This window comes from Tamandua tetradactyla, chromosome X (assembly GCF_023851605.1).
Source record: "Tamandua tetradactyla isolate mTamTet1 chromosome X, mTamTet1.pri, whole genome shotgun sequence".
Classification (NCBI taxonomy): Eukaryota; Metazoa; Chordata; class Mammalia; order Pilosa; family Myrmecophagidae; genus Tamandua; species Tamandua tetradactyla.
The window spans coordinates 104273264-105426696 of NC_135353.1; the positions used below are offsets into that span (position 1 = coordinate 104273264).

Below are 1153433 nucleotides of genomic sequence, written 5' to 3' on the forward strand. Positions count from 1 at the left end.
AGCCACAACCCTCTAACCACAGGTATGGTCTTCCTGGTGTGCTCATCCCCCCATGCTAAGTCTGAAGGTATTACTGGAGCCACTCTGTAGCTATCAGGAATGGTTCTGGGCCCAACATGAGGAACAATAGATACTCCTATAACAGGAAATTTTAAAAATTGCTTCACTAGGAACTATGACAAGGACCAGCCAAGGTGTTCATTATTCCACATCACCTTAAAGAAGGGAAGGTTTGTTCACTATTCCTCTTTGTGAGTCTCTGGGCTTTGGCTGTTGTTCCCAATGCCGTAGAAGATTACCCAACACAAAGCTCAGGTTTGGAGTGCTGAGCTAAACTCCCTGAGTTTTCCTTTTCTCCTAGATTTTGGCCTGATAATTCTTACTATCCTGTAAACTCTTTATGCTTTAGAGAGATAGATTTTTTTAAATATTTTGTTCAGCATTTTAGTTGTCCTAAGAGAGAAGGTTGGCTGGAATTATCTAGTTTATCTTACTGGAAATGGAAGCCCCTCTCTTCATTATTTCAGTTTGCAGCTTTCTGATTATTTTTGAATTTAATCATATCTTCAAATGATTTTCACCTTTTGGATTTCTTCCTTCCATTAAATGCTTGATCATATCCTTTACCCATCATTCTATTGGGATTCTTCTTGCCTTTTTCTCGTTGATATACACTTCTTGGCATATTTCTATAATTAGTCCCTTGCTGATTTCAGATATTGCTGATATCTTCTCCCAATTAGTCATCAGCCTGTTAACTTCATCCACTGTTTCTCATATAAACAGAAATCCTGAATTTTATGTAATCAGATTAATCAATTTTATTGCCATATGATTTGTAATTTAGGGTTTTATTGTTGGTTTTTCCTTTTTGGAAAGAACTTCTTTACCCCATCACAAAGATATTGTCCTATATTTTCTTCAAACACATTATAATTTTACATTTCATATTATGTCTTTAATATACCTGGAGACCATAATTGCATATGATGTTAGATACTAAATGCAGTTTTGCTTGTATTCTTACAATGAGCCAATTTCCCTATACTGTCTACTAAACAATCCATTCTTTCCCACTGATTAATCATGTTACTTTTATTATCTATGAAGTTCCCATATAGACATGGTTCTGTCTCTATTCTATCTATTTTGTTCCATTAGCATGTTGTTCTTATGCCAATACTATATAGCATTTATCTCTGTGTTTGCAGTGTATTCTAGAATTCAGTAAGGTAAGGCCATTCTCTTTATGTTTCTGAATCAAGGTAAACTTAACTGCAACTGGACATTTATTTTTCCATGTAAAGTTCACAACAAGTTTATTAGGTTCCTTTAAAAAGTGTTATTGTTATTTAGATTACATAAATTCATAGATTAATTTGGGAAGGATTGGCATTTTTATAATTTGCAGTCATAAGAGCATTCGATGCATCTTTACTTATACAGATCATCTTCTATGACATTTATTAGTGTTGTATCTATTTATAGAGGCTTGGCTATTTTTGGAAAAGTTATCCCTAGATTCTTATTTGTTTGTTGCTATAGTAAATAGTATCATATATATACAACATATATAAATTCTAGTGTGATACCTTTGTTACAATTGAGGAATGATTTGCAATTGAACTATTAACTATTCTTCATAGTCTACATTAGGGTGTATTTTACTCCAATATACCACACTATTATTAACACCTTGCATTAGTGTGGTACATTTGTTATAATTCATAAAAGAACATATTTATACTTTGAACTATTGACTATAGTCCATTGTCTACAATATGGTTCACTCACTGTGTTGTACAGTCCTGTTTTATCTTTTAATTGTTATTCTAATAACATATATATGACCTAAAATTTCCCCATTTTAACCACAGACACATATATAATTAAATGCTATTAATTACATGCACAATCCTATACTTCCATCATCACCATCAATTTCCAAAATTTTAAATCAACCCAAACAGAAATTCTGTACAAATTAAGCATTAACTCCCCAATTCCTATCTCCAACCCAGACCCTGGTAACCTACATTGTAGATTCTAACTTAATGGGTTTACTTATATCAATTATTTCATATCAGTGAGATCATACAATATTTGTCCTACATAATGTCTACAAGGTTCATCCATGTCGTTGCCTGAATTAGAACTCCATTTCTTCTATAAAATCACATATATATATATGTATATATATATGTATATGTATATATATATACACACCACATTGTATTTACGCCTGCATTGCTACCACGTTTTTGCAATTTTGAATAATGCCACTATGAACATTGGTGTACAAATATTTATTCAAGTCTCTGTTTTCATTATTTTTGGGTATATACATAGTGGTGGGATTGTTAAGCCATATGTTAATTCTATACTTAGCTTTCTGAGGAAGTGCCAGAATGTTCTCCACAATGGCTTCACCATTTTATGTCCCCACCAGCAATGAATGAGTGTTCCTCTTTCTCCACATTCTCTCCAAAACTTGTATTTTTCCAATAGTAGCCATACTAATGGGTATGAAATGGTGATCCATGTGTTTTTGATTTGCATTTCCCTAATAGCTAATGCTGTTGAGTTTCTTTTCATGTGCTTTTTTGCCATTTGTATAACCTCTGGAGAAATGTCTACTCAAATGTTTTGTACATTTTTAAATTGGGTTGTGTGTCTTTTATTGTTGAGTTTCAGGGGTTTTTTTATATATTCTAGCTATTGACCCTATTGATATTAAGTTTCCAAAGTTTTCTCCCACTAATTAAGTTGTCTTTTCACTTTCATGATAAAGTCCTTTGATGCACAAAAGTTTTTCATTCTCATGAGGTCCCTTTAATTACTTTTTTCTTTTGCTGTTTATGCTTTGTGTGTAAAGTCTAAAAAACCATTACCAAATACAAGACCCTTATTATATGCTTCCCTATGCTTTCTTCTTGGAATTTTGTAGTCCTGATTCTTATATTTAGGTCTTTGATACATTCTTAGTTAATTTTTTTTTGTATGCTGTATGGCATTTCATTATTTTTCCATGTGAGTATCCCGTTGTTGCAGCACCATTGGTTGAAGTTTTTGTTTTTTGTGTTGTTTTTGTTGGTTTCTTTTGTTTGTTTGTTTAGGAAGTGCATGGGCTGGGAATCAAATCCAGATCTCTCACATAGTATGTGAGAATTCTACCACTGAACTACCCTCGCACCCCCACATTCTTGGTTAATTTTGTATATTTTGTAACATAAGGCTCCTCCTTCATTCTTTTGCATAAGGATATCTAGTTCTCCCAGCATCATTTGTTAAGGGGATTTTTCTTTGCCAATTGAGCAGACTTAGCAGCCTTTTCAAAAAAGAATCAATTGTCCTTGGTGTGAGGTTCTATTTCTGAACTCTCAGTTCAATTCCCATTGTCTATATATATACTTGTGGCAGGACCATGCTATTTTGACCAAAGTAACTTTGTAATACATTAAAAAATTGTTTTATTTGTTACAGAAGTTATGGGTTTACAGAAAAATCATGCATAAAATACAGGATTCCCATATACTACTCTATTATTAATAGCTTACTTTGGTGTGTAATATTTGTTATAATTGATGATAGTACATTTTAATAAATGTACTAATAACTATGTACATATTTTATGTCACTTCTTTTTCAAAAAGCACTTTTTTTTTAGATAAATTCACTTATCATGCAATCCATTTAAAGTTTACAATCAATGTCTTCTAATATGTTTACAGAAATGTGCATTTATCATCACAATCAATTCTAGAACATTTTTACCCAGAGGAGGGTTCACAAGGTTATGTAGTCCCATTTTTCATCCTCTAGCTTTCCTTTTAGTGATACACGCAACCCTAGACTTTCAACAACAATTGCATCCACATATATCACTATTAATTACTTATTATAATGTGACTTCATCACCTCTACCCATTTCCAAAAGTTCAAAATCAATCTTATTACATATTCTGCACAGATTAAGCATCAGCTCCCCATTTTCTTCCCTCACTATATCTTGTGATGACCTATGTTCTAGATATTAATACCATGAGTTTGCTAGTCATATTTAATTCATATTAGTGAAGTCATGCAACATTTGCCCTTTAGCATCTGCTTATTTCACTGAATATGATGTTCTTAAGATTCATTCATATAGTCACACTTGGGATGTTTCCAATTGTGAATAATGCTGCCAAGAACATTGGTGTGCAAATGTCTGTTCATGTCCCTGCCTTCAGTTCTTCTGAGTATACAGCTAGTAGTGGGATTGATGGATCATATGGTAGTTCTATACTTAGCTTCCAGAAGAACAGTCAAACTGTCTTCCACAGTAGCTGTACCATTCTACATTCACACCAACAGTTAATAAGCACTCTTATGTCTCCAAATCCTCTCCAACACTGGCAGTTTCCTGTTTTTTTTTTCCCAGTGGACATTCTAATAGGTGTAAAATGATATCCCATTGTAATTTTCATTTGCATTTCCCTAATAGCTAGTGATGCTGAATGTGTTTTCCTGTGCTTTTTAACCATTTTATGTTCTCTTTGGAAAAATGTCTATTCCTGTCTTTTGCCCATATTTTAATTGGGTTCTTTGTCTTTTTATTGTTTAGTTATAGGGTCTCTTTGCATATCCTAGATATTGAACCTTTATCAGATATATGGTTTTAAAATACAATTTTACCGTTGAGTAGGCTACTTTTCATTTTTTTGACAAAGTCCTTTAAAGCATAACAGTATTAAATTTTGATGCTGTTCCATTTATCAAATATTTCTTTTGTTATTGTGCTTTATATGTAAAGTCTAAGAAGACATTGCTTACCACAAGATCTTGAACATGCTTTCCTACATTTTCTACTAGGATTTTTATGGTTCTGTCTTTTCTATTTAGGCTTTGATAGATTTTTAGTTAATTTTTGTATAAGGTGTGAAATAGGGATCCTATTTAATTCTTTTGGATATGGATGTCCAGTTCTATTAGCACTGTTTTTGTTTGTTTGTTTTTAATTAATTTATTTATTAATTTAAAAATTAACAAATGAACTAAAACATTAACACATGATCATTCCATTCTATATACACAATCAGTAATTCACAATATCACCACATAGTTGCATATTCATCATTTATGAGAACATTTGCATCAATTCGGAAAAAGAAATAAAAAGACAACAGAAAAAGAAATAAAACAAAAACAGAAAAAAAAGGGCGGGCCGCGGTGGCTCAGCGGGCAAAGTGCTTGCCTGCTATGCCGGAGGACCTCGGTTCGATTCCCGGCCCCAGCCCATGTAACAAAAAACGGAAAAACAAAATACAATAAAACAAGAAAATGTTTAAAGATGTTTCCCTTTCTTCCTTCCTTCCTTCCTTCTATCCTTCCTTCCTTAAAAAAAAAAAAAAAAAAAAAAAAAAAACAGAAAAAAAAGATTATACATACCATACCCTTTACCCCTCACTTTCATTGAACACTAGCATTTCAAACTAAATTTATTTTAACATTGGTTCCACCTATTATTTATTTTTATTCCATATGTTCTACTCCTGTGTTGACAAGGTAGATAAAAGGAGCATCAGACACAAGGTTTTCACAATCACACAATCATATTGTGAAAGATATATCATTATCAATCATCATCAAGAAACATGGCTACTGGAACACAGCTCTACAGTTCCAGGCATTTCCCTCCAGCCTCTCCACTACATCTTGAACAACAAGGTGAGATCTACTTAATGCATAAGAATAACCTCCAGGATAACCTCTCACTCTGTTTGGAATCTCTCAGCCATTGACACTTTGTCTCATTTCACTCTTCCCCCTTTTGGTCGAGAAGGTTTTCTCAATCCCTTGATGCTGAGTCTCAGCTCATTCTAGGGTTTTTCTAAATCCCTTGATGCTGAGTCTCAGCTCATTCTAGGATTTTTGCCCACATTGCCAAGAAGGTCCACACCCCTGGGAGTCATGTCCCACATAGACAAGGGGAGGGTGGTGAGATTGCTTGTTGTGTTGGCTAGAGAGGGTGGCCACATCTGAGCAACAAAAGAGGCTCTCTTATGGGTGGCTCTTAGGCCTAATTTTAAGTAGACCTGACCTACCCTTTGTGGGGTTAAATTTCATATGAACAAACTCCAAGACTGGGGGCTCAGCCTATAGCTTTGGTTGTCCACACTGCTTGTGAGAATATCAAGAATTCAACTTGGGGAAGTTGAATTTCTGCCTGTTCTCACCATTCCCCAAAGGGGACTTTGCAAATACTTTTCCACTCACTGATCGAATCACTCTGGGATTCATTGGGGCATCACTCTGGAAAACCAACAAAATCTCATGTCCTACCCAAGATTCAAAGTACTTATGGTGTTCAATCAAGCTATCCACATGTTATATTAGGAAATACACTAGTCAAAATTTAAATTTTGTACCAAATAAACATTTTTAGCACTGTTTTTTGAAGCAATTTCTCTGTCCCAGATGGTTGGACTTGGCAGCCTTGCCAAAAAGCATTTGATCATAGATGTGACTGTTTATATCTGAGCTCTCATTTCTATCACATTGGTTAAGATAGCTATATGCTGGAGGAGGGGCCAAGATGGTGGCTTAGCAATGTGTGCATTTTAGTTCATCCTCCAGAACAGCCACTAAATAACCAGAAACAGTACAGAACAGCTCCTGGAGCCACATCAGTGACTGGACACACAGCGTACCCCATTCTGGACCAGCTGGAGCAGCTGCAAGCCTCCCCAAAACCATGAGTTCTCCAAGCCGCGGTGGCCAGCGGCCGGCACCCCTCCCCCACAGGCGGCTTCCCAGAGGGAAAGGAAAGAGACTCTAAACCTGATCAAGGCAGAGTTCACTCATTGGGCTCATGGAAAAAGAGGAAAGGGGAGGAAACAGAGGTTTTAGGGGTTTTTTTTCTACAGAGACTTGGCAGCCTCTGTATTCAGCGGTGGGACTTCTTGGGCTGCAAACTGCCCCAGGCATAGGCAGAAACAGGCTGCTTTCAGAGCTATCTCCCACCAGAGCCTTCCCCAGGGGAGGGGTGAAGAACAACTCAGGTGGAATTCCTCTCTCAAGGAATTCATACCCCAGGGCCTGGCAACTTGAAGCCATTAAAACCAGCCTACAACCTTTCTTCCATCAACACCATGCCCCCAGAAGGGAGAGCCTTCCAAAGTTAAAAGTGCCACATCATCTTCTGCTGGTGCAACCTGAAGGCAGGCGCGCCACGTACTGGGCAGGATAAGAAAAACAGAACCCAGAGACTTCACAGGAAAATCTTTTAACCTGCTGGGTCTCACCCTCAGGGAAAACTGACACAGGTGACTCTTTCCCCCTGATAGGAGGCCAGTTTAGTCTGGGGAAACCCAGCTGGAGTACATAATACCTACGAAGACCCTCCTAAGGGTGGGGATGAAAAAGGCACCATAAAAGCAGGGCAAGAAACAAGAAAACAAGAACTGAAAAATTATCCTCTGTTAAACAAAACCTAAGCTAGAGGTCCAGAAAAAGCTGAACTGAAGGTCAAAGAACAGTTAGACAAGAAATTCATCTAGCAAGAAAACCCTAGGTAAGAGAAATAAAAGCAATCTCCAGAATAAACTAATTAAGGTAATTAAATGTCTAGACACCAGCAAAAAATAACAAATCACACCAGGAAAATTGAAGATATGGCCCAGTCAAAGAAAGAAACCAATAGTTCAAATGAGATACAAGAGCTGAAACAACTAATTCGGAATGTATGAACAGACATGGAAAACCTCATCAAAAACCAAATCAATGAATTGAGGGAGGATATGAAGAAGGCAAGGAATGAACAAAAAGAAGAAATAGAAAGTCTGAAAAAACAAATCACGGAACTTATGGGGATGAAAGATACAGTAGAAGAGATGAAAAAAACAATGGAAACCTACTATGGTAGATTTCAAGAGACAGAGGTTAGGATTAGTGAACTGGAGGATGGAACCTCTGAAATCGAACAAGATACAGAAACTATAGGGGAAAAAATGGAAAAATATGAGCAGGGACTCAGGGAATTGAATGATAATATGAAGCACACAAATATATGTGTTGTGGGTGTCCCAGAAGGAGAAGAGAAGGGAAAAGGAGGAGAAAAACTAATGGAAGAAATTATCACTGAAAATTTCCCAACTCTTATGAAAGACCTAAAATTTCAGATCCAAGAAGTGCAACATAGCACAAAGAGAATAGATCCAAACAGACATTCTCCAAGAAACTTACTAGTAAGAATGTCAGAGGTCAAAGAGAAAGAGAGGTTCTTGAAAGCAGCAAGAGAAAAGCAATCCATTACATACAAGGGAAACCCAATAAGACTATGTGTAGATTTCTCAGCAGAAACCATGGAGGCGAGAAGGCAGTGGATGATATATTTAAATTACTAAAAGAGAAAAACTGCCAACCAAGAATTCTATACCCAGCAAAATTGTCCTTCAAAAATGAGGGAGAAATTAAAACATTTTCAGACAAAAAATAACTGAGAGAATTTGTGACCAACAGAACAGCTCTGCAGGAAATTAAAGGGAGCACTAGAGACAGATACGAAAAGACAGAAGATAGAGGTGTGGAGAAGAGTGTAGAAAGAAGGAAAATTAGGTATGACATATAAAATACAAAAGGGAAAATGGTAGAGGAAAGTACTACCCAAACAGTAATAACACTAAATATTAATGGATTGAACTCCCCAATCAATAGACATAGACTGACAGAATGGATTAAAAAACAGGATCCTTCTATATGCTGTCTACAGGAAACACATCTTAGACCCAAAGATAAACATAGGTTGAAAGTGAAAGGTTGGGAAAAGATATTTCATGCAAATAACAACCAGAAAAGAGCAGGAGTAGCTATACTAATATCCAACAAATTAGACTTCAAATGTAAAACAGTTAAAAGAGACAAAGAAGGATACTACCTACCAATAAAAGGAACAATTCAACATGAAGACATAACAATCATAAATATTTATGCACCGAGCAAGAATGTTCCAAAATACATAAGGCAAACACTGAAAAGAGAAATAGACACATCTACCATAATAGTTGGAGACTTCAATTCCCCACTCTCATCAATGGACAGAACATCTAGACAGAGGATCAATAAAGAAACAGAGAATTTGAACATCACAATGAATGAGCTAGACTTAACAGATATTTTTAGGACATTACACCCCACAACAACAGGATACACCTTTTTCTCAAGTGCTCATGGATCATTCTCAAAGATACACATATGCTGGGTCACAAAGCAAGTCTCAACAAATTTAAAAAAATTGAAATCATACACAACACTTTCTCAGATCATAAAGCAATGAAGTTGGAAATCAATAATAGGCAAAGAGCCAGAAAATTCACAAATATGTGGAGGCTCAACAACACACTCTTAAACAACCAGTGGGTCAAGGAAGAAATTATAAGAGAAATCAGTAAAATCTTGAGGTGAATGAAAATGAAAACACAACATATCAAAACTTATGGGATGCAGCAAAGGCAGTGCTTAGAGGAAAATTTATTGCCATAAATGCCTATATCAAAAAAGAAGAACGGGCAAAAATTCGGGAATTGACTGTCCACTTGGAAGAACTGGAGAAAGAACAGCAAACTAACCCCAAAGCAAGCAAAAGGAAAGAAATAACAAATTTAGAGCAGAAACAAATGAAATTGAAAACATGAAAACAATTGAGAAAATCAATAAAACCAGAAGTTGGTTCTATGATAAAATCAATAAGATTGATGGGCCTTAACCAAGACTGACAAAAAGGGAAGAGAGAGGATGCAAATAAATAAGATCAGAAATGGAAGAGGAGACATAACCACTGACCCCACAGAAATAAAGGAAGTAATAACAGGATACTATGAACAACTTTATGCAAATAAATACAACAATGAAGATGAAATGGACATCTTCCTAGAAAGGCATGAACAACGAGCTTTGACTCAAGAAGAAATAGATGACCTCAACAAACCTATCACAAGTAACGAAATTGAATCAGTCATTAAAAATCTTCCCAAAAAGAAAAGTCCAGTACCAGATGGCTTTACATGTGAATTCCACCAAACATTCCAGAAAGAATTAGTACCAATCATGCTCAAACTCTTCAAAAAAAATGAAGTGGAGGGAAAGCTACCTAATTCATTCTATGAAGCCAACATCACCCTCATATCAAAACCAGGCAAAGATATTACAAAATGAGAAAACTACAGACCAATCTCTCTAGTGAATAGAGATGCAAAAATCCTCAACAAAATTCTAGCAAATCAAATCCAGCAACACATTAAAAGAATTATATATCATGACCAAGTAGGATTCATCCCAGGTATGCAAGGATGGTTCAACATAAGAAAATCAATTAATGTAACAGACCATATCAACAAATCAAAGCAGAAAAATCACATGATCATCTCAATTGATGCAGATAAGGCATTTGACAAAATTCAGCATCCTTTCCTGCTGAAAACACTTCAAAGGATAGAAATACAAGGGAATTTCCTTAAAATGATAAAGGGAATATATGAAAAACCCACAGCTAATATCATCCTCAATGGGGAAAAACTGAAACCTTTCCCCCTAAGATCAGGAACAAGACAAGGATGTCCACTATCACCACTGCTATTCAACATTGTGTTGGAAGTTCTAGCCAGACCAATTAGAGAAGAAAAAGAAATACAAGGCATCAAAATTGGAAAGGAAGAAGTAAAACTATCACTGTTTGCAGATGATATGATACTATATGTCAAAAACCCTGAAAAAACCACAGCAAAATTACTAGAGCTAATAAAAGAGTACAGCAAAGTGGCAGGTTACAAGATCAACATTCAAAAATCTGTAGTGTTTCTATACACTAGCAATGAACAAGCTGAGGGGGAAATCAAAAAACGAATTCCATTTACAATTGCAACTAAATAATTAAATACTTAGGAATAAATTTAACTAAAGAGACAAAAGACCTATACAAATAAAACTACAAGAAACTGTTAAAAGAAATCACAGAAGACCTAAATAGATGGAAGGGCATACCGTGTTCATGGATTGGAAGACTAAATATAGTTAAGATGTCAATTCTACCCAAATTGATTTGCAGATTCAATGCAATACCAATAAAAATCCCAACAACTTACTTTTCAGAAATAGAAAAACCAATAAGTAAATTTATCTGGAAGGGCAAAGTGCCCCTAATTGCTAAAAGTATCTTGAGGAAAAAAAACGAAGCTGGAGGTCTCATGCTGCCTTACTTTAAGGCATATTATGAAGCCACAGTGGTCAAAACAGCATGGTACTGGCATAAAGATAGATATATAGACCAATGGAATTGAATAGAGTGTTCCAATATAGACCCTCTCATCTATGGACATTTGATCTTTGATAAGGCAGTCAAGCCAACTCACTTGGGACAGAACAGGCTCTTCGATAAATGGTGCCTAGAGAACTGGATATCCATATGCAAAAGAATGAAAGAGGACCCGTATCTCACACCCTATACAAAAGTTAACTCAAAATGGATCAAAGATCTAAACATCAGGTCTAAGACCATAAAACAGTTAGAGGAAAATGTAAGGAAATATCTTATAGATCTTATAATTGGAGGCGGTTTTATAGACCTTACACCTAAAGCAAGAGCACTGAAGAAAGAAAGAAAGAAATGGGAGCTCCTCAAAATTAAACACTTTTGTGCATCAAAGAACTTCATCAAGAGAGTAAAAAGACAGCCTACACAATGGGAGACAATATTTGGAAATGACATATCAGATATAGGTCTAGTATCCAGAATTTATAAAGAGATAGTTCAACTCAACAACAAAAAGACAGCCAATCCAATTACAAAATGGGAAAAACACTTGAATAGACACTTCTCAGAAGAGGAAATACAAATGGCCAAAAGGCACATGAAGAAATGTTCAACGTCCCTGGCCATTAGAGAAATGCAAATCAAAGCCACAATGAGATATCATCTCACACCCACCAGAATGGCCATTATCAACAAAACAGAAAATGACAAGTGCTGGAGAGGATGTGGAGAAAGAGGCACACTTATCCACTGTTGGTGGGAATGTCAAATGGTGCAACCACTGTGGAAGGCAGTTTGGCGGTTCCTCAAAAAGCTGAATATAGAATTGCCATATGACCCAGCAATACCATTGCTAGGTATCTACTCAGAGGACATAAGGGCAAAGACACAAACGGACATTTGCACACCAATGTTTATAGCAGCACTATTTACAATTGCAAGGAGAAGGAAACAGCCAAAATGTCCATCAACAGATGAGTGGCTAAACAAACTGTGGTATATACATACAATGGAATATTATGCAGCTTTAAGACAGAATAAACTTATGAAGTATGTAACAAAAATGGATGGAACTTGAGAACATTATGCTGAGTGAGACTAGCCAAAAACTAAAGGACAAATACTGTATGGTCTCATTGATATGAACTGACATTTGTGAATAAACTTGGAATATTTTGTTCGTAACAGAGACCATGAGGAGATAGAAATAGGGTAAGATATTGGGTAATTGGAACTGAAGGGATACAGATTGTGCAACAGGACTGGATACAAAAACTCAGAAATGGACAGCACAATACTACCTAACTGTAATATAATTATGTTAAAATACTGAATGAAGCTGCATGTGAGAATGATAGAGGGAGCAGGGTTGGGGACATAAATGAAATCATAAAGAAAGATAGATGTTAAAGATTGAGATGGTATAATCTAGGAATGCCTAGAGTGTATAATAATAGTGAAATGTACAAGGTACAATTTTAAAAATGTTTTTGCATGAGGAAGAACAAAGGAATGTCATTATTTTAGGGTACTGAAAATAGATGGTAATTAATATTTTAAAATGTCACCTTCTGTGTGAGACTAAAGCAAAAAATGTTTATTTGATACAAAATTTATAGTTTGACTAGTGCATTTCCTAATATAACTTATGTTGATAGTTTGATTGAACGCCATAAGTACTTGGAATCTCAGGTAGGACATGAGATTTTGTTGGTTTGTCCAGAGTGATGCCCCAATGAATCCCAGAGTGATTCGATCAGTGAGTGGAAAAGTATCTGCAAAGCCTCTTTCGGGGAGTGGTGAGAACGGGGAGAAATTCAACTTCCCCAAGTTAAATTCTTGATATTCTCACAAGCAGTATGGACAACCAAAGCTATAGGCTGAACCCCTAGTCTTGGGGTTTGTTCACATGAAACTTAACCCCACAAAGGATAGGTCAAGCCTACTTAAAATTTAGGCCTAAGAGTCACCCCCAAGAGAGCCTCTTTTGTTGCTCAGATGTGGCCCCTCTCTCCAGCCAGCACAACGAGCAGTCTCACCACCCTACCCCTCTCTATGTGGGACAGGACTCCCAGGGGTGTGGACCTTCCTGGCAATTTGGGACAGATATCTTGGAATTAATGGAGACTCAGCATCAAGGGATTGAGAAAAACCCAGAATGAGTTGAGACTTAGCATCAAGGGATTGAGAAAACCCTCTCCACCAAGAGGGAAGAGGGAAATGAGACAAAGTGTCAATGGCTGAGAGATTCCAAACAGAGTTGAGAGGTTATCCTGGAGGTTATTCTTATGCATCAAGTAGATATCATCTTGTTATTCAAGATGTAATGGAGAGGCTGGAGGGAACTGCATGAAAATGTAGAGCTGTGTTCCAGTAGCCATGTTTCTTGAGGATGATTGAATAATGATACAGCTGTCACAATGTGACTGTGTGATTGTGAAAACCTTATGTCTGATGCTCCTTTTATCTGCCTTGTCAACAAAGAAGTAGAACATATGGAATAAAAATAAATAATAGGGGGAACAAATGCTAAAATAAATTTAGTTTAAATGCTAGTGATCAATGAAAGCAAGGGGTAAGGGGTATTGTAGGTATAATCTTTTTTTTTTCTTGTGTTCATTTCATTTCTTTTTCTATTGTCTTTTTATTTCTTTTTGAATTAATGCAAATGTTCTAAAAATGATGAATATGCAACTAAGTGCTGATATTGTGAATTACTGATTATGTATGTTGTTTTATTTCATTTCTTTATTTTTTTAATTAATAAATAAATTTTTAAAAAGTATCATGCTGTTTTTATGACTTTAGTTTTGTAATATGCTTTAAAGACAGGAAGTGAGAAATCTTCAATGTCTTTTTTGTTTTCCAAGATGTTTTTTTATCTATTTGGAGCCCTTACATTTACAAATAAATTCAGTAATTGGCTTTTCCAATTCTTCAAATTAGACATTGAGATTTTTCTTGGAACTGCATTTAATCCTTAAATCTATTTGGGTAGAAATGACATCTTAACAATATATATACTTCCAGTCCATGAACATGGAATGTCCACACATTTATTGAGACTTTAAAAATTTATTTTAGCCATACTTTTTAGTTTTCTGAATACATGTCCTTTAAATCCTCGCTTAGGTTTATCCCTAGATATGTGATTATTTTAGTTGGTATTGTATATGGATTTTTTCGTGATTACCTCCTCCGATTGTTCATTCCTAGTGTATAGAAGCTCTGTTGATTTTTGCATGTTACTCTTGTATCCTGCCACTTTCCAGAACTCATTTATTAAGTCTAGTAGTTTTGTTGTAGTTTTTCTGGACCTTTTAGGTATAGGATATCATCTACAAATAGTGAAATTTTACCTGTTCATTTCTGATTTCTATGCTTTCTATTTCTTTTTCTTGCCTAATTTCTCTAGCTTGAACTTCTAACACAATGTTCAATAACAGTGGCAACAGTGGGTATCCTTGCCTTGTTCCTGATCTCAATAGGAAAATGTTCAGTCTTTCAAAATTGAATATGATGTTAGATGTTTTTTTTTCATATATGCCCTTTATCATACTGAGGAAATTTCCTTCTTTTCCTATCTTTCAAAGTATTTTTATTAAGAGTGGATGCTGGATGTTGTCAAATAGCTTTTCTGCATCAACCAAGATTACCATGTTGTTATTCTCCTTTGATTTGTTAACGTGATGTATTATATTAATAGGTTTTCTATTGTTGAACCAACCTTGCATTCCTGGAATAAAACCCACTTGATTATGGCGTGTAATTCTTTCAATGTGCAGTTGGATACTTTATTTGCAAGCATTATGTTGAGGATTTTGCATCTGTATTCTTTAGAGAGATTGGTCTGTAGTTTTCCTATCTTGTACTATCCCTATTTGCTTTCAGTATCAGGGTGATGTTGGCTTCATAGAATGGGTGAGGTAGCATTCCCTCCTCTTGAATATCTTGTAAGAGTTTGAGCATGCTTCATATTAATTCTTCTTGGAATGATCAGTAAAATTTACCAGTGAATCCATCAGGTCTTGGGCTTTCCTTTTTTGGGAGATTTTTGTTGTCTGTTTCAAGCTCTTTACTTGTGATTGGTTTGTTAACATCTTCTATTTCTTCTTGAGTCAGTGTAAGTTGTTTACATGTTTCTAAAAAATTGTCCGTTTTCATCTAAATTGTTTATAGAGTTGTTCCTAGTATCCTCTTATGATCTTTTTATTTCTGTGGGGTCAGTAGTAATGTTCCCCCTTTCATTTCTGATTTTATTTATTTGCATCTTCTCTCTTTCTTTCTTTGTTAGTCTGGCTAGGGGCTTGTCAGCTTTGTTGATCTTTAAAAAACAAAATTTGGTTTTGTTTATTCTATTTTTTTTTGTTCCCAGTTTCATTTATTTCTGCTCTAATCTTGGTTATTTCTTCCACTCTCTTTGGGATTAGTTGGTTGTTCTTTTCCTAGTTCTTCCAGGTATACTATAAAATCTTTGATTTTTAGGTATTTCTACTTTTTTTAACGTAGACATTTTGGACTATGAATTTCCCTCGCAGCATTGACTTCTCTGCATTTCATAAGTTTTGATATGTTGCTTTCTCTTTTTCATTTGTCTCAAGATATTATCTGACTTCTCTTGTAATTTCTTCATTGATCTACTGATTGTTTAATAGTGTGCTGTTTAGCTTCTATAAATTTATGCATTTTCCAGTCCTCTGCTGTTGTTGATTTCCAGCTTCATTCCATTATGATCAGAGAAAATGCATTGTATAATTTCAATCTTTTACATTTATTAAAAACTTTTTTCCCCAACATGTGGTCTGTCCTGGGGAATGATCTATGAACACTTCAGAAGAGTGTATATTCTGCTGTTTGAGGGTGAATGTTCTGTAAATGTCTTTTAGGTCTAGTTCATTTATCAAATTATTCAAGTTCTCTGTTTCATTATTGCTACTCTGTCTAAAAGTTCTGTCTGTTAATGTCAGTGGTGTATTGAAGTCTCCAACTATTAATGTAGATACAGCTGTTTCTCCCTTCAATTTTATGAGTGTTTCCCTCATGTATTTTGGGGCACCATGTTTAGGTGCATAAATATTTATGATTATTGTTTCTTCTTCATGGATTGACCTTTTTACTAATATATAATGTCCTTATTTGTCTCTTATAACCGCTTAGTGTTTAGAGTCTATTTTATCCTATATTAGTAGAGCTACTCTAGCTTATTTTGGGGAACTGTTTGCATGGGTTACCCTTTTCCAGACATTTACTTTCAAACTTATTTGTATCCGTGGGTCTAAGGTGAGTCTCTTTTAGACAGCATAAAGATGCCTCACTTTTTTTTTTTTTATCCATTCTACCATTCTGTGTTTTTTGAATGGGAAATTTAGTCTGTTAACATTCACTGTTATTACAATAATGGCAGCACTTAGTTCAAACATTTTATTCCTTGGCTTCTATATGTCATATCTTATTTTTGTCTCTCTTTTTATACTTCTAGGTACTTTTACTGATACTCTTCATTTCTACTCTCTTCTTCAACCCTCTCTCTCTCATCCCTTCCTTTCAGCCTGTAGGTCTCCCTTTTGTATTTACTGTAGGGCTGGTATACTGTTAACCAAATATCCAGCTTCAGCTTGTCTGTGAATATCTTAAACTCTCCCCTAGTTTTAGAAGAACAGTTTTTCCAGATAGAGAATTATTTTCTGGCAATTATTCTCTTTCAATATCTTGAATATCTCACAACACTCCACTCTCAACCCCATGGTTTCTGATGAGAAATCAGAAATTAGTGTTATCCATTATTCCTTGGATATTCTGAATTGCTTTTCTCTTGCTGCTTACAGAATTCTTTCTTTATCTTTCACATTTGGCATTCTGATTAGTGTTTGTCTTAGAGTAGGTTGTGCATGTCTGAAATTGTTATGAACCCCAGAAAAGCTATGTTTGCTTTCCTAATACAATCTTGTGGGGGGTAGACGTAATGTTTAGACTGAAAACTTTGATTGGATTGTTCCCATGGAGATGTGACTCATGCAGTTGTGGTGTGACCTTTTGTTGGATTGTTTTCATGGAAATGTGGCACTTCCAATTTTTGGTGTGGCCTTTGATTAGATGGGACATGTGACTCTGCCCATTCAAGGTGAGTTTTTGATTAGTTTACAGGAATCCTTTAAAAGGGGAAACATTTTAGAGGAAGCTCAGATTGTTGGAGAATAGTTGCTTCAGAGCTGACAGAGGCATAGACCTTGGAGATGCTTGGAGTGCCATCAGAGAGAGCAGAGACCTAGACAAAGATGTTTGGAGATGCAGACCCCAGCAGACATCACCATGTGCCTTCCTATGAGATGCTAAGCAAGCCAGAATTAAGAGTTGTGTTCAGGAGGAGCTGAGTGTAGGCCCACAGATATTTAGAGAGGAAACCACTAACATCAGAAGTTATAAGCAGTTAAACCAGGAATAAGGACCAGCAGACACCAGCTGTCCTTCCCGTGTAATAGACATTGGTCTTTCTTGTGTTAAGGTATTTTTCTCTACAGGCCTTAGTTTGCACATTTTCATTGCCTTAGAACTGTAAACTTGCAACTTAATATATACCCTTTATAAAAGCTGTTCCATTTCTGGTATATTGCATTCCAGCAGCATTAGCAAATCAAATAATAGACCTATTCAGATTTATTATATTTCAAGCATGTTGCATTTTTGGGACATGGATATCAACACCTTTCATTGACTTGGGAATTCCCAAATGACTTGGGAATTTCTCAGCCATTACTTCCTCCAACATTTCTTCTTCCCCTTTTTCCTTCTCTTTTCCTTCTGTACAAGCATGACACAAATGTTTGTGTGCTGTTTTTGATGATCAGTTCCCTGAGACTGCTTAATTTTTCCTGTTGTTTCTTCTATCTGTTCTTTTGTCTATTTGAATTTGGATACTCTGTCTTCTAACTTGCTGGAACTTTCTTCTGCTTATTTGTATCTTCTGTTGAATGCCTCTAGTGTATTTTTAATTGCATCTATTGTGCCTTTCATTCCTATAAGATCTGCTTTGTTTGCATGCTTGCAAATTCTTCTTTATGATCACTCCTTGTTTTCTTAATGTCCTTTATCTCTTTAACCGTCTCCTTGAGTTGGTTTGTTAGATTTGTTTGAACATTTTTGGTTAGTTCCAGATTCTGTATCTCCTACAACCTTTTATTGCTTCTTTGACTGGGCCATATATTCCTGTTTGTTGACATGGCTTGTTATTTTTCCTGATGTCAGGGCAAAAGATTACCTTGGTGAATTTACTCTGAAGGTTGGCTTCTGTTTCTTGTCAAAGCTGTTGTTGATTATTGGCTTTCTGTTAATGCTCTCCCTTGACACTTGTATTGTGCAATATTACCCAATCAGGGCTGGGCCCAGGACCCATGAAGAGGGCACATTTCAGTTCCACAGGGCCCCAGACAGAGGGCCAGACAAAGAACCAAACAGCTTTAATTTCACTCCCAAGAGTGCACGTTCCTGGTCTACCCAGCGTATGCCCTTTTATACCCAAAAGCCTTTTAGATGCTATTATGCAGGTGCATTTTTCGCACTTGCCAGCAGATGGAAATCTTCAGCAATGTATTCTGTTCAGCATAAAGTTTGGCTAGTCTTAGTTGTTGGCTCCAGACAATGTATAGCACCACCAGTCCAGGCATGTTGAAGCACAGATACTAGCAGTCCAAATTTACTGGCCAAAAGCTGGAAAAGTACTAGACCATGTCCCACACTGTTTTTGGAGAATGGAACCCTGCAAGCCTTTAAGTCTTCACATACCTTCCCACCAGAGATTGGAGCACATAAACTTTATTCCCTAAGAGTGGAAAATGGGCACCAAGAGCCAGAGCTGAGGGGAAGATTGGAACCTGGAGAAAGCCCATGCTATCTACATATTCCTGGCTAACTCTGAGGCTATGCACATGTGGAGAGGAGAAATTAAATATCTTAGTGGAAAGTAAAAGCAATGGAAACCTTAAAATATCTCTAACTTTTAATGTGTTCCCTACTCCAATGCAGATACATTGGTAGAAATAGAGGTTTACTGGCATGAGGTGTTTGCTTGCAACCTCTTTTGCTACCCATCAAGCTACTCAGACACTGGGGCAACTCTTTAGAAGACAGGTTTAAAAATAAAAAACAAAAAAATGGACAGAGACAACAGTAGCCACAAAACACAGGAAAGACAGATTTTACAGATTTACTTATTTAAAAAAGAAACAAGCAAATGAAAAAGGAGCAAAAACAACAACTTTCAGGGGAAAGTCAGAATAGAGTAGATAAAATATATTATCTAAAATATACAGCTTTCAAGGAAAACTTATGAGATATACAAAGAAATATGGACATGTGACACATGTCCAGGAAAAATGGGCAAAAGGAATTGGCTCTGAGTTTCTCTAGATGTTGGATTTGGCAGCATCTGAAGAATTTAAAGTTAAAAAAAACAATGGTATTTTGATAGCTCGATTTATTGTAAATTTTTTGGTTAACCAAACTCTTCCAACATCCTTGGGTTCAATGGTTGTTTTATGTGTTATATCTGGCTATCAAGAAAGCCTGAATTTGCTTTGGAAAATCTCAAAATAAGTAAATCAGGAATATGAAAGCCAGTATATGAATAGGGAAAATAAGAATTTGGTTGTGGGAACTGGTAGCAGTTGGGAAAAAAATGGAAAATTTATGCTAAAAGGAATGAGCAACCTTTGTATTAGGTAATAGATTCTTAAATATGACACCAAAAGCATGAGCAACAAAAGAAAGGGCAGATAAATTGGACTTATTCAAAATTAAAAATCTTTTTGTGTATCAAATGGTATTACCAAGAAAGTGAAAGTATAATCTACAAACTATAAAAAGAACTCCTACCAAATTCTTCATATTCTCACAAGCACTGGGGACAACCAAATCAATAGGCTGAGCACTCATTCTTGGGGTTAGTTCATATAAAACATAAGCCAGGAAAGGATAGGCTAAGCCTACTTAAAATTAGGCCCAAGAATCAACCCTAAGGAAACCTCTTTTGCTCCTTAGATGTGGCCTCTCTTTCCCAGCCAACACGACAAGCAAACTCACTGTCCTCCCCCTCTCTACATGGGACATGACTCCTAGGGGTGTGGACCTTCCTGGCAAAATGGGACAGAAATCCTGGAATGAGCTGGGACTCAGCACCAAGGGATTGAGGACACCTTCTCCACCGAAAGGGGGAAGAGAGAAATGAGACAAAATAAGTGTCCATGGCTGAGAGATTCCAAACAGAGTCAAGAGGTTATCCTGGAGGTTATTCTTATGCATTAAATATATAGCACCTTTTCAGTTAAGGCGTAACAGAGAGTCTGGAGGGAACTGCCTGGAAATGTAGAGGTGTGTTCCAGTAGCCATGTTTCTTGAAGATGACAGTATAATGATGTAGCTTTTGTAATGCGATTGTGTGATTGTGAAAGCCTTGTCTGATGCTTCTTTTATCTACCTTATGGAGAGATGAGTAAAACATATGGCTTAAAAATTAATAAATAATAGAGGGAACAAATGTTAAAATAAATTTAGTAGATTGAAATGCTAGTGATCAATGAAAGAGAGGGATAAGAGGTATGGTATCTGTGAATTTTTTTTCTTTTTTCATTTTATTTCTTTTTCTGAATTGATGCAAATTTTCTAAGAAATGATCATGATGATGAATATACAACTCTGTGATGAAAAAGAAAAAGAATGTTCATGTTGTAGGTTGATTGGTTTTATTAATAAAATTTTTTTTTAATGGTATTTGCTAATTCCTCTAGTGGGAATGGTGAGAAAGGGGGAAAATTCAACTTCCCCAAGTGGAGAATTCTTGATATTCTCACAAGCAGTGGGGACAACAAAAGCAATAGGCTGAGCCCCTAATCCTGGGTTTTGTACATAGGAAACTTAACCCCACAATGGATAGGTCAAGGCTACTTAAAATTAGGCCTAAGAGTCACCTCCAAGGGAACCTAGTTTGTTGCTCAGATGTGGCCTCTCTCTCCAGTCAACACAACAAGCAAACTCACCGCCCTCTCCCTATCTATGTGGGACATGACTCCCAGGGGTGCGGACCATCCTGGCAATGTAGGATAGAAATCCGAGAATGAGCTGGGACTCAGCATCAAGGGACTGAGAAAACCTTCTTGACCAAAAGGGAGAAGACTGAAATAAGACAAAATAAAGTGTCAATGGCTGAGAGATTCTAAACAGAGTTGAGAGGTTATCCTGGAGGTTATTCTTGCACATTAAATAGACATCACCTTGTTAGTCAAGATGTAATGGAGAGGCTGGAGGGAACTGCCTGAAATTGTAGGGCTGTGTTTCAGTAGCCATATTTCTTAGAGATGAATATATACTGATATAGCTTTCACAATGTGACTGTGTGATTGTGAAAACCTTGTGTGTGATGCTCCTTTTATCTACCTTATCTACAGACAAGTAAAACATATGGAATAAAAATAAATAGGGGGAAAAAGTGTTAAAATAAATTTAGTAGATCGAAATGCTAGTGATCAACGAAAGGGAGGGTAAGGGTATGGTGTGTATGAAGCTTTTTCTGTTGTCTTCTTACTTCTTTTTCTGAATTGATGCAAATGTTGTAAGAAATGATCATGATGAATATGCAACTATGTGATGATATTGTGAATTACTGATTATATACGTAGAATGGAATGATCATATGTTAAGAATGTTTGTGTTTGTTTGTTTTTATATTTTTTAAAAATTTAAAAATTAATTTAAAAATCAAAAGAAATATTTTAAAAATGATTAAAAAAAAAACTCCTACCACTCAACAATAAAAAGACTAATCTCCCAATTTAAAATGAGCAAAGGACTTGAATAGACATTTCTCTAAGAAGATATACAAATTGCCAAGGAGTCCGTGAAAAGAAGATACTCAGTATCATCACTAGTCATCAAGGAAATGCAAATCATAACCACTATGAGATAATACTTCACACCCATTACAAGGGCTTTTAAAAAGGGGAAAACAGAAAGTAATGGCAAGAATGCAGAGAAATAAGATCACTCTTGCATGAGTAGTGGGAATACAATAGCATTGTTGCCAAGAAAAACACTTTTGCAATTCTTCAGAAAGTTGAACAAATAATTATCATATGACCCAGAAATTTCATTTTTATTGATAATCCCCCAAAGAATTGAATACAGGGATTGAACAGATGTTTGTACATCAATGTTCGTAGCAGCATTACTATTTTTTATTTATTTATTTATTAAACATAACCACATACAAACACATTCTTACTATATGATCATTCCACTCTTGATATATAATCAATAACTCATAATATCATCACATAGTTGTATATTCATTATGATGATCATTTCTTAGAAAATTTGTAATAATTCAGAAAAAGAAATAAAAAGAAAACAGAAAAAATTCATACATACCATACCCCTTACCCCTCCCTTTCATTGATCGCTAGCATTTCAATCTACTAAACTTATTTTAACATTTTTTCCCTCTATCATTTATGTATTTATTTATAATCTATATGTTTTACTCATATGTCGATAAGGTAGATAAAAGGAGCATCAGATACAAGGTTTTCACAATCACACAGTCACATTGCAAAAGTTATATCATTATACAATCATCTTCAAGAAACATGGTTACTGGACCACAGCTTTATATTTTTAGGCAGTTCCCTCCAGTCTCTCTATTACATCTTAACTAAAAAGGTGCTATCTATTTAATGCATAAGAATAACATCCAGGTGAGAATGATAGAGGGAGGAGGGCTGGGGACATAAATGAAATCATAAAGAAAGATAGATGTTAAAGATCGAGATGGTACAATCTAGGAATGCCTAGAGTGTATAATAATAGTGAAATGTACAATGCACAAATTTTTAAAATGTTTTGGCATGAAGAAGAATAAAGGAATGTCATTACTGCAGGGTGCTGGAAATAGATGATAATTAATACTTTAAAATGTCACCTTATGTGTAAGATTGAAGCAAAAAATGTTTATTTGTTACAAAATTTAGATTTTGACTAGAGCATTTCCTAATATAACTCATGTAGATAGTTTGATTGAATGTCGTAAGTACTTGGAATCTCAGGTAGCACATGAGATTTTGTTGGTTTGTCCAGAGTGATCCCCCGATGAATCCCAGAATGATTTGATCAGTGACTGGAAAAGTATTTGCAAGCCCCCTTCGGAGAATGGTGACAGTGGGGAGAAATTCAACTTCCCCAAGTTGAATTCTTGATATTCTCACAAGCAGTGTGGACAACAAAAACTATATGCTGAGCCCCCAGTCTTGGTGTTTGTTCACATGAAACTTAACCCCACAAAGGATAGGTCAAGTCTACTTAAAATTTAGGCCTAAGAGTCACCTCCAAGAGAGCCTCTTTTGTTGCTCAGATGTGGCCTCTCTCTCCAGCCAATATGATGAGCAGTCTCACCACCCTCCCCCTCTCTGCGTGGGGCATGACTCCCAGGGGTGTGAACCTTCCTGGCAACGTGGGACAGAGATCCTAGAATGAGCTGAGACTCAGCATCAAAGGACTGAGAAAAACCCTAGAATGAGCTGAGAATTAACATCAAGGGATTGAGAGAACCTTCTCGACCAAAAGGGGGAAGAGTAAAATGAGACAAAGTGTCAATAGGTGAGAGATTCCAAGCAGAGTCAGGAGGTTGTCCTGGAGGTTGTTCTTATGCATTAAGTAGATATCACCTTGTTGTTCAAGATGTAGTGGAGAGGCTGGAGGGAATTGCCTGAAAATGTAGTGCTGTGTTCCGGTAGCCATGTTTCTTGATGATGATTGAACAATGATATAACTTTCACAATGAAACTCTGTGAATGTGAAAACCTTATGTCTGATGCTCCTTTTAGCTACTATATCAACAGAAGAGTAGAACATATGGAATAAAAATAAATAAAAGGGGGAACAAATGTTAAAATAAATTCAGTTTGAAATAGTGGTAAATGAAAGTGAGGGGTAAGGGGTATGGTACGTATAGTTTTTTTTCTCTATTATCATTTTATTTTTTTTCTGTTGTCTTTTTATTTCTTTTTCTAAATCAATGCAAATGTACTAAGAAATGATGAATATGCAACTATGTGATGATATTAAGAATTACTGATTGTATATGTAGAATGGAATGATATCTAAATGTTTTGTTTGTTAATTTTTTTTAATTAATGAAAAAAGTTAAAAAAAGAATTACTGATTGTATATGCAGAATGGAATGATATCTAATGTTTTGTTTGTTAATTTTTTTTAATTAATAAAAAAGTTAAAAAAAAAAAAAAAAAAGAATAACATCCAGGATAATCTCTTGACTCTGTTTGGAATCTGTCAGCCATTGATACTTTATTTTGCCTCATTTCACTCTTCCCCCTTTTGGTTGAGAAGGTTTTATCAATCCCTTAATACTGAGTTCCAGCTCATTCTAGGATTTCTGTCCCACGTGGCTAGGAAGGTCCACACCCCTAGGAGTTATGTCCCATGCAGAGAGGTGGAGGGCAGTGAGTTTGCTTGTTATGTTGGCTGAAAGAGAGGGGCCACATCTGAGCAACAAAAGAGATTCTCTTGGGGGTGACTTTAGGCCTAATTTTAAGTAGGCTTAGCCTATCCATTGCAGGGTTAAGTTTCATATGAAAAAAACCCAAGATTGGTGGCTCAGCCTATTGTTTTGGTGTCCCCACTGTTTTTGAGAATATCAAGAATTCTCCACTTGGGGAAGTTGAATTTGTCCCCTTTCTTACCATGACCCAAAGAGTACCTTGCATTTTTATAACCATCTATTTTCAACACCCTGCAGTATTGACATTTCTCTGTCAAGAACAATTTTAAATTTGTACATGTAGTCACTATCATCATACACTCTAGGTATTCCTAGATTATACCATCTCAGTCTTTATCATCTATCTTTCCTTCTGATTTCATTTGTGCCCCTAGGCCCACTCCCTCTATCATTTCTCGCATTCAGCTGCATTCAGTTTTCTAACATTTTTGTATTACAGTTAGGTTATATTGTGCTATCCATTTCTGAATTTTTACAATCAGTCCATTGCGCAATCTGCATCCCTTCAGCTCCAATTACCCAATATCTACCGTATTTATATCTCCTGATGATCTCTGTTACCAACTGAAATTCTCCCATTCACTAATGTCAATTCATATCAGTGAGACCATACTGTATTTGTCCTTTTGTTTCTGGCTAATCTCACTCAGTATAATGTCCTTAAGGTCCATCCATGTTGTTACATAATTCATAACTTTATTCTGTTTTACAGCTGCAAAATATCCCATTATATGTATATACCACAGCTTGTTTACCCACTCATCTGATAATATACATTTTGGCTGTTTCCATCTCTTGGCAATTGTAAATAATGCTGCTATAAACATTGATGTGCAAATGTCCATTTGTGTCCTTGCCCTTATGTCCTCTGAGTAGATACCTAGCAATGGTATTGCCAGGTCATATGGCAACTCTATATTTAGCTTCCTGAGGAACTGTCAAACTGCCTTTCCCAGCAGTTTTACCATTTAGCATTCCCACCAACAGTGGATAAGTGTGCCTCTTTCTCCACATCCTCTCCAGCACTTGTCGTTTTTTGTTTTTTTGATAATGGCCATTCTGGTGGGTGTGCGATGATATCTCATTGTGGTTTTGATTTGCATTTCCCTAATAGCCAGGGAAATCGAGCATCTTTTCATGTGCCTTTTGGCCATTTGTATTTCCTCTTCTGAGTAGTGTCTGTTAAAGTCTTTTGCCCATTTGTAATTGGGTTGTCTGTCTTTTTGTTGTTGTTGAACAATCACTTTATATATTCTGGGTACTAGACCTTTATCTCATATATCATTTCCAAATATTGTCTCCCATTGTGTAGGCTGTCTTTTTACTTTCTTGACGAAGGTCTTTGATTCACAAAATTATTTAATTTTGTAGAATTCCTGTTTCTTTTTTTCTTTCTTCAATGCTCGTGCTTCAGAGGTAAGGTCTAGGAAACCACCTCTGATTATAAGATTTATGAGATATTTCCCTACATTTTCTTCTAAAAGTTTTATGTTATTAAATCTAATGTTTAGGTATTTGACCCATTTTCAGTTAATTTTTGTATAGGGTGTGAGATATGGATTCTCCTTCATTTATTGCCTGTGGATTTCCAGTTCTCTAGACACCATTTATTGAAGAGACTGTTCTGTCCCAGGTGAGTTGGCTTAATGGCCTTATCAAAGATCAACTGTCCATAGATAAGAGGGTCTATATCTGAACACTCTATTCAATTCCATCAGTCAGTATATCTATCTTTATGCAAGTACCATGCTGTTTGACCACTGTAGCTTCATAATATGCCTTAAAGTCAGGTAGTGTGAGTCCTCCAACTTTACTTTTCTTTCTCAGGGTATTTTTAGCTATTTGGGACACCCTGCCCTTCCAGATAAATTTGCTTTTCAGTTTTTCTATTTCTGAAAAGAAAATTTGGGGGGGTTTAATTGGCATTGCATTGACTCTGTAAATTAATTTAGGTAGAATTTACATCTTAACTATATTGAGCCTTTCAATCCATGAAAACAGTATGTCCTTCCATTTATTTATGTCTTCTGATATTTCTTTTACAAATTTCTTGTAGTTTTCTTTGTATAGGTCTTTTGTATCTTAAGTTAAATTTGTTCTTAAATATTTTATTTTTTTGGTTGCAATTGCAAATGGAATTCGTTTCTTGATTTCCCCCTCAGAATGTTCATTACTAGTGTATAGAAACATTACAGATTTTTTAGTGTTGAGCTTGTGACTTGCCACTTTGCTGTACTCATTTATTAGGTCTAGTAGTTTCGCTATGGATTTTTGGGGTTTTTCAACATGTAATATCATAACATCAGCAAATAGTGAGAGTTTTCCTTCTTCCTTTTCCAATTTTGATGCCTTGTCTTTCTTTTTCTTATTTTATCAATGTTGAATTCAATGGTGATAGTAGACATACTTGTCTTCTTCCTGATCTTAGGGGGAAAGTATTCCATTTTTTAGAATTTTGTGGAGGATTTTTGCATCTATATTCATTAGAGAGATTGGTCTGCAATTTTCTTTTCTTATAATATCTTTGTCTTTTGTATGAGGGTGATGTTGGCTTCATAGAATGAGTTAGGTAGCTTTCCCTCCTCTTCAATTTTTTTGAAGAGTATGAGCAATAGTGGTACTAATTCTTTCTTGGATATTTGGTAGGATTCACATGTGAAGCCATCTGGTCCTGGACTTTACTTTTGGGGAAGCTTCTTAATGACTGATTCAATTTCTTTACTTGTGATTGTTTTGCTGAGGTGGTCAATTTCTCCTCGAGTCAATGGTGGTTGTTCATGCCTTTTTAGAAAGTTGTCCATTTCATCTACATTGTCAAGTTTATTAGCATAAAGTTGTTCATAGTATCCTCTCATTACTTCCTTTATTTCTGTGGGGTCAGTAGTTATGTCTTCTCTTCCATTTTTTATTATATATTTTTTGCATTCTCTCTCTTCTTCTTTTTGGCAATCTCACTAAAGGTCCATCAATCTTACTGACTTTCTCATAGAACCAACTTCTGGTGGTTTTGTTGATTTTCTTGATTGTTTTCATGTTCTCAACTTCATTTATTTCTGCTCTAATCTTCATTATTTCTGTCCTTTTGTCTACTTTGGGGGTTAGTTTGTTGTTCTTTCTCTAGTTCTTACAAGTGGACAGTTAATACCTCCATTTTTGCTCTTTCTTCTTTTTTGATACAGGCATTTAGGGCAATAAATTTCCCTCTTAGCACTGCCTTTTCTGCATTGTATGACTTTTGAAATGTTGTGTTTTCACTTTCATTTTCTTCACAATATTTACTGATTTCTCTTGTCATTTCTTCCTTGATCCTCTGTTTAAGAGGGTGTTGTTGAGCCTCCATGTATTTGTGAATTTTCTGGTCCTCTGCATATTATTGATTTCCAAATTCATTCTTTTATGAACTGATGAAGTGTTTTGTATTATTTCAATCTTTTTTTTTTTTTAACATGGGCAGGCACTGGGAATCAAACCCAGGTCCTCTGGCATGGCAGGCAAGCAGTCATGCCTGCTGAGACACCGTGGCCCTTCAATCTTTTTTTAATTTATTGAGCCTTGCTTTGTGACCTGACATATGGTCTATCTGTCAGAATGATCCATAACCACTTGAGAAAAAGGTGTATCCTGCTATTGTGATGTATAATGTTCTATAAATGTCTGTTAAGTCTGCTCATATATTGTATTCTACAAGTTGTCTGTTTGTTCATTGATCCTCTGTCTAGATGTTCTATCTAGTGATGAGAATGGGGAATTGAAGTCTCCAACTTTTATGGTAGATGTGTCTATTTCTTTTTTCACTGTTTGCCTCATGCATTTTGGAGCATTCTGGCTTGGTACACAAATATATATTATTGCTATTTTTCTTTTTGGATTGCTTCTTTTATTAATACATATTGTCCTTCTTCATCTGTTTTAATTGTTTTACATTTGAAGTCTAATTTGTTGGATATTAGTATAGCTATTCCTGCTCTTTTCTCATTGTTCTTTACATGAAACATCTTTTCCCAACCTTTCACTTTGAACCTATGTTTATTCTTGGGTGAATGTTTTTCATGTTGACAGCATATGGATGGGCCCTGTTTTTTAATCCATTCTGCCAATCTATGCCTTTTGATTGAGGAGTTTAATCCATTAACATTTAGTGTTATTGCTGTATGGGCAGCACTTTATTCTACCGTTTTGTCTTTTGGATTTTCTATGTCATATCTAATTTCTCTTCTTTTTACCTTTATTCACAGTTTTCATTTCTACATTCTCCACACTGCTCTCTCCTGTCTTTTCATATCTGTCTCTAGTGCTCCCTTTAGTATTTCTTGCAGAGCTGGTCTCTTGGTCACAAATTCTCTCCAGGATTTTTTGTCTGAAAATGTTTTAATTTCTCCCTCATTTTTGAAGGGCGATTTTGCTGGATATATATTTCTTGGTTGGCAGTTTTTCTCTTTTATTAACTTAAATATATCATCTCACTGTCTTCTCGCATCCATGGTTTTTGCTGAGAAATCTACGTATAGACTTATTGGGCTTCTCTTGATTGTGATGGATTCCTTTTCTCTTGCTGCTTTCAACATTCTTAATCTTTGACATCTGAAATTCTGATTAGCAAGTGCCTTGGAGCATGTCTATTTTGACCTATTGTTTGCAGTACACTGCACTTCTTGGATGTGTAATTTTAAGTCTTTCTTAAGAGTTGGGGAATTTTTAGTGATAATTTCCTCCATTAGTTTTTCTCCTCCTTTTCCCTTCTCTTCACCTTCTGGGACATCCACAACATGTGTATTCATGCACTTCACCTTATCATTCAATTTCCTGTGTCCCTGCTGATATTTTTCCATTCTTCTACTGTGTGTTTCATTCTCATAAGTTCTATGATTCGTTTTTTCAGACTTTTGATTTCTTCTTTTTTTCATTCCTTGCCTTCTTTATATCCTTCCTCAATTCATTGATTTGATTTTTGATGAGGTTTACCATGTCTGTTTGAACATTCTGAATTAATTGTCTCAACTCATATATCTTATTGGAATTGTTGGCTTGTTCCTTTGACTGGGCCATATCTTCAATTTTCTTAGTATGATTCATTATTTTTCACTGGTGTCTAGACATTTAATTTCCTCAATTAGGTTATTCTGGAGATTGTTTCACTGTTTTTATCTACAGTATTCTTGCAGGATGACTTTGTTGTCTATCTGTTCTTTGACATTCAGTTCAGCTTATTCTAGACCTCTAGCTTAAGTTTTGTTTAACAGATCAGAATTTTTCAGTTCTTACTACCTTGTTTCTTTCCCTGCCTGTATGGTGCCTTCTTCCCCACCTTAGGAGGGTCTACTTAGGTATTACAGACCCCACACAGATTTTCCCACACCAAACTGGCCTCCTCGCAGGAGGAAGGAGTCACTTGTGTCAGACTTCCCTGAGGATAAGACCCAGAAGATTTTAAGGCTTTCCTATGAAGCCTCTGGACTTTGAATTTTTCCTATCTTGCCCAGTATGTAGTACTTTTCTGCCTGAGAGTCCCACCAGCATAAGGTGATGTGGTACCTTTAACTTCAGAAGACTCTCCCTGTGAGGGGCATGGTGGATACAGAGGAGAGGTTGTAAGCTGGCTTTAATCACTTCACTTTCTCAGACCCTGGGGTCTGAATTCCTTGAGGAAGGGATTCCACCTGAGCTTGTACTCACCCCTCTCCCAGAGAAGGCACTGGGTCCAGACAAACTCTCAAACAAGCTTAATTCTGCCCATGGCTGGGGCACTTGGAGCCTGAGAAGGCTTGCGGCTGTATATAAAGGGTAATCAAGCCATATAAACACAGGCACAAAAAGCAAAAAGAAAAATCCTTTTCAGAATAGGATCCCATTCCTTGGGTTTGCCAATCAAGAGCTTAAGTTGGTATGTTGTTTTGAGTATCTTCAGGTACTATGTGCCTCCTCCTTTCCTTCAGGGCCCAGATCCTTTCAAGTATTATGTGCTACCCAATCCAAAATAACTCTGTTTCTTTTCCTTTTTTCTTTTTCTGTCAGCCCTGCCCCCTCTGAACTGGGCAAAAAAACAGCAACTTCCTCTTTTACTTGAGGATCAGCTGAGCTGGGGGCCTATTTTTAGTGGCCAGAATTTGTTAATTAATTCCACAATTGGAGCTTGGTTCCACTCAGCACCTGTTGCTCGAAAGTCTCTTTCCTTTTCCTTCTGGGAAGCAGCTTGTGGGGGAGGGGCACCAGCCACCACAGTTTGGGGAACTCATATTTCTGTGTGGGCTTGCAGCCGATCCAGCTTGTCAAGGCTGGGGTCTGCTGTGTGTCTGGTCACTGACATGGCACCAGCATTTGTTCTGTGTTGTTCCTGGCTATTTACTAGCTGCTCTGAAGGACGAACCAAATCCCACACCTTGTTAAGCTGCCATCTTGACCCCCACTCCCCCTATTAATGCATAGCAGCATTATTCAAAATAACCAAAAGGTGGAAGCAACCCAAATGTCTATCAACAGATGAATGGACAAACAAAATGAAATGTACATATAAAATGGAATATCATTCATTCATAAAAGAATGTAGTTCTGAAATGCTGGTAATCTGTGAGGGGGAGGGGGAGGGGTATCGCGTGTATGAATTTTTTTCTGTTTTCTTTTTATTTCTTTTTCTGAATAGATGCAAAAGTCCCAAGAAATGATCATGATGATGAATATACAACTATGTGATGATATTATGAATTAATGATTATATAGGTAGAACGGAATTATCAAAAGTTACGAATGTTCGCATTTGTTTGATGTTTCCTGGTATTTTTAAAAAAATTTTAAAATTAACAAAAAAGAAAATGTAGTTCAAAAGGAATGTCAATACTGCAGGGTGCTGAAAAGAGAAGGTAATTAATATTTAAAGTTTTAACTTATGAGTGAGACTAAAGCAAAATAAATGTTTATTTGGTACAAAATTTATATTTTGACTAGTGCATTTCCTAATAAAACTTATGTAGACAGCTTAATTGAACACCATAAGTACAAGAACTTGAGTAGGACATGAGATTTTGTTGGATTGTCCAGAGTGATGGCCCAATTAATCCAGGAATGATTTCAGCTGTGAATAAAAAAGTATTTGCAAAGTCCCCTTCAGAGAATGATGAAAAAGGGGGAAAATTCAACTTCCCCAAGTTGAATTCTTGATATTCACACAAGCAGTGGGGACAACCAAAGTAATAGGCTGAGTCCCCAATCCTGTGGTTTGTTCATATGAAACTTAACCCTGCAAAGGATAGAGGTTAAGCCTACTTAAAATTAGGCCTAAGAGTCAACCCCAAGAGAACCTCTTTTGTTGCTCAGATGTGGCCTCTCTCTCTCAACCAACAGAACAAGGAAATGCACTGCTCTCCCCTCTCTACATGAGACATGACTCTCAGGGATGTGGACCTTCCTAGCAATGTGGAACATAAATCTAAGAATGAGCTGGGACTCAGCATCAAGCGATTGAGAAAACCTTCTCGACCAAAAGAGGGGAAGAACAAAATGAGACAAAATAAAGTGTCAATGGTTGAGAGATTCCAAACAGAGTTGAGAGGTTATCCTTACTAATTAAATAGATATCAGTTTGTTAGTCATGTTGTAATGGAGAGGCTGGAGAGAATTGCCTGAAAATGTAGAGCTGTGTTTCAGTAGCCATGTTTCCTGAAGATGACTGTATAATGATGTAGCTTTCACAATGTGACTGTGCGATTGGGAAGACCTTGTGTCTGATACTCCTTTTATCTATGGTATAGACAGATGAGTAAAACATATGGATTAAAAGTAAATAAATAATAAGGGGAACAAATGTTAAAATGAATTTGGTAGATTGAAATGCAATCAATGAAAGGAGGGGTAAGGGGTATGGAATGTATGAATTTTTTTTCTATTTTCTTTTTATTTCTTTTCTGAATTGATGTAAAGTTTCTAAGAAATGACATGATGATGAATATACAACTATATGACCATATAATGAATTACTGATTATATATGTAGAACAGAATGATTATATGTTAAGGTAGTTTGTCTTTGTTATATTTTTTTTAATTTTAAAAATTTAAAAAAGAATGATGACCTAACAGGGTGGCTTAGCAATGTGCATATTTTAGTTCATCCTGAAGAACAACTACTAAATAACCAGAAACAGTACAGAACAGCTCCTGCGGACACATCAGTGACCGGACACACAGCATACCTCAGTCTGGAACAGCTGGACTGGCTGAAATCCCCCCCCGAACTGTGAGATCCCCAAGATGTGGTGGCCAGTGCCCCTCCCCCACAGGTTGCTTCCCAGAGGGGAAAGGAAAGAGACTTTACCACCAGCAGAGGCTGAGCCCAACCAAATGCCACTTGTGGAATTAATTAACAAAGTCTGACTACTAAAAATAGACCCCAAGTTCAGGTGAACATGGTCAAAGCAGAGGCCACTAATTTTTGCCCCGGTGAAAAGGGAGCAGGGCTGACGAAAAAAGAAAAAAACAAGGAAACAGAGGTTTTTGTGGCTGTGTTTCTAGAAAGGCTTTTCTGCCTTTGGATACAGTGGGAAGACTTCTCAGGCTGCAACTGCCCCAGGCATAGGCAGAAGTGAGCACTTTGGGAGGCTTGTCTGGAGCCTGTGCCTTCCCCAGGGGAGGGGTGAAGCCCAACTCAGGTGGAATCCCTCCCTCAAGGAATTCAGACACCAGGGCTTGGCAATTTGAAGCCATTAAAACCAGCCTACAACCTCTCCTCTGTCTCCACCATGCCCCCAGCAGGGAGAGTCTGCCAAAGTTAAAGGTCCCACATCATATACTTGTGGGATCTGGAGGCAGGCAAGAACCACATACTGGGCAAGATAAGAAAAACAGAGTCCAGAGATTTCACAGGAAAGTCTTTCAACATGCTGGGTCTCACCCTCAGGGAAAATCGACTCAGGTGACTCTTTCCTCCTGATAGGAGGCCAGTTTGGTGTGGGAAAATCCGGCCAGGGTCTATAATACCTAAGTAGGCCCTCCTAAGGGTGGGGTGGGGGAAGGCACCATAGAAACAGGGTGAGAAACAAGAAAATAAGAACTGAAAATTCTCCTCTGTTAAGCAAAACCTAAGTTAGAGGTCCAGAAAAGGCTGAACTGAATGTCAAAGAACAGATAGACAACAAATTCATCCAGCAAGAAAACCCTAGGTAAAAGAAGTGAAAACAATCTCCAGAAAAAACTAATTAAGATAATTTAATGCCTAGACGCAAGCAAAAAATAAAAAATCACCCTAGGAACATTGAAGCTATGGCCCAGTCAAAGGAGCAAACCAACAATTCAAATGAGATACAGGAGCTGAAACAATTAATTCAGAATATATGAACAGACATTGAAAACCTCATCAAAAACCAAGTCAATGAATTGAGGGAGGATATAAAGAAGACAAGGAATGAAAACAAGAAGAAATTGAAAGTCTGAAAAAACAAATCACAGAACTTATGGGAATGAAAGGCACAGTAGAAAAGATGAAAAAAATCAATGGAAACCTACAATGGTAGATTTCGAGAGGCACAACCTAGAACTATTGAACTGGAGGGCAGAACATCTGAAATCCAAGAATAAAAAGAAAATATAGGGCAAAAATGGAAAAATATGGGCAGGGACAAAGGGAATTGAATGACAATATAAAGTGCACAAATATACATGTTGTGTGTGTCCCAGAAGGAGAAGAGAAGGGAAAAGGAGTAGAAAAACTAATGGAGGTAATTATCACTGAAAATTTCCCAACTCTTATGAAAGATTTAAATTACAGTTCCAAGAAGTGCAGCATACCCCAAAGAGAATAGATCCAAATAGACATACTCCAAGACATTTACTAATCAGAATGTCAGAGGTCAAAGAAAGAGAATCTTGAAAGCAACAAGAGAAAAGCAATCCATCACATACAAGGGAAGCCCAATAAGACTATGCGCAGATCTCTCAGCAGTAAACCATGGTGGCAAGAAGACAGTGGGATGATATATTTAAATTATTAAAAGAGAAAAACCGTCAACCAAGAGTTCTATATTCAGCAAAACTAACCTACAAAAATGAGGGAGAAATTAAAATGTTTTCAGACAGAAATTCACTGAGAGAATTTGTGACCAAGAGACCAGCTGTGCAAGAATACTAAAGGGAGCACTAGAGACAGATATGAAGACAGAAGAGAGAGGTATGGAGAAGAGTGTAGAAAGGAAGACTATGAGTAAAGGTAAAAAGAAGGAAAATTAGATATGACATATAAAATCCAGAAGGCAAAATATTAGAAGAAGTTACTACCCATACAGTAATAACACTGAATGCTAATGGATTAAACTCTCCCATCAAAAGACATAGACTGGCAGAATGGATTAAAAAACAGGACACATCTGTATGCTGTCTCTACTCAAAGGACATGAGGGCAAGGACACAAATGGACATTTACACACCAATGTTTATAGCAGCATTATTTACAATTACCAAGAGAGGGAAGCAGCCAAAATGTCCATCAACAGACGGTTGGCTAAACAAACTGTTGCATTTACATAAGATGGAATATTATGTAGCTGTAAGACAGAATAAAGTTATGAAGTATGTAACAACATGAATGAACCTTAAGGACATTATGCTGAGTGTGAATAGACAGAAACAAAAGAACAAATACTGTATGGTCTCACTGATATGAACTGACATTAATGAACAAACTTAGAATATTTCATTGGTAACAGAGACCATCAGGAGATAGAAATAGGGTAAGATATTGAGTAATTGGAGCTGAAGTGATACAGATTGTGCAACAGGACTGAATATAAAAACTCAGAAATGGACAGCACAATATTACCTAACTGTAATACAATTATACTAAAACACTGAATGAAGCTGCATATGAGAATGATAGAGAGAGGAGGGCTGGGGCATAAATGAAATAACAAAGAAATATAGACGATAAAGATTGAGATGGTATAATCTAGGAATGCCTAGAGTGTATAATGATAGTGACTGAATGTACAAATTTAAAAAATATTTTTTGCATGAGGAAGAACAAAAGAATGTCATCACTGCAGTGTGCTGAAAATAGATGGTAATTAGTATTTTAAAATCTCAACTTATGTGTGAGACTAAAGCAAAAAATATTTATTTGGTACAAATTTATACTTTGACTAGTGCATCTCCTAATATAACTTATGTAGATAGTTGATTGAACATCTTAAGTACATAGAACTTTGTATAGGACATGAGATTTTGTTGGTTTGTCCATGTGATGCCCTGATGAATCCCAGAGTGATTTGATCAGTGAGTGGAAAAGTATTTGCAAAGTTCCCTTTGGGGAATGGTGAGAACAGAGGAAAACTCAACTTCCCCAAGTTAAATTATTGATATTCTCACAAGCAGTGTGGGCAATCAAAGCTATAGGCTGAGCCCCCCGTCTTGGGGTTTGTTCATAGGAAACTTAACCCCACAAAGGGTAGGTCAAGTCTACTTAAACTTAGGCCTAAGAGTCACCCCCAAGAGAGCCTCTTTTGTTGCTCAAATGTGGCCTCCCTCTCCAGCCAACACAACAAGCAATCTCACCACCCTCCCCCCATCTATGTGGGACATGACTCCCAGGGGTGTGGACCTTCTTGGCAATGTGGGACAAAAATCCTAGAATGAGCTGAGACTCAGCATCAAGGGGTTGAGAAAAACTCTAGAATGAGCTGAGACCTAGCATCAAGGTTTGAGAAAACCTTCTTGAACAAAAGGGGGAAGAGTTAAAGGAGACAAAGTGTCAATGGCTGAGAGATTCCAAACAGAGTTGAGAGGTTATCCTGGAGGTTATTCTTACTCATTAAGTAGATATCACCTTGTTAACCAAGATGTAGTGGAGAGGCTGGAGGGAAGTACCTGAAAATGTAGAGCTGTGTTCCAGTAGCCATGTTTCTTGAAGATGATTATATAATGATAAAGCTTTCACAATGTGACTGTGTGATTGTGAAAACCTTGTGTCTGATGTTCCTTTTCTCTACCTTGTCAACAGATGAGTACAACATATGGAATAAATATAAATAATAGGGGGAACAAATGTTAAAATAAATTTAGTTTGAATTGCTAGTGATCAATGAAAGGGAGTGGTAAGGGGTATGGTATGTAAAAATTTTGTATCTGTTCTAGTTTTATTTTTCTGTTGTCTTTTTATTTCTTTTTCTGAATTGATGCAAATGTTCTGGGAAATGATCATGATGATGAATATGTAACTATGTGATGATATTGTGAATTGCTGAGTGTATGTGTTGGGAACGTTTATGCTTCTTTCTTGTAATCTTTTTTAATTAATAAATTTTTTTTTAAAAAAATTAAAAATCCAAGAAGTACAGCGTACCCCAAGGAGAATAGATCCAAATAGATGTACTGCAAGATATTTACTAATCAGAATATCATCGGTCAAAGAGAAAGAGAGGATCTTGAAAGCAGCAAGAGAAAAGCAATCCATCACATACAAGGGAAGCCCGATAAAACTATGTGTAGATTTCTCAGCAGAATCCATGGAGGTGAGAAAACAGTGGGATGTTATTTTTAAATTATTAAAAGAGAAAAACCGCCAACCAAAAATTCTATATCCAGCAAAATTGTCCTTCAAAAATGAGGGAGAATTTAAAACATTTTCATACAAAAAATCACTGAGAGAATTTGTGACCAAGAGACCAGATCTGCAAGAAATACTAAAGGGAACACTAGAGACAGATATGAAAAGACAGAAGAGAGAGATGTGGAGAAGAGTGTAGAAAGGAAGACTATGAATAAAGGTAAAAAGAAGGAAAATTGGATATGACATATAAAATCCAAAAGGCAAATGGTAGAAGAAACTACTACTGTGCAGCAATAACACTAAATGTTAATGGATTAAACTCCCCAATGAAAAGACATAGACTGGCAGAATGGATTAAATAACAGGACCCATCTATATGCTGTCTCTACTCAAAAGACATGAGGGCAAGGACCCAAAAGGACATTTGCACATCGATGTTTATAGCAGCATTATTTACAATTACCAAGAGATGGAAACAGCCAAAATGTCCATCAACAGACGGGTGGCTAAACAAACTGTGGCATATACATATGATGGAATATTATGCAGCTGTAAAGCAGAATAAAGTTATGAAGTATGTAACAACATGGATGGACCTTAAGGACATTATGCTGAGTGAGATTAGCCAAAAACGAAAGGACAAATACTGTATGGTCTCACTGATATGAACTGATATTATTGAATGAACTTGGAATATTTCATTGGTAAAAGAGACCATCAGGAAATAGAAACAGGGTAAGATATCAGGTAATTGGAGCTGAAGGGATACATAATGTGCAACAGGACTGAATATAAAAACTCAGAAATGGATAGCACAATACTACCTACCTGTAATACAATTATGTTAAAACACTGAATGAAGCAGAATGTGAGAATGATAGAGGGAGGAGGGCTGGGGGCATAAATGAAATCACAAAGAAAGATGATAAAGATTGAGATGGCATAATCTAGGAATGCCTAGAGTGTATAATGATAGTGACTTAATATAAAAATTTTAAAAATGTTTTTGCATGAGGAAGAACAAAGGAATGTCATTACTGCAGGGTGCTGAAAATAGATGGTAATTAATATTTTAAAATTTCAAATTATGTGTGAGACTAATGCAAAAAATGTTTATTTGGTACAAAATTTATATTTTGACTAGTGTGTTTTCTAATACAACTTATGAAGATAGTTGGTTGAACAACATAAGTGCACGGATCCTTGAGTAGGACATGCGATTTTGTTGGTTTGTCCAGGGTGATGCCCCGATGAATCCCAGAGTGATTTGACAAATGAGTGGAAAAGTATTTGCAAAGTCTCCTTTGGGGAATGGTGAGAATGGGGGAAAATACAACCTCCCCAAGTTGAATCCTTGGTATGCTCACAAGCACTGTGGAAAACCAAGGCTATGGGCTGAGCACCCAGTCTTGGGGTTTGTTCATATGAAACTTAACCCCACAAAGGATAGGTCAAGCCTACTTAAAATTAGGCCTAAGAGCCACCCCCAAGAGAACCTCCTTTGTTGCTCAGATGTGGCCTCTCTCTCTCTGCCAACACAACAAGCAAACTCACTCCCCTCTCCCTCTCTACATGGGACATGACTCCCAGGGGTGTGGACCTTCCTGGCACCATGGGACTGAAATCCTAAAATGAACTGGGACTCAGCATCAAGGGATTGAGAAAACCTTCTCGACAAAAAGGGGGAAGAGTGAAATGAGACAAAGTGTCAATGGCTGAGAGATTCCAACCAGAGTTGAGAGGTTATCCTGGAAGTTGTTCTTACACATTAAGTTGATATCACCTTGTTATTCAAGATGTAATGGAGAGGCTGGCGGGAACTGCCTGAAAATGTAGAGCTGTGTTCCTGTAGCCATGTTTCTTGAAGATGATTGCATAATGATATAGCTTTCACAATGTGACTGTGTGATAGTGAAAACCTTGTGTCTGATGTTCCTTTTCTCTACCTTGTCAACAGACGAGTAGAACATATGGAATAAAAATAAATAATAGGGGGAAAAAATGTTAAAATAAATTTAGTTTGAAATGCTAGTGATCAATGAAAGGGAGGGGTAAGGGGTATGGTATGTATAAAGGTTTTTTTCTGTTGTCTTTTTATTTCTTTTTCTGAATTGTTTCAAATGTTCTAAGAAATGATCATGATGATGAATATGCAACTACGTGATGATATTATGAATTACTGATTATATATGTAGAATGGAACGATCGTAATAAAAAAATTTTAAAAAGTGATTAGTGGAAAAAAAGTATAGTTAAGTATAGTTCTTCAGAGGAAAGGTAGCTAACTTTCATCTTAGGTTCTCTCTGACACTGGCAGGCACAGGGTGATATCTGCTGGCTTTCTCTCCAGGCTTTTGGGTTTTAATAGCTTTGCCTGGGGTAATTCTTTCTGTATCTCCAAAGACCTGGGCTAAACTGCGATTGCTGAAATGAGGTATGCTGAGCTACTTGGGCTGTGGTGCACTGAGCTGTCTCACTTAAGCATCTAGCAGATTAAATCATACATCATTCATTCCAGCAGTGACTCCCCCTAGCCGACTGCAGATGTAATCAGCGACAGATGAGCCTCACATGCCATTGGCTCATGTCCACAGCAACAGAACCAGGCACCTTCACCTGGTCAAGTTGACACCTGAACCTAACTACCATAGAAGGTATTCAAATATGAAAGGAAGAAGTAAAATTCTCCCTATTTGCAGATGACATCATCCTATACATACAGAATCCTAAAAAAAAATCCACTATATTTACTAGAGCTAATAAAAGAACTCCACAAAATGGCAGCATACTAGATCACAGACAAATATCAGTGGTGCTTCTAGTCACTAATAGTGGACAATCCAAAGAGGATATGAAGAAAAAATTCCACTTGCAATAGGCACTAAAAATTCAAATATCTAAAGATAAATTTTGCCATGGATATAATGAAGTGTACATGGAAAATTATAAAACATGGCAGAAAGAAGTTAAAGAAGACCTAAATAAATGGAAAGAGATTCTGTATTCGTAGATTGTAAGACTAAATAGGTTAAGATGTCACCTCTACCTAAAGTGATAAACAGATTCAATGTAATTCCAATCAAAATTCCAACAGATTTCTTTGCAGACATGGGAAAAAATCATCAAATCCACGTGGAAGAGTATTGCCAAAACCATCTTGAAAAAGAAGAACAAAGTTAGGGGGCTCACACTTTCTGATATTAAAACTTATTGACAAAAAAAACCTTATAACACAACTACAATAATCAAAAGAGCATGGCAGACATATAGACCAATGGAATACAATTGAGAGTTCAGAAATAAACTGTCACATCTTTAGCCAACTGATCTTTGACTAGTGTGCCCTGTCCACTCAGTAGGGAAAGAATAGTTTCTTCAAAAAATAGTGTTGGGCAAACTGGATAGTTTGCAAAAGGTTGAAAGTGGACCCTCACCTAATACCATATCCAAATATTAACTCAAAATTCATGAAAGACCTAAAGAACTAAATCTATAAAGCTCCTAGGAGAAAACATAGGGATGTATCTGCAGGACCTTGTGATAAGCACTAGTCTTTTAGAATTTATATAAAAAGCATGAGCAACAAAAGAAAACAGAAGATAAATGTAACTACATCAAAATTTAAGATATGCTGCACATCAAAGGACTTTATCAAGAAAGTAAAAAGTCAGCATACAAAGTGGGAGAAAATATTTGGAAATCATGTATCTGATAAGGGTTTAATATCCAGAATTTGCAAAGAACTTACACAACTCAACACCAAAAAGACACAACATTGAATGATAAAAATGGCACATGTGCCAATAAGCAAATGAAAAATTCTCAAAGTCATTAGTTATCAGGAAATTGCAAATCAAAAATACAACGAGTTGCCGCCTCACACCCACTAGAATGGCTACTATTAAATACATGGAAAACAACGGGTGCCTGAAAGGATGTGGAGAAATAGGATAATTCATACATTGTTGGTGGAAATCTAAAATGGTGCAGCCACTGTGAAAAACAGTATGGGAATTCCTCAGAAAGTTAAGCATAGAATTACCATATGATCCAGCAGTCCCACTTCTAGGTATATTCCCAAAAGAATTGAAAGCAGGGACTGGAACAGAGATTGTACACAGATTTTCTTATTGGCATTATGCACAATCCAAATCCCTATCAACAAATGAGTAAACAAAATATAGTATATGCATACAATGGAATACTATTTGGCTGTAAAAAGTAATGAAGTTCTGATCCATGCTAAAACACTGATGAACCTTAAAGACATCATGTTCTGTGAAATAAGCCAGACACAAAGGGACAAATACTGTATGATCTCACATATATGAAATTAACAAAATAAGTTTATTCATTAAGGCAGAAACTAGAATACAGGTTACCAGGGGACAAGATGGGGACGCGAATGGGGAGTTGAGGTTAATTGTTATGGAATTTCTGTTTGGAATGATGGAAAAATTTTGGCAATGAACAATGGGGATGGAGTCACAATTCTGCATATGTAATTAACATCACTTAACTGTCATCCAAAGAAGGAAAAAAGGGAAATTTCAGGTTTTATATACATTATCAAAGACACACACAGAAAATTCATAGAACTGTACACCATGTACATAGTGCACTAAAATTAGTAGAAAAGTTATAGTAATATTGTTTCATGAATTGTAACAAAATTACCACACTAACAAAATGTTAATAATAGGGAAAATTGTGTGTGTGTGTATGTGGAGGTTAATAGGGGAACTTTGTCTCTCTTGCATGTTTCTGTAATCCTACAGAAAACATTTTGTTAAAAAGGTAATTGCATATTGTGAGTGTAATTAACACAACTGAATTGTATACTTGAAAATGATTAAAATGGGAAAATTTATGTTGCATATATGTCACCAGAATATAAATTTTTAAAAAAAAAACATGCTTTTTATATTACAAAGAATGAACCATAATGTAAATAATGGACTCTAGTGAAAACTGTGGACTATAGTTAATAATATAATTATAATATTGGTTCATCAATTGTTAACAAATGTACCACACTTATGCAAAATGTTAATAATAAGGAAAACCATGAGTGTCTGTGTGTGTGTGGTGTTATATGGGAACTTTGTACCTTCTACATAATCTTTCTGTAAACCTAGAAGTGTTCTAACAACAACAAGAAAAAAAGTTAACAGAAAAGAAAAAAAGTACATAAGTTACAACGTGATATGAGTGAAAAGAACCACATATAAAATGTTGATCACATGCCACAATTATTTAATCATGTTTAATTCATTATTAATTTAGAATCAGACATAAAATGGAGTAGTATGGAAGCCAGAAAGACTAACTGGTACGAAAATGAAGAACTGAAACTTTCACTCATGTTATTGATCAAAACCATTGATGTACTGAGGACTACCATGCCTTAACCAGTTTTATTATTTAAAATCCCATATCAGTACATAAGATTGGATGCCTGGATTGTTGACGAATCACCTGTGGGAACTTTTAAAATTCAGATTTTTCCCAGGGCATCACTTAATCCTCTCCTTCCCCCATTTTCTGATTCTTTGTTATTCCCAGGCCTTAGTGCATACTATCTGGCCTCAGTCCATATTTTCCGAATCACTGGGAGAGGGATCCAGAGAAATCTACAATTTTAACAAGCATCATACGTGATTCTTATGCAAACCAAAGTTTAAGAATCATTAACAGAACATTGTGATTTAGGCTTTCCCATTCAGCAGGAGTCCCAGAAACTTTTGAAAAGTTTCTGCTCTCTCAGTAAGAGTTGTATTATCTTTCAAAATGGTATATAGTAGAGTAGCCCAGCAGGCTGTGCTGGAATGGAGGGTATTGCTATCTTCCAAGGAGTTACAATCTCTCAGAATTGAAAAGGCTCTCTGTTTTTTGTTGTTATTGTTGTTCGTTTGTTTTTTAGAATTGTGACTAACTGAGAATCAAACTGAATATAGAAAATGACCACAAGACTCCTGATGTCCTTACCAAGAGACAACTTTTACATGGGCAGGCTGATATGAAAGCATGATGAAAGAGGTGAATCCTTTGAATAAAGATTTTGGTGGACATTTAATCAGAATGCTTAAATAGATTAAAAAATTTTAACTCTATTTTGATAGCTTTTTCACCTAGAAACATCATAAGTGAGACTCGAAAGGGGAGGGTAAGTGGAAAATTATGGAGGAGGGTTTTCCTTTTTAGTAGCAAATGTTTTAAAGGATGCATACAATAACCAATTCCTGAGACACCAGGGTTTCAAAGAGAGAAAGAGTTCATTGCTAGACGTGTAATAGGAGAGCAGATGGCCTAGTGGCCCAAAAGCTGTCTCCCTGAATTTCAGTAATTTGGGTAGTTTTATTAGAGAAAAGGTGGACAGGGTTTAGGATAATGAACGCAGGGGTCCCAGATGATGTAATTAGAGGCATGTACAGATTGATTACATGCTTAGTCATAGAATGTATGTAAGAAAATGGTGGAATGAGGTATAGGTGACTTGTAGGTTAAAGTCTAAGTTATTGCACATGTCCGGCAGGCCCACTTTGATTAGATCCAGTGATCAAAATAACTTTGGATTTGAGGTGGGTTAGTTCTGGGTGGACCCAAGCCCCTTCATTAACAAACACTGGGAGCTGTCTTTAGTGATTACAAGACTCTAAAGTTGAAAAACTGGATAAATGGGTATAAATGAAGGTTAGGCACAAGATTTTTACAATCACAGGGGCAAAAGATAAAGGCTATTCACTCATTATCAGAGATCAAGGCAGTTGGATTACAATGCAGAGATTTCAGGAATTTCCCTCTGTCTACTCCAATACATCAGAAAGCAAGAAGGAATATCTATAAAATAATTCAGTAATCAAAATCATCCCTTAAATCCTGATTTCTCAATTACAGTTTTAGTTAAGGAACCAAACTAGGCCAAACCCAGGTAAAGGAGAAAATGAGTTAGAGTCAGGATTGAAACTGGCATATTGACAACAGTAGTAGAGGATTTAGGTCAGGGTTGGATTAGGGGAAAGGCTAGCAGTGTGGTGGGCCTGGGGGGTGGGACTGGGAGGTGGGGGTGGGCCTTTTATGCTGCATGCAGGGCAAGTGTGGAAGTTTTAGAAGGTTGAGCATGTGTAGCATGGGAGCCAGCTTAGTCATTTAGCACTTCAGAGAAGTTCAGCATAAAGACTTTGCTGATACTTGATCTGGAGTAATTTCAAATCATTGACTGCAATTACTAATGAATGACCCTGAACTATTTTCCCATATTGCACTACCAAGTATATCCTGTCACATAAACAGGAGGGAATGGAGATTAGATGTAGATGTGCTAGACTGGAAGGCACTGTAATGCAATGGCAAGAAAGAGCTTCAGATTCAGACCTGGATTTAAATTTCTGCTACATCATTTATTCTCTGGTGACCTTGCCAAGTAGGTTAACTTCTCTGAGATTCAGTTGCCACAAAAGTAAAATGAAAGTGACAATAGATCCTTTTTCACAGTATTGACATGCAAAATAAATGAGACCATTTATGTAAAGTGCCTGGTTTAAGAGAATTCCTCAGTTTATGCTGCCCCTTCTCCATTCCTCCTCCCACTTCTCACTCCTGCTTCCCTTATGGGTTATCTTCTTGTTAGGTAATGATTCGTAAAGGCCAGTTAACTTCTGCATCTTCTCTAGCTATGTGTGAATGAAGGATTGCACCATTTTAAGACTAAGATCTTTCAGATTCTTTGTAAGAGGCACAGGCTTTATAAAATATTACTTTTATCTTTAGGAAGAAGTTCTTTTAAAACCACATCTCACAAACACCTTATTACAGAAACCTAGGAGATATCGTTTGGTAAAAAATACATATTTTTTCCAGCCTCTCAGAACGGTTTTATAAAAGCCCCTTTTAACATGTGGAGAAGAACAAATGATTAACCAGGACCATAAATAATTACTTTAATGAAGCAAGTTATGGCCCCAGATGGAACAGATGAAGCAGAAGCTGGCAAATTAAATTAATACTGGATATTTATTTGGCTGTCTTGGGCAGCTACATTACCTTTCCTAATAAACCTATAACATCTGGTTTCTTTAGTTGTTCTTTCTTTATTTATTGCAGATTATGAAAGCAATTTTTTTATTTTTAACTTTTTATTGTATGGTATAACATATATACAAAGCAAAGAAAGAGAAAAGCAATAGTTTTCAAAGCATTCTTCAACAAGTAGTTACAGACCAAATCCCAGAGTTCGTCATGGGCTATACCATACGATCCTCTCATATTTTTCCTTCTTAGCTGCTCCAGGATATAGGAGGCTAGAGGGCTTATATATATTTTTATCATCACAATTGACATTTTTCCCTTCTTTTTCTGTGAACAATAACATATATACAAAAAAGCTATAAATTTCAAAGCACAGCACCACAATTAGTTGTAGAACATATTTCAGACTTTGATATGGGTTACAACGTCACCATTTTATGTTTTTACTTCTAGCTGCTCTAAGATACTGGAGCCTAAAAGAAATATCAATTTAATGATTCAGCATTCATATTCATTAGTTAAATCCTATCTTCTCTGTGTAACGCCACCATCATCTTTGATCTTTCTGTTCCTCTGTTTAGGGGTGTTGGGCTATGGCAATTTTATATTTTTCATATTGGAAGGGTCTGTCACTAATAAGTTGGGGAGATGGAACTATCTGATGTTCTGGAGAGGCTGGGCTAGGTTTCAGGACTTATCTGGTCCAGGGATCCAGCTGGAGGTTGTAGGTTTCTGCAAAGTTACTCTAGTGCATGGAACCCTTGTAGAATCTTATATATTGCTCTAGGTGTTCTTTAGGATTGGCTGGAATGGTCCTGGCTGGGGGTTGGCAGGTTATGATAGGTAGCAAGGTCTACCTGAAGCCTGCATAAGCGCAACCTCCAGAGTAGCCTCTTGCCTCTATTTCAGCTCTCTGTGCCACTGATATTTTATTAATTACACGCCTTTTCCCCCTTTTGGTCAGAGTTGTGAAAGCAATTTGCAAGGTATAGGAGGCTGATCCCAACCCTAATGACTATTTCACAGGGTCAAAGGTTATAGTTCTGATTCCAACATTATGAATAGCAGCCACATTAAGCTGATAAGCTCCTATCCTGGATGACCGAACTGAATGATGTCAAGACTTGTAGGTATTCTGTAACCCCACCTTAGAGTAATCCAGTGAAATAATTAACTTCAGGCTTTCAGGTTCTGGGTCCTTAAATTAAAAGGGGAGTCTTGGACATGTTACCATGCAACAGACCTTCTGAGTGTCTTAAAGACGAGATAACATATTAACCAGGCCACAACCTGGCTGGAGTTTCTATTTGAGTTAAAATGCGAATTCCTCTGGACGGAAGCATGGCTTTTTTTTTCTATGATGATAATGAACAGGCGTCAACTTGTATTGTTGCAAAATAGTGACTTTTTTTAGGAATATCACTGTGGGAAATCTGCTTTCTTTCTTCCTCTGGGGCTGCCTGTTAGAACAAGAATGATGGAAAAGTATTGGATTTATTTAACATTTATTGAGGAGTTATGTGCCAGACCTTTCCACACACATTATCTATAGTTAATCCTTCCAGGAATTTATGAAAAATGTATTATTTCAAAAGAGGAACGTTTAGATGACTTGCCTGAAGTTACAGTGCTTCTAAAGGGTGGAGCTAGACTCTACTTCATGACTGTTTTACTTATTGCTCCAAGCTCAGTGTTCTTTCCACAGGAGAAAGCTGAGAGTGATGGCTTAGGAAAGAGATAAGACTGTCGGAGCGGTGTTACCTTGACATACAAGAAACACAGACAGGAATGGGATTTTCTCCCCAACATTTTATTTTGAAAGATTTCAAATGTACAGCAAAGTTGAAAGACTTTGCTTCATCACCTATCTCGCCATCACACATCCCTCTATCTACTTGTCAAACTTATTTTTAATGTAGGCATTAGTACTCTTCCCTCTAACTACTAGAGCATACATGTCATTGACTAGAGCTCATTATGTGTTTACAGTTTTTCTTCTTGTCATGTAAAATTTACATCGAGTGAAATGCAAGCGTCTTAAGTATCTATTTGCTATTTCAATAAATGCTTAGGCCTGTGTGATATAGGCACCTGTCAAAATATAGATCATAATCATCACCGTGGAATGTTCAAAATGGGATTTCTTTTGCTTTGTCGTAAAATGTTGGTAAATCCTGCTTCTGTGCATGTTTGTGCACATTCTTATTCCTATCACAGATTTAAAATTGCATCTAACTAGTGGAGCTTGTGAAATCCTTGCTGGCTGTGTGTGACCAGGCAAATATTGAACCGCTCTCAGCATACTATTCTTCATGTATAAAGTGAGGATAATAATACTGTAGCAGCTGTCTTCACCAGGGGCTATGAGACCACCAGGAAAAGTAACCAATCGCCAAATTATCAACTTTCTTTCGGACTATTTCCTAGAAGTGGTTTGCCTGAGAGCTTACCTGCAGTTTTCCTTTTGTAACTGAAAAATTAGGATTTAAGGGATGATTCTGATTACTGAATTATTATATAGATACTCCTTTTTGCTTTCTGGTATATTGGAATAAACAGAGGGAAATTCCTGAAATCTCTAAATTGTAATCTAGCTGCCTTGATCTCTGGTAATGATTGTATAGCCTTTGCCTTCTGCCCCTGTGATTGAAAAAACCTTGTGACTAATCTTCATTTTGTGCCCAGTTATCCAAATTTTCAACTTTAGAGTCTTGTGATCACTAAAGACAGTCCCTAGTATTTATTAATGAAGAGTCTTGGTCTGCCCAGAACTAACCCACCTTAAGTCCAAATTTATCTTGATAACTGAGACTGGATCTAACCAAAATGGGCCCGCCTGACTGCACAGTAGCTTAGACTTTTACCTACAAGTCACCTATACCTCATTCTGTCATTTTCTTACATACATTCTGTGACTATATATGAAATCAATCTGTGCATGTTCAATAATTAGATCAACTCTAATTACATTATCTGGGGCCACTTCGCTCATTATGCTAAACCCTGCCCAACTTTTCTCTAATAAAACCATCAGAATGACTGCAGTTTTGGGAGACAGATTTTGGGCCAAAAGGCCATCTGCTCTCCTACTATGCACCTAGTAATACACTTTTTCTCTCTTTGAAACTCTGGTGTCTCAGGAATTGGTCATTGAGTGCATGGGGCAAAATAATCCACTGCCTTTGTCCAGTTAATACTTTCACTTCCTGTGCCTGTATTTCAAAAGGAAAGCATACCTCCCAATTTTAGAACTTTTACTATTGTACTTCAATTCAGGGCATAAAAACCCTTGGGGACATACAAAGGGGTTTCAATATATTGGTGTCCAGGAATCTTCTTTAACTCAAAGCCCTACAACCTACCCCCTCCCCATCCATCTCACTAAAAGATGTATTTTCAATAACATTTTATGTTTCATGTTTAACAATAACAATCAAAATGTGTAATATCTTCATGCTACTCTCTATTATAATAATTTTCTCTCTCATAATAATTGCAACTATAAGTCAATCTAGAAGATCTTTTACTATTTGGAACCTTATGGACAAAAGGAAATAAAATAGTTTAATTTCTATTTGTGGGCATATTTTGTTGCAGAGAAATTCAATGTTGTAATCAGTAAAAGACTTTCAAGCATAAAAATATACTATGATAGATAAAATTCTGTGGGGAAAGTATATGAAAATCTGATTTCAAGGAGAAAAAGGAACAATGTAAATTTTTCTAAGGATTAAAGAAGAGCTTATGCTGTATTTTTGTTTTGTTCTGTTTTTAATATTTGATGGTGGGTGTAATATGGCCCTGGTATTTAGAATCCAAGGGATACTTCTAAAAGAATAATATAAAACTTTTATTTTAGAAGTCAATATTTATAGCATGCTAGAAGTTATTTCCTTTGCAACTGTTTAAACACGATGAAAAATTTAGATGTCATCCTCAAAAATGTGCAGGGAGTACACGGTTTCTCAAAATTCTTTTAGAGGTTATGTGAATAAAAATTTGAAGACTGCAGACCTATAGGGCTTTTGCGAGGGTTAGATATAAAATAAACAAAGCACCTAGGATGGTACTCAATAAATGCAGCTGTTATCTGAGGCACTGACCTCTGATTTTAACCCTCTTTCTTCTTGAATATTTGATTCAGGGCATTTGTTTTCTTCTGTGCTTTAGTTTCATTGCCTAGATAAAGGCTAACAAAGATGACTATAAAATACTTTGAGTGTGGGTGATTAGATAAGCCTAATTGAACTTATCAATAATGTCAATGATAATTTTCATGGTGACCAAAATATAGGCATAGGATATTTAAGTTAAAGGACCGTGTCTGGAAAGCATTCAATAAATGCTCGTTGAATGAATGAGTGAATACTACAGGGAACTTTGCTAGAATGGAGATGGTATAGCCACTCATTGGGCACCTTCCCTTAGTACCTGCATTTCTTAATCAATGTTATATTTAAAGGCATTTTGGATGTTTTTTTTTCATAAATTAATCTTAAAGATAAAGAGTAGGAAACAAAATCCTTCCCTGTGATGTTGTCATTTTTAATGAAAATCTATCCTCATTGGACTCTTTGTCATACTACAATATAGTGCAGTGGTTAAGAGCAGTATGTCTAGAACCAGCCAGACTAGGCTCAAGTTGAAGCATGCCACTCACTAGCTGTGTGTCCTTAGGAAAGTCACTTAACCTCCCTTTGATGCAGCTTTCCCATCTTCATATGGAAATAATAGTACCAACTTCACTGAGTTGTTTTGAGAATTAGTGAGGTGGGTTATAGGATTATAGGTGGCATAGTAGGCAGAATAATGGCTACCCAGTGATATCCACATCCTAATCCTGAGAATCTGTGAATATGCTATTTTACCTTTACATCTTAAAAGGGAAGATGCGATTAAATTAAGCCTCTGAGACATGGGGAAATTATCTTGTATTATTTGGCTGGGCTCAATGTAATCATAATTGTCTTTATAAGTGAAAGAGGGAGGCGAAAGAGTCAGAGTCAGAGTGATGCAGTGTGAGAAAGACTTGACCAGCCATTACTGACTGTGAAGATGGACGAAGGGAGCTATGAGCCAAGGAATCTGGGTGGCTTCTAGAAGTTGGAAGAAGCAAGGAAATTGCTTCTCCTCCAGAACCTACAGAAAGGATCACAGCCCTGATGACAGTTTGATTTTAGCCCATTGAGGCCCATTAAAAAAATTTCTAACCTCCACCCACCGTAAGTTAATTTGTGTTATTTTAAGGCACCAAGTTTGTGGCAATTGTTACAGCAGCAATAGAATACTAATACAGGCCAGTTAGCCATCATTAGTCTATTTAAACCCCACTTGAGTTCTGGTTTTTCTTGGTTTTCTTCACAGGGCAATCTAATCTAAACACTTCTAGAAAATCAAAATGGATCTTTTTGCCCAAGTACATACTACTGAACCGTAGGGTTCAAGCAAGACAGTTAAAAGAACCTCTAGCTACTCTTACTCTCACAGCAGCCACCTGCAACTGTAGCCCCATTTTCTCCTGCAATGGATAAATGGACAAGAGGCTTTTTAGGTAAACTGCAAGATAATTTACAAAATCCTCTTTTTAGGTTTTCCCAGTTACATGTGGAAAATAATGTCCTTTAAACATCAGCCTATGTAATGAGTTGGGTCATATAGATCTTGCTCTGAGGTCCGATTCAGGCAAACATTAACTCCTAGTTCCCGTCTCCTTGTCTTTGGTAAGAGTTCTGAGTCTAATAAGAAGATCCTAGATTAGGAGTCAATCCCTCCAGCAAAGGCCCATGGGAATTAGGGCTCTTGTACCTGGAGATGTGTGAAAGGGAAGAGGAAATGAAGTTGGTAGGTCAAAGGAAGACTGGAAATAGAGGAAGGCAAAAGAATAGAACAACCCAGCCAAACAGTGGGAAGTGAGAAAGGACCGCCCACAATCGATTCCTCTTGGATTCTTGCCCCAGTTTCAGAAGCCATCCCATGCAGACCCCAGGCGCTGCACACCAGCCCCTCAAGGCTGGGCCGGCCTAGTGAGCCTGGGGCAGGCTGGGAATGCTGTTCTGGGAGACCGCCCTCCCGGGCGGAGTGGTGAGGAGACCGCAAGGAGGAGTCATGAGCGTGAAATTGCAAAGACTACATCTCCCAGGCCGCCACGCTTTCTATCTGGAGTCCTAGGGCTCGGACTGCTCCCCAGTTTCCGTAGGGAAGAGCCCGGCTACCGCAATTGTTGTGCGTCGCGCTATCGCCCTCCTCTTCCCGCTAGGGTGTTGACCAAGGAAGGCTACATTTCATAGACGCCCAGAATTAACTCTTTCGGTGCCTAAGAGGATAACCGTCGGAATCCATTGGACCAGGAAGGACTCTTAGCAGCCAGAGGACCCTGGTGACGAAACCGTAGGGTTCCAGCAAGACAGTTGAAAGAGGATCCCCAGTGTTCGGACTCGGGACTCTGGCGTCGCTGGGGACGGCGGAGGCGCAGTCTTTAAGAAGAGGGAGGGGACAGTGCAATTAATCCTGGTTGCCCGCGGAGTTCTGCAAAGGAAATCCTCAACTAGCTCGGGAGCGCCCGAGCGAGCTGGAGAGGCGGCTCCGGATCCCAGCACTCGCTCCCGCCTACACCCTGGGCGGGCCGAGTTGTCACGTTTGCATTTGCTCGGAAAGGATCCGGCCCGTCTCTGGGACCAGCAGACTGCGGTTTCTGCTGCTTATCCGGGGAGGCGATGCCTAGAGGCGATGCTTGGTAGCAAGTACCCCGGCGTCATCCGAATGTGTTAGCTCTCTTGTCAGCTGAAGCAACCGCCAGGCCGCTTATTCTCCACACGGACTAGACAGCTGTCGCCTGGAGCCTCATCGGAACAGGTACCTGCCCTCCAATGGGAAGGAGTCTGAGAGCTTGTGAAGCGGGTCCCGCCCTTAGTTCACCCAATCTATTTCTCGTTCTATGCCACTGATGCTTTTGGGCTTTGTGTCTTTCCTCTCTCTCCCCCAACTCTCTCCTTCAGAACCATGGGGCATCCCCCGCTGGAGTTCAGCGACTGCTACCTGGACAGCCCTGATTTCCGCGAGAGGCTCAAGTGCTATGAGCAGGAGCTGGAGAGGACCAATAAATTCATCAAAGACGTGATCAAAGATGGCAATGCGCTTATCAGCTCTATGAGAAGTAAGTGGAAGGCTCGGATGGCTGTTTATCTGAACCTGTGGCCTCTGGGCTTTAAGCCCTGCCAGGCTGCCAGGGGAAGGGGGGATTCAGGGTGTCTCCCAAACCCAGGTCTCTGAGTCAAATGGTTTCCCGACACATTGGTATAGATGCCAGTAGAAGTGGATGGTGGGGGCTTCAAGAACTTTGGCACTTTTCTTTTTAGCGTCCTTGATCTTATAAGACAGTATCTGTAGCTGTATTAGGGACCCTCTTGCTCTGCAATCACCCCTATTCCAAATCTGCTCTGCTGTTGGACATATTCAGCACCTGTGTCTGGGGCAAGGAGACATCCAAGCTGACCAAGAGTCTGCCCTAGCACCTCCTAAAGAATTGGGAATTAAGGCTAGCAGCTTGAACAGTGGTTTTGTCCTGGCCTCTGACTGCCACAGATAAGTGTGAGGGCATTAAAAAATTCCCCACGGCACGTTATTTTCTAAGGCAATCACCTTTACCTCACTGATTTTTTTCATTAAGATAGTGACTGGTGGTTTAGGTCAAGGTCAGTCTATGCTCAGAATTATTTGACGGCCTCAGATGCTACTGAATTCCGCTTGAGAGTGGAACAAAGACCTGCCCACTCCCTGGCACATGGAGCATCGCCCCCGAGACAATAAATATAGGGAAAGGGTTAGTGACTGCCAGATACTCTTTGAAGGAACTTCACCTGCCTTGGCTTTCTGGATGGTCACAGCTGACTTAGCTGTGGAACTCCCCCCTCCCACCACTCCATGTGGAAATTTATTTCTGGTGTTTGATGGGAGGCCTGGAGTAAATGAAAGAATAACAAACATTTCCCTAAATATGTGGGCAAGTCTACCCTTTGTGTCAAAGTATATACCCAGAAGAATGGAGGGCAATGATTGGGTAGAGTGATAATGATTTTTTTTTTCCCTTCTTGGCTGATGGTTGACTGTGAAAAATAAAGTTAAAAATCATTAGCAAATATGTACTGGATGGTTATACCTTTCTTTGGGGGGATTTATCCTCCAAATACTGTGTCTAGACGTGGTGTGGGGACCTTCTTAAGGCTGGTGAAGCCAGTTGAGTTCAGGGAGAAAGGCCTTTGGGGCGGTAGTACTAAGGTAAATACTATCAGCTGGTATATATTGGGCATCTCTTCTTATTTACCCTTTGGAGTCTGTGCTTTCTCTACAGTTGTCTGCCTGCTTTGGTCAGAATATATGAATTGTCCAAGTGCCTGCAGGCTGTTGGTTGAGTTTGATCATTGAATGGTTTGTTCTATTGAGGCCCAACCAAGAGTATACTGGCAGCACCTTAAAGATGGAGTATTTGAAATACTGATCTTCAGAGACTTATTGCCCAGGCTTTGGGGTGCATCTCCACTTAATAGAGTTCATTGAGAGATTAAAGATATGCAGGTTGTGCCACAAAAATAGTTGGAAAGGTCAGGGTTCACTGAAAGGAAAAAGAAGGAATGTTTGAACTTTCTATTTGCTTACTTATTACTGTAAATTGCTTGATGCTGTATCCAGTCAAACGAAGCTCATCCCAAACCCGAGGAAGGGAGTGGCTTCGTGCAATGTATGATAGGCCGAAAGGGATTGTGCTTAAAAAATGACCAGTTAAGGGATATCAGAGAGATTAGGGTTAGTAAGAAAAAAAGATGTTCAATAAAACATTTGGGGAAAGGCAAATGTTTGGTAAACCAGGGCAAGAAGTAGTTTTTATTCTTTCTTTCTTTTCAAAGACCAGTGGTAAGAGTCAGCAATTAAGTAATCCCAGATCTTTGGGTATGGGTAAAAGATCCAAGAAAATACTATGGTCCAGGGGACTCGTGGATATTTGTGGCAATTCTCTGTTGTATACACAGAAAGTAGAAAACAGAACAGGTAGGAAATAGAATCCAGCAGCTAACCCACGCTGTGTTTGTAAAAACCTGATTCGTTAGAGGTAAAGGTGGAATGCTTCCCACTGTCTTGAGCACAGTAACGTTTATATTCCAATCACTCTGCTTCCTCACACCGGGCAACTTTCTGAGAGGAAATGGGGTGGGAACCAAACAAAGGTATGCTCTTGCTTTGTGTGTGGGGAAAAAGGAAAAGCACACTGAAATTGGAGCCAGAAGTCTCAGGTTACAACCTTGGCTTCACCATCTCCGGATATGGCACAAATCATTTAGTTCATCTGTAAAATGGGGGTAATTATATCTCCTCTCAGGGTTGTTGGGAGGTCCAAATGAGTTAATGGATATGAAAGTGCTTTGAAAAAAGAAAGGGCTAAACAATGTAAGTTGTTGACTCTGTAATTTATGGTAGGTTTTTTCTTGCTGTGATATTGTTGAAAAAATGTAAAAGTCAGGAAGAATGACTGATACCTTTTTATTGAACTTATTAAATTGGCCATCAAATCAAATGGCTGGGAACCATTGAAACTTCGTGCACTGAGTTGGCAAAAATCGGCTGCAGTTTTTCTTAAAGTTCCTAATCTAGTTGGAACTTGATTCCTACATTTTATCCTCTTGGGTCTTATTTTATACAGTGCTCTAGATAAGGCTTTAGTCACAACTGTGTATGATAATGAATTCATTAAATGTAAGTCCTATGAATATTTAGATTTTACTTAGCTCTGTGCCGGGAGGTAATTGTGATCTTCAACATGTCTGCCCTGGGGAAGCGGTTGGTTTCCTCCCTTTAAATGTGATCTATTTATAATTGTTGGAGAGTACATATATAGCTTAAACTAATGGCAGGAAAACTCCACCTTTACTCTGAAAGGTGATTATATTACTGAATTTCTGTTTGCCCTGTGTTTTTATGTGGCTGTTTCCATCCCTAATGTTGTTTGAATATTTGTTAAGCACTCAGGTTAGACATTATTCAGAACATGTGATGTGGCACCTACTTATATCCCAAGGCAACATGATACATCTAATAGGCATATATAGTTCAGTGACTACATATCATTCATTCAGTAAATACTTGGGCACATAACTATATTCAAGCCATTGTTCTCAGGGTTGTGAGATCCCACCCTCAAGTTCCCAGGCTAGGAAGGGAGAAATCACTGTCATATAAGGTGGTAGATAGGGATTAGAACCATAAAATGACAGGTAGATAACATGCTATGTGACATTAGAAGAGGGGGAGAGCATTTCCTTTTGGAGATCAAGGAATCAAAGGAGGAGATTTGACTAGAGTAATGCAGGATTAAGAAGTATTTGTCACTTGTTTAGCTGCTCCCATGAGATGGGCATTAAGCAAAATAAAGATTGTTATTGCCATTATATACATGTGAAAGCTTAAGTTCAGAGGAGTTAAGTAATTTCCCCAACTAATAAGGACAGGAGTCCAAATTAGAACCAAGTCCTTAATCTAAGGGTCCTGCTTCTTTTTACTGCAACATGCTATGTTCAGGAAGGGCATTTCAAGTAGTAGGAATGATATAAGGAATATAAAAGGACAGCAAATAATTCAAGTTGACTGAAATATGGGGTGCAGGAAGGGAAGTTTTGGAAATGACGTTGGATTGGGAGGGTGAGGTCTGACAATGCAGAGCCTGTTAAGGATTTCTGAATTTCTTCTGTAGGCAGGAAGTGCTAAAAGAAGGTTTTTGGTAGTAGAGTGGCATGGTTTTAACTACGGTTTAAGAAAATTCATGTGAGAGGGATGTGTAAGGTGAGGTGTTAGCAATTCCACACAAATATTTGGGTCTTTTCAGCATTAATTGGTGGCTTTAATATTTTCTTTGCTCAGGGTTCAGCAAACATTTTCTGAAAAGGACCAGATAGTAGTATTTTAGGCTGTGCACACTTTGTTGCAATTCTGCTGTTGTCACGTAAAAGCAGTCATAGACAATATATAAATGAAACGAGTGTGGCTATATTGGATTGGCATTGAAATTTGAATTTCATATAACGTTCACATGTTACGACATGTTACTCTTTCTTTGAAATTTTTTCAACCATTTAAAAATGTAAAAGCCATTCTTAGCTCAGAAGACCATAAAAAAACATACAATAGACTGAATTTGGCTGTCCAGCCATAGTTTGTAGACGTCTGATATAGTTGGTTAACTTAAAAAACCTAAATTAATTTTTATTGGCAAGGCAGTAAATGTTGTTACAGGTAAAACATAATGCCATATCTCATATTTGATTTAACTAGTTTTCCTTTGATGTGCTTTAATTATGCCTGCTCTGGATTTTGGGATAGCAAGCTCAAATATTGTCAGAGGCCAAGGAGAAAACAGAGAACTGTGAAGCTGCTGGCAGTAGGTTAATAAAACTGAAGATTGGGGTAAAATACAGCAGCCTTGCCCCATTCAAATTGGCTCTGTATACACTTTAAAAAAATAAAATTTGTGCTAGTGAAAACATATTTGTAGGCTAGATTCAATCAGTTTGCAACCTCCTGAGCTAAATGGTCTTTAAGATCCATTCTAGCTCTACCAGTCTGTGTGTCTTGGACTCTAGTGGGCTGGGAAGAACGAGGGTCACAAGCTCCTGATAGTGATTTTTCTGGGGAAGAATCACTGAACACCGTGTACAGATAAGCAGAGGGGGAATGCTGGTATAATGGAACAAACCTGGAGTTGCTGTCAGATACCTGGGTTTGGTGCTGCCAATTCTACTACTGGTGGGATCTGTGATCTTGGGAAGTCATTTAACTGTGACCCCAGGTTCTGCAGTTTTATAAAGATAGGGGTGGAGTGGGGGATTTATAAGCTCACTTTTAGCTTTAATACTCCATGACTTCAACTAAAAATTTTTTTTTTGGCATTTCATATTGTAGTTCCATGGTTTGAGAAAGGAATTACTAATTCAATTGTGGGAGCTTATTTTATGCTTACACAATATTTTCACATAGTTTGGTGTGAATGATTGTTTAATTAAACACACGAAAATTTTAAAAAGTTTTCAATAGCCCTTCAAAAACAAGAATAATGTACTTTATATGTATGTATATATAAAATAAGTGGCAAAAAATTATATTGCTAAAGCCTACATATATATACATGCACAAGTACACATACACAGGTTGTTTTGAACTAATGAACTACCGTATGTTTTAAAAGAATCTGAAAGATGCAGTCTATGCTAATTAGTATAGCTTTTAAAACCTAGTCTTAATTTAAAAAAATGATGCATTTTATCTTTAAAAATATCGCCGTTGCATTCTTTACTTTTAAGGGTAAGAGTTTTAGATATTTATTGTAAGGTCACCTCTTCGGGTGCCTTTTTAGCTCTTGCTTTGGCAGCTGGGGCACTGATCTGGTAAGTGATTGCTCTCTTGGAAGAGTGGGTTTGTTCCATCTCTGAGGTACATTTGATGTCAAATTTACTTAGTGGAGTGCTCTCTACCTTGGCACACAGGAGGCCTGGATGCTTGTCTCAACTCTGCCACTAGCTAGCTGTAATGACCTTGAGTAAATCTTCGGTTTTGTGAGCCTCCTTTTACATCTATAAAATGAGATAGTACAGTGATCTTTATGTCTCCTTCTGGCCTTATCTTTCTGTTTGCTGGCAGCAACTGGCTTACTCAAATAGTTAAGCAGCCTGGGTTAATCATATCATAAAATCAAAGCCAGTTCATCTTTACTCTGGGAGAGTAGGCAAAGGGAAGAGCAAACTGATGTTTCTTGAAAGAACAATTATTGTATGGTCTCCTTTAGAAAATGCTTATAAGAAAGCAGAGACCTAGTTTGTAAGCTCTTATAGCAGACACATTTAGTCCAGAGTGGTAATTATTATTTCTGGATTTTGAGAGGCTGCTTTATATATCTATAGACTGGTATTTAGAGATAAGAACAAAGCTGATCAGGTTGGGATTAAGGTAATTCAAAACACTGGGGTAAGGAAAACATTGCCTATATTTTAGAACTGCACCTCCTCTTTGAGACCAAAGGAAGAAAGGTTTATTTTGTTTGGAAGCGAACTTTTCTGTAGCACATAATCTAGCTCAACTTGTCTGGATAGCTGATTTGAACAATTCAAACAGGGAGCCCAGAATAAAAATGAGGGTCTTAATCCTATATATCTTAATGTAATGCCTGAATACATCCTAGAATATGTTAAGCAGATGATCAGAAAGCATTGGCAAAGTCCCCTGAGGGATGAGAGAAAGAACATGGAACTATTAAACCTTATCATCAGGGAATCACCTGATACTGTCAAACTTTAGGGACACCCAAATCAATAGGCCAAGCCCTTGATCATGAGGCATACTCTTGTGAAGCTTATGTTGGTAGTGGAGAAGCTTAGCCTACCTATAGGCATGCCTAAGAGTTACTTCTGGAGGACCTCTGTTGTTGCTCAGATGTGGCCTCTCTCTTACCCCAACTCTGCAAGTGAAATCATTGTCCTCCCCGCCTATGTGGGACATGACATCCAGGGGTGAAAGTCTCCCTGGTGGCGTGGGAGATGACTCCCAGGGATGAATCTGGCCCTGGCACTGTGGGATCAACAATTCCATCCTGACAAAAGAGGGAAAAGAAGTGTAACTAATTAAGTATCAGTGGCTGAGAGAGTTCAAATAGAGTAGAGGGCTATACTGGAAGTCACTGTTAAACTCAAGCTTCAGTTAAACATTGCTACCTATCATAACTTGCCAAAGCCCAACCAAAACCATTCCTGCCAATCCTAAAGAACACCTAGAGCAATATATAAGATTCTACAAAGGCTCTGTGCACTAGGTAACTTTCCAGAAACCTACAACCTCCAGATGGGTCCCTGGACCAGATAAGTCCTGGAGCCTAGAGGATCCAGCCTCTCTAGAACATCAGCTACTTCTATCTCTCTACCCCATATTATTGACAGCCCCTTCTAACATGAAAAAGTTAGAATGGCTGTAGCCTAAATACTTCTAAATAGTGGGATAGAAAGATCAAAGGTGATTGTGGAGTTATACAGAGAAGGTAGGGTTTAACAAATGAATATGATTATTGAATCATTAAATTGATATTTCTTTTAGTCTCCAGTATCTTAGAGCAGCTAGAAAGAAAAACATAAAATTGTAGAATTGTAATCCATACCAAACTCTGAAATCTGTTCTACAACTAATTATTGTTCTATGCTTTGAAATTTATTGCTTTTTTTCTATATATGTTATTTTTCACAAAAAAAGGAAAAAAAATCAACTGTGATGATAAAAGATATTTATTCCTTCTACCCTCCTATATTCTGGAGCAGTTACAAGGAAAAATCTGAGAGGATGATATGGTAGCCCATGACAAATTCTGGGATCTATCCTGTACCTACTTGTTGAAGAGTGCTTTGAAAACTATTGCTTTTTTCTTTCTTTGCTTTGTAGATATTTTATATTATACAATAAAAAAGTTAAAAATAAAAACAAAACCAAAAACCTGATGTTTCTACATGAGTAGATGACTAGAATTATGCTGGCCTATTGGATTGTCCTTTCAATGGATACTTCTTGGGTTCTGTCCTGAATAACTCTAAAGCTGGATACCAAAATTTTTAATCCATATGGGGTAAGTATAGTACCATGGCATGGAGAGAGCAGTTAGTGATATAGTGTACATTCTTACTCTGCAGGGTTCTAGTCATTATTCCGGTGATATTTAACTAGTGTTTTTGGCACATGAATTATTTTAGACATTCTGCAGTTCACACAGAACAATGTAATAGGCATATCTTTTGGTAGTGCTGATATTAGTAAATGTAGAACAGCATGAAAATGAAAATTGTTGGAGGTGATATTGTTATGAGCATGGAAGGTCCTCAAAGGATTAGATTCCAAAGTAGCTGGACTAGGGAGTGCTGTGGGGGTTAGGGTGGAAAACCAAGCCAAGAGAGCCCTTCAGTGTGACTGTAAAAAGCTGTTTTTTTTTTCTTTTTGTGTGTGTGTGTGTTTGTGGGAAGGGAGAGGGAAGATCCTGGCTTGAATTGCTCATTAAAAAAAAGTTTTCCTGTGAAAGGGAGTTGAAATGAAAGGACACGAGATGACAGACTGAAGCTGCACAAAGAAATAAAGAAATGTGAAAGGGAGTTGAAATGAAAGGACATGAGATAACAGACTAAAGCTGCACAAAGAAATAAAGAGCTCCAGTAAAGATAAGATGGGTATATATAAATATAAGTACTATTATAAAAAAAAAAAAAGTTTTCCAATCAGACCTAAGTGTGATGATGGAAAATTATTTTTCAGTATCAGTTTTTCATTTTTTTAAAAGAGAAGATCACTGTTTATTGGGAATACATGAAATGGTTGCAAAAAGGATGTGTGAAATATGAGGGTGGCACACGGAAGGACTAAAAATCCTCTGGGGCAGTGGGAGAGGGGCTGTGGAGTCAAAGAAGGCCTGAAGAAGGAGGAGACCCCTGAGCTCAGTCCTCACTATGTTAATGAGGCAAAGAAGGAGTTAGGGAAATAAAGGTACAAGGATGGAAAATGTCAGGCTAGGATGATTTGCACTACTGTAGATGGTTGCTCAAGATCTTAAGTGCATCTCTTTCTATTGCCCCCACAGCTCCAAAGTTAGACAACAATCCTCAGATTTCAATACCCCCACATCCAATGCTACCTGTGAGGGACGTGATATTTGTTTAACATGGGGTTTTTTTGCATTAATTTTGATTTTTAAATGTTGCATTAGAAGATTATTTATCTTGATCTTGAGTTTTTTGACACCCCATAAACTTTGCCTCTGATGCAGATGTCTCATTCCCATCACCCTAGTTCCGGCTTTGCCTCTGAGAGTTTTACATTTTTTAAAGTATAGCCAAAACTTCTTATTTTGCATGTGTTTCTATAATCAGTTACCTCAAAGACGTCCTAAAAAACCCATGAAGATCTAGGGTCTTCCAGGGGGAGTACCCTGGAAATCTGGAGCTGATTTTTTTTTCTAGTAGGGTGGAGGACACTTATGATGCTTTATCAGGATTACATCAAGGGCTAAGGACTTGGACAATGTAAAGACAATTTAATTTAATTCAAGGATTTACTAAGCAACTACTTTTTGTCAGGCACAATCTGGGAACTGAAGATACAGTGGTGACTAAGGCTGGTATGGGCTCTGTTCTGCTGGAATGTACTTTAAAAAACAAATTACTGGGTGCATGGGTGGTTCAGTGGTAGAATGTTCGCCTTTCATGCGGGAGACCTGGGTTCGATTCCTGGACCATGCATCCCTCCAAAAAAAAAACAAAAAAAACAAAAATCAAACAAATGAAAAACCACAAATTACTCACTTAGATAATTTAATTAATAGTGTGAGAATAGCTATGAAGAGGGTGTGCTATACATTCAATCACGTGTTAAAAAGTGGGGCTTTCTGGAGGAAAAAAGAGCTGAACCATGGATATAACTTTCCATAGGAAAGAAGTATAAACTGAAGAGTTCCTAAGTAAAAAGGAAGAGCTTTACTACCTTGGTAGAGAATGGACTTGGTAGGGGGTAGTGTTCTTCAAATGAATGGAGAGTCTCTCAGAAACATGATGTATAGTCCATTTCATGGGGTTGTCAGAGGAAATGCAAAGCTCCTACTGTTTCCTTCAGCTGTATAAGTATATTAAATTTTTTCAATATGTAACATATGAACATGGCACAAAATTCAAAGATGGCAAGTCTTCCCGCTCTCACTAGAGGCAACAACAGGAAACAGTTTGGCTATCTTTTATTTTTTAAGTTTTTATTGTGGCAACATATATACAACGTAAAATTCCTTTTTTTAACCACTTTCTAGTATATAATTCAGTGGTATTAATTTCATTCCCAAAGTTGTGCTACCAGTATCATCATTCAATATCAAAATTATTTTATCCCTGTAAATAGAAACTCTATACCAATTAAGCAATACCTTCCCATTCTGCCCGCACCCTAGAATTTGGTAACCTGTAATCTACTTTCTGTCTCTATGAATTTGCTTATTCTAGATATTTCATTTAAGTGGAAATGTACAAAATTTGTCATGTTGTGTCAGACTTTTTTCACTTAACATGATGTGTTCATGTTGTCTCCATGTATTAGAATTTGATTCATTTTTTCATGACTAATATGCCATTGTATTTATATACTATATTTTGTTTATCCATTCATCTGTTGATGGACACTTGGGTTGCTTCCACTTTTTGTTTATTATAAACAATGCAGCTGTGAACATTGGTGTACAGATATCTGCTTGAGTCCCTGTTTCAGTTCTTTTGGGTTTATAACTAGAAGTGTTATTATAGTTTTTAATGCAAAGGTAAAGATAGAAATTTATTTCAGTTACATGGTTAAAACCAGCTAACAGTATCTTGTCGACAGACTCCCTCATAAACTTTTTTTTTAAGTTTACATTTAAAAAAAATTTTTATTCATAAAACAATGTACAAGCACATACATTCTTAACATACAAACGTTCCATACATGGTGTATAATCAGTGGCTCACTATATCATCACATAATTGTATTTTTGTCACCATGATCATTTTTTAGAACACTTGCATTACTCCAGAAAAAGAAATAAAAAGAAAAAAGAAAAAACTCATACATAACATAACCCTTATCCCTCTCTCTCATTGACCACTGATATTTCCATCTGCAAAATATATATATTTTTTAATTTTAACATTTGTTCCCCCTATTATTTATTTATTTTTAATCCATATGTTTTACTCATATGTCCATACCATAGATAAAAGGAGCATCACACGAGGTTTTCACAATCACAGATATTATAAAAGCTATATCATTATACAATCATCTTTAAGAAACATGGCTACTGGAACACAGCTCTACAGTTTCAGACAGTTCCCTCTAGCCTAATACACCTTAAACTAAAAAGGGGATATCTATATAATGCATAAGAATAATCTCCAGGATAACCTCTCGACTCTGAAATCTCTCAACCACTGATACTTTGTCTCATTTCTCTCTTCCCCCTTTTGGTTGAGAAGGTTTTCTCAATCCCTTGATGCTGACTTCCATCTCATTCTAGGATTTCTGTCCCACATTGCCAGGAACATCTACACCCTATGTTGCCCTAGGTATTCTTTAGGATTGGCTGGAATGGTCCTGGTTGTGGTTTGTCAGGTTATGATAGATAGAAATGTCTAACTGAAGCTTGTGTAAGAACAACCTCCAGAGTAGCATCTCAACTCCATTTGAACTCTTTCTGCCACTGATATTTTATTAATTACACTTCTTTTCTCCCTTTTGGCCAGGATGGAATTGCTGATCCCACAGTGCCAGGTCTGGATTCATCCTTGGGAGTTATCTTCCATGCCACCAGGGAGACTTTCACTCCTGGATGTCGTGACCCACATAGGGGGGAGGTCAATGATTCCACTTGAAGAGTTGGGCTTAGAGAGAGTGAGGCCACATCTGAGCAACAAAGCAGGTCCTCCAGAAGTAACTCTTAAGCATATGTATAGGTGGGTTAAGCTTCTCTGATACCTACATAAGCTTCACAAGTGTAAGCCTCAAGATCCTAGTGATTTGGGTGTCCCTAATGTTTGGCACAGTATCAGGGGATTCCCTGATGGTAAAGTTTAATAGTTCCATATTTTTTCTCCCATCCCTCAAGGGACTTTGCCAATACTTTTTGATTATCTGCTTAATATACTCTAGAATGTATCCAGGCATTACATTAATCTATACAGAATTAAAGGACCTCTTTCTTATTCTGGGCTCCCTGTGTTTCAGTTGTTCAAATGAGCTATACAGGTAGGTTGAGTTAGATTATGTGTTATAGGAAATTTCAGTTCCAGACCAAATAAATCTTTCTTCCTTTGATGTTAAAGAGTATGTGTGGTTCTAAAATATAAGCAATGTCTTCCTTATCCCTGTGCTCTGAATTACTTTAACTCCAACCTGATTGGCTTTGTTCTTATCTCTAAATATCAGGTTTTATATATATATATATATATATATATATATATATATATATATATATATATATATATATATTAAAATCCAGAAATAATAATTACCACTCTGGAGTTAATATGTCTGTTATAAAAGCTTACAATCTAGTCCCCTGTTTTCTTATAAGCATTTTCTAAAGAATGATAACCTCTGTCCTTAACTTTAATTTTCAGAGTTCACTCATTAATGTTAGGTCATATTAGTGAAACCATACAGCATTTGTCCTTTTGTTTCTAGCTAATTTCACTCAGCAAAATGTCCTCAAGTTTCATCCATGTTGTTGTATGCTTCATGACTTTATTCTGTCTTACAGTTATGTAATATTCCATCTTATATATATACCACTGCTTGTTTAGCCACTCATCCATTGATATGACATTTGGGCTGTTTCAGTCTCTTGGCAATCATGAATTAAGTTGCTATAAACATCGATGTGCAAATGTCTGTTGGTGTTCTTGCCTTCAGTTCCTCAGAATATATAACTAGTAATGAGATTGCTGGATCATATGGTAATTCTATCCTTTGTTCCCTGAGGAATCGCCAAATGACTTTTGTGTTTGCTCTATTCTTCATTCCAACCAACAGTGAGAAAGTATACCTTTTTCTCTACTTCCTTTCCAGCACTTGTCATTTTCTGTTTCTTTGATAATGGCCACTCTAGTGGGTGTGAGGTGATATCTCATTGTGGTTTTGATTTGTGGTTCCTTAATATCCAGTGAAATTGAGCATCATTTCATATGACTTTTAGCCATTTGTCTTTACTCTTTTGAAAGTTATCTGTTCATGTCTTTTGCCCATTTTTTATTGTGTTGTTTGTCTGTTTGTTGTTGTAGAATCTGTTTATATATTCTGGATATTAAACCCTTGTCTAATATATGGTTTCCAAATATCATCTCTGATTGCATAGGCTGCCACTTTACTTTCCTGACAAAGTTCCTTGGTGCAAAAAGTGTTTAATTTTGAGGAGGTCCCATTTACCTTTTTTTTTTTTTTTCATTGTTCCTGCTTTGGGTGTAAGGTCTTGGAAACCACCTCTTGTCACAAGATTTATAAGATATTTTCTTACATTTTTTTCTGAAGTTTGTATGTTCTTAGATCTAATGTTTATGTCTTTGATCCATTTTGAGTTAATTTTTGTATAGGGTGTGACATATGGGTCCTCTCTCCTTTTGCATGTGTATATTCCAATTCTCCAAACACCATTTATTGAAGAGGCTTCTCTGTGCCAGGTGGGTTGTCTTGACCACCTTATCAAGGATCAATTGTCTGTAGATGTGAGGGTCTATTTTTAAAAGTCATTTCAATTCCATTGTTCAGTATATCTATATTTATACCAGTACCATGCTGTTTTGTCATGTAATCTGCTTTAACATCAGATATTGTTAGACTTCCCACTGTTATAGTAGAAGTGTCTATTTTTCCCTTATGTGTTATCTGTGTTTACCTCATTTATTTTGGGGTATCCTGGCTTGGCACATAAATATTTATGATTGTTATATCTTCTTGATAAATTGTTACTCTTATTAATACATAGTGTCCTTCTTTGTCTCTTTTAATTGGTTTACATTTGAAGTTCAATTTGTTGGGTATTAGTATAGCTGCCCCCACTTTTTTCTGGTTGTTATTTGCTTGAAATGTCTTTTTTTATCCTTTTCTTTTCAATTTCTTTTTTTCCATGGGTCTAGAATGAGTCTCCTGTAGATGGCATATAAATGGGTCCTGTTTTTTAATCCATTTTGCTAGTTTATATCTTTTGATTAGAGAGTTTAATCCATTAATATTTAATGTTATTACTGTAAAGGTAGTACTTTCTTCTGTCATTTTGTCTTTTGGATTTTATATGTTGCATTATTTTGCTAATGCTGCAAGAAAGCAATATATCAGAAATGATATGCCTTTTAAAAAGGGGAATTTATTTTTTTAATTTTTAAAAAATTAAAAAAAATTTAATTAATTAAAAAATATAACAAATAAAAACATTCTTAACAAATGATCATTCAGTTCTACACATATAATCAGTAATATCATCACATAGTTGCATATTTATCATGATCATTTCTTAGAACATTTGCATCAATTCAGAAAAAGAAATAAAGAGACAACAGAAAGAAATTCATACATACCATACCCCTTACCCCTCCCTTTCATTGATCACTAGCATTTCAATCTACTAAATTTATTTTAACCTTTGATCCCCTATTATTTATTTTAACTCCGTATGTTTTACTTGTCTGTTGGTAAGGTAGATAAAGGGAGCATCAGACACAAGGTTTTCACAATCACACAGTCACATTGCGAAAGCTATATCATTATACAATCATCTTTAAGAAACATAGCTACAGGAACACAGCTCTACATTTTCAGTCAGTTCCCTCCAGTCTCTGCTTTACATCTTGACTAACAAGGTGATATCTATTTAATGCATTAGAATAACCTCACAGATAACCTCTGAACTCTGTTTGGGATCTCTCAGCCATTGACACTTTATTTTGTCTCATTTCACTCTTCCACCTTTTGGTCAAGAAGGTTTTCTCAACCCCTTGATGCTGAGTCTCAGCTCATTCAAGGATTCCTGTCCCACATTGCCAGGAAGGTCCACACCCCTGAGAGTATGTCCCACGTAGACAGGGGGAGGGCAGTGAGTTTGCTTGTTGTGTTGGCTGGAGAGAGAGGCCACATCTGAGCAAGAAAAGAGGTTTTCTTGGGGGTGACTCTTAGGCCTAATTTTAAATAGTGTTGACCTATCCTATGTGGGGTGAAGTTTCATATGAACAAACCCCAAGATTGGGGGCTCAGCCTATTGTTTTGGTTGTCCCCATTGCTTGTGAGACTATTAAGAATTCTCCACTTGGGCAAGCTGAAATTTTCCCAGTTCTCACCATTCCCCCAAGGGGACTTTGCAAATACTTTTTTACTCACTGTTTGAACACTCTGGGTTTTATTGGGGCATCACTGTGGACAAACATACAAAGTCTTATGCCCTACTCATGGTTCTAAGTAGTTATGGTGTTCAATTAAGCTGTCCACAAAAGTTATATTAGGAAATGCACTAGTCAAAATATAAATTTTATATCAAATAAACATTTTTTGTAAAAAGCGGAATTTAATAAGTTACAAGCTTACAGTTCTAGTGCCAAGAAAAATGTCCAAACTAAGGCACCAACAAGAGGTTATCTTCACTCAAGAAAGGCTGATGCCTCCGGGACACCTCTGTCAGCTGGGAAGACACGTGGCTGGCATCTGTTGGTCTCTCGTTCCTGGGTTGCATTGCTTTCAGCCTCTATTTCCTGTTACAGGTCTTTACTTGGCTTTTGTGGATCTTCACTTAGGTCTTCTGGGATACAGCTCTGGGTTCTTGCTTGCTTAGCATCTCATAGGAAGACACATGGCAACTCTGCTGGGCCCTGCATCTCCAAATGTCCTGGTCTTGTGTTGGCTCTGTCAGCTCTGAAGTAACTGTTTTCCAAGCATCTGCATCTGCTTCCTATGCTTTCTCCAAAATGTTTCCTCTTTTAAAGGACTCCAGTAAACTAATTAAGACTCACCTTTAATGGACAGTGTCACATCTCCATCTAATCAAAAGTCACACCCACAATTGGGCATGTCACATCTCCATGGAGATGATCTAATCAAATGTTTCCACCCTACAGTGTTGAATCAGGATTTTAAAAAATGGCTGCCCCCACAAGATTGGATGAGGATTAAAACACAGCTTTTCTGGGGTACATAATCACTTCAAACTGGCACATATGTCATATCTTATTTTTTTCTCATTTTACCTTTACTGATATTCTTCAGTTCCATACTATTCTCCAGACCTCTCTCTCTAGTCTTTTCCTATCTTCTTGTAGTGCTTCCTTTAGTATTTCTTATAGGCCAGTCTCTTTATCACAAACCTTCTCAATGAGTGTCTGAAAAGGTTTTAAACTCCCTTCATTTTTGCAGGACAGTTTTGCCAGGTACAGAATTCTTGGTTGGCTGTTTTTTTCTTTCAGAATCTTAAATATATCATACCGCTGCCTTCTTGCCTCAGTGTTTTTTACTGAGAAATCCACATATAATCTTATTGAGCTTCCCTTGTATGTGATGGATTGCTTTTCTCTTGCTGCTTTCTGAATGCTGTTTGTCTGACGTTCAATATTCTGATTAGTAAGTGTCTTGGAGTAGGTCTATTTGAATCTTTTCTCTTTAGGGTATGACACACTTCTTGGATCTGTAATTTCATGTCTTTCATAAGACATAGGAAATTTTCAGTGATAATTCCTTTATTAGTCCTTCTGCCCCCTTTCCTTTCTCTTCTTCTGAGAAACCCATAACACATATATTTGTATGCTTCATTTTGTCATTCAGTTCCCTGAGACCCCTGCTCATATTTTTCCATTCTTTTTGCTATCTTTTCTTTTGTATGTAGGATTTCAGATGTTCTGTCCTTTAGTTCACCAGTCCTTCCTTCTGCCTCTTCAGATCTGCTGTTGTAGGTCTCCATTGTTTTTTCATCTCTTTTATTGTGCCTTTTATTCCCATAAGTTCTGTAATTTTTTTCAAACTTTCGTGTTCTTCTTTCTATTTGCCCAGTATCTTCTTCGTATCCTTCATCGCTTTTGCCATGTCTTCCCTCAACTCACTGATTTGATTTTTTTAGGAATAAGTAATAAAGTTTATTGAAGTTTATTAGAGAGAATACACAGATATGTCCAAGGGAGGGATGTGCCCTGTGTAGAGTGGACTAGCTTGTTTTATAGGAAAGTTTTGTGGGTAGCAGATTTCCATAGTAACCTTTAAATACTAGATGTCTTCTTTGTTCTAGGAGGAGATAGCTAGTGGAATTCATGGTTTGTTGTCACATACCTAAAACTTGTCTTTGGGAAAATCTTAACAATCTTTATGACCTTATGCTTCATATCATTAAGAGTTTGCTTTGGGCTTGGAATTTTACAAGGTTTTATGTTTTGGGGAGATTTCAGTAATTTTGGGGGGGGGGGGCTTTAGGGAAATTTTTGTCCTAGGAAGTTTATCGCCCTGAATTGGTTCCTGTGGAGCTAGATAAGAAACAAGGAACTTGCAGTTGCCTATAAACTTAGAGGTGAATAGGAAACCCTGGACATACAGTTGTCCTATTTTATCCTGCTTCAATCCCCTCCCCCGAAAGAGTTTAACTCCCTTTAATCCTAAAGGAAGGTTGAAGGATGAATTTTTGATATTTTCACAGAGTTCAGAGAGTACATGTAAGAATGTGCATAATTGCTGACAATGTTGGAAGGGTTGGGGGATATTAGAAAATGCAAAAACATCATTATGTTACAATTCCCCTCCATTCCACTACTCGTACAATCTTCCTGCCCTCTCTTCCACATAAATCCCAGAGTATGGGGATGGGAGGTTATAATTTATAGTTTGCAATGCTGAGAAATGAGAATACAATAGCATTTGGGGGAAGGCAAGTATTCTCTGGCTTGCTTTGAGGTGCTTTGCCCCCCTGTTCATTTATTTTGTCATATAATGATGACCTGGTGACACTTGAATATGGACAGCCATCCTATGTACTGGTGTGCAATTGAATCAGAACTTCTGATGCACAGGATGCCACCTTTAATAATTATCCACATTCAGCTGCTCCAAATAGATGTCACAGTTGGGCAGGTCTCACTGTCTCTAGAGATATCTGGGACTCTGTGATTTCAGTATTCTTCTGTTTGATCCAGGGAGCCATTCACCCCGGGCCCCTTCTGTCCTGGTCTGAGGTGGCCAACAAGGCTTTTGAAGAAGATTCACTCCCCCTTGGGGGCTTGACGTACACTCAAGCCCAGTGTCCTGCCTTCCTGCATGCCGGAGAGTACCCTGGAGGCTCTCTCCATCATTGGGGCTCCTTTGGTCTTTGGGGCACTTTGGCTTCCAGTGCCCCAACTCTCCACATTGTTGACAGGTTCCCAGGGACTTCTGCCCTCAGTAGGCCTGAGATGACTGCTAACTGTGATAGCTAAAGCTACGAACCTCACCTATTCCAGTCTTCCTTGCTTTCTTTTCCTCTGCAGCCAAAACGCAGGTCTTGCAGGCCGGTTTCTTACTTGGAAGATGCTGCTCTCTTGGGATCTTTTGAAATCACTCCTACTGGGCTTGCCAGAGTTTGTAACTGGTGCCCAGCTGGCAGTAGTGCCATTCCAGGTTCGACAGTCTTGAAACTAAAAGAATTTAGAGATGAGAGGGCCAGTAGGAATAAGTAGGAAAGTTTATTAAAGAGAAGTTTATTAAAAAGAGAGAGTACACATTAGAGAGGTTAACACAGACATGCCAGAGGGAGACACATGCCTAATTTGAGTTTTGATGTGCTTTTGAATGTCTTTTTTTTTTTTGCATACTCTATGGTGGGGTCACATTTCATTCTTTGTCCATGTGAGTATCCTGTTATTGCAGCACCATTTGTTGAATTTTTTTTGTGTGTGCTTGTTTGGTATTTTGTTTGTTTTCTTTTGCTTGTTTGTTTTTTGGGGTAGTGCATGGGCTGGGAATCGAACCCAGGTCTCCTGAATGGTCAGTGAGAATTCTACCCCTGAACTACCCTCACATTCCTGCATGTCTTTTTGACATTGTTGTTTCAATTCTGGTATCTTATTTGAAATGTTCCTTTGACAGGCCATTTCTTTGATTTTCCTAGTATGACTTATTTTTTGCAGGTGTCAGACCCTTTGATTTCCTTAATTAGTTTATTCTGGGGGTTGTTTTCACTCTTTTACCTGGGGTGTTTTTGTTAATTGCCTTTGTTTTCTATCTGTTCTTTGGCATTCAGTTCAACTTATTCTAGACCTGTAGCATAGCTTCTGTTTAACCGATCAGAATTTTTAGCTCTTGTATTTCTTGTTATTGCTGTATCTATATGGAACCTTTTTGAAGAGGGTCTCCTCAGATATTATAGACCCCAGTCAGATTTTCCCTGACTCAGACAGGCTACATCTCAGGAGGAGAGTCAGTTTTCTGTAAGGGTGAGCTCCAGCAGGTTATGCGACTTTCCTATGAAGCCTCCAGACTCTTTGCTTCCCTATCCTGCCCAGCAGATGGTGCTTCTCAACCCGCAGCTTCCCCCGGGCTTAAAGTGATGGTTTGCTTTTAATTCTCAGCAGGTTTTCCCTCCCAGTGGTGTGGGTGAGACAAAGGCTGAGATAGAGGGTGGGCTTATATTGCTTCTGATTTACCTCTGGGTCCTGAATTCTGTGAAGGAAGCAGACACTTGACCTGGGTGCTGCCCCCTTTCCTTGAGGATGATATACCCTTTAGGGAATTATCCCGGTTCACCTAATTACTTTTTCTCTCAGACATGCCTTAATTCTGTCCTTGCCTGGAGCAGTGCTGGAGCCTCACAGTGCTTGTAGTTCTAGCTAATGAAAAAAAAAAAAGAATAAAAACCTTTTCAGAAGGCCCCCAGCTCCCCAGGATTGTTGGATTTGTACATGGCTGTACATATCCTCAGGCTCTATGTGCCCCCCTTTCTTGGGGCCAGCCCTTTTATAGTATTGTTTTTTTTTTTTCCCCCACCAGTTCCATCCCTCTCTGCTTGGGCAAAAACTCCAGGTCCTTTAGTGCTTATTCCAGGTTTATGTGTGCTCTGGGCCTGTTTTCAGCAGTTCAAATTTGTTAATTAATTCTGCAGTTAGAGCTTGGTTGAGCTAACTTCCTTGCTCCTGATTGGGTGTGTTTCTTTTTCCCTCAGGGAACCAGCCTGCCATGCCTGTAGGGGAGGGGTGCTGGCCTTCATGGCTTGGGAGACTTACAGTTCTGTCTGGGATCTCAGCCACTGTGCACAAGTGTATGTTGTGTGTCTGGTCACTGATGGCCCCCAGCAGTTGTTCATATAGTTCCTGGCTATTTGCTAGCTGCCTTGTTGGAAGAACTAAATTCCACACCTTACTATGCTCCCATTTTGCCCTACCCCTTATAATTACTTTTTATGCATTTGTATTTTAGGTCATATAAGATGTGAAAATTGGGGTAAGGATCTGAAAATACAATATTTACATTTAATCATGTGGTTGCCTTTTTCAAAGATCTTTATTTCCCTATATGACTTTAACCAGTATATACTGTCCTTTCCTTTCATCCTGAAGAATTCCCTTTAGCATTTCTTATATGGCTTGTATGGTGGTGTTGGATTTCTTCAGCTTTTATTTTTCTGGGAATATCTTAATTGCTCCTTCAGTTTTTCTTAAAGTTTTATTTTGAAATAATTTCAAACTTCCGGCCAGTTGCAAAAATAACTGCCAGTTTCTGGTGTTTTTTTTTTTTTAAATGTTCTTTTAGGGAGATAGAAGCCTGGAGTTTCTTATTCCATTTTGCTGATGTGACAGTCTTCCCTTTCTATCCTTTTACTGTTTTTTTTTTTGGAGGGGGGGTGCATGTTCTGGGAATTGAACCCCTGTCTCCTACATGAAAGGCAAGCATTGTACCTCTGAACCACCCATCCACCTCCCTTGTCTATCCTTTTAAGAAAACTTTGCCCTAGTGTTTCTTTCACCTGCTGATTCTGCAGGAGTAGCTTCCACTGTAGGTAAATTCTTAGCCACTTTGGGGCAAGGTTTCTCTAAGATTGTGTCTTGAGGGGTTGGTAGTTCCAGGTACTCAGAAAATCCCCTCCTACATAAAAGCAGAACAGTACATGCGAAAATTGTAGTAAATTGCTTTTTCAGAATTCAGAAATTAACGAAGACCTACAGCAATCAGTTGAGTATTTCTTGAAGAAAAACTCCTGAACCTTTCTAGCCATAAGGCTTGTGGCATTTTAACTTACCCTACATCCTATCCCCTTCTCCCAAGAACTGCAGTAGCCTTGTCAACCAGCAGCCCCACAAACACAGTAATTGAAAAAAACCAGCAGTATTACAGCACTGGACCGGGATGAGTTGGTTTGGAGCTCTTCTTAAAGTCCCATACTCAGAGACTTGTCACTATTTCATCTGTTATGTAATACCTAGGAAATCCCCATTACAAGGATTGTTATTACTTTACTTGCTTAATTAGATCATCAGGAAAAGCTCTATCCCCACGGTGTTTAACATTTCAGCTGTCTGAGATTGTGATGCCAGTCAGGGAAAACAAAAGCCTGGCCAAAATGATAAAGGGAGGAACTCGGGAATGAGATGTCCATAAGGGGTATAAAAAGTTTTGCATATTCTTGGGGATGTAGAAGTCTGCATACATGGCCAAGGCTATGCTCATGCCTAGAAATTAACCTGAGAGGGCTTAGTCTCTCTGGCTAAATTTGAGGCAGAGTTGTAAACTTCCTGCTAAATGTTGAAGGAATGCTGAAACACACACATGCATACCCCCAGCAAAAGGTGAAAAACTTAGTGGTCCAAGGCATTTAACAAAATCTCAAACGAATAACTAGTTTATCACTAAACTAAATAAGCAGAGATTTTAGTGGCTGCACACTACATGGAATGTAGGCATTACAGAATTCGTCCAAGAAAGATACCAAATAAACAAACAGCAACAACAACAAAATCAGCAAGAGCAATAAAACCTGGGGATGCAAGATCTGATTTATAGATATACTTTATTATATGATCCCAAATTTTCAATTTCCAATTTTTAACAAAGTTGGAAATCAATAACAACCAAGGAACTGGAAATTTCACAAATACATACATGCTCTTGAACAATCAGTGGGTCAAAGAAGAAATTTCAAGATAAATCATTAACATTTTGAGACCAATGAAAATGAGAATACAACATACCAAAACTTAGGGGATGCAGCAAATGTGTGCTGAGAGGGAAATTTATAGGTCTAAATGCCTATATGAAAAAAGAAGAGCTAAATCCCAAGACCTAACTGAACAACTGGAGAAACTAGAGAAAGAACAGCAAACTGATCCCAAAGAGCAGAAGAAAAATATAACAAAGATTAAAGTGGAAATAAATGAAATGGAGAACAAGCAATAGAGAGAATCAGTAATACTAAAAGTTATTTTTTTGAACTTTGTTGAACAAGATCACCAAACCCTTGGCTATACTGACACAGTAAGAAAGAGAGAAGATTCAAATAAATAAAATCAGAATTGAGAGAGAGGTGTCATTACCATTGACCCCAGAGAAATAAAAAAGATTATAGGAGGATACTATGAGCAACTGTATGCCAACAAACTAGACAACTTAGGTGAAATGAACAATATCTTAGAAACACATTAACAACCTATTGTGACTTGAGAAGAAATAGTAGACCACAGTACACCAATCACTAGTAAAGTGATTAAATCAGTCATCAAACCTCCAAAGAAAAGCCCAGGACCAGGTGACTTCACAGAGGAATTTTACCAGTCATTCCAAGAAAAATTAACACCATTACTGCTCAAACTCTTCTAAACAATTGAAGAAGAGGGAACGCTACCTAAGTCATTCTATGAAACCAACATCATCATAATACCAAAGCCTGATAAAGATACTACAAGAAAAGAAAACTACAGACTATTCTCCATAATGAATATAGATGTAAAAATTCTCAACATAGTATTTGTAAACTGAATCCAATGGTACATTAAAAGAATTGTACTCCATGACCAAGTGGATTTTATTCCTGGTATGCAAGGTGATTCAACACAAGAAAATCAATTAATGTAATACAACACACTAGGAATTAGAAAGGGAAAACCACATGATCATCTTGATTGATACACAAAAGGCATTCGACAAAATTTGGCATCCTTTCTTGATAAAAATACTTAGAAAGGTAAGAATTGAAGGAAATTTCCTTAACATGATAAAAGGCATATAGAAAAAATATATATGCCACAGCTGACATTGTATTCAATGGACTGAAAGCCTTCCCTCTAAGATTGGGAATGAGACACGAGTGTCCACTGTCACCACTGTTTTTCAACATTGTACTTGAAGTTCTAGCTAGAGCAGTTAGGCAAGGAGAAGAAATAAAAGGCATCCAAATGGCAAGGAAGAAGTAAAACTCTCATTATTTGCAGATGACATGATCCCATATTTCGAAAATCACCCCCAAATTATGACAAAGCTACTTGAGCTAATAAACTAAGTTCAGCAGAATAGTGGCATACGAGATCAACATGCAAAAATCAGTTGTTTCCATACACTAGTAGTGAGCTGTCTGAGGAGATAATTAAGAAAATCCATTCACAATAGCAACTAAAAGAATCATGTATAATATAAGAAAAAATTTAACCAAGGATGTAAAGGATCTGTACACAGAAAACTATGAAACATTGCTAAAATAAATTAAAAAAGCCTTAAATAAGTGGAAAGAGTTTCCATGCTCATGGATTGGAAGGCTAAATGTAATTAAGATGTCAATTCTACCCAAATTGCACTACAAATTCAATGCAATACCAGTCAAATTTCCAATTACTTACTTTACAGATTGGAAAAGCTTGTTATCAAATTTATTTGAAAGACAAAAAGGGGCTTCAAATAACCAACAACATCTTGTAAAAGAAGAATGAAGTGGGAAAACTCACACTTCCTGACTTTAAGGTTTATCATAAAGCCACAGTGGTCAAAACAGCATGGTTCTGGCAGAGACATTGACATATTGATCACTGAAGTTGAATTGAGAGTTCAGATATAGATCCTTAGATCTATGGTCAGTTGATTTTTGACAAAGCTCCCAAATCCACTAAACTGGGCCAGAATAATCTCTTCAATAAATGGTGTTAGGAGAAATGGATATCCATATCCATAGGAATGAAAGTGGACCCCCTACCTCACACCCTACACAAAAATTAACTCAAAGTAGATCAGACACCTAAGCATAAGAGTTAGTAGCATAAAATTCCTAGAAGAAAATATGTGGAAATAATCTTCAAGATGAGTGATAGAAGATAGCTTCCTAGACCGTATACCCAAAGCATTAGCAACAAAAGAAAAAACAGATAAATGGGACCTCCTCAAGATTGACTACTTCTCTCCTTCAAACAACTTTTTCAAAGGGTGAAAAGGTAGCTAACACAATGGGAGAAAATATTTGGAAATCACCTATCTGATAAAGGTTTGATATTCAGAATATTTAAAGAAATCCTACTACTCAGCAATTAGGAGACAAACATTCCAGTTATAATATGGGCAAAAGACATGAATAGACATTTATCCAAAGAGGAAATACAGATGGCTAAAAAGCACATGAAAAGATACTCATCTTCACCAGCTATTAGGGCAATGCAGATCAAAACCACAATGAGATATCATCTGATACCCATTAGAATGGCCAATAGTAAACAAACAGGAAACTACAAGTGTTGGAAAGGATGTGCAGAAATAGTAACATTCACTGCTAGTGGAAATGTAAAATGGTACAGCTATTGTAGAAGATGGTTTGGTGGTTCCTCAGAAAGCTAAATATTGAGTTGCCCTATGACCAGACAATTGTGCTACTAGGTGTCTACCTAGAAGATCTAAAAGTAGGGATATGAACAGACATTTGCACATTTATGTTCACAGTGATATTATTCACAGTTGCCAAAAGATGGAAACAGTCCAAGTGCCCATTAACTGATGAATGGATAAACAAAATATGATATATACATATGATAGAATATTACTCAGCAGTAAGAAGGAATGAAGTCCTGAAGCACACAAAAACATGGATGAACCTTGAAGACATAATGCTAAATGAAATGTCGGACACAAAAGGACAAATATTGTATGATTTCACTGATATGAACTAATTATAATATGCAAACTTCTCATAAAATTTAGAATATAGGTTACCAAGAGATAGAATGAGGCTAGAGAATGGGGAGCTTTTGCCTAATATGTACAGAATTTTTCATAAGGTTGAATGTAAATGTTTGGAAAAGGCTAGAGGTGATGGTAGCTTGCAATTGATACTATAAGTAATAGTGCTTAATTGTTTGTGAATATGGTTCAAAGGTTGTTTAGAGTCATGTATGTCACCAGAAGGAAAGCTAGAGATTTAAAATATGGGAAGGTGCAACTTTCAGATATACACTACAGATATAAATAAGTTCTTACATGAACTAGACAAATGTACAACACTTGTACAAGGAGTTAATATTAGAGTGGTATGTGGGAAAAATACCTTTTGTAAAACTATGGACTATAGTTTACAGTAACATCTTAATATTCTTTCATCAACAGTGACAAATGTTCCACATCAATACTAGGGATCAACAGTGGGGGAGGGTAAGGGTTATGGGATATTTGGGGTTTTCTTTTTTGTGTCTATTTATTATTTTTCTATTTTGAGTGATGAAAATGTTTTGAAATTGTGATGATTGCAGAACTAGGTGATGATACTATGAGACACTTTATACCTTGGATGGATTATATGGTGTTGGAATATATCTCAAAAAAATTTCAGAAGAAAAGAGATTTGCAAAGAAACAGGAAGATGTGGCTCAAACACAGGAAATAAGAAATCAATAGAATCTGTCCCTGACGGAACCTAAATGTTGGAATTTAGACAAACACCTTAAATCAGCTAATATAAATATGTTCAAAGATGTAAAGGAAGCTGTGATGGTTAGGTTCTGGTGTCAACTTGGCCAAATGATTATGTCCCGTTGGCTGGTCAGGTGAGCACTGGCCTGACCATTGATGCAAGGATATTTTCGTGGCTGGTTGATAAACCAGAAGGCTGGTGTATTAAGTCATCAGTGAGTAGATTGCATCTGTGGCTTATTATGCCTATGATCAACAGTGGCGTGTCTCCCACATTCAGTTCCTGATATGGCACAATTCTCTGAGGTGATCAGCCTGCTACTTGGTGGCAGGTTGATTACATTGGACCACTTCCAACATGGAAGGGGCATCAATTTGAATAGATATATACTCCGGATATGGGTTTTCATTCCCTGCATGCAATGCTTCTGAAAAAGCTACCTTCTGTGGACTTATGGAATGCTCTATCCATCATTATGGTATTCCACATAGCATTGCTTCTGATCAAGGGACTCACTTCACAGCAAATGAAGTGCCAGAATGGGCACATGCTCTGGTGTTACCATGTCCCTCATCATCCAGAGGCAGCTGGGATGATAGAATGGTGGAATGGCCTTTTGAAGACCCAATTACAGTGCCAACTAGGTAGCAGCACCTTGCAGGGCTGGGGCAGTATTCTCCAAGAGGCTGTTTACGCTCTGAATCAGTGTCCATTTTATGGTACTGCCATAGCCAGGATTCACTGGTCCAGGAATTAAGGGGTAGAAATGGGAGTGGCACCACTCATTCTCACCCCTAGTGATCCACTAGGAAATTTTTGCTTCCTGTCCCTGAAACTTAAGCTCTGAAGGTCTTAGTTCCAAAAGGAGGAATGGTCCTACCAGAAGACACAGTGATTCTATTGAACTGGGAGTTAAAACTGCCATCTGGCCATTTTGGGCTTCTCATGCCACTAAATCAACAGGCATGAAAGAGGATTACTTTTCTGTCTGGGGTGATTGATCCTGACTATCAAGGGGAAATAAGACTGCAACTACACAATAGAAGTACAGAAAAGTTTTCCTGGAATACAATAGATCCCCCAAGATGTCTCTTAGTACCACCATATACTGGAATTAAAGTCAATGGAAAATTCCAACAATTCAACAAAGGCAGGACTACCAATGGCCCAGAAACTTCAAGAATGAAGGTCTTGGTCACCCCACCTGGCAACAGCCATGGCCAGCTAAAGTGCTTGCTGAGGGTAAACAGAACATGGAATAGGTAGTAGAAGAAGGTAGTGATAAAAATGAACTACAACCACGTGGGCATTTGCAGAAATGAGGACTGTGATTATATGATTATTTACTCACTGTTTTGTTGTGAGTACATTTGTATCTGTACATAAGCAAGTATCTTGTTTTCCTCTTATATGACGTAAATTGTATTGTTCATGTTCTAGTATTTAACTCATAGGATATGATGTTCAAGAGTGAATGTTACCTGGACTTGCACCCTATTCTGGAGAGATGTAGTGCCTTTCTGGTTATATGCAGGACATTTGAGTATTGTTAGGTGAAATATATGTCTGTTATTGTGTTCTATTTGGAAATTAAGCATGTTTCAAGTTATATAGCTGCCAGGTTGACAAGGGGTGGACTGTGATGGTTAGGTTCTGATGTCAACTTGGCCAAGTGATGAGGTCCAGTTGTCTGGCCAGGCAAGCACTGGCCTGACCGTTGCTGCAAGGATATCATAGCTGGTTGATAAACTTTTGCTGGTGTATTAAGTCATCAGTCAGTTGATTGCATGTGTGGTGGATCTGCAATCAACTAAGGCATATTTCTCCTGAGATAGTTTAATTGGTTGAAGGCTTTTAAGGAAGAAAAGAGGTCCTCTCTTGTGGAGTTCATCCAGACCCTTCATTGGAGCTGCCAGCTTCATGGCCTGCCCTATGGATTGTGGACTCTTCTCTTCCCACAGTTGCAAGAGGCAACTTTATAAATCTCATATTTATAGATATATCCTGTTGGTTCTGTTTCTCTAGAGAACTCTGACTAACACAGGAGCCATATCTAAAGATTTAAAGAAAAACATGAGGATTATGTGTCAACACATAGAAAATATTAATAGAAAAGTAGAAATTATAAGAACCAAATAGAAGTTCTGGAATTGAAAATTAAAATAAGTGAAATAAAAAGTTCACTGGGAGGATCAATAGCAGATTTAAGCTAATGGAAGAATCATCTAAGTTGAATACAGCTAAATTGAGTTATCCATCTGAAGAATAAAAAGAGAATGAGGAAAAAATGAATAAGACCTCAGAGACTTGTGGTGTACCATCAAGTGTACCAACATATGCCTAATGGAGTCCCAGAAGAAGAGAGAATTGGGCAGAAAGAATATTTAAAGAAATATTGTCCCAAATCTTCCAAAATTTGATGAAAACCATTAATTTACATGTTCAAGAAGTTCAAGGAACTCCAGGTAGGAAAATCTTGAGGTCCACATCCAGAGATATCATAAAAGTCATAGTCAAACTGATGAAAGCAACAGACAAAGCCATAATCTTGAAAGAAACAAAAGAAAAATGAAGTGTCACTTAAAAGGAATTCTCAATAAGATTAGCAGCTGACATTTAATCAGAAAACTTGGAGGCAGCGGAGTCTCATATTCAAAGTGCTGAAGGAAAAAGATTGTTAACCAAGTGTTCTATATCCAGCAACACTATCCTTTAAAAATAAAAGAGAAATTAAGACAATCTTATATAAACAAAAACTGAGAGAATTCATCACCAGCAGACTTGCTGTACTAGAAATACTACTGGGAATCCTTCAGGATAAAATGAAAGAATAATAGATGGTAACTGGAATCTACATGAAAAATAAAAAGGACTAGTAAATGCTTGTGGTCCAGTGTAAAAATAGTCAATGCATCAGGAAGATATAAAATTGTCAACATAAGCATCTCACTGTTATAGTTTGCTAAACACTGCTGGAATGCAATATACCAGAAATGGAATGGCTTTTAAAATGGGAATTTATTAAATCAAAAGTTTACAGTTCTAAGGCCTTAAAAATGTTCAAACTAAGGCATCCAGGGAAAGTTACCTTGACTCAAGAAGGGCCAATGTCTGTCACATAGGAAGGCACATGTCTGATATCTGGTAGTCCTTGCTCCAGGTTTCATTGCTTCCAGCTTCTGATGCCAGTGATTTCCTCTTTAAGCATCTTTGGGACACAACTCTGGGTTCTGGCTTGCTTAGTATCTCATTGGGAAGGCATGTGGTGATGTCTGCTGGGCTCTGCAGCTCCAACCATCCGTGTCTAGGCATTTATTCTCTCTGTCAGCATTCCAAATGCCACATTACTAAATACCCAATGTGTTAATGGGGAAATCATAACAGAATGCAATATACCAGAAATGCATTTACTTTTATAAAGGGGATTTATCTAGTTACAAATTTACCTTTCCTCTGGTTACTCTGTCACATGGGAAGGCAATGGTGACATCTGCTGGCCTTCTCTCCTGGCTTCTGGGTTCAACGGCTTTCCCTGGGGAGATTTTTCTTTTGCATCTCCAAACATCTGGGTCTGTGTGGGCTCTGAGCTTTGAGCTGAGGTGTGCTGGTCTCTGCTGGGCTGTGCTGGTCTCTACTGAGCTGTGCGGAGCTGCTCTCTCTTTTGTGTGGAGCTGCTCTCTCTTTTGACTCTTCCTTTTAAACTTCCAGCTAATTAACTTAAATGTTGTTCATTGCAGGAGGCACTCCCCTTAGCGACATCAGATGTAATAAGCCATAGATGAAATTCACATGCTGGTGATTTAAGTCCAAAGCAACAGAACAACTGAGCACCATCACTTGGCCAAGTTGAAAGCTGAACCTAACATCACAGAGAGAAATAATAATGGAAACACAGATGGCAAAACTAAATGGCAATTGGTGAAAGCTTTGCTTGTAGGTAAATTTATGGTTGTAAACCCTACATTAAAAAGAAAGAGAGATATAGAATCAATATCCTGACATTCTATAGGAACATTCAAACTAGAAGAAGAGAAAATTAACCCCTCAGCAAATAGAAGGAGAGATTGGAAATAAATGAAATTAGAGAGTAGGGAAAATTAGAAAAATGGAATGAAATCTTTTCTTTGAAAAGATCAACAAAATTGAGGAAACCTTTGACTAGACTGAACAAGAAAAAACAGGGAAGACTCAAATTAATAAAATCAAGAACAAAAAATGAACATTATTACCAGTGTTACAGAAATAAAAAGGATTACAAGGGAATACTATGAACACCTGTAAGCTGACAAATTATATATATTAGATGAAATGAACAAAGACAGAAACTACTGACTCTTAAAGATACAGAAAATCTGAATAGACTTGTGACAAGTAAAGAGATTGAATTAATCATTTAAAAAACTTTCTACAAAGGAAATCTCAAGTCCACATGACATCACTGGTGAACTCTACCAAAGATTTTGAGAAGAATTTATACCAGTTCTTCACAAACTCTTCCAAAAAACAAGAAGACAGTGTCTTCCCAAACATTGTATGAGGCCAGTATGCCTTGATACCAAAACCAGACAAGACATCACAGGAAAAATTACCAAATACTCTTATGAATATGGATTTAAAAATCCTCACTAAATGTGGTGTAGTTAGGTTCAGCTGTAAACTTGGCCAGGTGATGGTACACAGTTGTTTTGTTGCTGTGGACTTAAATTATCAGCATGTGAAATTCATCTATGACTGATTACATCTGCAGTCAGCTAAGGGAAGGCAATGAGTGATGTATAATTTAATCAGCCGAGGCTTAAAAGTAGCGCTCAGTAGTGCTCAGCAGGCCAGCACACCTCAGCTCAGTGCTCAGAGCCAACTCAGACCCAGACATTTGGAGACACTGAAAGAAATTGCACTGGGAAAGTCTGTTTGAACCATATGTTGGGAGGGAAGGTCAGCAGTTGTCCCCATGTGCCTTCCCATGTGACAGAGAAAGCCAGAGGAAAGCCAATTATCTTTTCTCTGAGGAACTGTAAGTTTGTAACTACATAAATCTCCTTTAAAAAAGCCAGTCCAGTGTGGTGCAATAGTGGCTCAGTGACAGAATTCTTGCCTGTCATGCCAGAGACCTGGGTTCAATTCGCAGAGCCTGCCAATGTCAAAAAAAAAAAAAGCCAGTCCATATCTAATGTATTGCATTCTGGTAGCATTAGCAAACTAAAACACTAAGTATTGTGTTTTACAATTTTACATCCAGCAACATGTAAAAAGTATAATACATCATAACCAAGTGGAATATATTTTGCAGGAATGCAAAGTTACTTTAATATCCAAAAGCTAATCATGGTAATATACTATATTAGTAGAATAAAGAGTAAAACCCACATGATCATATCAATAGATGCAGGTAAAATATTTTAAAAATCCATCATGCTATGATGAGAAAAGAATTATCAAAAAGCTCCATATAAATCAAAATGAAATTGAGAAAAAAAGTCCATTTACAATACCATAAAAAAGAATAAAATATTTAGGAATAATTTTAACAAAGGAGGTACAAGACTGGTATACTGAGACCTACAAAACATCATTGAAAAAAAACAAAAATCTAACAAAGGGAAAGACATCCGATTTTCTTGGTGGCAATACTCTCCAAATAGACCTATAGTTTCAAAATTCTAGCTAGTTTTGTTGTTGTTGTTGCAGAACTGATAAACATCTTAAAAATCACATCAAAATGAAGGAACTTAGAACAACAAAACAAACTTGAAAAAGAAAAAAGTTAGAGGATTCACACTTCCTTATTTGAAAACTTAATATAAAGCTATACCAATCAAGAAAGTATGATACTGGCATAAAGATAGGTACATAGATCAGTGGAATAGAATAAACCCTCATATTTATGGTCAATAGATTTTCAACAAAGCTGATTTAAAGCTGTTATGTACCCCAGAAAAGCCATGTTCCTTTAATCCAATTGTAAAAATGTTTTTATTATTAAATATAACATATAAACAAAGAAAAGAAAGAAAGACAATGATTTTCAAAGTATACTTCTCAAGTAGTTACAGAACAGATTTCAGTGTTTGTTATGGGTTACTATTCCACTATTTCAGATTTTTACTTCTAGCTGGTCCAAAACATGGAAGGCTAGAAGAACTTTTTTTTCTCTTTTTTTGGTGAAAAATAACATATGTACAAAAAAGCAATAAATTTCAAAGCATATCACAACAATTAGTTGTAGAACAGATTTCAGAGTTTGGTATGGGTTGCAATTCTACAATTTTAGGTTTTAACTTCTAGCTGCTCTAAGATACTTGAGACTAAAAGAAATTTCAATATAATGACTTTTAATCCAGTCTTGTGGGGGTAGATCTGTTGTTTGGTGGGAACTTTAGATTAGGTTGTTTCCATGGAGTTGGGACCCTGCCCATTCATGGTGGGTCTTAATCCATTAAATGGATTTGTCGTATACTGCATTCTGGCAGCTTTAGCAAACTGAAACAATGTCCCATTTATGTAGTTTTTCTTTCCTTAGTTGTGCTTTGGGTGGAAAGTCTAAGCCACATCCTATTACGAGATCTTGAAGATGCTTCCCTACTTTTATTCAAGGAATTATATAGTATTGGCTCATATATTTATGTCTTGATCCATTTTGAATTAAATTTCATATATGGTGTGAGGTAAAGGCTAGCTTTCATTCTTTTGGATGTGAGTATCCAATTCTCCCAGTACCAGTTTTTGAAGACACTATTCTGTTCCAGTTGAGTGGACTTGGCAGTCTTGTCAAAAGTCAGTTGGTCATAGATGTGAGCGTCTATCTCTGAACTCTCAATTTTATTCTGTTGATCAACATGTTATGTCAACATGTTGATTTGATGACTGTAGCTTTGTAATATGCTTTAAAGATAGGGAGTGTGAACCTTCCAACTTTGTACTTCTTTTGCAAGATGTTTTTGGATATTTGATGTCCCTTACTGTTCTAGTTTGCTAGCTGCCAGAATGCAATATACCAGAAATGGAATGGCTTTTAAAAAGGGGGAATTTAATGAGTTGCTAGTTTACAGTTCTAAGGCAGGGAAAATGTCCCAATTATAACAAATCTATAGAAATGTCCAATCAAAGGCATCCAGGGAGAGATACCTTGGTCCAAGAAGGCTGATGAAGTTGAGGGTTTCTCTTCCAGGTGAGAAGGCACATGTTGAACACAGTCAGTGCTTCTCTCTCAGCTGGAAGGGCACATGGTGAGCAAGGCATCATCTGCTAGCTTTCTCTCCTGGCTTCCTGTTTCATGAAGCTCCTAGGAAGGCATTTTCCTTCTTTATCTCCAAAGGTTGCTGGCTTGTAGGCTCTCTGCTTCTTGTGGCTATGTCATTCTTCTCTGCTCTCTTTGACTCTCCTTCTTTGTACAAAATGTCTCCTCTTTTATAGGATTCCAGTAAACTAATCAAGACCCACCTAAATGGGTGGAGACATGCCTCCACCTAACCCAGTTTAACAACCACTCTTGATTAAATCACATCTCCAGGGAGATGATCTGATTACAGTTTCAAACATATAATATTGAATAGGGATTAGAAGAATTGGCTGCCTTTACAAAATGGGATTAGAATTAAAACATGGCTTTTCTAGGGGACATGTGTCATTTCAAACCAGCGCACTAACCCTTCCTAATAAATTTGGTAATTGACTTTTCCACTTCTCCAAATTAGGGTGCTAGAATTTTGATTGGTATTGTGTTGCATTTGTAGATCAATCTTTGTAGAATTGACATTTTGACAATATTTAGTCTTCCAAACCATGAGCGTGGAATATCCTTCCATTTATTTAGCTCTTCTTTGATTTCTTTTAGTCATGTTTTGTAGTTTTTGTGTACAAGTCTTTTACATCTTTGGTTAGAATTATTCCTATATATTTGATTCGTTTAGTTGCTATAATAAATGGATTTTTTTCTTGCTTTCCTCCTCAGATTACTCTTTATTAGCAAATAGAAACAGCACTGATTTTTGCGTGTGGACCTTGTGTCCCACCATTTTCTTGTACTAATTCATTACCTCTAGTAGCTTTGTTGTAGTTTTTGTGACTGTCTAAATATAGGATCATGTCATCTAAAAATGGTAAATGTTTTAGTTCTTCCTTTCTGATTTGGCTACCTTTTATTTCTTTTTCTTGCCTAGTTGCTTTAGCCAGAACTTCTAGCATAATTTTGAATAACAGTGGTGACTTGGGCTTCCTTGTCTTATTCCAGATCTTAGAGGGAAAGAAAGCTTTTAGTCTTTCACCACTGAGTACAACACTAATTGTAGATTTTTCACATTTGCCCTTTTTCATGTTGCTAGAGTTTCCTTCTACTTCTGTCTCTCAGACTGTTTTTATTAAGAAAGAAGGCTGGATTTTATCAAATGCCTTTTCTGCATCAATCAAGATGATGTGTTTTTTTCCCCTTCTAGTTGTTAATGTGCTGCATTACATTAATTGATTTTCTTATGTTGATCTTCCCTTACATACCTGGTTAAAACCTACTGGATCATGGTATATATACATATTTTTAATGTGCTGTTGGATTTGATTTGCAAGCATTTTGTTGAGGATTTTTGCATCTATATTCATTAGAGAAATTGAACTTTGTAATTTTCTTCCTTTTCTAGTATCTTTATCTGACTTTGCTATTAGAATGACGTTGGCTCCATAGAAGACACCAGATAGTTGTATTAGTTAGGGTTCTCTAGAGAAACGGAATCAACAGGAAACACTCGCAAATATAAAATTTATAAAAGTGTCTCATGTAATCATGGGAATGCAGAGTCCAAGATCTGCAGGGCAGGCTGTGAAGCCGATGATTCTGATGGAGGGTCTGGATGAACTCCACAGGAGAGGCTCGCCAGCCAAAGCAGGAAGAGAGCCTGTCTCTTCTGAATCCTCCTTAAAAGGCTTTCAGTGATTAGATTAAGCATCACTCATTGCAGAAGACACACCCCGTGGCTGATTACAAATGGAATCAGCTGTGGATGCAGCTGACATGATCATGATTCAATTCTATGAAATGTCTTCATCGCAACAGACAGGCCAGCACTTGCCCAACCAGACAAACAGGTACCACCACTTGGCCGAGTTGACACATGAACCTGACCATGACAGTAGTGTCCCTCCCTCTTCAGATTTTTCGAAGAGTTTGAGTATTGGTATTACTTCTTCTTGGAATGATTGGTAAAATTAAACTGTGAAGTCATTTAGTCTAGGGCTTTTCTTTGTTGGGAGGTTCTTGATGATCATTTCAAGCTCTTTTACTTGTGGTTGGTTTATTGAGGGCTTCTGTTTCTTCTAGAGTCAGGGAGGTTATTTATGTGCATCTAGGAAATGGCCCATTTCCTCTGATTTTCTAGTTTGTTGTCATACAGTTCATAGTATCTTCTTAGGATTATTTATTTTATTTCTGTGGGGTCAGTAGAAATGTTCCCCCTTTCATTTCTTTTTTTTTTAAAATTCTATTTGTTTGCATCTTCTGTCTTTTTTTCTTTTTCAGTCTAGCTAAGGTTTTGTCAATTTTATTGATTTTCTTAATGAACCACCCTTTGGTTTTGTTAATTCTCTCTATTGTTGCTTTTAATTCTCAATTTTATTTATTTCTATTCTAATCTCTGTTATTTTTTTTCCTTTTGCTTACTTTGGGGCTAGTTTGCTGTTTTTTTTCCTTGTCTCTCCAGGTGTATAGTTAGATGTTTGATTTTAGCCTTTCTTCTTTTTTATAGTACCATTTAGGGCTGTAAATTTCCTCTTCGCACTGCATCTGCTTCATCCCATAAGTTTTTTTTTTTTGCATGGACAGGCATCGGGAATCGAACCTGGGTCTCTGGCATGGCAGGCAAAAACTCTGCCTGCTGAGCCATCATGGCTTGCCCCATCTCATGGTTTTTATGTATTTTATTTTTGTTTTCATTTATCTTGAGATATTTACTGATTTCTCCTGTAATTCTTTCTTTGCTTCCCTGTCTGTTTGAGTATGTTGTTTAACCTCCATATATTGGTGACTTTTCCAGTTCTCTGCCTGTTACTGATTTCTGGCTTCCTTCCACTATGATCAGAGAAAATCCTTTGTACAATTTCAGTCTTTTTAAACTTATTGAGACCTGTTTTGTGACCCAACATTGGTCTATCTTGGACAATGATCCATGAGCACTTGAAAAAAATGTATATACTTCTGTTTTGGTGTACAATATTCTGTATAAGTCTATAAGTCTAGCTTGTTTATCATATCATTCAAGATCTCTGTTTCCTTACTGATGCTCTGTCTAGATATTCTATCTATTGTTGAGGTAATGTAATTAAGACATTATTGTAGAGATGTTTATTATTGTAGAGATGTTTATTTCTCCCTCCAGTATTGCCAGTGTTTCCCTCGTGTATTTTGGGACACCTGTTTAGGTGCATAAATATTTATAATTGTTATATCTTCTTGGTGGATTTCACCTTTCATTAATATATAATGTCTTTCCTTGTCTCTTTTAACAGTTTTGCATTTAAAGTCTATTTTGTCCAGTATTAGTTAGGTAACCGAGCTCTTTTCTGGTTACTCTTTGAGTGAAATATCTTTTTCCAACCTTTCAGTTATTTGTGTCCTTAGGCCTAAGGTGAGTATCTTGTAGACAAATTGTAGACAACATATTGATGGGTCATATTTTTTAAATCCATTTCCCATTCTGCATCTTTTAATTGGGGAGTTTAATTCATTAATATTTAATTTTATTACTATAAAGGAAGTACTTACTTCAACCATTTTTCTCTGCCTTTTATGTGTTATATCTTATCTTTGTCACTTTTTGTTAACCTTACTAGTAATATTCATTTCTACTATTCTTACCAAACCTTTCTCTCCTGTTTTTTCCTTCCCAGCTTGTAACATTCCTTTTTAGCCTTTCTTGTAGGGCAGATCTCTTGTTAGTAAGTTCTCTCAGTTTCTGTTTATCTGTATATTTAAAATTCTCCCTCATGTTTGAAGCAGTTTTGTTGGATAAGGAATTCTTGGCTGGCAGTTTTTTTCTTTCTGTCCCTTAAATATCATACCACTTCATTCTTGCCTCAATGGTTTGTGATGAGAAATAAAGATTTAGTCCTATTGTGCCTTCATTTTTAAATTTAATTTAATTTAAATTAAAAAAATATAACAAGAAGCAAACACATTCTTAACATATGATCATTCTGTTCTACATATATAATCAGTAATTTACAATATCATCACATAGTTGTATATTCATCATCATGATCATTTCTTAGAACATTTACGTGAATTCAGAAAAAGAAATAAAAAGAAAACAGAAAAAAAATTCACACATAACATACCCCTTACCCCATCTTTCATTGAGCACTAGCATTTCAATCTACTAAATTTATTTTAACATTTGATCCCCCTATTATTTATTTATTTGTTTGCTTTTTAAATTATTTTATCTTTTTTTATATGAAAAAATACCAAACAAATGCAAATATTCATAACTTTTGATCATTCCATTCTAATATATAAACAGTAATTCACAGTATCACCATAGTTTCATATTAATCATCATGATCATTCTTTGAACATTTGCATCTATTCAGAAAAAGAAATAATAAGAAAACAGAAAAAAATTCATACATACCAAACCCCCCTTCCTCCCCCACACCGATCACCAGCATTTTACTCTGAATTTCTTTTAACATTTGTTCCCCCTATTATTTATTTTTGTTCCATATGTTTTACTCATTTATTGATAAGGTAGATAAAAGGAGCATCAGACACAAGATTTTCACAATCATACAGTCATACAGTCATGAGTGTATCTTGAAGATACAATCATCTTCAAGAAACATGGCTACTGGAACATCAGGCAGTTCCCTCTAGCATCTCTGTTACATCTTGACTAACAGATTGATATCTGTTTAATGTGTAAGAATAACCTCCAGGATAACCTCTCCACTCTGTTTGGAATCTCTTGGCCATTCATTTTATTTTGTCTCATTTCACTCTTCCCCCTTTTGGTTGAGAAGGTTTTCTCAATCCCTTGATGCTGAGTCCCAGTTCATTCTAGAATTTATGTCCCACGTTGCCAGGAAGGTCCACACCCCTGGGAGTTATGTCCCACGTAGAGAGGGAGAGGGCAGTGAGTTCGCTTGTTGTGTTGGCTGGAGAGAGAGGCTACATCTGAGCAACAAAAGGGGTTCTCTTGGGGGTGACTCTTAGGTGTAATTTTAAGTAGGCTTAACCTACCCTTTGTGGGGTTAAGTTTCATATTAACAAACCCCAACATTGGGGACTCAGCCTATTGCTTTGGTTGTCCCCACTGCTTGTGAGAATATCAAGAATTCTCCACTTGAGGGAGTTGAATTTTCCCCCTTTCTCACCATTCCCCCAAGGGGACTTTGCAAATACTATTTTACTCACTGTTCAAATCACTCTGGGGTTTATTGGGGCATCATTCTGGACAAACCTACAAAATCTTATGCCCTGCTCAGGGTTCCATGTACTTATGGTGTTCAGTTAACCTGTTTACATAAATTATATTAGCACCTGCACTAGTCAAAATATGAATTTTGTACCAAATAAACATTTTTTGCTTTAGTCTCACAGATAGTTAAAATTTTAAAATATTAATCACCATCTATTTTCAACACCCTGCAATAATGACATTCCTTTGTTCTTCCTCATGCAAAAACATTTTTAAATTTGAACATTTAGTCATATCATTATACACTCTAGGCATTCCTAGATTATACCATCTCAATTTTTTAAACTAATTTTTTAATTTTTAAAAAAAATATAAAAACAAACGCAAACATTCTTAACTTTAGGTCATTCCATTCTACATATAATCAATAATTCACAATATCATCACATAGTTGCATTTTCACCATCATGATCATTTCTTAGAACATTTGCATCTATTCAGAAATAGAAATAAAAAGAAAACAGAAAAAAATTCATACATACCATAACCCTTACCCCTCCCTTTCATTGATCACTACCATTTCAATCTAAATTTATTTTAACATTTGTTCCCCCTATTATTTATTTTTATTCCATATGTTTTACTCTTCTGTTGATAAGGTAGATAAAAGGAGCATCAGACACAATGTTCTCACAATCACACAGTCACATTTTGAAAGCTATATCATTATACAATCATATTCAAGCAACATGGCTACTGGATCACAGCTCTACATTTTCAGGCAGTTCCCTCCAGCCTCTCCATTACATCTTGACTAACAAGGTGATATCTATTTAATGCATAAGAATAACCTCCAGGATGACCTCTCGACTCTGTTTGAAATCTCTCAGCCATTCACACTTTATTTTGTCTCATTTTGCTCTTCCCGCTTTTGGTCAAAAAGTTTTTCTCAATCCCTTGATGCTGTGTCTCAGCTCATTCTAGGATTTCTGTCCCATGTTTCCAGGAAGGTCCATACCCCTGGGAGTCATGTCCCACGTAGAGGGAGGGAGGGTGGTGAGTTTGCTTGTTGTATTGGCTAGAGAGAGAGACCACATCTGAGCAACAAAAGAGGTTCTTGGGGGTGACTCTTAGGCCTAATTTTAAGTAGGCTTGACCTATCCTTTGTGGGGTTAAGTTTCATATAAACAGACCCCAAGATTGGGGGCTCAGCCTATAGCTTTGGTTGTCCACACTGCTTGTGAGAATATCAAGAATTCAACTTGGGGAAGTTGAATTTTCTCCTGTTCTCACCATTCCCCAAAGGGGACTTTGCAAGTACTTCTTTATTCACTCTTCAAATCACTCTGGACAAACCAACAAAATCTCATGTCCTACTCAGGGACCCATGTACTTATAGTATTCAATTAAGCTGTCTACATAAGTTATATTAGGAAATGCAGTAGTCAAAATATAAATTTTGTACCAAATAAACATTTTTTGCTTTAGCCTCACACATAAGTTAAAATTTTAAAATATTAATTACCATCTATTTTCAGCACCCTGTAGTAATGACATTCCTTTGTTCTTCCTCAGGCAAAAAATTTTTAAATTTGTACATTTAGTCAGTATCATTATACACTCTAGGCATTCCTAGATTATACCATCTCAGTTTTTATCATCTGTATTTCTTTCTGATTTCATTTGTGCCCCCAGGCCTCCTCCCTCTATCATTCTCACACTCAGCTTCATTCATTGTTCCAACATAAGTGTGTAACTGTTGGGTAATATTGTGCTATTCATTTCTGAGTTTGTATAATCATCCTGTTATACAATATATTTCCCTTTAGCTCCAAATAATTACCCAAAATCTTACCCTATTTCTATCTCCTAATTGTCTCAGTTACCAATGAAATTTTCTAACTTTATTCATTAAGGTCAGTTCATATCAGTGCGACCATACAGTATTTGTCCTTTTGTTTCTGTGTGCCTTCCTTTTATGTGATGAGTTACTTTTCTCTTGCTTCTTTCAGAATTTTCTCTTTGTCTTTGGCATTTGACATTTTCGTTAGTATGTGTCTTAGAGTAGGTCTTAGGATTTATTTATTTTGGAGTACACTCCACTTCTTGGGCATGTACCTTTGTGTCTTTCATGAGAATTGGAAAAGTTTTGACCATTATTTGTTCATATATTCTTTCTCCCCCTGTTCCCCTCTGTTCTCTTTCTGGGATCACCATGAAATATATATTTGGGTGCTTTATACTGTCCTTCGATTCCCTGATACCTTGCTCCATTTTTTACTTTCTCTTCTCTGCCTGTTCTTCAGTCTTTAAGATTTCAGATTTCGTATCCTCTTGCTTGCTCATCCTTTCTTCTGCCTCCTCATATCTGCTGTTATATGCCTCCAGTGTATTCTTTATCTCTTCTATTGTGCCTTTCACTCCCAAAAGTTCTGTTATTGTTCTTGTTTCTGCTCTAATCTTTGTTATTTCTTTCCTTTTGCTTGCTTTGGGGTCAGTTTGCTGTTCTTTCTCCAGTTCTTCCAAGTGGACCGTTAATTCCTGAATTTTTGTCTTTTCTTCTTTTCTGATATAGGCATTTAGGGCAATAAATTTCCCTCTTAGCACTGCCTTTGCTGCATCCCATAAGTTTTGATATGTTGTGTTTTCATTTTCATTTGCCTCGAGATATTTACTGATTTCTCTTGTAATTTCTTCCTTGACCCACTGTTTGTTTAAGAGTGTGTTGTTGAGCCTCCACATATTTGTGAATTTTCTGGCGCTCTGGCTATTATTGATTTCCAACTTCATTCCCTTATGATCGGAGAAAGTGTTTTGTATGAATTCAATCTTTTTTAAATTTGTTGAGACTTACTTTGTGAGCCGGCATATGTGTATCTTTGAGAATGATCCATGAGCACTTGAGAAAAAGGTGTATCCTGCTGTTGTGGGGTATAATGTCCTATAAATGTCTGTTAAGTCTAGCTCATTTATTGTAATATTCAACTTCTCTGTTTCTTTATTGATCCTCTGTCTAGATGTTCTGTCCATTGATGAGAGTGGGGAATTGAGGTCTCCAACTATTATGGTAGATGTTTCTATTTCCCTTTTCAGTGTTTGCAGTGTTTTCCTCATGTATTTTTGGGGCATTCTGGTTCGGTGCATAAATATTTATGATTGTTGTCTTCATGTTGAATTGTTCCTTTTATTAGTACATAGTATCCTTCTTTGTCTCTTTTAACTGTTTTACATTTGAAGTCTAATTTGTTCGATATTAGTATAGCTACTCCTGCTCTTTTATGGTTGTTATTTGCGTGAAATATCTTTTCCCAACCTTTCACTTTCAACCTATGTTTATCTTTGTGTCTAAGATGTGTTTCCTGTAGACAGCATATAGAAGGATCCTGTTTTTTAATCCATTCTGCCAGTCTATGTCTTTTTTTTATTAATTAAAAAAATTAACACAACATTTAGAAATCATTCCATTCTACATATGCAATCAGTAATTCTTAATATCATCACATAGATGTATGATCATCATTTCTTAGTACATTTGCATCGATTTAGAAAAAGAAATAGCAAGACAACAGAAAAAGAAATAAAATGATAATATAGAGAAAAAATAAAAATAAAAAATACAAAAAATATATATAAAAAACAAACAAACAAACAAAAACTATAGCTCAGATGCAGCTTCATTCAGTGTTTTAACATAGTTACATTACAATTAGGTAGTATTGTGCTGTCCATTTTTGAGTTTTTGTATCTAGTCCTGTTGCACAGTCTGTATCCCTTCAGCTCCAATTACCCACTATCTTACCCTGTTTCCAACTCCTGATGGTCTCTGTTACCAATGACATATTCCAAGTTTATTCTCTAATGTCAGTTCATATCAGTGAGACCATACAGTATTTGTCCTTTAGTTTTTGTCCTAGAGTGTATAATAATAGTGACTAAATGTACAAATTTAAAAATGTTTTGCATGAAGAAGAACAAAGGAATATCAATATAATGAAGGGTGTTGAAAATAGATGGCAATTAATATTTTAAAACTTTAACTTATGTGTGAGAGTAAAGCAAAAAATGTTTATTTGGTACAAAATATATTTTTTGACTAGTGCATTTCCCAATATAACTGATGTGGACAGCTGAATTGAACATCATAATACTTTGAACCTTGAGTAGAGTATGAGATCTTATGGGTTTGTCCAGAGTGATGCCCCGATAAATCCCAGCATGATTTATACAGTGAATAAAATGTATTTGCAAAATCCCCTTGGGGGAATGGTGAGAAAGGGGGGAATTTCAACTTCCCCAAGTAGATAACTCCTAATATTCTCAGAAGCAGTGGGGACAACCAAAGCAATAGGCTGAGCTCCCAAATTTGGGGTTTGATCATAAGAAATTGCACCCTGGAAAGGACAGGCTCAGCCTACTTAAAATTAGGCTCAGATGTGGCCTCTCTACGTGGGACATGCCTCCCATGGGTGTGGACCTATTTAGTTAAGGTGTAATGGAGAGGTTGGAGGGAACTGCCTGAAAATGTAGAGCTGTGCTCCAGTAGCCATGTTTCTTGAAGATGATTGTGGTTGTGAAAACCTTGAGTCTGATGCTCCTTTTTTCTAACTTATCGACAGATGAGTAGAACATATGGATTAAAAATAAATAAATAATAGGGGGAATAAATGTTAAATAAATTTAGTAGATTGAAGTGCTAGTGATCAATGAAAGGGAGGGGTAAGGGGTATGGTATGTATGAGTTTTTTTTCTGTTTTCTTTTTATTTCTGTTTCTGAATTGATGCCAATGTCCTGAGAAATGATCATGATGATGAATATACAACTATGTGATGATTTTATCAGTTATTGATTATATAACAAGAATGGAATGCTTATATGGTAAGAACATTTGTGTTTGTATGTGGTTATGTTTCATAAAAAAATGATTATGGTGAAGAATACACAACTATGTAATAATAGTGTGAGCCATGTATTGTATACCATGTATGGACTGTATGTTTCTGAAGATTTGTCAATAAAAATACTTATAAAAAAGCTACAACATGGCTGACCTTTAAAAGTATTATGATAAGTGAATTCAGTCAGTCAGAAAAGATAAGTTATTGTATAATTGATTCCTTTTATTTAAAATGTCCAGATAGGCAAATCTGTTAGAGAGCAAAGCAGGTTAGTGGTTGTTTGAGGTTGGGGTATTCACATGTGAGGTGACAGCTACTGAGTGTGTAGTTTCTTTTCTGGGGAATTAAAAGTTTCAGTTATTAGACTGTGATCATGTGATGATGGTTATAGAACTGTTAATATATTGAAAATCATTTAATTTTACAATTTAATGAGTGATTTTTTTTTACAATTTTTATTGTTTAAAAATTTTTTTATTAATGAAATCAATCAACATAGAACATGAACATTCTTAATGTATGAACATTCCATACTTGGTGTGCAATCAGTAGCTCACAATATCATCACATAGTTGTATATTCATCACCATGATCATTTCTCAGAACATTTGCATCACTCCAGAAAGAGAAATAAAAAGAAAAAACTCATACATACCATACCCTTTACCCCTCCCTCTCATTGACCACTAGTATTTCTCTCTACCCAGTTTATTTTAACATTTGTTCCCCCTATTATTTATTTATTTTTAATCCATATGTTTTGCTTATCTGTCCATACCATAGATAAACGGATCATCAGAACAAGGTTTTTACAATCACTTGCAAAAACTATATTATTATATAATCATCTTAAAGAAACATGGCTACTGGAACACATCTCTACAATTTCAGGCATTTCCTTCTAGCCTCTCTAATACACCTTAAACTAAAAAGGGGTTATTTATATAATGTGTAAGAATAACCTGCAGGATAACGTTTCAACTCTATTTGAAACTCTCAGCCACTGACACTTTATTTTGTCTCATTTCTCTCTTACCCCGTTCAGTCGAGAAGGTTTTTTCAGTCCCTCGATGCTGAGTCCCAGTTCATTGTAGGATTTCTGTCCCATGCTGCCAGGGAGATTTACACCCTGGGAGTCATGCCCCATGTACAGAGGGGGAAGGCAGTGAGTTTGCTTGCCTTCTTGACTGAGATTTTAGCCATATCTGAGCAACAAAAGAGGTTCTCTTGGGGGTGACTCTTAGGCCTAATTTTTTTTTTAATCCAAGTTATGTGTATATTGAGGTCTGCTACAGCAGCCTCCTTACTTTCGTATATGCAATTTTAAAAATTATTTTTAATTTTCCCAACAAAATAATTGTGCGTAAACATAAAAGATAAGTGTATATAAACAGTATACAGAATGAAGGAACTGTAAAGAAATACAAACATCTTGATACAATTAGATCCCTTAAATATACTAAGGTTCATGTATTATTTACTACTTTCTACACTGTAGGCTCTAACTCAATATTAACAGTTTAGCAAAATATTTGAATTCATTCTTTCTAGGCTGTGGCTCTCAACTCCCCACTATGCCACTTCATTACTAGGCAAGAAAATTGAAAAAGATATATATTAGGCCTAATTTTAAGTATGCTTAGCCTATCCTTTGCGGGGATATGTTTCATATGAACAAATCCCAAGATTGAGGGTTCAGCATATTGATTTTGTTGTCCTCTCTGCTTGTGAGAATATCAGGCGTTCTCCATATCAGGATGTTGAATTTTCTCTCTTTCTCCCCATTTCCCCAAGGGGACTTTGCAAATACTTTTTTATTCACTGTTCAAATCAGTCTGGGATTTATCAGGGCATCAGTCCGGACAAACCTACAAAATCTCATGCCCTACTCAAGGTTCCATGTACTTATGGTGTTCAATTAAACTGTCCATATAAGTTATATGTTAGGAGATGCACTCTACAAAATATAAATTTTGTACCAAATAAACATTTTTTGCTTTATTCTCACATATAAGTTAAAGTTTTACAGTATGAATTACCATCTATTTTCAACACCCTGAATATTGACATTCCTTTGTTCTTCCTCATACAAAAACATTTTTTTTTCTTTTTTCGCATGGTCAGGCACTGGGAATCATGGCAGGTGAGAACTCTGCCTGTTGGACCACAGTGGCTTGCCTGAAAAGCATTTTTTTAACTTGTACATTTAGTCAGTGTCCTTGTACACTAATGAGTGAATTTTATAGTATGTAAGTATTGTCTCAGTACAAAAAAAAATGGTTGTGCTTGGAGAAGCAGAGGTGCTTGGGTTATGTACTGTATCTATAGCTACCTTTGTCTTTTGCTTATAGAATATCAGACCTGGAAAGGTCTTCAGAAAGCTTTGTGTCACCCCTCTGGGTTTATAACCAGAGAAATGGATGCCAAGAGAGAAAATTGACTCTTCCAGGGACATAGAACAGAGTCAAAGCTGGGACCAAAACACAAATTTCCTGGTTTCCAGTTCCAAGACCCACTCTGCCCTGTATTTTGAAGCAGGTACCTTGCATTAACAGTGTGAAGATGCTCTTTATTGGGACTGGGGATACTTTTGTTTGAAATGACCCAATTGGTAGAAAAAACTGCATTAGTGGAAGATTTTCTTTCCTTCTTTTCCCTTATCATGGCTGGAATCAGGTAGTTTTCCAGATGAGCAATCTAACCACAATTTAATTAGGGTTTGGTTGTGTTTTAGTTCCCCTGTCATAGAAGGATAATACATTTTGGTAGTGTGACACCTGTCCTTTTCTGTTTCTTGCATTAGCTAGTTGGTCAATTTCAGAGACTTGTCATCCGTGTTCATCTGTTGACGTCTTATGGCAAACACAGCTGTTTTTCTTGTATTGGGGTAGTGTATATTGGGAAACATGTGGCATTACTAAAGGGTAATAAAGTCCACTCCCCATATTATTTTTATCTTAAGGCAGCATAGAATTTCTCACAAGTGGTAAGCAGTAAGCCCGGTTCTACAGTACCGTATTAGGAACTTCAAGGTATTTTATTACAAAAGGTTTTCATTAAGGATTTCCCAGAAGCAGAAGGGCCCCATTTCAACTTCCAGCTCTCTTTCCAGAGCCAGGCTGTCATGGAAAGGCCTTTCTCTGTGTTTGGAAAAATATGTATTATGCATGTGGCAATTGACAGCTGGAGACTAATCCTGAATTCATCCATACTGAGTTCATTGGTGGGGAAGGGAGATTTTTTTTTTAAATGTAAGTAAAGTTTATTCAATAGAAAAATTAAATGATCAATCTAATTATGTTTTTTTATTAATTAAAAAAATTAACAAAACATTTAGGAATCATTCCATTCTACATATACAATCAGTAATTCTTAATATCATCACATAGTTGCATATTCATCATTTCTTAGTACATTTGCATCAATTTATAAAAAGAAATAAAAAGACAACAGAAAAAGAAATAAAACGATAATAGAGAAAAAAAAAACTATACCTCACATGCAGCTTCATTCAATGTTTTAACATAATTGCATTACAATAAGGTAGTATCGTGCTGCCCATTTCTGAGTTTTTCTATCCAGTCCTGTTGCACAGTCTGTATCCCTTCAGCTCCAATTACCCATTATCTTACCCTATTTCTATCTCCTGATGGTCTCTGTTACCAATGACATATTCCAAGTTTATTCACTAATGTCGGTTCATATCAGTGAGACCATACAGTATTTGTCCTTTAGTTTTTGGCCGGTTTCACTCAGCATAATGTTCTCTAGGTCCATCCATGTTATTACATGCTTAATAAGTTTATTCTGTCTTAGAGCTGCATAATATTCCATCGTATGCATATACCACAGTTTGTTTAGCCACTTGTCTGTTGATGGACATTTTGGCTGTTTCCATCTCCTTGCAATTGTAAATAATGCTGCTATAAACATTGGTGTGCAAATGTCTGTTTGTGTCTTTGCCCTTAAGTCCTCTGAGTAAATACCTAGCAATGGTATTGCTGGGTCATATGGCAATTCTATATTCAGCTTTTTGAGGAACCGCCAAACTGCCTTCCACAGTGGTTGCACCATTTGACATTCCCACCAACAGTGGATAAAACTGTGCCTCTTTCTCCACATCCTCTCCAGCACTTGTCATTTTCTGTTTTGTTGATAATGGCTATTCTGGTGGGTGTGAGATGATATCTCATTGTGGTTTTGATTTGCATTTCTCTAATGGCCAGGGACATTGAGCATCTCTTCATGTGCCTTTTGGCCATTTGTATTTCCTCTTCTGATAGGTGTCTGTTCAAGTCTTTTTCCCATTTTGTAATTGGGTTGGCTGTCTTTTTGTTGTTGAGTTGGACAATCTCTTTATAAATTCTGGATACTAGACCTTTATCTGATATGTCATTTCCAAATATTGTCTCCCATTGTGTAGGCTGTCTTTCTACTTTCTTGATGAAGTTCTTTGATGCACAAAAGTGTTTAATTTTGAGGAGCTCCCATTTATTTCCCTCTTCAGTGCTCTTGCTTTAGGTTTAAGGTCCATAAAACCGCCTCCAGTTGTAAGTTTCATAAGATATCTCCCAACATTTTCCTCTAACTGTTTTATGGTCTTAGACCTAATGTTTAGCTCTTTAATCCATTTTGAGTTAACTTTTGTATAGGGTGTGAGATATGGGTCCTCTTTCATTCTTTTGCATATGGATATCCAGTTCTCTTGGCACCATTTATTGAAGAGACTGTTCTGTCCCAGGTGTGTTGGCTTGACTGCCTTATCAAAGATCAAATGTCCATAGTTGAGAGGGTCTATATTTGAGCACTCTATTTGATTCCATTGGTCGATATATCTATCTTTATGCCAGTACCATGCTGTTTTGACCACTGTGGCTTCATAATATGCCTTAAAGTCAGGCAGCGTGAGACCTGAAGGGAGATGTTTTATAGCTACTCCTCATAACTCGTTTCTGAGCAAAAAAAGCCTGGAACTCAAGTTGTAAAGTAAAAAGAATGACCCTGCCACAACCATTACCATGCTGAATTTCTCTTGCTTTTTAAAAAAATATTTTTCTTGTAAAAGCTTAGCATATAAACATATATTCTTGACATTAAAACATTCCATACATGATGTACAATGGCTCACAACATCATCACATAGTTGTAGATTCATCACCATGATCATTTTTGAACATTTGCATCAATCCAGAAAAAGGAATAAAAAGAAAAAAGAAAAAACTCATACATACCACACCCTTCACCACTCCCTCTCATTGACCGCTAGTGTTTCCATCTACTCAATTTATTTTACCCTTTATCCTTCTATTATTTATTTGTTTATTTATTTATATCCATATATTTTACTCATCTGTCCATGCCCTATATATAAGGAGCATCAGAAACAAGATTTTCACAATCACATAGTAACATTGAGAAAGCTGTATCATTATATATTCCTCTTCAAGAAACATGGCTACTGAAACACAGTTTGACAGTTTCAGGTACTTCACTCTAGTCACTTCAATATACCATAAATTAAAAGGGATATCTATATAGTGCATAAGAATAACTCCAGGATAACCTCTTGACTGTGTTTCAAATTTTCAGCCACTGAAACTTTATTTTGTTTCATTTCTGTCTTCCCCCTTTTGGTCAAGAAGGCTTTCTCGATCTTTTGATGCCAGCTTATCCCAGGCTTTCTGTCCCATGTTGCCTGAGAGATTTACACCCCTGCAGTTATGCCTTATGCAGGGGGGAGGGCAGTGAGTTCACATGCTGAGTTGGCTTAAAGAGAGAGGGGCCACATCTGAGCAACAAAGAGGTTCTCTGGGGGTGACTCTTAAGCTTAATTTTTAGTAGGCTTAGCCTTTCCTTTGCAGGAATAAATTTCATAGGGGTAAACCCCAAGATTGAGGCCTCAGCCTATTGATTTGGTTGTCCCCACTGCCTATAAGAATATCAGGAATTCTCCAAATGGGGGAAGTTGAATTTTCCCCATTTCCCCAATGTCTTTTTTTTTTTTTTTTTTTTTTTGCATGGATAGGCACTGGAAATTGAACCTTGGTCTCCAGCATGGCAAATGAGAATTCTGCCACTGAGACAATGTCACACCACCCTCTTTGCTTTTAAACATGGGAAATGCTGATCTCTCTGCCTGGTTGATCGGTCTACAGAGATTTGTTTTCTAGAATCCATGTGCAGCATGGATTCTAGAAGATAATCCAGTTTCAGGGTTTATCTTGATGATTGTTCTGTGATGATACTAAATGAGAAAGCAAGATGTACCAGGCTGCTAACTGGGTAACAGCTCAGCCAGTGATTGTATGGCTACACTAGCAGAATGGCAGAGGGAAAGCTGGTGCTGCTTGACTTTTTATTTGCTTGCCCTTTGTGAAGAGCAGATGCTCTCTAATCATCTCCCCCACCCCACCCTTCTTTTTTTTTTACTAATGGACAATATCTTGCTGTGAATGGACTCATGGAGTCATGAAAGGGCCCTTAAGAGAACATTTCATTTAACCCTTTCATTAGGAAACTGAGTCCTAAGAGGGGATGTTCCTTACCCATGGTTACAGAATCAGTTCATCACAAAGTCAATATTGGAACCCAATAACCGGTTCCACTCTTGGGCTCTGTGTAGTGTCACTGTGCCTCATGAAAACAGTGTATACCCTTCACTAACCTCTCTTTGTTAACACTGTGATTTTTTATTCAGAATAATTTTTAGCTTGTGAAAGAAGACTTATTGTCTCTTCCGTGCCCCTCACCAAGACTGCACCTCTAGTGTTGACTTAAAGGCAGCCAGGCATTTTACAGGCCTGCAGGAATGGAGAAGGGATGTTTCAGGGAGTCTGAAGTTATGCTGTTGTTTTTCTGATTGGCCTTTGCCTAGTAGGAACTTGATGAAGTAGGCGGAAGATCACAAGACAGACTTTACTTATGATTGAACCCTCCAAATATGCAGAATTTACATCATCTGTTTATGAATGAGGAAGAGCAATTATAATACCAGTTGATTGCAGTTTAGGTATGTTTGTTTTGGGTCAGCAAGACTGGTATCTGTGAATATGATCTCACTCAGGCTGACTGATGTCTTGGAGGTGGATATAGATATAGATATCAGTATAAGCTAACATTTGCAAAGGATTTTATAGTATATGAGGTACCTTCACATACATTATTCAAGTTAACTTGGAAAGAAAGTATTATTACTCCAATTTTATAGATGAGGAAACCAAAGCTTACAGAGTTTAAGTACTTCCCTAAGGTTGCACTGCTAGTCAGGGGTAGAGCTAAAATTTACTAAATGATCTTTTCCATTGTTTACATTGTCCTTTATTCCCTTTAATTGTGAAAGAGAATATGAGTGCTATTGTGAGGAACAGGAAGCTCAGAAATCAAAGGTATGAAGAAAAGATATGGGGCTTTCTATAGTAGGAACTAGACATTAGAACTGGTTTGAAAGCTGGAGACTAGAAATAGAGAAAGGGTTAGCTGACAGGGCTGAGAATATTGAGCTTGTAAAATTTCTGGTATAATCAGCTAGCTGTGTGTTAAGCTGTGAAGACTGCTGTGGAGGAGATAGTCCAGACCCTGGTACACCAAGGTCTTTAAAGAAAAAAAAAATCCCTGAAGTCAAGGGAGATGTTTAAAAAAAATTGAGGAAGCTTCATCACAGTGATGGAGTGAGCCTAGATTTTTTACATTCTGTCTTCAGGATGGAAAATAAACATAAAAATTGTAAATTAGTTAACATTTTATAGGCTATTTGGTTTTCTATTCTAGAAATTTCGCAGATGGCATTGTACAAAGTATTTGTGAACACTGAGTTTGGTGGCTAATATATACCTTTTTTGAAATCCGTTTCATACTTAGGTGGAGTGTGTGTTTGCATTGAAAATAATGAAAATATAACATCTTCCTCAGAATTTTTCAGTCCACCAGTCTCACCTATGATCTTGATGTGATCTTTACAACAATGCCATGAGCCAATCAGGCAATGTATTATTAATGTTCCTGTTATACAGATGAAGTAACCAAGGGCAGATAATGGTCTCCCTATTTTATAGGAAATTGAAGCTCTGAGAAATTAAGTGATCTGCTTAAAGTTATCCAGCTGGTGTGTGGCAAATTAGGATCCAAAGCCAAGTCTTCTGACTTCTTAGGGCTGCATATTTTCTACTATATTCTAAGGTCTTCTCTGAGAAATACTTTGCAAGCTGAGTTTAGGAAGTCTGTGTCTCTGGTCTTTCTTGTGTCAGCCCTTTGCCATTGTGGTTACCTTGCTCTCCCTGGTATCTGCCCCAGCTCTGGTCTGGTTTTGCACTCAGCTGACTCCTGTTCCTTGAGCCTGCCCTCCTAACACCATCTTATGTGGTTCACTCACTGTAAAACACTACCATGCACCTTCTTCGGCACTGCCCATTGCCTGCTGCCTCTCCCTCTTCTTCCAGTATCTAGAAAGTCCTCTCAGAGGCCCACTTTACTGTGCCTTTTTTTTAGCCACCTGTTCCTGCTCTGATGATCCCCTTATGCCACATGGCTGGCAGCCTATCATTTTAAAGGGGCTCATAAATTTAGGTATTCCGTGGTGATTTTTAAGGACAAATCCTTTTGCTTCTCTCTTACCCATGTGCCTTTAATCAGTTTGTGCTCCCCTAGCAGTATGGGGATAATTGGTATGCTTCTTGAGCAGAACCCACTATGAAGTTTTCCACTGCAGCAGTCAATTTTACGCTAGCCTATATCTGGCATTATTACCAAAACTATTGTCTGGTTTTTGGTCAGGTCTAACAAGTCCAGCAGGATTAGGCTGATTGCAACCTTTAAGTGGCCACTGGGCAAGGAGACACTTGCTTGTCAGGTTTTTCTACAGGAAAATTCTTTTCTTTTTTTTGCATGGGACTCACCTTTAAGGAATTAACAGTTTCATTTATTACTGGTTTTCCTAAAGATTTGATCTCCAGGAACTTCTGAGTGTTCTGAAGGCTGTTGGCCAAGTGTGGCTTTGATATTTCTGGTGGGATACTGTTTGAGTTTCTGTACCAGGTAGGTGTTAATAACATGAGTTTTAATAACAACTGTTTGTCGTCCTATTAGCACATCACAAAAGGTGGCTGTGGTCTCCCTTGAGCCAGTGAGGATTGTTTGGTGACATATAGAAGTGAATAGAATAAAGAAATCTTTTACTTTGAAGTATTTTGTAGTCTCTAACTTTGAGAATAACTGATGGAGGGAAACTTATAGACTTGTACCTTTGCTTGTTTGCCTCTTCTCAGAAGTCCTGGGCAGAAGTGAGGGAGAGAGGATTAGACATAGTAACTTACTTTAGTGCTCAAATGTATCCACTTGCTTTATTTGCAATAAAGGAGGGGTCATTATACAATGACTTCTGGGCCAAATCTTGCCTGCAGCCTGATTTTTAAAATAACTTTATTTGCACACCGCCTCATCCACTTGTTTACATATTGTCTATGGCTGCTTTTTCGTTACAGGGGCAGAACTGAACAGTTGTAAAGTGATAGTGTTGCCCACAAAGACCAGAATATTTACTATCAAGTCCTTTACAGAAGAAGTTTCTGACCTCCACTTTAGACTTTATAATGTCAATTGGCTATTGCTGGATAGGGTAGTGTATCTAGTTCCGTGGGTATTATTTGTAACTCTTGCTGTTTTCCAGCCTTAGTTGGGTATGCAAGGAAGTGGTTTTGGAAATGGCCTGCTTCCTCATACATAATTAAAGTGTTTAGAATCCATATTGTGCTACTAGACCTTTCCTTGTTTATATGGGCAATCTTCATCATCAGTAGTACACACTGAGGGCTTAGTCCAGGGCCTGACACAATTTCAATTCTCATTGCAAGAAACTGTCATCCAAAGGTTCTACTTTTCCCAGTAACCAATCAGAAGCATGTTGGTTCTCTAGTGCAGAAATAGGTTATCCTATTTAATTGTCTGCCTTCGGATACTTGGTCATGAGCCCCTATTTCCACTCTCCCATTATAGGCAGTCATTGAGAAATTTCACAAAGCCCCTGAATAATTTGTATGCATTTCTTGATTTTGAACTTTGAACTAGTGTATTAAATCTTAGGGTATGTGGCATGATTAGGTAATATATGAGTGGTCAGTGGCTCAGCTGGCAGGGAAACCCATGGTTTCTGATATGTTCTTTGTCCTAAGATAATAGGAGACCATTTTCTCCTTTTAACAGATTTGGGAACTTCAGTTTCATTAAATAAGCCATAAAGAAGTTCCCTTTATAGTTAACAATGATGTAATATACCGAGAAGTGAAGGTGACAGGCCAGTCTAAAGAAAAGAAATGTCATGAACAGGAATATCTTTCAGCTTTCCTGCATTCTTATTTATTTCCTCGTGTTTGGCATGATTTTTGTAATTTGGTCTGATTATTTGGTATGATTTAATAGAGGTTTTAAAAGTGTGGTAATTTCTAGGTGCAATCCTATATTATTTATGGCACTTTTGCTAAAATTGAGCAACCTGGCTTCTGAAACCTAGTTTTCCAGAATAATTACAGAATCAGAATTACAGTGCTAAAAGGGGTTCTGGGAGAATTATAGTGCTAAAAGCGGTGTATTTCTAAAAACTGAAATCAGCCAAGATAGAAAAGAGCTAGAGAAAGAATGGAATCAGGTTGATGTCTTGTAAATGTTTTCCATCACCAACTTTTGTCCTTTTAGGAACACTGGGAACTAGTTTGTTAGGGGAAGTTAAGGCTTTTGGACCCCAAGAAGTGAAGGTGACAGGCCAGTCTAAAGAAAAGAAATGTCATGAACAGGAATATCTCTCAGCTTTCCTGGATTCTTAATTATTTATAAAGTCTTCCTTTATAAAAAACATATCTTTTGTAGCTAAAGCACACTTGGAACTAAAGTAGCTAAAGAGTGGTTCTGTTTGAACTTAGGTTATTGGCCTTAAGTTTTAGCATATTCTCTGTCTAGGCAATTGAGCTCTTCAGCAAGGAATGGTGAGGATGGGTTCACTACAGTGGTACAGTTTTGTGGGAATGAGCATTAGCTTTGGAGACACACAAAATTGAGTCTAAGTTTCACATTTGCCATTTGCCTAGCTGAGTAGCCTTTAGCAAGCTACTACCTTCCAGGTCTCAGTTTCCATAACCATAAATGGGAACAGTAATACAAACTTAGTTGTTGAGTGTATTAATGAAATAACGTTTGAAAGCAATTGCCCTTGAATGTTAGCCTCTCCTGTTTGTGTAATTAAAACAAAACCACATTTATGGCAATGCTTGTGCCAATAGTAAACATAAATTGTAGTAATTGACAATTTAGTTGGAGTTTGGAGATGATGGTCATTCCTTGAGAATTCAAGAAGGCTACATTTTACAAAGAGAAGGGCAAAGGGATATGAGAGAATATTGTTTTCTGTAATACAGTCTTGCAGGTAGACCAGTGAGAGTAAAGTAAGGACTGATTAGAAAGCCTCCTGGTTTTTAGCATCTAAAAGCAACCTCCCTCACAAAGAATGTATTTGTATGCCTGGTCCTGTTCTCCTTTTCTATATTAACCATCTGAGAAAGATTAGCATTGTTAATTGTAGTACCCTTGAGTAGGATGTTACATCTTAGTTCTGGTTGTATTGGTACTGAGAAAGGAAGGTTTGATGTGTCTTTGCATCCCACCCACAGTGGCCTAATATAGTGCCTGTCCCTCAGTAGTCTCTAAGTATTTTATTTGAATCAATAAAGAGACCAGATTTTTTTTTATTATTAAAAAAATTTTTTAAATACCAAAAAATACCAAACAAATGCAAACATTCATAACTTTTGATCATTCTGTTCTACATATATAATCAGTAATTCACAGTACCAGCACATAGTTGCATATTCATCATCATGATCATTTCTTGGAACATTTGCATCTATTCAGAAAAAGAAATAAAAAGGAAACAGAAAAAAATTCATACATACCATACCCCCCCATCCTTCCACCTCACTGATCACCAGCATTTCATTCTAAATTTATTTTAACATTTGTTCCCCCTATTATTTATCTTTATTCCATATATTTTACTCATCTGTTGATAAGGTGGATAAAAGGAGCATCAGACACAAGGTTTTCACAATCACACAGTCACATTATGAAAGCTATATCATTATACAATCGTATTCAAGAAACATGGCTACTGGAACACAGCTCCACATTTTCAGGCAGTTCCCTCCAGCCTCTCCACTACATCTTGACTAACAAGGTGATATCTATTTAATGTGTAAGAATAACCTCCAGGATAACCTCTCGAGATTCCAAACAGAGTCAAGAGGTTATCCTGGAGGTTATTCTTCTTTTTTTTTTTTTAACCAAAACCTTTCTCTTTGCAGGCTGTTTAAAATCTTGCCCCAGGGATTATGTAAAGAGACTTCCTTCCTCATCAGCTGGTGATTTGCTTTTGCTTAAATTAGACTGAGTTAAAATGCAACAAGGCTGTCATATGGCAATTCAAAGTACAATGTTTTATCTAAGATTTCATAGTTGAAATTACAAAAAGTAAGGAAAGATCCCATTTTTTTTGTGCCTATTTCATCAGAGCTGAGGTTGAGCAAAGGGTCTTGTGTAAGGGTATGGGGAAGGATAGGTGATTATGGCATGGATTTTATAAGCAGATGGTGTTGGCTTGGATGAAAAACACAGTAACAGTGGTATGGGAGTATGGAGGATGTGTCTCCTTCTATACCCTTGAATCTGCCTGTATTCTCGGGGACTTGGCATTTATTAATTTAAATTCATTTATTCTGATAGACAAAGCCATAGGGCAGGGCTAATGTACATTAAGGGAGATGTGTATAGAAATCCTCTCTCTGAATATATAGACACCCTCCATTTCTAAAAAAGCTGGGCCCTTTTTTAAACTTCTCACTATGCCCCAGTTGTTGCAGAAGTAATTTAGAAACCCCGGAAGAAATATATAAACAGGGTCTTTTACACATAGGAAAGGAATAATTTCACATTTGTAGGCAGGCTGTTTGGCTTTTTGTATTTCCTCTTCCTTTGCTTCTTGCCTGTCTTTGAGGTACTGCAGCAGCTCTTTGTGATTTGTAGGGAGTCTTGATTGAGGTAGGAGAGGGACCGAGGAATTCTGACTTTTGATCTGACATCTGGACTATCTTTAGAATGCTTCTGCAACTTGTACAAATGAAGAAACACTTTAAAAGATAAATATTGGACAATAAAATAAACAACTTGCACTTGAAAAGCCAGAATTAGTTGTTTAGTTGCTTTCTTCCCCTTTCAGGCCCCAAGAGCACAGCCAAGATGGGCCTAGTATCTTTCTTTTTATGTACAATTTTATACATGTTCTTCTCGGTTTATAAAATAGGCTTCTCATTTTCAACTCTCCTTACCAGGGGCAGGAAAGAGGGTATTTTTATTATAGTTGGATAAATAATTTAAAAAATTCCTTCAGGATCCATAATATTTGTATGAGTATTTATGAACTGACTCATAAGAAAGCATTATATGACACTTTGGTTCAGACCCATGATCCATTTAGCCAAAAGTTTTGTTTTGGACAGTGGCATTAAAAGTTGCTTTATGGGAGGAATATCACTGCCTCATACAGTGATTAGACACTAATTTCTCTATGTCTTGATCCCATATTCATTTTTCTAAATCCATCTTAAATTTATTTGTAATTCCAACACTCACAACTTAGAGTAAAGAAGGTCTATCTTATGATAGTATGACATTCTTTAATTTGTCCTAAAATTGATTCTTTTAAACTTCAAGAAAATAATTCTCCCAGTTCTGGTTTTTCTAGATATTTTGAAGAAAAAAAACTGTGTATTTGTCATTACATAACCTTGGGTGATTTTAAAGATTTCTGTTTTCAGCTCTCAGCTGAAATTATAATTACAAAAGAATTGTAATTCTTCTATTAGAGCCTCATTTAAAATTTTTTTAAATTATTTTTTCTTTGTTTTTATTGTAAAATATAACATATATACAAAAAAGCAATACATTTCCAAGTACATTTTAACAATAGTTATAGAACAGATTTTAAAATTTGGTATGGGTTATAGTTCCAGTTTTTTATTTTTTCTTCTAGCTGCTGCAAGACACTGGCGACCAACAGAAATATCAATATAATGATTCAGCAGTCATACTCATTTGTTAAATCCTATTTTCTCTGTTATACTGTTAGAGTCTCATTTTAAAACACATCAATTCTTTGGTCACTTTATGCCCTCTTTCTGGATCATCTCCAGCTTTGTTATGATATTCTGAACATTGCCTCAGCCTTCTCAGGTATTGCTATAGCTCAGGAAAGAGATTTTTATCTACATAATTTATAATCCTCTCCCTTATTAATGAGCACCATTTTTTTAAAACTTTTTTATTGTATAGTATAACATATATACAAAGCAAAGAAATAAAAAAGCAATAGTTTTCAAAGCACTCTTCAACAAGTAGTTACATGACAGATCCCAGAGTTTATCATGGGCTACCATATGATCCTCTCAGATTTTCCTACTAGCTGCTCCAGAATATAGGACGCTAGAGGGATTAAATATTTTTTTATCATCACAATCTACTTTTTTTCCTTCTTTTTTGTTAACAATAACATATATACAAAAAAGCAATAAATTTCAAAGCACAGAACCGCAATTAGTTGTAGAGCATATTTCAGAGTTTGACTTTGGTTACAATTTCACAATTTTAGGTTTTTACGTTTAGCTTCTCTAAAATACTGGAGACTAAAAGAGATATCAATTTAATGATTCAGCATTCATTTTTTTTGTGAAATCCTATGTTCTCTGTTTAACTGCACCATCATCTTTGATCTTTAGGGATGTTTGGGCTATGGCCGTTGTTGATCCTATGGTGCCAGGTCTGGATTCATCCCTGGGAGTCCTTTCCCACGTCACCAGGGAGACTTTCACCCAGGATGTCATGTCCCACATAGTGGGGAGGGCAATGATTTCACTTGCAGAATTGGGCTTAGAGAGACTGAGGCCACATCTGAGCAACAACAGAGATCGTCCAGAAGTAACCCTTAGGCATGCCTATAGGTAGGCTAAGCTTCTCCGCTACCTACATAAGCGTCACAAGACTAAGCCTCAAGATCAAGGGCATGGCCTATAGATTTGGGTTTCTCTAAAGTTTGACACAGTAGCAGGGGATTCCCTGATGGTAAAGTTTAATAGTTACATATTCTCTCTCCCATCCCTCAGGGAATTTTGCCAATACTTTTTGATTATCTGCTCAATATACTCTAGCATGTACCTAGGCATTACAATAATCTATACTGGATTAAAGGATCTTTTTCTTATTCTGTGTTCCCTGTATTTCAGTTATTCAAATGAGCTATATAGATATGCACTACAGAAAATTTCAGTTCCAGACCAAATAAACCTTTTTTTCCATTAGTCTCAAAGAATATGTGTGGTTCTAAAATACAGACACTGTCTTACTTACCCCTGTGTTCTGAATTGCTTTAACACCAACCTGTTCAGCTTCATTTTTATCTCTAAATATCAGGTTATATATAAAAAATAGCCTCTCAAAATGAGCACCATTTTTGTAGGGCCTGCATTTTTCAGAAGCAGTCTTTGCCTCCTCCTATCCAAGACTGTAGCTGATAAAATGTTCTCCTGAGTGTAGTTATGGATATACTCCAGTGTGTTCATGTGGGTCAGTGTGATCCAGCAGAACTAGCACTAGCCTAGGATTCATAAAACCAGGATTTTAGACGCAAACCTTTGCTAGGCATGTGATCTTTGGTACAGTTCATCTTTCAGAGCCTTGTTTCCTTATATTTTAGGGGTAAGAACATTTGCCCTGTTCTACCCCATGAGAGTATTTTAAGAACCAAGTGATATCATGGAACTGAAAATACATTCTTATCAGGTGCTATATATCTATAAAAATGTTGATTGAGACTTAACTATGGACTGTATTAAACCATTTTGCATCTCTGATTTAATTTCTTTTTATTTATAAGCCCATGGGCCAGTTTCTAACTTGAATGACTAATTAGAATAACAATTAGAATCTTGTCATGGCTATTATTGCCTCATTATAATAATACCATGACACATTAGCAGACCATTCTTCTATTAATCTCAACATCTGGGATGAAACTGTGGGATCTGAGGCTGGTCAAACAAAAGGTGGCTAAATAGCTAAAGTAGTTTTCATTAGATATTACTCCATGGGATAGATGTTGCCCTAAGTATTTTGGCTCTTTATTTAAACTCTGCTTTGGTTTACTGCCCCACAGAAATTTAGAAGCAGACACTAGAGATAAGGAGGTAAAGTGGAGAGGAGTATAGAAGCAGAATATTGATAATAAAGTGGTGACAATTAAATTGAAGTGGGAGAAGAGACTGAAAAATTCTGAAAAACAGATATAAGATCTATACTGCTTTGGGCCTATTTAGCGTAGGGATCAATAGTTTTACATACCTGAATATTTCTTAACTGTGTTATCCAAGATCGTTTAAGAAGGGAGGAAAGTATTAAATATTAGCTCTCTTTGAAATGACTAAACATATAAAAATTCTCAGTGCGTGAAGGTATATGCTTCATTTAAATAGAAAATTAAGTTTCTTTAATGGATCATTCTCTGATAATGCATACTTATTAATATTTTATTGACCATTATATCACAAAAACATTTTGTTTTCATAGGTAAAGGACATTGACAAGGTACTGTTGTGCCAAGTTTGTGGCATTTTTTGAAGAGGAACACGTGGTTCTTATCTCTTTTGGTGTGTCAGCAAATGCTATAAATTGTGTAAGTTTTCACTATTGAGGAGGACTTTTAATAAGCTTTGTTTCATTTTACCTCCTTGATGATTTGTTTATTTTTTTATTATTTTAAAAAATATTTTTATTGACAAATCTTCACAAACATCTACAGTCCTTACATGGTATACAATCAGTGGCTCACAACATCATGACATAGTTGTGTATTCTTCACCATAATCATTTTTTTATGAAACATAACCACATACAAACACAAACGTTTTTACCATATGATCATTCCATTCTTGTTATATAATCAATAACTCACAAAATCATCACATAGTTGTATATTCATCATCATGATGATTTCTCTTCTCATTTGCATCAATTCAGAAAATGAAATAAAAAGAAAACAGAAAACAACTCATACATACCTTACCCCTTACCCCTCCCTTTCATTGATCAGTAGCATTTCAATCTACTAAATTTATTTTAACATTTGTTTCCCCCATTATTTATTTATTTTTAGTCAATATGTTCTACTTGTCTGTCGATAAGGTACATAAAAGGAGCATCCGACACAAGGTTTTCACAACCACACAGTCACATTGTGAAAGCTATACCATTATACAATCATCTTCAATAAACATGGCTACTGGAGCACAGCTCTCCATTTTCAGGCAGTTCCCTGAAGCTCTCCTTTACACCTTAATTAAATAGGTGATATCTATTTAATGTGTAAGAATAACCTCCAGGATAACCTCTTGACTCTGTTTGGAATCTCTCAGCCATTGACAGCTTATTTTGTCTCATTTTTTCTTCCCCCTTTTTGTCAAGAAGGTTTTCTCAATCCCTTGATGTTGAGCCCCAGCTCATTCTAGGATTTCTGTCCCATGTTGCCAGGAAGGTAGACACCCCTGGGAGTCATGTCCCATATAGAGAGGGGGAGGGCAGTGAGTTTGCTTGTTGTGTTGGCTGAGAGAGAGAGGCCACATTTGAGCAACAAAAGAGGTTCTCTTGGGGGAGACTCTTAGGCCTAATTTTAGGTAGGCTTAGCCTATCCTTTCTGGAGTTCAGTTTCTTATGAACAAACCTCAAAATTGGGGGCTCAGCCTATTGCTTTGGTTGTCCCCACTGCTTGTGAGAATATCAAGAATTCTCCACTTGGGCTGAAGGGGAAATCAAGAAACGAATCCCATTTACAATTGCAACTAAAAGAATAAAATACCTAGGAATAAATTTAACTAAAGAGACAAAAAACCTATATAAAGAAAACTACAAAAAACTGCTAAAAGAAATCACAGAAGACCTAAATAGATGGAAGGGCATACCGTGTTCATGGATTGGAAGACTAAATATAGTTAAGATGTCAATCCTACCTAAATTGATCTACAGATTCAATGCAATACCAATCAAAATCCCAACAACTTATTTTTCAGAAATAGAAAAACCAATAAGCAAATTTATCTGGAAGGGCAGGGTGCCCCGAATTGCTAAAAACATCTGAGAAAAAAAAACGAAACTGGAGGTCTTGCGCTGCCTGACTTTAAGGCATATTATGAGGCCACAGTGGTCAAAACAGCATGGTATTGGCATAAAGATAGATATATCGACCAATGGAATCAAATAGAGTGCTCAGATATAGACCCTCTCATCTATGGTCATTTGATCTTTGATAAGGCAGTCAAGCCAACTCACCTGGGACAGAACAGTCTCTTCAATAAATGGTGCCTAGAGAACTGGATATCCATATGCAAAAGAATGAAAGAAGACCCGTATCTCACACCCTATACAAAAGTTAACTCAAAATGGATCAAAGATCTAAACATTAGGTCTAAGACCATAAAACAGTTAGAGGAAAATGTAGGGAGATATCTTATGAAACTTACAATTGGAGGCGGTTTTATGGACCTTAAACCTAAAGCAAGAGCACTGAAGAAGGAAATAAATAAATGGGAGCTCCTCAAAATTAAACACTTCTGTGCATCAAAGAACTTCATCAAGAAAGTAGAAAGACAGCCTACACAATGGGAGACAATATTTGGAAATGACATATCAGATAAAGGTCTAGTATCCAGAATTTATAAAGAGATTGTCCAACTCAACAACAAAAAGACAGCCAACCCAATTACAAAATGGGAAAAAGACTTGAACAGACACCTCTCAGAAGAGGAAATACAAATGGCCAAAAGGCACATGAAGAGATGCTCAATGTCCCTGGCCATTAGAGAAATGCAAATCAAAACCACAATGAGATATCATCTCACACCCACCAGAATGGCCATTATCAACAAAACAGAAAATGACAAGTGCTGGAGAGGATGTGGAGAAAGAGGCACACTTATCCACTGTTGGGGGGAATGTCAAATGGTGCAACCACTGTGGAAGGCAGTTTGGCGGTTCCTCAAAAAGCTGAATATAGAATTGCCATATGACCCAGCAATACCATTGCTGGGTATCTACTCAGAGGACTTAAGGGCAAAGACACAAACAGACATTTGCACACCAATGTTTATAGCAGCGTTATTTACAATTGCAAAGAGATGGAAACAGCCAAAATGTCCATCAACAGACGAGTGGCTAAACAAACTGTGGTATATACATACGATGGAATATTATGCAGCTTTAAGACAGAATAAACTTATGAAGCATGTAATAACATGGATGGACCTAGAGAACATTATGCTGAGTGAGTGTAGCCAAAAACTAAAGGACAAATACTGTATGGTCCCACTGATGTGAACCGACATTCGAGAATAAACTTGGAATATGTCATTGGTAACAGAGTCCAGCAGGAGTTAGAAACAGGGTAAGATAATGGGTGATTGGAGCTGAAGGGATACAGACTGTGCAACAGGACTAGATACAGAAACTCAAAAATGGACAGCACAATAATACCTAATTGTAAAGTAATCATGTTGAAACACTGAATGAAGCTGCATCTGAGCTATAGGATTTTTTTTTTGTCTGTTTGTTTTTTTTTGTACTATTATTATTATTTTTATTTTTTTCTCTATATTAACATTCTATATCTTTTTCTGTTGTTTTGCTAGTTCTTGTAAATCGATGCAAATGTACTAAGAAATGATGATCGTGCATCTATGTGATGATATTAAGAATTACTGATTGCATATGTAGAATGGAATGATTTCTAAATGTTGGGTTAATTTCTTTATTTTTCTTTAATTAGTAAAAAAAAAAAAGAATTCTCCACTTGGGGAAGTTAAATTTTCCCCTTTCTCACCATTCTCCCGAGGGGACTTTGGAAATTCTTTTTCATTCACTGTTTAAATCACTCTAGGATTTATTGGGGCTTCACTCTGGACAAACCTACAAAATCTCATGCCCTACTCAAGGTTCCAAGTATTATGATCTTCAGTTAAGGTGTCCACATAAGTTACATTAGGAAATGCATTAGTCAAAATATAAATTTTGTACCAAAGAAGCATTTTTGCATTAGTTTCACACTTAAGTTAAAGTTTAAAAATATTAATTGCCATCTGTTTTCAACACCCTACATTATTGACATTCCTTTGTTTTTCCTTATGCAAAAACATTTTTAAATTTGTACATTTCATCACTATCATTATACACCCTGGGCATTCCTAGATTATACCATCTCAGTCCTTATCGTTTATCTTTCCTTCTGATTTCATTTGTGCCTCAAGGCCTCCTCCCTCTATCATTCTCACATTCAGCTTCATTCAGTATTTGAAAATTATTGTCTTACAGTTACATAGTATTGTACTATCCATTTCTGAATTTTTACAATCAGTCCTGTTGCACAATTTCTATCCCTTCAGTTCCAATTCCCCAATATCTACTCTATTTCTATCTCCTGATGACCCCTGTTCTTAACTGAAATTATCCAAGCTCATTCCTTAATGTTAGTTCATATCAGTGAGACCATACAATATTTGTCCTTTTGTTTCTGGCTACTCTCACTCAGCATAATGCTCTCTAGGTCCATCCATGTTGTTACATACTTCATAAGTTTATTCTGTCTTAAAGCTGCATAATATTCCATCGTATGTATATACCACAGCTTGTTTAGCCACTCATCTATTGATGGATATCTTGGCTGTTTCCATCTCTTGGCAATTGTAAATAATGCTGCTATAAACATTGGTGTGCAAATGTCTATGTCATTGCCCTCATGCCCTCTGAGTAGACACCTAGCAATGGTATTGTGGGTCATATGGGAATTCTATACTTAGCTTCCTGAGGAACTGCCAAACTTCCTTCCTCAGTGTTTGTACCATTTGACATTGCCATCAACAGTGGATAAGTGTGCCTCCTTCTCCACATGGTCTCCAGCACTTCTCATTTTCTCTTTTATTGATAACGGCCATTCTGGTAGGTGTGAGATGATGTCACATGGTGGTTTTGATTTGCATTTCCCTAATTGCCAGGGAAGTTGAGCATCTCTTCATGTGCCTTTTGGCCATTTGTATTTCCTCTTCTGAGAAGTGTCTGTTCAAGTCTTTTGCCCATTTTGCAATTGGGTTGTCTGTCTTTTTGTTGTTGAGTTGAACAATCTCATTATATATTCTGGATACTAGACCTTTATCTGATATAGTGTTTCCAAATATTGTCTCCCATAGTGTAGGCTGTCTTTCTACTTTCATGATGAAGGTCTTTGATGCACAAAAGTGTTTAATTGTGAGGAGTTCCCATTTCTTTCTTTCTTTCTTCAATGCTCATGTTTTGGGTGTAAGATCTAGGAAACTGTCTCCATTATAAGATTTATAAGATATTTCCCTAAATTTTCTTCTAACAGTTTTATGGTCTTATATCTAATGTTTAGGTCTTTGTCCATTTTGAGTTAATTTTTTGTATAGGGTGTGAGAAATGGATCCTCTTTCATTCTTTTGCATGTGGATATCCAGTTCTCTTGGCACCATTTATTGAAGAGACTGTTCTGTACCAGGTGCATTGGATTGACTGCCTTATCAAAGATCAATTGTCCATAGATGAGAGGGTCTACATCTGAACACTGTATTCAATTCCATTGTTCAGCCTATCTAGCTTTATGCCAGTACCATGCTGTTTTGACTACTGTAGCTTTATAACACACCTTAAAGTCAGGTAGCATGAGACCTCTGACTTTATTTTTCTTTCTTGGTATAATGTTAGCTATTCCTGGCACCCTGCCCTTCCAGGTAAATTTGGTTGCTGGTTTTTCTATTTCTGGAAAGTAAGTTTTGGGGATTTAATTGGTATTGCATTGACTCTGTAAATCAATATAGGTAGAATTGATATCTTAACTATTTTTAGTCTTACAATCCATGAACATGATATGCCCTTCCATTTATTTAGGTCTTCCGTGATTTCCTTTAACAATTTCTTATAATTTTCACTGCATAGGTCTTTTGTAGCTTTAGTTAAATTTATCCCTAAATATTTTACTCTTTTCGTTGCAGTTGTAAATGGAATTTTTTTCATGATTTCCCTGAGATTGTTCATTACTAGTGTATAGAAACACTACAGCTTTTTGAGTATTGATCTTGTAACCTGCCACTTTGCTGTACTCATTTATTAGCTCTAGTAGTTTTGCTGTGAAATTTTGGGGGTTTTCGACATATAGTATCATATCATCTGCAAACAGTGAGAGTTTTCCTTCTTCCTTTCCAGTTTGGATGCCTTGTATTTATTTTTCTTGTCTAATTGCTCTGCTTAGAACTTCCAACACAATGTTGAATAACAGTGGTGATAGGGGACATTCTTGTTTTGTTCCTGAGCTCAGGAGGACAGTTTTCAGTTTTTCCCCATTGAGCATGATGGCAGTTGTGCATTTTTCATATATTACCTTTATCATGTTGAGGAAGTTCCCTTCTAATCCTATCCTTGGAAGTGTTTTCAACAGGAAAGGATGTTGAATTTTGTCAAATGCCTTTTCTGGATCAATCGAGATGATTATGTGGTTTTTCTGTTTTGATTTGTTGATATTGTATATTGCATTAATAGATTTTCTTATGTTGAACCATCCTTGCATACCTGGGATGAATCCTACTTGGTCATGGTGTATAATTCTTTTAATATGCTGCTGGATTGGATTTGCAAGAATTTTTTGAGCATTGTTGCATCTATATTCATAGGAGAGATCAGTCTGTATTTTTCTTTTTTTGTAATATCTTTGTCTGGCTTTGGTATGAGGATGGTGTTGGTTTCAGAGAATGAGATAGGTAGACTTCTTCCTGTTCAATTTTTTGAAGAGTTTGAACAGGATTGGTACTAATTCTTTCTTGAGTGTTTGGTAGAATTCACATGTGAAGCCATCTGATCCTGGACTTCTCTTTTTGGGGAGCTTCTTAATGACGGATTCATTTTCTTTATTGTGATTGGTTGGTTGAGGTCATCTATTTCTTGTTGAGTCAGTGTTGGTTGTTCATGCCTTTCTAGGAAGTAGTCCATTTCATCTACATTGTCGAGTTTATTAGCTTAAAGTTGTTCATAGTATCCTCTCACTACTTCCTTTATTTCACTGAAGCAATGGTTATGTCTCCTCTTTCATTCCTGATTTTATTTATTTGCATCCTCTCTCTTCTTCTTTTTGTCAGCCTTGCTAAGGGTCCATCAATCTTACTGATTTTCTCATAGAACCAGGTTCTGGTTTTGTTGATTTTCTCAATTGTTTTCATGTTCTCAATTTCATTTATTTCTGCTCTAATGTTCATTATTTCTTTCATTTTCTTGCTTTGGGGTTAGTTTGCTGTTCTTTCTCTAGTTCTTCCAAGTGGACAGTTAATTCCTTGATTTTTGCTCTTTCTTCTTTTTTGATATAGGTATTTAGGGCAATAAATTTCCCTCTTAGTGCTGCATCCTATAAAGTTTGATATGTTGTTTTCATTTTCATTTGCCGTGAAATATTTACTGATTTCTCTTGTAATTTCTTCCTTGACCCACTGGTTGTTTAAGAGTGCGTTGTTGCGCCTGCATATATTTGTGAATTTTCTGGCACTCTGCTTATTATTGATTTCCAACTTCATTCCTTTATGATATGTGAAAGTGTTTTGCATGATTTCAATCTTTTTAAATTTATTGAGACTTGCTTTATGATCCAGCATATGGTCTATCCTTGAGAAAGATCCATGAGCCAAGTGCTGTTGTGGTATATGGGGTATAATGTTCTATAAATGTCTGTTAAAGCTAGCTCATTTATTTTATTATTCAAATTCTCTGTTTCTTTATTGCTCCTCTATCTAGATGTTCTGTCCATTGATGAGAGTGGGGAATTGAAGTCTCCAACTATTATGATAGATGTGTCTATTTCTCTTTTCAGTGTTTTTGATGTTTGCCTCATGTATTTTGGAGCATTCTGGCTTGGGGCATAAATATTTATGATTGTTATATCTTCTTGTTGAATTGTTCCTTTTATTAATACATATTGTCCTTCTGTGTCTCTTTTAACTGATTTACATTTGAAGTCTAATTTGTTGAATATTAGTATAGCTACTCGTGCTCTTTTCTTCTACTCCTTTGCCTTTTGGATTTTATATGTCATATCTAATTTTTCTTCTTTTTACCTTTACTGATAGTCTTCATTTCTACAGTCTTCTCCACACCTCTGTCTCCTGTCTTTCCATATCTGTCTGTAATGCTCCCTTTAGTATTTCTTGCAGAACCAGTCTCTTGGTCAGAAATTCTCTCAGTGATTTTTTTGTCTGAAAATGTTTTAATTTCCCCTTAGTTTTGATGCACAATTTTGCTGGATATAGAATTCTTGGTTGGCAGGGATAAATATATCATCCTTCTGTCTTCTTGCCTCCAGAGTTTCTACTGAGAAATCTACACATAGTCTTATTGGGCTTCCCTTGTATACAATGGATTGCTTTTCTTTTGCTGATTTCAAGATTCTCTCTTTCTCTTTGACATCTGATATTCTGATTAGTAAGTGTCTTGGAGTATGTCTATTTTGAATCTATTCTGTTTGGGGTATGCTGCATTTCTTGGATGTGTAATTTTAAGTCTTTCATAAGAGTTGAGAAATTTTCAGTGATAATTTCTTCCATTAGTTTTTCTCCTCCTTTTCCCTTCTCTTCTCCTTCTGGGATACCCACAACATGTGTATTCATGCACTTTATGTTGTCATTCATTTCTCTGAGTCCCTGCTCATATTTTTCCATTCTTTTCCCTATATTTTCTTTTGCTTGTTGGATTTTAGATTTCTCATCCTCCAGTTCACTAATCTTATCTTCTGCCTCTTGAAATTTGAGATTGTAGGTTTCCATTGTTTTTTTAATCTCTTTTACTGTGACTTTCATTCCCATAAGTTCTGTTTTCTCAGACTTTCAATTTCTTTTTGTTCATTTCTTGCCTACTTTATATCCTCTCTCAATTCAGTGCTTTGATTTTTGATGAGGTTTTCCATGTCTGTTTGTATATTCTGAATTAATTGTTTCAACTCCTGTATCTCATTTGAATTGTTGGTTTGCTCCTTTGACTGGGCCATATCTTCAATATTCCTAGTATGATTTGTTATTTTTTGTTGGCATCTAGGAATTTCACTTCCTTAATTAGTTTATTCTGGAGATTGTTTTCACATTTTTCTCCTAGGATTTTCTTGCTGTATGACTTTGTTGTCTATCTGTTCTTTGACATTCTGTTCATCTTATTCTGGACCTCTGGCTTAACTTTTGTTTAACAGATAATAATTTTTCAGTTTTTGTTTTCTTGTTTCTTGCCCTGGCTGTAGGGTGCCTTCCCAACTCCTCTTTGGAAGGCCTACTTAGGTATTATAGACCCCAGCCAGATTTTCCCAAAACAAACTGGCTTCCTCTCAGGAGCAAAGCGTTACCTGTGTCCACTTTCCCTGAGCATGAAACACTTCAGATTTTAAGGCTTTCCTATGAAGCCTCTGGGCTGTCCGTTTTTCATATCCTGCCCAGTACATGGCACTTGTCTGCCTGCAGGACCCACTGGCGTAAGGTGATGTGGTACCTTTAACAGCCAACTCTTCCTGCTGGTTCATGGTGGAGACAGGGGAGAGGTTGTAGAATGGCTTTAATCACTTCAGTTTTCCTGAACCTGGTGTATGAACTCCTTGAGGGAGGGAATCCACCTGAGCTTGGCCCCACCCCTCTCCTGGGGAAGGCACAGGCTCCAGACAAGGTCACAAAGAAGCTTAATTCTGCCTATGCCTGGAGCAGTGGAGCCCAAGAAGCCTTGCAGCTGTATCCAAAGAGCAGTCAACCTAGACTGCCAAAATGAAAGAGAAAAATCCTTTTCAGAGCATCAGCCCCATTCCTCAGGTTTGCCAATCAAGAGCTTAAGTTGGTACACTGCTCTGTGTATCTCCAGATCCTATGTGCCCCCTGTTCATTCAGGGCCCAGACCTTTTCAAATCCAAAAAACCCTGTGTTTTTTTTGTTTGTTTTTCTGTCAGCCCTGCCCCCTCTGCAACTGGGGAAAAATCAGTGCCCTGTACTTTTACTTGAGGTTCAGCTGACCTGGGGGCCTATTTTTAGTAGTCAGAATTTGTTAATTAATTCCGCAATTGGAGTTTGGTTGTGTTCAGCCCCTGCTGCTGGTAAACTCTCTTTCCTTTCCCCTCTGGGATGCAGCCTATTGGTGGGGGTCAATGGCTGCTGCAGCTTTGGGAACTCACAGTTCTAGGTGGGCTTGCAGCCAGTCCAGGTGGTCCAGACTGGTGTACGCTGTGTGTCCAGTCACTGATGTGGACCCTGCAATTGTTCTGTACTGTTCCTGGCTATTTATTTGCTGCTCTAATAAATAGAGGATTAACTAAATCCCACACCTTGCTAAACTGCCATCTTGGCCATGCCCTTGATGATTTATTGAAGTGCATACCATTTGTTCTAGTTTGCTAGCTGCTGGAATGTGATATAGGAGAAATGGAATGTCTTTTAAAAAGGGGTATTTAATAAGTTGCTAGTTTACAGTTCTAAGGCCGATAAAATAGCCCAATTAAAACATGTCTATAGAAATGTCCAATCTGTGTTATCCAGGGAAGGACACCTTGGTTTAAGAAGGTTGATGGTGTTCAAAGTTTTCCTCAGCTGGAAGGGCACATGCTGAACATGGTGGCATCTGCTGGCTTTCTCATGGCTCTACAAAGGGCTCTCTCCAAAATGTTTCCTCTTTTAAAGGATTAATTGGTGGAGTCACAACTCCATGGAAGCTATCTAATCAAACGTTACCACCCACAATTGTATGGGATACATCTCCATGGGAACAATCAAAATGCTCCCAGCTAGGCATACTGAATGAGGATTACAGGACATGGCTTTTCTGGGGTCCACCACAGATTCAAGCCAGTACACTGTTGTTTCTGTTATATCGATGTAAAAACTGAGGCTTAAAGAGTTATCAGTGACCAGTCCAAGGTTAATCATATAGTAAGTAGTAGAGCACTAAATTTAAATCTAGGTCTTTTGATTCTCCAACCCTTTCTCCAGCTCTTCCTCATGGGTATGTGTGATTGTGCTTTGTATTTTTAGAAAAGTTCTGGAAAGGATGTAGGAATACAGGTTTCATTACCCCCATTTTGCCATTTGAGGAAATTGAACTGAAAGAGGTCAAGTGACTTGTCCAAGGGTCACAGGATGGCTAAAAACCAGGTCTACTGACACCTGGACCACTAACTATTTTTTTAAATGCTTTATTTTGAAATGATTGAAAAAATAGTACAAGGGACCTCATATATATCCTTCCCTCAGATGCACTAATTGTTAACACTTTGCCATATGTGCCATATTATGTCTCTGAGTATTTATATGGTATTACTGTTTTTGAACCATCTAAGAGTAAGTCACATACATCATGATACTTTTCCTTACATACTTTCACATGTATTTCCTAAGAACAAGGATATTTTCTTACATATCTACAATACAAGTATTAATATCAGTAAATTTCACAGATACAATACTATTATCTAATCTTTAATTTATATTCAAATTTTGCTACTTGTCTCAATAATATCCTTGGTAACTTTTTCATTTTCTTGTCCAAGAATAAGTCTAGTATCATAAATTGCATGTAGTGTCATTGGATCATTGCTCTTTATATAATAGCTTGTCGCTTCCCTTAGCCCACTATGTCTCAAAGATTTAGGAAAAAATCTCTTCAAAGAAGAGGCACTAACTACTTTAAATTTAGGCCTAAGAGTCACCCCCAAGAGAGCCTCTTTTGTTGCTCAGATGTGGCCTCTCTCTCCAGCCAACACAGTGAGCAGTCTCACCACCTTACCCCTCTCTACGTGGAACATGACTCCCAGGGGTGTGGACCTTCCTGGCAACGTGGGACAGAGATCTTGGAATGAGTGGAGACTCAGCATCAAGGGACTGATAAAAAACCTAGAATGAGCTGAGAATTAACATCAAGGGATTGAGAAAACCTGCTTGACCCAAAGGGGGAAGAGGGAAATGAGACAAAGTGTCAATGGCTGAGAGATTCCAAACAGAGTTGAGAGGTTATCCTGGAGGTTATTCTTATGCATCAAGTAGATATCATCTTGTTATTCAAGATGTAATGGAGAGGCTGGAGGGAACTGCCTGAAAATATAGAGCTGTGTTCCAGTAGCCATGTTTCTTGAGTATGATTGAATAATGATACAGCTGTCACAATGTTACTGTGTGATTATGAAAACCTTGTGTCTGATACTCCTTTTATCTACCTTGTCAACAAATGAGTAGAACATATGGAATAAAAATAAATAATAGGGGGAACAAATGCTAAAATAAATTTAGTTCAAAATGCTAGTGATCATTGAAATGAGGGGTAAGGGGTATGGTAGGTACAATCTTTTTTTTTTTTTCTTTCCTGTGTTCATTTAATTTCTTTTTCTATTGTCTTTTTATTTCTTTTTCTGAATTAATGGCAATGTTCTAAGAAATTATGAATATGCAACTAAGTGATGATATTGTGAATTACTGATTATGTATGTTGATGTTTTATTTTGCTTCTTAATTTTTAAATTAATAAATAAATTAAAAAAAAGAGGATACTTCAAAAAAAAAAAAAACAAGAGGCACTAAGGCACAAAATGGGTACAGAGATATTGTCTTTCCTTTTTATTCTCGTTAGGTTGCTTACACCCTCTGTGAAACCTCACCTACCACCCAGTACTGGTGAAGATAGGGATAACTTATTCTGCAGCAGCTACTGCTTCCAAGAGGGTGGGGATTCAGGTACCTCCTAACTATTCTATTGGAATCTAGGAAATTCCAAGCATGCATATGTCTAATTTCAACTGTAATACATTAGTGTGACTATGTAACAATAGAGAAGAAAGAATATCATTTCAAAGACTGTAATGAGTGGAATAGGGAGATATGACAGATCAACATATTTTGTACATTGTTGTAGAACTTTAATATTTCAAAGGAAATCATATGCATCACTTATATGGTCACATTTGTAGCTCATACAAATTCTTTGAAATAGGTATTATTGATATAATACATAATATACAGATAAAGATGCTAAATAATTTACATATATAAGTTTACTCAGTGGTAAAGTTGAAACTTGAATCCAGGTTTTCTGACTCTGCATTCAGTTTCTTGTTTCTTCCCATATTACACCCCTGCTTGTGCCACCTCTTTGGAGCTCCTGAGACATGATTTGTGCCTCTTCTCTTTTAGCATTTTTCTGAAGCCTAAGTGGTACAGCTATCCCTTTTACTTAGAAATGCTCCACCCATCAAGCAATATATCTGGTGCAGTACAGATATACTTCTTAAATTCAGAATGTTGCCTCAGTTGAAATTCCTCATGCTTGTTCTCTTGAGCCTAGGATCATACATCTATGAGAAAGCAACCAACTCACACAGCTCTGGAAGTCTCTGTGGCAGTAGGTTAGTGATAATGAAGTTTATTTTTGTAAGTTGAAAGGCATAGTGGCTCTTTGATTTAGTTGCTGAGCACTGATCTCCGTTAGAGTTCTGCAGATTTAAAGTAGATTTCTTTTTTGCATCAATTCCATCAAAAGAACACACAGTTGCACAGTACAAAGTGAGTGCTCATCTCTAGGGAAGAATGGCACTTTAAAACTTTAAGAAGTTTTAAAAAGTCATACTTTAAAAATATTTCATTTGTGAGTTGAGAATTAACATCAAGGGATTGAGAGAACGTTCTCAACCAAAAGGGGGAAGAGTAAAATGAGACAAAGTGTCAATAGCTAAGAGATTCCAAACAGAGTCAAGAGGTTATCCTGGAGGTTATTCTTATGCATTAAGTAGATATCACCTTGTTGTTCTGAGGTAGAAGAGAGGCTGGAGGAAATTGCCTGAAAATGTAGTGCTGTGTTCCAGTAGCCATGTTTCTTGATGACGATTGAACAATGATATAGCTTTCACAATGAGACTCTGTGAATGTGAAAACCTTATGTCTGATGCTCCTTTTAGCTACTATATCAACAGAAGAGTAGAACATATGGAATAAAAATAAATAATAGCGGGAACAAATGTTAAAATAAATTCAGTTTGAAATAGTGGTTAATGAAAGCGAAGGGTAAGGGGTATGGTACGTATAGTTTTTTTTTCTCTATTATTTTATTTCTTTTTCTATTGTCTTTTTATTTCTTTTTCTAAATCGAAGCAAATGTACTAAGAAATGATGAATATGCAATTATGTGATGATATTAAGAATTACTGATTGTGTATGTAGAATGGAATGATATCTAAATGTTTTGTTAGTTTTTTTTAATTAATAAAAAAAGTTAAAAAAATATTTCATTTGTAATAAACATTACCCTTCTCTTTAGAGATGCTTCCTACCAGGAGTTGTGTCTCCTAATTTGAGGACTTGGATTTGGCTTTTCAATTTATTTGGTGCCCACCCCCGTTTTTTAATTTTTAAATTTTTTTTTTAAATACCAAAAGACACGAACAAACACAAACATTCTTTTTTAAAAAAATTATTTATTAACTAAAAAAAATTTAACAACAAATGAACTAGAACATTAACATGTTTTAATCCATTCTACATATATAATCAGTAATTCACAATTAATTAAAAAAATTTAACAACAAATGAACTAAAACATTAACATGTTTTAATCCATTCTACATATACAATCAGTAATTCACAATATCATCACTTAGTTGCATATTCATCATCATGATCATTTCTTGAACATTTGCATCTATTCAGAAAAAGAAATAAAAAGAAAACAGAAAAGAATTCATACATGCCATACCCCTTACCCCTCCCTTTCATTGATCACTAGCATTTCAATCTAAATTTATTCTAACATTTGTTCCCCCTATTATTCATCTTTATTCCATATATTTTACTCATCTGTTGATAAGGTAGATAAAAGGAGCATCAGACACAAGGTTTTCACAATCACTCAGTCACACTGTGGAAGCTATATCATTTTATAATCATCTGCAAGAAACATGGCTACTGGAACACAGCTCTACATTTTCAGGCAGTTCCCTCCAGCCTCTCCGTTACATCTTGACTAACAAGGTGATATCTACTTAATGCGTAAGAATAACCTCCAGGATAATCTCTTGGCTCTGTGTGGAATCCCACAGCCATTGACACTTTGTCTCATTTCACTCTTCCCCCTTTTGGTCAAGAAGATTTTCTCAGTCCCTTGATGCTGAGTCTCAGTTCCCTCTAGGATTTCTGTCCCACGTTGCCAGGAAGGTCCACACCCCTGGGAGTCATGTCCCACATAGACAGGGGGAGCGTGGTGAATTTGCTTGTTGTGTTGGCTAGTGAGAGGGGCCACATCTGAGCAACAAAAGAGGTTCTCTTGGGGGTGACTCTTAGGTCTAATTTTAAGTAGGCTTGACCTATCCTTTGTCTCCCCCTCTTTTTTTAAACTTCTCTAAGGATTGTTTCAATATTTGAGTATGCTAAAATGAAAGATATTTGCACTGGTTCTATAACTGGGCTCTGAGGCTAGTGGTATGAAACCATATACATGAAGCTCCTGAAGATGCAGATTTTGTGAAAATAATATAGCAAAAATCTAACCCAGGATGCTGGGGATGGATAAGGGACAGGGGTAAGGTGTGTTTGGCTCAGTCAGAACTTGAAATTATTAAGTTCTTAAGAGGTACTTATTGAGTATCTCTTATATATTAGGTACTGGTATAGTGTGGTGAATAAGACTAACATGTTGTCTACCCTCAGGGAACTTATATTATGGAGTCAGGCAGAAGATGAGTAAACAGACAAATAAAATAATGGCAATTATAGTAAAAATTGTGAGGGAAATAACAGAGAGGGACCATCTTTGGGTAGAGTGGTCAGGAGAGGCCTTGTAGAATAGCTGACATTTAATTTGAGACCTGAATAAAAAGACGTGGTGGTTTGGAACTGTGTACTCCAGAAAAACATTTTCTTAAGCTTAATCCATTCCTGTGGATGTGAACTCATTTAGGACCTTTTGATGAGGCTACTTCTGTTAAAGTGTGACCCAACCCAATGATGATTGGCCTTAATCCTATTACTTGATTATTTTATAAGCAGAATGAAATTCAGACAAAGAGAAAGCCACAGGAAACAGGGGGTTGAAATTCAACAGGACCTGTAAAAGAAAGGAGAAGACACCAGCATGTGCATTGCCATGCAACAGAAAAGCGAAGGACCAGTCACTGGCAGCCAGCCCCCAAATGCCAGTCTTCAGGAAGAAAGCATTACCTTGCCTAGTCTTGTTTTGGAATTCTCCTAGTCTCAAAACTGTGAACCAATAAGTTCCCATTACTTAAGTCAATCCATTGCATGGTATTTGTTAACCATGAGGAAATTTAAGCAGAAGGCATCAAACATTCAAAGACCCGTGCGGAGGGGATTGGGAAAAACATTTCTAGGCAGAGGGAACAATATGTGCAAAGACCGAGGTCAGAAAGCTTGCTTTTTTTTTCTCCTTCAAGGAACTAAATAAAGACCAATGTGTTTGGGGAATACTGAGTAGTTGCCTGATTACTCAAGGCTTGTAGGCCATGGTAGGGAGATGCAGTGTGAAGCCATCAGAGGGTTTAAAGTGGGAAGATTCAAGTTATATGATTTTTATTTTGAGCTTTCTCTGGTGGTACTGTGGGTTTGATGATGGATTGGATAGGATAGGTGGGGGAGAAGGAGATAATGAGGATAACTCCCTGCTTTTTGGATGAACAGTGGGGCCATTCTCTGAGATGGCATTCATGGAGGGGACCAGTTTTGTAGGGAAGATTGGGCATTTGATCATACATATATTATCAAAATACACACATGCAAACACACGCACACACTGGAGAGCCCTCCTGAATCTGCATCTGAAGAAGGCTTAGCTCTTGGATACTGTGTAAATGTAATCTTCATTCAACGCAGGCAGACCACAAGTAACTTCTTTATAAGCCTGTGTGGTAGTTAGATTCAGTTGTCAACTTGGCCAGGTGAAGATACCTAGTTCTGTTGCTGTGACCATGAGCCAATGGTGCGTGAACCTCATCTGTTGCTCATTCCATCTGCAGTCAGCTAACAGGTGTGCCTGCTGTAATTAATGATGTTTGATTTAATTGGGTAGTGCTTAAATTAGAGAGTTCAGCATACCTCATCTCAGCACTCACAGCTCAGCCCAGGCCTTTGGAGATGCAGAAAGAAATCACCCCAGGGAAGGTTGTTGGAACCCAGAGGCCTGGAGAGAAGGCTGGCAGAGATTACCTTGTGCCTTCCCATGTAAGCAAGAACCTCAGTTGAAAGTTAGCTGCCTTTCCTCTCAAGAACTAACAAAATAAATCCCCTTTTATTAAAAGCCAATATGTCTGTGGTGTGTTGCATTCTGGCAACTAGCAAACTAGAACAGAAAGAATCAGTAATCTTGCTTTGGGGTTTAGTTTGCTATTCTTTTTCTAGTTCTTCCAAGTGGACAGTTAATTCCTAGATTTTTGCACTTTCTTCTTTTTTGATATAGACATTGTTCTAGTTTTCTACCTGCTGGAATGCAATATACCAGAAATGGAATGGCTTTTAAAAAGGGGAATTTAGTAAGCTTCTGGTTTACAGTTCTAAGACTGAGAAAATGTCCCAATTAAAACAAGTCTAAGGGTGAGCCACAGTGGCTCAGCAGGCGGAGTTCTCACCTGCCATGCCAGAGACCCGGATACTATTCCTGGTGCCTGCCCATGCAAAAAAAAAAAAGGCAAAACAAGTCTATAGAAATACCCAATCTAAGCCATCCAGGGAGAGATACCTTGATTCAAGAAGGTTAATGAACTTCAGGGTTTCTCTCTCAAGGGGAAAGACACATGGCAAACACGGTCAGCATTTCTTTCTTGGCTGGAAGGGCACATGATAAGCATGGAGCCATCTGCCAATTTTCTATCCAGCTCCCAGGAGGTGTTTTCCTTCTTTATCACCACAGTTGCTGGCTGTTGGACCCTCTGCTTTGTGATTCTGCAGCATTCTCTGTTGTGGCTTTCTCGTGGCTCTGTTATTCTTCTCTGCTCTCTTCAAATCTCCTGCTTTTTCCAAAATGTTTCCTCTTTTATAGGATTCCAGTAAACTAATCAAGACCCACCTGACTGGGTGGAGACACGTCTTCATCTAATCCAGTTTAACAGCTGCTCTTGATTGAGTCACATCTCCAGGGAGATAATCTAATTAAGGTTTCCAACATACAGTACTGAATAGGGATTAGAAGAAATGGCTTCCTTTACAAAATGGGATTAGGATTAAAACATGGGGTTTCTAGGGTACATATATGCTTTTAGACTGGCACAGAATGGGGAAGGCTTTTTAAAATATGATGCAAAATTAAGATGCAATGAAAGTATTCAGGCAAGATGGTGACTTAGTGAGATGTGGAAGTTAGTTTGTCCTCTAGAGCAGTTAGTAAATAGCCAGGAATTGTACAGAACAACTACTGGGGCCGCATCGGTGAATGGACACACAGTGTACACCAGACTGGATGGGTGGAACAGCTGAGATCCCACACAGAACTGTATAGTCCATGAAGTTGCAGAGGCCATTGCCCCTCCACCATGGACACGGCAGGATGGTTCCCTGAGGGTAAAGTGCTTAGTTCAACAAAGTTCCTATTGCAGAATTAATTAACAATTTTTGGCTACTGAAAACAGGCTGCCAGCAGAGATAAACCTGGAATAAGCACAAAAGGTACTAGGTGTTTTTGCCCTGGCAGTGAGGGAGCAGGGCTGATGGAAAAGAAAACAAGCAAAGCAAAAAACAGAGGCTTTTTGAGTTCGCACAAAATACTGGAAAAGGGCTGGATCCCAAGAAAAGGGGGCACAGTGGAGCCTGGTGATACATAAAGCCATGTACCAACTTAAACTCTTGATAGACAAACACAAGGAGCAAAGATCTGGTTCTGAAAAGGATTTTTAAAAAATTCCATAACATCTTATTAGATAGAACTGGGAGCACTCTCAGGCTGCAGCACTTCATCCCCAGCAAGGGGGTAATTAAGCTTGTCTGAGAGACAAATGAACTAGTCAGGTCAAAGGAGTTAATTCCATAGAGTATATCTTCCCCAAGAAAAGGAGGTGGGGCCCAGCTCAAGTGGAATTCTTCCTCGGAGGAATTCAGGCCCCAGGACTGGAAAACTGAAACAATTATAGCCATCATACTACCTCACCTCTGTCTCAACCAGGCCCCTGGCAGGGACTGTCTGCGGAAATTAAAGGTACCACATCATTTTAAGCTGGTGGGAAGCTACAGGCAGACAACTACCACATGCTGGGCAGGATAATAAAAGCACAGAGTCTAGAGGCTTCATAGGAAAACAAAGTTTTCCTCAGGGGAAATCTAGTGTTGGCTACTCTTTCCTCCTGAGACATGTGCTTGTCTGGTCTGGGAAAATCTGACTGGGATCTATAATATCTGAGGAAACACTCCTCAAAAAAAAAAATCTCCATATAGGCAGGGCAAGAAATAGAAAAACAAGAGCTGACAAATTCTGATCAGTTAGACAGGTCCTATGCTAGAGGTCTAGAAAAAGTTGAACTGAATGTAAAAAAATAGATAGAGGACAAAGCCATCCAGCAAGAAAACCCTAGGTAAAAGAGTGAAAACAACCTCCAGAATAAACTAATTAAGGAAATCAAATGCGTAGACGCCAGCAAAAAATAATGAGTCATACTAGGAAAATTGAAGATATGGACCAGGCAAAGGAACAAACCAACTCTTCAAATGAAATACAAGAGTTGAAACAACTAATTCAGGATGTTCAAACAGAAATGGAATATATTGTGAAAAATCAATTCAAGAAGATGAGGGAGGATATAGAGAAGACACTGGGTGAACATAAAGAAGAACTTGAAAGTTTTAAAAAGCAAATTGCAGAACTTATGGCAATGAACAGTACAAAGAAGAGATGAAAACATTATAGAAACCTACAACAATAGATTTGAAGAGGTAGAAGAAGGTATTAGTGTACTAGATCACTAGACATCTGAAATCTGACACAAAAATGAAAACATAGGGAAAAGAATGAAAAGTTATGAACAGGGTCTCAGGGAATTGAATGACAACATGAAGCACACAAATATATGTGTTGTGGGTGTCCCACAAGGAGAAGAGGAAGGAAAAGGAGGAGAAATACTATTGGAGGAAATCATCACTGAAAATTTCCCATGTCTTAGGAAAGACAGAAAATTAAGATTGGAGAAATACAGTGTACTCCACACAGAAGAGATCCAAATAGACATATTTTAAGACACTTACTAATCAGACTGTCAAATGTCAAAGACAGACAGACTTTTGAAAGCAGCAAGAGAAAAGCAATCCATCATGTATAAGAGAAACTCAATAAGACTATGTTCAGAATTCTCAGAAGAAGGCATGGAGGTGAGAAGGCTGTTGTATGATATAGTTAAGATTCCGAGAGAGAAAAACTGCCAACTAAGAATTCTATATCCATCAAAATTGTCCTTCAAAACGGAGGGGGAGATTAAAATATTTACAGACAAACAATCACTGAGAGAATATGTGACCAAAAAGAATATATCTGCTGGAAATACTAAAGGGAGCACTAAAGGCAGGTAGGAAAAGGCAGGAGAGAGAGATCTGGAGAAGAATGTAGAAATGAAGACTATCAGTAAAGTTAAAAGGAGAAAAAAAATTAGATAGGATATATAAAATCCAAAAGATAAAATGGTAGAAGAAAGTACTGCCTTTACAGTAATAACATGCTATGTTAATGGATAAAACTTCCCAAACAAAAGACATAGACTGGCAGAATGGATTGAAAAATGGACCTCTCTATATGCTGTCTACAGGAGACTCATTTTAGACCCAAGGACAAAAATAGGTTAAAAGTAAAAGTTTGGGAAGAGAAGTTTCATACAAACAACCATCAGAAAAGAGCAGGAGTGGTATACTAATATCCAATGAATTAGATTCCAAATGTAAAACAGTTAAATGTCAAAGAAGGACACTATGTACTAATATAAGGAACAATTCAATGAGAAGACATAACAATCATAAATATTTATGCACTGAGCCAGAGTGTTCCAAAATATATGAGGTGAACACTGACAACACTGAAGGGAGAAATAGACACCTCTACCATAATAGTTAGAGACTTCTATTTTCTGTTTTCATCAATGGATAGAACATCTAGACAGAGGATCAATAAAGAAACAGACAATTTGAATAACATGATAAATGAATTAAACTTAACAGACATTTATAGAACATTATACCCCACAATAGTAGGATACACATTTTTCTCAAGTGCTAATGGGTCATTCTCAAGGGTAGACCATATGCTGGGTCATTTTGCAAGTCTCAATATTTTAAAAAAGATTTATCAATCATACAAAAAACTTTCTCAGATCATAATTGAATGAAGTTGGAAATCAGTAACAGGCAGAGGGCCAGAAAATTCACATATATGTGGAGGCTCAACAACATGCCTTAAACAACCAGTGGGTCAGGGAAGAAATGACAAGAGAAATCAGTAAATATTTCAAGGCAAATTAAAATGAAAACAAAAAGATATCAAAATTTATGGGATGTAGCAAAGGCAGTGCTAAGAAGGAAAATTTTTTTTATTTATTAATTTAAAAGATCAGAACAAACAAATATTAACATATCATTCCATTCTACATATATAATCAGTAATTCACAATATCATCACATAGTTGCATATTCATCATCATGATCATTTCTTGAAACATTTGCATCTATTCAGACAAATAAAACAAAAACAGAAAAAAAATTCTTACATAATATACCCCTATCCCCCCTCACCGATCACCAGCATTTCACTCTAAATTTATTTTAACATTTGTTCCCCCTATTTTTCATCTTTATTCCATATGTTTTACTCATCTGTTGATAAGGTAGATAAAAGGAGCATCAGACAGAAGGTTTTCACAATCACACAGTCACATTGTGAAAGCTACTTCTTTATACAATAATCGTCTTCAAGAAACATGGCTACTGGAACACAGCTCTACATTTTCAGGCAGTACCCTCCAGCCTCTCCACTACATCTAGAATAACAAGGTGATATCTACTTAATGCGTAAGAATAACCTCCAGGATAACCTCTTGACTCTGTTTGGAATCTCTCAGCCATTGACACTTAGTCTCATTTCACTCTTCCCCTTTTTGGTTGAGAAAGTTTTCTCAATCTCTTGATGTTAATTCTCAGCTCATTCTAGGGTTTTTAAGAAGGAAATTTGTTTCCTTAAATGTCTACATTGAAAAAGAAGAAGAGTCAAAATTGAGGAAGTAGTTGTTCACATGGAAGAACCAGAGGAAGAAGAGCAAACTCACCCCAATGTGAGTAAAAGGAAGGAAATAACAAAAATTAGAGCAGAAAAAATGAAATTGAGAGAATGAAAACAACGAGAGAATCAACAAAACCAGGACTTGGTTCTTTGAGAAAATCAATAAGATTGATGGACCTTTATCTTCGTTAACAACAACAACAACAACAACAACAACAACAACAACAACAAAGAGGATGCAAATAAGTAAAATCAGAAATGGAAGAGGAGATATAACCACTGACCATGCAGAGATAAAGGAGGTAATGAGAGGATATATGAGCAACTATCTGCTAATAAACTAGACAATGTAGATGAAATGGACAATGTCCTAGAAAGGCATAAACAACCAATATTGTATCTAGAAGAAATATATGACCTCAAGAAACCAATCACAAGTAAAGAGATTGAATCAGTGTTCTAGTTTGATAGCTGCTGGAATGTGATATACCAGAAATGGAATGACTTTTAAAAAGGGGAATTTATTAAGTTGCTTGTTTACAGTTTTAAGGCCATGAAAATGTCCTAATTAAACCAAGTCTACAAAAATGTCCAGATGAAAGCACCAACAAAGGTTACCTTCACTCAAGAAAAGGCCAATGAAGTTCAGGGTTTCTCTCCCAGCTGGAAAGGCACATGGCATACATGATGATGTCTGCTAGCTTTCTGTCCAGGCTTCTTGTTTCATGAAGCTACCCTGGGGTGCTCTCCTTCATCTCCTAAGTTTGCTGGCTGGTGGACTCTGCAGTTTTCATGGCAATGTCATGGCTATAAAAAGGGATACTCTCCAAAATGTTTCCCTTTTTAAATTATTCCAGTCAAGGCCCACCTGGAATGTGTGGAGTCACATCTCGCTCTAATCAAAAGTTAATACCCACAATCAGGTGAGTCACATCTGCATGGAAACAATAAAAATGTTCCCAGTGAGCAATATTGAATGAGGATTAAAGGACATGGCTTTTCTGGGGTCCACCACAGATTGAAACCAGCACAATCAGGTTCACCACAGATTGAAACCAGCATAATCAGTCATCAAGAAGATCCCCAAAGAGAAATTCTACCAAGCATTCAAGAAAAATTAGTACCAGTCCTGCTCAGAGTCTTCCAAAAAATTGAGGAGAAGGGAAAGCTACTTAACTCATTCCATGAAGCCAACATCACCCTAATTTACCAAAGCCAGATGAAGATACTACAAGAAAATAAAATTACAGACCAATCTCTTTAATTAATGTAGATTCAAAAATCCTGAACAGAATACTTGCAAATTGAATCCAGCAGCACATTAAAAAATTATACACTATGACTAAGTGGGATGTATTTCAGGTATGCAAAGATGTTTCAACATAAGAAAATCAATTAATGTAATACACCATAACAATAAATCAAAGTGGAAAAACCACATGATCATCTTAATTGATGCAGAAAAGCCATTTAACAAAATGCAATATCTTTTCTTGATAAAAACACTTCAAAAAATAAGAATAGAAGGGAACTTCCTCAAAGTGATAAAGGGAATATATGAAAAACCCACAGCTAACATCTTCCTCAATGTGGAAAGACTGAAAGCTTTCCTTCTAAGATCCAAAACAAGACAAGGATGTCGACTGTCACCATTGTTATTCAACATTGTGCTGGAAGGTCTAGCCCAAGAAATTAGATAAGAAAAAGAAATCAAAGGCATCCAAATTGGAAAGGAGGAAGTAAAAGTGTCACTGTTTGCAGATGATATGATGTTTTGAAAATCCCCCAAAAGTATTCCAAAGCCACTAAGCTAATAAATGAGTACAGAAAAGTGGCAGGCTCCAAGATCAATATTCTAAAATCAGTAGGGTTTCTATATACTAGTGATGAGCAATCTGAGGAAGAAATCAAGAAAAAACTTCCATCTACAATAGCAACTGAAAGAATCAAACATTTAGAAATAAATTTAAGTATACAAAAGACCTATACACAGAAAACTATAAGAAATTGCTAAAAGATATTATGGAAGACCTAAATAAATGGAAGTACATACCATGTTTATGGCTTGGAAGACTAAATATAGTTAAGATGTTAATTCTGCCCAAATTGTTTTTTTGATTCAATCCAATTAAAATCCTAAAAAGTTACATTGTAGAAATAAGAAAACCAATAACCAAATTTATTTGGGGAGGCAGCGTGCCCAGAATAGCTAAAGATATCTTGAGAAAGAAAAATTAAGTGAGAGTTCTCACATTACCTGGCTTTAAAACATATTATGAAGCAACAGTGGTCAAAACAGCATGGCACTGGCATAAAGGTAGATATACAGACCAATGGAATTGAATTGAGTTTTCATAAATAGACCCTTGCATCTGCAGACAATTGATCTTTGATAAGGTGGTCAGGTCAACCCACCTGGGACAGAGCAGCATCTTCAATAAATGGTGCTTGGAGATCTGGATATCCATATGCAATAGAATGAAAGAGGATCCATTTATCATACCTTATACAAAAATTAACTCAAAATGGATCAAATACCTAAACAATAGAGCTAAGATCATAAAACTTTTAGAGGAAAATGTAAGGAAATAGCTTATAAATCTTGTAATAGGAGGCAGTTTCCCAGACCTTACACCGAAAGCACAAATACTGATAAAAAGAAATAGATAAATGGGAACTCCTCAGAATTAAACACTTTTCTGCATCAAAGAACTTTTTCACTAAAGTAAAAAGGCAGCCTATGTAATGGGAGACAATATTTGGAAACCACATATCAGATAAGGATTTAATATTCAGAATATATAAAGAGATTCTTCAACTCAACAACAAAAAAGACAAACAATGCACTTAAAAATGGACAAAAGACATTAACTGACACTTCGCAGAAGAAATACAAACGGCTAAAAGGCACATGTAAAGACGCTCAACTTCTCTGGCTATTAGGGAAATGCAAATCAAAGCCACAATGGATGTCATCTGACTCCCACTAGAATGGGCATTACCAAAAAAATCAGAACATGGTAAGTGCTGGAGAGGATGTGGAGAAAGAGGCACACTTTTCTACTGGTGGTGGGAATGTAAAATGGTACAACCATCTTGGAAGGTAGTTTTGCAGTTCCCCAGGAAGCTAAGTAAAGAATTGTCATATGATTCAGCAATTCCATTACAAGGTATATATTCAGAGGAACTGAAAACAAGGACACAAATGGACACTGATGTTTATAACAGCATTATTCATGATTGCCAAGAGATGAAAATAGCCCAAAAGTCCATCAGTGGATGAGTAGCTAAACATGCTGTGGTATATTCGGATATATGATGGAATATTACATAGTTGTGAGACTGAACTATGTCATCGTGCATGTAACAATGTGAATGAAGGCATTCTTAGAGCATGCTTAGTGAAAGTACCAAGAAACAAAAAGATAAATACTGTATGGTCTCACTAATATGAACTAACATTAGTGAGGAATTTTGAGAGTTAAAGTTGAGAACACAGGCTAGAAATAGGGTAGAGATTGGGCATTTGGTACTGAAGGAGTACAGATTGTACAACTGGACTGACTGTAAAAATTCAGAAATGGACAGCACAATACTTTCTTGATTGTAGCACAATAATATAAGTACACTGAATGAAGTTGAATGTATGATTGAGGGAGTAGGGCTGGGGACACGTTTGAAAACAGAAGGAAAGGTAGAGGATAAAGTCTGAGACAGTATAACTTAGGAATGCCTAGAGTGGACAGTGAGGATGATTAAATGCAAAATAAAAAACGTTTTTCCCTGAGGGAGAACAAATGAATGTCAACATTGCAAGGTGTTGAAAATGGATAGTATAGAGGTCAAATTACAATTAATGCAAGCTAGGGTGTATAGTCAACAGTAGCATTTTGATATGCTTCCAGAGAATGTAACAAAGACAGTATGTCAAAACAAAATGTCAGCAGTGTGGGGCATGGGGGAAGGGTACGGACTCTTTGTGGAAGTAAAGGAAATGTCTTAATATAGATTATGGTGGCTAAGGGATGTTGGATTGTATGATGTGTAAATAAAACTTTAAAAAATGAACAGAGAAACAAGAGCTAGAGAAAATGCGGAGCAAGAGATGTACATATTCACTCTTGGTAGGTAAGCTGAGAGGTACAGTTCCTTCAAGGGCAGTGTGGTTGTTCGACAGGAGGCTAGTAATGAGTTGCCATATGATCCTGAAACCCCATTGCTCAGTATATACTTGGATAAACTGAGTGTGGTGAGAGAAATGTATATTTGAATACTGGTGTTTATGCGGCAGTGTTGGCAATTCACAATTGATAGCGGTGGGCTAAGGGTACAATGACTGAGGAATGGAAGGGGGAACTATGGGGTATACGTACAATGGGATACTGAGGGACTAAAAGAAGGAATGAAGTTGTGAGGCATACAACTAGATGAATGAACCTTAAGGACTGTATGTTCAATGAAATGCCAGAAACAAAAAAGACAAATATTATCATGACTTAATCATATGACTAACTGTAAAATAAAAACTTGGTGAACTGAAGTCAAGAGCATGGGTTATCAGCTTGGGGCCTCTTGTAAAGGATCCTAGATTGTAAGCTCTTATAGCAGTCACACATATTCAGGAGTTGTAACTGTAATTCCTAATTCTGAGATACTGAGCTCTTTGTATATAACCTGGTTGTTCCTAGAAACTACAGGTGTTTGTGTGACACCTGAGGCTCAGAGTTAGAGCTATGAAGCTATGAAGGTCAGAAGTACCCCATACAGGAACTGTTTACAAAGTTGAAAAAGGGATCAGACTTCGACTAGAGATAGGAAGGAATCTGATGTGGAGAGGACTAAGCTAGATCAGAATACCAGGTAAAGGATGATATCATCCATATTTTAAAACTTCAACTTCTGTGTGAGATCAAAGGGAGAGATGTTTATTTGGTACAAAATTTATATTTTGGGTACTGCATTTCCTAATTTAACTTGTATTATCAGTTTAGTTGGACACCATAAGTACATGGAATCTTGACGAGGAAGTGAGATTTTCTTGGTTTGTCCAGGTTAATGTGATGCCCCAAAATATCCCAGAGTAATTTGGGCAGTGAATAAAGAAATATTTGTAAAGTCCCCTTGGGGGACTGGGGAAAAAGGAGGAAATATTCAACTTCCCCATTTGGAGAATTTCTGATATTCTCAGAAGCATTGTGAACAACCAGATCAATAGGCTGAACCCTCAGTTTTGGTGTTTGCCCCTATGAAACTTATTTCTGCATAGGATAGGCTAAGCCTACTTAAATTATGCCTTAGAGTCACCCCCAGAGAACCTCTTTTGTTGCTCAGATGTGGCCTCTCTCTCTAGGCTAACTCAGCAGGTGAAATCCCTGCCCCCCCCCCCCCCCACGTAGGACATGACTCCCAGGGGTTTAAATCTCCCTGGCAACATGGGACAGAACTGCTGGAATGAGATAGGACCTGGCATCACGGCATTAAGAAAGCCTTCTTGACCAAATGGGGGAAGAGAGTAATGAGACAAAATAAAGTTTCAGTGGCTGAGGGATTTCTTTTTTTTTTCCAATATGTAGATAAAATTTATTGTCATTTTGATATTTGTAGTATAGGGATCACTTTTTATAATTTAAAATGTAACTCTTATTTCACAATAAGAAAGGAAAGTTCTAGCCAAAAAAAGTTATTTGACCTATACTTAACTTTAAAATTACCTCAAATAATTTTTAAACCTAAACATTTCAAATTTGCTTTAATGTAAATATAGTTTCATTCCAGTAAATGAAAAACAAAAGATATATCTAGACATTATATAGGTTCATTGCCTGAGTAGAGCTGCACAAACATATATATAAGTTCATATCAATATATAAGTAAGAATGTATAGATATTTATTTCAATTTTTGTAATGTTGCAGAAACCATTTTAAGTGTTTAACATAATAAATATGTACTACATTATTATTTCATTGACAATAATGTATTTCCACAATGTTAAGAAAACTTACCAATTCTACCATGCTATATGTGATTGAAATCATGACCATAAGAAAATGTACATCTGGAAATCTTCTAATCAGTTATAGTGAAGGGTATTATCATATTCTCTAATACTTTTAAAGAGTATAAAATCAATTCAGTATATTCCTAGCACTAGAAACTTTTCCAGTATCGGGTACAAGTATTAGAATGGGCTGAGGGATTTCAGACAGAGTGGAGAGAGTATCCTGAGGTTATTTTTATGCATCATATAGATATCCCTTTTTAGTTTATGGTATATTGTAGTGGCTGGAGGGAGGTACCTGAAATTGTTGAGCTGTGTTCCAGTAGCCTTGATTCTTGAAGAAGATTGTATAAAGATACAACTTTACAATGTGATTATAAAAACCTTTTGTCTGATGCTCTTTTTATCCTGAGTATGGACAGATGAGTAAAATAATATGGATAAAAAGTAAACAAATGATAGGGGGCAAAAAGGGTAAAATAAATTGGGTAGATGGAGATACTAGTGGTCAATGAGAGGGAAGAGTAAGGGGTATGGGATGTATGAAGTTTTTTTTTCTTTTTATTTCTTTTTCTGGAGAGATGCAAATGTTCTAAAAAATGAACATGATGATGAATACACAACTATGTGATGATATTGCGAACCATTCGTTGTACAGCATGTATGGATTTTATGAATGTGAAGATCTGGCAATAAAAATTAAAAAAAATACAAACCAGAATGAAAAGATGCAATAAAATAAAATTATGCCATCATTGACAACTTGAAACTCAAACTTCTTTATGGAAAAAGAGTATCATGATTAGAGTCAAAAGTTAACTGATTGGGGGTTCAAGGGTAGTTCAGTGGCAGAATTCTTGCCTGCCATGTGGGAGACCTGGGTTCAATTCCTGGCCCATGCACTTCCCCAAAACTAAAACAAACAAAGGAAAAAACAAACAAACATCAAAAATTCAACCAGTGATGCTGCAATAACGGGATATTCACATGGACGTAGAATGAAATACTCCCTAGGAAGCAGCCACAGCACAGACCCCAGAGTCTACCATGGACCACTATACCATCCTCCTAGATCCCTCCCTCCTGCTGCTCCAGAACACAGGAGGCCAGAAGTAACAAACACTTTTTTATTGTTACAATCAACCTTTCTCCTTCCCCTTTATGAAAAACAACACACACATACACGAAAACAGCACATCTCAAAGTACAGCACAACAACCAACCATAAAACAGACCTCAGAGCCTGGCATGGACTGACAACACAAGGTTTCCACCTTTAGCATCAGAGAACAAAAGAAATATCAACGTAATGATTCAGCAATCATATTTATTTGTTAAACCCTACCTTCCCTGCACAACTCCACCATCACCCTTGATCCTTCTGTCCCACTCTTTAGGGGCTTTTGGGCCATGGCCATTCCAAGTTTTTCATGTTGGAAGGGGCTGTCAATAATATGGAATAGGGACATGGAACCAGCCAATGCTCCAGAGAGGCTGGGCCCTCTATGCCTCAGGACCTATCTGGTTCAGAGACCCATCTGGTGGCCATAGGATTCTGGAAAGTTACTCTAGTGCATGAAACCCCTGTAGAACCCTATATATTGCCCTAGGTTTTCTTCAGTATTGCCTGGGCTGGCCCTGGTTAGGGTCTGGCAAACCATGATAGGCAGCAGTGTCTAACGGAAGCCTGCGTAAGAGTGACCTCCAGAGTAGCCTCTTGACTCTATTTGAACTGTCTCTGCCACTGGTACTTTGTTACACTTCTTTTCACCCTTTTGGCCAGGATGGCATTGTTGATCCCATGGTGACAGGGCTGGACTCATCCCTGGAAGTCATCTTCGATGCTGCCAGGGAGGCTTTCAACCCTGGATGTCATGTCCCATGCAGTAGTGAGGGCAAATGACCCTACCCACAGAGCCGGGCCTAAAGTGAGTGAGTCCACATTCAAGCAACAAAAGAGGTCCTCCAAAAGCAACTCCCAGGCACACCCATCGGTAGGCCAAGCCTCTCCACCACCCACATAAGCCTCACAAGAGTAAGCCTCAAGATTAAGAGCCCAGCCCACTGACCTGGGTGTCCCCAATGTGCAACACAGCATCAGGGGATTCCCTGATGGCAAAGTCCAGTAGTTCCATATTTTTTCTCCCATCCTTCAGGGGACTTTGCCAATACCTTCTGATTATCTAGAACTGCACATATTTTTTATCCAGGAATTCTTCTATGAGTTTATTCTATAGCTATACCCAATATATCCATACATGTGCAATAAGACATATGTACAAGAATGCTCTACATATACTTGTTTATAAGAACAAATGATTAGAAAAAAATCTCAATGCCCATCATTATGGAACTGTTAAATAATTTCTGTTTTCATCCTTAAAATAAAATACTATGAAGCTATTAAAAAGAATGAGACAGATCAATATATACTGCTATGGAAAAATCTCCAAGATAAATGAAGAAGAGGGAAGTGTAGGTGAGTGTGTATTGCATGATATCATTTGTATGTGTGTGTTTAGATAATAGGTAGATATTGAATTTGTTTCCTGTTGCTGCTATAACAAATTCAGTGACTTAAAAAAATGCAAATAGATTCTCTTAGGTTTCTATAAGTCAGAAGTCTGAAATCAGTTTCATTGGAGAAAAGTCAAGTTGTAAGCATGGGTACTTTCTTCTGGAGAATCTGTTTCCTTGTCTTTTTCAGTTTCTAGTGGCAACCTGTATTAGTTGGCATCTGTTCCCTTCCCCCTTCTTCAAAGTGCATGATTCCGATTTCTGCTGTGATTACATGGGGTTCATCTGCATAATCAAGGATACCCTCCCATCTCAAGATCCTTAACTTAATGTGGATGCCTTTAGGGGGCCTTATTCATTTCACAGACATTTTCTTACCTATCTTTGGAAGAACAAGAAACCTCTAATGGTGGTTTCCTCACAGGAGAGGAACCTTGGGACTGAGTGACAAGTGTGAGGTGAAGACATGCGTCACTCCATGTCCCTTTTATCTTTGAAAATTTGCCTCTGTATTATTTATTTTTTAAAAAGTGATATAAACTCATTGTATAGACCTTGGAAATTGCAAAAAATACATGTAAAATGTTAAAATATCAATCTCAATTCAACTACCAGATTTAACCACTGTTAACATTTTTGGTGTATTTCCTTTTACTCTTTTTTTAAATTCAGAATTTTGTTTTTGGTAGGTGGAATAACATCCCCCCTCCCAAGATGCATGTCCTGATTCCCAGAACCTCTGAATGTTATCATTACATGGCAAAAGAAACTTTGCAGATAAGATTAAATTAAGGAAATTGAGATGGGGAGATTTTCTTGGATTATTTCGGTGGGCCCAATATAACCAAAAGGGTCCTTATAAGAGGAATGTAGAAGGGTGAGAGAGAGAAGAGATGTGACAATGCAAATAGAGATTGTAATGATGCAGCCATGAGCCCAGAAAAGTGGGCAACCTCTAGTAGCTGGAAAAGTTACGGCTTCTCCCCTTGAGCTTGTATAAAAAAAGGCAGCCCTGCTGACCCACTTTGGATTTGTGACCTCCAGATCTGTATGATTATAAAATGGGGTCATTTTAAGATACTGAGTTTGTAGTAATTTGTTACAGTAGCTTTAGGAAATGAATGCAAGGCCTTTACATAATAAACATTTCTCCATATACTTAAATTTTTCTGTGAACACTGTAATGACTCCTTATTTTACTGTTATTCTTGTTTTTTTATTTGGCTTCTTTTTTAGGCTGTAAACTGCACAAGGGCAGGGACCATATATATCTTTATTTTTTAAATAATTTTTTATTAATTAAAAAAATACAAGAAAGAAATGCAAACATCCTTAATATATGCTCATTCCATTCTACATATATAAATCAGTAATTCACATTATCATCACATAGTTAAATGTTCATCATCATGATCATTTCTTAGAACATTTGCATCAATTCAGAAAAAGAAATAAAAAGACAACAGAAAAATAAACCAAAGACAGAAAAAGAAAGAAAAAATTTTACTAAACCATACCCCATACCCCTCCCTTTCATTGATCACTAGCATTTCAATCTAATTTTATTTTAACATTTGTTCCCCCTTTTATTTATTTTTATTCCATATGGTCTACTCATCTGTTGGCAAGGTAGATAAAAGGAGCATCAGACACAAGGTCTTCCCAATCACGCAGTCACATTGTGAAAGCTGTATCATTATGCAATCATCATCAAGAAACATGGCTACTGTAACACAACTCTACATTTTCAAGCAGTTCCCTCCAGCCTCTCCATTACATCTTGGATAACAAGGTGATATCTATTTAATGCATAAGAATATCTCCAGGATAACCTCTCCACTCTGTTTGGAATCTCTCAGCCATTGACACTTTGTCTCATTTCACTCTTCCCTCGTTTGGTTGAGAAGGTTTTCTCAATCCCTTGATGCTGTCTCTCAGCTCATTCTAGGATTTCTGTCCCACGTTGCCAAGAAGGTCCACACTCCTGGGAGTCATGTCCCACGTAGACCTGGGGAGAGTGGTGAGTTTGCTTGTTGTATTGGCTGGAGAGAGAGGCCACACCTGAGCAAGGTTCTCTTGGGGGTGACTCTTAGGCCTAATTTTAAGTAGGCTTGACCTATCCTTTGTGGGGTTAAGTTTCAAATGAACAAACCCCAAGACTGGGCACTCAGCCTATAGCTTCGGTTTTCCACACTGCTTGCGAGAATATCAATAATTCAACTTGGGAAGGTGGAATTTTCCCCCGTTCTCACCATTCCCCAAAGAGGATTTGCAAATACTTTTCCATTCACTGATCAAATCATTCTGGGATTTGTTGGAGCATCACTCTGAACAAACCAATAAAATCTAATGTCCTACCCTAGGTTCCATGTACTTATGTTGTTCAACCAACTATCTACCTATGTTGTATTAGGAAATGCACTAGTCAAAATATAAATTTTGTACCAAATAAACATTTTTTTGCTTTAGTCTCACACATAAGTTGAAATTTTAAAATATTAATTAACATCTATTTTCAGCACCCTGCAGTAATGACATTCCTTTGTTCTTCCTCATGCAAAAACATTTTTAAATTTGTACATTTAGTCATTATCATTATACACTCTAGGCATTCCTAGATTATACCATTTCAATCTTTATCATCTATCTTTCTTTCTGATTTCATTTATGCCTCCAGCCCTCCTACCTCTATCATTCTCACATTCCGCTTCATTCAGTGTTTTAACATAATTGTATTACAGGTAGGTAGTATTGTGCTATCCATTTCTGAGTTTTTATATTCAGTCCTGTTGCACAATCTGCATCCCTTCAGCCCCAATTACCCAATATCTTACCCTATTTCTATGTCCTAATGGTCTCTGTTACCAACGAAATATTCCAAGTTTATTCACTAATGTCTGTTCATATCAGTGAGACCATACAGTATTTGTCCTTTTGTTTTTGGCTAATCACACTCAGCATGATGTCCTTAAAGTCCATCCATATTGTTACATACTTCATAACTTTATTCTGTCTTATAGCTGCATAATATTCCATAATATGTATATGCCACAGTTTGTTTAGCCACACGTCTGTTGATAGACATTTTGGCTGTTTCCATCTCTTAGTAATTGTAAATAATGCTGCTATAAACATTGGTGTGCAAATGTCTGTTTGTGTCCTTTCTCTCAAGCCCTTTGAGTAGAGATATCATATAGATGGGACTTGGTTTTTAATCCATTCTGCCACTCTATGTCTTTTGATTGGGGAGTTTAATCCATTAACATTTAGTGTTATTACTGCACGGGTTGTACTTTATTCTAATATTTTGCCTTCTGGATTTTACAGGTCATATCTAATTTTCCTTCTTTTTACCTTTACTCATAGTCTTCCTTTCTACACTCTTCTCCACACCTCTCTCTTCTGTCTTTTCATATCTGTCTGTAGTGCACCCTTTAGTATTTCATGCAGAGCTGGTCTCTTGGTCACAAATTCTCTCCATGATTTTTTGTCTGAAAATGTTGAAATTTCTCCCTTATTTTGAAGGACTATTTTGCTGGATATAGAATTCTTGGTTGGCAGTTTTTCTCTTTTAATAATTTAAATATATCATCCCACTGTCTTCTCACCTCCACGGTTTCTGCTGAGAAATCTATGCACAGTCTTATTGGGCTTCCCTTGTATGTGATGGGTTGCTTTTCTCTTGCTGCTTTCAAGATTTTCTTTTTCTCTTTGACCTCTGACATTCTGATTAGTAAATATCTTGGAGTACATCTATTTGGATCTATTCTCTTTGGGGTATGCTGAACTTCTTGGATCTGTAATTTTAAGTCTTTGATAAGACTTGGGAAATGTTCAGTGATAATTTCCTCCATTAGTTTTTCTCCTCCTTTTCCCTTGTCTTCCCCTTCTGGAACACCCACAACATGTATATCCATGCATTTCATGTTGTCATTCAATTCACTGTGTCCCTGCTCCTATTTTTCCATTCTTTTCCCTACATTTGCTTTTGCTTGTCAGATTTAAGATTTTCCATCCTCCAGTTCATTGATCCCATCATCTTCTACCTCTTGAAATCTGACATTGTAGGTTTCCATTGTTTTTTTCATCTCTTCTACCGTGACTTTCATTCCCATAAGTTCAGAGATTTGTTTTTTCAGTCTTTCAATTTCGTGTTTTTGTTCATTCCTTGCCTTCTTTATATCCTCCCTCAATTCATTGATTTGGTTTTTGATGAAGTTTTCCATGTCTGTTCATATATTCTGAATTAAATGTTTCAGCTCCTGTATCTCATTTGAGTTGTTGGTTTGTTCCTTTGACTGGGACATATCTTCAATTTTCCTAGTGTGATTTGTTATTGTTTGCTGGTGTCTAGGCATTTAATTGCCTTAATTAGTTTGTTCTGGAGATTGCTTTCACTTCTTTTACCTAGGGTTTTCTTGTTGGATGAGTTTGTTGTCTATCTGTTCTTTGACATTCAATTCAGCTTTATCTGGATCTCTAGCTTAAGTTTTGTTTAACAGAGCAGAATTTTTCAGTTCTTATTTTCTTGTTTCTTGCCCTGCTTGTATGGTGCAGTTTTTCCCCCCACACTTAGGAGAGTCTACTTAGGTATTATAGACCGCAGCTGGATTTTCCCAGACCAAACTGGCTTCCTATCAGGAGGAAAGAGTCATCTGTGTCGGTTTTCCCCAAGGGTGAGATCCAGCAGGTTGAAAGACTTTCCTGTGACATCTCTGGGCTCTGTTTTTCTTATCCTGTCCAGTATGTGGTGCTTGTCTGCCTGCAGGTCCCACCAGCATAAGATGATGTGGTACCTTTAACTTTGGCTGGGGGCATGGTGGAGACAGAGGAGAGGTTGTAGACTGGTTTTAATGGGTTCAAATTACCAAGCCCTGGTGTCTGAGTTCCTTAAGGAAGGGATTCCACCTGAGTTCGGCTCTACCCCTCCCCTGAGGAAGGCACAGTTTCCAGACATTCCTCAAATAAGCTTGTTTCTGCCTATGCCTGGGTCAGTTGCAGCCTGAGGAGCCCTGTCACTGCATCTAAAAGCAGTCAAGACTTTGTTGAAACACAGCCACGAAAACCTGTTTCCTTCTATTTTTTTTCCTTTTTCCGTCAGACCTGCCCCCTTGGTGCTGGGGCAAAAATCAGCTACCTCTGGTTTGACCAGGTTCACCTGAGCTGGGGGCCTATTTTTAGTTGTCAAAATTTGTTCATTAATTCTACAATTGGCCTTTGCTTGTGCTCAGCCCCTGCTGCTGATAAAGTCTCTTTCCTTTCCCCTCTGGGAAGCAGCCTGTAGGGGAGGGTGCCAGCCGCCATGGCTTGGGGAACTCACGGTTCTGGGGGGGCTCGAAGCCAGTCCAGATTGTGGTATGCTGTGTGTCCAGTCACTGACCTCGCCCCAGGAGCTGTTCTGTACTGTGTTTGGTTATTTAGTAGTTGTTCTGGAGGATGAACTAAAATGTGCACATTGTTAAGCCGCCATCTTGGCCCAGAAGTCTGGAACACATCTATATCTTGATCAATATTATATTTCCAATGTATTGACCTCAGAGGACCCTTAATAACTAGTCGTTTAAGAAATCAGCAATATACCATAATTTATCTAACTATTCTTTTATTTTGAACATCAAGATTGTTTCCAGTGTTTTGCTTTTTGTAAATAGTTATTGCTATGTGTAGCTGAAAAGAACAATAGTTTTTATGTGGTTTACGTGCATTAGATCAGTCTAATCCTCATAAAGTCCTCATGAGAGTTAGATGCTATTGTTACTGTTTCCACACACAAACACTAGGCCACACAATTAGTGTACCAGTTTGAAACTGTTTTGTATCCCAGAGAAGCCATATTCTTTGATCTTTTCTTTTTAAAGTTATTTATTTATTAATTAAAAAAATAAGAACAAACAAAAACATTAACATATCATTCTGTTCTACATATATAATCAGTAATTCTCAATATTATCACATAATTGCATATTCATCATTTCTTAGAACATTTGCATCAATTCAGGAAAATAAAAAGACAACAGAAAAAATAAAACGGAAACAGAGAAAAAAAAGATTATACATATTATACCTCTTACTCCTTGCTTTCATTTATCACTAGCATTTCAAACTAAATTTATTTGAACATTTGTTCCCCCATTATTTATTTTTATTCCACATGTTCTACTCTTCTGTTGACATGATAGATAAAAGGAGCATCAGACACAAGGTTTTCCCAATCACACAGTCACACTGTGAAAGGTATATCATTATATAATCATCATCAAAAAACATGGCTACTGGAACACAGCTCTACATTTTCAGGCAGTTCCCTCTGGACTCTCCACTACATCTTGAATAACAAGGTGATATCTACTTAATGCGTAAGAGTCACCTCCAGGATAACCTCTCAACTCTGTTTGGAATCTCTCAGCTATTGACACTTTGTCTCATTTCACTCTTCCCCCTTTTGGTCGAGAAGGTTTTCTCAATCCCTTGATGCTGAGTCTCAGCTCATTCTAGGATTTCTGTCAGTCCCTTCATGCTGGTTCTCTGCTCATTCCAAGATCTCTGTCCCACGTTGCCAGGAAGGTCCACATCCCTGGGAATCATGTCCCATGTAGACAGGGGGAGGGTGGTGAGATTGCTTGTTGTGTTGGTTAGAGAGAGAGGCCACATCTGAGCAACAAAAGAGGTTCTCTTGGGGGTGACTCTTAGGCCTAATTTTAAGTTGGCTTGACCTATCCTTTATGGGGTTAAGTTTCATAGGAACAGACCCCAAGACTGGGGGCTCAGCCTATAGCTTTGGTTGTCCATACTGCTTGTGAGAATATCAGTAATTCAACTTGGGGTGGTTGTATTTTCCCCCATTCTCACCATTCCCCAAAGGGCACTTTGCAAATACTTTTCCACTCACTGATTGAATCACTCTGGGATTCATCGGGGCATCACTCTGGACAAACCAACAAAATCTCATGTCCTACCCAAGATTCCAAGTACTTATGGTGTTCAATCAAGCTATCTATATAAGTTATATTAGGAAATGCACTAGTCAAAATATAAATTTGTACCAAATAAATATTTTTTGCTTTAGTCTCACACATAAGGTGGAATGTTAAAATATTAATTACCATCTATTTTCACCACCCTGCAGTAATGACATTCCTTTGTTCTTCCTCATGGAAAAACATTTTTAAAATTTGTACATTTAGCCACTATTGTTATACACTATAGGCATTCCTAGCTTATACCATCTCAATCTTTATCATCTGTCTTTCTTTCTCATTTCATATATTCTTTGATCTTGATTCAATATTGTTGGATGGCTTTTTGATCGTTTCCATGGAGATGTCTCCAATTGAATTGTGGATGGTAAATTTTGATTACATGGTTTCCATGGAGATATGTCTCTACCTATTCAAGGTTAGTTACTGGAGCCCTTTAAAAGGGAACCATTTTGGAAAAAGCTTCAGAGCCAACATGAGACCCAGAGGTTTAGAATTGCATAAAGTGAATGCCCCTGGGGAAACTGTTTAAAGCCAGAAGCCAAAGACCCCAGCCTTCCCAGCTGACAGAGGTGTTCTGCACCCATCTGCCTTTCTTGAATTAAGGTATTTTTCCCTAGATGCCTTAGTTTGGAATTTTACAGCCTTAGAGCTGTCAACATGCAACTTCATAAATTCCCTTTTTAAAAGCCATTCCTTTTCTGGAATATTGCATTCTGGCAGCTTTAACGAACCCAAATAGTAAGTGGCAGAAATCCAGATCTGTCAGACTCCAGGCCTAATATCCTCAACAGCTACACTCTACAGCCTGTTCAAAAATTGGATCATATTGTATATACTAATATTGATAACTTTTATTTTACTAAATCATAGCTCATGTACATCTCCCCATGTCATTACATATTTTTGTACTATAATTTTAAAATGTGCTTAATATTCCACTGTATTTTATATAGACATAATTATTATATTTATAATAAATTATAGGACCAGGGCCCTATATAACTAAATATTTTACATAATTTTCATTAATTAAATTTATTCCATTTTTAATATGGAAAATTTCTAATATACACAAAACTTGAGAGAATAGTATAAAGCATTCCTATATATTCATCACTCAGCTTCAACAATTATTAACACATGGTCAATCTGTTTTATCTATTCGTCCCTACCAGTATGTTCTCCCTTGGGCCTGGATTATTTTGAAGTAAATTCCCAAATATCATTCCCAGAACATACCTTAGCATTATATATAATTTTTATACCATAAATTGTAGCAATAGGATTCTAGAAGCTTACTAATTTAAGTTATTGTAGAAATGAATATTCAGAGACAACCTGGAAAATGAGCCGAGCCGATGACCTCACTTGGGCTGAAAAACGTGTGATTGGGCAGTGATCTGCAAATGGTAATTGAATGTACTCCAGAGCTATGGTTCTCAATCTTGGTTGAACATTAGACTTATTGGGGTGCTCTTAAAGTACTGCTGCCTGGATCCACTCCCAGCGATTCTGATGCACTTAGTCTAAGATGAGACCTGAGCATTGAGTATTTTAAAAGCCCACCAGGTGGGAAGATGGCGGCTTAGTAAGGAAGATGGCGGCTTAGTAAGACGCGCGGATCTTAGTTTCTTCTCCAGGACACCTACTAGGGGAGTAGAAACGATACAGAAAGCGCCCAAAGCCACAACAGAGATAAAAAAGACAGCGTACCCCATCCTGGAACGGCTGGCTGGCTGAGAGAAGCAGCTCGGGTGAGATCGCCGAGGCGCGCGGGCCTTACCGGGCGGGGTGGCAAGCGGCCGGAGTTACTCCCTTCCCCCTTCCCGGGCCGGCTGGGAGAATTGGAGAGGCGGTCCCCTGAAACAAAGACGGCTGGCGCCCACACCACGCGCAGCCCCCGGACCAACTGAGAGAATTGGATCGGAAACCCCCAGGCCGCGGAGAACGGTGACGGGTGGGGGAGGCCCCTTCCAAACCCGTGACTCCTGGGGAACGTGCACTCTCTCGGGCGGGCCGCTGCCGCTGGCGCCCTCCCGCCACGCTTGTTGCCCAGGGCCGACTAGGAAATTCGGACGGGCTCTTTCCCTGGCTGCGGCGACCAGCAACCCTCCCTGCGTTCGGACCCCGGGCCGGCTCAAGCCGTTTCGGCTAGCGAACCCCCCGGACGGCGAGAGTTTTCCAAAGTTTAAGGTCCCACAGCACCTTTTACTGGTGGGACCCGCAGACAAACGTGTGCCACGAGCGCCACCTACTGGGCAGGATAAGAAAAACAGAACCCAGAGATTTCACAGAAAAATATTACAACCTTGCTGGGTCCAACACCAAGAGAAATCTGAATAAATGCCCAGACGCCAGCAGCAGAAGATAACTGTCCACGCTCAAAAGATTGAGAATATGGCCCAGTCAAAGGAACAAACCAATAGCTCAAATGAGACACAAGAGCTGAGACAACTAATCCTGAATATACGAACAGAAATGGAAAACCTCTTCAAAAATGAAATCGATAAATTGAGGGAGGACATGAAGAGGACATGGGCTGAACATAAAGAAGAAATAGAAAAACTGAAAAAACAAATCGCAGAACTTATGGAAGTGAAGGATAAAGTAGCAAACATAGAAAAAATAATGGATAGCTACAATGATAGATTTAAAGAGACAGAAGATAGAATTAGTGATTTGGAGGATGGAACATCTGAATCCCAAAAAGAAACAGAAACTATCGGGAAAAGAATGGAAAAATTTGAACAGGGTATCAGGGAACTCAAGGACAATATGAACCGCACAAATATACGTGTTGGGGGTGTCCTAGAAGGAGAAGAGAAGGGAAAAGGAGGAGAAAAACTAATGGAAGAAATTTTCACTGAAAATTTCCCAACTCTTATGAAAGACCTAAAATTACAGATCCAAGAAGTGCAGCGCACCCCAAAGAGATTAGACCCAAATAGGCGTTCTCCAAGACACTTACTAGTTAGAATGTCAGAGGTCAAAGAGAAAGAGAAGATCTTGAAAGCAGCAAGAGAAAAACAATCCATTACATACAAGGGAAACCCAATAAGACTTTGTGTAGATTTCTCAGCAGAAACCATGGAAGCTAGAAGACAGTGGGATGATATATTTAAAATACTAAAAGAGAAAAACTGCCAACCAAGACTCCTATATCCAGCAAAATTATCCTTCAAAAATGAGGGAGAAATTAAAACATTCTCAGACAAAAAGTCACTGAAAGAATTTGTGACCAAGAGACCAGCTCTGCAAGAAATACTAAAGGGAGCACTAGAGTCAGATACAAAAAGACAGAAGAGAGAGATATGGAAAAGAGTGTAGAAAGAAGGAAAATCAGATATGATATATATAATACAAAAGGCAAAATGTTAGAGGAAAATATTATCCAAACAGTAATAACACTAAATGTCAATGGACTGAATTCCCCAATCAAAAGACATAGATTGGCAGAATGGATTAAAAAACAGGATCCTTCGATATGCTGTCTACAGGAAACACATCTTAGACCCAAAGATAAACATAGGTTGAAAGTGAAAGGTTGGGAAAAGATATTTCATGCAAATAACAACCAGAAAAGAGCAGGAGTAGCTATACTAATATCCAACAAATTAGACTTCAAATGTAAAACAGTTAAAAGAGACAAAGAAGGACACTATATACTAATAAAAGGAACAATTAAACAAGAAGACATAACAATCATAAATATTTACGCACCGAATCAGAATGCCCCAAAATACGTGAGGAATATACTGCAAACACTGAAAAGGGAAATAGACTCATATACCATAATAGTTGGAGACTTCAACTCACCACTCTCATCAAGGGACAGAACATCTAGACAGAGGATCAACAAAGAAATAGAGAATCTGAATATTACTATAAATGAACTAGACTTAATAGACATTTATAGGACATTACATCCCACAACAGCAGGATACACCTTTTTCTCAAGTGCTCATGGATCATTCTCAAAGATAGACCATATGCTGGGTCACAAAGCAAGTCTTAACAAATTTAAAAAGATTGAAATCTTACACAACACTTTCTCGGACCATAAAGGAATGATGTTGGAAATCAATAATAGGCAGAGTGCCAGAAAATTCACAAATACGTGGAGGCTCAACAGCACACTCCTAAACAACGACTGGGTCAAAGAAGAAATTGCAAGAGAAATTAGCAAATACCTCGAGGCGAATGAAAATGAAAACACAACATATCAAAACTTATGGGACGCAGCAAAGGCAGTGCTAAGAGGGAAATTTATTGCTCTAAATGCCTATATCAGAAAAGAAGAAAAGGCAAAAATTCAGGAATTAACTATCCATTTGGAAGAACTGGAGAAAGAACAGCAAGCTAACCCCAAAGCAAGCAAAAGGAAAGAAGTAACAAAGATTAGAGCACAAATAAATGAAATTGAAAACATGAAAACAATAGAGAAAATCAATAAGGCCAGAAGTTGGTTCTATGAGAAAATCAATAAGATTGATGGGCCCTTAGCAAGATTGACAAAAAGAAGAAGAGAGAGGATGCAAATAAATAAGATCAGAAATGGAAGAGGAGACATAACTACTGACCTCACAGAAATAAAGGAGGTAATAACAGGATACTATGAACAACTTTACGCTAATAAATACAACAATTTAGAGGAAATGGACGGGTTCCTGGAAAGACATGAACAACCAACTTTGACTCAAGAAGACATAGATGACCTCAACAAACCAATCACAAGTAAAGAAATTGAATTAGTCATTCAAAAGCTTCCTAAAAAGAAAAGTCCAGGACCAGATGGCTTCACATGTGAATTCTACCAAACGTTCCAGAAAGAATTAGTACCAATTCTCTTCAAACTCTTCAAAAAAATCGAAGTGGAGGGAAAACTACCTAATTCATTCTATGAAGCCAACATCACCCTCATACCAAAACCAGGCAAAGATATTACAAAAAAAGAAAACTACAGACCAATCTCTCTAATGAATACAGATGCAAAAATCCTCAATAAAATTCTAGCAAATCGTATCCAACAACACATTAAAAGAATTATACATCATGACCAAGTAGGATTCATCCCAGGTATGCAAGGATGGTTCAACATAAGAAAATCAATTAATGTAATACACCATATCAACAAATCAAAGCAGAAAAATCACATGATCATCTCAATTGATGCAGAGAAGGCATTCGACAAGATTCAACATCCTTTCCTGTTGAAAACACTTCAAAAGATAGGAATACAAGGGAACTTCCTTAAAATGATAGAGGGAATATATGAAAAACCCACAGCTAATATCATCCTCAATGGGGAAAAATTGAAAACTTTCCCCCTAAGATCAGGAACAAGACAAGGATGTCCACTATCACCACTATTATTCAACATTGTGTTGGAGGTTCTAGCCAGAGCAATTAGACAAGAAAAAGAAATACAAGGCATCAAAATTGGAAAGGAAGAAGTAAAACTATCACTGTTTGCAGACGATATGATACTATACGTCGAAAACCCGGAAAAATCCACAACAAAACTACTAGAGCTAATAAATGAGTACAGCAAAGTAGCAGGTTACAAGATCAACATTCAAAAATCTGTAGCATTTCTATACACTAGTAAGGAACAAGCTGAGGGGGAAATCAAGAAACGAATCCCATTCACAATTGCAACTAAAAGAATAAAATACCTAGGAATAAATTTAACTAAAGAGACAAAAAACCTATATAAAGAAAACTACAAAAAACTGCTAAAAGAAATCACAGAAGACCTAAATAGATGGAAGGGCATACCGTGTTCATGGATTGGAAGACTAAATATAGTTAAGATGTCAATCCTACCTAAATTGATTTACAGATTCAATGCAATACCAATCAAAATCCCAACAACTTATTTTTCAGAAATAGAAAAACCAATAAGCAAATTTATCTGGAAGGGCAGGGTGCCCCGAATTGCTAAAAACATCTTGAGGAAAAAAAACGAAGCTGGAGGTCTCGCGCTGCCTGACTTTAAGGCATATTATGAAGCCACAGTGGTCAAAACAGCATGGTATTAGCATAAAGATAGATATATCGACCAATGGAATCGAATAGAGTGCTCAGATATAGACCCTCTCATCTATGGACATTTGATCTTTGATAAGGCAGTCAAGCCAACTCACCTGGGACAGAACAGTCTCTTCAATAAATGGTGCCTAGAGAACTGGATATCCATATGCAAAAGAATGAAAGAAGACCCATCTCTCACACCCTATACAAAAGTTAACTCAAAATGGATCAAAGATCTAAACATTAGGTCTAAGACCATAAAACAGTTAGAGGAAAATGTAGGGAGATATCTTATGGATCTTACAACTGGAGGCGGTTTTATGGACCTTAAACCTAAAGCAAGAGCACTGAAGAAGGAAATAAATAAATGGGAACTCCTCAAAATTAAACACTTTTGCGCATCAAAGAACTTCATCAAGAAAGTAGAAAGACAGCCTTCACAATGGGAGACAATATTTGGAAATGATATATCAGATAAAGATCTAGTATCCAGAATTTATAAAGAGATTGTTCATCTCAACAACAAAAAGACAGCCAACCCAATTACAAAATGGGAAAAAGACTTGAACAGACACCTCTCAGAAGAGGAAATACGGATGGCCAAGAGGCACATGAAGAGATGCTCAATGTCCCTGGCCATTAGAGAAATGCAAATCAAAACCACAATGAGATATCATCTCACACCCACCAGAATGGCCATTATCAACAAAACAGAAAATGACAAGTGCTGGAGAGGATGCGGAGAAAGAGGCACACTTATCCACTGTTGGTGGGAATGTCAAAGGGTGCAACCACTGTGGAAGGCAGTTTGGCGGTTCCTCAAAAAGCTGAATATAGAATTGCCATACGACCCAGCAATACCATTGCTAGGTATCTACTCAAAGGACTTAAGGGCAAAGACACAAACGGACATTTGCACACCAATGTTTATAGCAGCATTATTTACAATTGCAAAGAGATGGAAACAGCCAAAATCACCATCAACAGAAGAGTGGCTAAACAAACTGTGGTATATACATACGATGGAATATTATGCAGCTTTAAGACAAGATAAACTTATGAACCATGTGATAACATGGATGGACCTAGAGAATATTATGCTGAGTGAATCCAGCCAAAAACTAAAGGACAAATACTGTATGGTCCCACTGATGTGAACGGACATTCGAGAATAAACTTGAAATATGTCATTGGTAACAGAGTTCAGCAAGAGTTAGAAACAGGGTAAGACAATGGGTAATTGAAGCTGAAGGGATACAGACTGTGCAACAGGACTAGATACAAAAACTCAAAAATGGACAGCACAATAATACCTAATTGTAAAGTAATCATGTTAAAACACTGAATGAAGCTGCATCTGAGCTATAGGTTTTTGTTTTGTTTTGTGTTGTTTTGTTTTGATTTTACTATTATTACTTTTATTTTTTTCTCTATATTAACATTCTATATCTTTTTCGGTTATGTTGCTAGTTCTTCTAAACCAATGCAAATGTACTAAGAAATGATGATCATGCAGCTATGTGATGATGTTAAGAATTAATGATTGCATGTGTAGAATGGTATGATCTCTAAATGTTGGGTTAATTTCTTTTTTTCTGTTAATTAAAAAAAAAAAAAGAGAAGGGATAATTGGAGATGAAGGGATACAGACTGTACAACGGGACTGGATATAAAAACTCAGAAATGGACAGCACAATACTACCCAATTGTAATGCAATTATGTTAAAACACTGAATGAAGCTGCATGTGAGGTATAGGTTTTTTGTTTTTGTTTTTTTTGTTTTTTTTTTCTTTCTATTATAGTTTTAATTCTTAGTCTGTTGTCTTTTTATTTCTTTTTCTAAATCGATGCAAATGTACTAAGAAATGATGAATATGCAACTATGTGATGTTATTAAGAATTACTGATTGTACATGTACATTGAAATGATTTCTAATTGTTTTGTTAATTCTTTTTTTAATTAATAAAAATATATATATATAAAAAAAAAAAAAAAAAAAAAAAAAAAAAAGCCCACCAGGTGTTTCTAAATATGTAGCCACAGTGGAGAACATCTGTGCTCTGTGGCAAAGTGTGATCCTAGTAGCAGCCTCATTAGCTTAACTTGGGAACTAGTTAGAAATGCAGAATCTTAGATCCCACTCCAAACCTACTGAATCAGAATTTGCATTTTGACAAGGTCCCCAGGTAATTCATATGCATATTAAAGTTTGAGATGCTCTGGTCTCTACTAGATTTCTGACAAGTGTCACAAATTCCCTGGTAAGATTCACTTGGAGTAATTGCTTCCCAGGTCCAGCCAAAACCCACTGTGAGTAGGTTTTTCAAATCAGTATGAATTTGGGTCTAGGTGGAGGTGACACAGTGGGAAACTGAGAAAATAGTGCAAGAGAAAAGATAGTTTGTTACTTACAGGTCCTGGAGAGAGAAGGGTATTATGAGGAGTCAACAGGAAGGGGTCAATGGGAAGCACTGGTTGGCTCAACCAGCAGATGGAGAGTGCCCAAGCAGAGCAAGAGGGACTTGTGGGCTTGTGTGCCTTTATTGTAGCTCAGGTGGGCAGGTTAGATTTCCTGGGGGAATCAAGGTTAGTTTAAAGCAATTTAATTTGAAAGGGGAAAGGACTGGGGGTCTGAGGTGGGGGTGGGAGATGGTCATCTGGGACCAGCTGTGGGTTTTGGCTGAGGTGTGTGGGTGTTGTGGTTGGTGGCTGCAGATTGTAGGTTGGGCTGTGGGGTAGTTCATGCCTGAGGCCTGGAAAGCTGTTTGTTAACTAGGCCAAAGGTCACTGCTAAGGCAAGTGACTTAGCTGAAGTGAAATGGATGCCTAGCAGCACACAAAAGTTTTGATAGTTATTGCAGGAGAAGCCAGGGAACTTCTTTGTTTTTTCTAACAAAGCAACACAAGCAATTGCTATTATCAGTGAAATTTTGGAAAACTGACTAGGTGATATAGCTGTTAGGGCAGTGATTCTCAACTTTGAACACTTTGAATATGTTACCTGTATATGGCAAGATATCCAGAGAAAGATACCTCGACTCAAGAAAGGGCGATGTCTGTTATGGGGAAAGCATGTGGCTCAGGTCTATGGTCTTTGTTCCTGGTTCCATTGCTTCCAGCTTCTAATTGCCAGTGGTTTTCTCTTTAAGCATCTGTGAGACTTCTCTTAACTCTTCTGGGACACAGCTCTGGGTTCTGGCCTGCTTAGCATCTCATGGGAAGGCACATGTCGACATCTGCTGGGCTCTGCATCTCTGAACATCTGTATGTAGGTGTGTACTCTCTTTTTCAGCATTCCAAGCATCTCCAAATGTTTGCGTCTCTGTCGACTCTGAAGCAACTGTGTTTTCTCCAAAATGTGTCCCCTTTTAAGGACTCCAATAAACTAATCAAGACCCACTTTGAATGGGCTGAGTCATATCTCCATCTAATCAAAAGACCACATGCACAATTAGGTGTGTTGCATCTCCATGGAAACAATCCAATCAAAGGTTTCCATCCTATAATATTGAATCAGATTAAAGGATATGGCTTTTCTGGGGTACACAACACTTTCAAACCACCACAGCTAATAAATATTTTGTCTATGGATGAATCCTGTTTACTATCTCACTTGAAAATGAGCAGTTGGCTCCTCACTGTCTATAAAAATTAATACCAGACTTCTTAAAAAGGCATATAAGACTAATACTCTGACTGCAGCCCATCTCTTCAAGCTTCCTTTCCTTTCATTTCCTCCCAAATATATCCTCCACTGTAGCCACCAAATTGCTTGTATATATATATATATATATTCATTCCACATTCTTGTTCCCCATGTCTTTGCTTAGTACACTACACTTTGCCTTTTCTGATCTCTTTGCCTGGCATGTGTGACTATTTCACATTTTCTCACCTGAAAAGATTTTCATCCTTCAAACTCCGGTTCGAATTTCTTCTCTTACATGAAGCTTTCTACATTTCACTCAAACAGAATCAGATGACCCCTGTTCTCTACTTTCAGTGCCCTTAATTTATCCATTTAATTGTTGTAGTCACCCTTTTTCATTGTAATTATTTAAAATCTGTGTCCCTCCTGTGAGCTCCTCCCGGGCAGAGATCATATCTTATTTATCTCTGTCACTCACAAGATGTATCATAGTTCTTAATGAATAAGTGTTCACTAAATGTTTGTTGAATAATCATACATTCATTTCACAAATAGTTATTGAAGATTACCTGTATGCAGACACTGATCTAGGTATAAAGGATACGGTAGTGAAAGAAGCGAAGTCCCTTCTCTTAAGTAGGTTGAATTTTAGTTAGGAGATCTAAAGCAGACTAATAAATAAGGCATATTCAGAGATTGATAAGTACCATAAAGAAACTACAACGAGGCTATGGGATGGAGAATGTCATATGGTTTATATATATTTTAAAAATACTTCTGGCTTCTGAGTTGAATAGATTATACGAACAAGTGTGGAGGCAGGAAATCAGTTAAGAGGCTATTGCAATAATCTGGGCAAGAAATGATGGGGGGATGGAGTTAGGTGGCATCGTAATTTGGGCTATATTTAGAAAGCAGAGCAAGTTTTATTTGCCAGTGTATTGAAAGAATTAATATGAGAGTAGGTGGAGGAAGGAGGGGGAGAGGATGAGAGGGAGTGAAGGAGAGGAGAAAAAGAGAGAAGTTTGTTTGAACACAATAAATTAGTCATGATATTTGAAATGAATAAAACAAGGGTAGCTTTTGGTGGTCTCAAGTTTTTATCGGCTGCCCATCATGAGTGAAACTTCATTCCCCTTTGCTTATTGTTCTTTGATCTTCCATAGATATAAAAATGAAGCTTTCTAACAGTTAAATATCTTCTTGCTGTGTCATTAAAGTTGGTAGAGTTTACCTACCTTATATTCCAGACATCAACTGGTGGGTGGCAGGGCAAAAAACTCATTTGTCAGACCAAATATGAATTTTAGTTTCCCCACTATGAATGAGAACTCACAAGTAGTATAAAATTCTTAGAAGTAACATGCTTGCTACTAAATAGTAGGGATGTTTGTTCAGTGTTGGGTTTGGTCTTATTTTGAAATGTTAGACCCTAGGGTTTGGATACCAGCTCTGTAAGGCCACTGGCGAAAACTAACAATGCAGATTCAGGATTTTTAAATTTCTGGAACCCTTGGCTGTATTCTAGCAGATTGTTGCCAAGTTTGGGCTGGTCATAGAGGTCTGCCGTTCCTGCCATAGAAAATAACTACTTTTCGAAATATATCCTTAAAAGGAAATGATTTATTCAGTGTAGTCTCTTACCTGGTTTCAGAAAGGGGTTAAATTTGGCTTTAATTAGCAATATGTTCTTGGTATTTTGATTAGAGTTACAACAATTTGTATATAGAAAAATCAGAAAAGCTATTATAAAGCCATCTTCTCAAAAGACTCTGTTTAAATATGGACCCTTCTTACGTTAGGGTGCTGGAGGCTTTGATGTTATTCTGTCTGCTGGAATTATATCAGTAAGTTAATTGCCCACACAATTGTTTTTGGTTAAGACCTTGAAATTAGAAGTCTTATTCCAACTGGCTCATCTTCAGTTGAAACATAACAGACACAGAGAATTCATTGTTTTTGATCCATAAGGCAGAGTATATAATGCAGATTTATGGGGAGAATTTTTTAGAGCAGGCATTTAAGATAATAAATTATATTAATAAGCAAAACCTCTCCAACTCCACCCTCTTGACTCTTGGGATGAAGCTGATAAATAACCATCCATGTTCTTTTATTGTCTTAAAACATATGGAACCAGCAGAGTGAAGATGTCTTTATGCTATGAACACTTTTCTAAAATTTTCTTACTTGCTCCTTACTTGGACTTACTTAGATTTCAAATCTGAAGAACAGAGACTAATGAAATTTACTTTTTGGGTGTTTTTTTTTTTAAACAAATAGTTGTCAAGGAACATCTGGTTACAGTTAATAGAGTTCCTCCTTTTTGTGTGTGTGTGTGTATATGTGTGTGTGTGTTTTGTGTCTTGAGTTGCCAAATTTAGATCTTATTTTTGAACTGGCTTCTACAAGAGATTGTATTAATCATGTATTTTAGAGCATGAAATACAGAGTAATTTTTTCTATTTTGTTTCTTCTCGTATATTAACCTAAAGATGGATGACCACACCCCACTGTTCAGAATTTGTAGGAAATCCCGATTTTAGCAGTATTCTTTGTTGCATTGGCCTATAGCAAAGAATTTTATGGGTTGACAAAATCTGACTTATTTTCTCCAGTTGTTCCTGGGAGTGGTTGTAGCAGTATGTTCTTGGCATTTTGGGAAGGATAGTTCTTCATTTTGTTTGTCCTACACATTTTTAGATGTCTTGTATCTTTAGATGTTTTGTATCTCTAGCTTTGCTTTCCCCATTCCTTCAGTAAATGCCAGTAGTGGCCTCCAATTATTATGCCAAACAAAATTACCTCCATACCTTTCCAAATGCCCCTATGGGAGTGGGACTGCCTTGAAGCTGTGAACTTCAAATCTAGTTTAATGCCCTCATACTTCAAAGGGAGAGACTGAGGACAAGAGGGACCTGCTCAGGGTTACATAACTATTGAGAAAACTGCGCTAAAACTCAGCTCTCCTGAATCCTAGTCTAGTATCTTTTCTTGCAATATATTTTGAGGGTCCCATTTGAATAATTTTACGCTGATGTATTTTGTGCTTTAAAGGCTTCCTGACTGGTGTGAGGGGCTTCTTAGGCATATGGTCAAAAAGTGTAAAATCTAGAATTCAATTAAAGAATAGTCAATCCAATTTTTATTCATTCAAGAAATTTATTGCATTCTTGCTTTGTGACAGTTTGGAGAAACAGAACCTCTCACAGTCTTCTAATTTTAAATAATATAAATGTGAGGAGTTGGTGATATGAGGACAATTACTTAAGGATGTAGTGGGTAATCATTTTTTTTAAGCTTGCAATCCAGTTTACTGTCTGCAAACTATTCTCTTCTTTCCTTTCTATGGATTATTTTTGATTTACTAGGAATCAAGTATAATCACCAGTCTTTTTCTTTATTTTTGCTTTAGTTCGCACTTCTGTATAGGCTATAGATTATGTGTAAATTTTTCCTTTCATTCTAGTCGTTTAGCCTTGGTCATTGTGTGGACTGATCAGATGTCCAGCAATGGTTCCTGCTGGGGGAAATGATCATGAACTCACTTGCATTTCAAGTGGCTTCTAGGTCTTGGTTTTGTCACCAGTAATGCTAAGGTGCATAAATAAACATGGAACAATCTTCTCTACCATGGGGTTTCTGCCTGAGATTACCAAATGTTATTACATCTCTCATGGATGAGAGAAAAAATTCAAAGTAGAAGTTAGAGCTCTCTGAGGATCCCTGGGGGCTTGTCTTGTTCTGGACAGCCTGTTGTTTTTCATTTGTTTTTTCCTTTTTTCCCATGTAGAGCTTAACTTTGGAGGCGTTTACTCTGGCACTGCTTATTTAATTCCCTTCTGATCATGCCAAAAAGTGATCTGAGTGGACTTAGGCAGTCTGTGTTTGATCTGAATGAGGGGTGATCTGTTTTTCTCCTCCTTCACCTCTGATCCCATTCAGTAGCATTTTCAATGTAAGCTCCATGCTTAGCATGATGACCCTCACCCCTACTCCAAGTGGGCCAAAGATGATGTGATCTTGCCTGTCACCAGAAAAAAAAGTGAACCCCCAGGCTCAGGGCAAATAGGGTTGATAACTTGCCTTTGGGAAGAGAACCTCTTCTGTTCTACCATCTGTTCTAACTCACCTATAGACTCAAGGCCTATTTTGAGGGGGCAGGGTAGGCGTTCTGGCTTTTTATTTTTTAAAATGGCTTTATTGAGATATAGTTCACACCATAAAATTCACCCATTTAAAGTATACCATTCAATGATTTTTGGTAGGCTCATGGAGTTGTGCAGCTGTCACCAAAGTAAATTTAGAGCATTTTCATCATCCCAGAAAGAAGCACTGTACCATTACCCAGGCCTACTCTTTTTTTTTTTTTTAATTTTTTTTATTAATCAAAAAAAAGAAAAGAAATTAACACAACATTTAGAAATCATTTCATTCTACACATGCACTCAGTAATTCTTAGTATCATCACATAGATGTATGATCATCATTTCTTAGTACATTTGCATCGATTTAGGCAAAGAACTAGCAAAACAGCAGAAAAAGATATAGAATGTTAATATAGAGAAGAGAATTAAAATAATAATACTAATAAAATATATATATATATATAAAGGAAAAAGAAAAAAACAAAAACAAAAGATACAAACACACAAACAAACAAAAAACCATATTTCAGGTGCAGCTTCATTCAGTGTTCCAACCTAGTTACATTACACTTAGGTATTATTGTGCTGTCCATTTTTGAGTTTTTGTATCTAGTCCTGTTGCACAGTCTGTATCCCTTCAGCTCCAATTACCCATTATCTTACCCTGTTTCTAACTCCTGCTGGTCTCTGTTACCAATGATATATTCCAAGCTGATTCTCGAATGTCGGTTCACATCAGTGGGACCATACAGTATTTGTCCTTTAGTTTTGGGCTAGACTCACTCAGCATAATGTTCTCTAGGTCCATCCATGTTATTACATGCTTCATAAGTTTAGTCTGTCTTAAAGCTGCATAATATTCCATTGTAGGTATACGCCACAGTTTGTCTAGCCACTCGTCTGTTGATGGACATTTTGGCTGTTTCCATCTCTTTGCAATTGTAGATAATGCTGCTATAAACACTGGTGTGCAAATGTCCGTCTGTGTCTTTGCCTTTAAGTCCTTTGAGTAGATACCTAGCAGTGGTATTGCTGGGTCGTAATCCATTCTGCCATTCTATGTCTTTTGATTGGGAAATTCAGTCCATTAACTTTTAGTGTTATTACTGTTTGGATAATATTTTCCTCTACCATTTTGGCTTTTGTATTATATATATCATATTTGATTTTCCTTCTTTCTACACTTTACTCCATACCTCTCTCTTCTGTCTTTTCGTATCTGACTCTAGTGCTCCCTTTAGTATTTCTTGCAGAGCTGGTCTCTTGGTCACAAATTCTCTCAGTGACTTTTTGTCTATAAATGTTTTAATTTCTCCCTCATTTTTGAAGGACAATTTTGCTGGATATAGGAGTCTTGGTTGGCAGTTTTTCTCTTTTAGTGATTTAAATATATCATCCCACTGTCTTCTAGCTTCCATGGTTTCTGCTGAGAAATCTACACATAGTCTTATTGGGTTTCCCTTGTATGTGACAGATTGTTTTTCTCTTGCTGCTTTCAAGATCCTCTCTTTCTCTTTGACCTCTGACATTCTAACTAGTAAATGTCTTGGAGAACGCCTATTTGGGTCTATTCTCTTTGGGGTGCGCTGCACTTCTTGGATCTGTATATTTAGGTCTTTCATAAGAGTTGGGAAATTTTCAGTGATAATTTCTTCCATTAGTTTTTCTCCTCCTTTTCCCTTCTCTTCTCCTTCTGGGACACCCACAACACGTATATTTGTGCGCTTCATATTGTCATTCAGTTCCCTGATTCCCTGCTCAAGTTTTTCCATTCTTTTCCCTATAGTTTCTGTTTCTTTTTGGAATTCAGTTGTTCCATCCTACAGTTCACTAATTGTAGCTTCTGTCTCTTTAGATCTACCATTGTAGGTATCCATTGTTTTTTCCATTTTTTCTTCTTTGTCTTTCACTCTCACAAGTTCTGTGATTTGTCTTTTCAGATTTTCTATTTCTTCTTTTTGTTCAGCCCATGTCTTCTTCATGTCCTCCCTCAATTTATTGATTTGGTTTTTGAAGAGTTTTTCCATTTCTGTTCGTATATTCAGCATTAGTTGTCTCAGCTCCTGTATCTCATTTGAACTACTGGTTTGTTCCTTTGATTGGGCCATATCTTCAATTTTCCGAGCGTCATCCATTATTTTCTGCTGGTGTCTGGGCATTTGATCAGATTTCCCTGGGTGTGGGACCCAGCTGGTTGAAAGGTTTTTCTGTGGAATCTCTGGGCTCTGTTTTTCTGTTCCTGCCCAGTAGGTCGTGCTTGTGGCGGTCGTTTGTTTGCGGGGCAGTCGGCCCGGGAAACCGCGCGTGGAGGCGGGGGTCGCTGGCCGCAGCTTGGGGGAGTGCCAGTCCAAATTGCCCAGCTGGCCCAAGTCGCCAAGCGTGACGGGAGGGCCCCGCTATCCAATGTTCCCAGTCAGACCGGGGAGCCACGTGCGTGGAGGGGACCCCAGTCACCAGCTGCCCCAGCCGGGAAAACGTGCGCCCCTCGGGTATCTCACCGCAGTGGATTCTCCCTACCCGTTCATCCGTTCCAGAATGGGGTACGCTGTCTTTTTGGTCTCTGTCGTGACTCCGGGAGCTGTTTCATATTGTTTCTGTTTCTTTAGTTGCTTTTCTGGAGGAGGAACTAAGACCTGCGCGTCTTACTAAGCCGCCATCTTCTCCCCCCAGGCCTACTCTTAAACCTAAGTTGACATCAATAATATTAACTAACAAAGACCTTACGTGTACCAGGATGAACATTTACATGTTATCTCATTTAATACTTGCAATGACTTTGTAGGGTAGGGACTAATAATATTTCCATTTTACAGATGAGAAAACTGAGGTATAGGAAAATTAAACTTGTTCAGAGTTAAATGGGCTGTAAGTGGTAAAGTCTGGATCAAAACCCAGGCCATGAGTAATGACAGAGCCTACAGAAATGACAGAAGTCTCAGAGCTGACAGAAACTTCACAGCAGAGCTGATACAGATGCAGACAACTGGAGAACAGAAGCAAGGATGTTTGGAGATGTGTGGAGTCCAGTAGATGTTGCCATGAGATGTAAAGCAAGCCAGAACCTGGAGAGAGCCAAGGGAAGCCAAGAGATGAAGCCATCCCTGGAGAAGTAAAGTGAGGAACCTTCACAGAAACAGAGGCTGAAAGCAATGGAGCCCAGGAGCAATGGACCAGCAGATGCCAGCCACGTGACTACCCAGCTGACAGATGTGACCTGACCCAGTGGCCTGTCTAGAGTGAAGTTCCCTGGAACTTTAAATATCTGTGTAACACCTGAGACTCAGATTTAGTTGTCCAGCTCCGAAAGTCAGCATAAGTCCACCTAGCAACTGTTAAAAACAAACAAAAAAACCCACAAAAATGGAAAATGATCAAACTCCAATTAAAGATGTGATGAAATTGATCTTTTTAAAACTAAGGTAAATCAGTATACAGGAGACTTGAAACCTCCAGATTGTTCCAATGCTAGAGAACCTCTGAAACAGAGATTCTGGACTCTCCAAGAACAACCAGTTCATCATATCATCCCTTTGCCTGTTAATAACATTGCCCCTTTTCAGCTTTGAAGCAGTTACAGAGTGGTCGCCCAAATATCCCTCAAGATTGAGAGATAATTATCAAGTGAGAGGGAGGAATTGTAACTGAGAAATTAAAATTAAGGGATGATTTTGATTACTGAATCATTATATAGCTATTCGTTTTTGCTTTCTGGTATACTGGAGTAGGCAAAGGGATGATGTATAATTCTTGTAATACACTGCTGAATTCAATTTGCTAGAATTTTGTTGAGGATTTTTGCATCTATATTCATTAGAGAGATTGGTCTGTAGTTTTCTTTTTTTGTAATATCTTTGTCTGGCCTTGGTATTAGGGTGATGTTGGCTTTGTGGAATGAGTTAGGTAGCTTTCCCTCCTCTTCAATTTTTTGAAGAGGTTGAGCAGAATTGGTACTAATTCTTTCTTGAATGTTTGGTAGAATTCACATGTAAAGCCATCTGATCCTGGACTTTTCTTTTTGGGAGTTTCATAATGACTGATTCAGTTTCTTTACTTGTGATTGGTTTGTTGAGGTCAAAAACCCACAGGGCAAAGTCCATTAGATTTCAAGTCTGAGAAATCATTTATCTTCAGGGCTTCTGAAAGCGGCAGTCCCACCCTTTCCAAGGGCCTATGCAGTGGCTTGCCTCTCTTCAAATGCAACCTTGGGGGACACTGAGGTGACCACCTTTTTCTTGGCTCCACCGTCTCCAAGCATCAGGGCTGCACCCAGGCTGTCTGCCATCTTCGGGGCATACACTCAACCCCTCCATGTGGTGGCAGCCAGGCTCTCCCCAAACCCCAAGGAATGTGCTTCACTCTCTCCAAGGCCTGAAGCAACATGACTCACTGCAAGGAGGTAAAAGGCCCATCCTCTGCCTTCAGGGTAAACTCACCCTCTCCATGTACTTGGGTGGGTCTGCTCTCCTGGCCCGAGACTTCTTGACTCCAGACTCCAGCCTCAATGGTTTTGCCTCAGAAGTTATTTTTCCTCCAGTGTGTCCCTCTGAATCCCCCAGACCAGGCTGGCAGCGGCTCTGTTTATACAGGTCCCACAACACTCTCATTGGCTTTCTATACAGTAGCCTTAGATCATGCTCATGAGACATAAGGAGTTTCCTGGATAACTGCATGTCTAATTCTGGCTTTCTCTGAAATGGCTGACTGGCTTCACATTTGGCCAAATCTTCACATGGGGTACCATTCTTTTGGGTCTCCCCTCCTGGAAGCCCAGAATTTTCCAGAACATCAACCTCTGGTTTCTTTGTACCCAAGAGTTCAGTTCTCAGCTTATCTCTTTCCTGTCACATTTCACTATAAGCTGCGAGGAGAAACCAGGCTGCACTTTTGACATTTAATTTGGAGGTCTCTTCTGCTAAATATACAAGTTCATGGCTTTTAAAATCTGCCTTCTAGCCAAAAGCCACTAGTCAATTTTGCCAGATCAACTGCCATTTTTTTTTTTTCACATGGGCAGGCACCAGGAATCAAACCCAGGTCCTCGGGCATAGCAGGCAAGCATTCTTACCTGCCAAGCCACTGTGGCCTGCCCTTAACTGCCATTTTAAAACAAGGCTCGTCTTCCTTCCAATCTGTAATAACACACGCCTCATTTCTGACTAAGCCTTTATCAGAGGTGTCTTTAGAGTCCACATTTCTACCAATAGTCTCTTCAAAGCATTCTAGGCCTTTTCTCTCAAGCTTCTGACAATTCTTCCAAAAGCTTCCCCTTATCCATTTAAAAAGCTGTTCCAACATGTTTGGTGTTTGCAAACTGCAGCAGCACCCCACTCTTGGTACCAAAATCTGTTCTAGTTTGCTAGCTGCCGGGGTGCAATATACCAGAAAAGAATGGCTTTTAAAAACAGGAATTTAATGAGTTGCTAGTTTACAGTTCTAAGGCTGAGAAAATGTCCCAATTAAAGCAAGTGTATAGAAAGGTCCAATCTAAGGCATCCAGGGAAAGATACCTTCGTTCAAGAAGGCTGATGAAGTTCAGGGTTTCTTTCTCAAGTAAAAGGGCACATGGCAAACACAGTCAGAGTTTCTCTCTCATTTGGAAGGGCACATGGCGAACACGACATCACCTGCTAACTTCTTCTCCTGGCTTCCTGTTTCATGAAGCTCCTCGGGAGGCATTTTCCTTCTTCATCTCCAAAGGCCGCTAGCTGGTAGACTCTGCTTCTCATGGCTATGTCGTTCTGGTCTCTCTGAATCTCTTTCCTCCAAAATGTTTCCTTTTTTATAGGACTTTAATCAAGACGCACCCAAATGGATGGAGACATGTCATCACTTAATCCAGCTTAACAACTACTGTTGATTAAATCACATCTCCAGGGAGATGATCTGATTACAGTTTCAAACATACAGTACTGAATAGGGATTACTCTGCCTTTATGAAATGGGATTAGGTTAAAACATGGCTTTTCTAGGAGACATATATCCTTTCAAAGCAACACAGGCTTTTAGGGCAATAAATTTCCCTCTTAGTGCTGCATCCCATAAATTTTGATATGTCATGTTTTCATTTTCATTTGCCTTGAGATACTTACTGATGTCTCTTGTAATTTCTTCCTTGACCCACTCGTTGTTTAAGAGTGTGTTGTTGAGCCTCCATATTTTTGTGAATTTTCTGGCACTCTGCCTATTATTGATTTCCAACTTCATTCCTTTATGATCTGAGAAAGTGTTTTGTATGATTTCAATCTTTTTTAATTTATTGAAACTTGCTTTGTGACCCAGCGTATGGTCTACCCTTGAGAAAGATCCATGAGCACTTGAGAAAAAGGTGTATCCTGCTGTTATGGGGTATAATGTCCTATCAATGTCTGTTAAGTCTAGCTCATTTATTGTGATATTCAAATTCTCTGTTTCTTTATTGATCCTCTGTCTAGATGTTCTGTCCATTGATGAGAGTGGGAATTGAAGTCTCCAACTATTATGGTAGATGTGTCTATTTCCCTTTTCAGTGTTTGCAGTGTTTGCCTCATGTATTTTGGGGCATTCTGGTTCGGTGCATAAATATTTATGATTATTATGTCTTCATGTTGAATTGTTCCTTTTATTAGTACATAGTATCCTTCTTTGTCTCTTTTAACTGTTTTACATTTGAAGTCTAATTTGTTGGATATTAGTATAGCTACTCCTGCTCTTTTCTCATTGTTATTTGCATGAAATATCTTTACCCAGTCTTCCACTTTCAACATGTGTTTATCCTTGGGTCTAAGATGCGTTTCCTGTAGACAGCATATATATGGGTCCTGTTTTTTAATCCATTCTGCCAGTCTGTGTCTTTTGATTGGGAAATCAGAATTTGTTAATAAAAATTCCACAATTGCAGTTTTATTGCGCTCTGTCCCTGCTGCTGGTAAACTCTCTTTCCTTTCCCCTCTGGGAAGTAGCTTGTGGGGGTGGGGTGTTGTCTGCCCCAGCTTGGGGTACTCATGGTTCTCGGTGGGCTCACAGCTGGTCCAGCTGCTCCAGACTGGGGTATGCTCTGTATCCGGTCACTGATGTGGCCCCAGCAGTTGTTCTATACTGTTCCTGACTATTTATTAGCTGCTCTAGAGGAAGAACTGAATCTCACACCTCGCTAAGTCACCATCTTGGCTTCCTTCACTGGGAGCCATCAATCCTGTACATTTTAAAGCATAACTTCCCCTTCCCTGTCCCTACTTCTGTCCTATCCTCTGATAACATTTTATATTCTGACTCTATGAGTGCATTTATTCTAATTATTTCAAATCAGTGAAATCATACAATATTTGTCCTTTTGTGTCTGGCTTATTTCACTCCAACATGATGTTGTCAAGGTTCATCCATGTTATTTCATGTATCAAGCCTCCATTTCTTTTCACAGCTGAAAATATTCCATTGTATGCATATAACACATTTTATTTATCTGTTCACTGGTTGATGGGCACTTGGGTTGCTTCTATCTTTGGGCAATTGTGAGTATTGCCGCTATTAACATATATATGCACTAGAGAAAAATATGTATTCTGCTGTCACGTAAATTGTCCTATATATGTCTGTTATTTATGAGTTGATTTAGAGTGTATTTCAAGTCTACCTTTTCCTTATGGTCTTTTATCTAGTTGTTCTATCTATTATTGAAAGTGTTGAATTGAAGTCTCCTACTTTTAATGTACAGCTGTCTATTTCTCCCTTCATTTCTGTCAATATTTGATTCATATACTTTGGTGCTCTACCATTAGGTATATATATATATATATACAAAACAGGAATATATATATATATATATTCAACAGGAATATATAACAATTATATATATGTAATTTAACAGGAATACATAACATATATATATAATAACATATATATATAATAACATATATATATAATATATAATTATATATATACCTTTGTTATGTATTCCTGTTGAATTAAACCCTTTATCATTATATAGTGACCTTCTTTGTCCCTTGTAACACTTTTTAAGTAAAGTCTGTTTTATCTGATATTTGTATAGGTACTCCAGTTGTCTTGTGTTTGTTATTTGCATGGGATATGTATTTTTCCATTTGTTCACTTTTAAATTACTGTGTCTTTGAAATTAAAGTGAGTCTGTGGTAAACAGCATTTAGTTAGGTCATGCTTTTTCAAATCCATCTGCCAATCTCTGTCTTTTGACTGGAGATTTTAATCCATTACATTAAAGGTGTGATAATGTAGAACTTTCTTTTGCCATTTTCTTATTTTGTCTTTGTAAGTCTTTTATATCTTTTTTGATATAAAATAATGCCCTCTTTTATATTTATTTGAGTGTTTGTATTGTGCCATTTTAAGTCCTTATTCATTTCTTTCTAAATGAATTTTTCAGAAATTTTCTTTGTGACTACCATGTGAACAAACTTTATCAACCCAAATTCAAAACAATCATGTTTGATTTGACACCTATTTACTTTCAGTAGCTTATACATATACTATTCCTATACCCCTTTGTCTCTCCACCTTTTTGTTGTGCTTGTTACAAATTATATGTTTATACATTGTATGTCCAAAACTATAGATTCATCATTACTTTTATGCCTTTGCATTTTAGAACATATAAGAAATAAAGAGCAAGAGTTGCATGCCCCCCAAATACAATAGTACTAGCTTTTATAATTACCCATATGATTGCCTTTTTCAGAGGTCTTTATTTCTTTATGCCTTTTTGATCCATTCTCCATTCCTTTTAGTATGAGGAACTCCCTTTTGCATTGCTTATAGATCTGGTCTATTGGTGATGAAGTCTCTTACTTTTGTTTATCTGAGAATGTGTTAATGTCCCCCTCACTTTTATTTCTTTTATTTATTTTTGCATGGGCAGGATCCAGGAATCAAACCCAGGTCTCTCGCATGGCAGGTGAGAACTCTGCCTGCTGAGCCACCGTGGCCCGCCCTCCCCCTCATTTTTGAAAGAAAGTCTTGCCATATATAAAATTTTTGTCTGATAATTTTTTTATTACTTAAATATTTTCTTCCCCTGCACTCTTGCCTCCATGTTTCTGATGAGAATTTGGAACTTAGTCTCATAGGGATTCCCTCATACATAACACTTTGCTTTTCTTCTTGCAGCTTTCGGAACTCTTTTCTTGTCCTGGGCATTGAACAGTTATATGCTTTGGTTCTGGGCATGGTTATCTTCAAGTTTATGCTATTTGGAGCTCATTTAGCTTCTTGAATGTACATATTTATGCCTTTCATTGAATGTGGGAAGTATTCAGTCCTTATTTCTTTGAATATTCCTTCTGCCCTTTTCTCCCTTTGCACTCTGTGACCTCCATATGCATGGGCTTTATGGTGTCCCTTAGTTCTCTTAGGCTCTGCTATCTTTTTTTCTGCTATGTTTTAATTATCTTTTTCCTTCTATTCCTTAATCTGAATAATTTAGTTGTCTTTTCTTCAAGATCACTGATTCTTTCTGTTCTTTGCTAGCTGCCGGAATGCAATACACCAGAGATGGATTGGTTTTTAATAAAAGGAGATTTATTTTGTTAGTTCTTCAGAGGAAAGGCAGCTAACTTTCAACTGAGGTTATTGCTTACGTAGGAAGGCACAAGCTGGTGTCTGCTGGCCTTCTCTCCAGGTCTCTGTGTTCCAACAGCTTTCCCCGGGGTGATTTCTTTCTGTACCTTGCAGAGGCCTGGGCTGAGCTGTGAGTGCTGAGATGAGGTATACTGAGCTGCTTGGGCTATGCTACATCACACTCTCTCATTTAAGCACCAGCCAATTAAGTCAAACATCATTCATTGCAGCAGGCATGCCTCCTAGCTGACTGCTGATGTAATCAGCAACAGATGAGGTTCATGTACCATTGTCTCATGTCCACAGCAACAGAACTAGGTACCTTCACCTGGCCAAGCTGACAATTGAATCTAACTACCATACTTTCTTTTGCCATCCCCAATCTGTTATTGAAAACATGAAGGAAATTTTTTATTTCAGTAATTATGTTCACCAACTCCCATATTTCTGTTTGGACCTATTGAGAATTTTCTCAAAGAAATTCCCCCATTGTTCCTTCATTATTTTTCACATATCCTTTAGTTGTTTTACAATGGTTTTATCTCCTTTATCATAATACTTTTTTCATTATTAGAGATGTTTAGGGTTTATAGAACAATCATTCTTAAAATACAGGATTCCCGTATACTGCCTCACCAGTCCTACCTTGTGTTGGTTTGTAACATTTGTAATAATTGATGATAACACATTTTAATAATAGTGCTATTAATTAAAGTCCATGGTTTAACTTGGATTCACTGTGTAGTATAGTTCAATGGATTTTTAATTTTAGTTTTTATTCTGTTACCATATCTACAATCTAACATTTTTCTTTTAATCATATTCAAATGTATATTTCAGTGCTTTTAATTATGTTCACAATGTTGTGCTACCATCACCACCATTGATTACTGAAACATTTCCATCATTCCAAATAGTAACTCTGTACATTTTAAGCCTTAACTTCCTGTTTCCTATCCCCATCCTCTGGGATACTTTATTCTAGATTGTGACTCTATGAGTTTGCTTATTTTTTTCAAATCAGAGAGATCATACATTATTTGTCCTTCAGTGTTTGGCTTATTTCATTCAACATAATGTCTTCAAGGATCATCCAGGCTGTCACATGTATCAGGATTTAATTCCTTTTTATGGCTGAATAATATTTCATTGTATGTATATCCACATTTTATTTATCCATTAATCTGTTAATTGGTTGAAGGACACCTGGGTTGCTACCATCTTTTGGCAATTGTGAATAATGCTGCTATGAACATTGTAAGTGGAATTTTTCACAGTTTCATTTTCTATTTGTATATTGCTTCTATTGAATTCATTTATTAGTTCTAGGAGCTTTGTTATGGCTTTTTCAGGATATTCTGTTTACAGGATCATATCATCTTCAAATGGTGAAGATTTTAGTTCTTTATTTCCAATTTGATTTGCTTTATTCATTTTTCTTACCTAATTACTCTGGCAAGAACTTCTAGCACAAGGTTGAGTAACAGTGGTGACAGTGGACATCCTGTTCTTGATCTTAAAGGGACAGCTTTAAGTCTTTCACAGTTAAGTAGGGTTCTAGGTATGGGCTTTGCATATATGTTCTTTATCAGGACGAGCAAGCATTTTTCTATTCGTAGTGTTGTGTTTTTTTTTTTTAATTAATTAATTTTTTTATTAATTAAAAAAAGAATTAACAAAACAATTAGAAATCATTCCAATCTACATGTACAATCAGTAATTCTTAATAACATCACATAGTTGCATATTCATCATTTCTTAGTACATTTGCATCGATTTAGAAAAAGAAATAAAAAGACAACAGAATAAGAATTAAAACAATAATAGAAAGAAAAAAAAACAAAAACAAAAAACCTATACCTCACATGCAGCTTCATTCAGTGTTTTAACATAATTGCATTACAATTGGGTAGTATTGTGCTGTCCATTTCTGAGTTTTTATATCCAGTCCCGTTGTACAGTCTGTATCCCTTCATCTCCAATTATCCCTTCTCTTTTTTCTTTTTTTTTCTTAATTAACGGAAAAAAAGAAATTAACCCAACATTTAGAGATCATACCATTCTACACATGCAATCATTAATTCTTAACATCATCACATAGATGCATGATCATCATTTCTTAGTACATTTGCATTGGTTTAGAAGAACTAGCAACATAACCGAAAAAGATATAGAATGTTAATATAGAGAAAAAAATAAAAGTAATAATAGTAAAATCAAAACAAAACAACACAAAACAAAACAAAAACCTATAGCTCAGATGCAGCTTCATTCAGTGTTTTAACATGATTACTTTACAATTAGGTATTATTGTGCTGTCCATTTTTGAGTTTTTGTATCTAGTCCTGTTGCACAGTCTGTATCCCTTCAGCTTCAATTACCCATTGTCTTACCCTGTTTCTAACTCCTGCTGAACTCTGTTACCAATGACATATTTCAAGTTTATTCTCGAATGTCCGTTCACATCAGTGGGACCATACAGTATTTGTCCTTTAGTTTTTGGCTGGATTCACTCAGCATAATATTCTCTAGGTCCATCCATGTTATTACATGGTTCATAAGTTTATCTTGTCTTAAAGCTGCATAATATTCCATCGTATGTATATACCACAGTTTGTTTAGCCACTCTTCTGTTGATGGAGATTTTGGCTGTTTCCATCTCTTTGCAATTGTAAATAATGCTGCTATAAACATTGGTGTGCAAATGTCCGTTTGTGTCTTTGCTCTTTTTTTTTTTTTTTTAAAGGAAAGACAGAGAGAAGGAAGGAAGGATAGAAGGAAGGAAGGAAGGAAGAAAGGGAAACATTTCCAAACATTTTCTTGCTTTATTGTATTTTGTTTTTCCGTTTTTGTTACATGGGCTGGGGCCGGGAATCGAACCGAGGTCCTCCGGCATAGCAGGCAAGCACTTTGCCCGCTGAGCCACCGCGGCCCACCCTGTGTCTTTGCTCTTAAGTCCTTTGAGTAGATACCTAGCAATGGTATTGCTGGGTCGTATGGCAGTTCTATATTCAGCTTTTTGAGGAACCGCCAAACTGCCTTCCACAGTGGTTGCACCCTTTGACATTCCCACCAACAGTGGATAAGTGTGCCTCTTTCTCCGCATCCCCTCCAGCACTTGTCATTTTCTGTTTTGTTGATAATGGCCATTCTGGTGGGTGTGAGATGATATCTCATTGTGGTTTTGATTTGCATTTCTCTAATGGCCAGGGACATTGAGCATCTCTTCATGTGCCTCTTGGCCATCCGTATTTCCTCTTCTGAGAGGTGTCTGTTCAAGTCTTTTTCCCATTTTGTAATTGGGTTGGCTGTCTTTTTGTTGTTGAGATGAACAATCTCTTTATAAATTCTGGATACTAGACCTTTATCTGATATATCATTTCCAAATATTGTCTCCCATTGTGAAGGCTGTCTTTCTACTTTCTTGATGAAGTTCTTTGATGCACAAAAGTGTTTAATTTTGAGGAGTTCCCATTTATTTATTTCCTTCTTCAGTGCTCTTGCTTTAGGTTTAAGGTCCATAAAACCGCCTCCAGTTGTAAGATCCATAAGATATCTCCCAACATTTTCCTCTAACTGTTTTATGGTCTTAGACCTAATGTTTAGATCTTTGATCCATTTTGAGTTAACTTTTGTATAGGGTGTGAGAGATGGGTCTTCTTTCATTCTTTTGCATATGGATATCCAGTTCTCTAGGCACCATTTATTGAAGAGACTGCTCTGTCCCAGGTGAGTTGGCTTGACTGCCTTATCAAAGATCAAATGTCCATAGATGAGAGGGTCTATATCTGAGCACTCTATTCGATTCCATTGGTCGATATATCTATCTTTATGCCAATACCATGCTGTTTTGACCACTGTGGCTTCATAATATGCCTTAAAGTCAGGCAGCGCGAGACCTCCAGCTTCGTTTTTTTCCTCAAGATGTTTTTAGCAATTCGGGGCACCCCCAGATAAATTTGCTTATTGGTTTTTCTATTTCTGAAAAATAAGTTGTTGGGATTTTGATTGGTATTGCATTGAATCTGTAAATCAATTTAGGTAGGATTGACATCTTAACTATATTTAGTCTTCCAATCCATGAACACGGTATGCCCTTCCATCTATTTAGGTCTTCTGTGATTTCTTTTAGCAGTTTTTTGTAGTTTTCTTTATATAGGTTTTTTGTCTCTTTAGTTAAATTTATTCCTAGGTATTTTATTCTTTTAGTTGCAATTGTAAATGGGATTCGTTTCTTGATTTCCCCCTCAGCTTGTTCATTACTAGTGTATAGAAATGCTACAGATTTTTGAATGTTGATCTTGTAACCTGCTACTTTGCTGTACTCATTTATTAGCTCTAGTAGTTTTGTTGTGGATTTTTCCGGGTTTTCGATGTATAGTATCATATCGTCTGCAAACAGTGATAGTTTTACTTCTTCCTTTCCAATTTTGATGCCTTGTATTTCTTTTTCTTGTCTAATTGCTCTGGCTAGAACCTCCAACACAATGTTGAATAATAGTGGTGATAGTGGACATCCTTGTCTTGTTCCTGATCTTAGGGGGAAAGTTTTCAATTTTTCCCCATTGAGGATGATATTAGCTGTGGGTTTTTCATATATTCCCTCTATCATTTTAAGGAAGTTCCCTTGTATTCCTATCCTTTGAAGTGTTTTCAACAGGAAAGGATGTTGAATCTTGTCGAATGCCTTCTCTGCATCAATTGAGATGATCATGTGATTTTTCTGCTTTGATTTGTTGATATGGTGTATTACATTAATTGATTTTCTTATGTTGAACCATCCTTGCATACCTGGGATGAATCCTACTTGGTCATGATGTATAATTCTTTTAATGTGTTGTTGGATACGATTTGCTAGAATTTTATTGAGGATTTTTGCATCTGTATTCATTAGAGAGATTGGTCTGTAGTTTTCTTTTTTTGTAATATCTTTGCCTGGTTTTGGTATGAGGGTGATGTTGGCTTCATAGAATGAATTAGGTAGTTTTCCCTCCACTTCGATTTTTTTGAAGAGTTTGAAGAGAATTGGTACTAATTCTTTCTGGAACGTTTGGTAGAATTCACATGTGAAGCCATCTGGTCCTGGACTTTTCTTTTTAGGAAGCTTTTGAATGACTAATTCAATTTCTTTACTTGTGATTGGTTTGTTGAGGTCATCTATGTCTTCTTGAGTCAAAGTTGGTTGTTCATGTCTTTCCAGGAACCCGTCCATTTCCTCTAAATTGTTGTATTTATTAGCGTAAAGTTGTTCATAGTATCCTGTTATTACCTCCTTTATTTCTGTGAGGTCAGTAGTTATGTCTCCTCTTCCATTTCTGATCTTATTTATTTGCATCCTCTCTCTTCTTCTTTTTGTCAATCTTGCTAAGGGCCCATCAATCTTATTGATTTTCTCATAGAACCAACTTCTGGCCTTATTGATTTTCTCTATTGTTTTCATGTTTTCAATTTCATTTATTTGTGCTCTAATCTTTGTTATTTCTTTCCTTTTGCTTGCTTTGGGGTTAGCTTGCTGTTCTTTCTCCAGTTCTTCCAAATGGATAGTTAATTCCTGAATTTTTGCCTTTTCTTCTTTTCTGATATAGGCATTTAGAGCAATAAATTTCCCTCTTAGCACTGCCTTTGCTGCGTCCCATAAGTTTTGATATGTTGTGTTTTCATTTTCATTCGCCTCGAGGTATTTGCTAATTTCTCTTGCAATTTCTTCTTTGACCCAGTCGTTGTTTAGGAGTGTGTTGTTGAGCCTCCACGTATTTGTGAATTTTCTGGCACTCTGCCTATTATTGATTTCCAACATCATTCCTTTATGGTCCGAGAAAGTGTTGTGTAAGATTTCAATCTTTTTAAATTTGTTAAGACTTGCTTTGTGACCCAGCATATGGTCTATCTTTGAGAATGATCCATGAGCACTTGAGAAAAAGGTGTATCCTGCTGTTGTGGGATGTAATGTCCTATAAATGTCTATTAAGTCTAGTTCATTTATAGTAATATTCAGATTCTCTATTTCTTTGTTGATCCTCTGTCTAGATGTTCTGTCCCTTGATGAGAGTGCTGAGTTGAAGTCTCCAACTATTATGGTATATGAGTCTATTTCCCTTTTCAGTGTTTGCAGTATATTCCTCACGTATTTTGGGGCATTCTGATTCGGTGCGTAAATATTTATGATTGTTATGTCTTCTTGTTTAATTGTTCCTTTTATTAGTATATAGTGTCCTTCTTTGTCTCTTTTAACTGTTTTACATTTGAAGTCTAATTTGTTGGATATTAGTATAGCCACTCCTGCTCTTTTCTGGTTGTTATTTGCATGAAATATCTTTTCCCAACCTTTCACTTTCAACCTATGTTTATCTTTGGGTCTAAGATGTGTTTCCTGTAGACAGCATATCGAAGGATCCTGTTTTTTAATCCATTCTGCCAATCTATGTCTTTTGATTGGGGAATTCAGTCCATTGACATTTAGTGTTATTACTGTTTGGATAATATTTTCCTCTAACATTTTGCCTTTTGTATTATATATATCATATCTGATTTTCCTTCTTTCTACACTCTTTTCCATATCTCTCTCTTCTGTCTTTTTGTATCTGACTCTAGTGCTCCCTTTAGTATTTCTTGCAGAGCTGGTCTCTTGGTCACAAATTCTTTCAGTGACTTTTTGTCTGAGAATGTTTTAATTTCTCCCTCATTTTTGAAGGATAATTTTGCTGGATATAGGAGTCTTGGTTGGCAGTTTTTCTCTTTTAGTATTTTAAATATATCATCCCACTGTCTTCTAGCTTCCATGGTTTCTGCTGAGAAATCTACACAAAGTCTTATTGGGTTTCCCTTGTATGTAATGGATTGTTTTTCTCTTGCTGCTTTCAAGATCTTCTCTTTCTCTTTGACCTCTGACATTCTAACTAGTAAGTGTCTTGGAGAACGCCTATTTGGGTCTAATCTCTTTGGGGTGCGCTGCACTTCTTGGATCTGTAATTTTAGGTCTTTCATAAGAGTTGGGAAATTTTCAGTGATAATTTCTTCCATTAGTTTTTCTCCTCCTTTTCCCTTCTCTTCTCCTTCTGGGACACCCACAACACGTATATTTGTGCGGTTCATATTGTCCTTGAGTTCCCTGATACCCTGTTCAAATTTTTCCATTGTTTTCCCTATAGTTTCTGTTTCTTTTTGGAATTCAGATGTTCCATCCTCCAAATCACTAATTCTATCTTCTGTCTCTTTAAATCTATCATTGTAGCTATCCATTATTTTTTCTATGTTTGCTACTTTATCCTTCACTTCCATAAGTTCTGCGATTTGTTTTTTCAGTTTTTCTATTTCTTCATGTTCAGCCCATGTCCTCTTCATGTCTTCCCTCAATTTATCGATTTCATTTTTGAAGAGGTTTTCCATTTCTGTTCGTATATTCAGCATTAGTTGTCTCAGCTCTTGTGTCTCATTTGAGCTATTGGTTTGTTCCTTTGACTGAGCCATATTCTCAATCTTTTGAGCGTGGACAGTTATCTTCTGCTGCTGGCGTCTGGGCATTTATTCAGATTTCTCTTGGTGTTGGACCCAGCAAGGTTGTAATATTTTTCTGTGAAATCTCTGGGTTCTGTTTTTCTTATCCTGCCCAGTAGGTGGCGCTCGTGGCACACGTTTGTCTGCGGGTCCCACCAGTAAAAGGTGCTGTGGGACCTTAAACTTTGGAAAACTCTCGCCGTCCTGGGGGTTCGCTAGCCGAAGCGGCTTGAGCCGGCCGGGGTCCGAACGCAGGGAGGGTTTCTGGTCTCCGCAGCCAGGGAAAGAGCCCGTCCGAATTTCCTAGTCGGCCCTGGGCAACAAGCGTGGCGGGAGGGCGCCAGCGGCAGCAGCCCGCCCGGGAGAGTGCACGTTCCCCGGGAGTCACGGGTTTGGAAGGGGCCTCCCCCACCCGTCACCGTTCTCCGCGGCCTGGGGGTTTCCAATCCAAATCTCTCAGTTGGTCCGGGGGCTGCGCGTGGTGTGGGCGCCAGCCGCGGCGGTTTCAGGGGACCGCCTCTCCAATTCTCCCAGCCGGCCCGGGAAGGGGGAAGGGAGTAACTCTGGCCGCTTGCCACCCCGCCCGGTAAGGCCCGCGCGCCTCGGCGATCTCACCCGAGCTGCTTCTCTCAGCCAGCCAGCCGTTCCAGGATGGGGTACGCTGTCTTTTTTATCTCTGTTGTGGCTTTGGGCGCTTTCTGTATCGTTTCTACTCCCCTAGTAGGTGTCCTGGAGAAGAAACTAAGATCCGCGCGTCTTACTAAGCCGCCATCTTCCAGGAAGTCCCTAGTGTTGTGTTTTTATCAAGAAAGGGTGACATATTTTGTTAAATGCCTTTTTGCATCATTTGAGATGATCATGTGGTATTTTTCCTTATTCTATTATTGTGATATATTCGGTCAGTTGAATTTATGTTGAACCAAACTTGTATACCGGGATATAGTCCACTTGGTCATGGTGAATAATTCTTTTAATGTACTGTAGGATTCAGTTTGCTAGTATTTTGTTGAGGATTTTTGCATCTATATTCCTAAGAGATATTCTGACATTTTTGTCTGGTTTTGGTATGATGCTGTTGTTGGCCTGCAGAATGAGTTAGGAAGTTTTCCCTCTCTTCAATTTTTTTTGGAAGAGTTTGAGAAGAATTAGAGTTAAGTCTTCTTGCAGTATCTGGTAGAATTCCACTGTGAATCTCATCTGGCCCTGGGCTTTACTTTTTGTGAGGTTTTTGATTAGTTAATTAAGGTCTTTACTAGGAATTGGTGTGTTGAGATATTCTATTTCTTCTTGAGGCAGTGTAGGTAGTTTGTTTATGAGAATTTGTCCATTTCATCTAATTTATCTAACATTTTGGCATACAGTTGTTCATACTGTCCTCATATTGTTCTTGTTATTTCAGTGGGGTTGGTAGTAATGCCCCCCTTTTTCATTTCTGATTGTCATTATTTGTATCCTCTTTTGTTTTTTCTTTGTCAATTTAGCTAAACATTTGGCAATTTTATTGGTCTTTTTATAGAACCAACTTTTGCATTTGTTTTCTATTCTATTTTTTGTTTTCTATTATTTTTTCCCTAATCTTTATTATTTCCTTCCTATGACTTACTTTTCATTTAGTTCACTCTTCTTTTTCTATTTCTTCCTATTTTGAGATTAGATCTCTAATTGGAAGTCTTTCTTCTTTTTAATATAGGCATTTAGATTTATAAATTTCCATCTCTGTACTGCCTTTACTGCATCCTATAACTTTTGGTATGTTCTATTTTCCTAATTTTGCTCCCGATTTCCTTTTTACCTCATTGGTTGTCTATGAGTATATTGCTTAATTTCCACATATTTGTGAATTTTCTGTTTTTTCTTTCTTGTTTATTTCTAGCTTCATTCCCCTGTGGTCACAGAATATGCATTGTATGATTTCAATATTTTTGAATTTATTTAGACTTATTTTGTGACCCATTGTATGATCTATCCTGGAGAATAATCTATGTGCACTCAAGAAGAATGTGTATTTTGGGGGGGTGCAGTGTTCTATATATTTATGTTAGGAATAGTTTGTTTAGAGTATCATTAAAATCCTATACCTCCTTATTGATCTTCTGACTGGATGTTCTATCCCTTTTTTTGAGAGTGATCTGTTAAAGTCTGCTACTAATGATGTATAACCATCTATTTCTTCCTTCGAATCTGTCAGTATTTGCTTCATATATTTTGTGGCTGTGCTTTTTAATTGTTATGTCTTCCTGTTGAATTGTCCCCTTTATCAGAATTTAATGACCATCTTTTTCTTTCATAATTGTTTATGACTTAATGTCTTTTTTTACCCAACATTAGTGTAGCCACCACGTCTATCTTTTGGTTACTACTTATATGGTATAGCTTTTTTCCAAACTTGCACCCTCAGCCTACTTGTATCCTTGAACTTAAAGTGAATCCTTTGCAGACAACATATACTTGTAGCATGCTTTTCTATCCATTCTGCCCATCTCTGCCTTTTTACTGGAGAATTGAAGCCATTTACATGTAATGTAATGTCACTACTGATTATAAAGGACAGTTGTCTACCATTTTGCTATTTACTCTTTGTAAATTTTATACCATTTTGCCCCTCATTTCCATTAATGCCTACTTTTATATCTATTTGATATTTTGTGTTGTACCATATGAGTGCCTTCTCATTTCTATTTTGATATATTTGTCATTGCTATCCTTTGTGGTTACCATGGGGTTAAAATTTGTCATGCTAAATATATAATCTATTTGGTTTGATTGACTTCAACAGCTTGCAGATATACTTTTACAAAACCTTCTGTGCCTTCACCTTTTTTGTACGTTACTCCTTATATCTTTGTTCTTTGTATGTTCAGAAACTTATATTTATCATTACTTTTATTCATTTGCGTTTTAGCACCTGTAGGAAGTAAGAAGTGGAGGAGATATATAGCAAACAATACAATACAATAGTACTGTCATTTGTAATTATCCAAATGGTTACATTTATTGCAGTTCTTTATTACTGTGTGCTGCTTTGAACCATTGTCAAATATCCTTTCCTTTCCATTTGGAGAACTCCCTTTAGCATTGCCTGTAGGAGAGGTATAGTTGTGATGAACTCCCTAGCTTTCTTATCTGTGTATGTCTTTCCTGTTTCTGAAAGAGAGTCTTGCTAGATATAAAATTCTTGGATGGTGGTGGTTTTCTTTTCCAGCATTTGAAGCACTTCAATCCACTGCCTTATTGGCTCTGTGGTTTCTGATGAGAAATCAGGACTCAATCTAATTGGGACTCTCTTGCACGTAACACATTGCTTTTCTCTTATGGCTTTTCAGAACTCTTTCCTTGTCTTTGCATTTGATAGTGTGATCAGTGTATGACAGTGTGTGCTTTTCTTCATGTTTATCCTGTTTGATGTTCTCTGCGCTTCTTGGATGTTCATATTCATATATTTTATAAAGTCTGGGAATTTCTCTATCATCATTTATTTGAATATTCCTTCTGTCTCTTTCTCTGCTTTTTCTTCTCTGGGTATCCTATAATGCATTTAATGTTGTGCATGATGGTGTCCCAAAGGTGCCTTAGGCTATTTTCGCTTTTAATATCTCTCTTTTCTTTCTGCTCCTCAGCCTGATTCATTTAATGTGTCTTGTCTTCAAGTTCATTGATTCTTTCTTCTGCTGGTTTCAATTTGTCCTTGAAACCCTTCTGGACATTTTTAATTTCCATTATTTTGTTCTTCAATTCTAGCAGTTCTTTTTGGTTCTTTTTTTGGTTTGTTTGTTTAAAAGTAGTTTATTGAGATATTCACAAACCATACTATCCACCCAAAGTTTATAATCAATGGCTTTTAGCATATTCAATGTTGTATGCTCATCACCATAAAGAATTATAGATCATTTTCATTACTACTAAAAGGAAAATAACATACCCCTTAGCAGACCCTCTCTATCCCTCTGTCTTTCTCCATCCATATAAAACTACTAGTCTATTTCTGTTTCTGTATATTTATTTATATTTACATTGTATATAAATGGAATAATATAATATGTACTACTTTGTATCTGGTTTCTGTCACTTAGCATAATGCTTTTCAAAAAATATTATTTTTTAATTGGAAAAATTGTAGATTTACAGAAAAGTCATGTAAAAATGCAATATTCCCATATACCCCCTATTATTGATACTTTGCTTTAGTGCATCAGCTATGCCATAATTGTTGAAAGAATATTAAAATAGTACTATCAACCATAGTCCACCTATATTAAGTATAGGTGTTATTTTCTTCCCATATACCACCCTATTAGCACCTTGCATTAGTTTTGTATATTTGTTATAATTCATAAAAGAACTTCTTATACCTGTTCTATTAACCCCAGTACCATCATCTGTAGGGTTTACTATATTGTATAGTACCATGTTTTATCTTCTTTCATTTTAGTAACCTACATGAAACAAAACTTCCCCTTTCAACCACATTCACATACATAATTAAGCACCACTAATTGCACTCACAATAATATGCTTCCATCCCCACCATCCATTTCCAAATCTTTAAAATAAACCTAAATAGATATTCTATACAAGTTAAGCATCAGCTCCCCATTCTGTACTCCAATCTTCCCCCTGGTAATAATATATTCTAGATTCTAACTCTATGAAGTTTGCTTATTATCATTAGTTCATATCAGTGAGATCATACAATAATTGTCCCTTTTCTGCCTGGCTTATTTCACTTGGCACAATATCCTCAATATTTATCCACATTTTGGCATACACCAGGTCTTCATTCCTTTTTTATAAAATGCAATTTTACTGAGATATAGTCATATACCATATAATCATCTGAACTGTACAATCCGTGGTTCTCAGTTTCATCATATAGTTGTGCATTTATCACCACAATCAATTTTTGAGCATTTTCATTACTCCAAAAAATATATATAAGAATAAAAATGAAATTGAAAAGAATACCCCAAAGAACTCAGATCCCTTATCCCCCCTATTATTTATTTATTTTTTGTCCTTTTTTTTTACTCATCTGTCCATACACTGGATAAAGGGAGTGTCAGCTACAAGATTTTCACAGTTACTGATCATACTCTAAAAGCTATATAGTTATACAGTCATCTTCAAGAATCAAGGGTACTGGAATTCAGTTCAACAGTTTCAGGCATTTCCTTCTAGCTATTCTAACACACTAAAAACTAAAAAGGGGATATCTAGATAATGCATAACAATAACCTACAGGATAACCTCTCGACTCTATTTGAAATCTCTCAGCCACTGAAATGTTATTTTGTTTCATTTTTTCTCTTCCCCCTTTTGGTCAAAAAGACTTTCTCATTCCCATGATGCCAGATCCTGGCTCATCCTGGGAGTTCTGTCCCATGTTGCCAGGCAGATTTACACCCCTGGGAGTCATGTACCATGTATCAGGGAGGACATTGGGTTCACCTGCCAAGTTGAGAGAGAGGCCACATCTGAGTGACAAAAGAGGTTCTCTGGGGGTGACTCTTTGGCTTAATTATAAGTAGGCTTAGCCTGTCCTTTGCAGGAAAATTTTTCATGGGGGCGATCCCAAAATTCAAGGTTCAGCCTTTTATATTGGTAGTCCTCATGCTTGTGAGGATGTCAGGAATTCTCCAGGTAGGGAAGTTTTATAAATCTGCATTTTACCCCAGCCCCTCAAGGTTGCTTTTCAAATACTTTTTTATTCTCTGCTCAAATTACTCTGTGATGTATCGGGATAGCACACTAACCTGTACAAACCAACAAGATCTCACTCCCTATTCAAGGTTCCATAAAATTATGATGTTCTAATAAACTGACTGCATAAGTTAAATTAGTTAGTGTACTACAGAAAATTCAAATTTTGCACCAAATATGCACCTCTTCCTTTAAGCTCACAAAGAAGTTGAAGTTTTAAATTACGGCAATATCATCCTCTACCCTTTAGTGTGATTTACCTTATTCCTATCCAGATCTTCTTTATTTATATCTCTAATTTAAATCTGAGCACTTTTTAAGCTTTTTAAACAGCTGCTTTATGGAATAATGCTGACTTTCATAGCTGCAGAACTCTAGACGTGAATCTCAGGTATCAGTTATCTAAAGTTCCAGGGACCAACCAGGTTATACACAAAGAGCTCAGCATCTCAGAATTTAGAAATAACAATTGCAATTCAGGAAGAGATGTGACTGCTGTAAGAGTTTACAATTAAGGAACTTTTATAATACGCCTTAATTTATGCTCTCAGATTCAAATCTTAGTTTTTATACCTAATCTGAGTATTGAGTATATGCAGTGAGTCTATATTAGGCATTACAATGGTTATCTTTGTTTCTGGGAATATTGAAACAATGGCTCCTAGCACCTTTTGTCTGTGTATGGACCCAAGGGCTATGCCACCTTTATCTAGGGCTGGTTGAAACAATAGCTGTTCTCAGAACTGGGTCCCCAGTGATCTGAATTCGCTAATCAAAAGCCATCATTAGTGATCAGCTGTGCCCATCCCTGTTCTTGGAGAAGAGGAGTTTTATGTCCCCTTCTGTCACCAGAAATCTAGCTGGAAACTGAACCCCATGGCGGACTAATGTGATAGTGGGGGATGGGTGCTGGTAGCCATGAACAGAGAGAGCATTTTAATGTTCTTTACCATAATTTATTATCTTCTTCCTCCTGTTCTTCCCTGGATGCTGTACAATATTCTTTTGCCCTCTGGAGTTTCTAAATAGTTGCTTCAGACATTTCTTGCCTGTTTAATACTTGTTTTTGTGGAAGGACAGAGTCCTGAAACTCCTTATCCTGCCATCTTCCTCTTTGGAAAGCTTTTCTTTTTTTCTTTTCTTTTCTTTTTTTAATTAATTAACGGAAAAAAAGAAATTAACCCAACATTTAGAAATCATACCATTCTACATATGCATTCAGTAATTCTTAACATCATCACATACATGCATGATCATCGTTTCTTAGTACATTTGCATCGTTTTAGAAGAACTAGCAACACAAGAGAAAAAGATATAGAATGTTAATATAGAGAAAAAAATAAAAGTAATAATAATAGTAAAAACAAAACAAAACAAAACAAAACAAAAACCTATAGCTCAGATGCAGCTTCATTCAGTGTTTTAACATGATTACTTTACAATTAGGTATTATTGTGCTGTCCATTTTTGAGTTTTTGTATCTAGTCCTATTGCACAGTCTGTATCCCATCAGCCCCATTACCCATTATCTTACCCTGTTTCTAACTCCTGCTGAACTCTGTTACCAATGACATATTCCAAGTTTATTTTCGAGTGTCGATTCACATCATTGGGACCATACAGTATTTGTCTTTTAGTTTTTGGATAGACTCACTCAGCATAATGTTCTCTAGGTCCATCCATGTTATTACATGCTTCATAAGTTTATCCTGCCTTAAAGCTGCATAATATTCCATCGTATGTATATACCACAGTTTGTTTAGCCACTCATCTGTTGATGGACATTTTGGCTGTTTCCATCTCTTTGCAATTGTAAATAATGCTGCTATAAACATTGGTGTGCAAATATCCATTTGAGTTTTTGCCCTTAATTCCTTTGAGTAGATTCCCAGCAATGGTATTGCTGGGTCGTATGGCAATTCTGTATTCAGCTTTTTGAGGAACTGCCAAACTGCCTTCCACAGTGGTTGCACCATTTGACATTCCCACCAGCAGTGGATAAGTGTGCCTCTTTCACCGCATCCTCTCCAGCACTTGTCATTTTCTGTTTTGTTGATAATGGCCATTCTGGTGGGTGTGAGATGATATCTCATTGTGGTTTTGATTTGCATTTCTCTAATGGCCAGGGACATTGAGCATCTCTTCATGTGCCTTTTGGCCATTTGTGTTTCCTCCTCTGAGAGGTGTCTATTCAAGTCTTTTTCCCATTTTGTAATTGGGTTGGCTGTCTTTTTGTTGTTGAGTTGAACAATCTCTTTATAAATTCTGGATACTAGACCTTTATCTGATATGTCGTTTCCAAATCTTGATTCCCATTGTGTAGGCTGTCTTTCTACTTTCTTGATGAAGTTCTTTGATGCACAAAAGTGTTTAATTTTGAGGAGTTCCCATTTATTTATTTCCTTCTTCAGTGCTCTTGCTTTAGGTTTAAGGTCCATAAAACCGCCTCCAATTGTAAGATTCATAAGATATCTCCCTACATTTTCCTCTAACTGTTTTATGGGCTTAGAACTAATGTTTAGATCTTTGATCCATTTTGAGTTAACTTTTGTGTAGGGTGTGAGATATGGGTCCTCTTTCATTCTTTTGCATATGGATATCCAGTTCTCTAGGCACCAGTTGTTGAAGAGACTGTTCTGTCCCAGGTGAGTTGGCTTGACTGCCTTATCAAAGATCAAATGTCCATAGATGAGAGGGTCTATATCTGAGCACTCTATTCGATTCCATTGGTCGATATATCTATCTTTATGCCAATACCATGCTGTTTTAACCACTGTGGCTTCATAATATGCCTTAAAGTCAGGCAGTGCAAGACCTCCAGCTTCGTTTTTTTTCCTCAAGATGTTTTTAGCAATTCGGGTCACCCTGCCCTTCCAGATAAATTTGCTTATTGGTTTTTCTATTTCTGAAAAATAAGTTGTTGGGATTTTGATTGGTATTGCATTGAATCTGTAAATCAATTTAGGTAGGATTGACATCTTAACTATATTTAGTCTTCCAATCCATGAACACGGTATGCCCTTCCATCTATTTAGGTCTTCTGTGATTTCTTTTAGCAGTTTTTTGTAGTTTTCTTTATATAGGTTTTTTGTCTCTTTAGTTAAATTTATTCCTAGGTATTTCATTCTTTTAGTTGCAATTGTAAATGGGATTCGTTTCTTGATTTCCCCCTCAGCTTTTTCATTACTAGTGTATAGAAATGCTACAGATTTTTGAATGTTGATCTTGTAACCTGCTACTTTGCTGTACTCATTTATTAGCTCTAGTAGTTTTGTTGTGGATTTTTCCGGGTTTTCGACGTATAGTATCATATTGTCTGCAAACAGTGATAGTTTTACTTCTTCCTTTCCAATTTTGATGCCTTGTATTTCTTTTTCTTGTCTCATTGCTCTGGCTAGAACCTCCAACACAATGTTGAATAACAGTGGTGATAGTGGACATCCTTGTCTTGTTCCTGATCTTAGGGGGAAAGATTTCAATTTTTCCCCATTGAGGATGATATTAGCTGTGGGTTTTTCATATATTCCCTCTATCATTTTAAGGAAGTTCCCTTGTATTCCTATCCTTTGAAGTGTTTTCAACAGGAAAGGATGTTGAATCTTGTCGAATGCCTTCTCTGCATCAATTGAGATGATCATGTGATTTTTCTGCTTTGATTTGTTGATAGGGTGTATTACATTAATTGATTTTCTTATGTTGAACCATCCTTGCATACATGGGATGAATCCTACTTGGTCATGATGTATAATTCTTTTAATGTGTTGTTGGATACGATTTGCTAGAATTTTATTGAGGATTTTTGCATCTATATTCATTAGAGAGATTGGCCTGTAGTTTTCTTTTTTTGTAATATCTTTGCCTGGTTTTGGTATGAGGGTGATGTTGGCTTCATAGAATGAATTAGGTAGTTTTCCCTCCACTTCGATTTTTTGAAGAGTTTGAGGAGAGTTGGTACTAATTCTTTCTGGAATGTTTGATAGAATTCAGATGTGAAGCCCTCTGGTCCTGGACTTTTCTTTTTAGGAAGGTTTTGAATGACTGATTCAATTTGTTTACTTGTGATTGGTTTGTTGAGGTCATCTATGTCTTCTTGAGTCAAAGTTGGTTGTTCTTATTTTTCTAGGAATCCGTCCATTTCATCTAAATTGTTGTATTTATTAGTGTAAAGTTGTTCATAGTATCCTGTTATTACCTCCTTTATTTCTGTGAGGTCAGTAGTTCTGTCTCCTCTTCCACTTCTGATCTTATTTATTTGCATCCTCTCTCTTCTTCTTTTTGTCAGTCTTGCTAAGGGCCCATCAATCTTATTGATTTTCTTATAGAACCAACTTCTGGTCTTATTGATTTTCTCTATTGTTTTCATGTTTTCAATTTCATTTATTTCTGCTCTAATCTTTGGTATTTCTTGGAAAGCTTTTCCTTTGAAGTCTTTTTCCAGTAAGGATAAAATCTGGTCATCTTTGTTGATGATATTTGGATATTTGTTTATTTTTCCTGTAGATGGTTCATTTCCTATTTCTTTGTCTGTTAATATTTTGTTGTACACTGCACAATTTTAATATTTTAAAGTGTGAACTTTAGGATTTACGCCCTGAGCTTTCTGTACCTAGCTGGGATTATGGCAGAGATTTTCTTGAATGTTTCAAGAGCTATTCAAAACAAAAGTACTCAAGCAAAAATCACCTTTCATAGTATTTTTAAATGGGGTCTCCTTCAGAGCTTAGCTGTTCTATCGCAAGCAAGGTGAATAATTTCAAAGTGCTAGGTCTTCTTTTTCTTTTATGAGCCGTATTGTGCCATGTCGTGGGCTTCTTTTCCGGGGCTTGAGCTTGCTTGTGGCATTAGGAAGTCCCCTTTTTATAGCTTATAAGAGTTTCAGTGAATGCCTTCTGTATTCCTTTTTTTTCCATGATTATGAAAATTATTTTATTACTATTGCAGAAAATTTGGAAAGCATTGAAAAAGTACAAACAAGGAAATAAAAATCGTTTGTTATCCAACTGCTCAAAACAATTTACCTTCAATAAATACATGTATTCACATTGTATAGTCGAGTTCACAGTCATAATGCTTTATAGTATTGTCTTCTTTATCATAAGAATTTTCTATTTTGCTGAGTATGTCTTTATGAGCATAATTTTAATGGCACAATAGATCATATAGGTGTAGCATAATTTATTCAACCTATTGTTAACAGTCATCTTTCCATATAATGCTTATATATTGTACATTTTCCTGATATTGTTTTCAGTAATGCCTAGAGGAAGAATTATTGCCCCAATTAGCATGACTATTATCAGTGAACTTGCCACAGATTACCAGATTGATTTCTAGGAATGTGGTACTATATTCCACTGTAATGAAAAGTGTCACTTCATCTTTGCCAGCATGGCAAAATATTTTGTGTGTGTGTTTTAAGTTTTTAATGTGTTTTTTTAAAACAGAGTTTATTCTTATCACATGGCTCTCTATATAGCCACACCAGAATTTGTACAGTTGCACATGAGTCTAAATACACGACCCTGACCTCTGAGAATGTGAGAATGTCACAGTATTTTAGTTCACTAAATTTAAAGAGGAAAAAGAGCTTATTGTTTTCATTTTCACTGATTTGAAAACCATTGATAGGAAGGTCATTTTACCTTGCCATACAGGCATGGTTAAAGAAGCACCTGGAAAGGGCAGTCCTGAATTCCATGTTTCCCTCCAAGGGTAGAAGATCAGAGAGTGAAGTAATGGACAATGAAAAGTTCTTTTTTTTTTTTTTTATAATTTTTTATTAATTAAAAAAAATTACAAGAAAAAAACGCAAACATCCTTAATATATGCTCATTCCAATCTACATATATAATCAGTACTTCACAAAATCATCACATAGTTGCATATTCATCATCATGATCATTTCTTAGAACATTTGAATCAATTCAGAAAAAGAAATAAAAAGACAACAGAAAAATACAACAAAAAGAGAAAAAGAAAAAAAATTTACATACCATTCCCCTTACCCCTCCCTTTCATTGATCACCAGCGTTTCAAACTAAATTTATTTTAACATTTGTTCCCCCTATTATTTATTTTTATTCCATATGTTCTACTCTTCTGTTGATATAGTAGCTAAAAGGAGCATCAGACACAACGTTTTCACGTTCACAGAGTCTCATTGTGAAAGCTATATCATTGTTCAATCGTCATCAAGAAACATGGCTACTGGAACACAGCTCTACATTTTCAGGCAGTTCCCTCCTGCCTCTCCATTACATCTTGAATAACAAGGTGATATGTACTTAATGCGTAATAATAACCTCCAGGATAATCTCTCGACTCTGTTTGGAATCTTACAGCCATTGACACTTTGTCTCACTTTAATCTTCCCCATTTGGTCGAGAAGGTTTTCTCAATCCCTTGGTGCTGGATCTCAGCTCATTCTAGGATTTCTGTCCCATGGTGCCAGGAAGGTGCATACCCCTGCTAGTCATGTCCCATTTAGACAGGGGGAGAGTGATGAGTTTGCTTGTTGTATTGGTTGGAGAGAGAGGCCACATCTGAGCAACAAAAAAGGTTCTCTTGGGGGTGACTGTTAGGCCTAATTTTAAGTAGGCTTGACCTATCTTTTGTGGGGTTAAGTTTCAGGTGAACAAACCCCACGACTGGGGGTTCAGCCTATAGCTTTGGCTGTCCACACTGCTTGTGAGAATATCAGTAATTCAACTTGGGGAGGTTGAATTTTCTCCCATTCTCGCCATTCCTCAAAGAGAACTTTGCACATACTTTTCCACTCACTGATCAAATCACTCTGGGATTCATTGGGGCATCACTCTGGACAAACCAATAAAATCTAAAGTCCTACCCAAGGTTCTATGTACTCATGTTGTTCAGCCAAATATCTACATAAGTTATATTAGGAGCTCACTAGTCAAAATATAAATTTTGTACCAAATAAACATTTTTTGCTTTAGTCTCACACAGAAGGTGACATTTTAAAATATTAATTAACATCTGTTTTCAGCACCCTGCATAAATGACATTCCTTTGTTCTTCCTCATGCAAAAGCATTTTTAAATTTGTACATTTAGTCATTATCATTATACACTCTAGGCATTCCTTGATTATACCATCTCAATCTTTATCATCTATCTTTCTTTCTGATTTCATTTATGCCTCCAACCCTCCTACCTCTATCATGCTCACATGCAGCTTCATTCAGTGTTTTAATATAATTGTATTACAAGTAGGTAGTATTGTGCTGTCCATTTCTGAGTTTTTATATTCAGTCCTGTTGCACAATCTGTATCCCTTCAGCTCCAGTTACCCAATATCTTACCCTATTTCTATGTCCTGATGATCTCTGTTACCAACAAAATATTCCAAGTTTATTCACTAATGTCTGTTCATATCAGTGAGACCATACAGTATTTGTCCTTTTGTTTTTGGCTAATCACACTCAGCATAATGTCCTTAAGATACATCCATGTTGCTATATACTTCATTAATTTATTCTGTCTTACAGCTGTATAATATTCCATCATAAGTATATGCCACAGTTTGTTTGCCATCTATCCATTGATGGACATTTTGGCTGTTTCCATCTCTTGGTAATTGCAAATAATGCTGCTCTAAACATTGGTGTGCAAATGTCCATTTGTGTCCTTGCTCTCATGTCCTTTGAGTAGAAACAGCATATAGATGGGTCTTGTTTTTTAATCCATTCTGCCACTCTATCTTTTGATTGGGGAGTTTAATCCATTAACATTTAGTGTTATTACTGCATGAGTAGTACTTTCTTCTACTATTTTGCCTTCTGGATTTTACATGTCATATCTAATTTTCCTTCTTTTTACCTTTACTCATAGTCTTCCTTTCTACACTCTTCTCCACACCTCTCTTTTCTGTCTTTTCATATCTGTCTGTAATGCACCCTTTAGTATTTCTTGCAGAGTTGGTCTCTTGGTCACAAATTCTCTCAGTGATTTTTTGTCTGAAAATGTTGAAATTTCTCCCTCATTTTTGAAGGACAATTTTGCTGGATATAAAATTCTTGGTTGGCAGTTTTTCTCTTTTAATAATTTAAATATATCATCCCACTGTCTTCTCGCCTTCATGGTTTCTGTTGAGAGATCTACACATAGTCTTATTGGGCTTCCCTTGTATATGATGGTTTGCTTTCCTCTTGCTGCTTTCAAGATTCTCCTTTTCTCTTTGACCTCTGACATTGTGATTAGTAATTGTCTTGGAGTACGTCTATTTGGATCTCTTCTCTTTGGTTATGCTTCACTTCTTGGATCTGTAATTTTAAGTCTTTCATAAGAGTTGGGAAATGTTCAGTGATAATTTCCTCCATTAGTTTTTCTCCTCCTTTTCCCTTCTCTTCTCCTTCTGAGACACCCACAACACATATATTTGTGTGCTTCATATTGTCTTTCAGTTCCTTGAGTCATTGCTCATATTTTTCCATTTTTTCCCTATATTTTCTTTTTCTTGCCGGATTTCAGATGTTCCATCCTCCAGTTCAGAAATCCTATGTTCTACCTCTCGAAATCTACCATTGTAGGTTTCCATTGTTTTTTCATCTGTTCTACCATGCCTTTCATTCCCATAAGTTCAGTGATTTGTTTTTTCAGCCTTTCGATTTCTTGTTTTTGTTCATTCCTTTCCTTCTTTATATCCTGCCTCAATTCGTTGATCTGATTTTTGATGAGGTTTTCCATGTCTGCTCATATATTCTGAATTAATTGTTTCAACTACTGTATCTCATTTAAATTGTTGGTTTGGTCCTTTGACTGGGCCATATCTTCAGTTTTCCTAGTGTGATTTGTTATTTTTTGCTCTCCTCAGGCATTTAATTACCTTAATTAGTATATTCTGGAGACTGCTTTCACATCTTTTACCTAGTGTTTTCTTGCTGGATGAATTTGTTGTCTATCTGTTCTTTGACATTCAGTTCAGCTTTTTCTGGACCTCTAGCTTAGGTTTTGTTTAACAGAGGAGAATTTTTCAGTTCTTGTTTTCTTGTTTCTTGCCCTGCTTGTATGGTGCCTTTTCCCCCCCACACTTAGGAGGGTCAGGGTCTACTTGGGTATTATTGAATGCAGCCAGATTTTCCCAGACCAAACTGGCCCCCTACAGGAGGAGTCACCGGCGTCGATTTTCCCCAAGGGTGAGACCCAGCAGTTTGAAAGACTTTCTTGTGAAGTCTCTGAACTCTTGATTTTCTTATCCTGCCCAGGATGATGCGCTTGCCAGCCTGCAGGTCCCACCAGCCTAAGATGATGCGGTACCTTTAACTTTGGCTGGGGGCGTAGTGGAGACAGATGAGAGGTTGTAGGCTGGTTTTCATGGCTTCAAATTACCAAGCCCAGGTGTCTGAATTCCTTGAGGGAGGAATTCCACCTGAGTTGGGCTTCACCCCTCCCCTGGGGAAGGCACAGGCTCCAGACAAGCCCTGAAAATGAGTTCGTTTCTGCCTATGCCTGGAGCAGTTGCAGCCTGAGAAGTCCTGCCACTGTATCCAAAGGCAGTGAAGCCTTTGTAGAAACACAGCCACAAAAACCTCTGTTTCCTTCTTTTTTTTCCCCTTTTTCCGTCAGCCCTGCCCCCTTGGCACCAGGGTAAAAATGAGCGACCTCTGCTTTGACCAGGTTCACCTGAGCTGGGGGCCTATTTTTAGTAGTCAGAATTTGTTAATTAATTCCACAATTGGCGTTTGGTTGGGCTCAGTCCCTGCTGCTGGTAAAGTCTCTTTCCTTTTCGCTCTGGGAAGCTGCCTGTGGGGGAGGGGCGCCAGGCTCCGGCTGCTGTGGCTTGGGGAACTCACGGTTCTCGGGAGCCTCACAGCCAGTCCACCTGGTCCAGATTCGGGTGTGCTCTGTGTCCAGTCACTGAGGTGGCCCCAGGAGCTGTTCTGTACTTTGTCTGGTTATTTAGTAGTTGTTCTGGAGGATGAACTAAAATGTGCACATTGTTAAGCCGCCATCTTGGCCTGGAAGTCTTTTCTTTTTTTCCTGTACTCCTTTTGAAATAGCCTTTCACTCCTGGTTACTCTCCTTTATGCAGATGGTTCCTTGCTCCAGTTCATCTCAACTTAATTGTTTCTCCTACTCTCCAGCTATCTGCACGCCAATTCTGTTCTCAAGACAGACTCTGGTAGGGCGAGCCTGAGACAAGTTCCCCATCTCAGTCCTTCAAATTTCCACCTGATAGATTTGCACTTACACACATACATGCCAGTATGTATATAGGAGCTACACTTTTCCTTCTGGAACAGGGCCTGGGACCCTCAGTGGGAGTATAAACTGGCTTCACCCCTGTGCATATGTTTAATTTTATAAGAAACTGCCAAAGTATTTTTCAGAGTGGCTATATCAGTGTACATTTCACTAGCGGTATATGAGAGTTCCAATTTCTCTGCATCCTTGCCAGCAGTTGGTATTTATACTATTTTTAAAATGTTAGCCAAGCTAATAGATGTGTTGTGGTATCTCATCATGCCTTTAGTTTGCATTCCCTTAATTTTAATGTGCTTATTTGCCATCTGTGTGTCTTTGGTGAAGTGTCTAAGTCCATTACCATTTTCAAATTGGGTTGTTTATTTTCTGACTTTTGGTTTTAGAGAGTTATTTGTATATTCAGGATATGAGTCCTTTGTCAAATATGTGATTAACAAGTACTTCTATGTTGTGGCTTATATTTTTGAAAATCCCCTTAACATTGTTTGTGCAGAGCAAAAGTAAAAATTTTGATTTTGATAGAGTCCATTTATTGAACTTTTTCTTTTACGGATCATGCTTGTGGAGTCATATCTAAGGACACTTGTCTTAACCCAGAGGTTATGAAGATTTTATGTTTTCCTCTAGAATTTTTATAGTTTTAGGTTTTACATTTAGTTCTATGATGTATTTTAAGTTAATATTTGAGAAAGATGTGAGGTTTAGGTTGAGGTTTGTTTTTTTTTGTGTGTGTGAATGTTCAGTTGTTCCAGCATCATATGTTGAAAAACCTCTTGTACTTATTAATTGTGATACCTTGGAGAACCACTTTACCTCTCATGGCCTCACTTTTCGTATATCAAAAGTGGGGATGTTAATAGGACCTACCATATAGGGTTGAAGTGAAGAGTTCAGATTATAGTAGAAGCCACTTATGGGGCTTCAAATTTTGAGATTTTGCTTTGTTTCACAAAATTGATCACATGTATTACATTGTCCCTTTTCATCCTTCCAAGGATGTTGGTGTACAGGGCCAGTGTGAGGGATGGATACTGGCAAATAGTATCTTCTGGGCTGATTGTTGGGATTGCTTGTAGTCAGGAATTGACGTTAACTTCCAAGTTGGAGTGGACCTCAGACAAGGGCCATTTCAGTACAAAGCAAGATTTTATGTGAAATGTAAAATCGCATCATATGTTATAAAATTCAAGGATGAGAAATCAATTGGGTCAAGATATAAAGGTTTTGGACCCTCCCTGTGATTAAAGGAGTGTGTTGAGGTTCCTTTTTATATGAGCACTGGCCCCATAGCCTTCTTTAAAGTTGTTAGCCTTGTTTTTTCATGTCAGGATGCCCTTCCGTAGCTTCTTGGAGGAGCCTCTCTCTCTCTCTGTTCTCCAAATGAATCCAATCTGAGACTGTGTTTTGCTGTGAGCACTACTGCCATGGTGCCAATTCCCTGATGATGAGCCAGATCCCCTCTGGGGAGCCTTTCTGACTAATACATAGTTCTCAGCAAAGCTGAAAAGACTGAAGAACCTTCTCAGGAAGCTGGTTGTGCCTGTGGTAGGTCTTGGTTTTCAGAGCCATGTCAAAAGCTGGATACCATGACTACTTTGTCAATCTCTTCTATGCTCCTTGGAACTGCTTATGCCATGTTGGCTTCCCAGGAGTTCTCTGTAGTCCCCCTGGAAAAGAATTGGCAGCCTCTATTTTTTTTTTATAACTTCCTCTTTGATTACTGTTCTGAGATCCTAGGTGAATAAATCTTTTGTGAGAGGAAGTATGCCATTTAATGGAAAAGTTGTTGTCACAACCAGTCAGACGAGATCCCTCTCAGTGTGGTTAAATGCAATGTTTTACTTATTTGGAGTAGTGTCGTTGGAAACTGACACTGCAATTAACATTACCCCTGAGCTGCAGGATATGGCAAAACAAATATGATTTATTGCACAGCATTGAATACCAGCTTAAGGTGGTATTTTGTGTGTAAGTCTCCATGTTAATAATGACACCTGACTTCAGTCATTTGCAGTTTAGAAAGTCCTGTCATACTGTCTCTTTAGTTTGAGTCTTATAAAAAGGATGAGAGAGGTAGGGTAGGGATTATTATTCACATTTTATAGATGCAGAAACTGTCAGGGAGTTAGAGCTGAGGCTGCCTAGGATGTCATACATAGGTAGTAAGTACATAGGCTCTGAGTCAGACTGCCTAATTTGAATTCTGGCTCTACTACTTACTAACTCTGTAATGTTGGCCTGCTTACTTAACCTCTTTGTACTTCAGTTTTCTCTAGTATAAAATTAGTGATAATAACTGTACATAACTCAAAAGGTGATTGTGAGACTCAAATAAAATAATCCATGTAAAACCCTTGGGATGATGTGTGACTCATGGTAAATGCTCAAAAGTGTTACCTACCTTTCAACAAATCTTAAATACTATAGGTTCTAAACCACTTCATTATTTTATGTACCATTACAAAGGAAAAAAAACGTAGTAATATGTGTCCTGATTTCACAGGTGTTAAAATGTAAATATAAATATACACATTTTAGGACTGAAGAAATAGGGTATCATCATCATAGTCATTATCTTTATTATCACCAGTCATCATCTGGTTCTGGCTTCATATTTTTCAGATGAGGCAGCTGAGACCCAAAGAGGTTAAGTGACTTGCTCATGCACATTCACGAAGTTATTTCATAACCAAATCTGGAATCTAGGTCCTTTGATTCTTATTCTGTGAGAGTCCCAGTTGTCTTTTGAAGCTCATCGTTTGTCTTATGAATAATGTCCTGCTAAACACTCAGTATTGTAAGTATCTTAATGTTTGCTAGAAGTGTGCTCAAAGTTGAAAGAAAAGAAGTAGGATGTTTGGGGCATTTTGTTTTGGTTTGGTTTTTGAGAAAAATTTGCTAAAAGATTAGCGGGATAAGTTGTGCCTTTTCTAAGGCATAAGTTGTGGAATATAAAATCAACTGCCACTTTCATATTTAAGGGCAGACTCTAAAGGAAACATCAACAGGAAGCAAAACTCTTAGAACCTACCGGCTGGCAAGAAGGAACAAAATGATTATAAACCCTTGGGCAAGTATTTATTCTTTTGAGCCAAATAGTTTTAGAAATCTCAAAAATGGGAATAATAGGTACTTCATATATTAAGGGTAAAATGCATCTGTTGTAAGTATAGTGATTGGAACTATGTAGTTATACACTAAATACTATGTTTCTTTTCCACTTGGAGAGAAGCCAGTTCTCTGACTTTCTTCCTTACCCTAAACATTGCTTATGGTTATGAGGAAGTAGAATTAGATCTTCATTATTGTGTTTGGTGAATTTCTTTGTAATTGAGGGAAAAGGTAGCAGGCAGAAGCTAGAATTCTCTAGAGAGACATTCTTAATGTGAGTGAGGAGGAGAGCACAGCTGTTTATGGAAAAGGAACAAAATGATCATTGCTTCTTGTCAGCTGGTAGGTTCTAAGAGTTTCGCTTCCTGTTGATGTTTCCTTTAGAGTCTGTCATATTAAATATGCTCCTGCTCATTTGCCACACTGGTCTTCTCTCAGCTTCCCCAACACACTAGGTCTATTCATGCTTCTACACCTTTGCTCATACTTTTTCTATCTAAAATATTTTCTCCTTTTCTGTATTGGAAAACTCCTACATACCCTTTAGACTTCTGCTCAAATATCATCCCTTTTGTAAAGCCTTGTTGGACCACGCTTTTTGAGAAATAGCCTTATTCCTATATCTGGAATAACATATTATAATTTATTTGTTTGGACACATTTCTTCCCTATTCGGCTGTATATTCACTGAACGCAGTGACCATGTTTCTTTCTTCTTTGTATTATTAAAGCCTAGCACATGGGGCAATAATAATATCTAAGGTTGATTGTCTTTTGTATTATTTTAGTAATCTTCACCTTGCCCTGTGAAATAGATACTGTTGTCATTCCCAATTCACAGATTAGTTGAGTGAGGTTTAGGGAATTTAGGTAACTCATCCATGATCTCAGGACTGGGAGGTGGAAGACAATGTAGTAGAATTTTGGTTGGGTTCTAGAGCCAACGCCCTTAACAACTATGCTCTAGCATAGTATAGTCCATTAGAACTTTCTGTGGTGATGGAACTGGTCTCTATCTGTGATGTTCAACACACAGTTGTATAATTTTCTAGGGTTGTTATAACAGATTACCACAAACTAGTTGGCTTAAACAAGAGAAATTTTATTATCTCATAGTTCTGGAGTCTAGAAGTCTAAAATCAAGATGTTGTATAGGACCATACTTACTCTTAACAGTGGGAATTCAGTCCATCCCTCTCCCTCCTTCTGGTGTGTGGTCAGCAATACAAGATATTCCTTGGTTTGTGGCAGTATAACTCAATCTCTGTCCCTGCCATTTGATTGCTTTCTCTGTGTCCAAATTTCCTGTCTTTATAAGAACTCCAGTCATACTGGATTAAGGCTCACCCTACTCCATTTTGGCCTCATCTTAACTAATTACATCTTCAAACATCCTATTTACAATAAAGTCTACATATGTTTTTATGGGGGACACAACTCAATCCATAACAATACCGATTAGCTACATGTGGCAGTTGAACACTTGAAATGTGGCTAGGGTAACTGAGGAACTGAATTTGTATTTTATTTTATCTTAATGAATTTACATTTAAATAGCCACATGTGGCTAGGGAGTACTATATGGGACAGCACAGCTCTAGTGCCTTTCAGTAAATTAATGCTTAGATGAATGAATGAATTAATTAATTAACTTGAAGTTACTATGTTAGAAATGCCCTTTAACTGTTTGATTTCTAAACAACTCCTATCCTTTGGAACATATAAGGCAGAAGATTTATCTGTGGCACATAGAAGTTGTCTGACTTGCCCAGGGCCACAGTGAGTCAGTGACAAAGCAGAAAACTGAACTCTGATCCTTGATGCCTGCCTAGTGTTTTCTCTTAACTCTAACTCAGTGGTTCTCTCACTGTTTACATTCTGCCAATTAGTCTGTCAAAGAATCTGAATTATATCCTGATATATGCAGAAAACTTATTTTTTTCTAAAGACAGTTAGATATTTCCTAGCATTACTATTCAGACTTGGATCTAAGGCTGTAGAGCTTGGAATAGTTTTGGGGAATAAATGTTCTTTGCCATCACTTTGTTTCATTATATTAACTATAAAGCACAAAGATGAAATTGGTTATATTGGTTTTGTTGGGGGAAGCTGTTATGGTTGTGGATAAGACACATACACATAAAAATGATTATTCCAAAGGAAATTTAAAATAGCAAGGTTACCACAATTTGGAAGCATCCCATCAAAGATTGTGTCATTGGACAGAAGGACCAGGAGATTGTAGAAAAGTATCCACTGTCTAGAGTGATGCTGATCTGTCAAGAGGTCACAGGGGAGAATCCACAACAGATCTTTGTTGGGTGTGGATATTAAGGGTTGAGGAAGAAGCCTTTTTATTAAATTTCTTTTAGAAAACTCAGTTTCCTGCCCAGCATATGCTTTGAGTAAGAGGTGGGCATGTTCCAGCCTACTGAATCAAAGAACCTGAGTGCTATAAAGATCATTTGAACTCTTCAAATTTTAATCTGCACATATTTTTATAAACTTTTATTGTGGATATTCACAAACATTCATAAAAGAAGAATGTCTACTATAGTGAACCCTACATACCTATCACCCAACACTTTTTTCCAAATTTATTTCATGTATTCAACCCTTCCATCCCAAATACACTCTTTTTCTGGAGTATTTTTTTAATTTACATACCATATGATGCTATTTATATAAAACTCTAGAAAATGCAAACCAATTGATAGTGACAGAATGCACATCAGTAGTTGCTCAGAGGTGGGTATGGCGAGGGTCAAGAGAGAGAGAGAGAGAGAGGGAATTCAAAGTGCCATGAAAAGACTTCTGGGAATGTGGATGTGTTCATTGTCTTATTGTAATGGATTTCCCAGGAGTATCTGTGATAGTTTGAAACTATTATGTACCCCAGAAAAGCCATATACTTTTAATCCAGTCTTGTGGGTGGGATCTTTTGATTGCATTGTTTCCATGGAGATGTGACCCACCCAGTTGTGGGTGGGACCTTTAGATTATTTCCATGGAATTGGGACTCCACCCATTTAAGGTGGGTTTTAATCTGCTTACTGGAGTCCATTAAGAGAGGGACATTTTGGAGAGAACACAAATGTTTGAAGATGCAGAAGAAAAATACCCTCAGAGATGCCAGAAGCTGACAGAGTCATTGAAACCAGAAGCCGGGAGAGAAGGACAGCAGACATCACCATGCGCCTTCCCTGGAACAGAGAAACCTGAGACATGATCAGCCTTTTTTCGGCTCAAACAATTGGAATTTATTAGCTTACGGTTTTGAGACTTAAAAGAAAATCCACATCAAGCTGTCATCAAGGCAATGCTTTCTTCCCAAAGACTGACGTTTTGGGTCTGGCTGCCAGGAATCTTTGATCCATAGACTGGTACATGGTAGAATCTCCTGGTCTCTCCCTTCTCTTCCAGGTTCCATTAATGTTCAGCTTCTGGCTGCTCCCATCGTACCTTTCTGTCTGCATTTCATAAGGTATCCTCTTATTGATGCCTTAATTTGGCCATTTTCATGGCCTTAGAACTGTAAATTTGTAACCTAATAAATCCGCTTTATAAAAGCCAATCCATTTGTGGTATATTGCATTCTGGTAGCTTTAGCAAACCAAAACAGTATCCATATATCAAAACTTATCAAATTGTGACATTTTAAATATGTGCAGTTTATTACTTTTTAAGTATACTTTTTGAAAGTTCTTTAAAAAATAGCACTAGTATTTTTTTTGAATCTGCAGATTTCATTGAGATATAGTAACATACCATATATTCCACTCAAAGTATATGATCAGTGTCTCACAGTATCATTACTTAATTGTGCAATCATCATCACAGTAAATATTAGACAGTTTTCATTGCTCCAAAGAGAAAAATCGTGGAAAGACACGAATAAAGGAAAACCCATAACACCCCAAATCCCTTATTGTCCCCTATTATTGACCTCTGGTATTGGTGATGTATACCTGTTACTGTTGATGAAAGAATATTAAGGTATCATAGTCCACAGCTTGCAATAGATAAGCAACAGAACACTCTATTACTAAGTTTTTCTACAAGTGTCGTACATTTGTAGTAGTTAATGCAAGAGCTTATTTGTATTTGTTTTCTGGAGTATTTTGAATCTAATCCCAGATATCATGTCATTATACCCCTAAATATTTCAGCAGTCATCTCAGGTAAGGACTTTTTAAAGATAATATACCAACTTCACCGTTATCATATGCAATACAAATTGTTAGTTATTTGTTAATATCATCTAATACTTAGCCTATACTCAGATTTCCCTGATTGCCTCAAATGTCCTTTTATAGCTCTATCCAAATGTTTTAAAAGTGTTGAGCCAATTTACCTAGATCTACCCAACTAGTTTATGAATTAACAGCACATACTATGTGCCAGGTACTATTCTGAGAACCTTACAGACATTAAACACAAACACAATCTATGAAGTTAGTGTTAATATGATCAGCCAATTTTTAAAAGAAGAGGAAATGGAGACACAGAAAGATTAAGTTACTTGCTTAAGGCCACACAGCTATTACAGTTCAGAGTAGAGATTTGGATTTAGGTAGCCTCTTATGCTCTTCTAGAAGATTTCTAGCTAGTATTGAGGCATTTCTATTGCATGGCAGGAGAGGGATGGACATATCTTTTCTTGGATTAGCCTGGAAACTGTTTCAAGTGGCTCATGCTCCAGGGGAATTCCCTTCTTAGTCATCTCTTATATTTCCCTTCTATGACCTCTTATGCTTCTTCACAAAAATACAAAGCCAATCACTCTTCCAGGCCCTGTCCCCCTGTTCCATAAAAGCATTAGGACCTATAGCTCTGAGACTACTGAAGTCTTGCTAAGGAGTCTACAAATTCATATGCACCCCAATCTTTGTCTGCAGAATAATAAATAGTATGAACACTATTTTAAGAATGTTTATAAATAAAATGATAATGTACTTGCATTTTCTACTTGGCCAATATTACATATTACAACTACAATCACATGGGGGCGATAAAAATTTTTAATTTATTAAAGTAGTTTCTCATATAAGGGGGAGGGGTAATCATTGGTGAAGAGAGAGAGGCCGACTATGGATAAAATAAGAAAGCAGAGAAAGGTAGAAAACAAAAACTAAGGTTAAAATTGGAAACCCTGGCCATATTGGCTTGTTCAGATGAAGAAAATTCTTCCAAACTGTAGATGAAGGTTACCATTCTGGGGGGAATAGAAAAAGAACTCAGCTGAGAATTGGTAAAGTGAGAAGTAACAACAGGGAATTTAGGCATTGGAATTCTTGGACTTAAATCCCATTTCTGCTACTTAATAGTTCTGTAATTTGGGACAAGTTACTCAATTTCTCTGAACCTTAGCTTTCTTATGTGAAAAATTGATCCTATAATTATCAACCTCCAAAGTTAGCCATGAGATAAGTAAGGCAAGAAATAAGGTGGCTTACAACTCAAGTTTTGTTGGCATAAAGTCAGTCTAACTGGGATTCTGCCACTTAACCATTTGTTTGGCCTTGAGGAAGTTATTCAACTCTCTGAGCTTCAGTTTCCTCAAATATGATTCCTATCTCAGGGTGGTTGCCTTGTAAGTGAGGCACTTAACTTTGTGACTGAAACATTGTAAGGGCTCAGGAAATAATGGCCGTAGTCATGGTGATAATTATTATATTATTAGACATGGATGAAAGCTGTTGTTATGGATTGACTCATGTCCCCTACAAAGACATATTCAAGTCCTAATTCCCAGTCCTGTGAGTGTGAACTCGTTCGTAAATATAATCATTTAAGATCCTATTAGTTAAAGTGAAGCGAAACTGAATGAGGATGGGCCTTAGTTCAATCTGGAGTCCTTATAAGCTGAAGGAATTTGGATATAGTCAGGAGGAGGAGACCAAAAGAAACAAATGACCACGTGACAAAGGTAGAGATAGAGTTATGGCTTGCTGGCTTTGGAAAATGTGTGATCATGCTGGCACCTTGATTTTGGACTTTTGGCCTCCAAAACAGTGAGACAGTAAATATTGTTTAAGCCAGTGACTCTGTAGTACTTTGTTATAGAAGCCCTGGCAAACTAAAACAGGATTTTGGAATTCAAAACTTATTTTAAAATGAAAAGAAGTGGTTGTAGTTTCTTTGTATGAAGATTAGTTACCTCTTACCGTATCTACCTCAATCATCATGTCATTTGAATCTGGGCTACTGCTAGCATGGACTTTGGGCTCTTTTTTGCTTTTACCTCTGACCTGGGATTTGATGATGGAGAGCAGTACCTGTTTTTGCTAAACTGTCTTTTCCTATAGCAGCCCCTTTGTTTAGGGCTTATCCTTTGAGATATATTTGGCCTCCTAAAAGCAGTTGTTCTCAACTTTGGATGTACATTGGAATTAGCTGAATAGTTAAAAAAAAATACTGATCCTTTGGCTTCACACCCAAAAATGTCATTTTTCATAGAAGCAACCTGGGCACTGGAAATTTTAAAAGCTCCCCAAGTAGTTATAATATCCAGATGATACATGGGCAGTTTGCAGGTGGGTGTGTGGAGTGCAGGGGTTGTGGGTATCAGGGTGCCAGGTTTGGCGCACAGAGGTTGGGGAACAGGGCAGGCAGGGTGCAGGTGTGTATTTGTGTGGAGAAAGGGGGTCCAGGGGAACCAAGATGCAAATGTGTGTGTGCGTAGGGATGGAGCACAGGTCACAGAGGTTGTGGGATATGGTTTGGGGCACAGGTCAGGGGTTGGGGCATGTGTGTGCATGTCATGGGGTTGGTGGGGCCCTGGCATGCAGGGTGGGGGCTATGTGGCACAGATGTACCTGTGAGCCACTGCTTGGTAGGGAGACTGGGCACTTGTGTGGGGAGCAGGGCAAGGGTGTACGCAGGGTAGGGGTGCAGTGTCCAGGGGTCAGGGTGTGGATGCTTGGGTGTGAGTGTGTGCAGATCTGGGTGGTGGGGCCCTGGTGTGTGTGCATGCACAGAGCTCAGGAGTGAGGCGGGATTGTACATCTGCATGGGCTTTGGGTGGATTTGACCTGGATGTGTGGGTGAGCACTTATGCTGAGCTGGGGGGATGGGGCGGATTTGAAACAAGTGTGCAGGGTGATGGGGGACAGGGTACAGTGGTCATGGGGGCAGGGTGAAGATGCGTGGCCGCCAGGGTGGGCAGGATGTGGGGATGCACATGCATTGGTCTGGGGGGCAGGGAGCACATGCAGGTGTACACATGCACAGAGCACTGTGAGCAGGGCAGGGTTGCATGAGTGTGTTGGGTGGGGTGGGTGTGGCACGGACACCCAGGTTAGTGCCTGTAGGGGGTAGGGAGCGGGAGGTGGAGTCAAGTGGATGGGCATGGGTGTGCAGGTTCCAGGGGGTGTGGGGCAAGTATGTGCATTTGCATGGAAGAGGTGGGCAGGACCGAGGCAGATGTGTGTGTGTGCTTGGGCAGGGGTTGAGGCAGGGATGTGTGGGTGGGGCAGGGGTGGGGTGCTTGGAGAGTGGGTGCGGGGCTTGGGTACAGAGGGTCTGGTGGGGGAATGAGGGGTGGGTTCAGGTGCATGGGGCTTGGGGGTGTCACAGGTCACAGTGGGTGGTGACATATGTGGATATGGTATGCTCAAGGACCATGTCTTGGCTTACGTCCCTGGCTCCCTGGCTCCCTGGCTCCCTGTCTGCACTCTGAAGGCTCTAGGCCTCCATTTGGAAAGGGGCATCTCAGGCTGTTTGCACTAGCTGAACGTTTTTCAGTTCTCTGCATCTCAATTCCTTATCTTTTGCCACCAGGACCACCCTATGTGGTGAGTTGTTTTTCTGTCACTTCTTTAGCTGTTCCTTGGAGCAGGGTTGAACTCATCCTATCCTATTCTTTCATCTTCCAGGAGTTGATACTGGTTCTTATATTTAGGGCTTTGATGGACTTTGAGTTAATTTTTTTATAGGGTATAAGGTAGGGGCCCTCTTCCATTTTTTTGAATTATTGATACCCAGTTCTCCCAGGCCCATTTATTGCAAAGACTATTCTGTCCCAGTTCAGTGGATTTGGGGGCCTTGTCAATGATCAATTGACCATAGATTTGGTGGTATGTCTTTGCACTTTTGACTCAATTCCGTTGTCAATACTTCTATCTTTGTGCCAGTACCATGCTATTTTGACCACCATAGCTTTATAATATCCTTAAAAATCAGGAAGTGTTAGTCTTACCACTTCCTTCTTCTTTTTTAGGATATTTTTAGGTACTTGAGGTCTCTTTCCCTTGCAAATATATTTGATAACAAGTTCTACCATGTCTACAAAGTAGGTTGTTAAAGTTTTGGTAGGTAATGCATTGAATGTGCACATCAGTTTGCATAGAATTAACATCCTAACAATATGTAGCCTTCTTATCCATGAACATGGAATGTCTTTCCACTTATTTAGATCTTTGATTTCTTTTAGCAATGATTTGTAGTTTTCTGTGTACAAGTCCTTTACATCTTTTGTTAAGTTTATTCCTAGATACACTATTCTTTTAGTTGCTATTGTGGATGGAATATTTTTCTTAATTGCCTCCTCAGTTAGGTTTCTTAATTGCCTCCTCAGTTAGTTAGTTTCTATACTAGTGTATAGAAACACTACTGATTTTTGTGCATAAATCTTGTACTCTGTCATTTTGCTGGATTTTTTATTAACTCAAGTAGCATTGTCATAGATTTCTTGGGATTTTTCCAAATATAGCATCATGTCATCTTCAAATAATGAGAGTTTCACTTCTTCCTTTCTCATCTGGATGACTTTTATTTCTTTTTCTTACCTAATTGTTCTAGCTAGAACTTTTAGCAGAATGTTGAATAACAGTGGTGACACTGGGCATCCTTGTCTCATTCCTGATCTTAGGGAGAAGGCTTTCAGTCTCCCCCTGTTGAGTATGATACCGGCTATGGGGTTTTCATAAATGTCCTTTATGATACTGAGGCAGATTCCTTCAATTCTTACCATTTGAAGTGTTTTTATGAGTAAAGGATACTGGCTTTTGTAGAATAACTTTTCAGCATCAATCAAGATGATCATGATTTTTCCCCTTTTGATTTATTAATGTGTTGTATTATATTCATTGATTTTCTTGTGTTTAACCACACTTACATGCCTAGAATAAATAAATCCTACTTCATTGCAGTATATAATTCTTTTGATGTATACTCTGATTCAATTTGCAAATATTTTATTAAGAATTTTTACATCTGTTTTCATTAGGAAGATTGGCCTGTAAATCCCCTTTCTTGTAATTTCTTCACCAGGTTTTGTTATTAGAGTGATATTAGTTTCATAAAATGAATTAAGTAGTATTCCTTCTTTAAGTTTTTGGAAGAATTTGAGTAGGAATTGTGTTAGTTCTTTTTGGAATGTTTGGTAAAATTCCCCTTTCAAGGTATCTGGCCTTGGGTTTTTCTTTCTAGGAAGGTTTTTGATGACTGATTGAATCTCTTTACTTGTGATTGGTTTGTTGAGATCTTCTGTATCTTCTCAAGTCAGTATAGGTTGTTCATGTGTGTTTCAGTTTGCTAAACCTGTCAGAGTGCAACATACCAGAAATGGGTTGGCTTTTTCAAAGAGATTTCTTTAGTTTACAAATGTTCAATTCTAATTCCATGAAAATATTCAAATTAAGGCATGAAGAGGAGGATACATTTTCTGAGGAAAAGCTGCTGGCATCCTGGGATCCTCTGTCACATAGGAAGGTACATGGCAACATCTGCTGATCCCTCTCTCTAGGTTTTGTTGCTTTCAGCTCCTGGTTTCAGTGGCTTTCTCTTATCTTCTGTGGGTCCTTGCTTGTTTCTCCTGGGACATTTTTTTTTTCTCTCTTAACTTCTCCCAGGGTGTTTTCTTTTTCTGAGCTCTCTCTTTGAGCTCCCTTAAAGACTCCAGTAAAGAATTAAGACCCACCTTGAATTGGGTGGATCTCATCTCCATGGCAATAACTTAATCAAAAGGTCTCATCTACAACAGGTGTGCCTCCCCAAGAATGGATTAAAAGGCCTTTTCTGGGGTACATAACAGAATGACACCAGCATAGTGTGTTTTTTGGAAATGGTCCATTTTCATCTAAGTTGTCTAGTTTGTTGATATACTGTTGTTTTTAATATAATCCTCCGATTTTTTATTTTTTAGGGTCCATGGTAAAGATCCCCCTCTCATTTCTGATTTGTTTATTTACATCTTTCTTTCTTACTTTGACAATCTAGCTAAGGTTGGTCGACCTTTTTGATCTTCTCTAAGAACCAACTTTTGGTGTTAGTCTCTCTATTGTTTTTTCTCCATTGATTTATTTCTGCTTCATTCTTTGCTATTTCTTTTCTTCTATTTGCTTTAGGGTTAGTTTGGTGCTCTTTCTCTAGTTTCTTCAGTTGTTCAGTTAGGTCTTTGGTTTTAGCTCTTTTTTCCTTTATAATTTGGGCATTTAGAGCTATAAATTTCCCTCTCAGCACTGCCTTTGCTGCATCCCATAGGTTTTGATATGTTGTAGTTCTATTTTTATTCATATCCACATATTTCTTGATTTCCCTTGCAATTTCTTCTTTGATTCACTGATTGTTTAAGAGTGTTCTATTTAAGCTCCATATATTTGTGAAAGTTCCAGTTCTTTGGTGGATATTTATTTCTACCTCATTCCAGTATGGATAGAGAAAATGTTTTGAATAATTTCCATCTTTTAAAAATTACAGAGACCTTTTTTGTGCCTAACATATGATCTATCCTGCAGAATGTTCCCTGACCTCTTGAGAAGAACGTATTTACTGCTGTTTTGGGGTGCACAATCTATATATATGTCTGTTATGTCTAATTCATTTATCACATTGTTTAGTTCTCTATTTTCTTATTGATATTTTTCTCTCTGGTTGTTCTATCTATAGAAGAGAATTGGGTATTGAAGTCTCTAACTATTAATGTAGATTGCTTCCTTCAATTTTGCTAATATTTCCCTCATTTACTTTGGAGCTCCTTGATTGGGAAGTAACATTCCATTGTTACTTCTTTGTGAATTGTCCCTTTTATTAATATATAATGTTCTTCCTAGGCTCTTTGCATTTAAAGCCTATTTTTGTCTGATATTAGCATAGCTACTCCTGCTTTCTTTTGGTTACAATTTGTATGGAATATCTTTTCCCATCCTTTCACTTTCAACCTATTTGTATCCTTGAGGCTGTGATGAGTCTCTTGTAAACCATGTACAGATGGATCATATTTTAAATCCATTCTGCCATTCTGTATCTTTTAACTGGTGAGTTTTAACTAATAACATCCTAAGTTATTACTGTAAAGGCAGTTCTTTTTTTTTTTAAAATGGGTCTATTGATATATTTTTAAAATTAATTTATTATTTAGAAAACAATAACAACAAACAAAAACATTAACATATGATCATTCTGTTCTACATATATAATCAGTAATTCTCAATATCATCACCTAGTTGCATATTCATCATTTCCTAGAACATTTGCATCAATTCAGAAAAAGAAATAAAAAGACAACAGAAAAAGAAAGAAAATGAAATCAGAAAAAAAAGAATACGCATACCATACCCCTTACCCCTCGCTTTCATTGATCACTAGCATTACAAACTAAATTTATTTTAACATTTGTTCCCCCTATTATTTATTTTTATTCCATATATTCTACTCGTCTATTGACAAGGTAGATAAAAGGAGCATCAGACACAAGGTTTTCACAATCACACAGTCACATTGTGAAAGCTGTATCATTATTCAATCATCCTCAAGAAACATGGCTACTGGAACAAAGCTCTAAATCTGCAGGCAATTCCCTCTAGCTTCTCCATTACATCTTGGATAACAAGGTGATATCTACTTAATGCGTAAGAATAACCTCCAGGACAACCTCTCGACTCTGTTTGGAATCTCTCAGCCATTGACACTTTGTCTCATTTCACTCTTCCTCCTTTTGGTCAAGAAAGTATTCTCAATCCCTTAATGCTGAGTCTCAGCTCATTCTAGGGCTTTTCTCAATCCCTTGATACTGAATCACCGTTCATTCTAGGATTCCCATGTTGCCAGGAAGGTCCGCACCGCTGGGAGTCATGTCCCATGTAGGCAGGGGAAGGGTGGTGAGTTTGCTTGTTGTGTTGGCTGGAGAGAGAGGCCACATCTGAGCAACAAAAGAAGCTCTCTTGGGGGTGACTCGTTAGGCCTAAATTTTAAGTAGGCTTGACCTATCCTTTGTGGGGTTAAGTTTCATATGAACAAACCCCAAGACTTGGGGCTCAGCCTATAGCTTTGGTTGTCTACACTGCTTGTGAGAAGATCAAGAATTCAACTTGGGGAAGTTGAATTTCTCACCATTCTCACCATTCCCTGAAGGGAGCTTTGCAAATACTTTTCCACTCACTGATCGAATCACTCTGGGATTCATCGGGGCATCACTCTGGACAAACCAACAAAATCTCATGTCCTACCTGAGATTCCAAGTACTTATGGTGTTCAATCAAACTATCTACATAAGTTATATTAGGAAATGCACTATTCAAAGTATAAATTTTGTAACAAATAAACATTTTTTGCTTTAGTCTCACACATAAGGTGACATTTAAAAATATTAATTACCATCTATTTTCAGCACCCTGCAATAATGACATTCCTTTCTTCTTCCTCATGCAAAAGTATTTTTAAAATTTGTGCATTTAGTCACTAGTATTATACACTCTAGGCATTCCTAGATTATACCATCTCAATTTTTAACATCTGTCTTTCTTTCTGATTTCATTTATGATAAAGGCAGTTCTTGATTCAACCATCTTTTCCTTTGGTTTTTGTTTGCCCCATCTATATTTTTCCTCTCCCTCTTCTTATCCTTTAAGTTACCCTTACTAATACTCCTTAGTTCTGTCTCATTCTCCAGAACTCTCTCTCCTGACTTTTCTTTTCATCCTTTGTATGTGGTGAATTGCTTTTCTCTCTGCTTTCAGAACTTTCTGCTTCTCTTTGGCATTTGCCTGTCTAATTAAAATGTGTCTTGGAGTGGGTCTATTTGAATTTATCCTATTTGAACTTTGTTGGGCTTCTTTGATTTGCATATTTATGTCTTCTATAAGGATTGGGAAGTTTTCCCCAATTATCTCCTCAAATAATCTTCCAAGCCCTTTACACCACTGATTCTTATATTTGTGTGCTTTGTGCTCTCCATTATTTCCCTCAGATCCAATTCAAATTCTTCCATCTTTTTCAACATTTGTTCTTTTGCATATTCAAATTAAATTTTCCTGTCCTCTAGTTCACTTATTCTTTCTTCTGCCTCTTCAAATCTGCTGTGTGTGTCTCTAGTATATTTTCTCAATATTCTAGTATATTTTAAAGTTCATCTGCAGTATCTTTTCTTTCTGTAAGATAAGCTATTTTTCTATTTATTCTTTCAAGGTTTTCTTTATGCTCTTTTAGTGTCTTCTTGATATCGTTTGTCTTTAGCCAACTCATTGACCTTATTTAAGATATTTATTTGGGCCTCTTTAATTATTCGTTCCAAATTCTGTGTCTACTCTGGTATTTTAATTTGGTCATTTGGCTTGGCCATATTTTCTTGCATCTTCAAGTGCTTTGTGATTTTTTTGCTGCCTACGAGAAATTTTATTAACTTGATAATCAACTTTAAAGTTGATTTCACTTGTTCATCTAAGATTTAGTAGGTGCTTAGGTTTACATTGAAGATTTCCTTTTCACTTGGCTTGTTGTAATTCTCTGCCAAACCAGGGCCAGGACCTCATGCAGGTAGTGCAACTCTAATTGAAATTCTTCTAAAAGCTAGGCAGAAAGGTGATTTGCCCAACTGCATGTTCTGCATCTTCCAAGCAGATGGTGCTCTTGAGTCACCTCTTCTTCTCAGGCCCAACTTTCCCCCACTAATTCAGCTGGCTAGGCCAAGACCCAACCAGGTGTAAGACCACTCAAGGCCACAGGTCTTCATATGTGCTGAAAGCCAGCAACCCCAGGGCTGGGGGATGGGCAGTGCACACCTCTGGTTAATCCAGTTGTTGACATGGTGGGTCTGGTAGTTCTCAGTCTTCCGCGTGGAATAACTTTGGGCTATGAGACTGAGTATTTCAACTCCACTTCCCACAGCCAGCTCAGAGTGCCTGACAGTGTGGCATGGCTTACTCCTGCATCCCTTCCTCTCCACCTGTGCATGCCATGAGTGCTCTGGGCTTCTGTTGGAAAGGATAGAAGGTGCAGGACTGAAGGAGTCTCTTTAACTGGCCAGTTGTCAGATCAGTTCATGTCTGTGTCCCCTGCCTCATCCTGAGGGGAGGGCTCCCCAGTGTTAGCCAAAATCAGTTACCCACAGCAGCCTGTCTCAGGGAAGGGGGCTAGGCACTGTGCTCTGCAAGGTCTCTATGCCTAGGTATTCAAAATCTTCTGGCTTCTGGGTTCCCCATGGGAGCTCCTTGCTGCAAAGCTGAGAGGGAAGATCTCTCAAGCTGGTGTGGTAGTGAGAGTGTGGGAGTGTAGCACTCCTTCCACTTCCACTATGGCCTGCGTGTTGTTCCAGTTCCAGGTATGGATAAATTCACCCCATCCTCTCAATTGTGATTTCTCCTTTTTTTCATCTAGGATCTCCCTATATAGTGTAGAAGTCCCTCTCTAGTCACATGTACCCTAGAACTCCTGTCCCAGTCATTTTTCTACCACTTCCCTAGTTGTTCCACAGAACAGGGGTGAACTCAACCTATCCTATTCCACTATATTCCTGGAAGTTGGCATTACTTTTTGTGTATGCTGTGAGGTACAGAACCAGCTTCATTCTTTTGCAGGTGATATACATTTTTGCCAACTCCATTTGTGAAAAATGACTGTTTTTCTATTGAATTGTCTTGATACCCTGTTGAAAATCAATTGACCATAAATGTATGGGCATGTGGTTCATTTTTGGACTCCACTTCTATTTCACTGATCTATATATTTTATCTTGATGCCAATACCTTGCACTCTTGATTACTGTAGCTTTGTAATGAAATTTTAGATCAGAATGTGTGAATCTTCCAACTTTGCTCTTCATTTTCAAGTTTGACTATTTGCAGTCGTTTGATTCACATATAAATTTTAGGATCACTTTGACTATTTCTGTAGGAAAGGCCACCGGAATTTTTGATACATATTGCAATAAACCTGTGTAGAACAATTTTTTTTAACTTATGATCATTCCATTCTACATATATAATTAGTAATTCACAATATCATCACATAGTTGCATATTCATCATCATGATCATTTCTTAGAACATTTGCATCAATTCAGAAAAAGAAATAAAAAGACAACAGAAAAAAATTTATACATGCCATACACCTTACCCCTCCCTTTCATTGATCACTAGCATTTCAATCTAAATTTATTTTAACATTTGTTCCCCCTATTATTTATTTTTATTCCATATGTTTTACTCATCTGTTGATAAGGTAGATAAAAGGAGCATCAGACACAAGGTTTTCACAATCATAAGTCACAGTGTGAAAGCTATATTATTATACAGTCATCTTCAAGAAACATGACTACTGGAACACGGCTCTTGTGTAGAACAATTTTGTGGTTATTTCCAACTTAATGACACTTCTGTTCCCACCCATGATATGTGATATTTTTCTATTTATTTAGGTATTCTTTGATTTATTTTTATAGTGGTCTCCTGTTTTCAGTGTAAAAATTTGCCCTTATTTTGTTAAATGTATTATTCCTAATTATTCTATTATTTTTATACTTTACATTATGAGATGTTTTTAAATTGCGCATTCAGTGTCTTTACTTTTTGTGGGTGTATTCATATTTATTTTTTATTTCTGAGTCAAAATTGATAGTTTGTCTCTTTGTAGGAATTGTTCCATTTCATCTAATTTATCTAATTTTTTGCATACAGTTGTTATTAGTGTTCTCACCTTATTTTTGTTAGGTGTTAGTGTTGTCCCTTCATTCACTTCTAATTTTGGTCATTTTAGTCTTCTTTCTTTTTTTCTTGGTCAGTCTAGCTAAAGGTTTGTACATTTACTTTATCTTTTCAAAGAACCAGGATTTTTGTTTTTTTATTACCCCATCCTTATTTATTTATTTATTTATTTATTTATTTAGTCTTTATTTTCTTCCTCATCTGCCCAAACACTGGATAAAGAGAGTGTCAGTTACAAAGTTTCAAAATCACTAGGTCTCATCGTAAAGGCCATATAGCTATACAATCATCATCAAGAATCAAGGCTACTGACAATACTATCTGATCATAGTACAATATTATATGTACACTGAATGAATCTGAGTGTGAGTATGGTTGAGGGAGGAGGGCTGGGGCATATAAGACACAAGGAACGATGGAGAGGGTATAACTTAGTGATGCCTAGAGTAAACGATTATGGTGATTAAATGTACAAATATAAGAATGTTTTTGCATGAGGGAAAACAAATGAATGTCAACATTGCGAGGTATTGAAAATGGGATGGTATATGGGGAAAATACAATCAAAGCTTACTAGGGTCTACAATTAACGGTAACATTGTTATATGATTCCATAGAATGTAACAAAGGCAACATGCCAAAGCTAAATGCCAGTAAGGGGGAATATGAGAAGTGTATGGGATTCCTTACAGAAGAAATGGAAATGTCCTTATGTAGATTTTTGTGGTGAAGACATGGCTCTGTGAATATACCAACAATCATTGATTTTTTACTTAGATTGGATTGTATGATGTGTGAATAAAAATGTTTACAAATGAACAGAGAGATATAAATGCTGGAGGAAATGTGGAAAGATTCACAGGTGATAGGGAAGCAGAGTGGTATAGCCCCTCTGGAGGGCAGTGTGACGGTTTCACAGGAGGCTAGGGGTGAGGTTGCTGTATGATACTGTAACCCCATAGTTAGGTGTATACTTGGAGGAACTGAGAGCAGGAACATGAATGGACATTTACACAGTGTTTTTTATGGTGTCAGTGTTCATGAATTGCAATGAATGGAGGTGGCCTAAGGGTACATTGATTGAGGAAAGGAAGGGGGAACTGTGGTGTATACATAAAACAGACTATTGAGCGGCTGCAAGAAGAAATGAAGTTGTGAGGCATACAACTAGGTGAGTGAACCTTAAGGACTGTATGTTTAATGAAATGTCAGGAACAAAAAATCAAATATTACCATGCCTCACTCATATGGATTAATGATAATGCACACACTGAGGATTAAACTCAAGAGCATAGGTTATCAAGTGAAGGCCTATTGTAAAGATTCCTAGATTGTAAGCTCTTACATCTATTCCAAAATTGTAACCCTTATGTCTAAATTCTGAAATGTGAAGTTCTGTGTGTATAACCTGGTCATTCTATGGAGCTTTTGGTATTTGTGTGACACCTGAGACTTCAGAGTTAGAGTTCTATATCTATAAAAGTCAATATTACCACACACAAAGCAAGTGTTAAAAACACTGAAAAAGTGATCAAACTTCATTTGGAGTTATGAATGAAACAAATCTGAGTTGGCCCGAGGTAAATTGAACTAATGGGTTTTAGTTTGTAAGCTGCTGAAATGTAATATACCAGAAATAGAACAGCCCTTAAAAAGGGAATTAATTAAGATGCAAGTTTACAGTTTTAAGGCTCTGAAAATGTCCAAATTAAGGCATCCAGAAAAAGATATCTTAGTTTCAAAGAAAGAGTCAATGAAGTTCGGGGTTTCTCTCTCAGCTCGGAAGGCACATGGCGAAGTCTGCTAGCTTTCTCTCCTCATTTCATAAGGCTTCCCTGGGATGGTGTTTTCCTTCCACATCTCCCAATGTCTTAGGCTGTGTGGGCTCTGTTGGTTCTAAAGCTTTTTACAAAATGGTTCCCTCTAAAAAAGCTCCAGTAAGTGACCCCACTGGGAATGGATGGAGACACATCTCTGTGGAAACTATCTAATGAAAAGTTGCCATCCACAATTGAGTGGGTCACTTCTCCATGGAAACAATCAAAGAAATCCCACCCAGCAATATTGAATGAAGATTAAAGAGCATGGTTTTTCTGGGGCACATTACAGTTTCAAACTGGCACATTACAAGAAAAACCTCCAGAATGACCTCTCAACACTGTTTCAATCTCTCAATCACTGAAACTTTATTCTGTTTTATTTTTCTCCACCCCAGCCCCCCATTTTGGTCAAGAAGGCATTGTCAATCCCATGATACTAGGACTAGGCTCATCCCCAGGAGTCATGTTCCACGTTGCCAGGAAGATTTATATCCCAGAGCTTTGTGAACCTCATAGAGGGCAAGGTAGTGAGTTTATTTGTAGAATTGGCTTAGAAAGAGGGGCCACATCTGAGCAACAACTCTTGGGGTGACCCTGAATCATAATTATAAGTATGCTTAGCTTCTCTTTTGCAGGAATAAGTTTCATAAGGGCAGGCCCCAAGAACAAGGACTTAGCTTATTAAATTGGGAGTCCCTAATGCTTAAGAGAATATCAGGAATTGCCCAAGTGAAGAAGTTTAATATTTCCACATTTTTCCCAGACCCTCAAGGGGACTTTGCAAATACTTTTTGTTTTTTGCCCCAAATACTCATGAACTTATCAAGGTATTACATTAACCTGTGTAGAATAACAAGATCTCATTCTCTAGTCTAGGTTCCATGTAACTATGTTGCTTATATAAACTGACCATGCAGATTAAATTAGATAGTGTGCAACAGAAATGTATATTTTGTATGCAATAAACATCTCTTGCTTTGCTCTTACACAGAAATTGAAGTTTTAAGAATAGCCAATATAAAAAAAAGTCAATATCATCCTTTACTCTGTATTCTGATTTATTTTAATCCTACCCCAAGTCCATTTCATTTGTAGCTCTAATTGTATCTCAGGTGTATCTCTAATTGTACCTCTAATTATATCTCAAGTGTCACACATACCTGAAGTTCCATGGAACTACCAGGTTATACACAAAGAACTCAGCAACTCAGAACTTAGAAATAACAGTTATAACTCAGGAATAGATGTGACTGTTATAAGAGCTTACAATCTAGGAACCCTTTCAATAAGCCTTAATGAACATTCTGTACTTCTTTATCATTGCTTGCCCAATCTCTGCTCATGTTCTATCCTCTGATAACCTATGCTTTCAAATTCAATTCTCAGAGTTTGCGCATTATAATTAATCCATATTAGTGAGGACTTACAATATTTTTCCTTTTGTTTCTAGCTTATTACATTCAACATAATATCCTCAAGTTTCAGTCACCTGGTTGCATGGTTCACTTTATTCCTTTTTGCACCTGCTCAATATTCCATTTGTGTATACACCATAGTTCACCCTTCTGTTCATCGGTTGATGTACTCTTAGGCCATCTCCATCCAATGCAAATCGTGAATACTGCCACCATAAGCACCAGTGTGCTATTTCCCATTCATGTCCTTGCTTTCAGTTCTTCAAAGTATATACCTAACACTGGGGTTGCAGGATCATCTGGCAGTGCTATACTTAGCCTCTTATGACACTACCATATTGACCTCCAGAGGGGCTCCACTGATCCATCAAACAACTGGCTTTTGATGTCATTGATTTTCCTGTATGGTTTTTCTATTCTGTACTTCATTAATTTCTTCTGTAATCATTATTAGTTCCTTCCTTCTGTTTCCTTTAGGTTTAGTTTCCTCTTCTTTTTTCAGAGTGACGGTTAGATTATTTTCAAATATAAGTGTATACTAGCTACACATTTCTTTCTAAACACTGTTATAGCTGCATCCCCATAGTTTTTGTAAGTTGCATCACCATTTGCATTCATCTGAAAGTATTATCTAACTTATTTTTTGATTTTTAGTTTTAACCCATTTTTCACTTAGTAATATATTGTTTAATTTCCACATATTTGTACATTTACCAAGTTTCTTTCTAATACTGATTTCTGGTTTCATTCCATTATGCACATAGAACACCCTTTGTATTGTTTGAATTTTTTAAATTTAATATAGCCTTATTTTATAGCCTAACATATATATATCCTTGGGAATGTTCCATGTGCATTTGAGCAAAAATGTATATTCTCCTGTTATTGCATAGTGTTCTATAGATATGTTTGTTCTATTTGGTTTATAGTATTCATAAGCATTAAATTTCCTTGTTGATTTTCTGCTTAGTTGTTCTACCTATTGTTGAAAGTGGAATATTGAAGTCTCCACTATTATTGTTGAATTTTCTATTTCTCCCTTCATTTTGTCATTATTTGTTGCATGTATTTTGGGGCTACTTTGTTAGGTGCACATATTTTTATAATTGTTCCATGGATTGAACTTCTATTATTATAAAATGTCTATCTCTACCAGTATGTTTTGCTTTAAAGTTTACTTTGATGCTAATGTAGCCACTCTAGCTTTCTTATAGTTTGTTTGTGTTATATATCAATTTTCATCCTTTTGCTTTTGTCCAGTTTGTATCATTGCATATAATGTGTATCTGCCCTCTGAGGCCAGCATAGAGTTAGATTTTTTTTGATCTAGTCTAGCAACTGCCATCTTCTGATTGGATTTTTATTCCATTCACATTTAAATGTACTATGATATAGTTGGTTTTACATGAGATTTTACTTTTTTTCTATGTGTCTCATATCTTTTTGTTCCTTTACTGCTTTCATTTGCATTTAGTGAATTTTTCAGTTTAACATTTTAATTCACTTAATGATATTTTCACTGTTTGAGTTATTTTTTTAGTGGTTACTCTAGGGCTTACAGATACATCTAATATTATCAGAATCCCCAATATATTTATACTAAATTCAAGTGAGATATACAAATATCACATTCTTATAACTCCAATTCCTTTTCCGCTTTTTTGCTATTATTGTGATACGTTATAGCTATGTACTTAAAGACCCATCAATTCATTGTTATAATAATACCTTATATAATTTTATGTCTTTTAAAAATGCGGAAAGAAAAATGAACATGTATTCATTTATAGAATATGTCATATTAACTTTCTGTGTTACATTTCTGGTCCTCTTCATTTGTTTTTGTGGATTTGAGTCACCTTTTTGTGTCATTTCTTGCTCCATAGCTTTACTTCCACTCACCTCCTTTGAGCTTTTATTGTTAAATATATTGCATTTCTTTATGTTACAGGCCCCAAAATACAATGATGTACACATTTTTTTATAAAGTTACTTTTTAAGTCAGTTAAGAGAAGAAAGCATATGTCTTTCTGTAGTTACATAATCACTTTTACTGGTTCTCTCAGTTTTTAACATGGATTATGTTTATTCTCTGGATTTAACAGCTTTCAGCTTGAAGAAATCCTTTAGTATTTCTTATAAGTCCAGTCTTCTTGCATTGGATTTTCTCAGTTGAACCCTGTCTCACCCTATGCTGTTAAAATCAGTGTCTCTGGTGTTGGCCACAGGCAATGATACATTTTAAAAATTGCACCAGTTTATTCTAATAATAAAATAGGAATGATAACCACTGCACTAGATGATTTACAAGGTCACTTGTGGATCTGATATGCTGTGATACTGTGGGTAAAAGAGATTTTATACCAAAAATCTTTAGTCAGTGTTAGACTGTATCTTCCTAACACTTCAGGATGGTATATGCCTGTGATTCTCAAACCGTGGTCCCTAGACCAGAGATATACATCACATGGGAAAATGCTAGAAATGTAAATTCTCAGGCATTATCCTACCTCTACTGAGTCAGAAACTTTGGGGGTGGGGCACAGCAACTTGTGTTTTAGAAAGCTCCTTTCTTGTAGGGGATTTTAATGTGTTTTAAAGTTAGAGAATCCCTTGCATAGGGAAGGAGTGTGGGCTTTGGTGACTGAGGATTTCTTGCAAGTCTTGGAGGTATCACTGGCCAGCGTTGTGGTAAAGTTGGGCAGCTTTTTATGTTTTCTTAGTCCCTTTTCTCTTTTTTATTAAAGGGAAAGAAGAATAAGATCAGTTCTATCTAACTCACATGCTTGTTGTGAGATTAGTCACAGAATTTATGTCAAAGCCCTTTTGTAAACTGTTCAGCCTGTGCGTGCTTGTAAGATATTATTGTAATAAAGGAAACTGCAATTTTGTGCATCTATTCTGGGCCAGAATTGTGTCAGGGGCTTTGAATTGTGTCAGGGGCTTTGTATGTGCTATCTCATTTAATCATCAAACACCTTATAAGTAGTGATAAAATTACTTAACAATTCAATTTAGTATTCCAACTGTATCAAAACTCAATTACATCTAAATGCAACTGCACTGAAACTCATCTATATCAAAATGTAAACTACCTAAAAATACAACTACATCAAAATCCAGGAGGAGATTTAGAAGAGGAATAATGTTTATTACAATAGTAAGAACATTTTGTTGTACACTTCCACCTCCTCACGAACAAAGGACAACATCAGGTTTCCTCTCATCAGAACTAGAGCAGATTAACACTTAGCCCTGGCACTTAACTAGTTACTTGTGTGACCTAAGGGAAGTCATGTTTCCTCTGTGGGGTTTAATCTTTTCATTTTAAAATAAGCAGTCTTACCACAAAAATTTTTAAAAGATCCTTTCCATCTTAGTCTGTTAGTTTAAGATAAGTTGTTTGGTATTATGTTAAGTGATCAGTAGAAGCTGTAGGAAGTATACTTTCCTAGTGGACTTTAAAAATTAGAGCAGTGGTTATCTTTCTATACTAGATTAACAATCATCATTGTCATTGGATTATACTGGACCAGAGTAAAAAATGCCAGTTGAATTATGGAAACCTCCCCTATCAATATTGGTGATGAGGAGTGTGATTAGGGCCTTTCAGAAATCAGGGGGCTTGTTATGAGATTAATGACACATTTGTTTTCAGATAGATAGATGTTCACTGCGAATGTGAACATTTTGATGTGTTTTGTCACAGCTTTTTTCTATGTGGGGTGAATGTATTTCGTGTGTATGTTTGTAAGCACGTGCTTTACAACACCAACTTTATTGACTCCATATTATTACATGTATGACATTATATAACACTAACATACTTTTCTTGGCTCTCATTTTGCATACCGTGATTGTGATTTATCAGGGGCTAGAATGTGAACTTGAAGTTGTAGTGTTGTGGGTCCTTTTTCTGTGAGTTTGAAGGAGCCTCTCTAGAGGCTAGCTAGTGGTGGAGCTGTCATTCTCTGAAGAATGTAGTCTTCTGTGGCTAAAGAAACACAAATTTGCTCCTAGGCAGTAGAATCTGTTCATTTCACCCCTTTTAGGTCTGTGCTCAGGCATTGGCAGCAGACTATGTTCATATAGTTTGAAGGTTTTCTTTTTTTTTTGGCATGGGTAGGCACCGGGAATCAAACCCGGGTGTCCAGCATGTCAGGTGAGAATTCTGCCACTGAGCCACCATTGCCTGCCTAGTTTGAAGGTTTTAATCTCTGCTTTTTTTAAAAAAAAAATTCCACAAATGAACATTTAGAGGTAGGAGAAATCATGATGAGGAGGTTAAAAAGATTTTCTCTTTATCCTTTTTGGCCCAGAAGTCTGCTGCTTTGTTCTCTCAAAAGCTGTCTTTTGCAAAGGCTCTGCCAAGGAGATTTGGAGTTTTTCCTTGGGAATCAGACAAACTTTTCAGATGTTAATAATTCAACGAGGACCCAGGAAGATCTGTAGTCTTGGGGGCAGATTAAATACCCAGGCAGTATAACCTTCCCTGTACTTTAGCTAAGTTCTTACTACTGGTGATAACTGTAGGAAAGGTTAAAAAATGTAAAATTCTCCCCAGAGGACATCATTCTGAACTTGGAATTCAGCACAACCTCAAAAGTCACAGCAAGTAAGAAAGCACTGGAAAAACTACAGACCTCTTTGGATATCAGGTTTTCACAGTTTCTTCGGGTTTCTCTCTGAACTCCTAATCCTAGCTGTCAGTGAATTGGCATAAATGCCAGTTGTGGCCACAAACATCTTGTTGGTAACTTGAAAAAGTATTCTGTCATTGAACAAGAACAAGAGCCACAGGGAAAGGCAAACTACTTATGTATTTTGTATTATTAATGCAAATTTTAAAGAGAGAAAAATAGAGTCATATAGCAAACCTCCTTGCACCTACCCCTCCAAGATGAACATTTTGTCATGTTTACTTCAGATTGTACTCCTCCTTTTCTCTCTCTCAATAAAATGTTACTTTAATTCCATTTCCCCAGTTCTGTTCTCCTATGCCAATGGCAATCACAATCTTGAATTTTGTGTGTTATCTTTCTTGGGCTTTTAGAAAAATATCATATATGGTGTATTATATGTAATTTTCAGATGTATGTGTATATATGCATATAAACAAACATATATAATGATTATATAGAATTGTTTTGTATATTTAAAAATTCTTTCACAAGAGGAATTATATCGTATTCCATATAACAATCTGTTGAACAACTTGCCTTTTTTCACTCAGCTTTATAAATTTTGTTTGCATAGATATTTTCACATTGAGATATAGATATAGATAGAAGTCATTCTATCTAAAGAAGTCATTTTTCTTTTAGTGCTGAATAGTATACTTATGTTATGAATATTGTTGGGGATAATTACATGCAAAATCTCCTGCCAATGCAGAAAATGATCTCTACAAATGTATAAATAAAGAAAACAGTTTTATTATTGGATAAGCATTAAACCAGACTGGGATGTACATCACAGGCAGTGTGCTAATGAAATTGCAAAGACAGAAAGAAGACTCATACTTATTTATATATTCAGGGTGATATAATCCATTAATACATGTTCTCAAGATAAATGATAACTTCCTCATGTAAGAGGACTTGATATCACTAATTGCTATACATGGTTCATCTAAAATTTACCTGGTGATTTGGAAAGCTATCTTCGTTCGTTAATTGCCTTTACCTAAAGGGAAAACAGAAGCTTCTTATATTTCTATAGCAGACAATTGCTTGGAGCAAGAAGCCTAGGCTAAAATCCAAAGGTGGCATAGAGATAGGAATCTATCTTCTTTGATATTTATATTTCAAGGCTATGGCTCCCAAACCCTTAAGAAAAATATTCCTGAGATATTATACTAGATGGAGGTTTATTTAGGTTTTTAAAAGAGTTACATACATATCAAAGAGACAAATGTAGGCTTTACAAAAACAAGTTTTCTCAAGGATATGCTCTTAGGTGGGGGTGGGGAGTGGGGAAGCTCTCTATCCCTTTTGGCCACAAGCAAAATACATATTTATCCATTTCCTTATTGGTTGGCATGTAAGCTGTTTTAAATTTTCATTATTACAAATAATATCCCAAGGAACATGTTCATATATACCTTAAGAGCATTCTTAATGTTATGGATTTCCAAATTGTACTCCAAAGTGGTTACATCCATTTATATTTCTACCAAGAAATATGAGGTTTTCCATTCTCCACATCATCATTAGCGCTTGATATTGTCAGACATTAAAAAAATTTGCAAGTCTAGTGGGTATGAAGTGGATTCTTGTCAAAAGAACTGCTATTACAAATAAGAAGAAGAAAGCTTTATTAACTGTAAAATAATTTGCAATTTGGCCAATACCAAGTAAAAGCCAGTGTTTCAAAGAGTTTATGGGGCATTGGGAATTTATAGTCCCCCCTAAAATGGGAAGTTATGGTTGTCATGAGTTCTGTTCTAGGGCCTTATTGGAACATCCAGGCAGAATAAAACTTGTTCGAAGTTAATTGGTCAAAGTTTAGGTTTCTTTTTTTTATTCTATTTCTTCTAAGCTTTAGGTTTTATTCTCCAAGCTGTACATTCCTAAAGTCTAATTGCATCAGCTAAAAGTGCCCAATCTAGTGGGCCTCCTTTGCCAGGAACCATTTTGTAATCTAGGGCCTGAAGGTCAATTTAGAGTTCTTTTCACATTGTTTAATTTTTATTTTCTTAACTTTTGATTGAGAATTTTACAATATGTTATCGGCCATTTGAGTTTTCTCTTTCGTGAATTGCCTATTTATATGTTATTTCTCTTGGGTTCTTAGTCATTAATATTGATTTGTAAGCGTTGTTTGTATATTCCAGAAATTAATCCCTGGCCTGTTAAGTATGTTACAAATACTTCCCTCCTATTCCCAATTCCTTCCAGTGCCAAAGAAAGCATGGTTTTAACTCTCTCCCTGATAGGTTTCTTAACTGGGAGGCAGGAGAAAAGACCAAAACTCGATCAAAAGAGCTTTATTGGGAGGCTATGCAAAAGTGGACTGCAGCCTAAAATGTCAACAGCACTGAGTGTGGGAAGGGTTACAGCTTATATAGAATAATTGGTGGGAAATAGGGAAAGGGGGGTGGTGGGTTTTCTTTGTCTAGATTAGGAGCAGGATGTTGGCAGGTTTCCATTGGTTGGTTTTGGAAGCAGGGGACTAAGTTGGGAGTTGGCAGCTTTTCATTGGCAAGTTTAAAATTTAAATGCCGCCATAGTCATGCAGGGTTGCACCTGCTGGAGGGCAGTTGTTGGGTATGGGAGCTTTTATCTCAAGTTTACAGCTGCCAGAGGACAAGAAGGTGTTGACTGAGGTGGGCTCAGTGGGTTTCCTGGAAATCATGGGTGGGGAAAACCTTCTTGGAATATTTGCTAAGGTTGGTCATAGAGCTGTCCCTTCATTTTGTCACAGGGCAATGGCTGGTACTGATGTTTTTACTGAAGGAGGTACATGTTGCTGACAGCCTGATTAATATCATTTGAATGGTTCTATGAATAAAGCTGGTTAAGAGTTTTAAGAGACAGGGACCAAAAATGAAGAAGGATATCTGAGTGATGACTTTCTAACTGCATCAAAGCTGAAAAGGGGCATTGTCATTAAGGGCAAAGGGATGTTATGATAAAACTGGTTGTTGTTCTTGGAGAGTCTGATATCTCTGGGCTTCAGAGCTTCTCTGGCTTTAGAATGATCTGGAGCTTTTGAGTCTCTGAAAAACAAACCTAATAAGTAAAATTTTATAGAGCACAAGATATCTTTCAGGATTTTCAGGAATACTGTTGTTTGAGGTTTGCCGTATTGTGGCAGCTTGCAATATCTGACTGAAACTTGCATAAGAGTTCAGCATGACCTCTCGACTCAATTTGAAATCGCTTAGTCATTGAAACTCTTTCTTTTCCCCCTTTTGGTGAGTTAATCCATGATGCTAGGGCCAGACTGATCTTTGGAATTTAATGTCTCATGATGCCAGGGCCAGGTATATCCCATGATGCCAGGGCCAGGCTTACACCCCTGGAAATCATGACCCACACTGGGGAGAAGTTTAGAATTTGTCTTAGAGAGAGACCACATTTGAGCAATAACATACATTTTCTGGAGATTACTCTTAGGCACAAATCAGAAGTAGGTTCAGTTTGCTATTATAGAAATATGTTTCATAAGGGCAAGCCTGAAAATTGAGGTGTTGGCTTATTAAATTGGGAGCACCTCTTCCTTAAGAAAATATCAGGAATTCCCCAGGTAGGAAAGTTTAATAGTTCTATTTTTTCCAGTCCCTCAAGGGACTTTACAAGCACTCTTTCATTTTCTGCCTAAAATACTCTGAAATGCATCATTGCATAACATTAATTTGTATAGCATATTAAGGTTTTATTCCCTATTTTAGATTCTATATTAAAGCTGACTTAGGTTAAATTGACTGACTAGACAGATTAAATTAGATAGTGTGCTACAGAAAACTTAAATTTCGTACAAAATAAACACATACAAAACTTACAGCTTCAAAATATAGACAATATTATTCTTTGTATTTTAATACAAAGAATATATAAGAATATCGTATTCTTTGTATTTTAATACAAAGAATACGATATTCTTATATATTGATTTACCTTGGTTTTAACCAGATCAGTTTCATCACATCTTTAATCAGAGTTTGATCTTTTTTAGTTTTTTTTTTTTAACAACAGTTGCTGTATGGACCCATGCTAACCTTCAGAGCTGGAGAAGTAAATCTGAGTTTCAGTTGTCAAATAGACACTTAAAGTTTCAGGGAGCTACTAGGCCATTAGAATATAAGGATAACAGTTAAAGCTTACAATCTGAGCTTTAATTTTTATAAGCATTTTTAAATAAAGCTATTTCCAGAAATAAAAACATTACACAGTTGTTTTATATTAACAAACCATTGCAGAACTTTTGTTCTATTTCACTTTTACACATTTATCAGAGTTATGCTAATTAACTGTTAAATATAATATATATATATATTTTTTTCCTGCCTTTCTTTTAAAGTTTTTCCTTGTTACAGATGGAGCGCTGACCTATAGCTGACCACACATACTTTTAGAGAAGTATTAGAGCAAAGCAACTGATAATTTGGCTGTTTCTATGATCTGTAGTTTTTAAAAAATAATTAAAACTATGAATAACAGTATCATACCATTGCTGAGCATCATACAGATTACTATCAGGATGTAACATGACTGCCTTATCAAAGATCAAATGTCCATAGATGAGAGGGTCTATATCTGAGCACTCTATTCGATTCCATTGGTCGATATATCTATCTTTATGCCAATACCATGCTGTTTTGACCACTGTGGCTTCATAATATGCCTTAAAGTCAGGCAGCGCGAGACCTCCAGCTTCGTTTTTTTTCCTCAAGATGTTTTTAGCAATTCGGGGCACCCTGCCCTTCCAGATAAATTTGCTTATTGGTTTTTCTATTTCTGAAAAATAAGTTGTTGGGATTTTGATTGGTATTGCATTGAATCTGTAAATCAATTTAGGTAGGATTGACATCTTAACTTATTTAGTCTTCCAATTCATGAACACGGTATGCCCTTCCATCTATTTAGGTCTTCTGTGATTTCTTTGAACAGTTTTTTGTAGTTTTCTTTATATAGGTTTTTTGTCTCTTTAGTTAAATTTATTCCTAGGTATTTCATTCTTTTAGTTGCAATTGTAAATGGGATTCGTTTCTTGATTTCCCCCTCAGCTTTTTCATTACTAGTGTATAGAAATGCTACAGATTTTTGAATGTTGATCTTGTAACCTGCTACTTTGCTGTACTCATTTATTAGCTCTAGTAGTTTTGTTGTGGATTTTTCCGGGTTTTCGACGTATAGTATCATATCGTCTGCAAACAGTGATAGTTTTACTTCTTCCTTTCCAATTTTGATGCCTTGTATTTCTTTTTCTTGTCTAATTGCTCTGGCTAGAACCTCCAACACAATGTTGAATAATAGTGGTGATAGTGGACATCCTTGTCTTGTTCCTGATCTTAGGGGGAAAGATTTCAATTTTTCCCCATTGAGGATGATATTAGCTGTGGGTTTTTCATATATTCCCTCTATCATTTTAAGGAAGTTCCCTTGTATTCCTATCTTTTGAAGTGTTTTCAACAGGAAAGGATGTTGAATCTTGTCAAATGCCTTCTCTGCATCAATTGAGATGATCATGTGATTTTTCTGCTTTGATTTGTTGATATGGTGTATTACATTAATTGATTTTCTTATGTTGAACCATCCTTGCATACCTGGGATGAATCCTACTTGGTCATGATGTATAATTCTTTTAATGTGTTGTTGGATACAATTTGCTAGAATTTTATTGAGGATTTTTGCATCTATATTCATTAGAGAGATCGGCCTGTAGTTTTCTTTTTTTGTAATATCTTTGCCTGGTTTTGGTATGAGGGTGATGTTGGCTTCATAGAATGAATTAGGTAGTTTTCCCTCCACTTCGATTTTTTTGAAGAGTTTGAGGAGAGTTGGTACTAATTCTTTCTGGAATGTTTGGTAGAATTCACATGTGAAGCCATCTGGTCCTGGACTTTTCTTTTGAGGAAGTTTTTGAATGACTAATTCAATTTCTTTACTTGTGATTGGTTTGTTGAGGTCATCTATTTCTTCTTGAGTCAAAGTTGGTTGTTCATGTCTTTCCAGGAACCCATCCATTTCATCTAAATTGTTGTATTTATTAGCGTAAAGTTGTTCATAGTATCCTGTTATTACCTCCTTTATTTCTGTGAGGTCAGTAGTTATGTCTCCTCTTCCATTTCTGATCTTATTTATTTGCATCCTCTCTCTTCTTCTCTTTGTCAATCTTGATAAGGGCCCATCAATCTTATTGATTTTCTCATAGAACCAACTTCTGGTCTTATTGATTTTCTCTATTGTTTTCATGTTTTCAATTTCATTTATTTCTGCTCTGATCTTTGTTATTTCTTTCCTTTTGCTTGCTTTGGGATTAGTTTGCTGTTCTTTCTCCAGTTCTTCCAAGTGGACAGTTAATTCCTGCATTTTTGCCTTTTCTTCTTTTCTGATATAGGTATTTAGGGCAATAAATTTCCCTCTTAGCACTGCCTTTGCTGCATCCCATAAGTTTTGATATGTTGTGTTTTCATTTTCATTCGCCTTGAGGTATTTACTAATTTCTGTTGCAGTTTCTTCTTTGACCCACTCCTTGTTTAAGAGTGTGTTGTTGAGCCTCCACGTATTTGTGAATTTTCTGGCACTCCGCCTATTATTGATTTCCAACTTCATTCCTTTATGATCCGAGAAAGTGTTGTGTATGATTTCAATCTTTTTAAATTTGTTAAGACTTGCTTTGTGACCCAGCGTATGGTCTAACTTTGAGAATGATCCATGAGCACTTGAGAAAAAGGTGTATCCTGCTGTTGTGGGATGTAATGTCCTATAAATGTCTGTTAAGTCTAGCTCATTTATAGTAATATTCAGATTCTCTATTTCTTTATTGATCCTCTGTCTAGATGTTCTGTCCATTGATGAGAGTGGTGAATTGAAGTCTCCAACTATTATGGTATTTGTGTCTATTTCCCTTTTCAGTGTTTGCAGTGTATTCCTCACGTATTTTGGGGCATTCTGGTTTGGTGCGTAAATATTTATGATTGTTATGTCTTCTTGTTTAATTGTTCCTTTTATTAGTATATAGTGTCCTTCTTTGTCTCTTTTAACTGTTTTACATTTGAAGTCTAACTTGTTGGATATTAGTATAGCTACTCCTGCTATTTTCTGGTTGTTATTTGCGTGAAATATCTTTTCCCAACCTTTCACTTTCAACCTATGTGTTTTTTTTTTTTTTTTTTTTAAAGGAAAGACAGAGAGAAGGAAGGAAGGAAGAAAGGGAAACATCTTTAAACATTTTCTTGTTTTATTGTATTCTGTTTCTCCGTTTTTGTTACATGGGCTGGGGCCGGGAATCGAACCGAGGTCCTCCGGCATAGCAGGCAAGCACTTTGCCCGCTGAGCCACCGCGGCCCGCCCTCAACCTATGTTTATCTTTGGGTCTAAGATGTGTTTCCTGTAGACAGCATATAGAAGGATCCTGTTTTTTAATCCATTCTGCCAATCTATGTCTTTTGATTGGGGAATTCAGTCCATTAACATTTAGTGTTATTACTGTTTGGATAATATTTTCCTCTACCATTTTGCCTCTTGTATTATATATATCATATCTGACTTTCCTTCTTTCTACACTCTTCTCCATACCTCTCTCTTCTGTCTTTTCGATTCTGAATCTAGTGCTCCCTTTAGTATTTCTTGCAGAGCTGGTCTCTTGGTCACAAATTCTCTCAGTGACTTTTTGTCTGAGAATGCTTTAATTTCTCCCTCATTTTTGAAGGACAATTTTGCTGGATATAGGAGTCTTGGTTGGCAGTTTTTCTCTTTTAGTAATTTAAATATATCATCCCACTGCCTTCTAGCCTCCATGGTTTCTGCTGAGAAATCTACACATAGTCTTATTGGGTTTCCCTTGTATGTGATGGATTGTTTTTCTCTTGCTGCTTTCAAGATCCTCTCTTTCTCTTTGACCTCTGACATTCTAACTAGTAAGTGTCTTGGAGAATGCCTATTTGGGTCTAATCTCTTTGGGGTGCGCTGCACTTCTTGGATCTGCAATTTTAGATCTTTCATAAGAGTTGGGAAATTTTCAGTGATAATTTCTTCCATTAGTTTTTCTCCTCCTTTTCCCTTCTCTTCTCCTTCTGGGACACCCACAACACGTATATTTGTGCGCTTCATAGTGTCCTTGAGTTCCCTGATACCCTGTTCAAATTTTTCCATTCTTTTCCCGATAGCTTCTGTTTGTTTTTGGAATTCAGATGTTCCATCCTCCAAATCACTGATTCTATCTTCTGTCTCTTTGAATCTATCATTGTAGGTATCCATTGTTTTTTCCATCTTTTCTACTTTGCCCTTCACTTCCATAAGTTCTGTGATTTGTTTTTTCAGTTTTTCTGTTTCTTCTTTATGTTCAGCCCATATCTTCTTCATGTCCTCCCTCAATTTATCGATTTCGTTTTTGAAGAGGTTTTCCATTTCTGTTCGTATATTCAGCATTAGTTTTCTCAGCTCCTGTATCTCATTTGAACCATTGGTTTGTTCCTTTGACTGGGCCATATTTTCAATTTTTTTAGCATGGTCCGTTATCTTCTGCTGGTGTCTGCGCATTTCGACAGATTTCCCTGGGTGTTGGATCCAGAAGTTTGGAAGATTTTTCTGTGAAATCTCTGGGTTCTGTTTTTCTTCTCCTGCCCAGTAATTGGCGCTCGTGGCACACGTTTGTCTGCGGGTCCCACCAGTAAAAGGTGCTGTGGGTCCTTTAACTTTGGAAGACTCTCGCCGTCCGGGAAGTTCGCTAGCTGAAGCGGCTTGGAATAGTGCCAGCCGGCCCGGGCCCGAACGCGTGGAGGGTCGCTGGCCGCTGCAGCCCGGGAAAGCGCCCGTCCGAATTTCCTAGTTGGCCCGGGGCGCCAAGCGTGGTGGGAGGGTACCAGCCGCAGCAGCCCACCCGGGAGAGTGCACCGTTCCCGGGGAGTCACGGGTTTGGAAGGGGCCCTCCCCCGTCACCGTTCTCCGCGGCCTGGGGATTTCCGATCCAATTCTCTCAGTTGGTCTGGGGGGGGCCGCGCGTGGTGTGCACGCCAGCCGCGGCGGTTTGAGGGGACCGCCTGTCCAATTCTCCCAGCCGGCCCTGGAAGTGGGAAGGAAGTGACTCCAGCCGCTTGCCGCCCCACCCGGTGAAGCCCGCGCCCCTCGGCGATCTCACCAGAGCGGGTTCTCTCAGCCAGCCAGCTGTTCCAGGATGGGGTACGCTGTCTTTTTTATCTCTGTCATGGCTTTGGGGGCTGTTCTTTATCGTTTCTACTCCCCTAGTAGCTGTTCTGGAGGAGAAACTAAGATCCGCGCGTCTTACTAAGCCGCCATCTTCTCCGGAAGTCCCAAAATCACATTTTTTAAATTCAAAATTTGCCATAAAATTTCTCTTATCAGAGGTTGAAAAATCATTGTTTTCAAAATATCTTAATATTATAAACAATTTAAAAAGTACATTGATTGCCAAGTTCTGGAAAATATACTACATTTTAAAAATTTGTCCCATGCTTAAATCCAGGAAAATTTTTCTGTATTTCTTGAAAATCTTTCATTTTAACTGAAATTTGATTAGATTTTGTTTAGTTACTCTTATTCCAAGGCTATCTATATTTTAATAATTATCTGATTACTGCAGTTACCATTGCAAAGGCTTTATTGGAAAAAATATTAACAAACATAGCTTATTCTGTGGCATTTTTATCTTGAATAAGGCTCTTTTATATAGAATGTATTAATAATATTACAACTCAATAATAAAAGACAACCCCATAAGAAATGAAGAAGGATCTAAATTGACAGTTCTTAAAAAATAGATACAAAAGACCAATAAGGACATGAGAAGATGCACAATATCACCAACCACTGGGGAAATGCATATCAAAACTATAATGAGACACCACTTGCACCAACCATTTTACATTCCCACAAACCATTAAATGGGTATAGTCAGAACAACAGATAGTATGTGTTAATACAGATGTGAAGAAACTGGAGTCTTCATATAATGCTGGTGGGAATGTAAAATGGTGCAGCCAACTCAGAAACTATTCCTACAGCTCCTCAAATGGTTAAACATAGAGTTATCATATGATCTGGCAACTCCACTCCTGAAAAAAATGAAAACATATTTGCACACCAAAACTTGCACCGAAATTTTCACAGCAGCACCATTCTAACGCAAAAAGGTGGAAACAATGCAAATGTCATTCAACAATAAAAGGAAATGAGGTATGATACATTTCACAACATGGATGAACCCTGGGAACACTAAACCAAGTGAAGGAAGCCAGCCACAAAGGACCGCATTCTCTTGATTCCATTTACATGAAAGGTACATAATAGGCAAATTCATAGAGATGGAAAGTAGGTGCTTGCTTTCCTAGTGGTTGAGGGGCATATCCCATTCCTAGATTGTGAGGTGAGGGCTAAGGGGTGAACCATTTCTTTTTGGCATGAAGAAGATGTTCTAAACTTGTGATGATGGTTGCACAACTCTGAATATACCAAAAATCATTGTTCTGTAGCATTTTTTTATGCTTATCATTTCTAAACTGCTGGCCCAGTTGAAAAAAATAGAAATCTAAAACACTGTTAATGATATTCTTCTGTGCCTGGCCCTCCCGCATAACTGCTTTTGGTGGTTAGGCCTTCGGCAGTGATAGGTTGGCCAGAAAAAGATCAGGCTCACTGAGATTTGATTTGAAACTTTTAGGTAAGGACCATGGAATTTTGGAAGTTCTTATGCCCTTTTTAAACTGTTTCCAGTTATTAGATTTATTTTATTGTGACGAGGACCATTGGAAAAGGTCTTTGCTTTTTTTAAAATTTATTTATCAATTAAAAAAATTTAACAAACAAAATTAAACATTAACATAGATAATCAGTAATTCACAATATCATCACTTAGTTGCATATTCATCATTTCTTAGAACATTTGCATCCATTCAGAAAAAGAAATAAAACGAAAACAGGAAAAAAAGATTATACTTACCATACCCCTTACCCCTCGCTTTCACTTATCACTAGCATTTCAAACTAAATTTATTTTAATATTTGTTCCCCCTATTATTTTTTTTTATTCCATATGTTCTACTTCTTGGTTGACAGGGAGATAACAGGAGCATCACACAAAAGGCTTTCGCAGTCACATAGTCACTTTGTGAAAGCTATATCATTATTCAATCATCCTCAAGAAACATGGCTACTGGAACACAGCTCTACATTTTCGGGCAGTTCCTTCCAGCCTCTCCATTACATCTTGGATAACAAGGTGATATCTACTTAATGCATAAGAATAACCTCCAGGATAACCTCTAGACTCTGTTTGGAATCTCTCAGCCATTGACACTTTATTTTGTCTCATTTCTCTCTTCTCCCTTTTGGGTGAGAAGGATTTCTCAATCCCTTGATGCTAAATCCCAGGTCATTCTAGGATCTCTGTCCCACTTTGCCAGGAAGGTCCACATCCCTGGGAGTCATGTCCCACGTAGACAGGGGGAGGGTGGTGAGACTGCTTGTTGTGTTGGCTGGAAAGAGAGGCCATATCTGAGCAACAAAAGAGGTTCTCTTGGGGGTGACTCTTAGGCCTAATTTTTAGTAGGCTTAACCTATCCTTTGTGGGGTTAAGTTTCATATGAACAAACCCCAAGACTGGGGACTCAGCCTATAGCTTTGGTTGTCCTCACTGCTTGTGAGAATATCAGAAATTCTCTAGATGGGGAAGTTGAATATTTCCTCCTTTCTCCCTATTTCCCAAAGGGAACTTTTCAAATACTTTGCAAATTCACTGTCCACATCACTTTGGGATTTATCGGGGCATTACAGTAACCTGGACAAATCAACAAAATCATGCCCTATTCAAGAGTCCATGTACTTCTGGTGTTCAACTAAACTGACCATAAAAGTTAAATTAGGAAATGCCATACCCAAAATATAAAGTTTGCACCAAATAAACATCTCTCCGTTTAGTGTCACACAGATGTTGAAATTTTAATATATGGACGATATCCTTTACCCAGTTCTATGCAGTTTTGAATGCAGATTTGTAGTAAGATTTAAAGTCAGGAAGTGCGAGTCCTCCAACTTTAGTTTTCTTTTTCAACATGATTTTCCTTTTTGGAGCCCCTTACCCTTCCAAACAAATTTGATAATTGACTTTTCCATTTTTGTAAAGCGGGCTGTTTGATTTTTTTTTTTTTTTTAACATGGGCAGACTCTGGGAAGGGCTGTTTGAATTTTGAGTGAGAAAACATTGATTCCGTAAATAATTTTGGGCAGGATTGACTTTTCAATGAAAGTTAGTCTTCCAATCCATGAATACAGAATGTCCTTCCATTTACTTTTGTCTTCTTTCATCAATGTTTTTTAGTTTTTTCAGTACGAGTCCTTTATGTTCCTGGTTAAATTCAGTCCTAGATATTTTATTCTTTTAGGTACTATTATAATTGGATTTCTTTTTATTTCTTTGATATATTACTCATTACTATCATGTAGAATCACTACTGACTTTTTTGAGTGTTGATCTTGAGCACTGCCACTTTGCCGAATTCATTTATTATCTCTAGTACTTTGTTGTCGATTTTTTTTTTTTGGCTTTCTATATAAAGAATCATGGCAACTGCAGGTAGTTCAATGATATATAATTCTTTTAATGTGCTGTTGGATTCAACTTGTGAGCATTCTGGTGAGCATTTTTGCCTTGTTGTTCATAAGAAATAATAGGCTGTAATTTTCTTTTCTTGTAATATTTTTATCTGGCTTTGATATTAGGGTGATGGCCTCATAGAATGGGTTAGGCAGTGTTTCCTCCTGTTCAGTTTTCTGTAAGAGTTAGCAGGATTGGTAGTAATTCATCCTGGAATCACTGGTAGAATTCTCCTGTCAAGCCATCAGACCCTGGGCCTTCTTTGTTGGTAGGTATTTGATGACTGATTCAATCTCATTAATTTTATTTGATCTGTTGAGATATTAATTTCTTCTAGAGTCAGTATAGCTTTTTTTTTTCTAGGATTCATCCATTTCATTTAGCTTGTCTACTTTGTTGGCATAAGTTGTTCATAATATCCTCTTATCCTTTCTATTTCTGTGGAGTCAGTAGTAATATCCCCCTCTCATTTTTTATTTTGTTTGCATTTTCTCTTTTTCGATCTAGCTAAGGGTTTATCCATTTTATTGAGCTTTTCAAAGAAATTAATTTTGTTTAATTCATGTGCTCTATTGTTTTTATTCTCAATTTCATTCTTTTTTTCTCTAATCTTTATTTCTTTCCTTTTGCTTGCTTTAGGTTTAGTTTGCCATTCTTTTTCTATTTCCTCCATATGTACAGTTAGGTATTTGATTTTAGCTCTTCCTTCTTTTTTAATGTAGGTCTTTATGGCTATAAATTTCCCTCTCAGCCCTGCCTTCACTGCATCCCAAAGTTTGATGTGTTCTGTTCTTGTTTTCCCTCATCTAAAGATATTGACTGATTTCCCTTGTAATTTATTCTTTGATGCACTGATTGTTTAAGACTCTGTTATTGAACTTCCATATGTTTATGGATTTTCTAGTTCTCATCATGTTATTGATTACCAGCTTCATTCCATTACAGTCAGTAAAGATTCTTTGTATAATTTCAGTCTTTTAAAACTTATTGAAATTTGTTTTGTGACCCAATAGGTGCTCTATCCTGGAGAATGATCCTTGAGCATTTGAGAAGAATATATATCCTACTGTTTTGGGATGCAGTATTCTATATAGGTCACCTTTGGTTCATTTATCTTATTATTCAAATTCTCTGTTTACGTATTGATCATCTGCTAGATGTTCTATCTATTGGTGAGTGGTGTGTTGCACTTTCCAACTATTATTGTAGAGATACCTGTTTCTCCCTTTAGTTTAACTTGTGTTTGCCTCATATGTTTTGGCATGCCCTGGTTAAGTGCACAGATTTTTATGATTGTTATTTCTTCTTGCTTGATTGCCCCTTTTATTACCCTGTAATGTCCATTTTCTTTTATAGCAGCTTTTGACAGAAAGTCAATTTTGTATCATATTAATATAGAATCCCTAGATTTTTTTGGTTACTTTTCACGGAATATATTTTTCCACCTTTGGACTTGCAATTGATTTGTGCCTTTAGATCTAAGATGTGTGTCTTGTAAACAACACATGCACACACACACACACACACACACATATTTTTTATCTATTATGCCAATCTTTTTTTTTTGATTGAAGGGTTTAATCCATTGGCATTCATTTTTTTTTACTGTAAAGGCAGTACTACTGAAGTAATTTTATCCTTTGGTTTTTATATATTGTGTTAGTTTGCTAGCTGCCAGAATGCAATATACCAGAACTGGAATGTCTTTTACAAAAGGGAATATTAATAAGTTACAAGTTTACAGTTCTAAACCTATGAAAATATCTAAATTAAGGCAGTCAGGAAAAGATACCTTGGCTCAAGATGGACAGTGAAGTTTTGGGTTTCTGTTTATCAGGTGGGAAGTCTCGTGGCTCGCATGTGCTGGTCTTTTGCTCCTGGGCTCCATTGCTTTCAGCCTCTGTTCCTATGGAGTTCTTCACCTTACTTCTTTAGGGCTGGCTTTCATTTCTTGGCTTTCCTTGGCTCTCTTCAGTTTCTGGCTAGCTTAACATCTCATGGCAACATCTGCTGGGCTCCAAGCATCTACAGACATCTGTATCTGTGTATCTGTTCTCCACATGTCCCCATCTGCTGTCAGCTCTGCTGTGAAGCTTTTGTTGACTCTGAAGCTTCTGTCATTTCTAGTTCTCTCTCCAAAATGTTTCCTCTTTTAAAGGACTCCAGTTAGCTAATCAAGACCCACCTGGAATGAGTGGTATCACGTCTTCATCTAATAAAATACCCACAATTGAGTATGTCACATTTCCATGGAAAAAGTCTAATCAAATGATTCCAACCTACAGTATTGAATCAGGATTAAAAGGAATGGCTATTCCTACAACATTGGATCAGGGTTAAAGCATGGCTTTTCTGAGGGTACATAATAGATTCAACCAGTACATATATCATATCCTTTTATTGTTTCTTTTTGCTTTATTGCAACCTCCTTTCCTGGATAGTTGGTTTTTGATGATGTTCCTGACTGATCCTTTTCTAATTTGTGTTTTTTTCCATTTTAAATACTTTATTTGTGATTACCCTGGAATTTATATTATACAACCTACATCTATAACTTAGTAATTTGAAAACATTCCAACTTGGCTTTAGTAGCATATACTTTTTTTCTGCTCCCATATCCCTGTTTCTTCTCTTTATGTTGTTTTAGTCCAACTTTACCTCTTTATATTTCATGTCCATCCTCAGGGAATATGCCTTTTTTCCTTTTCTGACACTTAAAGAAATTAATGAATAGTGTTATGTATTTAGAATATAGTACTATTGGGTTCTGCAATCACCCTTTTGTTTACTCTTATCTAAGATCCATTTCTTTACACTACTCCAAACCACTCTCTCCTGTATTTTCCTTTCAACCTGCAGAAATCTAAGTAATACTTATAGGGCAGTACTTTTTTTTGATGAACTCCTTCAGTTTCTGTTTATCTCTGAATATTTTATACTGTCCCTTAATTTTGAAGGATGGTTTTGCCAGATAAAGAATCTTGGGCTCACGCTTTTTCTGTTTAAGTACCTTAAATAAATCATAACATTGCCTTCTCACCCCTGTGGTTTCTGATGAGAAATTGGTACTTAATCTTATTGAAGATCCCTTGTATGTGATGAGTTGCTTTTCTCTTACTGTTTTCAGAATTCTCTCTTAATCCTTGGTATTTGACATTCTGGTTAGTATGTGTATCAGAGTAGGCCTTTTAGGATGTATTCTATTTGAGTATGTTGTACTTCTTCAACATATGTATTTATGTATTTCATAAGAATCGGAAAAGTTTCAGCCATTGTAACTTCAAATATTCTTTCTGGCCCCTTTCCCTTTTCTTCCTCTTCTGGGACAATCATTGTGCCAGTTTGAAACTGTTTTGAATCCCAGAAAAAACAAATTCTTTAATCCTCATTCAGTATTGCTGTATGGGATCTTTTTTATTGTTTCCATGCAGAAATGACCCACCCAATTTTGGGTGGTAAATTTTGATTAGATGGTTTCCATGGAGGTGTGTCTACACCCATTCAAGGTTGGTTGCTGACTAGAGCCCTTTAAGAAGGAAACATTTTGGAAAAAACTTTAGAGCCAGTAGAGCACACAGAGCCAGAGACCTTTGGAGATGAAGAAGGAAAATGCCCCCCAGGGGAGTTTCCTGGACAAAGAAGCCTGGAGAGAAAGCTAGCAGACATTTCTGCATGCCTTCTCAGCTGAGAGAGGTGTTCTAGATGGTATCAGCCTTTCTTGAGTGAAGGTATGCTGGAACCTTAGTTTGGACGGTTTCATGGCCTTAGAACTTTAAACTTGCATCTTAATAAAATCCCCTTTTAAAAGCTGTTATGTTTCTGGTACTGTTTCTGGTATGTTGCATTCTTACAGCTTTAGCAAACTAAAACTACCATAATGTGTATGTTTGTGTACTTCATGCTGTCACTGAAATCTCTCAGATTTTTCCATGCTGTTCTGTATCTGTTCTTCTGACTATATGATTTTGATTGTCCTGCCTACTGGGTCACTGGTTCTTTCTTCTGCATGTTCAAATCTGCTGTCGTATGGCTCTATTGTATTTTTAATCTCTATTATTGTGCCTTTCTTCCCTGTAATTTCTGTTATTTTCTTTTTATACTTTCAAATTCTTATTTATACTCTCACTTTATCTTCTTAACCTATGTTTTAGTTTGTTAAAGCTGCCAGAGTGCAAAATGAGTTAGCTTTCACAGTGGCAATTTATTCATTTACAATTCACAGTTCTTAGGCCATGAAAGTGTCCAACTCAAGGCATCAACAGGATGATACCTGGACTGCCTTCAGTGGCTTCCTCTCTGTTTTCTGTGGTCCTCTCTTAGCTTCCCCAGGGCTTTTCTCTGAATTACATCTCAGCTTTCGTATGTGTGTGTAATCCTCTTATAAAGGCTTAAGACACCCTGAATGAGGTGGGTCACATCTCAATTGAAATAACCTAATCAATAGGTTCCAACTACAATAGATCTATATCCACAGGAATGGATTCAAAGAATATGGCCTTTTCTGAATTAAGTTATAACTTTTAACTACCAGAATATTCTCTACCTTTTTATGCATAATTTCTTTAATATGCATGAATTGATTTAGTTTAGTTTGAACTTCTTCGATTAATTGTTCCAAATTCTGTGTCTTCTCTGAAGTTTCCTTGACTGAGCCATATCTTCCTGTTTCTTAATATTGTTTGTAATTTTTTGCTGAAAGCCAGACCTCTGATTATCTTGATGAGTTAACTCTGAGTGTCAGTTTCTCCATCTGCTTTAGGATTTTATTGTATTGTTGATTGTCTTCATTTAAGCGATTTGTTTGATGCTTGTTCCAACTTATTCTGGTCATTTAGAGTAGTCCATGCTTAAATGTACAGATTTTCTCGGCTCCTTTTCATCTGATTCTGCTCCTGGATATATAGTACCATTTTAAAACTACTTTTTGTGTAATTGTTTCACCTCCAGGAGAAAGCCTCCTTTCCTCTGTTCCTTCTCTTGGAATCTTTAGCTGTTCTGTATTTTTTTCTCCCAGTTCTTATGCTTTCTTTAAAGTCTCTCCTTCACACAGGGGTGTATTTACCTTACATTTTTCAGTTCTGGGATTCATTCTGTCTTGTAGCCGTTCCATCTTCCTCCTTTTTTCCCCTGTGAGGCTTTTCTGCCTTCAGTTTATTCCCTAGTAATATATCCTATCCTGAGGAGCAAGATGGTGTCAATCTAGAAACAAGGATAAATCTAGAAAAGTCCATGTCGCATTTAGTTAGTCCAGCCAACAGAAACTGGATTGGATGTGTGCACCTCTTGCCAACAGTTCTGCTGTAGTCTCTCTCTCTCTCTTTTTTCCCTGAGCCCCCTATTATATGCAGCATGAAGCATGAATCAGTAGGTTGTTTTCCACCCTTGGACTCTGTGGACCTGGGTCCTTGTGCTTGGATATGCATGGTTAAGAGTTGTTAAGAGCTCTGTAGTCTACCCCTGCAACTTGAGGGCCTCGGGCCTTGGTGTCTCTGCGCAACTCCCAACCTGTTCAAGATTGAGTGATTGAGGAAGATTATGGCCTGCAGGTCTGGGCAGCAATTTTCTACCTCTTCTTGAAGATAATTTTTTTTTTTTGCTTGATTCTGCATTTGTGGAGTCCTTCTCCTGTCACTATCGTTCTTGAGTTCTAAACCAGTGGAATTTCTCCTTTTATATGCTGATTCTGAGGTGACATTTTTCCAGGGGATGGTTTATTTTGCCATATGATGATGCTACTCCTGTGGGTAGTTTTTTTTATTGTTGTTGTTGTTAATTTTTTTTATTTAAGAAAACAAACAATAAACTTAGAACCACCAAAAATGGATAACTTTCTTAGCTTGACCATAGGCATATTTGAATAAAGTATCCATATAATCATTGTAAAGCCTGTGTTTGCACAGTAAATTTCATAAACCAATTTAAAATTGAGACAATAAGGAAAAAATCTACATATTCAAATAGCGAAGTTCTTAAATTCTAAGTATTAAACACTAACTTAGATACCATTTGATCATCAGCTGTCAAAACTGTGTTCTCAAAGTATCAAGAAGAAAGTTCTTACAAATATCTGCATTGCTATAGTAATGACCTATTGTTACTAAATTTTTCCTTATTTCAGGAAAATATGAAGGCACAAATATTTTAACAAGTAACATATGGAAATCTTAACCATCTAAAATGGATATCTTAGTTAGCTTATCCATAGGCAAATTAAAAAAAAATCTAAGTAATCATCGTAAAGCCTGTTTGTACAAAATGCTTCATAAACCAATTTAAAATTAAAGCAAAGAAGGGAAAATGTATAAATACAAATATCAGCATTACTTGAATTCTAAATTTTAAACAGTATCTTAAATACCATTTAATTATCTTAACTGTGTGAATTCTCAAAATATCAAGTAAAAAGTTATTACAAATATCAACTTTGCTATAGTACTGAGCTATGTTACTAAATATTTTCAAATTTCTGATTTCAGAAAATTTTCTAATATTATTATAATTGCCTATAGTTTTTTTAACCATTCTTTTTGTTGTAAAATATAACATATATTTATATGAAGAAAAGAAAAAAAAATAATAATTTTCAAAGCACACTTCAACAAGCAGCTACAGAACAGTTCCTAGAGTTTGTCTTGGGGCTACCATGCCCTCAATTCAGATTTTTCCTTCTAGCTGCTCCAGAACAGTGGTGGCTTTATCAGTCATAATAATGGAATCATAAAGTATCTATCATTTTTTTGTCTGACTTATTTCACTCAGCATTATGTCTTCAAAGTTCATCCATATTCTCATATGTTTTGGGACATCATTTTGTCTAAATGCTGCATAATATTCCATCATATGTATATCCTGCATTTTGTTTATCCACTCATCTGATAAGGACATGTCAATGTCCTCAACTCTTCAGGGTATATACCAAGATATATTATTACCAATATGGCAGCTCAATATTTAGTTTTCTAGGAATTGTCAAACTGATTTCCACAGTGGCTGAACCATCTTACATTCCCATCAACAATGAGTAAGTGTTCCAATTTCTCCTCATCCTCTCCAACTTTATAGTTTCCTGTTTGTTTAATAGCAGCCATTCTTATAGGTGTGAAGTGATATCTCATTGTCATCTTAATTTGCATTTCTCTTATAGCCCATGAAGATGAGCAGCTCTTCATATGTTTTTTTTTTTTACACAGGCAGACACTGGGAATCGAACCCAGGTCCTCTGGCATGGCAGGCAAGCATTCTTGCCTGCTGAGCCACCGTGGCCCGCCCTTTCATATGCTTTTTAGCCATCTGTATTTGCTGTTCAGAAAAGTGCCTATTCATTTCCTCTGCCCATTTTATGATTGGGTTGTTTGTGTTTCTGTTGGTGAGCTGTATAATTGCTTTATGTACACAGGATATCAAACCTTTATCCAATATATGGTTTCCAAATATTTTCTCCCACTGAGTTGGGTGCCTCTTCACCTTTTTAACAAAGTCCTTTGAGGCACAGAAGCTCTTGGTCTTAAGGAGTTCCCTTTTGTCTATTTTTTCTTTCACCGCTTGCACTTGAGGTATAAAGTTTAAAAAGCTACCTCCTATTACTAGATCTTGAAGATGTTTCCCTACATTTTTTTCAACACGTTTTACGGTACTGGCTCTTACATTTAGGTTTGGAAGTGTCAGTGGCAAGTAGAGATGCTGTCTGGAGCCTTTGGCAGGCCCCTATAGGAGAATTACAATGCAGACCCTTAGGATTTTGGAGTAAAGCCTTACCATCTGCTGCAGATAATTACTCTCCTTTTGAGAAACAGCTTTTGGCCTGCTACTGGGCCTTAGTAGAGACTGAACGCTTAACCATGGCCCACCAAGTTACCATGAGACCTGAGTTTCCTATCATGAGCTGGGTGTTGTATGACCCACCAAGCCATAAAGTTGGGTGTGTGCAGCAGCACTCTATTGTAAAGTGGAAATGGTATATATGAGATAGGGCCAGAGCAGGTCCTGAAGGGACAAGTAAGTTACATGAAGAAGTGGCCCAAATGCCCATGGTCTCCACTCCTGCTACATTACCTTCTCTTTCCCAGAGCTATGGGCTCCTGGGGAGTTCCTTACAGTGAATTGACTGAGGAAGAAAAAACTCGGACCTGGTTTACAGATGGTTTTGCACAATATGCAGGTACTATCCGAAAGTGGACAGCTGCAGCACTACAACCCCGTTCGGGGGTGTCCTTGAAGGACAGAGGTGAGGGGAATCCTCCCAGTGAGCAGAACTTCGAGCAGTGCACCTGGTTGTTCATTTTGTTTGGAAGGAAAACTGGTGAGAGGTGCATGTGTAGACTGACTCATGGGCTGTTGCTAATGGTTTGGCTGGATGGTCAGGGACTTGGAAAGATCATAATTGGAAAACTGGTGACAACGTCTGGGGAAGAAGCATGTGGATAGACCTTTCTGAGTGGGCTAAAAACATGAAGATATTTGTGTCTCATGTGAATGTGCACCAGAGGGTGACTTCAGCAGAGGAAGATTTTAATAATCAAGTGAATAAGATGACCTTTTCTGTGGATACCAATCAGCCTCTTTCACCAGGAACTCCTGTCATTGCCCAATGGGCTCATGAACAAAATGGTCATGGTGGTAGGGATGGGTATTATACATGGGCTCAGCAAGTTGGACATCGACTCACCAAGGGTGACTTGGCTATAGCCACTGCTGAGTGCCCAGTCTGCCAGCAGCAGAGACCTACACTCAGCCCCCGATATGGCACCATTTTCCGAGGTGACCAGCCAGCTACCTGGTGGCAGGTTAATTACATTGGACAACTCCCTTCACGGAAGGGGCAGCGATTTGTTCTAACTGGAATAGACACATACTCTGGATATGGGTTTGCTTTCCCTGCACGCAATGCTTCTGCCAAAACTACTATCCGTGGGCTTACAGAATGCCTTATCCATCCTCATGTTATTCCACATAGCATTGCTTCTGATCAAGGAACACACTTCACAGCAAATGAAGTGCAGGAATGGGTACATGCTCATGGAATTCTCTGGTATTACCATAGTTCCCCATCATTCAGAAGCAGCTGGATTGATAGAACGGTGGAATGGCCTTTTGAAAACTCAATTATGGTGCCAACTAGGTGGCAATACCTTAAAGGGCTGGGGTAATGTTCTCCAGGAAGCTGTATATGCTCTGAATCAGTGTCCACTATATAGTGCTATTTCTCCCATAGCCAGCATCAAGGGGGGGAAATGGGAGTGGTAGTGCTCAGTATTATTCCTAGTGATCCACTAAGAAAATTTTTGCTTCTTATCTCTGCTACCCTTAGCTCTGCTGGTCTGCAGGTTTTAGTTCCAAAAGGGGGAGTGCTTCCACCAGGAGAAACAGCAATGATTCCATTGCTACTGGAATCTAAGACTGCCACCTGCTCACTTTGGGCTACTCATGCTCCTGGATGAACAAGCCAAGAAGGGGATTGCATTATTGTCTGGGCTGACTGACCCTGACTATCAGGGAGAAATAGGACTTCAATAGGGCAATGGAGGTAAAGAAGAGTTTTCTCAGAATATAGGAGATCCCCTAGGGTGTCTTCTAGTATTACCATGCCCTGTGATTAAAATCAATGAAAAACTGCAACAGCCCAGTCCAGGCAGGACTACCAATGGGTCTGAAACTTCAGGAATGAAGGTTTGGGTCACCCCACCAGGCAAAGAACCACAGCCAGCTGAAGTGCTTCTGAGGGTAAAGGGAACATGGAATGGGCAGTGAAAGAAGGTAGTGATAAATATGAACTATGATCACGTGATCAGTTACAGAAATGAGGAATGTGATGCTGTTTTGTTCCTGTTATACTATTTAAGTTGTAAGATATCAAGTTTAAGAATTAATGTTACCAGAGGACTTGCACCCTATTCTGGAGAGAGTTAAGGTGTTTCCAGTTATATGCAGAACTGTTGAGTATTGCTAGGTGAAATAAAAAAAATGTGTGTTTTAATGTTTTTTATTTAGAATTTAGGCATGGTTTAAGGTGATATCTATAGCTGCCAAGTTGACAAGGGGTGGACTGTCATGGTCAGGTTCCTGTGTCAACTTGGCCAGGTGATGGTACCTGTTTGTCTGGTTGGGCAAGTGCTGGCCTGTCTGTTGCAATGAGGACATTCCATAGAATTAGATCATGATCACGTCAGCTGCATCCACAGCTGATTCCATTTGTAATCAGCCAGGGGAGTGTCTTCTGAGATGAGTGATGCTCAGTGTAAGCCTTTTAAAGAGGATTCAGAAGAGACAGGCTTTCTTCCTGCTTCAGCTGGCAAACCTCTCCTGTGGAGTTCATTCAGACCCTCCATTGGAATTGTCAGCGTCACAGTCTGCCCTGCGGATTTTGGACTCTGCATTCCCACGGTCACGTGAGACACTTTTGTAAATTTTATATTTGTGAATATTCCCTGTTGATTCTGTTTCTCTAGAGAACCCTAACTGATACAGGTAGCCTTCTTTTTTCTTCATATTTGTGGTGCAGTTCTGCTTGAAAAGTTTGATAATATTCTCCTATGAAGCCGTCAGGTGTCAGCTCTTTTTGAAAAATTTAATAATATTCTGTGAAACCATCAGGTTCTGGGCTTTTCTTTGTGGGAAAACTATTGGTAACTGATTGGATCTCTTCACTTGGAATTGGTTTGTTGAGATCTTCTATTTCTTCTTGAGTCAGTATAGGTTATTCATGTGTTTCTAGGACTTTTTCCATTTTATCTTAGTTATCTAGTTTGTTGGCATATTATGCCATATTCATATTCTCTTCATGATCTGGCTGGAATCCACGTGTCATTTCTGATTTTAGTTATTTGTGTCCTCTCTCTTTTTTTCTTTGGTAATTTAGCTAGGGGACCATCAATTTAATTAATTTTTTCAAAGAAGCAACTTTTAGTTTTGTTGATTCTTTCCCTTGTTTTATTGTTCTCCAGTTTGTTTATTTTTCCTTTAGTCTTTATTCTTTTTTTTTTATTAATTAAAAAAAGAATTAACAAAACAATTAGAAATCATTCCAATCTACATGTACAATCAGTAATTCTTAATAACATCACATAGTTGCATATTCATCATTTCTTAGTACATTTGCATCGATTTAGAAAAAGAAATAAAAAGACAACAGAATAAGAATTAAAACAATAATAGAAAGAAAAAAAAAACAAAAAAAAACAAAAACAAAAACCTATACCTCACATGCAGCTTCATTCAGTGTTTTAACATAATTGCATTACAATTGGGTAGTATTGTGCTGTCCCTTTCTGAGTTTTTATATCCAGTCCCGTTGTACAGTCTGTATCCCTTCATCTCCAATTATCCCTTCTCTTTTTTTTTTTTTTTAATTAACGGAAAAAAAGAAATTAACCCAACATTTAGAGATCATACCATTCTACACATGCAATCATTAATTCTTAACATCATCACATAGCTGCATGATCATCATTTCTTAGTACATTTGCATTGGTTTAGAAGAACTAGCAACATAACCGAAAAAGATATAGAATGTTAATATAGAGAAAAAAATAAAAGTAATAATAGTAAAATCAAAACAAAACAACACAAAACAAAACAAAAACCTATAGCTCAGATGCAGCTTCATTCAGTGTTTTAACATGATTACTTTACAATTAGGTATTATTGTGCTGTCCATTTTTGAGTTTTTGTATCTAGTCCTGTTGCACAGTCTGCATCCCTTCAGCTTCAATTACCCATTGCCTTACCCTGTTTCTAACTCCTGCTGAACTCTGTTACCAATGACATATTTCAAGTTTATTCTCGAATGTCCGTTCACATCAGTGGGACCATACAGTATTTGTCCTTTAGTTTTTGGCTGGATTCACTCAGCATAATATTCTCTAGGTCCATCCATGTTATTACATGGTTCATAAGTTTATCTTGTCTTAAAGCTGCATAATATTCCATCGTATGTATATACCACAGTTTGTTTAGCCACTCTTCTGTTGATGGAGATTTTGGCTGTTTCCATCTCTTTGCAATTGTAAATAATGCTGCTATAAACATTGGTGTGCAAATGTCCGTTTGTGTCTTTGCCCTTAAGTCCTTTGAGTAGATACCTAGCAATGGTATTGCTGGGTCGTATGGCAATTCTATATTCAGCTTTTTGAGGAACCGCCAAACTGCCTTCCACAGTGGTTGCACCATTTGACATTCCCACCAACAGTGGATAAGTGTGCCTCTTTCTCCGCATCCTCTCCAGCACTTGTCATTTTCTGTTTTGTTGATAATGGCCATTCTGGTGGGTGTGAGATGATATCTCATTGTGGTTTTGATTTGCATTTCTCTAATGGCCAGGGACATTGAGCATCTCTTCATGTGCCTCTTGGCCATCCGTATTTCCTCTTCTGAGAGGTGTCTGTTCAAGTCTTTTTCCCATTTTGTAATTGGGTTGGCTGTCTTTTTGTTGTTGAGATGAACAATCTCTTTATAAATTCTGGATACTAGACCTTTATCTGATATATCATTTCCAAATATTGTCTCCCAGTGTGTAGGCTGTCTTTCTACTTTCTTGATGAAGTTCTTTGATGTACAAAAGTGTTTAATTTTGAGGAGTTCCCATTTATTTATTTCCTTCTTCAGTGCTCTTGCTTTAGGTTTAAGGTCCATAAAACCGCCTCCAGTTGTAAGATCCATAAGATATCTCCCAACATTTTCCTCTAACTGTTTTATGGTCTTAGACCTAATGTTTAGATCTTTGATCCATTTTGAGTTAACTTTTGTATAGGGTGTGAGAGATGGGTCTTCTTTCATTCTTTTGCATATGGATATCCAGTTCTCTAGGCACCATTTATCGAAGAGCCTGTTCTGTCCCAAGTGAGTTGGCTTGACTGCCTTATCAAAGATCAAATGTCCATAGATGAGAGGGTCTATATCTGAGCACTCTATTCGATTCCATTGGTCGATATATCTATCTTTATGCCAATACCATGCTGTTTTGACCACTGTGGCTTCATAATATGCCTTAAAGTCAGGCAGCGCGAGACCTCCAGCTTCGTTTTTTTTCCTCAAGATGTTTTTAGCAATTCGGGGCACCCTGCCCTTCCAGATAAATTTGCTTATTGGTTTTTCTATTTCTGAAAAATAAGTTGTTGGGATTTTGATTGGTATTGCATTGAATCTGTAAATCAATTTAGGTAGGATTGACATCTTAACTATATTTAGTCTTCCAATCCATGAACACGGTATGCCCTTCCATCTATTTAGGTCTTCTGTGATTTCTTTTAGCAGTTTTTTGTAGTTTTCTTTATATAGGTTTTTTGTCTCTTTAGTTAAATTTATTCCTAGGTATTTTATTCTTTTAGTTGCAATTGTAAATGGGATTCGTTTCTTGATTTCCCCCTCAGCTTTTTCATTACTAGTGTATAGAAATGCTACAGATTTTTGAATGTTGATCTTGTAACCTGCTACTTTGCTGTACTCATTTATTAGCTCTAGTAGTTTTGTTGTGGATTTTTCCGGGTTTTCGACGTATAGTATCATATCGTCTGCAAACAGTGATAGTTTTACTTCTTCCTTTCCAATTTTGATGCCTTGTATTTCTTTTTCTTGTCTAATTGCTCTGGCTAGAACCTCCAACACAATGTTGAATAATAGTGGTGATAGTGGACATCCTTGTCTTGTTCCTGATCTTAGGGGGAAAGATTTCAATTTTTCCCCATTGAGGATGATATTAGCTGTGGGTTTTTCATATATTCCCTCTATCATTTTAAGGAAGTTCCCTTGTATTCCTATCTTTTGAAGTGTTTTCAACAGGAAAGGATGTTGAATCTTGTCAAATGCCTTCTCTGCATCAATTGAGATGATCATGTGATTTTTCTGCTTTGATTTGTTGATATGGTGTATTACATTAATTGATTTTCTTATGTTGAACCATCCTTGCATACCTGGGATGAATCCTACTTGGTCATGATGTATAATTCTTTTAATGTGTTGTTGGATACAATTTGCTAGAATTTTATTGAGGATTTTTGCATCTATATTCATTAGAGAGATCGGCCTGTAGTTTTCTTTTTTTGTAATATCTTTGCCTGGTTTTGGTATGAGGGTGATGTTGGCTTCATAGAATGAATTAGGTAGTTTTCCCTCCACTTCGATTTTTTTGAAGAGTTTGAAGAGAATTGGTACTAATTCTTTCTGGAACGTTTGGTAGAATTCACATGTGAAGCCATCTGGTCCTGGACTTTTCTTTTTAGGAAGCTTTTGAATGACTAATTCAATTTCTTTACTTGTGATTGGTTTGTTGAGGTCATCTATGTCTTCTTGAGTCAAAGTTGGTTGTTCATGTCTTTCCAGGAACCCGTCCATTTCCTCTAAATTGTTGTATTTATTAGCGTAAAGTTGTTCATAGTATCCTGTTATTACCTCCTTTATTTCTGTGAGGTCAGTAGTTATGTCTCCTCTTCCATTTCTGATCTTATTTATTTGCATCCTCTCTCTTCTTCTTTTTGTCAGTCTTGCTAAGGGCCCATCAATCTTATTGATTTTCTCATAGAACCAACTTCTGGCCTTATTGATTTTCTCTATTGTTTTCATGTTTTCAATTTCATTTATTTGTGCTCTAATCTTTGTTATTTCTTTCCTTTTGCTTGCTTTGGGGTTAGCTTGCTGTTCTTTCTCCAGTTCTTCCAAATGGATAGTTAATTCCTGCATTTTTGCGTTTTCTTCTTTTCTGATATAGGCTTTTAGAGCAATAAATTTCCCTCTTAGCACTGCCTTTGCTGCGTCCCATAAGTTTTGATATGTTGTTTTTTCATTTTCATTCGCCTCGAGGTATTTGCTAATTTCTCTTGCAATTTCTTCTTTGACCCACTCGTTGTTTAGGAGTGTGTTGTTGAGCCTCCACGTATTTGTGAGTTTTCTGGCACTCTGCCTATTATTGATTTCCAACATCATTCCTTTATGGTCCGAGAAAGTGTTGTGTAAGATTTCAATCTTTTTAAATTTGTTAAGACTTGCTTTGTGACCCAGCATATGGTCTATCTTTGAGAATGATCCATGAGCACTTGAGAAAAAGGTGTATCCTGCTGTTGTGGGATGTAATGTCCTATAAATGTCTATTAAGTCTAGTTCATTTATAGTAATATTCAGATTCTCTATTTCTTTGTTGATCCTCTGTCTAGATGTTCTGTCCCTTGATGAGAGTGCTGAGTTGAAGTCTCCAACTATTATGGTATATGAGTCTATTTCCCTTTTCAGTGTTTGCAGTATATTCCTCACGTATTTTGGGGCATTCTGATTCGGTGCGTAAATATTTATGATTGTTATGTCTTCTTGTTTAATTGTTCCTTTTATTAGTATATAGTGTCCTTCTTTGTCTCTTTTAACTGTTTTACATTTGAAGTCTAATTTGTTGGATATTAGTATAGCCACTCCTGCTCTTTTCTGGTTGTTATTTGCATGAAATATCTTTTCCCAACCTTTCACTTTCAACCTATGTTTATCTTTGGGTCTAAGATGTGTTTCCTGTAGGCAGCATATAGAAGGATCCTGTTTTTTAATCCATTCTGCCAATCTATGTCTTTTGATTGGGGAATTCAGTCCATTGACATTTAGTGTTATTACTGTTTGGATAATATTTTCCTCTAACATTTTGCCTTTTGTATTATATATATCATATCTGATTTTCCTTCTTTCTACACTCTTTTCCATATCTCTCTCTTCTGTCTTTTTGTATCTGACTCTAGTGCTCCCTTTAGTATTTCTTGCAGAGCTGGTCTCTTGGTCACAAATTCTTTCAGTGACTTTTTGTCTGAGAATGTTTTAATTTCTCCCTCATTTTTGAAGGATAATTTTGCTGGATATAGGAGTCTTGGTTGGCAGTTTTTCTCTTTTAGTATTTTAAATATATCATCCCACTGTCTTCTAGCTTCCATGGTTTCTGCTGAGAAATCTACACAAAGTCTTATTGGGTTTCCCTTGTATGTAATGGATTGTTTTTCTCTTGCTGCTTTCAAGATCTTCTCTTTCTCTTTGACCTCTGACATTCTAACTAGTAAGTGTCTTGGAGAACGCCTATTTGGGTCTAATCTCTTTGGGGTGCGCTGCACTTCTTGGATCTGTAATTTTAGGTCTTTTATAAGAGTTGGGAAATTTTCAGTGATAATTTCTTCCATTAGTTTTTGTCCTCCTTTTCCCTTCTCTTCTCCTTCTGGGACACCCACAACACGTATATTTGTGCGGTTCATATTGTCCTTGAGTTCCCTGATACCCTGTTCAAATTTTTCCATTCTTTTCCCTATAGTTTCTGTTTCTTTTTGGAATTCAGATGTTCCATCCTCCAAATCACTAATTCTATCTTCTGTCTCTTTAAATCTATCATTGTAGCTATCCATTATTTTTTCTATGTTTGCTACTTTATCCTTCACTTCCATAAGTTCTGCGATTTGTTTTTTCAGTTTTTCTATTTCTTCTTTATGTTCAGCCCATGTCCTCTTCATGTCCTCCCTCAATTTATCGATTTCATTTTTGAAGAGGTTTTCCATTTCTGTTCGTATATTCAGCATTAGTTGTCTCAGCTCTTGTGTCTCATTTGAGCTATTGGTTTGTTCCTTTGACTGAGCCATATTCTCAATCTTTTGAGCGTGGACAGTTATCTTCTGCTGCTGGCGTCTGGGCATTTATTCAGATTTCTCTTGGTGTTGGACCCAGCAAGGTTGTAATATTTTTCTGTGAAATCTCTGGGTTCTGTTTTTCTTATCCTGCCCAGTAGGTGGTGCTCGTGGCACACGTTTGTCTGCGGGTCCCACCAGTAAAAGGTGCTGTGGGACCTTAAACTTTGGAAAACTCTTGCCGTCCTGGGGGTTCGCTAGCCGAAGCGGCTTGAGCCGGCCCGGGGTCCGAACGCAGGGAGGGTGTCCGAACGCAGGGAGGGTTGCTGGTCGCCGCAGCCAGGGAAAGAGCCCGTCCGAATTTCCTAGTCGGCCCTGGGCAACAAGCGTGGCGGGAGGGCGCCAGCGGCAGCGGCCCGCCCGAGAGAGTGCACGTTCCCCGGGAGTCACGGGGTCACCGTTCTCCGCAGCCTGGGGGTTTCCGATCCAATTCTCTCAGTTGGTCCGGGGGCTGCGCGTGGTGTGGGCGCCAGTCGCCTTGGTTTCAGGGGACCACCTCTCCAATTCTCCCAGCCGGCCCGGGAAGGGGGAAGGGAGTAACTCCGGCCGCTTGCCACCCCGCCCGGTAAGGCCCGCGCGCCTCGGCGATCTCACCCGAGCTGCTTCTCTCAGCCAGCCAGCCGTTCCAGGATGGGGTACGCTGTCTTTTTTATCTCTGTTGTGGCTTTGGGCACTTTCTGTATCATTTCTACTCCCCTACTAGGTGTCCTGGAGAAGAAACTAAGATCCGCGCGTCTTACTAAGCCGCCATCTTCAAAGCTCTGTTTCTTTGATGATTATCAATTTCCAACTTTATTCCATTTTGATCTGAGAAAGTGCTTTGGATAATTTCACTCTTATTAAATTTGTAAAGACTCAGTTTATGTCCCAATATATCTATCCTGGAGAACATTCCATGTGCAATAGAGACGAATGTGTATACTACTGTTTTGGGGGTGTAATGATCTTTATCTATTTATTAGATCAAATTCATTTATCTTATTGTTTATGTTCTCTGTTTTCTTGTTGATGCTCTGTGTGGTTATTCTACCTGTAGTGGAGAGTGGTGTATTGAAGTCTCCCACTGTTACTGTTGATACGTTTATTGTTCCCTTCAGTTTTTCCAATGTGTTCCTCGTGTACTTTGGAGCTCCTTGATCAGGAGCATACACATTTATGATTGTTATTTTCTCCTGGTGAATTGTCCCTTTTGTTAATATTTAGTGTTCTTCTTTGTCTCTTATGATGTGTTTATATTTCAATTCTATTTTGTCTGATATTAGTATAGCTACTCTTGCTTTCTTTTGGTGAAAGCTTGCATAGAAGACTTTTTTCCATCTTTTCACTTTCAGTCTGTGTCCTTGAGTCTACAATGCATCTCTTGTAAATAGCATTTAGATGAATTATATATATATATATAAAACTTTTTTATTGTATAGTATAACATATATACAAAGCAAAGAAGTAAAAATCAATAGTTTTCAAAGTGTGCTTCAACAAGTAGTTATAGGACACATCCCAAAATTTATCATGGGCTACCATATGATCCTCTCTTATTTTTCTTTCTAGCTGCTCCGGAATATAGGAAACTAGAGAGCTTAAATTTTTTTTATCATCGTAATCGACTTGTCTTCATTCTTTTTTGTGTGAAAAATAACACATATACAAAAAAGCTATACATTTCAAAGCATTGCACACAATTAGTTCTAGAGCATATCTCAGAGTTTGATATGGGTTATAATTTCACAATTTAGGTTTTTAATTCTAGCTGCTTTGAAATACTGGAGACTAAAAGATATATCAATTTAATGATTCAGCATTCATATTCCTTTGTTAAATTCTATTTTCACTGTATAACTCCACCATCACCTTTGATCTTTCCATCCCTCTCTTTAGGGGTGTTTGGGCTTTGGCAATTCTAAGTTTTTCATATTGGAAGGGTCTGTCACTAATATGGGGTAGGGAGATCGAACTATCTAATGTTCTGGAGAGGCTGGGCTAGGTGTTAGGACTTATCTGGACCAGGGCCCCATCTGGAAGTTATAGGTTTCTGGAAAGTTACTCTAGTGCATGGGACCCTTGTGAAATCTTATATATTGCCCTAGGTGTTCTTTAGGATTGTCTGGAATGGTCCTGGTTGGGGGTTGGCAGGTTATTATATATACCAAGGTCTAAATGAAGCCTGCATAAGAACAACCTCCAGAGTATCCACTTGACTCTATTTGAGCTCTCTCTGTCACTGATACTTTACTAGTTACACTTCTTTTTTCCCTCTTGGTCAGGATTGAATTGTTGATCCTACAGTGCCAGATCTAGATTCATCCCTGGGAGTCCTCTCCCACATCGCCAGGGAGACTTTCACCCCTGGATGTCTTGTGCCATGTAGTGGGGTGGGCAATGATTTCACTTGCAGAATTGGTCTTAGAGAGACTGAGGTCACACATCTGTGTAGCAAAAGAGGTCCTCTAAAAGTAACTCTCAGGCATGACTATAAGTAGTCTAAGCTTCTCTGCTACCTACGTAAACTTCACAAGAGTAAGTTTCACGATTGAGGGCATAGCCTGTTGATTTGGGTGTCCCTAAAGTTTGACACAGTATCAGTGGATTCCCTGATGGTAAGGTTTAATAGTTCCATATGCTTTCTCCCATCCCTCAGGGGACTTTGCCAATACTTTTTGATTATCTGCTTAATATACTCTAAGATGTATCCAAGCATTGCAGTAATATTTTCAGGATTGAATGACCTCTTTCTTATTCTGTGCTCCTTGTGTTTCAGTTGTTGAAATGAGCTATATAGATGGGTTGAATTAGATTATGTGCTATAGAAAATTTCAGTTTCAGATGAAATTAACCTTTCTTCCAATTGTTTAATTGTTTTTTTGAAAGGAATTTTTTCTGTAACTTACCCCTGAGCTGGGTCTTTGCTTCTGTATAGAAGTGTTGCAGATTTTTGCACATTTAATTTTTATGTACTGCCACCTTGCTGAATTTATTAGCTCAAGTATCTTTGCTGTAGATTTCTCAGGATCTTCCAAGTATAATATCATTTCATCTGTAAATAATGAGAGTTTTACTTCTTCCTTTCCTAATTGGATGCCTTTTATTTCTTTCTCCTGCCTGATTGCTCTAGCTAGAACTTCTAGCACAATGTTGAATAATAGTGCTGACAATGGGCATCTTTATCTTCTTCCTGATCTCAGGGGGAAAGCTTCAGTTTCTCTCCATTGGGTATGATGCTGGCTATCAGTTTTTCATATATCCCCTTTATCATAATGAGGTAGTTACCTTTGATTCCTATCTTTTGGAGTGTTTTTATCAGAGAAGGATGCTAAGTTTTGTTGAGTCCTTTTGCAGCCTTAATTGAGACATTGTGATTTTTCCCTTTTGATTTGTTAATGTTCTATATTACATTAATGGATTTTCTTGCCTTAAACAATCCTTACATTCCTAGTATAATAAGCCCCACTTGGTCATGGTGTATAATTCTTTTAATGTGTTGTTGGATTTGATTTGCTAATATTTTATTGAGAATTTGTCATCTATGTTTATTATGGAGATTGGCCTGCAGTTTTCCTTTCTTAAAGCATCTTTATCCAGTTTTGGTATTAAAATGATATGAGCTTCATAAAATGAGTTAGGTAGAAATCCACCTTTTTGGTTTATTCATTCTTTATATTGTTCCTTTGTTCTCCAGTTAATTTATCTCTGCTTTAGTCTTTGTTATTTCTCTTCTTCTGTTTGCTTTGGGATTAGTTTGCTGTTCTTGCTTGAGTTCCCCAGGTGTGCTGTTAAGTCCTTAATTTTGCTCTTTCATGTTTTTTAATATAGGCATTTAGTGCAATAAATTTCCCACTTAGCACAGCCTTTGCTGCAACCCATAAGTCCTGATAAGTTGTATTGTCATTTTCATTCTTCTCCAGCTAGCTACTGATTTCTCTAGCACTTCTTCTTTGACCCACTGGTTGTTTAAGAGTGTTTTATTTAATCTCTATATATTCGCAAATGTCCTCCTTCTTTGGTGATTATGGAGATCCAACTTCATCCCATTGTGATCAGGGAAAGTTGTTTGAATAATTTCAATGTTTTTAAATTAATAAAGATGTATTTTGTGCCCTAGCATATGATCCATCCTGAAAAATGTTCCATGAGCACTAGAGAAGAATGTACATTCTTGTGCTTTGGGGTGCAGTTACCTATACATGTCTGTTAGGTCTATTCATTTTTCAAGTTGTTTAACTTCTCTATTTCCTTGTTGATCTTCTATCTGCTTGTTCTATCTATAGAGGAGAATGGTTCATGTAAGTCTCCTACTATTAGTGTTGAAACATCTATCTCTCCCTTCAGTTTTCCCAATGTCTGTCTCATGTACTTGGAGCTCTGTGATTGGGAGCATAAACATTTATGATTGTTGTATCTTCTTGGTGAATTGACCCTTTAATTATTATATAGTGTTTTTTGTGTATCTTATGATGCCTTTTTATTTAAAGTCTATTTTGTCCAATATTAGTATAGCTTCTCCTGCTTTCTTTTGGTTTCAATTTGCATGGAAAATCTTTTTCCATTCTTTCACTTTCAATCTATTTGTATCCTTGTGTCTAAGATGAGTCTCTTGTAAGGAGCATGTAGCTGAATTATGTTTTGTAATCCATTCTGCCAATCTGAATAATTTAATTGGTAAATTTAGTCTGTTAGCGTTCAAATTATTAATGAAAAGGCATTTATTGAATCCACCATCTAAACTTTTAAATTTTATTTGTCAGATCTATGTATTCTTTTCTCTCTTTCTCTTTGCATTCTTTACACTTAGTGGTACTCTTCAATTCTGTGCCCTCCTCCAGACCTCCCTCTCCTGTCTTTTTTTTTTTTTTCAGCCAGCAGAACTACTTTTAGTATTTCTTGTAGGGCTGGTCTCTTGTTGACAAATTCTTTCAGGACTTCTTTGTCTGTGAAAACTTGAATCTCTCCTTCGGTTTTGATGGACAATTTGCCTGGGTACAGAACTCTTGGCTGGACGCCTTTCTCTTTCAGGATCTTGAATATATCATACCACTGCCTTCTCGCCTCCAGGGTGCTAGTTGAGTAGTCTGAACTCAGCCTTATTTGGTTTCCCTTGTATGTAGTATATTGTTTTTCTCTTGCTGCTTTTAGAGTTTTCTGTTTCTCTTCAACATTTGATAGACTACTTGTTATGTGTCTTGTGGAAGGCCTATTTGAATTTATGCTGTTTGGAGTTGGTTGGGCTTCTTTGACTTGTATATTTATATCCTTTATGAGGTTTGGGTAGTTTTTCCCCATTATATCCTCAACTACTCTTCCTAGCCCTTTACTCCTCTCTTATCCTTCTGGGACACTAATGATCCTTATATTATGCCCTTTCTTTTGTCTATCATTTTCCTGAGATCCAGTTCAATTTTTTCCATCTTTTGTTGCCATTTGCTGTTTTGAGTCTTTGAAGTCAGTTATCCTGTCCTCTATACCACTTATTCTTTCTTCTGTCTCTTCAAATCTGATATTGTGTGCCTCTAGGATTGTTTTTATTTGGTGAACAGAGTCTTTAATGTCTGTGATATCCAGTATTTTTCTATCTATCCTTTCAAATTCCTCTTTATTCTCTTCTACTGTCTTTTTGATCTCCTTTATATCATTTGCTATCCCACTTATCTTATTAAGTAGAGTTGTGTGAATATCTTTTATTAGTTCCAATCTCTGTATCTCCTTTGGTGTTGTAGTTTGGTCTTTAGAGTCATGGCTGTATCTGTCTGCATTGTGATATGCTTTATGATCTTCTGCTATGTTCATGGCACATAAATATCTTGATTGATTAACTTTGGAAGTTGATTTCTTTTAGTAGTCTAAGGCCTTGTCTTTGTGGTTTGATTGTACAACAGGGAGCAGGGTACAGGGTTTGACACTCAGTATGGTGATTTGTTTCAGGGCAGGTTTCAGCACAGGTTGTGGATGTTATGCTGATGCTTGTGAACGTGGGTGCCAAGTGGCCAGGGAGGATATACCTGTGTGGGTGCACTGGTCTGGGAGGCATAACCTTGGTGTGCATTGGTCTAACATATGGGGCCCTTTGTGCACATGCATTGAGCTGTGGCAGTAGGTTGACCTTATGCCTTTGTGGATTGGGTGTGGATGTGACCTGTGCACAGGTTAGCACTTTCTCAGAGCTGGGAATTGTGACTGAGGGCCTTGCGCATTCACTGTTCTAGGACTGCTGTGAACTTAGGTTTCCAGAGCTGAATGTTGTGATTGAGGGCCTGTGTGCATGTGTGGGTTGAGGAGTACCATAAACTGATGTGCAGAGCTCAGGGGGGCAGGGTGAAGCTGTGTGACACTATGGGGTAGGGGTAGCCTGGGTATAGAGGTTAGTGCCCACAGTTTTTATGTGCTGGCAATAGCCTGCTGGAAACAGGGAGGTGAAGGTAGTGCTCGGGAGGGGTACAGGAGAGGTGGGTTGTGCTGCACTTGGAGTGGATGTTTGGGGCAAGTACATGCACTGGGGGCTGGGTGGGTGGGGGTGCCTGGAGTGCGGTGAATGGGAACGAGTGATGAGGTTTGGGTGTGTGGGCTGTGAGGTGTACTGGTTAGGGTAGCACACCCAAGGAATGTGGCCTAGCTTGTTTCCTAGTCCCTGGCTCCTGTCCGTGCACTTCCATGGACTCTGTGGGTCTGCACCTAGCTCCAGTTTTCTGCCTCTTGGTTCCTTGGACTCTGCAACTAGTGCTACCCTGTGTGATGCAGAAGGATCTCCCAGGTTAACCACACTTTCGAATTGCCACCTCAATCACCTTCCTCTCCCTTCTCTAATTTTTCCGTTGGGCAGAGCTAATCTTAACCTGCTCTATTCAGCCACCTTCCCAGAGGTTTCAGTTATATTTTTTTATCTGTTCTGTTAGTCTGTATCTTTTAATTGGTGAGTTTAGTCTACTATCATTCAAAGTAATTACTGTAAAAGCAGTTCTTGATTTTACTATCTTGTCCTTTAGTTTTTATTTGTCAGAATTGTATATTATTTTCTTTCTCTCTTTCATCTCCTTTTAAGTTACACTTACTCATATTCTTCAGTTCTGTGTGCTCCTCCAGACCCCTCTCTCCTATCTTTTTTTATCAGCTGACTGAGCTCTCTTTCACATTTCTTATAGGGCTGGTCTCTTGTTGGTTAGTTTTCTCAATCTTTCTTTGCCTTTGAAGATTTTAATCTCTCCCTCAATTTTGAAGGATAACTTGGCTTGTTAAAGAATTCTTGGTTGAAAATCTTTCTCATTCAGTATCTTAAAAATATCATACCACTGCCTTCTTGCTTCCATTGTGTCAGTTGAGTAGTCTAAAGTCAGTCTTATGTGTTTTCCCTTGTATGTAGTAGATACCTATTCTTGTGCTGCTTTTAGCACTTTCTGTTTCTCTTCATCATCTAACAGTCTGATTAGTATGTGTGTTGGAGTGGGCTTGTTCAGAGTTATTCTATTTGAATTTCACTGGGCATCTTTGATGTGCATATTCGTGTCTTTTATAAGGGTTGGGACGTTTTCTCCAATTACATCTTCAACTAACTTTCTCATCCCTTTACTCTTCTCTTTTCCTTCTGGGACACTGATAATTCTTATATGTTTGCACCTCTTCTTGTCCATTGTTTCCTTAAGATCCAGTTGCATTTTTTCCATCTTTCTTGTCACTTGTCCTTTTGTGCACTCTAGGTCTACTGTTCTGTCTTCTAGCTGACTCATTCTTTCTTTGGCTTCTTCAAATCTGCTATTGTGTGTCTCCAGTATATTTTTTATTTTGTCTATGTTTCATTTCTGTGAGATCTGCTATTTTTCTATTTAACTTGCTGAATTCTTTGTGTTCTTCTAGTATCTTCCTGATAGTCTTTATTTCTTTGTATATATCCTTGAGTAGTTGTTCCATATTCTGTGTCTCCTCTGGAATTTTGATTTGGTTATTTGTCTGGGCCATTTCTGCTTGAATCTTTGCATGTTTTGCAATTTTCTGTTGTGTTCTGGGCAATTAATTATCTTGATATGGTTATTATGCAAGTTGGTTTCCTTCACTCTTCATAAGTTTTGTATTTCCTTAGTTTTTGCTGAATGTTTCCCTTTACATTTTGTTTGTTAGTTATTCCCTGCCAAACTGAGGTCCAGATCTCATGTAGGGGATAGAGTTGAATTTGAGGGTCTAGTATAAGGTAGGCCGGGGTGCATGGGTACTCCAGTGGCAGAATGGTTGACTACTATATAGGAGACTCAACCTGAACTCCTAGCCTATGCCCAAAAATAAAATAATAGTAATGAGTATAAAGTAAAATAATAATGTAAAAAATATGAAAAACAAAAACAAGAGCCACAACAAAATACACCTCAACAGTAGAGGCACCAGAATCAGAAGGAAACACCCAGGACACATTAGGAGTGAAGTCAGGCTAGTGCCCACCAGAGGGAGAGAAAATTAAATAGGAAAATATTAATAGTATTAATAAAAATAAATGAAATGACATGATAAAAATAATATCTAAAACAAAAGTAGGGAAAGAGTAAAATATAATAATGTAAAATAACTATAAAAATTTAAAAACATAATGAAAAGGACAATTATATTAGTATAAACGTATAGAGAGAATATGCTTTAAAAATGGGAAAATGAAAAAGAATATTAAGAAGAAAACATGAATAAAAATGAAAATAAAGACCTTGGCTGATAGTTAGCTTGCCTCTCCTTATCCCTTTTCCCCAGCAGGTGGCAATTGTGAGGCTCCTCCTCCCTCAAGCTCTCCTCTGTGTGTCTGGTGCATGAGACCTGCACTTACTGGGTCTGGCCAGCAGATTGTGATCTCAAGTCTCCTCCTCCCTCAGCACCCCTCTCCTGGCCAGAGCAACTCAAGGTCCATGTGCTCAGCAGGGGGTTACTCCACCAGGGGTGGTCAGCTGGAGGGTCTTTGTCCGGAGGGCTATGGAGCCAACCAGTGCATGGGAGATCGGTTGATCAGCTAATCTGCAGTGCTGGTGGGCCTGCTGGATACCGTGACTGTGGGCCAGCTTTTCCCACACCCAATGGGGTGATCAGTCCCCCCATCTCGAGGCCTGCTCATGGTAGATGATTGCTGGCCTCTGGACTCCTTCCCAGTGCTGACCACCGTGACCACATCAGGAGGTTTCTTCCCTAGCCAGTACCTGTGCAGACTGGAGCCAAGGAGGGTCAGTTTCCTCTGATGGCACCTCCCTGGTACACCGCAGCCTGCCCAGTGGTGATCTCAGTCACCCATCCCATTCCTTCTCCCCTGATCAGAGGGGAGATCAGGGGAGATCAGATCCCCAAAAAAAACTGCCTGAAGACCCTCCTAGACTACTCATACCCTGGGACCTGTGCCTGACCTTGGGCATTTTCTCCCCAACCTGAGCCTGACCCTGGGCAATTTCTCCCCAAATTCTATCTTGCTTCACAGAGCAGGAATGGACTCACTCCACTCCTGTTCGCCATCTTCCTGGAAACCCTGTTTTATCCACTTTTTTGTTTACTAACTTTTTTTTATCACTAATTTATTACTGTGATGGTCAGGTTCATGTGTCAACTTGGCCAGGTGGTGGTGGGAGGATGTCTGGTTGGGCAAACACTGACCTATCTGTTGCTGTGAGGACATTTCATGGACTTAAATCATGACCACATTGGGGGCATCCACAGGAGTGTCTTCTGCAATGAGTGATGCTTAATCTAATAACTGGAATGCTTTTAAGGAGTATTCAGAAGAGGTAGTCACTTTTCCTACTTCAGCCTGCCAACCTCTCCTGAGAGTTCCTTGAGGAACTTCATTGGAGCTGCCACCTTGTGGCCTGCCCTCTTGGACTCTTACATCCTCACAGTTGACCACCCATCCTCTCCTGAGAGTTCACTGAGGAACTTCATTGGAGCTGCCAGCTCACAGCCTGACTTACAGATCTTGGACTCTTACATCCCCACAGTTGTGTGAGATACTTTTATAATTTTATATTTACAGATATCTCCTGCTGATTCTGTTTATCTAGGAACCTTAGCTAATACATCTACCTTTCTTATAGCCGTGTTTACATTTTCTGTCTCTCCTTGAATCAGTTAATGTAGTTTTTGACCTTCTTGGAATTGCCCATTTCATCTACATTAACTAATTTGTTAGCATAAAGTCTCTTCTTTCATTCATGATTTTAGAAGTTCCAGTGTCCTCTTTTTTGTTCTTGGTCAGTATAGTTAAAGGTCTCTCAATTTTCTTTTTTTTTTTTTGTATGCTGTATAGTGGGGGTCACATTTCATTCTTTTTCCATGTAAGTATCCCCTTGTTGCAGCCCCGTTTGTTGAATTTTTTCTGTTTGGTTTTTCACTTGTTTATTTGATTGTGAAGTGCATAGGCCAGGAATTGAACCCAGGTTTCCCAGATGGCAGGCGAGAATCTACCACTGAACTATCCTTGCACCCCCAAGATCTGCCAATTTTGTTGAGAATTTCAGTCAACCATCTTCAAGGTCAGTCATAGATGAAAGATAAGGACATTCTCAGTAGTTTCATGGGCATGTAACAGAGCCTGGGACATGCACAGATCCTTGTGCAAGCACACAATGTTCTAGTTTTCCAGGAATATGTGGCAATCATTCAAATATCTCATTCTTCTGTTTTTTTCTTTCAAATGTTTTATTCAGGCTCTTGCTAGCTCCAACTTGTCATATATTTCAGGCCACTAAATGCCCTGATGATAAGGCTGTTCACTGAGAATGAGTTTCCTGTCAGGTCAAATAATTACAGACTTTGAGAATGGAGTTTTCAGTGAACCATTAAACAGGTCAAATTGTGATAATTCTCTGGCGATATTGCTTTATGGTATTCCAAACCCATTCTGCCCCCTCCAATGTCTGCTAAAATGTTTAGTAATGAGGCATCTAGTTTCCATGCTACTGCATAAGTTGATAGAGAGATTTGGTTAGTCAATAAACCACAAAACTTGTTGTTCTTATGAAGATTCAGTCATTTTTCTTGAATATACCCTCTTCAGATTGTTAGGCTTCTAAAATTCTGAAAAAGGTCATGTTGACAGTTTTGCCAGTCTTCTTTTGTTGTCGTGGTTTTGGTCAAGATCTTTGGAGCTACTTATTTACAGAGGTAGCTGCTGAGTTTTGGTGGAAGAACATGCATTTGAAAATAAACATTCACAAAAGGTTAAAAGTAGTCTGAGAAAGAGAAGAGATTGGTGTAAAAAAAGAAAAAGGGAATGAATGCCACACCTTCATCCTTATTCCCTACCTTTCCTTAAAAATAATCTGAATGTTGAAAATCACACTTTCTAGTTTCTGAAAAGTTCAGACAATTTTAACAGAGGAGTGATTAATAAAGTGCATGTTATTTGGCTCAAGTAAAGTTTAAGAAATTATGGTATGTGGTAAAGGGCAATGTAATGAATGTTATTATTTAATTTCCCTTAGTGAAACTGAGGACACATGGGAATTCTTGGCCTGTTCTTTTCTGCTGCCAGCCAAGTAGGCCAGAGGAAAGCATTTTTTTCCCATTAGTGGAGACAATATTGTGTTTTCTTTGCTGATGAAATGTGGAAAATTGGAAAGCCTGTGTATGCTTCTGTCACATTTTTTGTGGCTCACATTTGAAGTGGAAAATTTTTCTTTTTAAATTAATAGACTTTAATAGTAGAATAGTTTTACTTTTACAGAAAAATTGAGCAGAAAGTACTGAGTGTTCTCACTGATACCCCCACTCTGTTTATCCACTTATTAACTTTTTCTTTTTGCACTGGGAATCGAACCTGGGTTTCTGGAATGGTGGCTAGAACTCTGCCTGCTAAGCCACCGTGGCCCACCTCCACTTATTAACTCTTGTATTAGTAGGACACATTTGTTACAACAGATGATGCAATATCAATACATTATTGTTAATTAATATCCATGGTCTACATTAGGGTTCATGCTTTGTGTTGTACAGTTTTATGGATTTTGGCAAATACTTTTTTCTTGTTTCCATCATCAAATTGTCATATAGAAGTTTCACTACTTTAGAAATACCTTGTCCTCCAGCTGCTCATCCCTTCCTTATTTCTACAAACCCTTGGCATCCACTGATCCTTTTACTGTCGCTACAGTTCTAAGTTTTCCGGAATATCATATAGTTAGAATCATGCATTACATTGCTTTTGTACACTATCTTCTTTTACTTAGCAGTATCATTTAAGGTTGGTAGCTCATTTCTTTTTTTAAATGAAATTTTATTGAGATACATCCATACACAATACAATTATCCAAATTATATGATCAGTAGCCCATACTATTGTCACATAGTTGTGCATTCATCAGCTCATTTCTTTTTATTGCTTAATAATACTTCATTGTATTGCTGCACCACATTTTTTTTTTTTTTTTTTTTTTGGTATGGGCAGGCACCGGGAATCGAACCCGGGTCTCCAGAATGGAGAACCATGCCTGCTGAGCCACTGTGGCTCGCCCTGTATCACATTTTAAAATTCATTTTCCTATTGAAGAACATCTTAGTTATTTCTAGTTTTTGTCAATTATGAATACAGTTTCTTATAAACATTCCATGTAGATTTTTGTATGGAAGTAAGTTATTAACTCATTTGTGTGAATACCAAGGAGTACAATTGCTGTATCACATGGTAAAACTATTTTTAGCTTTTATAAGAAACTGCCCATGTGTATTACAAAGTGACTGTACCATTTTGCAATCCCATCTGCCATGAATGGATGTTCTTATTGTGCCACATCCTCACCATCATTTGGTGGTGCCAGTGTTTTAGACTTTAACCATTCTAGTAGGCCTGTAGTGATATCTCATTGTTGTTTTAATTTGCAATTCTATAATTGTGTGTGATGTTGAGTATCTTTTCCTACACTTATTTGACTTCTGAACATCTTGGTAATTGTTAATAATACTGCTATAAACATTGGTGTGTAAATGTCCATTTGTGTCCTTGGCCTCGTGTCCTTTGAGTAGAGACAGCATATAGATGGGTCCTGTTTTTTAATCCATTCTGCCAGACTATATCTTTTGATTGGAGAGTTTAATCCATTAACATTCAGTGTTATTACTGCATGGGTAGTACTTTCTTCTACTATTTTGCCTTCTGGATTTTATATGTCATATCTAATTTTCCTTCTTTTTACCTTTACTCATAGTCTTCCTTTCTACACTCTTCTCCACACCTCTCTCTTCTGTCTTCGTATCTGTCTCTAGTGTTCCCTTTAGTATTTCTTGCAGAGCTGGTCTCTTGGTCACAAATTCTCTCAGTGATTTTTTTGTCTGAAAATGTTTCGAGAGACAGAACATAGGATGACTTCTGTCCATCTTCGTTGATGAGTTGTCTATTTCACACTCGTGCCCATTACGTAATTGAATTTTCTTAATTTTTTTTTGTGTAATATGACTTGTATAGAAAACCAAGGAAAGAAAAAAAGTTTTCAAAGCACTCTTCAACATGTAGTTATAGGACAGATCCGAGAGTTTGGCCAAGTTGACACTAGAACCTAACCATCACATTCCATCTCTTGTCAACCTGCCAGCAATGCACAGCACTGTGAAACTTGCTTAATTTCCAAATAGAACAAAATAACAGACATATGTTTCATCTAACAATATTCAGCTGTCCTGCATGCAAGCTGAAATACACTACATCTCTCCAGAATTGGGTGCAAGTCCCTAAGTAACTTTCATTCTTGAAGTTCATATACTATAACTTAAAGACTATAACATGAACAATAAAACTGATGTCACATAGGAGGAAAATAAAATATTTGCTAATGTACAAATATAAACATACTCATAACAAAACAGGGAGGAAATATTCATGCCATCATAGTCCTCGTTTTTGTAACTGGTTATGTGGTCATAATTCATATTTATCACTAACTACTTCTACTACCATTACATGTTGCCTTTAAGCTCAGCAAGGAATTCAGCTGGCCATAGTTTTTTGCCAAGTTGGGTGACCGAAATCCTTATTCCTGAAATTTCTTGGTCATGGTAGTCCTACCTGAATTGGGTTGTTTCAGTTTTCCATTGACTTTAATCACAGGGCATGGTAGTACTAACAGGTGTCCTTAGGTGACCTCTATTCCAGGAAAACTCCTTTTTCTGCATTGTGTACTTGTAGTCCTATTGCCCCTCGATAGGATCAATCACCCCAGACAGAACATTCATCCCCTTTTGTGCTTTTTGATTCATTGGCACAAGAAGCCCAAAATGGCCAGGTGGAAATCTTAAATTCCAGTTTAAGGGAATCATTTTTGTGTCTTCCGGTAGGAGCATTCCTCCTTTTGGAACTAAGACCTGTAGACCAGCAAAGCTTAAGATTTCAGGGACAGGAAGCAGAATTTTTTCTAGTCGATAACTAGGGGTGATAGTGAGTGGTGCCACTCCAATTTCCACCCCTCGACTTCTGGACTTATGAATCCCTTGCTATGAGAGAGACAGCACCATAGAGTGGATGCTGATTCAGAGCATACACAGTCTCCTGGAGAACACTTCCCCAGCCGTGCAAGGTATTACCACAAAGTTGGCACCATAATTGGGTCTTCAGAAGGCCATTCCACCGTACTATCAACCCAGCTGCCTGTGGATGATGGGGAACATGGTAAGACCAGAGAATTCCGTGGGCATGTGCCCATTCCTGCATTTCTGATCAGAAGCAATGCTGTGTGGAATGCCATGATGGTGGATAAGGCATTCTGTAAATCTATGGATGGTAGTTTTGGTGGAAGCATTGCCGTGCAGGAAAGGCAAACTGATATCCAGAGTATGTGTTTATTCTAGTTAGAAGAAATTACTGCCCCTTCCATGATGGAAATGGTCCATTGTTATCAACCTGTCACCAGGTAACAAGCTGATCACCTCTGGGTATGGTGCCATATCAGGAACTGAGTATAGGTCTTTGCTGCTGGCAGATTGGGCACTCAGCAGAGGCCATAGCCAGATCAGCCTTGGTAAGTGGAAGTCCACGTTGCTGTGCCATGAATAACCTCCATCTGTACCACCATGCCCACTTTGTTCCTGAGACCTTGAACAATGGCAGGAGTGGCTGAGGAGAGAGGATGACTTATATCCCTGAGGTGGCTCATCTTATCCACTTAATTAGTAAAACCTTCCCCTGATGAAGTCATAAGGCATGAATATCTTCCTGTTTTTAGCCCACTCAGAAAGGTCTATCCACATACCTCTTCCCCAGACCTCTTTGTCACCAATTTTCCAGTCATGCTCCTTCCAAGTCCCTGACCATACAGCCAAACCATTAGCAACAGCCCATGAGTCAGCATGCAAAAACATCTCTGGCCAGTTTTCCTTCTAAGCAGAATGAACAACCAGATGCACTGCTTGGAGTTCACCCACGGGGAGGATTTCCCCTCACTACTCTCCTTTAAGGATATACCAGAAAGCGGTTGCAGTGCTGAAGGTGTCCACTTCTGGGTGGTTCCTGCATATTGTGTAGAACCATCTGTAAACCAGGCCCGTGTTTTCTCTTACTCTGTCAACTGACTGGAAGAATTTCCCTCAGGAGGTCAGCTCTGGCCTGGGAAAGAGAAGGTAATGTGGCAGGAGTTCAGACCATGGGCATTTGGGCCACTTCCTCATGTAACTTGCTTGTGCCTTCAGGACCTGCCCGAGCCCTATCTGTAATATACTATTTCCATGTTATGATGGAGTGCTGCTGTGCATGCCCAACTTTATGGCTTGGTGGGTCAAACAACACCCAGCCCATGATAGGCAACTCAGGTCTCATGGTAACTTAGTGGCCCATGGTTAAGTGTTTCATCTCTACTAAGCCTCAGTAGCAGGGTAAAAGCTGTTTTTCAAAAAAAGAGTAGTTATCTGCAGCAGATGGTAAGGCTTTACTCCAAAATCCGAAGGGTTTGCATTGTGATTCTCCTACAGGGTCCTGGCAAAGGCACCAGACACCATCCCTATTTACCACTGACACTTGCAGTATACACAGATTGGCAGAATGAATTAAAAGCCATGATCCAGCTATATGTTGTTTGCAAGAGACTTCCCTTATACCCAAGGACACAAATCAGTTTAAAGTGAAAAGATGGAAAAAAAATTCCATGACAATAGTAAACGAAAGAAGGGGTGATTATACTATTATCTAACACAACGCATATTAAGTCAAAAGATGTTGCAAGAGATAATGGATATAATATATTACTAAAAGAGTCACTCCACCAGGAATATATAAAAATTATGAACATTTATGCACTTAATCACAGAACCCCAAAATATATGGAGTAAACTTTTACAAAACTGAAGAAAGAACTAACCAGCTCTACAGCCATATCTATAGACTTCAATATGCCACTTTCAGTCATGGATAGAACATATAGTCAGAAGGTCAGTAAGGAAACTGAACACTTGAACAGTAGTACTATACATGTGCCAGACCTAAAAGATATAAATAAAATGCTCCACCCAACAACAGCAGAATATATATTCTGGTCCAGTGCATCAGGATTATTCCCTAAGGTAGGACATATGTTATGCTAAAAAACAGTTCTCAAATATATTTTAAAATATTACAACTGTAGTAATATCCTCTCTGACCACAATGAATTAAAACAAATCAAAAGCAGAGGGAAAACTGGGAAATTAAAAAGTATGTATCTGGAATTTAAGCAACGGAATCCCAAATAGCTAATGAAACAAAGAAGAAATCACAAGGGGAATCAGAAAATATTTGGAGACAAATGAAAAAGAAAATACAGCATACCAAAACCCATGTTATGCAGCAAAGGCAGTGGTCAGTAGGAAATTTAAAGTTGAATATGCCTACATTAAAAAAGAATAAGGATCACAAATCAATAATCTAACTTCACATCTTGAGGAACTAGGAAAAGAAGAGCATGCTGAAACTGAAATTAGTAAATGGAAGGAAATAACAAAGATCAGAGGAGAGATAACTGAAATGGAGAATAGAAAAACAATCAAGAGAATCAATGAAATAAAAACTTGTTTCTCTGAAAAGACCAACAAAGTTGAATCTTTGCCTAGATTGACAAAGGAAAAAGTGAGAGACACAAATAACTAAAATGCAAAATGAAAGTGTAGGCATTAGTAAGACTGTTGTAGAAATTAAAAGAAACGAGGATAATATTGAAAAAGTTCATGCCAACAAATTAGATAATCTAAGAGAAATGGGGAAATTTCTAAAAACACACTGAAGAAATGGATGATATCTGTTATCTATAATAAGTAAGGAGATTGAATTAGTAATAAAAAATCCCCATGAACAAAAAAATAAAATTATAAAAACAAGGAAAAATTAAAAACAGAAAAAGAAAGAAAAAAAAATGTCCCAACAAATAAAAATTCCAACACCAAATGGCTTCACAAATGACTTCTACCAAATGTTAATAAAGAACAATTAACACCAATCTTTCTCAAACTTTTCCAAAAAACTCAAAACAGGAACCTCCTAACTCATTCTATGAAACTAGTATTGCCTTTATACCTACACCAAAGAAAGATTTCATGACAAAACTACAGACCATTTTCTCTTATGAATATAGAAATAACACTCCTAAGCAAAAGTCTAGGAAATCTAGTTCTCAAATTAAAAAAAAAAAGTTATTCAACATGCTTAAGTGGGATTTATCCCAGGAATGCAAGTGTGTTTCAAAATAAGCAAATCAATCACCCCATTAATAGAATGAAGGAAAAAATCACATGACCATTTCAATTGATGAATAAAATATAGATGATAAAATCCAACACTTTCTATAATAAACCACTTGAAAATAGGAATAAATGGGATCTTCCTTATGATGAAGGCATATATATCAGACCCACAGTTAACTTTCTCAATGTTGAAAGACTGAAAGCCCTCCCTCAGGGCTCATGAACAAGGTAAGGATGCTTACTTTAACTAATGCATTTCAACATTGTACTGGAAATTCTCATCAGAGCAATGGCAAGAATAAGAAATATAAAGTATCCATATTGGAAAGGGAGAATTAAAACTATCTCTATCAGAGATGACATGAGACTTTATATAAAATCCCTAAAGAATCCTCAAGAAAACTTTTAGTTAATAAACAAATGCAGCACATTTGCAGTGTGGAAGATTAACATGCAAAGATTAGTTTTGTTTCTATACACCAGCAGAGAACAATCTGAAATGGAAATTTTAAAAACAATTCTATTCAGAATAGCATCTAAAATGATAAAAGATCTAGGAATAAATTTAACCAAGGGGATGATGGCCTTATTCACTGAAAACTACAAAACTGTTCCTGAAAGAAATTAGTGAAGACCTAAATAAATGTTCAGAAATTACTTGTTCATGTATAAGAGCACTTAATATTGTTAAGATGTCAGTTCTGCCCAAAGTGATCTACAGATTCAACCCAACCCATAAAAAAATCCCAGCAGCCTTTTTTTTTGAAGAAATGAAGAAGCTGTTCCTCAAATTCATAATGGAATTGCAGGGATTCCCAATTACCTATATCAATACTGCAAAAGAACAAAGTTGAAGGACTCATACTTGCTGATTTCAAAACTTACTTCAAAGCTACAGTCATCAAAATAATTTGTTCCTAGCATAAAAATAGATTTATGGACCAATGAAATAGAACAGAATGTTGAGAAAGAACCATATACTTCTATGTACAACTTTTGACAAGGGTTTCAAGTATGTTAATTAGGGAAAGGATGGTCTCTTCAATAGGTGGTGTTGGGATACTGAATATCGTCAAGCAATGTAATGAAATTGGACTTTCCTAGCTTACACCTTATACAAAAATTAGCTCTACATAGAACAAGGGTCTGAACTTATAAGATAAAGACATTAAACAGAAGAATACATAAGGGAACCCTTCATAACGATGGACTTGGCAATGATTTCTTAGATATGATACCAAAAGCAGGAGCAGCAAAAAAAAAGTCTAAGTAATATTAGACTTCATCAGAATTAAAAACCTTTATACATTAAAGGGCATTATCAAAAAGTGAATATCAGCCTATAGAATGGGATAAAATATTTTATATCCATAATCTGTAAGAATTTAATATCCAGAATATATAAAAATTACTACAACTCAACCATAAAAAGACTGCCCATTAAACAACAAACAAAGGTCTTAAGCACATGAAAAGATGTTTAATGTCATTGGTCATCATGGAAATTCACATCCAAAACACTACTTTCTGGGTGGTACGATGGTGCCTCAGTGGCAGAATTTTCGTTGCCATGCTGCAGACCTGAGTTCGATTCCCAGTGCCTGCCCATGTAAAAAAAACACACCAAAAACAAAACCCCACCATTTTCTTCCCCTTATTATGACTATTATTATTTGTTTTAATTTTTTTATTGTATGGTATAACATATAAACAAAGCCCCCCCCCCCAAAAAAAGCAACGTTTTCAAAGCACTCTTCGACAAGTAGTTACAAGACAGATCCCAGAGTTTCTCATGGGCTACCATACGATCCTCTCAGATTTTTCCTTCTAGCTGCTCTAGAATATAGGAGGCTAGAAGGCTTAAATGTTTTCTTTATCATCACAACAGACTTTTTTCCTTCTTTTTTGTGAAAAATAATACATATACAAAAAAGCTATAAATTTCAAAGCGTTGCACACAGTTGTAGGACATATCTCAGAGTTTGATGTGGGTACAATTCCACAATTTTAGGTTTTTACTTCTGGCTGCTCTAAGATATTGAAGACTAAAAAAGGTATCAGTTTAATGATTCAGCATTCATATTCATTTGTTAAATCCTATCTTCTCTGTATAACTCCACCATCACTTTTGATCTTTCCATCCCTCTCTTTAAAGGTGTTTGGACTATGGCCATTTAAAATTTTTCATATTGGAAGGGTCGTCACTAATATGAGCTAGGGAGATGGAACTATCTGATATTCTAGAGAGGCTATACTAGGTTTCAAGACTTATCTGGACCAGGGACCCATCTGGAGGTTGTAGGTTTCTGGAAAGTTACCCTAGTGCATGGAACCCTTGTGAAATCTTATATATTGCCCTAGGTGTTCTTTAGGATTGGCTAGAATGTTTCTGGTTGGGGGTTGGCAAGTTATGATAGGTAGCAATGTCCAACTGAAGCTTCTTCTCAGCCACTGATGCTTTACTAGTTACACTTCTTTTCCTCCTTTTGGTCAGGATGTAATTGTTGATTCCATAGTGCCAGGTCTGTATTCATCCCTGGAAATCAACTCCCACATTCTCTGGGAGACTTTCACCCCTGCATGTCATGTATGACTATTATTTTTAAAATAGAAAATAACAATTGTTGACAATGCTGAGTGGAAATTGGAGCCCATGTACATTTTTGGTGGGAATATAACATGATATATCCAATGTGGAAGTCAGTTGGAACTTTCTGTCATTCATCAGAAAGTTGATACAGTATTACTATAGGACCTGGCAGTCCTACTTTTGGTATACCCGAAAGAAGTGACAGAAGGGACTTGAACAGATATTTTTACACCATCGATCATAAAAGCATTATTCACAGTAGCCAAAAGGTGGAAGGAACCCAGGTCCGTGAACAAATGAATTTATGATAAAGTGTGGTATGTATATATGACAGAATATTATTTAGCCATATAAGGGAATGCAGAAGTTCTGATATATACTACTGCATGGATGAATCTTGAAGACCTCATGAAGAGTGAAATAAGCTAGACAAAAAAAGACCAATATTGTATTATCTAAATGATATGAAATACCTCGAGTAAGCAAATTCATGGAGAAATAAAATATATTACAAGTTAATAGGGGCTGCGGGTTTAGGGGCATTGTAATTTATTGCTTAATGTGTGCAGAGTTTTTGTTTGAGGTTATCAAAATGGGAAATGGATTTTGGTGCTGGTACAGTATTATGAATGTAACTGATACCACCAGATTGTACACTAAAGTGATTAAAGAGGGAAATATTAAGTTGTATATATGTTACTATCATAAAATATTCAAAAGGAAAAAAGTCACCTCTGTATGCTTTCCCGTTTCTCTTTAATGTGTATTTTTAATTGATCAAAACGTCTGCTGGAGGTTTGGTCTTTTGTTTAACTTAGCTAAATTCATTTTCTACCTGCTGAGAGCACTTCCATTTCCTTTTTTTTTTCCATCTGTGCTAACAGAGATGAGGAAATTTGTCAAAGGATGGCAGTGTTGAAAGTTTATCCTGTTACTCTTCCTTTGCAGATTATTCCTCTGCTGTTCAGAAATTTTCCCAGACACTGCAGTCCTTTCAGTTTGATTTCATTGGGGACACTCTGACTGATGATGAGCTTAACATTGGTAAGTCTTCAGTTAAATGTGGTTGTATGCCTCGCTAACCAGGCCTCCAACTTCAAAGCCTCCTGGACATATTTATTCCCTCTAGTCCAGTGCCAAGCTCCCAGGATATAGTTTAAGAAGGGTAACGAACATTCCCTGCCAGTTCTACTTCCCTCTCACACAAAAGCAACAAAGCCAAGCCTTGAACTCCTCTCCAGATTTCACCATGAATTTGGATGAATTCCTCTCTTTTCAAGGTCTCCCAAAATATCTCAAGGTTGTTTGGCCTGCCAGAAAGTAGCATTCCTGATTCACATCTAAGACTGGGAAATTTATAAGCCAGGTACCAGGTAGCCTCCTGGGTAGTTTTCTCAAGAGGACTTTGTAAGGATTGACTCCATAAAGTTAGCCATACCCTCCTTTAAAATGTCTGGTCACATCTGATTCAATTAGCATCATTCTCACATACAGTTCAGGCATGGTATGTTTTCAACCTTATCATGGTAACAAGTAGGACAGGTTCTTATTGAACTTATTCAGATAATTATATTGCCATAGAAGTAATAATACTGCATGAGTTTCTGAATCTAATACCGCATACGAGTTTCTGAATCCTGGAGAGAAGAGAAATATCATTTACAAATGTTTCATTACAGTTTACAAAGTCATAGTCTACTAAATTGTTATGAATTATAGTTGAAGAGATAAGAGAAATGGGTTCCTCATATACTCCAGAAAATAGAACATTAAAACATCAGCAATATTCTAAATAAAATTCATAGTCATCCCTTATCAGTTCATTCTATCCTATCTGCAAATTCATGAATCCATCTGCTTCTCAACCAGAGTTCTCAAAATTCTGATTCAATTCACTGATATAGTGTCAATACTCTTCAAATGATACAATCAGAAGCTTGTACCCCCAAATATATTACATAGGCCTTTTGTATAGGATTCTCAAAAAATCCTTCCTCATTGAACATGAAGCACTCTGGTCTTAGCTGTTAGCAAGTGCTTTCATGAAAATATCAGATTAATACAAAAACTGTGTCTACACACGAGAAAAGATTTTAAATGGCTATGGTTAATTTCTGATAATTTTCAAAAATGAAAGATCTGATGAGAGTTCATTATAAGTATAATGCAACTGACAAGGAAATTTGATTGTTTCTCTGGCATGCAAAAACAAGATAAATTTAATCCAAAAAAAGTTTATAGATGATAGATTTGTAAATATAATAATTATCCTACTTTTAAAGAAGAGTGAGTATTATAACTAATTTGTAAAAATAGGTGAACATAATTGTTTTTGTTTGCAAGCTGCTGAAATGCTATATAACAGAAATGGAATGGCTTTTTTAAAAGGGGAATTTATTAAGTTTCAGGTTTACAGTTCTAAGGCTGTGAAAATGTCCAAGTTAAGGCAGGGCTATAAAAATGTTCAAATTAAAGCACCAACATGTGCTTAACTTCACTCAAGAAAGGTCGATTTAGTTTGGGGTTTTTCTCTCAGCTGGAAGGGCACATGGTGAAGTATGCTAGCTTTCTCTCCCAACTTCTTGTTTTATGAAGCTCCCCTGGGGATGCTTTCCTTCTTCATCTCCAAAGATCTCTGGGTGTATAGGTTCTAAAGCTTTTTCCCCAAAATAGTTCTCTCTTAAAGGGCTCTAGTAAGCAACCTCATCTGAATGGATGGAGACCCATCTCCATCGAAACCATCTAATCAAAAGTTACTACCGACAATTGGGTGGGTCACATCTCCATGAAACAATTCAAAAGCTTCCACCCACCAACATTGAATGAGGATTAAAGAACCTGACTTTTTTGGGAGTGCATGACAGATTCAAACCCCAGAATAATATTTACAAAAAAAAAAGTCTTCAGATATAGCGTCTAATAAAGTTGATATAATATACCATGACTATATGAAGCATATAGTTAGAATATATGAAGAGTGTATCAACAATATCAAGTAAATTGATTCTATAAGTTGGAATAGGTTCTGAATATCTATATATTGATAAACTCTATAGTGTAGTGATGTCAGTCTTCAGTTGAAAACCTCTGGCCTAGAAGATACTAGATGAAAATTAAAGATGTAAAATTTTGACCAAATTATCATTTTTAAAAGTAACTTAAATTGTGATTGATAATACTGTACTATTTTGTCTAATATCTGGCAAAGCAACATCACAATTCTGATAAACAGAAATATTTCATGGTCAACTAGGGCACTGATGATTTTCCAGGAAATTCTTGTATAGCATATAATTTCTGATATACTCACATTAATAACATTTTACCCCCCCAAAAAAAGTCTGGTAAATTATATATAACATAAAAGATACCATTTTTACCATGTTAAAGTGAAAAGTTCACTGACGTTTATTACGCAATGATGTGCAATTATTCATACTATCTAATTCCACGATATTTTCTTCAATCCCAAAGGAAACCCCACTGTCATTAAGCAGCCACACTCCATTCCACATCTCCAATTCTCCACCCTCCAACCCCAAGCAACCACTATGTTTTCTGTTTCTATGGGCATGCCTATTGTGATTATTTTATAAAAATAGAATCATGCAATATGTGGCCTTTTGTGTCTGGCTTCTTTCACTTAACCTAATATTTTCAAAGCTCATCTATGTTGTATCATGTATCAGTACTTTATTCCTTTTTATAGCTGAATATCCCACTGTATGGATATTATCATGCTTTGTGTATCCATTCATCTATTTCTGGATATTTGAATTGTTTCCACCTTTTGGCCATTAAGAATAGTGTTGCTGTTAAGAAGTGGGTCCAAGTATTTGTTTGAATACCTGTTTTCAGTTGTTTGGGTACATACTCAGGAGTGGAATTTCTTGGTCATATGTTATTTTACAATTACTTCGTTGAGAAATCACCAAACTTTTTAGATATCAGCTGCATCGTTTCACATTCCCACCAGCAGTGTGCGAGGGTTTCTATTTATCTGTATCCTCACTTACGCTTGCTATTTTCTGAGTGTTCAATTAAATACAAATATTAATTCTAAATGGAAAAGTCTAAGAATTTTTTCCATTGCTTAATACACGGTCCTGAAAACATTTTTCTATGTTTTCTTCTAAGTGTTTTATAATTTTAGCTGTTATGGTTTTGATCCATTTTGAGTTGATTTTTTCTTATTTTTATTTATTCGTTTAATTTATTTGAGTTTATTTTTATATATGGTATGAGGTAGGGATTTAACTTCATTCCTTTGCATGTGGAGATCCAGTTTTCTCAACAGTTTTTCAAGATCATTCTTTCCCCCTTGAATTGTGTTGGCACATTTGTTGAAAATTGGTCGACCATAGACATGAGGGTTTATTTCTGGGCTCTCAATTCTATCTTGACAGTGAATGATTCTTCTGCCATCTCCATTCTGTTGTTAAACCTTTCTAAAATTGTTTTATTTCTCTCACAGAGTCTTCAACTCTGTGTTTCCTTGTATAATTCAGTTTTATTGAGATATATTCACAGACCAAAGAATCCATCCGAAGTATACAATCAGTGACTCACAGTGTCATCATTCATGTGCATTCATCACCACAATCAATTTTAGAACATTTTCAGTACTCCAAGAAAAAAAATAAAAGAAAAATACAAAAGAACATCCAAAACATCCCATATCCGTTATACTCCCTATCATTTATTTTTTGTCTTTGTGTTATTACTCATCTTCCTATATACTGGATGAAGGGAGTATCAGTCAGAAAGTTTTCTCTGTTTCTTTTAGTGATTTCTCTGTATTGATAGTCTCTTTGTGTTCTTATATTATTGTCTTGATTTCCTTTAGTTTTTTGGTCCATGTTTTTCTTTAGCTCTTTCAGTGTATTTAGGACCATTTTTAGAAGTCTGGTTTTTCCAAGCTTTGGTCTTCCTTGTTCATGTTTTCTCATTCTTTATCTTGCTCCTTTGCACGAGCCATCACTTTCTGTTTCATCGTATGTTTTATAACCTATTGTTGCAACCTAGAAATTTTGATATTTTAATATGTTATTTCTGAAATTTAGATACTGAGGTATCTATTCCTTAGGTTTCTTCCAGAACATGTTATCAGAGAGAGTTCCTTGAATGCCAGGAACTAACCAAAAAAAGGGGGAAAAAAAGAAGATAAATCACCTTTCTCAGCCTTTGCAGAATGGCTCCTGGGAGTGCTGTCCTTCAGAGTATATCAGTTTTAACCATAAATTTAGAGAATAGCCTGAGGCGGAAGTGTAGGGTCCTCTCTGACATTTTCTGCATATGCCTCTTGTATGAGGTATAGTGCATGGCGCTAGGAATTCCCCCATTTACACCAATCTGAGCATTCTCTCCTCCCTAGGAAACTGTGTTTCCATACTGTCTTGGGTACTACACCATATGCCCCACAGCCAGCAAACCTTTGCTCCAGAGAGCTGCAATTTGAGTGTTCTCCTGCAGTGTCCTATAGGTGAACTCTGTGAGTTGCCTTCTGCACAAAGGGCAATCTTTGCAACAGTGAGCCTGCAATGAGTGTCCTGTTTTTTTTTTTTTTTTTTTTAGCAATTCTTATTCTTTTTACTGTAATTTATGACTTAGGTTTTATAGTCATTTTGACACTAAATATGAACAAAAGAAAAAGGTGAAAGGAAGTTTTCCAATGACTGAAGAGAGCTGAACTTGTGTAATAATCAAGGAACGCGTTTACACAATTTACTAGAGCAAATCAGCCTCAGCTACATTACTGAGAATTAAATAATTAGACTCTTAAGAACTGAAAATGTGGAAATAAATTTTATTTTTAATTTTCATACATAAAAATTTATAACACTAGATTGTTGATAAGACACATTTGACAACTACTCAACTTCATACATTAATGTTTTTTTTCTTGAAAATACATAAATACGCTTCCATTTAAAAAAAAATTAAAAGTTGTGTTGCATGTAAAGCATTCTATTAAGAACATTCTTTCACATCCATGTTTTATTCAGATACTTGAAGTATTGAGTTATATGTAAATTTAACCTCAGAGTTATAAAACAAAAATGCACCATTAAAAAATTGATTATCTATGATGACCAATTTACCTATGTTTCCACAAACAAAACCTATGTTTCACAATGAGGAAACAGGAAATAATATACAATCAAAAGGATCTGCCTTAAAATTATTTATCTCCTTGGTCAAAAGATAGGAAATTAAGTATGGGAGATCAACATAAGAAGTGACTTTTTTTCATTTAACTCTGGCTCAGAAGATTAATAAATATGATTAATGTAAAATTTACCAGCCTATATGAATTCCACATCACATTTTTCTATACTTTATAACAAAAGAAAATAGGTTTTATATTTAAGAGGAAGATTAGTGACACTATTACTGAAAGATAGCATTGCCATCATCACAGCTCAGGAAGTATCCACAGGACACTTTTAGAAACAGAATGTTGTCCGTGCTCCACAATGTGAGATTAGGCAGTTGTCAATAAACATGAGGTAAAAAATTAAAACATTTTCTGTCTTCATTCATATCACACCACCACACTCCTAGAAACTCAGGTTAAATGGGTTTTGCAGATCACTTCATATCCACTTTAGCATCATAATATAATTGATAATGCCACCTTAGTTTTTTGTTCTGTTTTGTTTTTTTATATGGGCAGGCACCCGGAATAGAGCTCAAGTCTCTGGCATGGCAGGCGAGAACTTTGCTACTGAGCCACCATTGCCCACTCTGCCACCTTAGTTTTTAAATAAAAATCATATCATCATCTTTGAAACTACAAATGAGAATGTCTTCATGTAAGAGAATGATCTTATAGTAAATTACTGTATCTAGACACTCACACACATTGTCATTCTCTCATTCTCTCTCATTCTCTCTCTCTCTCTCTCTCTCTCTCATTCTCTCTCTCTCTCTCTCTCTCTCTCTCTCTCTCTCTCTCTCTCTCTCTCTCTCTCTCTCTCTCTCTCTCTCTCTCTCTCTCTCTCCCTCCCTCCCTCTCCCCCCTCCCTCCCTCTCCCCCCTCCCTCCCCCCTCCCCCCTTCAGGAGCTTCAAGATCTAAAAAGAGAGCTCCTAGAAAGAGAGAGAATATGTAATTTGAAGCTCTTGAATTATATTAAACTCAAAGACTATTAGGCCACCGTGGTCATTTCCTCATCTGAGCCATGTTCATCTTTTATTTGCAATTCCCCTAAATGTTCGTCTATAGTTGTAGTATTTTTCCTTTTGCAATTTTTGGAAACTGCATCATTATCAAAGATATTTCTCATTTAATTTTTGACAGTTTCTTCAGATCGATATCCCATTCCATAAAAGTTTTCAGATTACTTGCATTTACAATATCTGGAATCTCAAGGCCATATACTTCATAATATAACCCCTCTCTCTTTGCTTAAAGATTGTCTTCTAGGAATGGTGCCTCCTTCCCTGCCTTTCTTTGATACAGTCATGTAACTCAGTCTGCTCTAGTTCATTGCTGACTCGATTTAAATAGCATTCAGTTAATTCAAAAGCATCTTTCTTTGAATATTCTACTTTTTGGGGTTCAACATGATTGGGAAACCACTGCAGTTTTTCACAAATTATATTGAGATGCAAGGTTTTTTCATTCTTTAATTTTTCCTTTTTTTCTTGTTTGTGGGCCTCTCATAATTTGAGCTGCTTTTGCATATGGATGGATGACTTTATTTCTTGTCTTGTGTTTTTTGCTTTGATGCTTTAGGCACCACCTGGATGGGCCTCCACACTCCAGAAGGGAGCAGTTGCACTCATGTCAGTAGGTCCTACTCCTGGAAAAGCTCTGTTCAAATACGTGGTTCAGTTCTTCATCCTGTTCCCTGACAGATTAGCAAAGACGGACATGCTCCCAGCATGTGCACTTTAGTGATCTGCACTAAAGGGTTGCTCTTCTCTGTCTAGAAATGGGACTAGGAACCCACCCTGAGAATGTGGGCCAGTTCCACACTGAACTAAGGAAGGGTTTGCAGAGGGGCCAGCCTGGACACCTTGAGAGCCTAGTTGATTTTACCTTGAAATGGCACTTACTCAGTTATTGCAACCCTTTTTCTGTTTTCTGAAGCTCCATGTAAGATGGCTCTGCAGAATTCTAGTTGTTCAAAGGTTCTGTGGGGTAATTGAACTTTGGAGCATCTCATTTCAACATCCTAATTAACTGAAAGTCTAAACTATGATTTTTTCATATGACCTTTATCATGTTGAGGAATTTCCTTCTTCTCCTTGTTTATTAAGTGTTTTTGTAATGTATGAATATTGATGTGTTCAAATGCTTTTTTATATATCAATTGGGATGATCATATGGCTTTCTTTCTTTATTAACATAACACTCTGTTAATGTGATTTATTACATTTATTGATTTTCATATGTTGAACCACCTTTGAATTCTTGGGATAAATTCCATTTGTTCCTGGTATATAATAATTTTATTTTGCTGCTGGACTTTATTTGCTGGTATTCTGTTCAGGATTTTTGTATGTACATTCAAAAAGGATATTGCTTTTTAATTTTCTTTTCTTGTGATATCTTCATCTGGCTTTGTTATCAGGGTAACGCTAGATTCATAGATTGAGTTAGGAGATATTCTTTCCTCTTTTTGGGAAAGATTGGTATCAATTCACCATTAAAATCATCTGTTCCTAGGGATTTCATTTTTTTTAACATATTTTTATTGAGAAATCTTCACACACATACATTCCATACACGGTGTACAATCAGTAGCTCTTAATATCATCACATAGTCATGTATTCATCACCACGATCATTTTTAGAACATTTAGATCACCCCAGAAAAAGAAATAAAAAAGAAAAAGGAAAAAACTCATATATCCCATACCCCACCCATTTTTTTTACCCTTTACCCCCCACTATTTATTTATTTTTTTTCCTTATTTCTTTACTCATCTGTCCATACCCTGGATAAAAGGAGCATTAGACACAGGGTTTTCACAATCACACAGTCACATTGTAAAAGTTATATCTTTGTACAATCATGTTCAAGAATTAAGACTGCTGGAACACAGCTCAACGGTTTCAGGTACTTCCCTCTAGCCACTCCATCGTACCATAAACTAAAAAGGGATATCTGTATAATGCATAAGAATAACCTCCAGGATAACCTCTCGACTGTGTTTGAAATCTCTCAGCTGCTCACACTTTATTTTGTCTCTTTTCTCCCTTCCCCTTTTTGGTCAAGAACACTTTCTTAATCCCTGATGCTGGATCCTGGCTCATTCTGGGATTTTTGTCCCACATTGCCAAAGAGATTTATACCCCTGATAGTCATGTCCCATGTAGGGGGGAGGGCAGTGGGTTCACCTGCCACATTGGCTTAGAGAGAGAAGCCACATTTGAGCAATAAAAGAGGTTCTGTGAGGGTGACTCTTAGGCATAATTTTAAGTAGCCTTAGCCTATACCTAGGGATTTATTTATGGAAAATTTTTTTTTCCACAATCACACAGTCACATTGTAAAAGCTATATAATTATACGGTCGTCTTCATGAATCAAGGCTACTGGAACCGGGTTCAACAGTTTCAGGTACTTCACTGCACCCTCTATAAATTAAAAGGGGATATCTATATAATGTGTAAGAATAGCCTCCAGGATAACCTCTTGACTCTGATTGAGATCTCACAGCCACTGAGATTTTTTTTAAAGAAAACATTTCTGAAACCTTTATTTACAAAAGTTTTATAAACTAATAATACCCTCTCTTTCGCAAATAATGTTTTGTTTAAAAAGGACCACCCAGTTCCAGCATTGTAATATGAATAAAGAATGTATAAGGGAAACAAACCAAGGTGGCTAACATTTGAAGATCTGTTAATATTACTGATTGAAGTGTAGATGACACACACATAACTTGTACTTCATCATTTCAGGGTAGAGCTAATGATTACCTACAAAGACTTTCCATACATGCTCTCGTCTCATATTCTGCATGGCTAAATATTTCACAGTCTCTTTGTCAATGTATATAAAATAGATTGCAAAGATATACACAAAAAAATAAACAAACAAGCTTTACAATCCTCAGATAATTTTATCAGATATGTTAGTATTTTGATTTTTGCACCAAGTGTACCCGGTAATTATTTTAGTAGCAATGATGAAAGCACAATTTTTGTTTACTAATTTGATACAAAATATATCTAAAATTTGCCATCTTTGGACTTCATTGAAATTGATTTGTGAAATGAATTTTAAAAAATAAGGGTAGGGAGGGCCATGGTGGCTCTGCAAGTAGAGTACTTGCCTGGCATACCAGAGACCCAGGTTTGATTCCTAGTGCCTGCCCATGCAAAAAATAATAAAAGTAAGGGTTAACAGTAATGGAATAAAAAAGAAACAGATCAAGGGATGTTTGCTACCATAAAATAATTGCAACTTCAGTATCTTTGATACCAGTTTACTGGCAGATACTCAAAATCCAATAACAAGGGATTTTTTCCTGAAGGGTGTAAAGCAGGTTTAAAAAATTCTTCAGTCATAGAACAGCCTACAAATGCCAATTAGAAACTGACAAGACACTGGATGTGCTTGGAAGATTAAACACTACGTACAGAAACAGTAGTTATTAAGCTCCTCAGTAGTTTCCTTTTTTTTATGTTAGTCTTGCTGAATCAACCATTTGCACAATGTATGTGCTATATTCCGTGGGTCAAAAAACAAGTAAATACTGTGTAAAGTTGGCAGATGGTCATTTTTCCAGCTAAAAGCAAGTAAAACCAAAATTTCTGATAAAACAGTGGATTTGAGTCAGAGTCATGCTCTGAAGTGCAAAATTGATGGCCACAATCTCAAATAGCGAAAACTCATGCAGTATGGAAGGAAGAGCCATGAAACAGGGAAATAAATTGCAGTCAGTACTTGTTAATTTAGGAAAGGGGAAAAACAAACCAACCCCCAAAGTAGGTAAAGTTTATCAAAATTATTCAAATGATGCTTTCCCTACTCTGTCACACATTCTTGCTAACAAGTGTATTAAGGCCAAATTTAATCTGAATGCTTTTGTATTTACTAAGCTCTGAGATAGGAATGATCATATTTAGTACTGAAAAGCAGAAAATACAATGGGCTGTGAAAGGGAAAAAAAAAGGTATTTTCTGTTGTTCAGGGGATTCAACCAGAGATAAAACCTATATACAAGCATGTGTGAAGCTCAAAATAAAAATAAAAGGGCTATTTCATGTCATGACTGCTTTTTGGCTTCCTCTTCATATGCATTCCCTGTACCATTCTGTACGTAGGATGAACCTGAACCAAAGCCATACAAATGATCATAATATTTGATATCATGGACATGATCTTCAAAGAACATCTAAAAAGGAATTAAAAAAAAAAGATAATTTTAACGAAAGGCACATTTGTTATTTATATTTAGCAATGTAAGTACTGAATGTTCATTAACTATAATGATAGCTCTTTTCTATGGTGTTCATTTCAAACCACAAATTTAAGTTCAGCAAATAAAACTAAAGTCCTTGAGAAGTAGAGAGCTCAAAAGAAATCAAAGAAAGAAATTATAAAAAATGTGTAAATGCTTTGTCTTTCCTATTAACATTAAGACCAGTTTTATAAGAGTATGTAATCATAGAAAAATGGCAAACACTTTTATTCCATTAGTTTAATAATACTCCAGAGTAAGTAACTCAAATAACCAATGATGTTGAAAAAAAATGTTTGTGATTGTAAGTAGTCTTCAATCAATGTGGAAGCCTGAGTTGGCTTAAAATGAACCATTACACGTTCTGGGCAATAAAATCAGAACATTTACGTTAAGTTAGTGTCTTTGAAGAAGCCAAAAATCAACGATGACAAATTAGTTCCTGAGAATCCACCTTTAATTGAACCATAAAGGCATTTTTAAAAAATGTAAAGTTGAGAGCGGTGTGATGATGGCTCAGTGGCGGAATTCTCGCCTGTCATGCCGGAGACCCAGGTTCAATTCCCAGTGCCTGCCCATGCGAAAAAAAAAAAGTAAAGTTGAAAATCCAAAAGGTTGTTTTAATTCTCTAATGTGGTTATGGGAAGTACAAAAAATCATATTTACTTGTCATGAATAGTAGGTACAGTCCAAATCACCTCTGAATCAGTATCACTTGAAAAACAGTCATTATGTTTTCTATAATTAATACATTTCCACATAAAACTTTTAAGTTCTCAGAATAGTTCTGAATCTCTTTGATTCTGAGAGAATATACTTAAAGGAGTTGCACAGCAAATATTTTACAAAAAGAAAATCATTTTGCAAACCAAAAATTTGATTTTGTACAACCAATTTTCTTCACATTATCTATTGCATGGTGTATCTGAACATATCTTTATATGACTTGAGAGTTAAGTGGGTGTATTACATTTCACATTCTTTTATAACTGATTTCCTTTACTTTAGGAACAGATCTCTGCCTCCTCGCACTTAAGAAGGGTCTGACAATATGAATTTTATTCCATTAGTACTTCAGATTTAACTCCTTTAGAATTCAAAACCCCTTTGTAAGTGTGCCTCAATTTATTAAAAAAACTATAAAAACTATAAGACTATAAAGACAAGCGTAAATAAATTTGAAAGGATTGAAATCATACAGAGTATATTTACCTTCCTCAGTGAAGTGAAATTAAAAATCAATAACAGGAAGAAAACTAGGAATTCAAAAGTGTGTAGAAATTATACAATACATTTTTAAGTAACCAATAAGTCAAAGAAGAAATCCAAGAGGATTTAGAAATCTTCTGAGATGAACAAAAATGAGGACACAATGTACCAAAAGTTGTGAGATGCAGTTAAAACAGTGCAGAGGGAAATTTAAAGCTGTAAATACCTACATTAAAAAGAAACAAAGATTGGAGGAAATGTAAAGTGGTGCAGCCACTGTGAAAAGTAATATGGCAGTTCTTCAGAGTGTTAAACAGAGAACTACCTTAGGGACTGGCAATTCCACTCCTAAGTATATACCTAAAGTAATAGGAAACATGGGCTCTGATACTTGTACAAAAAGGTTCATAGCAGCAAATTATTCACAATAACCAAAGGGTGGAAACAACCCAGTGTCCATCAGCAGATGAATGAAATATTATTCAGCCACATGAAGGAATGACATGAGACATGTTGCAACACGTATGAAACTTGAAAACATTATATTGAGAGAAATAAGCAAGATCCATTGCATAAGGACAAATACTGTATGATTTCACTTATATGAAATATCTAGAAATATAAAATTTATGGAGACTGAAAGTAGATTAGAGATTACCGGGGGATGCAGGGGGAAGGGGAATTGTTTGGTTTGTATAGAGTGTTTGTTAATTTTGGAAGATTTTTAATCAAATTTTTTTAAAGAGAAGGGAGATCTCAAATCAACAACCTGTCCTTCCACTTTAAGACACTGGAAAAAGAAGACTACACTAAACCCAAAGCAAACAGGAGGAAGGAAATGATAAAAATTAGAGAGGAAATTAATGAAATAGAGAAACAAATAGCATAGAGAAACAATAGCGGTAATGAACAAAACCAAAAGTTGGTTCTTTGATTCATACTACTAAAATCAGGAATGAAGAGAGGATATTACTACCAACTTTACTGAAATATAAAGATTATAAAGGAATGCTATATACAATTGTTTGCCAACAAATTAGATACTCTAGGTAAAATGGACAGATTCCAAAAAAGACATAAATTACTGAAACTGACTCGAGAAGAAATGGAACATCTGAATAGATCCATAGAAAGTAAAGAGATTGAATTTGTAGTGATAATTTAAAAAAATACCACAAAAATGCCAGGACTTTGATGGCTCTCTGGTGAATTCTACCAAATATGTAAAGAAGGCTTAACGCTAATCTTTCACAAAGAGATTGATGAGGAGGGGACACTTTCCAACTCATTCTGTGATGTGAGTATTACCCTGATAACATAACCAGTCAAAGACACCTTATGTTCATGGTTTGGAAGACTTAATATTGTTGAGATGCCAACACTCCCCAAATTGATCTACAAACTCAGTGCAGTACCAGCCCAGCTGCTGCTTTTTCAGAAATTGACAAGATGTTAGTAAAATTCATAGGAAATTCAAGGGACCCAGACTAGCTTAAACAATTTTGAAAAAGAAAAACAAAGATGGAGGAAACACACTTCCCCATTTCAGAACTCATTAAAAAGTTACTGTGTGGTATTAGCCTAAGGACAGGTATAGAGATCAGTGAAATAGAATGAGTCCAAAAATGAACTCTAAATTTAGGGTGATTTGTCTTGCAAAGGTGAGAAGACGCTATGATGGGGGAAAAATAGATTTTTCACAATAAAAGGTGAAGAACTGGATAGACGCATGAAAGAATGAAGTTGGAACCCTACCTAACGCTATCTATAAAACTTAACTCAAAATGTATGAAGAATCTAGATTAAAGAGATAAAACTATAAAACTCTTAGAGGAAAACCTTTGCAAATCTTCATGATCTTGAATAAGCACTAATTTCTTAGATATGGTACCAAAAGCTCAAGCAAAAAAATATTAAATTGATAGATTGGATTCTATCGAAATTGAAAACTTGCATTTCAAAGGATACTATAATGAAAGTGAAAAGACAACACACAGAATGGGAAAAAATTTTTTTAAATCATATGTTTGATAATAGACCCATGTCCAAAATATGTAAAGTAATCTTGTGACTCAAGAAGAAAAAGACAAATAACTCAATTCAAAAATAGACAAAGTATTTCAATAGACATTTATCCAATGATATATATAAAATACATATATCTAATTAGAACATGAAGAGATGATCAATATCATTAATTATTAGGGAAATGAAAACTCCACCCATTGACAAGAAGGACACGTGTTGAATCTGGTAATCATGTGTTCTGGGAGCTATACAAATATTATCTTTTTTTTAGAGATATTGTGGGTTTATAGGACAATCATGAATAAAGTACAAGATTTTCATATGTGCTGGTTTGAAACTGTTGTATATCCCAGGAAAGCCATGTGCTTTAATCCTGAGTCAGTATTGCTAGGTGGCATCTTTTTTGTTTCCATGGTGATGTGACCCACCCAATTGTAGGTGGTACCTGTTAATTAGGTCATTTCCTTGGAGATGTGTCTCTACCCATTCAAGGTGGGGAAGCTTACTAGAACCTTGTAAGAGGTAACCACTTTGGAAAAAGCTTCAGTGCTGACAGAGCCCACACAACCAAACACCTTTGGAGATGTAGAAGGAAAATGCCCATGGGAGAGCTTCATGAAACAAGAAGCCAGTAGAGAAAGCTAGCAAATGTCACCATGTGCTTTTGCAGCTGAGAGAGGACACTGGAACTTTATTGGCCTTTTCTTTAGAGCTAAGGTATTTTTCTGTGGATGCCTTCGTTTGGACATTTCTATGGCCTTAGAACTTAAACTTGAGACTTAATACATTCTCCCTTTAAAATCCATTCTGTTTCTGGTATATTGCATTCCTGCAACTTTAGCAAACTAAAACACCCCACCACCAACATTACTGTATTGGTGTGAAACATTTGTTACAATTGATAATAACAGATTCTTCTAATTATACTATTAGTTAAAGTTCATGATTTAAAATAGAATTCAGTGTTTGTGGATCATAGTTCTATGGCTTTTTAAAAAATTTGCTCTGATACCATTTATACAATCTAGCATTCCCCCTATTAATCATACTTATATATTTTTCAGTGCTGTCAATTGTACTTGCAATGTTGTGCTACCATCTCTATAATCCATTACCAAAACATTTCCATCATTCCAAAGAGGAATCTTGTACATTTTTTTTTAACATGGACAGGCACCAGGAAATGAACGTGGGTCTCCGGCATGGCGGGTGAGAATTCTGCCACTGAGCCACCATCGCACCGCCCGGAATCTTATACGTTTTAAGTCTTAATTTCCCATTCCATATCCCCACTCTCTCCCCTGGCAATCTAATTTAGGTACTGACTCTATGAATTTGCTTATTCTGCTGGTTTCAGAACAGTGATATCAGACAATATTTGTCATTTTGTGTTTGGCTTGTTTCACCAAAAATGATGTCTTCAGGGTTCATCCGTGTTGTCACCTGTAGCAGGACTTCATTCCTTTTATGGCTGAATAATATTCCATTGTACATATATACCACACTTTGTTTATTCATTCACTGATTGATGGACACTTACATATGTCAGCAGTTGTGAATAATGCTGCTTTGAGCATCACTGTGCAAATGTCTGTTCAAGTCCCTGCTCTCAATTCTTTTGGTTATATACCTAGTAGTGGGATTGCTGGGTCATATGGTTGTTCTATTCTGAGCTTTCTGAGTAAACACCAAAATGTCTCCCATGAGATGCATCATTTTACATTGCCACCAGCAATGAATAAGTGTTCCTATTTCTCCACAGCCTCTACAACGCTTATTTACATATTTTAATAGTAGCTATTCTAATGGTTGTGAAATAGTATGTCATTATTGTTTTGTTATGCATGTCTCTGATGGTTAATGATATTAAGCATCTTTTCACATGCTCTGTGGCCATTTGTATATCTTCTTTGAAGAGATGTCTGTTCAAGTCTATTGCCAATTTTTTTTATTTTTAACTTTTTTAATTGTATAGCATAACATATATACGAAGCAAAGAAATGAACAAGCAATAGTTTTCAAAGCACTATTCAACAAGTAGTTACAGGGAAGGTCCCAGAGTTTGTCATTTAAATGTCTTGATTGATTTACTTTTGGAGTTGATTTCTCTCAGTAGTCTAAGGCCTTGTGTTTGCAGGATGGTTATACAGCAGGTAGCAGGGTATTGGGTGGGTCACTTAGTGTGGTGATTTGTTTCAGGGCAGGTATATGCACAGGTTGGGGATGTTATGCTGATGCTTGTGAATGTGGGCACCCAGTGGCCAGGGAAGATGTAGCTGTGCATGTGCACTGGTATGGGGGGCGTAACCCCAGTGTGTGCTGGTCTAGGGCACTCAGCCCTTTGTACACATGCATAGAGCTGTGGCAGCACGTCAGCATTATGCTTTCATGGATTGGGGGCAGATGTGACCTGGCTATGCAGGTCAGCCCTTTTTTCGAGTTGGGAAGTTTGACTGAGGACCTTGTGCATATGCGGTTCTAGGACTGCTGTGAAGTGCGGTTCTAAGACCTGAATGATATGATTGGGGGTTCGTGCATATGCATGGGCCTAGGAGTGCCATAAACTGATGCACAGAGCTCAGCGGGGGCAGGGTGAGGCTGTGCAACACTATAGGCTGGGGGGCAGGGGTAGCCCAGGTATGGAGGTTAGTGCATGCTGCCTTTATCCACTGGCAAGAGCCTGCAGGGACAGGGAGGGGGAGGTAGTACTCAGGATGGTGCTGGAGAGGTGGCTTGGACTGCACTTGGGATGGGGGTGTGGGGCAGGCACGTGCAATGGGGGCTGTTGAGGTGGGGGTGCCTGGAGCGTGGGGAATGGAAGTGGGTGATGGGATTTGGGTGTGTGGGGTGTGGGGTAGGTCATCAGTCACAGGGCTCCACTTGTGAAGGCAGCTCGCCTAAGGAATGTGATCTGGCTTATTTCCTAGTCCCTGGCTCCTGTCCGTGCACTCTCGCGGGCTCTGAGCCTCCATGCCAGGGTCTGGCTTTCTGCCTCTCAGTTCCTCGGCCTCTGCAACCAGAGCTGCCCCATGTGGTGCAGAAAGTTCTCCCAGGTCAGCTGCACTTATCAATCACTGCCTCAGTCGCCCTACTGTCCCTTCTCTAAGTCTTCCATGGAGCAGGGCTAATCTTGAGCTACTTTATTCAGCCATCTTCCAGAAAGTCTCTTTTTGCCCACTTTTTAATTGGATTGTTTCTCTTTTTGTTAAGTTGAATAATTTCTTTATGTATTCTGGATGTTAATCCTTTTTTGGATAAGTGGTTTCCAAATATTTTCTCCCATTGTGTAGATTGTCATATTGCCTTTATGATAAAGTCCTTTGAGGAACAAACATTTTTAATTTTGATTAAGTGCCATTTATATATTTTTGCCTTTGTTGCCTGTGCTTTGAGTGTAAAGTGTAAGAAACCATTGCCTAAAACAAGGTCTTGAAAATGCTTCCCTAAATTTTCTTTTAGGAGTTTGATAGTTCTAGTTCTTATATTAAGGTCTTTGATCTACTTTGAGTTGATTTTTGTATATGGTGGAAGGTAAGAGACCTTTTTTTTTTTTGCAAATGAAGATCCAGTTCTTACAGCACCATTTGTTCAAATGACAGTTCTTCCCAACTGACTGGCCTTTTGCTACCTTGTCAAAAATCAGTTGACCAAAAATGTGAGGGTTGTTTTCTGAGCTCTCATTCCATTGGTCTGAATTCTTGCCCTTGTGCCAATACTGTGCTCTGTTGATTCCTGAGACTTTGTAATAAATTTTAAGATAAGGAAGTGTGAATCCTCCAATTTCATTCATCTTTTTCAAGGTGACTTTAGCTATTTGGGCCCCCTTATCCTTCCATATAAATTTGAAGATTGGCTTTTCCATTTCTGCAAAGAAGGTTCTTGGAAATTTATTGGGATAGCATTGACTCTTTTCATTGTTTTGGTAGTATTGACAGCTAAATGATATTTTGTCTTTTAATCCATGGACACATAGTGTCCTTCCATTTATTTCAGTCTTCATTGATTTCATTTGTCAATATTTTGTAGTTTTCTGTGTACACATGCTTTATATCCTTGGTTATATTTATTCCTAGATATTTGATTCTTTAGTTGCTCTTTTGAACGGAATTTTTTTCTTGGTTTTTCCTTCCAGTTTTTCATTGTTTGTGTATAAAAACTGCTGATTTTTTTTGTGTATTGATCTTGTATCCTGCCACTATGCTGAATTTATTTATTAGCACTATGAGCTTTATTGTGGATATTCAGGGGATTCAGTATATAGACTCATGTCATCTGCAAATAGGGAAAATTTTAGTTCTTCTTTTCCAATTTGAGGTCTTATATTTCTTTTTCTTGCCTAATTGCTCTGGCAAGAACTTTCAGTCCAATGTTGAATAACAGTGGTGACAGTGGGTATTTTGGTCGTGTTCCTGATATAAAAGGGAAACCTCTCAGTCTTTCACCATTGAGTAGGATGTTAGCTGTGGCTTTTCATATATGCCCTTAATCATGGTGAGGAGGTTTCCTTCTGTTCCTAGTCTTCTAAACGTTTTGTCAAGAAAGAGTCCTATATTTTATCAAATGCCTTTTCTGTATCAATTCAGATGATCATGTGATGTTTTTCCTTCATTCTGTTAACGTGGTGTATTACATTAATTGAATTTCTTTTGTTGAACTAACGTTGCATAACAAGGATGAATTCCATTTGATCATGGTGGACAATTCTTTTAATATGTTATTGAATTTGGTTTGCTATTAGTTTATTGAGGATTTTTGCAATGATACTCATAAGAGATATTGGTCTGTAATTTTGTTTTCTTGTGGTATCTTTATCTGGCTTTGGTATGAGAGTGATGCTGGCCTCACAGAATGAGTTAGGGAGTGTTCCCTCCTCTTCCATTTTTTGGAAGAGTTTGAGCAGATTTAGTGTTAAGTCTTGGAATGTTTGGTAAACTTCTCCTGTGAAGCCATTTGGTTCTGGGCTTTTCTTTGTTGGGCTGGTTTTGATTAGTGACTCAATGTTTTTACTGCTAATTGAATTGTGTTGTCTTTTAGTTATTCTTGATTCATGTAGGTAATTTGTGTGTTTTCAAGAATTTGCCCACTTCATCTACATTATCTAATTTATTGGCATACAGTTGTTCATGATATCCTCTTATAGTCCCTTTTATTTCACCGTGGTTGGTAGTAATGACTCCCTTTTTGTTCGTAATTTTCATTGTTTGTATACTCTCTCTTTTTTTCTTTGTCAATCCAGCTAGAGGTTTATAGATTTTACTGATGTTTTCCAATAACCATCTTTTGGTATTGTTGATTCTATTTTTTTCCTATATCATTTTTCCCTACTTTAGTCTTTTGTTATTTTACTTTGATCTTTTTCTCATTCTTCCAGTTTTAAGATTACCTCTCTGTTTTGAAGTCTTTCTTCTTTTTAAATCTAAGCATTTAGAGCTATAAATTTCCATGTCAGCATTGCTTTTATTGCCACCTATGCATTTTTATGTATTGTATTTTCATTTGCCTCAAGATATTTCCTAATTTTACTTCTGATTTTCTCTTTAACCCATTGTTTATTTAAGAGTATGTCGTTCAATTTACACATATATTTGGATTTTCTATTTCTCCTTCTTTTATTGAATTCTAGCTTCTCTCTTTTTTGGTCTGAGACTATACCTTATATGATTTCACCATTTTTTAATTTATTGAGACTTGTTTTGTGACCCAACATAAAGTCTAATTTGGAGAATTATTCATGTGCACTTGAGGAGAATGTATATTGTTTCCGTTGGATGCAGTGTTTTATATATGCCTTTTGGCCTGGTTGTTTTAGTGTATTATTCTAGTCCTATGCTTCCTTATTGATCTTCTGACTAGTTCTTCTACCATCACTGAGAATGGTGTGTCAAATTCTCCTAGTATTAATGTATAAATGTCAATTTCTCTCTTCACATCTGTCAGTATTTGCTTCATATAGTGTAGGTCTGTGCTGATAGGTACATGTATATTTATAATTGTTTCATCTACCTGTTGAATTGTCCTCTTTATCAGTATATAATGACTCTCTTTCCTCATAACTGTTTTTGACTTATAGCCTATTTGATCTGATATTGGTATAGGTATCCCAGTTCTCTTTTGGTTACTACTTGCATGGTATATTTTTACATTCTTTCACCTACAGTTTACTTATGTCTTTGATTTTAAGCTGAGTCTCTTGCAGGCAGCATATAATTGATTCATGATTTTTTATTCATTCTGCCTATCTTTGCATTTTGACTGGAGAGTTTAATCTATTTTCATTTAAAGTTATTACTGGTAGTACACTACTGATAATACAGGGTATTGGATTTTTTTTGTTTCCTTTTGAGAGAAATGGGAATGTTTTCATATATTGTATTGGTAAATGCACAACTATGTGATTATACCAGGAACCATTGATTGTACACTTAGGATGGACTGTATGGTGTGTGAATAAAACTGATAAAACAAATCCATTATCAGTGATCAGCTGTGCCCATTCCTGTTCTTGGGGAATTGGATTTTTATACCTTTCTGTTACCAGCAGCTTGCCAGGGACTAGAACTCATGGCAGTCTACTCTGAGACTGGGGAATGGGCACTGATAGCCACCACATGGAAAAAGCCATTTACAATTCTTTACCATAATTTATCAGCCTCTTCCTCCCACTCTTCCCTGGATTCTGTACAGTGTTATTCTGCTTCCATGAGTTTCAAAATAGTTATTTCAGCCAGTTCCTGTGTGTTTAATAGCTGTTTTGTTTGGGGCACTGAGTCCTGGAGCTCCCTATTACAGCACCTTCCACTAAGCAATCCTTTGAGATAGTATGTAAAGTGGGGATCAGTAAAGTTGAATACCTTGCCTAAGGTTACACAGCTAGTCTCATGTGATTTTTTACTCTACCACATTGCTTCTAATACCAAGAAGAATGATACTTAACACTGTCTAATACCTGTTGGCAGTCAATTATTTCTTTCTTTCACCATAATCACTCTGGATTAACAACTGTTAATATCTTCATTTTACAGATGAGAATTTTGAGCCATGGAGAGGCTAAATTGATTGCAAAAATGTTGTTTATGTTGGTGACTAGTGGAGGAGTGGCTACTCAAGTGTTAGGATTCTATAGCTGCTTTCCACAACAAACTCATTGCCATTCCCCTAATCTGTTTTCTTGTCTATGAAATAATAGAAGTCCTACATACTCTCAAATGTGACTTTCAGGATTAAATGAAATATTATCTATTAAATAGCTCAGGGACAAACAATATATTTGTTAAACACTGACAACATTTCCCTGTTGGCCTTCGAATTTGGCACCTTCCTCCCATGCCCATGTGGACTTGGGCCACTGGTCCCTATTCCCTGTCTCTGTCTACTTGTCTGTGAAGACATACAATTAATTTGTTTCATCTTTTATTCTCTCCTTCTAGCTGAATCTTTCAAGGAATTTGCCGAATTACTCAACGAAGTAGAAAACGAGAGGATGATGATGGTAGGTCACATTACTGGGTTTGGAGCTGAGATCATGGCTGCTGCTGGTGAATTTTCCCATCTTCACTGGTTGGATTGATCCTCTGCTGTTTTTATCCCTGACTCATGGCTTCCTGCTACTTAAAATTCATTGAATAATAGACTTGCTTATTCTATCTCAAGTTCCCATTCTGAGAGTTTGGCATTAGATAGAGAAATTAGTATGGAAACCTCATCCCTATTAATTTCTGTGAGAAAGGAGTTTTGAAGTGGGTCAACTAGGTTGTTGGGCATGTTAACAAAAATTGTGGTCTTTCAGGTTCTTAACCATTTATTAATTTATAAATTTATTTTCTATTTATTATCTGTTTATGCATTCATTAATCTGTTCTTCTACTTCCAGAAATACGAATATAGAATTTATTTATGTTTGACATATTATTTTTTAAAAATTTAAGTGGATACTTTCTTCCTAACATTTAAAGTCTTATTATTCTGACATTTAAAAAGTAAAGCTTTTGCATTGCCCCCAAACCAGCAGCATTGGCATCACCTGGGAACTTGTGAGTATTATAGCACCCCAGGTTCCACTGCAGACTTGCTTGGAACTTCAACTGGAAAACCATGCAAAAGTGTATTAGTTGGTCATTGTTCTAGTTTGCTAGCTGCCAGAATGCAATATACCAGAAACAGAATGACTTTTAAAAAGGGGAATTTAATGAGTTGCTAGTTTACAGTTCTAGGGCAAATAAAATGTCCCAATTAAAACAAGTCTATAGAAATGTCCAATCAAAGGCATCCAGGGAAAGATACCTTGGTTCAAGAAGGCCGATGAACTTCAGGGTTTCTCCCTCAAGTGAGAAGGTACATGGCAAACACAGTCAGGGCTTCTCTGTCATCTGGAAGGGCACATGGCGAATATGGTGTCATCTGCTAGCTTTCTCTCCTGGCTTCCAGTTTCATGAAGCTCCCTGGGAGGCATTTTCCTTCTTCATCTCCAAAGGTCACTGGCTGGTGGACTCTGCTTCGTGGTGCTGCAGCATTCTCTGCTCTCTCCGAATCTCTCATTCTCCAAAATATTTCCTCTTTTGTAGGACTCCAATAAACCAATCATGACCCACTCAAATGGGTGGAGACATGTTGTCACCTAATCCAGCTTAAAACCACTCTTGACGAAATCACATCACCCAGGGAGATGATCTCATTACAGTTTCAAACATACAGTATTGAATAGAGATTATTCTACCTTTATGAAATGGGAATTTGATTAAAACATGGCTTTTCTTAGGGGGCATCATACTTCCTTTCAAATCAACACAGTCATTATTAGTTTTTGTTAGGTTCCTGAGGTTAACCTGGAAACTCTGAAGGGGACAGCAAAGAGGTCTACCTTCTTTTTATTTCATAGGCTGATTTACTATTGGCATCTCAGCTTTGTTAAGGCCATTTATTTCCATAGTGTTCTAGTTTGCTAGTTGCCAGAATGCAATATACTAGAAATGGAATGGCTTTTAAAAAGGGGAATTTAATGAGTTGCTAGTTTACAGTTCTAAGGCTGAGAAAATGTCCCAATTAAAGCAAGTCTATAGATATGTCCAGTCAAAGGCATCCAGGGAAAGATACCTTGATTCAAGAAGGCCAGTGAAGTTCAGGGTTTCTCTCTCAAGTGAGAAGGCACATGGTGAACACGGTCAGGGTTTCTCTCTCATCTGGAAAGGCATATGGTGAACACAGCGTCATCTGCTAGCTTCTTCTGGCTTCCTATTTCATGACACTCCCTTGGAGGCATTTTCCTTCTTCATCTACAAAGGTTGCTGGCTGACAGACTCTGTTTCTCATGACTATGTCATTCTGCTTTGCTCTTTCCGAATCACCTCATTCTTCAAAATATTTCCTCTTTTATAGGACTCCAGAAACTTATCAAGACCCACCCAAATGGATGGGAGCATGTCGTCACCTAATCCAGTTTAACAACCACTCTTGATTAAATCACATCTCCAGGGAGATGATCTGATTACAGTTTCAAGCACACAGTATTGAATAAGGATGAGAAGAAACAGCTGCCTTTACAAAATGGGATTTAGATTAAAACATGGCTTTTCTAGAGAACATGCATCTTTTCAAATCAGCACAAATAGCAAGAGCTCTTTCAATCTGTAATCCCTCTTCCTCTTCAACAATGTTATGTTGGCTTCTTAGACTACTGCTGTCATTTCATCCAGGCTCCTAGAAAAGTAGAATTGGAGGCAGGCCTTGGAGGTAGAGGAATTAGAAATTTAGGCACTAGTAATGGATAGGCCACTAAGATACTTGTTGACTTCAAACTAATAACTTTACTTCTCTGGGCCTCTCTTTCCTTATTTGTAAAAGTGTGAAAATAATCATCACTCCCCCATGTTTGTTGTAAGTACTACAATCTATAATGAACTTGGAAATGTTTTATAAAGAACAAAACCATGGATCATATAAGTGGTGTTTCTAGTTACTCTTAGTCACCTCTAAAATTTTACTTGCGAAAATGCAATTTGGTAATTATCTCAGTTTAAGAGTTTTGCTTCTTAGTATACTAGGGAGAGACCAATATGTGTGGTTTTTCTGAAGCCTGGTAGATGGCCCACTGGGCAGTTCATGCTCTATTAAATTTTCTCTTCTGCCCCAAGAGTTTGTGGACTGCTGCAAAACTGATCTCGAAGGCTTTCATCACCATTTCATTCAGATACCATTAGAAAGCTCAGCTGTATTTCTCCTCAGCAGTAGTTGCTCCTTGATCTCTTTTATTTACCTAATAACAAAGCTCTAAAATATTAAAGTAGGATTCATCTTTTGAGAAGTTGTTTTTCCCACCCTTCTTAGTGGCCCTTTGCCACAGGGCTGACTCATTCTCTTCTGTCTTTAAATAGGTTTTGCCCTTTGGTCTCCACAATTCTTCAATCATATGTGGAGTGTTAGCTTCTTATTTCCCACATAATTCTAGGGATGCTGTATAGGTTAGGCTCAACGAGGGCCTTTCATACAATGCCAGGAATTCATTGCTTGATTTCACTTCTCCCATTTCCTAAAGCCCTGATAATAGAACCCCCGTACCCTAATCTGAATAATCTGTGAGGTGTTAAGCCAATTTTATTCCTTCAAGAAGAGACTAAAAGAAACTTTGGAATTACAGGAAGGAAATTCATAGCCGTAGAATGTTGCAAGCGTCTAGTCATTCCTAAAAATAAATTTAAATGTTGTAGAAACTATGAAGGGAAGACCTAAGGAGGAGCATTCCAGCTCCAATGATGCTAAACAGTGGAATGTGTATCTTGGGAGAGGTAGTAGTATCTCAGAAGGTGACTATTAAAAGTCTGGACAACAGACTTCCTGTTTGATTAGGGATAGGGGATTGCCTAGGTGCCTTTCTGAATCTGAAGGCAATGTGCAAGGTTTGCCTTTGAGGACTGCCAATATTTGAGGCCCATAATATTTTAAACAGTGCACCTCTAATGCCCTATTTTGTTAACTAGTTAACCATCAAAGTTTCCTGAGCAATTCTGCAGTATTGGACTGAATACTATCTGTTCTGTTAAAATCTTTATCCAGTGTTAATTTGGTCTTCACTCAATAGGAGCCTGATTAGATGAAAACATTAATGTGTTTAGGATGTCATTTCCCATGCTGGGAATTCTACCCTTAAATAACAGGTAGAATTTTTTTTCTCTTAGGGTTCCCAAATTGGATGCAGTGATCAGTAAGAGAATGAAAGGCCAAGTTTGCTTAAAAGAGCTCTATTGAGTAGTTGCTAGACTTCTAAAGGGTCTAAGGATAAAACAAAATGAAAAAGATAAAGGAGTCAAACGTCAGCATGACCTCTTCCTACATCTTTAGTTCTCTGTCCTTACAAAGTACTATAATAACCAGTGAGTGTCAAAGAAAGGAAAAGTTTAAGAGTGTCTTTGTTGTAGGAGACTAGGAGTAGTACTGCCAATACAATTAAGGAAAGCTATGGACTCCAATTTCAGTGAATCATGTACTACTTTGCTAGATTGAGCTGGAGCCGAACACATAAGAAGTAGTGCCTGTGGAGGTTTTGGGGGAATTGTTGACACACCTACATATACAGGAAAATATCCTTTGGAACATGGGAAAACAGGGCCACAAGGGCCCAGTTGGGTATATATTCAGAGGCTTGGCACATGCTGCTTCCTTTGGAAGTAGCATGTTCATTTCTAGTTCAAAGGTAAACTTCCTCAGCATTTAGCAGATGCTTACTTTTTGTGTTAACTTTGTGAAACAGGTAATAACTTTTCTAGTTACCTACTGCAGTCTAACAACCTATTTCAAAACTTAGTGGCATTAAACTAAACCATTTTATTATATCTCACTGTTTCAGGGTCAGAAATTCAGACATGGCTCAGCTGGGCAAATTTTCTGCTCCACATGGTGGTATTTACCTGTCCATGGGTTGATCTGGTGGGTCTAAAATGGCTTCGCTCACATGTCTTGCACCTTGGTGGGGATGGCTGGAAGGCTGGGCTCAGCTGGGACTGTTGAGCAGAGTATAAACAATTGGCTTCTCCAGTTTAATAATCTCATGGTAATCTTACTACTTTCATAGTGACTCAAGGATCTCAGAGGGAGTGTTCCAGGAGAACCAAGTGGAAGCTATTGGCCTTTCATGACCCAGACTCAGAAGTAACTTAGTATTACTACTGCCTTATTCTAATTGTCAAAATGGTAACAAGCTCACTCACATTCAAAATGGAGGGGACACAGACCTCCCATCTCAATGAGGGAGTGTCAAAAACTTTGTGGCTGGGCCACGGTGGCTCAGCAGGTAAGAACACTTGCCTGCCATGCCCGAGGACCTGGGTTTGATTCCCGGTGCCTGCCCATGTAAAAGAAAAAAAAATAACAAAAAAAAACTTTGTGGCCATGTTTAAAACTTCTGCAGTAGTAAGGAACTGTGATAGAAACTGGAGTTTACTGGTTGTATGTCACAAATGACTTAATTTGTTTCCATGTGGGTTCACAAAGTTGGATAGCACAAAATCCAAAGTCCCCAAAAGTATAGGGTGTGTTGGTCAAGAGCAGTAGACTGATATTTTCAGCAGAAGAAATGTTTCCAGTCAAGGAGAGGCACTGGTGTCTATTTTTTACCTCAGGGCTGCTAGTTGGACTTTCATTGGATGAGAGATCAAAATGAATATTTGTAAGAATCAGGAACCTCTGTAGAAAAGCTTCCACTGGAGGATCTTGCAGGTATGAATTAGTAGACTTTTCTGCCTTTGGCTGATGTACACACCCTGCAATACTGTGGCCCCTAAACATCATTCTAGGAGGTAGGTTATACTGTGATTGAGCCCATATGTGGTATGGAAAGATTCATAGAGCCAGTAGATAAGAGAGGAGATGAGAATCATGTAGGATCTGTAAGTATAGGCAAGAAGTCTGTTTTTAGAAGAATCAGCAAGGGTAGGAGAGGTTTACATGATTTTATAAGGCAAGGTTTGTAGCAAATAGGGTTTAGAAAATTAGCTATAGAAACACTAGTGATCAAGAGACATACAAAGGATGACTCTGACCCTAAGGCAAAAATTATTTGTTCTTGTCCAATTTTATATTTCATGCTCAGTGTGGGCAGTCCTGTGTAGTAGATCTCACAGAAGATCAGTAGATTAAGATGATAGTGTTAGGAGCTACAGTAGATCATTAGGTCACAATCGCAGAGGTCACCAGGTTGTTCTCTTCATAAAGGTTGACCAAATTGCCCATTTAGCTACTACCTTGATTCATACCTGGACACAAAAAGGAGGTCTAAAATGCCTGCAGGATAAAATATGTGCTAATGCCCCAATATGCTATGCTTTTTGGTAGCAAGTTAAATTTTTCTTCTTAGTCTGGAGAATGCAGATATGATTAAAACTGATTTCCTGTTGTATTCTATTTTTGTTATGAAGATACATTTTGTCCTACCGATGACCCTTTATGTCTCATCCCGTAGGGAAGCCAGTTCATTGTTTCCCTCTCTTACAATACATTAGAAACTAAATGCAATGGGTTCTAAAATCCAGCCATACAAAGGCCTTCTCTGAGGTATTCCTTGGTATTGATGATAACTCTCACCACTGGGGAAGCAAATTCCACTTGCCGCCTTGGAAGAAGGCAATCTCCCAAGAGGTTTCTTCAGGATAAAGCTTTGAATATCTTTACTTGCCCATTGAACTAGGGGTCAATTTGGATCTGATGTTTTTATATCTCCAGAACCATATAAATGCCAATATTTTTAGTACCTGGACCAACCATTCTGATCAACTTCTGAGCATCTATAGTTATATAATTTGAGGGCCTGGTCCAGTGATGGTATAATAAACTTCAAGTACTGAAGGAAATGTTCTGATTTTATGATATACCAGGGAAGGACTGGAAATAATGTATCCTGTGATTTTTCCTGATATTATTATTCTAATTCATTTACTTCCCATGAAATTGCTTGCACCTGGTACAATTGGCCTTTTCATGTATTATCCATTCCTTTTCTCTTTTCTACATATGCTTCAGGCCTCCTGTGTCTTCTGCTGGACAAGATTGTGGATATTAATAGATAAGATCTTAGGTCAGGCTATCAGCAAAGTTATAGAGAAATGCCCCTGATGGTCCTTTCTTCATAACCTTTTGAAGCACGTGATTTTTTGAGACCTATGTGTAAAAAATGGACAGGAATAAAACTAATAAACTTCAACACCTTGCAGGATGGTATATTGCAAGGAAATGCCTTGAAACAAGGACTATTGTATTTGAACTTTGTTAACCTAAAACATGTGTATGTGTGTTTTTATCTCTAGGTACATAATGCAAGTGATTTGCTGATAAAGCCCTTGGAAAGTTTCCGGAAGGAGCAAATAGGCTTCACCAAGGTACATTTTCTTCCACACACAGAAAATATTTCTTGTAACAATCAAGTACTCATTAAGGCTGCCACTCTTCAAGGGTGAGGAGGGTTAATAAAAAAAATCATCATTGATGATAGAATGGTAGCCCATGACAAACTCTGGGATCTGTCCCGTGACCACTTATTGAAGAGTACTTTGACAAATACTGCTTTTTTCTTTTTTTGCTTTGTTATGTTATATATGTTATAATATGTTATAATATATATTATAATGTAATGATGATTTAAAAATCATCATTGATAAAAGTCAGAAAATCTGGAATTGATTCCTGGCTGTGCTGCCATGTAACTTTGTAACTGTGGACAAGTCACTTCTATTGGAGCTTCAGTTTCCCCATCTGTAAAATGAGAATCTGGGTTACCTACTATGTGCTGAACATTGGGCTAGTTGTTTTACACCTATTCTTCACTCACAACAACCGTGTGACGTAGTAGTGTTTCCATATTACAAATGAGGCAAGTGAGCCTTGGACAAGGTAAAAAATTTGACCAAAGTTATATGGTAAATGACAGTGGTTGGGATTTGGATCTGAAGGTCTTCCTAGCTCTAAATCCTTCATTTTTCCCATTAAGCCATAATTTCTTGATTTTACTATCCAACATGGAATCTCATAAGGATTCAATTCCTATTACTACTTTTTCCACTTTCTTTCTATTGGGGCCAGCCTGCATAGCTACAAGGAAGGTGACCAACTCTTACATAAGAGTCATATCTCCAAGAAACCACCTAGAATTATCTAAGTAGTGAAATTTAGGATAGAAGGAAGAGTACTGAACTAAGGAAGAAAAAATGTGGCTTTCAGACTCTTTCTGTGTGTTGTTTCAATTTATTGCCTCTCAGTTCTAAATTCAACCCTCAATACCTGTTCTGTAATAATGGACAGAATTCCTTTAAGTTTCTCTCCATTATAGGTGAGCACCATGGTAAACTTTCTCAGCAGAGGGTGCTGGAGGGGTATTCAGATGGAGTTTTGTCCTAGCTGTGCACCTAGAACATAGTTAGTCATTTGTCATAGTTTAATAATAATAATAATAATAGTTATTATTATTATCTGTAGTAGTTTGTATCTTCAAATTGGACCTAGACTGAGATACCTAAGATATATAGCATATACAGCTCCAAACCACAACACTTCACTTTCTGGACCCCAAAAGACATGTTCTTTCTACATCTAAAATACATACATTCCTTCACAATAGACTGAAAGCCTTATTTTAGAAACAATGGTAAATACAAAGTGTTGTCAAATTTGATTATGGTTGAAAACCTATGTCCTCTGTCTGTGGGTCTATGAAATCTAGAAAACAAGTTATCAGCTTCTAATATATAAGGGAGGGGCAGGCATCAGATAGATATTCCTATTCTAATAGGGAGAAATTAGAAGGAAAGCGGTCCACAGGTCCCAAACGATTCCAGAAACCCAGCAGTGCAAGGTCTGAGAGCCATCTATGGATCAAAGTTTTATCCGCATGGAAGCCCTACCTCTTGCAAGTACTTGCGCAGCAATCATTCTCCTCAAACCCTGGAGTGAGGGCTCCGCCCTCTGTGAGCATCAGGATGGCAGCAAGCACTCTGCAAAACCTAAGGCACAGGCCTCACCTTCTCCAAGCACTAGAGTTGTGGCCAGGCTCTCTGAATGCCTGGGCACTCATTCCACCATCTCCAAGCACTGGGTTGGCATTACTCTTCCTGAACAATAGCATGGAAGGCCTGACTACTGCAAGCACAAGGGCAGGTGAAATGCCCCCTATAAGCACAGGGGCGCATCTACCCTTTTCACTTACCTTGGTGGTCCCCCTCTCTTGGCCCAAGACCTTGGCTTCCATGGTTCTGTCTTTGAAGTCATTCTTCCTTCAATTTGTTACTTCTCTGTCCCTCGCAGTCTAGGCTAGCAGTGGTTCCACTTAGACAAATTTCACAAACAATTCATTAGCTTTGCATGTAGTTCACGGGGGTCCATACAGAGTTTCTCTTCAGCTCTCACCCATTTTTGAGCCCTCAAGAATCTTCCTGCCTCTACCCATTACCTAATTGCAAAGCTGTTTCCACATCTTTGATATTTACAATAGTAGCACCCAATTGTCCAGGTACCAAAATCTGTTTTACTTTCATTGGCTGCTCATGCAAATGCATGCAGTGGGTCACTGAAACAATGGGAATTTATTAGCTCACTGTTTTGAGGAAAGAGAAAGTCCAAATGATGCCAGAAAGTCCAAACGAAGACATCATCAAGGCAATTCTTTCTGCCCAAAGACTGGAATTCTGGGGCTGGTTGCCAGTGATCCTTTTCCTTGGGCTCCTCTGTCATGGCAGTGCACATGGCAGCCTCTCCTGGCCTCTCCCTTCTCTTGTGAATTCCATTGATATTCACTTTGTGCTCTCTCTGTAGCTTCTTATCTATCCGTCTGCATTTCATTCTACTTATAAGTGACACCTATAATTGGATTAAGACCCATCCTGATTGAGGTGGGCCACACCTTAACTAAATTTATTTCTATATATTTGTGAAGTTTCCATTTCTCCCATTGTTATCAATCTTTAGTTCCATTCCATTGTTGTCAGAGAACATACAGTGTATGATTTCCATATTTTTAATTTTAGTGAAGCTTGTTTTGTGAACGAACATGTGTTCTGTCCTCGAGAATGATCCATATGCACTTGGAAAGAATACATATTCTGTTGTTAGGTGAAGTGTTCTATATGTGTCTGTTAGACCTGATTGGCTTAGAGTATCATTTAAGTCTTATATTTTCTTAGTGCTCTTCTGTCTTTATTTTCTATACATTACTGAATGTGGCATATTAAAGTCTCCTATTCTTAATGTAGAATCATCTCTTTCTCCTTTCAAATCTGTCAATATTTGCTATATATATATTGGGGCTTTGCTGTTACATGCATCTATATTTATAATTATTATGTCTTCTTGTTGTATTTACCGCTTTATGAATTTATAGTGCTCTATGTGTCCCTCATAAAAGACTCTAACTTCTATTTTATGGAATATAAATATAGCTACTCCACCTCTCTTTTTTCACTGTTTGCATCATGTATTTTTTTCTATTCCTTAACTTTGAGTCTACTTGTGTTTTTGAACTTAAAGTGGATCTCCTGTAAGCAGTATATAATTGGGTCATGCTTTTTTAATCCATTCTTCCAATCTCCGTTTTTTTGTGTGTGAAATATAAAATATATACAAAAAAGAAATAAATTTCTGAGTACATTTTAACAAGAAGTTGTGAATCAGATTTTAAAGTTTTGTATGCATTACAGTTTCACCATTTTTCATTTTTTCTTCTAGCTGCTCCAAGACACTGGATACCTAAAGGAATATCAATATAATGATTCAGCAGTTAGACTCATTTGTTAAATCTTATCTTCTCTGTTATACTCCTCCTTCTCTTTTATTTCCTTTTTTGTGAAAAATAACATATTCAGAAAAGCAATCAATTTCAAAGCACATTGCAACAATTACTTTTAGAACACATTTCAGGGTTCAGTATGGGTTACAATTCCACAATTTTAGGTTTTTACTTCTAGCTGCTGTAAGGAATATATTAAGAGAAATATCAGTATAATGATTCAGAAGTTATACTTATTTGTTAAACCCGACCTTCTCTGTATAACTCCACCATCACCTTTGATCTTATTCCTACTCTTTAGGGGTATTTGGGCTATGGGCATTTAACTTTTTCATGTTGAAACGGGCAGTTGATAATATGGGATTGGGGATGGAATGGGTTTGTTTTAGTTTGCTAGCTGCCAAAATGCAATATACCAGCAATAGAATGGCTTTTTAAAAGGGGAATTTAATAAGTTGCTAGTTTACAGTTCTAAGGCCGAGAAAATGTCCCAATTATAACAAGTCTATAGAAATGTCCAATCAAAAGCATCCAGAGAAAGATACCTTGGTTCAAGAAGGCCAATGAAGTTCAGGGTTTCTCTCAAGTGAGAAGGCATATTGTGAATAAAATCAGGGCTTCTCTCTCAGCTGGAAGGGCACATGGTGAACACGGTGTCATCTGCTAGCTTTCTCTCCTGGCTTCCTGTTTCATGAAGCTCCCCGGGAGGTGTTTTCCTTCTTCATCTCCAAAGATTACTGGCTGGTGGACTCTCTGCTTTGTGATGCTGCAGCATTCTCTGCTCTCCTAATCTCTCTTATTCTCCAAAATGTTTCCTCTTTTATAGGATTCCAGTAAACTAATCAAGACCCACCCTAATGGGTGGAGACACGTCTCCACCTAATACAGTTTAACAACCACTCTTGATTGAATTGCATCTCCAGGGAGATGATCTAATTACAGATTCAAACATACAATACTGAATGGGGATTAGAAGAAACGGCTGCCTTTACAAAATAGGATCAAGATTAAAACATGGGTTTTCTAGGGTATATAAGTCCTTTCAAACCAGCACAGAGTTGATGTTCTGAAAAGACTGGACCCTCTCCACTTCAGGACTTACCTGGTCTTGAAAAGTCTGGAAAGTTACCCTAGTGCATGGAACCTTTGTAGAATCTTTCCCGTCAGTATACCTTAGGATTGGTAGGAATTTTGTTCAAGGTTTCACAGGTTATGATAGATAAAATCTCTAAATGAAGCTTGTGTAAGAGTGACCTCCAGAATTACCTCTTGACTCTGAACTCTGTCAGCCACTGATACCTTGTTACATTTTTCCTCCTTTTTGTCAGGTTGGTATGGTTGATCCCACAGTGCCAGGACCAGGCTCATCCCTGGGAGCCATGTCCAATGCCACCAGGGAGACTCTTCCCTGGATGTCATGTCCCACGTAGAGGGGAGGGCAAAGGTTTTACTTGCAGAGTTGGGCTTAGAGAGAGAGAGACCACATCTGGGCAACAAAGGAGGTCCTCCAGAGGTGACTCTTAGGCATATCTATGCCTAAGAGTAGTTTCTCCGCTACATACATAAGTTTCAGAAGAGCAAGCCTGAAGATCAAGGGCTTGGCCTATTGATTTGGGTGTTCCTAATGTTTAACATGGTATCCGGGTTTTCTTGGTGGTAAAGATTCATAGTTCCATATTTTTTCTCCTATCCCTCAAGGAACTTTGCCAGTAATTTTTATCTGCTTAATATATTCTGGGATGTACCCAGGCATTACATTAACCTACACAGAATTAAAGGTTCTCACTCTTATTCTGGGCTCCCTTTGTCTGGATTGTTAAATAATCTATCCAGACAGGTTGAGTTAGATTATGTACTACAGAAAATTTAGGTTCTGGACAAAATAAACCTTTCTTCCTTTGGTCTCAAAGGCTAGATGAAATTCTAAAATACAGGCAATGTCTTCCTTACCCCTGTATTCTGAGTTACCTTAATCCTGACATGGTCGGCTTTGTTCTTATCTCTAAATACCAGTTTATACATATATTATATATATATATATTATACATATATACACATATTATATATATATACATATATATATATACTCTCAAAATCCAGAAGTAACCATTGCTGCTCCAGACTAAATATGACTTCTATAATAGCTTACAATCTAGGTCCCTGTTTTCTTAAAAGTATTTTCTAAATGAGATCATACAATATTTGCTCTTTTCTTTCTGCCTTATTTTACCTCACCAAATGCCCCAGAGCTTCATTTGCATCATTACATGCCTCACAGCTTCATTCTTTTTTGTAGCAGCATCATGTTTGATTATATGAATACACCATCATTCACCAATCTACTTCTCAGTCAGTGCATCTTTCAGCCTCCTCCATCTAGTGGGACTCATGTATAATGTCCAGAGTCAACAATCTATCAACATTCTCAATTTTAGATGATTTCATTGTTCCCAAGAGAAAAATAGCCAATACACACACCCTCATCAAATAGAAAATCGAAACTTCCTCCTAACCCTTGTCCCTCCCTCCATTATGAATCCCTGGTATTGCTGCGGTACTGTTGATATTTTCTTGTTAAATATTGCCCATACCTCAAAATTATACACTCTTTATACAAGATTCATACCTTTGCAGTTGTTCATGCAAGAACTTATTTATATATGGTGTTTATCAGTGGGACATATGAGTCTATACAACCCTTTCAATGTTCACCTTCAATATGGTATTATTACTTATAGAGCCACTAGTGAATCACTTTCACTTATATCTTTTCCCTTAAAATTAAGTTCACACTCAGTCGCTAACCGTTCATCATCTCAAATTTCTATGTATCTCTAAGTCCCCTGTATTTTGCATTATAAGCCTCTGATTTTACCTTTACCATAGTCATAAAAGTGGACTCCTACAGTATCTCTCCTTTAGTGTCTGGCTTATTTCACTCAGCATTATGTTCTCAAGGCTCATCCATCTTGTCATGTGTTTCAGAATATCATTTCATCTTACTGCTGCATTATATTCCATTGTGTGTATATACCACATTTTGTTAATCCAGTCGTCTGTTGATGGGCACATGGATTGTTTCCATCTCTTGACAATTGTGAATAATGCTACTCTGAACATCAGTGTGCAGATGTCTGTGTCACCGCTTTCAATTCTTCTGGATATATTGGTATTGCTGGGTCAAAGGACAACTCACTATTCAGTTTTCTAAGGAACCGCCACACTGTTTTCCATAGCTGCTGGACCATTATATATTCCCACAAACAGTGTATAAGTATCCCAATTTCTCTACATCCTCTCCAGCATTTGTAGTTTCCTGTTTGTTTAATAGCAGCCATTCTTACAGGTGTGAGGTGGTATCGCATTGTAGTTTTGATCTGCAATTTCCTTACAGCTAATGAGAATGAGTATCTCTTCATGCGCTTTTGAGCCATTTGTATTTGCTCTTCAAAAAAATGTTTATTCATATTTTAAGTCCAGTTTATAATTGGGTTGTTTGTTGTTTTGTTTTGAGGTGTATGATTTCTTTATGCTTACAGGATATTAAACCTTTATCTGATATGTGATTTCCAAATATTTTCTCCCATTGTGTTGGCTACCTGTTCACCTTTTTGGCAAATCTTATGAGGTATAAAAGCATTTGATTCTGAGGAGTTCCTATTCATCTATTTTTTCTTTTGTTGCTTGTGCTCCGGGTGTAAAGTTGAGGAAGCTACCTCCTATTACCAGGTCTTGAAGATGTTTCCCTATATTTTCTTCTAGGAGCTTTATGGCAATGTTTCTTATATTTAGGTGTTTGATCTACTTTGAGTTAATTTTTATATAGGGTGTAAGGTAAGGGTACACTTTCATTCTTCTGGCTATCGATATCCAATTCTCTCATGCCAAGTCTCTTGTGCCCATTTATTGAAAAGACTATTTTGACCCAATTCACTGGATTTGGAGGCCTTGTTGAAGATCAGTTTACCATAGATTTGGTGGGCTATTTCTGTGCTCTTGATTTGATTCCATTGGTTAATACTTCTATCTTTGTGCCAGTACCATGCTGTTTTGACCACTGTGGCTTTATAATAAGTTTTTAAATTGGAGAGTGATAATCCTCTCACTTGTTCTTCATTTTAAGGATGTTTTTAGCTATTTGGTGTCTCTTTCCCTTCAAGATGACTTTAGTAACTAGCTTGTCCAAGTCTTCAGTATAAGTTGTTGGTTATTTCTCTCTGTTCATTTTTACTTTTATTCACACATCATACAATCCAGCCTAAGTGTGTAGACATGCCTTCACCACCATAGTCTATCTGAATACATTTCTTTTTCTGCCACAAATAATGCATATCCCTTTCCCAATCCCTCCTCCGTTTAATTTTGGTATAATGCCTCTGTTACATTCAGTGTAAGCATATTACAATGTTACTGTTGACTGTAGACGTTAGCTTGCATTGATTGTACTTTTTCCCATATACTATCTATTTTCAATACCCTGCAATATTGACATTCATTTGTTCTCCCTCAAGAAAAAACATTTTTTTAAATTTGTACATTTAGTCACCATCATTTTACATGCTAAGTATTCCTAAATTATACTGTCTCAGTCTTTATCCTCTATCTTTCACTCTGGTTTCATACCTGCCTTCAGCCCTTCTCCCTCTATCATATTCACATTCACCTTCATTCAGTGTACTTATATTATTGTGCTACAATCAGGTAGTATTGAACTATCTATTTCTGAATTTTTGCAGTCAGTCCTGTTGCACAATTGGTATTCATTCAGGACCAGTTACCCAAACTGTACCCTTTTTCTATCTCCTGATAACCTTTGTTCTTAACTGAAATTCTCCAGTTTCGCTCATTAATGTTAGTTCATATTTGTGAGACCATACAGTATCTGTCCTTTTGTTTCTGGGTCATTTCACTGAGCATAATGTTTTCAAGGTCCATGCACATTGTTACATGCTTCATGACTTTATTCTGTATTACAGTTGCATAATATTCCATCGCATGTATATACCACAGCTTGTTTAGCCACTCATCTGTTGATGGACATTTGGGCTGTTTCCATCTCTTGGCAATTGTAAATAACCCTACTATAAACAAGGTGTACAGATGTCCATTTGTGTCCTTGCCATCATGTCTTCTGTATAGATATGTAGCAATGGGATTGCTGGATCATATAGCAATTCTATACTTAGCTTCCCAAGGAACCACCAAACTGCCTTCCAAAGCAGTTGTACCATTTTACATTCCCATCAACAGTGGATAAGTGTGCCTCTTTCTCCACATCATCTGCAGCACTTGTCATTTTCTGTATTTTGATATTGGCCATTCTAGTGGGTGTGAGATCATATCTCATTGTGGTTTTGATTTGCATTTCTCTAATAGCCAGTTGTATTTCCTCTTCTGAGAAGTGTCTGCTTATGTCTTTTCTCCATTTTTTAAATTGGATTGTCTTTTTTTGTTAAGTTGAAGATTTTCTTTATATATTCTGAATATTAAACCTTTATCTGATATGTGGTTTCCAAATATTGTCTCCCATTGTATAAGCTGCCTTTTTACTTTTTTGACAAAGTTCTTTAATGCATAAAAGTGTTTAGTTTTGAGGAGTTCCCATTTATCCATGCTTTGCATGTAAGATCTAGGAAGCTGCCTCCTATTACAAGTTTTATAAGATATTTCCCTACATTTTCTTCTAAAAGTTTTATGGTCTTAGCTCTAATATTTAGGTCTTTGATCTTGTTTATTTTTTTGCATGGGCAGGCACCGGGAATCGAACCTGGGTCTCTGGCATGGCAGGCGAGCATTCTGCCTGCTGAGCCACCATGGCCCGCCCCTTTGATCCATTTTGAGTTAATTTTTGTATAGGGTGAGATATGGATCCTCTTTCATTCTTTTGCATGTGGATATTCAGTTCTCTGAGCACCATTATTGAAGAGGCTGCTCTGTGCCAGGTGAGTTGGCTTGACCGCCTTATCAAAGATCAGTTTTCCATAGATGAGAGGGTCTATCTCTGAACACTCTAGTTGATTCCATTGGTCAGTATATCTCTCTTTATGCCAGTCCCATACTGTTTTGACCACTGTAGCTCCATAATATGCTTTAAAGTCAGGTAGTATGAGAACTCCCACTTCATTTTACTTTCTCAAGATATATATATGTATATATATTTAATTTATCAGTTATTTAATTAGGCTCCTTCCAAGTCTAGAACACCAATTTGTGAGGATAAACTCCATTTGTGAGAGAAAACACAGAACAAAGGTATCCTTGGAGCTGAGGAACAACTTTGATTTTTGGCATATGTTGCCAGTCCATAGTTTTTTGATCAATCTTGCACTGCTTTGTAATCTCATTTCTCTTTTTTTGTATCAAAGATTTCATCTTCCTGGTGTCTGGGTTTATGTAGCTTCTTCTTGAAGTAAGCATCAGGGAGATGTTTTGGAATTTTCACAGCACTTATATCTATTTTGGTGGAGGTGGCAATGATAAACTTCTGGTGTGTCCTACACAGAGGAACTTGATTGAGAACCAGGGGTCCAACAACAGGTAGCAAGCCACTGCTTAGCTGCTTCAGAAAAACCACTCTCTTGCCTCTGTGGTGACCAGTGAGAATGATCAGAGCATTCCCAGGAGTGATGCTAAATTGCAGCTTTCTCACATGCTTACAGAAGAGTTTTTTGCCATCGCTCAACAGTTTCTAAAGCACATTTTCAATAGGATAATATCTAGGCTTTGCAAAGCTTAATCTCTCCAGTACCTCCATTTTTGTCACCACCAATAGGTTTTTATTGACAGTAGCAAGAACCTTTCCCTTTTTCTTTTCAATCCTGGATTGAGGTGCTGAATACTTCCTCTTGTGCATGGCCTTTTTGGAATGCATTGCAGATTGGGATTATCTGCCAATTCCTCTGATAAGGACCAGGTTTCAGGGGCAGTAAGGCTTCCCTTTCTTGGACCTTTTAGTCTTGAGGCTACCCTTTTAAACCTTGCCACATGTATCAGCCTTCTTGGCTTCTCGCTTCTTCTCATAGTAGCTGACTTCTCAGCCTTTTCACCCACCAACTTGTAAGATGGGAAAGAGCTCTCGAGATATTTTTGGCTATTTGAGGCACCTTCCAAATAAATTTGGTTGTTGGTTTTTCTATTTCTGTCAAGTAAGATTCGGGGATTTTAATTAGTGTTACATTAAATCTACAAATCATTTTGTATACAATTGACATCTTACTATAGTCTTCTAGTCCAAGAACATGATATGCCTTCCATTTATTTAGGTCTTCCATGACTTATTTTAGCAATTGATTGTCATTTTCTGTGAATAGGTCTGTTCTAGTTTGCTAGCTGCCGGAATGTAATATACCAGAAATGGAATGGCTTTTAAAAAGGGGAATTTAGTAAATTGCAAGTTAACAGTTTTTAGGCTATGGCAATGTCCCAATCAAAGCAAGTCTGTAGAAATGCCCAATCTAAGGCATACAGGGAAAGATACCTTGATTCAAGAAGGCTAATGAAGTTCAGTTTCTCTCTTATCAGGAAAGGCACATGACGAACATGGTCAGGGTTTCTCTTTCAGCTGGAAGGGCACATGGCAAACACGGCGTCATCTGCTAGCTTCCTCTCCAGCTTCCTGGGAGGCATTTTCCTTCTTCACCTCCAAAAGTCACTGGCTGGTAGACTCTCTGCTTTGTGGTTCTGTGGTGTTCTCAATTGTGGCTTTCTCGTGGCTCTGGTGTTCTCTGCTCTCTCTGAATCTCCAACTTTCTCCAAAATGTTTCCTCTTTTATAGAATTCCAGTAAACTAATCAAGACCCACATAGAATGGGTGGAGACACATCTCATCTAATCAAGTTTAATACCCACGTTGATTGAGTCACATCTCCGTGGAGATAATCCAATCAAGTTTCTGATCTACTGGAGCTGAATAGGGATTAAGAGAAACAGTTACTCTCACAAGATTTCTTAGGATTAAATCATGGCTTTTCTAGGTAAATAAATTCTTTCAAACCAGCACAAGGTCTCTTGTATCCTTAGTTTAATTTATTTGTAAATATTTTTATTCTTTTGCTTGCTTTTGTAAAGGGAATTTTGTTCTTGATTTCCTCCTCAGATTGCTCAGTACTAATGTATAGAAACACTCTTGATTTTGGGATGTTGATCTTGTACCCTGCAACTTTGCTTTACTCATTTATTAGCTCTAGTAGCTTTGCTGGGGATTTTTGACATTTGGTAGTATCATATGATCTGCAAACAATGAGGCTTTACTTCTTCCTTATCAATTTGGATGTCTTTTATTTCTTTTTCTTGCCTAATTGCTTTGGCTAAAACTTCCAGCACAATGTTGAATAACAGTTGTGACAGTGGGCATCCTTCTCTTTCTCCTGATCTTAGGGGGAAAGCTTTCAGTCTTTCCCCATTGAGGATCATGTTAGCTGTGTGTTTTTCCTATATGGCCTTTATCATTTTGAGGATGTTCCCTTCTATTCTTATCCTTTGACATGTTTTCATCAAGAGAGGATGCTGAGTTTTGTCAAATGTCTTTTCTGCATCAATCGAGATGATCATCTGGTTTTTCTGCTTTGATTTGTCGATATGGTATATTACATTAATTGATTTTCTTATGTTGAACCAGTCTTGCATACCTGGAATAAATGCCATTTATTTATGGTACATTATTCTTTTAATGTGTACCCAGGATTTTCTTGCTAGATGACTTTGTTCTCTATCTGTTCTTTGACATTCAGTTCAAGTTATTTCAGACCTCTACTATAGCATCTGTTTAACTGATCAGAATTTTTCAGTTCTTGTTTTTCTGTTTCTTGTGCTGCCTATATGGAGCCTTATTTTTCTTTTTTGAGGAATGTCTCCTTAGATATTATAGACCCCAGTTAAATTTTCCCAGATCATACTCGCCTCTTCTCAGAAGGAAAGAGTCACTCTGCATCAGTTTTACCTGAGGGTGAGATCCAGCAGATTGAAAAACTTTTCTATGAAGCCTCTAGATTCTCTGCTTTTCTTATCCTGCCCAGCATGTGGTGTTTGCCCGTGGCTTCCCAGCAGTATAAAGTGATGTGATGCCTTTAATTTCAGCAGACAGTTCCTGCAAGGGGTGTGTTTGAACAGAGGTGAGAGGTGTAGGTTGGCATTAATTGTTTCAGTTTTCCACTCCCTGGGGCCTGAATTCCTTGAGGGTGTGATTCCACTTGAGCTGGGCCCCATGTTTCTCTTGAGGAAGATACAGCCTTTTGGGAATTAACTCCTTTCACCTGACTAGTTACTTGGTCTCTCAGACAAGCTTAAATCTGTCCTTGCCTGGAGCAGTGCTGGAGCCTGAGATGGCTTCCTATTCTGTCTAATGAGCTGTTAAGTTGTGCTGAAAAAGCAAAAAAAAAAAAAAACCTTCTCAGAGCATGACATGACCAGCGCTCCTCGGGTTTGTCAATCAAGAGCTTAAGTTGGTACATGATTCTATGTATCTCCAGGCTCTGTGTGTCCCCATTTATTAGGGTCCAACCCTTTTGTAGTATTTTGTGCTGCTCAACTCAAAACGTCTTTTTTTTTTCTTCTGTCAGTACTGCCCATTCCCTGCTGGGGCAAAAACTTATAGTATTTTTAGTGCTTATTCAAGGTTTATCTGTGCTGGGGGCCTATTATCAGTTGTCAGAATTTATTAATTAATTCTGCAGTTGTAGCTTGCTTGAGCTAAGCCCGTGCCATTAGTAAAGTCTGTTTCCTTTTCCCTTTGGAAACCAGCCTGCCATGACCATGGGGGAGGTGTGCAGCCTCCTTGACTTGGGGGACTTACAGTTCTGTGTGGGGTCTCAGCTGGTCCAGCTTGTCTAGACTGGTGTATGCTGTGTGTTCGGTCACTGATGTAGTCCCAGCAGTTGTTATATATTGTTCCTGGCTATTTACTAGCTGCTCTGGAGGACAAACTAAATTCCACACTTCACTAAGCTGCCATTTTGCCTTGCCATCAACGTTTGTTTTTAGCTTTGTTAGATGTAGATATTAGCACACCTGCCTTCCTCTCACCCCTTTGAACCCTGTATTTTTGCAGCTATACCTTCACTACTTACTTTTAAGATTGATAACATTAGTATTATAGGCTACAAACTTAATTAACTCTTCTTAGTGATTATTATTAGGTTCATTGTATAGTGGCAGATCCAGGATTAGAACTCAAGTCTCTTTGCTCCAAGAGCATGATACTTGATATTCTTATTTGGGTCAAGATCAAGAATGATCTTCTTTACCTTTTTCTCCTAATTTCTTACCTAAGTGTTCTTTCCCCCCTACTCAAATTACTCCTTTGCTAATTTCTTCTCTCTTTACCACCTATCAAAATCTCCAGCACAAAGTTTGTGAGTCCTCCCCCATGTGTCCACATTAGCCATCACTGAATTAGCAGAAGCTTTCCTACCACTATCCCCTTCCACACCACCACATGATCCCCTACTCCCCTAAGATCTGCTCTGAGATCAAGGGAGGACAAACAGGCCTCAGTCCAACTTTGTTCAAGATGGGTCTTTCATCCGGCAGTGCAGAATGCTAGGCTATCTATCAGAGATGGCAGAATAAAGTCTCAGTCATTCTTGTGGGACACATGACAGAGAGAGTACTTGTACCCTTTTATTCATATTTTTTTATCTTGTCAGAGTTGTCTACAGTATGATATTTTCAATTCTCTTTCAAGCATGTCCTTGCCAGAGAATATATGCCACTGAATCAAGCTTTTGTGTGGTCTGCTGTGGATCCAAGGCCAAATTATCTGCCTAAGACATCTGATTGTGCATTTAATCCAATTATTGGAGGATTGGAGCTGTTGTGGAAGGTATGATATAGTGTGGTCTTACCCAATAGATGGCAGACAAGAGGGTATTGACAGCAGGTCATGGAGATGTCAGTCTTGCTGTTTCCTTTATATGAGCAGAGATCATTGAAAGAACTTTAGTAAAACAGAGATAGGATTGAAAAAAAAAATACAGAAAGTTGAACAAGGCACAAACCTGACAGTCAGAGTAGATGAAACTGCAAACTTTGTTCTTGTCCTGGTTTCCAGAAGACAATGTACTGTCCTAGGAGAGAAAGAAAGGAAGTAGAAAATCCCCCATGAACAGCTTCAAAGAATTTGAATGTCAGATTTTTCCATGTGTCTGTCTTAATGGTCAACAGGATGCATTAGCTGGAAGAGTCGAGTAGACAAGGTGTGTGAGAGCCAACCTATATGACAGTAATTCATAAGTGGTTTACAAGGCAACAAAAGATAATTTACATGACTTACAGTAATAATTACCATCTGCTAGGTACTTGATATCTGCAATGAGAATGAACAAATTACAACCAATGTATGTTGCATAGATGAATTTCACAAATATAAGATTGAGTGAAAGAAAAAATGCTAGCCATAAAACAGTACCTGGTATATGCTTCCATTTCTATAAAGACTTTTAAATAAAGAAACCAGGCAAAACTAAGTGGTGGTATTAAAGCCAGGCTAGTACTTACTCAGAGTTGGAGTGTTAGTGACAAAAACAGCACAAGTGAGGTTTTGAGGATGTTGGTAATGTTTTGTTTTTTGATCTAGGTGCTAATTACATGGGTGTGTTGTTTTTGAAAAATTTTTGAGGTTTATACATAGGATATACGTACTTTTCAGAGGATATGTCATAATTTCAAAAAGCATTCAAAAGATAACGTTAAAATCATTAACTTCTCCTCGTAGCATGTCTTCCACCAATGTACACACTAGGAAGCAGTAGCTCACTGAAGCTTCATGGATTTATTCTTTTGATCATCTTCATATGTGAACCTTCCTCCACTATTATGAATTTCCATTGCTTTTACCACATAGGTGAAATTCCTAAGCAATATGAGGAATTTTTTCCATAATATGGTGGTTAAACCTATGGACTCTGGAGCCAGATGACCTAGAGTCACATCCAAGCTTTCACTGAAACTTCCTAACTGTGTGTTCTTGGGCAAGTGACTTGATCCTCTGTGCCTTTGTTTCTTTCTCTATTAAATGAGATAAATAATTTCACTTAATTTATAGCATTATTGTGAGGATTAAAAGTGTTAATATGTATAATGTTTAGGACCTTGTCTGACACAGAGTAAGTAGTAGGCATTGTATAAGTATTTGCTCTTATTGCTTTTCATATTTATAAAAATGGAATCATCATTCTGCAAGTGTTCTTCTGTACCGTGCTTTTTTCCCCCACAGTATTAAGATTGGGCAGTTTATCCACATTGATACATTTAACGTGAATTCATTCATTTATATTTTATATAGTATTCTGTGGTAAGAATATGCTTGGATTCCTTTATCATTCTCTTGTTGATTGATAAGTCAATCGTTTCCATTTTATGCTAGTACATAAAATACTACTTAAAAGTATTATATGTCTTCTTGTACGTGCATGATATATTTTGTAAAGTATATATCTAAATATGGAAGTTCTGTGTCATAGGGTATACACATCCTCATAAGATATATTGCCAAATTGATATCCAAAATGGTTGTACCAATTTATGCCATCATCAGCAGTATGAACAAATTTTCTTTACTTCACATCCAAGGAACATATAATTTAATTCAGAAAGATGCAAGGGAATTTGGTTCAGCAAATGCCTCTTGTGTCTCTATTATGTATACAAAAGAAAGCAGTCATTTGTGGAAGAAGACTCGACTCTAGCAAACACAAACTAAAGTCTACTTAATTCCAAATGCAATCATATATGTAAAGTACCTGGCATCCAGGCCCCTTTGCTCAAGCAATATAGGTATGTACCTACACAGACTAATGGGGTAATGTTATTGACGAGATCATTTTACAAGGTAATCTGCCCTGAAAAATAGAAAAGCGGCTGCATGTTGCTAGAAGATAGAGGGTTAAAAGGGAAATATGCTGATTGTCAATAATTTAGAATCAACTGTGATCCAGGAGGAAAACAAACAACTGTTTTCTATCTCCCTTGCCATCTTCACTAGAGTAGAAAGGAACTGCATTGTGCAACAGACAGAGACCAAAGACTTTTCCTTTCCTTCTGCAACCAAAGTGAGAAATTATCTGCCCTTTCTCCCCATTCCAGTACCCCCACCACCCAACTATTTGAGTGTGTATTAGAGTTCTCCAGGGAAACAGAACCAACAGGATGGATATGTTTGTGTGTGTGTGTACATATAAAATACACACCTTGTCAACTTTGCACCATATACATCTGCATAAACCATACTTAATCTCTATGAAAAAAATAAGTCATATTTTTGCTTAACATAATTAAACTATCCTGCGTATAACCAGACATGCACTAACTCTTTCCGCAGAAGACCTTCCTAGCCTTGAAGACAAGTCATTGGGTAACATTTCTTTTTTTTTTTAGGGGGGGTGCATGGTCCAGGAATCAACCCAGGTCTCCCACATGAAAGGCAGGCATTCAAAGTACTGAACTACCCATGTACCTGGTAACATTCCTTCTTAAACTTGATAATCATGTAACTTAAACATTATGACAAAGTGAATACAACTTATGCTATATGATAAGGAGATAAGATAGGGAAGCAAACAAAGATATATTCTGTATATAGGTATACAAATATATTCATAACAAAACAAGGAAGAAATATTCCTAACCTTTGAAGTCATTGTTTCTATAACTGGTCACATGGTTGTAGCTTGTATTTATAAGTACCTTTATTCCACCACCCACTCCATATTCCCTTTACTCTCAGCAAACATCTCAGATGGTCGTAGCTCTTTGCATGTGGGATGTTCCAAATCTTTATTCTTGAAGTTTCTGGGCCTTAAGTAGTCCTACCTGGACTGAATAAATGCAGGTTTACATTGATTTTAATCACATCACATGGTAGTACTGAAAGGCATCCTAAGTGATCTTCTGTACTACAGGAAAGTCCTTCTTTACCTTCTTTATATAATAGCAGTACTATTTTTCCTAGGTAACAAGGATAAATCACCCCAGCCAGTATAGTAATTCCTTTCTTTGCCTTGATTCAGAGGCATGAGGACCCCAAAGTGGCTGGGTGGCAGTCTTAACTTACAGTTCAATGGAATAATTTTTGTGTCTCCTGGTGGAAGCACTCCTCCTTTTGGAACTAAGGCCTATAAATCAGCAGAGCTTAGGTACACAGGGACAGAAAGCAAAACATTTCTAGTGGCTCACTAGGGGAAATAGTGAGTAGTGCCATCTTGATTCCTGGACCTGTAAATCCTGACTACTGGAGATACAACACTATAGAGTGGATACTGTTTTAGAGCATATACTGCCTCCTGGAGAACATTTCTCCAGTTTAGCAAAATATTGTCATCTAGTTGGCCACTGCAATTGTGTCTTCAAAGGCCATTCCACTGTTCTATCAATCCAGCTGCTGTAGGACAATGGGGAACATGGTAAGACCAGTGATTCCATGAGCATTTGCCCAATCCCATACTTCATTTCCTATAAAATGGTTTCCTTGAAAAGAATCAATGTGTAGAGAATATTATGATTGTGGCTAAACCATTCTGTGAGTTCATGGATTGTAATTTGAGAGAACTATTGCATGCAGAGAAGGCAAACCCATATCTGGAGTATGTCTATTCCTGTTAAAATAAATCCCAGCCCCTTCCATGATGGAAGTGGTCCAATGTAATCAATCTGCCACCAGGGAACAGTCTGATCACCTCAGGGAATGGGGCAATTTTGGGACCTGAGTGTTGGTTTCTGTTGCTGGCAGATTGAGCACTCAGCAGTGGTTGTATCCAAATCATCCTTGGTGAGTGGAAGTCTGAGTTGCTAAGACCATGCATAATGTTCATCCCTATTGCTGTGGTCACAATGTTCACGAGCCCGCTGGGCAATGACAGGAGTGGCTGGGAAAATAGGCCAACTGGTATCCACAGAACAGATCATCTTATCCACTTGATTATTAAAAGCTTCCTCTGATAAAATCACCCACTGCAGAGCATTCCCATGGAATACAAATATCCTCATGTTTTTCACTCAGTCAAAAAGTCTATCCACGGGAGGGCCATCGTGGCTCAGCAGGCAAGAATGCTCACCTGCCATGCCAGAGGACCCGGGTTCGATTCCCGGTGCCTGCCCATGTTAAAAAAAAAAAAAAGTCTATCCACGCAGTCACTCCTAGACCACTTTTTCACAAATTTTCCAATCATGTTCTTTTCTAAGTCCCTTAATCTCCAGCCAAGCTATTGGCCACAGCCCATGAATCAGTATACAAATGCACTTTTGGCCCTTTCTCCTTCGAAGCAAAATGAACAGTCAGGGGTACAACTCAGTATTCTATCCACTGGGAGGATTTATCTTCACCATTGTCTTTCAGGGATGGCCCAGAAAGGGGCGTAGTGCCGCAGTTACCCACTTTTGGTTGATACCTCTGTATCGTTCTGAACTGTCTATAAACCAGGCCATGGTTTTCTCTTCTTCAGTCAGCTGATCATGGGACATCCTCACAAGGCCATAGCTGCAGGTTGGGAAAAAGAAGGTAATGTGTCAGGAGTGGAGGCCATGGGCATTTAGGCCACGTCTTTGTGTAACTCACTTGTGCCTTCAGGGTCTTCTCAAGCCTGATCTCATATATACCACTTCCATTTTATCATTAAGTGTTGCTTGATCATAAAAAGCATATGGCCAACTTTCTCGCTTAGTGAATCAGACAATGCCCGGTTCATAATAGGCAACTCAGGTCTCATCATAACTTGGTGGCCCACAATTCAGCCTTTGGTCTCTATCAAGGCCCACTAGCAGACCAAAAACTGTTTCCAAGAAGGCGAGTAGTCATTTGCAGTGGATGGCAAGGGTTTGTTCTAAAATCCTGAAGGTCTGCACTGTCTGGATAATATGACCCAAATGTCAGAGTGGCATGCACAGCGGCTGAGACCTGTGACAGAGCCTCCTGTTGTTATGGTCCCCACACAAAACGACCAGCTTTTCATATCACTTGGTAAATGAGCTGGAGTGACACAACCAAATGAGGAATATTATCCCTTTTTTGTCTGGCTTATTTCACCCAACATTATGTCTTCAAGTTTCATCCATGTTGTTGCATGTATCAGGACTTCATTCCTTTTTATGACTGAATGATGGTTCATTGCATGCATATTCTGCATTTTGTTTATCCATTCATTGGTAATGGTCCCTTAGGATGTTTCCATCTTTTGGCAATTGTGAATAATGCCTCTATGAACATCAGTGCGAAAATATGTTTGAGTCTATGCTTTCAATTCTTTGAAGTATATACCTCATAGTAGGATTACTGGGTCATATGGTAATGTATACTCAGCTTTCTAAGAACTTTCAAACGATCTTCCAATGGAGCCATAACATGTGACATTGCCACCAGCAATGAATGAGTGTTCCTATTTCTCTGCATCCTTTCTAACACTTTCAGGTTTTTTTTGTGTGTGAGAGAGATTTTTTTAGCACTAGCCATTGTAGTGAGTATGAAATGGTATCTCATTGTGGTTTTGATTTGCATTTCCATAATGCCTTATAATGTTGCATATTGTGGCAGTTTGAAACTGTTTTGTACCCCAGAAAAGCCATACTCTTTTATCCTCATTCAATATTGTGGGTGGGATCTTTTTTATTGTTTCCATGGAGATGTGACCCACCCAATTGTGGGTGGTAAATTTTGATTAGATGGTTTCAATGGAGATGTATCTCCACCTATTCAAGGTGGGGTTGCTCACTGAAGCCTTTAAGACGGAACCGTTTTGGAGAAAGCCTTAGAGCCAACAGAGCCCACACAACCAGAGACCTTTGGAGATAAAGAAAGAAATGCCTCCAGGGAAGATGTTTGCAAAGAGAAGCCAGAGACCCCCGAAGATGCCAGCCACATGTCTTCCCAGCTAACGGAGGTATTCCGGACCCATCAGCATTTCTTGAACCAAGGTATCTTTTTATAGATGCCTTAGTTTGGACATTTTTATAGGTTTAGAGCTGTAAACTTGCAACTTAATAAATTCCCTTCTTAAAAGCCATTCCATTTTTGGTATATTGCATTCCAGCAGTTTACAAACTAAAACATATATTTTTTCACGTGCTTTTTGGCCATTTATATATTCCTTTAAGTCTTTTAAATATTTTTATCTTTTAATAGTCTTTTGCACTATTTTATTGTGTTTATTGTCTTTATTGTTGAGTTGTAGGATGTCTTTATATATTCTGGATATTAAAGTCTTATTGGATATATGCCTTCAAATATTTTCTTCAATTGAATATGTTTTCTTTTCACCTTTATGATAAAGTCCTTTGTGCAAAGGTTTTTACTTTTGATGCCATCCCATTTATCTATTTTTTCTTTTATTGTTTGTGCTTTGGGTATAAATCGAAGAAACCATTACCTAATACAAAAATCTGAAGATGCTTCCCTTTGTTTTCTTCTAGGAGTTTTATAATCTTGGTTCTTATGTTTAGGTCTATGATCGTATTGACTTAATTTTTGTATGTGGTGTGAGAGAGGGGTCCCCCTTCATTCTTTTGCGTATGGACAGCCAGTTCTCTCAGCACCATTTATCAACTGACTATTCTTTCCCAATTGAGGGCACTTTGCAGCCTTGTCAAAAATCAATTGGTCATATATGTGAGAATCTGTTCTGAACTCAGTTTAAGTCCATTTTCCCATATATCTTTTTCTTGTGTCAGTATCATGCTATTTTGACCACTGTGGCTTTGAAATAAGTTTTAAAGTCAAGAACTTTGAGTTCTCCAACATTGTTCTTGTTATTCAAGATGGTTTTGACTATTCAGGGCCACTTACCTTTCCAAATAAATTTGATAATTGGCTTGTCCATTTCTGCAGAATATACTATTCTTATTTTGATTGGGATTACATTGAATCTGTAAATTGCTTGATGTATAACTGACAGTTTAACAATATATAGTCTTATAATCCATGAGCATGGAATGTCTATTTATTTAGGTCCTCTTTATTTCTTTTAACAATTTTGTAGTTTTCCATGTAGTAGTCCTTATAGCCTTGATTAAATTTATTCATAGATAAATTTACTCATTCTTTTACTTGCTATTGTAAATGGAATTTTAAAATTTCTTCATCAGATTTCTCATTTCTAGTATAGTATAGAAACACTACTGACTTTTACATGTTTATCTTGTACCCTGCCACTTTGCTAGATTAGTATATTAGCCCCAATAAGCAGTGCTTTGGATTTGTCAGAACTTTCTACATATAGAATCATGCCATATGCAAATACTGAAAGTTTACTTCTTCCATTACAATTTGAATGCTTTTTATTGCCTAATTTTTCTAGCTAGAACTTCTAGTATATTGTTGAATAGCAGTGGTGGGAGTGAGCATCTTTGTCTTCTCCCTGACCTCTGAGGGAAGACAGTCAGGCTTTGTTCATTAAGTATATGTTAGCTGTGGGTTCTTCATATATGCCATTTATCATGTTGAAGAAATTAACATCTGTTCCTATTCTTCTAAGTAATTTATCTAGAAAATATGCTGAATTTTGTCAAATGCCTTTTCTGTGTCAATTGAGGAGATCATACAATTTTCCCCTTCATTCTGTTAGTGTGGTCTCTAACATTAATTGATTTTCTTATGTTTAACCACCCTAACATACTTGGGGATAACTACCAATTTATCATGTTGTATAACTATTTTAATATGCTATTAGATTTGAGTTGTTAATATTTTGTGGAGGATTTTTGCCTCTTTATTAATAAGAGAAATTGGTCTGCAATTTTCTTTTCTTGTAGAATCTTTATATGGCTTTGGTATTAGGATGAAATTGTCTCATAGATGAGATAGATAGTGTTTGGTTTGCTAAAGCTGCCGGATTGCAGCATACCAGGCATGGGTTGGCTTTTACAAAGGGGACTTATTAGGTTACAAATTTACAGTTCTAAGGCCATGAAAATGCCCAAATTAAGGCTTCAACAAGAAGATAACTTCACTCAAGAAAGGCTGATTGCACCCAGGATCTCTGTCACATGGGAAGGCACATGGCAATATCTGATGGTCCTTCTCTCCTGGCTTGGTTTTAAAATGGCTCCCTCAGCCCCTGTGGGCCCTTCTGGCTTCTGCTGGAGCATTTTCTTTCTCTAACCACCTGTCACCTGGTTTCATCTCTTGCTCTCTGTGTCAGCTCTGATTCTCTCTATGTATTCTGCCTTTTATTCTCTTCATTGAGGACTCCAGTAAAAAGGTTACAACCCACCTTGAATGAGGTGGGTTACATCTCCATGGATACAACCTAATCAAAAGGCCCCACCCACAATTGGATAGGCCATATCTGCATGGAAACAACCTAATCAAAAGGTCCCACCTACAATATGTCTGCACCCTTACAATCAGATTAGAAGGACATGGCTTTTCTGGAGTACATAACAGTTTCAACCAGCACAGATTATGTTCCCTCCTCTTATAATTTTTGGAAGTGTTTGAACAGGATGATATTAATTCTTCTTGGAATGTTTGATAGTATTCACCTATGAAGCAATCTGATCCTGGGCTTTTCTTTGTTCAGAGGTTATTTATGAGTGATTCAGTCTCCTGTAATTGTCCTGTTGAAATCTTTTATTTCTTCTAGAATCATTGTCAGTTGCTCATGTGTTTCTCAGAATTTGTCCATTTCATCTAGATTGTCTAGTTGCTCATAGAATCCTCTTATGATCCTTTTTATTTCTGTGAGGTCAGTAGTTTCTGATTTATCTATTTGTGTCTATTTTTTTTTTGCTTTGTCGATTATATTGATTGTTTCAGGAAACAACTATTGCTTTTAATACTCTCTGTTGTTTTCTTAATCTTCCAATCATTCTTTAATCTTTGTTATTTGTTTCTTTCTGCTTGCTTTGGGTTTAGTTTGCTGTTCTTTTTCTAGCTCCTCCAGGTGTTGCTACATCTTTTATTTTAGCTCTTCTTTTTTAAGGTAAGCATTTGGGGCTATAAATTTCCCTCTAACAGTGCCTTCACTGTATCCCATAAGTTCTCATTGTCATTAATCTCAAGATATTTACATACTCCCTTGTATTTTATTTTTTTGACTCATTGATTGTTTAAGGGTGTGCTATTTAACTTCCATATATTTGTGGATTTTCTAGTTCTCTGCCTATTTTTTATTTCTAGCTTCTTTCCATTGTGGTCATAGAAGATGTTTTTCATAATTTCAGTCTTTTTAAATTTGTTGAGACTTTTTTTGTGACCTAACACATTGTCTATTCCTGAGAATGATCCATAATCACTTGAGAAGGATGCATATCCTGTTTTTCTTGGAGGAGGGGTAGTGTTCTGTATGTCTGGTTCATTTATCAAATTATCCAAGTTCTCTCTTTCCTTATTGATCCTCTCTCTAGATGTTCTATTGATGAAATTGGTGCATTGATGTCTCCAACAATTATTATAGAGTTGTTGGTTTCTCTCTTTACCTCACCAGTGTTTGCTTCATGTATTTCGGTGCAACATGGTTAGATGCATAAATATTTATGACTCATTTCTTCTTGGTGGACTAGCCCTTTTATTAAATATTGTGGTCTCCTTGTCTCTTGTAACAGCTTTTGTCTTGAGGTCTATTTTATACTATATAAGTATAGCTTCCCCAGCTATTTTTTGGTTGCAATTTGCATGGATTATCTTTTTCTATGCTTTCATATTCAACACATCTGTGTGATTGGGTGTAAGGTGAGTCACTCGTAAACAATATATATTTAAATAATGCTTTTTTGCCCATTCTATCAATCTGTGTCTTTTGAGTGTGGAGTTGAATCCATTAATATCCAGTGTTATTACTGTGAAAGCAGTGCTTGCTTCAACCATTTTGTCCTTTGTTTTATATATGTCATATCTTTTTTGTCTCTTTTCCCTTATTGTAGCCTCCTTTTCTTTGTAATTCATCTTTTGTGATTTGTCTCAGTGATACCTTTCTCTTTCTGTTTCTGTTTTTGCTACACAACCTAAATCTTTAACCTACTAATTTAAAAAGATACCAAGTTAACTTCTGTACTCCCATGTCCATTTCTGCTCTTTATGTTGTTTTTGTCCCACATTACTACTTCATATTTTCTGCATCCATTATCAGGAAATATGACTATTTGTTATTCAACTGTATGCTAATTCTTATGCAGATTAAAGATTAGAGTTATATATTGAGGATACAGCATTATTTGGCTTTTAATTTGTCCATTTGGTTAAGTTTCCTTAATATTTATTTCCTCAAATATTCTGTCCCTTTTCCCTTCTCTTTTTCTGGTATTCCTGTGATCTGTATGTTGATATGCTTTATGCTGTCACTTGAGTCCCTAAGATACTGTTCAATTCTCTTCTAATCTTTTCTCTATCTGTTCTTCTGAATGTAAGATTTTTTTTATCCTGTGTTCTAGTTTGTTGATTCTTTCTTCTGACTATTCAAAACTGCTATTGTATGACTCTAGTTTATTTTTAATCTCCATATTTGTGTCTTTCATCACCATAATTTCTGTTTTTTTTTCTTTTTAAACTTTCTAATTATTTTTTTTTGCTCACACTTTGTCTTCTTCATACCCTTTATCTTTATATCCACTCTTAGTTTATTTTATCCATATTTTCCTTCATGTCCTTGAACTGATTTCAGAGACTTGTTCCAAGTTCTGCGTCTCATCCGAAGTTTTATTTTTTCCACTGACTGAGCCATATCTTCCTTTTTCTTAATATGGCTTGTAATTTTTTGCTAATGTCTTGGCATCTGATTATTTTGAAGTGCTAACTCAGAAGTCAATTTTTCCCACTTGTCTGTGGGTTTTATTATAAAATGGCTATGTATTAAGGCTGTTCTTCGATGCTTGATCTAACTTATACCGAACATTTAGAATAGCTTGTGTTTAACTGTTCAGATTTTCTCAGCTCCTCTGCAACTTGTTCTTGCCCTGTATATGCAGTACAACTTGTAAAGTCCCCTTTTATGTGTAATTGTTTCAGTTTCAGCAGAAATCTTCCCTTCTGTTCCTTTTACAGGAACCCTGATCTGTTGTGTTTGTTTTTGTGCAGAATTTTCTCACTAGCTTATATGACTCGTTTAGCTTCTCTCCTTCATTCAGTATTCCATATTCATTATAATTTCTATTTCTGAGCCTGCTCTGCTTTATAGCAGTTATCTTCCCCTCTTTTTTTTTTTCCTTGTGATGCTTTTCTGCCTGCAGTTACTTTCCCATTAGGGTATACTGCCCCACATTGGATAATGTCTATTTTTTTGTTTAAGTGTTCTAGCAATCAGAGACTGGGCTGAGTGTGTGCAACTCTTGCCAACAATTATGCTACAGTTTTTTTATTTCCTGAAGTACATTTTTTTATTGTAGGAACTAGTCAGCTGCTTGTGTTCTGCACTGGGTCTCTGAAATCTTGGGTTCCTGTGCCTGGATATGCATGGGATTCTAACTCACTGCTGCGAGTGGCTTTTGGAGTACATCCCTTGTCCTTGCTGGATTATGATGACCTTGAAAGCTGGTTCCGTGGCTGGTTCTGTCATTCCTTCTGTGAATTCCCCTCAGATCTGAGCCTCCTGGCATAAGCTCAGTTACTGATTATTTATAGCATATATAAAATAATTTGTATGACTGTAATGCTGACTTTATGCTTAGGAAAAAGAAGACTTTAGTTTGCCTGCAGGCTTAAGGCCTATGATGATTTGTTCTCCTTATAATTCTCTTTAATAATTCTATTGCATGTAAGTGGCATTATAGCTTCCACATATTAAAATGATGTAGTTAATGACCTTTTTAGTTATTGAATGTGCTGGAGTGGCTATAAATATTAACATAATTCATATAATCCTGTTCTTAACATGTGCTTCTTCCTTTTTTCCTTCTTCCCTTCCCTCCTTTCATCCATCTGGTCATCTGTTTCCTGTGCTTTCTCCAATTGTCTTTCACTCTCACATTCTTGCTCTCTCATTCTCTTGCTCAGCGTCTTTGAAGCACTTGCTCTGTAGTAACCGTCTCCTCCTTATTTATCTCTGGGGATAGAGATGACAGTTCCTGCTGTCAAAGAACTCACAGTCTACACAAGCAAATATACAATTAAGGTAGAATGGGGTCAGTACTATATACCAGGTCTATAGGTACACAGTGGACTATGTAATACGTCAGTATTTGCACAGTATATACACAGTGCTGAAGGATCCCCAAACCCAGACTTGGGAAGGTGGGCATGAAAGAAGATTTACAAAAGGCTTCCTGGAGAAGGTGATACATAAATGGAATCTTAAAAGATAAATTGGAGTTATCCAGTGTGGTAGAATGTGGAGTGGAGAGGGAAGAGCATGTGAGGTGGAGGGGCACAGCTTGTTTAAAGGTAGAAGGCTGTCAAGATTCATATCTACCATCTCACACAGGATCTTGTATATCTTCTTAAGGAATGTACATTTAATACTGTAGCCAATACCGAAGGCTTGGAATACATTTTAGATAGTTTGCTCCACCTTTTACTGGTTACATGGCCTTGGGTAAGCCATTTATTTTCTGAGTTTTAGTTCCTTCATTTGTGAAACAGTAATAAGCACATTTATTAAAAGGTAACTTTGATGATATGGGGTCAAATGCCCAGTGTATGCATTATTGTATTAAAACTCCCAAGAAAATACTAGGTTCTCTTTCCTTTGTATTCCTCTTTGATTTCCTGCATCACATGGTAATTTAATTGAACAAATTTCATGTACCTTCTATGTGCCAGTTCCAATGCTAGTTCCTTGGTATAGAGAGTTGAGTAAGATACGGTCCTTATATTAAAGGAAAGATATGTAACTAACTATAATAATCATAAGATCAAGCTTTCTGGAACAATTAAACCCTTCATTTTTTTTGTCTTCTGCAAACTTCCCCCCCATCCACATCCATCTTTGTCTTTTTCCCTCCTGAGCCTCCTCCTACCCTCACTTTTCTCCTAATACATGGCTAATCCCTCTACTTGGGCCTCATGTTCCATCCCACTTGCTCGTCTTGGCTCATTCTTTCTCCTACATATAGAAACATACTTAAGTCTCTCCTGTATTAAATACAGAGCCCCACCCTTACCCCTAAGGTCTAGAGAGACCTCAACAATGTTGGCCCAACTGATGGTAGTCAAATGTTGTAACAACAGGAAACCAGGAGCCAGCATCATTTAGAAATGGAGGTAGGTAGTCTCAGGATTATCTGTTAGCAAGGAACAAAACCCCCAATTCAGTCGGAAGAATCAAAATTGTCTAGAATCAAGTAGGATCTAGTTCTAGAAGACCTGGTTACCAAATAGAGGGTGTAAGGCACAGAGAGTTAGTCTGGGACTTAGCTTAGATGCATAGTGGAGAATGGGTATCATGAACCAAATAGAAATTCTGATGTCTGAACTGGGACAGAAACTCAAAGTCAAGCCAATAGGCAAATTGACATTATGGTGAGTTCAGTGTATGGATCTAGAGCTGTCTCAATCCATCCTGCCTAAAGGTAGACAACTTCATGGCAACAGGAACCAGTCTAAGCTTCTATGGCCATATTAGCTACATTCTTTTTTTTTCCTTTAAGAATTATTTATTAAATTTTATGCTGAAGTTGTGGGATTATAGAAAAATCATGCATAAAATACAAGATTTCCATATACCACTCTATTATTAATGCCTTGTATTGATGTAGAACATTTGTTACAGTTGATGACAGCACATTTTTACTATTGTATTATCAACTGGAGACCATGTTTTAACTTAGGGTTCATTGCTTGACTCACTGTTCTGAAGCTAGGAAAAAGTAAAAATCAAGACATCTTAAACCAAGGTAATGAGGGACTAGAAAGGAAAACCTAGGACTAAGATCCTAATCTAAACTTACAAGGAAAGGAAGACCATGTTTCCTTCCAAAAGACTTGCATTCTTGGCTGCCAGTGATCCCTGGTTGTGTGCTCCTCTTTCACATGGCAGTGAATATGATGTTCTCTCATGGTCTCTCCTTTCTCTTCTGGTTATATTGACTTTCAACTTTTTGCTTCCTGTAGTTTTCTCTCTCACTGTTTGAATTTCATTCTGCATACAAAGGACTCCAACAATAGGACTAAGACTCATCCTGATTAAGGTGGGCCACACCTTCTTAACTGAAGTATATTCACTGAAAGGTACTACTTTCTATGGGTTCACACCTACAGGAATGCATTAAGTTTACGAATGTGTTTTCTGGTACATACAGCTTCAAAGCACCACCCTTAGGAACAGCATATGTTCATGACCTTTTAATTTTCACTTGTGGAAAGGAGTAGTGGAAAAGCAGAAGTTAGATTTTTAAAGCCTACGTAAAGACTCAAAGACTAGCTAAAAATCAGATATTCTACAATTTGATATTCTTCACTTCCTTTCCTTGTAAATTTAGATTAGGATCTTAGTCCTAGGTTTTCCTTTCTAGTCCCTCATTACCTTGGTTTAAGATGCTACTCTAAAATCTTTTGTATGCCCACGATCACTTGCTGTGTTACTTTAGGCAAATATCCTAACCTGTCTGCACCTCATTTGTCTCATCTGGCAAACTGGAGATAAAAATATCCTATCTCACAATCTGAACAAAAGCCCTACAAAATGTTTATCAGTGATTTCTTCTGAGCACTGGACATGAAAGACTTGAAGACTTCCATTTTTCACTCATAGTACATTTCTGTGATGTTTTATTTAATTTTAAACATTTATTATCATTTTCAAAATGTTTAAAAGACTAAAAATAAGGTAAGAAAAGATCCTAATGGATTTTCAGTAGGGGTGTGTATGTGTGTATTGAACATGGACATCTAATCTCAATCAGGAAATTTGACTGAAAATATGGTAATTAAAAATTTTTAAATAAAGAAGGCAAAGACCTAGAAGAACAGGAGGAATGGAAGAAAACACAATAACAACAAAATTTTGCAAATGAATGGAAATGGTTGAATTATAAGACTCAGTCACAGCCTAAACTAACTATGGGTAAAGCCAAGAGTACTTCTGATTATACCAAGAATCCAAGAGATCCAATAATTGATGGCAGCAGAAACCTCTGAAGATAGGAGTAGTAGTAGGACTAAAAGAAAGAAAGATTATAAATGTTGCAATGACAGTGTTTCCCCCAAAAGTGGCCCAGCCAAATGAAGTCCAAAATTGACAGTCCCTGTATATTTAACTAGAGCTTTAAGTTACCTTTTAAGTACCCACTCTTCAATAGTGAAGGAAACTCCTTCACAGTCATGTAAATCTCTGAATATGAAAGATAGAGATGAAAACAAACAGAAAAAAAGCAAATAGAAAGAAAAAAATAGAGGAGGAAGAATCCTTAAAACATGTATCTTTAATATTTTTAGATAGTTTAGAAGAGACTACATCTGTGAAACGTGAACATGATTCTGTTAAAAGAGACCAAAGAAGAGCTCTTGGAAATTAAAAATATGATAACAGAAATGAAAAATACGGCAGTAAGTTTTGAAGATAAAGAAAAAAAAATTTGAAAGCAGACCAAAATAAAAAAGTAAAGATATATCCTAGAAGTTCTGTATAAAACGAATTCCAAAAAGATGTGGAGAGGAAATTATACATTAAATGATTGAAGAGTATTTCCTAGAACAAAAAAGCATGGATTTAAACAATGAAGGAGCTAACTGATTGTCCATCATAATTTATACAGATACATCTTCACCTAGGGACATCATCAGGAAATTACAGAATACCTGAAATCAAGACAGGACCCTACAAATATAGCCTTCTAATAAAGAAATCTTCAAGTATGCAAGGTCTCAAAAACTTACTCATATATGCCTATTTTCAGGAAGCCACAGGAGAATGGACTTCACCCAAACAAGAGAACAAAGGAATAAAAAGGAAAAATAAAAGCAATACTAGAAAAAGGAGAACTAACACAGAATAGAAGAAAATGGAATCCCCAGGATGATGGTTAAAGAAGATCCCAAACAAAAACTGGGTTCTAGGCATAGAAGGTAACAAGTCTAAATAGAGCTACCAGGAGGTTCTGGATTATACCATTTTAAAATTGAATGATGTGAACTAACATATTGAGAGAAAATTTAGACAAATGTCAGAGAGAAAGTTAGGGATTAAATTAGTGATAACTATATTGAAAACTAAGCAACCAAAAACCAAAACAAAATAAAACAAAACAAAAAGGATAATTGATTACAAACACACAAAAGAGCAAATGGCAAAAAAGAAGATGGGAAAATTTGACTTGGATCTCAGGGAAATGATGAATGAAACAAAGTGCACAAATATAAGAATAAGGAAAACCACACAAAACTGAGTTTGGACTACTCGACTAGTACTATGGAGATAAGAAGGCACTGGTATGATATATTTAAGATCCTGAAAGAGAAACATTTTCAGGCAAGAATTCTGTACCCAGCCAACTTGTCCTACAAAACTGAGGGAGTTATTAAAATTTTCACAGACAAACAAATGCTAAGGGAATCTGTCAACAGGAAACTGGTCCTGCAAGAAATACTAAAGGGTATTCTGCTGGCTGAAAGAAAATAGGAGAGGGAGGACTGGAGCAGAGCACAGAATTGAAGAGTACCAGCAAGGGTAACTTAAAGAATAAAAACAAAGAGGGAAAAGAATATAGAGAACTGACAAATAAAATCCAAAGCATAAGATGGTGGATTCAAGTAACACCTTTACAGTAATGACATTGAATGTTAACAGACTAAACATACCAATTAAAAAGTACAGATTGGCAGAATGGATCAAGTGTCTCATTTTAGACACAAGGACACAAATACATTGTGAAGTGAAAGGATGGAAAAAGATGTTTCACATAAGCTGTAACCAAAGGAAAAAAAAAAAGGCAGAGTAGCTATACTAATATCAGACACAATAGACTTTAAATGTAGAGAAATCTTAAGAGACAAAGAAAAACACTGTATATTAATAAAAGATACAATTCAACAAGTAGAAATAATAATCATAAATGTTTATGATCCTAATGAAGGAGCTACAGAGTACATGGGACAGACATTGGCAAAGCTGAAGGGAGCGATAGAAGCTTTAACAATGGTAATAGAGAACTGTAATGTACCACTCTCCTCTATAGACAGAACAACAAGACAGAGGATCAAGAAGGAAATAGAGAACTTAAACAATTTAATAAATGAATTAGACCTAAGAGACATATATAGATCATTATACCCCAAAACACTAGGATATACATTCTTCTCTAGTGCTTATGGAATGTTGTCCAGGATAGATCATGTGCTGGAGCACAAAACAGGTCTTCATAAATTTAAAAACATTGAAATTATTCAAAGCACTTTCTCTAATCACAACAGAATGAAGCTGGAAATCAATATGATCAAAGAACGAAAACTTTCCAAATAGCTGGAGATTAAATAACCAACTTTTGAACAACTAATGGTTGTGTAAAAAGAAAAAATAGCTAGAGAAATTGGTCGCTATATGGAGAGGGATGAAAATGAAACTACAATGTATCAGAATTTATGGGATGTGGCAAAGGCTGTGCTGAGAGGAAAATGTATTGCCCTAAATGCCTATATTAAAAAAGAGAAAACAGCAAAAATCGAGGACTTGACTGCTCACCTGGAGGAACTTCAGAAAGAACAGCAAACTAACCCCAAAGGAAATAGAAGAGAAATGACAAAGATTAAAGTAGAGGTAAATGAATGGGAGGACAAAAGAACATTAGAGCATCTCTTCATGTGCCTCTTGGCCATCCGTATTTCCTCTTCTGGTAGGTGTCTGTTCAAGTCTTTTTCCCATTTTGTAATTGGGTTGGCTGTCTTTTTGTTGTTGAGTTGAACAATCTCTTTATATATTCTGGATACTAGACCTTTATCTGATATGTCATTTCCAAATATTATCTCCCATTGTGTAGGCTGTCTTTCTACTTTCTTGATGAAGTTCTTTGATGCACAAAAGTGTTTAATTTTGAGGAGCTCCCATTTATTTATTTCTTTCTTCAGTGCTCTTGCTTTAGGTTTAAGGTGTATCCCTTCCACTCCAATTACCCATTATCTTACCCTGTTTCTAACTCCTGCTGGACTCTGTTACCAATGACATATTTCAAGTTTATTCTCGAATGTCCGTTCACATCAGTGGGACCATACAGTATTTGTCCTTTAGTTTTTGGCTGGACTCACTCAGCATAATATTCTCTAGGTCCATCCATGTTATTACATGCTTCATAAGTTTATCTTGTCTTAAAGCTGCATAATATTCCATCGTATGTATATACCACAGTTTGTTTAGCCACTCGTCTGTTGATGGACATTTTGGCTGTTTCCATCTCTTTGCAATTGTAAATAACGCTGCTATAAACATTGGTGTGCAAATGTCCGTTTGTGTCTTTGCCCTTAATTCCTTTGAGTAGATACCTAGCAATGGTATTGCTGGGTCGTATGGCAACTCTATATTCAGCTTTTTGAGGAACCGCCAAACTGCCTTCCACAGTGGTTGCACCATTTGACATTCCCACCAACAGTGGATAAGTGTGCCTCTTTCTCCACATCCTCTCCAGCACTTGTCATTTTCTGTTTTGTTGATAATGGCCATTCTGGTGGGTGTGAGATGATATCTCATTGTGGTTTTGATTTGCATTTCTCTAATGGCCAGGGACAGGGTAATTGGAGCGGAAGGGATACAGACTGTGCAACAGGACTAGATACAAAAACTCAAAAATGGACAGCACAATAATACCTAATTGTAAAGTAATCATGTTAAAACACTGAATGAAGCTGCAAAAAAAAAAGAACATTAGAAAGCATCAATACAACCAAAACTTGGTTCTTTGAGCATATTAATAAAATTGATGGACCACTAACAAGGCTGTCAAAGAAAAAAAAGTGAGAGGATGCAAATAAACAAAACAGAAATAAGAGGGGGACATTCCATGGACCATGAAGAAAAAATCCTAAGAGGAAACTATGAACTATATACCAACAAATTAGACAAATTAGATGAACTGGACAAATTCCTGGAAGCACATGAACAAGCTAACTGACTCAAGAACAAATAGATAGAAGACTTAAACAAACCAATCACAAGTGAAGAGATTCAATCAGTCATGAAAAATCTTCCTGTGAAAGAAAGCCCAGGGCCAGATGGCTTCATGGGAATTTTATCAAACCTTCCAAAGAGAACTAACACCAAGCACAAGCAACAAAAGAAAAACAAAGAAAAAAGATAAATGGAACTCTTCAATATCAAATGCTTTGTTCCTCAAAAGACTTTGTCAAAAAGGTTAAGAGAAAGCCAACTCAGTGGGAGAAAATATTTGGAAATCACACATCAGTTAAAGGTTTGATATTCTGTATACCTCAAGAAATCATATAATACAACAACAATGTAACAAACAGCCAAATTATAAAGTGGGATAAAGATATGAATAGGCATTTTCTGAAGAGCAAATAAGGATGACCTAAAAGCACATTAAGATATGCTCATTCTCCTTACCTCTAAGGGAAATACAGATCAAGGCTATAATGAGATACCACCTCACACCTATAAGAATGCCTACAATTAAACAAACAGGAAACTACAAATGCTGGAGAGGATTTGGAGAAATTGGGACACTTAAGCACTGCTGGTAGAAATGTATATTGGTACAGCCACTATGGAAGACAGCCTAATGGCTCCTCAGGAAACTGAATATCAAGTTGCCGTATTATCCAGCAATACTACTACTCACTATATACCCAGAAAAGCTGAAAGCAGTGACACAAATGCACATTTGCACACTGATGTTCATAGCAGCGTTATTGCCAAAAGATGGAAACAATCCAAGAATGAAAGAGGATCCAGATCTCACACCCTATACAAAAATTAACTCAAAATGGATCAAAGACCTTGTCATAGTCAGGTTCATGTGTCAACTCAGCCAACTGGTGGTACCTGTTTGTCTGGTTGGGTAAGTGCTGGTCTGTCTGTTGTGATGAGGACATTTCATAGAATTAGATCATGATCACGTCAGCTGCATCCACAGCTGATTCCATTTGTAATCAGCCAAAGGGGAGTGTCTTCTGCAATAAGTAATACTTAATCTGATCACTGGAAGCCTTTTAAGGAGGATTCAGAAGAGACAGGCTTTTCTTCCTTTGGCTGGTGAGCCTCTCCTGTGGAGTTCATCCAGACCCTCCATTGGAATCATCAGCTTCACAGCCTGCCCTGCGGATTTTGGACTCTGCATTCCCACGGTCATGTGAGACACTTTTATAGATTTTATATTTGCGAGTGTTCCCTATTGATTGTGTTTCTCTAGAGAAACCTAACTAATACATCTAAGTTAGCTGCCATTCCTTTGAAGAACTAACAAAATAAATCCCCTTTTATTAAAAGCCAATCCATCTCTGGTGTGTTGCATTCTGGCAACTAGCAAACTAGAACAGCGCTAAACATTAGATCTAAGACCATAAAACTTTTAGAAGAAAAATATAGGGAAATATCTTATAAAACTTGTAATAGGAAGCAGTTTCCTAGATCTTACACCCAAAACATGAGCATTGAAGGAAGAAATAGATAAATGGGAACTCCTGAAAATTAAATACTTTTGTGCATCAAAGAACTTGTCAAGAAAATAAAACAACAGCCTACACAATGAAAGACAATATTTGGAAGTGATATATCAGATAAAGGTCTAGTATCCAGAATATATAAAGAGATTGTTCAACTCAACAACAAAAAGACAAGACATTAACAAAATGGGCAAAAGACATGAACAGACACTTCTCAGAAGAGGAAATACAAATGGCTAAAAGACCCTGGCTATTAGGGAGATGCAAATCAATACCACAATGAGATATCATCTCACATCCACCAGAATGGCCATTATCAATAAAACAGAAAATGATAAGTACTGGAGAGGATGTGGAGAAAGAGGCACGCTTATCCACTGTTGGTGGGAATATCAAATGGTACAACTGCTGTGGAAGGCAGTTTGGCAGTTCCTCAGGAAGCTAAGTATAGAGTTGCCATATTATCCAGAAATATCATTTCTAGGTATCTCTTTAGAGGACATGAGGGCAAAGACACAAACGGACATTTGCATACCAATGTTTATAGTAACATTATTTACAATTTCCAAGAGATGGAAACAGCCCAAATGTCCATCAGCAGACAAGTGGGTAAACCAGCTGTGGTATATACATATGATGAAATATTATGCAGCTTTAAGACAGAATAAAGTTATAAAGTATGTATCATGGATGGACCTTGAGGACATTATGCTGAGTGAGATTAGCCAGAAACAAAAGGACAAATGCTGTATGGTCTCTCTGATATGAACTAACATTAATGAATGAACTTGGAGAATTTCAGTTAAGAACAGGAGTCATCAGGAAATAGAAATAGGGTAGATATTGGGTAATTGGAGCTGAAGGGATACAGATTGTGCCACTGGACTGATTGTAAAAATTCAGAAATGGATAGCATAATACCACCTGATTGTAGCACAATAATGTAAGTACACTGAATGGAGCTGAATGAGAATGATAGAAGGAGGAGGGCTGGGGGGCACATATGAAACCAGAAGGAAAGATAGACGATAAAGACTGAGATGGTATAATCTAGGAGTGCCTAGAATGTACAATTATAGTGACTAAATGTAGAAATTACAAAATATTTTTGCATGAGAAAGAACAAAGGAATGTCACTACTGCAAGGTGTTGAAAACAGATGGTCATTCATATTTTAAAACTTCAACTTCTGTGCGAGACCAAAGCAAAAAATATTTATGTGGTACAAAATTTATATTTTGACTAGTGCATTTCCTAATATAACTTATGTAGAACACTTTAACTGAACACCATAAGTATGTGGAACCTTGAATAGGGCATGAGATTTTGTAGGCTTGTCCATGGGATGCTCTGATAAATCCCAGATTGATTTCAACAATGAGTAAAGAAGTATTTGCTAAGTCCCCTTCAGGGAATGGCAAAAAAGGGGCAAAATTCAACTTCTCCATTTGGAGAATTCCTGATATTCTCGCAAGCAATGGGGACAACCAAATCAATAGGCTGAGCCCTCAGTTTTGGGGTTTGTTCATATGAAAGTTATCCCTACAAAGTATAGGCTAATCCTACTTAAAATTAGGCCTAAGAGTCAATCCCTGGAGAGTCTTTTTTGTTGCTTGGAAGTGGCCTATCTCTCTTGGCCAACATGACGGGTGAACTCACTGCCCTCCCACTCCACATGGGACATGACTCCCAGGCGTGTCAACCTCCTTGGCAGTGTGGGACAGAGATCCTGGAATGAGGTGAGACTCGGCATCAGGGGATTGAGAAAACTTTCTTGACCGAAAGAGGGAAGAGAGAGATGGGACAGGGTAGAGTGTCAGTGGCTGGTGAATTTCAGGCAGCATCAGGAGGTTGTCCTGAAGGTTGTTCTTGTGCATTGTTTGGATATCCCCTTTTTGGTTTGAGGTGTATTGGAGGGGCTGGAGGCAGTTGCCTGGGGCTGTGGAGCTGTGTTCCAGTAGCCATGTTTCTTGAGAAAGTTCTTGAGAAAACATTCACAGTGTGACTTATGTCTTATGTCTGATTCTCCTTTTGTCTTCAGTATGAATGGATGACTGAGAAATATGGATTGGAAGTGTATAGATAATGGGGGGAACAAATGTTGGAATAAATTGAGTAGATTGAAAAAAAGAAAAGAAACCATGGACTTAGATTGTTAGCTCTTATAGCAGTCACATTTATTATGGAGAGGTAATTGTTATTTCTGGATTTTGAGAGGGTGTTTTATATTTGTATAACCTGGCATTTAGAGATAAGAACAAAGCTTAACAGGTTGAGATTAAAGTAATTCAGAATGCAGGATTAAGGAAGTTATGGTGTATATTTTAAAACCTCATCTACTCTTTGAGACCAAAGAAGAAGAAAGGTGTATTTGCTCAGAACCTAAATTTTCTGTAGCACGTAGTGTAACTCAACCTGTAGGGACAGATCTTTTAAACAATCCAAACACAAGGACCCCAGAATAAGAATGAGAGCCTTTAATGTAATGCCTAGATACATCCCAAAGTATATTAAGCAGATAATTAAAAAGTATTGGCAAAGTCCCTTGAGGGATGGGAGAAAAAATAGGGAGCTATTAAACTTTACCATCAGGGAATCCCCTGATACTGTGTCAAACATTAGGGACACCCAAATCAATAGGCCAAGCTCTTGATCTTGAGGCTTACTCTTACAAAGCTTAAGTAGATAGCAGAGAAGCTTAGCATACCTATACATATGTCTGAAAGTTACTACTGGAGGACCTCTTTTGTTGCTAAGATGTGGCCTCACTCTCTCTAAGCCCAACTCTGCAAGTGGAATCATTGACCTCCCCCCTATGTGGGTCACGACATCCAGGGGTGAAAGTCTCCCTGGTGGTGTGGGAGATGACTCCCAGGGATGAGTCTGGCCCTGGCACCATGGAATCAACAATTCCATCCTGACCAAAAGCGGGAAAAGAAGTGTAACAAATAAGTTATCGACTGAGAGCATTCTAATAATCTAGAGACTATCTGGAAGTCACTCTTACACAAGCTTCAGTTAGATATTACTAACTATCATAACTTGCCACACCCCAACCAGGACCATTTCTGCCAATCTTAAAGAACACCTAGGGTGTTATATAAGATTCTGCAGAGGTTCCTTGCACTAGGGTAACTTTACAGAAACCTTCATCCTCCAGATGGGTCCCTGGACCAGATAAGTCCTGAAATGCAGAGGTACCACATCTCCAGAACATCAAAGAGTTCCATCCACTGATCCCATAGTATTGATAGCCCCTTTCAACATGAAAAAGTTAGAAGGGGCATAACCAAAACACCCCTAAATTGTGTGAGAAAGATCAGAGGTGAGGGTGGAATTATACAGAGAAGGTAGTGTTTAACCAATGTGTATGATTTCTTAATCATTATATTGACATTTCTTTTAGCCTCCAGTGTCTTAGAGCAGCTAGAAGTAAAAACTTGTGATATTATAACCCATACCAAAATCTCAAGTCTTTTCTGCAACTAAATGTTGTGAAGTGCTTTGAAATTTATTACTTTTTTGTATATATGATATTTTTCACAAAATGAAAAAAAAGTGATGATAAATGCACTCTATATCATGATATTGTAAGCCATTGTACACTTTGGGTCATTACATGATATGTGAATATATAATATATATCAATAAAAATCAAATAATTAAATATATATCTGTATTTTTCAAAGAAAGAATTAAAACCAATCGTTCATAAACTCTTCAAAAAAAATAGAGGAGGAGTGAAGGACTCCCAATTCATTCTATGAGGAATTTCTTACTTAGGTGTAAAAACCAAAGACATCATTAGATAACAAAACTACAGACCAACATCTCTTATGAATTTAAATGCAGAAATTCTTGACCACATATTTGCAAATTAAATCCAACAACATACAAAAATAATATACACTATGATCAGGTGAGATTTACCCTCGGAATGCAATGCTAATTTCATAACTGACAATCAATCAGTGCAATAACCATATCAATAGAATGAAGAACAGAAACACTTGAATATCCCAATGAATGCAGTAAAAGCTTTGAGAAAATCCAACAACTTTTCGCGATAAAAACACTCAACATGCTAGAAATACAAGGGAACATCCTCAAGCTGATAGAGGATATCTCTATAAAATTCATAGCTATTACCATACTTCATGGTAAAAGTCAGAATACTTCCCCTCTAAGAGTGGGAACAAGACAAAGATGTCAATTCTCAACACTAGTGGTCAGCATTGTACTTGAGATTCTTACCCAGACCATTAGCCAAGAAAACAAAATAGGTGTCAGTTTTTGAAAGGAAGTAAAATTATTTCTATTTGCAGAGGTCATTAACATAGATATAGAAAATCCTAAGGAACAAATACACACACACAACTGTTAGAGTTGATATACAAGTTCAACAAGTTTCATGATACACAATCAGTATACTAAATGCAACTGTATTTTTATACACTATTAATAATCTGAAAATTAAATTTATCCCATTTAAAATGGATTAAAAAACAATAACATACTTTGGAATAAATTTAGCAAAAGAAGTATAAGATTTGACCACTAAAAACTAAAAAATATCTTTGAAAGAAATTAAGACTTAGGTAAATGGAAAGATATCTCATGTTCGTGGATAGAACGACTTAATATTGTTAAAATGACAAGACTCCCTAAACTGATCTTTAGAGTAAATGCATTCCCATTCAGAATTCCAGCTGGCATCTTTGCAGAAATTGGCAATCTCATCCTGCCATTCATATGGAAATGTAAAGGGCACAGAATAGCTAAAACAATCTTGAAATAGAGGAATAAAATTAGAGGATTCACACTTCCTGATTTCAAAACTTGCTAAAAAGCTATAGCAATCAAGATATTGTGGTGCTGGCATAAAGGCAGATACATAGGTTAATAGAATGTTAAGTGAGAGTCTAGAAATATACCCTTACATTTGCAATCTATTGATTTTTGACAACAAAGCAATTCAATCGAAAAGAATAATCTTTTGTACAAATGGTATTGAAATAACCTCTTGTTGGTGCTTTAATTTGGCCATTTTTATAGACTTGCTTTAATTGGGACATTTTCATGGCCTTAGAACTGTAAATTTGCAACTTAATAAATTTTAGCTTTTTAAAAAGCCATTCCATTTCTGATATATTGCAGTCCAGCAGCTAGCAAACTACAACAGCAGCTATTGTTTTAATCTGCCCAGATAAAGGTGGTGGCAGCCATTACTTTAACCCACACTAGACAGGGGCAGTGGCAGTCATTGTTTCAATCATCTACACTGAACAAGGGTGGTTGCAGTAAAGACTTAAAGGTGCCACATTTGCTGGCTAGGCTAGAAAAGCTCAGCTTTGGGGAGCCATCATTAATGCTCCCAAAGCCATTTCTGATCCCTTCCCTAGCACACTTTGGAGCCTTCTACACCCCCTTTGTGTGTTCCTCACCTTGTTTTGGCAGAAAAAGATTGACTTGGGAAAGTCCTCCCCATTGTGGCCACCTCCCAGAATTTGCACCCTAGATAAAAGCAGTTTGAGCAGCAAAAGTAGTATAAAAAACTATAGAAACAGAACTTCTGATACAAAGGCCTGCCTGCTTTAAACATTTGAGAGGGAGACCTGTTTCCTGGGAAGCAGATGGGACAACCAAACTCCTGTAAACAGGGGAACTCTAAAACAATTACCAAATAAAAGTCCAGGACAAGACAGAGACCCAGAAAGGCTGGAAAAAACCCACACACTGTGTTTGCCTTGGGAAGACCTTCCTGAAGGAAGGCTGAGGCTTAAGAGAATCTTTGTCTTATCGCTACCTGGTTACAGAACCTAAAAGCAAACATCTCAGGGAATAAACCCCAGAGCTCACATTTTAAAATATTAAAATGTACAATATACAACAAGAGTGTAAGTCAAACAAAGAAAAAGGAAATGAAGCCCATTCAAAAGAAAAGGATAAAATTCCAGAAAACACTAATGAAGAAAATGAGAATGTGGAAATATAAAAGAAAACCTTTAAAAATTATCATAAAAATGCTCAAGGAAGGAAACCAAATCAATAGTTTGAGCCTTTGATCTTGGGGTTCATGATGAAACTTATTCCTGCAAAGGATAGGCTAAGCCTACTTAAAACTAGTCCTAAGACTCACCCTCAGAGAACCTCTTTTTTTTTCTCGATGATGGCCTCTCTCTCTAAGCCAACTTGGCAGGTGAACTCACTGCCCTCCCTGCTATGGGAGACATGCCTCCCAGGGGGTGTAAATCCTGTTGGCAACATGGGACAGAACTCCCAGGATTTGCTAGAACTTGGCATCAAGGAACTGAGAAAGCCTTCTTGACCAAAAAGGGGAAGAGAGAGATGAGACAAAATGAAGCGTCAGTGGCTGAGAGATTCCAAACTGAGTTGAGAGGTTATTGTGGATCTTTTCCTTATGCAATATATATATATATATATATATATATATATATATATATATATATATATATATATATATCCTTTTTTTAGTTTGTGGTGTATTGGAGTGGCTGGAGGAAAGTACCTGAAACTGTTGAGCTGTGTTCCAGTGGCCTTGATTCTTGAAGACTATCGTATAGAGATATAACTTTTACAGTGTGACTGTGTGATTGCGAAAAACTTGTGTCTGATGCCTCTTTTATACAGGGTATGGAGAGTTGAGTAAAAAAATATATGGGTAATAAATAAATAAATAATAAGGGGGTAAGAGGTAAAACAAATTGGGTAGATGAAAATAGTGTAGTTGTCAATAAGAGGGAGATGTCACAGGTATGGGATGTATGAAAATTTTCTTTCCTTTTTATTTCTTTTTCTGAAGTGATACAAGTGTTCTAAAAAATGATTTTGGTGATAAATACACAACTATGTGATGATACGATCCACTGATTGTACACCATGTATGGACTCTATATGTATGAAGATTTGTCAATAAAAATATTTTTAATGCTCAAGGAGATGAAGGAAAATACAGAAAAAGAATTAAGGATATTAGGAAAACAACGAATAAGCAATACGAGAGCTTTAGTAAAGAATCAAAAATTTGTAAAGGAGTCAAACAGAACTACTGCAGTTGAAAACCACAATAACTGAAATGTAAAATTCCCAGGTGTGTTTCTAGAGCAGTTTGGAACTTTCAAAAGAAAGAATCCTTGAACTTGAAGACAAAAGAGTTGAAATGAGTCAGTCTGAGGAGCAGAAAGAAAAAATAAATATTAAAAGTACTAATAGTCTAAGACACCTTTGAGACACCATCAAGCACACCAATATGGGATTGTGGGAGTCCCAAAATGAGAAGAAAGAGGGAAAGGGACAGAAGGAATAGTCAAATAAATAATGATAGAGATCATCCCAAATTTACCAAAAGATGTGAATATGCACAACCAGAGGCCCAGAGAAGACAAGCATGATGAAGAATACTCCCCATTGCATGCTGATTACACTATTGAATGCAAAGCACAAGGAGAGAGTTCTGAAAGTTGCAAGAGAAAAGCAGTGTGTTATATACAAGAGCATCCAATTAGATTGTCAATTTCTCATCAGAAACAATGGAGGCAATAAGGCAGTGGGTTAAAACACTTAAATGCTGAAAGAAAACAACTGCCTGCCAAGAACTTTATAGTCAGTGAGACTTTCTATAAAAAATGAGGGAGTTCCTGGTTCCTGCCCATGTAAAAAAAATATAAAAATTCAAGGGGATTAACTACTTTCAGATAAACAAAGGCCAAGGGAGTTCATCACCACTAGACCTGCCCTACAAGCACCACGAGTGAGAATTCTTCAGACTGAAATGAAAGGAAAGGACACTAGACAGTGGGTCAGAGTGGCATAAAGAAATACACACCTATGGGAAAGGTATCCATTTGGGTGATTATAAATGCCAGTATTATTGTATTGTATTGTTTAGTATGTAACTCAACTTCTTCCTACAGGTGTGAAAATGCAAATGCATAAAATATAATGACAAGTCTAGATTTTTGGACATACATTGTACAAAGATGTAAGTGGTAACAAGTAGAAAAATGTTGGAGACAAAGAACTATAGGAAAACTATGCTATTTAGGTTTAAAGTGATATCGAACAAAAAATGATTGTTATATATTTAGGATGTTCTAACCTCATGAAACCACAAAGAAAATAAGCAGAAAATATATTCACATAGAATAGGGAAGGCACTCAATATGGTACAACATAAAAATAAATAAATATACATTAGGTATTAATGGAAATGGGGGAAAACAGAATGACTTGCAAAGTCTAAATAGGAAAATGGCATGAGAAACTCCCGTATTATCAGTAGTGACTTTAAATGAAAGTGGATTAAACTCTCCAGTCAAAAGACCGAGATTAGCAAAATGGATAGAAAAAAAAAAGTGACCCATATTCTGTCTGCAAAAGACTCACCTTATATTCAAAGATACAAATAGGATGTGGCTGAAAGGACAGAAAAAAATATACCACACAGGTAGCAACCAAAAGGGAGTCGGGTAGCTATATCAATATTAGATAAAATAGACTTTAAGTGAAAAACATTTACAAGGGACAAAGATGGTTGTTATATACCGATAAAGGGGAAAATTTAACAGGAATTTGTAGCAATTATAAATATGTATGCATGTAGCAGCAGAGCCCCAAAATATATTAAGCAAATTCTGATGTGTTTGAAAGGAGAAATGGCCAGGTCTACATTAATAGTAGGAGACTTTAACATACCACGCTCAATAATGGATAGAGCATCTAATCAAAAGATCAATAAGGAAGTACAAGACTTGAATGATACTCTGAAGCAATCATACCTAACAGAATAAAAACAGAACACATATTCTTCTCAAGTCCATAAGAATCATTCTCTAGAATATACAACATGTTGGATTACAAAATGAGTCACAATAAATTAAAATAATATTGAAATCATACAATGCATGTTTTCCAACCATAATAGAATGAAGCTAGAAATCAATAAAAGAGAGAGAAATGGAAAATTCACAAACATATGGGCATTAAATAACATATTCTTAAACAACTAGTGGGTTAAAGAAGAAATCAGAAAAAAAAAAATAGGGAATATCTTGAGGTGGATGAAAATGAAAATACAACGTACCAAAACTTATGGAATGCAGCAAAGGCAGTGGGGCAGGGAAACTTTTAGCTCTAAATTCTTAGAGTTATTAAAAAGGAAAAAAGACCTCAAATCAGAGAGCTAATCTAAAAGCTGAAAGAACTTGAAAAAGAAGAGCAAGCTAAACCCAAAGAGGGAAGGAGGGAAATAACAAAGATTAGAGTGGTGATAAATGAAATAGAAAAGAACAAAAACAATAGAGCAATTCAACAAAACCAAAAGTTGTTTTTTTTTTAAAAGAGCAATAAAATAGACAAGTCTTTATCTTTATTGACAAAAAAAATGAGAGGATGCAAATAAGTAAATTCAGAAATGAAAATGGGAATATTGCTACTGACCCCACTGAAATAAAAAAGAATGTAAGTGGATACTATGAACAACTGTATGCCAAAAATTAGATAACTTAGATGATGTGCTGGCTTGAAAGGATGTATGTCCCCTAGAAAAGCCATGTTTTAATCTAAATCCCATTTCATAAAGGCAGAATAATCCCTATTCAGCATTGTATGTTTGAAACTATAACCAGATCATCTCCCTTGAGATGTGATTTAATCAAGAGTGGTTGTTAAACTGGATTTGCTAGAGGCATGTCTCCACCCATTTGGGTGGGTCTTGAGAAGTTTCTGGACCCCTATAAAAGAGGAAACATTTTGGAGAACGAAGGAGATTCAGAGAAAGCAGAGAATGCTGCAGCACCACAAAGCAGAGAGTCCGCCAGCCAGCAACTTTTGTAGATGAAGAAGGAAAATGCCTCCCGGGGAGCTTCATGAAACAGGAAGCCAGGAGAGAAAACTAGCAGATGACGATGTCTTTGCCATGTGGCTTCCAGCTGAGAGAGAAGCCCTGACTGTGTTTACCATGTGCCTTCTCATTTGAGACAGAGACCCTGAACTTCGTCGGCCTACTTGAATCAAGGTATCTTTCCCTGGATGTGTGTGATTGGACATTTCCATAGACTTGTTTAATTGGGACATTTTCTTGGCCTTAGAACTGTAAACTAGCAATTTATTAAATTCCCTTTTTAAAAGCCATTCTGTTTCTGGTATATTGCATTCTGGCAGCAGTAAACTAGAGCAGATGAAATAGACAAATTCATGGAAATCACAGACTACCAACATTAATGTAAGAAGAAATAGAAGATCTCAAGAAACTGGTAACTAGCAAAGGGATTGAATAAGTTATCAAAAACCTCCCAACAAAGAAAACCCAGGGCCAGATGGCTTCACAGAGAAATTCTACCAAACATTTCTAGAAGACTTAACTCAAATTCTTCCAAAATATTTGAGAGGTGGGAACTCTCCCTAGTTCATTCTGTGAGGCCAACATCACCCTCATTCTACAGCCAGATAAAGATAACAGAAGAAAAGAAAACTACAGACCAGTAACTCTTATGAATATTGATGCAAAAATCCCCACCAAAGTACTAGCAAACTGAATTCAACAACATATTAAAAGAAATATGCACCATAATCACGTGGGATTAATCCCTGGTATGCAAGATTGATTCAGCATAAGAAAATCGATCTAATACACCACATTAAAAAAAGAAAGGAAAAAAGTAACACAATTGTCTTTCCTCAGTTGATGCAGAAAAAAAAATTGACAAAATACATCACCCCTTAATGATAAAAACACTTACAACCCTAGGAATATAAGGAAACTTCCAAGGGCATATATGAAAAGCCCACAGCTAACTTCCCAGTTAATGGTGAAAGACTGAAATCTTTGCCTCTAAGATCTGAAACATCACAAGTATATCCACTATCACCATACTTACTCAGCATTTACTGGCAGTTCTTGCCGTAGCAATGGGTAAGAAAAAGAAATGAAAGGCATCCAAGTTGGAATGGAGGAAGTAAAATTTTCATTATTTGTAATCATATGATGCTATATGCAGAGAATCCTGAAAAATCCAAAACAAACTCCTGGAGCTGATAAATGAATTCAGCAAAATGTCAGAATATGAGATCAGCACCACAATATTAGTAGTCTTCCTATACACAAGCAATGATCAATTAGAAGGTGAAATCAAGAAAGGAATTCTAGTCACAATAGCAAGTAAAAGAATAAAATAAATATAACCAAGGATGAAAAGGACTTATACACAGAAAACTATACAACATTGCCGAAAGATATCAATGAAAATTCAAATAAATTGAAGGACATTATGTGCTCATGGATTGGAAGACTAAATATCAGTAAGCTGTCAATACGACCAAAATAAAAATAAGGATTCTTATGCAATCCCAATAAAAATTCCAAAAACCTTCTTTGCTGAAATAAAAATCCACCCATCAAATTTATGTGGAATAAGGGACTGATAAAGACAATTGTTAAAAAGAACAATGAAGTATGAGGACTCACACTTCCTAATCTTAAAACTTATTGCAAAGCCACAGTAGTCAAAACAATGTGGTACTGGCTCAGGGACAGCTGTATACACCAAAGGAATCAAGCCAAGAGTTCAGAAATCAATCCTCCTATTATGGCCAATTGATTTTTGACAAGGTGGCAAAGACCACTGTATTGGGATAAAGCAGTCTCTTCAAGAAATGGTGCTGGAGACCAAAAGAAGAGATCTTTTTATTTTGTTCAAAATCTAAATTTTCTGTAGTACACAATCTAAAAACCTGTGTGGATAGTTTATTTAAGCAATCCAAACACATGGAGCCTAGAATGGGAATGAAGGCTTGTAATTCTGTATAGCTTAATTTACTGTGGATACATCCCATAGTGTGTTGGGCAGATAATTAGAAAGTATTAGCAAAGACCTTGAGGGACTTAGAGAAAAAATACGGAACTATTAAACTTCCCCTCCTGGGAAACCCCTCTATTCTCTCAAACAATAGGAACTCCCAAGTTAATAGGCCAAGCTCCTGATCTTTTTCTTCTTTCTTTCTTTCTTTTCCCTTTTTTTTTGCAATAACATAGTTGGATTTAATGCAAACATTACAAGTGAAAGAAGCCAGACACAAAAACTTCTGTATAGTTCAATTCCATTTCCTGACATTCTTAAAACAACCAAAATTATAGGGACAAAAAATCATTATCAGTGACCACCAGGAGTAGGAGTAGGGGATTTAATGCAAAACAACATGGAGGGAACTTTTTGGGGTGATGGAAATGTTCTGTAACTTAATTTTGGTGATGCTTGCATCATTATATATATTTGCTCAAACTTGTCCGTATTGTATACTTTAAAAGGCCAATTTTACTATAACTATATTTTACATCAATAGAGATGATTTTTTAAATATTACATCATAAATATTTTCTTAAGTAATTCAAAATTCTTTAGAAACGGGATTTGTGCAGCTCCAAAGCACTCCTTTTCTTAAATTTTATTATACTTTGCTTTAAAAGTCCGTGTCGGTCTTTTGAAATTTTCAATATTCAAAATTCAATTTTCAATACTATAAACAGCATTGTAATGAATATCCTTGCTTATAAACCATAGCTAAAATTAAAAAAAAGAAAAAATGTTGAGAAACTGCTGATAGAAAAATGATCAGTGGACATGAACAAAAAATTCACAAATAAATAAATGCAAATGACCAGTAAGATTTGGGGTAAATGTTAGCTCTCACTGGTAATCAGAGAGATGGAACTTAAAACAATAATAATAATGAGACACCACTTGTCATCTGGCAAATCAATGACATTTTTATTGTTTGTTTATTTTATAATGTCCAAGATAGTTGAGATTACAGGAAATGATGTCTGTAATATTGAGTTGGTGAAGGTATAAGTTGGTGTAGCAGACAGACCCTAAGATGGCACCCCAGTGATCTTTGCCTCCAAGACTTTATACACCATGTAATTCCCCTACCTAGGAGCTTGCGCCATACCTGCAATATGCTTCTAAACAACAGAACACAGCAAAGGCATGGGATGGGATGGGATGCCATTCCTGGGGTTGTAGTACAAAAGATTATAGATCCCATCTCACTAACAAATCTTCTCTATTTGCCTTCTCATTGTTGGCAAAGCCCATGTGGCAAGAAAATGAAGGTGGCCTCTGACCAACACCAGCAAAAAACAGGTCTTTGGCCAACCAGCCCTCGAGGAAGTGAATTCTGCTAACCGTCTGAGTGAATGTGAAGCAGCTGCTTCCCAAGTCAAGTGTTCAAAGGAGACAACCCCATGATCTTGAGGCTCACTCTTTTGAAATTTATTTCTTTAGCAGAAAAGATAAGCCCACCTATAGTTATGCCTAAGGGTTACTTCCTGCGAACCTCTTTTGTTGCTCAGATGTGGCCTTTCTCTCTCTAAGCCCAACTCTACAAGTAAAATTTATTACCCTTCCCTATATGTGGGACATGACGTCCAGGAGTGTGAGTCTCCCTGGCCTGGCCCTTTCACCATGGGATAAATAATCCCTTCTTGACCAATGGGAAGAAAAATGTAGCAAAATAAGGTATCATTGGCTAAGAGAGTTCAAATAGAATCGAGACGCTATTCTGGAGGCTACTCTTATGGAAGCTTCAACCAGATTTTGCTAATTGCCATAGTTTGCCAAACTCCAACCAACATCATTTTCTTAACCCTGAAGAACACCAGGGCTCTAACTAGATGTTGACCATCTAGTTCCTAGATGATCCTACAAAAGTTGCATGCATTGTTTGCTTTTCAGAAAACTAAAATAAGTTTACTTTTCAGAAACCTAAATCCTTCAGCTGGTTCCCAGGCCAGAGAAGTCCTGAAACTCAGAGGTATCAGTCTCTCCAAAAACATCAACCTGTTCCATCCACCTATGCTGTATTATAGGCACCCATTTTCATTATGATAAAGTTAGAATGGGTATAACCCAAACATCCCTAAAGATTAGGAGAAAGGTCAAAGGAGAGAAGGAGTTATAACAGAGAAGTTAGGATTTAACAAATGAGTATGACTACTGAATCATTATACTGATATTTCTTTTTAGTCTCTAATGTCTTGGAGAAGGTAGAAGGAAAAACCTGAAATTGTGGAACTGCAACCCATACCAAACCTTTAAATCTGTTCTATAATTACTTGTTAAAATGTACTTTGAAATTTATTACTTTTTTTAAAATATATATTATATTTAACAATGAAGAATGTTAAAAAAAAAAAGGACATTGTGCTGAAAAATTGGGTCTCTATTTTCCTCAAAAGTGAAGGTGGACCCCTACCTCACACCATATACAAAAATCAGCTCAATATATCAAAGACCTAAATATAAATGCAAGAACTCCCAGACTCCTAGAAGAAAGCACAGGGAATCATCTTCAGGGCTTTGTGGTAGGCAATGGTTTCTTAGACTTTATACCCAGAATATAAGCAACAAAGGAAAAACAGATAAATGGGACCTCATTAAAATTATAAACTTTTTGCCAGAAAGGATTTTATCAGAAATGTAAAATGATAGTCTATACAATGGGAGAAAATATTTCAAACCATATATATAATAAGGGTTTAATATCCAGAATATGTAAAGAAATCCTTCAACTTAAGAACATAAAGATGGATAACCAAATTAAAACATGGGTAAAGACTTGAGCAGACATCACTCCACAGAAGATAATAACGTTGGCTAGAAAGCACATAATAAGATGGTCAACATCATTAGCCATCAGAGAAATGCAAATCAAAACCACAATGAGACACCATTTCTCACCCATTATGATGGCTATTATTAAACAAATGGAAAATAAGAAGTATTGGAGAGGATGCAGAGGAAAAGGAACACACATTCATTGCTGATGGCAATAGAAAATGGTGCAACCACTGTGGAAGACAGTTTGTCGGTTCCTCAGAAAGCTCAGTATGGAATTGCCATATGATCCAGCAATTTCACTACTAGGTATATATCCAAAATAACTGAAAATAGGGACTTGAAGAAATATTTACCCATCAATGTTCCTAGCAGCGCTATTCACATTAGCCCAAGTATGGAAGCAAGCCAAGCATCCATCAACTAATGAATTGATAAATAAAATGTGGTATATATGTACAATGGAATATTATTCAGAGTGAAGTCCTGATACATGTGACAACATGGATGTACCTTGAAGACATCATGTTAAGTGAAATAAGCCTGACACAGAAGGAAAAATATTGTACAATATCTCTGATTTGAAACAAAGAGAAAAGCAAACACAAAGATTTCCATTGTAGAATATAGGTTACCAGGGGATGGTATGGGGATAGGGAATGGGAAATTATTGCTTAAAATGTACAGGGTTCCTATTTGGAATGATGAAAATGTTTAGGTAATGGATGGTGGTTATGGAAGCACAACATTGTAAATGCAATTAACTACTGAAATATATATCTGAATATGATTAAAAGGGGATGTGTTAGGATCTATATATGGTAATAATACAAATTTTTAAAAAATCCATGGAATTTTACTGCACAACCATTAAACCCTAAGTCAAACCATGTACTTTAATTCACAGTACAATTATAAAACTTATCATCAATTGTAGCAAATATTCTATACCAAAGCAAGGTCTTGGTGATCTTTTGGTATATGGGAATCCTGTATTTTATGCACCATTATTCTTTAAACCCATTTCTCTAATTATGAAAATTATATATAAAGAATTCTTGCAACTCAGCAAGAAAAGATAAATAAACCAAATTAAAAATGGACAAAGTAATTAAACAGACATGCCTCCAAAAAAAAGCTATAGAAATCTCCAATTAGCACCTTAAAATATACTGAATGTCATTACTTATTAGGGAAATCCATCAAAATTATAATGATATACATCACACACATTGGGATGGCTATTACGGGCATACCTCAGAGATATGTACAAATAGTGTACCACAATAAAGTGAATGTTACAATACAGTGAGTCATGAATTTTTTTGTTTCTCAGTGCATATAAAAGTTATGTTTACACTATACTATAGTCTATTTAGTGTGCAGTAGCATTATGTGTAAACAATGTGACAGAGAGACACACATTTAGCATATGCTGTTTGACAAATGGTACCAATAGACTTGCTCAACTCAGGGTTGCCCAAACTTTGAATTTGTAAGAAATGCAATATCTGTGAAGTGCAATAAAGTGAAGACACAATAAAATGAGGTATACCTCTATTTAAAAAAAAATAGAAAATTACGAGTATTGGCATGGGAGAAATTGGAACCTTTGTACATTGCTATTGGGAATGTAAAATGGTGCACAGAGTTTGGGAAACAATTTGGCATGCCCTCAAAAATTTAAACATAGAATTACCATATGACCTGGCAATTCAACTCGTAGATATGTGTGTAAAAGTTACTGAAAACTTATGTTCATGCAAATCTTGTACATACATATTCATAGCAGCATTATTCATAATGTCAACCAATGGAAGCAATTCAAATGTCCATCAACTGATGAATGCATAAATAAAATGTAGTAATATACATAAAGTTGAATATTATTCCTGTCGTAAAAGTAATGAAGTACATGGATGAACTTTGGAAACATTATGCTTGGTGAAAGAAGCCAGCTACAAAAATCTACATATTGTATGATACCATTTGTATGAAATGTCTAAAATATGAGCATCCATAGACATAGAAAGTAGATTAATGGTTTCATGGACCTGGAGTAAATGGTATTGGGAAGTGATTGCTAATGTGTAATGGAGTGTCTTTTTTGGGATGATGGAAATATTCTGGAATTAGTTGTGATAGTTGCACAACTTTGTGAATATACTAAATACCACTAAATATTACAGTTCATTATAAAAAGGTGGATTTTATGATATATGAATTATATTTCTAAAAACCTGTTATAGAAAAATGAAAGTAGAGGAGAAAATGAGCCGCAAAACTTTATCTGGTTCTGGAGAAGTCACTAAGGCTTTCTGGATCCCATGTCTTCTTCAAATCAGCAACTGGCAGAACAGTATGTCTCACCCTTTATCATTTGTGTGAAAATCTCCACCCACTGTGTATTGGTATCTGAGCTATGACTCAGGCCATAGGCCAACCTGATTTTTTTCTTTTCTTTGTTAGAGAAGCTGTGGGTTTATAATAGTTCAGTTTTATTCACAAGGCTCCCTGATGATTTATGAACCTCCTGTGTGTTATTCCTCGCATGATCATCTGGGCTATATATGGCTGTGTGGAATGAGTCAGAAAGACCGGTGTATTCTGTGACTTGGATAAGTTAGTTCACCTTATTTCAACCTTAATTTCCTTATCCGTAAATTTGGATTAGCAATATCTACTTCTCAGGGTGGTGAAGACTAAAGAAGATAATGGCTTTTAAGTACCAAGCACAGTAAAATTTGAGCCTGAATTAATTTGAGCTTCCTCCCTGCTGCTTTCCCTCCATTTTTTAAAATTGAGAAGTAAGGATCACTCAGTCTGTGCTGGCTTCCCACCCAGCCCTCGGAGAAATAAACCATCAATGAGGTGTTTTGCTTTTTCTTCTGTCTTGTATGTCCCTTATTGTGCCTCTTCTAGTACCTGGCACTTTGTCGGTGCTCAGTGAGTTTGGAGTTCCTATGAGAGAACACAAGCCTTTTACATGAATGTCCTAGCATAGTGCTGAGAGGACTGCAGAGTGTCAATATTAGTCTGTGACAATGAACAGTATTCTTTCTCCTTTGGAGGTTGTATAACTTCCTATTGTGCTGAGCAGCAGAAAGTTTAATTAAATTTTATACTTGAGGGGAGCTGAGTTCTCCCATAAAGCTTTTCAGATTTCACTTTCCAGGTAAACTTTCCAGGATTTTTTACCCATATTTAAGATCAGCTTTTAATATGCAGTAGTGAAATGCTTAAACAACACCAAAGAACTCATCCTTCACAGAGGCAGTCCCAGGTTCCTGTTGCCTTGGGAATGTATTGTAGATCAAAATTTTCAAGACATATATTTAGTTCATTCCTGTATTCCTTCTTCCTTTTGTTTAAATTTAAGTGGGTATTTAATGCATGTAAAAGATATTGGACAAAAGAAAAGTTATGTAGTATATAGGCCCTTTTTACATGTCACTCACTGAGGTTTCAGTTGTACAAATAGGAATTTCCCTTTGTGTAGGTGGGATGGTTCTGAGTTATTTTTGAGGCAGTTGAAATTGCTGAGACCAATGCAAGAGCAAATACTTTCTTGATTTTTTTTTCTCATAGGAGTTAGAGAGGCCACATGAAACCTGGCATTTTCAGTTTTGAGCAGACAGCAGTTAAAATTACAGACATCTTAATCTGTGCCTTCTCTCCCATGTCTAGGAGCGGAAAAAAAAGTTTGAAAAGGATGGTGAAAGGTTTTATTCTTTGTTGGACCGGCACTTGCATCTGTCTTCCAAAAAGAAAGAATCCCAGCTACAGGAGGTATGTCGAGAAAGCCTATTCCACACCCCCCTACATTGCCAGCTGTGCCTTGGAAAGAGTGGCAGTATTCCACTGCAAAGCTCTCCCCTATAACCCTGTCTCAGCAGTGAACCTTGTGTTATAGCAGCACATGTAGGTAAAATTATGGCCTAGGACTCAGGAGCCCTGGGTTCTTAAGCCAGCTCCTCCACTCTCACGTGATGTGACCTTGGGTAAGATAATTTTCTTTTGGCCTCAATTTATCTGTAAGAGGAGGGGGTGGAACTCAGTGATCTCAGAGATCCTTTCAGTTCTAACTCTGATTGTATATTTTCCATGAGGCTAGAGTTAAGCTATTGTTATATTTGCTAGATGAGGAGCTGATCGTTTATTTTTTTTCCCTGAAATATGCCAATAATACCTTTCATATTGTTTTATGGTCTTGCACTAGGACTACAGTTTGCATGGGACTTACAATGGTTTCAGTTCAAATAGCTCAATATTTGATGAGTGCCTACTATATGCCAGCACTATGGTAGGTGCAACAGGATTACATAAGACATACTTCCTACCCTTCGTGAATTTATCTTTCAATTGGAATGCTAAAATAGGGATACATGTGACTTTTATACAAGAATTTTTAATATATTCCAAGTATATATGGTGGCCTTATGGGTAGTGGGGATGCTTCAGAGAATAGGAAACTTAAATTTGGATGTGGAAAATTGCCATTGTGCAGAATACTGCCCTTCCAATTTGAGATAGTCATTCAAGAATAGATAAAATGTTTGACAAGTATAAGTGTAAAATAGATCTTTGAAGTAGAGGGCAATAGCCCCAAAGAGGGAAAACAAGGATTAGTTTTGGGAAATGGTTTGGTCAGCATTTGCAATATTCTGGAAGGGTAGTAGTGAAGGACAAGATGGAATCAGGCAAGTTAGAGGCCATGTTGTGGATGCCTAGCTCAGGAGTTTGTGTTTAATTCTGTTTGCTATGGGGAATCATTGAAGGCTTTTGAGTGTGGAAGTGATGTATTTAGCATTCTATTTTAAGAATCTCAAATGGCTGAGTTTGTAGGATGACTTAGATTAGGGAGAGACTGGAAGCAGGGAAACCAGTTCAAGAAATTATTACAATGATTTACGAGAGAAATAATGAGGGGCTGAATCAGGGCAGTGGCTCTGGTGATGGAAAGGAATTGACTGGTGAAGAATATTTTTAATGGAAGAGACCTATGTGTTGGATAAAGGATTCAGTGAATATGGAGATACTGATGATTCAAACATGAAAAGAGATACCTGATGGAATAAGATCACAGACATGAGCTGAAAGGTTCCTAGAAACCGTCTTGAAACAAGGCCACACAGATTTTGGCATAGATGGAGCTCATCCTCTGACCCCTGGATTATCAGGTTTCCTTCACATTGTGTGAGGTGCTCGAAGATGATGGGTCAGGAGTCTCAGTGGAGGTGGAGTTAATATTGAGAAGGAGGAAGGCAAGTTCTCTTCCATAAACTGGAATGAAGTATTAGTCTGGAGTCTTCTGCTGTTCTCCTCTTGCACACCTTTGTTTCCTCCTTTTCCACCTCTTCTGTGTCAGGCCTCCTGTGCAGAAATGAGTTAACATAGAAGGTCTGGGATTGCTATCCTTAAAAAGGCCTGCTTACAAATTTTGCCCTTGGCTAGCATCTGGGAACTTGGCTGCTAAACAATTCCCTGTACTGATATAGAAGTTTCTCTAAATGATAAGAATGGCACTCTGCCTAGGCTATAAGTACAAACAACATGTTTTATGATGAACACATTCTTTCCTTCTGGGAGTCAGGAATTTTGGTACAAGCTAGGCAGAGGTACCTGACCAGTCCCTAATAAAAACAAACTTGGGCACTCAGTTTTTAATAAGCTCTCCTGGTCCTGGTAGACAGCCTTTCACATATATTGTCACAACTATTGTTGGAGGAATTAATCATGACCTGTGTGACCCTTGGAAGCTTGCGACTGGTTTCCTCTGGGCTTCACCCCATTTACCTTTTCCCTTTGCTCATTTTGCTTTTTATTCTTTCACTGTAATAAATATTAGCCATGAGTATGAGTATATGTTGGGTCCTGTGAGTCTTCCTAGTGAATTGCCAAAACTTAGGGTGGTTTTCAGGACCCTCAATGCAATTACAAACTTTATTCTTTTGGAGGCTTTTGCCATGAAAGCTTCTGGAGTGTCCTCGCAGTTTGATGCTGTACATAGATGTTCCTGGTGACTATTCTGATGAGCAAGGATATAGCTTTTGTACTTGTTGAATCAAGAGTGAGCTGGGTGACCTTGGGTCAATCATTTTTAATTTTTGGCTTCAGGTTCCCCATCTGTAAAATAAAGGATCACTACTTAGTGGCTACGTTCTCTTCTAGCTCATGAGTGCTGACTTTCACTGTGCCTATTTGTGACATTCCTTGCCCTTCTTCTACAGGCAGATCTCCAGGTAGATAAGGAGAGACACAATTTCTTCGAGTCCTCTCTTGATTATGTGTATCAAATCCAGGAAGTTCAGGAGTCCAAGAAGTTCAATATTGTGGAGCCAGTAAGTTCAATCTGATGATGGATGGTCTAAAAATACTTACCATGTGACAGATAAGTGCGGCAAACTTTGATCATAAGATGGAAATCTTAAAAGATTGTGAAGGGTAGTTAATGCCAAATAATAAATGTTAAGAAGGTAGGCATACCAAATCCTATGGTTTATATTTCTCTTGCTCTCTCACTAATTCATATTCATTAATTTTCTCTCTCTCTCTCTCTGTCTCTTTCTTTCTTCCCTCCCCCTCTATTTTCTCTATGCATTTTTTTCTTTCTTCTGCTTTCCTTTCCTCTCCCTACCATGCCTTTTCTCTTATCTCTCTGTTACCCTTCCTTTCACCTATTCCCCTCCTATTTTGCTTTCAAAAAGCATCTGAAATACCTATCATATACCAGGCACTACGCTAGGCAACTCATGGTTGTACTCAATGAATCAATTGTTCACATTCTACTACTTTTACTTCAATCTCTAATTTTTTCAACTTTAAATATCCTTAATTTATTGTAAAAGGTGACATGCTTTAAGTTCACAAGTATATTGAACTTTAATAACTTTTTATTTTTATTAAAAACATTCTTATTATATTAAAACTTGAAAAAATAATAGGAAAAATTAGACAAAAACCACAAATACCCCATGCAGTCATAATCACTGTTAAAAGTGTGGCATATTTCATTCTAGATTATTTGTCTTTGTGTCTATTAGATCTCTTTCTCTATCCATTTGTACATGTACTTGTATGTGTGTCTGTGTATATGGCACATGAGCATATATCTGTGCACATGTATAGCTGGCTCACATTTGTATATATCTGTATATGCATATGAGCAAACAAGTATTTATTCAGTAAACATTATTGAGTTCTTGTTATATGCCAGGAATTATGCTAGAAACTAGGGATCCTGTAGTAAATAATAGTCAGTCTCTGTATTCCTGGAGCTTACACTCTCATGGGGGTAGATAGACGGGAAAGAAAGATGTAGATAAATAAAATAATTGCAGGTTGTGATAAGGGCCATGAAGTGAAACAAAAAGGACTAAAATAAAGAACACCAGCAGACAGCTGCTTTCGATCAGCTGGTTAAGAGGACCTCTGAGGAGGTGACATTTAAGCTGAGATCTAAAACAAGAGGAGAGGCAGCAATGTAAAGATATATAGTGTCTTTAGATATTAGGGATGGAAGAGAAGAGTGGCAAGAGACCATGCCCAGTAGGAAGGCGTAGGGCCTATAGATATGGTAAGGAGTTTGGATTTTAGTCTAAGTAAAATTGTAAACCACTGAAGGATGTTAAGGAGGGTATGACATAGGCTGATTAGTGTTCTAATGGCTTGGAAGGGATCAACAGTGGAAATGAGGAAACCAGTTAGGAAGCTACTATAGTCAAAAGAAGATGTTGGCTTCGGTTGAATGGTGGTAATGGAAATAGAAAATGGCTGGATTAGGGATATATTTGGAAGCAGAAGTGACAAGAATCCATGGATTGGATTGTGATGTGAGTGAAGTAGAAATACAGGATGATTCTTTAGTTTCTGGCCTGAGTGACTGAGAGTGTCATTTACTAAGTTGGGGAAGCTTGGAAGAGAAACAAGGAGTCCGTCTGTATGTGGTAGTATACACACCCACACAAATTTATATATATGTAGTACATGTACATGCATGTTTACATAGTTTTTGTGTGTATATATATATCTACATTTATATAGTTCATGTTTGTGTGAAGATATACACATACATTTTTATGTATGAATATATATATAGTGTGAATACAGGTTGATATGTGCTCACCTGTTTGCTTTTTAGAAAGAATAGGGCAATTTGTACTCCTATCTATTACTCTTGAACTTTTCTTGCACTGAATATTATTTTTAATTTTTTTGTAATTTGATAGAGGAAATGATACTTAATTTTAATTGGTATCTAATCTCTAGTGAGATTGAACATTTTAAAAAAATATGTCATGTTCTTCTGTACCCTCCAAACATTTCTAATATGAAAATCTGTTCAGACTCATTTGATATTTTAGCATTATGTCATTCATCACAGAGATACAGAATTTTACTTCATTCAGTTATCCATTTACTTACCCATCTATTCAACAAATATTTGATGAGTACCTACTATGTGCCAGTGCTGTGGATATAGAGAGAAAGGGCACAATCCATTCCTATACTGTCCAAATTATGAGTGACTTCATATGGTATCTGAACAGGCTCTGGATGAATAAAAATTTGTTAGTAGTTCTCATTTTCTGAAATGAAGTCCAGTATGATTTTTAACCCAATTTGAGAATAGCTGTGCGTGGACCTGTTTGTATTTGGATGACTGCTTTTAACACTATGCTGAATAAATTCTATGTGGAGTTTCATTTCTATGCTATTTCCTTAATTTGATTAATGAAAAGATGCTATTGATATTTTTACATGTTTTCCCTAGGTCTTGGCCTTTCTTCACAGCCTCTTCATTTCCAATAGCCTGACTGTAGAGCTCACACAGGATTTCCTCCCATACAAACAGCAGCTCCAGCTCAGTTTGCAGAATGTGAGTTTGCATGTGGGTTTCTCCACCTCTCTCTCTCTATTCCAAATGGATTTCAGCCTTAGTGACCTTGACCTTAGAGTTTTAGGTTATTGCATTCCAGCCAGTTTGTTAGGACACACTGGTGCAGATTATATATATTTCAGTGTACTGAACCATTCTTGGTCCTCCAGTTTCAATCCTTCCTTGTTTTTGAGGCTAACGCTGTCCAAGCTCACCCTTCCATCCACTGACACATCCATCTATCTAATAATTATTAAGTGTTTTTAATTTGTATCTCTTTGAGTTCAGAACCTGCTATGGGCTTTCTTAAGCACAGATATTACCTTACTTCTCCCCTGTTAGTCAGGACTCTCTCATTGTGGATTTTGAATGCCCATTTCTCTCTTTCTTGCTTTTCCTTTTTTTCACTAGTTGTTAGAGTTAAATAAATTATTTTTAAAGGTCACCTTCTTTCCAGTGCTAGTTCTTGTTAGTGAGTATAGTCACAGCCTTGTCATTTTTGTCCGTTAGATCCTTTTATTCACTCATTTATTTAACCCACATTTAAGGAAATTTTATGGATACAATGAACCTATACTCTGTCCCAGGCATTATTAATGGCACTGGACATATAGTAATGAAGCATATAAGTTTTTCTGTCCAGAAGGAAGATACAGTCACTTGGAAGACAGAGATATAAAGACAGATAAATCCCAATCCCTTATGATAATTTCTAGAGTAGAGATAAGACAAAAAATTTTTTAAAAAGCACAGAGGATAGAATAATTGGCCTGATGTATACTCAGGGAAGTCATCACTGAAGTGGTGAATTTGGACTGGGTCTTATATGATATTTATAAATGTATTGTTAGAAAAAAGGTTGGAAAGTAGTGGTGGAACTAAACCTTACTTGTTTAGGAGGATCCTGCCTTATAATTGCGTTTTTTTCCTTTCTGGGTACTCTCTTTTGCTAGAATGTGAGAGCCCCTATCTTCTTGATCCTGTAAATCCTCCTACAATCAGGTTAATCACTTGAATCTTCCTCCAAGTGTATAACTCAACAAGCAAAGTTTATCAGCAAGCCTGTGTATATACACATATGGCTTACTTATTTATAGGATCAACAAGAGAGTGGTCCCAACCAGATAGCACAGCCCAGATCACCTTTTTCACTGACATTATGTCCACAGTCTTGAGACTAAACACTATCTCTAGTGATTCTCATACCCACATTTCAAGCTGTGTCTTGCCATTGTGTTTTAGTTATTTAGTTTTTAATAGATTCCTTTTTAACATTGGTTTTGTTTTTCATGAATATAAAAACTTAACTTCTCCACTGGACTATCTTCAAAGAGAACATCTGCTCATAATATTCGAATGCCAGGATTTGGTTCAGGATCAAGTAGTCTAGCTATACTTGGGGCATAACTTTGAAGTTACTATGAGAATATTATCTGTGGGAATTCTATCAGTCAGGGTAGTCCAGAGAAACAGAACCGGTAAGATATTGTTTGGTGTATGTGTGTGTGTATGTGTGTGTGTGTATGTAGGGAGGGAGAGAGAGAGAGACTGACTGACTCAGACAGGAGGTGATGTTGTAGTCTTGATTTCTAAATTCATAGAGCAGGCAAGAGGGTAACAGACTTAGTCAAGATTTTATGCTGCAGTCTTGAGGAAAAATGTCTTCTCTGGGAAACCTCAGTTTTTGTTAGCACTTTCAACTGATTGGATGATGCCCACCCACATTTTTAAGGACAATTGCTTTTATTTAAAGTCTACCCATCATAGATGTTAACCACAACTATAAAATATCATCACAGCAACACCTAGATTAGTATTTAATTAAATAGCTGACTACTGTAGAGTAACCAAGTGGACACATAAAATTAACCATTACAGGAACCTTCTGAACAGTTTCCCTTTTTGTAAAGTAGGGGTCAGACTTGTGCTCAGAATTCTGTGACTTCTTATTTGTTAGAGTCTTAAATAATTCCCATTAAAAAATTTCCCTGTTGTGTTTTATGCATATATTTCTATTTATATTTCTGTTTCCCTTCCAGACTTTAGTACTGTTAAACTCTATACCATTTTCTCCTTGTCACTATGCTATTCAATATTTTTTTTGCGATATTGTAATATATGATATAAGTAGAGAAAACTCTGCACTGGATCTCTGATGAATTAAATACTTATTTATATTAATTATGATGATGATAATAATTATGATGATAATGTCTTGACAGACAAGAAATCATTTCTCCAGCACCCGGGAAGAGATGGAAGAACTTAAGAGAAGGATGAAAGAAGCTCCCCAGACATGCAAACTGCCAGGACAGCCAACCATTGAAGGCTATCTCTATACGCAAGAGAAATGTGTGTGGGAGAACAGGGGTACACACTGGGTTTTAGCAGGCTGGCATCTACAACCACTTGGGTCTCCATACTCTAGCTACCCATATTACTCACAAAACCCTGACAGCTACAGCTATTTGGAAAGCAGGCTGGGAATAGTGAAAATAAAAAGGAAGAAGAAATAGGAAGAGAGACTAAGAATTTATCCTATGAAGTCTCTGGGATGATAAGACCCAGTGTTTTTCTCTGAGATTCAAAATGGAGATTGTTGATAGTTTAACCATTCTGATAACTCTTTGACTGGGACAAAAAGGAAAGTGGGGAAAGGAGGCAGTGAAATATACCTACTATGACCCAGGCATGGTGCTAAGTACTTTAAATAAACTGTCCCATTTAATCCTGGAAACCACCTTATAGTACCCATTTTTTTTGTCATTTTTATCATATTTTATTGAATCCTTTTTGCACTCATCAAACATTTCTTGAGATTATGTTCATTACTCTGGGCCAAGGGTCAAGAAACCACAACCCACAGGGCAAATCCAAACCAGCAATTGTTTTTTTTAATTTATTTTTTTATTAATTAACGGAAAAAAGAAAAAAAGAAATTAAGGCAACATTTAGAAATCATACCATTCTACATATGCAATCAGTAATTCTTAACATCATCACATAGATGCATGATCATCGTTTCTTAGTACATTTGCATCGATTTAGAAGAACTAGCAACACAACAGAAAAAGATATAGAATGTTAATATAGAGAAAAAAATAAAAGTAATAATAATAGTAAAAACAAACAAAAAAAACCAGACAGACAAAAACAAACAAAAAACAAAACAACAACAACAACAACAAAACCCTATAGCTCAGATGCAGCTTCATTCAGTGTTTTAACATGATTACTTTACAATTAGGTATTATTGTGCTGTCCATTTTTGAGTTTTTGTATCTAGTCCTGTTGCACAGTCTGTATCCCTTCAGCTCCAACTACCCATTATCTTACCCTGTTTCTAACTCCTGCTGGACTCTGTTACCAATGACATATTCCAAGTTTATTCTCGAATGTCGGTTCACATCAGTGGGACCATACAGTATTTGTCCTTTAGGTTTTGGCTAGACTCACTCAGCATAATGTTCTCTAGGTCCATCCATGTTATTACATGCTTCATAAGTTTATCCTGTCTTAAAGCTGCATAATATTCCATCATATGTATATACCACAGTTTGTTTAGCCACTCGTCTGTCGATGGACATTTTGGCTGTTTCCATCTCTTTGCAATTGTAAATAACGCTGCTATAAACATTGGTGTGCAAATGTCCGTTTGTGTCTTTGCCCTTAAGTCCTTTGAGTAGATACCCAGCAATGGTATTGCTGGGTCGTATGGCAATTCTATATTCAGCTTTTTGAGGAACTGCCAAACTGCCTTCCACAGTGGTTGCACCATTTGACATTCCCACCAACAGTGGATAAGTGTTATAGTACCCATTTTATGCATGAGACCACTGAGACTCAGAGAGGGTGGGTCACCAGTTGAAAGTCATCTAACTAACAAGTGCCAAGCCTTAGATTAATTTAAGGTCTGTGAGATGCTAAAAACCATGCTCCTACCACTATAACATATACCTCCCACTGCCATAGGATCACATACTTGTTCTTAGTGCCCTAAATGATCACCATGATTTCAGTGGGCAAGACATACAAGTATTGGTTGTTCATTGCTAGCAAAGGAAAATGGGTCAACTCATCCAGTCACTGAATATTGCAGAAGATTGAAGCTTCTTTATCGCCTAAATAATATTATGCAAACCTTTACATGCTGTTTGATTATACTTTTGAACTATGACCCTGACACCCTTTGATTTCAGTCCTTGTCCAGATTTATTCTATTTGGTCAGTAGGCAGAAGAGACAGAAGAGACACACCGAGAGATTATCAGTAACAAAAACTAATGCCATTTGCAAAGCATGGCCCTTCAACAGTAATGTTATTTTGCTTTTCCATCTTAGAGCAGTTAATTTTCGATGGTATTCAAAGATGTGTTCTCCCAGTTGTCAGAGGTTCATCTCTTCTACTCTGCATTGCAGAGTTTCACAACCTCAGCTCTATTGACATTTTGAGTTGTGTAGCTCATTTATCTTTGTGTATATGTGGTGATGGTTGGCAGGGAGTGGTTCCTGTACATTGGAGTGTGTTTATCAGCATCGCTGGTCTCTTCCCAGTTGATGTTAATAGCATATTCTAGTTCATGCCCCATGTGTGACAATCCAAAATGTCTCCAGACATTATCAAATGTCCCCTGAGAGGAAAAATTGTCCCAGGTTCAGAACCACTGTTGTATTATAAAAGCAGTACAGTATAGTGAGTTTATAATCTTGACTCTAATATCAACTAACTGTATGATCTTTCTATGTCCCAGTTTTCTAATTTGCCAAAGGTATATGACCTTATTATTCTGTTTAATGTATGCTCACTGAGCATCCTTTCTACCAGACATTATTCAATGAACTTGGCACAAAAAATTAATCAGCCATGGTTCTTGCCCTCAAGAAACTCACAGTCTGAGGGGGCAAACAAAGAAATTTACCAATAATTTTAATGGAGTGTGTTGAGCACTATATTTGGGGTATATGTCTAAGGATTTCACCAAGGAATTGGAACATCAATGATGAATAAGTCTGACAATTGAAGAAAGGGAAGAGAATCCCAGGTGTCTAACATTGCATGAGTAAAGGCACAGAGGTATGGGAGGGTATTGTTTATTTGTAGGGTCCTAGTTAGCCAAAAATAGTCCTGGCTAACACCTGTTGTCATGGATGTTATTATTTTACCAGTACCCCATTCATTTTTTAAAAGTTTATCTGGTTTGAACTATAAATTATTTATCACCTACTTTTTTGGAAACAGAAAGTAATTCAATGAGGCTGAGGCATAGAGGTTGGGGTGGCAGGAAACAAAACTAGGAAGGTAGGTTTGGATCACATTATAAGGGGCTCTGCATTTGGAGATAGTGTGAAAGCCATGGGTGGTTTATAATCATGGGAATGACATAAATAGAGATATCTTTAAAAATATTTCTCTTGCAAAAGGGTGAAGAATGGACTGAAAAGAGGTGATGAGAGGCGGGGAAACCAGAAAGAAGACCACTGAAATAATTAATTGGAGAAATAATGAATTTTTGTTTAGTTTGAAATATCTCAAAAGATTATTTCAAAAAAACAAAACCAGTGATAGGGCCTTGAACTAATTCAGCGCTAAAAGGCATGGAGAAGTGGAGACAGCTGAGAGTGAGACACATAGAAGATAGAGTAGGCAGATCCCACAACCAATCAAATGGGGAAGTTTATAGAGAAGGAGGAGCCAATGATGACAAAAATAGGATGTATGGTACTACCTACAAGATAGGATGTATGGTACTACCGCTCATGGGAACATTGCAGGAAGAGTAGATTTGGAGTAAGACATTGCAGATACTGAAAGTTATGTGGCCATGATGAAGATTAGGGTCTCCATATGTGCAGCAGGCAGGTTACCATGTAGCTCGGGGGACAGGCAGGGCTGGATCTGGGGGGTGATCTATTTTAAGGATGGACTGACCATGCAGCCAAAATATGTATTCCATCACTTTACTTCTGCCTGTCTATATAGGGGCTCTGGGAATATCCTGGGTGAAGTACTACTGCCAGTATGAGAAGGAGACCAAGACACTCACCATGACACCTATGGAGCAGAAGCCAGGTGCTAAGCAGGTTAGTACTTGTGTGTGTCGTATTTTTATGAGATGCATCTGTGGCTGCATCTCAGCAATGAATATACGTTGATTGAGTCTCAAATAATCAAGTATTAGAAACTGAGTGAGAACTGATAAGAAGAAATAATTTCCAATTCCAATTTCAGGAAATTCAAGTAATCACTTCCACCACCACCCCTTCTAAATGTGGAACATTTACTCATCTGAAGCTTATGACTATGTATTTTCTCCTTGACCTTAGTTTTAATTGGACCAGATACTACTCAGTTGAGTGAAAAAGCTCCCTGTTAATGACCTCAGAACTTCTTAATGAATCTTTACTCTTTCAGACCATTTATTAAATTGCTGTGAATGTCTGTCACATTGTATAGATATAATAAGCAAAAATATGGATGAAATGGGCAAAAAGAGAGTTACTTGCTTTTAAGAGGGATCTACTGTAGGATTCCTTTAAATGACAAGCATTTAAAATAGGATTCAATTTCTAAAACTTCCTTTTTTCCAAAGGAGTTCATTTGTTACCTGAAGTAGGAATTACCTATATCCCTGTGTTCTCTGTGTCCTGTTCTTCGACACTCCAAATCCTCCCCCACCTCCAAAAATGGAAAGATAGGTTTGACACACTGAGAGGATGGTTTATTTAACTGGAAGAACCTGATCCTATACATACGCATACAGGAAATTCTTAAGATAAAGCTAATTGTCAGGCAGAATGTTCATATTTTAAAAGTAGTTCAATTTATTTCTTCTCCCTTCAACTGGATCTCAAATAGGGTCTCAAGGCATGATTTTTAAGGATTTCCACTCTTTACAGAGGCTTGTTGGAAGCCCTTTGAGGTTCACTTGTTAGCGTTAAAAGTAAATGGTGCCTGAAGTCTCAATTTAGGTATACAGGAACTTGGAGAAAAATTAGGGCAATTTCCCTCCATTGTTGGTGCTTTCCAGGGAAGATCTGTCTTGTGTGGCTTATTTATATGAAATTAGAGAGGACTGTGGCTTGGTGGTAGGCTGTTGAAACTGCTTGTGTGTGTGTATGTGTGTGTGTCTTCAACCACAAGTTCTGCCTTGAATGTGGGTTAGATGTGGGATGTATTTTTAGTGAAACAATACCAAATGGGGTTTTCAGAACTGTGGTCCATGCTTCTGTCATGGACTCTGGATTCCAAAATCCTCCTTGGTTTCCTATCTGTCTATTGTCAAGCCACTTTTCACTGTGAATTCATCTTGTGCTACAGCACAAAATTTAATCCCCTTCAGTTAGAACTTAGTTTACTTATCTGACTGGCAAGTGTTTATAAGCCACATTGGCTTACTTACAGTCTATTTCTTCTATTTTCCACATTCATTTTTTCCCTAAATCCTGGAATTTAAAGCTCCTTTCTTAGATAGTAAGCTCATTTAGGCCCTGTCTCTCCTGCTCAGACATGCCCACCTCAAAGCCCAAAAGAGAAGCAACAAACACCACTTTCATATCCTCCTAACAGATGAGAGCAAGCCCTCCTTTTAGTTCGTTCCCACTTCCCTTTGCATCTATTGGCTGCTTGTAAAAAAGCAAGTGTCAGGTTACGCAGTTTTGATGTGGGATTCCTCCTAGAATGGAAAGAGCAACTTGACACCAAACTTAGGGGGGATAAGAGGTGGAAGTATTTACTTGAATTTCCCCAAATTGGACTTGGAAATGATTTCTTCTTGCCAGGTCTAACTCAGTTCTTCAATCTAGTTTACATTTTAGAATTGTAAGTAGTAAAAAGAAATTATAATATCATCATAAAAGCCACTATCTAATGAATGCCACTGGTATGCCAGGCACCAAACTAGGCACTTAACATCGTGTATCCCATTTATTTTCCACAGAAGCACTGCAAAGTAGGTATCATTAGCCCAGTATGGAGATGAAGGAATTGACCCTCTTCCTGACTATGACACTTGGCAGTATTCCCTACATAATTCAGCCTGTTAATTTACATCATATTGTGATGTTCATTGTACAGATAACTTTTCCAAACACTATTTCATTTAATCCTCATCTCTTCTATGTTAAGATGTTATGGTAGAAGATGGCATCTTAACAAGGTGTGGGATTTAGTTCATCCTCCAGAGCAGCTAGTAAATAGCCAGGAACAGTACAAAACAACAGATGAGGCCACGTCAGTGACCAGACACACAGTGTACTGTGCTAGTTTGAAAAGAAGTATGCTCCCTAGAAAATCCATGTTTTAATCAAAATCCCATTTCATAAGGGTAGAATAATCCCTATTCGATACTGTATGTTTGAAACTGTAATCAGATCATCTCCCTGGATAATGTGATTTAGTCAAGAGTGGTTGTTAAGCTGGATTAGGTGATGACATGTCCCCACCCATTTGGGTGGGTCTTGATTGGTTTATTGGAATCCTATAAAAGAGGAAACATTTTGGAGAATGGGAGATTCAGAGAGAGCAAAGAATGCTGCACCACCACGAAGCAGAGTCCAAGAACCAGCGACCTTTAGAGATGAAGAAGGAAAATACCTCTCGGGGAGCTTCATGAAACCGGATGCCAGGTGAGAAAGCTAGCAGATGATGCCATGTTCGCCATGTGCCCTTCCAGCTGAGAGAGAAGCCCTGACTGTGTTTACCATGTGCCTTCTCACTTGAGAGAGAGACCCTGAACTTCATTGGCCTTCTTGAACCAAGGTTTCTTTCCCTGGATGGATACCTTTGATTGGTCATTTCTGTAGACTTGATTTAATTGGGACATTTTCTCAGCCTTAGAACTGTAACTAGCAACTTATTAAATCCGCTTTTTAAGGGCCATTCCGTTTCTGGTATATTGCAGTCTGGCAGCTAGCAAACTAGAATAACCTAGTCTGGATCAGCTGGACCAGCTGCAAGACCACCCAGAACTGTGAGTTCCCCAAGCTGTGAGGGCTGGCACCCCTCCCCAACAGGCTGCTTCCCAGAGGGGAAAGGAAAGGGACTTTACCAACAGCAGGGGCTGAGTGCAACCAAGCTCCAATTGTGGAATTAATTAACACATCCTGACTACTAAAAGTAGGCCCCCAGCTCAGCTGAACCTCGAGTAAAAGCAGAGGTCACTGGTTTTTGCCCAGGCACAGAGGGGACAGGGCTAAAGGGGGAAAAAAAAATAAAGAAGAAAAGAAACAAAGGTTTTTTGGATCAGATAGCACATAATACTTGAAAGGTTCTGGGCCATGAAGGAAAGGAGGGGGCACAAAGGACCTGAAGGTACACAAAGCAACATACCAATTTAAGCTCTTGATTGACAAACCCAAGGAATGGGGTCCTGTGTGAAAAGGATTTTTCTCTTTCTTTTTTGTGGCTGTGTTTCTATGGCTTGACTACTCTTTGGATACAGCTGTAAAGCTTCTCAGGCGCCAACTATCCCAAGTATAGGCAGAATTAAGCTTCTTTGAGTGTTTGTCTGGAGCCTGTGCCTTCCCCCGGAGAGGGGTGGGATCCAGCTCAGGTGGACTCCCTTCCTCAGGGAATTCAGAGCTCAGGGTCTGGAAGAGTGAAGTGATTAAAGCCAGCCTACAGCCTCTCCTCTGAGTCAACCACACCCCCAGCAGGGAGAGTCTGCTGAGGTTAAAGGTACCACATCTTTTTATGTTGGTGGGACCCGCAGGCAGAAAACTACAACATACTGGGCAGGATAGGAAAAACCCAGAGTCCAGAAGCTTCATAGGAAAGCCTTTCAATCTGCTGAGTCTCACCTTCAGGGAAAACTGACGCAGACAACACTTTCCTCCTGAGAGGAGGCCAGTTTGATCTGGAAAAATCTGGCTGGGATCTATAATATGTAAATAGACCCTCCTAAGGGGGAAATAAGGCACCATAAGGCAGGGCAAGAAACAAGAAAACAAGAAATGAAAAATACTGATCTGTTAAACAAAACCTAAGCTAGTGGTCTAGAATAAGCTGAACTAAATGTCAAAGAACATATAGACAGGAAAGTCATCCAGCAAGAAAATCATATGGAAAAAAAGTGAAAATAATCTCCAGAATAAGCTAATTAAGGTAATTAAATGCCTAGATGCCAGTAAAAAATAATGAATCATACTAGGAATATTGAACATATGTCCCAGTCAAAGGAACAAACCAATAATTCAAATGAGATATAGGAGTTGAAACAATTCAGAATGTTCGAACAGACCTGGAAAACCTCATCAAAAATCAATCAATGATTGGAGGGAGGATAAAAATAAGGCAAGGAATGAACAAAAAGAAGAAATTGAAAGTCTGAAAACATGAATCACAGAACTTATGGGAATGAAAGGCACAAGTAGAAGAGATGAAAAAAACAATGGAAACCTACAATGTCAGATTTCAAGAGGCAGAAGATGGGATTAATGAACTGGACGATGGAAAATCTTAAATCCGACAAGCAAAAGCAAATGTAGGGAATGAGCAGGGACTCAGGGAATTGAATGACAACATGAAATGCATGGATATACATGTTGTGGGTGTCCCAGAAGGAGAAGACAAGGGAAAAGGAGGAGAAAAACTAATGAAGGAAATTATCACTAGAAATTTCCCAACTCTCATAAAAGACTTAAAACGACAGATGCAAGAAATGCAGGATACCCCAAAACAGAATACATCCAAATAGACGTATTCCAAGACACTTACTAATGATAATGTCAGATGTCAAAGAGAAAGAGAGAATCTTGAAAGCAGCAAGAGAAAAGCAATTGATTACATTCAAGGGAAGCCCAATAAGACTATGTGTAGATTTCTCAGCAGAAACCATGGAGGCGAGAAGACAGTGGGATGATATATTTAAATTACCAAAAAAGAAAAACTGCTAACCAAGAATTCTATATCCAGCAAAATTGTCCTTCAAAAATGAGGGTGAAATTAAAACATTTTCAGATAAAAAAGTCACTGAGAGGATTTGTGACTAACAGACGAGTTCTGCAGGAAATACCAAAGGGAACACTAGAGACAGGAAAAGACAGGAGAGAGAGGTGTGGAAAAGAGTGTAGAAATGAAGACTATCAGTAAAGGTAAAAAGAAGGAAAATTATATATGACATATAAAATCCAAAAGGCAAAATGGTAGAAGAAAGTACTGCTCATACAGTAATAACACCAAATGTCAATGGATTAAACTCCCCAATCAAAAGACATAGACTGGCAGAATGGATTAAAAAAACAGGATCCATCTCTAGACTTTCTACAGAAAACGCATCTTAGACCCAAGGATAAACATAGGTTGAAAGTGAAAGGTTGGGAAAAGATATTTCTCTCAAATAACAATCACAAAAGAGCAGGAGTAGCTATACTAATATCCAGCAAATTAGACTTTAATTGTGAAACAGTTAAAAGAGACAAAGAAGGACACTATATATTAATAAAAGGAACAATTCAACAAGAAGATATAACAATCATAAATATTTATGCACAAAGCCAGAATGCTCAAAAAGACATGAGGCAAACACTGAAAACACTTAAAAGAGAAATAGACCCATCTACCATAACAGTTGGAGACTTCAATTCTCCACTCCCATCAATGTACAGAACATCTAGACAGAAATTCAGTAAACAGTGAATTTGAATAATACAGCAAACGAGCTAGACTTAACAGACATTTATAGAACATTATACCCCACAACAACAGGATGTGTGCCTTTTTCTGAAGTGCTCATTGATCATTCTCAAGTATAGACCATATACTGGGTCACAAAATAAGTCTCAATAAATTTAAAAAGATTGAAATCATCCAAAATGCTTTCTCAGATCATAAAGGAATGAAGTTGGAAATCATAGTAGGCTGAGGGCCAGAAAATTCACAAATATATGGAGGCTCAACAACATACTCTTTAACAACCAGTGGGTCAAGGAAGAAATTACAAGAGAAATCAGTAAATAGCTCAAGGCAAATGAAAATTAAAACACGATATATCAAAAATTATGGGATGAAACAAAAGCAGTGCTAAGAGGGAAATTTATTGCCCTGATTACCTATATCAAAAAAGAAGAAAGAGCAAAAATCGAGGAATTAATTGTCCACTTAGAAGAACTAGAGAAACAATAGCAAACTGACCCCATAGCAATTAAAAATGGAATGAAATAATGAAGATTAAAGCAGAAATAAATGAAATTGGGAACATGAAAACAATAAAGAAAATCAACAAAACCAGATAGATGATAAAGTCTGAGATGGTATAATCTACGAATGCCTAGAGTGTATAATGATAGTGACTAAATATATCAATTTAAAAATGTTTCTGCATGAAGAAGAACAAATAATGTCAATATGGCATGGTGTTAAATATAGATAGTAATTAATATTTTAAAATTTTAATTTGCATGCAAGACTAAAGTGAAAAATGTTTATTTAGTACAAAATTTATATTTTGACTAGTGCATTTCCTAATATAACTTATGCGGACAGCTTAATTGAACACCATAAGTTCACAGAACCTTAGTAGGGCATGAGATTTTGTAGGTTTGTCCAGGTTGATGCCCTCATAAATCCCAGAGTGATCTGAACAGTGAATAAAAAAGTAGTTACAAAGTCCCCTTTGGAGAATGGTGAAAAAGGGGGAAAATTCACCTTCCCCAAGTGGAGAATTCTTGATATTCTCACAAGCAGTGGGGAAAAGCAATAGGCTGAGCCCCCAGTCTTGGGGTTTATTCATATGAGCTTAACCCTGCAAGGGATAGGCTAGGCCTACTTAAAATTAGGCCTAAGAGTCACCCCCAAGAGAACCTCTTTTGTTGCTCAGATGTGACCTCTCTCTCTCTCAGCCAATACACAAGCAACTCACTACCCTCTCTCTCTCTACGTGGGACATGACTCCCAGGGGTGTGGACCTTCCTGGCAACATGGGATAGAAATCCTAGAATGAGCTGGGACTCAGCATTAAGGGATTGAGAAAACCTTCTCGACCAAAAAGGGGAACAGCAAAATGAGACAAAATAAAATGTCAATGGCTGAGAGATTCTAAACAGAGTCGAGAGGTTATCCTGGTGGTTATTCTTAAGCATTAAATAGATATCACCTTTTTAGTTAAGGTGTAATGGATGGGTTGGAGGGAACTGCCTGAAAATGTAGAGCTGTGTTCCAGTAGCCATGTTTCTTGAAGATGATTGTATAATGATATAGCTTTCACAGTGTTGCTGTGTGATTGTGAAAACCTTGTGTCTGATGCTCCTTTTATCTACCTTATGGACAGACGAGTAAAACATATGGATTAAAAATAAATAAATAATAGGGGGAACAAATGTCAAAATAAATTTAGTAGATTGAAATGTTAGTGATCAATGAAAGGGATGGGTTAGTGGCATGGTATGTATGATTTTTTTTCTGTTTTCTTTTTATTTCTTTTTCTGAATTGATGCAAATGTTTAAGAAATGATCATGATGATGAATATACAACTATGTGATGATATTGTGAATTACTGATTATATATGTAGAATGAAATGATCATTTGGTAAGAATGTTTCTGTTTGTATGTTGGTATATTTAATAAATAAAAGAAATTTAAAAAAATAAGTTATGGTAAAGGGAAAGAGTACTGCACTGTAAGTTTTAATAACTAGTTTTAAATCCTAGCTCTGTGGCCTCCCAGCTTTTTTACCTTAACTTGCCTAGTCTCAATTTCCTCATCTGAAAATTCGCAAGAGTGATAATCTATTTCATAAACATTTATTGAACACTAGATACTTGGTAGGTATACAAAAAATAAGAATGAATTAGGCACCATCCATGTGTTTTGAAGTAGTTCTCAGTCAAGTGAGTTAATCAGATGTGAAAACAAGAAATTTTGATATAATGTGAAAAGTGCATAATGAATAATGTATGGGGCTGGGGAAGGATTTTGGAGTAAATGAAAGCTGAGCTGCATTTTACAGAATAAGGAAGAGTTAGCCAGGCAGAGAACATAGGAAAAGCCATTTTGGTTGGAGGGAACCATATATGCAAAATCAGAGAGTCATAAAAGATCTCGTGATATGAGTACTTCTGCATCATTGGGACATAAAACAGGGTGGGGGCAAGGCAGGGGATGAGGCTTTATTGAGGGCAAGGTCTAGGCCCCTGAGCTCTGATGTCTCCAAGACTGAATTAAGAGTTTAAAGAAGAGATGCATATATAATGCTTTTAATCACTCTCTACCTGAAAGAGTCTAACAATATTTGACGTCCCAAGTGTTAGGGTAGAGAAGGAAGATTGAATGATTAAGGTAGTGTTTCAGTTTTTATTGTGCAGGAGTAGCAAAAGGGCAGGCCTGCCAGGGGTTTGAGTGTTCTAGTGAGAGAGAAATATTGAGTGATTAATCATATGGGCCAGTTTAAATGGCATAATGTCTGAAAATACTTAACATGGTGTCAAGGCACAGACCTGGCACTTTGGAAATGTTTTTGAATTTGAGGCAGCAGGGTGTAGTATTATCCCCATTTAATAGATTTTCAAGTTAAATCTAAAAGAAAATTATTTGCTCAAGCTCACATAGCTACTAAATGGCATAACTAAGACAAGACCACAGGTCTTAAGCTTTCTAGTACATTGCTATTTCCACTCTACAAACTAGGTATCTTTTAGTAAGTCATTTTACCCCCCTGAAGTTCAGTTTCCTCTAAGGGTTTCTAAGAGTAACTGTCCCTTTCTAAGGAAGACTATAGAAAGCTACTTAGCCCATTTGCAACCTCTCTACCTTAAGACCTCATGAAAATTTTATGTGCACTAAATGCCATTTGGGCAGCTCATTTATGCTGTACTCCTCCGATATGACGTACTAAGATTTCTACTTAATCGTATTGGGGAAGACTGCTGGCCTGCCTTGAGTATGTTGTCTTAGTCTCAGCCATTGTTTCTCGGAGCAGAGAGAAACCATCTGCCATCTTGCTGCAAGTACTATTTGAATGGACAAACTGCTCAGTGAGTCTACATATTATTCCTGCCGCCTTGACATATGTCTTCCAGATACAATTGAGAACACTGCAGGAGGCAGAAAAAGCTTTTGTGCTTTTTTTTTTTCAAATTGGCTACTAATATTTCTCTTGTATCAGGGACCCTTGGACTTAACCCTGAAGTACTGTGTGAGAAGGAAGACGGAGTCTATCGACAAGAGGTTCTGTTTTGATATAGAAACTAATGAAAGGTAAGCTAGGCTGGGGGGAATTGGCAGTGTCCCAGATGCCAGATGCTGAGCTTGGGTAGGACTTTTCTTTTCCTTACTCGTCACTTGTTGATGAATAGGAGCAAGTCTGTTCAAGTCATTATTTTTTTTGGCTCCCCTGACTGCTCTTCACTGGGATCCTTGCTAGGCCTTACCTAGACCTGGTTCTTGAAAGGCATACTCAGCAAACCCTCCAGGGATGAGATGGGACAAGGAGTTCAGGTAAAGGCTTTATTTCAGGGAGAAACAGAACCACTTGGGGAGCCTTTTAAGAGAGAGAGAGAAACGGCTGCCCTGAGGTGGCAAGGGATTGGGTTTTTAAGGCTTAGGATAGGAAGTTGGGGTGCAAGGATTAGGTAGGTCTCTATTGCCTAGTTTTCAGAAATAGGGGATCATGTTAGGAGTTGCCAGGTTTCCATCAGTAAAGTTTACATTTTAAATGCTGCCTTAGGCATGCAGGGTGGTAAATGCTGGAGGGTGGATCGTAAGGGGAGTTTATACACGAATGCATCTGCTGGAGAGTTGAGGCTGAGTATTGGGAGATTATTGCAAAATGGAAAGTGAAAGGGACAACTTACTGGCACGGGTTGGGGTGAGAGATGCTTTCTGAAATATTTGTCAGGGGTAGGTTACATCCTGGGGGAAGGGGTCCCCGTCCCCAGGCACAACAATTCTCACTATGCAAGTTTCAGACAATTTTACATCACCGCCTCTGGGCATAAAGTTCAGCATTTGGTGATGCTACAAAAAGAACAGGAGAGCAAAGCTCATTCATTTATATCTCCTAATATAACATAAAAGAACATATGAATTGGCACACATTTTGGGAGGAACGATTGGGTGGAGGGTAGTGGTGGTTTCGGGGATTCTTTTGTCCTCCACTTGGTGAAAAACTGAGGCAGACTTTCCATACTTTACAGATATTTCTGTGAATTGGAAATAGTTTGATTAACTTTCAGATATTAGAGTAATGGTATTCTAGTTTGCTAGCTCCTGGAATGCAACACACCAGAGACGGATTAGCTTTTAATAAAAGGGGACTTTTTTCATTAGTTCTTCAGAGGAAAGGCAGCTAACTTTCACCTGAGGTTCTTTCTTACATGGGAAAGCACAGGGTAATCTCTGCTGGCCTTCTCTCCAGGCCTCTGAGTTCCAAAACTTTCTCCGAGTGATTTCTTTCTGCATCTCCAAAGGCCTAGGCTGAGCTGCGAGTGCCAAGATAAGGTATGCTGAGCTGCTTGGGCTGTGCTACGTTGAGCTCTCTCATTTAAGCACCAGCCAATTAAATCAAACATCATTCATTGCAGCAGGCAGGCCTCAAGCGAACTGCAAATGTAATGAACAACAGATGAGGTTCACGAACCATTGGCTCATGTCTACAGCAAAAGAACTAGGCACCTTCGCCAGGCCAAGTTGACACCTGAACCTAACTACCACAAGTGGCTTGCAAATTTTGGAATTGATTGCATGTTTCTCTCCTGTGCCATCTTTTTGTTTTCTGAACCTGGGAGATTTTATCAGAGAACTATTTAACCTTTAGCTTTAAGAATGAGATCATTTGGAGTCATTTTGGAGAAAGGTATGCTTTGTACCTGGGAAGTTAATCTGAAAGTTAGTGAATAAATGTTTCTAGATTTTATTTCAGCCTATTATTTCTATGTTTTAGACACCAAGAATTAGAATAGATTTTAGCAATATGATCAGATTGCTAGAAAGGAACTTGAAGAGTGCATTAAAATATCATGTAAGCAAAACTATTAATGATTAGGTTAATAAAAATATGATTAAGAGATTAGAGCATTTTTACCGAAATGCTCTAATAAATAATTATTTGTCTGCTTCCCCATTAAAAAAAAATTGGGATATTGTTATTTGAGCCTCAGAATTTCTGTTTGTGAATCTGTTTTTTTTTTTTTATAAATGGATGATCTTGATCAAAGATGACTGCAATAAACATTGTGACCCATGACCGTGAGGTTGTCATTCATTTTCCTGGCTACTTCAGGTCCAGTAGAAAGACGGACCTGCATTCCTGTTTACTAGGGAAAATGTTATTGGCTGTCGTTTCCTTTTCATAAACACTTAGTTTCTCTGGCTCAAGATCAGAAACAACTGCAACATCAAAGTGTTTAAAGGAAAACCTTTAGTCTCTAGTTTCATTCTGGTCTGTTTTCAGATTGACTCAAAGTAACTGCAAACAGTTTGGCCATGATCAGAGGTGCAGGAACTATTTCATCTTCGTATTCCTTGCACCTTGTGCTTTGTATGTTTCCTAGCAGGTGCTGACTTTGATGTTGAGTGTTAATTTTTTTTTCCCTACCCAGGATGCTGAGGAATTCTGAGACTACAACCCAGGAATTAAGTTTTCATATGTTGATGATTTTTGCTTTCACCTATTGGGTACTTTAAAAACATTCCCTCATTTAACCCCTCCTCTCAGCCTCCATTTGGAGAGGAGGAGATTGAAACTCAAATACATTTAACTGACTTGCCAAATCAATAGAACAAGCCCAGATCTGTAGGACTCTAAAGCCAATTCTCTCTCTATTTTGTTCCATTGTCTATTACCAGCAGAATAAACATGCTGTGAAATAGAGCATCAAATATAATGAACGGGTGTTAAGGCACCTCTTTGCATGTGGAGTTTTCTGAGGGATATGACATCTGTTTTCTTGATGTGTCAACCTGATATAAGGAGCAGAGTGCGGCTACCAGGCAGGTACCAGGCACCTATGTCCATGAGATAGGGGGTGTTATATCACAATTTCACAAAGGAAGACAGGGAGGCAGAAAGAAGTTAAGTAACTTGTTCAAGTATAAATGGTAGAGCCAGGATCCAAAACCAGTAATTCTAAGTCTCTAAGCCTATACTCTTAACCACGGCAGTCCACTGCTGGATATGCTTTACATATCTTTATGATCCAGATGGGAGACTGAAGCATTAGTGAGGGGAAAGGATTTGTCCAAGGTCATAAAGATAATTAGTGGAGGAGCCTGGACTGGAAGTCAGTAGTTTTTCTACTTTGTCATTCTGTCCTTATCAATATATTTTTTGAATTTTACTTTCCATATAACCCACCAAATCTCCAAGTGATTACTGAATAGTTGCTTATTCATCATTTCAGCCTCTCTGTAAGATCAAGAGAGGAGGCACACTGGCTTTTCTGTTTCCCATATAGGAAAACTAAGTTCCAGAATGGGTTTGATAGAATATATGATCTGTATCGTTTGCTTGTATATCTGTTGTCCATTTGCCTGGCTTCAGAGTCTATTTAGCTTTTGTCTTTACAATGCTTTCTAGCCTTTGCAGCCAAAAAATATCCAAAAGGGTGGGTATTTCTTACAGAAAGACAAGCCTGAAAGAATCCAGTGTCCACAGCCAAGTCCTGATTTTCAATTGATTCTGGCTTAAAGATCATTTTAGAACTTTCCTTCTTATGAGGTATTTTACTAAAGTAAGAGATGGAAGGACAGGTAGAACAGGAATCCTAAGATATCAGAACTGGAAAAGACCTCCCAGCTCCTCTGTTTCAATACCTTTATCTTAAAGATCAAGAAACTGAGGTCCAGAGAGGCCAAGTGGTATTGCTTTTATTATTCTGTGACTCTGAGAGAGATTTCATCTTAACATATGAGGAGTGAGCGACAAGGTTCATCATGATGCAGCTAGCTAGAGAATGCAAGGAGATTTTATGCCTGCAGTAGTATGGGCAATCCGAAATCAGCTCAGTTCATTTGTGGAAATCTGAAAGACCATTAAGGTTATGCCAGTTTGGGGTTTCTCTGGATGTAGGTAGACTACAAGTAAATAAAGTAAAGTTGGGTTTGAGGCCATTTGCCGGGCAGAAATATAGTGGTGAAGAATATGGTTGCTGGACTAGACCTCCCGGATTCTGTTCCTGGCTCACCTACTTACTATCAGACCTTAGGTAACCTCTTTGTGCCTCTTTTCTCATGTGTAAAATAGGAATTACTATAGTACCTGCTTTATGGGCTTGTTGGTTAAATGAGTTAATACATGTGAAGAATTTAGAACAGAACCAGGCACCGAGTGAGTCTTCAAAAAACAATACTTTGTTATTAGTCATAAGATTGCTTAAGTCAGCCAAAAGGTCTCCTCCCTGTGGCTGAGCCAGTTTGCATATTGTTGAACTCTTTCCAACTGGAAATGCTCATTGGACATCCTAGATGGAAGAAGGAGCAAAGCTGTTTTCCTGATAGTTTAATATGCTGTGGTAAACATGCTCACCCCCAGAGCCCAGAATGAGTGGCTGGTTCCCAAAAGAAGGAGTGAGGGAAAGTCTCTGTTCAGCTCAAGCACAAAGGAGCTAATTTAAGTCCGCATTATGGTAAAGTGTCTTGGCATCTGCCTTCCTATTTCTTTGCCCAACTCTGGCATGAGACCATAAAGATATTGCCTCCTCCAGAGTTTCCAAAGTTACTATTTTCTAAATTGTCCATTATATTTTCCTACGTAAAGGTGATTTCTATATGCGTGTGCCTGCTCAGTGTGACCATTCCTAGGACAGGTTACAAGACTCCATGCTCTCCAGTGAGTTTTCTGCTTTAAACTTTTTCATTTTTCATTAGGCCAGGAACCATCACTCTGCAAGCTCTTTCCGAAGCTAACAGAAGGCTATGGATGGAGGCCATGGATGGGAAAGAACCTGTAAGTTACCTCAAACAGTGAAATTCTCAGCAGTATAGTCTGATGTATGAGTACCACTCTAGTGGTATCAGTTGGTCTAAGATAATTAAGTGATAAGAATTTGTTCATTCTCTCAAAATTTTAGAGCTGGAAGAAATTGTTGAATCCATGTATAAGGCAACTTACATGTGAGGTACTGACAGAGTAAGGGACTTGTCTAGGAACGCCCTCAGAGAAGGCCTCAAAGCTGGGCGTAGAAACCTGGTTCCTTGTCCCGTGTTAGACTATGTAGCTGTGCTGAAGATATTCTTCAAAACGAAACTAAGCCTTTTTTCAGATTATAAAATTAATATGTGTTCACAGAGAAGAATGAAAAATCATTGCCATGGTTGAAGAAGCATTTATTGAAATTTTATTTAACATTGTTTTGTTGCACCCCTCTTTTACCCCCAAATCAGCTTATCCCCTTTAAGGCTATAGCTGATGAAGGGCATGTCATTGGCATCATGTATCACAAGATGTGCCATTCCATTTAGAATACTGTTACAGAAAAGGACAAATGCTCCCTTTAAAGGATCAGTGATTAGCAAATAGAGACCAGAATGAACAGTCAGAAATCATTGTAAAGCATTCTCTGTCTTTCGTACCTTCAAATGGCATATGAAATCATATCATCTTCCTAATGTTGGAATTCCAAAGCCTGATTTGGCTCCTGCTTTGCCATTCAGTGGCATTTGTGGCATCGAGTAAGCCATCTCACCTCTCTGGGCCTCAGTTTTCTTCTCCTTAGGAAAACTGCTTTAATGATTTCTTCTTTACCTGCCTCACTGGGTTGTTTTGAAAAGTAAAATGAAAGGCAATCTTTAAATCATAATGTGCTGTATTAGGTTTAGATGCTCCTAACTGAAGGATGAGTGCAAAACTACTGAGATTCAGCAGGATTTGGCTAGAGTCCTATCTTCTTATTTTATTCAAGGCAAAAACATGCTAGGAGGGGAAATATATTCCAGGTATTTTTTTCACTGTGCCCTCATTACCCTGGCGACTAAGAATAGTACCCAGATTCCAGCATGCATTTTTTTAGGAACCAAGAAGCTAGCAGGAGATAAACGATATTGTAGACTGTCATCTAGAAAGTAAGCCAGAACCTGTCTCCCTGATCCCATCCCACCTCCATCTTCAAGAAGCCAGGTGTTTAACTGTTACTCACCTGTAATATTTCCCTGGGAGGATGTTAGGAGGCTCAGGAAGGCATTTCTTTCTCCATTCCCTCTCCTGAACCTGCTCTCCCTTTAGGTTTTTAATTATCGAAGGACACAGATGACCCATTGTGGAGAATGATGTTAGAACATGGGTCCATTGTATGAGGATTCTCAGCAACTTGACTGTCAGACTTTAAAAAAAAAATCTCTTATTTATAAAAGCAACACCAAAGGCAGTCCAGCACGTCAATCTCTCTCACTGAAGTATCCATGGGCATAATATATGCATGCAGAAAGCTTTCTTTTAAAAGGAGAGATTGTTAAAGTAGCCTTAACAGCTGACATATAGGCAACTTATTTCTTGCAGCGTCACATGGCTAATATTGCTTCTGATTTACTAAGCACCCCAACTTCCTAATCTTATGCTTCACATGACTTTGCTGAAAAAGTCAATGAAGATTAAGGCTTAAAGGAAGATGTAGTCCAATCTGCTCACTTTAAAGATAGAAATGTTGAAGTCTACATAATGGAAAGTATATGCTGAAGGTTTAATAATGAGACAGAGGTGCAATCAGGACTAAACTTCAAGAGTTAAGGATCTCCTCGTCAGTTTTGCACATAGCTATCACAATATATACTTCAAGACCACTCAGAGACATCTTAGCAGTTTCACAGATCTCTTTCAGATGGACATTTGCCTTTCAACAGAGAACCACCCATTTACTAGTCTTTGGGATGGGGGATTGATATTGGGAACATTTTGGTTTTACCATCCATGCCCATTACCCATGTGAAATCCATGAGAAAACCACTTTTTTCTCTCTTTCTCTCTTTCTCCATCATAAAAATTGTCCAAGTTTTACATAAGTAAATGTCTAAGATGGGTAGACTACAACTTTGTCTGCAGTAACCAGTGCTAATTTCAGGGACTGTTACTCAAACTATTTTCTCAGGAACTGGGCAAAGATGATTGTGTTTAGCCACATTTCCTTCTTGTTAAATCCCTAGAGTCTCTAGTGGTTTTGATGGCCTATCTGGGGAGGGAGATTTAATTTCTGTCCTACCTACCTCCAGTGATTCACAATAGCCATGGCTCTTTCTGTTTGTCTTCTTTTATAGATCTACCACAGCCCTATAACGAAACAGGAAGAAAGTGAGTCATTCAAATTTCTAGTCTACTGACATTGCAAACCACCAGCTCTTCCTATTGACAGTAAATACTATCACTAATGATATGTAATATTGATGCAGGTGTGTATGTGGTAGAGCTTATACCTCTGTGAGGGATGAAAATCAGAACTGTTTGTTTTACATGTGTCTGTTCATTAAATCAGTCATTTTATCTTAGCTTATGGTGGGGATAGTAGTAGTAATATAGAGGAACACATCATATCCTTCTTGTTCTGGACACATGATAAAAATTGTGAACATCTACAGGTTAACATTTCACATTCGATGTTGCTCATGCCTACTGCAGACATACGTGTAAACGGCAAACTAAAAAATATCTTTTGTTTTAAGATTTAAAACTATAAGTTTTTCTGAATAAAAGGATTTTGCTATATTTCAGGATGATCAGAGATAAGCAACCAAACCCCTAGTTCTCTCAATGTTGTCCCTTAGTATGATTATTAAATATGTGATAGTGAGACTTGTTCCAACAGGATATAACTGTGCTTTCCTTTGCTTGAAACAGTGGAGCTGAATGAAGTGGGGTTCAAGTTTGTTAGAAAGTGCATCAATGTCATTGAAAGCAAAGGTAAGATCTAAACGATAGCCTTGGCAGCATTTGAATCTGACCACTCTGATTTTATCCTGGGACAATTTCTCTGAAGCAGCAGTTCTGTCATCCATCAAGGACCCATGTTAGTAGTGAAGACAGTTTGTTATTCTTGAGCACTAGATATGACTTGCAAATTTCAACAAATTCCAAACCAGTGGGATCCAAACATATTTGGATAATTTGTGGTTTTCTGCTTTTGAGGAGAAAGAACTTCAAATGGCTTATAAATTATTCTGAAATAGTACCTAATTCTCTTAAGTAGTATTATGATGGTTCCATCCTAAATAAACAAGAGATCAGTTTCTACCACATTACATAATGCTTTAAAATTTGACGTGGGCAAAGCTAAACTCAGGAAAATGTGGAGTTGGCATTCTACCAGGTTGACGATATCCTCTGGTTTCTCTCTGAGGCCATTTGGAATGTGAATTGGTGTGGTATATGAGCCAAGCCTCTTTTCTCTTTGAAACGTTGCCTCAGTCTTTCTTAATGGACAAAATAGCCTTTTCCTTCACATTTGTCGTACTGCAGTCTTCTCCTTCACACCACACTGCTCAAGGGCAACTTTAAGATTGATATGTCTTGTGGAGAACTTTTTCAGTTAAACCCTAGCTCCTTTCCAACACAGCAGTACCATTGCCAGCCATCTGCTGCTACCTACCAAAACATGCTTTTCTATTTAATATAGTGTATTCTCTCCTGTTCAGAATAATGAGGGCCTGGTAAAAATCCAAATGAAAGTATGAATGATTTGAAGAGATGCCTCAGAACTGTTGCCCCGTTGTAGGTAAGGGATGGAGAGCTTTGAGGAGGGAACCACCTTCCTGTTTGAACTGATTCCAGTGTATAAGTATGTTTTCTCTATCCTGAGGCAATGAAAGCTCTAGCTGTTTGAACAAATGTGACATGATTTTCTTTCCCTAGGGATCAAGACAGAGGGGTTGTACCGCACCGTGGGCAGCAATATTCAGGTTCAGAAGCTGCTGAATGCCTTTTTTGGTAACAATTTTCATTTTCATTGTTCTTTTTGGGAATAGGATATGTGTTAGAAAGAAAAGTGACTATAAGGGAAGGGCGACATTGGATACCTTACTAAGGAAAGTTGTAGAATATCTTTTAAAAATATTTTCAAAGGAAAAGCACACCCATATTTGCTCACCCTTGGTCAAGGACAGTGCTGTCTTGAAGAAACAGACCATCTTTTCTCCTTTCTCACATTTTGTTCAGTCCTTAAACCCTTTACAGTCTGTTTTTTTTCCCCTACTCCTCTACTGAAACTACTCTGGCCAGGCTTAGCCGGTACCTTCTTATCAAATACAGTGAGCACTTTTCAGTGTCTGTCTCACTTGAGATCCTTGTTGATCACTCCTTCCTTTCTGAAACGTTCTCCTTACTTGACTTCTTAATACAGCACTCTCTGGATTCTTCTAACATCCTTTGCTTTTTCATTTTCATTGACTAATTGTTTAGTACTTTTCTGCTTCCCATCTTTTAAATTGTGGTATTTCCAAGAGTTCCTTTCCCTCCTTCACTTCTTTCTCTACATAATCTTCTATTGCCTGATTTCTCTCCTGGTTATAGGCCACATTTTGCTGTTTCTTCACATGCCTTGTCACTTTTTATTGGATGCTGGAAATTGTCAGTTATTGCATGTCTGAATTTTTTTGCCTTTTAAAGAGCATTGAATTTTGTTTTGTAGGCAGATATTTTTGGATCACATTGGTTCATTTGAGGATTGTTTTTATGTTTCATTAGGCTAGATCTATAGTAGCTTTTATTGGCTATTTTACCCCTACCAAGGTCTGACCCTTTTTTTTGTCTCTTCATTCTGATTGATTGAAACTCAAACATTTCCCAGCTCTGTGTGAATTCTGGGAATCATTCAAGTTAAAGCTCCCTGGTATTTCTTTGCCCAGCCTTATGGGATTTCACCCTATGCACACATAGCTTAGTATTCAGCACCAAAATCAAGGGGATCCATAGGTAGGTGTTTTGAGTTTTTTCTCTGCATAACTCCCTCTTCTCTGGAACTCTGCCCTGCAAAAGAGCTGCCCCAGCCTCCCTGAACTTTGCTATTTGCCTCCTCAACTCAGCAGGGCTTCCATGTTTGGCTTGAGTTCCCAATCCTACCCATGTAGCAAGTTGAGGTGATGGTAGAGCTCTTCTCGCGTGTTCCCCTCTTCAGAGTCGTAGTCCTGTTCTGCCAGTTGTTCAGTGACTGAAAAAGCTGTTTCATATATCTTGAGCAATTTTATAATTGTTCACAGTAAGAGGGAAAATCTAGTATCAGTTACTCCAACATGGAAGGGATGGAAGAAGTCCATCTATGAAGTTTTTACTATCACCTGTATCCTGATAACCTCCAAATAAATATTTCTAATCCAGATATCAGTCTTAGTGTAGAGTCATGTATCCAGTTGTCCAATGGATCTCTGCTTCTAAACCATATTCAGATCATGGAATACATCATAATGATCATATTTAAAAGCCCACTGGGATAAATAGACAAGGCTGTTCATGACTGAGGCAATGAGCCCCAAAGCCTATGGGAATCAATATTGGAATCTCTGCTCAAACTCTCTCTCCATAGAGATTCCATAGGTACCTCCAATTCAATATGTCCTTCCCTATAAATGAGCTCTTCTTTTTATGTGTGGTGATGAATTATTTGGAAAGTTCAATTTTCAAAAAGTGTCAGAGAACAGAGCAGATTTAGAAAATTGCAGTTTAGATAAGTATGTGTTTATTTATTTATTTATTTAACTCTTTTCTGGAATGCATAACATACCTAGTCAGCCCTACAGCCCTGACCACCCTGTTTCCATTTTAGAATGTTGTAGCAGCCAGTAACAGCAGATATTGAATTTTTGCATTACAAATTATATCCTCATTGCCTTAATATTTTTCTTTCATTAATGCATCTACACTATTAACTTTTTTCAAATAATAAATATTATTTTTAGAGAAGTTTTAGGTTTCCTGAAAAATTACACAGAGAATCCAACATACCCATCTACACATGCATAGTTTCCCCTGTTATTAACATGTTGCATTAATGTGGTAAATTTGTTATAATTAATGTACCAATACATCATTAGCTAAACCCCATAGTTTGCATTATGGTTTGCTTTTTGTGTGTACAGTTCTATGAATTTGACAAATGCATAATGTCATGAATCATCTACCGTGGCAGCATCATACAGAAGAGATTCACTCCCTAAAAATGTCCTGTGCTTCAACTATTCATTCCTTCTCTCCACCCCAACCCTAGGCCATAATAACCACTGATCTTTTTACTGTCTATAGTTTTCCCTTCCCACAATATCATATAGTTGGAATCATGGAGTATGTCGGTTTTTCAGATTGACTTCTTTCACATAGCAATATGTATTCAAGTTTCCTTCATGTCTTCTCCTAGCTTGAGGCTCATTTTTTTTTATTACTGAAAAATATTTTATTGTATGGATATGCCACAATTTCTTTATTCACCTGTGGAAGGGGTATTTGATTAATTTGGCAATTATAATTAAAGCTGCTATAAATATTCAAGTGTAGGTTTTTCTGTGGATGTAAGTTTTCAAATCCTTTGAGTATCTACCTAGGGGCACAATTGCTGGATCATATGGTGAACTAATATTTAGTTTGTAAGAAACTGTGAATGTGTTTTCCAGGTAGCTGTATGCTTTTTCATTCCCACCAGCAATGAATGAGATTTCTTGTTGTTCCTTGTCCTTTTCAGCATTTGTTGTTGTGAGTGAATTAGATTTTAGCCATTCTAATAGGTTTTTGTTGGAATCTCATTGTTTTAATTTGCAATTCCTTCATGATATGTGATGTTGAGCATCTGTTCATGTGGTTATTTGCCAACTGTATGTCTTCTTTGGTGAGGTGTCTGTTTAGTTCCTTTGTCCATTTTCAATTAGGTTGCATATATTTTTATTACTGAGATTTAAGAGTTTTTTTATTTTTTTATCTTAAAACTAATGTATTACAACATTGGCTTTGTATTTTTTTTTCAAGCCCTTTGTCAAGTATATGTTTTGCAAATATGTTCTCCCAGTCTGTGGTTTTTTTATTCATTCTCTTAATAGTATTCTTCACAGAGCAGATTTTTTTTTAATTAGAAAAGTTGTGGGTTTACAGAAAAGTCATGCGCACAGTACAGAATTCCCATATGCTGCCAGCCCCCCATAATAAACACAACGCATTAGTGTGTTGTATTTGTTATAATTGATGAGGAAATATTATTATAATTGTACCATTAGCTATGGTCCATGGTTTCCATTAGGATTCACTCTATATTGTACCATCCTACAGTTTTTCTTTAAAATTTTTATTCTAGTAACATATACAACCTAAGATTACCCCTTTCCACCAAACTCAAATGTATAATTCAGTGCTGTTATGTTCACAGTTTTTTACTATCATCATCATCTACTATCAAAATTTTTTCATCATCCGAAACAGAAGTTCTGTACAATTTAAGCATTAAATCCTCCTTCCCTACCCTAACTCTGACCCCGGCTACCTTTATTCTAATTTTTGACTATATGTGTGCTTATTCTAATTATTTAATTCTGTGAGCTCATACAATATTTGACCTTTTGGTCCTGGCTTATTTCACTCAACGTGTTGTCATCAAGGTTCACCCATATTGTTGCATATATCAGAACTCCATTTCTTTTTATGGCTTAATAATATTTATTATGTGTATATACCACATTTTGTTTATCTATTCATTGGTCGATAGACACCTGGGATACTTCCATCTTTTGGCAATTGTGAATAGTGCCACTATGAACAACAGTGTGCAAACATCTGTTTGAGTCCCTGCTTTCAGTTCTTTGGGATATATACCTAGAAGGGGGATTGCAAGGGCATATGGTAATTCTATACTGAACTTTTTGAGGAACCACCAAACTATCTTCCACAATGACTACACCATTTTATATTCCCACCAATAATTGAGCAAGTGTTCTTATTTCTCTATATCTCCTCCAAAACTTGTTATTTTCAGATTTTTAAATAGTAGCCATTCTAATGTGTATGAAAAGTTATCTCGTTGTGGTTTTGTTATTCATTTCCCTAACGGGTAATGATTTAGAGCATCTTTTTATGTGCTTTTTGGCCGTCTTCTTTAGACAAGTGTCTATTCAAGCCCATAAATTGGGTTGTTCATCTTTTTGTGATTGAATTGTAGGATTTCTTTATATATTCTGGATAGTTTTAGATATGTGGTTTCCAAATATTTTCTCCCATTGTGTAGGTTGTCATTTTACTTTAATGACAAAATCCTTTGTGGCAGAAGAGTTTTTAATTTTGATGAGGTCCCACTTATCTTATTTTTTCTTTTGTTGCTTGGGCTTTGGGTCTAAGAAACCATTGCCTGTCACGAGGTCCTGAAAATACTTTCCCATGTTTTCTTCTAGGAGTTTGATAGTTCTGGATCTTATATTTAGATCTTTTTTTTTTTTTTTTTTGGTATGGGCAGGCACTGGGAATTGAACCCACGTCTCCAGCATGGCAGGTGAGAATTCTGCCACTGAGCCACCTTCACACTGCCCCTTTGATCCATTTGTTAGTTGATTTTGCTTATGGTGTGAGGTGGGGAGGGGTCTTCCTTCTGTTTTGTTTCTTGTTTTTTTAAAATTTTTTTTACAAATGTAGGTCCAGTTCTCCAAGCACCATTTGTTGTAAAAACTGTTATTTTCCAATTGAGTGGTCTTTATACCCTTGTCAAAAATCAGTGTGTCATAAATTTGAAGGTTGATTTCTGAGCCCTCAATTCTGTTCTATTGATCTATGTCCTTGTTTAAGTACCATGCTGCTTTGATTACTGTGGCTTTGTGGTAATTTTGGGGGAAGTGTGAGTCCTCCAACTTTGTTCTTTATTAGAAGATGGATTTGACTTATTTGGGTTCTCTTACCCTTCCATAAAAATTTGGGGATTGGCTATTCCGTTTTTGCAGAGAAGACTGTTGAAACTTAGGGACATTACTGAATCTCTAAATCTCTTTGGGTAGAATTAGCATCTTTACAATATTTAGTCTTCCATTACATGAACCTGGAATGTCCTTGAATTTATTTAAATCTTCCTTGCTTTCTTTAAGCAATGTTTTGTGGTTTTCTTTGTATAAGTTCTTTACAACTTTGGTAAGATTTATTCCTATATATTTACTTCTTTTAATTGCAATTAGAAATGGAATTTTTCTTGATTTTGTCTTCCAATTGTTTATTACTAGTGAACAGAAAAGCTATTGGATTTGGGTTGTTGATTTTGTACCCTTTCATTTTGCTGAATGCATTTATTAACTCTAATAGCTTTGTTGTAGATTTTTGAGGATTTTCTGCTTATAGAATCATATCATCTGCAAATAGGGAAAGTTTTACTTCTTCCTTTCCAATTTGATGCCTTTTATTTATTTTCCTTGCCTTATTGCTCTGGCTAGAACTTCCATTACAGTGTTGAATAAAAATGGTGACAGTGGGCATCCTTGTCTTATTCCTTATCTTACAGGAAAAGCTTTCAGTCTTTCAGTGTTAAGTATTTTATAAGTGGTAGATTATTCATATATGCTGTTTATCATGTTGAGGAAGTTTCCTTCTATCCCTAGTTTCTGAGTGTTTTTATTTACAAGAATCACTGCAGGATTTTGTCCAATGCCTTTTCTGCACTAATTGAGATTATTATTCATTGTTTATTTCCTTAAACTTTTATTTTTAAATGGTTTCAAAGTTATAGGACAGTTTCAAAAAAAGTAAAAACCTATACAGAAAACTCTAACATACCACCTCCTGAAAAACAGATTGACCAATTTTAATATTTTCCTACATTTGCTGGATGTGTCTATCTACCCATCTATCTATCAATTTGTCTACATTTATCTGTCTGTGTACCTTTAATCTCTCAACTTTCTAAACATTTGAGAATATATTGTATAAATCATGTTCCTTGAACACATAATACTTTCACATATACATATATCTATATTTAACTTTTTATTATTTATTATGGTAGTACTAAGAGATGCCCTAGAGGATCTCTTATGTTCCAGGAAAACATTTCTTGACCTCTAGTATGTAGTTGCAGTCCTATTTCCCCTTGCTAGTCATATTCAATCACCCCAGCCAGCAAAGTAATCCCCTTCTTTGCCTGTTGATCCAGGGGCATGAGTAGCCCAAAGTAACCAGCTGGCAGTTTTAGATTCCAGTTCAATGGAATCATTGTTGTGTCTTCCAGTGGGAGCACTCCTCCTTTTGGAACTAAGACTTCTAGACCAACAGAGTTCAAGGTTGCAGGGACAGGAAGCAAAAATCTTTCTCATGGATCACTAGGGGAGATAGTGAGTGGTGCCACTTCCATTTCTACTCCTTGATTCCTGGACCTATGAATCCTGCCTGTGGGAGAAATACCACCATAGTGTGCACTAATTTAGACCATACACAGCCTTCTGGAGAACATTTTTGCAGGCTTAATGTTCAAGGTATTGCCATTTAATTGGCACCATTATTGGGTCTTCAAAAGGCCATTCCACTATTCTCTCAACCTAGCTGCCTCTGGATGATGGAGAATATGGTAAGACCAGAGAATTCCCTTAGCATGTGCCTATTCCTTCATTTCATTTGCTGTGAAGTGGGTTCCTGATCAGAAGCAATGCTGTGTGGAGTGCCATGATGGTGGATAAAGCATTAGATTCTATAAGTCCACGGATAGTGGTTTTAGCAAAAACATTGTGTACAGGGAAGACAAACATATATTCAAAGTGTTCTACTTTGCTAGGTGCTGGAATGCAGTATTCCAGAAATGGAAAGGCTTTTAAAAAGGGGAATTTAATAAGTTACAAGTTAACAGTTTCTAAGCTGTGGAAATGTCCCAATTAAAGCAAGTCTATAGAAATGTCCAATCTAAGGCATCCAAGGAAAGATATCTTGATTCAAGAAGGTTGATGAAGTTCAGGGTTTCTCTCTGAACTGGAAAGGCACATGGAGAAAACAGTCAGAGTTTCTCTCATCTGGAAAGGCACATGGCAAACACAGTTGGGGTTTCTCTCTTTTGGCTGGAAGGGCACATGGTGAACACAGCGTCATCTGCTAGCTTCCTCTCCAGCATCCCAGGAGGCATTTTCCCTCTTCATCTCCAAAAGTCACTGACTGGTGGACTCTCTGCTTCTTGTGGCTCTGTCATTCTCTGCTCTCTCAAAATCTCTTGCTTTCTTCAAAATGTTTCCTCTTTTATAGGATTCCAGTAAAGTAATTAAGACCCATCTGGAATGAGTGGAGACAGGTTGCACCTAATCCAGTTTAACACCCACTCTTGAGTGAGTCACATTTCCATGGAGATAATATAATTAAAGTTTCCAACATACAGTACAGAATAGGGATTAGAAGAAATTGCTACCTTTACAAAATGGGATTAGGATTAAAACATGGCTTTTCTAGGGTACATAAACCTTTTCAAACTGACACACGAAGTATGTGTCTATTCCAGTTAGAACAAATTGTTGCCCCTTCCATGATGTAAGTTGTCCAATGTAGTCAACCTGCCACCAGGTAGCAGGCTGATCACCTCAGGGAATATAGCCATATTGGGGACTGAGTGTGGGTCTCTGCTGCTGGCAGATTTAGCACTCAGCAGTGGCCATTAGCCAGGTCAGCCTTCGTGAGTGGAAGTCCATGTTGCTGAGCCCATGCATAACCTCCATCTCTACCACCATGACCACTTTGTTCATGAGCCCATTGGGCAATAACAGGCATTGCTAGGGAAAGAGGCTGACTGGTATCCACAGAACGGGTCATTTTATCCACCTGATTATTAAAACTTTCCCCTACAAAAGTCACCCTCTGTTGAGCATTCACATGGTACACAAGTATCTTCATGTTTTTAGCCCACTCAGAAAGCTCTGTCTGCATACCTCTTCCCCAGACCTCTGCTACCAATGTTCCAGTCATGCTCTTTCCAAGTCCCTGACCATCCAGCCAAACCATTAGCAACAGCCCATGAGTCAGTATACAAACACACCTCTGACCAGTTCTCCTTCCAAGCAAAATGAACAACCAGGTGTACTGCTCAAATTTCTGCCCGCTGGAAGGATTTCCCCTCATCACTATTCTTCAGAGACATCCCAGAAAAGGGCTGCAGTGCTACAGCTGACCACTTTCTGGTGGTCCCTGCATATCATGCAGAACCATCCGTGAACAAGGCTCGAGTTTTCACTTCCTTAGTCAGTTAATTGTAAGGAAATCCTCAAGAAGCCATAGCTTTGGGATGTGAAAGATAAACTAACATGGCAGGAGTGGGGGCCATGGGCATTTGGACCACTTCCTCATGTAATTTATCTGTGCTTTCAAGACCCACTCAAGCTCTATCTCGAATATACTATTTCCATTTTATGATGGAGTGCTGCTGTGCACGCCCAACTTTATAGTTTGGTGGGACAGACAACACCCAGCTCATGATAGGCAACTCAGGTCTCATGGTAACTTGGTGGACCATGGTTAAGCATTCAGTCTCTACTAAGGCCAGTAGCAGGGCAAAAGCTGTTTCTCAAAAGGAGAGTAGTTATCTGCAGAAGATTGTAAGGCTTTGCTCTAAAATCCTGAGGGTCTGCATTGAGATTGCCCTATATGGGCCTATCAAAGGCTCTAGATAGCATCTCTATTTGCCACTGACACCTCTAGCATGATTGGATCTGCTGAATCATATGATCCAAGTAGCAGAGCAGCTTGTACAGCAGCCTGGACCTGTTGCAAAGCCTACTGTTGTTCAGGTCTCCACTTAAAACTAGCTGCTTTTCTGGTCATTTGCTAAATGGGCCAGAGTAGCACACTCAGATGAGGAATATGTCATCTCCAAAATCCAAAGAGACTAACTAGGCATTGTGCCTCTTTTTTGGTCATAAAAGGGGCTGGATGCAACAGCTTATCCTTCATTTTAGAAGGGATATCTCAACATGCCACACATCAACTGACACCTAGAAATTTCACTGAGGTGGAAGGCCCCTGTATTTGTGTCAGATTTATCACTCATCCTCTGACATGCAAATGCTTTACCAATAAGTCTAGAGTAGTTGTTACTTCTTGCTTGCTAGGTCCAATCAACATGATGTCATCAATATAATGGACCAGTGTGATGTCTTGTGAGAGGGAGAAATGATCAAGATCCTTGGGGACATGATTATGATATAGGGCTGGAGCATTGATATATCCCTTAGGTTGAACAGTGAAAGTGTATCGCTGGCCTTGACAGCTGAAAGCAAACTGTTTCTGGTGGTCCTTACTAACAGCTATTGAGCAAAAACATTTGCCAGATAAATAGCTGTATACCAGGTACCAGGGGATGGGTTGAGTTTCCCAAGCAGTGATACCATATCTGGAACAACAGCTACAGTTTAGAGTCACCACCTGATTGAGTTTACAGTAACCCACCTTCATCCTCCAAGACCCATCTGGTTTCTGCACAGGCCAAATAGGAGAGTTGAATGGGGATGTGGTGAGAATCATCACCCTTGCGTCCTTCAAGTCCTTAAGGTAGACACTGATCTCTGCAGTCCCTCCAAGAATCTGGTACTGCTTCTGATTTATAATTTTGCTAGGTAGGTGCAGTCCTAGTTTCTTCCACTGGGCATTTCCTACCATAATAGCTCTCATTCCATGAGTCAGAAAGCCAATGTGGGGATTCTGCAAGTTACTCAGTATGTCTATTCCAATTGTGCATTCAGGAGCTGGGGAAATAACTACAGAATGAGTCCAGAGACCCACTGGACCCACTGTGAGGCGGATCTGAACTAAAATTCCATCAGTCACCTGACCTCCATAAACCCCCACTCTGACTGGTGGACCAGAGTGACATTTTGGGTCCCCTGGAATTAATGTCACTTCTGAAACAGTGTCTAACAATCCCTGAAATATCTGATCATTTCCTTTTCCCCAGTGTACAGTTACCCTGGTAAATGGCCATAGGTCTCCTTCGGGAAGGCTTGGAGGAAGATTAACAGTATAAATTTGTGGCAGTGTAACAGGGTCCTTCCCCAAAGGATCCTGCCCTTCCCCTCCTTTAAGGGGCTCTGGGTTTGTAAACTGTCTCAAGTCTGGGAATTGATTAAGGGGTATGACTCTATGTTTTTGTAATTCAGGCTAGACTTGTATTCACTTGATCTAGATCCCTTCTGCTTATACAACTCAATAAAAATGTAGTAGACTGCCTATCCATTATACTTCTAGGTACCCCATGATCTACTAGCCAACACCATAGGTCTCTGCAAATCAGAGTATTTTGACTTCTGCTTTGAGTCTGCTATCCATTATGGTAGCCATCCCCACCTTGTCTTTGGCATTTAAATGCTGTCACCTGGCTTCTGCCAAGTCAGAATCTGATCATCCTCATTGTGTTTAAGGATTCCCGCTCAGTGACAGCAGTTCCCATAGTTATATCTGATCTAAAGAGAAGGGTGACTACAGAGCTCTTCAAAGATGATGGGACTAGTCTCACAAATTTATTTCTCACAGTTCTGGTAAAAGGTGTGTCCTCTGAACATTCCGGGGGTGTGTGAGCAGGCCTTCTATGATAAATCCACCCTAACATTCTAATCGCTAAGCCTCTGGATCCCCTCATCTATATTATACCAGGGCAGTTCTGGCATTTCAATCTCGGGTAATGTTGGCCAGCTTTTGATCCATGTTTCAGCCAACCACACAAATAAACTGTTAATGCCCTTTCTAACCCCTCAAACTATAACATTGAATGCAGAATATCTGCTTAGTGGGCCCATATCAATAAATTCAGCCTGATCCAGCCTTATATTCCTCCCACCATTATCCCATACCCTTAAAACTCATTCCCACACATATTCCTCTGATTTCTGTATATATAGATTGGAAAATTCATGTGGTCATTGTGGAGTATAGTGTACCTCCTCCTGGGTGACACTCTGTACCTCACCTTTTGTGGCCTGATGGGACTTTAGTTGTAGGTCTGGAAGAAAAGAGGGGTAGTGGGTTGGGTCATGAAAAGAAATAGCAGTGTCTTTCAAGCCAGTTACCTCAGGTCATCTGTTGTAGTTTCATCCTTTGAAATAGGATTAGTCTCTCCAGACAGAGGAGTGAGGGCTGTTTCACTAGGGGAGGTGGTTACAGGTTTAGCAGACCCTGAATCTTGGAGGTTGGATGGCAGTCTCCTCTGGGCAGACTGTAGGCCAGGAAGCTGTTTCCTCAAGGCAGGCTGGAGATCAGAAAACTCTTTCCTCAGGGCAGTCCATTTCAAGTCTATCTATCAAAGGCTCAGTAGATTCCAGGAACTCCATGTCCCCATTGCCATCATTATCAAGTCATATATCCCCATCCCACATTTCAGGATTCCATGATTTTCCAATCAGAGCCCTTACTTTAACAGCAGACACCCTACAAGGTTGAGATTTTAGTTTACTTTGTAAATCTGCTGCTCACACAATGAGGCTCAGTATCTGGTTTTCAGAGATCTCAAGTCTGTGATCACAGGAAATAACATTTTCTTTCAGGTCACACATGGAAACATTTGCATTGATCATACAGCTCTTAAGATACAATTTGAAGCCTTCAACTCATTGCTTTCCTCTATCACTGTATCCAGGTTATCTACCAACTACCATCCAACATCATTATATCTCTTAAATCCACAAAACTCCATAAAAGTGTCAAAAACACTCACCCAGAGCCTTGCCTCACATAAATGTACAATTAGCAGAATCTAATGGTGATATTTTGCACATCTCTCTTTCCTACTCACCCCATAGACTGTTGGTGTCATCTTGATTATCGGAAACAGAGTAATTAGTGCCTTTGAGTCTAATCAGATTAGAAAACCAATTGTAAAAACCCATTTTTAAGATTCTGTTTCTCAAGAACCACTCCTGGTACCAAGCTGTTAAAGTCAGAGTTCTCTAGAGAAACAGAACCAACAGGATGTATCTGTAAATATGAGATACATAAAAGTGTCTTTTTATAAAAGACATGCAACCAAGGGGGCATAAGAGTCCAAAATCCATAGAGCAAGCTACATGCTGGCAGCTCCAAAGAAGGTCCTCAACGAACTCCCAGGAGAGATTGGCAGGCTGAAGTTGAAAAAGAGATTGTCTCTTATGAATTCTCCTTAAAAGCCTTCAGGTGATTAGATTAAGCATCACTCACTACAGATGACACTCCCCTTAGCCAACTGCAGATGTAATCAGTGGTGGATGCAACCAACATGTTCATGATTTAAGTCCATTAAATGTCCTCACAGCAACAGATAGGCCAGTCCTTGCTTGACTGGACAGTACCCTCAGCACCTTCCCGTGCGAAAACTTTTGTATATCCCCAAATAGAAATCTTGCAACCCCCAGTATCTCTTCCTCCCACCCCTGGCAGTCCATACTCTAATTTATGTCACTATGAGCTGTTATATTCTCCAACAATTTCTTTGTAGCTAAAATGGGGCTTAAATTTAACATCCTATGTCTATAGCAATCTCATTTGCTTTGATACCAACTTAACTTCGATGGTATACACAAACCATGTCCTTTACCCCCCATCCCCAATTAGTTCTTGTTGCAAATTACATATTTATATATTATGAGTCCCCAAATACTTATTTATTATTACATTTTATGCATTTACCTTTTAGACTCTAGTTAATAAAAAATGGGATTGCAAACTGAAAATGCAGTAGTGCCATTTACCCATACCAATACCTTTACAGACATTATTTCCTCATATGGCTTTGAGCTATTGTCTGTTATCTTTTCCTTTCAAGCTGAAAAACTCTGTTTAGCATGTCTTATAAGACCAGTCTAATGGTGACATTCTCCCTCAATTTTTTTTTTATCTAGATATGTCTTAATCTTTTCCTCATGTTTGAACCACAGTTTCGCTGGCTATAGAATTTTTGGTTGGTATTTTTTGCTTTCAACACCTTAAATATGTCATCCCACTGCTCTCTTCCTTTCACGGTTTATGATGAAACATCAACACTTAATCCTACTGATGTTCCCTTTGTATTTGACGCATTGCTTCTCTCTTGCAGCTTTCATAATTATCTTTGGCATTTGGCAATTTCATTATAATGTGTTTTGGTGTGGATCTGTATGTCTTGGTGTGGATTACTTGGGTTTTTGTTGAGCATCTTAGATGAGTATGTCCCTGTCTTTCATTAATTTTGGAAAGATTTCAGCCATTATTTCTTTGAATATTCTTTTGTCATTTTCAAACTTCTCTTTCTGGGACTCCTATGATGTGTACATTGCTACATTTGATGGTATCCCATATGTTTCTCATATCTGTTCACTTTCTTCCATTCTTCCATTCTTTCTTCTTTCTGCTCCTCAGACTGAATGAGTTAAATTGTCTTATATTTAAGTTCACTGATTCTTTCTGATGTTGAACCCCTCTAGGGGATTTTAATTTCAGTAACTGTGGTCATCAATCCTGTTTGCTTCATTTACATAATTTTCAACTCTCCATTGATGGTCTCTGTGTTTATCCTGATTACCTTTAGTTCTTTGTCCATGTTTTACTTTAGCTTTTTGAGCATATTTACTACCATTTTTTTAAAGACTCTGATATACCTCAGTTCTGATCATCCTCATTTGATGGTTTCAGTGCTCCTTTGCCTGGACCATCCTTTTTGGATGTTATATGTAAGTTCTTTGGGTGATGAAATGCAAACAGATAGCCAGTGTTTTAGTATGCTAATGCTGCTGGAATCCAATATACCAGAAATAGGTCAGCTTTTATAAAGGGGATTTATTAAGCTACAAGTTTACAGTTCTGAGGCCTTAAAAATGTCTAAACCAAGGCATCCAGAGAAAGATACCATGACTCTGAAGAAAGGCCAGTGTCTGTAACATGGTGTCCTAGTTTGCTAGCTACTGGAATGCAATATACCAGAAACAGAATGGCTTTTAAGAAGTGGAATTTAATAAGGTGCTAGTTTACAGTTCTAAGACCATGAGAATGTAAAAATTAAAGCAAGTCTATAAAAATGTCCAAATAAAGGCACCAACAAGAGGTTATCTTCACTCAAGAAAGGTCGATGAAGTTCAGAGTTTCTCACTCAACTGGAAAGGCACATGGCAAACACTGCCATGTCTGCTAGATTTCTCTCTAGGCTTCTTGTTTCATGAAGAGCCCCCGGAGACGTATTCCTTCTTCATCTCCAAAGGTCTCTGGTGGCATGGGCTCTGGCTCTCATCATTTTCATGGCTTTAAAAAGGGACTCTCTCCAAAATGTTTCCTCTTTTAAAGGATTCCAGTTAAGGCCCACCTGGAATGGGTAGAGTCGTATCTCCCTCTAATCAAAAGTTAATACCCATAATTGGGTGAGTCACTTCTCCATGGTAATAATCAAAAAGCTCCCAGCCAGCAACATTCTATGAGGACTAATGGATATGGCTCTTATGTGATCCACAACATATTCAAACCAGCACACTTGGGAAGACATGTGCCTGCTGGTCCTTATTCCACATTCCATTGCTTCCAGCTTCTGATTCCATGGGCTTCCTCTTTAAGCATCTGTGGGCCCTCAGTTAGCTGCTCCAGGGCAAAACTCTGGGTTTCATCTCTTAACTTGGGATCTCTAGGGGCCATAGATTTCTTCTCTTCAGGTTCTGGTTATTTCTGTGCATCCTTGTTTAACACCCAGGCTTTTTCTGTTTTGATCTCAAAAGTCTGTGTCTGTGTCAGCTCTTTTAAGGACTCAAGTAAACTAATCAAGACCTACCTTGAGTGGGCAGAGTCACATCTCCATCTAAGCAAAGGGTCTCACCCACAGTTGAATGTGTCACATTCTGTGGAAGCAATCTAATCAAGAGGTCCTACCCTACAGTATTGCATCAGGATTAAAAGAATATGGCTGCCTCCACAAAGATTGGATCAGGATTTAAACATAGCTTTTCTGGGGTGTGTAATAGTTTCAACCCAGCATAGCCAGGTAGCCAAGAGTGCATGAAAGGACAGCTTTATTTGATCAAAGGACCTGGAGGGGGAAAGGGAAGAATGAGGGTGGCAGAGGGGCCTGGTTTACCTAACTTAGGCTCCCTTGAGGGTCATTGGTGGTGGGGGGAGTATGGTTTCCAGGTTCTTGCCTTTATTGTAATCCAGAAGGAAGGAGTATGGCTTCCCCGTAGATACTGGGGACTTGCAGTTTTAAAGTATATAGCATGAAAAGCAGAGGTGGTACAGGCCATTTGGAGAAGCTGAGGGCAGCTCTTATCATCTAAACCATATGGAGATATAGGCCTTAATAGTAAATTATGCAGCATGAAGGACAGAAGCAGCAAGGCCATTTGGGGAAGTGCAGGGTAGTTCTTATCATCCAAACCATAAGGAGGTACAGGCTTTGCTAGTTACAGTTACACCTACACTAGGGCTAATTCGGGTGGTTGCTCAAAAGAAGAATTTATAACTAAGCTGAGCAAGATAATGAGGCATCAAATATAATTTATTTTACACCATTACAATCCACCCTGTGATGCCTCAGCATCATTTTTCAAGATGGCTATGGCTGAGTAGTTGAGATATTTAAGGACATATTCAGGTGTTCATTATAGTTCAGTCTAAATGATCAGTCTAAATAAGGATGTCATAATTAGAATTAGAATTAGTCCTACTGGGCAGGCCATGGTGGCTCAGCAGGCAAGAATACTCGCCTGCCATGCCAGAGGACCCGGGTTTGATTCCCGGTGCCTGCCCATGTAAAAAAAAAAAAGAATTAGTCCTATTGGGTGGGCCACGGTGGTTCAGTAGGCAGGGTTCTCACCTGCCATGCCAGAGACCTGGGTTCAATTCCCGTGCCCATGCAAAAAAAAAAAAAAATTAGTCCTATGACTGGTAATTGGAAGGTGTGGTGAACCAGCATCCCCAGGTTGTGGGGCTTAGCATGAGGAAAGGTCATGGGCAGGCTTGAAGATAGTGAGGGTTTAGAGGAATTATACATTTTAATAAAGGGGTTGGAGATATTATTACTAATGTATCACTTTTGTTACATCATTTGTGAATTTTATTGGTCTTGCCCTGAGTTGTTGATGTATATATAACAGGCTGTACTGGTCATAGCACAGACTCCTTTCTTATCCAGTAGATAATGCAGTGCTAGTCTATTGTCAAAGAACATTTGAGCTAGGGAGCTATGCTGTTATTGCGTGAGGCCCAGGGTCTGTGATACTAGTTGTACCTGCTGGGCTATGATGGCTGACAACTGTTGTTTGGCCTAAAGGATCTGGTTGTTCAATAGATATGTCTCACAGTTTTGCAGGCTTTAAGGTGCTGTATGGGCTCACTGGGCAGGAAGTTGGCCATCTTTGCAGGGTATATTTTCAAGTCTAAGTCCCAGGACTACAAGCAGTTCTGAACTCCTATGGTGATTTGACCGGAGGTGAAGTCCTCTCAAGCACTGGGGTCATGGGCTGTGGCAATGCCTTCAGAGGTGAGTTCATCTCCAATGGCAAACCCATGATCTGGGGCAGCATTTTGTGAGCAAGGTAGTGATCACTGGGAGCCAACCCAGGGGTGTGTATACCTCCCAAGTAGCAATCTATAAAGGAAGAGGAATTTTGTCGTGAACTTTTAAATGCCATTGTGTACCTCTATCATTACATCTCTATGGGTTTTGTAAAATTATTGTCTTCACATAGATCTATGACTTTTAGGGGATCATCTAGGATCTACCTAACAAAGGCCCTTTCTCCACAGGAAATATGCCCATTGGATATTGGATATTGGATATTGATTGTAGACTTTCTTTACAATCTAAGCTCTTGTCTTAGAATAGTGTGCCCATCAGGCTGGGGTAGAAGACAATTAGCCATGTAGATTTGATCTGATTATACTTTAGAGGTCATTGGACCTGTATGAAAATCTTATTTAGGTTATGCCTGGGTTGAGAATCATTTATGCATTGGTGCCAGTGGACCCGTTTGCTATATAGGTTGGGCAGATTTGGGTCTTCAGCCATGCTCCATGGCATGCTGGGCACAGGTGGTTGTGGAGTATCAACCAGGAATCTCTGCCCCATCCCTGAGTATAGTTTTAGGATTAGTATAATATTTCTTGAGACTTCCTGGTCAAGCATGTTGAGGGCTTGTGGGTCAGTAATTAAAACTCTGACCAATGCAACCAGCTAAGACACTAAAACCGGTGTCAGAGCAGATGGTATGGTAGCCCATGACAAATTCTGGCATCTGTCCTGTAACTACTCGTTGAAGAGTGCTTTGAGAACTATTGCATTTTTCTTTCTTTGGTTTGTATATGTATAATATGAAATTTTTTAAAAAGTTAAAAAAAAAAAAAAGATGTCATAATGAATATTGGCATTGTACCAATCAGCAAGGACTTGATTCTGGGGCTGCTACTTGTATCATGACACCTGGACCTAGTGCTTTTCTCCTTTCCTGGGAGATTGCATAATACTTTCTCTCAGGGCTTACTCTTTGTCTAATGTTTGTCAGCCCAGGTGGTTTGCCTTGTATTGGTAATAGGCACTCATAGCTAGGCTTAAAAGGAGGTCATTTTTTGATGTCACTGTCATCCACCAGATGCACCTTTTCTTCACCTCTCAGCCATTGACACTTTATTTCGTCTCATTTCACTCTTCCCCCTTTTGGTTGAGAAAGTTTTCCCAATCCCTTGATGCTGAGTCCCAGTCCATTCTAGGATTTCTGTTCCACATTGCCGGGAAGGTCCACACCCCCGGGAGTCATGTCCCATGTAGAGAGGGGTAGGGCAGGGAGTTTGCATGTCATGGTCGGCTAGGAGAGGCCACGTCTGAGTAACAAAAGAGGTTCTCTTGGGGGTGACTCATAGGCCTAATTTTAAGTAGGCTTAACCTATCCTTTGCGCGGTGAAGTTTCATATGAACAAACCCCAGGATTGGGGGCTCAGCCTATTACTTTGGTGGTCCCCACTGTTTGTGAGAATATCAAGAATTCTCCACTTGGGGAAGTTGAATTTTCCCCCTTTCTCACCATTACCCAAAGGGGACTTTGCAAATACTTTTTTATTCACTGTTCAAATCGCTCTGGGATTTATCTGGCCATCACTCTGGACAAACCTATAAAATCTTATGCCCTACTCAAGGTACTATGGTGTTATGTCCACATAAGTTACATTAGGAACCGCACTAGTCTCAACATAAGTTAAAAATTTTAAATATTAATTGCTATGTTCAACACCCTGCAGTAATGACAGTCCTTTGTTTATCCTCATGCAAAAACATTTTTAAATTTGTACATTTAGTCACTATCATAATACACTCTAAGCATTCGTAGATTATACCATCTCAGTCTTTGCCGTCTATCTTTCTTTCAGATTTCATTTGTGCCCCCAGCGCTCCTCCCTCTATCATTCTCACATTCAGCTTCATTCAGTGTTTTAACATAATTGTATTACAGTTAGATAGTATTGTGCTGTCCATTTCTGAGTTTTTACAATCAGTCCTGTTGCACAATCTGTATCCCTTCAGCTGCAATTACCCAATATCTTACCCTATTTCTATCTCCTGATGGTCTCTGTTACCAATGAAATTCTCCGAGTTTATTCACTAATGTCAGTTCATATCAGTGAGACCACACAGTATTTGTCCTTTTGTTTCTGGCTAATCTCATCAGCATAATGTCCTTAAGGTCCATTATGTTGTTACATACTTCATAACTTTTTTCTGTCTTACAGCTGCATAATATTCCATCACATGTATATACTACAGCTTGTTTAGCCACTCGTCTGTTGATGGACATTTTGGCTGTTTCCATCTCCTTGAAATTATAAATAATGCTGATATAAACATTGGTGTGCAAATGTCTGTTTGTGTCTTTGGCATAATATCTTGCAAAAGGCCATGCTATTGTTGTGCACAATGCAGCTCACCAGAGGGCCGTGGCATGTTGTCTGGCCTTAAACACCTGCTAACCCAAGGTGGCTGTTTGGAGTCTGCACAGTTGGCAGAGCTGAAAGTGGTCTAGTTAGTCTTCCAGGGTGCGCTGAGCTTCCAGTGCCAATCTCTGCATCTTCACTGATTCTTGGGTAGTAGCCAAAGGGCTGGCAGTCGGGTCAGGCCAATGGAAACAAGTCAAGAGGTTATCCTGGAGGTTATTCTTACACATTAAGTAGATATCACCTTGGTAGTCAAGATGTAATGGAGAGGCTGGAGGGAACTGCCTGAAAATGTGGAGCTGTGTTCCAGTAGCCATGTGTCTTGATGATGATTGTATAATGATATAGCTTTCACAATGTGACTGTGTGATTGTGAAAACCTTGTGGCTGATGCTCCTTTTATCTACCTTATTAACAGATGAGTAAAACGTATGGATTAAAAATAAATAAATAATAGGAACAAACATTAAAATAAATTTAGTAGATTGAAATGTTAGTGATCAATGAAAGGAATGGGAAGGGGTGTGGTGTGTATGAATTTTTTTCTGTTTTCTTTTTATTTCTTTTTCTGAATTGATGCAAATATTCTAAGAAATGATATTGATGATGAATATGCAACTATGTGATGATATTGTGAATTACTGATTATATATGTAGAACGGAATGATCATATGTTAAGAATGTTTGTGTTTGTTATATTTCTAAGAAATTTTTAAGAAATAACATAAAATAAAAAGATATTATCAAGCTCTCTTTCCATGTCAGTTGGTGCTAAGGGGCCTTCACTTAACTAGAGGGGGAGGCAATGGGGGAGCCATCACCAGAGTCTCCGGATTTGTGGGCAAGGGACTGGGCATGGGAGAAGCCACTTCCTCCTGTAATTTGGAAAGGCTGTTTGTCAGGCTTAGACCTCTCCTCTAGGTACCATTTCCACTTTACCAGTAAGGCTATTGTGGCTGTGCTCAACTCCTGCAGAGAATTACCTCTAACGTGTGGCATTATGTGAATCTGCATGCACAGTCTGTCTGGTTGTGGGCTTGTAAGCACCTTCACTTTGCAAGAACCTTATAAGAAGCCAGGATTTGCCATACTCCAAGAGGCATATTTGGAGGTGGCCAAGCCCTCTAACTTAAAATCCATTCTTAGCAGGACAAGGGGCATGGCTTGGAAAGTGGTGTATGGTGCCAACTCTAAGGTGCATGGTTGGGACTCTCCCCAGTGGAAAGCAGGAAATGTGCATGTGATGTTGTATATGGGCTGTAATGAGAATGAGAGATGTGGGAAGTGTTACCTCCAAAACCTGAATAAGCCTTGTAGGTGTTGTGTGTGTCTTAGTGTCCAAAGTGGACTTTTGTTTGAGGGTGGTAGGAATCTGACTGCCCTTAGAGGACCAGATGATGTATAGGACTCTGACAGAGTTTTCTGGACCTTTTATTTAATGTGGTGCTATTGCCCAGGCTCTTTTTTGTAACTGATATATGAGTGTGGTTGGGTCCTCTCAGAGGCCCTCTTTAGAGACATTCCTTAATTGGATGTCAGCTGTATAGTGCAAATAGTAAGTGGTTTTTAAAGACCATTTGTTAAGGTCTTGGTAGCTTTGGTTAAGAATTTTGGCATGGTTCAACAAGGGAGCCAAAGACTTTATCTTATTCCTGGCAACATGCAAGAGCATCAGTGCCTAAAGTGGGGAAAGTAAGAGCAACCACTAGAGGTAGCTGTTTAATAAGAATTGTTCCAACAGTCACAACTCCCAGGAGATTGGAAGACTGGGCCTTTGATATGCAGGAGTAGGGGGTAGGGGTGGCCCCCCGTAGGGTTGCAGCTTGGGCCTGAAAGTTAGAATGTGTGACTTTGATGTGAGACTCCTTCACATCCTGCCAATGTCTCCACCCAATCCACAACTTCCAGATAATAATAGCCTTACCTATATGCCCAATTTATCTGTACTTCCTGTTTGTGGTAGCTATAGATGTCAGGGGCTAAAATTTCATGTGTTGTCCTTGTTTTTGCCTCCCCTGTTTTGTCTTATGCTTGCATTTCCTTCCATTATAATCCCTATTATACTGGAATACCCCCCGGAGCCCTATTGATGTGGTGGTAAAGTGTTGGGGAGGGGAAGGAAGTGTTCTATAATCCTTTGACTTTGTCTCAGTGAGCCTGTGCTCCTGAGTTGTCCTTTGTAGCTGCTTCTCAGATTTCTTTCCCCTCCCTTAGGAGAGAGAGGTGGCTGGAGTTGAGTATAGAATTCTCCTCCCCCATGTTATTTAGGTTCTGGTAAAACCTAAGTAGATTATATTATAAAATAGTTTCCACTGAGGGCAGTCTTTTGTTAAGAAGAGCTGACCACCACCACTCTAGGCAAATGCCAAAATGGTTACCTTTCCCCTTTCTCTGATGGAAGCACCTGAGAACCTGGCAAGGCTCTTTTGGGTAAAACTCAGGAAAGTATTTGGAACCCACTAAAACTAGGCCCCCAAGTATTTAAATTTTTGTGGGACTTACAGTCTGTCAGCTAGCTTACTGTGTCCAATTTTATTGTGAAATCTTTTTTCTAAACATTCATATTATGGCTTCTGGAGCTCTCACTGGTATCTTCAAAGCTGTATTGTTTCTTTTCTTGCTTCCCTGATCTATTCTCACATTAGGTGCAGGGTGCCTCAGCTTCATGTGGTCCAACCAGGATTTATCCAGGAGGAAGAACATTCACTTCCTTTTTCTGGTAGCACAAATTTTCTTCTGTTCTTCCCTTCTGTCTCATGCTCTCTGCCAGTCAAAAGGATACTTCCAGCCATGTTTTTTAATCAAAAAACCCTGCAACTTCTTTCCCTATGACATTTCCTGTAATATATAATTGTGGGCTTTCTCTGTTGTCTACTAAAGCTTTTCATTCTTTCTCTATATGAAAATTCGTGGGGGTTTTGACAAATAAAATATCACACAGATGACAAAGTGAGAGGGGTCACATTCACAGTCAAGAATTAATTTCCAATCAGTCTATCAGCTGCTCAACATCCCTTCTCCACCCCAAATTGTAGCATGATGTCCTATGTTAATAAGTCCTAAAAATTGTAAGTGGTTTCATGCTAGCTCCATTGTCACCTACTTTAGTCACAGGAACTTGATCACCTCAGGGACAGCTTGGTACCTCGTCTAAGAGTTCTGCTACTCCAACCTTTATGAAGTCATAGCTACTTTATTAATGATGATGCCTTATATTTACTGAGTGCCCAAAGTATGCCACAGTGCCTGGCACTTTGTAACTATTTCTTAAAAGGAACCCTGAGATCATGGTGTGCTCCAGAGACTGTTTTCACATGGCTTGAGCACAAGGTGAGATGGGGCATGGAAAGCAATGAGACTAGGTAAATAGGCAGGAGCCCTTGATGAAGTTGAGACTGGCAGGAAAACCATACAAAAGAAAGCATGGTTCCCATAATATTGTTAACACATCAGAAGTCTACTGATCCAAACAGAAGATACGGCACAGTGAGTGAAGTAACAAATCACTGCTAACATATTCCTTATGCTATTTTAATTTCCTGTTTAAGGATTTAAATTTCTCATTTTACCATGATATTATTAGAGGAAAATTCATTGACTTTTCAGAAACCATGTAGAACACCTAATCTAATCATATGTTGAAAGCTAAATAGACTAGAAATATACACATATGGATGATAGTAGGCATTTTCTTATTCCCATACCTATGTCAATTATTCAATATCTGAAGATTTCACTTAAGCATTAAATTCACATGTCTAGATAAAGATAATATATTAAACAGAAGCATCTTCAAATTATATGAACTCTTTTACTGAAGGAGAAAAATAGATTACCCTAGCAAACAAAACCATACCATACTCCATTTCAGGAGCTTTCAATAGTTGAATTCCTAGCATCAGTATTTAAAGTGATTCTATATTATTAATCGTGATTATACTGTAGTAGAAAGCTTAAACTTTCAATACATACCACAATAATTTTACTCCTAAGGCCATATCTGTGCATGTATATATATTTTCAAATTTATATGGTTTCAATAAATTAATCACAACTAGATTTATTAATCTAGGTACATTGATTATTTTCAGATTATTTTTGGTTTAAACCAGTATTAGTGGAGTTTGTAGTAATTTAAGTTTTTGAAATTGTCTTATTTACCTCCTCTTTTGAAATTGACTTCAAAAACTTTTAGAGGGCGGGCCATGGTGGCTCAGCCTGCAGAGTTGTCACCTGCCATGCTGGAGACCCAGGTTTGATTCCCGGTGCCTGCCTATGCAAAATAATAATAATAATAAAAAAAATAATAATAATTGGCTCAGTGGCAGAGTTCTTGCCTGCCATGCCAAGAGACCCGGGTTCGATTCCTGGTGCCTGCCCATGTGAAAAAACTTTTAGAGGGTTTGCAAGGGTAGTTCAGGGTTAGAATTCTTGTCTGCCATGCGGGAGACCTGGGTTGGATTCCTAGCCCATGCACTTCCCCCCCAAAAAACAAACAAATAGCAACAACAAAGCAAACAAACAAAAAACTTCAACAAACAGTGCTGGAATAAAGGGATATTCACATGGAAAAAGAATGAAATGTGACTCCAGCCCTACAGCATACAAAGAAAAAAAACTTTTAGAATTAAAGTCTCAGTCTGAATATTTATTCCTTTTCCTTTCTTTTCAGTCCAAGTTGCTGTTACCAAATTCATCTTTAGTTCCCAAACTTCATATTGCCCTTTCCTATCATTCTTGCCAATATGTGAAAGGCAGGGTAGGAATTTTTGTCACAGAAGTGTTTTAGTTTACGAAAAATAAACCCCCCTTACCCCTTCTGCTTCCTGTTGCCAGGTTTCTGATCTGGGAACAGTCTGTCAGCTATCTCACAATGAATAAAGAACCAGGGAATTCTTTGTATGAATTCCCTACTGCTGCTGTAACAAATCACCACAAACTTAGTGGCTTAAAGCAACACAGATTTATTTTCTTATAGTTCCAGAGGTCAGTCTTACAAGGGTAAAGTCAAGGCATTGGCAGAGCTACATTTATTTTGGAGGCTTTAGGGGGAAATTTTGTTTTCTTGCCTTTTCTAGCTTCTAAAGAGGCTGCCTGCTTTCCTTGGCTCACGTCCCTCCTCCAGATAGTCAGGCTAACTTTCTCATGCTGCTGTCTTTCTGGTTCTTTTCTTCTGCCACCCTCTTCCAATTTTAAAGATCATAGTGATTATATTGTGCAAACATGGATAATCCAGGACAATTTTCCTGTATCAAGTTCAGCTGAATAGCAACCTTAATTCCAATGGCTGAAACCTTAATTCAGCTTTTCCATGTAAACTAATATAGTCAGGTTCCAGGGATTTGGGGCATCTTGAGGGGACATGTATTCTGCCTCCTGCATTGTTCCATTCATATCTTTATGGCTTTCTCCTTCTGCTACTCTTACTTGGATCCTGAGGTCATCCTTGGTTCAACCCTTTTGGGATTTATCATTACATCTCTAGGCATATGGTATGTTTATTATTTGTAAACCACCTTTGCTTACTCTGTATGGATTACTATCATCATGTTCTTACTGATTTCCTCAAGAAGAGTAGAAATAATTTCCTTTTATTAAAGCTGCCTTAAAAAAAAAACTTTTCTCTAAATCTTCCCCAGCTCTTTGCTATCCAGAATATTAATTACACTGATACCCTTGCTCTCCACTAAACTTTGGCACCATTCCTATGGTCTGTCTTTATAACCATTAGTCTTTTTATAAATTGTAGTATTATAAAAAATTCTCTAGTACATAAGCACATTCTTTATGTAATCAGGTGGTCTGCATGAAATGGACTTTGAACCCATGGTGATCAGCATACCTTCTAGTTTTCTGTTGGTAGCACTAGCATCCCCAGGACCCCAATCTTGACCCACTTCAGTATAAACGATGCCTGAGCATAGTTATGTCCTGTAGGATCCATTCAATGAAACACTGAGCACTTCTTATACACCAGGCACTGTGTCAGGTGGTGGGGATAGAGCAGTGAGCAAGACAGAGAAAAATTCCTTCTCTCATGGAGCTTAGAGTCTCGCAACAGTTGTGGTTTCTGGATATAATCATACATTTTCCTCCCAGAATAATATCTGGAATATCCCAGGTCCAGGGTCCTGTTGACATAAACAGTATAGACATCTGGAAAAGAGAAACGAAGGTCTTCCCCTTGGAAAAAGGGCTTATTCCTCGAACTAAGACTCTCACCCTAGTAATATGAAGCATATAAGGATAATATATTAATATTAGGATAATGTAAAAAGGCTTCTTTTTACTGATATGTAACATATACCTAATTTCCTCTGTCTGAACCCCATTAGTTCTCATTTTCTTCCAGGTCTTATTGCTTATCTTCTGGCTTCTTTTATCTTGACACATGAACCTCCTTTTCCTTTTCCTTAGACCACTCTTACAGCTCTTTCCAGCTCATTCATTGATTCACCCAACATTTACTGAATGCTTATTATATGCTAGATCCTAGTGTTTACCTCCCTTTACCTTTATTCTTTTCTCTCGTCTTTCTCATATCCAGATTATTCCATGACTGTCAATTCACTTCTCTAAAAATCTCTCCTATTAGCACTCACTGGAAACCCTTACAGATATAAATAGCCAATCAAGATGATTAGAAATGAAAGGCAAGATTAAATACAGCTGTCATCTGAGAGCATTGCATTTATGGAATTCTCAGGCAGGTTGTACAAGCTCTAGAATTTCTCTCTCTCCATGTTTCTTCACTAAATGCCTGGAGATCTAGAAATCCAGTACTCAGTACAATAGCTGACATATAAGAAATTGTTGTGGAATGAATGATGCTTTAATTTATTTAAAGAGAGTCCAGAAGTCACAGAACTGATTACACAGTGCTGACCACAGAAAAATCTGGTTCTAGGTCTATATTAATATATTTCCCAGGTATCCCACGCAATGGCACAAGTAATTAATTGCTAGTTGCTTTTAGCGAAGTGCCACATTTCCATTTAAAAACAAAGCAAAAATGAAAATGCAACTAAATTTACAGAATAAGAATCCTGAGTCCTACTGTAATGATAGTATATATATTCTAAATTGGCATGAGTTTATCAGCCTATGCCTGCACTCACAATTTTACATTCCAATGTTAGGTATATCTACAAAATACTATACAGTACTTAGAACAACTAAATCATACCTGAAAGTATGAAATCCACAAATGATAGCCAAATTTAACAATAAAAGTTTCTATGCCTTAAAATTAAAGTAAAGCAGTAAATGGCTTCCACTCTTCTGTACTGACTCATATCCTGCACACATTTTTGATGTTGTACCTACCACTTATCACATTGTATTGAATTTTTATATGTTGCATGTCTTTCTTAGGAGAATTTTTTTTTTCAAAACTGGGAACCATCCCACACTTGGCTGTACTTCATATTATTGTATGAAGTTCCTACCGTATATAGTTACAGAAAATATGACTGTTGTGAATCTTTATAAATTAGCATTACTACTTCCAAATTCTCTGAACTGACATGCAACTTATATTTGGAAATAACACATTAAGCATCAAGCCAGGAGTATTTCAAATGGGAAGCAGGATCTGTAAAAGATGCCTAAATCTCAATCTGAGGCAATTCATTTAACCTATGCAGATGTATGGGCAAAGGCATCTATTATTTGTTCTGCCTTTTGCCTTTCTCTTTCCCTGAGTGCTATTCTTTTGCTGGCCAGATGATCACATCCAGCTTTCTTGCATAGGCTATTCTTACCTGGTTAATACTCTAAGTATATCAAATTTTGACCCTTCTTCCCACACTATCCATTTTTCTGATTAATTCCTTTCTTAGACTATATTGTGGTCTTCCTTTAGTGGAGAAATTCCTGACTTTCATTTCCTTTTCCATTTGCTCAATGCCTTCATACAGCCATGACAACTTGCTGTAGTTCCTACCCTAACCTTCCGCACACCTTTTAGGTCATCCTGTACCACTTGATCCTGCCATGAAAATCCTAATCTCTCCATGTTCCTACTCCTCAGGCCTCTTCTAAGAGATGAGTGCAAATTGCAGAAACTAATTCCAGCTAAGTTATTAAGAACTCCCTTTTAATTTTACTGTCCATTGGATTGTAACAGATGTTTCTAATGGATCAACCTAAAGGAGCATGCAATGTGAGTGTTTGAGACATTAAGGCCAAGCAGTTTGAAAACAGAGACCACTTTTCAGCACATTACAACGTAGTAGCTGCCTATTCTCTTAAGGTGTAAAATGGGATGGAGCACTGAATACAGACGAGAAATAGAAGTTGTGTACATTTAAAAAAATTTTTATTAATAAACCAACTATCTTTTTTATCACATAGTTGTATATTCATCATCATGATCATTTCTTAGAACATTTACATCAATTCAGAAAAAGAAATAAAAAGAAAACAAAAAAAAATTCATATATACCATACCCCTTCCCCTTCCCTTTCATTGATCATTAGCATTGCAATCTACTAAATTTATTTTAACATTTGCTCCCCTTATTATTTATTTATTTTTAATCCATATGTTTTACTTATCTGTTGACAAGGTAGATAAAAGGAGCATCAGACACAAGGTTTTCACAATCACACAGTCACATTGTGAAAGCTATATCATTATACAATCATCTTCAAGAAACATGGCTACTGGAACACAGCTCTACATTTTCAGGCAGTTCCCTCCAGCCTTTCCATTACGCCTTATCTAAAAAGGTGATATTTATTTAATGCTTAAGAATAACCTCCAGAATAACCTCTTAACTCTGTTTGGAATCTCTCAGCCATTGACACTTTATTTTGTCTCATTTCTCTCTTCCCACTTTTGGTCAAGAAGGTTTTCTCAATCCCTTGATGCTGAGTCCCACCTTATTCTAAGATTTCTGTCCCACGTTGCCAGGAAGGTCCACACACCTGGGAGTCATGTCCTGTGTAGACGGGGGAGGGCAGTGCATTTACTTGTTGTATTGGCTGAGAGAGAGAGGCCACATCTGAATAACAAAAGAAGTTCTCTTGGGGGTGGCTCTTAGGCCTAATTTTAAGTAGGCTTAGCCTGTCCTTTGCGGGGTTAAGTTTCGTATGAACAAACCCCAAGATTAGGGGCTCAGCCTATTGATTTGGTTGTCCTCACTGCTTGTGAGAATATCAAGTTGTGTACATTTAATGGCCAATCTTGCTTGTTCCAGTGTCAGCCAGTCCACTTAGAGTCAATAAAAACTTTGTACCTCACACCATTACCCACCCCTGAAAGAATGTGGCAGGGCACATTCTCTGATATAGTGAAAAGAGAACTGCTTCCTAATTAGTTAGTTGGATACTGCCTCTACCACTAAATAGTTTTGTAGCTTTGGGAAAATCAGTTACTTGCTTAGACCTCAATGTCCTCACTCTGCTGTCAGCAACTGAATTAGAGAAACTTCCAAGTTATTTTTTTTTCTCCTACCTTCTATGTTGTTTCTTTTCCATTGCAAACCAAATGCCTAGGGGGAAATATCAATGCTGAGTTGTAGCTTTAAACGTATTTTATTGGACAGCATTTCAAGAATGCTGGCTTCTAAAGTGGCAGATGACATTAATGCTTAAGACTGTAAGTGCTAGTTCGATTCCCAGTGCCTGCCCATGCGAAAAAAAAAAGAAAGAGTGTAAGCGCTAGAGATCTTTACTCCTGGGTTTCGGTGTTGAATTTGGATAAACTACTTAGCTTCAATTTCCTAATCTGTAAAAGAGGATTATTAACCTATGTCAGAGGAGGAAATTGATTAAATGACAAATACATATAAAAGTACTCAGCACAATGCCTGAAACCTAGTAAGTCCTCAGTACTTGATGATGACATCATTCATCCTAGCTCTGCAACTAAATTAGTTCTTTATTCTGGCCAAATCATCAACCTCTCTGGGTCCCCTTAAATTCTGGGGTCCAATTAAAGAATATTTTCAATGTGTTATCTTCATCTTTTAATCATTCTATATCCTTTCTAACAGAAACTTTTGCTTTTAATCGAGTAGTTCATTTATCTCTCTCATATACCCAGAGAGGGTTCCAGAAAGGTCTCCAAGTCTGACCTGCCGATATTGTGTGTGGGAAGGTCACTGCCAGCTACCAGGATAAGGCTCATGCAATTTTAATCTTAAAACCTTTGGTGCCCAGTTCCACTCCCAGTAATATGAGAACCTGCATCTTTAGTCATCTTACTCCCAGGCCACAGGGTGGTTCTAGCAGTCATCATTAATAATGGTAAAGTATAGCTGCCATTCAGGGTCCCAAGACACATGCCTCAGGAGGCAATTAGTCATATTAAATCTTGGGTGATAATTTGATTAAATGTAAATATACTGCATGTCATTGATTATTAACATCCCAATTGCTATTGGCAAGGAGCTCAGCACTGTACAAGCTCAAAGACTTAATAAAAACAATCTTTAAATCTTATATTTGAGAGACTGATTCCTGGATTACTCCCAGTATTAATTCTGTACCAGTCAGGAGACAAAAACCAGATCAGTTGCTTGAACACAGATAATTTATTATAAAGAACTACATATTAGATATAAGGTGTTAACTAGGTAGCTGGAAACATAAAAGAAAGTTCTAATGAATCATGGAGGTAGCGACTGCAGAATGCTACTGCAACCCTTAGGGCTGAGGAAACAGATTGGGAAGATTAAAACTTGGAAACAGAGAAGGGTCCCTATGAACAATTATTTATATTAAATTTTTTCTGTTCAAATGACTGGTTTGGTTTCTATCTCCTGACTGGATTATGACTGATACAGTGATTGTATCAATTTATACTCCCACTAGTAATATAGGGGATTTGTAATTTTCCGTATCCTTGCCGAAACTTGGTGTTTTTCATATTCTTCTTTTTATCCATTTTGGTGTGCTTGAAGTACCATTGCATTGTGGTTTTTAATTTGCATTTCATTGATGGGTAATGAAGTCAAGCACCTTTCCATTTGTTCACTGACTAGTGGATATCCTCTTTTGTGAGGTATACTCAAGTCTTATGCCTATTTTTCAATTAGGGTGCTGCTGTTTTAATTGATTTCTAAGAGTTCTGTATATATTCTGGGTACAAGTCCTTTGTTCAATATATCACTCCAGTTCTCTGTCAATATACCCAAGCAATCTTACCAGTTCAGAATGTACTTCTTTGATCAAATGGTCTGAGTGATTGAATTACCATGTTGTTCTAATTACAATATCTCAACATACCAAAGACTAGTGTAGTAGAGGCACTGGAACTTTCCCTATTGTGAAAAGATAGGAATAGGTATTTTATTAATGTATTTAGTCATTCATTCCAAAAATATTATTGAAAAAATATTTATTGAGCATCATTTATGTATGTGTAAGGAACTGTTACAGGTATGTCGGTTTGCTTCTTTCGAAAGTACTAGAACTCAGCTTAGGAACTTTACACGTATCGTCATTGTAATAAAATAAGAATCTTGCAGATAAATTTTTAAAAAAAGTTCTTCAGAAACCCAGAACGTTTTTGAAAACCAAACAATTCATATCCATAAACTGTCTGAGGCCAATGAATGTAAGTAACCTGAAAAATTAATATGCAAGGGTTTAAAAAAATAAAATAAAGTCAGGCTATGCTTTTTTATGCCTCCATATTTGTCCACTGTGTAAACTGCTGTTCATCAATTCAATTTCTGTTCAGGTATTATATCCTTTGAAGCCAAACCTCATCTGACCCAAATAAGTTAATAATCTCTTCTTTACCAGTTCTGTCATTTGCATTTATTTCTAATATTGTACATTTTCCACTGTGATATTATTACTTATGGGTTTATCTGTCCTACCTCACTGTGAGCATCTTGAGGAGAGGGACTATTTCTTACTCTTGGTTGAGAATCATGTATATTCTTATATTCAGAATTTCCAGAACCTTAATTTAATAGAATATGACTGAAGACCTTTTTATCTTCTATTCCCCTTTGGAATTCCTGGGAATGTCTGAAATTTGGGGCAGATGTTGTTACCACCAAGTTACCTGAATAACACTTAGAAACAACACATGAGCAGAAAGGTTAGCAAGGCTTCTTGGGCCAGCCCTCTATTTTAAACATTAACTTCAGTCCTTCTTGGACCCCCCAGGTCAGTTCATTATCTGTGCTTGTATCACAGGGACATCAGCAACTCACACTTCTTAGATTTCTGAAAGGTCCAAAGGAAGATCCTGCAATTTCTCTTCTCTCCTCCTTATGTGTACCTCTCTCCCCCCCACCTCCTTCTTTTTATTTTTATCTTTCTCTCCTTCCCTACCTCCCTCTTTGTATTATTTTCCTATTCAGGATCCCTCTATCCTAGGAAGCTTCCATTCCCCAAGTAGTCAGTTCCCTCAGACCATTCTTGTCCCTGGGAGTCTTCAAAATCGGTAGATTCAGTGTATAGTGGTTATGGTACATGTGCTCCTGGCATGCCCTGGTAGAGAAACTCCCATCCTAGGGAAATAAACTACAGAGCTTTTTGTTGAGTCCTATGATATTCTCATCCTTTAATTTTTTGTACACTGGCGGTCTGGTCTTTAGTCTGATTCCCAGGTGCAGCCAGTGCCCTATGTCATTGTGCACCCACCAGTGATCTGGGAGATATTCCCACTCTTGAGCCCAACTGCTCAGCTTGATAGTTGAATTGCCTCCTGCAGAGATTAAATGTCTGTTTTAATGGCTCTAGCCATCCAGCCTCTGTGGCCAAGGATCTTGTGATGGTTTGAAGCAGTTATATATCCCAGAAAATCATGTGTTTATCGCTAATCCATTCCTGTGAGTGTAAGCCTATTGTAAGTAGGATCTTTGGGTAAGCAGGATCTTATCTTAAGATGTGACCCACCTCATTAGGGTAGGTCTTAGTCCTCTTACTGGAGTCCTTTATAAATGGGATAAATACTGAGAGAGAGACAGAGAGAAACCAACAGAAGCTGAGAGAGGAAGCCTTGGAAGCCAGAAGGTGGAAGAAGGAAAACCTAGAAGAGAAAGGAGAAACCAGCAGACACCACCATGTGCCTTACAATCTGACAAAAGAGTCCAGGATCTCCAGCATCTTGTCTTCAGGAAGAAGGTATCATCTTGATGATGCCTTGACTTGGACATTTTCAGTCTCAGAACTATAAACTAATGAAGTCCCATTTTTATAAGCCAGCCCATTTCCGGAATATTGTATTTTGGCAGCCCAGCAAACTGAAACACATCTCTACATGGGATCTATAAACCCCATCAACTTGTACTTGGAATTGAGATCTAAATGTAAAATGATATTTAATGAAATAAAATTCAAATTTAACTGGGCACCCTTTATTTTATCTGTCAACTTTACTCTGGGACCAGGTCCTGCAGGGCTTTAGACCTCATGGTAAAGATTTTATTTTTTAGTTTAAGAACAAGGACAGAAAAGACAACCAGAGAGAACTGTGGGAGATGGCGGGGTAGGAATCTCCAGGATTAAGTCTCTCCACCATAACAACTATTAAACAGGCAGGAACTGTCTGAAACAACTATTTTAAAACTCCAGGTTCCAGTAGAACACTCTACAGCATCCAGGGAAGAAAAGCAGGAAGAGGTTGATAAATTATGGTAAAGACTAGGAGGGAAATTGTTCTCTCCATATATCAGCTACTGTCACTCATCCCCTATTCTTGTAGCTAGCTGCCATGGAGTATAGCCCTGGCTAGCTTGTGGATGACAGAAAGGGTTACAAAAATCTACTTCCCCTAGATGAAGGGTGGGCACTGCTTTTGATTAGCAATTTCAGATGGCTAGAGGTCTGGCTCTGTGGTTCGCCATTTTTCCAACCAGCCCCAGACAAAGATAGCTGAGGAGAATTAAATACATTGTGCTTCTGCAGAGCTGTGGGAGTCAGCTAAAGGGCTGTATTTGCTGGACAAGTCAAGAAAGTGCAGCTTTTGGCAGCACTCTACCTGATACCCTCCTCAGGGCAGTTTGGAGCCTGCCTGTACCCACTTCATGAGTCTCTGGCCTTGTTCGACTTGTAAAACCTGACTGGGAAACTCCTTTCCTGCATTTCTCCAACCTCCAAGAATGTACTCTCCAAGTGAAAGCAACTTGAGACTACCAGGAAAGAAGTGTAAGAAGCTATAAGGGTGGAGGGCTTAGAGAAAAGGATTACCTGCGTTTAACACAATGAAAAGAGAGATCTGCCTCCTGGGAAATAGAGGGGGCATTCAAACTCCTGTAAGCAGAGGAACATCAAGTCAACTAACAAGGAGAAGCCCAGGAAAAAATACAGCCCCCAGAAAAGACAGGGAGAACCTTGCATTTTGTATTTGTTTTGGGTGGACTTTCCTGATAGGGCAACTGACCTTCAAGAAAATCTCTATCATATCACCAACTGGTTACAAAAACAAAAATATACATTTCATGGAATAAATCCCAGAGTTAATATTTTAACTTAAATATTTTAAAAATATTTTAAATTAAAATATAGACTATACAGCAAAAGAGTACAAGGCAAACAAAGAAAAAGGAAATGATGACCCATCAAAAGGAAAAAGATAAAATCCAGAAAACACCAATGAAAAAAAATAGACTGTGGATACAGTGAAGAAAGACTTTTTTATTTTATTTTATTTTTTTATTAATTAAAAAAAATTGACTAACACAACATTTAGAAATCATTCCATTCTACATATGCAATCAGTAATTCTTAATATCATTACATAGGTGTATGGTCATCATTTCTCAGTACATATGCATCGATTTAGAGAAAGAAATAGCAAGACAACAGAAAAAGAAATAAAGTGATAACACAAAGAGAAAACAAAAATAAAAATAAAAAGTACAAAAATATATAAGAGAAAAAAAAACAAAAAAAAAACTATAGCTCAGATGCAGCTTCATTCAGCGGTCCAACATAATTACATTACAATTAGGCAGTATTGTGCTGACCATTTTTTTTTCTTTTTTTTTTTAGAAATCATACCATTCTACATCAGTAATTCTTAACATCATCACATAGATGCATGATCATCGTTTCTTAGTACATTTGCATCGGTTTAGAAGAACTAGCAATATAACCGAATAAGATATAGAATGTTAATATAGAGAAAAAAAATAAAAGTAATAATAATAAGAACAAAACAAAACAAAACAAAACAAAAACCTATAGCTCGGATGCAGCTTCATTCAGTGTTTTAACATGATTACTTTACAATTAGGTATTATTGTGCTGTCCATTTTTGAGTTTTTGTATCTAGTCCTATTGCACAGTCTGTATTCCATCAGCTCCAATTACCCATTATCTTACCCTGTTTCTAACTCCTGCTGAACTCTGTTACCAATGACATATTCCAAGTTTATTCTCGAGTGTCAATTCACATCATTGGGACCATACAGTATTTGTCTTTTAGTTTTTGGCTAGACTCACTCAGCATAATGTTCTCTAGGTCCATCCATGTTATTACATGCTTCATAAGTTTATCCTGCCTTAAAGCTGCATAATATTCCATCGTATGTATATACCAGTTTGTTTAGCCACTCGTCTGTTGATGGACATTTTGGCTGTTTCCATCTCTTTGCAATTGTAAATAACGCTGCTATAAACATTGGTGTGCAAATGTCCGTTTGAGTTTTTGCCCTTAATTCCTTTGAGTAGATTCCCAGCAATGGTATTGCTGGGTCGTATGGCAATTCTATATTCAGCTTTTTGAGGAACCGCCAAACTGCATTCCACAGTGGTTGCACCATTTGACATTCCCACCAACAGTGGATAAGTGTGCCTCTTTCACCGCATCCTCTCCAGCACTTGTCATTTTCTGTTTTGTTGATAATGGCCATTCTGGTGGGTGTGAGATGATATCTCATTGTGGTTTTGATTTGCATTTCTCTAATGGCCAGGGACATTGAGCATCTCTTCATGTGCCTTTTGGCCATTTGTATTTCCTCCTCTGAGAGGTGTCTATTCAAGTCTTTTTCCCATTTTGTAATTGGGTTGGCTATCTTTTTGTTGTTGAGTTGAACAATCTCATTATAAATTCTGGATACTAGACCTTTATCTGATATGTCGTTTCCAAATATTGATTCCCATTGTGTAGGCTGTCTTTCTACTTTCTTGATGAAGTTCTTTGATGCACAAAAGTGTTTAATTTTGAGGAGTTCCCATTTATTTATTTCCTTCTTCAATGCTCTTGCTTTAGGTGTAAGGTCCATAAAACCGCCTCCAATTGTAAGATTCATAAGATATCTCCCTACATTTTCCTCTAACTGTTCTATGGTCTTAGACCTAATGTTTAGATCTTTGATCCATTTTGAGTTAACTTTTGTATAGGGTGTGAGATATGGGTCTTCTTTCATTCTTTTGCATATGGATATCCAGTTCTCTAGGCACCATTTATTGAAGAGACTGTTCTGTCCCAGGTGAGTTGGCTTGACTGCCTTATCAAAGATCAAATGTCCATAGATGAGAGGGTCTATATCTGAGCACTCTATTTGATTCCATTGGTCGATATATCTATCTTTATGCCAATACCATGCTGTTTTGACCACTGTGGCTTCATAATATGCCTTAAAGTCAGGCAGTGCAAGACCTCCAGCTTCGTTTTTTTTCCTCAAGATGTTTTTAGCAATTCAGGGCACCCTGCCCTTCCAGATAAATTTGCTTATTGGTTTTTCTATTTCTGAAAAATAAGTTGTTGGGATTTTGATTGGTATTACATTGAATCTGTAAATCAATTTAGGTAGGATTGACATCTTAACTATATTTAGTCTTCCAATCCATGAACACGGTATGCCCTTCCATCTGTTTAGGTCTTCTGTGATTTCTTTTAGCAGTTTTTTGTAGTTTTCTTTATATAGGTTTTTTGTCTCTTTAGTTAAATTTATTCCTAGGTATTTTATTCTTTTAGTTGCAATTATAAATGGGATTCGTTTCTTGATTTCCCCCTCCGCTTGTTCATTGCTAGTGTATAGAAATGCTACAGATTTTTGAATGTTGATCTTGTAACCTGCTACTTTGCTGTACTCATTTATTAGCTCTAGTAGTTTTGTTGTGGATTTTTCCAGGTTTTCGACGTATAGTATCATATCGTCTGCAAACAGTGATAGTTTTACTTCTTCCTTTCCAATTTTGATGCCTTGTATTTCTTTTTTTTTTTTTTTTTAAATTGTAAAACAATTTTTTTTATTAATTAAAAAAAGAATTAACAAAACAATTAGAAATCATTCCAATCTACATGTACAATCAGTAATTCTTAATAACATCACATAGTTGCATATTCATCATTTCTTAGTACATTTGCATCAATTTAGAAAAAGAAATAAAAAGACAACAGAATAAGAATTAAAACAATAATAGAAAGAAAAAAAAACAAAAAAAACAAAAACAAAAAACCTATACCTCACATGCAGCTTCATTCAGTGTTTTAACATAATTGCATTACAATTGGGTAGTATTGTGCTGTCCATTTCTGAGTTTTTATATCCAGTCCCGTTGTACAGTCTGTATCCCTTCATCTCCAATTATCCCTTCTCTTTTTTTTTTTTTTTAAATTAACGGAAAAAAAGAAATTAACCCAACATTTAGAGATCATACCATTCTACACATGCAATCATTAATTCTTAACATCATCACATAGATGCATGATCATCATTTCTTAGTACATTTGCATTGGTTTAGAAGAACTAGCAACATAACCGAAAAAGATATAGAATGTTAATATAGAGAAAAAAATAAAAGTAATAATAGTAAAATCAAAACAAAACAAAACAAAACAAAACAAAAACCTATAGCTCAGATGCAGCTTCATTCAGTGTTTTAACATGATTACTTTACAATTAGGTATTATTGTGCTGTCCATTTTTGAGTTTTTGTATCTAGTCCTGTTGCACAGTCTGTATCCCTTCAGCTTCAATTACCCATTGTCTTACCCTGTTTCTAACTCCTGCTGAACTCTGTTACCAATGACATATTTCAAGTTTATTCTCGAATGTCCGTTCACATCAGTGGGACCATACAGTATTTGTCCTTTAGTTTTTGGCTGGATTCACTCAGCATAATATTCTCTAGGTCCATCCATGTTATTACATGGTTCATAAGTTTATCTTGTCTTAAAGCTGCATAATATTCCATCGTATGTATATACCACAGTTTGTTTAGCCACTCTTCTGTTGATGGAGATTTTGGCTGTTTCCATCTCTTTGCAATTGTAAATAATGCTGCTATAAACATTGGTGTGCAAATGTCCGTTTGTGTCTTTGCCCTTAAGTCCTTTGAGTAGATACCTAGCAATGGTATTGCTGGGTCGTATGGCAATTCTATATTCAGCTTTTTGAGGAACCGCCAAACTGCCTTCCACAGTGGTTGCACCCTTTGACATTCCCACCAACAGTGGATAAGTGTGCCTCTTTCACCGCATCCTCTCCAGCACTTGTCATTTTCTGTTTTGTTGATAATGGCCATTCTGGTGGGTGTGAGATGATATCTCATTGTGGTTTTGATTTGCATTTCTCTAATGGCCAGGGACATTGAGCATCTCTTCATGTGCCTCTTGGCCATCCGTATTTCCTCTTCTGAGAGGTGTCTGTTCAAGTCTTTTTCCCATTTTGTAATTGGGTTGGCTGTCTTTTTGTTGTTGAGATGAACAATCTCTTTATAAATTCTGGATACTAGACCTTTATCTGATATATCATTTCCAAATATTGTCTCCCATTGTGAAGGCTGTCTTTCTACTTTCTTGATGAAGTTCTTTGATGCACAAAAGTGTTTAATTTTGAGGAGTTCCCATTTATTTATTTCCTTCTTCAGTGCTCTTGCTTTAGGTTTAAGGTCCATAAAACCGCCTCCAGTTGTAAGATCCATAAGATATCTCCCAACATTTTCCTCTAACTGTTTTATGGTCTTAGACCTAATGTTTAGATCTTTGATCCATTTTGAGTTAACTTTTGTATAGGGTGTGAGAGATGGGTCTTCTTTCATTCTTCTGCATATGGATATCCAGTTCTCTAGGCACCATTTATTGAAGAGACTGCTCTGTCCCAGGTGAGTTGGCTTGACTGCCTTATCAAAGATCAAATGTCCATAGATGAGAGGGTCTATATCTGAGCACTCTATTCGATTCCATTGGTCGATATATCTATCTTTATGCCAATACCATGCTGTTTTGACCACTGTGGCTTCATAATATGCCTTAAAGTCAGGCAGCGCAAGACCTCCAGCTTCGTTTTTTTTCCTCAAGATGTTTTTAGCAATTCGGGGCACCCTGCCCTTCCAGATAAATTTACTTATTGGTTTTTCTATTTCTGAAAAATACATTGTTGGGATTTTGATTGGTATTGCATTGAATCTGTAAATCAATTTAGGTAGGATTGACATCTTAACTATATTTAGTCTTCCAATCCATGAACACGGTATGCCCTTCCATCTGTTTAGGTCTTCTGTGATTTCTTTTAGCAGTTTTTTGTAGTTTTCTTTATATAGGTTTTTTGTCTCTTTAGTTAAATTTATTCCTAGGTATTTTATTCTTTTAGTTGCAATTGTAAATGGGATTCGTTTCTTGATTTCCCCCTCAGCTTGTTCATTACTAGTGTATAGAAATGCTACAGATTTTTGAATGTTGATCTTGTAACCTGCTACTTTGCTGTACTCATTTATTAGCTCTAGTAGTTTTGTTGTGGATTTTTCCGGGTTTTCGACGTATAGTATCATATCATCTGCAAACAGTGATAGTTTTACTTCTTCCTTTCCAATTTTGATGCCTTGTATTTCTTTTTCTTGTCTAATTGCTCTGGCTAGAACCTCCAACACAATGTTGAATAATAGTGGTGATAGTAGACATCCTTGTCTTGTTCCTGATCTTAGGGGGACAGTTTTCAATTTTTCCCCATTGAGGATGATATTAGCTGTGGGTTTTTCATATATTCCCTCTATCATTTTAAGGAAGTTCCCTTGTATTCCTATCTTTTGAAGTGTTTTCAACAGGAAAGGATGTTGAATCTTGTCGAATGCCTTCTCTGCATCAATTGAGATGATCATGTGATTTTTCTGATTTGATTTGTTGATGGGGTGTATTACATTGATTGATTTTCTTATGTTGAACCATCCTTGCATACCTGGGATGAATCCTACTTGGTCATGATGAATAATTCTTTTAATGTGTTGTTGGATACGATTTGCTAGAATTTTATTGAGGATTTTTGCATCTATATTCATTAGAGAGATCGGCCTGTAGTTTTCTTTTCTTGTAATATCTTTGCCTGGTTTTGGTATGAAGGTAATGTTGGCTTCATAGAATGAATTAGGTAGTTTTCCCTCCGCTTCAATTTTTTTGAAGAGTTTGAGGAGAGTTGGTACTAATTCTTTCTGGAATGTTTGATAGAATTCAGATGTGAAGCCGTCTGGTCCTGGACTTTTCTTTTTAGGAAGCTTTTGAATGACTGATTCAATTTCTTTACTTGTGATTGGTTTGTTGAGGTCATCTATGTCTTCTTGAGTCAAAGTTGGTTGTTCATGTCTTTCCAGGAACCCATCCATTTCCTCTAAATTGTTGTATTTATTAGCGTAAAGTTGTTCATAGTATCCTGTTATTACCTCCTTTATTTCTGTGAGGTCAGTAGTTATGTCTCCTCTTCCATTTCTGATCTTATTTATTTGCATCCTCTCTCTTCTTCTTTTTGTCAATCTTGCTAAGGGACCATCAATCTTATTGATTTTCTCATAGAACCAACTTCTGGCCTTATTGATTTTCTCTATTGTTTTCATGTTTTCAATTTCATTTATTTGTGCTCTAATCTTTGTTATTTCTTTCCTTTTGCTTGCTTTGGGGTTAGCTTGCTGTTCTTTCTCCAGTTCTTCCAAATGGATAGTTAATTCCTGAATTTTTGCCTTTTCTTCTTTTCTGATATAGGCTTTTAGAGCAATAAGTTTCCCTCTTAGCACTGCCTTTGCTGCGTCCCATAAGTTTTGATATGTTGTGTTTTCATTTTCATTCACCTCGAGGTATTTGCTAATTTCTCTAGCAATTTCTTCTTTGACCCACTCATTGTTTAGGAGTGTGTTGTTGAGCCTCCACGTATTTGTGAGTTTTCTGGCACTCTGCCTATTATTGATTTCCAACATCATTCCTTTATGGTCTGAGAAAGTGTTGTGTATGATTTCAATCTTTTTAAATTTGTTAAGACTTGCTTTGTGACCCAGCATATGGTGTATCTTTGAGAATGATCCATGAGCACTTCAGAAAAAGGTGTATCCTGCTGTTGTGGGATGTAATGTCCTATAAATGTCTATTAAGTCTAGTTCATTTATAGTAATATTCAGATTCTCTATTTCTTTGTTGATCCTCTGTCTCGATGTTCTGTCCATTGATGAGAGTGGTGAGTTGAAGTCTCCAACTATTATGGTATATGAGTCTATTTCCCTTTTCAGTGTTTGCAGTGTATTCCTCACGTATTTCGGGGCATTCTGGTTCGGTGCGTAAATATTTATGATTGTTATGTCTTCTCGTTTAATTGTTCCTTTTATTAGTATATAGTGTCCTTCTTTGTCTCTTTTAACTGTTTTACATTTGAAGTCTAACTTGTTGGATATTAGTATAGCCACTCCTGCTCTTTTCTGGTTGTTATTTGCATGAAATATCTTTTCCCAACCTTTCACTTTCAACCTATGTTTATCTTTGGGTCTAAGGTGTGTTTCCTGTAGACAGCATATAGAAGGATCCTGTTTTTTAATCCATTCTGCCAATCTATGTCTTTTGATTGGGGAATTCAGTCCATTGACATTTAGTGTTATAACTGTTTGGATATTTTCCTCTACCATTTTGCCTTTTGTATTATATATATCATATCTGATTTTCCTTCTTTCTACACTCTTCTCCATACCTCTCTCTTCTGTCTTTTTGTATCTGACTCTAGTGCTCCCTTTAGTATTTCTTGCAGAGCTGGTCTCTTGGTCACAAATTCTCTCAGTGACTTTTTGTCTGAGAATGTTTTAATTTCTCCCTCATTTTTGAAGGATAATTTTGCTGGATATAGGAGTCTTGGTTGGCAGTTTTTCTCTTTTAGTATTTTAAATATATCATCCCACTGTCTTCTAGCTTCCATGGTTTCTGCTGAGAAATCTACACATAGTCTTATTGGGTTTCCTTTGTATGTGATGGATTGTTTTTCTCTTGTTCCTTTCAAGATCCTCTCTTTCTCTTTGACCTCTGACATTCTAACTAGTAAGTGTCTTGGAGAACGCCTATTTGGGTCTAATCTCTTTGGGGTGCACTGCACTTCTTGGATCTGTAATTTTAGGTCTTTCATAAGAGTTGGGAAATTTTCAGTGATAATTTCTTCCATTGGTTTTTCTCCTCCTTTTCCCTTCTCTTCTCCTTCTGGGACACCCACAACACGTATATTTGTGCGCTTCATAGTGTCCTTGAGTTCCCTGATACCCTGTTCAAATTTTTCCATTCTTTTCCCTATAGTTTCTGTTTCTTTTTGGGATTCAGATGTTCCATCCTCCAAATCACTAATTCTATCTTCTGTCTCTTTAAATCTATCATTGTAGGTTTCCATTATTTTTTCCGTCTTTGCTACTTTATCCTTCACTTCCATAAGTTCTGCGATTTGTTTTTTCAGTTTTTCTCTTTCTTCTTTATGTTCAGCCCATGTCCTCTTCATGTCCTCCCTCAATTTATCGATTTCATTTTTGAAAGGTTTTCCATTTCTGTTCGTATATTCAGCATTAGTTGTCTCAGCTCTTGTATCTCATTTGAGCTATTGGTTTGTTCCTTTGACTGGGCCATATTCTCAATCTTTTGAGCGTGGACAGTTATCTTCTGCTGCTGGCGTCTGGGCATTTATTCAGATTTCTCTGGGTGTCGGACCCAGCAAGGTTGTAAGATTTTTCTGTGAAATCTCTGGGATCTGTTTTTCTTATCTTGCCCAGTAGGTGGCGCACGTGGCACACGTTTGTCTCAAGTGTTTGGAATGCGTCTCCCCCAGTCACCGATCTCCGCGGCCTGGGGATTTCGGATCCAATTCTCTCTGTTGGTTCAGGTGCCGCGCGTAGTGGGGGCGTCAGCTGCCGCGGCTTGAGGGGACCCTGTGGCTGGTCGCGGGCCGCAGTGGGCCTGGGGGATTCCCCACCGGACCAGGAAGCCTCCCATGGGTGGGGGCCACCGCGGCTTGGATAGCCGTCCGATCCGAGACTCGTATCCACGGACTCGAAGCTGAGACACGAAGCCGCCCGCAAAAGAGGGGCGCCGTCCGCCTCGGCTTGGGAAACTTGCCTCTCCGAGACTCTCAGCCGGCCCAGGAAGGAGGGAGGGAGTAGCTCAGACCGTCGGAGCTGCCGCTGATCAGGAAATCGCGCGCCGCTCGGGGGTCTCACCACAGCCGAGTCTCGCAGTCAGACTAGCCAGCCCAGACTTTGGATAGCCCTCTGATCCGAGATTCGTAGCCGCGGACTCAAAGCCGAGACTCGAAGCTGCCCGCAAAAGAGGGGCGCCGCCTGCCTCGGCTTGGGAAACTTGCTTCTCCGATACTCTCAGCTGGCCCGGGAAGGAGGGAGGGAGTAGCTCGGACTGCCACAGCTGCAGCTGCTCGGGAAATCGCGCGCCGCTCGGGGGTCTCACCACAGCCGAGTCTCGTAGTCAGACTAGCCAGCCCAGACTTTGGATAGCCCTCTGATCCGAGACGCGTAGCTGCGGACTCGAAGCCGAGACTTGAAGCCGCCCGCAAAAGTGTGGCGCCGGCCGCCTTGGCTGGGAAGCTTGCCTCTGCGAGACTCTCAGCCGGCCCGGGAAGGAGGGAGGGATTAGCTTGGACTGCCGCAGCTGCGGCTGCTCGAGAAATCGCGCGCCGCTCGGGGATCTCACCGCAGCCGAGTTTCGCAGTCAGACTAGCCAGTCCAGACTGGGTTACGCTGTGTGTCCATTCCCTGTTGTAGCCCCGGGAGCTGTTCTGTACTGTTTCTGTTCACCTATTAGTTGATTTGGAGTCGGAGGAACTAAGACGCATGTACCTTACTAAGCCGCCATCTTGGATGTCCGAAGAAAGACTTTTTAAAAAGATTTTTAAAATACTCGAGATGAAGGAAAATAGAGACAAAGAGCTAAAGGATATCAGGAAAACAATGAATGAGCAATATGAGAATCTTGGTAAAGAGATAGACGTTTTAAAAAGAAACCAAACAGAATCCCTGGAGTTGAAGATCACAATAACTGAAATGAAAAATTCCCAGGAGGGTTTCAACAGCAGATTGGAGCTGGATTCTTTCTTCCACCAGCTCCAATCTGCTTGGAGCTTGTTGGACTTAAAGACACGACAATTGAACTGAATCAGGCTGAGGAGCAGAAAGACAAAGAATTATATTAAGTGAAAATAGCTTAAGCAACCTCTGAGACACCATCAAGTGTACCAATAAGCATATTATGGGAGTATCAGAAGGGGAAGAGAGAAAGGGGCAGAAGAGATATTCGAAGAAATAATGACAGAGAACTTATGTAACAGCAAAAGATGTGAGTATACACATCTATGAAGCCCACAGAACACTAATCAGAATAAACATTTATAGGTCAAACTGTCTAATGCATAGGACAAGGAGAGAGTTCTGAAAGCTGCATGAAAAAAGAAACATGTTATGTACAAGAGAGTCCAATTATATTGAGTGCTGACTTCATATCAGAAACCATGACAGCAAGAAGGCAGTGGATTGAAACAATTAAAGAGCTAAAAGAAGATAGCTGCCAACCAAGAATTTTATGTCTGGTGAGGCTTACTTTCAAAAGCAAGGGAGATATTAAGAGTTTCCCAGATAAACCAAACCGTCATTAGTTTATGCTAATAAAGTTAAGTTGGTATCAAACTAAATATGATTTTTATGTATTTAAGATGTTGAATTTTAACCCCATGGTAACCACAAGGAAAATATATGAAAAATATACACAGATAGAAATGAGAAGCCATTCAGTATTCAGTAGGGTGCAAGGCAAAAAATCAAATAAATATAAAATAGTCATTAAAAGAAGAATAGAAGGACAAAGAAGGTAAAAGACTTACAATGACTAAATAGCAAAATGGCAGAATAAAGTCCTGCATTATCAGTAGTGACTTTAAATGTAAATGGATTAAACTCTCTACTCAAAAGGCAGAGATTGGGAGAATAGATTTAAAAAAAAAGCAGGACCCCAATGATATATTTTCTGAAAGAGACTCATCTTAAATTCAGAGGCAAAAGTATGTTAAAAGTGCAGGAATGGAAAAATATATGCCCTGCAAATAATAACCAAAATAGAGCTGAGGTAGATTTACTACTATCAGATAAAATAAATTTCAAGTCAAAAACATTTATGAGGAACAAATATGGTCACTAAATACTGATAAAGGATAAATTTAACAAGAAGATGTAACAATTATAAATATACATGCACCTAACAGCAGAGCCAAAAAATATATGAAGTAAATACGGAAAGATTTGAAGGGGGAAATAATGGATTCTACATTAGCATTAAGAGACTGTAATATACCACTTTCAATAATGGATAGAACATGTGGACAGAAGATCAATAAGGAAATACAAGACTTGAACAGTACTTTAAACAAATTAGACCTGACAGACATATATAGAAAACTTCACTCAATGACACCAGAATACACATTCTTCTCAAGTACACATAGATCATTCTCCAGGGTAGACCGTATTAGGTCACAAAACAAGTCTCAATAAATTTTAAAGTGTTAAGATCGTACAGTGAATCTTCTCAAACCTCAATGGAATGAAACTAGAAATCAATGACAGAGGGAGAAATGGAAACTTCAGAAATACTTGGAAATTCAACCGTGTCTTCTTAACCCATTGAGTTAAAGAGGAAATCTCAAGAGAAATTCAGAAATATCTTGAGGTAAATGAAAATAAAAACACAATGTACAAAAACTTATGGCAAGGGTGCATGTGTACTTCAGTGGTAGAATGCTTGTCTGCCATGCGGGAAACATGGGTTTGATTCTGGCCTATGTATTTCCCTACCCCCTCCCCCGTCCTCACTGAAAAAAATGAAAGAGAAACTTATGGGAGGTAGCAATGTCAGTGCTGAGAGGGAAATTTATAGCTCTAAATGTTTTCATTAAAAAAGAAGAATGATTTCAAATCAGAGACCTAACCTCATAACTGAAAGAACTGGAAAAAGAAGAGCAAACTAAACTCAAAGCAAGCAGAAGAAAGGAAATGAAACAGATTAGATAGGAGATAAACAAAATAGAGAACAGTAGCAACTACTAAAACCAATAGAATCAACAAAACCAAAATTTGGTTCTTTGAAAAGATTAATAAAATTGGCAAATCTTTAGCTAAACCAACAAAGAAAAAGGGAGAGAGGATGCAAATAACTAAAATCAGAAATTGAAAAGGTACTGCCAACTCAACTGAAAAAGAATCATAAGAGGATATAATGAACATCGATGCCAATAAATTAGGTAACCTAGATCAAGTGGGCAAATTCTTAGAAATATACAAACTACCTACACAGATTCAAAAAGAAATAGATTATCTCATCAAACCAATAACTAGCAAAGAGATTGAATCAGTACTCAAAAACCTCCCTAAAAGAAAAGCCTAGGAACAACCCAAACACATGGAACCCAAAATGAAAATGAGGGCTTGTAATTCTGAATAGCTTAATGTAATACCCGGATACATCCCAAAGTATGTTGAGCAGATAATTTAAAAGTATTGGCAAACTCCCTTGAGGCATGGGAGAAAAAAATATAAAACTATTAAACTTTACCAGTTTGGGAAACCTCTGATACTATCTCAGACACTGGGGACTCCCAAGTCAATAGGCCAAGCCCTTGATCTTAAGGCTTGTTCTTGAGAAGCTTATTTCTGTAGTGGAGAAGCTAAGTCTACTATAGTTATACCTAAAAGTTACTTGCAGAAAACCTCTTTTGTTGCTCAGATGTGATCTCTCTCTCTCTCTCTACCAAACTCTGCAAGGAAAATCCTTACATTCTGCCCTACATGAGACATGACTTCCAGGGCTGAGCCTGGCCCTGGCCCTGTGGGATCGACACTGCCTTCCTGACCAAAGAGGAGTAAAGAAATGTAACAAAATAAAGTTTAGTGGCTAAGAGAGTTCAAATAGAGTTGAGAGGCTATTCTGGAGACTACTCTCTTCAGCTGGATACTACTAATTTCCAGGGTTTGCAAAACCCCAACCAAAACCATTCCTGTCACCCCTAAAGGACACCTAGGGCTTTATCTGAGATTCTACAGCAGTTTCATGCACTAAGATTACTTTCCAGAAACCTATAGCTTCCAGATTGTTCCTAGGCCGGATAAGTCCTGAAATGCAGAGGGGCCAGCCTTTCTAAGAACATCAACTAATTCTGTTCCTCTATCTCCTATTATTGATAGCCCTTTCCAACATGAAAAAGTTAGAATGGGCTTGGCCTAAATACCCCTAAAGATTGGAAGAAGGATCATAGGAGAAGAAGGAATTATAACAGCGAAGGTAGGATTTAACAAATGAATGTGACTGCTGAATCATTATATTGATGTTTCTTTCCATCTCCAGTGTCTTGAAAAAGCTAGCAGGAAAAACCTGAAATTGTGGAACTATAATTCATACCAGACTCTGAAATCTGTTCTGTAACTACTTGTTATAATGTTCTTTGAAATTTATTGCTTTTATATATATCATATTTCACAAAAGAAACATTAAAATACATGCATACATACATGCATACTATAATTAAGTGTAGCAAAAAATAAAGAAAAGGGCGGGCCACGGTGGCTCAGCAGGCAAGAATGCTTGCTTGCCATGCCCAAGGACCCGGGTTCGATTCCCGGTGCCTGCCCATGTAAAAAAAAATAAAAATAAAAAAATAAAGAAAAGCCTGGAACCAGATGGCTTCAAAAAGTAATTTTGCCAAACATTCTAAGAAGATTTAGCATCAATCCTACTTAAACTCCTCCAAAAATGAAGAGGATGAAAAGTTCCTTAGTTCATTCTAGAAGACCAACATCACCTTCATACTAAGCCAGATACAGGTACCACAAGAAAAGAAGTTTACAGACCAATATCTCTTATAAGAGATAAGCCATATTAACAGAATGAAGGGAAAAAAAACCACATGATCCTCTCAACTGATACAGAAAAGGCACTTCACAAAATCCAGCACATCTTCTTGATAAACACATTTACAAAAATGAGAATAGAAGGAAACTTCCTCAGCATAAAAGGTATATATGAAAAACCTACAGCTACCGTGCTGTTCCTTGCTGAAAGACTGAAAACTTTCCCTTTAAGATCAGAAACAAGACAAGGATGCCTAGTCTCAACACTGTCATTCAACATCGTACAAGAATTTCCTGACAGAATAATTAGGCAAAAATAAATAAATAAAAAAGAAAGAAATGGCATCGAAATTGAAGAGGAAGAACTAAAACTCTCCCTATTTGCAGAAGACATGATTCTATGTACAGAAAATCCTGGAAAAAATCCATAATAAACTCCTAGAACTAATAAGTTTATTCAGCAATGTAGCTGGATATAAGATCAACACCCCCAAATCACTAGTGTTTCTATGTATAAGCAAAGAACAATCAGAAGAAGAGTTTTTTCTTTTTTCTTTTTATTTCTTTTTCTGGAGTGATGCAAATATTCTAAGAAATGATCATGGCGATGATATTGTGAGCCATTGATTGTACACCATGTATGGAATGTTCATATGTCAAGAATGTTCATATTTGTATGCTGTTTTGTTTTGTCAATAAAAATATAAAACAACAACAACAAAAAAAAACCTAGAGCTGAAACTGAACTTAAATCATCTAAACACTCCCAAGAAAGGACATAACTGCAAGCATTTCTGTTGCCCAGGCTTGGTTTCCATTTAATTTTTTGCTTGTTTGAACATTCCATGATTTCTAAAAACCCTGTGTGATTTTTGTTTTATTAATTTTTTAATTTTTTTAAAAAAATAACAAATGCAAACATTCTTAACTTATGATCATTCTGTTCTACATATATAATCAGTAGTTCACAATATCATCACATAGTTGCATATTCATCATCATGATCATTTCTTAGAACATTTGCATCAATTCAGAAAAAGAAATAAAAAGACAACAGAAAAAAATTCATACATAGCATACCCCTTATTCCTCCCTTTCATTGGAAATGAGTCTGTTTGGAATCTCTCAGCCATTGACATTTTATTTTGTCTCATTTTGCTCTTCCCCCTTTTGGTCAAGGAGATTTTCTCAATCCCTTGATACTGAGTTTCAGCTCATTCTAGGATCTCTGTCCACATTGCCAGGAAGGTCCACACCCCTGGGAGTCATGTCCCACATAGACAGGGGGAGGGTAGTGGGTTTGCTTGTTGTGTTGGCCGGAGAGAGAGGCCACATCTGAGCAACAAAAGAGGCTCTCTTGGGGGTGACTCTTAGGCCTAGTAGACTTGACCTATCCTTTGTGGGGTTAAGTTTCATATGAACAAACCCCAAGACCTGGGGCTCAGCCTATTGCTTTGGTTGTCTGCACTGCTTGTGAGAATATCAAGAATTCAACTTGGGGAAGTTTAATTTTCCCCCTATCTCACCATTCCCTGAAGGTGACTTTGCAAATACTTTTTTATTCACTGTTCAAGTTGCTCTGGGATTTATCGGGGCATCACTCTGGACAAACCAACAAAATCTCATGCCCTACTCAAGGTTCCCTGTACTTATGGTGTTCAATTAAGCTGTCTACATAAGTTACATTAGGAAATACACTAGTCAAAATATAAATTTTGTACCAAATAAACATTTTTGCTTTAGTCTCACACATAAGTTAAAATTTTAAAATATTAATTACTATCTATTTTCAACACCCTGCAGTAATGACATTCCTATGTTCTTCCTCATGCAAAAACATTTTTTTAATTTGTACATTTAGTCACTGTCATTATACACTCTAGGAAATCCTAGATTATACCATCTTAATCTCCATAGTTTGTCTTTCCTTCTGATTTCATTTATGCCCCCAGCCCTCCTCCCTCTATCATTCTCACATTCAGCTTCATTCAGTGATTTAATATAATTGTATTACAGTTAGGTAGTATTATACTGTCCATTTCTGAGTTTTTATATTCAGTCCTGTTGCACAATCTGTATCCCTTCAGCTCCAATTACCTGATATCTTACCCTATTTCTATTTCCTGATGTTCTCTGTTACCAACAAAATTCTTCAAGTTTATTCACTAATATCAGTTCATATTAGTGGGACCATACAATATTTGTCCTTTTGTTTCTGGCTAATCTCACTCAGCATAATGTTCTTAAGGTCCATCCATGTTGTTACATACTTCATAACTTTATTCTGTCTTAGAGCTGCATAATATTCCAATGGATGTATATACCACAGCTTGTTTAGCCACTCGTCTGTTGATGGACATTTTGGCTGTTTCCATCTCTTCGCAATTGTAAATAATGCTGCTATAAACATTGGTGTGCAAATGGCCACTTATGTCCTTGCCCTGTGTGTTTTTTTAAGGGAAAATGCAACAAATAAAATCTTAGCAATGTTCATGAATGGGTACCTTATTGTAGGCTTTTTTTCCTGTGTCTATTATGGTGATCATATGGCTTTTCTCCTTTAATATGATTATGAGATCATTTATAGCCACAGATTTTTCCAAGTGCAATCTGACCTAGGATTCTTGGAGTAAACACAGCCTGCACCTAATGTTGTCACTGTTGCCATCAGCACATGGTTGGTTTCAACTGCTAATATTTTATTTTGATAGATTTATTTCTTCAAAACAATCGCTGCTTCATTCTCCCTTAAAAATGTGTGATGTTAAACAGGCTTTACGATGATTACTTAGAAATTTTTTTTTAATTTGCCTATAAATAAGCTAACTAAGATATCCATTTTAGATGGCTAAGATTTCCATATGTTAATTGTTAAAACATTTGTATCTTTATAATTTCCTGAAATAAGGAAAATATTTAGTAACAGGTTATTACTATACCAATGCAGATATTTGTAAGAACTTTCTACTTGATATTTTGAGAACATTCACAGTTTTGACAGCTGATCAAATGGTATCTAAGTTAGTGTTTAATACTTAGAATTTAAGAACTTGGCTATCTGAATGTGTAGATTTTTTCCTTGTTGCCTCAATTTTAAATTGGTTTATGATACTGCACTTACACAGGCTTTACAGTGATTATATGGACACTTTATTTAAATATGCCTATGATTAAGCTAACTGAGATATCCATTTTTGGTGGTTCTAAGTATATTGTTTGTTTTCTTAAATAGAGAAAAATTAACAAAAAAAGAAGAAAATTTCCATTTACAACAGCATTTAAAGGAATCAAATATCTAGGAATAAATCTAACTGCAGATATAAAGGACTTGTACATAGAAAACTACAAATCATTGTTAAAAGAGATCAAAGAATACCTAAATAAATGGAAGGACATTCCATGCTCATGGATTGAAAGACTAAACATTAAGATGGCAATTCTACCCAAAGCCATTGCCAGACTCGATGCAATCCTAATCAAAATTCCAACAACCTTCTTTGCAGAAATGGAAAAACCAATTATCAAATTTATATGAAAAGGTCCCTGAATAGCCAAAGTCATTTTGTAAGAGAAGAGCAAAGTTGTAGGACTCACACTTCCCAATTTTAAAACCTATTACATTAACCCATAAATTAAACCATGGACTATAGTTAATAGTACAATTTTTAAAATATGCTTTCATCAATTGTAACAAATGTTCCACAGCCTTGCAAATTGTTAATAATAGGGTGGTATATAGGAATCCCATAATTTATGCATGATTGTTCTGTAAACCCACAACTTCTCTAATTAAAAAAAAAAAGGCTCAAAAAAAAAAAAAACTACAACAAAGCCACAGTAATCAAACATGGTATTGGCACAGGGTCAGAGATTTAGACCAATGGGATCAAACTGCTATCTCAGAAATCGACCCTCATATTTATGACCAACTTATTTTTGCCAGGGAGGCAAAGAGTATTAATTGTGAAAGAAATGTCTCTTCAACAAGTAGTGTTGGAAAACTGGATCTCCATTTGTAAAAGAATGAAGGAGTACCCTCTGCTGGTTTGAAAATATTATGTATCCCAGAAAAGCAATGTCTTAAACCTAATCCAATCTTTTGGGGGCAGCAGTTTCTCTTAATTCTTATACAGTCTTGTGGAGGCAGCCATTTCTTTTAATTCTGATTCAATACTGTAAGTTGGAAACTTTCAATTATATTATCTCCATAGAAATGTGACACACCCAATTGTGGGTGTAATCTTTTTAGTAGATGGAGATGTGACTCCACCCATTCTAGGTGGGTCTTGATTAGATTGCTAGAGTTTTTGAAGGGGAAAACATTTTGGAGAAAAGCCAGAAATAACAAAAATGACAAAAGCCTCAGAGCTAATGGAGCGCGCAGATTTAGACACTTGGAGAACAGTTGCTTCAGAGAACAGAGACATGGATATTTGCAGATACTTGGAGCCCAACGGACATCACCATGATATGTGAAGCAATCCAAAACCAGGAGAGAGCCAAGGAAAGCTGAAATTGAAAACTTTTGTATGTCAAAGGACTTTTTCATGAAAGTAAAATGACAGTCTACACAATGGGAGAAAATATTTGGAAACCACATATCCAATAAGGATTTAGTATCCAGAGTATATTACAACTTAACAACAAAAAGACAAACAACTCAATTAAAAATGGGCAAAAGACTTGAACAGATATCTCTCCAAGGAAGATATACAATTGGTCAGAAAGCATATGAAAAGTTGCTTAACATCAATAGCTATCAGGGAAATGCAAGTCAAAGTCACAGTGCACTTCCATTTCACACTCAGTGGAATGGGTACTATTAAAAGAAAAAATTATTAGCATTGCAGAGGATGCTGGTGGCAATGTAAAATGGTGCAGTCACTATGAAAGTCAGTTTGGTGGTTTCTCAGTGTATATGTTTAGAATTTCCATGTGTCCTGGCAATCCCACTAGGTATATAACCAAAAGAACTGAAAGCAGAGACTTGAAGAGATATGTTCACACTGATGTTCATAGCAGCATTATTCACAATTTCCAAAAGATGGAAGAAAGCCAAGTGTCCACCAACTGATAAATGGATAAAGAAAATGTGGTGTATAGACACACACACACACACACACACACACACATACACAGTGGGATATTACTTAGCAATGAAGAGGAATGAAGTTCTCACAGATGTGACACATGGATGAACCTTAAAGACATCATGTTGAGTGAAATAAGCCAAACACAAAAGAACAAATATTGTATCTTATCACTGATTTGAAGCAAATAGAATAAGTAAACTCATAGAGTCAGATTCTAGAGTATAGGTTACCAGGGCATGGGGTAAGAATAGGGAATGGGAAGTTAAGGCTTAAAATGTTCGGGCAGGCCATGGTGGCTCAGCAGGCAGAGTTCTCACCTGCCATGTCAGAGACCTGGGTTTGATTCCCGGTGCCTGCCCATGCAAAAAAAAAATGTACAAGGTTCCTTTTCAGAATGATGGAAATGATTCCGTAATGTATGGTGGTGATTGCACACCATTGTGAATGTGATTAACAGCACTGAAATATATATTTGAATATGATTACAAGAGGAAATGTTAGAATGTGTATATGGTAACACTATAGTAATTTCAAAGATAGATCAAAATATACATGGGGATTTAGTATATGACAAAAGTGGAATTTCAGTTCACTGGGGAAAATGTGATTAATTGAATTAATGGTGTTAGGACCTCTAGCTATATGTTTAGGGAGGGGTACATTTCACCTTATAAAAACTTTTACACTATTTGAATTTTTAACTCTTTCAGCAAAGAGCAAGTTAATACAAAATAAACAAAAAAAAATTGATCATGAAATTGTTAAATATCCTCACCTGTCACATCCAGTTCTTCATACCCACACACTACGCAAAGAAACAAAAATGCTACTATAAGTAAGTAAAACTATCTAATATAGTGTGCAGTGTTTTGACATGGATATGCCACAGTTCAATAAAGTTCTCAGCAATACAAATATTAATAGTCTAATCACCAACAAAGACTCTTGGCATTGTTCCTGTAAAGCCAGATGAATTATCTGCTGAGAGGTGGTGTAAAGCCAAGTTGTTTTAGCATCCTAGTGATCAAGCATCTTGAAGGATGGATGCCTAAAATGAAAAAGATACGTTTTAATATAAGAGGATGTGTTGATGTAAAGGTCCAGGAATTGAACCCTGAAGGTGACCACCCTGAAGGTGGATCCAAGAGATCTGTGGAAGAAAGTTTTTCAGTCACTTGTAGCGTTTCTTAAAGCTCTTGAACTGGGCTGTTGAAGCTCTTGATAATATTGTCTGCAATATTAGTTGCCTCTCTTGCAAGAGCATTCATGACCCTAGCGTTTTGCTGGACTTCTTTAGTGTTCCTGGCCATGGCTTTTCCAGGGAGAATTCTGGACCATGCACAATTAGCTGAAAGGATAATTTACCATGTAGGCCTCTTAAGTTTGCTTTGCTGAAAATTCTGATAAGGATTCCCAGATTGGGCTTTTAAAGGCCTCTTGAGGCTAAAAAGCCAAGTCAAGAACTCTCCACCAGACTTCCCTTGTACTACCTAAGGATTTAGGCAAATTCTTCTGTTTTCAAGTCCCCTAAATATTGGAAGGTTCCCAAGTTGGTCTGTCAGGAAATGACATTCTTTACTCAACTCTAAGAGTGGGAATCTTCTAAGCCAGGTACCAGTTTTCACAAGAAGACTTTTTAAGTATTGGTTTCATAAAGTCAACCTTGGTTCTTTAATGTATCTGGTCATATCTGATTCAATTAGCATCATTCTCAAATACAGCAATCTAGGCAAGGCTTTGGTTCCATTATCAATTTTCCCAGTAATTTTCAGGTAACAAGAAAGATTCTTATTGCTCCAGAGGAAAATTATATTGCCTTGGAAATATTCAATATGAATTTCTAAATCCTGGAGGGAAGAGAGAATTCCATTTATAAAATAAACATTTTGTTTCAGTTTACAAAAGTATAGTCTACTAAATTGTTGAGTTATAGACATCTTGAGAGATAAGAGAAGTAGGTTCCTTGCGTATATACAGAAAATAGCATATTAAAACTTCAGCACAATTCTAAACATAACTCATAATCATCAGTACATTCAATTCTGTGCAAGTCTTGTTCCACTTGACCTTGGGTTAGCAGTCTTTTTATCAGATACATCGTTTCCAAATATTGTCTCCCATTGAGTAGGCTGTCATTCTACTTTCTTGACAAAGTTCTTTGATGCGCAAAAGTGTTTAATTTTGAGGAGTTCCCATTTATTTCTTTCTTTCTTCAGTGCTCTTGCTTTGGGTGTAAGGTTTTGGAAACCACCTCCTAGTATAAGATTTATAAGATATCTCCCTACATTTTCCTCTAACTGTTTTATGGTCTTAGATCTAATGTTTAGGTCTTTGTCCATTTTGAGTTAATTTTTGTATGTGGTGTGAGATACAGATCCCCTTTCATTCATTTGCATGTGTATATCCAGTTCTCTAAGCACCATTTATTGAAGACACTGTTTTGTCCCAGGTGAGTTGGTGGCTTGACTGCCTTATCAAAGATCAATTGTCCATAGATGAGAGGGTCTATATCTGAACACTCTATTTGATTCCATTGGTCGGTATATCTATCTTTATGTCAGTACCATGCTGTTTTGACTACTGTAGCTTTGTAACACACCTTAAAGTCAGGTACATTAGACCTCTGACTTTATTTTTCTTTCTCGGTATAGTGTTAGCTATTCTGGGCACCCTGCCCTTCCAGGTAAGTTTGGTTATTGGTTTTTCTATTTCTGAAAAGTAAGTTTTGGGGATTTAATTGGTATTGCATTGAATCTGTAAATCAATTTAGGTAGAATTGACATCTTAACTATTTTTAGTCTTACAATCCGTGAACATGATATGCCCTTCCATTTATTTAGGTCTTAGGTGATTTCCTTTAACAATTTCTTATGGTTTTCACCGCATAGGTCTTTTGTCTCTTAAGTTAAATTTATCCCTAAATATTTTACTGTTTTTGTTGCAATTGTAAATGGAATTCTTTTCTTGATTTCACCCTCAGATTGTTCATTACTAGTGTATAGAAACACTACAAATTTCAGAGTGTTGATCTTGTAACCTGCCACTTTGCTGTACTCGTTTATTAGCTCTAGTAGTTTTGTTGTGTCTTTTTGGGGGGTTTGGACATATAGTATCATATCATCTGCAAACAGTGAGAGTTTTACTTCTTCCTTTCCAATTTTGATGCCTTGTATTTCTTTTTCTTGTCTAATTGCTCTGGCTAGAACTTCTAACACAATGTTAAAAAACAGTGGTGATAGTGGACATCTTTGTCTTGTTTCTGATCTTAGGGGGAAAGTTTTCAGTTTTTCCCCATTGAGGACGATATTAGCTGTGGGTTTTTCATATATTCCCTTTATCATTTTAAGGCAGTTCCCTTCTATTCCTATCCTTTGAAGTGTTTTCAACAGGAAAGGATGTTGAATTTTGTCAAATGCCTTTTCTGTATCAATTGAGATGATCATGTGGTTTTTCTGCTTTGATTTGTTGATATGCTGTATTACATTAATTGATTTTCTTACATTGAACCATCCTTGCATACCTGGGGTGAGTCCTACTTGGTCATGATGTATAATTCTTTTAATGTGTTGCTGGATTCGATTTGCAAGAATCTTGTTGAGGATTTTTGCATCTATATTCATTAGAGAGATTGGTCTGTAGTTTTTTTGTAATATCTTTGTCTGGCTTTGGTATGAGGAAAGCTGAAGTTGGCTTTGTAGAATGAGTTAGGTAGCTTTCTCTCCTCTTCAGTTTTTTTTTTTTAAGAGTTTGAGGAGAGTTGGTACTAATTCTTTCTGGAATGTTTGGTAGAATTCACATGTGAAGCCATCTGGTCCTGGACTTTTCTTTTTGGGGAGCTTCTTAATGACTGATTCAATTTCTTTACTTGTGATTGGTTTGTTGAGGTCATCTATTTCTTCTTGAGTCAAAGTTGGTTGTTCATGCCTTTCTAGAAAGTTGTCCATTTCATCTATATTGTTGTATTTATTAGCACAAAGTTGTTCATAGTATCCTGTCATTACTTCCTTTATTTCTGTGGGGTCAGTGGTTATGTCTCCTCTTCCATTTCTGATCTTATTTATTTGCATCCTCTCTCTTTTTCTTTTTGTCAAGCTTGCTAAGGGTCCATCTATCTTATTGATTTTCTCATGAAACCAGCTTCTGGTTTTGTTGATTTTCTCAATTGTTTTCATGTTCTCAATTTCATTTATTTCTGCTCTAATCTTTGTTATTTCTTTCCTTTTGCTTGCTTTGGGGTTAGTTTGCTGTTCTTTCTCCAGTTCTTCCAAGTGGACAGTTAATTCCTCGATTTTTGCCCTTTCTTCTTTTTTTTGATATAGGCATTGAGGGCAATAAATTTCCCTCTCAGCACTGCCTTTCCTGCATCCCATAAGTTTTGATATGTTGTGTTTTCATTTTCATTTGCCTTGAGATAATTACTGATTTCTCTTGCAATTTCTTCCTTGACCCACTGGTTGTTTAAGAGTGTGTTGTTGAGCCTCCTCATATTTATGAATTTTCTGGCACTCTGCTGTTATTGATTTCCAACTTCATTCCTTTATGATCTGAGGAAGTGTTTGGTATGATTTCAGTCTTTTTAAATTTATTGAGACTTGCTTTGTGACCCAGCATATGGTCTGTCCTTGAGAATGATCCATGAGCACTTGAGAAAAAATGTGTATGCTGCTGTTTGGGTTGTCTGTTAAGTCTAGCTTATTTATTGTATTATTCAAATTTTCTGTTTCTTTATTGATCCTCTGTCTAGATGTTCTGTCCATTGATGAGAGTGGTGAATTGAAGTCTCCAACCATTATGGTAGATGTGTCTATTTCTCTTTTCAGTGTTTTGCCACATGTAGTTTGGAGCATTCTGGCTCTGTGCATAAATATTTATGATTGTTATGTCTTCTTGCTGAATTTTTCTTTTTATTAATACATAGTATCCTTCTTTGTGTCTTTTAACTATTTTACATTTGAAATCTAATTTGTTGGATATTAGTATAGCTACTCCTGCTCTTTTCTGTTTGTTATTTGAATGAAATATCTTTTTCCAACCGTTTCCTTTCAACCTATGTTTATCCTTGTGTCTAAGATGTATTTCCTATAGACAACACATAGATGGGTTCTGTTTTTTAATCCATTCTGCCAGTCTATGTCTTTTGATTGGGGAGTTTAATCCATTGACATTTAGTGTTATTACTGTACAGGTAGTACTTTCTTCTACCATTTTGCATTTTGGATTTTACATGTCATATCTAACTTTCCTTCTTTTTACCTTCACTCATAGTCTTCATTTCTACACTCTTTTGCACACTCTCTCTTCTGTCTTTTTGTATCTGTCTCTAGTGCTCCCTTTCGTATTTCTTCCAGAGCTGGTCTCTTGGTCACAAATTCTCTCATTGACTTTTTGTCTGAGAATGTTTTAATTTCTCCCTCATTTTTGAAGGACAATTTTGCTGGATATAGAATTCTTGGTTGGCAGTTTTTCTTTTTTAGTAATTTAAGTATATCATCCCACTGTCTCCTCGCCTCCATGGTTTCTGCTGATAAATATAGTCTTATTGGGCTTCCCTTGTGTGTGTTGTGTTGCTTTCTCTTGCTGCTTTCAAGATTCTTTCTTTCTCTTTGACATCTGACATTCTGATTAGTAAAAGTCTTGGAGTATGTCTATTTGGATCTATTGTCCTTGGGGTACACTGCACTCCTTGGATCTGTAATTTTAAGTCTTTCATAAGAGTTGGGAAATTTTTAGTGATAATTTCCTCCATTAGTCTTTCTCCTCCTTTTCCCCTCTCTTCTCCTTCTGAGACACCCACAACACATATATTCATGTACTTCATATTGTCATTGAATTTCCTGAGTTCCTGCTCATATATTTCCATTCTTTTCCCTATATTTTCTTTTGCTTGTCGGATTTCAGATGTTCCTTCCTCCAGTTCACTAATCCTATCTTCTGCCTCTTGAAATCTGACATGGAAGGTTTCCATTGTTTTTTTCATGTCTTCTACTGTGCGTTTCATTCCCATAAGTTCTGTGATTTGTTTTTTCAGACTTTCAATTTCTTCTTTTTGTTCATTCCCTGCCTTTTTTATATCCTCCCTCAATTTGTTGATTTGATTTTTGATGAGGTTTTCCATGTCTGTTTGAACATTCTGAATTAATTGTTTCAGTTCCTGTATCTCATTTGAATTGTTTGTTTATTCCTTTGACTGGGCCACATCTTCAATTTTCCTAGTGTGATTTGTTATTTTTTGCTGCTGTTTAGGTATTTAATTACCTTAATTAGTTTATTCTGGAGATTGTTTTCACTTCTTTTACCTAGGATTTTCTTGCTGGATGAATTTGCTGTCTGTCTGTTCTTTGAAATTCAGTTGAACTTATTCTGGACTACTAGCTTAGGTTTTGTTTAACATAGAAGATTTTTTCAGTTCTTGTTTTCTTGTTTCTTGCCCTGCCTGTATGGTGCCTTTCCCCCCCACCCTTAGGAGGGTCTATTTAGGTATGATAGACCCCAGCCAGATTTTCCTAGAGCAAACTGGCCTCCTGTCAGGAGGAAAGTGTTACCTGCATCAGTTTTCCCTCAGGGTGAGACCCAGAAGGTTGAAAGACTTTCCTGTGTAGTCTCTGGACTCTGTTTTTCTGATCCTGCCCAGTATGTGGTGCTTGTCTGCCTGCAGGTCCCACCAGCATAAGATGATGCGGTACTTTTCACTTTGGCAGACTCTCCCTGCTGGGCGTGTAGGGAGTTTGTAGGCTGGCTTTAATGGCCTCAAATTCCCAAGCCCTGGAGTCTGAATTCGTTGAGGGAGGGATTCTACCTGAGTTGGGCCTCACTTCTCCCCTGGGGAAGGCACAGGCTCCAGACAAGCTCTGAAACAAGCTTGTTTCTGCCAACGCCTGGGGCAGTTGCAGTCTGAGACGTCCTGCCACTGTATCCAAAGGCAGTCAAGCCTTTTTAGAAACACAGCCAGAAAACCCTCTGTTTCTTTTATTTTCTTCTTCTGTCAGCCCTGTCCCCTCGGTGCCCGGGCAAAAATCAACAACCTCCACTTTGAGCAGGTTCACCTGAGCTAGGGGCCTATTTTTTGTAGGCAGAATTTGTGAATTAATTCCACACTTGTAGCTTAGTTGTGCTCAGCCCCTCAGGCTTGTAAAGTCTCTTTCTTTTCCCTTCTGGGAAGCATTGTGCTGGGGAGGGGCGCCGGCCACCACAGCTTGAGGAACTTACAATTCTCCGGGGGCTCGCAGCCAGTCCCGCTGGTCCAGAGTGGGGTACGCTGTGTGTCTGGCCACTGATGTAGCCCCAGGAGCTGTCATGTACTGTTCCTGGTTATTTAGTAGCTGTTCTAGAAAACCAACTAAATCCCACACCTTGCTAAGCTCCCGTCTTGTCCTCGCTCAGAAGTGAAATTATTTTATTTTAATGATCATCCCCTTTTATATATAGATGAAGTGAAGCATTGCAGCTTAACTCTGAGATCAGTCTGCCTGCCTTCAAATCCTGTCCCTGTCATTTGCTAGTTATGCTGCCCATTGAGCTGCCTAGCCTGCCTGAGCCTCTTTCTTCATAGGTTAAATGAGAAAATAATAGTGCTCAGCTTATAGAGTTATAGTGAAGAATAAATGAGATAATTCATTGGAGGCACTTAGCACAATGTCTGGCATATAATAAGCACTCAGTAAATGTTAGCTGCTGTTATTATCATTGTTGTCAATGTTGTTATTATCTTTGTCTATAGCAGAGTTTTTCGTTCCTATTAGATCTAAGAGCCTCTTTTCATAACAAATATTTGGCAACTACTCCTTTAGCATTATATAGTACAGAAAATCAAAGATACTAGAACATATACACATACAATTTGGAAAAAAATTCAGTGTTATTCCTTAATGATAATACAAAGATGAAGTTTGAAGAAAGTAATCCAGGGCTACAGACTATGTGCACTGTATCAGGTATCCCAAGGCTACCCTCACATTCATAGATTCACTGTAAGGACCCACAGGACTCAGCATTTGCTTTGTACTGGTGATTAGGATTTATTACATTGGCATAATAAGAATATGCAGCTGGATTATAAGGGAAAATGACACAGGTGGAGTTTGGAGGAATCGATAGGTAGGCTTCCTTATGCTTTCCTCCTCCTATGAGGAGTCACAGAGAACATATTCTTCAGCAGCAGCAAAGATGCGTAAACAAGTGTAAAATGTTTCAGCTCAGAGAAACTCCTTAAACATTCAGCTCTGAGGACTTTTATTGGCAGCTGGTCTCATGGACATGGTCTGCCTAGCACATACCAAAATTCCAGACTTCGAGAATAAAAGAAAGTGTTCAGCATAAACAGAGTTGTTTGCACAAACACTGTAGGCTCAATGAGCCACCTTTTTAGGTAACTGTTGACTAGAAACACTGAGAACCAAGTTCCCAGCTGCCAGACAAGGGCCAACCTTGCAAACTGGACTCTAAGGATTACAGTCTCAGGCCTACTACATTAACTCTTTTCTGCACAGCCACACTGCACAAGCCCAGGGTGCTATCATTCACATAAACATAATGTGAATGACGCTCCCTAAAATTCTGCAACCATGACAGCTCTGAAGTAATTTGTGATAAAACTGTGAATTTCAATATGTAAATCCTTGCCATAATTATACTAGAAGACATAGTAAGATTTGAAACCCAATTTGCTGTCTTTACCTGTGCCTCCTATAAATTGTTTTCTGCTTCCCCCAAACTTAAGGCATCTCAGTTCTCTTCCATAAAAGTCATTTCATATTATTATCACACCCAGGAAAACTTTTCACAAATAAGTATCCAAAAGTAATAAAAAATCAAGAACTTCCTTCTTCACAGAAAATATCTATATATACTGGGAATTGTTTTTATATAACCCTTTCCTAATTTCTTTGAATTCTACAATGCCATACTCTCTTCTTCCACTGAGGTTATCCTTGTGGTTATAAGCCTTCATTTGGGCCTCCTAATTCCTGCCAAACTGGACAGTTCCTTGAGCAATCTCCTTTCTAATTCTCACTGTTGATTCGAATGGATCCTTGCAAGGAGGACATATAATAAAAAAGACCTCTCCCAAACCTGTGAAACACTTGTAGCGTGTTTATCCTGAGTAGGGTAGCCCTGGTCTTAGAAGATGAAAGGGTCTTACATTTCTAACATACTACTTGTGTTTTTCACTCATCTCATTACATTAAACTTTTACACATGTGGGGATTTATGGACATCTTAGGACAAAGTATTAATGAACATGGAATTCCAATTTTTCAATATACTTAATTCATTATAGTCCTTCAGTTACAAATTGGGTTTGCATACATGTGTGTTTGTGGGTACACACACACACACACAAACGGAGATACATACCACATCTGCACAGATAATTTTTGGTTACCATAAGCATTCTATGCTGAGATCTTTGAGGAGTGTGATTTCTATTTAAGGGCTTGGCAAGTAGAATAATCTCAAGAAGCTCCATATCAAGGGTTTTTAAATATAATATTTCAAGAAATATTCCTAAACTACTCTGTCGATCTAATCTTCTCCTGTCTAATCTATTTTATCCCTGTCAGGAGGTGCTGGGATACTTTAAACCTTAGAATAAAGGTCAGATTTATCGACCCATATGCTGTAGTTCCAGAGTATTTTGATAAAATGGGAGTGAGGAATAATTCTTTGGCCAAATTTATATTACATGAAGTTCAAAATCAGGTTCTTAGACAATGTTAGTATATTGTTTAATCCTTCTTTTCATACTATTTTCTGATAAAGGTTCAGTTTTTAGAATCAAGTTATCTCACTAATCAACCAACATTTGTATTTTACTAATTTTATAAACGCAGAAGAATGGAAGATATAAAATGCTTACACAAAGCAGGCAGATGAATGAGTCAACACAAAGGCTTGGTGAGGACTGTGGTAATCTGTAAAGCACAATATTCTGCTTCAGAGGGGCAGCCACTCCTTAGTCCCCAAGGACGGTAGCCTTGCTAGAATGTGGGCCCAGGGCTACAAAAAGTTCTTCTTTTTCAATAAACTCTAGGAATCCAGATATTTTTGTGAAATCACATTTTTTTTTTTTTTTTTACATGGGCAGGCACCGGGAATCAAACCTGGGTCTCCAGCATGGCAGGTGAGAATTCTGTCATTGGGCCACCATTGGCCACCCTAAAATCTCCTAATTTTTAAATGTTGGAAATGAACTCTTATTGACAAAATTGTGCAATATGAATACTTGAGAATGTTTACAGAAGTGAGGTCTTAGGTGAAAAAATGGAAGAACTATAAATGTCTATCAGTCTTTGTAAATTCATACAATAAAATACTACACAGCAGTTCAAATGAATGAACTATTGCAGGAGTTGGCAAACTCCTCTGCAGGACCAAATAATAAATATTTTAGGCCTTCTGGGACATACAGTCTCTGTTACAACCTCTAAACTGTCATTTTAATGTAAAAACAGCCATAGACAATAAGTAAACTAGTTAGTTTTGTAAATAAAATAAAACTTTATTTACAAAAACAGATAGGCAGTCAAATATGGCGCAAGGATGGTAATTTGTTGACCCTAAAACTAGAGTAAAGTCTATCAACAGGGATAAATCTCAGGAACATAATTTGAGTTAACAAGCAAGTTGTAGAAGGATCCATTCATTATATTATCATTTGAATAAAGTATAAAGACCTGAAAAACAATATAAAATAATTTGCGTGGATATGTGTGTGTGTGTGTATGTTTGTGTTTGTTTGGTAAAAATATAAAACCTCATGGGAATGATAAACTTTGAATTCATGATATGAAAGTGTTTATCTCCGGGGAGGGAGGGAAGGGATAAACACAATGATTTGATTTAATTACAATATTTAATTTCTTTTTTAAAAAGCAAATGTGGCATAATATTAAAATATGACTAGTATTAAAATATGACTAGTATTAAAATATGACTAGTATGTTGGTGTTTGCTATTTTTTTCTCTTTTTGTCTTTATATTTGAAATATTTTGCAATAAAAAAACACACTGTATAGGCCAAGCAAAATATGCCTGCAGAGGCTTAATTTGAATTAGATGCCATCAGTTTAACATTTTTGCTGTTTATGCAGGAAGGCATTCTAAGAATATCAGTCTAGTAGAAAATAATGATGGGTCTTTCTGTCAAGCGGTTGTAATCTACCTGATAATGCAATAGCAGCTTGTGATAGTGATCTGAATATTAAAGAAAATGTAAGCTGATTTTCATTAACATATTATATTACTTTATTTCTTTTTACAAAACTATTGCATAAATTCTTAATAATATATACACATCACAATGACCTTTTCATGACCTTGTCACCTAGCATTCTTTTTTTCTGTTTCCTTTGTAGTTTCACAGAGTCTTGTACAGACTCAGCTTGTTCCAACTGGATCTACTTCATTCATAATCCAGTTTACCACCTATACTTTTCAGGAAAGCCTTTTCTCAGACTTGCCTTTGGCTATTCCAGCACTTAGTTGCTAAGACATTCCAGTGTCTTAGTTTTCAGGGTGCTGTGACAAATACCATACTGTGTGATTGCTTAAATTGTTTCATGATTTCAGAGGCTGGAAGCCTTGCTTCCTCCTGGGATCAGTAGTGTTCCAGCTGGCTGGCGGTTCTTGGGTTCATTGGCTTTCCTATCTCATAGTGATGTCCTTTCCTTTCTCTTCTGGGTTCCCACAGATCTTTAGCTTCCAGCTCTTCCTGGTGGCTTTCTCTTATGTCTGAGTGTCTTCTGCTTATAAAGGATTTCAGTAATCCGCATTAAGGCCCACCCTAATTTGGTTAGGCCACACCTTAACTACAGAAACATATTCAAGGGATCCTATTTACAGTGGGTTCCCACCCACAGGGTGGATTAAGAACATGCAGTGGTAGAATTCTTGCCTACTGTGTAGGATTCCTGGCCCAGGATCCCCCAAACAAACAAGCAAACAAATGAAAATCCAAACAAACAAAAATTCAGCAAATGGTGCTGCAATAAGGGGATACTCACATGAAAAAAGGATGAAATCTGACCCCTGCCATACAGCATACACACAAAAATATGAAGGACATGTTTTATTTTCTGGGGTACATGACTCAATCTACCACACCTAGAAATCACTGTGCCTTTGTGATGTTCTATAAGTATATCTTTTTTGTGCATAATCAAGGCTGACATTCTTTTCTGTTGACCTTGAACTCATTTAGTGAAGGGTCATGAAATAATCCATATGCTAATTCCCAAGGGCAGAAATTTTATTCATTTTATTTGTGCTGTAACTTTAGCACCTTGAAACAGAATAACTACTCAATAAGGGTCTTTTGAGTAAATAAATGAATTACGTTATTCCTTTCAGTGGACATGGTTTTACGTGGTTTCTGAGAAATGTGCGGTTATTCCAAAGGAAGCTTTAGACATCACAGTGGCAGAGAGGGAAACTCAAAGTTCTGAATCTATAATGGATTTACTTAGAGTTTCACCCCAGGTTCCCTGTTTTGTTTTGTTTTTTCTACCTTTTTCCTGCATTAGAGAAATTGATGGTTTATAGAAAGATCATGCATAAAATGCAGGATTCCCATATACTCCACCACCAACACCTTACATTTCTTATCTTTCTATCTTTCTTACCTTTCTATCTCTTAGGGGTTAATTTTGGTAAAATTTCATCTAGGCTTTCACACTTATTAGCACTGATGTCTGCAAGCAAGTATATTATGACTTTAAAGTTCTTCAGTTTAAATGGTTATTTTCTCCTTTTGAATACTGTACTTTCTGGCATATTTATTCTTTTTTTATTGTTAGTTTATGGTCTGTCTACTTTGTTAATTAAAAAAAAAAATAAACCAAACAGGATTTTAAAATATTAATTAGATCTGTTTTTCTATTCTCTACCTCATTAATTTCTACTTATTGTTATTACTTCCTTTCTTGTCCTTTATTTTGTTGTTTTATAGCTTTTGAGTTTGGAATTTATTTCATTTATTTTCATTCTTTAATTTTATTGATGAAAATGTTTAAGTTACTTTTTCCCTGATCACCTCTTTAAATGTATGCCATAGATTTTGACATGTAGTATTTCCATTATCTTAATTTTTTTTGGAATTTCTGTAATTTTTGCTTGTGTTTCCTCCTTTATACAATAGTTATTTAATGGAATGTTTAAAAATTTCTATGTGGAGTGATCTTTTTTAAAAAAATGATTTCTGCTTTTATTCCATTGCGATCAGGAAGAGTTTGAATATTCCTACATTGGGGAAGTTACTGATTCTTTTAATGTGATCAATAAAAGTTCCAAATGCACTTGATAAGACATATAATCCCTATTATCAGGGTGTAAAATTCAATATCTATCCATAAGATCGACCTTACTGTTAATGTTGTTTAGCTCTCTGTTGTGAGTGCAAAGATTTCAGAGTTCATCAAGAAAAAGGTTTGACCACTAGATGGCAGTAATACATCAGCTATTTATTAGGGCGACACTGAAATGTTCTATTGAGATGAGTAAATCACTTCAAAGAGGAGACATTCCAGATATTCCCATGAGGACAACTCCAAAGGGGAAGCTCAGCAGGAGAAACCCCCAGGAGAAGAAGGAGAAAGAAGGGAAGGGGTCAAGTGACTAGGCAGTGTCATTTCTATTGACACAATGAGGAGTCTCAGGGACAGAGAACTGTAAGGGAAGGGGTCAAAGCAGTTTGGGCCCTATAACTACAGGATTTTATCTTAAGTATGGCCAGAAGACATTGGGTACGGTTTTGTGGAGTTAACAAAGTAGGTCAGCTCCAATTAGCTAAAAATTGCCTATTTGGGCTATTTTAAAGGCAATTAGATGTGTAAGAATTTGAGTTTGGTACTGGTGGGCTATTTTGTGCTAACTAATGGACTTGGGTTGCTGCGAGGAAGTAAACAATATGCAGGCCAATACAGAGGCCATCTTTGGTTTGTATAACAGTCTTCTATATGCTTACTTTCTTTTTATCCACTTGATCTGTTTTATAATGAAAGTGGTGTGTTACAATTTTCTATTTTTAGTGTGTTTCTGTCTGCATCCTTATATTGCCTATGTTTTTGCTTGATAAAGGTGGTTGCTATGTTATTGGATGTACAGATATTCATAGATGTTATATCTTCATTTTGAATAGGGCTTTTAACATTAACAGTAGTCCTTTGTCTCATTTAATGCTTTTGGCTTGAATTCTACTTTGATATTTCATTCCATTCGCCTGATAGATCTTTGCCCATCCCTAAATTTCCATCTTTTAAATCAAGTCCCCGTAAACACTACATTTCCGAATGGTCCCTCTCCCTTCCTTTTTGCCTTCTCCCCTAATACCATGCTTTTCAAAGAGTCCCTTTGGAAAACTGCTTAGAAAACCCTTCCCTAAATGTTCTGATCTACTCCGACTCTTTTTCAGTATTTTCACACTTTGTGTGGACTTTCTCATTCTGATGGTGAGATTAGGTTAATGTTAGGCCTCTAGTCTCCTTTTCTCATTTTTGCACTTTTTCTGGCATTGCTCTTGCTTACTGCAAAGATCTATGGAGGAAATATGAGTGATAGCTTGTTGGAATTTGGTGTTTACTTTCGTACTTAACAAGTAATTTGGAATTTGGGCATTGTCTGTATTACAGTCATATGGAATGCATGGTTCTGTGTAGTTTTTTTGTTTTGTTTTGTTTTGTTTTGCTTTGCTTTTTGCATGGGGAGGCTCTGGGACTCGAACCCGGGTCTCTGACATGGCAGGCGAGGTTCTGTGTAGTTTTGTTTTTCTGGTGGTTCTATATTGTTTTATGGAGGATGTGTTAAGAGGCTTGGATTTACATATCCACCATTATCTCGTAATAAGCAATTCCCATGTGATAAATACTTTACCAGTATTTTTAATGTTCATGTAATATTGTGATAGAAAAAAGCATAATCTTTCAAATCATTTCCTTCTTCTTCAGCATTACATTTCTTCCTTTTTTGTGATGATATTTTACATAAATCAATTCTGACCTAGTCTTTAGGTCAATTTCAAAGCACAACAATGATCTAATAATTATTATTATAAATAATCTTGATTATATTGGACCTGGGGAAAATCAGTGGCACACAGATGGATTTGTCTTAAGTTGCCAGATAGGGTAGCCTCCACCCTTTTCCCATGTAGTATACCTGTCTCCTATCATATATACCACAAACCAGGCCTGAAATAGCTGGTAGGCACCATAGTGGCTATTTCTGGTGTTTACAAGCCAGTATCTCAGAATTCTAAGAAAAATAACCCTGTGCCAGGCTACCTATTAAATATCTGAAGATCTTCCACTGCTATAGACTGTAAATTCTGTCATTCTATGCATGGATTGTCTTTACCACTGTACTTGGGACACATGCATATCTTATCTACAGGAATGAACAAATAACAAGTGATCTTTTTTTCCAGCTGTCATTTAGTCTGGTCCCCCTGGATTTTATAACTGAAGAAGGTGGCGGGGGATGGGGTAGGGATGAGGAAGAACCTAAAATTCAGCTACCAAGACCTTAACTTTGGGAAATAGGTTGATCTTCACATTAGTCATCCCTGCTTTCATGACTTCTATACAAGCTTATTTCTGCCCACATTTTCTGTTAGTCACTTCCCTTTCTTCTCATTTAATCAGTTTTATCAACTACAAGTAACGAAAGCTTATCTTACTATCATGTAACCAGAATTTTCACAGTAATATCTTATTATCTAATGTTTTCTTGATTAAACAGGACACTCTGACATGACTCATATGATGTAGATGAGCCACTGTTAACACTATGTGTGTGTGTGTGTTTCCTTCTGACGGTAATGAAGAGAGTACTGTGCCTTCATTTGGGGTGGTAGGTAGAACTTTGACCAAGATATTTTCTATGATTGTTTTTGCTCTCAATCTTATCCATCACACTGCAAGCTGGATGACTTAGCAACCTTGACAGAGTGGTTCCTCAATCCAGTCTCACTCTAGCTCATCTATGACAAGTTGTTGTTTTTTAAATAATAATAAATCTCTTATCTTGGAAAATGGTTTGATCCTTATTTTACAAACTTCCCCAAGTGAATCTGATACAGTTTGAAATACATAGGTTTTGTGCATGTTGTACATCAAATCAAGTGGTCATTCTGTGTCAGTTTCTAGAAGTTATCACCCTTGCAATATATCTATGGCCATGCTCCAGGGTGCATTTAAAGCTTCAATTTCTGGTATGCTTAGAAGGTCATTCTCTCACCAAAGGGCCTATAAATACTCATTTGTGTTTTCTTTGAATTGTATAATAGTTATTTTTACATTTTAACTCTTCCATTCATCTGAAGTTGAATCTATTGTTTGGTTGTGAAACAGTGATCTAACCTATTTTTCCCAAATAGGTAATTTGTAAGCTACATTTATTGAACTACTCTGCATTTATTCATTAATTTAAATGCTGTTTTTATTGTATATTAAGTTCTTATAGTTACATGATAATCTTTTCCTGGCCTTTCCATTTTTTCCCACTGCTCTGACTATACTTGCAGTAGTATGACTCTCTTATTGTAGCATCATTCATCATTTTCCTAGCATGTAGCGCAAATTACTCAATTCTTCATTTAAAAAATTGTTTCAGTCATTTCTGCTAGTTTATTTTTCCATATAAATTTTAGAATTATTTCATCATGTCCCCAAAACGTATTAGCTTGTTGACATTGACTGGAATTGTTAAATCTATAAATTAATTTGGAATCAAGATGACAACTTTTCTATATTTAGTTTTTCCATCTAGGATTAAAGTATTTTTTCCCATTTACGCAATTCTTCCTTTTAAGCTTTATACTCTTCTTTAGATAAGTCCTGAATATTTATGGATATTTTTCCTAGGTTTGATTATATGCACACACCATGCACACTGCCATTGTGAATGGGATCTTTTTCCCGTATTAATTTGAACTGGTTATTGCTAGTATATAGGAATGCTTATGATTTTTTGTGTATTTATTTTCTGACCAAGGATTTTAATAAACTTTCTTGCTAATTTTAACAATTTTTAAATTGTTTCTCTTGGGCTTTTTAGGTAGAGTTATGTTCATGTGAGAAACAGGGACAAGGCTTCAAGCCTCCTGGAATGTTACACAGAAACAGAACAAACCCAGGCCGAGGCTCCGAAGTTTCAGGAAGTAGGTTTTATTGTCTATGGCCATAGAGCTCAGCCGAGTAGCCTCTGAAAATCTGAGCCCGGAACAAAAGGTTAACATCAGTTTTTATAGACAGGATGACATATTAAAGGCAAGGTAAATGATTGGCTGGTTTAAATTGGGAAGGGGCAAAACTGGGCCTCAGAAGTGGATGAGTGGTTGGGGGGTGGGGGCTTCACAGGGACTTCTCTAATCCTGCCTATTGACTGTCCTTGGGGCCTGGGAGATTTTTCAACAGGGAGTGGCAGGAGTAAACAGAGGCCTGCCTGTTGCAACAGGAATTGGCTTTAACAAACAGGAGCTGCCTGTAACAATGTTATAGGTAGATGATGATTACTCTGTCTCCTTTGTAGCAGCTTTAACTTTTTTTTTCTGTTTCCTATTTATTTACATTAGATAGAGGGCTGGGGTTCACTGCCTTTGCTGTTCATGAAAATCATCTGGAGAGTTTAAAAAAAATGACAGGACTCATCTCCAGAGATTGTGATTTAATTGGTTTTGGATGGAACCCTGGGTATTGTCATTTTTCACAGCTTCTCAGATAGTTCTAGCAGCTAGGTTTGAGAACTACTGTTCTAGACACTCTGACACAATGATAAGTTAACATTGGTGATAGCAGTCATCCTTTTTTGGCTTCTGATTTTAAGTTTCTGGTCTTTCACTATTAATTGTGATATCAACTGATCATTTGAGACAGATCAATGGTGTGATAGAGGTGGCTCATACTGGCTCTCAAGAGACATGATTATGCATATCTCTTCCCGACTCCATGTCCATTGCTTGACATTGGCTATGGTGGGAAGTATTTATACTAAAGAAATTGGTAAATGCTACAGATCCCCTCCTCCCCCTGCTGACCTGGTCATTATTCATTTATCAGCATAACACTATAGATCTTTATTGGGTTCAGGAAGTATCCTTCCATTCCTAGCCTAAGAACTTCTTTCCTACCTTACTATTTGTATTTCATTTCATCCACCCTTAATCTTATTGACAACTTATATCAGTAAGATTCTTACACCTTCTCCTATTTATCACAGTAACTGTTTTTTCAGAGGAAGGCCTGTATTATGATTCTTAAGTTGTCCTAGGTCTAATAACTTTTCAGTCTGTTCTTTTAATTAAACTATAGCTACACAGTAGTCAGGTTTGTGTTTAGCAGATATTGATATGGCTTCTTGCCCAGAACTTCCAGATCCAAATGAGTAAAGAAGGAAAAAATTGCCTTCAACGATTATTGCTGTGGTGAACTGTGGATTCAAAGGACAATAAGTTTGGTTGGAAAAAAGTGGTTCAGAGTCCCCAGTCTAGAGGAATAAATGGACTACATGTTTTTCAAGACAATCTTCTACTAGTACTAGCTTTTGATTAGGATGTATATAAAAATTAAGTAATTGAAAGCTGAAATTTTCAACCTCTGAGAAGTAATGGCAGTATGGAAATCATAAGCTTATTAGTTACATTCAGACCCATGTGCTTTATTACCAACTGAGCTGAAATTGAAATTGACAGGCTCTTATGAAAGTTAAGAAGTTTAAACAGGATACATGGCTGAACCAGTGGCCACTCTTTCCACAGAGAATGGAATAGCCCTTGGGGAGGGCCAAGATTTTACTCCAATAAAGCTGCAGTATGTGTCATAATATACCAATTACCAATTTACATAGGAGGATATATCTCTCATTCTGGCAATTGAAATGTTTCCTTTAGCCTGGATTTCTTTGCCTTCTTGCATTGCAAAAGTATGGGGCAAATAGGAACATAGTAGGAACATTTACCTACTATGTTACACGCACTATGCTGGGACAACAGAATTATTTTAGGTGCACTGGAGAAGCTGAAAAACATTCAGTACAGTGGGTGACAAGTACATATGCACAGTGTTGGTAAAAGCATGGTACCTGGGAACCAAAGTTGGTAATCTAGAAGTTAAGTGAGAAACACTGAGATCAACAAGGTGGAATAGGAAGAACTGATGAAATATGCACCATGCAATAGTAATCATATTGCTTCTGTTCCTTAGATTCGATGTCTCTTGGCCTCTCTATATAATAATGAATACACTCTTACACATATGGTCTCTCTGATGTCATTTTGTTTTTGTTTTTGTTTTTGTTTCAGGCTTATCAGTTCTGTTTGGTTAACAAGTCTTCAGAAGTATTTAGAAGTATTAATATCACGAATTGCTGGTCAAATACCTATTGCTATAGTCCCCTTGGGCCTGAAAGGCAATTTCTTCCTGTGTTGACTTATTCAACAAATATTTGAGTATCTGTTTATATGTTTGCACTATTCTAGGTACTTGAGATAAAAGGTGGTCAGAGTAAAGTCTCTGTCCTCATGGAGCTGGCATTCTAGTGCAAAATATGTAATATAGCAGACAGTGATAAGTGCTAAGGTGAAAAACAGAGGAAAGGGGATAGGGAATATGAGGGTTGGAAATTCAGATAACATGACAGGGAAGACCTCACAAAAAAAGTGTCGTATGAATAGAGACTCTAAGGTGTGAGTGAGTGAACCATGCCAATGTCTCCGGGGAAAGAACATTCTGAGCAGAGAGAGCAGTAAGTATGAAGGCCCTGAGGCAAGAACCTTCTTGCTGTGTTTGAGGAACACTGAAGAGGTCAGTGTGCCTGGAGGCAGTCAGAGAAGAGGGGGATAGTGGGAGGTAAGGTCAGGGAGATAAGGATAATGGGGGTACAGATCATGTAGGACTCTGTAGGCGATTCTGAGAACTTTTATTATAAATGAGGCCATTTGAGGGTTTTAAGTAGGAAATAGCATAATCTGACTTGTATTATAGCAGGGTCATTCTGGCTGCTGTGTGAAGAACATAATTTAGGAGAACATGGGCAGAAGTAGGGAGACAAGTTAGGAGGTTATTGCAGTAAGGATGGTAGCAAGTGGAGTTAGTGAGAAGTTAATCAGATTCCTGATATATTTTGAAGCTACAAGACAACAGGATTTGTTGTTGGCCAAGATGTAGGTAGTTGGGGAAAAAAGGAGTCAAGTATGACTGCAGGGATTTTGATCTGACCAAAAGGAAGATTGTGGTTGCCATTAACTCAGAGGGGGAAGACTGCAAACGAAGCAGGATTTGGTGAGAAATATCAGGGGTTCAATTTTGGACTTTTTTAGTTAATTCATGAAATCCTCAAAGTTTTAGTGATGGACACTATCTCAGTCTACACTGGATGGATTCTCCTTTCTCTCATCCCTCCATAGTAGAGGAATACTTATGTGTTGTCAGTTTTACCTCCTAAATATTGCTTAGTTTCAATCCCTCTTCTCCAGTGCCATTTCTCTTGTTCTGGTTGCCATCAACTTTCTACAAACTGTTCTCCCCTACTACCAGTGCTGGCTCTCTTTAAACAGCATGAAACATTGCAAACACAGTGACCTTTTAAAACCATACACAGCACTGTCCATGTTTCCCTCCTGCCCAGTACTTTCCAAAGGTTTCTCATCCACTATAAGCTAAAGCACAAATTTCTTAACATTGGCAACTTATGAGTATGCTTAGGCTTCAGAAGAGGCTTGCCTCCAGCGTTCTCTGCTGTGGCAAGAAGGTTTGATTGAACCCCAATGAGACAATGAAATTGCCAATGTTAGTTTCCATCAGCAGATTTGAAAGCTGATCAAAGATGGGCTGATCAGCTACAAGCCAGTGATTGTCCATTCCCAGGCTCAATGCTGGAAAAACACCTTGGCCCACTGGAAGGGCAGTCATATGGGCGTAGGTAAGCATAGGTAAGCACTGCCAATGCTTGAATGTCCAAGAAGGTAACTTGGATGTGGAGGATGAGAATTCTGCACTGACTGCTCAGAAGATACTGTGACTCTAAAAAGATTGACTGCCACATGTATCACAGCCTGTATCTGAAAGCAAAAGGGAATGTGTTCAAGAACAAGCAGATTCTCATGGAACATATCCACAAGCTGAAGGCAGACAAGACCCCTGAGAAGCTCTTGGCTGACCAGACTGACGCCTGCAGGTCCAAGACCAAGGAGATACGCCAGCACAGTGATGAGCAGCTCCAGGCCAAGAAGGAAGAGATTATCAAGACTGTCAGAGGAGGAACAGACCAACAAATAAAGCTTCTCTTCTCATCTGTACATAGTGGCCTTGGCAATTGTATAGATCAGTTACTCAATAAATCAAACCTTTATCTGCTTTCATAAGAAATAATCCTCAGCATTGCACTTAAGGCCCCTAATTAATCTGACCCTTGCATAACTGGCCAGATTTGTTTCCTGCCACTCTATCACATGAACTTAATGTACTAAACTCAACTCCTGGTGATTTCCCAAGCATGTTGTGCAACTCATGCCTCTGCTCATGTGTGTTCCCTACCCCTGTGCACCTAGCAAAATCTCAGTGCATCTTTTAAAACTCAGGTGAGTCTTTGCTGACTCCTCTGGAGAGTGCGTTATTACCCTTTCTGTATTGCTTCTGTACATCATATATGTTGTTTTGATTGTACTTAAAACTATATTATGCATTATTTCTATAGCTATACATGGTGAGTTCCTCAAAGGTAGAGCAAGTTTCTTATTCAGATTTGTATCTTCAGCATCATCTCTGTATCCCCAGCATCTTGTAGCTTGCCTGTCACATTAAAGTAGAAGCTCAGTGGCCATTTGCTGAAGAGTTGAACTCAGCAAGTATGGTCAAATGGAAATCCATATCACATTTGTTAATTGACATCATTTCCCCTGAAGCCCTTTCATGCTAAAGCTGCTCTTCCACATTTGCCGTACCACTGGGCTCTGAGGTGTATTCCTCAGCTGTTTTCTCTGGATTAGCATGTATGAGAATCAGTATAATGGGGTAAAGAGAGCAGGTCCTGGAGATAAGCTGCTTGAATAAAACAAACAAACAAAAAAAACCCTCCTTATCCAAAGCTCCCATAGTTTTGCTCATCTTCTACCCCTCTTTGAAAACATTGTTAATCTTCAGACCACTCCCCCCAAAAGCGCTGAAATCTTTGTCACCTGGCTTACAAGATTCCTCTCTACCCTGACTCTTATCATCCTGGGAAGCACCGTAGTCCATGGACCAGCACTTTCTAGCCTCTTTGGTTCCTTGCATCCACAACTCGAATGATACCTAGCTCTACTTAATTTCAGAAACTCATTTGTATTCACCTGAAACTGCCCTATCTCTGAAATCTGGATTCACAGGCTCTTATTCCTCTTGGCATTCTTGCTCTTTCACTCATCAAGATTTCTTATCCCTTAACCACATCATTGTCTTTCCTGGGAGAGGTGACATGGCCCATTGATTAAGTGCATGGACTCCAGAGGCCAACTGCCAAGGTTTTACTAGCTGTGTAACCTTGGGCTAGTTGCTTAAACTCTCATCTCAATGTCCTCATCTGGGAAACAGAGATAATATTAGAGATAAGTTTGCTCTCATAGGGTAGTTTGTGGACTAAATGGATTAATACAGGCAAAGTTTTCAGCAATACAAATATGGGCCAGATAATCAGCAAGTACTATATGTTAGTGTATGCTGTCATCATCTTTATTATTTTGCCAGACCCAAATTACCAACTGTCAAGCCAGAATCTGCACTCACCTGTGCCTACATAGAAGCACAGCTGGAATGTATCACTCAACCTGTATTTCAACTCCTTCCTCTCTATTGGATCTCCCTGCAGCCAACCTATGATCCTGCTAAGTCTCTCTGAGAATAAAACAAATTAAACTTTGACTTGTATGCCCCTCTAGTGATTCTTCTCTCTCCTTTGTCCTTTGTCCACCCATTCCAGCTAAGTCACCATAAAATGAGGTCTCTACTTCTAGCTATTCAAAGTGGGGTCTAGGGACCAGTAGCATTAACAGCACCAGTGAGCTTGTTAGAAATGAAGAATCTCCAGCCCTACCCTCGATGTACTGTATCAGAATCTGCAGTTTTAACAAGATTCTGAGGTGAATAACATGCACATTAAAGTGTGACAAGAATTGGTCTCCACTGACTCTTTCCCTCATATCTTCTTCACTTCTCAATCTACTAAAATCTTTCTTCTTTTCTTACCATTCTACCCAGCCTATATTGGTAATGATACTCATTTTACTTCCATGAACATTTTTGAGTCTTTTCCTTACTTGAGCTCTACTATATTTGACTCTGAACATGGCTCTGAAACTCTTCTATGGGTTTCTCCAAGACACCTTCTTCTGTATCTCTGATTATTCCTTCCCAGTCTCTTTTTCACGTTTCTCTTCTTCCATTTATCCCTTTAAATAGGGTGTTCTTATGAATTAGACCTCTAACAACTCTTCTCATTGTACAAATAATTCCTTGGTGAATTCATCCTCTGATTTTAACTGTGCTCATGACTACCAAGTCTTTATCTCCAGGCCAGGCCTCTGACTTAGCTCCAAGCTTGTCACCTCTACCTGAAAACCATGTAGGCTCCTCAAACTCCACAAGTCTAAGACTGAACTCATTCAGCTTCCTGTCCACCCCCTCACAACACCTAAACAAAGTAAAGCAACCAATAGTAGGGATGCTTCTCTTCTTGTAGTCCCTGTCTTGATCCATAATACCACTGTCAGTGTAGACTCATTTGACAGGTATATGGGAGTTATCCTTGGTTTTTATCTCCCATGATCATTGCATTTAATCAGCCACTGAGGCTAATCAATTTTACCTCTTAAATATTTTATAAATCTAATTCTGTGCTCCATTTTCAAGGCTACAGCCTTAGTTCAGGCTCTCATCATCTCAGATCCAGATTATAGCAGCGACCTCCTGTTCTCCCTTCCTTCACATCTATTTTTCTTACACTTCACTCATTCTTGAACCATATTAACAGTTTTTACTATATAGGTGTGTCACCTGTACTGAATATTTTACTGATTCTTTTCTGGAATCAATTCACTGTTTTTGTTTGCCTTTCCTGAGCAATGATGCTCCTGAAACAATTTGATGTACTAATTATAGTTTAGAATAATTAAAATGCATAAGTGCTAAAATGAAAAATGTTCATCCATGTGCCACACTTTGGAAAACATTCCTAGTATTTGGCCTTCAAACTATGTCATTCAGGCATTCATTTGTCATTCAACTAAAATTTTTGTTATGTGCCTTCTGGGTGGCACTAGAAAACACTGAAAATAAAGACCTGAATAGAGGTATGGTTTTTATATGATTATTTTGATTCTGTAGGCATTTTGAAATGGCAGTTTTAATATTAGCCATTTAAATGTGGTTGTTTGATAATTTTACTACCATTGTCAGTTTTGTTGATTGACTGATTATCTCCCCCTCCCCCACCATCACTTGATACAGTTTCTAAATCATTAATGGACATGGACACTAGGAATGTGTTCAATTGAGTTGCAAAGAAGAAACTCAAGTGAGCATATTATACTGATTCTAGTCCTTCCTGTACCATCAACAATTAGCACAAGTCCAAATACAATCAATAACTGCAAGAAGCAATCAATACCCAAAGAATAAAGTACAGGTCAGGCCAAGGTTAATTCTGCAACTGTTCTCTACCATTTTGGTGTTTTGGCTAATCCACTGTCACTCCTGCAGTGGGAAGATAATCAATCTTATTAGTGAGGCAAGGGGATTTGTGAGACATCGAAGCCTTGTGTTTTGGCGCTATTTGATTTGTTTTAATTTTTTTGTTTTTGTTTTTTAACAGTTTTTATTGTGAAGTATAAAATAGATGCAAAAAGGCAATAAATTTCAAATAACAAGTAGTTATAGAATAGATTTCAAAGTATGGTATTGACTACGGTTCTGCAATTTCGGGTTTTTCCTTCTAGCTGCTCTGAGACACTGGAGACTAAAAGAAATAGCAATATAATGATCTAGTAATCATACTCATTTGTTAAATCCTGTCTTCTCTGTTGTAATTCCTCCTTTTCCTTTGATCTTTCTCCAAACTTTAGGGATACTTGGTCTATGCCCATTCTAAATTTTTCATGTTGGAAAGGGGTGTTGACATTATGGAATAGGGGAATGGAAATGGTTGATATTCTTGGAGAGGTTGAGCCTTCTAGGTTTTAGGACTTATCTGGCTTACGAAACCACCTGGAAGTTATAAGTTCCTGGAAAATAAACTTAATGTGAAAAATTTTTGTAGAATCTCAGGTAGAACCCTAGGTATTGTTTAAGGTTAACAGGAATGATGTTGGTTAGTGCTTGGCAAACCATGGCAATTAGCAATATCTAGCTGAAGCTTGCATAAGAGTAGCCTCCAGAATAGCCTCTCAACTCTGTTTAAACTCTCTTAGCCACTGATACCTTATTTTGTTACATTTCTTTTCTCTTTTTTGGTCAGGAAGACATTATTGATCCCATGGTGCAAGGGCCAAGCTCATCCCTGGGAGTCATGTCCCACGTATTCATGGAGATTTTCACCCCTGAATGTCATGTCCCATGTTGGGGGGAGGGTAATGATTTTACTTGCAGAGTTGGGCTGAGAGAGAGAGAGAGAGAGAGAGAGAGAGGCCAGATCTGAGCAACAAAAGAGGTTTTCTAGAAGTAACTCTTAGACATAATTATACTTAGGCTTAGTTTTTCTGCTACAGAAATAAGTTTCAGGAGAGCAAGCCTCGAAGATCAAGGACTTGGCCTATTAGCTTGGAAGTTTAATGTCTGAGACAGTATCCCAGGTGGGAAAGTTTAATAGTTCAATATTTTTTCCCCAGCTCCTCAATGGACTTTGCCAATACCTTTTTTTTAAGAATTTAAAATATTTTTAATAAAGTAAGCACAACTACCTACCACAGAAAATTAACAGACAAAACTTTAATTCCAAAGAAAATGTCTTATAGGGCAGTGTTTAGTCTACACAATACACATGGTAGTCACTAGTCAGTAAATTACCCAGAGCTATTAGTTGTTAGCAGTCCAATCCAGCTGATTATTGTTCTGTGATTGAGTGGGAGCACACTATGAAAGAAAGAAAATAGTAAGATACCAGAAAAGTTTGACTAAACATAAATACCTATGCACAATTAAGAGTATTTAAAATGTTCCCTGCTAATACTTTTTAATTATCTGCCCAACATACCCTATACTGAATTGCAAGACCTCATTCCCATTCTGGGTTCCATGAGTTTAGGTTGTTTAAATAAGCTATCCAAGCAGTTTGACTGATTTTTTTTTTTAATTTTTATTAATAAAGCCAATAAACATGCAATATGAACATTCTTTTTTTCATCACATAGTTGTATATTCATCATCATGATCATTTCTTAGAACGTTTGCATCAATTCAGAAAAAGAAATAAAAAGACAACAGAAAAAATTTCATACATACCTTACCCCTCCTTTTCATTGATCACTAGCATTTCAATCTACTAAATTTATTTTAACATTTGTTCCCTCTATTATTATTTATTTTTAATCCATATTTTTACTCATCTGTCCATAAGGTAGATAAAAGAAGCATCGGATACAAGGTTTTCACAACCACACACTCACATTGCAAAAGCTATATCATCATACAATCATCTTTAAGAAACATGGCTACTGGAACACAGCTCTACATTTTCAGGCAGTTCCCTCCAGCCTCTCTGTTATGCCTTAACTAAAAAGGTGGTATCTATTTAATGTGTAAGAATAACCTCCAGAATAACCTCTTGACTCTGGAATCTCTCAGCCACTGGCACTTTATTTTGTCTCATTTCACTCTTCCTCCTTTTGGTCGAGAAGGTTTTCTCAAACCCTTGATGCTGAGTCCCAGCTCATTCTAAGATTTCTGTCCCATGTTGCCAGGAAGGGCCACATCCCTGGGAGTCATGTCCCATGTAGAGAGGGGGAAGGCAGTGAGTTTTAAGCAGTTTGATTTAGATTGTGTGTTAAAGAAACTTAAGATTTTGGACAAAATAAACCTCTTTTGCCATTTGTCTCATACAGTAGATGAAGCTCTATAATATGCAATATTATCCTTTTCCCTGTATTCTGATTTACTTAGTCCCAACCAGATCAGCTTCGTTCTTACCTCTAATTGAAGCCTGTTCTGTTTTTCAGTTTCTTTAGCAGTTGTTGTATACAGCAATGCTGACTTTTAGAGCTGCAGCACTCCAACTCAAAGTTTTAGGTGTCACACAGGTACCCAAATTTCCAGGGAAATATCCTGTCATACACGCATAGCATGACATCTCAGAATCTAGAAATACACTTACAGCTCCAAGTTAAATATGAACACTATGAGAGTTTACATTCTAGGCCCCAATTTTCTTTCAAGTATTTTCTGAAAGAAACTGTACAGTATTTGTTCTTTTGTTTCTGGCTTATTTTGTACAACATAATGTCACCAAGATTCATCCACTTTTTTGTATGCCTCATGACTTCATTCCTCTCTGTAGCTGCGCAATATTCCATCATATGTATGCACCTCTGTTTGCATTTTTGCTTCTCAGTCAATATACTCTTCGGCCACTCCCATCCATTGGACATCATGGATAATGTCCAAATTAAATAATCCATGTCTTACAGTGTCCTCACTTACTTGTGCAATCATCAACACTCTCAATTTTAGACAATTTTCATTGCTCCCAAGAGAAAATAACTGGTAAACACACCCTCACCACATAGCAAATCTAAACTTCCCCTTAACTCTTGTCCTTCCCCCCCTCCCCCATTATTTATCCCTAGTATTGCTGTGGTACTGTTGTTGTCTTTTTTTTTTTTTTTTTAATTTACATGGGTAGCCACCGGGAATCAAACCTGGGTCCTCTGGCATGGCAGGCAAGCATCCTTGCCTGCTGAGCCACTGTGGCCCGCCCTGTTGTTGTCTTCTTGTTAACTATACACCATGGCATGCAATCATAGTTTTCCCCCTATACCCCTCTATTATTGACCATTTGTACAAGATTCATAACTTTGAAGAAGTTCGTGCAAGAGCTTATTTATATATATAAAGTTAATCAGTGGGATACATGGCTCTATACAATCCCTCTCAATCAAATCCACCTTCAATATGGCAATATTACTTATAACCCCACTAATGAACTATTTTCACTTCTATCCATTCTCTTACATTTAAGTTCAACCTCATTAGGTAACCATTCACCCATCTCTACCTCCTTTCTATCTCTAGTTCCCCTATATTCTACATTATAGGCCTCTGAGTTTACCATTACCAGGGCCATATTAGTGAAATCATTACAGTATCTATCCTTTTGTGCCTGGCTTATTTCACTCAACTTATGTCCTCAAGTTTCATCCATCTTGTCTTGTGCTTCTGGACATCATTTCATCTTACTGCTGCATAATATTCCATCATATATATATGTGTGTGTGTGTGTGTGTGTGTGTGTGTGTGTGTGTATGCATACACACGACATTTTAATTATCCACTAGTTTGTTGATGGGCATTTGGATTGTTTCCATCTCTTGGCAATTGTAAATAATGCTGCTATGAACATCAATGTACACATGTCTGTTTGTGTCATGCTTTCAGCTCTTCTGGTTATATACCAAGTAGTGGTATTGCCAGGTTGTTGGGCTACTCAGTGTTTAGTTTTCTGAGGAACTGCCAAACTGACTCCCTCAGTAGCTGTACCATATATTCCTACCAGCAGTGAATAAATGTTCCAGTTTCTCCACTTCCTCTTCAACATTTGTGGTTTCCTGTTTATTTAATTGCTGTTTGGAAAAATGTCTATTCATATCTTTAGCCCATTTTATAATTGGGTCATTTATTCTTTTGTTGTTGAGTTGCATAATTTCTCTATGTATACAGTATATCAAACCTTTATCTAATATGTGGTTTCCAAATATTTTCTCCCATTGAGTTGGCTGCTTCTTAACCTTTTTTACAAAGTCCTTTGAGGCTCAGAAACATTTGGTCTTGAAGAGTTCTCATATATCTGTTTATTTTTTTTGTTGCTTGTGCTTTGGGTCTAAAGTTTAAAAAGCTACCTCCTACTACTAGGTCTTGAAGAAGTGTCCCAATATTTTCTTCTAGGAGTTTTATGATATTGGTTCTTATATTTTGGTCTTCAGTCAACTTTGAGTTAATTTTGTATAGGGTGTAAGGTAAGAGTCCTCTTTCATTCTTCTGGCTATTGATATCCGGTTCTCCCATGCCTGTTTTAATTTCTGAATAAACTTTTCTATTAAAGAAGTTTTAGGCTTACAGAAAATCACACATAAAGTACAGAGAATTCCCATAACCACCCCCCTCCCAAAAAGGACTTGTTTTTTTAATAAAATTTTGTTCTCTTGGAAATTGATTATGATACCTATCTTTTAAATTAATGAGCTTTATTTTTCTTTTAAAAGGGGTAAAATTTAAAATCCTTTGGAAGACTAACTTTTTTCTTCCTGTTTCTCTCCTCCCCCTAGATCCTAAATGCCCAGGAGATGTTGACTTTCAGAACAGTGATTGGGATATTAAGACAATCACCAGCTCCTTGAAATTCTACCTCAGGTGTGTCTGCTTTATTTTCATAGTTGATAAAATTTGTCTAGGTGGAGATTGGTGTTAATGTGGTTTCACTCTCAGAAAGTTGGATAGATTTTTTTTTTTGTATGCTGTATGGTAGGGTCACATTTCATTATATTTAGAAATTTGGATAGATTTTTAAAGAAGAAAAAGATTGAAGAGGATTTCTGGCAAAGATGAATGTACATTAAAAACTTTTTTTTATTCTGGGAATTTAAGCACAGGAAGCACCAAAATAATTGTCAAAAAAAAAGGCATTTGAAAATTATTCTAAAACCCTTGCTTCTGAAAAAATGGAGGCATACTTTTTTGCCATAGTAAACAGATAATTAGAGTGATGTCACAATGGGATCACTGGTAAAAAAAAAAAATGAATTGTGACAATTCAGTGTTGTTAGCATGTTTTAGTATATAATAACCATTTGGAAACATTAAATTGCACTTGAGCAAGAGTTAACTGACCAGTAAAATTTGAGGATATAAACCCAGGGGGGTTTGTGAGTGAGTTCAACGATGATGAATATAATGTTCAGTTTATTGGCATAAATTTATAATACATAAAATGTATATACTTTATTTTTGCATGAGGAAGAATAAAGGAATATCAGTATTGCAGGATGTTGAAAATAGATGGTCCTTCATATTTTAAAACTTCAACTTCTGTCTGAGACTAAAGCAAAAAATGTTTATTTGGTACAAAATTTATATTTTGACTAGTGCATTTCCTAATGTAACTTATATGGACAGTTTAATTGAGTACCATAAGTACATAAAACTTTGAATAGGGCGTGAGAGTTTGTTTGTTTGTTTGTTCAGTGTGATGCCCCAATAAATCCCAGAGTGATTTGAACAGTGAATAACAAAGTATTTACAAAGATCCCTTGGGGGAATGGCAAGAAAGGGGGACAATTCAACTTCCCCATTTGGAGAATTCTTGATATTCTCACAAGCAGTGGGGACAACCAAATCAATAGGCCGAGCCCTCAATCTTGGGGTTTGTTCATGTGAAATTTATCCCACAAAGTATAGACTAGGCCTACTTAAGATTAGGCCTAAGAGTCACCCCCAGAGAACCTCTTTTGTTGCTCAGATGCCCTATCACTTTCTCAGCCAACAGGGCAAGCAAACTCACTGCCCTCCCCTTCTCTACATGGGACATGACTCCCAGGGGTATAAACCTCCCTGGCCATGTGGGACAGAAGCCTTAAAATGAGCTGGGACTCAGTATCAAGGGATTGAGAAAACCATCTTGACCAAAATGGGGAAGAGAGAAATGAGACAAAATAAAGTGTCAGTGACTGAGAGAGTTCAGAGTCAAGAGGTTATCCTGGAGGTCTTTCTTATGCATTTTTAGATATCCCTTTTTAGTTTAAGTTGTTTTAGAGAGGCTAGAGGGAAGTGCCTGAAACTGTAGAGCTGTGTTCCAGTAGCCATGTTTCTTGAAGATGTTTGTATAATGATATAGCTTTCACAATGTGGCTGTGTGATTGTGAAAACCTTGTGTCTGATTCTCCTTTTATCTATGGTGTGGACAGATGAGTAAAAAATACGGATTAAAAATAAATAAATAATCCTATTGGTAGCCATGCGGGAGACCCAGGTTTGATTACCAGCCCATGCACTTCCCCCCCAAAAAAAAGCAAAATAAACAAACAAAAATTCAATAAATGATGCTGCAATAATGGGATACTCACATGGAAGAATAATGAAATGTGGCCCCGCCAGACAGCATGCAAAAAAAGAAAAAATCCCATTGATATTTTTATTGGAGATCATATTAAATTTATAGATGAACTTATGAGAGGTGACATAAATGCTGATTATCCCTACCCTCCAAAAAATGTATATACTTTATAAAAAGTTACATATTTTAAAATTCATTTCTCGCCATAGTTTATGTTCCATAATATGTGCCATGGTTTATGTGCTAAAATGCCTCTTTTCAGTTTTTATGCCCTTTTTAGATTGACACCTAAACAGTTGAAAGTATCATTAATCCAGAATACATTGGATCCCAGACATTGCTGTTCAATGATCTTCTGCTGTAGCATGATCTTAGAGCTTTAAATAAACATGAATGCTCTTTCCAAAAATATTTGTCCTGCATGTACTGAAGAAGAAAAGAATTGTTAGAGGGCTTACTCTGTCCTAAATAGTGTGCTGGTTGCTTACATTGAAGGTGTCATTGCATTTTCTCACAATAACCATGTTAAAGAGGTGGTATTATAGGTACCATATTCATTTTACAATTGATGAAACCAAAGCATACCCTCTCCCCCATTAAGTAATATTTTAACTTTTCAGAAATAAGATCACACCACTATTATTTATTATTTGAACTTGTTTTTGATTGGTACGTGCTACCCAGGCATTCTCTTCCCCTACCCCCACCCCTAAGAAGTATGGCCTTCTTGGGGTTTCTAGGGTAATATAGTAAAGACAGAGAGCAATCTGCCATGGATATTTTCAAAAGATTCATGATAATGTGAGTAGAGGGAGTATGATTCTGCATCTTTTTCTGGCCTAATTCAGAAGAGTTAGTTTTTTCAAAGTATATATATAGATTAAGTTCCTTCCTACATTACATCTTTCCTGCCTTATCCCATAATAAATGTGGCCGCTTGGAAAGATGGGAAGACTGACGCTGAAAGTGTGAGTGGGTGGGTCCCTGAGACTCTCATACATGAGCCTTTAATATATACAACCTTCAGAATTCTCAAACATAGCAGTGGTTTCAGAATGGGCCTCTATCTGTGTTTAAGGTACCTACCTCACCCCTAATATCCTTCTTTTCCAGATACTTTTTAAAAAATCATCTCTTCTCTCTCCTGTATCTTCAACCTCTCTTATTCAGCTGACTCTTTCCTCTCAGCATAAAATAATTCCCTGTAAGCCCATCTCCTTGACTATGTGCCTCCTTTCATTTATACTGCCCTTCTTTTATTCATTCAATAAGCATTTCCTTAGCACTTATTCTATGCCAGGAAGGTGCTAGGCACTAGGCATACAATTGTAAGCAGATATAGTCTCTGACCTCAAAGAGTTTATAGTCTAGTGGGAGAGATGGAAAAAGACAAATAACCATAGAAATATAATAACAGACTCTAATAAGTAATCTGAAGGAAACATAAACAGTGCTAAGAATGCATATAATGGTAGGACCTGACCTATTCTGCTTGCTTGTTTGAACTGAAGTTTGAAGTATGAGCCGGCATCAACTGGGGTTGTGGATGGAGGTAGAATGTTTCCAGATGACATGAGCTGCCCACGCAAAACCCTTGAAGCAGGAGGGAGGTAGGGCCATTCAAGAAATTAAATGAACCACTATAGGTGGAGTAAAGTATAGAGAGTGTTTGAGAGATATGTAGATGCCAAATTATGCATGACCTTATAGGACATTTTAAATATTGGTGTTTTTATTTATCTTAAATGGAACAAAGATATATTGAAGGATTTTTAGCTGGGGGGTATTACATGATTATATATGCATTTTGAAGAAAATTATAGAGAGAAATATTAGATAGGGGCAGTTTGGGTACAGATGGAATCCAATTAGCAGGCTATTGCTGTGATCCAGGCAGGAAATGATGCTCCTGATTGGGCTAGTAGCAGTGAAGATGGGTAGAAGAATCACATTTAGGAAATAAAATTGATGAGTTGGTTATGACATGGGAGAAAGGAAGAAAAAAAAGATGACTTCAAGGTTTATGGCCCATGTAATGGAATAATGGTCATGCCATTTACTGATTTGGGGATCAAAAGAAGACCAGATTTAAGGGAGATGTTAAATTGGGTTTTGGATTTGTCAAGTTTGGGTGATATTGAAGAAATAAGGGCAAGATATTAATCCAAGCAATTGTATATATGGTCTGAAGCTCTGAGAAGAGTTCTGGGTTTGAGCTAAAAAGTTGGGAATTTTTGACAATGTAGATGATAATTGGAGTTAGGAGCTTAGACAAGATTGCCTCTTGGGAGAGACACTCCACTTCCTCCTAGCTAAGCGTATGGATCAATATACACTCCCTCTCTACTTCTTAACCTGCCAGTTTACTTTTGAACTCATCTCAATCTGACTACTTCCCACCCCCACTCTGTTCCACTGAAGCTGTTCTTGCCAAGGTTGTCTGAGTCCCTCAATGCTAAACACAGGGGACAATTGTCATTCTTTACCTTACTTGACTTTTTGTAGCATTTGAAGCTGTTAAAAATCCATCCTCCTTAAACCTTTCTCTTCTTTTGGATTCTGTGGCATCATTTGCTTTTAGTTTTTTTCTTACCTCTTTGGATTTGTCATTTTTTTAGAAATCCTCTTTATAGGCTTTTTACCTGGTATTTCCCAGGGCTCTCTTCTCTTTATAGTACATTAGAAGAATCAAAAAGTCAGATATCTATGGGGAAAAGGAAATGTAAATGAATGAAATAGTCTGTTTGCATATTAAGCAAGTTACATATTGAACCATCGTTTGCATAGTAATCCCTTTGTTTACATATAAACAGCAACGATTTTTAACTGCTCAAATAACCATATGGACACTGCTTCTTTTTCAACAGAGCTGAAAATATGGATTTTTATATGAAATACCTCAATTATTTATATGCGGATAATTTATTCAATTGTATTTTTAAAAAACACTGTGCTGGACAAGCAAAAAATTGTCAGAAACTTCATGTCGTTGTTTGGCTGTCAGTTTGCTATCTCTCCATGAAGAGTATCTGCTCTTAAGGTTTTAACCACCCTCCTAGGCTCATGTTTCTACATCTACTTCTCAGGCCAAGAAGGGCTATACATCAAGCTTCCCAATAGGCATCTACCCCTGGCTATACATGGGTAATACCCCTCTGGCTATACAGGTGCCAGAACCCTCTGACTTAGCATTTCTCCCTAGCTGTTAATCAATTCCGGTTCTATCCAGGCACCCGTACCAGATTCCTATCTCCCTCACATTCATACCCTATCTGTGAAGGAGTGCTATCTTTGATATCTTTCAAATCACTCTCCTTCCCTTTTTCTTTTTTTTTATCTAATACCACTATTTCTGTTTTGGCTCTTTTTATCTCTCACCTGGATTACTACAGTAATAACAGTGGCACAATAATCTGTCTCCAGGGGCCATACATGTAATGAGTATAGCACTCTCATTACATGTATGGCCTCTGGAGACAGATTATTTAACTTCTCTGGCCCTCAGTTTCTTCATCTATAAAATGGGGATAATAACAGGGTTGTTGTGAGGAGTACATTAGTTAATATATGTAAAGTACTTAGAACAGTGAAGAGTTTGCTATTAATATTTTCTAGTAGTAACAGTAATAGTAATTACTTCTTTCCTCTGAGCCACTGTGTCCCTGTAGTTTATTATCACACCTGTCCCACTATATTGCAAATTTTGTATATGACATTCTCTTCAACTAGACTATTAGCTCCCTGGCGATTTGGACTATGTCTTATTCATCTCTGGAGCCCCACTACCTGGCACAATGCCAAGCACAAGTAGGTGCTAAGCCAATATTTTTTTAATAAATGAAGAAAGCTTTTTGAGCCTCACTGTCTTCCTCCATTAAATAAGCATGTGAGAATAACAATTCCATTTCACAGGATCAAATGGGATGATGGATGTGAAAGCACTTTGGAAACTCTAAGGAACTACCAGATTATAAGGGATTCATGGTGTAGTTCAGAATGGGTCTACTTTAGGATTTTGCAGGCCTGGTTTCTGCCTCCCTTCACTTTGGGGAGTTAACCTTGCTAGGGATCTCAGCTCATGCTTTTGTAGGTCTTCTGCTGAATCCTTAACAATATGGAGTCCCCTGACAAAGCCTTAGGTGAAGAGAAAAATGTCTGTAGTCACACTAAGCTGTGGGACTCAGAAACTTCAGTTTTGCCTGCCACAGAACTGAGAATCCAAGCCCTGGCTACTCCCTCCCCAAAGGAACTTATAGTCTTCATTAATTTCAGGAATCTGTCTGAACCTGTCATGACCTACAGGCTTCACAAAGAGCTGATTTCTGCTGCTAGTAAGTATTTACGTTACAGGGTAATTGTGTTGTCCTGGCTTCTTAACAAGGTTTACAGAAGTAAGCCTAGCAAACTACTTATGGAGGAAAAAAAAAAAAAACTCACACACAGATTTTTCCCACTACCAAATGAGAATGTTTTTGCTTGTTGCCTAGCTCAAGTTATATTATTTCCCATAAATCAATGTTAGTTGAGTGGGTTGGAGAAAATTGGCCAACATTAGGGATGTGACAGGTGGAAGGACTTAATTGATTGATCATATATCCTCCATCTGAACAAGAGCATGGGTTCATATTATTAGGGGACACTAAAGTGGTTTCATTACAGTTGTTGTTTCTGTTTTTCTTTGGCATTTTGCCTTTTCAAAATGCTTTTCAATTGCATTGTGAAACATTACTCCTGATCTGTTAGTGCTGGCATCACATTTTCTAGCTGAGAAAACTATGTGTGGAGACAGAGGGGTAGGTGAAAAATCAGGTACATAGAATTACTCCAGAATTTCACAGCTGAAGAACCATAAAAAGTTTTGCCTGTGGCCACTGTATGAGTATCCCTCCCTATCTCTATGTGATCCGTACCCCATATGGTGTGCAGGAAAGAAGATTCAGGGGACTTGACCTCACAGTGAGTCTTTGTCAGGACAAGCGTTCTTTGATCTTTACCTCTGGGTATTCTCAGTGATTTTCCCAGGAACCCATTGCAGCAACTTACCTCCAAGTACCATAAGAAAGGTGGCAAAGGGTTTCCCACTGGAAATTTAAATGTGAGGCTTCAGGAACAACCTGCTGTACCCAGAATTCTGACTTCCTCTGGGACTGATTTCTCTTCTCTTTTCTTCACATTCTAGGTGCATTTCTTTCTTTCTTTTTGTCTATATCTTTGCCTTTTGGTCTCTCTCTCTCTCTCTGAATCTGTTCCTTTGTTTCTTGGTCTTCATATTTGCCATTGTGTCTACATGCAATTTTTTGTCACTGTCTCATTCCTCTTAGATTGTCAGTCTCTTTCTCTGTGTCTGTGTGTTTATATGATTTTGCTTGATCTAATTGTCCAGAAAACCAAACAAACTCTTTCACTGTTCTCTCTTAGAGTCTGACAACCTGGATTACCGGCTGGGAGCTATTCACTCCCTGGTATATAAGCTACCAGAAAAGAACCGAGAGATGCTGGAACTTCTTATAAGACACTTGGTCAAGTAAGTAAATGCTGGGTTTTCAGAAAGAGCTTCTATTAGAGAACTGTTCCACATGATAGGACTGCAGAGCAACTTCCTGTCAGCTCATTAACTCCCAGCTTCAACTGCTTCATCTTGGGCAGTCTGAATGCTCTGTGAAGAAGATAGTTTTGCCTTGAACTATATATCCTCCCAGAGTAATCATGCTTCTGGGTTATTTCAGTTAGTGGGAGATGCCAAGGTAGAGTGGGCTGAAGATAGGCTTTGTTGTCAGACATATACAGGTTTTGTATCCTAGCTCTACCACTTACTTAGATGTATAATCTTAGGCAAACCTCTCTGAATCTGTTTGGTCATTTATAAAATGAGAATAGTAACGCCTGCTATGAAGGACTGTTATGTGGATTATAATGAGCATAGATAAAATACAGTTGACTGATAAAAGGCCAGCTGCTGTCTCTTAGAATGTAGTGTGGTGCAGCAAGAAAGCACTCTGTCCAGGAGTTAGCAAACCTGGGTTCCAGTTTTAGTTCTATCACTAGCTCACTTAGTAACCATGGTAAGATTATCTCAAGGCCTCTCCTGGTATATTGAAAAGCAAAGAAATGTGAAAACAAACCTAGAAAAATATTAAAAAATAAATCTTCAACAATCAAACATCTAAAATCAGGATTTTTAGTGAAGGTAAGACGCTAGGCTAAATGGACTTCTTGACCTCTCTGTGTGATAAGTACTGATCACTCTGTGTCTCTGGACCTCACTTTCCCCTTTGATATAATGAGATATCTACAAGATCTGATCTAGTGCTGATATATTCTGTTTTATTTTTGTTTTTGTTTTAACTTCTGTAGTAAACAAGTATTATAGACTCTGGTGTAGATAAATCAGCAGAAACTTTTATGGCTTTTTTATTTATTGCTATTGTTTGAGATTTGGGCCATTAGAGAACATCGAGAGATACTTTCTCTCCAAATATAGTTTGTGATCATCTCAATAAAAATAAAAATTGTCAGGAAATAATCCATTTGCATGTTAATTTGAGGTTGCCTTGAGAAAAAGTGACTTTGAGTTCAAGTCCCAGCTCTATCACTAGTTTGCTATATCACCTCAAGGAAGTCCTTTCCCTTCTTTGACCTTCAATTTGCTCATCTATAACATGAGGGGACCAGACCAGGTAATATCAAAGGTATCTTCGAGCTCTGGCTTTCTAAGAGTCTCTATATGTGGCAGAAGCCAAGTCCAGCAAATTGAGGCTTCTCCTGCTATCAGTGAGTAACAGAGTGTGTATATCCATCCACCCAAAGGCTAGCCACCTGATTTAATTCCAAAAGGTTGGTTTCAAACACCACAGAATAAAAGGGGCAAGAGACCCAAACAGGTCTCATAAATAGAAAGGCAAATACTCTTGAATATATAAAAAAATGTTTAAGCTTACTCATAATAAAAATAATACAAATTAAACCATTACTGTGCTATCATTTGTTCGCAAAAATCCTAAAGATTGACCACATTTCCTGTTAAATTAGACTTGGGAGAAACAGGCACTCTCATATATTGCTGGTGAGAATGCACTTTAGTCCCCGAGCAGGGAAATTTGACAATGTATAATAAAACTGTTTGGTTACTTGTGACTCAGCAATCCTGCTTTTAGTCATCTGCTCTGAAGATACTTTTCCACAAATATAGAAAACATATGCACAAGTTTCAGCATTACAGCATAATTTTTAAAAGCAAAAGTTTGGAAACAACCTAAATTTCCAACATTAGGGGACTAGTTGAGTAAATAATGGTGTATCCAAACAAGTAGTACTAAGCAATCATAGAATAAAAGAATTAGGACCTAAATTATAAACTTTGTTTTTGTAGTGATTTCCAGGATGTATTATAAATTTATAGGATGTCCAACAAAATTAAACCCAAAGCATAAACAGGGAATATAATATGCTACCTTTTCTCTATAAGCAAAAAGGGAGACATAATATATGAGAATATTACACACCTATTTTTTTTTATTTTTGTGAAATTAAGCGCAGTAAGTATAAATGAAAAAAAAAAACAAAACAACTAATGACTCAAATAGGTAAACGTAAGAGTTAACCAAATGATCCAGCAACTCTACCCTTAGGTATATATACTAAACGGAAATGAAACTGTTTGTCCACATAAAAACTTGTAATAGCAGCACTATTCATAATAACTCAAAGATGGAAACAACCCCAATGTCCTTTAGCTGATGAATGGATAAACACAATGTAGTTTGTCCATACAATGGAATATTATTCAGTCATAAAACAATAAAAGTTCTGTTACATGTGACAATATAAATGAACCTTGAAAGCATTATGCTAACTGAAAGAAGCCTGTCACAAATGGCTACATAGTTTATGACTCCATTTACAGAAATGTTCAGAATAGGCAAAACTATAGAGACAGAGAGTAGATTAGTGGTTGTCTAGGAGTGGGAAAAGGGAGAAATGGGGGGGATGACTGCTAATGTGAGTACTGGGTTTCTTTTCTGGGGTGAAATGTTCTGGACTTAGATAGTGGTGATGATTACACAACTTTGTGAATATACTAAAAACCATTGAACTGTACATTCTAAAATGGTGAATTTCTCATATGTGAATTATAACTCAATAAAGCTATTATGAAAGAAAATTAATGAAAATGGGTTACCGCAGGAGGTTAGATAGGTGAGGAATTGGGATAAGATCTAGATTCCTGTAAGTCTACCTCCTTGTATGGTTTTGCCTTCTGAGCCAAATTAATATTCTACATATCCAAACATAAAATTAAATAGAAAGGAACGACGTTAGAAACCCTAAAATTAAACGCAAACAAAAGTAAATGAATCTAAATGTTTAATATTGATAACATGATCACATAGAGAAAAGAATTATTTAAACTAACTTCTCAACACTATCCTCTGTCTCATCCTTAAAACAATAGCTTCAAGGAAGTCATAGATGTCACTCAGTAGGCTTATTATTAGCAATATTATAATAGTGATTTTTGGAAATATGTTATGAATATATATCACAAGGAAAGAGTAAATATATTAATGTTACTGGAAGCCAAGATTTATGGCATAAAAAAGAGACAAATACAAAGTAAAAGATTTAAAGGAAAAAAAATCTCTATAGTGTTCAAGTTGAATTGAGAATCTCAATATGAACTCATGTCAAAAGACAAACACAAAACCCAAACAACAAGAACAACAAAACAAAAAACCTTTGTTCACTGAATAGTCCTAGAAGTGATTACGTCCAAAGAGTAATGACTACATCAAGTACACAGATCTTGATCACAGGCAAGGAAACTATGTGGTGGATGTGGGACAAGTTGTACCACAAAGCAAGGAAGTACTCAAATATTAATGGGGTCATGTCAAAAGTACACAGAAACCTGCTTGAAGGGCCTGCTAATGATTAAACCTGGGGCAACCTGAACATCAAAAACAAAAATACTGTATTTTATCATAAAGCATGGAATAAATAAAATTTCATGGGGAATGGGTACAAGAAGGAAAGTTCTTTATTACAGCAGAATGCCTGCTAATAAATGTAGGAGGAATGACAGAATTAGGAAAAGCACCATTTTGCAACCTCATCCATTTCAGGCATGGCTCAAAGCCACTGGTAAAATATTGTTGAGGAAAAGAATATTCCCATAGTCTCAATGTATTACACTCAGATTAGTTGCTAATTACAAATGGAAAAATATATCTTTACAATGGGGTCATCTGGCCAGCACCACTTTAATTAATTGATGAAAATTAGCATCACTAATACTGGGAAAAACTGACCTTAAAAGCCTCCTGATGTAATACAGTAAGAAGTACACAACATAACCTAAGGAATATTCTTGCCAAAAATACTTAACCTGAATGAAATTAAGACTTTCCAGTTTATGAGAAATTTAGGGTATAGAAAAATTCATGTTTGACATTCTGTAATACAACTGGTTTGGACGCTTCAAAAAAAGAGAAGATATGGACGAAAAGGGGTGGGGGTACTGTTTTAGATTAAGAGACTAAAGAAACATAAACAAATGCAGTGCATGAAACTTGATTGGATCCTGATGTGGAAAACATAGCCATAAAATATTTTTTGCTACTTTCAGAAAATTTGAATATGGACAAGGTAGTAGATGATATGGAATTATTGTAAATTTACTTAGGTGTGGAAATGTTATTGTCGTTTGGTAGGAAAATGTGCTTGTTCTTAAGAGAGGAATGCCAACGTATTTAGGGTCGAAATAACATACTTTCAAAGGTTCAGAGAAAAATACAAAGAAAGAAAGCAAATGTAACAAAACATTAATAATTCTTGAATTGAATGTTAATAAGTCTTGAGTATGAGTGTTTCCAATACTATTCTTTCTGCTTTTCTTGTATGTTCAAAAACTTTCATAATCAAAAGTAGCAGGGGGTGGGCCACAGTGGCTCAGCAGGCAGACTTCTCACCTGCCGTGCCAGAGACCTGGGTTCATTTCCTGGTACCTGCCCATGTTAAAAAAAAAAAAAAAAAAAAAAGTAAGAGCGAAAATGTGAATTAAAAACAGGCTTAAGTAAAATAGGGAAATTTATACAGGAGAAGAAAATCCATGTTCTTTTAAAAGAGCACATAATTACCCCGTTTGTCAACCTCTCTGCTTTCATAAGCTGTGTGATGATCTTGCCTATGCCTTTATTGTGTGTTCCCACTACCAGTCCGTTTTCTAAGGCTAATAACAGGCTGGCGCAAACTGACCTAAGCCAATTTATGTTCCCAATTAAGCAGTTATTTTTGTAGATACATGTAGTTTCCATAAGAGTGAGGAGAAGGCTGCCTCCCCTACAGTATCACTACCAGTAGAATATTAACAATGGGAGCAAGCCTTAGTTACACAAACTGTTCTGGAAACACAATGAAATTTCAGCTCTCTTTCCTTTCAGATACTTTACAACATCTTCGTGAAAAGTACTCGAGGAAGATGAGATTATATTATAGTGTCACAATTGTAGTCAGGCAGTAAAATCATATGATCTAGTGCCCAAACACAAGAACTGTTGGCAATCCTAGGCCCAGGCTACCATTCTAAAGGATGTAGGATGTAGGCTCATTGTATTCTTCATATTTCTGTAATAACCCTTCTGTCACTTCAGAAGCAATATCACACATTGTAGAAATTAGAAAATACAAAAAGCAAAAAGAAAAGGAAAGGAAAAAGGTAAAAGCTTCCTTTTCTAAGCATTAAAAAATCACCACTGTTAATATATTATTGCATATTCTTCCAGTTATTTTTGCATGTGTATTTATCTATACATGCACACACATATATGTGTATTTGTTACAAAAATAAGCTTATGGTATTCTGTAACCTACTTCTTTCAGTTGACAATTTCTTCCTTTCCAGACTATATTCATATTTCCCCAGTTGACCCCAACATGCCATTTACAGCCAATTTTTCCAAAACTATTATCCTTTTTATGTCTTTAATCTAGCACAGGCCTTTATTTTTTTTTTTATGGCAATGACTTGTTGAGGAGACCAGACCAGATGTCCTGCAGAATGGCTTACTTCTTAATTTGTCTGGTTGTTTCATTGTCATATTATTCACCTTGTTTGCTATTTCCTGTGTTTCTTGTAAAGTACAGGTTGCATCAAAAGACTGGATGGATTCAAGTTCATTGTTTTTTGATGAGAACACTTCATAGTGATGCTGTGTACTTTATGTTGTATCAAATCTGAAGATGCGTAATATTATTTGATCCACCTTACTGATGCAAAGACTGACTTGTGCTATAGTCTTTCTCCCTGGTTCATGAAAAGCTGGGATATAATATTTGTTGTCACTACATAACATCTAAGCAATGAAAAATCTTTTTTATCATCCATTATGCTAACTAACAGAACCTTTGGTGTTGATTGGACATAAAATTACTGAAGCTCTTAGTAACCCTCTGGCTTCTGACTAGAGTCTTTTAATTCCTAATTAATCACATCTAGAATATGAAAGGGTATACTCACAGTTAGAATGCTGCAATCATAACTAACTTGTACTAGAGTGTACTTGAAAACTAACAAACGTTTATACCAAACTTCATCAATTCTAAGGGACACTTTTCTTTTTCAAATTGTAACCTGAACTCTGAATACACGATCAATGATTTCTTACAATCACTGCTGGTCAGGTGGTAGTTGTCATATAATTGTCATAGCCTCTGCAGGCATACACTTGGTCATAGCTGCTCATATTGTTATCACTTCAGTTAAATCATGTGCATTGTTGAGTTTATTTTCTGTTGAAAATGTCTTCAAAAAGATTATGATTTGGCAATGAGTTGATTTTTCTCTTTTAGTGGTACATAAAATTATGGTGTCCTTACAACTGACGGCATTGTTGAAGTTTAGGACATTGCACTGATCATGTAAAGTATTCAAAGTAAATTACAAATAGTAAACACCAGTAGAGGAAGCCAAAGTTGCTTGCCCATACAAAAGGGGAGTTTCTCCAGGGAAGGGGAATTGTTCACTCTCCCATCCGTTATTTTCTTTGCTGTTTAAAAACTTTTTATTATGTAAAATTTAAAATATATACAAAAGTAGAAGGAATAATATAAAGAATCCTCATGTGCTCATACCTTCAACTATTATCAATACATAGCCAATCTTGTTTCACTATACCTCCATCCATTTCCCCTCCTCCACATTATTTTGAAGCATATGTCAGAGAATATTTCATCCATAAATTTTAAATATACATGTTTAAAATTAAGAGTTCTTCATAAACATAAATACAGTATAATGATCGCATCTAAGATGAAATTAAAATAATTCCTTAATATTAAATATTCTGTGTGTACATTCCCAACGGTCTTATAAATGTCCTATTTTATTTTTCTTTGAATCAGGATCCAAATAAGGTCTGCACATAGCAATCTGTTGAAATGTTTTTTAATTCTCTTTTAATTCCTAGCAAAGATCAGAAAACATTTTTTGGAAAGTACCAAATAATACATATTTTAGGCTTTGTGGGCTATATGGCTTCTGTCTCAACTATGTAATTCTGTCATTGCTAACATGAAAGCAGACACAAATGACATGTAAATGAATGAACACAGCTGTATCCTGGTAAAACTTATTTACAGAAATAGGTAGCATGCTGAATTTGGCCAGAGGGCTGTAGTTTGCCGACCCCTCATATATGTAGTGGTTTTCAAACTTTAGTGTGTTTAAGAATCCCCTGGAGGGTTAATAAAGATTTCAGAGGCCTGGACTTGATTAGGTGTAGGACAGGGTCTCTGTATTTTTACCATGTTCCCAATCTATAGGTTTCCTCTTCATTGTTCTTTTCTTCTGTAATTGACTTGTTAAAGAAAACAAATCCTGTAGTTTCCTACAACCTGGAGCTTGCTAACTGTATTTCTGTGATATAGTTTAACATGTTCTCCTGTACTCTGTAGTTCCTGTAAATGAATAGTTAGATCTAAAGGATGACTCTGATTCCAGTTCTGTTTTTTTTTTTTTTTTCGATATGGAAGGTGGGGAAGGCAAGCATACTTAATAGGCAATTTTGTGTTCTTCCATCATCAGGAGACATAAGGTCTGTTTTTCTTTTTACTTTTTCTCCATTATTTTCAAGAGCAGGACTTTCTTAGATTCATTGAATGGCAGAGCTAGATGATTAGTTAATAACCCTTTCATTTTACAGGTAAGGTAACAGATACCTAGGCACGGGGAAACTTATTGGGTTTAGATTAGAAATGACCTAGGAATTCTCCCTTCTTAAAACTAGAGGTAACTTTCTTGATTGTACATTTCTAGGGGTATGGTGGGAACTAGTAAACTGGAGGACATTTGCTTGCCTAAATGGGACAACCATGTCTTACCAGACCCATCTCCCTCATTTGACTGCTTTGCCCCTCTAGGCATTTTAATTTGAACTCTGATCTAAACCATACAATCAAAATTACTTTTTCCTGGACTCAGGGCTTCTTACAGGTTCACTCTGATGATCATTCCCTTATTTTAAATTTTGATTTTCAAGAAGTTGGGCCCAGTTCAATATTCATGTAGACTAGAAAATTTATCAAATTTAAGATTTCTTTGCAGTTATACCACAAATTCCTATTCACAATGCCTTTCCCTTTTGTTTCATTCATCTTGTACACTCCCAATTTACAGTATAACTTATGTCTCTTGAAGATTTTCAAATGTATAATAAAAGAAGAGTTTCCAAATGCAAAGAAATCTCCCCAAAGGAAAGGAGGTTATGTACTAAATCTTATAAGAAGGAAAAGAGTGTCTTGAATGGGATACCAGGGACCTCCCTCAGAGAAATAGCAGGTGGTATTAGCTTAAAGTATTTGATTTCTCAAGAACAACAACAACAACAAAAAATTGACAAGCAGGCCATGTGATGCAATGGGATGATTATAAGCCTTGAAGCCCAACACATTTGGATTTGAATCTCTGCATTGCCATGAATTCACAAACTATGCGATTTGGCTAAGTGTTTTACTGTCTGTGAACCTAGTCTTCGGAGACAAAATACTCTGCTTTTTAGAGGTGGGAAGATTCAGTTAGTTGATGGGGCATTTCGGCAAACATCAGTTCCCTTCAAAGTTCACAGAGGTGATAAGCAGTCCACACGTAGGCACAAAGCTTTTGTAACACAAGTGCCAGGGCCTTGTAACTAGCTATTTAGCACTTGTGGGGCACTTGGTGGCAGCATTGAGTTGCTTTTCCATTTTAACAAATAAAAATACTGGTTCCCTGAAGAATAAGGGTTAATTGCAGAGGTATTTTAAAGAGGTATTAAAGGTTGAAAGGGGGACCCATCTCTAGCACAGCAAGGCCAAAGTCCCCATGAATGGCTGCTCTTCCTTACCATCTGAATGGCAGGCAAGCTTTGTCAAGGGCCCAACACATCCTCATTAAGACAGATTAACTTCTCAGCATTCATGCCCCCTCAGTTACCCATTTTGAGACAAGAACTTGCCTGTTGGGTCAGTCTCAGGGGTTTGACCTTGGCGAGTTTGGAAAATTCATGTTTGGGGTGACTAGCTAAGCTGTCCCACACCCAATTCCTCACGTTCCCACCCCCACAGCCAAACTGACCAAGCAGATGCATGGCTTTTACTTGGCTGCCTCCAGCCACACAGTGTGAAAGAGCACTAGATGAGCTCAGTTCCATTTAAAATAATTAATTAGTACCTGCTATGTGCCAAGCACACAGACTTGGAAGTTGTTTTCCACTTAATAGGAGAGGCAAACCAGAAAACAAAATATTGCAACATGCTCTGCTTACTAATGGAGTTAATAAAGAGGAGGACAGTGGGCTGTGGTAACCCAAAGGCAAGTCATGAAGTCTTTCTGTAAAAAAACATCAGCTAAAATGAGTCTTTAAGGATAAGTAGAATTCTTTACATGTAGGAGGAGAGGAGCATTTTAGGCAGAGGAAATGATCAAAGGAATGGAAGTCTGAAACAACAACCATGTACCCAAAAAGCCTTAATGAGTGTCAGAGGTCCAAGTGTCTGGTATAGAGGCTCCTGAAGAGGTAATTAATAACTTCTAATGGAAGATACCTCTACTGGAAAGCTTCCACTTTATGATACTGAAGCAATGTAGGTCTATTTATTTAACAACGCTCTGAGGTGGTATTTTAGTTTCCTAGGCTGCTCAAGTAAATACCATGAAATTGGTTGGCTTAAACAATGGGAATTTATTCACTCACAATTTGAGACTAGGAAAAATTCCAGATCAAGGCATCATCAAATCAATGCTTTCTTCCCAAAGGCCTCTATTCTGGGGCGGCTGCTGGTGATCCTTAGTCCTTGGCAGAATCTCCTGGTCTCTCCCTTCTCTTCTGATTCCATTGATTTTAGCTTCTAGCTGCTTCCTCTGTGGCTTTCTCTCTGTCTGAATTTCATTCTGTTTATAAAGGATTCCAGGGCGGGCCACAGTGGCTCAGCATGTAGAATTCTCACCTGCCATGCCAGAGACCCAGTTTCGATTCCCAATGCCTGCCCATGTTAAAAAAAAAAAATCCTGTAATAGAATTAAGACCCATCCTGAATGAGGTAGGTCCCACACTAACTGAAGTGACCTCATCAAAAGGTCCTCCTTACAATGAATTTACACCCACAGGAATGATTAAATGCAAGAACATGTTTTTCTGAGGTATATAAGAGCTTCAAACCACTGTTTTTTATCCTCATTTTGCAACTGAAGAAACAGAAGCCTAGAGAGCTTCGGTCACTAATGCTTGCTATCACCCAGCTACTTAGTGGCAGTGTTGGGATTCAAATGCAGGCAGGCTTCAGAGCCTAGGTTGTGTGTAGATATTAGAAATAAGGGTTAAGTCATTGAGGGTCTTAATTGCTATGTTGAAGAGAATTGGCCATGTCATATAAATTATGGAAGCTGCTAAAAGAAATTTAAAAAGGGAGAGTCACCAAAGATCAGATAATCTGAGATTGCACTCCCTCCTCTAGAGCTAACTGACTGTGTAACATCAGGCAAATTCTTTTCTCTCTATGTCCTCTGTTTTTTTTATCAGTAAAATGAGTGAGATAATGAAGGGACTCAACTTAAGGATCCCTTTCAGCACTTTTATTTATTTGCTTCTGTACTGGGGTGGGAGGTAGAGGGGGGCTAGATTCCTGATGGGTGAGGGTGGTAGGCACTCTCTCCATGTGCTTTGTTCTTTGTATGTGATTTTTACACATCCTCTTACCTGGAAGGCCCTCTTGCTTCCCATTTTCAAATACTTTCTGGCTATAAAACCCATCTCCCTTCTTTGAACCCAAACAGTGGCACTAGCTAGTCTCACTTTGGTCTCAGTTGTATATTATCTTGCATTCTTTGCTAATTGTTCCATTTTTTTTACTTTTTTCTTCCTAGCCATACTTTGGGCCTCTCCTCTCCTTCCAGTTTTTAGTTTCTCTCAGCCCCTTTTGTACTTAACAAAGTCTCTGACTCAAAGGAGTATTAGAAAAACCTTGTTAATCATTTCTTTTTCTTCTGACAGTGTGTGTGAGCACAGCAAAGAGAATCTTATGTCCCCCTCCAACATGGGGGTGATATTTGGACCCACCTTGATGAGAGCTCAGGAGGATACTGTGGCCGCCATGATGAACATCAAATTCCAGAACATCGTGGTAGAAATCCTAATTGAGCATTTCAGTAAGGTATGTATTTTCCGTCCTCACAATCACTCCTCCTATACCATGGCACATTACCTCAGCCACCTTTTAGGGTTATGTCTCCCCACCTGGCTCAAGTTGATAATGGAAGTAAATCCTATTATGATACCATGACATTTAGTGGCCATTCTGATTCTGTGAAATTCATTCATAAATATTTCTTGAGCATGAACTATTTTATTATCAGGCACCATGCTAGATACTATGGGTATAGAAGGAAAACATCTCTGTCCATGCCTTTAAAGAATTAGCAGTGTAATGTGGGTACAAACATGTAAATAGAAAAAAAAATAATAAGCATAGAAACAAGTTGTGAATAAAATGAAATCATAAAGAAAACAATGTTTATTTTTATTTAAACCCGATCTTGTTCCAGAAGAATCTAAGGTAGCTACCTATGGAATACATAAGACACAAAGTAGAATACATTAAAACTAGGTCAATTGAAAAGGGAAAAACAAGGGTGTAGAGACAGAAACTGAACCCAGAAATTACACTGAGAGAAGAAATAGTTATTGGCAAGTACTGTGCACTTTATACAGATGACTTTACAATTGACTCTAAACTTTCTAGTAGCCAATGACATCCTAGTAAAACGTAATTCAATAATAACTTTTCTGTAGGGAATATCTGATGATACAGGGCAGACTGCATACACAGTTCAAATCCCAACTCTGCCATTTACTAGATGTTTAAGGTAGGATGCATTTCATACATTGGTTCTAACATAAGAAAAGCTTATTTCTCAGTCATGGAATACTGCAAGGAATACTGCAAGGTTCAGGGCTGGTACAATTACTTGACAGAGTCAAGAATCCAAGTTCCAACTTTCTTTTTTTTTCCCTCTTTTTCCCTACCCCCACCCTGGCACCTGGTAACCTATATTCTAGATTCTGACCCTGTGAATTTCACTAATTCTAATTATTTCATGTCAATGAGATCATACAACATTTGACTTTTTGTGGCTGACTTATTTCATTCAACATGTTGCTTTCAAGATTCATCCATTTTGTCGCATGTATGAGGACTTAATTCCTTTTTATGACTGAATAAAATTCCATTGTGTATGTATACCACATTTTGTTTATGTATTTATCAGTTGATGGACACTTGTGTTGCTTCCATCTTTTGGCAATTGTGAGTAATGCTGCTATTAACATCAGTGTGCAAATGTCTATTCGAGCCCCTGCTTTCAGTTCTTTTGGGTATATACCTAGAAATGAGATTACCAAGTCATATGGTACTTCTGTACTTAACTTTCTGAAGAACCGCCATACTATCTTCCAGAAGTTGGACATTTTTACATTCTTGCCAACAGAAGAATGAATGTTTCTATTTCTTCACATCCTCTCCAACACTTGTAATATTCCTTTTTAAAAAAACAGTAGCCATTCTAGTGGGTGTGAAATGGTATCTCACTGTGGTTTTGATTTGCATTTCCCTAATGGCTAAAGACAGTGGAGATCTTTTCATGTGCTTTTTAACCATTTGTATATCTTCTCTAGAGTAATGTCTATTCATATCTTTTGCCCATTTTTAAATTGTGTTGTTTGTCTTTTTGTTGTTGAGTTGAAGGATATCTGGACATTAAACCCTTATCAGATATGTGGTTTCCGAATATTTTCTCTGCAATTCATCGTTTCTTGTTGCTCTGCCATACCTAAGGTGCTGCCTTCATCCCTGTGATCAAACCACTTCTACATTCTATCCATTGAGAAGGATAAAAGACAGGAAGTGAGGGGAATACCCATTCCCTTTAAGGGTATGACCTAGAAGTCACATTTATCATTTTCAATCATATATGACTAGCCAGAACTTAAATTCATGGTCACATATAGCTGTATAAGAGGCTGAAAATGTAGTCTTTATTTGGGGCAGCCATGTACCCAGCTAAAGCTTAGCTCTTTTACTAAAACAAGAAAGAAAGAATTAATATTGGATTATAATTTATTTAACTTCACTGATCGTCATTTTCTCAGCTTAGATGTGAAGGGGATAATAAACACCAAGGCCATTTAATTTGTGTCAGAGCTTGGATTTGAACCCAAGCATCCTGGCTCAGAGTCTAAGTACTTAACACTATTCAGTGCTTGCTCACCAGTCATTTTGATAGAACGGTATTATTAGGTGTGTGCAGGGTACTTTAGGATTATCAATGTGAGTCAGTTGAGAAGAAGTAAAACCTATGCCAGGTACAGAAAGAGCCATGTGGAAAAAAAGGGGAGTGAAACAGGGAAAGGGCATTTCAGATAGCTAGTCTAATGTGTACAGAGGCCTAAAATCCCAAGTGATTTGGAATATGAAATGGAAATAAGGGTGGTGGGAGATGAGATTGTTCTCAGACAGGGTCCAGGTCCTAAAGGGATTTGACTGCCTGATCAAGGAGTTTGGAATTGTTCCTGCAGGTAATGGGGAAAATTGTTTAAAATTAGAATAGTACCATGGTCAGAGTTCCATTCAAGAGACATTATCTTGGCTACAGCAGTATGAAATATGGACCACAGAAAGAGAGGTTAATGCCATAGCCTGGACAAGAGATATATGCAGTCTTTGTTTAGGCAGTGGGAATAGGGCCAGGGAGGCAAAAGCATCAGGAATTGTTGATTGGAAGTAGATGAAGTGTGAGAGAGAGATTTTTTACTTGAGTGGTGGATGTCCTTAATACATATAAGAAATACAAAGGGGAAAAGTTTTGAGGGAATAGTGAAAAGCTCAGGTTGGGACAGGTTAGATTTGAGATTCATATCCAGAGAGTTACTTTAGCAAGTAAGTCTAAAGCAGGAGTCAACAAAGTATTTTTTAAAGAACTATTTAGTAAATATTTTAGGCTTTGCAGGCCGTATGGTCTCTGTTACAACTACTCAACTCTGCCATTGTAGTACAAAAGCAGCCATAGACGATACATAAACAGCTGGCTGTAGCTGGGTTCTAATGAAACCCTGCTTACAAAAACAGATAACAGGCCTATGGGCTATAATTTGCCTGTCCCTGATGTAAAGCTGAGATCACTGATAGGTTCATCATTCATTTAACGCATATTTACCCATTATGTGCCAGGTACTATTTTACACATTGGAAATACAACAGAACATACAACCCGGAAATTTATACTCTCATTGAACTTATATTCTAAAAGAGATATAAAAAATAAGTAAAAGATATAGTATGTTAGATGGTAATGAATATTGAGGAAATAAAAAATAAAGCAGGGAAGGGGTAGGAAGTGTTGGGAAATAGTTTCTCACTTTTAAACAGAGTGGTCAGAAAGCCTTCATTGAGAAGATGATCTTTAAGCAGAGACATGTAATAAGTGAAGCAGTGTTTCATTTAGGTATCTAGGCTGGGGAAATGGGAAATGCAAAATCCCTGAGGCAGAACTGTTCCCATTGTGTTCAAGGTATAGGGAGACCAGATAGCTAGAGTAGATCAAGCAAGGGAAGAAATAGAAGATGAGTTTAGAGAGGTAATGTAGAGGGGATGTATATCCTGTGGGGCCATAAAATCCATTGGATGGATTTTGGCTTTATTCTAAGAAATATAGATGGACTGTTTTGAGTGGGGGAGTGACATGATTTGATTTATGTTTAACATGACCATTCTGGGCTACTATGTCACAGTAGCTGCAGGAGGAGAGGGGTAGCAAGGAGACTAATTAAGAGACTATTTCAGTAATGCATTCCAGAAAATGTTTCGTACCTTGAATAGGATAATAGTGAACATGATAAGAAGTAGTCAGATTCTAAATATATTTTAAAGGTAGAGCCAATGGGATTTGCTCACAAGCCTTATGTAGAGTATGAGCAAAAAAAAGGAGTCATGGGTGAATAATAGGTTTTTTTATTAGAACAACTGGAAGGATGGAGTTGTCATTTACTGAGATGGGTAATGCTGTGAAAGTAGCATGGTTTGGAAGAGAAGAGCAGAAGTTCAGTTTGGAACATGTTAATTTTGTTAAACCTATGAGACATAGGAGGTTAGAGAAGGTAACAGGATTGGAGAAATAGAGTTGGTCTCCAATAGCACAGGGGTGGTGGTTAAAGCCATGTAACTTAATACACTTCCTAGGGAGTACTTGTAGCAAGAAAAGAAATATTAGACCAAGGATTGATCTATGGAGTACTGATAATTTGAAGGGCCGATAGAAGAAGAGACCACAAGATAGACTGAGAAAGAATGGTCAACGTGCTGATTTGAAGCTGTTATGTACCCAAGAAAAGATATTGTTCTTTTAATCCAATCCAATAGGTATAGCCCTACTGTGGGTGGAACCTTTTGGTTAGATTATTTCAATTGAGTTGTGACCCAGCCTATTCATGATGGGTCTTAATCCTTTTACTTGAGTCCTTTCTGAGAGGATAAAAGGCAGAAAAAGCTGAGAGACCTCAGAGAGAAATACCCAGAGAGCTTAGAGAGAGAAAAGCCCTGGAGATGGTAGGAGAAGACCCACAGAAGCCCACAGAGAAGGCCAATGGAACCAGAGCTGAAGGCGAAGAAACCCAGGAGCAAAGGACCAGCAGACACCGGCCATGTGCCTTTCCATGTGACAGAGGTGTCCCAGATGCTGGCAACCTTTCTTCAGAGTACAGGTATCATCTTGTTGATGCCTCAGTTTGGACATTTTCATGACCTAAGAACTGTATATTGTAAGTTAATAAATCCCCATTGTAAAAACCAATCCATTTCTGGTATATTGCAGTATGGCAACTTGAGCTGGAACAATGAGTGACAGGAAAACTAAGGGGTATAGGAACCATGGACTCCTGGGAAGGAGAGAGTTTAAGAAGGAATAAGTGAACAGCAGTTTCAGTTTCCTAAAATAAGTCATGTAGGATGAGTACTGACAAGTATCTATGGCTTTAAATTTTTTATATTTAAAAAATAAAAGCAATACATGCACATGATGAAAATTTCAAACTGCAGAGAAAGTATAGAATGAAAATCCAAAGTCTTCCCTTTACCCAACCTATATTCCACTGCATACCTCAATAGTTCCTTATTTATCGCTCCAGCAAAGGGAAAATGATACATATATCCACAGACACATACTTTAACATTTTAAGAGATTTTAATATACAAACATATTTATTATATTTTTAAATGTAGAAAATAAAGAAGAGAAATGTAAATGTTATATTTAACAAAATGTATACTTTTAATTCAAAGGTTCTGAGACAACTGATAAGCCATTTGGACAAGGGTAAGTTTAGATACATATATCACACAATATATAACAATATAATACAAATGGATCAGGGATCTAAATGTAAAACATGAGACTATGCACTTATTAGAAAAAAACATGAGTGACTTTCTCTTTAACCTTGGTGTCAGGAAAGACCTTTCAACTATCATTCAAAACCTGAAGGCAGTAAAAGAAAAGATTGTTAAATTTAGTTACATAAAAATAAAGGTATATGCATAACAAAAACACCATAAACTAATTCAAAAGGAAATCCTCAAAGTAGGAGAAACTGTTTGAAATACATACCACAGACAAAAGGTTAATATCACTAATATACCAAGGTCTCTTAAAATTGAAAGAAAAAGTCCAAAAACCATTTGGAAAGATGGGAAAACATTGTGAACAGACAATTTGCCAAATAAAAGATATAAAATAGCCCTAAAATATAAAAAAAATTCAAACTCACCTATAATTACTCAAAAGCAAATTAAACTATGTTGAGATAACCATATCTCACATAACAGATTGGTGAAAATTAAAAATACAATATATTCTGTTGGTGCAGCTGTAGCACAAGAATTTCAAACACACTAAATTCACTGTATAATGGAAATAAATTTAGTAATACCCAACAAAGCTATAAATGCAGTTAATTCTGACAGAACGACTCCACTTCTAGGAATCTGCCCTGAAGATAAACTCCCAAAAGTATAAAAATACATTGTAGTTGCAGCTACTGTAGAAAACATTTTGGTTCCTCAGTAAGTTAAACATAGAATTATCATATGACCCAGCAAATTCTACTTGTAACTTGTTTTGGTTTGTCAAAGCAGCTGGAATTCAATATATTAGAAATGGAACAGCTTTTAAAAAGGAAATTTATTATGTTTCAAGCTTATAGTTCTTAAGCCATAACAGTGTCCAAACTAAGGCATCCAGAAAAAGATACCTTGACTCAAGAAAGGCTGATGGGTCCAGAACACCTCTGTCAGCTGGGAAGGCATGTGGCTGGCCTCTGCTGGGGTCTTTGGTTTCTGGTTTCTAACAGATTTCCTGAGACGTTTTCTTTCTGTATCTCAAACATCTAAGTATCTTGTTGGCTGTGTTCACTCTGAACTCTCTCCAAAATGTTTTATCTTTTAAAGGACTTGAGTAAACTAATCAAGACCCACCTTAAAGGGCGGAGTCACATCTCCATCTAATCAAAAGGCCACACCCACAATTGAGTGTGTCACATCTCCATGGAAACAATCCAACCAAAAGGTTTCCACCCTAAACAATAGTTCTGGCCCCACAAGATTGGATCAGGATTAAGATATGGCTTTTCTGGGGTACATAATAGTTTCAAACTGGCACATAGGTATATACCTAAAAACAGGTGTCAAAAAATTGTATATAAGGGGTTGCAAGGGTAGTTCAGTGGTAGAATTCTCACTTGCCATGTGGGAGACCCAGGTTTGATTCCCAGCCCATGCACTTCCCTCTACAAAAAAAAAAAAAAAAAAAAATTTATATGAATACTTACAACAGCACTATTCATAATAGCCAAAAGCTGGAAACAACCCAAATATCCATCAACTAATGAATGGATAAACAAAGTTTGGTATATTCCTATGTTTTAGTCTGCTAGGTTGTCGAAATGCAATATATCAGAAATGGATTGGTTTTAGCAATGGGAATTTATTAGTTTACAAGCTTACAGTTCTAAGGTTGTGAAAATATCCATATCAAGGCATTATTAGGTGATGCTTTCTCCCCGAAGATCTGCTGCCAGCAATCCCGGACTCCTCTGTCCCAAAGCAAGGCACATGGCAGCATCTGCTGGTCTCTCTCTTCTCTTCTAGGTTTCATTACTTTCAGCTTCTGGCATCTTGGGCTTACTCTCTTAGCTTCTGTGGCTTTCTTTCTGTGTCTCTCTCCATATTCATCTAATTTATAAAAGACTCAAATAAGAGGATTAAGATCCTCTCTGAATGAGTTGGGTCATATCTTAAGTTAAGATCTTATTCACCAAAAGATCCTACTTACAATAGGTTTACATCCACCGGAATATAGTTTTATGGGGACTATTCTGCTTCAAATTGCAAAACCAAACAGTAGAATATTATTCAGTCATAAAAAGGAATGAAGTACCTATGCATGCTACAATGTGATTGAACCCTGAAACCATTATTGTATGTGAAAGAAGTGAGATACAAAAGGACATATATTGTATGATTCCATTTATACAAAATGTCCAGAATAGGTACATTCATAGAGATAGAAAGCAAATTAGTGGTTGTAAGGGGCTAGGGAGAGGGGGCAATGGGGAGTGATTTCTTAGTGGATATGAGGTTTCTTCTTGGGGTGATGAAAAGATTCTGGAACTGGATAGTTTTTATAATTGTACAACATTGTGAATGTACTTAATACTACTGAATCATTTACTTTAAAATTGTTAAAATGATAAATTTCATATTGTGTTTTTACCACAATAAAAATACACTGCAACATTGTTTGTAATTGCAAATATTAGAAATATTTTAAATCTCCATACATGGGCGAATTGTTGAATTAACTCAAGTACAGTCACACAATGGAATACAATGCAACTGTAGAAAAGAATGAGGAAAAACATACTTCCTCAGGCTAAATTCAGCTAAAAACCCTGGACATTCTAAGAAATTTGGGTCCCAGAGAATGACATATCAGTGAATCACCTGGGGTTTCTTTTTGCTTCATATATCCCAGAACAGGTATTGTAGAAGTCAACAACTCAAACCCCAATGAGTGCAGACAAAAAATGTCCCAACAGAAGCCTGCTTTCTCTACCAGTTGTCTAGTAAAGGGAGAGCCTAACAACACAGAAAACTTTTAGACAATAACTGCTCTATTCCAGAAAAACAGCCTAGAAAAAACTGTGGCTCTACCCCCACCAATGCCACCATGGGCCAGTGGAAAGCTAGACTTCCACCTTTGCCAGTATGTAAAGAGGCAACCAAAACCCCTGATGTAGGTGGTATCAGAGAAGGCCAAGTGGGAAGCCTGGGCCTTCATCTCTACTTCAAGGTAATGGGAAATTGAAATATCCTACCACCACCACCTGTACTAACAGTGGATACCTTGTGAGGTGCCTAGATGCCCATGCCCATTTGGAATGAAGAGGTTTCCTCCATTTCCTCAGTGGATTGGTGTCAGAGCAGACCTTTTAGAGATATAAGAATTTCACCATTGTTCGGTGGTAATGAGACCACCCCACTGGCATCAGAGCAGTAATGAGGCACTCTTCCCCTTTCTAACCATCTTACTATCAGCAGAGAGCTAGTGAGTATTCTAAACACTCCTGCCCAACCATAACAAGGAGGGCGTAAATAAGGAACCTGAATGTCCACCCCTACCTGGCAATAATGAGTCACCTCTCCTCCCCTGCTACAACAGAAGATTTAAATAAGAACCAATCTCATAACATACAAAATGTTTGGATTTTATTTGGAAATCATGCATCAGACCAAAAAACAAGGAAGATCTTGACAGTAATGAGAAAAGGCCACCAATAGATACCAATACCAAGATGACACAAATATTGGCATTGTCAGACAAAATTTTAAAGTAGCCATCATAAAGCTTCAACCAGCAACAAAGAATACATTTAAAATAAATGAAAAAAATAAAAAATGTCAACAAAGTAATAGATTGTCACAACAAAGAAGTAGAAAGTCTCAGCAAAGAAATAGAATGTATAAAGAAGAAGAACCAAATTTTGTGCATCAAAAAACTTCATCAAGAAAGTAGAAAGACAGCCTAAACAGTGGGAGACAATATTTGGAAACGACATATCAGATAAAGGTCTAGTATCCAGAATTTATAAAGAGATTGTTCAACTCAACAACAAAAAGACAGCCAATCCAATTACAAAATGGGAAAAAGACTTGAACAGACACCTCTCAGAAGAGGAAATGCAAATGGCCAAAAGGCACATGAAGAGATGCTCAATGTCCCTGGCCATTAGAGAAATGCAAATCAAAACCACAATGAGATATCATCTCACACCCACCAGAATGGCCATTATCAACAAAACAGAAAATGACAAGTGCTGGAGAGGATGTGGAGAAAGAGGCACACTTATCCACTGTTGGTGGGAATGTCAAAGGGTGCAACCACTGTGGAAGGCAGTTTGGCGGTTCCTCAAAAAGCTGAATATAGAGTTGCCATATGACCCAGCAATACCATTGCTAGGTATCTACTCAGAAGACTTAAGGGCAAAGACACAAACAGACATTTGCACACCAATGTTTATAGCAGCATTATTTACAATTGCAAAGAGATGGAAACAGCCGAAATGTCCATCAACAGACGAGTGGCTAAACAAACTGTGGTATATACATACGATGGAATATTATGCAGCTTTAAGACAGAATAAACTTATGAAGCATGTAATAACATGGATGGACCTAGAGAACATTATGCTGATTGAGACTAGCCAAAAACTAAAGGACAAATACTGTATGGTCCCACTGATGTGAACCGACATTAGAGAATAAACTTGGAATATGTCATTGGTAACAGAGACCATCAGGAGATAGAAATAGGGTAAGATAATGGGTAATTGGAGCTGAAGGGATACAGACTGTGCAACAAGACTGGATACAAAAACTCAGAAATGGACAGCACAATACTACCTAATTGCAATGTAATTATGTTAAAACACTGAATGAAGCTGCATCTGAGGTATAGTTTTTTTTTTCTATTTTTATTTTTTCTGTCTATTATCGTTTTATTTCTTTTTCTGTTGTCTTTCTATTTCTTTTTCTAAATTGATGCAAATGTACTAAGAAATGATGAATACGCATCTATGTGATGATATTAAGAATTACTGATTGTATATGTAGAATGGAATGATTTCTAAACGTTGTGTTAGTTAATTTTTTTAATTAATGAAAAAATAAAAAAATAATAAATGGAAAATAAGCTAGAAATCAAAAAAAAAAAAAAAGAAGAAGAACCAAATGGCAATTTCACAACTGAATAATATAATAAGTGAAATAAAAACTCAGTGGATGGGTTCAATAATAGAATGGACAAGACAGTGAACTTAAAGATAGAACAATAGAAGGTACTTAATCTAAACACCAGAGAGAAAATAGACTGAAAAAAATGAACATGGTCTCATGGATATGTGGAACTAAAACAAAAGATCTAACTTTGTATTTGTATCATTGACATCCCAGAAGGAAGAGAGAATGACAGCTGAGTTAAAAAGTATCCAAAGAAACAATGCCTAAAATTTCCCAAATTTGGCAAAACACCTACAGATTCAAGAAGCTGAGAAAATCCCAAACAGGATAGACCCCAAAATATCCAAAACAAACCTTTTCATAAATTTCTGAAAACTAATAGCATAAAAAAACTATTGAAAGCAATGAGAGAGAAATGCCACCTTACCTATAGGGGGGAAAACAATTCAAATGGCAAGAAATTTTTTCCATAGATGCCAGAATGAAGTGGCACAATATTTATCAAGTGCTGAACAAAACTGTCAACTGTGAATTCCATATCTGGTGAAACTAGGCTGAAGGAATGGAGGGGAAGTCAAGTTATTCTCAAATGAAAGACATCTAAGAGAATTTGTTGCCAGCAGACCTACTCTAAAAAATGGCTAGAGGAAGTTCTGTAAACAGAAAAGAACCAATAAAAGTAGAATTTTGAAATTTCAGGAAGGAAGAAAGAACAACAAAGAGATAAAAATATGGATAAATATAATAGATGTTCTTTCTCTTGAGTTTTTAAACTTAGATATGATGGTTAAAGAAAAACTGCAGTAATCTGATATATTTTCAATGTGCAGTGGAAATACATAAAGCAATTATTAAAGAAGGAAGGTAAAAAATGTAAAGGGATGTAATATTTGTGCGATTCACTCAAACTGCTAAAATGTTGATACCAGTGGCCTTTGATAGATTATATACACACTTTTAGAGAAACCAACAAAAAAAAACTGTACAAAAAGATTTCTCAAAAACAAATGGAATGCTAAAACATGTTCAAGTTACATACAGAAATGCAGGAACAATGAAACAGAAATAAAAAGCAGAGGGAAAAACAGAAAACTGAACATGAAGTGCTAGATTTGAGTCCTAGTATAGCAATAAGTACATTAAAAGACACAGATTGGGAAAACAGGCAAAAAAAAATGGCCCAGTGATATGGTAGGTATATGATATCATTATAGATGAGTTTTATCAACTTACTTCATATATAATATTGCTACACCTAAAAGGATGGAAAATATATACCATGCAAATATTAATCAAAAGAAAACTGGATTGGCTATATTAATAGCAGGTAAAGTAGACTTCAGAGCAAAGAAAATTACTGAGGAGAAAGAGAGACACACACAGATTATATAATAATAAGAGTCAGTCTACCAAGGAAACATAGAAATGTGTGTGCATCAAACAACAGAGCTTCAAAATATGTGAAGCAAGAACTGATAGCAGTGAAAGGAGAAACAAAAATCCATGATTATACTTGCAGTCTTCAGCACCCCTCTCTCAACAAATTGTAGTACAACTAGACATAAAATCAGTGAGCACTTAGGAGAACTCAAGAGCACCATCATGTAGTAGGGTCAAATCAACGATTATAGAACACTCTGCTGCTACAACAGCAGAATACACATTATTTTCAAAATGCCCTTGGAACATATACTATATCCTGGGTCATAAAACAAATCTCAAAAAATCTGAAAGTATTGAAATCATACATAGTGTGTTCTATGACCACAATGGAATCAATCAAACTAGAATTCAATAATAGAAAGACAGCATAATAATCTCTAAATACTTGGATACTCAGTATACTTCTGAATAATGCAAGGATATACGAAGAAGTCTCCAAAGAAATAAAAATTAAACCAAACTGAATGTAAATGAAAATACAAATATTAAACCATTACCCTCACAAATATAGATGCAAAATTCTTAACAAAATATTGGCAGATATAATTCCTCAATATATAAAATGAATGATAAAACATGACAAAGTGATAACATTCCAGCAATGTTAAGGCTGACTCCATCAATGAAATCTACATTTTTTATAGGCTAAAGAAGAAAAATAACGTGATCATATCAATTTATACACAAAAACTATTTGAAAAATTCAGCGTCCATTCATGATAAAACTCTCAGCAAACTAGTAATAGAGAGGAATATATTCAACTTGGTAAAGAAAATCTACTCAAAAACCTATAGCTGACATTATACTTTATGATGAAAGACTGTTTTCTCTTCAGACTGGGATCAAATCAAGGACGCTCACTCCCACCACTGCTATTCAGCATAGTAGTGCAAGTTCTCCCCAGTGCGATTAGGTAAGAAAAGGAAATAAAACACACGTATATTAGAAAGGAAGAAATATGACAGTCCCTATTTGCAGATGACATGGTCATTTGCATATAAAATCTCAAGGAGCCTATTAAAAAAAAACAAAACTAGAACTAATATGTGTAGATCACAGGGTAGAAGATCAGCATGCAAAAATCACTTGCATTTATATAGGTTAGCAGTGAGTATGTGAAAACTAAAATTAAAACTACAATACTATTTACCATCACTCAACAAAATAAAATATGTAAATGTAAATTAACAAATCATTTGTTTAGGACTTTTATGATGAAATCTACAAAATGTTGATGAAGGAAATAAAAGGTGATTTAGATAAATGAAAAGACATACTGTGCTCGTGGAGTAAAAGATTCAACATAGTAAAGATGCCAATTCTTCTTAAATTGAACTATAGGTTTAAGACAATTAGTATCAAAATCCCACTAAGACATTTTGTAGATAGAGACAACATTATTCCAAAATATATATGGACACATAAAGGAACTAGAATAGCTAAACTACTTTTAAAAAGAAGAATAGGAGGTGCGAGGCTAGTTCAGTGGTAGAATTCATGCCTGCCGTGTGGGAGACCTGGGTTCAATTCCCTGCCCATGCATTTCCCAAACAAACAAACAAGCAAAGCAAACAATCGAAAAACCAAACAAACAAACAAAAAATTCAACAAATGGTGCTACAATAAGGGGATACTCACATGGAAAAAGAATGAAATGTTACCTCTGCCATACAGCATACAAAAGAAAAAAAAAAAAAAGAAAGCAAGAGGAATGTCTATGCAATTTCATGCTTACCATATAGCTACAGTAATGAATACTGTATGGTATTGGAGGATGATAGACACATGGATCAATGGAAGAGAATAGAGAATCCACAAATAGCCTCTACACAAATATGGCCAAAAGATCTTTGTCCAAGGTGCAAAAGTAATCCAAGAGAATTGAAAGATAGTCTTGTCAATAAATGGTTCTGGAACAATTCCATATCCATAGACAAGTAAAAGGAACCATAACCTAAGCCTCACATCTTATACAAAAGTTAATTCAAAATTGATTCTACATTTATATGTAAAATGTAAAACTTTTAGAAGATAACCTGGGAGAAAAGATGGGGGGCCAAGAACTTGTTGAAGTGTTCTTAGGCATGATACCAAACGCACAATCCTTTAAAAGCAAAATCAATAAATTGTACTTCATCAAAATTTAAATCTTTCCTTTGTGAAAGCCCCTAATAAGAAGATAAAAAAGACAAGCTACCAACTTGGAGAAATATTTGCAAACCACATATCTGCCAAAGGATTCTATCTAGAATACATGAAGAATTCTCCAAACTTAGAAGCAACAAAAATAAATTAGAAAATGGACAAAATACATGAACAGGATACATGGATGGCAAATAAGCATGTGAAAAAGATGTTTAAGATCACTAGCCATTAGGAAAATGCAAATTAAGAAATCAGTGTGATATCACTAATACACCCATTAGAACAGCTAAAAGGAAATAGTGATAACACCAAATACTGACAAGGATCCAGAAACTGATCTCCCACTTTTGGTGGGAATATAAGAATAGTACAGCCACTTAAGAAATAGATAGTAAAAACTTGTGTTAGAAGGTGTTCCTTAATCCTAACATTGAAAGGTCTTGTATGCTTAGCTAAGGAGTTTGGTCTTTATCTTGAAGGCAGTAGAGGGCTATGAAGCTCTTTAATATATCATGAATCATTGTATTTTTTTATTAATTTAAAAAAAAATAAAATAACAAACAAGCACAAACATCGTTAATATATGATCATTCCTTTCTACATATATAATCAGTAACTCACAATATCATCACATAGTTACATAGTCATCATCATGATCATTTCTTAGAACATTTGCATCAAGTCAGAAAAAGAAATAAAAAGAAAACACAAAAAATTCATACATACCATACCCCTTAACCCTCCCTTTCATTGATCACTCGCATTTCAATTTACTAAATTTATTTTAACATTTGTTATCCCTATTATTTATTTATTTTTAATCCATATGTTTTACTCATCTGTCAATATCGTAGATAAAAGGAGCATCAGACACAAGGTTTTTGCAATCACACAGTCATGTTGCAAAAGCTATATCATTATACAGTCATCTTCAAGAAACATGGTTACTGGACATACAGCTCTGCATTTCCAGGCAGTTCCCTCCAGCCTTTCTGTTACCCCTTAACTAAAAAGGTGATACCTATTTAAAGCATAAGAATAACCTCCAGGGTAACCTCTCAACTCTGAAATCTCTTAGCCACTGACACTTTATTTTGTCTCATTTCTCTCTTCCCCTTTTTGGTCGAGAAGGTTTTCTCAATCCCTCCGTGCTCAGTCCCAGCTCATTCTAGGATTTCTGTCCCATGTTGCCAGAAAGGTCCACAACCCTGGGAGTCATGTCCCACGTAGAGAGAGGGAGGGTAGTGAGTTGCTTGTGTGTTGGCTGAGAGAGAGACAGGCCACATCTGAGCAACAAAAGAGGTTCTCTTGGGGGTGACACTTAGGCCTAAATTTTAAGTAGACTTGACCTATCCTTTGTGGGGTTACGTTTCATATAAACCCCAAGACTGGGAGTTCAGCCTATGGCTTCGGTTGTCCACACTGCTTGTGAGAATATCAAGAATTCTCCACTTGGGAAAGTTGAATTTTCCCCTTTCTCACCATTCCCCCAAGGGAACTTGGCAAATTCTACTTTATTCACTATTCAAATCCTTCTAGGATTTATCGAGGCATCACTCTGGACAAACTGTAGTTTGCTGGTAAAGTCCCTTTCCTTTCCCCTCTGGGAAGCAGCCTGTGTGGGAGGGGCACCACAGCTTCGGGAACAGGTGGACTTGCAGCTGGTCCAGCTGGTCCAGACTGGTGTACACTCTGCGTCCGGTCACTGATGTGGCCCCAGCGGTTGTTCTATACTGTTCCTGGTTATTTATTAGCTGCTCTGGAGGACGAACTAAATCCCGCACCTCGCTAAGCCACCATATTGACCCCCTAGTCATTGTATTTTAAATATTCTAATTCATTTGCAACTGAACACATTTAGACTCCCATAATTTATCTAACAAAGCTGTGTTTTGTTTTTGTTTTTGTTTTTGTTTGTTTTGCTGTTGTTCTATGTGTTTGTTTTTTAAGGGGAAATTACCAACTTCAATTTTACCAAAAAAATCTTTTTTCTTTCTGATAGAATGATCTCAGTTCCAATAACATTTATAGAAGTGTGATTCTGCTTTGCTTTGATTTTTGCCAGGATATTAAAAGTGTTTTAGGGGGTAATTTATAGAGCAGGAAAAGTGCTAGTTATCTGTTTTGCCAAGATCCAATAGGAGGGTATTTCTACAAACTAGTGGCTAACTGTTGAGTGAAGCTTTGACACCCTTGTAACCTGCAAATATGTATTAAGTGATTTAAGTTTTGACCTTTACATGTTACCAGAGATATATTCTGAACATATTTTCAAAATGAAGACATTATAACCAAAGAACTTTTCTGATATGAATTAATTTCATATGAAATAACTTACATGGGGATATGAAATAAAGTACCTTATTATTGTGCATCTATCAAATTGCTTTTTTTTTTCCTTGAAAAACAGCAAAGGGATGTGTGGATGTGATCGTTCTGGAATGTCTGGAACTTATGTAGGTTGTGGAAATTAAAAGAATATATATGAGAGCTGATGCTATTCTACAAGTAGCAGTTCCTGCTAAACTGTTCAGTTAATAGGATATGGTTTTACGGTTGACATATAACTTTAGTAGTATGTTTTTTCCATTTGTTCTTCCTTTTTAATAGAAAAAGGATTAAACACATTCGTTTTAAGTTTCTCTGTCATTCCCTTCCTTTAGCCTCTCTTTTAGGAGCATCCAGGGTTGGTAAATGAAATTTAAATGCATCAGAAGAATTTATACTTAAAGCAGTTCATTTGTAAGTCTTTCTTAAAAGAAATACATATTTTTAACAATTTGAATCATCTTTCATAAATTATTGTTTTTAAGTTGGAAGGTAGGTAGATGATGGGGAAAGAAGATTTACCTTTACATTAATCCCTAGAACAATGCTGCCAGTTAATCTTATGTTGTCTCTCTTCTCAGCCCACTGAGCAGTATGTTTAAGGGTGTCCAAGCCTGATGATGCTAGCTTGAGTACAAAGAGGTAATTTAGACTGACAGAGGAAGGTTGACCTCTGTTTTCTGGACATTTTATTTGGGGAAAGTATTGGGAATTACAGGTGAAGAGAGAAGTCAGTTCTGAAGGCAATTCTTGGCAATTTAGTTTTGAGACTAGAGAACTAGAAAGGGGCCTTAAAGACCTGGTCTAGGCTCTTCATTTTACATAAAGCCCCTTTTCACAAGTCCCGGCAGCCTAGGGGGAATACTAAATCTATGGTAGTGGCAACAAATAAACATTTCTCTAGCTCGATTCCAACTCTTCTATTCTTTGGAAATTCAGCCCACCCCTGTGCATCCACTCACTCCCGTAGTTCTCCCAACTAGTTTCTTAAATAACCCAGTTACCAGTCCCAAACTTTTATAGGGTTATCTCACTTGTGCTTTGCCAACTCATCTCAGCTACTCAATTTGGCATTGCCCATTTTCCTCATTTACTGCTGATAAGACCATTATGCTGGAGCTAGGAACCAGTGTGGCTGCCTCTTTAGATTGGAATTTATGTTCAACAAATATGGAATCAGGTAATATGCCTAGCATGAGGCAATTTACTTTTATCTCATTTAGTTTTGATTCTAACCCTGTGAAAGACATTATTTCCATTTTTCTAGGTTAGGAAATAGAAGCTCTGTACATGTAAGTGGTAAGGCTTAGGCCAATCTAGGTCTGTCAGGTTAAGGTTGTACTTTAGGGAATGGGAACATGATTTATGTGAGACGTTAAAGACAGCACTGTGTTATGCTTTTCTTTGCATCACTGATGTTGACTTATCTGTTCTAGTCTCTCTTGAGTTCCTGCCTAATTGCCAAGCCTTCTTTTTAACTGGGTGGTTAGTTGATTTTTAGTCAAACAGTATCTTGTTTTACTGCTTTGAGCATACTTTTCTAATATAATATTTTTTTTCAGGATAATTAGAAAACCTATTATCAATGTATGTAAAAATGGATTTTATTCTTATCTCTAAAGATGTAAGGTTAGAAGCTGTGGTTGAGGGAGCTGGAAAACTGAAAGGTTCAGAATTTGCAGCAAACATAGATGGTTGTAGGCAATTCTTCTGTAAACTGGCCAGGAAAAGCTTGGTTGTTTTCAGTGCAGAGCCTGTGGGGACTCAAATGCCACCTATGTTCCCAAATGGCCAAATTGGACTTCAGTGGGGAAAACCCGATGCCATAGCAATGTAGTGGGTTTGGGAAGGTGAACAAGAGCCCTTTTTAAGAAATAACTCTGATTTATGTATTTTTCAGACACCCAGTCTAGTAACACAGAGCAAACAGATCTTTCCAGCTTAGTCTGCTCCAACTTTCTCTCAGAATTGTGGCATCTGTGAGTTTTGATTACCACAAGGGGGCAGCAAGAGAATAATGAATGTGTCCCTCCCTTTCCCTAATTTCAGGAATTAGAGACAGAGAGATAGATAGGTGCTTTAAAATCTAAGATATAAATATATAAAGTATAAATATATTTTATTTACTTATATTTAAAAATATATCTCTCTATACATGCATATATGGGTGTATGTGTATCTATGTATATTTATATAAAGAGAGAGAGAGATAGAATATAATTAAGCCAAGTCTCCATTTCATTGTTTTTAATTTCTTGAAATGATAAGGTTAAGCTAAAAGTTATTAAAAATAGCATTTTTATTAGTCTGTACATGTGAGGACATTTTCAAAGTCTAATATGCAGTTAGCTGGGAATTTAGCAAACATTTTCAAATGAATCTTCAGAAAAAAATATGTTTGTAGTGAATATTAAGAGCAAAGTGTAACCTGAGGAAAAACATATTTGAATGGAGAATATTAAAATTGAGAAATTTCAGATGTGTTCATTAGTCATAGTGAATCTTTGAAAACATTGCTTCAAATTTTCAGTCTTGGCTTAGTCAAGAAGATCTTTGCACATTTTCCAAAAGCTCAGTTATCTTAACTTTGAAAAGAGGTCAGGATCCGTTTGAGGCGAATAGCTGTTCAGGGCTGATAAAGTAGGCTGATAAGTATAGGATGCAGCTGTGAGCTGGGATTTACCCACCAAGTTCAGAGAACTGAAACATTCTGCCTGAGTCACCCTTTTGATTTTGGTCATGCTAAAAAAGACCCTCAAGATTCTGCAAAAGGTGGAAGTACCCTCTCTTTATTTTTACTTCTCTCCAGCTGGCACTGTATACTAATTACAATAGTAAATAAATAGTTAGCATTTATTGAGGACTTGTTATGTACAACTTTAATGTAGGCACTGCACTAAACTTTTGACATACAACATCACATTGAATCCTCATAGCAACTTAATGAAATATTCCCCATTTTACCTATAGTAAACTGAGGTATAGAAAAGTTAAGTTTGCTATGAACTATTGAAATCAAATATCTCTGGTATTATTTTTGGAGCTGTGTGAGTGTGTGTGGCGAGAGCGGGGGAGGATGGGAAAGAAGGGAGGGATAAATATATAGATTCAGAGTGTTTTATCAGAGTCTGGGTAATACAGTAATATTGGGGAAAATGTTCTAAACTGTCAGATAGGTGTATTTTGGCAGCTAGAGTTAAAGAAGACTGAGGTTCCTCACTCTAACGATTATGCCAGTGGTAGTTTCAGAGACCAATGCTGCTCCTCAGCATTGAGAAATTGAGTGAACCTTTTCTTTGCTCTGAGATTTTGGGATAGGTAGCTGTACTGCTACTTTCTTGGATTAAGACATTTTACAAAAAACCCTGAACATTTCCTGGCCACTTCTCTAAGCTTTCCAAATGCCCCAAGAGGAAAGAATGTAATGGAAAGAATGGAGAGACAAGTCTGGAGTTGAAGCCCAGCTCTGTCCTTTACTAGCTGTGTGGTCTACAGCAAGCCAGTTTACCTCTCTGAGCTTTGTTTTATCATTTTTTAAATGGTGCTAATTATTAGACCTAACTCACTGATTACTGGGAGGATTCAGTGAGATAAATGTGTGAAGTACTTTAAAGATAATATTGCTTACCAAATTTTAGTACCTTCCTATTTCATATATCCGCAGCCCCTTTACTGTATTGGTAGGAGATGAACTTTATCTTAGTAATGGCATTTTCCCATAATCCTTTTACTTTGGTATCTATTGTCTTTTCCCTGATATCTATTGAGTCTTTGTAGTCAAAGGAGACTTTTCTTAGAGTTCCTTAGACCATTATTTATTTATGTTTGATAAATACTAGGGACTCTCTTCACTTTCTCAGCCTAAAAGCATCCTAAATTGGCCTAAAAGGAAATCTCCACTTGAAATATGCCATCTCACTCTGAGTAGAAGACACATAATCCATGCTGAGTGGATGGAGGTGTCCTTAAGAGCATCTGATGTCATTCTTTCTTTCCTTCAGTACCCTCTTCCCAAAGCAACTGGCCAGGGGAACAGACAGATGAACTGAACATGAATTACAGACTTCTCAGACGTAATCAGTAGGAGTATGTAGCTGTTTTACACAGGATATACTGTATTTTACAAAAAAAGGTGCCAAACTGGGGATTAGAACTCTCATGTTCTAGCCTCAGTTTGGTCCCCTACCAGCTTTGTGACCTTGAGCAAGTCTTTGTATATCAGTTTTCCCATAAATATAATTTTGGGGCAGGACTGGATGGGATTCTAAAGTGTTATGCCTAGAAAGGCCTTAGAGACTATGTGTGCAGAGACCAAAGACAGCCCTGGTGACAACCCTTTTAGAAAAAGTTGGCTCTTGGTAAAAACAGACATGACATTTTCAAAGTTCTGTACATACTGTAAGCAAACTTGACGACATGCTTAATGTTTAACATGGTCTCTGCCAAATGCTGAGGGCTCTTTATTTTTCACCCTATCACTGCTTTTGTTTGTAATGAAGTTCAGAGTACAGTCTTTGCTAATATAGTCAGACCCCAGAAAGCGCAACACAGCCTCAGCCAAAGTGTAAATGGACACTCGGTGGAAAGCTTGAATTTATCAGTGCGAAGTCTTATAGCTTTGATTCAGAGAAGGGTGAGATGCATTTTGTACAATCTGATATTTGTACCCCTGAATCATCATCTGGGGATAGTCTGGATAGTTGCTCAGTTCTGCCAACATTTCCAAGTGTTAAAATGTGTCTGGATCTCTTGGCCCTTGGCAATTTAAAATAATCAATTATTATGTTAAATTTATTTTCTCTTTCACACCTAAAGAGGCCATTTGCATGGTAGAGAAAAATCTAGAGGTGGGGCGGGAGTGGGGTGGGGAGGGGGCAGTTTAAAACATGACTAGACACAGGTAAGCATTTCATGAACCCCTTCCCAGTGGAGGTGATCCTTCTGGCTGTGTCTCAAAGTCCGGCAAATGTTATTATCCCAGCTTTACTTCTCAGGATTCTCAGGAGTTGGACTGCTGTCTATAACCTCTAGCAATGACCAAGGCCCATCAGAGTTAAATAGGACTCCTTGAGTACTGAGTTTTCTTGGATTAGGCCTTTAGAATTCAACTCAGCTAACATTAACTGAGTGCCAGCCGTGTGCCCAGAAAACAAATACTGGTTTGTTCACATCTCTGCTTGGGCCATCCTCTGGAATTTTTCCTGAAGTCATTCTCAAAGAACAAAAGTCCTTAAGTGTCTTTAACCAATCTATAGAAAGCCAAATCAGTCTGTCCTCCTCTTTCTGGAGTTATTGTCGTTGTTGTTTTGTGCGGGGGGTGGGGGGGGGGGGCGGCAGGGGACCGGGAGAAGTTCTGCCTGATACTGTTTCCACCTAAGCAATTATTTTTTCAATGTAAAGTGTTTCCTTCTATGTTATACAGCGGAAAGAGGGTTAACCTTGAAGTCAGACACATCTGAGTTCATATCACTTGCTATCAGGTGACCTTGGAAAATGTACACTCTTTATTCCTAGCCAAGCCTTTGACCTCAAATCCCTTCTCTTGGTCTTTTCTCAAGTGAATCAATCCAGTCTATGAGTTAAGAATTCCTGGTTCATTTTCATTAAAAGAGGCATTCCAGTATCTAGAGGAGGGAAAACGAGGACTTTTTCCCTGTCAAGTTCTAGTGATAGTTTTTTCCTCTTTCTGCCCTTATTTCCAATTAGTCTCTTGTCCTTTTATCCTGTAAAAGGAGTGAATAGAGGGAGCTGTTCTGTTTTAACCCTAACGTGCTGATATCAACCATTGCCTTCAAGCCCAAGTTCCTTTTGGACGTTCAGAGAATAAAATTGTGAGCAATCAATACATGCAAAGCACTTAGAACTGTACCTGACACATGGTAAACACTGTATGTGAGTCGACCATTAAAAACAGCCCTGACACACGGCTTGAACTTGGAAAAAGTGTTCCACCAAACCTATGTTTTAGTCAGTCTTCTAGGTCAGAATACAGAATTACCATCTACACCCTCTCCTACCACTGCTATCTTAGTTGCAGGCTGCTATGACAAATATCACACAATAGATTGACTTCAAACAACAGGAATTTGTTTGAGAACTGAAGAAGTCCAAAATCAAGATACTAGTAAAGTTTGCTTTCTTTCAATGTCTATGTAGTGCTGATGCTGGGTGTCAGCAATTGAAGTTCCTTGGTTTATATTTCTGATTCCATTACATGGCAATGCCCTCTCCTTTTATGGCTTATGTGACTTCTGGGTTATCTTTATAAAGCCTCCAATAATCTGGATTAAGGCCCACCCTGGTTCAATTTACCACATATTAATTAAAAATAACATCTTCCACAGGTCCCGTTTACAATGGGTTCATGCATGCAGGAATGTAGATCAAGAACATGTGTTTCCTGGGGAACATAAGTCAACCTACCATACCTCCCCTTTACACTAAGACATGGAGGAACTAGTTTTATAACCTACACCACCTTGTATTTGGCCCCATCTGCCTCTGTAGGAAAGCCCTATGTATTAGCAGTTTCTCCGTTTCTTTAGGATTTGTCTCTGCTGTTTTAAGGGTTGATTTTTAAATCACATTTCTTAGAATGTGATTAGAATGAGACCTTTCACAGATAACTCTCAAGAAGGCAACAGGAAATTGGGTAGAATAGGCTAGATTTTCTTTTTTGGACCTCTCCTAACTCCATTTTCATTTCTAAAAGTTTTTTCCTCACTAAAATTAGGCTGTAAATAATGTGCCCAGAAGTCATGGGCCCACTGTCTTTTTTTTTTTTTTTTTTGGGCGGGGGTGGAGTGCATGATCTGGGAATTGAACCTGAGTCTCCCACATGGAAGGGGAGCATTCTACCACTGAACCACCCCATTGTCTTTTCCCTTCCTCTTTTCCTTAGAGAAACAATGGAATTTTCCCCAGGTTTTCCTTTCTGAACCCTAAAGTTATATCTGTAGTTTGTCATCCTGTGTTTGAGGCACCAATGATATCCATTCATTCAACAGATATTTATCAAATTCTTGGTATATACTACACAAAGTTGTAAGTAGGCACTGGAGACATAGCTGTAAACAAGACAGTCATAGGCCCTTCCTTCATGGAATTTTTGTTCTATTGGGGAGAGAAAGGTGGTAACTTTAGTATATTTTTGGGTAGTGCTAAGTGCTCTGAAGAAAAATAAAGCAAGGAAAGGGGTTATTATTTTATATAAGGGGGTCAAAGGAGACCTATGTTGATATGATATTTAGGCAGAGAACTGAATAAAGGGAGGGTTTAAGCCATGGTATATATCTTGGGAAAGAACATTTCAGGGAATAGTGAGTAGCAGGTACAAAAGTTCTGAGTCAGGAGGGTGCTTGGTATGTTGAACAACAAGGGCCAAAATGACAGGGGTTAACTGAGCAAGGAGGGCCATTTGGCCCATTTTTCTTCCCAAAGGGAATAGCAGTTACACATATGTAAAATATCGTCATTAGAAAAAGATATGTGAAGTGAGACCATCAGAGGACTCGCTGAACAAAGAATTGAATGAATACTACTACAGTATTTATTAACATTTTCACATTAAAGCTTGGCTCCAAGAGTTACATTTATAGGTCACTGTTGGGGAGGGTGTTGCAATCCACAATTACTGTAGGATTAGCCAGGGCATCTTTTGATTTGAGAGGACACACATAATAGGAAGTGTCCCCTCTACTTTTCTGGTTTCTCTCATTTAAAGAAACTGTAGTTTTAAGCCTACTCAACACCTTCTCTGACCTCGGCCTTTTGGCATATTGACAGAACTGGTCTGAGAAACCTGCCCACCAATCTTTCAGTCTACTTGGAGGTGGAGGGACTGTAGACATTATGCTTTGCCAGTGAATTTGGCAGCCCTCATTACAGCCGTTGAAGTTAATGAGCTTATATCCAGCTTGGGGACTGGGTAGCTCTTTGAAGAAGAACAGGCTTTGGGGAAGAGATTTGCCAATTAGAAGTGAATAATTTGGGCAACTGGAAGAGGGAAATAAGATCATTAAATCCAGTGCCATCAAGTCTATATCCCCGGATTTGCATAGCACTTTACCACCTCTTGCTCTATTCATTCAATATCTCCCTCTTCCTCTTCCTCATCTCTCCCCAAGGTAAAATGAGTTTAAGTTCTTTATAGAGTTGGTAATAATTGTAATAGTTACCATTTATTGAACAATTAGTATGTTTCAGGCTAGGTTCTTTATAGATATTATCTCATTAAGTCATGCAGTGGTCCTATGAGGTAGGACAGCATTATTATCTTCATTTGCGTTGGAGGAAACTTGAAGTTCATGTAGTTTACATACTTACTCAAGGTCACATAGCTAATAAGTGGCAAAGTCTCACCACAACTGACTAACTCCAAACTGACTCTTTAACCTCTATGATATTCTTTCTCTTCCTAAATCTATTTGGGAAAGGAATAAGTGGGACATAGCTCTACTAATTAAGAGACCTTGAAGGGCCTGGCAACCAAGAATCATTCTAAAAACTTTAGTTATCTATTGCCTAGGCCTTAGTTTATAGAGATGGATGGGACAAAAATCTGTTATCAGAGAACTCATGAGAGTGGTAGGGAATTTGGACCAGGTGACTGCATGCAGTGTGATAACTACTATGATGAATATATGCATTGGCTGCCATGGGACCACATTGAAGAGAAACCTGTCTCTGTCTTGCGAGTCAGAGAAGGTTCCATACAGTGGTAATATATGAGGTGAGTCCTGAAAGTTAAAGAGGTGTAGATTAGGTATAGATTAAGATTCTATAACAAAAAGGACCCCAAATACAATGACTTAAATAAGAGATGGAAATTCATTTCTCTTTCATGTGATGGTCCAGAGGTGAGTAGCCCAAAATTGGTAGGGCAGCACTTCTATTCTCACCACTTCACATCAGTCTCTGGGTCTTCCATAGCTATTCTATTTCCCTCCATTTGCCATTCAGAAGGCATACTGCTTCTTTATAAAAACTTGATCCAGAAGTTTGCATATATCACTTCCACTTGTATTCTGTTGTCTAAAACCTAATTATATGGCCTTACTTATCTACAAGGAGAGGCTAGGAAATATAGGCATTGGTGCTAAAACTCAGTGATGTCTATTAGCAAAGAGAAGAAAAGAAGAGTGGATACTGGGAAAAAATTACCAGCCTCTCCCATAAGAGGGAAAGATATTATAGGCACAGAGAACTCTGAATACGCAAAGGCATAAGAGATCATATCATGAAAAGAACTATAGCAGCAACATAGTATGTCTGTAACATAGGGGAATGAATGTAACAGAATAGTAGAAGATGAGACTGGAGATTGCAGACAGTGGTCAGACCATGGAACACCTTGTTACTAACTAAGGAATTTGGACTTTGTCCTGAAGATAGTGAGGAGTCACTGAAATATTCTAAGCAGAGGAGTAACAAAATTATATTTTTTCTCCCTATCATTAACTATTAACTTCCCCTTCTTTGAAGACACCATCGTTCCTGCCCCTCTCCACCCTGCAGCATGAACAGACAATCTTGAGGGAGGAAGCAGGGGTGGCTGGCCTGAGTGGCTGTAGGGGACTAGAGGTGCAGTGAGACACCTCAGGTAGCCACCAGCTTGACTTTCTCTTTTTTTATTCAATTCTATTGGGATATATTCACATACCATAAAGACCATCTGAAGTTATATAATCACTGGCTCACAGTATCATCATATAGTTGTGCATGCATCCCCATGATCAATTTAGAACATTTTCATTGCTCCAGAAAAAAAAAAAGTGAAATCCAAGTCTTCCTATACTGATTATCCTCCCCTATTATTGACCCATAGTATTGAGGTAGTACATTTGTTACTGTTGATAAAAGAATATTAAGATATTACTGTTACTTGTAGTCCATAGTTTGCAATAGGTACATTTTCCCCATAAAACCCTCTATTATTAAATCCTTGTAATAGTGTCCTATATTAGCGCTACTTCATAGAAATACTTTTTTATATTTGTACACAGACATTGTCCACCACAAGATTCACTGTTATACATTTCATGTTGTAATCTCCAACTTGCCTTCTGGTGATATACATGAGTCTAAACTTCACCTTTCTACTACATTCACGCACCATTTGGCATTGTTAATTATTCGCAGAATAATGTGCTACAGTCACCTCTGCTCATTTCCAAATGTTTCAGTTCAACCTAGTTAAACATTCTGTATATATTAAACAGCCACTCCCCATTCTTTAGCCTCATTCTATGTTCTGTTAAGCTATATTCTATATTTTATGTCTGAGTTTATATATTATAATTAGTTCACTATCAGTGATATCATACAATATTTATTTTTTTGATTCTAGACCTATTTCACTTGATGTAATGTCCTCAAGTTTCACTCATGTTGTCACATGCTTTTGGGACTTCATTCCTTCTTACTAGTGAATAATATTCCATTGTGTGTGGTGTGTGTGTGTGTGTGTGTATATATATATATATGTATATATATATATATATATGACATTTTGTTTATCCATTCATCTCTTGATAGACAGTTAGGTTGTTTCCATCCTTTGACAATTGTGAATAATGCTGCTATGAGCATTGGTATGCAAATATTTGCTAACATTCCTGCTTTCAGATCTTCTGAGTATATCCCAAGTATCGGGATTGTCAGGTGATAAGGCAACTCTATACTTTGCTTCCTGAAGACTCACCAAATCATCCTCCACAGCAACTATACCATTTTACATTCCCATCAGCAGTGAATAAGTGTTCTAATTTCTCCACATCCACTCCAATACTCATAGTTGCCTGCTTCTTCAGTAGCAGCCATTCTTATAGGTGTGAGTTGATATCTCATTATTATTTTTTTAAATTGTGAAATATAACATATAGTACAAAAAAGCAATAAATTTCCAAGTACATTTTAACAAGTAGTTATAGAACAGATTTTAAGGTTTGGTATGGATTACAGTTCCACGATTTTCCATTTTTTCTTCAAGCTGCTCCAAGATACTTGTGACCAACAGAAATATCAATGTAATTCAGCAGTCATACTCATTTGTTAAATCCTATCTTCTCTGTTATACTCCTCTGTCTCTTTAAATAACATATATACATAAAAGCAATGAATTCCAAAGTATAACGCAACAGTTAGTTATAGAACAGATTTCATAGTTGGGTATGCGTTACAATTCCACAATTTTAGATTTTTATTTCTAGCTGCTCTAAGGAACTGGAGGCTAGAAGAAATATCAGTGTAATGATTCAGTACTCATATTCATTTCTTAAACCTGACCTTCTCTGTATAACTCCACCATCACCTTTGATCTTTCTCCCACTCTTTAAGAGTATTTGGACTATGCCTATTGTAACATTTTCATGTTGGAAGGGTCTGTCAATAGTATGGGATAGAGGGATGGAACTAGTTGATATTCTGGAAGGACTGGCACCTCTGCATTTCAGGACTTATCTGGTCCAGGGACCCATCTGGAGGTTGTAGGTTTTAGAAAGTTAACCTAGTGCATGGAACCTTTGTAGAATCTTATATAATGTCCTAGAAATTATTCTTTAGGATTGGCAGGAATGGTTTTGGTTGGGGGTTGGCAAGTTGTGATAGGTAGCAATGTCTAACTGAAGCGTGTGTGAGAGTGACCTCCAGAGTAGCCTCTCAACTCTATTTGAACTCTCTCAGCCACTGATACCTTATTTGTTAAACTTTTTAAACCCTTTTTGGTTAGGATGGCATTGTTGATCCCCTGGTGCCAGGGCCAGGCTCATCTCTAGGGGTCATCTCCCAAACCAAGGAGACTTGCATCCCTGGATGTCATGTCCCATGTAGGGGGAAGGGCAATGGTTTCACTTGCAGAGTTGGGCTTAGAGAGCGAGAGAGGCCACATCTGAGGAAAAAAGGAGGTCCTCTAGAGGGGACTCTTAGGTATACCTATCGGTAGGCTAAACTTCTCCACTGTATACATAAACCTCACAAGAGCAAGCCTCAAGATCAAAGGCATGCCTATTGATTTGGGTGTCCCTAATGTTTGGCACAGTGTCCGGGGCTTCCCTAGTGGTAAAGTTTAATAGTTCCATAATTTTCCTCCCATCCCCCAAGGAACTTTGCCAATAGTTTTTAATTATCTAGTTAATATACTCTGGTAAGTATCCAGGCATTACATTAAGCTATACAGGATTAAAGACTTTCAATCTTATCCCGGGCTCCCTGTGTTTGGATTGTTTAAATGGTCTCTTCAGACACGTTGAGTTAGATTATGTGCTACAGAAAATTTAGGCTCTGGACTTAATAAAACTTCCTTCTTTTGGTCTCAAAGAGTAGATGAAGTTCTAAAATACAGGCAATGTCTTCCTTACCCCTGTATTCTGATTTACCTTAATCCTGACCCTATTGGCTTCATTGTTATCTCTGAATACTAGGATATACATATATAAAACAGTCCCCCAAAATCCCGAAATAACAATTACCACTCCAGACTAACTATGACTGCCATAAGAGCTTGCAATCTAGGACCCAGTTTTCTTATAGGTATTTTCTAAATGAGATCATGATCATTTAATTTTCCTTTATAATTTGTTAATGTGGTGTTTTATATAAATAGATTTTCTTGTTTTGAGCCATGCTTGTATACCTAGAATAAAAACCACTTGGTAATGGTGTATAATTCTTTTAATATGTTGTTGGATTCTATTTGGAAGTTTTTTATTGAGCATTTTTGCATCCATATTCATTAATGAGATTGGTCTGAAGTTTTCTTGTAATATCTTTATCTGGCATTGGTATTAGAGTAATGTTGGCTTCATAGAATGAGTTAGGTAGTGTCCCCTCTTCTTGAATTTTTTGAATTAGTTTGAGCAGGAGTGGTATTAATTGTTCATGAAATGCTTGGTAAACTTGCCTGCGAAGTCATCCAGTCCTGGGCTTTTTTTTGTGGTAAGTTTTTGATGATTGACTCAATCAATCTCTTTACTTTGTTGAGGTCTTCTGTTCCCACTTGAATAAGTGTAGGTTGTTCATGTGCTTGTAGGAAGTGGTGCATTCCATCTAAGTTTTCTAGCTTGTTGGCATACAGTTGTTTATAGTAACAAGTTAAGATGGTTTTTTTCCTTTGGGGTCTATGTAATGCCCCACTCTCATTTCTGTTTTTACTCTCTTTTTGTCTGTGTCAGTGTAGCCAAGGGTTTGTCAATTTTATTGATCTTGTCAAAGAACCAACTTTTGGTTTTATTGATTCTTTCTATTGTTTTTTATTATCTATTCATTAATTTCTCCTCTAATCTTTGTTATTTCTTTCCTTCTGCTTGCTTTGGGATTAGTTTGCTGTTCTTTCTCCAGTTTCTCCAGCTGTTCAGTTATGTCATTCATTTTAGTTCTTTGTTCCTTTATAATGTAGGTGTTTAGGGCTAAACTCTCAGCACTGCCTTTGCTGTATCCCATAAGTTTTCATATGTTGTATTCTCATTTTCATCCTTCTTGAGATATTTATTGGTTTCTCTTACAGTTTCTTCTTTGACTTACTGATTGTTTAAAAGCATGTTGTTTAACATCCATACATTTGCATATTTTCCTGTTCTAGATTTGTTACTGATTTCTAGATCATGCCATTATGATCAGAGAAAACACTTTGCATCATTTCAATCTTTTAAAATTTATTAAGACTTTTTTTTGTCCCAGTATATGATCTATCCTGGAGAATGTACCATGAGTACTTGAGAAGAATGTATATCCTGCAGTTTTTGGATACAACGTTCTATATATGTCTGTTAGTAACAGTTCATTTATCACATTATTTAGGTTCTTTGATTATTGGTTCTCTGTTTAGATGTTCTATACATTGAAGAGAGTGGTGTGTTGAAGTCTCCCACTATTATGGTAGAATCTATCACTCCCTTTTTTTTTTGAGTAAGTAACTTACTGTATGACTTTATTTCGTATTATGCAAATATTAATCAAACATCCAGGTGACAAGTAGTATAAAGCAAATTCTCTAAAGAGATTACAAGCATAGTTTCTCAGATTTGTGTGCATCCAAGAATTAACTTCGAGGTTTGTTGAAAATGCAGATGTACTGGCCAAATCTTAGATTCTAATTGACTAGGTCTGGGATGGGGTTTAGGAATCAGTAAATGTTGAACCACTTCAATGGATATGATTCTTGAAACTCTATAGGAGCTCAGTTGCAGTTTGTATTACTTTCTTTTAATGGAGTTTTGAGGGCAAAATTTTCTTTACTTTCATGATGAAAAGCCTTTGAAGGATTATGATGGTATGCATATTTCCTCCTTGTTTTGTTATGAGTATGTTTCTATTTATACATAAAGAAAATACCTTGTTTTCTTCTTTTCATATGACATAAGTTGTATTGTTCATGTTATAGTGTTTGAGTTATAGGATATCAAGTTTAAGAGTGAATGTCACCTGGGGATGCAAGGGTAGTTCGGTGATAGAATTCTTGCCTGCCATGCAGGAGACCTGAGCTCAATTCCCAGTCCATGCGCTTCCCCAAAGACAAACAAACAAACCAAAACCAAACAAAAAAAATTCAACACAATGGTGCTGCAATAACGGGATACTCACATGGAAAAATAATGAAATGTGACCCCATCACACAGCACACACAAAAAAGAGTGAATGTTAACCCAAGAACTTGCACCTATCCTGGAAAGATTTATGCATTTCTGGTTGTACACAGGATAGTTGAGTATTGTTAGTCAAAACATAGGTCTGTTATTGTATTCTATTTAGCGATTAAGTATGGTTTAAGGTGATGTGTATAGCTGCCAAGTTGACAAGGAGTGGACTGTGATGGTTAGGTTCATGTGTCAATTTGGCCGGGTGATCTTGCCAGGTGGCCTAACCGTTACTGCAAGGACATTTTGTGGGCTGGTTAATAAGCCAGAAGTCTGGTTTATTAAATCATCAGTTATTTGATTGCATCTGTGGCTGATCACATCTATGATCAACACACCTTTTGCCAAGACTTTGAGGAATAAATTTGTTAGACTAGCTCCATTGTCCCTAAAGAGCTCTCCAGTTCCCCTTCTCTGTAGGTCAGATGTTGCTGTGGGAACTGCTGTCACTGAGCTGGAATCCTTAAACACAATGGGGATGATCAGATCCCAAGTTGGCAGAAGCCATGTGACAACACTTAATTGCCATAGACAAGGTGGGCATGTCCACCCTAATGGACAGCAGACTCAGAGCAGTAGTCAGAATAATCTGACTTGCTAAGACTTATGGCATTTGCTAGTAGATCATGAGATATCTAGAAGTAAAATAGTTGGGTAGTCTACTAAATTCTTGTTTGAGCTGTATAAGCAGAAGAATTCTAGGTCAAGTGAACAGGAGTCTAACTTGAATTACAAAAACAGCTAGTTAGGGCCCCATAATTAATTCCCAGATATAAGACAGTTTACAGACCCAGAGCCCCTTGAATGAGGGGAGGGAGGTACCCTTGGGGAAGGACCCTGCTACACTGCCACACATTTATATTATGAACCTTCCTTTCACCAAGGGCCTTTTACCAGCATTAGGGAAAAGGAAATGATTAGATATTTTGTGGGTTACTAGACAGTGGCTCAGAGATGATGCTAATTCCAGGAGACCCAAAATGTCACTTTGGTCCACCAGTCAGATTAGGGGCTTATGTAGGTCAGGTGATTGTTGGAGTTTTAGCTCAGGTCCATTTCATAGTATTTCCAGTGGGTCCCCACATCCATTCTGTGGTTATTTCCCCTGTTCTAGAATGTATAATTGTAATCGACATACTCAGCAACCGGCAGAATTGGTTCCCTGACCTGTGCAGTGAGGGTTATTATGGTAGGAAAGACCAAGTGGAAGCCACTAGAACTGCCCCTACCTACCAGAATAGTAAAACAGAACCAATACCGTATTCCTGGAGGGATTGCAGTGATCAGTGCCACTCATAAGGACTTGAAGGATGCAGGAGTGGCGCAACTACTCTCCTATTCAGCCCGCGTGGAGAACAGATAGGTCTTGGAGGATGACTGTGAATTATGGTAAACTTAACCAGGTAATGATTCCAATTGCAGCAGCTGTTCCAGATGTGACATTGCCTGGTACCTGGTATGCAGCTATTGATCTGGAAAATGCTTTTTCTCAATAGATGTTAATAAAGACCACCAGAAACAGTTTGCTTTTAGCTGGCAAGGCCAGCAGTATACCATCCCTGTCGTACCTTAGGGGTATAAAAACTCTCCAGCCCTATGACATAAACTTGTCTACAGGGAGTTTCATCAGTTTCCCTCCCACAGAACTGGTCCATTATAGTGATGATATCATGTTGATTGGACCTAGTGGGCAAGAAGTAGCAAGTACTCTAGACTTATTGGTAAGGCATTTGCATGTCAGAGGATGGAAGAAAATCCCACAAAAATACAGGGTCCTTCCTTCTCAGCGAAATTTCCAGATGTCCAATGGTGTGGGTCATGTCGAGATACCCCTTTTAAGGTGAAGGATAAGTTGTTGCATCTGGCCCCACCTACTACCAAAAAAGAGGCACAGTTCCTAGTTACCTCTTTGGATTTTGGAGGCAGCATATTCCTCATTTGGGTGTGCTACTCTGGCCCATTTACCGTGTGACCAGAAGAGATGCTGCTTTTGAGTGGGGACCTGAACAAGAGGAGGCACTGTGACAGGTCCAGGCTTTATGCAAGCCGCTCTGCCATTAGACCATATGTCTGGGAGATCTAGTCATGCTAAAAGTGTCAGTGGCAAACAGAGATGCTGTCTGGAACCTTTGGCAGGCCCCTATAGGACAATCTCAATGCAGACCCCTAGGATTTTTTATTTATTGATTTATTTGCATGGGCAGGCACTGGGAATCAAACCCGAGTCTCTGGCATGGCAGGCGAGAATTCTGCCACTGAGCCACCATTGCACCACCCCAACCCTTAGGATTTTGGAGTAAAGCTGTACCATCCTCTGCAGATAACTACTCTCCTTTTGAGAAACAGCTTTTGCCCTGCTACTGGGCTTAATAGAGACTGAATGCTTAACCATGGGCCACCAAGTAACCATGAGAATTGGGTTTCCTATCATGAGCTGAGAGTTGGCTGACCCACCAAGCCATAAAGTTGGGCATGCACAACAGCACTCCATCATAAAATGGAAATAGTATATATGAGATAGGGCTTGAGTGGGTCCTGAAGGCACAGGGAATTTACATGAGGAAGTGGTCCAAATGCCCATGGCCTCCATTCCTGTCACATTAGCTTCTCTTTCCCATCCCAAAGCTATGGCCTCTTGGGGAGTTCCTTGCAGTTAGTTGACAGAGGGAGTGAAAACTCAGGCCTGGTTCACAGATGGTTCTGTGCGATATGCAGGGACCACCAGAAAGTGGTCAGCTGCAGCACTGTAGCCCTTTTCGGGGATTTCTCTGAAGGACAGTGGTGAGGGGAAATCCTTCCAGTGAGTGAAACTTCAAGCAGTGTACTTGGTTGTTCATTGTGCTTGGAGAACTGGCCAGAAGAGGTGCATTTGCATACTGATTTATGGGCTGTTGCTAATGGTTTGGTTGGATGGTCAGTGACTTGAAGAAGCATGATTGGAAAATTACTGACAAAGAGATCTAGGGAAGAAGTATGTGGATAGACCTTTTTGAGTGGGCTAAAAACATAGAAGATATTTGTGTCCCATCTGAATGCTCACCAGAGGGTGACTTCAGCACAGGAAGGTTTTAATAATCAAGTGGATAAGATGGCCCGTTCTGTGGATACCAGTTTACTGCTTTCCCCACCCACTCCTGTCATTGCCCAATGGGCTCATCAACAAAGTGGTCATGGTGGTAGGGATGGAGATTATGTATGGGCCCAGCAACATGGACTTCCACTCACCAAAGCTGACCTGGCCACAGCCACTGCTGAGTGCCCAATCTTCCAGCAGCAGGGACCCACACTCAGTTCCCAATATGGCACCCCTCCCCATGGTGATCAGCCAACATCCTAGTGGCAGGTTAACCACATTGGACCATTTCCATCATGGAAGGGGTAGCAATTTGTTCTAACTGGAATAGACACATACTACAGAAATTCATTTGCCTTCCCTGTACACAATGTTTCCACTAAAACTACTATCCATGGACTTACAGAATAGAATGACTTATCTACCATCAAGGTATTCCACACAGCATTGCTTCTGATCAAGGAATCCACCTTGCAGCAAAGACCCAATTATGGTGCCAACTAAGTGGCAGTACTTTGCCAGGCTGGAAAAGTGTTCTTCAGGAGGTTGTGTATGGTCTGAATCAGTACACTTTATGGTGCTGTTTCTCCCATAGCCAGGATTCATGGGTACAGGAATCGAGGAGTGGAAATAGAAGAGGCACCACTCACTATCTTCCCTAGTGATGTACTAGAAAGATTTTTGCTTCTTGTCCCTGCAACCTTAAACTCAACTGGTCTAAAGGTCTTAGTTCCAAAAGGAGGAGTGCTCCCACCAGATGACACAGCAATGATTCATTCCATTGTACTGGAAGTTAAGACTGCCACCTGGCCACTTTGGGCTTCTCATGCCTCTGAATCAACATGTAAGGAGGGGATTTACTATACTGTCTGAGGTGATTGATCCTAACTATCAAGGGGTGAAGGACTGCAGCTACATAATGGAATTAAAGGAGAGTTTTCCTGGAATACAAGAGATCCTCTAGAGCAACTCTTAGTACTACCATGCGCTGTGATTAAAGTCAATGGAATACTGCAACAACCCAATCCAGGCAGGTGCAGAAACTTCAGGAATGAAGGTTTGTGTCACCCCACCAGGCAAAGAACCATGGCCAGCTGAAGTGTTTGCTGAGGGTAAAAGAAACATGGAATGGGTTGTGGAAGAAGATAGTGATAAATATGAACACCAACCACATGAGCAATTGCAGACATAAGGACTGTGATGGTATGAATATTTTCTCCTTGTTTTGAGTAGGTTTGAATTTATACATAAAGCAAATATCTTGTTTTCTTACTATCATATGACATAAGTTATATTGTTCATGTTATAGTGTTTGAGTTATAGGATATCAAGTTTAAGAGTTTTTGTTACCTAACGACTTGCACACTATTTAGAGAGATTTGGTGTATTTCCTGTTGTATGCAGGACAGTTGAGTATTGTTAGGTGAAACATATGTCTATTATTGTGTTCTATTTAGAGATCAAGTATGGTTTAAGGTGTTGTGTATAGCTGCCAAGCTGACAAGGGGTGAACTGTGATGGTTAAGTTCATGTGTTAACTTGGCCAGGTGATCTTGCCCTGTTGACTAGTCAGCCAAGTGGTGGCTTAACCATTACTGCAAGGACATTTTGTGGCTGATTACATGTATGATCAACTAAGGGTATGTCTTCCACAATGGGAGAAGCCAATAAATTGAATTTAATCCAATCATTTGAAGACTTTTAAGGGATAAGAAAGAACTTTGATTTCTTCTTCAGACAGCCAGCCTCTCCTGGAGAGTTCATTGATGACCTTCAGTAGAGTTTCCAGCTAGTGGCTTGCCCTATGAAATTCGGACCCATGAATCCCCTCAGTTTTATGACACACTTTTATAAAATTCTATATTTACGGATATCTCCTGTTGGTTCTGTTTCTCTAGAGAACCCTGACTAATACAAGGATCAAAGTGCTTGATACTCAGAAGTTTATTCATTTCCTGCTGAAGCTTTGCTCACTTTGTTTTTTCTTAGCAAGCTGAGAGCAGGGTTTTGAAACTTCCAATTTCAGTTTGCTATTTTAATCTTTCAATTTCATGACAGACTTGGTTTTCTACTTTAGATTCTGATGACCCAATAATTTAACATACGAATCAATTCAGTTTTTTTAGCTGTTCCTGGAACACAACCTATTTCTCTGCTTCAGATGCATCCAGTTGTAGGTGAAAGGGTTTTGTTTTATTATATAGTTCTTAATAAAGGAGATACCCTTAATAATTTCCTAAGTTAATTCTGCCATTGTATTTTCATTTCCAGCTTTTCTCTCTTCCAGTTATTTCTTGAAATCTTCACCTTGTTGTATGACTTGATTCTGCAAATCAGTTATATTTTTTCAGAGAAGAAACTGATTTATTTCTTTTCTGCTTCTTTAAGTGCTAATTTGGTCTGCATATCTTGAAGCATCTTCACATATTCTTGGTTACTTCTCTCACTTATTAATATTTGATGTTGATCATCCTCTGCACTTTTTTCAGCCTTGGCTAACTTTTCCTGTAGTGATGAGTTCCCCAACTTAAGATGTTTATCTCACTGGTTATTAATGCTCTATACCTTTCCAGTTAAGCAGTAACATTTCCAAGGTTTTCCACTGTGTTCTCATAACCTTCCTGCGCAACCAGGCTGGCCTGAGTATGAGCAGCATTGCTTTTATCCTGTTCAGCTTCTTTCCCTTTTAGTTTTTCTTCTTGAAGTTTTAGTTCTTTAGCTCTAGACTTTGTTTCCTCTTCCAACTGCTTGACCAGACTTTCAGATTGTTCCTCATTTTGCTGTAATTTATCTCATTCATCCAGTGCTTGCTTCAATTCTTCCTCAAAGAAATTCCTCTCTTTAATCATTTCCTCTTGAAAATCCTGTAGTTTCTGCTGAAAATTAGAAGAAATTCCTTTTTTTCTTGCAAAAGTGAATCAATTTCCAAATCTTTTTGTTGCAACTTTTCATGTTCTTGTTTTTCACAAATGAAGTTTTACGTTTTGGACCCCAGCATTTAGATTTTTGTCCCATTCTCTGTCTCTGATGACAAGTCTTCTTTTTCTTTTCCAAGCAGCCAACATCTAGCATTCAGGTCTTCTACTTCTTTAGACAACATTACAACATTTCCCTCGAGAGAATGCTTAAGGCTTAAAATTTCTCTTCCAAATTTTTCACTAACTGGGCAATATCTAGCTGGTATTTTTCCACTTAATCTGATGCACAACTAGTTTCTTTGATGTATTCTAAGAGTTTTTCTTTTTCAATTTTTTCATCAATCTTTTATTTCTTTATATAGAAGCAAGTTTCCCCTCAAGTTCTGCTATTTTCTCCCTGAGATTCCTGAAGATTCTTCTGGGTAACCTGCAGCTTTATCTCAATGCCTTCTTGTTTTGTTATTGTACTCCTCTTCTTTGTTTCTCTTTTATTTCTCAGTTTCATCAACTTGAGGCTTAGAATTTTCACATTCATTTGGTTACCATCTTCAGAAAGCTTAGGTTTTTGTAGTTCAGTAATCCTGGTTAATTCAGTAAGTTGTTTTTCAAGTGAAGCATTATTTGCAGAGAGACTTTTTTCCTGACTGCAGCATTTAGCTTTGCTTCTCCCTTCTCAAATTCAGCTTCGAGATACTGGATCCGCTTGCCCTGAGCATCATGTCTTGCATAAGAATACGAATCTCTTTCTCCAGTATCTTGAAATCTTTATCATTCTTTTACATTTCCTTCTTTGTCCCAAAGTCTTAACTTTTCTTGCTAAAGCAGGTAAGGTATTATCTTTGTCAAAATTAAAGTTTTGTTGAGATTTTTTTGTTTTTGAAATCTTTGAGATTTCTGAAAAATTACAGGACCTTTCTGAAGTTTTAACCTCACAAACACTGGGAGATGGTGCACAACCAGAAGGATCATTGAATCATTTCAGGGGTGCTGTAGGAAATGACATGTTGACAATCAGCTCCACAAACTGAAGCTCATAGTGATCTACTCCCTTCAGTTTTGCCAATGTTTGCCTGATGTACTTTGGGGCATCTTGATTAGGAGCATAGATATTTATGATTGTTCTTTTTCTTATTGACTTACCCTTTTTATTACTATATAGTGTCCTTCTTTATCTCTCTTTTTAAAAAATATTTTTATTGATAACATACAAACGCAAACATTCTTAACATAAAAAAGCATACCATACATGGTGTACAATCGATGGCTCACAATATCATCATGTTACCAGGGGGATTTATACCCCTGGGAGTCATGTCCCATGTAGGGGGGCGAGGCCGGTGGGTTCACTTGCTGTATCAGCTTAGAGAAAGAGAGGCCATATCTGAGCAACAAAAGAACTTCTCTGGAGGTGACTCTTAGGCCTAATCTTAAATAGGATTAGCCTATCCTTGCAGGAATAATTTTCATAGGGGTTCTTTATCTCTTAAAGCATTTTTAATCCATTGTGTCAGTCTGCATCTTTTGAATGGGAAGTTTAATTCATTAACATTCAAAGTTATTACGGTAAAGCAGTTCTTGAGCCAACCATTTTATCCTTTGTTTTTTATTTGTCAGATCTATTGTTTTCTCTCTTTTTATCCTTTAAGTTACCATTACTAATACTCTTCAATTCTGACCCTCCTCTAGACCTCTCTCTCTCATCTTTTCTGTTCATTCAGCTGGACTCCCTTGGTAGTTCTCGTAGAACTTGTTTATTATTGACAAACTGTCTCAGCTTCTGTTAATCTGTGAATATTTTAAGTTCCCTCAGTTTTTTAAGGACATCTTTGCTGGATAGAGAATTCACAGCTGGCAATTTTTATTTCAGAATCTTAAATAAATCATACCACTGCCTTGTTGACTCCATGGTGTTTGATGAGAAATCATTACTGTTTTAGTTTGCTAATGCTGCCAGAATATACCAGAAATGGAATGGTTTTTATAAAGAGGATTTATTAAGTTATAAGTTTATGGTTCTAAGGCCATAAAAATATCCAAACTAAGGCATCCAGAGAAAGATATCTTGACTCAAGAAGAAAGGCTGATGTCTGTCACAGTTGAATGCATGTGGCTGGTGTCTGCTGGTCCTTGTTTGGTTCCATTGCTTCCAGCTCCTGATTCCAGTGTCTTCCTCTCTAACCATCTGTGGGCCTTCTCTTGGCTTCTCCAGGGCAAAACTCTGGCTTCCAGCTTCCTTGGCATCTCATGGGAAGGCCCAAGGTGACATCTCCTGGGCTCTGCATCTTCAAATGTCCATATCTAGGCATCTGCTCTGTCAGCACTCCAAGCATTTCCAAATCTCTATGTCTATGTCAGCTCTGGTTTCTGTCTAGCTTCTCTTGGTTCTCTCAACTCCTGCAATCTCCTAAGGCCTCTGCATTTCCAAACATTTGTGTCTGCAAATGCATCTGCATCTTAGGTTTCTCTGAAATGTTTCCACTTTTAAAGTACTCCAGTAAACTAATTAAGACCCGCCTTGAATGGGTGGGGTCACATCTCCATCTAATCAAAATGTCACGCCCACAATGGAGTGGGTCTATCTCCATGGAAACAATCTAGTCAAAGATTCCAACCTAAACAATAGGTCTGGCCCCACAAGATTGTATCAGGATTGAAAGAAAATGGCTTTTCTGGGGTACACAACAGTTTCAAACTAGCACAGTTACTTAGTCTTGGCTTCCTTTGTATGTGGTGAATTGCTTTTTTCTTGCTGGTTTCAGAATTTTCTCCTTTTCTTCAGCATTTGACAGTCTGATTACTATGTGTCTTTGAGTGAGTATATTAGGATTTATTCTGTTGGGAGTAAATTGGGCTTCTTTGATTTGCATATTTATGCTTTTTATAAGGGCTGGGAAATTTTCAGCCATTATTTCTTTGAATATTCTTCCTGGCCCTTTTCTCTTCTCTTCTTCTAGGACACCCATGATACATATTTTTGTGTGCTTTGTGTTGTCAATAATTTCCCTGAGACCCTGCTCAAATTTTTCCATTGTTTCTCCATTTGTTCTTTTGTCTATTCAAATCCAGTTCATGTATGTTCTAGTTCACAGATTCTTCTGTTTCTGCAAAGTCATACAACAGCAAAGTTGTATATTTTTAATATCATCTACAGTGTTTTCTTTTTAAATCTCCATCATGTCTGTTATTTTCTATGTATTCTTTTAAATTCTTCTTTATGCTCTTCTAATGTCTTCTTAATATCTTTTATCTCTTTATACTCATTTTCTTTCATTTCTTTGAATTGATTCAGGGGATTTGTTTGCACATCTTTGATTAGTTGTTCCAGATTCTGTATCTCCTTCAACTTTTTGATCTATTCCTTTGGGCCATTTCCTCTTGCATTTTAGTATGCCTTTTTATTATTTGTTGATTTCTGGTCATCTGATTATCTTGATGGCTCTGTTCTGAATGTTGCTTTCTCTCTCTTGTCTAGGGTTTAGTTGTTGCCTGTGTTTGTATTAAGGCACTCTCAGCTAAAACTTAGCCAGTGGCATAGACCCACTCCATTGAACCTGGGATAGTGTCTGGAGAGGCTTTGAAGAGAGTTGCATGATTCTCCTGCACTTTCCAGCCTGCCCAGCAGATGGTAATCTTTGGCAACTTAATCATCCTCAGTAGCTGTTTACTTCTGGGAGCCTGGCAGCTTCTGGGTGGGGCTGAAACTGTGGGATTCCTGTGCCCTCTCTTCAAGGGCCAAAATCTAGCTCAGTGTGGGTCTGTACTTGTAGTGGTGGATTCCCTTCAGCTGTCCCAGTCTGCAGCCATCTCCCGGGCAAGGATTGGGCCACCTGCTGCATTTTCTTCAAGAGTGGAGGATGGGTACCAGGACCCACAGCTGGGATTACAGTCTTGGTCCATATTTTCTCAGACTCTTCATCCCACACTGACTTTGGCCTTGAAATATCCTCCCCTTCCCCCCAGGTCCCCAAACAGTCGATTTGAACAGTTTCTGCCTGGCTACTTACTGCTGTTAGGGAAGGTTTTGTGGTTCCCTCCCTGTTCCTCCATTTTGTAAGCTCATCCTTGCTGTCTTTTTGTATTTCACCTTCCCCAGTGGCTTTAGTCCTACGATGAGTCCTTGTGGGGTTGGGTCTCTGTGTCTGAATATAGATGAGTATCTTTCTCACTGTTGTGAGAGATTTTATAATTTCTGTCCCTTATGGGAGATGGAAGGAGTCCCAGCTGCTTACTCTGGGCACTTCCTGAGCTGCATGGGACTGAGTGATGGGGAGGGGAAAGGACCAGCTGGTCCAGGATAGAAGTTTCCTACCTGATATTTTTCTCTTGTTCTACGTGATATTTTTCTCTTTCTTCAAGTCAGCATTTGTAGGATCCTTCTTCAGTATTTACCTTCCTCCAAAGTTCTAAACAAGTGATAATTGTCCTTTTTTTCAGCTGAATCTCTAGGGAGAGGTTTCCGGTATCTGTCTTAACATCACCACATTGATGATGTCCCATAATTAAATTATGAGCTTCGAAAGATTATTTCACTTTCACTGGGGTAGACAGATTAAAGAAAGGGGTGAGCAGGGGAATAGAGAACAGTTAGTAATCAGTGAAAGGAATGATGAGTTTCTGAACTAAGGCAGTGGCAGTGATCGGAGGGAATGAATTAGAGAGAAATCAAGGAAGTACAACTTATAGAACTTGGTAACTGAGTGTGGGATATGAGAAAAGAGGGAGCTAGGATAATAATGCCCAGATTTCTGGCTTGGATATTAGCATTGTTTAAAGGAATAAACAATTATAAGGGGAAAACGAAATGTGTTTTGTTTTGGAAACACTCAGTTTGAGATACCTGGGAGATATCCAGGTGGCAATATTGAGCAGGTAATTAGATATAGTGATGTAGAAATCAGTATAGAAATATGGTAGTACAAGCCTGAGAATGGGTGAAACTGCCCAGAAAGAGACTGAATTTAGATTTGTGTTTCTCCATTAGTGTTCCACCACCTATGCCATGACAGCTAGGGCCCCTGGCATATTCCTTTCAATAACAGTGATTCACCATGGCAGTGATTCTCAACCAGGTGGGATAGAGATGGGCACCTTTTGTCCCCTGGATGAGACTTTCTGAGTTAGAATAAGATCATTAGAAAGCTGAGAATGCTGTACAACATTTAGGGGGAACCAGTAAAAGAGAATGGCCAGTGTTCAGAGAAGTGGGAGTGTCATCTGTCAGAGGAGGCAAAGGGTGAAGCAGTTTTTGAAATGGAATGATCAATTGTGTCAAATGCTGGAATACAGTCAAGGTAAAGATTGAAAAGTACCCATTGGATTTGGCAATGAGGAGGTTAGCGGTGATCATTGTGTGTTTTAGTTTCCCAAAACAAATACCATACAATGGCCTGGCTTAACAACAGGAATTTTTGGCTTATGATTTCAGAGGCTAAAAGACTTGTTTCCTCCTGGGGTCCATGTCTTCTGGCTGTACTGTCTATCTGGCTGTCTTTGGGGATCTTGGCTTTTTAGTCACATGGCAATGCACATGGCTATGTCTTTTTTTTCTTATGGTTCCATTGACTTCCAGTTTCTTCCCATGGCTTTCTCCCTCCATTTAGCTTTCACTCTGCTTATAAAGGACTCAGTAATCTGGATTAAAGCCCAACCTGGCTTAATTGGGTCACATGGTAACTGAAGTAACATCTTGAAGAGATCTTATTTACAATGAGACCACACCCACCAGAATGCACACCAAGATCAGAACATGTACAAACTAGTAGTTGCAATTCAATTCACCACAGTTGGGAAAATAATTATAGAAGTATTGTGTGAAGAAATCAGGTTGAGGAGCAAATAGGAGTGAAGAAATAAAGGCTAAACCCTGGGAAGTGAAGAATAGGATGTGATGAGGATTTCTGACGGGAGACTTGAATTAGTTTAAATGCTTTTGAGAAAGTGGTATGAGAGAAGAGGTGATTGGTGGTAGAAGGTCTTAGGAGCCAGGAAGAGTTGGGATTGGATCCAGAGCACTGCCAGAGGCTTAGAATCTATTTTAGATTCTCCTTAGATTGAAAGGGGAGAGAAAATAAGATAAGATTGTAAGTCTGGATACTGTGAAGCAAAGCCATCTAATTGTCAGGGGGGTATCTACAGTGTGGAATATCACATATGCCTCAGCAAAGTGAAACCTAAATGGGCAAGGGGAAATAATATATAATGACCTTCTCTCCAATAATAACTCATTTTGATACAATCAGAAGAGATTGATGGATGGATGGGTGGGTGCTATCACTGAATATACTAAATATGTATTCTGTTTACTTCCATTAGATTTTTACGAAGTATTTTCAGAAATTCAGTGAAACTGAAAATTATTCTTGGATCCCATCTGTATTTTTGTTATATTCTTATTTGCCATTCCATGTTTATTTTTCTAGACCAGGGTTTCTCAACCTTGGCACTATTGACATTTTGTGGCAGATAATTCTTTGTTGCAGGGTGCTGAATCTGTGCTTTGTAAGATGTTTAGCAGCATCTTTAGCCTTTCCCCACTCTGAGTTGTGAAAATTAAAAATGTCTGTAGACATGGCTAAATGTTCCCTAGGAGGCAAAATTGACCCCAGTTGAGAAGAACTGTTCTAGACCAAAGGGAAAGACCCTGAAAGGAGAGGAGGAAGATTTGTATTAAGTATTTATTTTCATTTCTCAGTTGATTCTCTCAATGGTACTTAAATCAGGTAAGTATGATCCCTATTTGGCAAATGGGAAAATCGAAGCCCAGACAGAATAAGTGACTTATGTAAGATGACACCTGTAATAAGTGATAAAGCTGTGATTTGAACTCAGGTGTGTTAGATTCCTAAATTTAGGCTCTTTCTTAAATAAGAATAAAAAGCATTTGGGACTGCTTCTTGTTACACTTTGGAAACCCTGGGATGACCAAGGTTTGGGAAGCCACCAACGCCACTTATTTAATAGCAAGTGAAGGCTACAGCAGCTATTAGACAGAGATGGGGATTTGGCCACTTGGCTCCTGAATTTACTATTGTCCAGTGTCCACGTCCTCATTAGTCAAATCCAAAGTCAGATTATTTGGGTTTGTATTTGAAAATCTGTCTATTCTCATTTAAAGGTGAAAATGAGATCGTATGGAATTAATTAATATTAATTAGATGCATTACTAAGGAACTGTGGGAATGCTGAAAGTTAAAATTGTTGGTTTTCAGGCTTGATTTCCTTTTTTCTTATAGTAACATCAAAGTCAAGAAAGATAGTTTTGACTTTTTTGACCCAATTGTAAATATGTATCTAGACTATTTTTAAATATGTTTCTGCATGAATGCTTCATTTGGCTCCAGGAAGCTTGAATCAGCTGTGTAAGTTTGGGGTACTTAATATTTTTCTAAAAACATGTTTTGGATCCTGTACTCTAGTAAATCATAAGTTTGTTTTAAAAAATTTTCCAAAAGTTGTCTCCATTTAAAAAAAACCCTTTAATAAAAGTAAAACTTTCACCCTATTAAAATATTATATATTTAGACATATAACTTCTTTTCTCATCAAACAAATGCCAAGATTCCTTTGTACATTGATTAATAAATGGAACTTATCCAGAGAGATAACACATACACACACACACATTTGGGGGATTCCCCCCTTCTTTTCATTTTTATTGTGTCTTAAAAAATCAAAAGAAACTAAAATTTGGTACAAAATTTAAATAATATAGAAGTATATAGAAAAAAAATGTTTCTTTTGACATGCCTCTCTAATCCTATTCATTTTCCCAAAATGACTGTTGAGAATTTATTGTGCATCCTCCTAGACTTTTTTCTATGCTTTCATGAACCTATGTGACTCAAATAAATGTGTGCGTGCACAATCATACATGCATACAGATCTATGTGTTAATTTTTTATTGTAGTAACATATATACAACTCAGAATTTCTGATTTTAACCATCCTCAAGTGTTGGATACATTCACCATATTGTGCTATCATCACCAATATATTACCCAAACTTTTTCATTGCCTCAAAGAGAAACTCTGCACCCATTAAGGAATAGCTCCCCATTCTACTCATTCCCTGATCCATGCTAATTTGTAATCTACTATGTGTCTCTAAGAATTTGTTTATTCTAGGTATTTCATATAAGTGAAAGCATACAATATATGCTCATTTGTGTCTGACTTATTTCATTCCACATATGTTCAAGTTTCATCCGTGTTGCATCATCTGTCAGAGCTTCTTTCTTTTTTATGGCTGAATGATCTTCCATTGTGTGTATATATATTGCTTTTTGTTTATCCATTTGTCTGTTGATGGACACTAGGGTTGCTTCCATCCTTAGGCTTTTGTACAACATTGCTGTACAAATATTTGTTCGCGTCCCTGTTTTTCAAAGTTGAATGTAGAAAGTTCTATATTCAACTTCCTGAGCAGTTGCCAAACTGATTTCCATAGTGGCTACCCCATTTTACAGTCCATCAACAGCTGGTATAAGGGTTCCAGTTTCTCTGCATTCTCCCCAACACTTGTGGTTTTTTTTTCTGGTTTTATGTTAATAGCCATCTTATTAGATGTAAAGTGGTATCTCAATGTGCTTGTGGTTGCATTTTCCTGATGACCAGTGATATTGATACTCTTTTCATCTACTTGCCATTTATCTATCTTCTTTAGAGAACTATCAGTTCAAATCATTTGGCCATTTTCAATTGAGTTGTCCTTTCGTTGTGGGGTTGTGGCAGTTTCTTATCTATTCTGAACATTAAACCCTTATCAGATATGCAGTTAGAAATTATTTTCTCCCATTCTGTAGGTTGATTTTTATATAGAACAGTAATTAAATTAAAAAAAATTAATTTAAAAAATGTAAAATGGACTGTTTCATATATTTTTCTGTAAACCTATAAAAGTAGGTTTACAGAAAAAAATCATGCAGAAAATAGTTTCTACATAACCCCCCCAGTTTTAACTATTATTAATATTTTGTATTAATGTACCATTGTTTCAAATGATGAAACAAAATTATTAACTATAATCCATGAGTTACATTAGGGTTCATTCTTTGTGTTGTACAGTTGTATGGATTTTTAATTGTTTTGTTTTGGGAACATATATACAACCTAAAATTTTCCATTTTAACCTATATGATTGAGTGGTGTCAATTACGATAGCAGTATTATGCTATCATTACCACCATCCTATACAAAAACTTTTTGATAATGCCAAACAGAAACTCTGTACTAATTAAGCCTTAACTCCCCATTCTACCCCCTCCTTGGCCCCTGGTAACCTATATTATAATTTCTGAGTTTATGAATTTTCATATTCTGATTATTTCATATAAGTGATATCATAGAATATTTGTCCTTTTGTTTCTGGCTTATTTCACTTAACTTGCTGTCTTCAAGGTTCATCCATGTTGTAGCACGTATCAGAATTTCATTGCTTTTTATGGCTGAACAATATTTTATTTTATGTATATACCACATTTTGCTATCATTCTTCCATTCATGGGGTACTTGGGTGCTTTTATGAAAATTAGTTGCAAATATCTCTTTGAGTCTCTACTTTTAGTTATTTGGGATATATACCTAGAATTGGGATTGCCAAGTTATATTGTAATTCTATGCTTAACTTTCTAAGGAACTACCAAACCTTTTCAAAGCAGCTGTAACATTCTGCATTCCCACCAGCAGTGTACAAGGGCTCCTTTCTTTCCACATTCTTGCCAACACTCATTCTTTTCCAGTTTTTTGATAACAACCATTCTAGCGAGTATGAGATGGCATCTCTTTGTGGCTTTGGTCTGTACTTCCCTAATGGCTAATGATGTTGAGGTGCCCGTCATGTGCCCATTGACTATTTGTATATCTTCTTTTTGGAGAAACGTGCGCTCAAGTCCTCTTCCCATTTTTAATTGAAGTTTTTTTTTTATTGTTGAGTTGATAGAGTTCTTTTTATATACAACACATATATAGTTTGAAATTATCTTCTCTCACTCTGCAGGTTATGTTTTCACTTTCTCGATACTGCCCTTTGAGGTACAAAATTTTTAATTTTGATGAAGTCCATTGTATATACATTTTTTCTTTTTATCCTTGTGCTTTTGATGGCATATCTAAAAAAATCACTGCCAAATTGGAGGTTGTGAAAATCCCCCCCCCATTTTCTTCTAAGAGTTTTATAGTTTTAGCTCTTATGATATGATCATTGATTCATTCTGAGTTAATTTTTGTATGTGGTATAAGGTTGGGGACCAAATTCATTACTTTGCTTTGGGATACCTGGTTTTCCGAACAGCATTTGTTGAAGAGACCATATCTTTCCCACTTAATATACTAGACAACCTTGTCGAAATTTAGTTGGCCGCAGATGTATTGGTTTATTTCTAAACAGTTAGTTCTGATTCAATGGTATGTATGTCTATCATTGTTCCAGCACCACACTATTTTAATTTTTGTGACTTTATAGTATGTTTTGAAATTGGGAAATTATTAGTAAAATGCAAATTAAAATCACATGAAGTAACACTACACACCTGTTGAAATGACTAAAATTTTAAAAATATATTGACCAGATCACGTCATTTAGAACATATTTTCCTATTCATTCATATAAAGAATTTGTTATTTCCCTTGAGGTTTCTTCTTTGATCCAGTGATTATTTAGGAGTGTGTTGTATAATTTGCATACATTTATTTGTTTCAACTAATGAAATGAGATTATCATAATTATATTATTAACTATAGCCCATAATTTACATTAGAGTTCACTCTTTGTGTAAAGTGTTATGGTTTTTATTTTCCTGTAACTTATAAAAACCTAAAGTTTACCATTTTATTCACTTTCAAATATTTAAGTCAGTGGTATTAATTACATTTGCATAGTTGTGCACCTATCACCATCATCCACTGTCAAAATGTCCCCATCACCCAAAATATAAACTACTGACCAATTAACTATTAACTTCCGATTTCCCATCCCCACCCCCACCCAGACCCTGGTAACCTGTGTTCTAGTTTCTGACTTTATATGGATTTGAATATTATTCTTATTTCTTATGCGTGAGATCATATAATATTTGTCCATCTGCATCTGTCTTATGCAGATAAACATTATATTGAGAGAAATGTGATGTTTTCAAGGTTCATCCATGTTGTAGCATGCATTGGAACTTCATTTCTTTTTACAGCTGAATAATTTTCAGTTGTACGTATATAGCACATTTTGCTTATCCATTCCTCTGTTGAGGGACATTTGGTTTGCTTCCTCCTTTTGGAAATTGTAAATAATGCTACTATGAGCATCAGTGTGTTATTCCTAGGTATTTTATTCTTTTGGATGCTCTTGTGAATCTACTTGTTTTATTTTAATTTCCATTTTAGATTCTTCTTTGCTGGTATATAAAAACACAACTGATTTTTGAGTGTTTTTCTTGTTGCCTACAAGTTTACTGAGTTTGATTTTTAGCTATAGTAGTTTTCTTGTGGAAGAAGAATTTAAATTTCTGTATAAAGAATTATGTCATCTGTGAATAGAGTGATTTACTTCTGCCTGTCCAATTTGGATGCCTTTTTTGTCTTGCCTCATTGCTCTTGCTAGAACTTCCTGTACAATGTGGAACAGCAGTGATGAAAGTGGGCATCCTTGTTTTGTTCCTGAACTCATACGGGAAAGCTTTCAGTCTTTCCCTATTGAGTATGATTTTAGTAGTGGGTTTTTCATATATGTCTTTTATCATGTTGAAGAAGTCCCCTTCAATACCTAATTTTCTATGTGGGTTTTTGCATTTATGTTCATAGGGGAAATTGGTCCATAGATTGTTTTCTTCTTTGTCTGCTTTGGTATCAGAGTAATGCAAGCCTCATAGAATGAGTAAGGGGAAGTTCTGTCCTCTTAAATTCTCAAGAGTTTGAGAAGAATTGGTGTTAATTTTTTGAACGTTTGGTAGAATTCACCAGTGATACAATCCAGTCTTTGGTCTTTCTTTGTTGGGAGTTTTAATTACTAATTGACTCCCTACTTGTTATAAGCCTGTTGATATCTTCTCTTTTTTCTTGAGTCAGTTTAGAGAAGTTATGTGTTTACATGTTTCTCCATTTCCTGTAGTTTATATATTTGTTCATAGTATTATTTTATAGTCCTTTTAGTTTCTTCAAGATCAGTAGCTGTGTCTCCATTTTCATTTTGGACTTTATTTTCATCTTCTCTCTCTTTTTTGTCAGTCTAGCGATAGGTTTTTCAATTATATTGATCTTTTCAAAGAACAACTTTTGGTTTCATTGATTTTCTTTATTGTTTTTCTATTCTCTATTTTATCTATTTTCTTCATTCTACTAAATTTATGTTTAGTTTAGAAAACTTTTTCCAGTTCCTCAAGATGTGAAGTTAGGTAACTGATTTGATAACTTTCTTCTTTTCTTTTTAAATATTGTCATTTTTCCTATCAGTTTCCCTCTGATTACTTCCTTTAGTGCATCCCATAGACTGTTATTTCTAATAATGTTGATCATCTTTTCATATGATTATTTGCCATCTATATGTCTTATGTGGTGACATATTTTTTTCAAATAGTTTGCCCATTTTTATTTTATTGGGTGTTTCTTCTCTTATTATTGAGTTCTTTATGTATTCTTGATACAAGTCCAGTGTCCTTTAAAATAGCACAAGATTTTAAATTTGAGGTTTAATTTACTGATTTTTGTCTTTTATGAATCATAATTTTGGTGTTGTATCTAAGGAATCTTTGCCTAACTCCAGTTCACTGAGATTTTCTCCTGAAAGTTTTATCCTTTTAGCTTTTACTCTTAGGTTTATGCTTGGTTTTGAGTTGCTTTTTCTGTATGGTGTTAAAATATGGATTAGGTACATTTTATTGCAGATGGATTGTTCCAGCACCAATAGCTATCCAGATGATCCTTATTTTCTCTTTGTAAATAATCACCGTTGTAAAAATCAGTTGTTCATATATTGGTGGGCCTATTACTGAACTTTCTGTTCTCTTCCATTGATGTATTAATCTATCTCAATGCCAATACCATACGATCTTAATTATTGCAGCTTTATAATAAGTCTTGTATCAGATAGTGTTAGCCTTTCAAGATTGTTCTTATTTTTAATGGTTTCTTTGGCTATTATTACCTCACTTTCATTTCCCTATAAATTTTAGAATTCGCTTCTCAATTTCTACATAAAAGCTTGCTGATTTTGGGATGGTGTTCAATGTCCATCTCAATTTGTGGAGAATTTACATCTTAACAATAGTGAGGTTTTCTGTCCATGAACAAAATATGTGTCTCTGTTTATTTAGGTTTACTTAATTTCTTTCAACAATATTTTGAAGTTTTAGTATACAGGTTGCGCATCTTTTGTTTGATTTTCTCTAAGTCTTTCACATTTTGATGACATAATACATGGTTTTATATTTTAATTTAATCTGAATACTTGTTTGTTTTGTATAGATGCACAATTGTTTTTGTTTTTCGCAACTGGTTTTTGAATATCGATTTTGTAGTCTGGATCCTGGCTAAACTCATTTATTAGTTCTAATAGCTGTTTTGTAGATTGTATTGGATCTTGCTGGATAGGTGATAATGTTCTCTATGAATAAAGATGGTTTTACTTCTTCCTTTCCAATCTAGATGCCTTGTATTTCTTTTACTTTTAATATTGTACTATCTAGAAACTTCTGTACAATGTTGAATAGCAGCAGTAAATGGACATATTTGTCTTAATTCTGCCCTTTGAGGGGAAGCCATTAAATCCTTCAAAAGTAACTGTAATCTGAGCTGCAGATTTTTCATAGATGCTCTTTATCAGGTTGAGAAAGTTTCCTTCTATTTCTAATTTGCTCCTAGTTTGTATCAGGAATGGATGTTTGAGTTTGTCAAAAGCTTTACCTGTGTCTGTTGAGATAAAGATATCTTTTTTCTGTTTAGATTTTCACTATGATAAATTACATTGATTAATTTTTTTAATGTTAAACTACTTGGCCATGATGTAGTGTCCTTTATATATATATTTGGTTAGATTTACTAAAGTTCAATTTAGAATTTTTGCATCTATGTTTATGAAGGATATTGGTCAGAGGTTTTTTTTTTGTACTGTGTTTGTCTAGTTTTTATATTTAGTGGTATTTGAAATCAAGTAATGTTGTGAAGTGATTTTTTTCTTTTATTTTCTGGAAGAGTTTGTGAAGAATTTATATTAACTCTTCGTTAAATATTTGGCAGTATTCACCAATGAAGCCACAGGAGCCTGGACTTTATTGGAAAAATTTCAACAGAAAATTAATTCTCTATAGTAAATATAGGGCTATTCTGGTTATATAATTTTAGTTAAGAGAGTTGTATTAGTCTGTATCTTTTCAGGAATTTGTCATTTTCATAAAATTTATTGGCATAAACTTGCTCATAATAGTCTCTTATTATCCTTCTAATGTTTGTAGAATCTGTAGTGATGTTAGCTCTCTCATTTCTGAGATTGGTAATTTTTTTCCCAATCATGCTTTTGAGAAGTTGTATTAGGGTTCTCTAGAGAAAAAAAAAATGAACAAGAGAGATCTGTAAATATGAGATTTATAAAGGTGTCTCACGCAACCATAGGAATGGAAGAGTCCAAAATCTGTAGGACAGGCTGTAAAACTGACGGCTCCGATGAAGGGTCTGGACAAACTCCACAGGAAAGTCTCACTGGCTGAAGAAGTAATGAAAGAGTCTTTCTTCTCCTTAAAAGGCTTCAACTTGTTGAATTTGTTTCATTATGGGAGACGTGCCTTAGTTGATTGCAGATGTAATCAGCCACAGATGCAGTCAACTGACTGGTGACTTAATACACCAGACTTCCAGTTTATCAGCCAGCTATGAAATATCCTTGCTGCAGTGGTCAGGCTACTGCTTGCCTGACCAGACCCAACTGGGCATAATCACTTGGGCACGTTGGCACCAGAACCTTACCATCACAGAAGTTAGCAGTTTTAGTGATCTTATCAAAAAACCTGATTTGGGCTTTTAAAAATGGCCTCCATTGTGGTTTGTTTCCAGTTTTATTAACTTATACTTTGCTTTTCCTTTCTTCTGCTTACTTTGGCTTTAATTTGCCCTTCTTTCCTATTTTCTTAAGATAGAAAATGAGGTTGTTGATTCTAGACCAATTTTCTCTTCTAAATTAAGCATTTAGTGCTATAAATTTCTTCCTACATACTACATTGGTGTCATCACAAAAATTCTGACATATTTTGTTTTCATATTCATTCAGTTCAAGACACATTCTGATTTCACTTTTGTTTTCTTCTTTAACCCATTGGCCATTTGTAAGTTATTTATGGTAAGTTTTGATTAGATGCCAGACTCTGAATTTTATCTCCCTGGGCCTTGGTCATTTTTGCCTTCCAAAGAATAATATTCTCAGGCTTTTGGCGAGATGCAGCATGGATGCTTTTTAGTCTTTCTTTTAAGCCTTGTTAGGAAGGACAAGTGCAGCATTTAGTCTAGGACCAATTTTTCTTCGTTACCAAGGCAAAATCTGTCTCTGTATTCTACCCAATGTCCTATGATTTGTTCAATTTTCTATTTGGTGGGTGAGAAAAGCAACTATTCCCAGCCCTGTGTGATCTTAGTTAATAGATCCCTCTAATCTTATCATCTGTTTCTTTTCTCAGATTTGGGTAATTTCCTCACACATATGCACTGATCAGTGCTCAGCATCAAGAGGGTTCCCTGCAGATGTTCAGAGCTCTCTTTATATACAAATGTCTCCTCTCTGGTACTCTCCCTTGCAAACTCTAGCTTCCTTGGCTTCCCCATTCTCGAAGTCATCTCTTAAACTTAAAGAGACTGCCAGACTCCACCTAGATTCCCCCTTCCTGCACTGTGGGGTACAGATCCTCTCCAGACATTAAGCTGGGACAATCATAAAACTCACCTCATTTGCTTTCACATCCATCAGGGATCACATTCCTTTATTGCATGATTTCCAATGCCTTGAACACTATTGCATATTTTTAGTTTTTTTGTCTGTTTGTTTCAAGAAGATGTAGATCTAGTTTCTGTTGCCTTATCTTCCCCAGGAGAATTAGCTGCTATGGTATTTTCAGAGGACAATTTGGCCTTTTTTTAATCAGAATTTTACATATGTTTGTCCTTGACCCAACCATTACACACACTCTTCTAGGAACTGGACATAGCAGTAAACTAGACAGACATGCCTCTATGCAGCTTAAAGTGTAGTGTGAGATGCCAGAAAGAAAGTGATGAATGCAAGAAGAAAAAAATTAAACAGGATAGGGGTATTGGAAGTGTTTGTTGGATGGAGGAGTATCAAACTTTTAGATATAATAACCTGGAAAGTTTCATTGAGAAGGGTATATTTAAGCAGAATCCTGAAGGAATCGAGAGAGCAAGCTTTATTAATATCTGGAGGAAGAATATTTCAAGTAGACGTCGAAAAGCTCTGGTGTGAGGAAAAGCAAGAAGTATTCTAACAACTACTACAGAGCCTGAGCAGATGCTTACAAAATGGAAATTATTCAGATTATAATTATTAATGATGGTAGAAACAGGAATCTGACCTAGAGCTGGATGGACTCAAAGTTCATTTGCTTTCTATATCATATTCTCTCATCCATATACCATGAGAGAACTACTGACTTGTTTTGCCCTTGCATTGTTGCTTATCATATTCTAGATTTTATACAGGCTTGCCTTGTATTCCCAATTATGTAAATTATAAGAATATGCAGTGTATGTTAACCCTTGCCTAATGGGCTCTGACATTTCTCTTCATACTGATCAAGTTGATTTGTTTATGCTTACTGGATAGACAGTGGTCTCTTTCCCCCCTCAACACATACATGCATCTTCTCAAAGTGTGTGTACTCTCGCTAAAAATTCTCTTCAAGTAGACATGAAGCACTGCATAAAGATTGTAGTTACAGCTCCTCTCTCACTCATCCTCTCTTTACAGCTACCAAGTCACTTTATTTTTGCTTTTTGAATTTTATTTTACTTTTACTTTTTGAATAGGTAATACACACATGGTATGAAATTTAAAAATAACAAAAAGGTATTGGAGGAAAAACATGTTTCCCTCCCTTCTTTCCTGTTTTGAGGCAAAAAATGTAACCCATTTCTGTGTTATCCTTCCTGAAATACTGGGTATATGCATATGTATATGTGCATATTGGTGATTGTAGTCTGTCTCTCCACTGCACTTCCCCACCCATGCAAAGTACTCTGACAACTCTTTTCATTTGATTAACACCTTCGCTGTAAGATTAGGTCTTGTTGTCCCCATGTTCCAGATGAGGAAGCTGAAGCTTAGGGAAGGGAGGTGACTGGCTTCAGGTCTCTCAGGTATTAGGTGGAAAACCCAGGACTAATATCACAACATTTTGTTTGCATTTATTCCTCTGCACTGGGAAGTGTCAGAAACTGTGCCTCGAACATAGTAGTTGATCTTTAATCTCTTTCTAGTATCTGGAGTGATGAAGAATTGGGAGGCCAATTCCTTTAGTCATATTAGAATTAGTAAGGCATACTCTAAATGTAATCTTGGCAGGCATCAACTGCTAAATAGCATTTTACCCCAGAAAACATGATCTTTCTGATTGTTTCCTGGATATCTTTCCCCTTAACAGATCTATTCAGGTCCACCTGAAGAAAGCACTGCACCCCCAGTGCCTCCACCTCGGGTCACAGCAAGGAGGCACAAACCAATCACGATTTCAAAGCGCTTGCTGCGGGAAAGGACAGTTTTTTATACTTCCTCCCTGGATGAAAGTGAAGGTAAGTATTGAGGTTCACCTTTAGCTTCTGAATTTTGATTAGATACAAGATGGATATTGAAAGTCAGAAGTGGGTGCATGGCCATTTTTCTCCAAAGAGAGGCCTTTCCTGCTTCCAGGGCTTAAAAATAGCCAGTTTGTTCCCAGAGAGAGAACTACATCCCTGAAGTAGATAGGGCAGGGATGAGCTTGGAAACAAAGCTACCATGATTTCTTGGGAAACCAGTGAAGGATCTAAGATGTTCTTTATTTTTCTTTTTTTATTTTTTATTGACAAAACAAAACAGCATACAAACACGAACATTCCTAACAAATGAACATTTCATGCTTGGTGTACAATCAATGGCTCACAATATCTAAGATGTTCTTTTATCTGTGCCCCAATACATTGAAATGGGTGAGCAAGGTACTTTCTGAATGTACTGAGATTTTAAATTCAAATTTGGCTAACATGGATTGAATGCCTTCTATGTGCCAGCAGATACTGTGCTAGGTACTAAGTAGAATTAAGACATAGTCCCTGGCCTCAAGGATCTTATAGACTACAGAGAGAGATACTACATGCACAAAGAAATGCCATTCAATGGAATAATTGCTGATGTGGATACTACCCATCTAAATGGGCTTCTGCCCCACTATTCCACTGAGACCACTCTTATCAAGGTTACTAAACTCCTTGTGGCCTAATCACATGGCCACTTCACGGTCTTCACCATACTCAGCTTCTTAGCAGCATTTGATGCAGTGCTTAACTCTTCCATTTTGAGATGGAATTTATTTACTTGCCTTTCAGAACACCAAACTCTTCTAATCTACTTGATATTCTGTCTCTAGGCTCCTTTGCTGGTTTTCCTTCTCTTCCCAACTTCTGAATGTTGTAACATCCTAGAGCTGTTGTTTTATCCCTCTTCTGTGTCTTTGTTCTTTTTCTGTGTGATTTTATATAATCTCATGTTTTAAATATCATTTAAATGTTGAGGATGACTTCCGAATTTATATCTCTAGGACTGCCATCTCCCCTCCACTCCCTACTTAAACTCCCTATTCAATAGTTCTCATTGGATAGCTCATGGGTATGTCAAATTTAAAATGTACAGAATGCAACTCTTTCTTTCTTACCCCTCCTCAACCTGCTACTGCTCTGATCTCCCCCATCTAAGTAATTGTCCATTCAAGTCATCTAATTGCTAAGGTCAAAAACATTGAAATAAACTTTGATTATTCTCTTTACCTTTCACCTCACATCTAATCCATCAGCAGTTCCTATTGGATCTACGTGCAAATTATATGCTAAATCCTACTACTTCCTACTGCAGTCATCTTAGTCCAAGCCATCATCATCTCTTACTTGTATGTCTGCAGTAGGCTCCTAACTGGTATCCTTGCTTTCCTTCTTGCTTGCCTAGAATACATTTTCCACAGCAAACAGTAAAAGAGACATCATTTTTTAAATGTAAATCAGATCACATCATTCTCCCTGCTCCAAATTTCCAGTGACTTCTTTTACAGTTTAGAATAAAATTTGCATTTTATTATACATTATATGGCCCTCGCTAACCTCTCTGACCTTCACTGTCTCACTGTCCCCTTCACTCTGTCTGTTCTAACCTCATCAATCTTACTGCTCTTTATATGTACCAAACACACATAAGGGCCTTTTGAATTTGCTGCTTTCTTGGATCTAGACAGTCTTTCTCCAGATCTCCACAAGGATCCTTCCTTCATTCAAGTCCATGTTAGATGTAACCTCCTCATAGAAACCTTCTCTGATTGCACTAGTTATATAGTTCTTTCTCCTCTCCAAATCATTCCCTGTCACCTTAACTGCTTTATTTTATTCAGAATTGCCTACCACTATTTGTTTGCATTTATTATCTGTGTTTCCCATTGGAATGTAAGATATACTCCATCACTAGACCCTAGAACAATTCTTGGTACATATATTTGTTCAGTAAGTATTTATAGAAAGAATGAATATATGTATGAGGAATAATAAAAAGAACAAAATCACTCAACTCAACTTAAGGGATCACCTCCTTCAAAGAGGAAGTGAGCTGTCATTCAGGGGAATGTGAAAGGAAACACTGAATGCCTACTCTCACTTTTAATGGGTAAATTTGTTTGTTTATTTATTCACAATCTTCCCCAAAAACATACCAAAGAATATAAACTGTATGACAGAAGGAACTGTGTTTTGTTTCACAACTGCATCCCCAATACCTGGCAGGCATAGTGCCTGACACAAAGTAAGTCTTCAGTACATGTGTGAAATAAATGATGAACCTGGGGTCCAATTTTAGCTTGGCCAATAGCTTGCTGAGTGATTTGGGTCAACCACTTTTCCTCTCTGTGTCTCAGTTTGCTCTTCTCTGTTATGAGGGCTTTATGCCAAACGATCTCCAATACATATAGAAATGTCTTCGATTTTACCTTTTTATAGAAATATAATTCACATACCTTAAACATACACTTTAGAAGTACTCAATTCAGCATTTTTTGTATATTCACAAGCTTGTACAACCATCACACTATTTAGTTGCAGAAATTTCATGTTCCCAAAAGGAAACCCTGTGACCATTAAACGGTCACTCCCCATATATCCCTCTCACAACCCTGTGGCAACCATTAATCTACTTTCTGTCTCTATGAATTTTCACATTGTAGATGATAGTTCATATAAATGGAATAATACAATATGTGGTATTTTATGTCTGGTTTCTTTCACTTAGCATAATGTTTTCAAGGCTCTTCCATTTTGTAGCATGTATCAGAAATTCATTCCTTTTTATGGCCAAATACTATTTCATTTTATGGATATACCACATTTAGTTTATCCATTCATCAGGAAATAGAGGTTTCCCACTTTTAGGCTATTATGAATAATGATGCTATGAGCATTCATGTACATGTTTTTGTGTGGACATATGTTGTCAGTTCTCTTGGGTATATACTTAGGAGTGGAATTGCTGGGTCATGGTAACTCTATGTTTAAACTTATGGGGAATAGCCAGGCTGTTTCCAAAGCAACTGTACCATTTTACTTTTCTACCAGCAAAGTATGAATTTTCTAATTTCTCTACATCTTCACCAACACTTTTATTATTGCTGTCTTTTTTTATTATAGCCATCCTAATGGGTGCAACTACATACTCTCATTTAATCCTTTCCACTTACTCTTACCATGTGCAGTAGGTATGATGGCCTTCATGGAATAGCCCCAGCCTACCTTATCAACCCCATCCTCAGCCACCTGCTTCTTTAATTCCAAATTGGTTCCTATGCTCAAATCACACTAAACTTCTTTAAAAACATTTTTGTAAACAAATCATCATTTTCTACCCCTTCAGGTTGTTTTCTGCCTGAAATGCTCTTTCTCCTTTTCTCCATCTACTGCAATCCTTCAACGCCCAGCTCAAGTATTACGTCTTTATAAGAACTTCTCCATCCCCTCCAGACCAAATTAGTGCTGTCCTTCTCATAGCATGTATATAGTTCTACTTATAATATCATAATCAATCTCTCTCTCCTGCTGGATTAGCATGTAACTTCTTAGAACTTTTTTGCACCGCTTACCTACAAATGAAAGAGGGACTCCCCATTTTAAGAATTGGCCACTTGCCTATTTGTGAAGTCTCCCTGTCTGGTCCTCATTCACTTCCTGTTTTTTGTGATTTCTGAGGCTGATCTGTGTATTTTCCTATGAAAACAGGTGACTGGTTCAAGAAAAGAGATGATCCAGCTCTTATTACCTCATGGGAATGATGTATTCTCACTCCAAAAAAATAAACCTACTTAATACATCCTAATTTTTACATAAAACTTTAGGAGGTTCATAGACTCCCTGGAGCTTTCCATGGATCTTTGGTTGAAAATTCTACTATAAATAAGCCACCACCTTCTGTAATAAAACAAAACATTTCATAATAGAGCTTAAGAGTATAGACTGTAGAAAGAGACTTCAATATTTGAAATCCAAGTCTTTCACTTATTAGCTTTGTGACATTGAGCCTTCTCTGTAGGTTGGTTTTGAGGATTACATGACATAGTTCATGTAAAGTACTTATAATAGAACCTGGTACAGAGTAAGTACTCAAATAATGATATTTATTTTACCATTATTATCTTTATTATGACTATTGTTATTATTGTAATTATTATCATTATTGTTATTCCGCATACCCCAGAACCTGGAATCTGGTTTCCCTGGCGGAAGAGTCTGGTTCCAAAGTCATCATTGCTCCTATCAGTCCATACCCTATTTTTCCAAGCCATGAGAAAATTCTTTTCCATGCGGGATATGGTAACTTCTCTAAGAATGTGAATTATCTTTATGAAGATTGGACCTCTTATACTGTGTTGATACATTTGGTGTGTAGGTGAAAAGCAATCCATGTTGCCTCCCCTCGAGGGAAGATGGGATGGAAGGTCCTAGGGTCTCTTCATTGGAAGAAGAAAGTATTCAGATAAGAACCTGTAACTTAGAAGATGGGCCTTAAGCAGATGGGAGAAGAAATTGATGTCATCGAATACCTCATTGTTTTGAGCCTAGACTTTGAAGAGGGTAGATATGCTTAAAGTTACTCCTGAGTGCTGGAGGATTAAAGATGGCTTCTGCTACAGGGCATGTCCTGGAAGCCAAGTGATACAGTTCCATGGCACTCTTATGCTTATGTACCTTACATTTTTTTGTAGGCTATTGGTAATTCTTTGATTTAGTGCTCCAGCCTGATTGCAGTTATAGTAGACTTAGTTAAAGAGAGACCATGTATTTATTCTGGGTCCAGTTTTACAGGGGACATCCTCTTGGCACCAGTCCCTTCGATAGTAGCAGCAGTGATTAGTGAGAGATTCCCAAGGAGAATAAATCTCTCTGGAGTAAAATGCATGGGTAGCAAGTTTTAATCCTTCCTTCACATGTGGAAAGTCTTGCTGCCTATTTGGAGGATAATAATATAAATAATAACTACTAATTATTGAATATTTAATATTACCAGGGACTGTAATCCTCATCATAAACACCTGAGGTAGGTGCTCTTACTATTTCCATTTTATTCATGAGGAAATAAAGGCACAGGGAGATTAGTGAACTTGCTCAAGATCCCACAGATAGTCTAAAGCAGAATTGCAATTCAGACCTGGTCATTTGGCTCCAGACCCCACATTACTTGCAAAAAAACTCAAACATGAATAGAAGTTGAAAAAAGTATAATGAGCCTTCCACATAACATCATTCAACTTCAACAATTACCAAGGTATGCCCAATCTCCTTTTATCTATGCCCTTACCCATTCCCCAATCCAGATATCATGTGATTTCATTCGTAAATGCTTCAGTGGATGTCTCTAAAAGATAAAGACTCTTTTTAAAGCAGAACCACAATACTCTCATCACATCTAAAACAGAACAAAACAATAATTCATTAAGATTTTTAATCTAGTTGATGTGCAAATTCTCCTATTTTCTAATTTTCAATAGTTTGAATCAAGATAAATATAAGATCTAATTTCTCATTTCAATATTTCTTGGTTCTCATTTACTTGACAAAAGAGACTTCATTCTTAACTGCTACCCTCTTATCTGGGTTTCCTATTACTAAAGCAGATGCCAATTTTCTAACAGCAAGAGTTCTCAATCTGGAGTTCATCGGCAGTTTCAGGGGGTTCCATGAATCTCTCAGTGTTGTTCTGCAAAATTTTGCATTTGTTTGTATTAAATTTTTAATTTTTTTACAATGTTTAATAAAGCACTCTTAAAAAATAAGAAAAAGACTCACTTGCCATGCCTGAGACCCGGGTTCAATTCCCAGTGCCTGGCCATGCAAAAAAAAAAGAAAAACACACCAGTGAAAACATGGATATGAGTAGGTAATTCAGAAAAATAATATAAGTGTTCAATATCAATGAAAAAACATCAACCTTAATAGAAATCAGAGACTCTAGTTCAAGATGGTGAATTGAACCCTTATATTTACTTCTTTTTATAATTAGAGAAGTTATGGGTTTACAGAATGACTGTGCATAAAATACAGCATTCCCATATACCACCCTATTTATTATTAATACTTTGAATTTGTGTGCTACATTTGATTTAGTTAATAAAAGCACATTTTTATGATTGTATTATTAACTATCATCCATGGTTTAACTTAGGGTTCACTGCGTACAGCAGTTTCATGGATTTTTTTTAAAAAATTTTCTATTACCATATATACAACCTAGTCTTTCCCCTTTTAACCACATTTAGAAGTCTATTTCCATGTTGCTGATTACCTTAACAATGTTGTACTGCCATTACCACAATCCATTACCAAAATGTTTCTGTTTTCCAAAGAGGCAGTCTTTATATTTCAAACCTTAACTCCTTATTCCTTATCCCCACCCCATCCCCTGGTAAAGTACATTTGGAATTTCGACTCCGTGAAAATTTTGCTTATTCTGTTTATTTATATCATTGAGCTCATGCAATATTTGTCCTTTTGTGTCTGGCTTATTTCACCCAACATGATGTCTTCAAGACTCAGCAATGTTGTTACATGTATCAGAACTTCATTCTCTTATACAGCTGAATGATATTCCATTCCATAGCATGGTGGTTTGGAATTGTATGTACCCCAGAAAAGCATGTTCTTAAAGTTAATTTTTTCCTGGGATGTGAACCCATTGTAAATAGATTCTGATGAGGCTACTTTAGCTAAGATGTGACCCATGTCAGTCAGGATGTAAAATATTACTAGAGTACTTTATAAAGGAATGAAATTCAGACAAAAAAAAAAGCCACAAGAAGCAAAAAGCTGAAATCAACAAAAATTGGAAGAGATGGAAGCATCAGCTGGTATTGCTGTGTGCCTTGCCATGTGACAAAGGAGCCAAAGATCATGAGCAGCCAGTCTTTGGGAAGAAAGCATTGCCTTGATGTTGCCTTGATTTGGATATTTTTCTGGCCTCAAAACCATGAGCAAATAAATTCCCATTGTTTAATCTGACCCATTTCATGGTATTTCCTTTGAGCAGCTATGCCAGTTTGTAACAGACTTTGATGAGACTTTTATTGGTTTTAACTTTGTATTGTATTTGTATTGTTACTGAAATTGTTTAAAGCTTTCTGATATTGTGATGGAATGAATCTATTTTGTATATGGGGAAAATATGACTTTTTGAGGGTCCAGAGGGTGGAACGTGCTGGTTTGAAAGGATTATGTGCCCTAGAAGAGCCATGTTTTAATCCTGATCCATCTTGTGGGAGCAGCCATTTCTTTTCATCCTTATTCAGCACTATAGATTGGAAACTTGATTAGATTATCTCCACAGAGATATAACTCATCCAGCTGTGGATATTAACCTTTGATTAGAGGGAGATGTGACTCTACCCATTCCAGATGGGTCTTGATTAGTTTACTGGAGCCCTTTAAAAGAGAAAGAATTTTGGAGAGTGCAACAGAGCAGCAGAACCACAAGAAACACAGAGTCTGTGCCTCCAGAGACCTCTGGAGATGAAGAAGGAAAACATTCCCAGGGAATTTTCATGAAGCAGGAAGCCTGGAAAGAAAGCTAGCAGACATTGCCATGTTCACCATGTGCCTTTCCAATTGAAAGAGAAACCCTGTACTTCATCAGCTTTCTTGAGTGATGGTAACCTCTTGTTGGTACCTTAATTTGGACATTTTTATAGACTTGCTTTAAATGGGACATTTTCTCGGCCTTAGAACTGTAAACTTGCAACTTGTTAAATTCCCCTTTTTAAAGGCCATTCCGTATCTGGAATACCACATTCTGGCAGCTAGCAAACTAGAACAGCAGCCTAGGAAACTAAAATGTAGAAACAGCTTTGGAATTGAGTAATGGGTAGAGGCTGGAAGAATTATGAGGTACTTGATAGAAAAGGCCTAGATTCCTTTGAAGAAAATGTTCATAGAAATACAGATGCTAAAGGTACTTCTGATGAGGCCTTAGAAGAAAATGATGAATGTGTTATTGGAATGTGGAGGAAAGGCAGTCCTTATTTTAAAGTAGCAGAGAACTTTGCAAAATTGAGTTCTGTACTTGGATATTTAGCAGAGGAGATTTCCAAGCTAAAAGTGAAAAGTGAAGCCTGGTTTCTCCTTGCACCTTACAGTAAAATTTTAAAGAAAAGGATAAGCTGAGAGCTGAACTCCTAGGCACAAAGAAACCAGGAATTGATCACTTGGAAAATTTTGAGTTTCTGGAAAGTGAGTCCCCAGAGAATAGTGCCCCATGTGAGGCACTATGGAACCATTCATCAATTTCCTTGGATGTCAGGGCTGAAATACAGTTATGCTAGAAGGATCTGTGGAAAGTTCTTTTGTTGGATAATTTGGACCTCTGTGTACAACATGCAAAACTTGCAGATTTCTTGCATAATTTGTATGAACAGAACCCCTGCCAGCCTGGACTTAAAGGGACAGAGAAGGGACAAATTGAAGGAAAAATCACTTCAAGGCAGAACTATGGAAGCTGAGGTCTGGATCAAAGATATCTTCTTGCCGAAGAGAGCAGGTCCACCCACAAGTATGGAATGTGTGAGTCTGCCCCATGCTTGGAGGGTATGGGCCTTCTGCCCCATTGTTCAGCAAATGTGCTGCCACCTGACTATTCTGAGAGGGTAGAGACTCTGCCCCAGCATTTGCAGAGTCTGGTTGCCATCTAGATGCTTGGAGGAGGTGGAGGCTTCACCCCAGTGTTCAGGGAGATCATGGCAAGGGCTTGCAAGGGGTGGGGCAGCCACTCTGACAAAACATCATTCTTTCAATGACTCTTAGACCTTGAAAGCTGATGGAGTATGCTCTACAAGAATTTGGAATTGTTTGGGACCTGTGACTCCTCTTTTCCTTCCAATTTCCCTATTCTGGAATGGGAATGGTTAGTCCATGCCTGTCCCTCCATTATATAGTTGGAAACAGATCGCTTGTTCTCTAGGTTTCACAGGGCCACAGATAGAGGGGAATTGTGCTCCAAGAAAGACCACACCCATAACCAATATTGATGAAACTTTGTACATTTCATGTTCTGAAATGACTTTTGGGTTTTAAGATGTTGTGATGGAATAAATGTATTTTGTATGTGGAAGGAACATGACTTTTTGTGGTATAAAGACTGGAGTATGTTGGTTTGGAACTGTGTGCACCCCAGTAAAACATGTTCTTAAAATTAATCCATTCCTATGCCAGAGACCTGGGTTCGATTTCTGGAGCCTGCCCATACCAAAAAAAAAAAAAAAAAAAAAAATTGATCCATTCCTGTGGATGTGAACTCATTGTAAGTAGGACCTTTTGATGAGGTTACTTCAGCTAAGATATGACCCACCTCAGTCAGAAGGGGTCTTAATCCTATGACTGGAGTACATCATGAGAGAATGAAATTTAGACAAAAAAGTCACAGGAAGCAAGAAGCTGAAACCAGCAAAACCCAGAAGAGAAGAGAAAGACCAGCAGATGCCACCATGTTCCTTGCTATGTGGCAGAGGAACCAAGGATCACCAGCAGCCAGTCTTTGGGAAGAAACCATCACCTTTATGATACCTTGATTAGGACATTTTCCAGGTTTCAAAACTGTACGCAAATAAATTCCCATTGTTTAACCCAGCTCATTTCATGGTATTTGCTTTGAGGAACCCAGGAAACTAAAATGTATGTATATACACATTTTTCTAATGATTTCATTGGTTGATGGACATTTGGATTGGTTCCATTTTTTTCACAATTGTGAATAATGCTACCATGGACATGGATGTGCAAATATCTGTATGTATTCATTTTTAATAGGGAGTGGTCCCTGGCTCTCATTAGATTTTCAAAACTCTTAGTAAGATTAAAAACTGCTGAAAAGCATGCACTTATATCAGAGGAAATTATTGTCTGCAAAGGCCAGGGAAAGAATATATAGTGGCTAGTTGGGGATTTCTTTGTGGGGTTGGTGGAAGAAACTAAATTCTGTTAAGTTTAACTTGGAATTTGATACACCTTAACAATTTAGTTTTAAGTGAAATAGTTAAGAATTAACTGATGCTTTTATTTAAAAAGTATAGAATATTCTATTGATTAGGAACTGTTAAGTCCCTTATAAATTACATTTCCCTTGAATAAAACATCTTGGTTTAATGTGGTTTTATTGGATTGTGGTGGTGAAAATCATACTTGCATCTTGATTTAATGGTACATGTGACTACATGTGAATTGGGACAAGTGATACTGCTGATTTGTGCCACAATGATAGCTCCTCTGAAAATATGTACAATTTTTCAAAATTAAGATTGTGTGAACATAATAAAATGAAAAGATAAGTGTTTCATTCTTCTTCCTCTCTTTGCACCAATTTTTCCCAGATGAAATCCAACATCAAACACCCAATGGTACTGTCAGCAGCAGCATAGAACCCCCTAAGCTACAACAGCACCCTAAACTACCTGTTCAAAGGAGTGGGGAAGTTGATCCTGGGAGGAAATCTCCAAGCAGGCCTGTTTCGGATGGCAAATTGGAAACTTGCCCCGACATTGACATGGGGAAGTTGGTGTGCAGGCTTCAGGATGGAGGGACCAAGTCCACCTCAAAGGCCACAAATGGACCAGTGCCAGGCCCTGGGCCCACCAAGGCCCCCTCTTTCCACATAAAGAGACCAGCTCCCAGGCCCCTGGCTCACCAGAAGGAGGGTAAGTGCTTGAAAATCTCATAGAACTGAACTCAAATACTGTTCACTTTGAGACCCTTCTGAGATTGGAAATGTTTACATGGAAATATATTCCAGCTTACTAATACTAATATCAGAATGCAAGGAAAGAATACCAACACCATTCACAATAATCAATAGAATGTAAGCTCCATGAAGGGCAGGATTTGGGGCTGTTTTATTTGCCTCTATATCCCAAGTGCCTAGGACAGTGCCAGTCTGACACATTTTAGGCTCCTATTATTTGTGGAATTAATGAATAATAATGATTTAATAATATTATTGCTACTGTTGCATTTTTTGATGCTAGGTGTTCACATCCTGTTTCTGAACCTCACAGCCCTCCCAAGAAGAATGTATTAGTTTTGTTTTTCTGATTTATGGAGGTAAGTGATTTGCTGAAGGTTGCACAGCTAGTAACTGGCAGTGCTGGGATCTAATCCTACCAAGACTTGCAGGTACCAAAACCTGTGTTCTTATTTTTTAATGCAAATTTGTAGAGATATAGTCACATACAATCAATGGTTCACAATATCGTCTCATATAGTTGTGCATTCATAACCACAATCAATTTTTTCAACACTTTCATTACTCCAAAAAATGCATGTAAGAATAAAAATAAAAATAAAAATAAGCAAGAATACCCCAAACATCCCACGCCCCTTGTTCTCCCTATTATTCATTAATTTCTTGTCCTTATTTTTTGTTACTCATCTGTCCATCCACTGGCTAAAGGGAGTGTGAGCCCTAAGGTTTTCACAATTATACTGTCAGAAAGTAAAAACTATATAGTTATACAGAAGCCTTCAAGAATCAAGGCTACTGGAATACAGTTAAACAATTTCAGGAATTTCCTTCTAGCTGTTTTAATCGACTAAAAATTAAAAAGGAATATCTATATAATGCATAAGAATAATGTCCAGAATGGACTCTCGACCCTATTTGAAATCTCTCAGCTACTGAAACTTTTTGTTTCAATTTTCTTCCCTCTTTTGGTCAAGAAAGCTTTCTCAATCCCATGATACCAGGTCTGAACTAATCCCCTGGGGTGTCCCACATTGCCAGGTGGATTTACACCCCTGGTACTCATGTCCAACATAGTGGAGATATCAGGAGTTTACCTGCCAAGTTGGCTTAGAGAGAGAGAGAGAGAGGCCACATCTGAGCAACAAAAGAGATTCCCTGGGGGTGACTCTTAGGCATAATTGTAAGTAGGCTTAGCTTCTCCTTTGCAGGAATAAGTTTTATAAGGGCAAGCTCCAAGATTAAGAGCTCAGCCTATTAAATTGGTAATCACCAGTGCTTGTGAGACTATCAGGGATTCCCCAGGTTCAGAAGTTTAATATTTCCTCCTTTCTCCCCAGTTCTTCCAGGGGGCTTTGTAAATACTTATTTATTTGCTGCCCAAACTACTCTGGGATGTATCGGGATATCACACTAACCTGTACAAACCAATAAGATCTCACTTCTTATTCAAGGTTCTATATAATTATGGTGTTCGAATAAACTTACTATATAGGATAAATTTGATAGTGTTCTACAGGAAATATAAATTTTGCACCAAATAAACATTTCCTCCTTGGCCTCACACAGAAGTTGAAGTTTTAAAACACAGTCAACATCATCCTTTACCCTTTAGTTTCCTTTCCTTACTCCCAACCAAATCTGCTTCATTCATAGCTCTAATTGAAGTCTGATCTCCTTTTCATCTTTTTAAACAATTGCTGTGTGAGGTAGTGCTGACTTTCAGAGCTGCAGAACTCTAGCTCTGAGTCTCAGTTGTCACAAAGATGCCCAACGTTCCAGGGGCTGATCAGCTTATACGCAAAAAGCTCAGCATTGCAGAATTTAGAAATAACGCTTACAATTCAGCAATAGAAGTGCCTGCTGTAAGAGCTTGCAATCTGGCAACCTTTACAAAAAGCCTTCTCCTGAAAACCTGTGCCCACAGATTCGATTCTCAGAGTTTGCGCGTTATAGTTAGTCCATATTAGTGAGGCAGTATAGTTTTTGTCTTTTTATTTCTGGCTTATTTCACTCACCATATGCTCCTCAACGTCCATTCACCTAGTTATGTGCCTCACAACTTCATTCTTTCTTGCAGCTGCTCAATATTCCATTGTATGTGTACACCACAGTTCGCCCTTCTGATCGTCAGTTAATGTACCCTTAGACCACCTCCATCTATTGCAAACTGTTAATACTCCTGCCATAAACACCAGTGTGCAAATATCCATTCATGTCCCTGCTTTCAGTTCTTCCAAGTATATACCTAATAATGGGGTTGCAGGATCATATAGCAGTTTTACACTTCACTTCCTGTGGAACCACCTCACTGCCCTCCATATGAGCTGCAACATACTACTTCCCTACCAAAGTGAATAGAGAACAGTACATCCCTCTCTCCACATTTTCTCCAGTACTTGTATCTTTCTGTTTAGTTTTTGAACAGTTCTATTAACATACCATCTATCCTAAGTAAACAATCAATGGTTCCTGGTACTATCGCAAAGTTGTGCATTCACCACCACAATCTATATGAGGACGTTTCCATTTCTTCCACAGAGAAAAAAGGAAGAGGAAGAAAAAAATGAATAAAAAATTTTAAAAAATAATAAAATAAAAAGGAAAAAAAACACTAAACCCAGGAATCCCATACCTCTCCCTTGTATCCTCCCTTTTATTAATATTTAGCTTTGTATATTGCGTTTGTTTCATTTACTGGAAGCATATTACAATGTTACTGTTAACTATAGACTCTAATTTGCATTGTTTGTATTTTTTTCTATATACCATCCCATTTTCAATACCGTGCAATGCTGTTATTCATTTGTTCTCCCTCATGTAAAAGTATTCTTATACTTGTACATTTAATTACCATCACTGACCATTCTAGGCTCTCTAAGTTATACAGTCTTCGTCTTTACCTTCTAAATATCCTTCTGGTGTCATTCATGCCCCTAGCCTTTCTCTTTCAAACATACTCACACTCAGCTTTGTTCATCATACTTACAGTATTGTGCTACTATCAAATTATAATGTGCTATCCATTTCTGGATCTATAAAATCAGTCCTACTAACATTCTGTAGTTCTTCAGCATCAAATGCCCAATCTTTATCCTCTTTCTTTCTTTCTTCTGAAAACCTACAGTCTCGACTTTAACTCTAAAGGTCACTGTTCTAGTTTGCTAGCTGCTGGAATGCAACACACCAGAGATGGATTGGCTTTTAATAAAAGGGGGTTTATTTTGTTGGTTCTTCAGAGGAAAGGCAGCTAACTTTCCACTGAGGTTCTTTCTTACGTGGAAGGCACAGGATGGTCTCTGCTGGTCTTCTCTCCAGGCCCCTGGGTTCCAACAACTTTCCCCGGGGTGACTTCTTTCTGCATCTCCAAAGGCCTGGGCTGAGCTGCGAGTGCTGAGATGAGGAATGCCAAGCTGCTTTGGCTGTGCTACATTGCGTTCTCTCATTTAAGCACCAGCCAATTAAGTCAAAGGTCACTCATTGCAGCAGACACGCCTCCTAGTTGACTGCAGGTGTAATTAGTAACAGATGAGGTTCACATACCGTTGGCTTATGTCCGCAGCAACAAGACCTAGGTATGCTCACCTGGCCAAGTTGACAACTGAATCTAACTAACACAGTCACTCATTAATGTTAGTTCATATTAGTGAGACCACACAGTATTTGTTCTTTTGTTTCTGGCTATTTTCACTCAGCATAGTGTCCTCAAGGATCACTCACGTTGTTGCATGCTTCCTAACTTCATTTTCTCTTACCACTGCATAATATTCCATTGTTTGTATGTACCACAGTTTGTTTATCCACTTGTCCGTTGATGGGCAGTAGGACTGTTTCCTTCTCTTGACAATCGTGAATAATGCCACTGTGAACATCAGTGTGCAAATTTACATTCGTGAGCCTACCTTCATTTCCTCCGAATGTATACCTAGTAATGGGATTACTAGATCATGTAGTAATTCTACACTTAGCTTCCTGAGGAGCCACCAAACTAAGTGGTTGCACCATTCTACATTCCAACCAACAGTGAATAAGTGTGCCTCTTTCTCCACATTGTCTCCAGCACTTGTAATTTTCTGTTGTTGTTTTTTTATAATGGCCATTCTAGTAGGTATCTCATTGAGGTTTTGATTTGCATTTACCTAATAGCCAGTAAAGTTGAGCATTTTTTATGTTTTTGAGCCATTTGTATTTCCTCTTCAGAAAAATGTCTGACCATGTCTTTTGCCCAGCTTTTGATTGGGTTCTTTGTCTTTTTGTTGTTGAGTTGTAGGATCTCTTTATATATTCTGGATAGTAAACCCTTATCTGTTATGTGGTTTCCAAATATTGTCTTCCATTGCATTGGCTGCCTTTTTACTTTCCTGACAATGCCCTTTGATGCACCAAACTGAGAATTTTGAGGATATCCCATTTATCTATTTCTTCTTTCATTGCTCTCACTTTGGGTGTAAGGTCTAGGAAACCACTCTATCACATGATCTTTAAGATATTTCCGTACATTTTCTTCTAAAAGTTTTATGTTCTTAGCTCGAATGTTTAGGTCTTTGATGCATTTGGAGTTAATTCTTTTTTGGGGGGTGCATGGTCCAAAAATCAAACCTGGGTCTCCCTCCTGAAAGGCAAGCATTCTACCACTGAACCATAAGTGAATTTTTTAAACTTATTTTTTATTGTAAAATATAACATATATACAAAAAAGCAATAAATTTCCAAGTACATTTTAACAAGTAGTTATAGAACAGATTTTAAAGTTTGGTTTGGGTTACAGTTCCATGATTTTTCATTTTTCCTTCTAGCTGCTCCAAGACACTGGAGCCCAACAGAAATATCAATATAATGATTTAGCAGGTATACTCACTTGTTAAATCCTATTGGCCCGGTTATACTCCTCCTTCTCTTTAAATAGCATATATACATAAAAGCAATGAATTTCAAAGTATGTCACAACAATTAGTTGTAGAACAGATTTCAGAGTTTGGTATGGGTTACAATTCCACAACTTTAGGTTTTTACTTCTAGCTTTCTAAGTAAACCTTCATTCTTGAGTCAGTTGTTTTAACACCTTCCCCCAGAGATGGTCTATATGACCATTGAATTCCCAGCCTAGCCCACAGCCACACCCCTCCCCAACTTTGCCTGGGCCTGCCTGGACAAGAGAACCCAGTGGTCCAGAGCCACCTAGATTTTGATGGGAAGCCCAGTGCTGCCAGTTAATCACCAGGTGCATGACCTTGAGCCAATCGCTTCATCTCTTGAAGCATCAGTTTCCTCATTTGTAAAACTGGTACTAATACTAATGACCACCTCCTGAGACAGTCTGGGAAGGTTAAACTCATTTCAACCATTGCTTAGCTCTGACAGCCATTTTTTTTTGTCCTCCAGGCACTCCAAACTGCTAGCCAGTGCTACACAACCCACCCCTGCACTTTCATCAGGAGGTTCCTTCTATTTGGTCTATGGCTCCTCTAGACAAATGCTAGGCCCCTGAGAGCTGAATTCCTCTCTGGCTATGGTGCCACTGCACCCTGCAGCACTCCAACATTATAACTGCATTTTATCAAAATTGTCTGTCTAACCCTTAGACTGTAAACTCCTTAAGGGCAAGAGCTTCTCTATTACCTAGGCCTCAGGCATGAGTTAATTTTTGTATAATGTGTGAGATAGTCATCCTCTTTCTTTCTGTTGGATATGAATATCCAGTTCTCCAAACTCCAAGAGGCTGCTTTGTCCCAGTTGAATTGGCTTGACTGTCATATCAGAAATCAATTAACTATAGATGAAAGAGTCTATTTCTGAACACTCAATTCAATTCCATTGTTCAATAAATTGATCTATATGCCAGTACCATGCTGTTTTGACCACTGTAGCCTTGTAATATGCTTAAAAGTCAGGTAGTGTGAGACCTCCCACTTCATTCTTTTTTCTCAAGATATCTTTAGTTATTCAGGGCACCCTCCCATTCCAAATATATTTGGTTACTGTTTTTTCTAATTCTGCAAAGTTGTTGAGATTTTAATTCGTATTCCTTTGAATTTATAAATCAATTTAACTATATTTAGTCTTCTAATTGATAGAATTCCTTTTATTTAGGTCTTTGAATTATTTTAGCAATTTCTAAATTGTTTCCTGGGTATAGGTATTTTGTGGCCTTGGTTAAATATTTTCCTATATATTTTATTCTTTCGGTTGGTGTTGTAAATGGAACTTTTTTCTTGATTTCCTCCTCGGACTGCTCATTACTAGTATATAGAAACACTACTGATTTTTGTGTGTTACTGTTTTACCCTCCCACTTTTTTATATTCATTTATTAGATCTAGTAGCTTTGTTCTAGATTTTTCAGGATCTTCTATATACAGTATTATGTCATCTGCAAACCGTGAAAGTTTTACTTCTTCTTTTCCAATTTGGATCCCCTTTATTTCTTTTACTTGCATAATTGCTCTAGCTAGAATTTAAAGCACAATGTTGAATAACAGTGGTGATAGAGGGCATCTTTTTGTTATTCCTGATATTAGTGGGAACGCTTTCTGTCTTTCCTCATTGAATATGATATTAACTGTGGGATTTTTTTGTATATTCCCTATATCATGTTGAAGAAGTTCCCTTCTATTCTGATCATTTGAAGTGTTTTGATCAAGAAAGAATGTCAAATTTTATCAACTGCCTTTTCTACATCAATCAAGATGATCATGCAGTTTTTCAACTTCAATTTATTGATATGGTATATTAGAGTAATTGATTTTCTTGCATTGAAACAGCCTTGCATACCTGGAATAAATCCCACTGTGGTCAGGGTGTAGAATTCTTTTAATGTGCTGCTGGATTCAATGTGCAATTATTTTGCTAAGGGTTTTTATATCTATAATTGTGAGAGAGATTGGTTTGTAACTTTCTTTTCTTATAGTATCTTTTTCTGGCTTTGGTATTAGGGTGATGTTGGCTTCATAGAATGAGGTAGGTAGCTTTCCCTCTGCTTCAATTTTTTTTTTTTTTTTGAAGAATTTGAGCAGGATTGGTACTAATTCCTTCTTGAGGGCTTGGTAGAATTCACATGTGAACCCATCTGGTCCTGGACTTTACTTCATGGGGAGCTTTTTTTGAGGACTGATTCAATCCCTGTACTTGTGATTGGTTTGTTGAGGTCATCTGTTTCTTCTTGAGTCAATGTTCATTGTTCATGCTTTTCTAGGAAGTTGTACATTTCATCTACTTGTCTAGTATATTAGCATCCTCTCATATCTCCTTTATTTCTGCAGGAATAGTAGTTCTGTCCCCTCTTCCATTTCTGATATTATTTTTTGCATCCTCTCTTTTTTTGACAGCCTAGCAAAGTTCCATTGATTTGATTGATTTTCTCAAAGAACCGACTTCTAGTTTTATTGCTTCTCTCTATTGTTTTCATGTTCTCAATTTCATCTCTAATCTTTGTTATTTCTTTTCCCTTTTTTGCTTTGGGATTAGTTTCTGTTCCTTCTTAGTTCCTCCTGATGAACAGCTAATTCCTTGATTTTTGCTCTTTCTTCTTTTTTTAATATAAGCATTTAAGCCAATAAATTTCCCCCAGCATCACTTTTGCTGCATCCCATAAATTTTAATGTGTTGTGTTTTCATTTTCAACTCCTCAAAATCTTTACTAATTTCTCTTGTACTTTCTTCCTTTACCTACTGGTTGTTTAAAAGTGTGTTGTTTGGCCTCCATATATTTGTGAATTTTCTAGCCTTCCATCTGTTATTGATTTCCAACTTCATTCCGTTATGATCCAATAAAGTATTTTTTATAATTTCAACCTTTTAAAATGTATTGACTTGCTTTTTTGACCCAACGTGTGGTTCTATCTTGGAGAATGATCCATAAGCACTTGAGAAAAATGTGTACACTGCTGTTGTGTGGTATAGTATTCTATAAATGTCTTCTAAGTCTAGTTCATTTATTATAGTATTCAACATCTCTGTTTCCTTATTGGTACTCTTTCTAGATGTTCTATCCCTTAATGAGAGTGGTGTATTGAAGTCTCCAACTATTATAGTAGAGGTGTCTACCTCTCCCTTCAATGTTGTCAATGTGTGCCTCATGTATTTTGGGGCACTCTGACTCAGTGCATAAATATTTATGATTATAATGTCTGCTTGATGAATTTTCACTTTTATTAATAGATAAGGACTTTCTTTGTCTCTTAAGTGTTTTACATTTGAAGTCTAATTTGTCTGATACTAGTTTAGCCACCTCCACTATTTTCTGGTTGCTGTTTGCATGAAATATCTTTTTTCAGCCTTTCACTTTCAACCTATTTTTTGTCCTTGAGTCTAAAGTTAGTCTCTTGTAGACTGCATATAGATGGGTCCTGGTTTTTAATCCATTCTCGCAGTCTTGACTGAGGAGTTATATTCAGTGACATTTAATGTTATTACTGTAAAGGTAAAACTTTCTTCTGCCATTTTTTTTTTTTTGGATTTTATGTTGTCCCTTATTTTCTCTCTCTCTCTTTAACTTCCTGATAGTCTTCATTTCTACACTCTTCTCCAAACCTCTTTGCCCAGTCTTTTCCTATCTGCCAGTGATGTTCCCTTTTTTATTTTTTGTAGAGTAGTTCTCTTGATTACAAACTCTATTGGTATCTGTTTTCTGAAAATGTTTTTTCATTTTCCACTCATTTTTGACTCCCCCTCATTTTTGAAAGATGGTTTTGCCAGATATAGAATTCTTGGTTGGCAGTTTATCACTTTCAAATTCTTAAATATATCATACCACTGTCTTCTGCCTTCCATGGTTTCTGCTGAGAAATCCCCACATAGTTGTATCGAGCCTCCCTTGTATACGATGGATCATTTTTCTCTTGCTGCTTTCAAAATTTTCTCTTTGTCTTTGACTTTGACAATCTGATTAGTAAGTGTCTTAAAGTAGGTCTATTCAGATCAGTTCTGTTAGGTGGGTGCTGCACTTCTTGGATCTGTAATTTTATGTCTTTCATAAGATATGGGAAATTTTCGGTGATTATTTTTTTCATTATTCTTTCTACCCCTTTTCCCTTCCCTTATTGTCTCCTTCTGGGATACCCATAGTGCATATATTCGTGTGCTTCATGGTGTCATTCAGTTCCCTGAAACCCTGCTCATATTTTTCTATTCTTTTCCCTATCTGTTCTTTTGTATGTCAGATTTCAGATATCCTATTCTCTGATTCACTAATCCTTCTACTTCTTCAGTTCTGCTATAGTATGTATCAAGTGTGTTTAATATCTCTTTCATTGTGCCTTTCATTCAAATCTGTTCTGACATTTGTTTTTGTTTTTTTTTTTCAATTTTCAAACTTTAAATTTCTTCTTTTTATTTGCCCAATGTCTTCTTTATATCCTTCATCTCTTTTGCCATATCTTCCCTCAACTAGATTTGATTTTTCATGAGATTTTGCATATCTGTTTGAACATCTTTAATTAGTTATTTCAACTCCCGTATCTCACTTGCAATCTTACTTTGGTCCTCTGACTGGGCCATATCTTCATTTTTCCTGGTAGGACTCATAATTTTTTGCTCATGTCTAGGCATGTGATTTCCTTTACTTTGAGGTTGTTTTCACTCTTTACCTAGGGTTTTCTTGTTAGATGGCTTTGGCATTCAGCTCAACCTATTCTAAACCTCTAGCATAGCTTCTGCTTAACTGATCAGAATTTTTCAGCTCTTGTTTTTCTGGTTCTTGCCATGCCTATATGGAACCTTTTTTGAGAAGCGTTTCCCCAGATATGATTGACCCCAGTCAGAATTTCCCAGACCAGACAGGCTGACATTTCAGGAGGAGGGTGTAATCAGTATCAAGTTTCTATGAGGGTACAACCCAACAAGTTGTCAGTCTTTCCTATGAAGCCTCTAGACTCTGTGCCTTTACTGTCCTGCCCAGCAGGTGGTGCTTGTCAGCCTATACTCCCCACCAGTGTTAAGTGATGTGGAGCCTTTAATTCTCAGCAGGCCCACCATGCCAGGGGTCTCATTGAGTCAAAGGCTGAGGTAAAAGGCAAGCTTAAGCTGTTTCCAATTTCCAGCACCTGGGGCCTGAAATCTCTGAAGGAGGTCTACCGCATGAGCTGGGCCTTTCCCCTACTTTTCTTGAGGAAGATATGCCTTTTAGGGGGTTATATCCCTGCTTGACTCATTACTTTCTCTCTTAGACCTATCTTAACTCAGCTCTTTTCAATTGAAAATGCCTGAGACTTTCTCTAATGAGCTACTTATATTGTTTAAAAAAATAAAAAAAAAAATCCCTTTTTAGAGCCACTCCCCAGTTCCCAAGGTTTGCCCGTCAAGGGCCAGAGTTGGTACCTGTCTCTGTGTGACCCCCTTATTGGGGCTCAGCCCCTTTGCTATACTCTGAGCTCAACTGACTCCAAAATCCTCCATCTTTATTTATTTATTTTTTACATGGGCAGGCACCTGGAACTGAACCTGGTCTCCAGCATGGCAGGTGAGAACTCTGCCACTGAGCCACCGTTGCCTGCCCCATTTTTATTGTTTTTAATTTAATTTCATTTTCATTCCATCAGCCCAGCCTTTTCTCTGCCAGATTAAAGCTGCAACTGAAGTTTGGCTGAGCTCCCTTCCCCTGCTCCCAGTAGAGACTACTTAAAGATATGCCCTTTAGGGAGTTATCTCCTTCACCTGACTAGTTACTTTGTCTCTCAAACATACCTTAATCCCACCCTTACCTGGGAAGTACTTAGGGCTGAGAATGTGGACAGTTCTAGGTAATGGACTGTTAAGAAGTAAAACCAAAATCCTCTTCAGAACTGGACCCCAGCCTCCCAGGTTTGCCAATCAAGAATCAAAACTGGTACCTGACTCTATGTTCCCCTTTTCTTGGGGCCCAGCTCTTTTCCAGTATTTTGAGCTCGTCCAACTTGAAAAGGCTCCTTTTATTTTCCATCAGCCCCTTCTCCTCTTTGCTGGGGTGAAACCTCCCAGTTCCTTTTATGCTTGCTCCTGGTTTATCTGTGCTTAGAACTTATATTCAGCAGTCTGAATTTGTTAATTAATTCTACTTGGTTGAGCTGTCTTCCTTACTTCTATTAGAGAGGGCTTCTTTTTCCCCTCAGTGAATCAACTCTCAGATAGCCTGCCATATCAGTGGGGGAGGGGTACCAGCTGCATGGCTTGGGAGACTTACAGTTCTGCATGGGAGCTCAGCCATTCCACCAGTTCCAGAATGGTTTATGATATGTGGCCCGTCACTGAAGTTCTCTAAACAGTTGTTTCAGACAGTTCCTGGCTATTTACTAGTTGCTCTAGAGAACTATTCAAAACCTGTGTTCTTTCCACTAAGGCAAGACAGTCATTTTACCTTAGAATTGTGAATTACTATTTTCTTATTCTCACTTTCCAATTTAGGAGAAACAGACAGAAAGAAGTACATCTTCTGAAAAACTGTGGGCTGTTAAAATTATTATTTATTGAAGATGTGGATGACTTCTACAAATGTAATTGGCTGCCATACTTGGAGACTGATATTGGGAGGCTGGGGCTAATCCAGAGGGGGATTTTTTGTAGAATGGGTATAATCCTGTAAAAATAATATGGTATAATAGAAAGAATATGGACTTTGGTATCAGAAAGGTTTGGATCCAAACCCTAGCTCTTTTCGTCTCTAGCTAGATGACCTTCTAAAACTGTGCCTTACAAGTTTTTATTCTTACAATAAGGCAAAATATAAAAAATTTTAAAATGAGTAAGAATATTTATTGAGTATTCCTGTGTGCCTGTCACCATTCTAGGTACTGAGGACAGGAGCAAATAAGGCATACAAATTGCTTATCCTCCTGAAGCTTAGATCAGGATTTGCAAAGTATGGCCTGTAGGTCAGATCTGGCCCACTGCCTGTTTTTATACAGTCTGCAAATTCAGAATAGTTCTTACATTTTTAAATGGTTGAAAAAAATAAAAAGAAGACTAATATTTCATGACATGAAAATTATATAAAATTCTCATTTCATTGTCCATAAAGTTTTATTGGAATTCAGACATGTTCATGAGACATGAACAGAATTGAGTAGAAGCAGCAGGAAACTTGAGATCTGCAAAGCCTAAAATATTTACTATTTGGCACTTTTATATAAAATATTTGCTGACCTCTGCCTTAGATTCTAGAGTATAGATAAGAAAAAATGAGGCCAAGAAGGAAAATAAATGTGGGTAAGACTGGGCTGGTACACAAAATGTTTTCCATGCAGCCTTACATACTTGCTGGAGTGGTATCATAGATTTGGCTCCATATTTTCTAAAGACCATCAAGAAAATAGAAACCTCATTGGTTATATAATTACAAGTTCTGAAAGTGAAAATAGGCCCTTTGCTCAGATAAAGCACCACTCCTAGTTTTGAGGCCCGGGAAAAAGTCCTCCCATGGGTTGTTTCTTCAACATTGTCTCAGAGAACAATTTAGTAAAAGCCATTCTGTGGGATACCAATACAGTTTCAACTAAGTAACTGACTTTATGAATTCTCTGGCATGATTCATGGATAATCTGTGTGATCATAGGTAAATTTTTTAACTTTGGTTAACATTGGTTAAACTTGGTTTCCATGTCTGTAAAGTGGGAGAAGCAGCTTATCTACAGAGTTACTGCTAAGCTTAAAAGGAATAACCAAAAATCTAGTACATTATCAGCTTTCAAAATATGTTACTAATTTGCTCCCCTGTCCCTCCCCTTCCTAAGATTTGCCTCTCCTGGTAAGTAGCCAAGAAAGGCAGATTTGTATGTAGACATCTGCTTTAGTTTATAAATCATTTATTGTCCTTCAAATCAATCTGGTGGCTAGTTGGTTAACTCAACTTATATTCATCACAGTAAAGTTTGACTTGCCTTTGGCCAAGCTTTGAGTTCTGCCAGATCTTATCAGTTCAGTACACACAGTAACTTAATCCTCCCTATCAGTTCCCCTTCACCACCATCTTCTGCTGCAAGTTAAATCCTTCCTCCCCTTCCCTCATTGCTGATAGCAGCTGCTCTGATCTAATGGTCTTAGTTAATATAAGCACTGATCTGATTTTACAGTATCAGCCAGACTATCTAAATCTGAGCCACAGTACTGCCTGGCTTTGTTTTCTACCCTAAACCAGTTAGCAACAGGCTGGTATTATGCAGCTTCTTTTCAAAGCCCAAAACTCTGGCCTTGGCTCCAGAAAGCAGAACTGAGGTAGTTTTGGTCTTGGTGAAGAATTAGCCAAACCTCTGGTGCAGTTGCCTCTTTGATCCTTGCCCACCTTTACCTCATCACCCCTGATTTTCCACCTCCCTCCCCATTTTTGCTGCTGCTACATGATAGATTCCATGGCTTCAAGAGTACAATTATGAATTAAACAAAAGCAAAATTTATGAATTAAGCAACAGTTCTGACCCTGAGCTATAACTGATAGTTCTTAGCCCCTGGTGCTGGCCAGCAGCCCGAATGGCAATGTCAGAGCTTGCAGAACGTATAAAAACAAGCAGTGGTAAGATTTGTCCCATAGGCCATAGTTTGCAAGCCCTGATCTAAGCCTCAAGAATGCAGAGACCTTGCATATAGGTCACCTCAACTGACCCACTCCTCATATTTCAGTCATTATTCCATTTCACCTCGGTTGTTCAGAGCTTTGCCTTGTCATTCTGCACAGTCCTCATCACTTTAGTGCCCCAAGTGTCCCAGTGTCCTGCCCCACATCTTCACCACTTGCATTAATCCAACATTTTCAGTGAACTTGATAGTCTCCACATTTTTTTCAAGACTTGAAAAAAAAAGGTGCATGTTAAATTACCTTGTTCCATGGCAGTGAACTTCACAATAAAATTGATGTTTTGCTGACAGAATTTTTATTCTTTTTCTCCTAATGCTTGGCTCACTCCCACCCTCCATGTTTACTCTCATTATTTTCCTTTATATTCTATTAGCAAAAACTAACCTTTACAAGGGTCCTCTTCTGTTCCCAGCATTGAGCTGGATACTTTCTCTATTTCTATTGATTCACATCATTGCAACAAGCTTGTGAGGTAGGTTTTTCTCTCCCCATTTCACAGATAAAGAAACTGAAGTTCAGAGATATGAAAAATCTTGCTGAGAGTCACCGAGGTTGTAAGAGGTGGAGATGGGGCCTGAACTTAGACTGCTAAGTTCAAGATCAGGACTTTTTCCTTTAAGCCACATTTTTGTTTCTTCAATTGCTTTAACCACCTTCCCTCATATGTTTCTAAGCCCAGCATTCACTTTTTGAGGGGCAAAATTATACAAGCCTATCTTCCTGCCTTCATTTGATGTTACTGCCTCTTACCAGACCAGGCTTTGGAAAGGGCATGTATGTAGCTTCCACTGAGGGATTTAGGGGAGTGGAGAGTAAGGAGCTCTATATCCTATTCATTTTCCATGTATTTATTCATTTACTCAGGCCTAGTGTTAGGCACCCAGAGAGACAAAAATGAAAGGACTCCAAGGTTCATGATGAGACTGGCATGCAAGTAACCAGTCCAAGTCTAGTATGATCCATGTTCCAGCAGGTATGAAAATGAATTCCAGAAGGGACATGGGGCAAGTAGCCTTTCACTCTACCTGAGGCTTGTAGAGCAATTTATAGACTGGGATCCCCATGGCATATGGGTTTAGGAATCTTTTAGCTCCTCTCCTCTGTCTTAAGAGAAGAGACTGTGTTCTGGTGATTTGCACCTGGGCTTGGAGAAAAGGATGCTTGCAAGACCTTACTCAACCATAGAGTCATCAATTTTCCATTGGGGTGAATAATGCTATGAGTGGCATTTACATCTGCTCTAAAAGTTTTAGGAACAGATTTGCTCTTGCAGTAATGGGCTGTGCTGGCCATTATCCACATTTTCTTGTTTGGCCTCATTATACTTTAATGATCTAGTGTGCTTGGTTTTTATTCTCTGCCTTTCTTGAAGCTTAACTCCAAATTTCTCCATAAGGGTAATTAATGGCTAATGAAGATGAGAGGCTTTAAAAAGTGAGTAATAGAAAGAAAGAGATCATTCTAGAACATGAGACTCTACAAGACGGAACAATCTTCCCCTAATATGTACTGTCAGACTGGGTATAGGTGAGTGTATTAATCAGGGTTCTCTAGAGAAGAACCAATAGAATATATCTGTAAACAGTATAAGATTTTTAAAAAATGTTTCATGCAGCTGTGGGGATGCATGAGTCCAAATTCTGTAGGGCAAGCTGCAAGTTGGCATGCCAATGAAGGTCTTCAGTGCATTCTCTAGAAGAGGCTAGCTGGCTGAATAGAAATAAAAGTTCTCTCTTTTGACTACTGAAGTCGTCATCTCTCCCTTAAAAGCTTTCAACTGATAGGATTAAACATCTCCCATTGCAGAAGACACTTCCCTTAGCTGATCATAGATGTAATCAGTCATAGATACAATTAACTGACTGATGATTTAATTCCAAGAAATGTCCTCACAGTAACAGTTATGCCAGTTCTTTGACTAGACAACTGGGCACCATCATCTGGCCAAATTGACATATCACAGTGAACATAAGAAAAGGTGGGATAAAGTTGTTCAAGATTGAAAACTGGTAACAGCCAGCGCCTAAAAAATCTGAATGCTAATATCCTTTTGGCTAAGGTCATTTTAGAGAGAATGAGGAAGGAGAGAACAAGTTGGGCTCGAGGGTGAAGTAAAATTTTTAGTAAAAGCCAGGTTGTGGAGCAAGATTAAAAAGAAATAAAAAGAAAATACAGTTTTGTAGCAAGCCCATAGACTAAAGAGCCAGTAAACAGCTTAGCAGTTAAATCCCAGACTCTGGAGTCTCCTAGCTGTGAGAACTTGAGAAATTCACAACTTCTCTTACTTCAATTTTCTCGTTTGTCTATTGAGAATAATAATTGTGCCCATGGTATTGTTGCAACAATAAAATGAGGTGATAAGTATAAAGTGAGTTATCATTAAATGCCAGACACATTGTGAATGCCCAGTAAATGGTAGTGATCATTTTGCTTTTATGGGACACCACTTATTAGCAAAACAATCTTAGCTAAGTCCACTTCACTTTTTTGAGGCAGTTTTCTCAACTGTAAATGGGTGCAATACCTTCATTGTAGGCAAGAATTTTTGTAGATATTGAGTGCGAATAGGTATACTTTTCTCTGGTATATAGTAAAGGTTCAAGAAATGGTAGTGCTACTAGGTAACAATCACTCAGGAAATGGCAGATATGAAAACTGGGAATGTCTACTTTGTATTCTGGAGTTGAAAGGAAACTGAAACCTAAAATTTAGATGCCATAAAAGAGCTCAAAGCTACACTTTCCCCCCAGTTCTCTCTCTGCTCGTGCAAACATCCATAAAGAGACAGAGCTGTTGCTGAGAGAAATAAGCCAGGAAGGATTCTTGGTCATACCTAAAGATCCAGGAAGTCCCATTCCTTCCTGAAGCCTTCTGACAATCCTGCCCTAGAGAACTCTCCCTTACCTTCCTTCCAAGTTTGGCTCTCTAATGTTGGTGCTGAAGTACACTATTCACATTTATTTCTCATGAGTGTGACTTTACAACTTAATTTTAAGTCCCTGGAGGGCAAAGTCTCTGGTCAGGTCATTTGTGGGCATTTCTTGTGAGATAAAAAGGCTAAGCATTAAAAGCCCTTAAGAAATACCTGGTGTATCAAACACCTTTTAATTTTTTTTTATGCTATACGGCGTGGTCACATTTCCATGTGAGTATCCTGTTATTGCAGCATCATTTTCTTGAATTTGTTGGTTTTTTTGTGTGTGTTTGTTTTGCTTGTTTGTTTGTTTTAGGAATTGCATAGACCAGAAATAGAACCTGGGTCTCCTGCATGGCAGGCGAGAACTCTACCACTCAACTACCCTTGCGCCCCTCCAAGCACCTTTCAATTTAGCTCTCAGAATAGCTCTGAAGTTTGGTGATATCATGTTTGTGTTGCAGATAGCACAGATCAGGACCTAAGCGTTTCCTGTTCTCCTTCTAATAGACTGAACTATTTAGAAGGACGTTTTTCTTTACTCAACAAATATTTGTTGAATACTTCCTGGATCTAGCTTTCAAGTTGCTCCCATTAAAATAGAATTACAGGGAATAGAATGCAGGGAAAATAGAGTTACCATAATAAACTACTGTGATACATGGATAGTAATATTTGATGTTCAAGATCTTGGGTTGATGTCCATTTGGATGTGGCTTTTACCTGGGAAAGAATGGGATTCATATTTGGGGGGTTTATTTGGTTCACTCATCAAGGAAAGTGATAGCTCTAGTAGGGACATGGCTTCGGGTAGAAATATTTTCTGGCTCTAGCAATGCAGTGTAGCCTTTTGTCAGACTCCCCCTTCCAGCGACCAGTAGAAATAGAACAGTATTGTAGGCTTTGGTGTTCTGTGAGCTGCAGTGAGGAAGCTGTTAGGTGTGACCTAGTTGTTCTCAACCCTGGTTGCACATAGTATCATCTGGGGAGCTTTAAAATATATTTACGCTTGGGTCCCACCCCAATCAAGGAAGCTAGGATGTCTGCTTGTGTATTTTGAACTCTCCTGGGATATTCCTAATGTGTAGCCAGGATTGAGAACCACTAGTAGTTGGAAATACATGGCCCTCAGGAATCAGATGCACCTGGATCAATTGCAGATTAATTTTGAAGTTACTTTTCCTCCCCAAGCCTATTTCCTTAACTGTAGAAAAAGGATAATACTTTCTACTTTGCAGGACTATAGCCAATGTTAAATCAGAGAAAGTACATAAAGTACCTAGTACAGTATCGCAGTATCTGGAGCAGAGAAAATGTTCAATAAAAAGTAGCTAATATTTTTTACCATTATTATTATCATTTGTAATTTTTATATATACTCATAGCAAAACAGCAGACACAGGGAAGGACAGTGGATGGGAAAACAAAAGATACAGGTTTCAATCCTTATTCTACCACTTATCTAACAATTGTAAGTGTGAACCATTTTGTTCATTTATCTGGAACTGTTTCCTTAATGGGGGTAAAACCGATCAACTTCACGCTCCTTTACTCCCTCCCAAGCTTAGTGGGAATATCAAGTAGTTATCAGGAGAGTGCTTTGAGAAGTGTAAAGTGTGTCAGGAAAAATAGAATTTTTCTGCTATAGTGTACACAGCCTGGTGCCAAGGAGAGTGGTATGTCTAGAAATAAAAGGTACAGTCTACATGGGGAATCAGAATTTATATGTGTGCCCTGTATTATTGTTTTTCTTTTCCATATGTGTCTCACTCACCAGAATGGCTAGCAATGCTCACAAGGCAAGGCAATATATAAGTATTTCATGTGCATTTGCATGATTAGAAATTACATATACCAGGGAGAGTGGTCAGAGGGTTGAGATTTGAACTGGGCCTTGAGGGGTGTCTACAAGACAGGAGAACAGGGGCATGTATTAGACAAGAGGGAAGAGTCTAAGCTTACTGATCCCTGTTATATGCTAGATACTCTCTATAGGCTCTTTAATTTAGTCCTTACAACCACTATGTAAGGAGGGGTTACTATACTCATTTCCCAGATGAGGAAAGAGAGTGAAAGAGGTGAAGAATCCAACAACTGGAAAGTAGGCCCCATAGTCACATCTGTCCAACTCTGGACTCTGCGTTCTTTACATTATACCATACTGTCTCACCTAGAAGTGACAAAGGAGGACATGCTTTGATAGGACAGGGAGGAAGCCAGTTTGAACAGAGTAGAGCTTGTGGTTAAAGTCCAAGGATAGGGTCTGGGAAGATGATTTGGAATCAGCTCGTAGAGGGCCTTGAATTTAAGCTGAGGAGTTTGGACTTTATTCCATGTGTTTTATAGTCACTAGAAAGATCTTTAAGAAGAAGAATAACAGTATAAAATGCTTTAAATAAATCTTAACAATAGTATTGTATGGATTGAATTTAATATTTTTTACATTTACCGTCAACATTTTTGTAAGAAAAAAGTGAAATGAATAACAAAATCTACCAACAACCTTAGATAGTTGCATATACTTCTATTTCAATATGATCTACATCAGGTCATACTGAAAAGTACGCATTGTACACTTTTCCCCCCATTTAATATTATTTCATATGCATATTTTTGTCTTGACCTGGTCCAAATTCTTGTCAGTTTATGTATGATAGGTACTGGATAAACATTTGTAAGAATTGAATAGTTTGTTTTTTGCTTTGTGGTTGGGCCCAACTTTTTGCTGTTAAATGCATGTTCTTGTGCCAGTTGCTCTTCCTTATGATTTTTTTCCTCTTTGGTTAAATTCCTCGGGGCATGTTCCCCAAAGTGGAATTACTGGATCAACAAGTATGAACTATCTCATATGTATGATTATGCATTCCATCCACATTGTATCAGAATACTTGATGGATATCTAGATGGGATAAGTCCAGTTTACAATATCACCAACAATGTGTGTTTGCACCTGTTTCACTATACTTCTGCCAGAACTATTTAATTAAAAATTTTTTTTGTTTATTTTTTACTGACTGACTTAAAAAACAGAGAGATAGAGGCGGGGGACAAGTTAGGAGACTGCTATGATAATAAAAGCCTAGTGAGAAGAACCTGGATTATAGTGGTAGCCAAGGCAAATTAACAAATGCATCATCATGCATGTACTAAGTACCTGCTATATGTACTAAAACACATTAGTACCTAACTTAATCCTCTTATTAGCTTCATATGATAATATATCATAGATCTTAATTTTACAGATGAGGAAACAGGCTTAGCAAATTACTATGACACACCCAAGGCCATACAGATAGGAAGTTCTAGAGCTGGGATTCAAACATGGGCTTTCTGAAGGGACAGCTACTGGAAGAATTACAAAATAAAAGCCAGAATTGTTTATAACCAAGAAGAAATGGGGACCAGGGAAGTGGCTCAGATAATTCCAATATTGGGTGCCTGCCCATGAGAAGTATTCCATTGGGCCAACCATCCAAGCTTCTGGTATCATTCTCTCTTCCAGGGGACTTGGACACTTTCAGCAAAGTGCGGCCTCCAGGAGAAAAGCCAACCATCATCCGTCCCCCAATGAGACCTCCAGACCCTCCCTGCCGGGCAGCTACTCCCCAAAAGCCAGAACCAAAGTTAGATCTTGTGGCTGGCAATGCAGAAGAGATCCCATCATCCGTGTAAGTTGTTCCTCAACCTTGATCTAAGGATAAAAGGCCTGTTTTAGGCAACTGAAAGCACTTTCAAGATCACCATATATGGTTGTGAAGGCTGTACAGTGCACAACACCAAGGGTGTCATTCCCTTCTTAGTGAACAGTAATATCACAGGCCAGTCCTAATTGGAGTGTTTCACTCATCACCCAATTTGACTAAAGTTGAAGACTTTGAATCTCAGAGGCTACTAGGAGAGCAATTTTCTTAGCTCCCTTGAACTTTGTAGGTGATTTTTTTATTTTATAATCTCTTGGACATAGAAATTTTGTTCCCATTTTCATGTTATTGCTACTGGTTTTGAAAATAATTTAATGAATAGATTGCTTTATTATATTTGTGTGCCTTGAGTTTTGTTGTTTCTTTTCTTTTTGTAAGCAAAGGGTATGATTTGTATTTCAAAATGTCTTAGGTTCTCCAGAGACCTTCTTGCAGGATAGGAGCTGAGTTTCCAGGGAAGAAGCACTAGTATGGGGCAGCAGTAGCTCTCAGGAATCAGCGTTGCCTGGCCAAAACTAGACTGGCTGGTCTTTTCTCAGTCTGTCACTGGGACCTCTCTTAGTATATTTCTGTTTCTTATTTTCTATAACTGTAACATGGAGGGAAGGAAAGAGAACAAGGCCTCTAAATCTTTGACTAATTAGCTAAGTATATATTTTAAATGCCAAAAGTAATGCTTAGAAACTAAGGATCTGTTTTCACTTATTTCCCCCGAAAAAAGCCTGAATCGGCAACCTACTTAGACCATTCTATACCAGCAGTGGAAACGGGAGATAGCAATGGTCTTGGAGGTGACTGTGGACTCTGGGTTATTTCACATCCACCTATTTGCGTTTCTCCTAAGACCCAGACCCAGGACCTTTGCCAGAAAAGGTAGGGCCTGGCATCAGTAGCCCAGCTGGTTCAGAGTCTCCTGTCTCTTCCAGTGGCCGTTAGTCCTCACATCTATTCCACAACAACTCATCAGACTTGGTTGGCTTCTGTTTGCAGGGTGGCTTCCAGGACCAGGTTCTTTGAAACGGCTTCCCGGAAAACAGGAAGGTAAGAGATACAGGCAACAGAAGAGAAACCAGATCACTTTTTATTAAATGCATCTTGAACATTATATTTGCTCTTGCTCTCACATTCTCATTTTCTCTCTCTGTAGCTCTGTTTCTGTGACTGGCACTGTCTTTTGTCTCTCTAACTCTGCCTTTTTTTCCTCTTTCTGTCTCTCTCCCTGTCTCTGCACTTGTATGCTTCTCTGCCTCTCTATCTCCATCTCCCTCTGCATCTCTATCTTTCTCACTCTGTTTCTGTTTGTCTCTCCAATACTATTCTCATACTATTTGTCTCTGTGTGTTTCTGTCTTTGTGTCTTTCTGTCTATCATTCTCTGCCTCAGTCTATGCCACTGTCTCTGTCTTTACCTCTCTGTCTTACTATATTTTTGTTTCACTCTTTGTCTTTTTTTCTATTCCTGTCTGTCTTTTTAATCTGTTGTCTGTCTCTTTCTCTATCAATCCCTGTGTCTCTGATCCTCTCTGTCCCTCACACATACATACAAGTGCATATACTTACAAAGCACTGTTGCAAAAACTTTACAACCAATGTAGGCCTTACTTTTTGTTATTTTGCTTATTTAGAGCCTATTATATTCTAAAATGGCAGCTGATGGGGATATGTAGCATACAACATTCTAATGAAAACATCCTTCGAATAAACATGACCCTCACTTCAGAAATAAACGTTAAACTTATGTAGTTATTATTAAACTGGCTGTACATATAAATAACCTAGAAAACTTTGAGGATAAAAAAGCATTGATTCCCGATTTCTATTCTAGACCCATTAAAATAGAATCTTTAGAAATGGGACCTGGAACACTGTTTTATGTATCCTTCCTCCCTCCCTTCCTTCATTCCTTCAGTCTATCCATTATTCTTCTTTCCTTCCTTTTGTTTGGATAGTTTGTTTTTAAAACTCATCAGGTGCTGGTGCAGACTACCCAAAGCTTGGCAATTGGGATGTTTTGAGCTAGAACACCTGGAGAATTGGTTAGGGACTCTCCTGTGAATTTGCTCCATGGTGTTTATCAGAGAGTTTGAAGTTTTACTTTCTTTCAGGTGGTAGGATTATAACTCTTCTAGGTCACCAATTAAAAGCACAACATTGAGACTATCAGTAGTGGAGCTGGGGTAGAGTTGCTCTCTAGTTATAAATGTGGAACTTGACTCACTGGGACATGATTCTGCACAGCGGGTCACTCTAGCTCTGCTTGGCAGTGAACCACAGGATACCCTAGGTAGGGCCAAAATTCTCCTTAGATGGTAATTTCTCACTATTGTATCATAACAGATGAAAGTGAAGTCAAAACCCTAGATTTCTCTTTTTGATGATATGAGCAAAAAGGTTTTCATCTAGGAAGTTCTTAAGGCGTGTTTAACCAAATGCCTCCCTTGAAAAGGTAAGAGAAGAAGAACGGGGAGGAGAAGAAAGAATGAAGGAGAGAGAGAGAATAAACGGAAGAGAGAGAGAAACCTAAGCTATAAACATGGCGCTAGATGCTTAGGAGAATCATTTCCCCATTTTGCAAATTGCTTCTTTGACTCTGCCCTGAAAGAGCCTTGCTTTAGCTTTCTGATCCTGATTTCTAGAGTCTTAGTGAAATGGTTTTCCTTTACCCACAGTTCTTCTCAAGGCAGACTTCCTGGAGATGAAAGTTGAGGACACAGGTATGTTGTCTTCATTTCTGATTACAGAACCTTATTCCACTTAAGTCTTCTTTATAAGATAAGAGTCTGAGGACTGAAATACCATGAAGGTCCAGTGGGTAGGTACTCACCTCTATGCCTCAGTCCCTTACCCTATAATTATATGACCCTTAAATTTAGTGCCTTTCAATTACTGGGTTCTCTGTGTTTCCTTCCTTCTTCTTTTCCTACTCCCCTAGCCAAAACTGTAATGTAGTTTTACAAATTGTCCTTGGTACCCAATTTATTTGGAATCACAATCTGTGACATTTTGGGCAAGTCCATTTCATTCTCCGAGCCTCAGTTTCCCATTTGGTCAAATTGAAAATTAGAACCATCCATACGTGACATCTTTTGTGTCTATAATACCTCCCTTTGCGTATTATAATAGGTGTCAAGGTGTCAATCATAGTATCTGAAGAGGGACTTTGTTGCTTCATACCAAATCACTATTTCAATCTTACCCACCTGAACCTTCATCCTTCATCCTTTATATTTGTCTAATACAAAACACTTTCCCATTCATTAGTTCATTTGATCCATATCACATGCCAAAAGTCAGGAATAATATATATATTTCATCTCAACAAATAAGGAAACTGAGGTTCAGAGGAGTTAAGTGACTTGTTAAAGTCACAGAAATCATGGAGGTCAGAGAAATTCCTTTCTCTACCTAGGAGTTCTTATTGCTTGATTATCAGATCGTTGCTATGACATGAACTGATATACATATAATGAGATCCAGATGTCTAGAGCTTGGCTTTCCATGTGCTCCCCAGGTTTCCTTCTCTTCCTGTTACTGCCAGTCCTCAGAGGTCCACGAGAAGATAAGCTATTCTTTATCAGCCTCCTAGGAGGTGAAGTCCCAGTAAAAGGAAATTTGGAGTTATTCTAGGGCCATAAATGCAGGGGGTATGCTGCAGAGGAATAATCTCAGAGATTCTAATATTAGGCTTCTGTTTCCCCAGGTAGACTTTTGGGGATTAGATTTGAAGCCAAAGAAGCAAAGTCTTCATCCCTGATTATAGCACCATGTTAGGCCCATTTCATGGGATCTGAGTTATAAGGGCCTTTCCCAAACCAAGCTTTGTGCTCAGGAGATTAGGTACCAATTGTAGGATTAGCTACCAATTATAAGATTATCTATCAAGAAGTGACCCACTTCTAAGTGCTTGGCCAGTCCTAGCTAATGCACTACTCTCTTCTTTTCCTTTCAGGTTTTAAAAGCCTTGGCCTCAGAGGACGCTTTCCAGCTTCTGAGAGGGTCTTCTTCAAACCCTTGTGTGCTGAGTCATTTAGTGCTGAAGAGCAGCTTCTTACTGGCCCTATACCTTCAGGGTTCTGGGAAGCCATAAAATAAGGGCCCATGTCCTAGACACATGTCTATTTCTCCTTTGTATTCTGTCTTCATCCCCTCAGAATGTCTCTTTCTTATTCTCCTGTAAGACTGTGAATGAATGGCTGGACTCCCTCAAGCCAGACTCTCCAGAAACCAAGTTATTCACTGACCTGAGTTGAAGAGGAAAGCCCAATTTTCAAGTCTTCTCTGGCTTTCTCAAAAGGCTATTGAGCTCTGAAAGATTTGAGGTTAAAGACTGATCTCAAGGGTCTTACCGTAATCTAAAGTCCACTTGAGTTAGGGCCATTGCTTATCTTATGGGTCAGGGAGTAGTAATCTTTGCCAAACATTGGAGAACCTTAACATGTCTCTTTTTTTTTTATTATTATTATTTTGGTATGGGCAGGCACCAGGAATCGAACTCAGGTCTCCAGCATGGCAGCTGAGAACTCTGCCTGCTGAGCCACCATGGCCCACCCTTAACATCTCTCTTTTTTTTTTTTTAACATGGGCAGGCACTGGGAATCAAACTCGGGTCCTCTGGCATCGCAGGCAAGCATTCCTGCCTGCTGAGCCACCGTGGCCCGCCCCTTAACATATCTCTTAATGAGGGTATACACACCGGTGCCATGTTAAAGCTCTGGCACTGCAACGTGTTGCCAAAATCCTGTCTAGTACAGCATGAGTGAAGTACTCACAACCTGTCCATGTAGTCCTCAGAAGGTTGCCTTCTTGCTCTTACATACAGCTGCTTAGAACAAATCTTCAAAGCATGTTTTGCATGTCAAAGCCTAGGTCTGAATTATTCTCCCTCCTATTTTGTCCTGACATCTTCCTTTCCATGCAATTAAGAAAGACACAAAAGTTGAAAACATTTCTTTAAAAAAGGCAGACTGAGTTTATCCTGCTGAAGTTCCATTTTTGGATCAAATGCTGGAAAATATTGTTAAGGTGGATTGGGGTTGGGCAGCTGTCACCATTGCCTTGTGTTTGCCTTCTGCATATAAGTTCTTTTATCTCCTGAGAGAAACGGTTCTCAACCCAGTGTTCATGGATTCAGGATCTCCATGAGGCCCCTGAGAAAGTATCCAGAATTCTATAACAATGTGCTTTTTCTAGGGAGATGATCCATAACATTCTACTGAATTCCAAATAGGCTGGGTGTCTCAATACAAATCAAGAACCACAGCCCTCAAGATGAAAGACTCCTTTTAAAATCAAAAAAGTATTAGCTCAGAAGGAAGTCTAACCACCTTATTTATAATTATGGAAACTCAGGCGCAGCATGTAAGTGGCCATGCTTAGGGCAATATCTCAGGTCACTGGGATTCTATTCAGGGTTATTTGCATTACACCACACTTATCTAGCAACGGTACTTATGATTGGTGACTTTGGTTGTCATCATTTTTTAAGGTTTGGCTTTTACCCTCTTTCCTGAGCCCCACAATTTGCCACCATGGAAACCCTCCAAAAATAAGACCCTGATCCACTTCATTCACCATCTCAATCATTGGAAAGGAACTAAAACAAAATTGATGTAGCATGTCAGAACTATGAAGAATAGATATTTGAGATTCTTGTTTGTTGAAGGAAAGCTGCTGGAGAGAGTATCAGTGCTTGTGTTCCCACCCAGTTACCTGGGCCATAGCCCTACTTCAGGGTCTCTGTAATTATAATGTGGCACAGTGTGAGAGAAGGGGCTCTACTACTCACATTCTTCTAGCAAGGCCCTTCTACACTGATTGTAGTACTGAAGGAAAAGCATATAGATGATAGATGGATAGATGAATAGATAGATAGATATAGATAGATGATAGATAGATAGACAGACAGACAGACAGCCAAACAAATGGAGTGAGCACCCATATGTCCATACCAAATCTATGCCTTTGGAATACTGTTATGGAAAGGCAATGACCACTTTCAAAACTGAACCCCAGACATGGTTTACTGGTGAGTTAGGAACTTGTGGGCCAAACACATGAGACCCTTTTTGAAAGTAATTGAGTGGAAACTTGATACCATTCCAATAAGACATGCCCAAGTGGCTACATTGAAGTCTCTCAGCTCTACTCAGTCTCCTTCCTCCATGTTTGAACTCTCAAAAGACCAACTTACTAATAAATGAGGAGAAAGAGAACCAAATAGCCACCATTCTACCTGCTGTTCACCCTCAAAGGAAGTTTCTATAAGGTCTTCCTAGCCTCACCCAGGAAGTGTTTCCTGGGCTCCTGATCTTAGAGCTGTGGCATCCCTACTCTGCCTTATTAGATGACTAACTGAAGCAGGGAGGTGTGCAGATTTTGACCACAGATGGCCAGTGGAGCCCTAGTTGCTTGGAAAATGGATAGAAATATGGTTGGACTGTGGTTTTCATGGGGGCAAATACCACAATCACCACCACAAACATTAGAAAATTATTGAGAACCAAAGAAAGCAACTGCAATCCTAGTGGAAGAGGTGCCCTAGAACATGGCCCTGAGATTGCTGTATGTTGGCTTGGGACACAGCTGAAGAGCTTGGCCTAGATAGGTGATACCACAGCTCTGGCTAGAGGCCAGGGAATAGTGACTGGCTAGCTCTGCCCCCGCTTTAGGTTATACCCAAATAATGCCAATTAATGAACTCTAGTGCCTCCTTATTGACATTCTGATTTAAAGAACAAAGACTTCTATAGCATGGCACACTGTCATGGAGTGTGACTGGTTTGACCCAGGGTTGATGGAGTCTCATTCAGAAGAGGCTATGGAAAGAGGGTGATTAAGTGAAGATGGCAACTATAGGAAATTGTCAGCATTCCTTGGCCATTGGGTTAGAGAAACTGGCAGTGGGTGAGTCTTGAACTGGCAGTAATAGCAAAGGAACTAGCATTTATTAAGCATCTGCTAAAGGCTAGGTGCTTCATATACATTATCACATGTAACCCTTACAATGATCATGCAAGGTAGGTTCTCTTCTCATTTTTCAAATAAAAGAATTACGGCCCAGAGACCTATAAAGTAGTGGGCTCAAGTTCACTAAAAAAGTAAATAACAGAACTGTAATTTGAAGCCAAGCCTCTCTGACTTTATGCCCCATATTGCTTTCCCTTTGCCATACTGAGGTTTCCCTTTTGTCAGCCCTCAAACAGAGGCTACGGTACTGAGGCTGCCATGACTCTCGATTCTTGCCTGCAAAAAATATATATATATATATATTAAAAGGCAAGCATTTAATGGGAAGGCAGGGATGCAGATACAGTTTACAAGAGAATGAAAACTGGGCAGGAAGATATTCCTGAGTTGGGTTTTTTCCTCACCTTTGTTGTGAGGTTTTTTTCCTCACCTTTGGATAATGTTTCATAAAGGATCGATTTTATTTAGTGAAATGAAGGATTTTTTTTTCAGTTGGCAATTGTTAAGCCCTTAGTTTAGCTGTTTTTTTTTAAAGGGAAAGAAAGGTCCTTTTATGTGTCTGTGTACTTGACCGAAGTTGCAGCTTGTGCAGTTCAGCTTGAGAGACTGGCAGCATACCCACAATGCAGCTTGAGAAGCAGAAAAGGTTTTGTTGTTTCTGTGGACTTGATGCCCTGGGCTCAAAACCCTGCAAGATTTTACTATGGTATTAGAAAAAATAAAAAGAAGATTTAGAATAAGAAATATTTCTGAGGTTTTTGTTTAAAAGCAAAAAGTTGGAGGTGTCAGTCACTAAAGGACAAAGCTCAGCATCCAATTTCAGTCATAAAATAGAATCATGTAGAGTACTTCTAAAATAATTGCCTATCATAGAGCAGCATCCTTCCCTTTTAAAGAAGTTCCTTGATTATGTAATAACTAGAACAGATAGTAGAGGAAGAAGTATTTCTGTGACTAGAAAAAATTGCTTTTGAAAGAGAATGTAGATAAATGATACTGTTTTTAAAGTAGCTACAGACAAGTGGCCTTGACACATTACAAGCCCAGAAAAATGACTTCAGAAACAATAAAAAATTGCAGAGAGAAGCACAATACTTCAAAGAGATGTTCTTAATGAAGAAAAGCCTTCATTTTCATGGGGGAAATGAAGTGCTTGTTGCCAATGACATTAATAGAGGGCTAAAAAGATTGCCTATATTAAATACATACGTGACATCAGAAAAAAATGAGATCCTGGGGTCCATTCATGTGACTTTCAATAAAGTATGCAGATTGTCTAGTATAAATGGCCTCCATCTGCAGTTTTGTCATGGAAACAATCATTTCATCAGGCATGATGACGCATCCATACCCACTGCTCATCATCTGCAAATCTAAAGAAACCTAGGAACAGAAACCTTTCAGATCTAGAAGTATCGAAGTACAGTTTACTTTGCACCAAGCCCTTGTCATATATTTCCTCAGACCTCAAAAAATCACTGTGCAATAGATGACAGCCCCATTTTACACATGTGCAATCTTGAACCTCAGGAAGATGTGAAATGACTTGCCCAAGATCATGCAACTAGGAATTGCTAAAATCCAGTCCTTATCTGTCCAATTTCAGAGACCTTCCTCTTTCTGATACTATACCACCCCCAGAAGTAAGGCAAAATTGAGAAGATGTTCAGAAGTGGGACTGATGGAAACAACATCTGCATATCTTGCAAACCAAAAAATGTCCATGGACCAGCAGCAGCAGCATCTGGAAGCTTATTAGAAATGCAGATTATTGGACCCCATTTCAGACCTACCAAATTAGAAACTGCATCATAACAAGATCCCTAGGATATTCCTATGCATTCTAAGTTTTGAGAAGCAGCAATCGAAGGCGACAGCAAAGCAGGTTGAGGAAGGAGACCAGTGACCTCCTTGTGAAGCAAAGTCCACAAACAGTAGATGAGGCTTATCTCTTATGTTAAGTGTTCTCACAAAGATTACACCCATAGCTGCCTGCTTCTCATGCTGCTTTGACAATGGCTTTGTGCTTTCACAATATGAATGTAGTTTTTCACCTCAAAGAATAGTGAAAACAGCCTAGGGAATAAGAAGACTGAAAATTACTTGTCTTTCAAATCTCTGAGCTTCAAATGCAGTGGAAAGGCAACATGGGGCAGGGGAAAGAGTTCTGTTCAGGAGCCTTGGGGTTCCAGATTAAGTGCTATCACTGCCTCTCTTTAATTCTGAGCAAGTCACTATCCCTCTCTGGACCTCAAATAGAATAAATTCCTCTGACTTGGGCCTTTGGTGGATAGTTTATTGGGGGTGGGAGGAGCTTGTAAAAAAATGTAAGACTCCTGCATACACCCACACCAGATATGCTACTCATCTTTCCAGGTGATTCTTATACACTAATTGAAGACTACTACCTATAATTTAACATATTACAGATAAAGAAACAGGCTCATAGAGAGAAGGGGACTTGCCTGAGGCCACATGCCTAAACCAAGAGCAGAAAATAGATGCTCAGAGTACCAGCCCAAGAGCCTTACAACCCTACTTTCTTAGGGTAATCACTTTTTCAGAATCAAGATAGCTACTTCCAGGACCAGGGCACACACTGGAAGAACTGATAGACCCTCCCACGTGGGGACTTTGTTTCCATTACATGTTCACATTCATTGCCTCATTCTAACCTCACAGAGCCCTACACAGCTAAGCAGATCAGGGGTGATTATCCTCATTTTATTGAGGCTCATGGAAGTGATATGACTTGCCCGAGGTAACATAGGTAGAAAATAGACTTTGACTTAGGGGTTCTGACCTCCCCTAGGTTGCACACCTTCTCTAGGGGATGAGAAGGAGCCTTCCAAATCATTAGCACTTCTCCTTGGAAATATTAAAAGCCCTAAGAAATAAGCAAGCAATTGCTTTAAAACAGATCGATTTCTTTTTCCTTTTGTAGCATACTGTAACAGTCACATGACTTGAAATTTTGCAGACCACTCTTACGTCCCTTACATCATTTTGTCCTGAAGTCCCTTACATCATTTTGTCCTGATAATAGCCCCATAAGGTAGGTAGGAAAAAGTTTTTTCGCCCTCATTTGATAGATGTAAAAATTGAGGCCAAGAGGCATTGTATTAGCTTTCTATCTCTGCTGTAACAAATTATCACAAACTTAGTATCAGTTTTTATGGGTTTCCTAAATTTGTCCTAATAACATTCCTCTGAGGGAAGTACTGGTATTAGCCCCATTTTTCAGATTAATAAATTGAGACACAAAACAGTTACATCCCTTGCCAAGTTCCTACAGCCAGAAAATGGTGGATTCAGGATTCAAATCCAGGCTGCCTTATCTAATCCCCTATGAATTCTACCAGTTTGGGCAAATTTTCCTAGAAAAGAGATTCAGGCCAAGTTGATTTAAAAAATTCCTTGCATCTTTGGTTCTCTAAACTTGCCCTAGGGGTTCTAGCATTCTGGTAGTACAAGTTAGCATAGCTGAATTTTCTGAAGGATTGTGTTAAATTTAGAGACTTGCTGAGTTCTATAGGGGGAATGGAGTGCCACTTGAAGGTGCTAGGGCTTTTCTAAAAGGCTAGAAGAAAAGGAGACCATCAGGGTGGGTGGAGTCAAGATGAATCAACCCCAGGAATGCCCTCTATATGAAAGAATTCCCATTTGGAGGCCCCCTCATAACATGGGATCTCCCTGTTTTGATGAGCATTCAAATTATATTACTTCCTCTAAATTTCCACAATGTCTTCAGCTGTCTATAAAAGCCTGTTTTCTGAATATCCAGTCCCTCAGAATTCCATAAAATGGTGTCTGGAAGTAAGGACTTTCCTTGTCCTGGAGAGTAGGGCATTCTCTCTGCTTTCCCTTTCCCTGCCCTTGCCAAAGTTCTGGGATCTGGTTTTCCACATGTATTGTCAGCCCTGAATTTACTCCTTGGCTTCTGCTTCTTCACATACTCACATCTATATCTCTTGAGGGTGTTAGACTCTGTCTTTCTGTAGTTCCCAGAGCCATCAGGATATGAGAGATAAATGGTGTATGTACAACCTTGGTCCTGAATTGCCCTTTACCTCCATCCCACCACTACTACCATCCTGTGGGGCTCAGAATTCTGTCTCCATTCTGAGTCTGAATTTAGAGGGGCTCAGAATTCTGTCTCCATTCTGAGTCTGAATTTAGAGGGGCTCAGGAGAGACTATTGAGTTCTTCTGTGGCTCCCGCTATCTCATTTGCTAGCCACTGCCTAACAGACCCTGGCCTCTAAACCCCTGGAAGGACACTGAGCCCCGTCATTATCCACATACATGCCTCAGTCCATAGGTCATGACTTTTGCCCTCGTTCCTCATCTTAACTTTCTCTGTATTTCCATGGTTAAGATCATGGGACCTGGAGACAGATTTTGTGACTTTATTCCAACTCTGCCACCTGGCAGCTATATCATCTTGCATAAGTTACTTCACCCAAACATACCTACCTAGTAGAATTGTGAAAAATACTATAATAACTGTGCTTAACCCTTAAGTGCTCCATTAATATTAGCTTGTGTAACAGTAGTCATAGTTGCTTCAGTTGTCATCCAGAAATGAAACCTTCTCTACACCCACTCATTCTCTGGTGGATTGAGCTCTGCCACACAAGGAGATCTCAAATGTAGTGTAACCTGCCTGACTAGAAACTGTTATGCCCTTTGGCTCCATGGCTAACAACCTAAATGCCCAGACACCCTATCTAAGACATCCCCATAGCTAAGTCAGTACTCCCACCCTTGTTCTTCTCTCAACCAGGAGTTGCATGCCAATAGCTGAAGCCCAGCTATCCTTTAGCCCTATGCAGTTGCCAAAAATTGGGCCTGAAGGACTCCTATGCCTTGAGGTCCCACAACAGCCTTTTCTCATGACAATTCAGCTCCTGGTAGTGTGGCTTGGGTACCTTTGCCCTCCCAAATACCCCTCCTACTACTATGAGGTGAGCTGTCTCTCCCACACTCCCTGCTCTCCCTTCCCCACACACTTAGCACTCCTGTTGTCATTACAACTGTTATTATGTTCCTGCAAAGGCACTCTGAGAGGGTGGGTAGGTTCTAGAGGGGGGAGAGGTGGGAACAGCATCATTCTCCTGGCTAATTTCACACTTAGTTGGAAGTTAACCCTAGGCTTTTGGCTGTCCAAGGTATGTTTATATTCATCAAGAAATCAAATTGTTTTCTCTGAAGTGAATAAGCCTTCACAAAATACCCTAGGAAATGGGCCTAAAAATCTTTTATATGGTTGTGAAGAGCTCTGAGAAAGCAGTATAGGCAGCTATATAGCCAAGCCATTCCAACTGTGACAAAGGGGTGGTGAGGGTGGAGGTGGGAGTAAATTCATCCCAGTCCACATTGTCCAGGGTATGAGAGTAAGATCTAGACCCTTTGCATGATTTGTGCTTCTGGAATTCAGCACCTTGAGGGTTGAAACACAGCCCACAATGAGGTTAGGGTCCCCTCAGACCAAAAGAAAAAAGGAAACATTGTTGAGCACTTATCTTGTGCTGGTCATAAAGTGGTAGAGCCCTGGACCTTAAATCTTCCCAGTGAATCTGGCCTAGGAATTCGGTAGTAATTGGGTGGTGAAAATTAGTATCATGTGCCAGGCATGTTACATAATTTTTTTTTTTTACATGGGCAGGCACCAAGAATCGAACCCAGGTCCTCTGGCATGGCAGGCAAGCATTCTTGCCTGCTGAGCCACCGTGGCCCGCCCTTGTTACATAAATTTTACATACATTTTCTCATCTTACCCTCTCAACCACCTCATTTTAGACCCATTTTACAGATAAGGAAACAAGAGATCTGTAAAGATTGATATTGTCCAAGATCATATAGTGAGTAAATGAAAGCCAAGATAGGAATAGAGGCCTGTGGAACTCCTGAACCTATACGTGGATGGCATTTTATCATTACTGAGGACTTCTCTAGACCTAAATACCACAAAATCCACTGCTGAACAGGTGTTTGGGAAAGATACTTTTCATTGGGTGTGCTGTGGGCAAGGGAGGTAAGTAAATGTGTGGCCTGGCCTGAAGTAAGTTAGGGGGAAGTTGCAGGACCACCCCTCTAGCCTATGTAGAACTGGGTAAATTGGGGAAAAAATCACCCATTGCTCAAGACACTTTATTGCCATCTGCCAATAAATTGTTGTAATAAAAAGATACAAGTCTCTTATGGAAATGTGAGAAGCATCCCGTAGCCATGTACAAATATATTCCGTGACCCTGGGAAAGTGCCCCGAAGAGTGAGGGAGGTGAAATAATCATGGAATTAACTGAGGCATTAATAAGTGTGCCTCAGATTCATCAAAGACCTAGCAGGTCATTTTCCAGATCAAGTAATGTTTAACTCCAAGGGAAAAGGAGTTATGGAAGTTTACTTAGTGGGAAGGAAAGACTTTGAATTCTAGAATTAATTTACATTTTCATTCCTGAGAAGGTTTAAGATGCTGATTTGAAGCTGAGAGAAAGAAGTAGGCAAGGGAGGAGAGGAAGACTCTCTGCTAGGCGCTTTTACACTAAATGTCTTATTTAATCCTCACAATAACCCTGGAAGAGATAGTATTATCTCAATTTTAGATATGAGGAAACTGAGGCTCTGCAAAGTTAAATAACCTACTTCACATCACACAGACATTAATTGGTGGTGCTGGGATCTGACCCCAGGTTTGTCTAAATCCAAAAATAGTAACTTTTCCCTTAACAACATAACTATTTGGCATATGGATGTATGTCCAATCATTCTGTTAGAAGCATTAAGTTGGTGGCTGAGTCTTGGAAAATAAAGGAACTACACAAACTGTGTTCGAGGGCTGTTGTTCCCTAACTGGGCAAAGGGTAATAGCCAATACTCAGGCCACTCAGGCACAATTCTCCATCCAGGACTTCTCTGGTGATCATTAAGTAGCAGAGACAGTATTCCCTCTCCCCATTCCCAAACATCCAGCAAACTCTAGGGCATCTATAGCCATATATGTGTCTATAAGTGATATAAAACTTCTTCAGTTCCAGATCAGGGAGGCATGGCAATGGAGCCCCCTCCTTGCTCTTGCTAACATGATGTAAAAGTGAAGGAACCCAAAACCCACATATAGTTTGTTGGTTGGAAAGTGCAAGTCCAGTGTCCATAGCCTATAGTCAAACTTACGGTCCTCCTAATAACTATCTCCATTCTTGCTGTCATCTCAGCAGCATTCTCCGTATCTGAGGGTGAAAGAAGTCATAGAGAGTTGGCCAGCTACAGTGAGGGATGAGGGATGGTGGAGACGGAGAACCAACAGAGGACATGGATGCCATATACATTCTCTGTCAGCCCTCCCAAGCTTTACAGGTTTTTCTGTCCCTCCAGGTCAGTCAATAGCCCGCCTAAACCAGCTTCAAGTTAAAAGCTGATTTCTTATAAAGAAGAGTCTGCCTCCTGAGCTAGTGCCTTTCTTTTCATCTCCAGGTCAAAGAAAGAATTAGAGTCTTTGATAAGGTAGAAAGGGACTTACATTTATTTAAAATTTATATATATATATATATATATATATATATATTATATATATTTATATAATATATATATACACACCACTTATAAGGTACTGTTCTCTGTACTTTACAAATATGAATTATTTTTATTGCTCACAACAACCCTATGAGGTAGGAATTATTATTATTCCAACTTTAAAGCTAAAACAATTGAGTCACAGAGAGCTTAAATGCCCTGCCTAAGGTTACATAGCTAGGAAGTGGTGGAGCCAGGATTCAAATCCAAGCAATCAGCTTCCAATTCTGAGCTTTTAATACTATGTAATGCTGCCCACATAGTTAAGTGGCAATGAATATGGTCTTTAGGTTTCAGACAGAACCTAGATTCCAATGCTTGTTCTGACAATTACCAGCTCTGTGACACCCTGTCATGTTTCTTGAACCTCTGGTTCCTCACCTATAACATAAAGATGATGGCAGGGTGCCCCTCAAGGTTGTAGTGATAAATGGAAAGTGCCTATCCTGGAATAGATGTCCAAAGCTGGTTCTTCTTTTCATTTTCCTAAGATTTGATTTATCATATGGACTCATTGGGCAAGTCAACTTAGCCTGTACCAGTGCCAAGCAAGTACTGGTTGGCACTATGGGTGGCGTTCCCTCCTACTGGAGTACCAGATTTCCGCTACAGAGACTGATATAGTTGGCATTTTTGAAGATTAAATTGTGCCAGAATTAATTAGCCATATGGCTCTGTCTCTCTCTATTCCATTAGGAAAACATGGACAGCAGGAGGGATATTTGCATGAATGAAAGTCATTCTCCCCAGCCATGAAGTTTCATTCAAATCTGTTCTGGTCTGGTAAAGCTGTTAGAATGTAATTTATCAGAAATGGGTTGGCTTTTAAAATGGGGATTTATTAACTTATAATTTACAGTTCTAAGGCTATGAAAATATCCAAATTAAGGCAGCAACAGGATGATACCTGGACTCTGAAGACAGGCTGCTGGCATCTGGGACATGTCTATCACATGTGAAAGCTCATGGTCGACATCTGCTGGTCCTTCTCTCCCTGGGTCTTATTACTTTCAGTTTCTGGTTTCAGTGGCTTCCTCTCTGTTTTCTGTGGGTCTTCTCTTACCTTCTTTGGGGCTTTTTTTCTAAATTTCTCCTTCTCTTTTATCTTCTTATAAAGGGGTCCAGTAAGAGGATTAAGACCCACCCAGGGCACACCTCAACTGACAAAACCTAATCAAAGGGTCACACCAACAATACGTCTACACCCGCAGGAATCGATTAAATCTAAGGGCATGCTCTTTCTGACATCCTTAAAACCTCCAAACTACCACAACTTCCCTGCATGTATTGCTGAAGGAGCCTTCTGAACACAAGTCTGCCACCAATACTTTCAGTTAATGGATAGTCCAGTTGATTTATTAGAGGTATTCGTTAATGGAATCCAAAGACTGAAAGACACCCTAAAGGTCATGCAGACCAATTCACCATCCAGCTGGGTGTATTAAAGTGCCCAAGCTCTAGAGTCAGACAGACAGGGATTCAAATGCTTCCTCTTATGTTCTTTAATCATCAAGTGAGCAAGTCACTTCTCTAAGTCTTAGTTTTACCATTTGCCAAAACAAGATCAATGAGTGCTCACCTTCAAGGTTCGTTGTGAGAATTCAAGGAGACAATAAAGTCAATAAAGTGTCTAACATAAGGAAAATGATCAATAAATGTAAGTTATTAATTCTAGCCTCATCTCTACAACAGATCAACAAGCTTTCAGGAATTCCCCACTGCTAACAGAATTGGTTTGTAAATGCTCTTAATGACCTACTTATACTAGGTATTTCTCAAAAAGAGTTATACAAGACTCTTTACTATGTGGCCCCTGTCTCATTTCCTACCCTTCCCACCACACACACATAGCCACACCTCTTATGTTCTTTACACACTGGACTCACAGATAATCTCATTTATATCTTTCAGAATCCTGGCAGGAAATTAAATCAGACTCAGGTGGTTCAAATGAAAAGCCTATAATGAATGGAGAAATCAACAAACTGTTTGCTACAGGGACTGTACCATTTTACATTCTCTACAATTGTTTTCTCTTTATCAAATAGTAGCCCTTCTAGTAGGTGTGAAATGCTATCTGTGGTTTTAATTTCCACTTCTGTAATAGATAGCGATGTTGAGTATCTTCTCATGTGCTTCTTAGCCATTTGTATATCCTCTTTGGAGATATTGTCTATTCAAGTCTTTTTCACATTTTAAAATTGGGTTATGCATCCTTTTATTGTTGAATTTTAGGATTTCTTTTTATATTCTGGATATTAAACCTTTATCAGATATGTGGTTTCCAAATATTTTCTCCCATTGAGTCAGTTGCCTTTTCACCCTTTTGACAAAGTCCTTTGATGCTCAAAAGTTTTTTTTAATTTTGAAGAATTTCCACTTACCTATTATTTTTTCATTGCTTGTGCTTTGTGTATAAGGTCTATGAAACCATTCACTAACGCAAAATCCTAAAGATGCTTTCCTACATTTTCTTGTAGGAGTTTTATAGTTCTGGTTCTTACATTTATGTCTTTGATCCATTTTGAGCTAATTTTTGTAAATGGTATGAGATAAAGGTGCTCCTTCGTTATTTTGCATCTGGATTTCTAATACTCACATCACCATTTGTTGAAGAGACTATTTTTCCCAATTAAGTGGACTTGGCAGCCTTGTCAATAATCAAATTGGCCATAGGTGTGAGGGTCTGTTTCTGAACACTCAATTAGATTCTATTGGTCAATATATCTATCCTTGTGCCAGTATCATGCTGTTTTAACCATTGTAGCTTTGTGTTATTCTTTAAAGTCAGGAAGTGTGAGACCTCCATCTTCTTTCTTCTTTTTCAAGATTTTTTTGCTATTCGGGGCCACTTACCCTTTCAAATAAATTTGATAATTGTTTATTCAATTTCTGCAAAGTAGGCTGTTGAAATTTTTATTAGGATCGGTAAATTATTTAGGGTAGGATTGACTTAATGATATTTAATCTTCCACTCCATGAACATAGAATGCTCTTCCATTTATTTAGGTCTTCTTTGATTTTCTTTTAGCATTGTTTAATAGTTTTCTCTGTACAACTCATTTACATCCTTGTTTAAATTTATTCCTAGATATTTGATACTTTTATTTCCTACTATAAATGGAATTTTCTTCTTGATTTCCTCCTCAAATTGCTCATTACTAACGTATAGAAACACTACTGTTTTTTTGCATTTTGATCTTGAATCCCACCACTTTGCTGAATTTGTTTATTAGTTCTAATACCTCTTTTGTAGATTTTGGGGACTTTCTATACATAGTATCATTCGTCTGATAATAACGAAAGTTTTACTTCTTTCTCCCCAATTTGGTTGACTTTTATTTCTTTATCTTGACTAATTGCTCTGGCTAGAACTTCCAGTACAATGTTGAATGATAGTGGTAATAATGGACATTCTTGTCTTGTTCCAGATCTTAGAGGGGAAGTTTTAATCTTTCACAATTGAGTGTGATGTTAGCTGTGGATTTTTCATATATTTCCTTTATCATGTTGAGGAACTTCCCTTCTATTCCTATTTTCCAAAGCATTTTTATCAATAAAGGATGTCGAATTTTGATAATTGTGTGGTTTTTCCCCTTCATTTTGTTGATGTGATATATTGCATAAATTAATTTTCTTATGCTGAACCACCCTTGCATACCTGGGACAAAAATCACTTGATTATGGCTTATAATTCGTTAATATGATGTTGTATTTGATTTGTAAGATTTGTGAAGGATTTTGCATCTGTATTCCTAAGAGAAATTGGTCTTTATCTGGCTTTAGTACTAGGGGTGATGTTGGCCTCATAGAATGAATTAGGTAGTGTTTGTCCTTTTGAATGTTTATCAAGAATTTGAGCAGCACTAGTATTAATTCTTCTCAAAATGATTGTTAAAGTTCCCCTGTGGAGACATCTGGTCCTGGGATTTTCTCTGTTGGAAGGAATTTAATGACTGCTTAAATCTCTTTGCTTGTAATTGATATGTCGAGGCCTTCTATTTCTTGTTGAGATAGTATAGATTGTTCGTGTGTTTCTAGGAATCTGTGCATTTCATTAAGGTTGTCTAATTTTTGGCATATTGTTATTTGTAGTATCCTCCTATGATCCTTTTTATTTCTGTGGGGTCAGTAGTAATGTTCCCCCTCTCATTCCTCTCTTTTTTCCTTGGTCAATCTAGGTAAATATTTTTTGTTTGTTTGTTTGTTTGTTTTTAATTGATATTTTGAAAGAACCAACTTTTGGTTTTGTTAATTCTTTATTGTTTTTTATTCTCAATTTCATTTATTTCTGCTCTAATATTTGTTATTTCTTTCCTTCTGCTTGTCTTGGGGTTAGTTTGTTGATCTTTTTCTAGGTCTTCCTGGTGTGCAGTTGGGTTTTTTATTTTAGCTCTTTCTTCTTTTTGATGATCTTTGTTTCTTCACACTACTCCAAGTTACTCTACCCTGTTTTTTCCTTTCAACCTTAGGAAATCCTCTGGTAATTCTCATAGGGCATATCTCTTTTTGATGAACTCTTGCAGACTCTATTTATCTGTGAATATTTTAAACACTTTGTATTAGTTAAGGTTCTCTAGAGAAACAGAATCAACAGGAAATACTCACAAATATAAAATTTATGAAGTGTCTCACATAACCATGGGAATGCAGAGTCCAAAATCCATAGGGCAGGCTGTGAAGCTGACGATTCTGATGGAGGGTCTGAATGAACTCCACAGAAGAGGCTCACTGGTCAAATTAGGAAGAGAGCCTGTCTCTTCCGAATCCTCCTTAAAAGTCTTCTGGTGATTAGATTAAGCATCACTCAATGCAGAAGAAACTCCCTTTGGCTGATTACAAATGCAATCAGCTGTGGATACAGCTGGCATGATCATGATTTAATTCTATGAAATGTCCTCATTGCAACAGATAGACCAGCACTTGCCCAACCAGACAAACAGGTACCACCACTTGGCCAGGTTGACACATGAACCTGGCCATGACAGCCCACCCCTTTTCAACTTGGCAGCTATACATATCACCTTAGACTATACCTAATTTCCAAATAAAAAAACAATAAAACACACATTTTTTCATTCACCTAACAATACTCAACTGTCCTGCATATAATTGGAAGCACATTAAATCTCTCCAGAATAAGGTGCAAGTTCTTGGGTAATATTCATTCTTAAACTTGATATCTTACAACTTAAATAGTATAACATGAACAAAACAGCATTACAGTCCTTGTTTCTGTAACTGATAACGTGGTCGTAGTTCATATTTATCACTACCTTCTTCCACTACCCATTCCCTGTTCCCTTTACCCTCAGCAAGCACCTCAGCTGGCATTGGTTCTTTGCCTGGTGGGGTGATCCAAACCTTCATTCCTGAAGTTTCAGACCCATTGGTAGTCCTGCCTGGGTTGGGCTGTAGCAGTTTTCCATTGATTTTAATCATAGGGCATGGTAGTACTAAAAGATGCCCTAGGGGATCTCCTATATTCCAAGAAAACTCTTCTTTACCTCCATTGTGTAGTTGCAGTTCTATTTCCCCCGATAGTCAGCTTCAATCACCCCAGCCAATAATGTAATCCCCTTCTTGGCTAGTTGATCCAGGGGCATGAGTAGCCCAAAATGACCAGCTGGCAGTCTTAGATTCCAGTTCAATGGAATCGTTGTTTCTCCTGGTGGAAGCACTCCCCCTTTTGGAACTAAAACCTGTAGACCAGCAGAGCTCAGGGTCACAGGGACAGGAAGCAAAAATTTTCCTAGTGGATCACTAGGGGTAGTAGTGAGTGGTACCACTCCCATTTCCACCCCTTGGTTCCTGGACCCATGGATCCTGGCTATGGGAGAAACAGCACCATACAGCGGACAGTGATTCAGAGTATATACAGCTTCCTGGAGAACACTACCCCAGCCCTTCAAGGTATTGCTACCTAGATGGCACCATAATTGAGTTTTCAGAAGGCCATTCCACTGTTCTATCAATCCAGTTGCTTCTGGATGATGGGGAACATGATAAGACCAGAGAATTTCATGAGCATGCACCCATTCCTGCACTTCATTTGCTGTGAAATGGGTTCCTTGATCAGAAGCAATACTGTGTGGAGTACTATGATGATGGATAAAACATTTTGTAAGCCCACAGATGATAGTTTGGGCAGAAGCATTGCGTGCAGGGAAAGCAAACCCATATCCAGTTAGAACAAACCACTGACCCTTCCATGAAGGAAATGGTCCAATGTAATCAACCTGACACCATGTAATTGGCTGGTTACCTGGGGGAATGGTGCCATATTGGGGGCTGAGTGTGGGTCTCTTCTGCTGGCAGATTGGGCACTCAGCAATGGTGTAGCCAAGTCAGCCTTGGTGGGTCAGACAATACACAGCTCATGATAGGCAACTCAGATCTCATGGCAACATGGTGGCCTATGGTTAAGCATTCAGTCTCTACTAAGGCCCAGTAGAAGGCCAAAAGCAGTTTCTCAAAAGGAGAGTAGTTATCTGCAGCAGACAGTAAGGCTTTGTTCCAAAATCCTAAGGGTCCGCATTGTGATTCTCCTATAGGGGCCTGCCAACTTCTCCAAACGGCATCTCTATTTGCCACTGACACTTCCAACACCATTAGATCTGCTGGATCATACAGTCCAAGTGGCAGAGCAACTTGTATAGCAGCCTGGATGTGCTGCATAGCTTCCTCTTGTTCAGGTCCCCACTCAAAATTAGCAGGTTTTCTGGTCACTTGATAAATGGTCCACAGTAGCATACCCAAATGAGGAATATGTTGTCACCAAAATCCAAAGAGACCAACTTGGCATTGTACCTCTTTTTTTGGTCATAGGAGGGGCCAGATGCAGCAACTTATCCTTCACCCTAGAAGGGATATCTCAACATGCTTCACATCACTGGACACCTAGAAATTTCACTGAGGTGGAAGGCCCCTGTATTTTCGTTGCATTTATCTTCCATACTGTGAAACACAAATGTCTTACCAGTAAGTCTAGAGTAGTTGCTACTTCTTGCTAGGTCTAATCAGCATGATATCATCAATATAATGGGCCAGTGTTATGTCTTATGAGAAGGAGAAATGATCAAGGTCCCTGCAGACAAGATCTTGACATAGGGCTGGAGAGTTGATATACCCCTGAATTAGGATAGTGAAAGTATATTTCTAACCTTGCCAGCTGAAAGCAAACTGTTTCTGGTGGTCCTTACTAACAGCTATTGAGAAAAAAGGATTTGCCAGATCAATAGCTGCATACCAGTTACCAGGGGATATATTGATTGGCTCAAGCAATGATACCAGATCTGGAACAGCAGCTGCAATGATACCAGATCTGGAACAGCAGCTGCAATTGGAGTTATCACCTGGTTGTGCTTATGATAATCCACTCTCATCCTCCAAGACCCATCTATTTTCTGCACAGATCAAATAGGAGAGTTGAATGGAATGTGATGGGAATCACCATGCCTGCATCCTTCAAGTCCTTAAGAGTGGCAGTAATCTCTCCAATCCCTCCAGGAAGCCAGTATCGCTTCTGATTTACTATTTTGCTAGGCAAGGGCAGTTCCAGTGGCTTCCACTTGGCCTTTCCCACCATAATAGCCCCAACTGCACAAGTTAGAGAGCCAATGTGGGGATTTTGCCAGTTGATCAATATGTTTATTCCAATTATACATTTTGGGACTGGGGAAATAACTATAGAATGGGTCCAGGTGACCACTGGACCCACTGTGAAATGGACCTAAGCTGAAACTTCATTGATCACCTGGCCTCCATAAGCCCCCATTCTGACTGGTGGACCAGAGTGATGTGTTGGGTCCCCTGGAATTAATGTCCCTCTTGAACCAGTGTCTAATAATCCCCCAAACATCTGATTATTTCCTTTTCCCCAATGCACAGTTACCCTGGCAAAAGGCTTTCGGTCTCCTAGGGGAAGGCTTGGAGGAAGATTAACAGTATAAATTTGTGGCAGTGTAACAGGTTCTCCCCCAAAGGGACCTGGCCTCTCCTTCATTCATGGGGCTCTGGGTCTGTAAACTGTCTCAAGTCTGGAAATTGATTAAGGGGCTGTGACTCTGTGGTTTTGTAATTCAGGTTAGACTTCTGTTCATTTGACATAAAGCTCTTTTGTTTATACGGCTCAAACAAGAATTTAGTACACTGCCCATCTATTGTATTTCTAGGTACCTCATGATTTTCAAGCCAATGCCACAAATCTATGTGAGTCATATAATTTTGACTCCTGCTTTGAATTTACTGTCTATTATAATAGCCACATCCACCCTGTCTTTGGTGATTAAGTGCTGCCACCTGGCTTCTGCCAACTCGAGATCCAGTCACCCCATTGTGTTTAAGGATTCCAGCCCAGTGACAGCAGTTCCCACAGTAATATCTGACCTACCGAGAAGTGCAACTACAGACCTCTTCAGGGATGATGGCGCTAGTCTCACGAATTTATTTCTCACTGTTCTGATAAAAGGTGCATGCTCCGGACATTCCTGGGGTGTAAGAGCAGGCTTTGCATGATAAATCCACTCTAACATTCCAGTCTCTCTAAGCCTCTGGATCCCCTCCTGTACACTATACCAAGGCAGTTCTGCCATTTCAACCTCAGGTAATGTCAGCCATCTTTTGATCCATGTTTCAAGCAACCATCCATACAAACTGTTAATACCTCATGATACAACATTGAATGTAGACTCTCTGCTTAGTGGGCCCATATCAATAAATTCAGCCTGATCCAGGCTTATATTCCTCCCACCATTATCCCAAACCCTTAAAATCCATTGCCACATTTCTGATTTCTGTCTATATAAATTGGAAAACTCACAGAGATTTTTTGGAATATAATGTACCTCCTCAAGTGTGATACTTTGTACCTGCCTTTAGGGGCCTGTTGGGACTTTAGTCTAGTTATAGTTATGGAAGAAATGAGGGGTGGTGGGGGTGGGTCATGAAAAGAATTAGAAATATCTTCTAAGCCATTTGCTTCAGGGCCTTCATTTGCTGTTTCATCTGGTGAAGCAGAATTAATCATTCTAGGGCTAATCACCTCAGAAGGAGGTTGGGTGGCCAATTCCTCAAGGCAGGCTGGAGGTGGGGCAGCTGTGTCCTCAGAACAGACTATTACAGGGTTATCTAGAGAAGACTCAACATGACCTAGGGTTTCAACCTCACCCCTGACATCATTATCAATCCATATGTCTCCATCCTATTTTTCAGGGTCCCACTCCTTTCCAATCAATGCCCTCACTTTAATGGCAGACACCATGCAACATTGAGATTTCAGTTTGCATTGTAAAGTTGCTACTCTAACAACAAGATTCTGAGTCTGATTTTAAAAGATCTCAATTTATGGCTACATGAAATAAGATTATCCTTCAGGATACTCATAGAAATCTCTACATCTTTCAGACAGTTCTTAAACTTCTCATTTGAAGCCTTAAGCCCATCTCTTTCACCCCTTAATGTAAGCCAGTGTATCTGACAACAACCAGCCAACATCTCTATACCTCTTATTTCCACAAAACTCTGTAAAGGTGTCAAAAATATTATCCCCCAGATCCTGGCTTCATACAAATGAAGCATTAGGAGACTCAAATGGTGATACTTTGACTATCTCTTTTGCCAACTCACTCCATGGATTGAGTAATCATTCTGATTATGGGAGTCAGAGTCCTTAGTCCCTTTGAGTCTAGTCAGAGGAGAAAAACATTCATAAAAATCCATTTTTAAGATTCTGTTTCTTAAGAACCATTCCTGGTACCAAGTTTTATTAGAGTTCTCTAGAGAAACAGAATCAGCAGGAAACACTCATAAATATAAAATTCACAAAAGTGTCTCATATAACCATGAGAACACAGAGTCCAAAATCTGCAGGGCAGGCTGTGAAGTCAATTATTCCAATGGAGGGTCTGGACCAACTCCACAGGAGAAGCTCACCAGCCAAAGCAGGAAGAAGAGCCTGTCTTTTCTGAATCCTCCTTAAAAGGTGTCCAGTGATTAGATTAAGCATCACTCATTGCAGAAGACACTCCCCTTGGCTGATTACGAATGGAATCAGCTGTGAATGCAGCTGATGTGATCATGATTTAATTCTATGAAATGTCCTCATCACAACAGACAGGCCAGCACGTGCCCAACAAGACCACCAAGCAGCCAAGTTGACACATGAACCTGACCATGACAGACGTGAACAGGAACTTTACAAAAGAAGATATCCAAATGGTCAATATACATATTGAAAAGGTCCTCAACTTCATTAGCCAGCAGAGAAATGCAAAATAAAATCATGAGATACCACTGCACAATCACCAGAATAGCTAAATTTAAAAATTAAAAAATTCCAAGTGTTGGTATGGGTTTTGAGCAACTGGAACTCTCATACACTCCTGTTGGAAGTGAAAATTACTACAATCCCTTTGGAAAAGTGTTTGACAATATCTACTAAATCTGAATATGTACATGCAATGACTCAAAAGTTCCATTCTTAGGTATATACTCAACAGAAATGTGCAAATATTTGCTACGAGTGTGTAAAGAAATTTTCATAACAGTAGTATTCATAATTGCATATGATTGGAAACTACCTATTGTCTGCCAATAGTAGAATGGATTAGATAAGGAAATTGCAAAATGTTCACACATTAGAATGCTACATAGCAATAAGAATGAACCAATTACAACTATTGGAACAATATAGATTGCTATCACAAATAATGTTTAGCAAAAGAATCTGGAGACAAAAGAGTAAATATGTCATATTTCCATCCATATATACTGAAAACATTAATCTATGTGTTAGGAGTGAGGGTATAGTGACTGGAAGGTAGCATGAAGTGTCCTTCTGGGATGTCGGTGATGTTCTGTCTCTTGATCTTTGTGTTCATTTTGTAAAAATTCAATTATATATTTATGATTTGTGTACTTTTCTAAATGTAGATTACACTTCAATACAAATTTAAAACAAAACAAAATAGGTAGTCTGCTTCCAGATATGATGCACTTAACTATAATACCACCCTACCAATAAATAGAGAACTGCAGAGTCAAGCTATGATGTGGATGCTGGGCCTACTTATTAGTAAATAACTCACACCAAAACACCACATATTTCTTGACAATAGCCAAATGGCTATGTGTCTGCTTTGGGGATCACATGCAAGTAGTTGAAACCCTGATTGTTGAATCTTCAAAATCCAGAGTCCTTCCTCAGCCACGTGTAACTAAAGCAAAGGTGGTGGCATTTCTGAAGCCCATAGTAATTGCTAATGTTCTGTACCAATGGAGAATTGTTTGGCAAACTTGGGGGAGATACTCTATGCTAGACATGGCTCTCTATAGAAATGAAAAGCAAGAATTGTGGAAATTCTGTGATAAGAAATTTGACTTAAAGATAGGCCTTGAGAGATGCTTTCCTGTGGGTTAGTTCCTTTGGCAGGTGGAGCTGTCCTCATGGAAACTGTGGGGGAAAGATGTTAAGTAAATAATCCTAATATTTAATGTATAATTATAGATTGTGTAAAATGTTATTATGAAAGAATAAAGAATGGGGAAATAGATCACAACAAGGAAATCACCTGGTTTCATTTGGATTGCAAAGGCAAGATTCTCTGAGAAATTAACATTTAACCAGTGAGCTGAAATATAAGAGGTTCTCCATGTAAAGAAAGGAAGCAAAAGTTTCCATGTCATAAGGAAATAATATGTGCCAAGGCTTTGAGACAGAGAAGAACATGGCATGTTTGAGGTAAAGAAAAAAGGCCAATGTGGTTGGAGGAGTGTGAGCATGGAGGAAAGACCATAAGGTTGGAATAATCTCAGGATAATGCAGAACTTTGTAGGGCATATTAAAGATTTTGGATTTCAAGTGCAATGGGAAGATTTGATGGTTAAGTTCATATGTCAACTTGGCTAGGTTGTGGTGCCTGGTTGTTTGGTCAAAAAGTACTGGCTGGATTTTTACTCTAAGGACATTTCATGGACTGATATCATCAGTAAGTTTTCTGCATCAATAGCTGATTACATCTACAATTGACTGAGGAGTTTGCCTTCGACAGTGAGAGAAATCTCATCCAATCAGTTGAAAGTCTTAAAAGGAGAACATGATTTCAGCAGTCAGAAGACAGAATTTCCATCTCTACTTCAGACAGCTAGCTTGCCCAGGGGAATTCAATGAAAGCCTTCCTTGGAGTTCCCAGTCTGTGGCCCCTACTACAGAATTTGGACTTGTCCATCCCCAAAGTGGTGTGAGCCTAGGCCTATTAAAACACTCTGTCAGTGCTTTTTCCCTACAGAAACCTGACCAATAAAATATTTTAAGCAGGAGTGTGACATCACTTTCCATGATTTTTTTCTGTAAGCCTACAATTTCTTTAATAAAACATCACTTTAGCTAAAATGTAGTAAATTTATACAGAATGAGAAGAGAGAAAATGAGGAGACCAGTTAGAGGGCTAGAAAAGTTATCCAAGCAAGAGATGGTGGTGTCTTAGACTTAATTGATAGCCAAGGAGAGGGACAGAGCATACAAATTCGGGATATATTTTGTATGTATAATTGACAGAGCTTACTGATGCATTTGATTAGTGAATGAGAAAAGTAGTGAAGGACAAAGAGGGAGGCACCTAGATTATGCCCAGGTCTCTTGGTATGAGCAGTTGGGTGGATGAAGCTACTATCTACTGAGCAAGAAAGATAAAGGAAGAATAGCTTTGGACCGGGTGGAGAGGGGAATAGATTAAGAGTTCAGTTATGAGCATGTTAATTTTGTGATGCCAGAGATATCAAGGGGGTAATTGGATAACTAAATCTGGACCTCAAAAAATACATATGAATGGAGAGAGAAATTTAAGAGTTGTTGGTAAAAATATGCTGTTTAAAGCTATGAGAATGTATACGGTTCCTGGGAATATTGTTTAAACAAAAAGGTGGGAAAGGCCCAGGGATGAGTTCTGAGAAAATTCCAATAGTTTAAAAGTTAGGGGAAGATGGGAATGAACTAGCAGAGGAGACAAAAAAAAAATAGCCAAGAGGCAGGAGTAGAACTAAGATATGTCATGGGAAGAATTTTAAAGAGGAAATAGTGGTCATTGGGGTCAAGTGTGGCAGAGAGTAGAAATAGAATCAGTACTGAAAGGTGGCTTTAGTATCATTGAGGTGCTTGGTGACCTTAGCAAGAGCCATTTTGGTCATGCGCTGGGAGTGGAAGCCAGATTGTAGTGGGTTGAGGTATGAAAGAGAGGAATTTGTGACATTTGATATAATCAACTTTCTCAAAAGTTTTGGCTATATACTGGAGAATAATAGGGTGGGACCAGATGAAGGCAGAGAAAGAGGAGAACTAGAAGGAAATATTGATTGAAGGAGAATTTGTTTCAATCAATATTGAAGGAGATGGATGAGATTTGAGTGTGTTTATAGACATGCAGGGAGATTTAGAAGGAGTTGTGGAAACTACAATAGAAGAGCAAAAGTCCTGTTGATTATTTTAATCTCTTTTGCATCACTACCTGACACCCTATCCCACTGGGATTGCTTGATCATGAGGATGACCAAGTCCTTATAATTTCTCACCTGTATTATCTGCAGCAATTTCTTAATTGGTCTTCCAGCCCCCAGTTATCCTTCCCTTCAAATCATTCTTTACACCAGCAGTCCTCAAGGAATGGTCTGTGGACTCTTGGAGGCCCCTGAGATGTTTTCAAAGAGTATTTGAAGTCAAAATTATTTTCATGCTAAGAGGCCACTTGCCTTTTTCACTGTCTTGACATTTGAAATTGTTAGTATAAAAGAATTGATGAATAAAACTTATGGTACCTCAGCACTAATCAAGGAATTAAACCAAATTGTACTAGTAGTAATATAATTTTTCTCTACTTCTCACTACCCCCCTCAAAAAAAAATCTAGCTTCACTTAAGAATGTTTTTGGTGAAGCAGGAAAACTTAGTAGTTTTATTAAATCTCAACTCTTGAGTACATACCTTTTAATATTCTGTGTGACAAAATGGAAAGTACTTACAAAGCACCTTTGCTGTACAACAAAGTGTGACAGTTGTCTCAAAGCAAAATACTTTTGTGTTGTTGGCTAAACTAGTTGCTTTTTTCAAAGAACACCATTTTTCATTGACAGAATGACTGTGAGATAAACTATGTGTGATGGTTTGGAGGCTTTATGGACCCCAATAGATCATGTTCTTAAAGGTCATCCATTACCGTGGGTGTAAAACTGTTATGGGTGGGACCTTTTGATTAAGTTATTTCAGTTGAGGTGTGTCCCATTAGGTCTTAATACTCTTTTGTTTTTTGTTTTTTGTTTTTCATGGGCAGACACCAGGAATCGAGCATAGGTCTCTGGCATGGCAGGCAAGAACTCTGCCACTGAGCCACTGTGGCCTGCCCAGGTCTTAATATTCTTAATGAAGCCCTTTATAAGACATTAATGAAATTAAGACAGAGGACAGAGAAAGAAGCCACAGATGGAGCAGTTAGAAGCTGAAAGTAAAGAAACCCAGGAGAGAAGAGAGAGATTATCAGACACCACCATGTGCCTTGTTATGTGACAGAGGAGTCCAAGATCCTGGTAGCCAGTCTTTGGGGAGAAAGCATCACCTGTTGATGCCTTGATTTGGACATTTTTATGGCCTCAGATCTGTAAACTTGTAAGTTAATAAATCCCCATTGTAGCAGTGTGTGGGGCTGGTCAAGGTGATGGCAGCAGAGGGCTTACTGGCCACTTGACCTGTGGAGACTGTGCAAGACGATGCTGCCATGGAGACAGCTGAGGAAGCCAAGAAGCTTGTTGAAGCTGACCTTAATAAGGTCTGCTGGGACATGTTCTCCTCAATGGCCGCTTACCTGACTGGCAAACTGATGGCCACTAGCGAAAAGTATAAGCTCTTGTAAAGAATAAATACATAAACCAACTAGCTTAAAGTATCTTGAAATTAAAGATATTGCAATAAATATTAGCTGAAGCTTAAAGGAATTAAACCATAAGTATGCTGAATTGCAGCCTTATTTGGATCAGATCAATATAATTGAGGAGCAGGTAGCTGCTCTCCAACAGGCAGCCTACAAGTTGGATGCATATTCAAAAAACTGGAAGCCAAGTACAAGAAGTCGGAAATGCAATGATAAAATTATTACTGTGGGAGAAAGTCTTTTTTAATGTGGAAGAATGTTTTATAAGGCCCAAATCTTGAGGCTGATGGAATCATCAAAACTCCTCAAAATGAAGCTTGCTGGTCATCCCAGGAATATCCCAACATTGGAGTAAACTGGAGAACTACAGTTATTCTTGAACCTCCTTTGAGGTGATATTTCTCAGAAACTCACACTTATAATTCTGCCTTCTACTTGAATGCTTCACCATCCACTCAGGATGGAGATTTTCTCAAAAATTCCGAATAAACCTGGGCTTGTTAGTAGAATCAAATGAAAGGACCTATTCTTTACTGGTAGTGATTGATAATGTCATTATTTCCTTAAATGACTGGTGTGTTTAAATTACAGTGTAAATGGTTGTTTTTTGCTATTAATGATGTTAAAGTAGTGTTAAGACTTGAAATTAAAAGAAAGCAAATCAATTTGTCCTTACAAATGTCAATAAAATACTTTTTTATGATACCAAAAACAACAGAACATCTTAAAATAATTTCAGGCCAAGCCTTAGAAAGTGAGCAGATACAGTAAAAGAAAATGTGATAGAGAGAAGACAAAAGACTAGAGGTACATATATGTGCATGTGTGTGTGTGTTGGGTGGGTAGGGGTGGCAGGTGTGGGCTGTCACTCATAAAATAAATCATTTCATAAAACAAAGAAACAAAACAAAACAAATCCCCATTATAAAAGCCAGCCCATTTTATGGTATCTGCATTTAGCCAGATTTAGCAAACTAAAATATTGTGATTCTACAGAACTTGAATATTAAGCACATATTTTCTTGAAAATAAATAATGTGGCCCTGTCACTTCAAGGAAAGCAGCTGATGATATTTATTGCCAATAATAAAATTTGAGCTTCCAAGTAAAAAATATAATTTTTAAATAACTGTGATCTTGTAAGTTTCCTACAACTTATTCTATGAAATTGATGGTGATATTAACACATCATTTTAGAATATTGTATAATAAAATGTACATGCAGGATGAACGTTTCAGTGGATGCCTATTTTTCCAATGACTAATGCATGGGTAAAAGATCCATTCAAAGTGCAAAATTGACCAATGTATTTTAATGTAACAGAATATGCAAAGTTAATTGATATGGTTTCTGATTCCACATTGAAACTAACCTTGAAAATACTACACTTGTTGAGTTTTGGTGTAATTTTAAAGAAAAACATCCTCATACCTATGTGAGGCCAGAATTTTTTCAAATATTTCAAAAAACAAAACGTCACAACAGATCAAATGCAGAAGCAGCTACAAAAATCTTCTAGTAAGCTAGATAATAGAGTTTTGCAAAATTCTAAATTATACCTTTCCCTTCACTATATTTTTTAAGAAAATCTGGATATTTTCATGAAATATGTTAAAATAATGATTTTTAAATTAATTAGTAAATATGTATTTAATTTCTCAGTTTCAACTTGTAATATGACAAGCATCAATAGATATACACTACACAACCAAAAGGCCTTTGAAGTCCTCAATTATTTTTAAGAATATAAAGTGATCCTGTGACCAAAACATTTGAGAACGGTTCATTTACACTAACCATGTCACCTCCCTGGTTCTTAGGCTTTAATGGACTTTAATTGCCTACAAGCATAAAAGAAACTTCAAAGACAGGTCTTAAACTCTTTTTCTACCTAGCACATCTAAACCAAATTCAAACATCATATCTTCTATACAGGCTTTTTTTTCTTCTTAGTAGATTTAATTAATTTCATCTCACTTTCTCCAAAGCACTGCATCAGGTTGATTTCAGAGCTGCCATTATCCCCATTTTTGCAAATGATGAAGCCAGAGTCAGAGAAGGAAAAAAAAAGGATTTTACTAAGGCTCCCAGCTAGTTAGCTGCATATCTAGTACCTAAACTCAAAGCATTCTTTCTGCTATGCTCTGTGGAAACTGCTGCAGAGACTTAGAAAATGTTAGGGGAGAGGAAGAGAGAGGGAAGGGAATTAAGGTAAACTGAGCTTTTAAAAAAATGCTGGCTTTGAGCATTCTTGAAGAAAGTAACCCTTGGTTTTGGTCTGCTCTAAAAGCAGCTCTTGCACATGATGAAAACAGGTGAAAAGCAACTCATCGGAAATATTTTTGTCCTTTTTTCCTTCTTCAAATAAATGGTAAATTCTATTCAACTCTAGCCACTCGTTATTCTTAAATGGAATTGCTGAGGTGCCTTCAGGCAATCTGGAGGCCAACTTAAGAGAATTGCTCTCAGCTGAACAAGCCTACATACGCTAATGTCTTTCTGTTACCATGCTCTTCACTGCAATGCTCAAGTTCCCATGTCAGCTTGGCCAGTTATGGGTCACAGTTGTTTGGTCAAGCAAGCACTGGTTCGATTATTACTGTGAGGACATTTCATGGACCATCAGTCAGTTGATTACATTTATGGCTGATTACATCTACACTCAACTGAGGGGAATGCCTTCAACAATGAAAGATATATCATCCAATCAGTTAAAGGCTTACAAAGGAGAGGTAATGATTTCAGCAGTCAGAAGAGGGAATTTCCATCTGTACTTCAGTCAGCTTTTCTTGGGGAATTCTTCAGAAGACTTCATCAAACTTCCTGGCTTGCAGCCTGCCCTGCAGAATTTGGACTTGTGCATCCCCACAGCAGCTTGAGACATTGTTTTATAAAAATCTCATAATATTTACAGATATCTTCTGATGTTTTTTTTTTCTCTAGAGGACCATGACTAATACAGCTTTGTTACCAGGAGTGGTTCTTGAGAAACAGAATCTCAATGATGAGATTTGTGAATTGGTTGTGGCAGTTTGGGAATTGGTTCTTTAATCTGATTAGATTCAAAAGCGCTCTATTTCCAATAATCAAGATGACACTGATAATCCATGGTGTGAGTTGGTAGTAGAGATACACAAAATATACCACTGGATATGGCTACTCAAATGCTTATAACAGGCAAGGATCTGGGTGACAGTGTTTTTGACACCTTCACAGAGTTTTGTGGACTTAAAAGGTATAATGATGTTGGCTAGTTTTTCCTAAATACATTGGATGCAGTTATAAATGAAAAGGGTGAGCTGAAGGCTTCAAACTTGCAACTTAAGCACCACATGAAGAATGTGAAAGTTTCTATGTGTGCCCTGAAAGAAAATCATATTTCATGTAACCACAGACTTGAGATATCTGAAAACCATACCCAGAATCTTATTGTATGAGTGGCTTAGTTACAACATAAAATAAATTCCCAAACTTGTAGGATGTCTACTTGTAAAGTAAGATAGGGACATATGGGTTGATAATGGTAGGGGTGGGGACATTGAGACCCTAGATTATACAGAGTCTTTGCTAGATAAACCTGTAATGGTCTGTCCTGAGGAACCAACCACCAGACCTCCAGTCTACCCTTAAGAATTTGCCATCCAACTTCCTTTGGAAGGGATTAACCCTGCTATGCCTGATGAACCTGTAACCATCTCCCATGAGCAAACATCTGTCATTCCTCTGTCTGAAGAGACTAATCCTATTTCACCAGATGAAACTTCAATGGAATGCCCTGAGACAATTAGCTTGCCAGACACTTCTAACTATTCTTGTGACCCAGTGCTTCTACCACTCTTTACTTTCAGACCTATAACTAGACTGAAGATCTAACAGATCTCAAAAATGTGACCCATGAGGAGGCACGTTATACTCTAAAAGAGCTGCATGAGGTTTCCAATTTATATAGAGAGAAATCAGGGTAATATGTGGGAATATGGATATTTAGGATGTGGGATAATGGTGAAAGGAATGTAATGTTGGCTCATACTGACTAGGCAAAGATTCTGGATTCAAAATGCTGTAGCTCAGGGGGTTAGAAAAGGCTCTAACAGTTTGTTTGGGTGGTTGGTTGAAACAGAGACCAAAGTGTGGCCTGCATTACCTAAGGTTGAAATGCCAGAACTTCCCTGATATAATGTAGATGAGGGGATCGAAAGATTTAGAGAGATTGGAATGTATAATACCTGATCACCCACCCCAGGAATATCCAGAGGACACATTTTTCACCAGGACTGTGAGGAAAAAAATTTGAGACTAACTCCATCTCCCCTGAAGAGATCTGTGGTTACTCTTCTCTGTAGGTCAGCTATTACTGCAGTAACTGCTGTCACTGAACTGGGATCCTTAAACACGACATGGATGATTGGATCCAGGGTTGGCAGAAGCCAAGTGGCAGCACTTAATTACCAAAGACAAGGTGGGTTTGAATACCACAATGGAGAGCAGAGTCAAATTAGCAATCAAAATAGTCTCACTCACAGAGACCTATGGCATTGGCTAGATCATTGGATACTTAGAAGTAAAATAGATTGCCAGTCAACTAATTTCTGACTTGATCTCTATAAGCAGAAGAGTTCTAGGTCAGGTGAGCAAAAGTCTAAATTGAGTCAAACAGAGATGCAAGATCCCTTAATTCCCCGATTTAAGACAGTTTACAGACCAAGAGCCTTTTGAATAAGGGGCAGCCTGGGTGACCTTGTAGAAGAACTCTGTTACACTGTTCAAAATTTATATTAGTTATATATTCCTAGCCTTCCCCACAGTGATCTATGATCTTTTACCAGGGTAAATGTGCATAGGGAAAAGGAAATAATCTGATATTTGGGGGATTTTTAGACACTGGCTCAGAAGTTACATTAATTGCAAGAGACCCAAAATGTTACAGTGGTTCAACAGTCAGAGTAAGGGCTTATGGAGATCAGGTGATAAATGGAGGTTTAGCTGAGGTTCTTAACACAGTGGGTCCAGTGGGTCCCTGGATCCATTCTATAGTTATTTCCCCAGCTCTAGGATGCATAATTTGTATAGACATGATCAAGAACTGGCAAAATCCCCACATTTGTTCCCTAACTTGTGGAGTGAGGGCTATTACAGTAAGAAAGGACAAGTGGAACCACTAGAACTGCCCCTACCTAGCCAAATAGTAAATCAAAAGCAATATTGGATTCCCAGAGGGATTGAAAAGATTATTACCACTATCAAAGACTTGTAGGATGCAGGGATGGTGATTTTCACTGCATCCACATTTGACTCTCCTATTTGGCTATATCTTGGAGAAAGATTATCATAAACCTAATCAGTTGGTGAATTCAATTGCAGCTTCTCTTCCAGATGTGGTATTATTGCTTGAGGAAATCAACACACCCCCTGGTACCTGGTATTGTTACTGATCTGAACAATGCATTTCTTCTCAACTGCTGTTAGTAGAGAGCAACAGAAACAGTTTGTTTTCAGCTGGCAATACCAGTAATACAACTACATGTACCACCTCAGGGCCATATCACCTCTAGAGCCGTCTGTCATAACCTAATCTACAGGGAACATAATTTTCTCTCCCTACCAAAAGAAATCAACTAGTCCTTTATATGGATAATATGTTGACTGGAACTAGTGAAAAAGAAGTAGCAACTACTCGAGACTTATTAGTATGGCATTTGCATGTCAGAGGTTGGGAGATAAATCCAACAAAATACAGGGGCTTTCATGTCAGTGAAATTCTAGGTGTCCAGTGATTTGGAGCATGGCAAGATATCCCTTCTAAGGTGAAGGGTAAGCTGTTGCAGTTGGCCCCTCCTACAACCAAAAAAGTGGAACAATGCCTAGTTGGCCTCTTTGGATTTTGGAGACAACATATTCTTCATTTGAGTTGCTACTCTGGCCCATTTGCTGAGTGATCCAGAAAGGCTGCTAGTTTTGAGTGAGGACCAGAATAAGAGGAGCCTGTGTGACAGTTTCAGGCTGCTGTACAAGCAGATCTGCCTCTTTGTCCATATTATCCAGCAGATCCAATGGTGCTGGATGTGGCAGTGGCAAAAGAGATGTTATGTAGAGCCTTTTGCAGGCCCCTATAGAAGAATCACAAGGCATACCCTTAGGATTTTGGAGCAAAGCCTTGCCATACTCTGCAGATAACTACTTTCCTTTTGAGAAATATCTTTGGGACTGCTACTGGGTCTTAGTAGAGATCAAATGGTTAATCATGGGCCACAAAATTACCAGGAGATATGAGCTACCTATAATGAGCTGGGTATTATCTGAACCACCTAGACATAAAGTTGGGCATGTACAGCAGCACTTTATCATAAAATGGAGGTGGTATATACAAGATAGGGCTCACACAGGTCCTGAGGGCACAATTAACTTTCATGAGGAAGTGGCTTAAATGATCATGGCTCCCACTCCTGCAAATTACCTTCTCTTTCCCAGCCCACAGGTATTGCCTCTTGGGGAGTTCCTTACAATCATTTGGCTGAAGAAGAGGAAACTTGACCTGGTTTACAGATGGTTCTGCATTATATAGAGGTACCACCTGAAAGTGGACAGCTGCAGCATTAGAATCCCTGGGATATCCCTGTAGGACAGTGGTGAGGAGAAATCTCCCAGTGGGTGGAATTTCAAGCAGTGCACCTTGTTTTTCATTTTTCTTTGAAGGAGAAATTAGCAGAGGGAATTTGTATAATGATTCATGGGTTGTTGCCAATACCTAGGCAGGATGCTTAGGGACTTGGAGAGAACATGATTATAAAATTGGTGACAAAGAGGTCTTGGGAAGAGGTATATGGATAGACCAACATGAGTGGGCTCATGAGCAAAGTGGCCATGGTGGTAGGGGTGGAGGTTATGCATAGGCTCAGCAACATGGACTTCCACTCATCAAGGCCACCAGGAGCCATTGCTGAGTATCCAATATGCCTGCATCAAAGACCAAAACTCAGTCCCTAATACAAGACCATTACCCAAGATGATCAGCCTATACCTGGTGGCTGGTTTAGTACATTGGACCACTTCCATAATGGAAGTGGCAGCATTTTGTTCTTACTGGCATAGACGCATACTTTGGATAGAAGTTTCACTTCCCTGCATGCAATGCTTCTGGCAAAATTACCTACTGTGGACTTACAGAATACCTTATCCACCATCATGGTATTACACACAGCTTTATTTCTGATCAAGGAATCCATTTCACAACAAATGCAGTGCAGAAATGGGCACATGCTCGTGGAATTCACTGGTCTTAGGATCTTTCTTATCATCTTAAAGCACCTGGATCAACAGAGTGGGGGAAAGGTCTTTTGAAGGCTCGATTATGGTGCCAACTAGGTTGCAATACTATGCAGGTCTGGGGCAATATTCTCCAGGAGGCTGTGTGTGCTCTGACTCAGCATCCACTCTATGGTGATATTTCTCCCATAGCCAGGATTCATGGGTTCAGGAATCAAAGGGTAGAAATGGGAATGGCACCATTCACTATTACCCCTAGTGATCCACTAGAAAAATTTGTGCTTCCTGTTCCTGCATCCTTAAGCTGTGTTTGTCTAAAGGTCTTGGTTCCAAAAGGAGGAGTGCTTCCACCAGGAGAAAAAAAATGATTCCATTGAACTGGAAGTTAAGACAGCTACCTGACCAGTTTGGGCTTGTCATGCATCTGAATGAACAGGTAAAGAAGAGAATTACTTTACTGGCTGGGGTCATTGTTTGTGACTATCAAGGGAAAATATGACTGCAACTATAAAATGGAGGAAAAGAAGAGATTGTTCCTCACACCGGGGTAGACAGGCTTGGACTGGCCCCCGAGTTGCAGCCACCTTTGTGCCCTCCTCGCCCTCCCCACAGACATTATGCTCTAGTTCCTGCTTGGATTTACTTTTGGCAACTTGATTGGAATGTATCTGGCTTAGAACTATGATATACCAAACCTGGCCAAAAAACTTGAAGATATCAAAAAAGACTTGGATGCCAAGAAGAAAACCCCTAGTTCCTGAGGCCGACTCCAGCTGCCTTTTGGATATACTGATACAACTGTCCTTGAGAGCCTTCTTTACCATCTGAACCAAAAGCTTGTGTTTTAATCTCCAACCTCAGAAATTTTCTTCTTTGCTAAACCCTGAGTTGCCTTAGAGCAAAAATGAGGCCACAACTTAACAACTACCCTTACTTTTCCAATGTCCTCACTTCCTCCCATCCTTCTTCCAGCAACTTGGGAGATTCTAAGATTGGAATTATGGTGCTAAATTAGTAAACATAACCTTTAAATAGCAGTCTCTTCTTTATTTTTTGGGATTTCTACTACCTATTTTCAAAAGAAAAATTGGAGAATTTTGTGTAGCTGATCATCTACAAATAATGTTAATTTCACAATTACAATAATTACAGTGGGTGCCTGTTAAGCATTTGGTACTAAATTATGTTGTTCCAAAGTAATTAAAATTAATATTTAGAAGCTAGTTTCTAGTGAATTATCCATTTATTTTGTATTGTTGTCAGGGAACTCCACAGTTGCTAATTTAACCAATAAATCGATTTACTCTTCCTTAACTGAGAGATTATATTCTGAGAATCATGTCAGGAATTGGGGAATTTAAAAAGTATGTAAAATAATGGTCTTTGTCTTCAGTAGAATTCATAGTCAATTTAGTATGAACATTTTTTTCCTTAATGATATATTTGATCAGCTCTTTTCCCTCAAAAGAATCATATTATTTTAAGAGATTACAGGTGCATTTAACATTACATGGTAAGTAAATGAGAAATTGTCTATAAGAGAAAATTTATACTTTTTTCACAATTAAAATTTTATTTACATTATAACTTTATAGAGATTCTTACAAGAAAAATTTGGCCCAAATGTATAATAAAATCAGCACCTCAAGAAGGAGAATTTCTGCTTCTCTGTACAATTTTAGGTTTTGGTTTTTTCTTGCAATCAGAAATGACCCTTGTAATTTATCAAATGTGTAATTATTACATTTTCTACATAAATTAAAAAATACATTGTTTGGGTAGGTAACTTTTTTCATGGATCAAGATACAAAATGATTTAGTGAAAAGGGCCTCTCTTACCTCTGTCCTAGCTCCTAATTCCTGTCCTTGGACACATTCACAGTTATCAGTTTCCCATATATTTTCCCAAAAAGATTCTATGCTTAATCAAATACATATATGTGTGCATGGGTGTTTTTAGACAAATTATATCAAACCATATTTTGACTTCTGTTCTTTGTCTTTTTTCTTTCTTTCTTTCTTTTTAAATGAAGATCATTCCATATCAGTATATAAAGAACAAGGAATGACATTTCTCTTTCGGCTGTATAGGGTTCTGTTGAATGAATATACCATAATTTATTTAATCTGCTACTGATGAATGTTTGGGTTGTTTCTCTCTTTTGCTGTTATAGTGATAAACCTTGAACTTAATGTCATAATGCATATCCATACAGGTATATTTGCAGGATAAAGTATGTGATTACAAAATAAAGTGACTTTGTTTCTTTCTGAAAATATATCTGCTAGATTTCATATATGGAGGTAAGTGTTATCCCTGTTAAGGTAGTACTTATATGTGAGACAGCCTTAGGATCAAAATTATGGTTTGGCTATTCCCTGGCAGTGTTATCATGAGCAAATGTCTTATTGAACTTCTTGCATTTTCTATAACATGTGCACATAATACCTATCTCATATGATTTTCATGAGAAATAATTGAGATATTGTTATGTGATGTGTTCCATTGTGTTTTGCAAATTATGCAATAAATAATGAATATTAGTCCTAAAAAAAAAAAAGAAGGAAGAGGTTGCCTGTATATAAGACATCCCCTAGGATGACTCTTAGTACTACCATGCCCTATTATTAAAGTCAATGGAAACTACAACAACTCAATTCAAGCAAGACTACCAATGGCCCAGAAACTTCAGGAATGATAGTTTGGGTCACCTCATCAAAGAAAGTACCATGTCAGCTTATTAAGGGTAAAAGGATCATTGGAATGGGTAGTGGAGGAAAGTTGTGATAAATACAAACAATGACCATGTGACCAGTTACAGAAATGAGGACTTTAATGGATGTGAATATTTCTTTCTTGTTTTGTTATATGTTCATATATGTACATAAAACAAATATCTTTATTTTCTTCCAAATATTACCCCCTTATCAAATGATATAAGTTGTATCAATTTCAAGTCATATTACTTAAGTTATAAGATATCAAATTTCAGAGTAAATGTTACCCAAGGACTGGCACCTTATTCTAAAGAGTTAGTGAATTTCCAGTTGTACATAGAACCATTGAATATTGTTATGTGAAACTATGACTTATTGTGTTTATTTAAAGATTACATATGTTTAAAAGATATGTGTATGGCTGTCTAGCTGACAAAAGGTAGACTGTGATGGTTAAGTTCACATGTCAATTTGTCCAGGTTTGTGGTGCACAGTTATTTTTGGTTAAGCAAGCACTAGTCTGTTCATTAGGTGAAGACATTTCATCAACTTAAACCATCAGTAAGTTGATTGCATCTGTTTTAGTTTGCTAAAGCTGATGAAATGCAATATATCAGAAACAGACTTGTTTTAACAATGGAGATTTATTACCTTACAAGTTTACAGTCCTAAGTCCATTAAAATGTGCAAATTAAGGCACCATTAGGAAGATACCTTCTCCCAAAGATCAGTTACTGGTGATCCTCAGCTCCTCTATCACATGGCCAGGCACATGGCAATGCCTGTTGGTCTATTCTTTCATTTTACTGCTTCCAGCTTCTATCTTCAGTGGCTTCCTCTCTATTTTTTTCTTCATATTTCTTTCTTTAGTTTCTGTCTCCTTAGCTTCTCTGGGGATTTTTTCTGGGTGTTCTCTCTGTCTTTCAACCTTTCATAAGGGACTCCAGTAAAAGGATTAAGACCCACCCTGGGACACTCCTCAACTGAAATAACCTAATCACATGGTCTCACCTTCAATAGGCATACATGCATAGGAATGGATTAAAAGAATATGATCTATTTGGGGGTACATACAACTTCAAACTATCAAGAGTTTATGATTAATTACATCTACAATCAACTGAAGAGACTGCCTTCAACAATGGGAGACATCTCATCCAATCAGTTGAAGGCTTTAAAAGGAGTACTGGTAATTTCATAAGTCAGAAGAGAGAATTTTCATCTCTGTTTCAGCTAGCCAGCATCTCTGGAATTCATTAAAAACTTTCGTTGAAATTCCCAGCTTAAGGTCTACCTTATGGAATTTGCTCATGTGCACCCCCACAGTTATAAAATTATAAAAATTTATAATTTTTATAAAAATTTCCTAATATTTACAGATATCTCCTGTTGGTTCTATTTCCCTGGAGAACCTTGACTGTGCTGGTTTGAAAGGATGCATGTCCCCTAAAAAAGCCATGTTTTAATCAAAATTCCATTTTGTAAGGGCAGAATAATCCCTATTCAATACTGTATGTTTGAAACTGTAATCAGATCATCTCTCTGGAGATGTGATTTAATCAAGAGTGGTTGTTAAACTGGATTAGGTGACGACATGTCTCCATCCATTTGGGTGGGTCTTGATAAGTTTCTGGAATCCTATATAAAAGGAAACATTTTGGAGAATCAAGGAGATTCAGAGAGAGCAGAGAATGCTGCAGCACCATGAAGCAGAGTCCACAGCCAGCGACGTCTGGAGATGAAGAAGGAACATGCCTCCTGGGGAGCTTCATAAAACAGGAAGCCAGGAGAGAAAGCTAGCAGATGACGCCATGCTCACCATGTGCCGTTCCAGCCTACAGAGAAACTGTGACCATGTTCACCATGTGCCTTCTCACTTGAGAGGGAAACCCTGAACTTCATCAGCCTTCTCAGACCAAGGCATCTTTCCCTGGATGCCTTTGATTGGACATTTCTATAGACTTGTTTTAATTGGAACATTTTCTCAGTCTCAGAACTGTAAACTAGCAACTTACTAAATTTCCCTTTTTAAAAGCCATTCTGTTTCTGGTATATTGCATTCTGACAGCTAGAAAACTAGAACAGTGTTCCTCATTCCTGCTGCCCTTAGTTGTCTCCCTAGGTTGGGATTAAGACTCCAGGCTAAACCTAATGCAGCATTCAGGAATTGGTAGAAAATGTAATTCACTGATTCAGTGAATTTTGCCTTTCTTGTAGTTTGTCAAATAATGGGTATTGGGATATTTCTCTTTAGAGAAAAATGGTTTTAAAAGACTTTGGCAAGTGCTAAGATGTTGTTTCTGTGAGGTCCCCATCGGAGGCTAATGCTGAGGAATGTCACTTGTTCTATTGTATCTATTGACTAGAAAAGGTTACTTTCATGGAGAGATGTTAATGAAAATTAACTTGGAGTCTTGATGTCTTGAAAACACTCTCCCACGTCAAAGTCACGAGGGCAATGTGGTGGGAACAATCAGTTCAGATTAATGCACATTATTGGAGTACACGCATGACCCAGATTCAGTGCTAATAGCTTGTGCACAGAGTTGAATAAAACTGAGCCCTTGTGCATGCCCCTGCAGAGTTCATGGCCTCTTGAAGAAGACAAGCAAAAATATACATAGTTTACACATAGTATTATCAGTGCTGAAATAATTATGCCTGGGATGGAGACACTATTATGAAATAGAAAATTGTCTTAGGGAGGCAATATTTTAGCAAGGCCTTAAGATGAACTGATGCTTATCTATTCATAGGTCATTCCAGGTTTTGGGAATCAAATGTGAAATGCATGGTAGTAGGAAAAATAAGCTGGTTGGTTATTCTCTATCACCTCCACCCCTAGATCCATTCTCTGTACTTCTCTTCCCTGTTCTGACTCCTGGAACCTGATTGTGCAGACTGTGTGAATTGGATGCCCTTGTCTAATGGCTGCTGGCTGTGTTTGCTGGTGGAATGTACTGGCAGAACAAGAGAGGAGTCAAGGTGGTGGCATAAGACATATCCAGGAACATTTCCCTTTAAAGACAGGTAAATAAAAGTGTACAATTCATTTGTTTGGAACTTTGGTGGATGATAGAAACTGGAGAAAGACTCCACACACACTGAGTAGAAGGTAAAAACCCACTTAATAGAAAAGAGGTAAGACAGTGACATTACTAACATAATAATGTAAGACACTTCCTGAAAAAGCTGCCTGAAATGTTTATAGAATAAAAGGGCAAACTTCATTTGATCAGAACACTGGAGAATGACAGAGACTGGAGAAGAGTTCCACAAACACTGAATCAAAGAAAAAGAAAAGACTGAGGTAGAATTCCATCCTGGATACTGGATGGTTTCCATTCCCCCTTCTTCACTCGGCCCTGCCCGCTTGGAAATCACACAGAGGCAGTACAATCAAGCTCCCTCACAAAAAGACTGAGAGAGTATACCCACAGCGGTGAGTTAGAATGCCACGCATATCCAGGCACAGTAACATAGGTTCACAGAGACCCACGGCAGAACATAAGCCAGTACAGTGTGCAACATGCAAAAGGACCACCGTGTGGAGGGTAGAGACTAGAATAGAATGGCTAGTAAGAACCACTGAGTTCTCACTCAATCCAGTTTCAGTTGGCTTGACATCTAAAGGCATAACAGAATTTTCTGAAGTGACCCACATTTCTAGATTGACTCTATCTGGCCTCACATGGTTGGATAACATAACAGGGAAGAGATTGGAGGCAGAAACCCTCACAGAAAGAGATTTTTTAAAGTCATAGCAGGAGGTGGGGCAGGATGGTGGTGTAATGAAGGGTGGAATTTAGTTAGTCCTCCAGAGTAGCTAGTAAAGAGCCAAGAACTGTATGGGACAACTTCTGGGGGGGCATCAGTGACTGGACACACATTGTACACCAGTCTATAATGGCTGGAACAGCTGAGGTCCCTCACAGAACTCTAAGTCTCCCACGTCATGAAAGCTGGTACCCCTCCTCCATGGGCACAGCAGGCTGGTTCACTGAGGGGAAAGGAAACAGACTTTTCCAGTGGCAAGGAGTTAGCTCAACCGAGCTTCAATTGCAGAATTAATTAGCAAATTCAGACTGCTGGAAACAGGCCCTGAGTACAATAAATCTGGAGTAAGGAATAAAGGCACCAGCAGTTTTTACCCTGGCAGAGAGGGACAGGGCTGACAGAAAAAATAAAATATAAATGAAGGGCGTTCTGAGTTGGATAGCACAAAATACTAGAAAAGGGCTGGACCCCAACAAAAGGGGGCACATAGATCTTGGGAACACATAAAGCCATGTACCAACACTAGCTCTTGATTGGCAAACCCAGGAACAGGGGTCCAGCTCTAAAAAGGCTTTTTAAAAACAAAACAAAGTAAAACTTCTTAACAGCTCATTAAACAGAACTGTAAGAATTCTCAGGCAGAGGTGGAATAAAGGCATGTCTTAGAGACAAAGTAAATAATCAGATGGATGGGAACAGTTCCCTAAAGGGTGTATCTTCCCCCAAGAAAATGGGGGCAGGACCCAGCTCAAGTGGAGGCCCTCCTTCAGGGAAGTTAGGCCCCAGGGGCTGGAAAACAGAGGCAACCAAAACCAACCTACTACCTCAGCCTCCTTCTCAACCATGCACCTGGGAGGGAGAGGCTGCTGAAATTAAAGCAACACATCACTTTATGCTGATGGGAAACCATAGGCAGAAAAGTGTTACATGCTGAGCAGGGCAGGAAGAACACAGAGTCTAGAGGCTTCATAGGAAAGTCTGATAACCTGCTGGACCTCAGCCTCAAGGAAACTTGATAGTGGCCACTCTTTCTTCCTTACATGTGGGCCTATCTGGTCTGGAAAATAAAACTGGGCCGATAACATCTGAAGAGATCCTCCTCAAAATAAAAGGCTCCATATGAGAAGGGTAAGAAACAGGAAAATAAGAACTTAAAAATTCTGATCAATTAAACAGAACCTATGATAGAAGTCTAGAATTAGCTGAACTGACAGCCAAAGAACAGATAGAAAACAAAGCCATTCAACCAGAAAACCCTAGATAAAAGTGAAAACAACCTCCAGAATAAACTAATTAAGGAAATCAAATGCTTAGATGCCAGCAAAAGATAACAAGTTATGCTAGGAAAATCAAAGATATGGCCCAGCCAAAGGAATAAAACAACATTTCAAATGAGATATAAGAGTTGAAACAACCAAATCAGGATGTTTAAACAGACATGAAAAAATCTCATCAAAAACCAAATCAACAAGTTGAGGAAGGATATAAAGGAGACACTGAGTGAACATAAAGAAGAACTCAAAAGTTTGAAAAAACAAATCGCAGAACTTCTGGGAATGAAAGGCACAATTGAAGACATGAAAAAAAAATGGAGACCTACAAAAATAGAATTGAAGGTGCAGAGGAAAGTATTAGTGAATTAGAGGGTAGGACATCTGAAATTCGACACACAAAAGAAAATATAAGGGAAAGAATGGAAAATTATGAGCAGGGTCTTAGTGAATCGAGTGACAACATGAAGCACACAAATATACGTGTTATAGGTGTCCCAGAAGAAGAGAAGGGAAAAGAAGCAAAAAGACAAATAGAGGAAACAATCACTGAAAAATGTCCCATCTCTTATGAAAGACATATGATTACATATTCAAGAAATGCAGCATACCCCAAACAGAATAGATCTGAATAGAACTATTCCAAAACACTTACTAATCAGATTGTCAGATGTCAAAGACAAAGAGTGAATTTTGAAAGTGGTAAGAGTAAAGCAATCCACCACATACATTGAAAGCTCAATAAGACTATGTGTGGATTTCTCAGCAGAAACCATGGAGGCAAGAAGGCAGTGGTATGATATATTAAAGTTTCTAAAAGAGAAAAACTGTCAACAAAGAATTCTATAACCAGAAAAATTGTCCTTCAAAAATGAGGGGGAGATTAAAATATTTTCAGGCAAGCATTCACTGAAAGAATTTGTAACTAAGAGATCAGTTCTACAGGAAATACTAAAGGGAGTGCTACAGGCAGATATGAAAAGACAGGGGAGAGAAGTCGGGAGAAGAGTGTAGAAATTAAGACTATCAGTAAAGATAAAAAGAGAAGAAGATATGACATAAAATCCAAAAAAAAAAACATGGTAGAAGAAGGCACTACCTTTACAGTAATAACATTAAATGTTAATGGATTAACCCCCCAATCAAGTAGACATAACAGACTTGTACAGAACATTACACTCCACAACAGGAGGATACATATTTTTCTCAAGTGCTCATGATCATTCTCAAGGATAGACCATTTGATGTGTCATAAAGCATGGCTCAATAAATTTTAAAAGATTGAGATTATACAGAATGCTTTCTTGTATCATAAAGGAATGAAGTTAGAAATTAATAGAAGGCAGAGGGCCTAAAAGTTCAGAAGTATATGAAGGCTGAACAATACAATCTTAAACAACCAGTGGGCGAAGGAAGAAATTACAAGAGAAATCAATAAATATTTTTGGACAAAGGAAAATGAAAACACAGCATATCAAAATCTATAGGATGCTGCAAAGGTAGTGCTGAGAGGGAACTATATTGCCTTAAATGCCTATATTTAAAAAGAAGAAAGAGCAAAAATCGAGGAATTAACTGATCACCTGGAGGAAATCAAGAAGGAACAGCAAACTAACCCTAAAGAAAACAAAAGGAAAGAATTAAAGAAGAGAAGAAATAAATTAAATTGAGAATATGAAAAAAATGGAAAAAGCCAGCAAAGCCAGAAGTTGGTTCTTAGATAAAATCAATAAAATTGATGGACCCTTAGGATGAGAAAAAAAGAGAGAGGACGCAAATAAAATCTGAATTAGAAGAGTAAACGTAACCAATGACTGTGCAGTCATAACCAATGACTAAGAGAACACTATAAGCAACTATGTACTAATATACTAGACAATTTAGAATTAATGGACAGCTTTCAAGAAAGGAATGAGTAACCAATATTGACTTGAGAAGAGATAAACCACCTCAACAAACAATCACAATAAACAGATTGAGACAGCCATTAAGAAGCTCCCCCAAAAGAAAAGTCCAGGATCAGATGACCTCACATGTGAATTCTACCTCTTCAAAAAAATTGAAGAGGAGGGAAAGATACCTAATCAAGGAAAAGACAATGAAGGAATATTACAGACCACTATCTTTGATGCTATAGATGCAAAAACCCTCAACAAAATATTTGTAAATTGAACCTAGCAGCACATTAAAAGAATGGTACACCATGACCAAGTGGAATTTATTCCAGGTATGCAAGTCTGGCTCAACCCAAGAAAATCAAATAATGTAATAATAATAATTATTTACCAACAATTCAAAGGTGAAAACCCACACTATCATGTTGATTGATGAAGAAAAGGCATATGACGCAATTCAACATCCTTTCTTGATGAAAACACTTCAAAGGAGAGGAAGTTCTCTTAATATTATAAAGGGAAAATATGAAGAACCCAAAGCTAACATCATCCCTCAATGGGGAAATAGTGGAAGCTTTCCTTCTAAGATAAGAAACATGGCAAGGATGCACACTGTCACTGCTATTCAGCATTGTGCTGGAAGTTCTAGCCAGAGCAACTAGACAAGAAAAATAAATAAAAGGCATCCAAATTGGAAAGGAAAAAGTAAAACTCTCACTGTTTGCAGATGACATGATACTATATATAGAAAATCTCAACAAATCTATAGCAAAGCTACTACAGCTAATAAATGAGTACAGCAAAATGGCAGGGTACAAGATCAAAACCCCAAAATCTGTAGTGTTTCTATACACTAGAAATGAGCAACCTGAGGAGGAAATCAGGGAAAAGCTTTCATTTACAATGGCAACCAAATGAATAAAATATTTGGGAATAAATTTAACTATGGATACAAAAGACCTATACACAGAAAAAGACAAGAAATTGCTAAAAGAAATCATGGAAGACCTAAATAAATGGAAGGGTATATCATGTTCAGGGATTGGAAGACTAAATATAGTTAAGATGTCAATTCCATCCAAATTGATTCATAGACTCAATGCAATACTAATTAATCCTAACAACTTACTTTGCAGGAATAGAAAAAAATCAATAACCAAATTTATTTGGAAGTGCAGGGCACCCTGAATAGCTAAAGATATTTTGAGGGAAAGGAAGGAAATGGGAGGTCTCACAATACATGACCTTAAAGCATGTTACAAAGCTACAGTGGTCAAAACATCATGGTACTGGCATAAAGATAGATATATTAACCAATAGAATCACATTGAGTGTTCAGATAGACCTGCTTATCTATGGACAATTGATCATTGATAAGGCATTCAAGCCAATAGAACTGGGACTGAGCAGTCTCTTCAACAAATGGTGTTTGGAGAACTGAGTATCCATATGCAAAAGAATGAAAAAGGATCCATATCTTTCATTCTTTCATTTTTGAGTTAAAATTAATTCAAAATGTCTTGAAGTCCTAAACATTTAAGATCATAAAAGTTTTAGAAGAAAATTCAGGGAAATCTCTTATAAATCTTGTGATAGAAAGAGGTTTCCTGGACCTTAAGCCCAAAGTATGAGCAATGAAAAAATAACTAGATAAATGGAATCTCCTCAAAATTAAATATTTGTATACATCAAAGAACTTTGTCAGGAAAGTAAAAAGTCAACCTACAGAATGGGCGACAGTATTTGGAAACCACATATCAGATAAAGGTTTAATATCCAGAATAAATAAAGAGATTCTACAATTCAACAACAAAAAGACAAACAACCCAATTAAAAACTGGGCAAAAGACAGGAACAGACACTTTTCAGAAGAGGAAATACAAATGGCTAAAAGGCACATGAAAAGATGATCAACCCCACTAGCTATTAGGGAAATGCAAATAAAAGCCACAATGAGATACCATCTGGCACCCACTAGAATGGCCAATGTCAAAAGAAAAGAAAAAACAGGAAAGGACAAATGCTGGAGACGATGTTGTGGAGAAAGCAGCACACTTATCCATTGTTGGTGGGAATGTAAAATTTTACAACCAGTTTGGAAGGCATTTTGACAGTTTCTTAGGAAGCTAAGTATAGAATTTCCATAAGATGCAGCAATCCCGTTACTAGGTATATATTCAGAGGAACTGAAGGCAGGGACACAAATGGACATTTGCACACTGATGTTTATAGCAGCATAATGATTGCCAAGAGATGGAAGCAGTCAAAGTGTCTGTCAATGGACAAATGGCTCAACAGTCTGTGGTATAGATATATGATGGCGTATTATGCAGCTATAAGACAGAGTAAAGTTATGAAGCATGTAACATGGATGTACCTTGAGTACATTATGCTGAGTGAAAGTAGCCAGAAACAAAAGGATGAATACTGTATCATCTCACTAATATGAACTAATATTAATGAGTGAACTTTTTTACTATTTGATGGTAGCACAGTAATATAAGTACAACTGAATAAAGCTGAATGTGAGTATGATTGAGGGAGAAGATCTCCATCATGTACGACACCAGAAGGAAAGATAGAGGACAAAGACTGAGACGTTAAAACTTAAGAATGCCTAGAGTGGACAATGATGGTGATTAAGTGTACAAATACAAAAATGTTTTTCATGAGGAAGAACAAATGAATGTCAATCTTGCAAGATGTTGAAAATGGGATGGTATACAGGAAGAAATACCATCAATGCAAGCTAGGATCTATAGTGTACAGTAACATTATAATATACTTCCACTGAAAGTAACAAAGGCATTATGCCAAAACTAAATGTCAACATATTGATTCAGCAATCATGTTCATTTGTTAAACCCTATCTTCTCTGTATAACTCCACCATCACCTTTGATCTTTCTATCCCACTCTTTAGGGGTATTTGGGTTATGCTCATTTTAACTTTTTCATGTTGGAAAGGGCTAGATACTGTACAGATACTGTATGAACACTTTTATGACCATAATAAAGGTAAAATCAGAAGCTTATAATACAGAATATAGGGGACCTGGAAATACATGAACCTAGAGATAGGTGAACTGTAAGCTAATGAGGTTAAACTTAAAAGTAAGGCAATAGATAGAACTGAAGGTAGTTCACTATTGGGTCTATAATATGACCACATTAAAGTTGAACATGATTGAAAGAGGTTAAGTAGGCTCATGTGTCCCACTGATTAACACTACAAACATAAATAAGTTCTTGCAGGAACTATTGCAAAGGTATGAATATTGTACAAAGAGTGTATAAGTTTGGGGTATTTGGGGGAAACTGTTATGGCATGCTATGGGCTATGTTTAATAGGAAAACAACAACAGTACCACAGCAACACAGGGGTAAACGATGTGGGGAGGAACAAGATTTAAGGAGAAGTTTAGATTTTCCATTTGATGAGGGTGCATTTATTGGTATTTTTCTCTTGGGAACAATGAAATTATCTAAGAATTGAGACTGTTGATGGACTGTTGACTTTGGACATTATACATGGTGCCTAATAAATGGAGGTGGCTGAAGTATGCACTGACTTAGAAGTAGATTGGAGAATAATGGTGTATACATATGATCAAATATTGTGCTACTACAAAAAGGAACAAAGTTGTGAGGCATATAACATTGTGAATGAACCTGTGGGACATTTGGTGAGGCAAAAGAAACCAGAAACAAAAGAGCAAATGTTGTATGGTCTCATTTAGAAAATACTTATAAGAAAACAGCAGCCTAGATTGTAATCTCTTATAGGAGTCATATTTAGTCCAGAGTTGTAATTGTTATTTCTGGATTTTGAGATGCTGTTTTATATATGTATAACCTCTTATTTAGAGATAAGAATGAAGCTGATCAGTTTGGGATTAAGGTAATTGAGAATACAATGGTAAGGAAGACATTATCTGTATTGTAGAATACCATGTATTCTTGTAGACCAAAGGAAGAGAGGTTTATTTTGTCCACAACCTAAATTTTCTGTAGTGCATAATCTAACTCAACCTATCTGGATAGATCATTTAAACAATGCAAACACAGGGGGCCAGAATAAGAATGAGGGCCTTTAATCTTGTATAGCTTAGTGTAATGCCTGGATACATCCCAGAGTATATTAAGCAGATAATCCAAAAGTATTGGCAAAATTCCTTGATGGGTGGGAGAAAGTATATGCAACTATTAAACTTCACCACTGGAGAAACCCCTGATACTGTGTCAAACATTAGGGATACCCAAATCAAAATGTCAAGCCCTTCATCTTGATGCTTGCCCTTGTGAAGCTTATGCATGTAGTGGAGAAGATTAGCCTACCTATAGGTATGCCCAAGAGTTACTTCTGGAGGGCCTCTTTTGTTGCTCAGATGTGGCCTCTCTCTCCTAAGCCCAACTCTGCAAGTGAAATCATTGCCCTCCCCACTACACGAGACATGACATTCAGGGGTGAAAGTCTCCCTGGAAGCATGGAAGATGACTCCCAGGAATGAGTCTGGTCCTGGCACCATTGGACCAACAATGCCATCCTGACCTAAAAGTGGCAAAGAAATGTAACAAATAAGGTATCAGTGGCTGAAAGAGTTGAAATAGAGTCAAGCGGCTACTCTGGAGATCACGCTTATGCAAGGTACAGTTAGACATTGCTACCTGCCATAACTTGCCAAACCCCAACCCAAACCATTCCTGCCAATCCTAAAGAACACCTAGACCATTATATAAGATTCTACAAAGCTTCCATGCACTAGAGTAACTTTCTAGAAACTTACACCCTCCAGAGAGATCCCTGGACCAGATAAGCCCTGAAACCCAGAGGAACCAGCATCTCCAGATCATCCGCTAGTTCCATCCCTCTATCTAATATTTTTGTCAGCTCCTTCCAACAGAAAAAATTTAAAAATGGCCATAGCTCAAATGCTCCTAAAGAGTGGGATTTAAAGATCAAAGGTGATCTCTTCCGCTGTTTTAAATCCAGCTCCATACAATGCTCCACTGCCACTGATACTGGGACTGGGTCTGAGGGCCAGCACCCCATTGCCAACAACTCCACCACCATTGAGGACATGAACGAGTACAGCATCATAGGGGAATTCGCAGAGGGATCCAAGATTTACATGAGCAAGAATCGGTAGGATGATGGTAAAATGTTTATTGGAGGCTTGAGCTGGGATACAAGCAAGAAAGATCTGACTGAGTTCACTTTGGAGAGGTTATAGACTGCACAATTAAAACAGAATCAGTCACTGGAAGATTAAGAGGATTCGGATATGTGCTTTTTAAAGATACAGTTAGTGTTGATAAGGTTTAGGAAATGAAAGAACACAAACTGGATGGCAAATTGATTGACCCCAAAAGGGCAAAGGCTTTAAAAGGGAAAGAACCCCCAAAAAAGTTTTTGTGGGGGGATTGAGTCCAGATACTTCTGAAGAGCAAATAAAGAATATTTTGGAGCATTTGGAGAGATTGAAAATATTGAACTTCCCATGGATATAAAAACAAAAGAAAGAAAAGGATTTTATTTTATCATATATACAGATGAAGAGCGAGCAAAGGAATTATTAGAAAGCAGATATCATCAAATTGGTTCTCGGAAGCATGAGATCAAAGTTGCACAACCCAAAGAGGTATATCAGCAGCAAGAGCAGCAACAGAAAGAAGGAAGAGGAGCTTCAGCTACTGGACAAGGTGGTATTAGGGTTTGTGGATGAGGTCAGCATCAAAACTGGAACCAAGAATTTAATAACTACTATGATCAAGGATATGGAAATTAAAATAGTGCCTATGGTGGTGATCAGAACTATAGTGGCTATGTTGATATGATTATACTGGGAACTCTGGATATGGACAGGGATATACAAATTAGAGTGGCCAACAAAGCACGTATGGCAAGGCATCGACAGGGGGTGGCAATCACCAAAATAATTACCAGTCATACTAAAGGAGGACTTTGGAGAAAGCAGGAGGAAATGCTAAATTAACCCATCTTGCAGGTTGATGTTGAAGATTGGTCTTCTGTTGATCTCAGGTGATTATTTTGTAAAAGACTTTCTGGTTGTACAAGAAACAACTGTTCAACTGTATATAGCTGCCATTTAGTTTTCTTTGTTTTTATTTGGTTCCTTTGCAATCTGTGTTATGCTTTGATGTGGATTTGTTCATATAAATTTTCTTTGTATGATTTCATGGTAAACCTCAAATAAATGCTTCCTTATGTGGAGAAAAAAAAGATTAAAGGTGATGGTGGAGTTATACAGGGAAGGTAGGGTTTAACAGAGGAGCAATCGCTGAATCATTACATTGATATTTCTTTTAGTTTCCAGTATCTTAGAGCAGCTAGAAGTAAAACCTAAAATTGTGGATTGAAATCCATACCAAACTGTGAAATCTGTTCTACAACTAATTGCTGCAATGTTCTTTGAAATTTATTGCTTTTTATACATGCAATTTTTCACAAAAAAAAGAAAAGATTGTGATGATAAAAAAAAAGTATTCTGTTTAGTCTCCAAAGTTCTGGAGCAGCTAAAAGGAAAAATCTGACATTATGGACTGGGAGCCCACTACAAAATCTTGGATTTATCCTGTAACTACTTGTTGAAGAGTATTTCAAAAACTATTGCTTTTTCTTTGCTTTGCTTTACATATATGTCATGTTACACGATAATTTTTTTTTAATGAAGGAATATGTCATGGTCAGGTTCATGTGTCAACTTGGCCAGGTGGTGGTGCCTGTTTGTCTGGTTGGGCAAGTGCTGGCCTGTCTGTTGTGATGGGGACATTTGATAGAATTAAATCATGATCATGTCAGCTGCATCCACAGTGGATTCCATTTGTAATCAGCCAAGGGGAGTGTCTTCTGTAATGAGTGATGCTTAATCTAATCACTGGAAGCCTTTTAAGGAGGATTCAGAAGAGACAGACTCTTCCTGCTTTGTCCAGAGAGCCTCTCCTGTGGAGTTCATCCAGAACTTCCATCGAAGTTGTCAGTTTCACAACCTGACCTATGGATTTTGGACTCTACGTTCCCACAGTTACATGAGACGCTTTTATAAATTTTATATTTATTGATATTTCTGTTCTTCTGGAGAGCCCTAACTAATACAAGGGATGTCCAGGAAAGTGGCTGCAGTGCTGCAGCTGTCCACTTTCAGGTGGTACCTGAATATCATGCAGAACCATCTGTAAACTAGGACCAAGTTTTCTCTTCCTCAGTCAATTCAATGTAAAGAACTCCTGAAGAGGCCATAACTCTGGTCTGGGAAAGAGAAAGTAATGTTGCAGAAGTGCAGATCATGTGCATTTTGGCCATTTCCTCATGTAACTTACTTGTGCCTTCAGAGCCTGCTCTGGACCTGTCTCATATATGTTATTTCTATTTTATGATGGAGAGCTGCTGCACCCACCCAGCTTTATGGCTTGGTGGGTCAGACAATACCCAGCTCATGATAGGCAATTCTTATGGTTATTTGGTGGTCCATGGATAAGCATTCGGTTTCTACTAAAGCCCAATAGCAGGCCAGAAACTGTTTCTGAAAAAGACAGTAATTATCTGCAGCAGATGGTAAAGATTTGCTCCAAAATCCTAATGGTTTTCATTGTGATTCTCCTATATGGGCTGCCAAAAGTTCCAGAGAGCATCTGTTTGGAACTATTTGCCACTGACATTTCCTAGCACCTTTAGATTTGCTGGATCACATGGTCCAAGTGAGAGAGCAGCTTGTTCAGCAGCCTGGACCCGTTACAGAGCCTCCTCTTGTTCAGGTACCCACTCAAAATTAGCTGCTTTTCTGTATATTTGATAAATGAGCCAGAGTTGCAATGAGGTGTTGGGCCTCTTTTTTGGTTGTAGGAGGGCCCAGATGCAGCAACTTATTCTTCACCTTAGAAGGGATATCTTGATATGTCCCATACCACTGGATACCTAGAAATTTCACTGAGGTGGAAGGCCCCTGTGTATTTGTTGGATTTATCTCTTATCCTCTGACATGCAAATGCATTTTACCAATAAGTCTAGAGTAGTTTCTACTTCTTGATTGCTAAGTCCACTCAATCAATATAATGGTCCAGTGTGATGTCTTGTGGGAAGGAGAAATGATCAAGGTCCCTGCAGACAAGATTATGACATAAGGCTGGAGAGTTGAGATACCCCTTAGGTAAGGCAGTGATAGTGTATTGTTGACATTACCAGCTGAAAGCAAACTGTTTCTGGTGGTCATTACTGCTAGCTACTGAGAAAATAGCATTTGCCAGATCAATAGCTGCATACCAGGTACCAGGTGATGCATTAATTTATTCAAACAATGATACCACATCTAGAACAGCAGCTGCATTTGAAGTCACCATCTTGTTGAGTTTATGATAACCCACTATCATCCTCCAAGATCCATCTGTTTTCTGCATAAGCCAAATAAGAGAGTTGAATGAGGATGTGTTGTGAATCATCACCCCTGCATCCTTTAAGTCCTTAAGAGTGACTTTAATTTCTGCAATCCCTCCAGGAATCTTGTATTGCTACTGTTTTACTATTTTGCTAGGTAGGGGCAGTTCTAGTGACTTCCACTTGGCCTTTCCCATCATAATAGCCCACACTGTACGAGTTAGAGAGCCAATGTGGGGATTTTGCCAGTTGTTCAGAATGTCTATCACAATTATGCATTCTGGAGCTGGGGAAATAAGTGCAGAATGGGTTCAGGAACCACTGGACCCACTGTGAGTCAGACCTGAGCTGAAACTCCATCAATTACCTGATCTCTATAAGCCCCCACACTGACTGGTGGACCAGAGTGATGTTTTGGGTCCCCTCTACTTAATGTCACTTCTGAACCAGTATCTAATAATCCCCAAAATGTCTTATCATTTCCTTTTCCCCAGTGCACAACTACCCTGGTAAAACACTGTAGGTCTCCTTGGGGAAGGCTTAGAGGAAGATTAACAGTACAAATTTGTGACAGTAACAGGGTCCTCCCCAAAAGGGACCTGGCTTCCCCCTCATTCAAGGGTCTCTGGGTCTGTAAACTGCCTCAAGCCTGGAAATTGGTTGAGGAGCTATGACTCTTTGTTTTTGTAATTCAAATTAGACTTCTGTTCACTTGACCTAGAATTCTTCTGCTTATACAGCTCAAACAAGTATTTAATAAACTGCTATTGTACTTCTAGGTGTGCTGTGACCTACTAGCCAATGCCACAAATCTCTGGAAGTCAGATTCCTTTGACTCCTGCTTTGAGTCTATGCGTTGAGTCTCCTTTGAGCCCCGACCACCTTCGTTTGGTGATTAAGTGCTGCCATGTGACTTCTGCCAACTCTGAATCTGATCATCCCATTGTACTTAAGGATTCCACCTCATTGTTGGCAGTTCCCACAGTAATATCTGACCTACAGAGAAGGGCAACTTAAGGGATGATGGAGCTAGTCTCATACATTTATTTTTCACAGTTTTGGTAAAAGGTGTGTCCTCTGGAAGTTCCTGGGGTGTATGATCAGGCTTTCCATGATAAATCCAATCTGATATTCCAATCTCTCTAAGTCTCTGGATCCCTTCATCTATGTTATAAGGACAGTTCTGGCATTTCAACCTCAGATAATGCCTTTTGCACCATGTTTTAGCCAACCATCCAAGCAGTTAATATCTTTTCTAACCCCTCAAGCTATAACATCGAATGCAGAATCTCTGCTTAGTGGGAGCATTATATTCCTCCCACCATTATGCCATACCCTTAAAATCCATTTGCACACATATTCCCCTGATTTCTGTCTATATAAATTTGAAAACCCATGCAGTTCTTTTGGAGTGTAACATACCTCCTCATGGGTGACAATTTGTACTTCACCTTTTGGCGTCTTTTGGGACTTTAGACTAGTTACAAATCTGGAAGAAGAAGATTGGTGAGGATGGGTCATGTAAAGAATTAGAAGTATCTTCCAAACCAATTGCTTCAGGGCATTCGTTTGCAGTTTCATCTGATGAAACAGGATTAATCACTTCAGGCAGAGGAACAAGGTCTGTTTCCCCATGGGTGGTAATCATATATTTCACAGGCACTGAAGAGTTACTTCCTTCAGGTGGAGGTCTGGAGGCCAACTCCTCAGAGCAAGCTGGAGGTGGGGCAGCTATGTCCTCAAGGCAGACTATTACAGGGCTATCTAGAAAAGAATCAGCATGATCTAGGGTTTCAACATCTCCACAGACATTATTACCAATCCACATATCACGGTCCCGGTTTTCAGTGTCCGACTTATTTCCAATCAATGCCCTCACTTTAATGGCAGACACCATGCAAAGTTAAGATTTCAGTTTATGTTGTAAAGTTGCTACTCAAGCAATGGGATTCTGAGTCTGATTTTCAGAAATCTCAAGTCGGAGGCTACAAGAAATAAGATTTTCTTTCATGGCACTCATAGAAATTTTCACATCTGTCACAGGTCTTGTAAGCTTCTCATTTGAAGACTTCAGCCCATTCTTTCCACTTATCAATGTATCCAGCATATCTAACAACAACCAGCCAACATCTCTATGACTCTTAATTTCATAAAATTCCATAAAGGTGTAAAAAACATTATTACCCAGAGCTTGGCTTTGTATAAACGAACAATTAGCAGAATCAAATGGTGATATTTTGACTGTCTCTTTTGGATTCTCAGTGTCATTCTGATTATAGGAAACAGAGTCATTAGTTATTAGTACCTCTGAGTCTAGTCAGAGTAGAAAACCAATCATAAAAATCCATTTTTAAGATTCTATTTCTTAAGAACCACTCTCGGTACCAAACTGTGTTAGCTAAGGTTCTCTAGAGAAACAGAATCAGCAGGAGATATCTTTAAATATAAAATTTATAAAACTGACTCATATAAGCAGGGGAATATAGCATCTAAGGTCTGTAGGCAGGCTGCAAGCTGGCAGCACCAATGAAGTTCCTCAACAAACTCTCATGAGAGGCTCGCTGGGCAACTCTGTGGATGTAAGAGTCAAAGATCTTTAGGGCAGGTCATGAGCTGGCAGCTCCAATGAAGGTCCTCAAGGCACTCCCAGAAGAGGCTGGCTGGCCAAAACAAGAAAAGTGACTGTCTCTTCTGAGTCCTCATTAAAAGCCTTCTGTGACTTGATTAAGCATCACTCATTGCAGAAGACACTCTCCTTAGCTGATGCAATGAGCTGTGGATTCAGCCAATGTGGTCATGCTTTAAGTTCATGAAATGTTGTCATAGCAACAGACAGGCCCACACTTGCCTGACCAAACAACTGGTCACCACCACCTGGCCAAGTTGACACATGAACCTGACCATGACAGGGTGCTGCAAAGAAACTATTATAAGATTTTTCTTTATTGGATGATTTAGGGGAAGTTGAAAGAAGTGGGACTTTGCTTTAGATTGGGTTATGTTAGAAAGTGGGGTCAATTTTATGGTTGGTTACTTTATGCATGGCACAATGAATTTGTTTCTGGCTGTGCTTAGACAAAATTCTGAAGTGGTCTACTTTGTTTCATTTTATCATCATCTAAGAGTACCTTTGAGGTTGTATTTTGTGAGACTGTTTATGTCCAAGAGGAGGATAAAATAGCTTGACTAGGATGTCAGACCAGAATGCAATAATATTGAGGTCTAACCATAAGCATCAGATCAATTCTGGATGTCAGTGCCTGAATTATTTTCTTTCTCAGTCTTTCTTTATGACCAATGATAGTTGAAGTCAGGTTACAGGACATTAATCAGTGATATCTCATTTTCACCATTGTTGAAATGTTGTTAACTAGGATCACAGGAGCCTCCACTGATTAACATCAGTGGAAAAACTGTTGTAGGATGAATTGTTGAAATTTCTGATACAACAGTAGATGTTCAGTAGTGTTAAGACTCTAGACAGAATGTGTCACTTAACTGTAATGTAAGTAGTTATCAGAAACAAAATGACAATTAATCTTTGTAACAGGTCTCAAAATCAGGGGCCTAGATTATGAAACCCAAGAAATGAAAACAACCCAGATTCCAGGTGGGTCTCTTTCAAAGAAAGCTATATGGCTTTTTCTTTTATCCTAGTCACAGATTATTCTATTCGACCCTAACATTTATATAGATGCAACAAGAAATATATGCTACATCACAAACTTTCAACTGACTAAAAGGAAGGGGCTATGCAGTTGTCCAGATTACTTTAGTTACTAAATTTGCACTAGTTGGTTGGGCTTCCAGAGCAGATGTACTATTGTTTAATGACTTTTGCAAAAGTCAGAGACAAGTGTTGAATCATCTTTTCTTGCTGTATTACTTGCATTGTGAGAATTGTAGCTTACATGAAGATGGAATCATATATCGCTCCTGGAAGTTTTCTGAAACAATCTGTGCTTATTTTATTTTGGAGTATTCTTGGTATTCTTAAAAAATAATAATAAATAAATAAAAATAAAACATGATTTACTGGAGGGAGAGTGGTTTTGAATATCTGGAAATCTCTACCAATTTCTCTTCGTACACAGAAGTTAGGGTGCAATGGACAAATATAAGTGATATCTATGTTAAAATAGTATTCTAGTGGAGCCATTGGTATTGGGAGCATAAGCATAATTCATTATACTAGGAATTTATCAATTTTGTGTCCCTTGAGGCATACAGATTACTTTGAGTGGAATTAAACCATTTCTGTAAACTAGGCTAAAGTGTGTCTTAAGAGAACAAATTGATTATTGCAACCAGGATATCTCCAATATATGTGCACACTTCTGATTGACTAGTCCTCAATGACAGGATAGTAATGACCTCAGCATTTTTTTGATGTGAGGTAAAAAATGAATGCTGGGATTAATTGTGGGAGGAAAACTGAAGGACCATGAAGGGCTGTTAAAGGGAATTTGTTTATTGAAGTATTTAAAAAAACAGTTATTAATGTTTGTCAGCAGAGTCAGTTGAGAGATGACAGGTCCAGCAATCTGTTAGATTCAGAGCACTAGCTATGGTCTAGGAAAAATGTATAAGGAAGTTTTTTTTTTTCTTTATACTGGTTGAAGGAGGCCATAGTGGATCAGAAATAATAGGATGAAGATAAGGAAATCATATTAATGTTTTAGAGGGTGTCAACCTGGAATAATAAGACAGATTAATAGTAGAGTGTTCTAGTTTTTTAGTTGCAATATACCAGAAACAGAAAGGCTTTTAAAAAAGGGGAATTTAATAATTTGCTAGTTTACAGTTCTAAGGCCAAGAAAATGTCCCAATTATAACAAGTCTATAGAAATGTCCAATCTAAGGCATCCAGGAAAGACACCTTGGTTCAAAAAGGCAGGGTTTCTCTCTCAAGTGGAAAGGCACATAGCAAACACAGTCAGGGTTTCTCTGTTGGCTGGAAGGGTACCTGATTAAGATGGTGTCATCTGCTAGCTTTCTCTCCTGGCTTCCTGTTTCATGAAGCTCCCCGGGAGGCATCCTCCTTCTTCATCTCCAAAGGTCACTGGCTGGTGGATTCTCTGCTTCTTGTGGCTATGTCATTCCATTCTCTCAGGATCTCTCTCATTCTCCAAAATGTTTCTGTTTTTATAGGATTCTTGTAAACTAATCAAGACCCACTTCAATGGGCGGAGCCGCATCTCGACCTAATCCAGCTTAACAACCACTTTTGATTGAGTCACATCTCCAGAGAGATGATCTAATTACGATTTCAAACATACAGTATTGAATAGGGATTAGAAGAAATGGCTGCCCTTACAAAATAGGATTAGGTTTAAAACCTAAAACATGGAAAAACATGGCTTTTCAAACAAGCACAGTAGAGTAAAGGGTTGGGAAACTGTTGAAGAATCAGAAATTAATCTTGTTCCACTGTCTTGGGCAGAAGATATCCATCTCTGAAGTTAGCAGATGCTGGGAGTTTTCTAAGAATCCTCAGTTTATGGTTTCCAGGTTGAATGGATGAGGAAATGATGTACAAATTTTGAGCTGGGATATACTAATCTAAAGGTCAATAACTTGGAAATTTATTGCTGTACCAGTTGCTAACAATACTCTATGAGGTATTTTCAAGGGCATTTTTTTTCTGGTATCTTTTCCAGAAAATTAAATCTCAAGGATGCAGATCACATAGAGATTGTTTAGGTGGGTATTTTGGAAATGCAGTTCATACTTCTTGGTGATAAAGTTAGAGGTAGCATGTGAGTTCCTTGCAATAGAGTAGAATCTAAGATTAGGGGTGATGTTTCCAAACACATAGGATGACCAATTACTATTATTTTCTCATTAAACTTTGTCTAAATGGGTCAACCATCCTGAGATCACCAAATATTATCTTTATACAATGAGTGTCTTAACTGTCTCCATTCTCTGAATTGGAGGCTTGTTTCTGACAGTTAATAATAACCTCTTTTAATTTCTCCAAGGCCTCTCTTTTCTGTTTGATAACAGGAAGATTAATCTTTGTTAAGGTTGCATGTTTAGCATAGTGGTCAATTAATCATTACCATGAAATTCTGTAACTTTGTGCTAGGAATGACCTTCATTTTTATTACAGTTATTTCTTTAGGTAAAAGTAAAGCATCTAAAATTTCTTTCATTTGTCATCCATTTTATCAAGGTTTTTATCAAGGTTTGAAACTCATCATTTCCAAAGTCTTCCAAATTGGTGGATTACCCTTAAAGCATATCTATTATCAGTATAAATACTGTCTCTTACTGCATTTCAACTGGCAGGCCTGAAAAGACAATTATTTTTTCTCTGAGCTAACAGTTTCTGGGAGTGGTTTATATTAGAAGAGTGAATTTAGGTCTGTGATAGTATTTTTGAAAATGAACTAATTAGGGGTTCAAGGATAGTTCAGTGATAGAAGTCTTTTCTACCATGTGGGAGACCAGGATTCGATTCCCAGCCCATGCACTGTCTCCCCCAAAAATATATCCTGTAATAACAGGATGGTCACATGGAAAAAGAATGAAATGTGACCCTCACCATATAGCATGCAAAAAAAGTGGACTAATAAAACTATGTTGGAGCTATCTAAGGGAATCTCTAACAAAATGATTTAAGAGCTAAAATTGCTATCGTAAATCTATAAGAATCACTTTTGATTTGTTACCAACTTAACTTCAACAGCAGACATTTACCTTTTCTTATACACATCTGTTCCTCCACTTTTTTGGTGCACTTATTAAAAATTGTATCTTTATATGTTATATTTCCCAAACAACAGATTTATCAATACTATGTTTATGTTTGCATTTTTTTAACATGTCAAAAGTAAACAGTGAAGTTACATCTCCCCAAATACAATACAATGCTACTGAGCAGTTACTTCTCCAGTAGTTCTGTTAGTTCCTTTTTATAATTGCTATCTCTCTATTTGGATTCTCCTATTGTTCATTTATTATTTTCCTGATATCATTTAGTTCTTCCTCCGTATTTTCCTTTATCTCCTTGGGCATACTAAGATTATATTTTAAAGTGTCCAGTATATCCACAATCTGGTCAACTTCATTGATGTTTTCTGAATTTTTATTCCTTTCCTTCAGACAAGATATAATTTTCTGTATATTTTAATATTTTAGATATAGAAAAAGCTATTTTGACATATACACAAAAAAGAGAGAGAATCATTCAAATATTGACATAAGGTGGGTCCTTGACAATTTTATCAAGTCATATAATTAAATAGCCAGCACTTACTTATCCCCAAAGTACAGAAATGAAGGAGGGGATATTTCCCACAATAAACAAAATTGATCTCCCTTTTAAACAAACACTTCTCATGAGTGTTTTTTTTTCCTTTTTAAAATCTAAAGCCTCTATAAAATGTTTATCAAATGCAAAAGTTCATGTAATGGGGTGATTTGCTAGTCAATTTTTTGTTTGCATACCATATCTGTCATTTCAGCCTTTAAATCATCAACAGAAAAACTGGGAATGAATAAAGGTATTGATTAGGGAAAAAGCCCTCTCATATTTTATATTAGCTTTAGCTAAAGAAATATTTAGGGAAGCAATACTTGAGTCTGAATTGTGTTTAGAAGCTTTTTCATACCAATTAAAGAAAGCAGACTATTGGATAGGTGGAATTTTGTTTTGTTTTTTCATTTTAAGGCATCTCTACTACCCATGTTGATATTCCTCAAAAGTGGCAACTGTAATTCCAAATTGCCCTTGGTTAAATTGTGACAGAAATATATGCACAGAACTTCATATTATAACAAGAAAACAAAAGGCAAGCAGGGGGTTGGTCTGCAGAAGCACAGTTGTATATTGAGAAGATCACCATGAGAATTGCAATGGGTCTGTAAGACTGTTGATTGTATGACCAGCATCTAAGAGTTTGGATACAGACTAGATATAACTGATCAGGGGCTAAACAAAACCCCTGACTCTGGGCAGATGAAACAAAAATAACAGAAGTTTTCAAGACATAAAAACAAGACTGATGAAATCCTTATAAGGTTTTCAAATGGTGACTTGGGCAAAGTTTGTGCAAAGGACATTGGTCTGAGAAGTAGTTTTCTAAACTTTTCAGCTCTTGAGGCCAGCAAGGAACCAGACAAGCAGGTCTTACATGCTAGAAAGCAATTACAAGAACAATATAAATCTAATCAGCAATCAAAATCTTAAAGAGGGACTTATTCCTAGGAAAATAAAATAAACCCAATGCTGAAGGGCTTCAATGAAATGCCAGATATCAATTCAGTATGAGTCTCAAGCAGATAGAGACACAAGGGATCTCAGATGTGCTTACTTTCACTGAATGAAGGGTCCTAGCCCAAAGCTGTGAAGGTCTCATCTGAATCTCTATGAAACCTCCAGTTCTTCAAAGTTTTTCAACCAAAGACCACCAGGGATAGAGCTGTAGTTAAACAGGTTGAATTTGTCACTTCTTTCAATTAGGAATAACCTACCATGGGGACCCCTGGGGTGCTGAATAAGAGCATTCTAGAAAGAGCTTATTACATGTTTTGGGTTTTGCTGAATGACTTCAGAGAGGTTTAAAGGAAGTGGGGAAGAGCAATTCTATAATTGGGCATTTTGTTAGTAGCATAGTAACATTATTTTAGTCTGTACTTAGACAAAATTCTGAAGTTTGTCTCATTTTGTCATGTTCTCAAAGTAACCTTGCCTGAGGTTGTATCCTGTGAGATTGAACGAAATGGCCTGACAAAACAAAGTCCCTATCCTCTTGGAACCCAAACAATAAAAAGACCTACAAATGGAGTAAAAATGGTCAAAAGATGTATAGACACTTTTTCCAAAGAGGAAATTCAAATGGCTAAAAAGCACATGAAAAGATGCTCAACTTCACTAGCTATTAGGGAAATGCAATTCAAAACCACCGTGAAATACCATTTATCACCTACTAGAATGGTCAATATAAAAAAAAAAAACAGAAAACTACAAATGTTGGGGAGGACACAGAGAAATAGGAACACTTATACACTGATGGTGGGAATGTAGACTGTTTCAGTTGCTGTGGAAGATAGTTTAGTGGTTCCTCAGGAAACTAAGCACAGAATTGCCATATGATCCTGCAATCCTGCTGCTAGGTATATACTCAAAAGAAGTGAAAGCAGTGACACAAACAGACATTTCCTCAGCAGTGTTCACAGCAGCATTAATCACAAATGCCAAAAGACAGAAGCACCCCAAGTGTCTATCAATGGATGAATGTACAGGCAAAATGTGGTATGTACACACATTGGAATATTGTTCAGATGTAAGAAAGAACGAAGTCCCAATGCATGCAACAACATCGATGAACTTTGAGGACACTATGTTGAGTGAAATAAGACAGACACAAAAGAACAAATATTATATGGTGTCACTAATATAAACTAATTATAATGAGCAAACTCTTGGAATTAAGATCCAGCCAATAGATTACCATGAGGTAGAACGGGGATAGAGAATGTGGATCTGATGTTTAATTTGTATAGAAATTTTAATAAGATTGATTATGAACATTTGGAAATGGATAGAAGTGATGGTAGCACAATATTATGAATGTAATTATCAGCACTCAATTATGGATGTGATTATGGATGAAAGGGAAAGTTTAGTGCCATGTATTTCACTAGAAGGAAAGCTAGAAGATAAATCATGGAACTGTATAACATAGCGAATGCTGTTGTGGCTGATGACTGTGGTAATTGTACAAGTGTATGAATATTCTTACATGAACTAGAACAAATATATGTCACTATTATAAAGTGTTAATAATAAGTGGGCATATGGGAAAATACAGGTATTGTAAACTATAGACTATAGTTAACAGTAATTCTGTAATGTTCTTTCATAAATTGTAACAAAGGCACTATACCAATGCTAAATGTAATTAACAGGAGGATATAAGGGGTACGAAACTTTCTTTTTGGAGCAATGAGAATGTTTTTAAATTGACTGTGGTGATGAATGCACAAATGTGATTATATCAAGAGCAATTGATTGTTTACTTTAGATGGGTTGTATTATGTGTGAATAGAACTGTTTTAAAAAACTAAAAGATAACAGATACAGTTGAAGCACTCTATGAACCCCTTTAGTACCCCAATTTCTCCCTATCTTCTTAGATATCACCATTATCTTGATTTAGTATTTGCCTAAAACAGTTATGTGTTTATATAATTTCTAATGATGTAAGCATCTATAGACAATCGCATTGCTTTGTGTGACTTCAAACTTATGTTATTCTCTTTGCAAAAAAGTGAGTGTAGGAGACTTCCAGGAAGATGGCTGAATAGAGTAGCTCAAGATTAGCCCTGCTCCATGGAAAAGTTAGAAAAGTGACAGGAGGGCAACTGAGGTGGTGATTTGGGAGTGCAGAAATGGGAGAGGCTTCTGCAACAGGTGGGGCAGCCCTGGTTTCAGAGGCCAAGGAACTGAGACGCAAAAGGCTAGAGCCTGGTGCAGGGGTGTGGAGCCCATGGGCATGCAGGGATAGGAGCCAGGGACTAGGAAGTAAGCCAGGCCACATTCCTCGGGTGTGCTATCTTCTCCAGTGCAACCCCATGACTGGCGACTCACCCTACACCCCATACACCTGAACCCGGTCACCACTCCCATTCCCCATGCTCCAAGTGCCCCCACCCCACCAGCCAGCAGTGGATATACCTGCCTCTCACCCCCACTCCAAGTGCAGACCAACCCATCTCTCCTGCACCCCTCCTGAGCACTACCTCACTGTTCCCTGAAGGCTTTTGCCAGTGCATAAAGGCTGCAGGCACTAACCATCATACCCAGATTATCCCACACCCCTGCCCATAGTGTCCCACAGCCTCACCCCACCCACCCAGAGCTCTGTGCATTCGTTTATGGCACTCTTAGGCCCATGAATGTGCACAGGCCCCCAATCATGTCATTCACCTCTGGAAACCGCACTTTACAGCAGTCCTAGAACTGCACATGCGCATGGCCTTCAGCACACTTCCCAGCTCCGATAAAGTGCTATAACCCGTGCAGGCAGGTCACATCTGCCCCCAATTCACAAAAGCACAATGTTGACCTGCTACTACAGCTCTACACATGTGCATAAAAGGCCCCATGCCTTAGCCCAGCACACAACAGGGTTATGCCCCCCAAACTGCTGCACCTGCACAGCTACATCCTCCTAGGCCACTGGGCACCCATGCTCACAAGCATAAGTGTAACATCCCCAACCTGCACCTATACTGCCCTGAAATAAAATTCACCATGCTGAGTGCCCCACTCAATACATCGCACTCTATTGTACAACCATCCCACAAGCACAAGGTCTTAGACTACATAAAGAAACCAACTCCCAAAGTAAATCAATCAAGATCTTTACATGCCATGAAGACAGTAGAAGATCACTGAGCATATCAGTAGATAGATATAGCCCTGCCTGTTGACCAAATTAATACACCAGAGGAGACACAGACATTGGAATAGCTAATCAAAGATGTTCATACAACTCTACTTGATAAAATAAGTGGGATAGCAAATGACATAAAGGAGCTCAAGAAGACAGTAAAAGAGCAAAAAGAGGAATTTGAAAGAATAGAAAAATAGCAGATATCACAGAGATTAAAGACTCTGTTGACCAAATAAAACAGATACTAAGAAGCGCACAACACCAGATTTGAAGAGATAGAAGAAAGAATAAGTGATATAGAGGACAGGATAATTGACTTCAAAGACTCAAAACAGCAAGTGGCAAAAAAAAATGGAAAAATTAATTTGAATCTCAGGGAAATGATAGTCAAAACAAAGTGAACAAATATAAGAATCATTGCTGTCCCAGAAGGAGAAGAGAGGAAGAAAGGGCTAGGAAGAGGAGTTGAGGATATAGTGGGGGAAAATTTCCCAACCCTCATACAGGACATAAATATACAAGTCGAAGAAGCCCAACAAACTTCAAACAGAATAAATTCAAATAGGCTTTCTGCAAGGCACATACTAATCAAGCTGTCAAATGTTGAAGAGAAGCAGAAAATCCTGAAAGTGGCAAGAGAAAAACAATCTACTACACACAAGGGAAACCAAATAACACTGAGTTCAGTCTACTCAATTAGCATCCTGGAGGTGTGGAGGCAGTAGTATGACACATTCAAGATACTAAAAGAGAAAGACTTCCAGTCAAGAATTCTGTGCCCAGCCAAATTGTCCTTCAAAATTGAGGGAGAAATGAAAGTTTTCACAGACAAGAAGTCCTGAAAGAATTTGTCAACAAGACACTGGCCTTACAAGCAATACTTAAAGGAATTTTGCTGGCTGAAAAAAAAAAAAAGACAGAAGAGAGAGGTCTGGAGGAGGGCACAGAATCGAAGAGTACCACTAAGGGTAATTTAAAAAATACAAAGAGAAAGAGGGAAAAGAATATGTAGACCTGATAAACAAAATTAAAAAGAGGAAATTGTGGAATCAAGAAATTCCTTTTCAGTAATAACTTTGAATGTAAATGGAATAAACTTAGCCAATTAAAAGGTATAGATTGACAGAATGGATTAAGAAACATAATCCAGCTATATGCTGCTTACAAGAGACTCATCATAGGCAGATGGTGTATTAGTTAGGATTCTCTAGAGAAACAGAATCAACAGGAAATATTCATAAATATAAAATTTATAAAAGTGTCACATGTAACCATGGGAACGTAGAGTACAAAATCAGTAGGGCAGGTTGTGAAGCTGACAATTCCAGTGGAGGGTCTGGATGAACTCCACAGGAGAGGCTCGCTGGCAAAAGCAGGAAGAGGCTGTCTCTTCTGAGTCTCCCTTAAAAGGCTCCCAGTGATTACATTAAGCATCACTTATAGATCACTTATAGCAGAAGACACTGCTCTTGGTTTATTGCAAATGGAACCAGCTGTGGATGCAGCCAGTGTGATCATGATTTAATTCTATGAAAGATCCTCATAGCAAAAGACAGGCCAGCACTTGCCCAACCAGACAAATAGGCACCACCACTTGGCCAAGTTGACACATGTGACCATGATAGTCTACCCCTTGTCAACTTAACAGCTATATACATCACCTTCAACCATACCTAATTTCTAAATAAAAACAATAAAACATAATTTTTTTCTTTCACCTAACAATACTCACCTTTCCTGCATATAATGAGAAACACATTAATTCTTTCCAGATTAGGGTGCAAGTTCTTGGGTAATATTCATTCTTAAATTCGACATCTTGCAATTTAAATAGTATAATATGAACAAAACAGCATTACAGTCCTCTTTTCTATAATGGGTCACGTGGTTGTAGTTCATATTTTTCAGTACCTTCTTCCACTACCCATTCCGTGTTCCCTTTATCCTCAGCAAGCACTTCAGTTGGCCATGGTTCTTTGCCTGGTGGGGTGACCCAAACCTTCATTCTTAAAGTTTCAGACCATTGGTAGTCCTGCATGGATTGGGTTGTTGCAGTTTTCCATTGATTTTAATCACAGGGCATGGTAGTCCTAAAAGATGCCCTAAGGGATCTCCTATATTCCAGGAAAACTCTTCTTTACCTCCATTGTGTAGTTGCAGTACTATTTTCCCCTGATAGTCAGGTTCAAATACCCCAGCCAATAATTTAATCCCCTTCTTGGCTAGTTGTTCCAGGGGCATGAGTAGCCCAAAGTGACCAGGTGGCAGTCTTAGATTCCAGTTAAATGGAATCATTGTTGTTTCTCCTGGGGGAAGCACTCCCCCTTTTGGAATTAAAACCTGTAGGCCAGCAGAGCTCAGGGTGACAAGGACAGGAAACCAAAATTTTCCTAGTGGATCATTAGGGGTAATAGTGAATGGTGCAATTCCCATTTCCACCCCTTGGTTCCTGGACCCATGGATCCTGGCTATGGGAGAAACAGCACCATACAGCGGATGCTGATTCGTAGCATACACAGCTTCCTGAAGAACATTACCCCAGCCCTTCAAGGTATTGCCATCTAGTTGGCACCATAATTGAGTTTTCAAAAGGCCATTCCACCATTCTATGAATCCAGCTGCTTCTGGATGATGGAGAACATGATAAGACCAGAGAATTTCAGTAGCATGTGCCAATTCCAGCACTTCATTTGCTGTGAAGTGTGTTTCTTGATCAGAAGCAATGCTGTGTGTAATGCCATGATGATGAATAAAGCATTCTGTAAGCCCACAGGTGGTAGTTTTGGCAGAAACATTTCATGCAAGGAAAGCAAACCCATACCCAGAGTATGTGTCTATTCCAGTTAGAAGAAATCACTGTCACTTCCATGAAAGGAGTGGTCTATTGTAACCAACCTGCCACCATGTAGCTGGCTGGTCACCACCTGCTTGAGTTTGCAATAATCCACTGTCATCCTCCAAGTACCATCTGTTTTCTGCACAGGGCAAATAGGAGAGCTGGGAATCACCACCCCTGCATCCTTTAAGTCCTCATGAGTGGCAGTAATCTCTGCAATCCCTCCAGGAATCCAGTATTGCTTCTGATTTACTATTTTGCATGGTAGGGGTAGTTCTAGTGGCTTCCACTTGGCCTTCCCCACCATAATAGCCCTCACTGCATGAGTTAGAGAGCCAACGTGGGGATTCTGCCAGTTGCTCAGTATGTCTATTCCAATTATACATTCTGGAACTGGGAACATAACTACAGAATGACCCACTGGCCACTCTGTGAGATGGACCTGAGCTAAAATGCCATCGATCACCTGGCTTCCATAAGCCCCCACTCTGACTGGTGGACCAGAGTGATGTTTTGGGTTCCCTGGAATTAATGTCACTTCTGAACCAGTGTCTAATAATCCCGGAAATATCTGATCATTTCCTTTTCCCCAATGCACATCTACCCTGGTAAAAGGCCCTAAGTCTCCTTGGGGAAGGCTTGGAGGAAGATTAACAGTATAAATTTGTGGCAGTGTAACAGGGCTCTCCCCCAAATGAATTTGGCCTCTCCTTCATTCAGGGGGCTCTGGGTCTGTAAACTGTTTCAAGTCTGGAAATTGATTAAAGGGCCATGACTCTGTGTTTTTGTAATTCAAGTCAGACTTCTGCTCACTTGACCTAGAGCTCTTTTGTTTATACAGCTCAAGCAAGAATTAGTAGACTGTACATCTATTGGACTTCTAGGTACTCCATGTTTTACTAGCCAATGCTACAAATCTGTATGAGTCAGATTATTTTGACTCCTGCTTTTAGTTTGCTGTCTATTATAATAGCCATGTCCACCCTGTCTTTGGTGGTTAAGTGTTGTCCCCTGGCTTCTGCCAACTCAGAATCTGGCCATCCCCATTCCGTATAAGGTTTCCAGCTCAGAGACAGAAGTTCCTACAGTAATATCTGACCTACAGACAAGTGCAACTGCAGAGCTCTTCAGGGATGATGATGGTAGTCTCACAAATTTATTTCTCACTGTTCTGGTAAAAGGTGCCTCCTCCGGACATCCCCAGGGTGTAAGAACAGGCTTTATATGATAAATCCACTGTAACATTCCAATCTCTCTAAGCCTCTGGATCCCCTCCTGTACATTATATCAGGACAGTTCTGGCATTTCAACCTCAAGTAATGTCAGCCATCTTTTGATCCATGTTTCAGCCAACCATCCAAACAAACCGTTAATGCCATTTCTAACCCCTTGAGCTATAACATTGAAATGCAGAATCTCTGCTTAGTGGGCCCATAGCAATAAATTCAGCCTTATGCAGCCTTATATTCCTCCCACCATTATCCCACCAGTATCTCTGAGCTGGAAACCTTATACAGAATGGGGATGACCAGATCCTGAGTTGGCAGAAGCCAGGTGACAGCACTTAACCACCAAAGACAGGGTGCACATGGCTATTATAATAGACAGCAAACTAAAAGCAGGAGTCAAAATAATCTGACTCATACAGATTTGTAGCATTGGCTAGTAAAACATGGAGTACCTAGAAGTCCAATAGATGTACAGTCTACTAATTCTTGCTTAAAATCCATTGCCACACATATTCGCCTGATTTCTGTCTATGTAAATTGGAAATCTCACAGAGTTCTTTTGGAGTATAACGTACCTCCTCATGTGTGATACTTTGTACCTCACCTTTAGGGCCTGTTGGAACTTTAGTCTAGTTACAGGTCTAGAAAAAATGAGAGGTGGTGGGGGTGGGTCATGAAAAGAATTAGAAATATCTTCCAAGTCATTTGCTTCAGGGCATTCATTTGTTGTTCCATCTGGTGAAACAGAATTAATCACTGTAGGGATAATCCCTTCAGGTGGAGGTTGGGTGGCCAACTCCTCAGAGCAGACTGGAGGTGGGGCAGCTGTGTCCTCAGGGCAGACTATCACAGGTTATCTAGAGAAGACTCAGCATGACCTAGGGTTTCAACCTCACCCCCGACACCATTATCAATCCATAGGTTACCATTCCATTTTTCAGGGTCCCACTCCTTTCCTATCAGTGCCTTCACTTTAATGGTAGACACCATGCAACATTGAGATTTCAGTTTATGTTGTAAATTTGTTACTCTAACAATAAGATTCTGAGTCTGATGTTCAGAGATCTCAAGTTTACGGCTATAGGAAATAAGATTTTCCTTCAGGACACTCATAGAAACTTCTACATCTGTCAGACAGTGCTTAAGCTTCTTTTAAGCTTCTTGTTTGAAGGTTTAAGCCCATCCCTTTTACTTCTTAATGTATCCAGTGTATCTAACAACAACAAGCCAACATCTCTATACCTCTTATTTCCAAAAAACTCTGTAAAGGTGTCAAAAACAATATCTCCCAGAGCCTGGCTTCGTACAAGCAATGCATTAGGAGAATCGAATGGTGATATTTTGACTATCTCTTTTGCCAACTCACTCCATGGATTGGGAGTGTCATTCTGATTATGAGAATCAGAGTCCTTAGGGCCTTTGAGTCCAGTCAGAGTAGGAAAGCATTCATAAAGAACCAGTTTTAAGATTCTGTTTCTTAAGAACCCCTCCTGGTACAAAGTTGGATTAGTTAGGGTTCTCTAGAGAAACAAAATCAACAGAAACACTTTCACATATAAAATTCATAAAAGGGCCTCTCATAACCATGGGAATGCAGCATCCAAAATCTGCAGGGCAGGCTGTGAAGCTTACAATTCTGATGGAGGGTCTGGATGAACTCCACTGGAGAGGCTCGCTGGCTGAAGCAGAAACAGAACCTGTCTCTTCTGAATCCTCCTTAAAAGGCTTCTAGTGATTAGATTAAGAATCACTCATTGCAGAAGACACTCCCTTTGGCTGATTAAAAATGGAATCAGTTGTGGCTGCAGCTGACATGATCATGATTTAATTCTATGAAATGTCCTCCTCATGACAGACAGGTGAGCCCTTGCCCAAACAAACAAACAGGTACCACCACTTGACCAAGTTAACACACGAACCTAACCATGACACAAAATTTCGAGTTGCCCTATAACCCAGCAATAGTACTACTTATATACTCAGAAGAGCTGAAAGGAATGACACAAACAGACATTTGCACATTGTTGTTTATAGCACATTATTCACAATTGCCAAAAAATAGAAACAAACCCCCATCAAAGATGAGTGAATGAACAAAAAGTGGTATATACCTATGGTGGAATATTATGTAGCAGTATGGTGAAATGACATCCTGAAGCACATGACAAGATGGAAGAGCCTTGAGGACATAATGCTGAGTGAAATTAGTCAGACACAAAAGGATAGATACTGTAATTCCACTTTTATGACCAGCATAAAAGTATAATTAGAGACTTTCAATACAGAATATAGGGGACTTAGATATACATAGAAGCTAGAGATGGGTGGACTGTTAGCTAATGAGGTTGAAATTCAATGTAAGGCAATAGATCGGAGTGAAGGTGGTTCTCTAGTGGTTCTATATGTAATATTACCATATTGAAGATGAACAATATTGAAAGGGGTTGTATAGACCTATGTGTCCCACTGATTAACACTAGAATTAGTTCTTGCAAGAATTATTGCAATGATATGATTCTTGTACAAAGAGTGTTTAAGTCCAGGGTACAGGGTGAAAACTTCTATTGCATGCTAGGAGCTATGTTCAAAATGAAACCATCAGTACTACCACAGCAACAGCAGAGGTAAATAATGGGGTGAGGGGCAAGAGTTAAGAGGAGGTTTAAATTTCCTATTTAGCAAGGGTGTGTTTATTCATTTTCTTTCTCTTGGGAACAATGAAATTATCTAAAATTGAGAGTGCTCATGGACTGTGGACTTTGGAACCTTTATATGCTGCCCAATGAATGCAGGTGACTGAAGGATGCACTGATAGAGAAGTAGATTGGTGGATGATGGTGTATACTTATGAACGGAAGTTGTGCTGTTACAAAAAGGAACAAGGTTGTGAGGCATGCAACAATGTGAATGAACATGTGGAACATTTAGTGAGACAAAATAAGTCAGAAACAAAAGAACAATAATGGTATAGTCACCTTTAGAAAATGCTTATAAGAAAACAGGGACCTAGATTGTAAGCTTTTAGAGCAGACACATTAAGTCCGGAGTGGTGATTATTATTTCTGGATTTTGAGAGGCTGTTATATATATATATAACCTGAAATTTATAGATAAGAATGAAACCTAACATGTTGGGGTTAAAGTAATTCAGAACATGGGAGTAAGGATGACAGTGTCTATATTTTAGAACCACACATATTCTTTGAGACCAATGGAAGAAATATTTAATTGGTCTGGAACTGAAATTTTCTGTAGTGCATAACCTAATTCAACTTAACTGTATAGCTCATTTGAACAATTGAAACTCAGGGAGCACAGGATAAGAAAGAGGTCCTTTAATCCTGTATGCAGTATTGTAATGCCTGGATACATTGTAGAGTTTATTAAGCAGATAATAAAAAGTATTGGCTAAGTCCCCTGATTAATGGAAGAAAGAATATGGAACTATTAATCCTTACCATCAGGGAATCCCCTGATACTATGTTAAACTTTATGGACACCCAAATCAATAGGCACACCCTTGATCATGAGGTTTACTCTTGTGAAGCTTATGTAGGTAGTGTAGAAGCTTAGACAGTCTATAGGCATGCCTAAGACTTACTTCTGGAGGACCTCTTTTGTTTCTCAGATGTGGCCCCAGTCTCTCTAAGCCCAACTCTGAAAGTGAAATCATTGCCCTCCCCCGTACATGGGATATGACATCCAGGGGTGAAAACCTCCCTGGCAACTTGGGAGATGACTCCCAGGGATGAATCCAGACCTGGCACCATGGGATGAACAATTCCATCCTGACCAAAAGGGGGGAAAGAAGGGTAATTAATAAAATATCAGTGGCAGAAAGAGTTCAAATAGAATTGAGAGGCTACTCTGGAGGTTGCTCTTACACAAGCTTCAGTTAGACCTTGCTACCTAACATAACCTGCCATCTCCCAACCAAGACCTTTCCAGCCAATCCTAAAGAACACCTAGGGCAATTTATAAGAGTCCACAAGGATTCCATGCACTAGAGTAACTTTCCAGGAACCTACAACCTCCAGATGGGCCCCTGGTCCAGAGAAGTCCTGAAACGTAGCTCAGCCTCTCCAGAACACCAAATAGTTCCATCTCCCTACCCCATATTAGTTGCAGACCCTTCCCATATGAAAAATATAGAATTTCTATAGCTCAAACAGCCCTAAAGAGAGGGATAGAAAGATCAAAGGTGATGGTGGAGTTACACAGAGAAGATAAGACTTAACTAATGAATATGAACTTTGAATCATTAAATTGATCTCTTTTAGTGTCCAGTATTTTAGAGCAGCTAGAAGTAAAAATCTAAAATTGTGAAATTGTAACCCATGTCAAAGCCTGAAATACGTTCTGCAACTAATTGTGGTGCTGTGATTTGAAATTTATAGCTTTTTTGTATATATGTCATTTTTCACAAAAAAGAAGGATAAAAGTCGATTGTGATGATAAAAAATATTTAAGCCCTCTAGTCTCCTATATTCTGGAGTAGCTAGAAGGAAAAATCGAAGGGGATTGTATGGTAACCCATAACAAACTCTGGGATCTGTCCTGTAACCACTTGTTGAAGAGTGCTTTGAAAACTATTGCTTTTCTATTTCTTTGCTTTGTATACATATTATACTATACAATAAAAATGTTAAAGAAATGTTAATGGACGAAAGACAGCAATTGAAAGACAGGAATTATTAAGGCACATAAAAAAAGCACACAAAACAGTCTGTAGGAGACATACTTTCAATATAAACATTCATATAGATAAAATAGATAGTTGGGAAAAGATATACTGTGTATACAATAAGCATAGGAAGGCTGGAGTGGCTATATTAGTATATAATAAAATATACTTCAGAATAAAGAACATTACTAGATGAAAGGGAGCAATTTCATAAAGATAAGAGGATCAATGCATTGAGAAGACATAACAATCATAAATTGGTAAGAAACTAATAAAAAGCTTTGAAATACATAAAACAACAACTTACAGAGTTAAAGGGATAAGTAGGTAATTACACAATTGTAGTAAAATATTTTAACACATCCTTCTCAACAAATAATAAAAAATAGGAAAAAAGTCAGTAAAGACATAGAGGATCTGAGAAACACTATCAATGACCTTGGCTTATTGATAATTTTTAAGAAATTCAATAAGTTGTGGGTTTATAGGACAACTATGCATAACACAGAATTTCCATATACCATACATAACATACATACACCATATACAATGCATACTCCATCAACACTTTGAATTGGTGTGATATTTGCTACACTTGATGATGGCACATTTTTATGATTGTACTACTGTTTTGGTTTGCTAAAGCTGCTAGGATGCAGTATACTAGAAAGTGCTGGCTTTTATAAAGAGGATTTATTAGGTTACAATTTTACAGTTTTAAGGCTATGAAAATATCCAAATTAAGATATCCAGAGAAAGATACCTTGACTCTGAAGCAAGGCTGATGGCACATTGGGCTCTCTCTCATGTGGAAAGGTGATGTCTTCTGACTCCCTTCTCTCCAAAATGTTTCTGGGGTTCTGGGTGTCCTTGCTTGTTCCTCTTGTGGCATTTCTGTCTCTCATAGCTTCTCTCAGCTCTGAGCTTTCTTCAAAATGTCTCTCCCTTAAAGGACTCCATCAAGCAGATTAAGACCCACCTGGAATGGTGAGGTTACATCTCTGTGGAGAAAAACCAATAAAAAGGTCCCACCCAATGATGGGTCTACTGCCACAAGATTAAAAGAATATATGCTTTTCTGGGGTAAATAATATATTCAAACCAGCACAACTATTAATTAATGTCAACGGTTTAATTTAGTGTTTACTGTTTCTGTAGTGTAGTACCATGTAATATTTAAAAATTTGTATTCAGTTACCATATATACAATCTAAATCTCCCTCTTCCATTACATTCAGATATATATTTCAGAGCTGTTAATTGCATTCAAAATATTGTGCTACATCACCACCATCCATTACCAAAATATTTCTACCCTTCAAAATAGAAAACATGTACATTTTAAGCCTCGATTTCCCATTGCCTATCCTTTATCACATCCTCTGGTAACCTATATTCTTGATTCTGACTCTATCAGTTTACTTTTCCAAATTGTTTCAAATTAGTGAGATCATACAATATTTTGGTCCTTTTATGATTGGCTTATTACACTCAACATGATATCTTCAAGGTTCATCCATGTGGTCTCATGTATAAGTGCTTCATTCTTTTTTATGGCTGAATAATATTTCATTGCATGTATAAACCACATTTTACTTATCCATTCATTGCTGGATGGACACTTTGGTTGCTACCCTCTTTTGGGAATTTTGAATAATTCTGCTATGAACATTGGTGTGCAAATATCTGTTCAAGTTCCTGCTTTCAATTCTTTTGGTTATATACCTAGTAGTGGGATTACTGCGTCATATGGTAGTTGGTAGTTGTGTACTTAGCTTTCTGAATAGCTGTCAAACTGCCTTCCACATCAACTGTGCTATTTTAAATTGCCAGCAGCAGTGAATACATGTTCCTATTTCTCCACATTCTTTCCAACGCTTGTCTTTTCCATTTTTTTAAATAGCAGCTGAAGGAAGGAAATAAAGTTTAGAGTGGAGATAAATGAAATAGAAAAAATAGAACTAAAAAAATTTTGGTTCCTTAAAGTGATCAATAAATCAACAAAACTTTAGCTAGATGGACAAGTTAAAAAAAAGAGAGAATACAAATAACAAAAATTAGAAATGGAAATGGGGGAGCATTACTACCAACCTCACTGAAATTAAAAGGAATGTAAGAGGATACTATGAACAGTTGTATGGCAAAACTTTGATATCTTAGATGAAATGGACAAATTCTTAGAATGACACCAACTACCTACATTGACTCAAGAAGAAATAGAAAGTTTCAATAAATGAATTACTAGTAAAAGGATTGAATCTGTAATCAAAACACCTTCCAGTGAAGAAAGGCTAGGGGTCACTGTGCTTCACAGGAGAATGTTTGGAGAATTTAAATCAATTCTCTTTTCTAATCTTTGTTATTTCCTTCCTTCTGCTCACTTTGGATGTAGTTTGCTCCTCAATTTCTAGTTCTTCCAATTTTGAGGTTATGTTTTTTAATCTTTTCTTCTCTTGTAGTGAAAGCATTTATAGTGAAAAATTCCCCTCTCAGCACTGCCTTCATAGCATCCCAGTTTTGGTATATTGTATTTTCGTTGTCTTTTGCCTCAAGTTACTTCCTAATTTTACTTGTGATTTCCTTGTTAACCAATTTGGTTGTTTAAAAGTTGATTGTTTAATTTCCACATCTATGTATTTTCTATTTCTCCCTGTGTAATTCATTTTTAGCTCCATTATGTTGTGGTTGGAGATGTACAATCAGTGTAAAATCATACATTGCATGATTTCAATATATTTGAATTTATTGAGACTTGTTTTATGACCCAATGTATGGTCTACCCTAAAGAATTACTCATACACACTTGAGAATAATGTGTATAATGTTTTTGTTGGGTGCAGCATTCTATATTTGTCTGTTAGGTCCACTTGGTTTGGTTTCTTTCAAGTTCTGTAGTTCCTTATTGATCCTCTGACTAGATATTCTATCCATTATTGAGTGTGGTGTGTTAAAGTCTCCTATTATTAATGTAGAACCATCAATTTTTCCCTTAAAATCTGTGAACATTTTCTTCATATAATTTGCATCTCTACTAGATGCATATATATTTATAATTGTTATATATTTCTGTTGAATTGTCCCCTTTATCAGTAGATCATGGTCATCCTTGTTCCTTATGACTGTTTTTTACTTAAATAATATTTCATCTGATATTAGTATAGCTACCCCAGCTATCTTTTGTTTGCTAATTTCATGGCATATATTTTTCCACCCTTCCACCTTCAACCTACTTGAATCTTTATCTTTCAGGTGAATCTCTTGCAGATAGCATATAGTTGGGTCATACTTTTTTGCCCATTCTGCCAATCTCTGCTTTTTTGACTAGATGGATTAATCCATTTACATTTAAAGCCACTACTGGTAATATAAGGATTTCTCTTGCCATTTTGCTATCTAACCTTTATAAATGTTATACTGTTTTGTCCCTTACTTCCATTACTGCCTAAATTAGATTTATTTGCATTTATGAATTGTACCATATTTCTATTTGAATGTATTTTCATATATTTTCCTTGTAATTACCAAGGGATTAAAATGTAAAATCTTAAATACTTAACAATCATATTTGGCTTGCTACTAACTTAACTTCAATAGCATGCATATATGCTTTTTCTGTACACATCTGTTCCTCCACCCTGTTTTTTGTGTTTGTTATCACTTACATCTTTGTGTATTGTGTGTCCCAAACCATAAATATATCATTACCTTTCATGGCTTTGCATTTTATCACCTTTTTCACAGGTCTTGTGAAAAAGCATCTTGATGATGCTTTGAGATACTGTTTAGTGTCCTTTCCTTTCAGTCTGACTTAGTATTGATTGTAGGGAGTTCTCTTGGTGATGAACTCCCTTAGGTTTGATTCACATGATAATGTCTTAATCTTCCCCACATTAAAAAAAAAAAGGCTCCCAGGAAATAAAATTCTTGGTTAACAGTTGTTTTCTTTCTACACTGTAAGTATTTCAACCCACTGCATTTTTACCTGTATAGTTTCTGATGAGTAATCCAAAGTCAGTCTAATTGGGATTCCCTTGTACATGCATTTTACTTTTCCTTTGCACTTTTCATAACTCTACCCTTGTCTATTACATTTTGTAGTTTAATCAGTATATGATGAGGTGTGTTTTTCTTTCTTTTTTTTTTTTAACATGGGCAGGCACCGGGAATCGAATCTGGGTCCTCGGGCATGGCAGACAAGCATTCTTACCTGCTGAGCCACCGTGGCCCGCCCTGTTTTTCTTTATGTGTGTCTGTTTCATGTTCTCCGAGCTGTTTGGAAATTCATATTCATGTCCTTTGCTAAGTTTTAGAAGTTTTCTGTTATTATTTATTTGCAATATACCTTCTGTCTTTTTCTCTCTTTGTTCTCCTTCTGGCAATCCCATAATGCATATATTGGTGTAATTGATGGTGTCCCATACTTGTCTTCTGATATTCTTGTTTGTAATAATTCTCTTTTTTCTACTCCTCAGCTTTTCTCATGTCAATTTTCTTGTCTTTTTGTTCATTGAATCTTTCATCTGCCATCTCCAATCTGTTCTTAAAAAAAAACATTTTTATTCACACACCATATAATCCATCCTAAGTGTACAGTCAATGACTGTTGGTGTAATCATACAGTTATGCATTTACCACTACAGTCAATATGAGAACATGCTCATTTCTTCTAAAGGAAAAAATCCTATACCCTTTATGTACCCCTATTATTGACATTTAGCTTTGCTATAGTGCCACTGTTAATGAAAGAATACTACAATGCTACTGTTAACTATAGACCTTTGTTTACATTAATTGTGTTTTTCCCATATAATACCATATTATTAACATCTTGTTAATAGTGATGTATACTTGTTCTAGTTCATATAAGAAGTCTCTTATATTTAAACAATTAATCTTCATCATTGTCCACTCTGAGTTTCACTAAGTTATGCAGTCCTAGTTTTTATCCTCTATCTTTCTTTCTGGGGACATACAAAACTTTAGCTTTCCTCTTTCAACCATACTCACACTCTGATTTGTTAATTACACTTACAGTATTGTGCTACCATCACACATTGTTGTTCTATTCATTTTTGCACCTTTCCAATCAATGTTTCCAATCGCTCTTGAGACCCTCCTGGGAATTTTGTCATTTAAGTTATTGTGGTCTTTAACACCAGTAGTTCTGCTTGGTTCTTTTAAAGTTTTCTATCTCTTTTCTAACTCTCTCATATATCTCAGTCATTGTTTTCTTGATATTCTTTAGCGTTTTCTGTGTACTTTCCTTCATGTCGTTGAGCATTTTTAAGATTATTTATTTCAAGGCATTGATTGGTATGTCCACATTTTTGTCTTCTTCCTTGGTATTCTCTGTATTTTTATCCTCCCTCTACCTTTGGAAGGACCATCATTTTCTGTTTCTTTGTTTTGCACTCTTTTTTGGTACACTGTACATTTTAATATTTTCAAATGTTACTTGTGAGAACAGACCTCACTCTCCTGGGTATATGACACTGGTATTTGTCCAAGAACTGTTAATCTAATCTCTATAGATCTTTACACTCCTTTCATTGTCTCATGCTGCTTTTGCCTGGAGGGCAAACTGTGAGAGGAGGGGCATGCTGGAGAGGACTTTCACAAGTCCATCTTTCCTATGTGAAACACGACCAAGAACCCATGAAGGGGCACAGACTGGCTCCACAGTTCCCTGTGGAGGGGATCAAGAAGTGCACCAAAAGCTTCTCTGATGGCTTCCCAAAGCTGAGATTTCTTGGCCTGTCCAGCAAATGCAGCTATGCAGCTGTCTCCTGTAGCCCTGAGGAATCACTTCATCTTTAGATCTCCACCACCTCCACACCTGTCTGGGGCAGGTGAATAATAGCTGGGACTCAGTGACCTGAATTTAGCAATCAAAATCCATGACCTTAGTGATTGGCTGTTCCTACCTCTGTTCTTGGGGAAAAGGATTTTTATGTCCTTTTCTGTCACTACCAGTTAGCCAGAGACTGGACCAGTAGTCATCATGAAAAGAGATCAATTCACAATTCTTTGCTGTAATTTATTTGCCTCTTCCTCTCTCTTCTTCCATGGATTCTGTACAGTGTTCTGGCCTCTTGAGTTTCATAATAGTTATTTCAGACAGTTCCTTCATGTTTAATAGTTGTTTGCTGTGAGAACTGAGTCCTGGAGCCCCATTCCCACCACTTTCCCTGGAACTCTCTCCTGCATATTGATATTAATTTAACAGAATAACCAACAACCATACCAAATATATATTATTTTTAAGTACTCATCGTGCATTTGCCAAATTGGACTATATGCTGATCCATAAAAGAAGTCTCAAAAAATGTATAAAATGGAACTTCATGAAACAATAAATTCACATCACCTAAGCCTAAAAACAAAATCCTTTTCACAAAGAAAGTTCCACGGCCTTCCATATGTTTTCACTATCAAATTGTGCCAAATATTTAAGGGAAAAATAATAACCTTACACAAATGCTTTCAGAGAATAGAAGATGAGGGGGAGATCTCAAAACTCATTTTATAAGGTCAAAAAACCCTAATACCAAAACCTGACAAACACATTACCAAAAAGAGGAAGAATTGGAAACAGAAGCAGAAGTGGAAGCAAAAGCAGCAGCAGCAGAAGAAAGCGGAAGGAGGGAGGGAGGAAGGAAGGAAGAAAGAAAGAAACAAAGAAAATTACAGACTAATATATTTCCTGAACATTGTTGCAAAAGTACTTAACAAAATATCAAATCTAATCTAGTTATATTCAAAAGGCCAATACACATAGCCTTTATTACGGAAATATGAGGTTGTTTTTGCATTTGAAAATCAATTAATGTAATTCAGTGTATTAACAGAATAATGAGAAAATATAAAATCATTTAAATAGGTGTAGAAAATTCATCTGGTAAAATTAAACTCTTATGTATGATTAAAAACCCTCAGGAAAATAGGAAAAAGAGATAACATATTCAATCCAAAGAAGGCAAGCTATGAAAAAACTAACGCTAACACCATTCATAATGAAATATTGAATACATTGCTCCTAAGAGCACAAAAAGGCAAGGATCCCCACTCTCACTGCTCCTTCTCAACATTGTACTGAAAGTCCTAGTCACTGTAATAATACAGTGGGGGAAAAACATAATCTTTAGAAAGGAAGAAATAACCTCTCTGTTTACAGATAATAAGAGTGTTTACACAGAAAGTCCTAAGGAATCTATGAAATATACCCACAAAAAGTCATTAGTGATTTAGTAAGGTAATAGGATAAAATGTTCCTACAAAAATGAATTATATTTTATATAACTGCAGCAAAAGTTTTGAAAAACAAATTATTTTTAAAAGATGCAGTTTAAAATAGTACCAAAGCATAAAATATTTAGGAATAAATTTTACAAAAGGTGGGAAACACATCTTTATTGAAAACTACAGAATTTTGTTGCGGGTAATAAATGAAGGCCTAAATAAGTGGAGAAGTATACCATGTTCATGAACTGAACCCTCAAAATTGTTAAGATACTGATTCTTGTGAAAGTGTTATATACAGTCACCATAATTCAGATCATAATTTCAACAGGTCTTTAGAAAAATTGCCAAGCTTTCTAAAATTTTTATGACAATGTAAATAACCCAGAATAGCAAAGCAATTTCAAAAAAATTGCATAACCTACATTACTTAATTTCATTACTTGCTCCGAAGCTACAACAATTCAGACAGTGTGGTAATGATGAAAGAATAGACATACATCAATAGAACAGAGCAGAATCCAGAAATACTCACACATGCACAGTACACACCAGTCACACAAATACAGTCGATTATTTTTCACAAAGGTGCCAAGACAATTCAATTGAGAAAGTGAATCTTTTCAAAAAATTATTCTGGTGTTCTGAAATAACTGGACAAATAAGCCTCATGTCTTACCTCACACTATATACAAAAATTCACTTGAAATGGACCACAGACCTAAATGTAACCCCTAAAACTATTCATATTCTAAAGAAAACATGGGGGAAAGTGACTTTGGGCTGGCAAGATTTCTTAGAAACAACACCAAAAGCTTAATCCATAGAAGAAAAAAATGATAAATTGGACTTCTACAAAAATAAAAGCCTCTGCTCTTTGAAAGACATTCTTATGAAAATTCAAGCCACAGACTTGGAAAATATTTCAAATGTATATATTTAATTACTCATATCCAAAATATATAAAGAGCAAAAATGAGGAATGATCTCAGTAAATAATGAAAAAATATTTGAACATACTCCTCAAAAGCCCAAGAAATACTACTTATTAGTTAAATGCAAGTTAAAACCACAATTAGACACTACTTTTCCATTAGAGTCATTAAAATTAAAAATAATTAACAAAGCAAGTATTAGTGATAATGTGGAGGAGCTGAAGTTCTTACACACTGCTGACAGGTATGTAAAATGGTAAAAATTCACATTTTTATATTTTGAAACTTTTAATTTTAAAGTAATTTTTACTCACATTGAAGTTGCAAAAAGAGTACCGAGTTATCATGTACCCTTCACCCAACTTCCTCCCAATGATAACATCTTATATAACCGTAGTTCAATTATCAAGACCAAGAATTGACATTATTACAATACTCAACTAAACCACAGAGCTTATTTGGATGTCACTGACGTTTTCTTGCACTTGCTTGTGTGTGTGTGCATGTTTGTGTGTATGTGTGTGTTTGGGTAGTTCTATGAATTTTTTTCCCATATGTATGGATTTAGGTAATCACCACCACAATGAGGAAACAGAATTTTTCTGTCACCCCCCAAAATTTCACTCATGCTGTCCCTTTATATTCATCACCCACCCCCACTCAACCTCCAGGCAATGACTGATTTGTTCTCCATAACTGTAATTCTGTCATTTAGAGAATATCATATAAATGTAATCATACAGAATGTAATCTTTTGATGCTAGCTTCTTTCACTCAGCATAGATCTGTCCATGTCATGTGTATTAATAGTACATTCTTTTTAATTACGGGGTATTGTTCCATTGTTTGGATGTATCCCAGTTACCTGTAAAAGTTAGATATTATCCATACCTTTGCCATGCATGTACAGACATATATATGTATATGTATACAGCAAACATGGGGATGTGCCATTCATATGTCCCTTTGAGAGAATCTGCTGCAGGGAACACAGATGACTGACAACCTCAGCTGTTGTACTTTTGGATCCAATGCAGCATGAATCTGAAGCAATGCATCCTCCAGCCTGCTCCAAAACAATGACTGAGCACGGTGGGGGTACAATTTGTGGGCCAGTTCTACCCTACATGTGATTTCTCTAAAAGACAACTTTTTCTGCAGGTCCTACTGGCCTGACCAAGTCTTTCTCAGATTTTCCTTCCTCTTCTCCTTTCGCATATTTCAGATTGACATAATATTCTGAAGGTTTGTTCCTGGGTATTTCTGTTCCTTCCCCCTTAAACTCTCACAAGCATTTTCCTCAATAAATTGTGTATACTTAATTCTGTCTCAACATCTGTTTCTAGAAGGATCCAACCTGACACAATGTAGAAATATATTCTTTTATTCTTTGGGGTTTTAAAAATTATAGATGATGTCATAATGAATACATTGCTCTATAACTTGTTATGGTCAATCGAAAATATGATTTTAAGTTTCTCCAAGTTTTTGTATATATAAACCTATACCTACCTCCTCCTTTTTAACTCCTGCATGATGTTACAAAGCCTTAGTTTATTTTACCATTTCCCTACTAATGGACATTAGGCTTTTTCTGGATTTCCCCTCTTATAAACAATAGTGCAATGATCTTCTTTGTGTACATGTGCAAATTTCTCTTTTAATCAATTAAAAGTAGAATTACTTCATCAATTGCTAAATGCATCTTAAATTTTAATAGACACTACCAAATTGGCTTCCAAAAAAGTATGTACTACTCTATAATGTTGCCAACAATGTATAAGGAACATTTTTCCCCACAACTTCATCAATATTTCATATTATCATCGTTCAAAATTTTTGCTGTTTTGGTGGGGAAAATGTCTCATTTTTATTAAATCAGATTTTCTGAGATAACAAGTGACATTTGAGCATCTTTTCATATGTGTATTGGCCTTTCAGATTCCCTATTCTGTGAACTGCTTATTTATCACCTTTGTCAATTTTCCAATTGGATTGTTCGTCTTTTTTTCTTTTTGGTTTGTAAATGTTCTGTTTATACTCCAGCTATTAGTTCATTGAAAAGATTTTCTCCCAATCTGTGGGTGTTTCATTTTCTTTTATTTATGCTGTTATCATAAAAAGTTTTGCATTTTGATGTAGTCAAATTCACAAATCTTTTACAGATTTTAATTTTATGCTTTGTATAAAAGACCTTTCATATTCAAAATTTATAAAATCTGATTACAAAAATTTGTAGTTGCTTTCCATATTAAAATATTTAATTAATGTGGAATTTACTTTTATGGCTAGTATATAAGATAGAGAGCTAACTTCATAACTTCATTAGTTTTTCAAAAAAATAACCAATTGTTCCCAACTTATGTATTGAGTTCAATATCATTTCAACACTAATATGAAATACCAACCTTTGTCACATATAAATCCACATCTATATATTCTGCTTCCGAGCTCCATTACATTCCATTGATTTGCCTATTCTTGTGCCAATTATATACTTTCATAAATATAACTTCATAATATAATTTGTTATCTGCTAGGGCAAATCTTTCTTTGTTATGTTTGCTTCCAAAAATACCTTGGCTATATTTGTGCATTTGCTCTTCAAAATAAATTTAAAAATAAGCTTGTTAGTTTCTGTTTAACTGAAACATATCAGATTTTATTGGAGTTCTTTTGAATTTATAGAACAACTTGGAGAGAGCGGTCATCTCTAATATTCAGAGTTTCTGTCCAGGTCAATGGCATCTCTCTCCACCTATTCAGAAATTATTTGCATCTTTAGGTAATGTTTTATACATTTTTGTTCCATATAAATCTTACACATATGTTGTTAGGTTTATTCCTAGATATTTTGTAGTTTTGGTTGACATTATAAACATTTTCTCTCTTTTTTTGTTGTAGCTTGTTCTAATTGGTAATTGCAGATGAATGTTGATTTTGGATGCAACCTCTGTTATCACACACTGACTGACCAGGCCTATGTGGCTCAGTTTTGTAATCCTTCATATACTTGGCCAAGCCCCTAAGGTGAGTAAGGTTCAATCAATCAACTATGGTGCTAGAAATCTGGATCAGTTCCTTTTAGCCCCCTTTTGTAGTAGGCTGGATCTAATTTTCTTTTCTGTAGAAAAAACCAAGCTGGACTTCAGTTAATTCTGAGAATTATCTGTTGCCAACAGCATTCCCCTCCTTCCCCCATTCATGTATCAATTTAACCTCCTGGATCCCTTAAGATCTTGATACCTATTAGGTTTGCACTGAAGTTCACTATCTTGGGTTTACTCTGCTGGCCTTTTTCTGGGAGAGAAGAGTTGCCCATTTCTTCTACTGTTTTACCTGTCTCTGTTTCACACCTATCTGTAATACTCTCAGCTCATCCCCAGAATGCTGTATGTCTGAGGTTTTTGATAAAAGGTAGGTGCTCTGAAAATTGTAATTTCCTTGTTTCTATATCACACGTTTGTATCTTAAAAATAAAATAAAATCTAAAGATCACTCAAATACCCTAAGTAATTAAGCTACAAGTTCCTGCTTACTCCTATCCTATAGGTGCTCCACATATAACCAAGCAGTTAAGATTTAAGGAATGATTATGATTACTGAACAATTATATAGATATTCCTTTTTAGTTTCTGGTGTACTAGAGTAGACAGAAGGAAAACCTGAAATCTCTGAACTGTAATCCAGCTGCCTTGATCTCTGATAATGATTATATTGCCTTTACCTTGTGCCCTTGTGATTGTAAAACCTTGTGACTCTCACTTGTACCCATTTATCCTGTTTCTTTTTTTTTTCTTTTTTTTGCATGGGCAGGCACCAGGAATCGAACCTGGGTCTCTGGCTATTCTGTTTCTTGACTTTAGAGTCTTGTGACTAATGTTTATTAATGAAGGGACTGCATCAGTCCAGAACTAACCCACCCCAAGTCCAAAGAAACCTTGATAAATGAAGCTGAATTTAACCAATATGGATCTGCCCAACATGTCCAGTAACTTAGACTTTAACCTATAAGTGACCTATACCTCATTATAGTTCTAAAAATCACACCCATCATCATATTAAGGCTTCCATTTTCTTATATACATTCTGTGACTAAGTGTGTAATCCATCTGAGCATGCTCAATAATTAGATCACCTCTAATTACATCATCTGGAGCCATTGAGCTCATTATCCTAGAATCTGCCCATCTTTTGATACTATAAAAGTATCATAATCACTGCAGTTCAGGGAGACAGGGTGGATAAGTCATCTGCTCTCCTGCTTAGCATCTAACAATAAAACTTTTTCTCTCTTTGAAATCCCGGCATCTCAGGAATTGGTTGTTGAATGCATCGGGCAAAGAATGTACCACCTTTTTCTAGAAATACACATTATGTGGAGAATAGCAGCAGCATACTTTAATCTCTAGGGGGAGTGCAAGGCTTCTCCTATTCACTTTTCATCAAAAAGGACAAGGGCAAAATGGAGTCATGCAGGACATAAAAAAGGTGTCAGTGGATTGGGAAAATCAAAGACATATGAATTGGCCAGAGACTCTTTCTTTGGGCTCAGTTTTTATGGGCCCTAGCGGCAACTGGAGTAATAAGATCCAGAGGGCCACAATCTTTTTAAAATTCTGAAAGCCTCCTGGGGAAGGGCCATAAGGCAGGCTGTTTAACCCAGTCTCTGGTCTCCCTGATGATCCAGGACATGATCCACTCCTATCCCTGGGGTAGGAAGCAACACAGGGGGTTGGGTATAGGCTCCTGATGTGGAATAGAAATGTGTGTTGGCCTGGAATGTCTGTCTGTCCTCTGAGCAGAATGTCCTTTGAGGACTTAGCATGATGGTCTGCAGCTGGTCAAGGAGTCAGAGTTTTGGGGTCCCAGCCAACATTTCTCTCCATTGGAGACAAAACTATAGTCAAGGCCAATATCTCCTCTAATTGTTGGCAGATGTGAACAGACATCCATTTAATTTTTAGTGCCTAACTCGAATTCTGAAATGTGAAATGTGTTATGTGTTCACTGTAGCTTGGAAAGGGTGACAAATACTAAGAGTCCAGATCTTCAGATCTTAACCCAGTCTTGATAGGATCCTGAACTCCACACCTACCAGCTGTCTATGGACGCACATCCAAGATGTTACCTAGATTTCCGAGTACATCCTATTCTAGGGTCTCTTTCACCGTACTCTTTTTGACCAGTAACCCCATTCATTATGAACTGCTGGGCCTTTTGGAATCAATTCATCATTTGGATCACTGCCTGTGGCTGTTCCTAGTATCTTTGGGTATTTTGTACTCTCTGGAGATAGCACCTGCCACAGAGAAGGAGACAGCAAAGAGAATGGACTAAAGCATAAGATTGTCCACAGTTTATTTCTTTGTTATGTATTTTAAAAATAATATTTTGTGCTCTTCCTATATGTTAATTATTTGGAAAAATTTAAACAGTACAGAAAAGTACAAAGAAAAATAAAACAAACACTTCTGAATCAACAATGCAGAATTGACAATTACCATTTCACCATGTGCTTCAAATATTTTTTATTAAAAAATACATCATTACAAGTAAAAGTAAAGCTCCCTTTCCCCATCCACATTTTCTTTTCACTCCTTTGCTCCCCAGAAGCAGTCACTCTCATCAATTTGATATGTACACCTTCTTGTTTTAATTTCACTTTTATATAATTTGAAGCTATGTATCAATGAACAATATGTAGTAATGTTTTTCTGTGCTTTAGAAATACAATAAATGTATAATTTCATATTATATTACTGATGTATTTCTATACCTACTGATTATATGTTTATGAATATATAATGTGTTGCTTTATTTTTTTATTTTTACCATGATTTTGTAGTCTATCATATAAATATGCCACATATATAGAAAAACGTTCAGGTTGCTTCCAAATTTTCCCCATCACAAACACTACATGCATCCTTGTGCATATCTCCTTGAACACAAGAGTTTATCTAAGAAATAATGAAATGCAATTGCTAGATCCTAAGGTATGTCAATTCTCAATTGTCTTACATTCTTACATTCAATTAATTCTTACATTCAAATGGATTTCCAAAATAGAGTAATTTATATCTTTGCCAGCAATTATATGAAGGTTTCCAATTCCCCACATTCTTCACAACACTTGAAATGATAGTCCTTGTAATATTTGCCTATCTAATGGGTGAGAAATGGAAACTTGTGGTTTTAATTTGTATTTTCTTGACCACTATTGAGGTTGAGTACTTTCCAAATATTCATTTAATATTTAAATATACCGTTAAAATATTTACATTTTTACACTTTTTTAGAGTGGTGTGATGGTTAAGTTCTGGTGTCAACTTGGCCAAGTGACGATGCCCAGTTGTCTAGTTAGGTAAGCACTGGCTTGACCATTGCTGAAAAATATTTTGTGACTGGTTGATAAGTCAGAAGGCTGGTGTATTACATTATCAGTCAGTTGATTGTATCTGTAGCTAATTACATCTGCAATCAACTAAGACGTGTCTCCCACCAAAGAGATAATTCAATCAGTTCAAGACTTTTAAGGAAGAAGAGAAACTTTTTCACTGCTTCTTCAGTCAGAGAGTCTCTCCTGTGAAATTTGTCCAGACAAATTGGAGCTGCCAGCTTCACAGCCTGCCCTGCGGATTTCGGACTCTTACATACCTACGGTTGCGTGAGACACTTTTTTTGTTGTTGTTTAAAATAAAACTTTATTCTGATTCTAAACAAAAAAGAATGGGAATGACAAAAACAAACAAGAGTGAGAAACTTTCATAAATCTCATATTTACAGATATCTCCTGTTGGTTCTGTTTCTCTAGAGAACCCTGACTCATACAAGAGGCTTTAGATTTATGGAAAATTGAGCCCCTCCCCTGGAAAATTGAGCCCCTCCCTCACTCAGGTTCCCTTATTATTAATATCTTGCATTAGTGTAGTACTTTTGTTACAATTGATGAACCAATGTTTATACGTTATTATTAACTAAATTCCATAGCTTACATTGGGGTTCATTCTATGTGTTGTATAGTTCTATGGGTTTTGAAAAATGTAGAATACCATGTATCCACCATTACAATTTCACACTGAATAGTCTTACCACCTTAAACTTTTTACTATCTCTATACTTTTGCTTTTTTCAGAACGTCATAAAGTTGGAATCATACAGTGTGTAGCCTTAATGGCCTTTTTCACTAAACAAACTACCTTTAAGTTTCCTTCATTTTATTTACTGACTTAATAGCTAATTTCTTTATATCTCTGAATAATATTCCATTGTATGGACACACCACAGTTGTTTTTCCATTCACCCTTTGAAAGACATCTTTGTTGTTTCCAGTTTTTTGCAGTTATTAATAGGGCTTCTATAGACATCGCTGTGCAGGTTTTGTGCAGCTTTATGTTTTCAACTCATTACGGTAAATACCTAGGAACACTATAGATCACAATATGGAAAGACTATGTTTAGTTTTGTAAAACTACCAAACTTTCGCAAGTGACTGTACCATTTTGCATTCTCACTAGCAATGAATGAGATTTACTTTTGCTCTACATCCTTGCCAGTGTTTTATATTATCAGTTTTCTGGGTTTTTAACCATTCTGAGTGTAGTAGTATTTCATTGTTGCTTTAATTTACAGTTGTATAATGACATATGTTAAGCATATTTTCAAATACTCATATGCCATCTGTGTATCTTCTTTGACATACAATTTTCCCTTCCGTTAATTGCTGATTCCTTTCCTGTGACCATTTTCTCAATTTGTGTCTTTTGCTTTACCTTATTGATTTATAAGAGATATTTTCATTTAAATTTAATTCATCTTTTTCTTTTTTGCATGGGCAGGCACCGGGAATCAAACCTGGGTCTCTGGCATGGCGGGCGAGAGCTCTGCTACTGAGCCACTATTACCTGCCCTAAATTTAATTCACTTTTCAGCAGTCAATGAACAGAGTAAAAACAATGAAATGGTATAAAAGGTTATACAGTTAAAAGTAATTCTTCATTCTTCCTGTGACCACAGCCACCCAGTTCCCCTCCCCTGAAGCAAGAGTTACCAGATTTTGTGTCTCTTTCCAGATTTTTCTATGTATTTACACACATAGATCATATATGTTTTTCTTCACAAATATTATCTCCCTATACATTATTCTGCACCTTAGTTTTTAAACTTAATATATCTTGTAATTTTTTACATATCAGTACATTTAAGTTCTCTTGTTTATTTTTTAATGGTTGCATAGTATTCTACTGTATAATGTAAAGGTATTTTTAATTGATTTCCTTACTAAAGACATAACTATCAAGAGTGTTTACATGCTAGTTAATAATGCATTTAAATATGTAAAACAAACAAAACTCTGTAAAAAAGGAAACTTTGAGAAACACAACTGTAGTGTAAGATTTTATTATGACTCAGTTTTGGATAGGTCAAGTAAGCAAATATATTTTAAGCTACAAGCCCTCTGAATCATATAATTATTAGAGATAATTTAATAACATTTTATTGAACATTTTCCTTAAAAACAGTGTAACCTTCGGCCTTCAAACATTTTAAAACATTGTGCATATATCAATAATATCACAAAATACCTTATATTTGGTGCCTCATTATCCTGCCTGGCTTAGACATAAGTTTCCCTTTGAGCAATGACCACAGTAAGCTCTGCCCTGGGCATAACTGCAATAGCAGGGCTTACACTTCAATAGGATTTGGATAAGTGCTGCTCTTAGCTACTTCGAATGGTCCCTGTTGCTTCCCTGATCAGCTTTTGCTGTTGCTTTTCCAAAAAGCCTCTTGCTTTAAAGCCATATAATTTACTAGCAAAACCACATCTTCATATGATTTGGATAAGAAGCTGCCGTCAGCTTCTCCAAATGGTCCTTGCTGCTTCTGCTTTTCTTGCCATATTGTTTGAAACTTCTAATCCCCATAACCCACAGGAAATCCTTCCCCCTCTCCTTTGGGTAACAATAAAGACAAGAGCCAGGGGCCCACATCCACTCTTCTCCTCCCTCCTCTACAGACCCTCACAGGAGCCCAGGTTAGGTAATTCCAGTGTCCCTCTGCAGCTATCTTTTTCCCATCTCCTCTTTCAGGGACTGTAATCTAACAAAGCTGCCCTTTCATGCATTCTCTGTTGGATGGCTATCTATGTTTGCACCTCATCACCAAAAGAACATTTCCATAACATCCAAAACAATATCAAGCTTCAAAATTCTCAAAGCAATTATTCCAAATATAAATGGCACAAAAGGGATTGAAACAACTAACAAGCCTGATTTAATAAATACCCCAAATAATTTTACGCTATTTAGTCTTCCATTCTTGAACATGGTATATTGCTTCATTTATTTAGGTAATCTTTCATGTCTGTCAGTAATTCATTTTAGTTTTCTTTATAATGACCATTTGTATTTATTGTTATGCTTATTTATAAGCACTTCATTTTTATGTTGTTATTGTGATTGTAATCTATGTTGCTCTCACATCTTTAATTTATTATGAATGGTTTATAGAAAAGCTATTAATTTTTTAAAATTTTGTGGCCAATTCCTTCCTTAGTTTTACTATTAATGTAAATTCTTTTTAGGAGATATCTTCTTTTTCAATTTTTGTATCTCTTATTTTATTTTCTTATATTATTGCAAAATAATGTATAATAGTGGTGATAATAGGCATCTTTGTATTTCTCCTGACATTATTTGATATCCTTCTAATGTTTCAACACTAGGATTTATGTGTTCAGTGTGCATATTTAGATACACTTTCCTAATTTTAGTGGAAATGATTCATTTCAACATTATGCTTTATGTGTCTTGCCATCTTCTTGAAGAACATTTTTTCAACCTAAAAGAAGGTTCTTTATAATGCTAGCTTTCCAAGAGTTTTTCCATGAAATATAGGGGGTGGGATACTTTTAAACTACTTTTCCCACACTTGTTGATATTTTGTACTTCAATCTGTTAAAAACAGGCTTTTTAACATGCCATTCTTGCACTGACAAGATAAACTCCACTTAGTTATGTTTTATTAATTATTATTTTTATATGCTGTTGAATTTGATTGCCAACATTTTATTTAAGATTGTTATATTTGTGTTTATATGTAGCAATGTGCTGGTTTGAAAGGATGTGTGTCCCCTAGAAAAGCCATATTTTAATCTAAATCCCATTTTATAAGGGCAGAATAATCTCTATTCAATACTGTATGTTTGAAACTGTAATCAAATCATCTCCCTGGAGATGAGATTTAATCAAGAGTGGTTGTTAAACTGGATAAGGTGACGACATGTCTCCACCCATTTGGGTGGGTCTTGACAAGTTTCTAAAGTCCTATAAAAGAGGAAACATTTTAGAGAATAGAGATTCGGAGAGAGCAGAGAATGCTGCAGCACCATGAAGCAGAGTCCATCAGCCAGCGTTTTGGAGATGAAGTAGGAAAACTCTTCCCAGGGAGCTTCATGAAACAAGAAGCCAGGAGAGAAAGCTAACAGATGATGCCATGTTCGCCATGTGCCTTTCCAAATGAGAGAGAAACCCCCAACTCTATTCACCATGTGCCTTCTCACTTAAGAAGAAAGCCTGAACTTCATCGGCCTTCTTGAACCAAGGTATCTTTCCCTGGATGCCTTTGATTGGACATTTCTATAGACTTGTTTTAATTGGGACATTTTCTCAGCCTTAGAACTGTAAACTAGCAACTCATTAAATTCCTCTTTTTAAAAGCCATTCCGTTTCTGGTATAGTGCATTCCAGCAGCTTGCAAACTAGAACGGACTTTGGTACCAGGAGTGGGGTGCTGTTGCAGATTGCAAATACCAAACATGTTGGAAAAGCTTTTTAAATGGATAAGGGGAAGAATCTGGAGGAGTTGTGAGGAGCTTGATAGAGAAGGCTTAAAATGTTTTGAAGAGAATCTTGGTAGAAATGTGGACTCTAAAGATACCTCTGACCAGGCTCTATCTAGTCAGAAATGAGATGTGTGTCATTACAGACTGGAAGAAAGGCGATCCTTGTTTTAAAATGGCAGATACTCTGGCAAAGTTGACTCGTGGCTTTGGCTGGAAGGTAGATTTTAAAAGCCATGAACTTGGATATTTAGCAGAAGAGATCTTCAAATTAAATGTGGAAAGTGCAGCCTGGTTTCTCCTAGCAGCTTATAGTGAAATGTGGCAGGAAAGAAATAAGCTGAAAACTGAACTCTTGGGGTACAAAGAAACCAGAAATTGAAGTTCTGGAAAATTCTGGGCTTCCAGAAACAGAGACCCCAGAGAATAGTGCCCTATGTGAGGATTTAACCAAATGTGGAACCAACCAGCCATTTCAGAGACAGCCAGGATTGGACATGGAGTTATCCAGGAAGGATTTGTGGGAACTCTTTATGTCTGATCCAACGTTACCGCATAGAAAGCCAATGAGAGTGCATTGGGACCTGTATAAACAGAGCCACTGCCAGTCTAGACTAGGGGGTTCATAGGAGGGACACATTGGAAGAAAAATAACTTCAGAGGCAAAACCACGGAGGCTGAGGTCTGAAGTGAAGAAGCCTCAGGCCAGGAGAGCAGACTCACCCAAGCCTGTGGAGAGGGTGAGTTTACCACAAAGGCAGAGGATGGGCCTTCCATCTCATTGCAGTGGAACAGTCATGCTACCTCAGGCCTAGGAGAGGGTGAAGTACATTCCTTGGGGTTTGGGGAGAGCCTGGCTGCCACTAAATGGAAGGGTGAAGTGTGTGCCCTGAAGATGGCAGAGAGCCCCGGTGCAGCCCCAATGCTTGGAGAGGGTGGAGCCGAGAAAAAGGTGGTCTCCCCAAAGCCCCCCAATGTTGCATTTGAAGAGAGGCAGCCCTCTGCATAGGCATTTGGAAAGGGTGGGACTGATGCTTTCAGAAATCCCGAGGATAAATGATTCTCAGACTTTGAAATCTAATGGATTCTGCCCTGAAGGTTTTTGAAAATTTATGGGTCTGGTGACCCTTGTGTTCCTTCTTACCTGTGGAAATGGGTATATGTATCCCATGACTGTTCGTTCTTTGAATGCTGGCGGCAAATAATTTGTTATGAGTTTTCAAAGGTTCAGAGCCAGAGGAGAACTTTGCCTTAGAACAGACCATACCTGTAACTAACTTAGATAAGAGTTTTTACTGTTTCTAACTTTGTATTTCATTTGAATTGCTACTTAAATGGTTTAAGGATTTGTGATATTGTTATGAAATTAATGTATTTTGTATATGGGGAAAACATGTCGTTTTTAGGGTGCAGAGGGTGGAATGTTTGAAAGGATGTATGTCCCCAAGAAAAGCCATGTTTTAATCTAAATCCTATTTCATAAAGGCAGAATAATCCCTATTCAATACTGTACGTTTGACACTGTAATCAGATTATCTCCCTGGAGATTTGATTTTATCAAGAGTGGTTGTTAAATTGGATAAGGTGGCAACATGTCTCCACCCATTTGGATGGGTCTTGATAAGTGTCTAAAGTCCTATAAAAGAGGAAACATTTTAGAGAATAGAGATTCAGAGAGAGCAGAGAATGCTGCAGCACCGTGAAGCAGAGAGTCCATCAGCCAGTGCTTTGGAGCTGAAGAAGGAAAATGCCTCCCAGGGAGCTTTATGAAACAGGAAGCCAGGAGAGAAAGCTAACAGATGATGCTGTACTCGCCATGTGCCCTTTCAGCTGAGAGAGAAACTGTGACTGTGTTCACCATGTACCTTCTCGCTTGAAAGAGAGACCCTGAACTTCATTGGCCTTCGTGAACCAAGGTATCTTTCCCTGGATGCCTTTGATTGGACATTTCTATAGACTTGTTTTAATTGGGACATTTTCTCGGTCTTAGAACTGTAAACTAGCAACTCAGTAAATTCTTCTTTTTAAAAGCCATTTTGTTTCTGTTATATTGCATTCTGGTAGCTAGCAAACTAAGACAAGCAGTATGGCATAGTGATTAGGAATATGAACTCTACAGTCAAATTTCTTGAATTTGAATTATGTTTCTGTGTTGGGCAAGTTACTAAACATTTATTTTTCTTCATTTGTAAAATAAGGATAATAATAGTAACTATACCATATGGTTGTTAAGAAGAATAAATAATCTGTTTTTGAATTTCCACATAAGAGATCCAAGGGTTATATGCTTCGAGTACCAATTTCTGTTCTGGTTGTCTGGTTGGTTAACAAAACACAAATTTAGTAGCTTAAAATGCAGCAATTTATTTGATATTGTCTGATTATGTGTACTTAGTTGAGTACTTCTCTTGCTATATATGGTATTGACTGGGGTTCCTGTCATTGGGGAGTTTAACTGGACTGGAATATTCAAAATAGCTCACATGCTTGGCTGGTAGTTGATGCTGGAACAGCTGGGGCTGTTGCTACATGTAGCATCTTTATAGCTTCAACTTCTCACAGTCTGAACACTGCATTTTGATTAAGAGTCCCAAAAGACAGCATTGTAAGAGAGCTAGATGGAAGCTGCAAGGCTTTTTATGATCTAGCATTGGCAGTTCCAGAACATCACTTACATTGGCGCTTGGAGTCTTCTTCCAAGCTCATTTATGATATTGGAAGAATTCACTCTATTATAGAACTGAATTGCTATTTTCTTGCTGGCTTTCAGCTGGGGAAGGTGTCACTTTCAGCTCCCAGAGGCTGCCCTCAGTTCCTAGCTCCATAGCCCTTTCATAATATGCTTATTTCTTCAAAGCCAGTAGTATAACTCATCTCCAATCTACTATGTGAACATCTTATATACCATAATATAATCATGGGATTGACTAGCCCATCATTTTTGCCATATAACATAACCTAGTCAAGGGAATGACCATCTCCTCATACTCACAGACCCGGCCCATACTCAATGGGAGTGGTTTTGCACCAGGGGTTTGAAATCTTGGTGGCTGTCATAGAATTTTGCCTGTCATAATGGGCAAAGGACATGAACAAAGAAACCATAAGAAATGCAAGTGACCATTAAATATATGGGAAAATGATATTAATAAAATAAAGGCAATTAAAAACAAGTTACTATTTTTCTGCTTGTCAGATTGGGAAAGGATTAAAGATTGATAGCACAACATTTGCAAGAATGTGGGAAATTGGTCACCTCTATATACTCTCCATGTCAGTATAAATGACTACAATCATTTTAAAGGACAATTTGGAACTTAATCTTATCCTTATGTTTGTATTATTATGGCTTGCATTTCTATTTCTAAATATTTTCCGTCAAGAATCAGCTTGGATGTTGCCAAGAATTTAACTGCAAGGATGTTCATTGAGGCACTGTTTGTAATACCAAAGCAATTGGAAACCACTTCAATGTACAAGACTATGGGATTAGGCAATTAAATCAGAGTTACCAATAGGTAGACTGCGGAGCCATATTTAATTATATGGGGAAATATTTATAAAAAGGATACAAAATGTCCAGAATTTTTACATTAGAAAATAAGTTTCCTATGTGCTGATATTAAGGGCTCCTTGGGGTTTGGTATACAGGGTGTTTCACTTCATGAAATGGAGAGCAATCTCCACATAAAAAGCAGCTCCTCTATACTCCTTCAACAATTATCCTAGTCTAGAGTTTGCAATGTGTATGAGAAAAAGGTGGGGTAGAATGGTAGTGGCAGGCTTTAAGCCATAAAAAATCATATATATGTGATGTTTAGAGGGAACTTTGACCTATACTAGGCTTCTACATTGAGAAATCTTGTGAAACACTAAAAAAAGTATGAGATTATGGATCGGGAAACCTTGGTGCTGCCACTCACTTGCTATGGAACCTTAGATAATTCTTTCCCCATCTGTGAGCCTGTTTCCCCATCTGTACAATTAACAAATTGAAGTACAACAGTGCTCTTAACCCTGGCTGCCTTCTGAAATTACCTGGGGAGCTTTTAAAAATACTGATGCCTGGGCCCCATTATGACTAATTAAATATAAATCTCTTGAGTTGGGGCCAAGGAAACTGGTATTTTTGTAAAGGTTCATGCCCCTTCCTGGAGATTCTGGTGTTAGATTAACCACTGAGCTAGTTGATCCTGGTTCTGACGATTCAAGATCTCATGATTCTTTAAGAGGCCAACTAAGCTGACATTGAGGTAACCTTTTGGTTCTTAGTTGTTCTGTATCAGTAACATCTCCAAGTGAGACACACAAGAAATGTATAGTTCACAGGCCCCAGGGAGAGCCATACAACAAGCTAGCAAGCAATGGTAGGACGACAAACCCTGGACAGGATGTGACCGGTGCCCACAGCTGTCTCCAGCTTTACCCCTCCTGGATGTTTTTCTCCATGTGTGCCCCAATTGTAGCTAAATATTTTCTCCCTTAGTTCAGCTATAGCAGGGTTTAATTTTTTCAAAGGGAACATTTACAAGGAAATTAAAGGAAGAGGAATCAGTTTCAAGAGAAGGGGAGACATCGGTTTTATACAGATCATAGTTTCTAGCTCACATCTAGCTGCTGCATGGGCTGTCTGACTCACACATGGCTGCCAGGAGAACCACAGAAAAGCCAATGCAAGGTATATCCTGGAAAAGGTCAAAGGTCATATCTGGGAAAACACATTCTGTCATCAAATAGAAGGAATGAGCACTGGCCAGGAATGAGAGAAAAAGCTATAAGATTAGAAATTGGGTAGTCTCTGTAAGGGAAGCAAGAAAAAAGGATGGCAGGAATGAAGTAAGAGTATGGAACAATTGTCTTGAATGGGATTGTGGTCCTAGTCAAGGCTAATTTTATTAGCTTCATTCCAGGTGTGTTGGCCTTGTTTGTTTTTCTTTCTTGATAGGTTTACCCGATTTTGAGAAACAAGATCCAGGTTGACTTTAAAGCCTCTTCCTCATGCTCTCCATATCAGCTCCAGAGTTGGAAGGCTTTTGCGTCTCATGTCTGAGGAGCACTTGGGGACAGAGGTACCTTCCTCATCCAGTTAATGGTCTTGAATTGTCTTGCCTCACCTTCTGGTTCCCAGATCCCCTGTACCTCTCCCTGGGACTGACCATTGAGAAGCTTATCATCAAAGGCTGATGGTTGAAAGTCATTTTATACCCCTGGAAACAGAACAAATGATTGACAACAATGTGAAGAAAATGGTTAACTCCCACCTAGTTGGGAGTGGAAGACAACAAATGAGCACTGACTGTGAGAAGAACAGTGATGGTAGGACCTGGCTCTGTACCTCCTCCCTGGATGGGGTCAGAGATGTCACCTAGTATGGGAGATGAGGCTGAGCACTAGATTTGGCAGGATGGAAGGCTGCATTCCATTCTTAAACTCTATAATAGCAAAGTGATATTAAGAGCAAGGGATATAAAGTTAGGTAGACCCTGATATCCTGGTTTAACAGCTTAGTAGCTGTGTGACCTTGGACAAGTTACTTCATTTCCAATTGTTTCATCTTTCTCTTGTGAAAAGTGCAGATGGTAGTAGTAACTACATCTAGGATTGTTGTGAGGTTCAAATGAGGCTCAAATGAGGTAACGTATATAAAAACATCTGCACAGTGCTTAATGTAATGAATGGTAGTTTTTATTCTTCTTCTTTGTTTGTGGAGCCCCTTATGATTCCTGGGCCTCAGTCTATTCAACAGCAAAATGAGAATGAAAAAGCCTAGCTTGCTTACTTCACCAGACTATGTGGTGAGAACCACAGATGAAAGCACATCACCAGCCCCAATGTGACAGCTTTACTTTACCTAGCCATAGTCACAGACTGCTGGGATAAGTCAGCACCCAGCCATCTGTCTCCATGAAGAACCAATCTACAAGGAATTTTCTTCCCCCACCTCTGCTCCTTGAGAAACTGGATCAACAAAATTTCTGAGGGGGCCTCTATCTAGAGGATAATTAACTAATTGGGGAAAGCTAGAGATATCCGTCTTCTAGCAGAGATTCAAAAATGTTTGAGAAGACTGAGTAAGATTCTAGATCATAGTATGACAGGCACATGGCTGGACAAATAGTATGTGATTGTTTTTTTCTGTTTTCTTCAAGTTTTTATATAAAAAGGTAAAGTATTATCAAATCTTCCTGCTTGTGAGCTGTCACCTAAATTCAGGGAGGCTCTGACTATGTACCTAGTGTCCATATGTCTGCAGCCATAATTCCTAAATAAGTTATTTTTTGAACATCCATAACCAAATAGATTCACACCAGAGAGGCTGGAAATTAAATGGAATGTATTCATAGCATTGCAAAGACATAGCATGTCAAAATAAGAAAAGCCTTTAAACTATCTCTTGCTGGGGTTGATAAACCATGGTGACATTTGAACTGAACTTTTGGTTCAGTTCTTTAATAAACATTTGTCGAGTGCCTATGTGCAGCAAAAAGTCTCTTTCCCTCTTGGTGTTTACAGTTGGGAAGAGAGAATATGCAAGTAAATAAATAAATAATGAGAACATATTTGCAAAATTGGAATAATAAACAGACACTGAGAAAGAAAATAATGGTGTGGTGGGGGAGAAAAAATTTGTTAAGATTATTTGTAGATGGTGTGTTCAGGAAAAGCCTCACAGAATATATGACTTGTAAGCTGAAACCTAGAGGACAAGTTAGAGCAGAGATCTTGAGCAAGAGCATTCTGATAAAAGTTAGCAGCATATTCAAAGTTCCTAAAGCTGGAAAGAGTTCATAGACTGAAGACCAATTGAACTAGAGCAGAATAAAGACATTAATATGAAATAAAATTAGACAGGTAAGCATGGGTTAGATTATAAAGGTCAAGTTATAAAATTCAGATTTTATTCAAAGTGCAGTGGAAGAGCATTGATGGATTTAAAGCAGAGAAGTAATATCCGATTTATATTTGTAAAAGATTACTCAGGCTAGAGTGTAGAAATTAAATAGAGGGAACAAGAGAGTAAGCAGGATGACTTGGCTCAGGCAAGATAACGATGGTAGCTTAAAATAGGATAGTCACAGTAGAGATGGAGAAAAGAGGATTGATATGGGATACATTTGGTAAATAGAGTCAAAAGAAATTACCAATGGTAATGAGGACAGAGAGAGGGAGAGATAAGATAGGATCCCAACTTTCTGCCTTGCGCAACCAGATAGATAGTGTTATCATCAACTAAGATTCAGGAGATGACAGAGATTTGAGAAGGTATTGGTAATGGTAATTGTATTAGCGTGTGTTCTCTAGAGAAACAGAATCAGTAGGAAATATCTGTAGATATAAAATTTATGAAAGTGTTTTATGTAAACGTGGGAATGTAGAGTCCAAAATCTGTAGGGCAGGCTGTCAAGCTGATGACTCCGATGGAAAGTCTGGATGATCTCCACAGGAGAGGCTCGCTGGCCAAAGCAGGAAGAGAGCCTGTCTCTTCTGAATCCTCCTTAAAAGGCTTCCAGTGATTAGATTAAACATCACTCATTGCAGAAGACACTCCCCTTGACCGATTATAAATGGAATCATCTGTGGATGCAGCCAACATGATCATAATTTAATTCTATGAAATGTCTTCATAGCAACAGACAGGCTAGAACTTGCCCAACCAGACAAATGGGTACCACCACCTGGTCAAGCTGACACATGAACCTGACCATGACAGTGATCAAGAGTCTAGTTTCGGGTATCTAAAGATTAAGACATTTGCAAGACATTAAATTAGAGGTATGAAACATGCAATTGAATATATAATCTCTGAAAAGAAGTCTGAGGTTGAGACTTAAATATAGAATTTATCCACCTACAGATGGTATTTAAGGCCATTGGAATTAATGAAAATACCTAGGGAGAACATTTAAAAAGAGAAGAAAAGAAAATGAAACCTACTCGGAAATCAAATTCTGAGGAATTCTGAGAAGAAATAGAGGAGTCAGAAAAAAAGTTGAAAGAAGCCAAGAGAAGAGAATATTTCCAAGAAGGAAGGGGTGGCTACATGTGCTGAATGCTGTTCAGAGGTTAAATCAGAGGTCAGAGGAGGATAGTAAAGTGTCTATCAAATTTGAATTTAGCTTGAATTTGACAAGAGTAGTTTCACTGGATGACAGAAGTGAAAGTATGACTGGAGCATGGGTAAACAACTTAGAAGTTACCTGTGACTGGGAGCAGTCCAATGGGATAAACAGCTAAAGAACTATACGATCAAAGAAGATGGGTTTTTAAAATGTTTTTGTTTTGGGGACAGGCTATGGTGGTTCAGTGGGCAGAGTTCGATTCCCGGTGCCTGCCCATGCAAAATGAAAAAAAAAGTTTTTGTTTTTATTTTTAAAATGAGAGACACAAAATAATGCTATGCTGTTAGGAATGAGCAGTGATCAAGTAGAGAGGGAGAAGCTGATGATACAGGCAAATAAGAGAATAACCAAAGTAATGGAGTCTTCAATGATGTGGGAGGATATAGAATCCAACAGCAATTGTGAAGAGATTGACCTTTAAAAGTAAGGATATTTTATCCAGTGGGATAGAAATGGATTTGCAGAATTAGTAATTGGAAGATGAGTGTTATGGATTGAAGCATGTTCACCACAAAGACATATTGAAACCTTACCTCCTGGTCCTGTGAATGTGTATACATTAGTAAATAGAATTTTTGAAGATCCTATTAGTTAAGTTGAGGCTAAACTGAATCAGGGTGAACCTTAATCCAATATGTCTTAAATCCTTTTAAGCACAGGAAATTTGGACACAGATTTAATAGGAGTCATAAGGAGAAAGATGGCCATGTGACAGGGGTAGAGATTATTGCCAGCAAGCCACCGCTAGAACACTATAAATCTTGGAGAAAGCATGATTCTGCTGACACCTTGATTTTCGACTTCTAACCTTCAAATCTTAAATTCCTGTTGTTGAAGCCAACTAATCTGTGGTACTTTGTTGCAGCAGTCCTGGAAAACTCAGACAACAAGGGGACTCCCATATGATTACTATTCTATTTTCGCCATGAATTATGAAGCTAAATCACATGCTGTAAGTTGGAGGAGTTGGAAGTAGGGGAGAGAAAAGGACTTGGAGGATGAATAGAATTTCATCCAGAGGAGAAGGTAGAGAAAAGCATTCAAAGTAAAGAGGAATGGGCAACTGTTGTATTTGCTTCCCAGAAATCAACCCCCCCTTTCCATTAGGAGCACCCAAATTTTACCTTTAGGGAGCTACTCAGCACCGATTGGACACAATTTTGTGGTACTCTTGATAAACTCCTGCCTTATTCTAGTCAAAGAGTGAACAAATAACTCAAGCTAGGCCAATAGCATGAATGTTTCTGTTTCATGAACATTTAAAGCAAGTATATAGGAATTGGGGTTGATTCATCTCAGGTAAATAGCCTTCAACTGTTCCTTCATTTTTGTAAGCTATCTCATATCATTTAAATAAATTTCCTTTTTGCTTAAGTTAGCCATATATGTTTCAGCAATTTGTTTAACAAACATTTACTGACTAATATGTGCCAGATACTGTTCTAGGAGCTCAAGATACATCAATGAACAAAACCATGATTTTATCTTTATAAAGCTTACATTCTTTTGGGTGGGGAAGGCAGAGAAAAACAACAAATCAATCAATCATTCATGTATGCTAGAAGGTACTGTGTGCAATGGAAAACATAGAGCAGAGTAGGAGGGACCAAAAATTCTGAGAAAAGGGCAGGTTGCGATTTAAATAAGATGTTTAAGCAAGTGACATTTGAGTAATGACTTAAGAGGTGGTGAGGGAAACAGCCATATATTTCTGTAGGTAAGAACCTTAAAGGTAGATGGAACAGTTAACACAAAAGCCTTAAGGTAGCTGCATGCCTGATGTGTCTGAGAAACAGCAAGAAACTACTTTGGCTGGAGCACAGTGAGCAATGGGGAGAGAATAGGAGAGGACCAAATTCAGGTAGGCCCTTAGAAGCCATGGTAAATTATTTGTCTTTTCCTCTGATTAAAACAAGGAGACCCAGGAAGGTTTTGAGCACAGGAATTACCTGAATTGAATTAAATGTTAAAAGGTACATCTGACTGCTATGTTGAGAATAGGCTGTAGCTTATTTTTGCTATTTACTGCCAAAGAACCCTAATATGCAGAGGATGCAAAAAGAATATACAAACGCATACCAACTGGAAACAGTGTTTGTCTGAGAGGTTGGCAGGGGTCAGATGATAGGGAATCTTGTGTTGCACGTTAAGGAGCTTAATCTTTACCTTTTAGACAATTTGGAACCTTGTCAAATTTTAAATGGGGGCATAAAATGGTCGCATTTGTGTCTTGAAAATGATGTTACTCTAGTGGGCGAACTGGAGTGGGGAGATCAGAGCCCAGAGGCAGGGCTATTCCTAGTGTCCCTCATTTATTCCTTGGGGTGCTGCCCAGAAAGAATCAGCAACACTTTCCATGTGTCTGACCTCCATCTCAGAAGTTGCTCCAGCCTATTCCCTCTGGGTCTTGCTCTCTGGAAATGGAGAGCAGCTGGTAATCCTCAGTGGCATAACCAGCTTTCAGCCTCTCCAAGTATTGTGGGATGCAGGAGGAGCCTTCTGGATGAGGCAATAAAAGGGTATTTCAATCCTGCCTGCTTTTTTTATGACCTAGTTTGGGCCTTGTAGCAGGATCCAAAAACAGTTCTGTTGTGTTTTTAATTTTCTAAGAGAAACAATCCCTTGTCTTGGAATCATCTGCACTCCAGTGGAGTACATCTTAAGCCATTAAAGTATAAAAAAAAAACCCCAAAAATCTACCAAAATCAGTTTTTATGATGACTGACATACACAAATAAGAATATTGATCAAATTCAGGAGAAAAATACCTGGACTAATATAGTGTCCATTGCTGGGAGATTTTTTTTTCAATTTACATGTCTCTTTTCATCCCTAAAAAAATTTTAAGTACTAGCTTTATATAAAGCAGGCAAAGTCTTCAAGTAATTTACTATTAAGTATGACAATTTTTGTAGAGGTAAAAAAAAGAACCAGTAATAAACTAAAGTGAAACAGGAAAACAGAAATAGTGAAAAAAACTGACAAATTGTAGCTGGACAAAATGGACTGCTATTATATCATCTTGACTTTATTATTTCAACTAAATGCATAGACTTGCAGATTTAGTTTTCTGCTGGTTTAGTACACTAACTCTCTCAAGTTGCTAACTTCTACTACATCAAACAGTATACAAAATGTTATAAGGAAAACAGTGCCATTGAAAAATCCTCATGACACTAATTAAAGCAATCTTTAAAAGGTTGTCTACTATTGCAAATGTATAAAGTACACGGATCTTATAAAGTAAGAACTGTGGCCTTGTTCAAAGCTTAATTATTCCTGCCCTTTAGCCTCTTTTTCAAGGAAATATACATTAACCAAATGGCAATTGAGGTATTTGCTGTAATCTTTTTCCTTTCTAAAAGAACAGTGCAAAAATACAAACAAAACCTCCTTCATCCACTTTGACTGCCAAGGCTGTTTTTGCATTTTTTCTCCTGGTTTCTTTTGGAATAGGCCAAGCCCCATTCAATTCAGAATCATCAATATCCTCTGATAAGTTGTCACTTAGATCACTTCTGTTGTGACAGTGGATACCTTCATCCCCATCAATTTTCTGAGACTCATTAGAAGGTGATGCCAGAGCAGTTGTGGACACTGCTCTTCCCTTGAATATTGATGGGAGAAGAGGCAATGGGTAAATGGTTCTTCAGCTGCTGAGTCTTTGCAAGCAAAATTCTCTGTTGTGTTATGATCCGTGTCAATTTCCATTTCACAAAGCATAGTGTCAGCCTGATAATTACCACCTAAAATTTCACACTCTGGCTTATTCAAGTTTTGTTCAGAGGATGAAATACCGGTAGACTCCTCAATACTAGCATCAAGACCAGCTGTACTCTTATCTGCCTCTTCTACTTTCTGAAGAGAGACTTCTTTAATTCCTTCCCCTTCAGAGCATTTTTTAAAATTTCTCTTCCTTTAAGATTTCCTTTGTCAGTGGTGATGATGATGGTAGGAGATCCTGTGCACATGTACTTTCCTTTAGAACCTGTTTACCTTTGTTAACAGGCACTAAGTAAATGTTAATAAGTACTTGCTCCTTCTGTGTCATTTCACTTTGCCTGACTTTTCCATTTTATTATCTTTTTGGATGAGGAGAACATCTGGTGATCAATGCCATCTGAGGAGGAAGCTCCATGGGAAGAGACCCCATGTGAAGAAAAGACTCCATGGAAGAGATTCCATCTGAGCAGAGTCTATGAGAGGCGGCTCCAATTGAATAGGTCCCAGGTAAGCAGACTCCATGAAAGGAAGCTCCACTGAAGCAGGCCCTATCTGAGCAGACTCCTTGAGAGGAGGCTCCATCTGAGCAGACTCCATATGTAATGGCTCTATCTGAGCAGGTACCTTCTGAATAGGATCCTTCTGAGCAGGAGGTATCTGAGGAGGTGCACTGCTTTTTTTTTATTTGACTTATTTTTCAGAGTTTTCTTTCTACTTTTTTTTTCCATGCAGGAATTCTGCTTGTTCTTCTCCTTCACTTTGTCATCACCCTTTGGTACTTTCTGACAGTGTTTGGACCTGCTTTTTACCTTTTTTTTGTTTTTTGTCACAGGTTTTCATTATGCACAAGATAATTAAAGGAATGGGCTTCAGCTTCCATCTTCCTTTTGCTGTTCTTGGTTCTACAGGATTTATTTACTGTATGCACAGCCGTCTCTTTAGGCTCGATTGCAGATTTAAGAGTCTTAGTAGTCACTTGAGCTACAGAGGCATTACTACAGGATTTCTTTCTCCTTTGAGATATTATCTTTTTCCCCTACTTTTCAGGCTTCTTGTTTTTCTTTCCAGCCACATCTTCCTTTTTGTCTGCTGTGTTTCTGTCTTATCATTGGTAATATTGTTATTGGGCAAGTCAGCCTCCCGCTTTTATTTTGTTTGTTCCACTTTTGAAAGGTCATTGTTTTATTAGGACAGGTAGGATGGTTGAATTTGAAACAATACTGCAAATTATACAGAAGTTACATAGTCATATGCAGGGAAATTGAATTGCTGTGGATTAACATACAGCATCCCATGTTTTTAAAACTTATTTCTATCTGCTATTTTGTAGTCACAATGTAGGCAATTAAGAGGGTTAAGTCCATTGTGAACCTGTCTTGCATGGCAGGTTATTTCATGTTAATTAGAGGCCACATAACTACACTAATCACATGGCTTCTCACTTGAATAAGTATGCATATGGCTAGTTAGATGAGCCTTCTGAGAAGTTGAGTAAGGACTAAGTTTACATTTATGTGGGCATTCTCCTGTGTGAGTTCAAACACACTAAATATAATCATTTTTTTTTCTCTCTGAAAAATAGTTGCATTTCCAGTGTATGTTTCCTTTAGGAAAATGGTTTCTCAGGTGTTTCCTCCAGTGATACTTACTGTGGTATATATGCAAATAATACACTTGTAGACTCACTCATGATCCCCAGCTCTGATGCGGTGTGCAGTATAGTGATCATATTAGTTAGACTGTAGTTACAGCAGTTGCAGTGAATAGAGCCTTTGGAGAAATATTCCTCTTTTGCAGTGGAAGAACCAGATTTCCTGACTTTTGTTTGCTTCTCTGTACTTCCTTCCACAAAAATTTTGTCACTGTTAACTCTAATAAGATGCACAAGTTGTCCTTCAGATTCTGCTTCATGTTGGCATGGCTTACAGTGAAAGGGTTTTGTCTTCAAGTTTTTGCACTTGTCCTCTGCTTCAGGTGTTTCAATAAGAAGATCCTCATTTAAGTTAGAAATTTCTGGGGCAGCAGATACCTGAAATACAAGCTGTGGTTTTATAACACTGCGTTCCAAACTTCCCAGTTTCATGCTTTTCATTCCGTTAGGTTCACTTTTTATTTCTGGAGGCTCTTCAAGTCCTTCTCCATCACCATCTGAAAAGTTATTATATGCAACAGGCATCAATTCTGTCTTCTGATTTTTTCATTAGCTAGGTAATTACAGGTACTTCTATTTACTTCTCCAGTCAAGGCACATTTGTCAACATGATAAGGTAAGGAGGGCCAGTTTGGCCTTGGAGAAGTCATGCAAAACATTCGTGTAAGTAGGCAAGGCCATGCCAATGTTGGCGCTGCCAGTAAACAGCCCTACTCCTCCAGAAGACTGTCCCATTACCTGGGTGGCCATATGTGTATTCAAGACATTAACATTCTGGCTCATCTGACGGCCTCCAAACTTGCCCTTGGTGGAAGACCAACCCATGAGGCTCCACAGGCGCCTTCCAGAGGCATCCAGCTCGGAATAGCAGAGAGGTGCTCCTCACGTGAGCTGGCTGTCACCCTCGTGGTCCAGAAGTTTGCAAACTGCATTCACCTGTGCATCTGGTGGTACATGCACCCCAGTCCACCAGGTCTGCCAGCTGAGTGGCCAGCCCTGTCACATTCTTTTATAATCAAGTCCCTCTGGGGTGATGGAAGTTATATTCAGTGTTGGGAGGTACCTATAAAATGTATTCAGTCTTCAGGCCTTTATTGCTGTCAAATCTGTATGCTCCAAGCTTACAAAATAAATCATGCTAGGCCAAACAAGAAAATCCTTGATGAGACTGCATATCCTTATTTCCAGAATTGCTACATTATATTATTTAAACTGTCAATGTTCAATAAAAGCATGACATACAAAAGAAAGTAGAAAGTATGGGTCCAAGAAGTTAAAGAAATCAATAAAAACTGTCTCAGAGAAAGCCCAGACATTAAACTTACTAGAAAAGATTTTCAATCAGCTATTTTATATATTCCAAAGAACTAAAAGAAATCATGTCTAAATAAATAAAGGAAAATATGAGTATGACGTATCACCAAATAGAGAATATCAGTGAAGAGATATGCATTACTTTTTGAAAAACATATAGAATTTCTGCAGTTGAAAATTGCAAAAAGTGGGATGAAAACTTAACTTAGGGGAGTTCAAAAGCAGACTTGATCTGAAAAAAGAAAGAATAAGTGAACATGAAGATAGGTCTTGAGATTATCCAGTCTGAGGAGTAGAAAGAAAGAAAAATGAAAAATGAACAGAGCTTAAAAGACCTCTGGGATACTGTCTTGTGTACCAACTATGGGAGACACAGATGGTGAAGAGAGAGACAGAAAAAGGCAGAAAGAAAATTTGAAGAAATAATGGCACCCAAATCCAAAACTTGATGAAAAACATTAATCTACACATCCAAGAAGCTCACTGAACAACTAGCAGGATAAATTCAACAGTCTCCACACCTTGACCCATGAAAGACAAAGTCAAAGAGACAGTCTTGAAAGCAGCAAGAGGGAAACAACTTATCATGAACAAGGATCTTCATTAAGATTAATAGCTGATTTCTCATAAAAAAATAAGAGAGGTTGGGTGTAGTAGAATGAATAAAATGATGATATAAAAAGGCTGTCAACCATAAATTCTATATCCATCAAACCTATCCTTCAAAGATCAAGAAGAAATTAAGACAGTCCCAGATAAGCAAAAACAGAAAATTCATCATTAACAATCCTTCTTTACAAGAAATACTAATAGTAGTCTTTCAAGTTGAAATGACAGAACACTAAGCAGTAACTCAAATCCACAAGAATAAATATAAAGGAATTCACATAGGTAAATATAAAAGATATATAAATGTATTTTTGTAATACTTATTTTATCCTATCTTATTTAATAACATAACTGCATAAAGCAATAATTATAAATCTGTATTGATGGGCATAAAATGTATAAAGATGTAATTTCTATGAAATAGCAGCACAGAGATAGAGAAAAGAATGGAGATAAAAATTTTTTGGCAAATCATATGGCCGAAGAAAATCACCATTTTGACCTACAAAATCTGTCATTGTTTAATCCTTAAATCAACCTTGAACCTCAAATCTGCAATAGTAGTATTACTTAAAAAGCTGAGCAATCCCCCAAAAGGAATATTTTCCAATACCCACTGGCCATAGAGGATGATGAGCACTGAAGTATCATATGTCAAAGCTAGGAGCTACAGAGAAAGTTAAGTGTTACTACCAAAGAACAGAGAAAGGATCCTTCAAGAGTATAAACAATTTTACTCCACTGCCTGGTCAGGAATTTTTTCCAGTTCCTGCCAACTTGGGCTTGATAAGTTCTCTGAGCCAGCAACTTCTATGTAGTTCTCACTACATAGGTGTCCAATTGTTTGGTCAAGAAAGCACTGGTATAATTGTTAAATGTGAGGGTATTTGTGAATTTAAATCACTAGTAAGTTGATTGCAACTATGGCTGATTACATAAATCAATTTAGGAGATTGCCTTCAACAATGAGAGAAGTCTAACCCAATCAGTTGAAGGCCTTAAAAGGAGAAGTGATGAAAGTCAGGAGGAAGAATTTCCATCTCTATTTCAGCCAGCCAATTTCTTGTGGGGAATTCATCAAAAATCTTCATCATAGAATTTCTAGCTTGTGACTTGCCCTACAGAATACAGACTTGCCCATCCCCATAGTTGCATGAGGTAATTCCTATGATAAATCTCATAATATTTAATTATATATGTATGCATATATTTTTATTTCCTATTGGTTCTGCTTTCCTAGAGAACCGTGATTAATACAGGGGTTAAAGAGAGAAATAACTTATACTATTTTTCATAAGACACCAGAATATAAGAAGCTACATTCAGTTCTGAGGAAGAAGCCTGTGCATAACCCAGACATCCTAGACTTCAGGCCAAATTTAGTGACAGGTAGGGAGTTTAGCTTGCCTTCCCTGGGAGAGGCTTACGCACTGTGTCGAGAAGAGGATTTGGGTGGTTCAGGAGTGATTTCTAGAATGAATGCTAGTTTTTCCCCCTTACCCATCCTCCCCTCCATGACCTACTCCTTTTTCATTGGCTGAAATGTGGACATAATATCAGGAACTGGAGCAATCATCTTGGACCTTAACTAGAAGTGATATTTTGAAAAATGTTAGGACAGCAAGATGGAAGAATCCTGGGCTTCTGTCATTGTCAAGTCTCCCTGACCTGGGATATGGCCAGACCATTACATGAGAGAGAAATGCAAGTTTAATTTGTTTAAACCACTGTATATTGCAGGTTTTTCTGTTAGTCAGCCCTGAATCCTAACTATTTCAGGGCATGTGTTTTTTGATGGGGTTGTGCAGTTTGGAATAAAATGGTGAGGGAAAATATATAGTGAGAAAAAAACCCACAATATAATATTTCAATAATTCTTCTGATTACAATCCTTCCACAGAGTAGGAGAAATATTGAGTTTTGATATTCCTCTGAGGAAGCTTCCAAATGTTTTCTTTCCTCTTTGTTTTGAGTCTTGCTATGATCTTGTTTAACAGTTGCTATGGTTACCATTGCTTACAGTTCTTTCTCTAAGATAGGGGTAGGAGCAAAGTTTTATTTTGTGCAGCTGAACTAGAGAGCTGGGGTCTGGAGTTTTAAAGAGGAAGCCCACTGTCAGGCCCATCTCTTTTCCTGTGCTCCTCCTCTTGACTAGATTGCAAAGGGCTCCCTAACAAGGTTCAGAGGGGTTAAGTAACTTGTCTGAGGTTACACATCTAAGGAGGCACAGAAGCATAATTGGAACTGAGGTGCACCTGACTTCAAAACCTCCTCTCTTATCCCCATGGTCTCCTACTTAGTGACTTCATCCTGCCATTCACTGATAGGCTTCCTGAATGATGACTGGCTATTACCAAGCAATGGCCACTGCCTGGGTTCCTTTTGACTGGGCTCTGTCTATATGGTTGAATCTCAACTGAACCATAACTGAGTACACCCTTCCCCTCTGCTATTGTGCTTGACTGCCTGACTGTACCTCTAGAATCGATCGCTTTTTCTCTAGCAGGTGGGAGTCATGCTATGTACATTCTCCCTCTTCTGCATCATGACTTGCACTCTAATATGACGTAATCTTTATGTTCTCTTGCTATACTTTGAGATATTTAGCTAGGCACAGACGGACAGGCTTTGCTTATCTTGTGGACATGCGTAGATTGATATGAAACACCCAAAGAAGACTCTTTTCTCTTAGTTATCAGCTCCCTTTGTTCCCCAGACTTAAAGTCTGAAATTCTCCTATGAAAGAACTACTCCCTTGGTTTAACAATATAATGTTTCTGCATCATTTTGTAAAGCAAAAGTTATGCAGTACTTCTTATGTACTATCCCACGTGCTTAAGACTTTACATGTGTTACCCAGATGTCTGTTGCCGTCTTGTAGCAAAAATTGGTGGTTGCCTCTCTACCAGCAATTCTCCTCTTCTTGCTGTCAGAGCCTTGATGGTCTCAGTGGTAGGTTCTGATTTGTCTAAATCAATAATAGATGTTCCATTGCCTTTGTCAGTGAGCAGTTTAAGGATATGTCTGTAACGTAGTTTTTACCTATGAGACACAGAAGAAGTCTGTTCAGAAACATAAGGGAAGGTATAGATCCTTTTCTTCTGCTAGATCAGGGTGTCTCAAAAGCTGGGTTAAACATTGACATTTTGTACTGGATAATTCTTTGTTGTGGGAGGGGCCACCCTGAGATATTAGGGTGTCCTGTGCATTTAGCAGTATCCTAGGACTCTATGCACTAGAAGTCAATAGCACTGCCCACCCACATTTTGACATTTTTTTAGTTTCCCAGGCTACTCAAAGCAGATACCACGAAATGGGTTGGCTTAACAATGGGGATTTATTAGCTTACAGTTTTGAGGCAGAGAAAAACATTCAAATAAGGAATCATCAAGGTAATGCTTTCTTCCCAAAGACTGACTGCCAGAGATTCTTGACTCCTCTGCCACGTGGCAAGGCACATGACAGCATCTGCTGGCTGCCCCTTCTCTGCCAGGTTTCTTTGCTCTCAGCTTCTGGCTTCCATGGCTTTCTCTCCCTTTGTTTGAATTTCATTCTCTTATAAAGCCTGCAGTAAGAGGATTAAGACCCAACTTGGGCCATGCCTTAACTGACGTATCCACATCAAAAGGTTCTACTTAGGCAGTAGGTTTACACTCAGAAGAATGAATTAAGTTTAAGAACATAATTTTCTGGGGGTAAATACAGTTACAAACCACCACACTCCACCCTTTGGACCCCCAAAAGACATTTTTTTTCTGTATGTAAAATACATTCCTTCCATTACAATATCCCAAAAGTCTTGAATCATTTCAGAAACAATGTTTAGTACAAAGTCTCATCAAAATCAATTGTAGCTGTGATCTGTGTGGGGCACAGTTCCTCTCAGTACATGGACCTGTGAAACCTAGAGAACAGATTATCTGGTTCCAACACGCAAAAGAGGGACCGGCACAGGATAAGCATTCTCATTCATGAAGAGAGAAATGGGAAAAAAAATAAGGGTCATGGGTGCCAAACAATTCTCAAATCCTGCAGGGCATATGACATTAGATTTCAGGGTCTGAGAGTCATCCAGGGAATGATATCTTCTTCTCCAGGCCTGATGGCACAGTCACCATGACCTCTCCAAATACATGGGTGCTGCTCTTCCCAAATAATGGGGTGAAGGCTTCAACCTTGTCAAGCACAGGGGTTCTAAGCGAACTCTAGGTCCACCTTTTTCAAACATTGGGGTGGCATCCAGACTCTCAGCAACCCCCAAACATCTAAGAAAACTGGGGTGGTAACACTCGTCCTGAGCAATGGGGTGGAATGTCATCCCTCTCCAAGTGACATGTCACATTCACCCTTTCCACACACATAAGTGGGCTTGCTCTCTTGGCCCAAGAAGATGTCTTCAGTCCAGACATCAGCTTCCATAGTTCTGCTTTGAGATTTCTTTTTCCTTCAATCTATCATCCCCTTTCTGTCTCTTTTATTCCAAGTTGGCAGTGGTTTTGTTCATACAGATTTCACAAAAAATACTTGTCAGTTTTGCATGTAGTACACAGGTGTCTGAACCATGAGACAAAAAAACTTCCCATAGATCCAGTCTGGATAACTGCATTTCCAATCCTGACTTGCACTGAAATGTCTGAGTGGTTCTATGTTCAGTTAAACCCTCACAATAACAAATACATGTCTCTGGGTATTGCCATATATTCTATTGGGAGCAGAATCACCCCTGAGTGATAACCACTCTCTTAGATGTTATTGTATCTCAATGTGATATCTGAAACTCTGACATCCATCTTAATTACTTAAGAGAGCTAACTCAGGGAAAGTCTGACACCCTGAGAATGAGAGAGTAGAAACATGGAGAGATCTAGAATCTTGTATTTGTAGAGCCACTGAGTACCAACCTCTGAGTTGCCTTACTGGGAATATTGCTATGAAAGATAGTGTAGCACAGTACTATTTACACCTGCTGGATTGAGGTTTTCTGGTTATTGTGAATATAAGTTCTCTTATATTCCTCTTTAAGTTCTCTATGTCAGATGGTGTTTTCTCAAAAATAATATTATTGAGGAATGTAAAATTTTATGTTAGCTCCTGTACAGGATATGGAGTAAATTTATATCACACACATCTCAGCAAAGGAATTTAAAAAGCCCATCAAACATGTTTCTTCTCTCAAATTCCTCTTCCCCACTGCTTAACCATAGGTGTATCTCCTCATCTCCCTGACTTTTTTTTCCCAACAAAGTATCCAGTGTTTATATGCTTCCTTCATATATAAATACTAAGTAAGTCTGTGCTGCCCCTAAACTTGAATATGCCACTCATTTCAATGCTCAGAAAAAAGACTCTGAGGCTAAACAGGATTCATAGTCCTCAAGTGTAGAGCTCATTTATTTTTACTTCAATTATTATTTTTTAATTTTCAACTATCCCTACTTCATTTGTTTTTACTCTGCAACACTTTGATAATAATCCCATAAAGCTTGTCAAGTATTTCTCCTAAACAGATGGCATTAGTTACCATTAGGCATCAATTAGCATGTGGGTAAAAAAAATAACAGCGGTTTACACAAGATAAGAAATTTTTTTCTTACATAACAAACGTCCAAAGGAATTCAGGTGAGAGCTGGTGTTGCAGCTTCACGATATCATCATGACCAAAGCATCTTCTAGTTTTTCACTCTACCTCTCCAATATGCATTTCTTTCTGTTATATTCTGTTATATAGTTACAATCATGAATGTTCTGGACAGGAAGAAAAGGAAGGGCCGCGGGAAAAAGTGTGCAAAACATGTCTTTTTAAAGAAGCCATCGGGGTGCCTAGCAACAATTTCTGCTTATTTATTATTGACCAAAACTGTACAAAATGGCTAAGCCTATCTAGAGGGAAACTGAGAAATGTAGGTTTCAGCCCCAAACAAAATTGTTGTGCTATTTGTAGGGAAGAAGAGAAATGACTTCTGCATAGGCAACTACCAATCTGTTAAATTAAAATTTCTCCATCTTATTATACACAAATTACTTCAGTTGATCTTTGCAACAGATCAGTAAGGAAATGGAAGCTTAAAGCACTCAACACCATCCAGCTCACAAATAGCAAAACTGGAATTCAATAAGTTTACCTGACTTCATAGATGGAAGTCTACACGCATTAGGCATCCCAGCTAGAGTGTGTTAGAAATGGAGGTTTACCAAAGAGATGATCTAGCCAGACTTCATTTTACAGATGAGGATATTGAAGCCCACTGATGGAAAGGAGTAACGTGAAGTCACATAAGGATTTAGTTTCAGAACCAGTACCCCAAGACTTTCCACTATGCCATGTGAGATTATCAGATAATGGGTAGGATCCAAGACATTTTGAGAGGACAGTATTGAAAATAAAGAAATTGCCCATGGGTATGGTGATTGATCACAGAAAAGGCCCCTACTCCATTTCTTTAAACTCCTTATTCTGCTTCTCCATTTCCTTCCCAACATGGTTTAGTAAAAAATAGAAAGTGGATTAGATTGAAAGCCAGGAGACCTCTGTTTCAGTTCCACTTATACAATTCATTTCATTGTTTGTCTTTGGGAAAACTACGTGTCTGTTCTGAGGCCTCAATTTAACCTCATGTAAAATGAGCTGGGTAAACCAATGATTCTCCAGCTATGACGCTCTGAGTCCTTGAAATACAAGAAGCCTAGATTCTACTTGGGCTACAGGCAAAGAAAGAATCCTGTAATTTGGAATATGGAAAGAGGAAGCAAGAGCTAGAAGCTAGAAGGAGAATGAGGAAGGACATGTAACTCAGCAACAGACTGAGGCATTGAGGGAAAATGAAACTTCTTAAAGAAAAAAGAGCCAGTATGTTTCTGAATTCCGTCAGAGGACTAACAGCTTAAGTCCAATACAAAGCCCCTGTTAGGACTGACAGTGCAGCTGGAGCAGCAATGAATTATTTGCCCTGCCCTGCCGATTGGCAAGGCTCTTTACTTTGCTGAACTATTCTGTGAAAACCAGACAACAGAAAATGTAAGGGCCATTAAAAAGGTAACACTTGGCTGAAAGGCTCCCTGCTAGTGTGCTGGAAAGAGTAGGCAGTGCCCACATGGTTTACATAACTCCTCAGAGCCCTTGAGAAGCCCTGCAGAGGGCCCATGGCTCTCTATCCATTTTCCCTGAACACATAGATTTTATTTGACTGTTCCTCAGCATCAATTCTCCTATAATAAGCTGCCTTTGACAATTTTGCTGTTATGCAATACAAAGGCTCCAGTGGAAAGGGAAGCAGTTAAATTCTAGCATTAAGAATTCTTGGAAAGGATGTAGAGACTGAGTCAGAGATTAGGGATACAGACAGAGAAAAGAGAAGAAAGAGGTTCGAAAGGATGGGAAGCTAGGCCTGACTGTCAGTTAGTCTTTGAGGAATCCTGGCCATGCCTTGGTCAAATTCTTCACCTCTCTTAGTCTCATTAACCTTTTCAGTAAAACAGGAGTGCTGGCCTGGATCAATTGATTTGAAAATATATTCCCAGTGGTATACCTCAAAGACCACAGAAATGTGTGTATTTGAATGTAGGTTGAAGGGGAAAAGATTAGGCAGAGTGAGTGAGTCTCCAGCTCCAATTTGAAAACAACTCCCTTTTTATTATATATATGTGTGTGTGTGTGTGTGTGTGTGTGTGTGTGTGTGTGTGTGTGCGCGCGCGAATGTGTTTGTTTTAAGGATTTAAATTATTTAAAAAGCAATTTTCTTCTTACATAGTTATAACACCAGTAGACCAAATGTTCTCTAATAGTTTTGCCTGCTTTGGCATTCTGGAATTATCACATTCTAGCACTGAGCTCTATCTCTCTCTTCTAGCATGCACCTAGCCTCAGAAAGTCATGATTAATGGTAGTGGTGGAGGGAAGAGAGAAGTTTGTATAGCAAACTGTATTAAGCTTTATTGAGGTAAAACTTTTCCAAATTCTAAGTAGAAGGAAATGAAGACAGAGAGGTAAATGCTGGAGACAAGAGGAGGTTTCTATAACTGTGAATATGTTGAGAGGTTATCTTTTATATTGTGTCCTCTCTTTCTTTCTAGCTTCATGCCAATGTTCTTTCTGATGGAGCTTGTATTACTCAAGAAAAATTCTTTAAGATGTCATCCGATTGTCCAACATTTCTTTTTGCTCAAGTTGAAAATAAAAAAGGTTTTTCTTATTATAAAAATAATTCAGAGGAATGTCAGTGAAAAGGTTAAATAGGGAACTCCATGGTACCATTCTTTAAAAGAAATACACTTACTCAGTTTACTTTCCTAAGCAGCTCAAGTGAACACCACACAATGTTTTGGCTTAAACAAAGGGAATTTACTCACTCACAATTTTGAAGTCAGAAAAAATCCAAATCAAGGCATGATCAAGGGGATTCTTTCCCCTCAAAGACTGTGGCATTCTGGGGCTGGCTGCTGGAGATCCTTGTCCTTAGCTTGTCCCATAGCAAAGCACAAGGTGTCATCTCCTGGTCTTTCCCTTCTCTTCTGAGTTCCACAGTTCTTCAGCTTTTGGCTGCTCCATCTGAGGCTTTCTCTCTTTCTGTCTGAATTTCACTCTGCATATAAAGAACTCTAGTAATAGGATTAAGACCCATCTTGATTGAGGAAGGCCACACATTAACTGAAGTAACATCATCAGATGTCCTACTTATAATGGGTTCACCCTCAAAGGAATGGATTAACTTTAAGAACATGTTTTTCTGGGGAATTCTAGAACAACTCCAAACCACCACACATACAAATTGACAGAAAGTGACAGAATAAACTTCATCATAACTATAGAAAATAGCCAAAGGTTTATGGCAACCCAATGTATGCTTTACCAGAAGAATGATATCTGAACCTCATTGAAAATCTTTGTGCTGTTTTATCTTACCCTTGCCCTCTCTATACCAGCATGGCTGCCATTGTTGAAGATAGAAGTCTATGTTGCCAATGTGGATTTCTGTTTCTGGAGGGGATAGAGCAAACCTTTTGGTAAAAACAAAACAAAACAAAAACTGTTGCCTAAACTTTTTCCTCAAAAAAATTGTGCTTTCAGTTTTGACCTATTGGGTGGTTCTCTGAAGGACCAACACACACACACACACACACAAAATGCCTTTATTTCACCTAAGATGGAACTCTCACAAGGTGGTGAAGCAGCTATGCAGAGAACATTAGAATTGTAAACTTACAACTTAATAAATTTCCCTTTTTGAAAGCCATTCCATTTCTGGTATATTGCATTCCAGCAGCTTTTGCAAACCAAAACATATTTTGGTACCAGAGAAGCGGGATCTGTGGTTTGCAAATACCTAACATGTTGGAAGGCCTTTTTAAATGGATAAGGGGGAGATTTTGGAAGATTTGTGAGGAGCTTGAAAGAGAAAGCCTAAAATGTTTTGAAGAGACTGTAGGTAAAAATATGGACTCTAAAGATACCTCAGATAAGGCCTTAGACAAAAATGATGCATGTGTTATTGCAAACTGAAGGAAAGCAATCCTTGCTTTAAAGTGGTAAAGAATCTGGAAAAAATAGCCACTAGTTTTAGATAGAAGGCAGATTTTAAAAGTAACAATGTTAATATTTTGTGGAAGAGATTTTCAGATTAAATGTGGAAAGTGCAGCCTGATTTCTTCTTGCAGATTACAGTGAAATGCGACAGGAAAGAGATAAGATAAGAACTGAACTCTTGGGTACAAAGAAACCAGAAACTGATGTTCTGAAAAACTGTGGGCTTCTAGAAATGGAGACCCCAGAGAATAGTGCCCCACATGAGGATTTAACGAAACATGGAAGCAGTCAGCCATTACAGGACAAGCGAGGATTTGAGATGGAGTTATCCAGAAAGAATTTGTGGGAAGTCCTTTTGTCTGAATATTGTGAGATCTATATTAATGAAACCACTGCCAGTCTTGACTAAAAGGGACAGAAAAGGGAAAAATTGTAGGAAAAATAATTTCAGAAGAAGAACCATGGAAGCTGAAGTTTGAAGTCAGGAAATCTTGGGTCAGGAGAGTGGAGCCACCCACGCACTTGGAAAGAATGAGTTTGTCCCAAAGGCAGAAAGCAGCCTTCAAATTCGATGTTCTGGAAGAGCTGTACCACTTCAGGCTTTGGAGAAGATAGCACACAACCTTTGGGGATTGGGAGAGCCTGGCTGCCACCCCATTTTTCCGGAGGGGTTGAGCATGTGCCCTGGAAATGGCAGAGCATCTGGGTGCTGCCCTCATGCTTGAAGAGGGTGGAGCCAAGAAAAGGTCTTCCCCTCAGAGTCCCCCAAAATTGCATTTGGAGAAAGCCAGGCCACTGCATAGGCCCTTGGAAAGTGTGGGACTGCCACTTTCTAAAAGCGCCAAGGATAAATGACTCTTAGGCTTTGAAATCTAACGGAGTTTTCCCTGAAGGTTTTTGAATGGTTTGGGTCCAAAGACCCTTGTATTTTCAGAACTGTTTGGGTCCAGTGACCCCTGTGTTCCTTCCAATTTCCCCTGATGGAAATAGGAATATGTATCCTATGACTGTCCCTCCTTTGTATATTGGCAGCAGAAAATTTGTTCTGAGTTTTACAGGTCCAGAGCCAGAGGACAATTTTGCCTTAAGACAGACCATGCTTGTAGCTGACTTTGTTGAGATTTTGTACTGTTTCTGGCTTTGTATTGTATTTGTATTTTTATGGAAATGGTTTAAGGCTTTCTGATATTGGTATGGAATGAATGCATTTTGCATTTGGAAAGAGTGTGTCTTTTGGGGGTCCAAAGCATAAAATGTGCTGGTTTGAAGCTATTATGTATCTCGTGTCCTTTAAGCCTTGTTCAATATAGCTGGGTAGGATCTCTTTTTTATTATTTCAATGGAGATGTGACCCATCCAAGTGTGGGGGATAACTTTTGATTAGATGGTTTCCATGGAGATGTGTCTCCACCCATTCCATGTGGGTTTGCTTACCGGACCCCTTTAGGAGGGAATCATTTCAGAAAAAACCTAGAGCCATCAGGAAGAACAAAGCACAGCTAGCCAGAGACATTTGGAGTTGAAGAAGGAAAACGGGGGCTTCATGAAACAAAAAGCTGGGAAAGAAAGCTAGCAGGAATCACCAAATGCCTTTCCAGATGACAGAGGTGTTCTGGAGCCATCAGCCTTTTTTGAATCAAGGTATCTTTCCCTGGATGCCTTAGTTTGGGCTTTTCACAGCCTTAGGACTGAAAACTTGAAACTTAATAAATTCCTCTTTTTAAAAGCCACACAAAAATCACTAGCTGGCCACAAAAGGAGACCACTATCCAGGGAACAGAGACTTCAGTGACCATTCATGATACAGAATACCATTTTTACAAAAATGGTTTGGAAAAGTCACTAAACAAAGTACAATACTCAACAAGCAGCAACTGAATATAATGATGAGAAGACAGACTCTATTTCCAGAATTATGACATTATACTATTTAAAATGTCTAGTTTTCAAGAAAAAATATGAGGCATGCTAAAAAGTATAGCCAATCCACACGAAAAAGAAACCATCAGAAACTATCCTTGAGCAAGCCCAGACATTACATTAGACAAAGAATTGAAATCAATTATCTTAAATAGACTCAAAAAGCTAAAGAAACCCACAACAAAGAACTGAAGGAAACCAGGAGAACACTCTCTCACTAAATAGAGAATATCAATACAGATGTAAAAATTGTCTGAAAGAACCACATAGAAATACCAGAGCTTAAAAGTGCATTAACTGAAATGAAAAAAATCACTAGAAGGGCTCAGTGCCAAATTTCAGCTGGCAGAAGAAAGAATCAGTGGACTTAAAGATAAGCCCATAGAAATTATCCAGTAAAGGATAAGAAAGAAAAAAGAAAAAATTAACATGGCCTAAGAGATAGGGTGAGACAACATCAATCATACCAACATATGCATAATAGGATTCGCAGAAGAAGAGGAGGGAAAAAAGGGAGCAGAAAGAATGTTTGAAGAAATAATGGATGAAAACTCCCCAAACTTAATGAAAAATACGAATCTACATTTTCAAAAAACTCAATGAACTCCTAGTAGGATAAATGCAGAGAAATGTACACTGAGACACTTTGTAATCAAACTGTCAAAACACAAAGACAGAGAGAATACTGAAAACAACAAGAAAGCAGCAACTTGCCAGGTACAAGGGATTATAAATAAGATTAACAGCTGATATTGCATCAAAAACCATGGAAGCCAGAAGACAGTGAGGTGACATTTAAAGTGCCAAAATTAAGAAAAATGCAAACCAAACAATCTTATCACCAGTAACTCTATCCTTCAAAATGAAGTAGAAATTAAGGCATTCATAAATGTAAAAAAGTTGAAGGAATTCATTGAGTTCATTGCTAGCAGACATGCAGTGCAATAAATGCTAAAGGGAGTCATTCATGTTGAAAGAAAAAGATAATAGACTGAAACTTGAAGCTATGTGAAATAATAAAGAGCACCAGTAAATATAATTATATAGTAATTAGATACAAATATATCTAACTAAATTTAAAAGCAAATATTGTATTTTTAATTAATAATATATTTTTCCTAAATTGGAAATGGTTTAAAAGAAGCATACATAAAACAATAACTATTAATTTATATAATATATATAGACACACAATATATAAATAAATCATTTTTGATGAGGACAACACAAAAGCGGAAGGATGGAACTATATGAGAGCAGAGTTTTGTATGCTATTGCAGCTAATTTGTTATTGATTCAAACTAGGTTGTCATAAAATTAAGATGTTATTTGTAATTCTCAGAGTAACCCCTAAGAGAATTACTAAAATACATGAAGAAAATGAATTGAGAAGGGGATCAAATGGTACACTTAAAAAATCAAGAAAATATAAAATAAGGCAGTAATATAGGGACTGAGGAACAGAAGGAATAACACATTCAAAGAACAAATAGAAAAATGACAGAAGTAAGTTCTACCTTATCAATAATTATATTAAATTGTGAATGTATTACTCTGTCTATTTGAAAGACAGGAAGTAATGGAACAGATTAAAAAAAAAAGAAACATGATGTGACTATATTCTTCTTTGAAGAGATTCACTTTAGATCCAGAAACACACATGGGTTGAAAGTGAAAAGATGGAAAAGATATTACATGTAATCAGTAAGCAAAGTGGCTATTCCAATATCAGACAAAATAAACTATATCAGAAAGTGTTACAAGAGACAGAAGGACATTAAATATTGATAAAAAGTTCAAGACATAAAGAGATATAAAATTATAAATATATACATACCCAACAATAAATCACAAATATATGAAAAAAAATTGGCAGAATTAGAGGGAGAATTAGACTGTTCTACAATATTATTTGGAGATTTCAACTTTCCACATTCAATAATGCATATAACAATTAGACAGAAGATGAATAAAGAAATCAAGGGCTTGAGCAACACTAACAAGTCTAAATAAATTTTAAAATATTGAAATTATAGAAAGTATCTTCTGAAGCCACAAGCAATGAAACCAGAAATCCAATACCAGAAGGGAAACTAGAAAATAACTACAAGGGAAGTTAGAAAATACTTTGAGACAAGGGAAAATGAAAACACAGATATCTAAATTTGTCAGATGGAGCAAAAGTAGCACTTAGAGGAAAATTAATAGTTGCAGATACCTACACAAGTTGTAAATGCCTACATAAGAAAATTAATAACTGTAAATGCATACATATCAAATCAATAAAGGACTATCACACCTTAAAGAAACAAAAAAAGAAGAGAAAACTAAACCCAAGCTTAACAAACGAGAGGGAATATAAAGATTAGTTCAAAGATAAATTAAATACAGAATAGAAAACAATAGAAAGAATAATCAAACCAAAATTTGGCTTAATGGAAAGATCAACAAAATTGAAAGCCTATGGATAGATTCACTAAGAAAAGAAGTGAGAAGACTCAAATTACTAAAATCAGAAATGAAAATGGGGCCATTACTACCAAACTTATAGAAATAAAAAGTATTATAAGAAAATATTATGAATGATTGTCAAATCCTATATCTGATAAAGGTCTAGTATCCAGAATATATAAAGATCTTCTACAATTCAACAACAACAGATATATCAATTGAAAATAAGCAAATGTCTTGCATAGACATTTCTCTAAAGAAGATAAACAAATGGTCAAGAAGAACATGAAAAGATGCTCAACATCGTTAGTCATTAGGAAAATAAAACTGAAAGCCATAATGAAATACTATGTCACATCCCCCATAATGGTTTTGATAAAATAATGGAAACCATCAGGTGTTGACAAAGATGTAGTGTAATTGTAACATTTAGAGATTATTGGTAGGATTGTAAAATGATGCAGTTTCTGTGGAAAACAGTGTTTGATTCCTTGACTAGTTAAACATCAAATTGCCATATGACCCAGCAATTTTATTCATATGTATATGTACAAGAGAATTGAAAGCAGATGTTCAAAGAAAAACTTGTCCATGAAATTTTTGTTCATAGTATTGACTCTTAGTGCATACTATTAACAATAGCCCAAGTTGTAAATGCCCCAAATGGCCATCAACTGATGAATGGATACAGAAATTGTATATCTATACAAAGAAATATTATTTAGTCATAGAAATGAATGAAGTGCTGACACATGTCATGACATGAATGTACTTTGAACACCTGCTAAACTGAAAAAAGCCATACAGAGAAGACTGAGTATTCTATGATTTCATTTATGTGAAATATCCAGAATAGGCAAATCCATAGAAGCAGAAAATATATTAGTGGTTTCCAGGGGCTTGGGAGAGTGAAAAAAGAGATGTAACTGCTTAATGGGTATGGTGTTTCCTTTTCAGATGATCAAAATTCTCAGGAACTAGAGGGTTGTTTTGGTTTGCTAAAGCTGATGAAATGCAATATACCAGAAAAGAATTGGCTTTTACAATGGGGATTTATTAGCATACAACTAACAGTTAAATGTCCAAATCAGTGCGTCAACAAGCAATATTTTCTCATAGAAAACTGGCTACCAGTGGTCCTCAGCTCCTTTTTCACATGGCCAGGCACATGGCAATGTGTGCTTGTCTCTCCCTTCTCTCTTGGTTTCCTTGCTTCCAGCTTCTAAATTCAGTTGCTTACACTCTGTTTTCTACGGGTTCTCTCTCAGCTTCTCTGGCTTTCTCTCTCTCAATTTTTATGGGGCTTTTTTCTGTTTTTTCTCTCTGTCATTTATTTCCATATAAAGGACTCCAGTACGAGGATTAAGACCCACCCTGGGGCATTCCTCAACTGAAATAACCTATTCAAAAGGTGTTACCTACACTAGATCTATGTGCACAAAAATGAATTAAAAGAACATGATCTTTTCCGGGATACATACAGCTTCAAACCATCATAATAATTTTGCAACATAGTGAAAATATTAAGTATTACTGAATTGTACACTTTAAAATGGTTAACATTTAAATTTTATGTTATGTCTTTTTTTCACAAAAAATATAACAAAGAAACTTAATTTATGGACTTCTGTTTCTAGGTAAGAAGAATTAACTTGGTTCATATTAAACCTCTTTGCCAAAAAATAATAAAAAAATACAAAATTAAATCTGAAGGTATTGGAGAACTGCCAAAGCAGCTGAGATTTGAGGGCACATGATGCTGGAGAGAAGGGAAATGAAGACAGCATGACATTTGTGTCACTGTTTTTTCTCTGAAGTTCTTCGCTAATTTGTAACTGGCACAAAGAAAAGAGGTTGAGAAGCTGAGTAGAAATCACAACTAACAGATTGAGAAAATGAACACAGCTTTGGATACCACATAGAGCAAAGGAGATGGTTTTTAAATTTTTTACCTCAAAGACCTGCCAAGTATGAAAACTTTGGCAAACATGTTCAACTTTCATAGGGAAAACCTGAAGGATTACACCTCAGCAGCAAAAATGAACTGGAGATAGACCAACCCTCACAAATCCTGAAAAACAGATTCAAAATAGCTCAATCCTATATTGGATTAAGAAAACCTTCTTTAGTCTATCTGTCTGCTAGACACAAAAGTAATATCATCCAGAGCTCCTATAATATTTGTCTGGCATTCAATAAAAATTACCAGGTACAGCAGGAGACAAGATCATGAGTGAAAAAGTCAATAGAAAACAGACCCAATGATGATCAGTTATCAGAGTTGAACTTTATAGTAGCTGTGATTAATAATCCAAGAAAACAGATAGCAAGATAGAGAATTCTAGTGGAAAAATGAAATCTTCAAAAGTAAATTGAGACATTCTAGACATATGAAATGCAATAACTAAAATTAAGAAGTCAAAAGGTGGGTTTAAGGGCACATTAGATATGGCTAAAAAGACAGTATGCTTCAGGAAAGGTGGCATGGTAAGAACCTATAGGACACACTCCTCCTCCAGTAATAGCTAATGGAAAGGCAGAAACTATCCTCAACAATAGCTCTGGAGTTCCATAGGTCAGGAGAGCACTCTACAGCATCCAGAAAAGAGAGAAAAAAAAGACTGAGAAGCTGTGGCAAAGAAAATTGTGAATGACTTGCTCCATGGCAGTGGCAAACACCCATACTCCATCTTCAAGTCAAGTAGTCTCAGACATGGATCATAGATGGCTGTCACAGGACAGAGAAGGGAGCAGAGGCTTTCCTCCCCAGGAACAGGCCAAGAGCCAATACCTGGATCTTGATTGTCAACTTTGAATCACTGGATCCCAGTTCTGAATCATTGTTCTAGCTTCCCTGACAGGTCTATACGTGGTCATTGATTCAACTTGAACTTTATATGAGGTGGAGCCTGTGGAGGTTGGAAAAAACCACACCCTCCTTAGGGTTGTGGAGAATGGTTAGCTAAAGAGTGCCATATACTGAGCAGGCCAGAAAGCACAGCTCCAAGGAGGTGAAAAAATGGCTCTTTACTGTCTTTCCCAACACTCTCCCTTGGGCCCTTTGGAACTTATCTGTGCCCCTTCACGGATCTCTGGCCTTGTTTTGATCACTTAAACATAGACAATTCTAAAGATCTACAATAAGTTGAACCAAGTTTCAAAGAGGAACCTTAACACAGAGCCAATCAGCAATAAAACCCTAGCCAAGAGAGAGAAACTGACCATCAGAGTAAACTCATCAAAATAAGTAGATGCCTAGACATCAGCACAAAATTACAAGCCATATGAAGAAACAGCAAGATATGGCCCAGTTAAAGTTATGAATTTAAAAGTCAGGGAAGACAGATTTATATCAGATAGATATAAAAAAATTCAAGAAGATGAAGGAAAATGTAGCTAGAGATAAAAGATATTAACAAGACATTGGGTAAGTATAAAGATGAATTTGAAAGCATGCAAAGAAAAAAGCAGAACCTATGTGAATGCCAGACAACAGAAGTGATCAAAAAATACACTGGAGGCATGCAGCAGCAGATTTGCAAAGGCAGAAAAAAGTTTCAATGAACTAGAAAAAGGGCATTCAAATAATACAGACAGAAGAACAGATAAAGAGAAGAATGGGAAAAGATTGAGCAGGGTTTCAGAGAATTGGCTGACAGCAAAAAGTACACAAACATATCTGTCATGGGTGACTCAGAAAGAGAAAGAGAAAGGAAAAGGAGAAGAAAGAATATTTAAGGAGTTAATGGCTAAAAATTTATGAACCCTAATGAAAGACATGAATATACAGATCCAAGAAGCATGGTATACATCAAACCAATTAAATCCAAATAGACCCACTACAAGAAATATACTACTCAGAATATCAAATGTCAAAGAAAAAGAGAATTCTGAAAGCAGCAAGAGAAAAGTAATTCATTACACACAAGTGACCCGCAATAAGAATAATGCCAACTTCTCATCCAAAACCATGGAGGTAACAAGGGAGTGGTATGAAATATTTTAGGTACAAAAAAGAAAACCTGCCAGCAAATAATTCCTTGTCCGGCAAAACTGTCCTTCAAAAATGAGGGAGGGGGCTTAAAATATTCACAGATAAACAATAACTGAGAGATTCTATCAACAAGAGACCTGCCCTACAAGAAACACTGAAGGGAGTTCTGCAGCCTGAATGGAAAAGACAGGAGAGAGAGGCTAGGAGGAAAGTGCAGAAATGAAGATTATCAATAAGGGTAAACTGAAAGTGTCATAAAAGAGACAGAAACATAATAAGACATATAAAATCCAAAGGCAGGGTGCCACAAAATACATGAAGCAGACATTGAAAAAATTGGAGGGAGAACTAGACATCTGTGCAATAACAGATGGAGAGTTTAATACACCACTCTCATCAACAGACAGCATGTCTAGACAGAGAATCAATAAGGAACAGAGAACTTGAATATTATGATGAAAGTACTAGACCTACAGACATATACAGAGCATTGCCCCCCAAAACACCAGGGTATGCATTCTTCTCAGGTGCTCATGGATGATTGAGATAGACCCCAAGTGCTCCAAGATAGTCCACATGCTGGATCACAAAACAAGCCTCACTAAATTTTAAAAATTGAAATTATACAAAGTTCTTTCCCTGACTACAATGGAAGGAAGCTAGAACTAAATGTAAAAAATCAATAAAACTTGCACCTAGAAACCTTATTTCTGTAATAATGAAACTAAGCCTAACTATAATTAGTGCCTAAGAAACACCCCCTGCAAACATCCTTGTTCCTTAAAGTGTGGTCTCTATTTAATCCAAACTCTGAAAATAAACTTATTGTATTTCCCCATATGTGGTACATGACTCCCAGGCATGAGTCTCCCTGGTGCTGAGGTATTATTACCAAGCATTACTCAGCAATGCATTTGAAGAAAGATTTTGATCAAAAGTGGGAAATAGGTTAGAATACCCACCTTTCATGTGTGAGACCTGGGTTCAATTCCTTGACCATGCATGCCCCCCCCCCCAAAAAAAAGTGGGAAATACTAAATAGTATAGAGTTTTTACGGCTAGGAGATATCACATAAAGTTGGGAGATCATTCTGGAAGTTATTCCTACAAAGGTTTCAGCCAGATTTCAAACTGCCTCAAAAAATTAACCCTGAAGGCTCTAGGGGTGTCTGAATACCATAGGTAAGCCACATAGCTACATGAAGTCACTGTTCTCTAGGCAGACTATAACTGGGAATGTATGAAAAGCTATTTCTCCAATATAACATAGTTATATTCACTTTAAATCCCCTCATCATGATACTTCTGTTTCTTTTATTTGAACCATAAATTTCCATTTACTTTTATTTTCAGTTTATTTCTCAGAGACTGAAAGCCTCTGGATAGTTCTAATACTGGTTGAGCCCTGAAACCAGCAAGTATGCATTAAGTTGCACTGTCTACTTCTTCATGCTTGCCATGAGCAACAAAATGAGGATGATTGGTCATCCCATCCCAAAAGCAAGTAGTATCTTCAACTGGAGGCAAAAAATCTATTCCTCTGCCCAATAATATCTACATCCCTACTCAGCCTGGAGCAGTCAGAGTGGTCGTCATCGCAAATCCTTCAGGATGGAAGAATGAACAAAAATAATGGGGAATTGTAAGTGCTGAAGACAGTAGATTTATTGATATTATGGTTGTTAACTTGAATTAACTCAGTAATTTGGAACATTGCTATAAAAAAGATATAGCAAATACTGTGTATGTAAACCATTCTTAAAATTTTCAGGAGAGGGGAGTGATGTCATCAACATGGCAACATAAATAGCTACTGAAAACTTCTCCCCAGAGATTCAGTGAAACAAAGAACAATTCTCACTTTTTCAGAACTCTGGAGGAACATATAGACTGAAAACGAATCCCACAAATGCTGAATCAAAGAAGAGAAAAATATTAGATAAAAAACTTCTGTCCCAGACTACCGGTCTTCTCCCCTCCCCCTCAGTTGATCATATGCAGCTCATTCCCAGAGGCAGCGGCTGAAATCTCTTCCACCTCCCACCAAAGACACAGACTATAAAATCTCTCAGAGCAGTTGGACAGATCCCCTCCTATATCCAGACACAATGAGCCAAACCCAAAGTGTTGGCAAGACTTAAGCCTCTGGAGAATGCATAATATAAAAAATCAGCAAAGAAGAGTTTCCAAAATTGAGGATATTGGAGGGAACCACAAAATCATCCCTCAAAGCAGGAAGTAACTGGCAGAAACTACTCAAATTAACTATTTGGAGGTCTAGGAAATAGGGTAAGACATCTTAAGGCCCAGGTCAGTGATGGATGAAGAGTATGAGAAAACCTGGACAGAGTGTGTTTCAAGCCCTGGGTCCTGGTGCTCATCCCCTACCCTTGAGGAAACAACAGCTGGAGGCCCAATCTTTGCCTTGGGGATGCCTGAAGACTGGGTCACATGGGGGAATCCTTCACTACAAGTAAAGTGGGGGACATAACCCCACATTGAGTCAGATTTCATCTGTCAAATTGAGGGCACAGGAACCCAGCAGTTTCAGACCTGCTCAGTCTGACACTGCCAGGACTTCAGGACATAAAAAGCTTCTGAGGACGATTAAGTTACCAAACAGTGCCATCTGCTAGGAAGGCCAGAAAGTGAATGGGAAACTTCAGGGCTTTTCAGAGATTCTCCAGACCCTATTCCAGGCCCATTGGAGCTGGTCCACACCCTGCACGGGTACCCATTCCTGTTTTGGCTGTGAAATAGAGACAACTCAACTGTCAAAGTAATGCCCTAATACAAACTCAGGGAACAATTAAACCCTGGACAAGATAGAGAAATCAACCTTCAAAATAGATCATCAGGATAATTAGATCATCAGATATCAGCAAAAATATCACAACACATACTAAAGCTCATGAAGAACTTGCCCAGTTGAAGAAACAGATAAAAAAATGTCAGAGGCAATACAGAATCTGGAAAAACTAATAAAAAATGTGCAAACAAATCTGAATCAATTCAAAGAAATGAAAGAAAATGTAAAAAGAGATAAAGGATATTAAGAAAATCTTAGAAGACCATAAAGAAGAATTTGAAAGAATACATAGAAAAATAACAGACATTACAGAAATAGAAGACACAATAGATGAAATTAAAAAATATATACTAGGGTGCATGGATGATTCAGTGGTAGAATGCTCATCTTCTATGCGGAAGCCCCAGATTCAATTCCCAGACCATGCCTCAATATATACATAAATACTGGAGATACACAACAGCAGATTTGGAGAGATAGAAGAAAGAAGCAGTGAACTATAAGATAGATGAACTGAATTTGAACAGACAAAAGAACAAGTGGAGGAAAAATTTGATCAGATTTTCAGGGAAATGATTAACAACAGAAAGTGCATAAATATACACATTATGGGAGTCCAGAAGGCGAAAAGAAGGGAAAGGGCCAGGAAGAACATTCAAAGAAATAATAGCTGAAAATTTCACAATTCTTGTAAAAGAAATAAATATGCAAATCCAAGAAGCTCGTTTTAGTTTGCTAATGCTGCCAGAATGCAATATAAAGAAATGGGTTGGTTTTTATAAAGGGGATTTATTAAGTTACAAGTTTACAGTTGTAAGCCCATAAAATGTCAAAACTATGGCATCCAGAGGATAACTTGACCCAAGATGGGCCAAGAGCACCTCTGTCAGCTGAGAAGGCACATGGCTGGCATCTGCTGGTCCTTTGGATTCTGATTTCAAACAGCTTCCCTCAGGCATTTTCTTTCTGCATCTCCAAACATCTCTGTCTGTATCAGTTCTGAAGCAACTGTTCTCCAAGCATCTGAGCTTCCTCTAAAATGTTTCACCTTTTAAAGGACTCCAGAAAACTAATCAAGACCCACCTTGAATGGGTGGAGTCACATCTCCATCTAATCAAAAGCTCACACCAACAATTGGGGAGTGTCATCTCTATGGAAGCAATCCAATCAAAAGATTACACCCACAACTGGGTGTGTCACATATCCATGGCAACAGTCTAAACTTTCCACCCTAAACAATAGGTCTGCCCCTGCAAGATTGAATTAAAAGATAGCAATGTAATTTAACACAGTAACAGAGCAAAGGAGAACAACCAAATGACCTCTTCATTGGATCAGAGAAATTATTTGATACAATTTATCATCCATTCATGATAGAGACATATTAAATTAGGTATAAAAGGGAAATTCCTTAATCTTATAGAAGATATCCACAAAAAAATCTAAAAATATCATACTTCATACTTTGACCCTGAAATCAGAAATGACATTTTTCTATTACTACTTCTTTTCAACATTGTACTAAAAGATCTGGTTGGTACAAAACAGCAAGAAAAAGAAACAAAAGGTATATAAATCAGAAAGAAATAAACACAACTCATTATTCTCAGAAAACAAAATTATGCATGTAAAAAATCCAAAATATTCTGCACTTATGTTACTAGAATTAATAAGTGAATGTATTGAAGAACAAAATGATCCTAAAGGAAACTGAAGAAATGAAGTAATAAAGATAAGAGCAGTGATCAATGAAATTTCGAGCTGAAAAATAGAGAAAATCAATGAAACAAAAATAGGGTCCTTTGATAAAGTCTATAAAATTGACAAGTACCTCACAAGACTGACAAAGAAATAAAGAGACAAAGACATCTATGCACATAAATTCAACGACTTAGATTAAGTGAACCAATTCCTCATAAACCACAAACTACCAAAAATCACACAATATGAAATACATAATCTGAACAGTCCCAAAGAAATTTAATCCATAATTAAAAGGATCCAAATAAGAAATCTTCAGTATCATATGGTTTCACTGGAGAATTAAACCAAATATTTAAAGAAGAATTAACACCAAATCTTCATGGGATATGGACAGCATTGTCTTTTAAAGCAGTTTTATTGAGATATGTAAAATACAATCCATCCAAAGTGTATAATCAATAGCTATTAGTATAATGTGCATTTATCAACACAATCAATTAAAACTCATTTTCATTACTCTAAAATGAAAAAAACAATATTCTTTAGCAGTCACCTCTCAAACCCTCTATCATTCCCCAGTCCTACATAAGCACTAATTTAATTCTGTCTCTGTAGCTTTATTTATATTTATATCTTGTACAAAAGGAATCAGACCATATGTAGTACTTTGTGTCTGGTTTCTTTTACTTAGCATAGTTTTAAATTATGGTTTTAATTAGAGAAGTTGTAAGTTTGCATAAAATTCATGTATGCATACAACATTCCAATATACCCCCCTTAGCGACATTTTACTTTGGTGTGGTACCTTTGGTACAATTGGTGAAAGAATAATAACTTATTACTGTTAACTATAGTTGATACTTCTCGTTAAGTATATTTTCTCCTATATACTACAGTATTATAAACATCTTGCAATAGTGATGTACGTTAGTTCTTTCTTATATTTCTACTATTAACTGCAGTCATTGTCCACAACAGGGTTTACTATAATCTGCCATCTCATGTTTTACTTATCCTATAACTTTCCTTCTAGTACATACATAACCCCAAACTTCCCCTTTCAACCTCATTCATATCCAAAAATCAGCAGTGTTAATTACACTCACACGATGTGCTACCATCCTGATTCTCCATTTCCAAACAATCACAATCAACTTAATTAGAGATTTTGCAGAAATTAAGCATCAGCTCCCCATTTTGTATCCCCATTTTATCTCTTGGTAACCCATATTCTAGATTCTAACTTTATGTGTTTGCTTATTATAACAAGTTCGTGTCAGTGATGTTATACAATATTTGCCCATTTGTGTATGGTTTATTTCACTCAACATAATGTCCTCAAGGTTCATCCATGTCATTGCATGCATCAGGACAACATCCCTTCTTAGAGATTAACAATATTCCATTGCAAGAATATACCACATTTTGTTTATCCATTCATTGGTTGAATTATCCTTGAGTTTAGTTTGCTCTTTAATTTCTATTTCTTCCAGTTTGAGGTTAGATCTCTGATTTGAATTCTTTCTTTTATAATATAAGCATTTAGAGCTATAAATTTCCCTCTCAGCACTGCCTTTGTTGTGTCCCTAAGTTTTAGTATGTTGTGTTTTCAATTTCATTCACCTCAATATATTTCCTAATTTGCCTTCTGATTTCTTCTTTAACCCATTGGCTGTCTAAGTTTATGTTATTTAATTTCCACTTATCTGTAACTCTTCCATTTCTCCTTCTGTTATTGATTTCTAGCTTCATTCTGTTTTCATCAGAGAATGTACAATGAATGCTTTCAATATTTTTTTAATCTAGTGAACTTTTTTTGTGACCTAACCTATAGTATATCCTGGAGAATGATCCACGTGCACTTGCAAAGAAAGCATATTCTCATCGCTTCTCAGTCTTTTGGCTAAGATCAAGTGTAGTATCTGTTCTTATCAGTTTAATATCTGATACGTCCTCTCTCCGAGGACAATATATTAAATGGATTTTTGGAGCTGGGAGATGGAATAGGAGCTTACTCTGTCCACTCCACGCATCGACCTGGTATTACAGCACTTCCAGGAACAGTGCACCCCCTCGGGGGAATAATAAATGTATGAAAAATTTTTAAAAAGTATATTCTGCTATTTTTAATTGGGTGAAGTGTTCTATATATGTCTGTAAGGTTTAATTGGTTTTGCACAACATTCAGTTTCATACTTCTTTCATATCTATGCAATAATGCATAGATATCCTTATGCATTATTGAAAATGGTGTATTAAATTCTCCTACTATTAATGTTGAACCTTCAATTTCTACCTTCATTTATGTTAGTATTTTCTTGATATCCTTTGGGGTTCTTTTAGGAGGATATATATTTATAACTATTACATTTTTTTGTTGAATTGTCCCCTTTATTAGTATATGATGATCATCTTTGTCTCTCACAAATGTTTTTCACTTAAAGTCTATTTGATTAGATATTAGTATAGCTACCCACGCTGTCTTTTATTTACTACTTGCATGGTATATTTTTTCTATCCTTCGAATTTCAACCTACTTGTGTCTTTGAATTTAATTTGACTCTTGTAGATAGCATGTAGTCGGGTCATGAGTTTTTTTATCCATTCTAACAATTTCTCCCTTTTGACCTGGGAGTTTCATCCATTTTTACATTGAAAGTCACTACTTATAATGCAAGACAATCTTCTATCAATTTGCTGTCATTTTATATGTATTGTACCTTTATTTCAGCCTCAATTCTTCCATTAATGCCTATTGTTATATTTATTTGATTTTTTGTGTTGTAGCATAGTGAGCGCTTTTTATTTACTGTATGGACACAATTTTCATCTATTTTCCTTGTGGTTACCATGGGATTAAAATATAACAGCTTATATATACAGCAATTGTATTTGGTTTGTTAACAAACAACTTCAATAGCATACATGTATGCTTTTCCTATACCTCACATCCATGCACCCTTCTTTTGTACTTGTTAACACATATCTTTGTATATATATGCACATCCAAAACCATAGATTTGTCATTACTTTTTAAGCATTTGTATTTTATAATGAACCAAATGGTTATCTTTACTCTCAGTCTTTATTTCTCTCTGCTACTTTGAACCACTGTCTAGTGTCCTGTCCTTTCAGTTTGTAGATATCCCTTTAGTATTGTTTGTAGGGTAGGTCAGGGGGTGATGCACTCCATCAGCTTTTGTTTACCTGGGGCTTTATTAATTTCACTCTCATTTTTGAAAGTAAGTCTCATTGGATATAAAATTCTTGGTTGGTAGCTGTTTTCAATCAGCACTTCTAGTATTTCAGCCCCCTTCTTTCTTCCCATGGTTTCTGATGGAAAATTGTCACTCAATCTAATTAGGACTTCTTTGTACATAACACATTGCTTTTCTCTCACAACTTTCAGAACTCCTTCCTTGTCTTTTACATTCAATAGTGTTCCATGTGAGTATCCAACATGGAAAAGCTGCAGCACCATTTGTTGAAGTTGTGTTTGTTTTTGTTTTGCTTGTTTGTCTCTTCTTGAGGAAGTGTGTGGACCAGAAATTGAACCCAGGTCTCCTGCATGGCAGATGAGAAATGATGGGATGTATTTTTACTCATACTTGTCCTGTTTATGTATTCTGGGCTTCTTGGATTTGCATATCCATGTCGTTGCTAAGTTTAGGAAATTCTCTGTCATTATTTCTTTGAATATTCCTTCTGTCTCTTTTTCTTTCTTTCCTTCTTTCCTTCCTTTCTTCCTTCCTTCCTTCCTTCCTTCCTTCCTTCCTTCCTTCCTTCCTTCCTTCCTTCCTTCCTTCCTTCCTTCCTTCCTTCCTTCCTTCCTTCCTTCCTTCTTTCCTTCTTTCCTTCTTTCTTTCCTTCTTTCCTTCTTTCTTTCTTTCTTTCTTTCTTTCTTTCTTTCTTTCTTTCTTTCTTTCTTTCTTTCTTTCTTTCTTTCTTTCTTTCTTTCTTTCTTTCTTTCTTTCTTTCTTTCTCTCTTTCTCTCTTTCTTTCTTTCTTTCTTTCTTTTCTTCTTGTCCTTCTGGAACTTCCATGGTACATATACTGATATGCTTGATGGTGTCCCAGAGGCATCTTAGGCTGTTTTTGTTTTTTAAAATTCTTATTTCTTTCTACTCCTCAACCTGATACAGTTCAAGTGCCCTGTCTTCAATTCACTGATTCTTTCTTCTGCCAGAACCAATATGCTTTGGAAACCTCCTGGGAATGTTTTTTGTTTCAGTTGTGGTCTTCAACTCTAGCAGTTTTTTTGGTTCCTTTTTAAAAATTTGTATCTGTTAACTAAAATTCTCAATTTGCTCATTTATAGTTTTCCTGATATCTTTTAGTTCTTTGTATTTTCCTTGAGCAATTTTAATATTATTTTAAAAGGCTTTGTTGGGTACGTCCACCTTCTGGTCTTCTTCATGGGTGTTTTCCAGGTTTTAGCCTCTACTTGAAGATGGGCCATTATTTCCTGTTTCTTTGTTTGCCTTGTTCATTCTTTTTTGTTGCACACTCTACATTTTAATATTTTCACATTTTAACTCTGCGATTTATTCCCTGAAATGTCTGCTTCTTGGTTTTGTAACAAGACGGTGATAAGACAGAGATTTTCTTGAGTTTCAGCCCTCCTATCAGGAACATCTGCTGAAAGTTGTTGCAGCATGCAGGGCTCTCCTTATCTTTCCAGGCCTGCATCCTGTCCTGAGTTTTTGCTTGTCATTTGTTTTTGAGTTCCCCATGTTTAGAAGAGTTTAACTGTTCCTTCTCTTTCCCAGGAGATAGACCTCGCTTTTCTGGGTGTTTAAACCAAAAAGTATTTTCCACAGACTTTCAGCCTCTATACTTTCTTACAATACTCTCATCTTCTCAAGGTACTTTTGCTTGAAGGGCAAATTGAAGGAGGTGGGACACATAGGAGAGTACTTTCCCAAATCAGTCTTCCCTAGCTGAAAGAGGGTCAAGGGCCCACAAGATGGTGCAAACTGGCTCTGCAGTGCCTAGAGGAGGGAACTGGAAGGTCACTTCTTGACCTGTGCAGCAAATGCATTCCTTCAATTAACTGTCCCCCACATCCCCTGTAAAGAATAGCTTTAAACTGTGTTGGCTATGGTCTTTTTCCAGGTAGGTTAAAACAATGGCCCCCTGAGATCCTAACCTGCTAATCAAAATCCATGATCAGTGATCAACTGTGCCCTGAAGATTTTACCACCCTGTCACCAGTGATCCAACCAAGGTTTGAGCCTTACAGCTACTTGCCATGAGAATGGAGGATGGGTGCCTTTAGCTACAGCATGGCGAGAGCAATTTACTATTCTTTACTGTAGTTTACCAACCTCTTCCTCTTGCTCTTTTCTGAATGCTGTGCAGTGTTCTTGTTGCCTGTAGAGTCTCAAAATATTTGTTTTAAACAGTTCCTGCCTATTTAAGTTTTGCGCTGGTAGAAGGACTGATCCCTGGAGCTCCCTACTCAACTATCTTCCCCAGATGCTCAGCAACTACTCTTTGAGTTATTGGTATTTATGCATCAGATGGTGGGAGGTAAATTTAACAAAAATTCAGGGACATTTCACCTCAGTTAAATTTCTAAGTATCCAGTGCTATGAAGCATGTTAAGATGTCCCTTCTAAGTTGAAAGGCCCTTCCCAAAACTAAATAAGCGGCACTATGCCTACTTGGTCTCTTTAGATTTTGGAAGCAAAATATCCATCATTTATGTATGCTACTCTGGCCCATTTAGCCAGATCTAAAAAGCTGCCAACTACGTGTGTGGACCAGAATAAAATGAGGGTCTGCAAGAGGTACTTCCTGCCATGCAAGCTGGTCTGCCATTTGGGCCATTTGATCTAATTGATCCAATGATGCTGGTAGGTTCAATGGAAAATAAATATGATGATAGGAGTTTTTGGCAGGCTCTTACAGGATAATCATAGCTCAAAGCCTTAAGATTTTTCACCAAGTCCCTGCCATCCCCTGCAGATAACTACTTTCCTTTTGAAAATTAGCTTTTGGCCTTCTGATACACCTTAATACAGATGAAACCCTTAAACATGGACCAAATCTTAAACAAGTTATTATCAAATCTAACTTATCCATCATGAACTAGGTGTCTGATCCACCAAGCCATGAATTTTAGTGTGCATGGCAATACTCCATCACAAAATGGAAGTGAAATAAACACAATTGGGCTCAAAGCAGGCCCTGGATCCACAAATACATTGCATGAATAAGTGTAATGTTCATGGCTCCTTCTCCTGTCACATTACCTTCTCTTTCTCACTCTGCAGTGACAGCATCAAGTGGAGTGTCCTATGATCAGCTGACTGAGGAAGAGAAAACTCATACCTGAATTACAGATGGTTCTGCATGATATATCAGTATGACACAAGTGAGCAAGGTTGCAGTAATACAGCCTTTTTCTGGTACACCCCTGAATGATAGTGGTGAGGAAAAATCCTTCCTGTGGGCAGAACTTCAAGTTGTAAGTATGTTTGTTACTTTTGCTTGGACAAATACATGGTCAGAGGTGTGTTCTTATGATTCATGGCCTATGGACAATGGGTTTGCTGGGTGGTTAGGGACTTGGAAGAGACATGATTAGAAAATTGGTCTTGTGTGAATGCTCTCCAGAAGGTGACTTCCACAGGGAAGGATTGTAATAATCAAGTGGATAGTTTGATCTGTTCTCTGGAAACCAGATGGTTTCTTTCCTGATCCACTTTTGTCATTGTCCAGTGGGCTCATGATGAAAATGGCCATGGCGGTAAGGATGGAGGCTATGTATAGTTTCAGCAACATGGACTTCCACTACCAAGGCCAGTCTGGCTACAGCCACAGCTGAGTTCCCAATCTACCAGCAGCAGAGATCAATACTCAGTCCTTTATATGACACCATTATCTAATATGATCAGCTTGCTACCTGGTGGCAGGTTGATTACATTGGGTCACTTCCATCATGAGAGGGGCAGCGCTTTGTTCTAACCAAAATAAGCACATATTCCAGATACAGATGTGCCTTCCCTGTACACAATGCTTCTGCCAATACTGTGATCCATGGATTTATAAAATGTCTTTTCCACCATGGTAGTATTCCACATAAAATTGCTTCTGTTCAAGAAAAACACTTCTCAGCAAGTGAAGTATGGTAATGGGCACATGTTCATGGAATTCACTGGTTTTACCAAGTTTCACATCATCCAGAAGCAGTTAGATTGATAGAATAGTGGAATGGCCTTTTAAAGACACTGTGGCACTAACCAGGTGGCAATACCTTGGGACATTGCTCTCCAGGAGACTGTGCATGTTCTAAATCATCATTCATTTTATGGTGCTATTGTTCCTATAGCCAGAATCCATGGATTCAGGAATTATGAGGTGGAAATGGGAGTGGCAGAACTCATTATTAGTTCTAGCTATTCTCCAGAAACCTGTTGTTTCCTGTCTTCATGACCTTAAGCTCTGTTGGTGTATAGTTTTAGTTCTAAAGAATGAGTGCCTCCACTAGAAGACACAACAATGATTCGTTTGAACTGGAAGACTGCCAGCCAGACACTTTGGGGTCTTCATGCCTCTGAATTAACAGGGAAAAAAAAAAAAAAAAAGGAATTACTATACTGGGTGGGGTGGTTGATCCTGATTATTGAGGGGAAATAGGAGTGCTTCTACACAATGGAGGTAAAGGGGAATTTGCTGGGCCGCGGTGGCTCAGCGGGCAAAGTGCTTGCCTGCTATGCCGGAGGACCTCGGTTCGATTCCCGGCCCCAGCCCATGTAACAAAAACGGAGAAACAGAATACAATAAAACAAGAAAATGTTTAAAAATGTTTCCCTTTCTTCCTTCCTTCCTTCCTTCTATCCTTCCTTCCTTCTCTCTGTCTTTCCTTTAAAAAAAAAAAAAAAAAAAAAAAGGGGAATTTGCCCGGAATACAGGAGGTTCTTCAGACTGTAACTGGAAAACTGTCACAACTCAATCCAGGCAGGGTTTGTAATGACCCAGATGCTTCAGAAATGAAGGATTGCCTCATCCTGCCAGTAAAAGAATCATGACCAGATGAAGTGCTTTCTGAAGGTAAGGGGAATATGGAATGGGTAATTCAAAAAGGTATATATATTCAAGAGCTATGTCCGCATGTTCAGTTGAAGAATAAAAGATTATAATAATTATAATAAATAATAAATAAATATGCTTTCCTAGTTTTGTTATGAATATGTTTGTATGTATACATAAGGCAAATATTTTTTATTTCTTCTCTACTTTATGCCCTTTTCATAAAGCATAAATTGTATTAACTTTATGTCATAGTATTGAAGTTATAAGACATCAAAGTTATACACAAGGTCTTGCATCCTCTTCCTGGGAAAGAGTTAACACATTTCCATTGCATGCGAAACAGTTGATTTATGTTAGTTGAATGTGTGACTGTAATTGTTTTTATTTAGAGATTATGTATGGGTTTGAGGATATGTGTATGGGTTTCAAGTTGAGAAGGGGTAGACTGTGATGGCTAAGTTCATATGTCTAATTGTCTAGGTTATGGTGTCTGTGTTAGTTTGCAAGTCACTGGAATGCAATATACCAGAACTGGAACACATTTTTAAAAGGGGAATTTAATAAGTTACAAGTTCTAACTAGCCGAGTTCTAAGCCTATAAAAATGTCCAAACTAAGGCATTCAGAGAAAGACACCTTAATTCAAGGAAGGTCAATGGGTCAGGAACACCTCTGTCAGCTGGGTAGTCAGATGGCTGGCATCTGCTGGTCTCTTGATCCTGGACTCCATGGCTTTCAGCCTCTGTTCCTGTGGGGATTCCTCACTTTGAGTCTCTTGAGCTTGCCTTCATCTCTTCACTTTCCTTGGTTTTCTCCAGGTTCTGGCTTGCTTAACATCTCATGGCAACATTTGCTGGGCTCCAAGCATGTCCAAACACCTGTGTCTCTGTCCTCTAAGTGTTGGCATCTAATTCAGCTCTCTCTCCATTGGCTACCTCATTTATGTTGCTCTCCAAAATGTTATCTCTTTTAAAGGATCCCAGTAAACTAATCAAGACCCACCTAGAATGGGTGGAGTCACATCTCCATCTAATCAAAAGATAACACCCACAATTGGGCATGTCACCTCTCAGTAGAGATAATCTAATCAAAATATTCTGTTCTACAGTGTTGGATTAGGATTAAAAGCAATAGCTACCTCCACAAGATTGAATCTGGATTAAAACAGGCTTTTCTGGGGTACATAATACTTTAAAACTAGCACAGTGTCCAATTGTTTCTTTTAGTGAGCTTTGACCTGATTGGTACTACGATGATACCTTATGGATTTAAATCAATTGATAGCATCCTTGGCTGATTAAAACTACAATAAAAAAGGCTATTTCTTTCAGTAATTACAGTAGTCTCATCTAATCAGCTGAAGGCCTTAAAGGGAGAACTAATGATTTTAGCAGTCAGAAAGAATTTTTCTCTATTTCAGCCAGTCAGATCTCCTGGGGGACTTATTGAAATCTTCATCAGAGTTCTAAACTTGTGGTCTGCCCAATGGAATATGGATTTGCCAATTCCTAGAGTGCATAAGCCAATGTATATAATAAATATTATATTTCCATATATATGTCTGTTATGTTTCCCTAGAGAATCCAGACTAACAAAATCAGTGAAGAGGCTGATTATAGTGATAGTGGACTGGTCTAGATTTATAACTGAGTGTCTGTAGAGAATAACATGGGTCTTTTCATTTTTAAAGCTGCTAGAATGCAATATACCAGAAATGGAACAGCTTTTCGAAAGGGAATTTATTAAGTTGCAGGTTTACCGTTCTAAAGTTCTAAAGCTAATGCATCCAGGGAAAGATACCTTGATTTAAGAAAGGCCAATGGATCTGGAAAACCTATGTCAGCTGGGAAGGCAGGTGGCTTTCATTTGCTGGGGTCTTTGGCTTCTGGACACCTCTGTCAGCTAGGAAAGCACATAGCAACAGCTGCTAGCATTATCTCCTGGATTCTCATTTCATTAAAGGCTCCCTTGGGGGCATTTTCCTTCTGCATCTCCAAAGGCCTCCACTGGGTAAGCTCTGAAGCTTTTTTCAAAATGGTTCCATCTTAAAGGACTCCAGTAAGCAACCCCACCTTGAATGGGTAGAGACATATCTACATGGAAACCACCTAATCAAGGGGTCCCACCCACAATTGGGGGGGTCATATCTCCATGGAAATAACAATCAAAATGATCCTATCCAACAATATTGAATGAGGCTTACGTGGCTTTTCTGGGGTACACAACAGTTTCAAACCGGCACAATGGGTAAAAATTATTTTGGAGATAGAATTAAAGGGCTTATAAGTTGTCTGTGAAGGATAATCGAGAGGGAGAAAGTTGGGAAAACTTCTATGCTTCCATCTCTTCATCTGGGAGGGTGGTTTTGCCATCAGTAAGATATTCCCAATATATGCAAAATGCCTGTCACAACACCTAATGTATAGAAGGTGTTCTGGAAATATGAGCTCTGTTTTCCTTTAGTATTAGCATAAATAAAACCAAAGCCCAAAGCTCAGCTTTCTCATTCCTTGCACAGCCATTTCTTCACTGAAGGGAATCTTAGGAGGCACTCATCTCTGAGGCTTCTTCTCCATTCTACTTAATGTCCTTCCCTGGGCAAATCAGTTGTCTCATGAAGATATGTACCAGAGAGAATGGCTCTTTCCTGAGTGTTGTGAGTTTTTAGTGAGCAGAGTGTTGTCTTGAAGCAGGTGGTAAGTTGCTCATCACTCTAATGTGAGATTTATAGAAGACTCAGTAATATTTTGTCATTTCCACAACTTTAGACGTAAGTTAAAGGAAGTGGCTCCAAAACCTAGTCTTGAATGTCCTTATTCTCTCCTCACCCTGATCTCAAGTTTTCCTATGCATGCTGGATGCTATATATCCAGGAATTTGCCTATGGTAAAGGAAATCATATCACGTTTTATTACCTGCTGGCCCCACACATAGTAGGAAATTGCTTGGAAGTGGTCCAGAGTAAGGAAGGCTGAGAGAGGAAAACATGAAGATGGGTTTCCTGGAAAGCAAGACTACAACAGTGAACACCAGGCCTGTCCACAGGGCAGGGAAGGGAGCTGGGTAACAGAATAAACAGACTTCAAAGAGAACATGGATGAAATGAAATACAGTTGGTGGGAGAAAAACAACTTATCTTGAGATTCATTCTTAGCTGGTCAAATTTGGAGCCCTGAAAGGCACAACCAAAAGGTACCTGTGAAGCCCAGAGAGAATCACTTTCTTTAATGTGGGGACAGATATATTGGCTAGCTGTGTGACCTTGTAAAAATTCTTTCCCTTCACTGGACTTTAGGTTGCTGAACTGTAACATCAGAGATTGGGACTAGAAGATCCTAAACTCTAGCAGTATGTGATTCTAGATTAAAAGAACGAAGTAGGCCAAACAGGATAGATGAAGTGGCTTAATTATTCAATGGTTGTCTCTGGCAGAGGAGAGAATGGATATTGGAGGGGTGAGAAGGAAAGAATTCTTTGAAAGATATCATGCATAAAGTACATGCCACAAGTGAAAAATAAATGCATGACTTATCCAGGTACCTATCAGTGAACTCCTGAGTTTTCTCTTACTATGCCCCAAACATGGGTTTTGCTATGGCTATAGAGTGCCTGTCTTGATGACTTGTAATTCATTTCCCATCTGATTAGTCTAAAAGCTTTACTTACTTAATTGATGGTTAATATGCTCATTAGAAAGACACATAAAAAAACAATGATTTTGAAAACATTAACAATTTGTCCTAGAAACCAAAAAGAAAAATGTATGTCTAATACATCACTTTTACAGCATCATTTAATTAGAAGGGAAGATCTGTGAGTGGGAGATTGATAAAACTTTTAAAGATTTAAAGATTTAAACTTTTAAAGATTTTAAAGATTTAAAGATTTGACTTTAGCATAAGAAATAATATTATAGTTGTCTTGGGGTAAGAATGAGGCTAGAAAGAGAGTTCCCCATCACTGCAGGTGACCATGGTATGGTTTCTAGTTTTCAATGTACATTTATATTTTTCATAGTATGTGCTTTCCATTCAGTTTATATTTGTTCGGCAGTTTTGAGTTTCAAGAAATAGGAGTGCCTGCGTTACTCTAGGTCAGACTTTGTTATGTAGACATTCCTTGGAGGATGTGAAGGGGATCATAGTGAATTTTGTGACCCTAGGGATCATGAAAATATGGCTCATCATCATACAAGATATAGCCACGACTTTAGTAACCCAGGTATCTGTTTGACACACCCTAAAGAATACATCCATTGCTCCTTACAGCTTCCTCTATGTACATTTCATACATTTCGAAAGAGGGAAGGAGGATCTGACTGGTTTGGCTTATCACTGGCTTATCTTATAGGCTTCTGGCCTCCTTTCTGTACTTGCTTTGAGGCAGAGGAATCTTGGGACCCTTGGATACCTTCAGTAGGCCCATAAATTCCCTAAAATCATTGGCAAATTATAATCTATGTGTAGTTTTCTCAGAAGCAAGGTATTTGATTAGCTCTAAGAGGTCAAGAAACCCTGCTTTAGAAAAATTCTTTTGGTTTGGGCATGAATTCTTGATTCAGTCAGTGTGGATAGACTCTCAAAACCCCATATGACAAGTTATGGTACTCATATAAAAATAGCTGCTTATAGATGCTTGCTCTGAAAGGATCAATGCAAAAGGTAAACAGGTAGAGCTTCATCTACTATATACCTTTTAAACAGGTCATGTCTCGTTCTGAAATTCTTAAATTATAAAAGCATCATCATCATAGCTACTTATTATTTACTATGGACTGCAGACACTGACAATCTCTGAGATGGGCACTATTGTGATTTTCATTTTATGTATTAGAAAACAGACTCAGAGAGGTTAAATAATGTAATCAAGACCACACAGTTAGTAATTGGTAGAACTAAGATTTAAATCTAGGCAGTTTCTAATTTCAGAGCTAAGGCTCTGAAACAATAAGCTGTAAGTAATGCCTATAAACATCAGTTAAATGCATGAAAACCCATATTGAAAGTAAGAACCATCAATCTAAGTAACAGTCCATTAAATTGAAAACAAGAATGCCGAAGATCCTGTGATGAAATACTCTCCATATTTTACCCCCAGGGTAGCTCTTAGATTAGTACCTGAGTTGAGTTCATTGTCTTGGAAAATACATCATCATTTCAGAGACTTTAACATGTGCATACTCTCTGGCAAATCTATTACTAGGAATATATTAGAGACTTGGTTACAGTGGCCTTTCTTAGCAATATTTTTAAATTATTACTTTTTAAATTTTTATAATAAATTTATGTTTTGGTATGCAGTTTTATGAGTTTTATAACTAGCAGCTCAACGAAAATATAGAAGTTCTATCAGTGAAAAACTTTCCTCGTGCTGCCATTTTGTAGTCAAGCCCTCTACCTACACCTCAACGCTGAAAAGCCGTTATGTTTTTATACCTTTGCCTTTTATAGAATGTCATATAAATGGAATGATTCGGTGTTTAGTCTTTTGTGTCTGCCTTCTTTTACTTTGCATGATACATTCATGATTCATCCATGTTCTTAGATGTATCAATAGTTCAATCCTTTTTAATTGCTGAGTAGTATTACATTGTATGGTTGCACCAGTTTGCTTAACCAGTAATCAGTTGAAGTACATTTAGATTATGTCCAGTCTTTGACTGTTATGAATGAAGTTCCTATAAACATTCACCATACATATTTTGTGTGAATGTATTTTCATTTCTTCTTGGGCAAAAGCATGGAAGTGGAATTTCTGAGTCATATGATGAGATATTTATAAGAAGCAATTGTTTTCCAAAGTGACTCTACAAATTTTCATTCCCACCAGCAATGTATGAGATTTCCAGTTGCTAGTTAAGCTCATAATCAGTTGGTATTGATTTTTTTGTTTCTCCAGCCTAGGGTTTTAATTGCATTTCTCCGATATTTAATAATGTTGAACATATTTTTTAATAGCAGTCTACAAACTATAGATTTTTGGATTTTACTCCCCAGGTCCCCGAAACACAGTTCATCTTTTCAATCTTTCCCCCCTCTCTTCTGCAGATTGGGCAATTTCTATTTACCTCTGCCATCTGTACTTGATTATTGAACCCATCCAATGATTTTTAATATCAGATATTGTATTTTTTGTCCTAAAATTTCCAATTAGTTAATTTTTATATTTTCTATTTCTCTACTGAGAATTTCTATCTTTCTCTTAATTTCGAGAGTGTTTACTTTTACATCATGAGGCATGGTTATAATAGTTGTTTTAAAGTTTTTGTTTAATAATTCCCATATCTGTGTCATCTTGTGTTTGGTGTCTGTTGAGTGTATTATTCCATGAGACTTGGTCACATTTTCCTCATTCTGTTTTTTTTCCTTGTATGCTGTATGGTGGGGGTCACATTTCATTCCTTTTCCATTTGAGTATTTCCTTATTGGAGCACTATTTGTTGATCTTTCTTGTTTGGTTTGTTTTTTTGTTCATTTGTTTGTTTGGAAAGTGCATGGACCAGGAGTCGAACCCGGGTTTCCTGCATGGCAAACGAGAAGTCTACCATTGAACTACCCTTGCACCCCCTCATTCTCTCTCTCTCTCTCTCTCTCTCTTTCTTTCTTTCTTTTCTTTTTTCTCACATGGGCAGGCTCCGGGAATCAAACACAGGTCTCTGGCATGGCAGGAAAGAATTCTGCCACTAAGCCACTATTGCACCACTCCCTCATTCTTTTTAAATTGAAAATTTGGGGGTAGTAGGCTGGACACTGAATATTATGTTGTGAGATTCTGGGTCTTGTTAAAATCCTCTGAAGAATGCTGGTTTTTGTTTTGTGTCTTGTTTTATCAGGAATTCAACCTGAACATATTTGGACCATAATTTTTTACTTGAATTTTGTTACTGATGATTCCTACATCAATTACATTTCAATGCCTTTGCTATGCTGTTGTCTTATGCATGTGACACTCAGGAGTTTGCCTGGAACTTGGGTGTTGGTTTATAAAATAGTGAAAGCCTTTGTTATGCTGCTTTCTATATCTCCTTCACAGGTACAGCTTGGAGGTATAATTTGGACTTTAATTGGTTCATATAGAATCATATAGATCTGCCTACCAGATCTCTCTTTTCTGGGATTTCTCCCACACCACCTGGATCTTACAAGTTCCTTTTCCATATCCTCTAGTTAGAAACATGAGATTTCTTTCAAAGTTTTAGCTGGCTGTACTATCATGTAGTTATGCACAACTGAGGCAGCTCTGACAGCAAAGAAGTGAGAGAAAGGGATATAAAAATAGAGCATAGAATTATCTCTACATTCTTTGTACAACGGGGTCCACTTTTCCTAATTCCTCTGACCAGATAGATGGTTTTTCTCTTGGAGTTTTTCTCTTGGAGTGACAGTACCACTAGACTTAATCAGGGACTGGAGAGAAAAAAAGAGAAAAATAGTGAATAAGTACAAAGACTAAGATTCATGCTTTCTCACTTAGAGGGTAACTCTTTTTCAGTCATCTTGACAACCAGACAGGCGTTTCTTTCTAATTTTTGCTGCTCATGACTCTTGTGCAGTTCTGAATTGTAGCTCTCTCATGTTAAAGCCAAGAAATAAAAGAAGTGAAAAAGGAAACTCACCCCCATACGTGTCCTTCTTTAGGTTTTGGCTCCCTCCCACATTTTTATTACTATTGTAAACTTTTGAGAGTCTTCAGATATCTTCTTTTTGTGTTTTTGTCCAGAGATTTTAGATGTAGTCTAAATGGATGAGATAAGCTTTAAGGGGCTTAGTCCATTTGGCTGAAACCAGAAATCTTCTTATCATTATAGAAATTAATATTATTTAGATACACTCCATATTCACCAAACATATACTCTTCCTTTGCCCTCCCCCATCTGTGGTAACTTCTATTTTACTTGCTGTCTTTGCAAATTTGCTATTTCTAGACATCTCTTATAAGTGACATTATGCAATATTTGTCCTTATGTGTCTTGTTAATTTCTCCGAGGAAAATGTTTTCAAGGTTTTTCCAAGTTGCAGGATGTCTCAGAAATTCATTCTTTCTTATGATTGAATAATATACCATTGTGTGTGTTTGCCACATTTTGTTAATCCATTCATTTGTTAATGCACATGGGTTATTTACACCTTTTGGCTATTTTGAATAATGCTACTATAAATATTGATGTACAAGTATCTGTTTGAGACCCTGTTTTCACTTTCTTTAGGTATATACCTGGAAGTGATATTGTTAGTGGTAATTCCACCTCTAACATTTGAAGAAATATTATATTGCTTTCCACAGTGGCTACACTATTTTACATTCCCACAAACAATGCATTAGAGTTCTAATTTTTCTGCATCATCTCTATCCTTTTTATTTTCCATTTTTTAATAAAAGGCGTTCTTTGGATTTAAAAGGATCTCATTATGATTTAGATAAGCATATCTTCAATAGCTAATAATGTTGAGCATCTTTTCATATGTATCTTAGGTATTTATTGGCTCACAGTTTTGAGGCCAGACCAAAATCAGGATACCAGCAAAGCCTGCTTTCTCCCCTAAATTGCAGCCTTTCTCTCCTGGCTGCCAGCAATCTTTGGAGTTCTTTAGCTTTTAGCTATGCCTCTTTTTACATGGTAATGTCCTTTCCTTTTTGGCTTCTGTGACTTCCAAGTTCATTTTTTTTATCTTTTTCTTTTTTCTTTTATTTACTTTTTATTTTCAGGTAGTTCCCTCCAGCTTTCCATCAAACCTTAACTAAAAAGGTGATATCTATATAATGCGTAAGAATAACCTCCAGGATGACCTCTTGACTCTGTTTGGAATCTCTCAGCCATAGACACTTTATTTTGTCTCATTTCATTCTTCCCCCTTTTGGTCGAGAAAGTTTTCTCAATCCCTTGATGCTGAGTCTCAGCTCATTCCAGGATTTCTGTCCCACGTTTCCAGGAAGGTCCACACCCCTGGAAGTCATGTCCCACATAGAGAGGGGGAGGGCAGTGAGTTTGCTTGTTGTGTTGGCTGGAGAGAAGCTACATCTGAGCAACAAAAGAGGTTCTCTTGGGGGTGACTCTTAAGACTAATTTTAAGTAGGCTTGACTTATCCTTTGTGCGGCTAAGTTTCATATGAACAAACCCCAAGATTGGGGACTCAGCTTATTGCTTTGGTTGTCTCCACTGCTTGTGAGAATATCAAGAATTCTCCACTTGGGAAAGCTGAGTTTTCTTCCTTTCTCGCCATTCCCCCAATGTGGCTTTGCAAATATTTTTTTATTCACTGTTCAAATCACTCTGGGATTTATGAGAGCATCACTCTGGACAAACCTACAAAATCCTATGCCCTACTCAAGGTTCCATGTATTTATGGCATTCATTTAAGCTGTGCACATAAGTTATATTAGGAAATGCACTAGTCAAAATATAGATTTTGTTCCAAATAAACATTTTTTGCTTTAGTCTCACACATAAGTTAAAGTTTTAAAATAGAATGACCATCTATTTTCAACACCCTGCAATACTGACATTCCTTTGTTCTTCCTCAGGCAAAGACATTTTTTAATTTGTACATTTAGTCACTATCATTATACACTCTAGGCATTCCTAGATTATACCATCTCAGTCTTTATCATCTGTCTTTCCTTCTGGTTTCATTTATGCCCCCAGCCCTCCTCCCTCTATCATTCTCATATTCGGCTTCATTCAGTGTTCTAACATTACTGTATTACAGTTAGGGAGTATTGTGCCAGGTTCTTATAAGAAAGCCTCCAATAATATGGATTAAGGCCCACCCTGATTCGGCTGACCACATCTTACCTAAAAATAACCTCTTTAAAAGGTCCTATTTACAATGGGTTGGCACCCACAAGGATGCAGATTAAGATTAAGAATATTTTAGGGGGGAGGATACTTAATTCAACCAATCACAATATAATTATTGGCCATTTGTATATCTTCTTTGGAAAAATGTCTATTTATATTCTTTGCCCATTTTCAATTGAGTTTTTTTTAATTGCTGCATTGTAAGATTTATGTATATATGATGAATACTAAGCCCTTATTCAAAATATGGTTTACAACATTTTTCTCTCATTCTGTAGGTTTTCTTTTCTCTTTCTTGATGCTGTCCTTCGATACATAAAAGATTTTAATTTTGATGAAGTTGAATTTATCCATTGTTTCTATTGTTGATGTGCTTTTGGTGTCATAACTAAGAATCCATTACTGAATTCCAGGTTATGAACATTTGCCATTATACTATCTTTTAGTTTAAACTCATATATTTAGGTCATTGATCCATTTTGAGTTAATTTTTTATAATCTGTGGTGGGGTTCTAACTCCATAATTTTGCATGCGGATTTTCAGTTTTCCCAACACCATTTGTTGAAGTGACTATTCTTTCCCCATTGCATACACTTACCATCCTTATCAAAATTCAATTGGTCATAGATGTGTGAGGTCTATTTATGGACTTTCAATTATGTGTCATTGGTCTATATGTCTATGATTTTGCATATACTACACTATTTTGTTTACTGTAGTTTCGTTGTATAGTTTGACTTAGTGAGTGTGAGTCCTCCAACTTCAGGTTTTTTGAAATTCATTTTGGCTATTCAGAGCTGTTTGAATTCATAAGAATTTGAGGATCAGCTTTTCCATTCATGAAAATAAAAGACTACTGGACTTTTTTTCCTAAATATTTTCTTTTGAAATAATTTCAAAATTACTTAACAGTTGCAAAAATAATACAAAACCCCTACAGAGAACATAACCCTCACCAGATACCCAGATCCAACAATTTTAAAATTTTGGTACAATGGCTGTTATTCTAACTATATACATGTATTTATCAATTCATTTATCTGTCATCTATTTTCTAAACATTTGAGAGTAAATTGTATGCATCATGCTACATGAACTGATAATACTACCATGTACATTTCCTAGGAAGAGGAATATTCACTTATGTACCACCTTAAGTATACTTGTCAAGTTCAGGAAATTCAATAGCTTGAAGACTGTATTCCAATTTTTTTCATATGTCCCAATAAATTCCTTTTGAGCCTTTTCTCTTACAGCATTAGTTCCATACTATTTTGTCACATTTGTGTGTCGTTGTGCATCTTTACATTAGTCCAATGCAAATTTTTTATGCGTATAGATTTGTGCATCCATGACCACCTTAAATTACTGATCAGTTCTGACACAAGGATTCCTCATGTTGCCCTTTCATAACTACACACACCTTTCTCTTGCCACCCTCGCCTATCCCTAAACCCTGATAATCACTAATCTGTCTTCCAGTTCTAAAGTTTGGTCATTTCAAAACTGCTATATAAATGGAATCATATAGTATGTGACCTTCAGCATTCACTTTTCATTCAGCATAATCCTTTGGCGATCCACTCAAGCTGTTGTATGTATCAATAATTTGTTCCTCTTATTGTTGAGTAGTATTCCACAGTATATACATACCATAGATGGACTATCCATTTGATAAGTTCATTTTTTTATTTTAAAAAACTTCCAGACTATTTCCAGAGTGGCTGTACTATTTCAGTTTCCAGTCACCAGTGTTGAGTAATTGATGCATCCTTGCCAGCAATTGGTGTCACCATTATTTTTTATTTTAGCCATTTTGATATGTGTATAGTGGTATCTCCTTGAGTATTAATTTGCATTTCCTTGATGACTAGACATCAAATGTATTTTCATCAACTTATTTGCCCTCTTATATCCTCTTTGGTCTTTTGCTTATTTTTTAATTGGATTGCTGTTTTTGTGCTTTTGCTGTTGGTGGTGTTACTGCTCAGTGTTGAAAGATTTTTATATAATCTAGATATCAGTCCGTTATCAGATATGGGTTTCCAAATATTTTATCTCTGTTTGTAGTTTGTCTTCTCATCCTCTTCACATGGGCTTTCAAATTTTTTGCTTTGATGAGATCCAATTTAACAATTTTTCTTTTAGGGATCATAATTTGATATCATGTCTAAGAACTGTTTGCTTAGCCCTAGAATCAAGATAGTCTCCTATGTTTTTTTTTCTAAGAGTTTTACAGTTTTATGCTCAAGTCTTGAGACATTTTGAGTTAGTTTTTATATAAATTCTGAGGTTTATATTGCAGTTCATATTAGTTGCCCATGGATATCCAATTACTTCAGTACCATTTGTTAAACTTCCTCCATTGAACTGCTTTGAATGTTTACCAAAAATCAGTTGAGCATATTTGTATGGGTCTATTTGGAGTGCTCTACTTGATTCCATTGCTGTACATGACTATTCTTCAGCCAATACCACACAATCTTGATTGTTGTAGGTTTTCAGTAAGGCTTAACATGTGATAGAGTGATTCTTCCATTTTTATTCTTTTTCAAAATTGTTTTAGCTATATTGATTTCTTTTCATTTTTGCATACATTTTAGAATGGCCGTGTGCATATGTACAGAAATTCTTGCTGGAATGTTGACAGAAATTGTGTTATATCTCTCCATCAATTTTGGAAGGATTGACAACTTTACGTTGTTTCTTCTGGCCCATAAGCATGGTAAGGCCTTCTATTTATTTTATTTCTTTCATCAGCATTTTCAAATTTGCAGCATACATATCCTGTTACTTTAAGAAAAAAGAAACAGTTTAAACATCCAATAATAGGGGATTATTTAAATAAATATTGTACATCTTTACAATTAGATACCATGAAGCACATTCAAATGAAAATGTAGAAATGTGGTATTTGACATAGAAAGATCCTTCACTTTTAGAATCAGGATGCCAGTCTTGTCTATTTTTTTATTTTTTATTTTTTGCGTTTCTAAGTTTCTGAGAAAGATTACTAGCCAAATAGGCTAATTGAATTCAGTTGCATGAGCTCCTAATAACTTCCCAATGTAGAACTAGGTTTAGAGAATGTAGCTCAGGTTTGAGGTTGAATTGCTGAATTTTGTTCCCTCTCTTGGATTTGTGGAATGTGCCTGGGTCCCCTTACTCAATCAGTTCTATGGATGAGGGTTAAAGATCAGCCTCATCCACCAGTTGCAGACAGAAGAAAGAGAGGAGAATAACTAAAGGGGAGGTTCTGGGTTCTGTCTTAGTGTCCTGATCTCATGGAGATAAAATATGGAGGATTCCTAGGCATAGGAATGAAAAGAAAGAAGAAAGAGGGATACTACTTTTTTAACCATAGTAACTTTGAAGATATGCCACTCCGGTAAGTGTTCAGAATTATCAACTCCTCACATGGAAGAGAGCAAATGGAGAGTTAGCAAGATCGTGAAGAAAGGGGTTAAAGTGCTTCTTTCCAACATGAACCTGTATGGGAGAGAGAACAGATATTTCCTCATTTAGCAAAGCCACAAGAATAAGAGAATGATACACGTTTTCCTCCTCTGCACAATATTCACAATGCATTGTGAAGAGAAAAAAAGTGAATTATCAAATGGTACGTGTGGTATTATTATATTTTAAAAAACCAAACACAATAATTAAAAGTAAGTGAATGTGCATAGAGAAGCTCCTTGATGGGTATATAGACCAATTTTAACAATAATTATACCTAGAAGGTGAAATTTCTTTTTTATTTTGTCTATTTCCATGTTCTTATTGTTTTACAGTGAAGTTGTGACACTTGTGCAGAGTCTGTCCTGAAGACAGAAAGGCTGTGTGCAAATAGTTGAGACAATGTGAGAAACAATTAAGTTGAAGTGATCTGGGACAAAGGATTACCTGCATTAGGTCACTCAAGAGAGAACCCCTGAGGGAGGGAACATCTATTTCAAAGAAAGTAGGGGGAGATAAATAGTAAACAGGGAATTCCTAAGGCTTCCAGCAAGCGTAAATTCAAGAAAAGAAGGAAGCTTCCTAAGTTTCACTCTCTGCAAGCACAGAAGACAGAGGGGAAATTGCACTTCCAATTTGCCTCAGGCTGATCTTCTTGATAGGAGGGCTAAACTCTAAAGGAGACCAACAAAACAGAGCCAACTTGTAAAGACAGTGAAAGGTGCTTTATTTTCTTAGTTTGTTTGTTTTGTTTAGGTCTCGTCACACAAGGAAATTTGTCATGTCATTAGTTATATACAAACTTAATGAACAGACAGCTCAGGAACTAAATCCCGGAGTTAATCCTCCTTTAAATATTAAAATACACAATGTGCAGCAAAAGATTACAAGACTAACAAAAAAATAGGAACTGATGGCCCATCCAAAGTAGCAAGATAAAATTTCAGAAACCAACAGTGAAGAGGGCCAGACTTTGAACTTAGCAGACAGAGTCATTGACATAATGATCTTCAATATGCTGAAGGAGATAAAGGAAAACAAGGAGAAAGAGCTAAAGGATATGAGGAACACAATGAACGAACAATATGACCATCATTTTGAGATTCTCAGTAGGAATCAAACAGAAACCCTGGAATTGAAGACCACAACATTTGAAGTGAAAAATTTCATAGAGGTTTTCAAGAGAAGACTGAAGATGGTAGAAGAAAGAATCAGTGTTCTTTAAGACAAGACAACTGAAGTAATTCAGGTTAAAGAACAGAAAGAATATAGAATAAAAAAGAATGAAGAGAGCCTTAGAGTCCTGTGTAATGTTATTAAGTATACCAATATATGCACTATGTGAATTCCAAAAGAAAAAGAGAGAAAGCAGCTGAAGGAATATTCAAAGGAATAATGGCAAAAAGCTTCCCAAACATAGCAAAAGTCAGGAATATGCACATTCAAGAAGCCCAATGAACCTGATATAAGATAAAATCAGAGAACCATGTCCAGACACATAGAAATCAACTTGTCCTATGCCAAAAACAACAGCAAGGAATGTGTTCTAAAAGTTGTAAGAGAGAAGCAAAGACTTATGTACGAGGGAATCCCAATAAGACTCAGTATCAATTTCACATCAGAAATGATGGATGCTAGAAGTCAGTGGTATCAAATATTTAAAGTGAAGAAAAAAAAAAAACAATTGCCACTTCTGAGAGATGGCCAAATAGAGTAGCTAGAGATTAGCCCTGCTCCACGGAAAAGTTAGAGAAGGGACAGGAGGTTGACTGAGGTGGCAAGTAAGCCAGGCCACATTGCTTGGGTACACTACCTTCACCAGCACAGCCTTGTGACTGGCGACCTACCCCACACCCCACACCCCACACCCCACGTACCTGAACTCCATCACCTGCTTCCATTCCCCATGCTCCAGGTGCCGCCACCACACCAGACCCCAGTGCACATACCTGTCCCACACACACACTGCAAATGCAGCCCAACCCACCTCTCCTGCACCCCTTCTGAGCACTACCTCCCCCTCCCTGTTCCTTGGAGGCTGATGCCAGTGCATAAAGGGTACGGGCAATGATCTCCATACTTAGGCTACCCCTGCCCCCCTGCCTGTAGTGTCGCACAGCCTCACTCTGTCTCCCCTGAGCTCTGCGCATCCATTTACAGCACTTCCAAGCCCACGCATGCACGTGGGCCCACAATCACATCATTCAGCTTTGGGAACCACATTTTACAGCAGTCTTAGGACCATGCATGCACACCAGACTTTACAACAGTCCTAGAACCATGCATGTGCACAGCCTTCAGCCACACTTCCCAGCTCTGAGAAAGTGCCATCTTGCACAACTGGGTCACATCTGCCCCCAATCCACAAAGGCAAAATGCCAACTTGCTGCCACAGCTCTACACATGTGCACAAAGGGCCCCATACCTTAGATCAGTGCACAAAGGGTTATGCCGTCCAGGTCGGTGCACCCACACAGGTACATCCTCCCAGGCTGCTGGGCGCCCACGTTTACAAATATCAGCAAAACATCCCCAACCTGTGCCTATACTTGCCCTGGAACAAATCACCACGGAGTACCCCACCCCATGCCCCACTCCTTGCTGAACAACTATCCCACAAACACAAGTCCTTAGACTACTGAAAAAAAATCAACTCCCAAAGTAAATCAATCAAGATATTTACATGCCACAAAGATAACAGAAGGTCACTAAGCTTGTCACATTACAAACAGATATAGCCCTGTTTAATGACCGAATTAAAACACCAGAGGAGACACAGACATTGGAACAACTAATCAAAGATGTTCATACAAATCTATTTTATAAAATAAGTGGAATATCAAGTGACATAAAGGAAATCAAGAAGACAGTAGAACAGCATAAAGAGGAATTTGAAAGAATAAACAGAACAATAGCAGAGATCACAGAGATTAAAGACTCTGTTGACCAAACAAAAAACATACTAAGAGACACACAACACCAGATTCGAAGAGACAGAAGAAAGAATAAGTGATGTAGAGAACAGGATAATTGACTTTGAAGACTCAAAACAGCACATGGTAAAAAAGATGGAAAAAAAATGAATTGGATCTCAGGAAAATGGTAGACAAAACAAAGGGCAAAAATGTAAGAATCATTGGTGTCCCAGAAGGAGAAGAGAGGAGTAAAGAGCTAGGAAGAGTAATTGAGAATATAATGGGGGGGAATTTCCCAACCTTCATAAAGGACATAAATATACAAGTCAAAGAAACCCGACAAACTCCAAACAGAATAAATCCAAATAGGAGTTCCCCAAGGCACATACTAATCAGTCTGTCAAATGTTGAAGAAAAGCAGAAAATCTTGAAAGTAGCAAGAGAAAAACAACCTACTACACACAAGGGAAACCAAATAAGACTGATTCCAGACTACTCAACTAACACCTTGGAGGTGAGAAGACAGTGGTATGATATATTCAAGATCCCAAAAGAGAAAGACTTCCAACCAAGAATTCTGTACCCAGCCAAATTGTCTTTCAAAATTGAGGGAGAGATTAAAGGTTTCACAGACAAATAAGTCCTGAAAGAATTTGTCAACAAGAAACCAGCTCTACAAGAAATAGTAAAAGGAATTCTGCCAACTGAAAAAAAAAAAAAAACAGGAGAGGGAGGTCTGGAGGAGGGCACAGAATTGAAGAATACCACTAAGGGTAATTTAAAGAATACAAAGAGAAAGAAGGAAAAGTATGTAGAGATCTGACAAATAAAAAAGATAAGATGGTGGAATCAAGAAATGCCTTTTCAGTAATAACTTTGAATGTTAATGTAATAAACTTACTAATTAATAGAAACAGATTGGCAGAATGGATTATGAAACATAATCCAGCTATATGCTGCTTACAAGAGACTCATCTTAGACACAAGGATACAATAGATTGAAAGTGAAAGGATGGAAAAAGACTTTCCATGCGAGTTATAACTGAAAGAAAGCAGGGGTAGCTACACTAATATTGGACAAAATAAACTTTAAATGTAAAGACATCATAAGAGACAAAGAAGGACACTATATACTAATTAAAGGGTCAATTCACCAAGAAGATATAACAATCATAAATATTTATGCTCCCAATGAAGGAGCTGCAAAGTACATGAGACAGACGTTGGCAAAACTGAAGGGAGTGATAAATGTTTCAACAGTAATAGAAAGAAGACTTACTTCAGTACACCACCCTGCTCTATAGATAGAACAACCAGACAGAAGATCAACAAGGAAATAAAAAAGTGAAATAACTTGATAAATGAATTAGACAAATGAATTAGACATATATAGGTCATTGCACCCAAAAGCACAAGGATATACATGCTTCTCTAATGCTCATGGAATATTCTCTAGGATAGATCATATGCTGGGACACAAAACAGGTCTTTATAAATTTAAAGACATTGACATTGAAATTATTCAAAGCACTTTCTGTGATCACAATGGGATGAAGCTGGATCTCAATAACCAGCAAAGAATGAGAACATTTACAAATATATGGAGATTAAATAACACAGTCTTAAACAACCAGTGGGTCAAAGAACAAATTGCTGGAGAAATCAGTAGCTATCTGGAGATGCATGAAAATGAGAATGCAACATATCAGAGCTTATGGGATGTGGCAAAAGCTGTGCTGAGAGGGAAATTTATTGCCCTAAATGCTTATATTAAAAACAAAAAAGAGCAAAATTTGGGGACTTAAAAGCACACCTGGAGGAAATTGAGAAAGAACAACAAACTAACCCCAAAACCAATAGAAGAAGAGAAATAACAAAGATTAAAGCAGAGAGAAATGAATGGGAGAAGAAAAGAACAATAGAAAGAATCAATAAAACCAAAAGTTGGTTCTTTGAGAAAATCAATAAAATTGATGGGCCACTAGAAGACTGACAAAGAAAAAAAGAGAGAAGATGAAAATGAAAAAAATCAGAAATGAGAAGGAGTTCATTACCAGAGACACTGAAGAAATAAAAGAAATCATAAGATGATACTATGAACAACTATACACCAACAAATCAGACAACTTAGATGAAACAGACAAATTCCTGGAGAGAAACAAACAAGCTACACTGACTCAGGAAGAAATAGAGGATCTCAACAAACCAATTCAATCAGTCATCAAAAATCTTCCTACAAAGGAAAAACCAGGGCCAGATGGCTTCCCAGGGAATTTTATCAAACATTCAAAAAAGAACTAATACCAATCCTGCTCAAACTTTTCCAAAAATTGAAGGAAAAAGAACACTATCTACCTCATTTTACAAAGCTCATATCATTTTAATATCAAAACTGGGTAAAGATGCTATAAGAAAAGAAAAGTACAGGCCAATCTCCTTAATGAACATATATGCAAAAATTCTCAATAAAATATTAGTGAATCGAATCCAACAGCACATTAAAAGAATTATACACCATGACCATGTGGGTTTATACCAAGAACGTGAGGATGGTTCACACAAGAAAATCAGTTAATGGAATACAGCACATTAACAAATCAGAAGGAAAAAATCACATGATCATCTCGACTGATGCTGAAAAAGCATTCGACAAAATTCGGCATCCTTTTCTGATAAAATCACTCCAAAAGATAGGAATCAAAGGTAACCACCTCAATATGACAAAGGGAATATATGAAAAACTGATAGCCAGCATTGTACTCAACGGGGAAAGACTGAAAGCCTTCCCCCTAAGATCAGGTACAAGGCAAGGATGCCCACTGTCACCACTATTGTTCAACATTGTGCTAGAACTTTTAGCTACAGCAATCAGGCAGGACAAAGAAATAAAAGTCACCCAAATCGGAAAGGAAGAAATAAGTCTTATTATTTGCAGATGATATGATTCTGTACTTGGAAGATCCTGAGAAATCTACAGCAACGTTACTTGAGCTAATAAATTCAGCAAGGTGGAAGGATATAAAATTTATGTGCACAGTGCTGCAAGAACCCCTGCTCTGTCCCATGTCACAACGGCACATCACCACCCCACACACCACTGCCACACACACTTATCCTGGAACTGTCCACTTCTCCCATGTAAAGCCACACTCACCCTGCCTACCATAGGACTCGCACATCCATGCCTAGCTCCTTGCCCTCCTGGGTAATATTTAAATGTTTGGAGATCAATAGATGTGATGCTTGCACATTATGTTGAGTGTAATTAAAAGCACTAAATTCTGAGTGTGATTGTGATGGAAACATGAAGTTTATTCATGTATGTTACTAGGAAGAAGGATAAAATATGGGTCTGTATAACACAATTGTATATCCTGTGGTGGATGATGACATTGATTAATAGAATATAAAAGTGTTCTTTAATGAGCTAGAACAAATGTACACCTCTGTTTCAAGATGTTAGTAATAAAGTATATGAAAAAATGCATCTATGGCAAACTCTGGATTATAGATAACAGTAGTATTCTTAATATTCTTTCACCAACAGTAGCAAATGCACCACACCAATGCTAAAGGTCAGTAATATGGAAGATAAGGAGTTGATATGTTTGGGTTATTCTTGAAGTTATAAAAATGCCCTAAAATAGATTGTGGTGATGAATTAACAACTATCTGATTATAGTGTGAAACATTGATTGTACACTTTGGATAGATTTTATGGTATGTAAATATATCTCAATAAAACCACCTAAAAATGTTTTTAAAAATTGATGTGCAAAAATCAGTAACATTTATACACACAAGGAATGACCTAGCTGAGGAGTCAGTTAAGGAAAAAATTCCATTCAAAACAGCAACTAAAAGAATCAAGTACTTAGGAATGAACTTAACTAGGGGCATAAAGGACTTGTACACAGAAAACTACATAACATTACTAAAATAAATCAAAGGAGATTTAAATAAGTAGAAAGACATTCCTTCTTCGTGAATAGGAAGGCTAAATATAGTTAAGATGCCAACTCTCTGCAAATTGATCCACAGATTCAACACAGTACCAATCAACATTCCACTAACCTATTTGAAGATTTGGAAAAGCTAACTACCAAATTCATCTGAATGGGAAAGAGACTAAAATAAGTAAAAGCATCCTAAAAAAGAATAATAAAGTGGGAGGATTAACACTCCCTGATTTTAAAACCTATTATAAAGCCACAGTGGTCAAGACAGCATGGTACTGGCACAAAGATAGAAGTATTGACCAATGGAATTGAATCAAGAGTGCAGAAATAGACCACTAAATCTATGGTCAACTGATTTTTGACAAGAACTCCATATCCTCTGAACTAGGACAAAATAGTCTTTTCAATAATTGGGCATGGAAGAACTGGATATCAATTGCCAAAAGAATGAAAGAAGACCCTTACTTCACACCCTATACAAAAATTAACTCAAAGTGGATCAAACACCTAAATATAAGAACTAGCACCATAAAGCTTTTAGAAGAAAATGTAGGGAAACATTTTTGAGACCTAGTAATAGGAGGTAGCTTCCTAAACTTTACACCCAAAGCACAAGCAACAAAAGAAAAAATAGATAAATGGGAACTCCTCAAAATCAAATGCTTCTGCACCTCAAAAGACTTTGTCAAAAATGTGAAGAGGCAGCCAATTCAATGGGAGGAAATATTTGGAAATCACATATCAGACAAAGTTTGATTTCCTGCATATACAAAGAAGTCATACAACTCAACAACAAAAGAACAAACAGACATTTGCACACTGATGTTCATAGCAGCATTATTCACATCACCAAAGGTGGAAACAAACCAAATACTCATCAATAGATGAGTGGATCAACAAAATGTGGTACATAAATACGATGGAATATAATGCAACAGTAGGATAAAATGATGTCCTGAAGCATATGACAAGATGGATGAGCCTTGAGGACATATTGCTGAGTGAAATTAGCCAGACACAAAAGGATAGATACTATATGATTCTACTTTTCTAAACAGAATAAAGGTATATTCAGAAGCTTATGATACAGAATATAGGGAACTTAGAGATGCATAGAAGCTAGAGATGGGTGAACCATTAACTAATGAGGTTGAATTCTAATGTAAGGGAATAGATAGGAGTGAAGGTGGTTCTCTAATGGGCCTATAAGTAATATTACCATATTGAAGATGAACAAGATTGAAAACAATTGTATAGATCTACATATCCCACTGATTAATACTAGAAATATGAATGAGTTCTCACAAGAATAACTTCAGAGATATGACTCTTATATAAGGAGTGTTTAAGTCCAGGGTACAGAGGGAAAACTGCTATTGCATGCTATGAGCTGTGTTTAAAAGGAAACCATCAGCACTACCACAGCGACAGCAGAGGTAAATAATGGGGGGAGGGACAAGACTTAAGAGGAGGCTTAGATTTCCTATTTCGCAGGTGTGTTTATTTGTTTTCTTTCTCTTGGGAACAATGAAATTATCTAAAATTGAGAATATTAATGGACTGTGGACTTTGGGCCCTCTACAGGATTCCTGATGAATGCAGGTGGCTGAAAGATGCACTGATGGAGAAGTAGATTGGTGAACGATGGTGTATACTTATGAATAAAGGTTGTGCTGCTACAAAAAGGAACAAAGTCGTGAGGCATGCAGCGAAATGAATGAACATGTGGGACATTTGTTGAGACAAAATAAGCCAGAAGCAAAAGAACAAGAATGTCATGGTCAATTTTAGAAAATCCTTATAGAAAACAGGGGTCTAGATTGTAAGCTTTTAGAGCAGACACATTACGTCCAGAGTGGTGATTATTATTTCTGGATTTTGAGCGTCTGTTTTATATCTATAACCTGATATTTAAAGACAAGAATGAAGCTGAACAGGTTGGGGTTAGTGTAATTCAGAACATAGGGGCAAGGAAGACAGTGTCTATATTTTAGAACCACACATATTCTTAGAGACCAATGGAAGAAAGTTTTATTTGGTTTGGAACTGAAATTTTCTGTAGTGCATAATCGAATTCAACCTATCTGTATTGTTCATTTGAGCAATTGAAACACAGAGATGACAGAATAAGAACGAGATTCTTCCATCCTGTATAGATTATTGTAATGCCTGGATACATCCTAGAGTATATTATGCAGATATTAAAGAAGTATTGGCAAAGTCCCCTGAGGGATGGGGGAAAAATATGGAATTATTAAACCTTACCGTCAGGAAATCCACTGATATGTGTCAAACTTTTGGGACATCTAAATCAATAGGCCATGCCCTCTATCATAAGGCTTACTTTTGTGAAGCTTATGTAGGTAGTGTAGAAGCTTCGACTACCTATAGGCATGCCTAAGAGTTACTTCAGAGGACCTCTTTTGTTTCTCACATGTGGCCTCAGTCTCTCTAAGCCCAACTCTGCAAGTGAAATCATTTCCCTCCCCCCTAAATGGGGAAAAATATGAGAGGATCACATGGTAGCCCATGACAAAGTCTGGGATCTGTCCTGTAACTACTTGTTGAAGAGTGCTTTGAGAACTATTGTTTTTTAAATTTCTTTGCTTTATATATATGTTATGCTATATAATAAAAAAAAGTTAAAAAAAAGAAAAAAATTCTTTCAATAATGAGAGAGAGATTAAGACATCCCCAGGTAAACAAACATTGAAGGAATGCATTACCAGTAGACTGGCATTACAGGCGGTGCTAAAGGGAGTTCTTTAGACTGAAAGGAAAGTGTGCTAAACAATGGATCAAAGAAGCATAAGGAAATAAAGACCACCTGTAGAGGTAACCATGTGAAAAATTATAAATTCCAGTACTATTGTATTGTGTGTTTGTTGTATCACTCCACTACTTACTTCTAAGTACCAAAATGAAAATGCATAAAATTAATGATAAATTGAAGGTTTTGGACATACAATGCATAAAGATATAATTTGTTACAGGTTGAAAAAAATGTGGGTAATTGGGGGTGAGCAGTATATATATATGATATTAAAGGCAAATAGATATCAAAGCAGCAGAGCCAAAAATATATAAAAGCAAATATTGACAGATTTGACAGGAGAAATACTTCTAAATTAATAGTAAGGTATTTCAATACTCCAAGTTAAATAACGGATGGAACAGCAAGAGAGAAGATCAAGAAAGAAACAGAAGACGTGAATGATATGCTAACCACCTAGACCTAGCAAACATATTGAGAACAATTGATCCAATAGCAGCACAATACACATTCTTCTCTGCTGCACATAGATCATTCTCCAGGATGGACTATATTTTATGCCACAAAAAGAAGTCCTAATAAATAAAAAAATATTGAAATCACATGATATATCCTCTTGGACCATAACGTAATGAAGCTAAAGATCAACAACAGGAAAACTCACAAATATGCTGAAATTAAACAATGGAATCTTAAACAAACAGTGACTCATAAAAGAAATCATGAGGGAAATGAAAGCTCAACATATAAAAATTTATGGGAGGAAACAAAGGCAGTGTTAAGAGGGACATTTATAACTCGAATGCTTTCATTAAAAAAGAAGAAAGAGTGGTGCAATGGTGGGTCAGTGGCAGAATTTTCACTTGCAATGCCAGAGACCCAGTTTCAATTCTGGGAGCCTGCCCATGCCAAAAGAAGGAGAAGGAGAAGGAGAGGGAGAGGGAGAGGGGGAGGGGGAGGGGGAGGGGAGGGGGAGGGGGAGGGAGGGGGAGGGGGAGGGGGAGGGAGGGGGGAGGGGGAGGGAGGGGGAGGGGGAGGGGGAGGGAGGGGGAGGGGGAGGGGGAGGGAGGGGGAGGGGGAGGGGGAGGGAGGGGGAGGGGGAGGAGGAGGAGGAGGAAGAAGAAGAAAAAGAAGACGAAGAAGAAGAAGAGGAGGAGGAAGGAGAAGAAGAAGGATCTCAAATAAAAGACCTTAAACCCAAACTAGAGGATCTAGTAAAAGAAGAAAAAACTAAATCTAAAGTGAGGAGAATGGGGGCAGTGCAAGGTCGCTCAATAGCAGAATTCTTGCCTGCCATGCCAGAGAGCCGGGTTCGATTCCCAGTGTTTGCCCATGCTAAAAAAAAGTCAAAGTGAGAAGAATGGAGGAAATAGCAGTGATTAGAGCAGAGATAAGTGAAATAAGGAATTAAAAAGCAATAGAGTGAATCAACAAATCCAAAAGTTAATTTTTTTGCAAAGATCAATAAAATCAACAACAGAGAGAATCAACAAAACCAAAAGTTAGTTTTTTGAAAAGATCAATAAAATCAACAAACCTTTTAGATAGACTGATAAAGAAAAGGGGAGGACACAAATAACTAAAATCAGGAATAAAAAGGAGGCATGATATTGAGCCCACAGATACAAAATATACTTAAGAGGTTAACATGAGCAACTAAACACCATCAAACTAGATAAACTAGATGGAATGGACAAGTTCCTAGAAACACACAAACAACCTACATGACTCAAAAAGAAATAGAAGATCTTAACAAACCAAAAACTAATAAAGAGATTGAACCAGTAATTGAAAACCTCACAACAAAGAACAGCCAACCACCATATGGCAAACAGGTGAATTTTATCAAACATTCCAATAAGAATTAACACCTGTCCTTCTCATATTCTTCCCAAAATTCTGAGAGTAGGAAACTCTCATTAGCTCATTCTTTGAGGCCAAAATCACTAGGCAATTGAATCTAGCATATCTATAGAATTATACACAATGATTAAGTGAGATTTATACCATGTAACAAGGGTGGATCACATAACAAAATCAATAACCATGTTAACAGAACATAGAAAAAAAAACCAATAATCTCAATCAATGCAGAAAAGGTTTGTGAACAACTCCAGCACCAATCCCTGATAAAAATGCGTAGAAAACTAGGTATAGAAGGAAACTTCCTCAGTATGATGAAGGGCATCTTTGAAAAACCCATAGCTAACATCATGTTCAATAATGAAAGACTGAAAGCTTTCCCTCTAAGATCAGAAACAAGAGGGGTATGCTCCCTGTCACCACTGTTATTCAACATTGAACTGAAAGTTCTAGCCAGAGCAAATAGGCAAGAGAAAGAAATAAAGAACATCCAAATTAGAAAGGAAGAAGTAATACTTTTCTTATTTCCAAGTAACATGATCCCATATAGAGAAAATCCTGAAAAATAACATCAAAGTTGTGAACTAGCACTAATAAATGAATTCAGCAAAGTGGCAGACTAAAAGATCCACCCTGAAAAATCAACAGTGTTTCTTTACACTACTAATGACTAATTTGAAAGAGAAATGAAGAAAAAAATCCATTTACAGGATGTAAAGACTTGTACGCAGAAAGCTATATTGCTAAAAGCAATCAAAGAAAACCTAAATATGTTGGGGATCATTCCATGACTCTCCTGGCTTGAAACTGTTATGTACCCCCAGAAAATCCAGGTTCTTTTAATCTTAATTCAATCTTGTGGGGGCAGTCATGATCTTTCAATCCTGATCCAGCATTGTAGTGTGGAACCTCTTGATTAGTTTGTTTCCATGGAGAAGGGACACATCCAGTTGTGGGTGTGACCTTTTGATTAGATGGATATGTGGACTGCTTCCCCTGTACAAGGACATACCCACATCCTGCCACCTGCCATCCTGACTTCTGTGGTCTGTATCCCACACCCCGATACCCACAAACCCCATGCTCCATGCACCCACCCACATCCTGCCTGCAAACCAGCCCCTGTGCATCCACATAACCCCCAATCAGCCTCCCACCACACCCTACATCTTGTCCCCCATGCAGTACACTGCTCCTGTTCTCCAAGGCCTGCCTAAGCTGCACTCCATGCTCACTGCACCACACCTCCACAACCCCACACAGAACCCACTCTCTCAGGCACCAGCATACCATCCCCAACCCATGACGGAGTCCCCACTCTCACCACACTGTTGTGCCTTGCCCAATGCTCCACATCCTGCTCCACACCCATTCTGCAAATACAAAGCTTTAGACTACAGAAAAAAATCAACTTCCAAAGTAACTTTGTCAACATATTTGCATGCCTTGAATGCAAAAGAAGATCACAAAGCATATGAAGATGCAGACAGATAAAGCCCAGCCTCATAACTAAATTAAAAACTGGTTTAATTAAAAAACAGACTTTGGAACAACTAATCAAAGATGTACATATAATGCTACTAAATAAAATCAATTGGATGGCTAAGGACATAAAGAGATCAAGAAGACACTAGAAGGACACTAAAGAGGAATTTGAAAGAATAAATAGAAAAATAGCAAATATCACAGAGATTAAAGATGCTGCAGACCAAATCAAAATAGATCAAAGCTGCAGACACACAACAGCAGATTTGAAGAGGCAGAAGAAAGAATAAGCAAACTAGAGGACAGAATAATTGATTGCAAACACACAAAAGATCAAATGTCAAAAAGATAGGAAAATTTGAATTAGGTCTCAGGGAAATGATGAACAAAGCAAAGTGAACAAATATAAGAATCATCAGTGTTCCAAAAGGAGAAGAGAAGAGTAAAGGGCTAGGAAGATTAGTTGAGGATATAAAGGGGAAAACTTCCCAACCTTTACAAAAGACATAAACATGTAAGTCAGAGAAGTGCAATGAACTCCAAATAGAATAAATTCAAATAGGCCTACTCCAAGACACGTACTAATCAGTCTGTCAAATGTTGAAGAGAAGCAGAAAATCCTGAAAATGGCGAGAGAAAAACAATCTAATACATACAAGGGAAACCACATAAGACTGAGTTTGGGCAACTCAACTGGCACTATGAAAGCAAGATGGTGTTATGATATATTTAAGATCCTGAAAGAGAAAGATTTCTGGCCAAGAATTCTGAACTTAACCAAATTGTCCTTCAAAGATGAAGAAGAGATTTAAATTTCCACATTAAAGTTTGAGGGAATTTGTCAACAAGAGACAGGAACTAGAAGAAATACTAAAAGAAGTTACGCTGGCTAAAAAAAAAAAAAAAAGCAGGAGAGGGAGATCTGAAGGAAGGCAAAGAATTGAAGAGTACCAGTAAGGGTAACTTAAAGAATTAAAAGCTAAAGAGGGAAAAGAATGCACAGATCTGACAAATAAAATCCAAAGGATAAGATGATGGATTCAAGAAATGCCTTTAAAAGTAGTAACTTGAAATATTAATGGACTAAATTTACCAATTAAAAGCTACAGAATGGCAGGATGGGTTAAGAAGTATAATCCAGCTACATGCTACTTACAAGAGACTGAACCTTAGACCCAAGGGTGCAAATAGATTGAAAATGAAAGGGTGGAAAAAGATGTTCTAAACAAGCTGCAACCAAAAGAAAGTAGGAGTAGCTAAACTAATAACAGACAAAATAAACTTTAAATGTAAAGATGTCATTGGAGACAAAAAAGTACACTATATATTAATAAAAGGGATGATTCATCAAGAAGAAATAACAACCATAAATGTTTATGCTCCTAATCAAAGTGCTCCAAAGTACATGAGGCAAACATTGGAAAAACTTAAGGGAGCAATAGCTGTCTCAACAATAATAGTGGGAGACTTGAATATACCACTCTCCTCTATAGACAGAACAACCAGACAGAAGATCAGGAAGGAAATAAAGAAATTAAATAACTTGATAAATGAATTAGACCTAACAGACATATAGAGGTCATTACAACCCAAAACACCAGGATACACATTCTTCTTTAGTGCTCATGGAACATTCTCTAGGATAGATCATATGCTGGGGCACAAAACTGGTCTTTACAAATTTTAAAACTTTGAAATTATTCAAAGCATTTTTCTGTGATCACATTGGAATGAAACTGGAAATCAATAACCAACAAAGAATAAGAACATTCACAAATATATGGAGATTAAATAACACACTCTTAAACAACCAATGGGTCAAAGAAGAAATTGCTAGAGAAATCAATAGTTTCTGAAGGTGAAGGAAAATGAGAATACACTATATAAGAACTTATGGGAAGTGGCAAAGGCTGTGCTGAGAGGGAAACTTATCCAGGTGAGTAACTGTTCACCTGGAGGAACTAGAGAAAGAACCGCAAACTAACCCCAAGAAAATAGAAGAGAAATAACAACCATTAAAGCAGAGTTAAATGAATGGGAGAACAAAGGAACAATAGAGTAAATAAAACCAAAAGTTGTTTCTTTGATAAAATCAGTGGGCCACTAGCAAGGTTGACAAAGGAAAAAAAAGGAGAGACAGGATGCAAATGAACAAAATCAGAAATCAGAGTTGGATCATTACCACATACCCTGAAGGAAAAAAAACATCATAAGAGAATACTATTAACAGCACTATGCCAACAAATAATACAACTTAGATGACATGAACAAATTCCTGGAAACACAGAAACAAGATACACTGACTCAAGAAGAAATAGAAGATCTGAACAAATCAATCACAATCAAAGAGAGTCAATTAGTCATCAAAATATTCTTTCAAAGAAAGCCCATGGCCAGATGGCTTCACAGGGGAATTTTATAAAACATTCCAAAACAGAACTAACACCCATCCTGCTGAAAGTTTTCAAAAAATTTGAGGAAAAATGAATACTACCTAACTCATTTTATGAAGCTAACATTACTTTAATACCCAAATGGGTAAATTTGCTAAAACAAAGGCAAACTACAGGCCAATCTACCTAATGTACATAGATGCAAAAATTCTCAACACAGTACTAACAAGTCAAATCCAACAATACATTAACAGAATTATACACGATGACCAATAGGGGCTTATACCAGGAATTCAAGGATGGTTCAACACAAGTAAGTCAATTAATGTAATACAGTACATTATCAAATCAAAGTGAAAAAAATCACATGAACATTTTGATTGATGCTGACAAAGCATTTGACAAAATTCAACATCCTTTTTTGAAAAAAAAAACACTTCAGAAGTTAGGAATCTATATGATAAAGAGCATATATGAAAAACCCAAAGCCAGCATTGTACTCAATGGTGAGAGACTGAAATCTTTCCCACTATGATTGGGTATGAGACAAGGATGCCCTTTGTCACCACTATTATTCAACATTGTATCAGAAGTTCTAGCTAGAACAATCAGACAGTAAAAATAAATAAAACGTATCCAAATTGGAAAGGAACAAGTAAAATATTTATTCTTTGCAAACAACATCATATTATACTTGAAAAATCCTGAAAAATCTACAAAAAAGTAACTTAAGCTAATAAAAAATTCAGCATGGTGGTAAGATATAAAATTAATGTGCAAAAATCAGGAACACTTTTAAGCAGAAGCAATGACCTAACTGAGGAGTCAGTTAAGGTAGAAAATTCATTCAAAATAACAGCTAAAAGAGTCAAGTACTTAGGAATGAACTTAACTAGGAAGTAAAGACCTTGTACACAGAAAACCATATAATATTGCTAAAAGAAATGAAAGAAGATTTAAATAAGTGGAAAGACATTCCCTGCTCATGGATAAGTAGATTAAATATAGTTAAGATGCTGATTTTACTCAAATTGATCTTTAGAGTCAATGCAGCACCAATCAAAATTCCAACAACCTATTTTGAAGGCTTGGAAAAGTTAGTTACTAAATTCATCTTGAAGCAAAAGAGGCCCCAAATAGCTAAATGCATCCTAAGAAAGAAGAATGAAGTGGAATGAGTACACTTCTTGATGTTAAAACTTATTATAAAGCCACAGTGGTCAAAATAACATGGTACTGGCACAAAGATAGAAGTATTGACCAATGGAATCAAATCAAGAGTGCAGAAATAGACCACCAAATCTATGGTCAACTAATTTTTTACAAGGCCCCCAAATCCACTGAACTGGGACAAAATAGTCTTTTCATTAAATTGGCATGAGAGAACTTTATATCAATAGCCCAAAGAATGAAAGAGAGCCTTTACTTCACACCCTATACAAAAATTAACTCAAAGTAGATCAAACACCTAAGTATAAGAACTAGTACCATAAATGTCTAGAAGAAAATATAGGGAAACATCTTCAAGACCTAGTAATAGGAGGTAGATTCCTAAACTTTAAACCCAAAGCACATGCAACAAAAGATAAAAATACACAAATGGGAAGTCCTCAAAATGAAATGCTTCTGCACCACAAAAAACTTTGTCAAAAAGGTGAGTTGAGGCAGGGAACTCAATGGGAAAAAATATTTGGAAATTACACATCAGACAAAGGTTTGATATCCTGTATACATAAATAAATCATATAACTCAACAACAAAAGAACAAACCCAATTATAAAATGAGCTAAAGATATGAATAGGCATTTTTCTGGAGAACAAATACAGATGGCTCAAAAGCACATGAAGAGATGTTTATTTTCATTAGCTATAAGGGAAATGCAGCTCAAGACTACAATGCAATACCACCTCAAACTTCTAAAAATGGCTGCTATTAAACAAACAGGAATCTACGAATGTTGGAGAGGATGTGGAGAAATTGGGACACTTATGCACTGTTGGTGGGAATTTATTATGGCACAGCCACTATAGAAGACAGTTTGGTGGTTCCTTAGGAAACTAAATATTAAGCTGCTCTATGACTTAGCAATAGCACTACTCAATATATACTTAGAAGAGCTGAAAGCAGTGACACAGACATTTACATACCAATGTTCATAGCAGCATTAGTCACAATAACCAAAAAATGTAAACAATCTAAGTGCCCATCAACAGATGAATGGATTAACAAAATGTGGTATATACGTATAATGGAATATTATGCAGCAGTAAGATGAAATGATGTCCTGAAGCACATGACAAAATGGATGAGACTTGAGAACATAATGCTGAGTGAAATAAGCCAGACACAAAAGGATAGATACTATATTACTCCACTTTTATTACCATGGTAAAGGTAAAATTGGAGGCTTATAATGCAGAATATATTTACAGATAAATAAAGCTAGAGATGGGTGGACAGTTAGCTAATGAAGCTGAACTCAAATGTAAGGGAATAGATGAAAGTGGAGGCAGTTCACTAGTAAGTCTATAAGTAATATTACCATATTGAAGGGGAAACATGATTGAAAGGGGTTGTATAGACCTATGAATCTCACTGATTAACACAACAAATATAAATAAGTTCTTGCATTAACTACTTTGAAGATATGGTTCTTTTACAAAGAGTGCTTAAGTTCAGGGTATGGGGGAAAACTGCTATTGCATGCTACAGGAAAACATCAGTAGCACCACAGCAACAGCAGGGGTAAATAATGGGGGGAGGGACAAGAGTTAAGGAGAGGTTTAGGTTTCTTATTTGGTGAGGCTGTATTTATTGGCCATCTTTCTCTTGGGAACAATGAAATTTCTAAACTTGAGAGTGTTGATGGACTGTGGACTTTGGACATTACACATGATGCCTAATGAATGCAGTTGGCGGAAGGATGCACTGACTGAGAAGTAGATTGGCGGACAATGGTGTATACATATGATAGAATATTGGGCTTCTACAAAAAGGAATGAAGTTGTGAGACATCCAACATTGTGAATGAACCTATGGGACATTTGGTGTGGCAAAGTAAGCATAAACAAAATAGCAATTATTGCGTGGTCTCATTTAGAAAATGCTTCTAAGAAAACAGGGACTTAGATTGTAAGCTCTTGTACCAGTCACATTTTGTATGGAGTGGTAATTATTATTTCTGGATTTTGAGAGGCTGTTTTATATATGTATAACCTGCTATTCAGGGATAAGAATGAAGGTGATCAGGTCAGGATTAGGGTATTTCAGAATGCAGGGGTAGGGAAGACATTGTCTATATTTCAGAATATCACCTACTCTTTGAGACCAAAGGAAGAAAACTTTATTTTGTCCAGAACCTAAATTTTCTGTAGCACATAACCTAAATGAGCTGTCTAGATAGCTCATTTAAACAATCAAAACACAGGGAGCCCAGAATAATTATGAGGGCTTTTAATCCTGTACAGCTTAATGTAATGCCTGAATACATCCCATACTAGATTAAGCAGATAAAAATTATTGGCAAAATCCCTTAAGGGATGGCAGAAATAATGTGGAACTATTAAACTTTACCACTGGGGAAACCCTGAACTGTGTCATACATTAGGGACACCTAAATCAATAGGCCAAGCCCTTGATCTTGATACTTACTCTTCTGAAGCTTATGTACATAGCACAAAAGCTTGGCCTATCTATAGATGTGCCTAAGAGTCACCTCCAGAGGACCTCTTTTATTGCCCAGATATAGCCTCACTCTCTCTAAGCCAAACTCTGCAAATGAAATCATCGCCATCCCCACTACATGGAACATGACATTCATGGTTGAAAGTCTCCCCAGCAGAATGGGAGATGACTTCTAGGGATGAGTTTGGCCTTGGCACTATGGGATCAACAATGCCATCCTGACCAAAGAGGGAAAAGAAGTGTAACAAATAAGGTATCAGTGGCTGAGAGAGTTCAAATGGAGTTGAGAAGTTGCTCTGGAAGTCATTCTTATGCAAGCTTCAGTTAGACACTGCTACCTATCATACTTGCCAACCCCCAAGCAAAACCATTTCAGTCAATCTTAAAGAACATTTAGGGCAATATGTAAGATGTTACAAAGTTTCCATGCACTAGGGTAATTTTTCAGAAACCTACAACCTCCAGATGGGTCCCTGTACTACATTAAGTCCTGAAACATAGAGGGAACAGCCTTCCCAGAACATCAGCTTGTCCATCTACCGACTCATTATTTGCAGCCTTTCCAACATGAGAAAGTTAGAACATGCGTAGCCCAAATACCCCTAATGAGTGGGAGAAAGATCAAAGGTGATGGTGGAGTTATACAGGGAAAGTAGGGTTTAACAAATGACTATGATTGCTGAATCATTATATTGATATTTCTTTTAGTCTCCAGTAGCTTAGAGCAGCTAGAAGTAGAAACCTAAAATTGTGGAATTGTAACCCAAACCAAACTCTGAAATCTGTTCTACTACTAATTGTCGTGCTGTGCGCTGAAGCTTATTGCCTTTTTGTATATCTGTTGTTTTTCATAAAAAAAGAAAAAAAATGATGATAAAAATAAATATGCCTTTTAGTCTCCAACATTCTGGAACAGCTAGAAGGAAAAATCTGAGATGTTATGGTAGCCCATGACAAACTCTGGGACCTGTCCCATAACTACTTGTTGAAGAGTGCTTTGAAAACTATTGCTTTTTTTCTTTTTTTGCTATTATATATGTTATATTATACAATATAAAATGATTAAAAAAGAGATTATGAGAAAAACAGAAAAAGATAGGGAAAAATACAGAAACCATCAATGAAGAGAGAAATGGGCAAAAGGAATATAAAGAAATAATGGCAGAAAACTTCCAGAATTTAACAAAAGACATGAATATATACCTTTGAAAAGTCCAAAACGAATAGAAAATCAAGATACAAGAAAGTGATAAATATTTTGATACATCAAAATAAACACTAATTGTATAAAACAACAATAATGTCTTATGGGTTCAAAACATAGATAAATCTAACATACACGTCAAAAACAGAATATGTAAATCACGGAAAATAGAACTAAATTGCTTTCTGTTTGGGATGATTAAAAGTTTTGGTAATGAATGGTGGTGATGGTAGCACAACATTGTGAAGTAATTAACAGCACTGAATTATGTACATAAAAAATTCATACTTCCAGCAAATATTCAGTGTTCCTCGGTGTTCCATCTATCTTCTGTGTTCCTACCTTCATATAATTTTTGCCTGGACTTTTGTTTCTTGTCAGATCATCAATGTTTTTAGCAAGATGTTTCAGTGCATTTATTAAGCATTTTCAGGTGTTTTTATTGAAGGGCTGGTTAGGGCGACTAGTACAATACCGCCAGAAATTGAAGTTCCTTGTTTTTTCTGCTCTCAAGATTAGCGTATGCATGTGTGAGTGTGTGAATATACATATATAGCTGTCTTTGAAATTCTGATCACAATACATATTGGTAAACCATTTTAAGCATGTATACCAAATATATTTATATGTAAATATATATGGCAATTAAAATACTATACATATATAATACAAACAAAACAAGTTTAAAAAACGTAGGATAATAGAAGTTTGGGGAATTGCTTTTTTGATTAATTTTTTTTATTTTGAGATATAGATTTACATGCTGTTGTAAGAAATAATACAGAGGGCGGACCACGGTGGCTCAGCAGGTAAGAGTGCTTGCCTGCCATGCCTGAGGACCCGGGTTCGATTCCCGGTGCCTGCCCATGTTAAAAAAAAAGAAATAATACAGAAAGATGTTGTATTCCTTTTATCCAGTTTTTCTTTCTTTTTTTTTTTAAATTTTTTTTATTAATAAAAAAAGAAAAGAAATTAACACAACATTTAGAAATCATTCCATTCTACAAATGCACTCAGTAATTCTTAGTATCATCACATAGATGTATGATCATCATTTCTTAGTACATTTGCATCGATTTAGGAAAAGAACTAGCAAAACAGCAGAAAAAGATATAGAATGTTAATATAGAGAAGAGAATTAAAATAATAATACTAATAATATATATATATATATATATAATATCCAGTTTTTCTTAATTGTAACATCTTACAAAACAATAGCACAATATCCTGGCCAGGTTATTGACATTATTACAGAACATACAGAAGAGTTCCATCATCATAAAGAACCCTCATGTTGCCCTTTCATATAGCCACAACCACTTTTTACCTGCCGTCAGGCATTTCACAACCCCTGGCAACTGCTACTTTGTTCTCCATCCCTGTAACTTTGTGATTTCAAGAATGTTATCTAAAATGAGACTATATAGTATCTGATCTTCTTGGATTGGATATTTTTATTCAGCATAATTTTCTCATGATTCCTCCAGGTTTCATCTCTCTACTGTCTGTGCTGGCTCTGAGTTCTCTCTCATAAAGGGGTCCAGGAAAGAATTAAGACCCACCTTGAATGCATGGGGTTATATCTCCATGGAAACCACCTAATGAAATGATCCCACCCACAACTGGGTGGGTCACATCTTCATGGAAACAACCTAATCAAAACATCTCACCCAACAATAGGTCTGCCCAGAAGATTGGATTAAATAAATATGGTTTTTTGGGGGGTTCATAACAGCTTCCAACAAGCACAAATCATTATGATTAAGCTCCTATTAACATTTATATATAGGTTTTTGCATGAATGCAAATATTCCTTTCACTGGGATAAATTCCGTTGAATGCCATTTCTAAGTCAGAGGTAGTTGCATTTTTAGTTTCACAAGAAACTGCAAAACTGTTTTCCCGACTGACTGTCCCATTTTATATTCTTACTAGATTGTTTATCCACATTCATTCCAGCATTTGGTGGTGTTACTTTTGTAAAAAGAATTTGCCATTCTGATAGTTATTTACTGATATCTCATTGTGGTTTTAATTTTCTTATGACTAACGATGTTCAACATCTTTTCATGTGCTTATTTGCCTCTGTATATCTTCTTCAATGAAGGCTCTCTTCATGTATTTTTTCATTTTCTAACTGGATTGTTGTTTTTGTTTTTAACTACTGGGTTTGAGAATTCTTTATATACTCTAGATAATATTCCTTTGTTGGATATGTGGTTTTCAAATATTTTTCCATGTCTCTAGCCTTTCTTTTCATCATCTTCATATGGGCTTTCACAGAGAAAAGTTTTTAATTGTGGTGATGTAAAAATAATAATTTTCCTTTTATGAACTGTGCTTCCTGCATCAAGTCCAAGACCTATTTGTTTAGTTCTAGATCCCAAAGGTTTTCTCATATTTATTTCCAAAATTTTGTCTTTTTCCATTTAAGTCAGTGTATTAGTTTCTAGAGCTACCATAGCAAAATACCACGAACTGAGCAGCTTTAAATATAAATTTAGTATCACGCAGTTTTTGAAGCCAGAAGTATGAAATCAAAGTGTCAGCAGGGTCATGCTTCCTTTGAAAACTCTGAGATGTAACCTTTCTTTGCTTCTTCCAGCTTCTGCTGGCCAAGGTATTCCTTGGTTTATGGCCACATAACTCCAAATCTCTGCCTCGTCTTCACATAGATTTCTTCTCTGTGCTTGTTTTTGACTCCTCCTATCCTTGGTTATTGGAATTAGGGCTCACCCTAAATCCAGAATTATTTCATTCCAATATCCTTAATTGATTACAACTTATTCTCAATTAAGGTCACATTCTGAGATTCCAAGTGAACATCAGTTAACGGGAACATCAATTATTATTCAACCCACAACAGTCAGTTGAGCAATATTGGTTTCAACTTGTCTTGGAATATTTTGTAAAATTCACCAGTAATGCCATTTGACTCTGGGCTTTCTTTGATGGAAGTTTTTCATGACTGACACAATCACTTTACTTGTTTTTGGTCTGTTGAGATCTGTTTCGTCTTGACTCAGGGTATGTAGTTTGTGTGTATCTAGGTATTTGCACATTTCATGTAGGTTATTTAATTTGTTGGAATACAGGTTTTCATTGGATCCTCTTATCATCCTTTTTATTCCCTGTGGTCAGTAGTAATGCCCCCTATTTCATTTCTGATTTTAGTTATTTGCATCCTCTTTCTTTTTTTTCTTTGTCAGGCTGGCTAAAGTTTTGTCAATTTTATTGACCTTTTCAAAGAACCAACTTTTAGTTTTGTTTATTCTATTGATTTTTCATTCACTATTTCATTTATCTCTACTCTAACATTTGTTATTCCCTTCCTTATTGTCACTTTAGTTTTGTTTGCTCTTCTTTTTCTAGATCGCCCAGCTATGAGGACAGGCAATTGCTTTGAGATCATTCTTTTTTTAATTGAAACATTTAAAGCTATCCATTTTCCTCCCAGTACTGTCTTTGCTACATCCTATTGTTTTGATATGTTGTGTTTTCATTTTATTGCCTCTAGAGATTTTCTAATTTCTTCTAATTTTTTCTTTGACACATTGGTTTCTTAAGAATGCATACTTTAATTTCTGCCTATTTGCGAATTTTTCAGTTCTCTCGCTGTTGATTTCTAGTTTCATTCCTTTGTGGTCAGAGATGATGTATCATATGACCTCAATATATTTGAACTTAATGAGATATTTTGTGACCTAATATATTGTTTTCCATAGAAAGTGATCTGTTTGCACTAAGGAAGAGTGTATATTTTGCTGATGATGGGTGAAGTGCCTTATATATGCTTGTAGGGTCTTATTTTTTACAGTATAGTTCAAGTCTTATATTTAATTATTTCTCTTCCATCTGGATATTCTATCAATTATTGAAAGTGGTGTATTGATGTCTCCTACTATTAATATAGAACCATCTATTTCTCCCCTCAAATCTTTAAATATTTGCTTTATGTCTTTTGGGTCCCTGCCATTATGCGCATGCACATTGATCACTGGTATGTTTTCTTGTTCAATTAACCCCTTTAACAGTATATAGTAACCTTATTGGTCCCTCATAACAGTTTTTTACTTAAAGTCTATGTAATCTGATACTAATATAGCTGCCAGCTTACTTTCGTTTGCTATGTGTGTGTGTGTGTGTGTGTGTGTGTGTGTGTATATATATAATTATTTCACTTTCCACCTACTTGTGTCTTTGAATTTATGGTGAATTTCTTTTAAACAGAAAACAAAATTGTTGGGTCATGTTTTTAAACCCATTCTACCAGTATCTGTGTTTTGACCAGAGCATTTAACCTATCAGTATCTAAAGTAACTACTGATAATGCATGGTTTTCTTCTGCCATTTGGCATTTGGTCTTTGTAGGTCTTTTGCATTTTTATCCCTCAATTTCTTTCATTAATGCCTACCTTCATAATCATATGATTTTGAGTCTCTTCTCAGTTTTTTTCTGTATATATATTATGTATTTTCTATGTGGTTACCATGGGGGTAAAATTTAACATTTTGAATCTATAACAATGTTGTTTGATTTAACACCAACTCAATTTCAATAGAATACAAGTACACTGTTTCTGATGAGAAATTGAACTTAATCTTATTAGGATTTCCTTGTACATCACTCATTGCTTTTTCCTTACAATCCTTTGAAATATTTTCTTGTTCTTGGTGCTGCACAGTTTGATTAGTATGTATTTGGATGTGTTTCTCTTTTCATTTGTCTTGTTTGCACGTCATTGGAATTCTTCAATGTGTATTCATGTATTTCATTAAATTGAGAAGTTTTTCTGCCATTATTTGCTTAAGTATTCCTTTTGCCCCTTTCTCTGTTTCTTTTCTTTCTGACACTCCCCAAATGAGCACATTGGTACACTTGGTGATGTCCCACTTCTGTTGATTTTTTTACTCTAATTTTCTTTCTACTCCCCAGCCTGAATTATTTCAATTGTACTATCTTTGAGATCACTGATTCTTTCTTCTGCCAGATCTAATCTCCTGTTGAAATACTTGAAGGAATTTTTCATTTCAGTTATTGTAGTCTTCAACTCCAGTGATTCTGTTTGGTTCCTGTTGATAATCTCAAAGTGATTCTTATATTATTCATCCATTGTTTGCTTCATATTCTTTAGTACTTTCTGTATGTTTTCTTTTATCTCTTAGAGCATATTGAGGATAGCTTTTTTGTTTGTTTGTTTTTGGCATGGGTAGGCTCTGGGAATCAAGCCCAGGTCTCCAGCATGGCAGATGAGAATTCTGCCACTGAGCCACCATTGAACCACCCAAGGATAGTTATTTTAAAGTCTCTGTCCAATAAGTCCAAAGTCTGGTTCTCTTCATTGATAGCTTCAGGATTTTTGTTTTGTTCTTTTGGATGGAATAATTTCTTGAGTTTTTTGTTTATCTTGTAATACTTTATTGCATATTGTATATTTTAATATTTTAAAGTTTTGACTCTGGGATTTATTCCTTGTGATGTGTTTTGTTAATTTTGTGTCCAGCTAGTAATATGCCAGAGATTTCTTTGAGTGCCTGGAACTAACAAAAATAAGCAGACCCAAGCAAAAAGCACTTGTGTAGCCTTTGCAAGTTGATGATGCTTTGTCTGGTGGTTTCCTTCAGAAGTTAGCTCTCTTGAGGAGATCAGCCGAGGTGAATATAAAATTCAGGATCCTTTCTTTCTTATCTGAGTCTACATGGAGCTGTGGAGCTTGCTTTTCTTTGTAAGATTATGCTTGATCATGGCCCTAAGTGTTCTCCCCTTTAAATTTTACATGAGTTCAAATGCATCCCCTACTCCCTTTAAAGTAGTTTTACCCCATCCTCAGTGCTTTATTGTATGACAGTGCAGGTAGTTTTGTACCCCAGGCCGCTGAAACACATTTGTTTCTTACACTGCTTAATAGGTGTCTGCAAGATCCTTCCCTGCCTTCAGGACAAATTCTGGAAAGACAAACCTGAGGCAAGTTTCCTGATTGTGTCTTTCAGGCTTCCATTGGATAGATCAGCACTGACAAATAGGCACCTCAGTATGCACATAAGGGTTACTCTGTTCCCTCTGTAAAAGAGACAGGGACACACAGTGGGAGCACATGCTGGCTCCACCCTGTACTGGAGAAGGGTGGGGGAGGTACTAACAAGGGTACCATGAGTTTTGCTTAATTGTTTTCAGTCTAGTTTTTTTTTTTTAATTTGATACTTTCCAAGTTACTGCAGTTCTTTTACTATTTTCTGGGGTTTTGAAGATGGCTCTGCCAATTTTTGCCAGTTATTCAAAGCTTCTGTGGGGGGTTAGCACCCTGGAGTGTCTTACGCCACTATCCTGGTTAACCAGAAGTCAAGTGCTATTATTTTCTTAAAGTTTTCTCTCTTGCTGTGTTGTTCTTCCTTTGGCCTTTTGTCTAGAGAGGGTAGGCTTTTGTTTTGCCTTTGTGCACAAGGTTGTTGTCTGCAAACAACAACTTTGGTGTTTCTCATTTTCTGGCTTCTCCAGTATCCAGTATAGGATATATCAGGCAAAAAAAAACAACCCAGGGTACTCACCCTACTGTCATTTCTCAAGTCCCCATATCTTTAGCTGGTCTACTTTCTTTTCTTCAACTTTAAGAGCCACATTATGTTTGTTTTTTGTTTTTATACATAATATTGAGATTTTTAGATGTACTTAGTGTGAGGCATAATGGAAATTATGTTTGTTCCAGATTGACAGAAGTGGAAGTCTATATAGAATTTTTTATATTTTCTTCAAGTGTCACAAGATGTTGTCTTGTACATTCCCTGAGGTAAGCACACCCCACTTTTTACAATGCTGGCTTAAGGAATGACACCTTAGATAATACAGACAAGAGGAAATAACTCAGGAAAAGTGAATTCTAGACATAGCTTACCTATTGTGTACACTGGATTAATTACTTCCTTTCCTAGGTGTTCATTACTTCATCTCAAGTATGGGAATTACTACATTTACCTTGCCCATCTTTTAGGGTTATGATACAAAAATTTAAAAAGGAATATGAAAATGCTCAACAAATATTAATAATTACTAAAAATCCAAGACTTTGGAGCTTGAGAAACAGTGTTGTGTATCTAAGTAATCAGGCCTACATCTGTTACTTTAGTTTTAAAATTTCCTGGGGATATGGGAAGGAGAGAGAAGGTAGAATACTTTGACAAGTGGATTAGATTTTGACAAGTGGATTAGATTCTAAGGAAATTCAGATAGAGCGTGGGGAAGAGGTTGTAAATTTCTATATATAGATGTTATGTGGTTCTTTTTGTTAGAACAAACTCTCTTTTTTCTTCATGTATGGAAAATTTACCTTAAGGACACATACCCAGAAACCTGGGAAAATCAAAGAATCTGTTATTCAATAAAAGAGGGAGCTATAAAATGGGTCTGAACTCAAAGAAGTTAGAGGAACTTCAGCAACTGAAGGTTATAGTTTTGTGGAAGAAATATCATCTTACTGGTCAGTCTTTGGCTAAGCTAACATTTCATTAAGTTTGTCTCTAAGGTTAATAGCTATAAGCATGGATGGGAACAAAGTTACATGTTATCTTAGCAGAGGGTGAAGGTGTGGCTTGGCTGTCTATACGAAACTGTGTATGAGGCAAAGAGCAGAATTATACACAGTGAATAATTTGTGGACCACAGCATGTAAATTACCAGTTCATATTTTGTATTATAAAATCTAAGGACTTTGGAAGAAAAAGAGATTTCAAAGGCTCAGCTATTTAGGTTATTCAGAGACCAATAGGGAAGAATTCCTTCCCCTTCTTACTACTAGAAAATCAGCATAGCCTTTGTTTCTCTTTTTTCTGGGCTTCTCTGTGATTGTTTGGGGATAAAATCCTGAACTCTTGAAATTTATGCCCTCTAAATCCTCTTCTGCTGGCTCAAGTAAGTGGCTCCTTCATCACCATTTTCCTGATGCTTTTACTGTTTCTTTATTATACAAGTTTCATATTTTACTTTCCTTGTTGTTGATCAAGTTGAGTAATAGGCTTTATGTCTCAAGCAGTTTAGAGATAACTATTCTATTCCCAATGATTAATTGGTTGATTTTTTCTAAAGCCAGTTTTTTATTTGAGCTATCAGGAAAAAGATGTTAACCCCTTTCTCATGTGCCCTCTCTTTATGGTTATCACCAACTTGCCTTCCTTTTTCATCTGGATGGAGCATCATCTTGGATTTCACATCTTATCACTCTTCATTCTTTAACTTTGTCTTTACAAATGACTATCAGCCATTTCAACACACAGTTAAATAGCCTGTCAGTCAGTTAGTCATGCACTCAAATAGTCACCAAGCCTGTATGATAATAAATCAGTCTTTCAGTCAGCCTATCAGATAACCTATCATTCATCTCTCTGATAGGAAACAGCTAAACAACCAGCCTGCAAAAAAGATGATTAATTAGACAGACAGAAAGTCTGTCCAATAGATCACCAGCAAATCAGTCAGCAATCATTCAATTAGTCAGAGAGTCAGAAAATCACCCTTTCAACAAAGTTATGTCATCACACATTCTGTCGGTTTGTAAATCAGTCAATCAGTTTATCAGCTGACTAGGCAGTCACTAAGCCTGACAGTCAGACACACAGCCAAATCTTCCATTAATCAGCCAGCCAGTCACAAGGGAAAGACAATCTATGGAACCTTTTTTGATCTTAAGGTCCCTTAAGATCAAAACAAATATGTCCCATCATGGCTCAGACTACATCTCACATTTTAATCATTACCTTCTCAGTGAGCAGTGCTATATGCTAGGATATATAGCAACTTCGTATAAATTTCAAAAATATGCTCCCCCTTTGAAGAAGCCTCCATCCTGCAAGCTTTCTAGGCATTATGTGGGGGCTGGTACTTTTGGGAGCCTGCCCCACACAGGACAATATCCTCTTGACCTAGTGGCTACCCTAGAAGCTGACATCTCCCCAGTACCCGGAGTCATATCTTGAAGGTCAGGTGTGCACCCTTGACATCGAGGCTCCATAGGGCTTCGCAGTGAAGCCTGTCTTCCAGGAGTTCCACTTGGAACTGTCCTTGCTCTGTGAGTGGGACTCTGTCACAATAACAGGCAGCAGGACTGACTTCAGCTGGTTCTATGGGCAGAAGAGACCCCCACAAGGCAGCACCCCTGTCTTTGGGGAGCAGGTTGCAACTGACCTTCCACAGAGATTCCTTCTAGGAGAACAAAATCAGCCATCTCCACAAGGGCTTCCTGGCCCTCTACCAAGCTGTGATTGTGAACAGCAGTCAGCCAATTGGCCAGGCCAACAGGGGCTCTGAGGCCATTAACATACCTGGAGACAACCCCCCACCCCCATGGCCCAGAACCACTGCCAGGAGCCAAATTATCAGGCAGTGCCAACAGCTCATTCCTCAGGGAATCTCACCTATGCAGCCCAGAGCCCCTGGAAGGACACAAGGGATAGGGAGGCGGTCCCTCAGTGTGTGCCTGTGTTTGGATGGCCAGTCTTCCCCATCGCCCAGAACCAGGAGACCCTTGGTTGCCCCATAGCCAAGCAGGACAGCTTCCCCTGGCAAGCCTTAATGATCTATGGGCTTGGGGGCAAGTTCCTGCTGGGCAACTGCTGGACCCTCACCACTGTCCACAACCTCTACCCCAAAGACCTTGTCTCCCAGGGGAAGAATCCAAGTGTGGATGTGTTCCTGGGCCACACACACACATAGAGGAAATGAGGAAACTGGGAAAATACGGTCTGCCATGTCTTCATGCACCTGGACTACCATCAGAATGAGTCTTGCAACTTCAACGGGGACATTGCCCGCCTGGAACTTCAGTATGCTGTCTCCCTGGGCACAACCCAGGTCTGCCTGCCCAAAAACGAGATCCAGTACCTCAGCAACCTGTGGGGCTACCTCAGTGATTTTGGTGTGGAGAAAAGTAGGTTAGATACTAAATTGAAATACTCAAGGCTACCTGTGGCCTCCAGGAAAGCCTGTGAGACCTGGCTCTGAAAGAGGCAGAGTACCAAGGTGTTTTCTGACAATATGTCCTGTATTGAGGAGAAGATACAGCAGCAGGGGCTCTGCCAGGGGACAGTGGTGGCATCTATGTGGTGTGGGATGACTGTGACTATGGCTGGGTGGCCACAGGCATCTTGTCTTGGGGCATTAGTTGCAACCAGGAGTATGAATTCTACATCAAAGTACTCAACTATGTGGACTGGGCAATGATTGTAATGGAAGGGAAAGACTGAGCCCAGGGGTGCCTCAGCAAAGGCCAGCCAGCCCTATATCCACACTGTGAGCCCTTGACTTTGTCATTGAGGGCCACAGTCCTCCCTGAGAATGTCAACTTTTTTCAATTATTGGTAGGAACTTGAAGTGAACTACAATAAAACAAATACACGAATAAGATACAACTGTTCAAATGAAAATAGAAATAGAATACCAGAAATCAGAGAAGAGAGCAAATTCATTAACCATGAGAATCAAGGTAGCTATGTGATTCAAGGGTAACTTTATCTTTGAAAAAGAGCAGGATTCAAAGTTGTCCATGTGTGTGTTTGCTTTTGTTTTATAAACTTGTGCACAGTACAAGAGACTAAAAATACTCTCAAGATATTAAACAGAGGTTGTTTTTGAGTGCGATAATTTTGCTGCTTTATTTGCCAAACTATTGAATCAACATGATGAATTGCAAATACGGGCAATCTCTGAGATTGACTAAGAAAAGGTATCCCTTCTTTTATCCTGACAGTCCCAAGTTAGTGCTCAAGGTTTGGTTAGTAGAGTGTGGGCTGAATTTCAGCCCACCTGTCCCATAATTCGGTGCTTTTTTCAGTAGACAAATTATACAACCATTTGTGATGGTCCAAGAATTTTCCTGACACAACTTCTGGTGTACTGGATTGTCTTTGATCTATTTGCTTCATTGAGACTAAGATTTTAGGTTGGAGCTTTCCTGATATTTAGGCAAATTTTAGGAGCTCCTTCATGAGTGCTTGAGAACAATTTACTTCAGTATTGATTAACAAAATCATGGGTGGCAGCCTCCTTACCTTCAGTCATATAATATGAGCAATAGTTTACACAGCTAATTCAGTAGTTGTGTAAGGCCCGAATTCCTCTGTTAAAACTGTTCACATCTGAAATACATAGAGGAGCTTCTGTTTTCATTACCAAACTCTAATTGATACACCCAAGTCACCTTTAAAAGCATATTTCCCTATTTAAATCCAAAATAGCACTTACTTATTACTAATAGGTATTTCCTTGTTTATTTGCTACCTTTGTCATCAGAATTGAAATTCCAAGAAATTAAGGACCTTGTTTGTTTTGTTCAGTACAAAATCCCAGATGCTAAGCAGAAGCCTAAACATAGTAAGTTCTCAAGAAGTGCTGGCAAATGAATGAATAAGTCATAAGTAAACACAGAAAATCATTTTTACATTTGTACAATACCCTAGACTTGACTTTATTCTTTTCAAAGAGCTTTCCTTCAAATATCTGATTTCATCCACATAATAGTCCAGTGAGATAGATGGAGTTTCTTATCCTCATTGGTAGATGGAAAAAGTAAAGCTTTACATTTATACTTTATACAATTTTCCTGTTACCATCAAGTAAGCATCAGAGTTGGAAATTGAACACATACCTCCTAACTCTTATCTAGTCTTCTTTCTATCTCTATAAAGAAATCTCAACCGTAGTGAGAGGAAGAGGAATAAAGCTAAGCTTTGTCAGTGGATTGGAAAAGAGGGTAAGGTACAAGAGTTTGGAAAATTGTTGGTGGCCTCTGGGCCCCATGTTTGCTTAAAAATAGGATCATGATATTTCAACAGTTCCACCCCAAGGCATAATAGCAAGTGGCAGGAAAGAGTTTTCTTCCCTTCATATTTCTTGCCCCCAGCATCTTAGTCTAACACTGGCTGCCTGTCTTCTCAGAGTTGTCCTGGGCTGCCCTCCTGGTTTGCACTTTCCCAAGCTCACCTTCATCTTTCCATAAGTACCCTTCCCCCATTATTTCAGGGCACAGTTGATAGCTCCCATTTTTTTGTTCTGCTGATATGCAAAAGGCTTAAGAAACCAACATGTTGCCCACTCAATATAACATGTTGGTATTTTAAATCCAGAGAAAATGTCTTAGTGCATATAAGCCAAATTGTGACATTTCAGTAATTGTTCAAAGCCAATGCACAAAAGTTTGATGTGCAAGGTTTCATTTTATATTGTTTTTGGTTAGGAATTTTCAAGCATATTGAGAATTCCTTAGAGATGACATGTAGGCACATCCCTTGGTAAGGAGATTAACTTGGGCCAAAATGACTTTGGCTTCATCTATCACCCGAATTTTTCTCAGATTAAGAAGTCAATTGCTTATACTTATGGAACATCAATTATGTGCCAGACTGGTCCTACATCTAAAAACTTTCACATATACTATTGTGACAAACTCTACAAGTTGTGTACCCTCTACACATTCTTCCCTTATTTCTTACAGAATTATAATTTTGTTTGGGGTAGCAGTCTATCCAGGTAAAATGCTCTCCTTCCCAGATTCCCTACAGCTAGGAATGATCATGTGACCCAGTTGTCACAATGAAATATCAGCAAAAGCCCCCTGAAGTCTTCTATGGAAGACTTTTTTCTTCATAAAGATGGATAGACTCAGCTAGCAAAAACATTTTTGTCTCTTGCTTTTTTCCTTTTCCTTTTCCTGCTTAGAATGTTATGCCAACTTGAGAGCACAAGAAAGATACATGCTAAGGATGGTGGACCAAAAAGCCCAAGGATTCTGGATCCTTAATGACTTTGTGGAACCACTGTCTCAGCCTTTAATAGCCTACGCTCAAATTTTAGTTTCATGAAAGCAACACAGTTGTAACTGATAAAATCATCTCATTTAATCTTTTTTTTTTTTCTTTTTTTACATGGGCAGGCACCGGGAATCGAACCTGGGTCCTCGGGCATGGCAGGCAAGCACTCTTACCTGCTGAGCCACTGTGGCCCACCTTCTAATCTCATTTAATCTTAACAGCAATACTATGAGGTAGGATTTATTTGTATAAGTCACCCAACTTGTAAGTGGAGATCTTGAACCCAAATCTAGATCAGTCTGACTTCAATGCCTGTGCTCTTTCTTCTATGCCATTACGTGCCAACTTGATTACAGGAAAGTATGAAAAGCTGTTTCTTGGAGGAGAGTAAGAGAGAGAGAGAGAGAGAAAGAAAGAGAAGAAAAGAAACTGTTTGGGAGAAGATGAAGTACCACTTAGAGAATACTGGGAAATAAGCTATGTCTGTAGGAAGAGACAGGAAACCTTGTTCTTGCCTTCCAGGAGCTTCTGGTATGTGATCAATACTCCTCCCCTAACCATTTCTCACCATTCCCACAACATTGTCAGAATCACCTGTTGCCATTTTGATGTAGCAGTCATCCATTATTTAGTGAACATTTGCTAGATAACTTCTCAGGATCAGGTACATCAAAAAAGAACTGTATTAAGAGTCTGGAGACCTGAATTTGTTACCATCACTAATTTACTGTGTGAGCTCTGGATCTCAGACTCCTCACCTATGTACATTGGGTTTTAGACTAGATGCACTCTAAGGAAACATCTAGCCCTGGCAGACTAACTTTCTTTGAATTGAGGCAGGTTTGTCTGGAAAAGTATTTTAGGGCCAGATCATAATAGACATTGAATAGCCTTTGAGATACATGGACTCTCTTGCTAAACAATAAGAAACTATGGAATGGTATATGAATGTATCTTAACAAAACTGCCCTAAAAAAGAATTTATGGCAGTATTTTTAGGATATGCTGGTATAATGCCACTGAGTTAAAACTGCAGATTTCTAGTTTTCTGGTTATGTGAAGTTTGGACAAGAATCTTAAGCCCTCTAATGACTCAGTTTCTGTAAGATAGGACAACAATTGTAACTATTGCATAGAGTTATTTGTAGGATAAATGAAATTATGAAAGTAAAAAGCCCATAGCTTTGATATTCAGAGTATATAAAGAAATCCTACAACTCAACAATAAAAAGACAAACGATGAATTTTTAAAAATGGGCAAAAGACATGAATAAACATTTTTCCAGGAAGAAATAGAGATGGTTAAAAAGCACATGAAAAGATGCCCAGTTTCACTAACTATTAGGGAAACACAAATCAAAACCACAATGAGATATCATCTTACACCTACTAGAATGGCTACTATTAAACAAACAGGAAACTGCAAGTGTTGGAGAAACTACAAGATTTGGAACATATATTAACTGCTGATGGAAAAGTAAAGTGGTGTGGCCACTGTGGAGGACAATTTGCTGGTTCCTCAGGAAGCTATGTATAGAGCTGCCTTATAACTCAGCAATCCTGTTACTTAGGATATACCCAGAAGATCTGAAAGTAGTGACACAAACAGACATCTGCACACCAATGTTCATAGTGGCATTATTCACAATTGCCAAAAGATGGAAACAACCCAAGTGTCCAGTCACAGATTAACGGATAAACAAAATGTGGTATATACATATGATAGAATATTGTACAACAGTAATAAGGAATTAAGTCATAAAGCATGTGACATGGATGAACTTTGAAAACATTATGTTAGATGAAGTAAGCCAGACACAAATGGACAAATGTTTTATGATCTCACTGATATGAACTAATTATAATATGTAAACTCATAGACATAAAATATAGAATATAGGTTACCAGGATATAGAATGAGACTAAAGAATATGGGGCAGTTGCTTAATAAGTGCAGAATGTTTGACTAGGTTGAATTTAAATCTTTGAAATAGAGTGACAGTAGCACATTACTGTGAGAATAAAAGTGCTGAATGGTGTGTGAATGTACACAACTATGTGATGATACTGTGAGCCAGTGTTTGTATACTTCGGATGGGTTGTATGGTGTGTGAATGTATTTCAATAAAATTGTGTTAAAAAAAAAATCCTATAGCTCAGTGTCTAGAAAATAAAGAGCAATTAATCCATTGCGATTATGATTATTAATGTTATTAGTTTGCTGCCTTTTGCCTTCTAAACTCTCCCTCAATTTTATAGTCAGTTTATTGGACTTCCCTCTCTTAGTTTCTTGTATTTTTCTACAAAGGAAACAGCCTCCATTTTTTTCAAACAGAAAGTGAGAAATGCTTGCTGAGTTCTGGGAAGATGGCAGATTAGGATAGATCGCGTATAGCCTTGGTCCAAGGAACAGTTAGAGAAGAAATGGGAGGGTGACTGAGATGGTGATTCCAGAATATAAGTGGTCAGAGAGAGTCTTTTGCATCACATAGGGTGGCTCTGGTTCCAAAAGGTGAGGAAATGAGAAACAGAACCGAGGCCATCAAGCTGGTGCAAACAGCCTAGGGTGGAAGCCCAGAGCATACAGGAGTGCACAGAAAAGGAGACGGGGACTAGGAAGTAAGCTAAGCCACAATCATTAAATGCACTACCCTCACCAGTGCAGCCCCGTGATCCGTGACCCCACACCTTACACACTGGAACTCCTTCACTTGCCCCCACTCTCTACACTCCAAGTGCCTCGTCCTGCTAACCCCTAGTATATGTATCCGTGCCACACCCCAACCGAAATGCAGCCCAACTCAGTTTTCCTGTGCCCCTCCTGAGCACTACCTCCCCCTCCCTGCTCCCTGCAGGCTGTCACCAATGCATAAAGGCTGCAGGGGTTTACCTCCATACCCAGGCTACACCTGCTCCCAGCCCATATAGTTGCACAGCTCCGCACCCCGCTCCCCCCAAGTTCTGTGCACAGATGCATCAGTTTTGGCACTCCTAGACCCATGCATGTGTATGGCCTTCAGTCACGTCCCCCAGCTCTGGGAAAGTGCTGACCTGTGCAGCTGGGTCACATCTGCTCCCAGCCCATGCACGCAGAATGCCAACCTGCTGCCATTCCTCTACACATGCACACAAAGGGCCCCAAACCCTAGACCAACACACACCAGAACCACACACACCAGACCCGCACAGCCACATCCTCCGCCCGCTGCTGGACACCCACATTCACAGGCACCAGCATAGCATCCCCAACCTACACTTTTACCTGTGCTGCAATGAATCACCACACTGTTGTGCCCCACTGTGTGTCCTGCATTCTGCTACAAATGCATGCCACAAACACAAGGCTTTAGACTACTGAAGGAAATCAACTTCCAAAGTAAATCAATCAAGATATTTACATGCAATGAAAAAAACCAGAAGATCACTAAGCATATCACAATGCACACAGACATAGCCCAGTCTAATGACAAAATTTAAATACCAGAGAAGACCCAGACATTGGAACAACTAATCAATGATGTTCATATAACTCTACTAAGTAAAATAAATGGCATGGCTAATCACATAAAGGAGATAAAGAAGGCACTAGCAGAGCATAAAGGGGGAATTTGAAAGAATAAATAGAAAAATAGCAGACATCACAGAGATTAAGGATGCTGTAAACCAAATAAAAAACATACTAGAGACACACAACAGCAGATTTGAAGAAGTAGAAGAAAGAATAAGTGAACTAGGAGACAGGACAACTTATTTTGAACACTCAAAACAGCAAATGGCAAAAAACTTGGAAAAAATTTAATTGGATCTCAGGGAAATGATGGGCAAAATAAAGCACGCAAATATGAGAATCATTGGTGCCCCAAAAGGAGAAGAGAAGAGTAAAGGGCTAAGAAGATTAGTTGAGGATAATGGGAGAAAACTTCCCAACCCTTATTAAGGGCATAAATATACAAGTCAAAGAAACTCAATGAATTTCAAACAGAATAAATCCAAATAGGCCTTCCCCAAGACACATGCTAAGCAGTCTGTCAAATGTTGAAGAGAAGCAGAAAATTCTGAAAGTGGCAAGAGAAAAACAATCTACTACATGAAAGGGAAACTACATAAGACAGAGTTCAGAATACTCAACTGGCACCATGGAAGCAAGAAGGCAGTGGTATGACATATTTAAGATCCTGAAAGAGAAAGAATTCCAGCCAAGAATTCTGTTCTCAGCCAAAGCATCTTTCAAAACAGAGGGAGAGTTTAAAATTTTCACACAAACAAATGCTGAGAGAATTTGTCAACAAGAGACCAGCACTACAAGAAATACTAAAAGGAGTTCTGACAGTTGAAAAAAAAAAGACAGGAGAAGGAGGTCTGGAGGAGGGCACAGAATTGAAGAGTACCAGTAATGGTAGTTTAAAAGATAAAAAGAGAAAGAGGGAAAAGAATATATAGATCTAAGAAATAAAATCCAAAAGATGGTGGATTCAAGAAATCCCTTTTCAGTAATAACTTTGAATGTTAACAGTCTAAACTTGCCAGTTAAAAGGTACAGATTAGCTAAATGGATTAAGAAATATAATCCAGCTATATGCTGCTTAGAAGAGACTCACTTTAGACTCAAGGATACAAATAGATTGGAAGTGAAAGGATGGAAAAAGATTTTCCACACAAGTTATAACCAAAAAAAGCAGGAGTAGTATGCTAATATTGGACAAAATTGACTTTAAATGTAAAGACATCATAAGAGACAAAGAAGGACACTATATACTAATTAAAGGGTCAATTTACCAAGAACATATAGCAGTCATAACTATTTATGCTCCCAATGAAGGAGTTCCAAAGTACATGAGACAGACATTGGCAAACTTGAAGGGAGCAATAGATGTTTCAATAGTTATAGTAGGAGACTTAAATACACCACTCTCCTCTATAGATAGAACAACCAGACAGAAGATCAAGAAGGAAATAGAGAAGTTAAACAACTTGATAAATGAATTAGACCTAACAGACATATATAGGTCATTGCACCCCTAAGCACCAGGATACACATTCTTCTCTAGTGCTCATGGAACATTCTCCAGAATAGATCATATGCTGGGGCACAAAACAGGTCTTTATAAATTTAAAAACATTGAAATTATTCAAAACATCTTCTCTGATTACAATGGAATGAAGCTGGATATCAATAACTACCAAAGAATGAGAACATTCACAAATTTATGAAGATTAAATAACACTCTTAAATAACCAGTGGGTCAAAGAAGAAATTGCTAGAGAAATCAGTAGCTATTTGGAGACAAATGAAAATGAGAATACAACATAACAGAACTTATGGGATGTGGCAAAGGCTGTGCTGAGAGGGAAATTTATTGCCCTGAATGCTCATATTAAAAAATCGAGGATTTAATTGCTCACTTGGAGGTACTTGAGAAAGAACAGCAAACTAACCACAAAACCAATAGAAGAAGAGAAATAACGAAGATTTAAAGCAGAGTTAAATGAATGGGAGAACAAAGGAACACTAGAAAGAATTTTTAAAAAGTTGGTTCTTTGAGAAAATCAATAAAATTGTTGGGCCACTAGCAAGACTGACAAAGAAAAAAGAGAGAGGATGCAAATAAGGAAAATCAGAAATGAGAAACACATTAAAAGACTTATACACCATGACTAAGTGGGGTTTATACCAGGAGTGCAAAGATGGTTCAACACAAGAAAATCAATTAATGCAATGCAGCACATTAACAAATCAAAAGGGAAAAATCACATGATCATCTCGATTGATACTGAAAAAGCAATCAATAAAATTCAACATTCTTTTGTGATAAAAACACTTCAAACTATAAGAAGCAAAGATAACTTCCTCAATATGAAAAACCGATAGCCAGCATCATACTCAATGGAGGAGACTGATAACTTTCCCCCTATATCAGGAATGAGACAAGAATGTCCACTGTCACCATTATCATTCAACAGTGTACTAGAAGTTCTAGGTAAAGTGATCAGGCAGGACGAAGAAATAAAAGGCATCTAAATTGGAAAGGAAAAAGTAAAACTCTCATTATTTGCAGATGACATGATGCTATACTTGGAAAATCCTGAGAAATCTACAGCGATAAACAAATTCAGCAAGGTGGCAGGATTAATGTGAAAAAATCAGTAACGTTTCAATACACAAGCAATGACCTAACTGAAGAGTCAATTAAGGAAAATATTCCACTCAAAATAGCAACTAAAAGAATCAAGTACTTGGGAACGAACTTAACTAGGTATATAAAGGACTTGTGCACAGAAAACTATTGCTAAAAGAAATCAAAAGAAAATCTAAATAGGTGGAAAAACATTCCCTGCTTATGGATAGGAAGGTTAAATATAATTAAGATGTCAATTCTATCCAAATTGATCTAGTAATTCAATGTAGTAGCTATCAAAATTCCAACAACCTACTTTGAAGACTAGAATAAGCTAGTTACCAAATACATCTGGAATGGAAGGAGACTCTGAATAGCTAAAAGCCTCCTAAAGAAGAACAAAGTTGGAGGATTTACATTCCCTGACTTTAAAACTTTTTATAAAGTCACAGTGGTCAAAACAGCATGGTACTGGCACAAAGAAGTATTGATCAATGGAATCTATTTGGGAGTGCAGAAATAGGCCACCAAAAAATTGGCCAATTGATTTTTGTTAGGCTTCCAAATCCACTGACCTGGGACAAAATAGCCTTTTCAGTAAATGGGAATGGGAGAACTGCATATCAATAGCCAAAAGAATGAAAGATGATCCTTACCTTGCATCCTATACAAAAATTAACTCAAAGTGTATCAAACACCTAAATATAGGAAATATAGCACTATAAATCTTCTAGAAGAAAATGTAGGGAAACATCTTTAACCTTAGTAATAAGAGGTAGCTTCATAAACTTTACATCCAAAGCACAAGCAACAAATGAAAAAACAGATAAATGGAAACTCCTCAAAATCAAATGCTTCTGCACCTTAAAAGACTTTGTCAAAAAGGTGAAGAGGCAGCCAGCTCAATGGGAGAAATATTTGGAAATCACATATCAGATAAATGTTTGCCATTCTGTATGCGCAAAGAAATCATGCAACTCAACAACAAAAAAACAAACAATGCAACTATAAAATGGCCTAAAGATATGAATAATCATTTTCCTGAAGAGCAAATGTAAGTGGACCAAAAGCACGTGAAGAAATGTTCATTTTCATTGGCTATAAGGGAAATGCCGATCAAGACTCCAATGAGATACCACCTAACACGTAAAAAAATGGCTGGTATTAAACAAACAGGAAACTATAATTGTTGGAGAGGATGTGGAGAAATTGGGACACTTATGCACTGCTGGTGGAAATGCATGATGGTGCAGCCACTATGGAAGACATTTTGGCCGTTCCTTAGGAAACGAAATATTGAGTTGCCTTATGACCCAACAATAGCACTACTTGGCATATACCAAGAAGAGCTGAAAGCAATGACACAAACAGACATCTGCACACTGCTGTTCACAGCAGCATTATTCACAAAAACCAAAAAATGGAAACAAACCAAATGCCGATAAACAGATGAGTGGATTAGCAAAATGTTGTATATACATACAATGGAATAATATGCAGCAGTAAGATGAAAACACATTCTGAAGCAGATGACAAAATGGATGAACCTTAAGGACATAATGCTGAGTGAAATAAGCCAGACAGAATAGATACTGTGTGACTCCACTTTTATGATCATGGTAAAAGTAAAATCAGAGGCTTATAATACAGAATATAGGGAACTTAGAGATACATAGAAGCTAGAGATGGGTGAAGAGTTAGCTAATGCGGTTGAACTCAAATGTAAGAGAATATTTAAAAGGGAAGGCAGTTCTCTAGTGGGTCTATAAATAACATTACCATATTGAAGGTGAACAAGATTGAAAGGGGCTGTACAGACTTACGTGTCTCACTATTTAGCACTAGTCATATAAACTAGTTCTTGCAAGAATTACTTCAAAGGTATGATTCATCTACAAAGAGTGCTTAAGTACAGGGTATAAGGGGAAAATTGCTATTGCATGCTATGGGTGATGTTTAACAGGAAAACATCAGCACTACCACAGCAACTGCAGAGGTAAATAATGGGGGGATGAGTTAAGGGGAGGTTTAGATTTCCTATTTGGCGAGGGTGTGTTTATTAGTTATCTTTCTCTTGGGAACAATTAAATTATCTCTAAGATTGAGAGTGTTGATGGAGTGTGCACTTTGGGCATTGTATATGATGCTGAATGAATGCAGGTGGCTGAAAGATACACTGACTGAGAAATAGATTGGCGAACGATGGTGGATGCATATGATCTAATATTGTGCTGCTACAAAAAGGAACGAAGTCGTGAGACACCCAACAATGTGAATGAACCTTTGGGACATTTTGTGAGGCAAAATAGGCCACAAACAAAAGAACAATCATTGTATAGTCTCATTTAGAAAATGCTTATAAGAAAACAGGGTCCTAGATTATAAGCTCTTAAAGCAGACACATTTAGTCTGGAGTAATACTTATTAGTTCTGAATTTTGAGAGGCTGTTTTATATGCATATATATATGTATAAAGCCTGGTATTTAGAGATAAAAATGAAGCCAATCAGGTTGGGGTTAAAGTAACTCTGAGCACAGGTGTAAGAAAGTCATTGTCTATGTTTTAGAACCACACAGTCTTTGACACCAAAGGAAGAAAGGCTTATTTGGTCTGGAACTTAAATTTTCAGTACCACATTATCTAACTCAACCTATCTGTACAGCTCATTTGAACAATTGAAACACAGGGAGCCCAGAATAAGAAAGAGGGCCTTTAATCTTGTATGGCTTAATCGAGTGCCTGGATATATCCTAGAATATATTAAGCAGATAATCAAAAAAATATTGGCAAAATTCCTTGAAGGATGGGAGAAAAAATATGGAACTATTAAACTTTACCCTCAGGGAATTCCCTGGTACTGTGTCAAATTTTAGAGACACCGAATTCAATAGGCTAAGCCCTTGATCTTGAGGCTTACTCTTGTGAAGCTTATGTTGGGAGTGGAGAAGCTTAGACTACCCATAGGTATATCTAAGAGTTACTTCTGGAGGACCTCTTTTGTTGCTCAGATGTGACCTCTCTCTCTCTAAGCCCAACACTGCAAGTGAAATCATCGGCCTTCCCCCTATATGGGACATGACATGCAAGGGAGAAAGTCTCCCTGGCAGCGTGAGAGATGACTCCCAGGGATGAGTCTGGCCCTGGTACCATTGGATGAACGATTCCATCCTTGACCAAAACGCGGAAAAGAAGTGTAACTAATAAAGTATCAGTGGCAGAGAGAGTTCAAAATCTACTTTGGAGATTGTTTTTATGCAAGCTTTAGTTAGACATTGCTATCTATCATAGCCTGCCAAACCCCAACCAGGACCATTCCAGCCAATCCTAAAAGAGCAATATACAAGATTTTACAAAGGTTCCGTGCACTAGAGTAATTTTCCAGAAACTTCCAACCTCCAGATGGGTCTGTGGACCAGATAAGTCTTGAAACCTAGAGGGCCCAGCCTTTCTAGAACATCGGATAGCTCCATCTCCCTACCCTGTATTAGTGACAGATCCTTCCAACATGAAAAAGTCAGAATGGCCATAGTCCAAACACCCCTAAAGAGAGGATGGAAAGATCAAAGGTGATGGTGGGGTTATACAGAGAAGACAGGACTTAACAAATGAATATGAATATTGAATCATTAAATTGATATCTCTTTTAGTCTCTGGTATTTTAGAGCAGCTAGAAATAAAAACCTAAAAAATGTGGAATTCTAATGCAAGTCAAACTCTGAAATATGTTCTACAACTAATTGTGGTGTTGTGCTTTGAAATTTATTCCTTTTTGGTATATATGTTATTTTTCACAGAAAAGAAAAAAAAGTCAATTGTGATGATTAAAAAGTATTTATACCTTCTAGGGTCCTATATTCTGGAGCAGCTAGAAGGAAAAATCTGAGAGGATAATCTGGTAGCACATGACAAACTCTGGGATCTGTCCTGTAACTACTTGTTGAAGAGTGCTTTGAAAACTGTTGCTTTTTCATTTCTTTGGTTTGTATATATGTTATACTATACAATAAAAAAAGTCAAAAAAAAAAAAAAAACAGAAGTGACAAGACAGATGTGGGAGAGAAAGACTTTATTTGGATTAGAGAATCTCTTCCCCCCATCTCCCAGCCCTGCAGAAACATAATGATCAAGACTGGAGCCTGGTGTGGGTTGAGGGAGTAGGTGGTCTTGGGGGAGCCCCAGGGAGCTGAGCAAGGTGGCCCTCATTCCTCTGGGCTGCTTTTATTGCCCATTGGCAGGGGCAACAAGAGCTCTTCTCAAGATGGCCCTTTGTACACATTTCATTTTCTGCTTAATGGCTTCTCACTTTGATAGTATTTTTCCTCCCCCTTTGATTTTCTCCCACTGGCTGCTTTTCTGTGATCCTTTATCACACAAAAAATGAGTGGAATAACCAGCATCAAAATAGCTAAGCTAAACCTCAAGTTAATGTGTGTGCTTGTTGGAGGTTACTTGACCGATGCTAGGAAAATAATATATTCCTTCTGTAAAATGTATATTGTACATTACCTTTAGACCATCAAGCATTGTCCTATCTGTGATGTCCAAGTGCAGAAAACCAGACAACTCCAAATTATAAAGTTAGATAAAATTCTGACATATAATATACAAATTAGTTCCAGGTATTTTCAAAAATGAAAAGAAGAGAAGGAAATTTTTTGTAGCTCATCCTTCAGTTAATGCTCCTGATGGCTCTAATCAAAATAGAGAGGTTGCAGATGAAGATAAGAACATTTTAACTGATAATGAGAGAATAAGCTTATCCACTGGATTTTTTTTACCAGAACAGATTGGATAGGAAAGTAAACAAAGAGAAATCTAGGGAGGAGATGAATAATGAAATATATTTATGATGCCGGCAGAAATGACTGATGCAACTAAGGAAGTTTATTAGAAGTAAAATAAATATACCTAATACTTTCCGGGTTGATATCATATACGAAGGGGAATATTTAAAAGGATGACTATATACTAATGGATAATGCCTACATTTATATCTGGAGAAGTAATGGAATTCTTCCTTTGAAATATAGAATTCTATCTACTTGTAAAAGTATGAAGATTGGTCAGCAAAGAGATGGTATGTCATTATGACTTTGTAGATGCTAATACATGTAACTATCATCCAAATTTTGTAGTGAGATTGTTTGACTATAAAAGATGGACTACATGTATGTTCTTATGTATGTTAATTAAATATAAAGACTGTTCCTATAAAACTTGGGTTTTGTGGTGGGCAATATTTTTTTCTGTGTGAAATGGTTTCTGTAACCATTGTTTGGATTTGTAAATGCACTGTAGTGGATATGATCATTGGAGCATGGGTTTTTAATCTTAAGTAACACCTACATAACATTCTCCTTGATCTTGTTATTATTCTGTTTCGTGACCCTGTAGAAAACTTGTGAACTTCTTTGAAATTCAATAAAAATAGAAAGAAAATGCATAGAATGATGCATTCTATGTAGCTATGTAACTGTGAGTTAACAATGTCTTGAGTACTTAACCAGTTTGATTCCTACATTTCATTTTTAATTGTGTTGCTGCACAGAACCCATAGAAAAAAGTAAACTTCAGATTTACACATTGTAAGTCTAAAAGCAGGTACTACCATTTTTTAGGACTTGTTTAAATGATTCTTTTTTTTGTAAGAATAAAAAGGAATTATGCTTGTCTAATGCCATATTAGTACAAATACAATATTGTACTATATATTTACAAGTACAATAAGGAAAATTTTGGGTTCTGTGCACTTAGAAATGGTTATTAAAATTCTCCAAACTGGTTTGATTTTTTCAGATCTGGTGTTTAAGTCAGAGAGTATTTTTTTTTTTTAATAGTTATAAGAGTGTTTATAGCAGCATGATCTACAACAGCAAAAAATGGGAAACACATCAAATTTCCAACAATAATAATAGAATGGATCAATAAATTGTGGTATAATCATGCAATGGAAGACTAAGCCACAATAAAGATAAATGAATAAGAATTACATATAGACAGCAAGGGAAGAATCATGCAATCATAATACTGAACAAATGGGACTCAAGCATAAAAAGTACATAAACTATGACTATTTATATAGAATTAAAAAGAAACTAAATATTATCTTTAGGAATGAACACTTAGGTTATAAGACTATGAACAAATAAGGATCATGATTGTCATAATTGAGGGATCAGGGAAATGCTCTGGCTAATTTCTTAGCCAGGAGATGAGTCAGAGAGTATTTTAAATGTTCATTTCTGATTCTAAATTCTGTTCCATTAAAAGCAGTTAGAAGAAAACAAAAATAAATAAAAGAAGAAAATTTTTTTAAAAAAAGCAGTTAGAAAATCATTATTATAATGACTTTTTTTTCCAGTAATACATTTTACATGTAAATTTAATTGTTTTGGAAAAGAAAAACTTTAACCAGGAAATATGGTGACGATGTATCCATTTTTTAAATTTTGTCCATTGATTATGATGGAATTAATGTGTTTTGAAAATGCATATTGATCACAGTAATTCTAAAATGAATTTTAAATAAAAATTTAAAGTAAACTAACAAATTTCTGTTGTTTAATATGTGGCATGGCAATACCTTGTAATTTAAGAGCTACTTTTACAGTTATAAACAATGGAATGTAGTTTCTCTAATGACTGAAAATAAAGTAAATTTATTGTGCGTTTCTAGGAGTATGGATTTTTAAATAGAATGAGCAGGTTGAATTTAAAATATGAATAACCTCAACAAAATTAAACAAAAAACGAAAAACTTCAACAAAATTATGTTTTGCTTTGGCCAAACTTTGTGTGTGCTCATCACTCATCAATTGTTTGTGAGAGTGTTTTTTCTATATGAATAGTTTTTCATGTTTGTATGGGAAAATTGTAGCTAAACATTTAATTGTCCCCAGCCACCAAAAGAGGCACAATTTTATTGCTTTGTCTTGCTTATAATCATTAAATCATTATGTTTGCATATTTTAAAAAACAGAAGAGAGAACATCCTAGATTTTGCCAGAGTTCCAGAAGACAAGGGTGTAGGAGGAAAGGTACAGCTTGTATCAGATAACCATATTTTATCTCCTGGGTTCACTATGCTTTGAAGGCTTTGATTCTCACTGCTACCCCTTGTAAGGGAACAGCCTTCCTGATTAAAATGAGAACAGATAAATCCCCAGGTTTTCACAAACAGCCTAAGAAGGCCTGCAGGAGGTAAAGGGCAGCTGCACACAGCTTATCCCTTAAGACCACTGCCTTTTCAGTGACTTACACTGCTCCACTGCTCCTTTAGCTCTGGCTTAAGAAGGTGTGCAAAGTATATCACTTTTGATTATACTAGAATTGTATCTGGCCACATGTAATTAAAGCACACACAGACCAGCAAGCCCAGAGTTTAAACAAATATGAGGTTTATTTTCCTCATATAACAAGAAATCTAGAGTTAGAGAATCCAGGACTTAATGGGCATCCAGGCCCTTGTGTCTTTTTTATGCTCAATCATTTTTAGCTGGGGTGTTTTCCTCATGGTTATAAGATAGTTCCTGCAGCCTTGGACCTCATTTCTGCATTGCAAAAAGAAAGAGGAGGATTGGAGAAAGGGAAAAAGAATGTGCCAACTGAGTCCACCCCTTTTAAAAATTTTTTCTTAGAATACCCATACAGTGACTTCTGCTTATGTCTCATTTGTCAGAACTGGGTCATTTGGCCACCCTTCTACAAGGTGAGAGAAGATGAGAGGTATGGTTTTATTTTAGCTGGGTAAACTTCTCCCCAAACAAATTGGAGTTATTTTAGACAGGAAGAAGAGGAGAATGGATTTTGGGTAAGAATGAAACAATGTCTGCTTCACACATTTTCTGCTTCTTTGAAATACAGGGAAAAGTGGTAACTGTTTAAAAAATTATTAAAAACTGAAAAACAGCAAAGATGGAAAGAGTGACCAAAAAGAAAATCTTATAAATGTGGTCAAATTTCCAAAGAAGGGCTTTGTGGCCAGAAGACAAGTACCCACATGCCCCACCACTGAAATTGTGGCACCACCTCTCAGAAAACCACATTTCTGCCCTACCAGCTTCCTTCCAAAACTCAAGTACCACCTCTCATGGATCTGATAAGCAATTCACAAACCATGGCCACAGACAAAGATTGTCTAGGGCTCAGTCTTCTCAGGGGCACCTTCCAGTCTGCCTCATTCATAGCCCATTGGCAAAGCTTGAATAAAGGGAGTCAGTAGCAACCATGAGAAAGTGGAGATTAGAGATACTTCTCTCATTTTGGAAGGACATCGTATAAACCTCCTGGATGCTGTGCCTTATCCTGGGAGATGTCAGTAATGGCTGATTCAGAGGTGGAAAAGTAGACTTGATTTTGTAGCTGAGAGTCATATTTGTTCTCAGGTACAAAGTCAAGTCTTCTCCCATTCCAATGGCTACTTGTTGTTCTTCTACATGACCCTTTGGTTCTGAACTCTCCAACCTGTTTTTTGGCTGTGCTTACACTCTGCGTTCCTACTACCCCCTCACCAACCTGACACACAAGTCAAGGTGTTTCTCACTGGCCTATAAGAGGCAATACCATTTAGTGATTAGGAGATCCAACTGAAGTCCAACTGCCTGGGTACAAATACTACTACCCCTATTTTCTAGTTAATAGAATTTCCAAATTATTTAACCTCTCAGTTACCCATCTTAAAATGAAGTAACAATATTACCTACTTCATACGGTTTTTGTCAGGATTAAATGAGTCACTAGCACAAAGTAAATTCTCGATATATGCTAACTAGAAGCAACTTTCCCAACTCCTATGCTGGAAAACTCTTATTTGTCTTTTTAGTTATTCAATTTTTTCCTCCTCTATGGAGCATTTCTTGAATCCCCTAAGCAAAATTAGATTGGTTTTGTTCACTTAGCGCTTTGTACTTGTCCCTGATCTGACACTGATCACTGACTATTATAAGGTCTGTATCAGTTACTGTCACTAATCTGGGAAGTCCTTGAGGGCAAGGGTGTATATTTTACTTCTTTATAACCAGCATTTTACACGGACCCACAGTAGACACCGTGGCTATTTGAAAATGAGTCAGTGATGAATGAATAATAAATGCAGCAATGGGAGTCATCATGTCTTCCTTCTGTTCCAGACTTTCAAAAGACAGAATTGGTAAGTCCTGCTACATCATATCACTTTTGCAGAATTTGATACAACACCCTTTAATGGTCTCCTGAAATGTATGTTGAAGCCTCCTATTTTATTTATGACAACCTATTTGGATAGATTGTCTGAATTAGCGTTCAGCTGAGGGGCTGGTGGTGAGAGCAAGCACTGAAGAGAACAGGGTCTAGAGAAGTGGAAGGCTAATTGACAAGATTTCCTGGGATGACACATTCTGTTCTATTCTTCTTCCATAGGTCATGTTCTTAGAAGTGTTTCTAAGGGTGATGCAGAGATTCCAGGACCTTCAGAAGCTCCCATATATGGAAAGGATAGGACTGCTTTTCCTTATTTTGGAGGAGGCAGAGAACTCAGAACATTCCTAAAAGGATACCACATGCTGTTAATGCTATCAGATAATCAAGGCTTATGCTACCAGATAACCAAAATCCCAAGCAGAATCAGTGTGACTGGTGAGTGCTTTGAACCATGCTGAAAAAAGGGGTAGTTCCCCCTCCATAATAGTTCTCTTTTGTATCCAAAATTCGGGTACTCATATTAAACCAAAAACTCTTACAAGGATGGCTTCTACAAGTATGATGGACAAGGTATGGAGAATTGTCAAAATCAAGCTATTAAAGGTTGTTCCTGCTCTTTCACAGGGTAGGAAGGCTCTGGCTTTGTCTCTGACTGTGTGACCTTGGGTAAGTCTTTTCTCTAAGCCTCAGTCTCCTCATCTCAGCCACAAGGCAGCTAAACTTGATGATCTCTAAGAACCATTACAGTTCTGTAAATTCTGGTAAATAGTGGGATGATATATACCAAGGCCTTTACAACCAGGAGCGATCTCATCTGTCTGGCTTGGAAGAGATGCTGTCCATCATGAGGGCAGAGAGCTGTCTAGGATGATCCCCTTAAAAGTGCAGTGGCTTTGAACGTCTGTGCTAGCTACAAGCTCACTTCAGTCCCCCAACCTTTGTATTTCTTCTGAATGTCTTCTCCAGGGTGAAGCCCTTGACTTGAAGGGTGTGGGAGAGACCCCATAAATGAAGGCAGTTCTTTCCCAGAGAGATTGGAGTGGTTTACCAAGCCTGAGAAGGTAATCATTTTCTCACTTAAATCACATTTATTATAAACCTAAGTGGACTTTACTTAGAGAATAATTTAGTATCTCAAGGCAACTGGAAAAAACTGTATTACTAGTTGGAGACAATTCCAAGCAACTGGCATTTTTTATAGCGCTTGGGAGCTGAGAGTGGTGTGACCAGAGGGGAACAAGGCTTCACAGCTTTGGGGCAGAGCCTAGGAATCTTCATGCATCTTTCTGGGAATTGCCAGAGGTGTATCATCTTTGGACCACAGACAGAATGGATAGGAGGATAAGAAATAAAAGTCCAAAAAACATACAATGAAGAGTCTTATGATCTGACTTGGGAAAAGAAAGGCTTGGGGTCACCTAGACTACAGAAATGTGGAATTATGACATTTAAAAGTTGGAAGGACCTTAAGAAACCATTTGGCTCAATATTCCCATTTTATAAGTAAGGAAACTGAAGCCAGAAGGGGCAGAGACAGGTCCAAGTTCATGGACATGAATATACACTCACACTCACAAATACACAATAAGGTTATAGAATCATAAATACAGTGTCTTGGAGGGACATCCTTTTAAAACATGTTGCTATGATGTTTTACAAAGGCTTCCCGTCATCTTATAAATGAAGACCCTGAGGCTCAGAGAAGAGATAGGGTCAAACCAAGGTTACAGAAGGAGTCAGTGGTGAGCTAGGGAATGAGACTGGAAACAAGAGGTAAATGGAAACCCATTGAAGCATAAAATTGGAAATTGGGAATGGAAGTAAAGCCTAGAGACTTGGAACCAGGGCTTAGTAGGCAGACCACCCACAAAGTTTGTGTTTACTCTCCCTAAGGGAACCCAGTCCTGGATCTTAGTCTTCAAGTCCTAAGATTGCTGCAAAATGAAGACTCATAGACTGAAGGCGCATGGAAAAATTGCTAAACCTGCAAATTAAAATTTGCTTTTAATCACTCCTCTCCTCTCCTCATCTCTATGCATTTATTCTCTCCTTTAGTGGCCTCCTCAGTGCTCTCTGTGATTCTCACACCTGTGCCATGTTTCAGAATCACTATGCCCAGCCCCTCACCTCAGTTGTGTAGTGTATTTGAGTGGAACCCCTTAAAGCTGCCACAATGTGCAACCTTTTGAACTCTACTTAGAATTCGGATTCACCTCTATCCACAATAAAATGCTTATTTCCTCATCTCAAGGAGGGAAAGTCTACATGGAAGGGTAGGACTATATTATACACAACACATATGACTGGTTCATTCCCTTCTCAATCACTGGGGTCATCTCACTTTCAAAAGTAGAGTTTATTACCACCAATGACTTTCTGATTAATGGAACATTATGGTTTAAAATGTCAAGGCAAGAAGGGGAGATCATTTTGAGGGGTATAATTTTCCTTAATATAATATCTTACCAATCTATCAAAGACTTAGGGAAGTCTTATGCAGCCCACATTACTAAGCACCAACTTTACACCAGGATGTGTGTTAAGTGTGCAAAGGATTTTGGAGTAAGGAAGTGGCTGGAAAAAGTATATAAAGAATATCACACAGAGTGGACTGAAACATAGAGGGATGGCATGATATCTTCTACCTGGGAAGAAGCAGAGGGAGTCAGGAAAGGTTGCACAGAACAACTAGTATTTTAGCTCAAACTTGAAAGCTGAAGATTTCACTTAAGCGGGGATATGGAAAGGGAAAAAGAAAACAGGGAATGTCTAGAGGCCTGAAAGTGCATAACATTTGAGCTTTGTGATCAGAGGATGCCAAAAAGGACAGGGTAGATGTGGGGTTTTTTTAAAACTTTTTTTTTACTGTAGAATATGACATATATACAAAGAAAAGAAAGAAAAAGCAATAATTTTTAAAGCACACTTCAATAAGGAGTTACAGAACAGATTTCAGAGTTTATTATGGGTTACTATTCCACTATTTCAGGTTTTTCCTTGTAGCTGCTCCAAAACACTAGAGGCTAGAAGGACTATCAATAGTCATTCAGCAGTCTTACTTGTTTATTAAACACTATTTTCTCTGTCATAACTCCTCCTTCTCCATTTTTTTCTTTTTTTTTTAAACTGAGAAATCTTTACACACATGCATTTCTATACATGGTGTACGATCAATGGCTTTACAACATCATCACATAATTGTGTATCTATCCCCATGGTTTTTTGGAACATTTGCCTCACTCCAGAAAAAGAAATAAAAAGAAAGGAGAAAAAATCATATGTATGATACACCTTACCTCTCCCTTTCATTGACCACTAGATAGTGGTTTTAAAGGTAAGACTAACATAGGAGAGAAGACTAAAATGCCAGGCTAAGGGGTTTGAATCTTCTCCTGAAGACAATGAAAAGCAATCAGAGAATTTTGTGCAAGGAATAACATGATCAGAATTTGTTTATTTGTTTAGGTGATAATTTTGGAATCAAGTTTGAGGAATGACTGGCAGGGAGGCCTGGAAATAGGGAGATCAGTTAGAACATTTTGAGAGTCATAAGTGAGACAGTAGAACAGATAGGAAAGCTATTTAGGCAGTAGAATGAACAGAACCTAATAATGGACTGAGGGGTTTCTCAGTCAGCTATTGCCACAATAATGCTGCATAACAATCACAGAATCTCAATGCCATATAATAATAAGCAATTATTTCTCACTGAAATGTCTGCAAGATAAGTAGCACTCTGCTGATCTAGGCTGGGGATTGGTTACAGGGATGAAAAAAAACATATGAACGTTTCTTAAGGCCTAGCTAACCTTCCATTGGCTGAAGCAAATCACATAGCTTGGCCCAGAAATAGAGTAGAAGGGCACTGCAATGTTACATGGGTGTGGATATAAGGAGTGGTGAATAATTGAGACTATTAACGCAAACAACCTACTGAAGTTCCATTTGAAAGATGCTATAGTAAGGTTCTCCAGTGAAATAGAATAGGCAGGATCAATCTAATTATCTATCTATCTATCATCCATCTATCTATGCAAATAGTATGATATATATTATAGGGATTGGCTCACACTACCATGGAGATCAGCAACATTGAATTCTGTTAGGGCAGGGTACAAGTTGGGAACTCTAATATAGGTTTTGATGAATTCCCCAGGAGAAGCTGTCTGGCTGAAGTAGAGAGAGAAATTCGGCATTCTGATTCTTGAAGTCATCAATTCTCCCTTTAAGGCCTTCAGCTGATTGGATAAGACTTCTCTCATTGCTCAAGGCAAATTCCTTTATTGATTGTAGATGTAATCAGCCATAGATTGTAGATGTAATTGCACTGGTAATTTAAATTCATGAGGTATCTTCACAGCAATAATCAGGGGTGCTTGCTTGACTAAACAATTAGACACCATAACCTAGCCAAGGTGACATGAGAACTTAACCATCACAGATGAGGCAAAGGAGAAGTGGGAGGGGCTATGGCACATTTGAGAAACTGGAACAAAAGGCCAACTAGAAAGGAGAGGCCAGATCATGCAGGTTCTCATAGGCCACGTTAAGGGTTTTAGTGTTTATCCTGAAAGCAAAAAGAAGGCACTGTAGAGTTTTCAGCAGAAAAAGGACTGTCCCCATTTGTTTTTTCTTTTTTTATTAATTTTTAAATTAAAAAAATACAAAACAACAAACGCAAACATTCTTAACTTATGATCATTCCGTTCTACATACATAATCAGTAATTCACAATATCATCACATAGTTGCATATTCATTATAATGATCATTTCTTAGAACATTTGCATCAATTCAGAAAAAGAAATAAAAAGACAATAGGAAAATTTAAAAAAAACAGAAAAAAAAAACACACACCGTACCCCTTACTCCTCCCTTTCATTGATCATTAGCATTTCAAACTAAATTTATTTTAACATTTGTTACCCCTATTATTTATTTTTATTCCATATGTTCTACTTATCTGTTGACAAGGTAGATAAATGGAGCATAAGACACAGGTTTTCACAATCACACAGTCACATTGTGAAAACTACACCATTATACAATCATCATCAAGAAACATTGCTACTGGAACACAACTCTACATTTTCAGGCAGTTCCCTCCAGCCTCTCCATTTCCTCTTGGATAACAAGGTGATATCTACTTAATGCATAAGAATAACCTCTAGGACAACCTCTCGACTCTGTTTGGAATCTCTCAGCCATTGACACTTTGTCTCATTTCACTCTTACCCCTTTGGTCGAGAGGATTTTCTCAATCGCTTGATGCTGGGTCTCGGCTCATTCTAGGGTTTTTTTCAATCCCTTGATGCTGAGTCCCAGCTTATTCTCGGATTTCTGTCCCACGTTGCCAGGAAGGTTCACACCGCTGGGAATCATGTCTCACGTTGACAGGGGGAGGATAGTGAGTTTGCTTGTTGTGTTGGCTGGAGAGAGAGGCCACATGTGAGCAACAGAAGAGGTTCTCTTGGGGGTGACAGTTCTCAAATTTTTAACCTAAGCAGCTAGATGCATTATGGAACCATTCACTGAAATAGGAAAACTTAGAAGAATCTGGGCCCTTCTGAACCCCAAGGCCAAGGAAGAGTATTTTTGGTAGATCATGATAAGCCTAAACCAGGATTTTTCGATCTCTGTCACTACTGCCCTTGTGTGCTGGAGAATTCTTTGTTGTTGAGGACTGGTCCATATACTGTAGGATGTTTAGCAGCGTTCTTGACGTCTGTTTACCAGATGCCAGTAACAACAGCTCCTCCTCCAGGTATGACAATCAAAACTGTCTCCAAACACTGACAAATGTCCCCTTGGGGACAAAATTGCTCCCAAGTGAGAACCACTGGTCGAGGTAATCATAACAATTCAATTTTCTTTGAGTTCTGTTTGCCCTCCAATATCCATTCTTCACTTGTTTCTCAGAAACAGAACATCATCTCTTGACTTGGCACATGGCTGGGTGTAGCCATAGCACTAATTTTAGCCAATGGGATTTAAATTGAAGTATTGTATAGAACTTGTGGGAAGGCTCCTTAAAATGGAGAAAGTGTTCCTTCTCTTTATTTTCTTCCATCTCTTTGTCTAAGCTCCAACAGATATCTTAAGCAACATTTATGTGGGCAGTCTGATTAGAATGGCAGAATAGAAGGCTGGAAGGATCATGTTCTCTGATGACTTTACAGAGCTCCTATATCAGCCCTGTACTTCTTGCTTCTGGACTTCAATAGAGAAATAAAATTTCTCATAGTTAGGTCAGTTTTTTTGTTGCTGCTGAATCAGCAGACTTTTGTCTCTCTAAAAATGGTGAGAAAGGGAAGATTGTTCCCTCCTTTAACCTTAAGGCATTATCAAATAAAAACTTGATGCCTGTAATTGCTGAAGCTGTATTTTGTCCCTAAGAGGAGATGTTGACATGCTGAGAACGGCAGAGCAGAGATACAGAAAGAAACTGGGCCCTTGATATTATTGAGCCATTGAATTGACCAACATTGAAACTGCTTATCTCCAGAGTATATGTTAAGTAAAGAAAATACATTTTTTTCATTATTTAATTCATTTTTTTAGTTAAGTTTTTGTTACTGGTGCCTTAAAGTTTCCTATGTGATGCAAATAGGTTAGGAAAGAAAGGTGATGAATTAATTTGGGATATGTTGAGTTTGAAAAAAATCTGTGAAAGACTTGAGATGTCCCATAGATAATTGGTTATACAGGTTTGAGCCTAAAAGAAGGCATGAGTTTGGTCTCCATAGTAGGGAAGGAACCCTGATCCTCATTGCTGCTGGAGGCCTGGATATCTAATGTGACCCCTTTCCCAAAGGCTAATATAGGGACAGGGTCACAATAAGAGAGTTTTACTTCAGGGTACCAGGGAGCGGAAGCAGTACTGATAACTCCAATGCCTAAATTGAGCACTAGCTCAGGCTGACAAAAAAAAATGTCTGGTTAATACTGCTCCCCCCACTCCCATATTCATATAGCAGTAAATCTGGGCAAAATCCAAGCACCTTGTGGGGCTTCCCTTGGATATGATACCATCTGGTCCTTGCTCCCATACTGCCATTAAAGCTTGGGCCTCCAGTTCAGGACCTACACATGCTCACAGCCACCAGAGGACAGTATGGTCTGATCTGGATAAGACTTGCCAGTTACCACTGCAAGCCAGTCCTCTTGGAATCATTTATTGCCTGGGCAAGAGCCCCCCCCCCCCCACAGCCTTTAATTTTAGGCTGGTGACCAAGAGGCACTGGGAAGGGAAGGCAGAAGTACCGGGTTTCCAAGAGAGCACTAGAATCTTGCCTCTGTCTTTTTTACTCAGTCTCAGGCTTTGTGAAGAAGCAAGAAATTCTCACGGCTCCAGAGTGCCACAGGTTAAAGTCATAAGCAGCTGGAAGCACAGGGCAGGGGATATATTTGGAAGGTGGATTCTTCCTCCTTTTCCTCCGGAAGGGTCAGGCAGGACTCGGCCTCTTGCCCAGATCACAGAACCATAGACTCGGAGTTGAAATGGCCTTTAGTTATCAAGCAGGAATTCTTAGCCTAGAAGTCTATGTGTCATGTGAAATTATACGCAAAATTATGGCATCTGTGTCCACAGATTTCATCATATTCTTAGAAATCTGTGATCCCCCAGGAAGTTAAGTAGCACTCCAAATCCTTTAAGTTACAGATGAGACCCTAAGAAGAGGAGGGAGTTGCATAATGCCATAGAATTAGTCAGGGCCAAAGCTGGCACTACAACCCAGACCTCTGACATCCAAGCAGGTTCTCTTGGCACCACACAATAATCTATTAACTCCTTCTCTTCAAATTAAAGTCCCTTGGTGCATAGAGGAAGATGGGCAGAGGGTAGTGACAGAGGTAACCCAAAACTGGACAACAATACATCCCAGACTGTGTTTGTAGCTGATAGGATGGGATAGATGGGAGAGTTTGAAGAGTGTTAGGGAACCCAGTGGTCTGCTGGGGAAACTTCCTCATGCCTAGGTGAGATATCTCTTTTTTTACTTCCTTCTGGTTCCAGGAATCTATCTGCTTTTTTTCACTACTTCAACATTTTCACTGACTTGGTTTCCTTGAGGTCTACCCCCACCTGCACAGCTGGAGATTAACAGTGGAGTTGAACACAAACTCAGCTCCTTTCCTTTGTTGCCATCCCCAAAAGTGAGCACCCAAAATTTTTACTTGTTGGTGCTACTCACTCCTGAGCCAGGGAAGAACCTGAATACTAAGAAATCTTACTGAATTTTCTGAGTAACTCACCTTGTTCTATTACTAAGAACATAGAGTGTCAGAAGGAGAAAAGATCTCATAGATTTTGTTAACTCCAACCTCTTGATTACACTAATTGGGAGTATCTAGCCCAAAGAGCAAAATGAGGGACTTGACATGCCACAGAGCTCAGAGAGGTAGAACTGCACCCTGATTATGTCTGACTCTCATCTCTCTGAAGCATGCCACACTTCTTTGACAGTCTTTTGGCCTTTCTAGATTGAGGCTTGAAGTCTGGTTTTGAAGATTCTGGTTAGCAGGCAAAGCCGTTTAGCCTGGTGGGCTTCTTATGCCTCACCAGAGTCTTTCTCCTGATCCTATGCCTAATGCAAGAAATCTCTCATCCCTACTGCCAGGTCAACCCTCTGACTCTCATCTCTTTAATTATGTATCCTTGCAGGCAGTATAGCAAAGTGGAACGAGTCCCACAGACTGAGTTCCAATACCAGCTGAAATACTTGCCAGCTCTGTGACCTTAATCAAGTCATTTATCTTTTTCAAAATTCAGTTTTTTCATCTGTAAAATGGTGTTAGTGCCTCAACTGAGCACTCTCAATTTCTCTTATCCAGCAATAAATTTTTTTCAAAATATTTCTCATTTTATTACATATTTTATAATTTCTTTGTTTGTGGTTTTACAACTCCCCACTGGAATATAAGCTCCATGAGGGCAGAGATCCATAGCTGTTTTATTTACTTCTGCATGTCCAGTGCTTAGAACAGTGCTAGACATACATTAGGTATTCAGTGAATATCTGCTAAATGAATGAATGGGGATTACATTAGAGAATGAATGGGAGAGTTGTCAGTTCACAGGAAACTCTCACCTTCACCGTTCTTTTGGACTTTTCCTGTGCTGAGCCTGGTGAGTGTGTTGGGTAGCTGAGGGCCTGGCCCCCTCCTCAGCCTGCCTCACTACCTGCTGCTAGCTCCCCCCACATCATGTCAAGGTTAGATTATGGTATTCCTAGTTTCAAGATTTTAGACTGTGCCCCAGGGTCAGTCTGGAAGCTGGCATGGGGATCAGCTTGTGCCAGTAGAGACCTGTATCTCCCTCTCCTGAATGATGAGATCCTTGTATGGATGATGGGAGAGGTGATGGCAGGTGAAGGTGCTGTGCTCTCCTTCAGTATTTTTATGATAAACCAAGGCCTAATCCCCAAGAAGTGTATATGCTGCTTTACTGGACGACTGAGCTCTCTTTAATGGAATGAGTTCAAAAGTAATCAGTACTTATGAAGCTCTGAGAAACCCAGAAATTGTATAACTGTTAAGTGCAAATGGCGAGAGCTCTGCCATTGTATTGCAAGTCCAGTGAATGCATAATTACAGGAGCCTAGCTGCTTCTCTCTACTCCATACCCCTCTCCTCTTCTGCCTCATCCTCCCTACAAGTTGTGTGTTTCTTATCTGTCTATCTGCCTGTCTCTTGGCCCATCCCTATGTCTCCTCTGAGACCTCACCATACCAACGGTTACTTTTTCTCTCTTTTTCTATGTTTTTTGGCTCTTTTCATAAGAAGTAGGTTACAGAAAACACTCTTGGTAAACAAAAATGGCTAAGTAGCTTTGCCAGTAGTTAAATTGGCACACAAGCCTCCAAGCTCCCAAAGGAAGACCATGGAGCCACCCACAAAATCTTCTGAGTCAGGCTTGGAGTCTAAGTCACTATGAGTTGATTGACACCATCAGAGAGGCTATTCCTGAGCATGTACTGGAAGAATTCTCAACTGTACAGAGCCCCAAAACCTAGAGACACATGGCCAGGGGAAAGGCAGGAGGTCACCTGGACTGTCCCAATGTCCTTTAACTTATATATGGTTCTCCTCTAAAACACCTTTGACAAGTACTTGCTTAGGCCTTTCATGCAAATATCCCATGACAGGTAATTCATTCCATGTAAAGACAATCAATTCCATCTATAGCCAGCTCACTTAGAATGTTCTTCCTTGTGTTGTATCTCCTCATGATTCTCTACCCATGAATCTTAGTTTTACTCTCTAAGATGTCCCAAACCTCAACTGCTCCTTCTACCCATGACAGCTCCTTCGAGGTCTAGAGATAGAGAACAACTTCTCCTGAATCTTCCTTCTCCAACCCAAGTACCCATAGCTCCAACTCTTTCAGCCCTCTCTCCAGGGTGCTCACTTCCCTCTGGACATGCCCCACATATGAGACCATTATTGTGTGGTATGCAAAGTAGGATACCCAGGAAGGGTCTAACCAGGTTAAAGTGGAATGAGACTGTTGCTTCCCTTGATCTAGACACTATACTTATGTTAATGCAGCCCAAATTCCCATCAACTATTTTGGCCAAAACATCCCAATGGTGATGGCTGTTAAGCAAAATTTTAAGCCTCTCTCCTGTAGGCTATGCTCTTGGCAGTCTCTTCCCCATCCAGTATATAGCCAGTTAGTTTTCTGCACCCAAGTACACTCCATTTGTAACTGTCAATCATCTGGTCAGGTTCAACCACTTATTTCAGCCTGTTGACATATTTTTGGAACCTAACTCTGTGGCCTGAAATATTCCTCCTCTCCCTTACAGCTTTCAAATTTTAGCAATAATCTCCTTTCCTCTCCTCTCTTCACAAAAACCTGCTCTGCTATTTTATTGAAATGTCCAATCCCTCATTTATTCCTTCAGGATAGAGGGGGCTATCTCCTCTGGGTGCTCTTGGGGACAGTTTTTAAGGCATGTGTTATGAAAATGACCTTGATCAGTGAGCACCAGGACAACCTCAACCGAAAAAGCAGCTCCAACAGAAACCCCTCCCCCAGCCTAGCTGGGTCTCTGTCAGAGAGAGTTTCATGCACTTGTTGGCTCATTTAGCAGTGGATGAAGTAAGATTTTCAGTTGACTGCCAGGGCCTCAGTCCTGGGATTTCAGGCCAAGAAAGGGCAGACCAGCACATCAACATGTCTCCTCAGATGGTTTGGGAGGAGTCAGGCATAATGGGCCTTCAGTTGGCTAAGTTCCAGACCCATTCCTCATCCGAAGAGGGCTTACCTGACTCCAGTCTTGGCCATAACCGTTCTGTTTCCTTCCTTTATAAAAGTGACCATGTCCCGAAACTCTCAGACAAAAGACCAATTGCAGAGTGGGATATGGTATCCCCAGCACCCCTTCTTACCAATCTCCTAAATAGTCTGTTTCTTTTTATTTAATACTTTTAAAAAAATTATATGTATGCCTTGTAAAATATTTTAACACGTTCAAAATTCTTATAATTCCACCATCCAGAGATATCTTACTGCTTGACATTTTGGTGAAAATCCCCTCAGACAGAGACACAGAAACACATGCATATACGCACCCAATGGTATATAAAATGGATGATGCCATGCATGCTCTTCTTTAGTCTACTTTTCTCAAGCAATATTATATCATTGAAATTATGTACTGGCAAAGCATATAGATCTAAAGTGACATTGCTAATCCATGGTATTCCATAGGTACCTCTCTTGGGGGATATTGAGGTTGTTTCTAATTTTTTGGTGGTACAAACATCATAATAAAGATCCTTGTGCATAAAATACATGTTTTTTTCACATTCATTCATTCAAATACTATCAATTGAACACCTATAGATAATTACTATGCTAGGCTATGAGAAAATGTGGTGAACAACACAGATTCAGTTCTTACCCTCCTGGAGTTTGTAGCATAATAGTCTGTTTGACTCTAGGTTCAGCTCCTGGGGATAGAATTACTTTCCTGAAAGGATGCACCAATTTACAATACTCCCAGCTGAATACTCTTTTTCCTTTGCTCCCATTAGTATGAAGGCTTCTTTTTAGCCATTAGGGGTTTCCTTTGATAATTTCATCCGAAAATGAAAGTGTATAATTAAGAAAACAAGAGTGAGAAAGGCGCACCGTTTCCAGAATTTTTCCATGGTTTTCCAGTCTTGGTCCCTATCCTTTAGCCCATGATATTCTTTTCACTAGATTGTTCCAAGAAATAGTTTCCTTTTCCCCCTCTTTTATTTTAGATTGTAAGAACTTTCATTCATTGGTTTATTCATTCACTCACCATTCATCCATTTAACACTTGATAAGTGCCTATTTCATGCTAAGCCCTTACCTGATTCCAAAGACACAGAGATAGATAAAATAAGGGTTCTGCCTCCTAAGTTACCCCTCACAGATCCTGGGACAGAGTAGGTTACTGACACTTAAAGGATTGCTATTGGAGCTCCTCAGGCTCCTGACCATCCTGACCAACCATTCAATCAGTGTTGAAACCCAGGCAGTCACCAGGAAGGGGGTCAGACTCATAATATTTCCTCCTTCTTCCCTGTAGAAAATCCAAGAAAACATAGACTAATGTAGAGAGTAGCTCAGGTAGAAAAGTTTGAAGTGACTGAACGACTGCCACTACACAGCATTAAGAAGGAGAGCAATCTTTCCAGATGACATATTTGGTACTTTGCCATAAGACTTACCCTCTCCCATCCTACCTCAACATTCTGCTCAATAATTTTATCAATTGACTTTTTGAGAAACTAGAAAACATGCCAAAGTCACAAATGCCAAGACTTTGGGAAGAGCTTGTGTCAGAGAGCCAAGAGCCTGGGAGGGAATCTCTGGGCCACAGCTGACAAGATGTATTAATCTTATTCAAAGGCAAAGTCTTGCACTTCAGTTCCAAAATTCAGCATAAAATTCAATTAAGTAGACAAAAGACACTGATTCTATTGCAAGACACTTTGAAGAGATTAAGAACTAGTGGAAGAGACAAAGAAATAGGAAATTATAGTCCCATGTGATAAGTGCTACCATGTGGATAAATAGGGTACTGTAGGGGTACTGCATTGAGATGATAAAAGACTACAACAGACAAAAATTTCTGCCTTCATGGAGCTTACCTTTCAGTAGAGGGAGACAGAAAATAAGTACAAAAAAGGCAAATAAAATCTATGGAAGGAAAACTAGCAGAGAAAGGAATGGGATGTTTGGCTGTGTGGGAAATTAAGGGTTGTAATTTTAAATAGGGTGGTTATGGAAGGCTTCACCAAGAAAATGACATTTGACTAAAGACCTGAAAAAAGTTAGGGAGTGAGTCACGTGGGTATCTGAGGGACAAGCGTTACAGAGTGAGAATCAAGTACAAGTATCTTGAGGTGATACCATATTTGTTGTGCTCAAGGAATATTATTTATTACAAGATGGAAAAGTTGGGGTTTAATAGCAGCACCTGTGAAAATGACACAGGAATTTTAATTGGCAGTGAGTCTCTTGACTCAAAGATGGGATGTAACTGCCACAAGAGATAAGACAATGATAAGCTGCTTAAGAAAAGCATGGTACCCAGAATGTTGAAAGTTATCAACCTGCTCTGATCTACATTGACCAAATCTCCCTTTTGCCACCTTAAGGGTCATGGACCTTCCTCTTAATAAACTCCCATTATGTGCCATGCACTAAGCTTAGAGCTCTACCTAGGACTATCTCATTGAATTCTCACAGCTATTCAGTGTAGTAGTCATTTTATATCCATTTTACAGGTAAAGAATATGAAGCTCAAGGAGATTAGTCAAGACCATTGTGTCTTCTTCATCTACCAATCATGCCTATCAGTGCCTTGCACAGAGTAATGGGAAGTGGCTGGGTTATAATTCCAAAATACCCTGAATTGTACTGTTAATTTTATTAAGTAGTATGATATCAATTCATTCTAAAATATTTATGGATGGAATAAGATTCTGTGATTTGCTTTAAAATACTCCAGGAAAAAAATGAATGGGACAAAAGAGGGAAAATGTAACAAGATAGGCAAAAGACATATGGGTTCATGAGAGTTTATTATTCTATTTCCTCTACTTTTTTATTGTATAATGTAGCATATATACAAGAAAAGAAAGAAAAAAGCAATAGGTTTTCAAAGCATTCTTCAATAAGTAGTTACAGGACAGATCCCAGAGTTTGTCATGGGGTACCATATGGTCCTGTCAAATTTTCCCTTCTAGGTGCTCCAGAATATAGGAGGCTAGAAGGAATAAATATTTCTTATCATCACAATTGACTTTTTTTGTAAAAAATAGAATATATACCAAAAAAAGTGATTAATTTCAAAATACAGCATCACAATTAGTTGTAGAACATATTTCAGAGTTTGGCACTTCTATTTTCTCTAAGATAGTGGAAAAGAAAAGAAATATCAATTTAATGATTCAGCAATCATATTCGTTTGTGAACCCTACTTTTTCTGTATAACTCCACCATCATCTTTGATCTTTTCATCCCTCTTTTTAGGGGCGTTTAGGCTATGGCTGTTCTAAGTTTTTCATGTTGGAAGGGTCTGTCAATAATACGGGATAGAGAGATGGAACTAGCTGAAGTTCTGGAGAGGCTGGACTCTCTAGGTTTCAGGACTTATCTGGTCCAGGGCCCATCTGGAGGTTGTAGGTTTCTGGAAAGTTACTCTAGTATATGGGATCCTTGTGGAATCTTAAATATTGCCTTGGGTGTTCTTTAGGATTGGCTGGAATGGTCTTGGTTGGGTTTGGCAAGTTATGATAGGTAGCAATGTCTAACTAAAGCCTGTGTAAGAGCAACTTCCAGATTAGCCTCTCGACTCTATGTGAACTCTCTCTACCACTAATACTTTATTAGTTACACTTCTTTCCCCCCTTTTGGTCAGGTTAGAATTGTTGATCTGTGCTTAGGAAAGCAGAGATGAAGCAGATTAGGCCTCAGCCTTCTAAGAATACTCAGTTTGGTAATATTAATACTAATCCAATCCCAATTGCAATCTCAATCACAATACAAAAACTAATACCAACACAATGTCAATACCAATACTAATATCATTACCAATACAAATACTAATATTAGTACAAATGCTAACTAATAGTAGTAAGATAATCATAGCTACCATTCATTGAGCTCTTACTATGTGAAAGCATTTGAGCATGGTATATTTTTCTTCATCCCTTTATTTTTAACCTATTGGGGCCTTTATATTTAAAGTAAATTTCTTGAATAGACAACACATAGTTGGGTCTTGTTGAGCCTGATAATCTCTGTCTTCTAATCAGTTTATTTAGGCCATTCATATTTAAGGTGATTATTGATGCAGATGGGTTAACATCAACAAAATTTGTAACTGTTTTCTATTCATTGTGTTTGTTCTTTGTTGCTATTTTATTCCTTTTTTTTCCTGCCTTATATGGTTTTAATTGGATATTTTGAATGATTCCATTTTATCCCCTCTGTAGCAAGAAAATCTGTTATACTTCTTTTTAAAAACTTTTGGTCATTGATCTCAAGTTTGCAATATACACTTACAGTTAAGTTAAGAACACTTTCAAATAATACTATACCACTTCATTTGTAAAGCAAGTACTTTATAACAGAGAATTTCCAATTCCACCCTTCCATCCTTTATGATATTGCTGTCATTCATATCACTTATCATAAATTATAAACTCTGACTTCATTGTCACTATTATTACTTTGAATGGGTATCTTTTAGAACAATTAAGAACAAGAAAAATAAATATTTTATTTTAGTTTTATTTATTTCTTATCCAATGTTCTTCCTTTCTTTATGTAGGCCTGAGTGTGATGGTTAATTCATTTGTGTCAAACATGGCTAGGTTATTTGGTCAAGCACTGGCCTGCTTGTTACTGTAAAGGCATAGGATTTATATCTATAATCAGTTCATTGCATCTATGATCAACAAAGGAGATTACCCTTAGCAAAGTGGGAAGCGTCATTCAATCACTTAAAAGTCGATTTTAGACATCAGAAGAATTATTTCTTCCTCAAATTTGTCATTGGCTTTTGCCAGAATTTCAGTCAGTCAGCTTCCCCTGAGGAATTTGAATGAAGTTTGAATTTCAGTATCACCTTTAACAGAGCTTCCAGCTCACAGGCTGCCCTACAAAGTTTGGACTTGCCAGCCCCCACAGTCATGTGAACCAATTTTTTATAATCAATCTCTTAATATATGTATGTTAAATAATACACATACACATATATCCTATGGGTTCTGTTTCTCTAGAGAATCCTGATAAACTGAGTTTCTGATCATTTTCTTTTACCCTGAAGAATTTCTTTTAGGCAGGTCTGTTGGTAATGAGTTCTCTATTTTGTCTGTGAAAATTTTATTTCTCTTTCACCTTTGAAGGATAAATTTTCAGGATGTCGAATTGTAGATTCATGGCATTTTTCTTTAACCACTTTAAATATTTCACTCCCCTTTTTTTTGCTTGAATGGAAGAGAAATCCAATGTAATTCTTATCCTTGTTCCTCTATAGGTAAGGTGATCTCCCTACACCCATCCCACTCATCTTTCAAGGTTTCTGTTTGTCTTTGGTTTCCTGCAATTTGAATATAATAAATCTAGGTTTCAATTTTTTGTATTTAATCTGCTTGATGTTCTCCAAGATTCCTAGACGTATGGCTCAGTGTTTTCAATTAATTCTGGGAAATCTCATTTATTATTATTTCAAATATTTCTTCTGTTCCACTATCTCTTCTCCTGATGGTATTCCAATTACATATAGATTACACCTTTTGTAATTGTCCTATAGTTCTTGGATAATCTGTTCTCTTTTTTAAATTCTTTTTTCTCTTTACATTTATGTCTAGGAAATTTCTATTGACATATTTTCGAATGGGTTCATCAAAGGCATTTCTTTTACAGCATTTCTAATTCTTTCTTAGGGTTTCCATTTATGTTAGTTTGTAAGCTACTGAAATGTGGTATATCAGAACTGGGATGGCTTTCAAAAAGAATTTATTAAGTTGTAAGTTTACAATGCTAAGCTTATAACATTGCCCAAACTAAGGCATCCAAGAAAGATACCTTAATTCAAGGAAGGCCAGTGGGTCAGGAACATGCCTTTCAGCTAGATATGGCTGGTCCCTTGCTCCTAGACTCCATTGCTTTCAGCCCCTGTTCTTATGGGTATTCCTCACTTTGCTTCTCAAGGGCTGGCTTTCATCTCTTGGCTTCCCTTGGCTCTCTCCAGGTTTGGCTTGCTCAACATCTCAATGGTGATGTCTACTGCAGTCCAACCATCTCCAAACATCTGTGTCTCTGTTCTCCAAGGGTTGTCATCTGTGTCAGCTCTGCTCTGAAGTTTCTGTTGGCTCTATCATTTCTGTTGTTTCTCCAAAATGTTTCTTTTTTAAAAAGATTCCAGTAAACTAATCAAGACCCACTTTGAATTGGTGGAGTCACATCTCCATCTAATCAAAAGTTAATACCCAGGGTGCACAGGTGGTTCACTGGTAGAAAGCTCGCCTTTCATGAGGGAGACCCACGTTCGATTCCTGGACCATGCACCACCACCCCCAAAAAAAGTTAATACCCCTAACTGGGTGAGTCACATCTCCATGGAGATAATCTAATCGAAAGTTTCCAACCTACAGCATTGAGTCAGGATAAAAGAAATGGCTGCTCCCACAAGATTGGATCAGGATAAAACATGGCTTTTCTGAGGTACATAATACATTCAAACTGGCACACCATCCCTTTACTGCCATTACTCATCTGTTTTACCAAGATGACCACTTTTTCCATTACAGCCCTTTATATTTTAATCATATTTTTTTTTAGTTTTTTCTTTTTGTTTGTTGTTTTTTTTTGTTTTTATAATCATATTCATTTTAAATTCCCTGTCTTTACATTCCAAAATCTGCATCATAGCCGAGTCTAGTTCTGATACTCATTTTGTCTCTTTAAACTGCGAGGTTTTTTTTTTCCCTGACTTTTATTATTATTCCTTGTCATTTTTTGTTGAAAGCCAGACATGGCATATTGGGTAATGGCAACTGAGGTAAATAAGCCTTTAGTGTGAGGTTTTAGGCTAATCTGGTTAGCAGTTTGGCTGCATTTAATGTTTGCTGTAGCTGTGGTTGTCAGAGGCTTCAGATTCCTCTAATATCCTTCTTTTTGTTCTCCTGACTGCTGTATTTGCTTTCCCTAAGAACTCCTCTTAAATAGGGTCTACACCTTGAGGCTCTTTCTGCTGTAATCCTTTGTTAATATAATGGTGGCCCACTGGAGTATTATTAAAGTGTGTGGAAAATATGTATTCTATAATTTTATGATTAAATACCAGTCTTTTAGTCTGCATGTAACCCTGTACTGGGAGCTTCACAAATGTTTCTTAGCTCCCCCCAACTCATGTTTCAAAGGGAGGCTAGAGGAGGCTAGAATTAGGTAATACCCTTCCCTCTAGATGGGTTAAAGCTCAGGTAAGTCTTCTTCCATAAAGAGTAGGCATTTTTATGACAAACACTCTGGGTATATTTCAAATCATTTCTTTTCTCCTCTCCTAAGAGAATTTTCCTTGATTCTTTTCTGTAACAATCTGACGGAGTTCATAGAGATAAGATGTACAAAGGTGTGGGAGCTCTCTAAGTTTGTGGTTTCTAGGAGTTTCTCACTCTCACAATAGCCTACACTCAGCAATTAATTAATAAATTAATTAAATTAATTAATTAAACTTACAGTTAGTTGAAATTGCCATTTAAGTGTTCTTACAAGTTGATATCTCTAGCAGCTTCTGCTCCAGACCTTAGCTGTGACTCTCTGGATGTGCCTGTCTTTCAAGATTTCAATGTGGCAGTTTGCCCTGCAGCCTCAGCCCTCTAATGGGTTCAAAAAAAATCATTGATTTTTAGTTTTTTAACTTTTTATCTGATTGAAAGAATAGGAGTGATTACTTCCAAGCTCTTTATATGATGGAGCTGAAGCCAGAATTCTGTGAAAGCATTTGAACTATGATTTTTTTATTTACGCAGTGTCTATGCAGATGGATATTATTACAAAACTTATTTTCCAGATAAATAAATAAAGTTTCAGAGATGTTAAGGACTTTTCCCAAAATCACCCTGTAAGTGGCAGAGGTTGGATTTGAACTCAGCTCTGTCTTACACTGCAGTCTAAAACATGGACAATATGTGTCTAATATATGAGTCATAAAGTGATGAGAAACATAGGCAGGAGTAGAGAAAAGTTATGGTAATGTGGATGAGGGATGTTGTGCTGGTTTGAAAGGAAGTATGCCCCATAAGAAAAGCCATGCTTTAATATAAATCCCATTTCATAAAGGTAGAATAATCCCTATTCAATACTGTGTGTTTGAAACTGTAATCAGATCATATCCCTGGATGATGTGATTTAGTCAAGAGTGGTTGTTAAACGGGATTAGGTGATGACATATCTCCACCCATTGGGTGGGTCTTGATTGGTTTATTGGAGTCCTATAAAAGGGGAAATATTTTGGAGAATGAGAGATTCAGAGAGAGCAACACTACGAAGCAGAGAGTCCACCAGCCAGCGACCTTTGGAGATGAAGAAGGAAGACGCCTCCCAGGGAGCTTCATGAAACTGGAAGCCAGGAGAGAAAGCTAGCAGATGATGCTGTATTCTCCATGTGCCCTTCCAGCTGAGAGACAGGCCCTGACTGTGTTCGCCATGTGCTTTCTCACTTGAGAGAGACCCTGAACTTCATCGGCCTTCTTGAACCAAGGTATCTTTCCCTGGATGCCTTTGATTGGACATTTCTATAGACTTGTTGTAATTGGGACATTTTCTTGGCCTTAGAACTGTAAACTAGCAACTAATTAAATTCCTTTTTAAAAGCCATTCCGTTTCTGGTATATTACATTCCAGCTAGCAAACTAGAACAGATGTCACTTTGGAATGGGGGAAGAAAATTGTATTAGGAAATGTAGCAATTGAGTAGATCTTGGAGGATTTAAGAACAAGAAAATCAGGACAAAATCTTGGTACCCTAAAGGCAGGGAATGAAGATGCTCAGGCATTAAGATTTCTTTACCAAAAAAGTCCTACTTATCTTAACCTAGCCATTGTGTGTCATTCTCCACTTTGAGCTCTGGGGTAAGAAAATAGGATGGTCTTTCAGAGACTGACAGAGAAGTGAGAGTTCATTGGTGATTCTCTTTCATCAGGTTAATGCTACAAGTTCAGACATCTGGACTTCGATTAGTTCCTCCAGGGCTCTGTAATGAAAGATTTCCTGGGAAGGTGGCAAGCTCAGTTTCAGAAATGCACTGTCTTCTTGACAGGCTATTCTCTCCACATGGGAAGGCCAAGCAGGGGTAACAGCTGCCAGTGAATCAGGTCTTGAGAGGATTAGGAACTGCAGCATGTCAGAATATTGTCTCTGGCACTCCCCAATCTGCAGAAAAGTTGATGACAATCTCATCACCCGTAATTTTGGGAATGGAGTTGCTGGTTTTCCCTCTCCTGGGGCAGTGAGATCCCCTCTTCCTGTCTATAAAATAATGTATATTGAGGAAACTAGGCAGATTCTGGAAGTGCTGAAATGCCTTCTAAAAATGGAACTCTTAGGAGCCGAATGATACTTCCAGAACCTAAGTTCCCCAGTTCTTCTTCCAGGTCTAGTTGTTCATTTTCCCACCTGGGAATGGTTCTGTGGTAATATCCTCTTCATACACTACATTGTCTTGCAGGAGAGGCCAGGACAACCCAAAATGCACCAGAACTAGTGTATTAACAGAAGAGGAAGATTCTACAGATAACAGAGATGATTGCTGCCTATAATTAAGGAACTCTGCATTTTCCCAAAGTTTTCTCCCCTAGAAATATATCTATAGCTCAACATTGGCCATTTCCTCATTTTAAGACAATAGGTTTCAGACATTTTTACTGTGACCCACAGTAAGGATTACATTTTATGATATGAACCAGTGAACACTTTCAGCCATGTATTCATGTGTGGGCACACTCATGTGTGTGTGTGCATATATTAATATGCATATATTCATGCAATATATAAATTGTAGTTTATGCTACAACATGGATGAACCTTGAAGATATTATATTGAATTAAATAAGTCAGACACAAAAGGACAAATGCTATATGATCTCACTATATGAAATACTTTAAGTAAGCAAATTAATGGAGACAGAAAGTAGATTACAGGTGACCAGGGACTGGAGGAAAGAGAGAGGAGTGGGGAGTTATTGCCTAATGGGTGCAGAGATTCTTTTTGGAGTCACAAAGTTTTTGATAATGGGTGGTGGTAAAGTAGCACAACATTGTTAATATAATTAATACCACTGAATTTTACACCTGAAAGTGGCAAAAATGGAAAAAATTTGGGTAGCAAATTTGTCACCACATACAAAGTTTAAAAAGGCTGAAAGATTGGCAGTTTTATATTGCTTAATCTAATATAAAAACAAAAGCTTCACTAAACAATTTCCCTTAGAATGGGCAATCACTATGATATTTTTTATTTCATTTTATTTCATTTTTTAAAAGTGCCAGTTGTTAACCCACTAAACTGGTTTCATAATTTAGTAATGGGTTGTGATCCACAGCAAAAAATGCTGTTTTTAAGGGTTGTCTCCTAAAGGTCCTTCTTAAAATGCAGAAAATTTTCCTGGGATAGTTAATTGTATAAGTTAGGGCCAGAGAGTTCCCAAGATGGTGGAAGAAAGTAGGAGAGAGGGAAAAGCTTGGCACTAGAAGAAGTATTCTTCAGGTCAGAGTATTTGAGAAACCACAAGAGAAGGAAGGTACTTGTCCCAGGTCATATTTCAAACATATGACTGATAAGATCTAGAACCTGAAGCTCTTCATTTATAGTCTAGGGTTCCTTCCTGCCAAGAGGAATTGTGAACACAGGGCTTACTCCCACAGGCAAAGCAAACCCCACAGGCCAGAGCTGGCACTAAATACTCAGTAACATTTGAGGAAGAGGGCATGGGCCAATGAACAAGGCTTTAATCAGCCTACTGTTGGATTCTGTACATGAGGATAAGCCCCAGACTGTTTGACATGCCTTATCATCAGCAACCTATTCTGTTGCTGACAGTTCCTGTCGGCAGAGCTAGTGTCTAGTTACATGCTCATCTTAGCTAAGACAAGGATGGGCAAGGGAATGAATCCCATTTGCATAGCTGTCCCATAAGCCAACTCTCTGACTTGGACAAGGAAAATGTGGCTCATGGACTGCTAAGGGCACTTACAAACAACAAAGAAAACTGGATCTCTTTTATTCGACCCTTCCTAGATCCAAACTTGGCTTCCCTCCTCCAAGATCAGCTAAGGCTCTTTGACCTGATCACCAAGCCCAGCCTGACTTGGACTGGAGCTTTATCACCAGTCCCAAACAGGTACTACTTGTATTCTTTTTGTTATTGCTGTGGAACTCTCCTGGAACCCCAATTCTGGTATTTGAGCCCCTGCCTAGTTCATCTACCTTGTGTCTCTAGCTCCCCAGGGGTATATTATACTAAAATAATATATACAATGGTAGCAATATTATAATATAATACTAGCGGTAGCTAATACCTATTGAGTGTTTTTCTATGGGTCAGGAGCATTCTAAATGTTAAGCATGGATGAAGCCATTTAATCCTCACAAACACCCAAATAATCTGGGTACTATTATCATCCCCATTTCACAGATGAAAGGCTAAATCTCCTACAGCTATAAAGCAGCACAGCCAAGGTTCTTATTCAGGAACTTGGCTGTCTGTAGTAGAAAGAGCTTTTGTATGAGGGTCTAAAGGATTAGAGATAAACTCTAGTTCTGCACATAAACTAACTGACTGTGGAATCTTCCTATCTAGAGCCTAGGTTCCACATTTGTAATACAATGTGTAATACAAAATGAGCTTAGAGGCTTTAACTAGATTACCTTTATATGTTATTTCAGTTCATTCATTCAGTAAGTCCCCAAATGATTACTAATCATGTTCTTAATTCCAGACTGTGTGTGAACAAAATACCATTTCTCCCTCTCAGAGCGTTCCCTTTAATGGGGGCAGGGAGACCATACTAAGTTTCCCAGAGTCTAGAGCTGTACAGTCTGTGCACGTGCATGTGTTAACATGCATATATATGTGTGTATAAGTCCAGGGAGTACAGGATAAATGTTGGCCTGGTACAAATCCAGCCAACTGTGCACAGAACTATGTGGGAAGAAAAATGTGAGGGATGGCCTTTCTCACGCTCTCTGCATTCCCTAAATCCTTATTCCATATTCCAAATATTTTTACCGGAAGCAACAATTGTAGTGCATTCATGCCAGCCTCAGTGGAGAAATTGTTTCCTTGTAATGAATAGTCATTTGGCATATCCAAGTTCATAAATGTTCCTGAGCTAAGGCTCCTAAAGGGACCTAGAGTGGGGAAGGTGGGATGGGGACGCACCTTGACAGCACAAAGGAAACAAAACTGGAAAATCTGGCAGGGAACATGTACGAGGTCAGAGAAGTGATTAGGGATAAGAGGAAATTGGTAAGAAAAGAAGGTGGAAGGAAAGGAAGGGGGAAAGAGGATGGGTAATCTTGCTATCTGAGCTGCACAAACTAGATACCCCATACTTCTCTACAGTCTTTAAGTCCTTGAACATGATTTATAGTACCAGGCGAGAGTCAAGCCAAACTATAACCTTTGTGTGGTGGCTTCTGAAGAGTGTGGAAGCCCAAAGAAGCACCGAACATAGCCTGAAACAAGGAAGTTTCATTTTCCTTTCATGCTCTGAGTTTTCTTTTTAAAGGCAATTTATTGAGATATATTCACACAACATATAATCTGTTCAAAGTATATAATGAATGGCTCACAGCATCAGCATATAGTTGTGCATTCAACACCACAATCAGTTTTAGAACATTTTTATTACTCCAAATAAAGAAATTACTTTATTCTCCAAATAAAGAAATTAAAAAGAAAAAAACACCTAATACATCCCATACCCCCTTATCCCCTTATTATATATGCTTTTGTCTTTATTTTATTACTCCTATACCCATACAACAGGCAAAGGGAGTGTCATTCACAAGGCCTTTAAAATCGCTTGATCACACAACAAAAGCTACACAGTTATACAATCATCATCAAAAATCACGTCAACTGGATTACAGTTCAACAATTTCAAATATTTCCTTCTAGCTTTTTTAATTCACTAGGAGCTAAAAAGAAATATCTATATAATGAATTCACAGTCTTAATAATTTTTTAAATCCTAACTTCTTAGATACACCTCTTCCCTCTCATTTGATCATTCTTTTAATCTTCAGGGATATCTGGGCTATGACCATTTTAACTTCATGCTGGAAAGGGGTATTTATCTTACGGGGTAGGTGAGTGAAATTGGTTGACATACTTGGAGAGACTGGTACCTCTGGATTTCAGGGCTTATCTGGCATAGGAACAATCTGGAGGCCTTAAATTTCTGAACAAAGAAACTTATTCAGAATGACTTCCATAGAGTCTTAGAACCCAGAGTATTCTTTAGGGTTTGCAGGAATACTACTGGTTGGGGCTTGGCATGTTGTGGCAATTTGTAATAGCTCACTGAAGCTTGCATAAAAGTAACCTCCAGAATGACCTCTTGACACTATTTGAAATCTCTTAGCAGCTGACACTTTATTTTGTTTCATTTCTTTTTTCACTTTTGGTCAGGAAGGCATTGTTGATCCCACAGTGCCAGGGCCAGGCTCATCCCTGGGAGTCACGTGCCACATTTCCAGGGAGACTTACATTCCTGGAGTCATGTTCCATATAGGGGGGACAGTAGTGAGTTTATTTGCAGAGTTGTCTTAAAGAGAGGGGCCACATATGAGCAACAAAAGAGGTTCTTTGGGGGGTGACCCTTAGGCATAATTATAAGTAGACTTGGCTTCGTCATTACAGAAATAAGTTTCATAAAGGCAAGCCTCAAGATCGAGTGCTTGGCTTATATAAATTGGGAGCCCCTAATGTTTGAGAGAACATTAAGAATTCCTTAGGTAGGGATATTTAATAATTCCACACTGCTCTCCAGTCCCTCAAGGGGACTTTGTAAGTGCTTTTTAGAAAATTTTCTGCCCCAAATACTCTGGAATGTATTGGGGTTTTATATTAAACTCTATAGAATAACAAGACTCATTCTTTATTATAGAATCCATCTAATTACGTTGTATAAATAAACTGACCAGTTTATCTAATTTATAAATTAGATAGTGTGCTATAGAAAATTAAAATTGTGGATCAAATAAGCATCTCTTCCTTTGGTTTCACACAGAAGTTGAAGTTGTACAATACAGACAGTATCATACTTTACCCTGATTCTGATTTCCTTTATTCTTAATCTTGTCCATTTCATTCATAACTTTAATTGAAGTTGATCTGTTTTTCAGCTTGTTTAACAGTTGATATATGGAGTAAAGTTGACTTTCAGAGCAGCAGAACTCTCACTCTGTGTCTCGGGTGTCACATAGATACCCAAAGTTTCCAGGAACTACCAGTTTATATATAAAGAGCACAGCATCACAGAATTTAGAAAAACCACGTAAAACTCAGGAATAGATGTGACTGCTGTAAGAGCTTACCATCTAGGAACCTTTACAATAAGTCTTATTGAACATTCTGTACTCCTTAATCATCAGTTGCCCAATCTCTGCCCACTTTCTATCCCCTGGTGACCTATGTTCTTGTATTCAGTTCTCAGAGATTGCTCATTATAGTTAGTTTATATTAGTAAGATGATACAATATTTGTCCTTTCATTACTGTCTTATTTCACCCAACATCATGTCCTCAGGATTCCTTTACCTAGTTGCATGCCTCACAATTTCATTCCTTTCCTGCGGCTGCTCAATTTCTACCATATATATGCACCTCAGTCTGTCCTCCTGTTCATTTGCAATGGATTAGGCCCCCTCCATCCATTGCAAATCATGAATAATGCTGCCATAAACACCAGTGTGCAAATGTCTATTCATGCCCGTGATTTCAGTTCTTTGAAGTATATAGCTAATAGTGCAGTTGCAGTTGCAGGATCATATGGCAACGCTATACTTAGCCACCCGTGGAACCAACTGTCTGACCTCCAGAGGGGGTTGCACCATTCTACTTCCCTACCAACAATGAATAGGTATTTCTCTCTCTCCACATCTTCTCCAGCATTAGTATCTCTCTGATGATTTTTTTTTGGTATGCTGTATGGCAGGATCACATTTCATTATTTTCCCATGTTAGTGTCCCATTATTGCAGCAACATTTGTTGGACTTTTGTTTGCTTGCTTGTTTTTTGATTATTTGTTTGTTGTTTGGGAAGTGCATAGACCCAGAATTGAACCCAGCTCTCCCACATGCCAGGTGAGAATTCTACCACTGAACTACCTTTGCACCCTGTCTGATGATTTTTAAACAGTTTTATTCTCATACCATATACTCCACTTTAAGTGTACAGCAGTGACTCCCGGTATAATCATATAGTTATGCATTTACCACCACAGTCTATATAAGAACTTTTCAATTTCTTCTGCAAAGAAAGTAGAGGAAAAATAAAAGGAGAAACAAAAACAAGAATCCCATACCTCTCCCTTGCATCTCCCTCTTATTGAAATGTAGCTTGTATATAACCTTTCTTACAATTAATGAGTGAGTATTACAATGATACTGTTAACTATAGACTGCAGTTAGCATTAATTGTATTTTTTCCATATGCCATCCAATTCTTAACACCTTTCATGCCCTGAGTCTTAAGCAACCATTCTTATCCTACATGTCAATAGCATAGGGTACCAGTTGATTGTCAATCAATTCTTGCTATGAGGCCTGCTATTTAATAGCCCACAGGTCGTTTCATCGGCCTCTCTGAGGTATGAAGCACCAGTCAAAGTTTGGGGCTTTGATTCAAGTGATGGAGAGATATATGCCCACCTTTCTATGCCTGTGTACAAGTCAATTGATAGACTGTTTTCTTCTACAGAACTTAGATACAACTCAGAATCATTCTTATATCAATGAATAAGCATGGACATGAAAAAATTGTATCATTTGTAATGCTGCTCAGGTTTCTGAGCTCATTCTAAGTAAACAACTACCTGTTCCATACTTGCAAAATTTTAGGATTAGGAGCAGCATTCAACCTGTAGCAGAACATTCAGTCAAACTCTTCTATCTTCTTGTGCATGGCCTTGAACAAAATCAAAAGACATCCATGAAATGGTCCTCAGATATCATCTAGTGTAACTAGGCACTGATATAACTTGCTTTGGGAAGCTCAAGTTAGTGCTTGAGCTTCCTAGAGCTTGAGCTAGAGTTAGAGCAAAAAAAGAAAGAACCTATATAATTTCTGTATTTGAAAAAAGAAAATTAGTTCTTTAGAAGAATAAAAGGTTTTCCCTTGGACTAAATGGAAAGGGAATCTATCAATTATTGATAGGGAAAGTTATTGCATGTTACTTCTGGTTCAGCATTATGATAAACATTTTGATGTGAATTTACTTTCAACTTCACATCAGCACTGTGAAATAAGAAGTATTAATCTTGTTTTGAAGGTGATGAAATTAAAGATCAGAGAGGTAAAGAATCCTGCCCAAGGTTGAGAGTTGGTAGATGATAGAGTTAAGATTCAATAAGATTTTATTTTAATGAACTTTCCCAACAACTTACTATATTGCCTCCAAAAGTAACACAAAATGGCATTTTGGAATGTCTCTACAAGTATTCACCAAATATATACTGAGAGCTTGCTATGGACCAGGCACTGTTTTAAACACTATGAGGTAAAAGGAAGGTGGAGTTCTTGCCCTCATGGGATTTATGGTGTGAGGTTGGGGGATTGTATTAGCTAAGGTTCGCTATAGAAACAGAATCAGCAGAAAATAAATGTAGATACAAAATTTATAAAAGTGTCTCACATAACCATGGAAACATAGAGTCCAAAATCCGTTGAGTAGGCTGTGAAGCTAACAACTCCAATGGTGGGTCTGAATGAACTCCACAGGAGAGGCTCACCAGCCAAAGCAGGAAAAGAACCTGTCTGTTCTGAATCCTCCTTAAAAGGCTTCCAATGATTAGATTAAGCATCACTCATTGCAGAAGACACTCCCCTTGGTTGATTACAAATGGGGTCAGCTGTGGATGCAGCCAAACGTGACCATAATTTAATTCTATGAAATGTTCTCATAGCAACAGATAGGCCAGCACTTGCCCAACCAGATGAACGGGTACCACCACCTGGCCAAGTTGACACATGAACCTGACCATGACAGGGATAAAGAGGAAACAGGCAGGATTGATGTCAACATGGTGATGTAACACATCCCCTGTAAAAGCCTCCCCAGAGAGTCAGCAAACAAAAGGACATATCTTACTTGCTTAGAACTCTGGAGGATTGTGGGGATGGGAGAAAGACTCCACAAATGTAAAATCAAAGAAAAAGAAAAATATCAGATCCATTCCCCTCCCCCTCACCTTATTCCACTCAGCTTGTGAGTCACACCAAGGCAATGGCCTTGGTTCCTCCCATTATGGACACAGTCTATGGAGCTACTCAGCAACAAATTAGAAACCCATGCATACACAGGCACAAGAGCCCATATCTGCAGAGACCCAGCATGGAATGCAAACTGCTGAGGAATGCTATATATAAAAGGGCACTTAGGGAGAAAAAACAGACAGAGACTGTGGTAGAACTATGGGCAAGAAGTGTGCTCACTCAATCCAATTACTGTTGGCTGAACCATTTAAATGAAAAATGGACTTTCTAGGTTCACCCACTTTTCTGGATTGACCCCATCTGGATCCCCAGAGCAAGTTACACTTGGAGCTGAAACCAGAGGCAAGAAAGCCTCACAAGAAAAAAGAAGGGTTTCAACTGAATAACTGTTAGACAGGATGAGTTCCAGAACTGAAGTATAAGGAAAAGGGGCACTGAGTGAGGGAGAAAATTTAAACAAATTACAGGAGCTGGGGAGAAAAGTCTGCACAAAAACAAATAGGACAATATATTCCTTCTATCCTCCAGTGTTATGGAGCAGCTAGAAGGAAAAACCTGAGATAATGGAATGGTAGCCCATGACAAATTCTGAGATCTGTTCTATAACTAATTATTGAAGAGTGCTTTAAAAATTATTGCTTTTTTCTTTCTTTGCTTTGTATATATATATTATATTATACAATTTAAGAAGTTAAAAAAAATAGAACATTGCTGGAGACCCAGGTTTGATTCCTGGTGCCTGCCCATGTAAGTAAATAGATAGATAGATAGATAGATAGATAGATAGATAGATAGATAGATAGATAGATAGATAGATGATAGATAGATAGATGATAGATAAAAAGCATAGAACATATCAAAACTCCCTGAGAAGGAACAGAGGAAAAGAAGCTTTCTCTTGGAAGTGAAACAATTGCATAAAAGTGAAATCTCAAAAATTGCATTGACTCTCCAGACCAAAAGACAGAAGAAGAAGAGTTGAAAAAAATCTTGATAGTTAAACATGGGCTATTCTAAAGGTTTGTAATATGTTGGACCAGGTATCAAAGAAAAGCCCTATCACAAAGTCAATCAACAACAAAACCCTTGACAAGATGGAGAAACTGACGTTTAAAATTAGTTCATCAAATAATTCGATACCTAGACAACAGCTAAAAATTACAAGGCATGCTAAAAAGTATGCACTGTAAGATATGGCTCAGCCCAGGAAACAAATTGAAACTTCAGAGGAGACACAGAATTTGGAACAGCCAATTAAAGAAGTTCAAACAAACCTCCTAAATCAATTCAAGAAGATGAAGGAAAATATGGATAAAAAGCTAAAAGATATTAAGAAGACAATGCATGATCATAAAGAATAATTTGAAAGTATAAAAAGAAAGGTAATAGAAATTAAGGGTAGGAGACACAAAATAATAGAAGCATACAACAGCATATCTGAACAAACAGAAAAAAAGAATCAATGAACTGGAAGACAGGACACTCAAAAACATGCAGTAATAAGAATGATAGAGAAAAGAACAGAAAAAATTGAGCAATGTCTTAGGGATTTGAATGATAGCATGAAGCATGCAAACATGTGTCATAGGTGTCCCAGAAGGAAAGGAAAAGGGAAAAGGAACAGAATGAATATTTGAGGAAATCATATCTGAAAATTTCCCAACTCTTATGAACAGCGTAAGCATGCATGTTCAAGGAGCATAACATACTCCAAACAAAATAAATCTTAATAGTCTTACTCTGAGACATATACTAATCAGAATGCCAATTGCCAAAGTTGAAGAGAATATTCTAAAAGCAGCAAGAAAAAATAATTCATCACATACAAAGGGTACCCAATTACACTAGGTACCAATTTTTAACCAAAACCACTGAGATGAGTAGGTAGTGATATGACTTACTTAAGGTACTGAAAGAAAAAATACTGCCAGGCAAGAATTCTTTATCCAGCAAAACTGTCCTTCACAAATCAGGGAGAGTATAAAATCTTCACATAAATAGAAACTGAGAGATTTTGTCAACAAAGACCTGGCCTATGATACTTACTAAAGGGAGTTCTGTAGGTTGAAAGGAAAAGACAGGAGAAAGTGGCTCTGAATTGATGGGGAAATAAAGATTTAATTTAATTAAGGATAATTTAAAGGATAAATGGAAACCCAATGCTATTGTATCCTCAATACACAGCATTATTTGTTAATCCATATAAGAGTCAGAATGCAATGGAAGAGAAAAAGGCATAGGACAAACATAGAAAAAGGCATACAGCACTCTCATCAATAGATAGAGCATCTAGACACAAAATTATCAGGGAAACAGATAACTTAAATAATATGATAAATGGACTAGATCTAACAGGTTTATACACAACATTGCATCCAAACAGCAGAAGATACAATTCTTCTCAAATGCACATGATCAATCACCAGGATAGACCATGTGTTGGGTCACAAAAGAGGTCTCAGCAATTAAAAAATATTGAAATAATACAGAACATCTTCTCTGATCATTATGAAATGAAGCTGGAAAATTCTTAAAAAACAGATGAAGAACTGAAAAATTGACTAATAAATGGAAAGCAAAAAACACACTCTTAAACAATCAATGAGTCAAAGAAGAAAATGCAAGGGAAATCAGTAAATATCTTAAAATGAATGAAAACAGGAACACAACATATCAGAACTTATGGGATGCAGCAAAGGCAGTCCTGAGGGGGAAATTTATAGTCCTAAGTGCTTACATTAAAAAAGAAGACAAAGCTAAAATCAGACATAACTGCCCACCTGGAAGAAGATAAAGAAAACCAAACTAATCCCAAAGCAAGTAGAAAGAAAGAAGTAACAAAAATTAGAGCAGAAATAAATGAAATTAAGAATAAAAACAATAGAGAGAATAAACAAAACCAAAAGTTAGTTCTTTGAAAATATCAATAAAATTGGCAAACCCTTAGCTAGACTGACAAAAGAAAAAGAAAGACAATGCAAATAAATAAAATCATAGATGAAAAAGGAGACATTACTACTCACCAAAGGGAAATAAAAAATATCATAATACTTTGAACAAGTGTATGCCAACAAATTTGACAACCTAGATGAAATGGACGAACTCCTAGAAACACATGAACAACCTCACCAGACTCAATTAGAAATGAAAACTGCGACAGACCAATTACAAGTAAATAGATTGAATCAGCCAACAGAAACCTCCCAACAAATTAAAGCCCAGGACAAGACAGCTTCAAAGATGAACTCTACCAGTCATTCCAAAAAAAAATAATACCAAACTCTTCAAAGAAATTGAAAAGTAGGGATCTCTACCTTGCTAATTCTATGAGGCCAGCATCACCTTAATACCAAAGCCTGGTAAAGATATACAAGAAAAAAAATTACAGACCAAGTTCTCTTAAGAATATAAATGTAAAATTCCACAATAAAATACTTGCAAGTCAAATACAACAGCATATTAAATGAATCATACACCCTGATTAGGTGGTTTTAATCCCAGGTATGCCAGGGTGGCTGAACATAATAATATAGATTAATATAGCACAACACATTAACAAAACAAAGGGAGGACATCACATAGTAAGCTTCAATGATATGAAAAAAAAGCATTTGAGAAAATGCACCATCTTTTCTTGAAAAAAAAACACTTAGAAAATTAGGAATAGTAGGAAACTTTCTCAACATAATAAAGGAATAGATGAAAAACCCACTGTTAATATCATACTCAATGCTGAAAGCCAGAGACCATTCCCTCTAAGATGTGGAAAATGAAAAGGATGCCAGCTGTTATCATGCTATTCAGCATTGTACTAGCTTTCTTTGAACATATGGAAAAGCCAATTATCAAATTTATTTGGAAGAGTAATAAATAGCCAAAACCATTTTGATAAAGGAGAGCGAATTTGGAGGACTCACATGTCCTGACTTTAAAGTATATTACAAAGCTACATGTTCAAAACAGCATGGTACTGGCATAAAGATAGACATTGATCAGTGGAATAGAATCAGGAGCTCAAAACTAGACCTTCACATCTATCACCAATTGATTTTTGACAAGGTTGCCAAGACCACTTAATAAGGGAAGAATAGTATCTTAACCTATAGTTCTGGGTGATCCGGGTATTCATATGCAAAAGAATGAAACAGGGCCCCTATCTCACACCATATGCAAAAAATAACTTAAAATGGGCCAAAGACCTAAAAAGTAAGAACCAGGACCATAAAAATCCTAGAAAAAAAATGTAGGGAAGCATCTTCAGGAACTTATAATAGGCAATTGTTTCTTAAACTTTACACCCAAAGCACAAGCAATGAAAGAAATAATAGACAAATAGGACTTCATTAAAATTAAAAAAAAAACCTTTTGTATGTCAAACGACTTTACCATGAAAATGAATATACAGCCTACTCAATGGGTGAAAATATTTTGTAACCACATATCTGATAACATTTATCATCTAGAATATATAAAGAAATCTTACAACTCAACAATAAAAAACATACAATCCAATGGAAAAAAAATGGCAAAAGTCTCGAATAGACATTTCTCCAAAGAGGATATACAAATGGTTAAAAAGCACATGAAAAGATGCTTAGCATCACTAGCTATTAGAGAAATGCTAGTCAAAACTACAATGGGATATCATTCCATGCCTGCTGGAATGGCTCCTATTTTTTAAAAACCAGAATATTAGAAGTATTGGAGAGTGTGTGAAGAAATAAGAACACTTATTCTTTGTTGGTGGTAATATAAAATGTGTAGCCACTGTGAAAGACGTGGCAATTCCTCAGGTAGCTAGCCACATATAGGATAACTATATTATCCAACAATCTCACAACAAGATATATACTGAGAAGAATCAAAACAGGGACTTGAATAGATATTTTCACACTGATACTAATAGTGGCATTATTCACAATTGCCATAAGATGGAATCAACACATCCCAAGTGTCCATCATCCAATGAATGGACAAACAAAATGTGATGTGTATATATATATATACACACAAAGGAAGACAGCTGTAAACAGGAATGAAGTCCAGATACATGCAGCAACATGAATGAACCTTGATGACATTATGCTGAGTGAGATAAGCTAGACAAAATGAAAAATATTGTATGATCTCTCTGATATGAACTAATTATTATTAGCAAACTCACAGAGTTAAAAATCTAGAATATAAGTCACCAGAAGATAGATTCTGGGTAGAGAATGGGGAATTGATGATTAATTTTTGTAGAATTTCTATTTAGGCTGATTGCAAAGTTTTGGAAATGGATGAGAATGATGGTAGCACATTATTGAGCTTGAAATTAACAGCACTGAATTACATATGTGAATGTTTCTAAAAGGGTATATTCTATAATTGTTCTAGCTTGCTAGTTGCTGGAATGCAACACACCAGAAACGGACTGGCTTTTAATAAAAGGGGATTTATTTTGTTAGCTCTTCAGAGGAAAGGCAGCTAACTTTCCACTGAGGTTCTTTCTTATGTGGAAGGCACAGGATGGTCTCTGCTGGTCTTCTCTCCAGGCCCCTGGGTTCCAACAACTTTCCCCGGGGTGACTTCTTTCTGCATCTCCAAAGGCCTGGGCTGAGCTGCGAGTGCTGAGATGAGGAATGCCGAGCTGCTTAGGCTGTGCTACATTGCGCTCTCTCATTTAAGCACCAGCCAGTTAAGTAAAACGTCACTCATTGCAGCAGACATGCCTCCTAGCCGACTGCAGATGCAATCAGCAACAGATGAGGTTCATTTACCATTGGCTTATGGCCGCAGCAACAAAGCTAGGTATGCTCACCTGGCCAAGTTGACAACTAAATCTAACTAACACATATATGTTATAGAATAAAAAGTAAAGAATAAAGCATATGACAGTATTATGAAGTTAACCCAGTTTAGGATGACTGGCTGTCATTATTTGTATGGGTATCTGTAGGTTCTTTAATAAATTGTGGTTCACATGTGACACTATGCAGTGTGTTGATAGTGGTGTGGTATACAGGGAAAAATACATCTGGGGTGGACTATGATACTATTTTAATACTATTGTTAATAGTAGTTTTTAATGTCCTTCATCAATTGTAAAGAAGGTGCCACACTTATGCAAGGTGTCAACAGTGGGGGTGTGTACAGGAATACTGCATTTTTTACATGATTTTTCTATAAACATACAACTTCTTGAATTTAAAACACAATTACAAACAGGACATTTCACAGGCCTGCGTATTGGGGTTTTAAATGGGGTAATCCATGTAAATTGCTCCAAACAATGCATAGAACACAGAATCTCTCAATAAGTGCTGACTACCATGGTTTAAAAAAAAGATAGTAAAATTATTTTTAAAATGCCATCATCAATTGTAGTAAATGTTCCACACCAATGCAGGGTATCGGTGGTAAAGTGGTGTATGTGAATTCTGAATTTTATTCATGAGCGTTTTGTAAACCCCCATCTTCTCTAATAAAAAAGTAAAAAATAATAATTACAAAGTAATGGGATTTGAGTATCACATTTGTTTAAGTGTGATTTATTATTTAATTGGAAGCTTACATTATTTTAATTATAGTTATGTTTAAAAACTGACATGCGCAATTCTTGAAAATTTAACAATCATTTTTTCTAAACCAGTGTGAGGCCTCAGCACACCACTGTACCAAGCTATCTTGGTATTCTCCTCTGAGTGTAGAATTTGGGTTAAGGAAGGCATGCTTTTGCTGTTTTGCTTTACATTATTTTAAAAATTATAGAATTCAGTGTTTAAAAATTATGTGTTTTCAAGTATTATTCAAATAAAAATTTAATTAAAAATAAAAAATTAGAAACAGGCATTGTTCAAATATTTTCTTAGGATACTTATTGTGGGGAGTGACATCAGAAAGAGCCACAGCAAGATTTTTTTTTAAAAGCAGAAAAGAGCAGAACCAACTTTCTCATATCTCTGAAAAAGAGTTAAAGAGTTGTAGCAACTGATTGAGTCCTTAATCCAGAAAATAACTTTAAATGTCAGGAAAAATTCCTGACATCTTTATTGGCCTATCCCACCCCTCCCTGGCTTAGGGTAGTGTCAGACCATGTTCGCAGTGTGGGTTCTTGATCCCAAATTCTGGACAGAGTTGAGTAAACTCCTATACACATATTTGGGCACATGTATGTCTGTACCAATCTATCAGGTGGCAGCAAGAAGGACTGATCCAGTACTCTGGTATGTATGCTGCTGGTCCCAAAACTTGCTCTGAAATTGGAGGCAGCTGGAAGGATTAAACCTGTGCTAAACCACAACTACCTGGTGCTAAGGGTTACCATTTCAGACATACAGTAATGTCCATTATCAAGGAAAGACTTCAGATATTGTGGGGTAGTTGGGCGCATTCTGAGTATCCATGTAAACTGGAGAATTGATAAAGCCACAAGCACATACTCAAGACAAAATGCATGCTCGTAAATGACCTGAAATTATGCTTTCATTGCAGGCTGTTCTTTAGGCTCACTCTAAGGCTGGCTAAGTATGAAGGAAAGCACCAACATAGAGTCAAACTGCAAAGCACGAGAAAGGTGTTTTCTTTTATTTTGTTGTGTTAGTTTTTGCTTTTGTTTTTATCTCCTGACATTCTAGGAAATCTCTGCCATAACACTGGCTGCATATAAGCTTATGGAACAGAGACTTCATTACAAAAATAAATTATGATAACCTTCAAAAGTAAGAAGGAAAAAAGAAAGAATACCTTGGGGAAGGGAGAGAATCTGATTTCTAGATTTACATTAAAATATTCACATGTCCAGATTTCAGTGAAAATCACAAGAAACAGGAAAAGATGGTCATTTCAAAGGAAAAAAATAAGTCAACAGATACCATAAGTTAAGAATTCCAGATATGGGACATAGCAAAGACTTTTTAAAAACTGCCTTTAGGCTCAAAGAACTAAACTAAAACATGGACAAAGAACTAAAGAAAAGCAAGAAAATAATGTATGAAAATATGATTTTAATAAAGAGAGATAAATAATAAAAAGGAATCAAACAGGGTGGTGCAATAGTGGTTCAGTGGCAGAATTCTTGCCTGCCATGCCAGAGTCCTGGGTTTGATTCCTGGTGCCTGCCATGCAAAAAAAAAAAAACAAAAACAGAAATCCTGGAACTGAAAAGCACAGAAACTGAAATTTAAAATTCCCTACAGCAATTCAATTGCATGAGGGAGAACAAATGAATGCTACCATTGTAAGGGGTTGAAAATGGATGGTGTATTGGTCAGGGTTCTCTAAAGAAATAGAACCAACCGAAGAGTTCTATAAATATGTGATTTATAAAGGTGCCTCACACAACCACAGGAATGGAAGAGTCCAAAATCCATAGGGAAGACTGTGAAGCTGGTGGCTCCAATGAAGTCTAGACAAACTCCACAGGAGAGGCTCACTAGCTGAAGAAGCAGTGAAAGAGTCTCTCTTCTTCCTTAAAAGACTTCAACTAACTGTATTATGTCATTGTGGGAGATACACCTTAGCTGATCACAGATGTAAGCAGCCGCAGATTCAATCAACTGACTCATGATTTAATACACCAGCCTTCAGGTTTATCAACCAGCCATGAAATATCCTTGCTGCAATGGTCAGGCCAGTGATAACATGAGTAGACAACTGGGCATAATCATTTGGCCAAGTTGACACCAGAAACTAACCATCACAGATGGTAGGCAGGAAAAGGTAAAATCAATGCAAGCTAGGGTCTATAGTCAACAATAACATTGTAATATGCTTCCGCTGAATGTAACAAAGACATTATGCCAAAACTAAATGTCAAAAAGTGGGGAACATGGGGGAGGGGCATGGATTCTAGGCAGAAGGAAAGGAAATGTCTTACTACTTTGTTCATAAACTGAGATCATCACTTCTGGTGAAGGAGAACATGGAGGATAATGCAGTCATGGACCTGTTGTGGGTGCTGGATCCCTGAGTCCCCATCTTGCCTTCTCTCCTTCTTTCAGCTGCCATGGCCTTAGCTCAGCTCTTTGAAACCTTCTACTATATAGTTCTTCATCTCCTACACATCATCCCACTTTTAATCCCTTCTGCTCTAAACTCCTGCACGAGGCAGCTAGATGAGAGCACTCCCCTATCTGGGTTTCCTTTTAGCAACTGATCCAGTGAACTGTTGGATAGTTTGTAATTATCAGAGGTAAGAGACTTGCCACTTGAGGCAAATCAAGCTCCAAATAGTGAAATGTCAGCTGGTAACTTTTCATTTATCTTTGTCAACCTGTATACTTTGGGAGTAAAAAAAGAAAAGAAAAGAAAAGAAAAAAGTCAAAAGGTAAAGAAAAGAAAAGGAAATGTCTTCATATAGATTATGGTGGTGAAGCCATGTCTGTTTATTTAGATTGGGTCATATGATGTATGAATAAAGTTGTTTAAAAATGAATGCAGAGAAACAATTGCTAGAGAAAATGTGGAGAAAGAGATGTACCTATTCACAATTGGTAGGGAAGCTGAGAGGTGCAGCCCTTCTGGAGGACAGTGTGTTGTTTCCACAGGAGGCTAGAGGTGGGATTGCCATATGATTCTGCAACAGTGTTGCCAGGTATATACCTGCAGGAACTGAGAGTGAGGACATGAATGGACATTTGCACACTGGTGTTTATGGTGGCAGTGCATGTGATTTGCAATGGATGGAGGTGGCCTACAGGTACAATGGATGAGGAATAAAAGGAGGAATTGTGGTGTTTACATGCAATGGATTAATGAGAGGCTGCAAGAAGGAATGAATTTGTAAGGTATGCAATTAAGTGAATGAAACTTAAGAACAGTATGTAGAATAAAATGTCAGAAACAAAAAGACAAATATTATCATGCCTCACTAATATGGATTAACTATAATTTACAAACTCAGATAATTTAAGTTGAGAGCATGGGTTATCAGGTTGTAAAGGCCTATTGTAAAGGTTCCTAGATTGTAAACTCTTACAGAAGTCACATATATTGAGGAGTTCTAACTGATATTTCTAAATTCTGAGATACGGACCTATTTGTATTTAACCTGGCCATTCCCTGAAACCTCGGGTATTTATGTGATACTTGGGACTCAGAGTTAGAGCAGAGAAGCTATGAAAGTCAGCATTACCCCAATCAGCAACTTGTAAAATAACTGAAAAAGTGAACAGGCTTCATCTAGAGATATCAATCAAGCCGATTTGGATAGGACTAAGGTAAATCAGAATACTGGGTAAAGGATGATATTTTCAAAGTTCAACCGCTGTGTGAGACCAAAGGAAGAGATGTTTATTTGGTGCAAAAAATTTATTTTGGATAGCACATTATCTAATTTAACTTCTATGGTCAGTTTACTTTACATCATAATTATATGGAATCTTGAATAGGTCATGAAATCTTGTTGGTTTGTATAGGTTAGTGTGAGGCTCTGATATATCCCAGAGTAATTTGGGCAGAGAATAAAAAAAGTATTTGCAAATTCCCTTTGGCAGACTAAAGAGAAAGGAGGAAATATTCAACTTACCCATCTGGGGAATTTTTGATATTCTTGCAAGCAGAGGGACAATCAATTCAATAGGCTGAGCCCTCACTCTTGGGTCTCATCCCTATGAAGCTTATTCCTGAAAAGGAGAAGCTAAGCCTGCTGATAATTAGCCTAAGAGTTACCCCCAGAGAACCTCTGCTCAGATGTGGCCTCTCTCTCTCTATGCCAACTTGGCAGGTGAGCACACTGCCCTCCTGCCTACATGAGACATGACTCCTAGGGGTGTAAGTCTTCTTGGTAATGTTGGACCTGACTTCTGGAGATGAGCTTGGACCTGGCATTATGGGAATGAGAAAGCCTTCTTGACCAAAAGGGGGCTGAGAGATTTCAGAGTTGGGAGTTTATCCTGGAGGTTATTCTTACACATTGTTTAGACATCCCTTTTTAGCTTATTGTATATTGGAGTGGCTGAGGGAAGTACCTGAAATGGTTTGACTACATTCCAGTAGTCTTGATTTTTGAAGAAGACTGTATAACTATATAGCTTTTACGATGTGTCTGTGTGAGTGTGAAATTTTTTTATCCTTGGTATGGACAGATGAGTAAGAAAAAAAGAATAAAAAATAAACAAATAATAGAGGGAGATAAAAAGTAAAAATTGGGGAGATTGAAATACTGTGGGTCAATGAGAGGGAAGGGTAAGGGTATGAGATGTATGAGTTCTTTTTATTTCTTTTCCTGGAGTGATGCAAATGTTCTAAAAATTATCATGGTGAAGAAGATATAACTATGTGATAATATTGTGAGCCATTGATTGTGCAACATGTATGGACTGTATGTGTGTGAAGATTTACAAAGAAAAATATTTTTTAAAAAGAATTAGTGAGCTTGAAGACAGAACAATTGAAACTAAACAGTCTAAGAAACAGAATGAAATAAGAATGAAGAAAAGTGAATAGAGCCTAAGAGACCTGTGGGACACTATCAACTTTGCCAATATGTGCGTTATGGGAATATCAAATGAAGAAAGGAATAAGAAAGGGAAGAAAGAATACTTGAATAAATAATGGCTGAAAACTTCCTAAATTTAATGAAAGACATGAATATCCATATCCAAAAAGCTAAAAAAAAATACTCCAAATAGGTTAAACTTAGAGATATCCATGCCAAGACACAATATGATCAAACTGTTGAGTGCTAAAGAAAAAGATGGAGTCCTGAGAGAAGCTGGAGAGAAATAACTCATTACGTACAATGGAGTCTCCATAAGAATAAGTGTCTGTTTCTCATCAGAAATCATGGAGGCTAGAGTGCAGAAGGAACACTATTTAAAGTGATTTAAAAATTAAATTGTTTACCTAGAGATTTTTGTCTGGTGAAACTGACTTTCAAAAATGAGGGAGTGATTAAGACTTTCCCATGTAAACAAAATCTGAGAAAAAAAAAGCTGAAGCAGTTCATAGCCATTAGAACTGCCCTACAAGCAATATTAAAGAGAGTTCTTCAGACAAAAAGAAAGGACAGTAGAGGGTAGCTTGAAGTTATATAAACAGTTAAGACCCTCTGGAGGTCGGGTTCACCCCTGCTCCAAGGAACAGCTAGAGAAGTGATGAAAAGGCAACTGGGACAGCAATTCCAGTGTGTAAGTGCCCTGGGAAGGATGTCTACATCACATAGGGAGACCCTAATTGCAAAAGCAGAAGAATTGAGACTCAGAGAACCAGAGACAATCCAGCTAGTAGAAACAACGTAACACACCATTTTCCAAATGGAGGCCCAGAGCCTTCAGGTGCAGGGACAGAGAGAGAAGGGGACAAGAAAGTAAGCCAAGCCACATTCCTTGAAAGCGCTACCCTCAGGTGTGCCGTCCATGCCCCAGAACCCGGGACTCCCCCTACATCTCATGCACCTGAACCCCATCACCGCACCCCCCACCGCACTCAAAGCACCCCTAGAATGACTTCCTTCTCTTGTCCCCACTACACATCCTCCACCGTGCATGCACACCTACTTCAGCACTACCCACCTCTCCCTGACAAGGGCACAGTGCAGTCTCGCACCTCCCAAGACCCGCTCACCTTTGCCCAGTCCCTCACACCCCACCTGCCCCTCCCTGATCCCTGCAGGTGGTTGCCTGAACATATGGGCTGCAGAGTGCCCACCTTCATGCCAGGCCACAACTGCCCCCAGCCCATACAGTCATGCAACCCCACCCTGACCCCCTGAGCTCTGTGCACACATACATCAGAATTCTCCTCCCCCTGCCCCAAAACAAGCACTTCCACACCCCTGTCACACACCTCCAGTTCTGGGCAAGCACTGACCTGTGAATCTTGGCAACACCTGACCCCAGCTCTAGAAGGCTCAAACCTTACCCACTGCCCCTGAGCTCTGTGCACTTGCACACCAGGGCCCTGCCCCCCAGACGCACATAAAAGCACATCACATACTCCAAGCTGGATGCCCACATATCCATGCACTGACCTCTTGACCCCTGCACCCCACCACCCCTACCCCACACACATGTGCACCCTTGCCCTAACCCGTGGCACAAATGCCCTGCTTACACAGAGGCAGGTGCTCACATGTGCATCTGAGCTACATACACCCCACCCTGCATGCATGTGCAACACTGTCCAAACTCCACTGCACCTGTACAGTCACACCATGGCTCCGCTCACCTGACATCACCTGCTCCTGAACAATATTCCACAATTCCTGCAACATGTGCCCCTCCCCCACTCCATACTCATGCATCCACATCCCAGATGCCTGAACACCTCCCCCTCCACAAGGACGCACAGTGCAATGCCTTCCCTGTGCCCAAATCTCTGTGGCTTGGACCCCATAACCTGATATGCATGACCCCCATGCTCTGAGCACCCACCCACATCCTGCCCATGAATCAGCCCCCATGCATCTGTACAACCCCCCATCAACCTCCCACCATACCTTACCACTGTGTCTCCTACTCCGCACCATGTTCCTGCACACCAAAGCCTGCCTGAGGTGCACCCCACCCCATGGCCCCTGTACTGCACTTCTATAATGCCACATCCCACATACCATGCTCACAAGCCCCAGAATAGGGTCTCCTAACCATGCCTATACTTACACTGCAACCCATACCTGCACTGCTGTGTCCCATGCCATGACACAAATCCTGCTCTACATCCATTCTGCCAATACAAGTTTTAAACTACTGAAGGAAATCAACTTCCCAAGTAATCCTATCAAGATATTACATACCCTGAAGGCAACAGAAGATCACTAAGCATATGACAATGCAGACAGATATAGTCCAGCCTAATGACTAAATTAAAACACCAGAGAAGATACAGCCTTTATAACAACTAATCAGAGATGTTCATATAAGTTTACTAAACAAAATCAGTGAGATGGCTAATGACATAAAGGAGATCAAGAAGACACTAGAAGGGCATAAAGAGGAATTTGGAAAAATAAATAGAAAAATAGCAGATATTGCAGAGATTAAAGATGCTATAGGCCAAATAAAAAAACCACTAGAATCATACAACAGCAGATTTGAAGAGGCAGAATAAAGAACAAGTGAACTAGAGGATAGGACAATTGATTTCAAATGCAAAAAAGAGCAAATGGCAAAAAAAAAAGCTAGAAAAATTGGAATTGGATCTCAGGGATATGATAGATGAAACAAAGCACCCAAATATAAAGATCACCAGTGTCTCAGAAGGAGAAGAGAAGAGGAAAGGGCTAGGAAGATTAGTTGTGCATATAATGGGAAAAAACTTTCCAAACTTTATAAAAGACATAAATATAAAAATCAAAGAAACCCAATGAACCCCAAAAAGAATAAATCCAAATAGACCTATGTTAAGACACATACTAATTAGTCTGTGAAATGTTGAAGAGAGGTAGAAAATCCTGAAAATGGCAAGAGAAAAACAGTCTACTATACACAAAGAAACCCCATAAGACTGAGTTTGGACTACTCAACTGGCATATGGAGGTGACAAGGCGGTGGTATGATGGATTTAAGATACTGAAAGAGAAAGACTTTCAGCTGAGAGTTCTGTACCTAGACAAATTGCCCTTCAAAACTGAGGGAGAGAATGAAACCTTCACAGACAAACAAGTCGTGAAAGAATTTGTCAACAAAAGACTGGCCCTAGAAGAAATACTAAAAAAAAGTTCTGCCAGCTGAAAAAAAAAATAACTGGAGAAGGAGGTCTGGAGGAGGGCACAGAATTGAAGAGTACCACTAAGGGTAATTTAAATAATACAAAGAAAAAGAGGGAAAAGAATGTACAGACCTGGCAAATAAAACCCAAAAGATAAGATGGTGGATATAAGAAATGCCTTGTCAGTAATAACTTTGAATGTTAACTGACTAAAATTACCAAATGAAAGATACAGATTGGCAGAATGGATTAAGAAATATAATCTAGATATATGCTGCTTACAAGACTCCTCTTAGACACAAAGATACAATAGATTGACAGTGAAAGGATGGAAAAAGATTTTCCAAGCAATTTGTAATCAAGAGAAAGCAGGAGTAGCTATATTAATATAGGACAAAATAGACTTTAAATGTAAAGACATCATAAGAGACAAAGAAGGACACTATATACTAATTAAAGGGTCAATTCACCAAGAAAATATAATAATCATTAATGTTTATGCTCTCAGTCATGGAGCTCCAAAATACATGAGACAGACATTAGCAAAACTGAAGGGAGCAATAGATGTTTCAACAATAATAGTAGAAGACTTCAATACACCACTCTCCTCTATAGATAGAACAACCAGACAGAAGATCAACAAGGAAATAAAGAAGTTAAATAACTTGATAAATGAATTAGATGTAGCAAACATTTATAGGTCATTGCACCCCAAAACACAAGAATATACATTCTTCTCTAGTGCTCATGAAACATTCTCTAGGATAGATCATATGCTGGGGAACAAAACAGGTCTTTATAAAGTTAAAAACATTGAAATTATTCAAAGCACTTTCTCTATTCACAGTGGAATGAAGCTGGGTTTCAATAGCCACCAAAGAATGGAACATTCACAAATGAGATTAAATAACATACTCTTAAACATCCAATGGGTCAAAGAGGAAATTGCTGGAGAAATCAGTAGCTATCTGGAGAAGAATAAAAATGAGAATAAAGCTTATCAGAACTTATGGGATGCAGCAAAAGCTGTGCTGAGAGGGAAATTTATTGCCCTAAATGCCTATATTAAAAAAACAAGGAAGAGCAAAAATTGGGGATTTAACAGCACACCTGAAGGAACTTGAGAAAGAACAGCAAACTAACCCCAAAGCAAATGGAAGAAGAGAAATAACAAAGATTAAAGCAGAAATAAATGAATGGGAGAGCAAAAGAACAACAGAAAGAATCAGTTAAATCAAAAGTTGGTTCTTAGAACAAATCTATAAGCTCATGTAGGTAGCACAGAAGCTTAGACTACCTATAGGCATGTTACTTCTGGAGGATCTCTGCTATTGTTCAGATGTGGCCTCACTCCCTCTAAGCCCAAATCTTCAAGTGAAGTCATTGCCCTCCCCTCTACGTGGGATATGACATCCAGGGGTGAAAGTTTCCCTGGTGGCATGGGAGATGACTCCCAGGGATGAATCCGGCACTGGCACTGTGGGATCAACAATTCCATCCTGACCAAAAGGGGGGAAAGAAGTGTAATTAATAAAGTATCAGTAGCAGAGAGACTTCAATAGAGTTGAGAGGCTACTCTGGAGGTGGTTCTTATGCAAGCTTCAGTTAGACCTTGTACCTAACAAAACCTGCCAAATTCCAACCAGGACCACCCCAGCCAATCCTAAAGAGCGCCTAAGGCAATATATAAGATTCTACAAAGGTTCCATGCACTAGAGTAACTTTCCAGAAACTTCCAACCTCCATATGGGTCTGTGGACCAGATAAGTCCTCAGACCTAGAGGGCCCAGCCTTTCTAGAACATCAGAGAGTTCCATCTCCCTACTCCGTATTAGTGACAGACCCATCCAACATGAAACAGTTAGAATGGCCATAGCTAAAACACCCCTAAAGAGAGGGATGGAAAGATCAAAGGTGATGGTGGGGTTATACAGTGAAAATAGGATTTAGCAAATGAATATGAATGCTGAATCATTAAATTGATATCTCTTTTAGTTTGCAGTATCTTAGAGCAGCTAGAAGTAAAAATCTAAAATTGTGGAGTTGTAACCCATGTCAAACTCTGAAATATGTTCTACAACTAATTGTGGTGCTGTGCTTTGAAATTTATTTCTTTTTTGTATATATGTTATTTCTCACAAAAAAAAGAAGGAAAAAAGTTGGTTGTGATGATAAAAAAATATTTAAGCCTTCTAGCCTTCTCTATTCTGGGTCAGGTAGAAGGAAAAATCTGAGAGGGTTGTATGGTAGCCCATAACAAACTCTGGGATCTGTCCTGTAACTGCTTGTTGAAGAGTGCTTTAAAAAGTATTGCTGCTTTATTTCTGTGCTTAGTATATGTGTTATACTATACAATAAAATTAAAAAAAAAACCTGAGGGAGAGTTTAAAAATTTCACAGACAAACAAATCCTGAAAGATTTTTCAAGAAGAGACCAGACCTACAAGAAATACTAAAGGGAATTCTGCTAGTGGAATATGGTAATATTACTTATACACCCACTAGAGAACTGCTTTCACTTCTGTCTAGTCCCTTATATTTGAGTTCAACCCTGTTAGCTATCCATTCACCCATCTCTAGCTTCTATGTATCTCTAAGTTCCCTATATTCTGTATTATAAGTCTCTGATTTTACTTTTACATGGTCATAAAAGTAGAATCATATGGTATCTATGATTTTGTGTCTGGCTTATTTCATTCAGCATTATGTCTTTAAGGCTCACCCATCTTGTCATGTACTTCAGGACATCATTTCATCTTACTCTTGCATAATACTTCATCGTATGTATATATCACATTTTGTTAATCCACTCATCTATTGATGGGCAGTTGGATTGTTTCCATCTTTGGTGATTGTGAATAATACTGCTATGAACAACAGTGTGAAAATGTCTGTTTGAGTCACGCTTTCAGCTCTTCTGGATATATACTGAGTAGTGGTATTGTTTCATCATAGGGCAACTCGATATTTAGTTTTCTGGGGAGCTGCCAGATTGTTTTCCATAGTGGCTGTACCATTTTACATTCCCATCAGCAGTGCATATGTGTCCCAATTTCTTCACATCCTCTCCAACATTTGTGGTTTCCTGTTTGTTTAATAGAAACCATTCTTATATGTATGTGGTGGTTTCATATTGTAGTCCTGATCTGCATTTCCCTTATAGATTTAGTGGTCTATTTCTACATTCTCAATTCAATTCCATTGTTCAATACTTCTATCTTTGTTCCAGTACCATGCTGTTTTGACCACTGTTGCTTTATAATACATTTTAAAATCAGGAAGTGTTAATCCTGCCATTTTATTTCTCTTTTTTAAGGTGTGTTCAGTTATTCAAGGTCTCTTTCCCTTCCAGAAGAATTTGGTAACCAACTTTTTGAAGTCTTTAAAGTAGGTTGTTGGGCTTATGATCGGTACTGCATTGAATATGTAGATCAGGTTGGGTAGAATTGACATCGTAACTGCATTTAACCTTCCTATTATGAAGCAATGTCTTCCTGCCTATTTAGATCTTTGATTTCTTTTAGCAATATTATGTAGTTTTCTTCATACACGTCCTTTATGTCCCTAGTTAAGTTCATTCCTAGAAACTTGATTCATTTAGTTGCTATTTTGAATGGAATTTTTCTATAATTGACTCCTTAGTAAAGTTACTGCTTGTGTATAGAAACATTACTGATTTTTGCATATTAATTTTATATGCTGCCACCTTGCTGAATTTGTTTATTAGGTCAAATAACTTTGTTGTAGATTTCTCAGGATTTTCTAAGTATAGTATCATGTCATCCGCAAATAATGAAAGTTTTACTTCTTCCTTTCCAATTTGGATGCCTTTTATTTCTTTGTCCTGCCTGATTACTCTAGCTAGAACTTCTAGTACAATGTTGAATAATAGTGGTGACAGAGGACAACCTTGTCTTATTTCCAATCTTAGGGGAAAAGCTTTCAGTTTCTCAACACTGAGTACAATGCTGCCTATGGTTTGTTTTTTTCTTTTTCATATATTCCCTTTATGATATTGAGAAAGAGATATTTGACTTCTACCTTTTGAAGTGCTTTTATCTGAAAAAGATGTTGACTTTTGTCAAATGTTTTTCCATCATCAATCACGATGAACATGTGATTTTTCCTTTTAGATTTGTTAATGTGCTGTATTACATTAATTGATTTTCTTGTGTTGAGTCATCCTTGCATTCCTGGTATAAATCCCACTTGGTTGTGGTGTATAATTGTTTTAATATGTTGTTGGATTCAATTCACTGGCATTTTTTTGTGAATTTTTGCATCTATATTCATTAGGGAGATTGGCTTGTAAGTTTCCTTTCTTATAGCACCTTTACCTTATTTTGGCATTAAAATGATGTTAGCGTCATAAAATGAGTTAGGTAGTGTTCTTCTTCCTCATTTTTTTTGGAAAAGTTTGAGCAGGTTTGATGTTAGTTCTTTTGGAATGTTTGATAAAATTCCCCTTTGAAGCCATCTGGCCCTAGGCTTTTCTTTGTAGGAAGAATTCTGATGTCTGATTGAATCTCTTTGCTTATGATTGATTTGAGATCTTCTATTTCTTCTTGAGTCAGTAGAGCTTGTTCATGTGTTTCCAGGAATTTGTCCATTTCATCTAAGTTTTCTAGTTTGTTGGCATATAGCACTTCATAGTATCCTCTTATGATTTCTTTTATATCTTCAGGGTCTGTTGTAACGACCCCCCACTCATTTCTGATTTTGTTTATTTGCATCCTCTCTCTCTTTTTCTTTGTCAGCCTTGCTTGTGGTTCATCGGTTTTATTGATTTTCTCAAAGATCCAACTTTTGGTTTTATTGATTCTTTCTATTGTTCTTTTGTTCTCCTATACATTTAACTCTGCTTTAATCTTTTTTTATTTCTTTTCCTCTCCATGCTTTGGGGTTAGTTTTCTGTTCTTTCTTTCTGTTCTTTCTCAAGTTTCTCCAGGTGAGAACTGCCCTCTCATCTCCATAGTGCCAGTTGAATAGTCTGAACTCAGCCTTGTATGGTTACCCTGGTATGTAGTGAATTGTTTTTCTCTTGCTACTTTCAGAATTTTCTGTTTCTCTTCAACATTTGACAGACTCATTAACATGTGTCTTGGGGAAGGCCTTTTTGGATTTATTCTATTTGGAGTTCACTGAGATTCTTTGACTTGCATTTTATGTCCTTTATAAGAGTTGGGAAGTTTTCCCCCATTATATCCTAAACTAATCTCCTTAGCCCTTTACTCTTCTCCTTCTGGGACACCAATGATTCTTATGCCTGTGCACTTTGTTTTGTCCACCATTTCCCCGAGATCCAATTCAAAATTTTCCAACATTTCTGCCATTTGCTGTAGTTGTCTTGTCTTCTAGTTCACTTATTCTTTCTTCTGTCTCTTCAAATACGCTGCTGTGTATCTCTAGTATGTTTTTTATTTGGTTTACAGCATCCTTCATCTCTGTGGTATCTACTATTTTTCTATTTATTCTTTCAGATTCCTATTTATGCTCTTCTAGTATTTTCTTGATGTCCTTTGTGTCATTAGCCATCTCATTAATTTTATTTATTAGAGTTATATGAACATATTTGATTAGTTATTCCAACCTCTGCATCTTATCTGGTGTTTTAATTTGGTTCTTAGGGTGGGCTATATATATCTGCATCATGATATGCTTAGTGATCTTCTGCTATCTTCATGGTGTATAAATATCTTGATTGGTTTATTTTGGAAGTTGATTTCCTACAGTACTCTAAAGCCTTTCATTTGTGGGATGGATGTGGAGCAGGATGCAGGGTGTGGGATGGGGCACAACAGTGCAGTGATGCATTGCAGTGCAGATATAGGTGCAGGTTGTGGATGCTATGCTGGGGCTTGTAAGCATGGGCGCCCAGTGACAGGGAGGATGTGACTGTGTGGGTGCACATGTCTGTGGGGTGGGGCCCTGATGTGCATTAGTCTAGAGTACTGGGACCTTTGTGCACATGTACAGAGCTCAGGGCAGCAGGTCAATGCTGTGTCTGAGTGGGCTCAATATTTTCATATTGCAGTTGAACATGATTGAAAGGGATTGTATAGACCTATGTGTCCCACTAATTAACACTAGAAATATAAATAAATTCTTGCAAGAACTACTTCAAAGTTATGCTTCATGTACACAGAGTGTTTAAGTCTAGGGTACAGGGGAGAAACTGCTGTTGCATGCTATGGGTTATGTTTAACAAGAAAATATCAGCAGTACCATAGCAACAGCAGGGCTATATAATGGGGTGAAGGACAAAAGCTAAGGGGAGGTTAGGATTTTCTATTCGGTGAGGGTGTGTTTATTAGTTATCTTTCTCTTGGGAACAATGAAATTATCTAAAATTGAGAGCGTTGGTGGACTGTTGACTTTGGATATTATACATAGTGCCCATTGAATGGAGGTGGCTGAAGGATGCACTGACTGAGAAATAGATTGGTGAATGATGATGTATTCATGTGATCAGATATCGTGCTGCTACAAAAAGGAATGAAATTGTGAGGCATGCAAGATTGTGAATGAATCTGTGAGACATTTGATGAGGCAAAATAAGCCAGAAAGAAAAGATAAAATTTTATGTGGTCTCATTTAGAAAATACTTATACAGAAATAGGGCCTAGATTGTAAGCTCTCATAGCAGTCACATTTAATCTGGAATGGTAATTGTTATTTCTGGATTTCAAGAGACTGTTTTATATATTTGTAGCCTGCTATTTACAGGTAAGAATGAAGCCAATCAGGTTGGTGTTAAGGTAATTCAGAATACAGGGGAAAGGAAACATTTTATTTTAGAATATTATCTGCATTTTGAAACCAAAGGAAGAAAGTTTTATTTTTTCCAGAACCTAAATTTTCTTTAGTACATAATCTAATTCAACCTGTCTGGATAGATCATTCAAACAATCCAAATACAGGGAGTCCAGAAGAAGAATGGGGGCCTTTAACCCTGTATAGCTTAATGTAATGCCTGGATAAATCCCATAGTATATTAAGCAGATAATCAAAGCATTGGCAAGGTCCCTCGAGGGTATGAGAGAAAAAACATGGAACAATTAAAAACTACAACCTGGAAAAACCCTGATATTGTGTCAAACATTAGGGACACCAAATCAATAGGCCAAGCTATTGATCTTGAGGCTTGCTCTCATGAAACTTATGTATGTAGTGGAGAAGCTTAGTTTACCTATAGGTATGTGTCAGAGTTACCTCTGGAGGACCACTTTTGTTGCTCAGATGTGGCTTCTCTCTCTCTCAGCCCAACTCTGAAAGTGAAATCCCTGCCCTCTCCCTATGTGGGACATGACATCCAGGAGTGAACATCTCCTTGGCAGTGTGGGAAATGACCCCTAGGGATGAGCTTGGCCCTGGCATTATGACATCAACAATGCCATCCTGACCAAAAATGGAAAAAGAAGTGTAACAAATAAGGTATCAATGGCTGAGAGAGTATGGAGTTGAGAGTCTACTCTAGATGTCACTCTTACACAAGCTTCAGGTAGACATTGTTACCTATCATAGTTTGCCAAACCCAATCAAAACCATTCCTGCCAACCTTAGAGAACACCTAGGGTGTTATATAAGATTCTACAAGTGTTCTATGCACTAGGATAACTTTCCAGAAACTACAAACCCCAGATGGGTCCCCAGCCATATAAGTCATGAAGTTCAGCGAGGCCAGTCTCTCTAGATCATCAACTAATTCCATCTCCCTGTCCCATATTATTGATAGCCCCCTCCAACAGGAAAAATCTAGAATGGCCTTAGCCCAAATATCCCTAAAGAGTGGGAGAATGATCAAAGTTGATGGTGGAGGTATACGGAGAATGTAGGGTTTATCAAATGAGTGTGATTGCTGAGTCATTATATTGATATATCTTTTAGTCTCCAGTATCTTAGAGCAGCTAGAAGCAAAACTTAAAATTGTGGCATTGTAACCCATACCAAAGTCTGAAATCTGTTCTACAATTAATTGTTGTGATGTGCTTTGAAATTTATTGCTTTTTTGTTATTTTTCACAAGAAAGAAAAAATGTTGATGCTTATAATAAATACACAGCTATATTATGGTACACTTTGGATGATTACATTGTATATGAATATATGATATATATCAATAAAAATTAAGATTTTCTGTGAAGGTAACTACATGGGTCTATGCAAATCCCAATATTACTGCATTTTTGGTTTGTAACTCTGGTTTTTCCTTCTTATATAGTCTAATATGCAAAAACATAAAAGGTATCATAAATCTATCATGTTAAACATGCAATGTATAAATATGAAATTTGTGAGCAGAATAACATAAAGAGGGTGGGGTTGAAGGATATAGCAAAATAGTTTATGAATAGTATTGAGGTTAAGATGGTATCAAATCAGAGAGGATTATTTTAGGTTTAGGATGTTGAATTTCAGCTCCATTGTAACCATAAAGAAGACATCTAAAATACACATAAAAGGAAATTAGAGGTTATTATTCTTTACTATGTTGAATCTTCCAATACATGAACATGGTATGTTCATTCACTAATTTAGGTCTTCTTTGATTTATTTATCTGCATCTTGTTGCTTTCATTATACAGACCTTGTACAATTTTGTTAAATTTATAGCTGAACATGAACTTTCATTTTCTATGGATAGACTGTTAAGTGGTATTTTGTTCTTAATTTTAATTTCCACATATTTTATGTTAGCATTTGGAAATACAAAATTGATTTTTTGAACTGCACATTTTATTGAGATATATTCACATAATATATTCCATCGAAAGTATACAATCAACATCTCACAGTATCATCACTTAGCTGTGCAATCATTTTAGACTATTTTCATTGTTCCCATAATAATAATATCATATATACACAGAAAAAACAAAATACAACACTAACCCTATGTCTTATATATCTCTTATTATTGCCCCAGTATTGGTGTGGTACATCTGCTACTGTTGATGGAATAATATTAAGCTATTACTGTGCAAATTTGATTTTTGTGCCTTGATTTTGTATCTAGTGACCTGCTAAACTTTATTTGTTCAAGGAATATATTGTATATTACTTTGGATTTTATACATAGATGATCATGTCATCTTCAAATAGGCACAGTTTTAACTCTTTCTTTCCAATTTGTATGCAATTTTTCTTTTTCTGGCCTCATTGTACTGGCTAGAACTTCCAGTATTAAGTTGTATAGGAATAGTGAGAGTGGACATCTTTGCTTTGTCTCTGATCTTAAAGGGACAGTATACAGTCTTTCATCATTAAGTGTGATATTAGCTGTAGATGCTTTGTAGATGTTATTTAATAATTTAAGGACATTCCTCTCTATTCCAAGTGTACTGAGAGTTTTTTTTTCTTTATTAGATAAGTTGTGGGTGTACAGAATAATCATGCATAAAATGCAGGATTCCCAGACAACACCTGTGGTGGTTTGAAAGGATTTATGTATCCTAGAAAAGCCATGTTTTAATCCTAATCAATCTTGTGGGATCAATGGTTTCTTCTAATACCTATTCAGTACTGTAGGTGGAAACTTGATTAGGTTATTTCCACAGAGATGTGGCTCAATCATTTGTGAGTATTAAACTTGCTTAGATGGAGACGTGTCCACCCATTCTATGTGAGTCTTGATTAGTTTGCTGGAATCCTATAGAAGAGGAGACATTTTTGGAGAGAATGCCCTCCAAGAACAATGAGAACACCACAACAATGCCAGCAGAGAGAATTCTGCTGAAAACCACAGCAGAGCCAAGCAGAGCCACAAGGCCAAGAGAACCACAGAGCCCACCAGCCAGTGAACTTTGGAGAGTCTGAGAGAGCAGAGAAGGATGACAGAATGACGAGAGCCATGAAGCAGAGTCCACCAGCAAGCGACTTTTGGAGATGATGGAGAATGCTCTTGGGGGAGTTTCATGAATCGAGAAGCTGGGAGAGAAAGCTAGTAGACTTCAGCAAGTGCCCTTCCAGTCAAGAGAAAAATGCTGAATGTCACTGACTTTCTTGAACCAATATATCTTTCCCTGGATGCCTTAGATTGGACATTTCTTTAGACATTTTTTTAAATTTGGACAATTTCACAGTCTTAGAACTGTAAATTAGCAACTTATTACATTCCTCTTTTTAAAAGTTGTTCTATTTTTGGTATATCGCATTCCGACAGCTAGCAAACTAGAACGACACCCCACTACCAACTACTTGAATTAGTGTGGAACATTTATTACAATCGATGATAACATATTTTTCTAATGGGTCTGATAATTAAAGTCCATAGTTTAACTCAGGGTTCACCGTGTATTGTAGTTCTATGGATGTTTAAAATTTTTTATCATGTTGCCATATGTACAATAAAATATTTCCTCTTTGATCACATTAACATATATATTTTAGTGCAGTTAATTATCTGCAATGTTGCACTACCATCACTATCATCCATTACCAAAACATTTCTGTCATTCCAAATAAGAACCATATACATTTTAAGCCTTAACTTTACTTTCTCTATCCCCACCCCATATTCTGGTAGCCTATATTCTAGATTCTGAATCTATGAGTTTGCGTATTATTGTTTTTTTTTATCATGAATAGATGTTGGATTTGACAAATGCTTTTTCTACATCACTTGGTCATATGGTTTTTCTTCTTCAGTCTGTTGGCATGGTGAATACATCAATTTTTTTTTTTTTAGTTGAACAAACCTTGCATACCTGCAATAAATCTCACTTTGTCTTTTTATACATTGCTAGATTCAATTTGCTAATATTTGATTGAGGATGGTTACTTCTAAGTGCATGGAGATATTGGTCTGTAGTTTTCAATTTTTGTGCTATTTTATTTTTCTGATTTTTGTATGAGAGCAATACTGACTTTATAAATCATTTGGGGGAATGCTTCCTCCGCTTCTATTTTCACAAAGAGGTTTTTCAAATTGGTGTTAATTCCTTTAAATATTTACTAGTGTTCTGCAGAGAAATCATTTCAGTCTGGAAATTACCTTTTGGAAACTTAAAATTTTGATCTCAGTTTCTTTAAAGGTTGTTAGGAGTATTCAAAATATCTATTTCATCTTTATTGAGGTTTGGTAGTTTGTAGTTTTTAAGTGATTGGTCCATTTCTTCTAAATTTTATGAGTACAAAGTTGGTCATATTATTATATTAATATCCTGTGATGATATACTTATTTCATTACTGATATTATCTCTTTTTTTTATTTACTTTTTCACTTTGGAAATCTTGCAAGAGGGTTATCCTTTTTTTTCCAAAAAAAATCCACTTCTTTAAGTAGTTTTCTGTATTAATTATCCATTTTCTGTTTCATTGGTTTCTGCTCTTACTTTTATTATTTTCATTGCTTGTCATTGAATGTATTTTGATAAAATTGAAATAGGAATTTAGATTATTGATTGGAGATTTTTATCTTCTCCTGTAATTATTTAGTGCTATTTATTTCTTTCTCAGCACTTCTTTAGCTGCATTGAGAAATTTATGTTCTATTTTTGCTTTCATTTAGTCCAATGCATATTTTTACTTCTCTTGAGACTTCTTTAACCCATTGATTATTGAGAAATGTGTTGTTTAGTTTATAAGTGTTTGGAGATTTTCCTTTTGTCTTTCTGTTTTTTGATTTCTAGTTTCCTGCCATTTTGGTTAGAGAACACATTGTGTATAGCTTCAACTTTTCTAAATTTGTGGAGGTTTATTTTATCCACCAAGATATGGTCTATCATGGTGAATGTTACAAGTGTAATTGCAAAGAAGTGTGTATTCTGCTGTTTGGGGTTAGAATGTTCCACATATGTGAATAAAATCCTTTTGGTTGATTGTATTATTCAGATCTTCTATATTTTTTATTTTCTATCTAGTACTTCTATCAAGTTATGAGAATAGGTTGTTGAAGTCATCAACTACAATTATGAATTTGTCTCATCATACTTTCAACTATATTATTTTTTTCTTTATGCTTCAAGTGCTCTCAGGCTCAGTTGTTTGGTGTATATACATTTAGAATTGTTTATCTTCCTGGTAGATTGGTACATTTATCATGATCTAATATCCATTGCCTGTAGTAATTTTATTTACAGTTTTTAAAGTGTATTTAGACCATTTATATTTAAGATAAGTATTAATATATTAAAGGGTCAAGTCTTCTCCTTTTTTGGTTCCTGTTTAATTTTTCTCTATCTTGTTCTTCTCTTCTCTCTTTTTTTTAAGTTTCTTATGGGATATTTGAACAATTTCAGGATTCTATCTTGGTTAATTCATAGTGTTTTTGAGGATTTCACTTTGTGCAGTTTTCTTAGTGGTTGTACTAGGTATTGCAATAGATGTACATAACTTATCAGTCTATTGTTATCAGTGTCCATTTCATTTGAAATTTAGAAATCATACTTGCTTTAGCTCCCTTTACATTTCCCATTTTATATTTAATTTATTAAATATTTCCCATACATAAATTGGACACTAAGCCAGATGGTTTTATAACTTTTCCTTCAATTATCAAATATAATTTAAGAAATTTATGAGAAGTAAGGTTGTCTATTACACTCACCCCTCTTTTTAGTTATTCCAATGTTTTTCTTTCCTTTCTATAGTTCCAAGCCTTCTTTTGCTAATTATTGAATTTCTGTGTAGAGAACTTCTTTTAGTCATTCTTTTAGGGTATTTCTGGTGGCAAAAAATCTCTTAGTTTTCCTCCACCTGATAATGTCCTTGTTTTCCATTCATTTCCTGATGTATATTTTAGCTGGTTATAGAAGCCTGGGTTGAAAATATTTTCCTTTCAGTATTTGAGAAATATTGTGTTACTTCCTTCTGGTTTTTATTGCTTCTGATAAAAGTTTTTCTGTCATTAGAATTAATGACCTCCTATAGGTAATGCACTGTTTCTCTCTGGTCCTTCCAAGAATTTTTCTTTGTCATTAGTTTTCAGAAATCCAGTTATGATTTTCCTGTTGAATATTCCTTTGGGTTTATCCTAGTCAATGTTTGTTCAGCTGTTGAATCTCTAGGTTTTTATCTTTTAATAAATTTGAGGAGTTTTCAGCTATTATTCATTTGAATACTTTTTCAGTCCCACTTTATCGTCTCCTTCTGGGACTCTGGTGATATAAAATTGGAACTTTGGTTGTTGTCTCACAAGTCACCAATGCTTTGTTTATTTTTGTTTCAGTTTATTTTCTATTTGTTGCTCAGATTGGGTGAATTCTAGTAATATTTCCTCATGTTCACTGACTCTATAATCTGTTGTCTCCACTCTATTACTGTGCTCAATCAGTGAGTTTTTCTTCTGTTATTGTATTTCACAATTTTATTTCTATTTGATGCTTTTTTGTAGCTTCTTCTTTGGTGAGATTTTTTATGGCTTCCTTTGTTTCAAGAGAACTTGTAATTGCTTGTTGAAGCATTTTATGATGATTGTTTTAAAATCCTTCTTGGATATATCCAACATCTGAGCCATCTCATTGTTGGTGTCATTTGATTGTTTTTTCTCATTCAATTTTTGATTTTCTCTATTTGTATGGGGTTTGAGATTTTTAATTGTTTCCTGGATATTTTGGATAGTATATTAAAATATTCTGGATTTTATTTAAATATTTTATTGCATTTTATCTCTGTTTTAACAAACATTTACCCTATTGAAGTATAGTTCAAGTACCAAGTGATTGTGTATGTTCAGCTTCTTGAGGAATATTGCTGATAACATCCTTGAAAAATGGTGCACTGATTCATACTGTTTCATTGAATAAGGGCAGAGTTGAAGTTCAGTTAACCCTTTGGCTCCACTGACATCTTTCCAGCCAAATTAGGTTACAAAGTTATCTTTGATTGGGGGTATAAAATCAGTTCATCTCTATGTCACATTGTCCCCAAACTTATCTTTTACTCCAGGGTGGGATGAAAATTCTAGTCCCCATTGGATCCCAGTGGCATGGGAAGGAGGAAGTGTATAGATTAGTCTTCCTTCACATTGTTTCATATAAATTCATTGCTACCAGGTTTATGTGTCTTTCAGCTCCAACTTGGGCCCTGTTGAGGTGGTAGGTGGGGGGTTGAAGCCTAGTCATGATTAACCTCTCCTCTATCATCATTTCATTATTGGGTGAGAGTGGAGGCTGAATTCCATGACACTACTCTGGGAAATTTTCATCAGAAGCAATGAAAACCAGAAGGAAGTAATAAGATTTCTCAAATACTGAAAGAAAAATATTGACAACCCAGCCTTCTATATCAGATAAAATATATGTCAGAATGAATGGAAAACAAGGACATTATCAGATGAAGGAAAACTACTTTTGCTGAGCAAGACATAGTAAGTCAACTCTCCACTGGTCCTGCCTACAAACCCACTGAATATATTAGAGTATGCCACCTGCTTCCTCTTGGTGGGATGATGGGGTGGAGCATCAACTTACTGTTCAGCCCCATTAAAACACAGAGTGTGGAGGGGTATTATTTTTCTAGTGGTGTTTATATGTAGTAGGGATGGTATTGTCAAAGTTTTCTGCTGCTAAGCAACTCTTCTTCTGGTCCTTTGGATAGGGAGAACAGACTGTTTTTGGAGAGTTTTTTATGTGCTTGTTGGCAGTTCTGGGTTGGAGGTTTCTGTGGAGTCCCATCTGGGATATATGGGAATCAATTAGCAAACACAGGGAACTCATTATCCTGTCAATCATCAAATCTCAAGGTCTATAGGCAGTCCACCTTCTCATTGCCACCTTTCAGAGACTTTCTATGTTTATTTGCTGAGTCATATTTAAAGTGTTTTAATTGATGGGGGTGAACCAGGGAGGCAATGAGATTACTGCATCCTGGCAGAACTGGAAAGACGTCTTTTTAGAAACAGTTTTACCACCTGTGTATAAATACATAAAAATAAAGCTAGATTTTCCTTTTTATCACAAATTTTATATTAATGTGATCATATGATGCATATTTTTCTTGTACTGTTTTTCTCAAAATTATGGTTGTAAGATCAATACATGTTGAATATAACCATATTTCTTTTCTTTTCATTGCTGTATAGTATTCCATTCAATAATACAGTACAATCTATTTATTCTTTCCCCTCTGCATGAAGATTTATATTGATTCTAAATTGTGTGACCACATCATACCAGAACATCATGAACATTCCATTATCTATATACTGGTGAATGTGAGCATTAATATTTTCAAGTTACAAAAGTTATTATGGAATATCTGGGTCATAGGGTATACATATGTACAGCTTTAATAGATAATGAGAAACTTCTTTCCAAAGTGATTGCACCAAATTACACTACCACAAACAATATATGAGAGCTTCCATTGCCTCACATCCTTATGAGCAATTGCTGTTGTCAGGATTTTAAATGTTTTCCAATCTGGTGGGTGCCTCAGATGTGCATGTTTAGAAAGATCTCTCCAGCTACAATGTGAAGTATCCACTGGAGTGACAAGAGTGGGACATGTCTTCAATAGCAATTTTATGGATGATATAGATATAATCATCTTATTTCAGCTTGCTATTAAAGCAAAGGATATTTTGGGAAGTAAAACTAAGGAAAGTCATTTCAGCTGGTGGAGGAAGAAGGGAGGCAGTCATGTTTAAGAATGTCTAGGAATTTGTTGAACTAATCTTATATTTCCAAAATTATAAGATGAGGCACATTGGAGCACCACAGTGCATTGTGGTATATTTTTAATTTTTGAAGGAGGCGTAACCATGCCTGACATCTGTCAGATATTAGAGAACTAACTTGAGATAGTTCACAGTTTTAACATTAGATTGTGCTGCATTCCTCTTTTTTTTACTATTCATTGTTTTATTTTGTCAAAACATAGTTAATATCTTACAGAAAACAACTTTGTTAAGAAACAAAAATAAAGATTTTAGCCTATTTTGTGATAAATATTTGCTTAATTTCTACATAAGTAGGCATTAATAAAAAGACAATACAGGAGCAATGCAGGGGATGTTTCCAATATCATACTTTCTGTATCAGTTTATAGTATTTTTGTCACTGTTTTAAATAAATTGTCTTGTAGCAACATGATACAGCTACAACTCAAAAAATTCTACCAAATCATTTGAAAAAACAATCAATTTCCTAGACCTAAAAGAGTTTATTTCAAGATTTACTAAAAATAGTAATTTTATTTAAATCCTGTCTCCTGAAGATATAGTCTCATTGTGCTAATTAAAAGGTGGAAAAATGAATTTATTTTTCTCTAGATAATTTCTTCTTAGATGGCCATAGTACTACCAAAAAAATAAGCATCCTCAACCGCACAAGCAATGAGGTCCAGATGAATTACATCAGCTAGGCAAAAAAAAAAAATTTTAGATGCTGTCTGCATCTCTTCAACTGCTTATCAGAGGTTCTCTTTAATACCACTGTTTGAGGATGACCATAGTATGCAATAGAGCAAACATAGTAGAAATCATCTGCTAGTTTGACAGGATTTATGCACCCCAGAAAAGCCATGTTTTAATCCTAATCAATTTTGTGGGAGCAACAGTTTCTTCTAATCCCTATTCAGTACTATAGGTTGGAAACTTGATTAGGTTATATCCATGGAGATGTGACTCAATCAATTGTGAGTATTAAACTTGATTAGATGGAGACATGCCGCCACTTGTTCTCTGTGCATCTTGATTAGTTTACTGGAATCCTATAAAAGAAGAAGCATTTTGGAAAAAGCTTCAGAATGCAACAGAACCACAAAGCAGAGAGTGATTTTTGGAGATGAAGAAGAAAAAATGCCTCTCAGGCAGCTTCATGAAGCAGGAAGCCTGGAGAGAAAGTTTGCAGACTGTTGCCACGTTTGCCATGTGCCCTTCCAGCTGAGAGAGAAACCCTGAACTTCATCAGCCTTTTTAAGCCAAGAAATCCTTCCCTGGATGCCTTAGATTGGACATTTCTATAAACTTGCCTTAATTGGGACATTTCCACAGCCTAAAAACTGTAAACTTGCAGCTTATTAAGTTCTCTTTTTTAAAAGCTGTTCTGTTTCTAGTATATTGCATTCAAGCAGCTAGCAAACGGGAACAGATTTTGGTACCAGGAGTGGGGTTCTGTGGCAGTTTGCAAATACCAAACATGTTTGGAATAAGTTTTTAATGGATAAGTGGGAGATTTTGGTGGAGTTGTGAGGAGCTTGATAGAGAAGGCCTGGAGTGCTTTGAAGAGACTGCTGGTAGAAATGTCAACTCTAAAGATACTTCTGATAAGGTCTTAGACAGAAATGAGACATGTGTTATTGTAAACTCAAAGGAAGGTGATTCTTGTTTTAAAATAGCAGATAATCTGGCAAAATTGACTAATGGCTTTGGCTGGAAGACAGATTTTAAAAGCCATGAACTTGGATATTCAGCAAAAGAGATCTAACAATTAAATGTAGAAAGTGCAGCATGGTTTCTTATAGTGAAATGCAATAGGAAAGATTCTTTCTTTCTTTCTTTCTTTCTTTCTTTCTTTCTTTCTTTCTTTCTTTCTTCTTTCTTTCTTTCTTTCTTTCTTTCTTTCTTTCTTTCTTTCTTTCTTTCTTTCTTTCTTTCTTTCTTTCTTTCTTTCTTTCTTTCTTTCTTTCTTTCTTTCTTTCTTTCTTTCTTTCTTCCTTCTTTCTTTTCTTTTCTTTTCTTTTCTTTTTTTACATGGGCAGGCACCAGGAAATGAACCCAGGTCTCTGGTATGGCAGGCGAGAACTCAGCCTGCTGAGCCACTGTGGCCCACCTGCAACAAGAAAGAGATAAGTTGAGAACAGAACTCTTGGGTGCAAAGAAACCAGAAATTGATATTCTGGAAAATTCTAGGCTTCCAGGAAGAGAGACCCCAGAGATTAGTGCCCCCTTTGAGGATTTGGCCAAATGTGGAACCAGTCAGTCATTTCACAGAAAGCCAGGATTGGACATGGAGTTATCCAGGAAGGATTTGTAGAAACTCCTTATGTCTGATGGGCATGATCCAAGGCTACTGCATAGAAAGCAAACAAGAGTATTGTGGGATCTGTATAAAGAAAACCACTGCCAGTCAGGACTGAGAGGGACAGAGAAGGGACACATTAGAGGAAAAATGACTTCAGAGGCAAAGCCAAGCAGGCTGGGGTCTGAAGTCAAGTAACCTTGAATCAGGAGAGCAGACACACCCAAGCACATGGAGAGAGTGAGTTTGCCTGAAAGGCAGAGGATGGGCCTTCCATCTCATTGCAGTGGAACAGTCGTGCTGCTTCAGGCTTTGGAGAGGGTGGAGCACATTCCTTGGGGTTTGGGGAGATCCTGGCTGCCACCACATGGAAGGATTGAACATATGCTCTGAAGATGGCTGAGAGCCTGGGTGCAGCCCCAATCCCTGCAGAGAGTAGACCTGAGGAAAAGATGGCCTTCTCAATGTCCCCCAAGGTTGCATACAAAGAGAGGCAGGCCTCTGCATAAGCCCTTGTAAAGGGTGGGACTGCCGCTTTCAGAAGCCCTGAGGATAAATGACTCTCAGACTTTGAAATCTAATGAAGTTTGCCTTGCAGATTTTTGAAACTGCTTGGGTTTGGTGACCTCTGTGTTCCTTCCTCCCTATGGAAATGGGTATATGTATCCTACGACTGTTCCTCCTTTGTATGTTGGCAGCAAATAACTTGTTCTGAGTTTTACAGGTCCAAACCAGAGAAGAAATTTTGTCTATAGCTGACTTTGAGACTCTGTATTGGTTTTAGCCTTCTTTTGTATTTGTATTGTAACTTCAATGGTTTAAGGACTTCTGATATTGAGATGGAATGTATGTATTTTGTATATGGGAAAAACATGTTTTTTTTTAAGGTCCAAAGGGTGGAATGTGTGGTTTGAAAGGATTTATGTACCATTTAAAAGCCATGTTTTAATCCTAATCAGTCTTGTGGGAGCAGCAGTTTCTTCTAATCCCTATTCAGTACTATAGGTTGGAAACTTGATTAGGTTATCTCCACGGAGATGTGACTCAATCAATTGTTGGTATTAAACCTGATTAGATGGAGATATGTCTCCACCTGTTCTCTGTGGGTCTTGATTAGTTTACTGGAATCCTATAAATGAAGAAGCATTTTGGAAAAAGCTTCAGAATGCAACAGAATCTCAAAGCAGAGAGTGATTTTTGGAGATGAAGAAGAAAAACAACTCCCAGGGAGTTTCATGAAGCAGGAAGCCTGGAGAAAAAGCTTGCAGACTGTCACCATGTTCTCCATGTGCCCTTTCAGCCGAGTGAGAAACCCTGAACCTCATCAGCCTTCTTAAACCAAGGTATCTTTCCCTGGATGCCTTAGATCAGACATTTCTATAGACCTGCTTTAATTGGGACATTTCCATGACCTAAAAAGTGAAAACTTACAAGTTATTAAATTTCCCTTTATAAAAGCCATTCTTTTTCTGGTATATTGTATTCTGGCAGCTTGCAAACTAGAACAGATGGTAATGCTACAGATCATGTTACTGGATTATTTCACAGTATCTGATTTCTATCTCTTTCAATAGTTAATGTAAAAACTATATAAAGTTAAAATAACATATTTTCCCTGAATGTTGCTTTCATTTACAAATGTTTTAAAGGCACACCTTGAATATATATTTTTAAATTGAAATATTTTCCAACTATAAATACAGATTTAATTAGAAATTCTCCTGTTAAGTTTTCTTCTCATTTAACCTTGTAAAACTTATGACCAATTAAGAATCATGTCTGCATTGTACAATTAATGAACTATATTTCTAGATACCAACCAACTTGAAAATAAACTATCAATTACAAAGGAAAGTGTAGCAATAATATAAGATACATTTAAAAATGAAAAATAATCACTTTAACTGTTTGCCTGTTTACCATAAGAAACAATGGACTCATTATGGCTATAAGAGTTATTGGGCCTTTTAGAACAGGAGTTATGTGGAAAATTTTTACAACTTACAATTAAGTGAACTTTCTGCTCTCATAACAAGTTAATCAACAGTTACTCATTTCCATTAAGGACAAAAAGTAATTTTAGTATTATTTTACTTTTAAAATTCTGGAATCCACACTAGAGCAAATTTATGAGGGAAGAAAAGCATTTATAAGTTTTTGATAGGGAGGAAAACTGCACACACATAACTAACAGAATTAAGAAACACAACCACGGAAAAGTTAAACCATTTATTGTCATGGGACACATTATCAGATAAGGTTTTCAGAGTGCTATATAAATATGCTAAGTCATCTTAATTACTTAATTACAAACAACATCCTCATGATGTAGATGTGTCACTCATATGTATGAATGAAATATATATATATATTACAAAATCTAAAGTGGTTCTTCAAAGGCCAATCTTACAGATTTGAACACACACATACATACATATACACATAATTACACACATGAAAACACTCACATGATTAATTTCTGACCTTGAAGCTCATGACTAGAACACCAAAAAAGATTTCATTGGAACAAACTGGTAACAACAACAACAAAAATATAGAGGAAACAAATGACTCCTAAAAAAGTAATTAAACAGTACTATAGAATAATATGAAGTAAATAAATATTAATTTGCAGAATATGAAAATACTTACATCATCTTTGAATCACTGATATTTCTTAATCAATTTTTTCTATAAGGGATATGACCAAGTGATCTCTAAAGCATTGTCCAGCTCTGTTATTCTATGAATCTATAATTGACTAGAATATTAAAGTACATTTAAATGCTTAGGGGAAATGCTCCCTTAAACTTTGTTAAAAAAAGTCTAAATAATTTTTATTGTTCTTTTTTAGTCTCCTAAACAGTGTATTTTATTTTCCACCATTTTTAACTTTTTAAATGTGTAATGTAGCATATATACAAAGCAATGAAAGGAAAAAAGCAATAATTTTCAAAGAACTCTTCAACAAGTAGTTACAGAACAGATCCCAGAGTTTGTCATGGGCTACCATTCCATTATTTCAAATTTTCCCTTCTAGCTGCTCCATAACACTGGAGGCTGGAAGTAATATATATTTTTATCATCACAATCGACTTTGTTGTGAAAAATAACATATATACAAAAAAGCAATAAATTTCAAAGCACATCACAACAATTAGTTGTAGACTATATTTCAGAGTTCCACAGTTTTGGGTTTTTATTTCTAGCTGCTCTAAGATACTGGAGACTAAAAGAAATATCAGTATAATGATTCAGCACTCATACTTATTTGTTAAACCTGACCTTCTCTGTATAATTCCACCATCACCTTTGATCTTTCTTCCACTCTTTAGGGGTATTTGGGCTATACCCATTCTAACTTTTTATGTTGGAAGGGGCTGTTAATAATATGGGATATGGGAATGGAATTAGTTGATGTTCTGGAGAGGTTGACTCCTCTAGGTTTCAGGACTTCTCTGATCCAGGGACCAATTTAAAGGTTATAGGCTTCCAGAAAGTTACCCTAGTGCATGGACCCTTTGTAGAATCTTATATATTGCCCTAGGTGTTCTTTAGAATTTGCTGCAATGGTTTTGGTTGGGGTTTGGCACGTTATGATAGGTAGCAATGTCTAACTGAAGCTAGCATAAGAGTGACCTCCAGAGTAGCTTCTCTGTTCTTTTAGAACTCTCTCAGCCACTGATACCTTACTTGTTACACTTCTTTCCCCCTCTTTGGTCAGGATGGCATGTGCTACATTCCTTTTGATAGTTGCTATGATAAAAATTAAACAATATGTGAAAATTAATGTGGAACAGGAAATGAAGATGATGTTGTCCAATCTGATTCCAAGGTCTGAGAAATCGTGTATTTCCAAAAGGTGGTTATTAACAATTAAATAAAATCATACTTTTGCTGCATATTAATATGTGTTTTAATATTTTCTTTCAATTTATTTTTAAATTGAAAAATAAATTTTATTTTATTTTTCTATCATTATTTTTAAATGGCCACTAAGTTATCAGGAATCAATATTTATCAATTTGTTTGCAATTATGTAATAAATGGAACAATTAGGTAATTCTTTTACCCTAGGGGCACCATGAAAAAGTTAATGAGAGGCTAAAGCCATTGGCAACTGAGAAAGTTTGGAAATCTCTGGTATAACCTGATTGTGGTAGTTTGGAGCTATATACCCCAGAAAACAATATGTTCTCAAACTTAATCCATTCTTTGTAAATACGACCTTTTGATGAGCTTCTGTCAGATAAGGCATGGCCTAGGATGGGTCTTAATCCTATTATTGAAGGTCTTAGAGTGAAGGTCATAGAGAGAGATAACAGAGGGAGAAGTCAGAGGCTGAAAGTCAGTGGAATACAGGAGAGAAGGGAGGGGCCAGGGAAGGTCACTATGCACATCACCATGTGATAGAGGAGTCTGGGACCAAGGACCAAAAGCAATCAATCCCAGAATGCCAGCTTTTGGGAAGAAAGAATCTCCCTGAGACACCTTAATTTGGGCTTCTCCTAGCCTCAAATCCATGAGCCAATAAAACCCAATTGTCTAATCCAACCCGTTGCATGGTATTTGTTTTAACAAGGAGGAAACTGAAACAATGATAAACCAAGAGAAATGGATATGGAAAATGGCCTAAATGCTTCTCCTCTCTCCCCTATCCCCCTCTGGCCTCTAACTTCTTTCCAATTTCTTTGTCTCTATCTTTATCCTCCTCACTTCTGGGGGCTTTGGAGAAATATTCTTATAACTGATCTATCTATAGAAGCAAAACCAGCTTTGACTGAATCTCTCAAGCACTGAACTGTATAGTTCCTAGTTTGGAGGTGGATTTTTTTTTCCATACATCATAATGAAATTTTCATTAAGCATTATCAATCCCATATTAATAATAGTTCCCATTTGGAAGGAAAGTGATGTTATTATCTGTTACCATTACGAACGTACAAAGTGAACTCATTAATTTATATTTGAGCTCATTTTATAAGAAAAAAGACCAACAAAAAGAAATTACAATCAGAAGAATTGTCACCTAGGTTAATTGATCTTGTTTTCCACTGACATAAGTAACTCTAAATGGTTCCTTAAATGTTAGACTTATATAGATAGGTGGGCAGACAGATCATAGATAGATAGACAAGACAGATAAAAAGGTATCGATGTAGATTTAGATTCTATAGATACATAGATTCATAATTATCCATGGGGGGGATATCTTAAATTCTCAAATGTAATCATTAAGAAGGCCAAAGAAGAAAACTCTGGGGCTTGATAATCATAGTTAAGGTGAAAAGGATATAGAGATCCTACTGCCACATCACAGATGGGAACACTAGAGAAATATCCAGATTCTAATAGGGAGAGCAAGGTAAGTTGGGGCACAGGAGCAGAGCCTGAGCCCTTATTAATGAGGGAGCAAGCATGTAAATTCTAGATTTACCTTCCTTTGTCTCATGGTCTTACATTCACACTGGTACCACTTCATCAAAGTCTTAAGAACCAAAATGTCAACATATTCTCTTTAAAAAGTTAAAAAAAAAACAAACAACAAGACTTCACTTTTGGAGAATATGTTCCAGGAGAGTGGTTGCTAGGTTTCTGAGAGATTCTGAGACCATAAGAAGAAAATAACTTTTCAAGAATGCACAGTCAGAACTAGAAACCCATGGCTCCAGAATGAAAGGCCAAAGTCCTGCCCAGTCAATCCTAGAGTCCTACCCCCAATACCTAGCACCAGTTTCAGGATAGCTATAATCCAAAAGGGATTTCTGAATTTCCCTAGACTGGAGAACTCCTTCAGTTCAGACAGCTTGACTCCTGCATCTGGTTTCAGGCTCAGCACCAAGCTAGTATTCCTGGAAACCTTCTCATAGCTGTCTCAGGCTCTTGGATTTCTTATCCAAGAACTCAAGGGAAGAAAAGGCAAATCCACTGGGGTGGCTAGGATTTTCACCCCATCTGGGAGGCCTATTGAAATATTTGTTCCTCACTGACCCTGGAAGAAAAAAAAGAAGTAAATAATGAAGAAAAAGTATGAGGGAAACAAGGAGGCAGAAAGGCAGGGCATTTGTTTCCAACTGTGCCTCCTGGCAGGCCACTGGTCAGGGCCATTAAGCCCAGCACTCATGACCTCAGGAAGGCAAGGATCTGAAAATTGCTTGTTGGCTGGGTTTTCTTTCTTCCTCCCTTTTATTCTCATGTCTTCCTGATTTACAGTGAACTGAAATGTTTCTCACAGTGGGTTCTGAGTTGGCAGTATGTGAGAATAACTCATTGTAGCAGCAGTCTTACCACCTTCTGACAAGACAGGCAGGGGATAAAACTTTGGCATGTTTGTCCATTCCACCTCTAAGTGAATTGAGGGGCTGAGGGCTGGAGAATGGGAGTCTTATGACCTTCTGTTCTTTAATGTTGGTTTTAGCTATATTTGTGGAGTGTAAAAGTACATTAAAAATGAAGCTAATAAAACTGCAGGGCCAGGAGCTGGGCCAGGTACAGGATATGTTCTTCCATGGCAGCTGTGTCTGAGCTCCTGGATCTGGCAGGCTAGCATTTTTCCATGTTTCTGGATTAGGCCAGGTCATGGTTTAAATGGCAGAAATGAGCCAACATTTAAAAAAATCTTTATGTATTTTTATTGCGATATTTTTGCATACCATACAATCCATTCAAATAATACAACCAATAGTTCACAATACCATCACATAGTTATGTATTCATCACCATGATCATTTTTAGAACATTTTCATTATTCCAGAAAACTAAGTTAAAAGAAAAAAGATCCATGTGGGAGCCCTGGGTTGGATTCCTGGACCATGCACCAAACCAAATCAAACCAAACCAAACTAAACAAAAACACACATGAAAACCCCAAATATCCCATACCTGTTATAGTTGTTACCCTTCCCTCTTATTGACCATTAGTATTACAATCTGCCCAATTTTAAAACTTTCAGTAGAGGTATGTTAACTAAGACAGTATATATATTAGTTTGTTACCAGAAATTGAATGGCTTTTGAAAAGGGAATTTTATAAGTTACAAGTTTACAGTTCTAGTGTCAAGAAAATGTCCAAACTAAGGCACCACAAGAAGTTACCTTCATGCAAGAAAGGCTGATGTCATCCAGAACACCTCTCTCAGTTGGGAAGGCACATGGCTGGCATCTGCTTATCCTTTGCTCCTGGGCTATATTGCTTTCAGCCTCTGTTTCCTGTGAGGGTTCCTCACTTGGCTTCTGTGGGCCTTCACTTAGTTCCTTTGGGACACAACTCTGGGTTCTAGCTTGCTTAACATCTCATGGGAAGGTACATGGTGATGTCTCCTGGGTCCTGTATCTCCAAACATCTGAGTCTTGTGTTGACTCTGTCAGCTCTGAAGCAACTGTTCTCCAAGCATCTGTATCTGAGGTTTCTTCAAAATGTTTCCCCCTTAAAGGACTCCAGTAAACTAATCAACACCCAGCTTGAATGGGTGGAGTCACATGTCCATATAGCCCACAATTGGGCATGTCACATCATCATGGAGAAAATATAATCAGAAAGGTTTCCACCCTACAATATTGAATGAGGATTAAATAACATGGCTTTTCTGAGATACACAACTTCAAACCAGCACAATGTATATTAGTGGAAGAAAACAAACATCCAGAAACAGATCTACACAATCAGGGGCAATTACTTCCTTTTTTTTTTTTTTTTTTTTGCAATACAGTTATACAATTATTACCAAAGATCAAGGCTACTGAATTATAGTTCAACAACTTCAGGTATTTCCTCCTGGCTATTATAAAACTCTAAAAAACAAATATCTATATAATGTGTCAGTAGTTAGAGTTGTTTGTTAAGTTCTAATTTATCAGTTACACCTCCTTCCTATCATTTGATCTTTTTGTCAATCCTCAAGATATCTGGGTAATGGCCATTTTAATGACTTCCTGCTGGAAATGGGTGCTGCCCTTCCTGGGTAGAGGAATGAACCTGGTTGTAGTTCTAGGATAGATTGGGTACCTCTGAGTTTTAGGACTTATTTAGCATAGGATCAATCTGGAGGCCTTAAGTTTCTGAAAAAATAAACTTAATAAAAACTTTTATAAAGACATAGATAGAGTCCAGGGCATTCCCTAGGATTTTCAGGAAAGCTATTGATTGGGGCATGGCATACTGTGGTAGTTTGAACCCAAAATGACTTCTTAACACTATTTGAAATCTCTTAGCCACCAGAACTTTATTTTGTTCCATTTCTTTTCACCCTTTTATTCATTTTCAATCCCACAATGCCAGGGCAAGGTTCATCCCTGGAAGTCATGTCTCACAGTTACAGGGAGACTTATAGCCATGGAGTCATGAACTACTTATGGGGGAGGTTAGTGTTAACTTAAAGAGAGTGCCATATCTGAGCAACAAAAGAGGCAGAAATGATGCAAATATTTTGGCTTGCCTGGGCTGAAACACTGGTTAGTTTCATACAGGAAGGAAGAAGGAAATGGGAGATGACTTTATGGGTCCATTTCCAGGATCCATGGATGCAAAACTGAGATTGTTTTCCTTCCAGGCAGCATACACTCCATATGGGTTGGAATGATCATGGATCTTTTGCCAGTTTGCCTACAAGGAGACTATGAGATAGGGATAAGGGTGAAAGCTCATCCTACCAGATGGGTTTGGCATCAGGATGGGTTTAAGGAAGAGGGATTATGGGCCCTAACATCTAGTCCAGGACAGGAAGGACAGCTTATTCAGGCAGTTGCAAGGGGCTGAGAGATTGATAGGGTGGAAAGAGAGCAGGAGTCTTCATTACTAGCTCCCAGATAATTTGGGGCAGAGGGTGGCAGCTAAAAGAATGCCCAGGGTGAGTGTTTGTGAAGGTCACCTGTAAATGGCTCCTCATCTCTACTACACATGTTGGGCTATGCATATATAAAACCAGAAGAGGGCCACACAGAGTTAGTTAAGGCCAGAGGGGCTCATAGTGGCAAGGGCATTGGATTTGGAGTCTTGACTCTGCTACTCTTTATTATATGACCTTGAATACATTTATTCCCTTTCTATCAGGTTTAGTTTCATCATCTCTAAAGTAGAGGTATAGGACCTTTACACTGACTGAATTAAATAATGTGTAATATATTTGACAATGTGCTCAGCATGTAATCAGTACTCAACAAATTCTAATGCCATCATATTTACTAAAAGTCTAGGGTGGCAGTAGATAAGAGAGGAGGTTTGGGGCTGTGCATCCTCTCTAAAATAGCCATAGCATGTTGGCAGAGAGAATGGACAATTTGAGGCATGGCAGAATCCCATAGAAGAAGTTTCATACAGGTAAGTGAGAGTAGTGGCAGGGATGGGGGAGGATGGAAGAAAGGGATAGTGGAGAGATTTAAGCCATGTATCACGAAACCCTATGACTCAGAGATAGGGATCTCCTACCTGATGGAAGTCAAGAACAACTTCCTATTTCAGTGTATGAACTGGTGATGGTGAGGAGCTGGTTGTAGGTGAACCCCCAGCTGTATTGGGCATTCTTGTATGCCACTTCTTCTTCAACCTGACTTGAAAAGAATCTTAACTCTGATACTTTTTCCTATCTCTATATCCATTCTACACTCAACCTGGCAGGGGTCACTAGATCCCTGCTCCACCTGTCTAGTAGAGAAACCAGATGGCTGAAGCTCAGACCACCTATCAGCAAAGGGTAAGTGGTGTTATAACTTTGAGATTTCCTGTATCTGTCATCTTGTGGCTAGAGAGTGTCAGAGCTGCATTAAATTCACTTAACAATTATTGAGAAATTTTAACGATAGCCTTGTGAGTTTAAGATTATTTCACCTTACAGAAGGTAAAACTGAGGTTCATAGAGATAAAGGGAATTGCTCAGTGGGCCAGTGCTGGAACCCAGGTATGACTGTGGTGAAGACTTCTGGAGGTTCCTGAAACATAGGCTCCATATAGAATTAAAAGGTTGAAAGGTCAAAGAGTAGTAACCTCCTCCCCACCATTTTCTCTTCAGTATCTGCTTCCCTAAGCCCTTATTCATAACTTTTCCATTGGTCAGTGTTCTGGTTCACAAAACCAGTGCATCTTGGCCTGAGAAAGACAAATTCTCTCCTTCTGGTGACCTTCATATACATGTTCCAATAGAAAGTTCAAACCAACTTCTACTACATGACTCTCAAGCAAATCTGCTTTCTCATCCTGCTGTTCTCAAATCCACTGTTGAGGTTGGCTTACTCTTCCTTTTTTATCCTCCAAGCAATGTGGCTGTTTCTGGCAGCTTGGGCTACCACTACCGAAGTTCAGTCTGTGCCCTTCAGACCACTCTTTCACTCCTGAGCTGGATACTTCCCTCTCCAGTCCCCATGCCCAAGTGTTTCTCCCAACCCATGCCTTTCTTAGATACAAGTCCCACTTTATTTTGCATTCTATACTCATCTCACTCCTACTTTAGCCAAAAAAGTCCTCCCATTCATCTCACCCTTTCCCTTTTCTCCCTAATCTCTGCTTAATGGTCCTATTGGATTTACATTTCTTTCCCCTTAGCTCTCTCTTGGCACCAAATTATTTGTGCTACTTGGTGTGTTAATTTTTCTTCAGCCAGTTCATCACTGGCGGCATCATATTTGTTTAAGTATGCTTCTGTGTTTACACTGACTGAACTAAAATGTTCCACTTACAACTGAAAGTGTTTTCAAGTCTACTTGTACACAGAGAAGATGATATTCTGATAACCACCCAGAGAGAAAGAAGGAGCCCACTTCTACTGCCTTGGGACTCTGAAGACAGACATGACAGGGATCTGGGCCCTCCTGTGGCTGGTTCTCAGATTAGGGTGTGAGTGGGTGGCAATTACTGCAGTAGGAGGTGTTTGTTGGAATCATTATGGTTCAAAATGAATTATTTGTATGACATTTTTTCTCCCATTTCCAATAAAATTAAGAGCTTTGGGGTCTAAATGCTATAACCTTCAAAAGATACAGTCTGAACACAGCACTGTTTGTCTACTTACTAGAATAAAGCTTATAAATTAGAATCTGTCAGTCAGAGTTCCTCATGGAAAGGTTATGCTGTACCTAAAAAACGTGTACTACCTAATTAATTGCAGTCTGAATTTTGGCTATAGAAGCAAGATAATGTAATGGGGAGAGGAGACTAGACTCAGTCCTTTGTTTGAGGTTAAACTCTGCTTTATCATGACTCAGCTATGGGACTTCCAGAGTCCCCAAGACCTTAGTGACATGAGCTTTGTGGAGAAGTAGTCCAGGGGCAGACTATCCTGATTTGAATGATAGGACCCAGTAGATCTTGGCAGCCTGAGCTGTACAAGAGAAGGCAGGGAAGTATTTTAAGCTACTTCATGGTGGATGATTGGTATGTGTCCATGGTTACAGATGGGAGAATGGGGGGCTCAAGTGTAGAACCTGCTCCCAGAGAAGGAAGGCTGGTATGGGAGATTGCTGTAATGATGTGTTCAGTGCTTCTGGCCTGCGTCAGCATGAGGCAGGATAACCAGGCAGAAAGCTACACCTATGCATTGGAGGAGCATGAGGTGAAGGGACTGAATATTGAAACTTGAAGGATATTCAGATACTTATGGCTGACCCCTGGCCTACTGGATATCAGATTCGAATAGCAATAAAGGAAACTGGGGGTAAAGTGGGGAGACATATATAGGAACTCAATGTCAAGTCCCAAGTCTCAGCAGTATAACTTATATCCAGAGACCTTTGGCTGTGCTAAAAGTTCTAAGATTCTTTTTGTCTGTATGAAGAACAGAAGAGATCTGAGAATGGCTCATGAGCATGGTGAATTTGGATTGGAAAATTGGAGTTAAGAAGAAGCTGGGGCTTCTACCAGCTTGCCTTTCTTTTGTACCCATTCCTTTCCTCTCTAATCCCTCCTCACACCTATGTTCCATTTCCACTTTATGTCTTAGGTCATGGAGTAGGTGTTGATAATACCCAGCCTGATAGAGTGAGAAAATCATGGGCTTGAGAACAAGATGCAAATTTTAATTCTTTTTCTCCCTAGCTATGTGATTTGATCATGCTGTTTTACCTCTCCAAACTTACCTCTTAGTACAGTTTCAATGTCTATAAAATGGGGGAAAATAGGCCCTTATTTCTTCACAAGGTTAATGTGAAGAGTTAATGAAATCATGGTTGTGGAAACATAAACATGTCTGACACATAGCAGCTGATCTGGAAATACTTGAGGTAAAGTTTTGTATCTACTTGAGGTAAAGACTGACATTAGTACAATCAAAAAGCTAGCTGCAGTTTTTGGATGGTTCTTCACAGGAACCTGGAAAGAATTGGGCAGAGCATAAAAGACATGACTGGGGAGAGCTCAGAAATGAAAATTAGGGGAGAGAGATAGAGAGACTGAGCTGGGAGAGAAAGATGGGGCAGTAAAAATGAGAAAGAACAAAAAGCATTTAGGAAAGGAAAGCAATCAAGAGATAAAGAAAGAAAAAATGAACAGAGAGAGTGAAAGTAGAAGAAAGAAACAGAGAGGCGCGAAATAGAAAGAGCAAATTGAAAGAACAGAAGAAAGGGACAGATTAGAAAGAGAAATGGACATAAAATGTGAGAAAGAAGGAAGAAGAAAATGAATGCAGGCTTTTAGTCAACCAAATTCAGTTGCCATTTGGGAAGATTTTGTCCTGAAACCTGGAGAAGAGTTGAACAGAAAATAATTCATAAAGGGGGCTTTGGCAGAAATATCATAGAATTCCTGTCTGTCTGGTGTTAGAAAGAGAGGGAAGGAAAATTGCTCTGTCTAATCTTCCCAGCCACATACTCTCCATCCCAAGTGCCAGTCTAAATCAGGAGACCTAGCTTTGTGTGGGCGGGCTCCCCATGCTTTTGTCTGTTTCTCATTGCAGTTCTTTCAAAGACCTTTTCCCCTTCAAGTTCCTCTCTTAATTCTTCCTTCCTTCCTTCTCCTTAAAATCCCATTGTTGCCTTTCTGAATAGAAACTCAAGAGGTGACCATTCTTATTTTTATTTCCTCAAACCTAATCCCCTGAATACCATGCTGTCTCATCAGGGACAATAGATACTTTAGAGGCAGGAGGAACAATTTAGAATATGCTTGGCCCCAGCCTTGAACACTGATGAGGTAGAGATAGAGGAAGATTGGAAGCAGATACTGACATTTGCAAGGTGCCTCTGGCCAACATCCCAAATATCCCAGTATTTTCCCTTTCCTCAGATATAACTTGACATATTCCCAGATCTGGTTCAGAGGAATTCTATCAAGGATAAGCAGGCCCTAGAAGTGAACAAAGATTTCTTGCTGGATCATCAGGTTGCTAGACTACTCTTGCATAGTGCAGACAGTGCTTCTCTGCAATTCCTGGGGAATGGTTAGGCACCAAACTGTTTTTTACTTTGACCTACTAAGCAGCCTATATTCTCAAACTGTTTATGGATACAATTCCGAAGAACTGAGTGTTATATACTGTTTGGGTCCTCCTCTTCTCATCATGGTGATTTTCTCCCTCTAAAGGCCTCTGTTTAGCACCTTATCCCAATGCTGACCACACTATCTTGCTGTCTATTTACTTGGATTATGACGTTGTTAAGGCCATATCTGGATCTCTCTGCCTCCTCAATGCCCATTGCAAAGTTTGATGTACATCTCCTTCCTGAAGAAGTCTTCTTGAATGCGTGAGTAAATGAATGTTTTCATTGGCCTGTATATATAGCATACTTAATGAGATAGCATATAGGAAATAGGGGTATCATTTCAATTTTTCAAATAACCTCTAAGTTGAGGAATTATATAATAGACATTGACTTGCTCCTTATGTGCTTATTTTAATTTAAAATGTACAGCATATTACTGACAATAATAGATTATACATATTATCTTGGCAAAAGTCCACCTAGTGAGCTTATCTAGTGATTGAAAATCTATTACACTGAATGAAAAAATATATTTGAAGGCAGAAAATAGAGTATTTAATACAATGTGGGCATCCAAATTCTCCAATGAAATCGTCTCACTGGGGTTACTAATAACATCCTGATTTCTAGTATTTATGAATACATTTGGTCCTCATCTTGAAGTAGGTGCCGAGTAAATATATGTTGAATAAATTGATGAGGACATTTGATGCTACCAAACTAGGCGTTGTGAGAGATAGAGTTGGTCAAGTGGGGAGATAAGCTCTTGGGTGTGAACATTGTGAATACTAAGAGTATGAAATTTGGAGGTTCAAGACTTGTATGTCAGCCTCAGCCGAAAGTTTTTTATTGGCTTTGGTGAGTATTTGAATAAGTTTAAATCTTTATCTACTCAAAATCTAAATGTCTTCCACCTGAATATTTCCCAATTTCTTAAGTAAGAGAAAGAGGGAAAATAATATATAGATCTGACAAATAAAATCCACAAAATAAGATGGTGGATTCAAGAAATGCCTTTTTAGTAATAACTTTGAAGACTAATGGACAAAACTTTCTCTGATCACAATGGAATGAAGCTAGATAACAATAACCACCAAAGAATGAGAACTTTCAGAAATATACAGAGATTAAATAACACACTGTTAAACAACCAGTGGGTCAAAGAGGAAATTGTTAGAGAAATCAGTAGCTATCTGGAGACAAATGAAAATGAGAATATAACATATCAGAACTTATGTGATGATGCAAAGGCTGTATTGGAGGAAAATTTATTGCCCTAAATGCCTATCTTAAAAAAACAAGAAAGAGCAAAAATCAAGGACTTAACTGCTCACATGGAGAAACTTGATAAAAAAACAGCAAAATAACCCCAAAGCAAATAGAAGAAGAGATATAACAAAGATTAAAGCAGAGTTAAATGAATGGGAGAGCAAAGAACAATAGAAAGAATTAATAAAACCAAAAGTTGGTTCTTTGAGAAAATCAGTAAAATTGATGGGCCACTAGCAACACTGACAAAGATAAGAGTGAGCAGATGCTAATAAATAAAATCAGAAATGAGAAGGGGTGTATTACCACAGACCCTGAAGATTTACACAAAATGATAAGAGGATACTATGAACAACTATACACTAACAAACTAGACAACTTAGATGAAATGGAATAATTCCCAGAGATGTACAAACAAGCTAAACTGACTCAGGAAGAAATAGAAGATCTCAACAAACCAATCACAAGTAAAGAGAGTCAATCAGTCATCAAAAATCTTTTAACAAAGAAAAGCCCAGGGCTTGATGGCATTCCAAAAAGAACTAACACGAATCCTGCTCCAAATTTTCTGAACATAAACTTTCTGTAGCACATAGTCTAACCCATCCTGTCTGGATAGCTTATCTGAAGAAATCAAAATGCAAGGAGCCCATTATAAGAATGAGGTACTTTAATCCTGAATAGATTAATGTAATGCCAGATACATCCCAGCATATATTAAGCAGATAATCAAAAAGTATTGGCAAAGTCCCTTGAGGGATGGGAGAAAAAAATATGGAACTATTAAACTTTACTACCAGGGAATCCCCTGATATTCTGTCAAACATTAAGGACACCCAAATCAATAGGCCAAGCTCTTGATCTTGAGGGTTACTCTTGTGAACCTTTTGAGAGGCTGTTTTATGCCTCTATAACCTGGTAGCAGAGAAGCTTAGTCTGTCTATGAGTATGCCTCAGAGTTACTTCTGGAGGACCTCTTTTGTTGCTCACATGTGGCCTCAGTCTCTCTAAGCCCAACTCTGTAAGTGAAATCACTGCCCTTCTCCCTACATGGGACATCAAATCCAGGGGCGTGGTATGGGAGATGACTCCCAGTGATGAGTCAGACTCTGGGACCATGGGATGAATAATCCATCCCGACCAAAAGAGGAAAAGAAGTGTAACCAATAAAATATCCGTGACTGAGATAGTTCATATAGTCTAGAGACTACTCTGGAGGTCACTTTTATGCAAGCTTCAGTTAGACATTGCCATCTATCATAACTTGTCAAACTCCAACCAAAATCATTCCAGCTTATCCTAAAGAACAGCTAGGGCAATATATAAGATTCTACAAAGGTCCCATGTGCTAAAGTAACTTTCCAGAAACCTACAACTTCCAGATGGTACCCTGGACCAGATAATTCCTGAAACCTAGAGGGCCCAGCCTCTCCAGAACATCAGCTACTTCCATCTCCTTACCCCATATTATTGCCAGCCCCTTCCAACATGAAAATGTTAGAATAACCATAGTCCAAATACCCCTAAGGAGTGGGACAGAAGGCTCAAAGGTGATGGTGAAGTTATACAGATAAGGTAGGGTTTGATGAATGAGTATGTTTGCTGAATCATTAAATTCATATTTCTTTTAGTCTCCAGTATCTTAGAGCAGCTAGAAGTAAAAACCTAAAATTGTGAAATTGCAACCCATATCAAACTCTGAAATCTGTTCTACAACCTAATTGCTATGCTGTGCTTTGAAATTTATTGTGTTTTTGTATATATGTTACTTTTCACCAAAAAAAAAAGGTTGATTGTGATGTTAAAAAAATATTTATTCCTTCTAGCCTCCTATATTCTGGAGCAGCTAGAAGGAAAAATCTCAGAGAATGGTATGGTAGCCCATGACAAACTCTGGATCTGTCCTGTAACTAATTGTTGAAGAGTGCTTTGAAAACTATTTCTTGTTTTCTCTCTTTGCTTTGTATATATACTATATTATAAAATGAAAAAAGTTAAAGAAAGAAAAACTCAGGGAGAGATTAAAATTTTCACAAACAAATGCTGAAAGTATTTGTTAACAAGAGATTAGCACTACAAGAAATACTAAACGGAGTTCTGCTGGTTGAAAAAAAAACACAGAGGAGAGGGAGATCTGGAGGAGGGCACAGAATTGAAGAGTATCAGTAAGGGCAACTTAAATGATAAAAAGAGATAGAGGGAAAAGAATATATAGATCTGACAAATGAAATCCAAACTATTCACATGCATGGAGGGAGGGGGATGAGAGGCTACCTGCTAGGATGCACCCACTAAACTGCTGCCCACACTGCTGTCCACCAAAAAGCTTTCCCTCTGTCATTGGTGAGGAGCTCACATCGGGTCTGCTAAAGATTCAGAGAGGCCCTGGTTGCAAAAGCTGAAGAACTGAGACGCAGACAACCAGAGACTGCCCAATTGGTGCAAACAGCCTAATGTGCCCCTTTCCAAATGGAAGATGGGATTCCTCAGAGGTAAGTGCACTGGTAGATGGGGAATAGGAAGTAAGCCAAGCCACATTCCTTGAACGCACTACCCTCAGGCACAATCCCACACCCTCAGGCACCAGAACACCATCACCCACCCCCACCCCAGCCCCATGTTCCAATTGCTACCCACCCTACCACACCTTCCACACGTACCCACCCCCACCTCCACCCCAAGCATGCACATGCCTGCCCCAGCCCAACCCACTTCTCCTGCAAAAGCACAGTCTTCTAGCCCTGCCACTTCCAAGACCAACCTGCAGGCAGTCACAAGCGCATAAAGGCTGCAGGCACTTACTTTCATACCCAGGCTACACCCACCCCTAGCCCATACAGTCGACAACCCTACCACACACCCCTGAACTCTTGTTTATGACCTTCCCAGATCTGCATGTGCAGGGCCCCCTCTCACACCGCCCCCCCCCCCAGCTCTGGGCAAGTGCTGACTTGCAGAGCAGAGCCACACTGGTTCCCAGTCCACACAGGCACAACACTGCCCTATTACCCCTGATCTCTGTGAAGGCCCATATAAGGGCTCTGCTCCCTAGAGTAATACTTTCTGATTTTAGAACTTACTATAAAGTCACAGTGGTCAAAATAGCATAATACTGGCACAAAGATAGAAGTATTAACCAATGGAATCAAATCAGAAGTGCAGAGATAGACCATCAAATCTATGGACAACTGATATTTTACAATACCCTCAAATCCATTGAACTGGGATAAGATAGTCTTTTCAATAAATGCACATGGGATAATTGGATATCAATAGCTGAAAGAATTAAAGGGGACCTTTACTTTACACCCTATACAAAAATTGACTGAAAGTCAATCAAACACCTGCATATAAGAACCAGTACCATTAAGCTCCTAGAAGAAAGTGTAGGGAAACATCTTGAGGATCTAATAATAGGAGGTAGCTTCCTAAACTTTACACCCAAAGCACAAGCAGCAAAGGAAAAAAATAGATAAATGAGAACTCCTCAAAATCAAATGCTTTTGCACCTCAAAAGACTTTGTCAAAATGGTGGCGAGGTGGCCAACCCAATGGGAAAAAATGTTTGGAAATCACACAGCAGATAAAATTTGATATCTTATATTATATAAAGAAATCATACAACTCAAAAACGAAAGAACAAACAACCCATTTTTAAAGTGAGCTAAAGAAATGAAGAGACATTTTTCTGAAGAGCAAATATAGATGGATAAAAAGCACAAGAAGAAATGCTCATTCTCCTTAGCTGTAAGGGAAGTGCAGATCAAGACTACAATGGGATACCACCTCACACCCATCAGAATGACTGCTACTAAACAAACAGAAAGCTACAAATGTTGAGAAATTGGGACCCTTATGCTCTGCTGGTGGGAATGTATAATGGTACAGCCACTATGAAAGACAGTTTTGTAGTTCCTTAGGAAACTAAATATCGAGTTGTCCTATGATCTGGCAATACCATTATTTGGTATATACCCAGAAGAGGTGAAAGCAGTGACACAAACAGCCACTTGCACACCATGTCCATGGCAGCACTATTCACAATCACAAAAATATGGACACAATCCAAATGCCCATCAACAGATGAGTGGGTTAACAAAATGTGATATATACATATGATAGAATATTATACAACAGTAAGATGAAATGTTGCCCTGAACCACATGGCAAGATGGATGGGCCTTGAGGACGTAATGGTGAGAGAGATAAGCCAGATAAAAAAGGATAGATATTCTGATTCCAATTTTATGATTATTGTAAAGGTAAAACAGTAGCTTATAATACAGAATATAAGAGACTTAGAGATTCACAGAAGCTTGCGATGGGCAAACAGTTGGCTAAAGATGTTGGACTTAATTGTAAGCAAATAGATAGAAGTGAAGGTGGTTCCCTAGTGTTTCTATAAGTAATATTACCATATTGAAGGTGAACATAGTTGAAAGTGGTTGTATAGACTCATGTGTCCCAGGATTAACACTGCAAATATAAATAAATTATGCATAAACTACTGCAAAGGTGACTCTTGTACAAAAAGTGTATAATTTGGGGGTATGGGAGGGAAAATGCTATTGCATGCTATGGGCTATGTTTAACAGGAAAACATCAATGTACTGCAGCAATATCAAGGGTACATAATGGGGGGAGGGATAAGAGTTAAGGGGAGGTTTGTATTTTCTATTTGGTGAGGGTACCTTTATTGGCTACCTTTCTCTTGGGAACAATGACGTTATCTACAATTGATGGGCTGTTGACATTGAACATTATACAGGAAGCCAAGCAGATGGCGGTGGTTAAAAAATGTCCTTACTGAAAAGTAGACTGGCAAATGATGGTGTATACATATGATGGAACATTGCGCTGCTACAAAAAAGAACGAAGTTGTGAGGCATGTATATTAGCTAGGGTTCTCTAAGGAAAGAGAATCAGCAGGAGATATCTGTAGATACCAAATTTATAAAAGTGTCTCATGTAACCAGGGGAATGCATTGTCCAGGGTCTGTAGGGCAGGCTGCAAGCTGGCAAACAATGAAGGTCCTCAATGAACTTTCAGGAGAGGTTGGCTGGGCAATTGTGGGAATGTAAGGGTCCAAGGTTTGTAGGGCAGGTTATGAAGCTGACGACTCCAATGAAGTGTCTGGACAAACTCCACAGGACAGGCTCATCGGCTGAAGCAGGAAGAGTGTTTCTTCTGAATCCTCCTTAAAAGCCTTCCAGTGATCAGATTAAACAACACTCATTGCAGAATTCACTCCCTGTGGCTGATTATAAACACAATCAGCTGTGGATGTAGTCATTGCAGTCATGATTTAAGTTCATGAAATGTCCTCATAGCCACAGACAGAGCACTGCTTGCCCAACTAGACAACCAGGCACCACCTGGCCAAGTTGATATATGAACCTGACCATAACAGCATGCACCAATGTGAATGAACAGGTGGGGCATTTGGTGAGGCAAAATAAGCCAGAAACAACAGAGCAAATATTGTATGATCTCATTTAGAAAATATATATAAGAAAACTGGGGCCTAGACAGCAAGCTTTTATAGCAGTCACATTTAGTCTCAAGTGGTAATTGTTATTTCTGGATTTTGAGGGGCTGTTTTATATATGTGTAACCTGGAATTTAGAGAGAAGAACAAAGCTGATCAGGTCAGGATTAAAGTAATTCAGAATACTGGAGTAAGAAAGATATTGCCTGCATTTTAGAACTTTACCTACTCTTTGAGACTAATGGAAGAAATGTTTATTTTGTCCAGAACATAAATTCAGTAGCACACAATCTAAATCAACCTGTCTGGATAGATCATTTAAATAACCCAAACACAGGGAGCCCTGAATAAGATTGAGGGCCTTTAACCCTGTACAGTTTAATGTAATGCTTGGATACATCACAGAATATATTAAGCAGATAATCAAAAAGTATTGGCAAAGTCCCTTGCAGGATTGGAGAAACAATATGGAACTATGAAACTTTAATGCTATAGAACCCCTGGATACTATGTCAAACATTAGGGACACCCAAATTAATAGGCCAAACCCTTGATCTTGAGGCCTGCTCTTATGAAGCTCCAGTACATATGTACTGGAGAAGCTTAGCCTACCTATAGGTATGCCTAAGAGGCATATCTTGAGGACCTCTTTTGTTGCTCAGATGTAGCCTCTCTCTCTAAACCCAACTCTGAAAGTGAATCCATTGCCCAACCCCCTATGTGGGACATGATATCCAAGCAATGAATTTCTCCCTGGTGGCATGGAGGATGACCCCCAGGATGAGTGTGGCCCTGGCACTGTTGGATCAACTATGCCATCCTGACCAAAAGGGAGGAAAAAAGTGTAACAAAGAAGGTATCAGTGGCTGAGAGAGTTCAAATAGTTGAGAGGCTGCTCTGGAGGTCACTCTTACACAACCTTCAGTTAGACATTGTTACTATCATAACTTGCCCACCCCCAACCAAAACCATTCCTATCAATCCTAGAAATACATATGGCATTATATAAAATTCCAGAAAGTTTCCATGCACTAGGGTAACTTTCCAGAAACCTACAACCCCCAGATAAGTTATCCAGATAACTTATCCCTGGACCAAATAAGTTCTGAAATGCAGAGGGGCCAGCCTCTCCAGATCATCAACTAGTTCCATCCCCTTATCCCATATTATTGGCAGCCCCTTCCAACTTGAGAAAGTTAAAATATCCATAACTCAAATACTCCTAAAGAGTGAAAGATCAAAGGTCATGGTGGAATTATAAGGAGATGGTCGCATTTAACAAATGAGTATGAGTGCTGAATCTGTATATTGTTATTTCCTTTAGTCTCCAGTACCTTAGAGCAGCTAGAAATAAAAACTTAAGATTGTGGAATTATAACCCATACCAAACTCTGAAATCTGTTCTACAAATAACTGTTGCAAGGTGCTTTGAAATTTATTGCTTTTTTGTATATATGTTATTTTTCATATAAAAGAAAAAAGAGAAGGAAGAGTATAAATAGAGAAGATAGGATTTAACAAATGAATATGTTTGCTAAATCAATATATTGATATTTCTTTTGATCTCCAGGGTCATGGAGCAACTAGGTGAAAAAGCAAAAAATCATGGATTTGTAACCCATTCCAAACTTTAAATCTGTTGTATAACTACTTATGAAAATGTACTTGGAAATTTATTTCTTTTTTGTATTATGTTATTATTTACAGTTAAAAATGGTTAAAATGAGAATGTCTGAGAGCTATAGATACATGACATATTTATAATATGTATCAATATATAATATATATATAACTACAATAAACAATGGATCAAAGACATAAATGTGAGAGCAAACACTATGAGAATATTAGAAGAATGCATAAGTGCAAATGTTTGTGACTTTGGATTAGGCAACAGTTTCTTAGTTATGACTCCAAATGGAAAAAACAAAAGAAATAGTAGATAGAGTGTATATCATCAAAATTAAATTTTTTTTGCTTCAAAGAACACCAGAAAGAAAGTGGAAAAAAGGATTTCCAGTTCAACAAGATGGAGGCATAAGACACTCCAGGGTTCTGTTTCCCCAGAAAATCTTTAACCATTAACAATATCTGGCAAAGCCATTTCCTTAGAGACTTCAGAAAATTGTTAAAAGGTTCCATTAACTGGGAAGGTACCAAATCAAGAAAACACAACTTAAAACCAGTAGGAGAAGCTTATGGAACACTTGCTAGCCTCACTCCACCCTCTCCCTGGCACGTTGTGGAGCCTACCTGTGATTCCATTATGGGTTCCTGGCCCATTTCTGCATATAGAGGAAGCAAAGTAATTCATATATGCATACTAGGGTCCCTGCATGTTGGTGCCAACCTAAGGGGTGGCAGCCATAAAGATAGAATAAGATACTCTTCTCTAGGTCATCTTCTCAGAACTTGCCTTGTAGGCAAAATCATCTTGAGGACAGCTAAAACAGCTTAAGAAACAAATAAACTAACTAGGGGCAAAGGACTACCTGCTTTAAGACATAAACTAAAGCACCCAGGTGAATGTGGGGTCTGTTTCATAGGGAGTAGCAGGGTATTCAGATTTCTGTTAGAGGGGGAATTCTATTACCACAAGAGCAAGCCCAGAAAAAGACATAGGCTCTGAAAAGGCATGGAGGAACCTACACTTTCACCTGAGGCTGATCTTCTTGAAAGGAGGGCTAAAAACATAGGCTCTGAAAAGGCATGGAGGAACCTACACTTTCACCTGAGGCTGATCTTCTTGAAAGGAGGGCTAAAGTCTGGAGGAGAGTAACTGCTAACACCAAGCTGATTTGAAAAACTGTGAAAAGAGCTTTGTACTTTAGTTTGTTTCGGTTAGCTCTTGACACTCAAGGAAATCTGTGTCATGTCACTAGCTGAATACAAAATTAAGGAATGCACAGCTCAGGGACTATATCACAAGTTAAAATGTTAAAATATTAAGATGTACTGTGTGCAAAAAAAGATTACAAGACAAATAAAGAAACAGGAATGTTAGCCTCTCCAAAGGAACAAGGTTCACCTGCCATGACAGAGACCCGGGTTCAATTTCCGGTGCCTGGCCATGCAAAAAAAAAAAAAAAAAAAATGAGGGAGAAATTAAGACATACCCATATCAGCAAATACTGAGGTAGTCCGTCACCAGACCTGCCCTACAAACAATGCTAAAAGGAGTTTTCAAGTTGAAAGGAAAGGACACAAGTCAGTGGATCAAAACAGCATAGCATATACTTCTGTAAAGGTAGTCATATGGGTAAGTATAAATATCAATGCTATTGCACTGGTATTTATTAGTCTGTACCTCCACTTCTTAGATAGTACAGGTTATAAGATTCAAATGAATAAAAAGTAATTACAAATCTATGATGTTGGACATACAATGGATACAGCTATCATTTGTAACAAGTACAACAATAATGTGGTGGGACAGAGGGGTGTAAGACTAGAGTTTGAGTCCACTATTGAATTGAAGCTGGTATCAAATAAAACATGACTGTTATATATTTAGAATATGCATTATAAGCATTTTAACCACAAATAAAATATCTGAAAAGTATAAATGGAAGGAAATAAGAAGGGATTCAAATTGGCACAATGCAAAAAAAAAATCAAATAAATATTAATTTATGTATTTATAGAAAAATATAAGGACAAAAAGGTATAATAGTTATAAAAACCAAATAGTGAAATTGCAGAAGAAACTCCTGCACCATCAGTACTTATATTAAATGTAAATATAATAAATGTTTCAGTGAAAAGTCTGTGATTGACAAAATGGATAAAAAGCATGACCAAACTATATGCTGTCTAAAAGATACACATCTTAAATTCAAAAATAGAAGTAAAATTCAAAGTGAAAGGATGGGAAAAAATGTAACATACAAATAGTGTAACCAAAAGAATGCTAAATTAGCTATACTAATCTTAGATAAAATAGACTTTCAGTCTAAAGCCATTACAGGATACAATTAAGGTCACAATATTGATAATGAATTAAACAAGAAGACATAAAAATAATAAATACATATGCACCTAATGGCAGAGCCCCAGATTATATGAAGCAATAACTGACAGATTTTAAGGAAGAAACAGCTGATTCTACATTATTGATAAGAGAGTACAGCAGATCAGTTTCTATAATGGATAGAACATGTAGATTTAAGACCAAAAAAGAAATAGAAGATTTGAATGAGAGTATATAAAAAAAAACAGAACTAACAGACATATATAGAACAATGAACCCAACAGCAATAAAATACACATTCTTCTCTAGTGCACATGGGTCATTCTCCTGGATAGACCATATGTTAGGTCACAAAGAACTCAATAAATTAAAAATATTGATATCAAAAAACGTATCTTCCTTGGCCAAAATTGAATGAAGTTAGAAATTGATAACAGGGAAAACCTGACAATTCACTAATATGGGGAAATTAAACATAAACACTATTTTTCTTTATTGGAGATGTTGTGGGTTTATAAAAAAGTCATGCGTAAAATAGAGAATTCCTTAAATCACCCCACTAACATCTTGCATTTGTGTCTTTTGCAATAATAGATGATAGCGTATTTTAAAATAGCACTATTAATTAAGGTCCATGGTTTAATCGAATCTTCACTTTTTGTGCGGCATATTTCCATAATTTTTAAAAACTTTAATTCTGTTAGCATATGCACACCTAACATTTCTCTTTTTAAGCATATTTGATATATATTTCAGTGTAATTCATTATGTTCACAGTGTTGTGCTACCATCTCCATCAATTACAAAAACATTTCCATGATTCCAAATAAGAACCACGTACAGCTTAAGCCTTAAATTCCCATTCCCTATGCCCACTCCATCCCCGGTAACCTATATTCTAGATTCTAACTCTACAAGTTTGCTTATTCTAATTGTTTCAGATTAATGAGATCATACAATATTTGTCCTTTTGAGTCTGAATTATTTCAGTGCACATGGTGTCTTCAAGGTTCATCAATGTTGTAGTCTGGTTCAAAACCTCATTCCCTTAATGGTTGAATAATATTCCATTCATGTATATGCCACATTTTATTTATCCATTCAGCAATTGATGCACACAGGTTGCTTCCATCTTTTGGCAATTGTGAATATTGCTGCAATGAACAGTGGTGTACAAATTATCTGTCCATATCCCTGCTTTCAATTCTTTAAGGTATAAACCTGGTAATGGGATTACTGAGTAATATGGTAGTTCTATATTTAGCTTCCTGAGGAACCAACAAATTCTCCTAAATGGCTACTCCATTTAATATTGCCACTTGCAGTAAATGTGTGTTATTTCTCCACATCCTCTCCAAGACTTAATTTGTTTTTTAAATAACAATTCTAAAGGGTGTGAAAAGGTACCTGTTGTGGTTTTAATTTGCATTTTTCTAATGGCTAATAAGGTTGAGCATCTCTTCATGAGCTTTCTGGCCATTTGTATAATTTCTTTGAAGAGATGTCAAGTCTTTGGCAAATTTTTAAGATTTGCTGGTTTGTCTTTTTGTAGTTAAGTTGAGGTATTTCTTTCTATACTATGAATATTAAACTTTATCATATGTGCCAGTTTGAATCTGTAGTGGACCTTAGAAAAGCCGTGTCCTTTAATCCTCATTCAATATTGCTGGCTGGGAGCATTTTGATTGTTCCCATGGAGATGTAATTTTTGCATGTGGTAACTTTTTTTTTTTTTTTTTTTTTTTTTTTTTTTTTTTTTTGAATTTTTTTTTTTATTAATTAAAAAAAGAATTAACAAAACAATTAGAAATCATTTCAATGTACATGTACAATCAGTAATTCTTAATAACATCACATAGTTGCATATTCATCATTTCTTAGTACATTTGCATCGATTTAGAAAAAGAAATAAAAAGACAACAGAATAAGAATTAAAACAATAATAGAAAGAAAAAAAAACAAAAAAAACAAAAACAAAAAACCTATACCTCACATGCAGCTTCATTCAGTGTTTTAACATAATTGCATTACAATTGGGTAGTATTGTGCTGTCCATTTCTGAGTTTTTATATCCAGTCCCGTTGTACAGTCTGTATCCCTTCATCTCCAATTATCCCTTCTTTTTTTTTTTTTTAATTAACAGAAAAAAAGAAATTAACCCAACATTTAGAGATCATACCATTCTACACATGCAATCATTAATTCTTAACATCATCACATAGCTGCATGATCATCATTTCTTAGTACATTTGCATTGGTTTAGAAGAACTAGCAACATAACCGAAAAAGATATAGAATGTTAATATAGAGAAAAAAATAAAAGTAATAATAGTAAAATCAAAACAAAACAACACAAAACAAAACAAAAACCTATAGCTCAGATGCAGCTTCATTCAGTGTTTTAACATGATTACTTTACAATTAGGTATTATTGTGCTGTCCATTTTTGAGTTTTTGTATCTAGTCCTGTTGCACAGTCTGTATCCCTTCAGCTTCAATTACCCATTGTCTTACCCTGTTTCTAACTCCTGCTGAACTCTGTTACCAATGACATATTTCAAGTTTATTCTCGAATGTCCGTTCACATCAGTGGGACCATACAGTATTTGTCCTTTAGTTTTTGGCTGGATTCACTCAGCATAATATTCTCTAGGTCCATCCATGTTATTACATGGTTCATAAGTTTATCTTGTCTTAAAGCTGCATAATATTCCATCGTATGTATATACCACAGTTTGTTTAGCCACTCTTCTGTTGATGGAGATTTTGGCTGTTTCCATCTCTTTGCAATTGTAAATAATGCTGCTATAAACATTGGTGTGCAAATGTCCGTTTGTGTCTTTGCCCTTAAGTCCTTTGAGTAGATACCTAGCAATGGTATTGCTGGGTCGTATGGCAATTCTATATTCAGCTTTTTGAGGAACCGCCAAACTGCCTTCCACAGTGGTTGCACCCTTTGACATTCCCACCAACAGTGGATAAGTGTGCCTCTTTCTCCGCATCCTCTCCAGCACTTGTCATTTTCTGTTTTGTTGATAATGGCCATTCTGGTGGGTGTGAGATGATATCTCATTGTGGTTTTGATTTGCATTTCTCTAATGGCCAGGGACATTGAGCATCTCTTCATGTGCCTCTTGGCCATCCGTATTTCCTCTTCTGAGAGGTGTCTGTTCAAGTCTTTTTCCCATTTTGTAATTGGGTTGGCTGTCTTTTTGTTGTTGAGTTGAACAATCTCTTTATAAATTCTGGATACTAGACCTTTATCTGATATGTCATTTCCAAATATTGTCTCCCATTGTGAAGGCTGTCTTTCTACTTTCTTGATGAAGTTCTTTGATGCACAAAAGTGTTTAATTTTGAGGAGTTCCCATTTATTTATTTCCTTCTTCAGTGCTCTTGCTTTAGGTTTAAGGTCCATAAAACCGCCTCCAGTTGTAAGATCCATAAGATATCTCCCTACATTTTCCTCTAACTGTTTTATGGTCTTAGACCTAATGTTTAGATCTTTGATCCATTTTGAGTTAACTTTTGTATACGGTGTGAGAGATGGGTCTTCTTTCATTCTTTTGCATATGGATATCCAGTTCTCTAGGCACCATTTATTGAAGAGACTGTTCTGTCCCAGGTGAGTTGGCTTGACTGCCTTATCAAAGATCAAATGTCCATAGATGAGAGGGTCTATATCTGAGCACTCTATTCAATTCCATTGGTCGATATATCTATCTTTATGCCAATACCATGCTGTTTTGACCACTGTGGCTTCATAATATGCCTTAAAGTCAGGCAGCGCGAGACCTCCAGCTTCGTTTTTTTTCCTCAAGATGTTTTTAGCAATTCGGGGCACCCTGCCCTTCCAGATAAATTTGCTTATTGGTTTTTCTATTTCTGAAAAATAAGTTGTTGGGATTTTGATTGGTATTGCATTGAATCTGTAAATCAATTTAGGTAGGATTGACATCTTAACTATATTTAGTCTTCCAATCCATGAACACGGTATGCCCTTCCATCTATTTAGGTCTTCTGTGATTTCTTTTAGCAGTTTTTTGTAGTTTTCTTTATATAGGTTTTTTGTCTCTTTAGTTAAATTTATTCCTAGGTATTTTATTCTTTTAGTTGCAATTGTGAATGGGATTCGTTTCTTGATTTCCCCCTCAGCTTGTTCCTTACTAGTGTATAGAAATGCTACAGATTTTTGAATGTTGATCTTGTAACCTGCTACTTTGCTGTACTCATTTATTAGCTCTAGTAGTTTTGTTGTGGATTTTTCCGGGTTTTCGACGTATAGTATCATATCGTCTGCAAACAGTGATAGTTTTACTTCTTCCTTTCCAATTTTGATGCCTTGTATTTCTTTTTCTTGTCTAATTGCTCTGGCTAGAACCTCCAACACAATGTTGAATAATATGCATGTGGTAACTTTTGATCAGATAGTTTCCATGGAGTTGTGACTCCACCTATTAATCCTTTAAAAGAGAAAATATTTTGGAAAGAGTCCTTTTTAGAGCCATGAGAAGGCCACAGCAGAGCCAAGCAGAGCCAGGAGGCTGAGAGAACCACAGAGTTCACCAGCCAGTGACCTTTGGAGATGAAGGAGAATGCCCCCATTGGAGCTTCAGGAAACAAGAAGCTGAGAGAGAAAGCTAGTAGAGAAAGCCATGTTTGCCATGTGCCTTCCCAGGTGACAGAGAAATGCTGAACCCATCAGCCTTTCTTGAGTGAAGATAACCTCTTCTGGGTGCCTTAATTTGGACATTTTGGGGGACATTTTCTCAGCCTTAGAACTGTAAATTTGTAACTTATTAAATTCCACCTTTTAAAAGCCATTCCATTTTTGAAATATTGCATTCTGGCAGCTAGCAAACTAGAACATCATAAATGTGTTTTCCAAATATTTTTTCCCATTATGGAGGTTGCCATTTTACTTTCAGGGTAAAGTTCTTTGAGGAGCAAAGCTTTAAATTTTCATGAGGTGCGATTCAACTATTTTTTTCTTCTGAAGCTTGTGATTTGGGTGTAAATTCTAAGAAACTATTGTCTGACATGGGTCCTGATGCTGTCTCCCTATATTTTCTAGTATTTTGATAGTTCTAGCTCTTATGTTAAGGTCTTTGATTCATTTTGAGTGGTTTTTTATATGCTTAGAGGTAGAAGCTTTAGCTTTTTTCTTGCAAATGTTGAAGACATTATTCTATCCAAATAGAGTGGCCTTTACTACCTCGTCAAAATCAGTTAACCATAAATAAGGGGGTCTATTTTTGAGCTCTCTATTCAATTCCATTTGTCTGTATGCCTGTTCTCAAGCCAGTACGGTGCTATTTTGATTACTGTGGCTTTGTAATAAGTTTTAAGATCAGAAAGCATTGAGTTCTCCAACATCATTATTTTAAAGATGTCTTTAGCTATTTGGGGCCTCTTAACATTCCATATAAACTTGATGACTGGCTATTCCATTTCTGCACAGAATGTTGTTGGAATTTTTAATGGAATTGTATTGGCATTAGCATTTCAATGATATTTAGTCTTCCAATTTATGAACACGGGATATCCTTTCATTTATTTAGGTCTTCTTTGATTTATTTTACCAGTGTTTTGTAGTTTTCTGTGCAGAAGTGACTCAACCAAGTGTGAGTAATAAACATGATTTTCTAGGTGGGTCTTGATTAGTTTACTGGGATCCTATAAAAGAGGAGACATTTTTGGAGAGAATGCCTTTTGAGAATGATGGGAAAGCTGCAGCAGAGCTGAGCAGAGTCACCAGACTGAGAGAACCACAGAGTCCACCAGCCAGTGACCTTTGAAAATAAAGAAGGAAAAGACCTCCTGGGGAACTTCATGAAACATGAAACCAGAAGAGAAAGCTAGTAGACTTTGCCATGTGCCCTTCCAGCCAAGAGAGAAACCCTGAACATTATTGGCCTTCTTAAACCAAGGTATTTTTCCCTGGATGCCGTAGATTGGACATTTCTATAGAAATTGGATTTACATTTCTTTCCCCTTAGCTCTCTCTTGGCACCAAATTCTTTGTGCCACTTGGTGTGTTAATTTTTCTTCAACCAGTTCATCACTGGCGGCATCATATTTGTTTAAGTATGCTTCTGTGTTTACACTGACTGAACTAAAGTGTTCCACTTACAACTGAAAGTGTTTTCAAGTCTACTTGTACACAGAGAAGATGATATTCTGATAACCACCCAGAGAGAAAGAAGGAGCCCACTTCTACTTTCTTTAATTGGCCTTAAAACTGTAAACTTTCAACTTACTAAATCCCCCTTTTTAAAAGCTATTCTGTTTCTGGTATATTGCATTCTGGCAGCTAGCAAACTAGAACAGTTCATTTCCTGAGATCTTCTAGTTCTTCTTGAGTCAATGAAGATAGGTTGTGTATTTCTAAGAATTTGTTCTTTTCACTTGGGTTATCTAATTTATTGTTGTACAGTTGCTCATAATATCATCTTCTAGTCTTTTTTATTTCATTAGGTCAGTAGTAATGCCACACTTTTCACTTCTGATTTTCATGATTTGTATCCTCTCTCCTTTTTTGTCAGTCTAGCTAAAGGTTTGTCAATTTTATTGATTTTTGCAAAGAACCAACCTTTGGTCTTGTTGCTTCTCTCTATTGTTGTTTTGTTTTCATTTCATTTATCTCTGCTCTAATCATTGTTATTTCCTTTATACTGCTAATTTTTAATTTAGTTTATCTTCTTTTCTTTGGTCTTTCAGTTTTGAGGTTAGGTGTCTGATTTGAAGTCTCTTCTTTTTTAATGGAAGCATTTAGAGCTATGCATTTCCCATTCAGAACTCCCTTCCTGCATCCCACGTTTGGTTGTGTTGTTTCTTATTTGCATTCACCTCAAGATATTTCCTAATATTGCTTCTGACAGCCTCTTTAACTCATTGGTTGTTTAAGATTATATTGTTTAATTTTCACATACTTGTGAATTTACCATTTCTCCTTGTTATTGATTTCTACCTTCATTCTGTAGTGGTCAGAGAATGTGCATTGTATGATTTAAATATTTTTTACTTATTGAAACTTTGTTTTGTGACTCAGCATTTGGTCATGGAGAATGATCCATGTGCACTTGAGAAAAATGTGTATTCTGTTTTTGTTGGGTGCAGTGTTCTATATATGTCAGTCAGGTCTAGTTGGTCTAGTGTAACATTCAAATCCTGTACTTCCTTGTTGGTCTTCTGAATAGATCTTCTGTTCAATATTGAGAGTAATGTATTAAATTCTACTATTAATGTAGAACCTTCAATTTCTCCCTTCAAATCTATCAGTATTTGCTTCGAATATTTTTGGTCTCTGCCATTAAATATATATATATTTATAATCTTTACATGTTCCAATTGAATTGCTCCCTTTTCAATATATAATGACTATCTTTGTCCCTTGTAAGTTTCTTGACTTGAAATCTATTTTGCCTGCCATTAATGTAGCCCCAACAACTCTCTTTTGGTTATTACTTCCATGGTTTAATTTTTTCCCATTCTTTTGCTCTCAATCTACTTGTGTCTTTGATTCAAGGTGAGTCTCTTGTAAACACCATATAGTTGGTTCATACTTCTTTATCCATTCTGCCAATCTCTGCTTTTGAATGGAGAGATTAATCCATTTACCTTTAAAGTCAGTGCTGATAATATAAAAGTTTCTCCTGCCATTTTGCTATTTAGCCTTTGTAGGTCTTATACTTTTTTGGTCCCTTAATTCCATTAATGCCTACCTTTATTTGTATTTGCCTTTTTTGTTTTGTGCCATATTTAATACCATCTCATTTCTATCTGGATATATTTTTCATCTATTATTCTTGTGGCTACCATGTGGTTAAAATTTAACATCCTAATTATATAAAAATCATATTTAGTTTGATACCATCTTAATTTTAAGAGCAGGCACATGTACTTTTCCTATACCCCTCTGTCCTGCTGCCAATTTTTTGTACTTGTTACCCCTTGTATTTTTGTAAATTCTATATCTAAAAACATATATTTTTCATTACTTTTTATGCAAATGCATTTCAGCTTCTGTTGGAAGTTAGAAGTGAAGTTACATACAAAACAGTACACTACAAAGTTACTGGCATTTAAAATTACCCAAATCAATATCTTTATCATAAGTATTTATTCTTTACGATACTTTGAACCACTGACGAATGTCCTGTCCTTTCAGTCTGATGAACTTCTTATATCATTACTTATAGGGCTGGCCAAGTGGTGATGGACTTCCTCAGCTTTTGTTTATCTGATAATGTCTTTATGTCCCCTTCATTTTTGAAAGAATATCTTGCCAGATATAAAACTCTTGGATGGAAGTTGTTTTCTTTTAACACTTTAAGTATTTCAATCCACTCTCTTCTTACTTGCATGGTGTCTGATGAGAAATTGTCACACAATCTAATTGGGACTCCCTTGAGCAACACATGTTGCATTTCTCTTGCAGCTTTCAGAACTCTCCATCTTCCTTTGCATTCAGTAATATGATGAATATATAATGGGATGTGATTTTCTTCATGTTTATCCTGTTTGGTGTTCTCTGAGCTTCTTGGATGTGCCTATTCATGTCTTTTGTTAAGTTTGGGAAGTTCTCTGTCCTTATTTGAATACTCCTTCTGCCCATTTCTCTCTTTCTTCTCCATCTGAATCTCCCATAATACATATATTTGTGTGCTTCAGGATGTCTTAGGCTATTTTCATTTTTAATAATTCTTTCTTCTTTTTGCTCCCCAGTGTGATTATTTCAAGTGTCCTGTCTTCAAGTTCACTGATTCTTTCTTCTGCCAGTTCCAATCTTTACCTGAAGCCTTCCTTGTAATTTTTCATTTCAGTTATGTTCTTCACCTCCAGTACTTCTGTTGGTTTGTCTTTTAAATATCCATATCTTTTCTAAGTGCCTCATATTGCACATTCCTTGTTTTGCTGATATAGTTTAGTCCTATATTTTTATTTGTCTTCATCTCCTTGTGGTTTTTAAAGATTTTTTTTAAAAAGCCTTAATTGGTATGGCCATATCTTGTGTTCACAGTTGGTATTTTCTGGATTTTTATCTTGCTCCTTTGTGTGGACAAACATTTCCTGTTTCTTTGCCTTGCATTCTTTTGTTGCACACTGCATATTTTAATATTTTCAAATGTTAACTTCGTGATTTATTCCCTGAGATATTTCTTTCTTGGTTTTTAACAAGATGGTGATAAGACAATGATTTTCTTGAGCTTTAACCCTCCTATCAGGAAGGTCTGTCAGGCAAATGCAGTATGCATGGTTTTCCCTGTTTTTCTTGGCCTCAGTCTTGTCCTGTGCTTCTGCTTGTTTATTTCTTTGTAGTTATTCTGTTTATAGGTGTTTGGTTGTCCCTGCTGTTTCCCAGGGACAGACTTCCTCCCCTAGGTATATAAAACTGAAAGCAGCAGGTCTTTTGTCCCCAACTGTTTGCTTCTATAGTTTTTTATACTTTTTTTATTTTTCTCAGATGCTTTTGCCTGGAGGGCAAATTCTGGGAGGTAGGGCACACTGGAGAGGACTTTCCCAATTTAGGCTTCCCCAGCCAGAACAGGGCTAGCGACCCGTGAATAGGGCATCTACCAACTGCCAAGTGCCCTGTGTGAAGGATCAGCAAATGTGTCATGAGCACCTCCAAAGCCTCTCCAAAGCTTATCTTTCCTTGCCTACCCAGCAAATATAGCCCTTTAATTAAATGTGTTATGTTGCCCTGAGGAATAGCAGCATCTTTAAGTCTCCACTGCCCCTATCTAGAAGAGGTTGAAACAATGGCTGCCATAGCCTTTGTACGGGAGGGTTGAAATAATAGTTGTTCTCAGAGTTGGGCCACCAGAGATCCAAATTCATTAAGCAAAAGCTGTGATCAGTGATCAGCTGAGCCTACCCATGTTCTCGAGGAAGAGGATTTTTATGTCCCTTTCTGTAACCAGTGAGCTAGCAAGTGGCTGGACCCCATTGTGGCCTGCACAAAAGTGGGGGATGGGTGACAGTAGCCACCACAGAGAGAGCAATTCCTGTACTTTACTATAATTTATCAGTCTTTTCCTCTCACTCTTCATTGTGTGCTATATAGTCTTTCTGGCCTCTGGAGTTTCAAAATATTTATTTAAGAAAGTTTCTGCCTACTTAATAGTTGCCTTGGTATAACAACTGTGTTCTCAAGCTGCCTACTTGGCCATCTTCCCACAAGCTTCTTACAAACACCCTCTTAAACAAGAATCTGGTCCAAGAAGAAATCCCAAGGGAAATTAGGAAATATCTTGAAGTGAAACCCCAGGAGAAATTAGGAAATATCTTGAAATGAATGAAAATGGAAACACAACATGCCAAAATTTGGGAGATGCAGCAAAATCAGTACTGAGAAGGCAATTTATAGCTCTACATATTTACATTAAATAGGAATATAGATATCAAATCAGAGACAACTTTTTCTCAATCATTCACAACTGTGGAATTGAGAAAATATAGAGCAAATTAAACCCAAAGAGAGTAGAAGAAACACAATAACAAAGATTAGAGCAGAGATAAATAAAACAGAGAGTGATTAAAAAAACAATAGAATCAACAAAACTAAGGTTGGTTCTTTGAAAAGATCAAGAAAGGCAACAAGCCTATAGTTATACTGACAAAAGAAAAAGAGATAAATTGCAAATAACTAAAATCAGAATTTAGAAAGGTGGGGCATTACTGCTAACCCCAAAGAAATAAAAAAGGAATATAAAAAAAAATACTATGAACAACTGTATGTTGATAAATAAAATAGCCCAAACGAAATGGACAAATTACTAGAAACATACAAATGACCTACACTGACTAAAGAAGAAATGGATTTCAGCAAACCAGTAACTAGGAAAGAGACTGAATCAATAATCAAAACCGTCACAACCAAAAACTATGGGACTGCTTAGCTTCGCTGGTAAATTTTCAAACATTCCAAACAGAATTAACACCAATCTAGCTTTAACTCTTGAAAACTTTGAATAGAGGGAACATTTTCTAACTCATTCTGTGTGGCCAACATCACCCTAATACCAAAGTCAGATAAAGATACCACAAGAAAAGAAAATTACAGAACAATATCCCTTATGAATTAAGAAGCAAAATTCCTTACCCAAATACTAACAACCTGTATCAAACAGAAAACAAAACAAAAAATAAAGCTTGATCAAGTGGGATTTATGTCATGTATACAAGGGTGTGTCATCATAAGAGAATCAATGAATGTAATACACCATATTAACAGAATAAAGGGAATAAAAATAAAACATGATCATCTCCATTGATATCAAAAAGGCATTTGTAAAAATCCAGCACAACTTCATGCTAAAAACATTTAGGACACTAGGAATAGAAGGAAATTTCATCAGCATGATAAAGGGCATATATGAAAAGCCTGTAGCTAACAAAGACTGAAGGGTTTCCCTCTAAGATCAGGAAGAATACAAGGATGCCCACTGTCACCACTGTTATTCAACATCATACTGGAAGTTCTAGCCAGAGCAGTTAGACAATAAAAATAAATAAAAGGCATTCATACTGGAAATTAAGAAACACAACTTTCCCTAATTGCAGATGCCATGATCCTATATACAGAAAATCCTGAAAAAAATCCACAACAAAGTTCCCAGAGCTAACAAACAAATTCAGCAAAGTGATAGGTTACAAGATTAACACCCTAAAATCAGTAGTGTTTCTATATACAAGAAATGAATGAGAAGAAGAAATCAAGAAAAAATTCCATTTTCAATAGCAGCTATAAAGTATCAAATATATATTTAAATAAATCTAACCAAAGATGCAAAAGATCTGACACAGATATCTACAAAACATTGCTTAAAGAAATCAGAGCAGAAGTAAATAAATGGAAGGACATTTCATTTTCATGAATTGGAAGGCAATATTGTTAAGATGTCAGTATACCCAAAGCAATTTATAGATTCAACACAATCCCAATCAAAATTCTACCAGCCCTCTTTTCGGAATTGGTAAAAAGCCAATAATCAAATTTATATGGAAACATAACAGATGCTGACTAAACTAAACCTCACTGGATGAGAAAAATGAAGTTAGAGTATAAACAGTTTGTAATTGTACAGCTTTACCAAACCACAGTCATCAACACATCATGGTATTGGCACAAGGACAGATGTATAGACCAATGGAATCTAACAGAGAGCTCAGAAATAAGCCCTTGCTTTTATGGCTTATTTTGACAACTCATTCTGACAAAGGGGCAAAGTCCAATCAATTCATAAAGAATAGTTTCTTCAACAAATCATGCTGGGGAAACTGGATCTCCATCTGCAAAAAAGAATAAAAAAGAGGCCCCTACTTCATACCGTATAGAAAATCAAGTCAAAATGAATCCAATACCTAAATATAAATGCCAGAACTATCAAATTTCTAGAAGAACCATCTTCAAGACCTTGTATTAGGCAATGGTTTCTTAGACTTTACACTGAAAACACAAGCAACAGAAGAAACAAAAAAAAGAAAAGTGAGACCTCATCAAAATTAATAACTTTTGCACATCAAATGACTTTATCATGAAAGCAAAATAAGAAACTACAAAATGGAGGAAATATTTGGAAACCACATAACTGATAAAGGTTTAATATTCAGACCATATTAAAAAATCTTTCAACTTAACGAAAAGGCAAAGAACCAAATTAGGAATGAGCAGAAGACTTGAAGAGACATTTCTTCAAAGAAGATACACAAGTGACCAGATAGCACATGAAATGATGCTCAACATCATTAGCTATCAGGGAACTACAAACCAAAACTATAATGAGGGTAACAATGAAATTATCTAAAATTGAGAGTGTTGATGGACTGTGACCTTTGGGCATTATACATGGTGTCTGATGAATGCAGGTGGCTGAAGGATGCACTGATTGAGAAGTAGACTGGGAAACGATGGTGTATACTTATGAACAAAGGTTGTGCTGTAACAAAGAGGAACAAAATTGTGTGTCATGCAACAACGTGAATGAACATATGGGACATTTAGTGAGACAAAATAAGCCAGAAACAAAAGAACAACAATGGTATGGTCTCCTTTAGAAAATGCTTATAAGAAAACAGGGACTTATAGCAGACACACTAAGTCCAGAGTGGTGATTATTGTTTCTGGATTTCAAGAAGCTGTTATTTAACCTGATATTTAGAAATAAGAACAAAGTTGATCAGGTTGGGGTTAAAGTAATTCGGAACACAGGGGTAAGGAAGTGTTATATTTTAGAACCAGACATACTCTTTGAGACCAAAAGAAGAATGGTTTATTTGGTATGGAACTGAAATTTTCTGTAGCACATAATCTAACTCAGCCTATCTGTATAGCTCATTTGAACAACTGAAACATAGGGAGCCTACAATAAGAAATAATCCTGTATAGATTATTGTAATACCTGAATACATCCTAGAGTATATTAAACAGATAATCAAAAAGTATTGGCAAAGTCCCTGGAGGGATGGGAGAAAGAATATGGAACTATTAAATCTTACCATCTGGGAATCCCCTGATACTGTGTCAAACTTTAGAGATACCCAAATCAATAGGCCATGCCCCCGATCCTGAGGCTTACCCTTGTGAAGCTTATGTAGGTAGCAGAGAAGCTTAGACTACCTATAGGTGTCTCTAAGGGTTACTTCTGGAGGACCTCTTTTGTTGCTCAGATGTGGCCTCGCTCTCTCTAAGCCCAACTCTGCAAGTGAAATCACTGCCCTCCCCCCTATGTGGGACATGACATCCAGGGGTGAAAGTCTCCCTGGTGACGTGGGAGAGGGCTCCCAAGGATGAATCTGGCACTGGCACCGTGGGATGAACAATTTCATCCTGACCAAAAGGTGGAAAAGAAGTGTAACTAGTAAAGTATCAGTGGCAGAGAGAGTTCAAATACAGTCCAGAGGCTACTCTGGAGGTTGCTCTTAGGCAAGTTTCATTATCCTTGCTACCTATCATAACCTGCCAACCCCCAACCAGGACCATTCCAGCCAATCCTAAAGAACACCTAGGGCAACATATAACATTCCACAAGGGTTCCTTGCACTAGAGTAACTTTCCAGAAACCTACAACTTCCATGTGGGGCACTGGTCTAGATAAGTCTTGAAACCTAAAGGGCCCAGCCTCTCCAGAACATCAGTTTCATCTCCCTACCCCATATTAGTGACAGACCCTGCCATTATGAAAAATTTAGAATTGCCATAGCCCAAACACCCCTAAAGAGAGGTATGGAAAGATCAAATGTGATGGTGGAATTATACAGTAAAAACAGAATTTGACAAATGAATATGAATGTTTAATTATTAAGTTGATATCTCTTTTAGTCTCCAGTATCTTAGAACAGCTAGAAGTAAAAACCTAAAATTGTGGAGTTGTAACCCATGTCAAATTCTGAAATATGTTCTACAACTAATTGTGGTGCCGCACTTTGAAACTTACTGCTTTTTTGTATGTATGTTATTTTTCACAAGAAAAAGAAGGAAAAAAGCATATGAAATGAATCAAAATATCCACCATTTTTCATGGAAGTCCTTTAGTTAATTTGTGCAGATAATCTTTTCACAGTTGTATACCACATATAAGTATATGTTTAATAGCATTATTGAATAAAATCTTAATATTTAATTTTTCCTAGCTACTAGAAAAGAGGGGCAGAATTTACTGTTATTTTAAAAACAGTGAGATTTATTGGTAGAGATGCTGGCTTGGTTTGCAACTGGCTATTATTTATGGTATTAATTTTTTTGAGGTAAAATTGGCATAAAATATGATGCAATCTTACCGGAAACACAAATTAGAACATTTTCATCATCCCAGAAAGTTCTCTTCTGCCCCTTTAACAGTCTATTATTGTACCCCCTAACTCAGAGGGAATAATTTTCTGATTTCTATCACAGATTATTTTTGTCCGTTCTTTTGGGATAATATAGAATGCATTCTTCTCTGAATGTATTCTTTATTTTTTGCTGAAATAATGTTCTTGAGACTGATCCATGTTATTGGGAATATCAGTAATTCATTCCTTTTACTGTCTAATAATACACTATTACACAACTATAGCAATTAGTTGATAAGCTGTCCTGTTAATGGACATTTTAATTTTTCTGCTAAGAATATTATTGAAAAATTTTTTTGTGCAGACTTAAGCAAAGAGTGGGAGTTACAATTGTTCCACATCCTTGCCAGCATTGATAGTCCATTTAATTTTAACCATTCAAGTGGGTGAGTATTGGTATCTCCCTGTTGTTTTAATTTGCATTTCTCTGACGATTAATGATATTGAGTTCATTTTTGTGTGCGTATTGGTCATTAGAATATTTCCTTTTATTAAATGTCCAAGTCCTTTGTCCCCCAAAAACCCAACCAAATAAACAAACAAAACATAATGAGAAACCATTTCACACCCATTAGAATGGCTGCTATTAATAAAATGGGAAATTACAAATGTTGGAGAAGATTTAGATGAATAGAAACACTCATTCATTGCTGGTGGTCATGTAAAATGCCACCGTGGAAGACAGTTTGATGGTTCTTCAGAAAGGTAAGTATAGAATTACCCTGTGATCTGTCAATCCCACTTCTAGGCAAATACCCAAAACAATTGAAAGCATGGACTGGTACAGATATTTGCACACTCATATTCATAGCAGAATTATTCACAATTGCCAAAAAGGTGGAAGCAACCAAAGTGTTCATAAACAGATGAATGGATACCCAAAATATGGAATATACATTCAATACAATATTATTCAGCCATAAAAAAGAATGACGTTTGGATACACATGACAAGATGGGTAAACCTTGATGACATCATGTTGAGTGAAATAATCCAGACACCAAAGGACAAATATTGTTTGATCCTAAGCGTATAAAATAATTAGAATAAGTAAACATATAGGGTTAAATCTAGAATATAGTATACCAGGAGTTGGGGTAGGGATAGGGAATGGGAAGTTAGGCTTAAAATGTACAGGGTGCCTATTTAAAACAATGGAAATACTTCGGTAATGAATGGTGGTGATGGTAGCACATCATTGTGAATGTAATTAATGGCACTGAAATATTCATCTGAATGTGATTAAGAGGGGAAATGTTAGGTGGTAGATATGGTAATAGAACAATTTTTTAAAAATCCATGGGACTGCATTGCATAAACATTGAACCCTAAATTAAACCATGGATTATAGTTTATCATACAATTATAAAAATATACTGTTATCTATTATAAGCAACATTCCATACCAATGAAAGGTGTACATAATACAGTGTTATGTAGTAATCCTGTACTTTATGCAGGATTGTTCTGTAAACCAACAACTTCTGTAATAAAGAAAATAAAATACATAAAAATAAAATCAAGCACGCCCTCAAAAACCTGGAATATGACTTAGAATGAGAAGCCTTGTTCAGATTATGCTTCCATGCGTTATACACCAAAGTTAAAATAAGCAATTGAAAATTATAGATATATAATAAAGATATGCTGCAATTTGGCTAAAAAAAGATTACACAGCTACCATATGACTCAGCAATTCCACTTTTATCTATATGCCCAAGAGAAATGGAAACATATGTTCAAATAAAATCTTATACAAGAATGTTTTTAGGAGCATTATTCCTAAAAGCCAAAAACCCGAGGGAACCCAAATGTTCATAATTGATGAATGGAGAAATAAAATGCAGTATATCATTAAAAAGGAATATTATTCAGCAATAAAAATAAGCGGGATACTGACACATTTTTGCACAACATATGTAAACATTTAAAACATTTTCCAAAGTGAAAGAAGCTGGTCGCAAAGGACCATGTATTTTATGATTCCCTTTATGTGCAATGTCCAGAAGAGGCAAACCTATAGAAACAAAATAGATTTGTGGTAGCCTAGTGCTGTAGGGGATGGAGGGGTTGGGTGGTGATGGCTAAGCATTATGGGGTTTCTTTTTCGAGCAATTGAAAATATTCTATAATTGATAGTAGTGATGGATGCAAAAACTCAAGGCCACTGAATTATACACTTTAAATAGGTTAATTGTATGGCATATGAACAAAATCTCAACAACTCTCTTAAAATCAAAAGTGTAAAGCAAAACTAAGGACAAAAGACAGCAGGTTGGATTGGATTGGATTTAGCTCAAAGGCTGTAATTTTCTGGTCCTTGTCCTAGCATATGGCTTATTTTTCTATATATTCTATATTTGCTTGAAAAGAATGTTGGTTCTCCAGTGTTGTGTATATATGATCAGGGAAATTAAACTTGCTTAACTCTGCTGTTTAAGTCTTCTATATCCTCGCTAATTATTTTTTGCTCTGCTTAATCTATTAATTTCTGAGTGAAATGTGCTAAAATCTCACTATACTATTGAGATTGCTAATTTTTTCATGTAGCTTCAATTTTGCTTTATATATTTTAAAGCTTTGTTATGAGATTCATACAAATTTAAATGTTTTTATCTTCCTGTTAAACTGGACTTTTTAAATAATTCTGAACTTTTGATCATGAAGTCTATTTTGTCTGCTATAAATATAAATGCACAAGCTTTCTTTGTCTCCTATTTCTCTGGTATATGTATTTCACCCTTTGACCTTCAATCTTTCTTTTTATGATAACTATTTTAATGTAGATACTTAATAATGTCCAAAGTTACTAGGCACCTTTATCTCCTTCCTCAATAACTGAAGTACATTAGAACTCCTTAACTGTAATGACCATTTACCAATGTGTAAACTATGTCCAGTTTGTTAATTCTACCTTTTTATTGTTTCCTTGAGATTAAATGTTAGTACTACATTTACATATATCAATGTTTATTTAGATTTACAAACGTGTTTACTAATATCCTTGCTCACTCTTACCATTTGCATTCAAGATAATTTTCCTTTTGCATGAAATCCATCTTTAAGAATTTCCTATGGTGAAAGTCTATTTAAAAATGTCTTTATTTTAACTTTCTTGAAAGATAGTTTTTTTTAGTACAGGATTCTCTGAGTACATAAACATTATTATTTCATTATCTTCTGTTCCTACTATTATTATTATTAAGTTCATCATTAGTAAAATTTCTATTTATTTGTAGGTCACCTGTTGGGTTCTTGTTTTCCCCCATGTTCACTGATTGCTTTTATTATCTTGTCTTTTTCTTAATATTCAATAAAGTCACTATGATGTGTCTAGGTGCAGATTTCTTTTTATTTGTTTAGCTTGGGATTTGTGGGGGCTTCAAGGTTTTAAAGATGAATATTTTGTAACAGTTTTTAAACATTCTGAGTTGTATGTATTTGAATATTTCTCTTTCCTAGTCTATGATCGTGCTCTGGAACTCTTGCTAGATATGTACAACATCTACTTTGTCCTTATTTCTCTTAGACACTCATATTTTCCATTTTATTTTGTGTTTTTTGCTACGTTCTGGATATTTTATTAGCATCCATCATCCAGTCACCTAATTCTCTCTTTAGTTGCGTATAATCTGTTCTTTAATTTATCTATCTATCTATCTATCTAATCTATCTATCTATCTATCTATCTATCTATCTATCTATCTATCTATCTATCATCTATCTATCTATCTGTCATCTATTGGCATGTGCAGGCTCCTGGAATTGAACCTGGGTGTCTGGCATGGCAGGCAAGAATTCTACCACTGAGTTATCCTTGCACCGCCTATCAACATGTTTTTTTTTGTTGTTTGCATTTTTTTTTTTTTTTTTGCATTGGCAGGCACCAGGAATCGAACCCAGGTCTCAGGAATAGCAGGCGAGAACTCTGCCTGTTGAGCCCCTGTAGCCCGCCCTCAATATGTTTTTAATTTCACTATTCTACTTTTTATTTATAGACCTTCTATTTTGCTCTTTTTATACATGCTTGGTTGTTTTTTATAGTCTCTTGTTCCTTGTTCATATTTCAAGCATTTTTTCATCTCATCAGCAATTTTAAATAGTTACCTATGTATTTTATGTGTGACAAGTTCTGCATTCTAAAGATTAGGGGTCTGATTCTGATTGCTGTTTCTACATGTTTTTATTCATGGAGTCTTGTTTCTTTGTGTGTGTGTTTTTTTTTAACTTTTGAGTGTGAGATGCTCAATTTCGTAGACATTTACCTATAAGAATTTTTGAGGCCTGTGTGAAAGTTGCATTCGTTCACAGAAGGTTTGTACTTCCCTTTGACAATCACCTTGCTAAGTATTGATCTTGGATCTCTGATTATGGTTTTCCAGATTTCCTAGGTATCTTGGATTAGAAACACAAATCAAATGAGAACCACTTATGGTTACAAAGTTTAATGGGATTTTTTTTCCTCTCCACCAACTAAGATCATACCAGTCAAGTCTCCTTGCTATCCCCTTTTGTGTGACAGATTTAATTCTAAATCACCCTTACACTAAGGGTATGGTTCTATAGGGTACCATCTACTAGAACCTGGTAATCCTCAGGGCAAAATCTGGCTTTGACACTTTCCTCTAGGGTTCCTGATTTTCTTTCCTTTTTTTTTTTTTTTTTTTTTTTTTTTACCTCTGTGGGTTCCTTATTATCGTATTAGTTAGGTTATATTCATATATAAAGGAATATATTAGGTTATATTCATTCATATCAATGAATTTTAAAAGATTAAATTTGTATTTCACTTAGACTTTTTGTTTTTTGGCATGGGCAGGCTCCAGGAATCGAACCTGGATCTCCAGCTTGGCAGGCGTTTACTTAGCCTTTTAATAGTTTTCATTGTGAGGGCCATTCAGGGTATCCAGTAAATCATTCTGCAAGAAGTTTCCAGCTAACTTCTAAAATAACAACGCTTCCTTCCTGTCACATATTTAACTGGAATATTAATAATTTTTACCCTGCCTTCATGATAGGATTCCTATAAGTATCCAGTGAGATAGAGGACGCCAAAGTGCCAAAAGCCTTAAAGGATTACTTAGACAACAATGGATTGATAAGTAACTGCAAACCAGGATGGTTATTTGGGCTGAGCAGAGGGAGATTCAAAGTTTAAAGGAGGGAGAACACATTTTCAGTTGGGGAAATGTGGGCAAACAACTTGGAGTTTGCTTTTGAGCTGAGCCTTACTGGGTAGGAAGGATTTTCCAAGGCAGGAATGGAGGAAAGTATTTCATATGGAGGGGTCACATGAACAAAGACTAGTCAAATGTATTACTCTGTTCCCAAAGCCAGACCTTTGGTCTGGTCTTTTGTCCATTAATGTTTATCCAGTGACATTGTTTATATGGTGGTTCCTGGCCTAGAACATTAATAAAGCCCGTATTATCCAACCCCAGAGATTCCCTAAGCAGCCACAGTGCCACATTTATACTGGATAGGAGATTTTTCTGCAGGGCCTTTGGCCCTTATCAAAATATTCCAGGTACAGAATGGCCCAAAGAGCATCGGTAGAAATATACTTCCACCCAGATCAACATGTATGTATGGCTGGAAAGCAGGATGGTGTGCTGCGATTGTGAAACAAGTCATAATGGACGTGTAGTCAAGGAGGCTGGAGACTGGGTATATAAAATTAGAGCAAACTCCACCATTGTCCTTATCCAGGTTACAATATTCTAAAATGTAGGACTAAGATTAGAAGCATTGGAGCCAGATAAAGCTGGAAATTCCTAGATCAACAAAATTCTGGTTTTAGCCAATGGTTTCACAGAGCCTAAGAAGGCATGTCATTTAGAGCTGGAAGAAAGCAGTCTAGTTCTTGTCTCCTCTGCTCCACAGATAGGGAGACTGAGGCTCAGAGAGAGGAAGTGGTCTGCTCAAGGTTAGCTGGCTGGTTACTGACCCCTGGTCTAATTCACTTTCTTCCTGTCTGCCTTTATATAGACAAATATGCTCATAGGTTCTTTGAACCACGTGCTGAACTGCCGCACCCCAGGTACTTCTAATTAGAGACAGGGAAGGGGAACAAAAGCTTTAGCAAGACACTTGGAAGAGGGTAGTGTTGGAGAAGATCATTCTCTTTCCCAACAGGACCCATTTGAAGTTTGGGTGGAGGCAGCTGCTCTGTGGAAATCTTGGGTTCAGGTATACCAGTCATCACTGGTCCTGCTGGAGTGGATGGGGTATAATGCTCCTCTCCACCACTGTTTTACTCTGAGCTCCTTGGGCTGCTTTGTAAAGACTTAGAGAAACATCAACCAGTCTTTTAAAAAAAGAAATAAAGTGTAGGGTAGTGTGAAGTGGCTCAGTGGCAGAATTCTTGCCTGCCATGCAGGAGGCCCAGTGCCTACCCATGTCCCCCCTCCCCAATGGAAAAAGAAATATAGTGTAGTAATAAAAATCAAAGACTTTTGTAGCAGACATCCTTGGGTTTGAGTCCAGGTTTTGTTACTTAGTAGCAATATAAGGTCTGAGCTAAAAATAATGTTGGGTAAGAGCCTCAGTTTCCTTATTTATATGATGGGTATAATTATGCTTACCTCATGGAGTTCATGTGAGGATTTTATAACATAAACAATATAAAGAGCTTAGCATTTTTTCTGGTACATGGTAAGTGCTCAATGAATTTTATTACCTTTTTATTTTTTATTGTTATTCTGCCCGTAAATCAGCCTCTGCCTCACCCAATATTACAGTCTCAGTATGTTTCAAACTAGCATCCATCTCCCAAACTAATTATGTTACAGCTTTGCTGAAAAATCCTTAGTTATCTCAGCTTGTATGCTGTAATCCATTGTGAGGTGTGGCAAATAATTTGTTGGTAACATCTTTTTTTTTTTTGCATGGGCCGGCACCAGGAATTGAATCCGGGTCTCTGGCATGGCAGGCAAGAACTCTGCCTGCTGAGCCACCGTGGCCCACCCTTTTGGTAACATTCTAAACATCAAAGCTGGTGAATAATTTTCTTTAAAATACACTCTAGGGGATTTGAGTTTTCTTTTTAATACTGTTTCACTCGTATTGGTATTTGCTCTTTTAAGTGGGAGAGAGAGAGAGGCTGAATGCTATGTGTGTGTCAGGAATTACATATAATGCTACGGCTCCCTTGAGAGTATGCCACACATGTGGCCATTATCTATCACATGTGGCAACTGGTCTAAAGAAAAATTTTCTTCTTAGCAGGATATATGAGATTTTTCACAACAGGCCCCTGCCCAGACTTCTCTCCAGCTCCTACACCCCATTGCTTCCCATTTACATCGACTATCCCAAACCAGAAGCCATATTCTTTCCTGCTTCTTGTTCATTCACCCATGCTGTTTCCACTGCCTTGGTTGCCTCTGAAGCTCCCTTTTCTTCCTGTGGAATTTCATCTCATCATTCAGGGTCTGAATCAAGTGTCACCTCCTCTGGGTAGTTGTAATATTTTCTTCTCTGCGCTCCTCTAGCATTTTTACTAATTTCCTGATTGGATGAATGAAAGGTGCCCATTGAGCACCAATTTAGTTGCTTCCCACAGCCTACACAACCCCTTAAGATGAAGGTACTGCCCTTCTCTTGGGCCACCTCTCTGCCCTCTTGGAGCTCTGTTTGTGTTATCTCAGAAAGGTCATGGCAGATGCAGGTGGCGGCGCAGTAGGCAACTCGAGCTGTCATCACAGAGACCCCTGAACACATCCCACGAATTGTGCTACCAAGTCCTGAAGTTTGTGAGATCAGTGTCCGTCCAGTTCTTGTACAGGGTACACAGTTGCTGGAGAAGTAGTCATTGAGTAAATGAAAGAAAAAATGGATGAGAGAATGTTTGGAAACTGTGGCCCTGTGAGAGGTTCCCTGCAATTCTGTGAGGTAATGGGATTCTCCCATAAGATTAGTCTGACCCTGATATTATTTGCCCTTGGCACTGTGCACAAGCATCAAAAGGGCCTGCCTCCTTTCAGAAGCATCACGCCCTAGTGGTGGTGTGCCTCTCTCAGCATCTAGCTGCTCCGCTGGCTTTGAAATCTGAAGTTCCCCACGGGTTTGGACTAAGTCAGCTTTTTTGGCACAGAAACTTGCTGGGAAGCAATTAGTCCAGTTACCCAAATGGTCCTTCTTGCTTGAAGCCCCATCAGAAAGAAGCTGAGGAAAGAAAAGTTGTGGCCCAAAAAAGATGGTGGCATGATAATCTGAGAATATGAATCACCTGCATCTGCCCATTAATTTGGAAATTCTCATAGTTCAGCATGTCTTTCAAATGTTTCTAATTTTGCTTCTGTGGTCCCTACCCTAGATCCTCGAGCATTTTTCTGCTTTCCTCTCCTTACCCCGCAGCAGCATGAAGAAAACCTCTGGGATATCGGTGGTAGGTGAAGAAGGTGTTGAAATTGGGGTAAAAATCCTTGGGTTCTATCTTTGGCTGCCAGGTATAGGCTCTCTTACTAGGGCCGTAACCCAGTGTGCAGGGAATGGAAGAGGTTCTCAGGGGCTCCGCCATCCTGGAATGCAGCCTGCAGACACATATAGGGGCTGTGAACTGTGTATTCTAGGGACAGTCCCTTACCTGGTTTCCTAAGGTGAAGAATAAGAAGTTTCAGCTAGATGACGCCTAAGTAAGATCACTTTTAGCTTTAAAAGGCAGCAATTCTAAATCAGATGTCAGCCTACTCTCCTAGAGGGATGGATGTGGGAAGTACTGGGGTGCATGATCAGTTGAAATTCGAGACTGGCCTGGCCTAAGGAATTTACTAGACTGTAAACTTACTGAAGCACAGACAATGGCCTGCTTAACTCCTATTTATTGCTGCAATGTATTAGATTATTTTAATGGTAAACTGTTTTATTTCTGAACCTTTTCCCTATCCATCAAGGATTTGATAGCATCTATTACACAGGCTCAACTGTCATTTTACCCCTTCTCTCCCAGGTGTTCATTAAATGTTTGTTGAATGCATACATGGAGATTCTGGCTCCAAATCTATATGCTTTGGGAGAGTAAAATCACTTTTCCTTTCCCCCTTATGTCATGATTAAGAAAGGTGTTGCTGCTGTGTGCAATAACCGTGGGTTCCATACTGAAGGGACTTGCTATCTTATCTGGTCCTACTCCATTCTACACTGTACCTTATGACATATTCATTTCATAGATGAGAAAACTGAGATCCAGAAAAAAAAGGAAAAGCCTGGTTCAGTGTCATAGAGTTAATTAGTGGGTTGAAATCCTGCTATATACTACCTCTGTGACCAAGAGCAAGGCACATATTGGATTCCTGGTTTCCGGTTTTTTCCAAACCACCATGTGCCCTGTGGCATCCTGACCTTTGTGCTTTGCTACTTCTCAGAAAGTCTATGTGGGATGCAATCCACCTTAGCTCTTTAGGCAAGAACTGAATGGTGAGTGAAACCAAGTAGGGTGGACTGTGAGGTCACTCCCTGTAGGTGCAAGGGAAAGGACAATAAGCACTGGTGGTCAGAGAGGCTCCCAACCCCATCCCTTGAACATACATACTTGCTTTCTTATTTAGACACACATACACTACACCAAAAATATCCCAGGAATCTCTTGCTCTCTCCCCTCCACGAAATGCTGATATCATAAAAAATGTGAGAAACCCATCCACTCTGAGAGTCAATAACAAGCATGGTTCAATTTGGAAACCCTCTTGGGGGGTTGGCATTTTAACAGGTAGCAATGCAAATAATAAATCCACCAGATTTATAACATTCTCACCGAATCCCCAAACCTGTTTAAGAGGGGGGTATTGTGACAGTCCTTATTATAGATGAAGATACTGAAGCACAGAGAGCTTTCTTATTATTCCTTATCATGCTTGTCACACCTCACTGATGGCCTATATCTCAAGTCTAGAAACTCAAGTTGATGTCTCATAAGTATTCAAACTAACAGCAGACTGGTAGGGGCCTTGTGTGAACTGAAGGAAACCAAAGAAGATTGGCTCAGATCTTACCAGAGTAATTGAGAATGGTATGGCCCCTGACAAACAGTGGAGGATGTGAATGTGTCAACTGTTTGTCTGAAGCTTGGCAAGTACAGGGCAGTGATGGTCCTGCTCATTTTATGCTCCCACAAGGATGAGAGTATGAGAGTGAGCAGCTGGGATTTGCATGGCTTTCCCCTGGCTGATAAGCTCAGGTTTTGGATGAGAAGTTGTGATGCACAGCCAGTGTCCATCTGGGCTTTCTAGCCCAGACTCTTTGATATTTCATCGTCCCAGGCTGACCTATTTTAAGGTCAATGCCAGGCAAATTTACAATCCCTGTGTAAAGACTTTAAAAATAAATGAAAGTCAAAATAGCATAAAAGGCTATTGGGTATGATATCAACTCGACTTCAACGAAGACAGCCAATAAAATGTGTTAAGTAAAAGAACTCTGATGACATTCATCTGAAATTTTTGATTGTTTTATGTATTAACAAATTACCAATGGTGATAAGAAGGCATTAGCAGCTTTTTTGGGTCTCCTTCTTAACAATAACTGGAGCCTGCAGCCACAACAGGGGCTGTGGCCAAGTTTTAGCTGGAAGGCCAATATTTTACACAATGGATGACACTTCTGAAAAGAGAGGCAGCGACAAGCCCAGAATCACACATGCATCCCAACAAATACGATTCTGCCAATTTTAATTGTATTTAGAGAAACAAAAGATTCTAACATTACAAAAAGAGAATGGAACACTAGCTCTTGGAGCTGGTCCTGCTGCCCAGTGGAGGCCAAGCGCCGCTGTGAGAACTGAAGTCCCATCAAAAGAAGTTTCAAGCAAAATTACTCTCTTTTTCCTTTAATTTTTATATGATGTTTTCTTTCTTTCTCTACATCTGTCTTTCTTTTTCTTTATTTTTCCTTCCACATCAAAAATTAATTCTTATCTCTGGTTACACAGTCTGTTCCCTCCTGCTAGCAAATTAATCTCAAGGACAGCAGAAGAATGTCATGTCTGATGCACTCCTTAATCAATGTTCCAGTCTAGGGGAAAGCAGAAAGGTGTCACCAAGTGGTGAGAGGACTCTTTCACTCTCTCTTTTTAATTTTTTTAGTTTCGTCTTGGGTCACCCCGATGGTGGCCGCTCTCAGCACCCAAGTGGCTTATAAGTATAGCCCCACAGGCATTTTGCTGCAGGACAGTTAGCACCAGGGGCTAAGGTTGTGAGAGTCTACAGGCCTGGCCTGTCTTCTGTGCAGGGTACAGGGTTCTATATTGTGAGGCAGCAGCCAGGGAGGCCACCACCACAGCAGTTAACATTCGAGAATTTGCTTTCCTTTGAGGTATGGATATACGTGTGTCCCAGTCTTTGGTGGCCAGTGGAGTCTCTGACTACATGAGAGCCTTGTAAAGGACCTTGTTAAGGACCATTGTTAGGGACCATTTCAGGTCCCAAGGGCCATCCAGTTCATAACTTCTAATTCTGTACAAGGCTAAAAGACAAGTGGGGCAAGAAATCCGCATCCCAGCTATATTGAATTGGGGTTGGGAAACAATCTAAGTTTATGTCCTACTTATTCTGGCCAAATCAAATGGAGACAGTTGATTCAAAAGCTGTTTTCCCCCTAAAAATCCACCTGCTAAATTCAAATATCTACCACTGTTTTTTTTTTTGAGGATGAAAGGGAAAGAATTCTGATTGATTTGTTACCTCAGATGAAGTGTCTGACAATGCGTGATTAATGGGGAGTTTTTCTGCCTTCATAAGAAATGGTTGAAAATTAGGAGGCTCTGGGTAACAGTCCCCAGTGTCAAACTCTTAACTAATCAAAAGAAAATCCATGGGCACAGAGGGATTTGCACCTAAAGAGATACAACTTCTGGTACATTGACAAGTTTTAACAGAGAAAAACACATTTTCATTTGTCAAAATCTTTATAGAACATCTCCAAAACCAGGATCAGAGCATAGACACCCAGGAGCAAGAGCACCTCAATTGCATTTGATAATTGCGTGAAAGATGGAGCACTTGCTCCATGTGTAGGAATCTGCCCTTGTGTAGGAAACTGCCCTTCTCTCACAGTCAGGTCCCATTAGGGGGCTAGATGACCAATCAGTTGGATGGGCCTTTGGCCCCCAAATCTGGGCCTTTCTTGTGGTAATTCCCAGTCAGTTTCAATGAGTATCCACCACCCTTTCCACATTCATTTGTCTTGGGTTAGTAAAGTGCAATATATTATGTGCTCTACCCTTTTAGCCCCTTCTGTCCTTTTGCAAGGCCTGTGGGTCAGGTCTCAATAAGGGAAGAGATCTAGTTATTCAATCAACCCATGTTACTTGTCTGTTCTGAGAGGGCTTCTAAAATGTAATTGCAGCCCCTCTCACAAGTACATGGTGTCAGTTATTATCTGGAACCAAATATAAAGGTGCAGAGAAAGGTAAAGCTATCAGAATACATTATATTTCTCTATATAATTCAATTTTGAAACATGGATACAAATACTCATTTACAACATATTTCAACCCTCTGCCTTAAAGTGCAGAGAACTTTTTGTGCCGTCCAAAGTGGGCAGAAAAGAGGATTTCTGCCTGTCCTTCTAGTGCAAAATCTAGTTCTTTAAATGTTCCCTTTCTCTACAAGGGCTTCACATCTTCAGATAAGCTAACATGGGTGCTAGCAAACACAGTGGTCAAGACCAGCTCCATTTCCAACCATGCAATGATGGAGCTTCAAGAATTTGCTCAGCAACTACCAGAGGAAAAGAAAGCTTGTTCTGCTTATTAAATCACTTTAAGGACCCATTATCCCATTTTTTCTTTATCAAAATTATCTTCAACTCTTCTAAACATGTATTTTGTGGGAGGGAGTTCCCACAAAATTCTTATATTATAAGTCAGTCACCAGCAAGGTCTTTTAGTCTGTCTTTCAGTAGCTAACCAAAGAGGCACTAATGCTTGCTCCCTCTCTAAACTTAAAAGTTTTGGTATCATAGCAGATACTAAGCAATCTTTGGTTACATAACATGATGCTTTCATCTCTTCTTTTTTGTCTTCATTTTAAACTGCATTCAAGATTTTCAAAGAGATCAATGATAAAAACAGATCTGCCTATAAAAGGCAGCAGGGTAGAAACTTCCTTTTACAAGGAATTCTACATGCTAAATGGCTATTTTTAAGTTTGGGATCCAATCCTGTATTTTAACATTCCTGGTTCCTCTGACCCCTATCAGGGGTTAAAGCATGAAGGCTACTTCCTTGACCAAGTGCTCTGTCACCTGGGCTACTGGTGCAGGACAATTTGTAGTCAGCCTCTTGTTTTTCCAGGGTCATATGGGGGAGGGCATGCAGGGATAGTTTCTGGGCTGTCTGGACAGAGTCTCAGGAAGTACAGTCCTGGGAAGGGGCACAGGGAGTGGCGTGGGCCTTTGCACCCTGCTGAATTGCAAGGAAAAGTAGGGGCAAGGCTACACCTGTGTTGTGCCTAATAAACACTTAGAAGCTACTTGCAGCTCCAAGTTAGGTCATTTGTGTAGTGTCAGAATCATGTAGATGGTGGAACTATTTTCTCTTAAAGTACATGTGGAATACATCTTGCTGTATATGCATATATGTATTCAGAAGCAGAAAATGAGAGGGACTGTAGCACCAGCCCATTATTTCTCAACCTGGACAATTACCTCAGCAACTACCCAAAGGACAGAATGAAATTCTTATTTTTTTTTCTATTTTAGTGCCAGTGAACATACATAAAAATATATGTATTACTGATTTTCTTCTTTCAAAGATATATGACAATACTTCAAAAAATTCCTTTCTCAGGGTAAGGTGATTTAAAAAAATAATGAAAAAATAATGAACTCTCCAAAGAACAACTATACTGCCTGTGGCAGAGAAAAGCTATGGAATAAAGATCCCAACTCTTATTTCAGCTCAGACGCCAGGCCTGGGCCAGCTGCCCGATGAACAAGAGCTGAAACTGCCATATGACTCTTTACTTTGACCACAGAGTTCATGACCCTGGCAGCTGTCTGCTGCCCAGCATAGATGATGTCTTTCCCCTGCTGCTCCTTTTTTTCTCTTCCTCACTCTCCATCTCCATCCAGCACTGCAAATCTCTTTGGAGATGGTCCCCGTGACTTGTCCCATAAGTGATCCTCATCTTCCAGGTCACCAGGTGAGTAGGTCTGGGTGGCCAGTTCTTCATGGGTGAGCACAACGTACCAACCACATTGGCTCTGCTTGCAGAGCAGAGTGCATGCAAAATGAGGCTTCTGTCCAGAGAACAATTATATCGCTGGAACATCTATGGCCAAAAAAAATCTCTCCCTTTCATCCATGGGAGAAAAAAGCCAAGCTAAAACCTCCTTTACTCACTGAAATCCCAGTGCAGAAACAGTAGACCTAAAGCCTTGTTTAGGCTGTTTTTCACTGGTTTTGCCTTTTGGAAATTCAGAGTAATTCAGATGTTACCGCTCTTAATTACACTGTTGTTTCACTGATTTTTTGCTTTTGCAAATGAAAAACATATATATTCATAAAGACAAGAATCATGATTGGGAAACCCATAAAGATGAAAAATTTGATAGTCAGAAATACAGAAAGGAGTGTCTCTAGTATTTACAAGGAGACGTATTAGAATGATATAATTGAATCCATGTACCACAAAAGATGAAAATCATTTCAAAACAGATGTAAAGGAACTATTAAAATATAATGTAGTTTAACTGAAGAGTGATGGATTTTTTCTTTAAAAAAAACAGCTAAAAGTTATCCTGTGAGCTTACACGAGCCAGATGGTGTCATGAGAAGGAAAACTGGAATTTGTCTATCCTACTCTGAAAAGGGAACCTGTCAGCTTTAGTTTTGTCCAGCAGTCTTGGATTGGCACATCACCCATCTTTTCCCCTCTCCTTTGTTATATAAAGAAGCTTTTTTCAAGTTCATTTGCTTATTAATATCCACATAGAAATAAGGGGAGGAAATTCATGTGGATCATGTCACTCAGATATTATCTTCTCAACAAGTAGAATGAATCAACTGAAATGGGCAGCTTGGTGACTGACCCTTGATTTCTTGAGTTTAGCAGACGAAGTTAAAAGCTAAGATGAGAAAGTAGGTGGGCATTGCCCCACCCTCGCAGTTGGGGGACAAATCAACAGAATAGATGTGTGCCAAAGGGCTATATTATAAAGTGTCCCAGGAGCACACTCTGAGTACATGGGAGGCACTGGAGCCACATCAAGCAGACCTTTCCAAAAGAGGTCACGGATCTACAGAAAGTCTCCATGTTTCAACCTTCCTCTGACTAACAGGCAGCAACAACGGCAGGGAGTCTGAATGACTTGGCGAATGTCAGAACTCAGACTCAGCAGCAGAAGGGGATGAGGAGTAAGCTCACCAGATGGTTCCCATTTGGTTTTACTTTAATTCATTTTTCAGAGCTTCCTCCTGGTTTCTTCTCCCTTCTTCACATGACTTGTGCAGGTAGATATGCTGTGTGGTTCCAGTGCCAGATATTCTTCCCACCCTGATAATTGATTTTCTCTTTAGCCATGGTCTTGTGGTCTGGGTAGTTCCTTTAGCTGCTCTGAAGGAGGAAGTGGGCATTTCTCCACTTGGTGGGAGGGTATCATTTCTGGGGGACAAGGGCAAGACGCCCAGGTTGTACAATCTCTTTGATGCCTTTTTCCAGTTTGTCCAAAGGCTCCAGCGATCTGACAGTTTGTGAGAAATCTTTGAGCCAACTGGCATCTAGAGATAGATATCAATGCTGCTGGTCTGCTAGTCTTAGTGGTAGGGGCTCTTAGCAGAGTCTGTGAACATGCTCAAATAAGTAGACAAGTTTCACCACCACAGCTGAAATGGAGTCTGGTGAAGTTCAAGTCCATAAAGAGAAGATAGGGGTACCTTGTGGCTGCATGAGGTCAGGCAGAAAACTTCATTTGTATCTTTTAAAGGTGGGAGAAAAGGTAGGACAATGAGAGATCAAATCTACAGTGTCCTAAGCAGGAGAACAGCCAAGCCACTACACTTCCTTCTCTTCTGACTCCAGCCCCAAGCTCCTTCCTGACTCAAACATGGGAAAGCAGACCTGTATCTAAATGGGGCCTTCCAAAGAGTCAAATCTCTCCTTTCCTCCTTCTCACTGGTCTCCCTCTTCAGGGAAAGTGTCCAAGTTTTAGTAAAAAGAATATTCAGTTCAAAGCTTTGAGAAACTGTTGCAAGTCAATTTGAGGTTGGAAGCAGAGGGTGAGCAAGAAAAGATTTGGGGGAGAAGTGTTTACATATAGACAAGTTTTCAAACAAGAAGCAATTTTTCAGTATGATGAAGTGAACTGCAGTTGAGCAGTCTAGCCCTCAGAAACCAATGCTTTGGGCAGGTACTAGATCCATCTGCCCTCCTTGTCCTCTCCATTCCGTGGTCTCTCCCAACTCAGCTCTGGGGTCACCTTGCCCTCTAATGGCATTAGCCATGGGCAGGAAGAAAATACTCCCAGGGAGGGAGGGGTGATGTAAAAGCAGTGATTCCCCATGGGCTTACATTTTTACCTTCTTCTAACACTGTTGGCCTCTTTGAGGGTTTCAATTCATTCATTTTAAAAATATTTTTTAAGAGGAAAAATCCCTGGAAAGATTTGCATTTTTTTTCACTGAAATACCATTAGCTTTCTAAACTTCTCGTGGCATTAGATGAGTAAATGTTTGTGTGACTGGCACAGAGCACAGTGCTGTATGCAAGCACAACTTGACACTAGGCCACGTGAAGATCATCACAGATTTAAAGAAATACAACACCATTCAAAACACAGATAAGAACCATGGCAGGGAGCAGAGTCTGAAGGTGCCATGGAGGGTCAGATAGTGAGGAAAGAAGGGGAAAAGAGGAAGAAAAGGGAGAAAAGCTCAGCAAACAGAACTCAAGAATATCTTCATGACAGATTGTACATCAATAGAGGAAATTCCCCAAGGCACTGCAGAAAAGTAGTGCAGTTATAACAGCAAAAGACATTTGAAAAGGGAAGGGGGTGGTTTGGGGAATGGGAGCTTCCAAAACTTCACTGTGTGTGGAAATAGATGGGTTTGACCTTCCCAGAAAGAATCTTGGGCACTTGCACAGAGATGATTTCTGCCATCATTTCTGGAAAGTCCACGCTCACCATGTGGGACTTGATCAGCAGGTCAAATGTAAACTGATGCAGCTCTCGTGCAATCTGCAGGGAGACAATAAGAGGGAGAAAACAGAAAATAGGATTGGCAAAGAGCTGGTTTCTGCTAGGCTCTCCCCCCATTTCTGATGTCTGGTCCTTTTAGCCTTTTTTTTTCTTTTAGCTTTTTGTTTCTTTCTCTTCCCTGTCCGTGGTTTTCCCATGAGAACATGTGTGTATATGTGCATGTGTGTGTTTGTGTGTGTGTGTGCTATGTGGCTTCAAGGGAATCACTGAGGGATCACAAGGGATCGCTTACACCATTGTAAGTTCTCTTCCTCAACAAACACACACACATATATACACATACACAAACTCAAATACGTAATTCAAAGGAGAGGAGAAATCATCCATGTCTGTTTTGTATGCTTAGAGAACACATCTGCTCCAAGCCCACTGCTTGAGTCCCAAATGCTTTGTTCTCAATTCCTCCACCCCTTTCTCAATATCCTACTGGGATATTGTGACCTGTGTTTCTTTCTTAACCATTGCATTTTCTTCCTGGACCACACTGAAAGCCAAAGGGGAATGGAGGCACCTCCCAGAAGGTGGTATCAGACCCCAGAGGAATATCTTATCACTTGGCTTTATCAGGCTGCTCTTCCTGACAAAGCACCCTTCATCTTTTGCTTACAGGCTGCACAGAGTCCAGGAGCTTGGTGAGCTGGTAGAAGCGCCTTGAGCAGGATGTGGGATTTTTTCTCTTGCATGCAATGATACGATCGAGTTCCTTGATGTAGTTCATTCGAAGTTCATCAAAGAATTTTTGATTTTTCAGTCCGTCCACTGGAACTGATGTGGGATGAAGAAAAATGGGGAGGGAAGCATGCCCACGAAGGAGCATTAGACCAAGCACCAAATTTTCTGACCACAAACTTGACCTTTACCCCTACAGGGAGGGAATCATCAACTTGGCTTCCTGTCAGTTGAAGTTTTGTGTGCCTGGAGCCTTCAAGCTGCCAGGGAAAACTTGGGGAAATGGCTAGCTGGACTGAATCTAAAGAAATTCAAGTAAATAAAATTAAGAACTTCTCTTTTTTTCTAGCTTCTCGTTTATCCATTTCTTAGGACCTATGGATTTTTGCTGTTCGCAGTTAAGGTCTGATTTAGACAAATAAAGCATATGGCTTTGCATGTCAAATGTTATCTCCTTTCTCCCTCACAGAGACTAAGACAACAATCTGCTTAGGAGAGATACTAAAGAAAGTTTCTTTAGCTTCCACATAAACCCTGCCTAAATTGCTTACATAGATCTCCTCTTACTGACAGAAGAGAATTCTCCCAGGATGTGATTCCTCCTGCCCTACTTCCCTGCAAGGGATATAAGGTGGTTCTTGCCTGTGTCTATAACAGAAGCTATGGAAAAACATGAAGATCTGTTATAATCAGCCCAAAGGGCCTCATCCCAAAGATAGGCTGAAGGGGATTTGATGGAGGCTGAATTCTAGCAAAGAAAATATTCTCTAGCCATGAAGTTGGTCCTTGTCAGGAAAAAGGATGCTGGGGGAGGAGGGGGAAAGAAGAAGGGACCTCTCCTGGACCTGTCTTCTCAACTATTAACCTTTTAATGGTAAAAGCAGCCCCCCTCCCTGAGACCCATGTACATTTTCTGCTCCTCCAGGCACTTACTAATGCTGAAGAGCAGTAGTGCCTTCATGCACAGAAATTCTTGTGGGGTGATTTGAAGCCATCCAAACTCTTGGGAGAGGTGCCTCATTCTTACACACTGGCTGTACATCCGGGACTTATGCATGCGGTACCTGGGAAAGAGACACACAGAAAGAGGAGAGAAGTAATGGGAGGGTTACAAGCCCAGAGGAAACAATTCTGGTTGCCCTCCCTTCCCTCCTAGGGTCTTCAATAAGAGCTTGCTGTATCTTTTGCTAGTGCTTCAAAGGCAAGGAGCAAAGTTTTTCTTTTTTTCCTTCTTTTACTTTTTTTTTTAATACAAAATACTGACATCCTACTACCTACTCATCTCCCCTGACCAGGACAGATCTTTCAGATCCTCTTGCCCCTCATGTTTCTGAGACAGGGACAGGAAAGCCCAACCAAATGAACACAGTGAGGCAGGCATAGCGTCTCCTCCATTACAGCTCTATATCCCAGCTTAAGCCAGGGGCCAAGCCTGAGCCCAAGTCAGAACCTGCCTTCCAGGCAGCCCAACTCTGAGGATTTCTAGGGGATAGGCTTTAGCAATCAATTCTTAACATAAGGAGAGCAGGACCCAAGTGGCCATGGGTATTCTTGTCAATTATCCAGCCTCTTGGTTTAAATTCCATTTCCTACACTACAAGTTTAGTTATTTATTTAAAAACTTCCAGGGAAGGGCATTTAACCTTTCCTTTCAAAACGAATTCCAATGCTTCTCAAATCAGCCAGAAAGTGTTTTGGAATGTCTAATCTAAATGGCCCCAGCTGAAGGGGAACCCATTCCCTCATATTCTGGCTATCCTTTACCATAGTTTGAGAGCTGTAAGCACATGCAAAAGCTCCCTTTATCATAGTTTCTGTGAAAAGATGATCACATTATCACTTATAAATGATATGGGGAAGTGGCCAATGCTTGGGCAAGCTTACTGGGGGAGCAATATCTCTGTTCCATAAATGGCCATGTCACAGCTCTGAGAGAAGACAGAGCATCCTCCACCAACTGGATACTAATCCCTCCCAGTTTTCAGCATTTCAGAAGTGTGTGTGTGTGTGTGTGTGTAAGACAGAAACTGATTTTGCAGCATAAAGAGAAGGGAAAGGGAATTTGATACTCACCTTAGTGATGAAGACAAAGATCAGATTGGGCCTGCAGGTTGTGGTTTCACATTTTGGTTCCCAAACCACTAGCCTGGTCTAAAGGATGACCAGTTCTGGCAGTGGATGGTTGGAAGATCAGCACCCTACCTCAAGGATATCTTAGCCAACTTGGAAAAAGTTAGAAAGGGACAGATGACTTTGAAGTATTCAATTCAGGCTGGAGCCCAACTAGAAAGAGGAAGTGTTTAGATAGTACCAAAACTCAACTGACCAGAACAGTGCTGCTCCAAGTTCTTTCACCCTAGAGAATTTTTAGTATGATCTCCTGATGTGGGGGCCTAGTTCTTCTAGGGTTTCTAATGTACCCTCCAGCTTCTGTTGATGACAACATTGCAAGTCATTTTACCATTGAACTCATGGTCTAGGAAAATAGGGCTGCTGTAACATTGCTGCAGGCACTGGTGAGACAGAAGGTGGGGAAAGAAAGGGAATGAAGTGGTGTGGGAGGTAAAGGAATAAATTCAGAAGGGTGGGGAAAAAGAAGGGAGATGATAGAGTAAAACAGTAGCAGAAGAATAAAAGGAAAGAAAGGGAGAAGAGAGGGGAGGGTTTAGAGTGGCAAGAAGAGATCTGGGGCAGGTGAGAATAAAGGATAGTGGATAAGGGGGCGATGCGGATCCAAAATCACTGAGCACAGAGCATGACACAGAGAAAGTGTTCGATAAATGACACAGAGTAAGGTATCTTTATGAGCCTATACATCATTCTACAAATGAGAAAGCTGAGGGTCAGAGAAGTTCAGTTAATTACCCAAGGTCATACAGCTAGGGTTCAAACCCATTATTAAAGAGAGGAATAAAGAAAGGAAGGATGATGAGAAGGTTTGGTGTTGGAGAGATCAAAAAATGGGTTGGTCCAGCTTGCACAAATCGCTGTCTATTACTTTGGGCTCAGTCTCCCCATCAGTACATTGAGCAGGTTGGAAAGGATTAGCAGCTCTTTACTGAAGTGATGTAGCCTTCTTAGTGGGCATTAGAGATGTGTGGAGACAGTTTAGGCTGTATTTAGTGGGCAGGAGTCAGTGACATTAAACAATATGTAGGGTCATCCTTCACAATGAAATAACTGGGAGTAATTTACTCCTCCCAAAATTTCAACAGCATCGCTGTTGAGAAACACTAGTCTAAATGTTTCTACGGACCCTTAGATCTCTAATATAGTGGGTTCCTACAGGAGGAAGGGGAGGTAGGTTGTTTCAGGAGCCCTGGAGCTTGGTCTGCCTGTGGTGAACCCTATAGTATCTTCTTTTTTTGTTTTGCATGGGCAGGCACCGGGAATAGAACCGAGGTCTCCGGCATGGCAGGTGAGAACTCTGACTGCTGAGCCACAGTGGCCTGCCCCCATAGTAGCTTTTGATGAGGTGGATAAGATTGAGCCAGAATGATGGGGTGAGGTGCCACATACTAATTCAGAGGCCAAGAAGGAAGGGAACAATGATTTAGAAAATAAGCAATTATCACCTTGCAAAGCCCCAATGGTCTCAGGGATCTTGGGAAGCTGGTGCAGGTGTGCAGTGAGTTGATTCAATCACTCAAGGGCTAAATAGGGGTGACTATGGGAGATCAAAATAATCAGGAAGAGGGCCTTTCAAGGCCTGCCCTGGAAGATGACATTATAGGTAACTCTTTGCAGGCCTGGAAACCATATAGTAGGTCATGCCAAGAGCCCAGCGGTTATTCTTAGCCTCTGGCTACCATAGCTGGCTGGGTTGAAGAGGGCAGTTGGGGATGTTCACCCTCCCTTTATTGGCACTGCAGTACTAGAAGGAACCAATGCCCTGTAGAATTTATTTTAAGATTCTACTGAGCTACAGGGCTAGAGGGAAGGAAAGGTCAATTTCTGCCCAGACTAAAGGTATTCTGTGTACTGAGACTGGAACAAATTCCTTGGGAAGATATTTTTCTTGACAGCTCCATCCATAGTGTCATTGAACTACTTTAAACAGCAGACGTGAGAAGATTATCACTATTAGGGAAGCAGGGTATTGGAGAGGGACTTTTTTTTTTTATTTCTTGATTACTATAGGCCAAACATTTTACAACCATTAGCTCCCATTTATACACCATAAATCCCTACTTAAGAATTTCTATTGGGCGGGCCACAGTGGCTCAGCAGGCAAGAATGGTTGCCTGCCATGCCAGAGGACCCGGGTTTGATTCCCAGTGCCTGCTCATGTAAAAAAAAAGAATTTTTATTATTATTATAATAATAGGAAACTGAGGGTCGGGGAATTTTAGGTTCTTGCCCAAGGTATAGATGTAGGAAATACTAGACTTGAATTTTAGTCCAGAAAATGTGTAAGCCATTTTATTTTGCTGAGCCTTTTCCCATCCACAAAAAAAGGGGTTACAGATGTTATTCAACCAGGTTGTCATGAGACCTCAATGAGGTAATATTTAGAAAGTATATAGCGCAGTCCTGGCACAAAATAGCTACTGAATAAATAGTGGCTGAAGTAGCAAAGGAAGCAAAGGAATCAGAGTCTTTCTCCCCTTTCCCTATGTTGCTCAGCATGAAGGGGAAGGAACTTTACATGGGTTTCTGAGATAGGCCACAAAGTAGGTCAGAATCATAGCCAAAATAGCAGGGTTGGGCCTTGGGTGGGAAAGGGATGGCCTCACCACCACTCTCCTTTACCTCCAACCAGTTGGCCTTCCAGCCAACTTGTCTGGCTGGTTAGGGCCTTCATTGCCTTACCTGCAGATAAAACCATCACCCCATCCCCCTCCTCATCATTATCAAGATCCGGGCTGGCCAGACTGCATTTATGTGGGGTCTAGGTCTAGGAACACTTACTCATTAAAAACCAGATCAGGGGCAAAGTAGAGCATCCGGGAGTTGACATTGGTGAAGGACCGCCAACCCATGGCAAACACCATGAGCCCCATCCAGGAGTACTGAATGACTGCCATCTGGTCGTCCACGTGCAAGTTGCGGAAGCCTGGTAAGGAAGGGGCAGGGGCATTGGTCAGCCTGGGAGCACAGAGGCTGAGCCAAGTCTGGGCCTTCACTGGGCCCAAAATCCATGCTCCTCTTTTCCCTCCTCACTCCTTTTCTGTTCTCTATTCAGCAGGTGCCTTTCCCCTGCCAGTTTCTACTACCCTACTGACATTATCATACATACAAGGCTCTTTATGACCTGTTTCTCTAGACTAATCTCTTGTTATTTGACTTCTCATAATTTAGGTTCTAGCCATTTTGAACAATTTACATTTGCTGAACATATCATGCTTTCTCATGCCTTTATATCTCTGTGCAGGCTGTTGCCTTTACCTAGAATACAACTACCCCTCCCCCATCCCAAGCTTTTAATCAGATAAATAGCTACTCATCTTTCAAGACATCATGCAAATACTACTTTCTTTGTGAAGCCCTTTCCAACTCATCCAAAAGGAACACAATGATTCTTCTATTACCTTCTCACAGTACCATGTGTACCCCCCTCAATTACAGCACCCATTGCACAAGATTGGAATTGATCTATGTACACTTCTATCTCCCCCAGAAGACATGAAGCTTCTTAAAGGCAGGGGCCACTACTTTTATTCATTTGTACATCCCTAGTACATAGCACAGTTCCAGGCATTTCAGTAGGCACACAAGAAATACTTGTTAAATGAACGGAATAAGGAACCTCAATTTTTTATTATATAAAATGGGAATTAGATAATCTCCAAATTCCATCCCTTAAGCTCAGAGAATAGAGGCTCCCAGATCCTGCATCGACATTACAGATGTGGCCATGCTCTCCTGAAGTTTTCCAAACAGCTAGACGCTTGAAGTTATAAAAGCCTCACCTCAGGGCTCTTCCCTTACCATCACCCCATCCCTCTTCTTCCCACGAGATCCAGGCTATCTGAAATTTTGACTTGCAATATTTTATTAGGAACACTTACTTGAGTTTGGATAATGCTTCTCACTTTCCCATTGATGATCTCATTGGCCCTCATAATAAACCCAGAGGGTAAGCAGTGTAACATTTATTTAACCAACAAGGAACCCAAAAGCCAGAGAAGTTAACTAACTGACTTGACCAAGGTTATATAGTCTATATGTGGCAGAAGTAAGACTAGAACCCAGCTCTTCTGACTCTCTATTCCTGTCCTCTTTTCACTTCACTGGGAAAGTGGTCACAGCTTAAGAACTGCCAATGTCACCAGCTTTTCTGGGCCATAGAATCAGGACTGAAGTCTACACTATCCATACACATTGTTCTGCCTGACTGGTCTCTGCCTACCCACTTATCCCCATTTACCTTTTCTTTTAAGTCTCAAGCCTCGCAGGCATCAGGGGTTCCAGAGTCCATTCTTATTGTGGCCTCATCAGACCCCATAGCACCAACTTGGCAGGCAATATTAGCTCCTGTGGGTATGCCTCCTTCCTTCACTGTAGTGACATACTAAAAGACTGGCCACAGCCTCAGACCCCAGAGTATTTCCTGCTTGGAGCACTTCTGCAGCACAGAATTCCTCTGAATGACCCTTTCCAGTAAGAGACAAGAAGCTGGGGCCAAGTATGTACATATAAATATCTCTTGGGGAAGAGTTTCAGGAACTTGAACCCTGAACCTCTTGGGTGGGAGGCAGTGGGGAGCAGAAAAGTCTTGGCTTGTGGACTATGAATTTCTAGAGGAGTTTGTGATTAGTGAGGGAGAATGGCAGGATGAGGATTAAATTGTACAGGTATCAGTAGTTTGGCTGCAATACCATTAATGTAATACCTTTGTGAGGGCTGCTAAGCATTCAAGTCTAATTTCAGTATACATATCAGCAACATAGAAGGTTAATTTTGCTATATGTTTAATGTGAGTATAGTGCCTAACTCTGTTACTAATGCTCAGATGTTTAAGTAGCCTTATTAGATAGTATGGACTGTCAATGGGGTGATTTGAGGAAACAGTAGCTACAACCTACAGATTTCCTTAGGTTTACACTTGCTGAGGATATATTTGTTACCGCATTAAGATGTTTGGAGAAATACAAAGGAATCATTATCAGCTTTTGGCATAAACCGATCAGTTTAGGGAACAGAGGAAGTTTCTTTGAGACTCTGTTTTCTCATTACAATCCAATCAACAAATTTTTTTTAGCAATCTACAGTGGAATACTGTAATTTCATTCTTAGTCTGGGAGAATAAACCTAAAGAAAGCCTATTTGGGAACCTCTGTCCTAGCATACCTATCAGCCAATGTCTTGGAAGAAGATGACTCAACCTTGGGGCCCATGCATGAGCTTCTAGACAAGGCTGTTCATATCTGAAACTGAGCTTAGTGAGGGCTGTGGCTTAGCACTCAAGCCTCATAAAAATGAGCTATCATTTACAGAGCACCTACTATGTTCAAGCTTCTGCACTAAGTACTCTTCATACATAATTTCTATTGTTGAAAAACATTTGCAAAGTCAGCAATTATTCTACTATCTAAAGATGAGGAAAAGAAGCACAGTGAAGGAATATGATTTATTCAAAGGTCATATTAGTGTATAGCTAAGATTCCATACCAGATACATCTGATTCCAAATATACTGTATGTACACAATCTGTTTACTTACCCTCTATTAATAGCTATCATTTATTAATGTGCCATGTACAGTACTAAGCATTTTTTGTATACCATCACCATCACAAAAAAACTTACAACAAAATTTATCTGACTAGGTGCCTAGCAAAAACAGGAACGCAACCTGTTTAATGTATATATGAATTGAAGTACTCGGTGATTATTGATACCTTAAAGAATAGTTTTTATGAAGGTAATAATGGGCTTTCCTCAGGCAAGCTAGACAGTGAACTGATTTTGGCTTGCAGACTCATTAATGAAAGGAGACAGCTTTACATCCTGGGGGACTGACTGAGGATGTTAAGGATCTTCAGCCATACAGATACATCACTCTATCACTCTCATAGGATTTGCACTAGGTTATTTTCAAGATTACTGAATAAGAAATCAGAGGACCTGAGTTCAACTTTTGGTTCCAGTTGGCAAGTGACCAAATAGAGGAAGTTAGCCAACATTTCTGACTTTGGAATTAAAATGAAAAGAACAATCCCTAGGCTTCATAGGATTGTTGCAAGAATTGCATGGTATCATATACATGAAAAGGCTCTATAACCTATAAAAATGGGGCAAGTTTAGAATGTGCTAACAAAGATTAAACTGAATCTCTGTTACAAACATAACATCAAAACATCCAGCTGAGGGCTTCAAGTCAACCAAAACGCTGGCATAAGAAGCTCTAGGGTACCGTCCCCCTGCTAGAATTATTGAACAGCTATCAAAAACTGTCAGAGCCATCTTCCTCAGAATTGAAGAAAACTTTTAAAGGCTTGCAGCTAAAGGATGAGTGTCAGAAAAAGAAAATGTAGCTTTAAGAAAGCACAGGAGAAGCTTGTGACACCCAGTGCCAGCCTATGCTCCTATTGTGGCCCTGTTCTGGATAGGAGAGTAACCCCCATGTGCATATTACAGTGCCTATATTTTGGTGCAAATATATCAAGTGGCAGCATGAAACATGAAATAGGAAAATCAGTGTCAGCTTGCCCCCACCTCCCCAGACTTGTCCTGCAGGCAGAAGCAGCTTGTAGGTGGCTAAAGCAATATAAGAAAACAAGTAAGTCAAAGAAACTTTGGATTGCCAGCTTTAAGCCATACAATAGAGCATCCAGGAGGGCGAAGCAGTCTGTATTACAGGGAGTAGAGGTGACATCTGAATTCCTGTGAGTGGGAGAATTCCTAAGGCAATTAGCAAGAACAAGCCCAAAACAAGATGCAGGCTCAGGAAAGAGAGAGAGGGCCCTGTACTTCACAATAGTCTTAGGTTGATCTTAATATGAGGCTGAACTCTAAAAGAGAGAAACAGCTAATGCAGAGCCAATTTTCAAAGACTGTGAAAGGTTTTGTTTATTTTTATTAACTTCTGGCACTAAAGGAAACCTCTGTCATATCACCAGTGGGAAACAAAATTAAAGAATGGATAGCTAATGGACTAAATCAGAAGTTAAAGCACTAAAATATTAAGATGCACAGTGTGCAACAAAACATGCAAGACAAAGAATCACAAAATAATAGCCCAGTCAAAGGAATAAAATTATACTTCAGAAGCCATCAGCAAAGAACACCAGTCTTTGGACATACCAGACAGAAATTTTTAAAAATGATGCTCTCTCGGGGTTTGCCCCTATGAAACTACTTCCTGCAAAGGATAAGCTAAGCCTACTTGAAATTAGGCCTAAGAGTCACCCCCTAGAGAACCACTTTTGTTGCTCAGATGTGGTCTCTCTCTCTAATCTAACACAGAAAGTGAACTCAATGTCCTCCCCCCACTATGTGAGACCTGACTCCCAGGGGTGTAAATCTCCCTGGCAACATGGGACAGAAATCCTGGGATGAGCAGGGACTCAGTATCAAGGGACTGAGAAAACCTTCTTGACCAAAAGGGGGAAGAGAGAAAGGAGAAAAATAAAGTGTCAGTGGCTGAGAGATTTCAAACAGAGTTATGAGGTTATCCTGGATGTTATTTTTACACATTATGTAGATACTCTGTTTTAGTTGATGGTGTATTGGAGTAGCTAGAGGGAAATACCTGAAACTGTAGAGCTGTGTTCCAGTAGCCTTGTTTCTTGAAGATGATTGTATAATGATATAGCTTTTACAATGTGACTGTATGATTGTGAAAATATTGTTTCTGATACTTCTTTTGTCTAGGGTATGGACAGATGAGTAAAAAATATATATAAAAATAGATATTTGCTCAACTTTCTCCATCACATGTCTATCCACCTCCCTCTCAAAAAAAAAATAGATAAATGATATGGGGGACAAAGGTTAAAATAAATTGGGTAGATGGAAATACTAGTAGTCAATGAGAGGGAGGGGTATGGGTTGCAGCATGTATGCGTTTTTTCTTTTTTATTTCTTTTTCTTGAGTGATGCAAATGTTCAAAAAAATGATCATGGTGATGAATACACAACTATGTGATGGTATTGTGAGCCATTAATTGTACGCCATGTATGGAATGTTTATATGTTAAGCTTTATCAATAAAAATATTTTTAAAAATAGTTAATGCATAAGTTGACTATTGGCCTTTGCTGTGTCAATAAAACTTTATTTTAATGTGAAAAGAAAATGATCCTCAATATGCTTAAGGAGATAAAGGAAAACATAGAGAAATATCTAAAGGATATTTGGAAAACAATGAATGAACCATATGAGAATCACAATAAAGAGATACAAATTTTAAAATTGAACCAAAAAGAAATAATGGAGTTGAAGACAATAATTGAAATTTAAAAATGTCCTTGAGGGTTTCAACAACAGATTGTAACTGCTAGAAGAAAGAATTGGTGTACTCAAAGACCTATTGAAATGAGGATCAGAAGGAGAAAAAGATTTTACAAAGTGAATAGAGCCTAAAGACCTATGGGATGCAATCAGGCATACTGATATATGCATTATGGGAGTAACAGAAGGTGAAAAACGAAGAAAGGGGAAGAAAGACTAGTCAAAGAAATAGTGGCAAAAAACACTGAAAATTTAATGAAAGACATAAATATTCACATTCAAGAAGCCCAACAGACTCCAAACAGGATAAATTTGAAGAGAATCATGCCAACACACATAGTAGTCAAACTCAAATACCAAGGACAAGAGTTCTAACAGCTGCATGAGAAAAGCAATGAGGTATGTAGAAGTGAATCCCAATAAAATTAAGTGCTGATTTCTCATCAGAAACCATGAAGGCAAGAAGGCAGTGGTACCAAATATTTAAAGTGATGAAAGAAAACAATTGGCGATCGAGAACTTTATATCCAGTACGATTATCTTTCAAAAATGAGAGAGATTAAGACATTCCCAAATAAATAAAATACAAGGCAGTTTGTCACCACTAGGCCTGTACTATAAGCCTTGCTATGGGAGATCTTCAAACTGAAATGAAAGGAGACTAGACAATGAATTGAAGCAGCACACACAAAAAACGACCTTCGGTAAAGGTTATCATATAGGTAATTACAAATGCCACTGTTACTATATTATATGTTTTGGTATGTAACTCCACTTTTTACTTATTACAGGTTCTAAAATGCAAAATCCTAAAGGTAATAAATCTGTGGTTTTGAACATATATATAAAGATATAATTTGTAACAAGTATACCAGAAGTATGAGGAGAAGGAGTGATACAGAAACAATGCATGTATATGCTATTAAAGCTAAGTTGGTGTCAAATCAAATGTGACTGTTATAGATTTAGGGTTTTAAATTTAAGCCCAATGGTAACCCCAAAGAAATTACTTGAAAAATATTTACAGAAGGAAATGAGAAGGGACTTCAAATGGAAAAAGCAAAAATAAATAAATAAATAAATAAATAGAAATGTGAGCATTTATGGAAGCATTTAGGGGCAGAAAAGGTATAATACTTATAATCACCAAATAGAAAAATAACAGAAGAAACTCAAGCATTATCTGTAGTTACTTTTAATATAAATAGTCTAACTGTTCAGTCAAACAATGGAGACTGACATAATGCATACAAAGCCTGACCCAATTATTTGTTGTTTATAAGAAACTTACCTTAAATTCAAAGATACAAGTAGGTTGAAAGTGAAAGGATAAAAAAAATCCTGCAAATAGTTATCAAAAGAAAGCTGGAGTTGCAATATTAATATCAGAGAAAAGAGAATTTAAGTCAAAGACTGTTATAAGGGACAAAGAAGGTCACTATATATGGATAAATGGGTCAGGTTAATTCAATAAGAAGACATAAAAATTATAAATATATAGGTACTTAATGGCAGAGTCCCAAAATATATAAAGCAAATATTAGCAGATTGGAAGGGAGAAATAGACAGTGCTACATTAATAGCAGAATACCTCACCTTAACACTTCAAATAATGGATAGAACATCTAGACAGATGATCAATAAGGAAACAGAAGGCTTCAATGATACTGTAAACCATCTAGGCCTAACATACATGTATAGAATATTTCACTCAACAGCAGTAGGATACACAGTTTTCACTAGATCACATGGATGAATCTCCAGAATAGACCATATATTAGACCAAAAAAAAAACTCAGTAAGTTAAGAAATATTGAAAACATAAAATGTTTCTTCTCTGACCACAATGGAAGGAACCTAGTAATCAATAACAGAAGGAGAAGTGGAAAAGTAGCAAATACATAGAAATTAACCAGCACACTCTTAAACAAAACAAAAAATGTGTCAAAAAACAAAAAATGTGTCAAAAAAGAAATCTCAATGGAAATTAGGAAATGTCTTTCAGAAAATTAATATGAAAACACAACATACCAAAACTTATGGCATGAAGGAAAGGCTGTGCTGCAAGGCAAATTTATAGTTCTAAATGATTACATTAAGAAAGAAGTACAATAAATATCAAATGAGAGACCTAACTTACAAATGGATGATCAAGTAAAAGAAGAGCAAACTAAACCTGAAGCATGTAGAAGGAATGAAATAACTAAAGATTAGAGTTGAAATAAATGAAATAGAGAATAAAAAACAATAGAGGTAATAAAAAAAAACAAAGGTTGGTTCTTTGAAAAGATCAGTAATATCAACAAACTTTTAGCTAAACTGACAAAATAAAAGAGAAAGAGTATGGAAATTAAATTAAGAGATGAAACAGGGAGCATTACTACAGATTCTACAGAAATAAAAAAGAGTATAAAAGAATACTATGAACAACTGAAAGCCAACAAATTAGATAATCTATAGGAAACAGACAAATTATTAGAAATACATAAATTACCTTGAAAGACTCAAGAAAAAGAAATAGAAGATATCAACAGACCAATAACAAGTAAATAATCAAAAGCCTCCCTTCTAGCATAGGATGACATTCCAGAAACCTATAATTGTCAGATGGGTCCCTGGACCAGGTAAGTCCTGGAATCCAGAGAGGCCAGCCTCTTCAAAATGCCAAGTAGTTCCACCCCCCATTCCATATTATTGACAGCCCCTTCCAACATGAAAAAGTTAGAATGGGCATAGTCCAAATACCACTAAAGAGTGGGAGAAAGAACAAAGGTGATTTACAGAGAAAGTAGTGTTTACCAAAAAAGTATGATTGCTGAATCAATAAAATGATATTTTCTTTTAGTCCCCAGTATCTTAGAGCAGCTAGAAGTAAAAACCTCAAATTGTGGAATTGTAACCCATACCAAATTCTGAAATCTGTTCTACAACTAATTGTTGCGATGTACTTTGAAATTTATTGCTATTTTGTATATATATTATTTTTCACAAAAAGGAAAAGAAAAGTCATTTGTAATGATCAAAAATATTTATTACTTGTAGCTGCCAATGTTCTGGAGCAGCTAGAAGGAAAAATCTGAGAGGATGGTATGGCAGCCCATGACAAACTCCGGGATTTGTCCTATAACTATTTGTTGAAGAGTGCTTTGAAAACTATCGCTTTTTTCTTTCTTTGCTTTGTATATATATTGTATTATACAACTTAAAAAGTTTTTTTTAAAAAAAAGCCTCCCAAAGAAGTAAAGCCCAGAACCAAATGGCTTCACTGGTGAATTTTATCAAACTTTCCAAGAAGAATTAACACCAATTCCGCTCAAACTCTTCCAGAAATTTGAATAGGAGGGATCATTTCCTAACATATTCAATGGGGCCATCATCACCCTGATTTCAAAGTGAGACACCACAATAAAATTACAGATCAATATCTCTTATGAATGAAGATACAATAATATTCAACAAAATACTATCAAACCAAATCCAACACCACATTAAAAGAATTGTATGATATGATCAAGTGGGAATTACTACAGGTATGCAAGGAGGTTCAATATAAGAAAATTAAATATAATTTAATATACCATGTTAATAGACTAGAAGGGAAAACACATACAATCATCTCAATAGGCACAGAAAAGGATTCTGTCAAAATCCAGAGTCTCTCCTTGGTAAAACAATAAAAAAATCCAGGTATAAAAGGAAACTTCCTCATCATGATAATGGGTATACATTTAAAAAAAAGAGAGAGAGCTAACTTCTTAATGTTGAAAAGACTGAAACTTTCTCTCCTTAGATCAGCTATAAGACAAGGATGAACGCTGTAACCACTGTTATTCAACAATGTACTGAAAATTCTAGCCAGATCAATTAGGCAAGAGAATGAAATAAAAAGGCATCCAAATTGGAAAGAAGTAAATCATTTTCCATTTGCAGACTACATGATCCTACACACACAAAAAATCTACAGTAAGGCTCCTAGGGCTAATAAATGCAAAGTGGTGGGAAACAAGATCAACATGCAAAAATCTATATTATTTCAATTCACTAACAATGAACAATCTGAAGAATTTGAGAAAAAAATTTCATTTACAATAGCAACCAACAGAATCAAATTTCTAGGAATAAATGTAACCAAGGACATAAAGGACTTATACATAGAAAATAACAAAATGTTGCTAAAAGTAATCAAACAAGACATAAATAAATGGAAGGGCATTCCATGATCATAGATTGGAAGCCTAAATATTGTTAAGATGCCAATTCTACCCAAAGCAATTTATAGATTCATCTCAATTCCAATGGAAATTCCAAAAACCTTCTTTGTAAAAATGGAAGAGTAGGTCATCAAATTCATATGGAAAGATAGGGGCCATGAATACCCAAAACCATCTTGTAAAAAAGAAATTGGAAGACTCACACTTCTTGATTTTAAAACTTGGAACAGATATTTGCACACCCATATTCATAGCAGCATTATTCACAATTGCCAATAGATGGAAGCATCCCAAATGTCCATCAGCAGATGAATTGATACACAAAATGTGGCACATACATAAAATGTAATAGTATTCAACCATAAAAAGGTATGAAATTCTGATACATGCATGAACTGTGAAGATATCATGTTGAATGAAATAAGGCAGATGCAAAAGTATACAACAGGACAAATATTTTAGACACTCACTGGTATGAAATAAATAAAAGAAGCAAATTCATAGCATCAGCTCCAAGAACACAGGTTACCAGGGGCCAGGGTCAGGGTAGGGTATGGGGAGTTAATGCTTAATTGATACAGAATTTTCTTTTGGGTAACAGAAAAAGTTTTATAATAGATGTTAGTGTTGGTAGCACAACATTGTGAATGTAATTAACACTACTGAAAAATATATCTAGATGTGTTTAAAAGGGAAATTTTAGGTTTTGTATAAGCTGGTAGAATAAAAATTAAATAAAAAATCAGATTGTACAACAATGACCTCTAACGTCAACTATGGACTATAGTTAATAATATAATTATAATAAAATTCTAATGCAAAGTATTAATAATAGAGAAAATAGCATGCGTATGAGGTGGTTTTGGAAGTCTGTATTTTGTGCATGATTTTTCTGTAAATCTACAACTTCTCTATAAAAATAAACCACAAAAATATCCAGTTGAATAAGTGATAATGATTAAATTAACTTTCTTTTTTTCTTTTCCATATTTATCCCTCCTTCTGTGATCCTTTGGCACAGTACAAATGCAGCCAGAGTCCTTGGGCTTCTTTCCCATTGAACTTATTGACTAGTCTACTTCAGCTTTCTAGCTGTAAAGATCTTAGGTATGGTCTGATAGCTCTGACTGGGCCTGGTGGGTTGGAATGCAGCTTCATGATCAACATACAAAGATGCAAAAGGCAACAAGTTCACCTTATGACCCAAGTGGCCTTGTATGACACCTTGGCCCCTCATTGTAAAGCTTAGGGCTATAGAACTGCATGCAGGGGCACCAAACAGCCTATAGCATAGAGTAGAATAAGAGGATTCAGAATTAGGAAGGGACCTGGCTCCTAGTTCTGGCCCTGCTACCATCTGTCTGTGTAACTGCAGGCCAATCACTTCACTTTTCAGACTTCAGTGTCCTCATCTATAAAACAGAAAAGAGATTTGGCATCATGGGATCAACAATTCCCAAGGATGAGTCTGGCCCTGGCACCATGGGATCAACAATTCTACCCTGACCAAAAGGGAGAAAAGAAGTATAACTAATAAAGTATCAGTGGCAGAGAGAGTTCAAATAGAATTGAGAGGCTAAGCTGGAGGTTGCTCTTAATGCAAGCTTCAGTTAGACATTGCTACCTATCATAACTTGCCAACCCCCAACTAAAACCATTCCAAAAAGAGTTATTCCCTCTAGCCTCCTATATTCTGGAGCAGCTAGAAGGGAAAATCTGAGATGATGGTATGGAAGCCCATGACAAACTCTGGGATCTGCTCTGCAATTACTTGAAGAGTACTTTGAAAACCATTGCTTTTTTCTGTCTTCCCTTTGTAAATATGTTATATTATATAATAAAAACATTAAAAACAAAACAAAACAAAAACATTAAAGCCAATCTTAAAGAACACCTAGGGTAATCTATAAGATTCTACAAAGGTTCCATGCACTAAGGTAACTTTCTAGAAACCTACAACCTCCGGGTGGTCCATGGACCAGGTAAATCCTGCAACCTAGAGGACCCAGCCTCTCCAGAATATCAGCTAGATGCATCTCTCTACCCCCATATTACTGACAGCCCCTTCCAACATGAAAAAGTTAGAATGGGCTAGCTCAAATACCCTCAAAGAGTACGATAGAAAGATCAAAGGTGATCTTTCAGAGAGGGTAGGGTTTAACAAATGAATATGATTGCTGAATCATTAAATTGCTATTTCTTTTAGTCTCCAGTGTCTTAGAGCAGCTAGAAGTAAAAATCTAAAATTGTGGAATTGTATCCCATTCCAAACTCTGAAATCTGTTCTACAACTAATTATTGTGCTGTGCTTTGAAATTTATTGCTTTTTTGTATATATGTTATTTTTCACAAAAAAAGAAAAAAAATCGATTGTGATGATAAAAAATATTTATGCTTTCTAGCCTCCTATATTCTGGAGCAGCTAGAAGGAAAAATTGGAGAGGATGGTATGGTAGCAATGACAATCTCTGGGATCTGTCCTGTAACTGCTTGTTGAAGAGTGCTTTGAAAACTATTGGTTTTTTCTTTCCTTGCTTTGTAAATATAATATACAATTTTTTTAAAGTTAAAAACAACAGAAAAGAGAGCCCCTACTTTATAGGATTCTTATTGGGTTCAAATCAGGTAATATGCATGAAAATGCTTTGTCCTATATTGACATCTGAATGGCAGTTCTTATTAGAATGCAGGTTAATCTACTACATTACAAGAGAAGGTTTTGTCATTGATGTTTTAAAAGAAACTTTGAACCATATTATTTCACGATTATGAGAAATCTTAAAGATAGTATGCTTCATTTGTTTACCAACTGTGTTCCCTGGAGCCCTAAGAATCTGCAAGCATGAGCCAGGGCTTCCCTGGGGTAGTGACAGAAAGGCTGAGGGGGTAAGGCCCAGGCCACACATCCCAGCTTTAAAGCAGGCAGTTTCACTTGTATCACCATATACTTCTGTGGGAAAAAAGTTCAGCTAAAGGAAAGTTTGCAAATAATTGAAGAGGATCTCCGAGGCCAGATAGCCTAAGGAGAAAGTGATTCCCCTTACGAGTGGTATCCAAGCATAATTTAGACAAACACTTGAGTAATTCCTTCACTATCACCTGACCTTTCTTCACACAATGATTCTTAAGGTTTACAAAGAGCACCGTTGTTCTCTTAAGCAAAATTTCAAACTATCAATTCAGTCCAAATCACCCTTTCCACGTTACACAGATGGAGAAACCAAAATCCAGAAGGGGAAGGGATCTGCTCAGGATCACACAACAAGTTAACAGCAGAGCTCAAGAACCCAAGTGTTCTGAGTTCCAACCCCATGTTCTTTCCACCATAGCTTACTATGTTAACACTGAAGACAGAATGACAATGAGGCTCAAGACTATCTTTGAAGTGAGTCTGTATGTACACATGTAGAAAAGCATCATAAGGCATATATCCGTATAATATCTATGCCACTAAAGCTTTATGGGGAAAGACAAGCATGATCTTACCAAGCCTGTGGTAGAACATGGAAATACAATGCTGTGTATACACATGTGAGGCATATGGTACATTCTATAATGCTGCTCTTCTCCCGGCCTTCTGATTCTCTGTTCTCATACTGCTCAAGTGGGGATGTTAGCAAAGGCTGCTCCACAGAGTTATAGTGAGGACTGCATGGGTAGGAAAGCATAGTGCCTGGCCTATAGCAACATTCACTAAATATAATCTCCCTTATTCCATGCCCCCAATCTTCTTTTTCTTACCAGGCAAGGCCTTGGCCCATTTGACCACATGTACAAGCTGCCTCTCGCCCAGTTCATTGAGGCTAGAGAGCAGGGCTGCAAAGGAGTCGGGCTGATTGTTGTCGTGTCCAGCACACACCACACCTGGCTCAATGGCTTCCAGGACATTCAGAAAGATGGGCTGACACTCATAGCCTTCAATATGTGACACTGTCAGCTTCTGGGTTGACTCCTCAGTGGGGCTTGTGGCACTGGAAGCCTCCCCTTCTTCCTGTAGTTTCAGGTTCCCAAGTTTCTTCAGCTTCCGGGCTATTGGGAAGGAAGGGTAATCTGGATTTATTTTCAGCAGCTGAAAACACATAGCACAGTACTGCCTGAGCTAAGAAAATAAGAGCATATTCGTTCTCCTGCCCCCATCCTATTACTGACTCAAAATTCTACTCTTTCAGTACAAGTACTTGGTTTAAACACTGCTTGAAAGAATGATTTATTGACCCAAAATCCTAATTCCAAACTTTCATATCTTGCTTTACCCTCAGTCCTTGTGCCAGTCAAGAGTAATATATCCTTGAACTGGGCTCTACTTGAATTCAGCCTTCAGTCTTCATACTGGGTTCTTCAATTAATTAATTTACTAATGCAAATCATGATTCATTCATTCAACAGACATCCATTGTTTGACCACGCTAGGAGCAAGTCATTACAAAGGATGATAGAAATAGTATTAGTTAAAACAACAACAATAATCCCAGACTCAAACCTTAAAAACCACCCTCCCCTCATACTCACACATAAAATTTAGAGATCCTTGGGTATCTGCAAGTTTTCTTTGTGCTATTTTCTCTAGCATTTATACTGACAGAAATATAAATAACTGAAAAAGTCATAACTCTCTTAGCATAGGCAATTGTACAAGGGTGGGCCATAAACCATTGTTAATCCCTTTAAAATAATAATAAATTAAAATGTTATAAAACAAAGGGTGAAGCTGATTGCTCAATTTAAATGGATAAATACAACAAAATCTGATGTTAATCTGTTTCTGGCTCCTGCAGTAAATGATACTTATCTGTAACTGACTTACAGCTCTAATTAGAAAAATAAGCTTTGCTATGCAAACTCCAATCATAGTGTAACTCAGTAAATAAAAGCAAGAGTACATTACATGCCTGGGTCAACAATTAGGATATAAAAGAGGAAAATGGTGGGAGAGGAGGGTAAAAGAGGAGCACATAGAAAAATTCAAGGGGAAATAGGAAGGGAACCTGGAAACTACCAACTACCCCAGAATACAAGGTGATCTTGTCCAACAATCATTTCTGCAGGACTTGGGCATAGCCGGTAATAAGGAGATAGGAATACCCACTGCCAACTCCCACCTCCAAACAAGAGTACAGGCTAGAAGGTTTGGTCTGGCCCAAGCCAGTCTTTTCCCAGAGCTAAAGTCTTGACCCCCACAATATCTTGTCATCTGTTGCAACCACTGCTGACATGGATCCTTGTATGCAGCTACACAGACTATTGGTGCCTACTGCATCTGCTCACCTGGTGTCATTTCTATGGACAGACCCTTCCCCACTCCTTCAACATTAGCATTTTCTGAACCTGAGCTCAAGAGTTTCAGGAGTTGTTCGACTCTCCTGAGAGAGGATAGAAATGCAATTAGTCCTATGCCTGAGGTAAGCAAAAGAATTAAGGGTAACTACTATTTGTTCAGGGCCTTCTACGTACCTCAATTCACAATCATTACATTGCTTAATTTCATAATAATCTTAGGAAGTTCAGGATATAGCTCATCCCTGTTTTGAAAAAGAATAAACTGAGGCAACACAGCTATCAAAAAAGAGAACCTTACCCATTGAAGCCACATCATCTGACTACAAAGCCAATGTTTTTTCTTTTTTTCAAGTTTAATGTATTTATTTTGAAGTAGTATTTGGAGAAGTTGTTGAGGTTTTCATGTCCCAATAGTACTGGCTATTTGACCAATAAAAGCCTTGCTTCATTTGTCACAAATAAAAAGAATCAATATATTGTTCAATATAGTAAGGAAACAAAATGCATATTAAACTAAGGTATTTCATATCTACTGTTAGAAGCAATTTAATGTTCAGTGTTGGAAAGATTTCAGTGAAATTGGTACATTTTAGTTACTGAAGACAAAATAATTGATATCTCTTATCCAATAAAATTTGGAAATATGTATTAGGCCAGGGAAACATATATGCACTTTGACTGACTTAGTAAATCTGACTGCTGGGAATTTATACAAATAAAATAAAAAAGAGAAAGCTCTAGGTACATAATGTGTTGCATTAATAGGAACAAATTTTAAACAACCTAAACGTCCAGGAAAAGAGGAATAGGTAGGAACAGAGACCAGAGACCAAGATGGCACATTAGCAAGGTGTGGCATTTAGTTTGTCCTCAAGAGCAGCTAGTAAATAGCCAGAAACAGTACAGAACAACTGCTGGGGCCACATCAGTGACTGGACACACAGTATACCCCAGTCTGGACAAGGTGGACTGGCTGTGAGCTCACCCAGGACCTTGACTTCCCCAAACTGCAGCGGCTGGCACCCCTCCCCCACAGGCTGCTTCCCAGATGCGATAGGAAAGAGACTTTACCAGCAGCAGGGGCTGAGTGCAACCAAGCTCCAACTGTGGAATTAATTAAATTCTGACTGCTAAAAATAGGCCCCCAGCTCAGCTGAACCTTGAGTAAAAGCAGAGGTTGCTGTTTTCTGCCCTGGTGTAGAGGGGGCAGTGCTGGCGGAAAAGGAAAAAACTAACAAAAAACAGGTTTTTGTATTGGATAGTACATAATGCTTAAAAGGGTCTGGGCACTGAAGGAAAGGAGGGGGGCACATAGGACATGGAAATACACAAAGCAATATACCAACTTCAGCTCTTGATTGGCAAACCCAAGGAATGGGGGTCCTGCTCTGAAAAGGATTTTTCTTTTTCTTTTTTTGTGGCTGTCTTTCTATGGCTTGACTACTCTTTAGATACAGTGGCAGGGCTTCTCAGGCTCCAACTGCTCCAGGCACAGGCAGAATTAAGCTTGTCTGAGTGTTTGTCTGGAACCTGTGCCTTTCCCAGGAGAGGGGTGGGCCCAATTCAGGTGGAGTCCCTTCTGCAAGGAATTCAGACCCCAGGGTCTGGAAAAGTGAAGTGATTAAACCAGCCTACAACCTCTCCTCTGTCTCCACCATACCCCCAGCAGGGAGAATCTGCTGAACTTAAAGGCATCACATCACCTTATGCTGGTGTACCCACAGGCAGAAAAGCGCCACGTACTGGGCAAGATAGGAAAAATGTAGAGTCCAGAGGCTTCATAGGAAAATCTTTCAAACTGCTGGGTCTCACCCTCAGGGAAAACTGACACAGGTGATTCTTTCCTCCTAAGAGGAGGCGAGTTTGGTCTGGGAAAATCTGGCTGGGGTCTGTAATACCTAAGTAGACCCTCCTAAGGGAGGAAAAATAGGCACCATACGGGCAGGGCAAGAAACAAGAAAACAAGAACTGAAAAATTCTGATCTGTTAAACAAAACCTAAGCCAGAAAAAACATGGCTACTGGAACACAGCTCTACATTTTCAGGCAGTTCCCTCCAGCATCTCCATTACATCTTGGATAACAAGGTGATATCTACTTAATGCATAAGAATAACCTCCAGGATAACCTCTCGACTCTGTTTGGAATCTCTCAGCCATTGACACTTTATTTTGTCTCATTTCTCTCTTCTCCCTTTTGGGTGAGAAGGTTTTCTCAATCCCTTGATGCTGAGTCCCAGTGAGACTCCGCTGCAGTGAGGTCCCCAAGCGGCACACGCTGGCGGCCGGCGCCCTTCCCTCCCTCCTTCCTGGTCTGGCTGAGAGACTCGGAGAGGCGAGTTCCCCAAGCCACGGCGGCTGGCGGCTGGCGCCCCTTCCTCACGGGCAGCTTCCCGGGCCGGCTGGGAGCTTTGGATCAGCGGTTCCCCAAGCCGCGGCGGCCGGCGACTGGCGCCCCTCCCCCATGCGCGGCTTCCCGGGCTGGCTGGGAGCCTCGGATCAGCGGTTGCCCACGCCGCGGCGACCGGCGCCCCTCCCACACATGCGGCTTCCCGGGCTGGTTGGGAGCCTCGGATCAGCAGTTCCCCAAGCCATGGCGGCCGGCTCCCCTCCCCCACAGGCAACTTCCCAGAGGGAAAGGAAAGAGTCTCCAACAGTAGTAGAGACTGAGTCCAACCTAACACCAATAGTGGCATTAATGAACAACTTCTGACTACTAAAAATAGGACCTCAGCTCAGGCAAAACTGATCGCCTATTGGGCTAACTGAAAAAGAGGAAAGGGGTGAAACAGAGCCTTCTGCAGCTGCTTCTACGGAGGCTTGGTTGCCTCTGGGCTCAGCGCTGGGATTACACAGGTTGCAACTGCCCGGAATGCAGAGACAGGCTGCTTTCAGGGCTCTTTACCACCTGAACATTCCCCGCGGGAGGTGTGAAACGCAACTCAGGTGGATCCCTCTCTCAAGGAATTCATATCCAAGGACTTCACTCACAATTTGAAGCCATTAAAACCAGCCTACAACCTTTCCTCTGTCTGCACCACACACCCAGCAGTGAGAGTCTTCCAAAGTTAAAGGAGCCACAACATCTTTTGCTGGTGGGACCCACAGACAGACAAGCACCACACACTGGGCAGGATAAGAAAAACAGAGCCCAGAGACTTCATAGGAAAGTCTTTCAACCTTCTGGGTCCCACACTCAGGGAAATCTGATTAAATGCCCAGACGCCAGCAAAAAATAACAAATCACACCAGGAAAATTGAAGATATGGCCCAGTCAAAGGAATAAACCAATAGCTCAAATGAGATACAGGAGCTGAGACAACTAATGCTGAATATACGAACAGAAATGGAAAACCTCTTCAAAAACCAAATCAATAAATTGAGGGAGGACATGAAGAAGGCAAGAGATGAACAAAAAGAAGAAATGGAAAGTCTGAAAAAACAAATCACAGAACTTATGGGAATGAAAGATACAGTAGAAGAGATGAAAAAAACAATGGAAACCTACAATGGTAGATTTCAAGAGACAGAGGTTAGAATTAGTGAACTGGAGGATGGAACATCTGAAATCCAAAAAGAAATAGAAACTATAGGGAAAAGATTGGAAAAATTTGAGCAGGGGCTCAGGGAATTGAATGATAATATGAAGCGCACAAATATACGTGTTGTGGGTGTCCCAGAAGGAGAAGAGAAGGGAAAAGGAGAAGAAAAACTAATGGAAGAAATTATCACTGAAAATTTCCCAACTCTTATGAAAGACCTAAAATTACAGATCCAAGAAGTGCAGTGCACCCCAAAGAGAATAGATCCAAATAGGCGTTCTCTAAGACACTTACTAGTTAGAATGTCAGAGGTCAAAGAGAAAGAGAGGATCTTGAAAGCAGCAAGAGAAAAACAATCCATCACATACAAGGGAAACCCAATAAGACTATGTGTAGATTTCTCAGCAGAAACCATGGAAGCAAGAAGACAGTGGGATGATATATTTAAATTACTAAAAGAGAAAAACTGCCAACCAAGACTTCTATATACAGCAAAATTGTTTTTCAAAAATGAGGGAGAAATTAAAACATTTTCAGACAAAAAGTCACTGAGAGAATTTGTGACCAAGAGACCAGCTCTGCAAGAAATACTAAAGGGAGCACTAGAGTCAGATACGAAAAGACAGAAGAGAGAGGTATGGAGAAGAGTGTAGAAAGAAGGAAAATCAGATATGATATATATAATACAAAAGGCAAAATGGTAGAGTAAAGTACTACCCAAACAGTAATAACACTAAATGTTCATGGACTGAATTCCCCAATCAAAAGACATAGACTGGAAGAATGGATTAAAAAACAGGATCCTTCTATATGCTGTCTACAGGAAACACACCTTAGACCCAAAGATAAACATTAGGTTGAAAGTGAAAGGTTGGGAAAAGATATTTCATGCAAATAACAACCAGAAAAGAGCAGGAGTAGCTATACTAATATCCAACAAATTAGACTTCAAATGTAAAACAGTTAAAAGAGACAAAGAAGGATACTATCTACTAATAAAAGGAACAATTAAACAAGAAGACATAACAATCATAAATATTTATGCACCGAATCAGAATGCCCCAAAATACGTGAGGAATACACTACAATTACTGAAAAGGGAAATAGACACATCTACCATAATAGTTGGAGACTTCAATTCCCCACTCTCATCAATGGACAGAACATCTAGACACAGGATCAATAAAGAAACAGAGAATTTGAATATTACAATAAATGAGCTAGACTTAACAGACATTTATAGGATATTACACCCCACAACAGCAGGATACACCATTTTCTCAAGTGCTCATGGATCATTCTCAAAGATAGACCATATGCTGGGTCACAAAGCAAGTCTCAACAAATTTAAAAAGATTGAAATCATACACAACACTTTCTTGGATCATAAAGGAATGAAGTTGGAAATCAATAATAGGCAGAGTGCCAGAAAATTCATAAATACGTGGAGGCTCAACAACACACTCTTAAGCAACGAGTGGGTCAAGGAAGAAATTACAAGAGAAATTAGTAAATATCTTGAGGCGAAAGAAAATGAAAACACAACATATCAAAACCTATGGGATGCAGCAGAAAAGAAGAAAGGGCAAAAATTCGGGAATTAACTGTCCACTTGGAAGAACTGGAGAAATAACAGCAAACTAACCCCAAAGCAAGCAAAAGGAAAGAAATAACAAAGATTAGAGCAGAAATAAATGAAATTGAGAACATGAAAACAATAGAGAAAATCAATAAGACCAGAAGTTGGTTCTATGAGAAAATCAACAAGATTGATGGGCCCTTAGCAAGACTGACAAAAAAAAAGAAGAGCGAGGACGCAAATAAATAAGATCAGAAACAGAAGAGGATACATAACCACTGACCTCACAGAAATAAAGGAGGTAATAACAGGATACTATGAACAACTTTACGCTAATAAATACAACAATGTAGATGAAATGGACAAGTTCCTAGAAAAGCATGAACAACCAATTTTGACTCAAGAAGAAATAGATGACCTCAACAAACCAATCACAAGTAAAGAAATTGAATCAGTCATTCAAAAGCTTCCCAAAAAGAAAAGTCCAGGACCAGACAGCTTCACATGTGAATTCTACCAAACATTCCAGAAAGAATTTGTACCAACTCTGCTCAAACTCTTCAAAAACTGAAGTGGAGGGAAAGCTACCTAATTCATTCTATGAAACCAACATCACCCTCATATCAAAACCTGGCAAAGATATTACAAAAAAAGAAAACTACAGACCAATCTCTCTAATGAATATAGAGGCAAAAATCCTCAACAAAATTCTAGCAAATTGAATCCAGCAACACATTAAAGGAATTATACATTATAACTAAGTAGGATTCATCCCAGGTATGCAAGGATGGTTCAACATAAGAAAATCAATTAATGTAATACACCATCTCAACAAATCAAAGCAGAAAAATCACATGATCATCTCAATTGATGCAGAGAAGGCATTTGACAAGATTCAACATCCTTTCCTGTTGAAAACAGTTCAAAGGATAGGAATACAAGGGAACTTCCTTAAAATGATAGAGGGAATATATGAAAAACCCACAGCTAATATCATCCTCAATGGGGAAAAATTGAAAACTTTCCCCCTAAGATCAGGAACAAGACAAGGATGTCCATTATCACCACTATTATTCAACATCGTGTTGGAGGTTCTAGCCAGAGCAATTAGACAAGAAAAAGAAATACAAGGCATCAAAATTGGAAACGAAGAAGTAAAACTATCACTGTTTCCAGACAATATGATACTATACGTCGAAAACCTGGAAAAATCCACAACAAAACTACTAGAGCTAATAAATGAGTACAGCAAAGTAGCAGGTTACAAGATCAACATTCAAAAATCTGTAGTGTTTCTATACACTAGCAATGAACAAGCTAAGGGGGAAATCAAGAAACGAATTCCATTTACAATTGCAACTAAAGAATAAAATACTTAGGAATAAATTTAACTAAAGAGACAAAAGACCTATATAAAGAAAACTACAAAAAACTGTTAAAAGAAATCACAGAAGACATAAATAGATGGAAGGGCATACTGTGTTCATGGATTGGAAGACTAAATATAGTTAAGATGTCAATTCTACCTAAATTGATTTACAGATTCAACCAGTACCAATCAAAATCCCAACAACTTATATTTCAGAAATAGAAAAACCAATAAGCAAATTTATCTGGAAGGGCAGGGTGCCCCGAATTGCTAAAAGTATCTTGAGGAAAAAAAATGAAGCTGGGGGTCTCACGCTGCCTGACTTTAAGGCATATTCTGAAGCCACAGTGGTCAAAACAGCATGGTACTGGCATAAAGATAGATATATCGACCAATGGAATCGAATAGAGTGCTCAGATATAGATCGTCTCATCTATGGACATTTGATCTTTGATAAGGCAGTCAAGCCAACTCACCTGGGACAGAACAGTCTCTTCAATAAATGGTGCCTAGAGAACTGGATATCCATATGCAAAAGAATGAAAGAGGACCCGTATCTCACACCCTATACAAAAGTTAACTCAAAATGGATCAAAGATCTAAGCATTAGGTCTAAGACCATAAAACAGTTAGAGGAAAATGTAGGGAGATATCTTATGAATCTTACAATTGGAGGCGGTTTTATGAACCTTAAACCTAAAGCAAGAGCACTGAAGAAAGAAATAAATAAATGGGAGCACCTCAAAATTAAACACTTTTGTGCATCAAAGAACTTCATCAAGAAAGTAGAAAGACAGCCTACACAATGGGAGACAATATTTGGAAACGACACATCAGATAAAGTTCTAGTATCCAGAATTTATAAAGAGATTGTTCAACTCAACAACAAAAAGACAGCCAACCCAATTACAAAATGGGAAAAAGACTTGAACAGACACCTCTCAGAAGAGGAAATACAAATGGCCAAAAGGCACATGAAGAGATACTCAATGTCCCTGGCCATTAGAGAAATGCAAATCAAAACCACAATGAGATATCATCTCACACCCACCAGAATGGCCATTATCAACAAAACAAAAAATGACAAGTGCTGGAGAGAATGTGGAGAAAGAGGCACACTTATCCACTGTTGGTGGGAATGTCAAATGGTGCAACCACTGTGGAAGGCAGTTTGGCGGTTCCTCAAAAAGCTCAATATAGAATTGCCATACGACCCAGCAATACCATTGCTAGGTATCTACTCAAAGGATTTAAGGGCAAAGACACAAACGGACATTTGCTCACCAATGTTTATAGCAGTATTATTCACAATTGCAAAGAGATGGAAACAGCCAAAATGTCCATCAACAGACGAGTGGCTAAACAAACTGTGGTATATACATACGATGGAATATTATGCCGCTTTAAGACAGAATAAACTTATGAAGCATGTAATAACATGGATTGACCTAGAGAACATTATGCTGAGTGAGACTAGCCAAAAACTAAAAGACAAATACTGTATGGTCCCACTGATGTGAACCGGCATTAGAGAATAAACTTGGAATATGTCATTCGTAACAGAGACCATCAGGAATTAGAAATAGGGTAAGATAATGGGTAATTGGAGCTGAAGGGATACAGACTGTGCAACAGGACTGGATACAAAAACTCAAAAATGGACAGCACAATACTACCTAATTGTAATGTAATTATGTTAAAACACTGAATGAAGCTGCATCTGAGCTATAGTTTTTTTTTGGTTTTTTTGTTTTTTATATATATTTTTTATTTTTATTTTTCTCTCTATTATCATTTTATTTCTTTTTCTGTTGTCTTGCTATTTCTTTTCCTAAATCGATGCAAATGTACTAAGAAATGATGATCATACATCTATGTGATGATATTAAGAATTACTGATTGTATATGTAGAATGGAATGATTTCTAAATGTTGGGTTAATTTTTTTTAATTAATAAAAAAAATTAAACACTTTTGTACATCAAAGAACTTCATCAAGAAAATAAAAAGACAGCCTACACAATGGGAGACAATATTTGGAAATCATATATCAGATAAAGGTCTAGTATTCAGAATATAAAGAGATTGTTCAACTCAACAACAAAAAGACAGAAAACCCAACTACAAAATGGGTAAAAGACATGAACAGACACTTCTCAGAAGAGGAAATACAAATGGCCAAAAGGCACATGAAAACATGCTCAACTTCTCTGGCTATTAGGGAAATGCAAATCAACACCACAATGAGATATCATCCCACACCCAGCAGAATGGCTAGTATCAATAAAACAGAAAATGACAAGTGCTGGAGAGGATGTGGAGAAAGAAGCACACTTATCCACTGTTGGAGGGAAGGTCAAATAGTACAACCATGGTGGAAGGCAGTTTGGCAGGTCCTCAGGAAGCTACGTATAGAATTGCCATATGATCTGATAATACCTTAGGTATCTACTCAGAATTCATGATGGCAAGGACACAAATGGACATTTGCACACCAATGTTTATAATCAGCACTATTTACAGTTGCCAAGAGACGGAAACAGCCAAAATGTTCATCAAAAGACAAGTGGCTAAACAAGCTGTGGTATATACATACAATGGGATATTATGCAGTTTTTTTTTTGTTTTTTTTTACATGGGCAGGCACCAGGAATCGAATCCGGGTCCTCTGGCATGGCAGGCAAGCATTCTTGCCTACTGAGCCACCGTGGCCCACTCTATTATGCAGTTTTAAGACAGAATAAAGTTATGAAGTATATAACAACATGGATGGACCTACAGTACATTACGCTGAGTGAGATTAACCAGAAATAAAATGACAAATACTGTATGGTCTCACTGATACAAACTGACATTAGTGAATGAACTTGGAGAATTTCAGTTGGTAACAGAGACCATCAGGAGATAGAAATAGGGTAGATATTGGGTAACTGGAGCTGAAGGGATACAGTTTGTGCCATAGGACTGATTGTAAAAGTTCAGAAATGGATACCACAATACTACCTAACTGTAATACAGCAATGTTAGAACACTGAATGAAGCCGAATGTGAGACTGATAGAGGGAGGAGGCCTGGGGCCACAAATGAAATCAGAAGGAAAGATACATGATAAAGAGTGAGATGGTATTAATCTAGGAATGCCTAGAGTATACAATGATAGTGACTAAATGTACAAATTTAAAAATGTGTTTGCATGAGGAAGAAAAAGGAATGTCCATAATACAGGGTGTTGGAAATAGATGGTAATTAATAGTTTAAAACTTTAACTTGTGTGAGAGACTAAATTTTTATTTTATTTAAAAATAAAAATGTTTATTTGGTACAAAATTTATATTTTGACTAGCGCATTTCCTAATATAGCTTATGTGGACAGCTTAATTGAAGACCATAATACATGGAACCTCAAGTACGGCTTGAGATTTTGTAGGTTTGTCCAGAGTGATGCCCCAATAAATCCCAGAGTGATTTGAACAGTGAATGAAAAAGTGTTTGCAAAATCCCTTGGGGGTATGGTGAGAAAGGGGGAAAATTCAACTTCCCCAAGTGGAGAATTCTTGATATTCTCACAAGCAGTGGGGTCAACCAAAGATATAGGCTGAGTCCGCAATCCTGGGGTTTGTTCATATGAAACTTAACCCCGCAAAGGATAGGCTAAGCTTATTTAAAATTAGGCCTAAGAGTCACTCCCAAGAGAACCTCTTTCGTTGCTCAAATGTGGCCTCTCTCTGTCAGCCAATACGACAAGCAAACTCACTGCCCTGCCCCTCTCTATGTGGGACATGACTCCCAGGGGTGTGGACCTTCCTGGCAACATGGGACAGAAATCCTAGAATGAGCTGGGACTCAGAATCAAGGGATTGAAAAAACGTTCTCAACCAAAAGGGGGAAGAGTGAAATTAGACAAAATAAAAGTGTCAATGGTGAGAGATTCCAAACAGAGTCAAGAGGTTATCCTGGAGGTTATTCTTAGGCATTAAGCAGATATTACCTTGTTAACCAGGATGTAATGGAGAGGCTGGAGGGAACTGCCTGAAAATGTAGAGCTGTGTTCCAGAAGCCATGTTTCTTGAAAATGATTGTATAATGATACAGCTTTTGCAACGTGACCATGTGATTGTGAAAACCTTGTGCCTCATGCTCCTTTTATGTACCTTATCAACAGATGAGTAAAACATATGGATTAAAAATAAATAAATAATAGGGGAACAAATGTCAAAATAAATTTAGTAGATTGAAATGCTAGTGATCAATGAAAGGGAGGGGTAAGAGGTATGGTATGTATGGATTTTTTTCTGTTTTTAATTCTTTTTCTGAATTGATGCAAATGTTCTCAGAAATGATCATGATGATGAATATACAATTATATGATGATATTGTGAGTTGATTATATATCAAGAATGGAATGATCATATGCTAAGAATGTTTGTATTTTTATGTTATGTTTAATAAAAAAAGGAATAGGTAAATAAATTATGGTATAGCTATACAGACTACCTTAAATTTTTTTAGGTTGGCAATTAAGCAGCTTTATAGCAGCACTTAAAAAACTAAAAGGCAAATTACACATAGTATTTTTGTAGTTATTAAAATTATATATAAATTATGCATTTGGAAAAAGAGAAAGTGAATATGTAATTGTTCAGAATGGTAAAATTCTTGGTGTTTTTTCTTCACATTTTATGGAATGTTTTCACGTATATCAAAGGATACAATCCTATTGAGATACATAAATCTTTTAAGTTCAAAACAATTTGATACAGATGCTACCCAATTTTTTTCAATGATAGACCTATCAAAAGGATCATGTTTTACAATTCCTTTTACCCCTTTAAACACATTTGCTTTGCTAACAGTACACACACCGTGTGTGTCACATAAGGTAACGAATTTCTAGTCAACCAAATATCCTCATGTGCCCATTTGTTTCCATGCCAGGCAAAGTAGAAGAAACAGTAGTGAAGTCTTTCTTTTTTTGCCCCCATAAACTATGCATTCATACACATAATAGTAAAAATATACATCTTAAGTGCTAGGTATTTGTACAAGCAAGAATTCAATCTAAAAATTAGAACTTCAAATAATTAAAATTTGTCTAGTTTTAATTGTGTTATTCACAAAGCTCATGACCCTGGAATATTTTCCTCAACTGAAACAACTCTCCATGTCAAATCAGTGGTTATGCCTAACATAAATAACTAGTTAAACTTACAATAGTATTTTGTCATTTTCACATCATTTGTTGGTGCTTTAAGGGTTGAAAACTAATTAAATCTGCTCTCAGTATTTTGTTGCAGAATTTTGGAATCAGCTCCTTTAGATTGCTCTATCAGCTTGATGGCCTTGACAGATGTTTCAATATTTCTAAGTAGTGTCTCTAATCTCTTAATTTTCTTCTGATCTTCAAGAGCACAGCCAATTATTATGATTGAAATTTCTGACCAATGGGCCCAGGTAGTATCTCAGATAAACATGGACTGTACAGCGACATTAAATAAGTCTTAGCATTTCTTAGATCATCCAGAAACTTACTGGCCACCTCATCCATAATCCTGGTGGCATGCTTTAGAGATCTGGGGGCTGGAAGGTTCTAATTGTTACTAGTGAAATGGTAGAAACATCAAACAAGTTGCTGTTAGATTTAATTCTTCTCTTTCTCCATTGCTGATCTGCTGGCTATTTTGGATATTATGGATCATCTCCAAGAGGATTTCACTTGCTCAACAGCAGTTGCTGCTTCTCTAAAAGCTTCAACCTAGAGCTCCAGCTGATCCAGGCGGCTAGACAGGTCGGCCATGGAGGAGGAGCAGCAGAAGTGCCCCTCGTTGGCTTTCACATCAAACTTCGCCTGAGCCCCTGTTCTTTCTTTTTTTTTTTACCCATTTTTTTTTTTTACATGGGCAGGCACTGGGAATCGAACCCGGGTCCTCTGGCATGGCAGGCAAGCGTCCTTGCCTGCTGAGTCACCGTGGCCTGCCCTACCCATGTTCTTTTTACAATGTAATTCTGTCTCGCCAAGGAGACTGGAGCCCTGAACTCTTTGTCTAGCCTAAACGCAGAGTTGAGGAGTGGGCCTGGGATTATGTACTTTCTGCTCCCATCTTCATCCTTGACTCCAAACTTCAGTAACCAGATAGAGAAGTTATGAAGTATGACATACTACAGCCATCTGCCCAAACTAGAAACAGATTTGGTGCACTTATAGTGACTCAAAGGTTTATACCATGACAGAACAGGAAAGGTTTTTAGAAACCATCTGATCTAGGAGTCACAAATTATCTTTAGGGTCAGTGCAGGTAATACATTGTATGTGTGTGTGTGCATGTGTGTGTAGGAGAATGATGGGAACTCCGGTCAAATGAATTGCATGCCATCTTGCCACATGTACACACTGACACACACATTGAAGGCACTCATATGTAATTTTTAATTTCCTGAAACTCGTGTATTCCAAAGTTCTACATAGTCCCTAGCCATCATTTTGGGACTTTGGACTTTAGTCAAACCCTTTCAAGTCACACATGGGGAGGCTGAGGTCCAAAAGAGTAAAGTGTCTAGCAGATTAATGGTAGAGCTGGGCCTAAATTAATTTTAATTCTTAATCTACAATTCCCTATGCTACACAGGCTTTCTTCTTTTTTTTTTTTTAACTTTTTTTTATTGTATAGTATAACATATAAACAAAACAAAGAAATAAAAAAAGCAATAGTTTTCAAAGAACTCTTCAACAAGTGGTTACAGAATAGATCCCAGAATTTGTCATGGGCTACCATATGATCCTCTCAGATTTTTCCTTCTAGCTGCTCCAGAATATAGGAGGCTAGAGGGCTTAAATACTTTATCATCACAGTTGACTTTTTTCCCTTCTTTTTTTGTGGACAATAACATATACACTAAAAAGCTATAAATTTCAAAGCACAGCACCACAACTAGTTGTAGAACATATTTCTGACTTTGACATGGGTTACAGTTTCACAATTTTAGGTTTTTACTTCTAGCTGCTCTAAAATACCAGAGACCAAAAGAGATATCAATTTAATGATTCAGCATTCAATTCATTTGTTAAGTCCTATCTTCTATGTATAATTCAACCATCACCTTTGATCTTTCCATACCTCTTTTGGGGTTGTTTGGGCCATGGTAATTCTAAATTTTTGGTATTGGAAAGGTCTTTCACTAACATAGGGTAGGGAGATGGAACTATCTGAAGTTCTGGAGAGGCTGAGCTAGTTTTCAGGACTTATCTGGACCAGGGACCCATCTGGAGGTTGTAGGTTTCTGGAAAGTTACTCTAGTGCCTGGAACCGTAGTGGAATTTTACATATTGCACTAGGTATTCTTCGGGACTGGCTGGAATCGTCCTGGCTAGGGTTTGGCAGGCTATGATAGGTAGCAAAGTCTACCTGAAGCTTGCATAAGAGTAACCATCAGAGTAGTCTCTGGACTCTATTTGAACTCTCTCTGCCACTGATACTTTATCAGTGACACTTCTTTTTCCCCTTTCAGTCATGATGGAATTGTTCATCTCACGGTGCCATGTCTGGATTCATCCCTGGGAGTCATCTCCACATTGCCAGGGAGACTTTCACCACTGGATGTCATGTCCCATGTAGGGGGGAGGGCAATGATTTCACTTGCAGAGTTGGGCTTAGAGAGACTGAGGCCACATCTGAGCAACAACAGAGGTCCTCCAGAAGTAACTCTTAGGCATGCCTATAGGTAGTCTAAGCTTCTCTACTACCTACATAAGCTTCACAAGAGTAAGCCTCAGGATCGAGGGCATGGCCTATTGATTTGGGTGTCCCTAAAGTTTGGAACAGTACCAGGGGATTCCCTGATGGTAAGGTTTAATAGTTTCATATTCTTTCTCCCATCCCTTAGGGGACTTTGCCAATACTTTTTGATTATCTGCCTAATATACTCTAGGATGTTTTCCGGCATTACAGTAATCTATACAGGATTAAAGGACCTATTATTCTATGCTTCCTGTGTTTGAATTGTTCAAATGAGCTATACAGGTAGGTTGAATTAGATTATGCACTACAGAAAATTTCAGTTCCATATCAAGTAAAGCTTTCTTCTATTGGTCTCAAAGAGTATGTGTGGTTCTAAAATATAGACACTGTCTTCCTTATCCCTATGTTCTGGATTACTTTAATCCCAACCTGTCATATGTATATATATATATATATATGCATGTATATATGTACAAAACAGCCACTCCAAATCCAGAAATAATAATCACCACTCTGGACTTAATGTATCTGTCTAAAAGCTTGAATCTAGGTCCCTATTTTCCTATAAGCATTTTCTAAAAGTGACCATACTGTCATGGTCAGGTTCATGTGTCAACTTGGCCAAGTGGTGGTACCTGTGTGTCTGGTTGGGCAAGTGCTGGCCTGTCTGTTGTGATGAGGACATTTCATAGAATTAAATCATGATCATGTCAGCTGCATCCACAGCTGACTCCATTTGTAATCAGCCAAGGGGAGTGTCTTCTTTAATGAGTGATGCTGAATCTAATCACTGGAAGCCTTTTAAGGAGGATTCAGAAGAGGCAGGCTCTCTTCCTGCTTTGGTGGGCAAGCCTCTCCTGTGGAGTTTGTCCAGACTCTCCATCAGAGTCATCATCTTCACAGCCTACCTTGCAGATTTTGGACTCTACATTCCTACAGTTATGTGAGACATTTTTATAAATTTTACTTTTATGAATATTTCTTGTTGATTGTGTTTCTCTAGAGAACCCTAACTAATACTCATACCATTGTTGTTTTTTTGTTTCTGGCTTATTTTGTCTCACCAAATGTCCCACACATTCATTCACATTGTTGCATGCCTCACGACTTTGTTCCTTTTTGTAGCAGCACAACCTTTGTTCATAAGTATACACCATCGTTCGCCAATCTACTTCTCCATCAGTGCTTCCTTCAGCTACCTGCATTCATTGGGCATCATGTAGAAGCCCCAAAGTCCACAGTCCATCAACAGTCTCAATTTTAGATAACTTCATTGTTCCCAAGAGACAGAAAACAAATAAATACACCCTCACCAAATAGGAAATGTAAACCTTCTCTTAACTCTTGTCCCTCACCCCATTATTTACCTGTGCTGTTGCTGTGGTAGCACTGATGGTTTCCTTTTGAACATATCTCATAGCATGCAATAGCAGTTTTCCTCCTGTACCCTGGATTTAAACACTTTTTGTACAAGAATCATATCTTTGAAGTAATTCTTATGAGAACTCATTCATATTTCTAGTGTGAATCAGTGTGACATGTAGGTCCATACAACCCCTTTCAATCTTGTTCATCTTCAATATGGTAATATTCCTTCTAGTCCCACTAGAGAATCACCTTTGCTCCTATCTATTCACTTACATTGAAGTTCAACCTCATTAGCTAACGGTTCACCCATCTCTAGCTTCTATGTATCTCTAAGTTCCTTATATTCTGTACTATTAGCCTCTGATTATACCTTTATGCTGGTCATAAAAGTGGAATCATTCAGTATCTATCCTTTTGTGCCTGGCTAATTTCACTCAACTTTATGTCCTCAAGGCTCATCCATCTTGTCATGTGCTTCAGGACATCACTTTGTCTTACTGCTGCACAATATTCCATTGTACATATATATCAGATTTTGTTGATCCACTCACCTGTTGATGGGCATTTGGTTTGTTTCCATCTTTTGGCGATTGCGAATAATGCTGCTATGAACATTGGTGTGCAAATATCTGTTTGTGTTGTTGCTTTCAGCTCTTCTGGGAATATACCAAGTAGTGCTATCGCTGGGTCATAGGGTAACTTGATATTTAGTTTCCTAAGGAACCGCCAAACAGTCTTCCATAGTGGCTGCACCATTATACATTCCCACCAGCACTGCATAAGTGTCCCAGTTTCTCCACATCCTCTCCAACATTTATAGTTTCCTGTTTGTTTAGTAGCAGTCATTCTTCAGGCTCTCTTTTTTACTAACTCAGTTCCCCTCTATCTTAGTACTTACTTCTCTGAGTTCCTTTTAGAATTTCACTTCACAATATATTAGCCACTAGATCTATGTGGCTACTTAATTACATTTTAATTTCAATTAACTAAAATGAAATATAATTTAAAAATTAAGTTCCTCAGTCTCACTAATTACATTTCATGTATTCAATAGGCACATGTGACTAGTGGCTAGTATACTGGACAGCACAGATAGTATTTTCTTCATTGCAGTAAGCTCTTCTGAATAGCACTGTGAAACTAGACTATTCTTGGGGGGCAGATGTCCCATTTGCCAGGTACCACTCATGCTACTCATAAAGAAGAAATAATCAAAATGAATTCTATACAGATTAATCCATGGACCTCTTCAAAAAACGGAGGGATACAGAGAGCAATTGGTGCTGGTGCAATCAGTGAGGTATGCCCTAATACTGAGATTCACTCATCACTAACTCAGTTCTCAGTTGGTGATGACTTGTGGACCTAAGCAAACTTATTTATAAGCAAAATCAGTATGTGCTGAGACTATAGGAGATAATCCAACAAGATGAAATAATTCCCTTTCTCTGTGTAGCGTCAATGAGAATTTAGCTGTTATTTTCACATTCTCCTCCTTTAGACCTCTACAGCTTTTGCTTGAGGAAGAGAAGCCACATTCCTACTTGTCTCCAGGACCTGGGTAATATGCTGTCTCTGCATCCACAGTGGCCCAAGCTGCACCAGGTGTTCTGGCCTCTTTCCCTAAAGAGGGTGACTGTACTGAACGTAATTGAAATCAGATTCTATTAATTCTGTCAGGGGATCCTCTGTTCTCTCTCAGCAGCAGAAGCTAGCATGTTGCTAGACGACTTGAAATGCTGGAAAATGAGGCTTGCTAGTCTCAGCTGCTATTCAATGCCCAAGACCTTGTTTTCTTCCATGAAGGCCACCCAACCCCCTCCCACTTCTGCACCTGAGGCACAGAATCAGATGTAACTCTGCCATGTGAGGTACAGGCCTATAATCCACTGTGTTAATGTAGGGACCCATTGGTTTAGTTAAGTGGTGAAACCAGGAGAAAGAGGGCAATAAAGACAGGTGGTGCTAATGATATGTGAGTTTCTCTGCATCTCTTCATTTTTTCTCAGACTTAGGTCACAGTAGTGACAAGAGAGGGCCATTGGCAAGGCACTTCTTTGTTGCCACCTGCTCTTCTAGGGATTAGCTATCTTTAAGGGGTCTAGAGTAGAGCACATGCTACATGAATCCTGTTGCCTGAACCCTATGGGGAGCTCACTTTTCAGACCTGTGGCATAAGATCCCTGTGGTGGCTGTCTCTATGGCACCAGAGAAAGATTTTTCAATCAGAGTTTATGGTGCATCCTTAAGGAAGGGCAGATGTAATTAATCTGTAGTTTCTGTAGCCTCTGTGACCTTTAGGAATTGTTCCAGCCTCATTTCTTTGCTCCCCCACACCCCGTCCTGAGATATAAGGCAGGGGAAAGACAAAGTCTTTTGGGCCTCTACCTAAGGCCCAAAATATTTCTTTTTCCCACTGCTCACCATAGAATTGGGAATATAAAGGAATCACCTTTTGTGGTAGGCAGAATTCTCAAATGGCCTGCAAGATTCCTAGTCCTTGTTGAACACACCTTTTCCCAGTTATTCATTCAAATATTAATATAGGGGCTTCTGTGATGCTATCGTATAGATGTAACTAAAGTCCTAATTCAGTTGAATTTAAGATAGGATGATTTTCCTTGGTTGACCTGACCTAATCAGATGGGCTCTTAAAGGCACTGGGCTCTTCTTGGAAATAGATTTGAAATATGAAGGGGATTTAATATGAGAGAGATTCTCTGTTTCTGGCTTTGAAGATGGTGGGTCATGTTTCAAGGAACGAGGGTAGTTTCTTGGTATTGAGAATGACTCCTAACTGACAACCAGAAAACAAATGGGAACCTTAGTCCTCACAACCACAAGGAACCAAATCTTGCCACAATCATGTGACTCAGAAGAGGACCCTGAGCTCCAGATTAGAACACAATCTGGATGATGCCTTGGTTTGAACCTTGTGATACCGTGAGCTGAGAATCCAGACAAGCTATGCCCAGACTTCTGACCTACATAATTGTGAGCTAATAAATGGGTATTATTTTAAGGTGCTATGTTTGTAATAATTTGATATGCAGCAACAGAAAACATATTAATACATCTTCCTTATAGAAGTGTGGTGTAGGGAAAGAATAGGCTTTGGAGTCAGACAAACTTGGGTTCAAATCCCAGCTCCATCAATTACTAGCCTAATAACTGAATCTTTTGCTTAGTGTCTCTGAGATTCAGATTCCTCATTTGTGAAGTGGGAATGCTGCCACCAATCTCTTAACACACTTAAGAAGACTAATTAAGATTGAATACCTGGCACAAAACCCTCCAAATGGTTTATTTCCTATATTTTCTTAAACAGTAGGGAGTAAATGGTTTGCAGGTGACCTAACCCAGCCACGGGGAAGTGAGGAAAGTAAGATTGGCAGCAAACCAAATACAGCAGGGAAGGGAAGGGTAACTCCTATAAAATGAGAAATAATGAGTTTCTTCAGCATACTGAATTCAGATCTTAAGTGTAAGTCTAAATGCTAAGTAAACATAAAAGTGTGTATGCTGCAGGGCTTCAAATTTTTTGTGAAACCAGACCAAGCTGCACTTGTATGAAGGTATGCAAATATGTCTGTGTACAAGTGTTTATATAATATAATGTTTAATCAAGGGATCACAAACATCTTCACTAGTCAGACAGATATGTAAATGAGTCATATAGCCTAGTAAACATCAATAGGTAGGCTGGAGACAGCGATTGATGTTGCCTAGGGGCCTTCTAAACAAATTTTCTAAACAAATACTGTGCTGGACCAACAGAATTCTGCACGTAAATTTTGGCCTGGGGAAAGCCAGTTCATGGCCTCTGGCTTAAATCGTTCCAGGAAGTTTTCAATCCACTGGAATTAGATTTGGGGATCTCATCATGTGACTTTAAGATTAGAAGATTGGAGGAACACTGAATTTTGGGTTAGGAAAGCTCACTGTGGGACATCAAGAAAGTCCCTTACCCTCTCTTGTTCTTAGTTTCCTCATGCATGCATATAGGAATATAGGTTCTGGAGGCAGATGGTCTCATTGGAACACTGGCACTACTGCTTACTAGATGTCTGACTTTGAGCAAGCTTCAACTCTCTATGCCTCAGTTTTCTCATCTGTAAAATAGGGATAATACAAGTAATTACTCCATAAGATTGTCATGGAGAATAGAGGTACCGTGGTGGTGTCTGGGAGTAGAGGACAGATTTTATGCCACCAGAAAGTCTCTCTAAGACTGAGACATGGTGAAAGAATGCACTGGATTCAAGGAGGCAGAATGCAATGACATTATAAATCTGAAACGCAAAATAAAGGGGCTTATTATTATCGGTGGTGGTATTCATAGTCTTATGGAATGTGTAACCATGTACGAATCCCTTTATTTTTCCTATACCTCAGTTTCTTCTTCTGTATGATTGTGACAATCTGACCTGAACCCTGCATAGGACTATTTTTAGGAGGAAATGAGATGATCCCAGTGAAAATGCTCTGAATCCTGTAAAAGTGTATGGCAATGGACAGGCTGTGACTTTTTCCAAGAATGGATCTCCAGCTAGAAAACATTCTAAGAAAACTCCCTAGGGTGGCAAACTGTGAGAAATAAAGACTCTCAACTTGGACCAATAGTTTTGAGCCTAAGGCTGAGAGACAAATCGACAGGTTTCAGAATCCTAAAATAATAGCAGGTTTTATCTCATAGGGTTGTTGTGTTTTTCCCTAAGGGACTGCATGTGAAGTGCTTAGCACAGAGTAAATCCCACAGGTCAATAAATGATGGTTCGTACTATTGCTAGTTACTAAGCCCCATGTTGCTTAACTTCATTGCCTTTACTCCAAGCAGTTGAACTTCTTTCTGTAAAAGCTAAGTGAAGAAACATGTCTAATTTCTATAAGGACTGAAATCTAATGGTAAAGAGAACCAGAGTTGGAAGAGTCCCCAGAAATCAATCTAGCACAGTAGTAGAGTATCAGGGGTTCTACAAATTTCTTTAAGGGCCCCTAAGAAGAGGTAAAGTAGGCCTGAGTATGTATGTGGCTCCATCTCCTTTCAGACCAGAGCAGCAATGCTTTAAGCTGTACCTACATTTGAGACTCTGTGTCAGACTTTGCTTGAAAAATGGGTTCCATTGACAAAAAAAGTTTGAGAGCCCTAGATCTTGTCTTTCCCTTCCCCTCTCCTCCTGACCAATGCCTATTTTACAGAAGGCCAAATGTGCTCACTATGTCTCATAGTTAGTTAATGGCAGAGCAGGAACTAGAACCAGGGATCCTGATTTTTAGGGCAATATTCTCTCCATTTCATTAGGAGAGAAGAATCAGTGTTGGGAGTTGGATACGGTGGGGAAGAACTAGGACAGGGAAGAGGCCAGGAATAGAGTCACTCCTTGATAGATGTGAGCAGGAGATTAGAAAGGGGTACAACCAAGTGAGATTAATAAGCATAGGCCAATCTCTCTCAGGCAAGAAGGTCAACGGTCCTTCCCTCCACACTTCATCTTCCTTCCAGTCCCAAACCTGGATCAGAGGAATTGCCAGGGAAAAGAATATCAAATTTTATCTTTCAAGGTCTTTGTTGGATTATTTAGTCTAATGGATTTTAGTTCATGGAGGAGTAAACATAATTAATAATAGAATGATATTCAATGCCAAAGATCCTTGCCAAACCACAGAATCTGGCAGAAATTATTTACAAATCTCCTCTCTCTAACGACTGAGCCAGAAGAAAGGGGCTCACTGTCCAGATGCCATCCTGAGTGAGGGGCACACGGTCATTACCATAAACCAGCTCACGTGAAATTGCAGAGCCTGGAAATGCTTTTGAATACCAGGCTTTTCCACTGGAAAAAATAGCTACATGAATTTAGAGCATACATGCTTTTACAATTACATTTAAACTGACATTAAAAACAAATGTGAAACAGTCCAAGCTGAACAGGTCAGCATGACCTGGAAAGCAAATGAGAAAAAAAAGAAAAAGAAAAAAAGGCCCAATGTTAACAGCATTAATTCTGTCAGTCTGTTGTAAATAAGAAAATACCATTGGTGTATTAATGGTTTTATTAAAGGAAATATCACTAGCAGAAATATGCAAACAAATCTAAAACAGTTAAAAAACAAACCACATTAGCCTTTCAATCAACATTAGGGAAATTCTTGCAAGCCTGGAGATTAAAATTTTGCCCCAGGGAGGGGGGAAACACATGCAGAAGTCCTTTTCTGGCTTTTTTCCAGACTGTTACTGAATGGGGGAAAAAGAAAGAAGTTTTTGCATCTGTGTGTGTGTCTATCTATATGTGGAAGAGGGTAGGAAAGGATGGCCTGAGGCAAGGCAGGGAGAGTTCTTTTGACTGTATTTGGCTGTCCCTGGCTTCACCAACTCCACCTTCACCAGAAGGAAACTGGTTTCAATATGGAGGTTCTGGGAGCACGGACAGAGTATTGCAAGATAATTACAAACTCCAGGTGCCTTTCTGCTTACATCAATGCAATGTTTGAGGCTGGTTTGGGAGAAGAAGGAGGCCTTACATCTGAGGGAGAGGCCAAGTTTGAGATGTGACCAAGTGGTAGGGAAGTATGGGGGCACTAAGGCGAGAAGTATCAGGTAAAGTCTAATCATTTTCCTCCATCATTCTAACTTCAATAGAAAACAAAAGAAGTAAGCAATGGATCTCATATTTTGCCTCTCTCCCTTGTTATGAAAGGTTCAACTGTGTGTGAGCTCCTGAAAACAGAGTCACCTTGACTTTGGGAAAATTGACAAGAGAACTGTCTGACTCTAATCTTCTGGTATGTTTGAAGAAAGTGACTGGCTAGCTTCCTGGGGAAGCTCCTCCAGTAGAAGCAGGAATCTCATCTTTGTTTACTGAGCTGTGCAGATCAGCTGCTACCTTTAGCTCAGTGATGGGGCCTGAGGCTAAGTGCTGGGTTCTTGGGAAGGGTCCAGCAGAATGGAAGGAAGGGGAATGCTGTGAATTGGAGAATGGAATAAGGGGAATGCTACAAATTGCCTAATGACCTGGAAAAAATAGCCAAAGGAGCCTGATAGGCACAATGGCTTATTCAAGTTAGCCTAGGCAGGAACTCCTCTCTGGTACCCTGAGTCCCATCAGTACAACTTCTTCCCAGCAGCACAACACGGAAAGCAACCAAGCCAGCCAAAGCTTCACTGCATCTGCCTGAGTTAGTGTCTGGATCAAGTACAATCAAGAAGCACTCAGTCATGACAAGCCATATTACAGGAGGCAAGGATCAAGACAGCCATGACTACATGAATAGTAACTGGTGCTACTTTTAGAGCTAGTCCTAACAACAGCCCTGTGACTTAGGTAAACACCATCATTCCCACTAGGGAAAACCATCAGCTAAGAGAGTAGCCCCCAGTCCCAATGCCAGAGTCTGTGGTGAGGAGGTAGGGCTCATGCCCCTATGTTCCAGATAGCAAATGCTTCCAGGCTATCCACTAGAGACCTCTAGAGCCCTCATTTTGAATGAGGCAGGTCAGCCTTTCTTCAGTGCCTGGTCATTTTGAAATGTTTGCAATTGCCAGCCCAGAAGCTTTCTAATATGAAAGAGAGACACTGTTGAGTGTATCAGTTTAAACACGGGGCTTGCACGTAGCAGGCTCCATATCCAAATCCCTGAGTCAGGCCCTTTGACATAAGAGGAAGCATTCAAAGTCGAGAAGAAGGGTGGCTGCTGCTGTAGATTAAGGATTTTCCGTTCCCTTTTTCTACCTACTTGTAAGTCAGAGGTGAGATGGAGGAGAGGACATTGTTTACTTGGAGTTTATTTCTCTTTTCTTTTCTGCTTTATTGACATATATACTAAAAAGCTTATATAAATGTGTGTACATGTGTGACTCTCTGTATATAGTAGGCAAGAATGGGGTGGAGAGTGGGGAGAATGTGGGGTAAGAGAAGGGAGGTGGAATTTAAAAGTCTCATTACAGCCACTCAGAGACCAACAAAAACTCCCTATTTATTCTTCTGAATTTCTTGCAACAGCCAAACAATCCCACAATACTATAAGCATTATTACTCAGGCCAGAGATGGGAGTGCTTTGAAATTAACATCTTTGTGCTTAACAGCTAACTAATCAAAGCGACTGTGCCTCATTTTCCTCTGGGGAGAGTCCTCAGTCTCTTTCAGATTCATTGTGGCTAGCATGACCCCTCACTGTGCAGGCTTGGAGTGGTGACCTTTCATCTTGGCCAAGATCCAGAATTTGTTCTCAGTTCAAAATGCCAGTCCAAGATTTCTGCAGGTGATTTCTTCAGGATCAGTGCCTACAAGGTTTTAATTGCTGACTGCTAGAAGGCTGAAATATCCCTCAACAATTTGCACTTCAATCACAGAACCTATGGTCTAGTGGGCAAGCAGGAGAAAGAAAGACATTTATATGCCTGGGTGAAGAGTTCTAAAAAGCATAGCAAGGATTAACTGGACTGACAAGAATGGAGACTAATTCCAAAAGAGGTGATCCATAGTAGTGATTCCAATTCCAGTTTACTTCCTAGATATCTGTTTCATGGAAATATCATCAGTAAGAGAATCTGAAGATCTGCTGTTTCTGTTTGGTTGTGTAGTTTTTTCCCCTTCGTTGTCTCTCTTAGCAACAGGATATCAAAGGATATGCAAGTCTCTAAGAAAAGCCTCTTACTCGGGTAAATTGTCTCTATATATAATTTCAGTAAAACAAGAAAATTCTTTAAAGACTTTCATGATTTTAAGGAATATATCCTACAATTTGTAACAACAGTGACAATTTTCTTAAATCAAAAGTAAAATGTTTCCAAACAAATCAGTCATCTCATCAGCTCAAATGAAACTCTCTTTCCTGAACTGCTATATTTGGAAAATACTTGCCTTTGCTTATATGGTTTATGACATGCTGTGTACTCTTAGCTTTCAGCTTAGTATCTCTAAACAAATAATGTCTGACATCATGTTACTCTCCCTAGAGTAACTGAGGGATTTTTGGAGCACTCAAGGCAAAGGTAAATAATGCTAAAATTTTTCTGCTCTCTTTACCCTTAAACAAATTCAAGAATTTTAAAGTGAACATTTTACAAGTGAGCTACCCATTGAAGGACCAGATATGGAACATCATCAATTTTGATTAGAAAAAAATACTAACCTATAACCATAGTTGTCTAGAACTAAATGCTCAGAGTCAGAAAACAACATGTATGTTTTGCCCAGATTATTTGGTTTAGAAGAATTCTTTATATTTATATTTCTCTCCATATAACGTTTCCTTGATAGCTATAATTAGAAAGAAGCATACCTTTTCTCCTCCAAAATGCCATTAAATATGGATGTAATCTGAAGGATGGCATTCTAGGTCATATAAGGATTTCAAAGGTTAATTTAAGGGTGATTCTGATGTCAAAAGACGAAGGAACAAGAATCAAAAGCCACACTGTTGGGTGCACAGGTGGTTCAGTGGTAGAATGCTCGCCTTCCATGTGGGAGACCTGGGTCTGATTCCTGGACCATGCACCCCCCCCCCCCCCAAAAAGCCACACTGTAACAACAGAGAGAGAACAGGCCCCAGTGTTGCTTGGGAGCACAAACACAACAATGCTCATGTAGAAAAGGAAGAATAAAGGCTAAAGTGATATTTACTGTCCGCCTACTATGGGCCAGTTTCTATGCATATGTATACCAGTTTTGCAAGGACAATTTTATCCCCACAGTATAGTTGGGAAAACTGAGGCTCAGAGAGAGCTGATTTATCAAGGTCATCTGGATTGTGATTGGCAGATCCAGGATCAGAATCAAGGCCTGCCTGTATCTGAGTCCATCATGCTATTTCCACTATACTACATGACCTCTTACAAAAGCAAAGTGAAACAAAATAAAATGGAACTGTGTTTTTAAGTCCTGAGTTACATGTTGCTGTCAAGTTTATGGAGCAATTCTGCTCCTCTAGGCATGTCTCACATATGCGGATTTGTTGGAGCACCCGGATATCTGAGAATGACATGTAAGGAGCAGCAGTTCTTGGAACTGAGACTTACCACTTGAATCTTCAGCCTGAGGATCTCTAGGGTTCTGATTTAGAGAGTCATTGGAGAAGGGAAGAAATCCCAGTAACTGATGTTCATACTGTTAATTCATTATGACACTGCTACTGAACAGGAGGTAGATGAGATTCAATTACTGTGTGGGCAAAATGGGACTGAAATTCTGTGAACCTGTAATTTCTAGGCTCCTATTTTAGTAATTAAGTTATGTAGTAACACTATGATGAGGTTCTGGGTACACGTTACAATGCAGTGTACAAAAGGGCTTTTAAATTTGAGGGCAGATTGTTCTAGAATTCGAAATATTTAGTGATCACTCTGCATGATGCTGGAAGTTACATTTTTCAGAAATTTGTTCAACATTTTCCTTGGGTCAGGAATATGTTTTGCAGTCATTAGAAGACCTGTGCAATAACCTTGCTTCAGACTGGATTACAGGCTACCCTGTATGTACGAAAATAAGACTACAGACCCAATATGGTTTATTTCAGTGTCCTTAGTAGCTACTGTATATAGTCTTGAGATGTGATGAGGATGGTCTGCTCTTGGTTATTAATGCATTCTTGGTAGATTGTCTTGGTGAGCAGTGACAAACACACAAAATGGATGTCATGGGCTAGGAATATTGTCTGGCTGGAGAATAGAGCATTTATCTATACCCTAGTTTTCCAAAGTGTGTCCAGGAGAACATTAGTTTTGTAGGATGTGAACGTGTTATATGACAAAAGGGTTCTTTGGTTGAATTAAGTTTGTGAATCTTGAATTACAAAGATCTTCAGGTTACTTTATTTGAAAGATTTCTCAAGGCCTGGAATACGCTAATATGAACTGAAAATCTTCCTGAGCAGGACCATAATATGCAGATATCCCCAAATTATATGAACATGGAAACCATTTTTCATGGAGCACATCACAGAACAAGTTTTCTCAGAACCCACACCAGAAAAGCTTCACTCAGACAAAGGCAGCTGGATTACTGTCTTTCTAAAATTTAAGCCTTCACCAATACGAAATTCATGCTTCTACTAATTCTCTTAAAAATAAAATACATACAAATAAATGGAATATGTGATTGTGTCTAGCCCATGGTCATAAATCTTCAACAATCTGAAGTACAAACTTCTTAGAATAATAACCAAGTCCATTTTCAATATGGTTTCAGCTTGCGTTCTCTATTTCCTCAAACTCTAAATGATTTTATTTCATTGTGCCTTCATTCAAACTATGCTCACTGCCTTGAATGCCCTTTCTTTTTTCATCTCACTCAACTTCTGCCCAGTGATTTCCTTTTATCTTTTTAGTCTGAGGTGTCCTTATTATTACTAAATGTCTCCCCTTGCTTATTCTTGAGGTCAGGGGTCATACCTTATTATATCTGGCACATAGTAACACTCAATAAATATTTGCTAAATGGATAAACAGGTAAGTGAATTGTGGAAAGAGGGAAGGACTAGCTAGTTGGCTGACTGGAAGGATGACTGAAGAGATAGAGGGATGAATAAATGCTGTGAAACTTGTCTCCTGAAGAACCATATCATATATAATATTTCAGAATTGGAATTACTTTCTTGCACCCAGGACATGTGGCTCGGAGGTAGCAATGCTGGGTTGCTCTTGAGCATGGAGAATGTTGTAACAACTGGTATCAAGACTGCCTTCAACAGTATAAACCTCAAGGATGTTCATAACATCCATGATGGCATCAGACCATGGCCAGATGCTCCCTGAGCCATCTTCCCAAGTCTCAGATGCAGAGTTTAGGCTCCTAATAGGAGAGAGACTTCTCAAATCTGCTAGAGTGGTCTTTGAAGGAAATGCTGCACACTTCAGAATTTCCATGCCCTGAGGGTCCACATTCTTTCTCCTCTTCTGGAGTTTGAATGCTGCCTGAAAATCCCAAAAGGCCTACCACCTCCCATGGACCAGAAGTGGAGGGAGTAAGCAGGGGTCAATGCTATTTGCTAAGAGCTGAGAAATCAAGGGTTGAAAAACACAAAAAAGAAAGTGTTTGAGGAGAAGACACAAAGCAGGGAAAAGTGAAGGATCAGGGGCAAAGAGAGCAGAAAGGTCAATTTTTTTTCTTCCTCATTACATTTTGGAAAATGGGAATCTTTCTTTGGGCAGAGCACAGAAAAGTAAGAGATGGCTGTGCATTTATTCTAATTATGGGCTGTGAAATATCTGCAGCTAACTCACCGGAAGTATGATCTTTATCTGGACCATTATATTTGTGTTTTCTCAAATGAAAAGGAGCAAGGGATTTAAATTTTGAAGCAATTAGCAACATATTGTTTTCAAAAGCAGCTAGTTATGAACCATGTACAAATAGAGGGCTCATTATGTACGAGTAGTTGAAAGCCTGGAGATAGTCTTTAAGGGAGCCACCCTGATAATCCAACCTCCCCATGCATCCTTCTGAAACTCCAAGAGTTGCTAAGAAAAGATGCAAGAAACAGGTAGGTAAGCCTAGAGGTAGGAAGAAAAAGGATGTATGCATTACAGAGCTGGACACTGAGGAGATCCCATCATCAAACCATGAACAGAACACTATGGAGAAAGCCAGATTAGAAAGCCATATTTTAGAATATGAACCCAGATGTTACGAGGACTTTTTTTTTTTTTTTGCATGGGCAGGTCCTAGGAATCAAACACAGGTCTCTGGCATGGCAGGCAAGAATTCTATACCAAGTAAGCAGCCGTCAAGACCAAGCAGCCATCTTCTCTTAAGATACAGAGCAGCCTTTCTGCTCTCCACTCCTATAACAGTCTATTCATCCAGTCTATTTTTAGACACATAATAGATCTTATTTAGGTGTGAATTGTGGTGGCTAAAATTACTATGCAAGCCAAAGCACTCAGGTCTTGATTATATTCTGTGAGTGGTGGATAGACAATCCAAAAAAAAGGCTCATAAACCAGCAATCCTTTTTGTGTAGCTTTTAACATATAATCACAAAATGTCACAGTCAGGCAGGGAAAATTGAGGCTCAGAGAGGATCATGGACTTGCTCAAGGCCACATTCCTAGTTGCCATTCTGGAATATATTATATAATTTTATTTGGGTGATGGGAAGAAGTTATGTGAATTCTCCTTCAAGACCGTCAAAATATCTATGTTGAATTCAAATATTATGATAATGGATGTAAAATGCTGAAGTTTTTAGAAGGACAACTCCGCATTGATGCTTTCTTTCTTTCTTTCTTCCATTTGCTTGTGTAAAAGTATAGTGTACAATGAATTTGTAAGTTAACAATAAGCTTGGGAAGGCGTTGCAGTGTGGCGGCAGGGTATGTGCAGATAACTTTAGCAATATGGAAAGGTTTGTTTTCAAGTGGTCTTGTCTATAAGGGTAAACACTTAGGTTTTTATTCACATGGTACTTGAACGCAACATATGGTTCCCTTAATTGCTAGAATGAGCTTTCTAAACAAGATCTTGGTGGTATTTTTTGGTTTAAGGTGATCAAGAGTGATTTCTGGTAATGCTCTTCCTACTGGAGCTATTACATATTATAGGCCATGCTAAGTAATGCAAGATAAATGCCAACCGGGAAGTGCTGTGAACAACCATGTCAGCTAAATTATTAGTTATCACACTGTCATATAAACCTTCACATTCGTCTAGCACTTTTCACTTATCAAACATGTTCACATTAATTATACCACCTGATCTTCAGTATAGCTCTGCAAAGGATGTCTCTCTAAATTATGGATGAAGAAATTGAGTCTCAGTGAGGGGCACAATAAATAATAGGATTGGGCCTTTAACCTAGGTCTGCCTGACTCGAAATGCAAGGCTATTTAAATGAGACCAATAATCCCTGTATCTTGTGGGCACTTTTTAAGGTTTCCAAACTGAAGCTCTAATGCCTAGCAAGGTACTTGTATGTATATAGCAGACACTTAGTAAATGTCAGATGGATGGAACTGAAATGAAAACCAGCCATAGCACTTTGCAGCTTCTCTTCATTATGTTCACCAAGCCTATTCAAATCTGAGCACTCTATCTAATAAACCAATTTAAAAATTCACGGTACAAGTCTGTCCAATAAATTAATTTACAAATTTATGTCTGATTGTTATATTCAGTAGTGAAATAATCTGTTATGTAGGGACTACTGTTTAAAAGGGATTCTCAGTAATCATGTCACAGAGTGGCATATAATGGAAGATAATTGCTGAGACATGGAAGGCATTTTAAGATATGAACCCAGATGTTATGAGGACCATTGTAACAATTAAACTTTGCTTGCATCAAAGTAGGCTTTCATTTCATACTAGCAGATGGCAAGTCAAGAATTCCTTTACCTGGGAGCCCTCATCTCTTATAGGTAATTCACAAAGGTCTAAATAAACAAGATTTAAGCATGTCAGAACCCCTCATGGTAGGGTCACAACAGTCATATAGAGAAAACGTCCTCCTGTCAATCCCTTTGTCATCTTTCCTGACCTCCTCTTTTCTCTTCTCCCACCCCAGTTCTGCTTCTTCCTCCCTACTGCAAACCACAAATGTTGAAAATTTATGGAGTAAGTCAAGCAAACCAGAACAAGGGAGACTCAGATATTTGAGTCTTATTTGATGTGGCTGCCTAGAAAGCCACTCACAGAACATCTAGCTGAGATGTCTGGGAGCACTGGATATCACTTGAGATGCCTCTGTTGAAGCTGTCTCAAATTAAGCCTGGGCCAATTCATTTGTACTACTTTGGTCTGTTTAGAGAATATTACCGGCCTGTGAGAAGGGAAGGATACAGTCACCCACATGAAAACCCAAACTTGGTACTGCTCCAGGGTTAGAAACAAGTTGGTTTCTGTAAATCTGCACATAGGCAAAAAAGGTGTTGAACACTTCATAGATAGCCAAAGATGGACAATTGCTCTAAATTAGCTGGGGACTGGGGAGGAGGGGTTGGATTCTAAGCACTTAGATTTTCCAAGGCTGATAATGAGTAATCAGGTATGAGGCTACAGTTTCACCCAGCCAGAAACAGGCTTGCCTTTCTTCAAGTTCTATTTCCAAATCAAAGTAGACTAATGAGCTTGCTTTTCAGATGAAAGATGTATCCAGTGCCTGGGTCATCCTGCACCTGAGACTGTTCTGGATTCCTAGGGACCATTTAACAACATCAAGCCGGTACTATTAAGACCCCTAGGATAACTTGCATAGTCAAGTCCACACTCGCTCACCCTTTGTTGGGTACTGATACCTGCTTCACACGTCCTGGTCCCATTTCAAGCTCCAGAGTAGGTAGTGGCATGGTTAAGGATAAAGAAAGGTACCAGCTAGTTGATGGCAACACTGGGCATGAAGGGGTCAATCTGCATTTAGAGCGTGGTTGGCTTCTAGAGAATGCTCCTCCTTGGAAGCATTGAAGAGGAAAATACATTTTAAAGAGAGAAATAAAAGAGGAAGGAGAAAGGGAGAGAGAGAGGGTGAAGGAGACAGAGGAACAAAAGTATCATACCTCCCAGAGTCATTCCTGCTTCATAGCATTTCCGGAGACGACAAGATGGACAATTTTTCCTTCGGAATTTATCAATGGTGCAATCGTTTCTGCTGGCACACAGGTACTTCTGTTTCCCTGGGAGAACAAATACAAGAGTAAACAGACCTGTTAATATGTTTCCAGAGTCTCTTCCTTAAGCATTTCTAGAACAGAAAGGACATGAAGATAAATCCTGCCAGAGGAGAGAATTTGATGGATAATAGTTCCAAACAATTTGACCACACAGAAATGAACCACTGCAATGGATTTCTTAATTCAGTGCTATATAGTTTGGTTTCCATAGGTGTTTTTAGTAGGGATGATCAATTCAGGCACTTCTGATAGTTCCATAATTAAGACTACTCACTGTGTTTGTTTTCTAAGTAAACGCTCTGCTTTTACAAAAGCCAAGAATGCCCATGAGAAAATAATCAATTGTTAAAACTGTCATTCTTTTAATATGGCACAGCAGAGACTTGGGCTAAACCAACATTTCCACCTACTGACACTGATAATCATGCATAGGGTCATACTTGGGCTATGGGATGTTTATTTTTCACAACAGTTGTACAGGCAAAATTTTTATAAAAGAGAACTCCATGGGATTTCTACTTGTTTTTAAATTGCTGGTGATCATACACCCAATCCTGTGGGTTATAAGAGTCAGAGATAAATCTCACGGTTTGCATAGTGAATAATAACAAATGAAAGGAAGTCCTTTGAAGCCATCAGAGGAAAAGGATTGCTGTTATGTACACCTGGCGTTGTCACAGATACAAAGAAACGCATATACACACAGATACACACATGCACATGTGCTCAGACTCAGAGATCTTCAAGAGCACAACTGCTCAGAGAAAGACATGGAGGTCAACTTAAAATCATATACCTTGCTCAGTACTTTGTTCCCTTGCTCCTAGAACGGGCCTGTCACACAGTAAGCTCTCAATAATCATTGACTAAATGAAACAATCCACAAGTGGAACTGAAATATCCATAGACACAGAGAGTCACAAGTGGAAACAGAGATAAAGTCAGCTGCTGTAAAACATAGAATTTTTCATGTTCATAGCCTTGATCTAGCCTAAGCTTGTGCATCCCCTCACTCTAAACTTTTCTTCAAGTTCCTGGTTTATTTTTCTCACATTTACAGCTGTGCTTTAGTTTACTGGATAGACTAGGATTTTAGGAAAGTTTTTTTTGGCAGGGGAGAATGTTTGTGGTGGGGTAAAGGAAGCAAAATTGAACAGTGATTACTATTTTATAGGAGGGGAAAAAACCCATAAATTTAGCTACAGCTCAGCTTTCCTCTCTGCTCTCCATATACAAATCAAGCACAAAGAACACATTTATTATAGCAGCTTATTAGATATAGGCAATTCAATGATAACCAGGTCAGCAAAGTACTGTTTCTATGGGCTACCCACAAGAACATGGAATTGGCTTTATCATAATGAAGTATTATTTTTCTTTCCTTGCTTCTTTCCTTCTCCTTTCTCCCCCCCCCCCACCTTTGTGAAAGAATTCCAAAATGTTGGGCCTGAAGGAACCTTTAAATGTCACCTCAGTATAACCCTTTTTTGCCAAGGATGAGTTCTGAGGAAGAGACTTGTCTAAAGACACATTGAATTGGAAGCCACTTATGGGGGGGGGGGACCACACTATTTATTGGGCACCAACAATGAGCCAGGCTTGTGTTAGGGGGGTTTACTTATGCTATTTCAATGAATCATCTCAGCAGTGCTTTTGAGTTAGGTATCATTACTGCACTTCATTTAACAGATGAGAAAACTAAGATCTCTAGGCCAGTTCTCTTTCTAAAGGCTTTTTTTTTTAAAGGAAAAGAAATGGTTCTTTGAATGCCATTATACCTTTGGGTGTTAACTTCTAGAAGGCAGGTCCTATTCCAGTGGGTTCAACTCCAGTATGAGGAGATTGTGGGTGTCCTAGAACTGGGACACCCCAACAGTATGGGTGCTACTGCAATCTTTAAGAGTAGCTTGTCATACTGATTACTGACATAAGCTCAGGTTAAAAGCATTTGCCTTCTTTGAGGGATATCTTCTCCCATACGAAAATACTAGCTCCTGAACCCCAGTTTGACAAGGAATAATTGCATGGTCAATGAAATAAGGCAGCCAGAGAATTTCTAGATGCTGAAAGAGGATCACCCTGTGAGTGAGGGAGTTTATAGTGGAAAACGCATGAAATTGGTGCTTTTTTTTTTTTTTTTCAAATTTGGAACTCAGATCTTTTGACTAGTCATAGTTCATATCTTTACCCGAAGTGCCTCTTGGGCTAAAACAAGGCAATCAAAAACACAGGAAATGATTTACCCATGCATAAGTTCAAAGTTCAGTATAACAAATGTCACTGCATATTAATTTAACATTTAATGAGCATTTAATACATGGCAGGCACTGGTCTAGGTGTATAAGTTACAGAGGATAATCTCAGCTGAACAAAATATTCAAGGCCCAGATTGCAGAATCTTTATACTACGGGCTTAAGTACTACTGGCAAGCATGAATTTAACCAAAATAATGGTTTCTTTTCCCTCTAGTCTACCCCTTTAGGACAGTAACTTCCTGTAAAATAGTCTCTTATATCTGGTTTCATTTGGTCTCTTTTCTTCTAAAACCCTCCAAATAATCGGGGTATACTTTAATACAGTGATAGAGAGGCACTGATATTGTAAACCATATGTAATATACGCATAGACAACTTGTTTATGTACATGTGCATATTCATGCATGTGTGAATGCACAGGTGTATGTAATATACACACACATATATATACACATATATATACACACACACTCTGGGTTTTGGGATTATCTTTGTATGCAGACATGAATATGTGATCACATAAAACTTGCAACAAGTCAAAACATATAAATACACATGGCAGTGCATTTTTTTGAAATAGAATAATGGATTTAAAGCTTTAAATGATACAATGATGAAGTTTTTAAGGTCTGCAGAGATAGATATGGAAGAAATCCATGTTTTGCAATTCCTTAAAACAGGAGTGTGACTAACTTGTACAGCTTGGATTGGGACTAGAGGCAGGGGGTAGAATAGACTACTTTCCAAACTTGTCCTCAGCCCACTTCTCCTACCTGAATTATTATCTTTCCCCAAATGATGGCAGAGCCAGTGTATAATCACTGGGATGCTATTACTTCTTTCCTGTCATTATATTTCTCCAAATACATGTATTGAGGTTATCAGGCTTCTTAATAATAATAATAATACTCCTTCTCCTTGATTAGTTTACATGGCCTAATGACAATCTTGTGCAAAGTTAAGTACAGCAGAGATTGTTATATATCCCATTCTGTATGTGATGAAAATGAGACTTATTAAGATTAAATTGATCTGCCTCACATCAAATGCCCTGGCTTGCTCCAAATTACAGATAATAAGGCTATGAATCCTACAGATTGGAAAGAATTTTAAACACTAATTGGTTGTACCACACCTACTTCCCCGTAGAAGGCTCGGATCCCGTCTGTGGCATCCTTGCAAAATGGTTACCCCACCTTGTTTTGAATAGTAGTCCATCCCATCTTCGGACTCTGTTATAAATCTCTTTCTCCCATTAAACTCGTTATCTGTCTCCTTATAGTTCTGACCCATGGGGCCTAATTCAAAACACAGAAGTTTTGGGCTTGAAAAAGACCTTAAAAACCTAATAAAATGCTCCAATGTGAGGTTTAATTCCACAGTTATGAAAATGGACACAAAGTATTGAAGCGATATGCTCCAAGTCACAGCAAGTCAATGGGAGAGCCAGCACAAAACCTAGCAACTGCATCCATAAAGACATGGAATGGATGGTTGTATTCTGAGGGTAGGAGACATCTTTTTCTTTGTCAAGTGACTGTATGGCCCTGTAGGTGCCTTCTCAGTACTCAGATGACACAAGAAGTATGTAAATGGGATCTGAGCTTGCTGCAAAGTGATTCTAAAAGGTCCTCTAATGCCGTGTCGTAGCTCAGGTGACTGAACAATCAACACAGAGAACCCAAACCTTTATCTAGCTATCCTTCCTCTGAGCTTACAAACATTATACACAGCTCTTTGACAATATTGCCCTCCAACAACAAAATTATACCAATAACCCTTAACCACACTCTCACAAGAAAGTCACTGTGAAATCTCTGACAAAATATAAAAATCTTCTCTCACATTGAAAGAGATAAGGCCAAACTGCAGAGATGTGAACAGACTATATATTTAAATGCTTGACAACTATTCTTATTAGATCAACCCCAAACCCTTTGACTACCATGAATGCTCACATAATATGCTGGTAAGAGGTTCTTTGCATGCTAGCTGGCCCTGAGATACTTTGTTGCCTGATAGTGTTCTGCATCTTTCTTCATGGGTCTATTCTCCCATCATATCTCTTATGTATAATTCAAAACACCAAAAGGAACAGAGGTTATAAGAAAGCCTCCAGATATTTTCTCTATAGTCTCCCCATTTCTGTTATTCTGTCAACCTCCATCAGTCCTGCTATGCAATCTTAGTTGACTTGAATGTCAAGATTAGGCTCCTTTCAACTTGTTCATTCCGAAAAATCCTGTTTGGAGCAGAAGTGGTAAGGTAGGCACGTTACCCACTATTGGTTACATCGCATCACACAAATGAGGAAAAGGTCAAGTCACCATCTTAATACTTGTAGAAAAGGCTAAGGATTGTAGGACTTCTCACATATAAATACTGTGGTAATGCAGGACTGTATGAGCAAAACTAAAGGAAAAAACAACAACAAAAAAACTTTTTCAAGTTATGTAAGAGAAGACCTGAATTAAGTGGGAAGACATAGAATGCTCCTGGATGGGAAGAAACATTATTGCAAAGATGTCAATTATCCCCCAATGAAATCTGTAAATTTAAAGCAATCCAAACAAAATCTTGACAAAATAATCTCAGAGCCTATCTGAAAGAAAATAAAATGTAAGAATGACAAGCTATTTTTGAGAAAAAAGAGTAATTAGTAGAGACTTTCCCTACCAGGCATTTAACATATTATAAAGCCACAATAATTGCAACTGTTTGATATTGGCTCCAGTATAGATTGATTTGTGGATGAGAACAGAAAAGCCAAAGACTCCATTATATAAAATGTTATTAGAAATCAGTGAAGAAGGATAAATTATTCACCAAATGGTGTCAGAAAAACTGGTCAATTGTTTGGAAAAGAGAATAATGTTAAATTATTAGTTGAAACCAAAATTAATTCCAAATGGATTGATGATGCCAATGAAAAAAACAAAAACAAAAGATAATCACTGAAGTACTAAAAGAAAATATAGATGAAAATTAAAAAAAAAATTTTCAGATACACAAGGGCTTTGAAAATACGACAACATAGAAAACACAAATGAATATTTTGATAGACTTAACTAAAAATATTTAAACTTTTTGTCTGTGAAATAACATTATTAGCAAAATTCAAAGACAAACCAAGGAAAAAGTTTTGACATCAAGTATGAAAAATTGACAGCCAATATCCTTCATAGAGATAAATGGCACAAAAGAAAAGTGGGACACAAATATGAATAGGCAATTAGCAAAAGAAGAAATGCAAATATCTAATAAACATGAAAATTGTTCAATGTCACTAGAACTCATAGGAATACAAATAGGACATAATTTTCACAAATCTGATTAAAGATTAAATACTCAGTGTTGGAAGAGAGTATTGCTGGTGGGATTATAAAGTATATATTCTAGAGACCAATTTTTCAATATATTTCAAAAGACTTAAAAATGTACATAAAGTTCCACTTCTAGAAATACTTTATAAGAAAATAATATGTTAAAAGTAGAAGAAAGAAGTATTGGTAGCACTGTTTAAACAAAGAAAATTGGAAAAATTTATGTGTCCATGATTAGGGAAATGATTAAATTATTCCATATCCATTCAGAGAACACTATGCAGAATATTAATGATTATGTCAATATCCACCTTATTTTTTAACTTGAACGGATATTAAAAATATACTTTTTTGTTAAAACAATAGCAAAAATGTAGTTACCAAACAATATAGGTAGTTGCATGCCTTTTTTAATACATAAGGCCTTACAGTTCATTTAATATGGTTTTATTTTTTTTTTTGCAGTAGACCCTTTTTGCAAATGAAACGTCACATGGACATCATATATAAAACAGTAAATTAATCCTATTCTGCCTGAAGCAAGCATGGGAGTCATAGAACTTCTTTTTCTGCAGCCTTAGTCCTATGGTGCCCTTAAGAAAACTATGTAGGATCCTCTAGGGCTGTGTGGAACACTTTAGAGACATACTAATTCAATTCAACCTGTATACACCTTGTTTTGCAAATTGAGAAACTGTGACTCAGAATGGAAGAGACTTGCATATTAAGGTTACACCATGAGGCAGTATCAAAATAGGGACAAGATTCCAGGTCTTCTCATTCTTAGTCTAACAGTCTAGTACTCTTCCAAAATGAGATGATAGATGTGAAAATACTAGATAGAGTATAAATCACTATACAGATCTTATCTATTATAATTATTATTTAAATAATAAAACTCATTTATTATCAGAAGTGGCATTGATCACTGCAGACATCATCTAATCCAACATTCTCATTTTTAGGGATGGGAAAACTGAGATCCAGAGAGCAGAATGGACCTGACAAAGATTAGTCAGTGACAATCACAGGACTAAAACACAGATCTCCTGCCCATTATATTCTCTGCACATTTGTTTTATCAGTTTGAAGCCATTTTCATACCTATTATCTCTCTTAGCCTTTCTTCAAAGCAGGGAGGGTACAACCCATCACCCTTAATTTATATATGGGGAAACCTGAGACACAGAGTACTTCACCACTTCAACTTGGCAAATACTTTACTTCCTGCGTTATCTACCCTGTATGTTCTAAATTTATCCACTGCCTCTTAAAAGTGACAAGGAGGAATATCACTTGACTTCCCTGGGGAGAACAACAGAAAGAGAGGGGAAACCAATGTGTTTTGATAGAGTACTCTGCAAAGTGATTAAATAGATGTTATCTCATTTAATTCTTGCCAAAACCCTTGCAGGTAGATATTGTCACTATTCTACAGATGACGAAAATAAGGCTCAGAGAGGTTAAGTGACTCTCCTACAGTTACCAGCTAGTAAATAGCAAAAGCATGATTAGAAGCCAGGTCCGTATGACCTGTGATTTTGATGCTTGCCCTTGTCAGTGTGATGTCTCCTCTCAAATAGGCCCTGTTCTATACATCAAAGAAAGAGGCAGTACAGAAGAATAGTAAAAAGAGCACAGAGCAGTAAGTCAGAACACCTGGGAACTGGCCCAACGCTCTCACTGAATCACTGTGTGACCTTGTACATATTCCTACTTCTCTCTGGATCTCATTTCAAACTCCCGATCTGTAACAAGAAGGGAATGGGGTACACAGTGGTGACCTAAGGAGAAGTCTTCCTTTCACATTAGAATTTCTGCTGGGAGTTTCATAGCCCACCTGAGTGTGACTGAAGGAAGGCTGGGATACATTTCCACCCTTGACCCAATAGTGAAGCCAGTTCTTCATCCCTACCTTATTCATCCAGTCTCAGGTCTCTTGACTCTAAAGGTTTTTTCTCAAAAACAAAAACACCCCACTATCAAAAGGAGTAGCCAGGTGCCTCTCTCCTGGGTGACCCTCATAGACAGGAACCAGCCCAGCCCATCTAGAGTCATGTGTCCTATGAACACAGCATTCTCTGAGACTGAAGCAGCTTAAAATCTCTGGCTCTTTGCCAAGGGTTCTCTTCTTTGAGAAGCTATCCCCAGCATTATTGAGTTCCAGTTACTTCTTTCTCCCAGGATCCTGCCCTTGGATATGCAGAAGAGGCTAGATAGCTTTAAGCACACATCTGTGCCCTGCCAAAAGGCAAGTAGCTTGTGAGAGGACTTGTAAGATGGTTTGCTCTAATGCTCCAAGGACCCAGGTCCCCTTGCCTACCTGGAAACACAAGTGGTGATCAAGTACCGTAATTAGGCCCTCAGCCAGGCTTTTAGCGGATACCTCTACAGGAAGGCTTTTTGAGCGTGGTCCTGAAGCTATGACCATTCTTGTTTATTTGACTTTTTTGATTTCTAGTGGAAGAGACGATAGGAATCAAACCATGATTCCTCTTCTTAGCTTTCAGTGACCTCCACAATCTGGTACAAACTCCATATAATAGAAGTGTAAAGAGCTCCGAACTTGGAGTCAGAAAAGCAGGTGTCAAATCCCAGCCTCACTGCTCTGAATTCAGTTGGGCTTGGAAAAGTCTGGACTCTGCTTCTTCATTTAAAAAAAAATTGGTATAAAAATAATGGTATTGGTGGGCAGTGGTGGCACAGTGGCAGAGTTCTCACCTGCCATGCCAGAGAACCGGGATTCAATTCCTGGCGCCTGCCCATGCCAAAAACAAAACCAAACCGTGTTGTCTATTTTTTGGATCTCATGAAACAAATGATGCAAAATGTATGTGAATGTGCTCTGTAAAAAGGGTGGTGTAAGATACATAGAAGGGTTATGTGTAATGTCACTAAACTTATTTTGTATTCTTCTTCTCTTCCCCTCCATCAGTGACCCTCTTCTGATCATGCTGCTCTCTTCACTGGTTCTTGCTGGGGTCACATTCTGTCCCCCAACACACAACTGCACACACTTCTCTGCTAAAGCCACACCTATTCATCCAGCACTATCAGCTCTGAACACCTTCCCTAGCTACTGTAGTTCAAATAGACCTCTTGCTTCAAGAAGTGGGATTGGAAGTGGAAGAAGATGAGGCTGGCAAGTTAGATGATAGCTAGGTCACGAACAGCCTATCAGGTTATACTATGGAATTTAAAGCTGAGCACAAAGTATTTGAATGAATCATTGAGCTCGATCATAGATGATGCTTAATAACTATTCCCTGATAGTTAAAGAATAATATTTGAGTATATGCCTACTATGTTCCAGGCACTATTTTTGAAGAAACTAGGGAACCAACTGTGAATAATACAGCCGAGGGGATCTTTTGGTGGAAAAAATCAAGCAATAATTGAGTGATAAATAAACTGGGCAATTTTAGATGGCAATACATGCAATGAAGGAAAAAAAAACAGAGATAGAAGGAGGAATGGGTGGGCAAATTTATGTAGACTATTTGGAAAGAAATTCTCTGAGGATGTAGCATTTCAGCTAAGATTTGAATAACACAAGGACTGAGATATGCAAAGACCTAGAAACGAAACATTCCAGGCAAAAGGAACAGCAAATGCTAAGACTCTTGTGTATTCTTGGAGCACAGGTGGTCACTGGGGCTGGCATGTGACAAAGCTGGGGTAGTACAAATCAGATCAAATGACAAGACCAGGCACTATAGGGCAGAATTCTCAAACCTGTCTGCAAATCAGAAACACCTGGAGGAGTTTTTATAAAATACTGATGCTGGTCTCACCCCTCAATGATTCTGATACAACTGATCTGAGGTTAGGTATGGGCTCTGTGATTTTATGAGAACTCCCCCATTGGTTCTAATGTGCAGCCAGTAGAAAACAAAACAAAAATGCCAGCATTGGGCCTTGAGTCAACTATTTATGTAGTTTTGCAACTGACACCAGATTAATAACAGGATGAGTATTTTATATTGGAATATGACAAGACAGCTCAAAAAGCCCTTGCATTTGTCCTTCTCTGGAGATCAGTGAGATTCTGGCCACTCAGGTGAGGAGTGTGGAAGAAAGGCTAATGTTCTTCAGGTGAGATTTGGTTAGGCCATCTGGGAGAAGCACAGGCTCAAACCTTACCAAGAAAAACATTCTGAGGAAGCTCGACTCACTTCTGCCAAGTTCATTTGACATTTGGCCAGACCCAAGTTTTATGTTCTCAAGTCATTTTCCCTTCCAATGGTGTACTGGAGCTGACTAGCATCTCTTCTGAACTTCAATTTCAGTTCTGTCATATTGGTAGCCTGAAATCGTCCCCAAAAGGAATATCTATACCACAGAAACTGACAAACGGACAAATAAGCACACACATCTCCACCGCAACTTCCTCCAGAGAGCCAGTTTCATTCCCTTCTAGCTGGGTCTGATCCCCTTGTTCTTTACATTTTCATGCTAGGGCACCTCAAGTGTTAGGTAATATGATTGGGATCACAGCCTGTACCAACGCAGTTGCATTTTAGAAACACATTTCCATCTTCACATGCTTTACCCAATAGATGTGTTCCTGAACACTTATGTTATTAATCACATTTCTCTGAACTGAATTTTCATTTAAATGCAAATCAGGGTGAATTGTTTAAAGAAACCTTCGGTTGAACACTTCTGCAATAATCTTTTATAAAACAAACAGTAACTATTACATTTACATATTTTCCTAAATCCCAATTTTGTATAATGATAATCTTAAACAAGGATAATCTTACAACCTTTATGCAAATGAATACAGCAAAAGCTCACAAAACTATGATAATACATATACTTTCACACAGGACATATTTGTAGATTATAAGGACACATACTCTAACATTTTTATACAGTAGGAGAAGACTGTAAAACATCTAAATGCCCATCAATAGAGGACTAGGTAAATAAATTATGGTACATCTATACAATGCAGTCATACATTTAAAAAGTGAAGCAATTCTCAAAAGATGGAAACGAATCCAAAAGCCCATCAACAGGTGAGTGGCTTAACAAAATACAGTATATACATATGATGGAATCTTATGCAGTAGTAAGACAAAATGACTTCCTGAAGTACATGACAAGATGGATGAGCCTCAAGGACATAACGCTGAGTGAAATAAGTCAGACACAAAAGGATAGATACTATATGACTCCATTTTTATCACCATGGTAAAGGTAAAATCAGGGGCTTATAATGCAGAATATAAGGGACTTATATTTCATAAAAAAGAAAAAAAAAACCACTGGTGCTCTCCAGCTTATAGCCAAGAGGTGCACATATGAACAAAACAGTCTTCCCCATTTCTTAAAAACAAAGAAATCAATTGTTTGTACTGTGTGGGGACTATTTCTATGCTTTCTATTCTGTTCCACTGATCTATGTATCCATCTTGATTTTTATTACTGTAGCTATAGAAAAAAATCTTTAAATTGTTAAAAAAAAAGAATGATTGCTGAATCATTAAATCATTTCTTTTAGTCTCCAGTATCTCAGAGCAGCTTAAAGTAAAACCTAAAATTGTGAAATTGTAACCCATACCAAACTCTGAAGTCTGTTCTGCACCTAATTGCTGTGCTGTGCTTTGAAATTTATTGCATTTTTGTGTATATGTTATTTTTCACAAAAAAGGAAAAAAACAGTCAATTGTGATGATAAAAAAATACTTATTCCTTCTAGGCTTCTATATTCTGGAGCAGCTAGAAGGAAAAATCTGAGAGGACCACATGGTAGCCCATGACAAACTCTGGGATCTGTCCTGTAACTACATGTTGAAGAGTGCTTTGAAAACTATTGTTTTTTTATTTCTTTGCTTTCTAAATATGTTATTTATACAATAAAAAGTTCTAAAAAATGAGGCAATTCTATATTGTAATAGAACAATCTCTAAAATACAGTGTAAGGTGGAAAAAAAAATAACCAAGATGCCAAACAATGCAGAATACTTGTGTGGGGAAAGATAATACATTTTTGTATCTGTACATACAAGTACTATGTTTACAAAGGATACACAAAGCATTAGTAAATAGTGATTGCCTCTTAGAAAGAGAACTGTATACCTGATAGATGGGTGGAGGGGGGCTTATTTTTTCACTCTCTAACCTTCTGTAAATTTAAAATTGTCACAGCTCTCTTCTAAACTTCCCTGTGAACTTGAGACAAATCCTTTCCCCTCTATGGGCTTTAGGACCTTCGTCATAGGAAACCAAGAAGGGATATTCTCAGTATGTCCTAGTTTTCAATTTATACAGTCTCCATTCGCAGCAAGTGTGTTGTCTATTCACCATACTTCGCAATTATGGAACAGAAGCTGGTCATCTATCAGGTTCAGAGAGAGTATCTCTGTTATCAACAAAAAATTCCATTAGTCATTTACCAAATCGCTACAAAAATCCAATGGTCCAGCCCTGTGCTGAAGTCTATAGGGGAGAAATATAAACCAGAGCTCCTGACTTTTAGGAGCTTGTGATCTAGTAAGAGATAAGATAAATACACACAAAACTGCAGAAATACCACATAGTATAGAAGACTTCTTGAATGGGGCAAGGAGACCTAAGTCAAGGTTTGACTCCACGTCTCACTGTGTGAGGCCTTGGGGAATTTGCTGTTTTCCTTTGACCCTGATTTTTCACATATAAAATGATGGTGAGATGTGAGGAGATGAATTCAATGATCTCTAAATGACTTAATATTCACCCAGAGATTAAGAAACTATCAGGCATAGGATATAAAGCTTCTATTAACTGTCCTTGGTGGTTTTTTAATCAACAAAGCATTATGGTGTGATGGGAGGAGCATGGACTTAGAAGTCAGAGACTGGGTTAAAAATCCCAACAATATCACATTTATTAGTTGTGGCAAATAGTACAGCCTCTCTTTAATCCGTTTCCTCATTTGTAAAATGAGGACCACAACATCCATCTCTGAAGAGCTGTGAAAATTAAAGATAACACATGCAAAACATCTGGCAAATTTTAGGAACTTGGTAAGCAAGAGCTTTTAGAGTGGTGTGCATTCTCCTGGAATCATGTGGGACTTGGAAAAACTGGTCAAGACTCAAGTTTCTGCTGAAACCTTTATTGTGGAGCATTTAATTAATGTATTATATGATATTTTTTATAATCTGCCCCACAATAAAGAGCTTCAATCAAATTATTCAGATTTTTCCTTCCTATATAATTCTAAAATATAAAGTTACTTGAGATCAAATCTGAAAATTGGAATTCAGTTTGCAACTCAGACACATTGTGCTCTGCTTTTGTGCACTGTTTTGATTTGATTTCCTAAAAATTAAAAAACTTAGCAAAACGGTTATATGCTTCTAGATGGGAGGGGAGGGGAGCGGAGTAGAGTGTAGGGGAGGTGAGGGAAGGGAAGAGTAAATAGAATGAAAACACCAAGGCTGGTGGACCTTACCAAGGACCTGTGTGACAAATTGAAGCAATGTTGGAGAAGGAAGCTATTACTGATCCCCTAAATGCTGTCTCACTGAGCTTATCATTGTCTATTCTGTCACTGCCATCCTCACTGAAGGTGACAACACTCCTGATTGGGGGTCGGGAAGCAGGATGAAAGCCTGAATCCTAATTATTTCATAGACACTTTCTCCAAGTAGCTTCCAAGGACTATTTTGAGTGACTTCCCTTCAGGAAGTCATACTGTAATGGACTCAGATAACTAAGAAGCCAAAATTCCTTTTTGACTTTAGGAAATCCCTAATAATATGTTTAAAAAAATGAGATGGGAACTAATAGAGGATTCAGTGGAAACTATAGAAAAAGGGCAGCCAGTGCTCTACATAGCAGTAAAACACTAAGGTATTGATTGCAGTTAGTCAGATTTGTATTCAAATTCCTGTGCATGGGGTGCATGGATAGGTCAGTGGTAGAATGCTCGCCTTCCATGCTGGAGACCCGGGTTCAATTCCCGGACCATGCTCCCCCACAATAAAAAATTCCCGTGCTACCTCTTACTAGCTACAACTTAGAGCAAGTTATCTAATTTCTCTGGGCCTCAGTTTAGCCTGCTTTAAATTGCACAGATCTGCTTTGACATTTCAATAAGATAACTGATGCAAAGCGACCAACAAAGTATCTGACATATGTACGCATTCACTAAATATTGAGAAATAGAGAGGAGTGAATGAATGAGTTTTTAAGAATAGGACTTAGGTGAAGAAGTCAAAGAATTGGGCAAAGGATGACAAATAGTTGTAATGTCCTTAAAAGACAAAGCAATAGGATAATAATAATCTGCATAGTAGGAGAAATGCTAACATGGAGCCAATGTTGAACTTCTGAGATGAAAAAAGAATAATTAGGAAAAGTTTCATTTCACAGGAGTAATCACAATGGAAACAGAATTTTGCTAAATGAAGAAAGCAAAGAAAATGTATTTCAGGCAGAGGGAATTATGTGTTTGGCAAATCATATAAACCAGAGAGAGCCAAGATTGACAGATGAAATAGGCTGTGTAATTTGCAATTTGTTGGTCATCAAGAACTTGAAAATGTTGAACTACTGTTGATTAAAGACAGTGACTTTTTTCTGTTCCTTTCTACTAAAAACAAAGTTTTTTTTTTTTTTCTCTACAACTACCTTATTACAGCCAAACAGGTTTGATTGTCCCTTTGATTGTGCTTTGGACTGCACTTTAGCGATTACTACCTGATAGATAAATTGCTGAAACTGACCAACAGGCGTGTCCAGACAAATGTCATAGGGAGGCTACTGGGGCAGTAGAAGGAATTATTGGTACACTGAGAGCTTAGTTAAAGTGCCCCTAGAATCTGTCTTCCAACCATCAGAGCCTAAGGAGGCAGGGGACTGCATCCATGGAAAGAGAGGTTTGTACATATCATCCATTCGCTATGAGGACAATGTATTTTCCTGCCATATATCTGAGTTCCCCCATAATTCTCACTAAAAATGTTGAACTCAACTGAATTACATGAACAAAATAATGGTCATTGAAAAATGAGAAGACACCCATGTCTAATAGGTTAAAATTCCTCTATAATGTAGGATATAAAAGGACTGAACAAATGATGTAGAAGGTCAAGAGAACTCAGAGGTGCATGTTCCTAGGCTTTCTTTATTGAAAAATCCCTCCCCTGGCCAACTTGAGGAACATTAGCTGACAAACAGTTCTGACTTTCCTATTTTTTTTTAATTCCACTGTCTCAAGATTCCCTAGTTATCAGAGGGCCTATGTATTCTGGAGCACATTTTCATCATTAAGAGCACCAGAAATTTTTCTGGAAAGCAGAAGAGTCAACCTTGACACTAAAACATTTAAGACATCAATAATTGTTAACAATTAAGGGCAAAGAGATTTGTGAAGTTCCAGTTTGAAAGAGGACCACTCTCAAGTATCAGGGATATAAACTTACTTTATCTTCAACTAAACACAGGCAATACCAATGTTACTCAGGCTTAGCCATTCTCACATTGGATGTGCTCCTTCTCTGTTCTCTAAATACTCATCCATGGGAATGAGTTCATATGTCTTCAGCCCCTTCCTACATGATAAGCATTTATAAGAAAAATTCCACTTTGCATTTTTTTTTCCTTTTCTTTTTTTTTTTTCACATGGGCAGGCACTAGGAATCGAACCCAGGTCCTCTGACCACTTTGCAGTTTTAGAAAGTTTTACAACTTACAGATAGTGTTCACATGCACTATCTTTTTTAAACCTTACAATAATCTATGAGCTATTCAGGGCAGTTATTGTTAACAATTTACAAATGAAGAAACTGAGGCTCAGAAAGGTTAACAGAATTGTTCAAGTTCACCCAGTTAAGTATGAGATGAAGTCATTACCCACAACTGGGTATTCTGACTTTTATTTCTTTTTTCATAACTTCTTAAATATCAATAAGATATGATAAATTGCAGTCACTCTGACTTGCTCTGGAAGGCAAGCAAAGCATTTTGTTTATTCCATTAAGAGATATATAAAATTATTAAAGCTTAAAGACATTCTGGAGATCAGTTATCTGGGAAAGTTCATGTTGGTGGAACAATTTGTTAACCTGACATTACTAGGTAAATAAGGGGTCACAAATGGGGCATAATATTCATTATTTCTTTCAAAGAAAAATTAGCAAATACTTACTAAGTGCCAGAATCTGTGCCAGACACTGCTTTCTATGCTTATGAAATAGATTTCTTTAAGAGAAATCTAGGTAGAATTATGAAATTCATTCACTAATTCAATAAATATGTATTAAATACTCCGACAGGCAGTGTTCTAGGTGCTTGGGATATATCAGCAAACAAAGAATCAAAAATCCCTTTCTTGTGGACTAACCATTTTAATGTGTATGTAGGGGGGTGGGTGGGAGGGAATGAAGCACACAATAAATAATAAACTTAATAAATTAGACAATTAAGTCATACGTTAGAAAGCATTAAAGACTACAAACAACAAGCATGATAAATTTCACGGGGAGTGCTGGGGAAGAGCAATTTTAAATTGAGTGTCAAGGAAGTCTTTACTACAGTGACATCTGGATAAAAACTTGAAGGAAGTAAGGGAGTGATTAACGCAGATATCTCAGGGAAAAGCATTCCACGCAGAGAGAACAGCTGATACAAAGGCCCAGATGTGGGTATGTCTACCACGTTTAAGGAATGCCAAAGAAGTCAGTGCAGTCACAGCAGGGTTAACCAGAGGAAGAGTGGTAGAATGTGTTATCTAGGAGGTAACATTACAGGTCACCAATTTATGGGTTAAAGACTTTTATTCTGAGTAAGATGGGGAGCCATTGGAGGATTTTGAGTAGAGAAGGAATATGATTTGGCTTATACTTCAAAAATAATTATAAAGAACAGAACTTTTTTCTTTTTGTTTGGCAAAAGACAAACAACAACAGGGTGACTGACCTTAGGAATAGCAAGAAAGGTTCTGAAAAATCATTTTACGCAGGGTCAAACTAATAGCCATTTGACCTGGAAACTTTAGATATTCGTCTTTTGAAAGGTTTGGGAATGCTCAATCGAAAAGTATGAGGATAGAGTGAAAACAGTGAAAATGGTGAAGCAAGGAACTACAGTCTCTCCTCCATAAAAGCAATGATAAAAACAACAAAAATGGTCCAATCAAAGACATGCAGTAACTCAGTGAGCATGTATCAAAAAAAAAAGATGAATTTCAGTAAGAACAGCAAGTTTTGTGGGATTTTAACTTGCCATATTGCCATCTCTCCCTCCCCAGAACACAGCAGCTATGAAAAGCAACAGCCCACAATCATAGTGAAAATCAGCAGTCTCGTGTCCACTAAAGGGAAAGAATTGAGTTGGAACTCCTTCAAGTCCCATTCTCAGGGAATTATATTGGACCTGTCTGATGGTTTGCTGGATGACTCCACTCTTAAGTCTATCATTCTTTGACCTAATTCAGAGGTTGCCCAGTGCCAACAGTTTTTCCCTGGGGATATCTGTTGAAAACAACCAGACTCAATGGTTGAACTTTTCAGCTGACTGAGTTGATGGATAACAGTTGGGGCAAATAATAAGCTAACCAAAAAACTTAAAAAGAAAAGATAGAGAACAATATGTCCATAGGAGCCTTTGATAAGTTCCAACATATTCCCAAGAATCTAGAATTAGTTCAGAAAAGTTACTAAACAGCAAACAATGACAAAAAAGCCAACAAACCATGAAGTTTGGAAGATGTAAACACTACCTTATCAGTAACTATGTTATATGTGAATGGATTAAACACTCCAATTAAAATACAAAGATTGGAAGAATGTATAAAACCCATGATCTAACTATATGCTGTCTCCATGAGACACTTCAGATTTAAAGACACTAATAGATCAATATTAAAAGGATAGAAAAAGATATTCCATGCAAACAGTAACCAAAGGAGAGCTGGGGTGACTATATTAATACTACACAAAACACACTTTAAAACAAAAATTGTTAACAGAGAGGCAAAGAATGGCACGTTTTAATGATAACAGGGTGAATTCATTAGGAAGAAATAACAAGTATAAACATACATGCACCTAACAAAAGAATCCAAAAACGCATGAAACAAAAACTGGCAGAATTGAATGGAGGAATAGACAATCAAAATTTTAATCGGACAGTTAAATACCACACTTTCAATAAATGATAAAACAACTAAGGAGAAGATAAACAAGGAAAGAGAAGATGTGAACAACAGTATAAACAAATTAGACCTAATGCATCTATAGGAACATTTCATCAAACAACACCATAACACATACTCTTCTCAAGTGCACAAGGAACATTCCCCAGGAAAGACAATAATTTAGGCCATGAAACAAGTCTCAACAAATTTAAATGGACTGAAATTATACAAAGAATATTTAGTTACCAAAATAGAATGAAATAAAAAATTAATAAGAGAGCTGGAGAAATTTGCAAATATGTGGAAATTAATCAATACACTGCTAAATACTCAATAAGGCAAAGAATAAATCACAAATAAAATAAGAACATATTTATAGATGAATGCAAATGAACAAAAAACATACCAAAGCTTACAGGGTGTAGCTTAGAGGGAAATTTAAAGCTGTAAATGTCTACATTAAAAAATGAATAAAGATCTCAAATTAATAATCTAGGCTCCCATGTAAAAATTTTAAGAAAAGAAGAGCAAACTAAAAACAAATCAAGCAAGAGGAAGGATAAAATAAAGATTATAGTGGAAATAAATGAAAAAGAGGATAGAAAACCGAAGAGAAAAATCAAAGAAACCAAAAGATGGTTCTCTGAAAAGATCAACAAAATTGACAGACCTTTAGCTATATGATCAAGAAGAGAACACAAAAAGCTCAAATTAGTAATATCAAGGATGAAGGAATACTACTACCAATTTACTCAAATAAAAATAATTATAAGGGCATGCAATGAACAATTACAGGCCAACAAATTAAATAATCTAGATGAAATGGAGAAATTCCTTTACAATGCAATACAATACAAAAACTGACCAAAAAATAGAAATGTGAAGTCATATAACAAAGTATCAAATTAGTAATCAATGAAGAAATGTCTGGGCCCAGATGGGTTTATTAGTGAATCCTACTAAATATTCAAAGAGCTGACAGCAATCTTTCATAAACTCTTTCCAAAAAAAAAAAAAAGAAAAAGAACAGAAGGAGGAAGAGGAGGAGGAGGGAAATGAGGAGGGGGAGAAGAGGAGAAAACATTTCCCAAGTCATTCTATGAGTCTAGTATTACCCTGATACCAAAACCAGACAAAGATATCACAAGGAAAGTAAACTACAGGCTATTATCGCCTATGAATATGGTAAAAAAAAAAACAAACCTCCTCAACAGAATACTGGCAAACCAAATCCAGCAAGTCATCAAAAGAATTATACACCATGACCATGAGGGATCTATCTCAGAAATGCAAGTTTGCTTCAACATCTGAAAACAATTTAAAAATTTGTTTAGAATTAAAAAGAAAAATCACATGAATACCTCAATATACTTGGAAAAAATACTCGACAAAATCCAAACAAGCTTTATGATAAAACATTCAACAAACTAGAAACAGAAGGAAATTTCTTCACCCTGATGAAGGAAATCTACAAAAAAAAAACAAAAAAAAAAACACAGCTAATATCATACGTAATGGTGACAGTCTGGATCCTTTCCCCCTAAGATTAGGAACAAGACAAGGATGTTCTCTCTCACTACTTCTTTTCAACATTGTTCTGGAAATTCCAGCCAGGGCAATTGGCAAGACAAATAAGTAAAAGGCATCCATATTGGAAAAGAAGAAATAAAACTATATTTGCAAATGACATTATCTTTTATAAAGAAAATTCCAAGAAGTACACAAAGCTATTAGAGCAAATAAATTATTTCGTTAAAGTAGCAATATACTGGATCAATACACAAATATTGCTATGCAATGAATAATCTGAAATGCAATTAAGAAAGCAACTCCATATACAACATAATTAAAAAGAATAAAATGCTTAGGAATAAATGTAACAAAAGAACTTCAAGATTCGTACACGGAAAACTACAAAACATTCCTAGATAAATGGAAAGACATCTTTTGTTCGTGTGTTAGAAGACAATATCGTTAAAAGGGTAATATTCACCAAATTGATCTACATATCGAGTATAATCTGTATCAAAAGTCCAGTTTTTTTGTCTTGAAATTGACAAACTCATTCTAAAATTCATATGGGAATGCAAGGGTTCCAGAATAGAAAAACAATTTCAAAAAAAGGAGAGCGAAGTAGAAGGACTCCCACTTCAAAATTTCAGACCTTATTCCAAAGCTATAGTAATCAAATATTGTGGTACTTGCATAGAATAAGCATACAAATTAGTGGGATAGAACAGAGGGCCAAGACAAACATCACTGGGTTTATGATAATTTATGATCAATTGATTTTCAACAAATGGTACTAAGGATCTGGATATCAACATGCAAAAGAATGAAGCTGGACCTCTACCTTGCACCATATACAAAAATCAACTGAAAATGGGCCAAGACCTAAATGTAAGAGTGAAAACCATAAAAAACTCTGAAGAAAGTGAAAGTGTACATCTTTGTGCTTAGGGTTAGGCAATGCTTTCTTAGATGTGATACTAAAAGAACAAGAAAAGAAATAAAAAGTAGGAAAATTTGACTGCACCAAAATTTTAAATGTGTTTTTATTCATTCCATCATGCAAGTGAAAAGATAACCTACAGAATGGATGAAAATGTTTACAAATCATGTATCTGACAAGGGCCTTTTATTTAGAATTTATAAAGAACATATACAATTCAATAATAAATACACATACATCCTTATTTTCAAAATAGGCAAATATCTAAATAGATATTTCTTCACAGAAAATCTACGAAGGGTCAATAAGCACATAAAAATATGCTCAACATTATTAGCCATTAGAGAAGTGCTAATCAAAATTACCATGAGATTCTACTTCACATCCACTAACATGTGTAGGCAAGAATGTAAAGAAATTGGAACCCTCATATCTTGGTGATGTGAATGTAGAAAATACTGCAGCCACTGTGGAAAAGAGTTTGGCAGTACCTCAGAAAGTTAAACATAGATATTATATGACCCAGCAATTCTAGTCCTGGATATATACTCACAAAAAAATTAAAACATATGTCCACAAAAAATTTGCACATGAATGTTCATAGCAGCATTATTTATAACAGCCAAAAAAGTAGAAGCAATCCAAATATCTATCAACCAATGAACGGATAAGTAAAATATGATATATCCATACAAGAGAACATCATTTATCAATAAAAAACAATGAAGTACTGATACATACTACAACATGGATAAATCTTGAAAACATTATGCTAAGTGAAAGGAGCCAGACACAAACTGCCACATATTATATGATTCTACTTTTATGAAATGTACAGAATAGGCAAATCCATAGAGACAGAAAGTAAATTGGTGGTTTTAAGGGCCTGGGAGGGGTGGGGAGTGGGAATTGCAAATAAATACTAAGGGATATGGAGTTTGTTTTTCAAATGATAAAAATGTTCTGGAATTGGATCATGGTGATGTTCGCACAACTTTGGGAATATACGAAAATCTACAGAATTGTACACTTTAAAATGGTGAATATTATTTTAAGTGAATCATATCTCAATAAACAATCCTACAGTGTCTTTTGGTGACAAGAATTCTTAGTCTCTGAGACAGAAGTCAGGAAAGAAAATCAAAAGTAAGTATAACATAAAGGATCTTAAGATTCTACAAGGATTCCTTGTACTAGAGTAACAGCCCAGAAACCTACCATGTCTAGATGGGTCCATAGACCAGATAAGTCCTGAAACCTAGAGGGCCCAGCCTCTCCAGACATCAGATAGTTCTATCTCCCTACCTTATATTATTGACAGACCCTTCCAAAATGAAAAAGTTAGAATGGCCATAGCCCAAACACCCCTAAAGAGAGGGACAGAAAGATCAAAGGTGATGGTGGAGTTATACCGAGAAGATAGGATTAATAAATGAATATGAATGCTGATTCATTAAATTGGTATCTCTTTTAGTCTCTACTATCTTAGAGTAACTAGAAGTAAAAACCTAAAATTGTGGAATTGTAACCCATACCCAACCCTGAAATATGTTCTGCAACTAATTATGGGGCTGTGCATTGAAATTTATAGCTTTTTTGTATATATGTTATTTTTCACAAAAAAAGAAGGAAAAAAGTCAATTGTGATGATAAAAATATATTTAAGGCCTCTAGCCTCCTATATTCTGGAGCAACTAGAAGGAAAAATATGAAAGGATCATATGGTAGCCCATGACAAACTCTGGGATCTGTCTTGTAACTACTTGTTGAAGAGTGCTTTGAAAACTATTGCTTTCTTATTTCTTTAGTTTGTATATATGTTATATTATACAATAAAAGAGTTAAAAAAAAAAAGACTATCCAAATTACTGTATTTCAGGGAGACAGATTTTGGGCTGCTAGGCCATCTGCTCTCCTACTATGCATCTAGTAATAAACTTTCTCTCTTAGAAAAAAAAAAGTAAAAACCATAAAGGATCTAACTAAAAATCATGCAGAGGGATTTAAAGACACTTCAAGTAACTAATGAAGGCATGTCTACCTATAAAAGTCCCAATAGCAATCTCATACATTTGTAAGACATGTTAACATTGGTAAAGCCATAAGTATGCATAAGGATAAGAAAAATATCAGCTTTGCCGATGCAAAAGCAAAGGTCCAGAGAACTCCACGGAATTGTCTGGGGTCATAAATACAGCCTCCTTTTGTCTAGTAGTGATTTTACTCTGCCATGATGTATAAAATAGAGTCTTTTCTAAAAAAACTGAATTCTAACTTTTCACAATTTCTCATTTCATTCTATTACCCATTCTCTTTCTTCCAGTGACAGCAAAATTCTATCATGTACAGTTCACATGGGGTATGATTTTCAAATCAACCCTTTAAAACTGTAATCACAGTGTTTCAAAATGGAGCCTTGAGAGTGGCTAGATCCTTACCCAGTCCTTCTTCCCCTGGCCTCTTTCCACTTTTCAATCATTCCCTTGTGTCATTGCAATGTGAAGATACTTAGCAGTGTATGACGTGATAAACTGAATAAGAATGGCAATCTTCCTCATTAGTTGTGAAGGAGGCACTCCAAGCCCTGGAAGATCATTAAGTTTTGATAATTTTCTAAAGAAGAGTGGTATCATTCTGGGGAGTGAAAAGAATCAACAGAGAGAGGAAAATAGTTTTGCAAACTACCCCACCCTGAAATAAACAGCAGTTTGGAATCTTGGTTTCCCTTCAGTCTTGTGAGTTTGGCAAGGCTGCTCTGTGGAATGCTTTCTCAGAGCCCCCTTGGAGCTCCTTGGAAAATGGGTAGACTTGATCAAAGGAGGCCAGAGAACAAAGCTCACCTTGCTGACATTTCATTGTCAGTCCACAACTGCTACTACTGGTCCTGGAAGTTTGTGCATCAAGAGAAAATAAATTTAAAAACCTTGAAACAATTTCACAAGGCTCATGTGTCAGCTACTCAGGAATGCCCATAGGTTCAGAGAAAGAATATTAAAGGCAGAGAAGACAGACCTATTGGTTTTGAGAGCGATAGGACTGAAAAAATCCCATATATTTAAAACCGACAACAAATAAATTCATTCCAATAATATAATCTGTCCTCCTCAAACTGCATACAGCAGCATAGGAAATTACCTTGTTGCTACATGTCAGATCAAAGTCATATCTGCTAGGGATTAAGAAACCAATGAAACAAGGGCTTGTTCTTGGAGAAAGTTTGCTTTTACCATAAACCCTGCAAATTATCTACCCAGGCTTTTAGTAAACTTACAACTAAAATGAAAAGTTGAGCCGTGAGGGCAAGGCACTTTCCTATGGCTTCTTTTGGTGATTATTAGGCTACTACTTACTAACTAGTAAGGGATAATTATCTCTATAAATAAAATTATATATCTATTTCTGTATCATGCAAAACTTGTTGGACATATTGCCATTCAATTTGCAAGTTATCTTTGCTACCAGATAGCAAAGACAACCTAAGATAAACCTCACTTTGAGGAGTCCTGGGAGGTACCTGAACAAAGTAATTATGCATGAAAAGAGCTGAAACTAAGATACGAAAAGAAGGGTTGTGACAGTAGATTGGAGATGTGCCTTATGTATTAATAAGTTGTGTATACAGAAAACAAAATAGTGAAGTGATTCACAAGTAAAGATGCTTCTCCTATAGATAACTATTTGCAAAGAGTTCAGGGATGGTCAGAGGTAAGTATTTATTTATATAAACAACTGTCATAACTATTGTGAACAATGGTGAGAAGACTCCCTTAGAAACTAGAAACTAATACTCATATGAAGCTTTGCAATTATACAGTGTTTTCCCAAACATTGTCACGTTCGGTCTTTTAAACCAGTATATACATTCGTTACCTCCCTTTTACAGATGAAGAAACTGAGGAATAGAGAAGCCAAAGGAATTTCTTAAGGCCCAAAGCTAGCAAGTAGATTTTCTGACTCCAAGTTTCCTTTCCTTCTACCACATCTAAATTGCTTTAAAAATCTCTGAAGCTAATTATTTTAAAAATTGAAAATAAGTGTTGATGAGGATGTGGAAGAGTTGGAACTCTCGTGCATTGCTGGTGGGAATGTAAAATGATGCAGCCCCCCCGTGGAAAACAGTTTGGAAGCTCCTCAAAAAGTTAAACTTAGAATTACCACTTGAGCCAGCAATTCCACTTCTAGATATATACCCCAAATAACTGAAAGCAGGGACTCAAACAGATAATTGTGTACCAACGTTCATGGCCGTATTATTCACAATAGCCAAAGGATGGAAGCAACTCAAATGTCCATTGACAAATGAATGGATCAACAAAATGCAGTTATATATATAAAATGGAATGCTGTTCAGCCATAAAAAGAAATGAAGTTCTGATACATACTGGAACATGGATTAACCTTAAAAATATTATGCTAAGTGAAATAACCCAGACACAAAAGGAAAAATATAAGTTTACTTATATGAAATATTTAGAATGAGAAAATCTGTAGAGACAGAAAGTAGATCAGAGGTTACAGGGGCCATAGGGAAGGACAATTAATGCGTTGCTTAATGGGTACAGTCTCTGTTTTGGATGCTGAAAAAGTTTTGGTAATGGAGAGCGTTGGTCGTAGCAAAACATTGTAAATGTCATTAATGCCATTGAATTGTTTGCCTAAAAATGTTTAAAAACTTGTTATATATGTGTATGTTACTACATTACAATAACTCACAAACCTAAAAAGAAATTAATTAAAATAAGAGGAAAAGCTGCTAGTTGGAAGAAGGCTTATCTGTGGGACCCATTTTCTGTACCTATTCCCTAGTGTGAGGAAGCAAACTGGAGTTATTTTTCTAGGACAGCAAAGGCCTCCTTGAGGCAATACACCAATCAAATTTTCAACCCCTCAAGGAAGGGTTAGGTTCACTTGTTAGTGTTCACAAGAACATATAGCCAAAAAACCACAGCATCATAGAAAGGCTTGCCCACAGAGAGAAATCTTTTTGTTACTCAATTTGTGTATATATTTTTGGTACTTTCCTATGACTCCATAGGAGTGTTGTGGATGGGCTAACAAAGAAGAAGGGTTATCAGGTAAAGACTGAGCCAGGTAGACATGGCTAGAAGAGAGCTAATGCTTAAAGAGAGTTCTTTATTATTTTAAGCTGGCATTCCAGAAATATAATACTATTTTTATTTTCTATACTGGATTTCCTGTTTGTTCTACCTCAGTACTTACTAATGTGCATTTTGATGAATCCATCACTATTATTGGTTACTTATATTCAGGCTTGAGAGAGGGGAGAACAGTGGGTGGTGCCACCAGGAAGCATGTGAGAGAAACTGAGTCCCAAGGAAAATGAAAAACCCTGGAGGACCTAGAATGGAAAATCCTGTCTGACTTTCATAGGGCTCATATCTCCTCAACCCTGTAAGGTTTTATGGTTTATTCTAACAAGCGTGGCCTGTTCTTCTCCATATGCAATTTAGTCACATAGTCTCCACCCTAAGAGGGAAATCTGAGCGTCTGGAAGCTAAATCCCCAATCAGATCAATGAAGTCAGCCAACCATAAATAAAAGCACTTGTTTCCCTCCAGTTCCTTACATGCATCTACCATTATTATGGGTCTGCCCATCATTCAGGGCAGGTACCATTAACCTCTACCTCACATCAGTTATCATAATCCCTTCTGACAATTGATGTGAAGCTACTTGTATGTGCAGAGACTGCAATGCTGCCCTGAGTTCCCCTGCCCGTGCTAATCCCCATATGGTTTTCTGAGGTCCAGAGAAGCTAAGATGAACCTGGCATTCCTTTCAGGTCATGGCCTCTACCAGTCAATCTGAAGCCAACTATTGTTGCCCAGAACTCATATGCCTCTTCCTACTATAAAGTGGTCTCAATGCTTCTGTTGTGCCTACAGACCAAATGCAATTCCAAATCCTGTTAAATGGGTAATGCATGTAATTCTTTCTCCATACCCTTTTCCTCTGCCTCCCTCTTGACCTTCTATTCTTTTATCCTACTAAATACCCAATGCCTTCATTTGACCTTTGGCTCTTCAGAGCTTCTCACTTTGATATTCTATCTAAGCTTTCCTAGTCCAGACAACACTATATGTTCAGAACTTGTCCTAAATCCCTTATCGCTTTCAAAACTTATGAGACAGTGGAGGAATGGATTCCTCCAGAGTCCTGCTGAGGGACATCTTGACAACCTAATTCCCAATAGTATTTCCTGATAATGGTTCAATGTGTCCCAGGAGGCATAACCTTCCAAAACAATTCTACATACGATGGGAATTTATAACACTGTGACAGGTCACGGGTGGCAAGCAAGACACTTTCAGATTCGGCGGCCTTTCATAATTTCTTAAATAAAAACACATAGTTGGCCACTTAGTACACAGGCTCCCACCTCCAGCCCCTGCTTTAGACCCAGTATTTTCACTGGTGGAAATGAATTCCAAAAAATTTAAAAAGAAAAAAAGTAATGTACATAAATGCAACCTAGATAACATGAAAAATAATTTAAATGCCTATCAGTGAAGGCATGCAAAAAAATCAAAGTACAATATTATTAGGGCTCTGATAATAACCAAAATTATGACCAAAATTATGCATGCATTAGGGTATGACCAAAAGGAAATGAACATACATTTTAATCAGTTATTGTGTCAGGGTGATGGGTTTTTTAAAAAGCCATTAGTAGAAAGTGTAAAACTCCAGATAGGTATTGTAATTTCACAGGTTTAAACTTGAAAGGTGAAACAATCAAGAACAATGGACTCCAGAAGACATTTCCAAATGCATTTAAAAGAAAAATCATGGTTTCAGAAATGTGAACCTCCCACTAAGGATCTCAGTGTAATGGGGGAGAAAAGATGAGTACATACATTACTGAAAGAAAAAAGCAGGAAGTGGTAAGAACCACAAGAGGCACCCATGAAGTACTGTGGGTGTGCCGGGGTGGATGATGGTAAGGTGCCTTTTGATGGGGTAGAGGCTTCACAGAGGAGGCAGTTGAGCAGGGCCTTAGAAACTTTAGGATATGGAGATGTGGAGGAAAAGCACTTGAGGCAAAGGGGATAGCTGAGTAAAGGTGAGGATGAGGGAAAGTGTGGGCATGCAGTGGGATAAAGGAATAGTTTAACTATATTGTGGCAGAGCCCCCTGCAGTATTTTGTTAACCTTTATTGGCTAACAAATGCTGATATCTATTTTAGGGATGGAATAAAAATGGAAAATAATCAACCAAGATGGAATAAAATTAGATAATACTGCATCATTTGGGCTTTGATTTAAATCAATTAGTTTCTTCATAATTCTCAGTAACATTGTTTCTTTTGGGCTTTGATTCAAACCAATCAGTATCTCTCGCCCCATTTTGCACTTATCTCTCTTAGGACACTTATCACAACAGTATTTAATTTTTGTTTCCACTTTGATATCTCCTACTAAACTTTCAGATCACTGAGAGAAGGACTGTGTCTTATTCATCACTGAATTCCCAGCATCACATAGAAGTCCTGGCATATATACTTACCTCAATGTGTGCTTGTTGTCACTCCCACTGGACTGGAGGTCATGTTTTATTTATCTCTTTCTCCCCAGCATTCAGCATAGGGTCTGGCATATAATAGATGCTGGATGTTTGTTGAATTGAGATGAATTAGTTCCTTTCCTATTCTCTTAGTCCTCTGTGCCTCAATTTTCTCATTTGTAAAATAAGAGAGTAGTAACAGTATCTACTACCTCACAGGTTGTTGTGAGGATTAAACAAGCACTTAGTGTAGTGCCCAACACAGAGAAATGTTCAGCAAATATTAGCTGCTTCGATTATTATCATCATCATTACTATTTGCTGCTGTTGTTATTCTTAGGGCTTCCAGACCTGCTGAAAGGGACAGGACTCCCAACTGTGCAGCCTTGGTTAGGGTCAGCCCTCGGCATGGAAGAGCTACAATTTTAGGTATCTCTCTCCCCATCCCATCATACTGCCTCTGTTTCATTTATATACTCTGTGCAGTGTGAAAGCTCTGGCTAACCTTAGAGGTCATGCCTGCCAGACCTGAAGCTGCCTGAGAACAGGGCCAGTTCACACTCATCTCTGGGACCCCGTAAGACTTGACACAATACAGGCTTCTAGAATAAGGAATGTGTGAAAGGTACTCACCTCCAATCTTTCTTCCCTCCCATTAGGCTATGTGAATACAAATGCCTCTAGTCTGAAGTTCCCTCCAGCCAGGGAATAGGACCCAGAAAGCTCTGTGCTGCCCAGCTTGCCAAACTGCTCTAGTTGATTACCCTTAGGTCTGTGGTACTTGGGAATGGTCTCATTTGCAAAGGTGGATCACCCAAGTCTGAAAATAATTACTATCAAATTATTCATATGAAGAACAAAATGCGAATTATTCAGGTCACACTAGCATTTGTATAATGACATCACTGGAGCCTTGGAAACATGCCATAATTTTGAATCTGGATTGATTTCTCATTTGTGCATGAGAAGGCAGTGTCAATGATATTTGGTTCATTTGATGCTTACAAGTTTGGCACTATGCTAGGCAATTCGAAGCTGTCTTATATCATGTAATCTAACTCCTCTGGGGGTTATTGTCATTATTCCCATTTTTCAGGTGAGAAAATGAAGGCTCTGGGACAGGAAATCACTTTCCCAAGGTCACGTAGTTAACAAATGATGGACTTAAAAATCAAGCTATCTTTTCCTACATCAATGTAGAGATGTTCCTACGTAGAGAGTATTTTTCTATCTCTGTAGCACTCCTACGTAGAGAGTATTTTTCTATCTCTGTAGGACTCACTGGGTAGGTGAAAAATCAATCAATTTCCTCCCTTATACCATGACATCTCCATGCCCCTTTCTTTTGTCTCCTACATCTATCTCTCCTCCCATGGGATCATAACCTGAACCTAAACTTGGAAGCTAATCCTTCTTGAGTTGTAAAAGAGACAAAGAAAGCTCTGTCCTAGGAAGTTCTTTCCTAGTGGCATGGGCTATAGAGGAATTTCTGGAAAAAGAGTCAGAGACCTTAAACAGGTAATGGAGGCAAAAGAGGCCTCATCAGGAGGTGGGATGTGGGAGGCTTTTAATCGTAAGCAATGCAAATGAAGGACCAATTCTGTCTCTATTCTAAAATTGAGCAGAGTTAAAGAACCTCAAGGAATGAATACCTACTTATGGATGGGCCCCAGGGGCCCTTGGCAAGGTATTAAACTTTACTCCAAGAAGTTTTAAAAATATCTGAAGGTGATCCAGGTATCAGTCAGAGATAAAGCTGTATATACATGCTGGTTTTAGTTCTCTAGTTTTTTTAAAGTTCTCTAGTTTTTTAAAGAGTGTGGGTGGAGAGATGCAAAGCCAATATATGGGAAGCAGAAAGAGTTCCTGTACATTGCCCGAGTTTCATTTTAAACACAATAAAGTTATAGGCCATACCAAGGGATTATATCCTGTTTTTGAAAGAAATGCACCCTCTCAAAAAAACAAAACAAACAAACAAAAAACAGTAACACTTCAATCAAACCACATTCCTCCAAGAGGTCCAAGCACTGGGAATGCAGGAGACAGTATTTTAGATAAAAGACAACCCAATTTGGTTTTAAAAAATATCTACCCAGCCTCAGGAAGAGAAGCCTTAAAAATCTATTTGCACAGGTGCTAGCTCAGGTTTCTATTGAATCTGGCCTCAGCATACATTAAGACACGCCTCTGGGTGGACAAGGGAAACCAATGGCTGAAGAACACGGAGAGTGATTTATGACTTTTGTTAGCTTTTCTCCTGGTCTGTGGCCGGGGATCTGAATTTACCAGGGAGGACAGACCTATCTTGTTGGGGTCAAAGATATATAGAGAGCTCTGACATAAATCCAAAACCTGTCAACCAGGAGAAGCAAAACAAGGATAATACATTTTAGTAGGAATTTTAAAATAAATCCCTGCCAACTGGGCTGGCAAGGGGGGACGAGGAGGAGGCTGACCTTGGCTATATTCTTATGCAAATGATGTTACTCACTAACTGAGTAACCCTAAGGAGAAGTGGCTGGCTGGGAACCCTACACCAGGCCAAGACCTCCTTTATGCCAGGTACTGCCACAGATAGCTCCCATCCTCCCATTCTGCCCATCCAGGGGGCACCATAAGTGCATTTGTGCTAATGTTCAAGGCTTTACTCCAGGAGAAGGCACCAAATCTTACTGTGCAACAGGATCTGTGCTACTGCTCATTTAGTTCTTACAATAGCCCTGTGAGCTATTATTGTCCTCACAGAGGTACAGAAAAAGTTCATATCTATTAAGCCTTGCAGATAAGGACTGAATTCAGTTCTGTCTGTTTCCCAAGGCTGATGCAGAAAAAAGAGAACCACTGGTCAAAGGATACATCTAGAGTATGCATAAAATTTTAGAGATTTAGTGTTAAAATCACCAAGATCATTTAATCTCACCATTTTATTTTCCAGATGGAGATTCTGAGGTGCAGAGAGGGAATGAGACATGTCTAAGGCCACATGGCAAGTCTGTGGCAGAACCAGGGCTATAACTATGGTACTCTTGGCACTGCATCTTATTCCACTACCTAAATCGTACTGTTTCCATTCGGCCTGCTTCCAAAAAGCCCAGAAAGTTGAATAGGATGATAATACATATCTCAATATGGGAGACCAGCACAAAAAGAGCCAACTCAAGGCCTGTCAAAGATCTGCTACATCTCCTGAGGTTCTCCCACAATAGCCTTCAGACTGCCCCAAAGTTCCCCAAAGAGGCCACCTGCTTTCACACCTCCCTGTCTTTGTTCAGGCTTTTCCTTCTTCCTAAAGTTCCCTTAATGCCTTTTTTGTACCATTTAAACTCTTACACATCCTTCAAGACCTAAATCAACCCTTCCCTTTTGCAAAACCTTCACTTACCAAACTTTACAGGTAAAATAACTCATTCCAACATTCTGTCTACACAGGGGTGTGTACTAGAAACCAGAGGATTCTAGTATAGCATTTATCTCATTCTTTTATGTTCAAAATTGTGTGCCATATTCACTCCGGAGACACAAACTCGTTGTATAACTTTGGGTAAGTCATTTATTTAATCCTTCAGTACCTCATTTTAGTTATCTATAAATTGGAGGTAAACCTACATAATGGGTGTTTTTTTGTGAAAATTGAACAAGATAATGTCTCCAAAACATACAACACACTTAGAGTGCTCAATCAACAGTTTTGTTGTTATCACTTATCTTTTCTCCCTATGCCAGTTCGGTGCACACAATAAAGACTGATACTTTGTTGAATAAATGTGGGGAAAATGCTGGCCATCAAACGCCATTTTGGATAATCCTTTAGGTAGAATACCTTCTGATGTATTTATAAATTTTTATCAGAGGCTAGACCAATAGTCTGTAATCTCTAGGCTACAGAACCTCTGAGAAGCCTACAAAAGCTATGAAAGCTCCCTAAAAATATGCATGCATGCACAAACACAGAAACCATGTAAGAGTCTTTACACCAAGAAATGTTTTACAGAGTCTTCCTACCAGAGAAGCTGGTATTACTAATGTCATCCCCATTCCCAACTAAAGGGGAAAACCTGAAGTTACAGAGTATGGTGGAGGCAGAGAGGACTAACACAGACCGAGCACCTTCTAGGAGCCAAGTACTATACTAAACACTTAATATACTACCTCACAAAATTCTTGGGAGTTCCAAGGTAACAATTCTCTGGCTCTACTGATTGATTGGCTGTGAGGCAGAAGAGCCCTCAGACCAGAAACAAGAAAAGGCAGGGAGGACCTCATTTCTGCCATTCATATATGATATAAACCAAAGAAAGTCAATTCTTCTTTTTGGACTTCAGTCTCCTCATCCATAAAATGGCTTGGTCAGATTCCTAGATTTCTAAGTGTTCTTCCTTCAAGATTTAACAGGTCAATATTGAAAGATAATGTGATTCCAAACACTGCAAATCCTTAAGGTCTTTTCATTAAACAATTCGATACTGAATTAATTGTCTAGAAAGTAAAGAAGCCTGTAATCATGAGGCAGTACAAATGTGCTTAACTGACATATGGAACGGTATGCAGCCCAAAGTCTCCAGGGCCCACATCCATGTACCACAGTGAAATAAAATTTCATCTGTGCAATGAGATGTCTTAGGAGAAGAAAGAAGAGCAGATTTTCAAAATCCTGTTAGAATAGAATAAGAACCTGCCTCTGTAATTGTTTAGGCCTGTCCTGGAAGACAGTATTTTCTGGCTTCTGATATCAGAGAGTATGGAAATGGATTTCTTGAGTACCTGCTCCCATGGAAAGCATACTATGGTATAATCTTCTAAGAAGATTCAAAGCCATGGGCCAAAAATCCATAGGTCTACCATTTATATCCGTATGTCTTGTCTCTGAACTCTTCTCTTAGCTTGGTAATGAGGAGGAAAATTCTCACATGCATAGATGTTACATTGGGCTTCTAGTTCTGTGTTTGTTTGACAAGAGTGAATTAAGTGTGCAAGGTTTGGTTTCATCAGAATAAGAACTCTCCCTCTTAAGAATAAATCTTGGTGGAAAAACTAGGGCCCAAATGTCCCTGCCCCTACCTGATGAAGAGTTGCTGGTGAACTACCATCTGTTTTAAGAATTTGGGATTTTCTTAGGAAGACAAACTCCCTGTGATATCAGTGCTATTAAGCAAACCTCAGTTTCTCCCCAGAGTAAAAGTGTTTCTTAATTTCCTTCTCTTATTTCTGATTCTGTTGTTTCTCTTCAGTACTGTCTTTCTTATTTGCCAGGGAGTAGCACTTTCTTTCTGTCCTGAGTCAGTATATCTGTATGTTGGAGGGGCAGCAGTGGTGTAGCCGAGTAATGTTACCTTTGGCTCTAGAAGACCTCGTTCAAATTCTGGCTATTCTATTTACTACCTGTTAATTGCCTGTCAAAGCTTAATTTTATTCATCTAGAATACCAAGAAAATTATCTCTCTTTCTGTTCCAGGTGGTTAGGAAGTTCAAATGGGAAATGGATATAGTGGCAATTGGGCCTCTGAAAACTGTTAAAGATGTCCAGGATTATGATCACTAGATTATAAACTACTTAAAGCAGGCTCTGAATCTTAAGCATGCAAGCCCAATAGCCCATGTGCAGTAAGCACTAGGTAAATGTTTACTGACTGAATGCATGAATAAATTACGAATTGGTCTGTTTCTGTGAGGTGCCCTGTAGGAAATAGGCACTAGGCTAGCCAGGATATGTAATGATTCTATTGGGATGCCTCAACAACTCATCACAGACTGGAAGCAATGAAACTGAAAATTCCAATCCTGGTCTCTTTATAAAGTGTCATTCACTTTCTGATCTCAGTTTCCTTCTCTGCAGATTGGTGGGTACAAAGCTCACCAGCCTCCTTAGAAGACTGAGAACAGATGTCCAGCCATGAAGGCACAAGGAAGGAGAGTGGAAACGTGAATAATAGATTCCAAAAGTATGCACATATGGCTATTATAAATGAAGAGATTATTTTTTGAAATGACAGCTTCTTCCAGAGTTTAGTTATTTATGAGGGACACTGTGTTTCTTATCATAAAACTAGAACCCAGAGAAGTAAGAAATAAATTCTACCTCTGAAGAGAAAGTGGGTCTAACATTTACCCTTGCAATAAGAGCCACCTGCAAAAATGTATCATCCAGGTTTCAACAGTCACCAAGGTTCTTGAGAGAAACTGTAGAAATAGAGGGCTCTGGCTGCAGTATGTGGACATGCATGGAAAAGATGAAAAGGAATTGGGAAATCATAAGGCAAGGTGGAAAAAGGCAATGGATTCAAATGATCTCCCAAGTGACAAAGGGCATTTAAACATTACAGATAATTTATAAAATGTTGCAAGTACTATGGCAACATCTTGTTAATCATTTCTTCATAAAATGCACATGCTATAAATAAGCAGGTATAGGGCACTACAGAAAAGTAATGGCAAATTCTTGGCATGACCCACAAATTGGGCACTGACAGAGACTTGGGTGGGCACCAATTGCAATGAGTTACAGAGCTAAATTATTTATTCTGCAGGCCTGTAGTCTAGTCTTGTTATGGGGAGGCCTAGGCTTAGCTGAAAAATGTTTGGAGACAGTGGGTCATAGGGAATATATGGCAGATCCATAATTCAGTTGGAAACCTGGACTCTACTTTCTATGAGATATGGGGTTTTTACATTACACTTCGTACCAGATAGTCCCCAAAATTCTTCCTCTTTACCATCTGGAGCATATGTAGCATCCAGCAAAACCCGTTCATATATATTTTATAGTTATCCACATAATTACTGCATAAAAGTCTAGAAAATGTTTTCAATTTCTCCTCTAAGTATCACATGGGGACACGATCTACTAGATATCAGGAAAAAAAAAGTATCTTCTAGAATCCCTAGGTTTATTTTTTTTTTTTCTAGTTTGTAAAAAAAAAAAGAAACAAAACTCAGGATGTAGACATTTTGGGGAGCCAAGATGTAAAAACTTTGGTTAGCCAACTTTAAAAAGTCTTTAAATTAGATAATCCAGAAAACTACATAGATATAAGGAGACTGGAAAGAGTAGTATTCACTATGCGGATTTGCAAGCACAGGAGCCATCATCTAAAGTAGGGTCAGCAAACTATATCCTATAAACTCTACTCATCTAGCCTGCTGAGTCTGCCACCTATTCTTGTGTGGCTCAAGAACTGAGAATACTTTTTATATTTTAAAGGACTAAAAAAAAAATAAAAAGAACAATAATATTTAATGGCACATGAAAATTGTATGAAATTCTAATTTTAGTACCCATGAAGTTTTATTGGTGCACAATAACACCCATTAGTTTAGGTATTGTCTGTGGCTGCTTTTCAGGCTACAAAGGCACTTGAGTAGTCACAACAGAGACCATATGTCCCACAAAGCCTAAAATATTTACTATCTAATCCTTAACAGAAAAATGTTTGTCCACGCCTGATCTGGTGCTGATATTTAAGAAAGTTAGTGTCAGATAAGAGATAAGAGGAGCACTGTGAAAAGATCTCCAGGACTCCCACAGTCAGGATCAGTTAACTTCCTAGCTAAAGATATCTATCAAGGCTCTAAGGAATATAGAAGATCCTCCTAGCAGAGTTAACTTGCACCTGGGAATTGTTGCTGTAAGTGTTAGGGAATAAAGAGGACGCAGACAAGCACCAAAAACTCTCCGCAAGACTCCAAACTAAAGGTGACATTCATTTCCATATGAATTGAGGTGGGAAAGAGTGGCTTTAAAAGACAGAAACAGTTCAATGAGGGTTCACTTACACTTCTTCAAACCTGGGGCACAAGAGAGAATTAAAGCCATACTTGTATAAAATTTTCCAAGTATAGTAAATTGGACATATTGTAAACATCACTGCGGATGGTGTAATCCCTTGAGTTCAGAAAGTAAACTACAGTTTCAATTTTATAATGTGTACCAAACAGAGTTCCATGTGTACAAAACAAATGAAGGCACAATCTCCAGTGTTTTACTAGAAAATGTCTGAAAAATAGTAAATTATTGGGCACATAATGCACATGATGAATTCATTAACCCTCTTTGAAACACGATGACGTAGAGATAGGGATTCATACCCTGATTTTCCAGATGAGAAAATGGAAAAGAAAGGAAGTTACTTAACCATGGCCACAAAGCTGAGGGAAGAGAGAATCCCAGAGGCTCAAGTTTTAACCCAGTCCATCCATGGTGGACTTTCTGAGCTGGTTCTATCCCTATCTGAAGTTTGATTTTTAAGATCATAGGATCTTGGATTTACCATATGCTAGCTAGGCAAAATCAAAAGCACATATACATATAAATACACACGCTTTTGGTAAAATAATGGTAATTATGTATGTAATTTGTAAAATTGTCACAAAAAGATTAAATTGAAGGGAGTTTTAAAAACATCCAGTTCCACACGTTCATTTTACAGACAGGAGAAACTGGGCTTTACATAGGGGTAAATTTTTTATCCAAGGCCACAAAGCTAAAACTTCTCTGAGCCTCTAACCTTGTTTATGGACATCACCTTCCTTTAACTTCTTAGCCTTTTAGATAGCATCCAACATGATATCCTCTTCCCCTCCTCACTCATCCCACCAGAACACTGATTCTCCTCATGCCTGTTGCTAATTCACAGACTATCCCCCACCCAACCAAGTAAGTATATACACATACATTGATGAAGTTTCTATCAACAAGACTTTAGTGATTATAGTCCCATGGCCTAGTACCATTGTTTTTTTTAATTTCAAAATATGTGGATCTCTATATTTAAAAAATAGTAATAAAAAATAAAAAAAATAAATTGGGTAGGTTGAAATAGTAGTGGTCAATGAGAGGGAGGGGTAAGGGATATGGGATGTATGAGGTTTTTCTTTTTGCTTCTTTTTCTGGAATGATGGGGATGATCTAAAAATGATCATGGTGATGAATACACAACTATGTGATGATATTGTAAGGCTCTAGTTGTACACCATGTATGGACTGTATGTGTGTGAAGATTTCTCAATAAAAATATTTTTTAAAAAGTGTGTGCACAGGGTGGGCCATGGTGGCTCAGCAGGCAGAGTTCTTGCCTGCCATGCTGGAGACCTGGGTTTGATTCCCGGTGCCTGCCCATCAAAAAAAAAAAAAATGTGGATCTCTACATGTCAATCACCTGCATTCTATCCCCCAGCATTACTGACAATGAGAAAATGTGGGACTCTCTCTTCTACTTCTTCCTCAATAGGAAAACATGGCCAGCTTACAGTCAACTCCGTGTTGAGCCCTGCACCAATGGCAGCATTAAAGCCTCGTGCCTTATGAACTACCAAAGCTAGGAATGTATATCTGTCTGATATGCCAGACTTTTATATCTTGTACTTATGCCCACTCCAGAGTTTGTGAAACCACAAATAAACTGATAATCAACACTCACAATACTCAGTATGAATTAACTGACGATGGTATACAGACAAGGAGGAGAAAGCTTTGTGCTCCCACTTTGTCCAAAACAGGTGCAATTTCAAGTTTCAACAAGGCAGATTCAGAACAACCTTCAGAAAGGCCATTTGGACAATAAAGACTCATCATAAAAATGGAAAAAAACAACCAAATCAATAAATGTTCAGGTAATAAGACAGTCCCCTGCCTTCAAATAGGGAAAATGACAGCAGTAAAAGCAAACCACCTAGCTTTACTGATGGGAAGAGACAAAAACACTAATAATTTTGTTTTTATTTTTTGTATGTGTTCTTTTTAAACTACCTTCGTCACACAAAGGGATTGGGACCAGAAACTGGGGATCATATTGTAAAGAAACCAAAAAGTTCACTGGTTCCCTCTCCATAGGCTTTTAAGGAATCTATTGGTAATTTTTTCATATCTCAAGCAATCAAGAGCATTTGGCTCCATGAGCTCACAGAGGCTCATTTTCTCAAATAACACATTATTCAGTTTCTCTAACTTATGTGACTCTAGGGCCTGGAGCATTTTGAAACTTTGCTAGATTTCTAAGTATTCTGTAAATTAGGTGAACCACCCCTCTCCTCATGTCCTCATTTTTCTGTTCTCAAATAGCCCAGGATCCACATCACAGCAGAGCTCCTCCTGGGCAGCCCTACCAGCTGCATGTCTGTCCGCCTCCCTCCTTCTGCCCTAAGTTCTACAGAAAGCTCCTATGTAGAATGTATATGATAGTACAATCTTCCCTTTTGCGACACGGCTGATCATTTCCCCTGTTTTCCTAAAATAACAATTTGGTGACCCAGATTTGTAAAACCCAAAGGCAGCATCAATTATAATCTAATCTATCGGTCTAACGAATTTGCTTGTTTATTTGCTCACTTGAACTCCCTTCCCATCTGATATGGTTGCTATTACAGTGGTGCCCAGGCTTGCTAACACACCAGCTCTGGATGGGTGCTCTGGAGCATTCTCTACTCTGTAGACACGGCTTGCTAGATGATGTGGCATGGGGGAGAGGCAAGTTCTCCCTGGAGAAGTTGGAGTGATTTGAGCCCCTAGAGATGCTTCCCCCTTCTTTTTCTGATAGTCACTTTTCCTTACTACTCTTAAGAAAGGAGGCTACTACTTTCTGGCACTTTCTAAACTGCCTAGACTTAGCCACTGGGGCAGTAGACCTCAATCTAGCCAGCATGAACAGTAGTAATGGGCCACTTGGGGGTATGGGTGGACCACACAAGATATTTTTCAGTAATTCCAAAAACCTCCTTGTGCTTTGGGAACTGGAAGAAAAAAAAATCAAGCATTATATTTTATGGACATTCCTGCCAGCTGACCAAACAATGAAACAATCATTGTCATTCTGATTGGCTATCAATGGGAGTCCAGTTAAAAGGAACCTTTTTCCCTAAATGCCAAAGAACTCTTCACCATCCCCTGGTGGCTACCAGAGCCTTCTTGGTACGAAGTGTGGCTTACATACCTGCCACATTTAAAACTGTCTTAGGATTTATGCCTTTTGTCATGGTCAGGTTCATGTGTCAACTCGGCCAAGTGGTGGTACCTGTTTGTCTGGTTGGGCAAGTGCTGGCCTGTCTGTTGCAATGAGGACATTTCATAGAATTAAATCATGATCACATCAGCTGCATCCACAGCTGATTCCATTTGTAATCAGCCAAGCGGAGTGTCTTCTGCAATGAGTGATACTAAATCTAATCACTGGAAGCCTTTTAAGGAGGTTTCAGAAGAGACAGGCTCTCTTCCTGCTTCGGCTGGTGCGCCTCTCCTGTGGAGTTCATCCAGACCCTCCATTGGAATCATCAGCTTCACAGCCTGCCCTGCAGATTTTGGACTCTGTGTTCCCACAGTCACATGAGACACTTTCATAAATTTTATATTTGTGAGTGTTCCCTGTTGATTCTGTTTCTCTAGAGAACCCTAACTAATACAACTTGGTACCGGAGAGTGGGGTGCTGCTGCAGTTTGCAAATACCAAACATGTTGAAATGGCTTTTTAAATGGATAAGGGGAAGATTCTGGAAGAGCTGTGAGAAGCTTGATAGAGAATGCCTAGAATGCTTTGAAGAGACTGTTGGTAGAAATGTAAACACTAAAGATACCTCTGACGAGGCTCTAGAGAGAAATGAGGCATGTGTTATTGCAAATTGGAAGGAAGGTGATCCTTGTTTTAAAACGGCAGATAATCTGGCAAAATTGACTAGTGGCTTTGGCTGGAAGGCAGATTTTAAAAGCCATGAACTTGGACATTTAGCAGAAGAGACCTCCAAATTAAATGTGGAAAGTACAGCCTGGTTTCTCGTCACAGCTTATAGGGAAATGCGACAGGAAAGAGATAAGCTGAGAACTGAACTCTTGGGTACAAAGAAACCAGAAGTTGATGTTCTGGAGAATTCTGGGCTTCCTGGAAAGGAGACCCCAGAGAACAGTGCCCCACATGAGGACTTGGCCAAATGTGAAACCAACCAGCCATTTCAGAGAAAGCCAGGATTGTACATGGATTTATCCAGGAAGAATTTGTGGAAACTCCTTATGTCTGATGGGCATGATCCAAGGCTACTGCATAGAAAGCCAATGAGACTGTTGTGGGATCTGTATAAAGAGAACCACTGCCAGTCAGGACTGAGAGAGACAGAGAAGGGACACATTGGAGGAAAAATAACTTCAGAGGCAAAACCATGGAGGCTGAGGTCTGAAGTCAACAAGCCTCAGGCCAGGAGAGTGGACCCACTCAAGCCTGTGGAGAGGGTGAGTGTGCCCCACAGGCAGAGGGTGGGCCTTCTACTTTATTGCAGTGGAAGAGTCATGCTGCCTCAGACCTTGGAGAGGGTGAAGCACATTTCTTGGTGTTTGGGGAGAGCCTGGCTGCCACCACATGGTGGGATTGAGCGTGTGCCCAGAAGATGGAAGAGAGCATGGGTGCAGCCCCAATGCTTGCAGAGGGCAGAGCAGAAAAAAAGGTAGTCTCCCCAATGTCCCCCAAGGTTGCATTTGAAGAGAGGAAGGCCTCTGCATAGGTATTTGGAAAGGGTGGGACTGCTGCTTTCAGAAGCCCCAAAGATAAATGACACTCAGACTTTGAAATCAAATGGATTTTGCCCTGTGGGTTTTCAAAATTGTATGGGTCCAGTGACACCTGTGTTCTTTCCTCCCTATGGAAAAGTGTATGTAAATCCCATGACTGTTCCTCCTTTGTATGTTGGCAGCAAATAACTTGTCTTGCGGTTTTATAGGTCCAGAGACAGAGGATTTTTTTGCCTTAGAACAGACTATGCCTGTAACTAACTTTGATAGGAGTTTGTTCATTTCTAACTTTGTATTTCATATGTATTGCTACTGAAAAGGTTTAAGGATTTGTGATATCATTATGAAATTAATATATTTTGTATATGGGGAAAACACGTCTTTTTTAAGGTCCAGAGGGTGGAATGTGCTGGTTTGAAAGTATGTGTGTCCCCTAGAAAAGCCATGTTTTAATCTAAATCCCATTTCATAAAGGCAGAATAATCCCTATTCAATACTGTATGTTTCAATCTGTAATTAGATAATCTCCCTGGAGATGTAACCCAATCAAGAGTGGTTGTTAAGATGGATTAGGTGATGACATGTCTCCACCCATTTGGGTGGGTTTTGAGAAGTTTCTGGAGTCCTATAAAAGAGGAAACATCTTGGAGAAAGAGGAGATTTAGAGAAAAAGCAGAGCAGAATGACATAGCCATAAGAAGCAGAGTCCACCAGCCAGCCACCTTTGGAGATGAAGAAGGAAAATGTCTCCCGGGGAGCTTCATGAAACAGGAAGCCAGGAGACAAAGCTAGCAGATCACATCGTGTTCACCATGTGCCTTTCCAGATGAGAGAGAAACTCTGACTGTGTTCGCCATGTGCCTTCTCCTTGAGAGAGAAACCCTGAACTTCATTAGCCTTCTTGAACCAAAGTATCTTTCCCTGGACACCTTAGATTGGACATTTCTATAGACTTGTAATTAGGACATTTTCTTGGCCTTAGAACTGTAAACTAACAACTTATTAAATTCCCTTTTTTAAAAGCCATTCCATTTCTGGTATATTGTATTCCAGCAGTTAGCAATGTAGAACACCCTTACATAAGGAAAGGCTCTCTGTTTTGGTTCTGCCTTGGAACTCAACCCTTAAGAGCCAGTGAGAGAAAAGTAGAAATATCTTGGGAGAAAGTACCTCCTCTGTGGAAAGTGGGGCCAGGAGTGGAAACTGCTCTTTAGCAACTGGGTCTGGTCCCAGAGAAAAATCTATCTGACCAGGGGCTGCTCAGCAGTGTTCCTTTGAGAAAGAAGCCCTTAGTGCAGGGAGGAGGGTGAAGAGGATAAAAAGGAGTCCTAAGAACTATCCAGAAAGGGAGGAGGTGCTAATGTATAGAAGAGGTCAGGAAATGGGACTTCTTGCTGTAGAATGAAGGCTGAGCACCTCCAGGGACTGATTAGACATGACTTGTTTACTAAGCTAAATCAGATTAAGAAGTCAGGGCTTGAGCCCACTTAGCTGAATCTAAGATGTTTACTTAGCTTCGTTTTCTGTGTCAATGGACAGACCCCAAAGACAGGCCTCTGGAGGGAAGGTTAAATGTGTTTCTATGCTCTACGTCCTTACCTTCCTAGAAGCTATTAATACAAAGAGGCCCAGAGGAGGCAGCCGCAGGGTGGAGCAGGTACAGAGACTGATCATCTACTGAACAGCAAGAACACTTCCTGTCTAAGGCTGAAGCCAGGAAGCCTTCACTAAGGAACAGTCTCATATTCACCACACAGAACAGGCTGAGGGCTCAGTGGGGTTTCTCCACATCTAACCTCTTTAATAAAGGCAATATTTTTCCCTCCTTATGGAACACGAGCAGAGAGGAAATTAAATCTTCTCAAATCATTAATTTTTCTTTCATTCCTAGGACCCACCAAAGCCCCAAGCACCAGCTGTGACCACCTTCATTGGCTATAATCACCCTGCACTACCCAGGCTGCCAAAGCTGGGGAGCATCAAGTAAAGAAACTTGCTTCTTTAGGCTTTTAGGTTACTCAGAGGCCCCCATTAGTGACCCTTTCCCCCAGATGATAGAACACAGGGTTTTGGGAGATTGGTGTTTTTCTTTGGAAGGTAAAGGAGAAAGGGAAATAGGCAAGTGAGTGTATGAGATCCTTTACCTTCAGCGGCTCTTTTAAAGAAGACTTTGCAGCTTCCACAAGTGAGAGCTCCATAGTGACATCCAGAAGCTTCATCCCCACAAATCAGGCAGGTCTTCTGGGGAGGAAAATAATAGTCGATGGGCAGGACATGGTCCCTGGTACTCTCTAAACTGTAAGAACACAAGAGAAACAGTGCAACACACATCAATAGGTTGCAGAAATAGGAGGGCAGGAATCTGAGGTCATCAAGAGCAAACTGCACGTATAAATTATTATTATTAAATTCTCAAGCTAGTCAGTTTGAAGCTGCATTTTCCTGGGAATTCTCCTAAGGATAATGTTTGCAGGGTTGCTGCAATATGGATACAGCATTTTTAGATTCTGCCAAGGGATTAGGGAAATTCTACGGAGGCATCCAATCTCATAGATGATGTCTACAATAGGGAAAGATAAAGGCATCTAACTTAAGGTGGTGGTCAGGCAGTATTTTGGGAGATATTAAATGGTATGAGCCCAGCTGTATGAATTTACATCATCCAAAGGGAGAACTATGACCAATGACCAAACCAGACTTAAGAAGCAGTTTGATGTGCTTTACTTCACCTTTCTTAGCCTCAATCTTATCTGTAAAACAGGGATGGTATCTCCCATCCCACTGAGCTGCTGCTGTAAATAGCAGCATAAATCAGACAATGGATAAAACACCCTTGAAATAAATACAGAAGTGAGGGATTGTGATTATTATTATCATACCAGTCTTCTTTGGGATTTGTTTATTTTTACCACTTTCCTTAGGAGTCTCTCTAGATCACTCGAGAGTGGTCCAGTTCTAGAACATAAAGTAGCAGTATCTTTTGAGCCTGAGGCCGCTGGTGAGAAATGATGTGCAGTCACGCTGGAACTCTCTTAGGCTACCATCTAAACATTCAGCCACTAGAAAACCTGTGTTGGAATGGAGCTTCAGAGTTCACCTAGTCTAACTGCTTATCTTGAAGCAACTTTGTGTCTGAGTTCTTCCAGGTAGATAGATCTGAAAGAGAGGGGTCAAAAAGTCAATCCTAAAACTTTCAAGGAAGGGCAATCCTCAGTCTCCCATAGTAATTCATTCAAGTATGAACAAATGGAACATGGCTCTAACTGCCGAAAGGTCAACTTTTATCTCTCCTTTGTCCTAATTCTAAGCATTAAACAATACTCAAGTAACCTTCTAGGTTAATTTGCCTCAGATAGATGTGACAATTGATCACATGCTCATCCACAGGAATGCAACTGCTATATTTTATGGGTACTTCTTCCTTACTGAGAAAGAAAGGAAAAGACACTTTAATGGGCATCTATTTGCTGAACTGGGTGATTTCAAACTCTCAAAACAACTCTGTGAAGCAAGTTCATTTTCTCACTATTATCTTCACTGTACAGATGAAAAAAGTGAGGCTCAGAGAGGAGCCCAAGCCCGGCTGACTTCAAGTCCAACATAGTTTCTACAACCTTATTATCTTCCCATTACTGACCTTACTATTTACCCATGGCTCTTTGGTTATTATGCTCAGCACAGCCATCAGAATCCAAGAAGCATGAAAGATTATCCTCCTCTCAAACCCCAAGTGAGCAGCCCTGGGAGGGCAATAGTGAAGAAAGCTTTCACTTAGGCTACACTTGACAAGCACTTTATCTCCAAGACACAAATATTCAAGTCCCTTTATTCGAGTCCCAAGTACAACAGACAGTATTCCAAAAAGTTCTGCTGACATGCTAACCCAGTGGCTGACTATGGTGGTCGACTCTCCCTACAATCCTTCTCTTTCTTACCCTAACTGAAAGCCAACAAGAGCCTATCCACCAAACCGAGACTAGCAGGGCCATAGATTCCACAGGAAAGCTAATTTCTTCTATACAAGGGGTCAAATGCTAATATCATTCCCTTGGCTAAAAATGTAATCCACTTAACTAAAAATTGTGCCCCTAACCCCAGTCCTGAAATAAGGCAAAGTAAGAAGCAGGCATTTTGCATGTGCTTTCTCTTCCTCCCCACTTCTTTGACTTGCATAACTAATAAAAACAGTTCAAATAAAACCAGAACATATATTTAGGCCCACTATGTGATAGGCCATTTCATATACACCATCTCATTTAATCTTCCCAGCAACTCTACCAGGTAGGTCTGTATCATCCCCACATAGCAGAAGAAGAAATCAAGGTTCAGAAAAATTAGAGAAACTTGTCCAAGATCACATAAACAGTGAGTTAAGTAGCAGTGCCAGGATTCAATCCCAGGTAAGTTTGAGTCCAAAGTGTGGATTCTTAACCACTAACTAGTTATGTTATGAGATTGAAGGTGGAGAGTATATAGATTGGTTCAACTCAACACCTAGCACCTCACCCTATGCACCAAGCACAGAGTCCTGGGGATATAGTGGTGATGAAAATTTTGTCTTTGCCCCCAAGCAACTTACCATCTAGTAGAAAAGAAAGACAGGAAGCAAAGAACTGTAAAACAACACAGTAAATGATATTACAAAATGGAGTGCAGGCTGCTACAGATATGGAAGCACATCAAGGACAGGAACATTTTTAAAGGCACAAAGATATTTGTGGGTAAATGAGATGATGGTGAGAACAAATGTAATTATTATTATATGGTTACAAAATGAATATTAAACAAGCTGGAAACTTGCAAAAAGTAAATCAGAGGTCCCCTTGGGAAGAGTCAAAGAAAAAATATTTTCCTCCATATTAAATTTTAAAATAAAATTCAAATTGTTTAAAGGAATTTAATTAATCTAATTTATATTCAATGCTTTAAGACAGAAGAAAGTCATTGAGATTTTGTTTATTAAATATAAACTTAATAAAGTACATCTTGCACAAAAATAACTATAAAGGAGGAAGAAGAGGAGAAGATCTTGACTTTTTCTAAATACAACCCACTTTGCCTAAAGGCCCAAGATAATATCTCCTGGCTTCACCAGGCCTGGATCCTCCTCTCTCTGGCAAAATAATTGGACAGTATTCTCAGGGAACCTGGCCTCGTGTGGACAAAGGGTACATTTCAGTTCTGACTCATGAACTGTATTTTGGACACTGGAACTGAAAATCATATCTGTAGTTCCTCTCCCAGGTGGATATCCTAGAGAAACTCCTGTGTATGTAAACCAGGAGGCATGTGTGAGAGTGGTCATAGCAGCTTTGATTATAAAAGCAGAAAAGATAAACGTCCATAGGCAGGAGAGTGGATAAATAAATTATGGCATATTCTTTCAATAAAATACAATTGGGAAATGACAAGAAACAGACTCAACTACACATGGGTGAATCTCAAAGGCTAATATTACATAAAAGACATAAGTCAAGAGAGCACACATATAGTAAGATTCCATTACATAAATTTCTGAAAGAAGCAAATACAAACAATATGTTATTTGGGAACATGTATGTAATAAAACTATAAAAATGCAAGGGGATAATAAACCCCAAATTTAGGATAGTTATTATCTTCTGGGGGTGATGATAATGAAGAAGGAGGATCAAAGATTTATGCATTCATTTAAAAAATACTTACTAAGCACCTCCTACATAACAGGCACCATTCTAGTTCCTGGGGCTACAAGAGTTTAAAAAAAAACACACACACACACACACACACACACACAGAAAAAATCCGTGCCCTCAAAGAGGTTCCATTCTAGTAAGACAGATGTGATAGCACTGTTAACGTTCTCGTTTTGAAAACAGGGCTCATGAGTATTCATTTTATTACTATGCTGTATAACTCACTTACAAGTTCACATATATATGTACAATAGCAGATAATAATAGAAAAATTAAAAGAAAAATCTCAGAAGTCTTTAACACCCTTCAAATAATATCTTAATTGCCAGCAAAACAGAGATTTGCTTTGGGGACAAGTGCAGACTTTGCATGCAGCATTGTGTTTTTTCCCACCTCCTCCATGTTACATGCTCACTTTATCCCAAGGCATGGAATTCAATGGAGTCTGAAGCAAATGCACTGCCATGTATAATGGAGGTTTTCTGAACACTACTTTCCAGCAGTTTCACAATTAATTAAATAAAAGTGGATTACCAGATCCTGTCTGCCTGCAAACGACAGCTCAGCTTTGCCCAGGAATCCTCAGCACCCAGATGGTATCACCAGTCTCTCTGTCTCTGTCTCTGTCTCTCTCTGTTGTTTGTCTGTCTCTCTCTCTCCTCTCTCTCTCTGTTCTAAGGAGGACTTGTGGAAACTTTGAAGGGTCTGACTCCGTTGAGTAAGTCCCCTGATGACTGAGGAAACGGGGGGTGAAGAAGTGGGGGGTGAATGCAAAAGTCACAGACCAGTTTTCCTTGTTTGGAAGAGGAATGTCAACTCAGCAGGGCTTTGGAACCAGTCAGATCTGGGTTGGAATCCTGCCTCCTCCTTAACTAGCTACTATATTTAGGTCAAGTCATTAAGGCTTTCTGAGCTCTATTTGCCTCATCTGAAGAGTGGGGATGATACCATCCACCCTAGAGGGCTTTCCTGAGAATTACATAAAACAACACATGAAAAGCCCTTCCCTCTGTGCTTGCTACATAGTAGGTGCATTGTTAAGTTTTATTTGCATTCATCTTTTGCCTTACCATAAAAGAAAGGGATACATCCAATATCTTAAAAAGAGCAGAACATCCTTCTTGGCTATACAGAGTTTTAAGGAAAGATAAGGAGAGAGAGAAAGAAAAAAATCTTAGATGTATCTTTTTCATACATACCTTTGTGTTTTTCAAACTAGAAGGGGTTTATTTTTTCTAAAGTATTATTTTACATCAATCACATTATGGAATATAATGACAACTCAGCATAAATTTTTAAGATGAAATTAGAGAAAGCTCAAAGTTATTCTCTCTTCATGATCCTTTGTGCCCCTGGTTCTCTGAAGGTCCAAGGGATACTTTGTTGGAGAAGTTGGCAAAGTACTGGCATAAGGGAGGTAGCTTCTTTTCCCCCTGCCAGTTTGCTATCTGAAATGTGATGACTTCCTGGATGTGGTGGTTTGAAGTTGTATGTACCCCCCAGAAAAACATGTTCTTAAATTTAATCCATTCCGATGTGTGTGAACCCATTCTAAGTAGGACCTTTTGATGAGGTTACTTCAGTTAAAGTGTGACCCACCTCAATCAGGATGGGTCTTATTTCTATTACTGGTGGGTTTTTTTTTTTTTTATGAGAGAATGAAAGACAGAGAAAGAGAAAGCCACAGAAAGCAAGAAGCCAAAACGGAATCCAGAAGAGAAGGAAAAGACAGGAGACGCCACCATGTACCTTGCTATGTGACAGAGGATTTAAAATCTATATTCATAAGTGATATTGGTCTATAGTTTTCTTTTTCTGTGGTATCTTTGTTTGGTATAGGTATCGTAGTGATACTGGCTTAATAGAATGAGGTGAGAAGTTTTCCCCCCTCCCCTATTTTTTTTTTTTGTAAGAGTTTGTGAAGGATTGGTAGTAAGTTTTCTTTAAATATCTCACAGAATTCATCAGTGAAGCCACATAGACCTGGGTTTTCCTTTGTTGGAAAGCTTTTAAATTGCTAATCCACTGTCTGTTACAGGATTATTCAGATATTCTATTTCTTTTTGAGTCAGTTTAGGTATTTTTCTGGATATTTGTTGTTTTATCTATCTTATCTAATTTGTTGGCATAGAATTGCTCATAGTACTTCCTTTTTATGCTTTCATTTTTCAAAAGAGGGTAGTGATGTTACCACTTTCATTCCTGATTTTAGTAAACTGAGACTTCCTTTTTTTCTTAGTTAGGTAAGCTAAAGCTTTGCCAATTTTGTTGCTCTTTTCAAAGAACCAGTTTTTGGTTTCTTTTGTTTATTTTTTCTTTTCTCTACTTCATTTATTTACACTCTTGTCTTTAATAATCTTTTCTCCTGTTTGCTTTGTTTTTAGTTTGCTCTTCTTTTTCTTGTTTCCCAAGTTGAAATGTTCCTTACTGATTTTAGAGTTTTCTTCTTTGTTTAATATAAGCAGTTAGGTATAATTGCCCTCTGAGCACTGTTTTAGCTTAGCTGTATCCCAAAAGTTTGGGCATATTGTATTTTCATTTTCATTCACCTCAAAGTAGTTTCATTTTTCCCTTGTGACTTATTCTTTGACCCATTATTTACTGCACTGTATTGTTTAATTCCACACATCTGTGAATTTCCCAAATTTCCTTACACTACTGATTTCTAATTATTTTCATCATGAACTGGAGAACATACCACATTAAAAAAAAATAAATGCTCTTTTGACTGTTACAAGCCTGTGTTTCATTTCCAGAGTTCTGGGAAAGTTAATATTTTACAATTTCTGCCAGTGTTTTCACTGCTGTTATGAAAGGGCAGATTTATGGAGGTCCTCACTCTGCCGTTCTGGAAGTCTCATCTTCCATGTCAAGTTATGTGTTGTGTAATATGAAAAACACCACCTCCCATACAGACACACTAATCCCCATCATGAAGAGAAGGGAAAGAGATATTGTTCATACCATTCACTTATTCAATCATTCATACCACTCACGCTTAATGAAGGGGCAGCTTTGCTAAATGATGGGTATATGAAGAAGAGAAAAACACAACTCCTGTCCTCAAGGAACACTCAATGGCTCATGAGCGGTTAAGACAAGTACACAAATGGTCACTGCAAGGTATAGCAAGAGAAATGTTGTAAAAGAGGGCAAGCTGATGATTGCTGTAGGAGGGGATAATGGTGTATTTTTCCTGGGGGGTTTAGTGGTTAATGCCCACCATATATTGAGTCTTATTACTGACCAAACTGGTTATTTTACATACGTGTCAAGTATTTACTCTGGAATCTACCTAGAGACCAGGTGGGGGTGCCCATGGCCCTAATGCATGTTCACGCTTCAAAGCTGACAAAGCACCTGCTTTACACAGCACATAAATCAGGATTAAAAAATTATTTGTCACTACACATCCTATAGATACAGCTCTACCGGTAACTCCTACTTTTCTTTAGTGTACATTACTTATAGCACTAAGGCAGGGAAACAGTAGCAAGACTCTTTTATCAGTGTGCCACAACGACATGGCAAATCTGTCATTTTCTCCTGGAGCCACTCTCAGAAATGGTGCTGAACAGACAAAGCCTTATTAAGGTTATGTCCTTACATCTCCCAAGTCACATCTGCTGTCTTCTGTGAGCCAAAATCTCTCCAATGGCTGCCTAGCCATTATGGCCAATCGGCCACGGAAGGACTAGCTGGATTCCTTTCTGCATTATCATCAAATCAGAGGGCTGAGAGCTGTTTCCACGTTCTCTGTTTCCAGGATCCATTGCCAAAGAAGCAGGAAATGAAAAAAACAACTTGATTTCAATTTACCTGTTAAATCGTACTTAAGTAACATTTTCATGACAGCCTCTGCTTGAACTTCTGAACTAAGGAGACAATTTACTGAGGGTTTCTATGTGCTAAGCATTGGGGAAGGTGCTTAATCCCTGAGACTACTACTTCAGGGAAGATAGCCTATCTCCATTTTACAAATAAATAGCCAGAGACACAGAGGTAGTGAGTGATTTCTTCTAGATCATACAGGTAAAGTAGCAGAGCCAGGAGTTGAATACATACCTAGCAGCCTCCAAAGCCCCATGCTTTGCCCATCATGCTATATGACATTGCCTCTCTTTGTGCAAGCTGAATAATAGCCCTTAGAGATCACCTAGTCCAGGGGTTCTAATCCTTGACTTCACATTAAAATCACCTGGGGAGCTTTCTTAAAATACTAATTCTCCACCACCCCACTTCCTAATTCTAATTTAATTGAAGCCAGGTGTGACTTGGGCATACAGACGATTTTAATCTCCAGTTAGGGCTGAAACCCACTGGCCTAGTCCAACCCATCACTGTTTAGGAGAAAAAAAAAGATTCAGAGAGGGGAAGAGAAATGACCAAGAGAAACAAATATTCTGAGGCAGGCTTGAGACTAGAATCCAGAGCTAACACTTCCCACGCCAGCATTCTGTTATAGAACAATATTTCTGGTCACAGTCTGCAAACCAAGTTCTTCCAGGACTAGAATTCAAACAGGTAATATATGAAAAATTTACATAGTGACCACCATCAGTCACTCAGCTATATACTCCAGAATCTTATCGAAAGATAGTAAAAGCATAAAACAGTATGGCAGCTACTAAAATGTATCTCATCCATTATGGACCTACTCTGTTGTTGGAAAGAGATCGGTAAATACTTATTGAGTGCCTCTCGCCTAAGTTTGGTCTGAGGAAATTTACTGTCACTCGGAGCAAGAATTACAAAATCACATTTTACAGATGAGGCAAATTAAGCTCAGAGTTAAAGGGATTTTCTAGTAAGTGGCAGCATCAAAGGTGAAAAGAGTAAAGGCTTTGGGGCAGACAGATCCAAGTTTGTATCCCACTACTACAGGGATCACTAGCCAAAATATTAGGCACAGAGTAACTACAACTAGTTTCCTTATCTATGAAATGGAGAAAATAATATACCAGCCTCAAAAGGGTTGTGTGATAAATGCATCAGGTAAGCATGGAAAAGAGTCTAAGACACTGAAAATAAATGGTCATTTCTCTCCACATCCCCCCTTCCGTCCCAACTTCCCCTTGAGACTACAGCCCAGGACATCTGACTCCAAGTCCAGTGAGCTCTGCAATATACCAGGCTATCTCTGCTATTAGACACCACAGGTTAAGACAGAAAAGCAGCAGCCCCTCCCTTTCCCCAAACTCATGAAAGCCCTGAAAAAAATATTAAAACCTATCTTTAATGTCCTTCTGTGACTTCGTCTGAGACAGAGAAAACACAGACAATGAAGCTTAAGAAATGTGAAAAATGTTCAGCCCTCAGGGTCTGAGGACCTCAGAAACCCAAAGAAGGAAGATAGCAACATGTTAGCAGACACAACTTTGGTAGCAATGACGTGCTGAAGAGATTCCAAGCTCAGTCCGCGACCAGGAGGCCAAGGCTAGACAGTTCAGGTTGGCCAAAAAACCCTACAGGAGCTAGAAAAACAGTCTCAGTGAAATACTACCAGCAACAGGGCTTATCCTGCTCCATGAAACACACACACACACACACACAAACACACACACACAAACACAGCAAGACCTGACCCAAGGTAAAAACAAGACCAGGTACAAATACGGCACTTGAGAAAAGTTCCCTGCTCCCCAACATACAGACTGTGATTTTGAGTGTTAAGAGGAAGATTGTAAGCTAAGACTAAATATCCCATATCTCATCTCACTCCAGCACACATTACAGCATATGGCAAAATATTAACAACTGACATTACTGGGCATTTATTTGTACCAGCTACTATACTAGATTTTACATACCTTAAACTTATTTACTCTTTACAACAAATGAATGAAGTATGCATTATTATGCCCATTTGTAGAAGAGGACACTGAGGTCCAGAAACCTTAAGCATCTTGTCCAAAATCCATAGACAGCAAAATGATGGCTGCAAGATTTAAGCTCAATTCTCTGACTCCGAGGTCCACCATTAGACTATAGTTCCTCACAGTACATGGCAGGTCCCAATGACTGAAGCCAGAAATGCATGAGTCATCTTAGACTTAATGCAATATACTTCCTCAGTGCACTCCACCTACCACTGGCATCCAATCAATCAGTGACTAATATCTGTTAATTTTACTGCTGAAATTGCTCACCTTACACACACACACACACACACACACACTCACAGCCTTACTGTGAAAATAACTGCAATGTTTTATTCAAATCTTTCTGCTTCCTCATATCTCCAGTCAGGAGACTGATCTTCTGTGCATAAATTACCCAGGACCCCAGAGAAACCCTATCTAAAATATCTGCTTCTGTAACATCCCTCCTTAAGAGCCTTCAATAACTCCCCATGGCTTATAATAGTGGTCTTAACCCACTGATGCTTCAGAATCCCCTGAGGAGCTGATTGGCAATATGGAAACCTGATCCCACCCCTACTTACCCCAAATCCTTCTGAATCTATAGGAGACCTGAGAACTATAATTTTTCTACATGCCCAAGTGATCTTAGGATTTAGCCTACAGGATCCAAATACAAAGCACTAACATGGCATTCAAGGCCTATTTCTAGCCCTTCACAACCTACAACCTTTTCCATGTGACTTTCCAATGGTACCAACCTCTTGGAGTTCCCCAGTCTAACCCTGCTATTTCATTCCGTGTACACTTACAGTGCCACTCCCTCCAACTGGAATGACCTCACCCTTCTCCAAATATCTGTCACACAGATGTATGCCACTTGACCATCACAGTATAAGAGGCTATCAAATAGTCCATGAGGCCCTTACTGACTCTGTATCCCCTGGATAGAATATGATTACATCCCAACTTGTACAGTCTTCTTTCAGAAGAAATCATCCTTTATATCACAAATAACGTGTACATGTTTGGCTCCCATCCATCATGCAGCTGTCATAGCTTAATTTCCAGTGTCTAGCCCAAAGAAGACCTGGAAACTGCCTGCTCAACTCGCCTTCCTCTTTCCTTCTGTATCCCCTACTTTTAAGCCACAAAAAAAAGGATTTGAGAACTAACATGTTGCCTCTCAAGGAGCATCTGAACTCAAAAGCCAAGATGGACCCTGAGCAAATTTCAAGTCCTCAATTAGAATGCTGCTAAATTATATCAAACCAATAAGAACCTCTATATTTTTTTCAAAAATACTAAAGATTTCACAATCTCCATTTTATCATAATACCGCTCACTAGCTGAACAGGAAGTACTTCCTTATGTCAACCCAAATCCCTGAGATTATTTTTTCCCCTATACTCAGTAGAAATGGAGAATAACTGCCTACATTATATTACTCTCTTTCTATATTACAGATAAACACAGAGGTGAAAAAAATGTAATCTAGCTTAAAATCTGAGAAGTTTTTGTACCTTTTTGAGCTAAGGAAAGTAAGTAGTAAGGAGCTGGTGGAACTGTCATTGTTAGATAAACACAGATAAAAGTGTTTAACTGGATGAACAAGCTCCTTCCATTTTGCAAAGTAATCATGTGGTCTCTGGTACAACATCATGCTAGTTCTCCTTGTCCATTATGATGAAGAGACAAGTTGCAGATAGACAAAGCCCTGCTCTCCCTTCTCCGCGGCCACTGCCTACTCTCTTCCACTGTTTCTGCTCTGGAATCTGCCCCAGCATACTGGACTCTAACTCACTATATAAACTTTGATCTGTAACTCTTTCCAGACCTTCAGTTTTCTGATCTTATAAAACCCATATCTGTAGAGCACTTCAAGCAGATAAAGCACATTTACATACATTACCTCCTGGGAATCTGCATAACCACTCTGTGACACAAATAAGTAAGTTCATGGAAGTACAGGGAGGTTAAGTAATTTGCCTAAAATGGCACAGCTAGAAAGTAGCAAAACCATAACTGAAACTCAGGTTTTGGTTCTTAATCCAGAACTCCTTCTAATACACCAAACTGCCTTCTATCTATAAAATAAGGGGTCATATTGGAGATCTCTAATTTAAAAACAATTATATATGCAACATTCGATAAACTAAAAATCCTTTCACATTCATCATCCATCCTGTCAATAAAAATGCATTCAACCCCTACCAAAAAAAGCCAGTCACCATTAGACTAGGGATACAGTGACGAACAAATTAGACAAGATGTCAACCTACCTTCAGGAGCTTCCATTTTAGAGGGGAAAAGTAAACAAGCATGCAAAGAGTTGAAAAAAATATTTCTTATACTGATAAGCACAGCAGGGTGAGAGGCTACAGAGCGAGTGGACAAAACGTTCCCGGTACCCCTGCCAATTAGAGATTTTCATGAATCCCATTTACAGATAAGCAAAAGGAGGGTTGAGAAGCTAAGTGACTTAGCCAGCCAGTGAGCAACAGAGCTGGGCCTAGACACCACAACTGACTATATGCCCTGTGCTGATTCCTCTCCACTGCTTCATTCCTGGCACGAGTTTTCTAGGATTCCATGATTTAGCCTCCAAATGAGTGACTCCTGAGTACTCGGCTCAACATGGTTCTATTTCTAAAGGAAGAAAAGATAGGGATTTAGGATAAATGCTCTGGGATCATGCAATCAGGAGCAGCAGGCACTTAGCCCACAAAACAAAACCAGGGCATTTGCTAGTTCACTTGTTTGTCTCTATCGGTTCTATGACTGTAGCAGGGACTCGATTTTGTTCACTGTAGTATACCCAGTACTTAGCACATTGCTTGGCCCCTAATCAGTACTCGTTAAATATTTATTGAATCTATGGATGAATGAATGACTAAAAGAACCAATGAGAAAACAAGGGAGATAGATTAGAGATCCAATTAACACAGCCTGCAGAAAGCTGGCTTGGTGTGTTCCTGGCAAAGGGATCTAAACCACCCTCAGCTTCCCCCCAGAAGCTTCAGCTGCTTTCTCTCAATAACAAGCAGGCATGGCAAAGAAACAGGTGGGAGATGGCAGTCGAGGGGGAGGAGAAGGGAACATTATGGTACAAGAAGCATAACAGAGGCCAGTTGAAACTGAATTTCCCTCTATCAAGTAGTTAGGAGAGGGTTGGTATCTGATTTTCTTCTTCCCGCAATCCTGGAAAGCTCTACTGTGTTCCCTATGCTTCTTAGGCAATGAGGAAATAGATCTGAAATGTGGCTCTTGCCTTCTTCACAATTTGGAAGTTGGAAAGGATAATAATCCATTCAAAGAGGACTAAAGTGGTTTGGAGACCTTTCATGGGGCGGCCAGAATAATGCTGTGCTGCCTGGGGCCCTGTGCTCCTCTTTCATTAAATGCCTTAGTCATAGTTTGCGTAGATGCCTGCGCTATACAAATATAAAAACAGAATGGTCTTTGAACACCAACAACTGGCTTGAATGGAGAGAGGAAAAAATACCAACAGAAAAGAGGGAGACAACTCTTTACTGAGCACTCCCTATATACAGTCAATATGGTAGTTGTAGTTATACAGGATACAACAATGTAGCTGCCACTCATTGAGCAACTGTACCTTCACATCTATGAAATGGGGATATTCAAAGTACCAATGTAGAGGGTTGTATGAATTAATTGAGCCAATCCATGTCAGCTATTCAGCCCAGTTCCTGGCATGTAATACACACTAAGTAATGAAATAAGCTGCTGGTCACGACCACCATCATTGTCATCAACAAGTATGTGCAGGGCTCTATTCTAGGTGGTTTTATATCAATTATCATAACATATCCTCAACACAATGTTGCATGGTAGAAATTATCATTTCCATTTGACATATGAGGAAACTGAGAGACAGAGAGGCACAGCAACTTGCCGAAAGTTCCACAATCAAGGAGAGGAGATATAGAAAGAACAAGAAGCCAGGTCTCTTTGACTATATCTCACAAGGCCAACATAAAATCTGGCAACTAACAACTAGTCTTTTAAGTTCGGATATCCTGATTAACTTACAGTAATTCTATCTGTACACTATTGTGGGAAGCAAATGTAATTATATTTTAGAAGTCCAACTTTATTCCTTGATTCAATAGGAATGGTGGCTAAAACTGAAAAAAAAATAAAATAAGTTGTTTGGTATTTGGAAGGGAAAAACGCACATTTTTATAAAAGTGTAAATCAAAATTAAGAGTTTTAGTGTAACATATGCTAAAGCTCATTTATGCTAACAAAGGCACTTTTCCTATAATGAACCCCTCTGACTATGGCACTAGTCTCATAGATTTACAGATACATAACAAAACTACCACATCTATATTTGCTATTGCCTTCACTCATTGCCTTCACTAAAGTCTTCACATCCATTCAAAACACAGAAACTGAATCTTTCTATGGGCCAAGGGCACAGAAAGGAATAGGACACAGACACTTTTTCCTGAAGCCATCACAGGTAAGCACAGTTAAAAAATAATTTGAAAAAGAAATTCACAGGCATGAATAATACAAAGTAATGTAAGAACATGGTCAGGGGTAGGTATGCCATCCTCTTTTACTTTTTTTTTTTGCATGGGCAGGTACCGGGAATCAAACCCGGGTCTCCAGCATGGCAGGCAAGAACTCTTCCTGCTGAGCCACCATGGCTGGCTTGTGTCATACTTTTTAAATAACTTTATTGAGATTTAACTTATATACCATGAAGTTCAGTCATTTAAAATGTACAAGTGAATGACTTTTACGTTTTAACCTATTAGGAGTTGCACCCTAGTCACTCCTCCCTGAAACACGAATCTCCTTTCTATCTCTATGGATTTGCCTTTCTTGACATTTCATGTAAATAGACTCATACAATGTATGGTCTTTTGGAACTACCTTCTTTCACTAACATGTTTTTGAGCAGCATCCCCATCATATCATTATCAGTGCTTCACTGTTTTATTGCCAAACAATGTTCCATTGTATGGATATACCACAAGTTATTTATCCATTCAGCAGTTGATGGACATTTATATTGTTTCCAGTTTGGGGCTATTCTGAATAATGCTGCTATGAATATTCATGCTCAAGTCTATTTTAGACATAACTTTTCATTTTTTTTAGTTAGATACCCAGGTATACATTTCTCGGTTTTATAATAAATTTATGTTTAACTTTGTCAGGAACTGACAAACTATTCTCAAAAAGGGCTGCACTATTTTACATTACCACCAGAAATGCATAACGATTCTAATGTCTCCACACCATCGCCAACACATGTCATTGTCTATCCTTTTTATTATAGCCACTAGTAGGTATGAACTTATATCTCATTGTGGCTGCTTTCTATTAAGATGCAATTTCCATATCACAAATTCACCCTTTTAAGTGTACAATTCAGTAGTTTTTAGTATATTCACAAAGTTGTGTAAACATCAATATTCTCTCATTTCAGAACATTTTCATCACCCCAAAATGAAACTCCATACTCATTACGTCATTCACCATTACCCCCTCCATCAGTTCCTGACAACCATTAATCCACTTTCTATCTCCATTTTTGTCATATCCAGTACATTTCATATAAGCGGAATCATATAATATGTGACCTTCCATTTCTAGCTTCCTTTGTTAAGTATAATTTATGTTCGAGGTTCATCCATGTTGTGGCATTCCTATTTATGACTGAATAATATTCCATTACATGGATATAACACATTTTATTTATCCATAATATATGAGTATTTGGGTTGTTTATACCTTCTGGTATTATGAATAAGGCTGCTATGAACGTTAATGAACACGTTTTTACATGGGCATATGTTTTCAATTTCTCTTGGGTACACATTTTTGAGTGAAACTGGTGGGTATGGTAGCTCTACGTTTAGCTTTTTAAGGAGCTGCCGAGCTGTTTTCCAAACCAGCTGAACCATTTTACACTCACACCTGCTGTATGTGAGGACTACAGTTCCCCAACATTCTTGCCAATACTCGTTACTGTCCATGTTTTTAGAATTATTATTAAAGCCATCCTCGTGGATGTGAAGTGGTATCTTATTGTAGTTTTAGTTTTCGTTTCTCTCATGACTAATAATGATGTTGAGCATCTTTTCATGTGTTTATTGGACATTTGTATATTATCTTTGGAGAAATGTCTTAAAATCCTTAGCGAATTTAAAAATTGGGTTGTTTTTTACTTTACTAGGTTGTAAGAGCTCTTTATATACTCCAAGTACAAGAAGCTTATTAGATATATGATTTGCAAACATTTTCAACCATTCTACAGGTTTGGGTTTTCACTTTCTTGATGGAAGAACTGGCTTGAGTGTTCTATAGACGTCTGTTAGGTCTGGTTGTTTTATAGTGTTGTTCAAGTCTTCTACATCTTTGCTGACCTTCAATTTTCTTGTTCTATCTATTATTGAAAGTGAGGTTTTGAACTTAACAACTATTATTGTTGAATTGTCTATTTCTCCCTTCAATTCTGTCAATGTTTTCTTCAAGCATTTCAGTGCTCTGCTGTTATATGTATATATGTTTATAATTATTATATTGTCTTGACCCTTTATCACCTTAATCCTTGTCTTAAAGTCTGTTTTGTCTGATATTAATTTAGCTATTCCAGTTCTCTTTTTTATTACTGTTTGTATGGATAGCTTTTCCCATCCTTTTCATTTCAACCTGTCTGTGGTTTCGAAACTACAATGTCTCTTGTAGCCAGCATATGAATGAATCTTGTTTGTTTGTAACCCATGCTGACAATCTGCATTTGATTGGATTGCTTAATTCATTCCCATTTAATGTTACTATTTATATGGCTACATTTATATCATCCTTTTTGTTTTCGGTTTCTCTGTATTTCTCATGATTATTTTGTTCCTCCTAATTAACTCTCTTTTTATCTTAAGTGGATACTGTCTAGTGAACAATTTTATCGATATTTTTTAACAATATTTTTGAATTACTAGTGTGTTTTTTTGGGCTTCCAATATACATCTTAAATTCAGAATCTATTACAGACTTATACTACCTTAAATCCAGTAAGCTGTAGAAACTTTACTCCTATATACCTCTATTCCATTTTCTTATATAACGTGTGATTGCTCTATGTATTATATCCATGCATGTTGTTAACTGAGCAAGCTCACAATCGTTTCTTTACATAATATTATGTCTTTAAAAAGATAAGAAAAGGAAAGCACAATTATATTTATAGATGTTTTATATTAATCTTTTTTACCATTTTTATTATCTTAATTTCTTCTTGTGGATTCCAGTTACCATCTGATGACATTTCCTTCCTTCAATATAGCTTCATTCTGACCCCACTCTTTTGCATCATCAAATTACTGTCAAATATATTACATTTCTATATGTTATAGGCCCAATTTTACTGATATTGTTTTATACATTTGGCATTTAATAGGAGAAAAAAAGAAAAAGAAATTTTCATTAAGTTTGGGAAGATTTCAGCCATTATAACTTCAAATATTCTTTCTGCTCCTTTCTTTATCTTTTCTCTTTTTGGTACTCCCATTACATGTCTTGCAGTGGAAAGACAAAAAGAGAGTTCACAGAAATTGCAGAAATAATGTTTATTTAAATCAGTTTTGTCTGGCAGGCAGCTGGACAAGAAAGCTACCACAGATGAGGAAACAGCACGTGCAAAGGAAAGTGTAAATAAGCGTGGAAGATTCTGCATAAGTGCTAGAAGTCAAGTGGCTGCAGCAAGTAAGCTAGGCTGAGGACCTTGGACTTCATCCTACAGGCAAAGGGGGGTCAAGAGAGAGTTTTAGAATGAGGAATGACCCGGGCCAATCGGCATTCAAGACAGACCATGCTGGCTAAAGACCCAAAAAATTTTAAAGGAATTGGACTTTATCTCAGATTTTTCCAAACCAGGAAAAGGAAGGTGAGAATGCATTAGCAGCCAAGCCAATGTTTCCCAGTTCTTATATATATCAGCCCCCAAGTCCATTTAATTTCTGTTCAAATAAATCCACATTTCACATTCGTAACTAAAAAAGTCAAAGTGAAAAAAAAAGAATATGCTACTTTGGTTAGAATATTTGTATATTTCTTTAACTAAATACCTAAAATACAGACATGATTTATGTTAAACAGTTAATATGCTGACATTTCTCTAGGTGAAAAGTTAACTAGAAAAAACAAAAATAAATTTGTGCTTTGAAATATATTTTGTGCTTTCTTAAAAATGAACCCAATCCCTGAGTTGTTTAAAGATGTATTTTTTTCTCTAAGGAACTGAGTTCTCCTTATGAAACATGCTGCTTAAACTAAATCCCTCAATAGGTTTCAGGAGTCTGGAGTTCCAGTCTATCCTTTTACCACTAGCTCGCTGCGGGACTTCAGAATTCATTCCCCTCTTTGGGACTAAATTTATTTTTCTCTGTAAACAACAACAACAGAAAGATATGAGAAGAGAAATTTTGAATTAGGAAACCTTTAAGGTCCTTTCTAGCGCTTACATCCATAAAAAATGAGTCTTTCTTTAAATCAAACCCACCTAGATCGGTCTTCAAAACATGACCTCTAAATTCAAAAGCCATAAAGGAAACTAGTTACATACTTAACTATGTAATTTAAAACTTCTGCACAGAAAAATATACAAACAAAGTTGAGAGATAATTTGAGAAAACTGTTTGTTACACATATGACAAGTGGCCAAATTCCTTTGTGTACAAAGAACTCCATAAATCAATAAGAAATAGATGAAAATCCAAACAACAACAACAAATGGGCAAAGGCCAAGAACAGGCAGTTCACAGGAAAAGAAATACAAATGGCCAGTAAACATATGAAAAGATGTTCAATCTCACTTATAATCAAAGAGAGAACTTAAAATAATGAGAAACTGTTTTTCACCAGATTTGTGAAGATGAAAAAGTTTGGCAATATTTAAACTTTGAAATTTGGGGGCAAGGAAGGGGAAAATATCTAGCAACGTTTAAAATGCACACACTCTTTTATCCAAATATTTCACATCTAAGAATTTATCTAACAGTTATATGGGCAAAAGTATGCTAATAAAAGTATACAATCATATTATCTAACAATTATGTAGTACTTAACTATATTCCCAGAGCTTAATGTACAAAAACCTAAATTCTTAATGTGTATTATTAACTCATTTAGTCCTCTTACCACCTCTATGGAATAGAGAACATTATTGTCTCCATTTTGTTTTACACAAGGACACTGAAGCAAAGAGAAATTAAGTAACTTGCTCAAGGTCACACTGCAGAGACATGGCAGCACCAACATTTGAACTAAAGCAGTCTGTCTCAACCCGCCGTTCCTCTTAAGCATCATATATACTGCCTCTTGAGGATGTTAATTGCAGTACTACTTCTAATATAAGAAAGTTAAGAAATAACTAATTATCCATTAGTAGGAGAAATGACAAAATAAATTATAGCACATCCATACAACTGAAATACATATATATACTGATATGGAAAGATGCATAATATCTATTCATTACATGAAGAAATCAAGTTGTAAAATAGTAAGTGTGATGTGAAACATTTGTGGAAAAGAATATGCATATATTTAACCATTAAATATGTTTTTATATGCCCAAAAATATCTGAAAGCATGCACAGGGAACTATGACTGTCCTTTTCTCTGAAGAATGAAACTGTGGGTGCCGACAATGGGTAAGGTCACGAGTAGGACTTTTATCATTCATCCCCTTTTGTAGGATTTGATCATTTTACTATGAGCATGTACTACTTTTATGAGTTAAAAAAAAAACTTTAAAAAAACAAACCAAATTTAAGCATGCCACCAAAATTCCTATTTGCTCCTTTTCTTACTCTTAGACACTAATTAGGGTGATGAATGAAAAGCTCTAATACTAAACTGCAATGCCATTAACTTCCTCCCAGGCACCAGTTCCAGGACCTCAAAGGATTCTGGTTGCTCTCAGGATTAGCCCCGGTGGATTAACACCAGCATGTTCTCTTGGGTGGTTGCCTCAGGGTTTTCAAATACACCAGGTAGTAGCCAACCAAACCTAAACATATTTAAGGGCCTGATACAGCCAATTCTCAATACAGGTTAGGGAGCTAGGGACACTTTTAAATGATGAATCCTGCCTTCCTTTTTGGTCTGTAGAAATTGATATGTTCTCCTATATTTCTCAGGAGTTAAAAAGTCAGACCCAAATCAATATGTTTGCTTATATTTCTCAAGAGTTAAAAAGTCAGGCCCTTTACTGAAAACTGATTTAATTCTCACCTCTTTCTATGATCCTTAAATTAATGTTTAAAACTGATATAAAAACAATTAAATAGGGCAGGCCACGGTGGCTCCTGGCAGAGTTCTTGCCTGTCACGCCGGAGACCTGGGCTGGATTCCCAGTGCCTGCCCATGCAAAAATAAATAAATAAATAACAATTAAATAGTCAAAATCCTTAAACTCTTGCACCTATTTAAACTTTTCTAGCATTTTGTAGAATATATTAAGATATAGCACATGAAAAAACAATTTTGTAAGATTATATTGGTGAAAAAATTTATATGTTATATATACAGACTGCGTTCAAATGAGTACAGGAAACACTACGAAACCCAAAAAAATAATAATAATGATAATGAGCAAAGACATAAACATACAATTCCACGGAAGAAAAAATTAAACCAAGTAGGAAACCACATCATCACTAATGATAAGATAAAATGTAAATTTAATCAAACACACTATCTTTTAATGAAAAACAGAACACAATAAAAATTTAAAATTGAAAATGTCCAGTATTGTTGAGATGATGTCCAGTATTGTAGAGACTGCACAATTGTATGCATTAAAAGCAATTTAAGTTGATAAAATCCTTTCTGAAAGCACTATGGCCATCCACTACACGCTCAAAAAAATCTGTTCATACTCCTTGACCTAACAACTACATTTTCAAATTTATTCTAAGAAATAACTTAACCAAAGCAAATAGCTGTGTACATAGATATGTTCATTGTCAAGTTATAAATAATAACTAAAGATAAGAAATAACTTAGATGTACAACTGGTTTATTTTATTATGGCACATTCACTCTATGGCAGTGCTTTCCAACAGAACTCTCTATGTTGATAGGAATGCGCTATATTGGTGCTGTCCAAAACGGTAGCCACTAGCCACATGTAGCTACTGGTGTGGCTAATGAGACCAAGGAAGTGAATTTTTAATTTTCTTCATTTTAATTAGTTTCAACTTAGATCTAAATATCCACATATAATGGACAGTGCAGCTTCTTTGGTACACTGAGCAGCAATTAAAACGAAAAAAGTATAATATAATGTTGCAAAAGAAAATAAAGCAAAATATCAAAGTAGTAAGTCATGACATAAAGCCATGTTTTAAATAAACAAAATTAAAAACACACAGGTACATGGACAAATGAAAGTGAATATGGTTAAACACGCAAATATGAACATGAATTTTGATAGGGTTTGGAGATAACTAATGATACAATTCCCTTGTTTTGTAATTTTCTTTCCTTACTTTTCAATTTTAAGAGCTTCTTAAAATATTACTTTTCAGGTCTGAATTTTAACTCTTAGGGTACAAAACTCTCAAATATACATTAGATTCAAGGATAATAAATCAAGCCTCTAATAGAGCATTCTTTTCATTAATCTAAACTTTTTGCCAAGAGCAAAGAAATGAAGAACCAGTCTCTTCCAATCCTTCTTTTCCTTTAAAAGCATAATAGGGTTCAGGAAAGCCAAAAACCGGAGCATCCTAAGCTGGCTTCACTGAAATTAAAAAAGTGAATGAAGATGAGTGACTACATAGCAAGAAATATGCTTATGTTGATATGGGATAAGAGGATACTGAGGGCCTCTTTATCTTGGAATTTTAAGGGTAAGGGGGGGAACTACTCTGATGTTTCAACTTTAAACTCTATCTCAAATACGAAAGGCAGAATTCCCATGTGGCTATTGACGCCAATGGAAACAGAAAACTGCTGCAGAGGTCTGACTGATAGGGTATTTCCACTGCAGCATGAAACTAGAATTGCAGATCACATCTGGTTTCACGCTAAATGTTGATTTGTGAAAGACCTGTGGCCCTACTGGGCATAGAACTTGCAGACTGGTGTATCTGACCAATTTGAAAAGAAGGAAAACTTAGGTTTCGTTAGGTAATAAACTTGACAGGTTTCCTACTGGATCTGGGGACTGGAGTCTAAATTCTGCATACACATAGGCAACAGTACTGGATATGAACACGAGGTTAGTGGTGGCTCATAAAGAATGGGTATTCCGTCAGCCCCAGAATCACAGAATTTGACAAGGGAGAAACTTGTGCACAGACCCATTTGATTCTGCTATGTGTGGAATTCCAGCCTGTGAAAATCAAATGGGTCTTCATCTGCAAAGCTCTGAATGAGCACGAGTCATAGCTGAAGAGAAACACCTAGATAAGAAAATGAATTGTTCTTTTATTATTTTTATAATTAAAAATAAAATTATAAATAATTATAATTTTATAATTATTATAAAATAATAATTCTTAACATTTTAATTACACTTTAAAGTTAAAATGTTTTCAAATCTATCATCCCATTTGATACTCACAAGTCTGTGAGGAAGGTACATTACTTAGTACATTAAACAACATCTGCCTTAAGAACTAACATTTGTATAACACATTGCCTTTCATGTATTTCATCTCATTTGTTCCTCATAATTCTAGGAAGTAACTAGAAAGTTTCAATGCCATGTTTATAGTTGAGTAAGCCAAGGCTCAAAGAAGAAGAGCAAGAAGGATGGGCTCTCAACTATTATGCAGGAGTGTCAGAGCTAGTGTTCTAATTCCAAGCCCATTGTTTTCTCAAAAACATCATGCATTCTCTTTGTGTTCAGATACACTGATGATTTAGGCAAGGGATCAATAGAAGGCCTGGAACGTTTCATTCAAGTTCTATGCATTTGCAATTCTCTGAACCATCTGACATACTATCTGTGCTGGTTTGAAACTATAATGTACCCCAGAAAAGCCATGTTTTAATCCTGATCCAATCTTGTGGGGCCAGACGTATTGTCTCGGGTGGGAAAGTTTGGGTTGTTTCCATGATAATGTGACATACCAAGTTGTGGGTGTGGCCTTTTGCATAACCCACATTGTGGATAGATTATGACCATAGAGATATGACATACCCAATTGTGGGTGTGGCCTTTTGCTTAGATGGAAATGTGATTCCACCCATTCAAGGTGGGTCTTGATTAGTTTACTAGAGTCCTTTAAAAGGGGAAACATTTTGGAGACACGTCAGAGGCAGACTTGGAAAGCTGAAGCGACAGGGCCCACAGAGCCAACAGCAGACCCAGACCTTTGAGGATGCAGGGCCCAGCAGATATCACCATGTGCCTTCCCATGGGATGCTAAGCAAGCCAGAACCTGGAGAGAGCCAAGGAAAGCCAAGAGATAAAACCCTGGAGATAAAGCCCTGGAGAAGCCAAGTGAGGAACCCCCACAGGAAAGAAGCTGAAAACAACAGAGCCCAGGAGCAAGGAAGGGACCAGCAGATGCCAGCTAGGTGCCTTCCCAGCTGACAGAGGTGTTCCGGATGGTATCAGCCTTTCTTGACTGAAGATAACCTTTCAGTAGTGCCTTAATTTGGACATTTCCATGGCATTAGAACTGTAAACTTACAACTTAATAAATTCCCTTTTTAAAAGCTGTTCCATTTCTGGTATATTGCAGTCCAGTAGTTTAGCAAACAAAAACACTTGCTCATTCTTTTCTATCCAATTATTGCCTAGTTTAGGCAATAGCCTCCTGAATGGTCTCACTACCTCTAATTTCACAACTTTACATATCATTACCAAAGTCATCATTCTAAAATGCAAATCCTGCTGGGTCACACTTCTGCTTAAAATCCTTCTAAGGTCATAAACACGAATAACTGCTAACTCTCAATGGGGGAACTAATGTTGGAGAAGGCAATGCTCATTTTATGCCAGTTAATAGTACATAAGAAACGCTCAATAAATAGCAGAATTATTTTTTAAATTCTTCTAAGATTCTGTCCACAGGGCAAAGTTCAAAACCTTCAGGATGGCATTCACAGTCTTTTGTGACCTAACATATAATAGTATCAACTATCTGCACTCTGCTAAAGAAACACTGGACTGTTTGTCATTCCCTTAAACTCAATGTACTAGCATGCCTCTTTGCTGCTTCCTCTGCCTGGAATGCCCTTATTGCTTCAACCTGACTTCCTTTGAGAACCCTCTTTTATCACCCTTTACCACAGAATCCATCACATTGTCAGCACTTTATACCCATCTACACTATGATATTTTTTAAAATATCAACTTTATTATATAGTTCTCTCCCATTAGACTGTGAGTACTTAGAAGAAATAAATTCATTTTTTATCTATGTTACAGAATGCCTAGCACAGTGCGTAGCACATGGTAGGCATGTAACAAGGTGTTGAATTAATTCACTTCAATGAAGTAGTACCAAAGATCTGTACATTATGCTACCTGAAAAACAGAATATCACATGTTCAGTTTGGGGTAAATACAAATGAGTAAATCTCAGATTTGACAGATGATTAAGTCCAGTCCCTTTTTCCCCCATAACTGGGCAGACAGATTGAAGGAAACTATATGGCTTTCCGGGGTACCCCCTCTGCTGCTTGGCAGCCATGAAGATAAGAGAGGGGAAACTACTTTTCTCATATAAACAAAAATGCCAGATAACATTTCATAGACTGCAGAATAGTTGTAAAACAAAATGATAAACCACTCAACAAATGATTTCCTGTAAAGAATGTTTCAGGGTGGAATAAACACATGCAGGCCAGGCTGTCCTCCAAAGAGTCTGTCTGCGATGAAACTGGAACCATCCAAGCAAAAAAAGGTGAGCCATCGTAAAACCATGCATACATCTCCTCTCAAAACTAAGAGGCAATTCCAAATGTGTCCTCTATAACATGGGCCATGGGGAGAATCCCTTGGGAATGCCTGAGGCTGAGATCTTGGTGCTCCCCAATGAACAGAGTCCTAGAAAACTCATTCCCAGGGAAGGAAGCGTGTCTTCCTAATTATTTTTGGACTTCACTTAACCAGCTCCAGGCAATAAAATTTCCTTTCTCACACTCGTCACTGAGGGGTTAAAATGAAGGAGACTGTTCCAAGGAGGCCACGAAAATCAACCTTGCAAAGAAGTTTCAAAAAACCCTCCATAGTTACCATCATCAGGTAAAGCTTCCTCTGGATGCAGACAATGGCGGCCTGCAGTGAAAACTGCTACCAGAAAGCATAAAAGGTTCACAGAAGGAGAAATGTAAAGCAGAATTTGTCTAATTTCCTTTAAGGTCAGTTACCAAATTTCTTCTCACAGTGGTTGAATATGCAAATATGAATATTAACTTGGTGTGATTTCGTTACACACAAGTCACACGCAAGTTGTTAAAAGAATCAAGAGAGAATTTCCTGAGCCTCAGTAACTCAGTAACTGAGAGAATTACTGAGCCTCAGTAACTCTGGAGTGTAGCCCAGGAATGTGCATTTTATAATAAGCAACCCCCCCCACCACTACCACCACCAGAGCACACATCTTATACAGGTAGTCCTGGGATCACACTTTACAAAACCTGCCATAGACTATCTGGGAAGCTTACCAATTTGCCATCCTGGAAGTGCTACATATTTCCCAATGGATCAGTGCACAAATGCTAGAGACACATAGAGTTGGCAAATCTTTAGAACAGACTCAGTATAATCAAACAAGGATTCCAAAAGTAACTTTCAGGCATGGTGACATGGAGTCACCCTATTCCCTCAGGGGACAATGTTTTTATAAAAGTGGAGTAGCTTTGTAAGCCAATCCACACACCTCAAAGTCCTCTCCTTAAAGTAGGTGAATGCTGGCAGATCAGACCCCACTGCAGTGGCCCTGCCTCATTTCATCTGCTTTTCATCCTCATTAGCTAGAACCTGTGCACACGGCTCTGCACCCCACCCCCAAACACACACACAAACACATACTTGTACCTTATTCCAAATCTGAGCCTTTAATCAGAGAAGGGGGCGGGGTGGTAGTGTTGCTCCTGTCACACCATGTCTTAAAGGATGTTCTCCCTCATAATTCCTGTTGTTCGCTCTCTCAGAGCTATAACATAACGTTTAAATACATACTCCAGAGCCAAGCTATCTGGGTTCTAATCCTAATACTTCCTAGCTTAGTTAAATCACTTCTACCTATTTCAGTATCTTACAAATCTCATGGGCTTCTGCTCCTGAGAGAGCAGGAAATAAAGCCATATCCATTTTATCTCCATGAGAGTTCTAAAACCTTTCCCTCTTCTCCTTTCCCCAAACCACTCTTCTTTGTCATGTCTTTATCATCTTATTTTCTTTCCATCCTAAATGACCTCCTTGTCTCTGCCTCATTGCCTCTTACACCTCACCACCAACGCTTATCAACTTCCAGAATGTTCTTTCTAAATCACAGATCTGATCAACTCGACCCTCTGTTCAAAAACATGCAGGAAAAGTCCAAACTAGTCTGGAAATCAAGGCCTTCTATAATTTGGCTTCAATCTATACTTTCAAATTCATTTCCTACTACACTTACTTTTGTGTATCCTATGCTACAGATATACTGAACTACTTGTTATTCTCCTATGTGACCTTCAAGCTTACCTTTTGCTTGTGATTTTCCCTAGAGCTGGAATGCATTTCCTCCTTCATCTACTACTGTTCAAATCCTTACTAATCTTCAAGAAACAGCTAATCCTCTGAACTCTCAACAAACCTAATATGTTCACCTCAAAGCAATAAACACTTCCTATCATGGAACTATACTAGAGTTAGTACGATCCATATCTTATCTCTTCTAAAACACTTGAGAATAGAGAAAATGTCTGGCTCTTTTCTTCTTTGTTTCATCTACAGAGCATTGTGATGCAAATGGACAATTTTCCAGGTTCCATATTTTCTCTGCTATAATAGAACGGCAGGCATATGATATGGGTATCCAAAGACAGCATTGTTGGAAACTCTAATTGGAGCCAATTTATATTGTTTAACTGTTCATTTCTCTGTCAAAATAATTTTTTAGCCCTGAGAGAATCAGAATTATTAGTAATACCACCAAAATTAATAACACATGTCTCTTATTGCATGTGGAAACTACGCTTCACTACTGCAACTTCACAGCAGTATAGATTGTTTTCCATTATGTCAGGCAGAAGGAAACTGAAACACAAAGGGACAGATGGTTTACCTTAGATCATATGGTAAATGCATTAGTGTTTTATTGCTTCAAAACAAAAATTAGCACAAACATTGCAGCTTAAAACAATATCCATTTATTATCTTATAGTTGTGTAAGGCAGTTCTGGGAGATCAGCTGGATTCTCTACTGAGGATCTCACAAGGCTGAAATTAAGGTATCGACTTGTCTAGGAGCTTATCTGGAGGCTCTGGGGGAAGAATACACTTCCAAGTTCATTGTTTGTGGACAGAATTCAATTCCTTGCAGCTGTAGGATTGGGGTACCCATTTTCCTGCTGGCTGTAAGAGGGGATCGCTCCTAAAGGCAACTGTCAGGTCTTATCTTTATGACCTCCCTCCACCTTCAAGCCAGTAACAATGCATCAAATGTCAAAAGTGTGCCAAATCTCTTTCTTTTCTGTTAATAGGTGGAGAAAACTCTGCTTTTAAAGGGCTTATGCTAATCTCCCTATCTTAAAGTTATCTGTGCCATATAACATAACCTAATCATAGGAGTGATAACATATTCAAAGGTTCTACCCATACCCAGAGAAGAGGGAATTACACAAGAGCAAAGGTCACATCTTAGAATTCTGCCTACCACAATAGTATTACTGAATCTAGGGTTTTAACCAGGTAGACCAAGCTAAAAATTCTTGAAAAAAAATATGTAAAATAAATTGAATCTGGGTAATTGTTTTGTACTAAATATGCTAAGTAAAGTTAGTTTGGTTTGTTATCCTAAAACAAAAAGATAATTATGAAATGAGGATAATCCTATTTCTAATTATATATTGGTTTTGATCATATAAGCGTTCTAGAAAATAGACTATTTCCTTTATAAAATAGTCAAGGTTCTGTCTCCAGCTCAATTTATTGACTTATTTTTCAGGACCCACTACTTTGATCAAGTCACAACTGTGAAATGAGATTTGACACAGGTGTGAATATCAACAGTGGAAGGTCACTGAAATGGAAGGCAGGAGACCTAATAAAGTCTGCCACTGGCTTTCAGTCTGAATTTGTGCAAATTCTCTTCCCCTCTATGGGCCTCAATTTCCCCATCTGTAAAATGAGGCAGTTGGACTGAATTATCTACAAGCTCCCATACATTTGAAACTGTCTGATTCTACTTTACATTTATCCCTTTAGACCATTCTTCTGTGTTAATGACGAACCTTTCAAGAATCTATATTTGCTGAAAGGTACTAAAAAAAAGAAATCAATGAAGGAGCCATGTAAACACCTGAAACTAAAAGTGACCTCCTATGATAGTTAGGTTCAGGTGTCAACTTGGTCAGGTGATAGTGCCCAGTTGTCTGGTCGGGCAAGCTCTGGCCTAACCATTACTGCAAGGATATTTCATGGCTGGTTGATAAACCACAAGGCTGGTATATTAAATCATCAGTCACTTGATTACAGCTGTGGCTAATTAATCTACAATCAACTAAGGGTGTGTCTCCTATAAATCAGTTGGATTTGATCCGATCAGTTTAAGAAAGGAGAATTTTCACTTTTAAGGGAGAAGAGAGAATTTTCACTCTTCTTCAGCCAGCCAGCCTCTCTTGTGGAGTCTGTTGAGACCCTTCATTGGAGTTGCCAGTTTCACAGCCCACCCTAAGGACTTTGGACTATTGCATCCCCACTGTTGTGAGAGACACTTTTAGAAATTTCATATTTACATGTATGTCCTGTTGGATCTGTTTCTCTAGAGAACTCTAATATAGAGAGTTCTGAATAATTCAGTAACTACATTGCTGAGTGCTTTTTCCGTGCTTAGTGTTCCCTATTGCAAGGGGATTTCAAACATCAGAAGACAGGCTAGACTGAGTAGGTGGCATTTAAGATTACTTCCAATTCTGAAATCTTGAGATATTTTCTGATACCACTTTTTATGTGTACATGTAAACATATGCACATATGCATATACAAATGTAGTGATTTTCTTTTTAAAAAGTCTAACATATCAAACTTAATTTGAAGTTTGCCTTTTTCACTCAACAATATAGCGTGTCAGTGTATTCACTTCTGCCTAATTTAATAGCTGTACAATATTTCATAATACGAGCACAGCATAATCTATTTATTTAAAAAATGTCCCAGCTCAATGACATAAAAATCCTAAGTTTTGGCCAAAAAAGTCATCACTAAGACTTGTCATTTAGCTTCAAAATTATTTTGAAATAAATTAATCATTTGCACCATAGAATAAATGACTATTGGGCAATCATTTGGTGCCAAATATTGGGCTAGGTGCAGGGAATGTATTAGTCAGGGTTCCTGAGAGAAACAGAACCACTCTAATACAGATAGAGAGAGAGAGATGTAAATATAATGAGATTTATTGTAGGAATTGGCTCACATGACAATGAGGACTGACAGGTCTGAATTCCAAGGGCAAGCCGCAACTTGGGAACTCTGATGAAGGTTTCTATGAATTCCCCAGGAGAAGCTGACTGACTGAAGAAGAGATAAAAATTTTTTTCTGAAATCATCAATTCTTTCTTTAAGGACTTCAACTGATTGGATGAGACTTCTCTCATTAATGAAGGCAGTACCCCTCAGCCATAGATGCAATGAATCGACTCATGATTTGAATCCATGAAATACCCTCTCAGTAACAATCAGGCCAATGTTTCCCTGACTAAACAACTGGATGCCATAACCTGGCCAAGTTGACACACTAAGCTAACCATTACAGTGGATTTGAAGGGAGATCTAGCTTCAAAAACTAATAAAATGCCTGTCTCTCTCCTTAAGGAGCTTACATTCTAATAACTGGAATAAAGGCTCTATTATTAAAACACAATGTTAAGAGGTTTAAAATTACCCAAAATGGGCTTTCTGTACTAAGTGACTTGAATATAGTCTTCCAAACCAGTCATTTAAATCAAACCCATATATGGTCTGATTTCAGTAGTGGACTCACTGTACCATGAATCTATCCATTAAACATCCTGCATTTTCCACACAGCAAATTGACCAAGTTATCCTCGTTGTCCTGTATACTCTATGGACAAATAGGTATTCAGTCTACTTTATTAAATTATGGTATCTGAATAGCAACATTATCCACACAACTTGGAACTGAAACTATAAGCACCAAAGGTATAAGCAGGTAAAAAGCAGAATACATGGGAATAATGCCACACATACCACCAAGTCCCTCAAATATAAATGCCTTCCTTCTCCAATAAATACCCATTTATGATGTATTTAGGTACCTACCTCTGGCTAATTTCCTCCACCTCCCAATTTAAGCTAGTGACATATCAAGTGCTCAATAGTCGCATGCGGCTAGACTGGACAGCATGAATCTAGACTGAGCTCTCTTAAGGGAAAGAATTCTATTCTGTCCATCACATAGTTCGGCATTTAGTAAATACTTGGTGAATAAATTACCATCATGTTTGTCTTAGCATCAGAAGAGAACATCCTTTGCCTTAAATTTTGTTCTGAGTTGAGGGTGGCGGGTAGGGGGTGGGTAAAATAAGGGTTTTGGCTCCTCTTAGAGTCAAAAAATTACATATTAATAAAATAATATTTGAATTGATGTTCCAAGGGCCAACAAGTTCCCTTATTATAGGTAAATAAAGCCAGAAACCAAATATCATTTTAAAAATCAGAATAAAAACTAATTTCTACAAAGTGCTGGAAAATTTGCAAAGGCATAAAGAGATACGTTCTAAGTATGGGGATTTGAGAATTTTCAGCACATATTGGACTGCTGCCCCAATGGCCCACTGCTGGCCATCATCTCAATTCTTTCCTTGAGGACCTTTACATGGAGGCAGTTTGGGGCACTAAAGTACTTTCACATCACTTATCTCCTTTAGTTCTCAGCAGCACCCTCATGGGTGGTTACAGTTATTAACCCCATTTCAAATATGAATCATTTACAGAGGGGAAGTGACTTGCCCAAGACCATATACATTGTGGTTAAATCAGCCAGTACTTCAAAATCTTGTCCAAATACTTTGCCTCTATAACACGCTGCCTTTTATCTGAAGCAAACTGATAAGATGATTTTTACCCAAAAGGAATCCATGTCCAATTTTATAATGGCAGTTGGGTAATTCTATTTGTCCTTTACCGATCAGTCCTACCAGAACAAGAACAAGGGACACCTACAATTTCTATGTCATAACTATCACAAAAGCTAGGAAAAGATAGGAAAAGCAGAGCGCGTACTCCTCTGGAAAATAGTTTTCAGGGAGGGGAGTACACAGATAGTTCACGGGGTATTTCAAGCCAACTGTTCTGAATTCGACATCATACTGCTATCTGGAAAGCGTGTGTGTCCATTTTTGAAGCAGCTGAAAAGTTGGGGCTAAAAGGAACAAATCAGGGCAGTGCCCAGGCTGAGGGTAAAGAGCTCAGGCAGTTAATTTCTGGTGACATGGGATTTCTCTTACAATAAGTATCTAAGGTAATTTTTAAAGTTAGCTATGATCACATAGGGTGAAAAAGAGAGAAACTGGCGATATTAAGCAGGGTTATGGAGCCTTAGGGAATGCTCAAGACCAAGGGTCTGTAAGCTACAGGACCCGTAAGCTAAATCCAAATGCAGCCCATTGCCTTTGTAAATTTTCAGAGGAACACAACCACATCTATTTATTTTCATATTGTCTGTGGTTGCATTGTGCTACATAACAGCAGAGCTGAGTAGTCGTGATAGATCCTAATGGTCCACATAGCCATATGGCCTTTTACAGAAAAAGTACGCCAGTCCCTCTTCAGGAGAGGTGCCAGAGCATTTTCCATATTTCAATGAAATGATTTTTATCACTCATTAAGAAGAAGTTTCCACACTTAGCCAACCACTTTCTTAGCTCTGTAATTTTGGGTAAGCCTATTGTTTTAACACTCATAGAAACAGCACATAGAATAGCATTTGGCATATAGTACCTACTCAAGGTGAGAAGGGAGGAAAAAGAGGGAGAGGGATAAGGAGCGGCAGAGGGGGAAGAAAAGGGAGAGGGCAAGGGGAGGGGAGGGCAAAGAGAAATCTGCTCCCTTTTCTGTGCAAATCAAGGACCACTTAACTGTCTGAGAAAACAACTCAGCAAGAAGTTTAAAGTGAAAGAGTTCTGCAGCCATGACATAACCAGTTTCTCTAGAGAAATGTCATATAATATGTGGTGCTCACTAATCTATGCTTAAAATGAGTATATAAGATCATGTGGCATGATAATCCAATTATCCTTCTGACAGGGCTATGTGGGAAAACTGAATAAATACAGCCTAAACACCTAGGAAGGCAATATTCTCCTCAAAGCAAACATTGAAGTTGTGTGTGTGTGTGTGTCTTCTAATGTGGAGGCCAAGATAGATTTTTAAAATTATTTTTTATTTTTTCAAGGCAGAACTTTCAAAACATTTTAAAATCAAATATTCAAGATAATCTAAAATGGGACTTTTAAATTCAACGGCTTCGTGTAAAATAGATTTTTAAATGACTTTTAGCAGTGTATATGTGTTAGTACAATTTAAAAACAAAATAATTGAAAAATAAAGTAAAAAAATATATCACCTGCAAGTATACACTAAGTAAAGAAGTGAGATCCTCGAGGAAACCCTCTCTGATACCTCTCTACCAGGTTTCTCAACTGCGTTGCTACTGACATTTTGGCCCAGATAATTCTTTGTAGTAGGGAACTGTCCCGTGCACTGTAGGATGCTGAGCATCATCCCTGGCCTCTACCTACTAGATCCAGTAGCGTTACCACCCAGTCATGACAATGTCTCCAGACATCGCCATATGTTCCAGTGATGGAAAGGGTGCCAAGGAGCAAAATCGACCCATTGAGAACCCCTGCATACACTATGTGAGTAATGACTTAATAATGTGTTGTGTTCCCCTTCTTTTTGTTTTAACTTTTTTTTTTCATGGGCAGGCACAGGGAATCAAACGCAGGTCTCTGGCATGGCAGGCGAGAACTCTGCCTGATGAGCTACCATGGCCCACCCCCCTTTATGTTTTGACTCAGAAAAATAAGAGGCATTTTAAAAATTCTTAATTACCCAGAATAAAAGCGGGAAAAGAGGGAAGTTCCTCCAGATCCCTAGGATTAGCAAACCACAAGAAAATATAAAATTTTCATCTACAGTAATCAGAATAAACAGACAATTAAAGCCTTTTGCTGCCTGAATATAGGTGAACTAATAGAACAGTCACCTTTGTGAAATCAGCAAATCAGAACTTTTTTAACCACAAGGAAAGGTTCAGCATGACTAGAAGTTTCTTCCCTTTATATCTAAACCTAACTTGATTGTGGAAAAATAAAAGTTAAGTGAAATAAATGCAACCCAAATGTAAGCCAAGACTCTCTGCTCCTCAAGATCTAGGTATAAACACTGTTAGTCACCTCAATTTCATGACCTATGGAAGTCAAAAGTCTTTCTCATGGATTTTGTGAATTCCATGGGCAACTTAAAGTAAAAATTTAGACTTAATTTTCATTAAGTTATATTGAAGTATAGAGTCAGCTTTACAAAAATAGGATTATACCTTCTGTTGTACAGTATTCGTGGATAATACAGTCCCACAACCTTTCCAAAAATTTTAAAATATGGCATGATTTTTTCCCAAGTTCATTTTATTGCTAAATTTGTCAACATTCAGTGTGGTTGTTTGAATTATGTACCCCAACAAACACATTCTTAATCTTAGTTTGAGTTTCCTGTGAGTGTGAACCCATTATAAATAGGACCTTTGAAGATGTTATTTTTGTTTGAGTTGTGGCAAACTGAACTAGGACTGATCGTAAGCCATATGGAGGCCTTATAAGGACACCCAAGAAGTCACAGAAGAGAGAAAGAGAGGACATTGCCATGTGAGGGGAAAGCTAAGGAACCCCAAAGATTGCTGGCAGACAGCAGGTTGCAGTCTGCAGCCAATGCCACAGTCTTCATGGAGAAAGAAAACCTTGCCAGATCTTGATTTTGTACTTCTTCTAGCCTCACAACGGTGAGCCAATAATCACTTATTGTTTAAACCAACCCATAGGGTGGTATTTGTCATAGCAGCTTGGCAAACTAAGAAATTTAGTCTGAGGGTTTTCTAAACCTTATTTACTAAAGGAAAGTTAGCTGTGACACAACACCCATAAATCTTTCCACAGTACTCTTAAGTGCTAAAGCTAAGAGAGAAATTTTCAAGTAATCTGTTCGCTCAAGAATGTAGTACGAGGTAAGTCCTGAAACCTAGCCCAGCCTCTCCAGAACATCAGATAGTTTAATTTCCTTATCCCATATTAGTGACAGAACCTTCCAATATCAAAAAGTTAGAATTGCCATAGCCCATACAACCGTAAAGAGAGGTATGGAAAGATCAAAGGTAATGGTGGAGTTATACATAGAAGATAGGACTTAACAAATGAATATGAATGTTGAATCATTAAATTGATACCTCTTTTAGTCTCCAGTGTTTTAGAGCAGCCAGAAGTAAAAACCTAAACTTGTGAAACTGTAACCCATGTCAAAGTCTGGAATATGTTCTACAACTAATCGTGGTGCTGTGCTTTGAAATTTTCGACTTTTTTTGTATATATGTTATTGCTCACAAAAAAGAAAGAAAAAAAGTCGATTGTGATGATAAAACAGTATTTAAGTCCTCTACCTCCTATATTCTGGAGCAGCTAGAAAGGAAAATATGAGAGGATCGTATGGTAGTCCATGACAAACTCTGGGATCTATCCTGTAACCACTTTTTGAAGAGTGCTTTGAAAATTATAGCTTTTTTATTTCTTTGCTTTGTATATACATTATACTATACAATAAAAATGTTAAAAAAAAAAAAAAAAAGAATGTACTGAGCGACAAGTTCCAGCATAGGTGAGATCCATTTTAATTTAACAGCTATTCTAGCCTAAATCAAAGTCACAATTTCTTCATGTCTTAAATAGTAACTATCTTCCTTCAGAGTTCACTGCTTTATATATTGGAAAATTATTTATGAATTGAAAAAGCAGGGAAGGTTTTCGTCTCCTGATTGCCAGTAAGGTGGGAAGAAGAAGCTGAAGACTGGCTTGGTCCTTTTGGCCAATATTTTAACTTCTTCATGCTTATTAGGATGGGAGTTTATTTAGTGATTTTTGTAGCTGTTGTTGCTTAAAAAAAAACACCATTGTAGGGTTGTTTTTGTTTAGTTTGGTTTGTTAATGCGATGCTTGCTTTGCTAATACATTTATGTTTGTTTTTCAAGATAAGTACAAAGCACTTTTGGTTTTCATTAAGCAAACATACTATAAAAGCCTGCTTGTTTGGGGAGAGTGGAGGGAAGTCCTGTTGTTTCCCTCACATATTATGACAAAAACAGCTCCAGATATCCATAACTTTTCCATTACATTAGAAATGGTTCTCTTCCCAAAGCTTGACACAGATAAAAAATAGCCACATTATCCCTTAGTCCTCTCCGATTAAAGACTTTTTGATGCCTGGATTTAAGTGAAGAGAAGGAAACAGTCACTTTTTTGAAAGATTAATCTGAAAAATTAATTAACCTCTGCCTTAAGTTTAGTATGCACCTTCTAAAAATAAAAATCACACTTACCCATGAGTTGCAAAACTATATACAATGTTATATAAAATATGACTTCATTTTATAATGAACCAAATCATAACTGAAGAAATCCATGTGATAATTGTCATTGTTTTATGAAATGGATTAGCATTCTATTGTTTATTTGACAACACAGTTCAGACCTTTAAAAAATAAGATTATTAAGAAATCACTTAGATTACTGTGGCAGCAATTATGGCAGAACCAGTTTCCAGTATAAGAAGTTCAGAAATTCAGGTAAGGGAAAGATTCCAGAGAAGAAGCTAAAGAACTATTTCAGAAAAGTTGGTTTGGGCTTCAATGAAAACGTAAAAATGTTGAGGAGAAATCAAATGATAGGGGGCTAACGAAGGGCATTTAAGATACTGTGCATCTTAAGAACTAAAATGAGGAGAAACACATGGCCCTAACAGTGATGAAACACTGGAATTTTGATTCCTGGGAATGGACTGAAGTAGAATAGTATCATCAAAGTAAAAGCATTATATTGTATACCTTTTGGGTAGTTAGAATAGATTCTTTTGCTTTGGCACTATTTTACTTGTTTTTGTTTTTGTTTTTAAGAAATAGAAATGCTATAGTGGCATTTCTTTGAGCTTTCTCAGTTTTCCAGTTCTGAATCCTATTCAAACTGCTATGCTATCAAAACAAGAGACTTTAAAATTTTAATTAAAAATGATACTTAATGAAACACAGTTTGTAGGAGTAACTAACCATTCCCATTAGGTTTTGCCCAGAACTCTATAGCTGTAAGACTATCACAAAAAAATCTTGATAAGCAGTTGACATCGGTATAATTTAAATTGATTCATCTCTGGTCTCACTGATCACACCAAGCAGAGCAAAACTATTTTCCCTAGGAATATTCTTAAAACAAAAGAAATCAGTAGGAAACATGATGTGATATGCACTCAATTCATTTTACAGTCTCTCAAGAATGCCACATATTTGATGGGGAGCACACCTTCCTCTATGAGTTCCAGTATTACGTGTTTTTTATAACCACAGATATTCCCAGAAATGTATTCAGGGAACTTCCTATTTAAAAAGGAACCTAATCAAAACGATTTCTGGAAAAGAAAACGAGAATAACAGATCTCTAATTAATTCTTTATGTAAATTTGGATTTTTCTATGTTATGTTTGCTTAGCATATGAAGTATCTTTGGAATGTATACTCTTACCCACCATTTAGCCCAAGTCTCTCTGCCAGCTCCAACCTGCGGCCTCCATAAGTATTGGCAGATATGTATCCTCACATCCCCACATAAAATTTAAGTACTGATTTCAATGAACACAAACCACAAAGTTTTAATTTATAAACCTATAGTTTACGGCTCTATAGCAGCAAAACATTGCTTTCGAACATATCACCTTGGTTTTATATCTAGATATAATGTTTTCTTTTAAATTCAGCATCCATTTCCTAACTTTAAAAAACAGAGGAGGTAATGATAACTCAGAGGGAAAGTGGGGAGTGTCACTGCTGCAACTATGACCCTTCCAGCCTGGGGTTTTTATCTCATGACATCCTGCCCTTTGGAGGACATTAAATTTGGCTTATCAATCGTAAAAGGTGATTTTCCTTACCCACTTACACTTAATAGAATTTTGTTGTCAGGAATTTACCTCCTCAGAGGGCACTGTCAGGCCAGTGCTCACCAAGGACCACTATCTACATAGTCAAGCCCATTTTAAGGATTTCAACTGCCATGGGGGCAGGAGAAGAGAATCAAGCCTGCTGTATTTGGAGTCCAAGGTATTCAGGAAAAGTCAAAACCTCCAGTTTATTTCTCATAGTCTACTGTGATAATTTTGCTGCCTCTGAATTCATTTTTCTTTCTATGTGCTTTCTTTTCTTTCTCTTCCTATTTCTCTCATCTGTATTCAGTAAGTATTCTTACCCTATTCTCTTCCACCACAGCCATTCAGCAAAACTTTCCACCGACCCACCCCACACTTACTGGTGTCAACTGTGACAGGCCAACAGGTCACTTTTCCAGGCCCAGAGCTGTAGTTTCAAGTTCTGTTTTTAGTAGCATGCTTGCTTCCTGCCTACAGCTTTGACTTTTTTCCAGCTCAGACCCAGGGCCTATGAAGATACAAATGGCTGGCTTAAAGTTGGATACCTGGAAGAAACCCCAATATAAAATGCAGAAGCAGTAGAATCTTGGGACAAGTGTGAGGTTGCAGAAACAGCAAATCAAAGGTCACTGTGACCGTCACAGGCTTATTGTTACTCCAAGCAAAAACAGGATTCAGAATGCAGACAATTTCTTGTCATTTGCATTTTATTATTTATTTAAACAATGATCAGACACCAGCACTTAAAGGAGGAGCACTGATTCCAATGACACTTTAAGAGACATTATTAAAACTGATGAGTTCTAGATTTTTACTCAATCCTAAAAGATGATTTTCCTACTTGGAATAATCTAGAAGGGCAGAGGAAAGCATAGTTACAAACTCCTAAACTGGAAGTGGCCTTTAAGAAGGCATCCATCCAGTCCATTTTTCTGCCCAGAATCACATCTATATTATTCATGCTGTACAAAAGGGAAGAAAATGGAAGTGTGAAAATAGAGAGTGAAGGGAAAATACTAATAGCTCTGTAGATCATAATACCATTTCACCATTTACAAAATGCTTCCCCATTCTTTATCTGACTTAATTCTCTTCTGGTGAGGTAGTTACTATCATCAATCCCGGGTAAGTAAATATTAATGTTATTTCCATCTTACATATGAAGAAACTGATGCTCAAAGAGATCAAAGCACATTCTTCAGATAATACAACCATTAAATGGTGGAGCCAGGCCTTGAATCTATATCTTCAGATGAGACAACCTGAGAAATTGCTAATAGAAAAAAGAACGATTTCTTGTCAGTGATCTATGGGACAATCAAGGTTTTCACTCTGAGTTCTAAGTTCTTCTTTCGCTTAACACTGAAAGGAAAGATGCCTTCACCTCCCCTATACCATTCTAGTCTCCAAATTCTTTTATGGCCTAAATCAAACCCCTGTCTCCATACTTAGTCAGGGGGAGCAATGATAAGGCATTTGCTGATCCTCAAACACCTGGGAAGAGGGAGGAAGCAAAGCAAGAAGGGAAGAGAAAAAAGAATAAGAGTGTGGGTAGTCTGAACTGTGACTTTAAAAAACTAAAAAATCAACTCGAGGGGACAAAAGGCTTCCTTCAGGCCCCAAGTTTCTCATTTAAAAATACCAAACTTCAAACAAGGGTGGCAATCCAGAGGTGCTCTAAAGTTCTCAACTGGAATCTCAAATAGTCACTCAGTCAGGGCCAAGAGCCATCATGCATACTCCAGGATCCAGCTCTTTCCCCTGAGGCTTGACTCCACCCTAGGCTATGTCGGCAAGGGAGGAAAGAGAAGAGAAACTGGCTGCCTGTATCCCACCAGCTTGCACACCAAAAACACAGCTGCCATGTCTAATTTTAGGCCTCTCTGTCTTGAGAACACTCCTATAATTCTCTTTTTAGCAAGGCAGAGGCAGTGATCTCTAGGAGACAAATAGGGAAGTTTCAACCCTAGTCAGGGTGAGTCTGCCCTCAAAGTGTACATCAAGGACAAACTTTCTCCTCTGGGACCCCTAAGAGAAACAGCAGTGAAATAGCAGGAAAAGAGGACTCCATTGGCAGTCAGGACAAAAAAATAAAACAATGCAAATCTAGTGTCAAATCCACACCAATTAGAAGGCCTGAGGAAAGAGAACTCATTTCATTTTTAACAAGCACAGGTTTTACAACTCCTTGAGCTAAAGTTTGGTCTGGGAGAGTTGGAAATGAACAACGTAATCTAAAAATACAGGTTCAACTGCTTACAACCACGACAGGAGTTAAGTTACTAGTAATGGAGTTCTTAAATACTTAACTTACAGTTAACAAAATACTTTTTGAAGGCTTACTATATGGGCCTGCCAAGCACGGGAGATAAGAGGTGAGCTCAACAGATATGGCCCTTGCCTTTATGAAGTTTAGTGGAATAAGAAAGACAGATTTGAACAAGTAGTTAAAAGTTTGCTGAGTGCTGTTAAAGGGAAACAAGCCCCGGGTACTATTGTAGTTTCATTTCCAAAACTTTCCTTGCTGCAAACACAAAGGTGTGATAGTGAGGGATGAGAAAGGTGGAGAAAATAGGGTTTGCCCTTGAATGATATGCTGTCCACCCCTTAGCTGACCTCTTCCTGAGAACATACTAGGGATGGGGAAGAAGACAGAAGGAAAAAGAAAGGCAGAAGAAGAATAGAAGGTGGAAACGGAGGTGGAGGAAAAAAAATCAATTGTGAAGCCATGCCTACATGTTCAATAATCTGGGGCACCACACAGGCATCAGCTTGGCATCATCACATCCTGCTTTTTGGAAGAGGCAAATTTGCCTGTAGCAGGTTATTCCGGTAAAATTTGAAACTCCAAGGGCAAAAACATAGAGGGCATGTGGGGAAACTGACAGCTAACATTCCCCCCTTCTTGCTCTTCCAATAAAAACAGGCTTGATGATCCCAGGCTGGGCATGAGTGATTGTGAATTGTTGGTTGGTGGCTTTTGCTTTGGCCTGTGTGGAATCAGCAATTGTCACACTATCTTGCAAAGTGCTTTAGGATACCTTGAGGACAGAAGGGACCACCAATCATCCTGTTTCTAGTCTATGTAAAGCCCACTGGGTTTATTACCACCCCTGCCTTATCAAAACAGTGTAGTGACAAGAGCAGCTTGGGGAATTTGCTCCCTGGACAAGTCTCAACCTGGTCTTTTCACCCTTGAGATCAATTTGGGTACAAGAGGCAATGCAACGCATTACCATGTGTGGGTCCTAAGACTTGGAGCGTACCTTCACATGCAGTGTGTGCAAAGAGTAATTAGGACTGTTGGCTAAGAGTATGAGTAACAGCCTCTGATGCTCCACAGAGCATCCTGTCCACTGAGAGCCCCCAAAATGTTTGGGGGCTGGGGCTGGCAAACCCTGGGACTCCTTGGAAGAAAGAAAAATAGATCATCATTCCTTGCAGGAGCTATATATTTAGCATAAAGCAGTAGGCAAGCTCCTAAATGCATGCTTGTGGGTAACTAATGGTTGAGGGAAAAAAGCAGTATTATTTTCTGAGTGGCTTCTGGGTGCCTCGGGCTCTATCTCATTTACATTCTCACAAAAATCAAGCAAGATATTTTTAGATTTTTTTTTTTATTGCACTTTAGAGAATAAGCAAAGTGAAGTTCAGAGAAGTTAAGTAATTTGTCTACGGTCACACTGTGACTATAACCCAAATTTAACCAGTTGCAAAGTCTATACTTTTTTCCATTACACCAGGCAGCATTCCCAGAAGCATTCTAGTAGAATTCTGTTTTATGCCAAATGTGGTGCTCATGCTCAAAGAGTTTGTCTAAATCAGAATATATTCTAGGGCCCACAAAGATTTTCATAGATTCTTTGGAAAATGCCCTTCCGTTAGATGCAGTAATGAATAAAATCTATACTACAGCCATCTTCTACCACCAAGAAGTGTGTTTTTCAAATAAGCAGCCCAGCTTTGAAGGAAAGCACCCAAACTTTATGGTTGTTTGTCTGCACTTGCCCTAGCTTGCTTTGCCCTAGGAAGCATTTGGTAGCCAAATAAATAAAAACAACATTACTGAATACTTATCCAGCATAAATCATGACTGATTTCCACCAAGAATGTGCTTTTATAAAGGGAATTTAATAAGTTGCAAGCTTACAGTTCTAAGCCTATAAAAATGTCCAAACTAAGGTATCTGTGAAAAGCTACCTTAAATTAATTAATTCAAGGAAGGCCAATGTGTCTGGAACACACCTGTGAGCTGGGAAGTCACGTTGCAGGCATCTACTGGTCCCTTCCTCCTTGGCTCTGTTGCTTTCAGCCTCTGTTCCTGTGGAGCTTCCTCACTTTGCTTCTCCAGGGCTGGCTTTCATCTCTTGGCTTCCCTTGTTTCTCTCCAGGTTCTGGTGTGCTTAACATCACATGCAACATCTGAAGTTTCTGTTGGTTCTGTTGTTTCTGAGGTTTCTCCGGAAGTGTTTCCCCTTTTAAAGATTCTAGTAAACTATTCAAGACCCACCTAGAATGGGTGGAGTCACATCTCCATCTATCTAGAGGTCACACCCACAATTGGGTGTGTCAATCTCCATGGAGATAATCTAATAAAACGTTTCCAGCCTACAATGTTGAATTAGGATTAACAGCTGCCCCCCACAAGATTGAATCAGGAGTAAAACATGGCTTTTCTGAAGTATATAATACTTTCAAACCAGCACAGCACCCCTTTCCACACCTGATTTTACTGCCTACCAGTTGATCCATTGTGATCCAATGGACTGGGAGCTAGGAAGATCTGGATTTAATTCCTGCCTTTCTCACTTCTACCAATATCATCTTAGACAAGTAATTTCATCTAGTTGAGCCTCAGTTTCCTCATCTGGAAAATGAGAATACCTATTTCATAGGGTTGTTCTGATTTTAAATAGGATAATGGCTAAGGAAAGGTCGTATACATGACAAAGAGATACAGAAAAGTAAGTGGTGTTAGTATTCTCACCAGGCAAGCCAAGGAGATCAACAGATGAACTGAAATTGGCAGCGGTAAATCCTCACCTCTTTCACAAGGGAAAAATAGGAAAGTGTTATTTGTTAGCCCAGTCTTAAAGAGAAGCAAAACAGCACAGGTCAACTTCATAACAGTTGGGTCTTGAATGGTCTTTACAGTATTTGGAGCCCATCTTAAACTGTTGTCTACATACAAGAACTACTTATTTCCAAAATATCTCAAATAATAAATGATCTCTGCATGCACCCTATCAATCATCATCATCCTCGAAAATAAAGGGTTTTTTTTAGCCTTTCCTTTTCAGATCAAAAACTGGGATCCTGAAAAGGTAGAAGTCATATATTAATGTATTCACACAAAGATTTACAGAGTGCTTACTGTACGATAGGGGCAATAGACCTATATGTGGAGAAGACCATTTCTGCCCTCATAGAGGCATAACAGACAAGTAAATGATTCCACACAAGAGAATCTGTGATAAAAGAGGTATGGACAAAGTTGGTAAAGCTAAGGAAGGTGGCATCTGAACTGTGACTTCATCTTGCCACGTGAAAGAAGGGAATAGAATTCTAAGCAGAAGCAACAGAACATGCAAAGCCACAGAGAAATGAAAGACAATAGTAGGAAGTTCTGTGTGGCTGAAACATAGGGTTATGTATATGTGTGTGCATGCGTATGTATGTGTTCATGTCTGTTTGGCAAGGGGACAGAAAGGGGCAGGAAATGAAATGCTCTTATATGGAGCTGGACGATGCTATCATCTCCAGGCATGATTTGAAGGGTCCAAGGAAGATTATCTCCCCCCAGTACATCTACCCCCACACACTTATTAATCCTGAAAATCCCATCCTAAATAATGCATTCTTTCGTATCTCGAAGGCTGTCAATTTCTTAAAGAGGTCTTTACAAGTACCCTTGGGAAAAGTCACCAAGAGCCACAGTAAGACTATTAGACAATCATCTGAGAGCAAGGAGAACTTGCAAGAAAAGGACAAAGGAAAGGATTTGGATATATAATGGGTTCATGTATGTTCTAGTTTGCTAGCTGCTGGAATGCAACACACCAGAGATGGACTGGCTTTCAATAAAAGGGGATTTATTTACTTGACGTATAGTTCTTCAGAGGAAAGACAACTAACTTTCAAGTGAGGTTCTTTCTTACGTGGGAAGGCCTGGCCTTCTCTCCAGGCCTCTGGATTCCAACAACTTTCCCCGGGGTGACTTCTTTCTGCATCTCCAAAGGCCTGGGCTGAGCTGCGAGTGCTGAGATGAGGAATGCCAAGCTGCTTGGGCTGTGCTACATTGTGGTCTCTCATTTAAGCACCAGCCAATTAAGTCAAACATCATTCATTGCAGCAGGCACGCCTCCTAGCCAACTGCAGATGTAAATCAGCAACAGATGAGGTTCACATACCATTGGATCATGTCCACAGCAACAGAACTAGGTACCTTCACCTAGCCAAGCTGACAATTGAATCTAACTGCCACAATGTGGAAACCAAAGATACCCTTCACTAACTTTGTCAATTTTTCTCTGACGACAAGCCCTGATGTACAATGATAGCATGTCTGTTGCCAATATAGTATAAGTGGTTAAGAGACTAAGAGACCTAGGTTCAAGTCCCAGCTCTATGGTACTATAACCTTGAGCAAGTTCCATAAGTTCTATTGAAACTCAGTTTCTTCAGCTATAGAAACAGATATAATAACAGCTCCCATACCTCAAAAGGCTGCCATGATGATTAAATGAGGGAATACATATAAAGTACTTATCAAAGGGTCTGAAACACAGTAGGCACATAAAAATATTAGCTCTTATCAGTAACTATTAACGGAATCAAAAGTAATGGACTAGAGATTGCCAAATGCTTTTATGACCCAATAAAGCACAATAATTCCTCCTTTGGATGCTCAATAAGTAGTAAATGAATTGACTGTACCTAATAGTACTCTTAATTGCTGGTAGCACATTGCATTCAAAGGACCCAAATAAATCTCCAAATGCATCTCTCCTTTTCCTGCTGTGGCTTGTTCACCTAAACTGTCCTCCTTGTCACAATTGTACCTTTTCCTGTTGTCTCAAACTCTTTCAGTGCTTTAAAAGTCATGTCTAAAGTTGGATGTGATAGGAAAGAGCTGATTATCTTTAAATATCTGAAGGCCTGTTGTTGGGGAGATGGAACAGTGGTGTTCTGTGAGGCCTCAGAGAGCAATCAGGGAGGCCACTTTCAGCTCATCATATGAAAGTGCTTTCTAATATGCAAAGCTTTCAAAGAATGGAAATATATGCCTCATCAGGCAGATATCACTCATTCACTCAATTACCCAGCAAATGCTTACTGAAAACCCACCATATATCAGCACTTTGCTAAGCCCTGGTGATATACAGGCAGCAGAGTCGTGTTGCCTGCCTCATACAGCTTAGAAGTTATCAGGGAAGTCAGAAACAAATCATCACTGAATTAAATCTATGACAACTACCAACAAAAAGCTGAGGCTCTGGGTCAACTCTCAGGGGATTCCACAATAGAGATTGAACCAGAGATGATTTCCAATTGCTCTTTCAAATCAGATATCCTGCACCTTTCATTCACAACTCTGTAGTGACCTCAGAATCACCTGCCATTCTCACTTCTCTCTGAATTGAAAACAAATACCAACATGTGACTTATGTGCTGTGGGTACAAATGATACTGACCTACCAATCACAGAGCTCAGCTACAGGCTAATCACTGTCCATGCCCCCCATTCCTTCTTCACACAACTCCCCACCTCCACCTCCAAACACTTGGGACTAGTACTGGTATGTGATTTCTGAGGCTGCTTGCTGGTGGCCAGTGTAGGCTGTGATCATAGAGCAAAAGGAGAATGAAGTGTCTTAGGAAGGCCTCAAAGACTTGAAGGGCTCTGGCCTCAATGACCACTGTACTGCAACCTCAGACTTCTCACTCTGTGGTATATATATACCTTACATGGATAGATAGAGTTGAGGTAATGGATGTTTTTAAAGGCAGCCAAATGACTAGTTTGTATCACACCATGATCCACTTCACTATTCCATTTCACAGAAACTCAGTCTATATTGCTTATTCTTGTTAATCATGCTGATACTGAATGATAAAGACTTTTGAGGCCCTTAATATGGATAGTCATTTTGCTATTAAGTCTTATAATTTTTCTCAGGGCAGATAATTTCTACATAAGTGAATATGTGATCCCAGTGAGGTTTCCAAAATTTGCTGAGTACTAGAAAATATTGCTCCTCACAGTCTAACCAAGAGAGACATACAGTCACAGAAATAACTTCTCTATCCCCCCTCCCAAATCAGATAAGCTAGCTTTGTAAACAGAGAAGCCTAGGAGAGTTGATAGATAATGAGACAAAACAGGAATATGAGTTTTTTGTGTCTTACATTTTCCTCAGTCTCTCTACCTCTTACTTCCTGAGGAAAGGTTATGAATGGTTCCTAAGTTAACCAATGAAAGGGGAACACCTAGCAATAAAAAAGCATAGCAGATGATTTTCTTGGATTCAAGCATTTACTGATTACTTGGCACCATAAATACTCTTATTTATAAACAATGCTTACCCAAGTTCTTATAAGTGGCAGAGCCAAGAGTCAAATGCAAATATGTCTGACTCCAAATCAAGTGATCTTTCAATGCAGTTCACACATTCAAGACTTCCCTTTGGATCAAGATTTCAACCTATTTCTCTTTGACCTGATCTTCAGAAGTCCTTACTCAAAGTCTTCTCTGGAACCTATAAATGTCTATTTCCTCTATGAAGACCATGGCCAGACTTGCCTCTGAACCTTCTCTTACCTCTCTTACCTTAAAAATCAACCCCATCTTTCAAAATCGAGCTCAAATTCCCACTTGTCCATGAACTGTCCCCTGGTCAAGGAATGTGGAGAGTGATGGAGAAGGGGGAGATTCTGAGTGGGGAAGGAGTCTAAATTGTGCACATGGCCATTATGTATTTCTCCCTAGGATTCCCCATAAGTAGTATGTGCTAGAGGGCTAATGAACACCCACCAAATATTCATGGAGTGGTTGGACAAGATAGTTGTCACCTTTTCCATTTATTTTATATCTGTTAACTCATTTCTACTTGGTGCTGGGGACAAACTAATCCCAACATAGCATTTACTACACTAGTAAGGAGAAATTAGCAGAAATCTGTGAGCATGTCATAAATCTTAAGACAAAACTAACACCAAAAAAATCTTCACCGGTATCACTTAGGGACCAGACAACAACTCAGATTTACAAGTAATATATGCATCCTTGAAGCCCACTTGCTAGATGTAGAATGCAGCTACTGGACCCTGTCTTCTTGGCAGCAGGAGTAATGCACCATCAACAACCTCACTCAGACACAACACTTGAGCCTTAATTGTTTGTTTTGTGATTGTACAATACAGATGGTGTATACAATGTTTATGCCACAAAGTACATAAAGACTTGAGTTTGAATGGCTGTCTATCTAAAGGAGAACCATACTAGTTAGCAGAGCAATCACTGGCAACCAACATTCAAAACCAATCTCTGGACTTGGAGACCTAATACCCAAATCCCTCCATTAGCACAAACAGATACTCATTAGTCAACAAGCAAATGTTCAAGCACCCACATCATCTTGCAGACCCATGGCAATGACAGTGGCTTTACAAATATCAAAGAGCTGTTGTAGCTAGTACCATTTTATTCTATGACTCCTGACTTTTGCAACAGAGCTAAAGTTCACTGCCTTATAAAGGAAGAGTGTTTGAAGAGCTAAGCAGTTATGGATTCCCTGGGAATCTTTACATAAATCAAACTGAAATGGAGCATTTAAGTAGGATATAGTTCTTCTGGAGGTATCCGTAGTAGGGAAAAAAAACTATTACGTTGCTCTATTGCAGAAACAAGTAATTTTCTTGCCTTCAAGACCTCCAACTGGGGACAGAGATTCCACAGTGATCTATGGTTCTAAATTAAATCACCTTTGTAGTAAAGGCACTATTTATAAACAGAGAAGTATACCAAGGACTTTGTACAAAGGTATTCAAAATTGATGAGCACCATATCTTTTCTTTTACCTAAACATGGGCGTTGCTTTTTGCAATGTCCAAAGATGAAGCTGTCATTTCTCTCCTTGGAAAAAAAGTTCAAGTTTTACCTGCCCTCATATTTTTGAAAGTTTTCTTTTTCTCCAAAAGTATCTGCATGTGTGTGGTAGGTTGATTTATGTACCCTCGGGGGGGGGGGGGGAACATGTTCCTGATCTTAATTCATTTCTGTGCATATAAACCCATTGTAAATAGGACTTTTTGAAGATGCTATTTTTAGTTAAAGTGTGGCTCAAATGAATGAGGTTGGACATTAATCCTATTACAGGATGTTTTGTGAAGAGAAAGCCACGTGGAAAAGACGCTGCTGGAAGTCCACAGAACCCAGAAGAGAATAGGCAGGACATCGCCATGTGACAGGAAAGCTAAGGGAAACCAAGAGCTGCTGGCCAGCCAGAATGCTACTGACCCTGGGCCCTCAAAAGAGGTTAGCCTTCCAGGCTCTGAAACCAAGAGTCAATAAATTCCTGTTGCTAAGCCATCCCATTATGAGGTATTTGTCATAGCACCTGGAAAACTAAAACAACGTGGAAAGTTTTCTCTTCCTACCCATTGCTGCATATTCAAATCTTACCTATCCTTGAAGGCCAGGCTTTATGAAATGCTACCCTGAGGAAGTATTGCAGGGTTGGGGAATGGACAAATTAAATCATAGGTTTTCAGTTATGGCCGTATATAAAAATCAATGAATAAATTACAAAATACAGATCCCTGACCTTCATGCCAGACTGTGCGAATCAGTATATCCAGCAATAAAAATCAATATAATTATTTTTGATTCCTTAGCATATTTTGAGGCAGTCATGGCTAAGAACCAATAACTTCAGTTTTATGTAATCAATCACACAGCAGTTGTAAAGGCCTAAAGTGTTGGTTCCAAAAGAGGATGGGCATGAACCATGACTGAAAAAGATGAGGTCAAAGATCACTCTGTCTACTTACAAGTGAGTCCACAGCTTTCCTGTGCCAAAGCAGATACATAATTCAGTGCCCTCTCCTGTGGAAAAAACATCACCTGATCTTCCTAGAAACTAACAGAGAAGTCCCCATTTTAGCGTTCTGGAAATGCCAGGTCACCTGATCAATGAGAGGTAGAGATAATGTTCGAGACAAAAGTGTGTTTATGTGCTGCTTCTCCAGTCATCAGCCAAAAAGGGCAAGGATTAGGATGAGGAAGTTTAATCCTCAGATTGGTGGTATGTTGTATGTTTCCTCCACAAAACCCACCACATTTGCCTAGCCAAGAAATAAGAGTTTTCAAAATCATGAGAATAAAAGAGATCCCATATGTGTAGATGTCCAAACATTTATCACTACCTTTGATTCTAAAATGTTGTAAGAGAAACAAAACTTAACTGAACCTGATCTTGCCACTTACTCAGATTGCAAAATTGAACATGCTTTCCCATGTTAGTGGGGAGGAACTTTCAAACATGAGTTCAAGATTTGGGGTTAAAAAAAAAGGGGGTTAAGATGAGGCCAAACCCAAGGCAAGCCAGGTACTGGTACCCTGGCATTCACTCCAGCAGCTGGGAACTGTATCATTCATATTCTCCACTTGGGAAGTCTTATAAAATTGGACTATCTCTTTAACAAATCATTTCTAATCTCTGTTGTACAGGATAGGAGAAGGAAAAGCTTTATAGAGGCTAATTCTTTTTCTCAACCCCCACCTCCTGGCTTAGCCCTTACTAGCTATATAAAAGAATCTCTCTGAGATCAGTGTCCTCATTTCTAAAAAGGGGATAACATTAACTACCATGATGACCAATTATGGGAATAATGCAAAATGCCTAGTACGGTGATTAGCATATTGGCAATACTCAACACAAATAGCTGGATCATTATTAATATTTGTTATTTGAAACGAGTAATAATAATAGCACCTATCTTGTCCCTATAAAGTGCCAAGACAAGATCTAAGAACGATATATTGCAGACAAGATGGTATCTCAAGAACCTGAAAATAACATTGCTTTATTAAGTCTTAGAATCATATAAAAATTATATTTCTAATTTTATAAATATTCAATGCTGCATTTTTCTACATTGCAATTCCTTACAATGAGTGATGACTCCTTAGACCTCATATTCCATAAGCAATACCTGAAAACTTCCAGGAGGCAATTTGACTCATTACCCATGATAAACCATAGAAATGCAATCGTAAATTAAAGATTTATTGCTGTGCCATATTAATCTTACAACTGCGCACGTGTGTGTGTATGTGTGTGTGTGTGAGAGAGAGAGAGATTGCTTTTCATTGATTGGTACGAAAACACTGTGGGCTATTATCATTTCTATTTTATAAACAGGGAAATTGGAGACAGAGGGAAGGGAAGTGATTCTTCCACCCAGTAAGCTGATTTCACACAGTTTAGCCAATGGTTCTTAACACTGGCTATTCGTTAGAATCACTTATGTGTCTTTAAAACATATATATATATATATATATATATATATATATATATATATATATATATGCTCAGGTCTCAAAGATTATGAATGAGTAGACTGAGGTGACCTTGGTTTGTTTTAAAGCTCCATAAGTGATTCTCATATGCAATCATGGTTGAGAATTCCTGGCTTAGACTACTTGACTAAGAATTAGAATAGGAGCTCTTCCTTATTTCTCATTCAACAAATATTTACTAAGCATTTAGTGTGTACCAAGAACACTGCTGGTGCTGGGTACATATACAGCAGTGAACAAAAATCATGGTCCCTGCTCTTACAGAGCTGACAGCTTATTGGGGAAGATATATAATAAAGAACTGAACAAGCAAACTAAATTATAATGACACACTGAAATAAGTCCTTCAAAGGAAACAACAGGATGTTATGAGAGAGAAATAATGGGAGAAACAACTTGAAATAGGGTGGTCAGGGAAGACCCTCTGAAGGAGCTTCTAAGTAGAGTCCTAAAGAAGCAATGGGAGTAGGCAGGCAAAGATAATAACTTTAGATTCAATAAAAACTCCACTGAATATTCAGGCTATATACATCAGTTACTAGTGAACAACTCTCCATCTTTCAGCCAGAAAAATAACATTTGCTGCCAATTGTATTCTAGTCTCTTTTTCTTTCACTAAAACTCTTCCAGAGTTAACCACTTCCGTTTGTAGATGATGAAATATGTAAAGATCCACTTCAAATGTTGGCACTGCTATGAACATGGTCTCCTTCCTTCAACTCAGAATTAAGACTTTTGGTTCTTCCAGTCCCAGAAGTAGGTTAACTGTAGACATTATCTGAAGATGGTCTTATGCTGTTTGTCTTATCTACAAACAGGTTCTAGCTTCTCCAGAAACACTACAGAATGAATTTAGTTTAAATATATTAAAGTAAGAGCATTCTCTCAAATGAGTTTAAATGCATTTTTATTTTTAGACAACCTATATGACATGTTTTTCTTAAAAACAATACCTCTGCTCCAAACAAATCAACATCAAAATAAAGAGTTCAAGATAGTATCAGTCCATCTGCCTCAGTCCTGGTACTGTGTGGATGAACAACAGCAGCCAGTTATGATGACATAACTTAAGAAAATCCTTAGAGAAAATCACATATGGAGTCACACCATCCTCACGGTTGTCCAGGAGGGCAACCACACCATCTAGACTCATGTTTTCACCAATACAGAACTGGTAGTTTTTGAAATTAGCAAAGAGGTGCTTGATTTGTTCTGTAGCCCTCATCATAAAAGGTTTTACTCGCTCTGATTTCTGTTCTTTGTTGACTGATTTCATGTAATCTTTGATGTACTTCTTGGAGGTTTCTTTTCCGAAGCTGGCTCCCTGCGAGGGATGGTTCTTGACAGTACCAACATGGGTGATGACGGTTTTCTGTGCCTTCACCCTCGGGGCCTTCAGTGGAGGCATTTCCATCAATGACACCCTCTGTCCTACTGACCATCTTCGCTTCCACCTCCAGGCACAACCCATCAGCAATCTCCCAGATCTTGTAAATGTCAGAGATCATCATTGCTGATAAGGTCCAGGTAGATGATCTTGATGGTGCCTGGAGGGAGGTGGCAGCAGCACTGGTATGGCAGGAGCCCAAAGCTAGCAGTAAGGGTGGAGTGGGTGGAACAGAGCTGGGGAGAGGTGGGAGTGAGCAGAAATGTGGCAGGTATAGTTTTGACAAATTACATAACTGTTTGTAAAAACCATTATCATGTTTATTATTATGTTCTGCATATCCCCTATGAGAAGGATAAAAGGCAAAGCAAATTCTAACTTTTCAGGGCTGGTGAGGCATTAAACTCCTCCCCCCACCCGACCCCCACACGCAGACACCCTTTTTCCCTTGGGGATCTTTAGAAAAGAGACAGTCATCTGCTTAAAGGTGAATTAAGAACTCCTGCAGAATTGAGGAAGCCAGCCCTGACAAACAGATGTTAAAACTGATGACTTAGAGTGAGGAAAGGCAAAAAAAAAAGAGAGAGAGAAGAAAGACTACACCTTTTATGGCTGGATGCCAGGGTCACCTGCTAACTGCTAGAAGGAGTAACAAATTGACAACCTGTGGTGCTATTCATGCAAGGAACCTATCGTCTCTTCTAACCTCCTGAATGCTCCCATTTTGTTTTGCAAGGGGCTGAACAAACAGAAAAGAAATTACAAATGTTTGCACTGTGGGAATCCTGAAGGAAAATAAATGCACTTACTGCTTTGAACCAAAAACAGAGAGAGCCTGAGAAAGAAAGAGAGAAACAGCCAGGTTAAATACTCTTTGTTTTAAAACCTACATAGAAAACCAAAGCTCATAAATTTTCCTTCATGTACCTAGGCCAACAAAGATGTGCAGATTTATGAGCTTCATGTTGGAAATCTATAACACTATCGTCCATGTTATACAAAACTTGTTGAAATAGCATTCCAAGGACTGTTTGCTGGATGCTAAAGAAAGCAATGCAAGACGATTATCTCCCATATTTTCTCACATGCTTACAGCCATTCCTTCATTCAAAATGCCTATTATTATCTCACAATACTCTTTTGAAGTAGTACTTTTAGCTTCTATAAAGCAGCCTTGTAAATAACTTCAAAAGAAAGACTACCAGCCTGGAAAGTGTTGTCTGCCCACCCGATCTTCGATCTTCAGTAGTTCTTTACAAAGTTTTAGTGTCCTGAAGTCAAGACTGCTCACCAGGATGATCTGGAGGCATAAGACATTCAATGACTATGTCATAAAGATAAAAAATTGTTAAAAGAATACATTCCCTTTGTACATGATATAATGGGACAAAAAGAACTCCGTTGAAGTTCTGGTTCATACTATCACTGAATTACTATGCAAATTTAGACAAGTCATTAAATGTCATCAGGCCTCGGTTTTCTCACTAAAAAATGAAATTAATACTGACTGCAAGATCTGTTTCAGAAGGTGTGATGGTTAATTTCATGTGTCATCCCAATCAAGTTATGGTGTCCACTTTTTCAGTCAAGCAAACACTGGTCTGATTGTTTACTGTGAGGGTATTTCATGGATGGATTAACATCTATAGTCAGTTGATTGCATCTACAATCAACAAAGGAAACTGCCCTTGGCAATGACGGGAGTCTTCTCATCCAATCAGTTAACTACCTTAAAGAACTTAAGGTACAGCAATAAGAAAGAAGAATTTCTGCCTCTTCTTCAGCCAGCTAGCTTCTTCTAAGTAATACAACTTCACCTTCATTGGAATTCCCAGCTTATGTACTGCTCTGCAGAGTTTGGATGTGCTAGATACAAAAATCACCTTTTTTGAAGTTTCCAGCTTACAGTCTGCCCTACAGAATTTGGACTTGCCAGTGCCATGGTCATGTGAGCCAATTCCTATAAATTCTGTTCTGTTTCTCTGGAGAACCCTGACTAATTGAAGGTGTTTATGAGGACAAAGTGAAATAAAAGGCATGGAAGTACTTCTAAGACAGAAAAAAAGTCTATAATTGTAAGAAATTTCTGTTATGTAAAAATCTATTCAAAATATCAGATAACCAAGAGAAGAAACTATCAATAACCACAACCACTTATGCTTAGGTAAAGCAGAAAATAAATGCTCATAAACCTTTCATTTTCCCAGCCCATTCTATCTACAGACTCTCTGGTACTATCCCACATTTAACAGTATCCTTAATGTATAGTTTTCACATTAATGAGCCCACTTATCCCTATCTTCAAATTAAAAAAAAATAGCTATCTTATTTGGGCACTTATTATATGCCAGGTATTTTATGTGCATTATTTCATTTAGTCCTCAAAATTACTTGAGAAGGTAGATAATTACCTACTTCACCATTAAAGAAACGGAGACTCAGAGAAGCCAAGAAACTTGCACAAGGGCACACAGCAAAGAAACAGCAAAACCAATTATGTGAAACTCAAGTCTGTAGGATTTTAAAACCTGTTCTTCTTATATAGTATCCCATGATATCCCACTTTGAGTTATTTTATTTTTAAATCATCAATATAAATTGCTTTAAAAGGGGGACGGAAACTATATTTCAGATATGTTCTTTCATACACTATTACATATAGCCCACACACAAACCAAGCACATATTGGCTAAGTTTTGTCAGCACTCCAAAGTATACTTTCTCCTTTTTTATCACAGTTTCATGTCCATTTTTTCCACTGCCCCTGCTCATGTTTTCATAAGGGAAAACAAAAAGAAACGATCCCCAAATCAACCAAGCTAAACTTAAAAACAAAACAACAAAAAATACAGACCTTTAAATGTAGATTCTTCTTGTCCCAGATAAGTGTGTGGGGGAGGGCTTAAATGGTCAGTTTCTGATACAAAAAAACTGTTCCTGGGCTGCATTCTCAGCAGGGAAGCCAAGGTCATTCAGATTCTTCTGGCATTCCTACCCAGCAGAGTGGCTATGCAGTTAAAAAATTTAACACCAGTGAAACTACACAAATTGCTTGAAAACATCATACAACTGTCAAATATCATCCTTAAAAAGGCAAATAAATTCACAGTAAGTAAAACATTCTTACAACTCAATAATAAGACCACAGACAACCCAATTAAAAATGAGCAAAGCATCTAAATACACATTTCTCCAAATAAGATATACAAATGGCAAATAAGCACATGAAAAGATGCTCAAAATCATTAGTCATCAGGGAAATGCAAATCAAAACCACAAAGCAATACCACATCACACCCACCAGGATGGCTATAATAAAAAAGTCAGATAATAGCAAGTCTTGGAAAAGATATACAGAAATCGGAATCCTTATATATGTCTAGTGGAAATATAAAATGCTGCCACCACTTCAGAAAACAGTTTGGAAAGTCCTCAAAAGGTTATTCACAATGTCACCATACAACCCAACAATTCCACTCCTAAGTATAGAACCAAGAGAAATGAAAGCATATGTCTACATAAAACTACTGACAAAAATGTTCATGGCAGCATTATTCATAACAGCAAAAAAGTGGAAACAACCCCAATGTCCATCAACTGATGAATGGATAAACAAATGTGGTATATCCATACAAGAGAATATTTTTCAGCCATTAAAAGGAATACTTCTTGTTTACAACATGTATGAACCTTGAAAACATTATGCTAAGTGAAAGAAGCCAGACACAAATGACCACATATTATATGATACATCTCATATGAAATGTCCGGAATAGGCAAACCGACAGACAGCAAGTAGATTCATTTTGCTTAGGGCTGGAGAAGATGGGGGAAAATGGTGAGTGATAGCTAATGGGTACAGGGCTTCTCTCTGTAGTGATGAAAATGTACTAAAATTGATTGTGGTGATGGGAGCCCAACTCTGCAAATATATTAAAAACCACTATATTGTACATTTTAAGTGGGTGAACTTTATGGTATGTAAATTTTATATTAAATAATGTTATAGAAAAGTCAATGTGCCTCATATGAAAATCTATCACATATTTTCCCCAGAGAGAGAATGAAAATAGAAAAGAAAATTAGGGTTTTGCAGCGAGGGGTTATAAAGAAGAGGGAACTTCAGAAGGAAAACCCTGCCACCTCCACCAGCTCCCCCTTTGGTACATCTGACTAAGGAAAGACTCTTGATATAGCAGTTTCAAATGCTAAACTTCAGAAAATAAAAGCTTCCAAGCCTCCATTGCTGGTGGCCATTTTACTGTACACATGACCTCTGTGACTGGGTCCAAGGTATACCAAAACTGTTTGGATAAGTATAATGGGAGGAGGGTATTTACCTGTCTTTCTGTGTTGTTGTTTTTTTTTTTTCCAAAATGACCTTCATGAAGCGAGAGAAACAGCAAATGTTTAAAGTGTAGCTCCTAAGGTGCCAGGTCATGATTTAATTTATGAACAGAAATTCCTGGCCTTGCTATGCATGTGCCCATTCAATAGGGCAGCTCCTCCACAGGCATTATAGAAGATAGGAGTTAGGGCTAGGTTCAACTAACAGAGAACCGTATTTGCCAATGATGTAATCTAACCAAATGCAGCATGGCTGTCTTCACCACTCTCAGCACCTACACTCCAAGGGGAACAGAATATTCTAGGGGAGCACCACTGAAGACCTGAATTAAACATCTGCTCTAGGTGGAATTGCCAAAATACCTATACTCCAGTTCACCACGAGGACTCCGTGGCCCACAGTCATGTTGCTGACAGGGAAGCACACCCATTTCTCTTTCTGAAGAAAGAACACTTTGACATACATTCTCAGTCTCCCTGCCACCACATGACAGAAAATCTTTCCTGTGTAATGCACCTAAAAGCTCACAGATTTCCTGCACATTTCTAACGTGTTTCTTTCATAGTTTTTCATTCTGTTTCTGTCTGACAAGTTCTCTCCCTTGGTTTAATTTTGCCTTATCGATGCAAAACTTGAACAAATTAAGCTTTAAGTGGCAAACAAGCTGATATTTAGCAAAATAATGCACACATCTGTTTCCTATGCAAACAAAAACAAACCACATAAACAATGGTTAGTAATAGAGCCCACACCAAATAGACACCCCAAATACAGGGGGAAAAGAAAATGGTATCTGAAGTTACTAGCTAACTAAGAGGTTGTCAGTGACATTTCTGAATGCTGCTGGATGTTTCCCATATTCTTTTCAGTCTGACTTAAGACAGACCGTTGTTCTTTCATGCCGTTTCTCCTATAGCCTTTAACCCTTCCCCATACCTCTGTATAGCACATAAGGTCTTAGTTCTTGAAAGTTTTTATTGTCTCCCCAACAACGGCTTCATTTCTTCTTCTAAAGAGAATCATTATCTCTTTTAATGCTATTACATTTCAATAACCCATGGAGTCTTTGGCATAGCTACCTATTCTATAACTCCAAACAGATTCTAAAGGCCCTGTGCAAAAGTTCTGATCATAACCAGGGATAAGCTACCTAAAATTATTTCCACACCCTCTCAATGTTTTGCAATAGAAAACTGAACTCTCTGCCCTCTACAATTGTAGGGTGTGTGGGCGGAGGTGGGGGGAGGCAAACAAACACATCACTTTTAAGAAGTCAAGGATTTTACCGGATTTTTGGACCTCTTTCAAGGTTTCTTCTCAATGGATGGACAGCTCAGCTTTCCACTTTCTCTACCTTTCTCCTTTTAAAAATGACTACAAATATTTCCTCCTCATTCCCAACCCCACCCCCACCCCATCACTTCCCAGTAGGTTACTTCGTGAAGCTATGTAAATGTGCTCATTCTTGGCCTGATTCTCATATCTTTCTCCTCTACACACATTCAGTGCACTTAAAACTAGGCCCAGATGCCATAAAGACCCTATGAGTTCAATCACCAGAGAACATTTGTGCTGGCAACATTTTTTAAATTAAAAAATACATTGCCTTACCTTCCCTAATATCACTAGTCAGAAGTCATCCCCAAAGAAAGAAAGTCGGTTCCATCATTTGAGTTTACCTTTGCAGTTTTCTTAGTTTGCTTAATATCGTTTGGTACCTACAGAAAGTCAGCAACTTAAACTTATAAACTGAACATAATATTGAGAAGTGAAAAATTCAGCTCAAGGCTTTGCTAGTAGTAATTACACTGCCTTAATAAAATTGTTTGCATCCCAGTAGTTGCCACAGCTATACAAAAGAAAGCCCTACTGACATCTCTTCACTTAATTTGGATTAACTATAGCACTTCTCCGCTACAAGAGTTTGTTTTCTTTAATGCTGAAGAGCAATGGAAGAAATCGAATGAACACTAAATTCTATTCAAATGCTCTAACTTAACTCTCCTGACAAGGTACTGGGGCTCAGAGACTGGACTTCTGCTGCAAATCCAGTAAAGAAAGGTGAGAGGCAATAGATGAGCTATGACAGCAGCCATTTCCCTATAGGCTCTAGGCCTGCTTGACATAAAGATCCTCAGCAGGTTAGGGAGTGGGCCTAAGGCAAGACCATGAGCACAGAAAGCACAGACCACATGTTCAAACTAGCTCAATGGGTCACTGCGGCATTTGAGCATATTTCCAATTTGATGAAGGGCATTTTCAGGGATACAATCTTATGGCAAAGTGTAAAATGTTGATAATTTTTGAAGACAATGATAAGCATATGGGGATAAAGTACGCTGCTCTGATTTTGTATAATTTTTAAAATTTCCATAAAATGTTTTTATAAAATGCAGGGGAGATCTGGTTTCTAATGTACAAGAGGATATGAAAGTTTTAAAGATAAATTTATTAAGTACAAAAGCCTAGTCAATATAATAAAAATAGTAAGTACAGAATAGTACAGATGGTACGCAGAGAGTAAAAAAAAAGAAATTGTGAAGGTGAAGCTCATTGTGAATGAATATAAAGTTCAGGAAACACTGTCCTAGATCAAACATCCCAAGAGGAGAAGTATGAGGCCAGAAAGTATTACTGAAAAGTACTATGGAAAAGTTCTTCCCTCCAAACTGCTCTTAGATGGCAATAACTGACTTTGGATCTTCAGTTACTAATTGAAACAATTATATTCTAAGTCTTACTTTGAATTATTATGTCTACAGCTTTCATAATAAATTAAACATCAGGAATAAACCCACCTATTCTTCAATATTCAAAACTCTGACAATAGCTAGCTGTGTGACCATTATGTGGCCATTTTGGCCCTCAATAGCCCCATTTGTACTCTGAAGGGTGTTAATATTACCCTCTAATTGTTAAGTCAGAGATGGTGGGGCATAAGCCTCAACCCACACACCCAGTGGGATTGCTTGAAATCTTGTACTGTTGGTCACAAAGGGTATAGAGATGGTATCATAAATGAAGGCTTGGGACCAAATGATCCTGAAAAAATGTTACAGACATGAAGCATTGGGAGGCTCTTTTTTAAAGTCAGTCAGTGCAGTCCTCTGATACCTTAGCAAGCCAATCCATTTGTGCCAAATTTGCTGTTCCCAAATGGAGAAACATTACAGGGCCATTCAGAACAAATAGGACTATTGGCTCAGACTTCAGAAGAGCAAGATAAATAAATACTGTTGCAGAGAAGAACTGGTTCCTCCATCTTACCCCACCTTTCCAACTCAAAGCCAAATTACCCAAGGTTAAGTTTCACAAGTACTCTCTGAAGAGTTCAGTATTTTAATTGTCTCTGTTTGCTTTGCCTTCACTAGGGCATTGCTAATGGCCTTCTCAAAATGTAGACACTTCATTTGAATGATCTTCCAGTCTACTTTGCAGAATGGTTGATCTCAGAGAGCAGAGACCAAGGTTGGTTAGCAGACTTCCATGTAATTACAAAACAAATATTTATAGGGAGATGACTATGCTCTATCATATTCTAACAGTAGGGCCCCAGCCCAGTTAATTTACATCCCTGAGTTCAATTTCTACAACAATAAAATGAAGATAAAAATAACTATTTTTGATTACCCATTGAACTAGCCAAATACATGGTAGAGTTTCCTACCTGAAAAGTGATCTATTTATTAATGTATTTGATAGATACGTTTTTTTCTCAAGGTTCATGTTTTACCTTGCAGTCTAATGTTCCGCATATAACTCTAATTCCAGCTTCTGTCATACCAATAAAATAGACAAAGATAATTTTGAATTGATATTTCACTAAAAATCACAATAAACACCAGGACGCTGGCCTTTTCCTTACTTGTACTTTTAAAATCTAATATTCTGTCCACAGATGGTAGTTTAGCTGGGATCTCTACTCTTTTAGAAAACATAAAAGTACCCACATAATATTTTTGTAATGTGATTCTATCTGATAACACGATTTGGGTTCTCTTTTACAATACATTTAAAAGATAATAAGTCACTACGTACCTGAGGTCATAACAACTGTCATTTAAATAATAGTTGACTAACAAAATTGGGCATTTTATGCCACATGTGCAAAACATTATTAATTGTGCCATGGCTATTGTTGGCTCAGAAAAGTCATGACTCCCCCTCAACCCAATACTCCCTCTCCCTCCTCAGAAAAGGCAGAATCAGACTTAATCACGATTTCCCAAACAAAACAGGCTGGGCAGAGCTTGCTGTCAAAGACAACGTTAGAATGCCACATAAACTGAATTAGCTTTATGAAAATGCCACTATATTGTCCTTATTTTTCTCCTCCCAAAATGGGAAGTTTGTCACATGCAAGTATTTGGTAGCTAATGAGACAGGTTTTATTATTATCATTATAGAGATGATCATATTGAGATCTGAAGTTTTCAAGGTTAGTTATAATGTGGAGCCCACATTCAAATCTCTAACTTCTAACTTGAGTGCAACATCATACACTCCTCTGTACTTAAATCAATCTAGCAAAAGAAAAATGCAACTGTGTTGGATTTTCCACATTGGCATTGTTATTTGCATTATTTTGCATTCAGTGATTCAAACTAAGCTAAGAGACTCTGCTCTTAAAAAAACAGACACAAGGATTTAATTATCATGTCAGTTATATGTAAGTCATGTGTCTAGGGTATATGGCAATTTTAAAAGTTTTTTTGAATATTTTAAATACCCCTTTTATAATCTTATAGGAGGATTAGTTTAACATATTTGTTGAACATTTTTACTCTCTATTGAGCATAAAGCAATTGACTTCTACATGGATATTCCCTCATCAGAATACTAAATTAATTTCCTATACGTAGAACACTTAGATGTTTCCAATGGGCCTAATGCTCTATTAGTGATAATTTCCTTCTATTCTTCATACACACTAGACAATTGCACACAAGCTGACATCAGAAAAATCACGGCTGCCCCCACTAAGACCACAGATACATGGGGGAAGGTACAGAATTGGCACAAAAGGTTCCTGTCTGTATCAGTGGATCTAAGTTTGCAAAAGTTGTGACATTTAACAACCTGTCTCTCATATCATGCAAAAAAAAAAAACAAGTATAAAATATGGATGGTCTACATTTGGAAAAGGAAAAACAAACCATCCGTTATCAAAGTGTCCTTCTTGGCAGAACAATAACAGAAAAGAGTGTGATCAAGCAAAGAAAGAGAGACCAAAAGAACAGAAGATTTAAATGCAGGAGGTAACCTTCCATCAGAAAGAAAACTAAGAGCTGGCCTCCCTCCTTGGATGAACCCAGCAGCCCGGGATAAAGAAAGATGGGGCCTTGCTAAAGTTAATGGGAAGCCCTGCATCCTTCCCCCATGAGTAATCTGTTACCTAAAAGCTTTTCTCCATAGCCCTCATCTTTCCATTTCTTGTGAACTCCTTATTGAGCCCCTGATGACTCCGTACAGGAAAAGAGCATATCTGCTCCCCTGTCATTTTTCATTCTTCATTCTACCTTTACTCCTCATGCTCTAAGTCAATCTCAGAGCTTCACATCCCTAAGATGCTATCTGTAGTAACTCCTCAAAGCAAAAAAAGCCAAGGAAAAGTAATGCTTTCTAACCCAATACTGAACATCACAAATAAGGCTCTATAGTACAAATAAATGCTTTCTCCACATTCAATATGCTGAGTTTCTCCAAGAGTATATATTTCTTCGCAGCCAGTACTTTTCAAATTTAACCTACTGACAGTGAAATTCACAGGAAAAGTGCTGCAGTTTAAAGACCATGCATTTCCCAACAATTCTACTCTGCACACAACTGACTTGTTAATAAGATACAATGTGTACATTTTTAAGTGACTCTTTTGACATCACAAATGAAAAATTATGCACAACCAAGTACCAACACAAACCACTGCTGCCAGCAATTCAGAAGACAAGATGACCCATCTGAGGTATCTCATAAAAGAATCCAGTAGATTCTCAAGAAAGTAGGTGGGCTTTTTTGTGAACAGTGGGCACATATGCAAGATATACAGCCAACAACATGGAAACAGACAGAAGCCTACACACAGCGTCAGATATATGGAAATTTCTGGTCACAGAGAAGCATAAAGATAAATGGACAAGTATAGATACAGTCAGATACACACAGGGATACACACAGAGACAGCTAACACAACTGATTAAAACATATATAGTTCTGCTTCCCAAAGACAGAAGTGTGTGTGTTAATGAATCCAAACAAAAAGAAAAATGTGTTCACAAAGATGATGATGAGGCCAATCCCAATAAATGTGTTCAGAAACCTAAATAAGCAAAAAATTACAAAGGCTCAGAATAGCAAGACAGGGATAAATGCCTAGAGACACATGAACAAGGATAAGCAGCAGAGACATGAAATTGTATATACAGAGACATATGGAAACTGGGACCTTAGGGCCAAATAAAAAGACACACACAGCAGCAGACACACAAAGAGCAGCTAATACACAAACAGAAATAGACATCCCCAAAATGACTTGCATAGGCACACAAATAAAGACCCACCCAGCATGGAAATTCACACACTGACAGAAAGAAAGAGCTGTATACACAGACACTAGCATGACATAGACTTGGAGCGAGAGAAGTATACAAAGACAAAGATAAGTATAAACCCAGAGTTAAAAAAAAAAAAAAAAGAAAGAAAGAAAACACAGAGACCTAGGAACAGAAGAATGGGTCAAATGAGGCAGGGACACACTGACTTAGCAAGAAATATGATTACACAGAGACACAGGTACAAAAAGAGAAACACGTCCCACTAGCAAGGCACACAGAGAATCAGACCGTTTCTGGGTCTTTTTGTCTTACCTGCTCAGAAAGTGATTCACATAAACAGATACACACACTCTAGGACACAGTCACATACAAACATCAAGCCAGGACACATGTGCAGAAACTCACAGCTGTTTTGTGCCCAAAGTCTAGAAAAACTGGAGGACTTCTGGTATGATGCTTATTGTCTATAGGGGTCCTTCAGACAGGCCAGTGTGCATGAAAAAGGCAACCTCAGGGTAGGGGATTAAGAGCTTTTCTCTTATTAATAATCATGAGTTTCTAAACCCTTCATCCATCCACCCACAGACCCGTAGCCTGCTCTGAACCACTAAACGGTTAAACAGGTTACTAATGCAAGATGGTCTTGATGCCTGACAGATTATACTGTGGCAACAAGTGTTCAACCAAAGAACCTCCCATCTGTGAAGCAGGAACATCATGGGAAAAAGTGACAGGGACTATACTCAGCACTTATTTCTCCAGTACCATATACAAAGTCCTGTACAAAGGTGGCCTCCAGCAGCTTGAGGGCAGGCTTTTGCATAGACAGGAGGATGGAGTGGATGAACTCTGAGGACCCCCCCCCGACCTGCTCACCCCCCCCCCACCGCCCCCCCTCCCACTCTCCGCACTGAAAAGAAAAGCTTGGCAAATCGAAGCTTATAAAGCTTTCTACTATGTACACTCTGGGGGGGTGGGGCGATAAGCAAACGCACCCTCTCCATGTTAATTACTGCTTTGTTAACTGACAGTACTCACACATGTGATTTTATTGAGGTCAATGGTGTGAAAAATGTCTCATGTGGAAATCACTCTTTCCACCTGCCAGGCAGCTTAAAAACACAAAAGGAATGAGAGGGCGCATATTCCATCTTTAGCCAGAGCTGGGACCTCAAAACCCACTATCTTCAGTGTATAGCAGAAAGATTCAAAATCATGGGGCGCACAGAACATCCAAGCTGGAAGGAAGGACCTTTAAATAGCATCTAGTACTGACCTGGGAATTAGAAACCCTAGATTTTCGATCTGAATGTGCCTTTGACATGCTTTGTAAAGTTGGTCTAACCATCCTTCCAGGAGTCAGTTCCCCAATCTGTACAAAAGGGGAATGACCTCTGAAGTCCTTTCTAAAGTCGAATGATCTCCGATTCTTTGCTATAAGCTTGATCCTTTTCAACCCATTATTCTGAATTCATGTCCAGAGGAGAGGCATAATTAGTCCTAGTAAATGGAAAGGGGTGTAATATTTTTTTACTAAGTCAACAAATGCCTGTTACAAACAAAGGATACAGACATGCCTACTTGAAATGAGCCTCAAATATTAAGGCTAAATAAATAAGAGGGCTACTAGGGGTCGGAGGGAACTTGGGGGGGGGGCTGTTATGCCTGCCATCTGCTGATCCAGAATGTGTACCCCTCTTTTCACACTTTTTCAGTGCATAAGCAATCCAGTGCCCTTAACCCTTATTTACTGCAATTGTAAAGGTGCTGGTACAGGGGCAAGAACCACTAGGCTTTTAGGAAAGACAGACCAAGGCTGTCTTTGGTAAGTATATTATTTATCACTGAAGTATATTATTTAGTTTATGATAATAAAAACAGCAATTCTTTACATCTATAAGCCCTCTCAGAGTTTAAAAAACACTTTTATATTTATTATCTCACCTATCAAATGAGAATTTAGGTTCCAATTTTACAAATGAAGACATTCTGACTCATAGTACTGCTGACTTATCTAAGGTTACACAGATCGTAACCTGCACAGTCTAGACTCAACACCTGGTATTTTAAACCTAGGTCTATTGCTCTTTCAAGTACCCCAGGCTTTTATTTTCACTCATAGTCCTCCTGGTATTCATTCATCTTCTCCTCCCACCTTAGTCCAGCTAGAGGGAAAGAAAGTCCCAGCATGAAGCCAGGGCGGAAAGGAACTATGCTCTAGGTCCCACCTGCATCTACTGACTGAGAATAGAGATGCAGGAGGGAATGTGCCACTTGGCTGAAAGGGTTCTTGGAAAGGAAGAGAAGGAAGCCTTTCCCTGTCATCCTTATTATTCCTGGCCCTCAGAGAACATTGTGGGCAAGTGTATGAAGCTAAGAAAGTAAAAAAAAGAGATGACAAGTTGCCCAGGAAATTCACATCGTAAACTCATTTTTTGTGAATTCGCTGTGACTTTGATTTTCCATTTTACAGTTAACCAAGGCATTTAAGAGCCTGGATTAAAGCACTGGGCCGCAGTAACCAGAAGGCTGTAAAATCTTTTCTGAGGATTATTAAGAACATGTTAGAGGAAAATAATATTGAAGGGAGATGAGAGGCTTTGACTAATGGAGGACAGAATTAAGGACCTCTATGAAAAGGACCTCTATGACAGTGGAAATAGCAGTGAGACCAGAAACCAACAAATTGAAATTTAATCCCAAATCCACCACGTTACTTGCTGTGTGACCATGAACAAGTCGTTTACCTCTCTGAAGTTCTGTTCCTCATCTCTAAAGTGGAGCCAATAAGAACAACCTTATATGATAAGAGTAAATTACTAAACCATAAAATATAGTGATAGCATCTAACACAGTAATTCCTAGCATTGAGAAGTAGCTGCTCAAAAATTTCATGATTGATCAAAATTGGTTTACTTTAGTGTTAGATTTTCAAAGCGAGTAGAATGATGATGTTTCAAGTCTGCTGATCATTTATTTGGAAAAACATAAGATCTGTTTTTATACAACAATCTTTGTCAACCCACACTCTCTATGCCTCTTTAATACATACACACAGGGTTAGAATTCACCATTACCAGGAAAATCTAAGCCCTTCATAGCTCCTACTTCATAATACTTTGGCCCTCATACAACATCACACAGTCAATCTCCTTCCCCATACACATAGACACAGGTTGAAACATTTCACTTCTGTTCTTAAGAAGACAGTATTATATTAAAATGCAATTACTCATGAGGTTTCATCTTCATGTACCCAAAACATCCCCATTTTAAAGATGGCCATATTCACTGTGCATGAGGGATACTATTTGAGATTTTCCTAATGGCATTTCAGAAGCAGCTCCTCTAGTGTTTACTATTGAGATGTCAGTTCCCGGTCTGTGAGACATTAAGGTCTGAGATGGTGTCTTATTTTCTTTGTATCCTCAGAATTCAATGCAATATCTGGCACAAAATTGGTACTCAGAATATATATGATGAATAAAAGGATGAATTACTGAATTAATGAATGAAATATTTGTTATTTATTCAGATTAATATTGCTGGAAATCAAAGGGATGTCCTTCAAGGGGCAGAACAAATACTTAACTCAAAGTTGGAAATGCTCACAACTTATTGTATTCACGGATTCACTTATTCAGTGGAGTAAGGTTGAAATAAAATGTAAAGTCATGTAGTAAGCTTGCAAAGAACGGACCTGCAATCAAAAATGCTCAGTCCAGGGCGGGCCGCGGTGGCTCAGCGGGCAAGAGTGCTTGCCTGCCATGCCGGAGGACCCCGGTTCGATTCCCGGCCCCAGCCCATGTAAAAAAACAAACAAACAAACAAAATATAATAAAATAAGAAAATGTTTAAAGATGTTTCCCTTTCTTCCTCCCTTCCTTCCTTCCATCCTTCCTTCCTTCTCTGTCTGTCTTTCTTTAAAAAAAAAAAAAAAAAAAAAAAAAAAAATGCTCAGTCCAAATCCTGATTCTACTATTTATTGCCTGAATTATCTTGGACTTAATTGTCTCCAGCCTCAGTTTCCCCATCTGTGAACTGGGGATGTTGCTTCCTACCATGCCTACCTCCTAGTTGGTTCTGAAAATCAAAGGAGATAATGTTCCTCAAAGTACTTGATGAACTTTCAAGTACTTTATACTTCCAAAGGATTCTAATCATTTAGTCTCAAGCATGTCCAGTGGCTCCACTCCCATTTTCCAGTCCTCCACTATTTCTCATATCAACTGGTTATAAGAAAGCAGTCACCATGGCCTTTAAAAACCAGCTAAAAACTGAATGCAAGTGTGAGAGGGAGGCAGACACTAGGTTTCCTGCCAGTTCCAAGCTACTTTTGCTTACCTGATTTCTTCTAGGTCCTGGAAACAGCTGCCTGAACAAATCACTGCTTCCACTGATAAAACACTTTTATATTCACTTTTTAAAGTAATTCAAGAAGCAACTTTTACCTCTGACAGGGTAGTGAGAAGAAAGGGATCCACTCTTTACTGAGGTGGTTCCAACAATGTGAGGGGCTGACAGTTTTGAAGACAGGGATATGGTGCAGCAGGAGTGGAGTTGAAAGCTATACAAGGCATGGGAGACAGACTGAGGAGCCAGAGATGGAAAAGGCAAATGAAGGAACACAACAGCAGGCAGAAAAAGAGAAGAGTAGATACCTTAAAAGGGAAAGGGGCTTGGGGTCTGTGGACCAGGGTTCAGAGAGGCTAGGACCAGACAGAAGCTCTAGATTCTGCCAAATTTCTGAGCTAATATTTACAGAATGAAAATCAGAGGGTATAAGTTGCTCAAAGTAATCCCCATCAGTACCTACAGTTATTACTTACTAACTTCTAAATTCTCCACTAAAAAATCCAGGAGTGTTATAGAGAGCATGGTAGAAAGAAATATATACATCACTTTGCGGCAACTGGTATGCACCATGGCAACAACGCACATGAAGAGAAACTGAAAAAGAAAGATGGAAATGAACCCATCGAGCTGATACTTACATGCTACTCTCAGCTCCCAAAAGGGGCTTAACAATTCCAGACAGCAGGCCCACTGGTACAAATGATCCCTCCCTCACACCTTCATTGTTTTATAAACTGGGAAGAGTCCAAAAGAGGTAGAATCAGAAGCCTTAATAGATGCTTCCTAGAGTCATGGGGGCTAGAAGTGGGTCATCTTGTCAGTGCCAATGGGAGGTAGACAAATAAATTTCACCTCTCAACTTACTCCCCCATATACTGAAGTTTAATCCTTGCCTCTTATGATCTGCCAGCCTGCTCTTAAATGACTCAGCAGATCGTTAAATATAGCTAGGCAAGGAGCTGCTCTGAGACACAGCTTGCCGTTAAAAAAAAAGTTTAGATCTGTTTGGGGTGCTGAGAGGCGATCAGGACGATCCTTTGTTAACATGAGGCTCCCAAGCAAATTCAGCTTCACTGTGAAGGTTTTCTCTATGCTTAGAGACTTGTTTTTGTTCTGCTGGCTGCTGTTTGCCAGCTGTGTGGATCACAGGGATGAGAAGCGGGAAAGATTTCAGGCCATGGAAGCAGTCAAGGAAATTCCTGCCCAGTGATTCTGTGGGGGAAGCAGAGCAAATGTGTGCAATAGAATAGGTGGTTTAAATGGAGGGGCCCCAAATTTCCAAGGGCCTGGACTTTGCACTGGGTCATTTCATTACCTGTGGGGGACCATGACCTCTGGCTCTGAGAAGAGGGGTCTTCTCACACTTCTCTCCCAAGACCAGGTTGGTCTTGCACTTTTGAAACAAGCAACAACTAGTAAAATATTTCAGCCAGGCTGAGGGAAGTAACTTAATAACTTGCATTACCAAAGCAAATCATGCTCTCCGTTATCTTCAATGACCTCACACTTACATTCCAGCCAAAGCATTTTGGAGTTTTGAGAAGGGGAGGGTCAGCCAGCAGTGTTCTGGGGAAAGGTCCCTGTACTTCAGGCACAGTCTGGCCATGTGTTTTCCCAAAGCTCTGCTCATCTGGTCTGATAATAATAATAATAATAGGTATCATTTATCAAACCTTTACTCTGGGCCAGGCACTAGGTTAGATGTTTTACATTCATTATCTCACTTATCCTCACAAGAACCCAATGAGGGAAGTATTAATATTCTCATTTTAGAAATGAGAAAACTGAAAACTCAGAGAGGTTAAGTGGTCCAGAACACACCACTCCTAAGAGTCAGAGCCAGGATTTAAACCAAAGTCTATCAGATGCCAAAGCCTGTGCCTGAACATCAACACATTATACTTTAGCCCTGACCCCATCTTCTTTCCCAAGGGCCCTTCACCTCTCTGTTGTTTATTTAAAATCTGTAACTATGCAAGGTATGTCTAAAATCACCCAGATGGGCATTTTTAGAGTCACTCATAGACTTTTAAAATATTAAAAAGCAACTGTCAAAATCATTAATGCTGAGTCCAAACCTCTGCCATATTTATGGTTCTTGAATAGACAAACAGAGAGGGTGTGATGAATAAGAATGGAACTAATGGTTCAGCATCTACTAAGTGCCATGTACTTTATATCTAAATTGTTTTATTTCATTCTCACATTAACCCTGAAAGGACTGTGTTCTACAGATGAAGAACTAGAGGCTCAGAGAAGATAAGTTATTCACCAGGGGTGATACAACTGGTAAATACCTGGCCCAGAATTGAAATCCATGTCTGATCTGATTGAAGGGCTCTCTTAAACTTCTTTAGTCCCTCCTATATGAGGAAAGAAATGTTTTGGAATATGGAAGGCTCTCAAGATTCACCTAGATTCCTGATCTAGACTGGGATGGCAAACTCAATTGCTTAGAAGAGTGAGCAGGTAACTTAAATAAATGAAGGAGGTGGTTGGTGCCTAGCAAACTGGAAAGCACATGCTACATTTAGTGGGGCAGCTGCTCCCCACTTCCAATTATCAGTGACATGCAAAAATCTAGGTCCAGTATTGCCATATCTTCTGGTTTTCCAAAGTTGGAAGTTGGAATTTTTTCATGAAATGTTAGCAATTAATTCAATAAACACACACATATGCCCATGCACATTGTATAGGTCAGACAAAACTCTCTGGCCCATGTTGGTAACCTCTACTACAGGGTGAAACGACTCTGAGAAAATGTTTTCCTTTTACTGAACTGCAATCCATTTTCATTGGCTTTGCCCTTTGGGGCAATATTAAAAAAAAAAGCACATAACTCCATGACAGTCATTCAGATATATTAAGACAATAGCTATGTCCACTCTCCCTGCCTCACTTCCCTTGCACCAACCACAGGCTTTTTTCCTCTCCAAATAAACCATACCCCCAACATTTCAGCAACTTGTGAGGTATTTTATATAGGGAAAATGTTCCATGAAGATTGGAGTTGAACACCAAATTGCAAATATGGTGTGATCAGAATTTAACAGAGCAAGACTATCATCTCCTTTATTCTAAATCCCATACTTCTACCAATGGAACCTACGATCCATCAATTATTTTGGCCATCACTTCATACCATTGGCTCATCAATATTTAATAAAGAAATACTTATGGAATACCTATTACATATGTGCCAGTCTCTAAGCTATGTGCTTTGGATAGCTTACACAGAGATATCCAAGATACAGTATCTGCCCTAAAAGAGAGTACAATTTAGAAGGATGAATCAGATATGCACTTGAATCATTACAATTTAAGGGACTAAATACCCTATCAATGGAGAATGAAGAAAGGGACACAACTAACAGTTACTAAGCACTGACTCTTGTCTTTGCCTAACATCCATTATCTCATCTGAACCTCTCTCCCTAAAATGTCATAAGTTAGGGATTTCTTGCCCTGCTTTACATATGAAGAAATGAGGCCCACATTCCTTCAACCACATCATGTCAGAGATCAGTTCTCGATGGGTTGGGGAAACGGTAAAACCCATCTTGCAAGAGGCTGTATTTGAGATAATCTTCAAAGAATGGATATTATTGAAATTGGGATAGCCATTTAAGACCAAAAGAATTTTAGGAAAAGCACAAGTTCAAAGAACAAAGGAATAAAGGTGATTTAAAATGACAGTGACTAGATACATTTGGCTGGGATTTAAAATTTATGTAAGGGAATTGTAGGGAATAAGGGTGGAAAAATAAACTACATCATGAAGAACCCTCAACACAAGATTTAAAGCATTTGTACTTTAACCTATAAGCAAACAGGGGGGAGTTGCAATTTCAATCAATTACATAACTGCTCAGGCAGGCTTCTTGTGTGCTAAGCACTGAGGACAGGGAGAAAAATCAGACAGCGTTACAGCTCTCATGGATCTTATAGACTAATGGATTTTCAAAGCAGGATACCGACGTGATGAGAGCTATACTTTAGGAAGGTTAATCTGGTGGCATGATTACAATATGAATTAGAGGGGAGCAGGAAGAACAAAAGAGAGCACACATTGAGGTCACTGGAATAATCCAGGCAAGAGATGACGAAGATTTTCACTGAATTGAGGTAAGGGGAATGACTGAGAAGACTTTGGTAATCAAAACACTCCTTCACCAGCCTAATCCGGAAAGCCTCCAGCTTGGTTGATCCAGGGCACTGTGAAATCTTCTCTGATGGGGAACTGTGAACACGGAAGAAAGAGGTATTTCCAGAGAAGAGCCCAATCTGTTCAATTTCACATCTGACCTTGCGTACTTCGAGTCAGTCCAGTACCTTAGACGGGCCCAGAAAGTTTCCAAAGCAAACAACATGCTATCTGAAAATATGAGCATGGTTAAGCATTTCGGTCTATTATTAGGTAGATGGTGACTGAAATATCTCTGTCTAATTTGGTCTTTTTTATAAAAGCCTGATCAAACAAATTTTTCAAATGAACCAATGGAAACTTCCACAGACTACACACAGTTGTATTCTTGGTATTTTTAAACAAAGATAAAAGGGAAGAAAGGGTGGGCAGCGTAAATAAACTCAAAAAGTGTTTTGGAACCCCTTCTGCACCCAAACATCAAACATCAAGGGTTTCCATCTTTACTTCAAACTCTCAGTTTATGTGACCTCTTCATCTAATTAGAGTTGGACAATGCTTCAGAGAGGTGGCCCAATATGAGTTTGGAAAGTTGCTTTCTCTCATGTACTGCCAATCTTCAAAAGAAATGGCTAAGTAGTTATCATTTGTTTGAGTGGAAAGATTGTACCTTCTTTAAAAGAAAGAGCATAGAGAGAGTAGGCATTCGCAGTAGCCTACTTCCATTTTCACAGTAACAAAAAAAGCAATCTGGCACCCACATTCACGACCTCCGATGGGATCCTGCACAATCCATTTGGGCCTAGAAGGGTGTAAATACTGGGAAGCCCCCTTCTTATATTTATTGTAAATCTCCTATGCTGCTATTTTTTTCTGATATTTTGTTTCTTTTGAACAATCTCTGCAAGGAAATGGATTCTGCTCATTCTCCCCATTTTCTGTACAATCTTGTTGATGGAGGGAGCCAACTTATTTATAATGGTGAGAGCAGGGGCAGAGGGAGAGCAAGTCAAGAGGTATGTGAGAACAAGTCTAAGTGTGGAAAGGGAGCCAGAATCATAGTGTGGAATCAGGTCTGGCAGTCTGGAGTCTCAATTTCAAGTTTTGAATTGGCTACCTACTAATCATGTGACCTTGGGCAAGTACCTTTCCTCTTAAGGGACCTTAAAAGAAGTTGTTATATGTTAAGTATAAGAATTGCTCAATGTGTTCAGTTCAGCCACAATGACTTTGTATTTTAAAAATTTTCTGTAATATGAGTAGTGCCAATTTCCCTAAATGAAGTAGAAAAGAATATAAGTTATAGAGCTGAACTGCCTGGATTCTGATATAGACTCTTTCACTTACCTGTTCTTTAACCTCGGACATGTTTCTTAATTGCTCTGGACTCAGTTTCTGCAATCTGTAACATAGGGATGATAATGGCATCTACCTCATGGAGTTATTGTGAGGATTAAGTGAATCAACACATGTAAAACACATAGAACAGTTCCTGGCATAAATTCTTGTACTCCATAAAAATCAGGTATTTTCTTTTTCTTACCTTGGTAGTTCTCTTATTTCAGCAGCAGGCTTTGAGATTTTTAACCACCTTCAGATTTCTAGGCCTTTTTCAGGAATTTCTATAGTTCTGCTTTCCAATACCCATATTTAATTATCAACAACTTCCCATCACCCCTTTATATCCTTCAACTCACACTTTAATCGTCACACCACTCAGCTATTTGGTGAGGATCAATAGACTCAGACTCCTATAACTGGGATAGCCTATAAAGAGGCTACCCCAGTTACCAGTCTTTGGGGACTGTAGTGGTGAATGGCTGCATAATCAGAAAAGCAGCTGGTATAGCACAGTGGTTAGAAACTTGTAGTTAGAAGACAGACTTCCTGGGTGTGCACACAAGGTTTGCTCCATCCTAGCTGTGTTGACCCTTGGATAAATTACTTAATCTCTCTGGGCCTACTTAGAAAGGTTGTTGTGAAAACTCAGTTAATCCATGTAAAGTAGGAAACTTGTCATGCAGTAAGCACTCAATAAGTGCCATTATCACCAGTGTTCCTGATCCACAATGAATGGAGGTGGCCTAAGGGTACAATGACTGAGGAGTGGAAGGGGGAACTATGGTGTATACATACAATGAACTACTGAGGAGCCACAGGAAGGAATGAAGTTGTGAGGTGTGCAACTAGATGAATGAACCTTAAGAGCGTGTATGTTGAATGAAATGTCAGGAATAAAAAGAAATATTATCATGCCTCAATCATATGGACTAACTATATAATCAAAACTCAGAACTAAAGTTGAGAGCATGGGTTATCAGGTAGGGGCTTATTGTAAAGGGTTCTAGATTGTAAGCTCTTACAGCAGTCACATATATTCAGGAGGTATAACCATTAATTCTAAATTCTGAGATACTAGGGGTTTTTATATAGCATGGTCTTTCCCAGAAACTTTGGGTAATTATGTGATGCCTGAGACTCAGAGTTAGAGCTCTAAAGCTATGAAAGTTAGCAGTACCCCATACTGGAATGGTTTAAAAAGTTGAAAAAGTGATCAGACTTGAAGTAGAGACATGAATGAAGCTGACCTAGATAGGACTAAGATAAATCAGAATACGGGGTAAAGGATGATGTGATCTATATTTTAAAACCTCCACTTCTGTGTGAGTCCAAAGAAAGAGATGTTTATTTTGTGCAAAATTTATATTTTGGGGAGCTCATTATCTAATTAACTTGTATAGATAGTTTAATTGAACACTGTAAGTGCAAGGAATATTGAATAGGGCATGAGATTTTGTTGGTTTGTCCAAGTTAGTGTGATGTCCCGATAAATCCAAGAGTGATTTGGACAGTGAATAAAGAAGTATTTGCAGAGTCCTCTTGGAGGAATGGGGAGAAAGGGGGAAATATTCAACTTCCCCATTTGGAGAATTTCTGATAGTCTCACAAGCAGTAGAACAACCAAATCAATAGGCCAAGCCCTTGATCTTGGGGTTTGCCCCTATGAAACGTATTCCTGCAAAGGACAGGCTAAGCCTACTTAAAATTAGGCCTAAGAGTCACCCCCAAGAGAACATCTTTTGTTGCTTAGATGTGGCTTCTCTCTAAGATGACATGGCAAGTGAACCCACTGCCCACCTCCTTTATGCGGGACATGATTCTCAGGGGTGTAAATTTCCCTGGCAACGTGGGACAGAAATCCCGGGATGAGCCAGTACCTGGCATCAAGGGACTGAGAAAACCTTCTCGGCCAAAAGGGGTAAGAGAGAAATTAGAAAAAATAAAGTTTCAGTGGCTGAGAGATTTCAAGCGGGGTCGAGAGTTTATCCTGGAGGTTATTCTTACACAATATATAGCTATCCCTTTTTAGTTTATGGTGTATTGGAGTGGCTAGAGAGAAGTACCTGAAACTGTAGAGCAGTGTTCCAGTAGCCTTGTTTCTTGAAGATGATTGTATAGTGATATAGCTTTCACAATATGACTGTGTGCTTGTGAAAACCTTGTGTCTGATGCTCCTTTTATCTAGGGTATGGGCAAATGAGTAAAAAATATGGAAAAAAATAAACAAATAATAGGGGGATCATAAAATAAATTGAGTAGATTGAATTACTAGTGGTCAATGAGAAGGAGGGGTAAGGGGTATGGTATGCAGAGTGTTTTCATTTGTTTTTTTAATTTCTTTTGCTGGAGTGATGCAAACCTTCAAAAAAATGATCATGGTGATGAATACATAACTACGTGATAATACTGTGAGCCACTGATTATATACCATGTATGGAATGTTTGTATGTCAAAAATGTATGTTTGTATGTTAAGTTTTTATAATAAAAATATTAAAATAAAAAATAAGTGCCATCATGACTACTGTTATTATCATAATTCTCTGTTCTGAGAATGGAATCACTTTTCCAATATATACTTTCCCAAGGAAGCAACAGAGAGCTAACTTTCAGAACAGGATCAGGCTAAAACATGCAAGCCTGATGTATGCCTTTTGCCAAGTCCCTTTCAATCTCTCAACCTCAGGCACCTGATCTGTAAAATAAGCTAGTCAAACAAGACGGTCTCCCAGGTTCCATGAACTCTAATATTCCAAGATTTCTGGCTACTTGTTCAGGGTCCCTTTAGACTCCAGTCTTGGTCAAAGCCCAGAGCCTTCCAAAGTCTGCTTACTTTTTGTTTCAGGGATGTAGTTCAATAAAGTCATAATGAAAATATTTCAGTTTGGTTTGGGCCCAGCAGCCTATTTATGTGATTTTCTAGTTGTTGATTTATTATTTAGTTTAATCACCTGGCTTAAAGTCTGGACAAGAAGAAGACACTTACTCTTTTCCCTAGATGAGGTCTCGGAATAACAATGAGAAAAGAAGTACCAAGTGGGAATCCAGAAGTGCCCTAGGTCTTTGGTCAGCTTGTCATTTCACCCTGGACAAGTCCCTTCTCCTCTCTAGGCCTCATTAGGCCTTTCCTAAAAAGGAAGAGAGGAAGGAGAGGATACCAACTTAGGTGATCTCTAAGGTCCTTTTAATCTCCTTGAAGAGCAGGAAATCTGAGGGCAGTGCATTAAAACTAACTGAGAAGTCCTCAGGATATTCATTAGATAGCTCAAACTTCATATACATCTAAAATCAAACTCTTGGTTCTTACCAACTCCCTCCACCATCAGTAAATGATGACTCTATTTTTCCAGTTGTGCAGATCAAAAAATGTGGCAGTTGTCTTTGACTCCTCTCTTCCTCTCACACCCCAAATCCAACCTGTTAGTAAATGCAGTCTGCTTTACTTCAAAAGATATCCAGAATTCAAATGCTTATCACCTCCTTTACTGATATCACCCTAGTCTGAGCCATCATCATCACTCACTTGTGTCACTGTGGTAGTCTCAAATCCTTTTTCCAAACATACAATAAGTAAACAAATAAATGTAAACTATATCAGAGGGTGATAGAAGTTACTAAGAAGAGTGAACCGGCTAAAATGTAAGTCAGATTGTGTTACTTTCCTACTCAAAACTTTCCAGTGGTTCCCCATACTGAAGTAAAAACCAAAGTCCTAATGAAGAACTTCAGTGCTCCTCATTAACTCTGACCTCATCTCTTTTCATGCCCCCATTTATATCTCCCATTTAATTACACCAGTAATATGGACATCCATTTCGTCCTCCATCACACCAAGTGTGCTCCTGCCTCAGGTTTTTGTACTTCTGGTTCCCTGTTCCTGTAATATTTTAACCCCAGGTATCTGTATGGTTCACTTTATTTCCTTCAGGTCTCTGGCTCAAATATCACCTTCTCACAAAGGCCTTCCCTGACCAACAAATATAAAATAGTCCCCTCCTCTACCATCAATATCTAGCTCCTAAATTATCCTTCATGACACATCACCCTCTAATATAGCACACATTCATTGGTTTACTTATAATCTCTCTCCCCTCACTACACTGTACCATCCATGAGGGCAGGGATATATTTTGCATCTGTTTTGCTCATTACTGTATCACAAGTGCCTAGTACAGAGCTTGGTATACCATAGGTGCTTAATAAATATTTGTCTAATAAATGCACTCTATGTAAAACTGCCACAGAACCCAATCCATCAGTATCATCAGTGAATGAGAGGTCCATCAGCCTTAAGAACTTCACTTGTTTCTATAACTAGCTAATTTCCCTTTCCTTCTCAGAATATTCCTTTCCTAGACAGGAGAGAGAGCTGCGAAATAAAGGCAGGAACACTTGATTTGGGGAAGAAGAATGTGACTAAAGTCCAAGCTCTGCCACTCGGATGCTGTTTGACTTTAGGTATATTACCTAACCTCTCTGAACAGGCTTGCAATTAAAATAATAATATTATAATATCATGAATAGTATTATAATACTATGAACACAGGCTTCTTGTACAAGGTGCAAGTAAGAATGAAATGCAATAATGGAATATGAAACTGCTCTGTAAACTGTAAAGAGGTGATGCTGGAATATATCCAACATCACTGTTCTCCTGCTCCACATTCAGAAAAAGGTATCAAGATCCAAACATTAATAATAAAATTGTTTGCACTTCGGAAAAGAATATTCCAGATGAAAATACTGAGTACCATGACAAGCTTATTTACTGTCTGGAGCTAGATGGCTTCTGGCTCAAGTTATCCTATGATAAGCCACCAAAGGAGGTCTACTACTCCCCTGGAAATCCTGCCATAGGACACTTGCTGTCCCCCTGGCGGCTAGATAGAGGGACTACACTCCCACAAGCAAGAACCCTATGCAAACTTCAGAGAAGAGTCCATAATTAGGGGGCAGGCAATTTCAAAAAGCTACCTCCTCTAATTCAACAAAGCCTTTATTTTAAAAAAGGAGAAGATTGTAAGGCGCCCTTTACTCTCAGAACCATTTGTCTTGTGCGCCTTGCTTTCCTCCCTTACTCAATACCTTGAAACCCCATTTGTATGGAATTTTGTCTAAGCAAGTGACCCTGATCAATGGACACCTCGAGGGTGGAAGAATCATTCCTATTTGACCACCACACTGGGCATTATCACTGCCTCTCACGCCAAACCCAGCCCATTAATCACCCTTAGTCTGTAAAACAACTTCTCTAGGTCTTTTTGTAATCAGCATTCATTCCTCATACTCTTGTAGACTTGTCCAAGCTAAGACATCAAAAGATGTTTCTATCAAGTGCTATCATATAGGCAAAGAAACCGAGGAAGAAAGCAGTAACTGACCTGACTGGGTTCACACTGTGAAATAAGTAGAAATGGATTTCAAGCTTTTCAACCTCAGGCCCTGTTCCAGTTCACTTTTCAGTCTCCTTCCAGAGCTACCTCCCCTAGTGTTTGAAATATCCTTCAGGACCTGTAATCTATTGCTTGAGTCCAGTCATGTACCCTACCTACTTCCATAAAAGACTGGAGGCAGCCACATGTAATATTGCAACTAGTTCAATGTACAGTGATCCATTTCTTTTTTGTATGCCTGCATTTCAAAAGCCTGTACCATACACTCCAGAATTTCATCATACTGATCATGGTGCTGCCGTTCTGGCTATGTTCATGGCTATAATCTATTCGAGGCAGTGACCTTGAGAGTCTCCCTGAATTGTGCTTCCTTTCCTCCACTCTCCACCCAGCTGGGAACAAAGCAGATGCTTAATAAAAAATAGATGATGGATGGATTTTTATTTTTTAAAAATCACTTTATTAAGGTCATTTCTAAAGCCCAGCTATTAGGTCACAATAGGACTTCTTGCTGGGTGACCCTGCAGTTCACTTACCATAATCAGGACATTACAACCAGGACTGATTAGCTAGGACCCTATATCTAGGGTGTTAATAAGGCCGGTTCAGTCCCTGTATACATGAATTTTATCTTTGTTTCATAGTTATGGAGGGTATCCCCCCAAAAGAAGTTCAAATTATAAGTGCATGAGTGAAGCATTTCCCTGTCTAGAAAGATATACCAGAGGGAGTGGCAGCATTTACTTTAAGCAAATGACAACATATAAAATTTTTAAATTTTTAAGCAAGCTGCTTACACAAACTTAAAAATAAGCCAGATATTGCTAATAATTCCTGGGGCCTGGTTTGCATTTGTTACTTCCTCATGCCAGTTTTCTATATAGAAATGATGTTAGGCCTCATCACTTTTGCTAATAGTTCTCAAATTCAAATTCTTCAAAAAGAACTATTCACATAAACTTTAGACTTCTCTCTTCCCGTTCTCTAAATAGCTCCAAAACTTTAGAGGCACTCTCTTATTCATCTACAGAGGAGACTGTCCTATCAGTACCAATTCACAGCTCAGAAAAACTGAGAATGGTGTCCCTGTGTATCCTTCAAATAGGATGGCATGGCATATGTTTAACTTTTGGTGCAGGAGCAAAAGCCCTCCATTCCTTAAATTCAAGAAGTGTTCAAAACTCAGGTACTTTCAGCAAGGTTACAGGATATAAGGTCAACTTCCAAAAATCAGTTATATTTCTATATACTAGCAGTGAACACTCTGAAAATGAAATTAAAAAAACAATTCCATTCATAATAGCATCAAAAAGAATAAAAAAAAAGTGAAAAAAAAAGGGTAGGCCACGGTGGCTCAGCAGGCAGATTCTCGCCTGCCATGCCGGAGAACCCGGGTTCAATGACCGGTGCCTGCCCATGGGAGAAAAAAAAAAAAAATATATATATATATATATATAGTAAAAAGAATAAAACACTTTGGAATAAATGTAACAAATAAGTGCAAAATCAATATTCTGAGAACTACAAACAATTATGGAAAGAAATTAAAGAAGACTTAAGAAAATTGAATGACATCACATGTTCATGGATCAGCAGACTTAATATTGTTAAGACAATAGTCCTCAAATTGATGTACAGATTCAATATAATCCCTATCAGAATTCCAGCTGGATTCTTTGTAGAGATTGACTGCCTGCTCTTACATTTCATATGGAATTGCAAAATGTCCCAGATTAGCCAAAACAATCTTGAAAAAGAACAAAGCAGGAGGACTCATGTTTCCTTATTCCAAAACTTATTACAAAGTTACAGTAATCAAGGCATTGTGGTACTTGCATAAGGACAGAAATATAGATCAATGGAACATAATTAAGAATACAGAAAAATTCCTCACATTTACAGTCAATTAATCTTTGACCAGGGTGCTAAAACAATTCAATGGGAAAAGAATAATATTTTCAACAAAGCTGCTGGAACAACTGGATGTACACTTGCAAACAAGCGAAGTTGAATTCACACCATGCACAAAAGTTAACTCAAAACAGATCATAGACCTAAAAGTAAGAAGTAAGAGCTAAAACTATAAAACTGTTAGAAGAAAGCATAGGTGTAATCTTTGTGATCTTGGATTAGACAAAGCCTTCCTAAATATGACACCAAAAGCCACAAAATAAAAAACAATAGATAAATGAGGCTTCAACACAATTAAGAACTTTTGTGTTTCTACGGGACACCATCAATAAAATGAGAAAACAAGAGAGAAAATATTCAAAAATAATAATCTGTTAGAAGGCTTGTGCCCAGAATATGTAAAGAACTCTTGAAACTCAATAATAAAAAGACAAATAACCCAATTAAAAATGGACAAAGGATCTGAATAGATATTCCTCCAAAGAATATAGAAAAACCGGCCAATAAACACATGAAAAGACGCTTAACATTAGTCTTTAGGGAAATGCAAATCAAAACCACATTAAGATACCACTTCATTCCCACTAGGATGGCTTCTATCAAAATTACAGACCATAACAAGTGTTGACAAGGACATGGAGAAATTGGAACCCTTATATGTTGCTGTTGGGATTACAAAATTATGTAACCACTTTTAAAAACAGTCTATCAGTTCCTCAAAAGGTTAAACAGCGTTCCCAGCAATTCTTACCCAGAGGTATACACCCCAAAGTACTGAAAACATGTTAGTATAAAATTTGTCATTGACTGTTCATAGCAACATTATTCACAATAGCCAAAAATAAAAAACAGCCCAAATGTCTAAATGAATACTAAACAGATAAATAAAATGTGGTATATCCATACAATGAAGTATTAACCATCAATAAAAAAGAAATGAAATACTGCTCAGTGGCAGAATTCTCGCCTGCCATGCCGGAGACCTGGGTTCAATTCCTGGTGCCTGCCCATGCAAAAAAAGAAAAAAGAAATATTGATACATGTATCAACATGAATTTATCTTGAAAACATTATTCTGAGTGAAAGAAACTAGTCTCAAAAGACCACATATAATTTCATTTCTATGAAATGTTAGAAAAGGTCAATCCATAAAGACAGTAATTCTAAATGATTAGAGCTGGGGGATAGGGCAGATGAGGGAACTACTGAGGGGTGCAAGATTTCTTTTTCGGGCAAAGAAAAGGCTCTAAAATTGATAGTGGTGATGGTTGCACAACTCCGAACACACTAAAAGACAATGAACTGCATAATTTAAATGGGTAAAATGTATGGATTTTGAATTGTATCTCAAAAAAGTTGTTATTTAAAAACACCTTGGTTACTGCATTATCTACATTGGCAGCATGTTCATGTGACTGGAGCTTTAGAGCTATAAGCTTATTTAGAGGTGCTCTCAACAAAAACTGCTGAGAGGGAAAAGTGGGCATCATTTTTGAGTGTGCAACAGTTTTGTATAACTCACAGCCAATCATCTATAAGCAGCAACCATGAGAATAGCCCTTACTGAATAGCAATCTAAAACGGTACATTTCATATGGAAAACTTAGAGAAGAAAACCTGGGAATTGCTGCTTTAGGGAGGTTTCCTTACATGGGAAACAAATGTTATAGAAAATGGAACCATTTCTATTCCTTCAACTAGCAAAGAAGTGAATGAACACTAAGCATCCTCTAGCCCTCTACAATTTCACATAAGTGCTAGTGAATAAACTGGAAGATACTGGGTCTTTTCCTTGAAAAGGGCCCTATATAAATATAAGACTTTATAATTTTCATCCATATAATGAAAGCCAACTAAGTGCTGTTAGTTGTCCAGAACTTAACAAGCAATGAACAAAAAGTTCACTCTGTGTATAGCATGAGGATAACTAACTCTGAATTCAACATCCCAGAACCTGATGGAATACTGGCTGTTGAAATCTGAAACAGATTCATTTCTTTAAAATATCTCTTGTTTTAAAATGATTAAATTGCACGTAGTACCAGCAGATTAGCCCAGCTGAACACATGTATCAAGTGCCCTTACACGTAGATTAGGTATTGCTTGTGATAACACTGCTAAGGCCTGACCCAGACAGACAGACCTATCTCAGGAGAAGATCCAGTTATTCTCAGGCTCAGAGAGAGTTGCCAAAATGGCCACAGACGGAGAGAGACAGAGGTCAAGAGAGAGAGAGAGACTGCAGCCGTCAAAATAACTTCATTAAATCGCCAAGTCCCCAAGCCTTCTAGCTTAGCTCTCTCAGCAACTGTTGTCTCAAGGGAAAAAAAGCCAGTGTGCTATTCATTTTGTAATCCCCTCAAGTCATCTAGTCTTAAAAGAGAGGTACAGGAGTTGATCTGATCTGTTTGCGCTTCAGATTTTTTTAAAAAAATTCTTTAAGAGCATGCCACAGGTGTAATGAGAAAAATATCCAGAGGAGTAGAAGAAAGAGTCTGTATTTCAATGTGAAAAGCAAGAAAGGAGTGGAATAAAAGAAAATCAGGACAGGCAGCACTTGAGGAAGCTGCAAACAAAGAGAAAATGGTGGAGGTGAGGGGTGGGGAAAGGTTTCCTTTTTCCTTTCTGATCAATCTCACAAAACTTGGTATTTTGTTTGCTTTTCATTTTACAGAGTCATGTTTTCAGGTTTCAGTATAAAATCCATCCCATCTTCAGCCAAGCCGGGATAGATATCATATGCACAGGAAAGTGCGGTCTTAGATCACCCAATTTTGCAGCTACTTCCAAATGGGCTACCCCTCAGTGTGACCATTTATTTGGTTCTGAGATCTGATTACTGGAACCCAGACGGAACTTACCAGCTATTTGCTGACCAAGAAAAAAGGATGCTTCTTCCTAGTGCACTGACCCTCAAGTCCTATGGACAGAGAGCATCAGCCTATCTTGGTTCCAACACAAAATTCTGCTTTCTAAGATAGTCATAAAAATCTACTCAATAACAAGGGAGAGGAGAGGAGAGAAAGAGTAATTAATAAATGCGTTCTTCTGAAATAATTTTTGAAAGGCAGGATTTCCCAATCTCAAATCACTACTAAAATACTACATATTTTTGGAGACCAGAACAAGCTACCATGAGAAAAATTAAAATGTGCTTTTTGCACATGTATGATTTCTCTAAGCCCCAAATTCTAATTCCTTCACAGACTGTCCTGGGCCACAGCTTACAAGAATAAATGTTTTCTATATTACTGTGCTGCTTGCTGGGATATATAGGTCCTTATTTCTGTCAAGTAGGATATCCTATCTGATCTTTGAGAAAAGACTGCTTTATACAATATCATCAGGGTTGTATGAAAGCCCAATCACTTTCCTTTTTCCTTTTCTACAAACCACATGCTAAGTACAAAAGGACCACCTTCAGCCACTCTCCTCTCGGCAGAAACATTGTAGATGTAAAAGAGCAGAGAGTTATTCTAAAGGTTACTAAAGTTAAAACATCACCCCCCACAAAACTAATGTACACAAACACACAATTGGAAAAGAAGTTCCAACAGGTTATTGGAAGTCTCAAGAATTTTGAGATTTTAAAGTCAAAGTTGGCCTGCAATACAGAGAGGGAGGAAGCTCTCTCTGGCTTTGTATAAAAAAATCCTTTGCCTTTTAGCAAATAATATCCCTACGAAGGGAAAGAAAGAGAAAGTAAAATGTCAACTTTTAGATTGGTATTAGTTGCATTCTGATGAAATTGATTAATTTTCAATAAGTAAACTAACACAAATGTTTTCCATATCCTAGAAATGGAATTTTTTGTCAACCCATGAAAGGAAACACCAATTTTCCCTTTTATTAAACTTCACATAACCAGTGAAGCAATCACAAACCAGGAAAAATTAAATATCCTTGTACTTTCTTTAGACCCTGCTAAATTATCACAATTTGAGGCCATTACTTTAAGCAGGTTACCAAGAAGGTATCCAGGTATGCTGGTCTGTCTAACAGGGAAATGTTTTCATTAAGACTTGGTATAAAAAACTCCCAGTATATTGCACACCTGATGAAAAGAACTTTTTGCTCCCTACAGTTATTCCCTGAAAAATTTAGGATGTCTTCCAAAACACAAACATCCGTTAACTAATGTATAGTAATATTAATTTCCAACCTGTTAACTGAATAATTGGGTGGGGGGAGGCGCATATAAGAGAAGGAAGATTCCAGTAACTGGGTTTAGCATCATGGTAGGTCAAGAAGCACCTTAGACATTTTTTTTCCTTGGAAAAGTTCACAGTAGAAGAGGGCTCCACTGACTAGTGACAGCCCTAGAAAAAATTTATCCCTACTAAGTAAATCTGTTCTCATAAAATGAAAACCTTTTATCCCACAGTATAACCTCATCACAAAAAAAAACACTTCAGTTCAATTGGAAAAGACTTTGACGATATCAATGCTTTGAAAATCCTGTAGGCCACCCTTAAAAATCTAATAGTATAAAGCCTAGTAAAGAGCTGTTTCTTCAACAACCCAGAAGACAACATTTTATGAAATCCTGTCCTCCTCTTCTCTTTTCTCACACTGTGCGATCAACCTTTCAAAAAGAAAAGCGTCAAAGAAAAGAGGAAAATTTCTGGATTTAAGTTGCCTAACAAAGATGCTGAGAATAACAAAGAAATTTTTGAAAAGTCACAAATAAAAGAAAATAACTATGGAAAAGACGAATTCAGAGGCACATTAACTTCTGACACACCTGAGGAAATTAGTTCTTCCATCAATACTCCCTCCCTCAAAGGGATAAACTAATACCATAATTTGCTGCTGGGGGAAAAATATTTGACGTGGTCTCAGAGAAGCTCAACAACTGCTGTAAGGAAGAATTTTTAATATGCAAGATGAAATTGCCCACTACTTTTCTCACATCCTAATTAAAACTCTGTAGCAAGATTGTGGCTCATAGGTCACTAACAATTCTTACTCAATTTATTAAAGGTAAGAGCTCATGTTTTAAAATGCAAGCATGTCCTTCAAAAGAAGGAATATATTGAAGGATCTCACTCCTCTCTCCCCAAAGCAGATCTCTGAGTACACTGGAATAGCAGGAACTCCTTTACAAAAACATTTTTCAACACTTTCTCTAAGTCAGACTCAAGCCTAGTTAAATTGTTCATTAAGAGGACATTCTACCCTTTGTAGATCTGATGTAGACCTGAGGTAGGGGGCTATTGATCTGCTATAATCCACAGTGAAAATAAACAGTTTACAAGAGAAACTTACCCAAGCAACTATTTCCAACAGTGTCAACCAATGCTAAGAAATCTGTGAGGGCAAATCCTGCCCAGTTTTTACGAAGAAAGTTGCCCCTTGGTTTTTGCCTACCTTTGCCTTCTCTAAATGTTCCTGGCTGGACTCTCCCCTCCAACCTCCAACCTTTTGGGGTAAATCTCCACTTGCTGCCAAGGAAGGGAATTCACCCCTTCACAGAAGGGCCCAGAAAACCCCAAAACCACACGTTCTTTCCCTAATCCAGCACTCCAATTTATCTTTTTGGAGGAGGCGGGTTGACTTAGACCAGTGTTTTGCCTCTAACCTGAAGAAAGGCCACAGTTCGCAGGGCAACCCTAACCAACCCTAAAAGGAGAAACTGCCCACATTTCCTGTTGAGGTTATGGAATTTGGGGAAGGGAAGGGGAAAAGAAGGAGTTTAAGAGCTTTATCTCTAAAGGCACCAGTGCAGTAGGATTTAAGTTTGAAGCCCAGGGGATATAGAGTATCACCAAGCAGAGAGGATTTTAGGTGGCTGGGGCAGTTCTCCAGGAATCTGGAAGGGCACTCACCTGCACCCAGGGCGCTCAGCCCGGGTTGGGGAAGCACGGTAGAGATTCAGAGTGTGCAGGTCAAACCTTTAGCAGTCAGGGAGTCCCTGAGAGGGCTCTAGGTTTAGGGTGGCCCTTCCCATGGAACACTACTAAGGACTCCCAGGTGTAGTTGGCGTGCTCGCGCGGGGAAGTGAAGATACCCCAGTCCGCAGACGGACTCTGAGCCCTGGGCCGAAGGGCGACATTCTGAGAGGAGGAACTTACCGCATATCCCCATAAGGTCCGGAGTAGCTCTCCATCCAGGAGCCGATCTCGCTTTTGACACAACTGGAGCTGGGGTAGGGTACTCTGCTCACCACACCGCTGGGATACCACACCTCGGGTGGGGGAAATTCACCTTCCTGGCCCGCCAGCCCCTGAGGGGGCCGAGTGTAGCCATAAGGGGCTACAGGTACCGCCTCACTGCCTGAGTTGCCACCACTGCCACTGCCACACGGCCCATACAACTGGCTTTCTTCGGCTGTAAAAAGAGTGTGCCAGGAAGAAGAGGCGGCGGCTGAAGGCGAACCGGAGCCTGGTCCCGTTGCACCCCCGCCGTGCAGGCTCGCCAGGTCTCCGTAGCGGCATTGTGCCGCCGCGGCTGCCCAGGCGCTGCCGTAGTCCAGTGGGTTCTCCAGCTTGATGCGGGCATGGGGATGGGGAGGCGGCGGAGGGGGAGGAGGCCCGGCCAAGGCCAGCGGAAAGTTGTAGTAGTCGCGACTCTGGTAAGCTGTTGCCTCCTCCAGTGCTCCAGACTTGTAGAGAGAAAGGGTGGATGGTAGCTCAAGAGTCCCGGAGCTCCCAGTCTCGCCGCTGCCTGAACAGCCCAGGCTCTCGCCGTCCACACCTTTAGCGTAACCTCCCTTGAAAGGGGAATATTCAGCAGATTCTTCAGTGCCTTTGCCTGGGCCTTCGTCCAGCAAAGAACCTTTGCATTCAGCCAGTGGGGCGCAAGGAGTGGGGCGGACAGCGGGTGGGCCTCCCAGGAGCGGGGCATACATGCAATCTCCCCGAAGCTGTTCCCCAGGACTCAGATGCTCTAACGCCTCCACACCCAAGCCCATGGACACAGACACTGCCTTACACAGCTCCTTGGCGCTATCTGAGATAGTGGAAGTGCCCCCTAGATAACTGTCCTTGGAGGAGACGGGAGCCCCACCGGCCTCCCTTGCTCTGCCACTGCTGTTGCTGCTGCTGCTGCTGCTGCCTTCGGATATCGCCTCCTGTTGCTGCTGAAGGAGTTGCATGGTGCCGGCCTCGCTCAGGATGTCTTTAAGGTCGGTGGAGCAGCTGCTTAAGCCCGGGAAAGTGGGGCCCAGCAGAGACAACGTGGATGGGGCAGCTGAGTCATCCTCGTCCGGAGGTGTTGGCGACTGCCGTGGCAGCCCCTTGCCGGCCGCCACGGCGGCTCCGGGCTCTGGGACACAGCCGCTCTCAGGGTGGCTCTCTGGGCCTGAGCGCTGTTGTGAAGACTGCTGCTCCTCGTCAAGAGCAAGGTAGCCTGTAGGGCCTCTGCTCTGGGCTTCGGGAGAGCCATCCTCACCTTGCTGCTGCTGGTGGGGGCTGGTCTCCTGCTGCTGTTGCTGCTGCTGCAGACGGGCACCGGGAGGTGCTGCGCTCGCAGCCTCAGGGTGCCGGGGACCCGGGCTCTGGATCACTTCGCGCACGCTCTGGAACAGGTTCTGGAAAGCTCCTCGATAGGTTTTGGACGGCGGCCGGGGGTAGACCCTCCCCAGCCCTAACTGCACCTCCATCCTTGAACCTGGCTGAATCTGCCACCTAATTTCCTTACCCTGCTTTCCCTTCTCTTGCTCAGAAGAGTTCAACAGGCTGCTGTGCGGAAGCTGGTGCAGTTAGCTGCCCACCTGCAGGAACCTCCCGAGAAGGAAACTTGCAGGAGCAATATCGCAAAAGCGCTCTGACAGCTTCAAAGTCTCGTGCAGAGGAAAACAGGCGCTGAACACGAACTGAGCTGCTAGGCTCACGGTCTGTCCCTGAATACTTGGACAGTAGATTCAAAAGATGCTCAAATCTTGAAGAAGACAGAGGAGAAAAAAAAAAAAAAAGGAAAACCCTTCCCCTTCCAAAGTCAGTTTCCACTGAAGCAGGTGCAAATAACAACCTGTTTTTATTGTTACTTGCTACTGAAGGACTGCCTGCCTTTTCATCTTTTGATTCCAGGCTCCGTGTCCTGGGGGTGAAGAGGCAGGAGCAGGAGGACAGGGAGTAGAGAAAACCAGGGGGCCGCTCCACGTGCCAGCCAGGTCCAGGCTGGAGTGCTGAAGCCGCTCCCAGGTCGCCAGGCTCCCAGGGCTGTGTCTGCAACGTGCAACTAGCTCGCCCGCTTGCAGCCAAAGGGAGTTACCTCTCTGCAAACTCCGGCTGGCTGGCCGCGCTGGGCGGGCGAGGCGGGGTGTGCGTGTGTGTGTGGGACGGGGTGGGGGGGGGCGGAGGGGGGTGTTGCGGAGAAGCGCCGGCAGAGGCAGCAGCCTGAGAGGAGACCCTGGGGGGAGGGGGGGTGGGGTGGAAGGGAAGGAGGACAAAGGCAGTCGTCAGTCCTACCCGGCACTTTCCTCGCTTCTTCGGAGTCTCTAGCAGCTTTTAAAAACTTCACCGAAAGGAAAGGGCAGCTCCGGGGCGGCGGCTTCGAAGCCGCCGCTCTGCAAGAGGCGTCGGCTGCCGCTGGAGCCGAGCTAGAGTTGGCAAGGTGCGTCCCTTCAGTTCCCGTCCGGCACTGGGTCGGCTAGCTCCGTCGCCTTCCTTCTGTCGCCTCCTCTGCCTTCAACCTTGCTCCGGACCCTCCAGCTGGCTCTCTGGGCAAGCCGGCTCCCCGGGATCTTAGAGGGGGCGCTGGGAGGTGGAGAGCAAATGCAACAGTTTGCGAATCGGGTTCCGCCCCCGCCGGGCCGGCCTCCCTGCCTTCCCACCTCCTTTCCTCTCCCCTCCCCTTTCCTTTTCTCCCCTCCCCTCACCGCGTACAAATGCTTGGTGGCTTTGGAGAAACAAATGCTGGCGCAACGTGGGTGAAGGCAAGAGAGGCTCCTCCAGCCCTGGAGAACCCTTGTTCCTTGAATATTTCCCGCTCTCCTAGAGCAGACTTTAGGTGCCAGGGCCTGAGCTTTATTTGAGGACCACGCTACCCAAGAGCCTAGAGGCCACCCTGGCTAGATTTGGTTCTGAAGCCCAATCTCAGTAGTGGACAGTGAGAGAGGAGAGGTGGAAGGGAGCTAGGGAGAGGGTTAGTGTACCTGGTCCTAAGAACTATGAGGGATTCTGTTCCAGACCCAGGCGTTTGGGAGAGCAAGCTGTGGTCAAGTCAGCCTACACTTGCTGAAACCTTGGAGATTCCTCCATAGGGGTAAATTTGGCCTCATGGCAGGATGCCAGTTGTTCTAGGGTCATCTCTTCCCTCTTTTGTTCCAGTCTTCTTATCTGGAATTGCCTCCAACCATGCACTTCTTACCTATCCAGACATTCAAAGGCAAACTCATCCAATCAGACAAACACACAAAAACATGGAAGACCAGAAACACTTAAGATATGTATATATAGATAGATAGATACATAGATGTATATATATATGTTTGTGTGTGTATATATATATATATATATGTACACTCAATTTTTTCCAAGGCAAAATCATTTGCTTCTAAATAGGCCCTTTCTTTTCCAGTCTGCCTTTACATATTTTAAGCTTGCAAATTGCACTCTTAAGAAAAGGAGCCTACCTACATATGGCTACTTTTCCTCCTTTTGCTGAACAGCCAGTAGTGGAAGGTGAAGTAGGGTATGGTAACTGCTCTTTTGTGGAGGAGGTCCCTTAGCCCCTAGGAAAAGTTGGAAGGTAGATGGCAATGGAAGTGTAGAGGAAATGGTAAGGTGCCAGGGATAGATTTATAAGGAATGAGGCTTCATTGATTTCAGCAGGGGCCCTGGACCTGCCTACCTTTTAAACTCCTTACATCTCTAGATCTGAGCAGGGTCTGTCTGTCCCAAAGGGCATATAAAGATTTTTGCCTGGGCCGCTTCTACTTTTTACAAGCTTCTACAGAGGAAGGCAGGGTTGTTGCTTTATCTTGTACCCAGCAAAGCATCATGGACTTTTATTTACCCTGAACAAAGGAGATAATTCAATATTAAAGGAAGGAAAAAATGGACAGGATCAGCTCTATTTTACAGGTGAAGAAACTGAAGCAAGAACATAATTTGACTTTGTTTTATGTTCCATATTAGTAGAATCTAATCTAGTCTTACATCCTGTTGCTATTTGGTTAGACACATCAATCTCATGGGCACTTTGGAAAACGGCTGTAAATGAATGAGGAGCCCCTCTAACTTAACTTCTTTGGAGGTAAAAATTTATCCCTTGGGATTTTAATGGCTGCAGGTATACGTGAACATACTTCAACCATAGCCTTCTGTTGGTAAGGAATCTCACAAATCCCTCCTTATGGCTAAAAGAAGCCAGTCTCATTAATAGAGACGCCAATTAAACTGTAATATAGCTAATTCTTGATTTCTTATTGTAATGGGGAACAGAAATATGCAATTGAAGTATATAGATACTTTGAAAACCTTTTTCAAATAGCCAACCACAGCTCCAATACACCAAAGCTTTAAACTAGGGTTGCTCAAAGGAATTGAGAGGATGGCAGGATGATAGAATAGAAAGAACGCAGGTAAACAGTTTGTCACAGAATGACAATGAATCCACTTCTTTACCTCAACCTTAGTTTCTTGGTCTGTGAAATGGAGGAAGGAGGAAGACGAGATCATTGTTAAGGTCCCTTCCAACGCTAATAATTTAGGATGCTATAACTGGCTTCAGTTTTCTTCTTATTTACATTCAGTAGGGGACAGAGTATGAAAAGAAATGCTAATGGCAGCTAAGTGGCCAATGGTCAGGCATGAGGAGGGAAGTTAAAAGCAAAAAAACTTGATAAAATTAAGGCAAGAAATAATTCTCCCAATTTATTCTTTGAATAAATGTCAGCCCAACAGACATTCAAACCCAAGTCTGATGGATTCCAAAGTTCATGTTGGTTCTATACCACCAAAATATTTTTACAATTTCCTCAATAGAAAATTGTGGCCAATAATACCTAACTTCACAGGGCTGATATGACAACTAAAAAACAGAATGTGTGTGGGAAAACTTTGTAAACAGAAAATAATTCTATAAATGTAAAGGTTCACTTGGCTGTTTTTTATTTTTAAATTTAATGCCATCAACAATTATATTATTATAAAACAGGTAAACTATTATATTAAGGGAATTTGCTATATTTGAGCTCTGGATGCCGCCTTCTCAAATCCTATTTTCCTCTCTATCAAGAGACGCTGTTGATTGTACTCAGTTGGTTCAGAATTTTGGGGAGAAGGGTGATGGAAAAGTTTTGATAGCAGATGGTCATGGTAGCACAACATTGTGAATATAATTAGCAGCACTGAATTATATATTTGAATGTAGTTAAAGGGAAATTTTATGTTGTATGCATGTTGCTAGAATGAAAACTTTTTTAAAAAAACAAGACTGTACAACACAGTGTACCTTAACATAGACTATGGACTATATGGTTAATAGTACAATTATAATAATATTTTTTCATCATTTGTAACAAACATACCATACTAATACAAAATATTAATAATAGTGGGGGAGTTATATGGGAACTGGGTATTTTCTGCATAGTTTTTCTGCAAACCTACAAATTCTCCAATAAAAACATTATATTAAAAAAAAAGACATGGTTAAAAACATTATACAAAAGTCATTGTTTGTACCAGCTTCCTTCAACTTCTTTTTTTTCCAATTTTTTAAGCAAGTCAAGTAAGTAACCAGTAAAATCTTCTCAAGATTGTCGAGTTGAGGGTAAATTTCTGCTATGGTTTCCTCAGCATATCAGGGAGGCTGTGTTAATGGGGTTTACCCTAGCTCTTTGCTCAAGAAAGCCAGAATGAGCTGTCCTTTAGCAAATGGTGGACATTCTCCAAATCCTGTGAGTTTTATTTCCTAAATATTTCATAATCTGCCCACTTCTCTTCATCTCTGCTGCTGTTAAACTAGTTTAAGTCACCATCCTTTCTCACCTGGATCACTGCAAATGTTCCTCGTTCCACTTTTACTCTCCTAGAGTCAGTTCATCATTGTGCAGCCAGGGGGGTATTTTCCAACAGCCTTATTAAGGTATAATTGTCATACAATAGCCTGCCCATATTTAAAGAGTACCAATTGATAAGGTTTCCAATATGCATACACACGTGAAACCAACACTCATTCAAGATCATGAACATATCCATAACCCCCAAAAGTTTTTTGTGCCTCTTAGTACTTTCTCCCTCCAGCCCTGTCCACTTTGAGGGCTATGAAGGACTATTTTGTCATTTCATATTTTCTTCCTGCCCCTCAATGTTAGAGCTTCTGTCTCATCTTCTCCTTTCCCATAGCTGCACCCCTAACAATTCCCCTTATCACCCTATTCCAGACCATCTTCAACAGAATCAGAATCAGAGGGTTCTTTCTAAAAAGACAACTCTGATAACATCATTCTTCTGCTCTATAACTTTCAATTGCCTACACCAGGGGGTTTCAAACCCAAATGCCACCTAAGTAACAAAAGTGAATAAAGAGCACCTGGTGTTGGAGATCCAAAAGGGTGTGGTGGAAGCCGTGACCAACTAAGAGCAGATGTCCCATATAAAGGGGCCAATCACCATTCAGCTCTAACTGATTGTTGCCAGGCAGGAATGCATTATTAACGTCCCAGATGTTCCATTATTTTCAAGAACAGCATTCCAGATTTTAATGTGAAATCTCCTGACTTTTTTTTGAATGTTGGCAACTAATTCAATTGGCTCAATAACATCATGCAGGCCAACCCTCTGCAGGCCAAACAAAACATGTCTGTGGACAAGTTCATGGGCTGCCAATCTGCAACCTCTGGATTGCAGGTTCAAGTCCAAGTTCCATAGGCTGGCCTTTAAAGTCCATCACAGTTAGATCCCAATTTCTCTCTCCAGTCTGTTTTCCTACTTCTTCCTCCTGCGAAATGTCACCTCTTCAGCTGCCTTAGACTTCTTAGGCTGCCTTTCACTGTACCTACATTCTCAGCCTGCCTGCCTTTAGGCCATGCTGTTCCCTTCCACTGGAATGTTTTTCTCTCCTATCCCTTATGACTAAATTCAACTTGTCTTTCAAAATACAGCTCCAATGTTGAGTTCTCTGAGAAACTTTTCTGGATTTGTTAATCATAATTTGTGTAACATTTTATTATCGCTTCTAAAATACTCATTGCAATCTGATATGCACCCTAATTAGATATATACATATCACAATCTCTTACCTCAACTACCTTGCTGATGCCCAAGTATGGTGAGTAATCCTGTCCACCTCAAACATGTGGAGCAAACATTAGGTGAGCTGTGGCATAGCTTAATTAAATCTTTAGTATAGCAAGACATTTATAACAAAGCTTTACAGTTACATTGGTGAAAAATAAACATACTTTACACTCCTACATATGTTCTATGCGATCTTTGGCTAATCACGTAACCATTCTGGGACTTTTACTTATTTGAAAAATAGAGTAATTTCCATCTTAGAAATAAGCAACTTTCATCTTGCTGATCTGTTGTTATAACCAAATAAAATAATGAATACAAACAAAATTTATGAGTTATTATAATTATTGTCTGTCCATTATGTGCCAATACATATATCACTTGTAATCCTTACAACAGCTCTCCATGAGAAGTATTATGGCTTGTTGTTTTTCATATTTTGAAGATTACAATATTGAGGCAGAGGTGGAGTTTGGGGCCTGGTCTTTTTGACACAAAGAATGCTGATATTGCCTTTCAGGCATTAGACAACAGTTATCTACTGTTATCATCTGTTTAGTGCTATTTACTTTTCAAAGTGCTTAAGGATATTTGACCCCAAGTTTAGATGTCAGGGGTAACATTTGGGATTCAAAGTTGAAACTCCACATTTAAAAGGTTTCAAAACATGTGAAGTAGAGGTCAACAGTTGTAAATCATTTTAGCAAGACCCTTCTCTCTCTCCTCACACACACCTCACCCTTCCCAGAAGAGAGGCCCTATCCCATTGTACTCTAGGAATATCTAGGAATAACTGTACTCTAGGTGACAGTATCCTTAGTTGAAAAGCAAGTTTATACATAAGTACATATGGGGGATCTTGGCTCATTGTTATTTCATCTCCACCAGTTTCAGAGAAGAGAATCAGTAGCTGCCAAAAGGGAAAATGATCATAAATCAGAGAAGAAATGTCACCTATAGGCCTTTAAGAATAGAATGGTCTGGGAAATCAGAATAGGATCCAAAAGATGCAGTTGAGACTACTACTATCTTTTGTAGCAGCAGAGCCTCCTTGTAGAATTCAAAGCTATGAGAGATGAGTCACTGAATGACTGCCATCTTATCCATTTTATTTCTCTGGATTAAGAAAAAGGAGATGCTTTCAGCCTTATCTCTGTGGTGTCTCTAAGCTTTGCTCCCTGAAAGCTGTAGTGCCTCCTGACCTTTGTATGGGAAACTGATGTTCACAAAGGACATTTCCATACAATAGCTTAGTTAGTCTTCACAGCAGTTTTTGGAGTCAAGCAGAACATATACTATTAGCTGTGTTACACAAAAGAAAATGCTGAGCATTTGAAAGATGAAGTGACTTGCCCAAGGTCATCCAGCTGTTCAGAGACAGAGAAATATGGGGCCACATTCTTTGTCAGAGTTCTGTCTTCCACACCAGCTTATTTAGTGATTAACTACCCCCTGTTACAAGTGATCCCCATCCTTAAAAGATCCACATTATTTACAGCTAACTGAAAACTTAAATTAAGTTTGGACTAGATACACCTTGCAGGTTCCTAGCAGCAGCTTCTTGGCAGATGTGACAGTGACGCCACTAGTTGTGTTAGAAGAGGAGTCTAAAATCATTTGCCACTGCTTTCTTCCCAAAGCCCCCTCAGAGAAGTATAACTTATCTTACTTGCCCCTGTGTAAATACTCCCCACCCCCTAAGTTTCACCCTGACCCAGAGCAGCTAACCACTTAGAATATCATGGATCAATCTGTGATTGTCAAAGAGTTCTTTAATTTCTGGCTAAGTTAAAATGTAAATCAATGAAAGGAAACGGGCATTCTCTCATACCTTGGAAAGTAGAGGGTTATTAATAGGAATCCTTACACTTTACTTAATGAATCACAAATAGTGTCCTCATATTAGTTGAAAATCTGTGCCTTTATTTAGATAAATTCAGGTTTGTGGGTAATGGAATTCTGAACTATTATGAGAAACCCATAGAGAAAAGCAAACAGTATTTTCCAACAGACCAAGACTGATTATATTCTCATAGAATTTCATGGGATACCAGTTCTGATCATTTTCTTTCCTGAATCAACTTAAATTTAGGACTAGAGCAGATCCAAATACAGCAATGACATACTAGCTAATCAGCAATAGCCCCGTAGCAATAGTCTCTTATCTGATATTACCATTCCTCAGTCACCTGCTTCCCAACATTAGACATAATACAATTGCTTGTGCTATGGCATTACCCAGGAAACACACCTGCAAAGCTATTAAAAGCACCCCCTGCCATAGATAGCGAACCAGGACAGGGATGTTGTGGCGGTTTGGTGTTACTTATCCCAGGAAAACATTTTTAGACTTGGCCCATTCCTTAGGGTGTGAACTCTTGTAAATGGGACCTTTTGATGAGGTTACATTGGTTAACTTCTAGCCCAGGTGAATCAGGGTGGTTCTTAATCCTATTATTGAAGGCTTCATGGAGAAGATCACAGAGAGAGAGAAAGCTACAGGAAGTCAACAAGACACAGAGAAAGAAGAGGCCACCACATACATTGACAGGTGACAGAAAAGCCAAGGATCAAGGATCTCTGGTAGCCAGCATTAGAATGCCTCAGTCTTCCAGGAGAAAGCATTGCCTTGTTGAAGTCTTGATTTTGGACTTCTTCTAGCCTCAAAACTGTGAGCCAATAAATTTCCATTCTTTAAGCTAACCCAGTAAGGCAATTCTTTCTTGCTGGACTGGCATTCTGGGCCTGACTGCCAGCAATCCTTGGTTCTTGGCTTTTCTGTCAAATGGCAATGTATATGACAGTATCTTGTCCTTTCTCCTCTAGGAATTGTTGATTTTTTAATTATTGCTTTCCATGGCCTTCTCTATAATTGCCTGAATTGAATTCTGTTTATAAAGGACTCCTACTACTCCAGTAGTAGGACTGAGACCCATCTTGATCGAGTTGAACCACACTTCAACTGGAATAACCACATCAATCGGTTCACACCCACAAGAATGAATTAAATTTAAGAGCATATTTTCCTGGAGTACATAGCTCCAAACCACCACACTTACATGGTGTCCAGCCATTCTTCAAACTTCTTTATGTGAATTAATCATTTAATCCTCAAAATTTTATGAGAAAATGACTTTAACCACTCTCATTTCACAGATGAGGAAAGAGATGCTTAGAGAAGTACAATAACTTGTTCATGGTCTTAACAGCTACTAAGTGGAAGAGTTAGGATTGAAACCCCAGAAAGCTGGCTCCACAGTTTATGTTATCTCAACCACTAAATGATATTTGCATATCATATGCATGGTCTTTCTCTCATTGTCAAAATGCAGAGAAGCTCTCAACAAGTTACTGACCCTTTCTTAGCACTCACTGTTTGGTGGTAGGCATCATGTTAACCCTCAAGAAGTTCACAGTGTTAAAAGAAGAATCAAGCTCATCATTTTTAACATTAATGAAATGGATTTTATCTTTTATTTTATTGAACAATCAGAACAATTTGAACTGTCCAGAATTTTCAAAGAGGTTTTTCTTTCATCTAATCCTAACAACAACTCTATGAGTTCATCTGGGAAGGTATTTTTATTCTCATTTCACAGATGAGTAAGAGAGTTTGAATTACTTGCTCAAGGTCACACAGCTTGAAAATAATACATACAACATTCAAACATCTTGTGACTTCTGATTTCTCTTTTTTTCTAATTTTTTTTTTTAGGGAAGTTGAGGGTTTATAGGGCAAACAAAAATGAAATGCAGTAATTCCATATAACACCACACCACCAACACCTTGCATTAGTGTGGAACATTTGTTACAATTGATGATACCAAGTTTTTATAATTGTGCTATTTTTTAACAGTACTTACATGTGTTAAGATTATTGAAAGATTATTAAAATAGTGCTATTAATGACCGTCTATAGTTTACATTAGTCGTATTTTCCCCAAATACCACCCTTTTATTAACGTCTTGTATTATTGTAGTACATTTGTTATAATTCATGAAAGAACATTCTTATATTTGTGCTATTAACTATGGTCCATCATCTACAACAAGTTCACAGTGTTACACAGTCTTAAGGTTTAACCTTTAATTTTTTTTTGAGTAACATGCCACCTAAAGATTCCTCTTTTAGCCACGTTAACAAATGTAAATCAGAACTGTTAATTACACACGCAATAATGTGCTGCCATCACCACCATCCATTCCCAAACCCTTGTAATCAACCTAACTAGAAATTCTGTACAAATTAAGCGTTAACTCCATATTCTCTAACACAAATCTATATATACCCTGGTAACTTATATTCTAGATGCTAACTCAGTTTGCTTATTATAATTAGTTCATATCAGTGAGATCATAAGATATACATCTCTTTGTGTCTGGCTTACGTCACTCAGCATAATGTCCTCAAAGTTCATCCATGTTGCCGCATGCATCAGGATTTCATTCCTTTTTCCATTGTACGTATATACTGCATTTTGCTTTTCCATTCATTGGCTGGAAGACACTTGAATTACTTCCATCTTTCGACAATTGTAAATAATGCCATTATGAACATGTTGTGCAGGTGTGCAGATATCTGTTCAAGTCTCTGCTTTCACTTCTTCTGGGTATATAATTAGTAGAGGGATTTCTGGGTCATATGGTAATTCTATATTTAGCTTCCTAAGGAACCACCAAACTTGACTTCCATGGCAGCTACACAATTTTACATTGCCACTAACAATGAATGTGTTTCTATTTCTCAACATCCTCTCCAAAACATGTAGCTTTCTGGTTTTTCTTTTCTTCACATGGGCAGGCACGGGGAATCGAACCCGGGTCCTCGGGCTTGGCAGGCAAGCATTCTTACCTGCTGAGCCACCATGGCCCACCCTGTGTTTTTTTTAATAGTAGCCATTCCAGTGGGTGAGAAATGTTATTTCGTGGTTTTGATTTGCATTCACCTAATAGCTAGTGATGTTGAGCATCATTTCATTTGCTTTTTAGCCATTAGTATTTCCTCTTTGGAAAAATATCTATTTAAATCAGTTTGTTTGTCTTTTTATTGCTGAGTTGTAGGATTTCTTTATATATTCTGGATCTTAAACCCTTATCGGGTATGTGGTTTCCAAATATTTTCTCAAATTATGTAGGTTGTCTTTCACTTTCATAAAAATGTCCTTTGTGGCATAAAGGTGTTTAAATTTTGATGAGATTTCATTTACCACTTTTTTCTTTTGTTGCCTTTGTTTTGGGTATAAGTCTAAGAAACCATTGCTTATCACAAGATCCTGATGATACTTCCTTACATTTTCTTCCAGGAGTTTTATTTTCCTGGTTCTTATATTTAGGTGTTTGATTTTTTTTTTCTGCACGGGCAGGCTCCAGAAATCGAACCCAGGTCTCTGGCTTGGAGGTGAGAATTCTTTTTTGGACCATTTTGAGATAATTTCTGTATGTGGTGCGAAATAAGGATCCTCATTTATTCTTCTACATATGGATGTCACGTTCTCCCAGCACCATTTCTTGAAGAGACTATTCTGTCTCAGTCGAATGGACTAGGTAACCTTGTAAAACAATCAATTGTCCATAGATATGAGGGCTGATTTCTGAACTCCTAATTCAATTCCATTGGTCAACATATTTAGCCTTGTACCAGGACCATGTTGTTTTGATCACTGTAGCTTTGTGATATGTTTTTAAACCAGGAAGCATTAGGCCTCCATGTTCGTTCTTTTTAAAGATGTTTTTGACTATTCAGGGCCCCTTATCATTCCAAATACATTTGATAATTAGGTTTTCCATTTCTAAAAAGTAGGCTGTTGGAATTTTGATTGGGATTGTACTGAACCTGTAAGTCATTTTGGGTACAATTGATATCTTAAAGATATTTGGCCTTCCAATCCTTGAACTTGGAATGTGTGTCTAGTATTTAGGTTTTCTTTGATTTCTTTTAACAATATTTTGGAGTTTTCTGTGTACAAAACTTTTATCTCTTGGTTATATTTATTCCTAGATATTTGATTCTTTCAGTCGCTGCTGTAAATGGAGTTTTTCTTGATTTCTTTCTCAGATTTGCTCATTAATATATAGAAATAATGCTGATTTTTGCATGTTGATCTTATATCCTTCTACTTTGCTGAATTCATTTATTAGCTCTAATAGTTTTTGAAGTGTTTTTAACAAGAAAGGTTGCTGGGTTTTGTCAAATGCTTTTCTTGCACTGATGGAGATGATCATGTTTTTTATCCCCTTTGTTCATTGATGTGGTATATTACATTACTTGATTTTCTTTTGCTGAGTCAACTTGCATACTTGAGATAAATCCCACTTGATTAAGGCATATAGTTATTTTAATGTGATGTTGGATTTGATTTGCAAGTATTTTGTTGAGAATTTTTGCATCTATATTCATTAGAGAAATTTGTAATTTTCTTTTCTTCTAGAATCTTTATCTGGCTTTGCTTTTAGAGTGTTATTGGCCTCATAGAATGAGTTAGGTAATGCTCTTGTCCTCTTTAATTTTTAGGAGGAGTTTGTGCAGGATTGGTATTATCTCTTCTTGGACTTATTGGTAAAACTCACCTGTGAAGCTATCTGTGCCTGGGCTTTCCTTATTGGGAGGTTTTTGATGACTGATTCAGTCTCTTTACTTGTAATTGGTCTGTTGAGATCATCTATTTCTTCCCAAATCAATGTAGGTTGTTCGTGTGTTTCTAGGAATTTGTCTATGTCATCTAGGTTTTTTTATTTGTTGACGTACAGTTGTTCATAGTATCCTCTCATGATCCTTTTTTATTTATGTGGTATCACAAGTAATGTCCCCCCTCAAATTTCTGATTTTATTTATTTGAATCTTCTCTCTTTTTTCTTTTTTCAATCTAGCTAAGGGTTTGTCTATTTTATTAATCCACTCAAAGAACCAAATTTTGATTTTATTAATTCTCTCTATTGCTTTTTATTCTCAATTTCATTTATTTCTGCTCTAATGTTTGTTATTTCTTTCTTTCTGCTTGCTTTGGGATCAATTTGCTGTTCTTTTTATGGTTGCTCAAGGTATTCAGTTAGATCTTTGATTTTAGCTCCTTTTTTGCTATAAGCATTACATTTATAAATTTCCTTCTCAGCAGTGCATTCAATGCATCCCATAGGTTTTGATATGTTGGGTTCTCATTTTCATTCATCTTCAGATATTCACTGATATCTTTTGCAATTTATTCTTTACTCACTGATTGTGTAAGTGTGTGTTGTTAACCTCCAAACATATGTGAATTTTCTATTTCTCTGCCTGTTATTGATTTCCAGCTTCATTCAATTATTGTCAGAGAAAGTGCTCCACAAGCATTTAAAATCTTTACATTAACTGAGACTTGTTTTGTCCCAACATATGGTGTATCCTGGAGAATCACCCATGAACACTTGAGAAGATTGTATATCCTGGTGTTTTGAGGTGCAGTGTTCTGTATATGTCTGTTAAGTCTACTTCATTTATCATATTATCAAGTTCTCGGTTTCCTTACTGATCATCTGTCTAGGTGTTCTATCTATTGATGAGAGTGCTGTATTGAAATCTCCAACAATTATTGTGGAGATATTTTTTCTCCGTTCAGTTTTGCCAGTTTCTGTCATGTATCTTGGGGGTCCCTGGTTAAGTGTATATGTATTTAAGATTGTTATTTCTTCTGATTGTTTGTCCCTTTTATTAATATATAGTGTTCTTCTTTGTCTCATAACAGTTTTGCATTTAAAGTCTATTTTGTCTGATATTAGTATAGCTACCACAGCTCTTTTTTGATTACTGTTTGTGTGGAATACCATTTTCTAACCTTTCACTTTCAACCTATTTTGTCTTAGGATAGGCAACATGTAGATGGATCATACTTTTTTTTATCCATTCTGCCAATCTGTGTCTTTTGATTGGGGAGTTTAATCCATTAACATCAAGTGTTATTACTGTAATGGCAGTATTTTGTTTTTATAGGTCATATCTTATTTTTGTCTGTTTTTTACCCTTTTAATTACCCTTACTGATAATCTTTGATTCTACACTCTCCTCCAAAGCTTTCTCCTGCCTTTTCCTTTCAGCCTGCAAATCTCCTTGAGTAATTCTCATATGGCAGGAATTTTGCTAACAAACTCTCTCAGCTTCTGTTTATCTGTGAGTATTTAAAACTCTCCCTTATTTTTGGAGGCTCATTTTGTCAGACAAAGATTTTGGTGTTGATATATATTTTTTTTCAGTACCTCAAATATGTCATTCCACTGCCTTCTCACCTCCATGGTTTCTGATGAGAAATCAGCATTTAGTCTTATTGAAGAGTCTTTGTATGTGATGAAGCACTGTTTCCTGCTGCTTTCAGAATTCTCTTTTTATCTTTGGCATTTGACATTCTAATTAGCATATAGCTCAGAGTAGGTCTATTTGGATTTATTTTGTTTGTAGTTTGTTATCTTCTTAGACATACACATTTATGTCTCTTAAAAGTGGGGAAATTTTCAGCCATTATTTCCTCAAATATTCTTTCTGCCCCTTTTCTCTTCTCTTCTCCTTTGGGGACACCCACGATGCCTATATTTGTGCACGTCATTCTGCCATTCAAATCCCTGTGATACTGCTCAATTTTCTTCTATTCTTTTCTCTACCTGTTCTTTAGAGTGTATGATTTTTTTTTTAATTACATGGGCAGACACCAGGAAGTGAACCCAGGTCTCCAGCATGGCAGACAAGAGCTCTGCCATTGAGCCACCACTGCCTGCCCTAGCGTGTATGATTTTGCTTGCTTAGTCTTCCACTTTGCTGATTCTTTCTCCTCCCTGTTCAAATCTGCAGTCATGTATTTCTAGAGTATTTTAAATCTCTATTATTTTCATCCTCATAGTTTATGTTATATTTCTTTTTAATACTTTCTAATTCTTTTTTATGCTCACACTTTGTCTTTTTTATATCCTTTGTCTCTTTATGTACATTTTTTCTTCGATTTAGGAAATTTGTTTGAACTTCTTTGATTATTTGTTCCAAATTCTTGTCTCTTCTCAAGTTTTAGTTTGTTCTTTTGACTGAATCATAGCTTCTCTTTTCTTAGTGTGGCTTCTAATTTTATACTGATGTTTGCATCTGATTATCTTGAGGAAGTAACTCTGAATATCAGGTTCTTCTTGTATAAGGTTTGTTTTTGTTTGGCTTTGTGTTAAGGCTTTTCTTTGAGGCTTGGCCTAATGTTTTCTGGATGTCTAGAATAGCCTTAGTTCAACTGATCAGATTTTCTTAGCCTTTTTTTCATGTGATTCTTGCTCTAGATATGTGGCACAATTTTTTTCTGGGCTCAGCTGACTTTGTTAAGTCCAGAATACAGCACTGAGTGGTGATGTGGAGCATATATTTCAGAGATGGCTCCTCTGTGCAGCCAGGCTTCAGTGCTGCAGAGTGAGCTGTTGCTACCTGCCTTCTTGCCCAATATTCAACAACTCAGAGGATTTCCAGGACCAAGCAAGCCACTGTACTATCAGCAGATGAATCTTCAGCTAGGGCCTGCTGCTTCAGGGGATGCAGGAGGCCACTCATAATCTTGAGGCTCTCCAGGTGTTTCTCATTGGAGGTGATCATTCTGAGAATCCTCGACAGAGGCTTCTGCTCTTTCTGATCTTCCTTGGACCTCAGTAATTCAGCAATGCTTTCTGCATTTTCAGGAGACAGACTGTCTGGGTTTTTCCCTCCATACAGCTGAACCAGTATAGACAAACACTTTGATGATAATTTAAAAATTTCAGGAAACTTGTTGCAAAGCAGCAAAATAAGCAGGCTAGTGAGGTCTGTTAGAGGTTTGTTGAGGTGCAACAGGTCTTCTGCAGCCTGAGCATCCCCTCTTGAGACAGACTTCTTTGCCTGTAAAGCCAGCTGTACAACACTTGATGCATACATCAGAATGCCGTGCAAAAATCAAGCTGGGAAAAAGGCTGCTGTTTCATCGTTGCTTTTGTTGTCCACATCCAAGCGCAGTGTGGCAGTTTCAGTGAACAAGTTATAGACATGATGAATGAGTTCTGGTTCATAAAGGAGCTTCATATTCAAATGTTTGCAGGTAACCAGATTGTTGACTAATGCAATGACACTTTGCATGGTGTTACCCAGAATGCTTTCTTGTTGCTCCAGAATTACTTCAAATATGAATGGTATCACTTTGCTTTCTTCTACAGACCTGGTAAAGGTTGGATTTTGTTCAATCATTGCAACCAGCAGTTTCAATGCAAAGCTCCATAAGGATGTGCTTATATCAGGGAAGTAAGACAGCTCTAAAGAGAGCCAATAGTGTTTGTTTATAGCATGGTCTTTCCCAGAAACTTTGGGTACTTATGTGACACCTGAGACTCAGAGTTAGAGCTCTAAAGCTATGAAAGTCAGCACTACCCCATACAGGAACTGTTTAAAAAGCTGAAAAAGTGATCAGACATCGAGTAGAGACATAAATGAAGCTGATCTGGATAGGACTAAAGTATGTCAGAAGATTGGGTAAAGGATGATATCATCCATGTTTTAAAACTTCAACTTCTGTGTGAGACTAAAAGGAGAGATACTTACTGGGCACAAAATTTAAATTTTGGGTAGCGCATTTCTTAATTTAACTTGCATGGTCAGTTTAGTTGACACCATAAGTACATGTAACCTTGAATAAGGCATGAGATTTTGTTGGTTTGTCCAGGTTAGTGTGATGCCCTGTAAATTCCCAGAGAGATTTGGACAGTGTATAAAGAAGTATTTGCTAAGTTCCCTTGGGGGAATGGGGAGAAAAGGGACAATATTCAACTTCTTCATTTGAAGAATTTCTGATATTCTAGCAAGCAGTGGGGACAACAAATCAATAGGCTGAGCCCTCGATCTTGGGGTTCACCCCTATGAAACTTATTCCTGCAAAAGATAAACTAAGCCTACTTAAAATTAGGACTAAAAGTCCCCCAAGAGAACCTCTTTGTTGCTCAGATGTGACCTCTTTCTCTAAGCCAACATGGTAAGTGAGCACACTGCCCTCCCCCTCTATGTGGGACATGACTCCCTGGGGTATAAACCTCCCTGGCAACATGGGACAGAAATCCTGGGATGAGACGGGAACCAGCATCAAAGGATTGAGAAAACTTTCTTGACTAAAAGGGAACCACAAAAATGGGACAAAAAGAAGTGTCAATGGCTGAGAGATTTCAAATAGAATTGAGAGGTTATCCTGGAGGTTATTCTTATGCATTATATAGATATCCCCCTTTTAGTTATTGGAGTGGCTGGAGGGAAACACCTGATCTATAGAGCTGTATTTCAATAAGCTTGTTTCTTGAAGATGACTGTATAAAGATATAATGTTTACAGTGGGACTGTGTGATTGTGAAAACCTTGTGTCTGATGCTCCTTTTAACTAGGATATGGTCAGATGGATAAAATATATGAATAAAAAATAAACAAATAATAGGGGGAACAAAGGTTAAAATAAATTGGGTAGATGGAAATACTAGTGGCCAATGAGAGGGAGGGGTGAAGGGTATGGTGTATATGAGTTTTTTTTTTTGGAGTGATGCAAATGTTCAATAAAAGTGATCATGGTGATGAATACTCAACTATGTGATGATATTGTGAGCCACTAATTGTATACCATGTATGGAATATTTGATTGCTAAGAATGTTTGTGTGTTTGCAGGTTGTTTTATTAATAAAATATTTAAAAAGAGAAAGCCAGAAGATTACTATCAGAATCAAGACTCGCTTCCTTCTCCTCATCACCAGCCTCCTGGTTCATGAGCAGAGACGTGGTTTTTGAGAGCAACCACAAGCTAAAGAACCTCTGCTCCACATTTTGGCTTTGAACCAAGGAGACCAAGGGTGGCAGGATAAAATCAGCAAGTATAGAGTGATAGATTTTCAGTAAAGTAAAATATTGTATTACTGCTTTGAAAGCTGACAATGTGATCTTGATAAATTCTTCTGATGCTGTCACTCTATAGCTCAATTTATGTTAGTCTCTCCTGAGTCTATGTGGTATGATTTTTAAGATTGAATTTTTTGTACAATTGTTTAATCTCCAGGAAAAAGCTTCCTGTGCTGGTTTGAAACTATTGTGCATCTGAGAAAAGCCATGTTCTTTAGTCCTGACTCAGTGTTTTTGGGTGGGACCTTTTGAGTAAGTGGTTTCCATGGAGATGTGTCTCAACCCATTAAGGTGGGGTTGCTTACTGGAGTCCTTTAAGAGGAAGCAATTTTGGGGAGTTGGGGCCAAGATGGCAGCTTAGTGGTGTATGGGATTTAATTCGTCCTCCAGTGCAGCTAGTAAATAGCCAGAAACAGTAAAGAACAACTGCTGGGGCCATGTCAGTGACTGGACACACAGTGTACCCAAGTCTGGACAAGCTGGATCAGCTGCGAGCCCACCCAGAACCGTGAGTTCCCCAAGCATAGCAGATGGCACCCTTCCCCCACAGGCTGCTTCCCAGAGGGGATAGGGAAGAGACATTACTAGCAGCAGGGGCTGAGTGCAACCAAGCGCCAATTGTGGAATTAATTAACAAATTTTGACTACTAAAAATAGGCCCCTAGCTCAGCTGAACATCTTGTAAAAGCTGAGGTTGCTCGTTTTTGCACCGGCACAGAGGGGGCAGGGCTGATGGAAAAAGGAAAAAAAAAAAAAACCCAGAGGTTTTTTTAGATTGGACAGCACAAAGGTGTTTGCAAAGTCCCCTTGGGAGAATTGCAAAAAAGGGGGAAAATTCTACTTCTCCATGTGAAGAATTCTTGATATTCTCACAAGCAGTGGGGACAACTAAATCAATAGCCTGAACCCTCAATCTTGGGGTTTGTTCATATGAAACTTATCCCCACAAAGGATAGGCTAAGCTTACTTATAGGCCCAAGAGTCATCCCTAGAGAACCTCTTTTGTTTCCTAGGTGTGGCCTCTCTCTCTCTCAGCCAATAAGACAAGCAAACTCACTGCCCTCCCCCTGTCCACGTGGAACATGACTCACAGGGGTGTGGACCTTCCTGGCAATGTGGGACAGAAATCCTAGAATGAGCTGAGACTCAGCATCAAGGGATTGAGAAAACCTTCTTGACTGAACAGGGGAAAAGAGAAATGAGACAAAATAAAGTGTCAGTGGCTGAGGGATTTCACACGGAGTCAAGAGGTTATCCTGGTTATTCTCACGCATTATATAGATATCACCTTTTTAGCTAAGGTATAATGGAGAGGCTGGAGAGAAGTGCCTGAAAATGTAGAGCTGTATTCCAGTAGGCAGGTTTCTTGAAGATAATTATATAATGATATAGCTTTTGCAATGTGACTGTGTGCTTTTGAAAACCTTGAGTGTGATGCTTCTTTCATCTATGGTATGCACAAATGAATAAAACATGTGGATTAAAAATAAATAAATAATTGGGGAACAAATGTTAAAATAAATTTAGTAGATTGAAGTGCTAGTGATCAATGAAAGGGAGTGGTAAGGGGTATAGAAAAAAATAGGGGATGCTAAAGCTAAAATATATTGGGTAGACTGAAATACTTGCAGTCAATGAAAGGGAGAGGTAATTGGTATCATTTGTATGAATTTTTTTCTTTTTCTTTTTATTTCTTTTTCTGAATTGATGCAAATGTTCTAAGAAATGATCACGGTGATTAGTATACAACTATGTGACTATATTGTGAGTTATTGATCATATATCAAGAATGGAATGATCATATGGTAAGAATCTCTGTGGTTGTATGTTGTTATGCTTAAAAAATTTTTAATTTAAAAAAATCTATGGAATACACAACACAGATGGGGAATGCTAACTCAAGCCATGGACTTTAATTAATAGTATAACCATAAAATGTGCTATCATCAATTATAACAAATGTTTCTCACTGATGCAAGATGTTGATGGTAGGAATCCAGTATTTTATGCATGACTGTTCTGTAAACCCACAACTACTCTAAACAGAAAAAAAAACCCAAAAAACCTTGTGTTAGGCAATTGTTTCTTAGACTTTATACCAAATGCACAAGCAACAAAAGAAAAAATAAATAAATTGTACCTCATCAAAATTGAAAACTTTTCTGCCTCAAAGGACTTTATCATAAAACTAAAACAATCTACAGAATGGGAGAAAATATTTGGAAAGCACATATCTGAAAAGGATTCAATATCCAGAATTTATAACGAAATCCTACAGTTCAATAAAAAGACAACCAAATTAAAAAATGGGAAAAGGTCTAGAACAAAAATTCTCTAAAAAAGATATACAGATGTTGGACAGTGTGATCGTGGCTCTGTGGCAAAATTCTCACCTGCCATGCCAGAGACCTGGGTTTGTTTCCTGGTGCCTGCCCATGTTAAAAAAAAAAAAAAGGATTATACAGATGTCAAAAAGGGCAAGAAAAGATATTCAACATCATTAACCATTAGGGAAATGCAAATCAAAACCACAAGCTACCATTTCATAACCACTAGAACAGCTGCTATTAAAAAAAAATGGAGGGTGTATGGGTGGTTCAATGGGAGAATGTTTGCCCTCCATATGGGAGATCCAGGTTCGATTCCCAGACCATGCACCAGGAACAAAAAAAAAAAAAGAAAAGAAAAGAAAGAAAATTACAGATGTTGGAAAGAGTGTGAAGAAACAGGAACTGCTTACACCCATTGATTGTTGGCAGGAATGTAAAATGGTGCAGCCGCCGTGGAAGACAGTTTGATGGTTCCTCAGAAAGTTAACTATAGAATTATATAACCTGGCAATCCCATTTCTAGGTATATACCCTGAAGAACTGAAAGCAGGGTCTCAAACTGGTATTTTCACACTGATGTTCATAGCAGCATTATTTACAGGGAATCACTTACTCTCAGATGTTCAGATAACAGATAGAGAGAGAGAAAAAATGCTATAGTAAATGTCACAAAATGCTAAAATAAAGAAGGACCAAATTTGGGAAACGCTTCAGAGCCCACACAGCCTGGGACCTTTGGAGATGCAGAAGGAAAACGCTTCCAGGAATGTCCTTTGAAAAGAAAAGTCTGGAGAGAAAGCTAGCACACGTTCCTATGTGCCTTCTCAGCTGACAGAGGTATTCTAGACCCATCAGTTTTTCTTGAATCAATATATCTTTATCTTGATGACTTAATTTGGACATTTTATAGCCTTAGAATTGTAAATTTGAAAATTAATAAATTCCCTTTTTAAAAGCCTTCCCATTTCTAGTATATTGCATTCTGGCAGTTTTACCAAACCAATATACTTCCTTTACTCTTTTCATTCTCTGGGACTCATGATCTATTCTGTATGTATTTGTGCAGAATTTTATTCCCTGCTCCTATGATTTGTTCAAATTCTCTCCCTCCCTCAGAACCCTGTTTTCCTTACACTGTCCGGTTCTGGGAGCCATCTTATATTACAGCAGTTCATTGTAGCCATCCCCATTTTTTCCTTTATGAAGTTTTCCTGCCTCTGCTTTCTTTCTTGTTAGCTCCCACCCTGGAGGACCAAATGTGGTAAATCCAGAAAGGTATGCCACTCCAGAAAAGACCATTTTGCATTCAGGTGGTCTAGCTGACAGTAACTGGATTAAGTAAGTGCACAACATGGCAACTGCTGTTCTACTGTGGTTTCTTTCACTTTTTCCTGGGCCCCTCCCACTGGGGACCCTTTTGTACGTAGCACTCCTCAGTGGCTTTGTTACACCCTGGGTTTCGGTGGACCTGGATACCTGTGACTGGATGTGCATGGGGCTCTAGGTCACTGTTGTAAGTGGCTTTATATTCTGTTTTCCAAGTGGGAGGGGGTGATCTGGGCCACTGCTTTTAAGCAACTCCTAAGTTGTATGGGACTGCGTGAGGGGTGTGAAGAGCATCAACACATCACAACAGAAATTTTCTACCTATATTTCTCTCTTTCTTCAATTCAGCATTTGTGGAATTCTTCTGCTATCTGTGCCATCTCTAGAGTTCTAAGCAAGTGCAATTTGTTCTTTTATTCACTGAATCTCTGTAGAGGTTTTGTAGGATATGTTTTATGTCACCATGTTTCAGTTCTGACTTATGATTTCTTAACTACTCTATGCCATCCTGCGTGAAATGAATGTCTCAATCACTTCATACTCAGAATGTTTATGTTCAAGTACCGTGGTGGTGACTTTAGTCCTATAAGTCCTGTGATTCAGGTGGTTAAGGGAAGCATTTTGGCTTCTCAGTCATGCTACCCATGAGAATCACTAGCACAAAATCAAAGGGCCTCCCTTGAGCTGAGGCAACAGAGTTAAGGAAAAATCTAAATTCACAGCATCTTATTACATGCTCTAGCTCTGATAGTCACCTTCAAAAGTCTTTAATTTGATTTGTGCCTCAGTTTCTATAGGTCTTTTATACTTGCAAATAGCACTTGTCCTACAAGTTAGGTGTGAAAATATTCATGTGTTAGCAAGTAATAGCACAGATAAAACAGAAAATACTTGTACAATAGTAAGATTTTGCTAATATAGGAGTTCACTAAAGATCTGTATTTGGTTTTGGTAAGTACTAGGCTTCACTACTGTGGTGATTTGAAACTTTATGATCTCAGAAAACATCATTCTTAAATCTATTCCATTCCTGTGGGTATAAACCTATTGTAAATAGTACCTTTTCATGAGACTACTTCAGCTAAAGTGTGGCTTACCTCTTTCAGGATGAGCCTTAATCCTTAGTGGAGTCTTTTATAAACGAAATGAGGAAAGAGAAAGAATGCCATGGAAGGAAGAAGCTGAAGGCAAAAGATGAAATGCAGAACAGAAAGGAGAAACCAGCAGTCACCGCCATGTGCAGGGGAACCAAGGATCTCTGGCAGCCTGTCTTTGGGAAGACAGCAATGCCTTGTTGATGCCTTGGTTTGGAAATTTTCTTGGCCTCAAAACTGTAAGCTAATAAATTCCCATTGTTCGAGTCAAACCATCTCATGGTATTTGCTTTAATAAGCTTAGGAAATTAAAACAACATCTTAGGAGTCTTTGGGTTGCAAGTAATAGAAGCCCACTTGAGCTCACTTGAGCAAAAAGAAAAACTTAAAAATTTAGCCTACAGAACTATTTTAATTAAGTCTAGAGGAATGTCTCCAGAACCAGAATTCTTTTAGGCCCCAGGCACAATTAGAACAAGGGACTCACTGCTGTCAGAGCTCTCTCCATATATTGTCTCTACTTCTCCTGGCATGGCTCCTCCTTCTGTCTCTACATGGGAGGAAACGGCTATTCCTAATGTCTCTCCAGTTCAAATTAGGAGCTAAATGGAGCTGCAATCTCATGGTCCAAATGTCCAGGGAAAGACTCTGACTGTACAATCTTGTGTCATATACACATACTTAAGCCAATCACTTGTCACCAGGGAGCATAGTAGGAACGTGGGAGTCTTCAGTAACCACATGAATGAGAAACATGAATCAGGAAAGATACTTTCTGCAAAAGTGCAAAAAAATATGTTAAAAAAGATTTTTGGGAGGGGAATTAAATATTTTTCTTCTGCTCTTCTTTCTAATAAAGAGTAAACATTATTGCCAAATTGTGGGGCCCAAGGATCTTATTAGTGAGATTTGGGGATGGGATTCTCTGTGTGTTCCCATGGATCTCTTCCACCCCTATCAATAGCTTATAAAAGTTGTATGCTTTGAGGCTACTAAACAGAATTTCTAGGTACGTTGGCCATCATTTCTCCACCTTCTATTTTTCCAGAAGAATAAATGAATGAAAAATGTTCTAGGGAATATTATTTGAGAAGTCTTCTAAGTCTTATATTTTGCAGTTCTAATATTGTCAAGTGTCCTATCGCTGAAACAGTCCTCATCTATCCAGTATTACATCAGAGCAACTCAAGCTTTATTGCCATTTCCCAGACTTCTACTGTTAGATCTCTGTATCTTTGTTTTAAGGCTAAGCTCTTAATTCAATGCCCCTTTCCTTGGCAGTGTTATCCATGAGGTCTTTTCAGTCGTTGACACATCAATATGAATAAGTTGACCAGATAGTTCTTAAGAGCAAATTTATTTAAAGAAGGCAGGAGGGAGAAATTAGGGAACACATTGAGATGTTCTTCCTGACAGGGGAAGGGGAAAGTTGAGCACAAGAAAGACTAGAGGCCTCAAAGACAAAGACTGCTTAATTCATCATTATAGAGAACCTACAGACTGCCTAGGTTCCTCCAGTAGTCAGACCATCAATATTGATGACATTCTCATGTTGATCCCAAGCAATCTGGTCAGCCCCTGGAGAGGATTATGTAATAAAACACTGTCTATTACCTAGAGCTACCATCCCATGCATTTAAGCCCCTTTGCTATCAAACAGGAATACAGCTGCTAATAATTTCATCAGTACAGTCAGTAATTTATATTTCATAAGTTTGCCTCCATGTGCATTATACAAACTGATCCTTATATCTTCCTTATAAATATGTTGGTAAAGGACAATAACTCTATTGATGAACTAAAGTTCATGGGATTAAGTAGTAGAGGAAAAAGCTAGTATATGTCAAAAAACGTATACTCTTGTGAGGGTTATACATGCCACAAAAATAAGGATCTTGTTTGCTTTGTTCATTGCACCATCTCCAGCTGTTAGCATTGGGCCTGATACTTAGGGGAAACTCAACTGAGATTTCTTGAATAAATGAGTGAATGAACAAATTCTGTTTATTTGGGCCCACATATTCTCTGACTCTCAAACCTATGCTCGATAATTCCAAGGAAGTAGATAAGAACTGATGCTTCAAGAATACTCAAGACGCTATGCATACATATCTTATTTGATTCTCATGCAAATTTTGCAGAGTAAGGAACATTCTTCCTCTCTGTGACTCAGAGAGGTGTAAGTTCCCACAGTTAGGAAGTAACAGCTGAAATTTGAACCCAGGAAACTTAGATCCATAGCTTTCAATACTGCCTCCATTTAGAATCACAGTATTAGTTCTCTTCACTTCCCAGAGTTGGAGTGAGTTTCCAAAGGGATCAAAGTGCTATCTAAAGTGAGAGATGATCATTAATATCGTGGGCTCTTTCTGCTAAACTTTATTTTTTTCTTAATAAAAATTCACCTTTTCCAAAACCCATTTTGTCTGAGAAGCTTACCCTAGGTGTGAAGGATTAACATTCCCTGCAGCTACCCATCAGCTAATACAGGTCCTCCCGAATTTCCAAAACTCTCACATTATTGGGAGATGAGAAAAATTTCAATTTGTGTATTTTGTTACCAAAGAGTTTTTTGGCAAAAATTCTTTTATGGAAATGGCCACCACTCAACGATGAAATTCAGTAATAATTAAATCAAATCATTTACTTTGTGGTAGAACAGACATAATGATAGCAACAATAGCAATAATACCTTTAATTTCTTCTTGTGCATTGTACTTCAGAGTTTACAAACTGTTTTTACTTCTAGTAACTCATTTCTAGACCTTGGTCTTAAACTCTCCTATATCTTTATCACCTTCTTTCAATCCTCACAACCAGCTGTGTTTTTATTTATCATATTTTGTTCAAAGGATTGCATCTTCTGTTGGTCTAAATCAGTGATGCCAAAACTGGTTTTGTTACACCCTGAGAAGCTTTTGCTCACGTTGTTTTTACTGTACTTGAAAGGCCCTTCCTCCTTTTCCCTGTTCTCTTAATCAAAATCTTATTTATCTTCCAAGGTTCTCTTATGAAGCTTTCCAGATCTATTCCAGCTCACAGTGTTCTTTTCCTCCTCAGACGACCTGAGATACTTATGCTACTCAAATGACACCTAGCAGTGTATGCCTCATAGTAAAAATTTTTGTATGTATACATCCTTCCTTTCTGGAAGACAATTTTGAGCAATAAATGTTTTCTGATCATATTGCTAATGCGCCCAATAATATACCATGGAATTTCCCCAAATATATGGAAATGAAATTTATGTTATTTTAATGAAGAGAGTATTGACTGCTTACCCCAGTCAGTACAGAGTATGTAGTAGGGAAGACATTGAATTTAGAATGCAAACCTGAGTTGGAGCTCTAGATGAGCTCTTTTTTAAAAATATTTTTTTTCATAAATCTTTTTCTCTGAACAGCCAAGAAAAAATTTGCAATTTATTAAAATTCAATGAAGTGTTGTACTTTAGAAAGCAACTTTCGATGCCTGTTCTTTTGATAACCACATTTTATGAGGAAAAACATTAAAAGCCACAAACCTTTGTTTTTTTTAAATCTCAGAGTTTCAGACATCTTTAATTCAAAAGTAAAGCACCCCCAAAAAAAGCCCAGCCAAAAACAAAACTCAATGAAACCCCAAAATAACAGATACTTTATTTCCATCCCCAATCTTAAAATATCAGGAGTTTTCTATGTCTCGATGCTTAATGGCAACATGGAAACCTATATGTCAGGGTGCATACACACGCACACACATATGTACATGCATGTGCAAGATGGTGGTCACCACTTCCCACCACTCTGACGAGGAAGAGGAGAGACCATGCAGAAGCGCAGGGTGATGGCCAAAGGAAGGGACACAGGAACACGCTTCAATCCCAGAGCTCTGTTCATAAATTTTAACATTCCATACATGGTATACAATCAGTGGTTGACAATATCATTACATAGTGGTGTTTTCATCACCATGATCATTTTTTAGATCATTTGCATCATTCCAGAAGAAGAAATAAAAAGAGAAAAGAAAAAGTTCAAACATCCCATACCCCTTACCACTCCCACTCATTGAACATTAGTATTTCCATCTACCTAATTTATTTTACCCTTTGTCTCCCATATTATTTATTTAATTTTATCCGTATTTTTTACTCATCCATCCATACCCTAGATTAAAGGAACAACAGACAGAATGTTTTCACAATCCCACAGCTACATTATAAAAGCTATATCTTTATACAATCGTCTTCAAGAATCAAGGCTACTGGAACATAGCTCAACAGTTTCAGGTGCTTCCCTTTAGCCACTACAATACACCATAAACCAAAAAGGGGATATCTACATAATGCATAAGAATAACCTCCAGGATAACCTCTCAACACTGAAATTTTTCAGCCACCGACACTTTATTTTGCCTCATTTCTCTCCTATCCCTTTTGGTTGAGAAAGTTTTCTCATTCCCTTCATGCCAGGTCCCAGCTCATCCCCGGATTTCTGTCCCATGTTGCCAGGAGGGGGTTATACTCCTGGGAGTCATGTTCCACATAGAGGGGGAGAGCAGTGAGTTGAGCAGTGGAGTTGACTTAGAAAGGCCACATATGAGCAAAAAAAGAGGTTCTCTGGAGGTAACTATTAGGCTTAATTTTAAGTAGTCTAGATCAGCTCTTTTAAATTGTGTGAACTTGAATAAGGCCCTTCATCTAATTGATTTTTCAGTTTCCTCATCTGTAAAAAAATCTAGAAATACATTCCCCACACAGTGCCTGGCAGGTAGCAAACCCTTAACAAATATTTTTTAAGACAGTAAATTAGTGCTTGTTTTATCAGGTTGGGTGTGACTGTCAAAAGGGATCATATATTCAGGAGTGCTGTGTAAATCATTTCAATGTCAGGGATGACGATTACACAAATGAAGAAGGTTTGGCATGGGGATCTGCTAAATAAGAACAATACAAACTCCTCCAGGGAGATGACACCAACACACAAAATATAACAACCAGAAAAATACTAGATGGATCAAAGCAGTATAAAAAGGCTTCGTGGCGTGGTGGGACATGAGCAGAATGGAGATGGGGGCAGGCTACAGTATAAAGAAGGGTTTGGAGGGTTGCTGAAGACGCTGTGGGTAGGGCACAGAGGATACAAAGTGCACCCTTGCTGGAGAAGAGAGTATATAAAGGAAGGCTGGCAAAAAAGTTGGCTGGATAGGATAGGGGCAGATTATGGATGCGTTATGGTAATTTTGGCAGAATGATGTGGAACTAATATGAGAGATGATGGGATCTATTTTATATATTTGAGCTACAGAGTGATATTATGCAAGTATTCATGAGAAAGATATATTAGGCAAGAATTTGAAGGTACAGGAAAACAGGAATCAATGAAACCATTTAGGCAGATCTTGATTTAGTCTAGGGCTAAGGTCCCTGTACCTTCACTTTATCACACTATATTCTGATTGTTGGTTTTCTTGCCTAATGCGAAAGGAAAGTTGCCAAAAGCTTGAGGTATTGAACTTGGCACAGAAACAAGTAACCTAAGACCCAGATAAGAAACTTTACCACCAACAGACTACCATCAGTGGCTTTCTATTTCTTCATTTATCATTAAATGACGTGTTAGTAGTCTCAGCATCAGCTGCCAGCAACCAGAGGTTATCACATGTCACCAATTGTCACCTATAATGGATATTAAATCTTATGGTTTCCTCATCTGCAAAACGGGCATCATCATATATAATGTGAAAAATACTTAGTTTGTTATTATACAGACCTGTGCTCAAGTGGATCTGTTGCTTTCTAGTTGTGCAACCATTAGTAAATTACTCACCCTCTCTGAAGCTCATGTCTAAAAGTTAGGAAGATAATGACTTTATTTAAAAAGTAATAATTATGTGAGGATTGTGAGAAAAGGGTGGTTTAGGGATCTCCAGGACTCTTCTGCCAGAACAAAATTAAACAGGCAAGAATTGTCTGAAACAACAGTTTGGAAACTCTGCAGACCAGAAGAACATGGTACGGTATCCGGGGAAAAGCAGGATAAAAGGGTTGAAAATGATGGTAAAGAACAGTAAATTGCTCTCTCTGGGCAGTGTCTATGAGCACCCATTCCCCGCTCTCCTAGTAGGCAGCTGAGAAGTGAAATCCCTGGCTTGCTCACTGATGATAGAAAGGGACATAAATCCTATTTCCCAAGACCAGATGTGGACACAGCCAATCACTGATCACAAATTTTGATTATTGACTTCAGATTGCTGGGGGCCCTGTGCTTAAGGTGGCTACTACTTTAATCTGGTTCAGACAAAGGCTGCAGTGGATCAGACTTAAAGTGGATGGTATGCTTCATCAAGGCTGCATGGGATAGTTTGTTGAAGGGCTGCATTTGCTGAACAGGCAAGAAAGCTCAGCATTGGGGAGCCATGGAATAGACTTCTTGCCCACTTCCTGACACCCTTCGTGGATCTCTGGGCCAGTTTTGGCTGGGAAAGTCCTCTCAGGCATGCCTTCTCCAAAAATCTTTCCTCCAGGCAAAAACAGCTTGAGACAAGGAGAAGAGTATAAAAAAACATAAGTGGTGGAGAGGCTGGGACAAAGGCTTGCTGGCTTCAAACACCTGGGAGAGGGACGTCTGTCTCCCAGGGAAAGAGAGGGGACAACCAAATTCCACCAAGCAGGAGAACTCCAAAATAACTAATAAGCAAAAGCCCAGGATAAGAAATGTCCAGAAAGACAAGCAAAACACAGCAGCGCGCATTCACCTTGGGCAGACCTTCCTGATAGGAGGGCTGAAGCTCAAGAAAATCTCTGCCTTATCACCAGCTGGTTACAAAATCAAGAATTAGACATCTCAGGAAACAAATTGGAGACAACATTTTGAAAATATTAAAATGTGCTATGTGCAACAAAGGAGTACAAGACAAATAGAGGAACAGAATATGATGGTCCATCCAAAGAAAGAGGAATCAAATCCAGAAAATACCAACAAAGAAGACCAGAATGTGGAACACCAAACAATGTCACTAAAAAAAGATATTAAAAAATGCACAAGCAGATGAAGAAAAATACAGAGAAATAACGAAAATAAATCAGAAAAACAATGATAGAGGACTTTCCAAAATTAGCAAAAGATGTGAATATGCATCTCCAAGAACCCCAGAGAACACCAAACAGGAGAAACATGAAGAAAAACATACCTATCATATATTGATCACACTATCGAATGAAAAAGACAGGGAAAGAGTTCTGAAAGTTGCAAAGAAAAGCAATGTATTATGAAGAAGGAAGTCACAATTAGATTAAGTACCAATTTCTCATGAGAAACCAGGCAAGAAAGCTGTGGGTTGAAACACTTAAAATGCTGAAATAAAACAATTTCCAACCAATCATTTTATATCTGGTAAGGAGTTCATCACCATTAGACCTGGCTATAAGCAATGCTAAAGGTTGTTCTTCTAACTGAAAGGAAAGAATGCTAGACAGTGGTTCAAAGAAGCATAAAGAAATGAAGACCTGCAATAAAGGTAACCATTTGGAAAATTATAAATGCCAGTATTGTCATACTGTATTTTTGGTATGTAATTCCCTTACTTTCTACAGATGATCCAATACAAATGCATAAAAAGTAATGATAAATCTATGGTTTTGAGCACAATGTATAAATATATAAGTGGTAACAAATAAAAAAAAAGATGGTGATATTAGAGGGCTATAGGAAAAGTATATGTGTATGCTATTGAAGTTAAGTTGGTATGTCAAAACATATATGATTGTTTTATATTTAGGAGGTTAAATTATAACCACAAGGAAAACAGATGAAAAATATATCCAAATAGAAAAGAGAAGTCAATCAATATGATACAACACAAAAAATCAACAAAATATAAAAGTAGGCATTAACAGAAGAATTGAGGGACAAAAATGATATGACATACAAAAGCTAAATCGTAAAATTGCAGAAGAAAGCCCTGCATTATCAGTAGTGACTTTAAATGTAAATGGATTAAATCTTCCAGTCAAAAGGCAGAGATTGGCAGAATGGATAAAAACTATGCCCCAACTACCTATTGCTTGCAAGAGACTCACCTGAGAGTCAAAATACAAGTAGGTTGAAAGTGAGGGGATGGGGAAAAATACCATGCAAGTAATAACCAAAAGAGAATTAGAGTGCCTATCCTAATAGCACATAAAATAGACTTAGTTAAAAACAATTATGAGGGACAAAAATGATCACTATATACTGATAATTGAACATGAAGATGCAAAAATTATTAATATATATGCATCTAACATCACTACCCCAAAATATTTGAAGCAAATATTGCCAGGTTTGTAGGTAAAAAATGATGGTTCTACATTAATAACAGGAGACTTTAGTACACCACTTCCCATAAAGGATAGAGCATCTAGTAAGAAGATCAATAAGAAAATAAAAGGCTTGAAAGATGACTCTAAACCAACTAGACCTAACAGTCATATGTAGAACACTTCACCCAACAAAAAAAGAATACAGATCCTTCTTGAGTGCACATGGATCTTTTCCCAGTTTAAAATCATATGTTGAGTCACAAAATGAATCTCAATAAATAAAAAAAATTGCACTCATACAATCTATATTGTCCAACTACAATTGAGAGAAACTACAATTCAACAACAGAGGGAGAAATAGGAAATTAACAAATATATGGAAATCAAACAACATACTTTTAAATACGCAATGTGATATAGAGGAAATCAGAAGAAAAATTAGGAAATATCTTGAGGTGAATGAAAATGAAAATTCAACAAACGAAAAACTTATGGGATTCAGTGACAACAATGCTGAGAGGAAATTTAATAGCTCTAAATGCTTGTGATAAAAATGAAGAAGGTGCAAATCAGACACCTAATCTCACAACTGGAAGAACTAGAAAAAGTAGAGAAAACTAATTCCAAAGTGAGCACAAGAAATGAAATAACAAACATTATAATGGAGATAAATAAAATAGAAAAAATGGTAGAGAGAATCAGCAAAATCAGAAGTTGGTTCTTTGCAAACATCAACAAAATTGACAAACTTTTAGGTAGACTGACAAACAAAAGAAGAGTGAGAAGGCAAATAAACTAAAATCATAAGTGAAAAGGGGGGCATTACTACTGATCCCAGTGAAATAAAAATACTGTAAGAGGACACTATGAACAACTGTATGCCAATAAATTATGTAATCTAGATAAAATGTACGAATTCTTAGGAACACACAAACTACCTACATTGACTCAAGAAAACGTATAAGAACTTCATACGCCAATTACTAATAATCAAATTGAATCAGTAATCAAGGCTGGTGCATTAAATCATCAGTCAGTTGATTGCATTTATGGCTGATTACCTCTGCGATCAACTAAGACGTGTTTCTCACCAACAAGATATTCCTATCAGTTGAAGACTTTTTAAGGAAGAAGAGAGACTTTTGGATGTTTCTTCAGTCAGCAAGCCTCTCCTGTGGCTTCATCAGAGTTGCCAGCTTCACAGCTTCCCTTGCGGATTTCCATGATTGCATGAGACACCTTTATAAGCCTCATATTTATGGATATCTCCTGTTGATTCTGTTTCTCTAGAGAACCTGACTAATACAGAGAGGGTGCAGAGAATTAGGAACACTCCTTCATTGCTGGTGGTTATGTCAAATGGTGCAACCACTGTGGAAGAGAGTTTGGAGGTTCCCCCAAAAAGCTAAGTATAGGACTACCATATGACCAGCAATCCCAGTACTCAGTATATACCAAAAATAATTTAAAAACAAGGAACTGAACAGATATTTGCACACTGATGTTCATAGCAGCATTATTCACAGTTACTGAAAGATAGAAACAACCCAAGTGTCATCAACCAATGAATAGATAGATAAAATATGGTATATACAGTGAAACAATATCCAGCTGTAAAAAGGAATGAAGTTCTGATACCTGAGACAACATGGATGATCCTTGAAGACATTATATTGACTGAAATGAGCCAGACACAAAAGAACAAATATTGCATGAACTCACTGATTTGAAATAATAAGAATAAGCACATTCATAGAGCCAAAATCAAGAATATAGGTTAACAGGAGATGGGTTTGGCATAGAGAATGGGAATTTAAGGCTTAAGTTGTACAAGTTTCCTGTTTGGAATGATGGAAATGTGGTAATGACTGGTGGTGATGGTAGTACATTTCAGTGAACTGAAATATATTTCTGAATGTGATTAAAAGGGAAAGTGTTAGATTGTACATTTGGTAACAGAATATTTTTTTTTAAAACTGTGGAACTGTACTACACAACAGTGACCCTGAAATTAAACCATGGACTATAGTGAATAGTACATTTTTAAAAATGTGTTTTCATCAATCATCAGTTTTAGCAAATGTTACACATTGATGTTAGGTGTCAATAGCAGTGTGGCATATGGGAATCCTGTATTTTATGCACAGTTGTTTTATAAACCCACAACTTCTTTAATAAGGATAAAAAAGTCACAATTTTCCACCTAATATAGACCTGGCCATGTGCTAGGTGCTTGGGATGCAATGGACAGTATATTAGTTAGGGTAAAGTAGGCGATTATGTAAAAAACCCAGCATATGTTTATTTGTTTTATAGATATCCAATACATGCTTTTCTATTTGAAGACAGCATTTCTCCACACAGTGCTTCTATGATCCAGAAGCCTTTCTTAGGTAGTGGTTCTCAACTTTGAGTATCCATTACAACTTCCTAAAGAGTTTAAAGAACACTGATGCCTGGATGTCGACTTCCAGAAATTTAATTGGCCTAGGATGCAGCACATGTATTGGGATTTTTTGAAGTTCCAAGGATTATTTTATCATGCAAATCAAATTTGAGAACCACTGACCTAGGGCCTCAAAGGCCACCGCACCCAGATGGAAGTAGTACAAAGAGAGGATAAAGAAAGCACTTTTGTTTCTGAACTGTTTTGTCCCAAAAGTGATTCGTAATGCTCCTGTTCATATTACATTGGTAAGAACTAGTCACATGGCCTTGCCAAGATGCAAAAAGACCTGAGAAATATAATCTCTGGGTGGTTAGTCACTTCTCAGCAACAACTCTGAACCATACAGAGATAATGATCAAATAATCATGCCCAGTCAAGTAAAATTGCAACTATGATAAGAGACACAAAGAAAGGTACTAGTGTTGTGAGTGTGTAACAGGGAGACTTGACCTGGACTGTGAAGTTAGGGAAGTCTTCTTTGATAAAATGTCCACTGAGCTGAGATCTGAAGCATAAATAGAGCTAGGCAAAGATAGATGAATTGTCCAGGCAAAGAGAACAGCATGTACAAAGACCCCGAGGCTCACTAGGGAAGGTTATTATAAGGAGCAATTGAGATGATTTATGCAAAAGAGTTTTATAACAGTAAAGTATTGAACAAATGTTATCATTTTTAATCATCAGTATTATTTACTTTCACTCTGTCTCCTGGAACCATGCCACTCATTTATCTGGACCCAGCCAACCCAACTTTTTCCAACCTTGGAAGGGTAAATGGGCTGGAGTATAGAACTTTGGAAATAATGGAAAGAAGACAGAAAATAACCTGGGCTCTTTTTTCACATTAAGTGAAAAACATACAAATTAAGTACTCACTGATTCATCTATAAGCCATCATTTTGTAGTTGTTAAATTTTCCCCTCACTGCCAGCCAGCTGGGGCAGAACCTGTTGATATGGTTAATTACTTTGTGTTCTCGGTTTTTGTTTTTTTCTTACCTGGATTGTGCCACTGGGAATTGGTTTTGCAGCAAAATCCTGGAAAACAACAGCAGATCCTTTTGAGTGTGAAAGCTGAAATGAATGCACATTTTCCTTATAGAGTCTGGCTCACTTTGTGGAATCTTTTGTATATAGTTCCATGGGATACCAATATTAGGCAATGCCACGTCAATGCAAATCAAAATAACCCTATGTCCTCCATTGCCCCACACTTTAGATTTCCAAATAAGAGAGAGAGAGAGAGAGAGAGATTGAGAGAGAGAGAGAGAGAAGTTATCTCTTAGATACTTTCTGCAATATTCTTCTGTCACAGGGACTTGGTATTTCTTCTTCTAGGCCCAAGTGCTTTATACTTTACCTTGCCATGGCCTCTGCACACCTCTATGAAGCAGGAATATGAACAATACAACTAATTGAATACAGATGGGGAGAGAGATTGATAATCTTTTAGAGATCAGTTGAACCAATATACAGCTTGGGACAGTGATGCCCAGAGAGAAGAAAAGATGATTAAAGTAAGTCACCTAGAGGACATGAACTAGACTTCCAAGTCCTGTCTTCCGCTATACCCCACTAGACAATAATTAAGCTTTTCCATTGCCAAAATGATTAGTGTGATCTGTTTTCAATTTCAACCAGTTGATCCTTAGGTTCTTTCATCCAACATTCGTTGAATGTTGACTATGTGAAGTGATGGAAATTTAGAAATACATGAACCATCTTCTTTGCTTTCAAGGAATTCATGCCAATTGGGGAAACACTTAATGAAACAGATGTTAAAACACTGTGTGATAAAGGGTATACGGCATGAACAGGGTTCTATAAGAAGACAGAGGAGGGAGATTGTAACTACAAGTCAGAGAAAGCTTCTCATAGAAAATGATAATTGACCTTGCTCTCAAAGAGTGATTAGGATTTAGCTAGGGAGAGAAAAAAAGAAAAAGCATGGGCTTTAAATGAGTGATAAAGTGTGAGTTTTGTGTCTATAACAGAGTGAGTTGAGAATGGTTAGGTTAGAGAGTTAGTAGAGAACCAGACACATTAATTCTGGGTTTATCTAGTAGGCTTCTGGGAAAGCATTTTATATTTTTCAAGAAATTTATGACATAGATTTGTTTATTCATTCATACTTTCACTGCATTCCAAGTGACCTTTCAACTGACAAGTTTAACCATATAACTTCTCTGCTTAAAACTCTTAATTGGCACCCTATTGCATTTAGGGTATAAGCCAAGGTCCTTAATGTGGCATCCAAGACTTCTGCAGTAGAGACTCCTATCCAACCTCCCTTGCCAGCATCAACCCCCACCATTCTAGGCCTTGCACTTTACATTTTACTGATTCCTGACTCTTTATAATTTCCTAAGCATACGGTGCTGTTTATCACGTCTTACCTTTGCTCTTTCTGTTAATTTTCTGGCATTTATTTCTCACTATTTTCCTCCTGACTAACTCCTTTGACCTCTACCCATTGACCACATCCTACAGCAAGATGCTCCTCAGTATTTCCATGGTATCTAGTGCTCATCTGCAGCCTATCATTTTGACATTATATTGAAATCATCTGTTTACTCCTCTGGCTTTGCAAACAGGTTATGAGCTCTTGAAGGACCATGGACTAGGCCTGAGTCCACTTTTTAACATCTCCCCCTCCCAGCCAGTTCTTAGTTTTGGCTTGCTTGGCACAGAGTGATTGTCTGAGTAAGTGCATATTGAATCGGACTGAGAGTTGGCAAATTAGAAGCCTTTAGTAGTCTGTCTAGGTTACCGATCTGAAATCAATTCAGCTCTCCAACACCCCAGAGCCAAAGGTCAAAATCAACACAGGACCTCAAGTATGCCTGAGGGTCTTCGAAATATGATCATTTTAGTAGAGTCAACTGGTTATAGTTAAGGTAAGGTTGGCAGCCAAATTTTAACAGTGTGCAGGAATCCAGATGAGCTAAAAGCCAAGGGCTTAAGAAATCTTCCCTTCCTTTGCCCCCTGATACAGATGATGAGGTGGCCTGGCTTAGCCATGGCCTATAGCCTGCCAACGAGGTAGATCAGGGAGGTGACATCAGCCATGAAGTGGCTTGGTGATGCTCCCAGTCCCAGGTATGTGCTGAGGCTTTTAGATCCAAGCCAAATCCAAGCTGACTTTCACTACTGCAACAGAGCCCTTCTAAGCAGGCTGCAGTTACGCTTGATGTGGAATTAGAAGGATAGATTCACCCCACCTCACCTTCGGGGGGAGGGTGGAGTGCCCTCAGGTTCCCTGGGAAGAATAAGTTCAGAACCAACTTTTTTTCCCACAACTCCCAGTCCTAGGCAGGGCCTCCATAGCGCTAGAATAACAATATAGAAAATGCTAGCAGAATCAGTTAAATCAGTTATTTGACCATAGAAACTAAATATATATGTAGAACTATTATGAACTTTTTTTTTCTACCTGTGCCTTTTTTATTTTTTCTGGATTTCAGTCAAACCGGTTTCTGTATATAAACAAAGTCGAAATGCCGGCCCACTGACAGGTATTGCTGAGCATGTTTCTCTTAACTGTATGAAGTGCTTCTCCGCTAAGAAACAACTCTAGAGTATAGTGTGAAGGGAAGCAGGGGTAGGAGAGGAAGGATACCGAATGCCAGAGAGATACAAAAAACCCAGAGTCAACCCAAGCATTCAGTAGTGAAGCAGGGCAATATCCCACCAGATGCCACAGCCTCTCTCCTTGTCTTTTGCTATTTTACCGAAGGAAAAGTTCAACCACTCTACTACCACAAATCTGTCCCAGGTCACATTGTATGGTGGTGGCAGTGCTGGTCCAGACACACAACTCCCTGTTCTATCTAAGTTCAGATTTTTCTCTACCCACCGAGGATTTCATTTTCAAAGTACATTTTTTTAATAATATTAACCAGTGAAGGCTCTGACCCAATCATGTGGGAAGAGAGCAGCGGTTATGCACTGGTCCAGTGCATAAAATGTGATGAAGCAAGAACCAAAATGGCTCTTAATTTTGGTCAAACAAAATATGGGGCTTTATCAGGTATGGTCAATGATAGTCACAGAAAAGGTTCTTTTAAAAAATTGATAAAGTCATCTAGTCAATTCTTCTGTCTCTAGGAAATTGTCTCCTAAACCAGTAAAGCCTTCTAATGGTTCTTTAACATCATTGGGACACTTTTATTTTCTCTTCCTGCAGCACTCAATAATATAATCGTCGCAAAGGGGATTATAGTCTATTAAACACTAAACCTGTTGGATGTTTAGTCATGACACAATTTGAATTTGAGAATCACCAACACGTTCTGGTCTCTAAGAGGAAGCAGAATTGGCTTCGTAGGTGTGCAGCCTGTGCAGTCACACAGGGCCCCATGCTTAGACGGGCTTAAGGCTTAGTTTAATGCTTTGCAATTGCTATCTTGGAGGTTTAATAATTTTTAACAAGAGGACGTATATTTTCTTGTTGCACTGGGCTCTGCAAATTTTGCAACCAGTCCTAACAGGGCTACAACCCTTTCTTGACCACTCACATTTCTGCATTTCTAAAAATGGTCATTGCCAATCCTGAGTTCATCTAGCATGGAAAATACCTTAAGTGGTATTATGAAACTTTAAAAACATGTCCAAGGTTATTTCAAATTTGTAACTTCTCTCCCAGATCATGTGCTACAGAGAATAAGTGTTGGCAATTTCAATTAAGACACAACTTAGGGAAATTATGCGCAGAAATGTGAATGTGCAAAAAAAAAAACAAACAAATAAACAAAACACACCAGAGCCTCATATTTAACTTCTAGCCTTTCCCGTGTTGAATCTATCCTTCTTGAAGCAAAGCGAAGTACCTAAGTGTCAAGCTTCCAGGCCATGCTAGGCTGTGAAAAGCACACATGACTACTTCTCATTTGTACTTTCATTGGAGGGAAAATTCTAGAACCTGTGCTGGCAGTGTTCTGGGGTGCTCTGGCAAATTTGGAGGCAAATTTGGAGGCAAATCCCAGGTGAACTCATTCTTTCCACACCTGTCTTGGATCCTGACAGCTAAAATTTTTTTTTGTCATGTATGCAGCTCTGATGTCAAACAGGCCTCAGAAGAAACAGAAACTGGAAAGTCAATTGCATACCATTTAGTTACTGATCACAAGCCTTCTGGATGGCTCATAGTTCGTCAGAGATTATTCAATCTAAACTTCACAATTAAATTGGCACTGCTTTCCTTGTTTCTTAGGGTAACAGAACAACAGCATGAGGGCCTGGGAATAAGGCACAATTAACTCCTGTGTGGGGTTGAAAGTTTTTTCCCTTGGAGTGGAATATATAGACTTTATGCAGAGAAAAAGAGGAGAGTCAGTCAGCATTTTTGCAACTTTTGTTTTTGTCACCTTTAATTTGCAGTTTTTCCATCTTCAAAGTCATCCCAGACAACCACAAGAGTCTTTTCTGGTCATGCAACCCTGATACTAAACTTATATCCATTCATCTTCCAGATAGAATGAGAAGGAGAAATAGAAGAACAGGCATGTGTCTGGTCTCTCCCACATCGTAACTGTATGATCCTTTATCTTTCAGAGCCTCAACTTTATTATCTGTCAAATGGAAAATGGTCTTTATTCTACCTACTGCACTGGTTGTTATAAAGATAAAATATAACCATCAATATTTATTTCCAGTTGCACTAGATACTTGCTTAGATGAAAAGGTGCTAAAGCCATATAATTGTACAAGGAAAGAGCTAAGAGGCTTCACAGGAAGAAGTTGTTTTCAGCTGAGGGAATCCTGGAAGTTTTCGTGGAGCAGGAGCATGTGAGCAAACATTTTAACACTAAAGAATAATCAAATACCCAGCAATCCCACTATTAAGTATATATCCAAAAGATTTAAATGCAAGGACTTGAACAGACATTTGCACACCAGTGTTCATAGTGACAGTATTCACATTTGCCTAAAGATGGAAACAACCCAAATGTCCATCAACCAATAAATGGATAAACAATATGTGGTGGATACACACAAATGGAATGTTATTCAATGATAAAAAGGAATGAAGTCCTGATAGATGTGTACCAATCTGAAACTGTTGTGTACCCCAGAAAAGCCATGTTTTAAATCTTCATTCAATATCACTGGGTGGGATCTTTTGATTTTTTCCATGGAGATGTGACCCACCCAATTGTGGGTAGTAACATCTGCTTAAGTCATCTCCATGGAGATGTGTCTCCACCCATTCAAGGTGGGGTTGCTTACTGGAGTCCTTTAAGAGGGAACCATTTTGGAAAGAGCTTCAGAGTCAACAGAGCCCACACAGCCAGAGACTGTTGGAGATGCAGAAGGAAAACACCCTTGGGAAAGCCAAGGAGAAAGCTAACAGACATTGCCATGCGCCTTCCCAACTGAGAGAGAAACCTCAAATGTCATCGGCCCTTGCTTTGGAATTAAAACGATCTTTTTCTGATGCCTTAGGTTGGACATTTCTATGGTCTTAGAACTGTAAACTTGTAACTTAAATTCCCTTATTAAAAGGGATTTCTGGTATACTGCATTCTGGCAGTTTTAGCAAATTAAAACATGTGCCAACATGATGAACCTTGAAGACATCATGTTGACTGAAATAAACCAGACATTAAAGGACAAATATTGTGTGGTGATATCATCTTATTTGAAATAATTAGAATAAGCAAGTTCATAGAGTCAGAATCCAAAATATAGGTTAACAGGGGATGGAGTTGGGATAGGAAATGGAAAGTTAAGGCTTAAAATGCACAGGGTTTCTATTTGGAATGATGAAAATGTTAAGGTAATGCAGAGTGGTGATAGTAGCACAATACTGCAAATGCAATCAACAACACTGAAATACGTCTATGAATGTGATTAAAAGGCGAAGTGTTAGTTTTTATACATGGTAACAGAATAAAAATTTTAAAAATCCATGGAAGTACACTACATAACAGTGAACTCTAATGTAAATTATGGGCTAAAGTCAAGAGTACAATTATAAAAATGTGTTAACATCAATTGTACCAAATATTCCACACTGTTGCAAATAAGGTATGTTGTAAATGGGATTCCTTTTTTAAATGCATGATTGTTCTGTAAACCCACAAGCTCTCAATAAAGAAAGAAAAGAAATGAAGCACTCCTGAAACAGTAAACACAAAGGTGTATTTAAAAGAAAAAACAAAGTTAAAATTTCCCCAGGAGGAGATGGAACAAGTATGGACTGTGGGAAGAGCAGGCTCAGCTTCAGAAAAGGCAAAAGATTCCAGAAAGCACAGATTGGGTATGTGTGTGTGTGTGTGTGTGTGTGTGTGTGAGAGACAGAGAGAGAGAGAGAGAGGGTGTGGGGTGTGTATGAGTGGGGAGTGGGGTTGGTAGGCAGTGGGCCATTCAGATTGAATGAGGACAAAATGAAGGGTCAGAAAGTTGAAAATGTGACTTGCTCAATGTCCGAAAGCAAATATGTTAGAGTATCTGTAAATGCCCAGTTGTTTCTGTCTTGCTTTCTGGCTCCCTGACTTTGGGGGAAATTGTGGCTGTAATAATCTTGCTCCATCCCATAATTCTTATGGCAATAGGGCCTTCATTTTTCAGCTGCATTTGGGTCTGACAAGGAAACACCTGGAAATACCTGTTCCTAGCTACCAGGCTCACAAGGAGACAAAAAGCCAGTTTAGGTACCATGCTCTGTAGTTTCTTAACTTTCATGTGATAAATGGGTGTTCACTTGGGGACTTGATGGTTCCCAGAGAGCCACTGGTTTCTTTCAGCAGGCTTGGGGCCAAATGTCACCTTTTGTCATTCTCTACAAAGGTTAGCACTGTGCAATTTATCCTAACTCTGCCTCTAATTCATTGTGAGATCATAGGCCTTTCTGGATCTTAGTTTCTAATCTGGAAACCAAGGGTGTTGAAAAGAAGCAAAGAATTCCATTAACCTTGTAAATGCAGAGACTTCTGAGTCTTTCAAACAGAAAAAGTATACACAAAATAGAGTTTAAGACAACAGCAGTGAAAATGTGGACTCTAGTTCATTTCTGTTACTGCTGTGTAGCCTTGGGCAAGTCCCGTTTCCTCTCTGAGCCTCACTGTTCCCATTGTAACATTGGAGTGGGGATGGAGTGGTATTGAACTAGAGAATCTCTTAAGACCTCACAGCACTGACATACTATGATTTTATGCAATAATGTTAAGTGAAGAGCATAGATAATAAAAATCATGCATATGAATAGTTCTATAAAGGTGTATGTGAGGGCATTGGTTAGAATCAGAAGAGAACACAGACCAATTTAAATGCCCATGTTATAAATTTTTGAGAATTTTTTCTTGTTAATAAGTATACAGTAATATTTTAAAATATTAAAAGTGAATTTCTATGCATAGTTTTCTAAAGGTTTATCCCATTTTGATATTCTAGGATATCCTCTACATTTATTTGATAAAACATGCACTTTCAGTGTGTGTATATCTACATATATAAGTTTTTTTAGCTTCTTATTGTCTAATATAACATATATATACAAAGCAAAGAAAGAAAAAGCAATAGTTTTCAAAGCACTCTTTAACAAGTAGTTACAGGACAGATCCCAGAGTTTGTCATGGAGGCTACCATGCCATTCTCTCAAATTTTTCCTTCTAGCTACTTTAGCATATAAGAGGCTAGAAAGCATAAATATTTTTTTATCATCACATTTTATTCATTTTCCTTTTTTTTGAAAAATAACATATATGCAAAAAGCAATAAATTTCAAAGCACAGCACCCCAATTAATTGCAGAATATATTTCAGATTTTGGTATAGGTTACAATTTCACAATTTTAGATTTTTAATTCTAGTTGCTCTAAGATACTGGAGACTAAAACAGATATCAAGTTAATGATTCAGCAGTCATATTCATTTGTCAAATCCTATCTTCTCTGTATAACTCCACCATCACCTTTGATCTTTCTGTCCTCTTCTTTAGAGGTGTTTGGGCTATGGTGATTCTAAATTTTTCATGTTGGAAGGGTCTGTCAATAATATGGGATGGGGGATGGAACTATTGAATATTCCGGAGAGGCTGGGCCCTCTAGGTTTCGGGTCTTATCTGGTCTAGGGACACATTTGGAGGTTGTAGGTTTCTGGAAAGTTACCCTAGTGCATGGACCCCTTGTGGATTCTTATATATTGTCCTAGGTGTTCTTTAAGATTGGCTGGAATGGTCCTGGTTGGTGTTTGGCAGGTTATGATAGGTAGCAAGGTCTAACTGAAGCTTGCGTGACAGCAACCTCCAGAGTAGCCTCTTGACTCTGTTTAAACTCTCTCTGCAACTGATACTTTATTAGTCACACTTCTTTTCCACCTTTTGGTCAGGATGAAATTGTTCATCCCACAGTGCCAGTGCCAGACTCATCCCTCAAGTCATCTCCCACACCTCCAGGGAGACTTTCACCCCTGGATGGCATGGCCCAGGTAGGGGGACGCAATGATTCCACTTGCAGAGTTGGGCTTAGAGAGAGTGAAGTAACATCTGAGCAACAAAAGAGGTTCTCCAGAAGTAACTCTTAGGCATGCCTATAGGTAGTCTAAGCTTCTCTGCTACCTACATAAGCTTCACAAGAGTAAACCTCAAGATTAAGGGATTGGCCTATGGGTTTGGGTGTCCCTAAAGTTTGACACAGTATTAGGGGATTCCCTGATGGTAAAATTTAATAGTTCCATATTTTTTATCTCATCCTTCAAGGGACTTTGCCAATACTTTTTTGATTATCTGCCTAATATACTCTAAGATGTATCCAGGCATTACATTAAGCTATACAGGATTAAAGGCCCTCATTCTTATTCTGGGCTCCCTGTGTTTCAGTTGTTCAAATGAACTACGTAGATAGGTTGAGTTAGATTATGTGCTACAGAAAATTTAGGCTCCAGAGCAAATAAAGTTTTCTTCCTTTGGTCTCAAAGAATATGTGTGGTTCTAAAATATAGACAATGTCTTCCTTACCCCTGTGCTCTGAATTACTTTAACCCCAACCTGAACAGCTTCATTTTTATTTCTAAATATCAGGTTCATATATAAGTTTTTAATGCCTCTTCTACCTCATACCCCCTTTATTGTTGGGCTTAAAATGGAACTTTAATGAAATAGTCCAGGGATTGGCAACTTTTTCTGTAAAGGGGCTGAAAATAAATATTTTAGGCTTTGCAGGCCTTACAGGCTCTGGTATATGTGGGTTATTCTCTGTTGCAACTATTCAACTCAGCCAATGTGGTGTGAAAGCAGCCAGAGATGATACGTTAAGAAATGACCATGGCTGTGTTCCAGTGAAACAAAGGTATAAAAACAGGCAGTGACTGTAGGTTGTCATTGCCTGAAATAGTTCATATTAAAATCCAAAATAAAAAACAGTTAGAAAAATGTTCAAAATTTATAAATACCATTTTTATCTTTGAGTTTTAAAGATTTAAAAGAGAAAATATCTTAAATTTATAGTTTTATGTACAATTCCACATTTTAATCACGTTCTCTTCTGAAGAAATGTACTGACACACATGGTGTAATTTATGGTAAGGTTTGCACACCCATATCTTGGCTGGGTTGGTGTATCATGACCTTTCTACCACTGCAGCCTCTGGCATATATGAGTTAGTCAGAATGCCAAGTGGAAGTCGAAGAAAAAAACATTAAAAAACAGCTCTTGGCATTTCCTGGTGTTGAGTCAGGCAAAGTCCAATTGCTGCACTTTACATTTTCTTATGAAAGGTTTATCTGTGTCAATCCAACTTGTGACGTGAATTCCTCCCCAAATTAGTCAAAATGGAATTATAGATGTCTTTGAGCATACGTATGTCACCAAAATTTTGTGTCTTTTTGGGTTTGGGAGAGAGATTTTATATGTGGGTTGAGGTATGCCGTCTGGATGATAAAATATTTGAATTTCTGAGACATTTCAAGGGTTTACAGAGATATCAGGACAGATTATTTGCAATCAGGATTATCCTGAACCTGAGTACATTATCAACACAGTGTTTTATATAGTGTTGTATATACGTTAATCTGTTATCCTCTAATAGGCTCTAAGTTCTTTAAAGGCAAGGATAGTGTCTAATGCTTCGTTTATACTTCACATAGTGACATAGCATTGCTAAGCATATAGAGGGTGCATGATATTTATTTCAGGGTTAATTGAATATCTGTACTACCCCTGGAATATAGTTGGGAAAGTTTAGAGAAACAGTAGTTATACAGGAGTACAGGTACTAAAGCTTAATAGATTATGTTTGAATCCTAATGGTATCATTTCCTGATTGTGCAACCTTACACAAGTTATATGGCCTTTATTTGGCCTCAGTTTTCTTATCTTTAAAATGGGGATAATGATAGTAACTGCTTTATAGGTCTTATATAATAAATAAATGTGTTTACATGTGACACTTTATAGAATGGTGCTTGCACATAGTGCTGTATGTATTAGCTATTATCACTATATTTTTGAATGAATAAATGAGGGGTTGGATAAAAAGAGGGCTCTAATATTTGTGTCCTTGACATCAACCCTGCAGAGATTCATTATCTTTTAAAAGGTATAGGGTAGCAATAACTCAAATAACATTTAAATTCATCAGTGAGAAAGGGCATTTAACTCACTGATTCATCAGGTCTGACTTACTTTCCAAAATCTGAACAGTGGTCTTTTGAACAGCAGGTAGGTAATGTAAAACAGCAGGTTTTACATTAATAGAAATGAGGGCAGGGGAAAAGTTGCATGTGACTGTATGTGTGCATGTATATGCATGAGAAAGAAGATAGATGGATAGATAGGTAGAAAGAAAAAGAAAGAAAGGAAGGAAGGAAGGAAGGAAGGAAGGAAGGAAGGAAAGAAGAAAGAAAGAAAGAAAGAAAGAAAGAAAGAAAGAAAGAAAGAAAGAAAGAAAGAAAGAAAGGGAAAGAAAGAAAGAAAGAGAAAGAAAGAAAGAGGTAGATAGATTGCTGGGTGGATGGATAGATAGATAAATAGTTAGAAAGATAGATAAATCATAGCTAAAGGGACAGAGAGACTTTATAGCAAAGGCTTGAGGCAGTCCAACTGTTGCAAATGTACCTTAAATAGTTGTGGCTACTGATCAAAAAGGAGTCTTCTCATATGCTCAAAAGATGAAAGTCTTCCTAATTGTTCAATAAATTTGTTTTTTTGTAACTTTTTATTTTGAAATTTCAAGCTTACAGGATAGTTGCAAAAATAATACAAAAACTATATAGTGACTATATGTCATACCCAGGTATTCAGTTTTGTTCATTTTTCTTTGGTTCTTGGAATTTCATGGGCAAAAGGATTATTTTTGCAGTGCTTATCTAAATGCAGATTTCTAGGCCACACCCTTGGAGATTCTGATGCTGTACAGCCAGTGTGAGTCCGGGCATCTAACTTCAGATTTGCCAACTTTTAACGTTTTTGACCTATTTATTATACCATTCCTTACCTATATCTATCTATTTATTATCTGTCAATCATCTATATACATTAACTAAACATTTGAGAGTAGGTTGCATACATCATGCTCCTTGAACACTTCATGCTTCTATATATATTTCCTAAGAATAAGAATAGGCACTTAAGTGACCATATTGAGTACAGTTACCAAATTCAAAAAATTAAACATTGATATAAAACATAGAGTCTATATTCCAACTTTTTCAATTGTTCCAATAATGACCTTTTGGGTATTTTTTCCTTCATAATTATATCAACTCCAGGATCATGGATTGCGTTTAATTATCATTGTCTCTTTATTCTCAATATCTGTCTTTTTATATCTGACATTTCTCTCAGCATGATGTCTCCAAGGTTCATCCATGTTGTAGTATGTACTAGAATTTCATTCCTTTTTATGGCTGAATGATGTTCTCTTGTGTGTACATTCCACAGTTTGTTTATCCATTCAGTTGTTGATGGACTTTTGGGTTGTGTCCAACTTTTGGTTATTGTGAATAATACTGCTATAAATATTAGTGAAAAAAGACCCATTTAAGTCACTGTTTTCAATTTTTTTTTATTATATACCAAGAAGTGGGATTGCCAGGTCATATGGTAATTCTACCTTCAAGCGTCCAAGGAACTGCCAAACTGATTTCCACAGCAGCTGATAATTTTACAAAGCCACCAGCAATGTATAAGAATTCCTGTTTCTCCACATCCTCACCAAAACTCACTATTTTCTGTCCTATTAATAAAAGCTATCCTAGTGGGTGTGAAGTGATATCTCATTGAGGTTTGATTTACATTTCCCTGTGTGGTGGTTTGAAGCTGTTATGTACCCAAGAAAAGGCCATGTTCTTTTAATCCATTTCTGTATTGTAGATGGGGACCTTTTGGTTAGGTTATTTCAATTGAGATGTGATCCACCTGATTCAAGGTGAGTCTTATCCTTTTACTGGAGTCCTTTATGAGAGGATAAAATACATACAGAATAAAGTAGGAAAACCCAGAGAACTGAGAGAAAAGCCTGGGAGAAGCTAAGAGAGGAACCAGATGCCCAGAGAGGAAGTCACTGAAGTCAGAAGCTGAAAGCAATAAAACCCAGGAGAGAAGGACCAGCAGATGTCAACCATGTGACTTCCTATATGACAGAGATGTCCCAGATGCTGGCAGCCTTTCTTCAGAGAAGATACCATACTTTTGATGCCTTAATTTGGACACTTTCATGGCCTTAGAACTGTAAATTTGTAAGCTAATCAACCCCCATTGTAAAAACCAACCTATATCTGGTATATTGCATTTTGGTGGCTTTACCAAACCAAAACACCCTGATAACCAACCAATGAGATTGAGCATTTTTTCATGTGCTTATCAGTCATTTGCATACCTTATTCAAAGACATGTTTATTCAAGGCCTTCGCTATTTTTAATTGTGTTGTCATATTTTGTTGAGTTATAGCACTTCTTTGTATATTGTGACTATTAAACCCTTATCATATATATGGTTAACAATTATTTTATTCCATTCTGGAGGTCATCTTTTTCACATTCTTAATAGTGTTCCTTAACATACAAAAGTTTTTAATTTAATGAAGTCCTTTTATCTATGCTTTTCTTTCATTGCTCATGCTTTTGGTGTCATGTCTAAAATATCACTACCAAATCCAAGGTTATGAAAACTCCGTCTTATGTTCTTTTCCTAGGAATTTTAACGTTTTTCCTCTTATGTTTAGGTTTTTGATCCATTTAGAGTTAATTTTTTTATATTGTGTGAGGTAGAGGTCCAAATTCCATCTTTTACAAGAGAATATCTACTTCCCAGCATCATTTGTTGAAAAGACCATTCTTTCCCCAACTAATGAAATTGTCACCCTTGTTAAAAATCAATCATTAAATTGCTATCTCTTTTAGTCTCCAGTATCTTAGAGCAGCTAGAAGTAAAAACCTAAAATTGTGGAACTGTAACCCCTGTCAAACTCAGAAATATGTTCTACAACTAATGGTGGTGCTGTGCTTTGAAATTTATTGCTTTTTGTATATATGGTATTTTTCACAAAAAAGAAAGAAAAGCTGATTGTGGTGATAAAAAAAATTTTAAGCCTTCTAGCCTCCTATATTCTGGAGCAGCTAGGAGGAAAACTCTGAGAGGATCGTATGGTAGCCCATAACAAACTCTGGGATCTGTCCTGTAACTAATTGTTGAAGAGTGCTTTGAAAACTATTACTCTTTTATTTCTTTGCTTTGTATATATGCTATACTAGTCAATAAAAAAGTAAAAAAAAAAATGCTATGGACTCCAGGAGAAAGCATGGCCTGTCAAGACCTTGAGTTTAGACTTCTAACCTCCCAAACTGTGAGCCAATACATTCTTGCTGTTAAGCCAATCAGTGTGTGGTATTTGTCATAGCAGCCCTGGCAAAATAAGACAGGGGACATAACCTCCTCCATACAATAGAGATCCTGTTACAGTCTCTACTCTCAGAGGGGTCAGGGTGATTGTTTCATTTCACATATGGGGAACCTATATGAACCTAGGTGGCTTGCTTTTGTATAGCTGATTCACATTCTAATGCCTTGTTGCTTTCTTGGCAGCAGAAAGGAAAGATTTAAAATAATATTTTCTGTCTGTAGAAATGACATTGGTCTATTACAAAAATGTGGAAAATATAAAAAATTGAGAGATGCTTAAAAAAGAAAAAAAACAACCTCCTTTAATCCTACCTTGTAGAGCCAACCTTGTCCATGGTTGATGACATTGTGTAAATGGGACAGGACCATTCAAGCTTCCAGGAGTCTGCCCAGGAGGGCCTGTCATTGCTGCTGCTTCTGCTTGATATCACCTTCAACTGTAACATGGTTGGATTTTACTACAAAAAAAATCCAGTTGGCCAATAGATGTATGGATTTATTCTTGAACTCTCAATTCTATGCTTTTGAACTACATATTTATTTTTATGCCAGTATCTCACTGTTTTGATTCTGTGGCTTTTTAGTAAGTTTTGAAATCAAGAAGTTTGAGACCTTCAGCTTTGTTCTTCCTTGGCAATATCGATTTGGCTATCTGGGGTCCCTTATTAATGCCACATGAATTTGAGAATTGCTTTTTAATTTTTGTAAAAAATAAGGCTGCTGAGAATTTGATAAGTACCACTTTGAATCTGTAGATCACTTTGGATATTTATATCTTTAAAATATTAAGCCTTTCAGCGAAAACAAGATGTTTTGCCATTTATTTAGGTCTTATTTAATTTATTTTAGCAGGTTTTCTTTAGTTTTCAGTATACAAGTCCTTCATTTCCTGGATTAAATTTATTCCTGTTATTTTATTCTTTTTGGAGTTACTGTGAATACAATTTTTAAACTTTCCTTTTCAGAATATTTTTTGCTGGCATATAGAAAGATAACTGATTTTGTATGTTAATCTTGTAGCCTGTAACTTTGCAGCATTTATTAGTTTTAGTGGTCTTTTCATGGAGATTTTCAGATTTCCTCCCTAAAGAATCTTGTCATCTGTGAACATATATATATTTTATCTCTTCTTCTGCAGTTTGCATGCCTTTTATTTCTTTTTCTTGCCTAATTGTTCTGGCAAAGACTTCCACTACAATGGTGATTGTCAATAGTGAAAGTGAGTATCCTTGTCTTTTCCTTAATTTCTGGGGGAAGGCTTGCAATGAATGAATCAATCTTTCACTATTGATTATAATGTTAGTTGTGATTTTATTATATATATGTCTTTTATCATTTTGAGGCAGTTAACTTTTTTTTCTCTCAGTGATCTTATAATTAAAGGGTGTTAGATTTTGTCAAATGCCTTTTATATACCAATTGAAGTGATCATGCAATTTATTCTTTCATTCTGTTAATGTAGGGTATTACATTATTTGACTTTCTTATGTTGAGCTATGCTTCCATTCCTGGGATGAATTCCACTTGACCATGGCATACAATTCTTTTAATTTGCTGTTGGATTAAATTTGCCAGTATATTATTGAGGATTTTGCATCTGTATTCATGAGGGAAATTGGTATGAAGTTTTCTTTTCTTGTGATTCTTTATCTGTTTTTTTAAAAAAATTATTTATATATATATATATATATATACATGTATATTATATTCACATACCATGTAATCACCCAAAGTGAACAATCAGTGGTTCACAATTTCATCACATAGCTGTGCATTTATCATCACAATAGATTTTTTCCTTTTTAAAATACATTTATTTATTTATTTTTTGGTGGGAGTGCATGGTCTGGGAATCGAACCTGGGTTTCCTACATGGAAGACAAGCATTCTACCATTGAACCATCCATGCACCCCATTTTTTCCCCTTTTTTGTGAAAAATAACATATATACAAAAAAGCAATAAATGTCAAAGTTCATTGCAACAATTATCTGTAGAACAGATTTCAGAGTTTTATATGGGTTACAGTTCCACAATTTTGGATTTTTACTTCTAGCTGCAATAAGATACTGGAGACTAAAAGATATATCAATATAACGATGCAGCAATCATACTCATTTGTTAAACCTACCTTCTCTGTATAACTCCAACATCAACTTTGATCTTTTCCCCATACTTTAGGGGTATTTGGGCTATGCCTATTTTAACTTTTTCAAGTTGGAAAGGGCTTTCAATAATATGGGGTAGAGAGATGGAACTGGCTGATGTTCTGGAGAGGCTGTGCCCTCTAGGTTTCAGGACTTATCTGGTCCAGGGACACATCTGGAGGTTGTAGGTTTCTGGAAAGCTACTCTAGTGCATGGAACCTTTTTAGAATCTTATATTTGCCCTAGATATTCTTTAGGGTTGGCGGGGATGATTTTGGTTGGGTTTTGTCGAGTTAAGGCAGATAGCAATGTCTAACTAAAGCTTTCATAAGAGCAACCTCTAGAGTAGCTTCTCGACTCTATTTGAACTCTCTCTGTCACTTATATTCTATTAGTTACACTTCTTTTCCCCCTTTTAGTCAAGATGTCATTGTTGATCCCATGGTGCTAGGGCCAGGCTCATCCCTTGGAGTCATCTCCCACACTGTCAGGGAAACTTTCACCCATAGATGTCATGTGCCATGTAGTGGGAAGGGCAATGATTTCGCTTGCAGAGTTGGGCATAGAGAGACAGAGGCCACATCTGAGCAAGAAGAGGTCCTCCAGAAGTAACTCTTAGGCATACCTGTAGGTAAACTAAGGTTCTCTGCTACCTACATCAAGGACTACAAGATCAAGGGCTTGGCCTATTGATTTGGGTGTCCCTAATATTTGACACAGTATCAGGGGTTTCCCTGGTGGTAAAGTTTAATAGTTCCATATTTTTTTCTCCCATCCCTCAAGGGACTTTGCTAAAACTTTTTGATTACTGCTTGATATAGTCTGGGAGGTATCCACTCATTACATTAAACTATTCAGGATTAAAGGCCCTCATGCTTATTCTGGCTCCCCATGTTTGAATTGGTTAAATGATCTATCCAGACAGGTTGAGTTAGATTATGTGTTACAGAAACTTTAGGTTCTGGACAAAATAAACCTTCTTCCTTTGGTCTCAAACACTAGATGAAGTTCTAAAATACAGACATCTTTCTTAATGCTGTATTTTGAATAACCTTAATCCTAACCTGGTTGGCTTCATTCTTATCTCTAAATACCAGGTTTTACATATGTAAAACAGCCTCTCAAAATCCAGAAATAACAATTACCACTCTGGAATAAATGTGACTGTTATAAGAATTTACAATCTAGACCCCTGTTTTCTTATAAGTATTTTCTAAATGAAGCCATACAATATTTGCTCTTTTGTTTCAGACTTATTTTGCCTCACCAAATGTTCTATAAGTTCATTCACATGCCTCATAATTTCGTTCCTCTTTGTAGCAGCACAATATTCAATCATATGAATACACTATCATTCGGCAATCTACTTCTCAGCCAGTGCATCCTTCAGCCACCTCCATTCATAGGGTATCATATATAATTTCCAAAGTCAACAGTACATCAAAGCTCTCAATGTAAGTACTTTCATTGTTTCCAAAAGAAAGATAACCAATAAACACACCTTCACTGAATAGAAAATTCAAACTTCCCCTTAACTCTTGTCCCTCTCCCCATTATTTTCCCCTGATATTGCTGTGGTACTGTTGATGCTTTCCTGTTAAACATAGCCTATAGCATGCAATAGCAATTCCCCCCATTCCTCAAAAGTATACACTTTTTGTACAAGATTCATACCTTTGCAGTAGTTCATGCAAAAACTTATTTATATTTGTAGTGTTAATCTGTGTGACACATGGGCCTATACAACTCCTTTCAATCATGTTCACCTTCAATATAGTAATATTACCTGTAGACAAAGTAATTAACAGCCTTCATTTCTATTTATTCCCTCACATTTAATTTCAACCTCATTAGCTAACCATTCATGCATCTCTAGTTTCTGTGTATCTGTAGGTCTCTTATATTCTGTATTATAAGCCTTTGATTTTACCTTTACTGTGGTCATAAAAGTGGAATAATACAGTATCTATCCTTTCATGTCTGGCCAATTTCACTCAGCATTATGTCCTCAAGGCTCATCCATCTTGTCATGTGCTTCAGGACATCATTTCATCTTACAGCTGTATAATATTTAATTGTATCTATATACCACATTTTTCAATCCACTCATCTGTTGATGGGCAGTTGGATCATTTCCATCTTTTGGCGATTGTGAACAGTGATGCTGTGAACATCAGTGTGCAAACGTCTGTTCGTGTCACTGCTTTCAGCTCTTCTGGGTATATACCAAGTAGTGGCATTGCCAGGTCATAGGGCAATTGGATATTTAGCTTTCTAAGGAACCGCCAGTCAGTCTTTCATAGTGGCTGTACCGTTGTGCAGTCCTACCAGTTGTGCATAAATGTCCCAATTTCTCCACATTTTCTCCAACATTTGTAGTTTCTTGTTTGTTTAATTGCAGCCATTATTATAGGTGTGAGGTGGTATGTCATTGTAGTCTTGATTTGCCTTTCCCTTATAACTAATGAAAATGAGCATCTCTTCATGTGCTTTTTAGCCACCTGTATTTGCTGTGAGAAAAGTGCCTACTCATATCTTTAGCCCATTTATAATTGGGTTGTTTGATCTTTTGTTATTGAGTTGTATGATTTTGTTATGTATACAGGATATGAAACCTTCATCCAATGTGTGATTTCCAAATATTTTCTCCTATTGAGTTGGTTGCCTCTTCACCTTTTTGACAAAATCTTTTAAAATTATTTTTATTTTTTACTTCTAATATTTTTATTGATAAAACAACATACAGACATTCTTAACATACAAACATTTTGACATTGACAAAGTCTTTTGAGGCACAAAAGCATTTGATTTTGTGGAGTTCCCTTTGACCTATTTTTTCTTTTGTTGCTTGTGCTTTGGGTGCAAAATTTGGGAGGCTACCTCTTATTACTAGGTCTTAAAGATGTTTCTCTCCAGTTTTTTGTAGGAGTTTTATTGTATTGGCTTTTATATTTACTTGTTTGATCCACCTTGAGTTAATTTTTGTATACAGTGTAAGATAAGGCTCCTCTTCCATTTTTTTTGGCTCTTGATATCCAGTCCTCCCATGCCCATTTAAAGAAAAGACTATTTTGTCCTTTGCAAGTGGATTTGGGGGCCTTGTCAAAGATCAGTTGACCATAGATTTGGTGGTCTATTTCTGCACTGTTGATTTGATTTCATTGGTCAATACTTCCATCTTTGTGGCAGTACCATGCTGTTTTAACCACTGTGGCTTTATAATCAGAAAGTGTTAACCCTTCCACCTTGTTTTTCTTTTTTTCAGGATGGTTTTAGTTATTTGGGTTCTCTTTCCCTTACAGATGAATCTGGTAATTAGCTTTTCCAGTTCTTAAAAGTAGGTTGTTGGAATTTTGATTGGTACTGCATTGAATCTGTAGATCAATTTGGGTAGAATTGACATCTTAACTACATTTAACTGTCCTATCCATGGGTAGGGAATGTTTCTCTCTCTATTTAGATCTTCTTTGATTTCTTTTAGCCATGTTTTGTACTTTTCTGTGTACAAGTCCTTTACGTCCTTAGTTAAGTTCATTCCTAGATACTTTATTCTTTTAGTTGCTATCTTGAATGGATTTTTTTTCTTTAATTGACTCCTCAGTTACATCATTACTTGCATATAGAAACATTAGTGATTTTTGCACATTAATTTTATATCCCACCATCTTGTTTAATTAGTTTATTAGGTCAAGCAACTTTGTTGTAGATTTTTCAGGATTTTCCAAGTATAGTATCATGTCATCTGCAAATAATGACAGTTTTACTTCTTCGTTTCCAATTTTGATACCTTTTATTTCTTTTTCCTGCCTGTTTGCTCTAGCTAGAACTTCAAGTACAGTGTTGAATAATGGTGGTGACAGAGGGCATCTTTGTCTTGTTTCTGATCTTAGAGAGAAAACTTTCAGTTTCTCAGAATTGAGTACGCTGCTATGGGTTTTCCTTACATGTCCTTTATCATATTGAGGATTTTACCTTTGATTCCTACCTTTTATAGTGTTTTTATCAAAAAAGAATGTTGAATTTTGTCAAATGCTTTTCCAGCATCAATCAAGATGATCATGTAATTTTCCCCTTTTGATTTGTTAATGTGCTTTACTACATTATTTTATTTTCTTGTATTGAAACATCCTTGCATTCCTGGTATAAATCCCACTTGGGCACAGTGTATAATTTTTTAATTTGTTGTTGGATTCGATTTGCTAGTATTTTGTTAAGAATTTTTGCACCTACATTCATTTGGGAGATTGGTCTTTAGGTTTCCTTTCTTATAGCATCTTTACCCACTTTTATATTAACTGATGTCAGCTTCATAAAATGATTTAGGTAGTGTTCCTTCTGCCTCAATTTTTTGGAAAAGTTTGACCAGGATTGGTGTTAGTTCTTTTTGGAATGTTTCATAAAATTCCCCTGTGAAGTCATCTGACCCTAGGCTTTTCTTTTCAATCCAAGTTGTCTGGTTTGTTGATTATAGTATCCTCTTATGATTTTTTAAATCTCTTCATGGTTTGTGGTAATGACCCCAGTTTCATATCTGATTTTGTTGATTTGTATTCTCTCTCTTTTTTTCTTTGTCAGCCTTGCTCGTGGTCAATCTATTTTTATTGTTTTCTCAAAGAACCAACTTTTGGTTTTATTGACCCCAGAACTTTTTTTTCCTTTTTTTTTTTTTTGCGGTGTGTGTGTGTGTGTGTGTGTGTGTGTGTGTGTGCGCGCGCGCGCATGGTCCGGGAATCAAACCCGGGTCTCCTGCATGGAAGGTGAACATTCTACCTCTGAACCACCCATGCACCTGACCCCAGAACTTTTATCTGTGTTTTTTATGGGTAATGTTGGCTTCATAGAGTGAGTTAGGAAGTGTTTCCTCCTCTTCAATTTTTTCAAAAGTTTGTACAGTGTTTGTGTTAATTATTTGAATGTTTGGCTTTGTGTTTGTTTCTCAGCATTTCTTTGTTGGAGATTTTTGAATATGCATTCAATATCTTTTTTTATTATATGTCTGCTGAAATTTCTATTTGCAGCTGGTCAGTTAAGATGCATTGTGTATTTCTAGGAATTTGTTCATTTCCTCTAAATTATCTGATTTTTGGCATACACTGTTAATAGTATTCTCACAATTCTTTTAGTTTCTGCAAGTTCAATGATAAAGTGCCACATTTCGTTTTGAATTTTATTTAGTTTTGTCTTCTCTCTTTTTTCCTTGTCACTCTAGCTACATTTTCATCAATTTCATTGCTTCTCTCAAAGAACCAACTTTTATTGGTTTCATTAATTTTCTCAATTGTTTTTCTATTCTCTATTCCATTGCTCTACATTCTTTATTATTTCTTTCTTTCTGCTAACTTTTAGTTTGATCTTCTTTTTCTAGTTCTTCCAGAAATGAAGTAAGGATACTAATTGTGTCTCTTTCTTTTCTAATATAGACATTCATAGTTATGACTTTCCCTCTCAGCACTGCCTTTGCTGCAGCTCCTAATATTTTCTATGTTGTGTTTTCATTTTCACTTGTCTTAAGATATTTCTTAATTTCCCCTGTGATTTCTTCTTTGGCCCAGTGATTGTTTGAGAGTGTGTTGCTTAATTACAACTATGTATGAACTTTCCAGTTTTCATTCTGTTATTGATTTATACCTTCATTCCACTGTGATCAGGGAAGATGCTTTGTATTATTTCAATCTTTTAAAATTTATTAAGATGTGTTTGGCCTAATGTGTGCTCTAATTTTGAGAATGATCCATGTTTGCTTAAGAATAATGTGCATTCTGATGTTGTTAGGTCAAGTGTTATCTATATGTCTATTCAGTCTTCTTCATTTGTAGTATTGTGCTAGTCCTCTTTTTCCTCATTGATCTGCTATCTAGATGGTCTATCCATTAGTGAAAATGTATTGTATTTTCCAGCTATTATTGTAGAACTGTCCATTTCGCCCTTCAGTTTTGTCAGTGTTTGCTTTATGTATTTTAGGCCTCTGTGATTAGGTGAGTATGTGTTTATAATTGTTATATAGACTTTGTAGATTGACCCTTATATTAATATACTTTGTACTTCTCTGTCTCTTTAACATCTTTTGACTTAAATTATATCTTTTTGTTGTAAGAATAAGTAGTAAAGTTTATTAAAAAGAATTTGCTTTGGGCCTCGAATTGTACCAGGTTTTGTGGATTGGGGAAATTTCAATAGTTTTTCGGGGGGCTTGTTTGGGAGTTTTAGAAACAACAGACTTGCAGTTGCCTGTTAACTCTTTCAGAACTGAATAGGAAACCTTGTACTTACAATGGTCCTATTTTATTCTGCTTTAATTCCCCCCCCACCCGAAAGAGGTAAATCCCTTTAATCCTAAAGGGAGGTTGAGGGATGAATTTTTGATATTTTCACAGAGTTGAGAGAGTACATGTAGGAATATGCATAATTGTTGACAATGTTGGAAGGGTTGGGGGATATTGGAAAATCCAAAAACATTATTATGTTACAATCCCCTCCCCATCCCACCACTCTTACAATTTTTCTGTCACTTATTCCACATAAGTCCCTGAGCATGGGAATTAGAGCTTACAGGTTTATAGTTTGCAATGTTGAGAAATGAGAATACAATACTGTTTGTGGGAAGGCAAGTATGCTGTGCTTCGCTTAGAACTGCTTTGCTCCCTTGTTCATTTATTTTGCCATGTAATGATACCCCAGTCACACCTGAATATGGACAGCCACCCTATATCCCAATGTGCAGTTGAATCAGGAGTTCTTGTGCACAGAATGCTACCTTTAGATTCAGCCATTTCAAACAGATGTCACAGATGGGCAGGTCCTGCTATGTCTAGAGACACCTGGGGCTCTGCAATTTTGATATTCTTTGGCAAGATCCAGAGAGCCATTTGCCCTGAACCCTTCAGTTCTGGTTGGGGTGGCCAACAGGGCTTTTGTAGAGGCCTTTCTCACTGTTGGAGGCTTGATGCACTCTTAGGCCTGGTGTCCTGTATTCTCACCCTGGAGGCTCTCTTCATCATTGGGGCTCTTTTGGTCTTTGGGGGTACTTCAGCTTCCAGTGACCCAACTCTCCACATCAATGAGAGGTTCCTAGTGGCTTCTGCCATAGGTAGGCCTGAGGTGGCTGCTAATCGTTCATAGCTAAAGCTATAAGTGTCTCCTTATTCTGGTCTCTCCTTGCTCTCTTTTCCTCTGCAGCCAAAATGTAGGTCTTGAGGACCAGTGTCTTACTTGGAAGATGCTGCTCTCCTGGGAACTTTTGAAATAATTCCTGCTGGGCTCACCATAATATGTAACTGGTGCTCAGTTGGCAATAGTGCCAGCTGAGCCGCAATCCATGTTCAATAGTCTCAAAACTAAAAGAATTTAGAGATGAAAGAGCCAGTAATAATAAGTAGTAAAGTTTATTAAAGAGAAGTTTATTAAAAAGAGAGAGTACACATTAGAGAGGTTAACGCAAATGTGCCCAAGGGAGAGATATGCCAAATTATATCTTATTTGATATTAGTATAGACACTGCAGTCTCTTTTGGTGACTATTTACATGGAATGCTTTTTCACTTTTAACATATTAGTGTCTTTGGGTCTAAGGTGAGTCCCTTCTAAATGACATAGAGTTGGATCTTGACTTTATTTTTCCATTCTACCAATCTCTGTCTTTAGATTGGAGAGTTTAATCCATTTACATTCAGGGTAATTACTGATAAGGCAGGACTTATTTCAGCCATTTTGTCATTTTTTCTTGTACATCATACCTTTGTGTCCCTCATTTCCTACATTGCTGCCTTCTTTTGTGTATAAATGATCTTTATAGTGGCACAGATTAATCACCTTCTTATTTCCATCTCTATATTTAAAATACTTTCTTTTGGTTATGAGGGGGGGTTGTTTTAAAAATTCTAAATCTATAACAAACTAGCTTGAAATGACACCAGCTTAACTTTAGTAGCATACACTGTCTCTACTCCATTACCCTTTCTTCTCCCTCTTTATGTTATTGTTGTCACACATTACCTTCTTATATTTTGCATGCCAATGATATCAAAATAAATATTTGCTATTCAACTGTATTCTAAATCTTGTAAGAAATTTAAAAATTAGAGTTCCAGCCTAAGAATACAATAATACTGCCATTTTTATTAACCCATGTATTTATCTTTACTGGAGATCCTAAGTTCTTCATATGTTTCCAAGCTACTATCTACTGGCTTTTCCTTTCAGCCTGAAGAACTCCTTTTAACATTTCTTGTAAGGTAGGTTTTTTGGTGATGAACCCCTCATCCAGCTTTTGTTTATCTGGGTATGTATTAACTTACCTCACACATTTGAAGTACAATTTTGCCCACTATAGAATTCTTGGCTAGCAATTTTTCTTCTTTCGATAATTTAAATATGCCATACCAGTGCCTTCTCATGTCCATGGTTTCTGATCAGAAAGTGGTACTTAATCTTATTGGTGTGCATGAAACAAATCTCTTCTCTCTTACTGCTTTCAGAATTTTGTCTTTATTATTTGCATTTTCCATTTTGATTATTACATGCCTTGGAGTAGGTTTATTTGGGTTTATCTTGTTTGGTCTTTGTTGGACTTCTTCAATGTGTTTATTCATATCTTTTGTCAACTTGAGGATGGGTTTTGCTATTATTTCTTCAAATATTCTTTCTTCCCCTTTTGCTTTCTGTTCTCCTTCTGCAACTCCCATAATGAATATGCTGGTATGCTTCATTTGTCCCACATATCCTTTAAGCTCTGTTCTAGTCTGCCATAGCTGCCAGAATGCAACACACAAGAGATGTATTGGCTTTTAATGAAAGGGGATTTATTTAGTTAAAAATACAAAATTCTTCAGAGGAAAGGCAGCTAACTTTTATCTGACGTTCTTTCTTACATGGGAAGGCACAGGGCAATCTCTGCTGGCCTTCTCTCCATGCTTCCAACAGCTTTCCTGGGGATGATTCCTTTCTGCATCTCCAAAGGTCTAGGCTGACCTTCAAGTACTGAGATGAGGTATGCTGAGATGTTCAGGCTGTGCTGCATTGAGTTCTCTCTTTTAAGCTTCCCACAAATTAAATTAAACATCACTCTTTGAGGAAGGCACTCCCCATAGAGGCTGCAGATGTAATCAGCCATAGATGAGTTTCACAAGCTAAAATTCAAATCCACAGCAACAGAACTAGCCACCATCAACTGGCCAAATTGACACCTGAACCTAACTACCACAGGCTCAGACCACTTTTCTTCATTCTTTTCTCCATCTGCTATCCTTATTGAATATTTATGTGCTGGACATGAAACTGTTCATATTAAGGCATCAAGAGGAAGATACTTTCTCTGAAGAAAGTGAGCTGTGTCTCACCTTGCTGATTCTCTCTTTTGCCTGTTCAAATCTGCCCCTAGTGTATTTAGTACTGAGTATCTCTATTAATGTATTTTTCATGCCCACAAATTCTGTGGTTACTTTTTTTTTGTAACTCTCTAAGTCCTCCTTTTGTTCATTCATCATCTTCTTGATTTCCTTTAGTTCTAGGTCCATGTTATTCTTTAGCACATTGGACTTTAGGAGAGTTGACTTAAGGTTTTTGATTCATTGTTTAATAGCTGTGTTTTCTCTGTTGTTTTATTTTGTTCCTTTGAATGGGTGTGCTGGTTTGAAAGAATGTATGTTCCCTAGAAAAGCCATGTTTCAATCAAAATCCCATTTCATAAAGGTAGAATAATCCCTATTCAGTACTTTATGTTTGAAACTGTAATCAGATCATCTCTCTGGAGATGTGATTTAATCAAGAGTGGTTGTTAAACTGGATTAGATGATGACATGTCTCCACCCATTTGGGTGAATCTTGAACCAAGTTTCTGAAGTCCTATAAAAGAGGCAACATTGGGTGGGCCGCGGTGGCTCAGCAGGCAAAGTGCTTGCCTGCTATGCCGGAGGACCTCGGTTCGATTCCCGGCCCCAGCCCATGTAACAAAAACGGAGAAACAGAATACAATAAAACAAGAAAATGTTTAAAAATGTTTCCCTTTCTTCCTTCCTTCCTTCCTTCTATCCTTCCTTCCTTCTCTCTGTCTTTCCTTTAAAAAAAAAAAAAAAAAAAAAAAAAAAAGAGGCAACATTTTAGAGAATGAGGATATTCAGAGAGAGCAGAGAATGCTGCAGCACCATGAAGCAGAGTCCATGACACAGTGACCTTTGGAGATGAAGAAGGAAAATGCCTCCCAGGAAGCTTCATGAAACAGGAAGCCAGGAGAAGAAGCTAGCAGATGAAGCTGTGTTTGCCTTGTGCCCTTCCAGATGAGGAAGGAACCCTGACCGTGTTCACCATGTGCTTTTCCAGATGAGAGAGAAACTCTGACTGTGTTTGCCATGTGCCCTTCCACTTGAGAAAGAAACTCTGAACTTCATTGGCCTTCTTGATCCAAGGTATCTTTCTCTGGATGCCTTTGATTGGACATTTCTATATACTTGTTTCAATTGGGACATTTTCTCAGTTTAGAACTCTAAATTATAAACTTATTAAATTCCTCTTTTTAAAAGTCATTCTGTTTCTGGTATATTGCATTCCAGCAGCTAGCAAACTAGAACAATGGGCCACCTCTTCCTGTTTCTTTGTATGCCCTCTGATCTTTTTTATGAAGTTTGGACATTTGATTATTTTGATATGCTAGTTCTGGAAGTCACATTCTCCTTCTTACCTCAGGTTTTATTGTATATTGGCAGTGTGTTAAGGCTCTTCTTCAATGCTTAGCCAAGTTTATATCCAAGTTTTAGAATGGCCCATGGTTAATAATTTGGTTCTTCTTTGACGTCTCTGGGCCTTTGTCTTTCCCTGGCATATATGGTAACTTTCCAGAGTTCCTCAGTATATGTAACCATTACCCCTCAATAAAGGAGTTCCTCTCACCACCTTCTCCTACAGAGGCTCTTTTCTAGCCTCTTCTTTCTGTGTGTGTGCATGGAACAGGAATTGAACCCAGGTCTCCCATGAGGAAAGTGAGCATTCTACCACTGAACCACATATACACCCTTAGATTGTTTGTTTTTATTACAGTTTTTCCTCCTTGGAAGCTTTGGTCAACTCAGCTCCACTCTTGCAGTCTGCTCTGCCTTTTCACTCCAACTTTTCAGTACTGTGTCTGCTCTGTGGTTCTTCAGCTTAGCTCTCTCTTACCATGCTGCTTTTCTTCTCATGGTGACTTCCCCATTGGGGGACCCAGACATTTGCCCTGAGTCTGTTTCACGGAGTCATTTAGGGGTGATGTATAAGAACACCCAATATATATGTTTACATGCACCAATAATCACTCCCCAGGGACCTGTACTGGAAATGTGTGTTGGCTGCCAAAAAACTCCTGTGAATAGATTAGACGTCAGTAATCTGCACTTGAACAGACATGAACTGCCAAGCCAAAGACATGAGTTGCACAACTGCTGTGCATATCCATTTGTGTTGGAGGGACCCTGAATGATAAATTTGTCCTGTAGCTCTTCTACTAATTTTAGACATTTTTTCCCTATTCTTTGTTCATTCTTATTCTTGTCCTAGTAATTTTCCAGAGGTTTCAGAAAGTTGATTCTGCCTTTTATTTGCTATTTCTAAGGGGAATTAACCCCAGCATGTCTTACACTGCCATGACTTGATGAAAAAAAAGAAGGGTTTTTTTTTCACTCATGAGAGGCAATGGTAATTCTTGGAAGCACTTTACAGTTTTTTTTTCATTTGATAGATGAAGGATGGGTGAATGTGCTCTCTCTCCCCTTATCTTTAATGATGTCTAAATTACTATTTTAAATCTGCTGGTGGGACAGTTTGATTTAGTGGAAAGGCCATGATGTCTGGAAATGAGTTTAAATCCAAGATCTTTGGCTTTCGGATCCTCAGTTTTCTCATTTGTAAAATGTCAGTAATAAACTTCACCTCATGGATATATTGTATCAATTAAGTATGATGTGTCAATTGACTATAATATATGTCCTTATTACACAGGGGAATGAGTGGTTCTTTCTCTTTGGGGAGTAATATTAATATTTCCACTGTACAGAGAAACAAAGAATATGAGAATTTTAATTTGTAAAAGTGACAAATTAAAGGGTGACTATTTGATTTCCAAAAATAAGCCATACTGTTTGAGAAAACTCTACCCTTGACCATCATCCCAATCTTGTAATTCCCTTCTCAGAAGGCAGGACCCAGAGTCAAGAATATACTGTCAGTATAAATAGATTAGTACAGAAGATATAGTTGTAAAATCCCTCATTGTGGACATGAAATGTTTGCTCACATGCTTTAACATCACTTTAAGTTTCTGGCTGAAGAGCACATTGTTGATTAACTAAAGCTTGCAATTATTGACTGAAAGCACTAAACCTTTTTTAGATATGCTCTCTGAAGCACCATCTTATTGTGTTCTCTTGCAGTTGGTTATTTAAACCCATGGACAAAACTATATAGTTATTCCAATTAAGTTCATCTTATTAGATTTAACCTACTTTTGGATTCTCCAATGTAACATCTGCCTATCTATAACATATTTATCTGCCTGTCATCTTTCTTTCTTTCCTCCATTTGTTAGTATTAATTCAGCACCTGCTATGTGCCAGGGACTCTTGTTACAGATTTAGGGATACAAGAATGCATTACAGAGCTACTTCCCTAAAAGAACACCCATATTCTTGGTTAAGATTGACATACATAGTTAATTTGAGAGTACAAAGGTGGGAACCAGACAGGGGTTTGGGATGGGAGAAATCTTCATAAAGCAGGTAGTGTTTGAGGTAGGTTTTCAGTTTGCTAAAGTTGCCAGAATGCAATATACTATAAATGGGTTAGTTTTTTCAATGGGAACTTATTAGTTTACAAATTTACAAGTTCAAAGGCCATGAAAATGTCCAAATTAAGGCATCAAGAGGAAGGGACTTTCTCTGAGGAAAGGCTGCTGGCATTTGAGGTTCCTCTGTACATGGGAAGGCAAATGGTGATGTCTCCTGGCTCTGGTTTCAATTGTTGTCTCCAAATGTTTCTGGGCATTTCTGTCTTAGCATCTCTGAGCTCTCTGGGCCTTTATTGTCTTTTATCATCTCACAAAGGACCCCAGTAAAGGATTAAGACCCACCTTGAATTGGCTGGGCCACATATACATGGAAACACCTTAGGTTCTGCCACTTATATAGGTCTGCACCCATAAGGAGGAATTAAAAGAACATTGCTTTTTCTGGGATACATAAGAAATTCAAACCACCATATGTTGACTTTGAGAATGATAATAAATAGCTACTGTTTATTCAGTCAACATTTATTCAATAAATATTGATTGGTACATTAATGAACATTTATTGACTGTCAGCTATGGTCCTGGTACCATACTGAGGGATGGGAGATACAATGGTAAATCATGCAGACATGGAGATTATAGTCCAATCTCAGCACATAATTATAAGCCATTTAGTAATTTATGAAAAAATTAAGGGCAGTATAATATAGTGTTTAAGAGCATGGATTCTAGGGCTAGTATGCCTAGGTTTAAATACAAGATCAACAAATTTCTAAGTGCATAACAAATTTCTGTTTGTGTATCCTTGGGTAAATAACACTGACCTCTGTTTCCTCACCTGAAAATAATTTGCTCAAGATCACAGTAAATGGCAGAACTGGGGTGTGAGCTCAGGTCTGTCTGATATCCAAACCTATATTCTTTCCACACTTCTCCACAGCCTCAAGGATGGCTTGGACCAGCCTAGTCAAATCAAACCAGCACAAAGCAACTTGTCTTTCCCTTGCCTTATTCCCAAACATATGCCTCAATGACCAATAGAAAGCCCAAATTGTTCAAGATGATTATCAGCTCTTTATGTTGAAATCCAGAGTTAGTGCGAAACTTGAAGAACTCAAAGTAGTTACTTTTCTAAGCAAAGAATTCAATTCAAATAGTTCTCCATCCACATAGCATTTCCCAGTCACTGCTAGCAAATCAGCTTCCTTGTTGGCACTCTGGCTCCTCTGCTTTCATCATTCCCTATAACTGCTGGCACAACCATGTACTTCACCAATGTCCATATTTTTATATTTTCCAAACTCTGGACTGGCACATGTAGTATGGATTTTGTGCTACAGCCGGTTGGTAAAAGGAAGTCTAGTAGATACTAAATGCCTTATTAAAGTCTCACACTCTATTCTCTTACTGGGGTAGCCTGTTAAAAACAAAAACGAACTAGGTTGGTATGATGGTTAAGTTCTGGTGTCAACTTGGCCAAGTGATGATGCCCAGTTGTCTGGTCAGCCAAGCTCTGGCTTGATCATTGCTACAAGGATATTTCATGGCTGGCTGATAAACTGGAAGGTAGATGTATTAAACTATCAGTCAGTTGATTGCATCTATGGCTGATTACATCTAAGGCCTTCCTCCCACCAATGAGATCATCCAATCAGTTGAAGATTTTTAAGGAAGGAGAGAGATTTTTTTCACTGTTTCTTCAATCAGCAAGCCTCCCCTATGAAGTTAATCCAGAACCTTCATCGGAGATGCCAGCTTCACAGCCTGCCATATGGATTTTGGACTCTTCGATTCCCATGGTTGTATGAGCCACTTTTTTAAATCCCATATTTGCAGATATCTTTTGTTGGTTCTGTTTCTCTAGAGAACTGTGACAAAAAAGCTTCATCCCAGGAGTGGTTGTTGAGAAACAGAATCTTAAAAATGGGTTTTTACAATAGGCTTTCTAATCTGATTAAGCTCAGAAGCACTAATGACTTTGTTTCCTATAGTCAAGATGGCACTGACAGTCCATGGGGTAAGTTGACAAGAGATACTCAAAATATCAGCATTAAATTCTGCTACTTGTATGCTTATACAAGGCAAGGGTCTGGGTGAGAGTGTTTTTGACACCTTTATGGACTTTTGTAGTATTAAGAGGTACAATGATGTTGGCTGTTTGCTGTTAGATATTCTGGATACAGTGATGAAAGAAAGAAATGGAAAAATGATTCAAATTTGCAACTTAAGTGCCATATAAATGATGTAAAAGTTTCCATGTTTGCCTTAAAAGAAAATCTTATTTCCTGTGGTAGCAGACTTACAAGGTAAACTAAAATTTCAACCTTGCAGGGTGTCTGCTGCTAAAGTAAAGACTTTGCTTTGGAAAAGAATGGGATCCCAAAATGGGATGGGGATATATGGCTTGATAATGATGGCAAAGTGGAGATGGAATCCCTGGAATATGCTGAGCCTGTGCTAGATAGACCCATAATGGGCTGACTTGAAGAAAGAGCTTCCCAACCTCCAGCCTACCTTGAGGAAGCAGTTTCTCAGTCTTCATTCTGCCCAGAGGAGTCTGCCATCCAACCTCCACCTAACAAGATTAACTCTTCAGTGCCTGCTAATCCTGTAATCACCTTCCATGGGAAAACAGCCCCAACTCCTCTGTAGCAACTCATTCTGTTTCACCACATGAAACTGCAATGGAATGACATGAGGAAATTGGCTTGAAAGACACTTCTATTTCTTTTCATGACCCACCCCCACTACTCCTCTTTTCTTCAAGACCTATACCTAAAGTCCCAACAGACCCCCCCAAAAAAGGTGAGGTAAAAAGTGTGACCCAGAAAAGGTATGCTATACTCCAAAAAGAGGGCATGAGTTTTCTGATCTATATAGATAGAAATCAAGGGGTTATATGTGGGAATGGATATTAAGGGTGTGGGATAATGGTGGAAGGAATATAAAGTGGATTAACCTGAATTTGTTGATTTGGGTCCACTAAGCAGAGATTCTGCATTCAATATTGTAGCTCAAAGGGTTAGAAAGGGCATTAACAGTTTCTTTGGCTGGTTGGCTGAAACATGGATCAAAAGGTGCCCTACATTACCTGAGGTTGACATGCCAGAACTGCCTTGGTATAATGTAGATGAGGGGATCCAAAGGCTTAGAGAGATTGGAATGCTGGAGTGGATTTATCATGGAAGACCTGCTCATACACCCCAGGAATGTCCAGAGGACACACCTTTAACCAGAACCTTGAGAAATAAATTCACAAGCCTAGCTCCATCATCCCTGAAGAGCTCCATAGCCTCCTTTCACTGTAGATCAGATATTACTATGGAAACTGCTGTCACTCATCTGGAATCCTTAATCAGAGTGGGGATGATTGGATTCTGAGTTGTCAGAAGCCATGTGATGACAGTTAATCACCATGGACAAGGTAGGCATGGTCACCATAATTTATAGCTGATTAAAAGCAGCTGTCAAAATAATCTGGCTAGTAAATCATGGGGTACCTAGAAGTAAAATTGATGAGCAGTCTTCTAAATTCTTGTTTGAGCTGTATAAGCAGAAGAATTCTAGATCATGTGAACAGAGGTCCAATTTGAATGATAAAAAAGAGAATTATGGTCCCTTAATCAATTCCTAGACTTGAGACAGTTTACAGATCAGAGCCCCTTGAATGAGGGGAGGGTCAGATACCCTTGGGAAAGGACGCTTTCACATTGCCCAAAATTTTCACTGTTAACTTTCCTATCATCCTTCTCAAAGGAGACCTACAGCCTTTTCCCAGGGTGACTGTGCATTGGGGAAAAGGAAAGAATCAGATATTATTAGACACTGGCTCAGAAGTGGCACTAATTCCAGACATTTAACTAGAAGTTAAGATTGCCACCTGGCCACTTTGGTCTTCTCATGCCACTGAGTCAACAGGCATGAAAGGGGATTACTATTCTGTCTGGGGTTATTGATCTTAACTATCAAGGGGGAAATAAGGCTAGAACTAAACAGTGGAGGTAAAAAAGAGTTTTCCTGAAATATGGGAGGTCCCCTAGGGCATCTCTTAGTACTACCACACCCTATGGTTAAAGTCAATGGCAAACTGCAACGACCCAATCCAGGCAGGACTACCAATGGCCCAGAAACTTCAGGAATGAAGTTTTGGGTCACACTACCTGGCAAAAAACCACAGCCAGCTGAAGTGCTTTTTGAGGCTAAAGGGAACATGAAATGGGTAGTAGAGGAAGGTAGTGATAAATGTTAACTACGACCATGTGACCATTTACAGAAATGATAACTGTGATTGTATGAATATTTCCTTCCTGTTTTGTTATGAGTATGTTTGCATTGTTCATAAGCAAATATCTTGTTTTCATCTTTTTATATGACATAAATTGTACTGTTCATGTTATAGTGTTTAAGTCATAGGCTATAAAGTCTAAGAGTGAATGATACCTAAGTACTTGCACCCTATTCCCGAGAGATGTAGTACATTTCCAGTTGTATGCATGACTGTCGAGTATTGTTAAGTGAAACATATGTCTGTTATCTTATTCTATTTGGAAGTTAAGCATGCTTCAAGGTAATGTGTATAGCTGCCAAGTTGACATGGGATGGACCATGATGGTTAGATTCTGGTGTCACCTTGGCCAAATGATGATACCCAGTTTTTGGTCAGGCAAGCACTGCCCAGACCATTGCTGCAAGGATATCTCATGGCTGTTTGATAAACCATAAGGCTGGTGTATTAAACCATTAGTCAGTTGATTGCATCTGTGGCTGATTACATCTGTGATCAACTAAGGTGTGCCTCCACCAATGAGATAATCCAATCAGTTGAAGACTTTTAAGTTTCTTCAGGTAGTGAGCCTCTTCTGTGGACTTTGCCAGATTCTTCATCTGAGCTGCCAGTTTCACAGCCTGCCCTGTGGATTCTGGGCTTTTCCATTACCCAGTTATGTGAGACATCTTTATAAATCTCATATTTACCAATAGCTTTTGTTGGTTTTATTTCTTTAGAAAACCCTGACTAATATAGTTGGTTTGCCATCACTTTTTCTCAGTGAAAGCATTTTGGCTCCTAGTATAGATTTTCTTTCTTTAAGTCCTCAATGACTGTGCTGGTTGAAAAGGATTATTTATCCTAGAAGAGCCATGTTTTAATCCTGATCCAATTTTGTGAGAGCAACTTTCTTTTAATCGCTATTCAGCACTGTAGGCAGGAAGCTTGATTAGATCATCTCCAGAGATGTGACTCGCTCAAGTATGGGTATTAACCTTGGATTAGAGGGAGATGTGACTCCACTCATTCCAGGTGGGTCTTGATTAGTTTATTGGAATCCTTGAAAAGAAGAAACATTTTGGACAGAGTCCTTTTTATACTCATGAGAGAACCAGGAGAACCACAAAAACCCATGCAGTCAGAGACCTTTGGAGATGAAGAAGGAATATGCCCCAGGGGGAGCTTCATGAAATAAGAATCTTGGAGAGAAAGCTAGTGGACATCACCATGTTTGCCATATGCCTTTTCAGTTGAGAGAGAAACCCTGAACTTTATCAGCCTTTCTTGAGTGAAAGTAAACTTGTTGGTGCCTGAATTTGAACATTTCTATAGACTTGCTTTATCATCACAATTGACTTTTATTCCTTCTTTTTTTTTTGTGAACGATAACATAGATACAGAAAAAGCTATAAATTTCCAAGCATAGCACCACAATTAGTTGTAGAACATATTTCAGACTTTGACATGGTTTACAATTTCACAATTTTAGGCTTTCATTTCTAGCTGCTCTAAAATTCTGGAGACTAAAAGAGATATCAATTTAATGGTTCACCATTCATACACATTTGTTAAATCTTATCTTCTATGTATAACTCGACCATCACCTTTGATCTTTCCATACCTCTTTGTAGGGTTGTTTGGGCTATGGCAATTTTAAATTTTTGCTATTGGAAGGTTCTTTCACTAATATGGGGTAGGGAGAATGAGCTATCTGATGTTCTGGAGAGGCTGGGCTAGGTTTCAGGACTTATCTGGACCAAGGACCAATCTGGAGGTTTTAGGTTTCTGGCAAGTTACTCTAACACATGGAACCTCATATATTGCCCTAGGTATTCTTTAGGATTGGCTGGAATGGTCCTGGTTGGGGGTTGGTAGGTTATGATAGGTAGCAAGGTCTACCTGAAGCTTGTGTAAGAAGAACCTCCAGAGTAGCCTCTCAACTCTATTTGAGCGCTCTCTGCCAGTAATACTTAATTAATCACATTTCTTTCCCCCCATTTGGTAGGTAGCATCTATAGACTTGCTTTAATGCGGACATTTGCACAGTCTTAGAACTGTAAAAGGGCAACTTATTAAATTCCCCTTTATAAAAGCCATCCTTTTTCTGGTATATTGTATTCTGGAAGCTAGCAAACTAGAACACTGGCTATCCCTTTAAAAATTCATTCTTAGTATCTCAGCTAAGATCAATAAGCTAATTTGTCATTTATAGAAACACTCTTCCCTTCTTTCTGCTAATGTTCACTCTGTCTCATTGTCTTTAGTTTTTAGTCCTTTCTGCCATCCTTCAGGACTACTCAATACTCAGTGGCCTGATATTTATTCACAGTTTCTTGGTATGTGATTTTTCTGGTTCAGGAACCTTGAAGTCATTTAAAACAACTATGCCTTATTACAATCTCCTCATGCCATTTTCAAATATTTGTAACCAAAGTTTATCTGACAATGTTTGGGCCTTATTACCATTTTCCTTGTAACTCCATTTAACATAGGTATTAGTAATTAGCTTCTTATATTAGCTAGATGTCTTTTAGATGAGAACACTGTCCTAATGAGGGAAACAGTGTGGCAAGTTTATAAAAGCTCTGAGAATTTTCTGGAATGGTTCATTGATAGGGAAGCTTCTAACCCACACAGAACTTTGTGTGTTAGCAAAAGCTACAGAAACATTTGCATATGTGCAGTAAGATGCACATAAAGATGAGATGTTTAATATAGTGAAAATGAAATTCTCCTAAATTTGTATCAAGAGGTGATGGGTTAAATACATACATCTCCACAATGAAATATTCTGCAGTTTCTGAAACAGAGTAAGATCGATCTTCATGTGTTAAAAAGGCAAGGGAAATTTTTATTTATCTAGGATAAATGCTGAAGAGTGTGATAATATGGTTACATGGTCTAGTTCTCTGAACTGTGTTAAAGAAAGGCATTTTACACCTCCACCAGCAATGTATGAGTGATCCAGTTGCTCGACATCTTTAACAGCATGTTTTATTGTCATTTTTAAAATATTTATTTTAGTTATTCTAATAGGTGCACAGGAGTTTCTCACTGAGGTTTTAAATTTCATTTCCTAATGCCTGATGATATATAGTATTACATGTTAATTTACCTATTGAGTTTTTTTTTTACTAAACCTTTATGTAGCATGTATGTGTGTGCATGCATGTGTGTGTACATGTGGTTGCTCTAGGAATTACATTATACATACTTAACTTTCCCACTCTTTGTAGAATGAATATTTTACCACTTCAAGTGTAATGTAGGAAATTTGCTACTATATAGGTCCTTTTACCCTCTTCTTTATGTTCTAGTTTTCATATGCATTACCTCTATATGCACTGTAAACCTCACTAGTGTTACCATTTTTTGCTTCAACTACCATACAGATTTTAAAGAACTTAAAGGGTCTATATATTTACATAGATATTTACTTGTCAATTTGTTTTGTTTTTAATTTTTAATTTTGAAATTCTTTCAAACTTAGAACACAGTTACAAAAACAATTCAATCCCTATACACAGAACTTCAACATATCCCTACCTTCTAGATATGCAGTAAGAAAATACAATGGGATCAACTCCTACACTCTTTTTTTTTAACATTTTTATTGTATAGTATAACATATATATCAAAGCAAAGAGATAAAAAAGCATTAGTTTTAGTTTTCAAAGCACTCTTCAAAAAGTGGTTACAGGATAGATCCCAGAGTTTGTCATGGGCTATCATATGAGCCTCTCATGTTTTTCCTTCTAGCTGCTCCAGAGTATAGGAGGCTAGAATGCTTAAATACTTTCTTAAAATCACAATTGACTTTTTTTTCCCACAGAGTTTTAAATTTTATAGTTACTGAAAATTAGATCATGACATGAAGCTGCGTCTTTAAAAATTCAGCCATGGAAGATTTTTTTTTCCCTTGCTGATCATTAATATAAAAGTGATCGTGTCTTCAGTTTAAGTATTCGGTATACTAGTGGTAGAAGTTTGCTTATTTTTTTTTTTTTTTACTTTTTTATTGTATAGTATAATATATATACAAAGCAAAGAAATAAAAAAAGCAATAGTTTTCAAAGCACTCTCAAAAAGTGGTTACAGAATACATTCCAGAGTTTGTCATGGGCTACCATACGATCCTCTCATATTTTTCCTTCCAATGTATAGGCAGCTAGAGGGCTTAAATACTTTTTTATCATCACAAATGACTTTTTTCCCTTCTTTTTTGTGAACAATAACATATTTACAAAAAAGCTATAAATTTCCAAGCACAACACCACGATTAGTTGTAGAACATATTTCAGGCTTTGACATGGGTTACAATTTCACAATTTTAGTTTTTTACTTCTAGCTGCTCTAAAGTATTGGAGACTAAAAGAGATATCAATTTAATGATTCAGCATTCATATTCATTTGTTAAGTCTTATCTCCTGTGTATAATTCCACCATCACCTTTGATCTTCCCATACCTGTCATTGGGGTTGTTTGGGCTACTGCATTTCAATATTTTTTATATTAGAAGGGTCCATTACTAATATGGGGTAAGGAGATGGAACTATCAGATGTTCTGGAGAGGATGGGCTAGGTTTCAGGACTTATCTGCACCAGGGACCCATCTGTAAATTATAGGTTTCTGGCAAGTTACTCTAGTGCCTGGAGCCTTTGTGGAATCTTATAAATTGCCCTAAGTGTTCTTTAGGATTGGGTGGAATGGTCCTGGTTGGGTGTTGGCAGGTTATGATAGATAGCAAGGTCTACCTGAAGCTTGCATAAGAGCAACCTCCAGAGTAGCTTCTCAACTCTATTTGAACTCTCTCTGCCACTGATGCTTTTGTAATTACACTTCTTTTCCCCCATTTGGTCACGATGTAATTTTTGATATCATGGTGCCAGGTCTGGATTCATCCCTGGGAGTCCTCTCCCATGTTGCTAAGGAGACTTTCACCCCTGAATGTCATGTCTCTTGTAGGGAGAAGGGCAATGATTTCACATGAAGAACTGGGCTTAGAGAGAGTGAGGCCACATCTGAGCAACAACAGAGGTCCTCCGGAAGTAACTCTTAGGCATGCCTATAGGTAGTCTAAGCTTCTCTGCTACCTACATAAACTTCAGAAGAATAAGCCTGATGATTGAGGGCATGGCCTATTGATTTGGGTATCCCTAAAGTTCGACACAGTATCAGGGGATTCCCCGATGGTAAGGTTTAATAGTTCAATAGTTTTTCTCCCCTCCCTCAGGGGACTTTGCCAATACCTGTTGATTATCTGCCTAATATTCTCTTGGATGTTTCCAGGCATTAAATTAATCTATACAGGATTAAAGGATCTCTTTCTTATATTGTGCTTCCTGTGTTTCAGTTGTTCAAATGAGCTGTACAGATAGAGTGAATTAGATTATGCACTACAGAAAATTTCAGTTCCTGATCAAATAAGCCTTTCTTCCAATGGATTCAAAGAGTACGTGTGGTTCTAAAATATAGACACTGTCTTCCTACCCCTATCTTCTGAATTACTTTAACCCCAACCTCTTCAGTTTGTTCTTATTTGTAAATATCAGGTTATACATATAAACAGTCTTTGAAAATCCAGAAATAGTAATCACCACTCCAGACTTAATGTGTCTGCTTTAAAAGCTTACAATCTAGGCCCCTATTTTCTTATAAGCATTTTCTAAAGATAACCATTCCATTGTTGTTTTTTCTGTTTGTTTCTGGCTTATTTTGTCTCGCCAAAAGTCCCACATGTTAATTCACATTGTTGCATGCCTCACGATATTGTTTCTTTTTGTAGATGCACAACCTTCCTTCAAAAGTGTACACCATCATTTGCCAATCTGTTTTTCCATCAGTGCATCCTTCAGCCACCTGCATTCTTTGGGCATCATGTAGAGGGCCCAAAGTCCACAGTCCATCAACATTCTCAATTTTAGATAATTCCATTGTTCCTAGGAGACAGAAAACTAATAAAGACAACCTCACTAAATAGGAAATCTATACATCCTTTTAACTCTTATCTTTCCCCCCATTATTTACCTCTGCTGTTGCTGTGGTAATGTTTATGGTTTCCTTTTGAACATAGCTTATAGCATGCAATAGCAGTTTTCCCCCGTACCCTGAACTTAAGCACTCTTTATACAAGAATCATATCTTTAAAGTAATTCTTGTGAGAACTCATTCATATTTCTAGTGTGACTCAGTGGGACATGTAGATCTGTACAATCCTTTTCAATCTTGCTCACCTTCAATATGGTAATATTACTTCTAGACCCACTAGAGAATCACCTTCGCTCCTTACTATTCCCTTACATTGGAGTTTAACCTCATTAGCTAATGGTTCATCCATCTCTAGCTTTTATGTATCTCTCAGTCCCCTATATTCTGCATTATTAGCCTCTGATTCTACCTTTATGCTGTTCATAAAAGTGGAATCATACAGTATCTGTCTTTTTGTGTCTGGCTAATTTCACTCAGCATTATGTCTTCAAGGCTCAATCATCTTGTCATGTGCTTCAGGACGTCATTTTGTCTTACTGCTTCATAATATTCCATTGTATGTATATACCACATTTTGTTGATCCACTCATTTGTTGATGGGAATTTGGTTTGTTTCCATCTTTTGTGATTGTGAATAATGCTGCTATAAACATCAGTGTGAAAATGTCCATTTGTATCATTGCTTTTAGCTCTTCTGGGGTATTAAAATGATATTAGCTTCATACAGTGAGTGAGCTAGTGTTCTTTTTTCCTTAATTTTTGGGAAAAGTTTGAGTAGGATTGATGTTAGTTCTTTCTGGAATGTTTGATCAAACTCCCCTGTGAAGCCATCTGGCCCTGGACTTATCCCTGTAGGAAGATTTTTGATGACTAATTGAATCTCTTTACTTGTGCTTGGTTTGTTGAGATCTTCTATTTCTTCCAAAGTCAGTGTAGCTTGTCTGTGTGTCTCCAGGAATTTGCCATTTCATCTAAGATGTCTGTTTTGTTGGTGTATAGTTGTTCACAGTGTCCTTTTATGATTTCTTTTATTTCTTCAGTGTCTGTGGTAACACACACTTTCTCATTTCTGATTTTGTTTATTTGCATCCTCTCTCTTCTTTTCTTTGTCAGTCTTGCTAGTGGCCCATGAATTTTATTGATTTTCTCAAAGAACCAACTTTTGGTTTTACTGATTCTTTCTATTGTTCTTTTGTTCTCCTATTTATTTATCTCTGCTTTAATCTCTGTTATTTCTCTTCTTTTACTTTCTTTGTGGTTAGTTTCCTGTTTTTCTCAAGTTCTTCTAGGTTTGCTGTTAAGTCCTTGATTTTTGCTCTTTCTTATTTTTTAATATAGGCATTTAAGAGAATAAATTTCCTTCTCAGCACAGCCTTTGTTGCATCCCATAAGTTCTGATAAATTGTATTCCCATTTTCATTCATTTCCAGATAGCTACTGATTTCTCCAGCAATTTATTCTTTAACTCACAGGTTGTTTAAGAGTGTGTTATTTAATCTCCATATATTTGTGAATGCCCTCATTCTTTGGTAGTTATTGAGATCCAGCGTCATCCCACTGTGATCAGAGAAAGTGTTTTGCATAATTTCAGTATTTTAAAATTTATAAAGACCTGTTTTGTGCCCCAGTATATGATCTTCATGTAACATATGAATGTTACATGAGCGCTTGAGAAAAATGTATAAACTTGTGCTTTGGGGTGCAATGACCTATGTATGTGTATTAGGTCTAATTCATTTATCAAGTTATTTAACATCTCTATTTTCTTGTTGATCTTCTGTCTGGTTGTTCTATCTATAGAGGAGAGTGGTGTATTGAAATCTCCTACTATTACTGTTGAAACATCTATTGTGCACTTCAGTTTCGCCAATGGCTGTCTCATGTATTTTGGAGCTTCTTGACTGGGAGTATAAACATGATTGTTATATCTTCTTGGTGAATTGACCTTTGAATTAGTATATAGTATCCTTCTTTGTCTCTTATGATGTCTTTACATTTAAAGTCTATTTTTGTCTGATATTAGTATAGCTATTTCTGCTTTCTTTTGGTTACAACTTGCATTGACAATCTTTTTCCATCCTTTCACTTTCAATCCTTTGTATTCTTGTGTCTAAGATGAGTCTCTTGTAAGTAGCATATAGCTGGATTATGTTTTTTGATCCATTCTGTAAATCTGTATCTTTTAATTGGCAAGTTTAGTCTGTTAACATTCACAGTTATTACTGAAAAGGCCTTTTTTATTCCACCATTTTATCTTTTTATTTTATTTGTCAGATCTGTATATTCCTTTCCCTATTTCTCTTTGTATTATTTAAATTACCCTTAGTGGTACTCTTCAATTCTGTGCCCTCCTACAGATGTCCTTCTCCAGTTTTTTGTTTTTTTTTTTTTCAGCTGGAAGAACTCTTTTTAGTATTTCATGTAAGGCCAGTCTTTTGCTGACAAATTCTTTCAGGACTTCCATATCTGTGAAAACTTTAATCCCTTCCTCAATTTTGAAAGACAGTTTGGCTGGGTACAGAATTCTTGGCTGGAAGTCTTTCTCTTCCAGGATCTTGAATATATCATACCACAGCCTTCTTGCCTCCAGGGTGCTAGTTGAGTAGTCTGAACTCAGTCTTATTTGATTTCCCTTATATGTAGTAGATTGTTTTTCTCTTGTTGCTCTAAGGATTTTCTGCTTCTCTTCAACCTTTGACAGACTGATTAATATGTGTCTTGGGGAAGGCCTATTTGGATTTATTCTGTTTGGAGCTCGTTGGGTTTCTTTGACTTGTATATTTATATCCTTTATTAGGGTTGAGACGTTTTCCCCAATTATATCTTCAACTACTCTTCCTAGACTTTTACTCCTCTCTTCTCCTTCTGGGACATCAATGATTCTTATATTTGTGCACTTTGTTTTGTCTATCATTTCCCTGAGTTCCCATTCAATGTTTTCCATTTTTTTTGCCATTTACTGTTTTGAGTCTTTGAAGTCAATTATCTTGTCTTCCATATCACTTATTCTTTCTTCTGTCTCTTCAGATCTTGTGTTGTGTGCCTCTAGTATGTTTTTTATTTGGCCAACAGAGTTTTCAATCTTTGTGATTTCCACTATTTTTCTACTTATTCTGTCAAATTCCTCTTTGTGCTCTTCTACTGTCTTCTTGATCTCCTTTATGTCATTGGTTATCCCACTTATTTTATTAAGTAGAGTTGAATGAACATCTTTGATTAAGTGTTCCAATGTCTGTGTCTCCTCTGGTGTATTAATTTGGTCATTAAGCAAGGCTATATCTGTCTGCATTGTGATATGCATAATGATCTTCTGCTGTCTTCATTGCATGTAAATGTCTTGATTGATTTATTTTAGGAGTTGATTTCTTTCAGTAGTCTAAGGGCTTGTGTTTGTGGGATGGTTGTACAGCAGGGAGCAGTGCATGGGGTGGGGTGTTCAGTGCTGGGATTTGTTTCAGGGCAGGTATAGGCACAGGTTGGGGATGTTACACTGATGCTTATCAATGTGGGCACCCAGTGGCCAGGGAGGATGTATCTGTGCAGGTGCACCACTCTGGGGGGGCATAATCCTGGTGTGTGCTTGTCTAAGGCAGAGGGTGCATGTGTAGAGCTGTGGCAGCAGCTCAGTATTATGCCTTCATGGATTGGGGGTAGGTGCACCCCAGCTGCACATATAAATACTTTCTCAGAGCTGGGAAGTGTGGCTGAGAACCATGCGCATGCACAGTTCTAGGACCACTTTAAAGTGTGATTCCCAAGCTGAATGATGTGATTGGGGGGCTGTGTACATGCATGGGCCTAGGAGTGCTGTAAACTCATGCACAGAGCTCAGGGGGGTGGTGTGAAGCAGTGTGACTTTATGGGCAGGGTGGCAGGGGTAGCCTGGGTATGGAGGTTAGCACCCTTAGCCTTTATGTGCTTGGAACAGCCTGCAGGGAACAAGGAGGGTGAAGTAGAGCTTGGGAGGGGTGCAGGAGAGGTGGCATGGGGTGTGGGGCAGGTTACATGCACTGGTGGCTGGTGGGGTGGGGACACCTGGAGCTTGTGGATTGGGAGCAGATGATGGGGTTCAGGTGAGTAGGGTTTGGGGTGAGGTGCTAGTCACGGGGCTATGCTGGTGAAGGTAGCACACCCAAGGAACACGGCCTGGCTTACTTCCTAGCCCCCAGCTCCCATCCATGCACTCCCTCAGGCTCTGTGCCTCTGCACCATGCTCCAGCTTTGTGCCTCTCAGTTCCTTGGCCTCTGCAACCAGGGCTGCCCAATGTGGTGCAGAAGGCTCTCTCAAGACAGCCACATACCATCTCAGTCACCCTCCCGTCCCTTCTCTAACTTTTCCGTGGAGCAGGGCTAATCTTGAGTACTCTATTCAGCCATCTTCCCAGAATTCCTTGATGAGAGTGTTTTTGACACCTCAATAGAGTTTTGTGGAGTTAAGTGGTGTGGTGATAATGTTGGCTTGTTGTTCTTAGATATGCTGGAAACAGTTATGATAGAAACGGATGAGCTGAAGGGATCATATTTGCAATATTAAATACTACATAAAAGATGTAAAAGTTTTTATGTGTGCTCTGAAGGAAAATTTTATTTCTTGAGGTTGCAAACTTGAGATCTCTGAAAACTAGACCCAGATTCTCATTGTTCGAGTTGCTGATTTACAACATAAACTAAATTTGTAACCTTGCAGGGTGTTTGCTGTTAAATGAATGGCTTTGATTGAAAAAGAATTGGATCATAAAACTTAAGATGGGGACATTTAGGTTGATAAGGATGGCAGTGGGGACAGGAAAACCTCTGGATTCTCCTGAGTTTTTGCTTGAGAGACCTATAAGTTCTTTTCAGTGCCTGCTAACCCTGAAACTACCTTCCTTGTGGAAACAATATTCACTTCTCTGTCTGGAGCAGTTAATCCTGTTTCAAACTGCAACAGAATGCCCTGAGGTAATTGGCTTGAAAGACACTTCTAATGCTTTTAATGACCTGCTTCCATCACCCCCTCTTTTCTTCAAGACACATAACTAAACTGAAGTCCAAATAAGCCCCAAAAGATCAGGTACAAAGTGTAACCCATGATAAGGTATGCTATACTCCAAAAGGACTGCATGAGTTTTCAAATTTATATAGACAGAAATCAGGGGAATGTGTGTAGGAATGGATATTAAGGGTGTGAGATAATGATGGAAGGGATATAAAGTAAATCAACCTGAATTTACTGATATGGGACTGCTAAGCAGAGATTCTGCATTCAATGTTGTTGCTCAAGGGGTTAGAAAGGGTGTTAATAGCTTGTTTGGGTGGTTCACTGAAACATGGATCAAAAGCTAACCTACACTACCTGAGGGCAAGATGCTAAAACTGCCCTGGGATAATGTGGCTTAAAGAAATTGTAAAGTTAGTGTGAATTTATCATGGTAGACTTGTTTACACATCCCAGAAATGTCCAGAGGCCACATCTTTTACCAAGGCTTTCAGGGATAATTTGTGAGGATAGCTCCATCATCCCTGAAATGTTCTCTAGTCACCCTTCTCCGTAGGTCAGATATTATTGTGGTAACTGATGTCACTGAGTGGGACTCCTTAAGCACAATGGAGGTGATTGGATACTGAGTTGGCAGAAGCCTTTTAGCAATTGTTAATCACCATAGACAAGATGGGTATGGCGTCATAATGGACAGCAGACTCAGCGGCCACAACATAATCTGACTTGCAAAGACTTATGATGTTGGCTAGTAAATCATGGGTACCTAGAAGTAAAATAGATGGACATTTACTAAGCTCTTGTTTGAGTTGCATAAGCAGAACAGTTCTAGGTCAAGTGAAGAGAATTAATTCTAACTTGAATTATAAAAACAGAAAGTCATGATCCTTTGATAAATTCTCACACTTGAGATAGTTTGCAGGTCCAGAGCCCCTTGAATGAAGGTAAGGCCAAGTAAGCTTGAGGAAGCACCCTGTTACCCTGCCCAAAGTTTACATTGTTGAATTTCCTCCCAACCTTCTCCAAGGAGACCTACAGCTTTTTCTCAGGGTAACTGTGCATTAGGGAAAAGAAAATGATCATTTAATTTGTGGATTACTAGACACTGGTTCAGAAATGGCGCTAATCCAAGGAGAGCCAAAACATCATCCTTGTCCACCAATCACAGTAGGGGCTTATGGAGATCAGGTAATTGATGAAGTTTTAGCTCAGCTCCATCTCACAGTGGTCTAGTGGGTCCTCGGACCCATTTTGTGGTCATTTCCCCATTTGCAGAATGCATAATTGGAATTGACATACTCAGCAACTGGTGGAATTCCCACATTGGTTCTCTGACTCCAGCAGAGTGGGCTACTATGGTAGAAAAGGCCAAGTGGAAGTCACTAGAACTGTCCCTACCTAGCAAAATATTAAATTAGAAGCAATCCCGGATTCTTGGAGGGATTGCAGACATTAGTACCACTCTTAAGGCTTGAAGGATGTAGGGTTGGTGATTCCTACCACATCCCCATTCAACTCTCCTATTTGGCCTGTGCAGAAAACAGATGGGTCTTGGATGATGACAGTGGATTATTATAAACTTAACCAGGTGGTGACTCCAATTGCAGTTGCTGTTCCTGATGTGGTATCATTGTTTGAGCAAATCAACACATCACCTGATACCTAATATGAAGCTATTGATCTGGCAAATGCTTTTCTCTCAATATTTGTTAGTAAGGACTACCAGAGACCATCTGCATTCAGCTGGTCAGGCCAGCAGTGTACCTTCACTGTCCTAAATCATGGTTACATCAACCCTCTGGCCCTATGTCACAATCTTGTCCACAGTGAGCTTGATCATTTCTCCCTCCCACAAGACATCTTACTGGTACATTTTATTGATGATATCATGTTGACTGGACCTAACGAGCAAGAAGTAACAATTAATCTAGACATATTGATAAGGAATTTGCATGTCAGGGGATGTAAGATACATCCAACACTTCCATTTAAGAGAAATTTCTAGATGCCCAGTACTGCAGGTTATATCAAGAGGTCCCTTTTAAGGTGAAGGATAAGCTGTTGCATCTGGTCCCTCCTATGACCAAAAAAGAGGCACAACATCTAGTTTGTCTGTTTGGGTTTTGAAAACAACATATTCCTAGTTTGGAAGTGCTACTCTGTCCCATATACCATGTAACCAGAAAATCTGTGAGGTATGATTGGGGACCAGAAGAAGTAGAAGCTCTACAAGAGGTCCAAGCTGCTGAACAAGCTGCTCTTCCCCTTGGCCCACATTTTCCAACAGATACAATGGTATTGGAAGTATCAGTGACAAATAGAGATGTTGTCTGGAGACTTGGAAGGCTTTTATAGGAGAGTCAAAATATATGCCTTTAGGATTTTGGAGTAAAGACTTACCATCCTCTGCAGATAATTACTCTGCTTTTTAGAAACAGTTTTGGTCTGCTACTGGGCCTTAGTAGAGACTGACCACTTAACCATGGGCCATCCTTTTACCATGAGCTGGGCATTATCTAACTCACCAAGCCATAAAGTTGTGCATGCACAGCAGCAGTCAATCATAAAATGGAAAAGATATATAAGAAATAGGGCTCGAGCAAGTCCTGAAAGTACAAGTAAGTTGTATGAGGAAGCAGCCCAATTACCCATGGCCTCCACTCCTGCCACATTACCTTCTTTCTTTTCCCCAGCCCAGAGCTATGGCCTTTTGGGGAGTTCCTTATCATAAGTTGACTGAGGAAGAGAAACCTCGAGTCTGGTTTACAGATGGTTCTGCACAATATGCAGGTATCACCCAAAAGTGGAAAGCTGCAGCATTACAACCCCCTTCTAGGTGTCCCTGAAGGACAGTGGAGAGGGGAAAGCATCCCAGTGGGTAGAACTTTGAGCAGCTCACCGGGTTGTTCATTTTGCTTTAAAGGACTGGCCAGATGTGCATTTCTATACTGACTAATGGGCAGTTGCTAATGGTTTGGCTGGTCAGGGACTTGGAAGGGGCATGATTGGAAAATTGGTGACAAAGAAGTCTGGAGAAGAGGCATGTGGATAGACTTTTCCAAGTGGGCAAAAAGCATGAAGATATTTGTGCCCCATATGAATGCTTATCATAGGGTAACTTCAGCAGAAGGTTTTAATAATCAAGTGGATACTTGCCAACCCCCAACCAAAACCATTCCTGCCAATCTTAAAGAATACCCAGGGTATTATAAAAGATTCTACAAAGGTTCCATGCATTAGAGTAACTTTCCAGAAACCTACAACCTCCAGATAGGTGCCTGAACCAGATAAGTCCTGTAATGTGGAACAACAACTAGTTCCATCCTCCTATCCTATATTATTGACAATCCCTTAGCCCAAATACCCCTAAAGAGTGGGAGGGCACGCACAAGGAGTAGCTGCGCCCCGGGGGACCCAGGATGGCGGCCAGGCGGGGGTCCCAGGACGTTCCCTCTGGAGAATAAGGGTTGCCAGAGGTGTCAACGCAAAGAGTGAAGTAAGCCAGACTGCAGTCGGGGAGCTCAAGGGCTAAGCAGCGGTCCAGAGCCATGACCCTGCGCAGGCCCCGCGCCGCTGGCACAGCTGCACGGAGAGGCGCCGGAGCAGAAGCAGGGTCCGCGGCGGCCGGCCGGCTAAGGCCATGGGGATACCTTCTCTGGCCACGCCTCTAAACGAAACTCGGAGGTACGGAGAGGAGACAAGAGCCCAGGAGTAAAGAGCAAGACAAGAACAAAGAGGAAGAGGAAGATGCCTTCTGTCTCCCCACTACACGCACCAGTGTCAACTATCATTTCACTCGTCAGTGCAACTACAAATGTGGCTTCTGCTTCCACACTGCCAAGACGTCCTTTGTGTTGCCCCTCCAGGATGCTATGAGGGGACTGACTATGCTGAAGGAAGCAGGTATGGAGAAGATAAACTTTTCAGGAGGAGAGCCGTTTCTTCATGACCGAGGAGAATATCTAGGCAAGCTGGTGAAATTCTGCAAAGAGGAGCTGCGTCTTCCAAGTGTCAGCATTGTGAGCAATGGGAGCCTGATCCGAGAGAGGTGGTTCAAGAATTATGGTGAATATTTAGACATCCTTGCTATTTCCTGTGATAGCTTTGATGAGCAAGTTAATGTCCTTATTGGTCGTGGTCAAGGAAAGAAGAACCACGTGGGAAATCTTCAAAAATTAAGGACATGGTGCAAGAATTATAGAGTGGCCTTCAAGATCAATTCTGTCATTAATCGATTCAATGTGGAAGAGGATATGAATGAACAGATTAAAGTACTAAATCCTATTCGCTGGAAGGTCTTCCAATGCCTAATAATTGAGGGTGAGAATTCTGGTGAAGATGCTCTGAGAGAAGCGGAAAGATTTGTTATTAGTGATGAAGAATTTGAAAGATTCTTGGACCGCCACAAAGAGATTTCCTGTTTGGTGCCTGAATCTAATCAGAAGATGAAAGATTCCTACCTTATTCTGGATGAATATATGCGCTTCCTGAACTGTAGAAATGGACGGAAGGACCCTTCTAAGTCCATCCTGGATGTTGGAATAGAAGAAGCTATAAAATTCAGTGGATTTGATGAAAAGATGTTTCAAAAGTGAGGAGGAAAATATGTATGGAGTAAGGGAGACCTGAAGCTGGATTGGTAAAGCTTGACGTGGAAGAACTTTCCATCTATATTACCTACAAAACTCTCCATCTATATTACCTCCCGTCAAAGACTGGCTGTCACTGTCAGCAGTGCTCCTATGTTGGCATTTCTCAATGACCAAAAATTTGATTTTTTTGTTTCACATAACATCTGATTACCTGTGGCAACTGAACACATAAATAACTTAGATAATTGAAGTCTATAAATAATTTGAAAACATTACATTAGTTAATTAGCTTATCACATTTATAATGAAAAGGTACCCCTTTTCTGGGTTTTGATTTAGCTAAAAAAAAGGGGGGGGGGAGATTCAGCAAACAAATAAAATCCTTGATAAACCAAAAAAAAAAAAAAAAAAAAGAGTGGGAGAAAGATCAAAGGTGATGGAGGAGTTATAAAGAGAAGGAAGAGTTTAACAAATGAGTATGATTGCTGAATCATTATGCTGATATTTCTTTTAGTCTCTAGTACCTTAGAGCAGCTAGAAGTAAAAACCTAAGCTGCAACCCATATCAATCTCTGAAATCTGTTCTACAACTAATTGTTGTGATATCAGTACTTTGAAATTTATTGATTTTTTGTATATATGCTATTTATCACAAAAAAGAAGAAAAAAAGGGGGTATAACAGAGAAGATAGGATTTAACCAATGAGTATGACCACATTATATTGATATTTCTTTTGGTCTCCAGTGTCTTGGAGAAGCTAGAAGAGAAAATGAAAAATTGTGGAACTGTAACCCATACCAAACTTTAAAATTTGTTCTATAACTCCTTGTTAAAATGTAGTTGGAAATTTATTGCTTCTTTGTATATACGTTATACTTCATAATTTAAAAAACGTTAAAAAATAATCAAGTGAATAAGATAACTCATTTTGTGGACACAAGTCATCATCTTTTCCCACCACTACTGTCATTGCCCAGCGGGCTCATGAACAAAGTGGTCATGTTGGTAATGACCTACTTTGAATGGGTGGAGTCACATCTCCATCTAATCAAAAGTCACACCCACAATTGGGCAAGCCACTTCTCTGTGGAGATAATCTAAGCAAAACTTCACACCCAAAATTGAGTGGATCAATCTCCATTGAATCAATGTAATCAAAGGTTCAACCCTAAACAATACTACTGGCCCACAAGTTTGGATGAGGAAAGAGACATAGCTTTTCTGGCGTACATAACAGCTTCAAACCAGCACATGGATCGATTGATATGATCATGTGCGTTTTTCCCCTTCATTTAGTTAATGTGATGTATTACGTTAATTGATCTTATGTTGAACCAACCTTGCATACCAGGGTTAAATTCCACTTCATCATAGTGTATAATTCCTTTAATATATTTTTTGTATTCCATTTGCTAATATGTTGTTAAAGATCTTTGCATCTATATTCATAAGAGATATTGGTCTGTAGTTTTCTTTTCTTGTGGTATCTTTATGATGCTTTGGTATAAGGGTGATGTTGGCCTCATAGAGTGAGTCAGGGTGTGTTCATATTATCAACCAAGCTTACAATTGATGATGTTGACCTTGATCACCTGGATGAAGTTACCATGGCCTGGTCTCTTCATGGTAAAGTTATTCTTTTTCCAAATTTCCATATTTAACTCCTTGAAAGAAATCCAATTATAGTTCTTTTTATTTCAGCATGGTTCAGTAAAGTCCTTTTTTTTTCACATGGGCAGGTGAGAATTGAACCTGGGCCTCCAGCACAGCAGGTGAGGATTCTACCACTGAGCCACTGTCGCACTGCCCTAAAGTCCTCTTTTTAATTCTGATTTCCATTTTTGTATCCTTTCTCTTTTCTCTCTGTCAGTGTAGGCGTACTTTCCCCCATTTTATTGGTTTTGTTTATGCTTTTTATTGTTTTTTCTTCTCTATTTCACTTATCTCTGCTCTAATCTTTGTTATTTCCTTCCCTCTACTCACTTAGGTCTTGGTTTGCTCTTCTTTTACTTGTTCTTCCAGTTTTGAGCTTAGGTGTTTGATGCTAAGCCTTTATTCTTTTTCAATGCAGCACTGCCTTTGCTGCATCCCATAGATTTTGGTATGTTGTATTTTCCTTTTCATTTGCCTCAAGAAAGTTTCTAACTTCTCCTGTGTTTTCCTCTTTAACCCATTGATATTTAAGGGTATGTGTTGAATTTTCCATTTTCCCCTCTCTTATTGATTTCTAACTACACTCCATTGTGATTGGAGAATATACATAGTATGATTTCAATATTTGTGAATTTTTGAGACTTGTTTTGTGACTCAACTTATATAATCCATGTGCACTCAAGAAGAATGTATATTCTGTTTTCACTGGGAGCAGTGTTCTTTATGTGTCTCTTAGGTCTGCTTGGTTTAGTGTATCATTCAAGTCCTGTACTTCCTTATTGATCTTCTGACTAGATGTTATATCCATTATTGAGAGTTGTATGTTAAAATGTCCTACTATTAATGTAGAACTGTCAATTTCTCCCTTCAAATCAATCAATATTTACTTCATATATTTTTGGTCTTTGCTGTTAGGTACTTACATATTTCAATCATTACTTGTTGAATTGTCTCCCGTATCAGTAGATAATGACAATCTTTATCCTTTAAACTGTATTTTATTTAAGGCTATTTTATCCGATATTGATTTAGCCACCCTGGCTTTCTTTTAGTTACTGCTTTCATGGTATATATTTTGCCATTCTTTCACCCACAACTTACTTGTGTCTTTGATTTAAGGTGAGTCTCTTGAAGACAGCACATAGTAGGGCCATGCTTTTATATCCATTCTTCCAAGCTTGATGTTTTGACTGGAGAGTATAATCCATTTCTATTTTAAGTCAATAGTGATAAAATAAGACTTTCTTCTGCCATCTTTCTATTTAGCCTTTGTAAGTCTCCTACCTTTTATGTCCCTCACTTCTGTTTATGCCTATTTTTATATTTATTTGTTTTTTGATTGTCTTATATTGAGTGTCTTCTTGTTTCTATCTGGATGTATTTTCCATATAGTTTCCTT

The 1153433-nt window shown here is 37.7% G+C and overlaps 3 protein-coding genes, 1 non-coding gene and 12 pseudogenes across 5 annotated transcripts; 9 read left to right on the forward strand and 7 right to left on the reverse strand.

Moving 5' to 3' along the window:
• Nucleotides 1-51552: 51552 nt before the first annotated feature.
• Nucleotides 51553-579848, forward strand: OPHN1 (oligophrenin 1). 2 transcript variants are annotated; one of them, XM_077146702.1, is made up of 26 exons: nucleotides 51553-52253; nucleotides 52397-52554; nucleotides 273140-273235; nucleotides 294276-294337; nucleotides 301137-301208; nucleotides 315285-315422; nucleotides 354386-354487; nucleotides 356929-357039; nucleotides 359472-359576; nucleotides 361799-361928; nucleotides 365556-365656; nucleotides 374676-374767; nucleotides 379376-379454; nucleotides 381755-381788; nucleotides 382332-382394; nucleotides 383343-383417; nucleotides 464922-465006; nucleotides 470978-471036; nucleotides 472124-472229; nucleotides 483229-483388; nucleotides 537742-537889; nucleotides 548227-548550; nucleotides 568547-568712; nucleotides 569736-569786; nucleotides 571414-571458; nucleotides 572694-579848. In XM_077146702.1, exons 2-25 carry the CDS (start codon nucleotides 52401-52403, stop codon nucleotides 571448-571450), a joined length of 2550 nt encoding a protein of 849 aa, XP_077002817.1. In that variant the 5' UTR covers nucleotides 51553-52253; nucleotides 52397-52400; the 3' UTR covers nucleotides 571451-571458; nucleotides 572694-579848. The 2 variants fall into 2 exon arrangements, with proteins under 2 accessions (XP_077002817.1, XP_077002818.1); XM_077146703.1 differs by lacking the exon at nucleotides 315285-315422 and having other exon boundaries at nucleotides 51554-52253.
• Nucleotides 279341-282145, reverse strand: LOC143670990 (translation machinery-associated protein 16 pseudogene; annotated as a pseudogene).
• LOC143670992 (large ribosomal subunit protein eL6 pseudogene) lies at nucleotides 310799-314565 on the reverse strand (annotated as a pseudogene).
• LOC143671508 (large ribosomal subunit protein eL19 pseudogene) lies at nucleotides 456107-456693 on the forward strand (annotated as a pseudogene).
• Nucleotides 513670-521120, reverse strand: LOC143670119 (hyaluronan mediated motility receptor-like; annotated as a pseudogene).
• Nucleotides 579849-597461: 17613 nt separating the features above from the next.
• On the forward strand, nucleotides 597462-599784 carry LOC143670591 (biogenesis of lysosome-related organelles complex-1 subunit 2 pseudogene; annotated as a pseudogene).
• A 6295-nt stretch (nucleotides 599785-606079) lies between these two features.
• Nucleotides 606080-606515, forward strand: LOC143671262 (short transmembrane mitochondrial protein 1 pseudogene; annotated as a pseudogene).
• A 1245-nt stretch (nucleotides 606516-607760) lies between these two features.
• Nucleotides 607761-621078, forward strand: LOC143671983 (heterogeneous nuclear ribonucleoprotein D-like pseudogene; annotated as a pseudogene).
• Nucleotides 621079-674084: 53006 nt separating this feature from the next.
• On the reverse strand, nucleotides 674085-676935 carry LOC143671984 (RE1-silencing transcription factor pseudogene; annotated as a pseudogene).
• Nucleotides 676936-752313, forward strand: LOC143671985 (complement C1r subcomponent-like protein pseudogene; annotated as a pseudogene).
• On the forward strand, nucleotides 702391-702581 carry LOC143672394 (U2 spliceosomal RNA). Its single transcript, XR_013169846.1, has one exon. It is a non-coding gene; the product is annotated as a U2 spliceosomal RNA (small nuclear RNA).
• A 13056-nt stretch (nucleotides 752314-765369) lies between the features above and the next one.
• LOC143671986 (polycomb complex protein BMI-1 pseudogene) lies at nucleotides 765370-766083 on the forward strand (annotated as a pseudogene).
• Nucleotides 766084-878728: 112645 nt separating this feature from the next.
• On the reverse strand, nucleotides 878729-1068519 carry AR (androgen receptor). Its single transcript, XM_077145595.1, has 8 exons — nucleotides 1066335-1068519; nucleotides 981438-981589; nucleotides 939007-939123; nucleotides 906393-906680; nucleotides 892955-893099; nucleotides 888977-889107; nucleotides 887982-888139; nucleotides 878729-887353 (listed from the first exon to the last, which is right to left on the reverse strand). The coding sequence occupies exons 1-8, from the start codon at nucleotides 1067861-1067863 to the stop codon at nucleotides 887198-887200; spliced, it is 2676 nt and encodes an 891-aa protein (XP_077001710.1). The 5' UTR covers nucleotides 1067864-1068519; the 3' UTR covers nucleotides 878729-887197.
• LOC143670993 (BAG family molecular chaperone regulator 2 pseudogene) lies at nucleotides 919514-920398 on the reverse strand (annotated as a pseudogene).
• LOC143671987 (serine/threonine-protein kinase ULK4-like) lies at nucleotides 1067922-1085921 on the reverse strand (annotated as a pseudogene).
• A 63253-nt stretch (nucleotides 1085922-1149174) lies between these two features.
• Nucleotides 1149175-1150768, forward strand: LOC143671651 (S-adenosylmethionine-dependent nucleotide dehydratase RSAD2). The gene has a single exon (XM_077146888.1). It carries the CDS (start codon nucleotides 1149661-1149663, stop codon nucleotides 1150381-1150383), a length of 723 nt encoding a protein of 240 aa, XP_077003003.1. The 5' UTR covers nucleotides 1149175-1149660; the 3' UTR covers nucleotides 1150384-1150768.
• The last annotated feature ends 2665 nt before the right edge of the window (nucleotides 1150769-1153433 follow it).

What these genes read in the sequence shown, in the direction of transcription:
- OPHN1 (XM_077146702.1), top strand. Translation starts at nt 52,401, where the DNA reads ATGGGGCATCCCCCGCTGGAGTTCAGCGACTGCTACCTGGACAGCCCT. An exon ending in TGATGATGAGCTTAACATTG is followed by an intron (nt 273,236 to 294,275) that starts GTAAGTCTTCAG and finishes CTCTCCTTCTAG; the next exon opens with CTGAATCTTTCAAGGAATTT. An exon ending in GCTGCTGAATGCCTTTTTTG is followed by an intron (nt 383,418 to 464,921) that starts GTAACAATTTTC and finishes TCCTCCCCCTAG; the next exon opens with ATCCTAAATGCCCAGGAGAT.
- AR (XM_077145595.1), bottom strand. Translation starts at nt 1,067,863, where the DNA reads ATGGAGGTGCAGTTAGGGCTGGGGAGGGTCTACCCCCGGCCGCCGTCC. An exon ending in GGACCTTATGGGGATATGCG is followed by an intron (nt 981,590 to 1,066,334) that starts GTAAGTTCCTCC and finishes GTGTTCTTACAG; the next exon opens with TTTAGAGAGTACCAGGGACC. An exon ending in ACTACTGCTCTTCAGCATTA is followed by an intron (nt 888,140 to 888,976) that starts GTAAGTGCCTGG and finishes ATCCCACATCAG; the next exon opens with TTCCAGTGGACGGACTGAAA.
- LOC143671651 (XM_077146888.1), top strand. Translation starts at nt 1,149,661, where the DNA reads ATGAGGGGACTGACTATGCTGAAGGAAGCAGGTATGGAGAAGATAAAC.